The sequence below is a fragment of the Hippopotamus amphibius genome, chromosome 4, assembly GCF_030028045.1.
Source record: "Hippopotamus amphibius kiboko isolate mHipAmp2 chromosome 4, mHipAmp2.hap2, whole genome shotgun sequence".
Lineage (NCBI taxonomy): Eukaryota > Metazoa > Chordata > Mammalia > Artiodactyla > Hippopotamidae > Hippopotamus > Hippopotamus amphibius.
The window spans coordinates 153,927,170-155,034,956 of record NC_080189.1 but is presented as its reverse complement, the minus strand read 5'-3'; the positions used below and the strand labels follow the sequence as shown (position 1 = coordinate 155,034,956).

At 43.0% G+C, this 1,107,787-nt stretch overlaps 7 protein-coding genes, 2 long non-coding RNA genes and 1 pseudogene across 20 annotated transcripts; 6 read left to right on the top strand and 4 right to left on the bottom strand.

The window, feature by feature from the left end:
- The first annotated feature begins 60,423 nt into the window (after window positions 1-60,423).
- On the top strand, window positions 60,424-66,443 carry ZFP36L1 (ZFP36 ring finger protein like 1). 2 transcript variants are annotated; one of them, XM_057731333.1, is made up of 3 exons: window positions 60,424-61,178; window positions 63,614-64,579; window positions 66,087-66,443. In XM_057731333.1, the coding sequence occupies exons 1-2, from the start codon at window positions 61,122-61,124 to the stop codon at window positions 64,571-64,573; spliced, it is 1,017 nt and encodes a 338-aa protein (XP_057587316.1). In that variant the 5' UTR covers window positions 60,424-61,121; the 3' UTR covers window positions 64,574-64,579; window positions 66,087-66,443. The 2 variants fall into 2 exon arrangements, with proteins under 2 accessions (XP_057587316.1, XP_057587315.1); XM_057731332.1 differs by having other exon boundaries at window positions 60,428-61,178; window positions 63,614-66,443.
- Window positions 66,444-220,061: 153,618 nt separating this feature from the next.
- LOC130851883 (uncharacterized) lies at window positions 220,062-233,021 on the bottom strand. 3 transcript variants are annotated; one of them, XR_009053282.1, is made up of 3 exons: window positions 232,932-233,021; window positions 224,450-224,519; window positions 220,062-222,081 (listed from the first exon to the last, which is right to left on the bottom strand). It is a non-coding gene; the product is annotated as an uncharacterized LOC130851883 (long non-coding RNA). The 3 variants fall into 3 exon arrangements; XR_009053284.1 differs by lacking the exon at window positions 232,932-233,021 and having other exon boundaries at window positions 220,062-220,418; window positions 220,509-222,081; window positions 224,450-225,249; XR_009053283.1 differs by lacking the exon at window positions 232,932-233,021 and having other exon boundaries at window positions 220,062-220,722; window positions 221,957-222,081; window positions 224,450-225,249.
- Window positions 233,022-362,912: 129,891 nt separating this feature from the next.
- On the bottom strand, window positions 362,913-920,908 carry RAD51B (RAD51 paralog B). 6 transcript variants are annotated; one of them, XM_057731229.1, is made up of 12 exons: window positions 920,855-920,898; window positions 918,247-918,350; window positions 917,704-917,829; window positions 915,810-915,923; window positions 910,894-911,010; window positions 887,239-887,375; window positions 876,473-876,592; window positions 874,793-874,976; window positions 515,970-516,066; window positions 414,511-414,614; window positions 373,513-373,591; window positions 362,913-363,439 (listed from the first exon to the last, which is right to left on the bottom strand). In XM_057731229.1, the coding sequence occupies exons 3-12, from the start codon at window positions 917,785-917,787 to the stop codon at window positions 363,423-363,425; spliced, it is 1,053 nt and encodes a 350-aa protein (XP_057587212.1). In that variant the 5' UTR covers window positions 917,788-917,829; window positions 918,247-918,350; window positions 920,855-920,898; the 3' UTR covers window positions 362,913-363,422. The 6 variants fall into 6 exon arrangements, with proteins under 6 accessions (XP_057587212.1, XP_057587213.1, XP_057587211.1 ...); XM_057731230.1 differs by lacking the exon at window positions 918,247-918,350 and having other exon boundaries at window positions 920,855-920,908; XM_057731228.1 differs by lacking the exon at window positions 918,247-918,350 and having other exon boundaries at window positions 917,704-917,779; window positions 920,855-920,901.
- Window positions 420,198-426,402, top strand: LOC130851234 (uncharacterized). Of its 2 annotated transcripts, none has more exons than XR_009053146.1 (4): window positions 420,198-420,331; window positions 424,415-424,548; window positions 425,834-425,956; window positions 426,264-426,402. It is a non-coding gene; the product is annotated as an uncharacterized LOC130851234 (long non-coding RNA). The 2 variants fall into 2 exon arrangements; XR_009053147.1 differs by having other exon boundaries at window positions 424,168-424,548.
- Window positions 920,909-922,157: 1,249 nt separating the features above from the next.
- ZFYVE26 (zinc finger FYVE-type containing 26) lies at window positions 922,158-987,481 on the top strand. Its single transcript, XM_057731192.1, has 42 exons — window positions 922,158-922,229; window positions 922,724-923,000; window positions 924,591-924,669; window positions 929,043-929,132; window positions 930,468-930,990; window positions 931,374-931,504; window positions 932,094-932,258; window positions 932,407-932,495; window positions 933,461-933,624; window positions 936,522-936,725; window positions 937,748-938,365; window positions 938,816-938,902; window positions 942,149-942,217; window positions 942,809-942,960; window positions 945,855-946,056; window positions 947,038-947,301; window positions 949,142-949,261; window positions 949,354-949,518; window positions 950,063-950,281; window positions 951,378-951,480; window positions 952,291-953,036; window positions 954,270-954,466; window positions 957,300-957,404; window positions 958,810-958,932; window positions 959,286-959,462; window positions 960,817-961,063; window positions 961,807-961,905; window positions 963,965-964,128; window positions 965,174-965,310; window positions 967,246-967,277; window positions 968,071-968,207; window positions 969,512-969,732; window positions 972,663-972,810; window positions 973,036-973,245; window positions 973,748-973,966; window positions 978,003-978,200; window positions 978,854-979,053; window positions 980,251-980,392; window positions 980,688-980,747; window positions 981,918-982,100; window positions 982,844-982,888; window positions 985,234-987,481. The coding sequence occupies exons 2-42, from the start codon at window positions 922,807-922,809 to the stop codon at window positions 985,435-985,437; spliced, it is 7,632 nt and encodes a 2,543-aa protein (XP_057587175.1). The 5' UTR covers window positions 922,158-922,229; window positions 922,724-922,806; the 3' UTR covers window positions 985,438-987,481.
- A 17,901-nt stretch (window positions 987,482-1,005,382) lies between these two features.
- On the bottom strand, window positions 1,005,383-1,017,989 carry RDH12 (retinol dehydrogenase 12). Of its 3 annotated transcripts, none has more exons than XM_057733189.1 (7): window positions 1,017,753-1,017,989; window positions 1,016,242-1,016,360; window positions 1,015,589-1,015,744; window positions 1,014,811-1,014,915; window positions 1,013,781-1,013,990; window positions 1,011,927-1,012,116; window positions 1,005,383-1,006,447 (listed from the first exon to the last, which is right to left on the bottom strand). In XM_057733189.1, the coding sequence occupies exons 1-7, from the start codon at window positions 1,017,818-1,017,820 to the stop codon at window positions 1,006,345-1,006,347; spliced, it is 951 nt and encodes a 316-aa protein (XP_057589172.1). In that variant the 5' UTR covers window positions 1,017,821-1,017,989; the 3' UTR covers window positions 1,005,383-1,006,344. The 3 variants fall into 3 exon arrangements, with proteins under 3 accessions (XP_057589172.1, XP_057589173.1, XP_057589174.1); XM_057733190.1 differs by having other exon boundaries at window positions 1,013,871-1,013,990; window positions 1,017,753-1,017,966; XM_057733191.1 differs by lacking the exon at window positions 1,013,781-1,013,990 and having other exon boundaries at window positions 1,017,753-1,017,966.
- A 7,503-nt stretch (window positions 1,017,990-1,025,492) lies between these two features.
- On the top strand, window positions 1,025,493-1,025,847 carry LOC130851970 (N-alpha-acetyltransferase 38, NatC auxiliary subunit-like; annotated as a pseudogene).
- A 12,669-nt stretch (window positions 1,025,848-1,038,516) lies between these two features.
- Window positions 1,038,517-1,054,567, top strand: RDH11 (retinol dehydrogenase 11). Its single transcript, XM_057731190.1, has 7 exons — window positions 1,038,517-1,038,726; window positions 1,040,712-1,040,830; window positions 1,042,132-1,042,287; window positions 1,043,460-1,043,564; window positions 1,044,812-1,045,021; window positions 1,047,827-1,048,016; window positions 1,052,684-1,054,567. Exons 1-7 carry the CDS (start codon window positions 1,038,659-1,038,661, stop codon window positions 1,052,784-1,052,786), a joined length of 951 nt encoding a protein of 316 aa, XP_057587173.1. The 5' UTR covers window positions 1,038,517-1,038,658; the 3' UTR covers window positions 1,052,787-1,054,567.
- A 1,307-nt stretch (window positions 1,054,568-1,055,874) lies between these two features.
- VTI1B (vesicle transport through interaction with t-SNAREs 1B) lies at window positions 1,055,875-1,073,849 on the top strand. The gene is made up of 6 exons (XM_057731191.1): window positions 1,055,875-1,056,331; window positions 1,066,065-1,066,123; window positions 1,067,818-1,068,009; window positions 1,070,453-1,070,626; window positions 1,072,199-1,072,260; window positions 1,073,521-1,073,849. Exons 1-6 carry the CDS (start codon window positions 1,056,217-1,056,219, stop codon window positions 1,073,615-1,073,617), a joined length of 699 nt encoding a protein of 232 aa, XP_057587174.1. The 5' UTR covers window positions 1,055,875-1,056,216; the 3' UTR covers window positions 1,073,618-1,073,849.
- Window positions 1,073,850-1,073,929: 80 nt separating this feature from the next.
- Window positions 1,073,930-1,102,388, bottom strand: ARG2 (arginase 2). Its single transcript, XM_057731189.1, has 8 exons — window positions 1,102,196-1,102,388; window positions 1,101,189-1,101,261; window positions 1,082,139-1,082,316; window positions 1,079,321-1,079,480; window positions 1,078,354-1,078,448; window positions 1,077,697-1,077,801; window positions 1,076,578-1,076,714; window positions 1,073,930-1,074,290 (listed from the first exon to the last, which is right to left on the bottom strand). Exons 1-8 carry the CDS (start codon window positions 1,102,304-1,102,306, stop codon window positions 1,074,085-1,074,087), a joined length of 1,065 nt encoding a protein of 354 aa, XP_057587172.1. The 5' UTR covers window positions 1,102,307-1,102,388; the 3' UTR covers window positions 1,073,930-1,074,084.
- Window positions 1,102,389-1,107,787: the final 5,399 nt, after the last annotated feature.

The following is a 1,107,787-nucleotide window of genomic DNA, read 5'->3' as shown; positions in this document are numbered from 1 at the left end:
GAGGAAAACTGTGGAACAAGGCCAGAGCGTGCTCTCAGGCAGTCAAAGTCTTTTGAGAGAGGCCAATACGCAAGATATCTTGTTTTAGCTATTTACATGCAAGTCTGCCCAAGGGCATAGTGGTATAGGAGTTGAGGAAAGGCAAATTGTTCCAACCAGAAAGTTTCCTAAACTCGGGGTGTAAGTGCTTTAATAAGCTTCAAATTCCAGGGACTTCCCTGGTGGTCCGTTGGTTAAGACTCAGCGCTTTCGCTGCCCGGGATGCAGGTTCGATCCCTGGTCAGGGAACTAAGGTTCCCATGTGCCGTGCAGTGCAGCCAAAATATTAAAAAAAAAAAACAACTCAATTTCCTGAGGTATGATCAGTTTTTAAAAGAATGTGTAAGAGGCATTTGAATGAATGAAGTGTGTTTACGTAGTTATTCCACAGCTTTAAAAAGTTTGAGTTTCTCAGTGTTCAGGGGTGCTTGTATGTGTGCAAATGACTATAATTAAATTAATTTTCAATCTGTTAAAGAGATAGAATCCTAAAATTTTATTTCTTAAGCTTTTAAGTTCATTATGGACATCTTGTTTTATTGATAATGTAATTTTTCTGTGAAAATAAAAACACTCTTCCTTGTCCTAATCATTCATACATTTAACAGATTTAACCCCCCAAAACAACCCCATTTGCAAACTTCATTAAATTCCTTTAAATATTTTAAACATATTTACAAGTTTTAATAATTCTTTCCAGGACATCATACTCCCAACCTAGGCAGATTCAAATTCAAGCAGCAAAGTTTCACTCAGCACAAGGCGATTGAAATGTTATAAACGTAGTAAATCAGATTCTATGGAGCAGTTTAAAGCTGTTTACTAACAATTCTCTTACACCTCCAAAATGAAAATCACATGTCTCATTTCAGTCACACATTTCGGATGAAAAACCACAAAGCTAATATATGCCAGGATCTCTGATGTGTTCAATTACCTTCAGTTAACCCACTGGTTGTCATGCATACAAAACTGCTGAACACCACCAAAGTATTAGTACTAAGAGTTTGATTTACTTCATCTGTTTACTTATTTCTAAATAGGCCATTTCAAGTCTCTTTACTACTCATTGCTGGCTTTTGGGGTCAAAGGTTCAGGTGACACGTATAATATATATATCTAGGAAAGTACTATTAAGAGAAGTCTTCTTGTCTTTGAGCTCTATGATGGGTTGAATAATGGTCCCCAAAAGATGTCCATGTCCTAATCTCTGGAACCTGTGACTGTGTCATTTTACATGGCAAATGGGACTTTGCAGATGTAATTAAGTTGAAGTACTTAATGGGGAGGTTATTCTGATTTATCTGGGTGGGCTCTTATTAAGAGGGAGGCAGCAGCATCAGAGTCAGAGAAGATGTGACAATGGAGGTAGAGGTTGGAATGACATGAGGCCACAAGCCAGGTCATGCGCTGTCCTCTAGAAGCTGGAACAGGCACGGAGATGGATTCTCCCCTAGATCCTCCAAAGGGAATGCAGCCCTATGGACCCATTTTGAGTTTCTGAACTGTAAGATAATAAATTCATATTTTAAGTCACTACATTCATGGTAATTTGTTATAGCAGCAATAGGAAACTAATACTTGCTCCATTGTCCAGGCCTCCAGGAAACCTGGCTGCCTCCCTGACGCGAGTGACCTGTGTTACAGGCTTGAGGCTTTGGAGAACCACCCCAGCTTCAAGGGCCTGAATTTGCAATGTCAGCCCCTGGGAGGCTGTCACAGCGACTGGACCAGAACCCCTAACCCTAAAATCGCCAGTCTGCAGAGAAGGGAGATGGAAGCTTCCAAACTCTAAAACCCCGAAAGGGCCAGAATGACTAAGCCCAGCAGAAGGTGGGTGGGCTGGTTAGCTGTACTGGTTAGTGGCACTGGCTGAGGGGCTGAAGGCTATGGGCTTAACCCTTAATGGGGTAGATGACTTCACATGGACAAGTCTCCCCTGAGGTCACAGGCTGCTCCTTCACCCCCAGACCAGGCCAAACTTAAGGGGACAGAAGAGAGGTAACTGAGCAGGAGCACTGCCACCAGAACCATTGAAGGACCTCGTCTACATGCAGTGCCCTGGAGGGTGGCACTGGACAGATGCCCCTCACACCCGGCACTGGGCAAACCTGGACATCAGAGCTGGAAGCCTACGTCAAGGCAGAAAGGACCCGGGGTTTACAGGACATGGTAGGATAGGATCCTTCAGCTAAACTACAGCTCTGGAAGCCACTTTGTGACCATTGAGGCTTTCAAACCCCTGAGAGTGGTGGGGGAGCCCCTGTCTGAGCAAGCACAGCTAAGGTGCTGCAGTGGGACCCTTTGCTAGTGATTGGACCACCTCGCCAGCCAGCTTAGAGACAAAGGGGAAGTAGGCTTCGGGGCGTCTCCAGAACCCAGGGCCAAAGCCGCAGCCCAGCCACAGCCCCCAGACAGCCCTCAGGAAGCCAGGAGGCTGCCCTCTCTCCATCTCATCTTGGCCCCTCTCTGTGTGGCGGCTTCGCTCCTGTCTCTGGCCCAGCTTTCTCTGGTCATGACCCCTGTGGTGGGAGAGGCCAACTCCACATACCCCAGTATTTTCCTCTACACAAGAGGCTGGTCCCAATTCCAAGTTTGCAGGACCCACTTGGCCCAGCCTGGCCTGGTCTGACGTGGTGATGCCTATCAGTGGATGAGGCTGAGGCTGTCGGTCAGGGGCTGGGTGGGACAGATAACTCTAAAGGCGGCCTTATAAGAGCTACCTCCATTCATTGTCAATCTTCGCATCTCTGAGACTGGGATGCAGCTTACAACCAATCTCACTTTAGAATGAATGGTGTCCTACCATTGCTGTTGGCCAGGGGGCAGTCATGACCTAGAGCCATTGCCTGCCCTTTTGAAGTCGGAAAGTGAGTCCTGCTTTTGTCTCAAACTTCTGTTAATACCTTCTTGTAAGATCAGGCACCAGGATCAAAGCCTGCAGGATGGGTATGCAGAAAGACAACCTGGAGGTCATAGAATAGCCCTCTCTTAACAAAAGCTGCATTATTAATGCTGTGGGTTGAAAGAGCACGTGGAAAATGCACTTAAAGACTCTGACAAGGAATTCAGAGGAGTTGGACTCTGCCTTTGAGGAAGTTTTAGCAAATTTGTTTTGCTCATACTTTGTTTTTTACCTCTGCACAAGAGCGACAGGTGATAAAAATGTTTAAAGTCTAAAAGAGCGCTTTTGGAACTTCCATGGTGCAGTGGTTAAGAATCCGCCTTCCAATGCAGGGGACACGGGTTCGAGCCCTGGTCGGAGAACCAAGATCCCATATGCTACAGTGCAACTAAGCCCGCACACTGCAACTACTGAGTCCGTGTGCCACAACTAGAGAGGAGCCTGCGTGCCACCACGAAGAGCATGTGTGCCACAACTAAGACCCAAAGCAGCCAAAAGAAAAAAAAAACAAAAAGTATATTTTAAAAAAAGCTCTTTCAATAAGTTTATAATAATGCACATAAATATGTACATAATAAAAGTAAGAATAAGAAAGCATTGTATTACAGTTTAATTGGTTACACATTTTCTTTCTTGATGGTTTATAAAATAATGAAGCATCTTATAAATCTGATCATATTTTAGATTCAATGAAATATGGCCCACAGAACAGATTACCTGTCAGCCCCTCAACCTTCTGGATTCTATTTCTGGTGAGAGAACAAAAGAAAGATTCATCCTAAACCTACTCTACATGATTTGGCAAGCTAAGAGATCTGCAGGCAATGTAAAACATCCATTCTTATCACAGATTAACATATGCTTTCTAATCACCCCTCTCTAGCATCTCCCACTTCCAATTATCCTTTTTTTCTTAGACATCTCTTTGAATCCTACTTTTCCAACAGAAAGTGCAAAAGAGATTTTGCAGACTCTTAATACCTGGGAAGCTGGCTTCTGAAAGTAAGCTATTTGTGAACACTTGTAAAAGGATATGGTCATCCCTGGGCGCAGCCTGGTTCTGAAGAGCAGGTGCTACTTGGGTAACATTTCTTCCTTTGAAGCTGGTACTGGGCTCTTCGGAAAGAACAATACAAAAATGTCTCAGCCCTCGCTGAAATTCAGACAAGCAGAGTCTCCTCTATTCCTGGTGGGGACGATAGAGAGTCCCACTGCAGGGCTAAGTGGCTGTGGAAACAAAATCATGCCCAGAGTGTGCTGGCTTATGAATCTGATGACTTCTGGGAGGTTGCTTTAGGCTGTAAGGACCAATTGGTCCCATTTTGTTCAAGTCTTAATGACTTGGACTTATCAAACCCAGGTGTTATGAAGCCTATAAGGTAATTGAGAGAATTAGGATCTCAAAAGATCTCAACAGGCAATAATGATGGGAGTAATCTTAAAAGATTACATTTCATGGGAATGCATGTAAAACCCTGAAAGTGAGTCTACAAAAAACAAACAAACAAAAAAACAAGATGTGGGAGATGCCCTGGAAAAAAGACCAAGAAGATCCTCAACTTAATATAAGTGAACAGTGTGGAGAAGCAGCTTCGAAGAGCTAATTTGATCTTGGGCTGGACCGAAAGCTTGGAAACTCAGAAGCTGCTCACGCTCACATTACCTGCCAATTGCAGGAGAAGCATGGAAAGCTGGTCTTTAACAAGACAAAATGAAGCAATGCCGCAGCAGAGGAGAGTCCTAGACCCACGTCAGCTCAAGCCTGTGAGTGAGATGAACTGGATTCTTGTAACTTGTGACACATTTTCCTTTTCTAACTTGAGTTAGCTCAAGTAGGTTTCGGATTTTTGCAACCAGAAGTCCTAACCAATACAAAAGGATGTACACTTTACACGAAGGTGGGAGGGATGGGCAAGACACAACCAAGGACACTAGGTGGTCTGAGAAAACCCCAGGTTGAGGATCATTTGGGACTTACTCTGAGGATCAGAATTAGGTGCTCAGGCTCTACTCACTGCAAAATTCTTTTTAGTTCTAAATTTAAACCCTATGGTGTGGGACTTCCCTGGTGGTGCAGTGGTTAAGAATCTGCCTACCAATGCAGGAAACACAGGTTCAAGCCCTGGTCTGGAAATGATCCCACATGCCTCCGAGCAACTAAGCCCGTGCGCCACAACTACTCAGCCTGTGCTCTAGAGCCCTCGAACCACAGCTACTGAGCCCATGTGCCACAACTACTGAAGCCCGCACGCCTAGAGCCTGTACTCTGCAACAAGGAAGCCACCGCAATGAGAAGCCTGGGCAACGAACAGTAGCTGCACCTGTGAGAGATAGATCGAAATTCTCATTTTATAATTCAAGGCAATGGGAAAACAGGATTCTTTACACAAAACTTCTTTTCATAGGTTATATTTTAGGACACCTCTATTCACTAAGGGCTGCTTAGAGTAGGGTGAATGTAAATGAAATCCTAGGGTGAAGCAATTAACCCAGTGCCCCGTAAGCCCACAGTAAGGCTTCCCTTCTACCTTCCCCACGCGACTACCAAAAAGCTGCTTTTTTAAGAAAGCTGTTCTTAAAATTAGCTAGGCGGACGCTGCCCTCCAATGGCCAGGTGTGTCCTTACAGCGTTTCCCAGTTGGAGAGGAGCAGCGAGCAAAACCCTCATCCTCACATCCTCCTTGCTTTCCTTTACACTGCTCCCAACCGGTCCCAGCACTGTTCCTGGGATTTTGGGGACCATGGTCTGTGCCACAGAGGGACAGCAGAAGCAACATTTAGCGGGAGAAAAGCAGTGGCTGACACTTGCTGACGCTTACTTTGTGTGGCCCAAGTCTTAAGCAATTTCTCTGCATTTAATTGTCACACATACTATTATCATCCCCATGTTAAAAACCAGGAAACCAAGGCATAGAAACTGTAAGTTAGTGGCCAAGCTGAGATTTAAACCCAGGTCTCTCTAATCTCCAGAAGCAATGTTTCATTCAGTTTACTAGTGGTACTCAAACTTTGCTATACCCAGGAATTGTTTAGGGAGTTTGTCAAAGATGCAGAGTCCAGGGCTCTGTCCCCCAAGATTGTGATTGAGTGGGTCTAAGAGGAGCAAAGACAATTGGGAATCTGTCCCTAGGACATTATGGGTAGAATCCAGTAAGTAGTCCAAGCAGGGTCACAGGCCACACTTTGGGAAGCATCAGATTAAGATGTCATCATTAATAAGAGGGATACTTTAAGACAGAACTTTATAATAGTCATATATTCTGATTCAAGCTAATGTTTACATGCCACGCATTTTGGTAGGTGCACCAACACACAATCTCATTTCCCCTCCTTGGTGACTGTTGGAGGTCAATGCCACCAGTTTGCAGGTGAGGACGCCAGGGTGTGAACCTCCAGGAAAGAAGAAATCCCTCCTCTTCTTTTTTCTACTGGGTTGGCCAAAAAGTGCCTTTGGTTTTTAAATAAAAATAAAAGACACATTTTTCATTTTCACCAAGAACTTTATTGAACAACATATTCACCCTTTTGTTCTACTATCTTCTGCCACTTTTCAGGCAACTTCGTAATTCCATCTTCCCAAAATTTTTTATCTTTTTGAGCAAAGAACTGTTCCATGTGCCTTTTACAGTCTTCCAGGGAATTGAAATTTTTCCATTAAAAGAATTTTATAAAGACTGAAATAAATGGAAATCAGAAGATGCAATGTCTGGTGAATATGGTGGATGAATCGGAATCTCAGCCAAGCTGTAACAGTTTTTGCCTGGTCATCAAAGAAACATGCAGGGACTTCTGTGGTGGTGCAGTGGTTAAGAATCCGCCTGCCAATGCAAGGGTGACAGGTTCGAGCCCTGGGTCGAGAAGATGCCACATGCCACGGAGCAACTAAGCCCATGTGCCATAACTACTGAGCCTGTACCCTAGAGTCCTCGAGCCACAACTACTGAAGCCTGCTCACCTAGAGCCCATGCTCTGCAACGAGAGAAGCCACTGCAATGGGAAGCCCGCGCACTGCAATGAAGAGTAGCTCCTGTCGTGGTCCAAGCGCGGGTTGGAAAAGAATTTCCAGACACAAGACAGAGTGCAGGGCAGACGGAATTTATTAGAGAGAAGGTCGCTGTTAGAACAGTGGACTGACTTTCTGGTAGCCAGGGAAACCCGACCCTGAGCATGGGTTGCTTGCCTGTTTTTATAGCCAGGGAACCTGCAGTTATCTGCTGACTGGGCAGAGAATGTATACTTTTAGTGTGCTGAACGGGAGAAAAATGGGGCAAATATCTTTCCTTATGTGGGATGGGCAAGGGACATGGCATGCTGCTTGGGAAAGTTTGGGACATTGCAATTGTTGCATTGTACAGAGTGATAGGAGTCCTGTAGCTCTTTGTTCCGGCAATATTGGCCCTTTGAGTCTATCTTATTCTTTGTCCTTGGAGCACACCACAGCCCCCACTCGCCGCAACTAGAGAAAGCCCGCATGCAGCAACGAAGACCCAACACAGCCAAAAATTTAAAAATTAAAATAAATAAATAAATAACACGCGGTCTTGCATTATCCTGATGGAAGATTCTGTGTTTTCTGTTTAATTCTGGATGATTTTTGTTGAGTGCTGCTTTCAGTTGGTCTAATTGGGAGCAGTACTTGGAATTAATCATTTGGTTTTCTGGAAGGAGCTCATAATAGAGGACTCCCTTCCAATCCCACCATATACAACATCACCTTCTTTGGATGAAGACCAGCCTTTGGTGTGGTTGGTGGTGGTTCATTTTGCTTGCCCCTTGATCTCTTCCATTCCACATTATTATACCGTATCCACTTTTCATCTCCCATCACAATTTGTTTTAAAAACGGAACATTTTCCTTACATTTCAGTAGAGAATCGCATGAGGAAATATGGTCAAGGTTTTTTTCGCTTATATGGAACCCAAACATCAAAGCAGTTCACGTAACCAAGCTGGTGCAAATGACTTTCAATGCTTGATTTGGATATTTTGAGTATGTCGGCTATCTCCTGCATGGTGTAACATTGATTATTCTCAGTTAATGTCTTAATTTGATCGCTATCAACTTCAAATTGTCTACCCAACCATGGAGCATCATCCAGCAAGAAATCCCCAGCACAAAACTTTGCAAACCACTTTTGACATGTTCGATCTGTCACAGCACCTTCTCCATACACTGCACGTCTCTTTGTGCGTTTCACTTGTTTTTACCTTTCTTGAAATAATAAAGCATAATATGTGGAAAATGTTGCTTTTTTCCTTCCATCTTCAATATTAAAGTGGCTGCACAAAAATTCACCAATTTTGATGTTTTTTAAAATGCACGCTGATATGACAGCTGTCACATACAATCTAACAAAATTGTTTTGAATGAAGTTAAAGACAACTAAGTGCTACTAGAGCCATCTTACGGGAAAAAAATGAACAAACCTTTTGACCAACCCAATATTTTGAGCCTCCTGTCATTGGTCCTCCATCGTGGTGGGTAGCCCCTGATGCGACTCCAAAACATGCCATTTCGATATAAGGATTGTTTTGAACTGAAGGCAGTTGAGAAGAAGCAGATACAAGAAAATCTCTCTTCCCTTCTATTTGCTTAAAAGCAGGACATAAATTTGTAAATTTATGTATCATTTGTAAATTCTGCTCTCTACCAGGAAGTCCAGAAGCTAATTACTGGCGACAACTCTAGACCCTCACCAGCCCAGAGACAGCATCAGAGGAATTGACACACAAACCTTGCTAAAACTAGCCCTTAGCTACCACTGGCTTCCCTATGTATTTGACTTCCCACAATTTTCCACCCTAGAAACTCAAAGACCTTTTCCTGTCTTATCACTTCTCTAAAAATTTATTGTTCTTTTGTTAAGATGCTATACAAGCTCAAGTTCTAACCACTCTTTTGAGTTACTCAACTCTGAGAACTCCCATGTGCATCCTGCATGCACATGCTAATAAACTCCTGTTTGTTTTTCTCTTGTTAATCTGTCCTTTGTTAGTCCAATGTACAGGGCCCCAGCCAATGAACCTAAGATGGGTAGGGGAAAAAAAGATTTCTTCCCCTCCCCTGCACCCCAGTGGAAATCAAGCACCTTCTCATTGTTGGGGACCTTTGTGTTATCTGGCAGGAGGCATGGAGTAAGCACAGGATGGCATCCTTGTTGAACCTAAGTTCGTGTGCCCGTCACACAGTGAGGCCAAACAAACCGGAATGTCAGAGTTTGGAGCAGAGAAAGGTTTATTACAAGGACCAAGCAAGGAGAATGGGCGGCTTATGCTCAAAAGATCCAAACTCCCTGAGGGCTTTCAGGGAAGAGTTTGTGTTTGTTTTCAATAAATTTATTTATTTTTATTTATTTATTTATTTATTTTTATTTATTTATATTGGCTGCATTGAGTCTTCGTTGCTGCGCACGGGCTTTCTGTAGTTGTGGACAGTGGGGGCCACTCTCCACTGCAGTACGCTGGCTTCTAATTGTGGTGGCTTCTCTTGTTGCAGAGCACGGGCTCTAGGCTCATGGGCTCAGTAGTTTTGGCGCACAGGCTTAGTTGCTCTGAGGCATGTGGGATCTTCCCAGACCAGGGCTCGAACCTGTGTCCCCTGCGTTGGCAGGTGGATTCTTAACCACTGCGCCACTAGGGAAACCCAGAGAAGAGTTTTTAAAGGCAACATTTGGGTTGAGGGCTGAGTGTGACTTTCTTCTGATTGGTTGCTGGTGAGGTAACAGGGCAGTGTTTCAGGGATCTCAATCATCAGCCTTCTGGTTCAGGCCAGCCTGAGGTCTCAGCATGTAGTCACCATCCTCCTCCTGGGTAGAACAGCTCACAGATATGTATCAGATTGTAATGTACATCCCTTGAGGAGAACCTAGGACTCTTTTATCTCTGCACTATTGTTTCTTGACTTCTTTCCCTTGGTTTCTGTATTCCCTCACTTCCCTAATTAGTAACGGATTGAATCTGCTTTTGGAACTCAGGGAAGGTCTAGGAGACTAAAGACTTTTTCTACAAATGAGAAACAGGGGGCTTTTGTACCTGGGTGGGCTCCACCGGACCCTGTTCAATTTCAATCCCCCTTTTCTTGGCTACTCCTCAGTCCTGGGGGTACAGGGGTGGGAAAAGAAGAGGAAAAAAGTTGTGGATAGAGAGGTTAATCACAAACTCAGCAGAGGAACTCCTGTTCAGGGGACTGGGTTTCAGTATTGCTGAGCTGACTCGCCCCACCTGCCGTGAGCAGGCTTGAGTGAGGGTGTGGTGGGCCTGCGGAGCAGCTGCTGCAGGTATCACTAGGGTGGCATCAACCCTGAGATCTGGAGCAACTAGTCTCCGGGAAAGGCCGCGAAGGGGAAGATGAGATGCTGTAACAGGCCATTTGGGACCCCAGTCCGGGTCATGATGTAGGGCTGCATTTCAGAGGTGCCCACAAGTGCCATCAAATCAGGTAAGCCCAGGGCTTGCACGGGGCAGCGGGAAAACTCCAAGGCAGGCTGGGAGGAGGGAGGCCAGCTTTTCAATGTGGGCCCCGCTGCCGCCACGGCTGCCACACCCAGTTGAGGCCCTGGCCAGCCTAACAGCCAAGGAAGGGCACCCAAGGGAGGTGGGGAAGCCCTTTGGGGATGTGGCCAAAAGCCTGATGGTTTCCCAGGATCAAGGCCTTGAGAGTCTTGGGGTCTCTGCCTAGACCTTCAGTTACTTGGGCAGAAAACAGACCCCGTGAGTCCTCCAACCCTGCTCTGTGGAAAAGGGCTGTGTGGGAAGGGATTGGCTTGTGGTGGGGGCCTGTGGGGGCTGAGAGGGCAATGTGTTGCCCACCCCTCCTCTGCACCCTAGGGGCTCAGGCAGAAGCTGAGGACCTAGTGTTCCTGCTCCCAGCTCTGTCCTTCCACAGGCCTCCCCTCCTGCACACACAGCTCCTGCTTTACCTGATGTATGGCCTCTGGCAGTGGCCAAAATGTGTGTGTGATTTACATGGGACCTGAGTTTGGTTTGGTAACACTGGGAGCCAAGGATGAATTCTGGGGCCAGCTGGCTCTGGGAGACAAGGGGCTGGGGTTGGTGGCCAAACTAGCTACTCCTGCCCAGGCACTGGTATCTAAGTAGGAGTCTTGCCTGCAAGAGCATCCCCTCCCCCCTTTTGCTTTCATAAACCAGTAGGATTTCCTTCCCACCCGCACCCACCCCAGGACCACCAGGGCTCCCCCCCACCTCCACAGTGCTCCTTTCTTTAGTGTTTGCCCACCCCACAACTTCCTCTTTATCCTCTTTATACTATTTGTATTATCTGATTTTTTTTAACATGAAGCAAGTGCTATTTTTACAATTATATATAAAAAACTTTTCATTTGGGGAAAATTACAAATTGGACAATCCTCAGGAGAACAGGCTAACTCACCAGAAGCAATAATTTGGTAACAGGGAAGAGCTAAATCGGACTCCAGGTTCCATCTGTTTCTTTGACATTGACCTTTGCTTTTCTCTGCTTTTGTTATTATAATCATACTTGATGGCCTGCCTCAGGGAACCCTGCCCCCTGCCTGAATGTTAAACTAAAGTGCCTCTGTTTAGCTCACAGGCAGACAATCTGCCCTGCCTGCCTGTGTGAATGGCTGTAAGAAAGAAGGAATGAACACATCCCTGCACGAAGGCTGGTCATTCCTGGAGATGTTTTTTTTTTTTTAATTTTAAACTGGATGTTTATTTATTTATTTTTTTTTTGGGGGGGTACACCAGGTTCAATCAACTGTTTTTATACACATATTCCCATATTCCCTCCCTTCCTTGACGCCCCCCCCCTCGAGTCCCCCCCACCCTCCCTGCCCCAGTCCTCTAAGGCATCTTCCATCCTCGAGTTGGACTCCCTTTGTTACACAACAACTTCCCACTGACTATTTTACAGTTGGTAGTATATATATGTCTGTGCTACTCTCTCACTTCTTCTCAGTTTCCCCTTCACCCCCCGCCCCCTCCCATACCTCGAGTTCTCCAGTCCATTCTCTGTATCTGCTTCCTTGTTCTTGTCACTGAGTTCATCAGTACCATTTTTAGATTCCGTATATGTGAGTTAGCATACAATATTTGTCTTTCTCTTTCTGACTTACTTCACTATGTATGACAGATTGTAGTTCTATCCACCTCATTACATATAGCTCCATCTCATCCCTTTTTATAGCTGAGTAATATTCCATTGTATATATATGCCACATCTTCTGTATCCATTCATTTGTTGATGGGCATTTAGGTTGCTTCCATGTCCTGGCTATTGTAAAGAGTGCAAAACAGTTTGGAGGTTCCTTAAAAAACTACAAATAGAACTACCATATGATCCAGTAATCCCACTCCTGGGCATATACCCAAAGAAAACCATAATCCCAAAAGAAACTTGTACCATAATGTTTATTGCAGCACTCTTTACAATAGCCAGGACCTGGAGATGTTTTGCAAGACTGATGGCCCCTTCACTTTACTTCCTCACAGCCTCTCCCTCTCTGATTCTATAAAACAAACTGGCATCCAGACCCTGATAAGATGGTTTTTGGAGACACTAGTCTGTCATCTTCTCGGTCTGCCGGCTTTCCGAATAAAGTCGTGTTCCTTGCCTCAACACCTCGTCTCCGATTCATTGGCCTGTTGTGTGGCGAGCAGAGTGAGTTTGGACTCAGTAACAATTTCATTTAAAAGAAACATGTGCTCACAGATTTTTAAGAAAACATGCAGAACCCAGTTTGAGAAATTCTAACTTGAAAATTTTAAGTCTAATTCTTTTTTTTTTTTAAATTAAAAAAAATTGTTATTTATTTTAATTTAATTTAATTTAATTTTACTTATTTTGGCTATGTTGGGTCTTTGTTGCTCTGCATGGGCTTTCTCTAGTTGTGGTGAGCGGGGGCTACTCTTTGTTGTGGCATGCAGGCTTCTCATTGTGATGGCTTCTCTTGTTGCAGAGCATGCGCTCTAGGTGCACAGGCTTCAGTAGTTGTGCATGGGCTTAGTTCCATGTGGTATCTTCCTGGGGCAGGGCTCGAACCCATGTGCCCTGCATTGGCAGGCAGATTCTTTTTTTTCTTTTTAATTAAATTATTTAGTTATTTTTATTTGCTGTGTTGGGTCTTCGTTGCTGCACACGGGCTTTGGTTGTGGTGAGCGGGGGCTGCTCTTCATTGTGGTGCACGGGCTTCTCATTGCAGTGGCCTCTCTTGTTGTAGAGCACAGACTCTAGGAGTGTGGGTTTCAGTAGTTGTGGAACATGGGCTCAATAGTTGTGGCTCACGGGCTCTAGAGTGCAGGCTCAGTAGTTGTGGCGCATGGGCTTAGTTGCTCTGCAGCATGTGGAATCTTCCTGGAGCAGGGATCGAACCCATGTCTCCTGCATTGGCAGGCGGATTCTTACCCACTGCACCACCTAGGAAGTCCCTGGCAGGCGGATTCTTAACAACTGTGCCACCAGAGAAGCCCTAAAGTCTAATTCTGTTGCAGGAAGGTGGTCCCCTTCTAGGGCCCAAGAGTGGACTCTTGTCTAACACTCAGAAATGAATTGTCCAAGGAGACACAAGTGCTGACAAAACAAGAGACTTTATTGGGAAGGGGCGCCCAGGCCGAGAGCAGCAGGGTAAGGGAAACTAGGAGGACTGCTCTGTCACATGGCTCGCAGTCTCAGGTTTTATGGTGATGGGATTAGTTTTCAGGTTGTCTCTGGCCAATCGCTCTGACTCAGTTCTGGCCAATGACTCAGGGTCCTTCCTGGTGGCATGCACGTCACTCAGCCAAGATGGATTCCAGAGAGAAGGATTCTGAGAAGTTGATAGGACATACGGACTGGCATCTCCTCTTTCCTTTTGACCTTTCCCAAATTCTTCTGCTTGCTGGTGGCTTGTTAGTTCCTCATTCCTTACCAGGACCCCCAGTTGTAAGAGAACTCAGACAAGCGGCTACTATCTTGTCCGGCCAAGGTGGGTGGTTTTGGTCAGCAGTTCCCCTAACAATTCAATGTTGTGTCTTTCAGTTGTGAAATATCAATATAAAAACCTCACCTTTAAAACTTGTAAAAAAAAAATCTTGAGATTATTTATTAAAATGAACACAAAACAAAAATACTCGTAGGATTTTTGATTCCTGAACTTGGTTTTTTTTTTTTTTTTTTTTTTTTTTTTTTTTTTGGCACACGGGCTTAGTTGCTCCATGGCATGTGGGATCTTCCCAGAGCAGGGATCGAACCCATGTCCTCTGCATTGGCAGGCAGATTCTCAACCACTGTGCCACCTAGGAAGCCCGATTCCTGAACTTGGGAAGGACCCCAATTTGAGAAAGGCTAAAGTCAGATGTCAGGCTGATGCTGAGAGGTTTTTTTTTTTGTTTGGTTTGGTTTGGTTTATTTGGTAGTGTAATTAAACCTTGCTCACTAACAAATATAAGGTATTACACAATTGTAGGAGAAGAATGCTTGATGGCATGGAGGAAAGCCCAAAATTTAAGCCCAAATTGGATACAAAGGGAATTGTAGACTCATTAGGAGAGGAAAAATGTCTTTCATTCTATCCCTCTAAATTCTGGGCTCTGGGCTGGGGGCCCAGAGATTAACGAGAAAAAAGCACATGCATTTATCTAATATATATTTTACGTGACACTAAGAGCCTTTGTAAGAAAAATGAAGACCCAAAGAAATGGTTAATCCGAGCACTTTTATATTAGGTTTGATGGAGCATGGAAAGTCGTGGGGAAATACGAAAGGACAAAGGGCGTGAGGGAAGTGTAGTAAATGGAGGGAAACTTAGCAAGCCCTGTTCCTTCAGATTCCTCTCTCTGTCCTTTCACCTTCACAGGTGAGGATGCTTTCCTCCTCATAGGGCATAGGGAGGGCACATCTCACATGGGTTTTTTTGATGTGCTTCAGGAGAAAGTCAGAAACTCCTTCTGCACATACCATTTCTTACATCCTTCAGCTTGGCATGTTCAATATGTCAGGTGCCGTATTTGGGGGTAGCATGTCCTGAACCCTGTCACTTGAAAGCTCAGGCTCCGGACTCTAGCTGCCTATATTCAGCTCCCAGGCTCTGTTCATTCCCAACTGTGTGACCTTGGGCAACTTAATTCTCTTAACCTCAGTTTCATCATGAGGTTTGTTAAAAGCAAGATGACAGGCCCAAAGTAGTGTCACTTTTACAAAGCTGAAACTGTGAAACCCAGATTGGGACTTGAACCCATGGTCTTTTTTTTTTTTTTTTTAATCTTTATTGGAGTATAATGCTTTACAGCATTGTGTTAGTTTCTGCTGTACAACAAAGTGAATCAGCTATATGTATACATATATCCCCATATCCCCTCCCTCTTGAGCCTCCCTCCCAACCTCCCTATCCCACCCCTTTAGGTCTTCACAAAGCATCAAGCTGATCTCCCTGTGCTCTGTAGTAGCTTCCCACTAACCATCTATTTTACATTTGGTAGTGTATATATGTCGATGCTACTCTCTCACTACGTCACAGCTTCCCTTCCCCCTGGTGTCCTCAAGTCCGTTCTCTACATCTGCATTTCTATTCCTGCCCTACCACTAGGTTCATCAGTACCATTTGTCTAGATTCCATATATATGCGTTAGCATACGGTATTTGTTTTCTCTTTCTGATTTACTTCACTCTGTATGATAGACTCTAGGTCCATCCACCTCACTACAAATAGCTCAATTTCATTCCCTTTTATTTCTGAGTAATATTCCATTGTATATATGTGCCACATCTACTTTATCCATTCATCTGTTGATGGACATTTAGGTTGCTTCCATGTCCTGGCTATTGTAAATAGTGCTGCAATGAACATTGTGGTAAGTGTATCTTTTTGAATTATGGTTTTTCCTGGGTATATGCCAAGTAGTGGAATCTACTGTCTTTTAATTGAGATCACACATCTGGTCTCAGGACTTAATGAAGCTCAGGTTCTTGATGTCTCATTGCAGAAAGAATTCAGTGAGAGACAAGGTGATAGGTAAGATGTGCATTTATTTAGAGAAAAACACTCCACAGACAGAGTGTGGACCATCTCGGAAGGCAGGAGGCCCCAAAATATGGCATGCTTAGTTTTTATGGGTTGGGTAATATCAAAGGCTAATGAAAGGAAGGATTATTCCAAGCATTTGGGGAAAGGGCAGAGATTTCCAGGAATTGGGCCACTGCCCACTTTTTGACCTTTAATGGTCAGCCTCAGAACTGTCATGGCACTGGTGGGTGTGTCATTTAGCTTGCTGATGTGTTACAATGAGCATGTGATGAGGTTTAAGGTCCACTGGAGGGACTTCCCTGGTGGTGCGGTGGTTAAGAATCCACCTGCCAATTCAGGGAACATGGGTTCCATCCCTGGTCCAGGAAGATCCCACATGCCTCAGAACAATTAAGTCCATGTGCCACAATTACTGAACCTGTGCTTTAGAGCCCACGAGCCACAACTATTGAGCTCATGTGCCACAACTACTAGCCCACACACCTAGAGCCTGTGCTCTGCAACAAGAGAGGCCATCAAAATGACAAGCCTGTGCACTGCAACAAAGAGTAACCCCTGCTAGCTGCAACTAGAGAAAGCCTGAGTGTAGCAATGAAGACCCAGTGCAACCAAAAAATAAATAAATAATTTTTAAAAAAGGTCCCCTGGAAGTCAGATCTTCTGCCATTTTGGATCTAGTTAGTTCTAACCAGCTTTTGTCATGTCCTTTGGCTATGTCATTCTTTTAAAGATTGTGCCCTGCCCCCTTCCCTCCTGTTTCAAAACCCCATGTCACCAAACTGAGACTTAATTACAGTTTCAGTCTCTCCCAGAAATGGAATTTTAAACCAGTCGATCAGGAATCACTTGATCATCACTAGTGAGGTGATCTGCCTGGTAGACCCCAGCCATCCCCTAAAGGAAAGTGGTCTTGCAATAGCCAATCTGCTTTTTTGTCTGGCTTAACTTCCTTGTCCCTGCTCCCTTCTGCCTATAGAAGTCTCTCACTTTGTACAGCTCCTCAGAGCTCCTTCCTATCTGCTAGATGGGATGCTACCCATTTTGAATCATTTTTTGCTCAAACTCATAAAATTTGTGATATGCTTCAGTCTGTCTTTTAACAATAGCAAATACATTTTATCCCAATATTGAGCTTATACATCATTGAAAGACATACAGGAAACACGTCCCACATGTTCAGTGTTTATTTCTGAGAGGTGGTATTGTTGTCGAATCCAAGTTTGTGTGCCCAGCACACATAGTGAGGCCAAACAAACCAAAATATCAGAGTTTGGAGCAGAGAAATGTTTGTTTTAAGGACCAAGCAAGGAGAATGGGTGGCTTGTGCTCAGAAGACCCAAACTCCCTGAGGGTTTTCAAGGAAGAGGTTTTCTCTTTTGTTTTTTGTTTTTTAATTAATTAATTAATTAATTTATTGGCTGCATTGGGTCTTCATTACTGCACACGGGCTTTCCCTAGTTGCAGCGAGCAACTCTTCATTATGGTGCGTGGGCTTCTCATTGCAGTGGCTTCTCTTGTTGCAGAGCACAGGCTCTAGGCACAAGGGCTTCAGCAGTTGTGGCTCCAGGGCTCAATAGTTGCAGCTCGTGGGCTCTAGAGCACAGGTTCAGTAGTTTTGGCACATGAGTTTAGTTGCTCCATGGCATGTGGGATCTTCCCAGCCCAGGGATCAAACCCATGTAGCCCTGCACTGGCAGACAGATTCTTAACCACTGTGCCACTAGGGAAGTCCCCAAGGAAGAGTTTTTAAAGGCAACGTTTGGGGCGAGTGCTGCAGGTGTGTGATTTTCTTCTGATTGGTTGGTGGTAAGGTAACAGGGTGGTGTTCCAGGAATCTCAGTCATCAGCCTTCTGGTTCCAGCCAGTCTGGGTCTCAGCATGTAGTCAGCATCCTCCTCCTGGATGGGGGCCTTGGTTCCTGCAGAACAACTCATAGATATGTATCAGATTGTAATGTACATCCCTTGAGAACAACTAGGACTCTATTTTATCTTTGCACTATTGTTTCTTGACTGTTTTCCCTTAGTTTCTGCATTCCCTCACTTCCCTAATTAGTGACTGCTCTTTGGAAATCAGGGAAGGTCTAGAAGACCAAAGCCTTTTTCTACAAACTAGAAATGGGGGCAAAGAAAGGCTTTTGTACCTGGGAGGGCCCCATAGGGTCCAGCTTGGTTTCAGTATCATGCTGACTGTAACTATTCATACTTTTCCAACTTCTCCATTAGAAAAAGGCTCTTTTTAAGATAATAATTTTAAAAAAATTAATCGTCTTTTCCACAGAAAGAAATAGAAAATATTGTGAGCCACTTAAATAGGGGTCACCTGTACAGTTCCTTATGTGGAGCAGCTGGGTTCAGAGGTAAGGGCGAAGATTATAGAGTCAGGTCTGGACTCAAAATCTCAGCTCTGCAACTCTCTCAATTTCCCATTTCCTGATCTTTTCTCTAAAGTGAGTGTAACTATACCTCAGCCAGGCTCCTGGGGGAATGAATTGAGATAACCTACGTGGCCCTGTTTTCACTGTTCATTTGCAATTTGCTCCACTAGACCAGAGGCAGGGGCTCAGAGGCCCTGGTAGTTTCTGTGTGCTGGGCTGGAGGTGGTCCCATCTGCAGGGTGGAGGCTTACACCCCACTTTGCAGTCCCAGAGGCCTAATCCTAGGTGGAAACCAGAAATACTGGCCTCTAGCAGGGCCTTATAGACTGTGTGGTCTGCTGTCTATGGGTTCCTGGCTGGGAAGCCAGGGTTCCACCTGGAGAAGGCACTGGGGCCCCAGGCCACCTGGGACTGTCTCTTCTCCAGACCACCCCCTTGGGTCAACTAGACTCTGAAGGCTATGACATATATATATATATATATATATATATGTGTGACATATATGTGTGTGTATATACATGTATACTTACGTGTGTATTTGTAAACACATCCCCACACATGTGTGGAGAGAGAGATAAAGAGAGGGAAACCAAAAGTGAGGTTATAAAATGGCCCACATTTTAAGAATTTACATTTAGCAAATGAATGCATCACAAAATCACTGCAGGATTAATTAGCATTTTAATTCAATTACCATAGGCTTTATGGTCTCATAACTTTCAAATCTCATCAAAGTTTCTGTAAGCGTAGTAATGAGGACCAAGTGCAGCCTGGCCACATAGCCCAGGGTTCTCCTGGGTCCTGGCCCTGGCCCAGGTCACAGTCCTCCAGTGGAGGTGGACTAGACATTACGGCTACAGTGCTGAGAGAGTGTACATTTCTCAGTTTTTTCTTCCTCTAAAATAGAGTCAGCAGCTAACTGTCCCAGCAGCCTGACCTACTCCTCTGGGCTGACAGCTGAAGGTAGAAGCTGCTCCCAGTGTCCCTGTTGACCTATGTGCTTGGCCTCTGTCCCCAGTACTTGGTGATGGGGTTTTTTTATTGCAACCAATCTGGTCTCCTGCTTAGACTTTGTTAAGCAGTTGCGATAAGGCTCAAAGATCTGGGAAAATGACAAAGCACCTTATAAAATAGTTTTGTAATGGGAATGGGGTATTTCCTTTTAAATAGAGACTGGTTGCCTTGGGTTAAGTTGCATTTGCTTAAGTTGCATATTGTCATGACAAAGACTTGCTCAGTTGGAGCTGAGCTCCTGGGCCAGGTGGACTGTGACCTTGGGGACTGAGGGTCCAGTAGGTTCACACCATCCCGCCAGGGCTCAAATCCCAAGGGTACTAACCTTGGCCAAATCTTTCACCTCTCTGAGCCTCAGTTTCCTCATCTGTAAAATGGGGTTGATGAAAGAGGAGATAATGATACATGAAGCAATCATTTGGCATATTCCTAGTTTTCAAAGTTTCAGGCCTAATTCTCCCCAAAGAACTTTCCCTGCATGGTCTCCATAACGTGTCTGCAGTTTAATCCTTGAGCTGAGCCTATAGTGATTCTCAAACTTTTTTTCCTTTGTTTTCTTAATTGTGGTTAAATACACATAAGAAAATTTACCATTTCAACTATTTTGAAGTGTAAGTGTAAAGTGCTCTAGTGTTAAGTACACTTGCATTCATGGTGCAACCATCACCTTCTTCCATTTCCAGAACTTTTTCATCTTCCCCTGATTGGAACTTTATCCATTAAACAGTAACTCCTCGGTTCTCAAGCTTTTTGGTCTCAGGACCACTTTACACTCTTAAAGAACTGTGAATTCCCAAAAGCGTTTGTACAGGTTATATCTATCAATGTTGTTAAAAAACAAAATTTAACTGAGTAGATTTTAAAGATCTCCTTATTCATGAATTGGGCAACAGACCATGTATCCAGGAGCTGTATAAGGTGAAACACTTTGGGGACTTCCTAGGTGGTAAAGTGGTTAAGGATCTGCCTGGCAATGTAGGGGACACAGGTTCAATCCCTGCTTCAGGAAGATCCCACATGCCACAGAGCAACTAAGCCAGTGAGCCGCAACTATTGAACCCAAGTGCCACAAGCCCAAGTGCCTAAAGTGCGTGCTCCACAAAAAGAGAAGCCACACCACAATGAGGGGCTTGCGCACTACAATGAAGAGCAGCCCCCGCTCGCCGCGACTAGAGAAAGCCCGAGCGCAGCAACAAACACCCAAAGCAGCCAATAAATTAATTAGTTAATTAAAAAATAAGATGAAACACTTTTATAGGCAGAAGGGAGCAGGACAAAGAAATTATATAATACTAGTAAAAAGTGGATTGGTTGTGGCAAGGTCACTTTTCTTTAGGGGATGGTAGGAGTCTACCAGGCAGATCACCTCCCTGGTAGTGAGGAGGTAATTTCTGATTAACTGGTTTAAGGCTCCATTTCTGGGAAAGGCCAAAAGCGTAATGAAGTCTTAATTTAGTAACGTGGGGCTTATTGAACACACAGGCAAAACTAGAGCCAGAGGTGCGAGGGGTGTGGGTGGAGGGGGGGTTATGTCAGATCCTTGGGGAGTGGGTGGCTGCAGCGTAGAGGGGGAGAAAGGAGAGGGGTCCCTCAGACTCTTTGGGACTTGCAACCTCGCTTCACCCTGGTTTGACCTCCAATTCCACTGGCTCCCCCAAGGCTGGAACCCAGACAGACCTTCTCAGGGACCCCTTCTGTCATGGGCTGTTTTGAAAGTGGGAGCTCTGGCCAGTGGGAGCCCTAGCCTGGCCATCCTGTCAGTTCCAGTCTGATGAGACAACTTGCAGTTAATGTCTTTCCCAAAACTGCTACCTTGTGGAGCTCCTCCAGCTTCTTTCCCCAGAATCTGGGGTAGGCAGAGGAGCAGGGGGCAGATTTGGCCAGTAAAGCACTCAGTGAGCCTGGGAAGGCAACAGGAAACCCACAATTAAAGCCGGGGAGGATGGGAGGCAGAGACAGGCCAGGAAGGTCTGGCAGCTGCTCCAGAATCAGGTAAGCTGTGAGCCATGAAACAGGGCTTCCTGGAAGCTTCTGAGCTTGGAGCGGAATAGTAAGGATCCAAGTAGCGCTGTCAGGAGTAACCTATCCAGGAGAATCACCCAGGACCTACAGACCTGAGACAAAAATGATAACCTGGCTTTTACCTTGCTCCCCTCACTTCATCTAGAAGGAAGGAGGCTAGGACAACATGGTGGGAAGCATAGGGGCATTAGGGACCAACAAACCCGAGTTTGAATCCTGTTTCGGCTGCTTACTAGTTGTGTGACCTTGGGAAAGTTACTTAACTTCGCTGAGTTGCTTTCCTCATCTGCAATGAGTTGTATGATAATGAATGTTAATTGACCAACTGGTGCCTGCAACATATTCAGGGCCCAACAAATAATGTATTTCATTGACTCTAATATGCCATCAATTTTAAGAAGTATCTTTTGAGGGGAATCCTTTCATAATGTATGTGTACATGCTGTACACTTTAAATATCTTATAATTTTATTTGTCAATTATTCCTCAATGAAAAAATTTTGAGGCATCAAAAAAAGAAAAATTGAAAGAAAGAACGAAAGAACGAAAGAACGAAAGAAAGAAAGAAAAAGGAAGAAAGAAAGAAAGAAAGAAAGAAAGAAAGAAAGAAAGAAAGAAAGAGAAAGAAAAAGGAAGGAAGGAAGGAAGGAAGGAAGGAAGGAAGGAAGGAAGGAAGGAAGGAAGGAAGATAGGAAGGAACCTGCCAGATAAGTTGACCTGCCAGCAATTGTGAAATACACTCAGATTTCAGAGGTAATAAAATATGAAAAAAAAAAAAGTACATCTTAGCATTGATGAAGTATAGTAGTTCTTTTTTGCTTCTCATTTGTGGTTTTTATGCTTTTGGACTTTTCTGCCTCTGGAGTATTGTAGGGTGCCATAACCTCCTCCTGCCTGAGCACCCCCCTGGAAAGGTCATTTCTGACCCTCTCTTGTCTCTTGTAACATTTTTTATTTTAAAGTCTATTTTATCTGATATGAGTATTGCTACTCCAGCTTTCTTTTGATTTTCATTTGCATGGAATATCTTTTTCCATCCCCTCACTTTCTGTCTGTATGTGTCCCTAGGTCTGAAGTGGGTCTCTTGGAGACAGCATATATATGGGTCTTGTTTTTGTATCCATTCAGCCAGTCTGTGTCTTTTGGTTGGTGTATTTAGTCCATTTACATTCAAGGTGATTATCGATACGTATGTTCCTAATACCATTTTCTTAATTGTTTTGTTTTCATTTTTGTAGGTCCTTTTCTTCTCTCATGTTTCCCGCTTACAGAAGTTCCTTTAGCATTTGTTGTAGGGCTGGTTTGGTGGTGCTGAATTCTCTTAGCTGTTGCTTGTCTGTAAAGCTTTTGATTTCTCCATCGAATCTGAATGAGATCCTTGCTGGGTAGAGTATTCTTGGTTGTAGGTTCTTCCCTTTCATCACTTGAAATATATTGTGCCACTTTCTTCTGGCTTGCAGAGTTTCTGCTGAGAAATCAGCTGTTAACCTTATGGGAGTTCCCTTGTATGTTATTTGTCGTTTTTCCCTTGTTGCTCTTAATAACTTTTCTCTGTCTTTAATTTTTGTCATTTTGACTACTATATGTCTTGGCGTGTTTCTCCTTGGATTTATCCTGCCTGGGACTCTCTTCGCTTCCTGGACTCGGGTGGCAATTTCCTTTCCCATGTTAGGGAAGTTTTCAACTATAATCTCTTCCAGTATTTTCTTGGGTCCTTTCTCTATCTCTCTTCTCCTTCTGGGACCCCTATAATGCGAATGTTGGTGCATTTAACATTGTCCCAGAGGTCTCTTAGGCTGTCTTCAGTTCTTTTTTTTTTTTTTTTTTTTTTTTTGTGGGATCTTCCTGGAGCAGGGATCGAACCCGTGTCCCGTGCATTGGCAGGCAGATTCTTAACCACTGAACCACCAGGGAAGTCCCCTGTCTTCAGTTCTTTTCATCCATTTTTCTTTATTCTTTTCCACATCAGTGATTTTCACCATTCTGTCTTCCAGGTCACTTATTCACCCTTCTGCCTCAGTTAATCTGCTATTCGTTCCTTCTAGTGTATTTTTCATTTCAGTTATTTTGTTGCATATCTCTGTTTGTCTGCTCTTTAGTTCTTCTAGGTCTTTGGTAAACTTTTCTTGCAAATTTTTGATCTCTGCATCCAGTCTTTTTTCAAAGTCCTGGATCATCTTCACCATCATTATTCTGAATTCTTTTTCTGGAAAGGTGCCTATCTCCTCTTTATTTAGTCATTTTTCTTGGGTTTTATCTTGTCCCTTCATCTGATACAAAGTCTTCTGCCTTTTCATTTTCTCTATCTTTCTGTGTCTGTGGTTTTCAGTTCCACAAGATGAAATATTGCTGATACTGCTTGATACTGCTGTCTGCCCTCTTGTGGAGGAAGCTATCTAGGAGGCTTGTGTGTGCTTCCTGATGGGAGGGACTGATGGTGGGTAGGGCTGGGTGGGCGGAGCTCAGTAAGACTTTAATCTGCTTTGGTGGGCGGAGATCACTAAAACTTTAATCCACTTGTTAGCCAATGGGTGGGGCTGTGTTCCCACCTTGTTGATTGTTTGGCCTGAGGCTAGCCAGCACTGGAGCTTACAGGCTCTTTGCTGGGGCTAATGGTGGACTCCAGGAGGGCTCAAGCCAATGAGCCCTTCCCAGAACCCCTGCCACAAGTGTCCCTGTCCCCTTGGTGAACCACAGCTGCCCCCCACATCTGCAGGCAACCCTCCAACACCAGCAGGTAGGTCAGTTCAGTCTCCTCTGGGGTCACTGCTCCTTCCCCTTGGGTCCTGGTGAGCACACTATTTTTTGTGTGCCCTCCAAGAGTGGAGTCTCTGTTTCCCCCAGTCCTGTGGAGGTCCTGCAATCAAATCCTGCTGGCTTTCAAAGTCTGATTCTCTGGGGATTCGTCTTCCCGTTGCCAGACCCCCAGGTTAGGAAGCCTGATGTGGGGCTCAGAACCCTCACTTTAGTGGGTGGACTTCTGTGGTATAACTGTTCTCCAGTTTGTGAGTCACCCACCGAGCATTTATGGGATTTGATTTTAACGCGATTGCATCCCTCCTACCATCTCATTGCAGCTTCTCCTTTGTCTCTGGATGTGGGGTGTCTTTTTTGGTGAGTTCCAGTGTCTTTCTGTCGATGATTGTTCAGCAGTTAGTTGTAATTCCGGTGCTCTTGCAAAAGGGAGTGAGCGCACGTCCTCCTACTCCGCCATCTTGAACCGTCTCCCCCCATTTCTGACCCTCTACCCTCTCCATTCCCTGTTCACGTGTACTGCCCTTCCAGGGCTTGTGCCTGGGGGTCTGGGGCATGCATATGGTTTCTGGCTGCTTCGAATATCCATCTTGACATCCAGGAGGCTGGACAGCCCTCTTGAGGCCAGGGAAGCCGTTTTCTACCCCTTGGATCTGCTCTGCAGTTCCTGGGGGAGAGCCGAACACACAAGGTTCTCGGAAGATAGGTGGTGGAAGTGTAAAGAGCTGAGGGTGAGGACAAATGAGACTATCCCTGACCTTGCCATGAGGTTGGCAAGTGTTGGGATTAGATTCTCTCTACCCCAGCCCCAAGAAGGAAGAAGGGAAACCATTGGGCTCCCCATGTTCCCATGAGGAACCAGAGTTAGGGAATGATTTGACAGCATCATCTGTCTTGTAAGCACTCGAGTAGATCCCAGGTCAATCCTAGCGGCTTCTTTTCCCCTTTCCCCTTGTTGCAAAGGCTTCTGAGGGGCTCCCAGGTGCAAAGCACTGTGAGGAGGGCAGGGGTGGAGAGATGTCAGACTGGGAGGGATGGCACTGTGGGCCTGTTCACGTCAGGGATGGTGACTGACAGGGGACCAGGGCCAAGGCCTGAGCTGTCCAGTCCTGCAGCCGCTAACCTGCGCCTCCAGGGAGTGTTTGAAATGATGTGTTGAGTCCAAATTGAGCTGTGCTGTCCATGTAATATAGATGCTAGATTTCAAAGACTTAATATGAAAAAAAAAGAATGTAAAACATATCACTAAAGTTATTAAAATATGTTAGTAATTTTTATATTGAATACATGCTGGAATGATACTATTTTGGATATATGGGGTTTGATAAAATATGTTAAAATTAGTTTTGCCTGTTTCCTTTTCCTTGTTTAATGTTATAACTGGAAGATTTTAAAGCCACATATGTGGCTTGTGTTATATTTCGACTGAAGCATGCTGGCCTAAGAGACAACGATAACCACTCTCCCGGCCAACCCCAGGCTCTATGGGACTTCTCTGAACAGTGGAGCCACAGCCTGCCGACTGGGTTTTAATATCCCTGCGGGGTCAGGGGTCCAGCTCAGAGGACCCTGTGACAAGGGACCCAGGAAATCAGGGTCTACAGTGGCTGGTACTGTGTCCAGGCTCTGCTGCTGGCTCTGGGCCCTGCATGTTGGCCCCTGTGGACCTCCCCGCTTTTGGAGGCTGGCAAGCCCGTCTGATTTCTCCTGGCTCCTTCATGTAGGGATTTAGGACACAGTGAAAACAGGCCACAGGCTCCCTCGGCCCTGGCTGAGCTGCAGCCCTGACCACGTGTGCCCCCAGGCCTGATTGGGGCACGTGGGAGGCTGTGTTGCCTACCCAGACATAGGCCATGATTTGACTGTACTGTCAGTTCTGTTCCATCCAAGGTTTTTCAATCCATGACTTGACTTCCCTTTTGCCACACTCTTAAGGTAAGACTGACGGTTATAAATCAAAAATCTGTTTCCCCAAAGTTTTGCTGTTGTTGTTTCAAGTATTTTGGCTAAATGATTGGTGGTTTTGTTGTGGTCTGGGTTTTTTCTGCATGGAATTTATACCTGCATTTCAAAACCTATTGACCAATTAATGGACCTACTCAATTTGCTCTGAAACCCTAACTGTGGCCCCAGGTACACAGATACCTAGAAAAATGGTTTTCTTTGGAAAATGTACCATAACTTTTTTTTTTTTAAACTGAGGGGAGCGGGTTTTGGACTTAGACGGACCTGATTTTCGGGCCTGGCTTTGGTGCAAACTGAGAGACTGACCATGGTCTAGCGTCTGAATCTTAGCCTTAGTTTCCTACTGGGTCAAACAGAGACAATAACAAGGCCTCTTTTGTTGTGAGAATTGAGTGAGCTCACCTGTACCAAGCGCCTGGCTCTGTGCTCTGTGCTCTGTATACAGCAGTTACACAATTCATGCCGCCGCAGCCGCTCTTTCTCCAGAGAAGCAGCCATCTTTGTGGCCGGGGGTCGAGCCTCTCCCACCCCACTCACCGAAGGGTATGACCTTTGTGGAGGGGGCCTTGGCAACCTGTTCCTGGAGTGCTGAGATGAACGTGTCTTATGATAGTCTAGACATTCCGCCTCTAAGATTCAGTCCTAGGGAAGTTGTCAGGATGGGTGCAAGAGGGTCACTGCGGTACCTTTATAAAGCAAACTCTAGAACCAGTGGAAGCATCCAACAAGAGAGAGACTGGTTAGACAAATTAGAAAATCTCCATAGGATGTGACATCATACACTCGCTAAAAAGTGTGTTCTTGAAGAATGTTTTAAGGACATGGGAATATTTTCATGATAAGGGAATTGATGGAAAAAATGGGACACAAAATTATTTGTAGTATGTTTATGATATTGTAAAACAGAAAGTATGTATACATAAGAATAGGCTGAAAATACACCAGCGTGTTAGGAGTTGGTGTAATTGGGTAGGATTATAGGTAATTGTAGTTTTCTTCTTTTTCTATTTTTCTCTATTCAAAAATGTCTATAATAAACAAACATTATTCTGAAAATTCAGAATATTCAGAACCCCCCTGCCCCACTATGTGCATGCATGTGTGTGCACACGTGCTTAATCTGGGTCTTATCACATTGGGAAAAAAGAGTTTTCTTCAAATTCTGTTTATGAGAAAGTAAGTGCCTGGTGTATAAAACCTGTCTTTGGTGGAAAAAAGAAATCCCTCTTTTCAAGTTATTAAAATATTGAAATCATTTCTTATTTTATTTAAATTCTTAGGTCAGATGCTGTTGTGGTAACTATGGAACTATGAATGCAACTAGCAAATAATTTACTGAAAGAGCATGCACGCTCAGAGTAAAAATGCCTATATTGTACGAAGGGTATATAATAAAAATTTCCCCTGCCCAAGAAGCAACCAGTATATATTCTTCCAGAATTTTTCTCTGCATGTTGTCATGCAACCATCACCACAGTCCAGATATTTAGCCTGGGGCTTTGTCACTCAACATGACAACCTGAGAGATGGTCCTGTATCAGCAGGAATGGTCTCCCTCATTCTTTTCAATGGCTCTGTAGTTTTCCATCGCATGGATGTGCCATCATTACTGCTTAACCCGTGCCCTCCTGGTGGTTCCTAGTGTTAAAGAGGCCGCAGTGGAAGTCCCTGTGCATTCCTGTTTGTACCCGTGAATGTGAATGTCTATAGGGTTCATTACCAGTAGTAGGATGGATGCACTGATAGATATGTGCTTTTATCACCTGATAGATTGAAAATTGTTTCTTTCTTTCTTTCTTTCTTTTAAACTTTATTTATTTATTTATTTTTGGCTGCATTGGGTCTTCGTTGCTGCTGGAGGACTTTAGTTGAGGTGAGCAGGGGCTTCGTTGCGGTGCGCAGGCTTCCCAGTGTGGTGGCTTCTCTTGTTGCGGAACACCAACTCTAGGTGTGCGGGCTTCAGTAGTTGTGGCACGTGGGCTCAGTAGTTGTGGCGCCCGGGCTTCGTTGCTCCATGGCATGCAGGATCTTCCCGGACCAGGGCTCGAACCCGTGTCCCCTGCATTGCCAGGCAGATTCCTAACCACTGCGCCACCAGCGAAGTCCTGAAAATTATTTCTGATTTATGTTCCCACCTTAATGTTTGAGAGAGCCATTTGTTTAAAGATGAACTTTAGATAATCTAATAGGATAAAAGCTGCCTATTCTAATTTGGTACAAGAAGTGGCAGAGATCATCACCAATTATTTTATTTGTAGGTGTGTGTATAGATATACATAATCTTTTCACTGCCTAATGTATACAGTGTGTCTGGTACTTTAAAAGAAAACTGCTTTATTGAGGTCTGATGGATAAGCAAAAAGCTGTAGATATTTAATGTATACAGCCTGATGTGTTTGTGTCCGGTACCTTTTAAGTCTCTCCATCCTTGGAAATCACATAATTAATATATGTGGGGGGCCGGAACTTCCCTGGTGGCACAGTGGTTGAGAATCCACCTGCCAGTGTAGAGGACATGGGTTCAAGACCTAGTCAAGGAAGATCCCACATGCCGCGGAGCAACTAAGCCAGTGCGCCACAACTCCTGAGCCTGCGCTCTACAGCCACGACTGTTGAGTCCATGTGCCGCAACTACTGAAGCCCGCGCACCTAGAGCCCGTGCTCGGAAACAAGAGCGGCCACGGCACTGAGAAGCCGGTGCACCGCAATGAAAAGTAGCCCCTGCTCGCTGAAACTAGAGAAAGCCCACATGCACAACGAAGACCCAACACAGCCAAATATATATATATATATATATATATATGTGGGGGCCAATACATTAGACACCACTGTAGTGATGGGGCTTTTGAGATGAGAACGGTCGGGGAGGGCCGAGCCGCCTGTGGGTCCTGCCTCGGGCGCCGCCCAGGGCCGCCCCTCTTGGAGCAGCTGTGCCTGCCTCCCCACAGGACCTTGCTGGCATCCTGCTTTGGGCCAGCAGGTGGCGCTTGTGCTCCCCAGTGGCCACCCCGCTGTGAACTGGACTTAATATAGTAACCCGATGTTGCCCTGAACATATAATTTTCAAACCTCCTACCCCACCACAAGGAAAACCTCGGAGGGTTTTCTTCTGGGAAGAGCAATTAGCCTAACCTCTTAGGAGGAGAAATTGCATCGCCGGGCTTGTCTGGGAAAGTAAAATCTCCTCCCTAAGTGGTCTCGAGGGGAAGGAGAGAAACCTGCAAAGGCCATGCGGGAGGATGGAGGGGGCGCTGGGGAGGGCTGGGAACTGCGGGGCAGGGGTCAGGGCTCCGGGCGGGGAGGAATGCTTCCGGTCTAGGCTGGAGGGTGGCGGAGACACGGAGCAGTGCAAGATGACTGGGGGGCGTGGGGGGGTGGGGGTGGGGGGGTGGGGGCGGGACGGGGAGGTAGGGACCTCCCACCTGAGCTCTGCTCAGGCCAGGCGGGGAGATCCCCCCGGCATCCACCTACAGTGACTAAGTGCCACTGGGGACACAGCTGTGACTAGACAGGCCAGGGCCCTGCTCTCACAGAGCCTGGGGTTCCGGGCATACTGTTTGGGGTGAGGGCAGAGGAGCCTTCGGTGGAGTCTCCTCCCGGTATGTGGGGGAGGGGGGCCCAGGCTGGCTGCTTTAGACTCTGGACACCCTGGGCTGGGAGAGGAGACTGGAAGGATCTGGGAGCAGAGATGAGCATCCCAGAGGGGATGGCCTGGGAGGCCCACTCAGCAGGCGCAGAGAGCTGGCTGCCAGGGGTCAGTGGGGGAGCCAGGAGCCAGGAGCTCCGAGCTGGGGGGGACCCACGCCAGAGCCCAGTGGGAGGAAGAGTGGGGCATCAAGGTCCCCATTGCAGACGAGGCTGAGCCTTGCTTGGGCACTGTGTTCTGTCCTGTTTTGAATAAGAGGCCCTGATGTGGCAAAGGCTCTGATGAGGGGTGAGGGGCTGGGGAGCGGGGAGAAAGGGGGAATTACCCCGTGCCTACTCTCAAAGATAGTGTGATGTCAGTGTGCAGAGAGAAGTGTGGGAGTGTGTGCACACACTGACACAACAGCTGTTACCGTAAGGCTGTCAGTAATTGGAGCCAAAGGAAACATCCAGCTGACCAAGACTTTGTGACCTTGGGTAAATACCTAACGTCTCTATACCTCAGTTTCCTTGTCTGTAAAATGGGAACAATGTTAGTATCAACTTCATAGGGCTGTTAAAAGGATTAAACACAAAACAATGCTTGTGAAGCGTGTAGCACAGCCCCAGGACCTAGTACCACAAATGACTGTTGTTTATCTTCCTCCTCGTTATCAGCTCTCATCCGCTGGGAGAGGCGGGATGGGGAAGGGTAGGATATGGATGGGCACTGAGAGGACCAGCGGCAGGGAGGGCAAGGCAAGCTGGAGGGAGGAAGCGTGCAAGCAAAGGAGAAGAGGCGGGAAGTGTCAGATGACAAAAATAAAACAATTTAGTAATGAGCATCATGTCCTTCATTCAAGGCAGAACAATCTGTGGGTTGGAGGAGGGCTTCACAAGGGGTGGAGCCCCCTTCCTGAGGGATTTGGGGCAAGAGTTTCATAGAGCATTAGAAGCGGCAAGGAGGGAACAGGGCATGATTGGCTACGAGGTCAGGGGTTTCCTTAGAAGGCCAGTGGCTCCTCTTTCCTGGGGCTGGGTAAGCTAGCTCCTGCTGAGTTGGAGGATTGCCATGGGTGCCGGTTAGGTTTCCTTGACGGTGAGGTGTTTCGGTAAGTGGGGCCTGATTTAGGCTTAGGTTTGTGGCTTGGGCCAGGCCGCTGGGGAGACCTCCACGGTGTGGGTTCCGATATACGAATTATCTCCGTCAGAAGGTAACGTTCAAAGTCCTTGCTACTCAAAGTGTGGTCCGAGGACCAGCAGCAGCATCACCTGGAGCTTGTTAGAGGTGCAGACTCAGGCCCCAGCCCAGGCCTCTTCACTCAGAAGGAGCATCTTATCCAGTTGTCCTGGTGATTTGTTTGCCTGTTGGTGTTGGAGAAGCCCAGCTCGCAGCCACAGCTCATGGGAGTAACCGGTTTGGTGGGGCAAGTTGATAGAAGACTGGAGAGACGGGTTGGGACACACTCCCCGCTACATGTTTCCACATGCAAGTTGTGACTAGGACTCAGTATTAGTTTATAGTATTTTTTTTTCCTTTTGAGGTAAAACTTATATACCATGAAATGTTCATGATAACTGTCCCTTTGAATTTTCGACAAATGCATCTAATAATGCAACGAGACTCCAATCAAGATATAAAGCATTACCAGCAACTAGAAAGTTCCCCCATGCCTCTTCCCAATCAATCCCTGCCCCAGCCCCTAGAGGCAACTGCTGTTCTGTTTATTTTCCCTCCACAGATTATTTTGCCAGTTTTAGAACTCCGTATAAACAGAATCAGACAGTAGCTTATCTTGTGTAATACTTTTTTCCACTCAGTGTAATGATCTCGATACACCCATGTGTTGCGTGCATTAGGAAGTCGTCCCTGTTTACTGCTGAGTAGTATGCTGTCGTGGGGGGATGCCACGGTCTGTATATCCGCTAGCCTGTTGCTCTGGTTTTGGTTATTATGAATAAGGTTGCTAGGAACATTCTCGTACAGATGCTTTTGTGAATGTATGTCTTCACTTCTCTTGGGTAAATATCTAAGAAGTGGAATTGCTAGGTCACAGAGGAGGTATATGTTTGGTTTTATAAGAAACCACTAGATCTTTTTCCAGAGTGGTTGTACCATTTTATACATTTACCAACAGTGTTTGAGTGTTCCCGTTAACACTCTCATTAGCATTTGGTTTTGTCAGGCTTTTCAGTTTCCGCCGTTCTGGTGGGTGTATAGGTGTTATTTTATACTTCCTAATGATGACTAATGATGATGACTACCGATGCTGCTGATCTTCTTTTATGTGCTTCTTGCCCATTCATATGTCTTCTTTTGAGACGTGTTTGTTCAAATCTTTTGTCTATTTTTAAATGGGGTTGTCTTTTTACTACTGAGTTATATGAGTTCTTTCTATATCCTGGATACTGGTCCTTTGTCAGACATGTTTTGCACGTATTTTCTGTGAGTGGATTTTTACAGGAATCTTGGGTATTGGATTTGGTCCCAGGTGGGGCTTATGTGGGTGTGAGCTGGAAGTTATGTGGACCACTGACTTCGGGGTTGCATGGTGTAGGGGGCCACAGCCCCTCCCTCACAGGGTTGGTGTGAAGTGCAAATGAGATAACACAGGGGAAAGTCCTGTGTAAAGTACAAGATAAGCAAAGACTTAACACTGACCCTTTGACCATGCGAGGAGGAAAGTCCATTTCTCTTGCCTTCTCCCCAATAGTGTGGTCTCTCAGGAGCAGGAGACAGGAGAGAAAAAGCTGCCCCTTGGCTGGAAATAGTCTTTCTTGTTAACATCTGCGTGGGGACAGTGCCTAAAATACAGTACAAGCTTGGCATCACAGCTAACTTCAAATCTGGGTTCTGCCAGTTACGATCTGAGTGCTTTTGTGCAAGCCCCTACTTCATGAAAACCAGAAATAATAAACGTGTCATCATTATTATTACTTGCAGAACGTCCTGCTGAGAGGGTACACATGCTGTGCAGTCCTCACAATGACCTTTTGATGTAAGTCGTATCACTTTTTTTTTTTCTTAGGAAATTGTGGGTTCGTTATAAGATGCTCCTGGAACGTGTAGGAGGCTGCGTAGAGGCTGCGCTCCTAGGAGTCCCGTCTGGGAAAAAGACACGCTCGGCTCCACGCGTCTGCGCCACAAGAAGCCGCCAGGGGGTGCTCGCCGTCTCTTCAGGTGCTGTGCTGAGGCTGGGCCACTCCCTGCCCCCAGCTCTGCCTCCCACTGCTGCCCAGCTCCACGTCCAAACTGACCTCTGCGGCATTTTCCAATGCAGTGCAGTTTCCAGGAGGTCCGCATTTGGGGATAAGGGGCTACCAAGCCGCAGGGACCCTGCACGGAAAGGCCAGGGAGGGCCGTGCTGGTCTCTGTCCCCTTGGGGTAGGGGGCTTAGGCAGGGCTGTGGGCACAGGGGAGGGAGCCAAGAGGTGGAGCAGTTTTCTGTGCACCCCACCCCCACCCTTCACACCCCCATTACCTCCCTGGACTTCAAGTACCCCCCCCCCGCCCCCGCCTCGGGGGTACAGATGCCTGGGACTGTGCCTGATCAGGCAAGCCTCTGGGCTCCTGGCTTCCTCTGTCCCCAGGCTGAGCCGTACCTGCACTTGCTCTCCAGAGACACGTGGGGCCCCCCTGCCAGTCCCCCCCAGACAGTTGGCTGGGGGAGGGGGAGGGAGAGTTCCTCTGTGAGCCCTTTAGTTCCCGGAATTGCCCTTGACTTGGTCCAGTTACTTTCCCTTGGGGCCTCATGGAAGGTGTTGGGGGATGGGCTCATAGACCCCTAAGCACCCCGCCCTCCAGCTCGAAGATACTAAGACACATGGCCCCACATTAGAACAACTGCCTCGTCCTCACCTCCTTTCTGCCACATCATTTCCATTCCTGCGTCCATCCTGCCCCCTCCCCCACTGCAGACCCCAAGTGGGGCCTTACCCCAGAAGGAGGGGCCCTTGGCCCTCCCTGGCCACAGCAGCGGCCCCTTGATGAGTCGCTTCCATGCCAGCTTGCACCCAGCCCCTTAGGTAAACAGGCCTGGGCACTGACCCCAGGGGGCAGGGCTGCTGTCCTGGCCAGGCCTACCCACCCTCATGGGGCAGCAGCGAGCCCTGTTGGCCACCACCCCCACCTCCACCTAGCGCAGGGCCAGTGGCCCTTTTGTTCCTCTTTTCCTCCCAGCTGGGGTGGGCAGGTCGATACCTGGCCCAGGGTCCTCTTAAGCAATCAAGCTCTCAATGGCCTGTGGATGTCTGACCAGGCCAGCCCATTCCTTGGTCATGGAGTGTGTGTGTGCCTGGCGGGCAGGGGCCCTGGGGCCCCTTGTTCTGGAGACTTGCTCTCTGGAGAGGGAGACCCAGGGGCTATTCTCCATGGTCAGCCAGCACCCGATGGGCCACCCAGCTTCTCAGAAGCCACGTTCCTTCCCATCTCCCAGAGACCATTGATGGAGCAGCCATTACTTTTCCCTCCTGAGCCCTTTAGCCATCCTACCGTTTGTGGACTGGTCCACCCGCCCACCCATCCACTCGCTCAACTGCTCAGTGGCCATGGAAGTGGAAGCACTTCTCCCCTCGCTCTTCCCTCCCTCTGTCCACTTGTTCACTCCCTTGTCTGCTCACCCCCTCATCCAGCAAGTGTCTGAACAGCTCAGTTGCCAGTTCTGGTGCTGAGCACAGCCAGCAGGGAAGCTCTAAGTGATCGAGGGCAAAGCTTTTGGGGTCAGAGATACTGGATACGAATCCTGACTGCATTGTTTCTAGGCCACGTGGCAACGGGCACGTTTCTCAAATCTCTGAGCCTCAGTCTCCTCATCAGTAAAATGGGCACCCTGTGCACCTTCCTCCTCCCAGGGTGGGTGTAAAGATTGGCTTCAGGATTAATTAAGATGCTTTAACCAGAGCCCAGGGAATGGAGTTGCAGTCACTGGGCCTCTCAGTGGCCATGTCCTGGCTGTGGGGACACTACTTGGCCTGGTCCCCATGGTGGTCCCATCTGCCTCAGGCTACACCAGGGACAGGCAGGGGCTCATCCCTATCTCTTGGCCAGGCCGTGCTCCCTGGGCAGGTGGCTCCCACACCCAGCCCTGAAATGGAAGGCGATAATCACAGCCTTCCCACACACCCCTTCCTCTGCCTTCTGGCCTGCAGGGCACTCTGGGGTTGCATCAGGTCAGCCAAGACACCTGGAAGAACCAGCTTGCTCCCTCCCCTTTCGCTGCCTAGGTATCCATGACACCTGTGGAGGATGGGGACAGACCTAGAGCATCTGACCCCTCGAAGGGTCATTTTCCCTCCCACCTGAGGCTTATACCTGGCCAGGACCTGTCAGCACCCACCCCATTCCTTTCCTTTCCCAGGCCCAGTGGGGCTATTCCCTCCAGCTGCTCTGGGGGCTCCTTGGGGATGGAAGATGATTCCTGACTGCAGAAAGGTTGATTGAGCCAGAGGGTCAGCCGGGATGGGGGAGGGGAGAAGACAGGCGCATGGTTGGGGTGGGACTCTGGGTTAAAAAGGGATCACTTCCCTCTCCCCCAGACAGTCTGGCCAGGAGGCTGCATGGTATGTGGGGGAGCATTGGGTGCCAGCCTTGTCTGGGGGAAAATGTGTAGAATTGTGGGTGTGGACTTCGGAGTGGGTCAGACCAGAATGCAAATTCTCCACTTTACCAGTCACTGGTAAAAATCTTAGTGGTTTAAGAAACGCATGTGGAAACTTCCCTGGTGGCAGAGTGGACAAGACTCCACGCTCCCAATGCAGGGGGCCTGGGTTCCATCCCTGGTCAGGGAACTAGATCCCGCATGCTTGCCGCAACGAAGAGTTCACATGCCACAACTAAGGAGCCCACGTGCTGTAACTAAGGAGTCCACGAGCCCCAACTAAGGAGTTGGCCTTCTGCAACTAAGACCCGGCACAATGAAATAAATAAATAAATATTGGAAAAAGAAAAAAAGAAAGAAATGCATGTGACATGCTAGCATGCGCCTGGCACCTAGGAAGTGCTCTGTGGCTGGGGGTGCCACTGTGGGCAGTGGTGATGTACTGGCCGGGGGAGTCTCCAGGCCATTCAGCTCAGCCCAGCGCCCCCACGGCAGCCGCTAGGAGCAATGCGGTGGAGCCCTTCTGGGGGCTCTGGGTGTCCTTCCCTCCCCCCGCCCGTCCTCAGGGGACCTTTGGGGGGACATTTACATGCTGGGGAAATCCTTCTGCATCCTGGGTGGGGGTGGAGGTAGGGGAGGTAGGGGGGTACAGAGCCCTCAGGCCCATGCTTTCAGCCTGATTGACTGAATGTGTGTATGGGGTGGGGAGGGGTCATCGTCTAGAGATGCGCTCAGCTGTGGGAGGCTGGTGAGCAGCACGTACCCGCACTCTAGCTGCAGCTGCCCAAGCGGCTGGGCCCCTGGCTCTGGGACTATTTGGTTTTTTTTTTTTTTAACCTTTGTATCCCTGTTGCCAAGTAGGGTGATGGGTGCTGACGGACTGAATAAGATGAATGAATGAATGAAATGAATGGACGCTAGGCCGGCACGTGGTCAGGACAGGGTACACGGACAGTGAATACTACTTCCTGCTTGGGTATGGAGGAGCCCAGGTGGGCATCCCAGCAGCCTGTGCACAGCCTGCCCTGAGCCCTCCACCTGCCCGGGGGCGGGAGGCTGGCAGACCTGGCACACATGCAGCCTTCTTGACCGAGGTCAGGGATTCCCCATGTCTGGTTCCTTGGTCTCAGCGCCCACTTTCTGTTCGGGGATTGGTAACTTCCTTAGCGAGGGAGCACCTTAAAGGCGGGGATCACATAACACCTGGCATAGAATGAGCGCTTCATAGACCCTTGTACTTGCTGGGTGCGCCGGCAGCTCTGCCCAGGGCCATTAGCCTGCTGGGGACAACGTTCCTGACCTGACCGGCCCACCAGGCTGCCCTAGGGCGGAGGCGCCTCCCAGCCTCATGGTCCAGTTCAGAGGGAGGGTTTGGGGCCCTGGAGTGCCCTGGCCTGTGGTTGGCCAGGACCTGGAATGCCACTTGAGGAGGCGGGCTCTTCAGCCACGCTCTGTCCTGGCCTGGAGCAGGGTGACTGGGAGGCCACCTCGCCCACACCTGTGAACCTGTATTGAGAAGAGGCTGGGCCACACCTGGGGGAGCCAGCATCCGCCCGCAGAGGCCGTCCTCCCCCACCCCGGGGCGCAGGGCCAGGCTGGGGCCCTCTGGGGAGGAGGCCCACACAGCCACGTTTCCACGGTGTGGACTCAGGCTGGGATCCAATCCTGCTCTGTCACGGACCGGTGGTGACCTTTGGGTGTTGTTTGTTTGCCCTGAGTGTTTCCTCGTCTGTAAAATGGAGATGCTTACATACAATGGAACAGTATTCAGCCATAAAAAGAAACAGAAGTCTGATCTATGCTATAATGTGGGTGAACCTTGAATACAGGCTATGTGACAGAAGCCAGGCACAAAGGTCTGAATACACGGACATCTGAAATAGGCAAATCCGTAGAGATGGAACATAGATTGGTGGTTTCCAGGGGCTGGGGCGGGGCGGGGGTGGTGTGGAGGGGAAGCAACCGCTTAATGGACGTGCGTTTCCTTCTGGGCTGGTGAAAATGATGTGCAGCGACGTAGAGGTAAGGGTGCACATTGCGCATGTGCTAAGTGCCACTGAACTAGTCACTTTAAAATGGTTCGTTTTCTTTCTTTGTTTTAAGAACTTTATTATTTTTTGGCTGTGTTGGGTCTTCGTTGCTGTGTGCGGGCTTCTCATAGTGGTGGCTTCTCTTGTTGCTGAGCATGGGCTCTAGAGCGAAGGCTCCGTAGTTGTGGCACATGGGCTTAGTTGCTCTGCAGCATGTGGGATCTTCTCAGACCAGGGATAGAACCTGTGTCCCCGGCACTGGCAGGTGGATTCTTAACCACTGTGCCACCAGGGACGTCCCAATGTTCGTTTTCTGCTACGTGCATCTCACCTCAGTAAAAATTATGGGGTTGCTACTGACTTCGCCAGGCGATTGGGAGGATTGATCGAGATGTGGGGTGGATGTGAGGCTCTAGCAGAGGCCAGGAATGGAAGCTGCGTTACCCTGGCAGCCGTAACCTTTCCTCCCTCCACTCCAGACTGCGGTCTGGTGCACAGGCCAAGGTGGAGATGAGGGCAGGCGGCTTAGGCTGGCCCATCCTTTAGCCAGAGGTAAAGGGGACTTCTGTGGCTACTTCACCAGCTGTGGGTCAACGGTCCTGTGCTGCAGACCCAGGTTCCCGCCTTGGTCTGTTTCTTAATCTGCCCAGACCTGCCTCTACCTGCCTTGGAAAGTGCGTGTGACCACTGCGTCTGAGATGTCACCCCTGTCGTATCCCTGTTCCTCCATTGCTGTCTGCTTCACAGTGCAGACCACTGCCAGGCAGAGCATTAGGAATCTCTTGATTCTTGTGTTTATCGTCTATCTTCCACACAGAAGGCAAGTCCATGGCAGGGGAATGCTTGATCTGGTCTGTCCATGACGGTATCTCCAGCACCCAGTGCCTGGCACAGCTGGCACATAGGTGCTTAATACATGTCTGTTGAAGGAACAGATGCGTGATGTCTTACTGCACGCAGTGCTGCGAGGTCAGAGCTATCACCATCCCTACTTTGCAGACAAAGAAGCTGAGGCTCTGGGACATGGAATGGCCACTGCGGAGCGGGGATCTCCATGAGGCAGCCTGGCATCAGCGCCCTGCCTTGGACCCAGCCTCCCCTAGGCTGCCTCCTGGCCCTGGAGCTCCTGGTCTGAGATGCAGCCTGGGACCAGGAGCGTTCTGCCCCCTCAGCCACCCAGCTCCTCCCACTCCCAGGACCTGCGTGTCCCACACCCACTGCCCTGAAGCCTTTTTCTCAGGCTCACATTCACACCAGTGCAGCTGCCTTCCCTGAGAACCTCCGTCATAAAGAAGGCGAGGCCCTGATCTGGCCTGTCTCTCCACCCCCGGGCCTTCCTCACCCAAGGGAACCTTGGTTATAAGTATGGGGGTCACGCCTTGCATTTGTATTAGGCACCTTTCATCTGGGGAGTTCCTGGCTGCGGGGAGGCTAATTAGCTGCTCTCTGGGAAGAGTGAGTAAGAGCTGACGTCCCAGCCCAGGCACGAGCTAACTAGGCAAGGGGCTGGCCCTCCGGGGGAGAAGAGGGGCCGCCATCCTCATGGCCCGCTCCTCCCCCGCCACGTTTCCCTTTGCTGCAGGAGCTCTTCACAAGGGTCCCTTCTGTCTTAATAATAAAGGGCATCTTTTATTGAGGGCTTACTATGTGCTGAGGGCTTGCTGAGCCCCTCCTGTCTACTGAAGGTACCCACCTGTGCAAAGCACTGGGGGCGACTGTGAAATGATAACACCGAGGCTCCCATTATCGAACCTCTCTCCTTGCCAGTGCATCGTGCGTGACCTCGTGTAATTCTTGAGAAGCCCTAGCGTGGGGCCTCACGTGGAACAAGTGCCTGACAAGTGGTAGCTATCACTAGTCATCTTCAGAGCAACCTCATGTGGTCAGGTGCAGTGTTATCCTCATTTCTCAGATGAGGAAGCTGAGGCTCAGAGAGGGGCCTCTTGCTGGAGATTACACAGCAAGTCCCGACAGAGCGTGTTTGAACTGGATTGGTTTGACTCTGAAGCCGCAATAGGTTTCCAGATGCTCTTCTCTCCCTCCCCCCAACCTGGAGGTGATTAGCCTCAAGGCCTGACTTTGTATAGTTGTGGGGTCACTGAGCGGGAGCCTTTTTTTTCAGCCATCCCTCCAGCAGTGAGCTGGTGCGTCAGGCTTGGACCAAAATACCTTGGAGATCACCTCATCCCCACCCCCTTTTTTCAGATGAGAAAACTGGGGAGGGAAGTGACCGTGCAAGGTGACAGCCTTAATGGGAAGATGCCTCCTCACCGAAGCATGAGGAATAGAGGCGGGGGAGCAGCTGGTGGTCATCTCACCCCCTGCCATCAAACTGGCATTGATACCAAGTAACAAGCATCCTCACAACAGAGCTCCTGGCTTCCATTTACCATCTTGCTCCCTCCCCCTTCCTCCTCCTGGAGCTGCCTCAGGGGATATTTGGGCAGGATGCGGGTTCAGGCAGCTGGCTGGGAACTGAGACTGGGGTCAGGGATGGTGTCCTGCATCTTCCTGCCCTGCAGGACATTCCAGGAGCGGGCCTTGTCCCTTGTGGCACACCTCACATGTCACTGTAGTGACTCCAGAGCAGACACACAGAAGGTACTTAAAAATGCTCATTGGAGAAATGGCTGTATCCTGGACCTGTAGTAAGGAGGTGAAACGTCCAATGCGTGAGTGGGTAGATGGTACAGCACATCTTCTCACCATTGCTTACCTGGACCCATCCAACGTGGCTCTCCCTTAGGCCTTGGGAAGGAGCCTGGGAAAGTGTGGTTCAGGCAGCAACAAGTTCACGAATCACGGGCACTCGGCTGAGGCTCCTATAGGTGGGACACCATTCTTGGGCACTGAGGAGGGTGGATGAGGGCTCAGTATCCAGCTTCCTCTGAATGTTGCCCCGTCTGAAGAGGCAGGTCTTTGGGTACCAGATGTATAGACCTGAGGACTCTGACCCTCTGCTGACCCCTTCCCCCAATCCAGCTCTGTCCCTCCAGTATCTGCATCTCCATCCACCATCTACAGCTTCTCACCTGCTGTGCCTGCAGCCCCAGTCCCTCTCCCACCTGCCCAGGATCTCTTCCTTCCTCCTTCCGGCCTCAATTTAAGGGTTTCCTCAGAGAGGGAATATCAGCCTCCTCATTCCAAATCTGAAATCATTTTCCATGTGTATATATATATATATATATATATATATATGTTCTTTGAGCACCTTATTCTTTTCCTTTGTAGGAATTTGAAAACTTTTTCAAATGGAATCTTGTACCTATTTATGAGATTATCTATTTCAGCAAATCTCTCTTCTCTGTTAGACTGGGCCCCGTGAGGGTGGGAACTTGGTGGCAGTCACTTCAGGTTCTCAGTGCCCAAGGTGTGAATGACAGAATCCCCAGGACAGGATGAGCCACGGAGCCAGTGATTCTATAACTGTAGTCCCCGCAGCACCTGGGAACTTATTAGAGAGGAAACGCAAATTCTCTGACTTTGGGTTTGGGACCCAGCAACCTGGGTTTGAACCAACTGGGAACCAGGATTCAGGTACACACACGCGATTGAGAACCACCAGTGGAAGCAAATCCCCTGCTGTCGAATCGGTGTCCACTGTGGCAAAGGGCTGCTTGGGCCGCCTATAAAAGGCACCGGGGATGAGCGCGCCCACATCTTCAAATGCAGCAAGGGGAAGGAAGCCCTTCCCTAAGGAGGGACGGCGGGTGTGCAGACACCGGGCCATCACTGGGACCCCCACCCCGGCCCACCGTGCTGTTTGGTGAACTGGCCACTGGAGGGCAGTGCGACCACGTCCATCGTGCCCCTGCCCGGCTGCAGGCGTGAGCAGCCCTCCAAGGCCTGCCTGGGAGACAGCTGGGGCCGCTTCAGCCAGGAGACAAGAAAATAGAAAGGGATCGCGGCCCAGGCTGCGGCCTCGGCTCACGGGCCCCAGACGTTCTCAGAGGCCTGCGAGGCCCTACTGGCGCGCACCCCCAGCCCGGTATCTCCGAGGGGGCCTCCCTGCCTCGCTCCTCCAAGGCCCGGCCTGCTGCCTGGAAGGTGGGGAGTTGGGCTTGCCTGGGGCCTGGAAGGTTCGGAGGCCCCGGAGTGCAGGCCGCGGAGGAGATGCCGAGGGCAGAGCGCCAGGGAGGGCGGTGGGGCCTTGACCGCCTCCCCGGAAGCAAAGGGCAGCCTCCCGCGTGACCCCCTCCGTAGTGCAAAACAAGGCGGCCATCTCGGGGGCGCCCTGACCGCCTCGTGGCCGCGGCCCCCAGCCCTGCCCGGCCCCGGCAGACTTGAGGTTGGAAGCTGCCATGCCGCCATGGGCCCGCCAGGAATTTCCAAGAATTGAGGAAAACCCTGGACCCTGGCAGCAACCCTGGCGGGTGTTTGGAAACCCCATCCCTATAGCATTAGGAGCCCGAGCCTTTGTAAGTGAACTGGACTTGTCCCAATCCCCTCCTTTCTTCTTGCCCCATATTCCAAAACAGAAAGCCGGAGGCAGCAGACAGGCAGCAAACGTCCCTCCTGGTGGCCGTCAGGTGTCGGGGGCTAGCAGAGCGTCTGGATCCCAGACAAGTGTGTATCCAAGTGCCGTATCTAGTTGCTCACAGCATAAAGGGCAGCTTCTTCACAGGCAGGCCCGTCTCCAAGCCGAGCCAAGGACTGGCAGCCTGGAGCTGACTCCAAGTGGCCACCTCCTTTCAGCCCCTCTCCACCGTGAGCACGTTAGCTGCCATTCCGAATGCCATTGGGGGAGCCATAGGCCCTCCAGGCCCCACCACTTCTGTGGTCTTATATCTGCTCTGGCTCACACCTGGATAGTCTCTCTGTCCTTTGGGTACTTTTCAGCTTCTAGAATATACTTTCTTCTTGATATCATCAGCCCTCTGTGGTCCAGCTTAAATATCAGCTCCACCAGGAAGCCTACCTCCATCTCTCCCCCTTCATTTCCAGCAAGGCCTGTCTTTTCCCTCCCTGCCCACCTGTAATTCCTTTGGCCTCTGCTGTAGGATCTCCTGTTTTCCTCTCTGCATCCTCCCCCACTGAATTGTGGACACCACACCGGTAGGGACCCTGTGACGGTGGTCTTTGCGTCCCCCTAGGTGCCTCGCATGTGTAGGTCATTCAGGAAAGGGTTGCTGCAAGAGAATCATGAAATTATGGAATGTGTCCTGGTGTTGTAAACAGATTTCCCAAACATGTTGAACCTTGAGCAAAGGAACATGTAGTGGTGTTTTCTTAAGCCGTGTAATGGAATCCTCTTGTGTGTTTAATTGCTTTGTCATTTTTGGTGGAAATGTCAGGGTGCCATAGCTTGACCAAGAGGGCTAACCACTGAGCCCCAAGTGTTCTCACTGCTACCTCTATATGGCCTTGGGGTCGGAGCCTGTGACACGGGATGGCAGGCAGCAGGGCAGGCCCCAAGGACCAGCAAAGGAAGGTCTGTGAGTCTGGCTTGGCTTGAGGTCATGATTTCAGGCTGAGATCTCAGGATGAAGCAGAAAAGAAAGTGCCTTGAGAGTCTTGGAGAAGGTGGAAGCTAAAGGAAGAACGCTTTCTTTTTCCTTTTAAAAGAAAAAGCCAGAGTGCCCCAGGAAGGGCTCCAGAAGCCCCCTTTCAGGCCTCACCCACAGGTGATTTGCTGAATGCTCCTTAAAGGGAAAACAAAGAGGTGGTTCTGTTTATTTATTTAAGAGGAAAAATAAATGAGCTGTGACAAAACAATTTGAAACCAGGCCCCTCTGAGACCTGGGCTTTCACTTCCTTGATGGGAAGTAAAACAGAGAATCGAATCCCCCTCCAAATAAAAGTGAAGTTAATAATCAGACAGCTCCGAGCCCTGGCCACATCCTGTGTCAGCTCCCTCCCTCCCCTGGCTCTCTGTTTATAGCAGCAGAGCCGCCCTCTGGAGCCCAGAGTCGACTTAACTCTTTCCTCCCCATTCCTCTCCATCCCAGGGAAGGCCAACCCTGCTCTGAGGCCGGCAGGCTCCTCACATCCTCTGTGCAGGCCTGGCCTCTGCTAGGCCGGCTCTCCCCAGGTCGGCCCACGTGGGCCCGTACCCCACAGGGCAGCCAGCTTGCCTCTCAGCCTCTGGCTGATGAGTTTAACAAGCCCAGCTTAGATTGGAGGGAGGTCTTCGGTTTGTCCTGTGCAAAACCCACAGTGGGCACAGGAGGGCTGCACTGGGTATCTGCTTCCCTCTCCACTGCTCCAGGGAAACGCAAGCTAAACCCACTCCTACTCCAGACTCAGGGCCTGTGCTCCGGGCAACCTCCACAGCCTGGTGGTCTCCTTGAACTGCATTCTGACAGAAAGAAGCACAGACCTTTGGGTCTCCTGGCCTCTGCTGAGAGCAGTGGTATGCCCGTCTCTGAGCTGCTTTCTGTGAAAGCGTCATGCTTTCTGCAAATGCCTTCCCATGTTGTAGCCAGCCACTGTTGTAAGCAGTGACGCTAGAGGTTGTGGCTATCCTCTCATCATAGAGCAGGAAACTGAGGCACAGAGGGTGAAGTATCTTGCCCATTGTTACCGAGCTGGTGAAGAGCAGAGCTGGGATTTGAACCCAGGCATTGTAGCTCCAAAGGTCTCACAGCAGAGACTGCTGTCTTCTCTGGAGCCAGGGGGCTTTCTGAGAGCTTAGAATAATCCCTTGAATGCCTTTCAAAGATCCCGAAGCCCAAGGACCTTTAGAGAACTTTCGAACATGGTCTTGAGATCTCCTCCTTTCTGTTTCTTCCGTGGGATGAAGGCACAGAGAACATGTGGTGCGGTGCAGTGGACAGCAGAGGGAGAGAATGTGGAGCGAGTTAGGATGTGACAGATCTTTCACCCGCTTGGCAGGAGGTTCTAGAGCAAGAACCAAAAGACTTGGCATGGCCGTTCTGTCAGCCACCAGCCCACCTTCTGCTTTAATTGCCACCCTCGTGCCTGCCAGCCCTGTAGCCCGTGGGTCGCTCACCTGAGGTCACACACCCCTTTCTGGCGGAAGCTTGTCTTGCAGGAGGCCACGCACCAGCTGCCTGGGGGCACGTGGCGAAGACGTATGAACTGGCAGTGCGGGCCATCTGCCCCTCTGGGATTCCTTCCTGTGCGTGCCCTGGCTACTCAGCTTTGTCTTGCAAGTGTGTCTGTTGCCGGGTCACCTTTGGTGGGTCCCCCTGACCCCTGGAGGGTGTGTTGTGCTGCCCCCTGGTGTCTGGAGGCTGTCATGGCGGCTCAGCTGCCTTGAGCTCCAGAAGCTGCCCGCTGCTGAGCACAGGGCCTGCTGCCTGTCGGTGCATCCCAGAGCCCTTGCCCCCATCTTTGGGAATGGGCTGATCTGTGGAAGATCTGCTTTCTTAAGATGCATTTCTCCATTCAGAACCACACCCCAGAGTGGGCAGTGCCCTAGTCCTCGTTTCTTCATTGAGAGAGAAAACTCTGGGGGCTCCATCCCTGTTCTTCCCAGAGCAGGGGTGGCTCCCCTGGGGAGGGAAGGGGATAGCAGTGGCTTCCTTGTGATTCCCAAAGGGGCCGACACTCAGCAGGATGCCTGGCCCAAAGAGGTCTCAGAGAACGTGTGCCTTGACTCAGATTTAATTTAGATGTTTAAGTGAAGTATCTACGTATTAAACAGAGTGCCCAAGATGGGGTGGCTCCGCCATGGTCCTGAGAGGCTGAAGGTTGACATTTGCCAAAAAGCCCTCAAATCAGACCCAGCCTTTATCAGTGCTTACAGTGCTTGGGCACTTTGGGACCATGAATCTCATTTCCCACATTCTGGGAAATGGGGTACGTGTGAGTCTCCCCTTTTTATTAGTTGAAGAAACTGAGGTTAGAATACTTGCCCACTCTGCCATAGTGGCTGTCTGCTAGAAAAAAATAAGTTCATTGTGGTTTAAAATACATTGAAACCAATTAAATGATTTTCACTGAGTCCAAAAGCAGTGCAAATGGACAACTGTCCCTCTGGATGTTATTTTTTCAGCCTGGGAGGCCCTGAGGGGCAAGACGGCACTCTTGGTCCTCAGCATGTACGAGGAGGAGGGTTTGGGGCCTTTCCTGATCCCAGGGTGGTGGTCTCCCTTTCTGTTCTCCAGCCCTTCCCAGCTCCTGGAAGGTCTCCCTACAGCCTTATCTGTTGTCCAAGAGCATGTGTCCTTAGCAAGGAAATATTGTGTTTCAAGAACCAATAAGAGGAGAATCCCTGAGTTAACTTTTTTTTCAGCTTTTATGAACTTAAAACATTATGCAAAATTTCAAACATATACAGAAGGAGATAGAGTAGTGTGCTGAGCACCCAGGTACCCATCACCAAAATCACCAACTCCTGGCCAGGTTTGTCCATTTACATCACCATCTGCCTCCCCATGTCCCATATAATTATTAAGTCCAATGTATGAGGCCATATCACTTCATCTATCAGTATTTCAGTATGTAGCCCTACAACAAAAAGAATACATTACACTTATCCACATTGTTCTTATTTCACCTAGAAATTAATAAGACTGCCTAAATATTACCAAGATTCATTTGCTATTCACATTTCCAGAACATTCTTTGAACTTTTTGCTTTTCTACTTAAAGGAAAAAATCGGCCCTGAAATAAGAATTTCTCAGCATTTGGTATCCCTTACAATAGCTCCTAAAAGGACAGATTTCTGAATCTGGGCAGAAACAGCAGGTTATTCATTCTCCAAGGCCAGCAATCATTTCTTAAGCTCGCTCCCGCGACAGTGCTCCGCTTGGCCAGGGCCATGCACACAGTGGGCGCCAGGTCAGTGTGAGCTGAGTTTCATGTGAGGATGAACACCGGGAGGGTGGAGCTGCAGCGTGTTGAGCTAATGTGGGAGGACTGGAGAGCAGCCCCCTGTGTCCTCCCACCCAGGCTCTGAGTGGCTGTCCTTGGCTTTCCATGCAGTGCTCCACCCGCCAGCTGCCTGGGCCTCCTAGGGGACCCTCTTCTCTCTCTTGCTCGGGATGCTTGACTATTTTCCAGTGACTCCGTGGAACCCCACTTTGCGGGGCCTCCAGCCGTCTTGGTTTTGCCAATTTGCTGCTTAACATACAGCAACAGTTGATGGGGTGGTTCAGGGAGGCAGCTGCTCACCCACGCCGAGCACTTTGCTCATCTGTCCTCACGGCAGCCCCAGGAGATGGCATTGCTGTCACTGCCATTTCACAGCAGACAAGACTAGGGGAGGGCAGGTACGTGCCTTGCTGGCCTGGGACGTGGCAGTGCCTGGCTTTGAACGTGGTCGCTCTCAACTTCGGGCGCTCTCCATTGCAACACGTTGGTTCTCAAACTTTAAGACTCGTTTAGCAGAATGCTAGGCAGCTTGGCCTAGGACCAGGCACTTACCCTTTAGAGGACAAATCTCGACAAGTTAGAATCTGCAGTCACCCTGCACGTTTCCCTGAACAGAACAGATATAGCATGACTTATTATTATACACACCCTTATTGGGAGATTAGCTCAGTTGAATGGAGTACATTTTAGGTCATTCAGCCTCTGATTTCCTGGTTTGTCTTTTTCATGGTTAAATAATAGTTTGAGTCATAGATTACATGACGGTGACAGGTTTGAAGGTCAGGAGGGATGGGAAGAAACTGGGTTGAGTATCTCAGGCCACAACCTAGACATTATCCCTTCTGTACATTTTCTCACATCTCTCGGTTTTTGATAGTTAGAAAAATGTGACTTTCGGAACATAGAGAATCAGGATCAAGTACTTAAGAATTCTCAGAGGGAGAGGGCTAGTGTGAGCACAGTTTTCTTTACCCCAGTCAGTCAGAGTTCAGCCTGTGTGGGCTTGCCTTGGCTGAACTTTGGAGGAGCTGTTTTAGGTGGCCTGGTGAGGCTCAATCCCTGTCCGTGGGAAGCCTGCCTCGCCCACCACGGACAGCCTGAGCAGGAGAGCTGGGCACTACACTGTATAAATTCACTCACATTTTACTTCCTTTACTTCTTGATTTTGTCTTGATTTGCTTCAAGCTTTCTCCCAACTCTTGCTGCCCTAGAGAAACGGAGGAGTGGTGGAGGTGGGTTTGATTAATTAAGGGAAATGGAAAAGCCAAAGCAGACACAGAGGAGAAAGGCACTGGCGGATTGACAGAAGACAGAGAAGCAACAGGAGGCTGAATCAAGAAGCCAGGCAGACCAAAGGAGAGGAGCCAGTGTCTTCTGTAAGTGTTCATGATGGTTATGCACACTAGGCAAAGGTGAAGTTCCAGAAGTTGTTTGCCCACGATGGCAATGAGAGAGCTGTGGCTGTCATTAGGTCCCCTTGGGACTGTCTGGAGATGAATTTATTTATTTATTTAATTTAAAAAAAAGATTTATTTTATCATTTTATTTATTTATTTATTTTTAATTTTTGGCTGCATTGGGTCTTCATTGCTGTGCATGGGCTTCCTCTAGTGGCGAGCACGGGCTACTCTTGGTTGCAGTGCGTGGGTTTCTCATTGCAGTGGCTTCTCTTGTTGTGGAGCACGGGCTCTAGGTGCATGGGCTTCAGTAGTTTGGCGTGTGGGCTCAGTAGTTGTGGCTTGAGGACTCTCTATAGAGCGCAGGCTCAGTAGTTGTGGCACACGGGCTTAGCTGCTCCACGGCATGTGTGATCTTCCCGGCCCAGGGATCGAATCCATGTCCCCTGCATTGGCAGTCAGGTTCTTAACCACTGGGCCACCAGGGAAGCCCTGGAGATGAATTTACATCATCAACATTGTTTCCAAAGGTTGCACTTGTGAGGACTCCTCTAGTTTTGCCTAGAGTTGGGTATGCCAATCTTCCACGAACCCCTGCTGATCTAGGAGTGGTGTGTCTGTGGATTGGGTTAGCCCTGCTCCTCAAGGAGGTACCTGGAAGATGCAGAGCTGACAACCCAGCACCATCACACCTGACACTTCTGCTCAGATTTTCTGGTGAGCCCTCCAGAGGCAGTATGATGGAAGTCACCAGATTCTGCAGCAAACTAGACTGGTTTTCAGCCTTGCCCCAGGAAAAGCAACCCTCACTCTGCAAAAGACCAACAGTGGAGGTGAGTTGGGAGAATTGTAGGAAAAACAAGGACAGGAAGGAACGCTTGCTTTTCTAGGACTGTCCTTGCTCAGTGTTTGGAAGAGTCTGACATCCACAAAAAGCAGTAAGACTCAGAACATTCCTAACTGTGGTTGGTTGAGGGTCAAAGCAGTTGTTTTAAACTCATTGCTGCCTCTTTTTCTCTCCTGGGTCTCTCTTTTTTATTTTTTTCTGGTGGTGTTTGCTTTCACATTCTTCTCTTTTCAGACTACTCATATCTGCTCCCCTCTTCTTTTTCATTCTCAATTCCCCTTCCCACCCCACTCTGCCCTCAGCATAATTTTTCTTTTCTTTTGGCTTTCTTTGTTCGACATCTGGATTCCTGGATGGTTTATTTTGTCTGTTTCCTGAATTTCCCTCCTCTCCCATTTCTTATAGTTTTTTTTTGTTGTTGTTGTTGTTCTTGTTCCTTTTCCTTCAGCTTCAGTTCTTTCCCCTAAAGCTTTCCTTGGGCCACACAGGCTTTTATTCTTGTTCATCTGTTTAAGCAGTGCTGGCAAGAAGCAGGCCACAGCCGGCAGGCAGGGCCATGGCGGCAGAAGAGGACCTGGGCGTCTGAAGATTCTCCCTAGCCCTGGGGTCCTTGGAAGAGGGGCTTACTTCTGGAGAGGGGGCTGGGACAGTGTTGCTCTCCCCCTGTGCGGCTTGACGTCGTCTGCCAGGCCCAGGCTGAAGGTTGGGGGCAGATGGTGTTTCCTCCACGGTGTGTGGGCCTGGGCCCCATTGCTCAGGGAGGCTACGGAATCAGCCCTTCTCAGTGGACAGGTGGAGGACTCATCAGGTTCCACCCAGAAAGGCTGAGGCTCAGGGGAGGTGCCCCGTGGGGAATGTATCATTTGCAGAGCTCTGTGCTGGGGTGGGGGGGGGGACTTGCAGCATGGGGGCTGCCTCCTGGGGGAGCCTGGGTATCCTTTGATCCCCGGTCTCTGGCCGAAGCCAGCCTGGGCATCTGAAGCGGTCTGCTGGGGAACTGAGGCAGTTTTCCACTGGAGGGTCCTTCCTTCCCAACAGTGCCCACCCCTGGCCAGGGGGCGTTTTGAGGGCCCAGGAAGAATGCAAGAAGAGGCTGATAACTGCAAGGTGTCTTAAAGGCTTTAGGCCACTGGGAGCAACACAGACCCCATCTGTGGGAGGCCCTGAGGGTCAGGTCTGGGACCGATAGAAGCAGGTGGCACTTCTTGATGGGTGGGGTGGCAGAGAAATCCTAGAAGATGCAGCCGCACCCCTCCTTGTCTGGAGTGGGGGGGGGAGGAGCATCCTGGCCCTGCTCCCCAGCTGTCTGAGGCAGATCCACTGGAGTCCATCTGGCTGTCTTCGCCGGCCCAGGCTGGCTTCCCACCCGGGGCCAACCATGCCACTGGGTGCCGGCTGAGTCCCCAGCAGGCCCAGCTGAGGGGCAGGTGCATCAGTGCTCTGCCCGGGGCACACCTGCAGCTGAGCTGCACCCTGGGGTGGAGGGGCCCCAGAGTGCCAGGCGGACGCCCGTGGGGCTGCGCTGCCTTCTCCTAGGCCCTGGGGTGATGGCGGCCACGTGCTTCTCTGGAAGTGCTATCAAGTGCCCCCGCGCCTTTGCTACACTTTGCCCCGTTGCCAGGTCCCATCCATTCCTCCTCCTCCTTCATCAGTGCACGATGTTCGCTGCCACTTTAGAAGAGCCTGTTGATCATATCAAAGCTTGAGGGAAATCTTCGCTTATTTTATATTTTGTGTATCATGTGTTTATGTTTTCTAAGCCTCCAGTCCTAGAGCCCAACTCTTGGGTCTAGCATCCTTCAAGACCCCAGAACCATAAGCTCCAGGAGCCCCCACGCCCTTACTCCTGGGCCCCGTGGACTTGGTTTATCTCTGGTTCAAGGCGGAGCCTCCCTCCTTCCCAACACAGAGGGCCAGCTTAGACCGGAGGGACGATTAGGGGACGGAGGATGAATTTTCCTCTGAGTTTTCCCTTCAGCTCTGGGGGAGAGCTGGGGGCAAGGACCCGGCCTCTTTGATGTGGGAATTTAGGTGGGGATTAGGATCCGGCAGCCTCTTGCCCTTCCCACCTGAGCCCAAAGCACACGCTCCTTCAATCTGTGGTCTCAGTGCCGCCTCGTTCCTGCCACCTCCCTCTGCCTTCCCCCTTCCCACGCACCACGTTGTATAAATATTTACACCCCCGGGCTGGCAGGAATCTTTCTCCAGCTGCTTGCCTGGTCTCTGGGAGAGCTTGTTCTCTTACTGAACAGCTGCAGCAGATCTGGTTGCCTTTGGTCAGACAAGGGCAGGCCCTGGTTTGGGGGCCCATGGTCCCCCTCTGGGGTGGAGGGTGCAGTTGGCGGGAGAAACTCAACTCTAAGGAAGTCATAGGGCTGTAGCAAAGATCGGTGCTCTCCTCTGCCGGCTGCCTACGTGGGGACCCTCCAAGTCTGATCTCTGCTCTGGCTGGGGCGGTGGGTCCTGCTTCTCAAAAGAACAGCTCCTCAGGGTGGGGTCTGCCCCTCTCTGGGCTGGGTTTTGCTGGAGAGGGCTGGAGGATAATTTGAAAGCCAGCTGGCTGGTGCTAGAACAAAATAGGTACTTAGTGTACCTGCAAGCACTTTACAGTTTACATGTATGTGCTAGACCCTTGATCCTCCCTGAAGCTGATGGATCCCCGGGTTTAGAGCTGGAGAATCTTCATGTTGGGCTTCTCCCCAACTCCTGCCCCAGGCCATCCTCTTTCCCACCAACCTACCTGAGGGCTGGGGAGTGGAGAGGACAGATGCCTCTTTCCCCATCTTCCTTGGTGACCCAGGAAGTAGGAGTTTGCCAAAGAATCAAGCTGCCATGTGTTGGGTTCCCACAGGCCGGGCACTGTGCAAGGTACTTCCCCATATTCTCATGTAATTACTCAAGTCTTAAGCCCAGCAGATTTTTTAGCTTCCTTGTGTGTGTTTCCTCTTCCTGCCCTCAGACAGCTGCGTAGCAGTGAGCTCCTTGGGTTCCGTGGACCCTTCAGGGGCCGGCTGGCAGACACTAGTCTCACCGACCTGCAGTGGGTGCAGGTCACCTGTTGCCACCTCCCCTCCTGTGCCTCAGTTTCTCCCGTGTCTGTGGGAGGTAATTAACCTGTGCTCCATAGATAATTCTAAACGCAGTGCAAGAAGTTTTTAAAAAGCAACCAAGTGGTGTCATTTAACTCCTTATTCTACGTTGGGGGGGGGGGGGGGGCGGTGCTTGTGCCAGAAGAGACAGTTCAGTTATCAGGCACTAAGAAGCATGTGTGTTTGGTGCTTGGGGAGCCTGGGGAGAAGAAAGACAGGGATAAAAAGGCCTGAATTTCACCATGTAGTGGAGCCACTGCAGGTGTGGGTCTGTGAATGGATAGCAGGTGCTGATGAGGGCCAGGGACAGAGGCCCTAGTCTCTTCTGTACTCATGCTTGTGACAGAAAGCAAACAAGTAGATTCAGTCTGTCTCTCTCTCTGAGCTCAGACTCGTTCTGGGCCTGGGAGAAAAGCTGCTGTCGAAAGGTCAAAGGCCTGGCCCAGTGCTTGTTTCTCAGCGGGCAGAGCACCATCCCAAGGCGAGGCAGGGGAGGGGTGGGCTGAGTCTGGCCCGCCAGGGAATGTATAGAGAAGGTGGGGAACCACAGTTCAGAGCCACGCAGCTGGGAGATGTTCCTGCTGCTGCCTCCCCACCCCCGAAAGGTAAAACAAAACCCAAATAAAAGTCTGAGCCGGCAGATATTCATACTCCAGAGCCAGGCCTGGTGTGCAAGCAGCCGCCCTCCTCTTCCCCCTTCTGTTTCTATAAGCGGCTGAAATAAATTTAGCGAAACAACCCCACCCGTCTGAGGGCCTAAGATTTCAGAGCGGTGGGACTCTTTACCCTGAAAGCCCCTGTTTTTCAGAGCTGAGAGCTTTTTGTTTAAATTCCCTTTGAGAATGGAATGCCCTCGATCTAAAATAATTATTTTACTGCAGCCATCTATTCCTCATAGATAAATACTTTGACACAGAATGGCTTGCTAGAAAGCCGATCTACAGATGCTGTACAGCTTAAAATAGTCAACTCTATGGGGCCACTGACTAGTTGGATCCGTTGGGATATTTATTATAACATTATTCTTCGCGATGCCTGTGTGTGTTCAGCCAAGTCCCTCTGTTGTCTGTCACAGGACAGTGGTTATTGCTGGTTAAGTTACCAAAGTAGCGAATTACTTATGTAGGGCCTACTGTGTGCTGGGCACTGTGCCAGGTACTGGCGGTTGAGTTGAGAGCAGAAAGAGCCTGCTCATGGAGCAAACATGCTGGGGGAAGAGAGATGTTGAGAAGTACAATGACTACAAAACACTGGCAACTAATGCCATACTTAGGGCTTCCCTGGTGGTGCAGTGGTTGAGAATCCACCTGCCTATGCAGGGGACATGGGTTCGATCCCTGGGCCAGGAAGATCCCACATACTGTGGAGCAACTAAGCCCGTTTGCCACAACTACTGAGACTGTGCTCTAGAGCCTGCGAGCCACAACTATTGAGCCCATGTGCCACAACTACTGAAGCCCATGCGCCTAGAGCCCGTGCTCCACAAAAAGAGAAGCCATGGCAATGAGGAGCCCGTGCACCACAACAAAGAGTAGCCCCCACTCACCACAATTAAAGAAAGCCCGTGCACAGCAATAAAGACCCAACACAGTTAATAAAAGAAATAAATAAATTTATTTGAAAAAAAAGAATAAAGTTGGAGGAATTAAACCACCTGATTTTAAGACTTACTATAAAATTACAATAATCAAAACAGTGTGATACTGGCGAAGGAATGGACACACAGATCAACAAAACAGAATACAGAGACATACAAATATGGTCAACTAAATTTTGGATAGGTAGAAAAGCAATTCAATAGAAAAATGATATTCTTTTCAGTAAACAGTGTTGGGATAAGACTTCCATAGGCAAAAAAAAAATTAACTTCAATGTAGACCATGTTATATAAAAACTAACTCCAAATGGATCTGTGTAAAACATAGAACTATAAAACTGTCAGAAGAAAACAGAAAATCTTTAATGACCTAAGGTTAGGCAAAGAGTCCTTAGATGTGTCACCAAAAGCATGCTACATAAAAGATAACACTGGTAATTTAGACCTCATCAAAATTAGATACTTTGTTTAGAGAATGAGACGATAAGGTACAGACTGGAGAAAATATTTGCAAATCACTTACTTGACAAAAGCCTATATCCAGAATATATAAAGAACTCTCAAAACTCAACAGTAAGAAAACAAACAACCCAATTAAAAAATGGGCAAAAGACTTGAACAGACATTTCACCAAAGAGGACATACAGGTGGCAAATAAGCACACGAAATGTTGTTCGATATCATTACCTGTTAGAGAAATGCAAATTTAAACCACAATGAGATACCACTACACACCTGTTAGAGTGAATAAAATAAAAAATACTGACAATTGTTGAGGATTCAGAGCAACTGGAAACTCTCATGTATTGCTGTTGGCGATGCAAAATGGTATATCCACTCTCAAATAAGGTTTGGCAGGTTTTTTTTTTTAAAATAAACTTTAACATACACTTACCATATGACCCAGCAATCCCACTCCTACTTATTTACCCTAGAGAAATAAGAACTTACGTTCATACAAAAATCAATACACAAGTGTTAACTGCAGCTCTATTCACAATGGCCGCAAACAGGAAATAATCCAGTGACCTTTAACAGGTGAATAAACAAATGGTGGTATACCCATGCAGTGAAATACTATTCTTTAATTAAAAGGAATGAACTATTGATACATGCAACAACATGGATAAATCTCAAAGGCATTATGCTCTGTGAAATCACAAAGACTGTATGATTCCAGTTATGTGGCATTCTGGAAAAGACAAAAATGACAATATAGAGAACAGATCAGTGGTTGCCAGAGGAAGGGATGGGGGAGGGTCTGACCACTAAGGGAGAGCATGAAGGAGTTTTGGGGGGCGGGGTGTGATGGAACTGTTCTGTTTCCTGATTGAAGTGGTGGTTACATAAATCTATTCATATGTTAAAATTTATAGAACTGTACACCAAATAAAGGTCAATTTTACTGTGTTAAATTAAATAGTAAAGAAAAAAGTTACATGAATGAACAGATACTCACAAATGGACATAACTACTTTGAAGGAAATGAAAATTCCATGAAGATAGAAGGGAGAAGACAGATACCTTGCCTTGATGGGGGAAGGGGGCACCAAGAATCGCTGAAGAAGTGATGCTTGAGCTGGGTTCTAAAGAATGATTTAGAATTTACTTGGGCCAAAGGAAGGTCAATTCAGATAGAAGAAATGGCATGTGTCAAGGCCCTGGGGCGGGAGGAAGGATGGTTTATTTTCATCTGAAACTGACTAGAGCACAGGGAGTGCCTTGGAGGGGTGGGAGAGATGGTGGTGGGGAGGGGAAAGGGTATGAAAGTCAAGACTGGAGCAGTAAAAGAGTCTGATTATGCTAGACTAAGGGTTTGGTTTTTATTCTAAAAGGGATGGGTAGCGAAGAGTTTTAGGCAGTTGTAACACAAGATCAGATCAAGGTTTTGGAAAAAAAAATTACTTGGGCTGCCAAAAGGAGAGGGTTTGGGGGGCACACAGGAATTCTTGGAAAGAACATCTCAAACAGGATTTCTCAGTCTTGGTACTATTGCCATTTTGGGCCAGATAATTTTTTGTTGTGGTGAGGGGGGTGTGGGGGGTTGACCCCCCACATTGCAGGATGTTTAGCAGCATCCCCGGTCTCTACCTTCTAGATGCCAGCAGCACTGACCTTTTTTCCTCCAGTTGTGACAGCCAAAAATGTCTCTAGACATTGCCAAATGTTCACTGGGGGGCAAATCACCCCTGGTTGAGAAGCACTGCTCTAAAACAACCAAATCCAGTGTTTCTGGCTTCACAGGAGCGTCATCTAGGGAGCTTAGAACATACAAATGCTGGGCCTCACCCCAGGCCCACTGAAGCAGAATCTTTGGAGGTAGGGTGGGGCTTGGCACTCCGCATCTGCTTAATTTTAAAAGCTCCCCAGATAATTCTGCTCAGACTGATGTCTGAGCACCACTGGCCTAGTCCACTCTCTTCATCTATATCTCAGGATACTGAGGCCCAGACTACAGAAATGAACCACTGAACTGGAGGCAGAATAGCTCCAGAATCTGATTCCTAAGTCCTAGACCAGTGCTCATTCCATTGAACGATGCCGTGTTGCCTCTTAACAGCTGCACAGAACACGCCCTGGGGAAACTGGAAGCCCAGCCTCCTTGAGTTACCAGCTCTGGCCTTCTGAACATCCCAGTGTTAAGGCTGCCATCCCTCCTTCCTGCAGAGCCCAAGCCCTTCCTTCCTGCCACCCGTGGAACCTCTGCCAGTTCCTTCTTCCACTCCTGCTGCTAGATTCATGGTGACCAAAGTGTCTGAATGGGCTCAACAGCAAGGGTTCAGTGCAAACTGGAAAAATTTACTGACCACCTATGCAGGATCTACTCACGAACTCCAGGCAATAGAGAAGCCCCGGGCCTCAGGAGTTCACAGTCCAGTGGGGAGTAAACAGGTAATTTCCCTAAAATGCTGCAGGCTGCTGCAACTGTCACCACTAGGAGAGAGGCATTTTGCCTGCTGGGGAGCTGCCTGAAGCCCCAGTAAAAGGAAACCCCAGGGAGGGGTGTGCAGCAACCACCAGCAACTGCTAGCAGCTTGGAGTGGCTGGAGGGCAAATGGCTCTCTGAGGCAAGCACTGTCTGGAAAGGGCTTCACCTTCCTGACCATCCCAGAGGTGAAGTGACCTGCTGGATGTTGTGCAACTGGTAACCAGCTCTGCCAGCTGGTTTGATGGGCTTCCCATCAAAGTCTCGGCGGCTCAAAACTCTTGGGCTATCCTGTGTCTCTAGGCAGGCCCAGGCAAGGAAGGCGGGGTGGGGGTGGGGCAGTGCACCTGTGGGCTAGCCCGGGAACTTAAAGGAATAGAACATTTCTGTAGGGAAAGTGTTAAAAGAATTGAATTAAGAAGGAGGGTTTAGATATCCCACTGCCAGGCAATGAGACCCCCCCAGGGCTGTGGTAGCCCTGGGGTTGGATTCTCAGTCCTAGCAGGAGGTGGTGGGCTCCCTAAGCTGTACTCCAGAGGTTCCCGACACTGTGCAGAGCTGCATTTACCATAGACCTCAACTGCCCTCTCTTGAAGCCTCTGCCTGGTTTGGAGGATGCTGGCAGCTGAGCCATGCCCACTGAGCACTATGAGGGGCTTGAGAATACTGAAAGAAAAGTCTGGCTTTCACTGGATATCAACAGGGCCCGGTGAGCTAGCTTTCAGAAATATGTGTGACAACAATCAGGTATTTTTCAGTTGGGCAGCAGATCCGCATCACCTCATCCTGACTCACCTTGTTCTTCCTCAGGCTCTGAGCCAGTGCCCTGTTTCCCTTTCCGGGCCTCTGGGCCTGCCTTATCCACGGCTGGGTCTGGGGGTCAGAGAGTGATCCGGATCAAAGCTGTCAGTTGACCATGTCATTGGCCTCTACTGAAGAATCCTTTTGCAAAGTGCATACTCCCAGAATTTGTTTTATACTTTAATAAGGCCCCAAGAATGGTTTACATACAATGGCTGGGCATATACAAGAGTTCAGCTAGGCATGAGACTAGGCACTTTACTGGCCAATTTTAGACAGAATTATTATTCATATTTGAGAGATTTTGGTCAGTGTCTTGAAATGTCACACAGCTAGAAAATGGCAGGGCCAAGATTTGCATCCAAACGGCCTAACTTCAAAGTCCTGGACCACTGATCCTCAAACCTTGGTGACTGAGTCACTAGCAGGAAATTTACAGAGAATGCAGATTCCTGGCCCCACCCCAGAGCATCTGATTCATTGGGCCTGGATCCAGGCTGAGGACTCTGCATTCCACAAGTACTACATATGAATCTGAGCCAGGTAACTCTCCAGCAGCACCTGGCCCTTCCTCCCTCTCTCTAATCCAGGAACCCTGACGCTGTCCCACGGTCTCGAGTAGCAGAGGTTGGGGGGGAAGGGCGAGGTCCGATCCAAAGAATCTGGGTTTTCTTGCAAATGACCTGAAGCCCGGGAGGAAGCGCAACACCGCAGGGCTCTGCAATGGCAGGGCCAGGAGGGGGCTCTAGGAAGGGAGTGCCCTGCGAGGGCACGGGTGACAAGTCCTGGCCGTCAAGGGGCCAGCGGCCCAGCACCCCACACTCTCACCTGCCGCGAGGTGCGCCTAAACTGGCCGAGGAATACATCCGTCGCGCTTCCCTCATTTCGAGGACTTTCACTTTCCCCCTTTCACAAAACCTAACACCCCCCGCCAGCCCCAAATACCTGGCTAGCCTCTCCTCGCAAGGGGACCGGCTCCGCGCGAGCGGGGAGGGCCCGGAAGTCGGGCCTGGGACGGCGAACCTGGCTCATCGCCTCCCGGTCGGAAGAGGCAGCGCAGGTAAAGGGGCGGCCGCTCGGGGCCCGGCGCGGGCGAGGAACCCGAGGGCTGAGCGCAGGCGGCGGGGCAGGGCCGCGCGCGCCTCCCGTCGGGCTTGCGGCCCGGCTCGCGGCCCGCAGCCGTTGCCCCCCGGCGGGCACCTGCCGAGCACGTCCGGGCGGCGGCGGGCCGGCCCCGGCCCTCCTGGTCCCAGGGGCAGGCCGCCTCCGGCCCTCCTCGGCCCGGCGGGACGCTGCTCCCCGGTCCGCCGCGGCGCGGATGCCGGGTCAGCGAAGGGTTAAGGAGGCCGGCTCCCTCACCCTTGGAAAGTCCCCGAAATGACGTTGCAACCCGACAATTTAAAAAAGAGTTTAATTATAGAGACAGGCTCTGGGAGCTGGAACCAACCCGGCCGGTCGGTGGGGCCGGTAAACAACTCCGGAGCGAGCGGGCCAGGCTGGACGCCGCCCGCGGAGCCCGCGCCCCCGGGAGCGGGGGAGGGGAGCGCCCTCCGGGAGTTGGGAAGCGGAGGAAATTCGAGGAATCGGCGTTCTCCTGGGGTGGGGGGGGGGGGGGGGGAGCGGTGGGGAGGAAGACTTTTTAGCCAGCCCTGGACTCCCAGGCTGCGAAACGGTGCTTCTGGCCGGCCCCGCAGCCGCGGGGGGAAAGCGGCGCCGCCGGGAGAGGGGGACATTGGGTGCGGGTCCCCACGGGCCCTGCGCCCCGCCCGCTGCAGGCCCCTTCCCCCTCGCCTTCCACCCCCGCTGCTCCGCCCCTCCCCCGTGCCCCCAGCAGAGCGAACCCTCCAGAGTTAAAGGCCAACGATCCCCCTCCCCTTTTTTTTGCTGGGGGGAGTGGGGGAATCAAAAACCGAAATAGCTTCACATCAGGACGCAGACTAACCTTGTGGTTTCAACGCGCACACTGCTCTGTCCTGAAATCTGGAACTCATTACCTCATCACTAAGAAACTGCACGAAACCGCTCCCCCCACCCCTCCTTCTCGAAGCCAGGAAGAGAGCGAGCAAACCGCCCTTTAAGAAAGAAACCTACATTAGAATGATTTAAATTAAGGTGGATGGAAGTTATTTCCCCTCCTGGCGCTTGCCAGATTTCAAGAAAAGCTGAAAAATGGGAGCAGGGGGAGGGAAGCAACAGGCGGCTGGACAGCAGCAGAAGAAAAGCAAGGGCCAGCAGCCGGGTTAAAACTGGGGGCCATCAACTGAAGTCAGAGGGGACAAATAAAAGCAAACCGGACTGGGGGTCACACAGGTGTGTGGCTGCGGCAAAACTTGTGTTTCGCGAAGTTGAAAAACAACAGGTTCCTAAAACAGTTGTGATTTGGAAGGTTTCCGGGTTTGCTCGGAGGCTGACGAATAAATAAGAAATGCAGTAAAACTGTGTGTGTGCGGTGGTGGTGTCGACGGTGAGAGTGCGACTCCAGCGCTCCGCTCCGCCCGCCCTGACCTTTTCAAAGAAACGTGCTCATAATGGGGTGACCTAATTACATCGCAATGGAACCCGCTCTTAGCCACTCAGTGCACAAAGTTTCATAACAGACCCGGCGGCCTCGAGTGCTGGGGAAGAAACGTGCGAGGGGCCGAGGAGGCGGCCGGGCACGCGGGGAAATAGGAAAGAAACGCGGCCCCGCGGTTTCCACCTCGCTCTTCACTGCAGCACCCGGGCGGAGGCGGAGGCGGCGGTGGGGGACACGTTCGCAGCTTTTTATTGGGGTGGGTGGAGGGGCATCCGAACCCGACAGTAAATAAATATGTTCTTTCCAGTTTTCAAAAGAGTGATCATCAATTCAGGGACTTTCGGTTTCGAGGATCCCATAACCCCCTCCCCCCATCCCGCCAAAACAGCACTGTGTGACCAGCCATATGTTCCGTTCCCGTGGGGGCGGGGGGAGAAGCAGCCATAAGTTAAAAGTGTCGCCTCCCCCCAGCTCTTTACCAACATTCTTACCAGAGTAACTTTTCTTCATTGTTCTAGCGTCTGGGGGGGTGTGTGTGTGTGTGTGTTGGTGGGGGGAGTTTCGGCGCGGCCCATGGTTCAGAGAGCGCGGGGAAAGTTGTGCGTTGCTGGCTGGTTTTTTTTTGGGGGGGGGTGGGGGATAGGGTGGGGAGAAGGGGCTTTCATGAGAATTCAGGTTTTCTTTACAAAAATATTTAAAGATTGATGTGTGAAATAAATACCACTCCCAGGCCTGTTAAAACAAACAACTCGGCAACTATACTCCAATTAGAAAAACAAAACAAAACAGAACAGCCAAACCATCCGCTCGTACGGTGGTCTTTTTCGCGACATTCCCCCCCCCCCCCCGCCCCGCTCCCTCCGGCCCACACTCGGAGGGTGTCCGATGCAAAGCGAGGGCGAGTGTAGACGCGTGCGGCGCGCTAAACCGCTCGGTGCTCGCCCGCGCCAGGCCGGGTCCTCCTGGGGTGGGGGGGGACGTCTCCCTAATCCTCCTCCCCCAGCCCCCACCCCTGAAAAAAAACCCCCAGACTTGAACGCTTTGTGCGCCCCTTATTTCCAATTCCTCTCCTCGTGGGGTTGGCCGGGGAGGGTGGGTGCTTAGGGCGGACCAGAACTCGGGAAAAGAGTTAAGTTGTGCGGCAACTTGGAGAAGTTTCAAGGGAGATCAGCTCAAGATGGAAACCACAGCCCGGGCGCTAAGGACGGGCTTCTGCTCCCGCTTGCAAAAAGAGAAAGTCGAGCCCGCCTTCCTGCTCGACAAAAAACCAACAACACAACAACAAGAACCCCGAAGAGGGTGGAATGAGTGATGTCACAGAGCCGCGCTCGCAGGCTGACAAAAGGGGGGGCCCCCTCCCCCCATGCGCCGCGCGCGGCCCGGGAGAGGGGCGCCTGCAGCGCGGGGTAGCCAAGCGAGCGGACTCGAAACTTTTCCTCTTTAAGAAAAAAAAGTTGTGCGCGACTCGCAGTGGGTTTTTTTTCTTCTTCTTCTTCTTCTTCTTCTTCTTCGCCTTCTTTCCTCGTCTCCCCTCCCCCTTCTTCCTTTTGAAAGTTTCTTTTTTTTTTTTCCCCCGAGTTTGACCGCATGGCTGATTCAACTTCAGTGTCAATCAACTTTTTTTCCTCCTCTTCCTCATTTAAATAAGTTTAAAGCTCCTCCTCCGCCTCCGGCCCACCAAATCTGAAACTTATATAAATTGGGCTTCGCGCGCCGCAGCCCGGGAGAGTCAGAAAGGCGAGGGGCGCCGGGAGCAGGCGTGTGGGACTCCAGACCCGAGAGCCGGAGGCTGCGCCTTCCCCGCACCGGGACCTTCGCGATACACCGGAGCCTCAGCCCTGTCCCGTGCGAGCGCCCAGGATGACCACCACCCTCGTGTCTGCCACCATCTTCGACTTGAGCGAAGTTTTATGCAAGGTAAAGTGGGGCGGAGCGTTTACTTTTTAGTCTTTTTTTTTTTCTTTTGTTTTCAAAAAGAACCCCCAAAAGTTTAGGTCTGGGAAGGCTGGTGGGGGGAGAGGAGGAGAGGCGAGATGGTTGTTTTTTCCGCCCCATGTTTTCCCCCTAGTTTGAAGGAATTAGATTCCTCCCCACCCTTTGAGTTTCAACAGTTCCTGGCGCGGATTACATGGGAATCCGGAGACCAGAGTTTTGGGGGGCGAAGTTTGCGTGGGGCTGTCCGGGGGTCGCGGGGCATTGGCCTGGATTGGGGCAGTTTTTCGGTGGTCGTTTCGTCCATAATGTGCTGCTCTTGAGCCCAGTTTCGCTAGTCTGCTCGGATGCCCTGTGCGCGCTCTGGGTGTCGCCGCTGCCGCGAGGGGTTCGAGTCTCTCCAGCCACATTGCCGGACTGTGGGTTGGGAGCTGGGGGTCCCTCGGGGAAGTGAGTCTCGGGATGACGTTTTGCTGGGAGATTTCCCCCTCTGTTTTGGAGAGGCTGGGGATCTGCGAGAAAAAGGCCAAGAGTTGTTATTCAAAGGATGTTGCCAAACGAGTTTGCAATGGGACTTAAGTTCGCCCCAACTTAGCCAGCCTTCCCCCTGTGATAGCCGATCGTGCTGCAAACTTTGGGGTGAAAGTGGGACTCGGGTTCACCCGCTTACCTGTTTTCCGAGGGACCGCGACTCGTCGATATGGAGGGGATGGGGGGATACGACGACAAAATGCCGGTCTGAGCTCAAGGGTCTCAGCGAGGAAGGATTTAATGAGGGCCTCCTTAAGCCGTGTAGCTTGCCAACCGGTGTGGAAAAAAAGCAAGTTTTAAATCCTGAATATTCCAGGAGTGCGGTTTAAGCGTACATAACAAAAGCCTGCGGACGTTGAGTTTTTTTCACCCGCTCTCCCCAATTTGAAAGAGAGAAGCTGCTAGGCTACTTTTAATTGCTAAAGTGTTTTGCCTTCTTTTAAACACGTCGGGTCATGTTGCTGTCTTTTCCCAGCCTGCTTCTCCAGTCCGTGCAGCTGCCAGGGCCCCAGGGCTGCAGGGTTGGGGTGCAGGGACACCCTGGAGCTGAAGAGCAATATCAAAAAAGTTTGAACTTCAGCTTCCTTTCCCCCCTGCGCATTCCCGAACTTCAGTTGCCCTGGCGGCTGCCCGAACTCTCCGGCACTTCTTCCTTCTCTTCCAGGCTCTCCGGCTCTTTGATCTCTTTCTCTTTCTCTTGCTCCCTCCCCCCACAGGACTTTTTAAATGAACCTCATTGTTGGGAACAGGCTCTCAACTTGGTTCCTGTAATCCGCTCTGTGGGGTGGTTTGCTGTTAAAGATTCCCGATCACCCGCAGCTGATCCTAAGGGACCGACTTTAGAATTTGCACAATGACACCCACATGGGCTGGGAGCCAACTCCCAGGTCCCCTGCTCGCACGCTTTCCAAATCTTGGGTAAAGTTTGAGCAGGTGAATAGGGTCCCATTGGAACAGAGACCTGCCTGTCGTGCCTCTGCCCCCCTCCCCCAGATCCATTATTGACTGGGAGGAGGCTGGGGGGATTTGGTGTTTTCCTTTTCCTTCCCACCTGCAGCTTTGCGTTAAAGATTAAACACTGGGGCTCCTATCCAAGCCTGCTCTTGCAGCCAGGAGACTTAACTGCAAAGGCATCTTCCCAGTGGAGGGGGTGGGGCGGGCAGTGAATGGTGGGAGAGATCATTGTAGAAGGCACCCCTTCTGGGAGCATGGGGCAATGAGTTTTGTATTCGGGAGTCACATCCCTCTCCCTGGCCCCTCTACCCCCCAGATCAGCGGTTTCTCGTCCTGCCCCTCCCTCCCCTCCCCTCAGCAAGGTAAAGCGAAGGCAGGCTGGAAACCTGTTGCCAAAGGAATGGAACACTTCTGAAGGAGGAAGCTGAGACTCTTAGGCCAGGTTGCGGGGGATAAGGGATGGGGGGGGGGCGGTCAATTAAGCAGGGACTGATTAAAAGGAGACCTAGCTCACAGTTAGCCTTCTGAGGTTTACCTCCTGAGAGTTGGACGTGAGAGTTTGTGAGTTGTGTGAGATATTTTCAACTGAGGACTCTATTTGGGAGGTGAAGTTGCATTTCATGGTTGAAAAGTGGTAGCTTTGGGGATAGGATATGAGGGATCCGCACAGAGTAGGTGCATGTGTAAAACAGTTTCTCACACAGGCCAGGATTTTTGTGATTTCTTATGCCAGGGGCCAGAGTAAACCCTCACGGCTGGTCGAATGGGAGAGAAAGGGGAGGGGGCTGGCCAAGGCAGAGGTGGGGATGGTGGGTTCCTCTGAGACAGATCATTTCTGATTGTGGCGGGGGCTGCCCTTAGTGGATACCCTCCTTGGGCCTGGCGGATGGGCTTTGTCACTGACCGCCGACTCTCTTTCTCTCTCTCTCCTCCAGGGTAACAAGATGCTCAACTACAGTACTCCCAGTGCGGGGGGCTGCCTGCTAGACAGGAAGGCGGTGGGCACCCCTGCCGGTGGGGGCTTCCCCCGGAGGCACTCTGTCACCCTGCCCAGCTCCAAGTTCCACCAGAACCAGCTCCTCAGCAGCCTCAAGGGTGAGCCAGCTCCAGCTCTGAGCTCTCGGGATAGCCGCTTCCGAGACCGCTCCTTCTCAGAAGGGGGCGAGCGGCTGCTGCCCACCCAGAAGCAGCCAGGGAGTGGCCAGGTCAACTCCAGCCGCTACAAAACGGAGCTGTGCCGCCCCTTCGAGGAGAACGGCGCCTGTAAGTACGGTGACAAGTGCCAGTTCGCACATGGCATCCATGAGCTCCGAAGCCTGACCCGCCACCCCAAGTACAAGACGGAGCTGTGCCGTACCTTCCACACCATCGGCTTCTGCCCATACGGGCCCCGCTGCCACTTCATCCACAACGCCGAGGAGCGCCGCGCCCTGGCCGGGGCCCGGGACCTCTCTGCGGACCGTCCCCGCCTCCAGCATAGCTTTAGCTTTGCTGGGTTTCCCAGTGCCGCTGCCACTGCCGCTGCCACGGGGCTGCTGGACAGCCCCACATCCATCACCCCACCCCCCATCCTGAGCGCCGATGACCTCCTGGGCTCACCCACCCTGCCGGATGGCACCAATAACCCCTTTGCCTTCTCCAGCCAGGAGCTGGCGAGCCTCTTTGCCCCTAGCATGGGGCTGCCCGGGGGTGGCTCCCCGACCACCTTCCTCTTCCGGCCTATGTCTGAGTCCCCTCACATGTTTGACTCTCCCCCCAGCCCTCAGGATTCTCTCTCGGACCAGGAGGGCTACCTGAGCAGCTCCAGCAGCAGCCACAGTGGCTCAGACTCCCCCACTTTGGACAACTCAAGACGCCTGCCCATTTTCAGCAGACTTTCCATCTCAGATGACTAAACCAGGGTAGGGAGGGACCCCCCTGCCTACTCCACCCCCACCTCCCACCCTGCACCCACATCCCCTACCCTTACCTCCCTACCCCTCTGATTCCTGACAAACCCCTACATTAACCAAGGTTAAGCTCAACCCCTCTCCCCCAGAACCTTGGAATGCCCCCTCCCTCTCCCCTCTTTAAACCCCCCCCAACATAAGGACAAGTCAATTTGTCAATAGCTTCCTCTGGCTAGAAAGCCCCCTCTCGATTTTAATAGCCCACTTACCATACGTAACAGACAAGTCCCATATTTGTCAGTAGATGCCTTTTTTTCTGGCTTAAGCCTTAAGTGCCAAATCACAAAAGAAAAAGCAGTAACAGTTTACAGAAGCAACTTAGTGCCTTGTAATCTAACTTTGTCACTGTGACTACATTACCTCTTCAGCGCCAGAGGGCACCCGTGGGCCTCCCCAAGCCTCTTCCCAGGGGGAGGGGGAGGTGGAGGGGGGGGGGACTTAGAACCAGCAGCTCCCTCCACTGGCAACACGACTGCACCTTTCCTTATTTCAGTCTCCTACACACTTCCTCCTCCCCTCTCCCGGTAGCCCGTAGCCCCCGCACCCCCCTCGGAAGACTTGTTGCCAGACTTGGGTTTTGGGGAAACCTGTCTTGACATTCAAAACCTTTTTCTTCCCGACCTGAACCTCTGTTGACTAATCTTGCCTCGGTTCGTGTAGGTCTACAGGAAGGAAGACTGCAAAAGCGGATGAAGATTGTGACATAAGTGGGACTTTGTGATTTAATTTTTTTCTTTCTTTTTTTTTTTTTAAGTGGGGAGGAAGGGGAAGCTAGATGGACTATGAGAGACTTGATTTTGGTGCTAAAGTTCCCCAGTTCATATGTGACATCTTAAAAAAAAATAACAACAAAAAAATGAGAGAAAAGCTTAAAAACACATGTAAGGGGTGAGCAGTTAATGGTATTCATTCCACATACAATATCTGTGTAAAACGATTTCCTGTAGAAGTAGCTTTAATGGTTTTTGCTCTAGAATACCGTAGGTCTGTCCTTAGAGCACTCACGCCATGCTTCTTTCCCTGGGTTTTAAACTTCATATAACTTTCAGAAATTGGAGAGCAAAAATTTTGCTTGTCACTGCACATCAATATAAAAAAGCTTATTTAACTTATCAAAACGTATTTATTGCCAAACTATGCTTGTTTTTGTTAATTTTGTTCATATTTATCGGGATGACAAATCCATAGAATATATTCTTTTATGTTAAATTATGATCTTCATATTAATCTTAAAATTTTGTGACGTGTCTTTTTCCTTTTTTTTCCACAGTTTTAATATATTATTCTTCAACGACATTTTTTTGTAACTTTACACTTTTTTTGGTTATTTTATTTTAAAAAAATGAAAAATTAATTTAAAAAAATGCAAAAAACTGTTGGATTATTTATTTTAGAAATTTCCCCCCTTTGTGTTGGACTGCAAATTGAGTTTCTTTCTCTTTTGGCCTTTCACAACTAGGACTGAGAATGTATGTCAACGTTCTGTGACAGTACAGAAGGAAAACAACTTTTTATGTATAGCTTCTAAAAGGGAAAAAAAAAAAAAAGAAACCCTTTGACTTCCACGTGCCCATCTCAAGACATTCCGATTGCAGATTTGAGGTTCTGGATTCCAGGTTTTGGAGTTTTCCAATGTTAATGCAAACAGAACTGGCACACACACACATTAAGATGAATGTAATTATTATTCCTCTTGCTGGTCACTACCGTCGCTTTCTATTTCTCTTTCTTTGTGTGAATTTATTTAAAAGAAAAAAAAACTTTTTGTAACGACTATTTGCAGTTTAAAAATCAATAAACCCATTTTTTCAAGAAACACTGATGGTGAAGCTGGTTTTGCTTGGTTTGTGGTTTATACTCTGCCCGTAGGCGTGTCCTTTGTAGGTGATGTAGGTGCTGGGAGGAGAAGGTGGAGGGCATTGGTTGATTTCTTCTCATCCTCACAGCTAAACCAGTAGCTGGTCCCTTTTGTTGAGACTGGAAGTCTGCTGAGCTTTGAGGGGATGGGGTGGAGGTTTATTGCAAAGCAGCCTGTATTTATATTATCTGCCCAATTGTTGGTTGTTGACAAGGGGCCAGCCTTACCTACCCTTGCAGCCTTGAAGGTTCTTCTGGAGAGCTGAGGCATGGGGGCCTCCGGTCTTCTCTGCCTAGCCTATGGTCTTAATTCCTTTGGGTTTTCCTGTTTGGGGTGCTGAAATGGTGAAGAGGGGAATGTAGCATGTAGCACTCCCACAAACCTGGATTTGAGTGTGTTCATTTGGGTGCTTCCAGTCTTTTTTTTTTTTTTTTTTTTGGCCACACTGCCTGGCATGTGGGATCTTAATTCCCCAACCAGGGATTGAACCCATGCCCCCTCCATTGGAAGTGTGGAGTCTTAACCACTGGACCACCAGGGAAGTCCCTCCAGGCTTGTTTTTTTCCCACAGGAAATTGATCGGAAGCGCTAAAACCTATTTGGGGTGGGTATTGATGAACCATTGCGGGCTCAAAGAGGAGTTTCCAGGGTGGTGAGGGGCTCAGTCACAGGGCACTGGGGGCAGAAGTGGTTTCACTTGGACCCAACATATGCTTCTGTATTTGGAGGGCTGTTAAAAGGAAGGGGTATGAAAGCGGCCCACAAACAGGATGTCATCAGTTCTTGCCACCTTAGTCTGTTGCACCCCTGATGGCATGCAGGATAGGTAGTCTGTCATCTTGGGAAGGGTGAGGTCTCTTGGCTAGAGGAACCCCAGCCAATGTCAGATGACCACTTAGAGGGGATGTTTTGCCTGCCAGAGAGAGGTTGGATCCTTCTGAAACCCTGAGTCTGATTCTTGGGAGGATTTCTTTTTGAGGAGGCAGAGATGGATATTGTTATCTGAGGCTTCGCTGGCTTCGGTTCCTTGCACTTAGTAAGTTTTGGGGGGTAAGCTGAGTTTCCACTTGAACTCCGCTCGGCCCCTCCCAAGGCAGGCGGGTCTGTAGCAGACATCAGCTGAGCCAGGGCTGTCCTTGAGGCTGGGGGGGAGACCTACCTTAGGTACCCTGTTGACCCTTCCCTGGCCAGCAGGTGCCTGTTGCAGGGCAGGGCCGTGAGGTAGAAAAAAGGGACTATTACCTCTTTCAAGGCAGGGGCTAGTGGTGGAAGAAGGGGTAAAAGCAGCCCTTCCTGGGTCTGGAGTAAACCTGGGCTTCCTGTCCCTTGAGGAGGGAGTGAGTGTGTGCATCTGGGTGGTGGGGGCACGTGCGCTTCCTCTCTGACTAAAACAAAAAGTCAGGTGTAATTATGCACCTTGAACTTGTTTTCTGAAGGTGTAGTTGAGCATACGGCGATATCTTTCTAATCCCCCAGCTTGTGGAGACACGGAGTGGGTTCAGAGGGGGCTGGGCATACCCACTGACCAGCCCAGAATTTCCTCCATTGGACTCAGTCCCCTGAGTGATAACAGGGATGGAGGCATTGATTTCCAGAGGCCCTGGAGTGTAGGCACTGGCTGAAAAGGCGAGGGGAGGTTCCCTATGGCCTGGGGAAGCTTTCTGTGCCCAGCACTTGACCCTTCACCCCACTTAAGTGTCTCCAGGGGAAACACACAGGCTGGGACCTAGGCAACCCAGGCCCATGCATGGTCACCACAAGAACCTGATTTTCTACGATATAGATCTTAAAGGTAGAAGAGATACCAAGATCCAAAGCTACTTGGGAAATGAAATAGAATCTTTTCAGCCCATTCTTTTTACAGGATGTTAGGTGATGAAAGGCCTCAGCAGCAGCCCTAGTCCTGTGCTCTAGTCTGGCAGGGAGTCCAGGGAGGTTTGAGCCCAGAGCTGGCAGGGGACATCCATGAGCTCCTCTAGAGCTGGGAAGGATAGGAACCATGCAGAGAGAGCTGGAAGGGAGGCCTCCACAGAGGGAAGTGGGGCCAGAAAGGCCAGGCCTGCCTTTGTCAGGCAGCTTCCTGGGGCATGAGGCCTCCTTCCCCACCTCCTGCCCTGGACCTTGGGGCATCTCTGTTTTGAGGGCCTTTGCAAGGTCTGTCCTGGTTGGGCAGGGCCTCCATGGCTGCTGGCCCCACCACTCATGGTCTGGCTTTTGGTTAAATTTCTTCCTTTGGAGTAGCTCAAAGAAATGAGCTCTTTTGGCCACTGAGCAATGATTTACCTTTTTAGGCCTGGAAGCCTCATTTTCAAGGGGAAGGTTGGGAGCCTGCTGCATCTCAGTGTCACTCTGGTGAAAGGAGGACCTTTGGGAGAATGCAGAGGTAGGTATGAGATGGGTTTTGCAGCCAACTGGATGACAAAGTACTGGTTACTGGGCAGACAGGGTCATGGCAGGAGGAAGTTTCTATGGCATGGAGGTTGGAGCCCTTTGACTTGGGTTCGAATCCCAGCTCTGCTTATACCAGCTTGGGCAAGTGACTCAACCTTGGAGTTTCCATGTGTGCCTTGAGGGGTGACAGTGAGGATCAAGGGAACCATAGCAACGATGGCTCTTCCTCAGTGCCAGGTAGTCTGAGAATGGTGTGTGCGTGCTAACTCTTTAAATGCTCATAGTGACCTCTGAGAAATTCTGCACTACCACCACTTTACAGACGGAGAAGTTGCGGTGCAGAGACGCTCACTCATTCATCGCACAGAAGTGTCAGGATTTGAACCCACACAGGCCAGCTTTACTACCGTGTCACAGGCTGGCACTCTGAATGCATCTGGCATAGTCCTTAGCACAGAGTAACTGCAAATTGACCAGTGTAAGTTCCTGTCTCCCTTGGCTTTGTGGAGGTTTTGCAGGGACATGAGAAGCGGCTTGTTGGATTAGATGACTCTGCACACACCCCCTCCACCGACTGTCATGAGCTCATTTCCCACGAGGCCCTGGATTGGTGCGTTTGGAGGATGGTGCCCAGGAGGCGGGGCAGGCCACCCCCTTGGACTTTCCCCTTCTCCCCCTGCCATGGGGCGGCTTCTGTTAATGATTGACAGAGCAAAGGGTGCCCCAGGGCCGCCTCGAGAGTTGGCCTGTGCCCTTCTTCCCCCAGGGTCTCCCTCCCTGCACGTAGCCAACCATTTAATCACATCTTGCTGGACTGACCTGAATGCTACCTGAGTTCAGAGGACAGGGCAGGGGACACCAGCCAGGCTCCTCGCCATCCCCGGCTGCCTTGCACGTGGCCCTCCTCAGCCTGGCTTCTGGCAGCAAATAGGGATTCAGAGAGCTGAGAAGCAAGGTGAAATCTTGGCCCTTTCTTGAGGCCAGGTCAGCTCTGGGGGACTCTGTGGTGACCCACCTCTTGGTGACCTACCTTTGTGGTGACCCACCTCTTGTAAAGCTTGGCTTACAGAGAAACCTTCTGGCCCAAGCATACGCTGCTTCTTGCAGGATCCCTGAAGGGTCACATCTGAGTTACCACTGTGGGAAATCAGTCACTGAGGAGCCAGGACAGGGGCTGCCCACATGCCAGGCCAGGTTCCCTTCTTCTGCCCACAAGAGCCAGCTGCCGATCAGGGGCTGAGGATGCCTCCACCATGCTTAAGCTGTTTGCAGTTGTTTCGACATATTGGCAAAGACCGGGTCTCAAGGTACAGGGCTGTGAGTGACGACTGTACCTGCACTATCAGAGGGACAGTGAAAAATAAATATTGGAGATGGCCAAGCTGAGGCAACTTTCTCACCACCGGAAGCCAGTCAGGTAGCTGTCCCTGACTCCCAATGGAACCTGAGGGAGAAGGAGCTCATGACCTCACGGGATAGAGTTCATTTCTGCCCACCCCAGCACTGCAGGAGGAAGGGAGGCTCTGCTATCCAGGTAGGAAGTTGGTTTTGGAGTTAGGAACCTGGATTCAAGTTCCTGCTTGGAGTCAACTGTACTCAAGCCTCAAGGTAAAAACTTAGTAAGCAGCTCAGGGCCCCAGTTTTCTTGTTTGCAAAATGGGGTTATGATGATGATGGTGATGATGATGGTGGTGGTGATGAGGAAGAGGACAAACACCTAGTTCAATGGACAAACTGTAGCAGTCACACAGTGGAATACTATACAGCTGTATAAAAGGGGAAATGACAGCTACACACAACAACATGGGTGAATTGTAAAAACAGAAAGTTGAGTGAAAGAAGCCTGCCACAAAAGAGCACATTTTATATGAGTTCATGTATGTGAGTTTCATAAGCAGGCGAACCTGACCCACATGGCTAGAGATGTGGTTAGGAGGTAGAGTATATACACATGAAATTCACTGAGCTGCATGCTGAAGATTTATGCACTTTACTGCATGTAAGCTACACCGCAAGAACAGAAACAGAGCTGTTGTGAGTGTTGAAAAATACATATAAGGAAAAAAAAATTCAGTACCTGGCCCGTTACAGGCACTTAAAACATTATGGCTGGTTTTTGTAATAGCAACAACCTGAAGGCGGTGGTGATGCTCCCGTCCCATTTTTATAGAAGGAGAGAATGAGCCCAGAGCAGGTGAGTAACTTTCGCAGGTGAAGTGGGATTTGAATGCCAGCAGATCAGTTCTCAAGCCTACACAGCTGCCAATGACTTGATGCTGCCCCTTGGTGCATTGGTGTTGCTTCTTCTAAAAAGCTAAATATACGGTAATCCAGACTCAGGCAAGCTGGCTAATTACTAAGTGCGATCATCTGTGTTAGAAAAGAGACTCTCTTTGCAGATTCAAAAGAAATCTCTGGTAGCTGGTTGGTGCCTCCCACACTTTGTGTGAGGTTGAGGGAGGCCAAGCTGGGCTCCGAGGGGCTGGAGAGAGGAGAGCTGGGCTGAACAGACAGGCATCCAGGGACCACGGTCCTGGGAGTTGCCCACGTGGCCTGCCTGTCCCGGCCCATCTCTCCCTAAGGCTGGTGGGGGCTGAGGCCTCCGTGGACCTGGCCCAGCCTGTCTTCCCGGGCTCGCAGGCTCAAGGGTGCGTGGAAGCCTCACCTGGATGTTACCACCTCCACCCTCTGTTCCATCCCACTCTTTTGGGAAGTGGTTCCTGCAGCCAGGCTCTGGGAGAATGTTCCTGAATCCTGACAGAGGAAGAAGCCCAGCTTAACCAGTATATGTGGCCAGCCCAAGGCTCTGGGGATGGGTTCTTGTAGGGCCGACCTGCAAGTCCAGTGCGTGGGGCAGTGGCCTCGAGCTCCGGGAAGGGTCCATGGCTTGGGGTCAGGCAGCAGGGCTGAATTGAAGAAGATGCTCACTCCGGTGTACCAGAGAAGGCCTCCTTACATTTTACACCCCAGACACCTTATTTGCCTCCCTCTCATTCCAGCCCTGTCAGGCAGGAGCCTGGATTTGTGACTGCTCAGCTGCTCACTAGCTGTATGACCTCGGGTAAGTCACTTAACCTCTCTGAGACTTGTTTTCCTCCTGTAAGCAGGGGCACAGGATGCATCCTCACCCTGGCTACTTTCTAGGGCTATGGTAAGGATCAGATGAGGTGGAGGGGAAGGAGCTTCAGGAGTGAAAAGACCCAGAACAAAGGTGGTTTTGAGAGTATGGGAGCAGTATGTAGCCCCAGGTGACAGAGCCCTCCTCCAGAGATGTTTTAGTGTCATCATCTACAACGCTTTGCTGCCTTGGCCCACCCTCTGGATTTCCTGTCTCAGACTCAGCTGTGGTGTGTATGTTGTAGGCAATTCTTTAAAATTTACGTTAATAAAAGACACAATTCAGCATTCGTGGAGACTTACCAAGTGTGCTAGGCTCTGGGCCCAGCCTCTGTCACATGGTCTCATTTGACAGTACCTATGAGTAAGTACCATCATTAGACCCATTTTACAGATGGGGAAAGCCAGACTCAAGGAGAAGTCACCACTCACAACCACCTATTCACACATGACCAGGCTGGGACCCAGGTCTGTGTGACCCCAACACCCAAGCTCTCTGACCCCACACTTGACTTGGGAGGCAGATGTCAGATGGCATTGGGGTCACTCAGCAGATCTGGGTTCTGATATTCACTCTCCCTTGGGGACCCACAGTCATGGGGGAAAATTTTTCTCCCAGCCTGTCCTCCTTGGGATGTTTCCATCCTGTCTGGTCACCCCCACTGCAAGCCCAGGGGGTCGGGGTGGTGAGCAGAGGGTAGGCTTGTTTTCTGCCTCTCTTATCAAGGCGGAGTCTGGGGCACGCTATGGTGATGGCGACTGCTCTGGGCTCAGCCTCAAGTGCAGCAGCTGATTGAAAACCAGGTCCTTGCGATGGCTGTGCCGCTGCGTGGCTAGAGGTGGAGAGAATAATATTGTACTACTCAGAGGGGTTTTGTCCTGCCTGGTGAGCGATGGACAGACCCCAGGGAATGCTGGAGCCTCCCCAGGGCTAAGGTGATTACTCTCTAATCCGCTACCAGCCTTCTGTCTACCTGAAACTGAGGACCTTGGGGGCCTGCTCTGGAAGGTACTGGCTGGCTGCGGGAGTTGGTGTTTCTTTTTTGATGCTTGCTTTTCTGAGAGATGCTGCCCATGTTATTGAATTGCATTCCACTGTTCCCCTTCCACCCAAGGAAGTCATTTGTTCCTGCTAGTGCGGGGAGTCAGAGGGACACAGATGCTGTGTTCTCAGAGCTCCATTCAGCAGCAGAAGCCAGCAGGCGCAGAGGAAGGAGGCCCCGCCAATCAGCTCTGCCACTGCTCAAATCCTCCCTTGCTTTGCCTGAAGCTGGGGGAAGGAGGGCAGGGCCTGGGCGCTTCATTGACTGGCTCAAGAAGGCCTGTCTCCTCAGGCCTCTTTCTTCTCGTGTTACTAACCATTTCACTGCTCGGCTTACAGCCCCTCCCGGGGGGCATTGCGGGCAGCCAGGCGTTTGGTTCTGTCAGATTTTTGGACTCAGATAGAAGCTGGAATATTTTTGGCTTTGGTGTTGTCCCTGACCTTGGCTTCTCTCCCCACATCCTGCATCTTTTGGTTCGTTTTGGAGCAGGAGCAGGTCTTCCTGCACAGTGGAGGACCACTTCCCCACCCCTGCCCCTGCCAGAAAAAAAAGAAAGCAATGACTGTCCGTGGTTCCTTCAGTGTGTAGTCAGATATTCAGAAGATCTCTGGGCTGTGGGTCCACATGAAAAGCGAGTTAGGGAGCTGGACTTCCTCTTCTTAAACATGCATTAGAAATCACCAGAGGTCTGGAAGTCCCTCCCAACATGCAAGCAAAACTGGGAGTTATATGTTAGTGCAACTGCCTGACCGTGTCCAGCCTGGTTTGGGGGCTGGAGGGGGTAAGTCCTGCCCTGGCCACAACTTGCTGAGAGAGGCGAGTGGTTACTTCTTATTTTCGGGCTTCCATTTCCTTGTTTATGAAATAAGGGAGTTGGGCCAGTTGAGTTCTTCTATGATTCCATGAATATCTTAGAAAGCAAAACGCACAGAGCCAAATGTCCTTTGCCATCTTGAACAATGGGGCAGCGGGGGCAGCAGGGTTGAGGCTGTAAAACCCCAACTGGAGTTCTAGGCAGAAAGGAGTTGGTGTGTCTCTTTGGTGATGTCAGGTGACTCACATGGACAGGTCTAGGACTCTCGAAGTGGCTGTCTGAACCTCCTTTGAAGTGGTGGTTTGAAATCCTTTTATGAATTGGAGGTTGACTGAGAGCATGTAAGTCATCTCCTTGGTATGTTGTATTTTCCCACGCACGCCATCTTAAATTAAAACATTGGAGCAACTGTCTTATTTGAGGATTGTGTTTAGCATTTGAACATGCTGTTTAATATCCCTTAGCTGACTTGTTTCTGTGACGCTCGTGAGAATGAGTTACTGAAATCTGAAGTCCTAGGGAGGTAGATTTCAGTTCAGTCTAGGAAAGAACTTTTTAACAATGTGAGCTGGCTTTTGGAGATGGTGAACTTCCTGTTATTGGCAATGTTCAAACCAAAGTCCGGTACTTACCACTGACCCCCTGCCTGCCCTCTCTGTGTTCTCCTGCCCGCCCCCCTCCTTCAATCAGGGACATTGCAGAGTGATTCCCTGACACCCTGTCCAAAGCAGCCCCTCCTCCCCACTCTGTCATACCATACTGGTTGGGTATTTTAATACTTGGCACTTTCCATAAATGTCATGTTCATGTATTCTTTTATTTGTTGGCCATCACCCCACTAAACTTGGAGGTAAATCTGGCAAAGCAGGCACCTGGGCTCTTGTTCATCATTCTACCTCCATCTCCTGGCATTTAGCAGTCACTCAACAAATACTGAATGGATAAAAGTTTGCTACTGGTTTAAGCTTCATGGCTTCCAGTTCTATGAGCTCACTGTACTACAAGATTCGGTCCTCCTAGAGCCTGGCTGGGGAGGTTCGAAGGAGCCCTTGTGTTCCGGGTTACTGAGAGTGGAGCGAACACTGGGAATCGGATGAGTGTAGTCTCCCTCGCTGGCTGTGGGTCCCTTGAGTGAGTCACCCAAACTTTCTGGGTCTCGCTTGTTTCATCTGTAGGAAGGAGAGAGTTGGATTCGGTTATCTTCAAGACTCTCTCCAGCTGGCCTACCTCGTGATTCAAGTACTCTGTGTTTGTATTCACTCCTCTGTTCTCAGACTGTTTGTTCAACTCTCTTTTATTAGGGGTTCTAGGCCTATTAAGACAGAAAAAAAAATTAAGTAGCCTTGAGAAGGGAAGAGTGCATACAGGTGCAAATGGGTTGTTTTATTCTGCCTAACAAATTACAGGGACTACAGGGAGACCCCAAGGTAACAGACTATTTAATTAAATAATGACTAGGTTGAATATAAATAGTTCAACCCAGGCATAAATTAACAATTGAGATTCTTTTTCTGGTATACTTTAGGTACCTAACAGTGCACTCAGCTGCAACATACCTAATACTCTGATTTAAAATATACTTTATAAATGGAGTTGGTGTATACATTCTTTTCTCAGGCCTCTCTAGGAGATGGCTAGTAAGCCTGGATGATTTCATTTTACTGGTGAGAATATTAAAAATAAGCTACTCTCAAGGACAACATTAAAACACCCCCTGCTATAGGATTGCGTTCTATGGCTGGCATGGGCTGACATGGAAGGCACACAGATGGTGAATTTTTTTTTTTTCTTTTAGATAAATTAAGGACTTGCGCCTACATATTCCTCTTTCTTCATGTACCTGGAAAAGATTATTTCTGTATCCTGAAGTACTGTGTTATCCAAATGCCACCCACAATAGCAACAAATTCAGAATTACCTCTGTAATGAAGCAGTCAACATATAGGTAGGTATTGGGTGCTAATACAGTTTAAAGGTGCTATATGGTTCAAAAAAGATGTAAAATGTGATCCTAGTTCATAAAGTTTACATTTTAGTTAGGGAAACAAGACATACACTAATGAAACTATCAATTAACAAGACTGGATTTTGTACTCTGATAGCATTGTATACTGATACAATAAAAGATGAGCTTGAGATAATTAGAGGACAGTATCTTGTGAGACCCTGCTGATGGGGTGGTACATTTAGTGCCAATGAATCAGAGGAGGGAAATTGGTGAGGGCCAGCATCTGTCTGGAGAAAGGCTTGCTTGCAGCTCTACACTGGCCTGGCTCTGGGGGTACGGGAGGGCCCCTGCTACGGCTCTGAGCCACAAGTCTTAAGGAATTGAATGTGAATGGTGCCCGTTGGGGGCTGTGTAGGGTAGCAGCCCTGCATCACGAGGCTCAGACTGCAGAGACCTTGAGATGAGCAAAGGATGGAGAGGCCTTAAGGTCATTATTGCCTGTGGGTCTGAGTCAGCCCACAGACCCGTTAAATGTACTGAGCTCTACACAATTTCTAAATACTTTGAGCCAACACTTAAAATAACCAAGAGATTTTAAAGATAATAATCCAGGGCTTCCTAGGTGGTACAGTGGTTAAGAACCCGCCTGCCAATGCAGGGGACACAGGTTTGATCCCTGCTCCAGGAAGATCCCACATGCCGTGGAGCAACTAAGCCCGGGCACCACAACTATTGAGCCTGTGCTTTAGAGCCCGTGAGCCACAACTGTTGAGTCCGTGTGCCACAACTACTGAAACCCATGTGCCTAGAGCCCATGCTCCGCAACAAGAGAAGCCATGGCAATGAGGAGCCCGCGCACCACAATGGAGAGTAGACCCTATTTGCAGAAACTAGAGAAAGCCCGTGTGCAGCAACGAAGACCCAACACAGCCAATAAATAAATAAATAAGTAAATTTATTTTAAAAAAAGATAATCCAGTTATCTGGCATCTCTGGAAACACTGGGAGATCTGGTCACGTAAGACTCAAATTCCCCTTTGCCGTCAATTGTGGCATCGGTCGTGTGGATCTAAGCAGCATCAGTTTCTTTTAAACGCAGGCTCATGCCCTCCAGCCTGCTCCAGTCCCCACTGCTCCCTATAAGTCCCCAGGACTGCCTGAACCTTTTCCTCCGAATGGTAGAAAAATATTTCTCTGTACTCATAGTTCTATCAAGAATAAGAAAAATAAAAGCCCAATAGGGCTGTGTTTTTTATTCTTTGTTTTTTTTTTTTAAAGGCAATATGAAGAAGCTTATTCTTTGTAGAAGTGAAGAACATGCAAACAAAGGGCAGCTCTGTGGAAGGAATTGAGACCACCAGCCTCTCTCATGTGTGTTCCTGCTGGGCCCTGTGTCAGTGAAGTTTGTGGGAGTTCGTGGGAAACACATCAGGTTATATAATACAGAGGCCCTGCTGCAAGAAAATTAGTCCTAATAGCTGAGGTTTATTAAGGGTTCATATATGTGTCTAGCTTCCCAACATCCCTGCAAGATAGGTTCTGCTATTTATCTCTGCCTCACAGAGGAGGAAACAGACACAGAGAGGTTAACCAACATGTCCAAGGTCACACGGTTCCTTGAGGATGGAGATAGGATTTGAACAGAGGTCTGCCTGACTCCAGAATCCATTCCTACTTCTGCTTCCTCTATGCTGTAAGGCTCTAAGACAGATGCCCCTGGCCTGGGGGATAGATATATGTTGTGTGTGTGTGTGTGTGTGTGTACGTGCACATGCTATGTCCTAGCACCCAGAACAGTACTCAGCACCTAACAGGCACCTGGTAAATATCTTTGAATGTATGTGCTGGGCAGACGGGCCCTGAGCCCTGGGCTGTGTTTACTGAACTTGTTATTCTGAGTACAATGTCCTATTGGGGACTCAGATCTGATCAGAGGAACAGGTGGGAGCCTAGCCTGCTCCATCCCTTTTATTTCCAAGCCTCGGTCTCCTCTAAGTCGTACCTTCTCCACCACCTTCACCCTCCAGACCATGAGATGAGATGGTTGGCATCTTTTCTTCCCTGGAGAGTGAAGGAAAAAGCAGTAACTGTTGACAAAGCCAGATAGTGGAGGAAGTGGTCTTTCAAGCCACTGAAGCCTTGTGAGGGGCTGTGCTGCAGTGTTTGTGCTCAGGGGTCGCAGGGTGGGATAGTGGGCAGCGTCTATGCAGCGGACTCCCGGACTGGACTTGGGGGTAGCAGTGGAACGCAGAGGTGAGGGGCTGGGGACAGTACTGGTTCTGTGTGGATGCCCCATCTCAGGGCCCAGCAATCTAGTTGCTTAGAAGCAAACCCTGAGTTAAGGATTTGAAGGTAAGTAGTTTACTTGAGAGGCGATCCCAGGAAGGACCAATGGGAGAGTGGGAGAAGTGAGTCAGAGAAGGGATGGCAGCCGATAAAGGATTTGTTTTCCAGTTAAGTTATTCGTTTGATCCTCCTGGGATGATCTGGGAGCCAGTAAAGGACACACGCCTCTGACATAGCATACCCAAGGGGCAAGGGAGCCGGGTATTCAAACACCAACCCCTCAGCGATGGGTTAAGGGCCCCTTGGCACTCCTGGCCTGCTGTGAGGGTGGGCAGGCGGGCTCTGGTGGCCTGAGATACAGGTGCGGCAACAGGCATTTGGACAGGCATGCACTGAAATGGTGAGGGCGAGGGGATGTGGGGGGTGGGGGGGGTACCAACTGCACCCGCCATCTCCCTTCTATCCATATAGGCTGAGCATCATGTCTGGAACCCAGGGTGCTTTGCAGAGGTACTATGCCTGTCCTGCATCAATTAGCTTTTGCTACATAACAGACCTCCCCCAAATTTAGCTTCTTAAAGTAACAACCAGTTAATTTAGCTCTCAAATCGGTGGATGGGCAACTTGGGTTGGGCTTAGCTGGGTAGTTCTGGTCTCAGCCAGGCTCACTCATGCACTTGCAGCAAGCTTGCTGGTCTTAGACGGCCTCGTTGGGACAGGCCACCTGTTCCACATAGTCTCTCACCCTCCAGCAGGTTAGCTGGGGCTTGTTCTCATGGCAGAGAATGAGCCATGGCAGGCAAATGCTCTGGAGGCCTGGGCTTGGAACTGATGTTGGTACCATATCACTTCCTCCACAGTTTGTTGGCCAAAGCAAGTCATCAAGCCTGCCCAGATTCAAGGGGTAGGGAGATAGACTATACTCCTTGATGGGAAGAGCTGGAAAGTCATATTTAGGAGGATATGTACAGGAAGAAGAACACTTGCAGCCACTTTTACAAATAATCTACCACATGGCCCATGCCTTGAGGCACCTTGTGTTCTGGTGGACAATGAAAAGCAGCGTGTGCTCTGCTCTTTTAGACATAGTAGGAGTCAGAAGTTGCCTGGGTCAAGTGTGGGAACATCTCTGTCCTACAATATCTCCTCCACGGTTGCTTTCTGTTAAACAGTGTCCTTTCCTTTGGTCATCTGTAAGAAAGCAATTCTTTCTGAGGGATAGCCCATTGCATCTCTGCTTACCAAAGCAGTGATTCTGTGTGGGTTAGGAGAGCAGAAAAGAGCTGAGTGGCTCTGAAGAAAGGAGGTGTAGTGTACCCGTACTTTTCTTTTTGGCAAGTGTCTGAACCCTCTGCCCCATGTTTGGTGAATTCCTATCTCCTTAGTTCTGACGGTGGCAGCAGAGATGGCCACTTTAGAAGGTGAAAGGACCATGTCTTCCCTTTGTGGCCAGGACACGTGTGAACGACCTGGGCTTTGCTGATCGGATATGCCTGCCTCTGGACTCAGGATAGGAGTGAGCAACGTGAAGAAGTGGGATCAGTAGAGTCTCTCTGGAGGTGGTCTGAATTCGTGGTGGCTGTGGGGCTAGAGGCAGAGTCTTGTGTCCAGGGGTCGTGTGCTGTTGGCACAAGCCATAGTGCGTAGTATCCATGGCAGTGGCGTTCTTGCCAGACAAGTTCGGTGGCGTGTTTTGGGGGAATTGCTTCCGGCTGCAGAATCCCAAACTTGGTTCTCTAACTCTCCCAGAGATTATGCGACATATACACTATCCTCTTCATGAGTTTCTATTTGACTTGAATCAGCCAGACTTTGTTTCTGTTGCTTGCAGCTAAGAATCCTGGCTTGTAGGGTGGGGGTGGGGAGGAAAGCATATGGAAAGAGGCAAGAGCTTGGCCCAAAGAAGACGTTGGTTCTACTTCACTATTTTGTCTGATGCTGGCTCCACTGGGAATTGTAAAGAAAACTGGGTAAGTGTTTTTGAAAGCATGTGATATTTTATTTTTTAAATAGAATTTCAGAAGGTAAAGGGTTTGCCCCTTTAGGAAGCCGATTGGAGAACTGAGGGATAACCATCTGAGACAGAGGCTGATCAGGAGGCACAGGGATGTTGTGTGCTTCTGGTTTGGAGCCCTGGGGCAGACACCAGCTTCTGGGATGCCCCAGTAGAGGAGCAGCGGTGGCTGTAGGGGAGACGTGAAGCACAGTCATGGATGCCAGAGTAAAAGAACCAAGGATGAAATTCATTATTTTTCTCTGAAGAGCATCCAGGGTTGGACAGGGATGTGTTGTAACAGGGAAGTTGTCAAGGACACATAATTTATATTCAATGGTTTACTTTTTTAAAGTCCTGTACTTGCTTAGCTAATAAGCAATTTTTTTTCCTTAAGAGAAGATATTTTTATAGAAAAAAACATAGGTGAGTGAATCACATAGGATGTTACTGCTTCCCTTGGTTCAATCAACCATTAAAGAAAGTTTACTTTTGAGCTTAAGGAAATTTGGCAGCTACTTCAAATGCAGGCGGTGTCACCAAGAGGTATTAATTCACCTCCCTACATAAAACAGAGAAGAAATACACATACAGAACCTAGCCAAAGAGCTTTGACCCAGTGTAGAGTATGGCCCTGCTGTTTACCTTGGGTGGAGTGACAGTTCTTGTCAAGACGTGAGTGGGGGAGCATGTGCCCAGCTGTGGCGTGTTTCTTGCGCTGCTTGGGGTCATACCTCCACCTTTGGGTCACCTACCTCCCCACCATCACACATCTCATGTTCAAATGCCTCCTGCAGGTCCCTGGCCTTTTCTCCTTCTCCACCCTGCTCTTCCTAAGTGACCCACGCTGCCATGTAGAAACCCATTGCTCTCTTACAGCACCATCAGGCTCAGAAAAGAGTAAGTCTAGGTATTTTCCCCAAAGTCTGCAGAGCCATACTGGGCTGGGAGGAAAGAGACCCTAAAGCCGATCCGCCTTCAGGGCTAGGAGATCCTCCCAGACTCAGGGGCTAAACTTCTATGTGAAGAAAGGCTGGGAGGCTCTGGCCCCATCCTCATTTTCTGGCGGTGTGGTCTTTCTAAGAGGTGCAAACATCCATATTAAGACATCAAGTGTGCTGTGATCGGAAGCCCCTCCTGCCAACCCAGGAAGCCGAAACATTCTTGCAGTATCTCTACCTGGGACCAGCTGGATGTGAACTAGGCATGCAGAGCTCAGGCGTGTATAGGTCAGGACTGATCTGTGCGAGTGGCCCTCACAGCCGTGCTCACCATGCCTTTTGGAAGCCAAAGGGACTTTATTCTTGGCTTTTGGTGTCCTTGACTGAGGATCTTCAAGTGATCAACCAACTCATAGCCATTGACCGTTGGTGTAGAAACTCTTCACCTTGAAGGGCTCTCATTTCATTGGCTCCTCACCATGGTCCCCATTTTATAGATGGAGAAATTGAGGCTTCTAGAGATCAAATGATTAGCCCAAGGTTATGGAGGTAGTAAGGGATTTATTTTTTTATTTTAAAAAAATAATTTTATTTTTCATGACTATATCACATAAGGTTTTTTAAAATAAATGTATTTATTTATTGGCTGCATTGGGTCTTTGTTATTGCACACGGGCTTTCTCTAATTGTGGCAAGTGGGGGCTACTCTTCATTGTGGTGCACAGGCTTCTCATTGTACTGGTTTCTTTTGTTGTGGAGCACGGGCTCTAGGCTCACGGGCTTCGGTAGTTGCTGCACAGGGGCTCAACAGTTGTGGTTCAGCGGCTTAGTTGCTCTGCGGCATGTGAGATCTTCCTGGAGCAGGGATGGAACCCATGTCCCCTGCATTGGCAGGTGGGATTCTTAACCACTGTGCAACCTAGGAAGTCCACCACATAAAATTTTTAATTAAAATTAAAAAAAATAGTTTTGTGAGAGATAATTCACATACCACCATATGGTTCCCCCATTTAATGTGTACAATTCAATGGTTTTTAATATATTCACAGAGTTGTGCAACCATCACCAGACTCAGTTTTAGGACATATTCATCATTACCCCCAAAAGAAGTCCCACATCCCTTAGCCATCACCCATCATTCCCACCCCAAACCTCCCAGCCCTAAGCAATAGCCAATCTACTTTCCACAAAACCAAGTCTTTTAATTCTAAATCCAATACCTCACTGTTAGCCTGGAATTTGCTCAAATATTGCATTGAAGAGAAATGATTTAGAATTTTAAGAATTGAGTTCCTTCAAAATGTTACACACTTTAGAAATTTTCAAGGCATCAACACTGTGATGGTTAATTTTATGTGCAACTGGACTGGGCTAAAGGATGCCCAGATGGCCAGTAAAACATTTTTCTGGGTGTGTCTGTGAGGGTGTTTCCAGAAGAGATTAGCATTTGATTCAGTAGACTGAGTAAAGAGAACCCCCACCAACGCAAGTGGGCATCATCCAATCATCGAGGGCCTGACTAAAACAAAAAGGTGGACGAAGGACAAATTTGCTCTTTGCTTGAACTGGGATGTCCATCTTCTTCTGTCCTCAGATGTTGGTGCTCCTGGTTCTGAGGCCTTTGGACTCAGGTTGGAATTTATACCATGTGCCCCTCAGTTCTTAGGCTTTTGGACTTGGCCTTGGACTGGGATTGACACCATCAGCCCCTCTGGTTCTCAGGCCTTCAGGCTTGGACTGGAACTACACCTCCAGCTTCCTGGGCCTCATCCTTGCAGATGGTAGAGGGGGGGACGTAGCCTCCGTAATCACCTGAGCCAACCCCTCACGGTAAATCTCTTTCTATGTATCTCTTCTTCTATATAGCCTATTGGTTCTGTTTCTCTAATCCAGTTCCCCCTCCCTATTCCTCAACCAGAGGCACCTCACTGCCTTCAGCCCACACAGCGCTCCCCCTCTTCCAGCTCCTCAGCGCCCTCCCCCACCCCCGTCACCCCCAGGAGTGGTTGGTGCACCGTGGGGTGTCAGGGAGCTTGGGAAACCACAGGCCAACAGGCCCATCTTCCCCTAGCGTCAATTTTACTGGAAAAGTTTTTGGGGGAGAAAAATACAACATATATCTACCTACTGTGTAGTAGAGAGTACCTTTGAGGACTAGTGTTTTTATCTTTCAAATTAATGCGAAGAAATTCTTGCTTTCAGTGGCTGTTTCCGGAGACAGCCCTGGATCTCCTAGAGATGACTCAGGCTCCTCCGCCGGCTGTGGCAATTACGGTGGAGATTTAACCCCCATTATCTGAAAGGCTCATTGGGTATCTACCATATGCCCTCGGACAATGTACCGTGCTGTTGTTTTTCTCACAAACAGCATATTGTTAGATAATTTTCTCATCTCTAAGTCTTATCTGCCCTGATAGGTTACACCCTCCTTGAAGCTCTTGTGGTAATAACAGCAGCTACCTACTATGTGCCAGGAATAGGGATGGAACAAGGAGGCACTTAGCATACAAAATGTAAGGCACGCCCCAGTGCTGACCCTGAACCAGCAAGCCCGAGAGAGACAGCCTCGCTGAATTTTGCACCGTAGGTTCTCATCATGGGTTGAATTTTGCCTCACCCTGGATCTGCCCTGGTTAGATTCTTTTTTTTTTTTTTTTTTTTTTTTAATTTTTTGGCACACGGGCTTAGTTGCTCCGCAGCATGTGGGATCTTCGTGGAGCTGGGATCGAACCCGTGACCTCTGCATTGGCAGGCGGATTCTTAACCACTGCACCACCTAGGAAGCCCCTAGATTCTTTACATACATTTTCTCCTGCAATCTTCATGACAGCCTCATTTTACAGACGGGAAAAATCTGAAGCACACGGCGGTTAAGAAATGTGCCTGAGGCCCCACAGCTGGTTCCAGCACACCGATGGTTGTCATTGACCTTATCTCCTTCGGTTTTATGAGAGCCCCGCTCAGAGAAGTAATTGTTCATTGTAGAGTATTGGTGCATGAGAACTGAGTGCTAAATTTCCAGGAATTTTGAGAGTCGGTTGTTAAACACAGCCATTATTAAATAGTAAATTATACAAACTTATAATTAAATACATTTATATTAAAAGTGAATATAATAAATACCCCCCCATCACTTCCTAATTCTGATTCTACAGGATTGGGATGGAATCCCAGCTGTGTCACTTTGCCAAAGTTGCGTCACTTTGCTGCGCAGTGAGAGCTACAACGGAGTGCAGAGGCTGGTGAAGAGTAGAAGATTTGCAACCAAGGCCTCTTGATTCAAGTCCCAGCTTTACTCTTATCATCTGTGTCAGTTTTCCCATCTGTAAATTGGGAGCAACTGCCACTGGTGTCAGCTTTCTCACTGGCAAATTGGGAACAATTTACAGATGAGAACACTGACACCAAGGGTAGTATCTGTTTATCTCTCGCATGCTTTTGAGCGTTTGCTGAATACTCGCTATGTGCCAAGCATTGTTCTAAGCCCCTTGCTTATATTTTCGTATTAATGTTCCAGTAACCCAATGAGATAAGTATCGTTCTCCCATTTTCAGATGGGGAAATAGCCTCAGCACAATTGAATACCTTTCCCAAGGTCACACAGCTGGTAGGTAGCAATGCCAGGAGTCCATCTCAAGCGGTCCCTTGTACCTAGGGGATGCTCAATGACTGTTAACTGATCTGGACAGACGGGGCAGGATCCAGACCCTGCAGGCAAACCCAGCCATGCTCCCTGTCCAAGGGTAAGGCAGAGGGAGCTGCTGCTTTGGAGTGAAAACCCCTTCTCTGCAGGGCGGGAAGAGGCCGGCTCCTCCCTGTGCCAGCCGGAAGCCACCTCTTCCGGGCATTCTCCAGGGCGGATACATGGTAGGAAACAGCCATGAGGCCACAAGGAAGAAAAACACCCGCTTCCCATGCTCCCAGCATGGTGATGGAAAGCTGCAGGTTTGAGCTCCGAGACCTCTCCCTCGGTCCCAGGAGAAGCAGGCTTCCTACGGGGGTGATGCAGCCTCTGTATCCCATAGGCCTGGAAGGGTTTGACAAGAGAGGCTGTTGCTCTGAGGCTTGAGGTGGCAGTGGGCCTGCAAGAGAGAGCTTGGCTTTGGGCACCAGACAAGCCTGGGTTTGAATCTCACCTCTGCCTCTTATAAATTGGATGTCCCCAGTTACGTTCTCTGAGCCTGTTTTTCCATCTGTAAAATGGGAGAATACCCACCTCATGGACTCTTATGGAATTGTGGTTTAAAAATCAAAGAAAAAAAAATCAAAGAGAATGTGTATGAAGCATGTGAGACAGCAGTGGCAGAAGGAATGGAATAAACGTTAAGTGAATGAATGCCAGTAACAGACGTGTGCCAGGCACCGTGCCGGGCAGGGAGGATTCCAACAGGGGTGTTACCAGGACTTGAGCAGAAGCAGAGAGATGAACCAAGAGAGAAGGTGCTGGAGGACGCGTGTTGTGGTAGCTGTGTGGGGAAAGAGCAGGGAATGTGGGACAGGTCCTAACTTTCCCTGCACAGGCACTTGCTGAATGAGTAACAGCTGAGACTTGTACCTGCTGAGACATAGTAACTGCTACATGCCTGTGGGGATTATGGGGGACAGCTATGCATATAGAAACAACACAAGCCCTCTCAGATACAAGACTAATAGGCATGAAAAGGTAAGTGACAACAATAAAAGTCTTAGAGACCAAGGTACAAGGACTCATAGAGCGAGGAACGTGGCCCTTGTCCACTTGAGAGGAACGGGTGGCCGTGAGGACCCCTTGTTCAGACGTGCAGGTGAGGGGCCTCCGGGAAGGCCTGAGTTCTTCTTCGCCTCCACCAGGTGGAGGACAGAGGCGGGGCCTGGGCTAAGTTTGCCTTCTGCTGCCATAAAGATGCTCCGGGTGCCCCAGCTGTTTCCCTGGTCCCTGCTGCAGCTGGGCTGTGGCTCGGCCTCCACTGCTTGGGCCCGGAACTGCAACACCACCAGACCTGTCTTGGTGGGAACGCGAGGTCAAGCCGGGTATCCCCATTCTTGCCCTCCTGGCCAGCTGGGGACATGTAGGGGAGGGAGTATAGGAGCTCAGGGAACAAAGCAGGCACTTAAATCCTTCGTAGGGTGGTAAGTCTGGACAGGAGTTGGTCCTTTGTCACTTAGCTATCCCACCCTCTGCCAGCTCCTCCTATAAGACTCCTCCTCAGCTGAGTCAGGTTGAACACCCTGATTGGGGAAACAGTTGCAGGAAGAGTTTGGAGGTCGTGTGAGGCTGGCAGATCAGAAAATGAGGTTCCCCCAGGCTCCCCAGTCCTGGCCGCATAAGTCCCCAGCAGGAGGGGTCTTCTTGTTTACTCAGAGATGTAGAGCGCCTTCCTACAGCTCCTCTCCCCTTCCCTTTATGTGAAGTGAGTTTTTCCCACAGCACGTTGTCTGCTGTGATGGTGCTGGTGTTTGGGGACACAGTCTCTTGGCAGGTGTGCCCTTATGTTTTACCAAGAGGCACCTTTCTCCCCACCCAGTAACAATGAACCCATAATAAGTGATAAAAAAGAAAGCATGATGTTAACCCACTCAGTGATCTTCCGGGTCCACGTGTCATTAAAAAGGGATCTGTTTTTAAAATTAGAGGGTGTAGGAAGAGCAGATGAAATGCAAGTCTGCTTCACAGTGTGGGGTGAGAGGGTGCCTGGTGTGCCCCCTCCTCCCCCCACCTCTGTCCCCGCCACGTTCACACCTGTGTCTCCAGCAGCATCCGTTTGTGACCCTGCAGAGCCCGTCCTCTTACCGGGATGTGTTTTCATGTTACAGATCACATTGCTCTCAGAGAAACTGACTCTTTCTTGGAAGAAACAGGCTGAACCCCACTCTGCTCCTTATGTGGGGGATGGGAAAGTGGGTAGCAGAGACTGGTGATTACAAGTGTGAGCTCCGAAGTCGGAAAGCCTGGGGTTCGATCCTGACTTTGCCCCCTTGCTCCTTGCACAACTTTGGGGAAGGCACTTGACCTCTTTGAGCCTCAGTATGCTCATCTGTGAGATGTGAACAATAACAGTGCGTGACCTCATGGAGGGGCTGCGTGGATTACGTGAGGTCACGGGGTAGTCGGGGACCCCAGAGCAGGGGTTTGTTTGGGGGCTTCTGGGCCACTTCTTGCTGTGTGACTCTGGGAAAATCACTGAACCTCCTGAGGTTTGCTTATGTCTGCGGTGGGGGTTGCACACCAACACCCTTTAAAGAATTGCCATGAGTTAGGGACAGGTCAATGGGATCTCAGGCCAGGGGGATCTCAGCATGATGAAAAGCCCATGATACGTGCTTAATAAATGTCGGCCATCGTGGTGGCCATGGTGGGCTGTTGTGGAGGGGTTGGGGAAAGAATAGGGACATGACATCCTTTCCCACCTAAATCTTTCTGTTTCTTCAGGGAGCCGGGTCTTGGGGCCAGGAGCAGGCCCCCAGGCCAGGCAGGTGCTGCTCCTTTCATGGTCCAGCTCTCCCAGCAGCAGCATGTCTGTTCCTTTGCTGACATCAGAGGGGCCATCTGTCACTCTGGGTGGGTCCATGCTCTCCAGCCACGAGAGGACGCTCATTTCACAGCCTCGTCAGTTTGGAAGCATAAACTCCCTGGCTCTGGGACTGTGGGGGACTGTGGGGACACATCGTCCCATGACCTGGCCATGCCTTCCTTCCTAACCATCCTTACTACACGGGAAGAGTTGAGAATCTCTTGTCTCCTACAGATCCCCAAACACCTCCCACCCCCTTGGGTGGAATGGTGGTTAATTGTCTGTCAATCATGGAAATCAGATAACAGATGACTGGTGAGGGCTGCTCGCTTGGTTCTTTTCCTCAAGGCCCATCTGGGCTGGTTTCTTTGGCTCTCAGCAACATCCGAGCTCCTATACAGCCCATCTTCTCGTCCACTAAGGTGGTCGCACTGAGGCTGGTGACCAGCTGTTCTCCATCTCCTGGGGAAGCAGGAAATTTCGGCCACAGTAGACAGTCATGTCTGAGAGAGGCCAAAGGGAAAACAGCCCGCCAGATTGTTGGGCTGCAGTGAAACCTCCAGCTCTGGAGGGCTTTCACAAACAGGATAGAATTTCATCTCTCTGGAATGTGTTAGGGCAGCAAGGCCTACCCTCTCCTCTCCGCCCAGACGAAATTCATCTTCCATGAAGCACTGGGCCCTGCTTCTGAGCTCCATAGACCTCCAGAGAACTCCTTAACCTACATGGAACATAGGGCACCACTCATGGCCTTGACTGTCTTGAATGAATATCTGTCACCAGGTACGTGTTTATTTCTTTAACTCCCTTGAAGCGAGGCCCATGTCCCTTTGATATCCACACATCACTCACCATAGTGCTGCGAGCTTACAAGGCATCTACTGAGGGCTTATAGGACATAGGTGGCTGCCATTAATAGGAGAGCAGAGCTTCAGAGGATGGTCACAGGATTAGTAGGCTTTAGTGGCTTAGTTTGGGGTGTTGCCTAAGAAGGGCGGGCTCCACAGTGAGGGCAAGGCAATGGGGCTTCGAGCTGGAACAGCCAGAGAACATAGTAGCCAGGGGAGAAGGGGCTGGGGTGCAAAGAAGAGGCATTGGGACAAGCAAGACCATCCACTTAGAGCTTTGTTGAGAGCCAATCCTTGGAATCCCCCACACGGCCCTTCTCTTTGTGTCAGTGTGGGGTTCAGACCAGGTGGGCCTCTGCTGACCTCCAGCTGGATGGGCTGGGGTACAGGGGACACATGAATGAGATGTGGCTTCAGGAGAGGTGGGGACGTGGGTGGGTGGAACCAGAAAATGAGCCCCCTGGCCAGGAGGGGCATGGGGAGTTAGGGCACTCAAAATGCCATGGACCACAGGGCTTCCTGCAAGCCTGGGGGTGTGGCCAGACTCTGTGTCCTTAAGAAGGAATTGAGCCCTGGGGGTGACAGAACCCAGGCTGATCTCTGGGGCAAAAGAGAGAGGGAAGAAGAAGAAGAAGAAGAACAGCAATAAAAACAGCAACAGCCACAACCACCACGGCAATATTTTGCATTTGTATGGTGTTTCACAGCGTGCAAAGGGCTTTCACATCTATTAGCTCATGAACTGGGAGAGGAATTCAGTGGCCTCCACCCCATGTACTCCCAGAAGGGCCTTAACCCTGACCCTCCCATCCCTCTCCTCCCTGTTTCTGGGGCTGAGAACTTGTACAGGATGTGCTGCCGCGCGCAGCTTTCGTGCAGGGGGAGAGGAGGGGCTGTGGCTCTGGAAGCGTGCTCCTCCCAGCAGCCCCCTTTCCCCTCCCTTAATCCTGCTCCCCTCTCCTTCCTAGACATGTGTCGCCACACCTGGCTTACCTGGACTCCTCTCTTCCTGTGTCTCCCGGAAGGGAGGATCTCTAGACTAGGAGAGGGACCAGAGCTCTGGCACCTTGCTGACATCACAGTAACCCCTGTCTCTTTCCTCACCTGTCTCACCTACTGAGTCCGCCCACGGCTTTCCATCTTGTCCTGCCCGTGGCTCTCGGTCAGCCATGTGAGGCAAAGGTGGGTACTGTCTCCCACACTGACTCAGGTCTCAGCCTCCTTCCTGCCAAATGGCACAGATGGTAGCCCCAATCCTGGCCTGGATAAATGCACCAATATTTCCCCATAAGCACACCAATCTTTCCAACTGAGGATTCTAGTTTTGGAAACTCCAGCTAATACATGCAGGCTGCCCCAGACTGGCCAGGGAAGTAACAGGGTCAGAAGAAAATTGTGTAGAATCCCAGAAGACAAATGGTTTTGACATGGCAACTGGGGCATGCACTAAAGAACAAGAACTTTTGGCCCCAGGGGAAGATGGCTTCTCATGTAGAGATAGGACAGAGTGGGCCAACGTGGAACACTTTCAACCTAGAGGGTAGGTTGAGGAAAAGTTGGTGGGGCACAGATGTGCAGATAATACACAAATAAATTTGATGTGTATGACTTTGAACTAAAAAGACAGACACATGAGGATGTGGATATATATATAACATATATATCATATTGAAGTACAGTTGATTTACAATGTCTTAATTTCTGCTGTACAGCAAGGTGATTCAGTTATATATATGTATATATATACACATACACATATACATATATATATCCTTTTTCATATTCTTTTCCATTATGGTTTATCACAGGATATTGAACACAGTTCCCTGTGCTATACAGTAGCACCTTGCTGTTTATTTTATACGTAGTAATTTGTATCTGCTAATCCCAGACTCCTAATTTATCCTCCCCCCTTTTCCTTTTGGTAACCGTAAGTTTGTTTCCTATGTCTGTGAGATTGTTTCTGTTTTGCAAATAAGTTCATTTGTATCATTTTTTAGATTCCACATATAAGTGATATACAATATTTGTCTTTCTCCGACCTTACTTAGTACGATAATCTCTAGGTCCACCCATGTTGCTGCAAGTGGCATTATTTCATTCTTTTTTTATGGCTGAGTCATATTCCATTATATATATGTACCACATCTCCTTTATCCATTCCTCTGTTGCACATGGATATATTTTATAACCAGTGGACTCCCCTAGAATCTTAAGGCTGGGATCTGTAAGTGTGAGTGAGATGGTTCCACCTATTTAAAAAATACGACATTACAACACAGATCTACCAGACGTTGTCCTTCAGAGGCCATGAAAAGCAGGTATGAGGAGCTGTGAGTGTAGCAACGAAGTGTAATAAAAAGTCTTACGCGGAGGTCCGTGTTGCACAGGAGTTGTGAAGGGTCCATGGAGAATTTCACGTCATCTACTGGAATCAGCTGAGCATTTTCCCAAGGAGACTCAGTGGGGAAGTAGAAAAGAACATACAGTCAGCTCGATTGGGACACATCTGGTGTACGAAAACGAAGTCAGGGTGTCTGTGGTTATGCTGTGGTAACTACCACAAAATCCTGGTGACTCAATAACAAAGGGCATTTTTCATTTGTCCCACATGTCTGTTGTGTCTTGACTGTAGGTCTGCTGAGTGGTTTTTACTCCTGGGCTGATGGAGGGACAGTGGGACTCCTTAATCTGGGACACTGATGGTTTTGTAGCAGAGGGAAAAGAGACTGATGTGATGAACCACTCCCTGGTCCTTAAAATTTCTGTCTGGAAGTGACACCTGTCACATCTGCTCACATTTCATTGGCCAAAGCAAGTCACATGGCCAAACCTAAACTCCCCTGGGAGAGGAGGTGTGCTCCTCTTCCTCTTATGGGCAACAGTAAAGTCCACCTGCAAAGGTCCTTATAGCCTGGTCTGCTTTAGGCCATTTGGGGTCCAACCTCACCAATCCTCATGAGCTGTAGGACCTCAGAATCTGGTCGTGGACAACTGTCTTGGGATGGAGGTATAAACCAGGCACAGGAATATAAGTTCCACAAGGGGTGAATCTTGGTCTAATTTGTTCACTGCTGTATCCCAGGGGCCAAGAACAGGCCCTTCAACATGTATTTGTTGCTGAATGAATTATGAATGGGTTTAAGATGCAGTTTGACCCTTCCTGCCTCAGCCAAGGAGTGTCTGTGTCCCAAACTCTGATATCTTTGGATGTGGAGACGGATACACTCAGGGGACCTGTAGTTCTCTTATGGAACCAGAGGAACTGGGACTTTATCTCCTGCCTTGAGATGCTGTTTTCAGCCCCTGTTTTGGTTTAGCCCAGGAGTCAGAAAGCTTTTTCTGTAGAGGGCAGATAGTAAATGTTTTAGGCTTTGGAGGCCATATCATATAGTCTCTGTCACAACTAGTCAACTGTAGTAGTACAAAAGCAGTCAGAGATAATACATGAGTGGTCAATAAGCGTGGCTATGTTCCAATAAAACTTTATTTGCAAGGATAGGCTGTGGGCCAGAGTGGGCTGGTGGGTTGTAGGTTGCCCACCCCTAGTCTAGCCATAAGGCTGCCTTCTGAAGCTCTTGCTCTCCCCCTTGCTTCCCCTAGTGTCTTTTTCAGGGACCATTTTAGGGTCATACACTTATCTTTCTCATCTCCGTAAAATGAAACGCCGGAATATTGTAGTTTCGGGACCTTCTGACACCCGCTTCCAGTGTTTATTTTCTGCTTTGGTTTATTTTCCTCCAGAGAATGCCTCTCCCCTAACATCCCTGGCCTGGCTAGGTTTGGGGTCTCACTGTGCTGCTGTAAGTCTCAGGTGCTCTGCTCCATCAAGTCTTGCTTTGGGGCATGAGTCCATACTCTCTGTTTGACTTCTTCAAGGGGCCCCTGGGTTATGGGGGAAAAGAAGGGCATAGGGGAGGTGGGTGGGAGGAGCTCACCTCTCCACTCACAGCTCAGTTGGTCTGAGAAGTATAGAAATCTATTTTCTTAGGGATATGGCTCAGATATTTTCATGTCATGGAACCCGATGCCTCGGACTCACAGATTTTTTCAGGCTGCAGTGCCTCTGGTGTAATATGACAGTCTGGAGAGTATTAGCTGGCCACCCCCTCTTTCTGGGTCAGTACCAGACTTCTGTAATTAGAAGCCCAAAGAGGAGACAGGCAGACAGGCAGACTCACCCCAGCCAACAACCTTCCCCCGCAGCCTTCTAGCTGGTCATCACACAAGTTTAAAGCACGAAGAGACCTTGTACCTAATGAGCTCTTGTCCATCTGGTTCCAACTGGATATCTGAATGGCATGAAGACCAAAAAGCAACCCTCTTGCCCCAGGTGTCAAAGTCAGAACATAAGACCCCATGGACACTGCACACTCTTCAGCTAACTTCCAGATAGCTGCCCACCGCCCCTCCCCATCTCCTCCTACAAGACAAACACATCTGCGACCCCAGCCTGAGGGAGCCGGGAGGGAAGGAAGGAGGGAGGAGGGAGCCTCCCCAGTGCAGACAATCAAGAGACTTGGCCTTGACTTGGGTTGTTAAGATAGGACCGCCTCCCTTCTCCAGCTGGCGGGAGCAGTGACCCCAGGGAGCTCAAGCCACGGGGGAGGAGGTGCTGGCCAGGGAGAAAAGATAAAGGAGAAAAGAGGAGGAGTCTGGCCAGCTCCCACCTCCTGGCTGCTGTTCCAGCCAAGTGGCTGAGCTGAAGAAAGAGAGCTGATAACAGATAAGGGTGCTTGCTTTCCTGTGGCCTTGTTTACACAAGCTTGGGTTCTGGCCGCTGGTCCCTGAGGGCGGGGATGGAGGAGCTATGTGGGCGGAGGGCAGTGTGGGGTTCCTGGACCGAGGCTTGCTTTCAGCTGGCCAAGGCCTGAGCGGCTTATAGATCTCCCCCTTACCTCCCACCCCTAGCCTGGGCTTCCTGCAGAAAGCCAGCTGGGCAAGGACTTGAGCTGAAATACAAGGCTTTCACCTAGGAGTGGGCCTTTGCACCCCAAAGGCAGCGGGTATGGCAACTCTGCCTCTCCGCTGGCCTCCTGGGTCTCTGGGAAAGGATTTCCAGCCACAGTAGAGTCTTATGGTAGCATGCTTAAGCTAATCCAAGGATTCCCTGCCTTATTTTTTTCTGTACTGCATTCCTCAGCTTCCCTGAAAGAATGTCTGAACTGTACTATAGCTGGGGAGCTAAAAACAATGGAAGAGTCATTGCTCTGTGCTGGTGCTGTGCTAGGGAATAGGGATAGAGTAATGAACAAAACAGACACAGTCCATGCCCTCATGGAGATCAAAAGCAATGAAGCTCCTATATGAATCATGGGCCAATCACGGGCAGGATGTGCTACGGAAGAATATGGCAGGGACCCCACCTTTCTGATGGTTGGGGAAGACTTTCTGAAGGGTGAGCAGGATTATCTAGATCAGGGCCCCCAACCCCCAGGCCAGGGACTTGTACTGCTCTGCAGCCCTGTTAGGAAGCAGGCTGCACAGCAGGAGGGGAGCGGCAGATGAAGCTTTGTTCACTTGCCTACCTCTCCCCATCACTCGCGTTACCACCCGAACCATTCCCCTCCGCACCCCCCGCCTGTGGAAGAGTTGTCTTCCACGAAACTGGTCCCTGGTGCCAAAAAGGTTGGGGACCGCTGGTCTAGGTAATCGAGAGAGGTACAGAGGAAGAGCATCCCAGGCAGAGGACATAGTGCAAATGAAAGCACCAAGGAAGTGAAAGAGAGTTGGGTACTTGGGAGAAAAAGAGAGCAGTGGTGTTTTATGAGACCCAGAGGGCAAAGAAAGCAGCGGCGAGCAATGGGGCTGCAGCGGCAGGCAGGGGCCGGATCATGGCTGGGGGGTGGGGGCAGATAGAAATAAGAAGGGGGACCTGGAGGGAGGAAAAAAATGGGAGCAATGGTGGATTGGTTGGGATGGGAGGCAGGAGCACTCCAGGAGACTTTCCTCCGCAGGCAAGCGGAGACCGCAGTCAACTCTGAGACGGTCTTAGGTGGTAACTCCCGGAGCAGAAACCTCATTAGCCTCGCCAGGTTGCCTTCCAGTGTCAGTGCTCAGCAAACGCTTGTTGGTTTGGGGCTCCCTCCCGTGGGTGTTCCTCTTGACCGCCACCTCATCTGTGGCAGGCATCTGTCTGGTCCCTCAGCCCAGCCTTGGATGGTTTGAGATGACACCAGATTGGCGATGTTGCCCTGGGTGGTCAGCATCTCTGAGGTAGGATGGGTGGGATCCAGAATTGAGGGTTGAGCTGTACCTCATGCAGATAGGGCCTGATTCCCTTGAAGCTGTCTGCATCTGCCTGCCAACCCCATCTTGCCCTCGTAGGGTGACTGTTAGGAGGATCCAGTTGCTGATGGCCAACTCAACACTTCCATGTGTGTGAATTACCCCTGAGACCCTCCAGGAAGTCATCCATTTGCTCTCTACTCATCCCTTGCTTCCTTCCATTCCACTCTATGGTTACTGAGTGCTTACTGACTCTGGCACCAGCCCTCAGGAGATACCTTCATTGGCTCAAGTTCCATCCTTGGTCCAGGACGTCGCAGGGCTGATAATATTAAGTTTCATGGGTCAGGGTACAGGCTTCAATATCAGACTATTGGGGTTCAAATGTTCTAACTGTCTCAGCGGCCTGGAGGAAATCACTTTTCCACCTCAGTTTCCTCATCTGTAAAACAGGTAACAATACTGTAGTACCTATTGCATAGCCATTGGTGGGTTAAATGAGAGTGTTCTTGTATAAGGCTTTGTGCAATTAAGTGGTCAATGAATATTAATTCCTACTGTTTATATACCTCAGCTGTTTACTTTGGGAATAGGAAGTTGTTGGGAAGGAATCTTTCTAGTATTTTTTTTTTTTTTTTACTGAGAAGGTAACACAACAATATTAAAGATATCTACCCTGACAGCAGCTATTTTTACTTTTGATACTCGCTGCTAGTATTTATTGTGAAATCATAACAAAAAAAATCCAGAAGTCCGTGGAATTTTATGCTTTCTTTTCTTTTCATCTGCTCCTGTAACCCTGCTAAATATAGACTCAGGAAATGACCGTGGTGTATGCCATTCGCCCCCACACCCAAGCCGAGAGGTGAGAACGTTGGATTTACTTTCCTGTTCCATTCCTTCTGTCTTGTGTGACCGTGGATACATTTCTTAGCCTCTTGGAACCTGTTTCTCCTCAACTGTTAAACGGAGATAATAATACCCCCTGTGAGTTATGGGAAGTAGCCCTAATATGGGTACATAATGGAGGATTAGTAAGTGCTAGTTCCCTGTCCCTCCCTCTAATTTAGTGTGGGATTCGGAAAATGGGAGGTACCAGGGATGCTGCCACCAGCCTGGCCCAAGCCCCCACAGGAAGCCCCTGACCGACCTGAGAGGCTCTGCCTTAAGGACCAGGGGTCAGCCAGCCTCTGGTTCACGCTGTGATGTCTCTGCAGGGAAGAGAGGGGCCTCGCCAGCTTCCCCAGGTCACCTGGTCAGCTCACCCATTGGAGGGGAGCTGGGAGTGGGAGAAGGCAAGGGTGAGCCCTTGGGGGCTCCATCCTCTGTGGTCAGGGTGGGGAAAGGGACTGTGGGATGTGTGTGTGGGTGAGCGGGGATTGCAGAGTTCAGGAAGAGGTGATGGAACCAGCCAAGCACAAAGAGAAAGGAGCTTCAATAACTAAAGGGGGGCTCACTAAATCAGGATGGTGGGAGCAACATGGCTGAGTTACCTAAATCCCCCTCGCCTCTCCCCACAAAGGTCCCATCTCACATATCAGGAGAATATTATGTTAACCACGAATAGTTGCTTATGTTTGTAGAACACTACAAATCACAGCATTTGTTTTTATCTATTTTCTAATTTCATTCTCACACAGAGGCAGAAAGGGAGGTAATATCCCCATTTGACAGGTGAGAAAAATGAGGCTCAAAGGGGCGGAGAAATTTGACCAAGTTCACGCAGCTACTGAGTTGGGGGATAAAGCCAGGCCTTTTAGTGCCATGGTACTCACAACTGAAGGATGAGTAGGAGTTCTCCAGGAGCTAGTGATTTGGAGACTTGAATAATTTAGAACCTTCTCCATTAAACTTTTTAAAAAACGAAAGTACTATCTGGCCTTTATTCCTTTTCTGATTCATCGGCTTCTTTTCTGACTTGGAAACATGGGGGAATCCCCACGTGGAGAAGCTCTCCTGGGAACAGAGGTGTATACAGTACCCTGTAGCCAGAGAGATTTATGGCAGCCCAACTAAAGGATTTTCAGAGCTGCTTGTTAATAGGTGACTAATTGAGGTTACAGAATCACACTGTCTGGACATTGGCTGTCACCAGTAGGATTAAGTCCTCTCGTCCATTTAGTCTGTATCTAGGAGGTCACACTAACACACTGTGAGCATGGGGTCTTGGGAAGCCCCCTTTACCCCTCTGGGCCTCGGTTTCCTCATCTCTAAATGGATGAAACTTATTCTCCATCTACCCCCCACACTCCATCCCAACTACCTTAATTTGACTTTCTGTGTGCTGGTTGGTAGAGCAAACTTTTCTTGAATTCTTGGACACCAGTTTGGCTCTGCTATTACCAGATGGGGGCCCTGGATCTGTCACTAAGCCTCTGTGGGTCATGGTTTCCTCATATGTGAAATGCTGGCCGTGGCTCTGTGGGGTCTTTCCAGCTCTAATGCTCTCTGTAGAAGAGTGGTGGGCCAGGAAGACTGGTAGGAAACTGAGGCTTAGGGGTTTGCCTGGGTGGGTCTGAACGAGGAGACCCATAGGTGAGCAGGGGAGTCGTAGGAGCCAGCTGAGGGGCAGGAGTCAGGGAAGAAGGCCTGAAGGAGGAGAGTTAGGAGTTGAGGGATAGGAAGAGGTTACCAGAGCAACTGGCTCTCAGGCTTTGCCATGCAGGCTGGAGTCAGCTACGTGACCCCGCTCACTGAGACTGGCCCCCTTGCCTCACAGGCTCGCCTGGCCAGCTCTCTGCTGAACAGATCTGAGGCAGGTGAGGAGGAGAGAAAGCCCTGGGCTGGAGTCTGCTGTGGAGGCCAGCGTGCTGGGCTAGCACGGGGTTCAAGCTAAGCTCTCCGGGCAAACATTATCTTTGCTCTCTGGTGTTTGGATGCCAGCATGGAGGAAAGGCGGGGCCCATAGGCAGCTGGTGGTGTTCAGAGCAGCCCCTGCATGTTATCTTGGGGCAGGGCGGTTAGGCGGGAGGGGGAGGCCTGCCGATAATGGCCAAACTGTTCTCTCCAGCTGTCTGGGCTCTTTCCCATCAGGGCCACTGCTTTTCTTTAAATAAGTGCCCTGGAGCCAGCTGCCTTGAGAGACGTAGAAACCATCATTCTTTCTTGGATCAGGATGAGGAGTGGAGGGGCCTTGTGGTTGTGGTCTCTTGGCAGATAATGGGACCTGAATTTCAGTTCTTGCTACTCACTGCTGGCAAAACCCGATCTCCCTTCCATAACTCAGCATCTCCACTTTTTAAAGAAGGAAAAGGGTCCCTTGGGCCACCCCCTCCCTCTGGCTCATAAGGGTATCAAAAGGATACATGAGGTTGTGTTTGTTACAGAGCAGTGGGTCCTTAGAGAGGCCCTGGGAAAATAGGGAGGTTTGAGGTTCCAGAAGAGCTCGATGGTGTTATTACTCATTAAACCCCAGCCACCATGCTGATACCGGCGGGACATGGTTAGCCAGGCCCAGACAGAGCAGGAAGCCAAGCGCACTCCCTTTTTTCCCTTAGTGCAACCTCAGAAACCTGGGGCTCTCAGCCCTCGGAGTCAGCTGATACCCCTTCCCTGACGACCAGGGTAGAGGTGAGGGCGTTGTTTTTGCATCAGGGACTCTGGGTCTTCTTGGGAGATGACACATGGCTGCAACCAGCCCCAGAGGCCAGCACCAGTTGAAAAATGTCACTGTGGGGCCATTGGCCCCGAGAGTTCAGCAGCCTTTGTGATGGGAGGTTGGGAGGTGTGGGACCTTGTGAAAGGTGCCTCCTGTCAGCTGGGGACCAGTGTCTAAAACCTGGAGTTTGTAGGCAGATGCCATTTCTGCTGCACCCCAGTCACATGACCTGTCACACACAAAGCTCTCTGTGCCTCGGTTTCCATGTCTGTAAAAACCAGCACTACCATAACAATACATGCCTTGTAGGGTTGCTGCAAGAACTAAACATGGGGACTTCCTTGGTGGTCCAGTGCTTAAGACTTGGTTCTCCCAATGCAGGGGGCCCAGATTCAATCCCTGGTCAGGGAACTAGATCCCACATGCATGCTGCATCTAAGAGTTCGCTTGCTGCAACTAAAGATCCCACATGCTGCAACTAAAGATCACACATACCACAACTAAAGATCCTGCACCTGGCAACGAAGATCCCAGCGCAACCAAATAAATAAATAAATATTTTTAAAAAACCCATGAAGTTGGTAAAATAAGAGTTCAAAGAAGAGTTTTTAATAAAATGAATTAAAAAAAGAGAACTAAACATGATCTAGAATGTTAATGATTCCAGTGGAATGTGTGGCACATCAAAGTGCTCAATAAATGTCACAGAAGGGAGAGAAGATAGAGGGTGAGGTTAAGATAAGCAGATAGAGAACGTTTTCTAATCTTGGGATGCCATGAACTGAAAACAGCTTGGGGTGCAAGTCCAGCGATGACATGGCTGAAGCCACCAGTCCAGGGCTGTCTGGCTCAGGCAATAGTGTTCTTTGGATAAACTTATTCGGGATTAAGGGAACAGAGGTTGTGGAGTAGGAGAAGCTTGAAGAAAGGATCCACCCTTCTTCCTCCAGAGCCTGCAAACAGTTCAGGTCTTGAATGCCCAGAGCACAAAGGTCTCTGGAGGCAGGTGTGGGATAAGAGGGCGGGTTCTGTGGTCAGAGCCCAAGGCCAGGTACAGAGACTTCTATTCTACTACTTCTATTACATCACCTGGAACAAATTTCTTAACCAATCATCTCTGGGCAAAGGGTGAGCCTGTAGACAATAGGTCTTGTTGCTTCCAAGCCATGTGACCTTGAACATTCATTTGACCTTCCGGAGCCACCGTGGCTTATCTGTGATGGGGTCAGAATCAAGCCTCCTAGGAGTGGTTGGGAGGATGGCATGACATCGTCACGTGCATTGGTTCTGCCAGGTGAACGGATGGGGAGGTTTCGAGGAGCAGCCTACACGCGTGTCAAGGGGCAGGGCTACTCACTACCTGCTGTGAGCAGGAGGGAACTCTAGGCTCTTCTCCGTCCCAAACATAGCCTTCAGGGAGCTTAGGTGAAGGGTATGTGAGGCCACCAGCTCAGTGTGCAAGTCTGAACGGGGAGGAACGTTCTCAGTTAAACTCTTCAATAACTATTTGGTGCCACCTTAAGAGAAATAAGTTTGGAGCCTCAGTTCCTCAGTCAGTTGGGCAAGTCCTAGCCCCCCTTCCTAAGAGAAGGAACAAATGAGAATTAATTAGTAAACGTGGCTGTCAAACATGGTTGGTGTTATTATTAACTTAATGTGTTTGTTTAAAAGGGGAGGCAGGCTTGCTTCAGTGCAGGCATGTGAGCTGCCAGCCAACCAGGTTTGAAGGGAAATCCTGTAGATTGTTTGCACATGGGAGTTTACAGCACACATAATTAGTTGCAGCGGTGGAAGGCCTTGGAGGCAAGGGATGAGGGATTCTGACAATGGATTTTTCAGTCCTTCATATAAAATACAGAGGTGGTCCCTAAGGGGAGGAGTTGTACTAGGAGGAGGGCACCCCAGGGGTTTTGGTGCTGCAGTCTGAAGCCAGCAGGTAGGGTGACCAAGGGGGTGTGGGTGGGGGCAGTAGGGGAAGTGTGCTAAAAGACTGGTTTGTAATGAACAACCTGAGTTTTCTAAAATTTTTCTAAAATTTCTTTCTGTGTGCTGGGTTAGTACCCACAATAAGGTAGTGACCAAAAGCATAGACTCTGGAGCCAGTCTGCTTGAATTTAAATATTGGCTTCTCTACTTATTAGCTGTGTGACTTTGGTCAAGTTACTTAACCTCTCTGGGTCTGTTTCCTCATGTATAGAATGGTGGTGATGATATCTTACAGGCTTAATTGTGGGGTTTGAACAAGTTAGCATTTGTAAAGCTTTTAGACCAAAGCCTAGCACATGGTAAATGCTGTATAAAGGCTGGTTAAACAAATGAATGAGTTCTTATTGCCCTCATCCAGTGGGAGAGTAGGCTGCTTTAACTTGCCCACATATCCATGTCATTTCCTTGCCCCCACACCCACTCCCAGCCATTTCAACACACAGTCAAAAACCAGTGTGCTGGACTTCCCTGGTGGCGCAGTGGTTAAGAATCTGCCTGCCAATGCAGGGGACATGGGTTCGAGCCCTAGTCCTGGAAGATCCCACATGCGGTGGAGCAACTAAGCCCATGCGCCACAACTACTGAGCCTGTGCTCTAGAGCCTGCGAGCCACAACTACTGAGTCCATGTGCCGCAACTACTGAAGCCCGTGCGCCTAGAGCCCGTGCTCCACAACAAGAGAAGCCAGCACAATGAGAAGCCCATATCGCAATGAGGAGTAGCCCCTGGTCTTCACAACTGGAGAAAGCCCGTGCGCAGCAACGAAGACACAACACAGCCAAAAATAAAATAAATAAATAAATTAAAAACAAAACCCAAACCAAAAACCAGTATGCTTGCTGTGCATTGCCATTCCATTTCATGGCTCTCCCTGACCCCGTGGCTGCTTGCGCATTGCCTTACCCTGAGTGCATCCTGGCTCCGTGGACCAATTTTCCTCACCAGGATCCCCAAATCCTGCTGGCTGCTGTGTTCTTTGTTCTTTGAAATATGATTCCTCCCCAGTGGGGGAGGGTGAACCCAGTATCTGTCTTCAAGTTGACTCATCTCCTTGAGTCCAGGAGAGTCCTGTTCTTGGGGCATGTGGGACAGGGGTGCATGGAGTGCTGCTGTGTCCGTTTTGAGTTCTGGTTAGCATCTGTGATCCCAGGAGTGCCTGTGGTTATCTGCAGCCCTGGTTTTCCATGGGGTTAGGCCAGAGTCTTTTATGTATCAATAAAGGACATTTTATTGACCGTCTACTCATTCCTTGCCTACTTTATTGCGATCCAACTCCATATTTTCAGTAATAGAACCCTGTTGAAAAGAGAGCTGGAAAAGAAAAGCTAGCATAAACCAGGAACACAGATAGGTAATTGGCAACTGAATTCGCCCTGATACCTGAGCGGGCTATGTGCTTGACTGTGTGTACATGTGCTTTGTGTGTTATCAAGAGCCTTTAAAATGTTCATATCTTTCAAAATAGTATCACTTCTGGGAAATCATCCTAAGGCAATGCTGTAAAATTTGCAATATGTTTTATGCATGAAGATGTTCTTTACACAGTTGTTTATAAAAGGAAACATTGCAAACAGCAGAAGTGTGCAACATTTGCGGTAAATTGATATCAAACTATGGTTACACCAATTTCAGTGGTTTTCAAGTTATTGTAACTTTATGAGTTGTTCAAGAAGCTTATTAAGCCAAAGATTCCCACCCTCCACCCCTAGAGATTGACTGAATGGGTCTGGGATGAGATCCAGAAAGCTATATTTTTAACATCCTTCATATAATTCTGAGTGGATGTTCTACAATTCACATTTGAGAAAACTGATCAATTTGATGGGATATTTTGCAGTCATTTCAAACGATGTTTACAGAGAGATTATAATAACATGCAGGGATGCTTCATAAATAAAAAAAGTAGGTAAAACTGTATATATAGCTCTGTATTCAATTATGAAATACAACTATGTAAAACAAAGCAAAAATACACAAAAATGTAAACAAAACCAGTCTCAGGGTGGTAGGATTACAGTGATTTTCTTCTTTTTTCTACGTTTTCTATAGTTTCCAAAATTTTTTACAGTATTACTTTATCATAAAAACACACAAATCCCTACTTTTAAAACAGAAATTGTCTTCTTTGGAACAAATTAAATGGCTTTCTATTTCCTAGGATTCATGTGCTGAGGGGTTTCATTTTATCTGTAAACAGACTGAGGATCCTGAAGCAAAGCAATGCTGGCTTCATTTTCAGATGGGACCAGATCCTTCTTGGAAGTGTTCCCATCATCTGGCTTCACCTGTAGACATTTGCTAAGCTAGAGTTACCTAAGGCACATTTGTCCTCCTTACTTATTGTTGAGAATTTCCTCCTAAAGAATTCTTAGCCTGGAATAGTAGGACAGATTATTTTGTAGAGCTGGACCATCTTGATGCAGGTCTCTTGAGAATTTTTTAGATGATACTACAATTTGTAGAGGATGGCGAGGTCCTCTCTCAAGAAGTTAGAGATAAGGAATACAAAATTGTTTTCTGAGAGATGCATATATTAATTTGCTAGGGCTGCTGTAACAAAGCACCCCTGACCAGGTGGCTTAAACAACAGAAATTTGTTGTCTCGGTTCTGGAGGCTGGAAGTCAGAGATCAAGGGGTCGGCAGGGTTGGTTCCTTCCGAGGGCTGTGAGGGAAGGACCTGTCCCAGGCCGCTCTCCTCGACTTGTGGGTGGCCACCTTCTCCCTGTGTCTCTACATTGTCTTCCTTCTGTGTGTGTCCAAATTCCCTCTTCTTATGAGGACACCAGTCATATTGGATTAGGACCCACCCTAATGACCTCATGTTAACTTAATCACCTCTTTAAAGATGTTGCCTCCAATTTCAGTCACATTCTCAGGCACTGGGGGTCAGGATTTCAACATATGAATTTTGGGGGGATACAATTCAGCCCAAACCAATGCATTACTAAGCAGCGGATGGCAGAAGACAGAGCTGTGCAAAGACACCTAGCTTCAAGAGCCAGAATGGGTCTCTGACATGTCAGATTTCACAGTCAGATTTGATTGTGTCAGCATGAAACCGGAAAGTCAGAGGCAATGCGGGTTGTTTCCACTGAGCTCTGACCAGGAAGAGCCTACTCTGGTCCAGTGGCACCTCCTGTCTGGTCCTGGTGACAGGTATGTACCAGGGAGAGAGCACAGCAGCTTAACTTGCTTCTGACCAGATCCAGGGGTGGCTCTCTGACTTTCCAGTAACGTGACCAGGGGCTGGATCAGTTACTCACCCCCCACCCCCCCACCCCCACCTCCCCCGTAGAAATGGAAATAAAAATTCCTGTCCTGTCTGTCTCCCGGGCTGTTGGGAGATAAGGTAGGGAATGCACCGTGTAAATTGCAAAGCTCTTTCTATCCACAACAAGCAGGCAGAGCAGTGAGAGTTTCCTTTCCCTGGCAGGGGATGAGTGCGAATCTCTCTCTGAAAGCTTTGGGCTCAGCCATACTCAGAGGATTATGGAGCTTGGAACAGTGTTCACGGAGGTGAGGTGGGCTTGACTCTGGTCGTGGCATGTGTTGTTGACAAAACATCACCAGAGGCCTCCGTACATTCGTCTTCTTTTTTTTTTGACTCCCTACATTCTTAAAAAAATAAAACAACCTTAATATTAAAGTCACATATGTTCCTTATATTAAAAAATATAAATTTGACATAGAAAACAACAAAGTCCCATATTCTCTACCCCATCGCTGAGAGCCCCTCCCACAAGTGACATAATATCTTCCTAATGATTCCAATGCTTATGCAAATACATATGTACATACTTCTTTTTTTTAACCCAGTTTGGTTCATACTGTTTGAAAACTTGTGTTTCTAACTTAATGAGCAATTGCGAGTGTCTTTCCATGTCTTATCATGTAGATAGATCTTAACCTTATTTTTTTACACTGCTGTATAATATACCACAAACCAGATATACCATACATTATTTAACTATTCTTTCACTGATGGACATTTAGGTTATTTCCCATTTTAAAAAATTTATAAAAAGTGGCTGCAATGAATATCTTTGCTCATACATTGTCGAGCACTTGTGTGAATGTACCTTTGTAGGATAAAATTCTAGACATGAAATAACTGAGTCAGAGGTGTGTACACATTTAACATTTTGATAGGTTTTACAATTTGTGCCCCCAAAAAAGAAGTATCAATTTACACTCCCTCCAACAGTTTAGGAGAACTGCTATTTCTCCACATCCTCTCTAACAATGGGTATTAGGACATTTTTGGTATGCATTCCTTAGGATGTGAAGGCTGAGTATTACTTGGAGGCTGTATTCTTTCAATGTCTTCCCAGAGATACTTAAAATCATGATCACAGAGCCTGTTGTAGAGGAGCATCTGGGTCTAAGATCACAAGAAACTGTCAACAGATTTCCTCAAAGGAACCCTCTGAGCGCTGGGAGTTATTCAACAGGGACCAAGATTTTCTACCTGAAAATCTTGCACTGACCCATGCAGAGGCTACACATCTATCTTTTCTTTTCACGTGAAAGGGGAAAAAAGAGGTGAAAATGAGCTTGAGCATCCAACCACATCCACTGACCTTGAAACAGTTCTCTAGTTACCTCTCTATCTGGTTATCTCATGGGCCTCATCAGTGTTTCTGTTTCTCTGAATTGTGCTTATAAGGGATGCCCCTATGAAACGTTTAGAGTTGATAACTTCTCGGCAGTGGGGAAGGCTTTGGACAGAGCTGGCCTTGCCTAAGCTCATTCACCCCTGATCTTGTGAGGACCCAGCAGACACTGGCTGCTCCCCAACCCAAAAGGCAGATCAAGGGCCTCATTGGGTACTAGAAAGTCAGGGGTCCCAAAGCAATAAGGAAAAAAATGCAGCTTCAATAAAATTATCCAGAATATTGTGTTTGGAAAGAAATACATCTAGAAAGAAGCAATTTTAGCTTCACCATACATGTAAGTTTTGCTTTTTATGAATTTGTAGTGCCTTTATTTTGAATCACATTGCAGATGGTACCGTATGTTTAGGGCTTAGGACTTCTGCAGGTTTCAACTGGCTCCTGCAGTCTCTCCCTAAACCCCCAAGTCATGGCAGAATGATGAAGTGTGCTCTGAGGCTTGGGGATTTTCCAGTCCTTCATGGAGGGCCTGCCTGCTGGGACTCGAGGGATGGGGCTTCATTTCAGTGATGTGTTCAGAATACCTACATCACGGGGCAGTGGGGAGATTTCATCAGAAAATACGTGAAGGCATCTGAAGGGTTGGTGCTCAAGCAATATTCATTTCCTCCCCTCATTAGAAGCTTGTTCCACCTGAATCATGGGGTTAACAGAGCAGGACTTTAAAGACTTTAGAAAAAGTCCCTTATGGCTTTACATACAAAGTTCTAGAGGAACAAAAAGAGAGAGGTGTGAAATTGAGATTTTACTGCCTTCTCCTTGGGCTGTCATGTAGCCATGCCCAAAGCAGGGTCCTTACAAATATTTTTTTTTATTGAGTTGAGTTGAACTGAATCCGGTCATGCTTGTGTTCAACCTGCCCAAGGAAATGTGTAACATTTCCACTGAGACCTAGAGTGTGAGCTGAGGTTGGCCAGGTGAAGGGGTGGGAAGAGCATTTACTTGATAAACCTACCAGGCATATCTTAGTGCTTTGCAGACAGCAACTCACTTAATCCTTGTGACAACCCTATGAATGGGATACTATTATTCTCCTCAGTTTACAAGTGAGGACACCCAGGCATGGAGAGGTTATGTGACTTGTCCAAGGTCACCCAGCTAGGAAAGGTCAGAGCCAAGATGCAAACTCATCAGCATACGGATGCTTCTCAAAGCAGGGATGGGATGTGGTTGCTCTGGGAGTGGGTACAGCCCGAGAAATGGAGGAATGCTAGGATGGAGCCCAGAGTCAAGGATGACCTAGTCAGGTTGGCTGAAAACAGTAGTGAGGGAGGTAGAATCAGAGACAGGCATATTGGGAGACACAGAAAGAAATTTCTAGAAGGAGGGAACGGTCTACTGGCCCAGTGGTGCTGAGAGGTGGGGAAGATGAGGACAGAGAATTGACCAGTGGGTACTGCTGTAACCCTTGACAAGAGCAGCTTCGGGGGAGTGGTGGAAAGCAAGGACCAGTTGTAAACGGTTAAGAGAAGATGGGAGAAAAGAGGGTAGTGACTGAAAATCAATTTTTTTGAGGAATTTTATTCTAAAAGGTAGAAGAAAAATAGGGTGGTAGCTGAAGAGTGACCTAGTTCCAAGGGATTCCTTCTTTCTTTTACTTTCTTTCTTTCTTCTCTTTCTTTCTTTTTCTTCTTTCTTTCATAAATTTATTTATTTATTTATTTATTTACTCAATTGGCTATGTTGGGTCTTCGTTGCTGCACACGGGCTTTCTCTAGTTGCGGCGAGTGGGGGCTGCTCTTTGTTGTGGTGCGTGGGTTCCTCATTGTGGTGGCCTCTCTTGTTGTGGAGCAAGGGCTGTAGGTGCGTGGGCTTCAGTAGTTGTGGCATATGGGCTCAGTAGTTGTGGCTCACAGGCTCTAGAGCTCAGGCTCAATAGTTGTGGTGCACGGGCTTAGTTGCTCCGCGGTATGTGATATCTTCCTAGGGCAGGGATCGAACCCATGTTCCCTGCATTGGCAGGTGGATTCTTAACCACTGTGCCACCCAGGAAGTCCCCTTTCTTTTTTATTTACTTATTTATTTATTTAAAGATGGAAGGTAGTAAAACGTGTGTGCACAGATGGGATGCTTCAATAGAGAAGGCGAAACTGGGCAGCGAGAGCGCACCCAGTGCAGAGTGATACCCCTGGGTAACACAAGGTCATGGAGTCCAGGTGGAGGGCAGGGCTGGCCTTAGACAGGGCTGCTGTCCTGGGAAGACTCCCCTGAGGGTTCTTCAATGTCAAGTCCCTGAGCAGCATCTCAGAATAGTCTGATTTTCCCTTTGTATGCATTGTGATTTTAGCAGAGCCACTAAGAGTGGGAGGCAGTGTTCTCTGGACACTGCAAGGGCCGAAGGGCATCTCTGGACATTCTGTCCCCAGGTGTCACCAGCCTTTGCTGGTGGTGCAGGCTGAGAGGCAAGTCCTGATGCAGGATGGGGTGGGGGTTTCATCAGCAGGTGTGTTCCAGGAGCTGTGAGCTGAGTGAGTAGGAGAGGGTCAGCCCAACCCCTGGGCTGCAGAGCAGTACCAGTAAGTGGCCTGTTAGGAACTGGGGGTGCATAGCAGGAGGTGGGTGGTGGGCGAGCGAGCAGAGCTTCTTTGGCCGCTCCCCATCTCTCCCCATGGCTTGCATCACCGCCTGAATCATACCCCCCATCACTTGAATTACTGCCTGAACCACCCCTCCCCCCACCCCAAAAAATTGTCTTCCACAAAACCGGTCCCTGGTGCCAAAAATGTTGAGGACCACTGAACTAAGGAGAGTCTTCTCAAAGGCTTGTGTGGCCTTTGCTTTTCAGGGGCCCTGGAGAGCCCTGCTGTCATGTAATATAGCATCAACTCGCTGGACAAACAAGATGGCTGTGAAACTGATTTCCAGCCAATTTACTTAAACTTATTTTAGAGTTTCTAATGCATAAAATTGGCCAGTTGGTGCCCTGGAATGATGTACCGTTTTTCAAGGTTTGAATTTAAGAAATGCACAGCCCACAGTAGAACTTAAGAAATGTTCCACCCTAGAAGTTTAAAGTGTACTTTCTCAGCCTGGCTGTGTTTGACAGATAAATACAAAACAAAAAGAGGGGAGGAACTAAATTTGGAGAGCTTTGAATGTAAAATCAGGGGATTCCCCATTAGGGAAACATTCCTCTGGTTAAAAAAAGAATTGGGTAAATGAAGCAGAAACATCAGTGGTATAAGACACCCCGGCATACCACAGGCTTGGCTACTTCGTTAACTACCTTCTCATTTAAAAACAAAGTCTTAAAAAATAATATATAGGTATATCTTGTCCACCCCTCACCCAGGAGAATTTTTGTCAGTTTCTCTTTTCTTCTGTTTATTGTAGGTTGTATTGTAAGTCGTCTTCCTACAAAGTAATAAAATGTAAATGTGGGTTTTAGGTATGCTAATGTTTCAGGTTGGCTGAGCCTGAATTCCCAGCCAGTTACGGTCGAGGGGCCTAGAGGAAGTTGTGAGAACTGAGTGGGAGGTGGAGAGGAGAAGGGAAAACTGAATTTCCCCATTGTTCCCACATGAGAAAACTGGGATTTAGGAAACCATGTGATTCCACGTGAGCTGGAGACTTTGGGGGACGTCAGGAGGGGATCTATACATTAACCTCCACAGGCAAGTTGGCTCCAGAAGGCCTGAAAGCAGCAAGCAGCCCATTGGGAAAATCTTGCCAACCACAGCGTAGGAGAAAAGGAGGCACCAGCTCACCTCAAAGCAGGGATTCGGTTCTCCACCACTGGGAGGCTGAGCTTGAGTCCTACGGAAGACCCCTAGCAGAAAGGGGGCCAAGAGCGGGAGAAAGTGAAAGGCCAAGGTTCCCCATGGAATGTTGTAGAACAGGACTCAGGCTGTGGTCCCCCTTGGAATGGTGTAGAACACGAGCCCCGGGTACTTGGGGTGGGAATCTATAGTTGTCCCAGGGGATATTTGGGAGGGCTTCCATGAGCTCATTTTCTCTCAAACCCATCTTCCATTTTTATAATGGACATAGGTGGTGAGAGAGGGTTCATGTAGAGAAATTTGTTAAAACCAAATTGATTTGGTAAAATTGGAGTGGTCTGAAGCTTCAGGGTGGGATTCATATAGAAAGGCTTCACAAAAGATTGCGACTTGGATTTCGTATTTCTGGATGGAAAATCCAACTTTCACTACACTTTGAAGGCAGGCTGGGCCCCGGCAGGGACCCCAGGGCAGCTGGAGAGCCATTAGGATGGAGGAATAGAGGGATGGCAAGGGGTGTGTGAGGATGCTTGGGGTGGTGATTCCCTAGAGGACCAGCCAGTCATGAAGACCAGTGGGATGGGAGAGAGATTGGATATCCACGATTGGCAAGTGAGAGTTTAATAATGGCCGAGAGCATCCGCAATCTTCAGGGAAGGTGACATGATACAAAGTAGTCTTAAGGAAGGTAGAAAGGTGGGAATAAGGCGAGTCTGGTCTCAGCCTGCAGGTGTATGGAGAGGTTTTTGAACTGTGGTGGGAGAGACAATTGTGAAACAGGAATGGTGCTGAGAAGGAGTCATCAAATTGGTGGAGAAGCACAAAAGTTGATAAGAGGAGGTAGATGGGGAGATGGACCGGAGCAAACAGGGAAGAAGCCCAAGCTGTGCACTTGTACTGTTTGTGCCGTTGCCTCGCCTGCTAGGTGCTGCCACGCTGCCACCTTCCCGTGAGTTCCCAGAACCTAACACAGTGCCTGCACGTGGATGACACTCACTAAGTATTTGTGTGATGAGTGAATGGACGAAGAAATAATAACTAAAATGTATTGAAGCCACTGCGGAAAGTAATTTGGCGATTCCTTAAAAAATTAAACATAGAATTACCATAAGATCAGCAATTCTATTTCCTGGTATTTGTATATCCCAAAGCACTGAAACAGGGACTTGAACAGATATTTGTACACCTATGTTCACAGCAGCACTATTCACAATAGTCAAAAGGTGCCAGCCATCCGAATGTCCATCATCGGGTGGATGGATAAACAAAGTGTGGTGTAGACACACAATAGAATATTGTTCATCCGTAAACAGGAAGGAAATTCTGACACATGCTACAACATGGATGAACCTTGAGAATGTCACGCCGAGTGAAATAAACTGGACACAAAAAGATAAATATTGTATGATTCCATTTAAATGAAATATCTAGAATAATCAAATTCATTGAGACAGAGTAGATCAGAGGTCACCAGGGGCTGGGGTGGGGTGGGGTGTGAAGTTATTGTTTAATGGATAGAGAGTTTCAGCTGGGCAAGATGAAAAGTTCTGAAAATAGGCAGTGGTGATGGTTATACAACAGTGTGCATGTCCTTAATGCTACTGAACTGTACACTTAAAGTGGAGAAAATGGTAAACTGTATGCTATACATGGTGCCTGGTGTTCAATGGAGAAACGGTGGTCTCAACAGGGTGGTTGTGAGAATTAAGTGAATTAAAGCACATAGGGGCTGAGGAAAGGTTTTAGGATATTGAACATGCTCAATACATTTTAGGGGGCTACTGTGTTCATTTTACAGATGCGAACTTGAGCCTTAGAGATAAAGAGAAACACAGGTGGCCGATGAGATGCCTGAGCAGGCGGCAAACCCAGACCTGAGTGAACACAGAGGCCACATGGTTTCCTGACACCACGTGGTCTCTTCTAGCGCCAAGCAAGCCAACATTAGAGGGAGAATCATAGAGCTGGCAGAAGTCATGCAGGAGGCATTTATTAAGTACTGACTGTCTACTCAACTCTGTTCTTGTTATTAAGAAGACCAGAGAAGTAGAAAATGCTCTTCCTGCCCTCAAAGATTTGACTTAGGTACATGGGGATGCGCAGCAGATATCAATATAAGAGGATCTCAGATTGTACAGCACCCGCCCCCATGGGCTGTGGAATCCAAGGCCAGAGAATTAAGGTGGGGGTGAGACCGAAGGGGAGACTTCTGGAGCCAGGGCTTTCTGGGGAGGAGTCATTGAGCACACATTAAATTCTAGGTGGCAGAAAAATCCCAGCGTGCAAATATGAGCACTATTAACACCAAATCACAATCCCCACCGCAAAGCTGAAATCCAAATATCTCAACAATAGAAACAAGTTTTGTTGCTGTTGTTGTTAATTTGTTGCCAAAGCTTATCTGGCAGCAAAATCTGACCTGACCTGAAAAGTCTCTTTGCTGTCTTTCCTTAAGCCCCTCTGAGTGAATATCAACCTGTTTGCTGCAGAATCACGAACATGTCTGACTGTGGGGCCCTGCCCTGGCACCCGCCAAGGGAGGTATGTTAAGAGATGGTTATGCACCATATTACCTTCGAAAATAAGAAAAATTAGGTGCAACTAGTCAGACAAAGAAAGATAAATACTGTATGACTTTACTTATATATGAACTCTAAAAAGAAGGAAAGAAAGAAAGACCAAACTCATAGATACAGAGACCAGATGGTGGTTACCAGAGGTGGGGAGTGGAGGTGGGAGAAATGGGTGAACGTGGTCAAAAGACACAAACTTCCAGTGATAAGATAAACAAATGCTAGGATGTAATGTACAGCATGGTGACTATAGTTAACAGTATTGTATTGTATACTTGAAAGTTACTGAGTAAGTAGATTTTAAAAGCTCTCATCACAAGAGAAAAAATTGTCACTCTGTGAGAGCCATGTTAACTAAACTTACTGTGGTTGATCATTTCACAATATACACACATAGCAACTCATTAAGTTGTACACCTAAAACTAGTTCCTATTATTATCCCCATTTTTCAAGTGAGGAAACTGAGACCAGAGAAGGTAAGCAGCTTACCCACTGTTACAAACTTGTAAGTGATAGAGCCTGGTTCAAAGCTACGGTCTTCTTGTTTGGACAATAGCATTTTGGTGATGGCCTTGGTGGGAACAGTTTTAGAATCAAAGTGAAGATGGAAGTCAGACTATGGAGGTCCTCAGAGGAAGGAGCTGGAGGGGAAATGAGATCCCAGGACTGGGTTATCCATCTGGGTGTTGATAAGGACGGAAGGGCTTATGAGGGCCTGAAGTGACATCCAGATCAGGTAGGCCCAGGTGGGTAGCCAGGGTTGGGGGCTGCAGAGGGGCTGGACCGCTCAGGCGCCCTGTGGGTGAGGTGGTGATTTAGAAAACACAGGGCCCCAGGAGCCTGGATCTCTGAGCTTGGCCTTTAACTTGTTGCCTACTCTCAGACAGAAATGGCCACTCACAGGCCTGTAGCCATTCCCCTTTCTTTTGAAAGAGGAAGCAGCCCCAGAAGGTCCCTCTTGCTCACTCCCTATGGTGAGAAGAAGAGGAACCTGGCTCTGATTTGGAGTTTTTGAAGAAATCTTGCTTTGATGTGGTCCAATCTAACTTCTTCATTTGCTGGTCTGACAGGGACCGCAGTGGCTGTGGCTCCTCAGGGACCGGCCAAGGGGACTCTCTAAGCCAGGGACCCTGAGGGTGGAGTTTCCCAGCCATGGCTCCGTGACTCCTTGGGGTGCCTCCAGGTATCTCCAAGGCTATCAGAATCTTCTCAAGGTGAAATTTAAATATTTATTTACATAGTGAAATAAACTTTCTGCAAAAATAGACCTATGGGAAAAAATAAGCCTATACCAACCAGTGTCTTTTTGGAGAGGGGAGGGCAAAAGAGAGTTACAATCTTTTTTAAAGATACGGTTAGGTGGTGTGCGGGGGAAGACCTGGATTCTAGACTTGGCTCCATCATTTCTTCACTGTATGACTTTGGGCGTCTCTCTCTCTTTTTTTAAAGAGACTAGATTTTTCTTATTTATATATTTATTTATTTTTGGCTGGGTTGGGTCTTCTTTGCTGCGTGTGGGCTTTCTCTAGTTGTGGCGAGTGGGAGCTTCTCTTCCTTGCCGTGCATGGGCTTCTCATTGTGGTGGCTTCTCTTATTGCAGAGCACAGGCTCTAGGCACGCTGGCTTCAGTAGTTGTGGCACACAGGCTTAGCTGCTCCAAGGCATGTGGGATCTTCCTGGACCAGGGCTCGAACATGTGTCCCCTGCATTGGCAGGTGGATTCTTAAGCACTGCGCCACCAGGGAAGTCCTAGCCATGTCCCTTAAAGTCCTAACAAAATACAGCTGAAGATGGTCCTGCCAAGGTTGCTGGAGGATTAAGCGAGGTGGGGTCCATGAAGGTACTTTGTAAATTATAAAGCACTACACAAAAGTGAATAGATCAACGCTGCCTGATTATCACCGCTGAGCAGAAAATCCTACCATTGTACCTGAGATGATTCTGCTTTTCTGATGGAGGGGGTTCTGATAGGCATCATTCAGGTTTACTCAATATTCATACCTCCCTTCTCTAGGCCTCAATTTTCATATTAATCAGGCTAAGCCAGGCCATGTTGAAGTGACAAATAAACCCCAAGCATCAGTAGCTTAACATGATCAAGCTTTATTTCTTGCTCTGTGATGATGGAGAGAACCTCTTCCATCTTGTAGCCATGCTATGGAAGCATGTGCCCTGTAAGGTCATCATAGCAGGTGAAGAGAGAGATGGAGAAGTCACACCATCTCTTAACAGCTTGGGCCTGGAATTGACATGTCACTTATAGTCTATTGGCCAGAATGAATCACATGATTCCTAACTAGCTGCAAGGAAGACTGGGAAAGGCAGGGGGAGCACTGGATATTCTCTGAGTACAATGGACTCTGCCACAGTTTCCTCATCCCTCTAATGGGAGGGTTGGACTAGATCATCTCAGAACAGGCATCACACAGTTCTGGGCTTTTTTTTTTTTTTAACTTTTATTGAGATATAATTGACATAAAATAAACTGCATACATTTAAAGTACACAGTTTGATTTTTTTTCTCATTAGTAATATATGTATGGCAATCCCAATCTCTCAATTCATCCCACCCCTCCCCCCTTGCCACTTTCCCCACTTGGTGTCCATATGTTTGTTCTCTACGTCTCTGTCCCTATTTCTGCCTTGCAAACTGGTTGATCTGTACTATTTTTCTAGATTCTGCATATATGCGTTACTATACGATATTTGTTTTTCTCTTTCTGACTTACTACACTCTGTGTGACAGTCTCTAGGTCCATCCATGCCTCTACAAATGTCCCAATTTCGTTCCTTTTTACAGCTAAGTAATATTCCATTGTATATATGTACCACATCTTCTTTATCCATTCATCTGTTGATGGACGTGTATGTCGCTTCCATGACCTGGCTATTGTAAATAGTGCTGCAGTGAACACTGGGGAGCTGTGGGCTTCTCGGATTATGTCAGCCAGAGACCTGGAGGTTGATAACTTACAGCAGGTGCTAGTGCTCTGGGTTACTACACATAGCTTCCACAGGAAGAACTCTATACCATCCCCTAAAAATCAATTTCACTGTCCTCACTTTTTCCCAGATGCATCCCTGGGACTTCCCTGGTGGTGCAGCGGTTAAGAATCTGCCCGCCAATGCAGGGGACACAGGTTCGATCCCTGGTCAGAGAAGATCCCACATGCCAAGGAGAAGCTAAGCCCGTGCACCACAACTACAGAGCCTGTACTCTAGAGCCCACTTGCCACAGCAACTGAGCCCGCATGCTGCAACTACTGAAGCCTGCACACCTAAAGCCTGTGCTCTGCAACAAGAGAAGCCTCCACAATAAGAAGCCCATGCACGGCAAGGAAGAGTAGCTCTGGCTCGCTACAACTAGAGAAAGCCCTCTCATAGCAACCATGACCCAAAGCAGCCAAAAAACAAAAAACAAAAAAATCTCTTTGGCTTCCATTTAAAAAAACTAAAAAACTAAGAAAATAAAATTCTTTGACATTCATATTCCCTTCATGCAGGAGTGGTATCTATGTTCCTTCCCTTGAATCTGACAGTCCTGTCACTGTTTTGGTCAGTATAGTATGGAAAAAGTGGTACTCTGTGACTGCCGAGGCTTGGTCACAAAGGGCTCCATAGCTTCTGCCTTCTGGAATATTCACTTGGAGCCCAACTGCTGGACTGTGAGACACCGAAGCCACATGGAGAAGCCACATGTAGGTCTAAGTGGGGCAGTCCCAGCTGAGCTCACTTTTGAGTCATCCCAATACCAGTTCCAGACATGCGGAGAAGCCTCTAGGTAATTCCAGCCCCCACTGCTCAGGTGACCCACCCTTTCCCCCATCATCCACTTTCTCCAGCTGAAGCCCTAGACGTGATAAAGCAGAGGAGAGCCATCCCTGCTGTGCTCTGTCCAAATTCCTGACTCACAGATTCTGAGACCATGGTAAAGTGGCGGGTGTTTTACATCGCCAAGCTTGAGCTGGTTTGTTCCATAGCAGTCCATAACCGGAAAACCACCTCGTCCTTCTGCCGTTAGCGTGGAGATGGGTGGATCAATGTCAACCTCCAGGAAGGATGTCTCCAGCAGTAGGGTGCAGGACCCATGCCCATTCAACCTCTCTAATGACGAAGACTTACAGGGAGCCCCAACAGCAGCAGCAATAAAAACATTGGAAGTTCTGTTTGGAAACTGTGGATATCACACATTGAGATAGATAGGCAGGACGTTGGGGGATGGGGTCAGCATCCTGAAAGATCTCAACTGGCTAAGATGAACCTAAATCCTGCGCTGAGGTTTTCAAACTCACATGTAGAAGAACAGGGTGAAGTAGGAGTTACACAGGCAAAAGGAGGGGTTGACTATCCCAAGCAAGAGGGAACAGCAGGGTGAGACGGGAAATGCTGGGAGTGATGGAGGGAGGATCGTGGGATGGAACATGGAAGAAGGGGCAGTGACTCGAGAGGAGACTGGCCAGTGGGCAGGGCTGTGTCGGACCTGGTCTCAGGAGCCATGGCAGGAAGCTGTTACAAGGTGCTGCATCCTTGCCCTAGGGAGCTCAGGAGTCTAATGGATCTGGCTGTTTAGCATCTTGGCTTGGCAATCCTCCTTGCAGATCCTAAAACTGAACAGAACTAGTTAAGCCAAGACGGCTTCTAAACATACAACCCAGGGGCCCAAGGACAAAAATGGCTGGGTTTCCCAGGAATTTACTCTGTTTGGGTTCAGTCCTCCTGCAGCACTGGAGACACTGCTGGTCTGGGAGTCCTCTGGCTCCTTCCCTTGGTGACCAGTTACCCCGGCAGTGCTCATGGATTATGTGGTTGTGGGTCCCTACCTCACTTTGTTTAAGAAGTTCCTGAAAAGACTGGGGTGGGGAGGACCCCGGGTGGGGGTGAATTCCTGAGGCTGCCGTGTCGGAGCCTGGTGGGATACAGGCACTGTGGACACTTCTTTTCATGCAGGGTCTGGTCTGGGTGTGGGGTGTGGAAAGGGCGAGGACCCTGCCAGCACGTGGCCCCCAGGCGGCTCAGCAGAGGGCGTATCACAGGTGCCAGTGGAGCACAGCGTAGGCCCTGCCTGGCCTCTCACTCCCTCTCAGAGTTTATCAAGGGGCCGTGCTGTAGCCAGACTCAATCCTCCTTCAGGCCCACATGCCAGGGCTGCAGAAATAAATGTGAAAGCAGCCGGCTAAGCAGCAGCAGCTGTGTACGGAAAGAGAGGCCTCTCTAAACTATCTCCTGTGCCATGTGGGTTTGTTTTGCCAGGGTCAGGAGCTGAAGATGCTTTTGGAGACTCTGAGCAAGGAGCAGGAGGGCCTTTTCCATGCCCTGACGTTTGGGAGGCAGAGGCGCACACTGAGACTGCTAGCTTGACTGATGCCCTCCCTCACCTGTGGCTGCCACCTGCATCAGGCTCTTCAAAGCCAGCCTGTGCACGGGCGGCTCCCAGCCAGAGGTCCACCTGTTACTCTTGCTCAGGTGCTAGGCTCTGCAGGGCAAGTGGGAGAGAGACAATTGTGGCCGCTCTTGGAGCATCTGATTACACCAGACTGAGACTTTTAATAGCATCACTTTAATTAAAAAAAAAAAATTATTTTATTTATTTTTATTTTTATTGAAGTATAGTTGATTTACAATGTGTTAACTTCTGCTGTACAGCAAAGTGATTCAGTTATACACATACATACATTCTTTTAAAAAATTTATTGACGTATAGTTGATTTACAACATTTTGTTAACGTCTATGGTACATGCATTTTTTCATATTCTTTTCCATTATGGTTTGTCACAGGATATTGAATATAGTTCCCTGTGCTCTACAGTACGACCTTATTGTTTATGCATCCTGTATATACTAGTTTGCATCTGCTAATCTTGAGCTCCCAGTCTAGCCCTCCTCCCCCACCCCTCCCCTTGGCAACCACAGTCTATTCTCTATGACTGAGCACCACTTTAGCCCTCATAGTAATTCCCCGAAATAAGTATTATTTCCATTTTGTAGGTAAGGAAACTGAGAGTCTAAGAGGTTAAGGGGTGTACCCAAGCCATTCAGGGGCAGAGCCAGGACACACACCCACAGCTGCCTGACTGTAAACCAGTGCTCATAACCACCACACAGACCGCCTTTCAAAATGTTATTTCAGAGGAGTCACAGAAGAGCAGGTGGAGACCCCCAGGAACATGACACTGTTGGGGGTGGTCCTGAGCAGTACGGATCAGGGCCTAACCTCAGGGAGGCGTGGGATGTGGAGTGATGGCCTGGCAGAGGTGCCCACCCCGCCTTCCCTGCTCCCGCCCGTGCCCTGCTGAGGAGCACGTGGACACCATTTGACCAGCTCTCAGGCCTCACCGACTGTGACTTGGCAGAGAGGGGCCTCCGGATCCCCAGGTCGCTCAGCTTCCAGGCTGGTCAGGGCTGGAGGAGGCTGGGAACAGAAGATCTCGGATCCTGGGAGGTCTGTCACTAGGGGAGGACAGCTGGGTCAGCTGAGCTGAGAAGGGCTGGGGTGGCTGAGGGGACACGGGGGTGAGGGGCAGGCAGCCTGAAGCATGGGTCCTGGCAGCTGAGGGCTCCGTCCTGGCTCACGAAGGGCCAGGTGTTCTCTGGGAATTAAGGAGCGTCTCTTCCTCAAATGCTGAGGTCTGGCCGTGCTCTCTCTCTGCGACATTACTTTCTTCTCCGACGGATGGACTGTTTTAAGTTCCTCAGGGACCTTGTTGGATCTGGTGCCTGAGTAAGACATCTCTGGGCTGGACAGAAGGGTTTAAGGGGATCTGAGAATAACTCTGGGTTTGGGTGAGAGTTTTAGGGGTGGAGTTGGATGGGAGAGAAACATGGAAGCTGGCTGGGAAGAGACTTGGAAGTATTCTGGTTGGGAACAACTCAGGGTCCTCTTTCTCAATTCCCTGTGCAAAAAGGCATCAGGAAGCTTCCTCCCTGTTAATAGGGTAAGGATTCTTTGAATGAAAAAAGCCTGGGGAATAATACTATATATATGTGATATCAGGCTACCTTTGTGCAAAAGAAGAATGGAAAAGGCAAATATCTATAATCACACTTGCTTATAATTACACAAAGTAATTCTGGAAGGCTATGTAAGAGATGAATAAAGATGGGTATATGGACATAAGAACTGGACAGATGCGGGGGGAACAAGGTGGGAGTGAGACATTGTTTATCACTTCCTATGTTTTTATTTCTGACCATGGATTGTATTACCTATTTTAAAACGTCCTTTTTAACCTTTGACAAAAACAAAACAAAACAAACCCCTCTAACTGTTAGGTGCTCTCGGGGTCATTGCCTGTCACCTCCTGCCCTATCTCCCACTCCATTTTTGCTAACGTTATCACTGCTTCCTTTGCCTGATTTCTTTTTTCTTTTACTCTCAGTCCAATTCCAGGCCTCCTTGTTTAAAACAAAACAAACAAAACTTTCCAGACCTCAGCTCTCTGCTGTGACATTCTCCTTGAGCAGACATGCACAGCGATGGCAGCTGGTACCATTCCTCTCATGGGACTTAGGCTCTGAAACCTGATGGTCCAACTCTCCCGGCAAAGGTGAGGCCAGCCCTGCCCTCAGCAACCTGCTCCACTCTCCAGTCATCTTCAGCACACCCTTGAATATTCCACGTCCCTACTCCTGTGCGGGCCTCCCATTCTGTGGTCACAGCTGTGCAGGCGCACCTCAGCCATCTCGTCCATCAAATAACCAATCCTCACCAGCTTTCCGGTTCCTCAGATATCTCTTGGTCCCTTCTTCACCAGGCTAAATAATCTCGATTCCCATAACTAATTCTACAATGCAGTCATCATTACTTCTTTTGAAATCATGCCAAGCATCTCTCAATTTTAGAGCCTCCGTTTTATAGCAAGATGCTAAGCCCCAAGTACGTAGAGACCAATGAGGAGATTGCTGCAGGGTTTCTCTCTGCCTCTCTGCTTGGATCCCTAATTGAACAAGCATTCATACCTCTTACACGTCATTGTTTTTTTGCAGTTTACGGAGTATCACCATACTATTTATCTCAGTCCATCAGAACTTCTTAGTGTCTTGCTCTTTCCTTTGACTGAGGTTAGGCTTGGCCCACTGTGGTCTTTATGTAGATCATCTTTATTATACCTGTGGGTAGATCTTATAAGCAGGCCTTGGCACTGGTTTACTTGTGGGTTTCCTTTGAAAAGGTCAGTGTGAAACAGGAAATGTGACTAAGAAAATCTTTCTCCATGAAGCCTCGCTTCATTAACTGGAAAAAGGCACCCATCCCCTCTCCCCCAATACTTACTCATGACCCAAACAGACACATTTCAAAAGAACACATAGTTCCCCAAACACTGAAATGTGCATAGTAAGTCTCATGTGTGGAGTGAGTGGTGATTTGTCAGGTTCGCCCTGTCTGGAGTCCGTCCTCGCGCCAACTCGTGCTGCCTGTCATGGTTCTTCATAGAATCTGAGGCTGGCCTGGGACCTAGGAGGTCTGGGAGACCTCCTGCCTGACCAAGGAGGGGAGTGGGCCTTAGGAGCTGGGACAGTTGGCAACATACACATGGGTAAAAGGCCAAGCCAGAATGCGGATCCAGGTCTCCTGAAGCTCAAGCATCTGCCCAATTAAACCACATGCCTACCTGCTTAAGCTTCTGGAGGGACCCCTGCATCTTTCTTCTTACAGCACGTAAGCCAGGTGATGCTGCAGCATAGACACGTGGTTGCCGGGAGAGACCCTGGGCAAACAATCTAGGCTTCTGGACTGGGCTTCCTCTGGGAGGCACTTGGGATTGCCTGGTTCGCAATCTTGCTTTGGTTTCTTCATCTATAAAATAAAAAAATAATACCTCTTACGTTATAGGATTAACATGAGGTAAAACTAATGCACAGAAAACATTTAGAACAGTCTTGGTGTGTGATCACTCTGTAACTGTTAGCTATTATTATTCTGAAGGTTTGGTCAGCTTTCCTCCATTCTATTCAACCCAATGAGAATTTGGCATCAATCATGGGCTTTGCTGGGGCTGTGAAAATGGCCACATTGAAGCTTCACCTTAACCCTGGCCAATCTCCCAATGACCAGCAGTTTGTCTTAAGAAAAGCTGAAAGAAGGAATATAGATGGTCCAATGCACCGTCACCACTGGTGAGGGCTAGGCTATGTGGCACGGAGCCCACCTCTGAGATGGCCTGGTTCAGGGCTGCCAGCAGTGCCCAGTTCTCAAAGGCCTTGGGCTCAGTGTCGATTCTGGCTTGGCAGCTGATACCGGGATGAGGAGTACGGATTGAGATGCAGGAGCTTGGGGGTCCACGTACTTAAGCGGATGCAGAGAGGGAGCATGGGATGACATGAGTTCAAGCCACCGCCAGGCTCAAGGATGCTGAGCCCTGGCTTGGCTCACCCTTCCATCTGCTCTCTCAAGGCCTCCATCTGTATGCTGGGAAATTCCTTGGTGGGGGAGGTTAAACCCCAACCCTGAAAGGCACATGGACACTTCTTCAGAGCTTCAAGTTGCCTCACTCTGCCCGACAGCTTCCTGAAGATGTAGTCTTGCCACACTGGAGGAAGAATGGACCAAAAGCAGCATTGGACACTGTGTCAGCAGGATTTAAGAAGGGGAGCCAGAGCCGCAGCTGAATGCGTGAGAAGTTTACAGGGCTGAAGTTTTAATAGAACTTATTTCTACTGCATGCGTCCATGCGTTATGTACCAGTCTGCATTCTTCCAACGTGAGTGTGAACCTTTGGTTCTATCAGCCCACATCATCCTCTTCCCCAGCTGCCTATACACCAGGGTCAGGCATCTTCTTTCAGGGAGTAAAACAGGCATGCCCAACTACAGAGATGCTCTTTGCACACCATCTACTGCATCCCATCAACACTTAGGCCTGGCTTGTGTTTGTTTGCATTATTGTCTGCTGAGTGACAAGAGCATTTTCTTTCTGGATCATTCTTTTGTTTGTTTGTTTGGAATTACATTTTTTTAAAGCTTTTTATTGGAATATAATTGCTTTACACTCTTGTACCAGCTTTTGAGGTACACCAAAGTGAATCAGCTGTATTTATACATATATCCCCATATCCCCTCCCTCCCGCGACTCCCTCCCGCTCTCCCTGTCCTGGCCCTCTAAGGCATCACCCGTCATTGAGTTGATCTCCCTTTGTTATACAGCAACTTCCCACTAGCTATCTATTTTACAGTTGGTAGTGTATATATGTCTATGCTACTCTCTCACTTCGTCCCAGCTTCCCCTTTGCCCCCTGCCCACCAACCCTGTGTCCTCCAGTCCATTCTCTGCATCTGCATCCTTATTCTTGCTCTGTCACTGGGTTCGTCAACTTTCTGGATCATTCTTAATGGAGGGACCAATAGTCCTGACTTGAATGCACCTGGGTAGACATTTGCCACAACTGGTTGGTTGGCTGCAAGTGGAGAGGGTTGATGATTTCTTAGAAATTTTCTCTGATGTCAAGTATTTCTCAATAAAATTGGAAGAAAAATAGAACACATGTGGCACATAGCAGGCATTCAATAAATACAATGATACCTAAAGAAAAGAAAAGAAAAGAAAAAGAAATTTGCTGTTTCTAAATGGGATGAAAATAACCCTTAAATTCTTTTACAGATCCCTGTTTGGGATTTGCTTGATCGTAAAACAAAATGGCAGTGGGTCAAACTTTTCATTGACTTCTAGCTATTTGCGATGAAATTAAATTCCTGAGTAAAGCGGACTTTTGGTAAACTTAGAAGTGGGACTCCTAGGTGTTTCCATTTATGAACCTAGTAAACGCATTGTGTCTTGATTTTCTTATTTTTCACTTTGTCTGAGTTCCCTCACGTTCCTTCCAGAGTTCCTTATGCAGATCTGGGAAAGAGCCGCCGGGGGAGAAAAGCAGGAGTCGGCTTAGGGGTTTGAAACGGGAAAGAGCAGACATTTCCAGTTCCCAGCATCCCTATTTCCTGAATATCTTCTGAGTCCCAGAAAATGGCTCTCGGCTGCTTTGCTGTTTGAAGGGGCGCCTGCTTCTTCGCGAGCCCCCGGGGCTCAGTCGAAGGCCCGGAGCACCCCCGCTCCCAGGATCCTGGGTGTGGGTTGAGGGGCAGATGTGTGTGCAGGGGTGGGCGTCTCACACTGCCTGTCTCTCCCAATGAAGTCCCCAAAGGGAACAAAGCCTCATTTCTTTCCTCTCAGTTCCCAGGCATTGGCTGGTGAAAAACAATCCTTGGCAGCTCAGGGGTTAAAAACAAAACACAGCGAGGGGGAAAACAAGCCAGGCAGCTGCAGCGCCTGCTCAGAGCCCACTCCAGGCTCAACAGAGGCCCCAGCAACTCCTTGGAGACTTGAACCCTAGGCGATGGAATTTTCCCTTGCATGGAGCCTATTGTCCTCTGGAAAGGGCCAGGGCCAGAGGAGGGCCTGGGGAGCACTGATCTCCCTGAGCCACAGCCCAGGGAGCTCCTGAGAGCCCAAGGGCTCCACGCCACCCAGCTGGGCTTGGGTGAAAAGGCAACGGGGGTGCAGCCCACCCCTCCCCTCTTTGAGAAAATGGAGGGTCTGATGACGGCTTCCAAAGGCCTGGGCACCAGTTGTTACCCCACTGCTCAGCCGCAACCAGCTAGTCTCTGGGATGGAATAAAAGGCTTGGTTCCCTTGGCAACCGCAGGGGCTACGGTCTTTCACAGAGTACAAGATGGGCTTGGAGTGGGGGGTGGGCGGGCAATGAGGGGGAGGGGGGATGGGTGGCCTGTTTATCAGTGCTGTTTGTAGGATACTTTTGTAGGTTCTGGCCTGGGAAATACAGGATACCCTGTGTGTGGGGATGTTCTTAACTGTGTCCCAGTTCTGAGCCACCGTTGGCGGTCCATGGTGAGAATGGACCCATGTAGGCCTCGCATTAGCTTCACGGACGGCTCAAGAAAGTTCAGCTGAGCCTACCTTCATAGGTACCAAGGCCTGGCCCTGTTTTGTAACTGGAGACCCCTGGAAGTGTTGATAGAAGCTCGAACTCATAGAGAGCTATTTGTGAAGCAGAGATTAGAATAGCAGGCGCCTGTCTCCTGGGTCTGATCTCAATGGAGGAGACAAAGCTATTTTTAATATCAAGCAAGAGAGTTGCTGAAATACGGACGAAGTGCAGAACCTGGGCTGACTTTGTCTCAAACACTAGACTGTGAAAGGAGTTAAAAAATCTATACACCTACCAAACATGCGTTTTGCCTCAGTGAAAACAAGTGATAAGGGCCAGGAGACCTTGACCCAGGACTTTGGGATGAGCGGTCCCAGCACATTGTCACTAGTCCAGAGGTGCGTGGAGATGCTGGTGTAACCCTCCAGGCTGTTAGATCGTGAGGACTCGCAGCCTGGCATGGACAGAAAACACCTTTCATGATGCCCTCAAAACGGGGGCATCTATCACATGGAACAGAATCAACAGAGTGATATGGTGGCTTAAGAGAGACTTGAATAGTGTAAACAGCCCACTGTTCAGGACTCTGAAAATGATTTTGGAAAAAGGAAAAGCAAAACGCAAACCCACACCCCTGTCTGGTGTAGCCGGGCGGCTCTCAGAGACAATGAGAACTGGGTTCATGGCTGAAGGCTTGCTGGGTTCTTCTGCTTTTGCCTGAGGATCTGGGGGTGGGGAGGGGGCAGAGGAGAGGTCACTGTGTTTTCCCGAGAGAGTGGCTGGGGCCATCCCCAGTGAAGTACTTCCTCAGACACACCATGGTCAGTCCCTTTAAAGCTTAGCTCCGATGGGCGGGCCTCTTCTGAAAGACACAATCTGAGGAAACCCCGTGGGTGAGCCCTTAGATGAGGAAACACCTGGGTGGCAGGTTCTGGATCAGGAAATAATCCCGAGATACCACTGCAGTTGCTTTGTGTGCATGACCTATGGCCAATCAGACGGCCACCTGCTTTAATCATCATCATCAAAGTAACGATGATGATAATAAAAAGGTCAAGGCATCCCTTATCGCCTAATTAATTCACTTACAGACTGTCAGATTGGCAGAGAATAAGTCCAGGCAATAACAACCTATTTAGAAAATATACAGAGAAAGAACTCAAAGGAGAGAGACTGATGTGAGTTTACCTCTTGAGCACTCCTGTGTATATATAATCTCATTTTAGTTTTATGACAATTCAAGGAAGGGGCTGTATTATTCCCATTTGTAGATGAGAAAACCGAGCCCTGCGTAGGTTAACTCACTGAAGCACGATCTCACAGCTGAAGATGGAGAGAACTGGGCTTTTTGTTTGCTCATTTGTTTGTTTTTTAGCTCCTCCTGTTTTATTTTTTATTTTCAGTTCTATTTTTTCAGCTGGATTTTCCTTTATTATTTTGAAGTAGAGTTAAATTTTTCAAATAACGATTGTTTAAAAAGTAAAAGAAACTTCTCTACAATTTTACAGGTCGCTTTGCATTTGCAGTTGCTACACAATATTGGCCACGCTCCCCATGCCGTACAGTACGTCCTTGAGCCTATGTTACACCCAATAGTCGGTACCTCCCACTCCCCCGCCCCTGTGTTGCCCCTCCCCGCTTTCCACTGGTGACCACTAGTTTGTTCTCCGTATCTGTGTCTGCTTCTTTTTTGTTAGATTCACTAGTTTCTTGTATTTTTTAGATTCCACATGTAAGTGATGTCATACAGTATTTGTCTTTCTCTGTCTGACTTATTTCACTGAGTAAAATGCCCTCCAAATTCATCCATGTTGTTGCAGATGGCAACATTTCTTTGTTTTCTTAAGGCTGAGAAGTATTCCATTGTATATCTATACCATGTCTTCTTTATCCATTCATCTGTGGATGGACACTTACGTTGCTTCCATGTCTTGGCTATTGTAAATAGCGCTGCTATGAACATTAGGATGTATGTGTCTCTTCAAATTAATGTTTTTATTTTTATTTTTAATATATACCCAGGAGTGGAATTGCTGGGTCTTCGAAACCCAAGAAGTGGGTTTTGAATTCTATCTGATGATCTTAGATCTACTGCTATAGAAGAGCCACTTTCAGATATGAAATATCAGTTGAACCTCAAAACTACTTATTAAGGCAGGAGATTATTCTCATTTACAGCCTGAGAAGCTGAAGATCGTGGAGTGACTTGTCCCAATCACAAGACTGTCTATGGTAAAGCTATGACTGCTCCGGGGTTTTTCCCACAATGGTGTGAAGCCTGGTCTCACTTTCCATTCTCGTGCATCTAAGAATATTTGAATGTCTGCCGTCCACTCGTTCATTTATTCATTTATTAGCAAATATTCAACTAATATTTGCTAAGTACCTATCATGAACAAGGCATCAAGGGGAATAGAAAACAAATTAGATTTTTTAAAAGCCCCTGTGTAAAAGGATTTTTATAATCTCACTGTCTTGTGTCTGTAGTCATGGCTGTCAATGGAGATTTTCTGAAACTGACGTGCTAACTGATGTGTCTCATTCAATAAGCTGATACATTTACAATGGGAGAACTAAAACATTAAGGACTATAGAATCACAGACACTCCCAGGACACCTCACTCCTTAACACAGACGGGGTAATTCAGCAAGCTTTAGGCTGGACTCACAGTGACACCTGAACGGAGGCAGAGGGAAATGAGTTCCAGCCAAAGCTCCCTTGGGCGGTCCATGTTTGCACAGCCCCTCAGCCCAGCTAGCATTCCTGTGTCCCCTGGTCCCCATAGACTCTATTGTGAAGGGCCCTGCCCACGACAAACTTCCTCCCCATATCTGATTTCATGGTCCAGCTACTTCGTGGACAGGACCAAGCACTTTTCAGACACCTAAACTTATATCGGCCCAAGTCAGGGTGTGTGCTGGTCATATTCCCTACTCACCCAGCTGTACAGGATTACTTATTAAAGATGACTTTTCACATGGCACTGCCATGGGGAAAATCTTACCCTCTGAGTGACAGAAGCCAGCATAATATGTGTAGGGAGGCCAGAAGCATTTGAAGAGAAGCGGGGCATGGTCACTGCCCATGAAGGACATGCAGGGTCATGCTGGCCCGTGAACAAAATTTCCATCCCTGTCCATATGGCCCAACATTCATTCATGCATTCATTCATACGGGTCAAGGTGCAGGTATTTATTAGAGTTGAAGTTGGAGGGAAGCTAAGGAGTTTTTATCAGGAAAATGGAGATGATAAGGGAATGCTGGGGACAGGACTTTGAAGGGAATGAATTGATTCAAGTATTCATTCAACAAACACATATACTGAGCTCTTTCCCTGGGACCTGGTACTTGGGTTCTTGTTTATATGGTGCCTGGTGCTTAGTAGGTTCCTGTGGATTGAGGCTGGGACCAGGTTGCATGGGCTCTGGGGGTTGATCTCTGAGAGGTTAGAGAGTGGACAGGGAGGGTGAACAACACAGGTGCTCTAATGATGCAACCATCCCAATCTGCACTGCTCAAGTTTTGTTACCTAAGGCACCCAGGGGACTTTGACAGGGAGGCACAGCTACCCTTGGTGATAGGAAATATTCTAAATTTCAGAGGCTCCATTAGGAAAGATTTCACAGTCTGTATAGTAAACATTGGTGACTCCATTATTTATAAGTGAGACCCAAACCTTTTACAAAATCTTAACGTTTTGCTCTCACTGTACTTCATTTTATCACTCAGTCTCTGCCTCTTTTTCCTTCTGCCTAACTTCCCCTCTCCAAGTAGAATTGCTGGACTTAGCAAATTGAAATACAGGACCCTCAGTTAAATTTTACTTTCAGATAAACAGCAAATAATTTTTCAGTGTAAGCATGTCCCAAAGAATGTATGGGAGATACTTATGCTAAAAAAATGTGTTGGTTACCTGAAATTAAAATTTGACTGGGTGTCCTATATTTTATCTGGCAACTCTGGCCCGCAGCCTTCCACACGCAAGCCTCTTTGAATTTATTTTTATTTCTTGTCGGTACACAGTACCTCTCAGGGCAGAGTTTCAAGGTTTACTACCCTTTGTGTGAAGCAGTGTTACAAATTGTCTTCACCTCTCCTCACTAAGTGTCCCCTTCCCAGATAGTTCAGAAAATAGTATATCTCCACTGAATTTATTTTCTCTTTGATGCTATAGAGCTCCATGTTCACATTTGGCTTTTCAAACAGATAAGTGCCAGGCACATCAGATAATTTTTCCACAGATGATTTTTATATCCCTTCCACCTGTCTGGTCACTTCTCCTGAGGTTTTTTGTTAGAGACTTCTGAATGGATAACATCCAATGGTACCCAATCCAGATGTTACGACCCAAGGGGATTCCACATCCGTGGGAGGAGATTATCTGAGGTTTTCTCAGGTCCCTTCCTGATAATACCCACATTAGTCAAAAGCCAATGTTTATTAAGCACATGCGAGATTGATAAGGATGATAGGTAGCATAGGTCCATTTGATAGAATCCTTGAAGTCTATATATTTTGCCCTTTTTAATATTGTGTGTGTGCGTGTGTGTGTGTGTTTTATTCTGATAACAAGCAAGTAAAACAATTGAGCTATTGAGAGAATGGGGAAGGGAAGACAGGTAAGAAAGATCATATGTGGTTTTGAGGGTGCTTTCATGGTAAGAGAATAACAATGGAGATGGGGGCTGTGTTAGGAGGGTAGAATTATGATTTTTCTTCCTCTTTTCTGTTTTCTAAATGTTACATAACATAGTTCTCTAATTCAAAAACAAAACAAAAAATTTGAAAGAATGATTAAAGTTTCATTTTTTAAAAATGCAAGGTCTCACTATTAAAATGACTATAAAATGACTATAAAAAGAGAACATGGCATTATAAAATTATCAAAACAGGTAAATACTTTATACATGTCACATGCTATTTTCTGAGTAACTATTCCACGATTACATAGCTAGAAGGTAATGATGCTGGGACCAGGACTCTCATTTGCCTGGTTTAAGACCCTGGCCCTTCCAGCGGAAATGTACCAGTTGGATCTTGTAGGAATGTATCTGTTCACAATCTCACAAGCAAGAATCACACAGATTTCAGCACTTTGTTACTAAATTATTTCTCTACAGTTTGAGTCTAGCGTTGCTTCCGTACACAATGATTGATTTTCTTCTTTTTAAAAAAATATTTTATATAATTAATTATTAATTAATTAACTTGGCTGCACAGGGTCTTAGTTTTGGCATGTGGGATCTTCAGTTACAGCATGTGGGATCTTTAGTTGCGGCACGTGGGATCTAGTTCCCTGACCAGGGATTGAACCTGGGCCGCCTGCTTTGGGAGCATGGAGTCTTAACCACTGGACCACTAGGGAAGTCCCACAATGATTGATTTTCATAATATCGATTCTTTGGTGCAAAATTTCTAGAGCCCATGAATGAATCAGCAGTGAAAAGTTAATTATAATAATAGTTACTGTTTCCTGGGTGTCATGTGCCAAGTACTAGGATGAAATTTGAATTCATTTAACTAATTTAATCCCTGCAACCTAGGTTCTAGCCCCATTTTGTAGATGAGGAAATGGAAATTCAGAGATATTAAGATCACACAGCTGGTAAGTCTGGAGGCTGAGATTCAGAATTAAAAGCCTAGTTAGGTGCAACACATTTCATTGTATGCTAATCCTTTAAAAACTCAACAACCCCTGTTGAGGGCAGTGCTTTCATCCTGTGCTCCTTCTCTAAGCAGTGGGTAAACAGGTCCCACTGTTTATAAGACCAGTAAAAAAGAGAATAAGAAGGAAAGCTCAGACTGAACCACAGTCCATAGTGTTGACTTAACTTTTTAGATGCCTTCAATGAAATGGAGAGGCAGCTTTCTGAAGAAGCCACAAATTCCAGATCTCTCTTTTTTAAAATAATTAATTAATTAACCAACTAATTAATTAATCTGGCTGCCTTGGTTCTTTGCTGCTGCACGCAGGCTTTCTCCAGCTGTGACGATCAGGGGCTATGCTTCGATGTGGTGCATGAACTTCTCATTATGGTGGCTTCTCTAGTTGTAGAACACCGGCTCTTGAGCACGTGGGTTTCAGTAGTTGTGGCATGTGGGCTCAATAGTTGTGGCTCGCGGGCTCTAGAGCACAGGCTCAGTAGTTGCAGCCTACGGGCTTGGTTGCTCCGCAGCATGTGGGAATCCCTTTGGACCAGGGATTGAACCCTTGTCCTCTGCATTGGCAGGTGGATTCTTAACCACTGTGCCACCAGGGAAGTCCCCAGATCTTTCTTATGCATCCCGTTAAATGGCCTCTTCCCTTAGAGTTTGTTCTGCGAAGGTTGCAGAGGAAATCTGCTTTTTCATTTCTTCCCAGGCCTTGGGAGGATCATTTTCCATATTAAACAGAGCATCACACATTCCTGAGAATGCCTCTCCCACAGATTTGTTTTGACAACCAGGAGGGAAGATGGGAGGCCTGTAGAATGGGCTGCGTGATAACCTAAGAGGATCTAGGAGAGCCCTTTCCAAAACAGCTGTTGATTATTTCCAGCTCACTCTCAAGCTGGGCTTCTCAGAGAGCAGCATTCATCACCTGATCCTCTGACTGCCTTCACCTCCGTCAGAGGTGTGTTCAGAGGCTTCTCTCACCCTGACGGTGACCTGCTAACGTCCATGCCTCTGGTCAAAGGTTTGTTTATGTATTTCATTCAATAGGTTGAGCATTTATCAACCATTATTGGTATTTCATAACCACTCCTCTTGGTGTTGTAATTAGAGTTCTTTTGTATTCTCCAATTTTGACATATGATTTTTAAAAATAGGATACTTGGGTTTCAAAATCATGCAGTTTTCCCCTTGGTGTGTTTGCATGGGAATGTAAAAAGGAACTGGGTAGAGAGGGTTCTCCTAGCACTTTAACTCACAATGCCTTCTTTCCAGAAAGCCCCATTTAGTGTTATTTTGGCAATTGGTTTTATCATAAATTATAGATTTCCCTTCCTTTATGTCTCTGGGGCAGTCATTCCTTTCTATTTCACAGGGAAGGAAACATTATTGCCTGGAACCTTAGTGATTTTTCTTCCCCACCAGAATAGTACTTCTATCGTTATGTAGCAGGAATATCTACACAGATTTATTTGGTAAAGATTCTGTTCAAAGGTCTGGGTACTGATTAACAATGCTTGGCCTGCTGAACAATGGGCGTAACCTGGGCTTGATAAACCAAATAAGACCTTTGTCTTGTTTTGCTGGCTGCTCAAAGTTGCCTCTACCATAAAGTCATTCAGCCTCCAAGGAGAGGCCAAGATTCTTCCTGTAAAGACCTGGTATTTATTTCCTGGCCTTGATGGATAGTTGAATACAAGTTGGGGTGCGGATAGGAAAGGCCTTAAGGACGTGTGTGTGCTTGTGAGTGTGTGCGTGTGTGTCTATACACACTTGCGCACATGCTCACAAGCATACCACTTCCCCCTGGGACCCAGGTTGTGGGAATGAGATGGTGAAGCCGTTAGTTTACCTGCATATCAGGTAAGGCATGAACACAGACTGTTTTCACCCAACTTTTGGTCTGAAGTATCCACATCCTCTTCCTCTCGGGCACTGGTCAGGACCACTTTGCTCAGGTGGATAAAACAAAGGACTTCTGCTCCAGATGCAGCCATCTCCCAAAAGGGCTATGCTGTATCCTCATAGGTGCCTGGGAAAGAGTTAGAGTGAGCTTGAGTATGTGATCAGATTAGCGTGAACCCACCCCTCTCCTGGGAAACCACTTGGGTTTGTTCCAGATTGCGGTCAACAGTGTCACACTTATTTCCTAAAAATACTCCAACATGCTAAAAACTTTTTTGAAAATAAAATTCTCCTATACCATAGTATATACCTGCGATTTCTCAGAAGCGCTGCCTGTACCTTTGGGCAAATCCCTGAGAGTGGATTCCCTGCCCCAACCCCTGACATAGATCTGGTTTTCAAGACAAGGGAAAGAAGCATGAGGAAGACGCCACTCCAGTGAAAGGAGGTCTGTCCATGGCTGAGTGTTATACTGGGTTGTTTAAGGAACTGGGAATGCTTAGCCTGGGAAAAAAACTCTCAGAAGGGATCAGGCTTACAGCCTGAAAATACCCAAAGGGCTCTCGTGAAGCAGAGGAAATAGATTTATTCAAACTATGACTGAAGGGTGGAAGTTTCCGGGAGTGTTTTGTTTCAACGTAAGGACAAGTGTCTAAAGTCATCCAACAGTGAATAGAAAGCTTCCTCGGAGGTGCTGAGAAAGGGCCAGTCGCAGGGCCGTGCAAGCAGAGGACAGCAGGGAGGTCGTAATGTGAATTCCAGAAAGCAGGCGTGAGGTTCAACCGATGACCTCCACGGTTCCCTCCAGCTCCAAGATTATATGATTCTATATCTGTCATTTTCCATTTCCCTATTAAGAAGAAATGTTCCACATTCAAAATTGTTTTATTATTTGATGAAGCTTGTGGGATGATTTCTGCTCTGTTTACTATAACGTGGGGTTACTCCTTTGCCCCATGGCTTAACGAGACAAAAATACACCAGTGCCATTTGTTGGGCAGAGGAGATGGGGGTTTACTGCTGGAGGGGAAGGTCCTGTTCATATGGGACCTAGTGTGGAGGGGTTGGGAATGCCATGTCTTGCCTCACATGTCTGTGAGTCTCTGAAATTCTTCCACCCAAAGGACTGGGACATCTTACCGGAAGCCATCTGGAGTTGGACTGCTCCTTTCACCAGCTGCCTCGGCAATTCTCTCAGCATCCTCCCAATTACCCACAATTCCATATCCTTCCCAAAGCCTGGATGATATGAATAGCCCAAGGAATCTCCTGCAATTCTTGCCCAACTTGAAGACAGAGTAAACTCTCTTTGAAAAATAACCAACTCTCTTTCAAACGCTCCTTTCATTAAGCTATCATAAATAATTAAAAAGCCTGTGATTGAAAAAACCCCATTAGCCTAAACATCCATTCAATACCAGATTATAACTTCATCTGACTTTAACTTTTAAGTGGAAAGTTCTTTTGTTTAAACGTAGTTAAATCTTGGCCTTGAAAATTTACTGGTTGGTTTTTTTTCTTACTTTAAGAATACTCTTTTGGGGGCTTCCCTGGTGGTACAGTGGTTAAGAATATGCCTGCCAATGCAGGGGACACGGGTTCGATCCCTGGGCTGGGAAGATCCCACATGCTGTGGAGCAACTAAACTGTGCGCCACAACTAATGAGCCTGTGCTCTAGAGCCCGTGAGCCATAGCTATTGAGACCACCACTAATGAAGCCCGCACACCTAGAGCCCATGTTCTGCAACAAGAGAAGCCACTGCAATGAGAAGCCCGTGCACCACAACAAAAAGTAGCCCCCGATCACTGCAACTACAGAAAGCCTGTGTGCAGCAACAAAGACCCAACGCAGCAAATAAGTAAATAAATAAATTCATTAAAAAAAAAGAATACTCTTTTGGGACTTCCCTGGTGGCACAGTGGGTGAGAATCCACCTACCAATGCAGGGGACACAGGTTCTATCCCTGGTCTGGGAAGATCTCACATGCCACGGAGCAACTAAGCCCGGGCACCACAACTACTGAGCCTGCACATCTTAGGGCCTGCATGATGAAACAAGAGAAGCCACCACAATGAGAAGCCCGTGCACTGCAATGAAGTGTAGCGCCTGCTCGCCACAACTAGAGAAAGTCTGCTTGCAGCAACGAAGACCCAATGCAGCAAAAAAAAAAAAAAAAATTAAATTAAATTAAAAAAATACTCTTTCTCCATCTCTCTTGTGCTAAGAATATGTTGCAAGAGAGTTCTAGGAGTTGGAAGTAAAATGCTGATTATTCAAAAATGAATAAACTCATACCAACAGATTTTATATCAGTGTTCACTTATAATTAGCAGAGTGTGATCAAGGATATGGGATATAAAGACTTCACCCTTGATGGGGAACCCAGTTCTTTAGCTCTTCCAGCAATCACCAAGGAGAGATCAGTGTTAGCTATCAGATTCCTTTAGCTAAATTTCAGACTAAAGGCAAAGAACAAAAGGGCTCAACATGATTAGTGCAAATTAAAAACACCAGGAGATACCATTACACATTCATCAGAATGGCTAAAACTTAAAAAGCCTGACATACTCAAATACTGGTGAGGATGGGGAGCAACTTGGAACTCTCGTGCATTGCTGGTGGGAGTATAAGTTGGTACAACCACTTTAAAAAACTGTTTGGCAACATCTACTAAAGCTAAAACTACCCCGTGATCCAACAATCTCACTCCTAGGGATATATCCAAGAGAAATGAGTTCATATGTCTTCCAAAAGAGATGTACAAGACTGTTTTTGAAGTTTACTCATAATAACCCCAAACTGGAACCAAAACAAATGTCTACTGGTAGGAGAACGGATAAATAGATTGCAGCATATTCATACAATGGAATAGTACACAAAAATAAAAAAGAACAAACAGCTGAAACAACTGATACCACAATATTTTTTGAATGAAAGAAACCAGACCCCAAAGAGTACATTCTTTATGGTTCCATTTATATAAAGCTCAAGAACAGAGAAACTAACCTACGATGATGCAGAGCTGTGATTACTTTGGGTAGGGGTGTAGTGACTGGGAGATGGGACAAGGGAAACATTCTGTATCTCAGACTGGGTGGTGATTTTTTTTTAATTTTTTGGCTGTGCTGCACAGCATGTGGGATCTTAGCTCCCCGATCAGGGATCGAAACAGCATTCTGTGCAGTGGAAGCACTGGAAGCACAGAGTCTTAACCACTGGGCCGCCAGGGAAGTCCCTTGGGTGGTGATTTTATAGGTGTATACACTTGCAAAAATCCATCCAGCTGGGGCTTCCTAGGTGGCGCAGTAGTTAAGAATCCACCTGCCAATGCAGAGGTCACGGGTTCGATCCCAGCTCCAGGAAGATCCCACATGCCGTGGAGCAACTAAGCCCGTGTGCCAAAAAAAAAATCCATCCAGCTGTTCATTTGCAATTAGTGCACTTCAGAACCACAGTGGGATACCACTTCATTCATGACCATGAGGAAGGCTAACACAAAATAGACAATAACAAGCATCGAGGAGGATGGGGATGAACTGGAATCCTCATGCATGGTTGCTGGGATTGTAAAGAGTTTTTTTAGAAGACAGCTTGGCACTTCCTCACAGAGATAGACATGGAGTTACCACATGGCCAATGATTCCACTCATAGGTACGTATCCAAGAGGATTGAAAACATATGTCCACATAAAAATCTGTACATGAATGTTCATAGCAGCATTTTTCATGATGGCCAAAAAGCAGTAACCCAAATGTTCATCAGCTGACAAATGGATAAACAAAATGTATTCAGTCCACAGAGTGAATGTTTCAAGGGTGAGAAGGAGTAAAGTACTGATACATGCTGCGATATGTATGAACTTTGAAATCATGCTAAGTGAAAGAAGCTGGTCACCAAAGGCCACATATTGAATGATTCCATTTGTATATGAGATGTCCAGAATCACAGACAGAAAGTAGAGGAATGGTTGCCAGGGCTTAGGGGGAGGAGGCAATGGGGAGTGATGGCTGATGGGTACAATATTTTTGGGGTGAATGAAAATGTCCTTAAATGAAATAGTGGTGATGTTTGCACAATTCTGTGAATAGAGTAGAAACCACTGAATGGCATACTTTAAAAGGGTGAGTTTTATGGTATGTGAGTTATATCTCAATAAAACTGTTATTAGGAAGAGATTAGTGCACTCTACTCTGTGTATTTACACCTCAGAGAGAGAGGTGGGGGGGGGGAGAGAAAGAGTAGAGGTGAATTCTTCAACTAAAACCAAACCAAACCAAAACAGGGAAAGGGGTGTGGGTTAAGAAGAAAAAGAGGAGAACTGATTTGCTTGAATGTCTCAAAGCAGCAAGTACTCTACGTACAGCATTTCATTTAATTGTCAAAGAACTCCTGTTACACATGTATTCCTAAATTAAAGGTGAGGAAACTGTCTTCTTCAATAATTTGCTAAGGTTTCCAAAGCCAGGACTTAGGGTCCAATGTTGTTCCTCTTCCACTTTACTGCTCTCCCCCGGGTGCATTCCCACGAGGGGCTAGACTTGGCCTTGGAGCTGACTTCGTCTGGAACACTCATTTGGCAGGAGAGAACCCTGAGACCCAAACACGTGATGTAACTTACATAAGACCCCATGGCCAGCCTATGGCAGAGCTGGGTTAAACCCTGATGTCCCAGCATAGAATTCTTCTGTTAGCAGCTGATAAAGTAGGTAGCACTATACGGAGCTCATTATGAAATAGATATGTTTGGTCCGACCATCCCAGAGAGCAGTCTGGAAGGGCTCAGTGCCATGAGGGTGTGTCCACCTGGGTCACAGAAACCCCTTGCACAGGTCATTAGGACATCCGATTCAGCCTTGTTTGTGGCAGTTGTCCGTCACCAAGGGAATGGATAAGTGAACTGCAGTGGGCACATTCTATGGAATACTCACAGCTCTTAGAAGTAGGGAACTACATGTGTATATTATGCTAGGACAACTATCTTAGAGCTGGAAAAAAAAAAGGCAGATAGTCAAATGCTCTTTAGAACACGCCATTTGTAAATTGAAAATACAACTCGCCGCAAAGTACCATCACGTTTTATAAGGAAGTACGCACATCAAAGGCAACTATAAACACATTAGGGTACTGGCTATTGGCATTGAGGGGAATGCAGGGAGCATGGTGACACCGTGAATAGAACAGTATGATAACTCAATTCTTTACCACTAAGGCCTAGAAAAGAAATTAATAATAACAAAATAGAAGCATCAGATATTTTACAGAGACAGAAATGTGGAAATGTGTCCCCCTTTCTAACTGACAGGAGCCTGAGTTCACCTGGCAGTGTCTAAATCAAAATCTACCAACAATGCCTTTGGGAGTAAGGAGAGAGAATTCCACAGAGAGGGTGCTCTGTAGCTGGGGCTTGTTCTTCTGTAGATATCTTGATGCCTTTAGCCTTTCAAGGACAGCTCACAGAGAGCTCTTTACTGCATCCTACTCTGCCCTTGGCATTTCTGACACGGTCCTTCCTTGAGGCCTACAGACATGCTGTCTTCCTCAGAAAGCCTACTGGCCTGGAAATGGATTCCAAGTGAGGAAAACAAAGGCACAAAATGGGAACATTATTTGGCCAGGGCAGGTATTACGAGCTGAACTGTGTCCAAAATTTGTATGTTGAAGTCCTAACACCTCGCTACCTCCGAATGTGACTATATTTGGAGATAGGGCCTTCAAAGAAGTAATGTAGTTAAAATGAGGCCATTAGGGTAGACCCGGTCTGACTGGTGTCTATATAGGAAAAGGAAATTTGGACACACAGAGAGACATGGGGCAGGCTGGTGGGGGGAGTGGGGGGCTAGGGCTGAGAGACACGCACAGAGACCGGGTAAGGACCCAGCAAGACGTCGGCCACCTGCAAGCCAAGGGGAGGGGCCTCAGAAGAAACTTCCTGACACCTTGACCTTGGACTTCCAGCCTCCAGGATTATGAGAAAATACATTTCTGTTGTTCACGCCACCCGGATTATTGTCAGCTCTCAGTAATTCCTTTGCAAGTGCCACAGGCCTGAGTCAATATAGAAATATGTTGGAGTCTGTGGAATTTTGTTGTGGCAGCCCTAGCAAATGAAGGCAGTAGGAACAGGCAGAGCTGGGATGTCGCCTCGCACGTTTAAGAACACGTCTTGGCCCCGGACTCCCTGATTAGTGAAGTGATTCTGTAGGTCTTAGTGAGCAAAGCTGGGGTCAGATTCTCCTAGTCAAGACTCCCTTTGTCTCTGAGGGGCTGGGAGAGCTGACTCAGGTGGGTCTCTGGTGAGCGCAAGAGGAACCCTGTGAGCTCACCCAGTGCCGTCCGCCCACTCCAGGCAGCAGTGAGGGAGGCCTTGAGCAGTTGGCCATGGACAGGGCACCTGGCAGTTGTGGGGCCCCAGGTGAGGGAGTCACCACACCTTGAGGAGACACGCAGCTGGAAGCGCCTCTCAACGGCCAGTCGTTTCCTCACAAGTGCTGAGGCCTGAGTGAACACTTCCCCTCAGGAGCTTTTCTAAAGCCTGTTCATTCCAACAAGCCCACTGCAGGTGTTTAACAGCACAAGTCCCTTCTGATATCAGACCAGAGATTATTGCTCCTATATCAAGGGGCGAGTGAAGGTCCACAAAGCTCAGGAAGAGAGGGGCTGAGCCTGGGTCTCTTCGCAGGGCTGGGCAGCTATGCTTGTACCGTATCTACACGCAAAAGTCCCGGCAGGCAGTGGTGAGTGAAGACTGAGTGTTCTTGAGATCATTAGTATTGCCCGTGTTCCCGCTTGTCAGTTCTCACCAGTCTTCTGGGAACCAAGGAGTTTCACCAGTAAAAGAGAATTATGTTGTGCGTCTGTGTATTTGGTGGGGAGACCTTGTATCAGGGATTTAGGGTTGTATATATGTGATGGGTGAGTGGGGATAAAAATAGGCAAAAAGGAAGGGAGGAGGGACAGCCCAGTCTCCATCAGCTCCCCTGAAAGGTTTGAGAACCTCCTGAAACCTGGGTTCTTTCTCAACCAGCATGTGCTGCCTAAGAGGCCGCTTTGATAAGGCCTTCCTATTGCTCGCAGCCAACACCCTTCCCACGCTGTTACCCTGCTGGTCCCTGACGAACCAAGCCAAGTCCCGTAGGACTGAGGGCTGTCTGGGCCTGCCTGAGTCATGTGTACTTGTTTGCTTGGCTAGTCCAGTTAAAATACTCGTTGAAGAAGGTGTCTCAGCTTATTTTGGTTCAAGGGGATTGCCTGCTTCCCATGCCCTTTCAAGGCCCTGTGGCTGGAATCCAGCCAGACAGTCCTGGGGGTTTAAATGCTAAATCTGCCACTGACATAGTGTGAGAACTACTTCATGCTCAAGCCTCGGTTTGCCCAACCATAAAGTGGGAGAATAACTTTGATTCCATTGGGCTGTGGAGAGGGGCAAACAAAATAAAAATAGAAAATTCTCTTGGCATAGGGTGGACATTAAAAAATAATAGTTTCCTTCCTGTCACCCAGATCTCATCTGGGCAGTCTGTGCCTTTCAGTCATTCATTTATTCATTTATTGAGTGCCAGCTGCATGCTGAACTTAGGCAACATGGTGGCCCAGATGTCCCTGCCTTTATGAAACTTACAGTCTAGTAGGTAAAAAACAAAGTGAAATCAGGTGTTAGGGAAGTTTGGCGTCATGTTTTCTCAGCCTTGTTCTTTGATGTCTTGTCACTTGGCCGTGAGGCTAGACATGTACTTGATGCTCAAGGACGATTCTCTGAACCGACCTGAGAATAAGACGGTGGTGACTCACGGCAGGTTAGTTTCCGGCATCAGTAAATGAAGGGCTGGAGAAAGAGTTAAGGGAATCAGGCGGCTGTCCCAACAGTCATCATCCTCTACTGTTTGTGTAGGACTCTTCTCCCTTTGCAAGCTAAGTGCTTTATGTACATTACTCAGTGAATTCTCACAGCTTCCTCGTGGGGCAAGGAGGAGGCAGAGATTATTAGAGACGAGGAAACAAGCATGGCAAAAAGATAACTGCCTCGCCTGAAGTCCCAGCCAGAAGAAGCACTAGACCCAGAATCGGATTGCCCAACTTGGAGTCCATTGGCTCATACTCTGACCATCAGGGCAATGAGGTCAGGGCGCGGTGTGTGACTGTGGGAAGCAGGGCTGTAATAGCTTATTCTGATACTTCCCAAATACAAGTTCTAATTCTACACTCCATTCGATTCAGGTGGCTCTGAGCATTGCACCCAGGAAGATTCCAATGTTGGTCTCTCCCCTGACCTTTGATACTGTCCTTAGGATGTAAACGTGATGAGACTTTAGAGGTAATTCAACCCAATCCCCTTGTGTTACAAATGAGGAAACTGAGGCCCTCGAGAGATGAAATGACTCGCCCAAGGTCACACAGATAGTAAGTGGCCGAGCTAGGTCTAGAACTCAGCTCTCTAGCCCAGGACTCTTTCTCCTCCCCCAGGAAAGTCCCCAGTAATTGCCTTGCTTTCCAGTCCCAATCCTCTCAGTCTTTATCTGCAGCCACTTGGGACACCCCATGTTGGAATTCCAAGCTTCCGGTTCTCCCATCAGCACACCTTTCTGGGATTTTTCTAGGAGCACTGTTGGTCCCCAGGGCTGTCTGGAATACTAGTCACAGGATGGGTGCCTGGAATTTGCAGTGAATCCTGGAGATTCAAGAGTGGGAGCCACCGCTGCTCCCATACTTGCTCTTGTCTGCAATGTCAGCCCTCTGAATCACCTCTCTCGCTTGAGTGATGAAAGCATTTAGCACATGTGGGAATATTTTCCGATGACAGCGACTTCTTCTGCATCATAGATAACATCTGTTTTAGTAAACTATTTTACCTACCCCCCTTGCCCCTATCTTCCACCACATCATCACATGACCTCGGAGGCCTCCCCTGGTCAGTCAAGTGCCAGTGTCTCAGGCAAACCTCAGTCTATGGCCTCTGTCCTCTGACTATCCTGCCTCCCACCATGTGCCTTCTGGAGCCTCGTGGACCAGTCAGTCTCACTTTGTTCTCCCTACGTGATTCCCACACTTGAAGCCCTCTGGTGTGAATGTGAGTAGAGGGCCAGAGATGGAGATGATCTATTCTTTTAATGTTTATATTTTGATGTTGACTTTGTGTTTGTTAACTTTGTTTCTCTCTTGGGGTCCTGGGAACGGGGAGTCTTCAACTTGCAGCTCCCCCGGGCTCTTTCCTTGGTGGGATCACACAGACCTCACAGACACTGCAGCTGCTGGGGTGGCACTGCTTGGACTTTCTTTCTGTTTCTTCTGGAGTATAGCTGGCGCAATCCTCTTCATCCCTTAGGAGCTTGCTGTGAAGGTGGTACAGGTCTGGCTCACACAAAGGCAGGAAGGGAGACAGGAAAGATCCAGGTGCGGTGGGGGCGAGAAATTGCCAATTCTGCTGATGAAATGGGTCCCCCGTGGCCAGAACGTGACACTGTCTGATGACACAGCATCGATGGGAGGCCTCCCCATGGAGACGAGCCTGAGCTGCCTGCATAGTGGGAAGATGCTGGCGTTGGGGGCCTGGACACCAGAGGGAGAACGCTCTGAGCCCACCCTTCTCAGGTGTGAGAAACCTGCTTGGGGTGCCTGCTGAGGCTTCGTGCACTACCTGCCCCTCTTGGGAGTTACCTGCTTCTCTTCCCTGATTGAAGCTCCAAGCACTTTACATTTATCTCACTCATCTGCACACTCTGAGGAGTGGGGAGGAGACATGTACTATTAGTGCCGTTTTACAGATAAACTGGGGCACAGAGCAGGTGTGGCACATGGGTGGAGCTGAGGCTGAGAACACATGTCTGACCCTGGCTTGCAGGACATATTGTGCCCTGTCCTGTTCACATGGTCCCCTAAGCACAAACAACAAGAAAAAAATAGCTTCAGAGGAAAAATAGTGTTAGCCTTTTATCCGATGGTAAACCTAATATACAGGCTGTAAAAAATTTCAGATGGTCAACAAATTTGGGATATAGGTTCCTCTGAAGGAGAAGAAGGGGGAGAGGCCAATGGTGTCAGGATAGCCTGGGGGTTTCAGCTGTAATAGTAATGCTTTGTGGGGGGGGGTTGTTGGCGAGAACAGGGGTGTCCTGTTTTTCTTTATTTCCTTTCTGTATATCTTAAATATTGCACACAAAATTGAAATCATTCTAACAATACAAAAAGCATAACATTATTGTTCAAAATGAAGGCGTTTTACATATTATTTCCAAGACCTGCGGCATTAAGGATTGAGAGAATTGTTTAAGGAAACAAAAGGGGGTGGTATGTGGGGAATAGTTTGGCAGGGAAACAATCACGGAATTTATTATTATGTAGTCAAAAATTCAATCAGGCATTCTAGAAATATTTAATGAGGGCCTACTATGTGCCAAGAATTTTAGGGCTTTAGGTTTAAGCCCTAAAATGTATAACATGGTTCCTGTTCTCATGGAGTTTTGATTCTAATGAGAAACAGAAGTAAAAATAGGTCAGTAGTCAGCAAATATACAAATTAGGCTGAAAACAATAGGAAGGGGTTTAGAGATAACATTTCAGGGGGAGAAGGCCTCTTGGAGGTAGAGATCCCCGGTGGACCCGTCTCTTGGTCCCAAAGGGCTCCTCTGTCATCTCCCACTGCATGGATACGGGGAGCAGCCCGGCTCATTCAGGGGAAATGAGGAGAGGGTAGGGGCCGAGCTAGTGTGAGGAGCAACAGGGAGGCCTAGAAGCCCAAAACCAGACCAGTCTGGGTGCTGGTTCCACCCTGGGTGTGCCCAGGGCTCGTACATTATACTCTAATGAAGGGTTGGGCCAATGGTGGTGTGTTTCTTTCTTTTTTTTTTTAACGAGGTGCTGTTTTGCATAGGTAAATACTATGATTGTGATGTGGGAACCAAAAGGCGGATCATTATGCAAAAAGCACTGGCAGAGGTGAGATTATGAAACCAGTTCTGCTTCAGGCCTGCTGCCTGAGCGTGGGAACTAGGAGGTGTCTGATTGTCTGGGCCGCAATCTAGGCCAACTGGATGGAGGCCACCCTCTCTAACTCATCTCTTGACAGCTGGGCTGGGACAGCAAGCACTCCTCTCTACTTTTTACCTGAGATTCAGAATTCCAGGAAGGGGAAATGGAGGAGGGATGCAGGTGGCTTCCCCACGGTGGTCCCCACCTGAATGTATGGTCTGAGATGGGTGGGACCAAGGCTCCGCCTTTCACATCTATTCCTGGTTGCTGTAAAATGAGATCAGGGGCTTTAGGTGTCCCAGGTGAGGCTCATAGAGATGCTAGGCCTGGGAAGAGGCAGAACACAGAGAAAGAAAGGACGCTCTTGGTTCTGAGTTTACAACCTGACTTCTTAGCTGGGGTGGCTGGATCCCAGAAGAGGAGGTGGAGACCTGCCAAGAGATGCTGCTTGGACAGCCAGGGAGGACAACTCAAGCAGGCTGGTGAGAGATGGAGAAGACAGCTGGGGAAGAAGAACCCGGGCTCCAGTTTCCAGGCAGAGGATGTTCCCATGATGCCTCATGAAAGGAGGCTCTGTAGCTGCTAGAGTGGTCAGCCAGCTAATAGACATCCTGCACATAGTCTGTGCTTCAATGCCCCCATCTGCCTGCCTTCTGTCCTGCGGAGAGTGAACCCTGTTGACAGCTTCCAAGAGGTCAGATCAAAGAGATAAATAAAGCCAAGGTTAACACTGCCCAGGATGGAGACACAGCTGCCCGCATCCCAGGTGTTGGCTGCAGCAAAGGCCGTAGTGAGAGTGCCCCCTACAGAGCACATCAGGGAGAGGCAGCCTGGGGGACAGGAGTCTGAGGGGTCCAGGAGGCCAGGCAAAGGCCATCTATTCATTTACTCAGTCAACAACTCTTTGTTGATTACTTCCTAAGGTGCCAGTAAGACAGAGATCCTGTGTGCATGGAAGTGAAATCAGAATAACATTATGTTACACATCTGGAGAGCAACTAGATTGTTCCTCCTGGTTTTCCCTGGTTCCTCAGCACAGTGTTACAACATCAGCTCTAAATAGGAAGTGAGACTCAGCTAATGGTCTTCAGTACATACAGACCTTCACTTCCATCTTCTGCTGGCAGAATAGCTGGGGGCAGGGCAGAGTGGGAATTGTGGACATTGGCTCCACCCTTCCCAAAGTCTTGGGACTCAGTAGGATGCCTCTGGATGTTACTTAGATGATTTGGGTGGTGTGACAAGGAGTATCAGTGGTGCAATCCAATTATGCCAGGCTGTTAATGAGCTAAGTGCCATATCTTTATTATGTATCGAATACTAGGACTCATTAAGGACCTACAGTATCTCAGGACTTCCCAACACATGCTACACTAAGATCATGATGCTGTAAGAAACTCAGAACCCCTACTTGTCCAGCTTCCTCGATGACCTGACCTTAAATTGATCTGTAAAACTAACTGTGATCCTTATTCCCAGGGCTCCCCGAGAGTGACTTAATGGAGGATTGCAATATTCACGTTCCATGTCATCCAAGGAAAGGCCTTTGGACCTTATTTCTACTCTGTTCTCACTGCAGGGAATGACTGTAGTTTCCCACCCCACTGCTAGTATCAGTCCTGGAAATGAATTCTAAGGAAATTATTCAACGGAAACTGAAAACTGCACATTTGAAGATGTTCACTGCTGCTAAAAATTGCAAACAACCTAGCACAAAGGAGATATAAAAGATTAGAGGACTAGTTGAATAAATGATAGCAAATCTGTAGGTGGTATATTACACAACCACTAGAAATGATAGGGATAATGCCTTTGCAGAATGATGGGAAATATTTCTTTTTTTTCTTTAATAAATTTATTTATTTATTGGCTGCGTTGGGTCTACGTTGCTGCACAAGGGCTTTCTCTAGTTGCTGCGAGTGGGGGCTACTCTTCATTGTGGTGCATAGGCTCCTCATTGTAGTGGCTTCTCTTGTTGTGGAGCACGGGCCCTACACACATGGGCTTCAATAGTTGTGGCACATAGGCTCAGTAGTTGTGGGTCATGGGCTCTAGAGCACAGGCTCAATAGTTGTGGCTCATGGGCTTAGTTGCTCCGTGGCATGTGGAATCTTCCCAGGGCAGAGCTCGAACCCATGTCCCCTGCACTGGCAGGCGGATTCTTTACCACTGTGCCACCTAGGAAGTCTGGAAATATTTTTTATATGGTAGTAAAAGGAAAAAGAATAGAAGTAAGTATGTACATCCTGGTAAACTGTAAGGTATGATTTCATGTTGAAGGCTGTTTGTGGCATAGTTAATTGTGTTAGAATGGTGGGATATAAATGATTTTATTATTTTACAAATCTAATATTAATGTTAGATGTAATTTTAAAGCACTCTAAAAAAGAAAAAGAAATCACGTCTTAGAATTTCATAGTAACTCTTCAAGATTAGCCATTTCCACCTAGAGACTGTCATACAGAGTGAAGTGAGTCAGAAAGAGGAAAACAAATATCGTATAGTAACACATATATGCAGAATATAGAAAAATAGTACAAATCAACTGGTTTGCAAGGCGGAAATAGAGGCATAGATGTAGAGCGCAAACATATGGACACCAAGTGGGGAAAGGGGGGGGTTGGGGGGAATGAATTAGGAGATTGGGATTGCCATATATACATTACTAACAAGAAAAAAAAATCAAATTGTACACTTTAAATATATGCAGTTTATTGTATGTCAATTTTATCTCAGCAAAAGTTCTTAAAGAAAAAACAAAAACAACAACAAAAATCACCATCAACATTCTCTATATATCTCTTGTAAAAGTAGATTTAACAGTCCCCAAAGAGATAGAAATGTGCTGGAAATAAATAAGCATCTTATTAAAAAAAAAAAAAAAAAGATAGCCATTTCCTCATCACCCTAAAATTGATTCTTAAAATGAGATGTGGGGTCTACTGGCATCCTAGTGACCTTGGGGTCATAGTCAACATGCTGATTCCCAGGCCCTGCCCCCCCGGAACCAGAACCCCTGGGGCTGTAATCCAAGAATCAGCAGTGCAGCCAAACTGCAAAATGATTCTAATTCACATTCATGTTTGAGAACCACTGTTCTAGAGGTTCTCAGAATCAAATTGTAAATAAATGACAAGAGGGAGAAGTGGATTTTCTCTCATGAGAAGCAGGCTGATTCTCTGAAAGCCAAGATAGGAATCAATTAACCAATTCTTTGAATTTACCAAATTTGTCAATTTACCAAAGTTGTTTTAAACAATACTTTTATGAAATATATTCAATGAACGTGCTCTCCACGAACATCCGATTTGTCCTGCCTGAATACGTTAATAAATGTGTGTTAAGAATATATTCTATTCAATAAATTCTTTACGAATAGATTTCTTATAAATATATTCATAAGAAAATTGAAATATTTTCATTAAATAACATACTTAAAAGAAAAACATATTCATAAGAACACTAAATCATTCTAGGTCTCTGAGCTTTGGACAAACTGATTATTTCTTAAATTGCTGTTAAGAAAAACATATTGAGGATATTCAAGAAGTTTCTGTGAGATTAGTGATTTTGGTGCCTCCAAAGAGTTGTCACTCAACAAACTGATCCTTTGGGGATTCAAATTTATTGAATTGATGTAGAGTCCCCTCCAGAAGCCCAGGGTACCCCAGCCATGCTGAGGTTCAGGAGAGTTGGAGGTCTAGGAGGCTGAGGGCTGGGTGGCAGGCTGTGGAAGGATCTGGGTGTGGGGGGTGTCTCCCTGAGGCCCTGATGGTCCCCCGTAGAGTCCTAAGGAGGCCAGGGGTGGCTCTTCTCTCCACATCCGGTGGGGTCAGGAGCCTGGCAGCCATTCCATCACAGAAGATAGCATCTCTCACCAGGCTTTTAAAGAAGTAAGCCCCATTCTCTAGGGAGCTTCACAAAGGAGGGTAGCGGTTTGCAGTGTTATTGGAGAAGTGGGGCCAGACTGCACTCTTAGAGGAAGGAAGCCACAGCAGTTCTTGCTCCCCATCACCTAAGTCCTTTCTCCCCCGGGTGACCCCCCTCTGTGACTACACAGCTCTGTTGCTTGTGCCCATTCACACATGACCGCCGTTGTGGGCTTCACCCTGACAGCTTGGCAGCTGGTGAAAGGCGACTGCGTTGACTCTCACGGTCATGCACAGCCTCCGACAACCACTGACACGGTCAGCTCCCGTTTATTGAGTGTCTTCCACGTAAGAGTACTGACCCACCAATTTCCATGCACTATCTCATTTCATTCCCACTGCAACCCTCTAAAGGTAGGCAATACTATTATCCCCGATTCACAGATGCTAAACCGTTGCTGGAGGCTTCACAGTCCTTATGCAGTTGATCTGAGCTTTGAAACCGGGCAGGTTGGCTCCGGAGCTTCTGCCTCCTTTGGTTAGCAAGAAGCACTCCGTTTTATTACCTGGAGCCCTTCTGCTGCCAGTGCAGGTTTGAGGACGAAAGTTTAAAGGGAAAATGAGGAAGCAGAGGAAGAGGTGTTCTCATAGGTGGCCTGCTTTGCGCTTGTTACAGATGTTCAGATTGGACCAAAGGCATTTAAATGGACTCTGGGTCTTGGGGCCAAAAGCAAATGAAAGTCGACAATTCTCTACCAAATATTAAAGAAGTCAATCAACAATACAGGTCCTGCAGAACGCCTCTGAGTGTCAAACACCAAGGGAGATGGAAAGCACCAGACAAGGGCTTGTGCTTTCTTTGTTGGGTAAAAAAAAAAAATACAAGGCTGCCCAGTTAAATTAGAACTTCAGATAAATAGCAAATACACTTTTAGTATAAGTATGTTCCAATATACATGGGATACGCTTAGACTAAAATATTTTGTTGTTGTTTATTTAAAATTCAAATTTAACTGGGAGTCCTGTATTTTTATTTGCTAAATCCGGAAATCCAATTTCTTTGAGGAGACAGCTCACAACTCAGGTAGTGTGTTACCAAGGACACAGTGAGAAGTACAGTTAATGAGGCCTTTGGAGGAGGGAGAGTTCTGGATTTAAACCCAAGGAGGTAATGCAAGCTCCTGGGTAACAGACTCAATGGAAGGGGGCTTGTGATGGGAAGGTTTCATGGCAGAGCTGGTTCCTAAAGGTAGATAGGAAGGATCTAGAAGGGTAGAGAGGGAGGAAGGCTCTAGGCACACAGGGTGATGGTGAGCAGACAGTGAAATATCTAGATGAGACTTCGTGCTGGGAAGGACCAGAGGTGGAAGATCAGTCTGTGGAGGGTCTTGAGTACCTTGGTAGGGATTTTGAACCATGTGCTTTGGATAAGGATGGGTAACCAATTGAAGTATTATTTTAGGATGGTTAATCTGGTGATGGCATGTAAGATTGGTGGGAACGGTCAGTGGGGTGGGGAGATAAGCATGAGGTGGTAAGGGTTTGTGGGAAAGGAAGGATGACCAGAAGGACATTCCAAAGCGGTGGCCTTGTCTTTTAGGTAGGATAAAGCATCAAGAGGACAGCTGATGGTCTCCTATCGAATGGGGGATCTGGGCCTTGCTCGGTGTGGAGGAGGAGAAGGCAGCCTTGGTACAGTCTCAGAGGGAGGATTTTCATGTTAGAGGCACTGTCAGCAGTCTGTCATCATAGAAAGACAGATGGAGGCAGAGTGAATGTCACATCTTGTTCTGTTCTACCTGCTCTCTGCAACACATATACACACCTCTCCCTGTGTGCTCATTAGGTCTGTATGGACTTCCATAGAAAGGCAAATCCCACTTTAACCTCAAATAACTTGTATTAGGGATGCAATTTCAGCTTTTGGATTCCGTTGTTTTGCTTTCCTTGGAGCCAGTCTTTTAGACCAGTGGTCCTCAATCTTTTTGGCACCAGGGACTGTATTCGTGGAAGACGATTTTTCCACAGACCTGGGGTGGGGGGATGGTTTTGGGATGATTCAAGCGCATTACATTTATTGTGCACTTTATTTCTGTTATTTTACATCAGCTCCACCTTAGATCATCAGGCGTTAGATCCCAGGGGTTGGGGACCCCTGTTTTAGACCATCTATTCCACTGCCAAAGGTGCACCCACTTGGCATGTGACCCTCCCTTTCTGAGTGCTCCCACAGCTGACACAACCCCTATGTCTTGTAAGAGGTTTTGAGGTCCACTTCAGCCGCACATGAGATAGCCAGTCCTGAAGAGTCTGCCCAGCTGTTCTAGGTTTTCCCAGAAGAGCTAATTGGGCAAGAAAAGAGAGGCCCAGACATGTTGGAAATGGAAACTGTTCCAGCCCTTTCCTGGGACTGGGTGGGACGGGACAGACCTGTGGGGAGCAGGGCAGGGAGGGGTTGGGCCCTGAGTAGCCTGGCTTTCTCTGATCTTTTCCCTGACCTGCGGTGATCGAGGGCTGCTCCTATAGCAAGGGTGAATTTCCAGAATGGCCTGGGGGAAAGGGGAGGCTCCCAGTGCAAAATGATGAGGGAGTATATTAATCCCCCCATCAATGATTACGGGGAGCGATTATTAATCAGTGACAGCAAGGTTTTCAGACCTTGTCTCAAACACTCCATTTCCCGCCTCCTGCCCCGGTCTTGGATCAGGTGATGCTCCCTCATCCTCTTGCTGGGCAGGGCAAGGGGGGCCTCCGTGTCTTCCCCAGGAAACTGACCAAGGCCAGGGTGTACTTGGGGTAGGTTTCTTGTGGGAACAATGGCCATCTCACTCACCGGGACAGCTGGACTTTGGAATCAAGGTGATTTGAACTTCAGTGGTGAGATGGGGGCAGGACGGAGGCAAAGTCAAACTGCCCATTCTCTACATGGCCACCAGCCACTCTCCCGTGGGAGAGACGCACAGCCTCATCCCACCCTCCACCCCATGGCCCAAGGACTAAACTGTGCTGCCCACCAGGGTCTGACACCAGCCCCACAGAGCTGAGGCCTTTCCCTGTTCTTTGGGCAGCCCTGGCCTGTGCATGGACTGTGCACACTTTCCCTGAATGCCCTTCCTCCATTGGCTTCTCTGCCTGGCAAACTCCTCCTCCTCTGACAAAACTGGCTCCAAAGTCACCTCCTCTGTGAAGCCTGCTGGTTTCCTCCTCTATGCAGCCTGCTGGTTTCCTCCTCTATGCCTTCTTCTCAGGGCTCTCTACTGTCCCTTTGCTGGAACTTATAAAACCTGTTACACTGGAAGCGTTGTGCCCCCAGCCCCCTGTGAGGCTCCAAAGGTGGCCTGGGTCCTCTGAAAGTTTGGGGTCTAGGCTGGCTGGACTTTCAGGGTCCTTGGGAGGACGTGCCTAGCAGCCGGGGCTCTGAGCTCCCTCTCAGCTCTCAGTGACCCCCCCCCCACCCCAGGGGTGGGCTGCTCACCAAACAGAAAGTGCTCAGGTCAGTGCTCAAGCACACCACCTGCGGCCTTCCCTCAGCCTTGCGCCCGCCACCCCTGGCTCCTCTCCGAGGCACTGGCTTCCTCTGTTAGCCCCCAGACTCCTCCGCTGACCACTCCCTGGCCCAGCGCTCGCCTTTCTTGCTAAGTCAGCCCATCCGCTAATTGCCACCGGCTGGACCAGGCTGCCTTCCCGAGATGCAGCAGGCTGCCTGCTCTTGGAGGCTGACTTTGGGTGGCTCATTGGCAGGGTAATTGGCTTTGCTTCTTCCAGTGGCTGTTGGGGGAGACATCCCAGCCAGCCCTGGGATGGAGGTGAGGTGGGAAGGACAGCTCAGGACAGTGCAGGGAGGTGGCGGACGGACCTGTGGAGGACCAAGGGGCCCCTCTCTACTGCCCATAGCCTTTCTTTAGAGCGGAGGTTCTTACTGGAGGCAGGGAGGTGACTTCTGCCCCATCCCTAGCCCTGGGGCATTTGGCAATGTCTGGAGGTATTTTTGGTTGTCACAACTGGCAGGAGGATGATACTGGCATTTATTGTATAGAAGCTGGAGATGCTGGTAACATCTTACAATGCACAGAACAGCCCCTAAAACAAAAGATTATCCTGGCCAAAGTGTCAACAGTGCCAAAGTTGAGAAAGAAGAGAGAAGAGGCTAGGGCAGCTGGCGCGGGGAGCCTCGTGTTTGAGAGGGGGCCTCACGTGGGCTCCCACGTGTCCGGGGATGGCTTGTTGTCAGAGCACATCTGCAGGCTTCTCTGCACTGTGTGTCCTCACATGGAGCCACCGTTCTCCTTGTAGGACGGGTCCTGCTCCTCGCTGTCCACCCCCATCTATGCCTCCACAACTGGGGCTGGGGGTGCAATTTCTACAGCCAGTGGGTATTAATGTTGAGAAAACCTCTTACCTTCTTTTATTTTGTTCCATGTCAGCCCATAGTTTCAGATGGGCAAGGGAGCAAGGGATTTCTTACCGTTTTTCAATAAATTCTATATATAAAGGAATACTTCTTTCTTTTATTTCAATATAATAATAGTAGTCAATACCATGAATCAAGTGCTTATTTTGTACCTGGAACTTTCACATATGATGATATGATATCATTGTCACAATAGCCCTATGAGATGGGTAATATCATTACTCCTTGGGAAAAAAAAAACACGCAGCTGAGGTCCAGATGTGTTACTTAATTTCCCCAAGTTAGAGAGGTAGAAAAGGGTGGTGCTGAGATTGGGACCAAGACTTTGCCCTCAAATCTGTAATTAGGACACCCTCAAAGATTTCTCCTGCAGGAAGTCGGTGTCACGGAGGAACTTTTTAAGTGAAAAGGACCATAGGGGCTCTCATATCTGTCTGAACTGTGTGGGTGTGCACGGTAGGGGTGAGTGGGAGAGAATCTTTGGGCAGGTAACCACAGAGAAGGGGGCCCCTAGGAAAGAAGAGGCTACTAGAGGACACGGCTGACTCTTGTGCGGAGATGACTAATACCGCTGTGAGTCAGCCCGGGCCCAGGAAGGGTCCTCTTTTTCCTCCCAGGCCCATGTCACAACCCTGGGGAAGTCGGGTCATGCTATCTAGCCCTGGGGTTGATTACACTGACTGAAAGGAAGGACCAGGGTGCCATCCACCACCCAGACAGCAGCCATCAGGCCTCATCTGTCCAGGCATCCAGGCGTCCATCTGTCCATCCGGGGAGATCTGGCTGGGCTGCTGGCTGCTGTCTTGGAGCGTGGAGGCTGCAGGAGGCAGGCAGTAAACAGGAAATGGTTAAGTAAGAGCAGGTGGAGCATGCCGGGTGCTGGAGCAGGGCAGGAAATAGCTGAGAATAGCTGAGCGACTGAATGGACTCAAAAGAATGCCCTGTCCTCCTCCCCGAGGCTCTGGCCAAGACGCTGTCTACCCACTCCTCCCTGGCTGGTGCTTCAAGGCACCCAGTCTGGCAGTAGCCTGACCCCCACCTCCCTCTTCAGCTCTGCAGGGGCTGGGGAAGCAGTGCTGGGAGAAGAGGGGCCCGAGGAACCAGGAAGTCCAGCCAGGGCCAGTGGGACAAGGAGGAGGGAGTCGCTTCCCTCCCAAGGCTGCCAATGAGGCCCATGTCCAGTGGCCCAGGTGTGAGAGGCTGCAGTAGGTGGGCAGGCTCCCCAAGAACCAGGGGCTGTTTTCTTCTTTGAAAACAGGGCCCTTTGTACTCACGGAGACTCCCGTGAATGTTACATCCCACCCTGGGTAGAGCCCACAGCCAGGTGTGTGGTCTGAGATCAGGGAGGAAGGCTGGATGCTCCCTCTGGACCTGAGTGTCTCTCACCTTCAGGTAGTTTTCTGTGCTCTGCCCTGGAATAAAGTCAGCGGTGCTCTCTTGACCCCTTCCTTCAGGGGGACCTGACCTCATGGGCAGACAGCACTCTGCTTCATGGGGTCCCCTTGCAAGTGAGCTTCCTCCCGCACAGCAGACAGTCCAGTTGCTCTGGCCTTGAAGCTGACACATCGCTGTCCAAGGACACCAGGGCATCTGGGTCTGAACTCCCACCCAGGCCTCATCAGGTAGGGATTCCCACAGTACTGGGCACCTGAGTGGTACACAGGGACACTGAGGCAGGGGTAGTCTGTCCCCAGTGCTGGCTTGTTCCCCAGCATGTGGATGCCGGGAGCAGCAGTGCTGTAGCAGGGAGCTGATGACCTTGAAACCTGCCTGAGGGGGTGGTTACCGGTAAAGGAAGAAGCTGTGCTCACAGGTTTTCTTGACAGCAGTGGACACCAAGGGTGTCTCAATCCCCAGATAATGATGACAACCCAACTTTATTAGGTATTTGTTGTATTTATTATAGTAAGTATGTAGTTAAGTATGCATCTGTATTTATTTATACAAATATCGACTCAGTTAATCCCTACGGCAACCCAAAGAAGAGGCACTTTGATTGTTCCCATTTTACACATGTGGAAACTGAGGCACAGAGAAGGGAATTAACTTGCCCTAGTAGTAAGGCAGCAGTGGGTTCGGCTACTCTGAATTCAGACCTGGGCAGCTGGCTCCAGTCCACACTCCAGCCACTGTGCTGAATGGCTTATGTGGGAGCCTTTCAAGGAGGTCATACTGTCCCCCTGGACATTCCTAATGAGATCCTGATTCTTTAGGAGAAATTCCTTTTCTCTCAAGAGCCAGACTTTCTGATCATTCTTTCCCTATTATCTGAGGCTCCCGAGGCCTCTAACAAGAACACCATGGGAGAGGAGGAGAAAGTGGTGGACAGCTGATCACCTCTCCAGGCAGGGCTGTGAGCTTGGCATCTTTCCATTGTCACTGACACGGGGCCCTGAGGAAAGTGCCACTGATTCTGTACATTCAAGAGCTATGTGTTGGCACCAATGTTGTGCCAGGTGCTGGGCTGGGCACTGGGAGGAGCCCGCTAAAGTAGACACGTTATGTGCCCCGGGGAGTTGGCGGCAGAGGAAGAGACAGTCACTTACATGTCTAGAGATTGAATGTGGGTTAGAGGGAGGCTTGGGGGCGGGAGGATGGAAACAGTGAGTCGGGCACTCAGCCAGCCCTGGAAGTCAGGGAAGGTGTCCTTGTCCTGAATGTGAGCATGCCTTAGCTGAGCCCTGAAGGATAATCAAAGTTAACCAGGAGGAGAAAAAGGGTGGGGTGAGGGCGGAGGCAGGGCCTTCCAGGCAGAGGTTATAGTGCAGGTAAAGGCTTGGAGGTCTGACCTTGCTGGGTAAAAGCAGAGAACACAAGCACATCATTCCTACAGGCAGTGTGATAGGAGATGAGCCTGTGGCGATCACATCACAAGGGCCTGCAAGGCCACATCAGGGCCTTGGAGCTTTGTCCAGCCTCTGCCTCCTGACCCGAAAGGCCATAGGAAAGACGAGGGCCTTGCAGGAACATAGTGGACTATGGCGGACCCACACTCCCTGATTTTAAGAATCACTATCGAGTTAGTGTAATCAAGACAGTAGAATTGATAAAAGGATGGACATTTATAACAATGGAACACAATAGAGAGTGCAGAAATACACTCACACATACATAGTCAGTTAATTTTTGACAAAGTGCAAAGGGAATTCAGTGGAGAGTGGACATTCATATGCAAAAAGAAGGCAAAAAAGAACCTTGGCCTATAACTCAAAATAAATCATAGGCTTAAATGTAAACCATAAAGGTATAAAAGACAGAAACAGGAGCAAAAGTATAAAAGAAAAAACCCCTAGAACTATAAAAGAAGAAAACATGAGAGAAAATCTTTGTGATTTAGGTTATGCAATGATTTCTTATGTATGACACCAAAAGCACAATAAATCCATAAAAGAAAAATTTGACAAATTGAACTTCTCAAAATTAAAAATTCTTTTTTTCAAAAGACACTGTTAAGAAAACGAAAGGACAAGCCAGAGACTGGGAGAAGATGTTTGTAAAACCTGTATCTGACAGAGGACTTGTCCCTAGCATATGTAAAAAACTCTCAAAACTTGATAACAAGAAAACAAATCCAGTTTTTTAAATGAGCAAATACTTGAACACACACTTCACTATGGAAGAAATATGGACAGCAAATAAACACATGAAAAGATGTTTAGCATTATTAACCCTTAAATTAAAATCATAATGAGAACTACTGCATACCTTTTAGAATGGCTGAAATAAAAAACACTAAAAACAAATAACTGACAATACCAAGGACTGGGGAGGGTGTGGAGCAACTGGAACTCATCCTCTGCTGGCATGAGTGCAAAATGCTACATTTGGTACGTGGTACATTTCCTCGCTTTGGAAAACACTTGGTAGTTTAGTGGAACGTTAACCATACGCTTATGACCCGGCACTCCCACACTTGCGTATTTACCAAGAGAAATGAAAACTTATGTCCATGCAAAAACCTGTATGCAAATGTTTATAATAGTGTTATTCATAATGGCTCAAAACTGGGAACGACGCAAATATCCTCGGCTTGCTGAATGGCTAGACAAACTGTTACGCCCCGTGTCGTGGGTGCTCACGACTCGGTGATGGAAATGAACTGTTGGTGCATGCAATCACAGAGCCAAGTCTCAAGTGCACTGGGCGAAGTGAAAGAAGCCAGACCCTGGGGGCTACATACTGTATGATTCCATTTATACGACATTTTGGAAAAGGCAAAACCACAGGGATGAACAAACTGAAGAGTGGTTTTCACGGGCTGGGGCTGGGGCAGGGGTTGACTACAAAGAACACTGGAGAACTTTGGGGGGGTGATGAAACTGTTTTGTATCTTCATTGTGGTGGTGGGTACATGACTACATACATTTGTTGAAACTCATAGAACTATATGTATATGTTTAATTTTTATCTTATGTTGGAGTATAGTTGACTAACAATGTTGTGTTAGTTTCAGGTGTACAGCAAAGTGACTCAGCTATACACATACACGTATCTTTTTCATGATTCATGATTTCATGTACTCTTTTAGAGGATTGAGTTACATACACATATACATATTCTTTTTCAAGTTCTTTTCCCATTTAGGTTATTACAAAGTATTGAGCAGAATGCCCTGTGCTATACGGTAGGTGCTTGTTGGTTTTCTATTTTAAATACAGTGGTGTGTACAACACATTGATCTTAAACTCCCTATCTATCCCCCCCCAACACCCTTCCCCCTAGTAACCATAAGTTCAGATAGAACTATATTTTTAAATGGATGAATTTTATTGTATGTAAATTATATTGAAATAAACCTGATTTTAAAAAGACATGGTGCGGGGCTTCCTAGGTGGTGCAGTGGTTAAGAATCCACCTGCCAATGCAGGGGACAAGGGTTCGATCCCTGCTCCAGGAAGATCCCACGTGCCGCGGAGCAACGAAGCCCGTGTGCCACAAATATTGAGCCTACGCTTTAGAGCCCCGTGAGCCACAACTATTGAGCCCATGTGCTGCAACTACTGAAGCCCACGTGCCTAGAACCCGTGCTCCACAACAAGAGAAGCCACGGCAGTGAGGAGCCTGCGCACCACAACGAGGAGTAGTCCCCACTCACCGCAACTAAAGAAAGCCCGTGCACAGCAAAAAAAGACCCAACAGGGCCAATAAAATAAATAAATTAAAAAAAAAAAAAAAAGTACTGATATCTTACAAAAAAAAAAAAGACATGGTGCAACTAGGTTCTAGGATGAAGAGCTGGGGAGACCCACCTTGGGTCTGGTTCCTATTTCCTTTCTGCCTCCTCAGACCCTGTCCCGTCCCTGAGGGCCCCAACAAGCTCCAACAGAAATCTTGCTCCTGTGTTACCGAGGGCCAGAAAAGGAACAATTAAGGAGCCCCTGCTCTGGCATATTGAGGCCCTGCTTTCTATTAAAGGCAAACACCCCTGGGGGGGGGGTGACTAGGTTAAGTTGAACGAGGCTGTAGCAGCAGGGGGGGAATGGGAGGGCGGGAAGAGAGCAATGGGGGGGGGACCTTCAGTGTGGTTGGTGGCACTGAGCTGTACCCATGCTCTGTGGGCCTTAGGAGGGTCACAGAAGGCCCCCACCTCCCCCCATCATTGCCTTTGGCTTTGTATACAAAGTCCTCCCTCCTCACCTGGCAACCACAGCCCCCACCACCTGGGCTTCCTTCCTGCACCCCACTTCCTTTACTTCCTAATTATCCAATTGCAAGTACAAATTGCCCAAACAGGTTTGGGGGATTATTTCTTTATGTCAACGAAACACTAAAAGCTTTAGCATCCTCTCTCGGTATATTTCCACTCCTCTGGGTCCTTAGGCATTTGTGTCCTGTTGGAAGTTTCCCAGCCAGAGAGGAAAGGAGAAGGCCCTGAGTAGGCACCAAGGCTCCAGGCTTCAGTGATTTTGTGTTGCAAATTATGGGGTAAGAAGTTTGGTTAGGACGTCTGTTTATCCCCTATAGCTGATACTTGTATTTTTCTTTTTTTTTCTGCAGAATTTTCTTCAAATGTGCCATTTACCTTCCCAACACAGGGCCTTTGCAGCACGCTAAGCTTTCTCTCTGAGGCTCCTTACCTTCTGAAGTTGAATTTAACCACCATTTACTGTGTCTTACTGTGTGCCTGGTGCTGAGAATACAAAAATAGATAAGACAAGGCTCCTTATGTTACCAAAAACGTTGGCCTAAGGAGAATGGTGGTTACAGTGGTAATACTAGTAATAACAAGAGCAGCACAATGGGGGCTCCCCTGGTGGCGCAGTGGTTAAGAACCTGCCTGCCAGTGCAGGGGACACGGGTTCCAGCCCTGGGCCAGGAAGATCCCACATGCTGCGGAGCAACTAAGCCCATGCGCCACAGCTACTGAAGCCCGCATGCCTAGAGCCCGTGCTCTGCAACAAGAGAAGCCACAGTGATGAGAAACCCACGCACTGCAACTAGAGAAAGCCCATGCACAGCAACGAAGACCCAATGCAGCCAAAAATAAATAAATAAATCATAATAAAATAAATCTTAAAAAAAAGGCAGCACAACGGCAGGACCATTTAAGCAGCACTTATTACATGCTGGGCATTTATGAACACAAAGTCATTAAAAACTCAGCAGAACAAAAGTTCTACAAGGTTGTCATTATTCTTACTCCCATTTTATAAGCAAGGAAACTGTGGCTCAGGGAAGTGAAGTCATTTGCTGAGCTGGTATGTGGCAGAGTTGGAACTTGAGCCCAGGTCTCTGGGTCTCCAAAGCCACATTTATAGCCACAGCATTACCCTGCTATGCCCAGAGAAGTCCCCTCTGCCCCACGTGAAGGAAAGTCACTATCTGATTCCAACTCCAATTTGGTCGGTCCTCAATTGGATCTGCCACAGAAGGAGTGAAAAACAAAAGTAACATTGGTCTATCCCATAGAATGCAAGATGCAGGGGCAGCCAGAGGTGTCAGCCCAAGACTGCAGGCAAAGGATTGCTGGGCCGGGACGCTGAACACACTGGCCAGCCAGTCCCCACCATCGCCCCAGGACCCCTCCCATCCAGTGCATCCGCAGGGGACACTTTTCTGAGGTGTGAGATACAGGACTGACTGCTCAGGGGTGACCAGAGGCCTCAGGAAAATAGTCCCCGGATGAGCCTCCTTGACTCCAAGCTCTTGCACTTCCTTTTTTTGGATTGAGATATGGCGTGTACTTGATGTTGAGCTCACAGCAGACCAATAAGTCATACTCAAGCTCCCAAAGTCCTGGTTGAGCTCTGCTGTCTAGTAAAGCGAAGATGATCACTCATGAAAAATTCGGGTGTGATATTGTGTAATGTGATGGTTGATGGGCTGATGGGTGACTCACTCCTGAAGGCCTCAAATCAAACCAATGTTATTTCCTTTGGCTTCCATTGGCCCTCACCCAGACTCTCTTAAACACCTGCCTCAGTTGCTGAATCAGGGATGTGGGTTCTGGTTGGCGGTGGAGAGCTGTGACCTTACTGCAGGCCCGAGACCAGTTACAGAAAGAGGAGATGAGATGATGTTATGGGAGCAAAGCTTTCCTGAAGGGCTGGCGGATCTAAGTGGGAGGAGGAGCCCTGGTCCAGGTGACAGGGCGTAGCTTCTGAGCCCACGGAGAGAAGCGGGTGCAATGTTTTGGCCGAAGCCATGAAAGTTCAGAGGGAAAGACAGAAAATACAATTCTTGAACACAATTGGATTTTTCTTTTCTCTCCCTCTCTACTCCTCCTCTCACAAGTTGGATGGAGGAGAAGCAAAACTGGGAAGAGCCTCAGGATAAAGGCAGCCTTTGGAAAGATCAGGGCTTGCTGCCTGCATTGCAGCTGCTTGAAAAATGCCTTCAAGCGAGACCTGACCAGGTGAGCCTGGGGCAGCCTGTGTGGGGCTTCCCGTGGCCCGAGGGCATGTGGACACCCCTCAGAAAACCAGAGCAGAGGGTCCCTCCCCTTGGGGACGTGCCCTGAGGGCAGGGTGGAGTCTTCCCTCCCTCCCTGCCTCCCTTCTTTCCTTCTCACCCTCAGCACGTCCTGAGCTTTGGACAGAATAAGCAAATGCTCACGGAGGAGAAAAAGCCCAAAAGAGGGTGTGGAGGAAGACGCTGGGAGGGTGACTCTGGGCAGTTCCCAGGGGCTGGAAATGCCTGTGAAATCAAGTGGGGAGGCCAAGACTTAAGAGGGACATTTGACTGTCCTCTTAAGGAGGTCCAAGCGTGCAGGTCCAAGTATGAGGCGCCAGGCCACACACAGCACTCCCGTTTTGGTTCAGGATGGCTCCTGGCTTTAAGCCAACCCAAGATGCACAACAGTTATCCAAATTATCCAGATTATATGAACACACTGTCCGAAGACTGACCCCGCCTGAGATATCTAAAATTATTACTTGAATTGCACCATTTTGACCCCGGACATCTTTGAAGGAACATGTCTATTGTATGGAGTCTATTGTTTGCATGTGAAATGTGAGAATGGCAGGTTACTCAACGCCCCGATCTTGAGGAACATCATAAAGATAAGGGTTCAGAACCACGCCCTGAAGTTTGTTTTGTTCCCCGTCTCCTGTAACTTCAGAAGTCCCATGCCCAGAACAATGCGGTGTGCAGAGAGCCTGGACTTCTGGATGAACTGGGCTGCAGAAATGGGCTGCAGAAATGGGAGTTACGCTGCATATGGCTTGCTTGTCCTGGGCTGGGCAATGTACCACCTTTGCAACATGAAGCTAAAATGATGACTGTGTGGGCTCATCTGCTTTGTGGCACCAGCCCTGGAATCACAAAATGTGGTATTAGAAGGGGCTTAGAGACCCTCGTGCAATCACCTCCTGGGAGTTCCTTCTACAAAATTCCCAAGGCTGCTCTGTGGGGTCCTGTGGTACGAGCAGTGTTTTCATTCTCGCTGCCCCCACGTCCTCCCTGCCTTGTCTGCACACGTTGCCAGGCCCTGTGTCGTTTGCTGCAGACTTTCCCTGTCCCCCTCACCCCTTCCCAGGGAGAGAGACGTTTCCCTTTGCATGTTCTATGGATACTCCCCAGCTCAGGATGCAGCGATGAGCGCTTTCTGCAGCAAGGCTTCCAGGAGAAGAGCCCATCTCTCTTCCCCAGTAAAGCAGGGTAAACAAAGTCAGGGTCTGAGCCCGGGTGGCCCTACAAAGAAGCTAGCGGTGAGAGTTGAGGGGGTGGTGGGCTAGATACAGCATCCATAACTTCTTCAGTCTCCTCTGTGGGTTTCACATCCTCTGAAGCTCAGCCACATGGTCCAGATCCCTTGGCATGGCAATCACAACCTCGCCCCTGCCCTTCCAGGCTCATCTCCCCTCACCTCCCTCCTCCACATTCTCTGTGCTAGCTAGGCTGATCTGCCTGACACCGGCACCTTTGTTGGCCTGAGGCGCCTGCATGCCTTTGCCCCTGCTGTTCCCTCTGCCTGGAATATGCTTGTTTCTCTGATAAGCTCCCACTCATTTTTCAAACTCAAATCAGAACCCCACCCCCGCCCCCAATCTGGAGTCTTCCCTGGATCCCCACAGAGAGTTAGGTGAGCTCAGCTCGAGTCACCAGCCTTTTTATGAAAGAGAGGGTTGATCTACTCGCTCTGTAATGAATGGTTGGCCCTGCTGTCTAATTCCCCCGCTCCAGAGTGACCCGGTTAGGAGCTCCCGCTGCATCTGGGCCAGAGCAGGCAGTCCATAAAGGCCACATGAGTGAATGAATGAACGCGTGAGAAACAGAAACAGAGATGTATCCTTTAAGGGGAAACCTGCCTCTGGGAACCTGATTCAGGATGTCCTCTCCAGAGGTCGCTTTTGGGTGCTGTTTCTCCTCCTGTCCTCAGGGCTAAGTCAGGAGCTCCTCAAGATACGTGCCGCCGGTCCAGCCTCCTCCGAGGGTTTCTTCATTGCTGCTCACCTGTACCTTTTCTGTTCAGTCCTGTGCAGGATTTGCACATTTGGTTGAGAATTAAAGCCCGAGAAAGCCTGGGACTCGGATCTAGACTAAGATCTAGACTAAATCAGAGGGAGGACCTTACACCCTCCATTGAGATTGGAGAGAGTCTGCTGGGGGTGGGGGTGGAGGGGGGGCGGGGGGAGCACAGACGTTCATGAGGAAGAAAGGTTCCGGGGTTTGAGGATGATGTCTTTGGGTGGGCAGGAAATAATGACAGTTTATTGAGCTGAGGACGGGTGGGAGGGGGCTGGGGGAGAAAGTGAGTGACCGTGTGTGCAGGTGGATGTGGGAAGGAAGGGTGTGGGCCAGATTCCACTGAGAGGGTAGGAGGGAGCGGGAGTGCGGGTGACTCAGTGGCCTGGCTGGTGCAGCGGCTGAATGGTAAGTGCCTGCAAAGGTTCACAGCGAGAGCTGGAGAAAGGAAATGAATCAGGGAAGCACAGGGACCAGGCTCACACTGGAGGGGCGGAATCACTGGGGCAGTGGGCGCCTTCCACTTGGAATGGCTAACTCAGGCCCAGAGGCTATTCAGGCCCCAGGTTAGCACCCCCAGAAAAGGCGCAGGAAGCAGACCTCAGGACTTGGCCCAAGTCAGGGGCCATGCACTCCCCCTTTCTTTACCATACAAACTTCAGAGGACATGAGGGACCGGGGCCCAGACGAGTCCCTGCACGACCTGGCCCCAAGCTGCTGAAGAGCGGCAGCAGCCCGTTTCCTCACCTGCCCCCGTCCCCCAGCAGCTGACGTACTAATAGCCCACAGCACCCCAGGAGGGGGTGAACGGGGACCCATTTGTTTTTCCAGGGTTTGACCTCTGGGTAAAACTCTTCCCCCAAAATGTGCCGGTTTAAGTGAAAGCGATAAATCAGCCCCTTTGAAATGCAGAAGCAGCTCGGGGAAGCCCCCTTTGATATGCAGCTTGGAAACGGGGCACTTAAAACCTGGGTTAATTCTCCCGCTTTATTGGAGACAGAGAAAGGGAAGAGGAGGAAACCCAGGGCCAGTCATTAAGTCTGAGCACTTGAAAAGCCTGGGGCAGGGGCCGGGAGGCGCAAAAGGATCACGAAGGCACAGCGGCCCTGGGAAAAGCATCCCGCGCCCTGACGAACTCTAATCCTGGTTCCCACCCAGACAGATGAGACGCGGAGGGCGCTGGAGGAGGGGTGGGCAGGACCGGGAGAGGCTCTGGAGGATGGGGAGGCGGTTGCTATGGAGATGGAACAGGGGCTCGGGAAGGAGAAAGCCAAGGGCCAACTTGGCAATTTCCTGAAAGGAGCTGAGAATTCAAGTGAGTGTGTGTCCCATTCACTAGGCAGCTCCTGCTTTCAGGGGCCCCAGGGGGCTGCAGGGCCCCTCCCTGGGAGCCAGGGCTGCACAGCTTTCCTGTTCTCCCCCGGGCCCCAACTATGGGCCCTTCATTGAAAACATCTGCTACTCGTGGAACTGGTCTGCACAGGGCACTGAGCCGCAGAGGAATCATGCCCGAGGGCTTCTCCCATCCAGTTCCCAGAAGGGAGGCAGGGCTGGGTGTGGAGACACAAGAGGCCCCGAGGCCACTTGGTGCTAGTGGGGTGGCCCTGCACCCTGGATTTCAGGATGGTTCCCATTGTTAGCCCTACAAATGACAAGTCCAAGTCTTGTCAGGTGGAATATTCCAGCTTGGGACCTGGGACAAGCAGCCCAGTAACTGTACTCCGTTGAGAATTTCCTAGCGCTTCTGAACGTAGCCCTCACAGCTGATGGCCGCGTGGCCCGCCGGTGGGCTGTGGGTGGGGATGAGCTGGGTGACAATTTGGCTGCGGCCTGTCCACTCTGCTCTGCTGGGTCTGTTTTTTTGTTTTGTTTTGTTTTTGCAGGGGAGGCAGGTTGGGCAAAGATGGGAGCTGAGAAAGTAGAAACTTGAGCCTCCGGAGCTTGGTGCTCCCAACCAGACAGGCCAGGGCAGAGGACAGCGTACAAGCTCTTGCCCGCCGCCCCCCCCCCCCCGCCCCAGCGCCCCTGCTCTGACCTTGCTTGGGGTGCTGAATTCTGGGAAGGGCATTGGGTGCAGCTGGATGGGGCTTTTGCACCCGCACAGGTCCTGGGTCAGGGTTCACATAGGCAGACCCACAGACCCGTAGGGTAAGCTTAGCCAGTGACAGGGACCTTTCCTGGGCCCCAAACACATCTCCCTCGCCGTCCCTCCTCTTGGGAACCTGGACGCCAGTCTCTCTGGAGGAGCTTCAGCTCCACCTGGGCCTCCTGCTCAGACAGCAGCCCACCTTGGGCTGAGCAGGGCCTCAGGGGTCGGCCTAGGCCTCCCAAAGTCTCCTGCGTTAGGACCCCATGCTTACGATGGCACGGCTCAGTGGCCCGAGCCAAGGCGTCAGCTAAACAAATCGCAGAAATAATTCCCTTCAGCTTTTAACTCAGGGCAAGCGGAGAGCCCCTAGAAGGCAGAGACAAGGCAGTGATTCTCTCGTCTGCCACCGCCCACCCCCTGGGAGAGGTGAGAGAAGAAGGACAGACAATCCCCAGTGGGCCCAGCTCCTCACAGACCTGCTGCTACCACTAGTGCCTCACGGTCCTCCGGGCGGCCAGGAGGAGGGAGGGTGGCCAGGAGGAGGGAGGCTGCCCTGCGCCTGCTGTATCCCACCTCTCTAATCTCATCTAGCCTCCAGAGTCATGAAATTAAACAGAGAGCATCTCGCCAGAGCTAAAGCAGCAGGGGCTGGGTGACACCAACCCAGCTCCATGGCCTTCTAGAAGCCCAGGGTAGAGGCACCATTTTGTTCTCTCTTTCTTTCTCCCTGATTTCAGGGAAGGTGGGGCTTGGGAAAGAGGATGGGGAGTCGGGCTCACAAAACGCCTGCTTGGATACAGAGTCGAGGGGGGATGAAGAAATGGGGGCAGGCCAAATGGAGACACAGTCCACCAAAGGCCTCAGAAAGAAAAGATGGTGGTTGGCAAAGGGGGAGGTGCGTAGGTACGGGGTCCAGAGAGAGGAAGGCGGCAGAGAAAAGGCAGATCACACTGGCCCAGGAGCGTCAGAGGCAAACTCAAGGTGTCTGAGGTGTTGCTGGGAAAAGATCTGTGATGGTGGTGGAGGAAGGGGGTGTGTGTGTATGTGTGTGCACGCGCGCGGGTGCATGCAGCAGAACAGGAACCTGTACACACACACACACACACACACACAGAGCTATAAGGTAGGCCTGTGCCAGAAACTGCTACATTCCTCTTAACCCCAAAGCCAGCCCTCTTTCCAAAATGCTTTCTCATTATTTGCAGGCACATTTTTCCCCACCGCGCACGGCTCTTGTTTCTATATTCCTATATGCTTGCTGCAGTGAGACCCTTTCTTCCCTGCTCTGTAATGCAACTGTAAAAACACCTGCATTTTATTAATGCTGCCTGGAACAGGGGGGGCTGGGCCCCTCTGCTCGCCCCCCAGCGATCCTCCTCCCACTGCACTCAGTGAAGCAAAGGACGAGGGTTAACCCTGTGTGGCTGGGTCTCTGTCCTGGAGATGTGGGTACCCACGAGGGATGCAGAAAGTGCAGAGGACGCGGACTTCCCCTAGGCTCCCTAGATGGATGGGTAGGCGTTTGGGGAGCTCCCCTGACTCCGCACTTCCCTCGCCCTAAACTTTGGCCTGTTCCTCTTTTCCCTGCCCCTCAGTTTCTCTCTTCAGAATTCGAGGACACCATTCCATCTTGAAAGGAATGCTTGCAAAGCTCTAAGAGAATCTCCTCAGAAGGCTGGCCCTTTAAGCATCTATTCCATCCTTTAGGAGCCAGTGGGACTAAACTATTCCAGAAAAATAGTTGCTTTCCTCTTTAAAATATTTTAAATAAGGAAAGCATGCAGAATATAAAATTGTCCCATAATCCTATCACCTGAGAATTTTGTTAACATTTCTTTTAATGCAGTACATGTATACAGCTTTAAAAAAAAGCATGAGGAGGTAGCTCATGAAACAAGTTTCTCTCCCCTTAACCCACAGTTCTCCTCCCAAAAGTAATGGTTGCTAACTGTTTCTTATGCATTCTTCAGGGGAAGAATTTAGATATATGCTGACATCTTTTTTGAATTAAAAATAAGTCTAGAATGTTTGCCATACCAGCACATGGAGACTCCCTTCATTCTTTTTAATACTTGCATATTAATTCATCATATGGCTGTAGTATAGTTTATGTAACCAGCATCTTAGCAATGGGCACGGAAGCGGCTTCTGGCTTGGAGTCTTACCGACATTGCTGCAGTGAGGATCTTTGGACATATGCCTCGGGTATATGACTGTGAGTATATCTTCAGGGAAATTCTTACCAGGGCAGTGCAGGGTCAGAGGACATGTTCTTTTAACATTCTGTCTACTCTTTTTTTTTTTTTTTTTTTTCTAAAAAAAGGTTATTTATTTTCTTGCCCCTTTTCAGTTTTTCTACCAGGCAAACTCCTAGTCATCTGTCAGAATCCAGCTCAGATGTCAAGTCCTCTGTGAAACCTTCCCAAATGGATCCAGGAGCCCACTGGCTCCCTCTTCCATGCTTCCTTAGCTCTCTTACTTAAACCCGATTCTAGCTCCGTTCTTTAAAGTGTCTGCTCTCCATATGGGATTGTGATGTGAGCATGTGTTCTTATGACCATATTGAGCATATCTGCCAGGGCACAATGCTTTATAAAATTTTTCTTCATGCAGGCTTCCCTGGTGGTGCAGTGGTTAAAAATCCGCCTGCCAATGCAGGGGACACGGGTTCGATCCCTGGTCCAGGAAGATCCCCCATGCCACGAAGCAACTAGGCCGGTGCGCCACAACACTGACCCTGAGCTTGAGGGCCCACGAGCCACAACTATGGAGCCCACGTGCCACAACTACTGAAGTCTATGTGCCTAGATCCCATGCTCCGCCACCGCAATGAGAAGCCTGTGCACCGCAACGAAGGGTATCTCCCTCTCTCCGCAACTACAGAAAGCCTGCACCCAACAAAAAGACCCAATGCAGCCAATAAATAAAAATTAATTAATTAATTAAAAAAAAAGTTTTTCTTCATGCAATTCCACTTCTGGGTGTATAACCAGAAGAACTGAAAGCAGGGGAATTGAACAGATCCTTGTCCACCCATCTTCATAGTAACATTATTCACAACAGTCAAAAGGTGAAAACAACCCAAGCCTCCACCACAGGTGGGGAGATAAAATGTGACATATGCATACGATGGAATATTATTCATCCTTAAAAAGGAATGTAATTCTGACACATGCTACCACATGGATGAACCTTGAAGATATTATGCCAAGTGAAATAAGCCAGTCATAAAAAAAGGACAAATATTGTATGAGTCCACTAATATGAGGGACCTAGAGTAGTCAAATTCATAGAGACAGAAAGTAGAATGGAGCTGCAGAGGGAGAGATGGGGAGTCAGTGTTTACTGGGCACAGAGGTTCAGTTTGGGAAGATGAAAATTTTCTGTAGGGATGGTTGCACAACAATGTGAATGTACTCATTACCACTGACCTATAAATTTTAAAATGGTTAAAATGGTAAATTTAATGTTATGTATATGTTAACACAATAAAAGCTTTTTTTTTTATATATATGAAAATGTACCATCTCAAAGACTCAAAGTTCCTGGCAAGCTCTCTCCATGGGTCGATGTAACCATCCCCTCATCTCGAGGCAATGCTAACCCATCCAAGATTGGAGAGTACTTATCCTATTTTCAGATATTTCCAGGGAAGGGAGCCCATTACAGTATTAGGCAATCTTTTCCAGTGTCTCAAAACCCCAGACATTCTTGGTACAAGACCTTTCCTGCTGCACCTGAAGTTAATTTTTTCTTGGTCAGTAAGTGCTTTGTCAGGCACTGACTCTTCATATACTTGAAGGCTCTTGTTACATTATCTTCCAGCAGCAGGGCTGAGGGCACCGCGGAATCGGCTGGTGAGTGGCCTTGGAGGGCCTTGGGAGACGGCCCCGCAAGCTCGCCTCTCACCAGCATGAAGTACTAGCATTGCTGGGTTTGATTCCTGAGCAGAGCCTGGAACACAGGACCCCGAGGCCCTGCCAGGTGAAAGAGGTCCCCCACCTCCCCCTTCCAACTCTCACCTTACTTGGGATGTATGGTTTTGTTTTGGTTTTTTTTTGGGGGGGGGGGCGGGGTGGAGGCACTTAGAACTTTTCCCTTTTGGCTCTCCATCTGCATCCTCTATGGACGGCCTTTTGCTGACAGGATAGAGTTTCCCAAAGGACAGAGGCTGGGCTAGTGAGTCATTTCAGCAGCGCCCTCAGATTCTCCTCTGACCAGAGACTGCCTGGCAACTCAATCAGCTGCTTGAAAGGTGTACCTGCCAAACATGTTCCCCATAGCCTGGAAGATGCTGACTTGTCAGCTTAGAAACATCAAAGAGTTAATGAGAGAACTGGCTGAGAAAGACCTCATCACCTGGTGCCTGTCAACCGCAGGCTTGCAAGGCCTGACCCGGCTGAGATGTGTTGTTGGGCCCGGGAGGAAGTGGAGGCTTCTCTGCTGTGAGGACCCTGCCCCCAGCGCCCTTCCGGGGCACAGCGAGGGGAGAGGTGGAAGCGACATGGCGGCCCCAGGCTCAGTGACTCAGATGTTACTGTCACCACAAAGGGAAATCCGTGTGGGGGGAGGCACCTCCAGAGAACTCATTCACCTGTGATTCAGGGGATGAGAATATCCCCCCGTGCTCGTGGGCCAGACCTGTCAGCCCTGGAGCAGTCGTCAGTGGGCCTGTGTGGATGTTTCTGATTTTAAGTCTTGGTGTGTGTGAAGGACCGGGCCTTAAGAAGGGGCTGAGCCTCGAGGAAAACAACAGCCCTCATGTACTTCCTGCAACTAAAGCTGAGACAAGTAAGGCGTCCCCACGGGTCAGTCCAGCAACTGGGCTTTGATGTGAGCTAGATGACGGGCATCCACATCAACATAGTTTGTGCATCACGAAGCGGTCTTGGTCCTTTCTGGGTCCCAGTGAGCTGGACTGGCAAAAGAGGGAACTCCAAATGCGCCGCTAGAATTTTCACCATGATCAGTGGCTAAAGGGCGGTCCTCTTGGAGATGCATTTTGGAAATGCTAGTATTCGTATTTGGTTTTTGTTTTTCTAAAAATTGCAGTGCATTTATTTTTTGTTGTATTTGCTCTTATCCCATCCCTCAACTCCCAGACTCATCTGCCCAAGGAGCTGGTTTCAGGAAACTCAAGAAATCATGTGCTGCCGCAGGTACGGAAAAGGCTGCCAGGGTTTCACATGAAGAAAGGGACCAGATCTGTGTTCTCCACCATTGACTTCCCAGTGCCTTGCACATTGCAGGCATACAGAGGCTGTGAGCAATAGCTGATGAATCTCTAAGGGAGGAAAACATAGTCACAGAGAGTTCACTTGAGTGGCCTGAAATTCCACAGAAATCAGCAGTGAAGCCGGGGAGGAGAATCTGCTCTTCCACCTCACAGGCCAGTACTCTGCAGGAAGCTGCTGGCATCCTTTGGATGGCTTTAGGTGTCAACTGGCTCTCCCAGGGGAAGCAGCGGCCGGGACTGGGTGTTGAAGCTTGGGACTGGCTTTGAGACTATGCCTCAGACAGGATGGGCAGGGCTCAAAGGCTTGGAAGGGCTGATTTTGGTAAAAACAGGGCCTCCCTGCAGCAATTGGCATGGGGATTGACGTGGTCCTTGGAGCTGGCGTTCCCTTGGCCCCAAATCGCCAAGCAGCCAAATTAGGACCTAGGTCTCTGGAGGTGCTCCTGGAAAGGGTATTCTCCCAGCCCAGCCCTGTGGAGCTGAGGCAGGGCTGGGCTCTCTCCTCTAGGACAGGCTTCAGAGAGCACAGAGCAAAAGCAGTACATCTGTCTATTCCTCCCCTGTAGGCTTCTGTTCTCTTTCTTAAGGAGAAGGCTTCCTATATATATATATATATATATTTTTTTTTTTTTTTTTTTTTTTTTGTCAACTGGGTTCAGAAAGCCCCTTCCCCATGGACATTTCTGATGGATCAGAATGTGAGCAGGAGGAAAACTGACTTTCCAAGAGTGCTCTGTGCTTGGACTGACCATTCTTTGTATCCCGGCCCTGAGAACCAAGGGACCGAGGGCGTGGCACAGAGGCAGTGATCGAACCAGGCTTTAGAACACCCTGGTTTGCTGTGCTTCCGTTTCTCCACCAGAAGGCTTGCATCCAGGGGTTTTGAAAAGCCAATCTGGGAAAATTCCTGAGCCCGTAGGCAGCTCTGGTCCTTCCCCAGCTCCTGTTCTTCGGACTTCCCCAGAGTCAGATGTCCTGCCACACAAATTCTTGTTGTTCATTCTGTAGCCCAACCAGCCTAGGGCATGGTGGAGGCCCGAGACAAGGGTGGTTTCAAGGAGGCCATCAGAAATGCTTACAAAGCATGCTTGGCCACTGGCTGGGCCCATGCCATGGTCAGGAAACTGGTGTGGGCTGCCACAGGTTCCCTGTGGGACACTTAGCTCACCTACTCAGTCTATCAAAGGCCTGGTTCCAGCTCCCTGTTCTTTTCCTGTTCATTTCTCCTCTCCCCCTGGAGCTGTCCTCCTCCTCCTCTCTCCTTCCTTCTTCCCTCTTCCCTCTTCTGCACAGACTCTGAGACCTGAAGCATCTCATGGAGTCAGCTTTTTTCAAGCCGGCTCCATCACTGTGAAGGATCTGAAGGCTCTTTCTTTTAAAGATAAGTTGGGGAGAGGGTTAGAAGAGTGCTGAGAAGTTACGCCTGCTTCTTCTTTCTTTTCCTTTCCCCCTCTGGGGCCGAGAGACCAGAATTTTTTTTCTTTTTTTACAGTACATTTTGGCAGGCCCCATTTTTTTTCTGACAGAAAAAAAATAACAGGCATATTTTGGGCGATTACTCAACTGGGGTCCTTTGTGACAGGATATGCAGCTGCGTGACTAATGGAGCTGGCTTTCTCCTGGCTTCCTTCCCCTTTCAGAGCTCTTGTTTACTGCCCTATACAAAAAAAAAAAAAAAGCCATAAGTTACAGATTTTTATAAAAAAAAAATGCCTTGTGAGATACTCAAAGGCAATAAATCCTTTGGATAGTCCATTTCCAGGGCTGCAAACTCCCCGCCCTCTCCCACTTTTTCTTTTCAAATGTTCAAGCTCTTGACTCACGACATGTGAATCTTCTCCGCCCCCACTTCCCTGCTTTCTTCTGAACATATGTCCAGCAGATCGTCTGTGTGAGTGTGTGTGTATGTGAGTGTGTGTGTGTGATGGGGGAAGGGTGCAAGATGGAAACCATATTTTTACTGCTTAACTCAGCAATTGCTAAAGGAAAAAATAATGATTTCCAGGGGCCTCGGGACATTTTTTTCCCCAAGGCCTTTGTGTTTCCATAATCTATGACAATTTTGTGGTGTAAGCAAAAGTTATTAGGAAACATGGAACTAGCTTAACGGGGAAGGGTATGTTCTTCACAGGGAGGGACGGTCTCTTTACAGAGGAAATCCACATTTGGCTGGCGTTGGAACTCAGAATCCTCGGGCTTCTCGTAGAGCTTTTGGAAGAAACTCTCTAGCTTGTAGTGTTTGACAACTGGAACTGGCCTTTCAGTTTTTCTAGAGATCAGCCGGCTTTGTATGTCAACATGTGTCTGGCCTGTGGATGGGAAAAGCTGACTAGCTAGTTAGGTTTGATAGAGACAGCTTGGTGTAGATGAGGTGCAAGATTTGTGGCCGCCAAGTGATGGGCTGAGCCTCAATGTGATCTGGGGCAAGTCACTTAGTATAAGTCTCAGTTGCTCCTATGTTAAAATTGGCATAGTGTCCCCTCTCCTCTAGGCTGCTGGTAAGAAGAGTGAGATGGTAGAAGTCCGAGGCATGGGGAGAACTGGACAGAAGTACACAGCAATCACTCCAGAGAGCCGGCTCAAGATCTCAACAGAGGACAGAGTCTTGTTCTCTGGGACCTACGGTGCCAAGTGATGAACAGGAGAGAGGTTATTTACACAGCAGCCCAGGACACAGTATTGCAAGGGTGTTTTCCAGGATGGTATTGCCTTTGAGCTTACCCACTCCCTGGTCGTCTTCCATGCTGGTCTCAGAATCATAACTTTGATCACGTTCCTTTTCTACTCAGGAAACTATCTCATCAAACCCAAACAAAAGGCACCACTAACCCCATTTCTCCTGCTTTTTCTTCTGCTAACTAACTCATCTTTTGCATGGGCTCTGTCCTAGAGAAGTGAACATCGGACCCAGGTTCCTCTAGCTCCTGGCCCAACATTTTCCCTGGATGTCATTTGAAGGCCCACCTCCTTCTTTACCTTCTATTGTTTTTCCTGTTCCTCTCTGTTAGACCTTGCTCATTAGTCATCTCCTAGAAGATTTCATCTAAAACTTAGCTCCTCCTAGAGTCTCCACTGATTAAGAAAGCCTTGAGTGGATGCTTAAGGAAACCCTCCAGAAACCCTAGCAATGATGGTTTTCACTCCCCAGAGCTCAAGTCGAATGACCTCAGCTAAGGCGGTTGACTGGACTTCACCAGAAGGTAAACTGAGGCACCAGCCAGGACACTAACTGGCCAGGGATTTCATAGCAAGCCTTTGACACAGACAAGAATAGAAACCGCACATCCTGATTCCAGTTTGCCTGGAGTTTAAAGAGGCACCTTAGCTTGGATATCCCAGAATAGCTTCTCCCAGGCTGACCAGCTGTGAAGTGATGTGTTGCAAGGGTTATTTTTTGCCTTGGCTTAACTCTTAAAAAAACACCCCAGACTCCTAAAATCTGCCTAAGAAAATCCATTTCTCACAATGTCATCTGCTTGCCAAGTTTAAACCTAGTATATTACATCATGAACGCCTTCGGGCCTCATTCTCAGCTTACAGCGATGCTCAGGTATCTGAATTAAGTTCAGAAATCACAGTTTATTGAAGGAAACAGATCATTAAGTCACTCCACTGGACTGAAACCGTCGACATTGCTTATTTGGAGAAACCGAGCACTGAATAATGTTCTCTTGATTCCTGTGGACCTGGGCTGGCTAGAGCTTTTTAATGAAGGGTGTGGCCATCAGATGGCATGGGGCCCATAAAGGCTAATAAGAAGGAGGAAAAGGACAGTGGTGTGTTGGAGCCGGCTTGCATTAGCTGATTGTTACATTTTTAGGAACTTTGTGAGCTGCTTGTTCAACACAGCCATTGTGGCAAGTTAAATTATATAAACATAATTAAATAAATGATATTAAAAACAAAGGTAATCAACACTAAAAACAGATCACGTCCTAATTATTTTGCTACCCTTTGTTACTACCTATGCTGCTGAGTTATTTGCTATGACATCGATACAGTGGCAATATTGCATCGTGCTATGTCCCTAAGCTCCTCTTCCTGATTTCACATTCAGTAGCATCACATCGGGTAGTTGGGTATTAGCCATGGTGAGACTATTTGCACCACAGAAACTGGCACACGCTACAAATCGGGGCTTGGTTTATTGTTTTCTTGATTGTCTAGACTTAAGAAAGTGACAGAGAAAATGTTAATAAGGCAGATTAAACATAGAAGTGTGCTGTATCTGTAGCAATGACTTTGTGAATGACACGACTCGAGGTCATTTTCTTCCAGTATTCAGAAACAACCACCCAATTCAGCAAAGAAGTCACTTCTGACATTGACAAATGAATGAAGTTCTGGAATCCATCTTTGTTGTTTCACTTTTGACTTACTTATGATTGTAAATGCAATTATCAACCAACATTCATATCAGTTCTACATGTGGGAAGCCGATCGTTAAGCATTGACCGTATGTGTCTGGGTTGCTCCCTTGGGGTCCCCGAAGGAAGATCATTGTAGAATACCTACAATTCAGCAGTGAGGGGCATGTCTGAGGGACAGTGTGGAAGAGGCGATACTAACTGCTGGGTAGAGAACAACACAGATGGTACAGTTTAGCACCAGCAGCAGAGACTAGCGCATCAGAACAGGAATGTGGAAAATAAACTCGATAGGCTAAATTGAAGTGTACCACTGACTCTCAACAAGGTTGTAGTAGAAAAGCCATAATAACTTCTAAATTCATGGTGAGGATTAATATCATTTATTCACAGTGCCTTAAAATTCTAAAGCCCCTAGGATGCAGATACAGAGAATGGACTGGAGAACTCGAGGTATGGGAGGGGGCGGAGGGTGAAGGGGAAACTGAGAGGAAGCGAGAGAGTAGCACAGACATATATATACTACCAACTGTAAAATAGTCAGTGGGAAGTTGTTGTATAACAAAGGGAGTCCAACTCAAGGATGGAAGATGCCTTAGAGGACTGGGGCGGGGAGGGTGGGGGGGACTCGAGGCGGGGGGAGTCAAGGAAGGGAGGGAATACGGGGATATGTGTATAAAAACAGGTGATTGAACCTGGTGTACCCCCCCCAAAAAAAAAAATTCTAAAGCCCTTTCTTATTCATGAGCTCATGTGATCACTGGAACAGAACTGTGAGGTAGATAGATAAGTTAGCTATCAGCGTCATACCCATTTTACAGATGGGAAACCAAGGCTACAGGTGGTTAAGTTGTTAACCCAAGGTTTCTCTTTCTACATACTGTAAATGGCTAAGCTGGTACTTGATGGAGAAAGCGAATTAGCACAAACTTTGGGGTCAGGCAGAGCTGGATTAAAAACCCAAACTTGTCATTTATGTAACTTTGGTAAAGTTACTTTACCTTTTGAAGTCTTGCTGTTTGTTTTGAACTTACCAAACGGGGACAATAATGCCTAGTTCACAAGTTTGCAGCAAGGCTTGGTTTAAATGCGATAATAAGTGTAAAAGCCTGCCCCCTAAACTGGTTCCCAGCACCAGGCCGATTTAGGCTCAAAGATCCCTGTTCCGCATGGTGTTTTAAATGCTATGCGTGCTCAGGACAGTATGGTATATGTGAAGATGTATATGAAGATGGTATGGTACAGGAGCCAGGAGATTTCATTTGAGGTTCCTGAAATGTCATTTTCTAGCTTTGACTTTGAGCTTCAGTTTCCTCATCTGTGACACTGGGAGGAGCATGCCTGGCTCCTCCACTGGGTCACTGCCAAACCTGAGTGAGATAAAGCATTGGAGGATGTGGCCAGTCTCACAGGCCTGTCTGTTATGAACCCTGGGGCCTCTGACTCCGGGTGCTTGGGGGACCACTTACTGCAGCAAACGCTCCGGGCTGCTGTGCCCCTGCGAAAAGAGCCGGACTCCCCTGGTGGATGCTGACCTCCTGCTGGCCTGCCTGCAAGTGGAGACACGGTCCCTGGAGGCTGGGCCGAGGGGCTAGTCAGCCAATCAGTGCAGCTCAGGCGCCAAGCACATGGGAGGACGCCCACAAAGCACTCTGGGCTTTTTGCTCAAAAGCCACTGGAGCAAGACAAAGGTCACCTTCCCTGGCCTCATTCCTCAGCAGGGGGCTTGCCATGCCTGCCTCGCCCCAGCAGCGCCTGTGCAGGTGTGGACACGTATGCATCCCTGGATGCTGGCTCTACCCCTGACAGTGTGCATGGCAGGTGCAAACTTCACTCTCTTGTAGCTGCCTCTGCAACTGTCGGCCATGCAGCCCTAATCTCTCCAAGTCTCAATTTCCGGAGCTGCTGAATAGAAGACACAGACACCCTAAACCCCCTTCGTACTGGGAGATCTCCCGAAAGCTTATGGATAGTATTAAATTCTCTGGGACCTCTTTGGGGTAGCCTGCCTTCCCAAACTACATGCAGCTATATCCTCTGTTCTAGCTCAGGGACTTTGGTGTCCCCAGCTGTCATCTACTGTGAGGATCTAGAGCCAGCCTGCCAGGATGGGTGTTACCTTTCACTTACTAGCTCTGTGACCCTGGGTAAGTCACTTTAACCTGTCTGTGCCTATGTTTTGTTATCCCTAAGAAGAGGACTCACCATTAAACTTCCCTCATAGATTGTCACATATATGGTATGAGCCCATATCCTTGATGTATGAGTTAAGGTATGAGTTAACACAAATGTATGAATTCAAAATTTATATAAAAAGCGCTCCAACCAATGCCTTGCACATAGTAAGGCTATGTGATGAATCATCATCATCATTATTATTATCCGTTAGTATTCTGATCCCATTTCCCTGACTTTCTCACCATCGCCTCAGGGCCTGGCCCTATCTACCCTAGGTTGGCTACTGCCATGAACACCCCAAGACTCGTGGAAGCAGGGGTGGAAGAGAAGTTGCCTAAAGCAGGTTGGGATGGAGGATTGAGAAAGCAGTGGGGCTGGGCTCAGGAGGGTGGGGGAGAAGCCAAAGGTTGTGGAGACAGGATGAGGGGACAGTGCCTGGGCTAGCCTTTCAGAGGCAGGCAGCCTGATGCAGGAGCAGAGCCCCTGTGGAACGGGTCCCACATCTCGGCTCCCCCAGCACCTGCCTCACTCTGGCTCTTGGTAACGCGTGTACTGCAAAGGTATAGAACGAATTCAGTTCTCCAGATACTGAGCTCCTTGAGGGGAAGCCTCTCTTTGCCTTTCTTGTGTAAGGTGGGAGCTCAGTAAATGGCCGTTAACCCACGTGTGGGTTAGAAGTGACAGCAGGGAGTGCTCAGGTCTTATGCATTGACATGAGCCTCACAGCTCCCTTGGGTGTCTCAGGGATTCCGGATTCCCTCGTGGACCCAGCACGGTAGCAGAAGCGCTAAGAAAAGGCTTGCGGTTGGGACCCAGAGACCACAGTTTTCTCAGCCTTCCACTCTAAGTCAAGGGAGGAGGTGTGTGGTGAAGACACTAACTTTTGAATGCAGTTCCATTTAACGGCCATTTACTGAGCTCCCACCTTACACAAGAAAGGCAAAGAGAGGCTTCCCCTCAACGAGCTCAGTATCTGGAGAACTGAATTCGTTCTATACCTTTGCAGTACACGCGTTACCAAGAGCCAGAGTGAGGCAGGTGCTGGGGGAGCCGAGATGTGGGACCCGTTCCACAGGGGCTCTGCTCCTGCATCAGGCTGCCTGCCTCTGAAAGGCTAGCCCAGGCACTGTCCCCTCATCCTGTCTCCACAACCTTTGGCTTCTCCCCCACCCTCCTGAGCCCAGCCCCACTGCTTTCTCAATCCTCCATCCCAACCTGCTTTAGGCAACTTCTCTTCCACCCCTGCTTCCACGAGTCTTGGGGTGTTCATGGCAGTAGCCAACCTAGGGTAGATAGGGCCAGGCCCTGAGGCGATGGTGAGAAAGTCAGGGAAATGGGATCAGAATACTAACGGATAATAATAATGATGATGATGATTCATCACATAGCCTTACTATGTGCAAGGCATTGGTTGGAGCGCTTTTTATATAAATTTTGAATTCATACATTTGTGTTAACTCATACCTTAACTCATAAATCAAAGATATGGGCTCATACCATATATGTGACAATCTATGAGGGAAGTTTAATGGTGAGTCCTCCTCTTAGGGATAACAAAACATAGGCACAGACAGGTTAAAGTCACAGAGCTAGTAAGGGAAAGGTCACAGAGCTAGTAAGTGAAAGGTAACACCCATCCTGGCAGGCTGGCTCTAGATCCTCACAGTAGATGACAGCTGGGGACACCAAAGTCCCTGAGCTAGAACAGAGGATATAGCTGCATGTAGTTTGGGAAGGCAGGCTACCCCAAAGAGGTCCCAGAGAATTTAATACTATCCATAAGCTTTCGGGAGATCTCCCAGTACGAAGGGGGTTTAGGGTGTCTGTGTCTTCTATTCAGCAGCGTCTGTGCCTGGCAAACCCAAGAGACTTGAAATCTCCTTACACGATATCTCAGAGAAGCAAGGCCCAACCCGGGTGTTTTTAGATCCCCGCAAACTCTCTCTGGGTGATGAAATCACCCCAATCCTCTAGATACGATCTCAAGGAAAGGGGGTAGGAAAGGCCTGGCTTGTCTAACTGCAGCTCTCTTCCTTCCTCTCCCTCCTCTGCGTCTCCTTCTGACCCGGAAGAGTTTTCTGCTGTCCCCTTCCACCTGTGGGAACTTTCATCAGGCTGCTTTTCTGCCCTGACGCTTACAGCAAGTTCCGTTATCAGACTTCTTGGCTCTGCTCTTGTTATGCAAAAGGAAGACTTTAAAATTCAGGATTCCTCTCTCCACAAAGGCTCTAGCAGCTCAAGAGATTCAGCGTGGACCCTGGAGGCCGGGCAGTGACCCATCGTCACACGTGCTGTCCCCTCCACAAAAAGAAGCCATAGCATGAGATGACTCACACGGAAAGGAAAATACAATGGTTCAGATGTCCATCGGTGCTGCCCCAGCACACCTACGAAATAAAACAAACATCTTGATGCTACTTCTGTACACTTTGACGTGTCATTTCACACTCACGAATGTGTGTATACAGTAAACAGGTAGGGCACACAGCAAATGAAAGTGGTCTTTCCCGAATGAGGAGAATAGATGTAATTTTCACCTCTTTCTTCGGCTCAAGCATGTTTCTGATTTTCTGTAATTAATATGTTACCTTGGAGTAAAAATAAAAAGACAAAATTGAGGATTTCTTAACATTTTATGTGAAATTTTATATAAATATATAAGAATATATATGAGTAGGTGAATATTTTATATGTAAAGAATTCTATATCCCTCTTCATTTATATACTTATGTATTATGGAATGTATAATATAATATATATTATGAATAATATAATATATACTATGCATTAGTATATATTATACTATTCTTATATAGATGACTGTTCATGAAGAAATATTAAAAGGTAATACAACAACGTGTATATAAACAGATGATTGAACCTGGTGTACCCCCAAAAAAATAAAAAAATAAATAAAAATTAAAAAAAAAAAAAAGGTAATACAACAGAATAATAGTTTTCCAGTTATGTTTTTTCTGTATTTTCCAAATTTTTTGCATTGGGCATTTATTATTTTTGTAATTAGGAGAAAAAAAAGTGTGTGCATGTGTGTGTGTGTGTTTCACTTTGGTGAAAACAAAAATTTTCAAGTTATTTTTAAATCTTTATTTTTGTTTGTTTTCCTGGTACAGAGTATTTGCTTTTCTTTTTCTTTTTTCCCCCACTTATATAATACTTTTTGTTTGTTCTTTGTACGGTTTTTGTTTGTTCTTAGCAATTGTACATTTTTTTCCATTTAAAAAAGAAGAAAGCAGATCTCGTATGCTCCTTATCTCTCCATCAACAGCACCAGCAAATCCATTTTTACCCTTTGACTAATCTAAATTTAGAGCACAAGTATTAAAACTAGCTTTTTTCCCTTCCACTTTTATTGAGACTTAATCAACGCACAGCACTGTATAAGTTGAAGGTGTACAGCATAATGATTTGACTTACATACATCATGAAATGATTATGTTTAGTGAACATCTATCATCTCACATAGATATAAAAAAAAGAAATAGAAAAAAATTTTTTTGCTTGTGATGAGAACTCTGAGGATTTACTCTTAACAACTTTCATGTATAACATAGAGCAGTGCTATATATTTACCATGTTGCAGGGTATCAGCTTTTCTTGGCATGAAAACAGGTACAGTTTTTTTCCTGGTGGACTGCTCTTAAACGTTGGGCTTAGACTCTGAAGTCTAAGCAGAATTTGATGTTTCAATTTGGCCAGATCCGGTGGGTCCATTGAACAGGTCAACATGGGGGGTGAGCATCCCGCGTTGTTTACAAACAACAAAAAACCACACAGTAGAGGACGTTCTGGATTTAATTTCCATGCATGAGGAGCTCTGTTTTGTAGGCGCTGCCTGTCTGGGGGTGGGGGTGGGGGATGTATGGATGATGAATCCGGAACTCTGTTCACAGTCCAAGGCAGGAGAAAGGTGAAACACTCTCCGAAAGGGGATGGTGAAGCCGCATCCTGACTGTCCAGGCCCCTGGGGGGACAAGCATGATGATCTCATGGTTATTTTCCATCCCCTGTGATCTATGGGACTTCCCTAATGCTGTGTAGCTGTTTGTAATTTGTTCTTTGGCTAGTACTTTCTAGATTGCTCTGAGGGAAAACACTGATTTCTCCATTTGTATTCTGGGCCACATAAATAGTAGTCTTAGGTTCCCACCCTCTGTTTATAGATTTTCCTCAGGAAATTTTATCCAATATAAAAATGGGCTCAAGAGAATAAAAATTCTTAAATAGGTGGCTCTAGACTCTTCGGACCCTCTGGACTCAGATGGGTGCCTCTGCAAACAAGGACTTACTGTTCCTCCTCCCAGCCCCGTTGCCCTTGGAGTTCTCCGAGGGCAGATAGGCCTTCCTCTCCGCCTAGAATTTTGAAATTCTCCACTGGAAGTTTCAGTGTAATGGCAAATGTCATTTTGAGACTTCAGAATGTTTTCCACTCATCACCAATCATCCTTCCACAAAGCAGTTTTTAAATCCTTCCCTAGCACTAGTAAGGATTGAGAAACAATAGAGGTTTCATGCTCTTGTCCAAACTGCATGGAAAGTTCCAGGGGCTACAGAAGGGAAGGATAGGGAGGAGAATAAAAACAGAACGTCAGGGTCTCAGGATGTCCAGCTTAAAATATTAGCCTCTGGGACTCACTGCTTCAAACATGTCACTGAGTCTATAAATACCATTCTCATCACCTGGACTTGTGAAGCTAACATTCCTCAGCTCTCTCTTTTGCATTTATGGTCTCCTTGGGGTGCAGAACATTGTTCACCCAACCACCACCTTCCATGGGCCTCTGTGGGATTCTAGGACTATCAGAAGTCAGCCTAGAAAGGCAAACCCATTATACCACTGCCCGCAAGCAGGGCCACCTGGGTCCACACTCAGTTTCATTGGATGTTCTAGCATTTCTCCAGCTTATGCATCTTTCTGATCACTTAAATTCCTTTTTGGGGAACCAATCAAATCCATAAGTATTGTCTAAGGCTCCACAGTGTTCAGAGCACTGGGGAGGTGCCCTTGGGGCAAGAATTTTGGGATAAGATTGGTGACACAGAGACTTAGGGAGACAAAGACCAACACATCTGAAAGAGAGAACCTATGGCATGGTCATCCCTAAAGAAGTAAACTGTGTAGAGTGAACAAAAAGTCCTATGAGTGGAGAAGGAGTGGGGTGTAGGCTCCAACCTTCTCTGAGGTTTGGCCAAGGGTGGGGGTTTGGGGCGAGGGCAGGGTTGGAGCAGGGCCTTAGAAGATGGGCAAAATCTAGATAGATATTGTGAGCAAAGGGAATGGAAGGAGCAGGGACAGAGACCAGCAATGGGCAGGATGTAGCACAGGTTTGTATGTCTGGCCAAAGCGGGACTCAGGTGGGGGAAGGCATGTCAGAGCAGACTGCAGCCGTGGTGGGGTGGGGTTACATCATGGCGGGCTTTAAAAGCTTCTTTTTCACTGTAAGCTCCTCTGTGCGGTTTTCCAGATAAAGGCATGTTGCCAGCAATGAATGGCTTGCGCCCAAACCCGACACTCGCCCTGGGCTTCTTCCTCCTGCCTCCTCTCTTGCCAGCATAAGCCACTAGTAAGCCGCCAAGCTCTGACCAACCCAGGACAAGTGGTTTGCCTGGTTATCACAGGTGCGTCCTGGGGAGTCCAGGCTGGCTTTTCTTCATCAGGGAATTTCATTTTGCCAACAGAGCTGGACTGGGAAGAGGCTGGATCAAGGGTTTGGGCTGTGTCTCCCCAGACTACCATCTTGGGAGGGCCAGCGGCAGACGCCAGGAGCTGGCTGGCATCAGGGTGCAATCTGGTAGCCACAGAAGAGACCCTCATCCTTGGAGGGTCTGTGAGCCCACAGACAGCTGCTTGGCTTGGCTTGCCTTGGCTGGAAGCATTTCCGGCAGAGATGACCAGGAAATGGATAGCTGGATGAGAGCAGACAGTGAGAGGGGAAAAAAGGGTCTTCAGAGCTGAAGTGAGATATTTGTGAGCCACTATCTACAAAAGGGCAAGACCGGTTTTGGACAACGTTGCTGGCAAACGTGAATCAGGTTTCATTGTTGCCTGAATCTCCAGGGGAAGATGAGGGTGGAAGGGTCCTGCCAGTGCTGCTCTCCACGTGAATGGGAAGATGAAAAGGAGCAAATGGCCAGGAGGGCCAGGTGGATGCTGTAATGAAACAGAGGATGTGAGGGGTCAAGATGTGAGAGGGAAACTCATGGCTGGGGATGGCTGGGGACTGGGGGCTCCCAGGGATGGGACGTATGGTAGCAGCTCTTGGGTCGTTTTTATGTCTGTGCTCCTGGCCCACTGCCCTCTACATGGGTTCGTGAGATCAAGAAGCAAACGTAAGGGAAGAAGGGCTTTTCAGCAGAAACACCGCATAAACAAAGACTTGCTCCCACCAGCAGAGGTGCAGCAGGGGGGACACTTGCCACTCCTCCCTACCTCGTAACCATGACTTTCTCACTCAAAGACTGTCCATCTGTCCAGCCATTTCGCCAAGCCCCGGAGCCCCATGCTGATTTCCTTTGGAAGAGCCCCAGCTCCCGGGGCGACCTCAGCAGCAGCAGGGCCCACAGACGGCTCCAATTCCAAACTTCCCATCCCAGGCAAGGGTCGGCCTGGTCCGTAGAAGTTAAAATAACACACTGCCTGTTTGTGAGCAAGAGCCCTCAATAAAGTCATCGGGATGGTTCTCTCTGCAGCGTGTCTAATCTTCTCTGGCTGCCTTTCTGGGCCCACGGCTCCGGATCTATTTTGGTCTCTCTCTTCTTTGACTCATTCTGGGACCCCTGTGCCATAAATCTGAGCCCCCTCCAGTGCTTGGTCCCACCAGCAGGCCGGCAATTCAGAATTAGCTGCGGTCATGGCTGTCCAAACTGACAGGCAGGGAAACTGAGGCACAGCAGGCTACAGGGCCTCATCCCACCTCCCACAGCGACCCAGCAGCACAGCTGCCAGCAAGGCCCAGGGTTCTGGCTGGGACTTTAACACTGGATTTGTGGGGAAGGCTGGGGGCCATGTGAACAGTCTGAAAGCTCTTACTGGGCCACATTCGGCCACAAACCCCAGGGCTGTGTGGCAAATGGGATTGCGGGGTGTGTGTGTGTGTGTGTGTGTGTGTGTGTGTGTGTGTGTGTGTGTTGCAGACTTGATGGTGCTGTTTGAAATCCTCCCCATGCCTGGCATTTGACAAGTGCAGAGTAGAGAAGGACCAGAAAACCCAAAATAATGGGGATGAGAGAACAAAGAGCCTTCCAAAGGCATGGTTCAAGTTGTGGGTTGTGGGCAAAACGTCTTCCTGTTTCTCATGCAAAGCCCCTGCCCCCCCACCCCCCCACGCCCAAGGGGCTGGCTGGGCTGGTTTGGTCAGTCCAAGGCCACGGCTGAACTCATGATTCCAACCCCTCCTGTCCCCACCAGGCCTCCCTGGGTGCAGGGCCTACGTGCTCTGGAGAGGAGAGCTGTGGAGTGGGGGAGGTGGGCAGGCTGTTAGGGTTTCAGACACTTTCTAGGTGCCTCGGGGGACCTACATATTTCCTATGTAAAGTTCAGTCTGTTTGCAATTAGGCCTCTCTTCTTTGCTTATTTCCGGAGAGATTAAAAATAGCGAAATCAGCTTAATCTGGGACTCTCTGAGATCAACAAGGCCACTGTTTCCAACAGTATGAAAATACTAAGCAGCCCCACCCCTATGCATGGGTCATGTGGCGGGGCAGGCCTGGTAGGTTTTCTGTAACGTAGGAACTTTAAGCTGCACGGATTCTCAACAGATAAGACTGTTTTTGGACGCCAGCAAGGATATCTTCAACAAAAATGGAAAAAGTTCCACGTTTCTCTCTTTCTTTCCTTCTAACTGAGCTCAAAGTTGTGAAAAGGTTTTCAGGAGAGCCCACTGTGGTTCAATTACTTCATCCGTTTGAGCCTTTCCTTAGGGATTTGGGCACCAAGTGGATCCTGGGCATCTGTAGACACAAGGATGCTGCTCCTGACCTGCCACCATCAGTACAGCAGATGTCCAGGGTTGTTTCATCAGAGGTTGGGAGAGATGTTGGGGAACAGCCCCTATCTGTGAGATGGCTCACTGAGCTCAGCAGAGCTGTGGGGCAGAGGAACACTCCTTCTTATGCTCTGCATTAGTCAGCATGAGAAAGGCTGTGCTTCAGTAACAAATACACCCCCACATCTCAGTTGTTACACCATCTGAAACTTGTGACATCAAGATTGCTGTACTCAGGGAAGACAGAATAGGAGGGTTGCTGAGATGATTTTAAGGGCCTGGAAAGTGGCTGATATCACTTCTGTCCACATCTCCTTGGCCAGAATCCAGTCACATGGCTTTGACCTAACTGCAAGGGAGTCTGGGAAATGTAAGATTTGGGATGAGCAAGCATCATCGGAGGCTTTGACCTGGTATTATCAGCCATAGCACAGAAGCCTAAAGAACATCCTCAGAAAAACCTCTCTGGGGGCTGTAGGCAGAGCAGTACTGTGGGCTTACAAGACCTGTTGACTGCTCACCACCATTTCCTCCTGGCAAAGATGCCTGTAGGAATGTAGCTGCTTCAAGGAGACATCATGGAGTTGTAACATAGGGCTGGACACCGAGGTGGAACCTAGAGCAGGTAACTAGAGAAAATAAAAATAAGTGCCTGGCTTAGAGTGTAAGTAGATGTCTCTTAGAGCTTCAGAAGTCAGGGTGAGGCTCTTTGGTTGAAAACACAGGGATGTGTAGTAACTTGTGCTCACGGGGACCACAGTCAGTTTCTGTAGCAGACCCAGGCCAGGGGAAATGTCTTTTTCATATCTGCTTCACTTGAGGCTCTCCTACAGGCAGAACTCATGGGGCAAATGCTTTCTCACCCCAACACCCCAAGGCTGGGTTGCCTTCAACTAGGACCCAGTGGTCACATCCTCAGCCACTGGGGGACTGTGGGGCAGGGCTCAAGTGCTTTTCTGGGATGGTGTTAGGAAGGGAATTCTGCAAGCGGTGAAAAGTAAACCAAGGGAAATTTAATAAATAAGAGCTCATTTATATACTTTAACAGCAACAGAAGTAGTAAAGCATTCAGTCCAGACTGAATTGAGCGATCATTATGGATTTTCCTCTATGCTAGGAACTAATAGAACTTTGACAAGAGGACATTATTTGTAGTGTCCACCCTGGTATTGGCTTGAGAATCCAGAGTTGAACCCTCACTAATATGTGGATGAGCTGGTGGGAATATTGGCTCAAACTGGGTGTGATGGTTAATCTTATGTGTCAACTTGGCTAGGCTGTGGTGCCCGGTTGTCTGATCAAACACTAGTCTAGATGTTTCTGTGAAGGTATATTTTAGATGTGATTGATTAACACTTAATCAGGGACTTCCCTGGTGGTCCAGTGGGTAAGGCTCCGCACTCCCAACGCAGGGAGCCTGGGTTCAATCCTTGGTCAGGGAACTAGATCCCTCATGCATGCCGCAACTAAGAGTTCACGTGCCGCAACTAAGAGTTCACGTGCCACAACTAAGGAGTCCGCATCCTGCAACTAAGACCTGGTGCAGCCAAAATAAAAAAAAAAAACAAATATTTAAAAAAAAATTTACAATCAGTTGATTGTAAGTAAAGCAGATGATCTCCCATAATGTGGGTTGGCCTCATCCAATCAGTTGAAGGCCTTAAGAGCAAAAGCTGAGGTTTCCTGAGGAAGAAGGAATTCTGCCTCCAAATTGCAACATTGAAATTCTGCCTGGGTGTCCAACCTTTGGACTCAAGACTGTAACATCAGCTCTTACCTGAATCCAGGCTGCCTGCTGCCAGTGAAGAAAAATCTCTCTCGTCCTATATCTTTATTTCTATCTCTACCTCCTATTGGTTCTGTTTCTCTGAAGAACTCCAATTAATACAATGAGGGAGAAGGCAGATTAAATTAGAAGTCATTTCATGGATTGAGACATTTTTATTAATTCATAAGGAAAAGGAGTAAGTTATAGGGAGTTACAAGTTGTAATGGTATAAATGGGGGAGTTTTACTGAAGTAGTAGTATTTACTATTGCATTAAATACGTAAAGTGGGGTGTAACACAGACTAAACTCAATAGAAATGGTCTGACGTTTTTAGTAATTTCAATTTGAAAGAGATGGTGCTTGCTGGGGGAACTTCCTGTGTGGGGCTCTTTCTCTTCTTGTACAGGTACATCCTGCTGTGTTCTCCTCACATCAGAGTAAGTGATAAGGCTCTGTCTGTGCACCTGAGCCACAGATTGTGCTTGCAAATGACAGGCCTAGGGCTGGCCCTGCCTCCTGTCTTTTAGGTCCATGTAAACCATATATGTCCTTTTAAGCAACAACTGTCAACTAGGGCCAGGGACAGAAAATCTGTCTGAAACTGCTCTAGCAAAAGAGAAATCTAATGGTCCTTACAACTGAAAGATCCAGAATGAGGGCTAGCATCAGACTCAACTGGATTCAGGGACTAAAAGAATATGTTGTCAGGACTTGATTACTTTCCATCTCTCAGCTCTGCTCTCTGCTGTGTTGGCTTCAGATTCAGTCTTCACGTGACAGAAAAATAACAGCAGTCCCAGGCCCCTACACCTCTCAGATTTGAGATTCTAGAGAAAAGAGTGAGTCTCTTTCCCAGAAATCCTAGGAAAACCTCAAGGTACCTTATTGAATCTGATTGATCAGATGCCAGTTCCTAAAGTAATCACTATGTCCAGGAGAACAGACAGCACTGATTGGCTTACGCCTGGGTCACATACTTCATCTTGAGCTGCCCAGAAATCTCATGGACCGAGAACAGAGGACAGGGTGGGGTTCCCCAAGAGGAAAAGGGGGCATGGGTACCAGAAGAGAAGATGAATGCTGAATAGTTAGTAACAAATGAGAAAGCTTAAACACTCATAATCTATTTATTTATGGAAAAGCACCTCTGGGGGCAACGCCAGCGTGAAGTTGCTTTATCCTTTTTCTGATGGCCCCAGGATCTCTTTCCATCAGTGCTTGGTGCAATTGCCGCTGCCAGGGTGATGCAAGTTCTATTAGTAAAGTGTTCTTCCCTTAAGTCCCTTTCCCAACACCCAGCTCTATTTCCAGAACCTGATTATAGACACAGTTGGGGGGGAGGTGGGGGGATTATATTTCTGACAAAGCGATGTTTCCATTTCACACATATGACTAATAAGGAACTTGGCCAGGAATAGTTCTTTATACAGTTTTGAAAACCCTGGCCTAGACCATAAATCACTGAATGGAGCTCTAGCCACATCCTTTAACTTGAAACTCAGTTTCCATCTGCCCAGTATCCTGCCTGAAGAGTGGAGGAACAGAAGAGTTGACATCAAGTCTCCAATGGTGTCATCCTCCTGGAATAGCCCCCAGGCCTGTGAGGAGGTCACCTTCCCATGGCACTGCCCTCAGCAGCAATCTGGGGTCAGGCAGAAACTCTGAGCTTGGTCCCTCACTCCCTTCTCCTTATGCCTTGCCAATATAAGCTTTAAAAGTCATGGAAACATCTCTGGTTTTCTAACTCAAGGGATTCCAGCAACAGAGGTCAGAGAGTGGAAGGTCATGTAGGAGAATGTGGAAGGGCAGATATCTCTGGGCAGGAAGATGCTTGCCCTTGATGCATTTAAGTAAGTAGTAGGAGGAAGGGGCTGAAAAGACAGAGGGGCGTGGCAGAGCTTGGGGCTCTCAGGAGAGAGAAACCAGGAATGAGGTGCACTGGCGGGAAAAAGAAGTATGTCCAGGTTGAGTATCCAGGACACTTTGTCATGCATTTCCATTAAGGAAAGATATCCAGAAACCCACCAAGCTTCCAACACAGGAGCTGGGGGATAGTGTGGCATGAGATGGTCCACAAGATGAGTTGATACATTGACAGCATATGGGAAAGGCTCAGTAGTAAAGGTTGGGGTTGGAACAGCAAATAAACAGACAAACCCAATGTGATCAAATGCAAGCAAGACAGAGCAGGTGGAAGATTCGCTGGCAGCCAATGGATACCCTGGGGTGATGAAGGAGGGAATTGTTCTCTCTCTTCCAACGGGGAGAGCTGTATTCCTCCATCTTGGCAGAATTTCCAACTTTCACAGGGCCCAGATCTTTGGGGAAACTTGTTTCGCCCTATGCCAGCTAAAAATAGTTGGGTGACATGTGACTGGCCAGAGAACCTTTGACCGCTCTCGGGCTTAGCTTTTGGACAGAGTTAAGAGACTCTCTTCGGAGCCTTATTTTGGTAAGAACATCATTGGGGGGACGGATGGGGTGGGAGGAAACTGCAAGGGCAGGCGAAAGGGCACCACATTTCTGGAGCTTAAACATGAAGGAGTCGTGCTTTGTGGTTGGGAGACTTTAAGATCATGCCAAAAAGGGATAGGAAAGGGGTTCAGATGGAATGTAAAAAATAGTCTTCTGGAGTATTTTTTGTTAAAACATCTCTTGGAAATAAGTAATAGGATTGACAGCTTCTCTAGCTACTAAAATAACAACAACAAAAACGTTTATGTTTTCTTTCTCCTGTAGTGTGTGGGCAGATTACCTGAGGTCCAAATTCCCTGGTAGCCATAACTAGTAACACCTCACAGCAGATTGCTGGCTGATCCTAGTGCAAAAGCAACACCCCCAATGGCTGGATTTTCTCTTAAGAACAATCTAGGATAACTCTCATGTACAGAGTGAAGTATTATAATTCGATGCTAAACTCAGTGTTTTACAAATACAATCTCATTGAGTCCTTGCAATGAATTTGTGAGGAGGGATTACTGCTCCCATTTTACGGAAGAGAAAGCTGAGGGTCACGAAGTTTAATAGCCACAAGTTGAGAAAATGGTGGAGATAGCATTCAACCTCAGTCGGTTAGACCATAAATTCTGTGCACTTAGCCACTACATGGTTCTCACCACCACCTACACAGCCTCCCACATACCTGAACACTATTGTCCTAAGTCTTTCGGCAAAATGACTCAGAATAGGAGTGCATCCATCAGCATCCTAGCAGGAGAGAGATGGCACACTCCAAAGGGTTAATTGAGGAGAATTTAGAAATGGGAGGATTCACAGGTTGAGTAAGGTTAAAGGAAACTAACGAGCCATGATGAAGCCTTCCAGGGCTAGCAGGAGTGAGAGCCTGTGTGGGCAGAGGGAGAGAGGCATGAGAGAAAGTGCCTTAGGAGACAGCTGCCCAACAGGTGCAATGGCCTTGGTAGAGGGACACAGCCAAGTAGGGGCTGGTAGAGAGAAACCAGGGGAATACATACCCCTGAGGTTGCCCCACCCTCCTCTCTCGGTGCCTCTCATTGGCTGAACCCAACTGAAGCCAGAGGGCAAGGGCGCCCAGTGATGCCATCCTCAAAGTCAGCCTCCTGGGGCACAGAGTGGGGAGAGAGGTACGGAGAGGGAATCAGGAAGAGCAAATGGACAATGAGTTAATAAGCCCGGCTGTCTGAGGGTAGCTTCCTTTGGGGTTCAGGGATAATCTCTTTCATCCACAGGTAAAGCAATGTCTTTGAAAGACTTGAGAAAGAAAATGCTGGCCATTAGGAGTCAGCATGGAGTCACCAAGAAAGAGATGGTCTACCAGTTGCCCTTTTAGGGAGGGCATGGGATTCCTAAGTTGGGAGCTCATGGCATTGCAGTAGGCAGCAGAGCAGGCACCTCTTGAGGACAATGAGGCCAGGAAGACAGCAAAAAAAGAGCGGCTGGGGATGTGCTGAGTGACTGGCCCTAAAATGCTGATAAACAGATGAATGCCAGTCTGGACAGATACTCCCATCAGCATCCCAAAGCTCTCCCATAGCCCTTATTTTCAACAGTTCCATCAGAGACTAGGAAGAACCATCAGAGACCAGGCTTACCCACTTGTGACCAGGAGTAGCACATACTTTGGATTAAAGAACTAAAATCTCCCCAAATCCCAACAGTTTGGATGAATTCTGGCTAAATGTAACGTAATGAAAAGTGATAGGGTTAAAGGTACATCTGGAAGCTTGGGGGCAAAACAAATGGAACTATACATGTCTTGGATGGGGGGATGTGAAAGACTTGGGGGTTTGCATTGATGGTAAACGTGACGTGAGTCAACCTGCATGATTATCAAGAAAATTGGTGTGATTTTAGGTGACACTAACTGAAGAGCGTTGAGGACGGGCAGGCATTTCTCTTACTGGACCGTTTACTGGTCTGTCCCATCTAGAAGGCCACAGGGAGCATCACTTTTAAAGAAGCAGCACAAAGAAATGGTACTGCATTGAGGGAGAGGGCTGGGGATGGGGGAGGGTGCCTGAGAGCGTGTCGCATGAGGGACGTGTGAAAGAAAAGGAGCGGCAACTAAGAGAGGTGAACAAGAGAGAGGTCTTCGAGGTGCCTCATTTGTGTCGTGCAGAAAGCAAGCACTGTGCCCAGCAGCTGAAGCCTAAAGAAAGGCAGATTGGAGTTCAGCCTGCCGGCGACCTGAGATCGTGGGTCTCTCTCCCTCGAGGTGTTCCAGTCAAGGGTCGGTGCAGAGGACACTGAGGCACTGAGGGAAAAGGAGGCCCATATTGTTTCAAAGGATCTCTGGTGAATCCGAATGCCTGGCTGCATGAGTAATGCTTGCAAAACGTACTTCCTTCCTACTAATAGTCCATCAGCCATGATCACTGGTGACGGAGCACACCCAACAACATTGGGGGATGCGGCTTTCCCCAGTGGAGCGGAAAGAGCCTGGGCTTTGGGGTCAGGCAGATCTGGGTTTGAGTCTCCTATTGGCCACGTCTGGCTGGGAGACATCACACAGTTCACTCAGCTCTTGGGTGTGGGCCCCGTGCAGGTGAGCAGAGGACAGACGCTGTCCCTGTCCTCAGGGAGCCTGCTGCCCTGTCTCCTGCCCTGCAGCGTGTTGTGAGCCATAGAAGGGCGAATATGGGTGGAGCCTAGGGTCAACCCAAAGTTGGTTCCCTTTTCCTTTTCTTTCTTGTAAGGAGCTCAAAGCTGTGGACGTTGGCAGGAAACCACGGGTGCCTAGAAACCTCGTGGGCCTTTACGTGAAATCCGTCCCCTTCTTTCCTTCCCAGAGGTTGCTGAGCACCAGGCCTGCCTATCACTCCTTCCTAAACGGCAGCCCTTCCTGCACGGCCTGTGCCCGGCTCATCCCCTTCCCCATCCCCAATAACTTTTCCTTGAAGACGCTACCCACAATTTGGTGGCATTAGGGGTGGGTGGGTGGGTGGGGTGGGGAGGTTGGTGGCAGAAGTAGGGCAGTCACTTTTTCTTAGCAGGCAGGGCCTCCTGTTTCTCTACTCCTGGGTCCTGATTCTGTAGAATTCTCAATGTCCTGGGTGGGGCAAGAAGCCTTCCAGTTCAGAATTCACAAATGAGTGGGTGTTCTACCCATTTGTCGAGGTTCATCGCAGGCACCGCCTCCTCTGGGAAGCAGTGCCTGGTTTCTCCCCATCCCCTGAACATTCTGTACCACACAAGCAAGCACTGTCAAGGGTTGGTCAACTTTCTTGCCTCACTGTGCCTCCCCAACCCCAGAGTCAACCCTCGAGGGCTGAGACCAGGTCGTCTGATTTTCTGAATCCATCACAATGTTTAGTTCCATCTTGGGGAGACAGTAGGCACCCATAAAAACTTGCTGCTTGATTTTTTTCAAACTGCCTCTCACACATCTCTTTAAGTAGAGAGCAAGAGGAGTAAACAGAATGTTAGCGTTCATTCATTCATTCCCTCATTCAACCAAAATTTTGCAGATGTCTCAAACTCGTGATTCACAAACTGAAACTGCCCATAGGCATGTCTCATGTGGCCCACAGTGAGTTTTTGTTGTTGTTGTTATTTTGTTTTAAACGACTGCAAGTATTTAAAAAAAAAAAAACAACCAAAAAACCGGAGATTTTACTCTGAATCTCTGGGCTCTCTTAAATGTTCGGCTGACACTGAGTCATGGCTGCCCCAGGCCACGGCAGTCCACCCAGCTTCGCTCCTTTGGGCTCCTGCCAGCCCCTTCGGCATTTGAGTTCAGTGTAAGAGCTACTGACCTCAATAGGAATCCTATGGCCTTTTGAGTGTAGAACATCTGACTTGCTGGGTTTATTTCCTGATCCTCTGCACGATGTGCTCCTCCAACCCAGTGCAGCCCAAGCTTCTTTCTCCTCTTGGTGCAACCGAATCCTAATTCCCGTGGCGGCCCCGGCCCTGCCCCCCTGTCAGTCTTGCTGACCTTGCTGCTGGCAGTAGGCTGGGCATCCCTGCCCCCGGACCTCGCCCAGCACCGGCAGCACTAGATGGGCAGCTGTGCGCCCCGGCGGGGTCCGGCTCCAGGTTGAGCCCAGAGGCTCCAGCAGCTGCTTTGCATGTGTCAGGTCCCAGGTGGGGAGAGGCTGTGTGGGGAGACCACCCACTCCAAGGACCACTTCTCCAGAACCTCCTTTCAAAGACACCCTGGGAAGTGACCCTCCGCTTGGCCTGGTGCAGTGACCCGAGCTTGCCCACGCTCTGAGGGCAGTAGGGACCCTGCCGAGGGCCGGCTTCCTGCCCTCCACAGGCCCAGGTTTCAAAGCTGTCGATTCACTCTTCCTTCTCCTCTCGCCCGCCTCCCGCCCTCCTTTCCTCCCCGACATTCTTTGCCTCTTGTTTATATTGCAGAAAACATCTGCGAGAGTAAATGACTGAGATGAAAGATCTTGGCAAAGGGCTATTTTTCTTTTCTTGGCTTAAAGGGGGACGGAGGAAGACTTCAGCCTCACCCTCGCCTCCCCAGCGGGACTCCCTCCCCCACCACCCAGGGAGGAGAGAAATGGGATCTGAATGAAGACAGACCAGAAGGTGGCCCAGCCAGCCCCAAGTCCCCAGGCAGGGGAGGTTGTTTTTCCAGTGCAACAGGCTGGCCTGGAGGAAAAGGCCGTGGAAAGAAGCTCCGCATGCTTCTGCAGCCGGCTCTGCAGTGTTTTTCCTGCCGGCTCTCCGCTCTGCATGCATGCGCTCCGGGCAGCAAGGACACGTCCACCGGCAGCAGACTCTTTGTTCTGGGTTCCATGGTACCCTATGGAGGAGCGCCCACCCCACCAGCTTTCCTCCTTCATGCTTCTCTCTCCTGACGGCTTGTGAGGTTTCACAGGGAGTGTATGATTCTGGAGAAGTTAGGAACGTCTCTGATCCTCAGTTTCTCCATCTGTGAAATGAGGATGATGATACCTACTTCACACAGGATGGAACAATATAACAAAGCATGCTTCATACAAAACTGGGCACTTCATGAATACTGAGTAAATGGTGATGTGGGTGGTGGTAGTGGTGGTTGTGATGGTGATGACCCTGTGGGATGTGGGATGGCAGGGAAGGAGAAAGCTGATGCTGAGTCTCTAGGTGACTTTCAGGACCTCCATCTTCTCCTCTGTAGATGAAGTTGAGTTCTTTCCACCTCTTCTTTGTAGAGGGATATGGATCGTGAAGTAGGGCTGAGAAGATACTCTTGACACGTCTGAGATGAAGAGGCGATGGGGAAACCAAGCTTCACCATTCTTAGCACTGTAAAGGCCGTTTCTCTTTGTGTCTGTTGGCTCCCTGGCACTTGCCAGCTCTCCTGCTTGGCTGTCATCACTAGTGGAAGGAGGTCAGGGGCCCTGGTCATATAGATGAACCCCTGTGCCATGCTCCATGAGGACAGGCCTGTCATTGCTGGCTGGGGCCAAGCGTCCCGGGGCCTCCAGGATGCTGGCTCAGAGGCTCCCACAGGAAAAAGCAGAGGATGAGGCTTGGGGAGCCCTTTCTACCTCATCTCACCTGCCCACCTGGCCCACAACCTCCCTCCTTTTCCACATTGCCTGACACTCCTGCTCCTGGAGTCCTGCCGTGGCCGTGGGCTCCTTGGAAAGTCCAGGGGCAGATCTTAGGAAGACATGAGCATCTGGAACCCAGTGAGGCAATTGTCGTGTAGGGAATGTAATGAGCAGGTTCTTACCAGGATGCACATGGGCCAGGTAAGTTTTGACTCAAGTATAGGAAGAAGAAAAGCTGGCACAGGTACATGGCTGAGGAGGAAAGCAGCTGGCAGCAGAGGACAAGGGAGGGCAACTGCCCCCTAGCCCGATCACTGTTTAGCCCGGGTCCAGCAGGCTCGCCAGCTGAGTCTAGGCACACTTGTTCATGGAAGATCAGGCGGGTGGGCACGGAGCAGAAGGCCTAGGCTGGCAACCTGTCCCGAGGCGCTCAGACCTGCCCTGTCCAACCTGCTGTACCATGAGGAGAGGTGACCTTCTCCTGTGCACAAGCCTTGCTCCATGCAGTACAGATCCAGGAGGGAGAAGACTGGGTATGTCTCCTCCTCCCAAACTCAGATGCAGACGCCCCCAGACTGACCCCTGCCCGGAGAGGCAGCTACCGGGTCATCTCTGCTCCTGTGAGCTGGCCCCCTGGGGTCGGTGCCAGGCGACTCTGAAGCTTGACCCCCGCCAAGATCACTTAGTATCATTACTCAAATATATCTGATAATGGGGAAATTGAGTCAGAGAGGTCAAGCAACACACCTCCGTCCCACAGCAATAAGTTCCAGGCAGGATGTGAACCTGGTCTGTGTGGCTTCAGAGCCTCAGGGTCCCCTCTCTCCTAGGCCAGCACTGACCAATGGGAATGTCCCTAGCCCAGGGGCAGCCACAGGTGACTCGATGAATTCAATTAAACAAAAAACTCAGTTCCTCAGTCACACTAGCTACATTTCAGTGTTCAGTGGCCACGTGCGGTTAACGGCTGTCAGGCAGACAGGGCACACATGGAAGCATCCATCTTCACAGAAAGTTCTATTAGGCAGAGCCATGCCTGGGCTGTGCTGACTCGCTATCCTTCTTAGGCGTGCCGTCTAAACCATTTTATTCAGCTGCAAACTCAGCTATTCTCCAGACACCTATGCCCTACACCCTCTCCCTGCCCACCTCGTCTGTGCCCGAGGGAGGGGTGGTAATTATTCATCGGCTCTGGGAAGGGACGGGAGCCCTGCAGAGCAGAGGGGCCAGGGGCCAGGCGCTCAGCCCTGTCCTGGGGCCCCTCTGCACCTTCCTCACTGTGTCTGTGCAGAATCGGGGCCCAGCGGATCCCTCAGGGTGGCCGGGCCATGGGGCCTAACTCCCTCACCCACTGAAGCAGGCCCAGAGGTCGCCCTTTCAATCCCTCAGCCCTCTGAATAGGCCCTGTGAGTGAGCTTTGTGCAGGACCACAGAGAAAGGGGCTCTGTCTGGGAGCCCGGGAGCTGCTCTGAGCCCTGCACAGAGGCCAGCCCTGTGCAGCTCTGCTCAGAGAGGTCGGGGCCGGGGAGGGGTGGCGAGCTCCGGCGGCACACATCGCCCTCCCTGTTCTCACACTGGCTCGCGTGGGACGGACCGTCATCCTCAGTTACCCTGTCGGGAAAGGGGGAGCTGAAGAATATGAGGATGAGACAAAGCTGCACACTCTGCCAAGGGGTTGTGTGCACAGTCTTACCGGAGTCTCGCAGTTGCCCTGGGAGGCAGGTGGGACTCCGGATGATCCTCTCCTTTGGCGGATTGAGATGACTGATGGGCACGGAGAAACTGGCCCCGGGTCACCCAGCTAGGTGGTGGCAGAGAAGCAGGCTGCCTGAAGCCTGGTGAGCAGGTCACCAGGTCTCTCAAAGGAACAGAGGCTCTCAGGTCTGGACTCTCCCTGCTTGAGCCCCTTTGCTCTGTGCTGGATGTGTGGACCTATTCCTTTGGGTTCCCCATTAACCATGGCTCCCAGAAGGCAGGGGCATTGTTCTGTTCCTTGCTCAGAGCCAGTGTCTGGACCATGTCTGGCACTAAGAAGGACCTGAACAGATATTAGACAGATGGATGAATGGCTGGGGTTGAATGTGGATGAATGCAGGGACAGCAGTGTCACGTGGATCCTGTCTGCTGTCAGACAGTTAACTGCCTGGGAGAAAAAGAGTTGATGCCGGAGCAGGGAAAGTACCAACACTATTCAGCATCTTCCCTATTCCATCCTTAACAAGGCACCAGGAAGGAGAGAAGAGATGCTGCTCAGTTGCACAACCAGGCCTACTGGCATTGGTGCTCCTCCAGGACCCCAGATCTGAGGGCCAGTCTCTGGCTCCTCTCCTGCCCCTTGGCCTTGGTGGTAGGAAGCTAGAGGCTTGATCCTGGGACTGACTTCCGGTGTGGGCTAGAGCCTCACAGGCTTCTGGCAGGCAGGCCAGGGCTGGGCGGAGACTGTAACTGGAGCAGGAGCTGCGTGTCAGAGGGGCCGGGGTTGCACAAGAAGACCTCAGCCAGGATGAAATAAATCTGCCCATCTCCCCCTACTCGCCTGCCCTCTCCCCCGACCTGCACAGGTTTGCAATTCATCCACCGTCCTCAGATGCTGTTCCTGCTATCAGATGATGAAAATGGAGCTTCGTCTTGAAGAAAGAAAGAAGTAGCTCACTTCCCCCCTTCCGAGTCCATTCGAGCCCCCTCCCTCCCCCCTCACCATGTGTTCTTGAAACCTGGGGCTGTTCCAAGTCCTAAATGTGCTGGAAAGTATATCCCTGAGCAGCTGCGAACCTGCTCAGGCTGCAGTGGCCCGGGGTGAATCAGAAACCAGGAGACAGGCAGGCTAACAAAGCAGCCCCTTGTTCGTGCGTTGAGAGAGATCACCATCAGTGCCTGGGCTCCTGGGAGTGATGGGCAGTGAGCTCACACACACACACTCATATGCACACACATACCACATACTCACACCTACCACTTGCCTCCCGGTACCATCCACCTACCTTGCCCAGCAGAGTAGATGGGGGAGAAGTGCTCCACAGGGGGCCTGAACCCATCATGACGGGCCAGCTGGGCTAGCCTCTCTCTAAGCTGTTTCTTTCCCAGCCTCCTGCTCTTTCCTATCCCTCTAACTTAACTGGGAAGGCAGGCAGGGGAGTTAGAGGAGAGGGTTTGCACAAAGCCAAATGGAGTGGAATGGTCTCAGCTTCCCGTTGAGCTGGGGGACCACAAAGGCCTGTGGGATACACAGCCAAAGGAGCTTCTTGGAGCCAGAGAAGGTTTGGGGAAGAATGTTTGCAGGAACCAGACACCCTGAAAAAAAGAACTTGCAAGCAAGTCTCAAAGCAGGCTGGTCACAGAGTTGGCAGCCGCTCAAGGGTGCGGTAGAGTCAGGGGCCTTTCCATCAGGCCTGATTACAACCACTCATGATCCCGGCCAACTGCAGGCATTAAGTGCCAAGTACCTACAGGGTTCCGAACCACCCACAGAAAGTGCCCTATTCACACTCACTACATCCTGGTGAGGTGGGGTGGGGGTGGTTTTCCTTCCATCGCAAATGGACAAACTGAGGCTCAGAGTCACCTGACTGCCAGGCGCTGCTGGGGACAAAACAAGAAGCTCAGTCCCTTAACCCAATTCCTAAAGGTTGGGTTCTTTCCACCAGATGTCTCCCACAAACCTGGTCTAAAGGCAGGCGAGGAAGAAGGATTAATGTAAACACTCCCCAATATAAACCTATTTCCAAGGCCTCATCTTCCCTAGTGAGGCAGGCCCTGTGCAAATGCCAGAGTGTTTCCAGGACAGAAAAAGGCCTCCACTCTAAGACAGACACAGACGGATTCCATCCACTCCGAAGCACCAGGCACGGGGGTCACGGCCAACTCTATTCTCTGTCTTTGTTTCCCATCCACCGTGTGTGAGCTCTTCATGTTCTGTCTCAGAAAGAGCTCCCAGATCCTGCCTCTTCCTTCCTTTCCCAAGCACCACTGCTTTAATTCAAGCCCCCAACATCTCTTCCTGAGTTATCATCATGCCTTCTCCCCTTCACCATCCCAACATGCCAAAAATACATCTGTTCATGATGCTTCCCAGCTTAAAAATCTCCTTGTTTTCCCTCATCCCCAGGATCACGTGCAAGCATATTAGCCACACAAGGCCCTTTATAAACTGCAGCCACTCCCAGTTCATCCTCATTGCCTGTTCTTCCCCAGGCACCCACCATGCCAGGCATGTCGAACTGGTCTCTGATGCCCCTGTGCCTTTGCACATGCCATTCCCTCTTCTTAGAATATCCTCCTGCTAACATTGTCTCTGCCCAGAAAACAGGTATCCAGCCTATAGAACACAGCTCAAATGCCCTCTAACTCCATGCAGGGTCCGTGTTCATGCCTCTACTGTAAGGCTTCTTTGAACTGTAACCATCAATCACGTATTTGTCCTCCGGGGCTGATTTTGCCTTCAGGGGACATCTAGTCATGTCTGGAAGCATATTTGATTGCTATAACTTTGGGGAAGACTGTTACTGGCATCTAGAGGGTAGAGGCTGGAGATGCTGCTAAACATCTTGCAATGCACAGGATAACCGCACAACAAAGAATTATCCCGCCCCAAACGTTAATAGTGCCGAGGTTGAGTCACTCTGTACTAGAATGTGTGTCTCTTGAGATGAATTCTTATTCGTATCTTTTTATCTGCAGTGCTTGGCCTAAAGAGGTATCCAACAAATAAATGAACAGACTGACTAATAGTTTTATGTACTCTCCATCTGTAACATGTGGGTTCCTTTGAGACCGATAGTTAGAACTTAAGAAAGGTAACGAATAGTGAGCAAGTATATTGAAAAGATGGAATAAAATATGTACTTAAATCAAACTTTGCTTTCACTGCAGAAAAAGACCAATATTATACTATGGTACTGGATGTCAAGTTAGGCGTGAACACACATCTCCACTGTAGTACCTCTTTTTTAATTAGAGGCCTGTGATTGAGAAGTATCAGATGAATTATTTCAATACAGCAGGAGTTGGCCCTTATTAAGGCAGAGGACTCAAGACCCAGCTTCACATTCTACCGGCAGGATAGGCCAACTTGGAGATGGTACCACAGAATCTATGAAAATGATGAAAGCTCTGGATGCCTACGCCTGATGAAGAAAGGCAAAAGAATCGATATTGTTTAACCTCAAGGAAGTGATGGCTGAAGTGGGTCCTAGTGGCTATTCTTCAGTAACACAGGAGCTTCCTAGGTGGAGGAAGTGACCAGCCACTCTTTGGCACTCAGGACCGAAAAAGCAGAAGCCCATGGGGGTGGAGAGAGGGTTGGTGGTGAAATCGACCCTGGATAGAGTGAGTAAGTGAAGGGATGGCGAGGACTCTTGGGAGCTAATTGCTGAGGGTCCTAGAAGACTCTGTGTTTCCTGACTCTCCCTTTGATTATACCCCCAATCCACTGCTAGCCGTGTTGGAGATCTGGAGAGAGGGCTGGCCAGGTTTCAGGCCTTACTTCTAGAACTTTCCTTTGAAATGGAAAAGCAGAAAACACAAGAGAGGCCTGGGAGGCAGAGGGCAGGAGTACTGAGGGGGAATAAAGGCGAGAAAGAAGGAGAAAGGAAAGCAAGAGCAGAGAGGCAGCTGGAGAGACATCAGGAAAATGTCGAGGCCTCAGCATCTGGAAAACAGACCGGGGGCTATATTTAGACTGCCATGACTTGCAATAATTTGTTCGAGGGGGGAAAAAGGAAAATGTGAGGTTGGCGTCGTTTCGGGGAGGGAATGAGTTATAAGAAAAAACGGCTTGATAGGGGAGAGCAGTGCACGAAGCCTGGGCCCTTAGGAAAGGGCATCTGTACAGTGCAGGCCGTCAAGAGTGAGCGATGGTGTTTACTGAGCCTAATCTAGCTCATGCCCTTGTCCCCAGACAAGCTCTGTGCTCCGCACCAAGAACGCGGGTGCATTCCTGGGCGTGCCAGGTGGCCCGCTGGCCATGGCACTGAGATGTGTCAGTGAGGATGCAGGGGGCTTTCTGGAGAGTGAGAGCCGAGGCGGGGGCTCTGCACAGGGGCTCACAGCTCTGTGAGCAGCGCTCTGTAAATCCTAGAAATTTGTATACATTGCGGAGGCCTTTCTCCAGCTGGATTATAAATAGAGGATTAGTTCAAAGGCAGGCAGCCTTTTAAAGAGATGGTGCCAAACGAAGCCTGCAAACCAAATACAGTAAAACCTCCTTAAACCCCTGTTGCTTTAATCCAAATAGCATATAAGTCAACGCTACAGCATTTCCCTGGCTGACTAAGTGCCCTACTGTCCTTTAGCAAAAAGTCTAGAGGGTTCAAATGGAGCTATAATAAAACTTCAGTTATCCAGAAAGCAATGTATTATTCTGGATAGCGGAGATTTCCAGCTAGCTAAAGGTTTGCCCTTTGAAACATTACACCTTCTTATAAGTTTATTTATTTATTTATTTATCCCTTTATTAGCTGCATTGAGTCTGTTGCTGTGTGCGGGCTTTCTCTGGTTGCAATGGGCGGGGGCTACTCTTTGTTGTGGTGCACAGGCTTCTCACTGCGGTGGCTTCTCTTGTTGAGGAGCACGGGCTCTAGGCACACAGGCTTCAGTAGCTGTGGCACACAGGCTCAATAGTTGTGGTTCGCGGGCTCTAGAGCGTAGGCTCAGTAGTTGTGGCCCACGGGCTTAGTTGCTCCGTGGCATGTGGGAACTTCCCAGCCCAGGGCTCGAAGCCATGTTTTGTGCATTGGCAGGCAGATTCTTAACCACTGCGCCACCAGGGAAACCCTGAAACATTGCATTTAAAATGTAATCATTTTGGATGGAAATCTTTCTGAGAAAAGTCAAAAAAACCCCTCACGTGCTTCCCAGATTTTAAGATGGAATATACTGACTTTAACTTAATATTCTTGTTATGCTTAGAGTAATTTTTATAAACTTTTGTCACCGTGCTGTTCTTCCTGTGGGCCCCAAACCTTTGAGATATGTGTGGCTATTTGTCTCTATCCCAAGTCACTTCATATTGCTGTGCTTCTGGGGTTCTTGGGTCTACTTTTCATCAGTGTGCCACTTTACTTCATGACCTAACTTTTTTTAGCCTGTTCTTGGTTGAGAAACCAGATATGCAAACTCGTTAAAATTCTGTGTAAACAGAAAGTAAACAGAATATGAGTGAGGAATTTAGCCTTTTCTATTCCTATAGGATTCATCTAGTCTTTCTTAGAGGGTAATAGTTCATCTAGTTCTCTGGGGACAGTTGCTTTGAATTATATGCTACTTTAAATAAACCAATACGAGTCTATGCAGATAATTTTGGTTACGTAGACGTCACTTGGCTCGCTTCCAGGTTCTGGTCTGATTTTAGATAGTGAGGTGTCTGGGTAGTTGTGTTTTGGGTAGATGAAGCCTTACTCTCATTTGAACCCTTACGTTCTCAAGGCCTTTGCATTTGAGGTCAATGGATTTTTTGCCTGCCTATGTGTGAGGCTGATGGTGTGATCAAACCCAGAACAGGATAAAGACCATAAACATGACCCTGCCCACTTGTTCATGAATGTCTCATTTTCTATGTACTGGAAGATCATGGGGATTTACAGGCAGGATACTGAGCAGAAGACCACATGTAGCATAAACATATGGGAGGACAGTGACTCAGAAGAATCGGGTTATGCATTGGTTCTAGGTAGAAGCTGGATATTCAAAATGGATGCAAACAGGCTAGGCCAACCTTTGAGGGCCCAAAAGTCCTTGGGTTGTTTCTGGTATCTTCTGGTTAAACAGTGAAACTCTTTCTGTGGTTAATCAGATTTGGTGCTTTGTAAAGTCCTCAAATAGCTGATTTCCCATCAGCAAAATTCAGACAGAGAAATTAGGCTCCACCAGGGGAAGTGACTTTCTGTTCTCCCAGGCCAACAGGCCAAAGGGGACTCTCAGAGGCCCTGCAGGCCAGGCCACAGCCTCAAGGCAGAGCTCTGTCAGGCTGCCTCGAGGCAGGAGGAGTCTCGCATTATTTCAAAGAGTTTCCTGAGAAGTGTTATTACAACTTTCTCCTGTGTAAGAGCTCAAGGTCAGACTTATTTTATTCTCATATTAGTGTCAGATTAAGAGAGAGTTGGTCCCTTTGTTGAAGATGTGCCTTACAGCCGGTCTGCCCACATGCTGATCTGAGGAAATGTGCCCTAAACGGCCATGCTCCTGAGCACATGACCCCTCTCCCCTCCTCATATGACTGGACCGGGTTGGGCACCCACCAAGGATGACCAATGATTGGGATGGCCTGGCTCAAAAAGATGAGCTAGGGGAAATAAATCCTTTCAGGGGAATCTAGATTGGAAGTGGAAAGATTGGGCCAATTGGACACTGAGGTTGAAAATGTAGCTATGGAGTGGGGGCCATGATGTCCAGGTGGGAGTGGGAGTAAGAAGTGGAAAGTGGGAGTAAGTAGTGGAGACCAGAGGTTTGGAGGACATGCAGAACAGAAAGTCACTAAGGGAGAGTTGGCCAAGCTCCTCACACCTTTCTGTTCCCGTGAATCCCGTGTGACACTTGATTTTCTGGCTGTGGATTTCTGTGCTCTAGCTAGAGCAGGTCTCATCTTTGCAACAGAAAGTGCCTTGTCTAAGACTGCTGCAATCTCTTCAAGACACTTGCTCAAATGCCAGGAGCCCGAGGCTAGATCCATATTAATATGTCCTCTCTAACCTGAGGAATTCCATGTGTTTAACTTTTCCTCAGAGGACCCATTTTCCAGGGCTTTAATCCTCATGTCTTTCTCTGATCCCTCCTAAAGATTTCCACATTCTTCATGTTCCATTGCTTTGACTGGTGCCAGGGCTGCCCTGGGAATGGCCGGGACTGATTATAGTGCACTCTGCGTTCCTGGTCATCCACCCTGGGAGTGCCCTCTGCTTGATTTCCTAATAACAGAGCTGTCCAGCTGACTGACATGCAGACCTGCTTCTCCCCTAACCTAAAACCTCCCCCCCCAGGGTCATCACTGTTACAAAATGTCAGTGCGCGAAGGGGCTTGGCAGTTATCTAGCCTAACCCTGTCATTTTAGTAATGAGGAAACTGAGTCCCAAAGAGGCTACATAACTTGCACAAGGTCAGGCAGAGTTGAATAACTTGCTTTTCCTGTGTGTGTTTGTGTGTGTATGTGTGTGTGTGTGGGGGGGGGGGGCATGCGTGTGAGCTTTTGCCATTATTGAGTTTAAGCCCACTAGCTTAAAAAATTCTTTAAGCTTCATAGGGCATTTTGAGTTGTGCATATTCAAATTCAAATGCCTTATTTGTTATCCTTGGTGACTGATAGAAATGAGTGTGCAGATGGTCCACAGAACTCTGCATTTGCCCACGGAAGAATGAATCCCCAAATATCCCACTAATACTCATCTTTTATATGACTGGTCTCAGAAGTAGAGTATGTGCAAACTTATTTATTGGGGTAAGGGAAAAAGATTAGAATGTTTATTTTTTACATTTTAATTTGTGTTTTACAGTGGATATATTATAGTAAATATGCACATATATGCATATAAAGTACATGCTTATTTACTATAATATATCCACTGTAAAACACCACAAATATATATATATATCTGGGGGGGGTCCTCAAATTTTTTTATTAGTAGGTGTGAACAATCAAGGCTTTAACACATATTTCAAGTTCAGAGTTGTTGCTCACAAAAGCACCATATAATATAATGTGGTAGGGATTGTGTATATTCACCCTAATTCTGCCTCATGGAGTTCCATAAACCAGCAATACCTGTACTTCAAATGCAAAACTATAAAAATAAAAATGGCACAATATAACATTAATCAGATCTACAAAATACATTAAGCAAAATTAATCATTCCTGATCTTCTTTTTTTTTTTAAAAAAAAAAGGAAAAAAACTCTTAGAAAAATGAGACTATTGCTTTCTTAACATGCAAATGCTTCTTATCTTAAATCAAAAACCAAAGCTATTCTTTTTTTTAATTTATATTTATTATACTATATTAATTAATTTACTTAATTTTTTTGGCCACACTGTGCATCTTGTGGGATCTTCATTCCCTAACCAGGGGTTGAACCCAGGCCTTCCACAGTGAAAGTTCTGAGTCTTAACCACTGGACTGCTGGGGAATTTCCCAAGGCTATTCTTAATGGCATAACATTAGAGACATCATTAAAAGTGGAGATAAAATAAGGACAACATAAAACTATACAGTTTTATTATATAACAATCATTTGAAATTTCTTCCAATGCAATAAGACATGATACAGCAATAAGAGGTAAAACTCCCAGAAAGGAGATGAATAAAATTAAGCTTCAGTAAAATAGATTAATGTAAGACACATAAATAAAAACCATCAAGTGAAGCAAATTATGTCAGTTTCCTCCAATGATGTGAGAATAAATAGATAGAAGTTCCTGTCTATTTAGAATTTTCATGCTGGAAAGAATCTTAAATATGTACCTGACATACAATAGGTGCTCAATAAATATTTTTTGTATACATGAATGATTGAATGACAGGAATAATGTCACTTTTAAGAAAAATTGATTTTTCTTGATGTATAAGATTGAGGTACCACAAATCATTGAGAAGGGAAGGATTTTATTCAGCGAATAGAGCTGAAACAAATTAGAGATTTGAGAGAAAAATTAATTTAGAAACTCACTGCACATCATTTCCAAATAAACTCCAAATGGTTTAAAGAGTTAAATGTAAAAACGAACAAACAAACAAATGAAAAACAGGTAAAAAGAACCCACACAAGCTTCTAGAGGAAAATATGTGAATAGACATACCTAATCTCTAAATGAGAAGGGACTCTAGACTCAAAGCAACTGGAAGAATCATGAAAAAACTAGAGATTTGACTACATAAAATGTTTACTTTGAAGATTATAGAAGCATAATTAAAAGGCAAACAACAAACTGGGAAAAATATTTGCAACAAAATGTGAGAGACACAAGGTTGTTATCTTTTAAGAATTCATATAGTTTGACAAGAAAAACAAAAAGATAAATGAGCAAAGGCAGGAACACATAGTTTATATAAAAGGAAGTGCAAAAGACCAACCTTTGGAAAGGGAGGGCCAGCTTCATTGATAATCAAAGCTTTGTGAAAAATCATTTTCTTCCTATCAAAAAGCAACATTTTGCTTATCTTTAAATGAAATAACTCAAAGATGACAGTTTTGTGGGGAAACAGGCATTCTTACTCACTGTTGCGGGAGAAAAATCTGGCACCACCTTACTGAAAAGGCCTTTGCATTCAGAGCCTTAAAAACGATCATTAACTTTGATCCATTAATTCCACTCCTGATAATTCTACCTATGGTAAGGTGTAGACTTAGCAAATAAAAATATAGAATGCGCAGTTAAATGCAAATTTCAGGTGTACAACGAATACATTTTAAGAATAAGTTTGTCCCTGGCAATATTTTGGGCAACTTATACTAAAAAATTATTCATTGTTTATCTGAAATTCAGATTTAAGCTGGGCATCCTGTATTTTATCTGTCAATCCTTGTTTATGGAAATAGTCCAAAATGCTGCAAAGGTTCATGCACAAATCTTTGTTACAATTTTATTTATGATAGCAAAATTTCAAAAGAAAGTAATGCTAAATTTCCAATGGTAGGAGAATGGGAGAGGAGTCTGTGTCTGTGTCTGAAGTTTTTAATGACAATACTTACAATAGGAGGTAAAGCTTCACGCCCATTAGGATGGCTACTATCAAAAAAACAAAACAGAACAAAATAGAAAATGACATAGCAGGTGTTAGGGAGAATGTGGAGAAGAAGTGGGAAGCCTTGTACACCGTTGGTAGGAATGTAAAGCAGTACAGCCAATGTGGAAAACAGTATGGCAGTTTCTTAAAAAGTTAAAAATAGAACTAACATATGATGCGGCAATTCCACTTCTGGGTATATACCCCAAAGAATTGAAAGCAGGGTCTCAAAGAGATTATTTATACATCTATATTTATAGCAGCATTATTCATAATAGCTAAAATGTAGAAGAAACACAAGTGTCTACTGACAGATGAACGGATAAGCAAAATGTGGTATATACCTGTAATGGAATATTATTCGACCTTAAAAAAGAAAGACATTCTGACACATGCTGCCACATGAACGAAACTTGAGGACATCTTGCAAAGTGAAATAAGCCAGTCACTAAAAGACAAATACTGTATGATATCACTTCTAGAAGACGCTTAGTAGTCAAAATCATAGAGATAGAGAGTAGAATGGTGGTTGCCAGGGGCTGGTTGCAATGGACGGTGGGGAGTTAGTGTTTAGTGGGGACAGAGTTTCAGTTTTGCAAGATGAAGAGCTCTGGAGATGGAAGGTGGTGATGGTTACACAACAATGAGAATGTATGTAATACCACTGAACTGTGAACTTAAAATTGGCTCAGGTGGTAATTTTTCTGTGTATTTTACCACAATAAAATATTTTAAAACAAGTGAGGCCAACAGCTATGATCTCAGGTATTAATACACAGAACAATAAGCACATGAGAGCAATACAAAATGCAGCAGTGGCTCCCCCTGAGCGCGGACACTATTTTTACTCTCATCTCTACGTAGTTCTGTTTTCTCTAAAGTCCCCAGCATGAGCATAGAAAATCTTGGGGGGAGGGGTGTAGAGCTAATGAAGAAAATAAAACCAAAACAAACCAGGGTATGGTCCCAACCTGCACCGTTGACATTTGATGACATATCTAGAAGGGTCTGAACAAATGGCACTGCAAGGTGAGACGGGAAATGGATGGAGAGGTGATGCCTCTTCTAACACAGCCCTGTTCTCGGAGGCAGAGATACGTGAAGGAGGACAACTCTCAGGGTGGTTTGTGGGCTGCAAAAAGCAGCAGCAGAAACCTGGGCCCTGTTTCCACGTGGGGCCCCAGGAAGTAGTCCCGGCCTCACAGAAGATGTGCTGCAGACGGTCCTTAGATGGTCTCACAGGGAAGGATTCCAGGGGTTCCTAGGGGGCAGAGAAGAGGCAGAAAGAGGTAGTTCCTGTAGCCAGGTGACCAGGAACAGGCCCTACGGCAAGGGTCCTAGGGCACATCCTGGCACCAGAAGAAGGGCAGACCCCGTGGCCCTGCAGAATACTCCCTGTCCCCGAGACCTTAGGGGCAACCTTCCTGTCTGAGCATTCAGTAGGTGCTCATTGCATGAATTGCGATGAACAGGTAAAAGTTTGTTGCATGAATTAGGATGTCAGCGATGCCCAGGGCAGGCTCACCCTTTAAGAACGCTTCTGCACTAAGGGTCAGCCGGCCACCTCCTCCAGCAAGGTGGGGCTGGGCCTCCCTGTCTAGAAATACCTCCAATGCTGCATTTATTATGCTATATTTTAAGGATCTGTTTCTGTGGCCCTACCAGAGTATAAGCCTTTTTTTTTTTTTTAATAAATTTATTTATTTATTTATTTATGGCTATGTTGGATCTTTGTTGCTGTGCACAGGGCTTTCTCTAGTTGTGGCAAGCGGGAACTGCTCCTTGTTGCTGTGTGCGGGCTTCTCATTGTGGTCGCCTTTGTTGTGGAGCACAGGCTCTAGGTACGCGGGGTTCAGTAGTTGCGGCACACGGGCTCAATAGTTGTGGCTCGAGGGCTCTAGAGCACAGGCTCAGCAGTTGTGATGCACGGGCTTAGTTGCTCTGTGGCATGTGGGATCTTCCCGGCCCAGGGATCGAATCTGTGTCCCCTGCACTGGCAGGCGGACTCTTAACCACTGCGGCACCAGGAAAGTCCCGAGTATAAGCTTCTTGAGGGCATTTTGTCTGGATCCTTTAAATACCCAACACCTAATAAGGTTGCCTGGTCCCCCAGTATGTGCACAATACGTTTGCTGCATGAATTACCAAAAACTGGCACCAAGCAAAGCGCTTTACACGGCAGATTACTTCTAACCCTTCAACAGGCTTGAAAGGTAGGTAATAGGTGAGGAAACTGAGGCTTAGTGAGGTTGTTTGCTCAAGTGAAGGTGGCTATACCTGGATACAAAGCCAGATCTTCTGACTCCAAAGCCCATGTTCCTGCTGCGGCTCCACAGCGAGTTGCTAGTGAAGTGAGTGCCCTACCAGGCGTCATGCCCACCTAGTTCAGGGATGTGCTTGTGAAAAGTCCTAGGGAATCACTGCCAGCTGCCTCCCCCAGCCTTGAAACCAGGCTCGCCCCCAGGCCTTGCAGGAGTCAAATCCAAGGGCTCGTCCTCAATCCCCCTTCCTTGAAGTCTCTGTGGAACTGACCCATTCTCTCTCTTTCCCCTCAAACTGCCTCCCTTTGCTTCCTTCTCTGGCTTCTCCTCCTCTTAACTCCTAAATGTGGACACTCTGCCTGCTCCCCCCGGTTTTCGTTTCTGCTGCCGACCTGCCCTTTCAGATCTGAGTCCCTCTCCCTGTCCTTGCAGTCGAGATGACCTCCAGACTGTCATGTTCCGAGAAGCATGGCCAGCCAGGGACTACCCCTCGGGGCCCCTGCATGTGGCTGGGGACGTGTGGCTGAGGTCTGGCCAGTGGAATGCCTGGTCCATGTTAAAAAACCCTGTGCCAGGTGGATGTCAATTGCAGGGTGACTTCCAGTGCCACATGCTAAAGGGGACAGAGCCTTCCTCAGCCAGGATGCTTGAATTACTGTAGGAGCAGAGCCCTACCCCTCAGCCCCGGGACAAGTTAGCTTTGTGTGTGCAAGGAATAGACTCTTATGGTGTGTCTGAGATTTAGGAGTCCGTGGCAGCAGCTAGCAGGCCTCAGTGAACTCAGAGCCCTCACTGTGTCCCAGGGATCTCCCCAACCCAGAGGCGCCCTGCTCTGCTCCACCCTACATCTCATTGCCAAAGCGACCTTCTTTTGGTCTGAGGCATGTCACTGCCTTCCCCCGAGTTTTCAATGGCTCCCCTTTGTCTACAGACTCAAGGACAAGCCTCTGGGAGAGGCATGGAGACCCAAGCTCCAAGCTCCTCCCCGCCACTTACTCTCTCTCTCTCCCATTCTCTTGTCAAATCCACACTCTCAGAGCTGCCCAAATGTATCCTGTCCACTCTTGTCTCTGTTTCTTCTTGTTCTCTCTCCATCCTTGTCAAAATCCTCCCACTTAAAATCCTTCCTTCTTCCAGATGGGCTTCTCGGGTCCTCTAGTCACGTGGAAGGATGCTCACAGCCCTTCGCTTGCCTCTCGAGTGGGGCCCATCCTTGTTGCCGTGCTGCAATGCTGTGTGCCTGCTCAGCCCTGCCTCCCTCCCCGCCACTGGACTGTCGGCTCCCTGAGCACAAGCCTGAGTCTCCACGGTCCCCACCACGCCAGGTAGAGCCCAGGTACAAGGTGGGAGCTTGCTCCCCTCCCCCAACAGCCCTTCATCTTTCCTGCTGGAGGATGAGGCTGGGGATTGCAGAGTGTACACAAGCAGCTCATCCATCTTCCTCTTCCCAGCACACTCAGAAGGCTAACTGCGTGACCTTTTGCATCTGTGGATTCTTCTCTCTCCCCCCTCCCCCTTTTTTCTTTTTAAACACAGGGCCTTGGAGCTTGCTTGGAGGCCTGGCCAAGCTGGGAAGAAGTTGGCTGCTCAGTTATATTTAGGCTAGCAGAGACATCAATCTAAGGCTCTTTAAAAATAAAGTTCTGTTTCAGCTGGATCCTGCAGCATGTCCCCACCCACTCCGAACAAGCTCATTTGCCTCCTCTGGGTCCCCAGTCTAAATGACAGCCTCTTCACGTGGCCCACACATGTGTGACCGTGTGTTAGAATGTCAGCAAACAGTTGCCCTCCCTGGCCTGATTTAAATAAAGATCTCTCTCTTCTTCCAGGCTTTCCTTAACTGGGGCTTTCCTCTCCTTTCTGTCTTGGGGACTTTGTGAACTTCTTCAATGCCTCTTCACTCCCAAACTAGGCAGAAGCAACCTTGTGAATGAAGAAGATACTGCCTCTTCCAGAGTTTCTGGGTCCTGCTGTTTTCTTTCCCCACAAAGCTGCCTCAAGGGAAGAAGCAAACAGAAAACAAAGACCAAAGACTGAAGTGGAAAGCAGGGGTTTGCAGTTGTGCTAGAATGTATGATGGGAACCTTTGAACGAGCGGTCCTCCTGGGCAGCCTAGTGGGTCCTGGCATGCATGTAGGTGTGTGTGCAGGTGTGCACGTGTGTGTGCAGGTGTGCACGCGTGTCTGCAGGCATGTCGCGCACCGAGGGTGGATGAGACACAGCCCACAGGAACGCTGGGGCCGACCCTCCCTACTCCTTGACTCGGCTACCGCACCTCTGGTTCTTTTCCATCCCCACTGATGAAACACTTCTTTATGTCTTATTCACATCCTGTCTCGACTACCACAATTGTCTCCTTGCCGGGCCCACACGTCTCTCATCACCAATGGGATCCAAATGCTGCTGACAAAATAATCTTGCTGCCTTTGTGCTGCAGTCACATTCCCTACTTTCTCAAACTCTTCTCTGTCTCCCATTACTAGCGGAGTCACACACACAGACCACCATCCCTCTCTGCGTCTTCACACCCCTCCCTGCACCCACTCCACCCTTCTCTGCCTTTCCAAAGGACTCGCTGGCCTCCTCCTGCTATTCCTGAGACCACAGCTCTTCGGGGCTCGCACAACCTCCCAGCACTATTCATTCAGCCAGCAAACGTTTACTGAGAGTGACAGGCACTCTCCTAGGCACTGAAGTGTAGCAAGAACCAAACTGGGGACAGACAGTCAACAAAGAAAAATGCAACAGCGTGTTGAGAATTCTAAGGACTATGAAGAAACAGGAAGCAGAGAGAGGGGGCCAGAGAGCAACTCTGACACAGTGTGGTTGAGAAGCCCTCCCCAGGAGGCCTGGAACCTTCTCCCCACCTTTTCTCCATGCGAGGCTCATGACTGGCATCTTTAACCTCCTCCCACTTTTGCCAGAGGCCTCCCCTCCCATCCTTCTCTTTGTTTGCATCATGTTTATCTTGATCTTAAGAGCAGGGGAGGCATAGGGTATAACTCAGTTGCAGCAGGACACCTGCCGCATTATTAACTTGTTAGAGACTGGCCATAGGCAGAAGGAACCACCCTCACACACAGAAATCACTAAACACAGACCCGGTCCTCTTCTAGTTTCCGGTTCAGAACACAATTGGTTACTTAAATATGGTGTCTGAACGACTAGTAGCAGCTCTGCCTGAGTGTCCTGTCAATGTCTGAGTTGTGTCTCCTCCTTCCTGGAATCAGGGCGCATCTATTGGTGACCACAATCTGGCTCTCTACTCCAGCCAGGCCTCCCCGCGCTTCTGACAAAGTACAGTGGAGCCCACTTGCATGGATGTTGGATGCCAATCAGTACCATCTTCACTTTGAAACAGCCCAGAAGAAAAGTGCCCGTGATAGAAGCGTCAGTGAACAAGTTTATTAACAGCTGAGATGACTAACATTAAATAAGCAGCAATAAAAATCACTACCACTTGAAAAAAATTGTTGTGTATGTGTGTGTTTTCCTTCCTGGGAGAGGAAAGGCTGGTGGGGCCGGAAGATGGAGTCTGGGGCTTGGTTTTGACGGGGAACAAACTTGTGGATTGACCATCTTCTCCCAGAGCCTCTCGCTGGTAGCCAGCTCAAGGGTGACGGCCGTGATACCCATAACAGTGTGCCCTGGCCTTGGCTTTCTTAGTGTAGTCTATCTAGATCCTCCCAGTCCAACACAGTAGCCACTAGCCACAGGGCCTACAGAACACCTGGAATGTCGCTAGTCTGAGGCGACACATGCCGTAAACATAAATCACACACCAGATTTTGAAGACTAAATACAAAAAAGGGAGTGTGAAATACCTCACAAATCATTTTTATGTTGATTACATGTTGAAATGTTACTTGGGGGCTCAATAGACTGTATTATTATATTAATTATAGCAAATAACTCATATAAGTAATCATAAATGAAATGTAGTCAAAATTAATTTTACCTGTTCATTTTTACCTTTTTCACGTGGCTATTAGAAAATATTAAATGGCATATGGGTTTGCATTGGTGGCTTGCACTACATTTCTATTGAAAAGCCCTGGTCGAGTATCAGACCTCTGGTTTTTGAAGCATCATTTAAGGCAGCTATACTTTGTTCAATGGACATCTTATGTGGAACTTTACTATATAAAACAGGTAAAAGTGGCGCTGCCCAGGTTGGGGGAGAAGGGGAAGAGGAGGTTGGGGGCATATGGAGGGGGACTGGAAGGGTGGGGGCAGCCGTATCTATTACCAGAGCCTTGTCTGGTTCATTTATTATTGGATTGGATCGTCCATTCATTTGAAATTGTGGGGGAAATACCGGGAGAGGCCCCCATTCAATCATCCTAAGTGGAATCTGATCTTTATCTTGGGATAAACATTCCGAATGGAAGGTGAGTGCTGGGAGATAAGGAAGATAAGGAAACCATATGGCCCCGTCAGGAGGCTCCCAGGGCCTTATTCTTGAAAGGATTAATGAATCCAACGGGGGATCATCTCAGTTCTGTTTTGAGGAGACAGAAGCTCCAAAGCCCCCGATGGGGACGGGAGCTAACTGACCCCAGGCAAGGAGGACTAGCACTCAGAACCCTCTCTTGCCTTGCCTGGGTTCCCCACCCCACACTCGTCCACCGCCCTTCACAACAAAGCCCTTTGGGCTGCTGTAAACGGACCCCCAGTCTCTAAACCACCGCGCCTAGCACCCCAGGCCTGTGGAGTTCGGAGTTTGGGATCTGCATGCCCATGCCCTGTTGATTTGGCAAATTTCCAGAGATTTCACCTCTGTGCACACCACCCCATCCCCACCCTGGCTGTTGGTGGCCGCCAAGGTGGGTACATACATAGGAGAGAGGGGCTTTTCTGGCAGGGGTGGGGGTTTTGGAACTTGGGCCATGTGGCCAGGCTAAGAACCTTCAGTGATGGGGGAGGGCAGGTAATATGAGCCCTGAGAAAGGGCTCTGGGACTGAGGGGAGGGGGAGGCGGAGGCGATGGGCTTTTGAGCACGTTCTGTCCTCCCCTACGTCACAAGGCACCTCATCTCTCATTCCTCTGGCACTGCCGGCCTCGCACAGCTGTTCTCTGACCCCCAACGGAAGATTGTCAAAGGCATTCAGTTTAGGCACAAAAGCGGGTGCTTGAAGCAGAGAGGGTGGCTTCAGGATGGTGTGATAGTGGCCACAGACAAGAACAGGAATTATGCAAAGAATAACCTGTATTTACAGAGGGCCGTGCCAGTGTCTCCCTCGATCTTCACGTTAAAGCCACAATAGCTCTATGAGGGAGGTGTCATTTTACCAAGGAGGAAACTGAGGCTCAGAGAGGCTAACTCACTTGCCCAAGATTGCACAGCTCGTAAGAGATGGAGACAGGAGTCACACCCAAGAGGCTGACCCCTGGAGCCCAAGTTGTTGATGCAGATAGGACCCAGCATGCAATTGTTCTTGTCACGCTGCCGTGGTCATAGATAAGCAATTGGAAGAGACTTTCCCGTTCACATCACAGCCCGCCACGAGGTAACACGGGCAGTTGTGCCTGGCTGCCAGCCAAGTGAGCCTGGGCTGTGGCCTCACACCTTGCTCAGTGGAACAGCCCAAGTCCACTGTGGTCCAAAGAGCCCTGGCTGAGAAGAGGTCACCCTCTCAGCTCCAGCCCCAGCAGGGTCGCATCTTAGGGAGAGGAGGGAACACTCTTGGGCGGGGAGGAGGCCCACAGAGTTCCAGCTTCAGGCTGGCCCTGACTGACGGCCTCGGTTTGGGGCTTTTCTGTGCTCTGAGCACATCTCAACATTTGAAGAAAAACAAGAGAGTGAACAATAGACGCTTGTGGGCTAGAGGACAGGCCTGCCATCCCCCTGGGACCCAGCGCTGTTCATAAACTGCCCCAGCTGCGCCCTCACGGCTGGGATGTCACAGGAGCCTGGCTGAATCGCAGCCTTGTCCTCTCTGGGGGCCGGGGACTGGCTCCTTTCATATAGCTTTGGGGGGATGCACATGCTGGTGGGGGGAGCCAGGCGCTGGGGGGAGGCATGCTTTCCTGCCTGAATCGGGGAAATCACACAGAAAGGATGCATCCGAGCCTCGGCATTGTAGCTCTGCCAAGTCGCCCCCTGACTGATGTGTCCTGATCAGAGCTGTTTGCCCCACAGGAAAAGAATCAGCTTTCTATCAAGTGGACTCTGGGCTCTGCCCCAGAGAGCTCGCACTCCAGAGGACTTGAAGAGTAGGTGGCACTGACCGGCGCTGAGAGCAGCTTAGCCAGCCGGCCAGGGCAGCCCGCTGGGCAGCATGCTGGGTGGGGTGGGCAGTGGGCCAGTGGCGGGCTTCTCTGAACTGCCCACCTCAGGCTTTTCAGACAGCTGCGTCCCACCGTCACAGCCAAGGGCAGCAGGGTGGGATGTGTCAGGCCAAGAAAGAGTCAGTGGGTGAAGGGGTGCAAACCAGAGCTCAGATGCCCTTTTCGTTCATGGCCCATCCAGCGACGCCAACCGAGGCCCAGTCAGCTGAGTTACCTGATTGGGTGCTCCCGCATCTACCCCCAGGACCCCGGACAACTGCAAGGGGCTGACACGGAACGTCCCCGTCTGGATGGCATCCCTGGAAAAGGCTGGAGTGTCTCTAAAGAGGCTGTTCAGACATCACATCACAGTCCCAGACGGCCGAGAGGTTCTTGCACTCACTTGGCCGCCCTCCCTGGGAAATGCTTTGGATCAGACAGCATTTCTGGGTTGTTTTCGCCTGAGGAAAGGGGTAAGAATTCAGCAAGAATCCTATGGCTGGAGGAAAAGTCAGTGGAGTTATTTAATAAAAGTATTTGTAAAGAACCATGGGGTGGTGAGGGGAAGCGTCACCGGGCTGAGACTGGAGACACTAGTGTCGGGAAGAAGGCCCACAGATGGGGGGGACCCGGGGCAAAGCGAGAGGAATTTACAGGCAAATGGCTTGGCGTCTGGAGGAGAAAGAAACTTTTTCTTTTTAAGAGTCTAAGAAGCTCAAATGGCTGTGCTAGGTCGCCCCTGCAAGCACCCATCAACATTCTGGTGCCAAACAGGTCTTCCCGAGGGTCTACAGGTCCTTCAGTCCCTCAGTCACTTGGCAGACACTTCCTGAGGGCCACTGAGCCTGGGTGCTGAGGCTGTGAGGTTTCCTTGCCCTCAGAGCTCTCCCAGGCAAGCCAGTGATGGGTGACGCGGTGTGGAAAGAGCAAGGACAGGGAGAGGGCAGAAGCGTGAGCTGAGTCTTCAGGGAAGAGCCGGCAGTCGGTCAGGCAGCCGAAGAGGAAGGACAGCTGACCCAGGCAGAGGGCCTGAGCTGTGCAACTGCTGAGAGGGGAAGCATGCCCCCGCCCTCACCCCAGGGACAGCTGGGACAATGACTGTGTAAGGAGCCCATGCCCAAAGAAGAAGAGGCCAGCCCTGCATTCTTTGCTTTTGACTCTTACGATTTTCTGACAGCCGGGCACATGCGGGCTGTGAAAATCTCCTGGCACAAGGGCCTCTGTTGAGGTCCATCCCTTCTGGCACATTAATCCAAGGCTTTGTTCCTGACTTTGGTGCTGGGGTGACCCCTATCGTGACCGTGTCTATAGGTCACCCTCTCCTTTCTACCTAACACGTTCCTGAAAATCCACTGGTCTGAAATCCAAGAGGCAAGCAGCCAACGTGCACGTTCTAAGGGAAGGTTCTGTTCCCAGGAAGTTAAGCAATATTATCACTCTATTTTCTGGATTTCTAGTCTCAAGACATCTCCCTCATCCTGGCTCTGAAGATCTGTTATTAAATCAATGCAGCTTTAGAACTGAAGAAATATGGTAAACCCCGAATCAAACCCCACCTTTAGACAGAATCTTCGACCATGTATTGTTCAGATTTCACATGTACTCCCTAGTTTTATTCTTTTCCGTCACGACTGAACACACGGTTGACTGGCTCACATCCAGCAAGCGGCTGATTGAGGCTAAATATCCCCCATGTTCAGCATGCCTAATGACTTCCATCTTCGTCTCAATTATGTTAGGTTTATGAGACCTGCCCTTATCACTAGCATCAGCACCTCATTTTTCCATTTTCCATTCATTTTTACAAAATAATAAGGTCAAAATGCAATAAAATATTCAAATACTTGCACAGACACTGCTGAATGGTCAAAAGGTGACACTGCTGAAATTGAACTGTTGGCTGCCAGGCTGCGTTTCCATGTGGTGGCTTGACACGTTAGTTCATCTGCCAACCTGGGAAAGCCTGAAATCAGCGTTTGGCCCAAGAGGAAGGGGGTGGCGTGTGGGGAGCTGGGGGTGGGGGTGGTACAGGCTAATGTAGAATGCATAGAAAAAGAGGCTTGTACCAAAGTCAGAGGTACAAGCTCAGGGTCACCTAAAATGATCCCACCCTCTGAAGCTCAGCGGGGTATAGATCCTTCCACTTCCTGCCCAAATGGGCAGGCACTGCCACACAACGAGGCTGGTGATGGCTTTTCTCCAAGCAGTTTGTATGGTGTCACAAGCACGCTCCAGTAAACCTTCCAACATCTCTGAGGCTGCAGGTGTGTGAAGGGAGGGGGGCTGTAGGGACCGCCATCCTATTGTACAGCTGGAGAGAGCCTGTACACTCATCACAGAGAGGAGTCAAGTTCTAGGTAACACTCTTCCATACAACTCACAGCAGGCTGGTCTGCTGGCAGGGGGCCTGGGGGGGCTGCTATCACCTCCAGAGATAGGGGGCTTACCGGCCAACAGAGTGGTGAAAGGACACTCAGTGTTGCCTGAAGAAATTCCTCAGCAGACTGAAGAGTGCCTGGAAACCGACACCCAGGATTTCTCTGCCACTTAGCAACCCTGGCAGCAGAGCATGACTTTTGTCCCTAGCCTTGTAGCTAGTGTGGTCCTTGCAAACTCAGCAGTTCTAGGGGAGACTCTGAGAAGCGACTCCTAGTCGCTCCCTGAAGCTGCCTGAATATCAAGAATCTTTCCTCAAAGCTTCTTAGTCTTGAATCAGAATACTTTATTTGGAAAGGATTTTGTGTGGAAGCAGTAGGTGATAACCTGGTCTTTTAGTCCTCGACTAACTTGCATCTTAGAGGGGAAAAGAATCCAATCCGGGGCGTAGGAGCCTGGGCCTCCAGGCCTGCCTCTACCTTGTCTTTCTCAGTGGCTCTGGACAAGTTCTCTCATTTGCAAAATAAGAGGGTTGGTTTGTCTGAGCTCTCGGCTCTAACCCTCAGAGCACTGGTGAAATGAGACGTGTGAAATGTGAAAATTATAAAGCATGATTCTAAAAAATATATCTCAGGAAATATTTATGGTCTTCACAGCTGAGAAATGTGACCAAGGCAGTATGAGTCCCTCCCTCAGATTCTAAACAAACCATGAAGGAGGACTTGGGGGCTCCCGGTCAGGCCTAGAACAGCCACGTCAAATTACAACGCCCCTTGCTTCTGAATCAAATCCTCCCAGCCAGTTCGTCCTCCATCACCTGCCCTGGGTGGAAGGCTCACAATTTCCCTTGAAGACTCTGAGGGGTATGGGGACTTTGGTCCCGAAGTGGGATACAAAAACCTCCTTTTGATTAAACTTAAGACCAAGCACACTCTTCAGAACTGCTAAGGCCCACATTTTGTGTTTTGCTTTAAGTTTCCAAGACCTGGTCTGGAAGGCAGTGTTCTCCCTAGCTTTAAAGAAGAAAATGCGAAAGAGAGGTGGGTTTTGTGATTGTCATTTTGCAAACCTCCCCTCCTCCTTCGCAGCAGGTAAACAAACACCTGAGTTGGGAAGAAAAACTACCTGGGAGTCTGCAGGGAATGCCAGCAAGACGAGGGAGGGGCGGGGGTGGGGCCAGGCCAGCTCTCCAGCGAGCTGAAAGCCTACTTTTGTCTGAACCCCATCTCAACCCTCACTACCTACCCTTGGGAGGGAGAGGCCACACCAGGGAGGGTATGATTTCCCCGAGGGGGGCTACAGTATTCCTAAAACGGAGCGGGCACCTCGAGGGCCTGAAAGCTGTGGGTGCAGCAAGCCCAGGGCGATGCCCTTTCAGGAGCGCCTCTCGGGCCCCGAACTTGGAGGAAGAAGGGATCCTCCCCTCCTCCCCTCTGTTCGGGTTGGTTTGCGCTGGAATGCCACGCTTTTCAAAGTGTCTGAGTGATCGGCACTTTCTAAATCTGTACAGCGATGGAGAGATAAGAAACCCAGCGTCTGGCTACGCGCGTTCGCGGCCCCCCCCCGCGCCCCGGGCGCCTCAGGGCTCGGGCTGGGCCGGCCCCCTCCCTGCCGCTCGGCTGAAACCTCAGCACCTCCTCCCGGGCCTGCTTAGAAAACGATTCTGCTCGTTCCCAGGGTCCCCAGGTTCCCATCTTTACGGCTGGGACTGCGCAAAAAAAAAAAAAGACGACGAGAACCCCCCCCGCCCCCTTCCTCTGCACCCACCCCCACGGCTCGGCCCGGGTGACCCAAATGGCTGAGTCAACTTGGCGAAACAGGAGCGGCCCCCACAGGGCGGCCGCCCCCAGCCCCCTTCGCCCCTCTCTCGGCCCCACAATGCGCCCTTGTGCCGCGCCTGCAGCCAGGCCGGGGATTTGGCGCAGGGATGGGGTGGGGGGGGGGGGGGAAGAGCCGTCAGATATTTAAAACAGAGTCGAGGGAACAAAGCGGGCCTTTGTGCAGCAGGCAGCCGGGAGCCGGGAGCCGCGGGCGGGCGGCGGGGTGCCGTGCGGCGCATGCGCGCGGCGGGCCCGGCCGCGCTCGGGTGACCGAGTTTTCCACTCCGGTCCGCGGGGCTTTCGTGAACCCTTTCCCTGGGCCGCTCCCCGGGGCAGGCGCAGAGAGAAGCTGGCTTTCATTTCACATTTCACTGAAAAAAGACATCGTCGTTTTCCGTGTTTCTATAGGAAGCACAGATCATTAACATAAAATGACATCCCAATTGGGAACCCAGAGTTTAAATGACCGGGATTTAACGGGACGCCCGGGCCATGTAAAAATCGAGGCGTTTCTAAAAGACGCCTTCTTCGGGCGCGAGCGAAGCCTTTTCAGAGGCCCGGTTTCTTCTGTCTTGCGTATGCTGGGTGGCTGGCTGGCTCGTTTTCCTGTTTGCTGTCACTTGGGATTTGAAAGATATGTTGGTTATGGTCAAGGCCCTGGCTTTTGTTTGGGGTTGTGGACTGGACGATGTTTATTTTTTTTAAATAACTAAATAGAAGTGGAGTGTGCATGCTACAAAGATAAGATTGGGTCACGAACCGAGAAATATAATTCGTCCAATCTATGCACTGGAGTTTCTGAGCGAGCGAGAGAGACAGACAGACAGACAGACAGAAAAGAGAGACGAGAGAAAAAGAAAGATAGTAGTTATTAAACATTTTGTTGTTTGAGGGGAGGGTTATTGAAGAGGTCTCCCGAGTAGCATAGACTAGGAGTGACTTGGTGGAGGATGGGATGTGCAAAGTACCCCATCGGGCTTTATACTGGCAATGATCCCCCCCCCCCCCCCGCCCCCATGTAATGGAGGAGTGACAGGCAGAGGCTGGGGGAAGCTACCTGCAGGCTTAGAACTGTGAGGTATTATGCTTAAATTATCCAGATGGATGGGAAGGGCAGTCTCAGACCACCAGGTGATTCCAAAGCCTTCCAAACAGGTGAGGTTAGATGGACAACCCCCCCGGGCAAAGCAAGTCAAGGGGAATGGAAGGAGTCAATGGAATGTCTCATAACTCGTATGCTAGGACTCTGTGCCTTAGCCCACTCTGCTCTGCCTGTGGACACACATCTGAGGAATTAATGGCTCTTTCTCTTTCCTTCACAGTTCAGTTTCCAGGTGGTCATAAGAAAGCAAAGAGATTTCTATGTGAGGTCATCTTGGCAACAAGCGCCCTCATCATCCTTGACCTCCGGGTCTCCAGGGCAACCACTGCTGGGATGTCACTGGCATCAGATCGTGTCCCGTAAAGGCCACGCTGCAGCAAGGGCAGATAAACAGTTTTGTGGCAACAGTCACGTAGCAAACTCATTCTCAGATGAAGGCTGGTTAGTTAGGATGATGTAAGTGGTTTTTTTCCATTCTCTTCCACATTCTAGGCCTAGGACATAGTCTCAGCCTTGGGATGTGAGGTAAGAGAACAGTGCGGGGAGGGACTTGGCCAAGTACCTTCTTCTAGACACAGGGACAAAGTCTCTTTCCTCTTGGCTTCCTTAGCCCAGAGCTCATTTCTTCTCCCTCTCCCAGCTCAATAAAGGAATTTTATCTTTATCTAAAGGACATGTGGTAGGTAGTTTCCAAAATGGCAGCCCTCAGTGATTTCCCTCCTGGTGTTTGTGTGCTGGTTCTCACCTCTTGAATCTGGGCTGGCCATGGAGACTTGCCTGACTGACAGAATGTGGTGGGAGTGATATTCTGAAACTGTTAAGGCTCGGTCGTGGGAAGCCTTGCGATATCTGTCTGTGTCTCCTAGAACTTTCACTCCTGGGACACTCACTCTAGAAACCAGCCACCATCCTGTAAGAAGTCCAGGCCACACATAAAGGCTCTCGTCAAGAACCGTAGCTGAGCTCTCCACCAACATTACCTCTGCCAGCTTTGTGAATGAGTGACAGCCACTTGGCTCTCCAGCTCAGCAGAGGCTTCAGATGACTCTAGCAGGAGCCACCATTTGACTCTAATTCCAAGAGGTCCTGCGTGAGAACCAGCCAGCTGAGCCCAGTCGGCAGAGGTGTCAGAGATAGTAAGAAATTGTTTTAAGCTACTGAGTTTGAGGGTAGTCTGTTACGTAGCAATAGGTAATTGGATGGGAGTGAAATGCTGGATGGGAAGGGAAGGAGGAGGAGAGGAACTCATGATAACTCAATCATTTTGAGGGGCTCTAATCTCAGTCTTTTCTGTCTCCCTGTGTGCCTCCAATGCTACCCCTCCTTTCTGAGCTCTGCTTGGCACACAGCACACAAATCCTGTACTGCTGCTAATTGTTCCACGTGCATTTGTCTCCTTGATGCCATGGTGGACATCCTGAAGGTAGGCTCTTATTTGATTCCTACCCTCCCTAGCACTGGCAGATTTGTCAAGCTGTTCCAGTGGGTAAACTTGGAGAATAACAGCTGGAACAGCATCGCAAGGTGCTGAAGTGCCTTGGCTTCTGATTGCTGACATTTGATAGCTGATGTCTTACATCATGGCTGTCTGGGCCCACCCCGAAACCAGCCACACCGTGGGAGAGTCTGAACCCCACCAACGCTGTGGTCACGCAAGGGGAAGAGATCAAGGTCAAGGGTGCAGTTGAAAATCTCCTGCCTAAATTTGTCCCTCTGGAGGCTTTGGAGCCAGGGAGAGGACACACATGACAGCTCTGGAAACCAAAGGGAGGTTACAACTGTGTTGGATGGGAGAAAACCCCACAAGGGTGCGAGACCCCAGGACTCATTCATGGAGCTCCCACATGCTCAAGGTCTCCCATGCCCACCTATGGACTTGTGTGTTTAAGCCACACCAGCATCTGTGGCGGAGATGCAGGGCTGCTTGTGTAGAACTGCAGGGTTCCTGCTTAGGGGCCCTGCTGAGCCCAGTGCCTGCTTGGAGGTTGAGAGAGAAGGAGGAGTAAGGCAGGGCAAGGGCAGCTAGGAGGAGTTCCTTCATCCCTTCAGTAAACATTCTGCTGCAGGCCCGGCCCGGCTCCAGGCACTGGGGATGCCATAGGGAGAAAGGCAAGGTCCCTGTGCCCAGGTTAAACAGCTTTTGGGAGAGTTGTATCTCACATACACTTGTCACCTACATGGGCAGAGCTTGGCTGGCAAAGAGAGTCAGGGGAGCTATGGACTTCTCTCCTCATTATATCTCAGCTTTCCAACTTCATTAAAGACCTGGTGCTTGGAGGTGGTAATGTGTGTGGGCACTAAAGCCACATGATCTGAGTTTGCGTCCTGACTTTACCACTTATTGGCTGTGTGATCTTGGGCAAGTTGCTTAACCTCTCTGAGCCTTGAGTTCCTCATCAGTAAAAGTAAGAATAATAACAGTGCTTCATCTCAGGGTTGTCTGGGGATCCGATGAAACCCTGCTGGCAAAGTGAGCACTCTGCTCCGTGCCTGGCACCTGTATGTGCTCAGGAATTGTTCGCTCCTATTGTATGCACTTCCCACAAGACACAGGAAGGCTCTGGATGTGCAGTTGTCTGCAAGGTCCTGACTGAGGTAGCACGAGTGGCTTTTGCTTAGAAAAATCGAAAGGGATGATGGGGTTAAGAGAGAGAGTCTCACCTGGGAATGAAGTTGCCCAGGGTCCCGACTTTTCTGGTTGTTTGCTTCCTGAGAAGACCATGTAGGACCCATGTGACACTGGGCTGATTTTCCTGCCCAAGATGCTCACGTGTCCCCCCACCAAGAACCGCTCCTGCATACTGTGAGTTTCACACGGTCTTGGGAGCCTAGGCTCCTCTTCCTGAAACCTGGGATAGGTTTGTCCCCACTAATCCCCCCAGGGGTCATTCACAGGGAATTGCCTGGCCCAGGAGCCCTTGAGTACTTGGGGCTGTGAGGGCAGGGAACTGAGGTTTGGGGGTCTCCAGAGCCTTAGGAAGCATTTTAGTTCCATCCCTTGATCCCACTTCAAGCTCTGGCCTATGGACATGTCAGAAGCACTAGGAGAGCTGTGATTTCCAGGCCCCGCTCCTTCCTCATCCTTCCTCTCAGTGTCCCCAGCCCATAGCTCATTTTTGGTTTTGGTTCTGGTTTTTAAATTTTTTAAAAAGTTAAACATTTTTTAAAAATCTTGCTGTATTTATTTATTTATTGTTATTATTATTTGGCTGCGTTGGGTCTTCATTGCTGCACACAGGCTTTCTCTAGTTGTGGCAAGTGGGGGCTACTCTTCATTGCGGTGCGTGGGCTTCTCAGTGTGGTGGCTTCTCTTGTTGCGGAACACCGGCTGTAGGTGCCCAGGCTTCAGTAGTTGTGGCTCGCGGGCTCTGGAGCACAGGCTTAGTAGTTGTGGCACACGGGCTTCGTTGCTCCATGGCATGTGGGATCTTCCTGGGCCGGGGATCGAACCCGTCTCCCTTGCATTGGCAGGCGGACTCTTAACCATTGGGCCACCAGGGAAGTCCCCATAGCTCATTTTTTGACCTACAGGAAGACTGGGCAGATGGGCAGATACCAAAGGAGACCATGCAGAGAAGGCATTTCTGAGAGGGGGGCAGCTGCCCCTACCCAGGGGTATGAGTTACCTTTGCCAAACATGCCTGCAGTGTAAAGCAGCGAGCAAGAGGGACCACTGCCCTGTCTTCAGCATCCGTCAAGCATTTGCTGGAATCACAGTTCCTTTCCCAAGCGGCACATGATGTTAGGCCACTGTTCAGACGGCACTGTCAGCAAATGGTTCTCAGTAGGGAGTGCGTTCTCTGGTGAGAAGCCTGGCCCTCCATGGGGAAGGTCGTCTTCCTGAGAAAATGCCCACTTTACCTCATCTTTCAGGGGCCTACTTCCTGACCAACAGGCTCAAGGTACGTGAAGCTAGAGCCCAGTGTCTGGGAAAGATTCCAAAACCCTGGTGTTTCCAACACAGAAGGGTTATACTACTATAAATCTTTACTCTCCTTAAAGTAGTTTAACAGAAACAAGACATTTGATCCTCCTTTAGTACATCTCAGTAGTTCATTTTCACTGTCATCTGAACTCAGGACATATAGAAATAAAACATAAAGCCTTACTGGACCTACTGGTTTATCCATCATATTCTATTACCTTCTAAGAAGGCTGCCCTATTAGCATATCTAATCACCTGAGGAACACCTGGTTAGACTATTTAGGTGGTGGCAAGGGAAGGATTGGCTTATTTCCCTCCCCAGATGTAATTCTTTGGGCTCTCCACCCAGGGTCACTGCTCGCCCGCGTGGCACATATGTGCAGATTAGAAAAAGCCACCCATTCCCCTGTGTGGATGTAGCCATGACAGGGGGCACAGCTTGGCAAGCAGAGTGAGGGCTGGATTTCAGCCCCCACCCACCCTTTTGTGCAGTGAACAGCCTGCATGACCGTACGTGGTGGTCCTGCCTCCACCAGTGTCATTAGCTTCAGTTTCTTTTCTTGGAGAGATGTTTGCTGGAGAGGGAGGGGGAAGAGGATGCTTATTGCTGTATGTTAGAGACAGGTTCCTGGAGGCCCAAGAGCAACACCTTAATGTAGGCATGTGTTGAGATCTGGAAGGGTTTCAGGGCATTTCACAGTATGGACCACTTTTCCTGGGACAGAGAACCCAGTCTTTGAAGTTAAGACAGAGCTAGGGGATGGAACAGCTGGCCAGTCTGCCCATAATCCTGCTGGGAAACCTGACAGCAATCAGCCCTGGATTTGCTCATTTGGATGCTTTACGGGAATTTCCAAGAACCCTTCACCCTCTTCTGAGAAAGAGAGAGTAGGCCCGTGGAGCTTGTCTCCCCTTGCCTCCTCTTGAGCTTTGGTCTGTGGTTAGGACATCTGGATGCAGGGAGTTTTAACCCATCTCTGCTTTCAGATCTAAATCCAGTCACTTGTCAAGGGACTGGCCGTCCCTGCTTTGATGAGCCATTTCCGGAGTTCTCCATGGTGTGATCTGCAGGGGAGGGGGTGAGTCCGGAAGACTTCCTGTGGAATCTCAGGGGTATCATCTTCCCCAGCTGTGCCCTGGCATACTCACCTCTAAAGCAGAGTGGACAGCACGCAGCACATCCATAACATGAGTAGGCCTCATGAGGATTCACGACTTTAAGTTCACGTAGATTGTTCCATAAATGGATACATTCGTAGACCCAGCCCCAAATTCTGCAAGGAAGCAAGGGCTCTCAGGAAAGCTGGAGACGTTTGTTCATTTCCTCGTCCATTCATTCAACAAACATTTACTGAGTATCTACCGTGTGCCAGCTCTGTGCTAGGCTCAGGGTAAAGAGGCGAATGAGAAAAATACTCTCCTGCCTTCTGTTTAAATGCCATTTCCTCGGGAAGGCCTTTCCTAACCATCCCTTATGTACGCTCCTTTTTTGGTAAACAGCGTTGTACTTTGGTTGCTTGATGCATTTCCGTTCTCTCCACTAAACAGCTTCAGGAGGGGAGGCACCACGTCTACATTCATCAAATGCATCTGCACCAACCCTGGCTAAGTGTGGTCCCAAGTATTGTGCATTGATTGAATCCATTTGTCCTCCACTGAGTGGAGGGGAAGTCAGAGTGGCTCCCTCTCCTGTGTTTAGGAAATTCATCTCCTGTGAGGGGTCAAATCCCAAGCAGGGATTGCTCTGCTTCTGAGAGGGTTTGGACAGATGATGGCTAGGGTTCCTCCAGCTTAAAGCCAGCAATTCTAGGACAGATGGGGGTCTGGAAGCCTGCACAGCAAAGGGGTAATTGGAGCATGGGGTGCAGGCATGCTTGCAGAGCCATTCTAGTGCTCAGGCTGGTCCTGCTCCCTCTTTAGGAAACAAATAAAGCTATGAACTGAGTTCAGTTTGGAAAAGTAGCCCCCATCAGTGGGCCTGATGCTGATGTCGGCTACTCCAAGCCCATGTGACCCCCTACAGGCAGGAGGAGACAGGAGAGAGGGGGTGGTGCTGTGGCTGTGAACCTGCCCCCTGTACCTTAGAGCTCTGGTTACACTCATTGTCACTGTGCATAGAACCCAGGTCACCGCTGGAAGGAGATTATCTGGGCCCTGGTTTTGAACAGCACTCTTTTATTCTTGTCATCCCACTAAATCCCGACCCTCTGTTGCTCTGTTGTCAGTAGCAACAGGAGGAAAGGCAGTTTTCTCCATGTTGGGAGCTTATTTTTTTCTCCCGTAGATGGGCTATAACCAGCCTGGGGGCCCCCACACAGAGGCTGGATGCCCTTGGTGCCCCAGGGTAGCCTTAAAATCCAGACCCTGGTAGCCAGTGAGGAGGTCAGCTTAGTTCTGCCCCAGGCAAACTGGGGGTGGCTGTGGAAGGGGGGACCTGTGAGTGGGAGCATCAGCTCTTCTAGGATGGGGCTCAGTGGCCCCTCTTTAATTTTAATGGCTACACAATATTTATGGGGCTGCTTTGGGTAGACCTAAAGTGCAGGGAATGGAGAAAAAAACAGGAGAGAAAAAAGGAGAGAAAACAGAACAGGAACTTGAGAGAAGATGAGAAGGGCTAGGGAGGGAATGAGAAGACGAGAAAGGTGACATGGAGAAGTGTGGTGACACCGACAGCAGCCTCTTGGGGTGTGAAGTCAAAGTGGGGTGGCCCCACTGGCCTGGCTGAAAAAAACAGGGTTTCTCTCTGGCAAGGGGCTTCCCTTCCCATTGGGAAGGAGCTGCCATCATGGATGGCTGGGTGGATGGATGGACGGATGGATGGATGGAATAAAGACCAGTGGCAGGAACTGTCAGCTACAATGTTGGTGCTAGGGGTGGTTTGAGAAGGCCTTCTCCCCTCCCCCAATCTCTGCCCTGAACAAATAAGCAGTCTAAGTGAAAAAGAGTGTTTGCTATGCAAATAGCCTGAAGAAAACTCCCCTAGACTCTGTATCCCCCAGATTCCACATCTAGGTCCTCCTTTACAGAAATTCCAGAGCTGCCACGAGTCAACTGCAAGGCATTGTGTCTACTTTCCCCAAATCCTACCCCAGGCATGAATGAGGCCGTGGACAGACAGGTGAGGGCCTGAAACATGATTAGAAGAGGCGGGGAAAATAAGCTCCAGATTGGTTTGAGAAGAGGAAGAGTTAAAGAGCCTTAAGCCTTTCAGTCACTCCCACTCGGGGATCTGGAGTATTAATTACTCTAACAATAGCAAATCATTGAGTGGGTTGTCTCTTCTCTCCCTTCAGTAAATGTGTTTAGTATAGGCTTATTCCCAGGGAAGGCCCAGTGGGAATAGTTGATTAGGATCAGGGTCAAGGGTTAGGGGGTCAAAGGGTTACACCCTCCAAGCCTTGAACCAATAGTGTGGGCGGCTGGTACAGGGGTGAACGAGGCTGCTTTCATGGAAGGTCCTTATCCTTACAGAGGGACACTGTGAGTCAGATTACAACAGCTAGGTGGTGGGAGCCGGTCAGCAGGGGTGTCAAGCAGAGGGAGTATGGAAGGGGTGCCATTCTAAGGCCCTGCTGTGTTGAGGCCCTACGGACTCACTCGGGAATCCCAGGGCTCCTGGGTAGACGCAGCCCAACAACTTACCTGGGTGCATTCTCAGGTAAGTCTGGATTGCCGTTAATGTCCACAAATAACAGGAAAACTGGCCTTTTCTCTAAAAAAAAGATGCAATGCCATGTTTAAGGCTATGTAAGAGTAAGGATGAGGAGGTCTCATTACCAAAGAAGTGTAAACCTTACCTGAAATCTTGGAGGGAGACTTAGAGGGAAGAGAGAGAGAGAGGGACTGACCCAGGAGCAGTGGCCCCAGAGGCTTTGGCATTAAGTCCCAACATGGGCAGAGAAAAGGTGCATTGTATATGGTGCAAGGGTCAAGTGAAACTCTAGGAGAAATGTCAACCCTGGAGAGTGAATAGGCTTGTCATGTTAGATGCCTCAAAGGGGCCTTAAGTGTTCCTTTGATCAAAGGGAAGACACAAAAGGTACACTATGCAGAAATAACCTCCCCAGGAAGGCAAGTGGGTTTAGTGGGTTTTCACAGAAGGCCGGGAGTCCACTTCATCTTCCCTCTCCCAGGACAGGAAGCTGGTGGGATGCCTGCCCAAGAGGTCGTATGTTCACTTATAGGGTCTTCGCTGGGGCTGAAGTTCTTTCAGGATAGACTGCCACCAACTCTGGTTCCTCTTGTTCGTGGGTCCCTTTCACCAGACCTTTGGCATCCATTTCTTTCTTTTTTTTTTTTTTCTTCCAGATCTTTATTGGAGTATAACTGCTTTACACTGTTGTGCCAGTTTCTTCTGTACAACAAAGTGAATCAGCTGTATTTATACATATATCCCCATATCCCCTCCCTCTTGAGCCTCCCTCCCACCCTTCCTACCCCATCCCTCCAGGTCATCACAAAGCACCAAGCTGATCTGCCTGTGTTACGCAGCAGCTTCCCAGCAGCTACCTATTTTACATTTGGTAGTGTGTATATGTTAATCGGCATCCATTTCTAAATCTGCTTCAGCCTGTGGGGGCTGCAGCACCCAGCTCTGTCTAATTTGCTTTACCGACCTTTATTGCTTCATGGACTGACTACTTTTACAATACACTAACCTTTAAAATGTATGACTTTTCCCTCTTTATTATTTAAAATCCTGAACTTCTAACATTTTTCTTCACTCATGCTATTCATCTGTCTTTCTAGTTAAAAACTAAAAACAAGTCTTTTCCAGGAAGTATGTGTCAGGAGGGAAAAGAGGCTCCTGTTTTTTGAGCCCTGCTAGTCTGGGCTAAAAGCTGTATAGCTTGTATGAACTTGATCTTGACTATGATCCCCACTTGATGGTCCTCTCCCTGTAAGTGGTCTTCACCTGGCCTGCTGTCTTAGCCCTCACCAGGTTGTATCTGTTGCTAAAACCTGGAGGGAGGGACTTGGATGACCCTGTGAAGTGGAGCAGCTAAGTCAGGAATTGCAGCTTGGGAGTGGGGGGACAGCAAAAAAAGGTAAGGGATAGGGAGGGGGTACTATTTGCCCCAGGGCTGCTGCTGTGGTACAGCCCCCTGAATGAGGGCAAACTGAGGATGGGTGGAGTCGGTAAAGTGATCTGCCTGAGGTCATACAATTAGTGGACAGTAGATTGTTCACATTTAGGGGCAGCAACAACAACTCTGTAGTATCATTCAGGGTCCTGGTGGCGGAAAGACAAGGAATTCAATGAAGGGATTATGCAGCAAGGTATGGGCAGGGTTTAGGGAACTGACAAAGGATGGTGTGATACTTTAGGTTTAATAACTTTGAGGAGGCATTATCATCCCTAAGTGTGAAGGGTCAAGAAGAGAGAGTAATTACTATTGGGTTGGCCAAAAATTTCATTGGAATGGAAAAACCCGAACGAACTTTTTAGCCAGTCGAATAAAATCCAGAGAGAGCACCTATAAGGAGAGGGCTGCCTGACAGGACTTGTGACCTTTGGTGGAGACATGAAATTAATCCATGGTAATTGGCAGGGAAGGAACTAGAGGAAAAAATAATCTTCCTGTCTTCTTACTTCCTTCCTGTTCTTACCTCACTTTGCCTGAGCACAGCTAGAGACCAGAGGTCAAAGGAGCCCCACAGTTGCTATATGGACAGGTTAATCATCTGGGGTACAGGGTAGGGTGAAGGGTGGATCTGGAGGAGCCCATGGAAGCTATCCAGCCACCTAAGAAAACAGGTAAGATTTGCTCTTAGTAGCCTCCACATTTTTTTCTTCCTTCTTTATTGTCATACCTGTTCCTATATGGCTTTCAGCTGCTTGAGTTTTCCTGCTCCCTATCTATACCCTAGGACCCCCAGCCAAGTCATCAGTGTCTAGTTTTGGGGCCTGTCCTCTCTCACTATTATTTCTTTATCAAAACCAGTTCTTCTAGCCATGATAGAGCAAAAGGGTCTAGATTTACTCTTCCATCATCAACAACTAGAAAACTAGACAAAATAAACGTACAGATAGCTTCAGATTCTGAACAACAGGCAGTATAGGACTGTGATCCTTGAGATAAAGGAAATAAAGGAGGTGAGCCCTATGGTCAGAGACACATTTCTGGGTAATATAGTAGGGGAGGGAATCCCAAGCAGCATAGGGTAGCTTTGCTGAGTTGAAAGATGGAAAAGGAAGACCAAGGAGACTTCAGATGGAACTTATTGGGCAGAGTTCTAGAAAAGAGAGGACTATGTAGAAAAAGCTCCAGAAATCTGCATAAGGGTCCTCTTGAGCATTTGCTTAATACTAAGATGTACACACAGAATGAAGCTCCATAAGGCTGGGCAAAGAAGGACCAGTAGCTGAATAATTCACAGATTTCACATGGGGCTGAGAAATGTTCAAATATCAACCCACTTGATCACCTAGGGCATTTAGTAGAGACCCCATAAGGGCCCTGCCCAACCAGTGGACTAAACTATCTATCCCTAGAGAAAAGGAAACTTTAGACTCACTCTAACAAAGCTTAAAACAATCTTATAAGACTCAGTCTTATCCATAAATAACCTAATTGCCTGCCAGATAAAAGTTCAACACTATTTAAAGGAAGATAACAAAACATAGACAATCTACAATGTAACTTTTATAATAGCCAACTTCCAATAAAAAAAAAAAAACTAGACTCATCAGGTAACAGGAAAATGTGACTTATAAGGAAGAGAATAATCAGACACTAGAAACAGACTTGAAAATGACAGAGTTGAGAGAATGAACAGACAGGCACATTAAAACAGTTATAACTATGCAAAATGTATACAATGAGGAAAGAAGGGAAAATGTGTATGTGTGTATGTATGTGTGTGTATACGTATATCCAAATGGAACTTCTGCCAATGAAAAAATATGATATCTGAAATTAAAAGTCAGTGGATGGGATTTAAAGCAAACTGGACACTACAGAGGAAAAATAAGTGAAATTGAAAACATAGCACTAGAAACTATCCAAATGAAGTACAGAGAGGAAAAAGACAAAAAATAGAAAAAGATAGAAAAAAATGAAGAGAATCCCAGTAACCTATGGGGCAATATCAAATGGGCTAACATATGTGTAACTGGAAAGGAGAAAAGGGAAAAAACAAAATTTTGATAAAATGATGGCTAAAACATTTGCAAATTTAATAAAACTATAAACACTGTAGATCCAAGAATCACAATGGAGCCTAAGCAGGATGTAATAAAACCATATCAGAGCACATCATAATCAAATTGCTAAAAATTAACAACAAAGAGAAAATCTTAAAAGCAGCCTGAGATAAAGATATGTTTTATAGAGGAACATATATAAGAAATACTGCAGACTTCTGATCCAACCGTGCAATCCAAAAGACAATGGCACAGTATCTTTAATGTACTGAAAGAAAGACAAAATCAACCTAGAATTCTATATCCAGTGATAATACCCTTTTTAAAATGAAGGCAAAATAAAGACTTTTTTGGGACAAAGTCTTAGAGAATTCATCACCACCTGATCTGCAAGAAATGTTAAAGGAAATTCTTTAGGCAAAAGGAAAATACTTGGATCTACACAAAAGAATGAAGAATGCCAGAAATGGTAAACATGGGTAAATTTAAATATAAAAGACATATTTTTCATTTTAAAATCCTTTTAAAATATTAAATGAAAATAATAGCAAAGTACTGTAGAGTTCATAACATATGTAGAAGTAAAATTTATAAAACAATAGCATAAAGAGCATGAGAGTATAGCTAATAAGCCAATGTTGTAGATAAAATTAAACCATAAAAAAGAACTGTCAACCAAAAAGAAGGAAGGGGAAGATGAAAAAGAGAACAAAGTATAGATGGGACAAATAGAAAACAAATAGTAGAATGGCATGCCTAAACCAAACATGTTGTAAGTACATTATATGTACCTGTAACTAAATGCAAAGTGTCCAAATACCCCAATTAAAAGGCAGAGATCATCAAACTGGATTTAAGAAAAAAAGCATGTTAAATGAAACCCATTTTAAATTTAAAAACATAAATAGTTTCAAAGAAAAAGAATGAAAAAAGATAGACCATGCAACACATATAAGAAAGCTGAATAACTATATTAATAACAAAAAAAAAATAGATTTGAGCACAAGGAATATTACCTGTTTATCAAGAGGGAAAATTTCATGTTGATAAAACAGGAAGTTTTTAAAGAAGACATAACAGTCCTTAATGTGTGTGCACCCACTAAAAGAGCTTCATTAATATGTAAAACAGAAGTTGATTAAATTGAAGGAAGAAATAGAAAAATCCACAATTATAATTTGGTATTTCATTATTTCTCTCTCAGGAACTGATAGAATAGGCAGAAAAAATAGAAGACCTGAAAACACTATCAACCAACTTGACCTAACTGACATTTATAGAACACTCTACTCAACAAAAGCAAAATACATACTTCAAGTTCCCATGGGACATTCAGCAAGATAGACTACAACTGGGGCCATAAAAAAAAAGACTAAACAAATTCCTAAAATTTGAAATCTTCACAAAACAATTAAATTAGAAATAAAAAAAACAGAAAGATGTTTGGAAAATACTCAAATATTTGGAAGTTAAACATTCTATTTTAAATAACCCATGGGTCAAAGAAGACAATGCAAAAACAATTGAAAATTATTTTTCATTGGATGAAAATGAAGGCATAATGTAGCAAAGTTTATGTAATGCAACTAAAGCAGTTTCAATGGAATTTTTAAAAATTTTATTTAAAACATTTATTGAGGTATAATTTACATATTATAAAATCTCCCTATTTTAAGTGTAAAATTCAATGATTGTAGGTAGATTTACAGAATCATGCAACTGCCACCACAATCTGGATTATCTTCTTACAATCCCTCAAAAACTACTGTTATGTTGCAACTGCAATCAAGTTATAATTGCCAACTTTTTTTCTTACCTATGTAACCAGGTGAACATTTAAAAAATTGAGTTCTAATTCAGATAACATAAAATTCACCACTGTAAATGTCCAATTCAGTGATTATTTTACTGTATTTTACTATATTCATTATGTTGTATCAACACTATTTAATTCCAGAGCATTCTCATCACCCCAAAAAGAAACTTCATACCTATAAGCAGTCAGTCCCCAAATTCTCCTTCATTAACCCACATTCTATGTCTTTTGATTTGCCTGTTCTGGACATTTCATATAAATGAAATCTTACACTATGTGGCCTTTTGTGTCTGGCTTCTTTCACTTAGGATTCAGATGAAATTCTAATGTTTTAAAAGCTTATATTAGAAAAGAAGAAAGATCCATTTTGACATACTTACCAAGACAATTCAATAAGGATAGAATAGTCTTTTCAACAAATAGTGCTGAGACAAATGGACATGCATATGGAAAAGAATGAAGTTGGACTCATACTTCACACAATAAACAGAAATTAACTCAAAATGGATCAAAGACCTAAATGCAAGAGCTAAAAAATATAAATCTCTTTATATAGGTGTAAATATAGGTGTAAATCTTTGTGACCTTGGACTAGGCAATGGTTTCTTGGATGTGACACCAAAAACATAAGCAGCAAAAGAAAAAAGTAAATTGGACTTCATCAAAATTAAAAACATTTGTGCATCACAGAATACTAGCAAGTGAAAAGACAACTGGGATAGGAAAAAATATTTGCAAAGCACATGTATGATAAAGAACTCGTATCCAAAATATACAAAGAGCTCTTACAATGCAACAATAGAAAGACAAACATCCCACATTTAAAAAATAGGCAAAGGATTTGAATAGACATTTCTCCAAAGAAGATAAACAAATGGCCAATAAGTACATGAAAAGATACACAATATTTTTAGTCATTAGGAAAATGCAAATCAAAATTACAATGAGAAATCATTTCACATCTACTAGTATGGCCATAATAAAAGACAGACAATAACGTGTGCTATAAGAATGTGGAGAGATTGGAACCCTCATGTATTACTGGTGAGAATGTAAAATGGTACAACTGCTTTGGAAAACAATTTGACAGTTCCTTTAAAAGTTAAACATAGAGTTACCATATGACCCAGCAATTCCACTGCTAGATATGGTCCCAAGAGAACTGAAATACATCTCCACCCATGCTTGCACATGAATGTTCACAGCAGCACTATTCACATTAGCCAAAAATTAGAAACAGCTCAAATGTGCATCAGCTGGTGAATGGGTAAACAAAATGTGGTATATCCATACAACGGAACATCATTCAGCCTAAAAAGGAATGAAATTCTCATACATGCTACAACTTAGATGAACCTTAAAAACATGATGCTAAGTGAAAGAAGCCAGACACAAAAGGTCATATATTGTATAATTCCATTTATGTGAAATGTAAAGAATAGGAAAATCCATAGAGACAGACAGTAGATTAGCAGTTGCCAGGGGCTGGGAGGAGGGAGGAATGGGGAGTGACTGCTAATGGATATGGGATTTTTTTCTGAAGTTGATGAAAATATTCTGAATTTAATAGTAGTGATCATTATAAAACCTTGCGACTATACCAAAAACTGCTGAATTATACACTTTGAAATGGTGGATTTTATGGTATATGAATTAAAAAAAATAAGGCATCTGGTAGAAATAAATCAGTATTGATACTGATAAAGGCTTTATGTGCCACTCTTCTCAGGAATATCTGATTTAACTCAACCCCTCCTCTCAAGGCTACAGAATCTATTTTCTCAAAAAGTCTAGCTCCTAGGACCTTTGATTTTATTCTCAGCTGTGGTTGCTACTGGGCTGACTCCAAAGCCGGAAGAATCCTATAACAGGCAGTGCAGGTGAACTTGTATTTTAGGGTCTATGCAAACTTTCCTGCGGTATGAGTTCTTAAAAATCCATTGTTAATTTGCTCCCATAGCCAGGCTTGATTTAAAGGATAAAAGATGATGATGAGGTACTTTACTGCTTACAAGAAGCATTTTCATATTCACCACTCTTTTGATCTTAGGCATTTAAATTTAAATTAAGCATCACGAGTGGCCACACAGGGGCAGGGCCTGAACGCTAGCCCCCATTTCTCTCACCCCCCAAATCTAGTCTTTCCTAGGACAACTGAAATTCCGTTTTGAACAGGTCGTCCAAGCCCTCCAAGAATATTACGCAGGCTCTTCGGCATTTAAACAGCCGCTTCCACTGAGAATCCACCACTGCAGAATGACCTCCAAACTAGTCATGGGGAAGCCCAGAGATTAAATTGTTTGGTTCAGTACGCTCGCCTCTTTGACTACGCTGCTTGTACCTCCGCTTTCACTCCTGCAGGGCCGCACGCCCCACAACGTGTACGTACCCGGGATGCACACACACACGCACACACACACGCACCCCACCCCTCTTTTAGAGGTGGAAATTGAGACGGTGGCTGCCTTCTCTCAGCAGTGCTGTGTCCAGGGCTGAGTCCTCACTTACATTTCTTTTGTTCTTATTTCATTGTGGTAAAAAATACATATGATATAAAATGTACTGTTTTAACCAGTTTTAAGTAAACAATTCTGTGACATTAAGTATATTCACACTGTATATTAAGTATATCCACCATCCATCTCCAGAACTTTTCATCTTCCCAAACTGAAACACAATATCCATTAAACACAAACTCCCCATTCCTCCCCTACCAGCCCCTGACAACCACCATTCTACTGTCTATCTCTATGAATTTGACTCTTCTAGGTACCTTATATAAGTAGACTCATACAATATCTTCCTTTTACAACTTATATTTCTTGCTGGCATAGTGTCATCGGATTCAAGAGCTGGCCCACAGGACTGGGGGTTTGATGGGGTAACCAGCCCAGGAAAAGTGATAGGAGAGATCAGAGCACAAAAACAGCCTCAGTCAGAATCAGAGGGGCTCTCTCACCACGACAACAGCTGGAAATTCTTTCTGCTCTTCTGTAAGTCGGCTGTTAAAAACAGGAGCCTTTTCAAACCCAATCCCAAACACAGGAATTCTCCCCTCGTCGGTCTGTCTCCTGGGCCCCATCGAGACAGCTGGACTTCCCACGCAAGTGAAAGCATTCAACTGTCAGTGCCCTTTCCTGGGTCAGCCTGCTCCCCCTTACCTTGAAAGAGAACAGAAGCTTCTTTAGAGAAATGAATATTTTTCTGTTTCAAGTTATGTAGAATGCAATCTGGAGGACTTTCAAAATGTCCTTTGCTGTGACTAGTAGTGGTTGATGCAATCTGTGCCCCGGCAGGTTGGCGCAGCAATGGTATTTACTCAGCTGGGTCTTTGAAATTCACTGCAAAGATATGAGTCTCATGCATGAGGCTTTCACTGGCTTTTGTGAAGATGATGAACCAATTCCTTATTACTGAAAGAAACTTTCACTGGATTTGAGGTAAGACCACAGATAGACTGAAAGCAAAGACACGTGAAAATGAAGGTGAATCTCTCAGACACTGTGATGTCCGCGCCAGATCTGGTGGTGGAGGGCTGAGTGCGTTCTGGGTGGGGGTGCCCAGGCACAAAGCTATGTAAACCTTCACCACGTGAAAAAGCTTAGCTTTCCCCAAGTCCCCCTTTGAGAACTCCAGAGTGACTACCCAGTGGGGACAGCTATACAGATAGGTGGTACCTTACTTGACTTTTAGAAAACACACTAATTTGTTTATTTTGGGGTGGTGCATTTCCTCCTAGGAGCCATACGACTTAATAGACGATTATGTCAGAAGGGCAGGAGAAGCTCTTCCCACCTCTGAAGGAGACCTGGCCACAGGAAAGGAGATTGATGGTGGGTGTCAAGGGTTGAAGTCGTAGGAGGAAGATTTAGAGAAGAGGAAAGAGAGATTTTTTTCACTGGAGACATTGTAAGACAATGACGTCCTTTGCTGAAAAAGATGAGAAAGCAATTTCCCTGGAGGTTCAGGAAAAAGGATTATACTCACTGTTGGATATTCAGTGTAGACCTGTGGGTGTTGGAAAAATAGGCTGGGTGACCCCTGGCTGCTCCTTGGCTACACATCTGTGGTCTCTCTGTTCTGCTCCTAGTCTGCCCGGTTTAGAGGAGGAAAAGAAGAGTTGAAGACAGTTGGGTACTTCTGTAGAGGACATGTGTAATCAGACATCGGGCAACTGAGCTTGGGATTCCTTATATCCTGAGTACTAGGAAACCGGGAGACTAGGGCTGGGATTTGATTCTGCCACAAACTAGCATCTAAGGCCTGGGGCCCCTGGGGCCACAATTTTATCATCTGTGAAATGAGGGAATAGGACCCAATTCAAATGCAACAAACTCTCATTAAGTATGTGTAGGCTACAGGGTTGAATAAGAACTATCTTTGGCCTGTAGGACCACATAGCCAGGGAGATGACACACACACACACACACACACACACACACACACACACACACACACACACACACACGCATGCATTTGGATGCAGTTGTAATAGGAAACAAACACTACTGTAAGGGAGAATGGGGAAGGGGAGAGATCGAATCTACCTCTGGAATCTTATAGGCTTCTTGGAGGAGGTGGGCTGTGAGCTAGGCCATGAGTATGGTTGGATTAGATGCTGACAGGTGGATATGGGAGCAAAGGAGAGGAGGCATCTCCGGCAGAAAAACAAATGAACGAAAAGAAGAACCTTGAAAATCAACTATACTCCAATAATTTTTTTTTAAAAAAGCACTTAAAAAAAAACCCAGCAAACTGGGCAAGGGCAGGTGGCAAATTCTGGGAATAGAAAGTAGGCGGCTATGATCAGAGCACAGGTGCATATTGCACAGTAGGTCCTTGGTCACGATCTGCTAAGTGATGGTGGCAGCAGTGAGGACTGGGTTGGAAGGCAGGCAGGGTCTCTCCCCGGCTGGGGAACCATGAGCAATGTGGGGTCCACATGGGTTTCTGAAAGGGAGATGGACCACCGTGGTTGGCTCTGTGTTCAAGGGCAGGTGGACCACGAGAGGGGAGCCCAAAGGTCCAGGGTAGACTTGATAATGACTTGAGTTTAGATAGCCACATTGGGGTGGGGAGGAATATACAAAACAGTGCAAAAGAAGATTCTGCAGGCTTCAGGATGCTGATCAGAAGTGCAAGGCAAGGAAGAAGAAGGAGATGAGGACAATTTTGAGGGTTTTGAGCTTGGGCAATGGGGAGCGTGGAGACAGGCAACCTCCAGAAGAGAGACGGCTTTAGCAAGGAGATGACAGTTTAGTCTTGTGCAGAAAGACTTTGAGATGGCTGCAGGGAGTCTGCGTAGAGATGGCCGGCAGGCAGGCAGAAATGTGGAAATTTTGGTAGCTAGAGATCTAGGGCTCGTGGAAGCAGTGGTTGAAGATGTGGGCGTGGCTGAGATGGATAGCAGGTAAAGAGCACCTGGATGGAGAAGAAAACAGGAGCCTGGCAAGAAGTCCAGGAGCCTGAGGAAGAAATCCCAGCGGTGGGAGGAGGGCCAGGCCATGTGAGGACAAGGCCGTGAGGTGGCTCCTGGGCCACCGTGTGTGAGGAAGGCCTGTGAGATGGCCCCGGAGAAGCAGCCAGTTGCCAAGGCCTGAGGAGAGGAAGTAGAAGCCGAAGGTGTCAAGGACCCTATAAAGAAGTTTGTAATAAAGGGAATGAGAAAAAAAGATGGTGAACGGAGAGGCAGCGGGGCCGAGGGAAGTCATTTTAGGATAAGGAACATGTGGCCGTGTTCTCACACATGAATGGACAGTTGGATGGCAGGGAATCCTGTTAACGAAGAGACGGGAGCCCATGGCGCCATCCTGGACCAGGGAAGTGAGCTAGCTGTGCAGAGCAGGCGGGAGTGTCAGCTGCACTCGCACTGAGGGAGGGGTGGCGTGAAGGAGCTGTGAGGGGGGGGAGGGGAGACGGAGGGGGGGCCCATGGGAAGGCCCGGACCTTCTCAGTCAGGTAGGTCGTGAGAGATTCTGCAGACAGGAGGTAGAAGCAGGGTCTTGGGGGATCTGAGGAGAGTGAAAGCTTCGGCACAGCAGTCTGGCTGACTTGCTGGCCTGAGAGCAGGGCAGGACTCAGGTACGTTGCGTAGCCAGGGTGGCGGCCGTGCCCCCGCAGGGCCTGGAGGCTCCGCGTGAATGGGCTGGTGGGCCCGAGGGTGCAGAGGAGAGCTTGGTGGGAGGGTAGGCTCCTAAAGGGACATGGTGCGGGGTGTGGGGCACAAGAGACAGAGTTAGAGGGGTGAGCAGGAGAAAGGGCGATGTGAGGGGGGACGCTGGGGTTCAAGAGCCATCCGCAGAGAAGGTCTCAGAGGTGGGTGGTTAGGGGCAAAGAAGGGGACCAGGCAGGTACGTGGCTGAGATGGAGCAGAATGGAGGCCAGAGAGATGGGGGGCGGGGCACAGCACAGAGGACCGCGGGGCTGGCCTCCTGAAGAGTGATGAGTGATGTAAGAACCAAGGCCCAATGGTACCAGAAGGGGTGGAGCCCAGGGCTTGGCCAGTAAAATTGCTGGGGAAAGTCCTTCTCCTCATGTGCAACAGGCCCCACTAGGAGGCCAGGAAGGTTCCTAGAGGCAGGAGGGTCTGCTCTGTTCTCATTCACTCAACCCCTATTCCTGAGGCTCCTCGAGTGAGGTCTTGGGCTGGGATGCTGAGGCCTGAGTTTCCTGTGTTTGGACTGTGACGTGGAGGAGAGTCCATGAGAGGGGACTCCTTCAGCGGCTGACCCACGGCCCGGCCGCCTGCTCAAGGGCACTCAGCAGTCACCCAGCCACCTGCAGCCGCTCTCCTGGGCCAGGGAAGGTTAAACCCCATTCTGAGCTCAGGTCCTTAGGTGCTGAGCTTCCAGCAGGTCCGGCGTTCCCAGCCCCTGGGATCTGCAACACCCCCGACCCCACCACGCCCCAAACTGCAAGGGCTGTTGTGAAGCTGGTGAGCATCCTGTGTGCACTGCCAGCCAAGGAACTCTGCTAGGACAGGCCGCCGGCCCATCCTGCCTTGGGAGGACCCGCCGGCAGTGTGGCTGGACGCCCAGCTCGCAGGTTGTTCCGCTCAGTCTGATTCTCTTTCTCTCCCTGGTGAGCTCCAGCAGCGGTTACTCTTCCTCAGCGGTTCAGGGAACCGGTGATGTTTGGGGAGGAAAGAGGTGGGAAAGGAACTCCAGATGCTGGGCTGGTGCCCAGCCGGGCTCTGGGACCTCCCAGTTGGCCTCCCCGTGCCCGTGCCCACAGTCACCCCTCAGACCCTCAGCCCTTGTTGGACAGCCCTGCGCGATCCTTTCCAGGCACTTAGGACCACCAAGCTCATACCACTCCTGCCAGAAACCACCATGGGCTCTTTCCCTGCAAATCAGAACCAGCCTTTCTTTACTCCCTCCACTAGGGCCTGGGATTTCTTTGTCTTTCGGCCCAGCTCTTCCTCCCTATGGAGGTCTTTGCAGGAAGAAGGCGGGAGGTCTGGTGCTGGCCTTCCTTTGGCCTAGCCCTCCCTGGGTGACCTACGGCCAATCCTGTGTTCCAGCCCGGCTCTTTCTCCCCAGCGCCACAAGGGACAGCCTCCGGCCCTTCCTGGGGCGTCCTCCCTGTGTCCATCTGTCTGCTGTTCATGTGTTCCTCGTCCCTTCCCAGCGCCCCCCGGTCACGTGTCCAGGGGAGGGGAGGGAAGCTCGGAGGATTTGTGCAGAGGCCCTGGGCAGAAGAAGATAAATGGAATTTGCAATAAATCCAGAAGCAAAGTTGTAACTTGACTTGAAAACAAACAAAAGGGCCAGAACTGCACTTAAGCGCAGCAGAAGCTCATCTCTCAGTATAAACAGAAAAGGGCGGACGTGGGCTGCAGAGCCTCGCTCAGGCCTGGGACGGCGGGGAGGGGTCTGGAGCGGCGGGGCCGCCTACTTCCTCTGGAAGGGACCGGGTGTGGAGAGAGGTCTCTGCGGCCTCGTTAAGGGAGAGAGGAGACGCTGGCACTGCTCTTGTTTGCAGTCGTTTTCCCATGACTTATCATCTTGAGGAGACGGTGTCAGGATTGGGCAGGAAGGTCTTTTAGGGGAAATGCTTTCTTCGCCTGTTACTGGGGCTGGGGCTGGGCAGATAGAAGCCTGGACCAGCGGAGAGCAACGTGAAGCATGGGTGTGAGCTCCCAGGCCTCAGCCTGTCCTGGGACTGGAACGTCGGGGAGTTCGCCTGGACCTTTCAGCTGGCTCAAACGGCCGGGCGGCGCCACACTGGTCTTCCTTCCCTAAGACAGGGGCCTGCTCCGCGTGACCCCAGAGGGGGGTCTCTCTAGCTGGAACCCCCATGCTTCGCCTAGAAGTGTGAGGCTGTGATTACCACAATTACAGCGCCTTGCCTTTACATATAATTTTAAAGTGCTTCCACACACACCCTCTCATCTGAGGTGCAACAGAGAGCATCAGCATTTTATGGGTAGGAAAACTGACACCGAGAGGAAAAGAGATGTATCCAAGGTCACAGAGCAAGTCGGCAGGTGACCTAGGGGAGTGCAGTGGAAAAGGTGTGTCCTGAGGTATAGTTCCCATGCAGTTAATAACAAGCTGTGTGATCTTGGGTGAGTGACTTAATCTTTCTGCGTGCAGGCTTTCCTCTGTAAGATGCAATTCTTTCCGAAGGTTAAACAGATTGGTTGCTGTTCCCTCTAACGCTGTGGCCGGGCTTTTCAAAGTCAGGAAGCTCGAGGGAAACTAATAATGTGTCAAGGAGTATAAACATGGCCCATCTTTCTGGAGCCTCATTTCTACACTTGGATATTTCTAGAGGGGAAAAAAAACCAGTGTACAAAAAAAAAAAAAAAACTTGTGCAACAAGATGGCTATACTCTAGAAGAGGATGCAAAATTCAAACTTTACAACAGGAAACATTGAAGATATTTGGTCCCTGCTGTCCATTTTGCGTCAGTCCCCTCACCTCCTGCCCCCCACAAAACATGCACGTATTTGCCCTCTCCTGCTGCCAGGGAACTGGGTGGGAGCGTTTTCTAATGGGTATTCGGGGCCTCACCAAGCAGTGAGCTGCAGAAACCCATACCGCTGGTGCATGTGGGGAGGGGGACTGCATTCCCTTTGCTAAGGAGAGAGCTGTTCTCATCCCAGGCTTCACATTAGAATCACCTGATGAGCTTTTGAAACATACTTAGGCCAGGTCCCACCCCGACCCAGTGAGCCAGAATCCTGGGCACGTGGTCAGTGCTCCAGGAGTCTGAAGAGCTTCCTGGGTGATTCTAAAGCGCCGTGTGAGCTGGGTGTGCTGCCTTACAGTTCAGACTTGGGCGTTCAGGAGACCCAGAGGGCCCATGTCCAAGGAGGGGAAACAGGGACAGTCAGACAGCTCCCTGCCTCGACCTCTCAACTGCTGCTTAGACTCAGTGAGACTGCCTTGCAGAAGCCCACACCCCAACTAAAGGAAAGGGTAGTGAGGCTGTGGGCAGGTGGAGAACAAGACAGAACTTTGCTGGGGGGGGTAGGAAGGCTGTTCTGGGTCGGATGGTGTCCCCCTAAAATTCATGTCCTTTCTGAAATCTCAGCACATGAACTTATTCGGAAAGAGAGTCACTGCAGATGTAATTAGTTAAGATGAGGCCATCCTGGGGTAGGGTGAGCCCCTAACGCAACATGGCCGCTGTCTTTATAACAAGAGGAAAGAGACACACAGGGAAAATGCCGTGTGAAGATGGAGGCAGAGATGAGTGAAGATGCAGCTATGGACCAAGAAATGTCAAAGGTCGTGGGCGACCGTCAGCAGCTGGGAGAGGGGCCCAGAGTAGATCCTCCCTCAGAGCCTCCAGCCGGAGCCAACCTTGTCGGTGTCCTGCTTTCAGACTTCTAGCCTCCAGAACTGGGGGAAAATAAATGTCTGCTGTTTAAAGCCAAGCTTTACCGAGTTTGTGATACTGTTACAGCAGCCCCAGGAAACATGTCCAGAGGCCGATGGTAGTAAATCCTTGCTGTAGACGCTCCTCCTGAGACACGTGCAACAGGGACCGCGGCCCCTGCTCCAGCCACACTGGGGTCACCTGGGGAGCTGCAGAGTGTGGCTGGCTCTGTACCAAGAAGTCTGTGAGGCAGGAAGGGGACACACAGCAGTGGGCGCATTCCACTGACAAGCTGAGGGGACAGGGTAAGATGTGACCTGTCCAAAGTGCCACTCTGTGAAGGTAAGATGAGAACAAAAGAGTTCATCCAGTCATTCACTCACTCACTCAGCACTTATTAACAGAGCCCTACTGTGTGCTGGGCTCTGGGAACACAAAGGTACAGAGCCCAGAGCCAGCCCTGCCCCGCCCTCAGGGAGCTTGAACCTGAGTGAGGAGGTTGGGTCGATGGGCGTTACGATTTCCCCCAGCTCTGTTATTTGGTGACTAAAAGGGAGCAAAGAGGGCAGACTGTCTGGGGGCCATTGTACTGCCACTGGGGAATTTTGGGGGCCACTGCTGTCTCTTTGCCTGGACAGGGCCCAGGAAGGGCTGAAGGGGGCGTGCACCTCTGAGGATGTGGAGCTGGGCTCTGCTTTCCTCTGCAAGGTCAAAGGGGTCCAGGACAAACTGCAACTACTGGCGGGATGCTGCAGGTGGCGAGACGGGCCTTGGCGGTCACTACTAATTGTACAAAACTGAAAAATCTTGAAAACGTTTTCAACCCATTTGCACTTATCAGATATCACACCGGAAACCCCAGCAATTTGTGCAGGATCCTGTCCAGAACGAGGGGGGTCTCACACACGTGGCCTGGTGCGGGGGGAGTTTCTTGGAACAGCAGCCTCAGCGAGGCCCTGGCCTCCAGGTTCTGGGTCACCCACCTTCGCACCCGGCCAAGCCATTCCCCGCACCCCTGGCCCCAAGTCCAAGGCCACGCTCAGACGCTCCCACCACAAGGAGTCTGTGTTCCTCCAGCTCTCTGGTTTCCCTTTCCCATTTTTGGGAGTCCCTTGCAGCCAGGGATTCTGGCAGTCTAAGAAATACAAAGTTCAGGGCCTGAGGCTGTGGTTTTTTTTTTGAAGCTCCAGTTCATTTGGGCTAGAGGTGAACGCTTCCCTCTGGAGACCCCGGCAGGCAGGGTCTAAAGCAAAGTTCAAGGAACAGTCGCTTCCCCCATGGCTGGGTGGTGCTTCTCTGGCAAGACTCAGCCTGACAACATGCTGTTGGGCGACCGGGTGGCCTGGAGGAGTGGCCTGAAGTGAGACGTAGGTACCCGGGTTCCCTGTTCTGTCCTGACAACAGTTTCACAACAGCCATAATCATTAACTCCCTGAAGGCTTTTATTAAAAGTTCCATGTTACCTGACACTTGAACATAATTAAAACAGAACGACCGTTTGCAGTTCACTTTACCTTTTTATGACCTCGCAGATTTTTTACTAGGATGTCCCAGAACGCTTTCTTTTCAAAGGCTAAGTTGATATGCTGAGGGCCCCCAGAAAGCACTGGGAGCTGGACCCCAATCTCCTCATACTCATAAAGGAAAAGATGAAAGAAAAAAACAGGTCCTGTTTCTTACAGTTATAAAAGTAACACATGGTCATGGAGGACACGTTGGAAGACAGAAAAGAATAAAAAATCAAATAGAAGCCAGCCACAATCCCACCCCTAGAGACCACAGTCAATGTTCTGGGGTATATACACCCTTCCTGAGTATGAAAATCTCTCTTAACATCTGCACCTTAAAAATAAAAGTGGAAACAGACTGGTATGGCAATTCATAATTTCATAATGAGGGCCTAAAATCGCAGGTAAATTTGATAGAGGGATCAGTAAAAAGGAATCAGATTAATTAATCCACCAGTAATTGAGGGCCTGCTTTGTCTAAAGTACCGTGGGGATTGGAGACATCTGCAGCACAGGCCTGGCCTAGAGAGGGTGGAGGAGAAGATAAGTGACACGTAGAGTAGCTTTTGATATTTGGACCCTCAGCTCCTAGCAAAGCACACTGTTGGGCTCTCAAAATGGCTTGCTATATTGAGCTGAGAAGTGCCCATCACCAAGGCCATTCGTTATTCATTCACTCAGCAAATATTTACCTTGTGTCTGCTATGAGTCAGGGGTGAAGGTGTTTAGATTTTAGAGCAGGGGACCACTGTGATGAGAGTGACATTTAAGAGATTTATATGAGCACTGGCTTATCAGGTGGGTGGTATGATAGTTAACTGTGTGTGTCAACTTGGCTAGGCCATGGTACCCAGATATTTGGTGAAACAGCAGTCTACGTGTTTCTGTGAAAGTAATTTTTAGATGAGGTTAACATTTCAATCAGTAGACTTTGAATCGAGCAGATGTCCACCCATAATATGGGTGGGCCTCGTCCAATCAGTTGAAGGCCTTAAGAGAGAAGATTGAGGTTCCCCGAGGAAGAGGGAATTCTGCCTCCAGACTGCCTTCTGACTCACACTGCAACATCAACTCTTCCCTGGGTCTCCTGCTTGCCGGCCTGCCCTGCAAATTTCAGACTTGCCAACCCCCACAGGTGCATGACCCAATTCCATGTATAGAGAGAGAGAGAAAGAGAGAGAGATAGCTTATAGGTATAGATATATAGAACCACATAATAGGATATTACATATTCTATTTGTTCTGTTTTTCTGGAGAACCTGACTAACACAGACGGGAGTGGAGAAAATCAGGAGTTGGCGGACCAGTTCAGTCCGTCAGGATGCTGGGAAGGTACCAAAAATGGATATGTGTGTATACACACTCGTGCCTTCCCGTGTGTGTCATTTTGTGCATTCCCACACCGTGCCTATGTATGTGAACCTGGGTGTGTGTGCCTCTGTCCGGGTCCATATGTTTATGTCTGTGTGAGTATTTATGTCTGTTTCTATATCTGAGTATCTGTGTGTTTGTGTGTATCTACGTGAGTGTGTGTGTGTCTGTGTATTAAGTCTGAAGTTCTGTGTGGGCCTGTATGTGTACCTGTATCTCTTTAGTTTGTGTGCCTCTGTGTGTGGCTATCTATGCAAGTATATATGTGTCTGTGTCTGTTGGGGGGGATGTCTGTCATGGTATCCTAGAAAAGGACCTCTGTTGCTAGACTTTCAGTCATTTCAGACAGCTTTCTGGGAGCAAGAGTACACACTGGGTCTGGGAACCAGGCAGGAAGGCAGACAAGTAGGAAAGCAGGTCCTGTGGTGCATGGAGCAGAAAACAGGAAGAGGGGGCAGGAGACTTAGGTAGGTTTGGAAACAGGATAGCCAGAGGCCAAGGTGGTGCAGAGAGGTCTGAGGGGCAGTTCAGAGACATACACATCACACCTGCCTCGAGTCTGGAAGTTCCACTGGCCAGGGACAGGTTTTCACAAGGACCAAACAGGTTGGAACCATGAGGGCCTGCACTGAGGGGTGGCAATGGAGAGGGAGAACTGGAGGCTGGGCGCCATGGGAGTGGTGGAGAGAGATAGGGCAATCAGGGCAGGAGTCGGCTTGGGAACGATGATGGCTTCAGGGTAGACTTGTTGGGTCTGAGGATTCCGCAGAAGGAGATTTTCAAGGGTGAGGAGGGGATAGTCACCGGTATCATGCTCCAGAAAGGGCAAGGAGAATAAAGAACGAGAAAAAGCCATCGGGCTTGGCAATTTGGTGGTCTCGGTAACCTCAGCGGAGGGGCCAGAGGCTGGTGTCTAGGAAGCAGGCAGTGGGTAAGCAGGGTAGGTGGGTAACATGTATGACACATGGAGGTGAAAAACACCAGGATAATAACAGGAGTGGACAGCGGAGTTGAGTGATGGGAGCCTGGTGCATATTTGAATAAAGAATAAAATCCAGTCATCAAGATCGTCACCCCTGATCCCATTAAAGTACTTCCTCTGAGAGTTGGCAAACTGATATCCTTTAATCATGCCTTATATTTATAAAGGCCTTTCTCCAAAGAACTCCAAGTGCTCAATAAACATTAATTAATTCCCTCTCGCAGCCTCCTTTAGGGAAAAATGGGTGGTAGTCATTATGTTTACAGGCACAGACACTGTGGCCAAGATGAAAATAAGGCTGCCAACCGGGGTCACAAAGCTAGTCAAGGTGGGAGGTGTTGTATCTGGCTCCGCCCCTTCCACCTCTAGGCCATTCCTAAATCACCCGCATCTTGCCGGGCCCCCCAAGTTGCTGGTGAAACTTGGCTATGAGGCCAACTACAGAGTCCGATGCTTCAGGGGGTGACTGAAGGATAATCCCAGAGGGATCCTAAGGGCCAGCCGGCTGTGGGGCTCAGGAATGGATGTTTTGTTTGCTCAGTCCTGGACCACATGCGCATCTAGGCGGCTTCCTCTGCTGAGTCCTCAAGGATCCCAAGCAATTGCTGAATCTAGGCAACAACAAAATTGCCAAACTCAAGAAACCACGCAGTGGTTCCCCTTGTTTTTTGTAGGTCCCCTCACACAAGAAATTCTCTAGTGCCCTCCAGCAGGGAAATACCCCCAATCCTTATGCTTTGGGCTGGGCAAGATCCAGCCATTTGCTCAAAAGCAAAATGATCTCTAAATGCAAAGAATAATCAAGGACAGCCCACTGAGAGGGTGATCTGGTCACTTCTGGTGGTGAGCTAGGGTTTTATTGGGCCAAGAAAGGAGGAGAATCCCAAAGATCCCAGTGGTGGAGGTGGTCTGCAAAGCCCCCCATCTGCAGCCCCAGAGAGTACAGGTGCGGGGACCATTACCGTAAAGGCACGCTGCGCTTCCAGGATCGGGCCTGCCTGTGCCTGTGGAGCCCGGGGAGCTAGCGATACTTAGGCTCTTACCTGATGAGGACGGGCTCTCACGGGACCAGCCAAGTGGTTTGCATTCGCAGTGCAGTGCTTACGCCACTTGGATGGACCCGGGAAACTCAAGGGGCCACCGGGCCAGGGTTTAATTAAACCCTCAGTCTCCAGTGATTCCACTAGGGGCCCGATCCCTTTGAGGCTAGCCAACAGGAGGAGCATCCTAAAGAGCACTGGATCGGCTTCTTTTGAGCCTTCCCCTCAACCCCTTGTTCGTGGAGGCCTCGCTCGTTAGTGGGAATAATCCCCTCATAGTCACAGAGCAGCGAACAGAACACTGGAGGACCAGCCCTGCCCAGGCTCAGCTTGACTGAGGGGCCTACTACAGCATGTAGATGGTTTCTGCTACATGCCATGGAACCTGGATATCCATGAGGAAAGAGAAGATAGATTAGCATGATAACACTTTCGTTTTGAGGTTTCTGTTGAAGAATCCTTGGTGTTTGATCAGAAATTACCAAAAACGTGACTTGTTCAGGAAATGGGGTGATTAGGATTGACTCTTTGAATTGGGAGACAAGAAGGCCCAACTGGCCTGCAGGGCAGAGGCCTGGGACCCATAGTCAAGGCTTCATCTCTGGGGACCAGCAGGCCCCTGAGGAGGAAGAGGGTGATGTGAAGGGCTTCTGAATGGAGGAAGGACCTGGGACTTTCAGAGAATTTCTGTCTTCTTTTTCTTGTCCCCAGCCCTCTTTCATAGCCATGGAACAGAGAAATTCCAGCTTCTTACAATAAGGGTGGACCAGGCCAACAGCAGAACGGGCAGTCGTGGTACAGACCCACACCGTGGTCTGGGTGGCTGAGGGTTAGAATAACATTTCCACGGAGCTGATGGATAAAGGTCACGGGTGCAGGTTAAACATCAGGGAGGCTGATCAGATGGAAGGTTGTGGGAAGAGAACTGTAAAGTCTTGTCTTTCCCTGACTTTTTTTTTTTTTTTTTTTCATGTGAAGAGAGTAAAGAGTGAGTCCTTGAACCTTGGAGTCAGATGGCCTGACTCTGGAAGATGCCCTTTGGAAAGCTGGTCCCACTGCATTTGGGAGCCTACAAACCCATGGTTCTCCAGCAACACTGAGGCCAGTGGGCTTCCCCAGGGGGGCAGAGGCACATTCCTGCCTCATGGCATCTCCTTTCTGCTGCAGCTGAGGGCATTATGCAATGAAGTATGATGTATTAGAACAGCCGGCACCTCGTAAGTTCTAGGTATTAGTCGCTTTGCCATCATCATACTCAGCCTGGCGTTTTGGTTGGATGTGGAGATTTGCCCACACAGCCGCAGCTCCTGGCAGCCTCCCCGTGTTCACAGAGTGTGGGAATAGGGCACTGGCCTGCCTCCGAGTGTCTGTGCCCCAGAGGGTCACAACAGAGCGGCAGAGGAGCGGCCGGCTCAGATAGCACGCTGGAGATGAAAGCCGCCGTGTTTGCCTTTCCAAAGTGCCGCTGTGTTCCTCAAGGCCTGCAGCTTCCTCTGCCCTGCTGGGGTTTTTTTCCTCCCAGTTCCTCTCAGTGATATCTTAAGAGGCAAACTTCCAGCACTAACAGGAGGTCTTTTGTTCTCCTTTTCTCCAAGTGGACTTTAACCCAGTTACGACAGATGAGTCACTGTAAAAACAAACAAATAATAATACTCCATTTTCTTCAAGGCTCTTCCATGCCTGCTGACAGCAAAGGGGGAATCTGACACTGCACTGGGCCTGTGGGGCTTCTCCCTGCCCTGCCCTTCTGGAGGCACAGCCTGGGAGAACCTTCCAGAACACTCTGGAGCTCGGCACTGTGGAAGGGCTCCGTGGGGCTCTGGCTTGTTCAGAATTTCAGCTGATTTGGGGTGGCCCAGGGGCTCCGAGGAATTCAGGTCTCAGCACGATCCTGGCTGGGATTTACACTCTAAGATCTGCCACAAACCAAATTCTGGACTTGCTTTCCGTCACACTTTAGTTTCATTATATGTGATATTTTGTGTATATTAGACACTCAATGATTTTTATCAGGAAGGACTCTGCAATAGAATATCTTCTGCTCTACTGAAAGACTCCAGGGCATGCTCAGTATACAAGTGCAGCCTACACCCATTTAATACAAGTTCACCAGGCACTCGGGTAGGCACTGGGGTTACAGAGATGGTGCCCTCAGGGAGACAGATGTATAAATAAATGAATGTGGTGACTTCTGATACAGGTAAGAGGGCACATGTGCCAGCGGTGGAGTGGGGTAAGAAAGGGGATGATCATTTGATCTGGGAATGTTGGGAAAGTCTTCTTAGAGGAGATGGCATTTGAACCGAGTCTTGAGTCCTGAGTGCACGTTCATCAGATGCTCAGGGAAGAAGGGGACAGATGAGGCAGGCAGAGGGAGGGAGGGACATAACCAAAAGACTGAGACCCAAGGCAAGTTTGGACCCACCTTGCGCAAGCCCTTCCTAGTCTTTGTCCAGGCATATTCTGCTACATGCTTACGTAGAGCTGGACCCCCGTTTTCCTGAGAAGGAGCCGTCCCTGGATGAATATGCCGCTGGCTTCAGGACTCTGGTCTGAGATGGCTTCCGGCTCCATTAAACATGAAGGCTTGTTTTTGGTCACCAGCGCCCTGGGCGGACTCACTGCGAAAGAGTGGCTGTGGCTTCTGATGGGTGGAGGTTTATATGCTCTCCAGAAGGCTGTCACCCACTGTCACAGCTACTGTGTCCTGACTCCCTGGAACTCAGATGCAGAGTGAAATACACGCACGTTTACAATGAAAATATCAGTTCAGCTGCCTGGAAAGCTGCTTATTGTCAGCCCCAACGTACGAGTCTCCTTTATGGTGAAGAGCCCCAGAAGCCATGGGTACAGTCTTTGTGCCCTGGGGCTCGTTCTTCCTACCTTGCTTTAGGCTCTAACCGTAACCTATTGCAATTTCTCAGTTTCCCTGAATGACCTCCTCCTGGGCTGTGAGCTCCTAAAGGGGACGGTAGGCAGTGTACAATATGTGGTTCATGTGCATACAAGGTGTTCAACAGGTGTTTGTTAGACACAGGAATGAATGAACGAGGTTTGAGTCGCTCTGTTTCGCATGGTCTGGTAATGATATCAACTGAAAGCTTCACCTTCATCAGCTTGGATAATATGACAGTAGGGCCTCAGGACTCCCTATGGATAGCACCATTTTGTGCACAAGTAGATCTCTCTTCACCAGAAGCTACTTGCACTACAGAATTTAGATTTAAGATCCGATGGAGCCCACCATGGCACTCTAGGGCAAAGGGGGCAAAGCTGAAAAATAGCTCGAAAAAGCTTGCTAAAGCTTCCTTGCTTTAGCAAATCCTGGGAACTGAAACAGGGAGGATCCTCTGTTTAATCTGTTGGGTTTGTGCCGCCTAAAATACAGGACTGTAGATTTCTGGGCCAATCCTCTGAAAAGTGAACATCTCCCCATCTTGTGATCTGGCAAGAATAACATAGATTTCCTTCTGTCAGGGTCGATCTAGGTCTATCTCCTTTTATTTCTATATATATATATTTTAAAATTTACTTATTTATTTGGCTGTGTTGGGTCTTTGCTGTGGCATGCAGGCTCCCTAGTTGTGGCACATGGGCTTAGTTGCCCCAAGGCATGTGGGATCTTACTTTCCTGATCAGGGATCAAACCCTGCATTGGAAGTCAGATTCTTAACCACTGGACAACCAAGGAAGTCCCCTATTTATATATTTTTTGAGGAGTCTTATCAAGGGCCAGGGTGGTGGAAGCCTTATTCTACAGGGAAAGTGCTCCTCAGCTGGCCCTTCCTTCCACGGTCTCTATTCTGCCATCTTCAGGTGTCCCCAGGCAATCAAGAGCAGATGACATGAAATGATTTCAGTGGTGGGGCTGAGTGGGTACGGACACAGCCTGACCTAGCCTCAGCTTATTTCTCTGCTTTGGAAGAACTCAGGTCCCTGCCTCAGACTTCGTCTCTTGGGGTTGGATTATAGTTTTCAAGGAATGAATAAAAAATTCCAGGAACAAGCTCAGTCTCAATGACAGTAGCTGGTTAATTACTTCTGAGAAAATGGAAACCTCAGTCTCCTGATGTGTGCAGTGACAGGCACAAGAGGAATTTTCCAATACAATAGGGGAATGAACTTTCCAAGGACAGGCTGACTGAGAAAAGCCACCATCTGACTCTGCACCAGTTGGGTAACGTGGCATCCCTGGGGTGGCGGAGTCGGTGGCAGGAATAGTGGCCTGGGAGGGCAGCAGATCTTACCGTGAGATCTGCCACCGACAGGGATGGTGACTTCAGGATGGCAGGAACACTTGTAGTGCCATCTTGCTTAGGATGGAGGTGATGAGGAGGAGCAGCTAAAAGCTAGGGGGTCTCTAAAATCTGTGGCAGAAATAGTGTGCACTAAGGCCTGTCTCTGTTCGGCAGTGGACTTTCCCTCGGTCTCACCGATCCCTCCCATGAACTCATTTCTTACTCCCTGCATCCACTCTCTGGTGCTCCCTCCTCCACGCGAGACCCTGTCCTAGGAACTAGACACACCAATCCGGATTGTCTCTGTCCCTTAGTTTTGTTCTCTCCAATTCCCCGCATCACCCATCCATGGAAGAAGCAGGGCTTAGGCTCTCCCAGCTCCTTCCCATCTCACTGCAACAGCAGGTTTTCAAAACTCCAAGGGACAGGATGCTGTAAAAAGGCCCAGGGGAAGGAATGAATCACACTCACGTTTGAAAACCCACGGAGAAGCTGTCGAGGTTTATAATTGTCCTCTGTGAGCCCCCATACACATATTAAAGATCCCTTGGAGAAGCTCATTCGTGAATAGAAAAAAAATGATTTGGGTACAATTAATTTCCAGTGTCAGATGGAAATGAAATCTTTCCGAAGCTGTTACTGTCAGTGACTAGTTCACCTTTGTGCTGTTTTTCAGGACATCAGCTACTCTAGGTCTTCTGCTCCATCAGTATCTGTGGTGGGAAGGGCTGAGGAATTTGAATCTCCAAAATAAAATGGAGAATAGACATGGGATAAGAAACAGGAAACACATCTGTTGACCCCTCCGATAATCATTTTTTAAATATAATTTTTTCTTGATTTTGCAATAATATGTATTCATGGGAGAAAATTTGAAGAATAGAGACAAATCCAAGAAAAAATAAAATTCAAGCCAAATCTTAATACCCAGAGACAGCACGATTAACGTTTTTATATGTATTCTTCCAGTTAAAAAATGTAAACAATATTTTTTTCTTGCAAAACTGCTCCATTCTATGCATACTGCCTTATAATCTGCTTTTCCCTTTAATGATGGATGTTGTGAACATCTTCCTGTGAGATGAAGTCCTCTTCTAACCCATAATTCTAATGACTGCCTAGTCGTCCATCATACAGATGTGCATTCAACTAATACCCCGCAGTGAACATTTAGGTTGTGCCTATTTTTTTTTTTTTTTTTTTTTTTTTTTGCTATTGTAGACAACTTGTATGCATTGGGGAGGTTAACTCAGGCTGCTTCATTGTCCACTTAGTCCTTCCTCAAAAGCCATCAGTCATTTGTGGGCCAGACAAACTCCATCAGAGCTGACTTCCCAACCCTTGCTCAGAACACAAGGACAGACAACCTACTCAAGCTTGCGCAGCCCCGAAAGTTCCCTCAATCCCACAGAAACACCCACCAATGTAAAAAATGCTCAACTTATTTCTTCACAGATGCGTTCTTTCAGACATCCAAAAAATGAGGTCCCTTCATGGGTTCCCCTTTGACTGGGTCGTCTTTTCGACAGGAGAGGCAAGATTACTGTAATAGCTGTGGGAGCTTGTAATTAGTAAGAGTAAAGCAGTAAAGGCCACTGGGAGTATGCATTGTGGACTGAGCCATCCGTCATTTGGAATCATCTTCCACGTTTCATATTTTCAGTGTCGCTGTTCTGCTCCGTTAGAGTAGATCACCGTGAGGGGAATAGCACAAAGGCCCAGGCCTCCCTGCATGCCAGGAAGTTTACACTGTGCTTGGCCTGGCCAGAGGAGAGCACTGAGCAAACTCCCAGTTGCGAATCTGGGGCAAAATCTAGGTCACTGGTTCCCAGTTCAGCTCAACTTCAAGAAACTCAAGCTGCCATGTGGGGGTGTGCCTTAGACACCTCCAGTTTCCATATCGCTGGCACTCCAGCCCAGAGGAAGCCGGAGGGGCAATGTGCTCCGCGGTGGAGAGGCAAGTGCTGCAGGCTTGGGAAGCTGGGTCTGGGTGGGGCAATTCAGCGGTCACCTCCCACGCCATCGCCCCCTGTGCATCCCAGTGGCCCCACGCACCTCTTCAGTGGCCTTTGGATAACGAGGTCAGGAAGAAAGAATGTCTCATTTCAAGGCAAAGTCTCAGCCCCTCTGGCTATCCCCTGAGGCCCTGAGCCTTCCGGAAGAGGCCTGTAGGGGAAGACGTCATGGAGTGAGGAGTTTAAGGGGAACGCTGTGGGAACACATGATAACTGAAGTGTGCAAAGAAGTGCGAGAAGTAAATAGTAGGTGGGGAAGGATACTGATGTGCGTCTGTGCGCACGTGCACACGCACACACGCACACACACACCCACAGTTTAAAGGGGCTTCTAGGGGAAGAAACTGTCGTCTCCAATGCATAAGAAAAGTCCCGGAGCCAGCTCTCTAAAGAGAGTGGGGGTGGGGAGCTGGGGGAATCATAAGATTCGCCTTAGGCAACAAGCTTGTCCCACCTCCAAAAATGCCGTCCTTCCTTCTCAGCTGCTTTACTGTGTCACCAGGCGCCCCCGTCCAGGCTGACAGTCCCACAAACAAAGCACCCTAGTGAGCCTTTCCTTCCCCAAGATGCTGAGGGGTCTTCTGGGGGTTGGAAAGGATTCTTTCTGGCCGTTCCAACCCTGGCTGATGAACTCAGCTGTCTCCTCTTCTAGGAAAGCAGGCAGGGCTTCTAGGAAAGATTTACTGCAACAGAACATGGCTGTCTTCCACCACCTCCCCTAGTTACCCCCGTCTTTCTTCCAAGCCAGAGACGGAGGTTGGGGAAGTTTATAGAGAGGATGCTGGGAATACATCAATAGTCCAGTCCTGGGTGATTGAGAAACTGCAAAGGCAGTGGGAACCTCTCTTCACGGCCGTAATTGGACAACAGTGGTGACACTACAAATGCCACCCCAGGGAAATGCCCCACTTCCATCCAGCCCAGGTGCGAGGCACCTGCATCTTGGCCTCTGGTGATTAAGAAGGAAGAGCCCAAGGCCCATTCGCCAACTCAGGATGTGAATTCCCTCTCTGTCCCATCAGATTTCATCTCTCGCTCTCTTTGAAGCCTATAGGGACAGGCCCTAATTGGTTCCTTCTACAGTTTTTTTTCTCTCTGCCGCTGGGACAACTTGGCCCCTACCTGGAGTCTCTGCCTGCCTTAGCCTCAAGGATCCAAAGTGATCACAGGCTAATGAGAGCTTGAGAGCCAACCACGGGCCAGGGCCTGTTCTAAGGGCGTCTCATGTATTAACTCATTGAGTTCTCACAACAACTCTATGAGTTGGGTACTGTTATTATCCCCATTTTCTAGATGAGAATACTGAGGCCTAGAGAGGTTCATTAACTTGCTCAAGGTCACACAGCTGAAGAGTAGAAGAGTGAGGATTTTTTAAAATTAATTAATTAATTAATTAATTAATTGGCTGCATTGGGTCTTCCATGCTGCACATGGGCTTTCTCTAGGTGCCGTGAGCAGGGGCTACTTTTCATTGTGGTGTGTGGGCTCCTCATTACAGTGGCTTCTTTTGTTGCAGAATCCTGGCTCTAGGCACGTGGGCTTCCGTAGTTGCGGCACACAGGCTCAATAGTTGTGGCGCACGGGCTCTAGAGCGCAGGCTCAATAGTTGTGGTACATGGGCTTAGTTGCTCCGCAGCATGTGGTATCTACCTGGACCAGGGATCGAACCCGTGTTCCCTGCATTGGCAGGCAGATTCTTAACCACTGCACCACCTAGGAAGTCCCAAGAGTGAGAATCTGAACGTGGCTCTGGAGTCTTGCTTTTTAAGGCCAATTTAAGAATAAATTGGCTGTGGTTCTATCTTTCCTGCGGCTGGTTCAGATCTGATCTTGGGCCTCAGTCTGAGTACAGGATTCTGTCTTGCTTCTGTGCTTGGGTCCCTGCTTTGGAGACCTCCTGGTATGCTCACCTCTCTAGGATACCTTAGGATGCCCTATTTTTACCATCCCCCATTTCAAGTTCTGGAATCCCACCCGAGCCCATTCTGCTGGCCATGGCCACGGACTTTGCTGATACCCAGAGGGTAAGATCGATGTCTTATTCAATTCTGGTGCAGTGCCTAACACACAAGAGGTGTTCAATTTACATTTGCAGAAGGAAATCAATGTCAAAATGCTCTGTTCCTCAGTTTCCCCATCTGTACAGTGAGAGAATAGCAAATAGAGTTTTGTGGCAATGAATTAAGTGAGTCTATATAAAGCACTTAGAATAGTATCTGGCACGTGGCAAGTACACTGTAAATGTAGGCAATTATTATTATCAATGTAGATATTGTCACCACTATATACAGGTGGACGAGCATCCTAGAGAAGACTTTGGGCTCTGGGATTCTAATCCTGGTTCTGCCACTTCTCAGATCCGATCCATGACCATTGGCAATTGACCTAACTTTTCAACGCTTGTTTTCCCATTTGAAAAATTACATAATAATACTTGTACCCCACAGGTACTTCACAGAACTAAATGACATACATACATGCTAAGTGCCTGGCATAGAGAAAGATCTCCCTGAATGACAGCCAGAAAATTATTTGTATTACTACTGTGGTTATTGGAAAACTGGAATGCATATGTTTAAAGCATTTGGGGCCACTCAGTCCTCTTCTTGTGACAGAGTCCTCCTTTTGATATTCCAGAAAGACATGCTTGCTCCTCTCTCCCTTCCCTTGAACACCCCCCACACACACACCACTGCACCTCACATTTATGGTGCGATTAAGGCCTGGGGGTTTTGCTGTTCTGCTATCAGCCCATGAAAGCAAGACCTGCTGAGGCAGGGAAGGGGTTTAGTTCTTGAAGTCCTGGAAAGCATCCATTTCCTCACTCCTGGTACAGAGGGGACACGACATCACAGCCGTCTGGAAAGAAGGGCTTGGCCAGACCCCTCAGGGAAGGGGACCTTCAGAGAACAGGGAGGGTGGGCTTCCCTTTGACCATCTGAAAGTCACTTGCCGCGTGTGTCTGTGCCTGGCTCCGCACCATTCTAGTTTCCCAGGCTCCATTCCTCCAGTGGGATCCACGAGGGACAGGAGAAAAGGGAGGTGACAGAGGGGGCTGTGCTGGCCATCTGGCTGCGGATCAGTTCCACTTCCCCAGGGCTCAGGACTGCAAGTCCAGTGGCTGTCTGGGATCCTTACAGATCTCGCTGGGCAGAGCCAGAGCCTCACTTGGTAGCAGGAACCCAGAGCTCCATAGCAACGAGGGGAGAGATGCTGCTGCAGATACTTGTCATGGGGACCCTGGGGAGCAGCAGAAATGAAACAAGCATCCCCAATCTCCCCCACTCACCTCCTCGCCCCTCACATACACACCAAGGGGCAAATGCTCAGGGAAGGACAGCCAGACCCACAGGGCGATTGATGTTGAATTGATTTTAACCATCGGCAAGCTCTCTGGTTATGATATTACCATATGGTTGTTTCTGGAGGAGTGTCCACATCAGAGGGGAATTCTGGAGGGACTTATGAATGGAAACGCCAAGGAAATTTCTCCCCTCTTCCTCTTTATTGGTGAATATGTGACAAGTGAAGCCAATGGAAGGGGGCATCCTCAAAAGTTTGCTGGAAGCTCGTGGCGGCCGTTCAGTACATCCAAGTCAGGGGGTCGGTCGTCACTCGCCCCTGCTTCCCAGGCTTCCTCCAGCCTTCACTTCCCATGGCCCTTGTGTGTCACCCTGTTATTGGAGCCCAAGCTCATCCCACTGTGTCTGACTTCTTAGAGCAGCCTCCCTTAATCCATTGCGGACAGGGTGCCATGTCTAAGCCTCCAAAACATGAACGAACAAGAACCAGGGTTTTAACCTGTTTCAATAGGACGGAGAGAAGAGAAGGATGACGGGTGTGTTGTACATGGTAACATGACCACAATGGGGAGAGGAGGGGATGGTGGCTGCCTGGCCCTTTTTAGGTGGGACAATCACTGAGTGAGGACTTCATGAGGCTGAGCTCAGCCACCCGCCACTGTCCCTCTGGAAAGGCCCCTCGTGGTGAGGTCACTGAAGATGGGACATCCTGATGACTCCCCCTCCCCCGTGCCCAGCAAAAGATGGCTCACCAGAGTCTGCAGTCATTGACAGTTAGCTCAGCTCTAAACACACCCTGAGAGGTGAGTCTGTATCATCAGACACTCAGGTAGAAAGGCTGCAGGGACATGGAGGAGTTAAGGTTGGATGGACCTCTTAGACAATGGGCACCCCAGGTAAGGCAGCAGGTGGCGTCAACATTCAGCACTCTAGGTAGATCTGTCTATACCCTCAGTGGGAGTCCAGAGGAGGAATCTAGCTCACGCCTCGGTCTTGGGAGGCAATTAAGGGTTATGAGCCCCAGGGGCCTTTGACAGGGATCAGTCCTTCAGTGGAAGTTCTGAAGGCTTTCTTTGCTCTGGGAACCAGACTCTGAGACCGGTGACCCCAAGCCCTGCAGGGCAGGTGAATGGGAACACCCCACCACGGCAGCAAGCCGGGTGGAATTACAAGTGCTGATGTGAGGAGTGGCCAGATGGGTTTCGAGCTTGTCACCTACCCGTGGAAAACTGGCTCCATTTTTTAACTACTGTCACCTTGGGCCCCAGCTGAGCCTCGGCAGACGGGCTAGCCGGGCAGTTTGACGAGATACGGTGTCACTGTAGTCTCAGCCCTCCCTCCATCAGGCGGCGAAACCTTCCCAGACTCACAGGGCTGATAGACACGAGGCTCTTCGTGTCTCACTGGAGGGACAGGCCAGAGCCCAAGGCCAGCACGAGCTTTCAGACTCAGCATCTGGGAGGACACGCTAATCTGTTGCCCTGGGGTGACCCGTGTGGGGACAAGCAGGGGCTGAATGGGAGGTGTGCGTGGAGGCAGGGAGGGAGGCTTTGAACTGGAGCTCGGTCTGCAGCGAAAATAAATGGCAGTGCAACACGGGTGAATACACACCATGAGCGCAGATCCACCTGCACGTGGAGGGTGCGGGTGTGTACGTGTGTGTGTGTCTCTTGAAGAACTAAGGAAAAAGGGAAAAAAATGAAAAAAAAAAAATAGTCCTTTCTATCCCTGCAACCATTAGAAAGAAAATGAAGTCCAAATTGCGTTCAGGGCTGCTGGGACAGAGGAAGAGAAGCGAGAATGGAAAAAACAGGCCATAAAGATGCCAGGGCTGCTTAAGCAGAAACATCTGTTGAAGTCATAAGACTCGGGGCCTGAGCAGGCTTCTAACAAACCCAGGAAGAGGAGAGTCTGCTGGATCAGGACGAGCCTCGTCCGCCCCACGCAGGGCCCCTGGGACCAGCATACGTGTGGAGGAGATACCTTCTCAAGGGCTCAGCTCCGGCCTGGCTTCCAGCAGGAGAGGAAGCAGAGGGGAGGCAGGCAGAGCCGTCCCCAGCTTGGGAGGGGTCTGCGGCAGTCATGGGGGCAGGGATGTGACAGCAGTGTCGCGCGTGTATTTATTTCAAGCTTTAAACTCACTGGGGTCGCCTGGTGAGCCACAAGTCTCAACTTCTTTGGCGAAGAAAAGAAATACGAAGGTGGGGGCGGGGAGGGTCTGTGGCTGACCTGCACGGGAGCCGGGAGGCTGGGCTTGCTCTTTGCAAATGGAGGCCACTCTCTTACTTGTGGTTTTTGGCCGAGGCCAACTGTCCGAGGCCCACCTCTTCTAACAACCGCAAGAACGGCAGCTAACATGCAGTGACCATATCCTTCTCTGGACTGTGTTTCTTATCTGTATCACCTCATTTAATCCTCCAGCAATCCCATCGTCTCCTGAATGGGTAGAGACTTGTCTGGCATCTTCAGGGAATTTCTGATCTTAATATTATCATCCCAGGAGGAAACTGAGGCTTAGCAAGGTTAAATGACTCACCCAGGTCGTCAGTCGGCACATTCCAGGGAACACCCATGGGCTGTCCTTCTCTTTTCGCCCCAAAACCAACTTGAAAAGCAACTTCAGCCACGCACCGTTGGGGAAGCAGCTCTGTGAAATGAGCCCGGCACTCAGGGAGGCCTCGAGGTCCCAGCAGGCCCCATTATATTAGCCGGGGAGAGTGGAAGGAACGGTAGTTACAGAAACATCAACACAGGACACAGGGGAGTAGCTTAGTACCCTCTACCCGTCAACCACGACAGAATCCTATTGTCTCTTGAGGAAATGCAGAGGTGGTAAAAGAAATGAAATTCAGACACTATGTTACTTGCTTGAGGGAAATGGTCAAAGCACCATTTATAAGACTCCATTACCAAAGTCAGAGGCTGTGTCTCCTCTTCCGAGAAGCCCCGCCTCTCGGCCTGGCCTTGCCTGTCCACATCCTCCAGCTCCTTCACCCACAGCATCCATCCTACCACAAGGGCACTCACCATCCTAATTTCACTTATGGGGAAACTGGAGATGGAAGGCTATCACTTTTGGCTTCAGGGTTCATGATCAGAAGTCTGTAAATACCCCATCCCCCACCCCCAGAAAACACAAAAGTGAAATAATAGCAAGATGTCTGCTGAAGCCCCATCTTCTGGGTAGCTGGCTTGGGGAAGCCAAGGATATTACTGTTCTCTGAGCCAGCAATTCTGTGCTGCGAACATTTGCTAGGGTTGGAGCTTACTGGTGTTAGGCCCCTGGTCATGTCAACCCTTTAAGATAGACGACACCATTCCTGCTTTAAAGTGAGGAAACTGAAGCTCAGAGAGAGGGCTTCACTTACCTAAGATCACACAGTTACTGAGTGACAGAGCTGGAATTGGAATCCACGAGGTCAGAGATGGAAGCACCCCATGCTCCCTTCTGTGCGCCAGCGTGTCTCAGAGTTGAATGTACCTCCAATCACCTGGCTGTCTTGCTAAAATGTACTCCCTGATTCAGCAGGGGCCTGAGGTTCTGCCTGTGTAACCAGCCCTGGGTGATGGTGATGGCCCGGCTGCAGGCCCCTGGACCACACTGTGAGGCACGAGGATCTCCATGCCACTGCTTTCCTTAACCCACACTTCTCTCTGCCTCTTCAGTACAACTTTGCCACCTGAATGGACCGGAAAACCACCTGTGCAGCCCAGTCGGCTACGCTTCATGACTGTTAATCATCTCACTCCCCCCTGTTCCTTGGCTGACTGCTAGAAAACCCAGCATCAGCCTTGGGTGAGAAAGACTGACAGGGTCCGCTTGAGAGAGGCACAGAGTGGATTGTGGCGGAGAAAAAAGATTTTGATACGATTCTGTATCTCGGGGAATCTGTGTGATGAAATCTCCCCTGGTCGGTCTCTCCCATGAGCTGACAGGAATTTCCTGCTCAGACCAGCAGAGGAACTTGGGGTTTGCTCCTCCAGGGCTGATCTCGGTGGGAAAAAGAACAGAAGCAAGGAGGCAGGAGCAGCTTCTGTCTAAGCCACATGCCTCGGGTTCCTGGTTCTGCTCCATTTGTAGCTGGAGAGGGCTTTCTCTGGCTTTTCTAGTTGCAGCCTCCAGGGCTGGCTCTGAGTACAGATCTCTCAGGAGGGCTGGGGTGACCTGCATTCCACAGAAAGGAGGGGCTGGGAGAGGCTGGGGCTCAGGTCTGCCCAGGAGCACAAAGACAGCAGAGAAAGACAACCCAGAAAACCAGGTCCCTGCAGTCCATCTGCTGACAACTCTCCTTTCAACAGACGTTACCAAGGGCCTCCTACGCAGGGGTGCTGTGCTAATGCTGGCGTGTGGCAGAGACCAGAGTTCCCTGGCTGTGGCCCCACGGAGGCCACAGCTGGAGGGAGCTGATTTTTAAGTACATAAGTGGAGTTCCATGGAGTAAACGCTGAGAAGTGTCTGCGATGCTGGGGTTACAGGCTCTGGGTGCACATTCCTTCCCCGGCTGTGCCAATCACCCAGCCCGGCTCTCTCCTCTCCGAGGTGAAACCGTCACCTCTTCGGGTGGACTCACCCACTCTCACGCTGCCTTGCAAACCCCGTCTCCCTTTCTTCCCTGCCCAGCCTCCCCGACACCACCCTTTTAGAACCCACTGGACACCTTGGTGGAAACCAGAGACATACACGGGCTTGTGCTCCCACGGGCATCTGGAACTTATCAGCACAATGACTGGCGAGGTCGTTCCTTGGGAACTTTGCAAATGTTTGCCTTGGTCAAGAATAAACGTGTACGTGTGGAGGGGAAAGGTCGGGTCAGACAAGGAGGAGACAAGAATCAAGGCTGGGTGTGCAAAACAGAGGCGGAACTGGAACTGGGGTGCTGCTGCCACCTGGTTACCCCAAACTCGTTACCACCCAGCTTCTAACAGTCCCCAGGGCTGACTGCCGCCCTTGGAACAGGACGATTGTGGCTCTGTCTCTCCACACCAGCCTGAGAGGTGGACTGTAGTCTCCCCCATAATTATCTTCTCTTTTCCAGGCTTGGAGGTGCAGGCTGCGGGGAGGGGGTTTGGAGGAAGACTGATTGCAGCAGATTCACTATTAAAGGAAAGGCGTAATGCACTGAGGGTGCTTTGCAGGGAGTGAGGGGATCTGCAGCAGATGAGCCGTTGTCTTGGAGACGCTAATGAAGAGCAGGTCTCGGAGAGGTCCCAGAACCTCCCTTGGTTGAGTTATCTCCCCCTTCTGCCGCTCCCCTTGCCTCCCCACCATCGGCCTCAGATCAAACTCCCTGAATATATATACAATCTCTACCAGAAACAGAGAAAGTCAGCCACCCAGCCAGGCGTCTGCCCACGTCCTTCCGGAGCTGCTCGGGTGACACTCTCCGACGACATGCCCCATTATCCTATTTTCCTTCCTTGTAGTGAGCAGGGCAACTGGCGGTGGGGGGGGGGAAGAAAAATGTCTGCGCTGCCTGATTCCGGCTGGTTTTGAATGGAGGAGCTGACGTGGCATTTAGGGGCCTCATTTTGGGCAGGTCACCCTGTCCCTAGCACTCCCTGCTCTTCTGCCGCCAGTCCATCCTCCCCTTGATCCCACCCTCTGTGAAAGCTGCACCCCTCCACTTGGTTCCTCCTTGGCTGCATCCTCAGCCTCCTTCCCGCGGTGGCCCACCAGCCTCCTGCCCGGGAATGTCGGAGGGGAGGCTTACTAAGATGCTCCCTGGCCTTCCAAAATGAGAACGTAAGGGACTATGGGGATTGGCAGCAGGAGGAGCTGGCCCTTTGCCACAGTGGAGTAGGAATGGGGCTTATTCTTTTCGAATTAAAGGGGATGTAGCAGGAAATTAGAATTGGCCTGAGAAAATCTGGGTGACCTCTGGTAATCACTTTTTTGCTGGGTGGCTATTAAAATGGATGGCAAGGAACTTGGAAAACATGGGGTCTACTCAGGTGGGCTGCGGTTCTGGGCTCTGTCCTGCCAGTAAAGGGGAGGCACCATTTGCTCAGCTGGTGAGTGTATCATGTGATCAGCCCTCATGACAGCCCCATCCGGGGGTGACACAAAATTCCATGTAGAGGAGCAGCATGCGGGGAAGTCCTGCATTGGGCTAAGAGAGTTGAGTGTAATTTTAGTCTAATTTCAGCAACTTCGGCCTGGGTAAGTGATGAAACCTTTCTCTCTTGGTTTCCTTATCTTCAAAAAATGAGGGTTGGATGAGATGGTCCTTAAGATCTCTCCTAGTCCTATGATTTCTATGTAATAAGGAACAAATACTAATGCCACATGGTATAAAATACTACGTGAATATAATTCATGGGCCAAGATGGGGTCCAGGTGGTAAACAGTGCAGGTGATAAACCAGGAGAAGGATTAATGGAAGTATTGGGAACTTTTCATGGAGGTGAAATTTAGAGTATCCCTTGAAGAAGGAAAGGGATTTGGACAGGAGAAGGTTGGTGAGCTGGAGGTAGATGAGAAGATGCTGGGAGCAGGGGAGGAGTCCAGGGGAGGAAGGTGAGCTGGCTGGAGTTGAGGTAGATGTTGAGAAACACTAGTAGGTGAGGCTTGATGGAGACGGCTGGTCCAGGCCATGGGGGAGTGCAGGAGAGGAGAAAGGAGGCTTGCTCTGAATAGTGTGAAAGCTTTTGCTGCTCTCATCAGTGAACCTCCCTCCAACACCCCAGCGGTGGGAGGCAAGAGGACACCAGGGTACATCACTGGAGGTCAGGACCCTTGGCCATTGGCTCACACGGCCCCAAGGAGGCTCTGGGTTCTGGCTGAGGGATCCGACTCTTCAGAGAGATGTTCTTGTGTCACCTTCCTGCCAAGGAGGCCAGCCAAGTGGCACAGGCTGGCGAGGATTAGAGTCAGGCAGCGTGAGAGGAGGAAAACAAGCTCCCCACTGTGCAGGGAGCATGAGACGGTGACACCTGAACGACCCCGAGGCACGAGGTGTCGGGCAGATGCCCAGCCCGGGACAGGGAGGTGCCTGGGCACCCTGAGGATGCTTCTAGGAAACCTCCACGGCTCCTCCTCACTGGCTACCCTCCCTCCCAGTGGGCACTGGCCCCCTTCCAGGGACAAGAGTGGCCCCTGTTGTGGCCCACAAGTCAGGGGTCTGCTTGCTCTCCTTCGGCCGCAGTCCAGCAGCCATGCGCCAGGCGTCACAGGTTAAAGGAACACATCCACTCAAAGCCCACACCTGCCGCCCTGCCAGACCTTGCTTCAGGGACTTGGACCCTGGAGTTCCCTGCCCAGTTCCCTGAGCTTAATCTCAAGGCCAGTGTGGACCTCTAACCTAAGTCTGTCCTGCCAACAAGGGTGGCCCCCGGCGTGCATACGTGTGGGCCTCAGGGGTGACCACGGGGTGGGTTTTAGGGACATGTGTGGACCTGGAGCTTGGATGTGTGGGCTGAGTGTCCACATATGTGCACTCAGGGCCCTTCCTAGTGCCAGAGGGAGCCAGGGAATGAAGCCAGCCCAGGGCTGCCTCTGCTTAGGTTACCACATTACAGTGGGGAACTCCAAGGAACCCACAAATTCTAAATTCAAATTTGGCCTGAAGGATGTCATGGAAGCGTATCTGTTAAGGTAAGAGGACGTGTTATATTTAATAGTTTGTTAGCTTGATGTGGGAGCAGGCCTCTGTTGTACTCTTGCCTGGAACCCCAAATATTAGGGGGTGGGTCTACATTTCCTAACCCATTTTACAGCCTATCCTCCAACTTACTAGGCTGTTAAGGGTCATCTGGTCTCAGAAGAGCGCATCCTCTCCTGGAAGGCCTGCAGGTGCCCTAGGCAAGCCTGATGGGCAAACCCAGTGGACACCAGGCCTTGGTAAATCACCGCCCTCCCAGCAGTCAGTCTCAGGAAGCACAGGCTACAGAGAGCCGCACACTCTCCCAGGCGTGTCCCTCTGGCCTCAATCACCCACTCAGCTAGGGATCCTGTATGGCACTGCAGGGCCTACCCTATAGGGTGGCAGAATGGGCCCCTGGGTGATTTTGAGGGAACTTGGAGGATCTCTTTGGCTTGCCTGAATACCTGCTCCTCCCTGCCCCCCCCCCCCACTCCCCACCCCCACCAAGTACTCTGCCTCCATTAGTGAGACCTGAAATTTCTTTATAGGCACCAAAGCCTCTTAGTCCCTTCTGAATCTCCTATTCTGTGCCTTTGCTCAGTTTGTTATACTCTGAATGTCCTTCCCCCACGTCATCCTAAAAACAGACTACTTGATAAAGAAGGGCCTGAGAGTCAGGTCAAAAGCCATCCATCCCTTCTCCTCTAAAAACCAACACTGTCATTGCAATTACTATTAGAAAAGTAATTCATGCTCACAGAGAGGATTAGCTATCCTCCAGAAAGGTAGAAAGTGAAACGCAGAAGCTTCCTCACCTTTCTGAGGCCCAGGCACCCATCTGCAGAGATGACCATGGAAACACAGCAGTTGTGTCTCTTGCAGAACTTGTCTGTGGGCATCCAAAGCTAGACCCTCTTAGCATTCTCATCTGTTACTGGAGATCTCCAAGGGAAAGAGCCGAGAGATGAGAACACAGCCACATCTAGAAAGAACCTTGGGGAAATGGGCCTGGTTAGAAGGGACCGAGAGAGACAAAGGACCATAAGAAGAAAGCAGAGATGTCAACAGGGGAGAAGACACGTGGCAGGGTGAGCATCACGGATCCCATGAGAGAAGACAGCGGGAAGTGCGTGTCAGGGGCGGCAGAGGACTCGAGAGGGCGAGAACCAAGAACGAAATCAGAGGGGATGATTGAGGGGGCCCTTCAGGAGCAGCAGGGATGGAAAACAAACCCCGGATGTAGTAGTGTCTTCTTTGTGCTGGTCACTGTGCTTCCTGTGTATTAACTCATTTCATCCCAACAAGAGTCCCCATTTGCAGATGGAAACAGATGGGCAGAGTGCTAAGTATTCCAAGGTCACACAGCTAGGACGAGGCAGGGATGGGGATTTGAGCCTGGGAGACCAGCCTGTGCTGACCGCTGCCCTCCAGCCAGACCACGCCTGGTCTGCGAGCGGGACGTTAGGGTGTGGGGCAGAGCAGAGGGGCCTCTACCATGTCCAGAACTGTCCACAAGGTATCCACGTCCACCACCTTCCAGAACACTGAGGGGGCTGAGAAAGGTGAGGGGATGAATCAAAAGGGGGAAACGAGGGGGTCCCGGAGCTCAGGCCCTGTTTTGCCCTGGGATAGTGGGAGCCAGCAGAGGCCTCAGGGAGGGCAGGCAAGTGGCAGCTCTGCAGGAAACCAGTGCCTCCCTTTCAGAAGCCCCCTTCAGAGCTCCATGCTGGCCCTGCTGGGTCCTTTCCCTCCCTCCCGCTTCCACTCCCTGTCATCACTGCCTCCCAGGCCACCTCCTCCTACTGGGTAGATTCTCTTAACAGGGCCCTTCACAGATCCCTGTGCCCTTGACTGTAGGGGGCACAACGCCACGAGCAGTTTCTCTCTTGCATTTTCTTCTCCTTTCATTTTTTTCATGCATTCATTCATATATAAATTAAGATAACATTGTTTCATAACATTATATAAGTTTCATGTGTACAATCATGCGTTTTCTTTGCTGGCTGCTCTGATAGAGGGCCAGCCAGCCCCCTTGGAAGAGACGCCTGTGGGGAACAGCAATTGGGGTCAGGGGTTGCATCCCACGCAGCAGATCCAGCTCTCTCCAGGCTGACTGAGGCACGGCTGGTGTGTTTAGGAGCTGTGCAGATAGGGTTGCCAGATAAAATAGAGAATGCCAAATGCAACTGGGAGTTCAGAAAACAAGGAATGGTTGTTCACCCCAATATTTTATGGAACATACTTTTTTTTATATATAAATTTATTTATTTTATTGGCTGTGTTGGGTCTTTCTTGCTGTGTGAGGCCCTTTTTTTCTTTTTTCTTTTTAGTTGCGGTGAGCAGGGGCTACTTTTCATTGTGGTGCACAGGCTCCTCATTGCTGTGGCTTCTCTTGTTGCGGAGCACGGGCTCTAGGTGCATGGGCTTCAGTAGTTGCAGCGCGTGGGCTTCAGTAGTTGCCGCACATGGGCTCAATAGTTGTGGCTCACAGGCTCTAGAGCGCAGGCTCAGTAGTTGTGGCACACAGGCTTAGTTGCTCCGCGGCATGTGGGATCTTTCTGGAGAAGGGATCGAACCTGGTCCCCTGCATTGGCAGGCGGATTCTCAACCACTGCGCCACCTAGGAAGCCCTGGAACATACTTTTAAACTAAAAAGTCATTCACTGTTTGTCTGAAATTCAAATTGAAATGGTCGTTTTCTATTTTCGTTTGTGAAATCTGGCAATGCTACCCTGAAACACCAAGCCCCAGCCTGGCTCTGAGGACTGTCAAAGAGAAGCCCAGGCCAGTGCCGTGCCTTTGATGTAGTGGACCTGCTTATGTCCTTATGCTCCTGGAATAAAAGAAATCTCTGAGCTGCCTCGGTCCATTGTCTGAGAAGCTTAAGTGCCAAGTTAAAAGGTCCCTCCTCTGGCCCACTCAGGTGGTGGCCTATATCTCTATGGGTGGTAGCAGAGGGGGAGCCTGGCAGTTTGGAAGCAGCTGGACAAATATCTTGAAGCCAAAGACTAGGGGCTGCTTCCTTGCAGGTGAGACTCTGAAGTGACTTGCCTTCGGATCCTTGAATTTTTGAGGCAAGCGAGGCCAGATGTACAGAGGGAAAGTGGGGGTGGTCTTGCTGGAGGGAAACTAAGCATGCAACCCAGATCACTGAATATCCCAAAACGTCCCAAGAGCTAGGTCTTGGGTAGGGTGATACACAAGTCCACTAGCTATTCCTCAAGCACACTCTCCTCTCGTCCTTTCTCTTGTCACCCTTTGATCTGTCATGTATTGGAAGGTACATGTGTTGGGTACAACGTCTAAATCTAAACCACCTTCTCTGAACGCCCTTCTGGATTTGGGTCCTATAACCTACTGCTTCCATCTTGGTCTTGGAAGTTCATTATCAAGGACCTTTCCCTATAAATTGATATATTCTTCAAGGCGAGCAGTTACCAAAAGACATTCAAAACCGGGGGCTCAGATATGACGCTTTCTTTGTTTGTTTTTAACTAATTGTGTAGCAGGGCATGCGTGCAGGGGCTGGCAGTTTCTGGAGCCCCTATGAAGGCTGCCATGTGACACTCTCTATGGGGGGAGCACTACTTTATTCATTTTTGCTTTCTTCGCTTTCACTTCCATTAGCAACGAGTTGCAACAGCTGCAGCCACATTCTGCTGCGTGGGCAGCAATGTGTCTGACAACGTGCTGAAGACACACACACACACAGACACACACCACAGCATCAGGTCCATGTGCTTTTAAGGCGTTTGCCCGCTGGGCCAGTTTGAAATCTCACAGAGCAGGAGACACACCCAACATTCCCTCAGCTTTGAACTGACCCCTGGGGACAGGGGTCATTCATTGATTAAATATTTATGAAGCACCCACTACATGGAAGGTACTATTTGAAATGTTGGAGATAGAGGTGTGGAGAATATAGACAAAGTCCCTGCCCTTATTCGTGTGTGTGTGTGTGTGTGTGTGCATGTGTGTGTTGAGGGGGAGATGATTAATAAACAAACACCATCTATCTGGTGACAACAGTGCAATAGAGAAAAATAAAGCAGGGAAGGAGGGGGCAGAGAGCGTTTTGGGGAGGTGATGAGGTTGCTCTTTTCTATAGGGAGATGACAGAAGCATTTTCTGATAAGGAGATATTTTGGAAACCTGAAGTGAGGACCTAGCCACAGAGATCTAGGAGCTAAAGCATTCCAGGCAGAGGGATCAGCAAGGAGAAGGGTCGTGAGGTGGGATCAGGCCCATCGTGTTGGAGGAAGAGCAAGGGGGCCAGTGTGCCAGGGCTGAGAGCAGAGGCGAAAGGAGGCGGGGGAGGAGGTGGGCCCTATCAGGTAGGGCCTTGCAGGCCACTGTAAGCACACTGGCCTTTACTTTCAGTGAGGCTGAAAGCCCCCAGGACACCTTCAGCAGAGATGTGACAGGATCAGTTTATGCTTTAAAACAATCACTCTGGCTGCAGTGATAAGACTAGTTTGAAGGGAAGAATGGGAGCCTGGAAGCAGAGACCAGCACAAGGATTTTGCAATAATCTAGGCAAGAGACGATGGTTGCTTTGACCAGCAAAGGAGCAAACGAGGTGGTAAGAGATAGTTGGATTTGGGGTTTATTTTGAAAGAACTGCCAACAGGATTTGCTGATGGCTTAGATGTAGGGTGTGACATTCCCAGAGGAGACGAGGAGGACTCTAAAACTTTGGGCCTGAAAAATTGGAAGGATGGAGTTACCTTTTATAGATATGAGGAGACTTAAGGAGGAGCATGTCATGGGGGTGATGAGAGTTAGGACTTTGATTCTGGATATGTTAATCTGAACATGCTCAAGAGCTATATCCCAGTGGAGATGTCAAGTAGGCAGTCAGCTATGTAATTCTGGAATCTAGGGGAGAGGCCCAGGCCAGAGACTCAATTCAGGAGCTGTCAGAAGATGGATGTTATACAAAGCTATGAGACAGCATGAGATCATTTAGGGAGTGAATGAAGACAGAGGAGAGATGAGGTCTGAAGGTGAAGCCCTGAGGTCCCTCTCTGCAAGAAGAAGAGCCATGCTCAGAATTCGATGGCAAGTCAAGTCACCCACAGCAAAGGCTAGTTCCTTTTGGGGACAGATTTGCTAAATCAGGAACAGGCTTGGGAGTGATGATGGCTCTAAATGGATTGCACACCTGTTCTATTGCACCTGGAGGAAGTGTTCAGGGAGATGGGCAGGTCTTGGTGTCCCAATGATACTTAAGGTGTGCACAGTGGGAGACCCTGTGAGGGCATGAAAGCCAGGCTACCCAGGTAGGAGATCTGGGGTGGAGATGATTGTGTGCTGGTGACAGGCTCTGGGGCCTTGTGAACCAGAGGTGTAGGCCAAGCAATGTCTAATGAAGCAGATCCCAAGAAGCTGGCTGTGCTTGGATGGGTGGGTGCTGTGGGGAAGGGTCCAGCAGATGAAGTGGGAGAAGGCAGAGAGGAACCTTACGTGGGGGCTGGGAGCGGGCTCTGCAGTCAGGCTGACCCGGGCTCACCATGGGCAAGTTACTGAGCCGTGCGATCACCAAGGAGCCTGCAAGTGGCAATCCAACAATGGTGACTGTTAGGATAATCAATTATGAGCTTAGGATACTCTGTCTATAGCCAGGCCTACCCGGATAAAGATTGGAGGATAGATTTCAGAAAAAGCAACGGCAGGGCTTCCTTGGTAGCTTCAGTGGTTAAGAATCTGCCTGCCAATGCAGGGAACACAGGTTTGATCCCTGGTCCGGGAAGATCCCACATACTGCAGAGGAACTAGGCCCCTGCGCCACAACTACTGAGCCTGCATTCCAGAGCCTTCAAGCCACAACTACTGAGCCCATGTGCTGCAACTACTGAAGCCCGCATGCCTAGAGCCTGTGCTCCACAACAAGAGAAGCCACTGCAATGAGAAGCCCACGCACCGCAGTGGAGTGTCTCCTGTTCCCTGCTCTCCACAACTAGAGAAAGCCCATGCACAGCAACGAAAACCCAGTGCAGCCAATAAATAAATATAAATGAGTAAGTTAAAAAAAAAAGAAAAAGCAAGGACAATACACAGTCCCTCTAAGACACGAGTCCAGTTTCTAGAAATGGCTATACTGAAGGTAAAACAAGGAGGAGATTTATTTTTATGAAGTGGGGAGCAGCTCCCTTACTGAGAGAAATGCACCTTACTGGGAGAACCTGACTCTTGGCAGGGACACATTTTTGTCTCCAAGTGAGACAAGAAAAGGAGGAAGGCAAGAAGACAGTCCAAAGCACAGAGACAGAAAGGCAGGCACATGGGCCAGAGCTTGTCCCAGTGTCAGCAAAGAGGCCAACCTCAGCCACAGGGGATCAGGGAGGGGCCGCCTGACACTCTTTGTAGAGGCGCACCCGAGGACCAGCCTCATCTGTTCATTTTGAGATAAAACCCAGGCCTTGAGCGGTGAAGGAGTCACTGCAGGCTGGATGGCTGGTGGGCAGAAGGGTTAAGACTGGGCCCAGGTAGGCAGAAGCTGCAGAGTGAGATCTGGGCTGAGGCGTGAGGAAGGTGTGAGGAGTGACAGGCAGGAACCCTGGCTCCTGGCCTGGGATTTAGAACCTCACGGCAACGACCAGTCTAAGATTCGCATTTTTTATTCTTTTTAAGTAAAAATCAGAAGAACAATGAGTGAAATCACAAGAATAACAACTTTACATTTCACTGTGGAAGCGTCTAGACTGAAGGCGAGAAGATTCATCCTTGGTTATTCCTTTTTGTGGCCAGGCCTTCATTTTCAAAAGACTGAAATCATAGACAGGGCCATGAAAAGCTCTTGGGACAACGGGGGACCAGGGGCTTTGCTTTAGTTACCCTGTGGAGCAAGGCCAGTTCCTTGGGTTCCTGTGACCCTAGAACGTGCAGCCCTAGCACTCCCCCCTCTCTCCTGGCCCCGTGGGTCTCCTCTGGGGTTAGAGTCATCATGGAGATCAGTTTGGTTCTCTGGCTTTTATGTTAAAGGTCAAGGTCTGAAAACACTTGGAACCAAACTGGAAATTCTGCTTCCCTCTCCACAACTCCCTGTCAGCTTTTAATCCCCTTCTGTTTGTACACATCTTGGAGAGGGTATTGGTCTCTCCTATTCTGACATACGCTCTGGCCTCCTAACCTTGCTTTCCAGGGAATCTCAGCAAATCACAAACAGAATGGCCCTGTTTATTTCTCTTTTATCCAGCCTTGTTTCTAAATAGGAGAAAATTTAATATTTTCTCTTGCTCTTGAAACATCCCCATGCTGGGATCTGCTGTACTGAGGCAGTGGTGAGCTCAGAAAAGAGCACGGATTCTGAATCAAGAGGCGGAACACCCAGCTCAGGCCCATCTCTGACCCCTGGCTGACCTTACATCGTTCCCCTGCCCCAAATCAAAGTCCAAACCAGATCTTGCCTCCAGCATAGCCAAGCCAACAATAGAGGTCAGAGGAGAAATACTGATCTACTTGTTAAGAGGCAAGGATGGCTCCTACCCTAGAAGCTCTAAAGTACCAAGGCCTGGATCCTTCCCTGAGAATGTTTCCCTGCGTCTCTCAGGGCTAGTCGTGCCCACGGCTTTAGTGTCTCTATCCCTAAAGTAAGACTCATTCCTCATCACCGGGTGCCATGGGAAGGATGCCAAGAGACTTGCCTTAGAAAAGGATTTTAGGCTTCTACAGCCTCAGCCTTCCTGCAAAGGTCTCGACATCTCATTCCCCAAAGCGTGGAGATCCACGGAGGATGAAACTGGCTGCCTGTTGGGCAAATAGCCCGGGCACAGGGGCAGCTGTTGGTTTCTACAAGTGTCTAGAATGAGCAGAGCAATTGCTAAGCCTTCCTCTTTGGGATACTCCCTGCTCACCAAGAGTATGTGTGGGGAAGTGGGGAGGGAAAGGGACAGAATCTGTGTTCTGGAATCTACCAGGCTGAGGGTTGGGATGCAACGGGTCAATTTTAATGTACCAAGTGGGGCCCAAGACCCAAAGAAGCACCCACTGAGCTCATTTCACTCTGAATCACCTGGCCCCCAAGCTTTTGTAGATTCTCAGCCTGGAATCTGGTGACTTCCAGAGAGCCAGGAGGCGGGGCTCATTATATAAGCTTTGGAGTCAGACAGACCTAAGTTTAGATTCTGGTCCCACTATTTAGAAGCTACATGAACTAGGGTAAGTCATGCAATTGAGTCCTCAGACTCAAGTCCTTCATTTTCCAGTTGGAGATAAAAACCACATCCTCACAGGGCTGCTGATTCAGTAGTTTTGACTGAATACCCCTGGCTGAGCCGCCCCTAGTAAGGCATGGCATCGAAAGGGTTTGCCCAACGCCTGGTCCAAGCAGACGCCCAGTGAAAGGCAGCACTTGTTGTCTAAGCCCGCCCTCACAGCTTCCCATTAAAGAAATAGTCATTCTTGAGAAGCTTCTTGGAAGTGAAGATGTTCTTAAAGACTTATTAAGGCAATCAGAAAACCAAAGACACATTTTTCTTTTCCTGAATCTAGGGTGGATTTGGACGAGAAGACTTCACTCGCCCCTCCCCACGCCCAGCCTGTTTTACCCCTTGGCCAGTTTCCCCAATCCCCCCACACCCAGCAGCCTGAGACAAAAAAAACCCTGGCTAAATTGGCAGGCTTTCACCTCTCTCCAAGGAGCCCTGGAACGGACTAATGAGGTTACCACAGGTGCTGCCTTGCCACCAGCCATAAAAAAAATAAATAAAAAGAAACTACTCTCTGTCGGAGAACAGTGATAGGGCACACAGGCCCAGAACCTGTTCCGGTGGTGCTCTCAAACCACAGGGTCGTTTCACTAACACTTTCCTGCTTCCCAGCCGGGGATCTGCTGACCAGGCTCTCATTAGGGCGGGCCCGGCAAATTCAACACAGAGGGCCCTCTGCCCGGACTCACTCAGGCAGCCCTCTGGGTGCCACCTACACAGGCTGCTCAAGTACCAAGGTGGGAGGACAGGAGCTGTCTTTGGGAAGAGATCAACGATTTTTCAATTTTATAATTTTAAGTAATGTTCAGTAGGCGGGACAGGGTTTTGAGGTCTGAGAGCTAGACCCACGTGGCCAGAGGTGGTATTTGCGAAGACGTAGCTGCTTGTCATCCCTGGCTTATTGGAGTCAGGGTGAGGGCAGGGGGAAGAGCTTTGGATTCCTTTCAACAGGTGAGGGAGTACCCCTCCCCACACCCCCCAAAAAGCCTCCAGCTGTCAATGAGAAAGGAAAATGATCCTAGCCCCAAAATACATGCTGCATGTGCTTGTTTGTCAAGTTTCGTGAAGGGAATTGAGCCCCAGGATGAAGCTAAATCTTCACCTGTGAGCTGATTCCAGGTCCAAGGTCTTCCACCTGGTAGACCTGGAATCTAGATGGTGGCTGGAGCTCCACTGAACATCAGGGTCTTCAGGGGAGTCTGGGGGCTTCACCGTTCATTCCACGAGTACATGCCGGAGCTTTGCTCCCAGTGGGAGAGAGGGGTAATAAACAACAGATATATATCTCGTGTGTTATTTGGTGACAATTTTATGGAGAAAATAAGCCAGGTAAGGGGGATAGGGAGTCTTTGGATGGTGTGCCTGTAAAATAGGGTGGGTTTTTTTCTTTATGTAGACTGTTCCCTTGAGAAGGGAATGAGCCAAGATGTGGGGGTCTGGGAGAGCAACCAGGGAGAAGGACTAGCAAGTGCAAGGGCCCTGAGGCAGGCGGTGCCTGGCTTCCTTGAGAAACAGCAAGGAGTCCAGCGTGGCTGGAGAGGAAGAGAGAGGGATGGGGAGACGGCAGGAGGTGCAGGCAGAGAAGGAGTAGGGCTAGATCATGTGGGCCTGTAAGCCACTGGGAGTCTCTGGCTTTTCCTGAGAAAGATGGGAGCCCCTGGAAGGTTCTGAGAAGAGGGAGGATATGCTGTCATGTACATGGATTACCCTGGCTGTTGGGAGTGGATGGTAAGCAGAGTAAAGTGGAAAGAGGGTGACTGTATCAGTAATCCAGGTAAGGGATGACGGCGCTCCACGGCCTGGGTTTGAATCCCACCTCCATCTCATACGACCTCTATCACCTTGGGGAGGTGATTTAATCTCTCCTGTCTCCTCACCTGTGAAATGGACTAGTGTCCATCCTTCATAGTGCTTTTTCTAGGGTGGTCATGAGGGAATACACGCACTGTGCCCGGCACCTGGTAAGAGCTCCAGCCTCAGCCTTTCTTACACTGCTGCAGATGCTACTACCGGAACACAGCAGCTTGGAGATGGAAGTCAAGGTCTTCAGGGGCAAAGCGGTATCAAGATTGAAGCCACCGACTGGAAGGTCACATGGAAGCCAGGACTCACTCACTGGGAGGTCAGGACAAAAAGCAAGTCAAAGATGAGTGGAGAGCCCAGCTCCAGAGGCCACGTCACAGTCTGCAACTGGGCAGTGGAGTTAACTGGGTGGCTTACTGGGATCAGGAGCTCCAGGCAAGGAAACAGGGAGATAAGGAGTTGGGTTCCCCAGAGAACATAAAGAAGAGCCAACTGAGGAACAACACAGCTGCAAGGACAGCTCAAGAGTAAGTGACCGATGCTTTGATATCAAGGGTTTGGATGGACTTTCTAAAGAGCAAGCTTCAGTTGCAACAAGGTAGGAAGTGGGGCAGCTGCTGACACAGTCCAATTTGCAAGCTGTGAAGTCCTGGAGGCAGCTGAGCAGGGTTCATGCGGCAGGGCTGGAGCTGACGCGTGGGAGAGAGACTGGAAACCACTGCAGGATTGAGAGGCTCCAGGGGACCACTAGACACTTAGAGAAACCCACCAGCATATTTGGATTAGAGATACTATCTCAAAAGGTTGACCAGACATTTTAAAATGGGTTACAAACATCTCTGCTTCTAAGCCAGAGGACACGGAACAGAAACCAAGAACCTGAGGCCAATTTTTGGTGTGGGACATGACCTAGCTATGCGCCGGGGTCTGAGGCAGGTGTGTGGGCTAACACACTCCTCTAGAACGGTTTGCTGTCTTGTTCTTGGGGTTGTGCTTTATAGAGTCATTCTGATAGGCAATGAGATGAAATTGAGGTTCGCTTCCCATGTCTGCCTCCCCTCTGCTCCTTAGAGACTGCTCACTCTCGTTTTTCCCTTCTGCTAATAAATGTGATTATCCAGCTCTTGGGTGAGGGTGGAGGGTGGGGGTTGGGAGGACAGTCTCAAAAAACAGCCAACTCACAACCAACCAACTAATCAACCAACCGACCAACCAACCAACCAACCAGTAACTGACCAACAAACAGCCAGCCAAATAACCAATGGCAGAATAATGGCCCCTCGAGGATGTCCATGTCCTAATTCTTGGAGCCTATGAATAAGAATATGTTACCTTCCAAGGCAAAGGTGGCTTAAGGGTATTAATTGGCTGGCCTTCAAATAGGCACATTGTCCTGGGTTATCCAGGTGGGCCCAATGAAATCGTGAGGGTCCTTAAAAATGGAAGAGGGAGGCAGAAGAGGAGGTCAGAGTGATGAGAAGTGAGGAAGACTCAACCTTCCATTGCTGGCTCTGCAGGTGGAGGAAGGAGCCACGGGCCAAGGAACGCGGGCAGTCTCTAGAAGCAGGAAAAGGCAAGGAAATGGTTGCCCTTGGAGCCTCCAGGAGAAACACCGTCCAGAGAATACCCTGATCTTAGCCCAGGGAGACCCATGTCAGACATGTGAGCTCCAGCACTTGTCAGATAATGAATTTGTATCGCTGAAATCACTGTTTATGGCAATGCGTTACAGCAGAAATAGAAAACAAACACTGATGATCTAAACCCTCTATTCCACACGGTCAAGCCTAGTGCTGTAGCATGTGTGGCCCTCGGCCTGTTGCTCTAGACTTAGTTCACGAGGTCCACTTTCCTGTCCTCCAGTCAGTCAGGGAATCTTGCCACTCTCGAACCATCCCTGCCTTTCACCTCCGCCAATGTTCAAGATTCCTCCTGGAAGGGTCATTTTGTCTTACATTTGCACAGAGCTTTCAGCCTTACAAAGCACCTTACATGACAGTTGCGTGTATGCAAAAGTTACCCTCTCACTAGATATGAAGCCTTTTTGAGGGCAGGGTTCTGGACGTGTTTATCTTGGCAACCCTCATAGGAAGAAGTTTAGCTGTGGTAAAAGTGGGCAAAGGAGTGAAAGCAAGAGGGTCAGAAGGAGCTCAAAACACACTGCTGAGGGCACTGGCCCCACCTCCTGGCTTAGCCATAGCCCCCAGACTCAGACTCCCTGATGACAGGGCCATGCTTTTGCCCTTTTAAATAGAGAAAGGTGTCTAGTACACAGGTGTTGGAAACATTTCTCTCCGTACCCTCCCCTGGTTTCTTTTAGGTCCTACCATGAACTCTGCCAGATGCCTTCATTTCAAGGACCTCCAGTTGAAGGACCCCTTGGAGAGAATGTTAACTCTGGGCCCTCCCCTAATGTTGGGCTCCCCCCGTAGGTCCTGCCCTGGGCTCTGCACCAGGCAGGACAGCCCTGGGGTGAGTCCCTGTCTCCACAGGTGGGTACAGGATAAGGTGCCGCAGGGCAGAGGGACCTGGGATGGGGAGCCAGGGGCCACCAGGGCAGGCCTGCTCTTCCCTCTCGTGGGCACGGCCTGTCCTGTTACTCTGGGTCACGCTAGGTAAACAGGGGAAAGAAAACAATGTCTGTCAGCTACAAAATGAACCCATCAGGAAAGGAATGTTATTGCCAAGTGTTCTCAGAGGGCACAGCAAACAAAGAAGGTGAAAACCTGCCTTTCACATCAGGCCCCAGTTCTGGCCCCTGGGCCCTGGTGGTTCCTCGGTGAGCAGAGGCCTGGTGGCCCTTAAAGAGAGCCCCTTTCTACTCGCCCCTCTTCACTCTTCCAGGGTTACTTGGCCTGTTCTCTCAGCTCCTGGGTGACAGACTTGTGACTGCACAGCCAGCGGGGGGCAGAGGCTGCTGGGAGCCAGGCTGCTGTTTAGCTGGGCTCCGTGGCAAACCGGGAGCCCACGGCAGTGTGGGCTGCTGGCTGTGTCCTTTCAGCAGTGGCATTCCCATCTCCAAGGAGGCAGCCACGTCAATACAGGACTTCAACATCTTGCCCTCTGGGCGGGCAGAGGTGGCCCATAGCAACTGGGGCTGTGATCTGCATGTGACAGCACATTGCATCTATTCAGGACTGTCCTCCCCCTGCTTTCTTTGAAACGAGCTTGCCCTATATCCAAGTTCCCTGTGAGTCCCACACAATGAAAACAGCAGTTGACAGGTTCCCGGTAACTCGTGAAATCTGAGCGCATCCAAGGGCAGAAAGAGAGCGCTCATTACTGAAACACAAAACGAGCCCCTCTCAAGGCGTGGCTATTTGGCCCTTCAGTTTGCTGCCACTGACCCCGCTGCCCTTCTGAGCACAATAAGCAGAGCGAGGAGAGGGAGAGGGAGGTCTTTACTCCTTAAGTTCCCAGTGGATCACCCTCCTAACCCCTCTGGGGGCTTCTTCATCCAAACAATTCAGGTGACAGAGGTCAAGCCTCCAGTCGTTCCTCCGGGGAGATCTTAGCTCTCCCTGTAGGGATTTTCCCAGGTGAAACAAAGACAAGCGCTAGAAGCCTCAAACAGACTCCTGCTGATGACGAAACAGCGGAAACAGAGAAAGGGGAAAGTAGAGGTGCCCGGAATCACAACGCGGCGCCTCAGCCCTTCCATCCAGCCAGGCCCCAACACCCTTTTCGTACCCTGAGGCTGGGCCACGCCCTGTGGAAGCCCAGTCGTGTCCAGGATCCAACATGGCAGCCAATGCCTGACCACCCAGCACGGGGCTGGGGAAAGGAAGACATGAAAGGGGCAGACACTGCTCTATGTTTGCGCACACTGGTGTTTAGCGAATTAACCAGCCGTTAAATATCCCCCCCAAAATCAAAGGATGAGAAAGACGAAGAGAAGGCAGAGGAAGAAGAAAAGGAGGAGGAGAAAGAAGAAACTCATGAAGCAGGCCCAAACAGTGCAAGCTTCCGAAGAAAGCCTGTAGAGGACGGCGGCCCACTCCTGAGGCTGTCCAGGGAGGGCTCTGCAGGACTCAACTCCACTGCTTGGAAGGTACACCCTGTTGTGCACAAAGAAACACAGGACAACGTAAATGAAAAAAAAATACACCAGTCCTCAGAACAGCAAGAGATGGCTAAGCAGGACAGGGCTCTGTTCTTTCATTTCTGATTCCAGAAGCAGTTACTGAGGAGTACGCTGTCCTGTTGTGCCAATGACCTGGTATAAGTTTACCTGGGGAGCACAGGCGATCGTTTAACCATTGTGTTTCCAATTTTATCATCGGGAAATAAACTGTACCACTTGCAAGTCTCTGAATATGTCATCTGCTTTCATTTTTCCCTCTTTCTGCTGGAGTGCCCTCCACCCACTCCCCTACCTGACAAATTCCTGCCGGTTCTTCAAGTCACGTTTTTAGTGCTATATTCTTTATACATAGCCCTGTCTTAGCACTGTCCACCTTGTATTATGGTGATCTGTTTACGTACTTTTCTGTCACAAAACTATGATTCCTTTGAGGATAGGATCGCCCTGCATCAATCATTATTGATTTTGGTATTGTTGGTGGTTAGCTATTTAATAATTACCTGAAGAATTGAACTGAATCATGATTAGGATAATTATTTCTTTTTCAGGTCCTAGATTGGGTTTTATTCAATCACCAAGGACTTGTGAACAGGGCTATGGCACTACATAACTCTAGGGACCCCGTTCACACGGAATGTCGTGTGAATGGGGCCCCCAGAGCTATACAGCATGGTGGCCCTGCTTATGAAACTCCTACCATAGGCCAGGCACAATGAGGGAATCCAAGTATTAGGAGCTTACACTCTAGTTCCAGAGACAGGGCTAACATGCAAGGATGCAATAAGGGCATAGTCAAGGGTGGCCCTACCTGTGGGTGTAGCAGGAGTCCTGGGAAAGGAGGGATCTATGTGGACGACAGCCATTGGGAAGGGCTTTGTGAAGAAAGTAGAACTTGCATTATTCATGACAATGAAAATAGGATTATAAGAAGAAGGTATTCAGAGTACGGAGGATTTTTAGGACAGTAAAACTGTTCTGTGTCAAACTATAATGGTGGATACATGTCATTTTACATTTGTCAAAACCCATAAAATGTACAACAGCAAGAGTGAGCCAGTGTAAACTATGAACTTTGGGTGACAGTGATGTGTCAGTATAGGTTCATCGATTATAACAAATGTACCCACTCTGGTGAGGGATGCGGCTAGTGAAGGAGATTGTGCACATGTGGGGACAGGGGTAAACAGGAAATCTCTACTTTCTGCTCAATTTTGCTGTGAATCTAAACCTGTTATTAAAAAACAAAGTCCATTTAATTAAAAAATTTTTTTAAAAAAGGTATGAGCCCATTTTCAAGCATATTGGAAAAAGAGCCAGCAAACCACATAGGGAACACAATAAACAACGTGGCCTGACCACAGATGGTGGAGGGAGTACGCCTTGGAGAGTAATGAGAACTTAGGTTGGGTAGGCAAGGTGGGGCCAGATGATGAAGAATCTTGAAAGCCAAGCAGAGAAGTTGGGACTTGATTTTGGAGAACACAAGAGGGCCTTATAGGTTTTAGAGCTGAGAAGTGATGTAACAAAAATTATAGCTGTAGAAGCAGAGTTTGATGAGTATTAAGAGAGACTAGAACATTCTCCCAGTCATCAAGGCAGCAGAAGTTTCTCCCAGCTCGGTAGGTGTATGCTATGATCTCATGACTATCTGTGAATAGAGCTGTGGAAAAGCATGGTTGATCTGGGGGCAGTGGGTAAGATCCTACAATTCTCCCTGAGTACGAACTTTCTACAGACGGATCAAGATCACATTATGAGTCAAGCTGGCATAACATGTGAGACAAGGAGTACTCAAACTTGAAGGGCTGGCCTGGCTGTGCTGCTTTCTGGCTGTTTGAAATATGGCCTTGATGTTGTTTTCCTAATGTCTAACAAGGATGATAAATAAGACAGTTCTGTGGACAGTGGGCCACATTCACCTTCTTATGCATTCTCTGGATTTTTAGTATATAGTGTGAGAGAGGAAGATGTGGTTTACTTTATAAACTGCATCTTAGGAACCAGTCAGTCATTCAACAAACAGTTAGAGACTCTGAAGACAAAGCAGCAAAGAAAACAAACTCCTTGCCCTCCCAGAGCTAACATTCTAGTAAGAAGCTATGTAAAGTTAGCTTCTCATCAGCTGTGGAGAAGGGTGGGTCCTAGAACTGCTTAAGCTGGGGAAGCCAGGAGAGAAGGGTGACAAAAGCCAGGGAAATGTGAGGGGTTGGCACCATGAGGAGGGAGCAAGTTTACCTTGTTCTAGAAAAGCAGTCCTCAAATTTTCCACCCCAACCTGCCAAGGGATGCAAATAGATATACCTCCCTCAGCAAGAGCGGCTTTGTGGCCACAGTGGTACCAGGAAAGGATGGGAGAGGTAAAACACCCCTGGAGAGAAGAGGTCCACATAGTCTCCCAGCCGCATCAGGATAATGAGGTGGAGTGAGACACGCATGGGAGCAGTTGCTTCCTCTGAGCAGTCTCCAAAAATAGCAGCTTTTCAGCAAGATCTTACATAATAATTTTGACATGAAGATGTTAAGCCCATCATGAAAAGACATTAGGGGGAAAGCAAGAGTCAGTCTGTCTAATATGCAATCAAAATATTAATGATCAGGCATGAAATGTAGAGAAGCAGGGGCGGGGCAGGGGAGGGGTGGGTGGGGCAGGGGAGGGGTGGGCGGGGCAGGTCAGCCTTCTTTGGGTGCCTGCTCTGCCTGGTATGGAGACCTGGCTCTACTGCATCCAACTCTCAAGAATTAGTATAAAACTGGGTCAACGGATCCAAGTCACAGAGTGGCAGATTCTACCTCAATGTCAGAAAAAGCCTCCTGAGGATGAAAACTTTCAAACAATGGCTCAGACGCCAAAGTAGTGTACCTCCCATCCTAGGAGAATTCAAACCCCAGGCTGGTCACCTGCTAGAACAGGGATGCTGGACACTGTGGCCCATCAGAGCCCTCCCGCACTCCCAATCTCAGGTTCTGGTAAAGGAAGGCAGAGATCTGAAAGGTAGGAAGAGGCGTCTGAGAATCAGCCTCACCTAGAATCCAGAGAAAAACCTTCCAGCAACAATTGTAGGAGCCCAAAGTCTGGTTCTTAAAACGGAATGTCGACAGAATTCGTTCCCTGCCAGCTCTCCCTCCCCAAGGCCTTCGCAGTCATTCCTGCTGCTGGGTGGCATTTTCAAGATGCCCAAAATGGAGAGGTGAGACAGTCAAGGGAGAGACTAGCCCAGGATTAGAATACGGTGAGGTCTGCTCTCAAGGGGCTATGTAGAAACTCCAGAACAGAAGAGCCTGGCTCTGACTAGAGTCAGATGCCAGCTGCCCCTGGGCCCTCCTCAGCCTCCTTGGATGACTGAACAAACGGCTCTAAGTCACCTGGTGCTAGAGGAAGCCTGGTCTTCACAAGAAGGCCCGAGATTGGCCCTGATAAGGCAGCTCGTCCTGTCTGGCTCTGCATCCACACCCTCGCAGCTGGGCCTGCGGTGGATGCCTCCAAGTTCAAAGGCACTGCTTCACTTGGAGCCACATCAAGGACTGGAATGAGAACAGGGTCCTCTGACCTTCTCATAGTGAGGGATAGGACCACCTTTGTGGGGGGGGGGTGTGTGTGTGCTGGATTTTTCCTGTCACTATTGTGTTTTCACGCACTGGATGTAGAATATCTGAAAACAATCGTCGGAAATAGTCTTTCACCTACGGCCGGAGGCTGGAGACTGGCCCAGTGTGCGGAGAGGCTATGTCGCCCCAGTGGGAACCTGGTGACCCACGTTAAGGAAGCTCACTAGAGGGCACAGCGGGCTTTTCCCAGCCTCGGCACCGAATACTGGTGCTCTGAGACTTCCTCCACCAGGAATGGGCTCTGATGGGAAGCACCTTCTGCCCAGCAGTTATCTCAGCAGGAGAGGTCCAGTTGGAGGCCAAACCTTATCCTCAGTCCCATAATCTGCCTCCATCTCAAGGTTTACCACTTCAGCTCGAACGCAAGCTGCTAAGCAAGGCCGTTCCAGGCCAGAAGTCCAGCCCTCTCCTGGGCTCTTGGGAAGGTGCCTTGTGGCGGCGGCAAGCTGTGTGGGGAGACAGTAGGATTTCCACCCATCCTGAGGTTAAGGCTGCCGGGTGCCGGTGGTGGGGAGCTGACGAACTCTGTGGCCGTAAGTAAGAGGTGAGGAGGCTCCTCCACGCCCAGCTCAACCTCAGGCCTGCCGTGGCCTCCTCTCTGGGAAAGGGGAACGCGTCATCGCTCTCTCTCACAGCCCGGCCCCATGCTGGGATGCATCAACCAGCTCCAGGGGCCTCCCGTCAACAGAAAGTGCCACAGCAATGCTAACGGGGCCGTCCGGGCCTCTGCGGTGTGACCTCTCCCGAAAGGAGCCAGGCCACGCTGTGGGCCAACACCCGCAGGCCGGAAAGGAGACTGGGAACACCGAGGAGGGGAAAAATGAAAAGCGTGAAGATTTGTACTGAGGGATACTGGCTGGGCCAGCCCGTCTGCAGGCTGTCTCAGCCGTTCCCTGTTGGCTTATAGAATCCAGCGAGGAGAAATCAGGCTCCAGACCGATCGTGGCCCAACTTCCCCCAAAGGTGCAGATCACTCCTTTTCTGCCCGAAACACCAGGCAGAGCAAATGCTATTAATAACCCCAGCCGCTCCCTGGTCCACTCGGGGTGTGCACGGCTGGAGCCCGCTCCTTGGACACGGCCAGCTGTTCCCAACAGGTTTGGGAAAGTAATCTTTGGCACAGAATGAAAAGGGTGTGTGTGTGTTGGTGGGGGGGCACCCAAGAGTCCTCTATCAGGGCCAGTATTATTTTTAATTGCCGAGAATCAGCCTGTGGCTGTACCTCAAGGCTGCAGAGCACACGGGCTTGCCAGGGATCGGAAACCAACTTCAGAGGAGGTAAGGAAGCCGGTCCCAAGGACTGTTCATTACCGAGCTGTCGTGTCTTATGGAAAATCAGGTGACGCCTCAGAGTTTATACAATCCTCTCCCCACCACCTCTCCCTCTTTCATTCCCCTCTAGAAAGGGAGCAGTGAATTTGAGCAATCTGGGAATTTTGGTTTCTGCCCTGCCCCGAAGCATGACCGATGGCCCATTTTTCAAGCCAAATCTCACCCCTTGCAGGCAGCTGTCAGGAAACCACAGAAGGTGCTTGAAGGAGCACAAGAAATGGCTGGTTCTAATCTGGGGGGAAAAAAAATGAATTAACAAGGCAGCTACTTATGGAAGAATGTTTTCTTTTCTTCAGCCTCAGCCTGCATATTTTCACAACATGTGTACTCTGTTACCTTGTCACTTCCCTGTTTTCTTTGGGTAAATAACTGGGCTCTGCTCTTAGGGGAAAAAAAGAAAGAAAAAAAAAAAGCCAGGTTGGGAGGATCTCTGGGAAGGCCTGCCCGGCTGAGCCGGAGGGGAGACCGAGCCTGCTCAGGGGATCACACAGGCCCGTCACAGACCCAGCCCGCCCTTCTGGATGGGGCTTTTCACTGAACTCTGCAAGTCCTGGTGTGGGCGTCAGGGAGGGGAGGGAAGCCTGCTCCCTCAGCTGTGGGGCTGGCAGGCCCCGAGGCTAGGCGAAATAAAGGACTTTTCTCCTTCGCCAAGTCAAATGGGAAGCCCTCTCTCAACTCAACAGAGTCAACAAAGCACACTCTGGCTCTTCTCCCAGCCTCGCCGTCCCACCAGCCAGGGAGCCAGTGGGAAGAGAGGGTCAGCCCCACAGGGCCCCCTTGTGAACCCTGTGGGACCCAGGGCCTTCCATGGAGCACAGAGAAGAGCCTTCCTCGGCAGCAACACACAGCCAGTGTCTGGATGTGGAGGTAACGGTCTCCATCTAGAAGATGCTCAGGACTTCCCAGGTGGTGCAGTGGTTAAGAATCCTCCTGCCAATGCAGGGGACATGGGTTTGATCCCTGGTCTGGAAAGATCTCACATGCCGCAGAGCAACTAAGCCCATGCACCACAACTACTGAGCCTGTGTTCTAGAGCCCTCGAGCCACAATTACTGAGCCCATGTGCTACAGCTACTGAAGGCTGTGCACCTAGTGCCCGTGCTCTGCAACAAAGAGGAGCCCTCGCTCCCTGCAACTAGAGAAAACCCAGGTGCAGCAACAAAGACCCAAAGCAGCCAAAAATATAAATAAATAAATAAATAAATAAATAAATACATTTATAGAAGATGCTCGAAGAGTTCTGAGTCTCTCTTGCAGAGATGTTGCTTTGTTCTTTTTCACTTTTCTGGCCCTGGGGTACTCACCTTGGGATGTCTATGCCATACACCAGATGAGTATAAAACAGCATCGCTGTTTCAGGCAGGATACATTTTCGATGTGCTACTCATGGGGGTGCAGGTGGGGTGGCTGTTTGTGGCTACCTGGTTATCCTGACAAACTGAGATCTTCTGTTTATAAAACCATAGTCCCTCTTAGGTGCTTACAGCTGGTAAGTATTGGACAAAGAGCCAATACTAATAGCGCTCCCAATACTGCACCACTCTCAAAAGCAGTTTGTTTACCAGACGGTGCGACACCTGTACTGGCTCCACCCTGCAGGAGGAAACTGAGGCAAAGCATCCTCTGAGGCTGAGACCAGCGCCGCAGCCCCCACAGCCAACGTGGCAAACGCACAGAGGGATTAATTGGGTGCTGTCTGGGCTTCTGCATTTGTGCATTTCCTTTCTCCATCTGCTCGGGAACCTTTGATTTCAACCTTGAACTCCCTATCTCACCTTGTAGATCACACAGTCTTCGTCAGGCAGAGGTTTGGAATTCAAACCCAGAGTTTTCAGTTGCAAAGTTCTGGCCCCCATCTGTTGAGCATTTCTTCGGTATCACTGGGAGGGCTGTACACATCCCTCAAGGTGGGGTCATTTAGAGAGGAAGGAGGCTGTCGTTGTAAAGCGTTGCTTATTCCAAACTGGCACTTGCAGGGCGTTGAGGGCTTTCAGAGGGAGAGAAAGGGAAAGCCAAAGGCTTTCTGGGAACAGGGGGACAAAGACATTTGCGGACTATCTAAATCATTCATGTGGTCTGATTCTGCAAAAGGCAGCTTCAGAGATGTGCTGTGAGGCAGAGGAGCGACCAAGAGAACGAAGGCGACAGCCCGTGTTCATGGAGCCCTCACCGCTCCCGGGAAGTTTGTACATATTATCTCACTTAATCCTCTCGATAACCCTCGGAAGTGGGTATTATTGTCCTCCTTTTCCAGAGGAGGAAGTGAAGCCACAGAGAATGTACGTAGCCTGCTCAAGTTCACCCAGAGAGACAAGTGACAATCATCACCCAGGCGGGGTGAGTCCAAAGCCGGTGTTTTTCCTCTCCATGCTAGGCTGACTCTGCGGAGAAGCTGCAGGAGCTCCCTTCTCATAATACGGCATTTAGGAACAGTTCCTTCATCTGGCTTGGTGGCCTGTCCCACACCCGCACCCTCACTGGCAGCAGAAAGTTGCAAGTCTCTCCAGTCACTGTCCCAGCAGTGTTTCCACGCGGGGCCCTGCAGCACTGGTCCCTGAGCGGTCGCACTTGGAGCTACCCTCCCTCACCCGGCACCCCAGGCCTGAGCCCACGCCCACCCGGTTCATATCTGTGGGTCAGTCCATACCCTCACACTTCTGGTCTTTACTTCCTCCTCGTCACCTCCTCTAAGTGCCCTGGGTGGTGCTGTGCAGGGTAGAGGCCCCAAGTCAGCCAGCCTGACCAAGGATTAAGCCATTTCTCCAAGGGTGGTTGTTAGACAACCAGCACTGGCATCCTTGAGGGCGCTGCCAGAATGCAGATTCTCAGGCTCTGCCAGAAACCTCACTGAGATTCTCAACAGTGGGGCTGGAAATCGGCATTTTTAACAAGCTCCCCGAGGGATTCCGATGCTCCCTAAAGTTTGAGGCCCACAGTTTAGGCTTTTTATGAATTAGGATGTGTTGAACATGAGCCAGACGTGGCCACAAAGGAACCAGGCAGCATCACGCTGAGCTCTGCCTCTTGTCCTTCCGAGGCTGCGGAGCAGGTACCGTGCAAAGAGCCGGGATTTTCTGCGGGTCCAGGCACGGGTGTTTTTGAATGGGCAGGCTGGGGTGAGAGGAAGTGAGGAGCAGCAGAGGAGGGTGTCGGAGGAGACACGGCCAGTCCATTTGCAAGTCCTGGAGAGGCAAAGGCCATGGCAAGAAATTCCCCAGCCGAGGTTCCAAGCAGAATGGCTCCAGAACCCCATTTTAAAGGCAGTCCTGAATCTGGCCATTTCCTACTGGGTATCCCAGCAAGGAGGATGGGGAGCAAATCGGGCCCTAGGGCTTTCAGAAGGGAAGTCAGGCAGCCTGCGACGTGGAGAGAATGGGGTGGAGACCAGGTAGGCCACCCGGGGCAGAGGAGAGGGTGTGAGGGTGAGAGCCTTCCAGGGCTGCGCAAGGTCACTTTCAAAGGCTTGGGAGAGAGGCAGCCCCTGACAGATCCTGAGTCCCCAACTCATTAATGAAAGATAATCCTGGGCAGCCCACTGTGTCCAGATAATGAGATTAAGCTTTTGGTCAGTCAGTTTGGAGTTTGAGAAAATGCAAAAAAAAAAAAAAAATCCTTTATAAACTTAGAAACGTTTTTCCTCAGTTCACCAACTCCAAACAACTGAACACAAAGTACTTTAAACGTGGCATGTGGTAGGACCTCCGTGAAAATAATTTCTGAGCTCATTTGAAGGGAAAATAGTGCTATTTTTGTGACCACCTATAACAGCCCGGCATGCTCAGTAGAAGAACCTCAAGTGAAAACTGACTGTTAGTTGGAAGAGTGGGACAAGGAGGAGACAGAGAAGGAGGTGGCATGAACACAGGGAGCCTTTGGGTGCGTGGAGGCTGACCTCTACTTCCAGAACTGTGTGTGTCTGTGTGGACTTGGACTTGGATGAGCCACTTCACGACTCTGGGTCTGGGGAGCGTGCAGATGAATGGGGAGAGCGCAGCGCGGCCAGCGCAGGGGCTGCCCCGCGGCCCTGGGGCCACCCGGGAACAGACACAGCCTCTGTCCACTCTGCATGCCTGGGTCCTCCTCAGAGTCCAGCCTGGGCAAACACAGACCTTTCCCACCATCTCTTCGGTGGGAAAACCACAGGAAACGGACTAAGAGCAGCTCCGCAGTCTTCTTCCTTACGTTAATAGAATTAGGGCATTACTCAGAATTGCTCCTATGATTTATATTTATATAGTGTCATTAGTTTATTTATTTACATTGTGTCATACAGCACATATACAAATCACAAATACCTGGCCTTTGTATTTCTAGTGTCATACATAAGGTGTCATATATATTTATATAGTATCATATATATCATCATATCATATATATGACACTATACAAATACAAATTGAGGGTATTAATGTACATATGACAAATACCTATTACATAATATATATAGGTAAATACCTATGTATATAGATAGATATTTGTGTGTGTGTGTGTATACACACACACACACACAAACGCATGCATATATATGTATAGGTATTTGTGTGTGTGTATATATGTATATATATAAACACTATATATAAAACAAATCACATATATACACGTGTATGTACACACACACACACACACACACAGTCACTGGTTAACTTACCTAAGGCTTCCTAATGAAAATACAGACAAGAAATATTTGACTCTTATTGAGGGTTGAATTGTATCCCCCAAAAGATTTATTAAAGTCTTAACCTGTGAATATGACCTTACTAGTAAATAGGGTCTTTGCAGATCTAAGATGTTAGTTAAGATGAGCTCATACTAGAGCAGGGTGGGCCTTTATTCGCATATGACTTGTGTCCTTATAAGAAGAGTAGAGATGCAGAAACAGACATACACAGGTAGAAGACACAGACACACAGGGAAGACAGGTACATGGAGATGGAGACGGAGATGGGAGTGATGCATCTACAACCCAAGGAACCACAAGGATTGCCAGCAATGACCGAAAGCCTAGGAAGAAGCAGGGAAGGATCCTTCCAGAGAGCCTTCGGGGAGCATGGCCCTGCAGGCCCCTTGATTTCAGACTTCTGGCCTCCAGAACTGTGAGAGAATACAGTTCTGTTGTTTTAAGCCACCCAGTGAAGCGCCCGTGTGTGGGACTTTGCAAGGGCACCCCAAGGAAGCTAACAGGACTCCTGCTGCCGAGTGAGAGGGAAGTAAAGCCTTTTTTCATCAGGCTTTTGCATCTGCTGAGCCCCCGTTCTTGGCCCCTTTCCCTGGCACTCTCTCACTCTCAGGGAAGATAGGGAGGAGATACTTAACTGTTTCCAACTGAAACCAACATCTGACAGGTTATGAAGGCCTCACACCCCCACGACTCCGTGGTGATGGCTGATGGCTAAGGGCATCTGGTCACCCCCCTAAGCCTGAGCTTGGTCATGGGGAAACGGGGAGATGAGAGAGGACGACCCTTCCCAGCCTTTCTCTCCCTTCCCCACACCCTCCCGGCACCAGGACAGCTTTTTTGAGAGCTTTGAGCTCTCAAAGGGTGGTGGAAATTTATGGTTCGTGTGCCTCTAGATCAGAGTTCTGGCTGTTAGAGAGTTTTCTCTTTTCACTTTAATGGTACACAGGAATTCTCCCCACCCCCCTCAAAACAGCCACACATCTTTTTAAAATTTGCACCTTTTTTTTTTCAGACTGGTTTCCTATGGTGAAGGAGAGGCTAGGAAATGCCCAATAAATCATCTGTCTGTCCTCACTCAATTGAGAGGCAGGAAATGCCGAGAACAGGCCCCTTACCTTTCCACTTTGCATATAACAAGAGCTATCAGGACTCTTTGAAGGGCAGCTCCTCTGACAGCAATGTTAATTCTTCAAGGCCACTGGAGTTGTGTCTAGGGCACAGACCCAAAGGCGGCAGGCACACTTGGGATGCTGCCTCTGCTACCAGCCTCTTCCATGGGCAGACTCTCCCTGGGCTGGCCCTGGGAAGTGGATTCCATCGGCAGTGATCTAAGGGGCTCCAGGTGCGTGGCATGGTCGTAAGCCTGTGCAGCCCAAAAGGAATTTTAATCCCTGGTCCTTGTCTTCAAGTTTACAATCGAGATGGTGTGACAGCTAAGGCACAGGCATCAACACAATGACCCCACACCAGGGGGTGTATGGGAAACACCCAAGGAGAGGTTGGGTGTGTGTGTGAGGAATGGAAGATGCTTGCTGGCGTAAAGACGAGGTAGGGTTTGGGAACATGGGAAGAAGAAGCTGCCGGAGCTCCTGAGAACAGACTGGAATGTGGGGTGAGAGAGGCAGGAAGGCATGTGGCTCCTCAAGGGATGGTGAGAAAGCTGGGGTATGTGGAGAAGGCTGGGCGGGGACAGGTAACAAGGCTGGAGAGGTGAGCAGACGCCTTGGGGAAGGGGGCAGTCTCCAGAGCCCGGCTGAGGATGGTGAGCCGTGGAGGAGGGCAGACTGAAATTGTGCCCGGAGCCTGCGTAAACGGGCTGTCCTTCCCGAGAAGGTGGCCTCCCCTTGGACTCAAATTCAGCAAAAGGCCTGTCGGGCCTGACGTGGGCTCCACCACGGGCTTCCTGCGGCCCTGTGGGGGGTTCTGACGTGTGCTTCAGAGCCAACCTTCCAGCAAACCTCCTGGGACGTTTTCTCCTCCAGTTTCCCACGCTAGAATCACCCCTCGCTGCTCCCTGTCCTTCTTGCTGTTTCTGGCCGCCACCCCCTCAGACGCCCTGCCCCCAACCTGGGCACCCCCTCTGCCGCTCTCCCTCCTCCCCTGACCTTCCCTCCTCCCCTGGCCTCTGCTGTTTGGGACAGGTGGGCCTCTCCTTCGGGAATTAGAGGTGTCTTTGGCTGGGCCTGCTCTTCTCCCCACGACCAGCCCTCTGGCTCTCCCGGGACCACTGTCCTTCCTCGAGCCCTGGCTTTTAGGAACAAGCCAGGAGGCAGCAGGCCGCTCTGCGGGGAGGGAGGCTGTGGGCAGCAGGATGGTGTGGGCCACTGGCCCCTGGGGTCGCGTGAGCAAGGCCCTGGGAAGGAGGAGGCTGCAGAAGGAGGACAGGAAAGTCAGGTGGGTCTTTCCCGTTTCAGGTCTGTCCCCTTTACCTGTTGGGGGGCCATGAGCCTTTGTCTGTGCCCTCCAGCACAAATTCTCCAGGCCCCAGAAGGCTCCAGACACATGTGGACACTCGGTGCGTTATCTATTGAATAAGCGAAGTCGGGGTGAAGGGATGAGAGGGTAAAAGAGGAACGTGGCAGTGCGCCCACCGAAGAGAAGGGACCCTCCACAACCCCAAGGCAGGTGATAGGGTTCTGGACACTCTACCCCAAAACATGGCAACCTGACGTATGAAATATTTTAAGCTGAAGGAGTCTGAGAAAACTGCGGAGGCAAGACGTTCACTCTGACTGTCCCCCCCCGATTGTTCTCCCCAAAAACAGGCCATAAAACCCTCATCTGAGGAGGTGTCTTCCCTGTACCCAGAGGTATATCTTATCTCTGAAGACAAAGGGATGCTGAGAAGAATCCTAACAAAGAGGCCTCGCTGAGTTTCCCATTTACTCCACTGACCTCATGTTCCTTAAGCTATCACATTCCTCTACCACGGCCCACGCTTCCTCAGACCCAGTCTAAAAACATCAGATCTGTTTCTTTGGGTCTTCCTTTCTTTATGAAGGCCCTCATGTCATATAAAAGTGACATTAAATAAGTGTATACGCTTCTCTCTTGTTAATCTGTCTTTGGCAGTGTTTTAAAAAATAAATTTATTTATTTATTTATTTATTTATTTATTTATTGGCTACCCCAACATGGGTCTTCGTTGCTGCACACGGGCTTTCTCTAGTTGCAGCGAGCGGGGGCTACTCTTCGTTGTGGTGCGCGGGCTCCTCATTGCCATGGCTTCTCTTGTTGCAGAGCACGGGCTCTAGGCACATGGGCTTCAGTAGTTGTGGCACATGGGCTCACGAGCTCTAGAGCACAGGCTCGACAGTTGTGGCGCATGGGCTTAGTTGCTCCACCGCATGTGGGATCTTCCTGGATCAGGGCTCAAACCCATGTCTCCTGCATGAGCAGGTGGATTCTTAACCACTGCACCACCTAGGAAGTCCCATGTCTTTGGCATTTTAATTTTCAAACCCAGCCAGGGCCACTGGCAGGGTCCAGGAAAACTTTTTCCTCCCTTACACAGGGCGATGAGCAGATGTCCCAGGAACTCCAGCAGTCAGAGGAGAGGGGGCCTTACTCCATCTGGGTCCCCCATGTCTGTCTCCCGTTTCCCCCACACTGATTCACACCTGGCTGGAATCACAGACAGCACTGAAAAAACATCCTCTGAGACCGCACCTCTCACCCACCATTAGATGGACCAGGAGACCCTCACTGGTTTAGGGTGTGACTCACTCACTTCTCTTGAGCGCCCGTGTGGGTTTTTCCTCCTGCAATATCTGCTTCATGGACTGGATTAATGTGTTATCTCTTCCAGAAATATTTTAATTTTAAAAGATGACTGCGCTGAGCACATAGCATTTAACAGAGGAGATGGGAAGGCGAGAAAGAGACCCAACACATACTGATCCCCTACTATGAACTAGACACTGTGCTAGAGCTCTTAAGAAGTCTTGGGACGTCCCTGGTGGTCCAGTGGCTGGGACTCCATGCTCCCAATGCAGGGTGCCTGGGTTTGATCCCTGGTCGGGGAGCTGGATCCCACATGCCGCAACTAAGAGTTTGCATACTGCAACTAAAGATCCCGCATGCCACAAGTAAAAGATCCTGCATGGTGCAAGGAAGACCCTGCACATGGCAACGAAGAATCCCGCCTGCTGCAACTAAGACCTGGTGCAACCAAATAAATACATAAATATTAAAAAAGAAAAGAAATCTTTATTTCCTCTAATATCTCTACTGCTACTCATTCAACAACTCCTTTTTGGGCACCTACTCACTTTCCAGGCATGGTCTAGACGTGGAGAAACAGCAGGGAAGAAGCAGACAAAAATCCTGTCCTCATCACCTTTACATTCTAGTAGAGAAAACAAACAATAAACAAGAAGATGTATAGCGTGTGTAAGGTGACCAATGCTGTGGACAGAAATAAAGCTGGGGAGGAGACAGGAAGTGCCAGTGGTGGGGGTTGGCGGTGGGAGGGGTACAATTTAAAATAAGGTGGTCAGGGAAGGCACCACTGAGAAGATGATACCTAAGCAAGACTTGAAGAGGTCAGGGAATGAGCCTCAGTGACATCTGGGGGAGAAGATTCCAGGTGTAGGAACTACCTGCAGAGGGTACAGTCCTGTGGCAGGAACATGCATGCTCTGATCAAGGCACAGGGAGGAGGCCAGTCTGGTAGGTAGAACACTAAGTCCACTCTTTAAACATGGAAAGAACTAGCTTTTCCTGGTAGCTCACCTGGTTAATTCATCTTGCTGAGGAGGTCACAGTTATAGGCTTAGGATATATTTGTTTTCCAACAAAAGTCATCCCGCAAGAGCAGAAGAGATGATCACAAGAGAACAGATGATTTATCACAACTCTGTCCTTCATGCTGGTCTGGAGCCCAACTCCACTGCTGCTACCTGTCTGCTCACACAAATTGCACTCTCTGAGCCTCAGTTTTCTCTTCTATAAAATGGGCATACACTTAATAACATTCACCTCAAGAGACTGGGCTACTATATTGTATAAAGCAGGGGGTTCCCAACCCCCGGGCCTGTTAGGAACTGGGCTGCACAGTAGGAGTTGATTGGCGGGCGAGCAAAGCTTCATCTGCCACTCCCCAAGGCTCGCTGTACCGCCTGAACCATCCCCCGCCCCCCAGTCAGTGGAACAACTGTCTTCCACAAAACATCCCTGGTGCCAAAAAGGTTGGGGACTGGCGGTATAAAGTACTTTGTAAATGAGGTGTGCTGTAGAAACTGTTCACTGTTATTATTATACCGTAAAGCAACTCTGTTCAGCTCATGTTGGGTCTGTAAGGCCATTTTAACATGGAAATGTAATTTCTTAGGTCTGTTTGCCAAGTTGCAAAGACTACTTTTACTTATCATTTACTTATTTTTACTCATCAGAAGACTTTGTGAGGCTCTCTGGCTGATCTGTGAGGTCATTTTCCAAACCTGAGATAATCCTACGATCCCCACCTTTACCCCCACCCCACCTTAGCTTCTGCCTCCTAGCCTCATTGGAGGTGCGGGTCTGTGCCAATGGCCTCTGTTACTAAATCCCATGGTGTGACCTCAACTGGGATGACAATGCTGCCAAACACTTTTCATCCTTTGGTTAAGCCCTTGTTTTCTTCCTGCAGTGAGCGCTCCAAACCCAGGTCCCCAACCCCATGTCCACTCCCCTCATTTCCAGCAGATGGCCTGGCTTTGCCAAACTAAGAGGTGCAAGTTCAACACCATGGGCTCTTCCCTGCCTGAACATTCCTTTCCAGACCCCAATCTACCCTTTACCCATCTTTTCTAGATGCAGGGCCAACACCATCTCCCAGTGGAAGGGATAACGTCTTCCTGTGCTGGCAAGCACATCACATTTTCTATAAAAGCGATCAGAGTGAAGCAAAAGGATTTACAAATGAGAAAGTTGATTGCTGTGCTGTTTATAACAGAAAGAACTGGGAAGCAACTTCATGTCCAACAGCAGGGGATTGGTTAAGTTGATTATAGGTACAGCCATGAGATGGCAAGAAAAACTTTATAAGCAGTAAGATCCCAGTTTTTCAAAGAGCCAAAAAAAAAAATTTTTTTTTTTAGCAACAACAAACACAAATATGTGCATAGAAGAAAAAAAAGACTGGAAGGAAATACACAAAAATATAAACAGTAATTATCCTCAGGTGATGAGACTGTGAGTAATTTTTATTTACTCTTAGTACTTTACTATATTCTGAAATTTCTACTGTAAACTGCAGTATTTTTATAATTAGAACAAAAGGCAGAAATATTATTAACAATATTTCTCTGAAGAAAAGCTGCCTGTGATTCAATTCTGCTTGTTTCCCTTTAAATGCAGCCTTTCCTGGGTGGTGTCTGGTTGACAGCTGCACAGTAACTCTTGTTACATGTAAGGACTAGAAGCAAAGAAACCCATAACCAATTAACATTACAGTGGGAACCGAGGCATGCAGAATGGAAATGCCTCAACGGGAATGTTATTACTAATTTTTTTTTCCACTGTGGGACAGGTGTTTAGGGGAATGCGCTAAATTTGCTCCAGATAATTTATTTTTTAAAATACTTTATTTCATTTTTCTGCTGCTGTTTTCATGGGAACTTTTAACATGCGGAACCATTCGGTTATGGCTATTTCATTCTAAGTCTACTTAATCTATTTATCTGAGGCCCTACTATGTGCCCGCACTGGTGGTGCAAGGGGTTATCTGCCAGGGCTTCGCAACAGGGGATGGTTTGGAAGTGTCTCGGGGTTTTTTTTTTTGAGTGTCAAAATGATTGAAGGAAGGGCGCTACTGACTTACTGGGTGAGGACCAGGGCTGCTAAACAGTCTACACTATGTAGACAGTCCTGTGTTACCAAGAATTGACCTATTCCCAGTGCCAACACACTGGGGGAGAAGAATGGAACTGGACAGTTGATGCAGACCGTGTCTGGGAGGGATGGAGAGAAAGGAAGGGGGAGCTGCTCCTCGGCAGCAGCCTAGCATCGCCATGCTGAGGTTCAGGGTTACTGGATCGCCCAGGTTTTCCAGCAAAGCCAGAAATGTAGATGATGATGTAAAATTTCCTGATTTTTAAAAAACACTGTGTGGGCCAAACAAAACACATCTGTGGGCCAGATTTGGCCCTCAGGTTGCCAATTTGCAACCCTGTCTTAAGGAAAGACACAGTCTCTGTCTTCATAAGAGTATAACGGAGCCCTTATGAGTTCAAGTTCAGGTTCAAGAGTGGACAAACCTGGGTGCAAATTGCAGCTCTGTCATTCACTACCTACCTACGATTTCAGGCAAGTAAACATCCCCTGAACCTCACTTTCCTATTCCATAAAACAGAACCAGTGGGAACACTCATTAGCCTGTTATAAAGATTAATCCCGGCAGAAGTCCCCAACACCTTGCACACAGGGAATGCTTAATAGAGTGATCATTATTATTAAGGATGTCACAGTCCAAAATAAGTACCTACTGTGTACAGCACACTGTGCTAAGTGCTGAGGACTTATAAATAAGTGTGAGAGAAAGTCCTTGACCCTGAGGTGTTTTCATTCTGGAAAGAAAGAGGAACTCTGGATGTAAATACTGTGAGCCAGTCAGATGTAAGAATGTGACCCACATCAGAGAGTTACCAGAGAAGGGCATTTCTGGAGAAGGGGAGTGGGGGTTGGAGTCCATCCAGACAGAGATGAGGGGGAGGTGCAGCCCAAGCAAAGGAGAGATTATAAAGTCATAGTAATAATTGAGTGCATACCACAGGCTAGGCCTGCTCTGAGTTCTCCACGGGGTGGTAAATGTGCCCCTTTGGCCTCATATACTTGAGGCACAAGGCATGAGATGGGAGGGGTCCCTCGGAGCCAGGGCAGGGGGTGCAGACTTCCAGGCCAGAGCATGGTGGAGTATCTCACTTGTTGGCGGGAGAGTGGAAGGAAGGAAGTGACGAGTAGGAGCGGTCGTCAGGGGTTGGTGAGCACCGGATGAAGCAGAAGTGGAGGTGAGACGGCAGACTTACAGGGAGACCCCTTGTGGGGCCTGGGAATGGATGGAGACCCTGTGAAGGATGCCTTCTTCACCAGGACGCTGGACAGAGGAAGTTTGGGAGGTGGTGGGGTAGCTGTCAAAACTGACTGCTGGGGAATAATGGGAATTTTATAGAAGAAAAACAATTTTAAACTCTTGTCTGCTCCCACCTCCGTGCTCCCCTGGTTCTCCTTCCAAAACCCTCCACTAGCATGGGCATGTTTTCTACTGACCAGACCTTGTGGTTGCAAATGCCTTCTACTCAACTATTTTTGAAACTTTGAAAGGAACTGTTTCTTTCTCTAATATATTGTTATTTTTAAATCTCTGCAGAAAGCCTGTACTAAGCCCCTCTTTGTCCCCACCTCTCTAGAACACAGATCCCTGCTAGAGTTGATGGCTTGGGTGTAGCAAAGCTTTCAGAGTTTTGATCCATCAGGGCTGGCTGATATAAAATCCCATACTGCATACAAAGGAAGAGTGTGCTTAGCAAATTCTGTGAAACAATTTTTTCAGGGGGAAACTGTTAATCCACTAAAAGAACAAACTGTTTCCAAGCACTCCAACACCATTTATGGTCCAACAGGCAAAATGCTGTTTATACTCGAGGCCCATCTAGTTTTCAAAGTAGAGCAGGCCACACCTCTCCTAGGGAAGATTTTTGTTAGCTGTGATCCTGATTTATTCGACAGGAGGGAGAGTAATAAGACTATTTGGCTGGGGGTGTGTGATGCCTGAGTCTCTCTAGACCAAAACCTGAATTAGTCCAAACCATTGTCGTCTCACTGCACTGCATCTTTAGCATGAAAGATTCCATGAATAATCACTTAACCCCCTGGCCCCACAATCGTGGAACAACAGTCAGTGGGGACCAGGCACCTTAACAGTCTTCCGGGAAAGGACCCCTTGCTCTGAAGTGAGTAAAATCCTCTTGTGCCCATATTTCCAGGAGGCAAAGTAAACAAATACAAACATGTGGTATCTGGACACTGTGCAGGCCAGAAGGGAGCATCGGTCTGTCGCGTATACACAGGAAGGAGCAGGGCCCACTGAACAGACCTGAGAGGGTCTCTCTGTGTTGTACCCTCAGAAGACATCTGAGTCCTGCAAGTTCTATTCCTGAAGCAGGACAGCCTATGTCCCCCTTCAGAGACTCCCCTGCCCCCAATTCTTCTCTTAGGTCTCACCCCACCCCACGAAACAGATGCAGGACCGGTTGCAGCAGCAGAGTAACTAGACAGCAGTCAGAGCTGACCAACATTTTCCCAGTCTGCCTCCTTGTAGAGGACAAGTTTCCAGTCACCGGGGAAGACCAAACATCAGCTCAGCATCTATCAGGAGGGACTGCAGTAGGATTGCGGCTTCCTCAGTAACAAAGAAATACCTCTCAGACCCTTCTTTCCTTCTTCTAGAACCTTCTATAAAAATGCGTCCAGGGCACAGACGAAGCACCAGATATAGGCTAACGATCCCGTGGTTACCGGCCCCTGTGATTCAGTGCAGCTCACTTCTCCTCGGTCAAATGGGGAGTTAGGCTCAAAGAAATCTGAGTTGGCTCCTGGGCTGAGCATTCTGTGACTTGTAGACAGTGGCTCAAACACTGGGACTGTTCCAAGTCCGACTTAGACCCTTGGAGGTAGCACTGTCCTTCTGAGGAGGTGGGACAGACAGCTGGAAGCATATCTGGTGGCTTTTGAAGGACCCAACAGGGCCCTGGGTGCGAAGCGCTCTCAGCCTCCGCCCTGAAGTGCCAGCCTCGCAGCCACTCCCTGAGGAGTCCAGTCCTCTGAGGGGCTGTTCTGGGGTCCTGTAATCAAATGCAAATCATGCCTTTAAGCACCAAAGGGGTGGGAGGAGGAATGAGCTGACAACCCTGGGAGCCTTGCCTAAGGCTCTTGGGAGTGACAGCCCGCCACAGGGCGGGGTCCAGAGGGAGGGAGCAGAAAAGGGAGAGCGCTCAGGAGGGGTCGGAGGCCCCCAGCAGCCCCCACCTCATCTTCAGGGTGCCCCTGAACATGGCCCTGGGTGGGGGCTCATCCCGGGGCCGCTCACCCTCTGCCTTGTCATGGCAGGGTCAGGCCCCCCACCCCATGCGTCCCTGGCTGCACTTGGGCCCACGGCGCTCCATGCTAACCCGCAACTCTCCAGGCTGGGCTCGGAACCCAGACACATCCCCTCAGTCCCTCTCATTCCTTCCCAGGCTTGGAGAAGTCAGGGCTGCACGCAAGGAGAGGGGGGCCTGATGTGGCCACAGCTTGGAGAAGGAGGGCCCACAGAGAGTGGCAGGGCCAGCGAGGAAGCAGCTCCGACTGAGTAAACCAAACTCTCCTCCCTGCCCCCTCCCCACCCACAGGGCCCCACAACTCTTTCCAATCAGCCAGTCTACAATTACCATATTTACAGCATCTGCAGCCAAGCCGAGCACTAAACAAGATGAATAGCCGTGACGCAGGAGCTGAGTAGAAGTATGCGGCAGGGCTGGGCAGGGCTGGGCTGGGCTGGGCACCAGGGTGAGTGAGCCACGGGGGGACAGCGGTGAGGTCCCAGCCAGGGTGATGGACAGGATTCACCAGGCACTAAAGGGAGGTGGGAGAGGAGCGAGGAAGCCCCATTGTCAGTCTGCTAGAAAAAGAGACAGATGGAGCAACTAACAAAGAGAGAAACAGAGAGAGGGGACGATGTAGAGATGGAGATAAAGAGAGAGGCACAGATATAGATGGATAGATACACTGATAGATAGATAGATGGTTAATAGATAGAACATGAGGATATGATGCTAAGATTACAAAGCTTCTCCCTTCCTTCCTTCTGCTTCCCTCCCTAAGAAGAAACAGTTGAGGCCTGTAAGACACGATCCTTTAAATTGCGTGTGTGTGTGTGTGTGTGTGTGTGTGTGTGTGTGTGTGTGTGTGTGTTGGTGGAGGTCCTCCACTGGAGTCTTGCTTTGGATTCTTACAGTTGGACATCCATACCTGTGAGTCCCCTTTCCCCAGGCAGCCTTTTCCAGGGAAGCTCTGGTCAACCACACAGACTAAATGACTCCATTCATAAAAAAGTGCCCGGAAGTCTGGGCGATGGAGCTCTAGGAGAGACAGAGAGGGGCATGACAGGAGTGTGTTCTGAGTCAGGGTGTTCCAATACTCTGTCCCAGCCTGGTCTGTTCTGTTCCTGGGAAGGAAAATGGCCAGGTAAAGAGTGGAGACTCATGACCTGCACATGCTTTCTCAGAGAGCCTCAGAGCCAGGAGGACCACGGGAAGAGACAGGCTAAGGAATCTAGGCCCACAGACGCAGAGACCAGTACTGATTCTCCCACCCCAAGGCTCACAGAAGATGCCCCGCTGCCCTAGAACTCTGAGTGAGCAGGACTCCTGGACCCCTACGCTCCTCCCTGGAGCCAGAGCATCCCCACTTTGGTCCGCTTTGAGTCCTGGGCTTCTCTTTAAGTTTTCATTTCTTTTCCACAACATTTTCAGTGACTAAAATAAGTGTGGAAATCACTGGCCTGCACTGGCAGGCAGGAAGGAGAAGGCAGCACGTGGTGGCTGGAAGGCAGGCAGGCAGAACGAGCATCCACAGAAACAGGCTGGGATGCGGCAGAGGATGCTGAGAAAAGAAGGTCAGCGCTGAGGGGACGTCGAGATCGGCACTCATGTGTGAACCAGCTCCCAGAGGAAAACATCTCCCGGAGAGAACTGGAACCAGTTGCCATCTGTAGTCATCCTGCTGGACCCTGAGCCGGACCCCAAGGTAGGGCCATTTGTTAAGTAACCATCTAGTCCCCAGGAGCCACTCTTGGTAGGAGGTGATAAGAGGCAGGATGTGTTGGAGTCATAGCTGCCCAACCAAAAATGTTTCCAAGCAGAGGACATCCTTGAATAGGCACACCATGCAGTGCATGTCTAAATCTGGCCCTGCCCTCAGGGTCTGTCAGAATGAGAAAATACCGATAAACTATGTAGATGTGTTTCTATTCTCAGTGGCCCAGAATTGCTAAGAACCCGTCCCCTTCACCATCAACACAGGAAGAAATGGGCAGAATTAGTTACCCACGATGGCAGCTCCCACTGCCTTGGCTCTGTCCCAGGTGGACCCATATTTCTCAAGTGGCCAGGAGTCCCTCCTCCCTTCTCCTCCTATCTCTTAGATCTTGCCTTCTGTCTCCTCCACTGGCTCCTCTTTCCCAACCACCCTTAATTATGTTTCTTCCAGGTTTGGGCTTTGGCCTTCTTTTTGAACTCTGTTCTCTTAGAGTGCCCTTACTCTCTGCTGGCTTCATTTATCACTGAAAACCTGTGACCTCAGCCACCTCCTGAATTGCCCGCATATATTTCCAACTGCTGAACATCTCCAGTTGGACATTCTACAGTTGTCTCAAATCACACATGTGCAAAACTGATCTCATTATCTACGCTCTCCTGCTTCCCACGACAAGCCCCTTCGTGAGTCCCTCCCCTATCCTCTCTCTTAGGCAATGGTATCGCCAGCCACTCAGACATCCCAATGGAAACCATAGAGCCACCTCTGACCCCTCCCTCTTCCACATCAAGGTCTGTCAGTGTTAACGCTGATGAGTCCTTTAAATCTCTCTCCCTTCCATTTGTGCCACCGTTAGGCTCTTAGCATCTCTCTGCTACTATAATCCCTCCCATGGGATCTCCCAGCCTTGGATCTCCCTCCGCGTTACAAACAGGAGACAATTGTCTAAGCATAGATCAGATTCAGTAAATATTTGCTGAGGGCCCACTTTGCGCCCAGAACTGGGCGTACAACTGTATATACGACCAGTAGGGTCCCAGGTGGGGAGCCAGATGGGAAAAAGCACAAAACACACGAGTGCACAAAATCCTTTTAAGTTGCAATGAATGCAACTTAAACGGATAAATCAGGGACTGAGGTAGGAAGAAAGGGTGGGGTGGGTATCTGTGCCACCACCCACATAAAGATCTTCAAGCCTCCTCCGTACCTGCAGAACAAAGTTCAGCTCCAACCTGGCCCAATCTTTTTTCCAGCTCCTCCCTCCCCAAACCCTTCCACCCTATGCTCCATATCCCATTCATCTTTGACTCTCAAGCTCCTTGTTCCTGGCAGATAGCGAGCGGGTGATAAATGTCTGGGAAATCAGCGTGCGGATGGGTGAAGGATGCATAGGGTTCCCTTTACAGTCACGCCCTCTCCCCTTTCTCACGCCTGCTCTTTGGTGAAGCTTCTTTACAATGGCTCCTTCCCCTGAGTCTCCATGGTGTTTCTCACAGTTTCTGCTACAGGTGCTTGCAATATTTGACCACCTCTCCTGCTAGACAGCTAAGGCATTGAGGGTGGTCTTGTTCCATTTTGAAAAAGTGCCTGGCACACAGTGGGTGCCTCAAACATGCCAGTTGAACCGACTGTGAAGAGAATGAAGCAAAGGGAAGTGATTGTTGTCCTTTGTAGACTGTTTCCTGCTAAAACAACTCTAGTGGCCAAAATATCTGGATGGAAAGGAGCAGTGTGAAGACATCCATTGCCAAGTGGACGGCCAGAAGCACACACCTCCTCCTGCTCAAGGAAGAGCTTCAAAGAGCCTAACTTTGTCACTATGTCTTTGCCTTTGAAAATATTTGTGCACCACCAAAGCAGAGAACAATGAAGCAGACGTGCCCATGGAGACTGGTGCCCAGAGATTTGCCTGTATTTGTGTGAGCAGAAGCTCCCCTGGGTTGCGAGTTGGCTCTAGGGCTCAGTTCATCCCTTCACAGGATGTGTGAAGAACCAGCTTCATTTCCATCCTTGCAACTCAGGTACTTGCTTCTTTCCAAGGACCTTAAATGAAACCTAGCTTCTCTGCTGTTCCCACATCCCATTCTTGGAACTCCCTAATCGTTATTCCCTAAGACCAGAATAATTGAACACAGGGGTCTGTTGGTCTTTAGCAAATACATTCAGAGTCTCTGGCTCCTTTGGCAGCAGGGGGTGGGGGTGAGGAGACAGGAAACCAAGCATAAAAATTACAATAAAAAAATCTGATTAAAGGTAAGAATAAAAATAAGGTAGATTTTCTGAATTTTTTTAGGCTTGGTGCCTGCTCTCAGAAAGGTACTGGGCACGTGCCAATCTGCTTGGCTTTCTCAAATCACTGTTGATTCATTTGAATTTCACACATGGTCACCTCCTCCTCCTTTCTTTTTTCAGTCTCCCCAGAAAGCACCCCACCCCTGACCTGAGCATTTCATTAGTCCTACATCCTTAGGGACCATTTCAGATTTTTTCTTGACAGCCGTACTTTATTCACTCTGGTTCAGTGTCACCAACTCAACTGTCTTCAGCCAAGCCTCCAAAGGAAATATGATCCACTTGCTGCGTCAGATCACTTGGAAATAGATACGACTGGCTTGGAGTCACTCCATGCGGGGCTGTAAAATTGCGCTCTCTCCTTCTAAGTGGGTTGGGTCAAACCCAAACTGAGGCGAGAGGTTTCCAAGGAACACAGAGCAAGGGACTGAAGTAAGTGGTGGTGATTCAGTCAGTGGACCTCTTGCTTCTGAGTCAGTATTAACCATCCACTGGCAGCAAGGATGTGTAGGCGACCTTCATAGTCAAACAAAACAGTGAGGTCTTCAACACTGGGGTTCACGAAACATTTTACAAGAGTAGCAGGGATGCAGGCTTGTTGTGAATCTCTTCATTCAAGCCCAGTTCTGTCTAAATTTTTGTGTTTCCAAGATAAATGAATGTTCGTTAAATCAATTTTGAGATTTAGGTATCTTGTGCAAAGTTGGCAGGGGGTCTATATGTCCATTGGGCCGACTCCATAAAATACCATTGAAATTCTCACATATATTGTCTCAAGTCTCTTTGGAATTTCAAATGGGATTAATTTATTCGTTGAATTAGCTTTGCACGGTGTCATTTTGTTCTAATTACCTGAGAGGCTGTCTGGGATGTGAAAGAGCCTAGGTTGGGAATCAGAAGACCAGGGTCAAAGTCCAAGCTGTATCATTCACTGGTTAACTCCCTTAACATGCCTCAGTTACCTCATCTACAAAATGGGAATTGTGCTACATGCTTTGCAAACCATAAAGCAACATATAGATACAGATGAGGTTTTGGCCTCAGCAGTGCCTGTGTGATTGAAAATGAAGTGGTTCTCCGGGTTCTACTGAAGTTGTGAGTCAAAACAATGTGACAGGAACATGAACGTGGGTGCTCAGATGAGCAGGACACTGGCCTGTTAGAAAGTCCCTACTGAAGCCAAATCCTTTAATCTCTTTTATTAGGATTTTTATACATCTTTTATTTGGGGTAAGTCTTAGAAACAAGCCGTTCTATCTTGTGCCCAATGGAAGAACTTTCCTTCATTTTTCTGTCAATAATATGATAATCAATAATATGCCTTTACTGTTGGTGCAGCCACTATGGAGAACAGTATGGAGGTTACTTAAAAAATCAAAAATAGAGCTACCATGTGATCCCCTAGTCCCACCCCTGGGCATATATCCATAGAAAACCATAATTCAAAAATACATATGCACCCCAATGTTCATAGCAGCACTATTCACAATCGCCAGGACTTGGAAGCAGCCTAAATGTCCACTGACAGAAGAATGGATAAAGAAGATGTGGTACATATATACAATGGAATATCACTCAGCCATTAAAAAGAGTGAAATAATGCTGTTCTCAGCAACAATGGATGGACCTAGAGATTATCATACTAAGTGAAGTAAGTCAGACAGAGAAAGACAAATTATAGGAGATTGCTTATATGTGGAATCTAAAAAAATGATTCAAATGAACTCATTTACAAAACAGAAACAGATTCACAGACATAGAAAACAAACTTATGGTTACTGAAGGGGAAAGAGGGGGAGATAAATTAGGAGTTTGGGATTAAAATATACATACTACTATATATAAAATAGATAACCAACAAGGGCCTACTGTATAGCACAGGGAACTATACTCAGTATCTTATAATAACCTATAATGGAAGAGAATGTAAAAACAGAATATATCTATATCTATATTTATCTATCTATCATCTATCTATCTATCTATCATCTATCTATCTGAGTCACTTTGCTATACATCTGAAACTAACACAACATTGTAAATCAACTATATTTCGACAAAAATTAAAGATGAATAATATGCCTTTACACAACGGCTTCTAGGCACCAGAGTTCTAGCCTCTGGAGAAGAGGAATAAAAGTCCTTGACTTCAAGGAATTCTGTCTGTTGGGGAAGATGTGCTTTTAAACAGACAATCATGGAGGAAAAGCTAGAAAAGGGACAGTAGAAGCTCTCTAGGGAAGGGATTAGCAGCCTAGGGCCCTAGGGCCAAATTCACTCCACTGCCTGCTTTTGTAAAGAAAGTTTTGTTGGAACACAGCCACGCTCATTGATTTACCTCTGTATTGTCTATGGCTGCTTTTGGACTACAATGGCAGAATTGAGTAGTTGTGACAGAAACAGTATGGCCTACAAAACTTTTCTGGCCTTTTACAGGAAATTTTGCTGACCTCTGTTCTCAGAGAATCAGATCTTTCAAAGATGTAACTTGGATCCTCAAAGTTGAATAGGAATTAGCCAAGTAGAGAACAGGAGAAAGGCATTCTGGTTGGTTCGAACAGCAAGTACAGTACAAAGGAATGGAGTTATTAAAGGATATTTCATGTTTAAGAAGCAATGGGAAGTCTCAATGGTATATGACAGGGAACAATGGGAGATGCATTTGGAAAGATGGGCTGAAGCTGGACAGAGAAGGACCCTTTAAGTCAGTGCTAACATGCTGAAAATTCATCCTGTACATTTTTGGTCTCCAAATGGAACGTACAACCCATAGTTTACCTAAGATGATTTTTTAGGATTCAGGCATACATTATGAGCATTTAAACTTTATTTTTATCTAAGAAATAAGTAATTGGCTTTATACTATTTAATATACACACTGACAATGGGGTCCATATGCCATGGATGGTTCATGAGATGAAGCATCCTTTGGCAAGGTTAGGAAATGCACGATGCAGAGGGGTCAGTGGTGGTGACCTCAGTCCTTACTCTTCAGCTAGCTTTTAACAAAATATGAGCCACTACAGTTTACATGTTCTTGGGTCACTGGATTATGCACATCATCTACTTTAACCTAACAAAATGGACAAGGGGCCAAAAATATTCCTGCATGGAAACAACAGATCAAAGATAATACTAGTAATATAAGTATAGGTAAAAAAATAAGAATAGTAGCATGGATACTTTTCTTAGAACATGTTTGCTTCAGCCGTATTCTGGCTGAAAACGATAACCAGACTTTCAGATGCAACAAGAAATCAAGTCAAAACAATTAGAAAATTCCAAGAGAACTATCAGGCACTTGGATTTACATCCACCATCATTTATGATGGACTTTGCCAGACGTATTTGTTGTGTTTTGTGATACTAGCTAATGAAGAAACCATCACAATTAGCAGTATATTTTAAGCTATTGCTTACTTCCTCTTTATTTCAGCCTTTAAAAAATTTAACTTTGTGCATGTTTTGTAATGTACACAGTGTATTAGTAAAGTAATATGTGTATATAAGGTAAACATAAGAATGCACGTTTTGGGAGTACATATTCAAAAATTGTTTACTCCTAGAGGGTTCAATCCAAAAAGCTTGGAGTCTGTTTCTATAGAGAATAGAGGAATAGTCGAGGTCCCAATAAAGGAAGAGACGGGATTGGGTTTGTTTTGGAGAAAGATGGCATAGGCTGCCACGTGGGAGACAGACTGGAAAGGGAAAAGCATTGCAGAGCGGCCACTTCTGGCCATTTTTAAGTGCTTGGAGATCTTGAAACAAAGGTGTAGATATTAAGAGCTGTTATTACAAAGTCCATTCTGCCAGCTCTCTGTTCTTTCAGAAATGAACAGTGTTAAGCCCAAGCAAGGCCACAAAGGATTATGCTGACAATACAGCTGTGCAATGAACAAAGTTATTTTGGTGACATAAAAGCACAGAGCAGGTTTTGGGGATGAGAAAACATACCCTAAGAATACTGCATGCCATCCAGACTCAACTTTCCTGTCTGGCTTATATGGGTTTCCAAGGCAAAGACTCTTCAGTCACAAGGAACATAGCCACTGTTTCATCCAGAGAGTCCAGTCCTGCAGCTGACAGGCATGATTAATTGATTCTGACGGGCAGGTACATCTATCAAGACTCTGCATGTCGTAGGATGTGGCTTCTGGGAAGGACTATGGAATTTCTCCTTGGAGAGGGGCCAGGTGGGCCATTTACCTATTACAGCCAGTTCTCCTTAACCACCTATTCCTTGCCACAAAGAACCAAGTTGCCAGACTTAAAGAACTTAACCTATATCCTGTCGAGTCTTTAAGAAAAGAAGCGGCTAAATTGAATTGGGCAGGATAAGGAATTCCAGGGGGGCTACAGGTCAGCCAGTTCCTGAGCAGGAACCAGCACTTGTGTTGAGGTCTAGACCTAAAAACACTGAAACATCAAAGAGAGTTTCCTTCTCTGTGCTCCATGAAGGAGAGCATGCCCTCTTCCTTTCTGCCTTTCTCTGTAAAGCACTTGGAGGGGAAAATGCACATAAAAACAAAACAAAAGTAACAACAACCACTTTTTATGGCCAAAGATGGAGTTAGGAAGGAAAAAAGGCACACTTTGGTTTTCACAACTCTGCATCATCTGGCCCTACTCTGCAAAATCTTAAATCTCATGCCTCATGTGGATTCTTCATTCCAATAATGTCTGTTCCTTCTCTCAGACACAGCGTCCAATTCTACCCTTTGCTCTTGGTTGAAATTCTACTCAACTTGGAGCCCTCGCAAGCCTCCATCAGCTTCATGAAGCTTCCCTCGCTGCTCCCAAACCCACAATCTCCTCCGCCGCCTGGTTAGCCAGAGTTTCACATCCAATTAGGGCCTCCTTGTGTGCTTCTCTAATCGTTTTGGGTCTCCCCAGCTGACTTTCTTTGGGGGATGTATCATGTATTTCAATAGCACCTAGAACCACACTAAACCCAAGTTTACAAGTACTTATTGTCTGACCAACCAGCTAATAGCACATGTCATTTAGAGAAAAGAGTGATCAAGCTGGAGAATAAATAACCTTCTCATTTCTTTATAAAGAGCAAGATCTTGGGAGAGTGGCAGGTGAATTAAACTGAATAAGAGGGAGATGGATTAATAACTTTCATGGGGTCAGAGCTTATCTCAATTGTCCAGGATTTCTGGCTTATAAAGAGTTCTGATGACCCCTACACGGGTCCGAAGTGGACCCCTTGGACCTTGAGCCTCAAAATGAACATAAGAAACTCAGAATTTTTCTCAGCAGACAGTTTGAATTCTCTAGATCTTGTATTAAAAACAAACAAACAAAAAAGGGAACAAGATAGGATTCACCGATGACCTGCAAGCACTTGGATGGGGCTGAGAACAGACAGATCTGTCCAGTGGATTCTGTCTGTGTTACCTCAGTACAGCTGCTGGGGTCAGATGCCAGCACAGGCATGCTCTTACGAGGACACATCCTGCCAGGTTTGCAGGGCCTAAAGGAAATACCGACATAGAAGACAAGCCTAACACCCTTTCTTATTGCATCCATAAAAAAAGCAAACACAGGAGGCTTTAGCTAACAGCAACCTAGAAGATGTGGGGCCTGGTTGGAGGCCATAGTTAGCATCCTTTCACCCAGATGAGGGAAAAAAATTCCCTCTTTTCTCACCCCCTCCCCAAAATTAAAACAATGAAAATCAGTTCTCATTATCCCGATAATTAAGTCCCATTCAGCCAGCTGACAGCAGCCAAAGAATGATTTTTCTGTGCTGCACTGTGTGGCTGCCCTGCATGGCCCCATTCATGGCCACTGTGTGCATTTAATCACCCTTAGCGGGCTGAGCTAATGAAATGCTGGGGCCTTGCCCTGCCCTGACCCTGCTGCTATTTCTATCTGAGCTCAGCACGTCCTTTGCTTGACAGTTGCAACCGAACAAGCAGATTTTTCTCTCCCATCTATGGAGTGTAAAGAGCCTATTTTGGCAGCCTGTGGGGCTGAGGACCCCGCTGGAAACCCAGTGACTGCCCCTGGAGGTTAACTTGCAAAGCTGTTTTCCAGACTGAGAGGCGGGGTGGAGGAGGGGGTAGAGCTCTGGAGACCCAAAGGCCATGAGGGCTGTGGCCCCCATGCACAGGGGGAGCAAGGGCAGAGGGCTCTTCTGGGGCAGAAAGGGAAGATGAGCCTGGTAGAAGCAAGGGGCTGTGCAGTGGGGGGAGCTGCTTTATCCTGATGCAACCCTGAACAAAAGCTCTTTGTCAGTTATCAAACTTCTCCCTCCCTCACCGGGGTCAAAGTGAGAAAATCCATTTCGCTTGGTTTCCAGTTCGAAGAGCCTGGTGAAAGTGGGGGATCCCTGCCGAGAGACTGCTCTCTTGAAATTCCTAGCTGGTGTTTTAATGATTCCCCAAGATTCAGAAGTTAAGGAATAGGATACTAAAAGTATAGGATTTCTCCATATTGAAATTTAGGGGATTATAGTTAGCTAACGAAAAACAAAATCAATTTTCTTTGAGGGAATTTGGAGAGAAGTGGCCCAAATGCATACAATGTGTTAGTGTGGTAGCTTTATCTAGAAAGGACATGTCTAATAGAGGACTGAATCAGGGGTGACAAACCCAGATGCCCCTGGGGGCCAGAGAGGTCACCAAAATGAGTGAAGGGAGACAGGTGGGAACTATGGCCGATGAGAAACAGCCGCTCCATCCAGAGCAGGCAGTTGACATGCAGCCTCAGCCCCTTTCTGCCACACAGGTAGGCAGGCCCTGAATGACACGATTTTCTATGTTTTGTTAAAAACAGAAACCAGACGGCTCTATTCTTATATGAAATATCCCAATTGTTAATGTTGGAAACTAATTCAAGATGTTAAAAAACAAAAACAAAAAAAACAGCGTGCTAGCCAAGCAAAATACGTTAGCATACTGCAAGCCCACCCCTCACGTTCACAGGGCCTTGGCCAAAAGTATAAATGGAGGTCCACGTATCACATGTCTAAATATTGAAAAGGTATAAATCAAGCTCACTAACTGTCAAAATATGTTCTGTCTGCCTACAATAAAAAAGCATGCCTTCCTAATGACCTGGAAGCCAGACGTGAATTCAGAGTTCGGGGACACCTTGGTGTTCCTTACAGAAATGGGGCAGAAGGGGGAGAGCTGGCTCTCAGTCCCCAGCCCTTATCTTCCCATCCCTGGCTCTGCCCTGCATTGCCAGGGGCCTTGTATACTCAAATAGACATTCCACCCCACAAGTCCAAACTCTGGCTCTACCCCTACATCTCAAATGGCCACCCCTCGACTGTCCCTCTAGCTTAGTGGTGCCCACATCAAGGGTGCAGCCTGCCCTTGGGAGGACAGACCCAAATGGGCTTGGAGACCCAGACTGTGGTGTAGAAGGAGGAGCATGGGCTTGGGGTGGTCACATCTCTTTGGCCCATGGGGTTAGACAAGGGCCAGGGTAAGGCCCTTGAAAGCATGGGGTTCAAGGCAGGGGCCCCCCTTACCAAGATCTAAATGCAGTACTGGCATCAGTTTGAGATCCCTGACTTAAAAAATCAAATTCCCAGAAGTGAAGATATCTTGATTCTTGGCCTGGTTCTATGACTGACTAGATATATGACTGTGGGTAGATCACCATCTTTTGATGAATTGGTTTCTACTTGAATCAGATGGGGAGAAAATACCTCTTTTAACCAACTCACTTGAGAAATAAAATGAGATTATGCATGAAAATACTTTAAAAATAATAATTAAAGAAATAAAAAGGATAAGAAAATAACTGCCACAGACAGATTTTATCAAAGGGAACAGATACATGAAGATTTCACTCAAAATATGTCATTAAAAATCTATTTTATCCCAAGATATGGGCTAAGTCAATAAGAATTGAGGTAGGACTATACTTTTCATTGAGGGTCCTCCCTCTTTTCCAACAGTTTCTCAGGATAAGTCTCTTATCGCATTGATCTTAAAGACTATTGTGGAAGTAAACAAAAAAAAACCAAAAACCCTGTGGATTTCAGTGATACACGGCTCTTTTCCCAAAACATTGCAACCACTTTAATCAACATTAAAGCAGGATCTCTTTTTAGGGCATATGTGCTGTTACTGCGATAGTTATTCTAGAAATGTTGGGTCCTGATTTTTAATGAAAGAAAACCAATGGGAAAAGTGGCAAAGGGAAAAGGCTATTTAAAAGAGGAAGGAAATATTAAAAATTTCCATAAGGGTCTAAATCAATAACAAGTCAGGAATTTTATTTTTGAAGACTTAAGGAAAAATAACTTCAAACCACAGAGGGAGACAAAATTGGACAAACGGTAACTTGGTATACCAGGAAACATTGATGTGACAATAAATTCAAGAGTTCCTTCCAAAGAAATATTGTTTGATACTGATAATCATGCCAAGGCATACCTGACCTGATACTCAAAGATATCTTACTATTTAGACTAAGCCAGGACTGACTCTGAAAGCATAGACAGAGAGGAGATAAGGTTTTGTATCTTCTTCTTCTTCTTTAATTAATTAATTAATTTTTTTTGGGCTGCATTGGGTCTTCATAGCTGTGCATGGGCTTTCTCTAGTTGCGGCACGGTAGGGCTACTCTTCGTTGTGGTGCATGGGCTCCTCATTGCCGTGCCTTCTCTTGTTGCAGAGCACGGGCTCTAGGCACAAGTGCTTCAGTAGTTGTGGCATGTGGGCTCAGTAGCTGTGGCTCGTGGGCTCTAAAGCACCGGCTCAGTAGTTGTGGCGCACGGGCTTAGTTGCTCTGTAGCATGTGGGATCTTCCCAGACCAGGGCTCGAACCCTTGTCCCCTGCATTGGCAGGCAGATTCTTAACCACTGCGCCACCAGGGAAGTCCTGTATCTTCTCAAATATCCATGGAGGAGCTGGGAATTGTGTGAGTTGGTTGTGTTAGAATGCCTTGCACCCATTTTCCCTGCCTAATGACACCTTGTTTTCTTTTGGGGGGATAATCTCTTCCCCATAGGATACAGTCTGAGGATAGAACTGGTTATCAGGAGATTTGTGATCCAAGTTAGGCCAATCAGATGCTTCCTTACTGGAATATGAGTTTTGAGCAGAGGGACAAAGAAAATGAAAATGTTAGGAATGTCACCCTACCTGAGCAGAGTATCCTGACCAGACTTTTGTGACTCTTATGGTTCCAGAAATTGATTGCTTTTTGTCTATTTCTGGAACTGGGTGTCCAGTCTTCCCTCAAGCCTGTAGGCTCCCTACATCCTTCTTTTAAACTCTGTTTGGCTTATCTTAGCTAGAGGTGTTTCTGTTGCATGTAACCAAAGAATCTTAATGGACACAAGTTTTTGTGCCCATTTATTATTATACCCAATGCACCATGGGTATTTACCCAGTATTTATTGAGACTTTCCACATACCTTGACCTCAGGGAGTGTATATCTCACGGAAGGATATGATGTAGAAGATAAACACAAAAACAGTGGCACTATCCCAGGTTTCTTTTACCCAGTTACACCTATTCAGTTTCTTTCTTGGTTTTCCTGAAATGTTGGCATGTTTATTTAGTTTTTCACTTCACAGTATGAGCTGTTCATAAAATGGCCAGCAGACTCTCAGCGCTTCAAAGGGCACTCCCAGAATGAGTATGTAGCTGGAATCAGTATGACAGTGAGTCAGCCTGCTGAGCCTAAGGCCTGTTGAAAGATTAATGTGTCAATATCACATGCTTAGAAACTAGATTCCAAAGTGCCTGACTGCCTTTGAACGCAGTTAGTGGAATAGGCTGAGGGTTTGCCAGGAGGAAGGAAAAATAATGAAGGAGGGTAAGTGGGAGGTAGGTGAAGATATGGAGGAAGGAATTGAAAAGAACTAGGAACTGACAGCAGAAAAGTGCTTGGGTCACAGTGAGAGATGGACAAGATTATATGACATCAGGGGCAGCAAATCCCCAGACCAGCTTTTGAAATCAGTAGCAATATTTATTGCTTAACTTTTAATCTCATTGCTCATTCATGATTTATCATCATGTGAGCTCTTATCTTGACATTGTTCTGTATGTCCACCAATCACAGGGAGGTGGGGTAATTTAGAGGTTAAGAATACAGGGCCTCTCAGGTCGAACTACAGCTAGAGTGTGTCTGAACTTCAGCTTTATCACTTGCTAGCCCTGTGACCTTAGTTAGGCAAGTTATTTAACCTCTCTGTGCCTCCATGTCCTGATCTATAAGATGGGGTAATAACAATAAGACATAAGCACTCAGCATGCCCTGGTGCATTAGTACTTAACAAATATTAGCTACCATTATTCATTCAACAAATATTTATTGAGCATCTATGACATTCCCAGTGCTGTTTGGGTACTTTGGATACATCAGTGAACAAAACAAAGATCCCTACCCTCATGAATTTTCCATGCTTATGCTGGTGGGAGTGAGGGCAGAGACAATAGACAATGTTCGTGCTACTATTAACATCTGACCCAATTATTATTATCCAATCCAATACCCACCTATTCCACCAAACTTTCTGGAACTCTTTTAAATCCTTATCCTCTTCTTTAAACATTCTGTTCATCTTGGTGCCTTAACTGAAAACTGTTTGGCCCTGAGGATGCGGTTTTTCCCATTGCACTCAAAAGTGGGTTTTGCTTTTTCTCTCACTGTCCACATATCCCAGAGCCTGAAGATAGAGAAACTGGCTTCCTTGATTCCCACTGCTACTTCCGTACCCTTTCTCCTCCTCATCCTATACAAACCACAGCTATTCCTCAGACTCTGTAACTTCTCCCATTTTGTGGTTACCATCAGCAACCTCCCCATCACTCATTTATTGGACACTAGAGAACCCAACTCACCCTTCTCCCTTTCACCCCTATTTCTGTCAGCATTCTTCATGACTTTAATATCCTGAGTTCCTTGGCCTCCTCACTTCCAATGATCTGTTCTTCCACTTTCCTCAGCTATTTTGAAATGGCCATAGCCTAGACCTTGTAATCACAACCTTTCAAGTGTAGATTTCATTTGTCATGTGATCCAACCAGAAGTTTCATCTTTCCAGTTAATTCTCTCTAATATTTCTCCTCCCATCAATTGAGCTCACCTGCTCATTTATCATGTTTTGTTTTGTTTTGGCTCTGTTTTGTTCTATTTATCACCTTTTCTGATGTCCTTGTTTTTCTCTTTATCTATCATCAATTTTATGGTCCATTATTATAAACACTGCCTACAAATACTACAAATATCTACTCCTTTGCCCCACACTCCTCAAGCCAAACTTGCCTAGCATAACCCCAAGCTGATTAAGCGCAACTACTGGAGAAAATAATATACTGAGTTGACTGATCACACTTTAAATCCATGACTACTGCAGTTCTCAAATGAGTACTCAATGTTGCCCAGAAATCCTACATTGTTTCCCTAGTAAGTTCATTTCTAATTTTTCCAAGATCACTCTTTATAGCTCTTCTTCCTCTGAAATCTCCAATGATCACCTACTTTCAGCTGATGGTCTCAACTCTTGTCTCATTGGGAAATAGAAATAATTAGACAGAAACTCTCTCATCTCCCCATAATGACATCTGCAACAGTATGGTGTAGCATCTGTCTTCCCTCTCATTACAACAGAAGTGTCCCTCTTCCTATTAAAGGCAAACCCCTCTACTTGTGTTTTGGAGCCCATCTTTTCTTGATGTCTCAAGGACTTTGTTCCTGAGGTCATCCCCCTCTCTTATCTGCATAATCAGCTTCTTCCATTCTACTAAATCATTCTATCAGAATCAGCAACAAAGTGCCCAGGTATCTCTCATCTTTAAAAAATTTTCCTTCCAAAACAACATTCTACTCCAGTTACCATCCTATTCTCTGTCTCCCTTCTAATTAGTTTTACCTAGTGTGTATGAAATCCTGCTGACTCTTTAGACTTTATTTTTGGAAAAGTTTTAGGTTCACAGCAAAACTGATCAGAAGATACAGAGATATTCCCCTGCCTCCACACATGCATAGACTCTCACATTATCTACATCCCCCACCAGAGCAGTACGTTTGTTACAATTGATGAACCCACACTCAAAGTCCATGATTTGCACTAGGGTTTGCTTTGGTGCTGTATAAATGCATAATGGTTTGGATTTAGACAAATATATACGACATGTGTCCATCTAATAGTATCATATGGAATAGTTTCACTTTCCTAAAAATTCTCTATGCTCTGCCTATTCATCATTCTCTCCCCCTTGGCCTATGGAATTTCTATACTGATGTTATATTTAGCAAACTTGCTGAACTCTCTTATTATTTAAAATAATTTTCCTATGCTACGGATTTTCTGTATAAACAATCTTATTATCTTTAGAGGCAGATAGCTTTGTCTCTTTCCTTTCCAATTCTTATATCTTATTTCTCTTTCTTTTCCCATTGCAGTGGTACAACTTCCAGAATGATATTGAATAATACAGGTGACAGTAGGTATCATCATCTTTTCTTTCTGATTTTAATGAGAATACAGTTAAGGTTTTGCCATTGAGGGTGATGTTTATAATGGTATTTGTTATATATTCTTTATCAAGTTAAGGAAGTTCCCTCCTATTCTTAGTTTACTGTTTTTGTAATGAAGAAACTGTATTCTCTCAAATGACTTTCCTGCATCTGTAGAGGATCACAAACCTTTTTCTATTTTAATTTATTACAGTGGTGTATTACATTAGCAGCTTCTGATGTTGGGTCATCCTTGCAATTTTAGATACATTTCAAAGAAGATTTTAAACACACACAAACACACCATTGTCATCTCTGGTAATATTTTATTTAGGAATTTTTCATCTATGTTTGTAACAGACTAGTCTATAACTCTATAGTCTTGGACTTCATATCAAGTCTAAGACTTTACTATCTTCATAAGTTGGGTAATTTTCCCTCTTTTTCTACAGTAGTTTGTATAACACTGAGGTTAGCTGTTCCTTGACAGGTTGTTAAACATTTCTGTGAAACCATCTAGGCCCCATGTCATTTGAGTGGAAGATTTTGAATAGTGATTCAGTTCCTTCATGAGTTACTGATTGATTTGAATTTTCTAACAAATTATCACTGATTCAATTTTGAAAATTAATTTTTCTAAAAATTATTGATTTCATCCATTGGCATTAAGTTGTTTATGGAGCTGTTCATGAAGTTGTTCATCCTATTTATTATATTTTTTACATCCCAACTATATCTGTAGTTATGAGTCATGGTATCTTTTTAATTCTTAATATTATTTATTATGTTTTTTCTTAGTTTCTTGAGCAGTCTTACCAAGTTTTATCTGTTTTACTAATAATTTCAAATAATCAACTTCTGGATTTGTTTCCATTTTTTTGTTTCTTTGGTTTCTTTATTTCTTTTCCATTAATTTCTTAATTTTATTATTTGTTTCTTTGCTTTTTTTGGACTTAATGTTGTTTTCCTTGCTTCTAGATTTAAATACTTAACTCCCGTATATTCACTCTATCTTTTTGTTAATGAATTTTCATGATTATAAATGTCTCTTTTAAGTACTGCTATAGCTATGTATTCAAGCTTTGATATATAACTATATCAACTATATTGCTTTTTTAACATTATTTTTTAACATATGTGTTACTTAGGAGATTGGTTTCCAGACATATTTTTAACGATTTTTTATTGATTTTTTTTCTTATTTAATTGTTATCATTTCTTTAAAAATTTTGAGACCCCTTTTGTGGCCTGCAATGTCAATTTATGTAAATATTCAATGTTTTCTTAAAAAAGAATGTATATCCTTTACTGTTGAATTTTGAGAAAGGGTCAGTTTATGGTTGTATGTTTTAAGTTCTTAATAAGTGTCTTTGTAAAAATGAGTCTACATCTCCTAAGAATGTACACTTGTAATTATCTCAGTTTTTATTTTATATATTTCAAGGTTTTGAGGTTATATTTTTAGAGGCATACAGGTTCATGATTGCTATGTTTTCTTAATGGAGGGTTCCTTTTGTCACTATGGGTTTCCCTTTAACATATATTGCCCTGTATTCTATCTGTCTGCTACTGACACTCTGACACTATCTTTTGGTTAGTATTTCCTGGTATATCACTTGCCATCTCTTCATTGCTAAGTTTCTGGGTAGTTTGACCTAAGTGTGCCTTTTGAAAACAGCCTATAGCTTGATACTTTAAAAATTCATCTGATAATCTCTAATTTTTAGTAGGTACATTTAATCCATTTATTGCAGTTACTATTATATTTTACTTATTTCTTCCATTTAATTTATTCTATTTATCTTCCTTCTTTGTTTCTTCATTTTTTTTTCTTCTTTCTTACCTTCTCTTAAATTGATAAGGTAGTCTGTATTCCATATTTTCCTCTTTGTTGGTTTGGAAGCTATAGACTGACATTCTGTTCAGTTTCACCTTAAGTTTTACCACACACATTTAACTGCAAATGTTTCAAAGTGTAAAGATTTCAGTATCTTCTCCTCCTCCTGAACAGGCAGAAGTCTTAGCACATTTTAACTATCTAATGAACACTCCCTCTCCCATCATATTATCTTGATTAATATTTTGCTTTAAACTTTATTTTAAACTCCATATTTAGTTATTTTTATAACCAGCTGAAGTGCATTTTAATTAGTTTATTTCTGGGCCCACTATAGATTCTTGATTTAATACCCTACTCAGGATTCAGTTTTCTTTGTTTATAATACATCCTTTAATGGTACTTTTAGTGAAGATCCAAGGCTGATACACTTCATTCATTTTTTTTTTTTAATTTCTGAAAATTCCTTTATTTTAAACTATTTTAGAATGCTAGTTTAGCTAGGTATAAAACTCTAGATAAACATTTTTTTTCCTCAGATCTTTGAAAATATCATCCCACTGTCTTCTGGAATCTCTTGTTGCTTTTGAGGTGTCTGTTATCAATGCAATTGTCATTCCTTTACAAGTAACTCTCTTTCTTCTGTTAACTTTCAATATTGTCTTTCTTTAGTCTTGAGATTCTATAGTTTCATTATAAAATATATGGATGTGGATTTATTTTTATTCATTCTGTTCAGTATTCAAAGTGCATTTTTTCAGTTAATATCTTTTCAAATGTTGCTTCTTCACTATCCCCTCAAGTTTCTTCCAGAGCTTTTATTAGACATAAATTGGAGCTTCTCAATCTATTTTCCATGGCCTTAACTCTGACTCTGGGCTGCATTTTGTGTGATTTCTTAGATACTACTTTCCCATTCACTAATTGCCTCTTCATCAATGTCCTGTTTAGAGTTTATTCCATCTAAAGATCTTACCTTTGTTATTGGCTCTTTTTTATATTTATCAGTTCTTATTTCATTTATGCATGCTTTATTTCATGATTTTCTTGTACGAATGGAAGTTATTGCTCTGAATATTTAAACACACAAAGTCTTTGTCAGATTGTTCTATTAATTTCTTTTTTTTTTAAATTTATTATTTTTGGGGGGTACACCAAGTTCTATCATCTGTTTTTATACACATATTCCCGTATTCCCTCCCTCCTTCAACTCCTCCCCCACCCTCCCTCGAGTCCCCCCCCAACCTCCCCTTCCCAGTATTAATTTCTTTTGGACAAAATTCACCTAACAAATGTTAATTTTGTTGCCTGTTTTTCCCAGTCTCGTGTAACTTTACGTGGATGCCAATTTGAGTGGGGTGACCTTTTGCTTTCTTTCTCCTTATCTTTTCTACCCTAGAGGTTTTATAGAGGTCTCCAGTTCAGAACAAAGTGATGGCTTGAGATCCTGCCTAGCCACAGTATTAGTGATATCTCCCTGAGTAGAGGAAGCATCCTGGTTTCTGGCTGCTGAGTTGTGACTACTTCCTCCTTCATCCAAAGGCTTACAGTTTCATGGAAACAGTCCTAGGTAGTGTCATCAGCATCTTTTTTTTCAACCTCCTTTCACTAATGAGAAAGTTCTACTTCAGTGCTTAATTTTAAGCCGTGGGCCTAACTCCAGTCATCTAGCATGCTTGGAGCAATTTAGTCCCTCTTAGTCCACAGGAGCCTCTGCCCTGCTTCTGTATTTGAAATTCAGCCAAATGCAGCTTCAGCCTTGTTTACCATTTCAACATTAATTCACTTAGGAAAAGAAAATTAGCTTCATTTGCTGAAGCAGAATTATTTAGAGTTGGACAGACCAGGGTGTCAACCACAGACCCACCACTTACTAACTGGAAGATTGGGGAAAAGTTATTTAACTTGCTTGAGCCTCAGTTTCCTCATTCATCAATTAGAAATGATAATACCTTCCTCACAAGATTGACAGGATAGTTTGAAACAGTGTCTGGCACCCAGTAGATGCTCACAGTACAAATTGGTATGATTATCAAACAATCATTTTAAAGGGTAAATAGTTTCAAACAAATCCATATTTGTAGTCAGAATTTTTTTTTCCCACTAAATATGGGACCTGAACTCAGAGACTTTCTCCTTAGTACTCTTCATGCCTCCCTCCTGGTACTTACTGATCAAGATGCTTAATAATATGAATTTTAACAGGCTGATCATAGATTCTTACAACAGATATGGTAAAATTTCATTAATTTTGTTTGTACTTTATGATTTATATCCAGCTTTCAAAGTATTCTTGAGATAGTTTACAATAACAGACATGTGTACAATAAGTCAGATGAATAAGAAAGGGAGAAGTTTGAACCATAGAGGAGGAAGGGAACATAATTATAAAACCTGAGCTAATCATTACTGTAATTGAGCATTAAATTTGTTCAAGGCTTCTTGGCAGCTAAAGGCGAAAGAGAGGAAATGTGATGGGTGACATAGATCTCAATAGCTAAAGTTTTTCTTTTAAATAGTTTAGCAAGGTTATCATAGGCTAAAAACCATTTGGGGGTTGAGCTCTATTCAGGGTGCATGGTGCAGAAGAAGAAATTCTCTACCCGAGTCTATCCTCATGGCTTTAGCAATAGGTTGAACAACTCTTGATTTGGATGGCTTAGTACAAATGTGACTGGAGCCAGGAAGCTGGGCTGATGACTTTTTAAACAGTAACATTTTGAAAAATGTCAGATAATAAAAAAATACATATTTTTTATCAAAATTTGGAAAATACAATAGAGTATAAAGAAAATACAAAAGAGTATAAAGAAAATAAAAACATCTCTTCATAATCCCATTGCCTAGAAACAGTCATTATTAAAACTTTAATGAATTTCCTTCTGGATGTTTAATTATGTGTACATATATCAGCTGACTTCTTGTAGTTTTCTTCTAGTTAGTTGACTATAAATTAGGTGGTATTTGGCCCTAGTGTTTGGCCTGCTGGCCTGCTGAATGCCCGATGTGCTGCAGATACTGTATTGGTATTTATAGTTCTTCTAATACCAACAGGTACAAGGCATTTTTTTGTGTTTGCAGAGAGGTTATGTAACTTGTTTAAGTAACACCCAGTGAGAGGAGGAGCAAAAACACATGTTTGGGTGTGTCTGACTGCGACGTGGTGTTTTTCTCTTACTAGGTGCTGCTTCTCTGAGACGCAGGCATCTCCCTGGCTCCTGGTGCTCGTCTGGGACTCCTGGGAGCAGGGGTGTCTAGGTCGACATCAGCTCAGCCAGCTCCTGGGCTCCAGAAGGCCAGCACAGAAAGCAGAAGGAGCTCTTTCTTTCCCTCCTCTCTCTTCTTTTCTCCCCTTCCCCTACATGCTGGAGGTCACTAACTTGTCTAGTTTCCCAGGTTCGTTCAGGCAGCTGTTCTGATGGGTTTGGCGCTACCAAAATATTGTAATTCAAACATCTTTTATGGGGATCAAGGTAAGAGAAAGTCAGAAACCCTGGTTCTGTTTTCAGTCTCCATGATAGCAAAGAGCAGGGAGCATTCTCGCTCGTCATTTTTATTATTGTGCTTTACAATTGAAGCTTTCTGCAGACGTAACTTAACTTCTCTCTTGGGTGAGTCACAGACTGAAGCATCCTACAGCAGCCCCTAAGGAGCCACTAAGAGTCTGCTCCCTCTGCACAGACCCAGGCTGCATGGTCACCAGGGCAGGCTGGCTGCCACACCCGAGGGAGGCAGTTAATCGTGAGTGGCCTCCGGCCAATGCGAGCAGCGTCCTGCACTCCGGGGGTGCCTTCTGGCTGAAAACTGGCCAATCTTCTCCCCTGTCCGTCACCACTTTTGGGGACTGATGAGCTAGGTATTGAAGAACCAAGATGCCTCAGTGTCAGGGCTGCTGGTGAGCTGAGATCCTCAGAGTGAAGAGCTCTGAGCAACCTGGATGGATCAGGCTGGGTTGCCCGTGCGTGTGAGTCAGCAGCTGAGATGCCTTCTCTCCACTACATATGCATAACTCTAGGCACAGGGCTTTATCTTTCCCAGCAATTACTCATCTGACCCTGACACACCAGAGCCTGCTTCCTGAAGGAGATGTTTGTGGGAAGAAAAGTTTTAAAAGAGGATGTTACACACCTGAGCTTCTACACTCTGTGTGGTGGTAATCGTCTCAATTGCTGGAAGTACAATACATGGCAAACCATGAAGAAGCTGGTTTTCCCAATGTGCCGAATGACGTGCCCCTGAGGATTGGGACCCATTTAATAATAACAACAATCAGGACACCAACGGTAATAATAACAGCAAATAACACTCAAATAGCACTGAATATGTGACAGGCAGTCATCTAAGCACTTCACCTATATTAACTCATGAATTTTCCCCATTTTACAGATAAAAGATGAAGCACAACTGGCGTAATGTCACAGAGCTAGTAAGAGGCTGAGCCAGAATCCCAGGAATTCTAGCTTCTTAACTCAGCTCACAAGTTTGACTTGGATGCTCATGTGAGAGGAAGAGTGGGAGACTGGAGAAAATCACAAATTTTGCAGCATACCTTCTCACCTCCAAGGATGGCTCAGGCTGTTCTCCCACACTTAGCAGATCAAGGTTCTGTCAGGTTAATTTCATCTTCTAAATCTCAGAGAAGTTGTGGCTGGCTATTTGGAAGGGGAGAAAAGAAATCCCCCAAATCTCATCTGAAGTGTTTGGCATTTTGGATGCATGTGAAGAGCAGCTCACTGTAGCACCATAGCGTTTACGGACCGCACTGGGAAGAGGTCCTGGCAACACTAACCAGAAGTGGAACATCCCTAGTTGAGAAGAGGCCCCATCCAGGGAAAACTCTGATGGCTGGAGTGCACACATATAGATGGGAATTGGCCAGGGGGTGCTGAGAGTTTCCAGACAGTCATAGGGAAAATGCTCAGGTGGCCATCATGGTTTTCCACCCCCAGGTCATTGGCCGTGGAGGAGGTTGTTGTCTTTTATGTTGTAGCTCTCTACCGGGCCCTGGGTTAGTTTTCTGTGGGTGCTGTAACAAATTACCACAACTGTAGTGGCTTAAAGCAATACACATATATTATCTCATAGTTTGGGAGATCAAAAGTCTGACACAGGGCTCACTGGGCTAAAATCGAGGTGTTGGAAGGGCTGTGTTCCTTTGTAGAGCTTCTAGGGGAAAATTCATTTTCTCCCTTTTGCAGCTTCAAGAGGCTGCCCACATTCATTGGCGTGTAGCCCCCTTCCACCTTCAAAGCCAGCAATGACCCGTCAAAGTCTTTCTCATATCACATCACTCTGCCTCTGACTCTTCTGCTTCCCTCTTCCCCATTTAAGGACCCTGTGACTACACTGGGCCCATGTGTATAATCCAGGATGCTATTCCTAAATTCAACTGATTAGCAACCTTAATTTTATCTGCTTCCTTAATTCTCCCTTGCCATATAATACAACGCATTCACAGGTGCCAGGGATTGGGACATAGACATCTTTGTGAGGCCACGATTCTGCCTACCATAGGCCCCAAATGGAAAAGCTGAGAACCCTGATCATGGGCACTGACAGCCCAACTGAGAGCCTGCTAAGCAGCTGGCAGTCTCTGTTGCGCGCTGGAGAAGACGCACTGGGGGCTTGTTTCAGAGAAAAGGTTGGGAAATCACATAAATTATGCTTAAAGAGCTACAGATGCACCCATCTTCTTGAGAAGACTCAAAATCTAGCGCGTCAATGCTTCTGCTTCCCGTCAGAACTTAGAAAAAGAACCATCCCACAGGGTCAAATCCATGACACAGGCAGCCGCGAATCCTCTTGAACAACGACCACAAGAGACCTTGTAGGAGAATGTGAACATTCTCCACAGTTCACTCAGCCCTAAAATCTTGAAAGTGTATCCAGAACATTTCTTAATCATGTGTTTTGGATCTGTTAGGTGCACTTTATTCACAAGTGGCTTGAGCCTGGGCGTGTGTTTCGTGCATCTCCCTTCTAGGGTCGGGAGTATAGTACTTGCGATGTGCTTATATTTCTTGGTCTTGACACAGCTCCTTCAGGAGTGTAGGAGTGAGGCCTCTAATTCCAACACTCTCCTGGGTTACCTGCTCAGGGTTTACCCTAGCCATACACTTTCAGTCTGCCCAGGCTGAAAAGGGTGGATTTTTAAATTGTAAGCATCTTCTTCTTATTATTATTATTTAATTTTTCAGTGTTTCTAAGCCACTCCAGGATCATGGCAGTAGCTTTCTCTGTTGGTCCATTATGAGCAGTGCTAATTCCCTGTGTGATTTTGGGCAGGTTACTTGACCTCTCGTCTCAGTTTCCTCATCTGCAGCATGAGGGTAATAACAGCACCTTCCTCACAGGGCAGGAGTAAGCAGTAGATGAGGGACCACACAAAGCCCTTAGAACTGTGCATGGCACTTGGTAAAGATACATATTGGCTGTTATAATTATCAAAAGACCTAATAAGACATGAACTTCTTCTCTTACAGTCAGAGAACCAGCTATTTTGACGTCTCCAGAACACTGACATTCACCTAATCTTGAGTGCAGCAGACACATTCCTAAGCAAAGTTCCTCTATGTGTTGCTCTACAGGAATACTATTCTTATAAGGGCTGTTTCTTTTAGTCAAAGGGAGACATCAAGGCCCATATCAAGTGGGTGAATGACGGGCAGATGGAGAGCTGAGTAACTGTGTCAAGGCCGAGAGACAGCTGCTCTTCTCAGCTTGGGATGGGGCACCGATACAGCAGAGTGGGTTCTCTTGGGGCTCTCTGGTGCCCAGTTTACCCCCATCCAAACTCAAAAGGGGAACCTTCCAGGACAGTGTCATGTGGCCCTCGTGGTCAGCCCAACCCCCACTAATTCAAAAGGCCACCTGGACAAGCTTTCTCATGAACACATCTTGGCCAAGACCATTCTAATCTGGCTTCAAACCTACATGGCTCCACTTCCATCTCTGCACATTGTGGCTCAGTGTTGAACACCACAGACCGGTCCTTGGGTTCTGAAAAGAAGCGCGAGTCCTCAGGCTTCCCACCCCACCCCAGGACTGCTTGCCGACCTCTGACCTCTGACCTCATGCCTGGTAGTCTCATTGTGGTAGTTACCCTGCCTGCCTCCAGATGGCCAGGTTCCGCCACCAAGCCCCGAAGAGCTTCAGGACTAGGGCACTTAAACCCCAAGTGGCACAACAGCCACATAAATTCCTCAAATGTGCACCCCAAAACAAGAGTCCCCGGGGATGCAGTATCTCTCACCAAGTTTGAGCTGAGAGAAAAACATTTTAATGGCACATGAGGAAAGCTGTCAGAGAACTGTTTTGCTCAACATCAAATGCATTCCAGGCCTTATCTAATCAGGGAGTCTTCACAGCTGATGCAGAGGCCGTTCCTGCAAATTGTTCCCGAGCCAGGGAGAAGGGCCTTGATTTTAAATACAAAATCATGCCTTTTGGCACAGGCAAAGTCGGTTGGCAGCTGGAGGTTTGGAGTGACCCCTGACCCTCTCCCACAGTTCCTCCTGAGTCCTACTGCACAAAACTAAGCCATCCTCAAATCCCAGGCTCTAATTGGCTCTGGTTTGTTTTGCTTTTCTATTCTATCCAGAGCTTCAAAAGGCGCTTCCATAATTGTTTGAGGCATGAAAAAGGCAGGTTTCAGCTTTCCTAACTGGAATTGGAGGTAATTGCTGTCTTGCCCACACGAGCCGGTACATGCTTCACATCAGATGGCCCTGGGTGGTTTTATAAAGTGTAGCTTGGCCTCTGAGCCAGGAGAGGGAGGATTATGGAAGCTTCCAAAGGCTTTGTTCCAGAGAGAGAAGAATTCGCACCTCAGAAACGGTGAAGGGAGTTTCCATATTCTTCTGCAGTCACTGCAAGCTCTACCCAAGAGGTTTAACGTGAAAAGATTGTGCCCTCGACCTCATTCTAGAAAATTCAGAAGGCGTTTTTTGGTCCTCTCTCTTAAGAGACAGAAGCTGACACCTCATATAAGTCCCATTTAGTTTGTAATCAGAAATTATGGGCTTGGCCTGGGCTGTCCTCCTGTAAAACCTCAGGATGGGGCCAAACTGAGCCAGGCATATAGTAAGAGCCACCTCAGAGAACCAGATTGGGGTTCACTTTTGTACTCTTAGGACAGCAAACCCAAACACGGGGTCTCAGATTCACCCTGGAAGCAAGACCCTGTTCCACATCTCAGCCTGTTAGCCATGTGTCCATGGGTAGCGGACTCACACGGCAAAGCCTCCATGGCCTCCCCTATAGAATGAGAACAGTGATTGGCCCAACCGCAGAAGGTTGCTGTGACAACCTAAACACGGTCAGCCGTGCGAAGTGCTTGAGGTGGTACTTACACGCAGTGAGTGCTCAATTAATGTCAGCTGTTGTTAGCGGACAGCACTGTCAAGGGCACGGCCATGGTGCCAGAGGATACACTCTGCAAACGGCGGAGGTTTTCCAGACTCTAGCAATTCAGAAATGGAGGAAGAGAAGAAGCTGCTGCAGTAACAATGGAAGGAAGCTGGCAGGGGAGAAGGGATTCCCACGGACCCCGCCCCGGCCAAATGTCTTCCTTCCCAAGGGCATCGCTTTAAACATACTAGGCTTCCTGAAACTGCACAGGATTTAAGATTTAGTTCTGCCTTTTTTCAAAGATATGTCTCAGTGAGGACCAGCTGGTTAAACAGCACTCACACATCAGCACGAACTGGTTTCCTTGCTTCTTCCGAACACCTACACACTTAGCATCTCCAAGGGGCCAAGGAACTCGGGACTGAGGAAGAGAGAGAATATAACAGAGTCATGAAGCACTGCCCAGGACAAGGCTAGTTGTTCAGATTCTGGGCGTTCCAGTTTAATCCAATCACTGGCCCGCAGACAGCGTGCCTGGCTCATGGGAAAAGAGGAGGGGGAGTCACGTGTCCTGGGGGCCTGGACTTGCCTTCCTGATTTTTGCATTTGCAGGTTGACCACTCCTAAATGCAACTGACCACCCTTTGCAAATGGCTTCCAGGACTCCTGCCTCCTCCTCTGCCTGAGAGAGCTCCATACAGGCAGCCGGGGTGCAGGCCTCACGGCTCCCCTCTCCTTCTACACGTCATCCCTGAATGATCTCATCTGGGCCCTCTGATGAGGGCTCCAGTCTGCTTCTGTGTCGCTGACTCCCAAACCAACTTCTATCTTAATGTGGGTATTCAGTTGCCTGCTTGATAATGTGTAATCGTGTATTTATTTTTATACTATTTTTGTGTAGTATCTGTCTCCCAACAGACTGTAAACTTCATGAGCATGAGATGCGGTCTATCTGCCTCCTGTTCTTCCCTACACCCAGCCCAGTGCCTGACACATAGTAAGTCCTCACTAAATATTTGCTGAATGAGTGAGTGATTTCAAAGTGGAGGTGAGGCCTTGGGTCAGGAAGAGAGTTTTTAGGTACAAGAAGACCATAAAATCCGGCAAAAAATACTTGAGATCACATCTTGTTTTCCTGAACTAGGCCATTTGGCCACTTCCCCCTCCCACTTGAAGTTTCATATTTAATGAAAGCCCTGAACAGTTAGAAACATGGAGGCCCTGATCATGAACTTGATACACTGCTTTGAGCCTAAATGCCTGATATGGGGGTTGCTTAAATTATCCTCATCAACATGGTCAACTCGCAATTATCCATTCCAATGGATAATCTAATAGCCAATAATCTAATAGTTTGTAATTTAATAGTTCATAATCTTGAAAGTTTTACATGTGGCTTTGGATTATGTTTCTGAATTTGCATCAGATGGTTTAGAAATTCACAATAATTTGAGCACAGATGTCCAATGTCATTGTCCCAGTTGCCTATTAAGGGCTCCTCTGGGCTCCAACCACATGCAGAAGAAATATGTCATTGGGCTTCGGAGGAAAATGCATTGGGTTTTTTTTTTTTTGTTTGTTTTTTTTTGGTCCTCAGGATTGGGGTCCAAACTTCAGCCCTTCCACTTACCAGCTGTGTTTTCATGTGACCTGGCCTGGTCTTTGCTTTCTCATCAATACCTACCTCCAAGGAGTGTTAGGAAATGCAGTCGAATTCTCAGAAAATTAATTAAGCTGAACTATTCCCTCAGGTAGATGTAAAACAAGTCAAAAGCAGAGTTGGGCCCTCTACAAAGTTTCTGTTTCACATTTGAGGAAAGAAAGATTTCTCTTTTTTTCCTTTCTTCGTTAAAGGACCTTCTCTTCCAGGCCCAGTGGGCTAAAGTAAACAAGGTCCTTGCTTTATAAATCATATCTGGTTGTGAAAGCTCCTGCTAATGCCTGTACAAATCTGAAAGAAAAACGCTGTCCTAGGCAATTTAAGATGGAAAGTGACTGTGGGCCCCGCCTGGGCTCTTCTGCCTGGGTAGGGCATCCGCTGACCCTATCAACGGTATGAATGGTGTGACTTTCTTCATGCTAATGCATATGTCTGGGCATTTGCTCATGTTGTCTTGGGTCCAAGTCTCAAGGTTAGAATGTGGAGACATGCTGAGCTCTGAGGCAGAACCAATCATGTTGTCAGTGGGTGGATGGGACCCCAGAGTTCCCACCTCCTTTTTCTGTCATGAAGTTTATATCTCGAGGGAAAACAGCTGTCCATGCGCAGGCCAACTGGGACTGAAGCCAGCTGTTCCTTCCAAATGTCAAAAGCCAGATGTACACCCCCTCTTCTCTCCCACTCCCTAAGCCTGAAGCCTCAAACTTTATCGAATTTATTAATAACCTTGCTAAAAACGCATTTCCCCAGGCGCCCCCTTCCAGAGAATCTGATTCAGTTCAGGTTGGCCAGGAAATCTGCATTTTAAATAACAACACCTCCACCCCTACCTTCTTTCTTCCCTAGGAAATTCAGATATAAGTGCTCTGAGAATCATACTTTGAGCAACAGTCTCTACCGTGCAGGCTGGTGAATGTGCTGGCAAATGTGTAACAACTAGCTTTGGAGGGGAGAAAGTCTGGATTGTAGCCTGTTGATTTCTGTGCTGTAAATATCCCCATCATAGTCAGTTCAAGCTACCAACAGGACATCCTGATTTTGAAGATGGGAAAAGGTGTGGACAGTCAATCCTCACAAGCTCACAGGAACTGGCTCCAGCAGGCCGCTGGATGGAAGCCTCTGGATACCTCGGAATGGTGGTTCCTGGGCTCTGGCACAGAAAGGCCACTGTTCAGCCCATGGTGTCACATCCCTTCGTTTACTTTAGTTTTGTTTTTCCCTAAAGCCCTGGCTCTTTGAATGGTTTGTTTTAGGGACTGGTTCCCAGAGACCTCTAGGGGTTCCAAAGCAGACAGAGAGGAAAGGGAGAGGGAAAGAGCTCCAGGAAAGAAATCGCAATCAGTGTGGGACGCTGGCCTCAGCCACACTGACCACCTTGTTCAACCCAGCTTTCCGCGGGGAGGAGGTTTTCAAACACCTGCTTCTGCCTTCGTTTGATAAGCTTTCTGGTCGACTCACATAAACCTGATCCTGCTGACCTGGGGGATGATGAAAAGGCTGAGTGTTGGGGACCCGAGGGGATGAAAAGGGCTGGAGGAGGACCATGGGGTGGTCATATGACCTGGGGTCACCAGAGGCTTAAGGCTTCCCTTTTGTCCCCCCAGCTCTGGCCCCGTGTTGGAAGGTTTTGGTGATTTCCTGCCACCCCCGACTAGGCAAACAGATGTGGAAAGGTCTCCAGTTCCCAGGGCTCCGGACACAACTGCTTGTTGTTTCTCGCCTGCAGATGGGGCCTGCTATCGCAGACAGCAACCACACAATCACTCACCAAAGAGCTGAGCCCAGTCAGGTGTGGGTTCAAACCTGCTCAGCACATCTGCAGCAAAAAGCTGAAATGAAATACAATGAAATAACCCCATCTCCCCGTCTTGCTCTAAGTCCACTTTGCAGGAATGCCGAGGACTTCAGGAGAGGCAAGGCCATTAACTCTTCCAAGCTGATAAAAATCCTCATGGATGCTGCGACCTTTTGAACAAATGCAGCCTCTGGGGCTGCTGTTTCTCTCATCCTGACCGCGGTACTGACAGCATGGGTGAGCCCTCTGTGTGCGTCAAGCTTGGAGCTTGAAGGACCTCACTACTCTGAAAAGGATGCCATCTGCAATCCCCTGAGCTTTCACTGCTCATTGGTTGAAAGGGAGAGAAGAAAAGTGTTATAAAGGAAGGGGTGCAGGCGTTAGCTTCCTTGCTTACCTTAACGATACAACCCTGATCATCTGAGGAGTTTCTCAGAGCCTAGCTTCTTCCCACCATCCACCTTTCATAAGTGAGACAAACAGAAGCATAAAAATACCCTAACTTCCCTTATATAAAGATCCTGTCTCATATCTGGTCCGTCCACAAGAATAAGCCAGTATCCAATAAGTCAACGTTTCAAGCTTCTGCAACAGATGGTGGGCATCACAATCTGACACAAAGACCTGCTCCGCATGTGCATTAGGATGTAACACATTCACCTGCGAATGCTGTAAGTGATGGAACAGCATCCATTTCCCTAATGCAATGGATTTCAAAGTGACATCTATGAACCCCTGGGGTCCCTGAGACCCTAAGAAGGTATCTGCAAGCTCAAAGCCATTTTCATAATTCCAAGATGTTATTCGCCTGTTCACTGTTGACATTTGGGTAGAACTGTCATATTCTTCACTGCCACAAAGTCGCAGGACAAAAAAAAAAAAGAGGAAACCAATTTCACTTCAGCATGTCCAGCATGAAGCAGTAAAAACTGTTAATTTTATGAAATCTTGCCCAAAGTCCACACATCTTTTGACTATTGTGTGTGGCAAGTGGGAAAGTAAGCATATATCACTTCTGGTGCATCCTAAGAGACAATGATTGTTTGGAGAAAAAGCATTTGTGAGAGCGTCTGAGTTGAGAGCTGAACCAGCCACTTTCATGAAACACCATGTTTATGCGAAAGGACCAAATTACCATGGTTATTCAGACTTGGTTCTCTGACAGACATTTTCTCCAAAATGAACAATCTGAACTTGTCACAAGAAAGATAATTGACAGCGCTTGTTGTCAAAATAAAAGCTTTAGAATTTCTGAAAACTTGTATCTGTCACAGTGAGCTTAGCACCTTCTCAAATACTTAGAGACCTTTCTGATGAGATCAGTGGTGATATTAACAAATGTGGATTTTTAGTTTCCATCATGAAATAGATCAAATTCAGATCTGCATAACTTAGTGAAGTGATATTTTCCAAATGACCATGCCTGGTATTACAAAATCAGGCCTGAGCAAAAGATCCACTCAGTGCAACACAGACCAAACAGATCTTAATGTAACTGAGTACAAAGAGTTCATTGAGATAGTTTCAGATTCCACATTGCAACTAACTTTTAATAAATGACTATTTATCTAGTTCTGGTATAGTGTCAGAGAAGACTATCCACAGTTCTCTGAAAAGGCTATTAAAAATATTCCTCCCTTTTCTAGCTATGTAGCTATGTGAGGCTGGGTTTCCTTCATAAACTTCAATCAAAACAACATTATCAGAGCTGATTGAATGCAGAAGTAGATATGAGAATCCAGCTGTCTTCCATTAAGCCAGACATTAAAGAGATTTGCAAAAATGTAAAACACTGTCATTCCTCTCATTAAATTTTGTTCTGTTTTGTTTTGGAAAACAGTTATTTTTACAGTAAGATTGTGTTATTTTAAACTTTTAAGCAAATTAACAAAGTTATCAATTTTTATGAATTAAAAATATGAATTTATTTATATAAATATGTAAATATATATTAGATGGATTAACAAATAAATGTTAAATAGTTCTCTGTTTTAATTTTTAATATGGTAAATGATTTAAATACCTGCATAGTGGGACTTCCCTGGCGGTCTAGTGGTTAAGACCCCATGCTTCCAATACAGGGGGTGTGGGTTTGATACCTGGTCAGGGAACTAAGATCCTACATGCCTCACGACACGGCCAAATAAATAAGTAAATGAATAAATAAAAAAATTTTTTTAAATTAAACATCTGCATAGCAAAATACTCCAAAACCTAGTGGCTTAAAACAATAGTCACTAAACAGAAAAAGAAGATGTGATACATATATACGATGGAATACTACCCAGCCATAAAAAAAAGAACGAAATAATGCCATTTGCAGCAACATGGATGGACCTAGAGATTATCAAACTAAGTGAAGTAAGTCAGACAAAGATAAACATCAGGTGATATCACTTATATGTGGAATCTAAAAAAAAGATACAAATGAACTTATCTATGAAACAGAGACAGAGAACAGAGGAAGGTGGTTTCGAAGAGGAAGGAGCGATGGGGGAGGGAAGGATTGGGAGTTTGGGATTAGCAGATGCAAACTATTACATGTAGGATGGATAAACAACAAGGTGCTACTCTATAGCGCAGGGAACTATACTCAACATCCTGTGATAAACCATAATGGAAAAGAATATGGAAAAGAATGTGTATATGGGTATAACTGAATCACTTTGCTGTACAGCAGAAATGAAACACAACATTGTAAATCAACTATACTTCAATAAAATAAATTTTTAAAAAACATGCACAACCATCACTTGTTACCCCTCAGAGTCGCTGTGGATGAGAGATTCAGGAACTTGGCTGGGCTGTTCTGGCTCAGGGTCTCTCAAGACTGGGGAGCCTTAAGGCTTGACTAGGGCTGGAGCATCTGCTTTCAAGGTGGCTACTCACAAGCCTGGCCATTTGTGGCTGGCTCTTGAGAGGGCACTCATCTCCTCTTCACATAGGTCTCTCCCAGTATACTCAAAATATGGTGACTGGCTTTCTCCAGAGTGGACAACAGAAGAGACCACATAGAAACCTGTAGTCCCTTCTATGGCCTAGCCTCTGAAATCACACATTCTCACTTCTGCCATTTTTGTTGGCACATAGACCAGCCCTGATTCAACACACGAGGGCGTGAATGCTGGGAGATAAGGATCACTGAGGGCCATCCTGGAGGTGGACTACCCCAGGATTTATCAACAGATACAACCACAAAAAACAAAGGCTTTTGGGGGTCTTCAACAAGTTTTAAGAGTATAAAGGAGTCCTTAAGACCAAAACATGTGAGTTGATAGCCTCAAGGAATTGATTCACATCTTAAGAGGGTAAGGGGTCCTTATTGATTCTTCTTCTCCTTCTCTTCCTTCTCTTTCCCCTCCCTCTCCTTCTCCTTCTTCTTCTTCTTTGTCTCCTTACTCATAGTCATACCATCATTTAGGCAACTTCTTGCTCACCTACCCTCCACGAGCTTGGGGACAGTTCATTCTAGCTCTGTTTCTGCTGAACTTGAACTTATTGGGGGCGCCCTTATTAGTTTAACCCTGCCTGTAGCCTTGGCCTGTTGGATTTTTGCCTGGCAATGCTTGGGGCTCACACCAGCTCTAGTTCTTCTCAGATCAGCCTCCCTGAACAGCTCATGTCTCCAAGAAGGGGTCACTGGTGGGAGAAGAACAGCTCTGAGCCAAGTGCCTGGAAGCACTGGAGAGACAGCAGTGAACTACACAGGCCAGGGTCCCTGCCCTCGTGGAGATGACAATTCTAGAAGTGAGAAGAGATAAAAATAATAAATACAACCAACACCCAAATGATGTCTAGTCAGCCCTCTGCGGAAGCAAACCCTGAAAATATGTGGATTTTTGGTGTCCTGGAAGGGTGACTGTAGTGTGTTAGAAAGTGATGAGTTAAGAGGGAAAAGGCAGAGTCAGGACAAGGGGAGTGGGAGTGCAGGGGGGTATGGGGAGAGCTTGAGATGAGCTAGGTGATTGGGGGGAGCCTCGGTGAGAAGGTGACATTTTAGCGAAGATTTGAAGAGGTGAGGGAACAGCTGTAGCAAAGGCCCCAATGTGGACATGTATCCGGTGTGTTTGAAGGAAGCAAGGAGGCCAGGGTGACTGGAGATGAATGAGCGAGGAGGAGAAGGGAAGGCAGAGAAGGTCAGCATTAACAGGGGCGAGATCCTTCAATGCCCTGATGGCCACTAGAAGGACTTTGGCTTTTTACTGTGGATGAGATAGGACCCATTGTGACCCATGTGGGGGTTTGAGGCAGAGTAGATTGAGAGTATGCTGTAGGGGAAGTAGAAGTAGGGGGACCAGTTAGTGGGAAGTGGGAAAAGGGAGCCTGGTAGGAGGTTATCACAGTGGACTGGGGAAGAGATGGTGGTGGCTTGGACCAGGATGCTGGCAGAGGGGATGGTGAGAATTGGGTGGATTCTGGATAGGTTTTGCAAGTGGAGCCAACAGGATGCCCCAGCACCATGGAAGCGGGCTATGAGAGAAAGTTGGGGATCAATTATGACTCCATTTAGGTTTGGGGCCTTAAATAGCCTGAGCGTTGGAGTTGCTATCACTTGAGAAGAGAAAGTTGCAGGTGGAACAGCTTGCATGGAGGAAATTTAGGAAGTTCCACTGGATATATAAGTCCGTGCTGTTTTCTGAGTTTTCTGTAAAAGCCCAGCTGCATCTGCTCCCCTGGGTCCCTAAGAGCAGAGGTTCTGACTGCTTGAACAGACCCTTCTCTGCCTGCTTTACAGAAGACAGTGAAGAGAATCACTCACTGTGTGCAATTTAATTTAAAAGAGCGGGAGAATGTTGTTCTTGAGCCTCTCACTCTTTTTTTCTTTGTCTTTCTTATCGGAAATGAAAGAAAACAGCCAGGGGAGATAAGATCTCAGGTCTCGAAATCCTAGCAGGTAATTTGGGAGTTGAAAACAAATCTTCCCTGAAGTGCATTAAGCAGGTGAAGGGGATTCCAGCTTCAACTCTTAAACCGCACCTTCTCCTGGCCTGGCAAATAACTTCCTTCCAGCCCCAGGCAAATCCACTTCCACCCACCAAATGCCTGCAGTTAATAAATGTTAAACAACAACAAAGCCCCAGAGTAGAAAAAGGAAGACTGATTGGAGGCCAAGATACCAGAAGGGCTGCTTGAGAGCCTCTCTCTGTGGGCTGCATCCAGAGAAGTGACATCCAGGCAAGGAAGCAGGGGCCCAGGGCTGGGGGACCCAAGACGTGACTGCTTGCAGAGCACCAGAGCAGGGGAATTTCTGCCTTGAGTCAAAATGATTATATTTCTTGGGCAGACTTGCCCACTTGCTTCATTAGAACTTCACACCACTAACCGTGCGCAAACCCTTCAAAATGGCTAACATCTCCAGCTTCCATTACTGAGCCCCGATCTAAGTCATGCCTCCCACTAAGCACGGCAGGACTGCAGATTCCAAACTCAGGTCTTAGAAAAGTCATCTGAGGGTTGGTGAGGATGTTCTCAGAGGTCCAGGGAGAACTGAGAAAAATAAGGATTACATTATGCTGTGAGAAATTCATTCAGCATTACTTATTCCCATTTTAAAGATCAGAAAACGGAGGCTCAGAGAGGTTGAGTGGCTCCCCAGCTGGTAAGAAGCAGAGCCAGGACAGGGATCCATACCATAAATCATGGTGACTGTCATTTGCTGGGTACCTATAATAAGACAGAAGTACCCTGTGCTTTGTGCGTGATCATTTCTCATGGGTTACTTCCTTTTCAAAGAAGTGAAACTGTCCAATAGAACTTCCTATGACAGAAATGTTCTACGTCTGCACTGGCTAATACCATGATAGTCGCCAGCTCCATGTGGCTATTGAGCAATTGAAGTGTGCCAAGTGGGACTAAGGAACTGAATTTTAAATTTTATTTCATTTTAATTGATTTAAATTTAAATAGCCACACGTAGCTGGTGGCTACTGTATTGGACAGTGCAGTCATAGGAGGTTCAGTAGCATTTCCAAAAGCTGGTTAAGCGGTGAGGCAAGGGTTGTATCCCAGGGCTGATTGAACCCCAAGTCCATGCCTCTTCCTTCTCCCCTCTGCTCCCAGTAAAGGGGCATGCACTTTGCACAGTGAAGGGCTTGGGAATGAAACCGACCAGACAGTACACAGTCAGCCAGAAATAAAGCCAGATCCCCTACAGTCCAGGTCTGTATTTGAGCCCGCTTCCTCTGAAGACATCCAGAGGCCTCAGCAGGCAGCCGAACTCCCCAGCTCAGGGCTTGAGACCCGGGATCCGCGATTTCCCAGAGCCTACCAGTGGTGACCTGGTCAACTGTGGGTTCTATGACTCATGGGTCCCAACCCTGCTATTTAGACAGCAGCATTTCCTTTCTTGGGGCTTAAGACTAATTGGTAGAGAGGTAGTGAGCTCCCAGGCTCAGCCTCACCCTGTCGAAACATGTTGCCCTCAAAGGTTTCCACTTCGGGCACCGCCCATGAGGTGCAGCTACCACCTGTCATGGGTCTGAGTGCAAAGGTTTAACCATCATCGCTTTGTCAGCTTCTCCACAGCCCTGCGATATGCATCTCTGCCGCATTACTCCCCTGCTCCAAAGACATTCCATGATGCTCAGGATCCAAGCCAAGTCTTCCTTCCCTGAACTGGACTCTGCTTATTTCTCCAACCTTATGTCCCCTCATCGTCCCCATTGCTCACTCTGCTCCAGTCCTGACTTCCTTGCTGGTGCCCAACACATCAGACTGGTCCCTGTCCCAGGCTTTTGCATTTATTGTTCCTCCTGCCTGGAATGCTCTTCATTCAACCCTTGCTCAAACGTCACCTCTGCAGAGACATTTTCCTGACCCCTCTGTGTGTAAGTGTCCCCCTCTCCCCTATCTCTTTATTGTGCTTTACGTTTTTCAAGGCACTTATTAGTTGATATATGGGTACGTACATATTTGGTTGGTTGGTTTGCTGCAGTCTGTCACCCCCACCAAGAAGTAAATAGGGTTAGGAGGGACGTTGTCTTCTTTTTCACTCTGTATCTCCAGTGTCTAGAATAGAGTCCGGCGCAGAGTTGCTCACCGAACGTTTGCGGAATGAACCAATGAGCCAATGGATGACTGCGAGCGTGCCTGCTCACGGCGAGCGTGAGGGGGTGGGGAGGGGTGGGGAGGGGTGGGGAGCCTCAGGCTTGGCTTGCTCTACAGGGATCAGCGCGGCGCTGATTTGGATGCTACCCCGTGAGAAACAAAGAGATTTGTTGGTTTAATTTCTTTTGCCTTGGGAAAGTTAAAGATCACAGATAATCCAAGACTCAGTGCCAAGTTCTCTGATTTATAATCAAGGAATTATTCCCACAGAGGTAAACAAGAGCGAAGGACTGACGAGCGAGCTTTTGGAGAACGATGGGAAACAGACTGAGGGACCCCTACAATCTGTACTCCTCCAACTGGCCTGGGTTCCTAACAGCAGTCACTCAGACTTGGAGCCAGAGAATCCCCGATGATTGTCGCTCCCAGAATCCTTTGGGCCAGGCTGCCCAGGTGGTGACTGCAAGTGGAGGCAGTCTAGTTAAGTCACGTGAAAGTGACATCATTAGGCCGTCTAAAAGGCACACCCAGAACGGCCGGCAGGTGTTTCCCAAGGATGCCCAGGCTCACAAAGTTTTCCTAAAACCTGCATTAGATGGGGGGCGGGGTGGGGGTGGACTTTCCTTTCCTTCTTTAATGTACTCCACAGAAATGTACCTCTTTTATTCCATCTCAAAAAAATTTAAAGAACCAAAATTAGCAGCACCTAGAAGTGTCTGACACATAGGAGGTAATCAATAAATATTGAATGAATGAATGATCATGTCAAGGTGAAGGGGAACTGTGGCCTGGTGAGGAATTATGGTATAGTTGAGCAAACGCTCATAGTCAGAAACCATGAGCTGGACCCCCTACTCTAGCTTCAGGCCTCAGTTTCCCTATCTGTAAAACGAAGTCTTGGGCCAGCTGGACTCGAATTTCCCTCCCAACTCTGACACTCTCTAATTCTCTGAACACGCCTTCATAGCTTTAGTGTGGACTAAGTCTTATTTGTGTCCTACTGAAAGCCAGGCCTGCTGCTCTGGAGACCACCCATTGTTTTTAAGCACCAGAGGTTATTTAATAGCAATTCTCCCAGAATATTTTTCATGTCCTCCATGAAAGAACATTCTGGAAGGTAGCCATCATCAAAATAGGAAGTAAAGCCAGGCTGGGGTTCCATGTATCAGATAATGCAGGCTTAACCAAAGTTCCTGTTGCCCCATATGATGATTCTGGGAGCCTGACCAGGTTTCAGAGGTTTTGTACTCAGAGCAGTAAGAAATCATCTCTGTGGCTTGTGGGATTTGGTACCTATTTCCCTCCTTTCCACAGCTCAGGGCTGTGGGTGCCAAGTGAAGTCTCCGGTGATTCTCCTCTCCTTCTCTCAGAGCCTCAGTGCAGCCGTCCCAGCGCCCGAGAGAGCTCCCTCCCAGAGGCACCATCAGAACACACAGCACTGTCCTGAATCGGTCCCCTGTCCACTGCAGCGCTTTATTTTAAGCCGCATGTGAATTTGACCGTTTCCTTCCACTCTCAGAAGTGTCTCAAAGCACCAGCCCAAAAGAATTCAGCCTCCTTCACTACCTTTGCAGCTCTGTTCACAGCCTTGATGTACCATGAGGAAAAAGAACACTGGACTGAGAGTCTGAGAGCAGGAAACCAGCAGGAGGCATCTCTCTAGGCCTCAGTTTCCTCAGATGTGAGGCCAGGACAGGGTGCTGGCTGGGCACCCTGCTTCTTCCAGCCTCGTGATTCCCGCCCCCCCCCCCCCCCCCCCCCCCCCGCCTCGCCGCCACCTCGCCCAGAGGCAGAGCCGCTCTTTCCCATGAGGGAGTCACAGCTTGCATGTTATGCAACTTCTGCGAAGGCAGGGGCTCCTCTTTTTCTTTTCTGTTTTCTGTTCTTAGGTACTCTAGGAAGAGAGAAACATTTTTATGATCCCAGTAACCAAACAACATAATGAAAATCATGGTAACCATCATCCTAATAAAACCCACGGCAAAAGCCTCCACGTTCTCAAACAAGACCCCGGGAATTCAAAGCTCTCTGAAGCCGTAAGTGGCCAGGGCCTTGCTGAAGGCCTCGGGATGCTGGCTGATGGCTGATGAAAGGATTTTAACGCGCCACTGAAATTCTCTTTTCCAAAATAACCACTTTGAAACCTGTTAATTACAGACACACAACCAGCTCCGGTCCCCCAACAGGACCCGGGGCTGCACCAGGGAGAGCCTAGCTCCGAGGCTGCCCGCTTCCATGGCGCTACACATGCTTTGTGTTGGGTGAATAAGCTTCAGGAAGAGAATCCAAATTAATCAAAACCACATGGCCACTCCCCTCACCCCCAGCCTCCTACCCCACGTCCCTCCCCTGGAGACAGAGGCCAGTTCAGTCTAATTTGGTCCAGTGTTTTTGTTTCCTAAAATCTGTCTTGGGCTCTGGGCCATTAATAGGTTGCAGCTGATTTTAATCTACATGAATCAGAGACTTCGCTTCTTGGGCTTTAAGGAGATTACAAATTGTGTGTCCCACAAACGGGATGGAAGGGAAAGGCCCTGGGTGGGGAGGGGGAGGGGAGCAGATCCTGGAAGGCACACACGCTGCTCTCCATTAAGCGGGTGCCTTTGCATGAGCCTGTGATCTCTCAAAGCTGGGGGAGGGGAGTGAAGTGGAGGTGAGGGTTTTGCTGCTGTGACCCCACGGCAGGAACACAGAACCTGGGCCTGTGAAAAGAGTTAAAATCAAAGATCTGGATGGACAGAGTGGTCCCTACTCACATCTTCAACAAATTATAATTTTCCAGGTTTTTACTGGGCACCTATCATGAGCTAAAGGAGGGGTCAGCAAACTACGACCCACGAGCCAAATCGGGTTCACAGCCTAGATTGTGTAAATAAAGTTTTACTGGAAGAGAGCCATGCTCACTTGTTTACGTAATTTCTATACCTTCTTTAGTGATTGTGGCAGAGATGCTATAGCCTGCAAAGCCGAAAATATTTACCATGTGTCCCTCATAGTAAACGTTTGCTGACCCCTCAGCTGGAGAACTACTGGGCAGCCACTCCACTCACATGACAAGAGAGGACAGATTTAAGATCCCCTCAGTTCCCACATCATACCAAGCTCCAGGCTCCTTCCAAACATCACTCTTCAGGGAAGGGTCTTTATGCTCCTTTAATGGATGGCAACAGAGAACAAGGCCACGCTATCTTGCCACTCAGTTATGGGTCCAAATACTTGCCCTGATAACCCTACACTCCCATTTCACAGATGAAGACATTTCCCTCCCCCTCCCCCTTCTCCTCCTCTTCTGGAAGGTGGTTATGTTGGGCCTTGAACAGAATCACAGCTCGACAGAGTGCCACATTAGCGTGCACAGAATGTCAATGCTATGTAAAGAAAGACCCCCCAGCAAATAGGAGCTGAGAGTTCTTCTAAAGGGTAATGGTCTGTACCTCTTGTCTCCACCTCCACTGCTGTCCCCAGGTCCCTCTTCCTTGGCAAGCTTCTCCCTGAACTTTAGGTAGTTCCTCAGAGGAGTGTAGAATTCACTGAGGAGTCATGGGTCCCAATCTTTAGAGTCCTGCTATAGCTCAGAGGTCTTCCAGTTCACTAGAGATTGGGAATTGCCTGAGGATGATGGAGGGGATCCAAATGAGCAGGGATGAGGTAGAAAGCAAACTCCTATCACAACAAACAACTGAAGTCCCAAGCTGGACCAGGCAAAGCCTGGGAAATGCCTCCATTAGCATCTTTGGGTTCTACCATCATAGGGGTTCTGTGCTCAGAAATAGCCTTAAGCAGGGCTCAGACCTTGGACTGAAAGAGGATAAGGTATGGCTCCTCTGGCTTCTACTTCCCAGTGAGGCTCCTAGCACATTCCCTGGCTGGTAATCTTCACTTCCACCAGCACCAAGGGTTGTGAGTGTAAGCCTCAAAGCTCTGTTTCGCCTAGTCTTCGTCTCCTGATAGGGTTGGGCTCTCTGCTCTGTGAAACCCAATAGCCAGGAGATGTTCTGCTCCTGCTTCGGTGAGTCTAGACTACAGAAAGAACAGAGGCTCATGGCTGTCACATGGGCACATCAGGAACCCATGCAGGTGTTCAGGACACCTGATCTCACAAGGTCCTGAGCTGGGCTGATGAGCGATGTTGGCTCTGTTGTCTCTGAAAATGGCTTTGTGGCCCTTGAGTGAAATGGAACACACCACGGTTACTTAGCAGCCACTGAGAGTTTGTTATGAGCTGTGTGCCACATGGATGAACATGCTGGCAAGACAGACTCAGAGAAGGTCACATGCCAAGGAGTCTGTAGAGTGCAGTGTCTCCTCATGTGGAGGTGTTCAGAAATGCCTGCCCATATGCACACCACAGGGGGATGGTCCCAACTCCCCAACTTGGCTGCGATGCCAGCCGGAGGACCCTCTGTGATCTGGGCCCCACCCCACCTCCCCATGCGAAGAACAGAGTGCTTAAGTCAAGCACTACCCTCTGTGCCACCAAACAAAGGTGAGTCAGAATAAAGCAGAGTGAAAAAGCTCATAAACACTTTCTGGGGCTGGGCTTCCAAACTAAAACTCAGAGTGAAGCAAGCCCAGCTGAGCTTAAAAACACATAAACACACAAGAATGTCCAGCTGCTATTGGCTGAGCAGACTGGGTGCTAAGATGGCTTCGGAGCAATGAAGGAGGACGGAAGTAATTTTAAGATTAGAGTTCAATCTTCTCTGCCTTTCAAGCATGTAAGTGGGGAGGAGCTGTGGATTAAAATCAAAAATTGATTTCACTGCTCCTTCAAAAGGCACAGGGCAGGGACTTCCCTGGTGATGCTGTGGTTAAGAATCTGCCTGCCAATGCAGAGGACCCAGGTTCGAGCCCTGGTCCAGGAAGATCCCACATGCCATGGAGCAACTAAGTCCATGTGCCACAACTACTGAGCCCATGTGCCACAACTACTGAAGACTGCACACCTAGAGCCTATGCTCTGCAACAAGAGAAGCCACCACAATGAGGAGCCCATCCACCACAACGAAGAGCAGCCCCCACTCGCCACAACTAGAGAAAGCCTGCCAGCAGCAATAAAGATCCAACAGAGCCAATAAAAATAAATAAATAAACAAATTTTTTTAAAACAAGGCACAGGGCAGTGACTCCTCCTGCCCCACCACTCTCCTTCCCTGTCCTCTAGAAATACACTGTCCCTTGACTCACCTCTGACACCTGGAGCTTTTGCTCTAAATCATATTTGGTGTCCTGTATAAACAAGGGCTGGTAACTAGTACAGGAAATGAACTTCACAAGCATTGAATGTGTACCAACCTGTGGTATGGGGAGTTGCCAGATTTCTTCTGAGAATTTTCACAGACTCTCAAAACTTTCTCTCAGCGTCCCCTCGGCACCCTTGAATGCAGCATAGCTGCCACGCACGCTCACACACCCAAACACAAAATTTCCCCGCGGGTTCCCCCAGCACACCAGAACAGACATAGGTGCTCCCACACGGGTAACCTCCTGTTCTCAAAACTTTCCCTTGGCTCCCCCCATCTAGAAATTTGAGCAGCTAGACATGTGGGGGCTCCCGGTCATCCTCCCAGACACACATGAAACTTTCTGCCCACTCAGCATACGCCCAGCACAGAGGATCGCAGAGCCAGGTATGTTCACGTTCCCGTGTGTACACACACACATCGCAACGGACTCAGTCAGCGCCTTGACAGGCCTGGGTCCGCTTGCCATTGTTTCTCATTTGCCTCTAATGGGACATTCATGTAACAGAGAGCTTTGCCATCTGTTTTATAGCATTTGCCCTGAGCCTGAGTGCTGGGAAGGTGGCTTTTTTGAAGTACATGTGTCTGTAGAGCAAAAAGTAGGGACAAAGGCATCCCTTCTGATTTCCTGCCTGAGTTTCACATGCTAATAAGCAGAGTTCTGGATTGTTTAGAGAAGTTCTTTATTTGCTGCCCTGTCTGAAACCAGGCTGGGAGGATGGAGGCTCAGTGGAGGAATTTCCACAGGCCCCATTACAGGGCTGGGGGCGGGGGGGGGGGGGAGCAAAAACTGCAATGCTAGTTTATTACAAATATGGCATAGTGAACCCCTGGTTACTTTGAGTCACCTTTTAGCTTTTAGGTCTTGGTGTGCCTGTGCTAACCTATGCTGGCGGTTTTATCTTGCTTGGTCCTGACATGGCTGGAAACCTAGTGGTGGTCCTTTGCAGGTAGGGGAGGAAAAGATGACCCTGTCCAGGATCGGGCAGGACCCACTCATGTCTGACTAACTACCTAGTATCATCTCAGGGTCCTGCTTTGCCACCTTCCATAATCCTAGTCCCAGGCTGCCTGAGGGCAAATCGTGTCCTCTGAGGGTCTGGGTAGAAGTCACAAGCCAAATGAGCAAAGACTAATTTGGGTAGAAACTAAAGGAGATGAAAATGGGCCCCAAGTGACAATCACCCCCTGGGAACTTTGGTGCATGAGAAGAGCTAGATTTCCCCACCTCAGCCCCGACGGCGGTACATGTTGCACAATGTATACACAGGGGATGCTGTTTTTGCATTGACCTGGGACCCGCTAATTTACAAGTTCATTTTGTATTTCCAAGAGCCCGATGGACTTCAGGCATCTAAGAAACGAACCCAGCTTGCCTACGGTGTGGGTCTGGAGAGAGGGGATGCCTGCCGTTGTGTAAGTCACATACCACAGTTTACTCATGGTTTGCACAAGTGGGGCTGTGACAGATTTCCCACTGTGCTTCACTGAACAGCGGCAAGGGGATGGCTAGAAATGTGTGTACTTCGTCCTCAGCCATTGCTTGTAAACTCCACCCTACTCTCTTCCCCAGCTGAGTCCTTTCTTCAAATAAAATCTTACTGGAAAGCCCAGTGTGCAGAAGTGATAAAAGCAGAGTTGCTCTGGCTGCAAGCGAAGGGGATGAGTTGGTTGTGTGGGTGTGGCGGGGGGCGGGGGTCCTAATGGCTCTGGCTCCATCCTGATCCTTTCCCCAGCCATACTTCAGGGACTCTCTGAGGGGTTCCTCAGGTCCCAGTTTAAAAACCACGATCAACATGCCGGCTCCTTCTCGGAATAATTGTTGAACTCCAGTATCCAAGGAAACACACAACGACAAGGAACTGCTAGAAATTTGACAACCCTTCCAAATTAGCCTGAGTCAGGCTGCAGCCCATATTTGATGTAGTGTATAGAGTTGGGGACCCCTTGCTGCAATTTCATGGCCTCCCTAGGTCTGCAGCTCACAAATTGGGAATCACTGCACAGAAATTAGAGGAGGAGCAAGAAATAAGACTGGGGTCCCCGATGGAGTCACACTATGACAGGGCTCTGGGCTGCAGTGAAGGAATTTGTGCCTGTGCTATTTGGCAATGGAGAGCCATTACAAAGCCATGTGCAATTATTATTATTATTATTCTGTTATTAAAGCCAAGAAATGACATGATTGGACATGAACCAGCAAAAAAGAATGACTCTTTTGCAATTAACTCCCCTTTCCCCCCTCCAGCTGTCTGAGCCTCAAAACCTGCGTCCACCAGACTTTCCTGGATGCGTGTCAGCCCAGACCCTGTTTTTCCGCCTTTATCGTCAGAGGTTTTTATTGTGTGGTGTGGCGCTACCCAAAGTGAGTGGCTCAGCCCAGGCCTCTGCCCCACGGCTGTGAGCACCAGTGAGGCACAGAAATGAGCACAGCCTAAATTAAAGAACGTGCCTGTGTGCAGGCCAAAGCGAGGCCTAATTCCTCAGCTGTGCCCCCCTCATTCCTAGCCCATCTGCCTCCTGCCCCCCAGACCTCTCAAAGAAGATCCTGGGCTTTAATTGCTGAGTCAGGAAACAAAGCTAGAGGTAGCACTCCACACAGGTCTGGGAAGCGAGTCTGTGCTCCCGGTTCAGCTCTGTGCTCCACGTGCCTTAGGGAGAACAGCGAAGGCTTTCGGTACCCAAGCCTGTCCAAGCCTAACGTGAGGGCTACTGTCCACATGCGTCCACCACCTCCAGACGGGGCCGTGAGGATGAAGGCGTAAAGAGAGCCTGGGAGGGCTTTGTGCTTCCTGGAAGAAAGACGACCCTATGAGGTTTTATTGTCTACCTGCTCTTGATCCAGCTCCCTTCTGTTCTTCCTTCTGGGGGTCAGCATCAAGTGTATTAGGTATTAATTTCCAAAAAGGTCTTTTTGCACCTCAGAGCAGGATTTTATCTGGTGCCTTGGAGAATTTTTTTTCCATAACCTGGACCCTCTACGGATTTCTCTTGCTCAGGGTGAAAGAAGCCTGCGTGTGGTCAGCTAATCAGTTTGGTTCAATTTAACAAATGTTTACGGAGCATCTATGAACACATGCCTAGCTGTGAGAGGCAGGGCAGGACTGGAAACAGAGGAGAAGGGTATGAACTTTGGGGCCAGGCCACCTGAGGCTCCACAGTTCCACGTATGTCCTTAGGAGGGCCTCCGTCACCTCTCGGAATCTCTGCTTTGCGACTCGTAAAATGGAGGTAATCCCATCCATCTCATGGGCAAAGTAATAAAAAGGTATAGATCTCCTAGTGAGTGGTGGGTGGGCGATCAGGAATTCCCCAGGATCTGGCCTCTAGAGAAGTGGGGAGAGGAGATGGCGCTCTCCTCCATCCTCATTCTCCCCCCCATCCTCATTCTCCCCCCTGAGGCCCTCTGTCTAGTCTTTGTTCATCCATTTTAGAAAGAATGTCAGCTGGTTAAACCAGAGGTTCTGGAACTTTCCCTCCTCAGTTTCTCCCAGCACTCCTGGGCAACCTACTTCTCCATACACCCCCTCCTTCCCCCAAACCCCTCCAAGGCCTCCACACTACTATCACCCTCCACCCTCCCTCCAAACCCATCCCCAAGAAGGAGGAGAAAAACTTTCCCAGTCTTTTGAGAAAGAGAACACAGTGAAAGAGAAAGAGACTTTGCTCTCTTGCACGCCCTTCAGAAAAGACCAAACTGTGGGCTCCTTGAAGTGCTAGTCCTCCAAAGGCGAGCTCCAGGCTGGAAGGAGGAGATGCGAGGGTGGGCTGAGGCTGTGCCAGAGAGACCAGTCCAGGCAGGACTGACACAGGCACCCTCATCCCGGATCCAGCCTAGAAGATGCTCCCAGAACATTCCCTGGCAGATACCGTCCAGCCGTCCAGCCTGAGAGAAGCGTGGTAAAGGCATCCACATAGGGCCCTGTCCCTCCCTGAATGAGGCTTCTTGCTGTGTCTCAGTTGCCAGGGAAGGAGAGCGGATACAGGGAAATCCTCGAATAGGCACCGCAGAGGCCAATACCCTTTAAATTAAGCTTCCGATGCTTACAAGGGGCCAGGCTTCCCACAAATCCCCCTGGTGCACGGAACTTTGAGGTGGCGTGTTCCGTCTGTTTTGTTCTTTTAGAAGTGCGCCTGGGAAGCCAGCAGTTATTTGTTTCCGAAAGGTAGACACTCCTCAGGTGGGTGGTCTTTGCATTTTCTGTGTGCTTGGATTCCCTTCCTCTTCTTTCAGACCCCTGAGGGGTTTCCTTTCCCCTCTCCCAGCAGTGCTCAGGAGGTTAGGCTACACAGCGCATCTGTGCTGGGATTTCCCACAGGCCCCTGCAAAGGCAGCCCGGTTGTCTTCAGAAAGCCCTGGGCGGCCCCATGGGGGCAGTGGGGCTGCAGCTGTGGTCCCCTCCCTTCTGCAGCAGGCTTTGATCAGGCTTTGTGGGGGCTGCATGCAGCCTGACCTCCCATCGCCTGCATCTCTCAGGTGGAAAGTTCTGTTCAGCCTGTCTGTGGCTTCAAAGGCTCTCCCTGCTTCGGGCTGGGACGAGACGGATAATGGTTCTCCTTTTGTTGTCGTGTGATCTCCCAGCAGCCCCCATCTTTCCATTGACAGGCTTCTGCTCGTTTGCTTGGGCTGGTCTGGCCGAACTCACACCACCTTTCTGGTTGAGGAAGCACATTGACATCCTCTCCCATTGAGGCTCTTTTGATGACACAGACACGGCCTCCAGCCCAGACAAAGGTGACGGGGCCGCTGCAGCCAGGCACCTGGTGAATCAGACGCTGGGCATCGGGCAGGGCAGACGTCGGAGGGGCAAATGAGTCCCTGAGCCCGCGCGTCTGTGAGGAGGAGCCCTCGGCTCTGCCCTCCCTGCCTCCGCCGTCTGGGACGTGAAGGAAGGCGACGCTTTCTGCTCCAGCTCCCCCCAGGAATCCAGCCGTGGAGCGCAACGGCGCACACCGCCCCATCAACCTGGGCAAAGGCCACAAATCCTGCAGTTGACTATGTTTCCCAAGAACTTGAGCCCTAGGCATTAGGCCAGCCAAACTCGGGAAGTTCCTTTTCTGGCCTATGATTTCCAAGGGTTGTGGCCTTACAGCCTCAGTTCTCAGCCAGAGGGGTAAACAACAGCTAACAGAGCCACTCCAGGGCCCACGTCTGGCTCCCACCCCACACCGCCGCGGACCCTGTGCTCGGGCCTCCCTGCGCCCCGCCCGGGGTGAGGGGACCAGGGCTGGATGACCAGAGCAGCTGTCAGCAGGTTCCGGCAGGGGTGCTGCCTCCCAGAGCGCCATGCGCCCCGCCGTGCGGACGGGGTTAGGCTGCATGTTGCCCTTCGGCTTCCTCACATTTAACGCGAGGGTGGCCAAGGGCAACAGGGGCGGTCAGGAGAGCATCCTTCTTCCCCAGTCTGATAACGCAGGGCTCTTCCTTCCTTTTGATGGTACTCAAAACAACTCCCGCACTAGAACAATGAGCCCGGGAGGAGGCCAGGGGGCATTTATTATGCTGCTGCCCTGTGGCTCAGCCTTGCCTGACTTTATCTCGCACTGAGGTCTGCACGGGAGGAAATCTGGCAGGTCCTTGTGCTGTCTCCGTGTTCCGGCTCTCCCTCCAACACAGAGCGCTGGAAGGATGGGGAAGCGGCTGCCATGTTAGCCACGGCCCAGCCGAAGCTGCAGCCGGCGGGGGTGGGGGTGGGGGGGCTGCGACCTAGATCTAGAACTCTTGACGGGGACTCTGCGAAAGGCACAGGGGCTCCTGACACATAGAGCCCGCCCGAGTCCAGCCAGGCAAGAGGGGCCCCAGATGTGCCGGGCTGCTCAGGACAGGCCTTTGTAGAGCCCGTCTCTCAGTCAGTTTCCTCTCTTTTTGGTCCTGGCTGGGGAGGGAGCCATGCGGATGTGTCCTCTGTGTGTGGACTGTCCAGTTTCTCACTTGGCAGAGGCCACTTGGTTAGGGGTTTCATCTCTTCCTCCAATAAGGTGAGAGAGGAGAAATGTTCGGGGCCTTGGGCCAAGAGGACCAAGATTGGTCTCAGTTGTGACTACATTTCCCCTGAATGTGGATATTTTGCTATCCCTCTGCTGTTAGCGGGTTCTAACCAGGTTCTCTCAGCAACCTTAATCTCAGTCATCCATCACCCAACTGAAGTGCCAGTGCTGCTAATATTCAGAAAATAAACAAATCCCCTTTCATCATCTGGCTGCGTGCTGTGGGATCCTGTGGGACTCTGGACCCACTGTCTTTATGGGTCTTGAGCCTTATTGTCATGCTGTGGATTGAGCATAGGTAGACCTGGGCTCATTTGCTGAATGACCTTGAACAGGCTATAGGACCTCTCAGAACCTCAGTTTTCTCATCTGTTAGATGGGGATGTGACACTAACCTTGTGGATTATTTTGAGGATCAAACAATATAATGTATGTAAACATATCTAGTATATGTTAGACATTCTAGAAGGAGTGTGGTCATTACTACTGCCGCCATTTCAAACAGGTGGGAGTGTCTGATCTGACCTCCTCGAATCCGGAGTAGCCTCCTGGAGTGAGCCACAAGCCCCGCGCTCAGGCAGAAGGAGCAAGCATGTGAGGAACACAAGGGGAAACAGACGCACAGCACAAAGTTAACACAGTTCACCTTGGTGCCAGCAGCAAATCCAGGACTGAACTTGGTTTTCCTGACCTTTAGACTCTCCTGCTCTCCAGTCCCTACCTCTCCCTGTGCCTCTCCACTGTATCAGTCTTCCAGGGCTGCCGAACCAAATGACCACAAGCCTGGTGACTTAAACAACAGAAATTTATTCTTTCACAGCTCTGGAGACCGGAAGTCCAAAAGCAAGGCGTCAGCAGGGTCGCGCTCCCCTGAAGCCTCTAGGGGAGGATATGTCCTTGCCTCTGCCAGCTTCTGGGGGCTCCAGGTGTTCCTTGGCTTGTGGCTGCATCACTCCAGTCTCTGCCTCTGTGGTCACATGGCCTCTCTTCCTCATGTCTCTCTCTCTCTCTCATAAAGACACTTTTCATCGGACTTAGAGCCCACCAAGGTAATCTGGGATGATCGCATCTCAAGATCTTTAACTTAATTACATTTGCAAAGACCCTTTTCCCAAAGGTCACATTCATAGGTTCCAGGGATTAGGATGAGGACATATCTTTTTTTTGGAGGTGGGGGACACCATTTAGCCCACCACCTGCAAACTAACCCTGCGAAATGTCCTGTTGGATTATGATGAAAAAGTTAAGAGCTCTCACCTGTGGCTGGGGAGGAGGACTACTCGTCTCCAGGCTGACATCACTGGTTCTCCATCTGACCCCAAAAAGGGAATGTGGTCCATTTTTGAAAGATAATATGGCTGTTCATTCTTTATTTACTGGCAGGTAGTGAGGACAAGTTCCTCCTTCTCTGTGAAAAACCGAGCCCCCCTGCATCGAGTGGCAGGGCTCAGTTCAGAGCTGCGTCCTGAGCCGCCTGTCCTCAGCCAGGTACGCTGGGGTTTCCAGGTCCATTGGTCCTCTGAGGCTTGTGAGTGAGCTGTGAAGATCTACTTCCAAATGGTGTGGTGAGTCTCCTTCCTGCCAAGTCCCAGGAAGCGCTAATTCTCCCAGCGCTCAGGCCCTTCCCGAGGTCCCACACTCACAGAGAACCCCCAGGAGACCCCATTCCTCTCTTTTCTCAGAGGCCTCCTCTGGCCCTACTCCCCAACCCCCCTTCCCCATTTCCTCTTTCAGACCCTTGTTCATCCATGACAATCTGTGTCTAACAGAAAGGGCGTCATCCCGGGGGTTCCCCAGCCCTCTCAGGAAGGCCTTCCCCTGGATGGTTGAGACCTCAGCTGCCAGACTGTGAGAGAAGGAAGGCAGTAACACGAGAGTATTTTTTATTCTTCCAATCAAACAATACTGATATGTAGATTTAACACAGGCCTTGGTTCCTTCTAGGTGGTTTTGAGAGAGAAACCAGTTCTGTGCTTTTTCCCTCTGAAGAGTCTAATTCAGCAGGGCTCTGTTGAAGGCCTTGCCTTTCTTCTCAACAGCTACTATTAATAACTCTGCTCTTGCAGCTCTCTCTTTAAAGGTGTTCCTCCTATTTCTGGCTTGCAGATGTTGACGAGTTGCATGTGCAGCATTCAGCGTTCACAAAAGTGGGAGCTCTAAACACTGGATCGCCAGCTAACAGAGTCCCACATGTTTACTGGCGCCTGGCCGAGGGTGGAACATTCACTGTGACCCTACAGTCTTGAGAATAAAGTGGGAGTGAAGACAAACTGGAAAGAAGTGAAAAGAAGCCACGGTAGACAATGAAATTCTTCAGTGTGTTCCTTGTTTAGCTAAGGGTAGCGTGGCAAAGAGCCAGGTAAAGTCCATTACTTTCTGAACCATCCTTCAACTTGTCTACCGAGGGCTCCACTTTCTCCCCCTTCCCTGTCCACAGGTTTGTGCAGAATTTATATCTTCACATATAGGCTGTGAGTTCTGTGTACACAGAAAATGGCCCTTTAGACCTGGAAGGACCTCGTACCGCTTTAGAATGTGACTCCCAGAAGAATGAAATCTGACCTGTGCTTTTCCGTGGCTGGTGGGAGTGTAAAACGATGCAGCCACTGTGGAAAACAGTGTGGTAGTTCCTCAGAAAGTTAAACATAGAATTACTATATGATCCAGCAATTCTACTCCTAGGTATATACCCAAAAGGTTGAAAATGGTATTCACATAAATACATGTACACACAAATGCACAGCAGCCAAAAGGTAGAAACAGCCCAAATGTCCATCAGTGGATGAATGGATAAACAAAAGGTGATATATCCACATAATGGAATATTACACAGCCATAAAAAGGAATGTAGTATTGATACATGCTACAATGTGGATGAACCTCAAAAACATGCCAGTGACAGAAGCCAGACACAAAAGGTCACGTACTGTACAAACCTATTTATATAAAATACCTGGAATAGCTATATCCAGAGAGACAGAACACAGATGGTATCTTGTAGTTGCTGAGAGGAAGGGTGATTGGGGAGCACTGCCTGATGGGTATGGCGTTTCCTTTCAGGGTGATAAGAATGTTTTGGAACTAGATAGAGGTGGTGGTTGCACACTTGTGCACTGTGAATGTACTCACTGCCACTTGATTGTTCACTTTAAAATGGTTATATTATATAAATTTCACCTTGATAAACATTTAAAAAGTAGAAAAAAAAAAAAGATTAAAAGAAACCTCAAAGCTGACCTCTGTGTTCCCGGCACACACCGCAGCCCCTGGTCTCATTCTCACTTCACATTTCCTTCCTGGGCAGACCTGTGTGCCCACTTGCAGTGCCAGGGCACCCAATCAGCTTATGGTGCAGATTACTGTCAGGCTTGCACTTGATCCCACTTCTGAGACACAGCCTCTAAAATTCCATGACTAAACCTGAGTCTACACGGTAGCGACCAAACATTTTGGCAGAGAACAATGTGTGCAGATGAGAACACCTCAATAGCCAGCCTGTTGTTTCCCAATATTTGGGTTTTTGTGGCAGTAAAATGGATTTCTAAGCAAGATGAATGGGCTTGTGTATTTCTCTGTCTTTAAGAATGTCTACAGGCTGCAAAAAAGAAAAAGAACACGAGTGGCAAGACACCTAGGAAAACATGCTTCAGGCCTGCATAAAGCCTGCCCAGGGCTCTCTTTGAAACTGTTGTTTGTTGAAATTATGAAATAGAAAGTTCGTGCTCCTATTTTATTTGCTCCAGCTTTCAGAAATGAGAAGAGACCATTTAGTTTTGTGCTTCCAGGACAGAGGAGATTTGGGACTTGGAGGAGAAAAATGCCTACAAGGAGAACTTTGGGCATGGGGCCTTCTCCGTGTTAGCTGGGGCAGAAAGGTGTAAGTCTGAGGACTGAACTGTCGTTCATTCATTCATGCCCCCACTCACTCTCCCTCACTCCGCATAGGCCTGCCCTGAGCCAGCAGGGACTGGGTTAGGCCACTGACTGGAGCAGCCAGAGGAGACCTAGTCCCTGGCCTTGTGCCTTGCAGCTCAGTGAGAGAGTGGCATGGGCATGTTGGGAATGTCATGGGCACATTACAAGTGCTCAGAGACAGAGGGCCATGGGAGCACCAGGAGTCACTGCCTGGGGTGATAGGAAAGACCTCCCAGAGCTGGTGACATCTGAGCCCAGAGTCAAAGATCGAAACAGGGGAGCAGCATTTCAGGCAGGTAAGGCCAGCATCCGCATTGGCCCAAAGCCATGAAAGCTGGTGGCCTATCTGGGGAACATGGCATTTGGAAGGCTGGGGAGGGCTGCAGAGAGGAGGGAGGCTGTCCCGGCAGGTCACGGCCAGGCTAGGAAGAGCCATGCATTTGACCCAATTCTTTCTGCTGACTTTTTCCTTTTCATAAGAACAACAGCCAAATATTTATCATAAATCATTCCCTTTAATCCTCTCAATGGCCCCTTTATACAGATGAAGGCAGTGAGGCTCAAAAAGGTTAAGCGATTACCCCAAAGAGGGCTACACACACCACGGGGATGTATAAAGTATAAGGATACGCCCAGCATGGCTGAGTGGTTACTGCTGGAGGGGTGGGGAAGAGGATGGATTCGGGGAGGGCACTTGGAGGCTCTACCTGCATCCGTCATATTTCATCTCTTCAGCTGGATGTGGGTCAAGGCTGCTTCTTATGCCTTTTTGTATGTGTGAAATTTTCCTAATGACTTTTCAAGCCACTGGACTAGCACGTTGGGGTAGCATCTCTGTTGGAAAGCTTTCAGTGCATGGAGGCCGAGGAGCTCTTGGAAGCACAAGAGCTGCCCTTTAATGCTCCAACGCCTGCTGAGCTTCCCACTGTGCGGCATGTAAGTCGCTATGTTTTTATTCCCTTTGCCAAGGTCTCAGTGGCAACACTTGTACAGAAAAAAGAAGGACAGGGAGATTTGACCCTCCTGGCCCTCGGGCAGATGGTTACTGGAACTGAATGTTTCCTAACTAGGGATGCAGGAGGCGAGAGGAATGAGTCTAAGCTCCACTTTTTGTCCTCAGGGACAGTTTACATGCTGCTTGATGGTCTTCTCTGAGTTCTTTTTCAAGTGAATTTCCCTTCAGTTACACTGTTTGCTTTTCCTGCTGGAGCATCCTGCCCCCTCCAGCACAGACCCAAGGAGGAGACCCAGCCCCTGCCTTCCTGGTGTGCACAGCTTAAAACAAGAGCCCTCTGCCCATCGGACATCCTTACCATTTCCAGCTATTGAGTGTAATCAGGTGTGCTAGGATCTGATTTCAAAGTCCAAAGCAAAGAGACTCAGAGGAATCCTCTCTCCCTATTGCTCCAGTGGGAGACAAAGGGGACTGAACAAACAGGATGTGCTGAGCGCTGCACAGAGCACTGCCCCAGTAAGACAGGCAGGCGGGATGCAGGGCTGGAATAGATGGCCTGTGAGCTGGGGCACTGGCATGTGTGCTAAATCGTGCCCAGGAGAAACAAGAAGCAGGACCAGAGGAACAGACACACTGATTCATCTGACAGCCTCTCTGGATGGTTCCTGAGGTCCGGGGAGTTATCGAATCCCTGCCCTACTAGAAGATCCTGACTCTGGCCATTCCCCTTGCAGAGAATGTTATTTTAGAAGTTAGAGAGAACTCGCCATGCCTGGTGGGGCAGGAGAGGAGTGGAGCTCAGGGATCCACAGCAAGTCAGGACTGAGGAGGGGTGCAAGTGGGGAAGCCCCGCTGGGTGCTGCCCAATGTTTGGGTCCTGGTGAATCCATTTGTTTCTGTCCCTGTTTCTCTCTTTTATCCCAGACTCTGATTGCTGGGCTTGGTAACTTACATCTAGAAAACTCTCTCAATCATGAACTTGAAAAAGAGTCCAAAATCATTCCAAAAAACAGGATCCTCCTTAGGAGGATATGGGCCCAGGGAAAATTTCAGTACCTTCTCCTCTCCTTCCCATTGTCTACATTTTTATATGGGAGAAGTCAGAGATTAAAATAAATGTTCATAAAGACCACGGGCAGGAAGCAACTTACATTGGGAGAGAGGAGGTGCCCCTGGGGGTGGACTGACCCCTCACCAATGGCTGAAGCTAACATCTGCCTCTGGTGTACCATCTTTCAGAGACACCGCCACACCAAACAGGGGTGCCTGGAATATTGCCTACAGACACGTCTGGTTCTTACAGTTACCGAGGGATGCACCTGGCATTCTGTGGATGAGGCAGGAAGGACAAATGTCCTCCAGTACACAGGACAGTCCCGCACAGCTGAAGAACTACTCCAGCCTCTTACGAATACCTGGCATGGCTTTCAGCAATGGCTAAAAAAGAAAAACCCAGCTAAGAGTGGGTATGTGGAAAGCACAGTGAATATGCTAGTTACAAGGATTTCTGTTTATGTAAAGAGATGACATGATTGGAGCTTTTCCTTAGTGTGGTCAGAGTGGAAACTGAGTGTGGGGTCCTTGGGGGAATTCTAGCTGCATCACATGGACTAACTAGGGCTGTGTGTTTGAAGGGGGCAGGGGGAAACCAGCAGATACTACCCAGATTTTTCTTAAAGGGAGAGACATGAAATCCATCATTCTACTCATAAGCAAATGACCCTCAAAAAGAATTTGAATTCTAGGGAGATTCTAAGCACACACTTGCAATGTCTTCCAGAACTTGATTTATGATTCAAGATGAACTACTGCTAACTCTGGGGTTACCCAGCCAGGGAGGGTGGGAAAGGCAGGCCAATTAATCAAAAGGGGGCAGGAGAGCCCTCCAGGTGAGCCAACTGTACAAAGGGAGGACGTGAGTCCAGGTGGAGACGAGAAAGCCAAGAAAAAAAGAAACACCCCTCCCCTCATCTCCTGGTGTGGCCACGAGACAGATCTGCGTGAGGGGCGCCTGGAGGGACAGTCTAACCCAAATTCTCTCTCAGAACCAGTAGGACTGGAGCTTGTCTGAGGTGAACCTCAATCCTTGCTCTGGCGCTCACTGGCTGCATGACCTAAAGCAAGCTACCTAAACCTGAACCTCCGTCCCTCACTCAGAAGATGGGGTTGATAGTACCTGCCCCAGAGGGTTGTTAGGGAAATAAGTGAGCATTTATCGAGCATCTTATATGTGCCAGGCCTGGTATGAGGTACCATAGTGACAGTGGGGAGAGGGCTGACAGCTCTGTGAGATCACTTACGTAGTGAGCTGAGTGCACACTGCCCAGCACACAGCAGCTACTCAATACACGTCTTTAAAATTTGTTTTCCAGTCTAAAATCATCGGAGTTATGCTGTACGCAGCACGGAAAGGATAGACAGGTAAGCCTTGGCTGAGTGGTGAAGGTTAAGCTTAGACCTGAACAACAGCAAAGATTAGTCCTGGGATCCTTGTCCCCCCGGCCCCCTCAGTCCCTTTACAACCTCTACCAACCTGGCACCTGCTCATACCAACCACTGTGCCAGCCCTTTGGACTTGACATTGTATCTCCAACACTGGTTTTACACAGGAGGGAATGTCAGCAGTTTTCAAACCTCCTCATCAGAGCAAGAGTTATTCCATGCAGAGCCTGCAGGGGTGGTGGAGGAGATTTTGAGCTCACATTCCCTTCAAATGGAGCGGCCCTTCTTGGTCCGTTTTGTATCCTGGACCTCTAAGAAAGATCCAGCCTATTTATTGAGGGTCCTTAACGTGGCTGCTCAAGGTGCTTAGGACACATCAGTGAAAAATCAAAGATGCCTGCCCTCCAGGGCTTATACTGTCGTAAGGAAGACACACACAGCGAATAGTAAACATACTGAGTTATTTATTATGCAGCATGGTGGTGAGTGCTCTGGGAAAAGTCACAGTAGAGCAGGATGGGGGTGAGGAGAGTGGGCGGCAGTTTAAACTGGGTAGGTCTCATGGAGAAGATGACACTTTAGCAAAAACTTAGCAGTGAGGGAGTCATGCCAATATCTGGGGAAGGAGGTGTGGGCATCGGCTACGGGACTTTCTGGGGAAAAAGCGGCCCAACCAAGGGTTCAGAGGTGCAAAGGCCCTGAGAGGAAGGGCGCCTGGAGACGGGGGGAAGAGCATGGAGACCCGGGTGGCTCCAGCAGGTGAGCACGGCAGGGAGCCATGAGATGGGACAGAGGTGCTTCTGGGCACGTGGGGCTTTAAGGATGGGGAGGGACTCTGCTTTCAGCCTGAGTGAACAGGGAGCCCCTTCAGAGTTCTGAGCAGAGGAACAGCATGATCTGATCTGTCTTCAGACTGGAGAATGGGCCACTATAGTAACCCAGGTTCAGACCGCAGTGAAGGTTGGAAAACCATCTGTTCACCTACATGGTCACCCTCATGGATCCCCTGGGCTGAAGACTGGACAGATTATTTCTGTTCCCGTTTCACACACTGGGAAATTGTGACTCAGGGAGGTCTCGGGGTGTGCTGAGGTCACAGAGCTGAAAGGTGGCAGTCCGGAAATTGAAGTCCTGTAGCCTCCTCTGAGTGGGTCTTGGTGGGTTGCTGGGCACCAGGATCTGTCTGCCCCACGGTGTCCACACGAGTCTCTTGTGTCCTTGACGACTCTTTTGGTGCAGGGAAAAGAGCATCCGGGACTACAGCAGTCCCCCCTAATTTGCGGCGATGTGTTTCAAGAGCCCCAGTGCCTGAACAAACCATGGATAGTACTGAACTCTACATATAGCATGCTTTTTCTTTCCTTATTAAGTGGAGTTTCACCTTTTCACTTGAGGGAAGCACTTTTACAGCTTCTCTTTGGTACATCCGAATAGCCAGCATCACCATTCTTGTGCTTTGGGGTCATGATTAAGTAAAATAAGGGTCCCTTGAACACAAGCGCTGCGATACAGTCAGCCTGAGAACCCAGAAGGTTACTAAGAGACTAATGGGCGGGTAGCGTATACAGCATAGATACGCTGGACAAAGCGATGGTCCACGTCCAGGGCCGGATGGAGCCGGCCAGTGCAAGATGTCATCGTGCTACTCAGAACGGCATGCAATTTAAAACTTATGAACTGTTTATTTCTGGAATTTTCCATTTAATATTTTTGGGCCATGGTTGACCATGGGTAACTGAAACCATAGAATGTGAAACCACGGATAGGGGGGACTACTGTACTGTGCTTTTCAAAATTAGTATTTTACTTAATTAAATTAGACATGGAAACCCCCAGTTTTCCCTTAGGCTTTAAAGTTTACCTTACAAAACTTACTTTATTCTCGTTAGAAATCGTAGATGTTCAATAAAAGTCTGTAGGTGACATCCTCACATCTCAAAGATCCTCTCTTGCCTGACGCCTCAGTGATGCACCCAATATATTCCACCTAGTACATCCCACTTCCTACATCCTGCAGTAAATCACACCAGAAAGGAAGAGAGAGCCCTGCTGGCAGCCTGGGGTGAAGAAGCGACTGGGCCAGATGGGGCGGATGATGCGGGGTGGGGGGAGGGGTGGTGGCGGCGGGGTTTGCTGGGGGTCCAGGCCCAGGCGGCCGACTTCCTGCCAGGCCCCGTGCTGCTGAGCAGGGCATCACGGGCAGGAGATTCAAGAGGCACCTGAATGAAGGAAGAAAGGGAAATGTTTTCCCTTCCCCTATTCCCTATCTCCCTTCTTACCCTGACTCTGGAGAAATGTTTGCGAGGACAGAGTGGCAGGCTGGTTTTGTTTCTACCATGTTGATTAACAGAGGCTCAAGGGGCAGCTTGGCAGCAAAGGGCCCTCTAGTCCCCCTCCCTTTCCGTCTACAACCGCCTTCATAGTCCATCTCGGTTCTGCTACCTCCTCCCCTCTTCTCTCTGCCTCTCAGGACTCCAGTCCTCCAGTCCTCCTCTCCCCCTCCCTCCCCTCCCTCTGTTCTTTGGGGCCTCGGAGCCCCCAGCCCCTCCCCCGCCCACACTTCCCTCCAAACCCCACGCTCTTTGTTGCTGAATTCAAGGTTCTCAATACAATAAAGCTTTGATGATTTGCCTCAATTGAGGAGGAATGTCAGCTTAAATTAATGAAGGGTCTGAATAATAGAATTTTAAAGCAAAGTTTAGTTGCTTTCACGTTGTAAGGCATCCTTTCCAGGGTAGAAGCCTTTGCATTTACATGCAGTAAGAGCTAATGTTGAGAAAAGGGGCAATATGTCTTAGAGACCCTTTTAAATGCTTCAAGAGAAAAGAGCCCTTTATAATTGGCATATACTTTCTTTGACTCTGTTTCTGCTCCTAAAACCTTTCATTTTTAGTGACCAACGTTTCTTTTTATCACTGTGATTTTACTGGGCTTCTCACAGGTCCACAGTTTCACTTCCTGAATTCTTTATGACAGAGACATTTCCACATTGAGTCTCTTTAGACATTCTTAATTTTCAATTACACTAGCAACACATGAATACATTCAAAACCTTAAAAATAACAAAAAATAAAACCTTAAAATAACAATAAGTGAAAACCCTATAAATAAAAGAGTTTCTGTGTTTCAGCTTATAATGCCACTTTCCTTAAGTTGGTACTAGTGTATCATCTATAACAAACTATCTTGCACAAAGCCCCCTTCTTTGGGGCCCTAACTAAAAGGGAACCACCTACATCTGATTGAATCTTACTTTCTTGCAAAAAATATGGAGTCTCTGGGGGAGTTAAAGCTCCCAGTCTCTCCCATTCAGTACTATTATGCCCCAGTACCCACCCCCCGCCCCATTTCCTTACTACCTCTCTGCCACATTCCATTCCTACATCTCTGCCAAGAAAACTCACCAAGGTGAATGTTAACAGTTATTAAATCTAGATAAGGGTACTTGGGTGTTCGTGATACCGTTTCCTCTACTTTTCTGAATGTTTAAAAATTTCATAAGAAAATAAGAAAAACTCACCAAACTCTAAGAACAGCAATACAGCCAAGTGACCCTTGGAAGAAAAAAGGACCAGCGCTAGTCGCCACTGTCTTCCTCCATCTAGGGATTCCCATGCCTGCATTGGGCAAGGCTGAGCCTCATTTCTAGGTATAGCAACAAAGGCAACGCAAAGCGTATTTCTTAGCAATGTGCACTTTTATAAGCCCTTTCAGGCATATTCATTTCCTTTAGGGGATTAGGTAAGGCAAATGTTGTCCTCATTTTATAGATGAGGAAACTAAGAGGTTCTGTGATACTACCTAATAACACTGGCTCAGATATTACTTTCTTACTAGGCAGCAGGCATTCTTCTAGGCATTGACATTAGTGTAGCAACTAATTTCATCCTTATAACAACTCTGAGTTACATGTATAACTTGTCCAAGATTACAAAGCTAGTGAGTGGTGGGCTGGAACATGAACCTGGCAGTGTACTCATGACCCGAGTTCTTACACACCTACAGCCTCATGTGATGACATTTCAGGTGTCTCTCCAGTATTCCAAGAGTGGGAATCTGGCAGCCTCCAGGGTTCATTCAGGCTGGAAATGTGTTTATTTGGCCTACACAGTATTTTATAATTTTTGAATTCGTTTCCATAATTTAAAGATTTATTTAAAGAAACATTTCATCTGAAAATCCAGATTTCTGGCTTCCCTTGAAAACTCAGACGTTCTGGCAACATTGGGCTGGCATCCTGCAAAGTAACAACTGGCTGGAGCTGGGCATGTGCTGCCCCTCCTTCCACACTGTCATGGTCCTAACTACTCCCTGTTATCGCACCGGGCCTCTTTTTGCAACTCTGTTACCTGTTTAGCTTGAGCATTTGAGTTTGCAACCCCTCCCTGTAAAAAACTACATAAGGTAATGTCTGCCCTGCTGCTATCAACATTTATTTATCCATCTGTTTATTCATCCAACCATCCCTTCATGGATCTATCCATCTGTCTTTTTGCTCCGCCTCAGGTATGCTACTTAGCTTGGCATTCTCAAACTGACTGCACAGAGTCACACCTGCCATTTCTTGACCAATATCTACTTTTCTCTCACTCAGGATCAGAAGGGTAGCATCAGAGGATGGAAGATGACCTGTTGAGGGGAAAGAGCATTATCACAGCTGTTATGGACTGAATTGTATCCCCTCCCCAAATTCATCTGCTGAAGCCCTAATCCCCACTATGACTATATATGGAGACAGGGCCTTCAAAAGGAGGTAATTGAGGTAAAATGAGGTCATAAGAGCAGGACCCTAATCCAATAACACTGGTGTCCTTACTAGAAGAGGAAGAGACACTAGGAGTACACACAAAGGGAAGGCCATGTGAGGACACACCTGCAAACCAAGGAGAGAGGTCTCAGGAGAAACCAAAGCTGCCGGCATCTTAATCTTGGACTTCTAGCTTCCAGAACTGGGAGAAAATAAATTTCTGTTGTTTAAGCTCTTCTAGGATATTCTGTTATGGCAGCCTTAGCAGATGAATACAGCAGGGAATGGTTTTCCTGTGTCCCCTGCCCACCCTCTCCACCTCCCCAGCCCCTGGTCCCTTTCCTCCACACAGGCACTCACCTAACACCTAAGGGCATTTGGATTAGTTACAAAGAGACGTGGTCAGCAACCCCAGTTAAGAAGGTCTATTACTTCTCCAGGGGTGGGAACACCACCATCAGATGGGCGGGGAGGGTGGGAAAAGGGCTGAGAAGGTGCCACTGAAGAATTTTACCAGTGAGATGCACTCCAGACACTTTATTAAACCTCAAATGGGGAGATGCTGCCTGAAGTTCACAGCAAAAGGAGACTTTGGAGCTGAGATGTGGGCATGAAAAGTATTAGCAAAACTCAAAGTGGCTTAAGGAGCATTAAGAGTTACAGGTCCATCCAGCTAGGCGTTTGGATTTAGCAAGCTGTTTTCGTCTGGAGAGTCCGAGTTCAGCTTAAAAAGAGTGATGGTCAGAATAATTACTGCAGAATTGGCTCCATCTTAAGCCTGCCTATGGGTTTCCTCCAGGTGTTCTAGTTAGGGAGGCTTATGTTATTAACACAAAGATAGGTGGTTGCTGATTGACCCCAGGGGGACCTAGAGAACTGGGAGAAAGCCAAACTGGCTTCTGCTCCATCTTTACATCAACTTTCAAGCTCTTAGAGTGGTAATGACTGTGGAGGGGGGACGATGGTGTTGGAGAGAGAGGTTGGACAAACCCCAGATGGGTTCTCAGGTCCCAGGGGACAGCCAATGGCAATAGACTTCAACCCCAGATTCTAAATGGAATGAGCAGAGACCTGGAAGCGATCCAGAGGACGTGGCTCCAGAATCCCACAGCAGCAGGTTTGCAAATACCATCAGAACCGCCTTCTCTGCCATCTTAGGTTCCTCGGGAAACTTTGCAGTTTTAGTCAGTAGATAAAAGTGTCAGTCATGGGAAGGTTTGACCAATGATTTCATCAACACTGACACACTCGGAGCTCAGGAAGGAGCAGGAAAATACAGGATTGTTTAAGATTTCCCTTTAATGAATTTCTAGCCTCATGTCCACTAAAGGGGATATGGAAATGCTGAAATTTGAATGTAGATGGTTTGGGTTGGGTTTTTACCATCTGATGAGGTAAAAAGGCAATGGTTTTTGATGAATAAAAGGCAAAACTCAGTATCACAATTCAATTTCTCCCCTAGTCCTCTGGTTGATGTGTGAATTCAAAGTACTAATACAATTTCTCTGACAGTTGAAATGGGGCAACACCGCATTGCCCCATTTCATCATGAAGATTTGCAAAAACTGCCAATGAAGAGCTTTGTCATCTTGGGAGGACACAACTGGCAAAGACTTTATCTTCACTTGTGTTTTAAACCTTAGTTTGTAAGAAAATTGTTTGGCACTTATTATTCAAGGGTCTGGGACCAGGGCTCCCTGAGGCCTGAGGGCGAGGACCCAAGAAAGGCAAGGGTCTTAGATGGGGACTAGGAATCCACGCAGGGGTCAAAAGAAGGTCTTGGGGACTAGTGGAACCAGAATATCTTTCCTCTCTGCTTGTTCAGGGTTCTGATGGAAGTTTCTCTTGCTTCTGCTGACGTCTGGTTTTGGGGAGAGGGAAACTGCTACAAAGATTGGGAGAAAGAGGAAAGGGTCTTGGTCCTGGTGGGAACGAGATTTTCTTTAGCTAAGAAAGGGTTTTATTTCCACTCCTCCTTCCATATCACATCTTCCCCAATCTTCCTTCTATTCTCAAATACATGTTAAGACCTCTCCCTTCCCACTCACTAATCAGGCGCCTCTGTGACTTTAACAAGAAGCAGGATACTGGAGTCACGGGTGGGGGTTGTGCAATCATGGGGGACCAGGCTGTGAAAGGGGAGGTCAGGTCTACAGTGATGAGAAACGGAGGCAGAAGCAGGAGAGAGAATGCCTATCTGTGCAGCCATCTAGTTAAGAGTACTAAGAACTCATCACCCCTGTCTCACCCTCTCACAGCCTTTCTACTGGGAGCTGCTTTGCCCACATCTGCTGCTGCTTTAGGCAGCCATGCTTTTGGCTCCTCCTCCAGCCCACAGTGGACTGGTTGGCTAGTGACCAATGATGTTATCTGAGACAAAACAATAAGATGAGTCTACGTCAATCACATTTTCTCTTAGGAATTTTAACTAGGAAATACTAAGGAAAAAAGCCAATGGGCTTGAAGTTGAAAGGCTGAGGTGGAGAGAGAGGAGCTCTAGAGACCAGGATGAGCCCCGTACCAGCTGAAGTTTTGAATAAGCAGAACTATGGTATGCAGGGCATGTCTGCTGGGAGAGAGGGTTGCCTTGGAGAGGTGTGCAGGGAGAAGCAGAGACTCTAAGGTAATGAATCCCCAGGGTTGCCTTCACGCCACAAGGCTCTCCAATTCCAGACCACCTGTACCCTTAACAATACCTGCCCCCTTTTACCTGAGGTAACAGAGATTCTTCTCAAGGGAAAGAGCCCAACTATAACTAACAGTGTGCACAAGTTCTGTGTAGGTACGTTGAAATTGAATTATTATCTGAAGGCATTTGGTTTGGGGAAAATGTGTAGGCTGGTTCCCTTAGCAAACGTGACCTACCACCATGGCTTACTTGGACGCATCTTGTGTACTTGAGGTTAGGTGTTAGTCAGGAAATGGTGTGACCTAATTTATCCCTTTGTTCTTCTGATATCAAGGCAGGTCAAGACTACATTTCAGTCCTGAAGAAAGGAGACCTTGGCATCTACAAAGAACTGGTTTGGTCAAGAAAGGTAAATACTTTTTTTTTTTTTTTGGCACACGGGCTTAGTTGCTCCGTGGCACGTGGGATCTTCCTGGAGCAGGGATCGAACCTGTGTCCCCTGCATTGGCAGGCAGATTCTTAATCACTGCGCCACCTAGGAAGCCCAAGAAAGGTAAATACTTTTTAAGTTACTAAGATCCAGGTCTACAAATCTCTCTGAGAGATGCTTTAAAACCATGAGTTTTTACCTCGTTCAAAGGAGCAGAGAGGTGTGGCAGCCATATTGGTTCACCAGCGAGATCTTGTGAATCATTTCTCATCTCGGATTTCAGGGCTCAGGAGGGCTAGACTGGAAGGAAAGCTGAGAGCAGCTCTTGTCAATACGAGACCTCATCCATTATGTCCACAGCCTCTTGGAAATGTCCCCCAGCAAGGCTGCCATCAGCACTTGACTGAAAACACATGGAAGCAGCCCACTCAGAGCAGGAATTCATTATTGGAAGAATAATAAGGGAAAGTTTTTTTTTTTTTCTTCTCTCTCCCTCTGCTGCTGGGAAAGCTGCTTTCTGGAAAAGTCGCAGGGCTTAGAGGGAATCTGAATCATGTCTGGTAACAAGGGAGGGAATGGAGGCAGAAGGGCACATTTCCAAAAGTCTTTTCACACAAAGCATGATGGTCTTGGGCAACTCAGAGTGAGTCGTTCTATCTTAGATGTGTTATTAACATTGGGCCATGGCTCCCTTTAACCCATTATCCTTTCCCAGCATTGTTAGTATCTGATAGCTTCAAGGGAAAAGTATCCAGAGTTAATTGGTTTTCCCTGGCTACTCCTCTTTTTCAAAAAGGTCACCGGTGGACTCAAATGGGCTGCAAAACTATTTGGTCTTCAACTCCCAACATTACCCTGTAAGTCTTTGACAGATGCCCAGTAATCCAAGGGAAAGGCACAAGGGTGGATGTGAAAGAAGGAGACATTTGCCAGCTCACTGTGTCTACAGTTATGTGGCAGGTATTACAAGTGTTTACCAATCTCCAGTGCTCCTTCCCTTCTGAATACAGACGAGGTTCCCAACTCCTCCTTGGCCATATGTGAAGTGATGCATGTCGTTTCTTGGAGGAGGCACTTAATTGCCAATGCACAACCCCCTTCTCTCTCTTCCCCTCCTAACAACAAATGTGAAGTGCATGTTGATACTGAAATGAAGTACTGAATTATCACATGGAGGACAGCCTCCTGGGAGGGTCTCTCAGACATGCATAGGCCTGGTTTTAAGTCACTGAGATTTCACGGGCTTGCTTGTTTAAGCAGCAAAACCACGTCTGTCCTGACTTATGCCCACTACTTTTTGGGCATCTCTCCTCCCAGTTCTGTTTGGAGTTCTGGAGCACTTGTGCTGCATCTGAACCCTGCCCTCATTGAAGGCAATGCGCTTTCCTCTCACACTTCGGATATTCATCTGAGAAGTGTGATGGACCGTTTCCTTCCATTTGAGCAAAAGTGGCCTCTGCTGAATTCTGTATCAGAATAAAGTCCTTTCACAGTCATAGCACAAAAGTGATGATGACGATATTAAAACCAAAGCTTGGGGAAAATGACACTCTCAAGTGGTTCTAAGACCACAATTTTTAGGTCAGAATCTGATATTTTGCACTTTCTGTTGCCTTCATTCCCCTCTCCTCTGTTATCTAATCCTAATCGACCAACACCAGAATTTTCATTTGGCAACCCTGGTTTTACAGGACAAACTTTTACAATCTCATCTCTGAGCAATAAGTTTGCTCACAATACACAACTAAAAGACACTAGACATAGAGTTGGGCACTTCTGGGTTAATCCAGAAGTGTTCACACTGTGGGCTGATAGGGACCACACACTTCTGAATCTTCACCAGGACTGCAGCACACCAACAGAGCAGCTGGGATGCTAGTACAGTTAGGGAGACAAAAGTTGGACTTTGGCTTATATATTTATATGTACACATGAAGAAATTACTTCATCATATCCAAGTTCAATGAAAATAATTAACAATTCAAGATGCCTCACTAGCATTCCATGGGTGGTACCAGTCTGGCAGATTTTCAACTCAGGAATGCCATCTGTGTCTTCTTCCTTGTTAATATTCCCTGGGGCACCTTTCCTATGCATGTCTCATTTTTAATAATGGTAAAAAGAGAAGAAGGAGAAAGCAGTGATGGAGCCTCTACCATATTCTTTGTAGCCACTTCTCCCACTGGAAGATCAAACCACCAGTATTGCTTTGATGATTCTTTAATTTGGAAAATACTCACTGAGTTCCTATTATGTGTACACTATTGTGCTGAGTACTTTAGTGAGGATTGCTAAGAAAGCTTGTCATAGATACAAACAGAAACACTACAGGGGTGAGGGGGAGAGAGGAAGAAGCAAGACTGCTTGGGTTCAAATCCACATTCCATCACTTTCTAGCAAGACTGAACTTTTCTTGCCTTCTTCTTCATCTGTGAAGAGGGAAGGCTATGAAGTCCTACCTTGGGAGACTGTGAGGAGGATTAGGTAAGCAGATGCACGTACAGTGTGTGTGAGACACAAAGCAACACTGAGTATTGGCACAATGCAAAGACAGTGCTTAGGTCCTGTCCTGGCAGCATGGTCTGTGGTGAAAGGCCTGGTGGGCCTTGGAGGAGAGCATAGGGATTGATTTGTCTGTCAATCACTGGGGGTAGAGCACTGTCTTACTATTTCCTCGGGTCAAAAAAAAAATGGCCTCAAGTAGGAGGCCATTTAGTCATTGACATCTGGGAACCTCATACCTTTCTCAGACACACCTGCGTGCCCTGTTTAATGTGTGAACTGCTTAGCATTTATTTCTTTGTGGACAGTGAAAGTGCAGAGAGACTGAATTAATAGTTACAGAGAACAAAATCTCTTTCTTAACTTCCCAAATAGTTCCTGGCTGTTTGAAATTAGCCAATTCATATTCAAGAATTCACAGGAAATGTACATTGAATCAGCTGCAAAAACTCAGCTTGGTTTTCACAAATGTTCTATTGAAGACCACAAGCTCTCTAAAGGCATCTCACTCAGAGCGAGACAAATGACCACAGTCTGGAAACTCTGTATCCTCCACCTCTTCCAGGTCCATCAAAATCTTTCTCGCCTTCCAATGCCCAGCATGTTGTTTGCTCTCCAGGAATACCTTCCTTGATTCACTCCAGCTGAATAAAATGTTCCTCCTTTGGCCCTTGCGGCATGTGGCTTGGGCGTACATCTATAATGTCAACTTTATTTTATTCTGCTTTATATTATAGTTAGGAGTACATGAGTCTTTTCCATTCCTTGTAATACACATAGCCTATTTTTTTTGAGCTTTGCCTTAGCATTTGCTGTGTGTGCAACAGATACTGAGTTGTTAAAGGACTTTGTCATTGAACCATTCTTCACCGATCAGGTATTACTTTGTGCACAGCACTGTTGGTCACTGAGAGCATACATGAACTAGGACAAGACTTGATTCTAGCCTCCAAGCATTTAAAAACCTCTGAAGGGGGAGCAGATACAAAGTGATTCTACAGAGGTCAGCTTGAATGTCACCAACAACCTGGGTAAAAGAGGTCTCAATGCCAAAAGCTGGGAAGATTTGATGCCGGGCTTCGAAGGGGCTGAACGCCCTAGACTCAAAGCTTCCGCTGGAAACCTCATGGCAGTAGGAGGGGTAGGCTGGGTGTTCTGCTGGAAACGACTAAATTATCCTATGGGTCACCAATTGATTTATTTGCTAATTGACTGGCCCAGCCTTGGGCTTTAGATCTAAAGAAATCATTTCATCCTTTATTAAATACTGCATGAATCTCACTCTTTGTTTTGCAGGGCTCTACACAATACACCAGTGAGACTTGAATTTACACCACAATAGGTGTGCCACTAATGACCTTCCAAATGCCACTAATACCATACATGTCCCGCTTCTCAGTTGGATCCGAACCTGTCAGCGAATTCTGAGACCATCGACCTCCCTCTGACACAAGAGCAGACCCCCACGCCCATGCCCGCCCCCAGCACTCCCCCCCCATCCTTCCATGATTTCGTTTCTGAATCAGTTACTCTTTGGAGACCCCAATTCCTTTACACCTACTCTTTTGATTTGGTGGACAATACTTTATTCGGAAATGTTCCCTCCTGTAATTACAAATCCTGTTAGTCATCCTCCTCCTCTCCGCAGGCGGATTGTGGGCTTTAATTAATTAATGTGGTTAAACCGCTTTGAGGTGCCTGGTTGAAAGGTGCTATATAAGTGCAAATTATTATTATTATGGCTGTTGCCATCCCATGGCGGCAAAGCCTTCAGCCCCAAGCATCTAGAGACCCGCACAAAAGCCTCTTCGTCTTCACCTTCCCTGCTAGGTCTGAGATGGCTGGCTCAATGGTAAAGGGTTTGGGGCGGGGGAGGGCTGGGGGGCAAATCTGTTACCATCTCAACAGCAATCATCTAATTAATCCCCATTATGTTGGCTTCCGTTTCCTTCTTCCAAGCAGCCCGGTCCTGTTTCATTTCACAAATCACGCCCCCATCAGCTCTAGACAAAGGTCATAGTGTCCCTATGGCCTCTGTTGTTCTACGGGGAAAAAAAAAGAAAGAGAGAGAGAGGGAGAGAAAGAATGTTTGAAAAACCGTGGCTGTCATGAAGGGCACTAACTTCTCACTAGCAACCTAAATAAACTTCTCCTTCCAATGGCAGTCCTCTTACACACATACCTGTCTATTATCCAGGGAGCCAATGGCTTTGCAAACCGGAGAAACCCAGAAACTCAGTACAGGTGTGGGCTAAGGCCCCACAGGCCCGGCTTGATTACCGATAACCTTAACAAAAGGGGAACCTTTCTGGGCTGGGTGGGAAGAGGTCATCCGGAGAAGCGGGAGCCCCCCTTCGGCTTCCTCTACTACCCCCAGGTTTCCCCTGAGAAAGCCAGCTGCCATCTGTAGCCAGGAAGCCCTCACAAAGACCGGGGGCCATGATTTAGATGTATTGTGCTACACCTAGCACACCCCAGCCCTTAACAAATGCCCAGGGCTTCTACTACGATGGGAGCCATTGAAAGCAGCCCTGTGGGGGAGACTTGGCCTCTCGAGGGGACGCTGCTGACCAAAATGCTCCTTACAAGGTTGTGCCTCACACCCTTTGTTGGCGTGGACGTGGGTGAGCCTCAGGGGGCCATGTCTTCATCTGCCTCCATTTATCCTCCCTATTGAAGGGCTCCTTCAGGACATCGGTCGGTCTCTGTGGGAAACGATTCGGAGAGCAACAAAAGAACTTGGGCCCTTTGGGGGGCCTTCAGAATTCAGTAAACATCTGGACACGGAAGGCCAGGTTCTCAAGCAGTCTAGCTGGGGAGATGTCAAAGGAGAGAAAGAGCTGTGTGTGCAGTGCAAGCTCTTAGTTCTGTGGCGACATTTGCTGTTGAAAAACACAGATGCCCCAGTAGGCAGATAGGATTTTTCAACAGCTCCTCTGTTTGTTAGTTTCTGTGAGTGCGGTGCACTGTTAGGCAGGTCCCATGGTGTGTGTGAGGAAAGAGAAGTTTCACAGGGCCCGGGAGCAGCATGTGATGGGTGTCCTGACTCTGTATGGGCTGTGAATAACCCAAGGTTGCATAAGCCTGTCCTGGGAATTGTTGTTAAGCATTTCTGTTAACCTTGAGCTTTGTAAAGCACTTTCTAGTCAAGGTGATTTGTTGGCTTCTCATTATGAGCACATTTTTAATTGACAAAAAAATGAAGTACCAAGGCTAAGTGATTTACACTTCATCACGTGATAAAATTCAGGATCTGAACTCTTGACTCTCCATGTTCCCTTTATTGTTGAATCAATCCATTTAGAACACATTAGTCAGCATGATTCAACATTAGTCACATGGCACTAATCAGCATTCCCCAGCATGCCCAAATCTATCCTCAAACAGCAAAAGAAACCAGCTTCTGTCAAGAGACAATGGAATGCCGTTTTTCTTAGCATTCAGGAGCTGACATCCAGTTCAAGTCCCATGTCCTCTCAGGAACCTTCCTCAGTCATCCCAGATGGAACGAGTCTATTTCCTCTATCCTTTCAAATCCCATTGTTTGAACCTTGATAATAGGTGTGGCAGCTTGCTTTTGATTACACTTATTTTTTGAGCTAACTAGACTGTGAGCTACAAAAAAAAAAAAAATGGTGGTGGGGGGGACCATTTTTTTTCAGCCTATCTCCCTAGAGCACCATGGTTTACAAACATTAGATGTTCGAGAAATACCTGCTTAACTGAACTCACTGAAATGGAGCTTAAGTCACATTCCAGAAAGAACTCCAAATCCTTTTGGAAAAGGCTTTCAAAGAAAATCAACAACCTGAATTGACTTAACATCTTTTGGTATTATTGCCTGGGCATTTTCACAAATGAAAATTATTAACTCTGTGAAGATAGCCAAATGGCTTCCCGGTTCTAAAAGCAGAGTGTAGATCTAATCTAACTACAGTCCAGGCCTTGGAATAAAGTTTTTCTCTATAACCTTATTCCAATTGACATTTTGTTCCATAGTTTTTTGGTTTTTTGTTTTTTTTTTTAAGTGGAGAAAGGGAAAAACACTTTGGAAAAAAGACATGTTTAGTCTATTACATCGGAACCAAATTCATACCTTGCCTTGTACTATAAGCACTAGTAGCTCTTGTTCAAGTATCCTTCTTGCGTAGGGCACAATAGCAAAACATGTACTAAATTTCTGCTTGACAGAGATTTTGTTTTGGGAGGGGGACCAAGATTTCTGGGTGCTGATCTTTGGTGGCATTACTGACTGTGATACTCTACTCCCCTGCTCTAGACTCTACCAAAGAATGTCCTGACAGAATTTTAAATATACAGTATTTTTTCTTTCTTTTTTTATTTTTAAGAACAGAAAAGCGTTTTATTTGAGCCAACCTAAGGACTAGGCTGGAAGCCCGCTTCCCAGATGACTCTGAAAAACTGCAATATTTATGTTGCATTTCAACATTATGCAACAAGTCCAGCCCTAGGGTCTGTGCTATTGTACCCTGGGGCCCAATCTTTACAACTGGACGCCTCTGAAAGAAATGTGTCACTAAATATTCATTTCCTCTTCTCTCTCATGATAGTTGAACTCCCCACATTTAGCTGGGCACATGGCCACTGAGATTAACAACTACATTTTCCAGTATTTCTTTCTATATCTATAGATTGGCGGAAATAAAGTATGTAACTTCTGGTTAATATCCTTAAAGGAAGGGGGTTGCCCTTTCCTCCCACCAAATCTCCACCTCACACAACTCCCGCTACCCGGATGCAGGATATAATACTGAGCCATTCTGGACCATGACAACAAGGGCAACATCCTAGGTATGATGGAGCAACAAGCTAAGAGCCGGAGTCCCTGGACCAACACGTGGGGCTGAGCTGCCACACCAGCTTGGACTGCGTTCCTCCACAATGCTATGTGAGAAAGCAGCCAACTCCCACCCTGTACCCCACTGTTAATCTAGGTTGTGGTTCCACCCAGCCAAATTTATAACTCAACTATACTTAGGAAATGTCTTAAGGGATCACTATATCAATGCGACTGACCCATCTTAGCTTAGAATTTCAGGATTTGAGATTCGGGATGGGCCTAGACTATCCCAACAGAAGCTCATGAAGCCTGAGAGATAAGCTGTCACAGGGGCTACCATGATGGAAGACAAGGGGGCCCGAATTCATTTCTGATTCTATAAACATCTTAGGAGCCCAGGTGGAGTGCTTGGAAAGGGCTACAAAGCCAATTTTGAGGCAGCGAACATCACTTCACCTTTCTGGAACTCAGTTCCCTCCCCTGAAAATAAGGATGAGGAATGGAACGAAAAGGTCCCTTTCTGGGAGGTGTATATAGCTAACTTCAGGAGGAGGAGAATAATTTTTGTCAGTTAATCATGGAAGTGTATGCCTAAAGCACATGCACGGTGAAGAAGATCCCTCTAGAAGCTATGGAAAGCGTACACCCCAACAGCAGAGATAAAAGAGGCAGCCATAAAGAATACGTAAGAAGATTCCCCATGGAAACACGACAATGAACTTACAATTATGTACAGCTATAGGAATTGGTCCACTACCTCCAGAAGAAGTGCAAATTGGTAAATCTCTTTGGGGAACAATTTGAAAATATATAGTGAAATTAAAAACGTGCATCCCCTGACTAGCCATTCCACTTTTTGATATATACCTAGAGAAACCCTCGCACCTGCATACCAAGCAACATGTGCAACAGGATTCATTAAGTTAACAAATAATCAAAATTTCCGTCAACAGGGGAACAGATAACATGGTATATTCATACAAGGGATAAGGATATCTCAGTTTAAGTCAAAGAACATGATCTATGTGTATCAACATGGATATGTTGCAAATACATAATGTTAAATGAAAAAAGCAAGTAGTGGAATGCTGTGTACAATAAACCATTTATGCAAATTTAGGCTGCACTCAAAACAAATATGATGTTTGGGTTCACATATATGTAGAATGTTTTTCAGAATGGGGAAAGGGATATATACCAAATCCTGGAGAGCTTTTACTTCCGTGAAGGAGTGCAGGGGAGAGAAGCAATGGACTAGGGATAGGAACAGAGGAGTTTTGAATTTTGTAGGGTTTTATTACCTGTAATTAAAAAAAAAAATCTGAAACTAGGAGTTTGGGATTAACATATACACACTGCTATATATAAAACAGATAAACAACAAGGACCTACTGTATAGTATAGGGAACTATATTCAATAGCTTGTAATAACCTATAATGGAAAAGAATCTGAAAAAATATATATATGTATAACTGAATCACTTTGCTGTACACCTGAAACTAACACAACACTGTAAATCAACTATACTTCAATTTTTAAAAATCTGAGGGATTTCCCTGGTGGCACAGTGGTTAAGAATCCACCTGTCAATGCAGGGGACACAGGTTCAATTCCTGGGCCAGGAAGATACCATATGCAGCGGAGCAACTAAGCCCGTGTGCCACACCTACTCAGTCTTCACTCTAGAGCCCGCAAGCCACAACTACTGAGCCCATGTGCTACAACTACTGAAGCCCACAAACCTAAAGCCTGTGCTCCACCACAAGTGAAGCCACCGCAATGAGAAGCCCGTGCGCTGCAATGAAGAGTAGCCCCTGCTCGCCACAACTAGAGAAAGCCTGTGTGCAGCAACAAAGACCCAATGCAGCCTAAAATAAATTAAATAATAAAATACATCTTTAAAAAAACCTGAAAAAAAAATAAATAAAATAAAAATCTGAAAAAAATGACAAAATGTTATTATTATTTTCTTCACTGTTCAGTATTTAAAATAGTTTTTCACATTGAAACAAAATCTCTCTTTGAGGCTAACAGCAAGAGTAAAAGAAGGGACCGAAGAGAGGGCCAGTGTGGGAAGATGTCAGGGAGGGAGGGGATGTGAAGTGAATGTTGAAAGAGGAGGAGAGACTCTGCAGATGGGGGTCCTGCCTCCTCTGCCCTGGGAAACACCCCAGGGGCAGGCAGAAGCAGCTCCGGACAACGCGACAGACCTGCTCTGCCCTCTCCTCTGTGACCTGTGTGAGCGAGTTCACTCTGCTCCACTGAATCCCACGACTCTCTGCCAGGCTCCCACAAGCATGCCAGGCTGTGCCAGGTGTGTGGGTGATGTTTACCAAGCAGACACCTCCACACCTCGACGAAGACAGATTGAGAATCTTCTGGGTCACTTTGAGTCCACCGGGCAGAAACATTTAGATGGGTTACTGATTCTAACTGAAATCTGATGAACTCAGATCATGGTATTTGGGGGAAAAGAATTTTTCAATGAATCATCCATTTGGCTCCGTGACTAAGAAAATGGGGCGGAAGAATCTAACTCAACTTTGTGACAAAGGAACAAACAGAGGAGATTAATGTCTTTCCCAACATGCTTTGAAAGGGGATCAACCATTCTTGATTTTACAAGAAAGATGAGGCACATAGCTTTCCAGCTCTTTAAAAAAATCATTGTTTCTTTATTTTCTGGTTTCTTCTGAGTCCCTATACTAGGTTATAACCCCCAGTATACGGACTGGTTGGAAAAACAGAAGACTAGCTTTGTTTCTAGACGTCTCTGGACCTATCTCAGGGTGCTCTGGGCTCCCCTGAGCTTCCCCAGCCCCATCCCAAGCTTCATGCCGCTCATTCAAACCTCAACTAGTAAGAACAGCACCAGAATCCAGATTCAACCTGTCTTACCTGATCTTTATTTTTTTTAAAAAATGATATAAAAGCACATAATTCTGTCCTATTGAGAAACCAAGCCATTGCCTCTATCCTGTTTAGAACAACTTGGTTTTTGTTTTTCAAATGCTTCCTAGATTCCTAAGGAAAAGGAGAGTGTAGGGCAAGGGAAGAGTGAACAAGGAGGCGCCCCCCTGAGCCCGCCTCTGCCTTTTCCTTGGCCAACCCCTCCTAAAGCATCTGCTTCTTTCCCAAGCCGGCAGAGGCCTTTATGCCCAGATCCCCATGAAAGCCAGGATGGCTCTGGGAGACCCAGGCCCCTGGGTTTTCCCTTCACTTCCTGCAGCATCAGCAACAGCCCGGGTGCTTTCAATTACAGAATCTTTATTCCTGGGCTTAACACAGAGATCCAGGGACCCCAGCTGTGTTTTGGGTGGCACAACATTTGGGGCTTGCTGGGGAAGAAATGGACACGACCAGAACAGATGTGGGTCAAGTTCGAGTTCACTGTAAATGCTCCCTTCCCTTCTGCAGCCATGTGGTTCTGGGGACCCGCTCCATGCAAGCCGATTTCCAAAGCCAAGGCCCCCTTTTCCCTCTCCACTAGGTCCCGGCGCCCCTTAGCCTCACTCTAAGCTTTCCCGCTCAGTGAGCACTGGGATTTCATGGTGAACTCTGGGAACAAAAGGAAAAACGGCTTAATGGGATCTTTCCCGGCCCCCTTCCATCTTTCCCACTTCAGTTGCATAAAACAGCTGAACTCTCCCTCTGCTGGGACCTGGCCCCTGTCAGATTCTGAACCATCAGGAAGTTGGAGGCTGTGAGATCCCTCTCCTTTGGGGCCCAGATGTTTCCAGGGTCTGGGGCCCAAGTATTTCTAGAGTCTTGGGCCCATCCAGGAGAGACCAGGATCCCGGACCAATGCAAGACAGACAAAGAAGATGCAAACAGCATGGTATTACCATGGCAATAGCCTGAGTCAGGCGGCCTCCTGAAGATGCTGGGAGGGTGGGTTTTCTTTCTTTTTCTTTCTTTCTTTTTTTTCTTTGCAAAAGGAGAATAGTTCCGCTTTCTATTTTACTACAACAATAGCATGGACCGGCTCCTTCAAGTGTTTCAAAAAGCAGCCTGAGAAATCTCTAACCAAGCCCTTCAGTCTCTCCAGCCTGCCGTTTCATTGTCCCTCCCATCCCAGTGAACAAAGGGGCGGGAAGGCTGGAAGGCCCCCAGTTAACGGCTGTTCTCAGCATCCTAATCCTTGAGAACCAGGGAGGGGAATGGCCTGTGGAGCCGGTAAATCGAATGCTGGCCTCACCTTTTATTCCCTCCCTCTGCTTCTGCACTCAGGAGCTCTTCAGGTATTCTAAAACCTCCTGGTTAGCAGGCTGGTAGGAGTCTTGAGGCTTGCTAAGGGGATAAAAGGCACCCACCGATCATTCCCACATTCACTAATAGCCCTGCTCCCCTGCCCACCCCCGCCCCCCCCAAAAAAAAGAAAGGGAAGGGGAGCCTGTTCGCATTGTTCTTTCCTGTCACTCCAGGCTGGCCCCATTACAAAGACGGAATGTTGAGCCACAGTGGCTGGGCTGGCAGTTTCCTGTCTAAGTGGTACCAGAGGAGCTGCCTTCCCTCTTCCAGCCCTTCCCCTCTGTCTCTAAGCCCCTCAGACATGGATCGTATATCCCCTCCCAGAGCTGCAGACACCAACCTCCAGGCCACCGCAGGACGATCGTGCCAGAGCAACCCCTCACACAAGAAAAGCTCCTCGGCCTTGACTTCTGGTACCTTTCCAAGGTTATCACCCAGGGATTTAAGGTTTCTTTGCTTTAAACCTGGGGAATGGTGCAGGTGTTTTTTAGCTCCGTCATCTGGTAAGACTGGGGGCAAAAATAAGCTTTTACGTTCAGGTTCGTAGAGATCTCAAGGGCACAACGTTACGGAGCTAAGTGAATGATAAGCACACCATCTCCTTGGAGAATCAGATAAAGGTGAAGTGGGAAGGCCTTAAGGGATCACCCAGGCCCGTGATTACAATCCAAGTAAGAAAAGCATTTTGCACTGCAACCTCGGTACACACACAATCACACAAGAAATATTTCACGAAACAGTACAATACGGGTGATATCATCTGTTACTGTCTATTCTCTCTCTCTTTTTTTTAATGCTGGTTGTGATTCCTTAATTTTATTTCATGACCCACCAATGGGTTGCAAAACAGTTTGCAAAGCACTGAATCAAGGTCAACACTGTTTTTTTCAAGCTGACAAAACTAGGATGCTAGAGATTTTCTCAAGAACATACCTAAGCTGGAAAGGATCCGCATTTTTCTGAGGATCAGAGCTCCTTTTTGTTTTCCCAAAGCCTTGGAAGCACACAGCTCAGAGGGAGGGAATGCCCAGAGGTTTGCATTAAGTGGCATTGCTGATAGGGGCAGAAGGGTCTTGCCACCTCCAGAACACCTCAGAGAGGAAAGTGTAGCTTCAAAAGCAAATAGGTAAGGCTCTGAGATCTCCCAGACATTTCTATTTATGGGTTGGCATTCTTGCATCATCAGACACTTTCCTGAACGCTTCTCTTTCCTGGACACCCAGCTGCAGGTCAGCCTCCTACAGTAATCTACTTTCTCCCATTTTCCAACTATTTCTAATAGCCGTTCTTTGCAGTTTCTCAACCTCTACCAATTCATTGTAGTTCCAGTTTCTACTTCCCCTAAACAACTTCCTCCTTCCTGTCAACATCATGATCTGAGCAATGAGAATCAGAGAGGCAACTCTGAATCTTGCTCCCACAAATATGATCTAAAAGTTATCCAAATAAGACCAGGCTTTCAAATGTTATTTACTAAAATGCCCAGTGATCAAGATACAGGCACCATATCAAGGCTCTCCTACAAGCCATCTGGTCAGAACTGGTTCTTCTCCTCCTGAAATTATCTTGTAATCTTCCATAGAACTTCTTGAAATCTTCATCTAATTTTGCTATTTACTAGACTTCTAATCTTTTAAGAAAGGCTCTAAAAATGAAGAGCCAAAGGGCACACTGTGCACTGGGTAAACACAAGTCCAGCTTTCTGACTGCTTATTCCTTATACACCCTTAGAGAGCCTGTAACAAAGGGGCCTGCTGTTTGCTTTGCTTAATCTGGTCTTAAAATCTCTGCTTCTTTGTCAGAAAACAATATTTGCAATTGTAAAAAAAATATTTACCAAGGAACTTGGATAGCGTAAGTCAAAGGCTAAGAGCCAAAGGTCAGTAGTTCTTACTCCAAATTTCCCCGGACCCGAGTCCCTGCTGTGGAGCTCAGCTGCACCAAACAAACATGCTGCTTTCTGGGTCCATTAAGAAGTAGATGTTTTAGAAGGAAAGGAAAGGGAAGGCTGCAGCCTGCTCATCAGTCACAGGCCTGAACCGTCCAGCCTGCCCACAAAAGTCCTGCTAGATCTTTGCAATGCAATGTGTCTCCATGGGGATACTGTAGGGACTTGCCCTGTTTCACAAACTTGAGGAAAATACTCAGCTTACAAAATCCTAAAGGGCAGATATTCCTCCCATGAACAGCAATGACAACATGCTCCTCTGTGGTGCTGGCCAGATGCGCACCTATGCATCTCCGTGGGTGGGGCCTCCTGCCTGACAGTGGGGGACAGATGTGTATCCTGAGCACTTCTGTGGGGACCCTCCTTAATCTACAAAGCAGTTTGGGACATCTGACCCTGTGGGCTAAGTTCAATGGGGTTTGAATTTACCCCCCTTCTGTTCATTGTTCTCTGCAGACTTGCCATTGGACGCCTTTCCTAACCACCCAAGGACCCAGAATCTGGGAACGATGCCCCTCAATCCCCTTTCTTCCCTGTTTGTTGCATTGGTTATAGGTTGTGGCCTTGGGGGCCTCTACCATGAGCCAGAACTCAGGTCCATGTCACAAAGTGCAGGTCTGCAAGGCCTGGTCCCCAGTAGGGACTTGAACACAAGGGGGAGGAAGTGGAGTAACGAGAAGGAGGCTGAGGAAGTAGTGCTCACGGAGCCATGACAGAGTGACCCACAGGCTTCTGCACACTAAGTGAGAGGGCTCTGAGGCAGCACTGGGTCCTCCACGCTGGCGTCACAGACCTACCGCCTGGTCGCTCACCCCACGGGATCTGCAAAGGGGACTGGGGTGGCCGCAGTGCCTAGCCTGCTCGATTTGCCCCTCGTTCTTGGGTTGTCTCGCTCTGTTAGGAAATTCTGTACTTCTCCCTGACCTCTGTCAAATTCTTGCCACCACTGTCAATCTCTTTTATCTTATGTGGATAAATATCACTGGCCAATTCATATGGGCCTTTGATTCTGTCCCAAAGGAGCTTCTATCAGGAGCATAACAGTAATTTCCACCCGCAATGGGCATCACTGAGCATAATCAGCCCCAAAAATGACTTAATCCGAGGATCTTACCTTGAAGAACCAGGCCTTCCTTCTCGATAGTGTAGACGAATGCAGTGAAGGGCGCCAGAGGGGACTTGGCAATGAGAATCTGCACAGAAAGCATATTTGCTCAGGATTAGTCAAAGGAAATAGAGATGAGCCTCTATTCACTCCTCTTCACACTTTGAAACAAAGTGTTAACGTGTAGCTATAAACCTTGAGGTTTATTTATTTTGAAATTACTTTAGAAACAAATGAGTGTTATCCCTTCAGTCAACTGATCACCTTGGAAGGCTGTACATCCATTCCAACTATTCTACCAGTGAATGCCATATTCTGAACCAGCTCTAGACATAAGTTTCATTATTATATCACATGCTTAAATAGTTACCTTTCTGCCCAATGATAAAGTTAGCCTGATTCTCTAATTTTATTAATAAATTTAGCTATCTTACTAAAAAAGAATTCAAATCTACCCCTAAGAGATAAAGATTTAACATCACTGCAAATATTCAAAATAACTTCCTAAAGGCAGAGCCATGGTAGGTTGCTTTGTTGGCCCCAAGTCTTCACCAAGTCTGTATTCTCACCATTAGCCATGTGACTACATTCCCTCTTATAAGAGGTGTAGTCTTCCCCATGGCCCTTGACTGCGAGTTTGGCCACAGGACTTGCTTTGAATAATTGGTTGTGCCAGTTCTTAGCCTAGGCCTTAAGAAGCCTCACATAATTCCACTTGTTCTCTCATGCTTCTGCCACTGGCAGAGAAAAATATGTCCAAGATAATCTGTCATCTCATAAGGAGGATGAGAGACACCTGACGCAGAGCTGGCCAGTCAGGCCCAGTCTCAAGAGCCGACCCCCAGGAGACCCACATACACGTTGGTTAAATGCTTACGACTGTACGCACGTCTCTGTGATTTTGATGTTGTTGTCACGAAGCATTATTGCAGTGAGCGTTGACTGCTATACCAGCCAACACAAAATATCAAAAATATTTTGAACAATGGCATCCTCCTAAGAAGATACCTACTTTAAAGGGGATGGTCATTTGGTCGTTAAAAAAAGTGCTATCATTAACACCCTTTATCACACTTGCCATGACTCCCCAGAACCTCTAAGAACTGGCAGATTGTTATATTATAAAATGTCTCCTGAAGGAAGACGAATATCCGTTTTCTGTTTTACAAATTAACGTAATCAAAAAACAGTGACAGTTTGGCACAGAGCCACTTAGGTAATCAGGGAGGCAGGGGAGAAGGAAGAAATAATTTCAAATAACCAAAAGGCTTGCACGTACCATCTCACTCTACCTCAATTCAACAAACATTTACTGACTGTCATCTATGAGAAATGGTTGAATAGGATGGTAGAAAGGTCACAGGTTGTAATGAACCAGGCTCTTCCACTAAACAACTCAGTGTCTACGGCAAGGCCTGTGATGTCCCCCTAGTAGCCGCCCTTTTTCTTCCTTTCAGTTAACAGCTCCCCAGGTTTCAACATTTTTCTGCCTCTTTTGCAACCAGGTGTGCTATGTGGCTAAGCTTTGACTAACAGAATGTGAGAAAAAGTGACAGGGAGCACTTCTGGATTATAGGAAAATTGTAGGTTCTTCATTTTCCCTTTCCTTCTTCCCCAGGGCAGGAACCAGCCTCAACCACATCCTGGGGCATGATGAGGCAACGTGGGAGAAGGAAGCTGGGTGGCCTGATAAATCAGCGAAGCCTCCCACCTGGGGTTACCTGTCCAGCTCAGTACAGAGCCACTTATCTGGACCCCCATATTTCGGATGTCTTGGTTACTATGGTGTAGCCTGAATTCTACCCAATACTGTGGCTCTGGACAACCTCACCTTTTTGAGTCTCAGTTTCCTTACAGGTAAAATGGGGAAAACAGCACCCATCTAAATGCGTTTATTTTGAGGATTAAAGTATATAAAATGCCTATGTCAAACTAAGAACCTTAGTTTGAACATTTCCAACCAACTCACCACATATGTTTCCCAAGTACCCCTTAACTTTCACTCACCAAAACCCAAAATACTTTGCTTTTACTGGAGGATTCCACTCAAGTTGAATCTCCATTTTTATAACTGCTCTAAAGTTACCTAGATAAACTTGTTCATCCTTCTCAGAACTGATGAGCAGATGATATAGACGGGCAGTTACATCTTCATCAAAAACATCTCACCAGAAAATTAAGGTGGAACTTTTCTCACAGAGATAGTTTAGGGATGGCTCAACATGAGTTTACGGATGCCCCTTGGTAGGGGAATGGCATGGTGGAAGAGAGGACAGTGATTCTCAAGCTTTAATGTTGGTTTGAATTACCTGCAGGTCCTGTTTACATGCAGATTCTGATTCAGTAGGTCTTGAGTGGGACTTGAGAGTCTGCCTTTCTAGCAAGCTCCCAGGAGATGCTGATGCTGTGGTCCAGAGACCACATTTTGAATAGCTGGGTTCAGGAAACTAGCCTGATTGAAGAGTTGAAGATGGAGAAGTAAGAGATGGGAGTCCTGGAGTTAGTTAGGAAGCCACTGTAATAATTCAGGAATGAGATGGCAAGAGCCTAAACCACAGGTGTGTCAGGACAAATGGGAAAAAGGAGATGGGGAAGAGAAATATAAATCCTTTAGCTCAAAGAGGAATACAAATATCCCAAACCTCAGATCTTTATTGCCTGCATGAAAAAATTGGACATGAAACCAAAAGGGTATAAATAAACAGCATTCAATAAAGTATTGTACTATATTTTTGAACATTTATTTTATAGACCGCAGAATCTGAGACTCAGAAAAAAGGATGTGATATTCCAATGCAACCAATAAATGACATCTGAGCCTAAGCCTTTCAGCTGAGTGGCACTACCTCTGTCATCTAACAGCTTCCTCTCCCAGGGAGCACATGCCCACTCTGGGAACAAGCCCAGGGCCCCAACCAGAAGGACCTCACTATAGGGACCTCACACCTGGAAATACCTCCTTTCCAGGAAATCAAGGGGTTTGGACAGGTCATTGATTAATGCCCTGTCCCTCCCAAGCAGGGTTTAAAATGGGTTATCAAAAGGATGATTGCATGCAGTTAGAAAGAGGAAGTCATCAGTTACGTCAGATGAATCCCACTTCCTTTTTTTGGGAAAAAAACTTTCAGATTGATAGATCAGAGTGCTACCACCAACATGAACTATTTGATTTTCAGCAAAAAATTTAATAAATTCTCAGTAGCCTTCTGGATAAAGTGAAAACAAGTTGGGCTGGATGCTAATACCATTAAGTGGATTTGAAAATGACCAAAAGATCAACAGCAATCTGGTGAGGGGTAACAACCTCTAGTAGAATGTACTTGATTCTATCCTTAGTCCTATCATATTAAACATTCTTAATACCTGAATGAGGACATGGATGTATTCAATCACATCTATACAACACATTTGGAACCCAGCAGGGAATAGAACTGACAAAAATTGCTACCTTAATAGAGCTTAGACTCTAAAGGAGGCAAAAGATAATGTACAAGATGAATAAGTAGTGAAATATATGACATATTAGATGATTGCATGTCCTAAGGAGAAGAAAAAGCAGAGAAAGAGTATAGAAAGTGCATTGGATCAAAAGAGGGGGCCCATTTAAAATAGAGTTGTAAGAGAAGACCTCATTGAAAAGGTGACATTTGGACTTGTGGATCATGTGACTAAACCAATTGCTAGGATGCTGAATATGGTAACAGAAAAAAAATTTAGAAGAAGAGTTACTATATTCGCTTAAATAATCATTATATGGAAACAAATCTCAATTTGGTTACAATGTTGGGACAAATCCTACAAATCTTTTAGGGCACAGTTTTATTGAAATATATGTAAGACCTTGGCCTTAAGAATAGAGGACCAACTACTGGTTACAGAATAGGGAGGGAGATTTAACATTCAGAAAATAAATTAGGTGTTGGCTCACTACCGTTCAATACCAGCTGGCTGTGAGACGTGGTTTGCAAAAATCTAGTGTGATCTCAGATTATATGAGCGGAGACACAGTATCTAGAACAAGGGAAATATCTAGAACAAGGGAAGTATCTAGAAGAAGGTCCTGCTCTTCTCACTCAGCAAGCCATGCTGGATGCAATGTGTTTGGATTAGAGCCCAAATTCCTACAGGGAAACTGACAAACAAGAGAACTGAGGACAACCATCAAGGTGGTTAGATGCCCAAAGCAACCCATAACCACAAACACTTCAATGCAAACATGCTGGTAAGAGGCCTGGGGTGAAGGTGCGTATTGCTTTTAATATGAATTTTCTGACCTGGAGATTCTATAGTGTTACACAGTAGAGAGGGGAAGTGTAAGTTAGCTTTTTAGTCCAAGAGGTTTCAGAAAAAAAGTGACACTTGCCATATTGACTCCTCCCTTTTTCAGACTTGAATGAGTAACCCATGCCCTTGTGCCTTGCAAATAATAGATTACCTTCTTATAAAGCAAACAACCCTCCGTAGCAGATAACTGAGGCTGTTCTATTTTAGATGTTGTCAACCTATAAAGCTGGAGTGTTCTAATCATTGCCTGCCTTGTGCTATTGTCAGGTGTCCTTCCGTCTTCTTCAATACAGAAGTCTTATGGAGGGGCTGGTGGCTTAATAAAATTCCAGAGCCTTAGTGAAAATTTTGTATAACACTCAATGGTGTGTGCAGTGTGTGTAGTTGGCTTTGGAACCCTCTGAGGGTTCACAGAAATATGTAGTTGGGTAAGAATGAGTACAGACACGTGTGGCTCTGAAAATCCTGGAACTCCACAAGACGGGTTTGTGGTATTGTGAGCCATAATCCCACCTCCTGCAAACAGCCAGATTGTTTTTCTTGAATATTTCCTTTATATCAGACAGGCTGGACTGTAGCTACACCCTAATGGGTACACTTTCTCCTCTCTTCACCTATTCTTTCAAGGAAAGTGTTCATCGATATTTTTAAATCATTCAAGGAACATTTAAGGTATACCTACTATGTGCTAGGTGTTGGATCCCAAATCCCACTACTGTCTGGAACTAATTTCCATTATTTGTCCCATCCACCCATCTATGCATGTACTTGTTCAACCCATAAACCTTTACTGGGCAATTTCCCTTATGCTAGACACTGTTCTAGGTGCAGGGGACACAGCAGGGGGCAAGACAGATGAGGTCCTTGCTCTCATGGAGCTGACATTCTGGTGGCAGAACATAAACAGTACAGGGAAGCCTTTAGGCCTTTGGGCTTTTTTCACTTTGATCTTCATTCTTGGGCACTCATTCATTCATTCAGTCCATCCATCAGCAAACATTTATTGAGTACCTACTATGGGTCAAGAGGATTCAATTTGCACCATGTGAATTTGCATTTTTTAGAAGACTGCCATCTGAGACTCAGAGATGTAGAGAACAAACTAGTGGGGGGACCTCGGGGGGTGGGGGAAGGGGAGGTATAAACTACTGGGTGTAAGATAGGCTCAAAGAGGTATTGTACAGCAGGGAAATATAGCCAATATTTTGTAATAACTGTAAATGGAAAGTAAACTTTAAAAGTTGTACAAAAAATTTTAAAAAAGAAAACAAGATACACAATCATAGAGTAGACCATTAATTAAACTTCCACCATTAAGATGAAAAAAGAAAGACTGTCATCTGTTTCTACCTCAATTTATTTTCTAGATGTATGTTCTGAATTCTCAATGGGATTGCACAGATCAGAGATATTTCCTTTGATCCCATACCCTTCCATTCCACAGGGCCCAGTCCAGTGCTTTGCATGTGTGGGCTCCTAAAATGACCGATGGGCATTTTCTTCACTATTCCTCACTTTATCCCCAGGCTGTATGTGTGAAGGTTTCTCCCAGTATACAAGTGAAAACCCAGAGGCCTAGGTACTCTACACAAAACAAGGGAGAAGCTGGCTCAGAGCTCACTGGCCTCCCCTTCAGACCCTCTTCCCCTTCTTTTACATCCCTGCACTCAGGTACCTATTTTGCTCTGAGCAAATAAGTTGTCAGCTGATTCTCTTCAGCTCTAAAGCACAGTTAGTTTAAACCTTCCAGGGTTATCCCTTCTGGTGTTTGCATTTTATTTATTTATTTATTTATTTATATAAATTTATTTATTTATTTATTGACTGCGTTGAGTCTTCATTGCTGTGCATGGGCTTTCTCTAATTGCGGTGAGCGGGGGGTTACTCTGTTGTGTGGGCTTCTCATTGCGGTGGCTTCTCTTGTAGCGGAGCACGGGCTCTAGGCACGCGGGTGTCAGTAGTTGTGGCTTGCGGGTTCTAGAGCACAGGCTCAGTGGTTGTGGCGCGTGCTCCGCAGCATGTGGCATCTTCCCGGACCAGGGCTGGAAGCCGTGTCTCCTGCATTGGCCGGCAGGTTCTTAACCACTGTACCACCAAGGAAGCTCCACAGTCCATACTTTTAACTAGCATGATGGTAGACCCCAACCTGTCATGCACAGATCAATCCACTTCCATGAGATAAGACATCAAAGAGGCAGAATACATAACACCAAACAAGGGCATTTTTTCTGCAGCATGGATACTGGACAATTCAAGACAAAGAAGGGAACTAGATAAGGCATCCATGCAGGTTGACTCAGCTGTTCACAAGCTTCCACATCGACAATCTTCCTCTGTCCTTCGTGTCTGAATATCCAAATCCTACCTACCTGTTGAACCCCATAAAAATGCTACCACCTCTAGAAAGCTTATGCCAATTTCTCCAGCCTGGGATAATGTCTCTTGAATCAATCACACTCTATCTGTACCTCTCTAATAGTACTTACTGTCCTCTCCACCATTTTATAGTTAATGTTACTTGAATTTACTACCATGTATTTGAAGGCAGAGACCACCATCATCATTGCTGCTTCTCCTAGTCCCATCAACCTCCAGTATGGTGCTGTATGCATAACAGAAGCGCAACTATGAAATACAAAATTGGTGACCCTCAGAAGCTCTGACTCATACCCATTTCGAGGACTTAACTGGCACCCTATCCCCAAAGTTGGGGGACTTAGAAGATGCCATAGGAAAGAGCAGGCTGCCCAGTCAATCACTGCCAAGACTCTCAGCTTGGGCAGGACCAAAGTCAGTCTTTGGTTTCAGCTTGCTATAGCATCACATGTTTTTCCTGGCCTGATCCCACTTCCAAGAGGCTCAGAAAGTGGAAAAAGGAGCCATAGAACAGAAAGTGCTGGGCATAGGAACCTCAGGCCTCCTCCAGGATGGTGACACCTTCTAGGGACAGTGCCTGTGCCCATTTAAAGTATAGGTGTGACCCTCCTCTGGAGCAACCCAGCCTAGCCCTTCTCCTCCATGGGTGGCCGGGAAGGCCAGTGTGGAGAAGACAGCACAAAGATGTCAGGAACCTTGGGTACAGGCTATCCTGGAGGCTGCTTTTACAGAGTTCTGTTCCTGGCAGGGTATACGAGTTTCTGCAAAAGAGCCCTGACTTTAGGAAAAAGTGAGTTTTGCCTTTGTGGCCCAGGGAAGCAGACATGAATAGGCAGCCATGGGCTGAGGGTAAGCTGGCACTGATTCTTGCACTTTCTCTTCTCCAATTCCTGTGCCAAGCAGGCTTCCTTTAACACTGCTAATGAATCCTTCCTCTCTTTCATTTCCTTCCCCTTCCCACCCATCACCCCAAATCTCATATTGGTTGGGGGCAAAGGGCAGAGTAAAATGAGCTGGCAGAAGGAAAGTATAAGCAGAGTTTCTTCCTGTAGGGGCAGGTGGTAGGCCTGGCATTCTTTCTATCCCTTTCTTTCTATTTACAAAATGCAGGGCCCAAAGACAATGCAATGTGTTCAGCCAAGAAAACTGGGGTGAGACGCAGTTGAGCTGGACAGCTCAGAAATAGGACTTTGCATCCATCCAGAGTTTCCTAGCTTGCTAACTTTTTAACCCTCTCTCAGTCTCCCCCATGATCTGCAAGATTATGTGGCAGTTGATGCAGTCACCTGGCAGTCGATGACGTCACCAGCGATGTCCTTATTGAACACGTCTAATACTTTCTTCCGTGTGCAAGGGTCCTGCTGGGAAGCAAGGGAGCAAACCCACTGACTCTAAAATGTCCTTCAACAGGGACCCTATTATCTAATTTCAACTGGATGCCTGGGCTAATAAAACCCATTGCTAAGCTAACCAAACCTTTCCTCTAGCTGTGCCAAACGTCTGCGACAGAAATCCTTCATGCCAGGGATTTTCCTCCTTGTCCAAGACTTAAAAAAAGGTTGTTTTCTCAGCTGCTTTGAAGCCCAGGAAAAGAGCCAGGGAGGCAAACAAGCCAGCCAGTCTTGCATCAGATAATTCAACAAGCTTTTGATAACCTAAGGTCTTCTGTCCCTTCCCCAGGTTGAGTTGAACTCTCCAAGCCAAGGGACAGAAAGGCCGGAAATGCTCCAGACAGGAAGATCTCTGTGGCTGGATGGACGCCACAGGATCGGGTGGCGGGGGGTGGGGGGGCTTGAAGTGTACTCAGTGATCCTCAAAGGAATTCCCTAGTCATTGTGTTAAGAGAGCTGGAGGGAAAGATGGCAGAGGTCCAGGTCCCAGTCCATATCTGGATTGTGTCCTGATTAGAACCTGCTTCATCACTTGGAAAATCACTCTCCACGGAACACTGAAGCCTCAGTACCAACGGCTTTGCATTATGAAGGGAGAGTACAGAATGAGTTTGAAGGTGTCTAAACTGCCTTCTCAAAATAGAGGAGCAAGATCTGTAGAAATAATACAGTGCTGGAAAATGACAGGGTGGAAAAATGAACTGTATTTGAGCAGGAATGAACTTATTAATTTATCTACATGTGGCCTATTTCACAACTTTTCCTACAGAAACTGGGAGCAGAAATCTGGAGTTGATCTGAGTCCCTTATGAAATATAATTCTAGACCCTGGGAAGATTCTCCTAGAAAGTTTGGCCCTGAGGCTACAAGATCTTATTCCCCCCCAGAGTATCATTATGTTCTTTCATAACATCTCTCTGGGTGAGGTGATGGTTTAAAAATGTTTATATAATACATTAGGTCCCCAAAGTTTATAAACTAAAAGAGCTTGCTCCTTAAAGAAAACATTAATTTCTTCAGATCAATAGGCTATTAACTTAGTAAGTTATGGGATGGCAATAGTTCAGGGTCAGGGTGGTATTTTGAGTTTATTATTTTTCCCATCATTTTATTATGAAAAATTTCAAACATGCAGCAAAATTAAAAGAATTTTATAGTGAATACTCATAAACCTATCAAGTGGATTCTACCACTAACATTTTATTATACTTGTTTTTATCACTTATCTATCCATCCACCAACCTATCTTATTTTTTTGGTTGTCATTGCATTTTAAAGTAAATTGCAAACAGTGCAATTCTGCCTAGATACTTTACCATGCATATAATTAACTATAAGCTTAATATTTGTTCATATACTTTAAAAACTATGTTAGGTTTTTTTCCCAGTACACTTTATATGTAGTTTGAAAGGTTAGTGACTTTTCCCCTCAAATTATGCTAAAATCAGAGAGAATTTAGTGACTACACCTATATGGTAGCATGACAATTTATACAGTCAAAAAATATGGGTCATTAATTCTTTCTATATTGAATATCAACTTTACTGAGGTGAATTTATATACAATAAAATTCTTAATATGGGCATTTAAGTTATATATTTTCCTCCAAGCACTGCTTTAGCTGCATCTAATAAGTTTTGGTATGTTGAATTTTTGCTTTCATTTTCTCAAAGTATTTTCTAATTTCCCTTGTTATTTTTTGACTTGTTGCTTATTTAGGAGTGAGTGTGTGAGTATATGTTTAATTTGTACACATTTTAGAATTCCCCAAATTTCCCTTTTTTTATTACTCCCAGTGTGATTAGTTTGCATGCTTTTGTCCTTTTAAATTAACTGAGGCTTTTTTTGTGGCCTAATATATGGTCTATCCAGGAGAATGTTCCACATACACTTGAGAAGAATGTACATCTGCTATTGCTTGGTAGAGTGTCCTACAGATGCCTATTAGGTCTAGTTGCTTTATAGTATTGTTAAGATCTTCTATTTCCTTGTTGATCTTCTGCATAGTTGCTCTATCCGTTATTGAAAGTGGGTATTGAAGTCTCCAACTATTGTTGTTGAATTGTCTATTTCTCCCTTCAATTCTGTCAGTTTTTGCTTCATATATTTGGGGGCTCAGTTGTTAGGTGCATACATGTTTAACATCCTTACGTCTTCCCAATGGATTCACCCTTTTATCATTATAAAATGTCCTTTTTTGTTTCCAGTAATAATTTTTGTCTTAAAGTCTATTTTGTCTGATATTAGTATAGCCTCTCTAGCCCTTTTTGGGTTACTATTTGTAAAAGGGTTCCTAGACCCAATTCCAATGTGTGTGTTTGTGGAGACTTTCCCACATCAACAAGCAATTCTCGGACACCAGCAGGGTGTCCAAGAATTCAACTCTGCTTCTGACATTATCTACCCAGAGACAGAACTGTATTCCACAGGTAAAGAGCTCAGTCCCACAAGACTGCCCTCCACAACAGATGCCAGTCACAAGCCCAGGTTTATACCTGTGCTTCTGACTGACAATACAAACCAGAGGTTCCCATGACCCCCTCCTTGTGTTCAATTAATTTTCTAGGATGACTTACAAAACTCAGGAGAGTCCATTTACTCACTAGACTACCAATTTATTATAAAGGATATTAAAGGATACAAACCAACAACCAAATGAAGAGATATATAGGGTGAGGTCCCAAACAAAGAAACTTCTGTCCTAGTGGAGCTTGGGGCCCAGCATGGTGGCATGTGGAAGTGTTCCTGTTCCCTAACGTGGAAGCTCTCTGAACCCCTCTCTTTTGGGGCTTTTATGGAGGCTCAATTACATAGGCATAATTGATTAACTCATTGTCCCTTGCTGATTGATTCAACCTCTAGCCCCTCTGCCCTCCCCAGAAATTGGGGTGTGGGACTGAAAGTTCCAGCCCTCTTTTCATGGTTGGTTCTCCTGGCAACCAGCACCCATCCTTAGGTGTTCTACAAAAGTCATCTTCATTAACATAAACCCAGTTGTGGTGGAATGGGCTTGTTATAAATGCCAAGACAACCATTTTACTTTTATGGCTGTGAAGCATTTTCAGAAACTAAGGACAAGAGACTAAAAATTGTAACAAAAGATGCTCCCGTTGCTCTTATCACTCAGAAAATTCCAAGGGTTTTGGAACCTCTGAGTCAGGAGCTATGGATGAAGACTAAATATATATGAGAAATATGTTTGGTCATCTGAATGACCAAATATATATATATATATTTCTTATAAATCACATTGCAGTTTTCATGGTATATAATTTCCATTCTTTTACTTTCAACTAATTTGTGTCTTTGACTTTAAAGTCTATCTCTTGTATTCAACATATAGTTGGATCATGGGGGTGGGGTTTGGTTTTTTTTATTTTGTTTTTACCCAGTATGTCAATCTCTGCCTTTTTTCTTTTTTTTTTTAATTTATTTATTACTTTTTTTTGGGGGGGTACACCAAGTTCAATCATCTGTTTTTATACACATATCCCCGTATTCCCTCCCTCCCTTGACTCCCCCCTCCCACCATCCCTCGAGTCCCCCCATCCTCCCCCTCCCAGTCCTCTAAGGCATCTTCCAACCTCGAGTTGAACACCCTTTGTTATACAACAACTTCCCATTGGCTATCTATTTTACAGTTGGTAGTATATATATGTCTGTGCTACTTTCTCGCTTCGTCTCAGCTTCCCCTTCACCCCCCGCCCCCTCCCAAACCTTGAGTTCTCCAGTCCATTCTCTGCATCTGCGTCCTTATTCTTGTCACTGAGTTCATCAGTACAATTTTTAGATTCCATATATGTGAGTTAGTACACAATATTTGTCTTTCTCTTTCTGACTTACTTCACTCTGTATGACAGACTGATTGAAATGTTGAGTCCATTTACTTTTAATGTGATTACTGATAGGATATATGTCTGCCATTTTGCTATGTGTTTTTCTGTGTATCTTGTGTTTTATGTTCCTCTATTTTTCTATTATTGACTTCTCTGTGTTAGATATTTTTCTAGTTTACCATTTTAATTCTCTTGTTTCTTTTACTATTATTTTCTTATAGGTTGCCCTGGGGATTGCTATTAACATTTTAACTTAAAACAATCTAGTTCAGTCTGATACTACCTTAATTTAAATTGTTTACAAAAAAACCCCTTTGCTCCAATATATCTCCATTCCCTTCTCCTCCTTTGTACTACCATTGTTTTGCAAATTACACCTTTATACACTAGAAGTCCACCAACACAGTTTTATATTTATTGCTTTATGCAGTTGTCTTTCAAATCATATTAGAGAAAAAAAGAATTACAAAAAAAAAAATCCCACATTCATACTTTTATATTTCCTTATATATTTACCTTTACCAGTGCTCTTTACTTTTTCATATGGATTCAAGTTACCCTGAGTCTTTTCATTTCAGCTCGAAGGACTCCTTTTAGTATTTCTTGTAGGGTGGGTGTACTAGTGACAAATTCTCATATTTTGTATCTCTGAGAGTGTCTTAATTTCTCCTTCATTTTTGAAGGATAGTTTTGCTGGATATACAATTCTTGGTTGACAGTCTTCCTTTCAGCAATTTGAATATGTTATTCCATTGCCTTCTGGCCTCCACAGTTTCTGATCAGAAGTCAGCCTATAATTTTATTGAGGATGCCTTATACATGAAGTCACTTAGTGGTTAATGATTGAATCGGATTTGAATAAACAGATTTCCTTGAATAAATGTCTTGAATCAGTAAGTCTCCCAGGCTTTGCCAAGGGACTATGTGTATATGTTGGGGCATGCATTCAGGCAATTTAAAACTTCGTCTTAACATTCACTTCCTGCTTACACAGGGCCTCAAGGTCAGCCAGAAGTGACAGCTGAAGGTCTTCTTAGGTCTTTGTTGGGCATGAGCAAAGCTCTGGGCATGTGTGCAGCCTTCTAGATTCCCTGGTATATGTAGGACCTTTACAAAGCTCCTTGTGGACATCTCATCTCCCAATTTTTCCTTTAAAATTTTTAGGTCAGCCTCTTGTTAGCTCTACCTGGTAATAGAACCTTAGGCAGCCATGACAGTAAATAATTGCTACCGATTATTTTCAACAAACACCCTGTAAGTAGGGCTATTCACACAGACCAAGCTCTGAGTTAGGTCAAATAGTGACAGTTCTCTTGGGCAGCTCCAAACCTTTCCAAGCTACAATACAAAGCTATCGTAGTTGTGAGATGGTTGGCTTTCAAGGTTACTGCAGATCTGGGGAAAGGATAATGGAATTAGTGAAAGTTTAATGCCACAAATCTTGCTTTTCTTACTGAGATTCCCCTGGTTTTCTTGAATAAAAGTTTGCCAGATTTTCCAAGCCTTTAGTTAATTTCCAGAGTTCTGAAAAACTTGATTTTGACAGTTTTAGTTAATGTTCTTGTTGCTTTTGAGGAGCTGCAGTTTGTTTGAGTGCCTTATTTCGCCAATCTATATGTTGAGTCTCCCAAGACAAATTTTTAAACATTCTGATTCAATATCCATCAACCCTGCGATTCTTTTTCTGTTTTAAATATTTTCACAGTTCTAGAAAATTGATTATTTTGTTTTGTTTTTAATCAACTTAATGCTTACACATAATTCAAATAATATCACTTGGTATTATCACCCACCCTTTTAACTGAACTTATGCCAGCTACCATATTTTTGACTTTCAGGAGCTCTTTCTTGTCTTCTGACTATTTCTAATTCAACACATCCTATTCTTGTTTTTATATCATCTTTAACTCTCTGAGGATATTAACTATAGCTTAAGGGTTTTTTTCCCCTAAGTCTTGTATTGTCTTTAACTCCTCATGGTTCTTGTTGGTTTTGTTTTCTCTTTGATGTGGGAGGTATGTTCTAAAGTTGGGTGATCCTTGGTTGCTCAGTCATGTTTAAATTATATAATAGAAAATATATTTTATTCTAAAAATATAATTAGAAATACTGTATGTATGGACAACATTTGTAAATTGGTGGGATTCACTGGAGACTGATGAGTTTCAATACATGGAGATACCTTCTCAGAGGTGGACTGGTATTTACAGAAAAGTGTTGTCCTATCTCTTGTTCTGTTCCTACACTTTAGAAACAGGGCAGAGAAAGGGGCTTCAGATTCACCATTTGGCAAGTGTAATCCCTTGTTTTAGCCAATGCTTCCCCTTGACCTCTGCTTTGTCTGAAGTCCCAAGTCTGAAACTTCTCTAGTTTATTTTCTCCAAAGATAAGTTTTGGCCTTCAGCCTGGGTTGGAGATTGGTCACCTGCCTGTCCAGGGTGAGAAAGGCTGTCCAACTATTTCCTATATTTCATGTAAAATTTTCAACCAATCTCCTGTTTTCATCTTCTCTGCCTTCTTTGATATCTGATGTTTCCAAGTCTCAGGAAATCTTATAAGTGTTCTACCATTACACTACATTGAAAATACTTTGGTTTTCAGTTTCTTCTATTATATCTTGTCAATCTTCTATCACTCCCTATCTTCCAATATCTTGCTCATGTCTCAAAGAGATCGAATCTCTTTGCCCTTTGGGTTAATATTTTTTAATTATTATTAAACTGAAATAATTTCAGGTAGATCATGAGAAAGAGTAGAGATAAATATTAGTGGTCAAACCTCTACATGAAAGAAAAGGACCTCTTTGTGAGCTTTAGTTCTTCTGTCTCCAATCAGGTAGTGATTTGGTGGTATTATCATAATACCAGCTTTGAGGGTCAGTTGCACACACACACCCCGCCCCCCCCCCCCCAACACATGCACATACCATACATAAAAGTACTATACACCAAAAAGCTCCTGTCAATGGCATTCAATATAATTTTTAACTATCCTCAAGTCATTCTTCCAGAGGACTAAAAAAAAAGGTGGTTTTGGGCCAAGGATGATCATCTTCATTACAAAATGCAAGATGCTTTGAATTTAGTCAGTCATGGCTTCAAATCTTGCCTGTATGATTTTGGGCAACTCTAACCTCTCTATGCGTCACTTCCCTCATCTCTAAAGTGAGCACAATAACACCAGCTTCATAGGCTTATTGTGAAAATTCATGAGATGAGTGAAATTAATGAACAAGATGGCACATTATAAGGACCTAAGAAATATATATTTCTTTCCACTGTGGTGGGGGAGCAGGTGAAAAATGCAGGAGAGTTAGTGATTTTCTCTGTCTTGAAGGCTAGGGAGTTATTTGCCTTTCCTTGCTGCCCATGTGAGAGTGTTTGTGTGCGTAAGGCTAATGTAGTTTCATACACAGGCTACAGCACTGTACATTTAGGTCTCAAATGAGATTTCTACCCATTACTGAAATTGTTAGTGTTACCATTTGTTACTATTACCATGGGGTGCGGCTAAAGAAAGAAGAAATGGTTGAATTACCAGTAAGTTCATGGCCATCAAATACCACATTTATTTTTCATGTTTTTTTTTTTAAATCAAAAGCTAGTGTAAGTATTATTGATTTCAGCTTTCAAGTAAGTATGAACAAGTAATGTGGTGGTTGCATTGTCTGAATTTAGAAAATTGGAAATTTCAATCTGGCTCCAACTAAAGCAACTAAATACTGTTACAGGCAATTTCAAATGACAAAAACCTATTCCCTTTCTCTATCATAAATCAGGAGTATAAAAATGACCAGAAAAATATGATGCACAGGAACTCTGTCCAGATCCAAATACTAAATTTTCTGAACATCCAGTGAGACAGGCCTGACTTCCCAGCACTGTCCACAGACCCACAGGAAGCAGAACTGGACCTTCTTGTCCAGGCCCACTAGGAAATACAGTCAAGGCAACTCTGGCCTGCAAGGGTCACAGAAAGAAGGCTGTGGCTATGTGATTATTATGCTAAAAAAAGATGCCAGGAACTCAGAGGGTGTATCTTGAATTCTGAAGCACACATCCCTGTTACATCATGCTTGGGCCACAGGGAATTTTCTTTAGTTTCACAGGAATTGATTCAAGGAAGGCAACATGTTTCTATGTAAAGAGCCTGAACTCTGGGCTTGACATCTCCAAAAACAGCTGGTCAAGTGGAACTGGTTTGTGTAATGGACCACATCCCTGGCCCTGCTCTGATGGGTGGAGAAACTATTGCTAGTGGGAATCAGCACACTCTTTCTTCAGAGCATGGTCAAATTAATTCCCTCTGCTACCACAGCATTCTTACTATTTCCCCAAAGCCTTCCTCCAGCAAAAAAGAAGGGCAAAGGACAAGAAGGAAACATAAGACAGGATTTCAGATGACTTCAAGGGTGTAACAGAGAGACAACAGAGTACCTTTTCCATCCTTTCCTTTAGGGCTTTAATTCAATCTAGTTTGAACTAATCTTTGCAACAAGCTCATTAAGATGGAAGGAAGCTGGAACTTCATATAAGAACTCTTTCTGGTGTTGTTAGGGCACAACTGGGAGCTCTCAGTTTAGTCTTTTGTATTTTTAATATTACTCTATCTAAATCTTACGCTAGATATAGAGAGTGACTTACTTATTGCGTATTGTTGGAAAATTAAGGTATCTTTAACCCACAAAAACAGGCTCATAGACTGAAATAATTCAAGAAATGGGGATCTGCAGGAGAAGGACTTTAGAAAGAACTTGGGAAGAAGAGCTTGATAGAAACCAGATTGGATTTGGAAGGAGTCTAAAACTATCCTATCTCTTTGGGAACCCACTAGATTTCCACTTGGGGCCTACTTTACCGATGAAGAGACTGAGGTACAGACCATGCAAGTCTACTGATCAGTAGAGGGGTGTGTCTGGCGGCCCATGCCCACGCCCAAAATTTTATTTATAAAATCCTGAGAACAAGTGAGCCCACCAGGCAGCCACTCGTGGGATCCGATTTGAGGGGTTACCAAAGGTCCCCAGTCAAAATTTTCCCTTTCTCACTGACTTGGGAGGGTCTGAAATTCTCATTAGAATCATATATTCGGACAAAATCTGTGTCTTCAGGTGGTCTCCCTGTTTGACACGTACGTGTTCCATCAGACAGAGAAACCTCTCCAGAATAAGTCAGTAGATAATCCTGCCTAACATGCAGGACCCTGAAGCTGAGAATACAGACAAATATGGACCATCAGAGGGGCAGACAGCTGTCCAATATAGATGTTCTCTGGGCTGGGAAATGTGGACAGGGCCCTTTGTGGGGTGCAGCAAGGCCTGGCACTGAGCCCCTAAAGGAAGGAGGTGGGGATGTTAGTCTTCCTTGTTTGTCATCATGCTAAGAATCAGCTCTGCTCAGAATTTTTAGGTGCCTTTTAAAGTCTCATAATCCCACAAACACTTTTTATCTTTAATGTTGACTGGACTGCACTATGGAATTATTTGTGAGTTCCACCAAACAACTGGCTTTCTCTCTTTTTTCCCGTGCCCACACGATGAATATAGCTTTATGTTTCTCTGATTATATAAATAACACATGTTCACTATAAACAATTCAAGCAAAATAGCGTTGCAAGGAATAAAGCAAACCAGCCCCTTCCCAGCGATTCTGGTTGAGGCAACTCTTGATGTCAGGGACTACAGAGCAGCGTGTGGGGATCTAAGCTCCTTTCTCTCCCCTGGGGCCCTCTGGAGGTGGGATAGGAGGCAAGTCCAGAAGATCTGGCCTTAAAAAGTCCTAAGCTCTTTCTGGTCCCACGCCTTTCCAATGTCAGCTTCAATCTGTCACCCCCTCTGCTCCTGTCCCCCCACCAAGCAGGGAACTGCCTTCTGGAATGGCACACAGCAACCTTGCCTTGGCCCAATTAGGAGCCACAACAATGTGAAAAGCCTCTCCTTTGTTCCCCCAGGGTACCCATCTTAAATAACAACTCTCTATTTTTTTCCTCCTCTTCCCGAGGAGTTAATCATGTTTTAGAAGTAAACGAGAGCTCTGCCTCATTACTAAGGGACAAAAGCCTTTATCGCAAAGACAAGAGCCCACACATTGACGTTTTCTTAGCGCTCAGACAGAGTTCTTCTAAGAGTAATGAGGAAGAATGGTTAGAGGGAACTGGCCTAATGACTGCAGATTCCTGTATGCACAGGCAGGTGGATGTATCCCTAGGGGAGCCAGCCAGGACTCTATAAAAACTGAGAGGAAGAAAGGCAAGAAAAAAAGAGAATGGAAGCAAAAAACACAAACAAAAGCCAGGTTCAGCAATACAAGAGCAGAGAGTCCTTGGTCCTCTTCCGCACAGCTGCAGAATCTCCATCTCGCAGAAGCCATGTGACGGGGGAGTGTGATTTGGGGCACAGCTTGGGGGATGGGCCTAAAGGAATCCTATTGTTCTGAGCTCGGATTTATTTGGTGACCTGGAGCAGTTTTCTGAGCCATCTTCCCCTTTTAAAATCTGGATCAAGAGAGAGGACCAATTAAGGCGAGCCCTATTAAAAGACATTAAAAAAAAAAACTATATTTAAAGATCCATTTCAGCCCAGATCAGTAAAGAACAGCTTTTATGGAGTACTTGTATGACGTTTGCTATGCTCTTTGGGGTTTCTAGATGGAAGCGGTTAGACAAGGTTAACGATGAAGCAAAGCATGGCTACAAGTATAAACAGACTGCCAGCTACTTCTGAAGTGAAACTATTGATTGCTACTTTTCTAGCTTAGATGAAAGTTGTTTGTTTTATTTAAATAATTAAAACCAAAAATGCTTAAATTTTTTTGAGTTTAAGGAATGCAATATTTCATTCATGTTAATGTCATCATCCTCTTGACTGCATTTCTGTATATCCCTACCGTGGAATACTATGCTGCCACGAAAAAAGATTAGTACCTATATTTAAATGGAAAGATTATCTATGATGCATGGATGATATTGTGAGCATACACATATTTTAATATATAATAGAAAAAGCCTGGAAGATTATATACCTCTGGAAGATTTTCCCCCCTACTCTGTATTATTCTATATTTTTTGCTTTTTTTTTTTTTCCACAACAAGCATGCATTACTATTATGTTTTCCGTTTCAGAATAAACAAGCAAAAACATCCTCTCCCTCGTACTGGTAGGGAAAGTCAAGTTCAAGAGAGAGTGTTCTGCCACACTTAGTCAGCAGTCTAGTCAGGATATGTGATTTGTTGTTGCCAGAAATTTCCTGTTGAGCAGGCATAGACTCTAGCTGAATGCCACTGAAAGTAGATCATGCCAGGATGAAAACACAGGACCTAAAAAGGGCAGACACTTTGCAATTATATAAAACCATATTTAAAATAAGCGTAAGCAATGGTTGCTTAGAACTGAATGAATTATTTAATGTTATACTAATTCAAAAAATATTTACCAAGTACCTCCTATGTCCTAGGTACTGTGCTAGACATTAGGGAAAACAAAGATGAGTATGGTGAGGTCCCTGCCCATAAGAAGCTAAATGGCCAGCTTTGAAGTAACCCAGAAGGCCTTGGGAATGCAGAAGATGACACATGCAGAAAAACACTGGCTTCCCAGCTCCTTGCCTCGGGGTGAACAGCAGTCCAAGGCTTTCATGGCATAAACTCCTGTACTTCTAGCTTTCCCAGATTAATCAGATCAATCTAGAAAAGAGGGGTCCTTGTAGAGCATATGGATTGTATATCTTTTTAATCTTAAAGTGAGTGTTCTCTCTCCATCAGACAAGCAAGACCCCTTTGCACATAAACCCAAAATCCTCACCATTGAACTATCACGTTTTTAATTTCTTAAAAACCATTCTTGGCTCCCTAGTATCTACTTTTCAAACTCTTTGGCAGGTCCTTCTCAACCTGGGCCAACTCACTGCCCCAGTCTCACCTCTTACCTCCTCCCCTTCTGATCACTCCCAAATCTGACTCTGCTGATTAAAGATGTCAGGCATGCCTTACCTTGGGCTGTTCTCTCTCCCCTGAATGAATTTCATCAGAGCCCAGCTCAAAAGTCACCTCCTCCGTAAAGCTAACCTTCACCCCCTTTCTCCGCCTCAGGAGGATCACCATTCCTCCCTCCCCTCTACTTTAGGAAGCCTCGATTACAGAATGACTCTCAGGCTTTTACTCAGGCCATTCCAGTTGTTAAAATACTGAAATACTGCCATGCCATTTGGCAAATAGCTGCTGTTCCTAAGGCCCCAAGGGCTCCACTGTTTCACCAGCCCCAGGACCCGCCTACATGATCCCGTACTAAGGAGTTATTGCCTGGCACCGTGGAGGGGGTGCTCCAGAAGCCCCTCCCCCATGGTCTGGCATCCATCCTGCCTGGTCCCTTCCTATGCAGGACCAGTCGTACAATGTTTTCACTACCCTCCTGCCCACCACGCTACATTATGGTCAGTGGTTCCTAGGCTTGCCGGTCCAGCTAGATTTTGAACATTATGTTTTAGTCGTCTTTGCTTTTTCCAGAGCCTAGTCCAATACACAGTTGATGTTCAGTAAATGCCAGCTTGCTAAATGACCACATTTCCAAAATTATTACTAATTTCATCTCAGTTACTTATTTGATGCCACTTTTGAACTGGAAAGAATATTTTATAGCCCATCGTTAATGATTAAGTGAGACTAAACCAGAAAATGCTGTATTTTTGTCATGGAAGAAATGACATCAAGTATTTCTATAAAGCTGAATATGTGGCAAAGAGGCCATGGCTAACTGAAACCCCCAAATGATTTTTTAATCACTTTTAAGCCATTGTTTTTAACTTACTCTTTATCTGAACTATTTCAAAGAGCCTTATAAACCAGGAAAGCTGTTAAATGTGCGTTTCATGCTGTTTTTCTCTCTACAGTAGTGGAGGTGAATAAGGAAAAGGCCGAAGGGAAAAGGCCGAAAGGAAACCAGGGAGAGGAAGAGTAAATGTAAAAGGAGGAAGAGGAGATGCACAGGAATGGAACCATCTAGAAACGAGGAAGGAGGGCGTGAATAATCAGAACTGGTCTCTACCTAACGGGAGGATATAAACACCAGTTTAATAATAATGATTCTCATTATTAGAATTTTCTGGCCTCACATTGGTACATAACTATGAGCACCTATATTATTCAGTGCTCCTTCTGTTGCAAGTCACAGAAATGCAACTGAGACTAAACAAAAAAGGAAAACTATTGGCTCACATAACTGGAATGTTCAGGGTAAGTGACCTCAGGCACAGTTGGATCCAGGGCCTCAAAGATGACCTCAGAACTTCTCCTTCTTCCCCCATGGAATCTCTTGGTTTTGTTTCCCTCTGGGTTGACTTCATGGTCATTCTCAGTGGGTTCCCTCTGGACAGCGGCAAAGATGGCCACCAAGAACGCCAGGCTTCCATTCTACCAATTTAGCAACTCTTGATTGTTTCAGCAAAGTACTGGGTTGACTCTAAACTGACTGCTGCAAATGATCTCTACAGAAAGGGGGTGTGATCCCTCCATTGGTCAGACCTCTAGCCAGTGGGTACAACACAGGCTGAAAACTGAAGAGAGGTGATCCCTTATAAGCAAATCAGGGCTCAGTTTAGAGTTAGACTTGAGTTTGACTCCATTTTATACCGTTTACTAGTTGTTTTACACTGTTTCCCCAAGTGTAAAATCAGGGTAATAATGCCCACTTCACAGCGTTACTGTAAAAACCCACCACACAGTATATTGTAAAGATAATGTTTGTATAGCTCTTATCATGTGCCTGCTACAAAAATGGCAGCCGTTAATGTTATCATGAGCACTCCCTGCGGCAGCTACAGAAAGCATGAAGGCTACTCCACAAAGGCTCTTTCCTGTGGAAATGGGTAGGAAAGAAGGTGCATAGCACCTAGATGCAGACCACCGCATACAGCCTCACTTTTCAGCCCCTCTGGAGTCCATTGGCTTGATCCTGGCACTTGAACAGAATCCCTGCCTCCAATTTTTTAAACTCTTCTCAGCCCAACACCAAATTTGTTTTCTTTTTACTGTACAAGTCCAGTAGGATGGGTAATCCCACTTGTTCACCAAATCAAACCCTTTCTATATACCTGCTCAGGACTTTGGAAAAGTCCTAATTCTAGGTTCCTCGATATAAGAATGGTGTAACTTGAAAGTGGCCAATGCCTACTTACAATTTAAGGTGAGTCAGCAGTTAGAAATGCTAACTATACTAATTCCAGTAATTTTATTATCTCTGGCCCAGTGATAAAAACTGAGCAGACGGGGATTCAGGAAAGCCGGTCAATTTTAAGATATATCTGCAGAGCTATACCTTAACTTAGTGAACAGCAATTAAGAACAGCAACAGCTAGCAAGGACGTAACCTCTTTGTGCCTTAATTCCTTCATCTGTACGATGCGGATAATAGCACGTACCTTACAAAGACGTGATGACCAAATGGATAATTACATGTGTCATGGTAAGTGGTTAAGCACCTAATAAATGTTAGCTGTTGTTTTTAAGCACAACTACACTGGAAACCAGTGAATTGGTGATCTTACTGGTCCTTTGACAAGTAAGAGATTCTTCCCATTTTGAAAGAAAGAAAGTGTAAGAGATCTGGCCAAGCTTATGGGTTTAGAGTTGTGTGAAAGGGGGTAGAGATTTCAGCGGTCCCTCCCCTAACTTGTCCCTTTGTTATAAGCCTTGTGAGCCTGCTCTTTAGCCTTGAAAGCTGAGTGTGAATGTGGGAAGATATCCTGCAGTTCTAGTTTGCTGTTGGCTTTGGGCTCCGTAATGAGGGTCTCTGTCTACCTCCGAACCTCATAAACAGAGACTTGAGAGGAAAAATTTGCCAAAGTTCAACTGCATATCAAAGAAAGCCACAGAGCCAGAGAGCTCCCTATGGACCCACACAGCCGCTTTGTCTACTGCCAAGCCATGGCCCTAATGCATGGATACGCCTGTAAGCCAGAGCCAAAGCCACAAAGTTCCACCAGTTCATTTAGCTTTGGCATTTCAACGTACTGAGGGATCTGTTATTTGGGTTGTTGTCTCATTGTTAAGGGGTAAAAACAGAAACATCCTTGTCATCGGAAAATTGGTTTACTAAAATCTCCACCACTGCCCCAACCCCACCCCAAACCCTACCGTGAGAATAGTTCCACTGCCTTATGTGAGGAAACGGAGCAAAAGCCAGCTTTTCCCCACTGGTGAACCCTGATCTCTTTGTGGCCATCCTTTCTCACAGGCTGACTTGGATGGGCCAGTTTCTGCATCCCAGGGTCGGGGAAGTCTGGCAGCCAGTACCACCAATGCTGAATCTGGGCATGGGGTCTACTTCTATCTCAATCCCTGCCCCTTTAAAGCGAAGCAATCATGATGGCTTAGTTTCTATTTCAATAGCCCTTCAAATCTTCCCTAACATCTTTCCCCGCTAAAAGGGTAGAAGCAAGAACATTCATAACTCCTTCCACCACTGGGATTTGCTTGTTTCCTCAAATGGTGCCCCCAAATCCACTGACTACAGCTTTTTTCCCTGGATGCCATGATGCGGTGAGTTCTAAAAATGTCCCCAAGTGGAAAGCTACATCGAGGACTTACACAAGAGATTTCTGAAGTTACGAATAGTAGCTTGTCATCCTCGGAGAAGTCTATTTTATTTGAGTCAACAAATACACGTTGGGCTTCTGCTCTGCACTGTGTTGGGCCTTTAGGAGTGAGCCAGCCCTGCCTTCTAATTTAGCTGAACACCTAATGTGGCAGGGAAGCTCCACCTAAAATCACGTGCAGTGAGAACCCAGAGAGCCACTCTTCCATGGTGGTTGAGAAGAATGTAAAGAAATGGCATTATCCAGGCCATGCCATAAAGGACAAGCAGGATTTCTTCAAGTGAAGGCAGGTAAAACAGCATGAGCAAAAGAAGTAAGACTAGAAAGCTCTAGCACTACCACACACTGCAAAGTCTTACTGAAAGCATATAAATTACAAGTAAAGAAAATGTATCTAGTACTAGTAATACTTCTTATCTGTGACTTCTGTTGGAATGTTCAAAATTCATCTCCCATAGAAGAGCTTTTATTATTTGAAGTATACAGCTGGGGTTTGTTTTTTGTTTTGTTTTGTTTTGTTTTTTGGTGTTTTTTTTTTAAATTTATGTTTTCAGACAGGAAAATGCAGTCCTTGAAAAGAAGTAACATATGCAAAGCTGGGCAAAGTTCACTGTCCTGAACTCTGCAAGTGGCCAGGCTGGAGGCGGATCTCAGAATTCCCATTTTCTGCCATCACCAGCAGACCACCCTCCCATCGAATAAAATCAACCCCATGTCTTGGTTTTGAACATTTGGAAATGGAAAGAAACGTGACAGGTCAAATCTCAGATTCCCTTGGCTTTCTGATTACTTGCAAATCCACATAAGGCTCACATATCATTCTCTTCTCATTTTGTCAGCATCTGAATTTGTTTGCTTGCCGTGTGAGTGATGAAACCTTAAAAGCTATGTTGATGTGTACAGCATGTGGAAAACCACTCCTTGGTTCTCTCTGCCCTGGAAAAGCCAGAGGTACATGTACACATTCTTATACACTCAGACAGGCTGCTCCGTCCACTTGTGCACACACTCAACATCACTAGACGCTCACTTAAAAAACACAGTGTACCATGTGCTGACTTGATGGGAAGCCACAGGCTAAGTTCTCAGACACTGGCCAAGAAGAGATGGGATCCAACCCATCCCTAGACCACAGGAAAAATACTTTCAACCACAGAGCTGGCTGCAAAATATTCTTTTTGTAGGAAACAAAATGTTTCCAGCCCTGGGGTTTTTTTTTTTTAGGTCCTTTCACTGTTATTGAGTAGGAAAGGCAAATGCTTAAGCAAGAGGCCAAGTAAACATCTAAGGAAACCAAAACCAGGCTCCTTTGCTGGGAGAGTGGAATACAGGGTGAATGAGCAGTGCACTGGACAAGCCCCAGGCCTTTCAAAGCTGTGGGGGCAAAGCAACCCCAGCAATTATTCATGTGTTTATGACCAAAGTTTAATCTCACTCCACTGTGGCTCCACTTGTTAGCTAAGTAGACTTGGACAAGCTACGTCACTTTTCCAAGCCTCAGTTCCTTAAGTGTCAAGTGTGAATAACGATAGTGCTAATATCATAGGTTACTGCAAAGAAAAAGATGAAACATCTGTAAAAGTTGCACAATGCCCAGCACATAGTAGGAACTCAAAAAATAGGATTTGTTAAGGTTGGTTCAGGAACTCTCACAAGTCACTAAAGAAGTACTGTCATGGACTGTTAGAACCCAAGGATTCCTTAGAGATTAATACTCTAGCCCCAACATTTTATAAATAAGAAAACAGTCCCAGGGAGATGAAATGGTGCGACCAAAGTGACCAAATCATCCAGTCAGTGGTAGGCCCTGAGCTAAGACCCTGCAGACTGGATGTGAAGGGTAAAGAGAGTTAAAGTCATTCATGTCACCACGTGCGGTCAGTTGGCAGTGGATCTCAGACCCCAGTGCACCTAAGAATCACCTGGGCAATGTATAAAAATGTATATATCTAGACCACAGTGCTGCTGATTTAGTCTGGGACGGCCCAGGAATCTGAATTTTAACAAGCTCTGCTGGTGGATTCTAAGAGGTACTCCTCTGACCACTGGTCAAGTAACATTACAAGAGGAATTCAACAGCCAGATAAAGAGCTGAGCAGAGTGCTTGGGTTGTATCCCATGGTTTAGCACAAACAAACAGTGTGGCAAGCCCTACCATACATAATGAAGAATATCCCATTGTACAAAATAATAAACGAGGGATAGCATGGCATTGCTTCATCTTCTAGATCTGTTTTATAGAAGAAGAACCTATGACTCAGAGTCACTTGCCCAAGATCACGCGTCTAACTAGAGACAAAGCTAGAACTTAATTCTAAAATATCATTATCTTTTTACACAATGGAGAATCTTCTTTCTAGGTACCTAGAGGTGAAGACAGTGGGCTTATGTATGTGTGTTATAGGCTAGGATCCACGAATTAACTTTAATCGCTGAGAGAGTAAAAAAATCATCCTAGCTTTTTGATGCATTCAAATGGAAAAGTTCTCCCACATTATTTCCGGGGCTGTTATTCACTCCAGCAGCTCCTTAGGCTAACAGAAGAAACTTGGCTAGAAGGAAGAAGTAACAATACCATACTATGCTGGACATTTCAGAGACACCAGAAGCTCTATTCACATTAGTGCACACCACCTGCTTCCTCTTCATTAAAATCCTGCTCTTCTAATACAAAACATATACCTGACCCCAAGGCCTATAAAATTCTGTGCGTCATCAGATTAACCACACAAGTATCCTAGTTAATGGTCACTATGTTAAAGAATGTGGGAACTTCCTCAATACAGCTCAGATGAATCAATATGGGGTTGGATTCAGAGTCATTTGAAAGGATGGAGTTTCAGCTATTCCCTGTAGTGATGGAGACGTAAGAGCCTCTTAGCTATTTCGAGGGGCTAGCCCCCACAGACTAGAAATGATTACTCACTACTTCTTGGTCCAATATTAAAGGATCTGAGAAGGTACACAAGTATAGCTCTCTCACTTCTACTTTTCTTTGATGAATGCTTTAAGACAACGATAATCTCCCAACAGAGCCCCTTCTGAAAGCTGCTAAGGAATGTAGGCAACATAGCACTGTGAAAGCCATGGCCTGTTTGCACAAAATCGGGAATATATTCTGCAGATGGAGAATCTCAGAGTGCTCCGATTCATTACGTCAGCAACAGTGGCCTTAGAATAGACATTATGATTTAGATCAATCTTATAGCCATTATTATTGGCCTTAGAAGGGAATTATAGAATTCTTATAAAATCAGAGGTGGAATCTGAATTAGAATCCAGATACATAGCTAACCACTTAACCATCCTGTCCCTCCTGAGAGAATTCTGACCTTCGGAGCTGCTCCTCTGCTCTGGGACATCAGTTCATTCAGAGAACGCCAACTCCTCTTCCAGGACGTGACTCCATTAAAGGAAGGGAGCCTGACATGCTTTCAACAAGGGAGGGGCAGGGTCTGGACATATACATACAGGCCCCGAAATATTTCAACACACCTCTGTTAGAGGAGATTCTGTTGGCTTCAAACCCCCAACCCCCACGAGGCATTATTTCCAGCCACTAAAATGTTTCCTGAGCTTAGATGCATCTGGAAAGTTTTGGAAAATCCCACAGGAAGGAGATTGGGCCAAGAGAGCTCCTTTTCTCATGCCATTCAGGAAGCACTGCACAAAATGTTTGCCCTTCAAGACAGCCCAGTCCAGGAACCCAACCCTCGGGGCTGGAGAATCATGGTAGACAGAGGAGCCCTTTGGGGAACAGAACTAATGGAGAATGTTTAGGGTCTTTATTAACTATGTGCCAACCAGAGAGCTCATGTAGACCATGTCAGTCAAGGTCCATCAGAAAAATGGGACTCACCCCAGGTAGTTTTAAGAGAGATAATTTAACGTTGGGAACTAGTTACAAATGTGTTGGAAGAGCTGAAAGGAAAACAGGGGACCGTGAGGCAACCTAGAGACTAGCAATAGTGAGAAGCCACCACCATCCCTAGGGCTGGAGGAACAAAGGAAGAGCTGCGGTTACTTGGACCCAGAGGGTGGAGCTGCCCAACTGCAGCTTTTTGTGGAGCTGGGTCCAGAAAGGGATTACGGAGGAGGAACTGGTGTCATTGCCTGAGACACCACTGGAAGCAGAGAGAAGGAGGCAGAAATACATGGCTTCTCCTATATCCCTGCCTTTCATCCCCCCTCCAGGGCCCCAAACGAAGCAGAATCAATGGAAAGGGAGCCTGGGAAAGGCAGATCGCACTGTCAGTTCCCTGTGGTACCACGTAGAGCGGGGAAAGGCAGGGAGTGGATCTGAGAGCAAAGAAGCAACTGACTGGCAGGACCCACTAAGGCAGAGACTCCTGGTTCCCAGTTTACAGATGGACATTTTCAAAACACAAAACCTTGAAGCCTAAACTGGTAGTTCTTCAAATTAGTTATGATTCCACACCCCTGGACTTGAAGTTTGCCAGAATTCGCTGGAGAGAGAGATGCAGCTCTCCACAGGCATCCTCCTCCCTCAGCTCAGGAGCTTGACTGCAAATTGTTTCTCCTCACTTTCCCCAGCACGTGTTTCCAAACTTCATTTCGCATGCATTCTGATGACCACCATCTCTTTACAGAAGCCAGGGTTCTAAAAGAAGGAAACAGCAATGAGGGTGGGGAAAAAGGGAATGATGGGCTAGAAGCAATGGGGGGGGGGGGGAGGTCAGTTGGGGGAGAGAACATTTCGGCTTGAGATTCTGCACATTTATGAGAAATCCCTGGGACTTCCCTGGTGGCACAGTGGTTAAGAATCCACCTGCCAATGCAGAGGAAACGGGTTCGGTCCCTTTCCCAGGAAGATCCCACATGCTGTGAAGCAACTAAGCCTGTGTGCCACAACTACTGAGCCTGCGCTCTAGAGCCCACAAACACAACTACTGAGCCCATGCGCCTAGAGCCTGTGCTCTGCAACAAGAGAAGCCACCGCAATGAGAGGCCTGCGCGCTGCAACTAGAGAAAGCCCACCCACAGCAGTGAAGACCCAGCACATCCAAAAAAGAAAAAAAGAAGTTCCTTCTGATCTGCAAGCTAATTCCTGATGGCAGTCATTGAGGTCTGGTGGAAAAGCGGAAATCGCCACACTGTCACATAAGCGGGGAACAGTGTGTGTCCAGAGCAAGGCCAGCTCTTGTCTCCCCCTCCACCCCCAGGCCTGCTCATCATCCTGGACTAGCCCAGACCCTGAGCGATAACCTCATCTACTCACTCACTTACATCAGAAATGACCCCTCCTTCCAGCCTCCTTCCAGATCCAATCTCTGTGCTTAAATGCTGTTGATCCTGCCTCCTTACCATCTCATCTCTCTTCCTTCTTCTGCATCTCAATGATCAGTGTTTCCGTTCCGGCCCTCTTTTTTTTTGCATCTTATTTCAAATCGCTCCAAACCTGTATGGCAACCTCCTGCCCAAGAGAGCCTTGTAAAGTACAAATCTGATGTCACAGCCCCGCTGGAAGTCTCTCAGTGGGGCTTCTGAGAGCCTTCAGGATCAAGTCTGATTTGTCCTACCTTTCCTTGCTTTATCTTTATACACAGGCCCCATTCCGCCCCGCCCCCACCCATTGCACAGACACCCACATACCTCCCCAGCAGCACTAAAGAAGGACCATTTGCAGTTCCCCATCTCGGAGCCTTTGTTCATACAGCTTCCTCAGCCTCCTTCCCCATCCACCTGGCAAGTACTGATAGGCCTTTCAAGTCTTATCTTAAATGTTATACCCTCCTCTGAATCCTTCCCTGACCACGGCTTCCCTACTGAGGGTTCTGACCATCCCCAAACTGATGCCCACCCTGTCTTCCGTTGAAGTTCCCTTGCTCAATTCCTTCTTGTATGTATTCATGTCTGTCACCCTCTACTAGGTGCTTTCTCTCTGCTGCATGGTTCTTCAAGGCAGGAAATTGGGCTTTATTTGACCTCATATTCCCAGCACTTGGCACACATATCTACCCAGCAAAGATCTGAAGGTAGGAAAGGAAAAAGGAGGGAGAGAAGGTTGGAAGGAAAAGGGAGTGTCAAACACTTAATGGTCTAGTCTAGATAAAAATAGAAGAGTTATAAGAGGATCCATGTCTATGGTTAGAGCACACACAAAGGACTATTATTACAATTACAGGCTCTAAAAGATTTATTGTGAAAGATTTTAAGCTGTAATGTATACCGTTTCTTAACTTAGGAGAAATATTAGATTTTTAGCAGAGGAAAAAAGTGACCAAGACTTCACAGATGCTATGGCCATGGCTCAGCCAACTCGTCTCAGTGGGTTTTCTTTGAAACTATTTGGCCTTTGGACAACCACAACATGTAATGAGACCCCCCCTGTGCACAGGGGTCCTAGACACAAATGAAGCCTTTGGTAAAAATGTCTTCTGTTTAATAGGTTAGAGGCTGGCTCTTGAGAAGGACTAGCCTTTTCCAGGCAACGGGATCAAATGCTCACACACTTTTAGCAGAGGCAGTCAAAGGGATCTCGAAGCGAGGTCTAATGAGAAAACGGGGAGAGAGGGGTATAAAAAGGTTAGGCTAGTTCCAGAATCGAGCCACAAGAAGAAAATGGAGGTCAGTCACAAAGAAGAGCCTAACATTCCAATGTGTGGCCAGTAGAGGACCATGTGTCTGGAAAGAATACTCTCTAAATAGCTACCAGCAAGAGAGAATAGCATGGGAGAAGCATGGCTGCTGAAGGGGTAGAGGCCATGTTGGATCTGCTGAACTTGTACTTTAAGGAAGCACTTGTAAGAGAACACAGAACTGCCAGAGTGTTCCCACTTCACTAGACAGTGACTGAATCTTCCTCAGGCTGCTGGTTCCAGAGAAGACCTGGCAACTCAAGAAGGATTTAAAGGTAAACCACGGCGCTGACTACTCTGTGGGGAAGGTGACTTTGCGAGGAAAGAGTAAAGAGGCAGATATGGCTTATATGTTGTTCTGTATCTTCCGTGAGGGAAGGGATGTCTCCATCATTGTACCTCCTGGCCTGCAGGTTCTCACTGGAGGAGACCATGAACAGGTGGGCACAGACCTGTCCCCATTGTGGGCAAAACTCCACAGAGACTGTCTCTTTCTGCTCTGACAGTGCATGACAGAACACTGAAGCCAAATCAGAATGTGGAAAAGACACTGGCTGGAAAGGCCAGAACTTGGAAGTTGGGAGAGGAAGGGCCAGGATGTCCCCTGACTGGATGGCGAGATTCAGAGGACCATGTCCCATGGAGCTCATTCTTCCTCCAGGGTGTTCTGTTGCCACCCAGAGCCACACTGTCATCAGAAATAATGAATGACTATTTAACAGAGATAGACAAAGCTCTCTTAAGACAATGACTCATTTCACTCTTCAAAGGGAGCATTCTACCTAGTACAACCAGTGAAGGTGGCCACACCACAGTGGTTGAATGGAGAAATGTTCTGCAATTAATTCTAAGCAGCGTGCATGAATAATCTTACACTAACATGGGGCTCAGTATAGGATAATGGTTAAGAACAGAGGGATACAGGGAAGAGAGTGTATATATCTGGGGGTGGTGCCCTTAGAAGCTATGTGATTCAGAGCAGTTTTGAAAAGCTCTGTAAACCTCAACATGCTCATCTTTAAAGTGCACCTAAAGGGAGGGAGGCTCAAGAGGGAGGGGATATGGGGATATATCTGTGAATACAATTGATTCACTTTGTTGTACAGTGGAAACCGCACAACACTATAAAACAATTATACTCCAATAAAGATCTGAGGGGAAAGAAATAATAGATAGTCTTCTTGGGGTGCTGAAAATGTTCTCAAGTTATACTATGATAGTTTCAAACCTGTGAATCTATGAAAAAGCACTGAACTGTACACTTTCAGTGGATGAATGTGTCTTGGTATGTGAAATATATCTCAATAAAGCTACTAAAAAATAAAATAAAAAATAAAGTGTGCCTAGTAACACCTCTCTCATAGGGTAGTTGTGAGGCTTGAACAAGAAAATGCCCACAAAGCATTGAGGACAGTAACCAGCACAAAGAAAACTCTCAATAAATGGTGGAGCAGACAGAGCAAAGCACCCAGAAAGCCAGGGCTGCGGAGGCTTTGGGTGATTTGCGCTCAGTCCCTCCCAGATACACCAGATGCCTCAGTTCTAACTCTTAGAGGTTTTTATTGACGTGCCTCTTTCTGGAAGCTTGACACTGAGAATTCTGTTACTTAGACTCATGGATCACAGTCCCTGCTCAATCTCTCACTGCCAATTCTGAGTCGAGGATTCAGAAAGTAGGCAGTGGGTAGGGCCACTGTAGCTTGGCTCTCCAGAGGTGTTCTCAAAATCATGGTCCCTTTGGTAACAATAAAACAAGGGTCCAAGACTCAAGCACACATGTTCTTTGTCCTAGATGCCAGGACGCTTAAGCTCTGCCAAGCCAAGAAGGGAAATTTTCAGAAAGAGACCCTCTGTGGAAAAATCTCTGCTTCAGGCATTTGAACTCTAAGGCAGTTGCCAGGAGCCACTGACTGATTTAAAAATCCAGGGAAGGTGACTGGAAGGGTGGGTGTAGAGAGAGGAACCACAGGGTAGGAGGAGGGCTGAGGGAAGGAAGGAGTGAGTATGTCAACTGAAAATCCCAAATTATTTAGATCAGCAGAAATCAGGCAAGCTCAACGAGTTATGTTGCAGTTGACAACCGATTACGCATTAGATAACATTTAGCATATCATAAAACGTTATGGTAACACAATCGGACTTACATATATTCAAACCCAATGCTAGAGACATACTTGATTCGTTTTCCCTCACACTTTCATCATGGAAATCCTTTGCCTGCTTCCCATGCCCCTACACCTAATTTCACAAGCCATTAAGATGTCAGAAGGGCCTGAAGCCCCACCTTGTGCGCTGCTCCAATTAGGCTGAAATTCAAACCAGCATCGAACCATGCTGCGATCCTCACAGCCACGGATGACCCCTGGGAGAGAAGCAGAGGCCACAGGCCCAGGCCGTGCCCCACCCCAGGCAGGCATACTCCCCCCCTCCATAGCAACCAGACGGCGAATTCTCCAAGTTGGACCTGCTTGGGCCACATATGTGACAAGCTGTGTTTTTCAAATCATTTACACAGACTGGGCAAGGAGTATTCTGAATCAGTCACAGGCCAGGAGTCAAGAGCCAAATAATGGCAAGAGCAACAGAAAAAAGCAAGAAGCAGCCCATCATCTCCTTCCTAATGTCCCTGCCCCAGAGTGAGAAGTGCTGTTCTAGTATGTAATTCAGTAAGCTTTGGAGGTAAGCTAAAGGACATTGAAGGTCCAGTCATCCTCAGGGAGAAATCAGAGAGAAAGAAAATAAGGACTATTCATTGTAAGCCAAAAGAATCACCACTAAGTCAAGCCTTCGTTTTCCAGCATCTCACTTTATTCCTAAATTAAAAATAAATTCCTGCATCTCAGACAACATGGTATAGCCAAAAACAAACAAAAAAACACTTAAGCTCTGGAGTTAACACAAACTTGGTTTCAAATCTCAATTCTACTACTGGATACACATTATTTATCCTCTTAGCTTGGATAAGATCTATGCTAAAGGGTTGTTGTGGGGGTTAAAGGAAAAATGCATATGGAATTATCAAATATGATACCCACAAAGGCAGGTGCTCAGTAAAGGCTAATAACCCCCTTTCATTCCTGGAAATAAAAGAGGCTTTAAATTAGTGTTGCCTGGAGCACTAGAACGGAGAAAGGATGTTCTTCAATACCAAATAGTGGGACTCCAAGATGGTAGGAAGTGGGTCCCCTCACGGGCTACCTCCTGCCTCCTTTCCTCTCTCTGTGCCACTCTGACTTTTCAAACTAAAGATGCAAAGACTAAAAAATATAACTATAAAGCTTCTCCCATGCTGAGAAGACCAGACACACAAAAGACCAGAGAACTCCAGTTCTCCCAAACCATCACACACCTTTAGCCTATGAAGACAGGCATAGGAAACCCAAGATTATAAGGGTGACCTTCCAAGAGCACAAATCACCGTTTGCAGGAGAGGGGCAGAGAAGTCAGCCCTGTTTGCACGATGGTGTCTGTAAGTCATGCAACTGGGAAGTCCACGTTCATGGTGAAGTTCAACTTGGAAAAAGTCACTTATTCACATGTCTGGGCTCAAGAATTTAAAATGCCGACTTTTATCTGGTAATTCATTGCAATGTGGGGTGGGATGGTGCCTTTCAAAAATATTTTTCTGTAGAGTTCTGTAGAACCTTTTTATGAACCACTGAAAGTCGGAAGGAATATAAATATCACATTGTCTGCAAACCTAGGAATTTGACTGGGTTGGGGACTTTTTTGCCCAGAGTTTTCCTGCTAAAAGTCAGCAAAGTGAAAATAGCAACAGATTAGAAGTTAGGAGAATTTAATTCCAGTTCCATTTCTACTGTGTACTAGTTGTGTGACCCTGAATAAGTCACCCCTAATTGCTCACCTTCCAATGAAGGGACAAGAATAGAGAGTGGGTCTGAGGACCACCCCTGTGAAAATCACTGGAAGTGCTTGCCCTCCCTGAGTGGTCACTGGGGGTGGGGCCTGGGAATCTTCATGGTTAGCAGACACCTGGGATTCTTTCGTTCACTGTAGTGGACAATCACTGGATAAGATGATTCCTAGAGGGCATCTCAGGTGGGACACTGCCGTATTCTAAATGCTTTCGTTCTAGTGAAAGTGCTGGTTCATGTGTAAATCAGTTTATAGTTTATGTAGATAGTGAATCCTTCTCTCCCCTTTGCTTTTCTAACCAAAGATGTTGCCGCATTTTCTTCTCACTCACAGCTAACCAACCAAGGCTAAAATACAACATCCTGTCCAACCTTCATTTTCAAATGGGCCAAATAAATGTCAGCATCCTTGATTTCCAGGTCACTGCCTTGTCCAAGAGATCTTGTAGCTGTTTCCTATTTTGTTTCCCTAGCCTGACAATGAGTTCTTCAGTTTGGTTCCAAAGCCCTGCGTCTCTCCTACTTCCTCCAACAGCTGAGATTTCTCTAGAAATCTCTCATTCACCTATTTGCCCTGATTTACTTAGCAAGTTAGAACTGGGAGGGTAACTGAATAAGGAGATTTGGTACCAGACAGTGTGTAAAAATAAAACTAGTCGGAGCTGGAGGAGAATGACGGAGGTGACAAAATACTGGTGAAATGAACGGCTTGTCACAGGGGAAGTCACCTAGACACTCAGTGACTGGACCGCTCACCCAGCCCCTGACAGTCAGAGACCTTGATCCTCAAAGAGAGAAATGAGGACATGTGCTAAGTCTTCTATAAAAACAAATGTATTCAACTTACAGCAGTATTCTTTATTCACAAACACATCCTTTCTACTTTTTGGTGTTAAATTACCTTATCCTTTTTAAAATGGTGGTAACAATTAGTTTTGCAACTCTGCGTAGAAAACATAGACATTTAAAACTCTACGGTGGTTCCCCAACTTTTGCTTTAGCTTCATTTTTATTTGAACTTTTATGGACCTCATGTGGCTCAAAATCTCCTAGAACATGGGCTCTCTCTCTCAGCAGAGGTATGCGGTCTATCACAGCCAAAGCATGTGAAAGGGGCACCCCCATCAGAAGCATGGGGACTGCAGTGCCAGTGCATTTTTAACTGTCAGTTTCCAATGGGACCTCTTCAAGGGAAAGTTTTCTCTGCTTGAGGCCATTCAGAAGCAGTGATTTTTGGAGCACACTGACTTTTTTCAAAGGGAGTTGGAGTTTTTTTGTAAGTGGTGGGAAAGGTATTGATATTCTTATTTTGAACGTGGAGATAGAAACAGGAAGTGTGCCCTTAGGTGCCTGAGTTACCCTTTCTCAGTCACAGCCTGTCTTTCTGCTCTGTGAGTCTTAGTTCACTGTATTCATTTGCTGTTACTGCAAACGTTCAGGTGGGATTTCCTCAGATTTTAATACACTTACTTGGTGACGTAAGAAAAGAACCCTTTTAAAAGTCCCCATTTTGGCTTCCCCTTTTATACATTCTCCCAGTCTCTCAATACCTGTTAGAGCACTTCTGATGGAAGAGTGGGGGGCAGTGGGTTAGATTTCACACTTGAGGGACTCCGAAAAGGGAGGGAACGTTTATACTCTGGCTGGATCAAGTCACCAAGAAAAAAACAAAGTCTCTTTGCCTAAGAAAAGCAGATGAGCTGGGGCAGAAAACAAGCGAACACATGCGATAAATGCCCTGGAATCACTTTACAAAGGTAGAGGCGTACATAAAAATCTACGGCTTACATCAGGTAAAACACCATCTCCCATGTCTGTCTTTGTTTCGGTGAATATGGATATATGTTTGACATTCTTGCCCCAAATCTGCCCTTTAGCTTATCTAAGAGAAATGATTTATCATCTTTTCCTTAGTTATTCAGTCCTTCATTAAGCCTTTCCAACCACAGAGAGGAGAACTTAAGACCTGTGGAAGGCAGCAGCAAAGATTTCTTATCCTTCCCCTCGGCCAAAGTCCCCAGGCTGCCTGTTCTCTGAGAGCAGCTGCAGAACCCCTCCCTCGCTCTGCCTGGGTCTGTGTTTAGGCCTCTGGGTTGCTTACACAAAGGAATTCCAACTAGGATTTCAAGGGAAGCCTGGCTCCCACTCTCCCACAGCTCCCAGCAGGCTGGTTCTGCAAGAAGATATTCCTGTATTCAGTATTCTTGTGGTATTTCTATGGAAGTATCTGCTTGAATTACAAGGTCTGATGCTGACCTTTTAAAATGACAATTACTAATACTTTAAAGGAACTCTGGCACTGCAAAACTCAAATCCTGGGGGGAAGAGTGATTCTAAATAAGCAGTACGCACCTTCTTCCTCAAGACTATGTTCACGTATGGATGCAAGAAATTTGTTTCTTTCTTTTTCTTTTTCAGAATGCACGCATTGAAAGTGTTAAGTGTCAAGCATTTGCCTTGCCTCTGAGGGCACGCAGCTAGGATTGAGTCACAGCCTTCAAGGGGCTCATGATTCAGGTTTCGCAAATGCAAGACTAGAGACAGATGCTAGATTCAACGGTGGGCAAGACTGAGGGAAGAGGGGCAGATCAGGGCTGCAGTATTACAAAGTCTTCACAGTGACGGTGCTTGAGGGTTTTAAGTCACAAAATGGATACTGAGTGAAGAATTACACCACCAGAAAGGAAACACTAAATACTTCCAAGATGCAAAACCACCTCGGACTTAGAGAAAAGCCTAAGAATTCAAGTAAGAGTCAAGAGGTGGAGTAACAGCGCTGGTCTTGTCAACAATTGACTGGGTACTTTGGGCTCCTCCCTCCAGTGTTCTGTAACTCCAGGGTGCCTTCTAAGTAGAAGATGAAAATATTATTATAAAGACCATTTAAATAAACCTCCTATACGAAAAAGTCACCTCTCTCCAATTTGTTGAAATAAGAGAGTCATAATATTTATTTCATCGAGGGGGTGTGAAGCTTAGTTGGGATTCATTTACTTCATTACTCCTTCCAGGGCACTTAAAAATTTATATAATCCCATATGTGGTTTGTACGAGCAGACTTCATGAGGATCTGATGAGAAATAGTATGACTATTTCATCAAGTTTTTTCATCATTCTTTCAAGTATAACCACCCTCATTCTCACTTTTCCAGTCCCTCGTTACAAGGTACCTGGCCACTGTGAGAGCTGCCCAAAGGGAGTCCTCAGCCCATTCATTCTGTGTGCTACCGCCTCACTCATCACCATAGAACCTTCCTTTTGCTGCAGTGCCCGCCACCTCCTCTACACCCACGGGATGCACGATGCTGGTACAGAATGTACTCTTCACGTGTTGATCGATTTCCCCAAGTAGCCTGTGAACAACTACAGGACGTCAACTTACACTTTGAATCTCTAGCATCTTACACAGTAACTGGCAGAGGAGAGGTGATTCAATAAAGGGGTGTCGAAGGACTGTGTGCACAAACCCTCTGCTCCTGCTGGAAGGCAAATCCCAGCCTGTGTCTTCTGAGCACGTGATGTGCCCTCCTGCTTCTCTTCTTTGGATGTTCATCCTCACCGCCACATCTTCCCTTTCCTTTCTCACTCACCTAATGTGATCTATTTAAGGCAGAGGTTTTCAGCCTTGGCCGCACAGTAGAATCGCTGGGGGGAGCTTTATAAATAAAATAAACACTGACGCCTGACCCCACCAGCAGAGATTTTGATTTATTTGGTTGGGGTGCGGCCCTGCTGTTGGTATTCTGTAAATGCTCCTGTGGTGAGTGGGAAGTGCAGCCAGACTTGAGAGACTATGATTTAAAGTGATACTCAGGTCCCACCTTCTCCTGAAAAGATGAATGTGCCTCTGATGAGTTTACCTTCCTCTGGCTTCAATGCAGCTACTGTTTTAACCACTTATTAGATCACAAATCAAACACTGCCTGTGACAGTATCTCAGTATGAGTTTGTTCTTTAACTCACACACTGCATTTTGGTTCATCTCCCATACTAGACGGGAAGAACCCTGAAGGCAGGAACTGTGTCTTCTACTTCTTTGCATCCCCACGCCATGCATGTGGTGGGCCAAAACATACTTTTGATCATTTAAAACAAACAAACAAACAAACAAACCCCAAACACCTAGTAGAGGCCATTTTAATTCTACTCTAAGGATATGTCTTTGGTAAGAATAAAAATGCTGCAAAAAGGGTGGGGCTGGACTGAAGCAGAGGAGGGAAAGAGTAAATAAAAGTCAAATGGAAAAAAAGCTAAATTAGTCCAAAAGAAAATGTTTCCCAGCTTCTGAAGAGGGTTTTTTTGCAACCCTGAAGCAGAATAAACAAGAGAATTAACTTGGCTTGTGCCCTGATAAGGAGATTTCTTTCTTGGTTATATAATTTTACAAAGTTTCCAGGGTGTAAAGAAAATAATCACCCGGGGAGGACTCCTTGCCTTGGACTATACAATTCAGCTCTCGGGTTCATCGGCTCGCAGATCTGTTCAGCCTGACCTGACCCCCTTTCAGCCCTGTGGTCTCAGACTAAGCCTCACATTCAAGAGCCCTGTTGTAGAGCTCAATGTCACAGAAAGGGGATAAAACATAATCCTTATTCCATAACCTTGATCCTTTGGTGTAGTGGCCTCTGCCTGCGCATTGGGAAAAAAAAAAAAAAAAAAAAAAAGCTATCCTGGTATCTTCCCCAAGTGGCTGGTGTTCCATGGGTCTGCCCACCCTAGAATGATCCAGGCAAACTCTCCTACAAAATTGTGTGAAAAGGAAATATTATCTGGTGCAATTACCTTAAAGGGTAGCTTTAAAGTCTTGTTTTGTGCACATATCCCAGAAAAGGTTTATATTCGTATGGCTTCTCTACTTTATCATGAAGTAAGACCACAGGAAGGACTCAGTGAATCACTAGGTACACCCTCTGCTAAGCAGAGATAAGGTCATCAGATAGAGATGTGTTTCTATGTCAACTTTTATCCTAGTTGTTAAGCCACAAATTTAACAACTGGTCCCAAAAGGCACGCACATTTCTACAGATTAATTAAATGTACATTCTTTTGCCTGCATTGACCATGTTAACACTGGTCATATTTTACTTTAATTTCTAATTATTGTTCGACACATGATTCAAAGACATTTAACTTCACTCTTGATTGATTAGTAGTGATAGTAACAACTTGTCCTTTGTAGATGAAGGTAACACGTGACCCATCTAATAGGATATGAGTTGATACACTGTCACTGATCTATCCATGCTTTGCTCCCTGTTCTTCTCGTGACTAGTGGCCTGCATTTGACCTTATGAGCCAAGAACCAAGAGCCTTCAAAATCCTCCAGTTACCAAAGATACACACAATGATAGCATGTGTCCTACCAGCTACTTCCCGTTGACACTGACAAAATGGAAATGACTGGTTAATTTACTAAAACAAAAGGAAAAGAAAAATGTGGCTCTAACTTCATTTACTAATAAATGCTAACTAGAATTAGTAAAACTAGGATCTGGGAACCTGGAATCCATGGTCATATAGAATAAACTGAATCATAAAAGCAGTGTGTACCATCTAAAATCGAAAACAGAGGTAAAGTGTAAGTTTTCAAGGTGTGAGGTGAAGGACCCATGAAAATGAATGAAATCACAAGGAATTTTGCTTCCTCAAATTAGAGTTTAGGTAGTAGTGCTTGACAATCCTTAATGAAACCCCTGATAGCTGCAGACAGGGTTTATTTAACATGATTTATAACTTAAGGTACAAACCAAAGGCCATTAGGTTCTATAGGAACATTTTTGAATGTGTTCCACTGAACAAGAAGTAATTGGATTTAGAACCCAGGATACTTAAATCATCAGGGAAAAGGTATCACTGAGGTAATGAGCACGTCAGGGCCTGAAAACTCAAGAATGTTCCCCTAAGTGAAAACAAGCAGCTCTATCTTCTCAGAACATGGCTGACTCAATCATCCAGCAGGAATGTTATTTACACAGTCCCAAGCAAACTGAGAAGAATCTTCTGGTCTGTAACCAAGGGCACTCAGAAAGTTATGTCTGCAACAGGCAAAGGCTCATGTTTTTGATGATTCCTGACTTCTTGAAAAAGAGCCAGTTTACCTAATGCAGGTAAAGGTCAACAACTCCCTTCCTACCACTTTCCCCTGAAAGGACCACCAGCATGATATTTCATGCCTCTTTACTTAATAACTTGGATTTGTTACATATTTAGCAAGATGGGCAAGTCTGGATTCTGAATTCTGCTCCATTTGACAAATCAGAATAGTCACCTTGTCTTCTTCTTCCTCCCACTTGCAGGAGAGGTCGTGACGGAACCTGGTCCACACAGCAGGATAAAGTTGAGGTCAGACATCAGGAAAAGTAAACTTTCTAATTATGAAACATTTTACCAAAGAGGTCAGACTGTGGTGTCCCTTTCTTTGGAGTGGGAGGGGAGATGTAGAAAGTAACCTTTCTGGATGGAAGCCGGTACTTCTCACTTGAGTCCAGGATAGACAACATAAACAGAGAGCTCTCAGAGTCATCAGTCTCTTGGATAATCTCTGGCATCATTCAGTACTTTAATCTACTGGTTTATGACTTAATGCAAAAGTACCCAGGATCTGGGGAAAAGTTTATACACGTAACAGAGTCTGTGTGGCCTAGTTATTTCAAAACATACTAACTTCAAGAAAAAGCACCATCATTATTGAATCTGTACACAAATTATCCAACCCTCTACAAATACCAGCTGAGAGAAATGATCATTCATTCACCCTGTAGAGGTAGAGAGTTCGAGATGCCGAGGGGTGTAGACCTCGGTCATTTACAAGCTATTGGCAAATATGAGGGGGCAAGCTGATTCTCTATTTTTATATTTTCTCCTTGTGTGTACCTTATCTCCCCACTTTATTAGAACGGCTACCGAGGCAGGCAGGGAGGCTGGTTTCTTTACCCACCTTCTGACAGTGTTGGCCCAGGACAGACGGCATGACCAATGCTTTCAGAAGAGGAACACTCAGACTGCTAGTACATCTTGCTCCCTGATCTTGACAGTCAGAGAACATTGTCAAAGCACTCACCTGTCTTCTCCCTGAGCCAAGGTACTGGAGAATCAGCCGGGTGTTCACACTGTGACTCCAGGTGTTTCCTAGCGCAGCTGTCACACAGCTGGGTCCAGAAGTACCTGAAACGAAACAGGGCAAAACCATGATGACGGACACCCTATCTTGTCGTGGTTTTTCACAGAAAGTCACTGCTTATTGCTCAGAGAGTAGTTGGGGGCCCAGGTCATTACCACAAAAGTTGATGAAGGAGAGAAGGAAGAGAGGGGTTAAGGAATATGACACTAAAAAGAAAAACCAGCATGGGTTTCCTTCAGCCTCAGTGAAAGTAACCACCACTGGGCTCAGAGATAACAAGAGTTACATATCAATAAGAGGTTGCATTGCAAGGCAGCTTGGAGCCATTGCTAATAGTAAATCAGGCCACTCAACATCCATGGCAGGAAAGCATAACCCTCCCACACAGAATAAGAGCCGGCTATGAAATTTAGTTTAATAGAGTTGTAAGGCTTCTTCAGCTTGATGAGAGTCTTAATTCAATTTTCCTTATAGAAATGGTGGCATATGTATATAAAATTCCTTTGCCTTTCCAACCGCTGAACACACATGCACCCAGAAGAGGAATCTGGAAGATCTCACCATTTCATATCTAATCTGTATTAGACATTCTTATCCCAAGAGAAACATTCTTTCACCTTCTAAGACTTTCCTATAAGGGGGAGGATCTGAAGTAAACTTTATCTGAGTTTCTCATCTACACCAAGTTGTACTTCAGCTACTCTCTGACATCTCCAGGGCTTCACTGATCTCTCTTGACATCACCAGGAGGAACCCATTTCTGCACTCCTCCTCCTCTTCTGTGTTAGACGCAGGCTCGCAAGTCCTACCACTTAGAAACCAGCTCCCACTATCATATGTAGCACATCCTGAGGTCTCCTCCAGACTCCTGTGCTCACTTTGGCCCTGGGCCACGAGATGAGTCTTAGCCTAAGGAGGCGTAGTGGGACTTGCAGTTTGCCTTGTATCCTCAAGATGCCATCTCTTTCCAATGAGGAGACCAAGTACCAAAAGGCTGAAGTCCACTGAATCAGCTAAAGCAAAATGAGATCTTGAGTTTCTCATTTGTTGCCTGCTCAGAGCATCATCTGATTTTCACCCCTCTGTGTGGAACAGGAATTGGTCCTCTTTTCTGGCTCAGCATCTTTCGGGATGGTCTCCCTACTTTGTATGGTCTTAAGCTCCTGGGCTCAAATACAGCAACAGATGAATGGGGTTCAGTGGTTCTAGGCTGGAGGTGATTCTGTGGGTAACGCCTAGGTGGGAATGCTATGGTGTCTAGAGGGTAGAGGCCAGGGCTGCTGCTAAACATTCTGTGATGCACAGGCCAGTCCCCACAACAAAGAACTATCCAGCCCCAGACACAGTAGTGCCAATGGTGAGACCCTGTGGGATAGAAAAAAACAACCATATATTTTCTCTGGTTCAAGCAGGTACAGGAATGAATTGGATGGCATCAACATCCAGGGCCTCCACAAGCCTGGCAATTTCAGTGTGAGGGAGAATTCAGCGAAGGAAAGAATAAAATTTAGGGCAACCTTGGTTCATCATGCACACAACTCAAAACACACACATGCATTAGTTTGAAAACAAATAATCTAGACTGTGCTGATCTGATCACACCGCTCCCCTAACACTCTTCCACAGTCCTCGTGCCTGGGAATACAATACTAACTTCTGAACTAGGTGTTCTGAATGCTTTGTCGTCTGCATCTGCTTCTCTCTCTGGCCCCATTTCTCTCAATGGATGGCCCCGTAACCTCCTGACTTCTCTGTCCCCTCCTCCATGATTTCTTGTCAGCAGTTGATAAAGCTTTCCTCTCTTCCAGCATCCAATATACTGGCCTCTTTTGCTTCTCCTTGCACCAGCCATGTTAAGTATTCCTTTTCCTTCTCTGCTTTTCTTCTCCCTCTCTCCTTAGTTGTGGGTGGACCTCAGGGAGTTGGCCATGACCAGTTTTCTCCCCAACACCCACCTGCCTTCAGTGGCTGGGAAGGTGATGTACATTAATGAAGAGGCCAGGTGTCTGCATCTTAACACATAGAAAGTTTTCACTACCACAAAGAAATGTACTCTCTTCCATTTTTCTTGAAATACATGACCCTCTCAGTCTGTCTTTCATTTCCCTCTTTTTGATAGAGGCACATTAACAGAGAAGTATTTTCTGCTTTAAGAAAACCAACACTGCAAGGGCACTAGCCACTGGTATTCCTTTTTCTTACAATTTTACAAAACGGCTTGGTTGAGATAATTCACACATCATACAATCTACCCATTTAAAGTGTACCGTTCAATGATTTTTACTACATTCAGAGTTGATCAACCATCACTACAATCAACTTTGGAACATTTCATCACCCTGCAAAAAAACTCCATATCCCTTAGTCATAAGCCTCCAGCCCCTCTTTCCTGCCCTGCAGCCCTAGGCAATCATTAATCCACTTTTCGTCTAATATTAAGTGTTAGGAGATCACGGAGAGTCGTGGAGACTGTGGTGAATTAGACAATTCACCTGTGATCTCAAGGGGACAGCCCCTGTCCAGCTCCAGCTGTTGCCGTCACATGGCAATATGAGGTCACGGTTAGCCACAGCTTTGGATCTTTGAATTTTTAAAATCAATACTTTAAGTACAATCTTCTGATTGGAAAATGTTGGTTTATTTAAAAAATTGTTAAAACACATAAATAAACATGCTGATGAGCCACATATGACTCATTCTCCCCAAGCTTGCAGTGTCTGCTCCATACGGCATGTCCTCACTGTTGACAAGGATGACACCTCCAGGTGGATGATTTCTAAGCCTTTGTCTCAACTTCCCACCTCAGCACTTGTTCCCCATTTTCAACCACAAGATCTGCCGGCCTGACATAATGAATTTGGGCACCATAAATTCAGTATCTTCAAATCGAGCTCATCTCTTCCTGTATAAACTGACAACTCCTTTTTTGGCTTTCCAGTTCATCTGGTTTGAAACCTCAGTTCCATTTAAAAATTTCTCCCTCGCCCTTGCTTCTCAATTCCAATAAACAGTGAGGTCAGACTGATTTCACTGTCAAGTCTCACCTACATCCATTCATCCCACCCCAACCTAGATCAGACCCACATTAGCTTTCACCTGGGGATGGCCGCTGTCGCTTTCTCCCTGCTCTGCATGCTCCATCAGTTTCTCCCTACGAGAGCATCCTCTATTCTACTGCCCGATAAATCTCCCCAAGCACACATCTAAGCGTGCTGCCCTGCCACTTAGGACCGGCCTGCTCCAAAGCTTTTGGTGGCTCCCAAGTGCCTTTAAAGAGTTCTACATGCCTAAGATTTGCACTCTTGCAGCTGCGCCTGACCTGCCTCTCCACACTTCTTCCCTCCATCCCACTTCATAAAGACTCTGCTCCAATTTAATCACTCCTTCCCCATGTCCCCTCCACACCTGAATGCCTCTATGCCCATGCATCGTCTTCAACACCACTGCTTATACACCGCCTCCCTGATCATCACAGAAATACTGACTTCCTCCTCCAAATGCCCGTAATACTTTATTTTACTCTCTCACATTACTGCCATTTTCTATCCTGTGGTATACTACTTGTGTGCTTTTCTGACCACCCTTAATGTATATTTTAAGAGGGCCAAATCCAATCTGATTTATGCTAGTATGCCTGAATCACGAGGTCTGAGACCCAGAGGATGCTTCATAAATAGTGGTTAAATAGTCAATAAGTTATGCCTACTAAACTTTGAACCATGTTATATATTTGTTTTAGCAGATTCACATTCTTAATTCTATCTTGCTTAAGCCAAAATTAATAGATTTACATTTTTCAAACAAACTCTAGAAACTTGTTGCTTCAATGCCTGCTAAGTGAGCCTGAGTTTGAAAGTCTGCCAAGGAAGAGCTACATGTGAATAATCAGGAGTTGCTCGTTAGTTAAGCACTCAAAAAATGTGGTGGTGATACAACTGTCAGTGCTTCCCAGGTCCAGAAGATGTTTACAGGGGTCAGAGCCACAACTGGCCGGTAGCGGCTATTTAAAGAATTCCGTGTCCCTAAAGCAATGAAAACAGTATTAAAAAAAAGTACCCACATGCTTGGCTGCTTGTCAGACAGGTACGCTCGGGTCCTAACCAAGGGCCATGAGCGAAAATAACCAGAGAAAAGTTTCCAGTGGAAACCTTGAGTGGGTAAGCTTGAGGAGATACATCTTCAGCAGTGCTCACAAACATTACGCCACCATAAAAGCAGTAACAGCTGGGCCTTAAAAAGTTAAACGATAAGGAAAAACAATATTCTTAAAGTACTATAAACTCGGCACTAGGTAAACCCTTCAAATAAGGAGGGCTTACATCTTGTTTGTGCTTCATATCTTAGGTACATCTTTTTTGATCCTCAAAACCACCCTTTGAGGTAGGTAATATCATTATTCCTATTGCCAGACCAAGGCTCTAAGAGATTAAGTAATTCTCCCAGGGTCACATGGTTGGTTAATGACAGAGCTAGGATTCGAAACCAGGCTGTCTTTTTTTTTTTTTTTGGAAGTACAGTTTATTTACAAGGTTGTGTTAGTTTCAGGTGTATAGCAAAGTGATTCAGTTTCATATATATATATACATATATATATATATTCTTTTTCAGATTCTTTTCCCTTCTATAGGTTATTACAAAATATTGAGTAGAGTTCCCTGTGTTATACAGGTCCTTGTTGGTTATCTGTTTTATATATAGCAGCCATATATATGACTGGGCGTTAACCACTACTCCAATCAGCCTTTTCCAGGCTCATTATATCAAATAGCTGGCTACTCTGCCAGCCCGGGGCAGCGTGGGGAGGGGTGGGCAGCTGCGAAGGGCTCGAAGAGCCCAGAGGCCCATCTCTGGGAAGACACTGATGGAAGCATGCTGTGAGCATCTTATCAACTCATCTGAACTCTGTGTGTCACTCAGGCTTTACACTCAGCTTCCTTTGTTCTGATGTACAGCGATAACCCAGGGCAAGGGGTTTCCAGAAAGACTACGCATGCCCTGGCTTGGCAAGTTATTTAACCTCGCTCAACTGGCCCAGCAACTGGATTCATGCAAATCAGGTGGCCTGAAACTGACCCCCTCTGGTTGGAGGCTTAAAAAATCTGGTCAGGATTGAAAACTATTTTCACTTAATAGGGGTTTGAATATGGAAAAACAGTTGAAGGGTGGTTATAGGTGGTGGGATGGCTTGAGAAAGGGAAGTGGGGAAGCCCGTCAGTTACTATAAATTTCTAACTTTGTTTTCAACCAGAAAACTCAGAGTTGCCTAATGTCTTTTGACTTTTAAGCATTCCTTCGCGAGGGCTAGCATAAATGATCATTAATGCTATTTATGGGAAATTTAAGGTAGAAGGAATCTGCTTACTGGCTTTTCAGAAAAGGTGATTTTCTGCCCAATGACCTAATTGGTCAGGAAATAGATAAGTTAATCTTTTCTATGTTCATTTTAAGCAGAAGGTATAAAAATTGGGGCATTCTCTCCCTCTCTCCTTTTTGATGACTGTGATTTTTAGATCTGCCAAGGCAGTATGACTTCATTGTACTGGAATTTGGTTGATTCCAATACAAATAAAAAAATCAAATAAGTGAACTGGGTTTTGAAAATGTTTTCATTACTGGGGATTTTTCATTGCCACAGGATTGAGCTTGTAGAAGTATCTGCGTAAGCTACAGAGAAAAAATCTAATTTATTTACACTGAAGTCAGGTCTCTCTAAAAAGACTGGAGGAATATTCACACTCTACTCTCTCAGAGACACTTTGAGGTAAGTCAAAGCATGTTCTCTTCCTGTAATTTCTTACCATCTGTAAAATGTGAATAATAATTCTTGCTTCCTGGCAACCAAAGGTTCTTGGTGACCCTTAGATGAAGATACTTGATATGTATAAATGAGAGGAACAATGATGCTCAAACACTGAAGATGAAATTCTAGGGAGAAAAAAAGTTTATCATCACCTTCTACATTTTTTTATTCTCATAATAAGGAGGCTAGTAAAGTTCAGGAATGAAGTGGTTAAAACAACAGGGTTTGGATTCTGGAAGATCTTTCATGACTACTATCTTTGGATCCAATTCCTTACTCCTTTGGAGTGGGAGTTGGTTATGAAGGCAAATTTCTTACAAGGCAAGAAGCTCTGTACACAGGGTGTAGTCCTTGTGCAATCAGACTGGAGGAGGATAATCAGGTTGCTATGTAACCTTGACTTCCAAAAAGCTAATGGGCTTCTAGTACCAACTGGTGTCAGTATTCAGAAGGGGGCCCTTGGGGAGCTTTCAATGAGGAAGCTCCCTCTCTGAAAACATTTCAATTTATGACTCCTGTGCTAAGCATTTCTGAGAGGTCAAATTGAATCTCTAGTACATAACATAAAATTGTGCCCTGTAGCAAAAGGGTCAACTTTAAAAGACTAGACATTTCCATGTTAAAAAAAAAAAGAAATGTAAACAAAGCAATGACTCCCAGAATAGGAACAGAGGGGAAGGAGAAGTTCATGGTCTAAGAGGGCTGGATATTCTGGACATTCGGTCCCTCCTGCCCCTTCAGATGAAAGACAACTTATTGAGACTAGAAAGAGGAAATTTTTAAAAACGAAAAAGAGTTAAAATATTTACAAATGTTTTGAGTACTGAAATAAGTTCGGGGAAGGGAGTGGTGTGTTACCATTGGAGTTGACATTCTCTCTCTGATCTCTCATCGTCACATCCTGAAGCATGTTCTATATAATGCGTGATAGCATATGACTGGCTGCTGGCTGGAAGACAGGACCCTGGAGTTCTATTTCTGACTTAGCTGTGAGGTTTTTTTTTTTCTTTTTAAGCTCTTTATTGGAATATAATTGCTTTACACTTTTGTACCAGCTTTTGAGGTACACCAAAGTGAATCAGCTGTATGTATACATATATCCCCATATTCCCTCCCTCCCAGCTGTGAGTTTTTAATGAGGCCAGGTGGGAGAAGAGAGTGATGTGACAAAGACCATCAGAGCAGGCCTTGGTAATGACCAGTGACTTCACTTCTCTGAGCCTCAGTTTCCTCTCCACGACAAAATGATCTCAAAAGTTCCCGCCTGTCCTAAGAACTTTGAATCTATGGTACTTTAATGGTAAGAAATTGGTTCCTCATTCTGGACCTCACTTTTTCCAGGAAGTTTGAGAATGCTCTACTCCACATGCTGTCTTTGAACGTCTGTGCCCTACCCAGCACCCATTTAAGCCCGAAGAGAGTACAGACATGGGTCCTTTTCCTAAGAACAGATTTCTCTCCAGACTAGGGATTTTCTTAGCCTGTCCTACCTACTAAAACCTTTCGATGGGTAAACATGTGTTGGCCAGTGGCCAAGTCCCAGCAAACACAACTTCATAAGAACAAAGCTTAAAGATGGGAGTCTGAATGAGAGAGCAGGGATTAGAAAGGGATTATCATTCATTAAATTCAGTTTCTCCTGTTTATAACCAGGCCCATAGAAGTTGCTGAGCTTCAGCATATGTTTTTTTGTTGTTGTTGGGTCATTCATTTGAACTGGGGAAGTGACTGAGAATCTTGTTTAGCCCTAATAGAAAGATGAAGTAGGGAAATATTTAGATCTGCTTTTCCCCAAGTTTCCCAGGGTAGCCTAAGTTACTTCTGCTAGTGGATCATCAGCTCTTTTTCAATTTGATGCAGAAAGCCAGAATTTCAGCAACCCACATTGAACTCATATTGACTATAACAAGGGAGGAAGACTGCTGAGGATAGGGTATTTGAGAATAAGGATTCAAGATGACCTACAAGCTCCGTGAGGCCACAGGACAAAGGTATCATATACAAGTGATTGAGACAGGCTCACACATCTATCCTCTGGCAAAATTAATTTCCTTGGGGGCTTGTGCTTCACTAACTGAACCTGGGAACCAGCTGTATTTAGCATGTACACTACTTCCTCAGGTCTTTAAAATTGACAATGGTCTGTAGGTCAAGTTCCAACGGAAGTGATATTTCTGACCCAGCTCTATAAATAGAGCACTGGAAAAAACCCATCAGTTGCAAATGGCCCAGGGACCACACGCTATCTATTAAGTAAGTAACCACAGTGTCTGTGCTGCCATTTTAGATGAGAAAAAAAAAAACCTCGTTATTTATAATCTTCTGAGCCCTGAGATTCTCAAAATACTTTAAAGCTATTAGTCTTCTTTCAGATTTACAAATAAAGGACCTGAGGCATAAAACCACACAATAACTGCCTCAAGAGCACCTGCCCACTGAGGAAGGCCTTCGGCCGTTGTAAAGAATAAGACTGCTTCACTTTGGGAAAGCAGAAGACTGCATTCCCGGTGTCTCTTGGCTAGAGGTGAAAGAGGTGAATGCAGTTCAGTCTTTCCTTGCACAGCACACGCAGGGTGGTCCAAGTTTCAGTAAAACACTGAGGAAGGTAAGAAATGTAAGGAAGATAAGAAAAGGTGGGGTGATTAGAACCTTTGGATTTCAAGAGTTAGTGATGGAGTAACCCCCCAGAGTAGAAGGTAGAAATAGAGTTAAGCTAACCACTAGGATAGAGACTGCTTATGCGTCAGCACAAACTGCTCAAACAATTTCACTGGTTTTTTGTGTGGGGAGAAACTACTATAAGTTTCCCTTAGTCTCAGAGTGCTCATGTAAGTTATCATCCAACCAGGACGCTTTTGAAAATGAAACGGGGACATTTTAATAAGCGTATTGGCGGGACTTCCCTGGTGGCGCAGTGGTTAAGAATCTGCCTGCCAATGCAGGGGACAAGGGTTCAAGCCCTGCTCCGGGAAGATCCCACATGCCGCGGAGCAACGAAGCCCGTGCGCCACAACTACTGAGCCCATGCACTGCAACTACTGAAGTCTGTTGCCTAGAGCCCTTGCTCCGCAACAGGAGAAGCCACTGCACTGAGAAGCCTGCGCACTGCAAAGAAGAGCAGCCCCCGCTTGCCACAACTAGAGAAAGCCCACATGCAGCAACAAAGACCCAACACAGCCAAAAGTAAATAAATAAAAAAATTAAAAAAAAATAAGCATATTGGCATAACAGAGATAAATTGGGCTGTTCTGGGCAAACCAAGATGTATGGTCACCCTACAGAGTTATCTTGTAGGAAGTGTCCAGAAATCGGGATGAGGACGGTCACCTTACAAAAAACTGGTCATTCTAGAACCGTCTCATTTACCAACCAAAAGTTCTACAGAGGATACTGCATAGGACTTCTTTGCTATGTTTGTAGTGGCAGTCATGAGCGTCCTCAAAGACAGCTAGGAAAACAGGCTTGAGAAGAACAGAACTAGGGTGTCTGAACAAAAGAAGCAATCCCCCCCACCCAGCTCAGTTTCCAACCTCACCCAGGAGGCCATGTCCCTGAACACTTTCTCTGATAACACAGCTTTCCTCCTGGTACCCTCCATCTAAGGAAGAAAAAAAAAATCCTGAATGGTGGCCTGTAGCTAGGTCTCCTGACCTTTTGGAAAGAACTCTTTAATTAAAAATAAATTCACTCACTAGAGAAAACACATACTATCCTCAAGTAAATGCTGGCAAAATAAAACAAAGGAAACAAAACCCCACACATTTAAGGAAAGCTGAGACATTTTCTTTTCCATTTAGGCTTCATTCAGTGTAAGCCAGGAAGATGCTTATATGAAATGGGTTTTCTTCTACAACAACGTGTCCTGTCTGCTTGCTGGAAATCAGTGAATTCCTCAAATCGTGCCAATCAGCCATCGTGGTATGAGCTTTGCTTTTCTACTCTCACTGCAGAATCTGAGGATGCCACAGCTGGATTCTAGTAAGTCTTGTGTGCTATATCTGGTCATCACCTCATTTTCTGACCATTTGATTTTTTTTTTTTCAGGTGACTTTTTTTTTCCTGTCTGAAGCAGAAGGAATATAGCCAACTTATCCTGATTTCAAATTGTTTATAGTCCTGGCTGCTGGGAAAAAATCACCGTCAGATGTGTGCATTGCCTTTGGAAAAAGCTAAGAAGGGTAAAAAGTGGCATATCTTTTTTTTTTTTTTTTTTAAACACTGGCATTTGTATATTCTTTAAACTGTTTTTATTTGTTATTTACTTATTTTGTTTGTTTTTAAATTGGCATATCTTTTATTGGTCACGCTTCCTGGGGTGATTTAAACTATAGCAAAGTAACATTTGGTAGCTTTACATAGCCAAGGAATTAGTCTGGACAATGAATAAGCCAGGTGACAGCCCATTTGACTAAAGACCAAAGGAACACACTAATAGTCACAGGGTTTGCCTTTGGGAAGTCAGCTTACAAAGCAAACCCAGGACCAGGAGACAGGGGCCTTTCCTAAGGCCTCGGCTGATGCAGAATTGGGCCCAGGTAAGTCTGCTTCTGCTTCAGGCTGACACTGGATCGCTGGCTCTTTGCAAGAAATAAGGACAGAAAGGGAAAAGAAATACTGTGGTTTATCAAGAAATAAGTTCTTGAAAAATATTTCTGTGAAAACAGCAGTGGTTTAAAAAAAACTGTTAGTGCAGAAGGACATTTCAACTAAATACAATGTCTAATCCTGGACTGGATCTTGGATCAGGAAAAAAATATTGCCATGAAGGACATTATTAGGACACCTGGCAAAGTTTAAATATGGCAGGTATATTAGCTAATGGTATTATATCAACGCTAATTTTCTGGGTGAGATCATTGTGTTGTGGTTATGTCAGAGAAGTTCTTGTTCTTAGGAGATACGTGCTAAAATATTTGGGGATGAGGGTCATGATGTCTAAAACTTACTCTCAAATGGTTCAGCAAAGATAACAATAATAAATTAATATCATAAAAAATAAATTGACAACAATAATATGAGAGAGACCAAACAAATGTGGCAAAATGTTAACAGTCTAGGGGAAGGGTATGTAGGAGTTAACTGTACTTTCCTTGGAATTTTCTGTAGGTTTGAACTCTTTCTCTACCAGAAAAAAAAATTAGTGTGAAAATATAGGTTGGCCAACCCTAAGAGATGACTTGGGTCAGTGATATAAAGTCAGGACACAGGACTGGATCTCTGGAGAAATAACTAGGGCATTGTTTCATATGTGTGTTTATTCATCCAGAATCACCTAAACCGGGTAAAGCAGTTTTACAAATGCAGAGTCCTTGTCCCCATACCAAACCTAATGAATCAGGATCTCTGAGGGACGATGCCCAGAAGTCTGCATTTTCAAAATGCTCTCTCAGATCATCTGTATATACATTAAAGTTTGGGAAAAAATCACATATTAGGCATTTGTTGTTTTGCTTGTAACTGTAGGCTTCACAGACCCATGGACAGTCCATGTAATAGATGTCATGGATACACCTGCAGGAGAAAACCTCCACCTAGTATCTTGTGATATAGATCTGTATCCTTTTCATCATGGAAGACATCATTCTGGTGAATGCCCTTTGGCCTATTTCCCAAGCAGGATAGAGGAGAGATGTAAATGCTCTTTAGAAATGCCTTAATTCCTCTGGTTAGAGTGGTTGTCAGAGGAGTCACCCAAAACCCTAATTCAGAAAGTAGAGGAGGGGCAGCTGACAGCCTGGGGCATAAAACAGGACAGGGCTAGTGATGGGGCCCAGGTCCCCATGCAAGCAGAGACCCTCAGTAAGGTCCTCCTTCAGGCTCCTTGACCAGCATTTCTTCTAGACACCAAGCATAGCTCAGCTTTCACAGTTCAAGCTTCCCTTTGTTTCTTCAGTGAGAACAGGAACAGAAAGTAAAGAGAATGAAGTGGGACAGGAGACAGACGCCCCGAGGTACTCTGAAAACTCCAGAGACTGTAAGAGCATCCGATGAATCCAAGTTAAAGTGCATTAATAAATACTGCTTCCCTCAAACCCGCGACACTGTGTAATCGTCATTCCCATTTCATAGACACAGAGTTGACTTAACTATTGAAACCCACCTAGTCAGAGGCAGAGCCGTGGCCCGAGCCCAGGCATTCTATGACTTTCTGCTGTCCCAGCTGCCTCCCTTTTGGCATCCAGAGCTCATCATCGTGCGGAATGCTTTTAATTATCACCTTGCCCCAGAGTGAGAAGATTTATTGTTATGCTTTCCTCCGGCCCCATCTTAAGCACCCCTTTGGGAAGTAGAGTGATCATGATAGGAATCAGGATATTTTCATGTGTGGGAGGGAATGGAATGCTGGCGTCACATCTGTCTGTTGCCCCTGAAGGCTCGGGGGGTGGGGGGTGGGGGGTGGGTAGGGAATAGACTGTTGAGTAGCTGGTGAGGCCATCCCAGCATCCTCAGCACCCTGAGTTTTAGACAAGAACCCAAAGGTTCTCTGGGTTTATTTCTCACACTGGTGAATTCAGCTTGGCTGCCGAGTTCCTGCAGTTCAGCCTGTGTTTCCCTGACATCTGGAGCTGGGCTTCCTGAGTCAAGCCTAGGACAGAAGCAGCTGCACTTCTCCTTTTTTGGGGGGTGTGTGCACACACGCACAGGCACACACGTGTGTGTGCACGAGGGCTATCCCCGTGGCTGTCATGCCAATATAAGGCTCAAAATAAACTGGGGCCACAGAGGAAGGGAAAACCCCATTTGTGACAGGAATTCATAGAGGCCCTCAGATCACAAGCTGCAAGGTCCGAACAGTATGCAGGTTGCCAGAGTGTGGGGGATCTCAGGCAATGGACGTGACCTTGCTTTAACTTCCTCAAGTGTTCCTTCAAGAGAGTGTCCCCAACCCTGGTGGCCCAGTTTTTCAGGCAGCAGCCTCGTGGCGGGAGAGGGAACTGATGAACCAAATGTGCTGATGCTAACAGGGTTATTTTAATCGGGGGAACTGGTTTTGGTGGCAGCGGGCAGTCAGCGCACATCTTCAGAACACGAGTTCTTAAGCAAAGCAATTTCCTTCTTCCTTGAAAGTCACTGTTTATCTATGGGACAGAAGTATGAGTTTTCTGAAAATGACCAGATTCAGCAGAGTGAGCAAGACTACTGACTTGGTGTCATCTGTCCCCCATCTCAGATGTCAGCTGATAGAAGACAGTCCAGTAAAGAAGTACGAGATAACATGTGGGGGATAATTAGTAATTTCTGGGCAGTGGGCTCAATACCTTACCTACATTATCTCTATCAGGGAGATGCCATTATCACACCAGTTTTCTAGGGAAGAAAGCTGAGCTACGGAGAGAGTAAGTGATTACCCAAGGTTACTCAGAAAGTGGCAGAGCAAGGGTTTGAACTCAGCGGTCTGAGCAGTCATTCAGCCATTTAGAAAGTACCACAAGAATAACCATTCATTCCCCTCTCTGGGAGGGAGAACTCATAAAGCCCTCCACCCCGTTTTCCAGATAGTCCACTCATTTTCTCTTCCTCATTAAACTATAACATGCAATGTCTTATTCAGCGTCATCTGTGCCTGTCTAGAAAAGCATATTTGTTTAATGTTCTCTTCCTATTGTTGGAAAACTCTTAGTCATATGATAGGCTTCTAGAAATTGATACCAAAGAAAAAGAAATCTCCAGATTCTGTAGCTTTTCTACTGACAATATGTAAAATAACCTTAGTTGCCAAACTCATGACTGGCTTTCCTTCTGTGACTACAATCTCCACATCTGGGGCACTTTCTTTGCCAGAAGAACATAATTATATGTCTTTTTTATATCTTAGGATGTTTCTATATTGTATGACACTTCTAAGTGGAACTGCTACGTTAACCGCCGTTACAATCCCACTGATAATTGCATTAGTTCTTCTATCAACGTTAAGTCCACAATGAGAAATGAAGCAGCAGAAGGTAAATGTGAGAGAGTCAGAGCAGCCCCTCAGGAAGCCAGTTAGCCCATTTCCTCATCTGTAATACAGCTGTGGGATGTGAAACGAGGTAGCAACCACAGTTATCGTTTACATGTGCCTACTATGTGCCAGACATGATTCCAGGTGCTTTACATGATAAAAATCTCTTAGTCATCTCAACAATATGAAGTTGGATACTTCTCCTGCCCTCATCCTACAGATGATGCGACTGTGCCCATATCTGTACAGCTAGCAAGTGGTGGAGACAGGATTCAAACACGGACAGTGGCCCTAGCCTTGCCCCTGATCCTGACAGGCAGCCCGGCCTAGGAGTCCTTGTTCTAGCTGACTTCCCATGTCAGCAGCCTGAGTCTGACCCCAGCAGTGGATTATTCTAACATCCATAGCTAAGGATGGCCCATAAAGTTTTCACGACATTACCATAGACTCATCTTGTTTATGAAACAGCATCATGGTACAAATAGAAGAGTCATGTATTAAGTATGTTGTTAAGCAAAAGATTTTACCATCATTGTAAGATTTTGTCGTCATTGTTCTTAAGGAAAGTGACACGCCTAAGGTCACACACTTAGTCACAGGTCAATACTGGTACAAACACCCCTTCACGTGTCCTGGAACCTCAGGACCTACTGCTTCTCTTAGACAACATCACGGCCTCCGGCGTGATCAAGCATCTCTGTAAGCGGACACAGCTCTGTGCAGGACTGTAGGGATCACTTTACCTGCTTCACAGCAGCCCTACCTCTAAATTAAAAACAGCACAACAGCAACAACAAAATTATAATAAAATCAATGGCAGAAAGACCTCTGGGGTATAAAAATTTCCTTAAGCTGATCATCAAGTTCCTTCTTGAAAGAGGCAAGGGCCTGCCAGCAGGAACCTAAAACTCATTATTATTCTGTATTTTCTTTCTGCATGACTGAAAAGTTTTTCTATCCTCCCCACTCCCATCCCTATCAAAAGAATACCACCCCCACGCCCACCCAAGACAATCACAAAGTTTAAAAGTAGCGAACTCTGACTTCAAAAAATATTTTTAAATAAAAACTCCAAAACCCACAGTGGTTGTAAAACAGCTTTGTGTGGAAGAAGGGCAAGTTTTCTCTTAAGAGAGGCTCATTTCATAGGGTTGGGCAAAGAGAGAGATGGGCGGGGGTGGGGTGGGTGGAAAGGGTGGGAACACAGAAGAAGGGGAGGCGGGAGAGGAGGAGATAAAGGAGGAAGAATCGTTGGCTTCAAAAAGCAACATTGTCCAGAGAGGTGAAAGGGAACAGATGGCCGTGGAGAATGTGGCCCTCAAAGCCCCGAAGAAAGGGCGATGCTGACAGATCTCGCTGTTTCCCATTGATGCCTGAACGTCTCGTGTGGGGAGCCGAGGCCCGTGTGGGGGACGGACCTCTGTTCCCAGCGGCTCGCTGGGGCACTGGCGCTGAGGATCCCTGAGAAAAAGCACAGGCAGGGGGGCAGGGAGGGGAGCAGCTGTGGCCACAGAGGGAAGGACAGTGGGGGCGTGCGGGTTTCCACAGCCTTCTCTTCTGGCCCGGCCGGGAAAGGTCAGCCCAGCGCTAGTCTTTGCCCTGGCAGAGGTGAAGGAAAGGACAGTGGCTGGGGCCCAACGTCTCAGCACCCTCCCCCCCAAAACACACGAGGGCAGGCATGTCTGGGACCAAAGAGATACCCTGGGAGAGGGAAATGAGGAAAACAGTCCTCATTTAGGAATTCTTTTAGAGAATTGAAACATTCAAACGACAATAAACAAGAAAATTGGGTCTATGAAAGAGGTGGAGACTCCTGCCAAGTAAATCCCATATTATTTCATGGAGTCTCAGGGCAGAGAAGTGATTTGCTGAGGAAACCCAAAAGGAGTTGGTGGCAGACTCAGGAAGGAGTCCAGAGGTCTGAGTCTGCCTCCAAAGAGGTGCCAAATTCAAAGCGGGGTTTTTGCTGGACACAGTGGGATTACTGGAGGGGCAGAGCGGTCTCTGGTGCCCAGGGTGTGTTCATCTATGTTCATGTGTGTTCATGTGTGTATGTGTGGGATGGGCACCTGGATTGCGTGTGGGCTCATTGCTGGAGGATGTTACTGGAGACTCACAAGTCACCATGGAGTAAGGCTTGTACAGTCACCTCCGGCCTCCTGGGAGGGGAAAGCCCAATAGTTAGCCCCTGCAGACAGAGGCCTGGAGAATCGGTCAAGAGGGGTAAGGGTTTGCAGAAGCAGTGATTGCAAAGAAGCCCATACACTTTAGAGGACAAAGACACATCGGTGTCATTTCCTAACTATAACTTTGATCATGAAAATTACTGTTTCAAATGACCTCTTGAGTGCTCCCTACATCCTCGAGAGGATGGTGATAAAATTCAGCCCTGCTCCTGCCCAAGGAGGAGGGAGCCACACTTCTTGTCTCACTGTCCAGTCAGCTCCCAGAGAGCTGCACAAGCTCAAAACATTTCTCTGGTTTGGATTTGCCTCTCTCTTCTTCCCTGACCCAGAATATAAGAAAGAACTGAACTCAGGCCTGAGGATCTTGAGACAGTGGGGCACGAGTTTGGAGAAACAGACCAGAATCATCATCTGGAAACATTCCTGCAGGTCTCAGGCTCCCATAAACATCTCTCATCTAACTCTCAGTGGGAGTAAGAGAAGTTAAAAGGTGGCTATAAATACATTTAGTGACTTGGCACGTTCATATTTACCTGGGCTAGGTCGCCGTTTCCCCAGAAAAGAGGATGCAGCAATGGCCGTCAAACCTCACGTTCTGTGCTGTGTGTACACCCGAGTTACTGAGAAAATTCTCATGGAACAGTATAGTAAAAAAAAAAAAAAAAAAAGATCAACCAAGATGAAGACCTTGCCTTTTTATTTCCCTGCTTCATCCAAATTGCTCCCCAGGCACTTTTAGATTTAGAACCTCCACTAATCAACCTTATAAACAGCAACCCAGCCACTGTATAGAAATTACTTTGTATAGCTCCTAAGCGAAATTACCCCCGGGGATAGAAGATGCCCAAGGCTTAAACAATTACAACAGAACACAGCCTCAGTATGAGAATAGAAGACACGTACACTTTGACATCCCAATTGAAACTCCAGGCTGAATCCGACATAGAAGAATGTAATTACCTTTCCTAGTTTGATGGTACACTAAAGAAATTGGAGAAGTGGAATACCTATTAGGTCCCCACTAATCCTCCTCCTAAATTCAAAGCAGGGTTAGTCCCTGGAATTCATTTCTGGGTATTCTTACTCTCCACTATTGTTAAACAGCTCAATTGATAAGTGCTTGCAGCTAATAATGCTTTCTACTGAGCTCACCCCTCCTCTTTCCCAGCCGCTCAAAGCACTTTACAAATATCACCTCATTATTCTTTATAACACTCAAGTGAGCCTGATAGGTGGAAAGGTTCATTATCTTCTTACCAATGGGGGAAACAGACAAAGGAAGAAGTGACTCCTTTGAGCCAACAAAGCAGAGGCAGAACTGGAACTAAAACTCCGCCGGCCTCCTGACTCTAAATGCGCACCTGTCCTATGTCAGCCTGGAAAGCCGTTCCGCTGACAGGGCAGGCTTTTCTAGCTGTGGACTGTGTTGTAATCAACAGGTCCACAGAATTGGGGCACTGGCGGGAGGGGAAAGGATGGGAGTCGAGCTGGAGAAGCCCCACGTGAGTCTCAGGGTCCTCCTCAGGAAAAGAAGGGGTTTTCATTAGAGGATCTTTAAGGTCCCTTCCAGCTCTTTAGATAACGAGTGAAGTGAGAGTTTCAAAAGAAGAATTCTATTTTCACCAGCCCCTTGGGACAATCTGAGCTTCATGTTGCTCGTAAGTCAGAAACAGAATCCGTGCCTCTTTACAGAGTCTCTGTGTCATCCAGTGTCCACCCAGATGACGGTGGGGATCACATCCGTCTGTGCGAGGAAGGAAGTGCGAGAGGCAGTCCTGGGACATCAAGGCCACGGACTAAAGAGATGGAGGGAGGCAGGGAACAGAAAGAAGACTGGAAGGGTCATAAAAAGAAGAATTGGCAAACATTTTGAGCTCTGCCCGGGCCTTACCTAGAGACTTATGACAAGTCCTTCGACGTTTAAGACGACTCCAAAGAAACAGCATTTGCTTTGGTTTTTCTAAATACAGGTTTCACTTGCCAACCCTAAAAGCCATGTGAACAATGCCCCCAATGTACCCTGTGGTGGTGGTTTTCCATTTAAACAGAATTTCATTTTAATGAAATAACACTGGTGTGCTTTCCAGTTAATTAAAACAGGATTTTACAGGTGGCTTCATGGTTGATAATTTGTGTTGCTTGAGCCAAATATGCCTAAGCCTTTAGAAACCACCCCCTCACTTCCCCCAAGTATTTTATCTCTCTGATCTTTTACACTTTCCTTTCCGGAATGATGCTTTGATAGTCTGTCACAAAGAGAATTGGAGAGAGGATATTTAGTAAAATCAACATTTGTTTGCAGGAGAAGCAGCCCCCGCAACCAGAATAATGACCTTGGGAAGAGTCTTGGGTGATGGGCTGATTACAATGACTGGATATAAAGGACTGACTGTGTAGCTGCCAGAAAGAAACACATTTTTGTAATATCTCAGTTGTTTCTATTGGCCTGGCTTTCCTTGCATTCACCATGGGAATTGAATCAACAAGTCTGCTTGCTTTTATTTCACTGATTACAGTGCATTCTTTTTTTTCCCTCCACATAAAGAGAAGAAAGAGTAAAGAACAAATGAAAGTCAGAGGCCTGATGATATAGAAAAAAAAAGAAAGAAAAGATGGGTATAATTTTATTTATCTTTAAATCCAGCTGCAAAAGCGACTAGTTGCAAGCTTTATTCCATCAGCTCTCTCTGAGGACCTCAGCCTGACCTTGTGGAACCTTCTTTCTGGGAAGTTAAAGAATTTCCAGGATTAGCTCAAGTCCTGAGGCTGCCAACTGTGACAATCTACAAAGCCCTCTTAGGTAATGATTCAGACCCCACTTCTGCTCAAGGCCAAGATGGTCCCTGATGAGTTGGAAATATTCTAACTTCCTAGACCTAGACCACAAGGCAAATTGACCCGGAAGAATTTCAGAAGGGTCATTTCAGCAACTCTGCATACTAAAGACTCAACAACTGATATATCTGTGACAACAGAAATGTAATTGAACTTGAAAAGCAAGAAATAAGAGGTCATCAGAAACAAGTTTAAAAAAGAATACTGGAAGGAAGGAGGGAGGGAGGGAGGGAAGGAAGGAGGGAGGGAGGGGGGAAGGAAGAGGGGGAGGAAGGAAAAGGGAGGGAGAGAGGGAGGGAGGAGAGAGAGAGAAAGAAAGCTTTATGAATTTAATAATAATTGATTTCCACCACCTGATTCTGAAGAAGGTATTTTCTGAACATTTCCTGAACTGAACTTTTGAATTCTCTAGCAGAAGGTCAAGTTTCCAATACTGATCAGATAAAATGCCAAATTTCTCTCACCATTATAATCCCCAGGCAAGGAAAGGAGAAGAATGAATCAACAGTCTCAGTTTATCATGAATGGCCCAGAGAAGAGTAAGTCTTTAGATCCCATCAAGGGTTGCACTAGTTTCATGTAGCCCAGAGGTCACCCTAATCACCCTGACACTGACTTTCCCTGTGTCTCCTAAACAGTATAGACATCTGGGTAGTTAACAGAACAGCAAAGAAAGCTTCCAACTCAATTCTGTGATTAACTCATTCTGTGACTTCCTTAGGCCTCAGTTTCTCCATTTGAGAAACAGTAGCCCTGCTACTATTGTATCTCTGCATAGATTGGTTCTAGCATTTTCCCCAGCCACAGTATATTTTCTACCTTTTGAGTTTTATCCAGTGCTGGTCCCTAGGGATCCCTTACAGTGTCTGAGGAGTCTCAGGTCATGAATTCAAGCTTTACTGGCCAACAGGAATATTCACTTCTATTCACTCCTACAGAAGAAAGTTAAAGTCAGAATACTAGTGTTTCAGGTGACCTCACTCAGGAAAACCCACTGGCATATGCCAACAGATACAATCCAAAATGGGAAAGGATGAAGACCCAGATGGGGAGATTTATTGTGTAAACCAAACCTACAATAGGGTTAGCTCTCAGTGTGAACATCTAGCTTTTAAAATAAATGACTAGAACTTCAAGGCTCAGATGTTTCCACTACCCAAGATTTGCAGTCTAGTTTATGACTGAGCTCAGCAACTACCTCCATGACAATGGGTTTCCACGATGTTAGTTGAGGAAATTTTAAGAATAGTCAACAGCTCCAAGGAATTTTTCATTCAAGGACATTCAAAATGTTATGTAAGTATTAGTTCTTATAATCCCAAACAGATGTGGCAATGAGGTTCTCCATTTGAGAAATAAGGAACATTTTATAGATTTGTCTCAGGTAAGAGAGTAAGCTAGGACTTGAACAGAGACTCCAATAAGCCACTCACAGAATTATCTGGATTTCAAATGGGTTATATGTTATCAGAAAACCTGGATTTTAAGAGAGAAATTTAGACGATTCATTGAGAAACAAGAGGTCCAACTCTATCTTGAGTATCAAATTTCCCTGTTGACTCATTCTCCATCTGCTTACTACCTTTATTCAGAAGTCTTCCGGAAGCCTGACCAGGATGGATCGAATCCAGATCTATCAAAATGACTAACACAGATAACAATGCGTGGTCCTGATTTTCTTAAAAAGCAAGTTTCCACTTTTCTATATTACCTTTCAGGTCAATTCAAAATGCAGCCTCCCTAAGATAGACCAACATTTTGGATACTTTGGTAGAGCTGATATATCAAACCAAAAAAGCAAATCACAAAGTAGTATGTGCACTACAGTCTAATTTTTGAAAAAAATTTACATAAGTATGTGTGTAGAAACATGGATAGAATTATAAACACTGATATTTTACATTATCTTACTGGAAGGGCATTGTAAGTTTTAGTTTCTTTTTTTGGTTATCTATATTTTCTATTGGTCCACAAAGCAACATGGATACATTTTATAAATAAAATGTTGAGCCAAAGAAAGCAGTACCAATGAAACCCTACTATATGATTCTGTTTATATGAAGTTTAAATGCAGCCAAAACTAATCTACGTTTGTAGAAATCTGGATAGTGGTTATCTTTGGTAGGAGGGGTCAGGGTAGTGACAGAAATGGGGAGCTTTCCTGAGGGTACACTAATGTTCTGTTTTTTAATTTGGTGCTGGTTACACGTTGTGTTTGCTAGAAAAGTTGATGGACTTGTACACTTATGATGTATACACTTTTTTGTTGGTGTTATGCTGCATTTTTAAAGTTACTTAAGTGAAAACCAAACCAAACCAAAGCAAACCTGCATCCCGAGGCTTCCTCACACATACTGCCAAGGAGTCTAGAGAAACGACTATCACTTTGGGTGGTGAGAGATACGTCTAACTGAGCTTTCAGTTGTACAGCAGTCTCCTTTGGGTGGTGGCGATCACAGGAGGAGACTACATCACCTCCACAGCTCCATCTCTGAGAAAGGGGCTCTGGAATCGGGCTCCGTGAAAACAGGAAGGGAAACACAAGTTCATGTCATGGAAGGGTCCTGATTTGTGCGTAGCCGTGTCCTTCACCTCTCCCCTGACAACACTGTGTTGATGGTGACTCTGGAAATCCCGGTTTTCATTTGACTCAGCCTCACTATAAGGCTTGATGAATCAGCCTGGACCAGATGCAGCCACACTGGGAGGTGCACTTCCCTCACTGAGCTTGCATTCGTAAAAACAAGTGTTAAGTGGCTACATTTGCTAGAAGAGAGGCTCTGTGGAGGCTGGGACCTCGTATCCCCAGTGCCTAATACAAGTCCTGGCACAGAAGAGAAGCTCAATAAATATTTTTGAAGTGAGTGAGAGTATGAGTCTGCTTTGAAAAGGAAGAAACTGTTACAGCTCAAGTACAAGTTACCATGAATGGTAAACGGAAAGGGAAAAGATGTAGTAGGACGATATATATGTAGTGATTTCTGTCTCTGCTTGTCCCTTCAGTGTTCCTCAGGTAAACCAAGTCAGAATGCAGAGATTTGTGCTGCTGTAGATTTTTGGTAAGACCAATTATCAAAGCACTGGCCAATAAAAATATAGTGTAGGCCACAAATGAAATTTAAATTTTTCTAATGGCCACATGAAAAGAAAAAGAAAAAGAAAACAGTGAAATAAATGTGAATAATATATTTCATTTAGTACGACATATCCAAAACATTATCATGTCGACATGTGATCAATATGAAAATTAAGATATTTTACATTATTTTCCCTGATGCTAAGTCTTTGAAATCCAGTGTGTATTTCACACTTACAGTACATTTCAAGTGCTTAATAGCCACATGTATCTAGTGACTATTGTATCAACAGTACAGGTCTAGGGGGATATCCATTTGGTGGAAGTTCTTTAAGAAAAGATAGGGGTGTGTGTTTGTGTGTGTGTATGTAAGAGCGCCTGAGAGAGAGAGAGAGAGAGAGACTGAGACTGACTTGCTAACACTGGTTCCATCTGTTCCTGAAGTCAGCTATGTTCCAGTCCTTAGCATCTACAGATATGCCAGTATCCTTTTAAGAATTTCCACTTTCTGCTTACACTACTTCGAGTATGGTTTCTGTCACATGCAATAAAAAGAGTCCTAACTCCTAGAGATAAATACAGAGAAAACATGCCTGTGGGTGCATCCTGCTTTAGAAGCACAAAGTCTGTCAAAGAGTTGACACTAAATCAGCATTGTTGAATTTATAAATCAAGAAATAAAGGCATTAACAAAAATTCTATTCCAAAAGTTTTTTCTGTTATTTGCTGTAGGTTGCACCATGAATTTGTACATCACTTTTGAGAACAAATGAACCAAAGTCTCATTCTACCTTGAAGTACTCCAGGTGCATTTTAACTGTAAATTCTGAATCAAACAGGAGTTTAATAAGGTGCAGGCACTACAAGTTACCTGGATACTATCCATCTGAGACTGCTGCAATGTAAAAGAAATGAAAAGAACAGCCTTTCTATCGGCCAGCATCCCTCCTGCTTCATCTCAGGGTTTGTCTTCCTGCCAACACACATTTATTTCTGTGTGTCTTCAGTTAAACATGGAACTGGAGCTTGCGGGGAACGGGTCAATACTTTTAACTTCACTGAGGAAAAAGCAGCTGCCATCCTTGATTACAATCGCCTAAATTGCTTTGCGATTTAAATGCCGTAAGTAAATTTGGTGTCTCAGTATTGTTTTTCATTCTTCTATAGGTCCAGACCTGAACGGGAGAGAATGATATCAGCATACAGTTTCATTTCGATTCCAATTTTCCCATGTCACAAACCACTCTTTGGGCATCCTAAGAGAATATGTGGTCCCTGTTCTGGGGAAATCACTGCAGGCAATTGGTGCCAGCAAGGTGGAAAGGCAGGCCTAAATAAGAGGCTAAAAGAATCACCTTCCCACTGCTTGATGGGAAACCCTCCTGGGATGAGAGAGAATTCCATAAAGAGGAGTGCTAGATTGGCTTTCAAAACCTGCTAAAGGCACACAATCCAGGGAGACTGGAGGAGATGGTAAAGGCTGAAGGGGTACTAGGCAGTATCAGGGCAGAGAGTCAGAAAGGACCAAAAAGAACAAGCTCTCTCCTGCTGTTAAAATTCCTGGATGAGCCCCACAGGGGCTGAATGTGGGAGGAATCCTGCAGTATTAGCTGTAACGCCATCCCAAGAGGTGTGAGCTATTTAGCATCAAGGAGAGGAATGGGGAATGGTATGTTATTGCTACATTCATATGAGTCATAGGCTTGTAAATGCTTTCTATCCTGCATAGATCATTCATCATTGGAGCTGGGAACTTAATCCAATTGTCTATGGAGCTGTTCCTGATTTGCCCTGGTTGAAAGGGTTAAGCAGGTCAAAGAATACTTAACCTCTAATATTCAAATTTTCTATTCATGATGAGTAGTGGGAGAGACACTTAGCAGATGGAGCCCCCGGCAGGAAAGCAGGGCTCCTGGTTTCTGCCAAGAGCTTCTGTGTGGCCTTACGTAAGTCCCTGCTTTAATCTCAAAGTTTTTATTTGCCAAAATAGGGGCAACTAAAACTTCCAAAGTATACTGCCCTAAATGTTGACAAGAGCACACTGGAAGAAGCTGCAAATTCTGGAAAGAATGCTGAGAAAATAGAGCAGATTAAGGGACCACATTAAGTGACCACAGTAAGTGGCTAAAAGCACAGACTCTGGAGCCAAGCTCTGGGTTTCAATTCTGGCTCTGCCACTTATTAGCCGTTTGCCTTTGGACAAACTATTAATCTCTCAGTGTCTCAGTTTCCTCATCTGTAAATCAGAGATAGTAATAGTACCTACCTCATAGGTACCATTAAAAGAGTTCATATATGTTAAATGCCTGGCGATATTGGCAAATTGTACTGCTAACAAGTAAAACATACTTTCATTTTTAGAGCTGGGAAAGACTTCACAAAATATTTTGTCCTCAGAAAACACCCTTTCACAGAGAGAAAACCGAGGGCCAGAGTGGTCAAAATAAATGAATAGAAATGATTTGCATATCCCAACCAGCTTGTCAGAGACAGTGACATTCCCAAACATTCTCAGAAATTGCCACAAGTGTCATCATTGGATGTTCTTAATGCTAGACTAGGACCAGAAGTAAGACAAGTCTTCCTGGGTACTGTCCTGGGGGACCAATTAGACCTTACTTGTTCTCAGCTTCCTGATGGGCTCTTGTGCCATCAGCATCTTCAGAAAGGATGAAAGAGCATTTGGCCAATGGTATGTAGTGCCCTTAAACTTCCAAGGTGGTCAGCCTGAAATTGCAGTTGCCTTGAGGGGATGCTAGGAAGGAAGAGGATGCTAGTGGATGAAAGGCCAAAATCTATGACCCTGGCTCGAAGAGTCTTTTGGAAGAAGGAGTTAAGTCCAGAGGCTTCCATTCCTGTTGTGGGGCTTCACCGCGATGTGACGCAGGAGTGAAGGGTGCAGGCCTAGCAAACTGCCCACGGCAGGACGTGGTGGCCTAGTTGACGGGAGAGTCAGGCTGAGCAGTCCCACTGCTCCCTGGAGATACGGATCAAGCTCATAGTCAGGGGAAGTTGGGATTAACACAATGCGGTGTCCGAGCTAATGAGTTAGCAAAACAGAAACAGATGGCAATTGCAGTAACTTAACTCTCCCATCTCTGTTTGCAATGTGCTCCCACTAGCTTCTTCTTCATCCTCATGCTATCTGACTCTGCCTGGCCCTCTCGGTCCATCTCGGAAGATCATAGTCACAGAGAAACCACCCTGCACGAAAAAGAAAGCTGTAACACTGCTTTCTAAATATAACTATCACCCACAAGTGGGGTATAATGGTGAGGAGGAGGTCTTTCAGACAGCTTTGGAGAGATACTGACCTTTGGTTCTAGAGGAAAAGCAAAGTTAATTGTATTGAATTCTTGTTATCTTATACTTGACATATAATTCCTTGTAACAGCTGTTAAAAAGGCACACAGTTGCATATGAGAATGCTAACGGGGGTATAATAACTTGGGGATGAAAACAAGAAAAGGGAACTTTATTCTGAACTCAAAATAAGTTTCCTTTAGTCAGAACTATAGACTGTGGAACACTTTTCTTCATAGGCATTTATCACATGTGATAAATCAAGTTCAAGCACACCTAGACCAGACCTTGCCACTTTGGAAGGCAAAGAACTGCTTGACAAGTTATTTACCACTCTATCTCTTTTAGGTTTTTTTTTTTTCCTGCTTCTTTCTCAATGGTCATTGTTTCCAGGTGGTATTACTATGTTAGCTGCCCAGAGACTCACCTGGCACTGAGGCCAGCCAAGACTGAGCCATATTGGAAAATCCTACCTCATATTTTCGAAAATTGGTTCATTTTTATAATAATCTCTTTAATAACAAAATTCCAATACATAAACAACAGAAGATCTTTAGAAAGAAAAAGAAGTTTAAAAAAAATCCCTGACTTATGGTTTTCGTAAATGCCCCCCTCCCCCATTCTACCTATTTATTTCATTCAATAAGGTAACAAGAAACTCTTAAAAAATTAAGTTAAACTTTATCGATGCAAATGGGTTTTGCTTTTGCAAAGTGAAAAGGCTGACTCATGAGAAGAAACTTAAGTGGTCACTGAATTATTCAATACACCATGCACCTAAATAGGGATATTGAGAAAGAAGCCTGTAAGCAGACGTCTCACTCCTGCCCATATCCCCAAACTTGCCCACCCAGTGACGCTCTGGGGGCTACCTGCTCACCTCTATCTTTTCAGAACAGGACCTTGGGACTGACACAGTAAAAGTGATCAGCTGTAAAGATCTGCAGCTTGTCAGCCAGCAGGCTCAACTTTAGACCAAAGGAAATACTTATATTCTACCCTTGATCATATGCCTGATAATGAGGGACAGCAAAAAACGCGGGTGGAGACCTTGAACACTGGGTACGGAAAGTTAACACTCCGAGGGAACCAAATACAACCTTTTCGGAAGTGGAACTTCATTGTGGAACACACTTTCCAACCCTGAGGGTCAGCTGTCTTTCATGGGAAGTAACTAGACACAACCTCCTTGTAAAAGGAGGAGGATATCCTGAAGAAGTGAAACTGTTATGTGATGGGCATCTAGTTGAGTTACGTTTCCTGCATGTATACTACAGGGTTCTCAGCCTCAGCGCTGCTGGCATTCTGGGCTGGATAAGTCTTGGTTGTAGGGGCCGTCTTGTATATTATAGGATATTTAGCAGCACCGTCCTCCAGTTGTTATAAACAAAATGACTCCAGGCATTGCCAAACCTCCCCTGGGGTGGCAACATTATCCCGGGTTGAGAATAACTGGTACACTAGTATACATGGTAGAGCTAAAAATTCTGAAAAAACTTGAATGGGAGACATTATAAACGTACGGCTGATGCTTTGAAAAGTTAGATAATTAGTCTATGATACGTATTTTTATCTTGCTTAATAATAATCCAACTCTTAAGCTTCCAAAGAGAATAAAATACTGAAGGAGAACCAGCATCAAATGACAGGAGGCACTGACTGATTGCTTCCAATGGGGAGACATTTAAGAGCAGATTAAGAATTAACTGCTTTTTTTCCCCAGTGGGTTTCTTATCTAGAAAGAAGAGTCAGAGGAAACTAAAGGAATATAAGGAATATAAACAAGACCATCTGGTATCAGAAAGCACAGTGGTCTGAGTCTAAAGACTGTGCTGGTGATTGAAAAGAGGTTTGTTTTTTCCACTTGCCCCTAAGAGTCCTTCCAAGCTTTAACCATGTCACCTTCATATCCCAGGAAGCTATCAAAATACCATCAGTAAGATATGTCTTTAAAGTGGTTTTTAGAGTAAGCAGGATACATTTATGCTGGTCCAATCAGTGGGATGGCTGGTCCAAGTTAAAGCCAGATAAGGGAATACAACCTCAAAATCTTAATTTCATTCACATGGGTGAGCAAATCAACTATACTGAGTAGCATTTAAAGAGTATTAAGTTCTGAGTCCCTGTGGGACTAGACTTACCAGAGTGCCTGACAAAGGGTCATCTGCAATAGCTATTCTTTCAGTGAATGAATGAAGAAATGCTTTTAGAATGTAATTATAGGGAAACTCTATGGCATTCAAACAGAAATTCACCGTGATCGATTTAAGGGAATTAGAAATTAAAACAGTATTGTTTTAAGTGAAGCTCACATTAGCAAAATTCTCCTAAGGAATAGGTAAAAATATATTTCCCGGGGATGACTAGCTAGTAAACTGGAAAGACTAGAATTCTGGCAGGCCAGATTCTAGCTAGCTAACTATCTGTGTGATCCTGGAAGTCATTTACTATCAATGGGACTTGGTTTCCTCATCCAAAATAAGAAATTACTTCCAGCAGCTAAATTTGACAATTGATGGGATGAAGAAAAGAGAACATATAGAAAAATTAGAAAAAGTGAAGGATTTAAAATAAACATAAAAATGACTTCATTGCTTAGGTTCTGCTCTTTTAATTTAGAAGCCTATCAATAGATGCTGGCTAAACTCACTCTGTTGAGTACATCTAACTGAAAATGATTGACGTGCCCACCTCATTTATTTTTACAAGACTAGAGTCACTACTCTTTCAGACTGAAGGTTGCCTCATGTGGGTTTCCATAAACATGGCCTCAATGGAGGGAGAATTAGAACACAGTTTGCCTCCTGCGACCCAAGTATTCTAACCTAACACCGAGGACCCTGTGACTGCAACAAAAGATGTGGGATTGTGTTTTCACTGAAATGACACTGGAGGGGGGGTGCCAGCCCAGCGCTGATGAGTTATGGCACAGACATAGCCCAGAGACTTGGCTTTTCTCGGTTTCTTTTTTAACTGATGACTCTCTCTGTGACTGTAAAAGCCAGTGATCCCTACTCCATCCCCCATTCCATCTCTCTGTGGGGAATTATAATGTGATTAAATACTCAATTACACACACACACTGACATCCTGAGGAAACTGATGAAAACTACCTGGCAGAAAGCATAGGTGTATATTAACTCTAACCATCTGGGGCCTGCTGGGGCACTGACCACAATCCTTGGCTTTTACTCCCCAAGTGAGATGTCATCCGAGACCATGTGTGTGGTCAGTTAATCATGTGTGTTTCAGTTTGGCTGGGTGACTATGTTCTGCAATTTCACTCTGGTCCCCTCACGTCCTTAGCTTCTCAATATGACCAACAACCCCCGTCCAAGAGGAATAACTGGGAGGGAAAGTAGCCTCCTCATTGGCCAGCCGGAGCCAGACAACTCCACACAGTTCCCAGAAGCTACTGAGAAGCACACGTTAGCACAAGAACATCTCCAGAACCCTGGGGCTCTGAGAAAGAGGCAATTTAAGAAAATGACAGCGAAATAAAAGCCTGGAATTTCAGGAAGTGGTTCCAGGAACAATGAGTATATAAAAATGAAGCGGAATCACTTTTTCCAGGCAATCCACTTTCATGGACAATGCAATCCCATGACAATAGCTAGCATTTATGAGTATGTGAGTGCACACTCTATGTTTATAGATACCACAGCAGCCGCCAACAGCGGAAGAGGGTGAGTAGACCCCTTTGTGACCAGGAGCCTCCCTCTTCAGCCTGCTATACCTTCACCACACCCGTGGGAGCCTAGCTTGCCAGCCCAGCGAGAGCTGCCTTGATTGAAACGTGATGTCCCTGGTCACTAATGGTTCTCTTGGGAAGTAAAGGGAAAGTAGCCAAACCACACAGAGCAGACAAAACATCCCTCCCCTTTCCATTCAGATCTACCCTGACCACAGAAACTGTCTTCCCACCAACTTTTCTGCTCTCCATCCTCACCTTCTAACTTGGTTACATTTATCTGCCTTTCCACATACTCTTCATACATCCCCATCACTTCTTGCCTCTCCATGTGGTGGGAGTTGATTATTTCAGTCAACTTCAGGCAAAGTGACACCATTTCCCATATCCACTCTGAGGCCTAGGACACCGATCACAGGCAGGAAGGTAGATGAAGCCAGAAAGGGGATTTCCTCTGCTGGCCTACCGGCGCATCTCTCTCTCAGTAGTTCCCTGTTTGTTTCCCTTTAGAGCACTTGTCAGTCTTTGAGCAAATCCGATTGACTTGGAACTTGAAATGTTGGCAAAAATCTGTGCAGCAAAAATTATCTTCAATGTATGAATTTTTATCAGAAGGATGATTTTTTTTTTAGATTTGTTCATCTAGTCACTCATCACCCAACAGATATTTATTGAGTAATTTCTAAGCACCAGGAACTGAGCTGGGTGAGACCTGGGTGAGACCTGCTAGGTCTTTGAGTAAGTAGTGTCATGTGACTTACGTCAGGCTGAACAAGCCTGGCAATATTAGTCTATCCTTGAATGAGAAGCTCCACTTAGGATTTCCTGGAACAGCACAATATGGCAAATAACATCTACCCAATATACATCTGTTGTTATTATTGCATGAAGAAGCATCCCTGGGAAGAACGAGTAAACTGAGTCAAACATATGAGGCCTCTCTGGGCCTGAGTGTCTTCTATAAAATGGGGCTGCCACTACTTGTTCATTTACAAAACAAGACTGCGCTGAGAATCAAAAGAGATCACGTACATGAAAGAAGACATTTTGTATGCTGTGAAAGTGGAAGGCATATATAAACTATGGCTGTGATTGCTCAGTCTTGAGGTCGCAGATGAGAGTGGCTCATCTCTTCACTTCAACATACTCAGAAGCCTTTACAGAGGAAGGTGGTCTCACCCAGGGCAGTTACCAATAAATTAACTCATCTGAGTCTTAAAGGGAAAGAGAAACAGCTATCAGGAGAAACGTGCTCTTTATGAGTTAATATATAGGGACTGAAAACAGGGAATATTTCAGTTATGAAAATCAAAGAAGCCCATATGCTAAAAGACTCAAACATATTGGGGTGGTCCAAAAGTAATTCGGTCAAGTAGGATGAGGATAAGAAAGTTAAAGCTAATACTTTGTCCCACCTCCATATCCAGTTTATGAGTATATGGAAATAGTCCAGTGTTTCTCAAAGTAGAGGGATATATGGCCTCCTTTTAAAGAGAAAAAATATTTGAGACACAAAACACACTGAAAAACCTCTAGGAGAACTTAGTCTGAGTTTCAGAATCATCAACAAGATTTACTTTTTTAAAATGTCTTTTCATTGCAAAGCACTGTCTTTATAATAATAAAAAAAATCCTTAAAATAGACATAAAAAAATTAAAAACCCTACAGAACCCACAGACCCCAAGTTTCCACAGCCCCCAATTTGAGAAATCTTGATTTTTGTCTCACCCCTTCTTTTTATGGATGAAGGAACTCGAGCCTGTGAAGATACAGTGACTCCCCTAAGCCACACAGATGGCTATTAGCAATAGCAAGCCAGAAGCCCAGGTCACCTGATTTCTAGAGCAAAGGCTTTTCCTTCTTTAGACAAGGCCTCCTCTGTTTGTAGCAGAGCTCACTATCTGCTCCAGACAGATACGGGTATTGTCTTAGCCCAGAGACAGGGAAGCAGATGGAGGCAAGAAGGTTTGAAGGGGAGGTGATGTGGGTGTGGCTGGTGCAGAATGTCATTGCAGCTGGGCCAGCAATTTGTAAGAGAGGTATTTCCAAGCAGAGATTCTTTTGCTCACCATTGAAACAAAGAAACTTTGGGTAGAAAACACAAACAGTTCTAAGAGCGGTAGCATTTCTGCCTAACAAGTTTGGGCAGAAAAGTAGGAAGAATATGGTCTCAAGCTAAAAACCAGAAAGGAACTGCAGAAGGTATGAGGCTATAATTCAGGGTGGCCAATTTAATCAGCTCACATTCATTAAACACCCACATACACATGGTGCTTTACAACAAACCCCTTTCCTCACTCCGAAGCATCCACGGGCCTGTTTTAAATGGGCCACCCTGTACATGTCGGGAATCCAGCCAAGCTGTTAAGGCAACTGCTTCCCTTCCTAAGTAAAATAGGGTAGATTTTTAGACGACCACAAGTAAAGGTTAAGGCTTCTAGGTTTACATCCCATCTGAAAGCTGGGAAAGACTTGGGGAATCTGTTTTCCAAGAATCTGTTTTCAAAACTCAATAATACATTAAATCTTTCCATTTCAGACCAGCAACATCCTAGACTAGCTGCATTCCCAGACTTTCCCCTGCAATTTCCCTGGATGCATTTCTCCTCCTTATTGGAACTGCACTCAAGAGCTTTATGAATATTCCCACATAATGACTGAAGCATTATGGCCCTAGAGTTATGTATAATTAGCCAATCAATGATTCTGGTCACTTCCGGCCTTTGCATAATGAACTCATTGTAACTACAGAAAGCATGTTCTTACCTCTGCCTGTTTAAACTGCCAAGAATATTTTTAGCCTTACTAATTTATCAAGTAACTTTTGATTGCAATCTGATGAGAGGACTGACTGGGCCCCCTGCCTTGACCCCCTGCTGGAGCTGGGCCTAACAAGTTTCTGGTGTCAGGTGGTCTCTGAATATCCAGGGAGCAACGCTGCACAGGTCATCCCATTTGGGTCCCTGCCCAGCTGTGCTGGCAGGTGCTGTGACTTTTCCAAGATATCTCTGATCGTTCCAAAGATTGTGACCCACACGAGAGGGCACCAGATTATCAGGAAAGACTAAAAAAATTGCCCTGTGCAGTTTACTGCTAAAAAAAAAAAAAAAAAAAAAATTGCCCTGACATCAGACCATTCTCCAATAACCCTCATTCTCACATGATGATATCCACTACAAGACCCCAGGAAGCTCAGGACAAGACTCAAGGCATTCTAATTACAGCTTATAATGCAAAGCACACAGTAGGTGCTCAACTGACCACTGCTAGCCGATCGGTTGCTTTTAGTTTTTAATTTGGTTTTGTTTCAGCGGGTGGTTGAGGAAAGTGAGATGGGTTCAAGAGGTAGTAAATACAAAAGGAGAAACAGGATGGCTTGTTTTCAGTGGCTCTGCCTGTCTCCAGAGATATAAGCAGGGAAAAACAGGTAGTTTTCAAGGCAGTTAGGTGAATAATCATAAGAGCTGTAAAGTATTAAGGCTACTTCAATAACACTTTCACTTTTTACAAAATCCTTAGGTGGTCCTGAAGACTCTGCCTTGGGTATGCAAGGAATAAATTGCAGGTGGCTTATCTGGCATGTCCGGGTAGTTTAGGGGTGAGTCCGCAGCCCTTGAATACCTAGAGTCTTCTAGCTTAAGAATTAGAACCTTATCAACATTTTGAAAGCCTCTTGTGCAATCCTCTCCAATAGCACCATCTTTTCTCCCACCCAGAGTTAACCTTTATTCTAAGCTTGGTGATTTTCAGTCAAGCTATGGTCAACACTTCAAAAATCCTATCAAATTTACACAGGAGGGCTTCCCTGGGGGCTCAGTAGTTAAGAATCCACCTGTCAATGCAGGGTATGGGTTCAATCCCTGGTCTGAGAAGATCCCACATGCCATAGAGCAACTAAGCCCATACGCCACAACTACTGAGCTTGTACTCTAGAGCCTGAGAGCCACAACTACTGAGCCTGTGTGCCACAACTACTGAAGCCCACACCCCTAGAGCCTGTGCTCCGCAACAAGAGAAGGCACTGCACTGAGAAGCCCGCACCGCAACGAAGACTAGCTCCCACTCGCTGCAACTAGAGAAAGCCCGCACGCAGCAACAAAGACCCAACACAGTCAAATAAATAAATAAATGAATCCATAAAGAAATAAAAGTAAAAAAAAATTTACACAGGATAAGGGTCCCCAAGCCAATATAAGGGACAGGTTTATTTTTCACTGGAATTAAATCAGATAATTTATTAATCCCCTCAGCAAATGCTTCTTGAATGTCCACTATGTGTCAAGTAAAGACTTAGGCATGGGGAAAAGAGCTGTGCACAAGACAAGTGTGGGCCCTGTGCTCATGGAGCCTACAGCCTAGACAAACAAATAGCTGCACAAGTAATTAGTTAGTTATAATTGTGAAAAAGAGCTCTGTGGGTGAGGTCAAGGGCACTGTTTGAAGTATAACTTGAGTGGTCACAGGGTCTGGGAAGGCGGCGCTAAGAAAGCACCGTGAAGATCTGAGCCAGAAGAGGATGCAGTATAATGACACTAGGTATCCACAAGAAAACGGAATCATTATTTAACGCTTATGGTTTGTTTACTAGACTCAAACCTCCAAAATGTGGGCTCTGTAAAGAGAAATAGAATAAATAGAGGAAGAGTTTAGGAACCACTGCTCCGGAGTGACCTACTAGCCACAGAAGCTGGGACAGGGGAAAGAGAGTGTTAGGAAAATTCAAATTTACCACCACACACAGGAAGATGAAAGAAGATCCTTGCACCCCGGCTCCTGAAGTGCCGTTTCCCGAGATCAAGCGGCAGGCAGGTCTAAATAGGGTAGTGCTAAGTTTCAGTTGTTGAAGCAGTTCCATTTCTACTAACCTTTACACACCATGACTGTGTCAGTTTTTCCGAGCAGGAGATGTGGATGGAAAGCCAGGCCACATCTTAACAGTGCCCTGGTGAGCTAATGGGTGTGATTATTTCATTGTCTCGGATTCACGCCAGCCCAGGCTCATCAGATACAGGCACAATCCAGGAGAAACAACATGACCTCACTTTCGACACGGGACTGCGCGCTTAGATGCCAATAGGAATTTAGCGATCCCTCAGCGCAGGTAAAACTGAGCTCTTTACAGTTCCAGCTAATGAGAAGCATACCAAAGTTACCTAAAACAGTAAAGCTAATATTGACATTAACATACTAGATACTGTGAGAGTAGGGGAAGCCAGGAAAAACTTCTGAGACCATCTGTGCTAAATGTGTCACATCCATAATAAGGGGTATATTTAAGATAAATTGCCATCTCTTTCAATGATTAAGTACCAGATTTATGAAAAGCTATAAACCCACCAGGACCACAGGGTCATCAAGTGGTTGGGGCTGTAGAGGCGAGAATCGCAAGATTTTAGTTGTGTCACAAATTGTCCACTGACTTGCAAAATCTTTGCCAGGGTGACTTCTGTGCCTCAGTTTTCCTGACAATAGAAAAGCAATTTCATCAATGAGCTTGCACAACTGTGAGAAGAATAAGGGCTCTGCAATCAGAAACATACCTGCATTCAGTGATTCATTTTCAGAAACTTCTCATTATATCATGTCAACATTCACTGGAATACCCCAGGAAGCATAAGACAAGGCTTGACACGTTCTAACTGAAGCTTACAGCAGGTTTAATCATCAGTCAATAAACTTTTCTTGAGCATCTACTATGTGCCAGAGTCAGACCCTGTACTAGACACTAGGGATATAACAGGGACTAAAAGCAGACTCGCTCCCTGCTCCAAGAGAGTTTAGCGTTTGCTGGAGCAAAGTGCCAGGATTGACTCAACTCCTTTGTGAACTGTGGCACTCGGTAACTTAGTTAATTTGTTGTTTCATTTCCTCATCTGAAATGAAGATAATATAACCCATCTGACATGTGAACAGGCCTAAAATTACATCTGATACATAGAAGGTGTCCAGTAAATGTTGGTTCTTTCCTTCCTGTCTCCAAATCACAAAGGCAATAATGTTTAGAGTTTCAATTAAAGATGTTTCACAAATGCAAATAACCAAGCCATTATTATCATTGGCCATTTAATAAGCAATTTGGAAACAGAGACAGCAGAGTTAAATTACTGACTCTTCCACTTATTGGATATGTGGTCTTGAGCAGACTATTTAAACCTCTCTGGGGCTCCCTGTCCTTATCTATAAAATGGCAATGATAGAACAGTTTTGAGGATTAAATAAGATGATAAATGCAGCATACCTAGGTTAATCAATAAGCTGTGGCAAAGAACTGGGTGATTAGCAGGTAATGAAGACAAACACACACACACACACACACACACACACACACACACACACACACACACAGCCTGTTTCAAAGGAACTGGTTTGATTTAATTACTATAGTACAATTTGTATGTACTTTTCTTCATTTACTTCATTTATTCATGGAGCAACAAAAATATAGATTAAAAGAATATATCATTAACCATAAGAATGTAGTATATCACAGCAGGATTCCTGGGAGAAGCAATGAAAAGTGCCATAAAAAGGTAATATCACCAACTTAAAGCAGGAAGAAAGTTCTGTTTGGCTCTCATGTTGCCATTCTTTCAGGAGCTCCAGAACTTCTTCATCATCCATAAGCCCAGCCTTTTTACTTTCTAGTTATCATAACACGAAGCAAAGATCTTAGGATAAAAGAATTTTAACTAACCCCAGCATACTGACAGCATTTGAGCAGAATTCAATTATTCGTCAGGGAATATGCTAGATATACACCATCTGGGAAGTCCGCTAGTCATTATTCTCTTTCCCTAAGCATCTACTGTTGGGTCTGTAGTACATGCAGATATGAGTCAAGAGCTCTTTCACAAATATGAAAGAGGCATAATGTCAATGTGAAATCGATACACTTATTTGGTAAGTGTCCCTAAGCAACCCAGTAAGGGACAGAATGAATTCCATCAGCCTTGCCCCTGGGAGAGCTGGGAAACATAGCTTGAGCCCCACAACTTCAGCCAAGTGAGGCAACTAGGAAGGAGGCAAAGGCTCTGATAGCCTCCCAGCTCCACACACCCTATTGGGGGGATATAAACCGGGGAAGGAGGGTCCTCAGAGGGAGTTGACTTGACCACCCACATTTTATCCCTTCTTTATAAATCCCACTTCCCCTAGCTCACAGAGCTGGCAGGCACTTAGGGAGTCATATCCTTTTTTCTGAGCTCTCTCTGTTGAGTAAATTACCAAGTCTAGACCCGGTATTCATTTTCTCATGAAATCATTAAGGAATAAGGCAGCGGTGGCAAAGTATAAAGATTATCTGACTATTTCATGTCTTCTCCAGTCTCCTACATTTCCTTCCCTCTCTCCACTTTCTGTTGACCATCTCATGCCTTATTTCACAAAGAAAAGCAAAGCCATAAGAAGAGAACTACCTCATTCTCATCTTCACCAAATTTACTTCACCAAGTGCTTGCTTATACTCATATAGTCATCCTTCTTCTCTGTTCCAGAGAAGATAAATAGTAAGTAGAAGATAAATAGAAGATTATTTATCTGCGGCCAACCCATCCACGTGGACCTGTATCCCACCCTTTCTTATATCCTCCAGGTCTTTGCACTTATAGTGGTGATCCTTTTTTCTCTCCAGCATTACCACATTTTCCCTTTCTACTAATCATGTACATCAATACAAAAATACAAAATAGAAACACCTTTGACTTCTTCAGCTACCACTCCATTTCTTTGTTTCTATTTGTAGCAAAACACTTTTAAAAAGTTGTCCATGCTGTTTTTACTTCCTTATCTCTGATCCTCTCTTTAACCTACTCCAGTCAGGCTTAAGTCCCCAACACTCCACTGACACCACTCTTATCAAGCTCACCATTGACTGCATCCTGCCAAATCCAAGGGTCAATTCTCAGTCATCGTCTTACTTGATCTCTCAGCAGCACTGGGTCTAGCCCCTTCCTTCTTGAAATACTTGCTTCACTTGGGTCCAGGAAAATCATACTCTCCTCCATTCTCCCCACTTTACCATCTGTTCCCTCCCAGTCTTGTTTATGGATTTCTTCTCATCTTCACTTCCATTGTTGCTGTACCTCTGAGATCAGTCCTTAGGCCTCTTCCCATCTCCAGTTCAGCCCATTCCCCTGAGGTCCAGACTCATATATTCAGTTGCCCATGCGATATCTCTACTTGCATATTTAATAGACATTTCAAACAACTTTTCCAGGACAGAAATCCCTACCCTACTCCCCTCCATTACCGGTCTGCTACTTCCCCCAGCATTCCTAGATTTTTTTGCCCTAAATAACATCACAGAACGCCAGAGGAAAAAAATAACAGCATTCTGAGTTATCTAGGCCTCTAAATCTAGATGCAATTCTTGCTTTTTTTTTTTTTATAATTCACACTTTACCTCCAATCTATTTGCAGGTCTTGTAATCAGTTTCTTCAAAATTTATCCTGAATCTAACCACCCCTTCACCACCACCACCCAGTCCAAGCCATATAATTTTTCACCTGAATTAGTATCATGTTTCCTGACTGGTCCCCCACCTTGTACTCTGGCCCTCTTATAGTCTATATTCCATAGACCAGGCTGAATGATCTTTCTAAAATGTAACTTTACATCATGCTTATAATAAAACCCAAACTCCTTACCTTGCTTTACATATCCTAGCCCATGCTTACGTCTCTATCCAACTTATCAGCTTCACCAGGTTGCTGCGAATATAGAACTAGACATCCAAAGGAACTTTAAAATTATTGGGTGCCATAAGTAGAAGATGTTATTGATGCTATGGTTATTATTGGGTCGGTTGACCTCTGGTAAAGAGTTTTAAATATGTCTTCTAAACATAAACTGTAAGTCCTGCCAATGGCTGTATATTATTACAAACAGATTGTGTAACAGGCGGATCCTTTCGTTCTTGTTAATAGGTTCAGTCATTACCCTCCTGCTATATATTTAACTTTGTCTTTTTCCCTTTCTGGATGTGGGTTGTCCCTGGCAGGAAACAGCAGCTGTGTCACTAACCCTGGACATATTCCAAGGCCATTTCCATATCCTGTGGGAGAACCATCCCCTCGAAGTTTGTTTTTGCAGCACAAAGTAGAAGAAAGATCGTTTTTAAAAATATACGTTGTACGTTGTATACAGTACTTTTGGTCCTAAGTGACTTCTGTGTGACCCAGAGGGATGGTTAGGCTGCAGTCTCCAATTGTGCAACTTGTACTGAGCTAATCATTATGATTATTCCATCCGTTACTTAAATTCAATAGGCTCTGGAATGAAATCTAGCAGCCAGAAATAATGTATAATGATTTTGGAGGGAAAATGAAGGATGTGGCACCCACTTAAAGAATGGGAGGAGTTTATGGAATAGGAAAATCATTGACTGAGTTGCACTAAAATTCTAAAGCCAAGTAGCTAGCACTTTTTTCCCTGAGAAGGGCAGAACCCCAATTTCACGTTTTACCCAAGAAGCAACAATGGTATGACTAGGTAAGAATCTTAGCGGACATACGAATGCTTTGTGGATCACCAATACTACTTCCTGAATGTTTTAATTTTCTTAGGGAGGTTTTCCATAACTCAACTCAATGGACTCAATCTATGCAAAAGCTGATGTGCTAAAGTGCAGCATGCCAAATCTGATACAACGCCAAGAAAATCCTGATGGTGGTTTCCTAAATGGGTTTCTAAACTTTACAAATAGCCAAACCCATTGGCACTAGGCTATTTGCCTTAAGTGACTTTTATTTTTAGATGAAAAGTCAACAAACACATGAACAACCTGGGGATTCAAGCAATGAGCCCAGTGAGTGATATCAAGATGGAACCATGTCTCATCTCCCAAGAGGGATGAATCACTGGCCTCTGCAGGATAAGCCAGTGCTGGCTGCAGGGAGGAGAGCTGGGTACTGGCTAAACTGTACAGCCAAGGGACTCAGGAGGCTGTTGTTTTTTGTGGTTGCCATCTCACTGTGCACAGAGGGGAAAAAAAATACAATAACCTAAAAAAGGAAAGAAAACAACAAACAGATTCTAGCAGCTACTCTGAGGATGAAAATCCCAACTTGATTTTCAGATGTTTGTCATCTATCTCATCTAGCCTTCTACAGGCTTTCCCTTTCAATTCTTGACTGCAAGTCTTTCTTGTAAATTCACTGCTCTTTTTCATTTCTTTATGCAGAAGCAGAGTGTTCCCTACTTTGAGAGGGAGAAACGACGTTCTTAAATTAGGACTTTAGAGGATTTATCTCATTCACCACTTTAGGGGTGATGTAAAGATGTTAACGTAGCAGCCTTGATAACATACATGCAGCCCACTACCATGCCCCACTATAGAGCCTGTGGGAGCTGCTACTCAGCAGTTACAATACAGCCATCCAATCAGCCACTATTGATCCTTTGGAATCGAATGGAAGATGGAACCTATTTGCCACCTCTGGCTAGAAGCACCTAGGTACTGTAAGGCAAAAAGAAGAATGAAACAAATCTACTTTATAAGAAGAAAAACACGGTCTGTGACAAAACCAAAACAAATATGAGAGAATTCAAGTATTTTGTTTTTACTCCAGTAGGTAGACATAAGTCTGAAGATTTAGCTATGAGGGGCAGGAGTATTGATAAGAGGAGGACATGGGCTTTGCCAAATGCTGGCTGTGGGATTCTGAGGGTTTATTTACCTTCTCCAAAGCTGTTTACTCATTTGTGACTACACAGATAAAACACTTGCCTCATAGGTTTCTATTCGAATTATAGGAGAAAAATGAAAATGAATACTTGGGTCATGATTAAAGTTAGTTCCTTTTCTGATTAGCTTTCTGGTATTTTAGTTCTTAGAAGCAATTCTATCCAGCTTTGGTAGTATTTTTTCAGTTAAAAAAAAACAAAAACCTTTAAATTGAATTAGCGATAAATAAATAGCATGATTCTGCGAACTCTTCTGGCATCCAGGCAGATCTATAGCCATTAAGAAAAGAATCAATTCTAGAATGTTCCCCCATGAACATCTTCTATGTGGATGCCAGAGGTCTCAGAATGTCCATACCCTTAAAGATACATTTCAAAACAATGTATTTTTTCAGAAGTTTTCACTTCTTTCCCCCTTTCTACCTCAGTTGTGGCTCCAAGAGTTTGCCTCCATCACTAATAATCGGACTTCCTCAGGACCCAACAGAACCCCTCTTAATCCCTCTCCTCCAAGAGAAGAATGACAATTTTGGCCTACATCTCTAATCTGGGCCAGATCACTCATCAACTTGACCTTGGTGCATAACCTTTTTCAGTGCTGAACCCTCTGCCTAGAATACTCTTTTCCATTTTTCTGCCTCCTGGACTCGCCCCTTGTCACCTTCAGCCCTCTCTGGACTTCCCCATTCCTGAGAAGGAATAGCTGCCTGTTCATGTGTTCCTTCCGTTCTTATGAATCTGTATTTCAAATATCTATTCATGGGTCTTGCTCTACTTTATGCTTTTTTATATTCTCAAGCCTGGGGCATATAGTAGGCATTAAATACATATTGAGTGAGCAAATTAATGAATAAATTAACAAATTAATTTTTTTTAAAGTTTTCAGCTTCTCAAGTGGCTCCTTACAGCTCACACAAAAGCATATAGGTCTGTGGTAAGTCTTGGAATTCACTGACTCAACTGAAAAAAACAGGAAGACAGTGAGCCTCCCATTCTATGGATACATCTACCTTGGTCTAGATAATAAAATGATGACCAAGGAAGTGAATATCAAACACAATTTAAAATAATATTATTATCATCCCTTAGTTCCAATAATACATCTCATGAACAGTTTTCTTAAGTGGCTATTTTGTAGAGGTTTTCAGGTTGCCTGCCCATGAGGCTGGACCATACACAATAACAAGGATTCCACAGTCTTCTGTAGTCCCTGTCTGCATTTTATAAAGAACACTTCAACATACTCTGGAAGTTCTGGAAAATATCCGTTTTTATGTCCTAAAGCTTCTGAGAGTGAAATGTTACAGTTGGAAGCCGCCTGAAGCTCATTTATACACTGAAGTTATTAATTCTCTTCTTATATGCTTGATATAAGCCCTAGGGCACTTGGGAGGGTGATCCAATTACCCAGTTCAGAGAATTGCCCTTTTCTTTCAAGCAAGTTCAGAGCTCTGAAATTTTGTTCCACCAATGACTTTTTGTTTCAGTCAAACAAGGTCACAGAAGAGGCCAATATCAGCCAAGGCCAACAGGGGTTTCATTTACATGCCCACTAATGCGAGCAACATAAGAACCTCTTGAGAGCATTAAACTAGGGTGTGGGACAACAAGCCTGTTATTTATTTACCAGCTCCCGAAGCCATCACGGCCAGTTTCTAGCTACTCAACTTTTTGGGTTACCATTTTGGACTTAATCAAACTCATCTTCTGTGCATCTGGAAGATGCAGTGGGATTTGCCAGGAGGCAAGGAACCTCTGGGGAGATGCTGAGATGAGCCTGGAGGGAAAGCTGCATGAGTCCAGGCAGACCAGGAACAATCTACATGTCCTTAGAGTCAAACATTTCCAAAGGTAGCTTGTTAAGGACACAGGGTCAGGGGAGTTCTTTTGCCATTCATCATCTGCTACAGCTTCTATGTTAGTGACTTTTATTTATTTAATTTTTGCTGTTTCCTTTATGATGAATATTTAAGTATGAGTTGGTCGAGTTTTAGCTAAGACTGGACCACTTCCATCATAGCCAGAGGAAAGATGGTCTGGCTAATGTCCTCTTACTGTAAGAGAAAGACATTGGCTCTCTTTTTGGAACTGACTGTGGTGTGTTTGTTATCTGAAGCTAATGAACAGCTGAGAATAAGCATTTAACAGATGGTCCAGCGAAATAAGGCAATATGTCAATCCATTTATCAGAACTTCCAGGACTCCCACTTTAGAATTTGTGAACAATTAAAATGACACTAGGGTTGTTAAGAGTTAATCTTAGGAATGTTTACTAACCTTAAGGATAACTAGTTACCAAAAAAAAAAATATGTTTCTTCAATTTACCAAAAAGTGATAGCAGTCTTTGAGTTGTTCTGTGTTTGCAATAGAGCAATCAACAGAAACATCTGGAAAACTCTCCTTCCTGCTTGAGTATTCCACAAATGTATTAAAATTATCACTGGAAAAAAGTCAGGAAATGAAAAGGTAAGGGAAAAAATATTATATTCTTCTAGTGGCCCAGTCATAAAGCTAATAGTTTTTGAGTCTGATATGGCGAAGAGGTGATAAAATTTTGTAAACAGTTGGAAATACGACATACAAAGTAAAGGAAGAAAAGACAGTTTTAAATAGAATTCAAACAGCCATACAGTTTCTGATAATACATTCAGCTCAGATGAGAGGTCTTGATTGCCCGTTTTTTTTGTTTGTTTGTTTGTTTTTTTCAGAACAAGGAGAAACAGCTTGTAGATCACACCAATTAGTTAATGATCTGGAAACAAAAGGATGTGGATTATCATCGCAAGCTTTGAAATTAATTCATCATGCGGTTTTGGGAAAGACTTTAATCTGCCTGACCTCAGTTTCTCCATATGAAATATAGATTATATGATGCAACATAACTCACCAAATAAAAAGCCTTTATAAATAATAATGCAAGCACACACAAGCTTGAAGGGTAAACGACCCTCAGCAGTCTGAAGACTTCAAACACTGGAGAGCGTAAGACAAATAGGACAGAGCCTTGTTTTCCAGTGGTGCTATCAGGGTGTGGGGAGAAGTAACCTCACCTCTTTCCTCATTAAACAGCTAAATCAGGCACAGAACCTGACTTCTCTTTATCCCAGATTTCACATATAGGCCCTTTTCTTTCCACCTATTCCCCTGAAGCTCTGGCCTTAAAGCTGATGATCTGCTCTGAGGAGGCCCACAAAGCACTGTTTCCTCCCACCTCACTTTCGCTCTGCTGTGAATTCCAGCCTTAGCCATCCAGTCCCAAGCACTCTCTGAGGGCCTGGGATAGGATAAGGAATGTGTGGAGCATTAAATCTCTGGGCTCTCACCTCAGAGCAGCCTCGCCACAGTTGAGGCAGTCAGATGCCAGCATGAAGCCCTGGGCATCTCTGCCCCAACACCTGCCAATTCCTGCCTAAAACTATCCAAAGAATGATGGGGTCTAGGGAGTGTGAGTGGGAAAAGGGTAACTGGCAGAAGGGAAAACACAATCCTGGTCTCAAAACAGCAATAAAAATAAAACTAAACCCCTACACAATCACACACACACACGCGCACACACACACGCACAGGATTCTTTATGTCTTCAATTGAAGTGGCCTGAGTCCTTCACACTGGAACTAGAAGCAAGAGGATTTTCTGAAAAAACAAACCGCACACACAACAGATCTTACTGCTTTCTTGAAGGGGCTTATTTAAGGCAAAACAAGGCCTCCCATCATTCCTGTGAGAGATCATTGTCCCCCTGGTTGCCACAGCGCCCTGTGAGGCTGTGGGAAACAAATGACCTCAGAGGCACTGCAGTGTGTGTCACCGCGAAAGAAAAGAGAGGCGAGGGGGCTGGGGGAGGCAGGGGGGCTGCCAGCAAGCGGAGCCCTCCAGGCCCAGCAGGAACAGGGCTCGTGGGCCCCAGGAGTCTCCATCCATCCAGTAACGGGATTAGGCTCCCGCTCCCTCGAAGCAAAGCGTCTTTCTGGATGTCCCGCTGCTCGCCCTGGTCAAGCTGGCCTCTAATTGGCCCTCCTCACAAAGTGCCCGGTGATTGTTAGTGTCTCACTCTTGTTTAATGGGTGTCTTGAGTCAAGAGGGGGCTCTTCTGGGGCCGGTGGGGAGCGAGTGGTAGCGGAAGGCAGGGAGGGGCGAAGGGAGCAAGGGATGCGCGGGGTGGCTGGCAGCCGGGATCACACCAACAGGCAAGTGCAATCCTGCGTGGCAAGAGGATGGCACGCGAGGAGAAAGCATTAAGATGAGCCTGACAGGGAGGCAGAGCCGAAATAAATACCCAACAGACGTTTACTCTGCCACACGCTGCCGGTGTCCGAAAAGGAAGCCCACTGCGCTGTCTTCCCTGCTCAGAGCGTGTGCACCAAAAACGGCGGGCAGCCTGGCCAGAAGCGGGCTCGCCACAGCACGGCGTTCTCTCGCAGATGCTAACACATCATCGATTTTACCTTTTCTTTGGGGATCTCTGTGATTTCCACCTTATACATGGGCACACAGAAGCACATGATGAAGGGCAGGCTTTGAGTCTTACTAAGTTGGTGCCTGCACCCTCAACACACACACACACACACACACACGTGCGCGCCCCTAGCACCACCAGCCTGTTTCCAGCTCTGCCTGGTGGAAACACTGTGGTAGAGCATCTTAAACATTCGGAGATGACACCAGCCCTGGCCCTCTGCCCCTGGCCTGCCGCTTGAACCACAGAGCGATGGTAACCACAGCGTGATGAGCCGGATGAGGCAGGAGGACTGACATGGGCACGGTGGGGAGAGCCCAGCACACTGCAGCCAGGGAGCCTCCGGGTCCCACCCTGCACCCTTGAACGTGTTCTGTCTCTACACTGAGGAAAATTCAGAAAACACAGATAAGCAGAAAGAACGAAACAAATATATAACACATACATATATACACACATAAACGTGTAGCTTAGGCATGAAATTCCTTTTATGTAAGTGTGATTTCCTAGGCAATATGTAGCGTCTAGGTGTATACACTGCTTTTTACTGTTTAATCATCTAGGTTAATTCTACTCTCTGCACAGGACCAGTTTCTGAAAAAGAGCTGCAAAACTTGTCCTTCTCCATAGAATTTGTTTTGGCCTCTAGCAACAGGAAGACATGGTGTTTTGCAGTCTCAAGAGTAACAAGAGTGAATATGAAAAACAACATTTTACCAAAAAACCTTCCCTCACAAAACAGACTCGACTGTGGTAATGCCAGGTTTTGCACCACACTGGCAACTGGGAAATACTGGTTTGCAGAGGCTGGGTTTGGTGCACGAGGTTCTGCCCATTTTCAGTTGTTTACCAGGAACAAGGACGACTCCCGGGACTGTGCAAGAACACCAGCGGCACTGCCTCTCACAAACACACTCACTCCCCTGAAAATACACATTCGAGAAAGGAACGAGAAGGAATTAAACAGATCGCGTTTCTATGATGTTTCTTTCAGGCCTGGTGCTTACTTTTTTTTTCAAAGCAGTGATGATTATGAAAGAGTGTAGACTCTAGAACCAGAAGCTTGAACCCAAGCTCCCCAACTCAGTCTCTCTGTTGTTGCCATCTCCTCACCTGTATAAAGATCTGCTGCTAGTACCTACTTCATCAGCTTGAGAATTAAATGAGTTAATATACGAAAAAGCCTTTAAAAAGTGCTTGACACATAGTAGTAAATATTAGTTGCTATAATAATTATTAATATTAATTAATGTGTTTTCCTTGTCTCATTCCCTTTTAGGAATTTTAGTACCCCAAAGAATAATAAAAATAATGACAAGAGCTAACCTTTACATTTTTTGAGAACTCACCATGTGCCAGGCACCAGTGGTCTTATATACACGTAATCCTTATAACAATTCCATGAGGGAAGTTTGCAGGCATCTTCTTAAGGCTTCTGATAGGGGCACTGTATTAGTTTGAACCATACAATATGACCAGTCTTCAACTGTTTTTGAGCTTCGTTCATTTAGCCTAATTTTTAAGAGGACGATGAAGACGTCACGGGAACAAAGAGCAGCTCAAGGAAAGATACACGAGACGAGGACCAGGAGGCTACCCCTTTGCTCCAGCCCCCACCCCCCAGAGCTAGACTGTGAAGAGAGGGCATGATTCTTAGGGGCAAAACAGGAGACAAGATGATATTAGGTATAGAAGAAGACAGACTAAAGGTCAAGGGAACCAAGTGTAAGGGACCACGTGTAAAAGCTGTGGCTCTTGAAATTCCTGGAAAGATGTCTCCAGGCTCAGAAAACAATCTCAGGGCCGCGTGTTCAATAAAGAGATATTTATTGAGCATCTATTAAGAGACCCAGAAATAGAGTGGAAATGAGTTAAGACCTGGATTCCAACTTGGGTTCAGTCATTTGTTAGCTAAGCGACCCTGGCTGGGTTTCTGAACTTCTAAGCCTCAATCTCCTCATCTAGGAAACAAAGATGATGCCACCTATGATGCAGGGTTATTGGGAGGATTAGAGACAATGCATGTGCGACGTGCCTCCCGCAAGGCACAGGCCTAGTAAAGAGCAAGTATTGCTGTTACCACTACTGCTGCTGCTACTAACACACTGCTGCCCCCAGCACCGCAGGCACTGCGCTGGACACGTAAGGGTAGGTCCTGCTTTCAAGGCCATCAGCCAGGGGAAGAAAGGTTCCACGCATGTAGGGCAGCCGTGGATGGCCAGGAGGACTTCAGCAGCCAAGGGTGGGGAGAAAGCTTCCAGGAGAGGGAGTGCACCTGCAAAGGTGGAGAAGCCCAAACGGCAGCTCAGTCTAGGAGTGTGTCTTGGGGGAGAAGGGGTGAGGGGGAATAAGGGCAGGCCTAGAAGGGAGGTTGGGCCACAGGATGGAAAATGAGTAAGTGTATTTTCTCTTCCGCCTTCACTGGGAGTTCGCAAACGAGCAAGCCTAGACAAATTTTAGGAGCATCTTTTAAGTGCCAAAGAATTTTTCTCTTGGATTGTTTGAGGGTTTGTTGTTTGAGACCCAGCGCCTAGCCCAGCTGACCAGGGTTCCCCTGTTGCCTACAAACATGGAGAAAGGTCAAAAGCAAACAAGCAAAAAGTCCCCAGGCCAAAGGCAAACCACAGGATTATTTTTTTTTCTTCCTCCTTCTTCGAGCCTCTGAAAGGACTGGTCTCCAAGGTCTTTACTTCAAATAAAAAGAACAGACAGTTCCAGCTTCTAAATACTGGCAGAAAAGAACAACTACTCTTTTTAGAGAGAGAAAAAACACACCACCCACCACACACAACTTTCGGCAACATTTTTGCCAGCAGCATTCCAAATGATTTCTTTGAGTTAGCCAAGAGGAGCCCTCAAAAGGTGAAGAAAACCTTCCAGATATGCATGGCTTCCGAGGGAGGAAATTGCCACTGGGAACTGCTGGGTCCTGCTTCGGGCAGCTGACTGGCTTGGCTACCCGGCCCCCACGTGTTTTCAGGCAACAGCTGTTTGTGTTTACTACTCACCACCTTGAAGCAAGATGAGAAGGGCCTTGGTTTTCCTTCTCCCCCAGGGATGGCCATTTTCCTTTTCCCCAACCAGCCCCCCTTCCCCGCCCTGCCCTCTCTCCAAACAACAAAAACACCCTGCCTGCCCGTGAGCTAAAGGAATCCAATCACCCAGAAAAGGAGACTTTATGAGCTTTCTGGGGGCTCTGGGCGGATGGAAGGGATTAAAGCGAGGTGTGCTTTATGTCTTTTGTCGTTTACTCTCCCACTGCCCCATGGAGTAGCCAATTCCCCACCCTCGGACAGGGCTGCCTGTTCCTCGTAGTGGGTTCTGTTTTTCTTTCCTCCCTCTGTGGTTTTTTGTGAGTTAGAGGGAGGATGCAGTCATACTTCATTTCAGATGCATCATAAAATTTGGAGAGGCAGGCCTACGGCATCGGCGAGCAGGTGGGGTACGCTCGGCTGTTGCAGCCGCTTCTCTGCAGGGTGGTATGAATTTCTGTCACTACTTGCAACCCGCAGCAGAGGGGCACAGCCCTGGCCCACCTTCTCTAGGACTGGCATCTCCAACTAGCACTGTGCCTTTCTTCTTTTGTTAAGGATACTTAAACTCTGTAGCATAGTTCACCATAAAATAGAATACTCTGAACATATCTTTCTAATGGTTTTTAAACATTTCTTTACTACAGGCTTTCCTATCATGCCGTGTAACTGAAGAATAATTTATAGCCCACATCCTGCATTCCATGGACCAATCAGACCATAACCTTCCCAGAGGTTCCAGACTGGACTAAACAAGTCAGTCACAATAGGAAAAATGCAAGCAGGCAATAAACACACAAAGATGTTCAATCTCTCTAGTCGTCGAAGCAAACCAAATACAATCAACACTGAGATATCATTTTCACATGAGATTCACAAAGACTGAAAAGAAAAATACAACCTCCCAGTGTAGGCATGCAAATTGATACCTTCCTCACAGGTAGTCTGGCAATTCACATAAAAAATAGAAACATGCCTATGACCCATCAACATCACTTCAGGACTGTATTAGGCAAGCTTGGAAATCTGTATGTAAAAGGATGTTCAATACAATGCTTTTTTACGACAGTAAAAAAAAAAAAAACAGGAAAAACCTGAATGACCAACAATCGGGAAATGCATAAATGGGTGAAGGCACAGCTATTTTATGGAATACTATACGTAGCCACTTTAATTAAGAGTGTCGTTCTTTATGAGCGATCAATTGACTTGGAGGATATTGGAGCTAAACTACCACTCAATAAGATTTGTATTAGCATCTTCTTTATGCAATCCAAAGAGTTAAACCACAAAAAAAAAAAAAAGTTATGTCTCCAAAGAGAGGCAAAATAAAAAACGGGATGTAAAAACATATTTGCACTGGTTTCACCAAAGCAGGAGCATCATCTCTACTATTCCTGAGCAAGGTCACCCCTCCAATGACGAGACAGAGTCCCCTTCGCTGTACACCATGGTCCCCTCCATAGTCAGAGAGCTCACTCCCTTCACTGGAATTTTTCCTAAATGCTGGAAGGTACTGAGATACTACTCTAACACTGGGATTATCTTCTCCTTTTACAGAAAAGGAAACTGAGTCACACTGAGACCATGTGGCTTACACAGAGGCATTTCAGACTTCAGAGCTTGATAGGAGGTTCCAGATTCAAAATTTAGTCCTGAATCCACTACTGAGTCTTCCTTTTTTTTCCTCAAATCATGAATGATTCCAGAGGCTAGCGTGCAGCCTCCCAAGGACTAACCTGATTTGTCTTCCCTACCAGAGAGCATGTTTTCAGGCTTTTACGTTTCTGAGTGTCCAGGAGTAACAAACTTCATTCTTCTATTTTAAGACATTATTGGAAGACGCAAAATAAGCAGATCACCTATGTAGCACCAAAAATAGTAGTGACCATGGCTTTTTTTCTAAGGTAATTACTTTACAAGTAATCTCTTTGCTGAAAAAAACATTACCACTATAGTCAACAATTCTAAACATTTTTTTGTTTCATGGAAGTGGTGATGAGAAAGGATCACATGTTTGTGTGTTTGTTTGTTTAACTCATGGGTGGTTCTTATATTGAGTGCACGTGATTTAAGCACATCCCTTAGAGACCCACAGGCTTGGCTTATCCAACATGGTTATTCCAGTTGGGTGGCCTGAGCTGCCCAGAAACCTCATAATAGAAGCACAGCTATGTGGACACAGGGAAGGTCTTCCTGAACCATCTCCCCAAAATGGCAACTTTTCTAAAAAGTTTTAAGTGAAATGTTGACAATTCTGTGCGTCCCTCCCCCTGCTACAACAACCAGAAAACAATGGTCCAGGTCGGTCCCCCTCCATACCCCACTGCATGTTCTGTTGTAACCTGGTTCCACCTCTGCCTCCAGATTTTCATCCTCTCTGCTGTTGACCCCCACAGCTGCTTGGAAACCCACTTTTCTCACCCATGGTCTTCGCTCTCATTTTGCTCAAGTGCCAGTCTGCGCCTCCCGTGGGCAGACCTGGTTGTGACCCTGGGAGGGAAGAAGGGACAAGAGAAAAGGGAGGCACACCTCTGCAGCAGCACCCTAACCCAGCTCCAGTACGTCACACGCATCCCCCTCTCCACTACCCCATCGCCTACACCAACACACTCAGAGGCCCAGTCCAGCTGCTGGGACAAAATACCAAGAAAGCTATTCTGCGGGCTCACTAAAATGCAGATAAAGGTGATTTCAGTCCTTTGTGAATCCACCATTACCACGGAGACATCACTTTCTCTTTCTCTTTGGGGTCAAGTAGGGTGGCCATAATTTTTCTTCAAAACTTTCTGAAAGGATGGGAGGTGCGACTGGCAATTATGCCAAGACATCAGGTGTAAATCATCACTGATCTCAGAAACGGCGATAGGTGTCTAAGAAAAACAACACAAACTAAGGAGAGGCTAGGGAAGAGGCCCAGAGGGGGCTGTTTTGCTCTTAACCTGCTTTCTGACATGGCTAGTCATAAAAACCCTCAGAAAATTCCAAAGAGCTGTGTGCTTGCTTCAGGAACTAGAAAGAGGAGGAGAAGTTTTATGACAACACTCTGCAGGCTAAACATGGGGGAAACCCCTGCTATCCCGCCTTTCCCATTATAGCCCTCCCCCGACCCCACCAGATTCCTATCTGCTAGCCGTTAAAAGCAAGGGACACAGGCAGGTCAATCCTGGGGGTCCTCACAAAAGATGACAAAGGGATGAATGGATTCAGGTGCAGACCTAGAAGAGCCTCAGGGAGCTTGCGCTGCAGGAGTCCCAGAATCCCCTGGAGCTCCTTCTCTGAAGCCAAACCCCTCCTGATGACAGCAAGGTCGACATCCCTGTCTCTCAGTGCCTGGAGAGTGGGCTGGGAGGAGAGTAGGGAAGAGTCCCTAGATGCGTACCCAAGGCAGCAGTGAGGGAACTCTGTCCTGGTACCCTAAGGTCCTCGTGAACATAATGTCTCATAGAAAGGACCCTGGTCAGTTAGGGTCACTAATGCCATCAGCCCAGGAACCTAGGTGCTTCTTCGGGAAACAGTGTTTGACAATCCAAACAACCAACTTCTAAGTTGGAAGGGTTAGGAGAGGCATCTCCTTGTGGGAAAGGGGGTGCCTGGTCACTTCCCAGCTCCCCGTATGAGGACAAGAGATAGCCATGGGACCAAAAACTCACCTTGGCATCCTCACAAGTGCCAATGGCAGTTACAGAAATACAACATCACACACAGTTGTGTAGGCCCTCTTTTTTACTCTGTGCTTTCTCCTCTCCTAATCTCATTCATTAATTCATTCTACCATTCATTCATTCAATTACATTTATTTATCCACACTCATGGTTCCATTACCATCTACAAGGAGGTGACCCTCAAATGTGTCTCTCCAGCCCAGACCTTTCCACTGAGCTCCAGACTCCTATATCTTCCTGGTGTGTCTTCTCAGTGTCTTGCAGGCATCTCAAACTCAACGTCTCCAAGGCCAAGCTCATCATCAGCCCTCGAAATCATTCCCTTCTCTTCATCTCACCACCGTCACTCCAGTGTAAACAACCAGCATACCCTCCCTGGAAAACTGCATCTGCCTCCCAGCAAAACTCCCCACCCCCTCTCTACACCTCTAATTCAGTCTCTACACTGCAGCCAGAGTGATCCTTCCAAAAACAGATCTCACCACGTCATCCCGCTCGTTGCTCAAAGCAAATCAATAGCTTCCCTTTGCTCTTAGAACAAAGACAAGAACCCTGCTCTGCTCCCTGACTTTCCGGAGGCCGCATCTAACACCACACATAGCCTCACTCTCACAGTCTCTTGCAGGTGCTGTGTACACGCCAACTTCATGCAATGCCCTCCTCCAATCAATGCCTGCTCTTTCTTCAAGATACCCTGAAAAGTATGTTGAATTCTCTCGTAATGCTCTCAGCCAATGCAGCCCTCTCCCTGGAGGTAAGGATCACAGCTGTAATCTGTCGTTTACTTTGGGCTTCCCTGATTCATGGCTGTCTCCTCCTCTAGACTATAAGCTTTGTGCAGACAGGGGCAATGTCTGTTTGGTTTACCATAGGCATTCATTAAATAATTATTGAATAAAGGAAAGAGAGAAGGCAAGAAGCCCAGGAGGGCTTACTCCCACACTCCTTGCACACATTCTGAACTTTTCCACTTTTGGAATTTTGTTAGTGCTACTCCCTCAGTCTAGCACATTCTCCCTCCTGCTGGTTAAAACCTGAGTTTTCACTCAAAGCCCCACTTAAATGTTACAGTCTGGTATCTGCCCTTCATTTCTGGCATTCTTTGACTCTGGTCCTGATGAGGGTGGTTCATATACAGAGTCACCTAGGAGCGGGGCCATGTCTTCCTTGTCTCTGTATCCCCTCACCACCCTGTCACTGACCTCTGGGCTTAGGACAGAGCCTCCCACAAGCTTACTGAAAAGAACTGAATTCAGTGGAGACACTGTGAATAAGGTTGGAGCCCTGAAGGAAGGATTCCTCTTCTAGAGTCAGAGACATGGTGTTGTGTGGTCACACTGCTGCCCAGTGCCATCCTAGTTAAGGTTTTATTGACGCTGTACTGGCAGTTCTGCTACACTTCCTTTAAAAAGAAGTCAAACAGATGCCATTCCTACCTACTAATATCCCACTGTCTAACATGGAGAACGATGATAAGCCAAAAGCTTAAGTGGAAGCATGACAGTAAGTGGGTTCTCTGGGCTTGGCGCACGGAGGTGGGGGGCATGAGATCCCTGGGGCAACCATCACCTCCCCTTCACTAAATCGGGGAAACCATCTATTGTCACTCAACTCTCTTTACTTAACACAAGCCTAAAGAAAACTTGTTTTACGTTATCCATCTGTCTCATGGTTGTCATGATATAATTTTCAAATGAAATTTCTAAGTACAGACCACACGCGATATTTCAGTGGACCTAACACTGATTTACGCTAAGACTGGGGGGAGGGAGATACTGTGAAGAAAGATGCTTAGCCAGCAGTTTTCTGACTGCCAGCCTCGCCCGCGCGGCCGTGGCGGCGTGCAGATGTAGTTCAGTGTCTCAATTACTTCTGGGTCTGGCCCATTCGAGACATATCATCTATACTATACCAAGTAGGCATGAAAGTCAAAACCGTGATCCCTCAGACAACCATGGTGATAGAATATAAATTAAAAGGCCCTTGCTTGCTCAGCCTTCATCTGAAAACATCAGAATGCAATTTGTTGGACAGATTCTATAATCTGCAGATGAAGGCAGTTATAGGGCTCAAGTTTATCCAGCGTTAACAAGCCCTAATAGTCTAGTTCAGCTCAGACATAACAAACGGAAATGGCTTTAAATTATCCTTCCCTAGAGACATGATTTCATAAGAGAACAAACTCTATATGCGCACAGAGAGATTTCCAATGTAAACATGTGGTGGAAGCTAAAAGCTGCAGCCGGGTTTCAAGCCTGGATATGCCAATGGCAGGGTATTTGATTTCAAAGACACCGATTTCCTCCCAGTGCAATAGCATGCATGCGTTTTTTTGCTGACTACACTTTGAACTGCAGAATACACACAAGCTTGCATATATGTGTAATTTTATAGTTTTCTTTCTAGCTGGGATATTAATAGATTTTACTTAGCCCTTTCCATGCATAAGTATGACTGGGATACCGATGCTGAAGGGATAGAGTCCCTCACGGAAAACACAAGGCTCACTCATCACCTGGGCTGTCTGAAATGCAGACTAGCCTCCGAGGCTTTGGGAAATGCCAGGTGAGCAACTTGGCTCTTCCATGTTCAAGTGGGACATCAACCTAGCTCCTTCTGAATATGAAAAAGTGAGGAAAGGAGAATTTCCTGGCACTCTACAGAGGATAGAACATCCTAGCTTGCTCCTCTTGGGCTAGTCAGGACTAAAAAGCCTAAGACCCAGATTTTGTAATGATAACCATCCAATGTCCATTTGGCCTATGGGCCAAATGAGGTCTGCCTCCTGTTTTTGTATGGTCCGTGAGCTAAGAATAATATTTACGTTTTTAAATGGTTGGCAAAAAAGACAAAGGAAAAACAATGCTTTGTGACATGGAAATTATATGAAATTCAAATGTCAGTGTTGATGAATAAAGTTTTATTGGAACACAGCCATGCTCCCTTGTTCATGTATTATCTATGGCTGCTTCCACACTGCAATGGCAGAGCTGAGTAGCTACAACAAAGGCCACATAATCTGCAATGGAAAGCCTAAAACTTTTACTATCTGGCCCTTTACAGAAAAGGTTTGTCGATCCCAGATCTAAACCATAAAACGAAGGCAATATTAATCTTCAATTACTTTTTTTTTTTTGCCGGGGGTGGGGTTGTTTTTAAACAAACCTGTGCATTACGCCTAGGAACTCACAAGTGAGCTAAATATTCTTTGAGCAAGAATCCACGTATTCAAAGTTGAAAGCCTCTGTACAGTTTTCCCCCAAGAAACCACAAGTAAGAAATCTTAATTTTTAATAAAAAAATTCTTGAATATGAAAATACTGTATGTCTCTGGTCCAATGGGCACCAGTTTATGACCTCTGATTTAGAACATGACCATACCTTGGCCTCTTCACTTTTCAGCCGTTATAAACCAAAAGAAGATAGTCTGTGCTTTGCAAACACTTTTATATAATTAAAAAATAAAAGTAGTCTACATTTCTCATCAGAACCTATCACAGAAGGTATGTTTGTTTTAGTGACATTAATGACTTCGGACTGTAAACTCTTTGAGGAATGTTTCTTTTATTTAACTTTTGTCTGTGCTCTCCCACAGCACAAGCCATGCCATGGTCACTTAGTAAATCCTTGCTGACTTTACCAACAGTCTTAGCTTCTCGACTTCTCTCTTGTCCTGGTAGTTTTTAGAGCCCGAGTGAAATTTTGAGCCAATTCATTTATTCCATCTCTTTGCTGGGGAGAGGCATATTTAAACTACTCCAGAAAGATGAGGCTCTCAAAAGCTTTAAAGTCCTCTCTCAACCCACACAGATATTTTCTGCTTCGATTTCCATGCAATCTTTCTGTGGGTGGGTGTTTGTAAGATAAAGACCAAGAGCGGCCAACAGCCCTTTGAACCCTGCAAGGAACAAAGGCTGCTAACATCAGTAGCTGAAATTACTGTAGGCAGAGCCTGCTGCCTTTCACAGAAGGCTGCTTCTTAATGCCAAATCTTTACAATACAGCCCCCCCCCAACCATTTTGGGGGAGCAGCTAATTCTATATTCTCAAAGTTACAGGAAGTAAAGGAATGCTGCTAATAAAAATTCCTGAACTGCTCTTCTTTCATGCATATAAACATGCATTTAGTCAACAAACATTTATGGGACATTGCTAAAGTGTCAGACAACAAAAGGATCATGTTTTGGACTTAGTGGCCAGGATCTTTTCAGTCTACTGGAGGCAGACTGTTGCAGACAATTTATGAGGAGGAAAAAAAAAGGGTTAAGGACTACAAAACACAGGAGACACATGGAAGAGAGTGCTTGATTTTTCCTGAGGGTGAGTTGTCAAAACGACTTCAGAGAGGAAGTGGCACTTGGGTTGAGTCTTGAAAGCTGAGCTGGTCTGGGGGCAGAAGGAAGCTGGAAGGGTAAATTATAGGCAGAAGAGCAGCAAAAGCAACCCCCAAATGTGAATAAGCCTAGCCCATAAGAGGTACTCTGAATACTTTACAATGGCTCTAGTGTATGTGTTTTGGAGGAGGAGGGGTGATGGAGAAATGAGGCCAAGAGAGAAACCATTCAGAGACATGGCTGGAGAACGCAGCAGCTGCCAGATCCTTGAGGTCCCTGTATGTATGCAAAAGAGTTTGGACTAAATCCTAGAGGCAGTAAAGAGACGCTGAGGGATTTCAAATACAAGGGTAATACAATCACACTGCTGCGTTAATAGGAACACTTTGGCCACAGTTGGAAAAGGGAATGAAGGACTATAACGGGGAATGTTGGATGGGTCCAGGAGAGAGAAAACTCAAGGCGTGAACTTAGACATGGGAGGTAGGGCTGGATATGAAAGGTATTAAGGAGGAAATCTTTATGATAGAGTGGATATTCAGGGAGGGGGCAGCAGAGAGGAAAAGGAATCTAAGTTGATTCTAGGTTTTGGGTTTGGTGATGGGATAGCTGGTAGAGCTTTTCCCCATAAGGAGGAATAAAGGAGGAGAAATAGGATCTTTTTTGCTTAAAAACAAGAACAACGAAAGGAATCAGTGCCTTCCTGATTATAATCTAGGCTAGGGAACCATATAAATGAAGTTGTGCTTCAGGGAGTCTCGGAAAATTCTTTTGCTGTCCTTGTGGCTTTTCAATGTCATGGATTACATTTAGCATGCCAAAGATGAAGCCACCTTACATTTGTTTTGGAAAAAGATGGGACATAAATAATTAATGTATAAAATACCAAGGTATTTATTTTTAAATCCATCTCTGCATATATCTAAAGACAAACCTAGATCTTTCTGAACTCTTTTGTGAGATTTGAGGGGACCATTAAATTAGAAACTCTTTCCACACCTGAATTCTGAACCCATCCAAAGAAACAGAGGAGGTGAAAGACATGGCTTGGGTGCATAGCAACGGTGGGCATCCCCCAAAGTGGATTAGGCAGTGGGTCGCATGCCTCTGTGGCTGGTGGAGGACCATACCCGAATGTGAGAAGTTCCTTCCTTATTCCACACTTACCAATCAGCTGAGCCATTCCACTTTCCCCGGCAAGGAGTGACAAGGAAAAAGGGAGAGGCCAAGAGTGGCTCAGGGAAAAGCCTCCCTCATGGAGAATAAGAACTTTCCCCCAATGCCCTAGTCTAACAAACTTATTTATTGTTATTATTATTTTCCTAATTTAAGCAGTACACGTGGTAGAATCCAATTCCATTTAAAAAGCATCAGGTGGCATCTGTGTCCCAGGCACTGAACTAGGCACTGGAGATAAATAGATAAAAGACAAAGTTCTTTCTTCAAATGTTCACACCCTATTTCAGGAAGATAGATCTGTAGAAGAAAGATAGCCGAGTAACAGAGCAGAGGGCTAAGCAAAATATTTACAAGCAAAGAGGAAGTAATAATTAGTTGTAACCTTGGAGCACTGGAGAGAATATTAAAAAGCACCTCAAATTTTTTTCTTTCACTACTTTTAGTATTTCAAGCTGTCATTTATTTTTCATTAGTGAAGGCTTTGTTTTGCCAAGGATGTGAAAGTGCCTGACGGGCAACTGTGTAATGCAGGAGTGGACATCTGTTCTTTCTGCCTACTCAACACCCCTTCTCCCATTTCTGGTAACAGAAGCCTTCCTTTCCTTTAGAGGACTGCCCAGCCCCACCTTTAGGGCCCTTGCCTTCCTACCTAGGGGGTAGGCAAGTGATCTAGTGGACCAATTGGATTCTTTTAGGAGGTACTGACTTAGAGAAGGAAAAAGGACCTCATGCCTTTTGAGATCCTAAGTGATAAGGACCAGGGAAGCTGCCTTGTCATCCTGTGGCAAAACCTGCTGAGAATAAAACCATCAGGAGAAAGGCAGAGCAGAGAGGTGGAAATATCAGTAGAAACAATGACGACACTGTTGGAAACCCAGTTAGATCCACCCCTTAGATTTCCCAATTAATTTACCCAGTAGATTCCATTGGATCTGCTACTTACAACCAAGAGACCCAGATAACACAGTATTTATCATAAGCTTACAAATTACTTGGACACATTACTTACAGATTGTTTTCATTGTGCCTTTGACCGAAGATGTTAAAAGTTCAGACTTCCGCAAAGCTTTATGAAGACCTTTACTGCTTTAATGCTGTAAGATATGTTCCAGGAATTGCCAGTTATTCTATAAATGACATAGTGTCATCTAATGATGAAGCTACTCTGATACAGTAACATTTATCAACTATCACTTTCAGGTTTTAGTTTTCCTATTATATCATACTTATAACTCAACCTTCACTAATACAAGTTTCTATGATTTATTTGATCCATTGTGAATTTTTTTTTGCATTACAATTTACTGCAATACAGTCACTTTGGTTCTTGTTGCCCTTTAAAGAGGCTAAATTCATTTTCAATTCTAATTTAGTCATTAACATTGAGCTCTATCTTAACATTCTATCTGCTTAGTTCATCTTAATGATATCCACAAGATTTTCACCATGATATGTGGAAATTGTTGCTTCGCACCTTCCCTGAAGGTGAAAGCATCAGTGAAATTAGAATTTTTAATCATAGGAACGGCTGACCCTCTCCTTACTCAGCAGTAAAATAGAGACAGTGAACTCTATTTCCTTGTTCTTACCCTCTAAAAATGAAATGAGAGCATGTGGAGATCTCTGAATACCAAAGGCAGGTGTGTTATCCACTGCTTTTGTATTTTGCTTCCCCTACCAAATTTGTTCTCATAGAGAGCCAAGTCTCATGGGCATCTTTGGCCATCCCATATACGTAAGGTGGTGGTAAGATGATTAAAAGAGGAAAGAATAAAATCTTACCTACTTTTCCTTGGTAACTCATTTCAATGTTTCAATACTACCTGGAAGTTATTTCTAATAAATATTTCTAAGTAAATACTATTGGTACAATACTACTGAATGCTAATCCTTTGCCAGGCACTATGTTTTATTCCTCCTAAAAGTGTTTCCTCTTTTTTTTAACCTTTGTGTAGGCAAAGAAAAAGTAGAAGTCTTTTCTGTAGAAGATTATTATAAGGTCACATCTCAGCACTGTCTGTGATAAACTACTTCCTACCTTTAAGCATTCTTTATTTTGATGATTAAAATTATATATATTATAGACAATGATTGTGCCATTCAACTGCTATCTTACTTTACTACTTTTCAACTTTTACTGCTTGGGAGAAGCAGACATCCCAAGGCTCTAATTTTCTCAACATTTAAATGGATGCATATTTATAAGACGGAGAACTAGGACAAGAGGACAACACATTGAATGTTTGCCTTAGTGGCATCTGCAAAGTTAAATCACCCTGATATGTGGAAATTGTTGCATCTCAACTTCCTTAAATGTGAAAATATTGGCAATAAAGCTGAAATCAAAAATAAAGTTATTTGGTATGGTGGAGAATAAGAACATGGCAAGTAGATAAATATTTTGAGATATCTGAACAGCCTTCAGTCTGAACTCACACAGGGGTGCACCCTTGGCAGCTGTGTTTGAACCATGTCATCTGACTGGTAAGGGCAGACACACCACCTGTGCTAGGCCAGTCAGATCTTTTCATCGGAATTTAGATTGAGAGATGCCAGTCAGCCTAGACTGGCCAGCTGAACTGAGGGCATGTAAACTTGGGTACTGAGGAGGCTACCATGTTGGGACATGTGCTTACTTAGCAGTGAAAAGAGGCCTTCTGAGAAAGAGAAAAAGGAGGAAGCGGATATACAGAGATAAGCAGAGTGCTGAGTCCACACGGTTCTGAAGGGAGCTGGGCAGACAGAGGGATGCACCTGGGGAGCGGGGACTAGCTTACCTGGGTCCTTGTCAGTGCTCCATTTCCAGGCTCGGGTCTCTTAAGAAGCCCAGAGAGATTTCATGCCCTTGGGTTCTGCAAGCCTCTCCCGCTTTCTTGTGGTAAATTTCTTTCTTTTTCGTTTGAGCGGGTTTCAACTATTCATAAACAAAAGACAGTGGTTCGCAGTTCTGTTGGGCATCAGAATGCCCTGAAGAGGTTTTTGAAAACCCAAACACCCTCGCTCTGTCCCCAACAGGTCTGATTCAGCAGGTCTGGAATAGAACCCAGGCACATGAAATTTTTAAAAACTCAACCTAAGAACTATGGTTCATGGAATGGCAACCAGTATATAGCAGAAAGCTGGGCATCAAAAGAAAATGGACATTCCATACAAAGATAACAATGGCAAAAAGGGAAGGAATAACCATAGGATGCAAGAGTACACACCACTTCCACAAAGCTGCATGCTGTAAATGACTCATCTTAGTATGTACTTCCACACTGAACAAACTGCGGTCAACTTCAGTCATCTGTCATGAAAGGGGTTTAAGGTTCCAAGGATTCAAAGTATTTCAGGTTTGCTTCATTTAACAATAAACGATCCCCTGCAGCTTTAAATCTAAATTATTTTGGAATCTGGAAGCATCAAATCTTAAAAAAAAAACAAAAACACATTATTTAGCTAGACAATTATAGGTTGTGATGGGCTAGGCAAGGCACAAATGAAAATAAGATGTGGGTGTGTGCAAGAGAGGCAGTTCAGTGGGAATTTGGTACAGAAATTCTCCCCTGCACAGGAAGAAACTGGGTCCAAAAGTTGATTGTATTCATCTGACAGCAAGATTAACACCCAGATTATGGAATAAATCAGGAAGTATAACTACAAATGAGATCACCCTCTTACAACTTTGACAAAGGAATTTATCTCAGGTTTAGAGAGCAGATCTTTTCTGAGATAGATGAGAAAGATTACTGTAATATTGAAATTTTTTTCAACAACTATAAAAAATGTTGATCATATTCTACACCATAAAAATGCATCTTTTAAGAACTACATTCTTTGGTTAAGAGGTACTGGTAACAAATAAAGATATGATTAGCTCTCCTGCAAACCCCGGGAATGAATTCTCCACCAGGGAACACACTGGTATCTGAAAGCAACGTCAGGATTCATATACAACAACAGGAGTTTCAATAAACTGATAAGAGAAAGAGAATCTGATTTAGGAGTTAGGACCTCCTCCATATAATAGATACAAATTTGGCAGTGACATCATCTTACATTAAAGTTCAAGGGACTTCTGTCAAAATGACTGTAGGAATTGGGGCGGAGGGGTTATTTCCTTCTCAAAAAACCTCAAGAACCTGCTGGTAACTGACTGTTCAATGCCCATGATAACTTGGACATTGGGCAGTAAGACCCCTGAAGGAATGAGTCTCCACTATGGTCACTTCGTTGCTTAGTAGGCCCTACCTATAGCCCCATGTGTGCCAAAAGGGAGGATTAAGTGTTGAGTGAAAAGCAATGAAAAGAAAATATTGGGTTGGCCAAAAAGCTCATTCAGGTTTTTCCGCAAGATGTTGTGGAAAAACCTGAATGAACTTCTTGACCCACCCAATATAATCACTACCACTTCTTTATGACATTGTTCTGGACAAATAAATTATCTTATCTTTTTGAACTCTGCTTTCTTAACTCCAAAGTGAGATTTATCCAAGTCAAATACAAAGGAAGATACTAATGACAGCTTTGAGAGTTAGGTGTGTGGTTTAAGGCAAAAGATGGCAGAACCATAATTAAACATCCAGTTTCCTCAACAGCTTGTTCTACAAATGATGTAATAATAATAATAGCTAACGTTTGTTGAGCACATATGTCAGACACCATTCTCACAGATTACATTATTACCTCTTTTAAGCCTCATTACGGCCCCTGAAATAGGTTCTATTAATATGCTCACGTTTACAGTGGCACAGAAGGGTTAAATAATAGCCAAGGTGAAATATCTGGAAGTGACAGAGCCAGGCTATACCCAGGCAACTGGAACTTCTGATAAAGCCCTTCACTTCTACGCTTTACTGCTTCATATGCTGTAGTGACCACACAGAGTTTCCACTTTTCTCCTTCCAGTCTCTTCAAGTATTGCTGGCCTAATGGCCATTTCCATAACACCATCCCTGAGGTGGGTACCTGCTTGTCCACAGTGAAGGCTCTGAAGAAAGGACCTCTAGAGCTTCCATTAATTCCCATATGTCAAACTTTTGTTACTGGAAAATCAGTGGTCCCTACTCTACCTTTAATTAGCTGGTGATCTTGAACAAGACTCTCAAGGCCTCCATTTCCTCATTTAAATAAAAGAATTATATTAGATGATCCCTGAGGCTATTTTCCAGCTCCACAAAATGTTATGATAAAAAGAAAAATACACTAAGCCTCTTCTACAACTGCCCATGTTGGGGGCTCTTGTTAGCACCAGCTTCACAGAGCTTATAAGCAGCTCTAAGCAGGATAATTCGTTGTGGCGAAACCTGTTGGTATTATAAAGGAAGTCGATGTGCTTCAGGACAGGAAAGACACAAATCAGAAAACTACTGAAGGACTAAAATCTGCTGATTGTACTAGTCAAATGCATGGATGGCTCTCTTCTTTTTTTTAACTTTGAAAAAATTTTTAAATACGGAAAATTACAGAGAAAAATATAACACTTTCTATATTTTCTTCAGTTTTTTTTTTCCTTTGTTGTCTTCTACATTTAAAAATATATCACATTGGGGACTTCCACGGTGGTCCACTGGGTAGGACTCCATGCTCCCAAAGCAGAGGGCCCAGGTTTGATCCCTGGTTGGGGAACTAGATGCTGCACGCCTGCCACAACTAAGAGCCCGTGAACCACAACTAAAAAAGATCCCTTGTGCCGCAATTAAGACCCAGTACAGCCAAAATAAAAATAAATAAATAAATAATATCATGCTGAAGTACCACAATCACTTTCCCTTCTCCAGGTGACAACAATTGTCAAGAACTCGGTATTCATCCTTCTAGTCTTTTTAAAACAAATATAGTTTTTTGGGGGTTTCATAATCTTATCAGTGAAGCCTCGAGTATCTCTAAGGCACAAATTTACAATTGTATTCATTGGGTTGCAGTGTTTGTGCCTTTTTATATCTAACTTGATGCTGCCAGTTTGCTCTTCAAAGTGACTATATTTACTCTCTCATTAGCAGTGGGAGTTCTTGTGTCCACATGTGCTCACCAACATTTAGGGGTTTTCTGTTTTATTCTTGATTTTGGGTTTTTGGTTCTGGTGGGGTTTTTTTGTTTGTTGCCAAACTGATGGGTAAGAGTGGTATCTCATTTTTGTATTAATTTTTATGTCCTTAATGACTTATAAAGTTGAACATTCAGTTTCCTTCTAAAAACTGCCAGTTTATAGTCTTTGCTCACTTTTCTATTGGGTTGTCATTTTCTTATTTATTTAGAGAATATGAACATGCCTAACTTCTTAAGGCTAGAGGGTGATAGATTACAGACTAGTTTGGCAGCCACTGGTTGGCCCGGATTGGGTAAAGGGGCCGCCCAATCCAGGGGAAGGCTTCATAGCAGAGCCTGTATCCAACAGCACAGAGAGTGAGGTCACGCTACTCAGGAACTAGCCAACTAGTTACTCATCTGGGTAGGTTGTAGACAGGGCTCTTGGGTTCTTTTTCATTTGCTTGGCCATTGGTCTGATCGTTCTGCTACACCTCTGTTTCCCAGGCAGTAAAAAGGAGAAATCTATACCAGCCTTTTCATGGTTTCTCATGGACTGAAGAAGAAAAAGGCCTGGACTCGCTTAAGCTTTCTGAAGACAGCTTTCACCTAGAGGAGATAATCTGAAAATGTTTCTTCTCAGCTTACAAAATGTTTAAGAAAAGAGCAGATGACACTAAACTGAAATGGAATTTTTAAAAAAGGCATTTAGCTTTGTTTCTCTGCACCTTCTGAGAAACAGGAGGAAATATTTTTGTTTTCTTTGCCCTGGGGTTAACTAGAGACAGCCTAGTGTTAGGAATACAACAGATGTAAAGTCTTCTCGCCTGTGAGGTGAGTGCCTATGTGGCCTAAGCTCCTTCCCCAAGAGGACGCAGATCTTTGAACACGTGCGCACCAGGCTGCTCCACGGCCCTGCCCCCAACTTCCCCAGTGGAGACGAGCGATGCTCCCTACAGAGGTTTAGAAAGAAAACAATGGTATGAAAGGGAGCTTAGTCTCTTTGGATTTTCCTCAAATAGTGATCTTGTGTCAAGCCTTGACTGTTAAAATGAATTGTATTTTGATTAATGACCTTCATTCTGTTAAAAAAATAAATGACCAAAGTGTGTGTTTATATATGCAGAGATGTATATTCTACGTGTGAGAGGGTGTGTGTGTGTGTGTGTCCTTTGTGTTTGTGTGTATATACCCAGAGTGAAAGAGCCAGCTGTTTCAGCCATTTGTATTTGGGGGGTGGGTGGGTAATACAGTAAGTTCTGTTGAAAGGAGATGGTGGGAGAGAATCTGATACCCTGAATCTTTCAAGAAGACGGAGGTCAGAGGGCAAGTGTGGAAATAAACTTAGAAACTAGCTTCTTGTTTCTAAATCAGTTTTTAAAAAATTCAACCTATAATGTGAACTCCTTTTGGAAGCTAGGTTTTGTTGCTGTTGTTGTTAGGAGGTGTTTGGTTTTGTTTCTGTTGATTCTTCCTACAAAATTCAATTGGGAAATGAGTATAGGTGGGTGATTATGAGGTCCTGTTCCATCAAAATCACCAGCTTCAGCAAACTCTTCCCCCAATCCTTTCAACAACAGGTTTGCAGACTTGCTATTCTTCTCTCTCCCCATTTATTCCCTGCAACATGAAAACCACAGATCTAGAAATTATCATTTGAATTTATTTAGAATTACTGATTGTGAAGTCAGCCAACCCCTGTTTGTTAAGAGATTCACTTAAAGATTGGAAAGCCTCCTGGATAAATGACTTGTAAGTGACCACGTGGGCTCCACGAAGGGGAAAATAAAACTGCCCGTGTGTAATATGCAGAAACTGTAACCTCTAAGCAATGTGGGCCAAGGAAACTACAGAACTCAACAATGGAGCTAATTAGTAGATATGTGGATGCATGAAAAGTATAGTCAGAGAAGCTTCAACTTGTACAAAGCACCCCAAATCGCCACACAGTAGAACTTAATGTAATGGCCCAAAAAGTACAGAAGAAAGTGGAGTGACATAGGGCCTTTACTTTTTTTTTTAATCTTAACTTTTAAAATAAGTCTAGATCCATCAAAGCAGTAATAATGCCAAAGCTACTGTTCTTTAGAATAGCTTTTCCATACATAAAACTAGAATTGTTTCCTTAAGTAAAACCCATTTTCCTGAGTCTTGGTTTGAAGTCTCTGAATCTCAAATGAGACTAGTAAAGTTACAGTAGGAAATAAGCCAGAGACCTACCAGAGCCAACATTAAATGCTCCTGACTCAATATGGAACCCATACTTAACTCTACCCTTCTAAAAATATTGGCACCAATGTTAAGCTATCCCATGATCTGTCTCATTTCTATAGTTATTGCAGAAACAAATTGTCATTTGCTTTCTAACACAGAAAACGAAGGAGCAGAAAACAGAAATCCTAGGTTTTACCATTACTTGACTAGTAGGTCATTTTTTCCTGTTGCGCTATTTGTCCATACATAATATTTGCTTCTTCAAAGGCATGTTATGAGTGTTAGAAGTAACTCCTGGGCAGAACTACATTTAAACTAAACCAGCCAATGTTTTTTCATGTTACCTTTTAATATAGGCACCAAGCAGTTTCACAACTCATTTGATAAGCAAATTCTTGATCTAGTAATCACAGAATCTTAGTGAAGAGGAATATTAAAGTTCATCTAGTCCAACTTTTTACCCAGTATAGGAATCCTAAATGCTTGGAAAATTCTTCTTTTATACAAATGAAATGTCTAAGGCAATTTTCTCTTCATATACTCAGTGGAGGAGGAAAATATAGGCCACCTTTTTCTTTATAAGAACTCTTTCTAGACTTAAATACCATTTATTTTCTCCCTTCAATCGTCTTTTCTTTAGGTTAAATAGCCCACTTTCATCGTTCTTCGGAGATCTGAATTTCCATGCTTTTAATCAGTTCAATTGCTTTCCACATCCTCTCAAAATGCAGAAGCCCTAGCTGGGCATGTAACTGAACGACAGCTTTGCCTCTAAGTGTCTCATTAATGCTGAGTATGGTGACTCAGTTTTCATGCCATGCGCCTGTTAATATAGCCCAGCATCATGTTAGGTTTTAAAGCGTGCTTAAAAAAAAAAAAAAAAAAAAAATATATATATATATATATATATATATATATATATATATATACACATACACACACACCTATATGTATGTATATATATATGTAACTGATTCTTTACTTTGACCTCTGTTATTAAAAAAATATTTTTAACATTAACTTGTTTTAAAAGTGAAAACTCCTCAAATCACTTAGAATGTGTTTTTCTTAAGGTAAAACCCAGCCCTCACAGGATTTTAACATATTCAATCCCAGATGGCACACGTAGCTGGTAATATACCTCATTACCAGTCCCAAGTCCACTCCTGGAATCCCCGAACTTCATATGTGTATCGTCATGTTCTCTGGAAAAGTTACGACACTCTGTGTGAGTTCTCTGGGCCCTGTAGCTCAAGCTGACTATAATCTCTTTTTAGTAGCTTGTGGCCTCCCTGGGGCTGGGGTCCCAGAAAGTGCTGAATTCTCAGATGTGTGGATGTTTTACTCAGGAGTCTGGGTTGTAAATGACAGAGTGCCAACTCAAATTGTCATCATGGGCAAAACAGGAGGTAGGGCCTATGAATGAATGGGTCATGTTACCAGAGGAGCTGACCCGAGTGCTTAAACGAGGGTGGGAAGCTGTCTTTATCCACGTTCCAGATCTGTGTTCCAGGGTGTTGGCATTCTTAAGCAGGCTCCCCACTAAGTGGTGGCTATAGGCTTACATAATACCAGTTGAGGGACCCTAGCAGACAGAGGGGACTCCTCTTTTCTGGTAGTTCCAGCCAAACTCTTGTGGTGGATTCTCACGTCCTCAGCTTGGGTCACATATTTATTCCTAAACCAATCACGGAAATTCTGCTTGGTCTGACCCAAGTTCAGAGCCAACCTCTAGAGCTGGAGGGTGGCATCAGCTTCACGCAAACCACATAGATGGAGATTAGGATAGGGTAGTTCCCCGAAGGAAAACTGAGGTTCTGCTTCCAAAAGAAGGGAGAAAGGAAGCGTGGCAGGGGTGAACACGATGCTCCTCTATTCCTAGCCCTTCAGTGTCTCCTCATGGCTTTCCAGGAGGCCACAAATGACATGGTCTTGTGACACACAGAATGGAATTGATAAAGACTTAAAGAATGAGTCCACTGGCTGGCAGTCTGGCCCCTCGTGACCACTGGCCCAAGACCTCAAACACTTAAGGACAACAGTAGGATTGCTTAGCAATGCACCAGAGAAAATGCTTGCTGGGTTGGAATGGTTGGGGGTGGTGGTGAAGGGAAAAGGGTTGAGAAGATACAGTCCTTTCTGTGTAATTTCAGGGAGGGCAACCCCAGAATTAGAGAAATCGCTCCCATGCATCTAAGAAGCAGCATATACTTAAAGCCTATAATGAGAATTCCTCGAGCATTTCTTTGATCCCCGGTTCAGTGAAGTTCTGATCAAAATTTTGCAGTGACTTTAGGCCAGCTCAGTAAAATAGTCAGAATGGCCACAGAAACAAGGGTGGATGAAAATGTATGAGGTATACAGGACGGAAGAAACAGGGGCTCCACAGGGAAGTGAGTGCCTATGGGGCTCTTGGCAGAGGCAGGAAAACTGCTGTAGGAAATTACCTACCTTCTGAAAGTAATGTAAGGGGTTTCTTGCTGAATTTCACAGTAAAATGAATGCCTATCAGTGAGAATCAGAAGATAATACACTTCTAATACTGCGCTAAAATGTGCCGCAATCATATTTACTGTGGCACAGTGATCAACTTTTAAATTCCAGTTTATTTTGCCTTTTATAGTCACAGATATGCCTTCACAATTTAGACTTAATATTTGTGACTATTTTATACTGTTTTAATAATACCTTCTTCAAAGATTAATAGTGGTTAGAACTTGAAATAATTACGGTCTGTTTACCTTTGGTACCTTGTTGAGTCTTAAGCTAATTATAAAAACATTTGTAAGTAATAAAAATAACCGTTGGGTAACATGGGCATTGGTATTGAAAGCAAAAGAAAACCAGGGAATTTAGTTGGATTCCCAAAGGAGTCTTTGGCTGAGAAAGGTTTGGGAAGCACCATGCTAGATGTCTCCAAATGTAATATACTGTCGGCCAAAGCATAGAAGGAGAAAGCAGTAGAGAGGAAAAGAGAGAGGAAATGGAACAACTCTTTTTGTAAAAAGGAAAATCTCTGAAAAATAGCATTTTTATTCTCTGTGTGCTCTGGAGAAAAACAGGCTTATATACAACTTCCCCTTAAAAAAAAAAAGGCTAAAAGAGTAAGACCCTGAGAAAAATAACTGAGATCATCAAACTGATGGTGTAATAACTATGGCATAAATATTTTATAACCTATTAAAAATCCAGCTAGCCGAAACAGATAAAAATTGAAATATACACCCTTACCTCTAAAATCAAACATGTAAACCTGTTTGCTGGGTATCTTCCTGTGTATCCCTCCAGATCTACTCTCCATCCTTCTCCACCCTGCTCTCTGCTTTGGCACCTGACCTGTGTGGACCACATCAACAGGACCCTTTCCTGGGTTTGGCCACTGGGGAGCACCAGCAGGAGACTGGAGGGGGCAGAGTGGCCTTGGGCTGTGGGTTGCCTGCACCTCCTGAAGGTCTCAGATACCCCCCGGGCAGCCTTCTCTGTCTCCTGTCTCCAGAATCCAGCCCGTCCCTTCGTCCTCTCAGGTCTGGGGGTACTAATGGAGCCCCACTGTTATTAGCCCTGGCAGACTTGCACAAGCTCCTGTCCACTCCTCTAAAAGTACTCCTTTTATAATTCAAGTCTCCTGAATGATTCTAATGAAAGTCATCTCTTGATGTGATCCTGGCTGAAACAACACGTAATGTATTCGGTTGAAGAAAAAGTAACTCCGTTGTAGAAAAAGTTCTAATGGCAACCTGTGCCTCGTTTTATTTCTAGTCCTAACATTTATTAGTATTTTTATGAGAGTTGAATGCAGGCCAAGACAAGGCATAAGGAGGTTTATGACCAAAAAAGCCTTCAGTCCTCTACCCCGTGATCTGGACACAGATACAGAGTGTGGAGCGAGGACTGCTCAGCTTTCAGCATGTTGACCCCACCCTACTGCCTCCTCCTCACTGTCCTCAAAATCCCTACCTCGTCCTTCAACCTGTCACCCTTTCTTTCTATTGGGCAGTGGTGGGGCAAACAGCACTGCCTGTAATAGTGTCCAGGACACTACTAAGCACACAGTAAGTTCACCTGGGGAGACAAGTCTCACTTACGAATGAGTCATAAAATTATTCAATTAGTGTTTGATAAAAGATGAAAAGAAATTGCTAGAACCACAAGAACCTCAATAGCAGGAACCATGTCCCAGTCATGTGTCTGGTCCCCAGACCTAGCACAGTACCTGACATTCAGTGGGGGCCCATTGAAACACTTATCAAGATGAGCTAGAGTGTGCCATTCTCAGGGACAGTAGGACGGCAAGTGCCGTGGGAAGCCACACTTGTGTGTCCTGAGTGTACATTTCCACCATGTGCACAAGTTCCCTCTCACTGTCCTTATCAGAACATCATCAATATCTCCCACAGTGGTATTAAACCTATTTGGGGTCGTGGACTTCCCCGCTTGAGAATCTGATGAAAGCCATATACCTGCTCCAACACCAACAGATAAATAAAGGTCAAAGACTAAAGGTAGGAAAAAAAATACTCTTAGTCAAATCGTCCATATGATCTTGAAGCAGACACGTTCTCTGTGTAGAAAAAGGGCAGGGCACAGGGCACCACATGAGGGACCTAAGACAGTGCATTCTGGTCCAGACTTCATAAGAACAGAACCTAGAGGAACTGACTGTCTTTATTCAAACCCCAGCATCTGATAATGAATAGCTATGGTACTGGTGAATGCCTACGGTGGTGACAGCTCTCCGCATGGGCCTGGCACTGTGCTAAGTGTTGTACTTAACTCTTAATTTAAATTAGCCCTTACTACATCTTCATCACATAGGTGCTATACTATTGTCCTCATTGTAAAGATGAAGAAGTTAAGACCCAGGGATGTTTGGCAGACTGCTCAAAGTTATCAAAGTAGTTAGTGAGGAGGCCAAGATTAGAATCCAAGCAGTCCCATTCAAATGCCTATACTCTTAACCAGTCTGCTACTGCTCCCTCACTGACAAGCTAATATCTGCTCCAAACTACCTTGTCTCACTAATGGAACTTTATTAGCACCCATTTGTTGAGCATCTACTGGAGTGAGAGGCATTGTGTTAGTTGCTATGGGAGGCGCAAAGATGCACATAACAGAGTTTTCTCTGGAGGCATAAATGTCAGGAAAGGGGATGGGAAATGCCCCATTGACATTAATAAGGGCATTTAGCATAGGCGAGGAATAACTGGAGCAGAGCATGAGGGCCAGGGAGGTAAAGCACTGAGTGGATGGGCCAAAAGTAGCCTGAGAGGTGATATAAACTTCCAGGGAAAAGGAAACATGGACAGGAATTCACAGAGTCTGAAAAACTTATGGGTAGGAATGAAAATGTAAAGCAATTGGTAAAAAAAAGACAGTCGCACTCTAGAAAGAGAAAGTCTGTTCAACATTAATCTATAACATGAAGCACAGATTACATCTTAAATATATTACTTGCATGATATAAAAGGCAAACGTTATAAAGAGGTTTTTAATCTCATTGGAAGATACCACTTGAACGCAGGAAAGTTCAGGATGGAGCATGTACACACTGAGCCCAGTGTCAGCTTGGGAATGTATGAGATCGGCATCCAAAATGGACCAGTCCTGGTTCTGGGTCTCGCTGTGAGCTAGGCTCTGTGCCAAGTGCTGGAGATGAAGAGATGAAGAGGACAGGGGACCTACCCTCAAGGGGCAGACTAGTTGTTGGCAAAAACAAACTGCTTTGTGATTTCCTAGAGAAACTCTGTGATGCCCATGACAACAGGGGGATCAAAGAGTCTACAAGGTGAGGCCTGGAAGGTTCATAAGTCATCCCTGCGCAGACATGCAGATTGGGAGCAGATGGTTTGTTGAGGCTACCTGGGCTCAGATGGTCCATTTGAACACTATCTGAGTGGACTTTAGAATGTAAAACAAGAGATTATTTGAGAACCATCAAAACAGCACTATAAATAAACTATATACAGTTTACTATGTTGGGCACTAATCAAATGAATTACAATATGTGCAACTGCAGGTGTGGTTTTATGTATGGTCCTGATAGAGGTCAGTAAACTCTTCCAGCCACTGGTGACTGGAGGTGTCTGTACTAGCTCCTTTCTCAGCTGCTTCCTGTGCTACTGCTGGCTGGCTTTGTAGCTTCGGAGGACTCACAATGGCCTACCCCGGGCAGCAGGGTCTCTGAACTCCTTCTGTAAGTTCTCTCAGTATCTGAATGCCGTGGTTGGAAGTCATGCTTGAACTCTCAGAAGAACGTCTCCCCTCCTGCTGCAGCTCTCCGGTGCAGAGCATTTGTGCATCACCTCCTCTGATGGTTTCTCCAGTGCTTTCTTGTTTGCACTGTCTCTTCCCTGGCAGACCTCCCAGTTCTCTAAGGAACATCACCCTCAGCTGCCAGGGCCTCGGACTCAATGCCCAGTGAGGTCACAAGCTGTGGCTCAGCCCAGTATCTGACACATAATAAGAACTCAGGAAAGGTTTGCTGAAGAACGAAGACACAAATGAAGGCAGGCTCACACCCCGGGTGTCTAAGGGACCCTGCCCTCGGCTGCACGGGCAGAAACACTCAGCTGCCACAGACAGACCCATCGTCCAACCCCAGCCTCACCCTGGACCCTCCACCCCGGACCCTCCACCCCTCCCGTCTGCTCCCACTCCCAGATCCCTTGGTCTCCTTGGGTGTTCCTGTCTTTGAGTCAGGAAGCCTATTTGTCTTGTCCTTGGGTTCTCCTTGGAGGTAAAACAGCTTCTGGGCTGAGGGCTGCTGGGAAGACTGCCCCCTCCAAACAGTAGGTGTTTTCCTCTCTGGAGTCTTGCTTTCCTTTTTGAAATTCTCACAGTTGCTGTATCTACTAGTCAAGGTTATTAAAACCACACATCTACAAACATCAAATGCTACCCACAAATGGGGAAAAAATACATAGCACTTTTTAATTCTTCCAACTGTCTTTGCCAACTGTCTTTCTAACATGTGAGAGCTACATGGCCATATGAGTTTGTGTAAATATGTTTATAAAAGGGTGGACATACATACCACTGTGCTGGAGTGGCAGAATTTACTTTTAGAAAACAGTTTGTCTCGTATAATTTTATTTATCCATCCACCATAAATCACACAGGCTACGAGTAATAGCACCCCACTGGTTTATTTTTTTAGAGACGGCCACTAATGGATATGCCAACTTCTCCGTCTCGCTCCAACCTAGACACCTTTTAGCAGTGGTGCTGTGATTTTTCCGACTCTGTGTTTAGTCCTTTTCCCACTAGGCCTGCAAAGCTGGAATGTTTTCGGAGACAGCCCATTGCATTATAAAAAAGTACATTTTAACTGTCCCTTTTTACCCAAACTTTTTCAAAGTGCTAATTAAAAGCATTCCTGGTAATTGAGCAAAGCAACTGCCTTTAGCCTTCTGCTTGCAGGCACTTCTCCACCCCACATTTCGTCCATCCCACATTCAAATCCCAGCACACTTCCCCCAACATCCCAACCTCACAGTGGCTTTGTCTGCCCTGGCCCACACTGGAGGCTCCCATCATCTTAACACAAACCAGGCAGGCACTGGCCATCCAACAGAACATATCCACGAGGCCTGGAGACAAGGTTTGTCTAGGTGCCACTTGGCTCTAGGCCAAGCATTTCCTAGTCTACAAAAACTCAAATCAGCCAATCAAAACATTTTTAGAGTGCCATTTATGTACAAGGCATGAAGAATGATACACAACCATCAGAAATGTGGTCGTCACCCTCTCAAAAGAAGCTCGTGATCTAGAAGAGAAGAAAGGCTTTGCACTTAAATAGATACCCAAAACTACTGGGCCACACATGCTGACAGCCAGCATGAGGTAAAGGCAGCAAGGGCAGCTGGATACATGTGGAAGGGATGGGGAAGGGAAGTGGAATGGTAAATAATCAGTCAATCAGTCTGGCCAAAATACAGGTGAGAAGAGGTACATTAAGACCAGATTGTCAAAGTCCTTGACTGAAATTATGGAGTGTGTTAGGTTGCAGTCTTTGGATTTATTTTAGATCTCTAAGGTGTCATAAAGAAGCTGAATATAGTTATTCAGGTATGAATCAGAAGAAGGACATTCTTGTTACTTTTCATCTTGTTATATTTCCTTATTTAATATAGTGCTTACTACATGCTAAGCCCTATTCTAAGGGGTTTAAAGATATTAATTCACTGAATACTCACAGCAATGTTATGAAGTCAGAGAAAAATTATTTTGTCCTTTTTAGAGTCGGGGAAACAAAACTACAGAATTTGGGAGATTTGCTCAAGGTCTATACCTGTGCCATCTCTTCTGCTCCCAAGGAAGAGCAGATGATAGACCAAATGCTTCTGTTTGCTGAGCCCCGCAAAGAGGCAAATGAAACACCATGGGCAGAGACTAATCAATAACATCTTCCTAGAACTTCTTTTGAAATATTCTAAGACTATCACTTACTGAAGTGTTCCTGAAAGCCCCCATGCACCACCATTCCATCACCCCAGCAGGGAAACAAAATGTTTGCAAGTTTACCAAGTGTAGAAATTGATTAAGTTACACCTGGAATGGGGAGAGGGGTTACAGAAGAACAGAGCAAGGTCAGGAGGGAGAATAAAGGAGGAGAGAGTGCCTGGGGCTGCCCTTAGTCTCCACGGAGAATAGAACAAGTTTCTTTTTCTCAGATGTAGAGGGCTAAGGAAGAAGACTGTAACATTACTCCCCTCACCTCTGCTGTTTTTCCTAGTGTCCCATTTTTGTTTTAAATTCCCTTTGAGAGTTAGATGGACTTGGTTTTTAAAACTACGACGAGTTTCAGGTTAAAGGAAACAGGAACACCTAGAAATGTAGCGCAATGGGGAAAGGAGACAGATGATGAGAGTGCAGAGGAAAAGAAAAGTGGACGCACGTTACACTACTCCAGGGGAAAAGAAAGCTGGGAGACAGGTTGAGAGTCAGAGGAAGAAGGCTGGGGTAGCTTTTCACCAGAAAGAGTCAGTGTTTGAGTGTGACCCCGTGAAAGAAATTCTTCCAGACTCTTGAGTCCACAACCCACAGTTTGAGAAATGCCATTGGGTAGACCACACCCATAAAGATATTTTACACTTAACAACCAGGCCAGATGATGGGAACAGAATGGCCAACTTCAAGGATTTTCCCAGCTGGAATAAGTAAGTTTTTACTTGATGAGCTCAAAATGCTGACAAATCATTTCGTCTAAGGAGTGAACCAGAAGAAGCATGTGCTGGTTGGAAAAGAAAATGGTGTCTGGTGGTATATTTTTGCTACTTCTTTACCAAGAGAAGAGCTGGGAGGAGGGAGTGTGTGGGGAATGAAGGCCTCTGCCTTTGGCAGGAGAGCTGGCTGAGCCCTACAGCGACTCTGCAGAGTTTAGACAAATGGCCATTTTGGAACAATCACCTGATTCCTGGGTACGCTCACCTTGGAGCTGTTAGCTACTTACAGTCTCATGCTAGAAAGTCTCTGCAGCCTTTTTAAAGATATCAAAATGATGACACATTTAAAAATGTTGGGCTTTTTTCCCCCATTAGTTTAATCATTCTCATGTAAAATAGGAACCATCCAAAGTTAACCTCTTCCAGTGCCCAACTTGCTATGTCTATTCCACTTCTGCATGACACATATGGACAAAGATAATTTAGGGCCCATTCCAGCTAGTAAGGAACAAGGAGAGAAAGGGATGATACTCCAATATCAAGTCAAACTGAGGACTGGGGAGGGAAGAATGGGGATCTAAGGGTACCATGTGTGGTAGCTCAGTGGTTAAACAATGGGGTTTTAGAGTTAGACTGACCTGAACGCTAATCCCAGCTCTGCCTTGCAGTGGCTCTGTGACCTGCAGCAAATTACTTCACCTCTTTGGGCCTTCGTTCCCTCATTTATAAAATGGAGATAACAGTGCCCACCTCATAGGGCTGTTAGGAGGCAACATGAACTCATATAGGTAGATGTGGGTAACGCAGGTAAAGCAGTGGCACCTATTAGGAGCTCAGTAAATAACAGCTATTATTATTCTCAGATGTCTAGTCAGACCCCACTTCACTAGGCCTGGTAGGAATTTTGTAGAAGCAAAAATTCAAGAGGGCCCAGAGCTACCCTAAGGAGGTCAAGCGCTTTGGATTTAAAAGGGAGCTCCAGGCTTCCCTGGTGGCACAGTGGTTAAGAATCCGTCTGCCAATGCAGGAGACATGGGTTCGATCCCTGATCCGGGAAGATCCCACATGCTGCAGAGCAACTAAGCCTGTGCGCCTAGAGCCTATGCCCCGCAACGAGAGAAGCCACCGTCATGAGAAGCCCATGCACTGCAACGAAGAGTAGCCCCCGCTTGTCACAACTAGACAAAGCCCACGCACAGCACCGAAGACCCAATGCAGCCAAAAACAAAATAAATAAATAAATAATAAAATAAATCTTTTAAAAATAAAAGGGAGCTCCAGTTCTGATTTGATCATCTGAGTTAAAGCTGAACACAGAAGCCATCCAGGTGGCCTACCAAGTATGACTTTGACCTACAGTAGTCCAGGAGGGCGACTCCCAACAGAAATGGATCTTCAGAGCAACACAGAGATAAAGAAATGAGGAAGGACTCATTTCACCTTTGTATGACTGATCTGATTCTATTTTCAGTTTTATCTCATATATTTTTCTGTTTGTGTTCAAAACTGAGAACGACTTTTGGTTATCATGAAAGCTCCCAATCTCCTTGGGTGGCAATTTTATTGTGGAAGTATCAACATAAGGTTGCCAGATCTAGCAAATTAAAATATGGGATGCCCAGTTAAATTCAAATTTCTGATAAACAACAAATTTTTTTTGGTGTAAGTATGTCCCAGTACAATATTTGGAATGTACTTACACTAAAAAATTATTTGTTGTTTGGCTAAAATGTGAATTTAGACATCTGTAGTATACCTGGAAACCCTAAACAGTGGCCAAGAAATCGCCCTTTCTAACCTGCAGACCAGCAAAGAGAAGTTACCTCCCATCCGTAATTGGTACTGCACTGGAAAATACAAAAAACAAAAAAACCCAAAACCCCAAAACCCCAAATCCCTACAGTTTCTAGGGTTGTTATGTCTCAGCAAATACAGTACTAAATTTACAGACTTTTTAAAAAAAAAATTATTTCCCCACCCAGGGATTTTTTTTTTAAGCATCTCAATCTAGAGGGGGAAAAAAAAATGGGAGGGGACTTCCCCTGTGATGGCATGTGAATAATTATTATAATTATTGATCGACTGATGTTTAAGACATGACGCTTGTAAGAGTACTGAACTCTTGCTTTTTTAGCTTTTTCTAGCAAGGCCAATAGGATGAGTTACGTCCTTCCAAAAATCTCTCTTTATTCTTCATGAAAAAAAAATACACATACAGAAATTATATTTCCCCAAATGAAGTGGCATTTTCTTTGGCAGGTTCAATGCCACAAAATACTGTGAAATTAATCTTTGGGGCCTAAAGGGCACTGCCCAACAGTGCTGGCCATTGTCTCTAGCTACAGCTGCAGCTTGGCAATTCACACTGACCCCAGAGAGAGGTCAGCCATGTCGTGAACAAGGCCACACAGTAGGTGGACCATCCATGCAAACAAACAAATACAAAACTCCCTCTTCCTTGGTTATATCAAAGCCAACTGAGTTCTTTCCTTCCTGACTGAAAGGCAACAGGATTCCATACTTTGCAAAATATTCCCCAAACAACCCAGGTTCAAGGTTCCTAGCAACTTAAATTCAAAAAGAGATTTACCATGTGGAGCCCTGGGAATTTTAAGTAAATGGTACTGTTCTTCATGTTTTTTCTTCTTCAACCTCTAATCTACTTCCCAAGTCTATTCAGGTACAGCAATGACTCCTTCAAAGGCTAGGACCCAATGTTTCCAGTTTTTTTTTTTTTTAATCTTCTTGAAAGTATTGCATGAAACTTCTGGGCCAGGGTGCAGCAGGACAAATGCATGGAACTCAGCTCACCAACCTGGCATCCAAATGTACTGGTCAACGGATGGACCTGGAGACTGTTATACAGAGTGAAGTGAGTCAGAAAGAGAAAAACAAATACTGTATATTAACGCATATATGCAGAATATAAAAAAATGGTACAGATCAACTGGTTTGTAAGGCAGAAATAGAGACACGGATGGACAGAACAAACATATGGACACGAAGCTGGGAAAGCGGCGGGGTTGGGGTGGGATGAATTGGGAGGTTGGGATTGCCATATATACATTACTAATAAGAAAAAATATATCAAATTGTACACTTTAAATATATGCAGTTTATTGTATGTCAATTGTATCTCAATAAAAGTTCTTTAAAAAAATGTACTGGTCAAAGAAGTGTTTTTTAAATCATGGGAACCACTAGTGAAGTCATTGGTGCTTTGATGGTGGCCCAGTAGGTGGTGGCCATGTGATGAATCATGAAAGAAGAAACTGAAGAAGAAAACTAATCATCATATCGCCTTGGCATAGAGTCTACACAAGGGACAGAGTGAAATGAACCGCTTCTCTAGGAAGCCTTCCTTGATACAGTCGAGGGAAGTCAGAGCTTCTGATTTATTTACTTTCCCTGTGTTTGACATAGATATACAGAAATAGTTCATACTATAGGACAGAAGTATCAATCCATCTCAGATTGCTCACTGTTCTTAGAATACATCCCAAGCTCTCCTGCCCCCTGAGACTTTGATCACATCTTTCTTCTAGAATGCCTCCCAACTCTCACCATGCCTGCTGAAATCCTACCTATGGGTCAAAATTCAGGTGCTGAGCTTTTTGAGCTTTTTAAGTAAGGCTACTTTTTCTAGAAAGTTTTCCCTGAAACGGTCTCTCTTGGGCCTCTAAATTCCTAGCGTGTTTTGTTCTTTCCACTTATATACAGTCATTAACATCTGATTAGAAGTAGTGATGGACTTGTTTGCCCCACCACTTATAACTCCCCCTGAAAACACGGATCAGATCTCATAGAGCCTTGCCCAAATGTTGCAGAGGGCAGATACTCAATCTATGTCAGCAGGATTGATGTAGTTATTAACTACGTCTTTGATTTCTTAGTAATATCTTCTCTAGGAAATCTTTGCTGATGACCTTTCTGATAGTGCACAGCAGTTAACTCTACCACGGAACTTATGACATCACATTGAAATTACCTGTTTACATATAAGCCACTGGACTACCAGCTCTTAAGGTAGAAACCTTGCTTCACTCACCTATGTGTCTACAGTGCCTAACACAATACCTGAAGATTGGAGGGCAAGTAAATAAATACTTGATGAGATGTTCAAAGTGGACTGTAAGCTCTTTGAGGGGAGGGTACACACATTCTCATCCTCTGCACATTCTCTTTATAATCAAGAAACATTAATTGAAGTTGACATGCGAGGTAGGTTCTGTGGCAAACAGCTGCTCAGTTCTTTCAAGTAGGTCATACCATTTGGTGAGCAAAGATATGGAAAATCTTCTTAAGTATAAACACTAATCTCAAAGCTTCATGTACTTGGAGAAACTTGAGATTTAGTTGTTGTCTCAAATGACTTCCTGGGTGACCCTCTTCTTTAACCCAAGAGAGCCTCAAAAATGTATTTCTGCACTTCAGTATGACCTGCATTCTAATTATGATCATTATTTGGCATTTTCAAAATAAGTCCACCTAAGTTTTCTAAAACTGGATTGCGATGATGGTAATATAACTCTCTAAATTTACTAAAAATCATTGAAATGTATACTTACAGTGGGTGAATTTATGGTACGTAAATTATGCCTTAAAAAATCTGTAAAAAAATTAACTTAGACTACTTCACAAGGAAAACATCTTCGTTTTCATTTTGACTTCCAGGTCTACCATAGTACCAGATAGCGTGGCTGTTCCTTGTTAGCCAGGAGGGGCATCCACACTAGCAGGGGAGCTCAGGCAGGTCACGAAATGTCAACAGCTCTGCAGAGGTCACCACAAAGGCGCTGTTGTTCTATCTCACAGGCGAGAAGGAAAGGAGAGTCGCCATGGAATATCTGCTCTCTCTTGCATCCCTAATTAGAAACATGTGGAAGAGGGCCCACCCACGGGTCAACTCAGCAAGAAAGGCCCCGTCTCTTCTGCCTAATGTCGCATGTTGGCTCAAGTCAGACCTCTCCCTGGGCCTGCCATGGGAATGGTTTCAAATTATAGAAGTATCTCCAAAGGCCACCATCAAAGCACCAATGGATTTTCACTAGTGGCTCCCCGTGATTTGAAAAAACACTTCCTTGACCAGCACATAATTAGTGCCAGGTTGGTAAACTGGAACCATTTCCATTGATTTGTCCAGTTCCACTGGCCATAAGCCTGTTGCACCCTGGCCCAGATTATACATTGCTCAGACCCCCGTGGGTAGGTGAAACGCAGCTCTTAACAAAATTTAAAAGTTCTGGGCAGCATCTTGGCAACAGGGATCACACAAATGTCTGCATTCTTTCTTGTCAGTCATCTAAGCTGAACTTAATACTTTGGTTCTTTCCATTTTACAGATGGAGACTATGGGACCAGTATCCAAACCATCTCAATGAGATATCAAGAAAATGAATGAGAGATTACATAAACTCTATTTGTTAATTCCCTAAAGAAAATGCCAGATTAGTCTAAGATGTTATTTATTGTAATGCTCCCCAAAGAGAAATGCCGCTGTTCTCATTCAGAAAATGAACATTCATTTTCCTTCAAACTCGTAGAGACAGTGACTTGTTTTAGTAGAAGAAAATCCATACTTACTCAGCATGAGTAAAACTAAAGTTTTACTTTGGGTCTGAAGAGCTGCAAATGCTGGCAGACCTAATTATTTAAACACACTAAAATGGGCTTTTTTTTTTTTTTTTTTAAACATAGAGAGCAATGCACTCAAAGACTGTTATGCTGGCCCAACATGGGGTCTTCTGCAAAGATCAGATCATCCAGGAGGCCCGCTTTGATCTAACCAAAGACTGGTATTTAATCTCCTATGTGGAAGAAAGCTATAGTTCTTAGATTAATTACCCAGCCACAGATCTGCTGCCAAGCTGCTCCAAGTCTCTCCTCCGAATGCGAAATAAAATGGCATTTACTTCAAACCATGTGGTAGAGCCAGCTTGTGCCAGAGAAGACGCATTCCTTCTCCACTCATTTACAGATACATAAAAGGTCAGTGCATCATTCACATGCGTTGAGAGCGACAGTCTGTACTGAATTATTTCTCCTACATTTGCCAGACAGAGGACTACAGACTGACAGTGGGTGATTCTTGGAAAGAAACTGTGAAAAATTGAGGGAGTTAATTTTACATGTGAAGAGTTATCTTTCTTGGTTGAGATGTAACACCTAAAATGAGACAAAGACTGGGAATCCTTCTGGTGGAGCCCACACAATGTGCCATTAGTTGGCGTTCTACAGAAAACCAACTGGGTTCTGGCAACTGGGTGACAGTATCAGTAGGTGGGGAGAGGAAGTCATAGTTAGAACCCATGATTCCAGTTACACTGGTCACATGCTCTACAGGAAAGTCACCGCTGTTGCCTGTCATAGGGACCAGAGGATCAAAACTTGGACTCACTGGATGATTGTGAATGAATTTCTGACCCTCCCTGTGTCTCTGCTGCCTCGTCTATTAAAACACAAATAAACATACCCACCCGCTTCAGTGTGAAATGAGGTTGCATCACCTTTTTGGCTCCATAATCAAGATGCGTCTTGTTAGTATCACGCTGCTCTGTGGAATCCAATGTGGAAGCTCTGAGTGCCAGTAACCAAATAAGCAGCAGCCAAGTTTGAAATCAGATCCTCTGAAAAGAGGCAAACATTTTAGGTCTGCCTTTCAAGAAGCTGCAGCCATACCCAACTACTGGGATCTAAACGGAAGTGACTTAACACTGTTTGGCTGCACGTCTTTGGCCGGCCAAAGCTTCGCTGACCATCTCCGAGAGAGGTGTGCACAGGGTGAGGGATCTGAAGGAGTGCACGGGGGTCAGAGGGCTGGGGGGGCAGCGATGGAGAGGACACAGTGGAGTAGGAGTAAACTGGGCGGTGGAACTGTCCTTTGATCAAATGCTTATTTTTCTCTAGGCAGAATGGTTATAGGGAACTTGCTGTCAGCGCTCTTGGACTAATCTCTCCAGACACTTCTCTGAAGAGTGGAGGACTCTGACCAAACCCTCCCCAAATCGGCAGTTAAGGAGGTGGAAGGAGGAATTTTAAAAGCTGGTGATGTACACAGAATTCTTAGTCGGAAGCTAGATTCACTCTGCCAGCACACAGCACTTGCTGGATCCTAATCTTTGGCTGCCAGGCCTGGAGAGGCTACAGCAATCAGAGACCACAGGGGTCTTCATGCTCCTGGCTTCTTCCTCCTTGATTTCAAAATAACCAAGGGAAAAAGGAGAAGACTGGTCACTAGGAATCTCAGTACCAAACAATCCGAGCTATTGTCACACCATTCTGTATGCTTTCTATCAGCAAAACCATTTACATCACTCCAGACCTATCCCCGGCTCCCACAGTCTCGTTGACTGTCACTCAACCTAGGATGGTTCTAGGGAAATTGCAGGCCAAAAATGAAGGGTGCCTTTGTTTTCATCTCTGTGATAGGATGGCATGTGGTCCTGAGTGCCAAGGTACTAAGATAAGAGGGGTGCTCAAAATGCCCAGATGGCTGGAGAATGAAAACCCAGAGAACAGAGCCAAGTTTGCACAGCAGACAAGGGCCACTGTGGCCAGGGCTGGAAGTGGAGTCCATGGAGGCCACAGGCAGCAGCGGAACTAAAGGGAAGCCATCCCCCGACTCAGCTGGTGGGAGTTGGGCAGCTTCCCAGCTGGAAGGGGCTATCAAACACATCCCTGTAAGCTACCCATGAAAGACAGAGATGCCTTAAAAACAACAAACAAAAGGAGCTGCTAATCAAGAGGAACTTTAGACTTAAGAACAGGATTCAGTCATCCTTCCAGTGAGATGCATGTCTGGGCCAAGGCCCAAGAGCATGACATTCAGCTGCTGTCCTCCTCTTTGGGGCCCAACTTTGGAGGCACTGAAAGGAGAAGAGATTCACAAAGAAGGCAGATGGGAAGGCCCCCACACACATGCAGTGCAGTTTCCACACAGAGTATTAGAATTCACCAGGTATAAGCAGTCACAGTTCTAACTGGCTGCTTGGAACTGAAATAGTGTTTGGAATAAGAAATCAGCAAAGACCACAAAACTCATATCATTCCCTTTCCTCTAAACTTTGAAAGTTATAACCCTTTGGTGGTTGCTGCACAGTGCTGGAAATCTTGGAACCACCCCAGGTTCTGACTCCTCAAGACCCCCCAAGCAAGGGCTTTTTCTATGGTTGGTAAAGCAAAGGTGTTTTGTATAGACAGCCCAAACGGCTTTAATTCTTCTATTCCAAGCTTACTACTTACAACAAGGCTATTTTGTTAACAATGGCTGCCCTCTCCATTTCCTTCCTAACATTTTCAGTATTATCCCAATGCTTTTAGCAACATTTTCTCTTCCACGGATTCTTCAAATAGAAAGGCTATGACATCATCAGGTGACTCAAATAAAACTAGAGAATGGAAAAGAGAAACAGTAAACGCTTGATAATGATGCTGGCAAAATTCATAAACTGTGGAAAGGAACTGCTAACAAGACATTCTAGTTTAATTGGGCTTTGAGAACTATTTTTCTTGAGTTGGGCTTTTTTTATCCCTCAAAGTCCAGCTGCCTTGGTTCAGGGAAAAGAGGGGTGTGCCTGTTCCTCAGCCACCAGACAATAGGTTTAAGACTGAAGGACCTGCATAATCTGTGGAGACTTGCACCCTTCCTACCAACCTTGCCTTGACAGCTGGATGGGGCAGAGATGGAGCAAGAGAGTCTTCTCCCACTGGACCTTCGTCTGCAACATGCTTTAAACTGGAGACAGCAGGGAAGCAGAACGATGGATTGGTTCCATCTTCTGCTTTAAACTCGCAGGGATTCAAAGCAACTGAGAGGCTGCAGAGAACTGTATTTTGCTCCTCCCACTTATTTAGGTAGCATCCATGCAGACGGAGTGAATCAATCTTTATAATCAGAAACAGCTGCTCTGTTTATAACTCGCCCTTGGGTACAACACCTTTCACCACCACATTTTGTTTTAAACATCACATTTCTCCTCCATGATGCTGCTATTCTATAGGAACATGGGCTTTTGTGGAAAGCGCTTAGTAACCCCCAACAATGGACAAAATAATATTTGATTTCTACTACAGGAGTTGAAAGAATAGAACTGAGTTTCAGCGGGTTGATTTGCTGCATTATAAAATGTTTGAGGCCAATATTCAGTTACCTTCTTTTCTCAACCTGCCCTCCCTCCAGATGACACCAACATCCATGTGTAGAGTCTTCTAAACAACACTGGTGCTATTTTAAGTACGGTAACGAGGAGGGACAAGATGATCTTGGGCTGAGACAGCATAAGATTGCAATAGGAACAGGATACCGTTTGAAAAGAGAATGCAAACTCTTCAGAAGAGCAAGAATTCAGGATGTCCTAGGTCCCCGCTGGTGGCATTGTCATTTATCACTGGCTGCAGGACGTAGTGACCAGATTTCCTGGAAGTAAAAAAAGGCTTTTTTCCTGAATTTTCTCTTGACGTAAACCATTATCTATTTGCAAGAGATGAGGAAACAAAAAAGGCATACACATATATTAGAACCTCCAACCTTTAAAAATAGTCATTGCCTGCTTCCCAAATGGCCTACTTATTAAGTCTCATCTTTTTTATTTTCCAATTATTCCCTCTTCAGAAAAAGCTGCCTATGGGTAGACCGTTAAAATTGATTTTGTTGGACTTCTTTCTTGAACCGGCCTCCTTGCTGTTCCTCCAGCATGCCAGGCATGGTGCTGCCCCAGGGCCTTTGCACATGCTGTGCCCGCTGCCCGGGTCGCTCTTCCCCCAGGTGTCCCCATGGCTCCCTCTTTCACCTCCAGGTCTCTGCTCTGATCTCACCTTCTCTGTGAGGCCTCCCCTGACTACCCTAGTAAATTGCAACCCTGCCACATAGGGTTCATTTAACTTTTAACACACTCCTACAGTTGAACATTAAAACAAAACAATAGGAAGTAGTGAGCATATTATGATTACAGTCCTTCTCTCAGTCACTATTGCAAGTAAAACGCCAGCAGTGTTACTCACTGGCCCCATTAAGGGCTGTGACACTGAACACCACCCTGAGGATGACGTCCATCACCCTCATACCCTTCTCTGTTGTGATGGTGCCCTCTTTCCTATTTGGATCAAAGTTCACTTTTGTTCTTGTTTTACTGGATTACCTGTTGGGCTGCAATTAACAAAGTTGCCATGGCACCAACACTACTCTGAATTCCTCCACCCACAGAAACTTTCTGAAGACTGAGGTCCCTCTGCACAAAGATGAGGGTTGGAAAGTGGGAGATGAGGAGGTAAGATGCAAGGGAAGAAAGGCCACTCTCGAAAAGAGGTTCATCTCCAATATACTGTCTCATGAGAGACAGGGATCCCTGCTGGGAAGACAACGTGGCTGAAAACATCTCCACTGGGGAGGCTGCGCCTTGACTGCAGTGTCTTGGGAAAGCCTCTGAGAGAGGAAGTGAAATGGCTTGCAATGGGGTTAAGGGAGAAAAAGCCAGAGAATAGGGTGGAACCTGGTTCAAATAATCAAGGCTGCTCACCACCCTGTAGAGTTTATTTTTGTTTTTAGATAAATTAGCTTTCCTTAGAGAGAAAGATGATCTGCTTTTTCAAAAGACTGCCCTCTTCCCTCTCACATTCAGCCCTACTGGTCCTACCTCAAGCACTACAACAGTTGTGACAACAGTGTGGCGTTCTCCCGCAGTAATGTTGTGATCATATCTGTCGTGTAGTTTTCAGGCTTTGTGGCTTCACAAAACGCTCAAGCACAGAGGACGAAAAAGTAGAACATTTAAAAATTCATCAGGTGATAAGAGGAAGTCAGGTTTGGGTGCCTGAGGGGGAAAAAGCTCACAAAGTTTTGATGTGATCCTTTCCATCCTAGAGGGAACAGGGCATCTGATCTTACTTCTACCCAATGGTAGAAGCCAGAGGAAGAAGATTTTACGCAGCAGAGCGTGGGCATCCTCATGAGACTTTACTGATTCAAAACTAATTCCCTTTTTGGTCTTGAATTATGGAAAACAGGACTATAAACGTGAGAGTGTCCATGCCTGACAATGGCTCCAAACGAACATAAAATACAGCAAAATCAAATAACACCTTGCAAAACATCTTACACATTCATCAAATTCTGTTTCCCCATGATAACCAGTCCAGCTGATTGACATACATCATCCTGGTAAGTCTAAAAATATTCCTTATATAATGCCATCACATTCTATTGAAATTCTCTAAGCATCACAGCTAGAATAACCATTTCCCATGATTATCCATTTCTTTCGGTTGGAGGAACTAACTCTGTTAGTGCCCAATCCAATACCAGAGGCTCTGTGTCCAGTCCCTCGCCACATCTCCAGCAGATATCCTGACCCTACCATTAGTTGGAATGTTTTATAGCAAACAATACTGCATTGAAAGATGCTTCTTTAGCAGGATTTAATAAAAGTGATTACCATCTTTATTAATATTGTTGTTAGGAAAATACTGTGGAATGTTCCAAGAGCAGACTGAGAACTCCATGCCCCTAACATGGAGTGGCCTAGAGCAGCGAATCTCCAGGCACCTTTATCCACCCTCTGATTTTCATCTCCAAACATAATAAAAGTTAAATCTAGCAGGAACTATTTGGCTTCATGACCTTGGAAGATACACTGTTGCTTAATGTCCAGCTGTATTCATCTTCTGCCCTTTGCCTCTTTCTACTTCTCTGTGATTCTCCTTTCTCCCTACTCAAAAATAAATGTTCTTTACCCTCGGGCCTGCCATCTTCTGCTCCAGAGCCCTGAGTTGTGATGCTGGTGATCTCTCTGTGGCTCATTTCACTGCCAGTACCAGTGCCAATGACTTGGCTTCTACTTTAATAACTGGAAAGTGGGCAGCAGACACCACATTTGATGAGGCTGCTGTGTCTCCGAAGCTTCCCCATTAGGCAGATGAAATAGAGCTGCCTTTCTTGGTGGAGAACATGAGCTATCTTATGCCCTCTTAGTTAATGAAGGGTCTTGCTGTAAGAATAGCTTTCCCAGTCCATTAGCAAGACAATTCACTAAATAACCTGTTAACGTTTCTAAGAACTAAATTCGGAACACCAATCTTCAAGGGGCACAGGAACATCATAAAACAGAATGACACTGCGTCAAAGATATGCTCATAGGCTTCACAGTGAAATAAGTGGTGTCAGGATAGAACTGCAAAGATTTTTCCCCTGTTTTATAAGCGCCTTCCCTCTTAATATTGTCTATGAGCTGAGATCAATGACAGCTTTTCCAATAGAAAGTGCATTTGGTTTCAATTCACTTTCATAACAACAGAGACTAACCCTTAGCAAGATGGAGAACATTAAGCTCCATTGTTCAGGCTGAGGATGGCTTACTTGGGTGGCAGGAAGCAGAACAGTCTTTTCTCTAGAGAAGAAAATGCCTGTGGGTAGCAAGCCTCATTCCCAAGCAGCAGCCTTTTCTTTTCTTTTTTTCTTTTTCTTTATGACAGCGAAAGAAAATCAAAGAATCATCTCCAATCACAGAACTGGAAGGGACCTCAAAAAATCATCATCTGACTTAGCTACCCTTGGAAGGTTTTGTTTCTTAAATAATTATATAAACCCCGAGGCATTGTGATTTAATAAGGTCTAAGGGCACAGCAAACTATTTTATACATTATTTCAGTAAGCCCCTTGTGGAGCCTTTTATTATCTTAAATAATGAGAAAAATGAATGAGATTCTTTAGGACTTGGCAGCTTTTAAGATTTTAGATGTTGCTGAGTGGAAAAGGTAGGGATAGGATCCAAGTCGTGTTCTTTTAGCAAAAGAAAATACCTGTGTCCCCTGGTTCATGTGTCAAATAACCAGAAACTCACTCTCCATGATTGCAGTTATTCAGAAACGCCCTGCCAGTTATATTCTCTTTTCTCTCACTGACGAAAAGAACGGCACATTGGATGGGCTAATCCAATGGAAGAATTCTGATGCACAAGATGTCCTAATGAAGGGTCCTTCAGGAAAAACAAACACCAAAAACAAACAAACAAACAAACAAACAAAAAACCCCACCCAAATGGCAAATTATGTAACTCTACCCTTGTATTATTTAGAAAATGGCAGGGGGAAAAGTACCATCCACTGTCTGTTCCTCGAGCAACTCCAATCAAGGGCTCTAGCCATTTAAAAACATGTTTCCTGGCTTCAGACTGGCCATAAATAAATTTAATAAGCATGAAAAAAAAATCACTGCATCATTTACAGTTCTCTCTCAACTCCAGCTGACAAAAATCCAGTCCAGATGTTTGTTTTGCAAGAACAACAGCAAGAGGGTGAACTTCAATCTCGACCATGGGAGTCCCAGAAGAAGAGGACGTGTTTGAAGAGAAAAGGACGGCAAGGTGGGCGGGGAGGATGTGGACAAACCTGGCTTGATACTGATTCCACAAAACACGGTAATGAATTTATTTTGTGTGTAAGAAATCCAGTTTATTAGACTTTCCCGTCTCATCACCCCATTCAAAGCCACAGGGGCTTGCCTGCTGAAGCCTGAAATGGATGTTTCATAACCTCTGCTTTTAAATTAAACAAATGACCTCAGATTTTGGAGTTGTTGACTCAGGGGAAAGTATGCCATTAAAAGTGTGCCAGAAACAGATTTAATTGGTACAAGTCCCAAAAAGTGTTCGAAAGAGCACAGGCTTCCCGCATATAGATTTCAGGGAAATTACTTAAAGGCTGCACAGCTTTGTCAGAATTGGAGATGTGAAACAAGGCAGCTGAAAGACTCCGTATCAAAAGGGTAAATTCAATTCGGGAGATATTAATCTGATTACCTAAGCCAGGCCGTGAATCGGATATGCTCCATTGTGCACTCGTGTTCAACCTGGACGGCTGGAGGAGCCAATGGTTTCCTTTTTCCTGACATATAATTAAGTTTTAAGAGACGATCGAGTTACAGATACAACGTTTTAAGAAATATTTCATTCAGGAGTGGCATTTACAGTGCTCGCCTGCTGCAAGAGACATTGTTCACTTTACTTCCTTGAGCCACGCTGGAGAGTGTGGGGATCAGGGCCTAGGGGCTTGGTGTTTGCGTTTCAGGCTACAATAAACGGTCTCTGTGCACCTGCCTGGAGGAAAAACCAGTCCAGCCGCCTCCTAAGACAAAAGGGCCCTGTATTAAGTGCTGAAAACCCAGACGTGAACTGACCCTGGCAAATTCCAGCTAGGAAAAAAAAAAATATCACTATTTTCATCCAGTCCAAGAGAAGCTGTCATGTAGGTTTCTGGATTTCCTTTCTCATCACCACTGAGTCTGAACAATGGTGACCTGTCAACAGAAGTCGCCTCCTTTCTCATGAGTCACCTTGCTTTTCTAGATTTCTTTCCTGATGGCGAAATCCGTAGCCTGCCACACCATAACCTGTCCTCCAGTAATCAACACACACTCTCCTGCTCTTTCTCTACCAGGCTCTTCCCACTGGAATCTTATTTGGGTCATTAAAGACATGCAAGTACATCCTCCCAACGAGATAGTATTACTGACTTAGGTGTTTTTAAAGATTTCCCACATACACGCATTCCACAATCTCCAGGTACACTAAATGGCGAGAATAGTTATCAGTAGGGCAGGCAAAAGACCAAGATTAGAGTTCCTCCATGCCCATCGTGATTCCTGATGCCAGCTGGTCAAAGGCCATACTGGGTCATACAAACCAATTTTCCATGACTTCTCCTGGGAGAGCTGTTCGGCTTGGGTTTGTCCTAATTCGTGTCTGGAATCAATCATGCTAGTCTCAGCTGCTCTGTGCATTCTCATGAAGCAAAGAGATTTCTCACAAAACCTGAAACGCAATCAGATGAGGCACGGGCAGCTCTACCCCAGGTCACAGATGAGTAAACTAAGAAGGGCAAGGTGATCACCTCAAGTTGAGAGTGTAGGCTGGTTACAAAACCAGAAAATGATCCATGAGTTGTAATCTTCTACTTCTCTAAGCCAACCTTGAGTACAGGGCAAGATGAATTAAGTCATGGTTTTGATAATTATTTAAAATTGCCATAGATAGCAAGGCTTTGGCTGCAAACCATTTCTGAGTATATTTGGTGATGGAGAGCTCAACTTTAAAGGGTTAACAGCTTTCTCAAAGTTGCTTCAATGGCTTCCCCAAGAGGCGGGAAAACCAGATGATCAGCACAGGAAAGCCAGGTTCCCTAATAGGACCATTCCAGCAGGATGTGCTTAATTGTTTGTGTCTGGAGAGAGCATAGGAACCAAGTGCAGTTTATCTGATTTGGTGCTCATTAAACAGCTGGCCCAGAAAAACAGCCACCCACCACAAGTGCTAAGCTACACGAAGCTACCCTGGCCAGCCCTGCAGTTCTCAGTAAGTGTGGGGCTGATTTACAGCCTGCCTCTTTGCAAGTGGGTCTAACCCCGTGATGGACGTTGGCCGTTGGCTGATATCCAGGGCCCTACACACACTGTGATTCAGGACAGATTGATCAGGGAGTCCATCTTCTTTATGCCCAGACATCTTAAAATGGTGGCCCAAGCCACCACAAGGTCACGATGACCTCGCCTTTCCTTGAGTGCCTCTGACATAAAAAATCAGTCTCCCTCAACCTGGCAATTCACTAGGTGCTGGGCTGTAGTGTGACTTTAGCTGTTTCATGTGTATGGGCCTCATATTCTGGCCTTGCCTTATTTTCTTATCTTTTCCTGTCCTAGCCACTGTAGTATAACACACACAGCCAGTTGAGATGTAAAGTTTAGCTCATTATAGTATGTAGGAATTCTAGGCTTCCAACCAGATAGGGCTGCCAAAGATTAGAATTAGCCTTTATGTTCTAAAGGGCAGAGGCCAAGCCTGATACTGTTCTTGTTACCCTGAACCCCCAGCAGACATTTCATATTATCTGTGCTCCATACTGAATGAACGATCGAAAGACAGACCAATGCTCAAGTGAGAAGTTAGGAGACTTGCTCAACACAACACAGAGGGCTTGTGTCAGGCTTGGCCCTTGAACAAAGGTCTCCTAACTCCAAATGTAGCGCTTTATCTACTGTTAAAACACACCGCTTCTTTAATGTGCATTTGTAAGGAGATTTCAGGGGGCATACAACGTCTCACCACCCCTTCCATGCCAGCCGTAATGGACCTCCCACAGGTCTCCATGGCACCCTGCCTCTCGTCCATTACACGGGCTTTTCCCTTGGCCTGGAGCATCTTCCCCTCCTCATCCTCCTCTTGGGAACTGCACCTGATCCTTCAAGGCCCAGCTCCAGTGTCTCCTGGCTGAAAAGCCTTCTGAGACTGCTCCCACCCCCCAACCAGGGCTCCTATGTGCTTCCCCAGCAAAACCCTGAGCCTAGCGCCATCACCGCACACTCTGTGTGCACGAACATCACGATTCCCCAACCGCCGGGCTGTGAGCTTTCCGAAGAGCAGCGCCGTAGCTTCTGCCTCTGTCTCCCTAGCTATCTGCCTAGCACAGGGCCCAGCGGAGAGCCCTGATAAACCCCCTTACTGTAAATTAGACTAACCTACTTCACTCGCCACTCTTGTGTGAATGTGGGCGATTTCTCTTCCCAAAGCAGAGCTGCTGGGCGCCTGCTCTTTCCTCTCTGGCTCTTTCCCTGTGCTGCCCACTGTTATTCACCAGTGCAGTCCGTGCAGGCACGTCGTTAAGGCTGACGGCGCTTGGTAGGAATTTTAGAGCATATGAGATATGCTGGTGAGAAAGATCACAATGGCGACTCCATGCTTCTTTTGGGTGAGTATGGGTCTAACGTTGTAAATCATTCTTTGACTGTCTCTCTTGTGGCTACAGGTGCCTCATTCATTTATCAAATATTTAAGGAGTGACTACTATTAAGAGGCACGACTCCTGGCTCTAGAGGCCCAGCAGTGAACAAAAGAGACAAAGATGCCTCTCCTCAGGGAGCTTACATGCTAATGACCCAACACAGGATTTTCTTGTTGATTTACCTTAGTTAGGGGCTATCATGGCAACGTGTGAGCTCTTCTCCGTGGTTCCGGCTGGGTCCCGGGAGGAGCACGGAGGTTCAGTCTGGCTGGGCTCTGGCTCCAACCTCGGGCTCTGGCAGCTACTTGTTCACTGATGTTGGTTTCCTGAGCTCTACCTTTAAAGTTTCAACGATCTATTCTATCTCTGGTCCAGAGCTCTCTTGGGGGAATGGTCTCTTTGTCACTCAACGTAGAAACAATTTATTTTGGTGCTTTTCCCGCCTCATTTATCTATACATTTTATTGATTTATTTACTTATTTCTGTTGCAGTATAGTTGATTTACAATGTTGTGTTTGTTAGTTTCAGGTATACAGCAAAGAGATTCAGTTGTATATACACATACATCTATCTTTTTCAGATTCTTTTCCCTTATAGGTTATTACAAAATACTGAGTATAGTTCCCTGTGCTATACCTATGATACAGTAGGTCCTTGTTGGTTATATATTTTATGTATAGTAGTGTTAATCCCAAATTCCTAATTTATTCCTCCCTCCGAATACATTATATTTAAAAACAAAACAAAGTTTGTCTCCTTAAGGCCTGGCCCAGTGGGGTGTCATCCATCCTTTATAGCTGGAAGTAATACTCCTGGGAAACTGAGATTCTCTAAGCTGTTTTTATGGGCCTATTAGATAGAAGCATAGTTGAGAAAACTAAAAAGGCCTTAATATCTTCTATTAAAACATAAGAAGCCCTCTCCTACACACACACACACACACACACATACACACACACACTTGCGTTTCACCCATAAAACTCAGACCCTCTCCTAAAGGTAGGGAGTAATGTTGCTCCAGCATATAGTAAATTACAGAGAGGATGTAACTGACAGATATAGAGTTCTCTGCTGCACACACTTCAGTTACCAGCTGCCATCTTGGCTTCTCTGCCTTATCTTGTCTTAAGCAGAGGTAAATGACCACAGGCTGACCACAGGACATAGTCTGTGCTAACGCGCCTGCCATATGTCCCTGAAGAGGAGGCGACTTCTACACAGGTAAGCTGAGGCCTCATATCTCATCAGATAATAACTGTTTAGAGTAGGTAGTGAATTCTGAATAAACAGAAGAGACCTCTCTCCACCCTGAAGAGAAACTCTAGAGCAGACTGTGGGCATAAAGAAAATTAGATCAAATAGGAGCCAGATCTGGAACTAGAAATAAAATGTTTTCAAATGTTTAAACAAACAAACAAACAAACAAAACCCCAATATGCTGGCTTGAAAGCATGGACTAGCAATAGGGAAGTAATACCAAAAATTTGATCTAGAAGAAGATGATTCTGAGAATGGATGTGACTGAAGGGACTGACAAAGGTACACAGACCTTTGTGTTTACTAGCAAACTAATTAAAAATATCTGCTCAGTTGGACCCAGTTGTTTAACTAGATGTTACAGTGAGGCACTCACTCCATAGGTACTCCCTTCTAAAGGAATCTTATAAGGGAAAAATGCCCCTTATCCATGGACCCTACTGAAAGGACAGGTGTACTGGCCAGGTTCTTTACCACACGACTTCTTGGCCTTGGCTGATTAGACCAAAAGATAACTCAGCCACAGAATTAGCAGGTGTGAAAAGGTAAATTGGGCTGATCAACTCATAAGGTCAAGGATCAGTGCCACAGAAAGCTGAGGCAGATATGAGAAAAATGAAGAGAATGACCTAAGTTTCAACCCTTCCAATTTCCACGTAATCTGGCTGTACTTTACTTCCCATTTGCACAAAGCCATGAGAATGCCAACTTATCCTTACAAAAGAACTCAGTGGATGAAAATCTAAGTTCTGGAGCCAGACTCTCTGGGTTGAAATCCCCGCTCTGCCAGTAACTGTGTTGCTTTCTAGGACTCAGTTCCTTCATCTAGAAAATGGGATAATGATTACCATCTGCCTACGAGGGTTGTGAGTATTAAATGTGATAGTGGATGTACAATGCCAGGCACACGATATATAGTCCTTAAGTGTTAGCTACAGTTATTAGCAGGCCTGACTTTTTTTTTTTTAAAGCAAACTTGAGTGGCTTTCTGTTTCTTGCTACCAAAAGAGCCCTGAAATGGTCTAGTAAATACTCTCTCCCAGACGTGAGACAAAGCCTCCAGAAAACACCACTGGTGACCCAATGGAGGCAGGTGGCTGCCATGAGTCTGACCATACCCTTTCTGCCCATCTCCTCTCTTAGGGTATGGTCTCCTTGAGAGTTTGGATGGAGACACATTCATCTTGGTATTCCTGTGCCTAACACAGATAAGAGGCTCAATGAATAAAGAGTGGTTCTCCAAGTGTGGTCCCTAGAACAGAAGCATTAACAACTCCTGAGAATTTGTTAGAACTGCAAATTCTCTGGCCCCTCCCAAGACTGACTGAAACTCTGGGAGTGGGAGCCCAGCAGTGTGTATATTAATAATCCCTCCAGGTGATTCTGATGCATGCTAAAGTTTCAGAGCCATTGGAATGAAAGTTCTGTTGGGGAAACACTACCACTCCATATCCCTGCCTGAAGAGTAGCCCTACTCTCTCTGGTGAAGTCATCCACCTTTGAGCATGTGGCTTCTCAAGAGATACACATGGAACTATCATGGAGAAAGGAGAAACATTCCCAGCCAGTCAAGTAAGTCTCATCAATCATGGTGATCAAGCAGATGACATGTTGCCAATGGGTCATCCTCCCATTCTTCTCACAGAGGCTTCAGGAAAAATCATCAGCTCCCTAACATGGCATGCCAGATGTCCATGATCCACACTGCTGCCTTCTCAAGTCTCATCCCTTGCATTTCCCTATGTGCCCCTGCATTCCCAGCCATAAGCAATGATTGACCGTTCTTCAAATGACCATGCGCTTGCCACCATATCTTTGGTGATGATCTATCCTCTATCTAGAACGTTATTCTTCCATCTCTGTGTCCTTAGTACTAAGTATCGTTCCTGGTGCATAATGGGTGTCCCATTTCCCTAAATATTGGATGAGTTCATTGTCTCCTTACCTCCAATCTCCCCTTCCCTAAGCCATCTTACGCATCTCATCTAGAGAGTCTACAGAGTACATATTATGATCATTTCATCACAAAACCTTCATTCGGTCTGGCATTCAAAGTCTGGCCCCAATCTACTTCCAACTTATTGCACGTGACCACCTATATTTACCCTAAAACCCCAGGCAAATGGGACTCCTTTGCCTCCTTCCCAACATATGCTACATTTCCCTACAACACAGATCCTGTTATTTACTGAGTACCCTCTAGGAACTAGGGGATACAGGGGTGATCAAGACAAGGTCTCTGAACTTGAGAAGATTAAATGAAAGCAAAGGAGGCAGACCATAAACTTGTCAAAAAATAAACTTATAAGGTCAGGTGGTGATAAGGGCAGTGAAGGAAGTTGAGCAGGTTGGGCTGGGGGGAGCAGTTTCATCTTAGATAGAGAGGTGATGGAAGATCTCTCTGAGAAGATGACACTTGATTGAGACTGAAGATAGTGAGGCAACAGGCCAAGGGAAGTTCTGGACAAGTGATCCAGTCAGTGAGAAGAGCAAGTGCAACAGACCAGAGGCAGAAAGCCCAGAGTCCAAGGAACAAGGGAGTGGGCTGTACAGCTCGAACAGGTTTGGAGAGGGGGAGAATGATAGGAGATAAAGGCAGACAAGACCTATTTTGAACTTAATGCCTTAGTTCTCAGTATTTCCTGATCTTTTCTCTGCCTGTTGAAATCCTATCCATCCCTCAAGGCCTATCTCTTTCATCTTCCTCCCTGGACCCTTCAGATCTTCCTTTGCTGAAAGAGATGTTCCCTTCTTCCTATATCCTGGAGACTTTGGTTCATGCCATACTTATCTAAAGCACTGCACACATTCTTCCCAATAGTGTTCTTCTTTTTTTTTTTTTTTTTTTTTTTTAGTGTTCTTCTTTAATATGATTCTCAAACTGCACTGGAAATACCTTGAGGGCAGGGACCATATCTTGCTCATTTCTGGATTTCCTGTAACATTAACATAGTGCATATAGTAGAAGCTCCACAAGTCATGAAATTATCGGGTTGGAAGGAACTTAAAGGTCTCCTCATCTAGCCAAAAAGTTTTTTTTTTGGAGGGACCATAGCTCTAAAACTATGCTAATATATGCAGGGATGCAGCTAATGCACAGGAAAAGTCAGTCTGACTGAATGAAATACAGTTTAATCCAACCGGTATTTACTGAGTGGCTTATCAGAAAAAGAAAGAAAAGCAAAGCTCTCAGAGAGATCCGAACCTAGTTCAGAGCTCACCTGGACTGTCCTTGGGCCAGACCACCTTGCCAGACCTTGTTACAATCCTGCCCAAATCCTAGTAAACATCACCAATGCATTCTGAAAGTCTTTCATGCCACATAACAACACAAACGAAGTTATCTGCTGGCACCCTCCTAGAAACCAGCCATTCTGTTCTTCCTTATGATTGCTGACCTGGACGTCTCTCTTCTTTGGTACAGAACTCTCTTCGATGACGGTAAACAAGGATCTCTTCTCAGAGAATCCTTCCAGTTTGAAGCCCTCCAGGATTGTACCCCCTCTTGGCATCCCATTCTCTGGGCTTTTGGCCTCGCCATCTCTGCAGTTGAAGCAAGTGGCAAAACTAGCTTTGGTGTTCTCGTCCCTTCTGCCTTCACGACACTGAGCTATGAACAGGAACCTGCGTAGATCTGGGAAATGAGCCCGTAAATCCTAACTAGTGAGAAGGTCTGAGGGTGAGGAGAAAAGACTTTCAAAACATCTAACCCTGCTCTCCCACAAACCACCTCAAAGACTGCTTCCCGAAGAAAACTTCCTGCTCTCATCTTATTTGATCTTAACGTACCTCCTGTTTCAAATGTGTTTCTCTGGCAAACTCTCCTGACCAAGAAGTGCTTCCCGGTGGTTGACTTCACTGTTCCTTTCTCCTTTTGATCCCCTGGCCGTGGTTCTATTGCCCCCGGCCTCCCTGCCGAAAATCCTCAAGAAGTTCCTCTCCCTTGTGAGATCCACAGCTTTTCAGTCGTTTGTAAGCTGTGCCCACTCCCTCCTCAACTCTAGAGGCCCCCACCTCACATAACATTTAGGTTTTATTTAGCTAAATGCTATAGCATTTGGGTGGTGTTTCAATCTTCTAAGCTTTTTCTATAAATGAGGCCTTTCATTGCATCTGAACTGTTGCTGGAAGGGGTATATACCCAGCTAAGGGCCACGGATTCTTGAATACTGGGGTGGGGGGTTGGGGGGGAATGGGTAGGTGTGTGTCCCTTTGTGAACAGAAGCATGTGAAGCTCTGTGTGTTGATATGTACCTGTGGCTTTGGAATCAAAAACTGAAAGGTCACTAGGACACAAATATTTTTACCCCAAACTCCCTCCTAAGAGGCGGCAGTGTGCACACCTAGGGTCTCAGGGGAGGGGCTGTGACTTCTGTTCCCAGCATCACCACCTCTCTCTCACTATGTGGCCTCTGGGCAGCTCCCTGCTCACCTTCATGCTTCACTTGCTTGAGGTGGATTAAATGATTCATCACATTAAGACATTTTTAAATGCTGTGGAGATGCTGATGTTCCCAATGGTGACCATCCTTGTTAATTTTAACCTTGCAGCCACATGGTGACACCTCATGTTTGCAAAGCACTAATTATAGCCAGCCTGCACCATGCCCCCAAGAGCTGCATTTTTAAAGCTGCTCCACCCATACTCATTTGCACAGGGTCCTACCCAAATCAATGAACATTTAGTTTGGGGTTGGGCTGTGCAGGGCCTTGGAGCCAAAGTGTGGACAGAGTCCTGCTAACTTGACCAATCCACCCCCAAGTTTGTGGTTAATGGATTACAAATTTGGGTTATGCTGGAGAATAAATTACAACTATAATAATAAAGCTGAAAGTACACACAATTTAAGCAGAAACACCAGTGTTTTTTATCGGAAATGAAAGAAACCATTGATCACAGCAACTGTCTGAGATTAGCAGGGAGCCACATTTTCAAACATCCTGCAGTAAATCCAGAGCAGATCCAGCTGGAAAGCAAGAGTGGAAATAAAACTTGAAAATTCATACCACGCTTTGATGTCTGCCTCTTTCACAACCACGAGTCCCTCATTTGTCCCAACCATTCTGAGCTGTTCTTGCTTGTTGAATTTATTTTAAAAGAGACACAAAACACGCACTTGCATATAATCTATCAAATGGACTCCAGCTTTCTGCAGGGATGGTTTGTTAGGGAATATGAATCCCAAAATACTTTCTCTTGCACATGAAATCAGCCATCAATTCCATTGGAATAGAAAGGCTTCCGATACTAAAACTAGAAACCATTCTTGGTTCTAGTAAACACTACTTTTTCTCCCATGTTCTTTCCTTGACCCATCCAGGCACTTTTAATTTCTAGTTTTTAAGGCTATTATCTACCAAAAACTATTACTACAGATAAAAAGATATTAACATGCCACCCTCGACTCCTAAAATGGGTGTGTCACCACACTGAAGTGACTGCTATCCCAGTAAATTATCAGAGGAAGGAAAGAAAGCCAATGGTCTAGGTTGAACAGAATGGTCTAGGTTGAACAGAGCTTCAATGGTGCACAGGGCTGACGGTCACTGTACATCAGTCTCACTACCATCTGTGCCTGGATGGACAGGGGCTCAGCCAGTCCTGCTGCTCAAATCCCAGGTGACTTCAGAATAGGAAGTGGTGTTTTAGGCCAGCTGGACCGTTAGATCCTTTCTCTACTGATCAATAGAGGCAACAGGATGTTCTCTATGACTGAGATCCAATCATCCTTAGCATCTTCGATGACTACCAGGAAGAAATGTCAAGGGCATCTAAGAAATACGTCCTTGGCCACAGAACACTCATAATAACCTAGTGAGTAACCAGACACTGAACTTCATAATAACCTACATGCCTGAGTTTCTGTCAACAGAACAAAACAACGAAGAAGAAAATACTTTGACTCGCAGTGCCTGGTCAAGAACAATGCAGATCATAAAGTCAGAAACCCTGATTTCTGCCCTGGGGTTCACAACAGAACTCTGGTCAGTTTGCATAAGTCTTGACCGGTCCATTCTCCCACCTGAAGGAAATAATGTTTGTGAAACACAGGCTGACAATCGATAAGCACACTTGCACGTATGAGACGTTACTGTAACTAAACAGGAAAACTTCAATTTGCCCTCTCATGCCTCCTCCGAGCACAAAGCTTAGGGGCAGGAGTAACGTGGGGAGAGTCCTTTGGGGCCCACGTCTCCCTTCTCTGGCTCTCCCACCTGGGAGCTGGATAATTCGCCAGGGGAATGAATCCTCGAAGGCAATCAGACCGTGAACCCTAGTAGTGAACATGGGTCTACATAATCCAAGCAACGACCCAGGCACAAATTCAATAAGGAAAAAAAAAAAGCCCCAGCAACACAAAAACAAAGAACTCTCAACTTTACAAACACTGGGAGGGCAACAGCTGGTCAGCCTGAGATTAAAGGAGCGTGAGAGAACACCTCCCCATCTCCTGCCTTCTCCTCCCCCACAGAGGTCCCCGCAGCCAGCCAGAGCTCGCTTTTACAGCCCTGTGCAGATGACCTTGTTCCAGCTAAGATAGGAGCTCTTTTGATCTCAGCAGGGAGATGCTCTGGGCCTGCAGCTGGCAGATATTAATAGTACAGGATCCGCTGGTGTGGAAGAGATCTCTCCGTTGGGCCAGGTCACTCGTGTTCCTTGTTCTGCGTCAAAGCAGAAGGGACTTCATTTCCCCACATCAGCCCCTGCTGGGTACTTCTCTCCTTCGGGTCAGCTCAGATCATTTTCTCACTGGCTGCTCTCGACCGCTTGTTCTCACCCCACAACTGTTTTCAAGGGAGCACTGTTTAAGCTGTGCCCTCTGCTCTGCAGCTGAAATCTATTACAGGACAGAGTGAATTTTGGGCTCAGCCCATCACAGTGTGTTTCTCACTCTCACCGGCTTGCACACACTTTTTGTGTGCACGTTTGTGTGAGAGAGAAGCAGAGAGAGCAAGAGACGGGAAGACAAACCCAGAATTGTTTTTAGAGGAAGGGACAGCAGTATGAGCAGGGTGGGGGCTGTTGGAGGTATGCCGATGTATCAGTGCTAAGATTTCCAAGGATCCTTTCCCTTACGTTTAATCAGGATGACAAGGTCACTCTTCCCACCCCGTAAATCAGAATTTTAAAACCCCGTCAATGAGTGAACGCTCCTGACCTTCAGATTCACATCACAATCTTATAAAGTTAGGGCCAGAAAAGACTGCAGCCATCTTACATTCATCCAATCTGTCATTCAAGAGAAAAAAGAGCTGAGGCCCAAAGTGATTAAAAGAGCTGCCCAAGATCACAGAGCTAATAACACAAGGGCAAAGCCAGTACAACAAATGCTTACAATGGGAACAGAGCAATTTATACATTTTAATCACAGTAACATTAACAACCACTGCAATACATTTGAATAGGTATAAATGTTCTAAGAAATTTATTTTTTTAATTTACTGGTAAGGAACTTCATTACAGGCTTCAGAAAAAAAAATTCTACAGACTCTTTATCTGCTTAGCTTTGCAAGAAAAAGATCTAGAAAAATCAATTCCTTCCATTCCCCCTTGGGTTTCATAACAAGAAAAAGTTGTCTACGGATGAGCTGGTAACTCTCCCTTGGCCATCAACAAGACTTTACCATTTTCTCAAAGTGGTTACCCTGGAGCCACAAAGCAATTTCCTCTATAACTGTTTTGCTCCTCTTCTTTGCTTGAGATAAACCAGGAAGCCAGGACAAAGAAAAGTACTCTTACTTATTGGTTTTCAAATAAGAAAGCAAGATATTCTCTTCTGGTCTCCTCCTTGGAACTGAATAAATGTGTGTGTGTGTGTGTATAATAATTATAGTAATAATTTGTAATCACATTCATAGGTGCTTTATGTGATTCTCATGGTTAACTGCTGTTACAAAGCACTTACTATGGTATTGGTTCAGCATTTATTTACTGCCTACTATGTGCCCAGAACTTTGCTGGTCACTCAGGTACAACATGGATACAAAAACAATACAAGAGAGACTGTGTCCTTAATCTGGTGGGGAAACCATGAAAAGTTACATCATTTTTTTTAGATCTTTTCTGTCTATTGCCAAGCTGGTAGAAATGCCACAGAGAAGGAAGAGAGAGTGAGACCAAGACAGGCTGGAACAGGCAAGGAGGTTTTGTGGAAGAGGTGGTCTTTAAATAAACCTCGAAGGAGTGGGAGGTTTCAGGAAGAAAAGAAGAGGTAGAAGTGAAAAGGGGAAGTGCTGTTCTAGGAGGGTGAGCTGTCTCTGCAGAGGCCCAAAGCAGTAGTCAGGAAAGCAGGCAGAAGGTTGGCACACTTGCTGGAGGAAGGAAAGAACAGATTACAAAGAGTTAAGAAACATCAATTTAATCTAGCCTATTTTTTGGGAAACTGATCCACACAAAAGAAAAGAAAAAACCTGATTTTCAGCATTTGCTGATTTCCATGGTGTAAATACTTCCACCCTGGTTGACTGAAAACCAACAAGCCACAAATTCCTGAATATTTTAAAATCAACTTGTTGATTTTTGCCTATTCTCAGGAAATGGACTAAAACAATTTCAAGATTCCTGAGTAGGAGGGTGACACGGTAAAAGGAAGCCAGAAATAGGGACGTTTAATTTGGTAGTGGCAGGATGTACATGGTAGAGGATGGAGTTGGGAAGGCCATTTTGGAATTTATCAAAATTATCCAGTTGTGAGTTTTTAAGAAGTCAGCTGATCACAATACGACTTACAAAAAAGAGGGGGCAGATATATTTGGAAAGGAGAACCATGTAGACTTAATGATGAAAGGAGTTCATGGAGGGAACCATAACAGACGATTCAGCTTTTCAGCCCAGGTGATGAGGAATGACAATGTGGCATTGAGTGTGGAAAGAGGGTACACAGAGCATTCTACATTACAGTCTTTGTAAATAAGTAATTCGTTTTCACCCCACTGAGAAGCAGGGATGTGGTCCTTGCAATTTTTTAGACCATAAACCAAGGCCAATCCATGGAAAACCACCTGGGCAGCCAGGAGCCTTGCCTAGAGGTCCCATATATTCCATTGTGAATAATTCTCAGAGAATGGTAAGTGCAGAGGGGCCTGGAACAGCTGTACTCATCCACCCAGGCCCACAGCATTCTGCCCTGAAAGAAACCAGACTACAACTAGCAGAACTCAGAAATGTCAAGTAAGAACTTTCAATAAAACTAGAAACCACCCACTGGCTCAGTGGTGTAATTCCCCTAGCTATGTAAACCAGAGCCAGTCTGACCTTTGCTACCATGGGAAGGTGGAGAAAATTTTGCAGAGTTACCAACATGGAGAGTTTTTCTTAATCTTTCTGTAAAGCTGATTGGGAAAGCCACATCCTCAGTACCTGATATTGGTGTACACTTTTAGCCAGTCCAAAAGTACCCAGCACAAACAACAGGTTAAATTGCTGTGGGACCATGGGTAAAGCCAACATTAGAGCATCAGTCTCAAAAACAAACTCATTTAGCAGTTCACCAGTCCTCATACTAAGGACCCAAAAATTCCTACAGAGGAGTGACAAGCCTTAGGTGGAGACGATGGATGCCCGTGAAGATGATTCACTCAGGTGAAAAAGGAAGCTCACTTACAGAGACAGAGCAACAGACTCTCCAAACGTAAGGGATCTGATGCCAGGAAACGTGGCCAAGCCTACGTTGCCAGGGTCCGGCTGGGTTCACTGGCCAGGGCCTATGAGCTGTGCGTCTCAGTTCTCCACAGGAGGCAGAGCGGCGGTGGCGTGGCTCTATGTCAGCGTCAAGTTTCCGCCCCTCTAGGACAGATCCCTTACCTTCAGACAGGGACAAATCATCAGCTGGAGACACCAGGTCTGCCTGAGAAGCTAGGGCTCCGCTCAGATGGGTTGTAATTTGATTCGTCAAGATAACCTGTGAACAGACAAGGAGAAGGTGGGGGGAAGGGAGAAGAGAGAAGCCCAAATTCATTATGAGCGCTATCAAAAGGCAAACGGTGGTTTAGGGGAAGACTGGTAAGTACACAGGGAGGAAAACCCCAGCTCTGACTTTCATCAGCTTTATCTTTAGGCCAGAAAATCTGGCCAAGTCTCTAGGTCATTCAAGTCACAGAAAACTGAGGAAACAGACTGACTTTTTTCAGACCTTAAACCGCTAATCAATTCTTTCTAAATGCTGAGTAATTTGGGACAGAGAAGTGTCACCATATTACCTGAATGATAGAAGATCAACCAGAGAATTAAGATGCATACGCACACGCTTTATCATTTTTAAGATTATATGCACAACACACAATATGACTAGTGCTGAAGAAAAGCAATAATTTAACATCTGGATACCTGGGGCTTATTCCCTCATTAACTCAAAAGTCAGAATTTTATTTCCAAATCTGTGAAATTAGAATAAAACTCGTCTCTAAAGGAATAGCACTCTTCTTCTTTTAAATAAGTTGAATTCTGACAAAAGAGTTCCGAAGTCTCGCTATGTATTTAAAACACAAATCAATAGAATCCAGCCAAAATAAAGTTCATAACATTTAAAATTCCTAGGAAGGACTCTAAAGTTACCTGATCCACATGATATATTTCCAGACAGTATTTTTACACGTGGTTCCATCAAGAAATTATTCTTTTCCTTAAAAATCCTCATTATAACATTTACTCTATTGCTTAGAAACCTAAAGGAAGAGCAAAACACAGATTCTCTCCTGGAAAACTGCAGCATGACTAACGCCACAATCATTTCCCAAGATTTGGGTGTTCCCATCATGGGCATCTTGGTGAACCATCTTGGTTCCTCAGAGGAAATGTAACTTCTGAAAACCTAGGCATTTGATACCTCGAATATGCATCTAGCCCAAATCGTCATGGTCTGTCCCAAGGGTCAGCTGTGCCACCCTGACTGCAGCAGAAATGGAAACTGTCTCCATCTTTTATGCTCCAGCTTCTCAGCCACACCTCTGTCGCTGTCTCTCGAATGGACCACCAACACATTATAAATCCTATGCCAATGGCAGCTTAATTGGGGGCTGAAGGGGAGCACGATGGCAGGGTCAGGTAAAGAAATGAAGTCCTCTGTTAGCAAAGACAGCCTGTCCAAGGTTTTTGTGCATCAACTAGGCTCGTGTGAATCCCCAGCTACTCTGTGGTGATGACCAGATACTGCTGTATTCCACCAAGTATTTGCTAATCTTATCCCTCCTATTCCTTCGTACTGCTCCCTGTCACATGGACTGGTAAGAATCACGTATGATAAGTCTTTCAATTAAAATGGCTGGAAATGGCCAAGAATAGCCTGATCTTTTAAGAAACAAATATTCATATTCAGGCGCAAGAATCAGGAATTATGTTCATTTTCCTCTTTATTATATAGAGTACGGGCTTCGGAGTTCAATAAAACTGGGTGCAAATTATGACTCTGATGCTGTGAACCTTGGGAAAGTTACTTAAATCTTCAACTTTCATCTATTCGTAGGTAAAATTACACCTATCTTATAGAACTGTTATGAGAATTGAATGAGCTAATCCTGTAAGGTATTTAATATAGTGTCTGGCATATGGTAAATATCCAATAAATGTAAGCCACTGTTGTTGCTATTATTTCCTTCAGAAGGATGTTATAAAGGTTAATAAATTATTAATAAAATATATACCACATACTTCAGATAATTGGATCTAATAACAGAACATGAAATCACAATTTTCTACATCAGAATATACTTCAGTACCTGATCATTTCTACCAATCTTAGTCCTTCCTAAGCTTTATTTAGTTGCAAAGAATTTATGTAAAAATCTCAGTAAGAAAAAGACAGTAATTATTTAAAGTAAGGCCAGTAAGAAACCGGCATTGTTCTGAGAATACTATGAGATTTTTCTGCCAATGAAGAAAATAATATATGTCTGTCATGGTTTAAAAGAAAATGTGAAGCTTCAAGAGATCTAGATATGTAAGCTCTATTTTTTTTAGGGAATTCTTCTAAAAGACAGTTTGGTGAAAATGACTAGAACACTAGTGATACAGTAACAGTAATGAGAAAAAAACATTACTGAATACCAACCACACAGGGGAAAAAAAGAGGTGAAGGCTTGGGACTTCCCTGGTGGTGCAGTGGTTAAGAATCCACCTGCCAATGCAGGGGACACATGGGTTCGATCCCTGGTCCGGGAAGATGCCACATGCCACTGAGCAACTAAACCTGTGCGCCACAACTACTGAGCCTGCAGTCTAGAGCCCTTGTGCAGCAACTACTGAAGCCCACACACCTAGAGCTCCTGTTGCACAACAAGAGCAGCCACTGCAATGAGAAGCCCGCACACCGCAACAAAGATCCAATGCAGCCAAAAAATAAAAATAAAAAAGAGGTGAAGACTCTGTCTTCTCTAGAAACTTGCAAATTAAAAAATAAGACATTTACTAACATATTCAGAGCACTTTTTCTCAGTGTATTATTATTTCCCTGGTCCTATAATGGAAACTTGCACTGAGATGATGGTTTTATTGTACATAGCTAATAAAATGATACCCTGTTGAGCTTAAAACCAAATTACAGATGTGCCTCCAAAGATACCCACCCAGTACCACTTCTAACTGAAGAGCAGATGGAGAAGAAAACATTTTCACTCTCCAATGGCAAAAGAACAAGCTCCTAAGTGGTCCTGCTAATAATCCACTCCCTCTTTATTATGAGTCTGAAAACCAAATCGCCGAAGGGATATCCAGCAACCAAACTCAGGGGGTTGCTCTTGCTGAATTGCTGTGATTTTCTAAATCTGTGATGAGCAAGATAACAGAATGGAAAAATTTCCAAACAGCATCGATTACAAATAATCACGACTTGGGCAGAAGCCTATAGATGTGTTGTCCTCTGAGGCAATCTGGAAACGTGAAAACTATACTCCTAAAATAACTTATCAAATATTATTACACGTGATAAACAGATCTTAACAAGATCTGCTTTCCAAAAATGAGTTCTGACACTTCAGTGGGGCTTTCCTGCTGCTTTGCTCCATTGGAAAGATGAAGGCTCCTGACACTTGGTACTAAATTTGTACAAGAGCAGCGTGCACAATGATTGGGTTGAGGGCTTTAGAGGCAAGAAAACCTGAGTTCAGATCCTGGGTTCCACCACTTACTAATTATGTGATGCTGGGCAAGTTTCATAACCTCTCTGGGTATAATTCTTAACTCACAGGGTTTTGAGGATTAAACTGGATAACGCATATAAAGTCCTGAGCATAGTGCCTGGCCAATGGGAAACGCTTAAATGTTAACCCCATTATTGTCTTTGCTGATTTTATACCTTGTTTGTTTAGAAAGAAAACCCATGCCTGATTCCCTTTTGTACAACATATAGTACACTGATGACAAAAACCACATATTTGCTGGTTATGTGCTCAAAAAGCTATGAAAATGTAATTGAAATGCATGCTATTTTTGCCATTTCTTGAAAAGCATGACTTACTAAAAACATATTACAACCCCCCCCCCCCCCCCACCATACACACACACTACTACCATCAATTTGAAATCCAAGGCTAGAGTGAGACTTAGACTAAGGGGAAATTTTGCTTTGTTTTTGTTTAGTTGGTGTTTTTTTTTTTTTTTTTTTTTTTGGATGGTCACGATTACATCTTTACATCTGAAGCAGGAGGAAATGGAATTCGGCTTAAAGTTTACTCTTCAGGCCAAAGAAGACCATCTATCTCCTGGGAGGAACAGGTGGCCCTATACACTGTATAAAGTAACTATTAACTCCACTCAACTTTATATATGGGGAGACCACTTACTCCCAAGGGCCTCCCTGCAATGCTGGCTGGTTGTAGGATGCTTCAGGTACACATGAAGAGGAACTGCCTCCTCATATCATGTCACATACACCTTGAGTCTCATTTTTAGTGCTCCTCTCCCCAGGCAACTTGGGGGGTTAGTTCCTAAGTTTGCCCCTAGATTCTAAGTTTCTCTTGCATCATTCAACCGCTCTAAATGCATCCTACTCGACCCTTCTGTGTACCGCAGTTCAACACCTAAGCTCAATTCAAGGGAACAGTGAAGCTCTCTAAAGAAGAAACTTCAGAGTACAGATTCATAAATAACCTAATAGGCCCTGCCTTCATAGGGAGCAGGGAGGAGGTGAAAAAACAGGAACCAGTTAAATACCAAAAGAACTAGTAAGGCAGATGTTTGGGAATGAATGTCATTTTGGTCAGAAGGCAGAAGGTCCTGGGGATGAAAACTCAGAAAACAGACAAACCAACAAAAACATATGACTCCTTCCCACTAAGGATCAAAAAGGTAGCTTACGAAAGCAAATACTTAGAGATAAGCAAGTAGGAGCAGAATAAATTGGTTAGAAGAAGCAGCAGTCCTCAGGGTCAGGGGACTGGTGAGCTGGAGTCCACTGACCAACTGAGCCTGACTCTCCACTAATCTCTGTGTCCAGTGTGGACTACCTGCCTTCAGGTGGCACATCTTTCTTCAGCTACGCTATGACCAGACTAATTTAGGCTCTACCCACACCTCCTACTCCTGCTCCAAAATAAATCCTACCGTAAAGGGCCTCTGTATGTGTCTAGTGTGATCTACCCTACATTGAAGTATTAAAGACGTATATCTGTTGGTAGCTCCTTAGTAGCCACTTAGTATATTCCAGCCCAGTGGAAAACGGAAGAGAAAAGAGAAAGTGGGACAGCCCTGGAGAAATCAGAGTGGGGAACTGTCCAGCCTAAAGGTCCAGCCTTTGATAAAGAGGCTCCTTTCATCTGACTCTTGGGAGCTGACAAAGAGGGAGTTTGTGGTCAACCAGGAACAGAATAAGTTGGAATGGGCTATCTGGCCCTGTTTGGTCAGCAGAAGAGAGATTCATGGTCAACAAAACAAGAACTCAATATCTGTAAGTCGGATTCTTTTAAGGACGGAAGAATATGGCACGTGCCCTCATTCAGCTCTCCGTGGGGGCAGGTGAGAAGTAAATTTTGTAACCCCCGCCTTCCAGAGAGCAAACTAGAGTCATCTGCCTGAGATTACCAGTTCAGATAAGAAAGGGGGTCTGCAGGCCTCCCTGCCCACTCTTCCTCCTAAGACAGCACCGGGCAGAGGAGAGGAGAGGAAAGAGAGGAACTCTCAGCCGACAGCCAAGGGCAGGTCCAGGCCTGGATGCCCTGGTCTCCAGAATTCAATCTAATAAAAGTCATGAAACCCAGAGGAGGCTTGAAAGTGAAAGCTCTTCATGTTCTGGGTGGAACAGAGTTTTTAGGAGCTGGCTGGGCTAGAGCAATCAGGAGGCACCCTCAGTCATCTTGCGCGCATTTTTATGCCCAGAAGGACACCTGCTTCCTCCTCCTGACCATTCCCTGCCAGAAACCTGCTACCGTCTAACACAGAGAATCAGAGGCGTTTCAAGACCACTTTAACTGGGCTTGAAGGGCTAGGTGCAGTGATTGTCCTGATACTCACAGCTCCCCAGGAAACAGGCAGCCCATTGGATATACTGGCCACCCAGAGAAAGGGCTTCAGCTGAGTGAGAAAGAGAGACTTCAGGGCTGACTGTGCTCCCAAACTGCCTGCCTGTTGCCAGATCCAGGACTCTCTGCTAAAATGACAGGGCTGTAAACTGTAACGGAATAGGATTTTTAAAAAGAATATGGATATATACACATATATGTATAACCGAATCACTTTGCTGTACACCTGAAACTAACACAATGTTGTAAATCCACTGTACTTCAATTAAAAAAAATAAAGTGACTGTAACCACATTTTTCTCCAAATATGAAAAAAAATATGACAGGGCTCTGCTTTTCATAGGTTTTGAAGGCGCAGTTCTTATTACTGGGTTGGCTAAAAAGTTTGTTCAGATTTTTGCATAAAATCTCACTTTTATATCAATATTATTTTCATATTAAAAATGATCTATCTGCTTAAGGTACACTTTTTTAAAATATGACTTTTGGTATCTAAAATGATCCTATTTGCCTGGTACGACTCTGATGGAGCCTTTCTGTCTAAACACAGGCCTTGAATAAGTCAGAAATTCTGAGTTTTAACCCTGGCTCAGTTAAGGGTTACTGAATGCGTGGCTCTAAAGGAGACAGAGGCCGGAATTTTCCTGTGAGAAATTGTTAGGGTTCATTGAGTCCTTTCATCACCAAGGCTTGAGAGAAAGGCCCTGGAGTGGTTTTCACCATCCTCTCCTCTTGCTTCCCAACCATGACGGTGTCTGCCCCAACCCGCCTGCTGAATAGGAGCTGGGAGTCAGAGGGAAATGGGGAGTGGGGAGAGGAAAACAGGCGAGGGCAAGAGGCAGAGGAGGACAGCCAAGAAGAGCGAGAGGGGTGCCCTGGGTGCAGTGTGGGGACAAAGGCAGGTCTAGACAGCCATACTTGCAGACTCACACTTCTCCCCTGACTATTCCCCACCACCCTCCCTTCCAGCTTTGAAAGGAGATATCTAACATTTGAGGAAAAGTACCAAATATTTTAGCTTTTGAATATCACAAATCTGGTTTTACTATTCACTGGCTTAGTTTTGCCAAGCTCTGGAAAATTATAAATCATTCCGTTATGAAAAAAAACTCGTTTTTCTTTCATTTTAGCCCAGAGAGGTATCAACTGTCAGCTCTAGAATAAAGGACTGCTAGGGTTTTAGTATTCCAGCCTGCTATTTCCATCTCAAAGGTCTACGTGACAACCGTCTTCTGGGAAAATCTGAAAGGCTATGGGGGCTTTTCCTTTTGAAATATTTGTGGTAAAAGGACCAAACTTCAATTTGGCTTGAAGGAAAGATTATTGTGGGAGTTAAGAAGGTTGCCTTTTATTTCTGGTTCTGTTCCTAACCTGCTGTGCAATTTTGGGAAAGGCTCCTAACCTCTCTGTACCTAAAAGTGAGCCCATAAAAGACATGAAGAAAATGAGTGTATTATGGCTGTAAAGGTAGCAGCCCCACATGAAAAATGTTTCGAACCACATTAGTATTTGTGCTGTATTTAAAATTCCACCATTATCATTGATTCTCATCATGTTCAACCTCAGGAAATACATCCTACAGAGAACCAATTGGCAGTGCCTGAGGAAGAGAGGAAGGGAAAAAAGAATAAGGGAGATAACTTTAAATAATTTTGTGTTTATGGTGAGAATACTTTCAATCTTGATAAAATCCACACTTCTAAGAACAGACCTGAAGGAAAAAAATCTCTGTTGCAGATTTCACTGTGAAATTCACCAGTAAAGCTAGTAGGAGAGTCCTTAAAGAAGATATTGGCTCAATATGAGGCAACATAGCTGGGAGGAGAGAAAAGAACCTCTTCGGCTTTGCACAAATACACACTCATTCAATCACAAAGGCATGGATGATAATACTGCTTCCATCTCATTGCCGCCACTGCCTCGACCACTGAGTTCTGAGAAAATGCACTGAGGTAGAACTGTGTCTGCCGTTTTGGCCAGAAGAAACACACAAGCACACAGCGCGGCACCACAGGCCGGCTTTCTCCTTGGCCTACTTCTCCTGGGGTGCACATGCAAGAGGATGTAGTGGAAACCCTGGGCCGGCAGCTACTGCGCTGTCGACGTAGGCGTGAAGTGCTCGGGTTCCACTGTCAGCTCACTGTTCCACTGGCCCCAGCGGGGCTGAGGTTAACACGTGCTGGTTCCGGGTCTCAGATGGAGCGACAGCTGTAACGAGGCCACAGAGATCAGGCTGGTGTGCTGTTTCCACCTTCAGCCCAACCTCGGTGGCATCCTGTCAGTGATCTGGGGCCCACGGCAGGAAACAACCCGCACCATTGGTGGACGGCGGCGGCGCGTTCCCAGTGGCTTCAAATGGTGCATACGTCAACCGTGTGCAATTCTGCAGTTAGCACGGGAGCAAAAAAGTCTCTGGTCAGCCAGGGCTTGGAAAAGAACAAGGCCAACTGTCAGATGACTCTGAGGCTCATGGATGTGGAAGAAACCTTCCTACACGGTACATTTCCTGTGGCTGAGTGGCTTTTGCGTGGAGTTTGGTTTTCTTTGCCCACACCCTTACTGCCCACTGAGCCCCACAGAAAGGCAGGGGAGTGAATTTCCAACAACCCCCTGAGTTTCTGCTGACCTTTTTAGGTGTTTTTGTTACTTGGCGGTGCTTTCTATTCACGTGTGCGCCTGGGCTCTGGGGATTCCCCTCCCTTTGATTTGCAAAGAGGATTAGAAAGACAGCTTTGTGATCTGTCCATCACAGAGGGCTGCTACTAACTGATTTCCCCTCCTTAGACTCATTGGAGACTGAGAAAACACTTCTGTTGAGTCACTTGCTCCCCGGGGGTCTGAAAAGATGGTTCTTGGGGGAGTCCAGCCTGATAAACACCGACCTGCCTACTCTGCAGCCCCCCCCACACACTTACAGTGGCTGATAGCAGGGAGGAGCTGAAGCCCAGAGGGGCCTCTGAGAAACCTCCAAAGGGGGTCTGACTCCGTGTTTCTCCATTTCATGGAGGAAATGGCAGCCTAACCAAGGGCTCTCCAAACTCAGTAACTGGATATGCGCGTCCGACTCTTTTCTCCAGAGTGAATCTGTGGCATAAAATGGGAGCAAAGGTCACTCACTATCTGTTCAAAAGGAGGTCAAAAGGTCTTGCCTAGGAACAAATTTCCAAGGCAGCAGCCTCATCAGATATGCTCTTGGGCAAAAACTATTTATTTGACGTCCTCAAGGAAGGGCTATTATGTAAGGTGTTATTTAAAAACAAAAGGTGGGGGGAAGTTGAGAGCTGAAGCAATGTTGTCTGTGTCTATACTTAAATACATGATACCAATAAAGGCAAACAATAATCGACTTCCATTAAACAGAGTCAACATAGGAGAGAAACAAAAAGAACAGGCCCAGAACAAATACATTAAAATGGCTAAATATTTACATGGTGAGTTGGAGCGGACTTCCTTCGATGGCAGTGCCCTTGGAGTGGAGATCTTCCATCATGGCCACTAACAAGCCAACTACTGATCACATGCTACAGGCCCATAAGACAGATATCCTGGCCAAGGGCAGATCACACACAATGCCAGATGACAAATACGTCTGCAGTCTCCAACACCCACTCTGGTGGCTTGGGATTGGCCAGCTGGAGCACTGGTGGAAATGTGAGGTCGTATCAGACCTCTGAGCTGCTACAGAGGATGGCGAGGCATGTGTGCTGCTAAACTTGCCCAATATGACGTGAGCGCCAGCCTGAGATCCTGCCTTCCTCACTTTCAGTTGCTCACCTATCAGCGTGTCCACCTCTCATCTGATGTCATCCACAAGAATGATCATGCCATTTTCCACACGTATGATACTTTATATTTTTCAGAGTCTGTTCACAGAATGGTCTTAGCTGACCCTCACTACCTCGTGAGGGAAGCTGAAAAATAGCTGTTGTGTGTGAGAAGGGTGGGCTCTGCAGTCAGACCTCCTGGGTTTCCATTTCAGTTCCACCACCTACTGACTGGACGGGTCCAGGTAGGATACGTAATCTCTCTTTGCCTTTCTTCAACTCTGTAGTTGGATAACAATCATACCTATTATGGGGATAAATGAAATGGCATATAAAGCACTTAAGACAGTGCCCGATACAGGTGCCTAACAAATATTAGCTTTTTATTCTATCCACTTCAGTGTCCCCAGGGAAAAAAATTGTGACCTCTGTATCCTATATTTCTCACGGTTCACTCACTCGGGCTAAGTGGCCCAGTCTGAAACAGCCTCCCTTACGTACTCCTTTACTCTCCTTGAAGTGTCCACCTTTCCAGGGCCAGTTCAAATCTTACCTCTCCCATGAAATCTTTCCTAACTATGCTAGCTGCCACTGATCTCTCCGTTCTGATCACTCCCACTCTAGAATCAGTACCAAGTAACTCAGTATGAGAATTTCTCTCTAGTTATGTCATCTATGTTATTCTTATCTTTCTGCTTACAGGGTAAACGTTATGAGGTTTTATGTGTTTCTAAAGGGCGGCGGGGGAGGGGGGGGCCCAGCATCTATTGAGAACTTCCTATGCATCTGACCCTGTACCAAGTACTTTACATACATTAGCTCATTTCATCCTCACACCTCAGTAGAGTAAACATTATTTTAGTTCTGAAGATGAGGAAACTGAGGTTTAGGGAAGTTGAGCAATTTTCTGAGACCAAACAGCTAGCATGTGGAAGAGCCGGATTCAAACCAGATCTGTCTGGCCCTCTAGCCTACGCTGGTTCTACCACATAAAAGGCTCTCAACACGAAAACTCACAGCCTTGTGGATCTTTGTTGATTAATTTCTTCAGAGCAAGGCATTTGCTGACATCAGACTGACCAAGTTCCATGCTGTTTAATGCTAAATCACATGTAGAGGAAAACTGTACAAAATGTTTAAGAATAAGACAAACTTTCGGGTAGCAAGAAGAAACCAGTCGACTGTTAGAATGCTGTCTGGTAGAGCTGGAAACATTGAGTCTTCAGGCCAGGGAGGAACCATGCTCTAGCAGGTATGGCAAGAGAAAGGACACAGACTCTTGGAGTCTATTTCTATCTTGGCAACTAACCACTGTGCTAATATTTTCACTTCTGCTAAAATGTGATGACAAGAGTTTCGGAAGAAAGGTTGCCACATAAGAGCAGAATAAGAACAGGCAGTTAGCTGGTTAAAAGTGGGAGAACCCACAAACGACACTGGGATCTGGAACAGGAGTTCACAGCTGGGACAAATTCCATATGGGCATTTGTCTTTCCAGCTTCACTTCAGCTCTTAGAGAGCAGCACTGGGTATGGAGCAGTCTTTAAATCTAAATGATAATAGTATCTATGGTTTTGTTTATCTTTTCCTCTCTTCATTTTTTTTTTTTTAAATTGAAGTATAGTTGATTGACTACGCTGTGTTAGTTTCTGACGTACAGCAAAGTGACTCAGTTATATATATATTCTTTTTTGGATTCTTTTCCATTATAGTTTATGTTTTTAAATACCCTACAAGGGCTATCTTTAGTTTACTGAGGATCCATAGGAGTCATTCAAGAAGTTTGTTATTTTCCTACTTGAAATGATATTTGCATCTATTTTCAGACTGGTTACTCCATACAATGGTGGTGCTAAGCAGGAAGCAATTAATTGTTTCTCAATATGTTTGGCAATGAATTCATGAAGTGTATTAGTGCCTCTGCATCCTGGAGGCCCCAGTTTTATGGTGAAGACACAGCTGGGATGGAGGTAGTAGGGGCAGAGGTTTGTTCGGAGTCTTTGAAGTCATCCAGCCAAGAGACTAGGCCTCAAAGGAATGGTGACCTTGACAGGTTTGTGGCTATTCTTGCAACCCTTTAAAGTGTATCATGATCCTTTTGAAAAGAAGGACAGGGGACCTGTGGGTGGTGGCTATCATTTCCACATATCTAGAGTCCCACTGAATTCAGCATCCTGGACTGTGGGCAAGTCTCGTGGAAGACTTCCTGCTCCCATCAAGGCCTGGAAGGGATCACTGCTGAGAACAGCTGCCCAGGAATGGGAGGACAAGCAAGCTTTCTTCTGTCTGGTTATTTACAACACAGTGTTCCTTCTCATGGACTCCTCCTGCCCTCCCCAGGACCACACTGAAATGACTAAACCTGCCTGTCGCTCCAGTGAATCCAGTCAAATAAATAAGTCAATCCTCTTTAAGTTTGTGGTCTCAATTCCTTGTTGGTTTATTGCAAAATTAAAGGGCACACAGAGCAGAACCGTCAATCAGTAACCAGCAGAGGAATAAGCTCTTTGTGGAATGTACTGAGAAGCAGCAAAGAGGACGGAAAAAAAAATGAAAAGAAACCTCATGAAATGGTCATTTGTTAGGAGAACAGAGGGGGAAAAAAATCCACATTTCACATGCAGCATCATTTAGGAAAAGTCTTATTAAAGGTTTCCTATCTCGCCAGGAGAGCAAGCACAGGAACGCAAACAAAAATCCCTCAAAATGATCTGCCATGTATTAGTGCTGGTTTCTTGTGGGTTTTGCTGTATTCCATAGACACAGCCAGAGATCACGCGGCCAAGAGGCTGGAACAGGGACTCCGCAGGCTCAGGCAGAGAGGAAGGAGAGAAGATGTTACTACTGTTTATTATAAAACAAACAAGCAAATACAAACTGTCTCCTTCAGCCCTTCTCCCCAATCTGACCCTCCCTTAGCACCCTATTAGTTCAAGTAAAAGCACCTAGTATCATGCCTTATTTGGAATTTTTAATAAATGCTATTTGATGAAGGTAAAAACTAAAGAGCAATATATAGTGAGGGGCTGAGTCCCCACTGGGTGCCACATACCTCACTCAACGCCCTATTTACATAACCTTCTCAGTCCTCATTGCAATCCTATGAGGTAGGTGACATTGTTCTTCCGCTTTAAGGATAAATGTATTTAATAACATGCCTAGCTTACAGCAAGCAGCTACACCCATGTGACTCTAAAATCACTCTTTCAACCAAATACGTCAAGTTCAAGCATGATACTAAGAAAACTATTATGGCATTCTAAGTCCTGCTGGAAGAAATGAAATCAGTATTGGAGATAGCAAAATGGTAACTCAGCAGTCCTATGTCTACCTTGCACATTTTCTACTCCAGATAAGTCCATTCTCTAGACAACTCATATCAATATTCCTGCCCATTTCACAGGAGAGGAAAGCGAGGTGCCGAGAGGTGTAGGGAATTGCTTACCCTAATGAAAAGAAGAGCCATTAGACCACAACAGGGCTTTGCTTCTCACGTGTGGCAAGATGTAGCTTTTGAAATAACTTGTTAATAGGGGAGAATTCTTTATAAAATCTCATCTGAATCTCCTTACCATCGAGTGATAAGGTAGGTATTACATCTCCTTCCACATCAGAGAGGAAAAGTGAGTAGCCTATAGTTTACAGCATGTAAATGAACTCACACCCAGGTTTAGTGACTGCAGATCCCATGCTCTTTATAGTCCTTGATCCTAATAGGGAGTGCACTCACAAGGAGAGGCAGGCTGGTGGTAAGGGAATGACAATCATGAGAACGCTGGGTCTCACTGTCTTTCTGAAACAAGTTTGAGCTGCATGTGAAGTTGTGATGCCCAGTTCAATGGGATCTTGGCTTCACTTCTTTTCTCTACAGAGGTTACTATCTATATAGTTGTTAGAGCCTCTATGGTCTCTCCGAGGGTAGTCCTCCAACTAAGGAGAGGCTCGTTATAAGTGCTGGTTATGGTTTATCAGAAGTGGTCCCATTCATTAATGCAGCCAAGGAGTTCCCACAAGAGGACAGTGGAAGCAAGAGAAAGCCATATCTGGGACTAGGTAGGTTCAAGGCAAAACTGCAAGAAGGTTAAAGAATAAAGTGTATTACTAAGTCTTCCCCCGCCCCCGGGCCTCACCATCTTCTCTGTGTCCTAGGGACCCCATGGACTTTGTACACTCATCCTTCACAGCACAGCTAGTGTGGAACTCCTCCCAGACCTCCTTTCCCTGGTCTGCACTACCTCGCAGGGCTTTGAAAGCCCAAGACCTACCAATTGCTCTAAAGCAATGACTCTGAAGTGGTACAGGTGGGTCTTGAATCTCCAAGCTCCATGTTAATTCCTCTACGCATTGTTTCTTTCCCTCTTCTGAAATAAAAAATCTGGCTCTATATCTGACTGACAGATTTCCCTACAGATCTCTGAAACAGTTGAAATATAAGCTGGATATCCGACAAAATAAGATTACTCAAGTGATTACTGAAATTTAAAATGTTAAAAAAATAGTTATTAAATACTAACTATGGTCAAAACAAAAAGATAAGACTGACATTTTCCTGTTAAAAACGAGAAGTTAACATGAGTAGGCGAACAAACCAGAATGAAAGGGAGCAAATAAATAATCCTTGTCATGAGACGGATGAAAAGAGAAAGCTACAGGAGTCTAGGAGATGGGGAGAGACCACTTCTCACTGGGGGACTCAGGGAAAGTGTCATTTGATCCGCGCCTTGAAAGACAGGCATCATTTCAAGATGGGCACCTTGAAAGACGGGCACATTGAAAGCTATGTGAAAGGTTATTCCAGTCGACAGAAGAGGTCCCAATATTGTAAGAATTTGGATCTGCAGAATATTTCAGAGGAGGGCCTTAAACTCTAGAATCCAGGAGTCATTCAAAAGGTAACCAAACTGCATTTTTCTACAATAACAGACCAGACATTCATACCAGGAATTCATCTGTCTTTAAAAGGAGATCTTCAAAAAATTAGAAACAGGCCCTTCAGCCAAGAGACACTGGAAAAAACTTCCCCTCGTCATGCAGCTCACATCCTGACCTTTCAGGAAGGAGATGCAAGCTGTCTCCACAGTATCATCCTGCCACTGAAGTTGGTTCCTACAGGACAGGTTCTTGCAGTAAAGAAATAATACAGTTTGTCAGTCGAGAGAGTCAAGGGCGTGTGTGTGTGTGTGTGTGTGTGTGTGTGTGTGTGTGTTTCAAACTGTATTTAAAAGTTAAATTCCGCTAAAACACATCAAAGGGTATCAGGCCCCATTACAGAGGAAAGGAAAAGCCCTAATTCATATGCAATAGGGCTTAGGAAAAATCTTTATGAAAGACTTCTTAGCAAACTAGCAGAGTAAAAACTAAAACATAATAACAACCAAAAAGTCCTCAAATGACTATGTGTCATCAGAGTCCATCCTGCTAGTTCCTCCAATTCCCTCACAGGCAGAAGAGACCCCATCAGATTTCAGAGTTTCCCTACCCTGGAGAAAAAGGACATTATGCACAAGCAGAGTCCTCTGATTTGTTCCACTTCAAAAAAAAAAAAAAAAAAAAAAACCTATCTTTTTCCTGCCAGTTACATTTCAATATGACTGACAAAGTTTTCCACTTTTCTGTTTATGTTTTCGAAGCCAACAGCAAAGCTCAACTAAGGTTCAAATAAAAACATTAACTAATACAACATACAAGCATACTGCTTTCAAGTAAATTTAGTCAGTTATCTGGTAGTATATGTGGGTCACAGAGAAGTCCCCCTGACCCCAACCTAGACTTGGAAATAAGGAAAATAAGATGACTGTTTGTGGTTACACTATGTAATCAGCACTTATTGGCCCAAAGCAGAATCACACAACAAAAGGACAGGGTATGTGCTCCATAAAATAATGGCTCTAGGCAATGATCATTGACAGATGACCATCAGGTGAACCATTCTTTCAAAAGTTGATAGGGAATTTGGCAAGGGAATTTGACAATGGGATGCCAAATTCAGGCTACCATTATCTGAATCTACTGATCTATTTAATCACCATTAAAGGTGGTACAACCAGACATTATTGCCTTATGATGATAAAATAGGAAGTATACAGTACCGCCTACAGAATATTTTTGCCTAAAAAAAATCTAAATCCTATCTTATAACCACTAGTTTATGGGATATGGAAGAACAAGTGAAACAGCACCATGATGAAGCCATCAGCCAATCACTAAAACATGCAGCATTCCACATCCAATTTCTCCAAAGAATCAAAGTCACAAAAAACAGGGGGTGGTGGAGTGCTGTAGATTAAAAGAAAGGGAATATAACGACCAAATACAACTCGTGGACCTTATTTAGATCTTTATTCAAACTAACCAATTATAAAAGGACATCTTTGAGACAATCGGGGAAATGTGAATATGGACTGGATATTAGAGGATATTAATGAATTGTTCATTTTGCAAGGTGTGGTGAAGGCATGGCAGGTAAGGTTTCAGATGCCCTTATCAATTTAAAGAGGGAGGGTGGGTGAAGAAATATGTTCCAGAGACAAAATTAAAAATACATACAAGAGAGAAAGGGAGGAAGGAAACAATAATGGTACATTTTGGTAGCTCGTCATGAATACATACATGGGCACAATAATGTAAATGTTAAATATGATTTTAACTAAATATTAAGATATAACCATACTGGAAAGAGGGGAAGAGTGAATAAGTGCTCAGTGGTCATTTCCACAGACATCATCTTCAATAGGAAAATCAAAATTAGTAATTCAAGTATATCATTTAGAAATATGGGTAACTAGCAGAATCAACAAGGAAGGAAGGAAACATAATCATGGCACAATGATTTGAAAGTGGCTGCTTCCAGCCAAAGCAATCTTGAGGGGAAAAAAAAAAAAAAAAACAGAGCTGGAGGAATCAGACTCCTTGACTTCAGACTATACTACAAAGCTATAGTAATCAAGACAATATGGTACTAGCACAAAAACAGGAAGATAGATCAATGGAACAGGATAGAAAGCCCAGAGATAAACCCATGCATCTGTGGTCAACTAATCCATGACAAAGGAGGCAAGGATATACAATGGAGAAAAGACAGTCTCTTCAATAAGTGGTGCTGGGAAAACTGGACAGCTACATGTAAAAGAATGAAATTAGAACATTCCTTAACACCATACACAAAAATAAACTCAAAATGGATTAAAGACCTAAATGTAAGACTGGACACTATAAAACTCTTAGAGGAAAACATAGGAAGAACATTCTTTGACATAAATCACAGAAAAATCTTTTTTGACCTGCCTCCTAGAGTAATGGAAATAAAAACAAAAATAAACAAGTGGGACCTAATGAAGCTTAAAAGCTTTTGCACAGCAAAGGAAACTATAAACAAGATGAAAAGACAGCCCTCAGAATGGGAGAAAATATTTGTAAACGAATCAACGGACAAAGGATTAATCTCCAAAATTTATAAACAGCTCATGCAACTCAATATCAAAAAAACAAACAACCCAATCAAAAAATGGGCAGAAGACCTAAATAGACATTTCTCCAAAGAAGACATACAGACGGCCAAGAGGCACATGAAAAGCTGTTCAACATCACTAATTATTAGAGAAATGCATATCAAAACTACAATGAGGTATCACCTTACACCAGTCAGAATGGCCATCATCAAAAAGTTTACAGACAATAAATGCAGGAGATGGTGTGGAGAAAAGGAAACCCTCCTACACTGTTGGTGGGAACGTAAATTGGTGCAGCCGCTATGGAAAACAGTACGTATGTTCCTTAAAAAACTAAAAATAGAACTACCATATGATCCAGCAATCCCACTCCAAGGCATATATATGGAGAAAACTCTAATTCAAAAATATACATGCACCTCAATGTTCATAGCAGCACTATTTACAATAGCCAAGACATGGAAGCAACATAAATGTCCATAGACAGAGGAATGGATTAAGAAGATGTGGTACATATATACAACAGAATACTACTCAGCCATAAAAAGAATGAAATAATGCCATTTGCAGCAACATGGATGGACCTAGAGATTATCACATTAAGTGAAGTAAGTCAAGACATATGATATCACTTATATGTGGAATCTAAAAAAAAATGATACAAATGAACTTATTTACAAAATAGAAATCAACTCACAGACATAGAAAACATACTTATGGTTACCAAAGGGGATTGTGGGAGGTGGAGGAGAGAGAAATTACGAGTTTGAGATTAGCAGATACAAACTACTATATATAAAATAGGTAAACAAGGACAGGGAACTAAAATAACCTATAATGGAAAAGAATCTGATAAAGAATATATATATATGTACACATATATGTCTTGTGTGTGTGTGTGTACAAATGAATCACTTTGCTGTACACCTGAAACTAACACAACATTGTAAACAAACTATACTTAAATTAAAAAAAAAAAGATAGAGAACCAAATGGTGGCAGTACTGATTTCAAACCCAACTAGGGCCCCCAGTGTATGTGTCTCCTGTGAGCACACAGATCACCTGACAGGGAGAGCTGGACTGTGGGGACGGATGCAGCAGGCTAACAGCTCCTGATACCATAATCATCTGAATCACTCAACCCCTTTATGACCAACTACGCACTCACCAAGTAACCTTCCAATAATTCAATTTCTCATTTAACTTGCCTTGAAGAGGAAACATGCTAGCTAGACAGGCCTGCCTCTCCAATGCACAGAACTGCTTTCTTTTTCATCATAAGATGAATGATTTGACATTCTGCTTTTATAAACTCAGTCCCTGTGAGCTCTGGGACCGAGAACAGGGCCAGGTCCTCCTGGCGTGGGTGATAAGCTCTGGGTCAAATCTTGGGCCAAGGCCGGATCACCAGGTAAAGCCGACCTTGCCAGACTGCCAGACTCTGGTGAGCAGCCTCCTCCCCAGGGGCTGCCCCAGCTCCAGGGTTCTCACCACATTACCTTGAGCATTTTCGTAACAACCCAGTTAACCCCTATTATTTCCCTACGTTACACTAAACAATGGAGAGGCAATTGTGCATAACCACTTCCAGGAAGACGTAGTGGACACGTATGGCTCTTTTTAAGCAAAAATATTCTTTACCATGTACTTTCAGGGTCCCACAGGGCACTATGGGCAGAAGCTGAAGTCCCAGAGCTTTCCAAATAACGTTCATAAACTTAAAATAGTAGAATATTTCAACTTTCTTTTATAAAGAAACATAATAATAGACATTACTGAGTACTTTTAAAGTACCCTTACATGTAATAGCTCATCCAATCCTCACAAAACCCTGTGGTGTGAAAACATTCTATTTTTATTTCCATGTATTTATTAATTTACAACAGTGGAGAATAAGACAGAGTGAGGTTGAATAATTTGGCTGGGGTCACATGGCAAGACGAAGCGTGAATTCCCATCTGGGTCGTACAGTTGGAGGGTCTGGTTGAAGTGAAGTGTCTTGCTGAGACTCACAGCGCAAATGAGGAGCTGAGCTGGGAAGAGGCATCTCTCATAGAAGCAAGTGGAAGCCAATGGAACCCTGTAGACGGTACGATGTCCCAAAGCCAAAGCTACTGGAGCCAATTCCACTCGCTGTGAATGAGCTGACTCAACACCCAAGTTACATAAAGTCCCCTCAATAATCACTGGGTGGAGCAGAGTCCCTGTGGCAACTCAATCCAAAAACTGAAAAATAACCCCTGAAATCAAAACCGAATTGATTACAGGACAAAGAAGGGAGTATGGCACATAAAAACTGTTCGCTGTTCCATTTTTAAGTTGAAACAAGTACATCACAAAGGTAACAGGCATTTGCTTTACTCCCCCTGGAGAAGGGGAATGCAAAGAAAACAGCAACATCGATTTAGGGGAGTCCCAAGGTTCTAACAATAGTGCTGTTTTCTCAAACCTAACCTTTATTGAGCGGTTACTTTGTGCAGGCATGAGGCTAACTTTACAAATATTATTGTCAGCATCCTCCAAACAGCTCAGGTTAACTACTATCCCATGAGGTAGGCCAGAGTATTATATCCATTTGACATGTGAAGAAAGCGAACTTAGAGAGGTTACAAAAATTGCACAAAGTACTGGGAGAGCCAGAACTTAAGGTAAAGCCCAGACTCCAGATCTACTGGAACGCAAAGCCTTGCCTCTTAACCATCATGTCATGTTGCCTCTTTATCTCTTCTGATCTTTACAACACACCTCCAAGGGTAGTGTTATAATCCTTACTTTCCTTTAATCAGATAAGAAAACTGAGGCTCAGAGAGGGTAAACCATTTTCTGAAGACACAGAGCTGGAAAGTGGCAAACCTGGGTTTCAAATACTGGACCATTTGACTCCAAAGCCCAAGCTTTTCATCACGACCCTACATCATCCCTCCTTTCACTAGGATGTCAGCTCATTCATTCAAGGACTATGTATGAAGGGCTTAACAAAACACCAGGCACTGTTCTAGGCTCTTAGGATACACTGTGAATAAAACTGCTAGAAATCCTCGCCCTTGGGAAGTCTATATTTTTGCAGTGGGAGGCAGACAATGAACACAGTAAGTGGTAAAGAATATATAGCATGTCCCAAAGTGATCATTTCTAGGGCAAACAAACCAGAGTAAAGGGGATTTAGTACAAGGTGTGGGAACAGGTTGTGATTTTAAACAAAGTGGGCAAGAGAGACTTCGTGGGAAAGGATAGATATGGACTCGAAGGCCCTGAGGGCAGCAGGCACATGGACATCAGTCAGTTCTCTATCTCCTCACCAGAAATCTTTAAAGAGAAACCCTCTAGCCCTTTACCATCTTATCTCATGTAAAAATACCAAGAAGCAGAAAAGTTAAAAAACGAAGGGCCTTTGCTTTGCCCCCTAACTTGCCAAAAATGCGTACTGCAAGGTGACAAGCAAATACGCACACAGCTCCTCCACTATTACAGATGGAAATGGTAAGTTTGGGTGACTGTGCATGGGCAGGGGCAGAGACGAGGCCTAAATATTTCACCTATCAAGAATTAGCTCCCAAAGTAAGCCGGCTTCCCCATGCAATCTGGGTGATGTCTTCATCAAGCTCTCAGCCTACAGATGTTAGCATTATACAACTATTCCCATAAAACTGCTCTGATAGCAGCCAAAGACTAGCTGAACCCCTGTGACCTAAATGTGATATCTCCAGCAAAACCAACAAGACAAGCTACGTTATACTTTCCACGAGTACACAAGGCCTAGGCCATACTGCTGTAAGAGCTTATTACAGGGCTAGGGTCACCCGGCAGTTCAGCCTATGTCTGTGGGAAGTTACAGAGATAATCTCTTAATCCAAATAAAAAAAGAACTCCTCTATTAGGAAAATTCTAAGAAGCTATACTTCTATTACAGAATTTCTAATAAGAAAGAGCTAAAGCTAGGCACTCGATTTTGGTACTTGGCCTCCTCTATGAATTGTCCCTGGATGAACTGTCTTCCACTTCCAGTTCACAAGCACTTTTCTTTGGCCATATCTAAGGATACAGCAGTATATATGCTATAATATCTCCTGTATTGGGCTACATCACAGGGCATCTCACAAAGTAAGGAAAATGAGGCAGTAGTTTGGTTTATGGAAGTTAAGGTTGAAAAGTTATTACCAGACTTAATGCTAGTAAAGTCTTACAGAGTATTTGAAATTTATTTCTAGTTTTGATTCCCTCATTGACCACTGGAAAAAAAGAGTTGTTCTAGAACAGCTGTTCCAACTGGCAGCTATGCATGACCAGAAGCTTCAGATCAAGTGAGCAACTAAGCCCAAGGCCCTGATCCAGGACCTGTGCTCCAGCATGAGATCACACTAGTTTCACGATGCAGCCTCTGCAAAAGAAATGAGAGAGAGAGAGAAGGAAAAGCCAAAAGAGAGGTAACTAACTCTGGATTCCATCCCTCATTGAGTCATGTGTTATATGCTCACGGGGCCCCACTGGGTTACAGGCATTGTTCTAAGAGTAATAACAGAGAGCAAGACTAATAAAGCCTCTGTCTGCCCTGTGGAGGGAGGGCCCAGCAATACACAAGGAAACCAGGAGATGGGCCAGACAATTTCAGATATGTTGAGTGACATGCAGGAAAAAAATACTGTGTGGGGGGCTACTGATAGGATGCTCAGGGAAGGCCTGTCTGAGAGAGGGCACTTGGGCTGAGATCTGAGTGGAGACTCTGGGGCGAAACAGAGTTTGGGGCAGAGTCCCAGGCAGGAGAGATGAGTGCTAAGGTCCTGAGGCAGAAACAAACTTGGGGTGCTCTGAGAACCCAAAGAAGATGTGTGTGGCTGGAGGTTAGTGAGTGAGGAGAAAGGTCCGAGTGGTGGGCAAGGCTGACTTGGGTAGCATCTTGGAGGCCAGCACAAACGCTTCAGGTTTGGATTTAAGGGTGGTGGGAGGCCACTGGTGGGTTTAAAGCAGGGGATTGACATGATCTGGTTTATGTTTTAAAGTGTACTGTTTCTGAGGAATTAAAACTCCAACACTGAATCCCCCTTGCGAAGGTACAGATTTTGTGTTCTGTGAAACCCACTTAAAATATTCATGAGGGTTCAATCTCTCTTATTTGAAAAAAAGGGAGGGAGAGAGGGGAAAAGGAAGGAAAGAAGGAAGGGGGGGGAGAAAAGAAGAAAGGAAGGGGAAAGGAAGGAAAAATATCCTCTAAGGCTCCTCTTCTTCAGGCTGCTAAGAGTTGAGAGAGGTGTAGGGATTGAAACACAAGGTCTCAAAAACACACCCAGTAGGAGAAAGACCTATTAAGAGTCCAGACTGGAGCCGGGGAGTGCTCTCACAGCCCAATCTTCTCGGGGGGCCAGAGGGTGCGACCTGAGAGAAGAAGGTGTCTGATCACACTGTTCCAGCAGAATCTTAACAGTAGCGACAGCCATGAAGCCGAATATTTCTAGCTGGAAACACTTTCAAAGAATTTCAGTTCATCCAAGGCAGGGTGTGGTCCCACTCAGCAAGTCCTTATTACATCTCTACCAAATGCAGGGCAGGAACAGAAAAAGATGAAAAAGTGAATATTGTGTAAATTACAGATGCAGTGCCTTTGAGGATTTGAAAATCTCATAGAGAAGACAGGAGAGAAAAGAGAAAAGATCCACAGTGGTACAGAGCTACCCTCCCATATATGTAGCTATTTAAAGGCAGAGCTCAAACCCAGGTCTTTGGATTCCTGTTCCCTTACTGTCTCAGATGAATGAACTCACAAGGCCCATGGTTTATAATTCTAATTGTAATGAGATGTGATCAGACATTCTGGAGGAATCTGTAACTCCTCCCACCATTGCCCCCAAGAAGACAAAGGTCATCCATAAACAGCCACTTGGTTGAATCCACTTCAGCAAATGCAATCTCTTCCAACCCACCATCAGTTTCGCTTCCCCATGGGGAAGCTACAAAATGTACACGGGAGGAAGTGAGAGTGACCAGCTGGTGATCATTTGTCTTTTTTGAAAATGCACAATCTACACGTGATATATGTGCATACACAGAAGCAAATGACAGCATGGTGTGTGTGGCTGTGTGTGCACATGCACAGATACGCATTCTAATAGCTCATCTAAGAAAAATAAGCAAGACCTGAGTATGTCTACAGAGTGTCTAAAGTGATCTCTCCCAGACAGGCAAGATAAAATTGGCCTGCTTTCTCTGGCCAGCAGGGAATGCAATTCTCTTGCTGCTGCCCACGGAGAAATGTCAGAACTCAGTCAAAGGCCTTATTTTATATGTGAGTCTCTACCTGCCACTCAAACAATTTCCAATAAAAATGGCATTTAGGTCACTTGTTTAAAACAACAAGAATTTGTAACAGTAGTTGACAGTCTATGCTGAAGCCTCTGGCATATGACTTGACATCTGAAGAGTTCAGTTTTGTCTGTGTGAAATGGGAACTGTTAAACAGACACACATCAGAGTCAGGCCAGTGGGAATGTGTGCATGAAATAAATTAATTCATTATGAGACAGCACTGTGAACACAGCAAAAACATGAATACTTTTATATTATTTTCATACCCAATGGGATATATATGATTAATCTGATATTAACTCAGATATATCAGCTGAGTTATAATCCTCTATTGTCAACTAGAAAGACATGAGACTGAATTCCAGGCCCATGAGCCAACGATTTCAAAGACAATTTCCTCTGCAACCGTGAGCAGGAATCATCTTCTTGGGTCTGTACAGGCACCACAGCAGCTCTGCTGTGGAAATGCCTCCATAAAATGGCTCACATCTAGAACGGCCATCCTTTTGATTAACATTAATATTTGCTAAATAATCTATCAAATAATTGTCATCTATCATCTGTGGATTTTTATAGCAACCTTCTGAGGTACACAGAAAAGTTATTATCCTTATTAATATGATAAAACTGAGGCTCAGAGAAATTGCTGGAATTGTACTTTCTAAAGGAGGTAGGATTCTAATCCTAGATTTTGACAACGTCCAACTATCATCATTTCTGCAAAACATCTTCATCACCCAGCAAAGTATAAATTAAAATGAAACTTTAGCAAAACTATAGCATCAGAAGGCAAGTCAATTTGCCTGAGGCCAGGGGAGGGGACTGATTGCAAGGGAACATGAGGGAACTTTTGGGGGGTGATGGAAATGTGGTTATTAGGTGTACATATTTGCCAAAACTCATTAAGCTATACACTTTATTGTACATAAATTTAAAAAAAAATTTAATCTGATGTTAATATAATCTCCCAATTTTACTTTCCATAAAGAAGAGAAATTATCTCTCTTTATTATTCTCTTCCTACTGCCTTTGTCCAGAAGACTAAGTATCTCCTTTGAATCTCTTAGTGGTAAACATCTTCCGTCATCATTTTCTGATGTTAATGCAATGACATTCTAGGTTTGCATAGGGGAATTTTTTTGTTTTTCACATAATACCTTTTGTGTTTGCCTTACCTTGGTTGCCTAAATTGAGGTATGTTTTTAATATCTGTGGTTGTCACTGTGTTTCAATGATTAGGGCCACTCTGGGGACCTGAATCAGCTTGATGGTTCACATTTGGAGTTCAAAACCAAAATGGCAAACATTTCCAAAGAGAAAAAAGTAATGTCTTTCCTGGGAGACAACATATTTCCCCTTTCCAAACTGCCTTTTACTCAGCTGAAGAGCATACAGGGTCATTGGAGGCAACACAGAGGCAGACTCACAAGCCTGCTCTTCAGGGTACGGGCACGTAGTGAGAATTCAAGGCTTTGGTCTCCTGCTTTGCAGCTGATTCGGAATTCTGATTCTGTTTTCCTAGAAGATGGGTCCTCTCTCTCTGCAGCTCTGCACAATATACTAAACTACATAAATAAATGGTTTGCTGATGGTTTTGATAAAATAATAACATTTGCATATTTTCACAGCATTTTACAAAGTGCTTTCATATTTATTAGCACACTTGAGGCAATAACCTTGTGAAGTCAGTGCTATCATTAATCCTATTTCATAAGAGATATGAAAGTCACCGGGAATACATGCAATTTGTCAAAAGACACTCAGCTCTTAAGTGGTGGAGTTAGAATTTTGTTTCATAGCCTGTCCTCTGCTCGTTTATACCACATTGCCTCCGATAATTTCATTTAGATCAAAAAGCCACCCTCCTTCCAGGGAGGAAGTATCTAACGCCTATTTCCGAGAGTGTAAACATTGATCACTTTGCTAGAGGAGGACTTCCTCATGAGCAGGGAAAGAGATGAAGAATAAACATGATGGGATCATCCATCCACCATCTATAAACTCAGTGCATACGCTTTATCCCATTTGGTGGCACTACATCTCATTTACTGTGCATTTCCAATGTCACTATATTTATAATTCATGTTTTGCTCAACGCAATCACATTCACCCCTCAAAACACTAGCCATCCACTCCCTCCTCTATGAGTACTTCCCTGATCTTCCAGAGGGAATTATTTTCTTTCTCTACTTGATTCATACCAATAGAATAGCACTTACTATCTTATTCTGCATAGTTAATTATTTTCATTCCAGTCGGTCCCACTGGTCTGGGAGCACCTTAAAAACAAGGACCATGTCTCAATCACCTTTGTGCCACTGGCACAACACCTGATACACAGCAGATCCTAAGGAAATGACTGCTGAAAACTCACTATGGAACCTAACAATTACTTGTGATATTCTTAGCCATAAGATTCTTAGCGATGGATCTCAGCTGGCCAAATGCTACTAAGGCCAAATCACTGTCCCAAAGACACAATAACTCTGCCATTATAATCCTACCTCCAAATCCAGTTTAAGAATTCCATTTTAACCACTGATAAAAGTTATCACAGGTATCTAGTTCATAAGGGTCTCTTCACTCCAGACATCAGGGTAACAGGAAGCCCTATCAGTTAAGTGAACTGGATACAGGATAGGAAGCTGAAATCCAAGACTATCCCACTCATTCCAAGACATCTGGTCATTTGGCCAGTGTTCCACCCAATCCACCTGACCTAGATTATCCCATTTATTTCATATCAAATCCTCTGGTGAGTATATGCCATCGTAAAGATACAGTTCAGAGAAAGAAAGGTCTTCAGACTCTGTATTCCATGTTTTTCCGAGTACTCAGCCTCTAAGCACATACCTTCAATTTGAGATAAGTAAAATCCAGACAAGGCAGATGAGAACTGGTAAAGGAGGTTAAAACACAAAGTGGACTGCTCTTTCTCACTTCCTGCCATTCAGTTTCCTTAGATCCTGAAAGCTTCTGACATCTTATTTGGTACTCTGCAATCCCCCCAAACTAGACTCAACTAACCTCTTCTCTGCCTGAACTAATTCCTGGCTTCAGCCTCCTGTCCCTGACAACTGTCTTAAAGCTCCATAAAAGTTCCAATAACCAACTTGTATCCACTTTCCCTTTCCTCTCTTTCCTAGTCTTTGAAAAGGCAAATACCCTACGAGATGCCTCCTGCACCTTTGGCATCCCCCACAAATTGGTAAGGTCCCTGGTATTCCATAGTATCAATTACTGGCTCATATAAAACCTTCACACAAACCCTTGACCATCCAAAATACTACCTATTCAGAAACTTCCTCTTCTTTTCTACTCTGGCAAATTCTCTCTCTAAGACTATAAACCTCTGATACATATCAGAAGTCTGGTTCCATCCCTGGATATGTCATCCCTAGTCTTGGAACTCCTAGAGGGCCAGGAACCTTTTCAGCTTTCAGATTTCCTTTAGGGTAGTCCCAAAGGTGCTAGGCATGTTGACCATTATGACAAGCCTACCACAGATTACCGGGAGAATATAGCTAGTCAAAATAGTACTACTAATTTAGGAGCTGTAGTCCTGGATAAACACAATCCTCACCCTTACTCTAAGCAACATGCCCTAGTCCCTAGAGCTCTATGCATTGTTTTCAGTGGATTTGGATGAAGTGGCAAGGAAGTTCACGGATTAGAGGGTGTGCCTGCACAGCCATCTCAAAGGTTTGGCAAAGCAGGACAAAGGCCTACCCCTGTGTTTTGGAGGCCTTGGCTGTTCCCCAGAAGAGAAGTGTAAGTCAGCGAGCAGACAAGCACCCAAAGGGTGAAATTTACATAGAAAATAAATTTGCTGCTGACGTCTCTTTGGACAATGCTTTTTGGCATCCCTTTTACGTACTACACATTGTTCATGATTTTTGCTTTCTGGTTTCTGATGATCAAGGCTGCCATTAGTGTTCATTTGAACCAGATGTTTTCCACAAGAAAATGTCAGAGAGGGGGAAGGGCTAGACCCATTACGAAAGAAGGCAGGCCTTACAACTTTCCTCCTCCAGGAGACTGCAGATTTGACTCAGGTTTCCGAATTGAAAGCCTGACATGTACTTTTTTGCTTACAGTAAAATGTAGTTTTGTGTCTTCAAATAAGAACTGGTTGTCAGGAAAAAAAAAAGTGAAATATATTAACCTTTATTGTATATGTAACCAATATTAACGCAATAAATCTAAAATGTAAAACTAGAATTAATTAGTCATAATGAATATTATTATAAGATTGAAGTTCAAAAACTTTATTTAAACTTTGCTTGGAAATACGTTGCTAACGTCGCTGGGACAGTCCACCCTGTGAGTCCTCATTCTGTTCCATCCCTTCTGAGGGACTATTTACTTCTTTGCCCTCTTCTGAGTGCTTAGGTCTTCCCTGGCTTCTATGAAACAAGAAATTCCACTTTTTTGGGTGTAAGCAAGTCAGATTTGGGTTTTTATCACTTGCAACAAAGAATCTTGACTAACGTGTTATATAATGGGACTTCCCTGGCGGTCTAGTGATTAAGACTCTGTGCTTCAAATTCAGGGGGCATGGGTCTGATCCCTGGCTGGGACTAATATCCCACGTGCATGCGTCTCGGCCAAAAAAGAAAAAAAAAATGTATTATGCATTAGAATTTTTTGTGTTTAAGCTCTCTTGGTAGAGCAGTTTGTTTTACAGGCAATCCGCAAAAAACTGTGGGAAAATGCTTGCAGACATTCCGTTACCTTCAACCCTCACAACTGAGACTCAGAGACTTGCTCAAAAATGAAGGGTGAGTCCCGGGATTCCAAACCAGGCTGATAAGACTCAGAATTCCATTAAACTCCTCAAGGAGTTGGGGTGGGGGTGGGGGGGATCATGAAAATCCCATGGGGGTTGGGAAAGGAGTGGGGAGAGGTGCTGGGGGTGGGGTGGGGGAGCAGGGCAGCCTGGGACAGGGGCTGCAAGGGTCACAGAAGTTTGACCTTCACTCCGCTCCACCCCCAGTATTTCAGCACCCCCTCCCCCCCGCCCTGCCCCATCTAACACTGCCCCAGCCATGGAACAATGAAAGGCAGAATTTGGTCCTAAAACCTCAGACCCTAAATCCTCCTACTTCCCTGTCTCTTCTTTCCAACACTGCTGCTTTTTCCTCCCACTCTGTCTGTAAGGGCACAAATACACACGTGCATACAGACACGCACACACAGACACACACATGCAGCAACCCTCACATGGAACAATGCACTGTATTATCATAAGGTGAAGGGCTTCTAGGGGAAAGGGGTGATGCCAGGCAGCAAGGGTTACTCCACACAGCTAGGATGGCTCTGAGCCCCGCACTCACTGGAAGGAACAGTCTCACCCAGGAACCACCCATCAGCCCCCTTCCCTGCCTGATCTTGGAATCCCTGGCCCACCATCTCTGGCCTCAGATTCCCTTGCTCCACTCTCCTTTCTGTCTGAATCTCCTACGTTCCTTCTGCCTCATCTCTTTTCTACTTACAAAGCCCAATATCAATCCTATACCTGTTACTGGTTTGGCAATGAGGGGTGAATATGAGTTCCAGTTATGCCTACTCCTTTGCTTTGGGATAAGGAGGATTTTTAAATATCCAACGCAGAGGGTCATAAGTTACACAGGGATTGCCCCCCAGGGATTGCCCTCTAAAGTTGGCATCTAAGGTAAAATTTACATAGTCAAAATTACCCTGGAAAATCCCTTAAACCTCCCAGTAAAAAATATAGGCTTTTGCAGTTACGACACTGCACAGTAATATGAGTATACAGTAATATGCATAGCATATAATTAAAATTACAAGTGCAAAAATCAGTTCTGCAGTATTTTTAATTATGTACAAGAAAGAGAGTGCAAAGTTGAATAAATTAACTGGGACGCTGATGCTACCTCTGTATCTTTCACCCCAACTCCCACAGGCTTTTCGCACACTTCTAAATAGGCTTAAGGGCTCCATTTACATGAAAAGACAGACAGCTCCGGGAACCTTTGAGGCCTTCTCTTAAGATACACAATCACCACAAAAGAAAAAGGGAGAGCATTCTTTCACACAGATCTCTTTTCCTGTTTTTGCCTTGTGGCAGGAACAAAAGAAGATTTCTCAAAGAGAAAGCCAGTAAGAACTGCAGGCAATAACTTCTACACCAGGTTGTGAAAGATGCCCAGTTTCAGAATGCTTCCTGGGGCTGCATCATCCAACAGCATGCAGTCTTGAGGGAATGCAAGGGTCTTCGTGACCAACTGGCCTGAGGTCTCTGAAGGATGTACCAGCCTTAAGAGAAAATCAGTTCTAAGAAACCAGGCAGAATGAATTGCAAAGGTCATTCGAGCTGAAATGTGGGGTATAACAAATGTTACCTGAAACAAAGGATGAATGGAAGATGAATAATTTTTGCAAAAGTGCTTATGGTTCTTTTAAAGAAATTCTCCAAGCATATCTTTATAGTGTCAGTAACTGTTTATGTTAGCTGTTGAATGCTCATGAAAATGTGAGAAAATAAGCCTATCCTATATCATTATCCCCACTATCCTCCTCTCCTCCCCACTTCCTCCCCCTCTCCACATTCATACACACAATGGCTCAGTCACTCAAGCTTGCTCGTACCCCAGGACCTTTGCACCAGCTATTTCCATCTGTCCTGAATATGTACTCCTCAGTTCGCCCCATGACTGGATCCTTCTCATCATTTAGGTCTCAGCTCAAGTTGTCTCTCAGAGGGGGCTTCTCTAACCACACAATTTACAGCAGCCAGTCTCTCCACACACACCCACCATCTCCCCATTATCACCTTCCCTGGTTTTATTTACCTTGCCACATTGATCACTGTCTGAAAATATCCCACATATTTGTTATTTTGCTTATTGTCTGAATCCCTCCATTGGAATGTAAGCTCCTTGAAGACAGAAACTCTGTCTTGTTCACCGCTCTCTCCTCACTACCTAGTTCATGCCTGACTCAGTGTAGGTACCCAAAAAATATCTGATGAGAGAATAAATGAATCTCAGGCAAAACAGCCATAAAGCTATGGCCATATAGCCTTAGCCCTCCTGCTTGGACCACAGCATCATGGTCAGGGCACCGTACCTAACTGGTACCTGCTACCTTAAGTACTAGGAAGAGGCCAAGAGGGAAAAAGGGCTTTAAGAGATGAACTTGCAAGCTTAAAGTTATAGATGGCCAAGAATTATCATTAGATTGATTGATTTGAGGCTTCTCTGTATACCATTTTCCCTTTCTGCCTGCTGAAAAGAGGGGAAAAGTATCAGAGATGCAGAACCATCACCCACCAGGAATAGCAGGTATATCCCTGTCTGAGATCTCCAACAGAACAAAGTCCCTATTACCATGAACTAAATAAAACCCAGGCTCCTTCTACCTGGCCCAGCCAGACTCAGGAATAAGACAGGATTCCAATTTACGGTTTTGTGGGGGAAGCAAACATGGTTATGGCATAAGCATTAGACTCATGATGCTTTCTTCTTTGACCAAAAGAATACACCCACTTCCTTTCACAGTCCCTGCTGAAATTCAAGTCCACAGAACTTTACCGAGCACACTGTAGCCCCAACACTGCACAAAGGACACTGCCACAGAGGACACTGACATGAGAAAGAGTCAGCAAGCTCAGCACCAACAACTTTACTGTGGGAGACATAAGATAAACACAGAAACACACAAGGCTGACTGGGAGTACCAGAAGAGGGTGTTCGCTTTGAGAATCACTTATTGCTGTAATAAACAATCCACTCAGGAGACGCTATGCAGAAAGCTGAGGGAACCAGTAATAATAAATGTATGTCTCCTATAATCCGAGCTTGAAAGACATCGAACAGCTAACTAGAGAATCAAGGATACAACAGTGGAATAGTAACAGATCACAATGCATGGGGGCACAAACAAATATTTGCCTCAGTATCTTCTAACGTGTCAGGCATCATTCTAGTTATCCCAGCTATGTCTACACGGGTATTTAATTCTTATAACAACCATGTAGGGTAGAAATTCAATTTTATCCTTGCTTTTACATGTGAAAAATCGGAGCTCAGAGAGATGTGATTAAAAAAACAGGAAGAGGACATGTCAAGATTGGAACCTAAATCTTGAGACTCAGCAGCCAGCACCCTTTTTACGTCCCCACGATCATTTCCTTGATCAAGATCTCACAGAACCCATGTTTGTGAGACAGAAAATCACACATCAAATGAATTTTCCAAATCCACTGTTTTTGGTGAAAACGCCATAAACCTTCAAATTAAAAACAAACAAAAGATGTAATTCAGGAAAGCTATAGATCCCAGAAGGCAATTTCTTCTCCAGATGGCATAGAAATAATGACACCAGTTTTGAGCCATATCATTTATTTTTCAGGAATATTTGGTACAAATATCCATTGGAAAATATCTAATTGGAAATAAAAATGACTAAAATAACTATAATCACTGGTTGCTTACCAAAATTTTCTAGGATGACTAAGAGAATTTACTTTATAAAATGTGTTGCCAGCTTCTTTGAAAAGACCTGAGCTAATGTAAAAAATATTTATTAGTGGTGCTCTGTATAGATATTGACCACAGACCTGTGCTTATCCGTGGTGTGCTATGCATTTTGCTTTGGAATCATATGAAACTATGGCCATTTATAACCACACAGTCAGATTACAACTGGCATTGCATGCTTGACCTTGCCAATTCTTCTTCAATCCCTAAAAAAAGGCAAACCCCTTATGTTAGATCACATGGGGTGACCCTAACAAAGGCCTTTAAAGCACTTTATCTGTGCTCTGAGAGTTTTTTTAGTCATACTCCTTTTCTCTGCAGTTTGTTCAGTTTTTTCAAAATAGCAAGAGAACAGATAGGCCAAATGGGATAAAGGCTGAGTGGAAGCGACCCACATGCTCATACACTGCATCTCCATGACTTCCTGAAACCCTGATGCTTCCTCTAGTGTGATTCCCAACATTTAAAAATTCATTCACTTACCATCAAAATACCTACAAACAATAAATGCTGGAGAGGGTGTGGAGAAAAGGGAACCCTCTTGCACTGTTGGTGGGAGTGTAAATTGATACAGCCACTGTGGAGAACAGTATGGAGGTTCCTTAAAAAACTAACAATAGAGCTACCATATGACCCAGCAATCCCAATACTAGGCATATACCCTGCGAAAACCATAATTCAAAAAGTCACATGTACCCCAATGTTCATTGCAGCACTATTTACAATAGCCAGGACATGGAAACAACCTAAATGTCCATCGACAGATAAATGGATAAAGAAGATGTGGTACATATATATAACAGAATATTACTCAGCCATAAAAAGGAATGAAATTGGGTCATTTGTAGAGATGTGGATGGACCTAGAGTCTGTCATACAGAGTGAAGTAAGTCAGCAAGAGAAAAATATTGTATATTAATGCGTATATGTGGAATCTAGAAAAATGGTACAGATGGACCTATTTGTGGGCTAGGAAGAGAGACCCAGACATAGAGAACAGACATGTGGACACAGCAGGGGAAGGGGAGGGTGGGATGAATTGGGAGATTAGGTTTAACATAAATACACTACCACGTGTAAAATAAATGGCTAGTGGGAACCTGCTGTATGTAGCACAGGGAACTCAGCTCGGTGTTCTGTGATGGCCTAGATGGGTGGGATGTGGGGGGAGGGAGGTCCCAGAGGGAGGGGATATATGTATACATATAGCTGATTCACTTCATTGTACAGCAGAAATTAACACAATACTGTAAAGCAATTATACTCCAATAAAATTTTTTTTAAAATTCATTCACATGTATCTAAAAGCAACATTTTGATTACCTTGAGAAAATCAAGAATTTTAGTAAGGCTGTATCATATAATTTCTAGGAGTGGTAGATGTGAAAGAGAGATGAAGGGAAAATATCATATTTTGAATAATTTCACTGATGACAGCTCAAGAGGATGTTCATTTCTATCCTTTTTTTTGAAAAGAGACTCTTTTGTAATCCAATTCACTTCATTCAACAAATACTTACAGAGCACCTTCTATGTGACAGGCTCTGTTTTAGGAGTTGAGATTATAGCAATGGCTAAAACCAAAGTCCCTGCCTTGTGGAGTTTACATCATTGTACAGTAGATTGTGTTGTTGCATAGGCTGAAGAAACGACAAGTAGGCAGGTGCAGCTGCAGTCAAGAGGGTAATCCAATCAGAATGATGGGAGACCACATAAAGCCTTGGTGGCCATGGTGAGGATTTTGGATTATATTCTGAGACAGATGAAAAGCCACTGGAGGGTTTTGAGCAGCAGAGTGATAGGACATAATTTATGTTTAGAAAGACCATCCTGGCTGCTGCATGGGGAACAGATTTAAGGGGGCCAAAGTAGAAAGCAGGAACCTAGGCTATCACAAGTTGCTTAGATCACTAATGATGGTGACTTGAGTTAGCATCGTAGAGGTGGAGAGGGTGAGAAGAGGATAGGTTCAGGGCTTATTCTGAAAGCAGAGTTGACAAACTTGCCGATGGATTCAATGTGAGTGAGGAAAATGCAATCAAGAATGACTCCGAGGTTCCTGGCCTGGGTGACTGGGTAAATGATGTGTCATTAACTGAGATCATAAAGATTATCAAAGAAGCAGCTTTGGGGAGAAATCAAGAGCTCTGTCTTAAATATATTAAGTTTAAATGCCTATTAGACATACAAGTGGCAATGTCAAGAGGCATTTGGGTATATGAGTACAGAACCAAGGCATTCAGAGTTGGAACCATCATCAATGACATAGGTGATACTTAAAGCCATGGGACAGATACAAGCAAAGATAGAAAAGTAAAGAAGTTGCTCACAGATTGGAAGAATTAACATTGTTAAAATGTCTATTCTATACTACTTACAGCAATCTACAAATTCAACAAAATCCCTATCAAAACGCCCAAGGGCATTTTTCACAGAAACAAAACAAATAATCCTAAAATTTGCATGGAACCACAAAGACTTTGAATAGCCAAAGCAATCCTGAGAAAGAAGAACAAAGCTGGAGGCATCGCATGCCCTGATTTCAAACTACATTACAAAGCTATAGTAATCAAAACAGTATTGTATTGGCATAAAAAGCCACATTGAACAGAATAGAGAGACCAGAAATAAACCCATGCATATATGGTTAATTAATTTATGAGCAAAGGAACCAAAAATATACTATGAGGTAAGGGCAGTCTCTCTAATAAATGGTGTTGTGAAAACGGGACAGCCACATGAAAAAGAATGAAACTGGACCCCTATCTTTCACCATATACAAAAAAAAATTAACTAAAAATGGTTTAAAGACTTGAATGTTAATACTTGAAACCACAAAATATATGCATAAGCTCCCTGACACCAGTCTTGATAATGATTTTTGGATTTGATACCAAATGTAAAGGCAACAAAAGTAAAAATAAACAAGTGGAACCACAGTGAACTAAAAAGCTTCCACAGAGCAAAGGAAACTGTCAACAAAATGAAAAAGCAGCCTACTGTATGAGACAAAATATCTGCAAATCATATATCTGATAAGGGGTTAATATCTAAAATATATAAAGAACTCATACAACTCAAAAGCCAAACAAACAAAGAAACAAATAGACAATCTGACTTAAAAATGAGCAGAGGATCTGAATAGACATTTTTCCAAAGAAGACATACTGACGGCCAGCAAGTACATGAATAGGTACTCAACACCATTAATCATCAGGGAAATGAAAATCAAAACCACAATGAGGTATCACCTCACACCTGTTAGAAGGGCCATCATCAAAAAGACAAGAGATAACAAGTATTCGTGAGGATGTAGAGAAAAGGGAACTCTTGTGCACTGTTGGTGGGAATGCAAATTGGTACAGCCACTGTGGAAACAGTATGGCGGTTCCTCAAGAAATTAAAATAGAACTAGCATATGATCCAGCAATTCCACTTCTAGGTATTTATCTAAAGAAAATGAAAACACTAACTTGAAAAGATATATGACCCCCATGTTCACTGCAGCATTATTTACAATAGCCAATATATGCAAACAGGTTAACCTAAGTATCCATTGATGAATTGATAAAGAAAAGGCGGCCACATAATGTATATACAATGGAGTATTACTCGGCCATAAAAAATGAAACTGTCATTTGTAACAACATGGGTGCACCTCAAGGGCATTATGCTAAATGAAATAGGTCAGAGAAAGACAAATACTGTGTGACCTCACTTATATGTGGAATCTAAAACAATAACAATGAAACAAGAACAAAAGGACCTCCCTTCACCAGCTCATCAGAGACTGGAATGGTGGTTGCTGGAGGCAAGTGGTGGTGGAGTGAAATAGGCAAAGGGGTTCAAAAGGTACAAACTTCCAGTTATAAAATAAATAAGCCATGGGGATGTAATGTACAGCATGGGGACTACTGTTAAGGGGACTAGCTAACAATACTGTATTGTATATTTGAAAGCTGCTAAGAGAGTAGATCTTAAAAGTTCTTATCACAAGAAAAAAAAATTGTAACTACGTATGGTGACGAATGTTAACTAGACTTACTGTGGTGATCATTTTGAAATATATACAAATATTAAATCATTACATCATAGACCTGAAACTAATATAATGTTATATGTCAGTTATACATCAATTTTTTAAAAAGTTCTCATCACGAGAAAAAAATTATGTATGGTAATGAATGTTAACTAAACTTATTGTTGTAATCATTTTGTAAGGTATATGTATATCAAATCATTATACAGTATACCCAAAACTAACACAATGTTGTATATCAATGATACCTCAATTTAAAATAAAGAGGTTAAAAATATGCTGTTTTCAAATTAGTTGTTCTGGAAAAATCACAGGTTTGGTGTGCTTTTTTTTTTTTTTTTTTTAATATTTAAGATGGAAAGGACATTATAGACCATTTAGACAATGCCTTCATTTTTACAGATGTGGAAACTAAGGCCTAAAATCATTACACATACAGACAAATTCTTTTCACTTGTTAGAAATGTTAGTTTCTTCCTAAATGTTGGATTTGGGGAGATTACCAAGACCCAATTAGCCCTCCAAACTAATTATAACTTAAAAAGTTAAAAGTATGCTCAATACAATTAAAGACAGGTTCCAAAATGTCATCTTATGGTATATTGACACAATGGAGGGCTATGCAGTTGGAAAAAAAGGAGGAAAATATCCATAAACTGATATGGAATGACTGAAGGATATATAAACTAAGAAAAAGTACAGAATAGTATCTATAGGATGCTACGTTTTTGTGTAAGAAAGAAGAGGAAACAAGATATATAAAAGTATCTGTTCAAATAAGAAATATATATATACATATCTGCAAAAAGAAACAAAAAAGAAGGACTTCCCTGGTGGTGCAGTGGTTAAGAATTTGCCTGCTGATGCAGGGGACATGGGATCCATCCCTGGTCTGGGAAGATCCCACATGCCGTGGAGCAGCTAAGCTGGTGCGCCACAACTACTGAGCCTGCTCTCTAGAGCCCAAGAACCACAACCACTAAGCCTGAGAAGCCCGCGCACTGCAACGAAGAGTAGCCCCCGCTTGCCACAACTAAAGAAAGCCCATGTGCAGCAATAAAGACCCAACGCAGCCAAAAATAAATAAATTTAAAAATAAAATAAAATGGTTAATTAAAAAAAGAAACAAAAAAGAAAAGTGAAGAATTAGGGCCCAAGACCTGGCTTAAAAGAGAAGGAGGAGCCAGCAAAGGCGACAGAGAAGAGCAGCAACTGGGGAGGAGGAGGAGAAGAAGGAGAAGAAAAAGATGGAGGGGAAAGGGGAGGGCAGGGGGAGGAGGAGGAGGAGGAGGAGAAGCAGCAGCAGCAGCAGCCTGATGTCCCAGAGACCAAGTCAAGTAAAGAAAACAAATCAAGGATCAACTGCGTCAAATGCTACTGAGAATGTGTAAAAGGTGAAAACTGAGAACTGGCTTTTGGAATCAACAAAGCAAAGGTTGTTAGTAACCTTGGCAAGACTGGTTTCAGCGGGAGAGTGGGAACAAGAGCCTCATCAGAGCGAGCTGAGAAGAGAATGGATGATGACGTGAAGACAGTGAGTGAGGAGAAGATGTGAAATGGTTATTTCAGAGATGGGATATTGGAACTGCTGGGCAGGACTGAAGGCATTCAAGTAAAGATTATGATATAAATTTAGACAGTACGAGTTTTTCTTCAGTGAAAGCACACAGTGGACAAAGAGTTAGCTTTACTTAGTATAAAGGTCTTCCTAAGGGTATGAGTATGATGAAAGGCAAGAAAGGAAAAGAAGTTGAGGGTATATACAAAGTTGTGAGTATCACAACAGACAGTGGACTCAGTTTGGGGATTTTCATGTGGTCAAAGTGTTTTTGGAGCTGGGATAATAGAATAAATGAGCTATAAATACAGGAGGTGGTGGTCAGAGAAAAGGATACTTGAAATCACAACTTCGGAAGAGGGGGTGGTGTAACCGGTAATATCATGTGTCAGGTAAGCCCAGCAGAATGGGTTGTTGAAGTAGGATGCAAGAAAAGATCCTTGCGGGGAGGGAGTCACCCTGGCAAGGTAGCATGTTGGACAGATTGTCTACATGGGTAATGAGGTCATCAAGAATGATTATAGAGGAATGGAGTCAGGAGCCTAGCAGAGACCAGGAAGTTGATCAACGACTATAGTTTAGAAATTGATATTTCATAGGTCTGATTTCCTCCAGTTTAGGTTCTGTATTTCGCGCCCCCCTCCCCCCCAATTAGATCCTAACTCTTGCTTCTGAGTGAAACTCAGAGTCTACATATGGAGCTAGGTATCAGTAATTAAACACAAATCCATAGTGCCTGAATAAATAACAATAATCTGCTTCATGTCCCTGCTCTAGAGGCTTTGATTTTGGGCTACCACCTTTCAACAGTCCTCTCTGCAGTGTTGGTACCAGGTACATCCCCTCCCCCCTCCCTCCCATTCTCTGATATAGACAAATGAAATTCTCTGTAAATTCTTCTGCAAATGTAGCCTCTAAAGGGCATCCCTCCTCTCCTTCCCCCAACCATGCTGCTGCTCCCAGGGCCTTCTGTGTAAAATTCTAGAGCCTCCACTGCCTAGGTGGTCATTTTTTAGATCAGGTTCACCCATTCCCAGTCAAAGTTGACTACAGCAGAATTAAACAACTGAGTCAAGGCCAAGAAGTAAGGGGAGAATTTGACAGTGGGTGGTGAGTCGGGAAGAAGCTTCTCGGACTGCGGCGGAGATGCATCAGTAAAGGAAGCTCCACGAGCTCCTCCGCTGAAGTCTACCTTCCAGTACCAGCCTCCATGAAGCTCCACACTGTTATGGCTCCTGTTCTTGAATTTCCAGGGGATTCTTCTTCCTTTGCAGTAAATCTTCTTTTCCTTTGGGCTAGCCTGAGTGGATCTTTATTCCTCACAACCATAAAAGTCTAATTCCAACAGTACCAGTATGAGAAGGAGGGAGAATAATACTCTCCAGTAAACTATCTCATGGGGATGGTCATGAACTGCCCTAAAAAAGCAGGCAACTTGTGGGACAGCCTTGAGTGAGAATATGGTGAGAAAGGTGCCTTCATCGGTGTCACACTCACACATACACGCACACGCACAATCTGACATCACGGTCTACACTGTGAACTCTATCCTTGAGATGACGTAGTTTTCTAAAATAAGTTATATTTTGAAGGAACCACAGAAATCATTACATACACTTACACACATATGCTGTTTTATTAGTCAGTGAACCCAGGGCTTTTAAGTTTTATTAAGACAAGACACAAAGCCCATGGAACTTCCCAGGGTCACAGTAATTTTATTACTGACTGAAGAGATATGTTTCTGGGATAAGAGAAAAACAAAGAATCAAAACCAACAACTGGTTTCAAATGTTACTACCCACGTCATCGCACACAATTGATGTTTCTGAATCTCAGATACCCCACCATTAAAAGGGGAGCAGTAATAACTTTCTCTTGGGGTTTTACAGATATTTAAATGAAACAAACTATACTAAACATTTAGCACCATGTCTGGCACATAGAAAGTAATCAAAAAATATCAGTTTCCATCCTTTAGTCTGAATGTTCCTACTTTCTTCATAATTAATAATAAATCTACCCATTAATCAAAAGCATGAACCATATATTGTTTTTATTTTTAAAGTTTTTATTTTTTACTTTTATTTCTTTCAGACATTATATATCTCCAGATTCTAAGTAAGGACTCTTGCTGCATATTAAGTACTCAACGCATAAACCGGGAGATTATTTTACTACTTTTTGATTTTCTGCTTTTACAGATAAGAGAGAAGACATGTTTTTTAAAAAAATACACATAAACCCCAAATAATGCATATATTCCTAAAGAAGCAGATTAAATCTTTTTTGCTCACAAAGTTAAACTGTATATTTCATTTGTTGTTAATTCCTGATTACTAAATAAATCTTTGGAGAGATAATACACGCTCTGCTTTACTAAATATTTTTTACTTTTTTAGAAGAAGTTTTTCTTTTTTCTTTTTATCTTTTGACCCCTATGACTCATTTCTCCCACCCACTGACCCCCACCCTCTGGCAACCACAATCTGTTATCTGTATCTATGAGCTTGTTGTTCCTTTTTTTTTAATTCCACATATAAGAAACCATACAGTATTTGTCCTTCTGACTTATTTCACTTAGCATAATGCTCTCGAGGTCCACCCATGTTGTCACAAATGGCAAGATTCCATTCTATTTTATGGCTGAATAATATTGTATATAATAATAATGTATATATATAATATATACCACAATTTCTTTATCCATTCATCTATTGATAGACATTCAGGTTGTTTCCGTATCTTGGCTATTGTAAATAGTGCTGCAGTGAACATGGGGGTGTGTATATCTTTTCATGGTAGTGTTTTTGTTTTCTTCACATAAATACCCAGAAGTGGAATTGCTGGATCATATGATAACTCTATTTTTAATCTTTTGAGGAACCGCCATACTGTTTTCCATAGTGGCTGTACCAACTTACTCTTTTAAAAGTACAGGCTGCAAAAAAAAACAAAACAAAACAAAAAAAAAAAAAAAAAAAGTACAGGCTGGGACTTCCCTGGTGGCGCAGTGGTTAAGAATCCACCTGCCAATGCAGGGGACATGGGTTCCATCCCTGGTCCAGGAAGATCCCACATGCCGAGGAACAACTAAGCCCGTGTGCCACAACTACTGAGCCTGTGTGCCTAGAGCCTGTGCTCTGCAACAAGAGAAGCCACTGCAATGAGAAGCCCGCACACCACAACGAAGAGTAGCCCCCACTCACCACAGCTAGAGAAAGCCTGTGCGCAGCAATGAAGACCCAATGCAGCCAATAAATTAATTAATTTTTTAAAAAAGCACAGGGTATGGTAGAAATAAAAGACAGAAACCACTTTTATGGAGCTTACAATTGAGTTAGGATGGCAAAAGTTTTCACAGAAAACAACACTTAAAACTCTAATATGTTCATATAATAAACCTTAGGATTTTATAATACTGTTACAATGAAAATCTTTCAATTAAAAAGATTACCAATCCAACCACCTTAACAAATGAACTGTTTTCATTTATCCATGTTTTATCGTGATCCATACATACACATGTTTATAATTTTATATTCTGCTTTTATTGCTTACCATTATACAAAAATTCTTACCAATGCAGAGTCTTCAAAATCATCACTTTTAAATTGTTATCAATTAATATAAGTACTGTTAGACACTGAGGGTTTTTCCCTTTATAAATAATGTAATTAATTTGATTAGTGCATTGGTCATTTTGTAAATTTTTTTTCAATTTCAGATTTTCTTACTTTTCCCCAGAACCTTTATTCCCAGCAATAAAATGTTAAAATAAGAACTTTATTCTTAGAAATACTGATTACTTACAATCTCTTTAATATTCCTTATATGAATAAAGCCAGATTTAAGTTGATGACTTTAGTATTTCTCTGACCCAGTTTGATTGCTTCCTGTGCCCAAAGTTTAACTTCTTGTACCACTGCCAGAAGTTTAGCAGCAAGAGAGATTGGTGATGGATTAAGACAGTAGGAAAGGCTTCTGAAGGAGGTGAGACTTGACCCAGGCCTTGGAAACATAGTAGTATAGTACACTAACCTCAGAGAAGAGGGACTCTACAGATAAGGAAAGCAGCTTGAGAGAAAATACCAAAGTATAACGATGAAGCAGCGTGACGCACAGAGCTATTTCCCTGAGGGCAGCAGAGGTACCTCTGGGGAATAGCTGCAACAAGCCTGAAAAAGAGCAGATGGATCTGAAAGCCAGACATAAAAACTGAGACTTCCCACACTGAAATTAATTCAGGGTCCTCATCATCAAATCAGATGAAAGACTTAAATGGACTTTTCATTAAACCTTTTCTGGGGGTGACTTTAGATAACCAAATCTAACCAGCAGGATGAAAAGAAACTTCGTACTCCTTTCCACAGAGAATGCTTAGCAGACATCAGACAGTGAGGGACATGACAGAAATGGCCAACGAAATGGCAACCAACACTGGCCAGGAAGGGTAACAAGGATGCTATAACTCCAGTTATATGAACTATAATTCCAGTGACCGGTCCTCAAATTCAATGCCCAAATAGGGTAAATCTGTATCCATTTGTCAAATTCAGTGTGTCACATGACCAAATCTAGTCAGAGGTAAGGTGTAGCACATATTTCTTTGGTTGACCACAGTATAATGTCCTGGCTCCAGATGAACTTTCTTTGCACAGTATTTATTATTCTAATAAACCAAATGGAATGTTTAGAGATGACTGGAGCAATCTGATTGGCAAACTTACAGGGCATTAATTCTTCCAAGGTGACTGGTGCATAAAAAGTGAAACTATAGCACTCATGTAAACAATCCATCTGCCTCATTTCCCTCCCCCAGGCATCTCTAATTTTCAGCTTATGTTAGCTGTAAGACAAGCTAATGTTTTTAGTGTAGAAAAATGGCATTATCCCAGACAGAACTTACTTTAAGAAAAAGAGGAAAAATTCTATAGCCATACAGATTGTATCAGTAGGTACCCATGACCAATATCTAAGATGAATCACAATTACATTTCAGCAGATAGGTAAGACCATGGCATGAGCATCTCAGAAAACTAAATACTAATTTATTCCAGGCATCAAAAGTTCCACTTTAAAAGTGGAAAACTGTGTGATAACTTTTGCCGAGTAAATAGGTACACTTTTGAACTGATCCCAAAGAAATGACTGCAAATCAATAATGCAGTCTAATTGTCTCATGCTTTCAAAACAGGTCCCTCCCTGTGAGCACTATGAAAATTAAGAGTGAATGATTGTCTTATGAGGCAAACAATTCATCAAAGGAGATAAGTCAGGTATGAAAGCAGGACTTGGACTTAAGGGGCCAGAACCAAGAGACACAGGCTCTCTCCTGGGGTCAAACAAACCAGGTAGGTGCCCTTTAAGGTCAGTTCTTAATTATGTCCAGGTAATTACCTCACTCTTATTTTGGGCAAGTCTTGCTTTTAACTTCTTGCTGATGTTATTAACTCCTTTTCTCCACTGTCTCTGAATTCATCTTAGACCCAAAAGAGGAAGCACCTTCTGAAAATAGCTGACACACAAACTTAAGATATTAATATTTTAGAGAGGAGAGAGAGGAAAAGGAAGAAAAAGAAAGGGTGGAGGAGCCAAATGAAGGAGGAAGAGAAAGAGAAAGAGATGAAAAAGAGAGAAAATAGGGAAGAAATGAGAGGTACCAAGTGAAAAGGGGGGAGGGGGAAGGGAGAAGGAGAGGAAAGAGAATAGTTCTATTCAGGATGACAAAGAGAATATTTCCAGAAGCGAAAGAATCCAGACAACAGGGAGGGATATGCTGGAAGATCTTCCAGCTTCTCCCAAACCACGTCTTTATCACTCAGCACCTAAGGAGTATTTATAAAGCCCAATGGTACACCCTGCATTCAAACAGACAAGGGCTCTTCAAAATGTTTATGCTCTGATCACTTCGGTGGTTTGATGAAACATATGGACCCCTTCTCAGAAAAATGTTTCCAAGTACATAAAATAAAACACAGAGGATCGCAAAGGAAACCAATCTTATAGAAATCCAGTTTTCAAAATAATTTTTGAATAAATAAAATAATAAAGGTACTTCTTAATCCATTAAATAGCAAAGTCTAGTGGTGGGTCTAATGTAATCACTATAATGTCAAAGTAGTGATAAGTGTAAAGAATACTTCAAGATATCTGGAAAAACTGAAATGTAATATTAAGTATTTGTAGTTTAAAAGCACAGGTTCCGCTAATACTACTGTGGTTTGTTGTCTACATTCAAAATTGAAGGAAACATTCGATTTCATTAAAAGGTTAATAAAAATGGAGATGTAATTTGTTTTTCTTATCCAAGTTCACAGATATTCTGAATTTCAGGGAGAAGAGAGGTTCACTGACCCTAGGAGAAGAATCTCTTAGCTTATGTAAAGAATAAAAACAACTGGAAGAGTCAGAGTCTTTTATCTTATGAAACTTTTAATCTAGCAGCAACGTAAGAGTCCACAAAATTAGGCAGACCAAAGTTGCTAAGGAAACCAACAACCCTGAAGACATATAACTGAAGAAACAGCATGAAGTGGCACGAATTATAAAGGCTTCTTAGAAAAGGCAAGTCCTTTCCAAACTCTTAAAGAAGTGCTAACACACTGGGGACATGGATTAATTGAATAAATTAAATGAGCCCCAACTCACACTACATATCAAGGTAAGATCCAGACAAACTAGAATTAAAACGATTCAAAACATTAGGAGAAAATATGGGTGTTTTTCTTTTTTGTTTTTAGTGATTGTTGAGACAGATCAGGACTTAGCAGAGTATTTGAGGCTAAATTAATATACCCTTTGAAACATATGGTGATACAATGAAGTCGGGAGGAGTGTGGGCTTCCAGGCCTGGGTTTGTGCCACTTGCATCTGTATGACTTTCTGGGCCTTAATTTCCTCATAGGTAGGTAATGTTATCTCAGTGAAACAGAGATAACATTACCTACCTCACTGGTTTGTTATAAAGAGTAAATATATGTAAATTTATACATATGAAACTGTTGACATGGTAGCTAAATGCTGAAATATGTGTCTATTATTATCATTACAGCTTCCTTTAAGATCCTTTTAAGCCTGAAAGAAACTATCAAGGAAAATACTGACATATTTGATCACAAAAATGTACGACTTTTATACATCAATTGTTCCATAAACAAAATTAAAAGGTAAATGAAAAACTAAGGAAAATAACTGAAATAAATATGGAGACAAAAGATTAACGACCTTACTACAAAAAGAGTCCTTACAAATCAATATAAAGTCACACATTAACATCCCAATAGAAAAATGGATAAAAGACCTAAACAGACAACTCAAAAAAGACAAAATACAACATGTAGAGAATTTGTTCAAAAGAGGATTTAATGATAAGAGAAAATACTGAAAGTAAACTGTTAAGTAGAAAAAAATAGGACCAAAACTACACATAGCATCCTATCAATTTTATAAATATTCACACAAATACGTTGAAAAGAGCATGAAAGAAATAAACCAGAATGTGAAAGGCATCTCTGGATAGAGGATCATGAGTAAGTAATTTTTATTTTCTTCTTTACATTTTTCTGCCTTTGCAAATGAAGAATTTGACCACGTTTACAATGAGAAACATTCTTTTTAATAGAAAAAGAACATAACACTGCAGCATTGGTTGGAATAGTGAAAAATTAGGAGCTATCTAAATGTCCATCAATAACAAATGGGTTAAAAACATACATAATATGTATGCATATATTCAAATGAAACAAGAAATATAAAAGTATCTGTTCAAATAAGAAATATATGTATACATGTCTGCAAAAAGAAACAAAAAAGAGGGACTTCCCTGGTGGCACACTGGTTAAGAATCTGCCTGCCAAAGCAGGGGACACGGGTTCGATCTCTGGTCTGGGAGGATTCCCACATGCTGCAGAGCAACTAAGCCCGTGCACCACAACTTCTGATCCCGTGCTCTAGAACCCTTGAGCCACAACTATTGAGCCCATGTGCCACAACTACTGAAGCCCGTGTGCCTAGAGGCCATGATCTGCAGCAAGAGAAGCCACCACAATGAGAAGCCTGCGGACCACAACAAAGAGTAGACCCCGCTCGCCGCAAGAGAAAGCCTGTGTGCAGCAACAAAGACCCAATGCAGCCAATAAATAAATAAATTTATTTATTTATTAAGAAAATACTGTGTATATTGCTCCATTATTTCCCAAAAGGGTGTGTGTGTGTGTGTGTGTGTGTGTGTGTGTGTGTGTGTGTGTGTGTGATGAAAGGAGTGGTGAAGGAGAAGCAGGAGAATAGATTAAGGTATAAAGGAGGTACTGAATTTCCAGAGGCTATAAGATAGGACCATATATAAATGTAAATTCAAAAATACACAGCCAAGCTAGATTCACATCATTTTATATGGCTCCTATTTCTCCATCATATAATTTCTCAAACCCTACATTTGAGTGCCTACACAGACAACTTCCCAGGAAAACCAGGACCTAATCATGATCTGGAGCTCAAAATGTCCACAGCTAAAATACAATAAACAGCCTTTTATTTGTTTGTTTTTTACATTGTATTTTGCTGTTTTCAAGGTTTAGCTGCTTGGCTATAGGTATACTGAATTCCTTCAGGCTGTAGGATTAAAAGAAGAATTTGAGCTCTTTCCTTTTGTAGAAGCTGCAAAAGACCACTTAGAAACAAGAGGCTCAAAAAGGAAAGCTATTGGCTATGAAAGATGCTCCTTTTAAATTCTCAATAAAAACCAGTTTCTTTCTAAACCTTCCAGGTTATGAGGGCTTACAGTTTCATCTTTATGTGCGTGAATCTGAGATAACATGGCTGAGTGGTTACTGCATTGGGTCACAACAGACACTAGTGGTTTTCCTATAACATTAGAAAATGGAGAATTTGTACATAAATGTATTAGCATCTCATCTTTAAACAACACTATTCTTTCTCACTGTCAGAACAGTATTTCACACTTTTATAAGGGCCAAGCTGCAAAAGTACAGAACTCAAGTCTGAAAACACTTCCGTAGGGCAATGAGCAAAGTTATCGGGCCCGGCAGACATGGAGGTAACAGATGTGACACTTACAGGACATTTCAGAGAACAGAGCCCATCATAGGAGAGTCTCTTAAAATTATTTCCTTTATTTTGTTTTCCTAAACATTAAAGTCAAATGACAACTCCTCCACATTCCTCCAAAAGCTTCAACAGGTTTTAAGCTATTTACTAGCATTTAAAGAGAAAAGGCCGGGGGCCTCTCCCCTTCTGCCGCTACACTCCCCTTTAAAAAAACAACACATGCCTGGCTCTTTCACCTTGTGCTTTTAAGAAGGAATTTTAATGGGCTAGAGCTTCTTGAGGTGCACAAACTTAGGAGGGAGGAGCACAATAGTAAATTATACCTTGCAGAGATTCTGAGCCCACTGGCCACTGCCAGGGATGTTAAGTCCATAAACAAAATGTCTTTAAGAAAGAAAAAAGATGTCCTCCTTGAAAGGTGCAATGGAGACAAGATGAATCACTTCTTTTTTACGGGTCTGTCATACAAGAACCAAGGACTTGTCAATGACTCCAAACAGCAGGGTCGTGACAACTAGTCAAAGACAAACTTGTTTTGTCCAGCATCTCTCTTTTTTCTGGAAGCATTTTCCTCCCAATTAATATAAGTTATGAGGCTGCACTGGAAAGCTCAAAAGACACACTTAAGAACATTAGTTGGCTTTTTCGTGCAGAAAACCAAGGCAAGCTGATATCTCAGGCTTGTGTCCATGAGGATGGAGGTGCCAGAACCTCTGGTCGCCCATTGCTACAGACTTGCCACTGCACTGACTGCGGCTGGGTCCCCAGCTCACATCTCTCATCTTGTTCTGCCAGTATTCTCTCCCCTCCTGTGAATGCCCCCTGCTCCTCAGCTCTACTCCCCTATTTTCTTACTGTTAGATCTCAGCCCCTCAGGTCTCTGGTTTTGAGATGTCATTTAAATGTAGGTCTAAGTGAATGCTGGTCATCCTAAGGTTAGGAGCAACCTTGGGCAACACCCAAAAGGCCTGTTGCCAGAGGATTTGGGAGAAGATCTGGCCTTTTTTGGGTAAGGTTTTTCTCCCTATGGACAAAAATAATAACCATGACCACTGTTGTTTTTTTTTCATTTTGGAAATACAAATCCAGAGAACTCTGTAAGATTTGAAAACATCTAATTCAAGGAATGGACTAAATTTCGGTTATTTCTGTTAAAAGTAAACTCTATAGCTCTATACCTTGGGCATTATAATGAGAAGATTAAGTTTCTTGACTCAGAAGCAAATATGGAAACAGGCCATGACTCATTTTTATCATTGTTCTATTCCAGAAACTTAAAAGCAAGGCCTGCTTATCAGTGAGGATCCCACAGAAACGCGCAGATACACATTTGCTGTAGACCTAAGAGCAGAAGATATCAACTAATTGGAGGGTGTAAGAATAAAGACAGAACAAATGGTGGGAGGAGAGGGGGTAGTGAGGAGTGACAAAAAACAGCAAAACTATCATAAATAAATAATTCGGAATGGATGCTCAGTACAAAAGTGGGAGCAAAGCCAGGCTATGGTTCTGAGACTGCATCTAGGGTTATTTTGAGCAACACATTTATTCACTAAAGCACCAAAGCAGCTATTAGAGGAAACAATAAAGAGGTCCCTTCCCCTTGGAAATTTGAGTCCTGCTTTGGAATTTTTATGACATTTCATTCTTAACAAACAAGAAGGTCTCACAACCCTCTTCTAGTTTCAAAGCATCCCTATAGTGGTGGCCTGTGATTGATATTCTTGGTCTGATTTATATATTTTGTTTCAGGTATTCTCAAAAGTCACATAGTTTATTCTTTATGAAAGAATGGCAGCTCTGGCAGGCAAACAAATAAACAAAACCCCCATATCCCTAAGCTCTAGGCTTACCCTGATTACTGTGACTCACCTGGGTCACTTCAACAAGGAACCTTCATGTCACCAGTGCCTTCTCTGAAAAATTAGGATATTATCAGCACCCTCAGCTATAAACTAAAAAAAATACCCTGAGATTCCCAGCTGGAAAGTAGAGTAGGGTGTGGTGAAACTACATGGGTAAACTACAGTCCCGTTGGTCTTTGTTTCATGCAACAAGTGGGTTCCTAAAAAGTCAAGGTTTAAATACTTCTTTTCCTTCATTTTTGTAAATGGAGTCATTTACAACTCACATCAGGAACATGCTATTTACTGACATCCGATTGTGGTTCCAGTTGTAAAGAATGCTCTTGTAATTAAAATAAAACCTTTCTGTTTGATCAATTGTATACATTCAGACTTGGTTTTATTGGCGTTTGTTAAGGTAGAGTATTCTTAGAGCATTATGACTAGACTTAGATATATATTGTTTTGTTTTAATGTTATTCTTTCCTTTTCCAGCAAAAACCCAAAGAGGTATTTCTGTACCCCAAGTTCATCCTCTTTACAACATGAAAGGACAAAACCTGTGCTACAGCTTCGTTTAGCTTAGTGTGTCCTGTGGCACGTGAGGCGTCCAGCGTAACAGACCCTTTGGGAGCGCCAAGACACGGGCAAACCACTAGGGAAAAACTGGAGGCAACATCCCATAGACCGCACAGGCAGTATTTCTAAACCAGCTAAAGACCTGAACCTCCCTCAGGCTGCTCTTTCAAAACAAAACCCCTTCTGTGTACCTGACTTAGTGAGGGCAGCATTTTCAAGCTGGCCCAGCTTCGCCACTGCTGTCCCTCAGCCACAGCAGCTGACACCACTCAGGACAAGCGCTCAGGTGCCTTTTCCCCAGATCCTCTGTGACCCACAGGCACAGGGGCCAGAGTGCCAGCAACACGGGTGCGTCTATCCAGATCCGCCGCTTCAAAGCAGCTGCCCGCAGGCCTTGTCTACATGGACGCAACGGGGCAGAAAAAATTAAAGTGCTGGGGAGCTGGGAAAAAAGGAAAGAGGGAAACCTTAAAGACAGTATCTTGGAAGCATATGTTTTAGAATCACTGCAGCCAGCTCCCTGTCAAGAAAATATTGGCCAGGTTGGTTGGTCCAATCTCATGCAGCCACAGATGGTTTATGCCTCACGATTTGGGTCCCTGCTCTGAGAGGAGCAAGAAACAAAGGATACCGTGCTTTGTGGTGTAGTTATTCTGCCACCTAGTGTTACACATGAAAACAAACAAATAACATCTTTAAAAACAGATGCTGGGTTAAAAGAGTAAAAAGAGAATCAAGAACATTGCTAAACTGCACTTTTTTCCTTCTTAAAAAGAACACTCTTCATTTATGCTGGCATCCTGGGAGGGATGGCCAACAATCACAAGAGTCCTTTTCTCGTCTGAATGGAAAGCCAGAGAGCATCAGGTCTGAAGTTCAGGATGGGAAGGAGAAATGAGTACAACCTCAAAAGCCCATTTTAATGATTTTTTAAAAGGCCTAGTCCCTCCATGTAAGGTAAATACCACGAAGAGAATAATACAAACCAGGAAGTGAAACCACCTGGACCTGGGCAGCGAAAGTGTAGCCACTGCAGTTTCTGTCCTGGAGAAGAGAAAACAGGGATTGCTTCATAAGACACTACCACCTTTGTAACTAATGCAGCAGGAGGTAATGAAATGAGCTGTGGGCTCAGAGTGAAAACCTGGGTTTGAGTCCCAACTCAGCACCTACCTGTGCTGGGTGAGTCACTCTGTATCGCCGAGTTTTGGTTTTGTTTTCCGGAAAACAGCTGTACTTATGTCTATTCTTTCTGAGGATCAGTTTGATAATGTGTGTGAAGGCATTTTGTCAACTATCAAGCACCATGGAGACCATTTCTCCACTCTGTTCTACCCTTCCTTGGTTTACGGCATCACCTATATGTATGGAGCTCTGCGTGTGAAGGGCTTGTGTAACCAACCTGTGTTCCTTTTCAAATAAGTGCTTCTATGGTCAAAAGAAGTATTAAATAAGAAGATGTTCAAATAGTTTATGCAGTATAGGAAAATATCCCTCCACTACACTAGTGAAGAATTAGCAATATAGTTTAAAATCAGGTTACTCCAAACGTACCTCCTTAGAATTACGTTCCCTTGAGAATGATAAGGCTATCTTGATCAGCTGTTTCTACTAAAATCGATATATCTGTCCATGATCTTAAAGTTACAGAGAATCTGAACTGAAATTTCCTTCTTGTGGGCAGAGCTTTCATTGTGATAATTAACCAGGCATCAGGAAACTTGAGTTTTTTCATTTCTGTTCCCGTACTAACTTAACTGTGTAACTTCAGGTAAGTTGCTTAAGGTTCTTAATTTCAGTTTCTGAATGTGCAAAAAGTAAGGGGCAAACTAAACCACCCCTCCCAGTTCAATGATGAAAAGCTGTTCTGCTGCTTTTGACAGTGCAATTCCAAGAAAATTCAAAGCTCATGGTAGACCGGCTACAAAGTAATCTTCAGAAAAGTCCTAAAAGCTGTGTAAGTTTTCAGTCACAGGATACAAAGGACAGACTTAGGAGAGACAGCCGCTGTGGACTGGGTGTGTTCCTGCACTGTATCAGGATCTCTTAAAGCTGCTCAGAAACCACCGTGGGCTAAAACAAACAGGCTGCAAGAAAATGCTTACCCAGCCACCTACCTGGGTTTTCAAAGTTCCAAAGAAAGACTTTGCTTCCATTTAGCTCTGAAAACACCCTTTGCTCTTTTTAGTAATGTTTTTAACAACGCCAAGAAAAGAGTTCTACTTATCCAGATTTCCTTTCTCCCTACCAATGTCAACATTAGCAGGGAGGACGGCAAAAACAGCCTGGAGTTTTCATGATGTGAATGTCAGACCAAAGTCACACGGCAGAGGGGTCAGGCTTGGAACGTGATTGCCAACAGAGGATACGACTCATGCCTAGAAAAATCCAGCCGCTGATTCCTGTTTCAGAAATCTCAACCACACTGGGTTTACAGGCTCTTCTTCCTATATGTAAGCGCCTTATTTTAAATGTTCCAGATTCCCTCTCCCTGAGGAGGATGTCGGTGCCTAGTCTTATAAAAATGCTCAACTTTTGCTCATTTTCCCCACTCTCCCCAGCTGCTATGTCTAGGTACATCGTGGCACATTTGGGCTAGGAAGATTTAGTCCTTTCCCTTCCCCCATCTACTGGAACTTCTACCCCCTGTATTAAAAAGGATTTTTTCAGACTTTTCCAATAACCTGCTGGAAGCCATGGAGACACATCTAATCAGGGTTCTCATCAATCTCTCTCTGCTGGCCAGAGCCAGGAGGCTAAACGGAAAAGTGCTGGATTCTTTTTTTCTCCCTCAAGACATGCTTCTGTCCAGAGAGTTAGGACCCACTGTGTGTTTCCGGGAGCTAACATTTTCCTGGGGAAAGTTCAGGGATTTCACATTTGCCCCAAACCAAATACACATGAAATTTTAAGTCTAAATTCCACAGAGCCTTTTAAAAGGAGGAGCCTAGCCTCTCCTTGGCTTATAACAACCCTGAAGGCTTGTTGCAGCTCATTCATTTTGGCAGTTTTCCAGAACAGCTGACAAACTGAAAATAAGCACACCGCTGTCCCCCCATACCCCCCCTCCACACACACACCCGCTCCCTGATGACCACCACTCCTCACACACACACCCGGGGGAGTGATACACTCTCAAAATAACATAGAAGTAAACACCGTCTCTGCCCCATTGCTCAGAGGTTACTATCAATCTTGAACGTTTCCAGTTTGAGAGTTCAAATGTAAATTATCATTGGTCTAAATCAGACTGTGGGATGAAAGCCTTATTTAACATGTGAGAGCAGGAATTCACCTTTTGGGGAGATGTGTCTAAGGTCAAAAATCTCCTTGGAGAGATGCCTCCATCCACTTCCAAACTGCCTCTGTGTCTCTGTTCTTCTTGATAAGCAGCAGGAAGATACATGGGGTAACATCTGTTGCACAATTTGAATCAAGTGTTTGAGGCACACCCCTCTGTGCTTGGGAACCCCTGTCAGAAAGCTGATTTGGAAGAAGGAAGTAAGAAGCATCACACACTAGTAAATCACACGAATGCTATAAGATCTGAACAATGGGCTCCAAGTAGGAACCTAGGTCCCCCATGTGAGGCCCCCTGTCATGTATTATTAAATACATCAGGTATCTGATCAACCACAGCTGGACACTGACTTGACTCAATGTAGCAGCAGCTCCAGTTCCCCAAGTGTGCAAGGAGAAACAGGCAAGTAGTTTGTAAAGACTTTCAGTAAGAACTACTTTCTTAGAAGCATTAAATTTCTAGCCACCCCAGTTTGCTGGACCCCACCCTGACTGGGGCTCCTCTAGATCACAATACAAGTGGATTAAGACCTCTACAACCAGGACAGGGCCTGACTTGCCTAGAGAGGATGGAGGAGAAAGTGAAGACAGAGGTCATGGTTCTCCCCAGGTGTTTTCACCTTGGTGTCAATTGACACATCTCAGCTCTTTTGTGTTAGGACATTCATCTACCCAAATATTAGAAGATTATTTTCTTTATGAAGTATGCTGATTAATTGCCAAGGCAACACCTGTGCATTCCCTTTTTTGCTATGGGAAGCATTCTAGGAAATCCATGTACAAGACTGCTTGGAGATCACCCACCCAGTGGCTTGGAATGCAGTGTGAGCAAAGGCATTTCCAGAGAGCTCACAGGGCACAATGGACATGCATGAGTGGATTTGCTGGATGGATTAGACAAACCAACCGCAACCTTTCCATCTTTTGTTTCCATCCCTTCCAGTAGATTGGCCTTGTTACCAATACTGATGCCAAGACTAGCAATTGCTTGCAACAAAGAACTGTTGTTAACCCCTACCGCCTGCTCCATTCACCCTAATTATTCTCTAACAATACAATGGCTTCAAGAAGACTCCAACTGTCCTGCAGACACTATAGGCCAGAGGAATCACTGAACACAGCAGCCTATCAGTAAAAGACAATACTGAAGCAGCTTCTGTCTGGGTATTTGCCCCATCTTCTCTGAGACAATGTGAGAGAGAAAGAGCCCAGGGAATAAAAAGGAAGTTCTGCCCTGCAGATCTTTTGTTTGTCTGCCAGTGCTGTATCTGTTCCAAGTTCTTGGGTGTATCCTTTACCACTCCCAAATACAGGAAAAAGCCTCCATTTCCTAGGAAATGCAGCTTCTGTGTTTTTGATGAATTCTTATTGTAGCCAAATCAGACATCAATGAGGATTCTGGTTCAGATTTTTTTCTTCTTCTAAGGTCAAGTGCATCTCATGTACAGAGAGATGTGGGCCACTGAGCTAATTCATAACAACACTGTAACAACATAAATAGTTCTCTCCATAACATTTTAGATGGCAGCCTAGAGCCCACCAACAGACCAGCATTTTGCTTGGTTTCGTTTTCTGTTTTTTCAAACAGATAACATGGGTTGACAGAGTAACTGAAAAGCAAAATAAGAGATTGGAAGTACGCCATCGTGAAAGGAAACCTGTTTAAGAAACTGAAATTGATATAATAATCCTGGAGGTTTCCAAACAAGGAGAAAATAAAGTCAGCAGAAAATTATACGAGAGGAAGCCTCTGTTGATTACAAATCAACATATAATTAGATTGGGATGCACCCATGGTGATGAAATGCCAGCGGAAATAAAAGGTCAGTTGTTTCCAGTACTCAATGCTGTCAGTCCTGTGTTTAAGGAGAACAGACCCACACAGTAAGCCAGAATCACAAAGATATCCCAGAATAAAGGGGATTCATTATAGTCTATTTGAGTCATCAAGTAGTGTGTGTCCATATGTAAATGGAACATGGGACCTGGAATGTGTATCGTGTGTCAATTACTGTAGAGCAATTGAAGCAATGAAAACCAAGGCTCCAAACCATGCCCAGTGCAGAGCTATAAATAAGTGCACAAAGGGAAACTAAATTCCCCAGGGAAGAAAAAGGCCAGATCAAAAAAAAGTCAGCAAGCTCTAGACCTCAGAAAATACAAAATAACACCAGCTATGACAATTTAATAGTGATGTTGCTCAATACTACTTACATGCTAGATGGCCTAGCCAAAAAGATTAACTATTAAAAATGTGAAATTATATGCAGAAAGTTGCTGTCTGCCTAAAGGTTTGCATAATATAAGGATATTATAATTGGAAAAAATTTCAACAATGCTTTACAGAAAAAAAAACATAAAAAGGAACTTCAGTTTACCAGGTTAAAAAATATGATCACCTTGAAGATATGTCACTAACTAAAAAAAACAGACATGATAATTCTAGACAAGCTTTTGGTGCATTTCCAGAAATTAAAATGCCAAATATATGTCCAAAGAAAGAGAGAGACGGTCATGGAATATCATACATGAATCAAAGCAATGAGCGATTTGAAGGCAACAAGTATTGATTTGCTTTAAAATGTCTGGTATAAAGAGTGCCAGCTTTTAGAGGTAAATTGATTCTGAAGACCACATCTTGAATTAATAACAGTGATACTCATGCATAAGCTACACCCTATTTATGGTACTATCATTAGTTGGTAGATACCAAAACTCACTGTCCAAAGGCCTCTTTACGGAAGGACTCGCAGTCCAGCTATGGGGAGGATGGTCGGCAAACAGCATCCAACACCAGCTCCTTCAGGGTTAACCTCAGCTTTAGAGGCCTCCTTGCCTGAGGTCATGACCTTCTAGAAGTAGATCCTATCCCTTAAGTAAGAGACACAGGTCGGGGAGGGAGGGAGAATAAAGGCTACAGCAAGTTCCAGAGTAAACCTGATTTTTAATTGTAATGCTAGTTCATTAGTCTGGCAGGGGGATTTTTTATTTTATCTTTTATTCACTCTAAAACTTGCCATGGGGTTGGCTGAAGCTCTGCTAGATCCACATCACAACTCAATTCCTCTGTCTGCCCAATCCTGCCCCTGCCACTTCCTTTCACAAGGGTTGATTCTCTACGACATCTTGTACCCCAAAGTCCGCTTCAGTGTCTGCTTCTGCAGAACCCAACCTGAAACAGTTAGCTGCGCGAAAATTCATCCATTCATTCAACATACAATACGTATTTATTAAGCTTCTATTATTTGCCAAAGCCTGTTCTAGATACTGGGGATTCAGTGGTGAATAAATCCCTACTCTTGCTGGGCTTCAATTCTAGCAGGGGAAAACAACAAATACATAGAGAAGTACATGTGATCAATTCAGACAGTGATAAATACCTCAAAGAAAATAAAACAGGGTAACTGGGGTAGAGAGTGCACAGAGGGGGTGGGACAGAGAAGTATTACTTTAGCTGGGGAAGTTTTTCTAGAAGATGACTTTCTAGCCAAGATTTGGACACACCAGCTACGTGAAGGTCAGCAGTGAGAGCGTTCCAGGCATGTGTCTGGACTGTTGTAGGTGCAAGGGTCCTGTGGCAGGAACAAGTCTGGCATGATGAAGGGACTGCAGGAAGGCTAGTGTGGCTCAAGTGCAGTATTATAAGATGAAGTCAGAGAAGAAGATGTGGATCAGCTCACATATCTTCACTACCAGACACTTACTAGCTCAAAAGATGGAACTCTATCTTATTTACCTGGTTAAGAGCACAGGTTTGGAGGCAGACAACCTGGGTTCAAATCCTGGCTCTACCCCTGACTGGCTGGGTGACCCTGAGCAAGTTACTAACCTCTCTGACTCATAGCTTTCATGACAATACACTGACAGTATCTTCCTCATAAGGCTATCATGAGCGTTAAGTGAGATAATATGAAAAGTCCTTACTTAGCCTGATACCTCGCACCTACGAAGGGCTTGTAAACTGTAGCTGTAATTATTATTTGTAACCCCAGCAATTATCATGGCTTCTAACATTTAGCAGATACTCAGAAAGTGTGTGCTGATGACATAAGGCCACATCCTGATTGCATATATACTCTGCCTTCCTCTGTTTAAACAGTAGAGGAAACTGTCAAATTCAAACTGAGGAGATAAAAAAAGTGACAACGGGGGCTTTATTTTTTGCTCAATAAATATTTATTAAGGACTGACACATAAGAAGAACTGGACTTCCTACCTTCATGGGGCTTACATGGAGCTTACAACCTAGAAGAAGAAAAAAAGCTGCGCTGATTTCTTCATCCTCCAGGCCGTCTGTGACAGGTACCACCCAAGCACAGACTATGCAGGCCTCAGAGTTTGGAGGCCACCCCCAATCGCTCCCTAGTGAGGGTGGCTATGGAGGGTACCTTGAAGGGTGATGGGGTCTCTGATGAGCAACGATGGGAAAAGGAACTCATCCTGGGCAAACAGGAGGGCCTAAGCCAAGTGTAACCTGAAGAAAGCAAATGCATCTTTAGGGAATGACGTCTAGTCCAGGCTGGCTGGAGAACAGGAATTTATGCTGGGGAGTAGTGAGAGACGGATCTGGAAAGGGCAGTGTGGACTAGCCTTGAAGGCCCTCAAATGCCGAGGCACAGCGGGAGGGAACCAGAGAGCTTCAGAGGTCAGGTATGGTCAGGCTGAGACAAACTGCGCTGTCATCTGTGTACGTGGTCAACCCAAGCAGGGGGAGCCTGAGGACAGGCAGACACTACCAGGTCATTTAACCCTGAGAATAACCCAGTGAGTGTTGTCAGGTAGGGGAAACTGAGGCAGTGTGTGCCCAAGGTCGCACAGCTCAGGAGTTTTCGGGGTGAGGTACAAATTCAGTCCGTCTGATTCCCAGAATTTGTGAAGAGAGAGACAGAACTGGGCAGGAGAATCATGTAATGGTCTTTTGAATGGTCGGAAAAAAAACATGGGCTGGGCTGCCTGGGGTGGGGTAGGGGGAAGGCAGGCAGAGGCTAAAGCTTTTAAAATAAAATCTGAGGACCAAAAGAATTTAAATTAAATGGAACTTACATTTATTAGACTGAGCCAAAATGATGAACCCAAATATTTCATTATGATATTCTGATTGACAATTTTAAAAGAGCATAAAAATGTTTTTCTCACAACAAAGGAAGGGAGAAAAGAGATATTTAAAAGAGAGAGAAAGAAGGTTGTTTAGTGCTGAGTTCGACCCTGAATGGAAGCTTACAAGAGGGAAGAACATGCAATTTGGGTTTGTTAATGTACCAGAGCCGCATTTTAAAAGGAAAGACACGATGTCATAGAATAGGTCCTGATGAGTACTGGGGATAAAGCCATGATAGCATACAAACGGCTACTGGCCAACAGAACAAATGATAAACATCCTAAGATGGCAAGCTCACCTGAATTGCTTGTCTCAGCAGACAGGTCACATATGAATTGGGTTTTCCTTGAGTTTCATGAGATAATTATATACAAAGTGACCAGCACAGTGCCTGAGGCCAAGCAAATGCTAGTTCCTCTCCTTTTCCTTCTCAGCTTCCCACCCTGGCCAACAAAAAGGTAAGAAGCTCTCTTTCTCTGATAGTTTAAGCTGGAGAAATATAAAATCGTTCTCTAAATCTTCAGCAAGAAAAACATCAAGGCAAGTTTGCATGGGGAAAGTCCTGGAGTTCCGGCATTACCTATGAGTGAGATGGGATGGGTATGAGAACAGAGCCTGTTTCCTTGAGAAGTAAACGAAGCAGGGATGTGAACAAATACCAGGCTATACGGAAACAAGAGGCCGTTTGTACTATGGACAGTATATCTTATTCTACTAGTGACTCACCAGGAAGAGCAAGTTCCTGTGCTTTCGTTAGAGAAATAATCATCCTTCATCACCATATTCCCTCCTAGCAATTGATGGGTAAAGCACCTCTCATGAAAGGCTAGGTAAGTGAAAAGTATTGATTATACCTATGCCTGTAGTAAGAGTACACGGAACACTCACATGTGCTTTAAGTCACAGTGGCTGGAGGAGAAAGGCTTACCCTGCCAGGGCTTACCATCTTCTTTTCTCTCCATTCTCCCTGACGGGACAATCACCAGAAGTTCCTGTTTATTGTCCATCCTTCCCTAAAGTGCTTGTGTGTGGAAGTGTGGAGTTGAGGCTGTTAAAGGCTTCCAGATCCTGGGGTGAAAGGTGCTGCTTTAAGTCATCCGTCTCATTACAGAAGTAACAGGCCTGGGCTGTGGTTCTAAATATACACAAGGAGGTCTGTTCTGAGATGAAGGAAGCGAAAGATCCGAGGCAGTCTTTATTATTGCAGATATAACACCCCGGGTAATAAGGGTGCCCTATAAAAACCACTGTTGCTGATAAAGAGGGGCTGGGGCTCCTGGACAATTTCAGTGTCACACTTAGTGAAAAGGTCTCTTTGCTCCAGATGCCTATGTGGATGTCCTTGTGGTCAGACAGTGGCCTTCCAAGGTAGATTAAGTAAAAATACCGAATAGCTGTGGATGGCAACAACGTGGCCAATGGAGCTTTTTCACATCCAAACCAAGAGCTTTCACTTTGTTACTCAGATATTGCATTACAATTAGGCTGGCCACATTGTCTCAACTTAAAAACCTTGTCAGTAAAGTATATTTAAGGCAACAATGGAACAGAATATTTGACATGAGATTGTTGGAACATCTGATTATTATATCAGATTCTGCTGGACAAAGGCCTCCTGTGGTTCTTTTGGCTGCTGGTGATACAAAGGAGGCTCCAGAGTCTCAGAACTGGATCAGGACCACTGGGCTGGGCTGATGGGATGGGTGGGCGGAAGTGAGAAAGTGAAGGAAGAGAGAGGGCAGCAAACAAAAGAAGAGAGGGGTGAGTTGATGAAAACATATCAGAGTCAGGCACGAGAGCAGAGTCCTGGGACTGGGGAAAAAAAAAGAAAAGACAGAGAGAGAGAGAGAAAGGACTCTGAAGTACAGCTTCTTGGGGAAAAGGAGAACCTGAGTCTAGAGCTGGACCACTGCTTCTTCCCTTAGAAGGTCAGTGTCTAAGTCTGTTAGGGCTGCTGTAATCAAGTCCATTAACCAGGTGGCTTATAACAGAAATTTATTTCTCATGGTTCTAGAGGCTGGGAAGTCCAAGATCAGGGTGGTAGTATGGTCGGGCTCTGGTGAGGACCCTCTTCTGGTATGCAGACTGCAGTCTTCTCACTGCATCCTCATGGGGTGGAAGGAACAAGGGAGCTCTCTGAGGTCTCTTTAATGCAGACACTAATCCCATTCACCAGGGCACCACAGAGCATAACCAGGGGAAACACTGCAACACATTATATGGTCTGACCATGAGAACTGAGACCAAGCTGAGAGTTCCAGTGATGGGGAAGGGTTAGCGTGATCTATCAGCAACACTTTCTTATAAAAATTAATAAATTCTATTTTGTAAAAGAAAAAATGTTTTCTTAAAATCAAAAGCATAATGAAATACCACTTCACAACAACTCAGATGGTTACAGGATGGACAATAAAAAGTGCTGGTGAGGATGTGGAGAAACTGGAGCCCTTATATATTGATGGTGGGGGATACATTGATAAAATGGTGCAGGCACTTTGGGAAACAATGTGACAGTTCCTCAAGAAGTTAAAACATAGAGTTAAGATCCAACATTTCTACTCCTAAGTATATTCCCAGGAGAAAAGAAAACATATGTCCTTGCAAAAACTTGCATATACAAATGTTCATTAGCACCACGATTTATAATAGCTAAAAAGCAGAACCAAACTAAAGTCACAGAGACAGAAAGTAGATTAGTGATTGCCTAGGGGTGGGGGAAGGAATGGGAGTGACTGCTAATGGATACAGAACCTCTTTTAGAGATGAAAAAGTTCTAAAACTCGATAGTGGTAATAGTTGCACAATTATAAATCAAAAAATACTGAATTGTACACTTTAAATGAGTGAACTTTATGCTAAGTGAAATATCTCAATAAAATGTCTTTGAAACATAACGCTAATTTGTAAGTTTTCTAAGTAATTTTGCTGGCAGAGTCTACAAAGAAAAACCTACGGAGGTGAGGCGTGAAACATAGGGGTGAGGTGTCAAGTGTACCAAAAAAAGGGAGTGGTGGGGACCTTGGCAAATGGGAGAGACACGCCCACTCTAAAGTGGGCAGCAGCTATGCAGGTCTAATCAATCGTCAATCTGCAAGATTGTAGCTCAATGTTGCCAGATCTTCCAAGTTTCAAGAGACGTCAGAAACCTGGATTTTTATATGATGATATCTCTAAATTTGTTAATACTGACATGGAATTCATATTTTCTTAAAGACATCATTGAGAGAGTTAAGTAACATATGTCTGTGGGCCACAGGATTCCATGATGTCCAGTTTGCGGCCTTCGATCAACACATGTACCTTCCTTTGCTGTTAGCAAAGCTGACTGCATTCAGGGAGCTCAGAAGCCTTTATGTATTAAGTAACCTCCACAACTTGGGACAATTCAACGAGTTGACAAATATTTACCACAGACCTCTTGGGTGTAAGGCATTGGAAGTTAGAGGCAGTGTGAAACAAGAATATATACGTCCTGGTCAGTCAACTATCAATACGAACAGAAAGTGTGGCATTTGTGAGGCAGGTGGCTTCAGAAGCCTGCACGAGACAGTTATACACACGGCACTAAAGCCAGGCTCCTGAGTTCTGTCTGGTACACTGCTGCACCCAGTCATGGGATTCTTAAAACCGAATTTGTTTATTTTTTCATTGCTTCAGTGAACAGGTGGAAACAGACTCAGAGTTTCTCAATGTGCTTATGAGCTTCCATTCAAGATGCAGCTCATTCTTCCTGAGTCAGAAGGGAATAGACATTTGAATCCAGGTGTTCTGTAGGCTGCAGGAGATTTAAAGCCCTGAATTGGCTCAAAAAGCAGAAACATTTTTTCCAATAATTTTCTTCTGAAGAAATTTCCCAGGACAGGGAGTTTTGAGGCAGATACATCCCTGCTCACATAATTGAAAGAGCAGGTGACTAAAAGGGGGAGGGGTCAGCTGATGTGAGGAAGGGTCATACAGGTTTCCTTGAAAACGGGCAAGTCCTGGAGAATCAATTTGTGTGCTTTCTCAGAGACTTAAGGAACAGATTGTTACAATTAGTTCAGGGGCTGCATACTAATGACACTCCTTTTGTGTGGATGTCTGCAAATCTCTATAGGGCCAGCAGTCATTTGGAATCCAGGTCAGCCAGGGAAAGCTGAGCGGGAACATGTGTTTCTGTGTCTCCAAGAGCGACGCCCCAACTCCTTCCCGAAGCAGCACATGCAGAGAATGGCCTATACGGGGTCAGTGTCCTGCCAGCCTTTGACGGAGGCTTCCCACCTCATTAAAAATTTTATTAGTCATGCGTAGGAAAATAGCAGAATCCAAAGTGCGTTCTGCCACAGAAACAGCCAACATGGTTAAAACACCCAGCTAGTGATTCCTAAACTCTCTCTACATAGAATGAATAGATTCCTGATCCAAAATCTAAACAGAATACACGCTCTACTGTCCTTAGCCCCTTTGCTCTTCAGCCTCATTGATCTAATCAGCTTCAAGTACTTCACCTCTCACTAGCACCTTAATTTCAACTCAGCGTGGCACAAAGGAATCTCATCACTCCCCAAGGCTTTTCCTGCTAATTTCTCATTGAAAGTACCATGATCCACCCAGAGACCTGAGTCCCTAATCTGGGGCATCATCCAAACATCAGCCTCTGTATTCAACCCATCATCACAGTCTGCACATCTGACTCCCGAGATGCCTCTCAAATCCATCCCCTCACCTTTGCCCCTACTACTACCACTTCTAGTCCGTGCAACAGCTTTCTAACCGGTCTCTCTTTGTTATCCTTTTCTCCCACCCCACACTATCATCAGGATTCTCTTACTGAAACATAATCAAAGCTACTCTTTCTTAAAAACTTCCATAAGCCCCTCTAGTGCTTACAGAAGAACCTTAGGATGCTATACAAGATCCATCGGAATCTCATCCCAACGTAACCTACTTAGTATAATTTTTTACCACAATCCCATGTTAAAATGTCTTCTACCCTAAACATGCTACCTCTTTCACGCATGCTGCTCCCTCTATTGATGAGGGATAGATTTGAGAGGCATCTCGGGAGTCAGATGCACAGACTGAAATGACGGGTTGGATACTGCGGTTGATGTTTGGATGATGTCCCTCCCACCTTTGTCAGTCTGAAAAATTTCTATATATTCTTGAAGTTCCAACTCTGTTTCCTTTCCAGAAATATTTGCTGCTGCTTCTGTGCTTTCCCAAGTATTTTGCTCATAGCAATCACAAAGCACTAACATAACGTTGAACTGCAGATCTGAGGCGATGTTTTATTCACAACTGTATCTCCAATGACCAGTACACTCAGGTGCTTAATAAATGGCCATGAACTGAATGACTAAACCAGGAGATGAAAGCATTCCAAAAGCAAGAGAAGTGGACTTTCCAGTATAACTAAGTACAATCATGAATTTAAAAATGAACATTTCTTCTAAAATAAACTTCATGGTGAGTAATATTAGCCAGACAAAATAATGTAATCAATATACGTGGCCTTGGCTTAGACAACCAGAACTGACCTTTCAGTCCTATGACTATGGTCTCTTAGGGAAAACAATTAGTACAGTGCCCAACAAATAATAAGCTCTATCTGTGTGTTTGCTGGTGTTATGTTCTGACCCATAGTCCATCTAAATAAATATAAAAATAAACTGTCATAATGGAATTCTACTGTCTAAGTAAGTGGCCTACAATACTTGACCTTACATTAAGAAACTAAAATCCCCACACATACCCAAGTTTCCTAATGCAAATGAAAATACCCCACTTCAAACACATGAATAAGCCAATGGCCTCTGGCCATAGCCCACATACTAGCATCTGAGGACAGATACTTAAATGTTTTTTGGCACTATCCTCTAGGTTTTTCCATAAACCAACATCATGCCAACTGATCTACACAGCCCCTCCAGTACCTACAGCTATTTTCTAAAGGCTTGAATGAGTCAGGAGAAGAAAATGATTAATCAACTTGGAGAGATCTGAAAGCTGGAAGAGAGCCATCCTGTGAGTAAAACCTCAGAGCTGTGGGGCTGCAGCCATTGGAAAGTTAGGGGATTTCCATGGTTGAAAACATTTGGCCGCCTTGCTATGGTCCTCTGACCTTGCAATAAAGACAGAACAGACTTAGCTGGGTGATTTACCTCTGACAATATCCTATGTCTGCTGCCTTTGGCTGTTCACTCTAACTTGACAAAACCAAAGTTATTCCTCCTGAGCCTTATGACTTTGGAATTGGCTCGGAAAATTCCCTCTGCTTTTTCCTCCCAATGGATATCATTCTCAGTCCTTGGCTTCACTTTTATGTATAGTGAGGCTTAAACAAGAAATGTGTGTAAAGCATCTAGCTCAATACTCAGCAAACATTAGGTGGGTCTACTCTTTTTTAGGCCACATTGGTCTCCCAACACTGAGGGTAAATAGGACCACAGTGCTTTTCTTTTTTGAAAACCTGGCAATATCATTTAAAAATCACTTTCTCCGCTTAAGATTTTTACCACTTGCCACTGCTCCTCATTTCATCATTTAAATTCTTCTAATCCCTTTATAGGGGACTTGATTTCTGAAGTTACATTTTTTTTGAAGATGCTACTGAATATTATCTGGCTTTTATTTCCCTAAAGTACTAGAGACACTGCATCTGAGAAGTATAATTGCATGTTCCCTGTTTGTTGTTTAGAATGTAAGGTTTTACTGATGCAAGAAGAGCTTCTCGAATTTCTTACCTCTTTGTCTCCACCAGTATGTCTCTACTTCCATTTTCTTGGCCTTTCACTTTATGTACGCTGCTCTCTTTCTTCTTTCTTTCATTTAAACATAGGACTCACTTGGACTTTATTAGTACGTATTGCCTGCCATCTCTTTCCCGGCCCTGCTTTCTGCTCTGTCACTGCATTCACAACACACTCTTTGTGTCTCCTATCAAAACTGTGTCAGCAGCATCTGCGAATGCCTGATTGTTTACCAGTCTTATCCCTGTCTCTCTCTTCAACATCATCTGTTTTCCTTACATAACTTCTCAGAACCGCATCCATTAACTTCAGAAAGAAATTTAGCGAAGCTTTCTGCTTAATTCTCTTCCCTGCCAGAAAAAAAAAATCCAAGTACCTCTCCATTCAACAAATTAACTGCTTGAGCATCATCAAACCTCTCATGTATACATACGAACACATACATGCAAACTTTCACTGACAGGGTTCTCATCCATTGATTCACGGCTCACAAGGCACTTGTTGAGGAATGCTAGCTGCTGCTCTTCACTGTGTGGGCATGGAGAGAGGGCCCTGGGGATTTTGCCTTTTGGCCCACAGATCAGTAAACACATTGGGGACTAACAGTGAAGAGATAAGAAGCTTGGGAGTAGGCACCAGAACACTGATTTTGGAGGAGGAGAACAGAAGGGAATGTGAGGGAAAGGAACAGAAGGTATGAACTGTAAGACCAAATAAGGAAAAGAAAGGGAGCAATGAAATAGGGTTAGAGAAAGGAAGATTTAGAGAGAAAACACATTAGAGGAAGGAAAGCGGAGTGGCTAACAAAAATAAAGAAATCAGGAACAGAGGCAACAAGAGAAGAAAAAGGTAGCATGCAGCTGGCCATCCACTTGAAAAAGAAAGCACGAAGGAAAATATTTAGGAATAAGTAAATACAGATGAGAAAACATTCCACATCAACGTGCCATCCTCATTTTAAAATCCCCCTTGTTATTATAATCTACTCTCTACAATATAGCTTCTGGTTAGAAATCCCTCAGCCTATAGAAACAGAAATATCTGTCTTGCTGATTCTTTTGAAGTGAGTTACTCTCATCAATGCCCTCAAAGACTCAAATCCTGTCAATCGACACAACTCGAAAATGAGAAAATAACCAGCTGGGATGTTCTTCTGACAGTTTACTTCTAATAACTGGCCTTAATTTTGGCCTTCCATATGTGATGATGATGATGGTGGTGATTTTTATTCTTTTTACAAAGAATTTTAAAAATTCATTTTGCCCCAGGCAACTACAATGACCAAAGATGCCTCTTGCTAATTACTGATTCAAATCCTAAAAGTATATTGGAGACAAAAGGGCATGAAAATTACAGGCAAACACTCCTAAGCTAGGTACGTATCTGTTTGGCAACTACTAAGAAACAGAAATACCTGCATAGCTGCCCATTTCTTTGGCTGTGAGGCTGAATCTATTCCTACTCTGTACAGATTTGTAGTAGACATCTGTTGTCTCTGAACCTCCCTTTCTTTGGGTAGAAACACCATTGTTTGGGAAACTATCCTGACCTTCACTGTAGGTGGTGTCGGTGGGACTGTCATTCCAGGTAGCTAAAGGGTGGGCTTATAACCCAAGCCAGCCAATCAGACTCTCTCCTGGGAATCTGAATAATTTGCTGAACAATAAAGATCAGAAAATATCCAGAATGGTTTCATCCCCGAAGTGGTATTGTGATGAGTCTGTTAGTTCCTGTTTCCTTTATTTCTAGAGCTGTCCTGCTGTACTTTTCCTTCAGTTCTATGACCTACTCCACATTCATTCAAAAATTGGTTTGTTAGCTTTTGTTGCTCACAATCAAAAACTCTCAACTAATATAATCCACATTACATTGAATCAAAAAGTCATCTGTGTAGGACTGTCCTACAGTTTGATGCCTTTTGTGACCTCTCAGCTGGCTACAGGCCTGTTCTCTGTGCCTCCTCAGTCCTGGAAACCCAGCTGAAAGAGTTTAACTTGTTCTGAAGAGCAGGGGCAGAATGCAGTGACATGCTAGAAATGAGTTTACTTCAGCCTAGTCAAGAGCTGAAATGTGAATATGAGATGAAGCTATAGCCTACCTTATGATGGCACCAGAAACTGGTCACAGCCATTCTGTCAAACCCTAAGCCATTCCTTTTGAGATGAGGCAATCGAGAGAGCTGGGGGGCGGGGGGATGTTGTTACGCAGACACAGATCTACAACACAGCTCTGATCCTGGCCCCAAATTGAAGGCTTGTCTAACCAAAAAGGCATGGCAAGCTCCACACTGGAGTTGGGATACTTGCCCTGTTGGTTACAGCTTTCAGGGCCAGCCTCTTTGTCTGGAGACAGGGTGACTGACCAGCTGAAAAGGGAGCAATGCCTAACATATGCCAAGGACCTTGCAAGAATGTAAATGAGTTTAGGACTAGAGACTGGGACCCAGTTACTTCCAATACCCTGGAGACTGCTCTGCTCTGAAACTAACTGTGAGCAGATGAACCCAGATTTTATTGCAGCTGTCTACTCCACAGGGTCTTTTCTTTCTGAGCCTATAATACATAAGACCTTGAAAATGGTCAATACATAGGACCTTGGTGCCAGAGTGGAGATGAGGAAGCCAGAGGCATCTTACATAATGTCTTGCTCTTACCTACACTGAGAAATGTCCAGGAGTCTCAAACATTATTTCATCATCTTGGTTCTTATCACATACTGTTCTAAAATGCAGTGCGTTGTCATCTTATCCATAAAGGCCCCTCCAGGGAAGAGTTTTATAAGAAACCCGAAATGCCAAGAGTTCCATAGGTGGGCCAAGAATACAATTAGGCAAATAGTGACTAGATTCTCCCACTCCTAGCCATTAAAACATGTTAACTTGACCAGCATGACAACTATAAATTAATATAAAAGATTTAAATATATTCAATTGAATGTAAGAGAAAATAATTACTTCTCAGAAGTCTATAGGCATTTACTTACAAAAGAACTTTCCACTAATAAACTTTCAAAAATATAAAGCCACGTCTCAGTCAACTTAGCGCATCAGCAAAAGATGTTTATTAGCTGTTGCGTGAATAGAATCTTTTGGGGCCTCGGAACAAATAGACTTTTGGAACTTATCTGTTTGTAAGTTAAGAATTTCTGTAGTATTTTTAGAGAATATTAGGTTTTCTTTCCAAATCTGCTGGTTTCTGGGATTCCACATGAGTTGCTGAAAAAAAAAATCATACTTTATTCCCACGTTCACAGTCTACAGAAAGCTACAAAAGCTGAGACTTGGAAGGAACCTTAGCAATCATTTAAACTAAATTTCATCATTTTGCAAAGGTCAAACTGCATGTGCAGGCCAGTCAAGAAGTAGTTACTTGACATAAGTCACACAGCTGGTCAGTGGCCGGGCTAATCCGAGAGCACAGATTATCTGACTTAAGTCCAGAGCTTGTTTCACTGTATCAAGTGCTTTAAAACAAAGCTACTAGATTCTCATTCATTCATTCATTCATTCATTCTGTTCAACACCAATTTATGAAGCACATCTGATATGCCAGGAGCTGTTATATGTAGGCACAAAATGATAAACAAAATTAAGTTCCTTTTAGAAAAAAATCCAAAAAAGTCACTTTCTAAAAAGTGCCTCTTGGTGTTTCAGTACATTTTCACACTGTGATAAAGGCAAGAGAATTGAGACAAAAGATGAAGTAAGGCTTTATAATCCTAATAACAATAATGATTCAACATCAGTTCATCAGTGTGTGAATTATTTTGCCAGCAATAGGGACCATTTTCACTAAGCTAATAAGTAAGGCCCAGAAACCATTACGATCTCTACCCCTGGCCCAGAGGGGAGACTCCAGTCTTGCCTAGGATGGCAACAAGGGAGCTATGGTGAAAAATATCATGGGCTTTGGGCTTTGGAGCTTGAGAGGCCTAGGTTTCAAAATTCTGGCTCTGCCGATTAATAGTGTGTGACCTCTGATAAGTCACCTTCCCTTAGTCTCAATTTTTTCATCTCTAAAATGGGGATAAAACCACCTACTCTAGATGGTTACCATAAAAATCACTGTATGCAAATCATTTAGCTCCGTGGTGGCACAGAGGAGGTCCTTAACACATAATGTCTATGCTTATTATCACTAATAATAATAATTAATGGCATAATAATATATTCTGTAGAACAACTCGATAGGAATGAAACTAAATACATGAATGGCCAGCAGACATGCTTCGAAACCTTCACATAGACATGCCCACCATACTTAAAGGAAAGTTTTCTCCCATTAAACATTAGAGCAGGGATTGAACTTAGGTTGGTCAGACTATAGAACCTGAACACATGACCACTCTGTACACTGTCTCCAAACAGAAATACACTCTAGTAGACTAACCCTCAGGAAGAAAGTCCAATTTCACTGAGGAGACCTGGGAGGGGTTTGGTCTCCTGAGAACTAGGTTGAAGGGACCATTGCTGAAGAGGTAGTGTTGCTGCCTTGGAAACTGGAATTGTTAAAACGTATTGATGCTAACACTTACTGCTGTCTTGGTAAGAATCATACCTTCACTTGTACTGTTTCATTTAATCCTTACAACAATCCTTTGAGGTAGAGGGATCAGGTAGCAGTATCCCTTTTTCACAGAAGGCTTAAGCAACTTACCGAAGGTCACCAGTTGGTGAGGGGCAGAGTAGGGATTGAAACCCAGGGAACCTTCAAATTGAAGGACTGGCTCCAAGGGCAGGGAAGATACACTCCTGGGGTCCCACAACCTGGTCCTGGGAGTTGAGAAACTTCCGCCTATGTCTCAGCTATGCCAAGGTCCATATCGGAGCATCTGAGAGTAGAGAAGAAAAAGGGGAAGGGACTGTCTGAAAAAAGGTAGGGGAGTCCTACCGCCTTCTTAGTCAAAGCCAGAAGCCTTGGAGGATGTGTACCTCTACCTCCTGATACTCTGCCTCTGACCAACTTGGGACAAGGAGGCATTATTGTACCGTGAAAGGTATCTACATGCCTGGAAAAATTCCAAAGCTGCCTGCAACACTTTTTCTTTGAATTAAAAATCCTTGAAGACTCCATCAAAGTTCCATTCTGTATGGCCAGCACCTAGTACAGTGGCTACCATGTTAATAGGGCACAATAAACACTTCTGTGAGGAAAAAGGGAAGTAAAGGGTAAGGAAAACTAGAAAGGATTCTCAAACATTTTATCAGAGGCCTAGCTCAGTTAAAGAACACTGGCCTGGGAGTCAGGAGAGCTGGGTCCTACCCAACTCTAAAACCAGATGTATACGACTGATGCATTACTTACTCTCTCTGGCCCTCCGGTTGCTCATCTATAAAAAGGGTTGGAGAAGATGATCTATGAAGGAGATAATATGTAAAGAAGTCTTCTTGTTCAATGGCTGGCCCAGAGGAGACTTTTCACTTATGTTTCCTGACATGATGCTTTCCATCTTTTAAACTCCATTCTCTCATTTAACTTGGTTCCCTTATCTTACATATGAGGAGACTAAAGCATGGAGAAGTTAAGGGGCAACTACAAGATTACCTATCCGATTAACTTCAGTACACCCAAGACAACAAGCAAGTTCCCTCAGCCTGGTACCCTTTCTTCTACTCACACGGCTTCCTGACTTGACTGGTATACTTGCTGCTCTCCTGCTATCCATGAAGCTGTTGAAAATAATGCCACATGACTGACGGGATTCAAGGAAGACATCAAATCCATGCCATTGTCTTTGAGCAAGACTCATTCTAAAAGGCCTAAAGCGAACAGAATATATTTTAACCCTCAGAGATGGAAATTCTAGTACATTTCTCAGTAGTCGACTCCAATTTTGCTTGTTAGTAGATACTTCCTTATGTCTATCCCCAATCCATACTGAAGTTTAAGCCTCTCGTGTTATCCTCAGGTGAGATGCAAAACACAGGTCATTATGTTCTGCTAAGCGTGTTTATGGACACGAAGATTGCTATTAAATTGCCCTTTATCCTCCTTTCTTTCCAAGTTCACTAATCCCGGTTTCTTTGAATTCCCTCATACTTCTCCTTTCCCCATCCTTTAATCACCTTTGTGGCTGAACCCTCAGCCACATCGAGACTCAATCCCTCCCCGTTAATGACAAACCACAGAACGGGGGACAATTTCCTACTACGGTTCTACAGGTTGACTAGCAAGCTGACTGTGTCATAGTTCCTACAGGAAGGTTCCCTAAATTAGCGTTCCAAGGTCATGCTTTGGTTTCTAAAACTATAGCACCCTAATTTAGGCTGAAAGTAGACTATTTGCAGCTTCTTTATAGCAAACTTACATCTCCCAACTCAACATATTCCTATCTACTCTCCTCCAAGGCAATGAAGGAGAACTACTTTAAGAAGAATCCAGGTAAAACATAAGAAAGTAAATTAGGAACCCTAAAATGTAACAGGAATCCTAAAACGTGTATCAAATGTAAATATACAAGATTGAGTCAAAAATTATCCGCACTCTGGCTGTAGAATTTAGTTTTAATATAACGAGAGTGCAGATAAATTTTGACTCACCCTTGGTTTTGTGCATCAGTGTTTCTACATTAGTACAGATAATTCAGTGGCAGCTAAGAGCTGTGAGCTGCTGAAGCACAATTTACTTACCATGTATTGTTCCTACAGTGTTTTCTGTTTCATTGCACGATTTTTTTAAATTCACAATATTTTAGAAAAAAAATTTTTTTATAAATTGCACAATGGCATGTCTAAATGTTTTTTCTTTAACAAACATACTTATCTCCTATGTTTTCTATATGTGCCCACTGAGGCTCAAAAAGAAAATAATTTTTAAGATGTCTTTTGTTGTTTACATGAAGAATTAAGATGATGGTAGAATAAAATTAGTAATCTCCTGAGCCATACATTAATATCAATTTAGTGAATATTTATCAGATATCTATACACTAGGTACTTAGTGAGTGGGATAGAATATGAACAAAGCATATATAAATCTGGAAGGTTTTCCAGAGGAGATGACATTTAGGTTGAACAATGAGGAATGAGCAGGATTTTGACGCCACACCAAGCAAAGGAAGGCAGAGCAGCATCACTGATACAACTCATGATATATTGGCCAACGAAGTCATTGGGAAAGAACAGAATTGGATTCTGGAGAGATGCTATTTTTACAATAATTTTTCCAACGAAAAGTCATCCAAGCACCATTCACACAGTCACGCCACTTCAGTGCGATCTCAGTTAGTTAGTAAACAACTAATTGACACAGCAGGCTTCGTGCAGGATGGAGACTGCGTAAAAGGAGGTGGTTTAAAAGGCCAGGCAATCCAGGGATACAAAGTCATTTGCTTTTTATGGTTTAAATAATTTTGCCTGCTACGGTTTCACAATCTTTCTTCATTCCACACTGAGATTGTCTGGTCCCACTTAGCAAACATGGGACTTTGTCTGTGCGTGTGTGTTTCTCAGCAAGAAGAACAACAAAAAAATGCAGCTGGGGTTGATTTGTAATTTTTCACTGTGGCTTTGAATCATGGATGATATCAGCACAGCTCCAGAAACTGGGTTTGTCAGTTAAGCCTCCATTCCTGCCGGCTAAGCAGCAGAGCATGAAACATAAACCATAAAGAAACAATGGCAGGGCTCGGGGGTTATTTATTGTTGTTTCCCAAATACATCTCCATGACAGAATGGAAAATGGTCAACTGGGAATCCAAAGTATACTCTCATCGAGGCCAAGATAATTTCTTAGGGTAGGCTTTCCTGTTCTTTTTTCTTTAATTTTCAAAAACTTGTTAACAAAGGAGAAGGAAAATGGTTGAGAAATGTCTGAGAATGGTTTGGCAGGATGGAGTGTGTGGTTTAACTGGTCAGAAAGAAGGAATTTGGGGTTTATCATGGCAGAATTCTCAATCCATATCCCCTTTACTATTACACATGCCTGTAGGTTTGCGCTAATCTCATCAATAAGTTGAGGGAGTTAGAACACTGGGCGGGAGTTGGTGAACTTGGAGGACGTGTGTGGATACTACATGTATGTGATCGCAGGCACACGTGTTTGTGTGTGCCTTTCAATAAGAATGAAAAGCTATAGAAAAAAATGCCAATTCATTAGACATTTATTAAAAACATGTATATCCTGGATCAGACCTTGGGCTAGGAGGGCTAATAGTAACGAAAAAAGGACCCAGTCTTGGAGGGGATCTTGAACCAGAAGGAGACAGAGGAGAGTAAGCGTATTCAATTAGACTGGGGGGAAGAGTTCCTATGCCCCCAAGTTGTGACTTAGGTAACTACGTGGACCATGATTTTCCACTAACAAAAACAGGAAAAACGTTGAGAGATGGTCATTTTGTAAAGACAGATTAACAGTCCAGACCTGGGCATTCTGAGCTGCATTCTACTATACAACATCTAGTAGATTTCCAGCAAATACCTGGATACATGAGCCTGGAACTTAGGAGAGAAGCCTGGGCTAGAGAAAGAGATCTGATACTGGTTGGGGCGTGGGTAGATTCTGTAAGCATAAATGAGAGATGGCCCAGGGAGAACACACAGTGAGAAGAGAACCAAGGATGGTATCTAGAATTCTGTAATAGACAGCGATTCAGTAAAACCCTTTGGGTGGCTACCCTGTGTCGTCATTTTATGAGGCTGATACTTCCAGCCGCAGAGGCAAAAATGGGAGTTCTGGCCCTCAAGGAGATTGCTTTTACAAGTATTTGAGTAAGACAAATTTCTTTGTTGAAGTACCTCCTCTACACTCACCCCCCAAATTTACTAAAGTGACATAGAAAACATTATTTTATACTTTCTATGCCTTCCCAGTACATTTTCCTAAGTTTTTCATTTTGTTCTTAAATTTAGGATGATCATTTTCAGTTTTCTCTCTGCCGTTAGAATACTCACCTCCTTGATGTCAGAGGCCACGATACCATGTGTTTCTCTTTTAAATTCTCAAGACTCTACATGAGAATAATAACTATCACTCACGGAGCACATCCAGGCATTATTTGGAAGGGCTTCACAGATGTTATTCCATTTAAACATCACAACAACCATACAAGGTTGGTATTACTACTCCAGTTCATAGATGCAACAATTAGGATACAACTGCTGGCAAACAGCATAGCCAAGACACAAAGCCAAATGTGTCTCATGTTCACAGGAGTAAATCCATGCTCTTTTAAAAGTCCTCATGCTGCCTCTATATGTCCACTCCTCATGAAGGGATCAAATGATCACCATAAGTCACAGGAGGGAGGTTTTGTAATAGCTGAGGATCTGCCATCAACACCTCATCCACCCTACCTATTCCCAGGACGAGCGAGTCAGCATCCTTTCTCCAAGTCAGCATGCTTCTCAAGCACTCCTCTCTAAGACGATTTAGTCACGTCCAAACTTTTGACATGAAAATCCGACAAATGAGAAGGGGTTGTTGTATCCATCATATAATGAACACGTCTATTAAAAAAAAACAAGTAACGTTTGATGCAGGTTCTGCAGGTTGGCCTTGGGTCTTTCTTCAGTTTGTAAATAATACTGTGTTGGGCAGGAAAATTAGAGATTCAAAAGAATCTTACAAAATTGGAGAATAAAGAATTGAAAAGCTAAACAAGATTCAAAACCTCAAATCTGACCTAGTATCCTGAAGGAGGAGCAGAATAGATTATTTGACATTAATATAACTCTGAGTTTAACAACCAAGAGAGAACAAGCAAAATATGGTATATCTATGCAGTGGAATATTATTCAGCCATAAAAGGAATGAGGTCCTAACTCAGGCTACAGTATGGATGAACCTTGACAACATTATGCTAAAAGAAAGAAGCCAGTCACAAAAGGCAACATACACTTTTATATGAAATGTCTAGAATTTGCAAATTCATAGACAGAAAATAGGCTGGTGATCGTCAGCAGCTGCGGGGAGGGGGAATGGAGTGTGACTACTAATGGGCACTGACTGGGAGGGATAAAAATGTTCTAGAATTAGATATTAGCGATGGTTGTTCAATCCAGTGAACATACTAAAAAGCCACTGAGTTGTATTATTTAAACGGGTGAATTTTATGATATGTGAATTAGAGTGCAATTAAAAATTTCAAATTAAAAAATCAAGCAAGCAGGCTTCCCTGGTGGTCCAGTGGTTAAGAATCCATGCTTCCACTGCAGGGGGTAGGGGGTTTGGGGAACGAAGATCCTGCATGCTGCATGGTATGGCTCAAAAAAAAAAAAAAAAAAATCAAGCAGGCAATGAGACTCATAGGAATCACAAAATAATGTCTTTTTATTAAAGGACTGGCCAGACCCTATGGACTATAGCATCAAGTTCTGGGATCCAGATGGTTTATAGGACAGCCACAAAGCTGATTAGGCTTGGAAAATAAGACATATGGAATACTAAAGATACGGGAATGATTCTATCTAAAAATCCAAAGTCAAAGGGGGTGATTTAATAACAGTTTCTTCACATATATAAGGATTCTTATGCAGAGAATAGTAACCCACTGCTTTGCATCTCATCTGAAGATAGAGCAGAAGAAAGAGGGCTCAAAAGATAATAAAGGGTCTCAGGACAGACACAAGAAAGAGTCTCTTTAGAGTGAGAGCTTAACAAAGGGCAAGGTTACTAAAAGAGGCTGTGAGCTCTCCACTACCTCCAAAGATCTCTAAAATAAGGGCAGAGGCTTCAGGACTTCGAGAATGTTTTCAAAGCCACATTTGTGAATCTGTCATCATGCTACTCCAGAGGACACCCTTTCTATTTTAAGGTACCTGAGTGGGAAAAATGGAAAGACATGTTATGGACTAGATGAAGTCCAAACGGGTTTATGTTAAAGCAAATATCTTTAGGATAATTCCAATTTGCTACTGTTTTCCTTTATAAGTCATCCTTATGGGAGAAAAAAAAAAAAAATCAAATTCTCCTGCTCCCAATGAACTCAGAAGCTTTGATACACAAGATTCAGGTGTTCTGTCAACACCACTCCCATACTGGGAGCTTTAGCCACTTAGAAGTTCCCATTCTCTTTATTAATCTTTCCAGAATTTTGTAATTTTTCCCTAATTCTGCAAGTATATCTGCTGTCAGTCTTACCTCCACCTAACCAGTCTGTCAGACTGCTGGAATTTTCCCGTTGCCCTGTTGCCGGACTTTGTGCTTCACTGAAACCCCTTCTGCTCCCCTCCATGACAACTGTATAATCTATCAGGTCTAGTAGTGCCAGCTTGGAGTACCGATATTCCAAGTTGTGTCTTGATAATATATATACCCCATCATCTAATACATCATATTTTCATATTAAAAATTCCACAAAACCAAGCTTTCGGATTATGTTAGTTATCTACTTTTTCAACACAGAACTATGAATTTTGTGATATAATTAGGGCAACTTTTCACAGATCTTAACTGTCTGTTTTTTTATGTCTAAAGAGAAACCAATATACTGATGTCATTATTATACATCTGAAATTTCTGTCTCTTGATTAAAAAGATTTCTCCACATCAACAGCACTCATGCTCAGGTAATAGCAAAATTAAGTCATCACTTACAAACTGGCATACTTTCCAAAAAGCACATATTTCCCTAGTGTCCACCCTCAGAGTACCACAAATATTACCGGCAGTCACATAAACTATTACTAGATGTACTGCCAACGATACTCAAACAAAAAGTAGACATCTCACCTTACTGAAGCCAGAATCAAAGTTAGACCAAAAATGAATCAGGAAATATTACGATCTTTTCCCTAACTCCTAGCACTAACTTGGAAGTGAGGTGGGGTAGGGGGATAACGTCCAATAATCTTTATAAGTCAGAACAGAACAGGTCTTAAAATTGTTTTTGGCTCTGTTGCCTCTGGGTCGGCTCCTGAGACAGAAGTCAAGCTGTGACTTACAGGGTTATATTAATTTTCCTTATGCTGCTTAATTTTAGTAGCATAGTTTCCACAGACTCTAATTTCTTGTTTTCAGTGTTGTATGACATGTCTCGTAAATAGTGTGAAGTTGGTTTAACTGAACAGCATTAGAGTTATATCCCCACTAGGTCTATAATCTAAAGACCTGCCACTTACAGATAAGGAGCAGTTCTGACCTCTGGGAACTACTGAGAATTATGGAGAAATCCAACAAGGCCCTCTTACTTTTTTGAAACTAACCTTCAACAAGAAGGCTTTGCTAATTTCTACAAAGTTGTCCTTTCAAAATTAGGTAGACAAACACTTTATGCTCCAGACCCTGAGTCTTCCATGACTTCCTCTGTTTTAGAAAAACATTCTTCTACATACGTGCCCGACCCTCTGCACCACATTCTGCAGGTCCCATTCCTCCACAGACACTATGAAAATGAGGTGTATGTCAAATTTAATGTAGCCCAGAGCCACACAGTCCCACCAGGTAAAAAAAAAATAACTTGTGAATATCACTCTAGGGCAGGGATTGTATATTTCCAGTGTTCAGAACAGATCTGGACAGTACTTCAGACAGTGTGTCCGCCTGTTAAGACAGTAGTTCTTGTGCTCTTCATGGGTTACAGTGCCAACCCCCAGTCAGTCTGATGGAAAGTGACTGTCTTTCCCCTGTCTTGTATAGCACTATCACAGAACACTGACTGACTGACTGACTAAAATAGCAATTAAGTTCTTGATCAAGGAATCTTTTACAAAGGATCCTTTTCTGTAAAAGAGCCACTCTCTCCATATTAATCAACCACAAATGATATGCCTTTACTGTGCCGCATTAAGCTCTCTGCAATCTCCATATTACTGATAACCTGAGATTCAAAGCTGGAGGTTTTTAGGAAGCAAAGTTCTTAGGAATGATCTGAAAGCAGCAATGAGGAAAAGGATGATACCTACCCTATATCAGGGCTCATGGTAGGAGACTGTGGAAAATAACTGCCACCACTTAAGAGGGCAGCGTGCTTACACACATGAGAGGCAAAGTTCTCCAACAGTTAGAAGGTGAAAGGAATGTTCCAAGAACAGGCTAAGGATATTTTGCTGATGCCAGATTCTGAATTGTAGGCACACAGGACTTGGCGGGGGGCAGGGGAGAGGGGCGATGAAGAAGGGATGGAAGAGAGGAATTAGAGTTTGGGAGGTAAAGGGTTTCCTACAAGTTAGGCTTCTTGTGACATCTAAACAGTGATCAAAACCCAATGAGATCAGATCTGCATTACTGGAGGCAGAGGTTGATCACTAGGCTGAGAGTGCGGTCAGAGAGGGATGATTACCTGGGTTCCCCTTGACCCCTGATAACAGAGTGTCCAGTGAGGTTGGATCTTATCCAAGTACATATACCCCTCTTGATTCCTGATGATGTAGGAGGTGATATACAAATCCATACGACGGAGGAATACGATATACATTTAAAATGGGGGGGGGGGGGACTTCCCTGGTGGTCCAGTGGTTAAGATTCCATGCTCCCAATGCAGGGGGCCCGGGTTCGATCCCTGGTCAGGGAACTAGATCACACACGCCGCAGCTAAAGATCCTGCATGTGCAACGAAGATCCCATGTACCACAACTAAGACCCGGCCCAGCCAAACCAATCAATCAATCAATCAATCGTTATAAATAAATAAATAATTTTCTATGTAATTTTAAATTCAATTTGAAGGCAACAAATAAAAAGGTGAGGAAACAGCTAGGATAATGGAAGTTCGATGGCATTCTTTAAGAAGACTTTGACAGCCTCATTTGGGAAACATTTTGGGAAGTCTTAAGGATAGTTCATGGCTTTGGGGAAATTGATAGAGGTATGTTTGATATGATGCCCTCTTAAATTTTTCTAAGATACCACAGTACAATTCACCTCAGGAAAGTTATAAAATCTCCTTGAGATTCAGTTCCCTTATCTATCAAATGGTTAGAAGTGGGGGAAAAAAACTAATAACACCTATCTCCTAGGGCTGTCATGAGGATTGAATGATGAAAAAAATGCAAAAAATAAATAAATAAATGATGCAAGCACAGCACCTACCACAGAGTACATGCCCAATAAACATTTAATTACCTTTTTCATTCATTCTCTACAACAAACCCACGAATCAAGTGTTATCTCCACTTTAAAATGCAGAAATAGATTTGTAGTGAGATTAGCGCACTTAAGGTAGCTCCTTCAGGAAGAAGCTGAGCTGGGATTTTTAACTCTGTTTAAACCGATGCCAAAGGTCGGTCTGAGTTCTTTCTGCTAAACCTATTGTCTCTCCTATTTGTTTTTCTACTATAGTTAACATCAGGACTTGTTTTCCCCAAATTGGTTGAAAAACATACTGCCTCTATAAATGCCAAACGTAGTAAAACAGGTGTACCTGGTGCAGGACCACATGTGAATAGCTATCAGACAAGAGCACCACCTGCACTAAATGATGGTGATGGTGAAGAGTAGTAGACTATGAAGAAAACATGAGGCACTCAAAAATCCCATAAAAGCCTGAGATTCTCTTTGGTTCTGAGTGAGTTCCTCTGTTACAAAGGCAAAACCTGGCTCAGCTTTCATTTGTTTCCTCTTTACGTGTTGAAAAGAACCAATGTTAATGAAAACCAGTGAAGCAGCTGCAGTATATACACAGTAGAAAATGTGCTGAGTAGTCTAATGACATGGAACCTGGCCTGGCCAAGGCCACTGGGCAGCCAGATGGCCTTGGTCAGATTCATAACCTCTCCTGTGGTAATAATCTATCAATTAAGAGCCTGGAGTTCAGAACCAAAAGCTCTAGGTTTGATTCTGGTTCTTCTGTTTACTATTGTGTGATCTTGAGCAAGCCACTCTCTGAGTCACAGTTTCCCCATCTCAAAATGGAGATAATAATACCTAACTTGGAGAACTATTACTGCAGGAATTAAATATACTGTTGTCGGTAGTTAGCACAGAGTTGGTTTTCAGAAAATACCTAATTGTTACCACCACCAATCTCTTAGTTTCACACTCTCTGTTTCTAAAATGGGGCGATAATACCTGTCTTGTCTCCTCTGTTTGACCTTCCAGACAGCATTATTTGTGATGATTATTATGTGTGAAATAGCATTTGGGAAAATGTAAAAGACCATATAAGAATATGGAGTTATTATGAGGATAACTCAAGAGACAACTGAATATACTATCTCTGACATTTGAGGTGACAGGGATGATTAACCTTGAAATTTTTTGAAAATGATAACTAAGTCCTAAAGGTCCTAAAGACCAGCTGAGAAAAACAAAATGTTCTTCGGATTCTCAGAACTCCAAGGTCTTCTTTCCAAATTATATTTGGAACCCCTAAGGGTTCATTTAATTCACTGTATAAATGCAAAACAATAACAGCAAAGTTGAAATCAAGGGAAAGACAGTTTCACAGATCGCCCACAAAACTGGGAAAGTGTTACTACAGCACAATGCAATAAAGAGGCTTACAGACTGGGTCCTGGGGAAAGGATACAAGTTATATTTGTTGCCTGTGGATATCAGAAGCCAGAGCTGGCTTCTTCTATTCTGCGAAGTGTCATGTGCATAGATTTCTAGGCTGTCATTCCCTTTAACTCAAAACACTGGTGAGCAAATAGTTGGAACAAAGCCATGTCCGCAACATGACCAGCCACAACACTCAGAGCATCGGCCATCTCTCGTTGCTCAAACTCAGCCCTTAAACCACCGACGTGTTTAACTCAAAGTTGTTGTTCAGAGACTCTTAGGGAGGGGGCCTTAGAAGTCATTTAGCCCCCACACCTCCCACTGCCGCAGCGTCGTCTTCACACAATTCCATGAAGAGACTGGACAGTTCAGGGACAAGGGTGCCCCACGGGCTTGGTTGCCCTGGAGTCACAGTTGACCAGCACTGGGGCTAACACTGCCCCCTTGTAGTGAGGCTTCCCTGAGGGGCTTCCTGTTAGAGTAACATTCTGGCCTTTTCTGCAGTCCCATCCAAGGATTCTGAGAAGGATTTGGGGGCAGACGTGACATAGGCTCCCTTCTCCTTCATGCAGAGTATGGAAGACATTCTTCTTTTTTTTTTTTTTTTTAAAGCAAGTACATGCCAATATTGACTCTCACTGAGTTACCCATCAACAAACATCCCTAAAACTTCTCCCCACTGCTTGCTATCAAACCAAGCTCCCGCCTTCCTTTTAGGACTTATAATATTTTGCTAACCTAAGCATGGAACTTTATATTGACCTCTGTAAAATTTAGACTCACTGACTCTGATAGCTTATTACAGTGCTTAAGAGCATGGGCTTTGGTTCAGACAACTGGTCCCTGTTTCAGCCGTGCCTCTTTGGCTGGGGGACTTGAGTAAATGACCTCTCTGTGTTTCTATATCTTCCTATCAAGCGGACTATTAATAGTATAGATCACAGAGGGTCACTGTGAGGATTAAATAAGGGAATCCACGTAACACATTTAGCATTCTTCCTGGCACACAATAAATGCTCAATAAATGTATCTGTGGTTGCCATTAGCAAACCCATCCCATTGACCTACACTGATCTTTTTAAATCCGGTCTCTCTTCCTGGATGTGTTAGCCTTCTCTTTCAACTTTCAGGCAACCCTATATTACATAAACACATCTTTTCTGCTTTCAACAAAGTTTTATGTGAAAAAAATTGGACAGAAGAGTATCAGCAAACATTCCTTACCGTGATGATCTCCTTCCAGATGGACATCAATCCATCATCAATCAGCTCAAAACCACTTGGTTACATTTGTTCAACCAGCTATGAGTCTACTTAACCCAACTAAACAACAAGAATATAATAAAAATCTCTGCCAAACTCCTCCCAGAAATAAAAGTCTACTCTATGACAGTCCCACAACCAATCAGATGAACTGTGAAAGAAGGAAATAGGAATGCTTTGCTTTAATGAGCTCATATTGGCTTTTAATAATCATCACGAGGTGTCATCTGCCTTGGTGGCAGTGATGAGAGCAGCTACATGTAAGGCTCTGAGCCAAGCATTTTACGGAGATTATCTAATTCATCCTCAAAACAACCCTTTGAGGTTGGGGTTATGATTACCTCTCTCCCTTTTTTCAGAGACGGAAACAGGCTTAGTCCATACATTCTATAAATGGCTGATCAAGCATTCAAACCCCAATCACATTCTAGAGACCAAGTGCCTATCCAAGTGCACATTCTCTCTCTTTTGTACTACATGGCACCCTAACACTGTACGAACAACATAGCTAGGGTCCAGTTCCAGCCTTGCAGGCCCAGAAACTTGACACTGTTAGCATCCCAGAGTTGATGAGGCTTAAATCTTACACCCCACCCTAACCAAGTTCATAGTAAACGGGTGCAGCACACCAGAATTTACTGATTTACGATAGTGATGTATCTATCACAGAGACTAGATACTCATTATGTTCTGACCAGAGCATTTTCCCCTCAGACAGTCCTACCCATAGAGGCAAATTGTAATCATGAGGTATCAGAAAGAGGAGTTTGTTATAGGACTTGAATGCTGAATTGAATTTCTTACAGAGGAGGACTCTTGCCAGGGGACCTAAAACTTTGAAGCCTCCTATTCCTATAGACCGGGGGCACAGGGCACAACCAGTGTTCACTTTGGGTGCTTCTGATGCCGACTAGCTTCCTTTCTGACACATCTGTGTTTTGCTTATGTTTACGACAATCTTGGCCTAGAGACCATCACTCTCTTTAGGTGACTTTCCACAACTCTGCTCTGATTCACTTTCTGATGGATACATATACATATAAATTTACTTTCCAACCAAGTCCTTGACTAACCCCCATGTCTAGTCTACACTCTATAATATAGTTAGCTCCAGCCCAAAGCCTTTGACTCAGTTAAGAAAACTAGGCGCTCTCCTATCTTTTTTATGTTCTTTTTTAGTACAGAAATAGGATTTGAGATGTTCTTTTTCCTATCTTCTTCAAACAGTGGTTTCATTAAGGAAAGGGTATAGGGAAAGGGCAATGTGATCCAGAGAAGAGAAAGAAAAAAGGATTATTAACTTATTCTTTATATAGCTCTGTGTTATTTTGTTATAAGTTTCTTTCATAGTTAAAAATCCCAATAGCTAAAAACAATAAAAGTTACCTAGTCCAATAATATAAATCTTCTCTACCATATACCTTCACTGGTTGTCTAGTTTACTCTCAAACACCTCCAGTAATGGAAACTCACAGACTCTTGAGGCAATTCATTCCATCTTTGGACAGCTCTGTTAGAATAATCTTCGTATTAAGTTCAAAATCTGTCTCTGTGTAGCTTCTGCATATGGCCTTGGTTCTATCTCTTGGGCCTCAAAGGACACATCTCATCCTCCTCCCCTTAAACACTTAGAGGCCTCACGCCAGCATAGATAACAACCAAAGCATAACCCTACTTGCTTGGCTTTTCTTCTGCACTAAATATTTTCTAGGGTTTATGAGAAGGATGCCGAAAGATGACAGAAAGATATATGTTATGCATCTTTTCTAGACTATGATTCCTAAGATTGAGCCAGAACACCTTGGGTCCTCAAGAGTCTGTCATGGAAGGGTTTACTGCCTTGTTACAACACTCTCACTTATAGAAGAAAGCAGGTAGCCAGACACTAATAAAGGCTCCAAACCACAATACACGGAAAGGGTCCTGTGCACAGGCAGTCAGGCCCTTGAATTAAAAATGGAAGTAGCCCTATATGCAAACACATCAGAGTCACTAGGCATTGGGTGAGGAGGGCAGGAGGAAGGGTCACAGAGAATGTTCTGGGCTAGGCCACTTGTTAATTTCAGACATTCCTACCTAGGAAGTGCACCACAAGCAATGCTCTCATTCTGACCACAGTGCATTAGGCAGATAAACAGACTTCTCAGAGAGAAGATCGAGGAAGACAATGCAAATTTTTAAGTGTGGGAACATCACTGACACTGAACTGAAGCTTGAGAACATGAAAGTGAAAGTGACTGGAAATGAAGTGAAAGAATCTGCTGGTAAAGAATGGAATGTGAAAATGAAACAACATTTGAAATAGAACACACTTCTCGTTGCCTTTCATTTTACTCTGTGACTCAAAGTGGGAATCTCTGTAACACATACAGAATCGTGTCTGGTAAAGCGACCCACCTACTCTATTCTGACAAGCTTGTCACAAATATCTGGGGAATAACTCATCCCACATCACTGTGTTCATGGTCACAAGCACATTTCTTTGCTTCTGCAGAGTTCTGTGGAGATGACAAAACACTCTCCCATCTTCCCACTGAACCCTCACACAGACTCTGTGTGGTGGAGATGTGTCTGTTTGTCACAGGTAAGGAAACTGCTTTATGTTCAGGGGTTTTTTCTGTGATACTGCAGGAGCTGGGACTGCTACCACAGTCCACCCAGCCTCTACCAAAGGCAATGAAGACACACACAAGGATCCCTCCACGACCCTTCATTAGCCCAAGGCCTCGTCAACCAAACAAGCAAGCCCGGTTTCTGCAATGACTCGTGTCTACGTACACCAGGCTGAGTTACCATCCCTAACATCTTTAAAGTAAAACACATGGACAAGAATGTATTTAAGATGGTCCTATCTATTTGGTCCTGGTGTATCTGATACTGCAACACAAATACTGGTCACTTTTATTTGCTTCAGGCATGCATCTAAAAACTGTGGTTCTGTTGTTACCTGGTCTCAACTTTTCTAACTAGGGACCTATTCTAAAGATATTCCTAGAGTGTGTTTCACTCAGATTAATATAGCCTGATGAAATTTCAGTGCCAAATAAGGAAAAAGATCATGTGCTACATTCCCTGGAGGTATATTACAGCCTGGCAAGCAGCTTCCTGCAAGACCCATTTAAAAAGATTAGCAGGAGGAAGAAAACCAAGGTTACAATAAAAGAGTCATTACTAAAAGTTCTCAGTATAATTCCTTTCTTTGAAGCCTAAATACAGCATCTTCTAACATGATGGTAGTTAAGGCATGAGTATCCAAAGGGCAAGTAGATCACTGTGGGTACTGAATATTTTTCAATCATTTTTCTCAAAAGTAGATTTAAAGGGGACTTTCACATTTTTCAGACCTAAATATTCTCCCTTCTCCTGACTTCAGTTCTTTCAAACGTTGAAGAAGAATGAAATGAATAAGCCAACAAAGAGAACTTTTAAATTCTCTCAGAAAAACTTCATCTTTTTTAAGGCAACCTTAGTGGGAGGGGCGACTTCCCCTTAGGGAGTATAGTGGAGCTGTGAAACTACTGGGCCCTGGAAACCAGGAAGGTCACCCGTCAAAGGCCACTCCGAGGCAGTGAGCAGTGGCCGCTGCACACCCGGTCAGCACCCTGAACCCAGGAGGGATGATAAGCAGTCTCAATGCCTTTGTTCACCTCACAGCGCCTAGCACAGAGCCTGGCTCACACAGCATTCTGTAAGCGTTTGTTGACTAAAATCAGACAAAATGGAAATGGGCTCCCATGTGTCCCAAAGTGTTGGACTTTAGCATACTAAAGTAGAATCGTTTGCTGTTGGAAGAAAGGAATACTATTTTGAATCTAATGTCTTTGAGTCTTGTAATGTGAAGGATGAGAAAATCCTCCTGGTCCATCAGAGTCCCCAGACGGGATCATGTCACGAAAGAGGAAAGGGCTTCCATGAAGCACTACAACCTAGAGAGTATCTTCAACCACTCACCAAAACAGAACTTCACCCCAAGAGAAGCCCAACAAAGACCTGCACAGATTCCATTCAACTCAGAAAAAACTGTACTTGCAGATGGCCCACAGGGTTTGCTCATGGGTGCTGGCTACCAAAGCGCTGCTGAGCCCAGTACCACTCTATTACAGGACAGCTGGTCACCACATAGATTCGACACACAACATCTAGAGTATAACGTGTAACCCCAAAGGGGTTTTGCTGCTGCATAGAGATGCTGTGACGTATGGTACAGCTGCAGGCCTGGGAGGAGGGGGGGCAAATGGCCTGAGTTCAAGCTCTACTATCTTCCAGTTGTGGGGCCATGGACACATGATTTCACCTCTCTGAGCCTTGGTGTTTTCATCTGGAAAGTGAGAGGCTTAATGCAGTTGACCTCAGAGATTCTTTCTGGCTTCTAGCACTTCTAACACTCCATGGCTCTGTGAGGAAAAACAACTAAAATTAAACCCTTTATTGCTTACATGCCACGTAAGAAAACAGGTTGACGCATCAACAGGTCACAGAGACACAGATCCCATTAGCAAAAGCTCAGCCCTTTCTGTGGCTGAAAGGAATGAGAAGAATATTTTGGCTTTCAAAGTGGGCAAAGATTTGGTTTGGATTTCTCTCTAAAAAGACAGCATGTCTCAGCAGTAGAAATGGTGCCAGTAGCCACAGGCTGGGTCACTGCCTTTGGTGAGGGAGGCCCAGCGTGCAGAACACAGATTTCTTAATTACCGTTACTATAACCTTTACCACACCTTGTTTTTCTTGGGGGCTCTCCTGGTCAGGTAATCTGAGTTAGAGTCAACCCAGTTTCTAAAATTTGAGACTTCTCCCACTGTAGGTAAGATTACATGCTATTTTAAGAAACCTCTTGGGAGATGAGGAAATATGTTGTTTTTCTTTTAAATATTATACTGTATATCGATTCCAAATGCTAACTGAGCTTTCAAAGAAAAACATGAGTTCCCTAAAAATAGCCTGTCTACAATGCCTCTTAGATTTGGTCACTTTATACACAGAACATACTTGCTTAGCATGTAATTAGAAACAAAATAATATTTGGTGAGCATATATAAAAGGTTAAGAAAAACTAAATGTAGATGTCCCCCAAACACTAATCAAATATTAATTAGCCTGAGCTACATGGCTACTTTAAAGTTGTACTCTCAAAAAATCTCAAATGAGCTCTAGTTTTAAAAATCTTTGGTAATCAAATATCAAATCCAAAGGTCTAGGCTCAGTCTTCAATTTTCTCTGACCACTTGGAAGTACCTGACTACTGAAAATCTTTCTAGTCTTGACCATTATGACTCTACTTAGTACTGGCTTATCCTCCATCTTTTCTGACTTCATTTTCTATATCTCCTTCCCTGAGCTATTCTTATTTGGCTTCTTCTCCTACTATAACTTCTTCATGTATCTCAAATTTCAGTGGCCAGTCTATGCCACTTTCGGTACCCTTCTCTCACTCACCGTCTCACCTTTGGATTTGGGAAACTCTACTTACGCCTTACTCTGTGTGGGCGACACCCTAACCTTAATCACTAAGCTTGAGGCTTTCATGTAACTTTCAATTTTCTGTCTCCCACACTGCATGCTGGACTTCTTTGCTATTGTGCCTTGTCATTATTTCAAACCAGAGCCATAGAAAACTGAATCAAGCAAGAAAGAACCCTGTGGGAATGGACTAAAATTGGAAGTATCAGAATGAATGCACAATTTCTGAAATATGCATATGTGTATATATACGTATGTGTGTGTGTATATGTATGTATTCCTTAGCTCCGTCCACTGAAGGGCCAAGAAGCAAAGATACCCCAATAGCAATGAGCACACCTATTCCCAGAATTTGGTCTCTAATACCATTTCCACTAAAAAAAGAACTGGGGATTTTTAGAGAAATGAGCAATTTGAGAACTAGGAAGGGATAGGTACAGGATGAGCCTAAGATAACTTATTATGCCAAAAAGTAAGGAAGTATTTTAAAAAGAAAGGAAAAAAAGGAAAAAATTGTGGGGATACGGCACAAGAACACATTGGCTAAATCTGGGACAATTTGAGCACCAAAGTGATTCAGTACAGTGTTAATGACTTAAAAAAAAAAAAAAAAAAAACCACCCAGGAATCCATAAATCCAAACTGGTAAGGGATGGATACAGGAAGAGATGGATGGATAAATAGGTGAGGAAAAGAAAGAGCTCTCTTGCTTACCGGAAAATGTCTGATGATGACTGGTATATGTGGAGGGAAAGTTAGAGTTGGAAAATCGTGATTTTGCAACTATCCTAAAAAGCTTGGATTTATGCAACAATCATTAATGGACTGGAAATCTGGGTGAACCATGAGAATAAGATATTTGCTTCCCAAGCAAGCTTAAAATATTGCTTTTTTCCTCAAGACTCTTCTCTCCCCTACCTCTCAGAGCCATTTCACCATATACTGCCTATTCACCCTTCATAATGTTTCACACCCATCCCTTCTTTTGAATTCCTACAACTACCTTCTTGTTTCAAACATCTACCATTTTACAACCAAGTATTGCTGCAATCTGCAGATTCATCACTCCAACCCTAGGCGCTCTACCCTCAAACATCTTACATTTATTTATCAGATTTGTCTGCCAACAATATTATTTTCATTCTGCCACTCATTGACTCAGATTTTCACAATGGACTCTATATTGCCTCATATAAATGAATAAATCAACCAAAAATAAGTGCCTAACTTCTTAGCCTAGCTTAAAAAAAATTAACAGCATTTTGTTGGTAGAAGAAAGTTGAAAACAGCAAAGAGCCCAAAGAAGAAATTCAAAGTAACTCACAGTCTCAGAACTTACTCATAACTACTGCTAACATTTTGTTGTGTATTCTCTCTGATTTTTTTCCACATGATAAATATAAACACTTTACAAAATTGGGATCATAGTGTATATTTTATAATCTACATTTTCCACTCCTCCCTATACCATGAGTATTTCCCCATTTGAATATTCTTATACAACATAATTTTAATATCTATAGAGCATTCCATTCTCTACTTAAAATCTTATTTAATCAGTTCTCTGAGACTTTTTTCATTCTTATAAATAGCACACATAAAAATATTTATACAAACATATTTGTACTCATTTCTTAATGATCTCCTTAGGATGAATGACTGTTTTTTGTTTTTTAAACTTAAATAGAATCATATCTTCCACTGCTTAATGAATACAAAACATGCTATGAGCTTTTTGGGTCCTATGCTTTTACTCCCTTTCTCTTGTTGCCTTCATGACTCCTCTATGCCAATCGAAACCTGAAGCAGGCAACATATCTTAAATGTCCACATATCAGAAGTCCTCAAAAAATGGTCTTGGAATGACCAACATCCTATTTATTCTCCCAGGCCTCGCTCAAGTCTCCTGCCTTCCATAGGGCCTTCCCTATATATACTACAGGCCACAGTCATCACTCCTTCCTGCTAACCACTGACACAAAAAAGATGGGACATATTTTTCTTTCATTAGCAAGCAGATAACAAGTACCTGCAACTCCACTTGGCAGGTAGGAGAAACATGACATGAAAAGGTAATTTACTTGCCAAAGGTCTGGTTCTGAGTCTCTGAGTCTGACTCTGTGCCCTAAGATGAGCCCTGAGTAGAGCATTCCCTGGGAAATTTTCTGTGATACCAAATGTGTCCCTGTCAGGCCCTAAATGTCTGATGAAAGACCAGGCTGACTGGGTTAGCTTAAAGTGAAAACCAAATGGCTTTTAAATTAATTACATGCATGAGTACTTCAGGTTAATGAATTCTCTTTCCAAAACTATCACTAAGATTCAAGAATTGTCCTTTCATTGCTTTCAGGTAGATCTGTTTTACTAGAACTGCACTAAAAGGTCTGAGAGGGGGCTTTATAGAAACTGCTTTAATAAATAGATGCAAATGATTTATATTTATGAGATCAATACATTATATATTAATAGGAACTTTTGAAGTGTATGAAAGTGCTTGAGAAAAGATTTTTCTGCTAAATGGTTTCAATAGGAAACTTCCTAATATGATTACATTTTGTATGATTTCATTTTAAAAACAGATTCATGAGTAAATAGAATAGCAATGAAGATCCAACATTTAAGCAAGACAGTCAGGACTACTTTGGAGTAAAATTTTAATCTTACCATAGCTTCTGGAAATCCTTTATACATTTACAGAGAAAATCAATGTTTTATTCTACGGAGTTCCTTCAAGTAAAATTTTAAGCATAAATTAACTAAGTCATGGGCAAAACCATCATCAGAGCTGCCTTTGAAGCTGATAAAAGAAAGGGCCTCTGAGGATTAAGTTAGAAAACACACTTGCAAAATTTGGTTCCTCAGCATTTTTTTTTGTCAATTTAAGAATTTTCTGTAGTAAAGTTTTAAGCACTTTACAATTTTTAAACAAAAAGTTAATGGGTAACACTTGAAATAAAAACAATGACATAGCACTGTCCATTGCCCTCTCCAAGATGGACAAGTTCCATCAGCGAGAAGTTAGAGGGAAGCAGTTAATATTGCTGTAGTAATCCCCAAATCAAAGCCTCCATTCCAACGGCCTGTGTTCTCAGGCTCCCTCATGCTGGACACTAAGATTGGTTTCATGGACAAGGAAGGTGCCACAAAAGAAATGATTAAAAACAACTAGAAGACGATTATTCCTTTGTGACTCCTGCCTGAGAGCCTGAAATCTGAGCAGAATTCATCTCAGTTTTTCTAATGAATTCCTCTGCTGCTGTTATGCAGTTAATTCTCCACGTTTTCTACTACCCTGATTATTAAAAAAAAAAAAAAAGGAAAAAGGAAAAGGAGCCAGCCAATATAAACATCAAAGGGTACTCCCACTTCTGTGGTCTTCAGATATTTTCCAGAGCTGGACTGTGGGGACAAAAGAGATGGCGGGGGAGGGGGTTGCTTTGTGTTTCCTCTGGGAGAGGAAATGAGCCAAACCTGCCCCACGATGGCACGGAGCAAGTAGGTGGCATGTTGCATGTCACCAGGCAGCAAAGGTTTTCTCAGCAAGGCTGAGAGATGTTCTCTCAGCTTAACCAAGACAGACCCCAGCCACTCCTGGATGGCAGTGTGTGGAGGATGAGAGCTGGGCCGTCCCTAAAGAGAGTCTAAGTTGCAGACATCCTGCACTGGGCCTCCGACCAGATCACTGAAGGGGGCAGGGGGATGAAATGGAGGAGGTACAAGGAAGGCAAATTGAGAAACTTAAAACCAGCATAAGTTTTCATTTCCTGAACCTAAAGCAAATAACTGTTTGTGGTATTCACTGGAGCTGGAGTTTTTTTTGTTTCTTTTTTTTCTTTTGCCAAGCCTGTAGACTCCACAAGCAACTGAAGGGAATGGTGATCTGAAGTTAATAAGATGAGACTGAATGGGAATAAATGTAAAAACCTATTACACGGATACGAGAAAGAAAACTATTACATGCCTAAGGTCAGGATGGGAGAGTAACCAGGCTGAACGAGAGTTCACATGAAAAAGATCTAGGGGCTTTTAGTTGACTTGGAATATTATGTGAGCCAACAACGTGACCTGGCTGCTGAAAAATCTAATGCAATCTAAGGCCAGATTAGCAGAAGTATAGTGCTCAGAGTAAGAAAAAAAAATAGTCCCTCTGCACTGGTCCAGACACAGCTGGAGTGTTGCCTCCATTCTGGGTGCTGTGTTTGAAAGCATACATGGAAACACCTAAAACATATCAAGAGTGACACAAGAAGAGAAAGGGTATGGAAATCATGTCACATGAGGAATAATTGGAGAAACCAAAATTGTTTCAACTGGGAAAAAAGCACATCGTGGGTAGGTGAGCTATCTGCAAATAACTGGAGAGTTGTTTTGTGGAAGAAAGAGCCAACCTATCTCGATGACACCAGAGGGCAGACAAATGGGCAGAAAAATAACTCAATGTAGTAAAACATTTTCTAATCATTCAAACTGTTCCAAAATGGAATAGGCTGTTTTGTGTAAGAGTTACCTCTCCACCACTGAAAGAGTTCAAGGTCTGATGAGCACCTGTCAGAGATGTTATAATTGAGAGTTTCAGCATTCAGTGGGAGCCTGGTCTCAATGCCTTGCTAGTCTTTCAGACTTTAAGATTCTGAGCCTAGGGACTTCCTTGGTGGTCCAGTGAGTAAGAGTCCACGCTCCCAATGCAGGGGGCCTGAGTTCAATCCCTGGTCGGGAACTAGATCCTGCATGCATGCTGCAACTAAGAGCCCGCATGCTGCAACTAAGTGTCCACATGCCGCAACTAAGAAACCACGTGCTGCAACTAAGACCTGATGCAGCCTAAAAAAAACAAACAAATAAAGATTCTGAGCCTAAGAACTACTTAAGGAGACATAAATAACATTAGAAAGAAAAGGCACCTATCATTTGCTTAAATCCGTTTATATATCAGTGAGAAATTTCACAATTATTCCACAATACCACTATAGTTTCTTAAGTTTGTATTACGAGTAAATATGGAAAACCTTACTCTAGTGAGAGTCTTAAACTAAAGAAACCATTTGTAGGAATTCCAGCATTCTAATATTCTAATTTTTTTTAACCTATTTTGCCTTCTAGATAGCTTGTCTTCAGACACACCACATGCCAAAAAAGCCAAATCCTTCAGAGCAGGGTCTATGACTTTTTCACCTTTGCACTCCTAGGACCAAGCACAGAGCTTGACACAAAGTAGGTGCTCAAAAATACATGCTAACCCTTCCAAGACTGTACAAGGTGCTGAGGATGGAGCAATAAACAAAGCAGGCCTGGTCTTAGCTGTCACAGAATCTACAATCTAGGAGGAGCCATCAATATTAAACAAAAAAGTCATACAAAGGAACACATAAAACTATAACAAATACAACGAATAAAAAGTAAAGAAGAAGATGAGGGATTATAAGAGGAAATCTAATTTTCTTAAGGGTGTGATCTTTACACATAGTCCTGGAGGAGAATGGGAGAAGTGCACCAGGTAAAGACTAGGGGAACGAACACTACTCCAAGGAGAGGAGAGAACATATGTAAAGGTGCTAAGAGATGGGAAAGATAAGGAGAAGCAGAGGTAGGATCATGCATGACCTCGTGGACCACACTGTTATTTTCAAGTTTCATCCTAAACTCAACGAAAGCCAATGAAAGATTTTAAGCAGGGAAATGGTATAAAATCTGCAGAAAGGATGAGAAAAGGATTGGAACAGTATATTTCAACCCATTAGTGGGTCATGAAGTGAATTTAGTTGATTATGCCCAGCATGAAAAAAAAAGGGAAAAAAAGAATTAAAAAAATATATCAAATTGTTATACAAAGTACAGGTAAATATTATTTTATGACTTTTGTTTCAGAGTTACTTATAGAAACACAGCACACAGATATATGTGTACTGGGGGCATCACGAATGTATTTTTTATTGTGAGTCACAGTCAGAAAAGGTTGAAAGACTCTAATGAAGAGGGAATTAAGAGCAAAAACTGGGAGACTGATTCGGAGCAGTCAAGAGGGTAAGTTGAGAAGTGGACAGATTTATCCTGGAGACAGACATCAAAAGGACTTGGGGATCATTTGTATTTCAAAGGCAAATGAAAGGTAGATGTCAACAATGACTCAGGTTTCTAGTACTTATTAACTTGAAAAAAATGAACAAATGAGTGAGCGAACAAATGAGTAAATGAAAATGACACAGTAAACCTAGCTAAAATTCAGAGTTTTCCTCAAACTTAACTATAGAAAAAAGCCTATCCAAACTACTCAAAACAGCAACAATTCCCCTGCCCTCCCTCAGTTTCTTCAGTCTTCTCACGAGCTTTTTAGTGACACGGCCCATTTCTTCTTCAGCTTTATATTCCTGCCAAATAGTACATGCTCAGCAGTTATGCACTGAATGAGTTAATGAATGGAGCAAAATAAAAATGAAAAAAGTCAGTCTTATGGGAAAACGATCATGTCCTATGTTTCTTAAAGTCAAGGAAGAACAAATCAACTTGATAGATCTTTCTAAGTTGCCACTTACTAATAAAAAGTCACATTTTACAAAACTAAAAGAAAAATCTCTTTAATTATAACCATACTATAAAAGCACTCTTACCCCTTTTAACTCAGAGTACTAATCAGACTTCGAGAGTCCTCTTCCACCACGCTATCATACCTCCTTCTCACTCTGTTCGTCAACGTGCAACAGACTCAAGGTTCACAGCCTCAACAGCACCTCCACTACTCCCACATACTTGGTAGAGGGCAGGTGTAATCCTCAGTTTAAAAGAAAGTCAATGAGTCATGGAGACTATCCAAGAAATCTAAAGCCACCTGGCAGCAGAACCACAGCAATCCACTCCTTGCCTTCTGGTTTGTAGTTCGCCACGTGGCACTTTGCTGACACCCTACCTAACACCATACTTTGTTGATCTTGGTACATGTGAACTGCGTATTAAATGTCCTCTCCCTCAGGGGCAGACATGGTGTCTTCTACTACTCCTCTCCTGTTCATGATGCTTAGCAGTCCTGAACATGGTAGACAGACACTTAACATTTCTTGACTGGACTACCAGTAAGATTAAAATGGAGATCTCCTGACTTAGAGGTTGTTACATGAGACTCCGCTCCCTCATCAAGCTGTGCTGGTCTAGCAAGCAAGTTTTATCTCCCAGTCTTCCATTACAAAACAGCAATTGCCTCTTTCCAAAATGAAAAACATTTTCCATTGTAAATTACACTTGCAGCGGCGATGTTGAAATGTCCCTCAAGTAAAGATTTTTATCTGTGCTGAAAAGGGAGAAAGTGTAGCTCATAAGCTTAATTCTTTAAACAAATCCAATAACTTTGTTCCTTTGGTCCCAGACAGCCCTCTTGGCTTGTTTGTTTGCTTTAATGTCCCACGCTGTTTCCCCCAAGTTCCTGTAGTAATTTGTCCAGTGTGTGTGATCACATTAAGACAGGCTATTGTTGGTGCAATGAATACAATCCCTATTACCTCTTACAGCTAACATGCCATCCCACACAAAAAGAGCATTGAAAAGGTAGGTGTAAGCAGAGAGGAACCACAGGGTTAAGAAGCTTGAAGGAGGCCTAAACAAGCATGTTTAGTCAGAAAAGCTCATTCCCCAGCATTCTTGCCTCAACCTGACTTGGCAAAAAAAAGAATGGAGGCAGATATCACCTCTTGTTCTGTCCAACTATCCATCTTGATTTTTAGGTATCTTAGAAAAATGCATATCTGTGATGTCACACTGTCACTGAAAACTTGTATTCCTTTTAAGAACAATACTATTATAAAGAGAATTTTGAATTTGATTGAGAGGTTTACTCTCTCTTAGCCCTTCCTCAGAGCAGTTTTGAGAAATTGACATATCACTGTTTCCATATGTTGATGAGAAAACAAGAGATGCACACAACTTTGTGCCAAGCCAATCATTTGGATGCTGCTTGAAGACAGAGTCCTGGTCCTCAATAAGTCTGCCTTCCTAGAGGAGGAAAATGTGTACAAAATCGATTAAAACGGAAGGTAGAGTGAAATAAGTGCTTCAGTAACAGGTCAAATAAAATGGTGCAATGAGTAGGATTTAAGTGCAAGTGGAAAGCAAGGGGCAGAATCTAATGATGGAAGGAGTATCTGAGCCGTCTTGAAGGATGTCAATTATTGCAGAAGAGAAGAACATCAGTCTGGAGTAATGAGAAAGAATGGGACTTGGACCTGGGACCCTTTGCTGCAGTACTTGCACCTGGCAAATGCCTCCTCAAGCAACAAAATACAAAGAAACTATAAGGGACTAAAAATAACTGCATACGTGCACAGTTGAGGCAAATTATGGACAAAAAGACCAAAAACCCAACTACCACTTCTGAAGAGCCAGGAGCAAAAGCAGGATGTCAGGAGCAAAAACAAAAGCCCCTTCACACAATACCACCAAAGAGGTAAGCAAACCACCTAAGCCACCCCTCTGGCCTGACCCCTGGACCTGCCCCTACCCTCACCCCATATAAGGAACCAGCTTACCCCACTTCAAGGAGCGAGTGAGCAAGGGAACCTGTTCTTGCTCCCTCCTGCTGCAGCAAGAGCCCCAATAAAGCTTTGGCTGAATTTCCTGTCTGGCCTTTTATCAATTTCTATTGATTAAGGAGGCCAAGAGCCCTGGTCCCTAACAGTAACAGCATAACCCAAGCCACACAGGTGTATAAGTGTGTGCTGTACTCAGGGAACCACATGAAACCAGTGAGGCTGGAGCAGAGCTCTCACAGGGGATCATCAACTGAAGAGTAAAAGCTCACATGAATGAAATCCACAGAAAAACCATCAGTAAAAAATAAATATGATTTTAAAGTTTGGAAACATTTTGAGTGCCTCGAAGAAGAAGCAGCTACACCAGCTTCAGTATGACAAATCCAATTTAGGATGAAGCTGACAAATCAACAAATCTGAAAACATAACCTATTACTCAATTCTTAGATTTAAAAAATCCATTCATATAAATGATCGATTCCAAAATTCATTCATAAAACGATCCTATCCAAATTCCTGGATATGACCTCCTCTTTCAACAAGGGTAACTCACAAGATGAATTCTCATAAAATAGGATATAAAAATTTAAAAGAGAGAGACATATTTAAGGTCTCAACCATTCGGTTGGCAGGCAGTTAAAAAGAGCTGCCTGGAGAGATCTGGTCTGTTTACATTACATCAGCAGAAATATATGGTTAAAAACAGATAACCTGAACCCTAGATAGCAAAATCTGCTTTCAGAGAACCAGTATATACCTTTTGGTGGCTGACATTTAAGACTAATCAAGTTTGGGGCCAACTGAACAGTCTGGCGAGCACTGGCTTAGTGTTCTAGTGGTCATTAGCTGAAACACAAAGTTTATAATACGATAATTGAAATTCAGAAGAGCAAAATCTGTTTTCCAAGAGGCCAATATACAATATTCAATAACTTCTGCAAGTTAACACAAAGTCCTCTTCTTTTCACAATGCAAGAGGAAGGAGCAACCGAAGGGAAGACCTTATGAAAGGTTCCTTTCAAACAGTGGCCCTTGCTGTGTCCTCGTGATTCAGGGCTCATAAATAAGAGGACACAACAGCTGCAACTTATGATTAACCACAGTATAGTATTTCAAACAGTGAATAACATTATAGTTATCGTAACCAACAAAACTCCTTATATTGGTTCAACACACGACCTTGGTTTTTGTCTGGCCTGTAGGTGACTTGAATCGAAGAGAGATGTCTGGGTTGAAATTTAACTCAGTGTCTGAAAAGCTATGTCACATGGCTGGAAAGTCAGTAACGTTGCAATTCCAGGAACCCCTGCTCCTCTCAATGTGATTGGATGGTGTAAAGGTGAATCTGAGAAGAGCAGTGAAAAATAAAGGTAATTGGTCAGTCTAGGACAGACCTTGAATAATGTCCAAACATTTGCGAACAGTCTGAGTAAACCACTCAGGTTATTCTTAAACAACCAAGGTAACTTTACTGCCGGCCATGGGCAAGTGCCCTTTAGATTAACGTGGTAAACAATTCCTGAGTGATTAATGACATAAACTCTTTCTCCGCCCTTTACTGAGGGCAGAAACTCTTAAGGAGAGCCGGAAAAAGCTTTACCTCTTGATTTATAGGTTAAGACCAAAGCAATCTGAGTTTTCTCTGAGTATGAGAATCTATGCTTGAGTAAGACCAGGGCTTTTAAAAAAGAGACTACATAAGACAAGGAAGAAAGGATCTTCCATTAGCTTGTTCCCTAGAAAGTATACTCTGAGAAGCTGCTGGTGTCCCCTCAGTCTTAGATAGGTCAAGACCTGATTCTAAGAACTATTTCCCCCCTGCCCATAACAGATAAAAACTAAAGGAGAGCCTGACTTTTCTCATTTCAACTGGTAAGTGGTCATATCACTTAGTTCTTAGTTTCTTATCATAGGACCTCAAACTACCATTTATTGGGTTGTCCTATTAAGTGGCCTGATCACACAATAATTGCAAACTCTGTTACACAGAACCTCAAGTTTCCATAAAGCAGATCTATGGCCTCTATAAAACCACAATCAAGGCACATATGATTAATTTTTGTCTGTTTATCATCAGTTCATACCTTAACACAATTTAAGATTTAAGCAATTCGTATTTCTGTTCCCAACTCTGCCAACAAACCATTCAATCCCTCTAAAAATGAACAATAACATTTGTCTAACACAGATACATTCTTTTCATATATTTTAAAAAGGCTGCAGTAATAGAGCATTAACTAAAAGTATCTGGACAATTAATACTAAGAACTAAGGAGATACATATTTCCCAGGATAGAAGAGTTTGCATGAATCTTCCAATCATTATTACTAATAAAATATATGATACAAACTTATTTACAAAATGGAAACAGACTCACAGACATAAAAAAAAAAACAACTTATGGTTACCAAAGGGGAAAGGTGGAGGGAGGGATAAATTAGGAATTTGAGAGTAACATATATACACTACTACATAAAAAATAAACAACAAGGACCTACTGTATAGCACGGGAAGCTCTACTCAGTATTCTGTAACAACCTACATGGGAAAAGAATCTGAAAAAGAATATATATATATGTATGTATAAATGAGTCACTTTGCTGTATACCTAAAACTAACACAACATTGAAAATCAACTATACTTCAATAAAAAAAATAAATTAAAAGAAAGAAATATGATATTAACCAAAGAACTTAACATTATTGCCTTTTTTTTTTTTTTTTTTTTTTAAGTTGTGGCACACGGGCTTAGTTGCTCCATGGCATGTGGAATCTTCCCAGGGCAGGGCTCGAACCCGTGTCCCCTGCATTGGCAGGCAGATTCTTTACCACTGCGCCACCTAGGAAGTCCCAAAGAACTTAAAATTCATGAGTCATCATTTAAATTAATGGGGTAAACTGCTAGCTTCTAGAAAGATTATGGATTAGGATTTTGAACAGTACTGAGCACAGAATAGATACTAAATGGACACTCACTAAATTGAGCCAATTAGCCACAGGGAGTAAAAATTAATTTTTTAAGAATAAAGAGTTGAGATAAAATTTTAACCTGAACTTGTCATCTTTGTGTCCCCAGAGGATAGAGTGCCTTGTACATAAAATAGGCATCAATAATGACAGTGTCAATGAATGAGCTAATTGATTGCTTAATTAATTAATGGAAGAAGGGCAGCCGTATAATAAAACTAAGGTTGAGAAGGGAGAAAGTCATCTCAGTCCATAAGGACAGGAGAAAAAACATGCCCCATTTGGTGCTATTATGTACCTATTTCTATACATACTTTTCAAAGAAGAGTTTATAATCTGAACCAGTGCAAAGTATTATTTCAGACTGGATTTTTATAGCACAGAAAAGGTACCTCAGCCAGCCTCATTTTAAATAGGGAAGTGTGTTTATTTCCTTAGAGAGCCTAATGTAAATTAAAGGAATTGATTTCAGGATCATTTTTCAAGGAAGACAACTAAACCCTTTTGTTAAATCAAATTACTCTGAGCAAGTTTTCTGATATTTAGTTTTAAAAAACGTATATAAAGACCATCTCCTTTAATATGTCAGCAGCTCTTAGTGGGAGAATTAACTTTGAAATTAAACATCCATTTCCATTACTTAAGCAATCTAAACCTAGATTTAGGAATTTAAGGGAGAGGTCAGTTGCTTTTCACTACAAGGAATAAAAATAAATAAATAAATATATTTTTTAAAAAGGCAGTTTGATCCTAACCATATCTCTCTGCTAATTCCTCAAGCCTTAAGATTTATAGTTTCTAGCAAAACTTTCTCAAATGTGTAGATAAATGGATGAAATTTGTCTTTGTTTATGGGTCTGTAATTGCCATTGAGGAAACCAACGCTATTTCAGGTTATATCTCTTAACTTTTGAGGCTAGTGGCAAGGAAGTAAACAAATATACTTGGTTTCACAGTCTTTAAAAAAAAAACATGCTTCCCATAAAGAAATCAACACTAGGTGGACAGAGGAAATTATAGTCGTCACTAATTCACTCAAGCACTTACTGAGTATCTCTGTAGATAAAGAATGAATAAATATGGTTCCTAAATTCTGAAGGCTCCACAGTCCAGGTATGAATTCAGACAGATAAACTGTACTCTAGCATCAGAACCACCATTATAGAAATGGAGAAGAGAGAGGAGTTCCTTACTCTGCCTAAGGAGTCTAGCAAAGCCTCACCAAAAAAAATGATGAGCATACAAGCTTCACCAAGCAAAGAAGCTTGGTGAAATAAAGCAAAATGCCTCCCAGCAGAGCGTAAAGTCAATGCAAAGACACAAAGGTGAGAGACAGCAAGAAATGCAGTGTGTGAAGCATACGTACATGGAAAGGGATGCTGGGCATTGAGACTGGAGAGATGGGCCAAGAAAATCTGACACATCAAGCTAATGAATTTGGATTCTATTCTATAAAGGAGAAGTCCAGAGATGTTTTTAAATAGGAGACTGGCTGGAGCAGATGTATTTCTTGGTGGATAACTCATTCCATCTTTCCAGGGCAGATCAACATCACCCTTAAATTCAATTAGTTTTCACAAGCCCTGTGATGAAAAGAATGCCAGGATGGGGGTAAAAATTACTTTTCTTAAGTCATTAATTCATGACTCACACTATCAACACAACAATCACAAGTAATAGGTTCGCCAATATGAATGTAGGGCCATAGCCAAACTGAAAAAGCTCTCGCTTTAAAAAAGTGGTTTTTGTTGTTGTTGTTGTTTTTAAAATTTCCCTCCAGCTCTCTTGTTTTTCACTTTGTAACATATTTACCATCCAAATCAGGGTCTAAGGGGCTCTGAAAGAATATGACAAAAATAAGGAAACTGGTATCAAAAATCCTCCTATGAAATACATCCAAGATGTAATGATGTAACATGAGAAAAAAAAATGTGCAAAATAGTAATGTAACATAGAAACGCATTTTTGTTCAGAAAATGCATAGTAAATACATTCATATATGTACTGAAGAAATGTGAAGGACTATACACAAACCTGCTATCAGCAGTTAAGTCTAAGATAATGGGGGACTTCTTCTTTTTCTCCATAATACACTTCTTAAAGGTCTGAATTTTATGAGTATGTTTGACTTTTACAAACAGAAAAACCACTGAAGGATCAATCTGATTTAAATAAAATCTTTCAACAATGGTCTATAATCACAAATGTTGTGGGAAGCCAGATAAGTGAACTAAAGCACTTCCATGTGACAGTTACCACTAACAAAGAGGTTCTCGCCACATTTCTATGTGCTCAACATAACATACCAAAGGCAGGGTTTCCAGATTAGCAGGCAATCCTCATCCGTGTCCTCGCTTTACTCAAGAACATGGTACAATTCCCTGCTAAGATCATTCTTTTCCCTGTGGACTTTAAAATGATGCTTTTAATACTGATTAATTTATTGTCAGTCTGTAGGAGCAGCAAATAATTTTTAGTTTTTGTCTCTATGAGAAACAAATATTCATGTTGGGCTTGCAGAATTTCCTCCTCTTGGAGGAACAATAAACTGAAATGGTGAATTGAAGAGATTCAAGGTGTCTGCATGCGTTCCATTTCCCCTGCACAGAAACTCTGAATCTTTAAGGCTATGCTAGCAATAAACTGCCAGAAATACTGTATTATATACTCTTCATTTTCCAAAGTGCGCTCTTACACCTTGTTTCACGTGATTCTCAAAACTCTGTGAGGTACCTGGAGCTGGAAATTATCTCCATCTTTTTTGTTCTTCATGATTTTTACATTTGAAGAGATATTGACTTTGGAAGGCGAAGTAAATAGAAAAGGAATGCATTCCCAGTGCATGAAATTTGGAGGGAAAAAAAAAACAGTAAGAAAACAGAACCAAACCAAATAAGGAATCATTCATAGTCTTATCACCAGACATAACATTGTTACTCCTTGGTTGTACAGGTTTCCAATACTTCTTCTCTGTATTCAATTAAGTCCACTTTAAAATGAGGAAATTTTCACATGGCTAATGAGAGTCGAAACTAGGGCTAAAACCCATGAACACTTTTCATCACACCAGGAAGCTCCTTCCTTCCTAACCCACCTTTCCCTCTTTCAAAATGCCTAAGCATCATAAAGAAGAAAGCTTCGGAAACACAGATTCTGATATGTTCATATTTTGTTTCCATGTACTAAGTAAACTTACCAATGGTCTTTGGAAATAAACTCCTCTAGTATAAAAACAATTGTTGAACTCAATGATCTCTAAAATTCTCTTTAACTCTGAAACAATTCTAATTTTCTCTGAATGAAAAATGGCCAGAAGGCAGGGTCAAGAATCTGAGTCAAAAGGATATATGATGAGGGCAATTTAAGTAAGTCAAAATCCCTTAAATAAGGTGTTAACCAAACTAAAATCAAAATCACAAACCGATGTCATAGGCTGGAACAAGAGTCAATCAAGGAAATAAATACAAGTCCAGAAGGATGAGGCTGAACCAACAATACATCTGTCAGAGATTGCTGGTTGATCACAGAGCCTGCTTCCTCTCCTTCCTGGACAATCGCTGCCTCACGTCTTCTAGCTGTCCTTATGTTCAGGTTCAGTATGGCCATGTAAGTCCAAGCCAATGGAATACAGATGGGACTGATTTGAGACACTTCCAGGCTTGGGCCCTAAAAACCTCCCATCTGCAATTCTTCATGCTCTTTCTTCTTCCAAAGTGACCTTGGAAGTCATTTGTTAGAAATGGTTGAACTACAAAGTGGAAGGAATTTCTGCTTGGAGAAGAGCCTCCCACCAATTAAGAATATATAATTAAATTTGATGGGAGCAAGAAATAAATTTGTATTCATTAAGTCATTGAGATTTAGGGGTTTATATGTGACAACAACTAGTGTTAAGGGACAAATCAGTCAGGCCCTGTGGGCAAGGCCAGACCCTGACATAGTCATGGATCAGCCTGTCTGCCTCAATCTAGGGCCATTAACTGCTACCCAGGCTTTGATAGGCAAATACCAACAGCATGCTGACTTACTTCCTGTCAGTGGCGGCTGGAGCCCTCATGATGGGATTAGTGTCCTTACAAGAAGAGATCCAAGAGAGCTTTCTTCTCTTCCTGCTGGCCTTGTGAGGACAGAGCGAGAATGGTGACTAAGACCGAGGGAAAGTAACACTAATATTTATAGAAAGTCTACTATATCCTAAAAGCTTTCACATATAATTCTTGGTTAATCCTCACAACTCTGTGTGGTACTTATTATTATTCTCATTTGTACAAAGGAAGATGCTAAGGATCATAACAAGTAATCAACCAAAAGTTACACATCCCAGAAGTGGTGGGGCCCACATTAAGCCCTAATCTGTCTCATTTCAAAGCTCATGTTCTTTTCACTATGTCCTTGCTACCCTGATAAGTGCATGCATCTCAAGGGATTTGCAAAAGTTTCCCTGACCCTAATACACTTCTTGAATGGCCCGAAAGGTGACAGCCCCGTGTCTCATCAATCTAGGTACAGAGAGTCAATGCTCTTTAAATCTCCAAGAAACAAAGGGGTAAAGCCCTCAACACTTTCCCTGGGAGGTGGCCTCTGAGAACATGCTTGGGGAAGATACTTAGAACTCATCTCTGCAGTGGATGTTTCTTCCAGCTTCTGGCAGGTAGCGAGAAGATTAACATCTCTGGCTCAGTTTTACCACGTCAACATTCATGTGGGCGCGTGCACACACGTTCGCCACCTGCACTTCAAGCCACTTGACCTTCAAGCCGGATCACCCACCATCAGAAACTGGCATACACCAAGAGCACTTATGAAAAAGAACCCAAATTAAATGGGGTATTAAAATATTTACAGAACTTACATATTCCCTCTTCAAGGAAACCCTGCTGCCCTCAAATCTACAAACACATTTGTTATAATATGTGAAAGTATTACATTTGGAGATAAAGTTAAAACCAACATGCTGATCTGAACTAGTGGGCAACAGACTGAAATGCTTCCAACAGTCAAAATTGGAGAAAGGAAATCACAGACTTACCCAGTACCCTTCATCTGCTAATTTAGCTTTGGAAAAATCTCTCCTGAAGGAGAACTTCTAAACGAAAGCCGCAAGATGGCCTGAATAATGGCAGCGGTTTGTAAGGGGGGCCGACATCCCATGAGAGCACAGGGACCACACAATAGACACGCAGCTTCTCAAGTCCCTTTTCACTTCAACCACTATATCATCACGGCAAAATACCTCAGACTGCTCTAGGGCTTGGGATTCTTAATCTATAATGCACATATAATTATATTCTTTAGGAAGGTATTGGATCTAAATGACAAAAATAAACATACTATTTAAAGTCAATTGTACTTATTAGCCATATAAGATTGGAGAGCTGGATGCCTGACTTTTACTCAGTTTTTCCAGTGACTCACTGTGTAATTCTGAGGACACAGTCCTTTGATCTTTAGTTCCTTAGCCCATAACCAGAGTTTTAAATTGTGTCCTACCCCCGCCAATCCTTTTGGAGGCACCCTTTCCAGCTTCTTGTGCCCTCAGATGAAAGGATCTATAGACGTGGAAAATTGTTGTTTGGTGATTTCCTATATCCCCCCTTTCTAGTATTTCAGCCGTTCTCCTTTTACATCTGAGGGACACTGCAGAGAAATCACTGCTGTGCACAATTGAAGCCACAGGCTTAAAATTTCACTGTTGGAGGGCAGGCTGAGAAGGAACAAGTCCGGCTTTAACACCACAAATATCTCCAATTACCAAATGTGGGCAGACAAAATACAAAAAAACAAGGAGAGATAGAAAGGCCCTTGGTATTCTTCAAAGCTTCCCTTGTGGGATGAAAGTTCTTCTTTGAGGCTTCCAAGACAGAAAGCCTAGGCAGCCTGCACACCTGGAGTGCATTAGTGGGCCCTAGACTTGAGGTGAAACAGGCTGAATTTCATCTAGATGCTTCCCACAATCCATTCTCATAAAAGCTCACAGTAATTTACCAGCTTAGGAACACGGCATGGTATTCATGGAGCGCTGAACCCCGGGATTACCTTCCAGAGTCGCTGGATAAATCCCACTGCTCATCTATGTAAACACACTTTCATCTTGATTACCTTTAGCTCAAGGAGAGTTTCATTTTGTTTGCTGTGGCACAGGGTCAAGACTAAAACCCACCCTCAAATCATTCTCATGCCTCTCCCAGAAGCCTTTCAAAAAGCATCCAAATGCTGATGTAACTAATGAGTGCATTTTCACATTAGGCTGTGTGCTCACTGAAGTACAAAACGCCCCATGCCTGTACTGTTTGCCTGCCTTTCCTCACCAGCCTCGTGGAGGTGATGCTGGCTTGTCTTGCCAGCTCCCCATCTTAGTGCTCCAAACATACATGGACAGGAAGTCTCACTGCAGCCACTACAAAGGATCCAACCTCACCATGGTGGCCGTATGGCTGCTCTTGCCCAGAAAAACCCTTTTGTCTGTGGTTCCACATTTCCCCATCCCTTTTCCTTACCTCTTGAAGTATGTAACTCAGCATAAGGGCTCACCCAGCCACTATGATTATTATTCTCTGCATCTGCTCCCTAAGGTAACTCTCCCCACTCCCATCTACTTAGAGAAGAAATAGAGCATAAGGCCAGGGCTCTGGAGCTAGACATTCTAGTTTTGCATTCCGGCTCTGCAATTCTTGACCTGTATGCCCTTGGAAAAGTTACTTAGCCTCTCTTCGCTTCAGTTTTCTCACTAGTAAAATGAGAATAATGACAGCCGCTACCTCATAGAGTTGTACAGATCAAAATACGATACAAACAGCTCATACACACTCAATAACAAAAAAACCAAACAAACAACCTAATCGAAAAATGGGAAGTCCTAAATAGACATTTCCAAAGAAGACACACGGATGGCCAATAGGCACATGAAAAGATGCTCAACATCACTAATTATTAGAGAAATGAAAATCAAAACTACAATGAGGTACACTGGTCAGAATGGCCATCATTAAAAAGTCTACAAATAATAAATGTTGGAGAGGCTGTGGAGAAAAGGGAACCCTCTTACACTGTTGGTGGGAATGTAAATTGATGCAGCCACTATGGAAAAACAGTTTGGAGAGTTACCATATGATATAGCAATCCCACTCCTGGGTACATATCAAGACAAAACTCTAATTTGAAAAGATACATGTACTCCTATGTTCATAGCAGCATATATACACACACACAATAGAGTATTATTCAGCCATAAAAAAGAACGAAACAATGCCATTTGCAGCAACATGGATGGACCTAGAGATTATAGTACTAAGCGAAGTCAGTCAGACAGAGAAAGATAAATACCACATGCTATCACTCATATGTGGAATCTAAAATATGACACAAATGAACATATCTATGAAACAGAAATAGACTCACAGACATAGAGAGTAGACTTGTGGTTGCCAAGAGGGAGGAAGGACAGGGGAGGGAGGGATTGGGAGTTTGTGATTAGCAGATGCAAACTCTTATATATAGGTGGATAAACAACAAGGTCCTACTGTAGGGCACAGGGAACTATATTCAATATCCTGTGATAAACCATAATGGAAAAGAGTATGAAAAAGAATATATGTGTGTGTGTGTGTGTATAACTGAGTCATGGTGCTGTACAGCAGAAATTAACACACTGTAAATCAACTATACTTCAATAAAATATTTTTTTAAAAAAAGATCAAATATAAGATCTTAGAACAGTGCCTGAAATGTTGTAAAGCGTGATGTTGATCATGATGATACCTCCACCACCAATGCTGAGTACCTTCCTTAAAAACAGCAGTCCTCTAACTGGTCCTCTCCCACAGTACAGCCTCCCTATCAGTGGGCAGGATGAGCTGCCACTCCCACAGCACAGCGAGCAAGGGCAAATGGGGGCACTTGTAAGCACGCTCTCGGATAAACAAGTTTGGGCAAAATATTACTCAAGGGCAGAATAAAGATGAATGAGGTGGAGCTCTAAAAACACTCTGCACTCCATCAAACTAAAGGCTCTAAAAACATAGGTGATGGCTCAGAATCTACCCAACGTTGGGATATTTTAAGGTGACAGGTGCTGAATGAAACTCCTTTCCTTGACGGTTAGGAAGATGATCTGAGTCAGGCAATGCTCTGGCCTATACCTGTTCCTCAGGACTGAGCAACTGTGGGTGCCCAAGGCCCAGCTCTAGTCACAGAATGCCAGGGAGGAGTACACACATAGACACCTTCTACCATTTGCACAGGAACCAACTGTCTTGAAGTAAGACCTGAACTGGCTGAAGTCCTAGTTTTTTGTGGCTCCTTGTAAGCCCCTGTATCTTCAGCGTCATGTTGGCATAAGACTCCTATGGTGTGAAGGGTGTGTCGTCTGTTTACCCATGTCGTAGACCAGCACTCTAACACATGAGCCCTTTGGCAGTGTTACTTCCAACACATACAATAATACTGTAGCATAATATTTTTCAAGGTGTCCACCTCTCTAAATTATGTTATCAATAGAGATGTCCTTTGGAAAAAATATTCCAGGCATAAATAATGTAGCATAATGTTTTTTAAGTTGTACACGTCTCTACATCATGTTATTACCAGAGATGTCCATTGAAAAAAATGTCCCGGGTACCATGGTGTAAATAGTATCAATTTCTGTGTGTACCATGGCACAGAAAGGTTGTGAAGCATTGCTCTAGGCTAATATCAGAAAGAATCCTACCATTCAATAAGCTCCAAACATTTATTGAGAATCTAGTAAGTACAAGTCATGTGATACTAGGCCTTTACTTTTCTGCACTTCGATTTCCTACCTGTAGGTCAGAGAAAAAATAAATACAACTACCTCTTTGGATTGACCTGAGGGTAAAATTAGCTGTAAGTGCTTTGAACTTTTTAGGTAAAGAAAAAAAAATGAATTTAAATATTTATTTTTAATTTGCTGAATGAAATGTGTCTTATCCCCAGATTCTTGCCAAGAAAGAAAAAGGTAACAGAGCCTCATCCTAAAAACAAAGCCTGTAATCCAGAGATTATATATGAAGCGTATCTACCACATTCTAGTGGAACAAGGAAATCACATACCAATAAACAGTAATTTAATGGTAAAAGGAATGCTAAATGCTAACACATACTGGAAGCAGCTCCTTCATCTTCAAAGGAAAAATATTCATGAAGGAAGAAGGGGTTTTAGTGTACTTTGCAGGAGGGTGGCACTGATCTCACCTGCTTTTATGTCAAGATGCCAATATAGAAACACACTCCCACAGTACTTTGACAACCGAACATTGGCATTCTCTGTGATTCAGACCAGAGTAACATTTTTATCTATGCATCTCATTCAAAGTGTTTCCTACTTCAGCTTCTTCAACAAAACCAAATACTTTGCTTGAGTTCTGACCTCAAAGAATCCTCTCTTGAGTCTGCCTAAAAATGTGGGGCAAGATTACTTTTTTACAACCCAAACAACATCAATTGCCAGCCACACAAAACAGGGGCAATGAAATGGATGTGTTAGTGTGGGGAGAGCTTTCACGGTGCATTACTAAGAACTCCCTTCTCTCTTGGCTCTACATTCTGCCCATTTCCAAGATGCTAGATATGGGCCAGGACTGGGAGCAAGTCACAACCCTCCAAATGCAGCCCAAAAGTTCCCTGGTTGACTTATAAAAATAAGAGAAAATCAAAAAGCCTGACCTTCAAACTTTTAACAAAGAAGGATTTGGGAAGGAATGTGATTAAATAAGCTGTTTACTTGGATAATCGAAATCTTAATCCAATCTCCAATGCCAATTCCTCACGTGGTTATGGTCAAGCACTGACCCCATGTCTTTCTTTTTTTTTTATATAAATTTATTTATTTATTTATTGGTTGTGTTGGGTCTTCGTTGCTGCGCACGGGCTTTCTCTAGTTGGGGCGAGCAGCGGCTTCTCTTGTTGCGGAGCACAGGCTCTAGGTGCATGGGCTTCAGTAGTTGTGGCACATGGGCTTAATTGTGGCTCGTGGGCTCCAGAGCGCAGGCTCAGTAGTTGTGGCACATGGGCTTAGTCGCTCCGAGGCATGTGGGATCTTCCCGGACCAGGGCCTGAACCCATGTCCCCTGCACTGGCAGGCAGATTCTTAACCACTGCACAAGCCGGGAAGTCCCTAACCCCATTTCTTCATTCATGAGATGGAGAGGCAGGGAGATGACAGAAAAAAGAAAGTATGTATAGCACACTGCAACATGGCAAGTGGTATATAACTAAACTAACACTAAAGCATGTAAAATAATAACACTCTCTCCTACAGATTCAGAAAGCATATTTCAACTAATTGGGTCACCAGGAAAGAATTTTATTTAGAATTCTGATAAATGAGTCCAAGGTTAAATACTAAAAAAAACTACTTATCAATTAATTAATGCTAGGTCTTTAATTTGCAAAGAGATATGGGTTTCTGGTTTATACCTGCTGTTGTCAAAACAGTCTCAGGGCAGGGAAGGAGGGTGAGAAAGGAAGGAGAAGACCCTGATTGCTTCAAAGTGAAGAAGGCAGCAGGGTCACCAGCTCAATGTTAGAAAAGGGCATTATAAATGAAAGCAGTGCCGAGATGCCCTGGTATTCTACATGCTTGGATGAGCTGCCTCTTTCAGGTAAGGCCAAGGTCATGGGGACTGAACTGTTAAAGATAACTGAGTAGGAAAATGTTCTCCAGCAGGGTAACTTTCTTTAAAGTATACTCAGCACCTGGATATCTGGTCAGCTCAACAGTGATTCAATGAACAGGACAAGGTGAAAGCTTAGTCAAAGGTCAGAAGATTTGAACCTCTCGGCTGGAGAGTTCAATTCTTTTAACTTTTGGAAGGCTTTCTTAAAGCAATCTCATTTATGTACGTTGCCAGGAGTTTCAGCTCATTTTTTTTTAAAGCTTCACTACTTTTTATTTCCATTTCTTCCCTCTCTTTCTCTCTCTCCTTTTTGCTTCCCTCCTTTCCCTTCCCTCCTCCTCCTTTCTCTCTTTCCTTTTCTGTCTCAAATCACTTTAGAATTGCTTGGAGAAACTTCAATGATAATGCCAAAATTAAAACAGTTTTATATATTTTCTCCTTATGAATGGACTTCATCTCTATCCTAGTGAGAGAAAAGATAAACACTTGTAATTGACTGCATGTTTTTTTTAATTTTTAAAAATGTTATTTATTTATTTATTTATTTATTTATTTTTGGCTTTGTTGGGTCTTCGTGGCTGCACGTGGGCTTTCTCTAGTTGCAGCGGGCAGGGGCCACTCTTCGTTGGGGTGCGTGGGCTTCTCATTGCGGTGACTCTCTTGCTGCGGAGCATGGGATCTAGGCACATGGGCTTCAGTGGTTGTGGCTCGGAGGCTATAGAGCGTAGGCTCAGTAGTTGTGGCACACGGGCTTAGGTGCTCTGCGGCATGTGGGATCTTCCCAGATCAGGGCTCGAACCCGTGTCCCCTGAATTGGCAGGAGGATTCTTAACCACTGCACCACCAGGGAAGCCCCCACAAGTCAAATCTTTATCAGATGCATAAAAAAATCGAACTCTTCTCTGTGATGCAACCTCATCACCCGAGGTTTCCTAATTCCAAGACCAGGCCTTTCTTTCCATCCACTTACCCTTAATTCTCTTGGGCAGTCACATCTTCCATCACCTCAACTGATGTGGGCAGGAGACAGAAATGTTACACTCATCTTCTTTCTCCATGCCATGATAATGCGGCATTTGTGATTTCACTGCTGAGGGTTTTCCCCCTTTTCAGCAGGGCTTATCCCCTCTCCTATCCTGGAGTGGTCTGAACTAGCTAATGTGTTGTTCTTCATTCTAAAGCAATATTTCATTCCAAAACCACGTGCCTATGGTTCCCAACCCCCAAGATAGCATAGCCCAGCAGGAAGCAGTGAAAATGCTCATGTGCTCTCTCGCTCTCTTCAGGACACCAATGAGGCCAGCCTGGCACGCAGAAGCTACTCAGTCCCAAAGGGTGGAATGCCAAGAGGTGTCTGCAGTGGCTCTTGCTTGGCTAAGGCATGCTCCTGGTTGTAATTCCCACTGGACCTGGCATGATTTTTCACCTTCTTACCCTCATCCCCCACCCCATCCCTTCAGCAGGGGCACTGTGCTGAGTTGCTCTCTTGTTAAAACCCAAGAAGAAGGGCACCAAGATTACAGAGTTGTACTTGACACTCCCGGTGTGGCCCGTTGAGCCACGGATAAATACCAGAGGGGAGAGTCAGGAACATTCCATGCAAAGGACACTAGATAGTAAATGAATATTAGCCACTATGCATCATTAATAATAAAAGACTACTATTCATTTGAGTTCTTGCTATTTGCCAAACCCAGTGCTAAGTATTTCATATATTTCATCTTATTTGATTTCCTCGACCACCCTGTAAGATAGCATTGTTTCTCCATTTTACAGATTTGGAAACAGAGACTTGGAAATTTTCAAGCAACAGGCTCAGGTTTATCTATTTTCAAAGTTTGTCTTTTTTTTTTTTTTTTTTTGCGTGTAGTGGTTTTTATTCCTGCTGAGAATTACACAAGTATATCCCACTTTCTCTAATATACAACAGCCTAGAAGGGACATATTGTCCAACAACTCAAAGAAGAAATAACAACATTGATATTGAACCACAAAATCCCCTGGTATAAACAACAAAAATAAGCCTTTCATTTTCTCTTTCAAAAATCCTTAACCATTGTTTCAGTAAAGCATTTCTGAGTCACAAACTTGAATAAAAAGACATTCTCCTGTATTAGTCAAGGTTCTCCAGAGAAATAGAACCAACAGGGTATATGTATAGAGAAAGAGAGACTTCTTTTAAGGAACTGGCTCATGCAATTGTGGGGGCTGCAAGGCCAAAATCTGTAGAACAGGCTGGTGGGCTGGAGTCTGAGGGAAGAGTTTAGGTTGCAATCTTGAGTCAGAAGGCCATCTGGAGGCCTCCTTCCTCATGGGACCTGTCTTCTGAAGGTCTTTAGTTGGTTGAATGAGTCCCATCCAGCTCAGTTATGGAGAGTGATCTTCTGTACTCAAAGTCTACTCATTTAAATGTTAATCATATCTAAAAAATACCTTTAGAGCAGCATCCAGATTGGTGTTCGACCAAACAACTGAGTACCACAGCCTAGCCCAGCTGACACATAAAATTAACCATCACATCTCCCATACCCCAAATCTCAGAAAATAGCAGCACCATGCACCATTCTCATGCCCAATTGAGAAGCATGGAATCATCTAGATTCTTTCTCTTCCCTCACCCCACAAACCCAAGTCCTGAAAACACCAACTCCCAAATATTTCTAGACTTAGTTTCTTCCTCTTCATCCTCATGCCTATTGCCCAAACCATTGTCTCTCTCTTTTTTTTTTAACAGACAATAAACAGCATATATTTAGAGTGTACAATTTGGTATCCCAATCTCCCAATTCATTCCCCCCCAACCCTCCCCGCTTTCCCCACCTGGTGTCCATGTGTTTGTTCTCTACATCTGTGTCTCTATTTCTGCCTTGCATTTCCTCTTTCATAGTTGTTAGCATTTGCCTTGTGTATTGAGGTGCCCCTATATTGGGTGCATATATATTTATAATTGTTATCTCCTCTTCCTGGATGGATCCCTTGATCTTTATGTAATGTCCTTTCTTGTCTCTTGTAACATTTTTTTATTTTAAAGTCTATTTTCTCTGATGTGACTATTGCTACTCCAGCTTTCTTTTAATTTTCGTTTGCATGGAATATCTTTTTCCATCCCCTCACTTTCAGTCTGTATGTGTGCCTAGGTCTGAAGTGGGTCTCTTGTAGACAGCACATATATGGGTCTTGTTTTTGTATCCATTCAGCCAGTCTGTGTCTTTTGGTTGCGGCATTTAGTCCATTTACATTCAAGGTAATTACTGATATGTACGTTCCTATTACCATTTTCTTAATTGTTTTGTTTTTGGTTTTGTAGGTCCTTTTCTTCTCTTATATTTCCTGCTTAGAAAAGATAAACACTTGTAATTGATCACATGTTTTTAAGAAAAAGTCCGTTAAAGAAACCTAGTTAAACTTGAAAAATGGATTTTGGTAGATGGGAATCAGTAAGGCATATGTGATCAGATTATTCTGGTACTGGCTAGCAACAAGGATCATTCTAAAAAACAAGATCATTCTCTAAAAACAAGAACCTAGGTGCCTTTATGTGCCCACACGCGCATAAACAGAGGCAGCTGCTGGTGGGCTGAGTGTCTTTCTGGCATCCAGGAAAAGATGGTACTTTTAAAAATTTCCAGCAGAAACATCACTGAGTATGTCTGTGTACAGCATTATGTGCTGTTTGCCCTTGAAAGTAGTTGTGGCAATGTACACTTAGTGGCACTGTAGAAGCTGGAAGGAAAACGTTTCACAGAAACAAGGCTGAATCCTCAATATTATCTTTCTTGGCTGGTTCTGGTAGTCATACCTTGGGAAGAAAGCTCCTTTGCTCATTTCATGATGTGCCTCAACTGTGGATGGCAAGCTTGATGACAATATTGTGAACAAGGTGATTTAGAACAGATGTCTAGTGAAAAACAGAACTCAAGTCTTGGCACAGCAAAGTTGATTAATGTGCTCTGGGCCCATGAAATACCATACTCTTGCTGCTAACTGAAGCAATCCAGCAGCCTTCTCTGGTAGTTGCCTGGGTGATATTGCTCTGTTATCCTACCCTATTTTGGCACTGTTATAACTGTTTCAAGGTTGGTTACCATTTGATTCCCAAAATCTGGATATTCATGGTCCAAAGTTTACCTTTTTGTATTTAAAATAGATGTGTTCAGAAGTCTTCAATATGAAACATTAACAGCTGTAAATCCATGTCACGTTCATCCTCTCTGGAGACCAAAGGTCTTTACTGATGCTATTTTGTTTTAGTTTTTAATGCTTATTCGCCCCCTGAGCGACAGACATTACTATCCTCGCTATTCCTGTGGACAAAGCATCCAAGGAGAATTGAGTTGCCTGAGGTAAAGGCAGCGGTGAAGCTGAGAAGTGAAATCTGAATTTCCTGATTCACTATTTCAGCACTAGATTGTATTACCTTATTTTTAGAAATGACAAAGTATTTGAGAGCTAAGAGTGCAGGCCCTGGAATTAGTTGGACCTGTGTTTGAATTCCTGTCCCACTATTTACTGTTGTAGATCTTTGGATAAGTGACTCAACTCTCATGTCTCACTTTCCACCCTTCACGCAAAGCCCCAGAAAAGTAGATAAGTGTGAGTTGATGTGTTTCCTGAGATGCATATACCTAAGAGACAAAATCTGCCTCCTCCTTATCTCCTAGAGTTAAGGATTAGATAGATTGGCAAGTCGGACACACACTTGGAACTCTGCTAATAAAACACAGCACCCAAATGGAGTCCCAGCTCAGCAGGAGGAGCCAGCCGCTTAGGGCATACGCCTGGCGATTTCCTGATGACTGCAGTAAGCAGGCTACTGTTATCAGTTACCGTGATAGAAGCACAGGAAGGAAAAACAGGCAACACCTCAATGACAGATCTTGCAAATAACTATTCTAAAAAGTGAATGTGTAGTCGAGAAACCATGAAGCCATTGTCTTTGAACTGTAAGATTTTCAGATGAGGAAGCAGAGACACAAGGAGGTTCACCCAACAGAATTCACACAAGAAGTAGGAGAAAGATCTGAACCCAGGTCAGACTGACCCATATCTTTTCCACCAATATTACGAATTTCCGAGATGATGATCCAGTGTGTAAATGTTAACTGAGAACTTATCTCAGCCACCTGGAATTTAAACAAACATCATAAATTCCAGAACTTGAATTTGACTTGAAAACCATAAAAGAACTCTGGTCCTACTGGTGAGGCACTGGCACATTTAGTATCACGGCCCAGTACTGATTTACAAAGAAAAGCATCACAGGGTGAGTCAGTAATAGCTCATCCGACACAACCCAAAATAGGTTTCTTAGTTATTTTCCATGTAAAGACTACCTGCTGTCTCATAAGATGTGATGAGCTCATCCCAAACACAGGTGGGAGGGCCATGAACAAGTGCTCCTACCAAGTCTTTATAAGCTATGCCTACAATGAAGAAAGTGGAAACAACCAGTCTAATGCATTTAATACTTAAATTCCCCTGCATGACTCATGAAACTCCCATACTGTGCCTCTTTGATATGCTTTATTTCTATTATAAATAAAAAAAACAAACTACATTTAAGTTCAGCAAAAGCACCTTGAACTCTCCCTCACCACTGACAGCAAAAGGATGAAAAAGGAGTTTGAGGTTGTAAGCTTCCACTGAGGAGGAAAAAAAGGAAAAAGAAAAAAAAAAAAAAACATGGGGGAAGAAAGAAACAAAATGACAAAATATAGTAAATTAGTATACACAAAGATCATGTATCTTTAACTAAATCAATCTGTTGCTTTATTTCATTTTTAGTTTAATCTTTCAGGAAAATCCTGATCACTGGGATTCAAAATATGGCTAGAGAAAGGGAGAGAACATTCTGTTCCCAAATATTATTAATATTTACAGTAACTGAATACCAGTATTTGTAAGGAGCATTAAACTAAAAACTGAGACGTGGATTATAATACTGCCGAGCTCACCATCTATAGCATTAAGTTTTCTTCTATAATACGGGATTAATCAACATGAGGTTTCATTAACTCATTCTATTCATTGCAAGTTCAAATAGATGGGTCAGAACAGATGTATAGGTCTCAATAAGAAGGTGACATTTAAGTAAAGACTGGAAGGGGGTGAGGGAGTTAGGTATGTGTATATCAGGGAGAAGGGCATTTTAGTCACTAACCTTGATCCAGTCCAATGCCCCTAATCTTGGCCCCACTGGATGGAGTCTCACCACATGCTCTTGGCTTTACTCCAGCATTGTTCCATATTTCCAGCGTAGCTTGTCTTAGGCTCATATGCTTTATTTTTATATAGCTTCCACTAAAGAGCTCATAACACTAAATCTAAGTTGCTCTGATCTTAGCCTGGGCTCACTGAAGCCCACCAGGATTATATCCTTGACTTAGTCAAACTGATGTTTTTTCTCTTTCTCGTTGTTCTTTATTTCTTCAGTATCCTGGACTCTAAAATCTACCAGAAAGTAGAACTCACCAGCACCTCTACCAGAGTCTAAATGTGCAGAGGAATAATTTGTATGTACAGAGTAAGAACAGATAGCAAAATATATAAGGGTCATCAGGAAGATATGGGGAGGGACAGGAATTAATAGGAGCTGCTAATCACCTATGTAGTCAATGCTAAACTGGAAACATCATGATGAAATAATCTAAGACTTGGACTAGTCAGTGCCATAATTATAAAGACGCCCTGCAGAGTAAGTTTCTAATGGTTGAGGTTTCAGTGGCTAGAACTTTCCCCTTCGTGGACCAATATGTGGCCACAGATGTCAATATAATAACCTATGTAGGAGTATTTTGCATATTTTACCGCTCTTAAGATTTCACTCTTTCAATGCTATGCAGTCTTCCTTGAGTAAATATTTATCTATGCAGTCTAGTGGTTACGGCCCAAGGAAAGAAGCCAGGAAACATGGATATTACCCCGTATTCTGCTACTGCTCTTCAATATGACAATGTGAAAGTCATTTCTCCTATTAAGTTCCCTCTACTAAGGAACTGAGACAGCCTATGCCCCTGGACCAAGTTCTAGCAAGCTTTACACAAAATTACTCACATTTCATGTGATTCTTATCCCACAAAAGGTGCCCAAACCCCAGAATCTAAATCAATGAGTAATCACTTTTTCTTGTCGTCTCTGGGATCCTGATTAGGTTTTCCTGTTCACAGAAGGAAAATCTACAGCCCAAAGGTTACCCCCCAGGTCTCACTGCACATACTGACTGCTGTCTTGGAGAATAAAGTTTTGGTTCTGAGGTCGAGTTTCTCCCACAGACAGTACGAAAGAATAGCAATCAGCTCTCTGCAAAGAATGCAGAGAATATCTTTAAGTCTGACCTGGGCTTTAGTGGCAACAGATCAAACACAAAAACTTATTAACTACAGATGATTCAAGCCAGCCCTACTTGGCTTTATAAATAAGAAACAAAAATATGCCTCAATGAATTAGATACTGAACTAAGTATATAAGAGTGTACACCCAATTTGAATTCTGCCACTGACTTGGGGAACTTTTTTTGGCAAGTCAAAACTTCCTTGACTTCAACTTCCTCATCTGTAAACTTTTTTTTTTAAATGATATTTTACTATAACGGGGTTTTCACAAGCAATAAACTTAAAAATGCCTTTGAAAAATGCAAATACCTAGAGCTGTATAATCAGTCACATCATCTTCAGAATGAAACAAAGGCCCTACTCCTGATCCAGATGGCCCTACACTCAATAATAAGAGACCTTGGAGATTTGGCTCAGAAATGAGTAAACAGACTACAATACAGGAAGGGCAAGCTACTGGAGGGGGGAGGCCAATGCAGGTTAATCATTCACAGGATTAAGTGTCTTATTTCTCTTTCATAACATAGGCTTGACTGGCTGGAAACATACCCAGCCAAGCACAAAAAGCCATCAGTGGTTAAAAGGAAATAATTGAATGAGAAAGGAACCATGGTTCAGGTCACATCATTATAATTCTCTTAAATTCTTCCTTTAAGGGTCTTTCTTCACTTGAATTTAGAGAGAGATCAGTTCAACCTGGATACATAGAGATTCAATTATTTTTCTTATCTACACAAACTCATATACTGTGTGAATGAGCTCCATAAGTTTACAGATTCTAGTGGAAGAGTTTGGCAACAGTTCTCAATCCTGATCTCAGCTTCTTGCTATGTGACTTAGACAAGTCTCTTAATCTAGCTAAGCTTCTTATTCCCCCAAGTTAGAAAACAGAAATTATGAGTTGAGCCCTGGCTAACAAAGGCACAAGACTATTAGCCCCTTGGCTCTACTTTCCTTATAATATGTTTGTACTTTGCAATGTGATCAGAGGTCAAGTCAGTGAGGACAGGACAAATATACACGTAATAGGTTAAGAATGTAATGACAGAAGAACATACAGGACCTACATCCTCCTCTCAAGAACTGAACAAGCATATCCTTACCCCTTCTGAATGAGAACTGGACAATTTAAGGGAGAATGGAAGGTACAGATTGAAATTCGAGACCAAACAGAAGGCAATGAAAGAAGTATATTAAAGTTGGCTCGTGGGTATACAAATTTACATGGGGTTATGATACACAGACACTCAAGTTTTAAATATTTTCGTCAGCCTAAAATATGAATGTGAGATATGATGAATAAGATGAAAGGTAATCACTGCCTAAAACAATGCATTTAATTTTTTCTTTAGAAAATAATAAAACAAAAATTTCTACTGAATAAAACTTTAATCCTTTTCTCCAGAGAAGACTCTACTCTAGAAATGTCTTATTTCCCTTTCATACTGTCAGGCTCCACAGTTACAAGTAACAGAAAAAGATGAGGCTCAAATAAGGTAGAACCTCTTAGGAAAGAGAGAACCTGTTATATAAAGACATGAACTCAGTCAGGCTGAGAACCTGTCTACCTCTTCACACAGAAAAGCAAGAGACTCCTGCTACTTGCTGGGGTGTGGAAGAGGAGCCAATTTGTATGTTGACCTACAACTCTCCCTGGGCAGGTGGGGTTTGCTCTTTCAACGACTCCTGATAAAAATTCACATTGTTCTACCCACAGGCTAAAACCAAGACACAAAGCTTTTACTTTGGGAAACCTTGGTCTAAAACTCAATGAAGGCTTTATTCTCTACACTTTTTTTTCCCCTGTTACTTAAACCCTTTATACTCAGAAATGAGAACAAAAGTTTGCATAGTCTTTCCAAAATGCAACTTTCTATTTACAATTGTGAAAAATAGACACAACTTAAATGTACAACATCTAGAAGAATAGTTATGGAAATTATGTTACAATGAGAGAATTTATTATGTGCCATTAGAAGTCTGTTTACAAAAAAATTTTTAATAGGATGAGAAAATGTTCATCGCAAAATGGTAAGTGAAAATACTATATAAAACTATGTAAAATGAGCTAAACTATGTAAAAATTTAAATATGTAAAATAAGATGAAGGAAATATAACAAAATGTTACTAACAGTAGACATTTAAGGGTGGGGTTTTAGGTAATTTTTTATAACAGCTTTATTGAGATATAATTCACATACCATACAATTCACCCATTGAAAAAATTTCAATGGCTTTTAAAATATTCACTGAGTTATGTAACCATTACCACAATCAATTTCAGAACATTTTTATCACTTCAAAAAGAAACTCTGTACACTTTAGCTATTATCCACAAGCCCACGCACTCCCATCCCTAAGCAACCACTAATCTAATTTCTGTCTCTATAGATTTCACTGTTCTGGACATTTCACACAAATGGAATCATATAATGTGTGGTCATTGGTAAATGGCTTCTTTCACTTAGCATAATGTTTTCAAGGTTCATCCACGTTGTAACATGTATCAGTACTTCACTTCTTTTTATCATCAAATAATATTCCATTGTATGGACATGCTGCATTTTGTTTATTCATTCATCCATTGATGGATATTTACGGTATTTCCACTTTAGGGTATTACAAATACTGATGCTATGAACATTTGTGTACAATTTATTTTCAGTTATCTTAAGCATATACCTAGGAGCAAATGGAGCCATTTTTAAAACATTTTTGTACTCCAAAATTTTACAGGTGTTTATAATTCTTTTATTATTAAAGAAAAATAGCAACAAAAAAGATACCCTCTTGATTTCAATTCTCCTGTGTGTGAGGACTTCCCCTGCCCATCTCTCATTCTCCCCAAAACCCAAGCCAGAGGTTTTGTAGTTAATTATCTAAAATGTTTTGAATGAATGCTTGCTCTCAATTGGACCCTGTACTAGGCAAATTAGAGGGTGTGAAAGAAATAGGAAATTAGGTCTTTGCTTTCAAGAAAGGAATGCTGCTAAACTCTAGAGAGAAGGCATGGGAGGGAAAACCATTAACATTAAGCTAGGAAACAGAGGAATATGGCATATTCAAGTGGGGTGAGTTCCATCCTGCACTGGAGAGTGAATCATTCCACTGCTCAACAGAAATCGAAAGAGTTCTCTCATCTACCTATGTTTCAACCAAGTCTGAAAACTGAACTTCATAATCATCGCAACCCTCTGTAAGAAAGGCATTTTCCTAATGAAGAACCTAAGGCAGGGAGATGGTTAAAAGGTTCTTTCCACCACAGCTAAGTATTACCTGCTTTTTCTTATGTGCACACACACATACATACAAACAAGATTTGCTTCTGCTCAGGAAAGGCTGTGTTGGCAGGGCAGCGTAAGCAAGTGGAGAAACAGCATTGCTGTACGGTAACCTAGGAGTCCACCTAGGACCACCAGTTCAAAATGCGCCCATCAGTACAAAATGCATCCTGCCCTCGTGTGTATGTGTGTGTGTATCACTAACCACTTCTCAGACCACGTGGGCCACAAGAGAGTTCAAGTTGTGAGGACCCAGCAACATTCATAGAAAGCGTTGTTTGTGCTACAAGATGTCACATTGAGGGAGGGGATTAACTTCTTAAATATTTTAAGTATACTTAAAAGTTCTGGAAAATAATATACTAAACAATCATATACTCAAGATAGAAAACATTGAGGTATATTTTAAGGAATGGATAAATAGAAAAATTAAATTATGCAAAGTTAGTGACCAATAATAGAATAAGAAGGTTATAACCATCAACAAGAGGTCTAAGAGTAGGGTAAAACACTTTGAGTGCAGAAAGCTGGAATCAGGCACTAAACAATAAAATGAAACCAGGCCATTTGAAGATAATAAAACCTGACCCAAATATGACTCTGGCCTGGGCACTCCCTTGCCCTCCTTCACTGCAGCCTCCTCTGAAACCATGCTTCTCCCAGGGTACCAGATGAAAATGAAGAAAAGAAAACAGCCTCAGATGCAAAAGAACAGAGACTAAAATTCATGGAGTATCCTACGTGCGCTGGAGTCTTCAGGGGACGGGGGCTATATAAACCGCTGTGATAGTGAGTAGGAAAACAAAACAGCCAGAATAATCCCTCCTGAAAACTGAAATTGGAGAGTGCCAGGAATCCAACGCTTTGGTGGAGGTCTGCCCATGTCCTAGGACTGGAATGAAAGCAGGTTTTAAAGGGCAAGTCTGAAATGTATTCGCTGAACATGACCTGCCTTGCTAAGCCTGGTTCTTGTCATGGCTATTATGCCCTCAATTTCATGAACATCATGTTCACTTGGAAAGAAAAAAAACTTGTTTTAGTAGTAATTGCACATCAATACGAGAGTCCTATTATTTCTATTAAGTTAATTAACCTATTTTTGAAAAGTATACAAAATAGGTCACTTAAGTGGGTGTGACCTTACCCAGTGAACTATGCTTTTAAACTGTCTCCAACTATTAAGATTTATAGTCGCCTTTATCAACATCTTAGCTGGAAAAGGCTGGCTGAGCAAGAGGCATGCAGCACCAGGCGAAAACAGAGTTTGTCCCTATCAATCAGCCTATTTTAACTTAATGATATTTAGATGATATGATTAGATTTTCAAATTGAATGCTGTTTAATCTAAATTCCAGAGTGCTTGTGTAATCATGCCATATTTTTAAGGCTCGGGCAAACAGTCTGAAGGAGCGAATCTGTAGCTGAGCTCTATAAATATAATGTTCTTCCGAGATTGCTAAGGAAGGAAACTGCTTTACCATGGTATACATGTGTGGGCAAAAACTACTTCTAAACTTTCACCATCATCATCAAAAGTATTAAAGACCTTTGCGGAACTGAGCACCATGCTAGGCAATACGTAAGAGTTTTGTCCTATATTTTGGTCCTGGTTAGAAGTCCACTTCTATTCAACATTACATTTAATTCCATTGACAAAATGATAATGTTCTTTTGTGCCTCCTCCCATCCGAACGTCTCTGGTTCCGTGATTACATGGCCTACCCCGAGAAGTGATACTTGTGCTGTAACTAATGACATCCACTGCGAAGATGATGAAAGACATTTCTAAACGCTCACATTCTAACAAAACGGTCCCATTGTTGGAGAAATGCAGATCACACAAAAAATCAAGTCTCCCAAGCATGATAACCTTCTTAGAATCTGTGAGCTCCAACATTATACATATGAAATATGAAGACTTCCCATGCTGAGACCTCAACTGAAAAATTGTGAATTGTGTCAAAGTCAAAGTTACAGAGCAGCAGTCTAGTTTAACTCATTTTTAAACCTCCACAAGTGATCCACCAGGTACTCAGAAACTGTCTTAATAAATTAATGAATGAGTGTGCAGAAGCTGTCTCTTTAACACCTCCAGAAGAAAGTCCAGGCTTCTTAGTCTTCGAAGCCTCAGTCTCTGATCCTACATTCATTTCTCCTCAAATACAGATTCTCATGTGTGCTTCACTCTAAGTGAAGTGAATTATTGGCTAGTTCCCACTCACTCTCTTTTTTCCTCTGAATTCATGTCTTTTTTTGCATTATTCCTTTGCAGAAAGGTTTTCTGATCTCTTTGTGTTCAAATCCTACCCATACTTTATGAGTTTAGCTGTGACATCCTGCACATACTTCAGAGGTTTATTCCCTGTGAAATGGATGTAAAGGGGTTCTGGATTCAAAGGTAGAGAGTGGGGCTGGAGGAGGTAACTGAACTGAAATGGAAGATTTAAGTAAGAGTCTACATCCTGGAAGAGAAAACATCCCCACCTCCACCCTCTTTCCCTCCCTCATCTCCCTAATCTCTGGCAACCAGCTGTTTAACCTTCAAAAAGAAAATGAGAAGAGTCCTCCCTGGACAAAAAGATGAGCTGTAGAGAAAAGACACACAGATGCAGACATTTGGAGGTCCACCCACAAAACAGTGAGGTCTGTGCCAAAAACCTTCTATTGAAGACACCAATCAAAACTGCCCATATACCTAAAGCACCTATGTGTGTGTGTGGCGCGCACAGACACGTGCACATGTGCCCACGCACATGCATGCACCTCTTACTCTTCAACATGAATGGACTGCCAAAGAACATCAGACTTTTGAAAGAAAGCCTCCAACATGAAAGACAAAGAGTAAATCATAATCCCACCAGTGCCACCTGTGTCATAAAAATAGTGTGTGTTTTCCAACGAAACAACTATATTAAAGATGTTTAAAGAACACTTCTGGGGATATTAAAGACATGATTTTCAACATCTGGCATATACTTTGACAAGATCTGAATAATTATCAATATAATGATGATAGAAACTTACATGTACCTTTTATTAAAGTTAAAGTGCAGTTTACCAAAGAAGTGGTGAATTAAGAAATATAAATTTGGTATATTTATGTTAAGATAGTGTCCATCTTAGGCCCACATCTAACCAAACTCCCTGTGTTTGACCAGGTCTCCAAATTATTCTCCACCTTCTCTCTCCATACTACTTCTCCTTCCCAATTTAGAAATCAAAACTTTTACTTCCTCAGAATTCTGGTGAGCTGGCATGGAGAAAGTGATCTGTTTGATTAATATATCCTAAAGTATTTAATGGCTAATAGATTTGTGTCTCCTAAGGCAAGGGGCTAAGGAAAAGAGAATGCTAGGGTCAGGGAACCTGGGCTCAGCCCTAGCACATCCATGACAATGGAATGACCTTAGGCAGATGAGTAAATTGCTTTGAAGTTATATTTCTTGACCTCTAAAATATATATGATAAAAATCTATCTAGAAAGGTTGTTTTCAAAACTCAATAAGACAATGCTTATGAAAGGACTTCACAACTATGTATAAAGTTCTAAAGAGGGCAGGGAGTGTAGGTGGAATATCAGAAGACTGATAAATGAGTCTTTAAGGTGAAATTTCTGACTCTGAAGTCTCTGGGTAGGTATAAGGGTTATGGGAGCATTTTTGTTGGCCCTTCAATCACGTAAGAGCAAGTCTACCCATCAAATCTTAATCTGGGTACCGTTAAGGGCCATTTCCATGCAACACTGAAAAGGCAGTGGAACTTGAGCAAAGAGGTAGAGTCACAGGACTTTACTTCAGACAGCCATGCATACATTCAGCCATCCATCCATCCATCAATCAACCAGGTCCTACCTCTGTGCCAACCTCTCAGCTGGACATGGAAATACAAAATTGCACAAGATATAATCCTTCCAGTAATCAAGTAGGAAGAAAAGGAAATATACAAAACAAGTGCCACAGGTTTCATAGAAACTATGTAAGAAGTATGCACAGGGTATGAAGAGGCAAGAGTAATCCATTCCATCTGAGTCACAAGAGATTTGTGCTGAAATTGGGTTTTAAAAAATCAGTAGGTATTCATCAATCAAAGAAGTGGATGGAGAGAGTGTAGCCTGCTCAGCAACATGCATGTTTAGGAGCCCACAGACTTTTCAATGTGGCTGAAGCACAGGCCAATGAGAGGATTCAAATCCAGAAACAAGGTAAAGATCATTCAGACTTCGATAATCAATATAAGGAGTTTAAATCTTACCTTGCAGGGACACGAGAAGCCACTACCAGATTTTTTTAAGTGAGAAAGTAATACTTTATGACTTGCACTTTGGGAAGGTGAACCTGGAAATGGTATGAGAATAGACTGCGGCTGGGTGAGTCTGGTGGCAAGAAGACAAGTGCAGTCATCCTGCGACAGAGGAGCGAGAGTCTAATCAAGGTAATAACAGGGGATGGAAAGCAGGGGCATAAAATATGAAGATAGCCCAACACACAGACTTTGAGGAGACGGGGTGAGAGTTTTCTGGCTTGAAAGATGAGCTATTTCATTCACAGACAAAATCAGGAATAGCATATTAACGTACGTTTTGTACATGTTGAGCTAGAAATTACTATCAGGCCATCCAGGAAGAGAAGGTGTCTACTTACTTGAGCTGATGGTTCTAGAACTCAGGAAAAAGATCTAGAGTAAAAATATATGTTTGCGAATCATTAACAGTTTGGGACTAACTGGAATTATGAATTCAGCAACGCTTTTCTAACACTTTCTTCGCTAATACTTTAGCCTATACTACCAGATAAATATTCTCAGTTCATTTCACATTGAAAACACTTTTAAGATTTAGCAACTTGATTTACAGTTAAAAACATATTACTTAATTGAAGAGTTGATTCAGGTAACAAAATAACTTCTTCTGAAAGTCATGCATGCCATGGATTTTACGTACTCTGGGTCGAATTAAAAGAGAAAAAAATGTTGAATATGGCAAATGATTGTTAAATGCAAGACTAGAAAATATAACACACAAAAAGCTTACTCCCAAGGCATACCCTTCTCAACTGTATAAGTAATACGATTTTCTATCCATTGGTTGTAGCACCTTTTATCCTCCAGACTATAAGAACTTTATACTTTCTCTCATTAGTTTTAACAACATGCTGGTCAAGTAGGCAAATGGCCTAGGACTTTTATCTTCTTAGTAGAGAAGATAAAAGCTGCAGAAACTACAACATAAAGAGTAGAAATAATGTTCCTGTGGTCCCCTGGTAGGTCAATAAAGTGAAGCTGAAAACAGAATACAAATATCCAAACTCCTGGCTTTCACGCTATCCTCTACTTTATCATCATCAATCACCTTTGGGATGTTACCACTGGGTACCTGGCACTCTATTCACAGCACTGTGCCAGGCCACTCTTTTATAGAATAAGATATTAATGCAGAGATTATTAGAGGAATGCGGATGCAGGTGTGAGTAGGGGATTTTCTCTAAGGCCTTTCAGCCCATTTCTTTTACATACCATGTTTACCAAATTAAGTGGACTATTCTACAGCATGCAAAACTAAAAAGAATGTTATAAAGTACTTACAACCTCAAGTATAAAGCCAATGCAAAAGATAATATATCTTGGTAAAGAGAGTTGGTTTTGACCACTACTAAAAAAAAGAGAGTTTAATGAGGGAGACAAGATGATACCGAGAGCTGGCGTGACACTGGAGCCCTACACCACCAGGTTACAATACAAATCCAGTACAGGCCTGGTGTGACGGGAAGTTACTTTGATACAATAGTGCTTTGTTGGCTAGTGTGAAATAACTGGTCTGTTTCATGCCAGTTCTCACAAGACAAGCATCTACATCACAAAATAAATAGCACTTCTGACCCTAATAGGACTCTGTCCAAGAGAAAAATTCTGGATGAATAAGATGTGAATTTCTGCCTACCTACCCCTCTTTCCACCATAAAAGTTGCCCCCCTTCCCACTGTTTCATCCAAGTCAGTAACCTCTAGAGGTCTATTATCTCTAGCCGGCAAAGCTTGCGTGCCCCTGTGCAGCCTTGCTTTCTTCCTAAGATGAACCACGGAGAGTTCCAGGTTTATGCACAACATCAACTGGTGCAAGGTTCCCAGTGCGTTACTAATGCGACAAAAGAATAAATTTCACTTTAAACTTTTTTTCAAATCTTCCTACAGAAGGACATCTGAAAGTACTTAAGAAACACACACTATATCCCTAGTGGTTGAAAGAAAGAAAAAAAAAAACCCAACCCCCCCCCCCCAAAAAAAAACCTGTCTTGCTCTATAAAGGTTATTGAAAATGCCATGCGATTAATGCTATTTATATGGCATTGAGCTAAACTCGAAAGGTAACACTTAACCACTCTCTGTTTACCAAGTTAATCCACCAGATTTGTTTACTTTGTCTGATTTACTAAGACAAATACGTTGAGTGTCTGAATTGTTTTATCTGGCCCTGGGAAAGGAAAACTAAAGGAGTGTTGTGCTTTTATTAATAGATAAGTGCAAACAGGCCCTATCCTATCAAATGAACAGCTAGGACCTTTGGCCACTGTTTACTGAAAATAAAATTAGCCTTGGCTGGCAGGTACTTATCAGATCTGAGAATAATTAACTACCCACATCTGGTACATGTTACTGAAAATGCTAGTGGGAGCCATTAACTTTGGTAAGGGTTATTTTTCTTGAACAGCTAACATCCCCCTAACATACCATCGGAATGCACCCTTTTCTTCCCAAACACACTCATGGCAGCACCAAAAGCAGTTCCACAAGCTGCTTCCCCACTTCAACTCAGCAGAAAAACAGTTCTAGAAATCCAAAAGAAATGACTGAGACCTGGCTGGTTCCCACCACGCTCCACAATGCTCACCAAGGGGATCACCTGCCCCAGCAAAACTGGAGCTTTGCAAACAAACAAGGGTCATTTTTAAGTTAATCAATAATAACACTTTGTACTTTTGAGTTTTCTGTTTTGTTTTGCTCAAAGGACTTCAAGGAACATCACCAAAGTAGAATAAAATGAGTATAGCTTTCACAATTCAAAAGGAGAGCCTAGGAACCAACATCCCTTATAGCTAGTCAGTTGAAAAGGCAGTAATCAAATTCAGGTACATTATCCCTAGTTCATTTCTTCTCTGTACTAACAATTTTTTTTTTTACCAGGTAAGAGTTTTCACAATTTTATTAAAGGAAAGGAAATGCTCTAAGGCATTCGTACAAATAAGCAATGCAAAATAAATCATTTTATATTTATGTCACAGGAACTAGAGGCAGGAAACTCCAGGGCTCTGTAATTAGCTTGCTGTGAAATTCTAAACAAGTCAGATGACTTGTTTAGTCAAGTGATCTCTCTCCTCTCTGCTCTGTAAAACTGGGAATACCAACCTATACCACAAGGCTATGGGGAGGAGTAAACTTCTGACAGCACCAGGAAAAGGCATGTAAATGGAGAGATAAGAAATTCCCGATCTCCAAGAGCATTTTTTCTCAAGGAAAATAGCAGGACTATGCTAATAAATTATAACATTTTACTCAGCACCATTTATCAAGGTATTTTCCTAAAATGTTTTGTAAACATATAATTATTACCCCTCTACTGTGCCAAGGGAACTTGCATTCTAATGACTAAGACCTTGGGTAGTTTGAAGATCAGTAGTTGCCTTATTTCCAAGGAAATTGCAAACTAGATAGATGGCCTGTCTATACACACATACCTTACCAAAATATGCTAGTTGGGTAGACATAAGACACCTTAGCAGGTGAGGACACGAACTAAGAGATGGGGAAGTCTAGGGATACGGAGCCAGGAAATAAGGCTTGGGACACAGAAGGAGGGACGATTAACACACATGGAGGAAATATAACAAATGGGAGGGAAGTGAGGCCAATAGAAAACAGAAGAAACAAACAAAGCAAGTGGTAGGATTGGGTAGTATGGTCAGATAGAGAATGAAGCCAAGCCCATGGGGATGACAGACATAAGCTGAAGGGACCTCGGGTGATTAAGAGAGATGAGAGGAGGGGCTTCCATGTGAGATGTCAAAGCAAGCAGGAATTACTTGGTTGAAATCAGAGAAAATATTGTTGATCTGGTTTAGGTCCAACGAAGCTGAAAAGAATCAGAGAGAGAAATGGATTTGTAATTCTGTGCACACACAGAATTGGGAGGCATCTGGAACGTGATACTGAAACATTATTTGGGTAAAACTGGCAAAATCAGACAATGTTAAGTCCAAAATCCTCCAATTTCAATAATAAATTTGATTTACTGGATTGTGAAAGATTTCTCATGTCAATGCCTTCTGTAGTATCCCTCCAATCATTAATTATTCTGCTGGAATTACTATGTGTGGTGTGACTAGAGAAGCACAGCTTTCCCAGGATTATTCAGATTTGCACAATCCAGAAACTACTTGCAGTCTTAAGGAGCTGGACTGTGTGAACTGTTTTCCTGTCATTAAACAAGCAGGTTGATTTCTCTGAAGTGTCAAACCCTATAACAACAGCTATAATAAATTAAATGCACTCTTATGCCTTCACTAATCTTTCACAAAGCACACGCTTATAGGAAAAAAAATGCTGTACATTTTCTAGTACATTAAACCTCCTATTAGCATCAGAATTGTAAAAAATGCTTTGGCTGAGAGGTTTAAAAATGATTATTTCCCATGGTATAGAATCTTCTATTTGAAATGTTTAAAAGGCTTCTAAGATTAACTTATTTATTTGTTTCAAAAGCATTCAGTATTCATCGAAGCAACCTAAGTGTCCCTCCATAGATGAATGGAAAAATGATGTGGTGTACACACACACACACACACACACACACACACACAGAGCAGACTATTAGCCATAAAAAAGAATGAAATCTTGCCATTCGCAATAACATGGATGGATCTAGAGGATACCTACTAAATGAAATAAATCAGATGCCTTATATGTGGAAATACAACCTCACATATGTGGAATCTAAAAAACAAAACAAACATACAAACAAAAAAAGCAAAAACAGACCCATAGATACAGAAAAGAAACAGGTGGTTGCCAGAGAAGAGGGGCAGGGGAGATGGTGAAATACATGAAGGAATTCAAGAGATACCAACTTCCAATTATAAAATAAATAAGTCACAGGGATGTAATATACAACATAGGGAATATCATCAATAAGACTGTAAAAACTTTGCATGGAGACAGATGGTTACTAGACTTATCATGATGATAATGTCATAATGTATTTAAATGTTAAATCACTATGCTGTATACCTGAAATTACCATAATATTGTATATCAACTATATTAAAATTAAAAAAAAAAAGAAAACTCTAATGAATATACCAAAAACCCCATCAAATCCTCTTAGAATTAATCAGTGAGTTCAGCAAGGTCACAGGATATAAGATAAATAATCAAAAATCATTTCTATCTACTAGCATGAACACAGGGACACTGAGATTAAATTAAAAATAGACTTGCTATATGATCCAGCAATGCCACTTCTGGGTATATATCTGAAGGAAATGAAATAGTATCTGGGCAAGATATCTGCACTCCCACGTTCATGGCAGCATTATTCACAATAGCCAAGATATAGAAACAACCTAAATGTTGAGAATAAATAAAGAAAATTTGATACAGAAACACACGCACACACACATCTAGCCATAAGAATGGAAGAAAATCCTGCCATTTTTGACAACGTAAATGAATGTGGAAGACATTATGCTAAGTGAAATAAGCCAGAAAGAGAAAGATGAATACTGTATGATCTCACCAATATGTGAATTTAAAAAAAACAAAAGTCAAACTCAGAGAAGCAGAGAATAGAATTGTGGTTGCCAGGGGCTGGAGTGGATAGAAACAGTGCGGAGATGTTGGTCAAAGGGTATAAACTTTCAGTTACAAGATGTATTAAGTTCTGGGAATCTAACGTACAGCATGGCGACTACAGTTAATAATACTGTACTGTATACTTAAAATTTGCTGAGAATAGATTTTAAGCCTTCTCACCACACACACAAAAAAGGCAACTATGTGAGGTGATGGATGTGTTAATTAACTTAACTGTGGTAATCATTTCACAGTGTATACATATATCAAATCATCATGTTGTATGCTTTAAATACCTACAATTTTATTTGTCAATTATACCTCAATAAAACTAAGAAAAATACTATTTATAACCACTAAAATAAATGAAATACTTAGGTGTAAATCAAACAAAACATGTATAGTACTTGTATGCTGAAAACTACCCAAAACTGATGAAAGAAATCAAGTAAGATTAAATAAATGGAGATATACACTTTAAACAAATTTCAATAAAAGCATTCAATATTTAATTTAAAATATCCCTAGACTTATATTTTAAGGAAATTGTTTATAGCTTTGGAATAAAAAAAAAATTATGCCTGAGAAGTTAGCGAAAGCCTGTATAAAACAATTTTTTAAAAAAGGAATGTATTAATATGTGCTATTTCAATTTATCCATTAAACAAGAGAATTCAGTATTCTAAAATTGGTTGTTATGAAAATAAATCAAAGTTTCCCTGAATTGAAAGGTTACTTAATTGTACCTAGATGTTGGAATTCTTTCAAGCTTGCTCTGTATTATATCTTTCTTTCAAACTTTTTATTAATAGTAATAGCCTAGAAATGGAACCTTATTATAAAGCAGGGTTTCTAAACCTTAGCACTATTGGCATTTTAGGCTGGGTCATTCTTCGTGTGAGGGGTTTCCTGGGCACTTTAGGATGTTCAGCAGCATCCTTGGGTTCTACCCAGGAGTACCTCTTCAACCTCCCTGCACAGTTCTGACAACCAAAAAATGTCCCCAGACGTTGCCAAATCTCCTCCGGAGGCAAAATCGCCCCAGCTGAAAACAACTGTTATAAATAAACAGCAACCATCACAGTTTCATTTAAGAGAAGGAGCATAGTATTCTGGGGATATAACAAGGTGTGAAGTAAAGAGGATGGGCTTTAGAGTTAGACAGACTGGAATCAAAATTAAGACTCTATCACTCATTAGCTGTGTAGTCTTATGAAAATCAACTTAATTAAACCTCAACTTCCTCATTAACGAAACGCGTATAACAACATCCTAGCGGATGTTTGTCTTCACCCTCCAGCATCACTTTTGGGAGCAGGGGTTAAGAAGTCCTCTCTACCTTTAGGGGTAATAGCTTTTCCACCCTCAGTCTATCTCCTGCTCCAAGGTTGAGCATGGAAAGCTGGCTTAGCCAGCGAAATAACTGCATGCCCTGAGTATTATTTAATAGTTTAAGGACAGGCATGTGACCCATGCTGGGCCAATTATACTCAATTCTGAGACTCTTTGCTGGAGAAAGAGGAAAGATTCATTCCCTCTCTCCAGAAGTCGTTAAGCTAGTAGGACCTTAAGGCTGGAGCTTCTGTACAGAAAAAACTAGCTCAGTGGAAAACAGATTCAAGAGATGTAGAGGGACCATGCCCTGATGAAACGATCTGTAATACCTGAAGTCAGACCTACCCCTTACGTTCTTCAGTTATGTTAGCTAAGGAATTCCCTTTTATTTTAACTTAAGTCAGTGGTAAGTTGAATTTTATCACTTGGAACCTAAAGAGTCCTAACCTGTAAGTTACCTATCTCAAAGAGTTGTTGAAAAAGACCAAGTAAAATAATGAACAAAATAAGCCTATAAAGAGCTTCCTTCCTCTGGCTCTCGATTTATAGAAATCAAAACAAACACAATTACATAAGACCTCAAAACACAACGCAGTCAAGGATCAGACAACAGAACTCATGACTTGGCTTAGAGCTCTTTTCAGTGAACTGGTAGACATTCTAAAAGAGCTTAAATTCATGGAGCCAAAAATTACTATGCTTTAAGTTACCTACTATGATCTCAATGAATAGCACATGCAAATTCTGGTGTGTTTTCTTTGTTGCCATCATTTTTAGGTGGCTAACAGTAAGGGTTTGCTTTGAGTATAAAGGTTCCATACCTTGATTTTTTTTTTTTTAACTGCCAGGAGACTGAAAGAAGGATTAAATAGTGGATTAAATCACAATAGCAAGGCAGGGACTAGGGTGAATCAAGTGAGACACCTACCTCAGATGCAAAACTCAGTATTCAAGGTAGAAGCAAGGTAAATAATATTTTAATGCACAATTTTAAAAATCAAATTTAATGCCAAAAACCCATGATGAAGAAAATATCAGAATTTTAAATAAAGGCAGGGTTAATATCACTGATTCTTCCTTTTGCCCCAGCCTCCAAAATGGCTCAGATGGCATTCCAGAACAGTAAAATTTCTAAGCTATAAGAAGCAGAGGCATATCTGGTACTCATAAACAACATCAAGGACCTAAATGCACTTGAGAGGCAACCTAGCTAAGAACTCTGAATTGAAAGCTAAGAAACTCGAGTTCAAGTTCCAGCTCTGCCAGTACTAGGTTATGTAACGGAGCAAATTACTTGGCCGTTCTGATCTTCAGTTTTTTCACACATAAACTGAAAGGGCTATACCAAGTGATTATCAAGATCTTTCTTAACTCTAAAGCTCTATGATTACATTCTAAATTTAATTTCCTTTGATGTCTAAAAACAAATGAATACTGAGTATGTTGCATTTTCAGTCCAGCCTTCCTGTTATCTAGGAGCTTATGAAATGACAAGTTTTAACCATGCAAGTCTACCAGTGAAAACAACTCAGGCTGAGGGTGATTTTTATTTGTTTGTTTGTTTAATATGAGCACTCTCACATGTTTTAAATGCCATTTGATTATAAGACCCTACAGTGGGGAGCTCCGCAGCTTTCCATTGCAGGTATAGGGTAGCAAGGTCGATCTGTGCCTTTAAAAGCTGAAGTAATTCACATGGCCGGCCACTGACAGGTCTACTGAAGCATAATAAGTGACTGCTTATAATTCCCAACAATTTCCAGAAATAGGAAAATGAACATTTTAAATCAACAACAACAAAGAGAAGGTGACAAGTATCTGGAACAGAAGTAAGGGGAAAAAAAGTAAAAAAAGTAAAAAAAAAAAACAACCTATTAATTCTTTAAAAATAGTATATTACATTAAAAGTGATAAAAGTAGCAAGTGACTCAGAAATCACTGGAAATAGAATATAAACACCAAATATGAAAACCTAAAATGCCTGTGCTCTGGTCCATGCATGTTTTTTTTTTCCAATTTTTTACTGAACCCTAAGAAATAAAGAATTCTCCATGCCTAAGAGATAAAGGGACTGAGTAGCTTTTGAAAAGAACTTTGTAAATAAAAACAGGGGCTATTCTTTTTTTAAATTCAACATTATTTTTGTAACTTTTTATTATGCAAAATTTCAAACACAGACAAGGTATACAAGACAGTATAATGATCTCCGATATATCCATTAACAGCTTCAATACTGTCACTAATTTCCCCCAGTTCTCATAAAGGGATATTCCTTTTAAGCCTCAAAATAAATAAACCTTTTGGAGCTTTAGCGTCATTGTTTGTAAAATGCAGGCCATTATACTCACCTCCTGGCCTACTAGAAATGAAGTTATGAAAAACAACCAAACCTTTTGAGCCTCTTCTAACACTCACTGTGGTATTTGAATGTAAGAAATAAGATAGAAAATGGAATCAACTGTTGTTTAAACAAGTCTTTCTTTTAAGCAGCTCAAGGTGCTTTGGAAAAATTGATCTTTCATTCTCCCAGCACCTCTGTGTGGCAAATGAAAGTATTATTATTCACCTTCAGCAGATATAGGAACTAAAGAAAAAGGAAATGATTCAAGTCAGATCAAAGGAAGAATCCACAGTAGGGGAAAAAATGAATCTAAATTTTCTGACTCCTCATGTTCTATCATTACAATATGCCATTCTGTCATTACTGCGACACATGTAGATGAAAATAATTGTTTTATCTAAATGAAATGGACTTACACTCTATTAAGGAGTTTGTGCACTTAAGAGAGCAGCCGCTACATAATATGCAGGCATTCAAATATACTGAGTGACTTTAAGGCTTATCTTGTAGAGTCATACAAGAGTACAATCCTTAATTAGGAGGCTCCACCTACTTAAAGAAGACAGTAAGAAGTAACGGAAGGAAACTAAATATACTGTGGTTCACTGGAATTGAACAATGATAGCTGCCATTTCACAGGTTTGAAATCTAACATGTTACTTGGTAGATGCCAACATCACTTCAGTGTTACAGTAGAGAATTATACCATTTGGGCTCAGGCCATAGTGCCACAGGCATGGATGATGCAACTTCCAACTCAGTTACAGAGTATTTTTATAGCACTTACCAAGTCATTATAACTTCATATATTTAAGACATTTTCCTTCCGATTCATACAATGGCTCCTGTTCATTGCATTTAGTCAAGGAAGGTTGGGATGGGATGTGGGGAAGGAAAAAAAAGTCTGTGGGAAGGGTGTGATGAGAGTAGTCTGCCATGAGCTAGGTGTTCCTTAAATGCTGCCTATTATTCACCTCATGGAATACATCAGGGTAGAGGCTCTTTCCCTTTCCGTGGTCTCAAGAATAGCCAGCTGTGGCCTGGACAATGTCTTCTAGGACCATTACAGCAGAGATCACAACTACTTAAACATTCAAATGAGTTTAAAAGTTTACGTAAGAAGGGGATTCATCTCTAATTACTCCTCTCCAACTTGGAAAATAATATTAGAGGCCACGACCTACCTAAACCTCACTCCCTAAGGCTTTCTGACAAGCCGACTATAAACCAGCCAGCCAACAAATAGGTTTAAATTGTATTTTTAACACAGTAGTTTGTGATAGCTGTTATTACTGTTTTTATTTAGGATGTAGGGCTCATGTGGAAGGCTGCTTCTAAAATAAGGCAGAAAACAGAACGAGGATATAATAGAAAGGATAGTGAACTGGCAATTAAGCAACCTATGTTTCCATCTTATATTTGCACTAACTAGCTCTGTTGGGCAAGGCTGAAATGCTTAAGGACAGCAGTTTTCTCAGCTGTCAAATGAAATGCATGGTCCAAGTGATTTCTAAGATTGGTTTTCGTTCTAAAATTCTCAGACTACCTAATTCCATACCTTTTATTCTATTACTTCTATGTTGTGTTCCATTTTTCATAACACCACACCTTTCCTATAACATGTTTTAAAATGTTAATCATCCCTTTATTAACTTATAGAAAACCAGTTTAAATCTGAAGCAGAGAGAAAGAAGCACTCCTATTAAATAAACTCAATAACTCTCTTTTATAGGTATAGGTTAAAAAAGCAATCATAATAAGATTCTCTAGTTCTCCATATCCTACCTCATCAGGCCATTTTCTGAGATTCAGAAATGGCAGTTTATAAAAGGATAACACAGAGGTCTGGCCCAGCACCTGGCACATAATAGATGTCAGAGAAATATGTGTCTACCTAAGACCTCCTCCTCTATCCCCATTTTCCCAAAATCACCACCTCCACTACCAAAACTAAGTCTTTTATAAACTGCAACACCCTCTTTGAATCAGAGATGCTATGGAACCAGACTGAGGACTCAATTTTGAATAAGAGTTTATACCTTTATGTAAGAGTTCCAAATCTTACCAGAAAAAAAAAAAAAAAAATATATATATATATATATATAAACAAACTTTCTGTTTTCAAATTATCAAGAATAGCCTTGGGTACATTATTAATAAAAGGAAATTTGTAAATAAATGGAAACCATCATAATTTATTATATTTCAAACATATTTTATATTTTCCCAAACACTTCATGAGAAAATGTTGCTCAGTATTCAATGATTCTATTACAGGGAAATTAAATATGAATAAATATAGAATTTACAGTTTAAAAAAAAAAATCCTAAGCCTTCTGGGAATACTAAGTGCACAACTTGCCAAACTAAGATCCAAGCAGAGCAAGATACGTGGTTGTGAGTTTCATAACTGCCAAGAGAAATAGTTTTTCTAAAATGCTTTCTTGACTGAAAACATTAATCCACCTAAAAAGCTGACAACTAGACAAAAGGGAGACCAGCAATAAAAAGCTAGCAATAACAATGTTATAGAAAAATATTCTGGAATTTTAGAACTTGAAATACAAAAGCCTTTCTCTGTGGAAATGAACTCCTTCCTTTCTCCAAGGGCTCTGTCAACATCACCAACCTCAAACACTTGGCTCATACAAAAAATGTGATGACGCAGGAAATGATCTGGAAACAAACAAACAAATAAAAAAAGCATTCTCTCTCCCTGGAACCAGAGCTACCCCAATAGAGCAGGCAAGTAGCCAGCATGTCAGGGCTTCATTTTACAGTCTGTTTAATTGTCCCATTCCAATTCAACAGCCCAAGCCCCTCTTCTAGGAAGTACAAGATAGGAAGAAAAAAAAAAAAAAAGATCTTACAAGATATTACCTAGTTCTTACTTCACTAGCCCCTACTGAAGAAACCCTAAGTGCTAATTAGCCACATAAACTGAGCAGATGAACTCCAAGTCTTTCTGGTACTAGTCTTAGAAGGGTCACTCTGCTCTGAGGGCCTAGTCAATCTAAAATTCACACTTGCAAATCGCACGCGAGATTCACAATTGCATTCTAATTACTGCTGTTCATCCATGAGCCTTCCTACTTTTCAAACTGTCTATAAAAGGAGAAAGCAGTTATAGCAACTACCACATCACATTCTAGTTGGATTTTTGCAAACATTTATTGACTTGGCTGACATTACAGGGGTTATAAGAACAGTCGGGAGATAACCTACATTCCTCTAGCATTTTGGTATTTTTTTCTGCTTCTTTTCTAGCCAAAAGTCAATTGGCTTCCCAGTGAAGCACAAATAAAGGGAATAAACAAAACCAAAAACATCACATCTATTTACTGATATAAAGAAATTAAAATAATACTGTACTATGATACCAACTCAATTCACTTGGCATCATTTCCTTTTTATATAATATGTTCTATGAAACTTATAATTGTAGTGGCTTGTGTATGTCTATCCCCACCCCCCCAAATTCAATAATCTACCCACTGATGTGATCAACCATTTGTACAAGGAATTTTGTTATGTAAATGTCTGTGATGGATGTAAGTGGACAAAAAAACAGATTCTGAGATTCTCTTTCCAAATTCTCAATTTATGAGGAAACATCATGAGTATTTCAGTTAGAGACTCCTTGTCTTGCTATTGGTCATTTCTACAACCACCATCAAAAACTTAAAAGATGCTTTTTCTCTTCTGACCAGATGGAGTAACAGGGATCAAATTTACCCTACCACCTAAAACAAACAAAAAAAATTTTTAAGACAAAACATATGAAACAATTTTTTCCCCAAGACATTGGACATAAGGCAATGAAAGACAGTGATCTTTTAGAGATGGAAAAAATGAAGAGTGCTCTATGACTGCCCCAGCTTACAGCCCTGAAATAATTTCTAGGCTGTGATGCAGGGAAAGGGAACCAAGATGGAGTGTGGCAGACCCCTCAAGTAGAGGAGATGGAGCCTAGGACCTGGGAAGAACAAGGCAGCTAGAGTTCACAAAAGAGATCTGTGGAGAGTCCCCCTCAAATGCTCAGCAGAGTACTTATTAGTACATGCATGTGAGGAAACTGCTTGAGGCTAGAGAAAGAAAGATTTGATAGGAGTAAAGAGAAGAGTGCCTGGCACTCACACAAGACCAGGAGTGATGCCTATTCTCATCAACCAGACTGGCGACTTCATAAATCATGGAGCACTGAGTAAAGTATACGAAGGATCTTGCCTTAATAGTGGAGAATAATGATCTTTAAACTAAATGGTCTCAATCCTGCCAGAAAAAAAAAAAATCTTAAAAGCAAGATCCAAAAGGATCACACTGTTCAACTAATAATTCATTTGCATCCCCAAACAAAGCTTAATATTTATAGGAGTACAAAAATATACAGTACCCAAGAAGGTAAAATTCACAATGTAATCAAATATAATCAGATATACACAAAAGCAGCAAAGTGAGACCGATAATAATGAGAAAAATCAATCACTGAAATGGACACAGAAATGACAGATACTAGGCTGAGTAGACAAGGACATTAAAAGAGTTATTACAACTATATTCCATATGTTTGAAAAGTCAGAGATAGCAAAAAGGCCCCAAATCAAACTTTTAAAGATAGACACTACAATATATGAGATGACAAATATACTGCATGGAATTAATGGTAGATTACACATCAGAGAACTTGAAGACACAACAGTAGAAACTCATAAATATAGAAATAGACAAAAACAATTCATGAACTTGAAGCTATAGCAATAGAAACTATCTAAAATGAAACAGAAAAAAATCAACAAAATGAAAAGAGCATCAGTGAGCTAGAGGACAACTTCAGATGATTTACTATATGTGTAATAGGAGTCTCCAAGGAGGAGGATAGAAGAAAAAGAGAAGAAAAAACTTTTGAGAAAGTAACGGTCAGGATTTTCCCAAATTTGATGAAAACTACAACCCCTCATATGAAAAAGCTTAAAAAATCCCAAGCATAAAAAAACATGAGAAAATTACATGAAGATACATCATAATTAAGTTGCTCAAAACAAGTGAAATGAAAAAAACTTAAAAGGAACAAGAAAAAAAGGCACGTCATATATAGAGAAACAAAGATAAGTGCAGTTTCTAGTTGGAAACAATGAAAGTGAAAATACAGTAGTGCAACTTCAAAAAACTGAAAGAAAAATCTGTCAACCAAGAATTCTATTCCCAGCAAAACTATCTTTCAAAAACAAAAGTAAAATAAGGAGCCCTTTAGACATACAAAAGCTGAAAAAATTCACCACCAGCTGACCTACACCATAAGAAATAATAAAGTACGTCTTTTCCTTCTACCTAAAGCAGAAGGAAAATAACATACAGATGGAAATCTGGATCTATACAAAGGAATAAAAAACAATGGAAATGGTACCTACTAAGTAAATATACAAGATATTTTATTATTTAAATATATTTTAATGATAATTGGCTGCTTAAAGAAAACTTCATTGTGTGATTCATAACATATAACATGTATAAGTAAAATGTATGACAACTACTATAAGGCTACTGTAACATTCTTAGACTATATGTGAAGTGGTATAATGGCAGTTAAAGATGTATACTATAAATTCTAAAGCAACCACAAAAACAACTAAATAAATAGTTATAGCTAGCAAGACAATAAAGAATGCAAAATGGAATAAAAAAATACTTAATCCAAAGGAAGACAGGATACAATGCTAATGTACAAAATTCAAGTGCTTCCTTACATACCAGCAATGAACAATTTGAATTTGAAATTAGAAACACAGAACCATTTATCCTGGCACCAAAAGAGAGAGAGAGAGAAATACTTAGGTATAAACCTAACAAATTATATACAAATCTATATAAGGAAACTATAAAACTCTGATGAAAGAACTCAAAGAAGATCTAAATAAAAGGAGAGATATTCCATGGATAGGAAAACCCAATATGCTGATTCTTCCCAGCTAGATCTATAGATACAATGTAATCCCAATCAAAACCCCAATAAGTTATTTAGTGTATATGGACAAACTGATTCTAAAGCTTATATGGAAAGGCAAAAGACTCATAGTAGCCCACACAATACTGAAGAAAAACAAAGATGGAGGACTGAAACTACCCGACTTCAAGACTTCCTATAAAGCTACAGAAATCCAGGCAGTGTGCTATCAGTGAAAGAATAGATAACTAAATCAATGGAAAAGAGCAGAGAGTTCATAAATAGACTCACATATAGTTAACTGAATTTTGACAAAGAAGCAAAAGGCAATTCAATGTAGAAGGATCATCTTTTCAACAAATGGCGCTGGAACCACTGGACATCCACATTACAAACAGCAAAAAATAATTTAGACACTTACCTTACACCCATCACAAAAATTAACTCAAAATGGATGACAGAACTAAATATAAAACACAAAACTATAAACTCTAGAAGATAACATAGGGGAAAAGCTAGGTGACTTTGGGCTCAGCAATGAGTTTCTGGATATAACAGCAAAAGCACTCTCCATGAAAGAAAACACTGTCAAGCTGGACTTCATTAAAATTAAAAACTTCTTAGTAAAAGACACTGTTAAGAGAATGAAAAGACAAGACACAGACTGAGAGAAAATCTTTGCAAAATACTTACCTGAGAAAGGACTTGTATCCAAAATATACAAGGGACTCAAGGGACTCTAAAAACTCTTAAACAATCTGATTTAAAAATGGGTAAAAGATCTGAAAAGACATCTCACCAAATAAGACAGAGAGATGACAAATAAGTATTTAAAAAGATGCTCAACCTCATATGTCATTAGGGAATTGCAAATTAAAACAATAATGAGATACCACTATACATCTATTAGAACGGCTAAGATTCAAAGCACTGACATTATCAAATGTCGGCAAATATGTGGAACAACAGGAACTCTATTTCATTGCTGGTAGAAATGCAAAAGGGTACAGCCGCTTTGGAAGACAGTCTGTCAGTTTCTTACTAAGCTAAACACACACCATGCTACGGTTTAGCCATTCTACTCTCAGGTATTCATCCATGAAAAAAGAAAGCATACCTCTATTCAAAAATGACTTGTAGTCAAATGTTCATAGTAGCTTTATTTATAACATCCATAAACTGGAAAGAACCCAAAATGTTCACCAATGGGTGGCTGGCTAAGTAAATTGTGTTATATGCATACAATGGAATACTATTTAACAATAAAAACGAATAAAATATATGCAACACCATGGATGAACCTCAAAATAATTAAGCTGAGTGAAAAAAGCTAGACCAAAAAGAGTTTACCCTGTACGATTCTATCTATATAAAACTCTGGAAAATGCAAACTAATCTACAGTGACAAAAACAGATGAGAGGATTGCTTGAGGAGGGTAAGGTGGGGAAGGATAGGAGAGATGGATTAAAACAGCTACATAGAAACTTTGGGGGATGATAGGCATGTTCGTTACTTTGATTGTGGTGATGACTTCATGGGTGTATACATGTTAAAACTTATTAAGTTGTATTAAATATGTGCTGTTTATTGGATGTCAATTATAACTCAATAAAGCTGTTAAAAATTTTTGAAGCTCCCATTTTTAGTCTCGTTTGACTCTTTAGTCACAGTAATTCCTTCCTGTTATGTTGTCTTTCTCCACAATAGTCAGTTGTTTAAAATATAAAGTACTTCCTCATTCACCACTACATAAAAAATATCTAATGAAAAGCTGATGTATGTAAGTCAGTGGACTGCGCACTTGAAGGGGACACAATTGGACGATACAGGGATAGCTGTTAGGTGACAAGGGACAGGCAATACCGATGACGATGAAGAAGTGTAGTTAATTTTGCCAGAGTATGAAAAGCCCCAGATAATGGTTAAATAGGAAGGTAAATTTTAGCTCATGAAGAGCTCTTCCAGAAAGTCTTAAAAAATGGTAAGGTTAATGTCAGAATTTCATGAATATACAAGATAGTCAAACGTTAAGTTCTTAAAGTTAAATTCTTTTGTACTCTTCTCATTTATTAAACTGCACTATATTAAATCTCAGGGAAAGGACATGATATTAGGAGTGAGTTCTAAACAGTGGATTATAGGACACATTTACTCATAGTATGTCTTCAGTGAGAAAATTATGAAAATGTCATCCCAGAATCATGTAATTGAACTATTTCTCCTGGGTTTACAGACTTCAGTTGACTGTTCTAAAATTTATCAACTTTGGCACTCCCCCCTCAAGGGCCAGGAATCTCTGGCTGTTATGCCTCAAGTGGAATGAGTCTCCTGGAGAAATTCTTTTGCTACCACAACTATTTCAGTGCGGTTCTAAGTGGTGAGTCCCAATGCTTGCCAAATTCCTTTGGTTTGATCCCATCTGGATGAAGCCAAAATATAGCAAAATAGCACCTTTTACTTCCTGGTCATATTCGATTATCCAATATTCCTCCTAACTCTCCCCTATTTTTATCTTTAAGAAACTGCTGGCCTAAGGCTCTTAACCTAATATATAACAGTGGGTAGGAACAGGCACAATGACTATCCATTCCACTCTCCACCACTGCTGTACTCTTTCACTTTCACCTTACTGAAAAAGCAATCAAGAAAAATATCCACTCCACTCTCCACCACTGCTGCACTCTTTCACTTTCACCTTACTGAAAAAGTGACCAAGAAAAGAAAAGTCTATGTATATGGACCAAATTACATAAACTTGAAAGTGCCTTAGCAATTAAGGGTTCCATATTGAGGAAAGCATTTAGTGCCTCTTTCTAGTTGCACTTAACTTCTGTCTAAAGTCTAAGCCAAAGCTCTTTCTCCCAAACCTCTCTTTATTAGAGAAGCAAAATTCTTCCTGTCTGGTTTCTCAAGGTCCTTCCATCCACTTCAAGCTTAAGTGCATTCCCAGTGAGTCAACATCTATGCAATCTGAGAGGCCCTCGACTGAAATTCCCCTGAATCACTCCTTCTGAAGCTTCCAAACTTTCTTTTGTTGCTTCCTGCCTTTGCTAATTCAATCTTAGCTTTGTTTCCTCATTCTTCCTCCCCATGCTATTGGGTTCAACAACATAGTTCTACCTCCTTTTAACAGAACAATCTTGGGCCCTTTTATGATGAACACAAGATAATTTCAACCTACACTCCAAACAGGTACATATAATTTCACATCGAAGCTGCTCATCACACAATAAGTTTCAGAATAACACTAAATATCTCAAGCTTCTCAAAAATATGAATTTAACATTCTCTGTCGATTATATTCCAGATTTATATCCTAGTGTTCAGCTAAATGAAAACCAGGGGCCAAACCCAAGGATACTCCAGATGTCTTCCTAGGGTGAGTTCAACTTGTACTAAAATTTTTGGACAAAATACACTGCAGCTAAGTACAGATGAAAGCTATAAAGAAAAGGGAAATGCATGAATCACTGTCATGGTATAAATAACTTTCAGGAATTCATTTCCAGACAACTCACTCCATTCATATTTTAATGCTAAATTTAGGAGAATACTATTGAATAAGGCTCAGAATAGCCAATTATAAAATACCTATTTTAAATTATTATTTACATATATGAGATAATATTTCCCTATGATCAGTAGCTTTTTTATGATCATAATAATTTGTTGAACACAATATGTATAACAGGTACATTATACAGATCATATACTGCAACAGTCATAATAAACCTAAAATATTATTGTTATTAGTCCCACATTACAGAAGAAGAAACAGAGTCCCTAAAAGCTTTAGTTACTTGCCCAACTTACCCTGTCAGTAGGTGGCAGAACAAGATATTCAAACCCAAGTCTCTCTGGCTCCAAAACTTCTGCCCTTTCCAGTAGGATGCACTTCCTGTCTGTTGAAGTAGTTATTACTAGTCTAGTGCTTTGGAAAATTCCTGACACACGGAGTCTGGAGTAGTATAGTGGAAAAACACTTGTGAGCCTAAGCTCTCGCAGGTATGTGACCTTGCCCTAATCCTGTTACTTTTGTAGGCTTTTTCTCATCTATAAAATGAAGCTTGGGTAGTTAACATCTAAGCACCCTTCTAGTACTAATGCTTTATCAAACTATGATTCTATGAATTATAGACAACGCAAAAAATGTGGACTGGGGGAAAGGATGAGTGACAGAAGGGTTAACTGGGCATCAGAAATAATATAGCCAAGTAAGTCCAGGACTGAGAAAAAACAGGCAGAATTGAAAAAAAAAATGGCTTTGTACATTAGATTCCCAACACGAATAAAAAGATGTTATATAGTACCTATAAAGTTAAACAGCTTCCTATCACCAAAGAATTTCATCAAATAGATGCCGCCTATTTGAATTTAACATCAATTAACATTTAAATTCCTTGAAACAAAACAAAAATTCATACAGGCAGGAGAACTCATCAGACAAACCCAAATACAGACACACTTTGAGTTTTGTTTTTTTCCACCAGGTTCTGAAAACCACGTGAACTTGCCAGGTAGAAGGCAAGATAGTTGATGGAGTTTCCAGAAGGAGTGACACAGAACAACCCATTGTACCTAAAAAAGCTCTCATTAGCAAAAGATAATGACTGTGTGCGAGGTTTCTTTTGCTTTCAATATTCAGGCCAGCAAGGTCATTCTGTGCACACTGGAATGATTTAAAACCTTCATAAACATGGCTTCTCCTTATATTCAGCCAAGATTCTTCAAGCAGACTTCCTGACTGTTGCTCAGTTTTCTAAAATGATGAGAACCAAGTATCTCTTTGCTCATAAGCTGCCATCACTAAGAGCCAATACAAGATGTATGCAGGCAAGCTCTGTGGGAAACGTTACAAGCCAGAGGTGAAAGGACACCAAAGCCAACAGCTGGGGCTGGATGGACAGCAAATGGCCAAGAGCTCTCTGGGCCTTGGGAGACCCAATGGCTTGGGATATACTGTCAGAGATAAGAAGGGGTCAAATTTCTAGGCTTGTAAGCTCTGGTTATCCATCTTAAGCTCTCCCAATAGATAAATATGTTTTATGTGGCAAAAAGGGAAAAAAAAGAGGATGAGCAGCCTGGCAAAGGAACCCAAGACAAACCAAATCTTCCACAGGACATTCGCAGACAAAAAGGCTAAGGAATGTGGAGGGGGGGGGACTCCCCAAAGAGGGAGGGAGAGGGAAAAAATTAAAGCCATCAGTTCTGACATTTGCCAAGGAAGGAGAGTGAGAACACTGTTCAAACTGCCTATAAACCAGGTAAAAGTGACTGTTGGTTCTGACAGAGTCCACACACCCTAACAACGTCCCACCGCCCAAGCCACCACCCCTGGGCCTCCACTGAAGATTGCAGCTGCTTTCCAAAGCCCCAGAAAGCACCAGGCAGAATATAATGACAGCTGGAAGGAAGGGGATTAGGTGAGGACTTGGCATAAATAGGAGTGTAGCCAAAATGAAAATGTGAAGGGAGAGAGACAATTTTCCTGTGTGGTTTGTGTGTGTGGTATGGGGGTAGCTCAAAATAAGAGTGAGCCAAAGTTCTGGCCTTGATTGCCTGGAGGCTTTGGCAGTCTCGGCCTTTCTCATGGCTACCGGGCCAGGAAATGAAGCTTTCAGCTGCCTGCTTCAATCTTCTCCTCACCGTCACCGTTTACATGTACAGCCCCTGGCTCGTCTGCATTTTCTTCTTCTTTTGGGGATTAGCGCATGTGAGTGGACAAAATCCACTTTGGTTATTCAAGACTGTGTCATTTCCTCCCACATCTTATTTGTCAAATAAGAACTTCAAGAACGTGAAATCCTGACAGAGTACAAAACAAACTATAAAATCAGATGATCTACAAGGGGCCTTTGAGACCATCTAAACCTGCCTGATTTTACAGATGCGGAAACTTAAAGAGTACCAAAGGGAAGTAAGGTGATCTGCTGAAATCACACTAATATTTAGAGAGCAGCAAAGGCAGGACAAATATCCAGCTCTCCCATTCTCATCCAGCCAGTGCCCCGTCCACAAAAATCGGTGTTCCTTTAGGACTCCATCTCAGAGAAAATACTAATATGCCCTCACCAAACCCTTTTTAAATGAGGACTTGATAAGAAATGGAATGTATTCTCTTGTTTCCTGATCAAAAATTCACATGTAAGTTTGGTAAATAATTGTCCAAAATGTTACGTCTTAAAAGAAAGAGACTTGGAGACATATAACTAACAGCACTCATAGAAAAGACTCAACCTAAAACCAAGAAGAATGCTTTTATTTCCTTTGTTTCAGGAGATGGATCCAAAAAAATAAACAAATGGGACCTGATTAAACTTAAAAGCTTTTGCACAGCAAGGAGAAAATATTTGCAAATGATACGACTGATAAGGGATTAATATTCAACATATATAAACAGCTCATACAACTCAACATCAAAAAAAAAAAAAAAAAAAACCCATACAACCCAATTTAAAAAATGGGCAGAAGACCTGAATAGACATTTTTCCAAGGAGCAAATGCAGATGGTCAACAGGCACGTGAAAAGATGGTCAACGATGCAAATTATCAGGGAAATGCAAATCAAAATCACAGTGAGTTATCCCTCACAACTGTCAGAATGGCCAGCACCAAAAAGAACACAAATAACAAATGCTGGTGAGAATGTGGAGCAAAGGGAACCGTCGTGCACTGTTGGTGGGAATGTGAATTGGTGCAGCCACTGTGGAAAACAGTGTGGAAGTTTCTCAAAACACTAGAAACAGAACTACCATATGACCCAACAATTCCACTCCTAGGTATATATCTGGAAAAAAAAAAAAAAACACTAATTTAAAAAGATTCATGCACCTCAATGTTCACAGTAGCATTATTTATAATTGCCAAGAAATGGCCTAAGTGTCCATCAACAGATGAGGGGATAAAGAAGATGTGGGGGTGTGGCTGGTGTGTGTGTGTGTGTGCGTGTGTGTACGCAATGGAATTTTTCCCTTCTTGCCAAAAGAAATAATTTCTGATATTGAGAAAAATCACACTCTCAGAAAAAGGTAACCAACCTTTAAAGGCTTAAAAGATTCTGACTCTGAAAAGGAGTTTGTGAGTATGGGGGGACAGGTGGAAATATAGCTCCTTGGCATCCACGGGGGATTGGTTCCAAGACAGCCCGTGCAGACACCAAAATCCTCAGGTGCTCAAGTCCTTACATAAAATGGCCCAGAACAGTCGGCCCTCTGCATCCACAGATTCCACATCCATGGATACGCAGGGCCTGCTCAGACCACATTCTAAGAACCACTGGTCTATGGCAATAAAAGTCATATTCAAAACTGGGTAAATGAAGATTATGAGTTCAAGCTTACTCTACTTGAGGTTTTAACTTAGGGAAATCTTGCAGTAACAGACTTCCTTATCTAGGCCACTAATTCTAGGAGTGGACTTGTTTTCTTGGAACTGAGACAACCTAGGTTGCATGAAAGGGTCTCTACTCTCTCTGGCACTGTGAAGAATGCCTCCTCAAAGGGTTTGGGCTGGGTGGGTCTTAGCACAGTGATGGAAGTGACCATATTCCTGCTTTGCTTGGGACAGTCCAGGTTTATTCCCATTGTGCCAGAGTAACTATTAGTAGAGCCCCTTAACTCTCCAAAGTATCCAGTTTGGACAATAAGTTACATAGCCACCTTGACAATGCCTTGTGCAAGCAGTGCTAGCATTCTGCTTCTTCCCACAATGGGAACAGGTCTAAAAGAAGCCATGCTGGGTTTGTTTCCATAGTAATATTCCTCTAACTTCTTACAGAAAAAAAGCCAATCATGGGAGAAAATTCCTCCTGATCTCTTGGTTTCTATGCCTTCTTTTCCTTTCTTAAACTGTTGACAGCAACCATTCTTGACAGCTCTATACGACAAGCACATGCTGCTTGTTCTCTGGCTACGCACCTAGTTCAGAGTTTGAACTACAGGGTGTCACTTTGCCCAACTGTTTCAAACTGGTTGGAATATAACCTATTGATCAAGGGCTACAAATTAACCAGACTGGGTTAACCACTAGCCTAATAAAGCACTAGGCAAAACCTAGCACAGAGATTCACCCCATCACCAGAAATGGAGGCAACTCAGTAAGACAAGAGACTTCTTTGAAAAAGTATTAAATCTCCCAGGCCTAATCCTGTGAACATGGCAGGGGGTATGAAGAGGAATGGAAAAGAAGTGCCATAAATTCTGAATAGTGAACCTTGCAACTGACATGAATTTGGCTTCGCATACCCGAGAGAAACCTCAGCAGTTATCCAGTGCTTTTAGAGAGTAGGGTAAAATTATAAGAACGTTTTTATGAGTTGTGGCTGGCAAGACCTAGCCTGTTAAAACTCTTTAAAAACCAATGCCTTGGTGGAGGTAACATTTACTGTTTACTGTAGCTCTGGTTGTTAGGGGTTACTGCTAAGGTCCCAGTTTTCCATGACATCAGTAGCATTCCAAGGGAATTGTGTGTCAGTGACTTTCAGTAATGACTCCCTTTTCCAAATGTTCAAAGCTTCTGCCAAGCTGCCCTACACCTGCACGCCAGCTGAGTTAGAGGAAAAGGAAAAGCTAGATGGATTAAGTGGGATTTTTGTCTGGGTTCCTTAATGAGACTAAAGGCTTTCTTCCTTCAGTGTTTGCTTTGCTGTAATAACTGGATGCCAGTCCCTTTAGGAGTGACATGACTCATCCTTACCTTTTCACAAACCAATCAGACTATCTCTCACAACTTCTCGCTATCATATTCTAGACTAGCCTTTCGAGACTTTTCTTTGGCCGGAAAAGCTTAGGGCTTAGTAAGAAGATTGGCACGGCACGCCAACGCTCTGGGAGGGATTCTGAGGGAGGCATCTGCTGCTCCCCAAATTAGCAGGAAACAGAAGCAGTGAAGAGACATTACTGCGTAGCTGCTAAAAGGATCACCTGGCTTTCCACATTTCAAACCAGATGTGTCCTCTCAAGGCAGCAGCAGACCTCATTCCAGAGTCTGTCCTCACCAAAACGAGGATCTGGTTAACCTCATCCAAGGATGCCTACTGCCCACTCAAGAGGCTTGTGACTGGTACCGCGGCCAATACTAACTGCGTACTCATATAAGACAGACCTTTTTCTCAAAAGGCTTGAAGCATTTTTTTGACATTTAACTCATCAGTGCTCATAGCAACCCTCTGAGAGTTGGCAAAATATGGCTCAGGTATGAGAAATGGAGGGATGGGGTTGAGGAGAATTAAGTTCTCTGCCAAGAGTAAGGCAGGAGGGAGATCTCCCAGAGCCTCGGCCCCACACCTCTACCCCTATGGTAACTTTCCCATTTCCAGGCTTACTCCTGTCTGCCCAGGCTAACCTGTTCTTTTGTCTCAAAGGGGTTGTGAAAAACAAAATTTGTTGTTAACGAGGCAAAGCTTGACGCTAGCAAAGGAAAACAAGAACAATTTCATGTAAAGACACAGAGAAATGTCCTCTTAAGGGTTTTGATAAGAAAGATTTATGCATTCAATACCTACTTCTATGAATGACACAAAGTAGAAGATTCAATCTTTCTCTAGCTCAGTTTCTTCACCTATAAAAGCTAAATATATATACATACATATATACACACACATATATACCATTAAGAATATGAGAGATGTTTAGAAATTTTAATAATTAATGTTTTAAACTGCATAGAGATCTTTAAGGTGGGGGGGATCTCTGAAATGCTAAAAAGTGCCCTCTTTTACAGTATATTACACAGTTCTAGAGGAAATTCCTTTAATTACCGGTATATTTTTTCTTAGGAAATAGAAATCAATTCATATGCTTTCAAGTGATTGTTAAATAAAAGCCTCAACAAAAAGAATACAAAACCTAGGAATAAACGGGCCTAAGGAGGCAAAAGACCTGTATGCAGAAAACTATAAGACCCTGATGAAAGAAATCAAAGACAATACAAACAGATGGAAGGACATACCATGTTCTTGGATTGGAAGAATCAACATTGTGAAAATGACTATACTACCCAAAGCAATTTACAGATTCAGTGCAACCCCTATCAAATTACCAATGGCATTTTTCACAGAACTAGAAAAAGAAGTTTTACGATTTGTATGGAAACGCAAAAGACCCTGAATAGCCAAAGCGATATTGAGGAGGAAAGACAGAGTTGGTGGAATCAGGCTTCCTGACTTCAAACTATACTACAAGGCCACAGTGATCAAGATAGTATGGTACTGGCACAAAAACAGAAATATAGATCAATGGAACAGAATAGAGAGCCCAGAGATAAACCCACACACATATGGGCACCTTATCTATGACAAAGGAGGCAAGGATACACAATGGAAAAAAAGACAGCCTCTTCAATAAGGGGTGCTGGGAAAATTGGACAGCAACATGTAAAAGAATGAAATTAGAACACTTTCTAACACCGTACACAAAAATAAACTCAAAATGGATTAAAGACCTAAATGTAAGGCCAGACACTATAAAACTATTCGAGAAAAACCTAGGCAGAACACTCTATGACATAAATCAAAGCAATATCCTTTTTGACCCACCTCCTAGAATTATGGAAATAAAATCAAGAATAAACAAATGGGACCTTTTGAAAATTAAAAGGTTTTGCACAGCGAAAGAAATCATAAATAAGACAAGACAACCCTCAGAATGGGAGAAAATACTTGCTAATGAAGCAACAGACAAAGGATTACTCTCCAAAATATACAAGCAGCTCATGCAGCTTAATACCAAAAAAGCAAATAACCCAATCCACAAATGGGCAGAAGACCTAAAAAGACATTTCTCCAAAGAAGACATCCAGATGGCCAACAAACACATGAAAAGATGTTCAACATCACTAATCATTAGAGAAATACAAGTCAAAGCCACAATGAGGTATCACCTCACACCGACCAGAATGGCCATCATCAAAAAATCTAGAAACAATAAATGTTGGAGAGGGTGTGGAGAAAAGGGAACTCTCCTGCACTGTTGGTGGGAATGTAAGCTGGTACAGCCATTACGGAAAACAGTTTGGAGGTTCCTTAGAAAACTAAAAATAGAACTACCGTATGATACAGTAATCCCACTCCTGGGCATATACCCAGAGAAAACTATATTCCAAAAAGAAACATGTACCATAATGTTCACTGCAGCACCATTTACAATAGCCAGGACATGGAAGCAACCTAAATGCCCATGAACAGATGAATGGATAAAGAAGATGTGGCACATATATACAATGGAATATTACTCAGCCATAAAAAGGAATGAAATGGAGCTATACGTAATGAGGTGGATAGACCTAGAGTCTGTCATACAGAGCAAAGTAAGCCAGAAAGAGAAAAACAAATACCGTATGCTAACTCATATATATGGAATCTTAAAAAGTGGTACTGATGAACCCAGTGACAGGGCAAGAATAAGGATGCAGATGCAGAGAATGGACTGGAGGACACAGGGTTGGGGGAGGCGGGGGGGGGGGGCGAAGGGGAAGCTGGGACGAAGTGAGAGAGTAACGTAGACATATATACACTGCCAAATGTAAAAGAGATAGCTAGTGGGAAGTTGCTGTATAACAAAGGGAGATCAACTTGATGATGGGCGATGCCTTAAGAGGGCCAGGACAGGGAGGGCGGGAGGGAGTTGCGGGAGGGAGGAGATATGGGGATATATGTATAAATACAGCTGATTCACTTTGGTGTACCTCAAAAACTGGCACAACAGTGTAAAGCAATTATATTCCAATAAATAGCTTAAAAAATAAAATAAAAATAAAAAACACAAAAAATAAAAATATAGAGGGGGAAAAAGACTGACATTATTTACAAACTCCTAAAAAAATTTAAAAAATAAATAAAAGTCTCTACAATTTAAAAAAATAAAAATCATCTTCATCTTTGCAGAAACAAGGCTTTTTTTTTTTTTTTTAAGCAGTAGGGGTGGCATCCTCTGTGGTTTAGGGCAGCCACAGGTAACATAATACTAAAATGGCTGTCTCATAATTTCTCTTAGACTTCATCAAAAAGGATTCAAACATGAAAAAATACTAAAGGAATCATTCTCATTCAACCGTAGATTGCCTGTGAAGATTGGAAAACAAGTTTTGGGTTCAATTCCTGAATTAAACTATAAAAGTCTGTCCAGTGTAATCTCACATTGAGTCCTGAGCCTGTTTCCTTGAATAATTTTTAAAGAGGGAACTTACAATTATTGCTTGTTAGCAAGAGACTGAGCTATTACCAGTTAGAAAATAAGTCTTTCAATAAACTTTCTGGTACATAGAATGAACAGTTATTCCTGAGACTAAATTCCACAAGTCATTTTCATAAATAAGTAAATATATAAATTAGGAAGAGGGGGTGCTGGCACGGAGTATATCTAAAATGCTTAAATTCTAGGAAAAAAAGAATTGAAATTTTTTTTTTTCTTTTCTTCCTGAAGATAAAAGATTTAATGAGCGACTAATGCCCCTCAGTAAAGTTCCTTTGGTAATTGCCCTATTCTAAGCCACACTAATTTTGCTAGGAGCCTTTACTGTGTGAAGCTACACACAAAAGCCATGTAACAAAATGGCAAAATATGCTTCCGATTTTATGTTACCAACCTATACTTATCCAGAAATTCTAACTGCCAAGTGTCTTTTATCTAACACAGACTGCATCTTTCGCCACCCGCCCTCTCCCACATGAAGTAAGAACGTCATTAAGAGTGGAAAACTGTGGGAATAAAATCCTGAGCCCTGGAAAAATATACTAAATGGGAATCTGCCTCCAGCTCTGCAGATTTTCAAACCTGTCCTGGCCTCTCGGGTCTGGAAGCTAGACTTTTGTGCCCAGAATATGGCTGGATGAGGAAGGCAGTCTCAAATCACACCCTGAGGGCTAGGAACAGAACACAAACTCCATACAGACCTCTAAAGAGGTTCAAGGGCTTGTGCGACAGAGAAGCCTCTTTCATTGGCCCATGGTGATGTCATGTCCATGTCTCCAGGGCCCAGGAAATGCACCATGACTAATGGAACGCCTCATTTGTGAATATACATTCCATCTCTGAGAAGCAGCAACAGGCAGAGTTTCAAGGCAACTAAGACCCAGTTAGAGAATGCCAGTCCGTCGCGCACAGAGGGCCTTTAGTTGTCCTGAAATAGACTGCTCTTGTTCACTGCCTCAGAAAACCCTCCAGCTGCCTGTATCCCTGTGGCCTGTGCAAGATAGTACCCCTAAAACTGGGTGGTTTTGTCTTTTAAGTTACTATCTTTAAGGAAATAGAAAGGATCACTGTAATAGGGCACACGTCCTTCCAGATTTCTATCAGCAAAACTTCTCCGCAAAGGACAAGATGGTACGTGGTCTCTGTTGAAAGACTCATCTCTGCCCTTGCAGTGCAAAAACAACCATAGACAATACATAAATGAATAAGTGTGCCTGGGCTGCAATAACGCCTGATTTACAGAAACAGGCAGCAGGTTGCTTTGGCCTACTACCTGTGGTTTGCCTACCTCTGTGGAGTGGACCACTCCTTCCTCTGCCACATACTCGGGCCAAAGTACTCTCAAATAAGGGTGCAGTTATAGGAAAGGATGTGAAGGAGTTTCCACAACATACCTGTGATAGTTACCCTTTCTAGAACCTAAAGACAGTTTACAGAGAGGCGACTTAGCCCATGGTTTCAGAACATAGGCTCTGAAGTCAAATGACTAGGTTACAAAATCCAACCTTGCTACTTCTGCATTTAAAGTGTTGGACAAGGTACTTTATTCCTCTGAGCCTTGGTTTCTTCATCTGCAAAATTAGGTCCCAAACTGTTCTTACTCAGTAGGGTTAATATGAAACTTCAATGAGATAATAACTGAATAAAGCTTAGCCTAGTGCCTAGTATATTGGAGTGCTCAATAATTATGTGCCACTATTGCTAGATTTTTTTCTAAGTGACCATAATTTCTACCCTTGACTGCAGTAGGCCAAAGGGAAGAGGCAGATTACCACAAATGCTAGTACACGGTGAACTTCTTTCCAGTCCATTAATATCTATTAATGCTATCACCATCTTTAGTAGCTGCATAGAATTTCACAGGGAATGCACCATAATTGGACCAAATGCCAATTGTTCAACATCTGTTAACTGTCTTTTTGCCATTATAAACAACAGCATGATAAACATCCTTAAATATGCACCTGTGAATACTTGTCATAATTTTATTCCTTGGGGCAAAAAGTTTTGCACATTTTAAAGAACTTCAAATTATTCTGCAAATTGACTCTCCAGAAAGGTTATACTAATTCCTATTTCCAACAGCACTGAAAGAGAGGATCTGTTTCCTAAGATTCTTGACAATACAACTACTTTGTTTCGGCATTGGGAAAAAAAAAAAAAAGACCCAGAGAGGTTGATGACTTGCTCAGTTTTAATGAAAAATGTTTCATGTTTCCTTTGGCCTACAACTTTATAAAACATTTCATAATTATTTTGATAATAGCCAATCTTTCCAGAACCCATATAGTTAATTATTGTTATGAATAATGCCATTTTATGGTTGAGAGAGCTGGAGCCCAAAAGCTGACGTAAGGAAGCCAAAGGTCTCTAGATAAGGCAAAGGACACAGAAGGACATGATCAAAATAGAAATAAACTTTGTCCTATCCTCAGGCCATGCCAGGCTCACCATAACATCTCAGGCAAAATCTAATTTTCAACCAGGAAACTGTTCTTGGGACCTAATTTAATTTTCCTTTCTTTTGGCAAATAGCTAATCCAGAGACTTTTTTTCCCCTCTTCTGTTAAACTAAATAAGCCTATAAAACCTAATAGCTTTTTCTCAGAAGAAAAACTTAAAATCTCTGAGCTTTTGACAAGACAGTCACAGATCTAGGCATTTGTTAAGGCTATTTTATTCACTCTACTGGCTTTTTTTTTCTTAACACATCACAATTTGAAATATACTAGTTATTTGTTCGCAAGAACTAAGTTCCATTAAAACAGGAACTTGTTTACTAGTCTTAGTCTTGTTTACTATCTTTTCAGTACCTAGAATAGTACATGGAGCATAGCAAGTAACTGATAAAGATTCACCAGATGTATAAATCCTCCCAGATGCCATCTATATATTTCCCTTCTGTACAACCTCCAAGGCAGGCAGGCTTTGGCATTATATATTAATAAGAGTTGTCATTCCCTATTTACAAGACAGCAAAAACAAAACAAAACAAAACAAAAACCCAGCTTCCTAATGAAGAAGAGGAGCCTGTCTCTCATCTGCAGAGTTCGTAGCCAATCATATTCCAATCCAATCCCCACTATTAGTGGGACCATGCCACGTGCTGGCATACCATGATCTCCCGCCTTACCCTTTCACCTAGGAGATGCTGCTACTGTTAGACCCTGCAAGTGTGTGTACTGGTTTTATTTATTTGGTTTGTTTCCAAAAGAGCCTCCTTGGTGGGTCACTAATTAGACAGAAGTTCTAGAAACAAACGCACCACCTGCTGACTGTTTTATTTAAAGATGTAAGGAACATGCCAGTTGACTACCCAACATCTATACTGTCCCAAATGACTGATCTAGCCCTGTGTAGCCCAATATGGCATCCACTAGCCATATACGGTTAAATTTAAATTAATTTTTAAAATTCAGTTCCTCATCTGCACTAGCCACGTTTTAACTGCTTAATAACTGCCATGTGTGGTTAGTGGCTACTGTATTAGACATTACAAATACAGAATGTTTCCATCACTACAGAAAGTTCTGTTGGACAGCACAGAGTCTGGTCAAACATGGTAATGCCATTCTCCTTGCCTGAAACTGATTTTAAAATGGGCATGTAACAGCATTCTGGTCAATAAAACATATGGCGAATTCTGTCAAGTGGCTTTTGGGGAAGGTTTCTTTATTCCTAAAAAAGTTGCACATGAGAGGGTCTCTGCTATCTTTGGGTAATGTTGGTTTAGAATGTGATTGAAATGCTACAGCCACCTTGTGAACATGAGGGGAGCCAGTCAAAGAGCAAAGCCATCGCACAAAATGGCAGAGTAGAGCACCAGATGGAATGAGTTCTTATCAATGAGTTGCTGAATTGTTACCAAGTCTGTATTCTCATCATATGAGGTAAAAAGATGGTAAATTTCCTTTTGTTAAACCATTTGGAATTGAAGTTATGTAACTTATAGCCAAACACAACCTAATAATAGTTTTATTTATATTTTTGTATTTCTTTCTAATAAAAAAGTTCTAATTACTCAACATACTGCCAAAAAGCTACAAGGATTCTCCACATTGACATAGGTCACACAGTTCAGTTACAACAATGCTAAAGAATATCGTCTCTCACAGATGTGAGCATCCTAGTTTCCTCCTCCCACTGTTCTTAATTCTATTTATTCTATCACTTTGTTATCCTATCACATAACAAAGAATGTAACTCAGAATTAAAACCTCAACTCAGAATGCTTCTTAACCAATTTTGATTTTTTAACTAACACATTGTAGATGCTATTTTAGAATTTTCTCTCTGTTTGGGCAAGTTACATTTAAGCCAGACTACAAATAGGTCAGCCAATTTACAGATAGGAAAAGTGTCTCATTTATACCATAAAAATCAACATGGAGTCACAGCTATTATAAATGATACAAGATCAAGATTTTTAAAAACATGGCCTATGCAAAAGACATTTGATTAACTGGTTCTTTCAAATGGCTGGGCTTCATTTTATAGAATAAGGTGAATGGGAGCCTTTGAGATCTCATATTTAGAATCCTCAATCGCTCTTAAGATAACTTAAGGCTCTGCCAAAAATTTTCTCAATTGGCAAGAAAGTAACTAAATATGAGAATTATCCTCCTCATAACATATTTTCATGTGTATGCTTGTAAGTATTACTTGTTTGGCTTGGTTTTCATTTTAATGGAATGCAGCCACTCCCAAACCGTTAAAATCATTCACTGAAATTTGAGCACACTGTATTCTGGATGAGTGGGAAAGATTCTGTAACAAAAAATGGGAAATAAGGATGTTTAATTTAATCAATGACACACTGACAAGCAACACAAGTCTATGATAATAATAAATAAGAACAAAAATGTAAACTCCATAAGGACAGCACCTATGTCTATCCTGTTCTCCACTATAACCTTGAACCTAGCATAGTCCTGATGTACTGGTAGGTGCTGCTGTATTTTTAGACTAAACAAATGGACTGCCCAAAGGAAAAGCCAAAGGACAAACATGTATAAGCAAAGCAATATGGAATGTGGCTGTACTTCCTGATGCGTTTGGAATTGTATGGAGAAGAAAGCACTAAAAATGTGAGGTGTCTTTATTTGCAAAGTCAGTGGTACAAGTAGAATCACGTATCCTCTTTCCAGTCTGTAATATCTTGCTGAAATTCAAAATGAAACTACCTTAAAGAAAAAAGCTCCTTAAAAGAACTGAATTTTCTTTTTCTTCATTAGTTAAAATAGCATTAAAGAGAAAAAACAGGTCTTAGAGTCAAACACACTGGCATTCCACTACATTTGAATACCGTATGCTAAATGGTTTTATTTGTTTTAAATTCAACAATGTCTCAGTGGGAAAAGGAGAAGGTGGAGTAGGTAATTTGGTGATTTAAAATTCTTTAGATCAATCACAAATATGCAAAATCTATTCCTTCCTTACTTAAAATAGAATCATCGTCATCAGAATTTAAAACTTTTGCTCTGCAAAAGACCATGTTAAGAGGATGAAAAAAACAATTTACAGTTTGGTAGAAAATATCTGTAAACCACATATCCAACAAAGGACTTGTATCCAGACTATGAAGAGAATTCTCAAAATTCAGCACTAAAAGAACAAACAATTCAGTTAGAAAATAAGCAAAAAATTATGCACAGACATTCCAGAAAAGAAGATACACAAATGGCAAGTAAGCACATGCAAAGATGTTCAATATCATTAGCTACTAGAAAAATAGAAATTAAAACTACAATGAAATTAACTATACACCTATCAAAATGGATAAAATAAAAATTTGTGCTAACACCAACAGCTGAAGAGGACACAAAGAAACTAGAAGACACATACTTTGCTGGGGTGGGAATGTAAAATGGAATAGACACTCTGGAAATAGTCTGTACCTTTTAAAACTCAAAACAGATTTATGAACCCAGATATGCACTCTTAGCCACATATCTTAGAGAAATGAAAACAATTTCATTTGGAAACTTGTACATGAATGTTCATAGCAGTTTTTATACATAACAGCCTCCAAATGGAAACTATCCAAACATCCTTAAAAGAGTGAATAATTAAACAAACCATGGTACATCCGTACCACAGAATAATACTGAGCAATAAAAAAAGGAATGAATTATATACCCATGCAACAACGTGGATGAACCTTATGAAAATTATGCTGAGTGAAAAAAGTCACATATGAAAGGACACATACAGCATGATTCCACTTATATAATATTTGTGAAATAACATAATTATAGATGTGGAGGACAGGTTAGTGGTTGCCAAAGGTTAGGGACTGGAGGATGGTACAGGTGTGGCTATGGAGATCCTTGTGGTAACGGTACAGTTAGATATTTTGATGGTGGTTAAACTGCAGAATTACGTACATACACACACAGACAAATGAGTGAAAGCTAAGTTCAGTGGATTGTACCAATGCAAGTTTCCTGGTTTTGATAGTATACTAGAGTCATGCAAGATGTTAACATTACGGGAGGCAGGCTGAAGGGCACATGAGACTTCCCTGGACATTTCTGTGCACTTTCCTGTGAATCTATAATTATTTCAAAATAAAAACTTAAAAAAAACACCTTAAATAATTCAGATTTAAGAGTGCTCTATCCCTTTGAAGATAATTTATGTGATTTTAAGTCCCTAAGTTTCGTTTTTAAGTACACATGACTCCTCCAGTGGACATTCATTTTTTAAATAATACAGTATTTTCCTCTGTTCTCTAATTTAAAAAAAAAAAACTGGATATTCCCTGGTTTCCAACCAGAATAACTATTGAGCTGAAATACACAGAAGATTTCAGATATAACCCAAAACTAATATGTGCCTGCCTTATTTAGAAAGCAGGTGGAATCTCTGCATTTCCAAGTTGGAAAGAAACTAGGGTTCTAAGCTCTTAGAACTTAGGGTTCTAAGCATTCCGGTTCAAATTTCCACAAACCAAAGAATCCTTTCTGTACTATCTGTGACTGATCCAACCTTTGTTTGAACACATACAGTGACAGAGCAATGGATACTTATTGTTTTAACTGCCCACCACATTCCCTTCTGAAAAAAGCATCCCTTTTTCTTCTGTGGTGAACTGCTTTTCTCAATTTGGTTCTACCAAGAGCCAAATTTCTCCCACACTTTGGTTCAGCCCAGAGAAGGGACCTGAATCAAACTGAGTACCCTGTCGCTTAGCCTTAGTTGATTTGCCCAGAGTTGGACATCTGGCCCAAGCTGGACCAGAGCCTTTTCCCAAAATTTTTCTCAAATGTGATTGAGAAAGAGAGTTTCTCTGCAGTGTTGTGAGGTGTGAAAGGCAGGCACTCTTAGCAATCATACTTCACACGATGTACATAAGAGAGAGTCTGCAGAGAAAAAAAAAATGAAGCCAAAACTCAGAAGCAGTGATGGGAGAAACAGAAGTAGAGCCAGCTGCTAGTTCCCTGGTTCTAGTTGTTTCTGAGACCCAGTGGGATGTCTGCCCTTCCCACAGTTTGGCTGCTCAATCCTTCCCATGTTCACATGAGATAGTCCTAGTATTTTTCTAATGATTTTCTCTTTTTACCAAGCTAGTGCAAGTCAAATTTCCACTGCATGCAACCAAAAGAATCCTAATAAAAATGAGAGGTCCATAACCTCACAATGCAGCCTGTTAATAGCTCTAATTGTTAGAATGTTTTTCCTCAAGTTGAAATACAGTAAGACCCCCCTGACATTCTAACCATTGCCTACATCTGTACCAAGTCTCACCTCTTTTCCAAATATTCAAAGATCATGACCACATAACCTGCTGTGGACATTTGTAACCTTTTGACTGTACAGCATACATTTCCCTATTATTTCAATAATAGCACCCCAATTCTTTGTGGGAAATTACCTCTCCCCTAATGAATGTAGCCTGGCAGGACTGTCAAGGTACCCTGCCTTCCTTCAGCCACAGAGTGAGCACATGGCCCAAATTAGACTCCCTAGTTTTGAATCTTGACAAAAATGCTGAAGGTTGCTGAGGCGTGATCCCTCTGGCAGTGAAGCCCTACACAATATGACCACCAGGTTACTGAGACCTCTGCTGTGGTCCCCATTTTTTCTAAGCCTGATTCTTCCACCTTCTCTTTGAGTCTGTAAACTTCTTGATACTCTTCCAATGAGGTATGTTATTGTTTAAGTTAGCTAGCTGTATAAATCAAAGTATCCTAACTGAAACATACCCCTAAAGTTCTCTTTTTTTAGACTATGTAACTCCAGTTTGTTAAACTGCACGATTTCATGTGACTTGACCTCCAATTTCTAACTTGAATGATTCCCTCCTAAGTAAACTCATTTATCAAAATATTTCCGAACAGTTCAACAAAAAGGTGGCCTGTTCTTAGAAGAGATAGGGATGATATGTCCGTCTTCGGTCTGGACATACGCTTATGTAAATGCCACTTATGTAAAAGTACATGTTACAGGTGTATGAGACTAATGGCAGATTTTGAATTTATAGGGAATTAAAATTTTAGGTCTTTCCATACTAATTCCTATAGAATTAAATATCTCCTGCCCTAAATTATATAGTTGACTTTTAAAAAGCTGAGTAACATTTCAGCTTGCTGGATTTACGTAGGTCATTCATTTAGTCCACAAAGGTTTACTATCACCAATGTTCTAACATGGTTGTCACTGACTTTAGGAAAGAACTCAGAGATCAAGTTTTATTTTCTGGAAATGTAAGTCTATCCTGAGCTAACAAAAGAATGAACTAAGAATAGTCCTATTATCAATCTTTACTAAAGGAATTTAAGAATTCTACATCTGGATATTTGAGTTATATTAAAAAATCAGCTAATGTAAATGTGTATTAAAGGACTTCTGGGCCATTGATATCCCTTTTCCTAAGGAATGAAGAAACAAAATTAGGAAAACAGAAATAAAACACACAAATGCACAATCAGGCATATAGACCAGACATTAAAAACCAGTAGACTGGGACTTCCCTAGTGGTCCACTGGTCCACTGGTTAAAACCCTTCCAATGCAAGGGGTGTGGGTTCGATCCCTGGTGGGGAAGCTAAAATCCCAGGTGCCTCCCCGGCCAAAAAACCATAACATGAAACAGAAGCAATATTGTAACAAATTCAATGAAGACTTAAAAAAAAAAAAACCCACTAGATTGCAAAGCTTTATTTGTTAATTCTCAACCATTTGTAACTGCCATGCACCCCTCCTCCCTAATGTTGGCAGGAATTTCCAAGATAAGTTAAGTGACGCTGCCGCTGTTTCACCTTTTATCATTTTCTTCTAAGTATCCCACCTCAGTTCAGAAGCTTGAGATTGCTCAGCAATCTCAAGGCTTCAGTACAAGAATCAATTCCCGCACAAAGGTATGTTGGGGGGACTGCTAAAGAAAAACCAGTGGACATTTTGTCTGAATTTCTGAGAACTTCCCATTTTAATTTTAATCATGGCTTTAGTCTAGGATATGCTACATAATAAAAAGTTTGAAAAACAAGTACGGTTGTCAAGTGACAGAGAGGGATGATGCCTGGGAAAGTAGGCTGGCTGCCCAGGCTGCTCCCCAACACTGGTTTCCACTTTGGTGAGTTTATTTTCATCCAGGATCTGAATCTCTGCTGATCAGTCTCAAAACCCAATCTATTAAACACAATAAGAATGGGACCTTATACTAAGAGGCGATTCACATTAAATAAGTCCACAGGAGCTGACAGATGTAATCAGGATATTGATTTATTAATCTCCTGAGAGAAATCAATTACATAGACCAGGAACATCTGAGTCCACCAGTCTAGCACACTTTCTTCCTTGAAGGCACCCTCTATGGACCTGAGAATGACCACCAGGAGCTGAGAGCAGTCCCCAACTCTGGCTAGAGCTGACAGCAAAAAAAAACAGGACTTCAGTACCTTCACTTCAAGGGAATGATTTCTGCCAATAACAGGAATGCGCCTGGAAAAGGATCCTGAGCTCCAGATGAAAATGTTGTCCGCCAATACCTTGATTTTGGCCTGAATAGAGCACTCAGCCATGCTGTCCCCTATTTCTGACCTACAGGACTGTGAGCTAACAGACAAGTGTTGCGTTTACAGTTTAGTAGTTTGTTACACAAATGTAGAAAAACTAATACACCTATAGTCCTGTGATTCTCAAAATGTAGTTCCCCAACCAGCATCACTATCATCTAGGCATTTGCTGGAAACGCAAATTCCTGGGCAATAGGAACATAGGGGATAGGGCCAAGCAATCTGTATTTTAACGAGCCCTCCAGTTAATTCTGAAGTGCACTACATCTTGGGAACCACTGAAGTACATGATGCTTAAGGCACAGGTAAACTTTACCTTGCAATCAGCCTTGTCTATGCTTCAATAGCTGGTCAACATATGTTCTGACCGATACACACTTTCTCTCAGATGTTAACACATGCTATTTAGTCTTGCAGTTATCTTTTTTTGCTTTGGTGTCACATTCTTTTAAGATTGTTGTGTAGATATCCACTGGGATCCAGCACTTCTTGATTTCTAGTTTAACCTCTAAGGAAAAACCTCACTTCCCTCATTAACTCACAGGCATCTTACTGTCGTTCCCCTAAGGTATCTACATTGTACCTACTGTCTAGCTCTCCAGCTCTCTAGTGAAAGAATAATGTAGGGTATTTAAATCTTTACATCCTGGCTGTGTGTTTTATATTTTAGCCACTCAAAACTCTCAATTCATACAACTCTGAGAGTCAGTTTCAGCAATAAAGTCCTGGAAGTGAGCATCTTGCTTCACGAGATAAAGAAAACCTATAAAGCACAGTAGAAAGAGTCTTGGGCAAGCTGTCAAAAGACTCAGGTTCCAGCTTAGGCTCGGTATGCTCTTAAGAAGTCAGTTAACAACCCAGAGCCTTTATTTCCTCATCTGTAAAATGAAGAGCTCAAGGTCTCCTGCAGCTAAATCACTATGTGGCTGTCTCATCCACAGATCATTCCTCCAGAAGCAAGACCAGTGCCCTTGATGATAAAAGAAAGATATAAAGTAGTAAATGATTTTGTAAGTGGCTTAGTTTACATAACATCTCACAAGGAGTAGAAAAGACTAGATACCTTTCCATCTCTAGGAAGCTATCTTTGGAAGTAAAGAAATTAATTTCAATGATACATTAACTTTTAAAATTATAGGGTTATCAAAATTATGTTGAGGGTCTAAATTAAAATCATTTAATGCCACTTTAAAAGTAACATGATAACTTATTAAGAGTTGTATATTTAATACCAATTCATTTCATGTCAGAATTGGCAGAGCAGGATCTATAAGGATCTATAAGCCCTTGATTAACAAAAACTTCACTTCTGTCAGATTTGATCTGGAAGTTACAGAAAACTTGACTGCTGAGAAATTTCACTCTTGTGATCTAATTGATTGCTCCCCACATTATCTCTTCTGTACCAAGTCTGTTTCTCTGGGTGAGAATATAAGACAGAAATAGGGAAACAAATAGAATTAAGCTTCTAAAGGAATGAAGCTTAATTTTCTAAAAAATGAATCTGGGAACAACACCACCAGACCCATATTCTAGCTTGTAAATGCCACCATCTTTGCAGGGTTTCAACATTTATCTTAAAAGCCATTTGGCCCAGTGATTCTTCCCAAGCAGTCAAAATAACTTTCACTTGAACATTAAGGTACAGAATTTGTATAGGTTTTTCTAACTGGGTCGTATTCATCTTTACATTCAATTCAGTAGATATTTACTGATCATCAACCGTACTTTCCAGGCTCTATGCTAGGAACCTAGGGATAAGAGGCACAGCCACTGCAACCAGGGGGTGCACATTCTGGGAAGAGACAGACTAATGAACAGGTAATTCTATCAATAGATACAACGAAAACTCAAAAATTCAAGTCTAAATCTGGTTACAGATCAGACAAAAAGACAGAAATCAATTCTATTTAACCTTCTAAGAGATGACAGATTATCATCTCTGGGTAAGTAAGAATTAAAAGCAACATATCTTTCTTGTCTTGATGATCTGAACGTAAAGCAGAATACTTCTTGAGTACAAACGGTTCTCCAGGGACAAAAAGCACTAAACCGTGTGTATGTATTGTAATGTGAAATTTTATTTATGCCTTATTATTATTATGCAGTACAGCTAGCTTTGGAAAATGGGCCCCTATCTTTCCCATTTCATATAACTCAAGGCCACTGTTCACTAAGTCCAACATTCATTCAGTGGAAACTGAGTACTCTCTGTGTCCCAACACTATGCTAGGCCCTGGGGAAATATAAATGGAGGGCATAGTCGTGTCCCCATGGAGTCACTGGAACAGTGTTTATGGAGCAGAGATGAGGGAGTGAACAGACCTTCTCAGAGGAAGCGATCAGGTGGGTTGGGGCAGGTGCCTGATCTACGTCTACAATCAACAGTCTGGATGTAACAGTTGGAGGAATACAAAAATGAGTAAGACAAAATCCCTACCCTAATTTCAGTGGTGGATGGGGAGAGAAATGAAAACAAAAACGAAAACAAAAACTAATTAGAGACAGATTGAGATATGAGATAAGCACTTTTTTGTAAGTGGAAAGTGCTCTGGAAAAGCAGAGCGGGGATGACTGCTTTCTTTTGCAGTGAAGAAGGCTACATAAGGAGGTGATATTTGTGGCGGTTCATTGGCTTATACTCTAGAAGGTTCTGTTTATACTGGGAGACATAAATGGCTTCAATTCTGAAGAGGTGCTTTTAGATTTTCCCTTCCTTACTTTAACATCTTTACAGAGAAACTGCAATAAGCAAATATATTTTCTGCAGAAAGAATCCACCCAAACACCTTGACATTCTCATTCCACATATTTCACACATGGTATCTTCTATGTCTGGGAAAGTAGGCTGGGAAATGGTTCAAATACCCAAGAGGCTCAAAACACATACGTTGGAAAGCGAACCTAATTTCCAAAAAAGGTCAAATTGCAGAAGAACCAATTTTGATTGGAAAACAAGCTGTTCACTTCTGGGTATAGACAAATGCTGCAGTTTCGGTATAAAGGAAGTAAAAAAGCTCCTCTGCTGTCAAGAAAATCCTTGCACAGCCTCTGCTCCAGTCCAGCAGCGATCTCACACTGATCAGAGGTACCACAATGTAAAACCCATTTGGGGGGTGGGAAGGTAGATACAGTTTTATAAAGTTGTTCAAAGGAGTAGAACACTTCTGACTGATGCTTCTAATCTTTGCTGAGAGTGATTTAAGACTAGAAAACTTGAAAACAGAATAATCCATAAAGAAGAAAATTCTGCATCTCAAATCTGAGATGTTTTTTGGCATATACAAGAACTAAATGGCTCCTCCACAAAACTAATATGCACAACACAACCAAGGCAGTGAAAGTGATCAGAAAATTAGGCCATACAAACGAAGAGTATGACTATTTAAAAACTGACAAAAAGAATGATGATCCTTTTTTGTTACTACAGGAAAAAAACATCATTAGTCCAAAGAAACTGCATGGCTATAAGACACAGATGTATATAATTCAATCTCCATTTCATTACAATTATTGCAGCCAAGTAATTTATGTCAGATCTAGCACCAGAGAAGCCATGAGAAAACACCTGGTTGAATCAGAGCTCCTTTCAACATAAAATACTGATGGTCGTTATAAAGATCAGGTATGGAGATGTCTTGCTTTTTGACTTCACAGATATCATTTCAGTAACTCCTTTACAAACTCTGTTTTTATATGATCCCTATGGGAACTTGGTACCTTATTATGTTTAATATACTTCTAAGTAACACCATGAGGGGACTTCCCTGGTGGTGCAGTGATTAAGAAGCCACCTGCCAATGCAGAGGAGACAGGTTCGATCCCTGGTCCAGGAAGATTCCACATGCCATGGAGCAACTAAGCCCATGAGCCACAACTACTGAAGTCCAAGTGCCTAGAGCCTGTGCTCCACAACAAGAGAAGTCATGGCAATGAGAAGCCTGCGCACTGCAACGAAGAGTAGCCCCCATTCACCACAACTAGAGAGAAAGCCCGCATGCAGCAATGAAGATCCAACACAGCCAAAAATAAATAATAAATAAATATTTAAAAAATAATTTAAAAAATAAATAACACCATGAGAATGGGCTTTGATGCAACTCCAGTTCTCGGAACAGAGCCTACCATCAAACTTCATAGCATATTACATGATAGTTAAGATCAACTGTCTGATCACCCAAAACAGGAGTTACCTTTAAAAAATACATCTCTGAAATATCTAAATTACAATATCTCCAGAAATGAGGTACTTTGTCTTTCCCCACTCATATCCCATCCTCTTGGCAATTGAATTGACCAAAGTCAAATTGCACCGACTATCCCTACAGACCTGGATGTGCTAACCAAAGTGCTCTGCCACTGCTCACATGTAAGCTCAGCGTGCAGACACTGGAATTTGTGTTCACGATGCCCCAGGTGTAAGAGTTATCGGAGTAAGTTCACATTTGAGGAGCACAGGGCACTGAGAATTACACAGCCAGCTACTTATAAACGACTACGCGTGCTTTTTCCATTGCATCTTTTCTTCCAGCGCTCATGGAAACAAGCACTGTCACAGCCCCTTGATGAGCCAGCAGATCCCAGTCATCTGGCAACCATGACTGGTCTCTCTGGCAACTGAGAAGAACATCAGCTAAAGAAAACGAGAGGATAAAAAAAAGTGAACACAGAAAATTCATTTTTCACGCCCTTAAATTCTGCAGTTCCACTTGCCTGACTTTAAATTAATTGTTTTGAATTCAGTATAAATGGATTCTAGAGCCCTATCCAATTTTCAGACCACTTTGTTATGTGCCTAGTAATAGGGCTCAGTAATGTTACTGCCAGCATGAGTGCACCATAATGTTTGTGACTCACTGATATAATATTTTAAATAAGGATATACTTCTCATCCAATATAACATTATGTGGGGAAACTTAGCTTCCGTCACCCGGTTTCTCATGAGAGCTTGAGAAAGTTATACCATCTTTCAACTGTATCTTTATGTCATGATGAGAATGCGAATAAGAAAATCTGTCTTCTTTTTATTAACAACTTATGAGACCTAGTCATTATTCAAAATGAACCAAAACGATTTGCAAATTCAGTGACGTCAAGGAGGTAGTTCACTGTTATACTTTAGGAAAAAACTCTTATATGGCCTTAAAGAACAGAGATGTCATAATGAAATAACTAAGTGCAAAATCATACCACCTTGCATATAAAAGTCCTTTTTGTCTAGCTAGAAGCTTGAAACTACCCAAAGTCTCATTAATCTGCAACCGTCTGAATAAGAAAGGTACAACATAATTGCTCCTCCATTAGGAATACACAGGCTTGAGGTCAAAGTGTATGAAACTGCCTACTCAGGGTTACCCACCAGCTCCAAGGTAGGAATGGAAAAATAAGGCTGAACCTGCACTGTTGGATGGGTTTATGAGTTTCCATTCCCTCCTTCCATTTAAGGGCATTTCCAAAACGATGGCTCCAACCTTCATATGTGAATATCACACAACTGCTACCACTATAACATTAAATTTCTTTTTAGAAAATGGAGAAAGAGTTCTACCCCCAAACATCTATTTGCCAGATGATTTAAATAGCACATCATAGGTCCCTGATCTATGGACCACTAATCACAAGAGCCTAGGTAGCTAATGCACCATGTTGGAATATTAGCTCCTATAGAAATATAGTCAAATCAGAGCAGGGCCAACAAGGTTTTTATTCCTCTAAGAGAAACAAAGGAAATTCCATGCAGTTTCCTGTGCATGTAGGTCTTTTCAAGAACAGTCTGAAATGCAACCATGAATTGATATCATCTCACTTTTAAAAAGACTAGTAAGTTCACAACATTTAAGTGGTTAATTTCATTTTTTGGAACGGGCAAAGCCTGAACGTGACATAAAATATAAAGGGACTTTGCAGTGAAAAGAGTCTCTCTTTTCCCTGTTTCCCAAGCATCAATTTCGTCCCTAAAAACAAGCTTATAAAGATAAGCTATGCACGTGTGTGTAATTTATACAAATGGCAGCACATCAGATTTACTGTTTTCACTTTGCTTTATTTACTTAACAATAATTCTTGGATTTTGTTCCGTTACCACTGTAGAGCTTCCTCATTCTTTAAAAAGTTGCATAGCATATTCCATGGTATTCCACAATACATTTAATCAGTTCCTTAAATAATGAACATTTGAGTTGTTCCCAGACCTCTGGTATTACAAATGATGATGCAATAACTACACTTATGTCCATCATTTTGTTCAAATTAAAGTACAAATGTAGGAAACTACCTAAGAGTGGAATTATTTAGTCAAAGGATACATGCATTTAAGTTTTTTTTAAATAGATTGTCCATTACAGAAGTTGTTTCAATTTATAACTCCACCAGAGGTATGAGACTAACTGCTTTCTCAAACCCTTGACAATCCAGTTTTAATCAGTTTCTTTATCCTCAACAGTCTGATAATGTTATTTCACTTAATCTTTATTATGAGTGAAGTTGGACATCTTTTTTTAAAAGTCATTTGTGTCTATTACTCTGTCCTTGTCCTTTATCCATTTGTCTACCAGATTGTTGGTTATTGTATTCTCACTTATTTGTAGATGCTCTTTATTCAATAAAGAAAATAGTATATTGGTCTGTGATATGTATAAGATATTTTCTTCAGATTTTCATTTGTTATTTGACTTTGCATATGATGGATTCTTTTTAATACAAAATTTTGGGGGGTTTTTTGTTGTTTTTGCTTTTTTTGGCTGCATTGGGTCTTCACTGTTGCACGTGGGCTTTCTCTAGTTGTGGCGAGTGGGGGCTACTCTTCATTGCAGTGCGTGGGCTTCTCATTGTGGTGACTTCCCTTGTTGCGGAGCACGGCCTGTAGGCACGCAGGCTTCATTGGTTGCAGCACCCAGACTCAGTAGTTGTGACGCACAGGCTTAGTTGCTCCACAGCATGTGGGATCATCCCGGACCAGGGATCGAACCCGTGTCCCCTGAATTGGCAGGCGGATTCTTAACCACTGTGCCACCAGAGAAGTCCTTAAAATTTTGTTTTTAAGTATTCAAATATATCATTTCTTCCATGGCTTCTGGATTTTGTATTATACATGGAAAAGGTTTTTCTCATTTTATATTTTACATTTAAATTGTATTCCACCAGGGCTTTATTTTGGAATAAGGCTTAAGATAAAAATCCAACCTTACGTCTTTTCAGAACGTTAGCATTTATTGACAGCTCCATCTAGTCCTTTATGATACTCAATGCCAACTTGGTCATCTGTGACATTTCCACATATGTATATTTATCCCACATTTATTTTTTCAATTTCCCAGCCTTTTCCATTTATCTGTATCAGCACCATTGTCTTTAAATTATAGTTCAGTATTTTTATTAAAAAGATGGACTAATTCCACCTCAATACTCTTCTTTCTCAGCATTTGTCATTATGCATTCTTATTTTTATAAGCTTCTCAGTTGAGTCACTTGGGTTTCCCAGATATACAATTACATCAGCTAGAAAGTACGGTTAACACTCCTCCTTTCCAATTTTTTTTGCTTTTTTACCTCTGTTTTCTTTTTTTATAATTTTTAAATATTTGAGGGGTTTGGTTTTGTTTTCGCAGGATTTTTTTTTTTTTCTTTATTTTTTTCGGCTGCATTGGGTCTTAGCTGAAGCACACAGGATCTTTGCTGAGGCATGTGGGATCTTTTCATTGCAGCACGCAGACTCTTCATTGTGGTGCGTGGGCTTCTCTCTCGTTGTGGTATGCGGTTTTCTCTCTCTAGTTGCAGCATGCAGGCTCCAGAGCATGTGGGCCAGGTAGTTTGGCACGTGGGCTCAGTTACCTGCGGTATGTGGGATCTTAGTTCCTCGACCAGGGATGGAATCTGCGTCCCCTGCAGAAGGTGGATTCTTTACCACTGGGCCATCACAGAAGTCCCTCTAATTGTTTTCTTCTAAGAATACTTTGGCCAGTATCTCTATAACAATATTAAGTAATAGTAAGAATAGAGGTATTCATTGTCTTAATAACTTTATGGAAATGCTTATGGTGTCTCCTTATTAAGCAAGATGTTGGCCTCCCAAATGAGATACATACATACATATATGAAAAAAGTATCTCTACGTGAAAGACGATATAGTATAGTAGCTAAAAGTACAAACTCTGCAACAAAATTCTTCTAAATATAAATTATGTGGTCCTGAGTAAGTAAGTTACTTAACTTCTTTGTGCCTTTGAAGATAATATTATTGTTTCATAGGGTTTTGGAAGAATTATTTGTTGGAACTCATAAAGTGCTCAGAAAAGTACCTAGAATGTTGTAAGCATTCATATTACAGATGCTTTGAGGACTACCAATCCAGGGACATTACCAAACCAGAAACTTCTCCTATCAAATTTTAATCTGTAGGTTTCCAGGCCATATAAATGGTTTAAATTTCTAGCCCTAAGCCCACATTAGCCAGGTTTTGGTTAGAAATTCTCACAAAGGCAGAGATCTTTGTTGCTCAGTGTCTAAAATGGTGCCTGGCACAGAACAGGCATTCAAATATTTGTTGAATGAAGAATGAATGATGACTGGAGATACCCTCGTCGCCCCCATCCCCATCCACAGTGCCTTTTCTTTTCTCTTGATCCATCCAGAGCCATGTCTGAGAAGCACAGGGCTCCTACTTTAGGATGAGTTTTTTTCTAGTTTACCCATTGACAGTATCACCCTTAGGGAGCCTGAGGTATAAGAACCATTTAACCTCTTATCCTGTTTGAGCCCTTTGTTTTCTATCCCCCCAACCCTGAGTGAGTCATGTGTCCATTAAAACTGAGGCTCTAGTTCACTAAGGATTGGTAGCTGCTCTCAGGAGAAAATCCTTACAAGTTTTTTCCTTTAGAAAAATTTTATTTTTTTCAGTCATTTCTGGCCCACAGTTATTTCTTTTACTTTATCTTCAGCTGAACTATGCTTTAAGAAGCTAGATTTTATATTTTAAGCAGAATTTTTAGGTGTAAAGTATTCATCTTCTATTATATTGCTAGAAGCAGAATTATCTATAACGACTTATTTAAAGTGGTATAATATAAAAATTAATGTGGAAAAATGGGTTATAAGAAAGTTAGTGTCTCTGAGTTCATGACATTATCTCTTTACCCCATGGAAATTATAGCTTTCTTTTCTGTGTTCCAAACTAGAACACACTTTTTATCTCATAGATGAATAACACCAGCTATAACTTACTGAGTACTACTGTGCACCAGGTATTTTACATATATTATCTCAAATCATTACACTAACTTAGCAACAATGCCTATTAGCCTTATTTTAAAAGTAAAGAAGCATTTATGAAAGTCAGAGCATTTATGAAACTTTTCCAATGATTCAGGGTAGTCAGAAGCTGTAGTAGACACATATGATGGCACCTGCCTACCCACATGCTGCTAAGAGATGTTATTTCACCCTGTTGAGGGATAATAGCCAAGGTTTATACCATATGACTCCACCCCCATGTCCCAGCCAAGTTACCAACTCGTGTTAGTAATGAAAGTTACTAACTTGACCTGGGATCCACAATCCATAGGTTGGTCAGTGCCTTCTGATCAATCTAAAAACAGATTAGGGCTTCCTAGGTGGCACAGTGGTTGAGAATCTGCCTGCCAATGCAGGGGACACGGGTTCAATCCCTGCTCCAGGAAGATCCCACATGCCGCGGAGCAACTAAGCCCGTGCGCCACAACTATTGAGCCTGTGCTTTAGAGCCAGTGAGCCACAACTATTGAGCCCATGTGCTGCAACTACTGAAGACCACACACTGCCCATGTGCCTAAAGCCCGTGCTCTGCAACAAGAGAAGCCACGGCAATGAGGAGCCCGTGCACCACAACGAAGAGTAGCCCCCATTCACCACAACTAAAAAGAAAGCCCATGCACAGCAAAAAGGACCCAACACAGCCAATTAAATAAATAAATAAATTTATTTTAAAAAATAAATAAAAATAAAAATAAAAACGGATTAGGCCCAATCAGATCCTCCTTCTGTATGAACTTTGCCAGTAATGGGTTATCCCCAACACTCAAACTTTCCCTTTAAAGGTAAGTGTTAGGAAAAACAAAGTCAAGAAGTTCTAAATGGTCACAGTCTCAAGAACAAGTGAGAAAGGGATGTATTTTTCAGCCCTCTGCCCCATTTATCTTTGTAAATACAGTGTTTCTCATTTAAATAAGAATTACAGCCTAACTGTAAGTGTTATAGGTAAGAAACTATACAATAACTTCTCCTATAAGATTATTCTACTTCTTTGTTAAATCACAAATATTTATGAGACCAGAGGGAACAGGGAAAATTTGTTTAAAATTTCCCTGCTTGGAATTGCTTAACTTGAAAACACTTGTACGATATTGACACAGCCCCTTATTGTACTAGAAGAAGCTAAAGTCAGTTGTATCACTGTAAGAAATGTATTTATTTCCTTGTATCATTACTAATTAATTCATTCATTTATTCAATAAATATATATTTGTTGAGCACCTACTGTGCTCTCAGAATTGTACTGGGTATAAGACATACATTGGTGAACAAAACAAACTTGGAAATAATATATCTAATAGAAAGACTAGAGAATGAGGAACTAACACAAAAAATTAATAGTACAAATAAATTTTAGTCACTATGGGTACAAAATTCTACATAAAATATTAGCAAAAAGAATTCCAGCAGTACCTTGCAAGGATAATCACCATGACCAAATGGAGTTCATACTAGGAATGTAAGGATAGTTCAATAGTAAGAAATCTATAATATAATTTACCATATTAGGATATCAGTAGGAAAATTATATAATAATGTCTTTACATGATGAAAGGCATTTTAAAAAATTCGCCATTCTTAATTAAATAAGATTTTGTATTTTTACTGACTGCTTACTACATTCTAAGCACATTTCTAAGCACTTTATGAGTTCCAACTCATCTAATCCTTCCCAAAACCATATGAGGCAATAATATTATGGTCAGATCACACAAGGACTAAAAGGTCTTGCTAAAGTTTTGGATGATATCTTAAAAACAATGGGAAATCACTGAAAGGGTTAAACTTCGAAGTATGATGTAGTCAGAGTTGCATTTTGAAAAGATCACTCTGTATAATACGAAGGTACCAGAGCAGATATAGGGCAACCAATTAGGAAGCTATTAGAGTAGGTCCAGTGATTAACAGAAACATTAGAGTGCCAAGTTAAGAAACCGGGAAATTATTAAGAAATTAAGCTTGGGGAGAGCTACGAGGAGCTACTGAATAGAGAGATGACACACATAAGAGGTATTTCAGGTGAATTGGAAGGGGGAAGGGAATTATAATTAGAGGGACCAGTTAGAAAACTATTGTGATAGGTAAGGCATGAGGTAGTGAGAATCTGAACTAAGGTGACAGCAGAAGTAATAGAAAAGAAGGCAGAGATACAAGAGGCTCTGAGCATCATGAAAAAAATCCAGAGATGGATGTACACCTGGCACCATGGTAACAGACAGGTCTCCTGCCTTCATGCACTGTGAGCTCCTTTGTGTCCGAGCATATCTTACTTTTCTTTTTATTTCATCAATCAGCACAAATTTTGCACGTGGTAGGTCACAACAAATCAAATGTTGACAAGACAGTGGCATAGACATATTTTTGGAATTACATTCAGAGTCTATGGCTCCTCTTTTCAGGGTGGGGAGTACTTTCTTTTAAATGTTCTCACTGGGAACTGTCACAGATTACAAGAGACTAAGGAGACGTGACAACTAAATGCAGTGTGGGATCCTGGATTGTATCTTGAAGCAGAAAATATTAGTGGGGAAAACTGGAGAAGTTTCAATACTGTCTGTAGATTAGCAAATAGTATTTTATCAATGTCAATTTCCTGATTTTGATAACTGTACTAAAGTTAGATGTTAACATTAGGGGAAGCTGGGTGAAGAATAATGAGAACTCTGTACTGTTTTGTAACTTCATAAGTCTAAGTTTTTTTTTAAGTTAAAAAATTAATAAATAGCCTCATTAATAGCAAATCTTTGTTTTTTTAAAGTATAGAACTGGTTTTGAAAACAAAAAAGAAAAGAAAAATTAGTGCAGAACAAAGGCTGGTGAAAAGGTCAGTAATCTATCTGGGTAATAAATTTCTTGGTAGGGGAGGGGTTGATTAAAAAAACATGGTGTGACTTTAAGTAAATATGAGCCTGTTTTCTTTTACAGTTCATAAATGGCTTCTAAAGGCAATTCAAAAGGACGAGGTCTAAAAATATTTTTTGCAATGACAGCATTGTTGAATTAGTGTAAAGAGTGGCTACACTGAAGAATAGCATTCATTTAAACACTGTACCTTATGGTATATTTATTCTACAAAGTCTCTCTTCGTTACCTTATGGTCACACCTCAGGGTGTTGAAGCAGTTTCTGTGCACATATTAAGTGAAAGAAAATTGAATGCAATAATTTATCATGTCTCCTGCTTTCTAACACAAGAGTCTGAGTGGTTTTCTAATCTCTGTTTGGAAGTTCTCGTTTTAGCTTTTTGAGGTTATGAGAAAATTTATTACTCTTTAGTAGAAATTTGCTATCCTTTGGGGGGAAAGAAAAGTAGAAAGAGAGACAGAATGAGAGAGAGGGTGGGGTACAGGCCGTATGTGGTCAGCAAGGTCAGCTCTCCTGGGTCATCCCTCAGTTGGTCTCACTGCATATTCTATCAGGGTCAACACTGAGCATCCCCTGGACATAGTCACCAATGTGTTCGTCAGGACATGTGCAACATTTTATGCAGAATTTACCAGGCTGGCCAGAAAGTTTGTTCAGAAAAACCCCAATATAACTAGGGATCTTATCCATGAGTTAATAAGCTCAGATTTTCATTCATTAGAATTTGTGTTGGAAGGCCTTTGAGCCACATAACCAAAAAAATAAAATTATATACAAACTTATACAAATATATAAACAATTACCCAAATAGGCACTATGCCCAAGTCTACAACAAAACAGAAGCATTTTATTTCTTTATTTCCCTAATGGAGGATATAGGCCCGAGCCTTAGAATCAATGTCCTAATTTCTCTTCCTTTTTGCCACTTAATTTGTCTATATTTTGCCTGTCTTGCTTATAAAACAGATGTAATAACATTGTTACCTTCCAGGGGACTTATGTAAATTAATGAATATGGCTGTAAAACATTCTGGAAACACGAAGTGTTACATAAATAGTTACTAATTCCTTGAATGTGCTCATTATATTGCCTGCTTTGAACCTTAATATTTGCTTATAACTCTACCTTTCAGATTTCCCAAAGGAAGAAATTCCAGCTTTACTTGCCTGTGGCTTTATAGACATCTCTTTATATAAGCGAAGACCAATTCCTTAGGATGCAGAACCAGGAACAAACACAATTAATGAAAAACCAAGCAGTACTCACAGATGCTCTAAGCCTGTGAGTGTACAAAACACACCTCAGTAATAGCTAAGCACATTCATTCAACGTTTCCAGCTGGGGACTGTAAGAGAAATATAATGATTTAGGGAGTTATATAGTAAAAATTATAAGTTCACAACATAATCTTATGACTCTCACATTCTGTGCTTAAACGGAAGAGCGTATTCTCTCACTATTCAAAGGTCAGAATCCTAAGAAGGCTAAAAGAAAATTTTATATCTGGACAAGTTTTGAATCATTTAGCCTCTGCTGCTCTAGTTTTACATATTTTCTCAACGAATCCTTTCAAATTACTGATACTCATGCTCTACTTAGCCAGTCTGAAACTATTACTTGAAAACACAGTACCATACGAAAAATTACTAAGATGATTAAATGAGATGGTACACGAAATATTCTGTACAGTATCTGTTCTGTAGTATGCACTCAATAAATAATACTTACAAAAATGATTTGTAATTAATAATAATTAATTCTGACAAATCAATTGATGTCCAATGAAAATGATTTTATGGACAACTTAGGGAAATACCAATATTTCTACTTGTACATTAAACCCATGAAAATGAAACACAAGTTAATAAATATTTAGCCCATATTTTGATAAGAGACAACACAGTGAGAGTAACAAGATTAAGAAAACAAATACTCTTGATGTAACAATTTTAACATGTTGATATACTATGAAATAGAACACAGAAACCATCATATATAACTGCACAAGTTTAATGACAAAAGCCTATGTATATCCCTCGTAAGCTTTAACCAAAAGAGTGACTATCATACTAAATTGGTAGATAAGAAAAGTACTGTCATTCAACTGTGTGACACAGATTGCACAGCTGAAGGATTATTATGGCAAGTCAGTATGCAATCTACATAAAGGATCAGCATAAAACAAATGGTCTTCCAATATTGTATCCTGGAACAATTTCGATTACGTAACAGAGAAATAGTCCAACTCCACTTTAATAAATTAAGATATGAAACAAAAAAATATGATTTGGTAAAAAGCACGTCATTCAGTGAGGCTGAAGGGTTTGCCATGACGCAGATCTGGATGGCTGTGACTAACAAAGATCACAAGTATTTAGGACAAAAGAGTAAAACAAGCATGGGTGCTGCAATTCCTAGGGCGTCAGTGAACTCACAGAGAAGAAAAACTATATATATACTGAATGTGGAAAAACTCTCACCAAAAGATTAAGAGTTCTTTCATACCAGAAAACTCGTACTGGAGAGAAACTCTATGTACTGAATGTTGGCAGGTCTACAGACAGAAGTCAGAGTTGATTTATTCATCAGAAGATTTGTACTGCAGATAAACCTCAGGGATGTACTAACTGTGGGAAATCTGCTGGGAAATTGCATCTTCAATTGCATCATTTAACTCATACAGGTGAAAAACCTATATATAAACTGATTGTGGGAAGGCCTTCACTAAAAGGTCAAACGTGCAGAAACCTCAAAATGCTCATCCTTAAAATAAAGCCTGTCACTACAATGACTGTGCTAAGGGCTCCATCCAGTTCCCCTGATGCCCAGATATCAGTTCTAATATGCATCAGAGCAGCCATACATGAGAAAAAAAAACACATTTTTTGGGAAAGTGGTCAAGCCTTCTCACAGTAATCAGAGCTAATAATATAATTGAGACTCCAGGCTGCAAAGAGCCTTACGTTACATGTGAGAAAGCCTTGAACAAAAAGTTGCTTGCACGGTCCGAGTGAGAACTCATTCCCTAGAGAACCTCTCATGATGCTTGGCTGAAGGAACCTTTCCGAAGCGGCACCTGTCTCACTATCACACCTTTCTGTTGACAGTATTAGGAAGAGCCTTCTTCTAGAATGCACTAAAATTTGCATTTCTTCAAGCATTATTGAAGTTATTAGCAAATTGCAGTTCCTCATCCATGAAGCTGTTGTTCAAAACTATTTTTCTTATGAAGTTTCTTTAACTGATTTGTACAATTCTGAATATATCATGGATACTAGTCACTCATTTGTTATGCACGGCAAAAATTTTATTCCAGCTTTCATTTTAGTATCATTTACAATGGGGACAACATTGATTAATCTAAGTTACAAATAATGGTTTGCCTCCAAGAAAGCTAAAAGTAGCTAATACAAATTCTAATAAGAATTAATAAAATCAGTAAACTAGCTAAATACACATTTTAAACATAAATATGCTATTCTACTCGATAGAATCTATAAATATTTTCAGGCAAAAATTAGACATCATAGATTACAATCGTATGAGAGTTTAGAGAACTTTAAGACAGTCAAACTTAAAAGCATGTCTTTGTAATTCAGGTGAAATACTGCCTGATCAAATAAGGTAAGCAGTCTTTATGTCATGGGTTTATTAAATTTGTAAGGAAGAAAATGATGATGATTTGCCCATTAAACTTCCACTATATTCTTAATACCTTTTTATTGAAGTCTCACTTCTGAGTGTTAATTGCACTGGCTTCAAAAGCATCTGGCAGGGTTTGGATGACTGAAGAAGCCATCTCCTGGAGCTGGGAAGCCTGGGGAGCTGCCACCACTTTTCTCTCTGAATACAGCTCAACAGAACCAGCTGGGGCACAGCTGCATCCCAGCTGTCAGCTTTGATTTCTTACAGCTACACCAAAAACAATCACTGCAGCTTGACCACATGATAATTCGATCTATATTACTACAGCTAAGACTCAGGACATTAAAAATTAAAATGTGCCAAGAATTCGGAAAGACTATCTGCATAAAGAATTATGTTTGTGGCTGTGTCACGGACTCCTATGCACATTTTGTCATCTCATCTGAGGTCAGGTAGACAAAAGGGCTGATCACATTTTGTGGAGGTAAATAACTCTCACAGTGGCCAGATGAAGGAGAGAAATATATTACTAAAACTATTATTGCCATAAATGCCATTAACAGCAAGTAATTATCATATCAACACTCAGGAAAACACTTTTCTCACAGCTCACCAGACCAGAAGCTCTCAAGAGCAGGGGACAATTTTTCTGACATCAGTCCTAGCACAGTATCTAGCACATAGCAGATGCTCAATAAATGTTTTCTAAATGAATGAGAAGGGAAACTGGTGCAGAATATATAAGGTAACATATAGTTAAATCTCCCCTAACTAGGTATCAATGAGACAAGTCTGATGATTTAATTCTTTACAGAGAAAGTAAGAGGTATAATATTCCTCGTTTCCATAGACTATTCCTTCGAGCATTCACAGAATGAGTGCTCAAAATCTTCCTGATCAAAGACAGGAATATTTTTGGTACCTACTCCGGAGCTTAACCAGGAGAAAAGGGAAGAAAGCATTCAGAGGAGTTAACAGAAGCAGTTCCAGAACTAAGAAGCAAATATTCTCACCAACAAAATCATGGGTAAGCTCACGGCTTACTTTCAGTAATGACATCTGCTTCAGGAAATGTCTTTGGAAAGATGGGGAACTTTGCTGGTGCCTCTGAACTGTTGCCTGCCCTACTTACTCTGTGGAAGTAATACTGAGTGTAGGAGTTGTAATGTGATCACTGGGAGGCCATTTACTCACTCACATAGGTTATATGTAAATTACATCAGAGAAGTAGAGAAAGTATTTATTTTGCTAGCATTTTTCTCCTGGTCAGAGAAAATGCTGAGTCTAAAGTAGTGACTACTGCCAGTCAGAATGGCTATCATCAAAAAGAACACAAATAACAAATATTGGCGAGGATGTGGAAAAAAGGGAACCCTTGTCCACTGTTGGTGGGAATGTAAACTGGTGCAGCCACTATGGAAAACAGTGTGTGGGTTTCTCAAAAAACTAAAGAAACATACATCCCAATGTTCATAGCAGCATTATTTACAATTGCCAAGATATGGAAGCAACCCTAAGTGTCTATCAACAGATGAATAGATTAAGAAGATGTGGTGTGTATATATACATATACATGTACACACACACACAATAAAATACTACTCAGCCATAAACAAAGAACAAAATTTTGCCATGTGCCACAACATGGATGGACTTGGAGGGTATTATGCTAAGTGAAATAAGTCAGAAAGAGAAAGACAAATACTGTATGATATTATTTGTATGTGGAATCTAAATAATGCAACAAACTAGTGAATACAACAAAAAAGAAACAGACTCACAATTTAGAGAACTAGTTAGTGATTACCGGGGGGGAGAGGGAAGAAGGGAGAGGCAAATAGGGGTAGGGGATTAAGAGGCACCAACAATTATGTACAAAATAAGCTACATGGGTATATTGTACAACAGAGAATATAGCCAATATTTTATAATAACTATAAAATGGAGCATACCCTTTAAAAATTGTGAATCACTATATCGTACACCTGTAACTTATATAATATTGTACATCAACTATATTTCAATTAAGTAAACAAGTAGCATTTTAATCTTTTCTTCTTGTTTCTAAATGTGGCTTTATAAATGGGGAACTATGGGATCCCCAGAATGTTCCTGTGATTCAGTTTGAAAGTATGTCCATGCACTTAGCTGGTGAGACCAGAAACGGTACCATTTCCTAGTCTTCTGGAGACCTGGGTTCAGATACTCCAAGAGCGATAATATGATCTACACTGTGACAAGGTAGGTAGATGGTGGGGGGGGGGGGGGGAGCTGTAGATGTGCACGCTGTGAATCAAGGGATTCCTTAACCTCCGCCAAGGGGGAAACCACGGACCATGTTCTGAATCATAAAAAATAAAGTAGGTGCTGAGGGGATAGAAAGCATGATCTCAAAAGAAGGCAGTTGAGATAGGACCTCAATGAATTACAGAAGACCAGTGCTAAACGGAGTTGAAAACATAAAAATTCAACATTAGGAGAGGCTCCAGAGACTAAAGCTGCACACGTGCGACATTACTTAGGATCCCTAAGGTCGAATGCTAAGTGAATTTCCTGAATGAGCTTATGCTATGGATAGGTTATGCTTCAACAGTAAAACCCCAAAGGTTTTTGAAAAATTCTGTTACAGACAGTTCCACGTGTAGCACTGTATGTGCCGCTGGAGGGTCCAGCAGAGATCCTACTATGAGGTACCACCTAGCAGGAGGGCTGGAAGACAGCAGAGTGAAGCTTTTCAGCAGTAGCAGGGCTTTAGGGTAAGACACATGAACACATACCCAACCGATGAGCGATGAGGTCTTGGTGGGGCAGGGAGGAGCACCACACAGGTAACATAACTTGAATGCTTTGAAAGTACAAAGTAAAATCACAAATCAAAGGCTTAATAACATCACAGTTCTTATCACCACAGGTGACCATCTGCTTTGAGTCAGTTATCAGATGCAATTGCTCCTTTCTTGTTGGCAGCCGTTTGAGGAGACCCTGGCGGCACCTCTGGCAACCTGCCCAAGGTGGTCCTTCCCCTTTTGCATTTTGGCAGGAACAGAGAGGTACTGGGTAAAGGAAGTGGTTTGGTGAACATTACTGGATTTGCAGTTAAACCAAAACCAAAATACTTAGAAGGCATTGTAGTGGGTTGTGCTGTATTTACTTCTCAGAAAAGAAAGAACTGCCGCATACTTGATATGTGAAAAGCAGCCTTGAAAGCGGACACCTACTCACCAAGAGCAAATAATAATTTAAGATGAATGAAATGAAAAGACATGCAACAGCACAACCACATGAGAGCTTTTGTGTATGTAAATTTGCTTGCTTTTTAAACCACTGATATCCTGTTGCTGAAAACTTATTCCTAGCCTCTATTCTTCCCTAATAGAACCCAATCAGTTTCTGACAGCTCTTTCCCAAACAGCTGTCTTTCATTGAATTTCATTTAGTGTGCAAACCGTTTCAAGTTGCACGCACAAGCATACTGTGAAGAATTCATTTTCTCTAGTTTCCTGGCGACGATAAAAGAATTTAATAAAAAAAAAAAAAAAAAAAAGTTGAACTTTGGCCTGAAATGTTGCTGTCCTGCCGAAATGGTGAATTATACAAGTGGAAGTGATCCAAAGGTTATTTAGTCCACCCCCTACCACGCGAAGGAGCCTAAACAGATCCTTTCATGTAATTATCTTACTTGTCCTTTTAAAATCTTGTAAGAATAATTCTACATTCTCACTAAATAAATGTGGTCCAGACCTTGATAATTTGAAGAATGGACTTCCCTAGGGATAAGTGCGGGGTAGGGGTAGGGGGGCGGGATTTAAGACTCACAAACTGGAACAAGCCAGAATATAGAATTAAAAAACAAGTATGATCGCAGAATGCATACAACGGAGAAGATCAGGAAAGACTTTTGTAAAGGAAGCTTCGTTCTTGAAGGAAAGGGACACAATATTGTATAATAGTTGAAAGCATGAATTTGAGTTTAATAGCCATGGATTCAAATTCTACCAATGCTATTCTAAGACAATTCTCTTATCTTCAAAATGGGTATTAACAATAACATTTATTGAGGTCTTGCTATATTTCAGACACTATGCTAAGTGTGTTACATTCATTAAGTAACACAGAAACACATATTACAGAGCCATATGGATTAAATGAAACAATGGACTTAGAGTGCTTAGCACAAATCTTGTGTTCAATAAATGGTAATAATTATCATTCCTACTTTTGCTCTGACCATCAACAAGACTTTGGCATCCAAAGCCCTAAAAAAAGAAATTAAAGTAAGTAATGCCGCTTTGCTTCCTCCCTAATTCCCTTCCATCCAATGCAGGAAACAACCTTGAGGCAGACGAAGAGAGGAAATTCAGTTTTGTCCATTTACCAAAGTAACAATGGTAAGAAGAGGGGATTATGGGATAGTGCAAACACCTTCTAATTTCTTTCAGCATAGTTAAGAAACTCCTCATCCTCCACGTCTTTCCAGCCCCTTCGTGTTCATGGAACCATTCTCTGAGTTTCTAACCCACCAGGATCTAGGCCTGCTGCCCCTTAAGCTCAGCTGCCCCATCTTAAACTTCCACCTTTCACAGGAGACACACTAAACTTACTTTTCCAATTTCTCACTAGCTCCTGAAAGTGATGGTTCTTGGGAATGGCAGATGGCTATTTATGAACTTCAGTAGAATTTGAACTTTAGAGACTCCAAACTATTAATAATACTTGCGTCAGCATCTCTCCTGGTAATAAAAGCAGACATCTATGTTCAATTCAAGCACAACTTGAACTCAAGGGAGATATAACTCAAGGGTGACTATGAAGCCACTTGTCCAAAATTTTTCTTTCCCTACTTTGAAGAGATATATGTAGTGTAAAGTAGAGAAGAATGGCTTGCTACAGATTGGGGGTGAATATATTAAAAACCTACCTGCTATGATAATAGGGAAAAATAAGTGAGAAAACTGAAACTTGCTTAAGGAAATAAATTTAAAAAAATTTTAAAGCACAATTTCCCTGATTGTGAAAACCTATAAACTTTGGAATGAGTTATCTCTTTTAAGAAGTTTTTAAAAATTAAGATTGTCAATTTTTTAGAGTTCTTTTAGCTAAAGTATTCCAATAGGAAGAAGAGAGTGGATGATATCTCAAGATACCATTTAACTCCAAGATGGTATAATAATTAAAATGCATTTCTAGCATTTAATCTGAAACCATAGATTTTTATTTAGAAACTCAGGTGCACAAATAGCAGGAACCCACTCCTGCCATCTTTAAAAGTTGAACAGTCTATTCTAGTTTAAGTAAAATGCATCACTATTAATCAAGTTTCAAAACTGCTTTGAAAAACAGAAAATAATTTTTTTTTTTAAATATGCCAGCTGCCCACAGTACCACTGAAAGCAACAACTATAAGGTTAGTCAGGGATTAAGAGAGCTAAATTTGGAGGTTGCTATCACTGGAATTGGGCAGAAAGACTAAAAAGCAAAGATAGAAAGTTGCTGGTTTGGTAGGACCAATGTACTAAAGAGCTGATTAAAATTAACATTTCAAAGGCGGCTGGCAACTGAAGCTGCTTTGCAGAATTCTTTCCATGTATGCCAATGACTTGGCAGGCTGGCAAATGGCTACAGAGATACTCAGCATTCAACTTGACAAGAGGCTAAAACATAATCTATTTTAAAAGGGAAGACCAGAAATGAAATTGGTGATGCCAGTGCCTTGTGTTATCAAGTACTGCCGCCCACTCTTTCCCGTCCAGCTTATATTACCATCACCAGCATGTATGCCTGGGCCAGACACCACATTCAGAACCATGGCTCCTTGCTGTCTACACTCCAGGCCCCAAATAACTGGTTTCTTTATCCAATCGCCCTGTATAAGAGGAAATATTATCCAGCAACTACAGCAGAGGATCCCCAGGCAGACTCTGGGGAAATGCATTGGGAATATGAATGGAAAAGAACCATCCCCCAGCAAAGATTTTTATCTTCTCTTTCTACCAAGCTCCTTACTTCTCTCGGAAAACTTTGCTTCCTGTTATAGAATGCTCTGGATAGGACACTCACACTTCTCACCAGCACCATGCCAGAACATTCAAGAAATAAAACCTACTTCAGTTCCATGTTTACAAAAGAAAGAGACACGTACAAATTCATACCATAAGCTGGGCTCACAGCCACATTATAAAAGTCATACTCCACCTGCCTGCATTTTATCAAACCATGAATCATTTCTACACTGACCCTTCAAGACTCTTGTGCTCTGGCCAGGGAGCATGTCAAGTGTGTGGCCATCAAGTGCCATGAATAACAGAGAATGCAGGAAAAGCAGTTTCTAAATCAAATCCGTACTTCTGAAAATAAACACGTTTCCAAGCGATGTAATTACAACGATATGCCACTCTTGGTTTGAAAATTAGTGTAACATTGAGGTTTTTAAAAAGGGATCAAGAAGGAAGGATAAACAAAAACGGCATCATATTGTTCTGTAGCAGTTTCTGCCTATTCATGATAAGGCTAGCTGGTATAAAGTAAGGCAATAGGCAGGCGGAGATTAAAGGTCCTCATGGGTAATAAATGTCTAGATGACACTGTACTCAAATTGAAATAAGCTACACACAAACAGATAATCCAAATGGAATCCAGACTCCCAAAACCCAAGTAATTGGGTTTTTTTTTCTTTTTTAATACATGTAACAGTTTTATTGAGAAATAAATTAAATACCATAAAATTTACTCTTTTACAATTCAGTGTTTTTTAGTATACTCACAAAACTGTGCCACCATCACCAACCTAAGGCCAAAACATTTTCATCATTCCCCCAGAAAACTCATATGAGTAGCTGCTCCCCATTTTCCCTTCCATCCAGGTCCTGGCAACCACTAATCTATTTTCTGAACTCTTAATTCCAATCCACTCCTCTATTTCTAAAATCCTATGCCAGCACCACGTTATCTGAATTCCTGTAGCTTTGCAGTTAAGTTCTGAAGTTGGAAAGTTGAGTCCTCCAACTTTGTTTTTCTTTTTAAGATTATTTTGGCTACTCTGAGTCAAAATGAATTTTAGGATCAACTGAGGTTTTGATAGAGATTGTATTGAATTTGTAGAACAATTTGTGGAACATTTCCATCTTAACAATATTTAGTCTTCTAATCCATAAACATGAAATATCTTTCCATTGTTTAGGCTTCTTTAATTTCTTTCAGCAACGTTTTGCAATTTTCGGTGTAAATATCTTATAATTTTTTTGGTTAAATTTATTTCTAAGTATTGTATCCTTTCTGATGCTTGAAGTATTAGGTTTGAGTGTCTCTTCTAGTTTTTTTGAAGCACCAAGGTTAAAAAGGAATAATTACGTCTATAATCGAGCAAGTTCGTACCAATGCTGGATGTTTATAAACATCTTTAATGAAGACGGAAATAGTACTGATGATCATGAGGCAGTAGCATGGAGCAGAATGCAGACTGGAACGAAATATGACAGGTTCAAACTAAAACTTGGTCACTTACAGGTTATAGAATGCTGGAAAATTTGTTTTCCTTCTGCAGCCTTGGCTTTCTCACTTATAAAATTAAGACAATATCTACCTTGTACAATTTTATGTAGATTAGAAACAATATACGATACATTAGTTTTTTAAGGGCTTTTTTGGTCTTAGTCACTACTATATCATTAGCCCCCAGACTAATGCCTGGAGCATAAAAAGTACTCAAATATATGCTCAATGAATTAACAAAATATCTAAAGTAGTATCTAGCAAAAATAAGGGCTCGATAAATAGCAGCAATAGGCATTATCATCAGCACTACCCTGTGGTTATCAACAGTAGCAAAAATAACTTAACGTGCCAGTGAAGTACTAAGTAAACCAAATCACAGTGGTACCAAAACCTGAATGAAGTGGAAATACAAATAAACTCAGAGGCAATGCAAAGCTGATGAGAACAAAAGTAAACTCTTAACAACTCCAGTGTGGCAGTTCATCCCTTAAATTAGTTGTTGCTTACAGTTGGTTCTCCACATTAGCAGGTTTGGTATCGGAAGTTCTGTATCCTTGGATTTAACTAATAGGGCATCGAAAATATTTGAGAAAAATCCAGAAAGTTCCAAAAAGCAAAACTTGAATTTGCCAAGAACTGGCGTCTATTCATACAGCGTTTACGTTGTATTTGCAACTATATAATAGCATTTACATTGTATTAGGTATTATAAACAAGCGAGAGATAATTTAAAGTATATGGGAGGATGTGCATAGGTTATACGCAACTGTTCTGGCATTATATATAAGGGAATTGACCATCCTCAGATTTTGATATCCATGGGGGGGTCCTGGAACCAATCCACCTCAGATACGAAGGGACCACTGTACTTGCTATTGTTGAATCTGGGTAAGGCTAGGAAACATTGATCCAGACAGGGGGAAATGTTCAAGGTTTGTTAGAATAACTGAAAGTAAAAAACCTACCATGTTTATATTATACTGATTATAATAATATAAATATATTAACAGTGCTAACAAGGTACTCCAATTTTCCAAAAAATAGAATGGAATGTTCCTTTAGGTTCTCATTTTCTATAAAGTTCATTTTTTCAAAAAGAAAAAAAGTAGAAAAGATAAAAAGAAAAGGAACCACACAAATATGCCAGCCTAGAAACATCTAGTTTCTGGGTTCTTACGGTTTCTCAAAACTTCATAGAAGCATCTGTAAAACTAGGAAAAGAGGACAAAAGCCAAAGTTCAAACCAAAATTCAAGTCCAGTTGCCATATGCAACCTCTCAAAATGCCTTCTAATGTTTCAACAGACTTTTCCACTTCCTGTAGTTCTATCTTCTAAGAGGATTATTAGAGAGAGCTACTGTTTTGCATTTAAGACATGGCAACATGACTGTGAGACACTCTAAACCTGGTACTTATCATTACTAACTAACTGGTTTGAAAACCAATTTTTTTTCCCATCTTTATTTCATTCCCATAGCTGCAAATCAAAGGAAGATAATTCTAGAAACTGTTACAGATAGGATACAGAATAAGATTGTCAGAGGACCAAATAAAATAGAAGCTTTATAATCCTGTCATTAATACTAATAAATCTTGCTTCTATGCTTTTAAAAGGCTGCTTGTTTCATCAAACAAAAGTAGCCTCTCTCACTGATAGGATTTAAAAGACCTTTAATAAAAGCAAAAAATTTACTTATAGTTTCAAATAATACTTTAAGGTTAAATAAAATATTTGGAATCTGAAATTAAATTACAGATATTGTTATTCTGGTATACAGTCTCTAATAATTTGAGTCTTCCTTTTGTCCTGTGAAAAATAATAAGGCCAATTTAAAAAATTTAATCCATGCATGGACTTAGTAAAAAAAAAAAATTAGCAAACAAAAATATAAAATAAATGTAAATTTCTTCCTCTCTTACCCACAGACCCGTAGCCCTGCTCCCCAGAAGGAACCACTGTTAATTATTTCTTATTAACAGCCTGAAATTTTCCATTCATTGGCCACGTATAAGCAATCACACATACACGAAAGAAATTTCAAGTCTACTATTCACAAACATAAACCATCTTCTTTACTGCAAAATAAAATTATGTGCCTATCTATTTTTATTATTATCAGTGCAGGACTATAACACAGTAATTAGAGAACCTAGGAGCCTGAAGCAACTTTGAAGAGCATCTACCTGAAGAGCATTTATCCTTGTTTTAGAGTTCAGGAAACAAACTCAGTTAATTAGGTAACTTGTCCAAAGTTAGTTAACTACCAGAGCTATTCCTAACTCTCAGCATTTGGAAGCTCTGGTGTCTTGTTCCTTGCAATTTTAAAGATACTGCTCTTTCCTACTAGACCTTAGAACATCTTTCTTAAATGGGGGAAAAGAATTCCTGAAGTTTAAACGTGAAGAAGGCACAAACTTAAGTCTTTCCCACGGTTTCAACCTTTCACTCCATCAGGGGGATTTCATTTGGTTTCATCCAAAACAACAGTTCTGCCTCCTGGGCAGACTCAACAGCCCTATTCATATCTGCAGTCTTAACTAAACAAGTAAAAATAAAGTGTAAACCTTACGATTTAACTAACTCCTGCACAAGTGCAGTAAAATGATGGATTTGATTTTCTCAGCTGAACACCTAAGAATTTAGAGAGCTAACGGGCCCCTACCCCCACCCTGAGTAATAAACAAATAACAATATTTCATCAAGATGCTCAAAAGGCAAAGTTCTTGGTTTCATCATAAGTGAATGAAATCTATCACGGATTCCTTGTAATCCACTTACAAGAATCATGTGGGCCAATATTCACCCAATTGGTATGTGAGCAGAGACATGATGTCAACAGTCTAGAGATAACCCTGTTCTAAAGCCACTGTGTTTATACAGCAAGACTCCAGAGTGTTGAAAAGTACTTTACTGAATGACTGCTAGTAGAATATGCAATGGAGTGGGGAGATTAGATAACTGAGTTTTAAGACACAGAATTTGGTTTTGGTCACACCATGTGACCCTAGGCTTATCTTCTAAGTGCTTTGTTTCTCAGTTTACCTGCATTTTCAATCTGTCACAAAAGTATTTATGGGGGGGGGGGCGGGGGGGGGCGGGGCGGTTTCCAACACTTTTGCAAACAAAGGCCTTGCTCAAAGAACCAAAAAATACACTGTGCTTCTTGAGTTCCTTTAATTAAAACAACAACAAAATAGAAGCAGCTCTTTGCCTATTTTTGCAAGTGTCTATAGAAGCCAGAATCTCCATTGTCTATTATCTATTATATAATTTTTTATGATTCTTTGGACCTTTCAAAATCACACAGAAACTGCCCCTTAAGCCTGACTGGCACTAAATACTAAAACTTCTGTAGATTGTTAGCACTAAAAATGCCAAATAAAAATCTCCCGGATATACTCTCTCACTCTGTGTATGTTGTTACCTTGAGTTTCTGGGATTTGTCCCAACATAAACAGTACCATTGTCACGCTGAAGGAGGTTAGCTCAGCCCTCCTGAAAACTGTGGCTGGGTGAGTCCTGTTCCCTAATACAAAGACAGAAGGAGGATGGGCCAGGCGGGCGCAGCTAACACCGACAACTAGTAGTACTGACAACGAATACTGACGAACGCCAGCTATCGCTTCTGACAGGGAACACAATAGACTGAACCTGCAAAATTCCCTACATTTTTACAGGACTAATTAACTCTATTTTTCATCCACAAGGCACTTTTCTTTTGAGGAACTGTTTGATGCCTTTTTAAATTAATTTTTTTGAATTTTGTTTGTTCTGTCTGAGGTGGTCTCTCAGAAGTAGTCAATAATATATTTTCGTCTCCTTTATTCTAGTCAGGGGCAGGAACCTCTTCAGCCTATCCTCTAAGAAAAATCTCGAAAAGCTTTTCCTTCCTCAATTTGTACTAGCATTTTAAATCAACTTTGCACACGAGGAAAAGAGAATGAGAAAGTGCTACAGGTTGTGTAGACATAGAATGTTATAACAATATTCACAGCAACCCAAATTTTATTCTCGGGAGTCATAGTTTAGAATCTCAGTTATTGGCACTTAATGATGTAATTAATACCTTGGGTTTTGTTCTTCACTTGCTGGTTGCCTAACTTTGTGCTACCTCATTTTATTTTTTAATTACCACATTTGCCACAGCAGGAAGAAAAACAACAAATTGAAACACAACAAATTGAAACTCAACATGGTCATGTGTTTCCTAGTTGCTCTCAGAAAAGCTTTGATGGAAAAAAAGAGATGTGAACGTGAGGTTTTGAATTATACAAAAATTCATTTAATTACTTCATTAATTATTCTTTATAAATCAATAAACTGCTATAGTTCTCTCCACTGTATGTAATATTGAACACTAAGTAGCTCAAAAGACATGCAATGACATAGGGAAAAAAATAAAAGGGGAGGTGGGGGTCAGGATCTGGGTGGAGTCCCTGTGTATCTACTAGCCAGCTGATCATCCCTAAGCAAACCACTTGACTTCTCTGGGCTTCCATTTCTTCTTTACAAAATGGCAGGGGTGGGCCAAATGATCTCTAAAGCTCTATAAGTCTATGAAAATAATGAATTATTTGTAGCCAATTAAATATCCATAGCCCCTCTGAGGTAGGTCAAACTTAAGTAGAAATTATTCATTAAGATTAAAAAATAATAATAAGTAAGGCACAATGGAGGGATGAGGGACCAGGGTCCAAACCCAGTAAACAGAGGAGCTGAGTACCACCTGGCCTTGACGTAATTTACTGAACTTGGAACACGGGCCATAATGAAATCCATGAACTTTTCCTGAAAACAATTACAGACTTTCAAAAATAAACCCCTGCGTAACAGGCCAGGGTTTTTACACATTCCACAGGCAAATGAGCATCCAAGACAATTTACAAAATAGCTTTGAAAGCCATTTTTTAAGGCAATTTGTATTTGATCATTTTGCCTCTACAGTTGAGGTGGTTAGAAATACACTTCTATCCCCTTCCTTCCCTATCAAACTCACACATGTTTACAAGGGCCGGCTCTAATCCCAGCATGAACGAGGTCATGAGACAAGAGTGTGATCAGGAAGAAAGTCAGTAAGAAGGTTCCCCACCCTTTGAAATTTTAGCTCCTGTCCAGGCACTCCCTCTCACCCCACACTCCTCTCACAAAACATGGTATTTATTTATCTTTGATTCTTCTCAAGGGTGCCCGGAGAAGCCTGTCGAGTGAGCTGCCACCTTCCAGATTTAATCGGTTTTCCTCAGTTGTTGGGCAGCTCTCAATGCAGAAACCATAAACTCTTCCGCTCAACTGCGCATTCTCAATACAAGAGCTGGCACAGCCTCACACAAATTTCATCTGAGCGGAACAATAACAATATTAAGTTCCCTCCTATCACAATGGCCCTAGTGTTATTGCGTTGGGTTGTCACTCCACCTGTCAGCTGCCACCAGGGGACAACAAATTTGCAAATTTACACAGTTTTCTTAGGAATGTTCTTTCTTTTTTTCTCTTTGGACTCTACATTTCTGCCTCTCCTATTCTTCAAGGGCACAGGGGCTTACTTACAGAGAGATATTTTTACAACTGGAAGGGTGCCCTGCTTACAAATTGGAAACTGCCACAGAGCAGACTTAACTTATGTAGTAAGCAGGTAACAAAGTAAGGAATAGTATCCAAAATTGTGATTTCTTAGATACAGAGAACAAACTTTGGGTTACCAGTGAGGAGAGGGAAGTGAGGAGGGGCAGATAGGGGTAAGGGATTAAGAGACAAACTACTATGTATAAAGTAATTAAGTAACAGGGACATATTGTAGAGACAGGGAAACATACTCGTTATTTTGTAATAACTCTAAATGGAGTACAATCTATACAAATATTGAATCACTATGCTGTATATGTGAAACTAACAAAATACTGTAAATCACCTATACTTCAATTTTTTTTTAACTGTGATTTCTTGTCTTAGTGAGGCAAAGAGATCTAAAAATGTTTTATCCAGGGTTGTAGACTAGATTGGGGGTCTGGAAAAAAGGAAATGGTAGTATCTATATCTAGTTACAGTAGGGGAATTTTATGTACATCCACAATTCATGTCAACTCAAAGACAAAAACCTAAGACCCTTTCACACATCCCTGAACACCATGATTAAATATGGTTAGGTTGAGGATCTGTCCCCTGAATCAGCATCCTACTATGTTAGAAGCCCCCAAATAATAAAAAACTAGGGGTTCTCCTCCCGGAGAAAAGAGTAGGAAGTGACAAGCAGTTACGGAGAACAATGGGACTTTCCCATGGTGTGACTTCTCAATTTCAGAAAATCAAACAATTAAGGAAAGGTATGATATGTAATACTGAAAAAGAATAGACTGCACAGTTAAACAATAAACAGTGCTGATGTTTAACAGTGTTGTTCATTGCTGTTCCCAGGGCCCCTAGAATAGTGCCTGGTACATAACACGTGCTCAGAAATGTTATTCTCTCTGCCTAGAACCACCCCTCCCCCATACCACCACCAGAGCCACATGGCTCCTTTCTCTTCATTCATGTCTCTGCTCAAAGGTTTCCTCTTTACACAGGGCTTGCTTGACCATATGCTCTAGAATTTCCATATCCCTCTTCATTTTCCTTATAATACTTAACACTACCCAACACTGTACATCTATTTGCTAATTTTTTAATTGACTGTGTAGCAACTGTTCACTGCAGTATCCCCAGCCTCTTAAACAATGTCCAACACGTAGTAAGCACTCAATAAATAGTTATTAAATAAATGGTTAGATTGGATTATAACCTACAGACTTATTCTATTCCATATTCAGTTAGTCACTCAATTACTGGTTATACACCAAATGTTGGACACCATCTAGGAGTAAAGAACCCATGTTAAGAAAAGGCCCCTAGATAAGGAAGTCATGATAACAGTTTAATGCGGGACATGCCATGTGCTGGGCATAAAGGAATATGAGGGCAATGAGAAAAAGCATCTAACTCAGACTGGCAGAGTCAGTCAAGACCTCCAGGGAAGCTATAGTTTCTGCAGAATGAACAGCACGTGGGAGGAGACAGAACATGCAGTCACATGATGAAACTACAAGGTCAGGAGAGAGAAATGTAGGAGGTAAGACCCTCCAGGGCCTTGATACTAAACCAAAGCTAATCCTGGAAGCTGGAGGGAGTTGCTGAAGGTTTTAAGCAGAAGAGTGACAGGATCTGATTTGCGTTTTAGGAATATCGCTCTGATGACATTAGGAGAGACCAGGATAGCGGCAAGAAGATAGGATCTTGCAGTAGTCCATCCAGACAGAAGTAATGAAATGAAGACAGTTCATTCCATCCATCCATTTCTTCAACCAAGAATGTGGAGTGACTTCTTAGGAAAGGCTACGTGCAAGGCATTGGAATCGGGAAAAAGCAATGGGTCTGGAAAAGGGCCAGCTTAAAAGCTGTGAAGTAGGTAAACAGAAAGAAGTGAGTGACTGATCAAAGGAGTCTAATATGACTGCCACGTATATGATTTGGGTGACGAGGTACAGAGTAATACCAGTCACCAAATTAGGAAACGGAATGGGGAATGGGGAATGCGGAGGGGTAAATGGTGGAGGTAACTTTATTGGGGAGGGGAATTACCTGTGAAGTTCCAGGCAATCTGAAGCAGCAGTTGAACATCCAATTAGAGATGTCCATTAGGCAACAGACGGGGAATTCACTGCCCTCATGAGAAATGAAAAAAATCATCCCATTCTACTTAAACCCTGAAAACCGTCTATAATCTCACTCCTCTGAGATTCCAAATTTCCCTACTCTTATCCTTAGATGAAAACAATCAAATTAGTTAAGTTTACGTTTTCATAAAAACTTATACTTTTACTAAAAACATGGGCTTAGAGAAATACAAATTACAAGATTAATTTTTCTAAAAAAAAAAATAACTCTTTATGTTGACACTCAACAATGAAAAGCACCACTGAAATTCTAACTAGTCTGTTAATCAAGGGAGAAATCCATAATAAACAATGGAAAATTAGAAGGAGATGACAAAACGGAGGAAACAAATGAGAAAGATGAACACGTACACATGACAATTTCAGTAGGAATGTGACTGAAATGTCAAGTCAGGAAAACTTACACATGATATTATATATTTATATTCAGCACCAGGGCTTCCTAGGTGGCGCAGTGGTTAAGAATCCGCCTGACAATGCAGAGGTCACGGGTTCAATCCCAGCTCCAGGAAGATCCCACATGCCACGGAGCAACTAAGCCCGTGTGCCAAAAAAAAAAAGTATATTCAGCACCAGTGAAATGATTTGTGACAATTTATGAAAATACACTCAATACAAACAAATAAATAAGAAACATGAGATCAAAGAGGAATATGGGAAAATAATGCTAGGAGTAAGATTAGCACACAAATGCATGTTGTTTATTCTTCCACAGCTATTAGAAATGATCTGCAAATTCAGCTCTAACCTACTTAAAGAAGAAAATATAATCAAATATAAGATTCATAATAGCCGCAAGAGTTTTTTCTGTTTATTTTTTTTTAAAGAATCAGGGTTTCCTGACCCTGAGGTCTGAGAGGAATTTCATCTCCAGGTCCTCATAAAGATGATGGGGTGTGGTGTACTGAGACCTCCTCAAAAACTCCATCACTGACAGACTAGTCAATTTCATCCAGCTGTTTGATACAACAGCCATCATTGAAGGCCCGTGATTTAACACCAGTCTTCTACAAGCAGATTTTTGAGCAACTGGACAGCAGCGAGTTCAAAGTTCTAATCTCTAAAAGGAGCCTGAATACAGATTTTCTGAGATGCAACTTAAAAGGTGCCCCCCTCTTTTAGCAACAGTGGGAGCAGAGGGTAAACTTAATGTCTTCTTTTCAAATTAAGGAGCCTAATGAAGACAGCACACTCTACCCAAACATGGATTTTGAAGACAGTCCATGAAAAACATAATGCAGTCAGGTAGAAAAAAGACGAGCTTTGGAGTTGTGCTTGGCTTCAAATCCTGGTTCTGTTATTTATGTCTGTATGACCTTAGAAAAATCACTTCTACTTTCTGAGTCCGTTTCCTTTATCTATAGTATGCAGGTTGTAATGAGAAATAAATGAGATCAAAACTATAAAGTGCTAGTATAGTGCTAAGTATGTGGACATAAAATAAATGAGAGGGAATGGGGCAGAGTACCAACAGAACTAACATAGAAAAAAAAAAGTATAGGTGATGTTGAGGGGAGGGAAATATGGAATCTACATCTGGCAAAGGAAGACATCTTCATACTGTAACATAATTGAGTATAGTGCCAAGAGAGCATCACCTCTATCAGTGGGAATGTAGCATATTCCTCAAGACTGCCGGTGGGCTAGAAATAAGTTGAGAACACAGTTCTGAAACAAGAGCTTTGTTACTTCCTTCAGCTGCAAATAAGTAGTCAGTGTTCAGTGTTTGTTAAGAATAGAAAGAACCTACACATCAAATGATAAAAGCCAATAAAGTAATTCATTCATCTAATTTCCAAGTAACCACCCACATATCACTTCTGCATGTCATCAAACTTAAGATGCAGTCAAAAGAACACTTATGATAAATGATGTACTTATAAACCTACACTTGCCAGGAAAAAGAAATTTTTAATTTAACAAGCAACACAAAAAATAACCAGAGCCTGTTCTCAATGGTAACTACCCATTTTGTCTTACAGCAGGTGTACACATGCACTTGAAAAGAAACATCTGCTTTCTTTCTTACACATATCTTCACCTGAGGAAAAATAAGAAAAACTTCTGTTTCTCCCACACAAGCTTTAAAAGCAAAAGACACAAACAAACAAAAACAAAAAAACAATAAAACTCACAACCAGATGTAATTATTTCAGAGCATTTTTCTTCCTTACAGGCATCTTACTTACAAATCACAACACCTAAAATATTTTCTTTTTATTTTCCTTCAATTAACCTTTTTTGGCTGGTCACCTAACCTACTTTCTGGTTACCACTCTAAATTATATTCACTCTGTCCCCAGATCACTGGGTTAATAACACTTCTTAGTCCAGAAGATACCAGTACTACCTATGCAAGGCCCCTCTCCTGGTTTATTTTAATTTATTGGTTTTTTCCCCTTTATCTCTAATCCCTATTCTCTGCTACTCTCACATACGCAAACACTTAATTGTTTGGTGTCTGTCTTTGGATATGGATTGTTTATTTGAAAAGTATAAAGTATTGTCTTCTGTATACATGTCTAAATTTTTTCATAAGTGGTAACGTTCCATGCATCCATAGCCTTCTTTTGTTTTTCACTGAATCCTCTCTTCTCACTGCATCCATGATGCAAGATGGCCCTTTAGTTCATACCAAACTGTTGCATCATGTTCCAAAGTATGAATGCGCTACCTAAAACAATGCTGCTGTATCTAAAAGTAACCTGTATATGAATTAAAGCTTAAAAATAATGTGGCTTACAGAAAAAAAGTGTCAGAGAGTAACCCCGTGGCCTTGGACCCTAAAAGCATAAAATTAAAATATATGTAATTTTTTGATATATTTGGCAAACTCAAAATTAAGGTCTATATCAACATGAAACCTTAAATCAAATCATGATAGTAAAAAGCCAAATAACTAACTAGTATATAAAGAAATGTTCAACTTCATTAGTAATCAGAGAAATGTAAATTAAAATGAAATATCACTTTACACCCATCAGTTTGGAAAAATGAGAAAGTCTAAACACAGCAAATCTTGGCAAGGATGTAGGGAAGCAGGAGCGTTCATCTACAGTTGGTGGGATACAGACTGGTACAGCCTTTCCAGGAGGCAATCTGGCAGTACTTAACGATGTGCAGAATGTGTATTCTTGATGACCCTGCAATCCTACCCCTGAGTACATACCCTGGAGAGTTCAAAGATGTTCCTACACTGCTGTCTGCGGTAGCAGAAAGGAAGAGACAATCCACTTCTTTTTTATACAATATAAAATTGTGTAGACCCAGACTATGAAAATATTTCTCTCTTATCTCTATAAATTTTTAAAACAAAGAATCTATCAAAAACTTTCTGTAGAAAATTAGAGCACGTCTGCAAACCTGAAGTACAAAACAAAAATAGCATCTCACATTTGTAAATGTATATTATTTCCCTATAGATTCAAAAGGGATTTTTCTTAAATTACTGAATATTCTCTATAAATGAAGGTCCTAAATATTTCATACAGTCTAAGAGATTTAAAGAATTTAGAACAATTTATTAGAACTGCAAATCTTACTCTGTTATTACAGTGATGATGTGATAACAATCAAAGGATAAGAAAGTTGAGTTCTACTCAAGGCTCTAATGGTCATTTAATAGCAAAAGGTCCCTTATTTTTATTTTCCCACACTGCCTTAAAATAAGTACAGTAATCAGTTCCCAAGAATTATAGTATATAAACACAGGAAGTTGAATAAGGCACAATGCTCTGAGTACTCCAAGTGCTTTAAAGAAAGCTTTGATGAACACTGTTTATATTAGTGTCACATTTTATTACAAAGTTCACGAACACATGTGGCTCTGGTATCAGGGAGAGTTCTCCAGGTGACTGGGTTTTAAATAAGATAAGAATTGGGTCACTCCGGAAAGTTAGGAAAAACAATTTGAATTATAAATATCCAACTCAGTTGTCTCTAGCGCCTCTAAGTTTGCACACCCTTTCCCAATCTTCCTATATAAATCTGAAATGGTATCACTTGGGGCATAAAAGTCCACAAATGTCTGCTGCCTACAGTTCTCATGAGAAACTACAGTCCTGAACTGCGCTTTAAATACAAAAGGTCTTCACCCAAAGCCTGCATTTTCACACACACATAAACATTTACCTGACACAGAGGCTACCAAGAGAACCACATTAAGAAGAAGGGGGGTTGGGGGGGGGGGGAGCTGGAGGTAGGAGGGGCTCTTAGCAAGGATGGCAATTTGAGAGGCCCAGGCAGATTGGGATGTATGGCTTTGTTCCATCCAAAGGTCGTCTGAAGCACAGTATTTTATTTTCATAGTAGGGTTTTGAGTTCTGAGATCTCTGATACACCCCAGGGAATGAGCAAAACCTAGTCTCAGCATTGTGCCAGCCAACCCCCACCCACCCCACCCCACCACACCAGGTCGCTAATGAAGGTGGGGGGCTGTAAGTGCACCCAAATAAAACACAGCGAAAGGCGAAAAAGAACTCCGAGCTGGGCCCATTCCTTTTATTCCAGGGGAGCAAGCTTTTCTGCGCTGAGGGACTAATGAGTCCTGAACGGGAGTGGGAACAAACCACACAAGGGCGCTGCCGGGAGGGACAACACGGGTCGGCCTTTGTGTGCTGTGGCCGGTTCAGTGTTCAGAGCATTTCCCAGCAAGGACCAAAAGCAACCTGCACAAAGCGAATGGAGCAGCTAAGATACTTGAACTGTCTCCTGCAATACTCCAGAGAATTGGGTGCTTCCGTCTAGAGTGACGGTGGCAGTGGGGAGGAGGATAGGGGTGAGGGGGCCAGGGAAATCAAACAAAGATGGCTTTATCTGAAAAGTTCATAAAAACTTTTTCTTTCCAGAGTTATTATTTTGAACTTTATCTTTTCTAAAAGACATGAACTCCAATCCCTCAGCAGACTTTTAAAGGGAGAAAAGAAATAAAGCTTAAGAAGGAATTTTATTTTTCCATCCTCACCACTTAATTAGAAGGGCCTTTACAGTGTTCAAGGTTTTAATTGCCTTCTCCCCCTTGCAACCCCCTTCTTCAGTTATGCCCACAGAGCAGCTGAGCCAAAGCCAAACAGTATCTAAGCTTCTCTGAAGGAGGCAAAAACACCAGCGCGACCCGAGACACCATTTCTCTCCCTTCCTTCCTCCATCTCTCGCCTCCCTCCCATCCCCTCCTCTACTCCCCTCCGCTCCTATCTCTCCCTTTCTCTCTCTTTCTTTTTTCTCTCTTGCACAAAAACATCTCACAGCATTTCTGGTGCACAAGAAGCTTTCCTGACATGATTGATAGCAGCAATTGCTGCAACATGAGCAAGTTCCCAATAATCTGAAGAAAAGTAAGAAGAGGAAAAAGGGGAAAGGGAGTTACTAAACAGAGGAAAAGAAGGGTTGAAGAAGCTAAATCTATTTTAAAAAAATAACATCTGAGATACATTAATAGAAAATAATCGGAATCCAATAAAAATTTGATTTACTTCCATAAACATTTATTTATTTATTGGCTGCACTGGGTCTTCGTTGCTGTGCACAGGCTTTTTCCAGTTGCCGCAAGTGAGGGACTACTCTTCATTGTGGTGCATGGGCTTCTCATTGTGGTGGCTTCTCTTGTTGCAGAGCACGGGCTCTAGGCACAAGCAGGCTTCAGTGGTTGTGGCATGTGGGCTCAACAGTTGTGGCTCATGGGCTCTAGAGCACAGACTCAGTAGTTCTGGCACATGGGCTTAGTTGCTCCAGGGCATGTGGGATCTTCCTGGAGCAGGGCTCAAACCCATGTCCCCTGCATTGGCAGGCAGATTCTTAAGCACTGTGCCACCAGGGAAGTCCAAGATTCTTGATTTTTGATTTGTAATTCTAACAATAAATTCAGAGTGTGCTCACTAAGGGTCCTATAATAGTAAATAATAAATTATTTTAAATAATTAAAAATACTATCAGCTCCTATTTAAGATCAACAAAGTGCTGATATATATGCATGATCTCTAATTAACTATGATGCAAGTTAGACATCACCAGGTATTATTATCATGAGGATACTATAAAGTAAATGACTTGCTTAAGGCCACATAAGCAGTCAATGACGGAGCCAGGATTTGAATCCATCTTTTTTTCCTGGCTCCAAAGCCTACTCTTTCTATTAAACTACAAGAGAAAATGAACTATAATAAACCCCTTAACTCTTAAACAGTATCATTTTTTAAGCTTAGTACTATAACAACCAAGAGTTTCCTATAATCAACAATCTATCATGTAGATTAGTAATAAAGAATCATAATATGAATGACATATCTGCTACTTAAAGTAGACTGGCTGTAGGTGATCTCCAGGTTGTACTTCAACACCTGGGTAAGTCTTAAGAGGCATTTGGAACACCCTGCTATTCTGCTTATTTAGACAATTAGTGGACACCAAGCCCTAACCTAACTCATAGGTTCAGAGTCCAATTCTAGAACATGCCTGCTACCCAAAATAAAAAGTCATTCAATGAACCTCTGGGGATCAGTGTATCCTAGGGAACTTAGAAATGATATGGACTTTGCCAGGAGTCTCTTAATGCCTCTGTCACTCTGAGCCTTCAGGAAGTCCCAGAAGAATAATTCCCTAAAAAGGCCCCACAGACTAGAAGCTAATCCCAGCAGAATATGAACCCTCTCAATCACTAACATCCCTCCAGTTTGAAGGGTTACCCTAGCTAAGATTAGTCCCTCTCCCTGTACTCTGGACCCACCCCACTCAAGTTGATCCCACCCCCATTTTCTCCTCTCCTGCATCAACTTCTACATCTCCAATGTCTCCTTCCTATCAGCATTTAAACCTGCTCAAGCCCACATTCCCTTTCCCAACCCATACCAACCTTCATATACTATTTTCAGTCTCCTCTTTATAGCCAATATACATCAAAGCATGACCCAAACATGCTGATTCCATCCACTTACTCCCACTTACTCTTTAACCAAATTTACTGAACTCTTGCAACCACCAGTCTACCAAAAAGGTTCTCAGAAAGTCACCCATTGTTATCAGTTGTAAAATCCAGTGGTCTTCTCAGTCTACATCTCACTTGACCCCTTAGCTGAATTCAAAACCGTTAAACACTTCCTTCTTTTGGAAATGTTCTCTTCCCTTCCATAAACCACACACTCCTGATTTTCCTCATCCTTCTCCAGCCCCTCCTCTTCAGTTCCTTGAGCAAACATACCTCCTAGAATGTTGCTTCTCCCTATAGGCCCTCTCCTTGGGGAATGTCATCTGTTTCCCTGATTTCAATGACACCAGCTACACCCTGAAGAACACAAAATCTATAAACCTAGCCTAAACTTGCCTCCACGCCTAGAAATGTAAACACCATCTAAAGAATGGGGGATACAGTAAGGAACAAAACCGTTCTCAAGCTCATTGTCTAGCTCACCCTCTTGGATGTCTCAAAGGCACCTTCAACTGAAAGTGTCACAAGTTGAAATCAACATCTGCTCCCACTTTCCAAAAAAGCCCATTCTTCCCACTCTATTCCTCTTCTTAGTGAATGCCAACATTCTTCACTCTCTTAACTATCCCAGAAACCTGGGAATTATTCTTGACTCCTTCCTTTCTCCAATTAATCACCAAATCCTAATGTTTTTGCCTCCTACATATCTCCGTATAAAATCTCTTCACATCATCCCAACTCACTACCCAAATTCAGGAAGCCACCATTTTCCACCTATATTTCACCCAACAGCGTCTTAACTGGTCTACCTGCAGACTTACTACCCACTGATTCATTACATATAGCCACAAGAACCACACAGCAGTACATGTCACCAACACTGAGAGTGGCATATAGCAGGGGCTCAATATAGTTTTGTTGAGTGAATGAATCAATCAACCAATTCAGAATTTAAGAGCTGGCTTTAATGTTTCTTGAAAATTGCCCCAAAATTGAGTGGTGATCTTAGGAAAAATATATATATTACCCCCAAATTTGTGCCTTTGTGTTGCTTTGCTGCTCCAGATCACAAATATTGGGGAAGTGCATCAGACAGTTGAATACTGTGCGGGATTCACTTTTAAACCTGCTGTGGGGCTTCCCCGGTAGCACAGTGGTTAAGAATCTGCCAACCAATGCAGGGGACGTAGGTTCGAGCTCTGGTCCGGGAAGATCCCACATGCTGCGTAGCAACTAAGCCTGTGCGCCATAACTATTGAGCCCGCAAACCTACAGCCTGTGCTCTGCAACAAGAGAAACCACCGCAATGGGAAGCCCATGCACCGCAACGAAGAGTAGCCACTGCTTTCCGCAACTGCAGAAAGCCTGTGCACAGCAACAAAGACCTAATGCAGCCAATAAATAAAAACCAATTTAAAAAACAAACAAAAAAAACACAAAAAAACCTGCTGTGTAGAATCAACATGTATGTCTACAGTAGTGGTGTTCAGTTGGGGCAATTTTGTCCCTCAGGGCAAGGGGCCGGAGGCTTTCCTATTGGCATCTAGTGGGTTAAAGCCAGAGATGCTGCTAAATATTCTACAATGTATGGAATAGGCCCCCACAACAAGGAATTACCCAGTCCAAAATGTCAATGTCAAAAACAAGCCACTACCAGAGTAACACTCTTTCCAAATGCCACAAGATTAGAATGTCACAAGATAATACACACATTTATTCCTCCCTAAAATGAGATATGACACGTTTTACTCTCTAGAGTAAAAGTTAATGGACTTCTCCAATCAAAAAAAAAATGGAGATAAAATTCAAATAATGGCTTAGTATTTCAGCTCTGAGAATAAAAAATATTTATAACAAGTTCTAATAAAATTTATTCATTTCTTTATTGAAAGCTCCTTTCTTTCTCTACTCACAACAAAAACACAGTAACAAAATACCCCAATGTGTAAATGCACACACACAATGTTTTATCATTGATTTTCATCATGGCTTTCGGAAACAAAGACTGTTTCTCTTTGACATCCCCTCTCTACCTCCTCCACTCTATTTAACCAATCATAACATAGTTGGGAGGCATGTTTTATTATCTCTTGTACTTGATGATGTGCTTCCTACTCCTAAGATAAAAATAAATAAGCAGAATTCTTTATATTTCTCTCAGAAAACAAAGACAAAAACAGAAAACCTAAATCAAGATGCTTTACTTGCATGAATGGAAACTGTTTTTTCCTTTTTACAATCAAGAAATAAGAAATCTTTTCCATTTCTATCTTAATCAAATAACCATCAAACCAATGCCAATATATAACAATTCTAATGGCTTTATTTCTATTGTCTTTCCCAGATACCACATTTTTAAGATATCGTGTTTTCTGCACAAAATCAGAGTAAGCTAAGAGACAAGCAGTTATGATTCACTGAGTGAAAATTTTAAGGGAAAAGTGGTTCAATCTGGTTATTAAAAATTAAAATCTCCATTACTGGCTGTGACAATATGTATTTTTTGTGCTTCATATGATACCATCAAGATTTAGAATAACTTACCATAGGTCAACAAACCTGCTCACTGATTTGTTGCCTAATTACTATATCTGATTACTACCTTAAGAGTTTTGATCATCAAATGTCCCAGCTGTGGTCCTAATAGATGTAGACTGAAAAAATGCATGGAAACCTTAAAATCAAACAGTAAAACTGTTCTGATTTTCTATGCTCATCTCACCCTAAGAGCTTAGATGGTTCTCATTTTCTTAACCTACCTTATCAATGATACACTTTTCATTAATGCTATTTGAGTCTCACCAAATAAGGGCTGTTCCCTATAACTGAAACACAGAATATGTCACGGTAATTGAAATCACAGATTAGTAATTGGAACTTTCTACTTTGCCAATAGAAGCTGTGACCCAGCTTGTATAGCCAAAGGATTCCAATAAAGGTTTTATCATAGGTGAGTACCCTGGGAAAAGAGATAGTTTAGCAGTGTTTATATTTACCTGGATGTCTATATACAAACATCAGATATGTCAGAATAAATAGCTCTCAGTTCTTGGTACTAATATCTAGGCCCTGACAAAAGCAGGAAATGAATTTGAAAGTGAAAAATAAGCAGAAAGCAATATTAATCATTGTTAGTGAAAATAAAAGATTGGTAACAACCTAAATATCCACTAGTAGGAGCCTAGGTTAAATAAGACTACACTCCACCCATACAATAGATACCATGAGACCATAAGAACAAGAAAGCTTTTTACAGACCAACATGAAATGTTCACTGTTAAGTGAAAATAAGCAATATGTGGAATTATGTGAAAAGAAAAGGTCTTTTGTTACATATAAATATGTAATATATATATACATATAAACATTCATACACACACGTATATCTTCTATAAGTATAAAATATTTATGGAAAGAAACAAAGGAAACTAGGAACAGAAGCTATACTTCAGAAAGACTAATATGGTGGTTTGGGGAAAAGAATGAGCAAAAGATATCTATATATTGCTGTGTACCGCTGGAATTTTGAACCAGGTGAATGTATTTCCTATTCCAAAATAAATAAAACTGAAATTAAAAAAAAAAATCTTATTTGCCATTGTAAATCAACTATACTCCAATAAAAAGTAACTTAAAAAGTAAATAAAATAAATTAGATAACCAACAAGGACCTACTGTAAAAAAATATTTTTTTAAAAATCTTATTTGCCAAAACAATGCATAATTGTCCATCAGGGGGAAAAATTACTTATCACTCTCTAAATGAGTAAATTCTGTTAATATGTAGGACAGTGTGTACCTCAACATTCCATTAATACAGCACTGGTAAGAGCTCCTAACAAAACAGTAATTAACTTAAAAAAAAAAAAAAACACCCCTATGACAGCTTTTTCCTCAATAACCTTCTCAAGTCAATACAGTACTTGCAACGAAAAAGAGGCAGCATTAAGTTTTAATTAGTGATTATTGATAAAGCTTATTTTCCTCATTTATGAAAAAAGAATGAGATGTTTTTGCCTAATTTATTTGTCTATCATTAGGAAATACATATAAATACAGAAACAAGTTTTAACACAGGTGGTTTTTAAGTTTAAGTGCCAAAAAACAGGATTCTGCCCTAGCTCCTCTCTTTCTAAAAAATACCTATATCATCATGTGACTGTGACCTAGACACATGTCCTGGGGCCAAAGTTAAAAGAAAGCTGAGATGCTCTGTGGAGCTGGGACCACAGCCATAACCACACATTCTAGGAGCAGGCTCAAGAAGCATTTGAATCTTTGGCCCCCTTATAACAGAAGGCAAAAAAAGAAAAATTCAGTATCAGTTATGCTAACCCAAAACATGTGATCTCTGGAAGACACTCTTTTGTACCTAAATAGTAATGAATAATGACATCCTTAAGGCATCTTCTTATAGGACAAAATTTTTTAAAATCTTTAAGAGCCACAGTAAAGTGAAAGAGACATAATTGTTAACTCCTGACTTCAAAATATATCAGGACAAGATCATTTTTTCCAGATCATGTTAGACCCCAAAATTTTGGGTCTTCAACTAAGTATCTGCTACCACTGGACCTCATAAATCCTATCAGGGCCAGGATTTTTGCACAGCCTTATAAATGGTAGTCATTACTCTGGCTCTAACCATTAGTGAAATTCTATCAATTAATAGTTTATATCTAAGTGTTAAGGCCTTCTTTTTCAAAAATTATAATTACGTTGAAATTTAACTGTTAATAGTTTATCTGTAATTGATAGTGACACCAGATATCTACTACTAAACTATTTTTCTTTTTCTCAATCAGTATCAAGCAGCCCAGGCATATAAGTATTGAAGACTGTGGTAAAACATCTGTTCTTCAGATGAGAAAACAGACTTTTCTGTTAATGCTCTTGAAGAGACCATCAAACTCAATTCTCAGCCATGCCATTATTTCATAAATGATCATCTAGGTTAAAAGAAAAGAAGGTATCTGAGTAGACCAGACAGGCTTTCAGAAAAGGCTGAAAGGCACCTAGGAACTGATCAGCACTTCAAATTGGAGACATCCCCTCTTATTATACCCTTCAATGGTCTGGGGCCTGGGCTTTGATAGATACTCCAAAACAAATGCAGCTATTCAAACATTTGCCCATGTCTGAAAAGTATCTTGAGTACTCAAGTGCATTATGAAATGTGATTAACATGCTTTGATTTTGAAAAACCCCAGAGAAAGAAAAGAATGTAAATAAAAGAATGGAAAATATATATACAACTGGACATTATGGAATAGAAGTACAGACAGAAAATATACAAATAAGATTAAGTTGATACATCTGGGGAAGGAACACTAGCCCCTTCCTTAAATTCTCTATGAAGTAAATGGGAAGCAACTGTTTTTATTCTCATTTTTCAAACAGGAAAATCACGCATGAAGCAGAAAAGTAACCAGGTGGGGGGAAAAAAGCTACAGATTTATAGAAGTAACGATTAAGAACACTAAGGCTAAGTCGCCTGATGCCATGTTCTTATCCTTCCTTATGAAAGAAGGACCCCATTTGTTTTTCATACCTGTCCTTCAGGAAACTTGCAAACTATTGTACCTAATAACCACAAGGTAATATACAAGGACCACTTTCATGCATACAGAATGTAACTTTAGCCAGGTGTAAAAGAAGGGGGAGAAAGGGGGAAAAAAAAAAAACATGGTCCTTGATTTCTAGGAGAGGTGTGTGTATGTGTGTGTGTAAGAGAGAGAGAGAGAGGGAGAGAGAGAGGGAGAGAGAGAGGGGCGGGGGAGATGGAGAGAGTGGGAAAGTGAGAAACACACCTGAAATATTTTTGGAAACAGAAAGGGATGAATAAAATTCATTTTAAAATAGGTGGCATAGCTAAAGTCTAATGTCATGGACAATGAGAAAAAAATACACACATCAAAAAAAACTTTTGTCTTTGCCTTTCATATTGTTAATGCACTTTGACTATATATTCATATAGCACTGGGTGTAGCAGTGACAAAATAAAAATCAACTAAAAGATTTAGATTTCATTGAGATAGGCAGGTTCATTTGAATTTTTTAAATATTTATTTACATTGCTAGTAATATTCTATGCTACAACTAATAATGAAAATACTACTATGGTACCCTCTGCTTTCTTGAACATACCAGAGTTTAGGCAGAAGTAAACGCTAAACATTGCTATCAAGTAGAGCCTAAGGTCTCTGTAGGATTGATGTACATTTTTTAAACAGTCACAAATATTATAAAAATCAATGGAGGACTTCCTAGGTGGCGCAGTGGGTAAGAATCCGCCTGCCAATGCAGGGGACATGGGTTCGACCCCTGCCCCAGGAGGATACCACATGCTGTGGAGCAACTAAGCCCGTGCGCCATGGCTGTTGAGCCTGCGCTCTAGAGTCCGTGAGCCACAACTATTGAGCCCATGTGCCGCAACTACAGAGGCCCGCGCACCTGGAGCCCATGCTCTGCAACAAGAGAGGCCACCGCAGTGAGAAGCCCGCGCACCACAGTGAAGAGTAGCCCCCGCTCGCCGCAACTAGAGAAAGCCCGTGTGCAGCAACAAAGACCCAACACAGCCAATAAAATAAACAAATAAATTAATTTAAAAAAAATCAATGGAACCGTTAAGTTTCTAAGCATATTTTGACTACAATTTAGGCATAATTTGCCAAGACCACATGAAACTTATATTATTATTCGCCCAAAAAACAAGTTTTAACTGCAGAAGCTTTAATTGAAAACGCTCTTAAGTGTTCCTTTCCTGAAATCATACTGACAGAGTGGAGAGTTAACAATATATGAACAATGGGAAACAACTTTTTAAAATGTACACTAGGCTTTAAAAAATAAAATGATTATTTAGAAAATATAATCTCTGACAAACATCCATGGCAAAGTTGGTTAGGTTCTAAGACCACACAGATTCCCAGAAGAAGGTACAGTATGTTAACTCCTTTGTACCATGAAAATTTGGATAGCCATTTAAAACAGATCCAGTATTTTAGATAGACCAAGATATAGTTAAATATAGGGTCTTCATAAAAGCAATCGCCTATTCAAGTGGAAATCAAATACCTCTTACATCATAGCTAAAGTTCCTCTTTTAGGAAACAACCAAACAACTTGCTGAGTCTGCTACTAATTATCTTTGTAAGGTTTTAATGTGACATTCCACCTAGAAAACCTACATCATCTTTATTTAGGAAGAAAAAAAAGGCTAAGGCTTAGAATCTAACACATATGTCGCATTATTTTTACTTTATCTTCTTCTGTTGATAAACTATTTCACAGGTAGAAAGAATAAGAGCTGAATGTAAACCAGAAATATCTTTCACACATTGCAAACCTAAATGCAGCTTAAACACAGGCAGGAAATAATACAATATTCTTAGTTATTCAATTGAAATAAATACATACCCTTAAAATAATGAATATAAGGATTGTAATTAATACACATAATCCTTCATATAACATCTGCACATAGCGTGTATGTTATGTTATACACATGACATATCGAGGTACTGGGTAGCTCACAGACACAAAACATTTGTAAGCTTTCTCCCCATGTACACAGAAGAATAAGCACACATTTTAACATAATATGCTCCTAGCAATATAAGATATACAACTCATTTTTGTTTGATGTGAAGAAACTGGGTGTTTTGTCTGTGTTTTTGGAGTCTAAGCTTATGATGGTCTTCTAGGATTGGCCTATACAAATATTACATGTGTGGATATCTAGAAAAAGCAAATGTTTTAATATTCAACTTGAAACCATTTTTCAGTTTCTATGGAGCCTTTCAACATAATCAGTAGGTTAATCCTTCCAAATTGAAACCTAAGCAAGATGACCTATTAAATAACAGTCTACTGGACAGAATGATTATATATACTGATGGCAGGGACCATATCTTGTATTGCTACATTCTGTCCCTCATCTAGCATGGTGCCTTGCATATAATATTTATGTAGTAAATGCTTGTCCGAAATAGACTTAAACAGTCCAAATCCTAGCCCTATTTCTACCATTGACATTTGGGGAAACGTAATAAAAATCTTTTGGAGTGTCTAGCCCACGACTTACTCCATCTTTCCTCTTAGAGCTATTAACTACCATCCAGAGGAGAAAGCCTCGGACTACCACCATTTTAACCTTCTATTATATGACCCTTACTCCTCGGCTATAGCTGATTGGATCAAGGATAGACTCAGAACACAAACCAAGGCAATCAGAATGTCTTATTTGAGAATATGAAATCAGAGGCACATAAACTGGTATTTGGAAGCTAAACATATCAATGGCAGAGTATTAAAACAAAGGTTCAGCTGAGTTTCTTAGAGCTATCTTAGTTCTTTTTTCCTGAAGCCTAGCTATACAACTATTTCTTGAATTTTGAGAGGTTTCTTATGCTCCTAAAGGAAATTTTCACTTTCATGTAATAAGTAACAGAAATGAACCAGAGTTTGTTTAAGCAAGAACCTGGGGCAAGCAACTTCTCTTCACAGCTGCTGCAACAGATGAAAAATATCAGATGTGTTCTTTAAGTAAGAAAGGTCCTTAGATGTGTTAGTTCAAGCTTTCTCCCAATCAGGAAGGACTGCGACAAGCCCCTGGGAAGCAGCTCATGCTAACTAACAGAACAGAAGGCAGGTCCCTTTTTCAGAAGGAGCTAAAAATCTGCATTCCTATAATTCTGATCCATTGGTACTAGTCTGCCTCTTACAGAAATTGGGTTTATTCTGCTTTCCATGTGCCAGCTTTTTAGCTTTTTGAAAAGAGATGCCCTGTCACTCCCCTATATTCACTCTCCTTCAGGTTAAACTTCTCCAGTCCACTCATGTTTTAAAATTGAAGTATAGCTGACATATAATATTATATCATTCATTCTTACCTGTAGTTGGTAAGACATTTGATAAAATACTTATCAGGATAAGATACTTGATTTCTGTCTATGGCTGCTGAGATGTGACTACTAAAAAAACTCTACTTTCGGTTCCCCCATCTGTGAAGAAAAGGCATGGAAAAAGTGCCTCTATGCCCAGAGAACATTTCTTATACAGAGAAGTAATACCATCCCAGTTAGAGATAAGGAAAATGACACACAGAAGCCCAATTTCAAACAACCAATATTTCCCTCAATATTTCCTTCCATATCACCAAGTGCATCCAGTGGTAGCAAAACTGTGAAAATCAGCTCCTCCAGAACTCTGAAAACCAGTCAAAAGGCTTGCAGTAATCAAGGAGTTACCATATGACCCAGCTATTTCCCGCCTAGGTAAAAACGCAAGGGAACTGAAAACACGTCCATACAAAACTGGAATACAAATGTTCACAGCAGCAATATTCATAACAGCCAGAAAGTGGAAACAGCCCAAATGTCTATCAAGTAATGAATGGATAAATAAAATGTGGTATATCTACACAGAGTAATATTATTTGGCAATGAAAAGAAATAAAGCACTGATACACGTGGATGACCATTATGTTAAGTGAAAGAGATTAGCCACAAAAGGTCACATATTGTATGATTCCATTTATATGAAATGTCCACAATAAGCAACTGCATACAGACAGAAAACAGATTAATGGTTGCCAGGGTCTCAAAAGTGGGAGAAATGGGTGGGAGCAGGGGGTAGGGAATGACCACTAAGGGGTACAGGGTTTCTTTTGGGGGTGAAGAAAATATTCTACAATTAGATATAGATAATGGTTGTGCGACTCTGTAAACCAACGTTGTAAATACTAAGTGTTATAAAAAGTTGTTATTTTAAAAAGAGTTTTCACTTATCTAGAAACTGCTCCTGTGTTTTCTCATCTTTGTTTCCTTGATCATGTCTTCCCTCCGCCTGGAATGCTTTCCCTTTCATTTCTAACTATTGAAATCAGACCCATTCTCTAAGAGCCCATCTAAATGCCACCCTTTCCACAGAGTCTCTTCTGACCCTTCCAGACTGATATTTTTCCCTTTCCTTTAAGCTTCAGGAATACTTACTCATCCTTTCATGTCACTTTAAATGTGTTAACTTTATCAATTCTTTGTGAACATCTCTAGTATTCCCTACCAGATATTACGATCCCTGAGGGCAGGGATCCTACCTCTTCCGACACTCCCTGAGTGGACGGCACTTAGGCCTGCACCTAGCAGGTATTCTCACAATGTCTGGGGAATGAGTGTACTCTGCCATGTGAGTAAGCTAAATACACTGAATCACCTGTGTGCAACAGCCTAATAATTTTTCCATTTTTTTTTTCTGTCTTGTTTCTACTTAGGAACATGCAATACACTGCTTGAAGAATTAATCACCTGAAAATTTTAATGTCATGGTTCACATCAAATGTGATCTCAAAATTCTCTATTATCAGGCTTGTTTTAAATGCTTTTCCCTTAATTAAAACTCTATACCCTCCTACACTATTGATGGGAATGTAGACTTGTGCAGCCACTATGGAACGCAGTATGGAGGTTCCTTTAAAAACTAAACATAGAGTTACCATATGATCCAGCAATCCCACTCCTGGGCATATACCAGAAAAACACTAAAACTCTCATTTGAAAAGATACATGCACCCCAGTGTTCATAGCAGCACTATTTACAAAAGCCAAGACATGGAAACAACCCAAGTGCCCATCAACAGATGACTGGCTTATAAAGATGTGGTATACATAAACAATGAACTATTACTCAGCCATAAAAAAGAATGAAATATTGACATTTTCAGCAACATGAATGGACCTAGAGAATACTATACTTAATGAAGTCAATGAAAGACAAATATTTTATGCTTCAGTTATACATGGCATCTTAAAAATAATGCAAATGAATCTACATACAAAACAGAAACAGACTCACAGACATAGAAAATAAATTTCCAAAGGGGAAAAGGGGGTAATAAATTAGGAGTATGAGGTTAACAGACACAAACTACAATACATAAAATAGATAAGCAACAAGGATTTACTGTATAGCACTGGAACTATATTCAATATCTTATAATAACCTAAGATGAAAAATAATCTGGAAAAAAAAATGTGTGTATGTATATATATAACTGAATCACTTTGGTGTACATCTGATACTAACACAATATTAAATCAACTATACTTCCCCCCCCCAAAAAAAAAAACCTAAGATAAGATCGATTTGGGATGGCTCTACAGCCGACAACCAGTGTCCATCTAAAAAAAGGAGAGGGAAATCTGAGACACAGAAAGCCAGGGAGAAAGCCAGGTGAGGACAGCAATCAGCTGAGGCTGGAGGAGTGAAGCTACAAGCCAAGGAATGCCGAGGACTACCAGCTGCCACCAGACGCTAGGAGTGAACCGTGGAACTGATTTTCTCTCAGAGCTTCCAGGAGGAATCAACCGTGCCAACGCACTGATTTTGAAATTCTGGCTCCAGAACTGTGAGAAAATAAATTTCTGTTGTTTTAGACCAAAGCAAAGCAAAACAAACAAAAATGAAAACACTATATATTTCTTTCTAGAAAAGTAGAAAAGCAGGAAAAGTGAAAAGAATTTTTAAAGTATTTATCCTATTATCCATCCAGCAGAAAGACTAACATTTTTCTGTATTCCCTTCCATACTTTACGTCAGGCATTATCAACATGCTTTGAGATCTCAACTTCATGTACAATTTTGTAAAATGTCCCCTAAATTATGTTTCCTCAGACTATTACAAATTCTTTGCAAACATGATATCCTCTCCTATAACTGAACCATCATCCTCCTTAATTCTCATAACATTAGGGTACTTTCAAAATTTCACTATTATGAATATGACAATAAATGCTTTTCTATATTTCTGATTATGCTTTTGGAATATACCGCGAGTCAACAGATTGATCTCACCAGGTCAAAAGAAGAAACACTTCAGAAAATAACATTCATTAAAATTGCACAGGATCTCTAAAAAAAATGCTTAATATAGAAAATATAAAATGAAAGTCACTCATAAGCCATTTGTAATACATCTTCAAGTCTTCTCTCTCAAATATATGAAATCATGTTGTATGTAGTTTATTTTCCTGTCTTAATTATCACTATAACATAGCGCATAAAACATTATTAAAATTTTTACAAAGATTTTAACGACTTCATAATACTGTATAATATTGTATAAATACACAATAACATATTTAATCACCATCAAATATTTGGATTGTTTTCTATTTTTAATTTTAAATAATAAGGCAGTAAATATACATAAATATTTATATACATATATGATTATTTCTTTAAGGTCAATTTTCTATTACTCCTGATGTTAAAAAAAATGTTTATGGACAATTTCAAAACACCTGATATTATGACAGCAAGCTACAGCCCTGGGAAGCTGTACCATTTTATACCCCCAATCAGAGGTCTATTAGTATGCGCACATCATACATAGCATTAGGCATTATCTTTAAACAAAACTAAATAACTAAATTTTAAGTATGCCTTCTAAATATATGACTTCATTATTTTTGTATTTAAATTTTTGTATTAAAAATGTTAATATTTTAACAAAAATCTATTAATCTTTTATTTCTTCCACTGTTCTTAGGCTTAGGAAATTCTTCTCTCTTGAGGTTTACATCAACACTTACTAATGTTTTCTTCCAGATTTTTTTTTTTTAGTGCTATACCTGTTACTTAGGAAATATTCAAGTGAGATACAATACCTATTTCAAAAATATATATATATATTTGCTCAAAACTGACAAAATCGGAGCCCACCCTGGAATGAAGCTTGAAGGAATCTCAGATGCTCTGATATAGCAATATCAAGACAAAACACAGTGTCACTTTACTTGCTAATAACACTACAGACAAAAGGAAATTTCATTCAAGAAGGAAAACATAAACTCTGAAGAGAAAAATAAAGGAAAGGAGAAAAGAAAGAAGACAAAAAGAAAGCTTTTGTAATGTTAAAAGTTTCAAGACAATTGAAATGACCTTTGTTTTCAATAAACTTTCAATACAGACTTTTAATTTTATAAAATAGATATTGGAAGAAACTACCTTTTGAAGAGAATTTGAGGCCTGGAATGTAAGGATTATAATATCCTGATTGTTAAGAGGATATCATATCAGATAGTGGCATCTACTGGCAAATGATAATATTGTAACCCAATTCTAGTAGACATTATAAATATCCAGGAAGTGTGCCTGTGTGATATTTCATCTTACATTTTTACAAAGACATAAACAATCTTATACTTTAAAATATTCAACAAGATTTCTATATCTAGCATTGCTTATCGATCCCTGGCTACTGTTATCACAAGGCTGCTCTCCATCTCACATGGTAAGATCCCTTGAGGTAGTGAAGCCTAGACTTTTGTTTGTTGGGAGGCTTTTGATTACAGATTCAATCTCCTTACTAGTAATTGATCTGTTTAGATTTTCTATTTCTTTATGATTCATGGTAGGTTGTGTTTCTAGGAATTTATCCATTTCTTCTAGGTTGTCCAATTTGTTATTTTAACCTTTTTTCTGAATCATTTGTAGAAGAAAATTTTTGCCTTTGATGATAAATGATTTCTCTTGTAATGTAGGTAGTAAAGGATATAAATACTGTTATCTACACATCAGCAAGTACATAATAATTCTTAAATACTTTAATCATATATACATACATAAGTAAATCAATAATCATGCATCCTCCAAGGGATTTATTAAGGAGAAAACACTTCCAAAATCTTTTTACAAGGCCAGCATTACCCTGATACCAAAACCAGACTAGGACACTAACAAGAAAATTACAGTCCAATATCCCTAATGAACCATATGCAAAAATCTCCAACAAAATATTAACAAACTGAAATCAACAATACATTAAAAGAATGACACACCATGACCAAGTGGAATTTATTTCAGGGATGCAAGAATGGTTGGTTCAACACCCACAAATCAATCTATGTGATAGACCACATTAAAAAAATAAAGGATAAAAATCAGAGGATCATGTCAATAGATGCAGAAAAAGCTTTTCACAAAATTTAACATCCATTCTTGGCAAATACTCTCCAGAAAGTGGGTACAGAGGGGAGGTACCTCAACATAATAAAGGCTATATATAACAAGCCCACAGCTAACATCATACCCAATGGTGAAAAGCTGAAAGCTTTTCCTCTAAGATCAGGAACAAGACAAGGATGCCCACTCTTGCCACTTTTATTCAACATAGTATTGGAAGTCCTAGTCAGAGCAATTAGGCAAGAAAAAGAAATAAAAGGCATCCAAACTGGAAAGGAAGAAATAAAGTTGTCTCTGTTTTCAGATGACATGATATTATACATAGAAAACCCTAAAGATGTCACCAAAAAACTGTTAGAACTAAATCAACAAACTCAGTAAAGTTGCAGGATAGAAAATCAACATATTCAAGATGGAAAGGACATTAGTGATCATCTAGACCAATGCCTTCATATTTATGATGTAGAAACAAAGGTCCCAAATTATTACATATTTAGATAAGTTCTTTTCACTTATTAGGAATGTTAGTTTATTCCTAAACTTGAGTTTGGGGAAATTATTACAATATACTACTACCACCATGACCTAACTAGCTCTCCAAACTGATTAAAACTTAAACAGGAAAAAGTTCCCTCAATGCAGTTAAAAGTTGGTTCAAAAATGTCACCTTATGGTATACCGACACAATGGAGTACTATGCAGTTGAAAAAAAGAATGAGGAAAATCTCTGTGAACTGATATGGAATGATTTAAGGATATATTAAGAAAAAAATACAGACGAGTATCTATGGTATGCTACATTTTTGTGTAAGAAAGAAGAGGAGACAAGAAATATAGAAGTATCTGTTCAAATAAAAAATATATACATATTTGCCTAAAGAAAACCAGAAGAATGAACACGAAATGAAAAAAGATTAGATACTTTCAGGCAGCTGGGTAGAAAAGATGTGGAATGGAAATGACATAGAAGGAATGGGAGGTGATGCTTCTCTGAGTATACTTTTTCGTACAGCTCTGAATTTCGCGGTTAAAAAAAAAAAGGAAAGGAGATCAAGCTTATACATAGGTTAAATTAAATGTGGCTACCTATAAAACTAGTGGGTGATAAGACACAGAAAAAAAGAAGCAGCAGAAGAAGGCACAGTTATGTGTCCATATGACAGGAAGACAGGAAAGTGAGACAGATAAAAGGAAGACACCAAGAGATAAAAAGAGCAAAGGAATCTAGAAATGACTAGAGGTGATGAAGCAGGAGTTAGGAGTAAGGACAGAAAAGACTGAATGGGGGCAGTGATTATAGTTAGTGGTAATGAGGCCAACAGGGTTCTGTCCTCTCACTCGATGGCAAGTTAGTTAATTCCTCTTAAAGGTAAATTTTCCCATCAGTAAAAAGAAACAAAATATTTAAATTCCATCTCAGGTATACTGCACAGTGCTCAGCACACAGTATATGTTGGATATATGAAATGTTAATTATTACTATTATGGCTAATTAATTAATAGCAGAAGCTTAAGAAATATACCTTCATGGTCTTATCCAAGTTGGACCTAAGAAGAAAATTTAAGACATTTCTGATATAGAATTCCCCAGATGTCACAGTGCACTTATCACTTGTTTCCTCGAGATATTATACTTAATGTCCTAAATGCACAGAGACTGAAGCAGAGTGAAATGCAGGAAAACCAGATCTTTCTGTCATGTTCAAAAAACTTTAGGAGTCTGTAGTTTGGTTGTAATTTGCCTACCAGTTTGGGTACCATTTACATCTCAAAATGCCTTAAACCTCAAGTAAGTTTTCTTCTTAGTTTTGAAAACTAGTAAGTTGATCCCTTTGTAGTTCCCCTAAAAACAGTTGTAAAAAAAGAAAAATATACTTGTCAAATATAAATGTTAAATGTGAAAAAATGTTCAGTCTCTTTAGTAAACAAAGACTCCACTGGGAATTAGATCAGCAAAGTCTACTGCTAACAGCACAGTAATGGGCGCCCTTGTGGCAAAGGCCTTAAAAATGTAAAAATTCATCTAGCAATTTTACTTCTACGTTTTTATTTCACAGAAACAACCAGGGTTGTGCATAAGAATTCACACAATGCTCCCCACAACATACTTATAATAGCAAAATAATACTCAAAACAAAGAAATAACCTAAACTTAAAATAAACGATGATGGGGACTTCCCCGGTTGTTCAGTGGTTAAGACTCCGCACTTCTGCTGCAGGGGGTATGGGTTCGATCACTGGTCAGGGAACTAAGATCCCCCATGCTGCACGGTGCAGCAAAAAAAAAAGTATAGTAATTGCTATGTTGACACACTATGCAGCCATTAATTCATTCTTCTTATAGAAGAATTTAGCAGCACAGAAAAAATGTTCAATATAATTTATACTTAAAAATTTTTAAGCAGTTTATCTTTTTCACAAAATTATTGGTTCTTTTCAAACATCACTATTTCCATATAAACCTTAACATTATTTTCTCCATTTTTTAAGAAAACCTGGATTTCAGAAACCTGGTAACTTTTTCCCTTTCCGTTTATCCTTAAGAATTTTTGAGATTTTTGACATTGCTATGAATAGAAAACATTATTTTTTAGCTATTTAATGGTACAGAGAAAAGCTATTGAGATAACATGTGTATTTAATATCGTCATCTAATCAGATTTTTCCCTTATTAATTCAAATTCCTTGTTAATATTTCTTCAAGAGTTAGACATAAAGCAATTCTTTTGGAAGGATTCTCTTAATGTATAGTTAACGGGAAAAGGCAAAATCCCAATAACTGTACATAATATGATCCCACTTTGGCAAAACACATTCTCCTCCACATATGCAACACTATATTCCTATATATATATATATATACACACATTATTATACATATTGTATTTGTATATGATTTTTTTTTTTTAGCCGCACCACTCGGCATGCAGGATCTTAGTTTCCTGGCCAGGGATCAAAGCCATGCCCCCTGCAATGGAAGCATGGAGTCTTAACCACTGGACCTCCAGGGAAGTCCCTGTATTTGTATATGATTAAATGAGCTTGGACATATAGCTTGTTAATATGGATGCCCAAAGAGATAGTAAGAAGAAGAGGAAAAGATTAACTTCCTTCTCCAAAAAAATATACAGTTTTGAAAAGATATTCATGAAAAGCAGCATGGCACTTGTGTCAATGTGTGTATAAATAGAAATGCCTGAACAGACAGTCACCAAAATGTTCATGATAGACTTCTTATGGTGATGGGATTTCAGGTTCTTTTTCTGTAGGTTTCAAAAAATGTTTTATGAAAATAATTATACAATATTATGTAAGAAAAAACAAGCTCTTTTCACTATAGAGTAAAATATGATACATCCTAGAATATGCTGGTATATTGATGAGGCTTTAAAATGAAAAAGAAGACATTTAATGGAAGGGAGAGGAGATAATAGTCCAACGATTTGAATGATCAAGGAGGGTGATAGGCACAAAGCTGAAGAAGAAAAAAAGAAAAAAGAATAAGCTTTTAAAGGGTACCTGCCTTACCAGGATGGTGAAGAAAAGGAAACAACATTCATTCAATTTTTATTATAATTTCATTGATGAAGACATTTATATTCTAGTTGGGGAAAAACAACTTCCATAATAACATGATTTCATCTATATGATACTACCTATAGGGGAAGTACAGAGAAAGGAAACACTTAGGAAAACTGAATTAGGAAACACTTAATAGAAGAAATAGAACTTCAGAATAAGATTTGGGTAAATTTTAAAAAGAAGTAAGGATTTTCTAGACTTGTGGAAAAAATACAAAGGGATATAGGCTAAAATGCACATCTGCGGACCACAAAGGAAGTTTCATGTGGGAATGCGAAATAAAAGTGCCCAGTAGAGGGTGATTAGATTAGAGAGGGCTTTGGAGGACAAGTTGAGAAATTTAGGCTGATGCTTGAGGCATTCTTGAGCAGAGGAATGACAGGAGAGAAATGTTTTAGAAAGATAAATCTGGAGATGGTGTGTAAGAGGGTGAGTAGTAAGGGAAGAAGCAAAAGGGCTGATTAGGAGGCTGTTGGAGTAATGAAGGCCTGGATGACTCTCTTGGCTATGGTGATAGATACACAGGGGCAAACCCAAGAGATACTTGAAGGACTGTTTGGAAACTCTTGCTATAAAATCTCAAAGTCTTAATAGCAATTCCAAGGAGATCTTGGGCTCTAGGAGCTACAGATCACTTGGACCTGGGTAATCTGGAGTTGTCCGTAATCTAAAAAGTGAAGAAAAGGGCAAGGAGTGCCTCTGAGAAGGAAAGATGGATAGGCCTTGGGTGTTGGCAGAGGAATAGGGGCACTTAATCAGATAGGCATTCTGGAACAAGCATCAGTGCAACCTCTAGGAACTTTGATGTGTCCTGGCACCTCAGAGGGAAGTGGGGCATGGCCCAGGGTCTGAGTAGCAGCTCTAACAGCTAACAAAACGTCCAAGCTACTGATTCCTTAACTCAGTTCTATCATGTAAGTTCCATGACGGCTGATCTTAACTTCCTATTAAATACATAAAGAATGCTTACTCACTATGTGGCTATCTAAACATTATTAAACTGAGTTACTCCCTTGTAAACTTCATCTAGGCTTTAGAGGAGTGAACACGCAACAAATATGTCCATATCACTTTCAAAGCAGCCTCTCTTCTGATAAGACTTTTTCACAATTTAGAACTTGTTCACACACTGAACACAGCAGATAAGACTTCAGTTAAAAACATTTTATCCTTTAAAAAGGAAAATTTCCTTTTCCTTCCCTCCAAAATAAAACCTTAAGAAGAAAGAGAGGAGAGACAGAGAAAGAGAAAGAAAAAGGAAAAGAGAGAAAATGAAAAGAACATAAGCAAACAACGTCTAGCTTTCTTTCCTCTTGTCTGCATTCTCTCCATACAGTGAAGCCCTCTTAAAGAAACAGACTCATTCATAGACATTCCCTGAAACACAACCTCAAGGCATAATAATACCTATAACACATAGTGTTGATGAAAGGAGATAATATCTGTAAAATGCTTAATACAGTGCCTGGGAGTAATTACTCAGAATGAGAACAAAAAACAGTGGCCAACAAAACCAACAGCAGGCTAAGACAGTGTTTATTCAACATGTGCAAAGGATGTGAATAGACATTTTCCATAGAAGATATTCAAATGGCCAACAAGTATATGAAAAGATGCTCGACATCACTAATCATCAGGGAAATGCAAATCAAAACCACAATGAGGTATCACCTCACACCAATCAGAATGGCCATCATCACAAAATCTGGAAACAACAAATGTTGGAGAGGGTGTGGAGAAAAGGGAACTCTCCTGCACTGTTGGTGGGATTTTAAGTTGGTATAGCCACTATGGAAAACAGTTTGGAGGTTCCTTAAAAAACTACAAATAGAACTACCATATGATCCAGTAATCCCACTCCTGGGCATATACCCAAAGAAAACCATAATCCCAAAAGAAACACGTACCATAATGTTTATTGCAGCACTATTTACAATAGCCAGGACATGGAAGCAACCTAAATGCCCATCAACAGATGAATGGATAAAGAAGATGTGGCATATATATACAATGGAATATTACTCAGCTATAAAAAGGGATGAGATGGAGCTATATGTAATGAGGTGGATAGACCTAGAGTCTGTCATACAGAGTGAAGTAAGTCAGAAAGAGAAAGACAAATATTGTATGCTAACTCATATATACGGAATCTAAAAATGATATTGATGAACTCAGTGACAAGAATAAGGACGCAGATACAGAGAATGGACTGGAGAACTCGAGGTTTGGGAGGGGGCGGGGGGTGAAGGGGAAGCTGAGACGAAGCGAGAGAGTAGCACAGACATATATATACTACCAACTGTAAAGTAGATAGCCAGTGGGAAGTTGTTGTATAACAAAGGGAGTTCAACTCGAGGATGAAAGATGCCTTAGAGGACTGGGACGGGGAGGGTGGGGGGGAGTCAAGGGAGGGTGGGGGGGAGTCAAGGGAGGGAGGGAATGCGGGGATATGTGTATAAAAACAGATGATTGACCTTGGTGTAGCCCCCAAAAAACAATAAATAAATAAATAAAATTAAACAAAACAAAACAAGACAGATGATTGAACTTGGTGTACCCCCCCAAAAAAAAAATTAAAAAAAAAAAAAAAAAAAGTCAAGGGACTTCCCTGGTGGTCCAGTGGTAAAGAATCCACCCTGCAAGGCAAGGAACACAGATTCGATCCCTGGTCGGGGAACTAAGATCCCACATGCCTTGGGACAACTCAGCCTGCATGCCAAAACTACTGAGCCCACGTGCCTCAACTAGAGAGTCCATGCACCCAGGAGCCCGCATGCCACAACTAGAGCGAAGCCCATATGCTGCATCGAAGAGCCCACACGCTGCAATGTAGACCCAACACAGCCAAATAAATAAATAAAATAAATATTAAAAAAATTTTAAAAAATGACAAGAGATAAGTGCTAAAGAGGATGGAAGAAGAGAACTTTTTAAAAAATTTTATTGAAGTATAGTTGATTTACAATGTTGTGTTTAACGTCTGCTGTACAATAAAGTGACTCGGTCATACATATGTATTCTTTTCCATTATGGTTTATCACAGGATAATGAATATAGTTCCTTGTGCTATACAGTAGGACCTTGTTGTTTATCCATCCTATATATACTAGTTTGCATCTACTAATCCCAAACTCCCAATCCTTCCCTCCACTACCCCCTACTTGGCAACCACAAGTCTGTTCTCTGTAACTGTGAGTCTGTTTTTGTTTCATAGATATCTTCATTTGTATCATACTTTAGATTCCACACGTAAGTGACATCATATGGTATTTGTCTTTCTCTTTCTGACTTACTTCACTTACTATGATAATCCCTAGGTCCTTCCATGTTGCTGCAAATGGCATTATTTCATTCTTTTTAATGGCTGGGTAACATTCCAGTGTGTGTGTGTGTGTGTGTGTGTGTGTGTGTGTGTGTACACACCACATCTTCTTTATCCATTCATCTGTTCACAGACATTTAGGTTGTCCTAATTTCCACATCTTGGCTATTGTAAACAGTGCTGCTACGAACATGGGGGTGCATGTATCTTTTCCAATTATAGTTTTGTCTGGATATGTGCCCAGGAGTGGGATTGCTGGATCATATGGCAACTCTAGTTTACTTTTCTGAGGAACCTCCATACTGTTTTCCACAGTGGCTGCACCAATTTACCTTCCCACCAATAGTGTAGGAGGGTTCCAGAAAAGTAAACTTTACTACACCATTGGTGAGAATGTAAATTAGTGCAGCGACTATGGAAAACAGTATGGAGGTTCCTGAAAAATTAAAATAGAACTGCCATATGATTCAGAAATTATACTTCTGGGTATATATCTAAAGGTAGTGAAATCACTATCTCAGAGACATAGCTGCACCACAATGTTCCCTGCAGCATTATTTACAATAGCCAAGATATGGAAATAATCTAAGTGTCCATCAACAAATGAACAGATAAAGAAAATGTGATACACACCAAACATACACACACATGATGGAATATTATTCAGCCATTAAAAACAAAAAAGGAAATCCTGCCATTTACAGCAACATGGAGACATGGACAGACCTTAAGGACATTATACCAGGTGAAATAAGTCAGAGAAAGAAATTCTGTATGATATCACTTACATGTGGAATCTAAAAAAAAACAAACTCACAGAAACAGAGCAGACTGGTGGCTGCCAGGGTCTCGGCGGGTGGAGGGGGTGCATATGGTTAAAGGGTACCAACTTCCAGTTTTAAGATCAACAAGTTCTGAGGATGTAATGTACAGCCTGGTGACCGCAGTTAACAATTCTATATTGTATATTTGAAAGTTGCTAGGACAATAGATCTTAAAAGTTCTCACCACAAAAAACAAGAAACAAAATAACTAAGTGAGGTTATAGATATATTAACTAACCTTATTGTGGTTATCCTTTCACAACACTATATACATACATTAAACCATTACACTGTACACTTTAAAGTTACACAATGTTATATTAAGTCAATTATATTCCAATAAAGATGGAAAAAATAAATTGCATTAATAAAGTCATGCAACCATGAAAAAAGTTGTCATTATATCCAGGTAGTTGGTGTTACATGGTTAGTCTCCTTTATTTTTCTCATTCTTTTCAAATTTCTCACAACAGGCACATATTTCTTTTATAATCATAATGTGAAGATATCTAGTATTAACAGGATTTTGCATAGAAGAAGTGGGAGAGGGTTTTACTTCCTCTGGCAAGTAGAGACTGATAGAATTTTGTCTTGTGCCTCTGCTGAATACCTTGGCTCCCTTAACAAGACCAAACCTCTTCTCATAAACTTTATTTTCCTTCTGCTTGTTCTCTCTGTTTCTTTGAAAGCTGTCTACCTGCTATTTTTTCAGATATACATGTATATCTGAATCATTTTGCTGTACACTTGAAACTAACACAACATTGTAAACCAACTATACTTTAACTTAAAAAAACTAAAATAATTATACGTACAAAAATAAATTAAAATTGGCTCTAAAGAAGTTTACTTCGAAAAAGAAATCTTATTTATGCAGATGCATGACATGTTATAGTAAAAGCCTCCTGTAGTGACTACATGATGTGAAATGGATTCTTAATATGGTAGAAACACAGGAAATGTTAGAATTTTAAAATCCCTGGAATCCTGTTATCCTATATCTTATAAACACTATACTAAAATGGAAGATCTTTCATCTAATGAGCTTAAACTGGACCACAGCATAATTCTGCCTGGTTTGTAAAGAAGTATTAATAATTAATCTCATTTTATACTGAAAACCACAAAGTTTATAGATGGCTTTAAACATTTTTTAGAAGCAATATTCCAAATGGCTACGAGATGAACAACCTATTCCACAGTATCTTTTTTTCTACAATGAAATACTGTATTATGCAATTTCCAGAGGAGGAAGCCAGGGTTTCTGGTAGTGCTGCTACTAAATCTAAGAAAAAAGTTAGAAGAATTGAGAAAATAATTAAAATATTTAAAAATTTAAAATCTAATAATTTTAAACCCTGAACAAATCAATAAAGCTTTTCTTTTTAAGCAGTTAGATCACCATTCATGAGAGCTTGAATATCTCACTCTCTATTACAGGTTGAATGTATTCCCCCAAAATTCATATGTTGAAGCCCTACTCCCCCCCCATATGATGGTATTTGGAGGTGGAGTCTTTGGGAGGTAATTAGGTTAGATTAAGTCACCAAGTGGGACCTTCATGATGGGATTAGTGCCCTTATAAGAAGAGGGCCACAAGAGGTCTTACTCTCTCCCCACACACAAGCACTGAGGAAAGGCCAGATGAGTACAGAACAGAAAGGCAGCTGTCTATAAGCTAGGAAGAGAGCCCTCACTAAGAAATGAATCTGCAGGTACCTTGACCTTGAACTTGCCAGCCTCCAGAAATACAAGTAAATATCTGTTGTTTAAGTCACCCAGTCTATGGTATTCTGTTACAGCAGCCTAAGCTAAATAAGATGCTCTCTTTTCTCCTATCCCATGTTATACCCTGGCTTGTCCTCCAGTCATTAATGAATACCTACTGTAGAACAGTATTAAATATAAAAGTAAGGTATTTTCACATAATTGTTTCACATACTCATGAGAATGCTTGGCTTCTTGTTTTAATTGCAAATGCAAATTGCAGAACATTTTATGCTTCACTCTAAAAAAATTATAACTTGTAAAAACTAAATTACTTCTTACTTATATGATCCTTATTGGTTTTTGTTTCCTATGGTTAATGGATTTTTGGCAGAAAATATTGTTTACCACTCCCGGATAACATATTAAGATACAGAATTAATTTATCTTCCCTCATACTCAAAAATTAACAGAATTAAAATCGGTAACAATTCTGTATTCAGCCTCTACTACGTAAAAGGCACTGTGGGATATAAGAAGTATAAAGCAAGAGCTGCCCTTAAAACATTTACTTATATTCTCTATGGTCCAAATATAAGATATGCGCTCGACAATGCAACAAATCATTTCAATTTTCTAAAAAGTAATAGCATCGGATGGGTCCTACCCTCTCAACTTCACACAAATCCTGTCTGCTGGAACAGACTGAAACTGGGCAGAAAGAAAAATACCACAATGTCCCCACTGGTCATTAACAAGCACCCACTAATTAGATTATAAGCAGTAAGACAGGGAAGGAAGGAAGAACAAGAAAAGAAGGTAGAGAAAGAGAAGAGAAAAAAAGAAACAGGTTGTTTTCAGCACATTGTTTTGAGGTCATCAGGACCAAAGTTTAAGAAGAAAAACATGAATTTTTACTTACACTGTAAGGAACACTTAAAATTACTTAAAGTTGGCCCAAATAAAAAATTTTAGACATCAGTGTGGTTCTCTACAGACCACCTAATAATCTCACCAGTTAAACCAGTACCAGGATAAAGTCAAGGATCCAAAACAGATCTTCTTGCTTCTTTGGCATTTTAAGCAGTTTGAAGAACATGTGGATTAAGGGAGAGAAGAAACCCACTGACACTAGCTCAACCACACGTCCATAGACTTCTGCATCTCACTATCCGAAGCAAATAAACGAGTCTATATCATTCTGTCCTCTCCTAACACCAGTTAGCAGAATTCATAACTACAATTTCCCAGCATTTCCTACCAGTTAGTTTTTTGTTTTTGGTTTTTTTGTTTGTTTGTTTGCTGGGGGTTTTTTTGACTGTGTTGGGTCTTCATTACTGCACACAGGCTTTCTCTAATTTTGTTGTGGTGTGTGGGCCTCTCATTGCAGTGGCTTCTCTTGTTACGGAGCATGGGCTCTAGACACGTGGGCTCAGTAGTTGCGGCGCACGGGCTTAGCTGCTCTGTGGCATGTAGGGTCTTCCCAGACCAAGGATTGAACCCTTGTCCCCTGTATTGCCAGGCGGATTCTTAATAACGTGCCACCAGGGAAGTCCCCCCACCACTTAGTTTTAAAATAATTTGAACATGAAGACAGCCACATCAATTTGTTTAAAATGCTTTTTCTTTCTCCTGTTAGATGATTATTTGCATTGTTTTCTCAAGGAGACAATGAGTAGTCATTCAAGTTGCTGGCACTGCTGTTTCCGGGCCAATTATAAAAGATAGGAAACTGGCAACAGACAAGAAGCAGCTTGTTTTTAATCATCACGCTTTGCTGCAACCCAATGGGCAGTAAGAAGTTCAGTGCTGTATTTAGCCATGTCCTTTCTCTGTTTCTTAAAAAGTTTATGGCTTAGTCCTCATTTGTAAAGTCTCAGCATGCTTCCTTCTTTTACAAGCTTTTCTACAAACTGTAATGGAAAAGCTAGCTCACAGCACCTTATATAACTTTAGTCCTTCTCAGGGGTTTTGTCATTCCTGGTAATTTGGCTTTAGAACCCAAAATCTACCCTATGCTTAGTTTCCTTGGGTTGTTGTTTTAATTCCAGCTTATTTCTCCAGAATAGGGTTGCTCTCTCTACTTATTTGTTGAAAACCTTTTTTTTTTAAACATTAATTTTCAAATTAAGAGTTGACGCAAGGTTGTTGATCAGCTCTACAACTTTTCTAAAGATTTGCAGATCAAGCCAGGGAAGTAGAATCTGGTTTGCTTTTGTGGAAAAAGTGATAAACAAATTTGGAAACTACTACTTAAAGATTCCAAGTTCCAAATCTTATTGAAAATATTTGGAGCTTGAATTCCATTTCTATCCTCATCTAAGAAAAAGTTGGGGCTAAAACTCTGTAAAGATCCTAAAATTTATCAGCCATCAAGTATCTTTCCCAAAACAGCACTCTGATCAGTATAATGCAAATGAATCACCAATAAAGCAATTAAATTCCACCCAAGATATTCCTGTACTAAAATTCAAAGGAAAATGCTTGGCAAAATGCATCCTAGGATGTGCCAAACCCCCAACATTTGAAAAGAAATAACAACTCTTGGATGCTTTGCCAAGCCCCCAAAAGCCTGTGGCCACCCCTCTTTGAGAATGTCTGCATGTTTCTGAGCATCTACTTAGGCTTCATATTCTAAGCTCTTAACTGTCAAAGGTCAAGAACCACCAACCAGAGAATTAATAAAGCTGAAGCTCTAGGTAAATAAACTTCAAACTCCCAAGCTCTGTCAGATAGATTCACACACAGTTCACCTGTTGAGAGAAGATTTTTTTTTTTTCCCATTCAAGGAGCATTTTAGCCTCAGGATTACCTTTCATTCAGCAAGGATCACCTACATTCTAACTCTTGTGGTTATTAGAGCAAATCATAGGGTGTTGAGAACTTGGCTTCCTCCATCTTAATAAAACAGTTCAAGTCCTAGAGGCAGTTAATCCCTGGAAGGCTTTGTGATCCCATCCCCTGACAAGTTTGATAAATATGGAAACTGTAAAATGTTCTGACTTGTTAAAAATTTTTCAGCCTGCTTAACGTGCTTTCTGGCCTTCACACGCACAAAGTGCTGACCTGGCATGCCTGGGAGCCTCTATCACCTTCTCTACTGTGTACACACTGACAACCCCTGCAGCATAAATAAGTCACGCTTCACAAAGAAATGTTTACACTCGAAGAGGGACTCTCCTTTTCTCAAGGAAACAAGAAAATGACAAAGGGGAAGGAAGAAGGGTGTGTACCCAAAAATGTGGCAGAAAGGAGGGAAAAAAAAAGAAGAAAAAAAAAAAACCCAAGTCTAAATGACTACAAAGCTGAAGACCATTAAAAAAATTGGGTTGGGATAGGTGTGTCTACAGTTGGCTGATATACAAATCTTTCAGTCTGAAATTACTATGGTAAGAAACAACTATCCCTCTTTGTTTCTCGCTTTTACAATATGTAATGAATAGTATAGTTTTCTTTCAGTACCTCTTATAATTCAAATGAGTCAACTCCCTTTTAAGAGTATTACAAGTGAAGAAAATGAAATACTATTATGACCCGTATCTGGCCACCAGTGAACAAGAAGGGAATGTCTGATCTCATGAAAAGATCCATCTTCTACTCATCTCAAATAACTAGTCATCTTGGAGACTGAATAAACAACTACATAAATACCAAGACAGAAGGCCTGTAACTGTACAAACTGGGTGCGGTGTGTAGAAACCCTGCAGACTCCTCCAGGTATAGGATTCACAGGGAAATTCTATGAGAAAACACGCACACACACACAAAGACAATGAGCTGAGGAAATACTGATGACGCACTGGAACATTTCAAAATTTACAGCCATTTATGTTCATCAGTCACAGCCATTCCTGATATTTCCAGAACCAACCATCAAATTCCCAACACTTTGACCACTTCCACGAGATTGTCTTAATAGGGTCTCCTGAGGCTGCTGCTTGTATTAAAACTTCCAATTGTAAGAGCAACAGCAAGAGTGAGCTGCATGGCAGAAGGGAAACAGAGGCCTCCTGAGTGCAGAGGCACGCAGAGCTTAGTGAAAAGAAAAGCAAGCAGTAAAGTAGCTGAGTGTCAGAGAGCAGCAGGCAAAAGGAAAGAAGCCAAGAGTCAGGATGGTATACATACTATTACAACCATCCAAGACTAATGGAAAATTAGTTGTAGCTGTGCAGATAGTTCTCAGGGCCTAGGAAGGTCTGGGATAGGCAGGGAAAAAACAACCAGGCCATTTCAAAGGGCAAGAACTTGATCTGTGGATGCTAGGGAAGGAAACCAGGAGAGAAAAGAGAAACCATGAGAGAAAAGAGTGAAAATGTGGACCTCTCAGCCTAGCCTCGATACCTCAATTAAGGAAAGAGGGCAAGCGAACAAAACACGACTTTAGGAGAGAAAAATAACCAAAATGATTGCGGATACTATTTCCTACCTTCCCATTGATAACCAAGTTTCTCAAAACGGGTTGTACCTGAGAGCAGCAGGGCATGAAGGAAATAATACTGCAGAGAGAAAAGGAGACCAGCCAAACCAACGGCCGAGGCAACCATCTCCCCTTGCGGGAGGCAGACCTCACTGGAGTCTGGATCAAGGCTTCTCACACCTTATTGTCCATGAGAATCACCTGCGAATGTTGTGAAACTTCAGATTCTGATTAAGTAGGTCTGGAGTGGGGCAGAGCTTCTGCATTTCCACCAAGCTCCCAGGTGATGCTGACACTGCTGGTTTACAAATCAAACTGTGAGTAGCAAGGGTTAGCACGGAGGTTGCTCAGGTAAATTTCAGTTCAACTCATGACTCTGGAAAAGTCAGTTAACACCTCTAATTTCTCAGTTTCCTCACTTATTAAATAGAGATAGCAATGCTTACCTCATAAAGTTGACATGAGGAATAAACAAAACTATTTGGCCTTATGCCTAGTTATTACCACCATGAGCACATTTCCCAAAGTGTGGTACACGTACCATTGATGGTACGAGGACAAACTTTTAAAAATTGTCACTGTCAGGCAATATTTTAATAGGTTTTAGAAAAAAATAACTTAAACTCAAGTTAATTACCTTAAACTCAACATTTCATGGGTATTGTCCCCTAGGATAAAGCTATGTTAAAAGGAAAAAGTCAATTTTAAAAATTACCAAGTAAATAAAGATGTAAGAGGTACATCGATATGACAAAAATGATGAGGGTGATACTCAACTGACTAAAGCTGAATATCAATTAAAATACGGTTACTAAGTTTCTGAAGACAGGGGCTTGACCAGATTATCCCATCAGAAGAAGCAGGTGTGAAATAGAGTTCTAAATGTATTTGAAAACCTTCTGGTCACTCAAGGCTTAGAAACTGAACTTCAACCATATGATATTCTTACCCATGTTTACTTGTGTGAATTGCATATACTATCATGGATCATCAGACTATCTGTAAGGCTTAGGAAAACAAATTCTATTGCATAAAGCCATTTTCCCCTTTGATATGAAAATTACCGATCTAAACTACCTCCCAACAGTGAGTTAAATAATAGAATTATGCCTCCAAGGAATGGAAAGCTCTGATTTCATAAATTCAGTATTAAGATGTTTCTCTTTTCCCACAAACTTTTTGTAACACCATTCTAAGGCAATCTGTGGTCAAAGGGATGGACGTGGATGACTGCACGAATGAATCTGCCATAGCCTTTAACAGTAACCTTTAGAGCAAAGAGAAGTCTACAGTCATATGAGTGGAAAAGAGGCAGCATGTCTGTGAGTAGTATGGTTTTCAGGAGAGAACTATAAAAGGCTTCCTGATGTATTTAGCATCTGATGTCTGGTATACTTGGAGCGATATATCATTCTTACAATTCTGCTTAGTTGGTTGATGGTTTTGTTCAAGTTAATGAGAAAAAGGAACATGAACACAGACATATGTCAGAACTTCACTCATTCATTTCTCCATGATGTGAACCATTTCTTTGCTGAATCAGGTAATAGTTTCAAACACTGGAAAAATATTTTCTCAAGTTTTTTGTGCTATTCAAAATATAGCGGCTACAGACATGACACTTTTAAGTTTAATCTACATTAACACTTTATCACTTTCTTAAGTCTAGATAATTAACAAAACAATAAATCAAGTCCTGATTTGCTGTGTTTGCCAATTTCCATGGGGTTAATACTTCTTTTGTGGCTGATTTCAAGTTACGTTCAATGTGACGCCCATGAACACAGAGTTGGAAAAGGTGATCAGTAGTATATACCATTAGTCAGTATTTCCAACAGATAAAATGGACACAAATAACTTCAAGAGCATCAATAACAGTAAAATGTAGTAAAAATAATTATGAAGTGATGAGTTTTGAGTGTGGGAAGACATTCGGGAACCTTTTTGATGTGGGCCGAGCGATGGGATTCTTGAGCAGTGGAGGAGCTGAGGGTGCAGGGCGTGGAGACTAATATCACCCTGTTTGGTCCTGAGGGATGGCTGGTTAGCCAAAGACGGGTAAGATTCCTCAGAGGAGGAACAACCTAAGACAGGCACAGCCGCAGAGGGGCCAACAGGGGTGGTGCATAGAACCTTCCTTATATCACCGTGTTTGGCCCTGGAGGATGACTGGTTAGCCAGAGACGGGTAAGATTCCTCAAGGGAGGAACAACCTAAGACAGGCACAGTCGCAGAGGGGCCAACACGGGTGGGGCACAGACCCCTAATATCTGAGAGAGGTCTCCTGCCCCCAGGGCTGTTTTGCTCTCCACCCCCAGCTCAAATCCACACCTGCTCAACTCGGACCCAGGAAGTAAACAAAGATAATTGCCTCAATCATGTGAGGCCTTTGACTGTTTATGAGTGTAACCTGAGAATGTTAGCCCACGAACTCAATAAAAGCAGCCTGGGATGAGTCAGCGGGGCTCTTGATCCGAGAGGTCTTGAGCCCCCCGGTCCCACTTTTCTCTTCAGTCTGTGTCTGTGTCTTCTTCAAGCTTGCGGCACCCGTCACTCGCCTCGAGTCGCCGAGCTGGTCTCGGCATTTGAGTACTTTTGTTTTTAGTATAATTTTTTAAAATTTATTTTGGCTGCACCTGGTCTTAGTTGCAGCATGCGGGCTCTAGTTCCCCAGCCAGGGATCGAGCCCAGGCCCCTGAATTGGGAGTGAGGAGTCTTACCAACTGGATCACCAGGGAAGTCCCCTCTAATTTATTTTAATTGTAAGTTTATATAGTTTAATTTTTAATGATCACCAGCTCAGAAAATTTCTGAAAATTTAATAACTGGTTCTCAGGAGCTGGTAGGTGCTGGCTCCAGCACATCACTGGCCTCAAACCACATCCCACACATTGTTGCTTATCTCACCAGATTTATAAACCACTTTTCAGTTTTGTAAATTAAAAATCTCTTGCAGAAGGCTTCCCTGGTGGTGCAGTGGTTAAGAATCTGCCTGCCAATGCAGGGGACACGGGTTCCATCACTGGTCTGGGAAGATCCCACATGCCGTGGAGCAACTAAGTCCGTGTGCCACAACTACTGAGCTGCACTCTAGAGCCCGAGAGCCACACCTACTGAGCCTACATGCTGCAACCACTGAAGCCTGTACGCCTAGAGCCTGTGCTTGGCAACAAGAGAAGCCACCACAAAGAAGCCTGTACACGGAAATGAAGAGTAATCCCTGCTCTCTGCAACTACAGAAAGCCCGCGCACAGCAACGAAGACTCAACACAGCCAATAAAAATAAATAAATAAATAAATAAATAAATAAATAAAATTTATTAAAAAAAAATCTCTTGCAGAAAGACGATAAATTTTGTATTAGAGACAACAAACAAAAATAAAATTGCAAAAAATAAAAATCGCGATGTTGAAATTTGTATCTTTTATGTAGTCAAGTTTGTAGTTAATAAAAAACATATGAAATACTTATATACCCAAAGCCTTTAGGAAATCAACTAATAAAAGCACTTTGTATCTTGGGGGAAAGAAATGTAGGCAGAAGATATCTGGGTAAAAAAGTACATCAAGCTAAGAATAAAGATATTTGCATCAGTTTTCACATATAAAACTGGTCAGAAAGTTGATTTCCTAAGGGAACCCAAAGTAAAAGAAACAGGTGCTTATATGTGAATCATAATGATTCCTTCTATAGACAAAAAAGCAATCACAGTATAAATGCTTTAGATGCCATTGTCACATGCCAATACTAACTTTTCAATTTGTAAAGATAAAAGGGAAAATTACAAGGAAATCCAAAGCCATTTCACTAATCCCTACAGCCAAAGTAAACCGGTGGGACAATGAGAGAACTTATTCCATGAAATGGTCATTTATGATGTTAACTAGCACTTTTAAACACGTTCAAAGATAGCTCTGCATTGCCTGCTAAACTTCTGAAAAACTAAAGGCAGTTAAATAGCTCTCAATCCTTTAGAAAAGTTCAATTAACCAGTTTCACATTAAAAGGGTAAATTTTCACATTCAAAGGGTGAAAATTCACTACCTTCCCTTTCATGGAAAGTATGCTTGTGTAAATTACTTTCCAAAACTGAGCATAATATCCTATGGAATTGTTTATTTCCAAAAAGTAAGTCTTCAAAGCTGAGGGAAATGTACAACACACATACTGTTTATCTCTACAAGATGGAGCACATGGAAAAACTTATAACTGTCAAATGTTATTACACTGCAAAACAAATACGTGGACGTACACAACAGGGATAAATATAGTGAGACTCGTTCACAAACTGGAGATGCTGGAGGCACATGGAAAAGTTTATAAAAATTGCAATGTTTAAGAGATCAGGGGGACAGTGGTGCTAACCTGGCTTTACAAAAAGACTGTGTGCAATAGATTCCACGGTTCCTTCTGAATTATAACACAGGTTTAGGCATGCAGGTTAATTTGAGAAGCAGCCCTTAAAGAAAAGGAAAGAAGAAAAACAATTCCTGTCTTGTGTTAAAAACTCCAAATAAGCATTATGGATACTAAAAAGAAAAGGGTGGGGTGAGTAAAACAATTAAGACCATAAATTTAATAACCCTTGAGTGCTAAATAATCAAATGAAAACATACCTGAAAAATTATTTTAACAAAGTATTTATTACAAGCATACAATTTCATTTTGAAAAACTTTAATGTATGGTAATATAAATTGTTGAATTAGGGTAACTTTAAAATGTAATCCATTTTTGCAATGACTTTCAGGGAAAAAAGGCACTAAACCTACATTTTAAAATGTAAAAACTTACAGTTCTCTCCCCAAATCCTCTCTTTCAATGTGGTCTAGTATTGGAATATATATTATTTCAAAGGTCTTATTTTCACACATAAAGCTTTAATTAAAAAAAATAATAATTTCCCTAAAACTTCTCAATATCAGCAGTGCCCTAAAGAAAAATTCTTTCTGAGTATAAAGACAGAAAAGTAATTCCCAGAGAAATAAAAGCACTCTCTGTTCAAAGCTCACATGAACTAAAGGCAGAGGCTAAACCAAGGCTTGGATGTACTTTCTATTTTCTTTAGTCCCTTAGTCATTACTTTAACAGGCAAAGAATAACTAAACAGCAAAACTCGTTGACGGAAGCACATACTTTCCACACACCCTAAGTGTCAAAGGCCTGTTTAAAGAAAGGCCAAACAATCTACTGCATCTTAGACACAAGGGCCAGAATTAGGAGATGTTTCTGACTAAGGAGTCTATTTCTGCCTCTACCACAGCCTCATTTTATAACCTTAGGGAAGAGATTTATCTGTTCCTCACTTGCCTTTAAAAATAAAGATGGAGCCACATAAACTCTACTTAGTTCCCCAGAATATTGTGAGACTACAATAAATAATGTCCATAAAAGCTTTGATCTCTTTGAGAAAAAAATGAATTCTGACATAGGCAGGAGAGGTTTTAGAGGTTCCTGAGAGACTAGTACTAAGTCAAGGTGGAACACAAGGAACAGATAAACCACAGGTCACTAGAAAATGCCTGTTAACCCTTCTTATTTATTTTCCAGGTAAAAATGGTCTTTGAAACTAAGCCCATAAACTGCCATCTAGATCATATCCAATTTCCACTTCTATTACATCCACTTTTGCCATCACTACAAATTATATCCTCTGAACAGATAAGAGACAGCTAGAGTAACTAAACTTATGATTGGAAAACCAGAGGAAAAATCAGGGTGCTTGATTTCTAGGCCTGGCTCCTCCTGACGTCAGAAAAATGAAGAATTAGAAAGTGAGGGGAAAAAAACAGATTCCGTGCTCTTTTTAGTCCCATCTGCCCCTCTCATGAGAAGTCATCAATATGGCTGCCAAGATTTCTTGACAGAAAGATGATTTTTTAAGATGAAACAACTGTACTTAATTGAACCTTACTTTCTGGATATATGCCAGTATTTGCATTTAAATTATTAAGATACTGGGGCACAATGGTTTCAATTGCATCTTCTCTATAAACGTTCTCGTGTGTCTAATGCATATAATTTATAAAAAATACATTTAACTATTGGGCATATAATGATGGCAACAGTTTACTTCTTTTTTTCCTTAGAAGTTCCATTCAGAATAGCCACACATTTCAAATGCCAGATACCTACTAACTTACTATACGACAAGAGAGCAGCATTTGGAGATTTATAATGTGAAATGAAATCATACAGAGTAAAAAAGGAGACAATAACTGAGTGCATAAACAATCTTAGCCAAAATTCTACATCTTAACATAATCTGTTTGTTCCATTGACCTAATTCTTTGGGTTTAAAATCTACCACATAACCAATCTTCAATCATTATAATCTTCTAGGAAAGAGCAGTAGATCACTTTTAACTTCTTTTAGCAGTAACTAATTCCAATATTTTCTTTGTATTCCAAGAATACCTAAATGTGGTGTTAAGTTTTGTTATAAATCTTAGTTTACGTCATTAATAAATTGGTATCACGGTCAGTAACAACAGGGCAATAATAGTAATAGACCTTTGAAGACCGCACCTACTTTTTTATGCTCTGAAACAGGAGGCACAGCTCTATTGGGTGAATCTGATCATAAACATAAAATGTCATATTTTTTCTCACTCTCAGTTTCAAACTCATTTAATCTCTCTGAGCATCAGATAATGCAGTTTGCTTAAGAGTAAATAGCAAGTAAATCGCAGCAGGGATTTGAGCCCAAGTCTTGCTTCAAATGTCTGTGTTCTTTCCATCATTCCCTGGGGCCTCTTACAGGGACAGTATTTTCTATACTACCAGAGGAAGGCATGGTCCTCTCAGCAACCAGAATATCAGCAGCAGCTCCTGCTGCCCCAACCCTTCCTACCACAATCAAGCAGAAGGAAATGGTGAGAGGGGAAAACTCCTGATTGCTGTTCCCTATCTAACTCTGGATATTTTTTTCCCATAGAGTTAACTTTATAAATGCAGCTAGAATCCACCTTCCGGAGCATTGGAGCAGTAATGAGGTAAGCTTTCTTTGCATATTAGTACTCAACAAGAGAAGATTAACATTACATTTTCTTATTTTCATGTCCCACCCGAGAATATAATTCAGAATGTGTTGATTTATGAGAAAGTAGTTCTTCACTTTTTAAAGACTTGAATTAATTTTCCTTGAATTAGCTGATGTTTACGCAGAGTATCTGAGCATGTACATAAAACAAAAACAGCTCATTGTCTGAGCACTTTAAAACTGACATCCTGCCAACCTTCCTAAGACAAACATCTTAAGTTATTTTTTAAAGATAAGGAAAAAAGGAAAAAAAGACTCCAGAAATAAAAGACAAAATGATGAAATCCATGAATGTAAACTCTTGACAGTTTAACTTATATAAAGTAAAAGAAGCGAGTAAATTAAATTATCAGAGTCTAAAAGAACCAGAGATCATATTGCAACCAAGAAGCAGACCTATCCCCAAAGTGGATTTAGAATATATTTAACATTGGAGGCGCAAAGTTAATTCCTTCGCCATTTCCTCTTCTTGCTTCTGCTTGAAATCCAAGGCACATGGGGTGAATTTGCTTCATTTGCAACATTAGGAATCCCAGGCTCTTCAGAGGAGCCCTCCAGGCCCTGTGGGTACAGAAAACTGCCAGAGCAGAATTTGAAAAAAATGGAACAGCTTACTCTTTCTCCCTAAACGACTTTTTCGTAACTAACTACAGTAACCTTCCTCTGAGGGATTTTAAAACAACAGATTTACCTTTTTTGCTAGAAGTGGTACCTAGATCTGCCTGAAACTGTGCACAAGGGACATCCATTAAATTATGTCTAGTTAATGATAATTTTGTATCAAATGGGGTTATACAAATAAATTATCTTCCTAACATTCTTGTTATAGACTTAAGAAGGCAAATAATCCTGACTGGATCTAAAAACAAAAGTCTAATCTGTTCTGGGAAAAGAGGTCTGACAAATCCTATCTTCCAATGATATGAAAGGCCAAGTAATTACAAGATTAGGAATAGTTCTCTGTAAAATTTTTCTAATTATGTTTTTGATCCAAGATGCACTAAAAAATGAACAAAAGCTGCCCCAAACTACATTATCAAACAAACAGTCAAACAGTTGGTGGTCATATTCGTCAGGCAAAGAAATAGTGATCTGTTTGTATCTCAGATTTCAAAAAAAAAAAAAAAAAATGGACTTCTTCCTTAGGAACTATAAAAACACAATCAGTATCAACTACCTTCTATAATGAACCTTTCATAAATAACCTTGAAGAAAATGCATCTTAGCTAGCAGGCTCTATTCACCCATGTCTTTCTAGAGCATTCACTTTTTTTTCTCTGTCGGGGATGATTCAGCTCCATAGCCTACTTAGACCTAAGGTTAACTGGGAAGGAGGGGATCATTAATCCATCAGCAGGTTCCCCTCGGCAGTCTCCATGTGTGCAAACAGCCTGTGGAGGGACTATGAAGAGTCAAAAAGTCCAAGCCACAGCTCTCTGTCCTCCCAGTTGCTCTCTATTTAGCTTGTTGGAGAATAGGACAGTTCAGTGGGCTTCACTATCTTTTCAAATGCACCATTAGAAGACTGCATGATTTAGACTCAACGTCTAGTTGAAAAACTTCACAAAACTGTCCATGGAAATGTCATCCAAATACAACTGGAAGACTGAATGAAAGTTGGCAGACGTGCTGATGTGAAGTGGCATTTTACACTCAACAGCATCCACATGGGGGGAAAAGAAATTGGTGTCTGTAGCACACAATAAAAACAAACATTAAAAGATTTTAAAATAAGGGAATGTGTGAAGATAGAAAAATAAAAACGTGTTGAAAAGCAGTCTTATTATTTTCCACAGTTACTCACGTTTAAAGAGATATTCAAAGCTAAACACAGGAATACCATATGTAGCTCTAAACCCTAACAAATGTTGTGACATAGGATGGTTTTCCTCCTCACTGAATTAATTATATGACAACATTTAATAAAATTTTGCTGAGCGTCTACTATAAGCCAGGCACTCTACTAGGAAATGCACTGATTAGCAAACAGCACATGGCTCCTGCCTTCAGGGATCTTGAGAGGAGACAAGGAACTCTCACATGCAACAAACATTATCATGAGATGATGATATGGAACAGACCACAGGGGCACCAAGCCTGCGGGAAGGCCCATCTAAGGAAGTAAAATTTAGGTTGAGAACAGCAGGCTTAAGCAGGAAAAAGGAATGATGAAAAGGCAGCCGAATGGTATGTGAAAGAGCTAAGCAAAGTGGAAAGAAATTAAACTCAATAGGGCTAGGGCATGGACAAGGGAACCAGTGTGCAAGATTAAGCTGAAGAGATAAGTAGGATCTGATCAGAAGGGCTCTGCCCTAAGGACTATAAGAAGTCGCTGGAATGTTTAAAAAAGGGAATAATATTATCAGCTTTGCATTTTTTAGAAGATCATTCTATTTACAGTGTGGAGTATGGAACAGTGTGGTACTGCAGTGAATGACAGAAAGCTATTATCACAATCTTGTGAGAGATGGTAGCTCTTTGCACTGGAATGGCGGCATCTAAAGAAAAAGAGATAGAGGAAAATTGAAGAAATATTTAAGAGGTAAAATTGTCAGAATTCTGCTTGGTGATGGCATGTAATGAAGAAAGAAGAAGAAGGGGACAAGGCTACCTCCCAGGTTTCTAACTTGAACGCCTGAGAGACGAAGTCACTGGAGGCAGAACAGGGTTGGAGAGGGATGGGTGGGAAAGTAATGAGATTAGAATTAGGATTGGGAATAAAATTTGAAATGTTTGGGGAGCCAGACAGGAGTGGGTTCCAAAATGAGTAGGAGGTAAAAAGTGGAGAAGAGGTGTGATTAGCAAGAGAAAAACAGAGTGCTAAATATGTATTTGAAAAAGAAGAATTTTTGAAGATGGGCTTAATAAATTTAGGAGCCAGTAGAAAGGGAGATAATAATACAAAGACCTTTCTTTTGAGTGCTTGCTTTGTTAAAACCACAAAGCTTAGCACTTTAAAAATATTAAATATTTCAATCTTCACAACAACCCTGTGACATAGATATTATTATCCCCAACTAACACACAAGGAAACTGAGACTGAGAGATATTATATAATTTTCCCAGAATTTCATAGCAACAGACCTCATGTTTGAATCCAAGTCTATTTGATGACAAAGCCCTTGCTCGCAACCACCAGGCTACATACAGGATTTGGGAGAGACGCAGGATTAGAGAAAAATTAAGATCCCTCTAAGGTGGAAAAGGATGGGCCCCAGACTTCAGGAAATGAGGGAAACCTTTTTTCATAACAGAAGGGACAAAGGGAAAAAAACAAAAAACCATGTGGAAAGGTTTACTCCTAATGGCAGATGAGGAACAAGTTCTCCATTTGAAGATTTCTATCTTTTCCTATAGACTTGGAAGTAGTCATCTGCTGAGCATCAGGACAGAATTAATAAGATGTTTGAGAAAAGTAGAAAATAATTGAAATTGTCATTCATCCATTGAACAAAATGCACTAGGTACTATTCTAGGCACAGGGGTCATAGCAGTAAAAAAAAAAAAAAAAAAAAAAAAAAACAGATAAAGTTACCAGTTCATATGATCCTTAAATTTAAGCAGGGGAACAGAAACAAGCAAACAAGAAAATTTCACATCGTGATATGCTAATGGAGGAAATTAAGCAGCGTAATGGGGCTGAGAGAGCTTAGGGAGAACTGCTTTACGTGAGGTGCTCAGGGGCACACAAGCTGAGACTGGCAGGGGAAGCCCCAGGTGAAGTATATTGTCATGAAGAATGGAGGAGAGAGTTATTGAGGGACTGACACAGATTGCTGGGTGATGCTGAGAGGACAGATGCTGAGAGGACAGATGACATGTTTATGGAGACATTAATCCGCCTCACTCTATATTTTTCTCCAACTGAACTCACAAGCTCAGGAGCAACTGCAGAAAAAGCTCAGAGTCACCCACAGTTGGGAATATACCAAGCAGACATGACGGATAATGGGGCACAGGAGTTCAGTAAGCTGACAAGAGATAAGTTAGAGTTATGGGCCAAGGAATCTAAGGCGAAGAGAAAGGAGTGAAGAATGCGTCCCATTTAATTGCAAGTCCTTGTAAGGCTGAAGATCTGGTGTGTAAGCTGGAAAGATAAGGAAATTATGGCCAGACAGGAAAACATCTGAATTTCACAAGAGAGAAAGAAAATGGTATCAAAGATTTGGTTTTTAAAAAGATGAAGAGAAAAGGGAATTGCAAGAAGAGTAATGGGAGAAATGGAGGTACAAATATAAGATGATGGAGAGTAAAGTAGAGGGACTGTGGGACAATGATAGCACAGAAAAGAAATAGCAGCTGGTTTAGCTGAGTAGCAAAAGCATCCTCAAAGAAGCAGAGTATTTTAGAGCAGGTGAAGAAATGGTGGTCTAAAAGAGGTAGGGGAGCTTAAGAAGACAATGACCCTGTTAAAGTGTGGGAAAATGACAAGCATCCTCTCAGAAGAGCTGTAGAAAAAACAGCATCTCAGGGGAGAGCCAGACCTCAAGTCAGGAGGAACCTTCCTAAGAGTGGCTTACCAATGCTGAAATTTCAGACATGCCTGCCATCACTGGCATCTGATTCTTGCGTGAAGGAACCAATTCTCAAGATGCAATAGTCTCCGTCTATGCTTCTCTTTTGCCCTGATTCCCCTAATGTGACATTAACGTAGTAGGGCAGAAATCCAAGAAAACCACTAGTCTGGAATAAACATCCTTTTAGACAAATAAAAAAAATTATACTTGGGAAAAAAAGAAAGCAAAGCTGCCATGTTGACATCAGAACAGCAAAGTGGTTTATTTAGAGAGTCATTTGAACAAGGCAGACACAGTTTAAGGACCCAGGGGGGTTTTCAGTTTCCACCATCTGGTTATTTCCCCAAGTCCTCTGCCATGCATCACAAAGCTCTCTGTGAATCCACTTAAAAAGGAAAGGGCTAACACTCCTTTTTATTTGCTTTAACACTGCCCTCAATAAAAGGTGGTACATCCAAAGGATAAAATAAATATTCAGCCACAAAATTCACAGCGCAAAAATATATTTACGTAAGTGGAATGGTGTTCTCTTTTCATTGTTGAGTATAAAAAGTAGGTTATAAAATAAGATATTGAGTATGAACTCATTTTTGCAAACAATAATTTTTTTTATTCCAGTAAAATATGCATAGCATAAAACTTACCATTTTAACCACTTTCAAGTGGTTCACTGACATTAAATACACTCACGCTGTTGTGCAACCATCATTATCTATCTCCCAAACTTTTTCATCTTACCAAACTTAAATTCTGTACCCATCACATGAAAACAATGAATTTTTATCGATGAACACAGAAAAACTCTGAATGGAAATACTCTAAAAATGTTAACGGTGGATAGTGCGATTATAGGTGGTTTTCTTTTCTACGTTTTACTCCTCTATATTTTCTGATTTTTTTCTAAAAGGAACTGCATCTCTACTGTACTTTTTAAAAGTAACTTTTAATGATTCTTTAAAAGACATTAAAATTCAAACATTAAAAAAGAAAGGAAAAACAGGATTAGAGACCATGCTCTTTACCTTCTTTAGATCTGGACTAGTAACTAAAGTATATTCCATGAGTGATCTCAAGCAACTCAAATTTTCTCTGTATTTTTTAGAAATACCTATTTTTATAATTTAGAAATACATATTTTTTAAAAGTCAATGCATTATCAGTTGCCTAATAAATATTACAATCCTTGAAAATAAAAATGATTACTGCAGTAGAGAAAGCTAATTATCCCTCACTGCCCATTTTCCCCCTTCTTCCTAGTAATAAGAACCCCAGTTCTTAGCTGGGTACATTGGTGTCCAATCAAAAGACAGTATTTCCTGGCTGTTGCTCCTGGAGTCATGGCCATGTGACTACATTTTAGCCAAAGAGCAAGCACTATGTGCAACGTCTCAGACGTGCCCTTGAAGGCAAGGGGCACACCCTTCATGTTCGCTCCTTCTTGCAAGCTGTAACACTCACTGGATGACTGAAGCTCTAGTGGCCATCTTGGACCATGAGGAGACAACAAGCTAGGGATGAGGGAGTAATAACATAGACATCTCTCTTTTTGTTATATGCATCCTAATCTTAACTGATGTAATTACCTTCTAGATCACTTTCCTTCCAACATGTCTTATATCCAGTCCCATTCCTTTGTCATAAAAAGAATACCAGTAGAAACTGATAAACAATACAGGTGACCAAGTACAAAGATGACCAATTCTCAATCTTCTTACCACTTGAATTCTCTATAGAGTCTGCCACTGTCAATCATGCCAACTTTCTGAAGTTTTTTTCTCCACTGAATCAATGCTTTGTAGATTTTGCTCCCATCTTTTTTTTCCCCACTCCTTTTGTTTCCTTGCCAACGTCTCTAAACTGTTTCGACTATGCTTAAATTTTTAATGTGTTAAATGGCTATTTCATTAATCCAAACTTCCCTGAAGAAGTCTGCTATGGATTTAATCATGTCCCTCCAAAATGAATGTGCTGAAGCCCTAACTGCCCCCCCACCCCCCAATGTGATGGTATGTGGAGGATGGGGCCTTTGAGAGGTAATCATAGATGAGGTCATGAAGGTGTGGCGCTCACAATGGAATCAGTGCCCATATAAGAGACACCAAAGAGCTTGCTTCTCCCCTCCCTCTCTCTTTCTACCCCCAGCCCTAACCATGTGAGGCCACATACAAGCCAGGAAAAGGAACTGAACTGGCCGGCACCTTGATCTTCAACTTTTGAGCCTCTAGAACTGTGAAAAAATTAATTTCTCACGTTTAAGCACCTGATCTATGGAGTTTTGTTGTTATAGCAGCCCAAGCAGACTAACATACAGTCATTGACTCAATTGTTACTGAATACCTAATAACTAATCATTTATTGAATACCTACTATATGCCAGAAACATTACATACTTTACCTCTAACCCTCTCAGTAACCCCACAGGCTAGAGATTATTATATTCACTTTGGTGAAAAGAGGCCTGAGGCCCAAAGAGTAATTACCCAAGGTCATATAGCTGGTAAGCGAAAAGTCAGACTTACTTACTCGAAAGTTCATTACTTATCATACCCCATGGCCCATACATCTCTGCATCAAGAAGTTTTTGGTATTTTAGACAGACACTCCAGACAAATAAAAAGCTGAGTAATTCAAAAGGTTAATAACAGCACATGACAAAAACACAGAAATAATAAGAAATACTAGGAGTTCCTAGGAGGGAGAATTCAAGAGATCATGAAATGCTTCAATTTATCCCCCATAAAAATATCGAGAATTGCACTAAATCAAATCCTTGTTGAAACCCATCCAAACCAAGTAAATAAAGTGGTAAGAGACATTACAACCTTGGAACAAAGGTAAAATCTCAATAGAATGTGCTTTGACGTTTAAATTAGTACCTTCAAAAAGTCACCAAAATAGCATTTTCCTTCTACAAGGTATGCCACAGGTGATTTGTTTCATCACATCTTAATCTTTAGGAGAAAGAAATTACATAGAAGCTTACCTTTTCTAAACTCTCTACTATAGTTCACCAGTTACTGACTAAAAAGGGACAGGGAAAATAGAACTGTTTTTCTGGAAGTGTGTGAAATTAGATTATCTGCTTACTTTTAAAGATAATTTGAAAAGGTCTGAGAAACTCTTTCACAAAAGAAGAGCTATAAATGGTCAAATAAATTTTTAACAATGCAGAGATTAGACAGGCACATGGGACACACAGAACCCAACATCATTTTGGAACAATATATCTTCAATTTTCTTAAACTGATAGGTAGCTACTTCACTACTAAGCAGCTTTTTAAATTGGTAATTCTGAAGTTAACATTTTTAATGTAGGATACTTTTACCATAATTCAAAATCATCTATAGAAATCTCTGATAGCCTGTACATGAAATCTAGGGGGAAAAACAAATCCAGTATTGATCTATAAAAACCTAATTCAATTTGTATATTTTATTGGTTGTTAGAAAAAAATATTTAGTTTCTAAAACAGAAAAGATCTATCTTGATAATGCTTTTAATTCAACAAAAGTTTAGAGGTATTATTTAGAATTTGGTTTTGGGACAAAAATGATATTACGTTTTCATTATAAATATAAAATATGCTCATTACTAAAAATTTGTAAAACGAAGAAAAGGATAAAGAACACAGCCATGTCCTCACCACTAACACTTCCTTCTAATTAACATATTTTTATATTTTTAAAAAATTTTTGGGGGGGGAGTCAAGGAAGGGAGGGAATACAGGGATATGTGTATAAAAACAGATGATTGAACTTGGTGTACCCCCCCCAAAAAATAATAAATAAATAAATAAAATTTAAAAAAAATTTTTGATGCTATATAAATTAGATATTCAGTATTCTTTTCTTTCTCACTTAAACATGTGGCATTTTCCTATGCTGATATTAAAACAACGTAAGAAGTCACTTTTAGTTCTAGGAAACATTCCAATAAATTTACTTAACAACAATTCACTTTAAACAATCAGGTTGCTTTTTGTTATGCTAATAATGCCAAGATGAACCTCTTTGTGCTTTTTCCAATTCACAGATAATTTTCTTAGCATAAATTCCAGCGGTGAAATTACTAGCCAAAGTCACACAATCAGTAAATAGCAGGATCTGTGGTAGAGTCAGCTTGTATAGAGTCAGCTTTCAGGAATCTTCTAAGCCAGTTGTTAAGTACAGACATCACTAAAAATTAAATTTTGTAAATGTATAATTAAATAAATTTTAAATAAAAAATACTCAGAATTCATTTGTTAATTGTGTTAGTACACTTTACTACTATCTTGGCTCAGATATATTATTTACCTATATGGTGGGGACACTACTATATAATGGTATTCTGCTACACATCTCTTCTCATTAATATTAAGTGATGTCATGTTGTAGCATGAATTTGGCTGTAGTGGAGTGTTCATACCACGAAAATTGGAAAATGGTACAAATGAGGTTTTTTATCCTCTTAGAGAATCCAGAGAATTAGCCTGATTATTCAGACAGTGAGCTATACATTTATCTTGTTTATTTCACCCTCAAACTGTTTATTTTTTTAGCTTTCTACACCTTCTAAAAGCCCTCAAAAAGACAGAAGCAGAGACTGATATCTAAGCATTTTAATCAGTTTTACTACTTGAGTCACTTGGTAAATGTTTATAAAGTATTGTTGAAGACTACTGTGTTGAGTGGCTGTTAGTGATATGGAAATGTTGAAGTCTTCAAGTAAAGAAGAAATGAACAAATAATGATTTAACAAGATAAAAAATGATACCACGAGATAAAAATGATACCGGGATGTAAAGAAAGGAGAGATTATGTCCTGAAGAATTTTCTTTTCTGAAGAATTTTTAAAGGTCCACAAAACAGAACACTTGCAGATGAATAAGCAGTGTCACAGAAAAGGAAAATGATTAAGGTTATCAGAAACTCCATCCTCTTCCTTTTCACAGCACTTTTATATATCTGCTTTATATCACTCCCCTCATCCTATGGTAGGTATAATGACTATTATATAGCTGCTCTGCCCCGCTATAATACTCATACCTTCAGAGCAGAGCTTTATTTTTGTATCCCCATCATAGTAGATGTTCAATAAATGTTTCTTTAACGAGTGAGTAAAAGAATGGATCAATGAATACGAGCTGACATTTACGAGTTTACAGTGTGCCAAACACTATCCGAAGCGCTTTACATATATTAAATCATTTAATTTTCATTACAACACTATGAAGTAGGTGCTGTCTTGACCAATGAGAGAACTCAGCCATCACACAGACAATGGAACTGAATCACAAAGATCACACAGATGACAGAAGAGCTAGAATATAAACCAGTCAGTCTAACTCTAAAGCCCCTGTATTTTGCCACTACATCATACCACATCTCAGATAAATGAGTGAGCAGCAGGACAGCTCCTTTTTGCATTCATTCTTACTATTTCCAAGTCTAAATAAATAAATAAAGCATGCTTCTACATTATATATTCCACTCAATGTAATCAGTTCATTCACATTCAGAGTAGTACTGGTCTCTCTCTTAGATCTCTAAATTTAGAAAAATAAAATAAGTGAGTCTTAGATTTGGCAAGTTTTGATACGCAAATTTCTACATGTACTCCTCATCAAATATCTGCTTTAAAAGAACACCCCAAATTTTCCAATTAGAAAGAAAATTATTTAAATATTCCCCCCAAAATGTTAGACACTTCATTTGAGTTTTGATAACCTAACAAGCCTACACTTTTTTTATCTGCATACTTTATACTTGATGTGTGTGTGTGTGTGTGTGTGTGTGTGTGTGTAAAGAGACTAGGAGACACAATGTTAATTGTATCACAAATGAACCAGGGTGAAAGGCACTTTGGCCCACCTTTAAAACATCACTACTGAATTCTGAGGGACAAAAAGACTGAAAAGCTATAAACAACTTGGTCAGAGACTGTTAAATCTCCAAGACAAAAATCAATCAACAGATGTAAAAACAAACAAACAAGCAAACAAACCAAGGGCTTGAAATATGTCCAACAAACATTCAGAGTGTTAATGGAGAAAAAGAAAAGAAAAAGGGGGAGGAGGAAACTTTGTCTCTGATAAAACACCTTCATGACAATGGAGACTGAAAGATCACTGAACTTACCAACAAAAGGTTGTGATTTCAACAGCAATGAAGGAAAAGATAGCAATTAGGTAAGATTATCACACCTAGCCCAAGATATTATATTGATTTTCATAAAAGGACACAGAATCAATCTATCGGTCAAGTTGGTAAGTTAGTCCAAGATTGTTGTCAAATAGAATATTATTCATACTTATGGATTCATCTGAAACCTGCTTCATGAAGAAATCCCAACTTATTTACCATAACCCAGCTCTAATAATACATAAGGATGGAATCTTGGAGGCTTGACCACTGCACTGATTTAAGAAATTACTTATTAGAAACTATGCCTCTCTTAAATCCATTCTAATACAAGAAACAGAAGAACACATTTGAAATATTTTTAAATCTTTAAATAAATAAAACTATGCAAGTTTAAAAAAAACCATAGGAACTGCTTTATTATCCACCAAGGTCAGAGAAAGTTGTATTCCAGTTAATCCAATATGCTGATGACTCACTTTCTTCATCTGTAAACTAAGACTATTGTGAATTATATGAATTAATATTTGTAAAGTACTTAGAATAGTGTCTGGCATATTGATTAAATCCTACATAATTGTTAAATAAATAAAATGATATAATTATAGTAAATTGTATTTCCAAAAATGTCCTCAGCCTTTTTTCTGGTCCCACAGGCTCTTCTAGAACCTTGTCACTCCCTATCAAAAGGTGGAGTCTTTTTTTTGAACCCTTGAACTTGGTGGACTTGTGACTATTCTGGCCGTAAAAGCAGGAAAGAAACGATGTTCTGTGATTCCCAAGGCTATGTCATAGAAAGGATACAGCTTCTGCCTGGCTCTCTCTCTTTGAAATCCATGCTCTAGGGAACCCAGATTAGCACACTTAAAGAAGCCCAAACTAATCCATTTGAAGAGATCACAAGGAGAGACCCACATGGAGAGGAACTGGAGCCTTCCTAGCCAATAGCCAGCAACAGCTGCCAGAACGAATGAGTCTTCAGATGATTCCAGTTCCCAGCCTGTGAGTTTTCTAGCTTCAGACATTATGTAACAAAGAGAGAAGCCATCCTGTTGTGCCCTGTCCAAACTCCGGATCCACAGAATCTGTGAGCGTAATAACCTATTTTTCCAAGCTACTAAATTTTGGAGTAATCTGTTACACAGCTGTAGGACCAGGAACAATAAAACTGCTACACTTAAGGTGTGCATTTCAACTAAAATCAAAAAGATTTTAAAGTGGCTTACAAAATTAAACATAAAGCAAGTAGGGCACAGATAAAAACAGAATAGAGACTAATAAAACAAAGCATAAATGATTATCAGGTATTCAACACATTTTAATAACAGCAATAGGTAACAGTTATCTTCCACGTGCAAGGCACTGCAAGGAGCCATGATTCAATGCTCCTAACAGCCCTGTAAGGATACTGGTATTATGTCTATTTTATATATCATGTGCAAACCAGAAATAAAATACCCTAAAACTAGAAATATGAAAAATGTATTTTCCATATTTTCATCTTGCTTTGTTGATTAAGGCGGCACTTTCTGGACCCTTATAATGGGTCATCACCATGACTATTGCTAATCTATATTAGTTAGTAGCGCTTGGCAAACTTTTTCTTAAAGGGCCAGATAATGAACATTTTAGTTTCTGAAGGCTATATACAGTCTTCGCTGCGGATTCTTCTCTGTTTGTTATAGCCCTTTAAAAACGTAAAACCGTTCTTAGATTGTGCTCACCACAAAAACATTCTGTGGGCTGGTCCTGGGGCCATGGTTTGCCCGACAGACCACTACAGGTAAATGTTGAACACTGGAAGTTTAAATTAATAAATCCACTTTTATTATAATACTTCTAATAGTGTCTACAGTTATACTAAATTAAGAAAACATCGTTTCTGGCTCCAGCCTATTATTATCCACTAAAACCACAAGCTTCCCTGAACGACTGGTACGTGAAAATGAAGGCCCAAACACCCATAATTTCCATTATAATAAATGTCTATTCATAATTGACATTCACCTACACTGAAAAGGCCTGGAAGACTGTGTGAAAGAAATGATCTTCTAGGTTCTAACTGCTTTTCCAGGCATCTACATGGATATCTCTGTTTGTTTACTGAGATTCGCGACAGCCCAGTGTGACTGATAAAACACTGAACACTCCTAACCTCTAGTGTCAATCCTTTGCAAGAAAATGTTTATTATTCTTGGCAGGAAATGATGGAAACTGGTGAGAAATAGCCAGGCTACCTTCATATGTAAGTGAATTGGAATTTTTAGGGAACAGTCTCCCTGGTAAATTTGTCTATGCAGAGCTTAATCAACCAAATTTACAGCTGTTAACAGGTTGTGCCTCTGTATTCCCGAACACATAAATAAACTTCTTAATCAGAACGAAAACAGGTTCAGAGTCCAGTTGTTTACACTGGAATTGGTACAGCCAGGACCTAACTGCAGTTAAAGTGACTGTCAAGGGGAATCATAATCTTAGTAGAAAAGTTGTTTTCCAGTATCCTCAAAGCTACAAAGATGCTGCTCGACAAACACTTCTGTGATCACTTAAAACCAAAGTTATGTGAGCTCATCTAAAATGCCCAATCTAATACCAAGTCAAACACTAGTTTTCAAGTCGAAGTTCCAAATTAGGAAGAAGCTAATTACTTAAATTCAAATTGGAAGGGGAAAGATTTTTAAGAGCCTGTAAATCAGAAGGCCCTTAGAAACTGGAACGAGTATTGCAGTGAGGAAATGAAATCATATGTATAAAAATTTTTATTCATTTTGCTTAGGAATGCAAAAGTAAATAAAGTTTAAGTAAATGAAAAGCAGGCAGTATAGGTTCATAGACAGCCCCTTTTACAGACTAAGAATAGATGTGAGTTGAACACTAGTAGCTAAGATGTTGGTCATGATAATAGAAACGATTTATCTTGCTGAGTTAATTAGTTAAAATGGTCATCAAGAAAAGTAACCAATCCAATCACCAAAAAGGTACACCAATTTACAACCTCCATTTTTGAAAATCCCTGGAAAATTGGAAGTGTTATTTCATGGCATCTGATGTTTTTACTCTTGTGTTTGAAACAATTTCTTTCATCCAAACGATCATCCATAAGACAAAGAAATACAAATTTCTTTGTATTGTGTACAAACAAAATAGAGCATCTAGTCATACAGAAAAAACTAGCACCCATAAAAACAGCACTTTGAGCCTATATTGTATAATAATTGCATAACTGACAAATTCTATTTATTATAAGTTGAGCTTAAACAATGCTATATCCTGTTTGAAACCTAAATTTTATGATAGATACTAAAATGGTATACCTGCCCAATTCTACTTTTCCTCAAATTATTCCAGTATGACTTCAAACTAAGTGTCCACAGTGGAAGCTGATGAGAAGAAATAGATTAGATATATATTTTTTCCAAGTTCTGGGAAGGGATCCAATAACTTTTAAAATAATGACATTTAAATACAAATATCTATAAGCATCTGATTTCTTCTGACAAAGGAAATATTTTTATTTTGAAAAAACAGAGCCCATTACTCTAAAACTTTATATATTTGTTAGAAACGCAGGGAGAAATTTGGTCTGAATAAATAAAATGAGTAAATGATTCAGGATTCCAAACAATACTTAGCTTCCCCAATGAAGCTGTATGTCTGATGACCCAAGGTTTCAATGATCTTTTTCTCTGAACTTCTACGCATCCGTGAAATAAACACATGGCCAAGCAACTGATTTCTATTGTTGTCATTTCTCATGTTGCTTTAGTCTTTAAAATCTTTTAAATCTCAAAGCCATCTAAACACATCAATAAGCAATTCTTTAAGAACTTACTCACTTCCTTTAAAACTTTCCCTAGTGCTATGGAATGCTAGGTTCCAATTAGATACAAAAAGGTCTGAATATCAAGTTAAGGATTAGCACTCAATTCACAGATTATGGCAAGCCACTGAAAAAAAGTGAAATGGTAATAGCAATATTTGAAGAAGAGTAATCTAGATGTCTTGTGCAGGTTAGATTAGAGAGTTGAAAGACTGAAGGAAAAACAAAATAAAATTAAGAACCTATTCAACTGTCCACAAAATAGGTGGCTAGTGCCTGAACTAAAGTGGTGGGAGGGAAAGTACAAATGGGCATAGAAACAGAAAAATAGATAAAGGGAGTCCGAAAACTGTCACAAACTGGTAATTTATTAAGTCTGAGAATAAGATAGAAAGCATGGTCAGGGATGTTTAGTTTCAGTCCAGCAAACATTTACGGAGACCCTACTTTGTATAAGGCACTCAAAATGTGTGAAAATGAAGTTTAATCATAATCAATACTATAATATAGGTATAAGCAACATATTATCATCGTCCAGAGGATGACACAATCAGTCCTGAGTAGAACTGGGAAGACCAAAGTTTTAAGCCTGACTGTTAGAATAATGATACTTATACCAAATGTTGTTTATTTTTTCTTCAAAATGTATTTGAATCCACCTTCCTTAAATCTCTTTCTACAAAGTCCAAGCACACGTTATCTTTTCCCTGTAATAGTTCATTAGACTCCTAGCATCAAACCTGCTCTCTCATCCAGCTGCTCCTCAGTACAGCAAATCAAGTTAAATTACTAAGTTTTAGCAGACTGCTTTCATCATGCTACTCTCTTACTACTCTAAAGGAGAGGACTTTGGTGACTTTCAATGATTTTGAGGATCAAGCAGTTGTTGCCAAAACAGTCACTTCTTTAAAGCCTCATCATCCTACCTTTCATCTGAGCTCTTCTCATTTTGGTCATAAGAGTTTTACATTCCTTTTTATCCATGTTAAAGCGATGTATCCTCATTGTAAGGTGGTTTAAGGAGCACTTGATTTATAAGTCAGAAAATGTGAGACTGCATAGTGGCTCTATCACATCCAGGTTATATGATATTGGACAAGTCCATCTGCACTCTTATTTCTGTATCTGAAGAAACAGAGCCAACCTCACAGGGATATTTTGAGGATTTATGTGAAGTTTTTATAAAGTGAGAAGAGACAGGACATAAACTTCTGTGAATATGAAGATGATTATAGATCCATATTAAGTAAAGTCAATTCTTTACCTAATGAGTAATCAGTCTAAATGGTTCAGAGCCTAGATCAGGGATTGGCTATTTCAAGTTTCTGACTCCATTTGTTTTGGCATGCAGGTTAAATGGGGCAAGGTAGAGAGGCACATTAGATGATTTTTAATCTATATCCCTGGAGTGATGTCCCAATACTCCTGAAGCTTTTGGTTTTGTATCTCTATTCAAGTCAAATAAACTGAAGTTTTCATCTATAAAGAAAAACAAGAGCCTAACTAACTTTTTTAAGCTTGATTAGAGTAGAATTTCCAATAACTGCTCCCCACTCTGTTTTTAAAAACATTTGTAGTTTGGGAAACTTTAGGCTCTTTTAAATTCACTTTTCTCTTCTTCTGTGTAAATGTTCTGCTCAAGCCCTCTATCCAGTCACATGTTAACTGTCTATAACAATACGGTGCAATTGCACTTTATGCAGTGGATACGTTCCATGTCTGCACCATCCAACACAGTAGCTGTGGCTACTGTGGCTACTGAGCACCTGTAATGCAGCTAGTGCATCTGAAGAACTAATCTTTAATTTTTTTTGAGAGCAACACAGCAGAATGAAAAGAGTTGTGTTTGAGGGAAAAAGTAAAGCTTGAATCCCAGAACTAGCCCTTACTAGCCAGCACTTACTATATACACCCTGAACAAATCTTGAGCCTTAATTTTCTTATCTATAAAATAGTTAAAAAAAAATTTACTTTTGCAAATTTATTGTGAGAATTAGAAATTCTGAGCAACATTAGATTCTGGCTAGCATTTATTAAAGGCTAAATACATCTACTTGTATCAGTCATTATGGAAGGGCAACACATGAGTTTTTTCATTTCAATGTCATAACCCTATAAAGTAAGTAATATTCCTTTACCTACTCATTCATATATTCATCTCTTTTATTCACTTATTCATTCAACAAACATTTGAGAGCTTAATGTGCCTGGTGAGAAACTGAGGATCAAGGAGTGAACAAAAAAAGTCCTACCACTCAGAGATCTTACATTCTAGTGGAAAATATAGGCAATAAGCAAGAAAACAGATAGATATATAACATCAGTAATGTTAAGTGTTATGGAGAAAAATAAGGCAAGATAAAATAGAGAATAATGGAAGATGCTATTTTATAGAAGAGCTTGTCTAGCAAGGCCCCTCCACCAAGGTGATACTTGGGTAGGGGACTAACTAAAGCATGAGGATGAGCTATGTGCAAACATGAAGAAAGAATGTTCCCAGGAGAAGGAACAGCAATTTACTGAGAGCTATTATGCAGTAGATCCTATGCTAAATGCTGGAAATACATGAGTGAACCAAATAAAGTGATTGTACTCCAGATTTTACATTGTTATAAATAAATGAACAAAACCATAATGTCTTAGAAGTGAAAAGTTCAACGAAGAAAAGGGAAAAATATAAGGAAATAGAAAACGGTGGAAGGAAGTATTGTTATTTCTACTTTAGAGATTAGGATACTGAGAGGTTAAATACTATACTATACATTCTCTCCCCCGATACTATAAAGTCTCCACTGGGAACTACAGAACGGCAAAAATCACAGTCCATTCTTTGTTATACCCCTAATACCAGTACAATGATACACAGGAGATGCAAAACAAGGTTAAATTAACTCAGATTTCCACTCTAGATATAATATGAAAACTCCATTATAATTAAAGAGACAATGACTCTAAAATCAAGGAGACAGCTCTCCTTATTTAGGGATATCCTTTTAACATATTCACAACAATAAATAAAATATAACTCTTTTTCTAAATATTTATTTACTTATTTATTTATTTGGCTTCATCAGGTCTTAGTTGAGGCATGCAGGATCTGTCGCTGCAGCGCGCAGGCTCTTTGCTGCGGCATGCAGCCTTCTCTCTAGTCGTGGCACACAAGCTCCAGAGCGCACAGCCTCAGCAGTTGCGGCGCGCAGGCTTAGCTGCCCCGCAGCATGTGGGATCTCCAACCAGGTAATTTCCCAACCAGGGACCGAACCCATATCCCCTGCATTGGAAGGAGGATTCTTAAACACTGGACCACCAAGGAAGTCCAATAAAATATAACATTTAAAGGTAAACGTGACAGGTTTTGGAAGGAAGTTGGAGTGAGAGAGAACTACTCACATGGGCCTAGAGCTTATTATTGCAACACAGAACTACTTGCATGGGATTGGCAAAGGGTGGGATGGGAGACTGTAATAAATGGGGAAGGAATAACAAAGTTATCATCACATAACAAGGATGTTAACCGAACTGGTAAGAAGTTAGCAATACCTATCGGGCTTATTGGCACTATTTGCCCAAGTATTTTCTTCATTGTAAACCCTTAAGATTTAGAACACTTTAAGTTTCAAAGCTGTTTCCTATCACTTAGCAAAAAGTTCACAACTGTCAGCACTTCAACTCATAAATGGAAGGAAGAAAATCCCAGGGCCATATGGGACAAATTCTCACGTGACCATAATAATCTGTTTAATCTGTGTGAAAACATCTTATTCATAATTATTGTACTTTTTTCCTAATTAAAAAGCAACATATATCTATTCTCGAAAATCTGGAAAGTTCAGAACTGCCTAAAGGAGAAAATAGTCACCTAAAGATAACTGCTATCAAAGAGATATTTATTTCCAATATAAAGAGGGGTACTTACTTCCAATATAAAGAGGTGTTTATTTTTATATATGTATATGTATGTACATGTTTAATCGTTGTTGTGGGGTGATGGATGCTTTTTATGGAACTCATACTTTTTACATAGCTTTGTATATTGCTACTTTTCATTTAACATTAACATTACTTAAAGAGAATTTGCCCACATTTTAAAGTATTAATTTTAATAATTGTAAAATATTCTACTGTATGTAATTAACCATCTCTCTATTGTTGATTCCAAATTTACACCATTAAAGTTGATGTTAGGATGAACATCACTGTACGTAAACTATATTAAAGATAATGATTATTTTCTTAGAATAAATTCCAAGCAGTAAAACTACTGCTTTAAATTATACAGATATATTATATCAAATTTTATAACTGTTGTCAAATGTCTTCCACAAGGTAATGCCAACTTACATTTCTGCTAGAGTTGTCTGAGACTTTCCACTCCATACTTGCCCATAAAAGGTATATTTTTTGAAAATATGCAAGGCAAAAAATAACGTCACTCTTCTAATTTGCATTTATTTCATCAATGAAGCTAAATATTTCTTTTCTATTAGCCAGTTGTATTTCTTCTGTGAATTCTTTTTAAAAAATACATTACTTGTCCATTACCTATTAGGGGTTAACATTTTTTTCTCTCATTGATTTCTTTTTTTTTTAATTTGGTTGCACTGGTTCTTAGTTGCGGCAGGTGGGCTCCTTAGTTGTGGCATATGAACTCTTAGTTGCAGTATGCATGTGGGGTCTAGTTCCTCAACCAGGGATTGAACCCAGGCCCCATGCACTGGGAGCATGAAGTCTTAACCACTGGGCCACCAGGGAAGTCCCTCTCACTGATTTTTAAGAACACTTTATGAATAGAGATATTGGCCTTTATCAACATACATGTTACAAATGTTTCTGCCTCTTTGTTGTCGGTCTTTAAAGTTTTTCTAACGTAGAGAGGTTTAAATTTTTCATGTAGTCTTATTTATTGGCACTTTGCTATTAATTTGCTCCACTTAATTTACGCTGGGAAAGTCCTTAATACCTTAGTTTTTACTAAGGTATTAAGTTTTTACTAAGGTATTAAGTTTTTCCTAAGTAGTAATACCTAAGTTTTTACTACTTACACCTAGAAAATCTACTGATGAAATTCCAGCAATATGAGGGAATAATCTAACCTAGAACTCTCAAACCACTCACAGAGATATACAGTTACTCTCTCTTCTCTCAAAATCTATAGAAGTATTGGATAAGATACAAAAAGGTTTTTGTTTTAAAAACCTAGATGAGTTTCAAATGAATACAAGGAAATCCCCAAATGCAAGAGGCAAAAAAAGAAAATCAGAGGACAACAACACAGATGTCCCTGTCCCTCAGTATTGGTGGGAGACTGGTTCCAAGAGAAGCCCCCGCCCCGACCCCAATACCAAAAACCCATGACGGGAATTTTGATCCGGGGGTGAATCCACAGATGCAAGGGTTAGAAACCCACGGATAGAAAGGGTTGACTGTATTAAACTTCCATGATTAAATTTATTCCTAAGTATTTTATTCTTTTTCTTTCTATTATAAATAGAATTACTTTCTTAATTTCATTTTCACATTTCATGACTAGTACATAGAAACACAACTGATTTGGGTATATTGATCTTGTATCCCGCAATCTTGGAGAACTCATTTGTTATCTCAAATAGGTTTTATTTTTCATTTAGGGGGATTCTTTATGGGGGGTTATATATATAAATCATGTTATCTGCAAATAGAGATAGTTCTAATTCTTCCTTTCCAATCTGGTTGCCTTTTCTTTTTCTTGCCTAATTGCCCTGGCTAGAACCTCCAGCACCGTGTCGAACAGAAGTAGCAAGAGCCATTACCGAAAGAATTTAAATATCTTAAAAAAAAAAAAAAAAAGGAAAGATGCTCGTGGACTTAAATACTTAATATTGTTAAGATACCAATACTCCTCTAAGATTCAATACAATCTTTATCAGAATTCCAGTTGCTTTTTTTAAAAACAGAAATGGACAAGCTAATCCTGAAAATAATACAAAAATGCAAATGACACAGAATAGCCAAAATAATCTTGAAAGAAAACAAAGGTAGGGACTTCTCTGGTGGTGCAGTGGTTAAGAATCCGTCTGCCAATGCAGGGGACATGAGTGCAATCCCTGGTCCGGGAAGATCCCACATGCCGAGAAGCAACTAAGCCCGTACACCATAACTACTGAGCCTGCACGCTAGAGAGTGTGAACCACAACTACTGAGCCTGTATGCCACAACTACTGAAGCCCGCGTGCCTAGAGCCTGTGCTCCACAACAATGAGAAGCCACCACAATGAAGAGTAGCCCCCGCTCGCTGCAACTAGGAAAGCCCACGTGCAGCACCGAAGACCCAATGCAGCCAAATAAATAAAATTAAAAAAAAAAAAAAGAACAAAGGTAGAGGACTCACTTCCCAATTTCAAAATATACTAAAAAGTTACAGTAATCAAGACAGTATGATGCTAATATAAGGACAGGCATATATATCAAAGGAAAAGACTTAAGAATCTAGAAATAAACCTGTAGATCTATGGTCAAGAAGAGTGCCAAGACCATTCAATAAGGAAAAAATAGTCTTTTCAACAAATATTCTGAGATTGGATATCCACATGCAAAAGAATGAAGCTGAACCCTTACCTGACACCATATACAAGAACTGTCTCAAAATGGATCGAAGACCTAAGTGTAAAAACTACAACTATAAACACAGAGTAAATCTTTGCAACTCAGATTTGGCAATGGATTCTTAAATATGATACAAAAAACAGAAACAAAAGAAAAAATAAATAAATTAGAATTCATTAAAATTTTTCAAATTTTGCCTCAAAAGACACTATCTAAAAAGTGAAAAGACAATCCACAGAATGGGAGAAAATAATTGCAAATCATATACCAGATAGACATCTATTATCCAAAATACAGATCTTACAACGCAACAATAAAAAGACAAACTACCCAATTAAAAACTAGGCAAAGAAAATGAATAGACCTTTCTCCAAAGAAGATACACAAAATGGCCATTAGCAATGAAAAGATGTTCAATATCATTAGTCATTAGGAAAATGCAAATCAAACCCATGAGAGATCACTTCAAATTCATTAGAAGAGCGGCTATAATTTCTTTTTAAACAAAAGGAAAATAACAAGTGTTTGCAAAGATGTGTAGAAACTGGAACCACATTCCTGGTGGGAATGTTAAATGGTGCAGCTGATAACAGTTTGATAGTTCCTCAAATAGTTAAACACAGAGCTACTAAATAACCCAGAAATTTCACTCCCAGGTATAGACTTAAGAGAACTGAAATCATATGTCTACAGAAAAACCTGCACACAAATATTCATAGGGGCATTATTCACAGTAGCCAATAAGTAGAAACAAGCGAAATGTCCGTCAGTTAAAATATGGTACATCCATACAATGAAATATTATTTGGCCATAAAATGAATGAAGTACTAATACATGCTACAATATGGGTGAATCTTTGAAACACTATACTAAGTAAAAGAAGTCAGACACAAGAGATCACATTTTGTATGATTCCATTTACATGAAATGTCCAGAGTATCAAATACAGAGATAGAATAGTAGATTAGTGGTTGCCAGAGGCTTGGGGAAGACAGAAGACTGCTAATGGGTACAGGGTTTCTTCTTGGAATGATGAAAATGTCCTGGAATTAGGTAGTGGTAATGCTTGCAGAATATACTGTGAATATATTAAAAAAAAACAATGAATTAAACCCTTTAAAATGGTGAGCTGTATTGTAGTCTATTATTATGAATTATATCTCAATTGTTAACAGATACTAAAATTAAAAACAGAACAATAAACATAGAAGTTAATACTGTACCAGCCCAAGAGTTTATGAGATAGAAATTTCACTCTATGAATTTATCATCATTGCAGCTGTGCTTGTTACAGTAAAAGACTGAAAATAATTCACATGAATATTACTCAGCCATAAAAAAGAATTAAATAATGCCATTTGCAGCAACATGGATGGACCTAGAGATTAATAACACTAAATGAAGTAAGCCAGACACAGAAAGACAAATACCATATGATACTGCTCATATGTGGAATCTAAAAAAATGATACAAATGAACTTATTTACAAAACAGGAATAGACTCACAGACATAGAAAACAAACTTATGGTTACCAAAGTGGAGGGGGGGAGGGATAAATTAGAAGTTTGGGATTAAAATGTACACCCTACTATATATAAAATAGATCATCAACAAGGACCAACTGTATAGCACAGGGAACCATACTCAGTATCTTGTGATAACCTATAGTGGAAGAGAATGTAAAAAAAGAAGATATATCTATTTATATGTATATGTATATGTATAACTAAATCACTTTGCTGTACACCTGAAACTAACACAACATTGTAAGTCAACTATATTTCAATAAAAATTTTTTAAAAGAACATGTAAATCTATTCCTCAAAAGACATATTCACTAAAGTACTCAAAAAATCCATTTGTAGTAGAATGGATAAATAAATGTAGTATGTTCTATTGAGTGAATAATCACACAATAAATACTGAATAAAATGAATAAACTATAATTACATAAAACAATATGATGAGTCTCACAAATATATTATGAAGTAAAAGAAGCCATACACAAAGGAATTCATCCTGTATAATTCCATTTACATACAATTCAAAACCAAACAAACAAAAAAAATCCGAATCTATGGTTTAGAAATTGGGGTAGTGGTTACCCCTGGGGAGAAGCAGTGGCTGAAAGGGCACACAATGAGGACTTCTGGAGTGCTGGTAAATTTTTTTTTTTTTTTTTTTTTTGGCTGCGTTGGGTCTTTGTTGCTGCATGAGGACTTTCTCTAGTTTTGGCGAGTGGGGGCTACTCTTCATTGCAGTACACGGGCTTCTCAGTGAGGTGTCTTCTCTTGCTGCCGAGAGCAGGCTCTAGGCACGAGGACTTTAGTAGTTGCAGCATGGAGGCTCAGCAGTTGTGGCTCGTGGGCTCTATAGCGTAGGCTCAGTAATTGTGGCACATGGGTTTAGTTGCTCCATGGCATGTGGGATCTTCCCGGACCAGGGCTCAAACCCATGTCCCCTGTATTGGCAGACGGATTCTTAACCACTGCGCCACCAGGGAAGTCCAAGTGCTGGTAATTTTTAATTTCTTAATCTGGATTCTGGTTACATGGGTTTGTTCAGTTTGTGAAAATTCATTGAGCTATACATTTATGATTTGTGTACTTTTCCATATGTATGTTATACTCCAATTTTTTAAAAATGTAAGACAAAACAAAAAAACTCCCACCTAAAAACTCCACACTAGGTACAGAGGGTATAAAATAAGTTGACTATATCTTCAGGGAAGAAATAAATCCTATGTTATATATATTTTTACAGATAATAGAAAATGAGGAAAAGCTACCAAGCTTATTCTATGATCTAAAAGGTAGGTATAATACTAGAAAGAAAAATCCCAGGGTAGTCCTTGGCAAAATATTAACAAAAGAAACCTAGCAATATATTATTTTTATATTACCAAATAGAGTTTGGGGATGTAAGAATGGTTTAACACTAGAAAATTCATTAACATTTTTTACTACATTAAGAGAATACAGGAAAAAATCCATATGATTTATCTCAGTAGACACAGAGGAAAAAACATTTATAAAATTCCACACTGATTCACTACTTTAGAAAATGTCCACCAATTCAGCAACAAAAAGAAACTTCCTGACATGAAAAATGATACATTAGAAGAAGTCTCTTTAAATCTGGAACAAAACAAGGTCCCACTATCACCATTTCCATTCAAGAATAAAAATATGAGATTTGAAAATGAAAGAACCGCCATTGCATAGGATATGATTCTCTCCCTGGAAAATCCAAGAAAATCTACAAATCATTTTAATAAGCAAGTTAAGCAAGTTTGCTGGACTCAAAATCTATATATAAAATCAATTTTCTGATGCAATTACCAACTTGACTGTCGTAACTCTCATTTTTAAAAACTTCTTAAAAACTTTTATTAAAGTAAGTCTAATAAAAGATGTACAAGCTCTTTGGGGATAAAACTCTATAATATTATTGAAGAAGGCCTAAATAAATAGAGAAAAAAACCATTTTCATGAGTGAGAAAATTAACTGTTATAAATATGTAAATTCTCCTCACTTAAGTTAGGAACTCAATATAATCCTAGTACAAACACAAGAGGATTTTTCGTGAAAACATATCACAGAGAAGGAGAGGGACAGGCTTCCAAATGATTGGTATCAGGGACGGAGGGAAAGGATTTTTCAAAAATGGAAATCAAGATTTCAAGGGTGATATCCGATATTTGTTTTTCCCATTTCTGATCTTCCTATTTTCAGGCATAGCAGATCTTCTCCATGAGCCCTTTCTTGGGGGGGCGGGGTGGGGGCGGCTCTGCAGAGCATGCGGGATCTTAGTTCCTTGACCAGGGATCGAACCTGTGTCCTCTGCAGTGGAAAAGAGGAGTCTTAACCACGGGACCACCAGGGAAGTCCTAAGCCTTATTTTTTTCTAAAACATTCTAGAGCTTCAAAAACCAAATAAAACAATGTTAGAATAAATATCTAAAGGTCAGATAAAAGTTACCCACTGGAGAAATGAAGCAAACTCAATCCAGGAAGCCATCTGATTCTTAATAGACAGTATAAAAAATAATAATATAAAACAAGCAAAAACCTCATTAGGACAAATCTTAACCTCAGTGAAATAAAGTTTAAAGTCCTCTTTAAACTTAAGTTTATGTTTATAATCCCCCACCAATAGAAATGCAGAACGAATATTATTTATATAGTTTACTAAGCCCTTTAGTATTCTTACTAAATGTGAACACAGAAAGACATACCAAAGTCTGAGAAAGATCTTTTTAGTACTTTCAGGTTATCAATCACTTAGAAAACCTAGAGAATCAATGTTTGCAGGATGAGAAAGAAAAAAAAAATGGAAGTAACCCAAGGAAACCAATAGAGAAAAACAACTTAGCAAACTTGGAAACTTCGGGACATAGTCTGGAGTTTAATATTAATGAAATGATCAGCTTAGAATATCAACTTAAAGTAGTTTTGAATAGTGGTTAGGAAAATATCAGCCCACAGGAATTTTCCACAGGCCTGCCCAGATTTATTAGTCAAGGCAGTAAATAGGAATGGTCTAAGGAAGTATACTTTTACTATGGGTTAGGTTTTCTGTTTGTCCTTTTTTCTTCAATTTTACTTTCCTACTACTAGGAATTTTTTTTCTTTCTCTCTCTCTCTTTTTTTTAAGATCCAAACTGCTTTTCTTAAGGCTCTGGACTACCCTTTCATAAGTATATTTGCAAGCTTCCCCACCTTTTACCCCTTTGAGCCCTTGCTCATTTGGTTCCATAAAAGTAGAACGTTCTTGGAATACATCTAACATATATCAAAATCCTACTTGACCTTCATGGCACAATTTAAACGTCATTTCCTCCCTCAAGAATTCTACAGTAATAATTTCTGTTCCTTCATCCTACATTTATTCTAAGAAGACAGAAACTACCACTTCATGAGCCTCTACTACGTGCTAAGTGCTCTATAAAAGAATTTCATTTTAATCTTCTCAACAGTCCTGCAAAGTACTGTTCTCTCCATTCTGCAGAATGGGAAACTAAGGCTATGAGAGGTTACACAGCACAATAATAAATCATGGATCTGAGATTCAAATGAAGCCTATCTGATTTCAAAGTCCATGGTCTTTATATAATTTTATGCTGCCTCTATGATAGCCTTTACCATAGACTGAATTATGATGAGTTGTTTATACGTCAGTCCACCCTCATAGGTCATGAGATCTTTGAAGGCAAAGGTGTGTATTATGTAGTACATACACCACTCTAGTAGTGCTAGAAATAATATGAACAAATTAATACAATGTTCATTTTCCTCATATAATTAGCTGTCGTATGACCTCATGACCATAAAAAATAATACCTGGCTTCAAGCCATAGCAGTAACTGGAACCAGAGCTGTCCTCCTATTATAAGCAATGAGAAACCAGGATAAAATATACAAAAGAATTATTGTTACACCTTGGACAAAAGTCAGTATAGGACTGTGATCCCTAAGCGAAGGGAAATGACCAAGGTAAGCCCCTAAATTACAAAGGATGTCTGTCTAGAAGCATTTTCTGGAATGCAGCACAGTGAGTGGTAACCCAAACAGAGTACAGACATTTTGTTGAGTTGGGGTGAACAGAGTTTAGAATGTAAAGAGGAGAAAGGGGATGGAATCTGCAGGACAGAGTACTAAAGAGGAAGCAGCTATCCAGAGAAGAGCTCTAGAAATCTGTATAGGGGTCTTCTTGAGACTATGGGTGAAAACTAAGCTGCACATGCATACTGTAAATGCCACAAAGACAAAGTTCAATGAATGGTAATCTGAATAACATCCAAAATTCGTACAAGGCTGTGAAATATTTTGACCAGCTGAAGTAGAGACCTTGATGAATATCTAGAGCATTGCATAGAGATTCCAGAAGGGTCCCAGGTAGCTCTAGAGTAGTACTTCTTAAAAGTTAGAATGCATCAGAAAAACTAGGAGGGTTTGTTAAAACACAGACTGCTAAGCATCACCCTCACAGTTTTCTGATTTAGTGATTCTGGAGCAAAGTTCTAGAATTCACATTTCTAACAATTTCCCACACGATACTGACACTGTTGGTTCAGGTATCATATTTTGAGAACCACTGCCCTAGAGGAAAGACAACTCTAGACACACTCCAACTCAGTTCAAAAGAACTGATCCATAATTAACTCAAACAACTTGCTATAACTAAGCCTAACACACTCTTGATAGAAAGACAATAAAATTCTGCATTTAACAAAATAAGTCACAATATCCAGCATCCAATAAAAACTATCAGACATGCAAGGAAGCAGGAGAATGAGACCCATGAACAAAAGAAAAATTAGTAAGTAAAACAGCTATGTAAATGACAAGGATACAGAAATAGCAGATAAAGACTGTAAAAGAACTAAATTTATTTATTTCGTGGATATAAAAGAAAACACAAAAATAATGAGAGGAATGAAAGGTACACAAGCAAAAACAAAATTAAGGAGAAAAAACCAAAAAACCAGAGTTCCTAGAAATGAAAAACAGTATCTGAAATGAAAAATTCAGTGGGTAGAATTAATCACAGATTAGACACAGGAAATGATCACTGACCTTGAAGCACAACAATAGAAATTATCCAAATTAAGGCACAGAAAAAAGAAGGATAAAATTAACAAAGTCTCACTATCTGTGGAACAATATCAACTGGTTTAACACATATGTAATTACAGTACCATGGATGGAGTGAGGAGGGGCAGAACAATATTTGAAAAATTAACAGCCAAAAGTTGCCATATTTAATGAGGAAAAAAAAGATAAAAGCAGCTCAACAAATGACGAGCAAGATAAAACATAAAGAAAACCACACAAAGGTTCATCATTGTCAAAATGCTAAAAGTTATAAACAGAAAAAAAAATTTAAGCAGTAGGAAAAAAAACATTATATAAAGTAATATAATGAAAACAAAGGTAAGAATTCCACTGAAATCTCATCAGAAACAATGCAAGCCAGAATATAATAGAATCACAAGGTTAACGCTAAAAGGAAAACACACACACACACACAAACACACACAAAATACTGTCAATGTAGAATCCATATCTAGTAAAAATACCCATTAAAAAAAATGGTAGGGCTTCCTAGGAGGCGCAGTGGTTAAGAATCCACCTGCCAATGCAGAGGACACAGGTTCAATCCCTGGTCCAGGAAGATCCCACATGCCGCAGAGCAACTAAGCCCGTGTGCCACAACTACTGAGCCTGTGCTTTAGAGCCCGTGAGCCACAACTATTGAGCCCGGGTGCCACAACTACTGAAGCCCACGTGCCTAGAGCCCATGCTCCACAACAAGAGAAGCCACAGCAATTAGGAGCTCGTGCACCACAATGAAGAGTAGCCCCCACTCGCTGCAACTAGAGAAAGCCCGTGTGCAGCAATGAAGACCCAACACAGCCAAAAAATAAACAAACAAATAAATAAATAAATAAAAATAAAGGTAAAATAAAGATTTTTTTCAGAAAAACAAAGGCTGAGAGAATTTACTGCAAGCACATCTGCAATATAAGAAATATTAAAGAATATTCTTCAGGATGACGTTAAATGATGCCAGATGACAGCCTGGATCTACATAAAGGAACAAAGAATACCAGAAAAGGTAAATATGTAGCATTTATTATTAATATTTAGTTTTAATTCTTAATATTTACTAATAAATATTGAATACTTATAAATTATTATAGTAAATATCTTATAAAGTAAACTAATAAATTTATGAAATTTAATTTAAATTTTAGTATTTAATGTTAAAGTAAACAAAAAAGACTTTTTTCTTCATTTATTTAATTCCTTCAAAGATTCTTTAAAGCAAAAAGGTTACCTTTAAACAAGCATTTGTTTGGTACCACTATTTATCACACATTATGCTAGAATCTAGGGATATAGATACTAATTAGAAATAATATTTGCCCTCAAGAAGCTTATGAGGGGGACTTCCTTGACGGTCCAGTGATTAAGACTTCACCTTCCAGTGCAGAAGGGTGTGGGTTCAATCCCTGGTCAGGGAGCTAAGATCCCACATGCCTCAACCAAAAATCCAAAACATAAAACAGAAACAATATTGTAACAAATTCAATAAAGACTTTAAAAATGGTCCATATCAAAAAAAAAATCTTAAAAAAAAAGGAGCTTATGAAGAAAGACAGATAAACAAATAAGTTTATATATATCCAGTAACCTAAAGATTTTCTAGAAAAGTATATATTTGCTATAGTGGGGGCAAGGAAAGAAGTGCAATTCTGCCTTGAGGTTAAGTTCTACAGAAAAGCCTTCACCCAAAGGTGATGTCAGAGTTAAGATTTGAAAGATATACAGATTTTCGATAAGTGAATTTGGGAATGAAGGTAGGAAAACACAATGTATTCCGGAAAGAGAAGAGGCATGAGATAGTTTGAGTCAGTGAATAATTCAGTAAGGCTGGAGCGGAAGACAGACAGGGAACAAAGGTGAGACTAGCGAAATAGAAATGATAGATCATAAAATTCCGTATCATGAAAAGGAGGATGGATTTCAGAGACAACTGGGGGTACCTGATAAATTTTTAATTGCAGAATAACATTTTCTTTGTGTTTTTGTGTCTTTGTATTTTTGTTTGTTTGTTTGTCTGTTTTAAAGTGCACTTTGATAAGAGATCGTAGGAAAAGGATAGGGTATATGGAAAGGGCCAGGGACAGGGTTGGAGATATGGATACTGAATGACGTACACACATAGAGGATACTGTATAACTTAGGAAATGACTACGGAAACCTAAACTACAGGGATGATGAATCACTCTCTCCTCCTTGATATACTTCCTTCACTTGTCTTCCAGGACACCACACTTTTGACTTCCCCGTCATCTCACTGGTTGCTTCTTCTCAGTCTCCTTGGTCGATTCCCTTTCTTCTCCCACCTCACCCAAACCTCAACTTCTTAGTATTGAATAGCACTGTGCTCAGTTCTTGTCCCTTTTCCCTATCTATTCATTCTTTTAGGGCTTTCATATAGTCTTTGGTTTTAAATACTATATATTTGCATCTGACTCTCAAATTTATTTCCACTGAATTCTGAACTCACATATCTGACTATCTACTCAATACCTCCACTTAGATTTCAAATAGACATCTATAAGATAACAAGTTCAACAGTTCAAGGCCAGTTGTTCCCTTCTAAACCTCTCTCACCCATAGCATTTCCATCTCAGTTGATGGGAAATACAGTCACTCAGAAGAAAAAAAAAAAACAAAAACAAAAACCAAAAAAATTACAGATTTATCTTAACTCTCTTTCTGTTATGCCCCATATCTAATCTGTTAGAAACTCCTGTTTCCTCTATCTTCTGAACATCCAGAATCCAACCTCATCTCACCACCCCCACTTACCACGAACCACTCCGTCCAAGCTACCTTCATTTCTTAATTAAAATATTCCAACAACCTCCAAACTGGTCTCTCTGTTTCAACCCTTGCTCACACAATCCATTCTCAGCCCAGCAATCAAACTGACGCTTTTAAAATATAAATCAGGTGCCTCTCCTCTACTCAATGCATCCCTCCATCCAATGCCCCACAAAGGCCCTACACAAACTGACTGCTGTTAGATCTATAATCTCATTTCCTGTGGCTCTTCCCCTTGCTCTTGTTACTCCAGATGTACTCCGGATGTACTGGCTTCCTTGGCGTTCCCTGAACTTACCAATCACGCTTTCATCTTACAGCTTTTGCACTAGCTTATTCTCATGGCTCATTCCCTTACCTTTTTCAAGTTTTTGCTCAAATTTCATCTTCTCAGTGAGGTCTATACAGATGACCATTTTTTAAATTTACAATTCTTTTCACACCCCCAGAGTCCCAAGCCCCCATCCTATCCTACTTTTTCTTTTTTCATGGCATTAACATCTTCTAAAATACTATACAATTCACTCAACTCTTAGATCTAGTCTGTACTGTCTGTCTTCACCACAAGCTTCATGAAGGCAAGGATCTTTTTCTTGTTATTATTCACTGATACATCTCAATCAACTAGAATAGAATCTAGCACATACTACTGCTAACAAAGTATTCCTTAAATGAATAAATTGTATCAGTGATATAGAGACGGCAGATAAAAGGTGAAGAATATATAAATAGCAGGATTTGGCCATCAGTAGTATTTGGAGAGTAAATGACAAAAAGAAGTGTGAGTTGATATTCACGTCTAACATGGGACAGAGGAAGCAAGAACAAATTTGTGAGGAAAAGATGCTAAATTCCGTTTTGGACATGTGGAATAAAGGACTTAGTTATATCCTCTAGTAAGTTTGTCTCACAGTCCAAATTCTGAAGGTCAAAGCCAGAAATCCTTAATCTGGTGATCGGTCTGTTTTGGTGGAGGCCATTTTTTTCTTTTTGTGTTTTCATTTCTTTGCAACTTTTTTTTTTTAATGTAAAGGGAACACTTTTATTTACCTAATCTTTTGAAATAACTTTGAAAGTTCTCTTTTTAATTGTGGTAATGTACATATTACAAAAAATTTGCCATCTTAACCACGTGTAAGTATACAGTTCAGCAGTGTTAGGTACATTCACACTGTTATACAACCAATCTCTAGAACTTTCTCATCTTGGAAAACTGAAACTCTGTACCCATTAAACAACTTCCCACTACCACCTCCCCCACCCCTTGGCAACCATCACTCTACTTTCTGTCTGTGTGAGTTTGACTCCTCTAGATACCTCATGTAAGTGGAACCATGTACTATCTGTCTTTACTACTGTCTTATTACACTCAGAGTTATGTCTATATTGTAACGTGTAAGAATTTCCTTCCTTTTTAAGGCTGAAAAATGTTCCATTGCATGTATACAGCACATTTTGTTTACCTGTTTGTCCACTGATGGACATTTGGACTTGATTCCATCTTCCAGCTATTGTAAACGATGCTGCTATGAACATAACTGTATAAATATTCCATTTCTCTGCAATCTTGAGATGATTACGGGAAATGTTAGAGAAGACTGTAAGTTGGGGACGGGAAGACTGATTGGTGGGAACTAATGTTTCACCAAAGAATCCTGGAAAACTTCATACAAAGACAACATGGCAGTAGCAATAGTCTTAGCCATGTATAGATGACTTGAAGATCAACTAGTGGGGACCCCTCTCTGACTTAAACACTGCTTGGCTATATAGTCACATAGAGGAGCACTTGCTTCTCATTTTATATTTCTAATTATAAAACTAGATACTATTAATCTACCCTACCTGGGCGTGATAATGATTTATAAGCTAACATTGATAGGTGTACTTTTAAGATGAAAGACAGAGGAACCATCTTATGTTAAAATAAATTAAGGATAAAACTTGGCAGCATAACCAGTGAATATGTTCAACTATTAACTTATCCTGCAGGCAATGCCTTTGTTGGTTTCATATTTTAAAAGCTTTCTTTTCTCAAGATCATTCTTGTCTACCTAGCAACAATGCATATTGAATTAAAACTAGCTAAAAACATTTAGCCAAGAGAGAAAGAAAGATTTTTGTCTTAAAAAACAGTATTTAGTATTTTAAGCCCCTTATATGGTATTTTACTTTTACTTTCAAAGAGCAACATGGATATTAACAGTCCAAAGAAGAAAATATACAAAATACTGACACTAAATGAAGAGAACCCTGAAAAACCAAGTTCTACCTGAGAATCCAGTTTCAAAGCAATGTTAATACTGAGGATGTACACAAAATTGTGGATTGTGTATGAACACGTATAATCCAGAGTTAACCTCAGGATTTTCCAGAGTTTCTTTTATACTTTTTTTTTCCTCTCTGTACCACACAGCTTGTAGGATATGGGATGTGGGATCTTAGTTCCCCGACCAGGGATTGAACCCGGGCCCTCGGCAGTGACAGCAAGGAGGCCTAACCACTGGACTGCCAAGGAATTCCCTATACTTTTCTTAATATCATCAAAAAATAAAAAATAAGGAGTGATACTTGTTTATTACTTTAATGAAAGTATTTCCTGGCAAGTTATAAGAAACAGAGCCTATTAACAGATTTCTGATGAGAGAAACTATAGTATATATCAGCTTCCCATCACCTAGCAAAGTGCCCAGCACTTACCAGGTAGTCGAAAAAATACTTATAAATGAATGAATGAGTAAAAGAACAAATGAGAGAACAAACCAATGAACTTGGTTATTCTGGTGTGTCTGTGTGTATTCATTTCATAGTACTCTCTCCTAATAGCTGCCATATGATCATCTTGGTTTTGCTAATAAAAATGTATCAAATATATAAATAATGTTTTATGGAAACATTACTTTCCCTTCTAAACACTTAGGTTAATTTCAGAAAGATATTTTAGGAGTGAACAGAGAAGAAAAGAAAAAGCTCCTTGCAAAAGCAACAGGCATGTCTTGATAATAACCTATACAGATGATTCCTGCTTTGCAATTTATGGTCAGACATTCTCGGCTTCTTAGCCAAATGACAGGAGGCAAGACTGATTGTAAACAAACAGGGAACACACCACCAAAGAAAAGTCAGGCTGCATCTTAGAAATCAACTAGTTTTATTCCCTGTCAGATGAATACATTTCTTCTATTACCACAGGCCCAGAAAATAATTCGGCAGCACCCTGGAAAACTAACTACTTTTAATTTCCAATGCAGCCCATTCTACTCCTTTGGACACCTCTAAGGAGCAGAAAACTCCTCTTTATATGGAGCCAAAATCAATCTTCACATAACACACAACCGTTGCTTATCGTTTTACGTTGTGGAGCCTTAGAGGCTCATTCTAACGTCTCTTCTCTAGGGTTGCCCATCAAAGATGAGGAGATGGTTATTATGACCCCTTACACACTAACATCCCTTCTTTCTTTAGCTTGCTTATATGAAACATCTCTTTATTATTGTACCCACTTTCTCCTGGGTGTGCTTGAATCTCATCACTCCTAAAGTGTAATGATTTTTAAACAAGAATAATCTGATGCACCTAGAATAAAGCAGGACTATCACCAACCCTATTTTAGACATCCCATTATGTGTTTTTTGTAAAGGGACATAATAAAGTTGTTTACATTGAGTTTTCTGTTAACTTAAGGATGTCAAGTCTTTGTTTTCTACCCCTACATCTAAGCCAATTCTCCCCCATTCTGTAATACAGAGTATTATATATTACACTATAAATTTGTTCTCAGTAAATTTTACTTTCCTGGTCAAGCCCATCATCCCTGTATGTTTAGACCTTTTTTGATTCCTGTCTCTATCGTCTAGTAATTTTAGCCATTCTTCTCCAATTGCATATTATCTACAAATTTGATGTGCCAGCTATATCTTCTTTTAACTCTCTGTTTATATATTATATAACATGAAGCTGAAGACAAGATTCCTGTAGTATCCCAGAGTCTTCCTTTCCTGTTAACACTCTTTCAGATAATTGTTCAACCAGTTACATATCAACATAACTGTATTATCATATCACTCCCACCCATCTTGCCTACAATGATATCATGACGGACCACACCAAAAAGCTGCATAAAATTCAGACACTTGTATTACGTGATTAATAGTCTAATAACCTGTTAAAGGAGAATGAATTTAGGTTAATTTACCATAACATTTTTTTTTTTTATAAACTCAGGCTGGCTCCTTAGAGATCAACATTTTTCCTTCTGAGTACTGATCTGCTAAATCATCTAACCTGGAATTTTACTGAGGACTCATGTCAGATTCACCACCTGTACAGAACAAGAAAGAGAGAGAACCCACAGACACTGTTGCCTTAGGCTCAGTAATCTGTCCTCTTTCTTTCCCCCCCTCATCCTTCTGCCTGAAGCTCCATCTCAAGGGATCCTGACCAAGCTGCAGACAGCGGAAGGGGGGAAAAAAGGCACCAACAATGGGTTTTCCAGATTTAAGTGCCCACCCAGCTCCAGTTCCCAAATGCCCCTCCCACACTCTTTTTACCAGTAAAGAGGAGCATCGTTACCTCTTGTTTTGACTTACCTGTACTCCTTTTCTTCTCCATTAGTATATGGTATAGAGTAAATTAAATTACCTGGAAATGGTTTCTATTAAGACTTCACCCTTCTACCCTCTCTAAAAAGAAACAAATTCTAAAATCTTAACATAGCAATAGTTTGTGAGCAAAGAAGAGAGTAGCATGAGATGCAGCTGTACAATTATACCTTTCTGGTTTTGCTTTTCACTCTGTCACCTACTTAGTACAAATTATATGTATTTATAGGCTTTAGATTAAAAAAAAAAAACTCAAAGTACTTACAAATAAAACATACTATGATCCCTTTAGTAAAAAAAAAAACAAAAACAACTCTAGTCAAAGTACCAATGCTTAGTTCCTAAGCAGTAAATAATCATACCCAATTGCTGTGTGTGACAGATCAGAATTTAAAATAATAAATCTTATAGTCAATTAAAAAATGAAGAAAAAATACAATTCATTTGCCCTACAAAGATAACTCTAGCATTTGTTAAGAAGTTTCATACCTTCAACCATTAATCCAGTATTTTAAATCTTTCATGTTTATGTTTGGAAAATATTTCTGAAATTGCAATTCACTTAAATATTTATTGAGTGAATTTATATTTATAAAAATATAAAAAGCAAATAAATATAAAAAATTATATTTATATTTATAAAATTCTACTATGGACCTATCCCCATGCATGTTTCTAGAGGGTCCTAACCATCATTAGGGAAAAGTTTCTTAAAACAGAAGACATCTTTTAAGCAAGTAAAAGATTGTCATATGACAAAGGTAAGCAAAATTCAGGATAAAAACACATAGAATATTATGCTCCCTAATTATATTACCCAAATAACCCCTGGACTTGAAGGATTTTGTTTATTCTTTTTTGCTTTTGTTTTTTTGCCTGACTGTACCATTAGGAACATTGGCAAAATTGATGAAATGGTGTTAAGAATCAAATCACTGTAACTGGCTACCAATTGAAAAGAAAGAATTATCTTGTAATTTCCTCTGGAGAATTAAAATCCAGCTCAAACTTTTAAGGACATTTCATAAGCAGGGCATATGACTGCCTACATTGGGAAAAATCCAGGGCTTGGCATGTAAATGCAAGCAAGCAAAGCAGGCAGTTTCAAAGAAAGACCTCATACCCTCAAGGCTAAGGTGATGGCATAACAGGAAATTTCAAGTGGAAGTTCTCTTAACAATTGTGGCCTTATAATGGGGTTGCCCACCAATCCGTTGCCCTGACCCAGCAAAATGAAAAAGTCATTGTAGGTTTTTTTTAGAAGTATCTCATTTCCATATCAAATGCAAGGTCAAAAACCATTAACTCATGCAATATTTTACAAAAATCCTTCTTCTAGAAATGCGTTGGGAATTTCTATTTTATTCTGCACTATGTCTATCACAGACATCACAGAATAGCAGAATTACAGAACTTCAGAGTTGAAACCTGGGATTTGTTATCAGGGTGTTTTAGAGCACAAGTCGCCCATTCTCCTTGCTTGGCCCTTCTCTGCTCTAGACTGTGACATTTTGGTTTGTTTGGCCTCTCTGTGCATCAGACACACAAACTTGTATTCAGTAACAATTTCCCAGACTAAGGCTTTCATCTTTCAAAGGCCCAGAGAACCTAAGTGATTTGCCTAAAATCAAGCAGCCAGTTAGTGGATAGATTAGGAACTAATAACCACACGTAATTCTGTTACCTTCATAAAATAAGACACTGGGTTCAACAGAGCACACCAACAATCCTTATCTTACAGGAAAGATACCTTGCCTGGTGGCCAAATATTTTACTTTTTAAGTGTCTGCTAATTCAGACATCTAATAGTTTTCACTTAAACAAAACTAAAACATATCTCTGCAAACCCGTAACTACTGAAAAATGGGTGCTGAAGTTATTACATAGTGCAAACTACATTTTACAAACCACATTATAATAGTCTAAGTGTACAGTAATCAACTATCATCACACATAATTAAAGATAAACTCATCGTGTCACAACAGAAGATCAAAGCACATTTAATCCTGCAGGGGCCATCATTTTCAATGGCCTGTTCCTTGATCATGCCTTTAATTCATACAATTCAGTGAATAACAGGACCTCTCTTCCTGCTGTGGCAGAAATAAGCCCCCCAAAAAACTCTATTTTTTAAAAAATTGACAAATATGTGAAATATTCCCAAATCATGTCTATGAAAAGATTAGTGCATCACCACCAGTTTTCTATTAAATCTGAAGCTGGAAAAAATAGATAAGATGTTTTTCATTCTCTAAATCAGATTCTGGTCTAAGCACACATTTTTCAGTTACAGGAAGGATTTTTGGCTTCACACTGTGGCAAGAAAGTATAGCATCTGAATTACCTGGTATTTCCGGTTTGTCGGTTGTTGTTGGGTTTTCTTTCTTTATTTGTTTGCTTTGTATTGTTGTGCTTTTAATACCTTCCAAGGCAATGAAACACTGCCTGCTACCTGAGCAATTCAATAAGAAGGAACCAAGGACAGTATCACTTGGCATTACACAAAAAACTCCCACTTCAGTCATTTCACTCCTCTAAACTTTGGCTGAACCACACTGACTGTTACTTCTCCAAGGAAGAGATTGCCAAGTTATCCACAGGCACACACAGACAAACCACAATATGGAGAATGTCAGCCGTTACTCCTAAGAATATCTTCACTAAAGTATGTGCTGAGTAACGAGGAGTTATTTGGTAAGTTCAGATAAACGTAAAGTTAGAATAGGCCTTCACAGATAAATAATCAACTGAGATAATAACTGCCCCAGATGATAGTTATGAAAGTCAATACTCAGAAAACCAGTATATTAAATGTTACTCATCAAAACAAAAGAAAACCGTGTTCTAAGACTTTCTGAAAGCCTACTGATTTAAAAATCCTAAATAATCCTAAATAATAAATTCACGCTTACTAATGGACCTCTACAAATAATTGATGGGTTTTAGGGAAATCAGAGGCTCTAAAAGGCTACAATGCATCTTTTCAGATGCTGATTTTAAAATGGAAAACTTTTAACTTGTGCCTGCCTTGACATTTTAGATGAGTCACTTTCTTATAACTTTGCTTAGTTGATAATGAAAGGATAATTAAGAATAATAAACACCTTTTCTTGACGATCTTAGATATTTCCAATCTTGAGAAACATATTGTTACACCTAAGGGCTTTCATTCTAATTCCACTGCCCACTGAAATACCAGCACAGATGCAAATGCTATTTTGGAACTCTGTCTATGGAAGAGGTCAAACATTATTGCAAAGAGTTTCCTCAGAGGGATGATGAAAAGAAATATGTCAATTAGTACAGGATTCACAGTGTTCTGAGCATGCCCCATATTATATTACACTTTGTAGTAGCCAATTTCCTTCAAGACTCAGTAAAATAAAACATAATGCCTCTATTGTTACCATGGCATTCTTTGACATCCTTAACTACTGAGAGTTAATTAATCTATGTCCTTCTCTGTAAGTTTTAAAGCATCCTCTTAACCCACAGAATATGAAAGAAATTTTGCTTTGTGAATATTTGTAATATTTTCTATAGGCAAAGTATTATATGTGATTGAACGTGTGAAGAACAAATATGAACAAGGCTGAACCATCACTGTCTCCGAGGAATTTACAATCTAGTTTAGAAAAAAAGACTCACACATGAGCACACAGCATGTGTGTACACACACAGAGAGAATTAAACTACAAAAAAGAAAAACCCAAGGTATAGTGGAAACAATTAGACAAACCCAAAAGAAAACATTATACAAAACTGAGGGCCTATACTCTTCAAAACTGTCAGTGTCATGAAAGACAAAGAAAAGTTAAAAGACTGTTCTAGTAAAGAAAATCTAAGAGACGGGACCAAAAAAAATCCTATCCTCCAATCCTCGGACTGAAGGGAAAACAGCTCATAAAGTCATACTGGGGCAATATGCAAAATTCGAATAAGGACCATATATTAGATAATAATCCAGTACTGAATTTGATTAATATACTGTAGTTAAATAAGAGAGTGTCTTTGTTCTTAATAGAAACATGCTAAGGCATTTAGGTTGAATGGTCACAACCTCTGCCATTTACTACCAAATGGTTCTGAACAAAAGTATAATGATATGGATGTATATATGTATTTAAGAGAGAAAGAGGAAATGTGGAACAATGTTAACAGTGGATAAAACTACGGGAATGACATATGGGAGTTCATTATACCATAACTTTTCTGTATGCTTGAAATTTTTTATTTTTTATTTTTTTGGTGGGTACACCAAGTTCAATCATCTGTTTTTATACCCATATCCCCGTATTCCCTCCCTCCCTCGACACCCCCCCACCCTCCCCGTCCCAGTCCTCTAAAGCATCATTCATCCTCGAGTGGAACTCCCTTTGTTATACAGCAACTTCCCACTGGCTATTTTACAGTTGGCAGTATATATATGTCTATGCTACTCTCTCACTTCGTCTCAGCTTCCCCTTCAACCCCCGCCCCCTCCCAAACCTCGAGTTCTCCAGTCCATTCTCTGCATCTGCGTCCTTGTTCTTGTCTTGTCACTGAGTTCATCAGTACCATTTTTAGATTCCGTATATATGAGTTAGCATAAAATATTTGTCTTTCTCTTTCTGACTTACTTCACTCTGCATGACAGACTCTAGGTCTATCCACCTCATTACATATAGCTCCATCTCATTCCTTTTTATAGCTGAGTAATATTCCATTGTATATATATGCCACATCTTCTTTATCCATTCACTTGTTGATGGGCATTTAGGTTGCTTCCATGTCCTGGCTATTGTAAATAGTGCTGCGATAAACATTATGGTACGTGTTTCTTTTGGGATTATGGTTTTCTTTGAGTATATGCCCAGGAGTGGGATTACTGGATCATATGGTAGTTCTATTTGTAGTTTTTTAAGGAACCTCCAAATTGTTTTCCATAATGGCTGTACCAACTTACATTCCCACCAACAGTGCAGGAGAGTTCCCTTTTCTCCACACCCTCTCCAACATTTGTTGTTTCCAGATTTTGTGATGATTGCCATTCTGATCCGTGTGAGGCGATATCTCATTTGAAATTTTTTTTTAAATAACATTTTTTAACTCAACGAACATTTAAGCTACAAAAGGCTTTAGAAAGTATCTAACCCAATCCTAGACCTAACTGTACAAAGGAAGAAACAGACCCAGCAATTCGAGATACATGATAACTAACATAGAGCAGTGGTCCCCTAACTTTTTGGTGTGTGCTCCATCAGTAACACATTTTAGGCATGTATCCGCACCCCACACTACATGTATTTTGATTATTTTATGTCTTCTGTTTGGATAATAATTTATCATGTATATTATGAAACATATACACACAGAAAAATAAATATTAAACAGGATAAGATTAAAAATATTTGTAAAGTTCTGGTATTTTCTTCTGGTACCACAGTGGAACATCCTGGGCTGTTCCCCTCCCACTGCCCCTACCTGGTGACAAATGGCACAGACAACTCTAAGCACAAAAGAGGCATATATAACATGTATGAATAGAATGTCAAGAAACGTTTGACTTATGTGGCATCTGAAGCACTGTAGGCTTAGAGGGGTAAATACTAAAGAGGAGAGAAAAGCAGAGGGTCCAGCTGAACAAAGACAGACAAAAGGCAAAGGAGAAGAAAAATCATAGCAACTATGGAAATTCATACAGAGGTGCAATGACACAAAGGGATAAAAGTTAGTTTGACGATGGATTGTGAAAGGTCTTGAATATAAAATCAAGGAGGAACAAAACACATAGGTAATAAGAAACTTGGGTTTAAAGTAAGAAGGTGTCCTGAAACCAGCAATGTTTGTAATAATTAATACCTGGTAATGTTTTGCAGAATTAATTCAGGAAGATACATAAGTCATTAGTAAATTACTCATCAGGACTTAGCTATAACTTTTGAGAACTAAACTAAATCTTTAATAAAAACCCAGCTCCACCTAATTTTTTTACTTGCTTAAATTATATAACTACAGACCTAAGTTGTTTTCCATCGATCAAAATGATTTTCCATCAAGATATACCTAACAATCGTCAGCCCAGGCTACTTATTTTGCCATTGTTATTTCAGTCAAATTGTCAGCACCAAAATATTAAAAAATCAAATAATTGATATGACATGCTTATTACTATAAATGAGAACTTAAAAGAAAAAAGAAAAAACCTAGACTAGTAGCTCCATAGGTTCATCTTAGACAAATCATTACAGAGCTTTAAAACCAAGTCTAAGAATCTCAAACATCATTATACAAAGAAAATAAAAATCATGCATCCCTAGTGTCTGCTCCTTGGTAATTTGGTGATAGTTTGCAGTGAGAAAACAATAACAAACCTGTATATATTTTGTGCATTGTTAAATGTTAGTGCTGAGCAGTCCAAATGGTGTCACTGCACCTTAGCAAAAACATTATTTTCTTTCACTCAGACTAATGTTGATATAAGTTGGCCTACATAAAATTCCTTTTTTTTTTTAAATAAAGAGACCAATGAGATCTGATCTCACTTTCATAAGGGAAAAATGCAGCACAATATATGAAATAAAAAGAGAATCCTAACACTCTGCTTGATTTAGACTCCTACTATTTTAATCACTATATTTCTTGGCTCTCATTCCTCACTTGTGATAAAATGCAATAAATTCCCACCCCAAATTATTTTGTAAATTAGTTGCTTAAGCAATACCATGTAATAGTTCTACATGGTTTCTCAGGGATCCACTCCCTATCTTAGTAATAAGTTGGTTTAAGAGAACACACTGAGAAGAAAAATCAAAATATAAGGCTTTATCAAGAAAGTGAAAGAAGAAAAATACTGATATTTAGGTAAAGATTGAGATGGTCCACCAGAATTTAAAAAATAAAGCTTGCTGTTCCTTTTTTATTGTTATCATTGTAGTTATACAGATCCTCTATGCAGAATGAAAGATGAGTGCTGGATGGTCAGAGTATAATTCCCTTTATAAAATGGTCTTCTTTGATAACATTTTAGCAACTCTATAAAACCAAACATGATAGGTGACATGTGGGTCTCTTCAATAATGTACATGTTGTTATATTTATTTTTATAAGTATATATATTTTATTTCTATATATTAATTATAATATGCTAATGTATGTTAAATGATGTTGCTTTTGCTGCTAAATTGCACCTTTAACACCTCTTTACAATATTTTTTAATTGAGAAATAATTTTATTGACCTACAAAATAGCTGTGCATATTCAAAGAGTACAATTTGATAACTTTGAATCATGTATACACCCTGCAAAACCATTACCACAATTAAGATAGTGAAAATTATATCAATAACCCTCAAAAGTTTCCTTGTGCCTCTCTGTAATCCTTCCTTCTCATCCCTAGGTAACCAGTGATTTGTTGTCGATATAGAATAGTTTTCATTTTCTAGAATTATAAACAAGTGAAATAATACAGTGTATACTTTGCGGGGGGGGGGGGTCTGCCTTCTTTCACTCAGCATAATTATTTTGACAGCTATGCATGTTGTTGCAATATGCCAGTAATTAATTTCTTTTTATTGCTGAGTAGTATTCTCTTCTATAGATATACTACCATCTTTTTATCCATTCACTTGTTGATGGACATGTGGGTGATTTCAAGTTTTGGGATATTACAAATAAGGCTGCTATGATATTTATGTACAAGTCATCTTTGTATAGAAATATACATTTAATTCTCTTGGGCAAAAAGCTAAGTAGAATGGCTGGATCAAATGGTAGGTGTATATTTAACCTTTAAGAAACTGCTAGAGAATAGAGTGACAGTTACCAGGGGCTGAGGGATGGGGGAAATGGGGAGATACTAGTCAAAGGTACAAACTTCCAGTTAAAAGGTTAACGTGATCTAATGTACTGCTTGGCGGTTATATCTAAGTATGCTATATTGTATACTTGAAAGTTGCTAAGAGAGTAGATATGAAATGATCTCACCACAAAAAAAGAACTGGTAATTATGTGACAGGATAGAAATGTTAGCTAATGCTATGGCGGTAATCATTCTGCAGTATATAAATGTATCAAATCAACATATACATCTTACATTTACACAGTGTTAAGTATCAGTTATATCTCAATAAAGCTGGAAAAAAAGAAACTGCTAAACTGTTTTTCAAAGTGATTGTATAATTTCATGTTCCCACCACCAGGGCATGAGGGTTCCAGTTCCTCCACATCCTCAACAACACTTGGTATGGTCTATCTTTAAAATTTTAGCCATACTAATAGGTATGGTATCTCACTGTTGTTTTAGTTTGCATTTCCCTAATAATTGATGGTGTTTAGCTTCTTTTCATGTTCTTATTTGTCATCCATATATCTTCCTTGGTAAAACATCTGTTCAAATCTTTTGTCTCATTTTTTTGTCGCCTTGTTTGTTTTCTTATTATTGAGTTTTGAGAGTTCTTTATATATGCTGAGTATAAGTCCTTTACCATACATAGATCCTGCAAATATTATCTCCTAGTCTGTGACTTGTCTTTTCATTCTCTTTTGAAGAGCAGAATTTTTTTATTTTGAGGAACTCCAATTTATCAATTTGTTCTTTTATGGATCGTGCATTTGGAATTGTATATAAGAAACTTTTACCTAACCCAGGATAAAGATTTTTCTCTCTATGCTTTCCTTTAGGAGTTTTACAGTTTTAGGTTTTACATGGAAGTCTATGATCCCTTTTGAGTTAATATTTTATATGGTATGATATGAATCATCTTTTAATACAGATATCCTACTATTTTAGCACCATCTTTTTAAAAGATTGGCCTTTCTCCAGTTAATTACATTTTTGTCAAAACTCAACTGTTCAATTATGTGTGGATCAGTTCCATTGATTTATTTCTCTATTTATTTCTCTATCTATTTATTTCTCTATCTATGCCAATACCACATTGTCTTATTTGTTCTAGGTTTATAAGTCTTGAAGTCAAGTAGTGTTAGTCCTCAAATTTTATCTCCTATTTCAAAGTTGTTTCTTAAAATATTTTTTTGGTGCAAGATGCTGCAGTGATAACAATGAAATAATAGAATTTCTATTTATAACCACATGAACCCCAGACCAATTTCTTTTTTTAAAAGATAAAACCATCCGTTCTAAAAACCAAGCAATAAATCTTTCAAGAAGACAAAGTACAATCTCCTACAGACTTCAGTAGGATTTATTTTATAGTCTCTAGTATATATTCAGCATTGTTCAGGTACAGTCATTCAGCTCTTCTATTTGATAATTTATGCAATTTAAGCAAATAGCCACAATTTTTAACGGATAACCTGCAGTAACAGAATATGTATATTTTACATCCATTATTTGCTCAGAAGTGTATTAGAATCCAGTCAAAAGAAATAGCAGACAATATTTCTATCACACTGATCTCCACTTGAAAAGGAAAGAACACACATACAACAACAACAACAAGAAAAGCTTCAATAAATCAACTGTATATAAGAGAGCAGGAGCTTGGTTGAAAAGTACTGTGGAAAAAAACAGGGCCAGATGGGATTGTTAGGGAGGCTCCGTAAAGGAAATTATAAGTCAGGTCTTGAGAGAAATATTGGTGAGATTCGTACAAATGAGATCAGTTGATAGGAAAAGGCAGAGAGTTATTTAAGAAAGATTATCCTAGGGCACCAGTTAGGATAGGTTAAAAGGGAGAAAGACGAACGTTAGGGAGCTCAGTGAGAAGACTATTGCTATCATCCAGGCATGTGGTGCTCGGGACCCAGACCACAGTGGTGGCTATTGAAATAAATGCCTTGAGATAAACAAAGAATCTGAAACTTAAAGTATTTAGTTATTCTAAATGTACAAATCTGTTAGAAATCAAGGTCTAATACTATATTTTAACTGCTTTAAAATATCTTAGAACCATATACAAGTCACAAATGCATTTTTAACAATTTACTTTTGTAGGGCAAAAATAACTCTCCACATTCATCTTGGACAGTAGTGAGGCCTCAGAGCTGCAAAGCTGTTTACAGCGAACTCCGAGGAGCTGCCACTGCCAAATCTGCCCACATTGTAGCTTCATGTTTATAAAACAGCAAGTCAGTAAAGTACATTTTTCTTTTTTTCTCCTCCAGCAAAATGACTAGACTAGCTTTTAGCATATGGAAGCATTTTCATATTGCAAGTTCCGGGGCAGGAGGAGTAGATAATTTGCAAATGCCATCAAAAGAAATGTGTACTTTCAAATGAGGCTGATTAGGCAAGGTTTCATGTGGCAAAAGTTGTATTCAATAAGCTTTCTCCTTTCAGCAAGAAGGGAATGTGCAAATTTGTATAAAATGTAGCAGAGTGATCAAGGAAGACAGACTAAGCAAAAAACATGAAAATTAAGGACATCAGATTTTCAGAAAAGCACTTTTATTTGAGTGTTGAGAACTGAAATTCAAACAAATTTAATTTTTATTTTAAATTCCTTTTAGAACTATTAAAGTGGTGGCAACAGGAACAGGCAGAGTAGGGCAGCGATTGGAAAGGTAGCAGTGAGTCCTTTGAGGACTCCACTCATTTCTTCCTGACACTTTTCATGTGTGTCTCTGCCCCTCCCTCCCTCTCTCTCTCCTCCCACTTCTTTATCTTTTACCTTTAAGCATAGCTGGAGTTAGTGCATTAGGGAGGGAAGCGGTATATGTGAAGAAGTATGGGATGAGAAAATAAGAAAGCTAAATGACATAATAGTCAGAGCTAACATCACTGTATTGGCATTTATGAGGATGCCCTGAGAGGTGCAGGGAAACTAGAGGAAGGAATGCAGAGGCAGGATGCATGAATCAAGGTGATCTGGGCAGTAACCAGGTAAACTCACAGATATTCATCTTCTCCAGGAAACACAGCCAAAAGTCATTAGCTATACAGATAAAAGGCCAGAATCAAGAGCTTTAAACTTTTCAAATTTCTTAATTTCTCGAATTCAAATATTGCAGTGCTAAAGACAGGAATTTTGGCTGAAACACCTACATGAACAAGTAGCAAGGGAAAAAGAGCTTTTGTATAAACATCAGTAATTTAGCCACAGGGAAAACCAAAATGGTGCAAATAATAACCTAAATCACATACTTGATATTATAAATAATCCTAAAATGCAAACCTAAAAAGAATTTGAGATGGCTGTAATGAAAATTTTAATGTTCTTCTTATATTCTAACCGTGACCAAATACCTACCTATGGCTTTGAGGGGGAAGCAACAAAGAGGAAGAGAAATGTGGGGAAATCAAAAAATAAGAGCATGCAAGGGAATATTGACAGAAACTAACAAAGTGAAAAGAATTCTATCTTAGCAAAAGCACAGAACTAAACTGAAAGCTACCAAAAGAACTGGAGTTTTACTTCCCCCTGGCTCTCAAGCCTCATTCTCCAGGGCTGGTGCAAAATTACACCGAGTATTAGGGAACGCAATTAGCCCTGACGATATTTTCAGGCCACATGTATTCTTATGTTTTGATTAATATTATTATCTAACTTTAACTTTTCTAGGTGAATGAGAAGATGCTGACATAAAATTTCAATTATTACCCTTTCTTTGTGAATCAAATCCATGAAACTTTCAAGAGAGAGAAGATAAAAGTAAATTCCTTGTTCTAGTTATCTATGCCAAAGGGCTTGGCCAGGCACATAGCTGAAGCAGGCTAGGGATCAGAGACCCTGAACTGCTTGCTACTTAATACCTGTTCTGCTCCAGGCAACTGTGAAACTTCTGCTTTGATAGTTCAAGGCTAAAAGCCAGTTTTGATTGCTGGCCAGAGGGAACATTTTTTAAATTAATCATTTCATACAGCAATACTTCTTCAGGAAAATGATGAAATGTAGTTCAAAACTGTCCTGAAGTCCCAGCTCATCCTCATTTATGGCTCTGGGAGTTAAAATTCATTCAGTGGTATTGCAAAGAGGACTTTTTACAGATGAGTTAAGTTTTCTAAATCTCAGTCAATCAACCAACATGTACTTATAGACTCAGTATACTAGAGATACAAGAGGCGAAAGAATTTTGCTCTCAGATAACTGGAATTCTGGTTGGGAAGGGAAATTAACTCAAACTAAAGAACTACACTGTTTGGTATTGAGCATTAATTAATATAAATTCAAAGATTAAAAACTAGAGTGGGCCAGAAAAGTCCAAAGTGACTTTATGGAAAAGGTGGAAAGAACATAGATTTGAAAGAGAATCAATAAAATTTGGCAGGAAATCAGTAATAAAGGCAATAAAAAAGTAAAATTGAACATAGAATTAGGAATGGCGTTAGGGGTTGATATAAGGTATAGATAACCAGTTTCACTAAAGTAGGTGTTTGTTAAGAAATAAGAAACATGGTTTAATAGAGTGAGGCTTGTATAAGGAATGCTTTGAATGCCAAGAAGACCAATACAAACTTAAAGTTAGTCCAATGAGAGTCACAACTGGTTACTGATCAGAGAAGCAGCAGCATGAATCTCTTTAGAAAGGCTGCTTTAATAGCAACATGGGGATAGGAAGCCAGCAAAGACGCAGGTAGAGCCATTTGGGTGTGAAGTGATGAGGACTTCAACTAGAATCATAGCATCCACTTATGAAGCACTCAACAGTATTTGTTGGATGTCTGAATGTTCATCATGTGTATGTGAATAACACAGATATGGTATTACTGGCTCACAGAAACAGTCAGAAAATGAACGTTCATTACTTTAAGCTATTAAATTTTAAGGTAATTTGTTTTAACAATAGATAACTAATCTAGAAGTGAAGCCAGCAAAAGGGACACCAAGTAAGGTTAGAAAGGCAGAATGGAAATCAGAAAATAGACAGCCATTGAAAACCAAGGGGTGGGGGTAGTTTCAAGTAGTAGATAGGTAGATAGGGTCAGAAGTAAAAGAATATAGAATGATGAAATGTCAAAAAAATGTTACTGAACTTGGTATAGTTCACAACTAATTAAAATGCGATAATATATAAGAAAATGCTTAGAATGAAAGGCGATCAAATTGTTACTGTCTTCCTTATGAAGAGAATGACAGGGAAGTAGTGCAGGCAGCTGAGAGACACCACAAACAATTTATACTCCTAAATCCATGGGTCAACTAGTAATTGATTAAATGCTTAGTGAAAGGTATGCCTCATATATAACTGTATTTTTTGAAATACACTTCCATTTTGATCTAACATCCTAACTTTAGTCCTATACTTTCCCTTAACAAAACATGAAGCTTTTAATGTATTCACACCTCTATCACGTTACCTACCATTTGGTGCTATAAAATATTATTCTTTTTTTTTTTTTTTTTTTTTTGGCCGTGCCGAGAGGCTTGTGCGATCTCAGTTCCCCAACCAGGGATTGAACCCACACCCTCAGTAGGAAAAGCCTGGAGTCCAAACCACTGGACTGCCAGGGAATTCCCTATAAATTATTATTTACATGTTTGCCATCCCTTCTATATGTAAATTCCTCCAAAGCAGGGATTTGCAGCTTATTGATCTGTGAAGTCTCAGTACCCAGAACAATATCTAATCCATAGCAGATGTTCAGTTGTGAATTGAAAATTGATGTAGTAGAAAGAACATTTTCCAAACATATTCATATATCATGAATTTCAAGGAATTAAGCTCTTTCTTCTGTTTTTGTCTCTGTTGGACAGCATCTCTTCACTATAATCCCCTACTTAGCACTGTCCCATTCACCAACCTTAGAAGACTAGCTGAGGTCTTTCTATCACATATGTTCTCTTCTGCCTCCATATATTCTGCAGATTTCACCTCTAATATTAAAAAGACATTTAAGTGTCCTCTTACCATCCAAGTTAGTAATACTCAATGACCTAAACTGAGTACTTTGTTCAGATGAAGCCTCAGAAAATAAAATAATAATCATTAAAGACAGAAAGATGAGTAAAAGGACAAGTTAGTATCAACTGTTACACACTGTTCATGTAAGCAGTTCCTGTGTCAGTTTTTGCATAAGTCCCTTGAGTTTCAATTTCTATAAATTCTGAAGAATTTACAAATTCTTCATTTCTGTAAATTCAATTGCATTTCAGACTCAATCCTAACTCAACTCTAACTGAAACCTCCATCTCAATGATACTGAACAATCCTAAATCCATATTCCTTCCTGTCCTTTCTTCCCAGATCATTTCAAATGTTGATTTAGAATGTCAAAACATTTATTTAGGCATATCAAAATCTAAAATTCCATATTCCCTTGCCTTCAGATTGACAACAGCCTGAATGGAGTCATTAAGACACTATTTTTAGGAGAAACTTAAGTAGAAGCTAAGAATTAAGAAAACAAGGTGAACGTATTAAAAAAATTAACATTTAAAATAAACATTAGGTGCTTACTATTTAAGTCAATTTAAAGAACAAACCAACTAAATTTCTAATTTTTTAAATGGTCCTGGTAACACAATTAACCTATAACTTTGCCTCTTAAAATAGAAATAGGCTCCTACCAATCTTAAGGAGTCTTAATCAGGACAAATTCTTACACTGAAATTGTTTGTGGGCAATCACGCAGAACAGCTGCCACCCAGGGTGACTAAAATAACACAAATTAGAAGTAATTGAGTTAAAGGACCACACCAGGTTTGTAATTCAATTTGTCCTATGTGGTTTGGGTTTGGGTTGTTTTTTTCCCCTCCAGCAAACCACAGTCTGAAAACTTCATCAAGTGGGAAGTACAAAGGAATAGGAATATATAATGCAAATATTTAGCATGAACAATTTACATAAAATCTACTTTAACAGTTTAGACAAAGTTTTTTTGTTTGTTTGTCTTTTGTTTTTTTTAAAGTCTGAATGCAGTAAGCACTTACTTCAGCTTTTTTGAGGGTCCTATTCACTAAAATTTCTTACTGCCCATTTCTCACTCCATCATAATTTATCCTAGCTATAAAGTGAGTTTTGTGTTGATCTAGTTTCTTAACTTTGCACACTATTTACCTAGAACTACAAAGTAAATCCCAGGTTAGGTTTAAGGCCACTTACAGAGTTCAGTCAAAACCCTTAGGGTCATTAATGAGAGCCAAGGGAGAGTCAAGGTTAGAGCCAGAATTTTTATCGCAGTGGACATTTCAGCAGTCTCAGATATGGCTGATTATACACTGCTGATAGATGTGGCTAATTACATTGTCATCACTATGTCGATAATTTTGATTTCTGTGGGTCTAGCCAGCATAGACCTGTCCCTAGAAGAATGTCTGATAAAATGTCTTGAAACTAATCCCAAACCTCCCATTCAAGGCAATTTGACCACTGAGGGATTTTTAAGGAAAAGAGTTAGGCTTAGAAATCTCGTGTTGCCTCTCACCATGCCCTTTCCATTAGAAGTCATGGATCTGAAGTAAAATTTGAGGTGACGAATTTTCCAAATGAGTAGGTTGCACAATCAGCTCTCAATTCATGCCATGATAATAGTTTCACATAAAACCAAAGGGTCTGACGTAATTAACAGGTTTCATTTCAGAAAATCCTATTTAACAAGATTTCTCTGATAATTATGGTTTAAGCAGAACACAGCAATAGAAGTGTGTATCAACTTGATAACCAATCAGAAAACAAACTTCCCTTTTTTTTTGAGATTGATTACCTATGAAGTATTTGGACTCTTGCATGTATTAAAAAGCCATTTTGCCCTGAGAAGAGAACATATGAAAATTTTACTGGGACAAACTCACTTTTTACTCTGGCAGATACAGACATGAAAGGCACCTGGCCCAGTAACTCCTCCTTGCATAACACCCCAGAACACACCACAAGCCTAACCCCTCTAACACTTAGGTTCTTCCCAGCTTTCCTAAGACTCTAAAACCACATCCAAGAAGCTTAAGCTTCTCAGGCTCTTCAGACAATAAAGTTATCAATCATGTCAAATGAAGAGGGAAAACAGTGTTTTTAAATCGTATTTTATTTTAACAATATTGGTATCAGGAACACACACTTCTTCTAAATTAAGAGTTTAGCTATTCAGTCTTCTGCCTGCTATCTGATACCACCTAAGGCATATTATAAATCTTCCCAAAGACAAGGCAGAGAAGTACTACCGGCTAATTATAGGGATCTCATGTATAAACCAGATGCTGGATATAAAATGGTTAAGACTATTGCCAGCTAGAACATGCAAAAGGCACTTGAACTATCTTGGGAGCCTAATCTTTATTTTTATGCCCCTCCCCTGCCCCCCCCTCCAAAAAAAAGTGGTTCCAGTCTTAAACATAGAAGAGTACACTAACGTGCAATGCTATCTTCTATCTTAAATTCACTCACAGTAAAAGTCATTTCCACAAATTTAAAAGGTTTGCCTCCACTGGATTAAATAAATCTCAAATTATATAGCCATTATCATTTTAGAGATGGAGAAATGTTAAGATTATATTGTAGGGGGTGGAGGAGGGATAAATTAGAAGTCTGGGATTAGCAGATACAAACTACTGTATACAAAATAAACAACAGGTCCTACTGTAGAGCACAGGGAACTATATTCAACATCCTGTAATAAACCATAATGGAAAAGAACATGAAAAGGAATACATATATGTGTATGACAATCACTTTGCTATACACCAGAAACTAACATAACATTGTAAATCAATTATACTTCAATAAAAAATTAAAATTAAAAAAATTAGAAACTAAAAAAAAAGATTATATTGAAGTTAGAGAACAAATATCCAACTCTTTCCACCAAGGCAGGATGACCACAGTTATACAACATATAGCACACAATAGTCACACAGATCAAAAAATGTCCAAGGGATAGTCTGGAATACGTCAAGTACTATGCATTCTTCAAGACTCACCACAAATCCTATCTATTACAGTTCATTTTTCTCTTTCCATTTTCCAAGTTTTCTATAATGCTATTAAACTCCTTTTATTTTAATAGTAATTTATTTTTAAGTACAATACTACAATTCAGCTTAAGTTTGCAGGCAAAGAAAGGAAAAACAACAGAAATACAAAGCATGTCAGTGGTACCCTAATCACCCTTCTCGGTTACTTGACTGATTTGAATTATTAAGTTCAAGAGGAATCAAAAACAGTAACCTTTTTTTTTTCTACCTGCAATCCCATATTCCAAGACCAACACTACTACGTCTACAAACAGAAAGAAACATGTTCTACTGGCATAAGTATAGCAAACAAATTTGGAACTAACTAGACATCAGCCATCTTTTTCAATTCATATGAAACTGCTGAATAAGGAAACAGACCCTTACATTATTAGTTCAAAATGTCTTGCCTCAGCTGAGACAGGTCTGAAACATTCCAGAGTAGTTTACCTACTGAGTTATAAACATGACCATTCCATTTCAGCATAGGTTACACGTAGAACAAGTTTCATATGTGTTTATAAATACTTTGATTGTGAAATATATACTTTAAAAATTATAATAATTTTTCACATCATAACAGAAGGGTCTCCAGATGCAGAAACGACACAGCAAAACACTGCTGGACTTCATGAAATCAAGTGTCAGTTTTGTTCACCAGTGGGACATTAAGCTTTGAAAGAATTCTCATACCCCCTGGGATGACATCAATTTGGAAAGAAGTACAGTGAGACAAGAATGCATTTCTTTAAAATCTTTCCTCAAATAAATATCTTTGGTCTACAACTGTTTTTTTCTTTAAAAAAGAAGTTTACTGGTGTTTGCATCAACCAAAAGAACAAGACGTATTTTTCAAGGAGGTTAAGAGTTTTTTTTACAGGTTTTTATAACAAAAGCAACCAATCACAAGAAAGTGAAAAGTGGAATTTAGAAAGAGAACCTAACACAACAACTCCACTGAAAGGATTAGAATTCAAGTGGCAAATTTTACATGTGACTTTCTATTCTAATTACAAGGTTATGTAAATGACAGAACTCATGGAGAATATTTCGACAAATATAAAAATACAAATAAAACAAACAAAACTTAAAGGTGGGTCACTAACTTTTGTAAAGGGCAATAAAATGACTCAGAACATTAGAGCTGGAAAGAACGGTATACATCAAGATCAGCTCCTACAGTGTTACAGACGTTTACCTTCATATTAGTTTTCAGCATTGTTCTAACATAGAAAACTTTTCCTTGGTCTAGGAGAAATGATAAAAACTTTAGGTGACCTATTTTGGGTACTTCTCTCACTTTTAAGAACTTTCTCAAATAATGCAATAACCATCGCAGTGCTGCCATTAATTTACGTAGAATCTTTACTGAGGAGCACAAACAACTGGCAGTGGTTATCTTTATTATTTCACAAAACATCCCTGGGTAAGTCAAGAGTCAGAAATAATCTATTAAATGTTACACATGGGAAATTTTAAGAGCAAGGAGTGACCTGCAATCATAAAGTGAGTCAGTGATGGGTTGGGACTGATTCCCCCATTCCTGACTCCTAACCCTTTGTTCCTGGTCTATGGTGGTACCTTCAAATCTTTAAACACTCAAAAGCATATAATAAGTGCAAATATCTGACGAATACTTTCTCAGAATCTCCCATTCACTTTGACTTGACTTAGTCCTACATTTCTTAGCTTTCTATAGGAAAAAAAAAAAATCAGATACTAATAGTCCAATCTAATGAAGCCTTTAGAGCTTGACAGTAATAATAAGGGACAGTTATGAAGTCCTTTGTGTGGTTTACTTTGAAGATTAAATGATCATTATAAATATTCTTCAAGGAAGTGACAAATAAACAGCACAAGTTTCATCTATTTCAACATTATTAGATTACTTATATTTACAGTTAACTACAACCTAAATCAAAGAAAAGTTTAATTTATCAGAATATATTCTCTGAATAAAACTACTACTCAAAAGAATGCTAGAGCTCTAGAAGGCCTAAAAAAAATCATCAAACCCCCTCAATTTACAGATTTCAAATTTGCTTCTTGGATTAATTTGGGAATTTAAATCAAGTGCTAAACAGAAGCAACTGAGGAGGGAGGACTTGAGCACATGGAAAAGGGAAAACCAGATGTACACATACCACAGAGTCCTGCTTACATTTAATTTCCAGCAGCAGTTGGGGAAGTGGGATAAGGGAAGGGAGGGGAGAGGGTGTTAATGTCAGTGATACCCTTTGAACTGGGTCCAACAGTGTTTCTAAGACACCCTAATTTTTAGGTAAAACATGCCTTCCCCCAGCCAGCAATTGCAAGCTTCTTCCTTATTTAATTGGCATCAGAATCTATACTAGCTTGCTATAATGTTTTTCTCTTTTACCTTCTAATTGTCCATATGAGATTACAAGAGAAGAGGAAAATTCAAGCTAGTCCTAAATATGATACTATCCGGCAGAAACTGAAAAAATGTGGTAAATCATCACCTGTATGTGCTAATATGAAAAGATCTCCAAAATAAATGTAGAATCTAGAAAGGAAGTTTGCTCAATGAGAGGCAATACGGATGATATTTTTGTGGGGAAAGCACACATGAACACCCACACACGAAGCACTTTATGTCTTTCATAACCTATTTATCTACTCATACCTCTATCTCTAAGTCAACACATATAAAAAGGGTTGCTTTGAAGGACAGATACCAAACTGAAAACAGTCATCATTCTCTGGTGTTGGTGGGGAGGTGACCAGGATGGGGGATCGCGGCAGTGAAGGAAGGGTATTCTGTGTGTATGCAGCAAGGAACAGCACGATCAAAAGTACAAGGAGATGGCGAGCTCGGGAAACTATGAGGAAGCTGGTGGGACAAGAGTAAATGTATGTGTGTGTTTGGAAACAGAGGTGGGGGAGGGGGAAATGTGGCAGAAAATGAGGCGAGAATAAGTAGATTGGGGGCAGACTATGAAACCCTCGCATGACAAGCTAAGGAGTTTACACTTTATTATCCCTTGAAAGCAGTGGGGGCCCATCAAAGGTTTTTAAGCCAGAGAATGATACAATTAGATCTGTCTTTAAAGAAAGATTTGAGAGCAGTGTGAAGGATGGACTGGAAAATGGAAAGCCTGAACTAGATAAGCAGCACTCCTAAGAACTGAAATGAAAGATGAAAAGGGCCTAAACGAGGGCAATGGCTATGAGAATGGAGAGGAGGAAAGAAACGTGTTCAAAAGCAATTTTGGAGATAGAAGAGACAGGACTTGGAAAGATTGGTCGGGGAGCCTAAGAGAACGTAAGGACTCAAGATGGATGTGAGGTTTCCAGCTGAGAGGATGGGGAGCCATTAAAGAAGAGAGAGGATACAGGAAGGGAGAGGGTGTTTAGAGAGTGTGTGGAAAAATGAGATCGGGATTTGTTGAATTACATGATAGGCTATCAACTCTTCGCAAGCTCCAAAAGGATAGGATCTTGTCCGCTAAATTGTCTCTGCGCTGCACCTAGTACAACACCATGTGCGTTTCATTCGAGTTTGTCAGGGTGGTGCTAAGGCTAACCTATCCCAGGATAATTGAGACTTGACAATATTTAAGATAGCTCTTCAAAGTGGCTGTGTGGAAAGGAAATATGAGACAAGGTGGTTTGTTTTACTTTCCTGTCAAACTTCTCCTTTAGTCGTTTCCAAAATAAATTTCCAATAATAATAGGGCTTTTAACAAGAAGGTCTATTACTAAGAGCAGCCTGCGGCAGACCATAATACGGCTCAGACTTTACATTCTACACATTCCAATAATCAAGTCACCTCACCTTTAATTCTCTTGCTTGTTCAGGAACCTGTAGTACCACTTAAGATTCTAAAACCTGCCACACCCAACAGTCAAACATGATCAGAGCCATTTAAACAATTTGAAAAAAACAAACAAAAAAACCACTGCTTTTTTCTTTGGAGAAACTTAAGGGGGGGGTATAGAAAAAAAACCACCATTTGTTCTGGTTAATGTTGTGCAACGTTTTCTGCGGGTTGCCTCGTAGGCATGTTGAAATCATAACTAAATAAATCAACTCCGGCAACACAAAGAAACAATATTCCCTTCCCCCTTGGATGCCTGAAGGAAAAATGGCATCTTCTCCATGATGTGCACACACTTTGGAACTGCTTTGTTTTTAATCCTCTGCCAAGTCAAGTTTTAGTTTTATTTTAATCTCAGTAACCACAGTAAATTCCAAATCTTTGACAAGTAAATGCTTTCTTCCTCACCAAAATCCCACTCACTTTCCTTTCTAACTTCTGGAATTCAATAAATGCCTGCACTGCTGATCTTTTTTCATAAGGAAGAAAATAAATACATTATAAATTAAGTACTTCCTGACATTTACAAGTTAGTTTACATGTGAAATAAGTTAAGATAAAATTGTATCTTTCCTGCCCATCACTTAAAAATATATATATTCACATGTACCGTAGAGGAAAGAACAGCATAAAAAGTGAGAAGATCTGGGCTGAAGTCTCATACACTTCAGTGGGCTATGCAATGTTAGCTAAGCAACTTAAATTTGGTTTCTTTATATCTAAAAGTTAGGGAAATAGAGGAGATGGTTTTTAAAGGCCTTTCCCTTTCATCTTAAAATTCTGATTCTTAAGATCAAGGCTATTACTTGATTTTTCTTTTTCTAACACAGGAAAAGCAGTCACTCAAAAAAAAACAAAAAACCCTAAGAAAAAAACTAATTTTTGTGGTAAAATGGAATAAACCTCAGAAATTACCTAAACCATACAGCTTTGAAACTATATTCCAAGAGTTATAAATTGTTTTATTTATTGGAAAGTCTCTACTGTTTAAAGAAAAGGACTGCAAACTACTAATCTAATCCAACTCTGTAATTACAGAGGAAAAAACTGAGATCAAGACTGGAAGAAGAAAGAAGATATATAACACATCCATAGAAATGCTGTGAGCTGTTAAACATCATGGCAAGAGGAAAAGGGTCATGATACATTTTTTTTTAAGCGACGATATTAAATCCTGTATTTGAAAAACTGTATATAAGTATAAATCCATTTTTCAAGGTAATAAATTCATTGTATCATTTTCACTAAAACACTCTCACTATCAATATTCAAGTAATACAAAATATACAATGCAAAATGCAACAAATGATCCAAAATCTCACCATTGAGAAATATTCAGTATTAAGATTTAGTGAATATCACTTCAGAAAACTACTCACATACACGAATGGATAGATGGATGAACAAAAATAGATGTATTATTTCTAGGATAAGAGTATACTCACTTTTAAAAATAAAAATATATCAATTTAAATTTTACTTGAAAGCAACAGAAGCCAAAGCAAAATTGAAGAAATTTTAAACCTTAGATAATTGCTTCTTCACTCAAAAAACACTAATTGTAAAAAATCCATGTTTAAGAAAAATGATAAAAAACCATAGAGGAGATTAATATTACTTTAAAACTATATTAAATTTTAGACTATACTGACTGAATCGCTGCTATGAAAGATAAGGAGATGAATACTGATAGTTTCCATTTCCCTTTCACTTACCCCCCAATTTTTGTTTTACTTTGTCACGATGTATAATGTTCACATTCTGTTCTGTTACCACAGTTTCTAAATCTGAGACATATATAAATGTATTTAATATTCAAAACCAGTTTTTATTTTGATTCATCTCTTGGTTGGCTAAATTTTAACAAGTAGGTCTTCCAGAAAAGATCTCACAGATTCTGTATTCTCAGGGTTGTTTCACATTTGAGGATTATATGCCTGTTGCCTTTATTCTTCAACAACTTGGCCAGACACAATGTTCTTAGTCATAATTTCTTGTATCTGAACTTCGTTGACACAGCTTCTCTTGTATTGCACTTTGTTGTGAAGAAGTCTGAGACCTGTCTAATTTTCTTCCTTGCAGATAACTTTTGCTTTTGTGTGAATGACCAAAGAAGTCTTTCTTCAGGAAAAATTAGGATATGAGCTGATATTGATTCTTCTTACCAATTTCAGTATTCAATGTGTACTTTTGATCTGCAGATTCAGTTGTTCATTTCAGTGAAATTTTGCTTTATCAATTCTCTAAACATTTTTTTAGTTCCATTTGTTGGGTCCTCTTCCTCACAGACACCATTCATCTTTTCCTTGACTCACCTTTGTGTCATATATTTCACTGTTAACCAATCTGCTTTCATCTTTTACCCCTGTTTTTACTGTAACTGTTTCAAGCTTTTGTTCCAAACCATTAAATTTTCAGCCATCTCTATACTATTCCTTACTGGTTCTCCATCACTTATTAGTTTTTAATGGTACTGTTCTAGTCCTTAATCTGTTTCCATAGCTCTCCAATCTCACTTTTTATAAATATGAGTGCATTTTTAAAGTGTATTTATTATTTATTATTTTTATTATGTGTATTGTGTTTGATTTATGTACGTGTACACATGTAATACAAAGCCCAAAAGGCTACAGACAAAATTTTAACAGCTCTTTGTTGTAGTCAGTGATTTTTTGTCCTTTTTGCCTACCTAAATTTCCTAGATTTTTTCACAGTGAACATATCTGTTACTTGTACACTGATACTGATTGACACATATACACCTATAGCTTATAAAGCCATAACTTAGATAGCTATAAGTCTTAAGACAACTAAAGTATCCAGCTAAGGACCAACCACCTTTATGTCAATGATTCAAAATGTATACCTTTCCAAGAATAACGTTATTCCTCAAGCTATGAGTAGTGGTCGTCTTTGAAAAACAGGAAAGTAAGCTATGTCAGTATTCTGATCACCAGCACATGATCTGTCTCAGAAAGAGACATAGAGCATGTGTGAGGGAAAACTTCTCCTTTTTTCCTGACTGATCTTGTTCTGTTTCAGAGGTTAAGCAAGTATAGACCTCAGATAATTTCTCCATCAAAACTGTGTCTAGATAAGGAGATTCATTTCAGAGTCTGGTAAATTGTTGGTTAATATTTCCAGGCTCCATCCAATGTTCCTGAAAATATATTTCTCTTAAATATATTTCCTCTTAGATATATTGTGGGTATATCGATATACCTATCCTCTGATGCTTTCAAATTCCTAAAATCTGGGGTCAGAGTTCTGGAACAAAAGCCTAACTACAGGCTCTTCTGAAATGTTGAGCTGAAGAAAGCAAGAACCTTCAATGATAACTAAGAAAACAAATGTGATTTATGCAAATGAATCATAAAGACAAATTTTTTTAGGAAGAGATGAAATGATATCATGAAAAGATCAAGTGAAATGGAATCAAACCATTCCTGAATTTGAGTCTCAGCTCCTACAGAGCTGTGACTTTGAATAAACCACTTAACTTCTCTGAACCTGATTCTTCATCTGCTCAATAGGTGAATAGTATATTTAAATACTTCATATAGAATGTTAATTTTATATTTGTATATTTCAAAAAAGTTTATACAGTGATTTTACAAAGAAAGTCTTATTCTTGGTAGGAACAGCCAAAATATAATTGATAAAGTTTTAGACGTCAAAAAATATATATATATACAAGAAAGAAGATATAGCATGATAAATTTTGACTTTTATAAATGAATCATTAATCATCTAATAACACAGATACATAACCATATTTATTCCTGAGCTATCTTTATTTTTTTTCAACACTAACATAAATTTCAAAAGTAAGTATTGCTCAAAGTCACCCAAGGGAATCAAACAAAAACCTTCTGAAAGTATAAAAATCATAACCTACATTTCAGGATTAAAAAACTTGATTCCTCTGATAACAAGATTTGTTATTTTACATATATAAACTCAATAAAATATAGAAAAATAAAAGTGAAGAATCTAGAACTCAGAAGAAATGTCACTTATAATAGGTTAATACAGAAAAAAGTTATGTAAAAAACTGACTACCATAAAAGATGTAGCAAGTAACCCCTAAAGGTTCCCTCAAACACAATAGAAAAATTCAAGGTAAATCTAGAGAAAGGGCAGAAAAGGCAAGGTAAGGTGGAAAAGAAAGTTTTTAAGGAAATGTTTAAAGGTCCCTTAAGAGTCTAAGAAGTTTCTTTTTAGTGTCTGGAATATTCTAACAAAACTAACCTTAATAGTTGTGTCCACATAATGCCTTTGGATGCCTGATTTTATAATTCAGTGATGCAAGTTTAAAAAAAGATGGACAATTTGAAGGAGGAGACACTAATAAAATTTATTTTTACTAAAATAAGAACTGGAGGATCTTCAAAAAGTACTGAGACCTTATTCACTTGGCTGCAGCTCCATTTCATCAAACTTACATTCAACTCTCCAACACTATTCCAGAAGCCTGTCCCAAATAAGAATAGGGATGAAAATAAATAGGAATTTTTTTTTCACTTAGCTTTTATCTGAATTTTCTGTTTACTGTATTCAGCCTTGATTTCATACCAAGTTTATTTGACAAGCACTTGGTAAAACTAGACCAAAATTTTCCTTCATGAAAACCAACGTGGGTGGCTTCTCTGTACTTTTCATCTTTTTACAAGAGGGTACCTCTCTGTGGTGGCGTAAGACCTCATCTAGCTGTGTGAGACATTCAGCTGCCCCGCCTGACTAGGCATTTAACAGTTCATTTCATCTCTGTGTTCTACTAGATTAATTGTTATCAGAAGATTTGGCCAATCTGAAGACAGGAAAGAAAAGAAATACATAAAATCGTCATTATTGAATAAAAATAAAGCTTCATGTACAAAGGTCTATGCTAAGCATAATGCAAAATAGACATAATCCCTGCCTTCCAGAAGCCTCCATGCTAGAGCAGATGATGTCGACACAGACATATAAACAGACTTTCACAGTGTAGAACAGAGACATAATGGCTGCCAGTAGGGCAGAAATAAATCAACAACAGCTAAATATTTACAAAAAGTGAGAGATTTATGATGTGTAATGTATTTTGTATAATACATAGAATAATCTCTGGAATTGGTGAGAGTTGAGTAAAGATCCAATTCTTTTGTGTCCTGATCCTGCTCCATCTCTGACTCCTTGTGTAACCTTAGGATTTGATCTTACAGTGACTATTTACTGCCCTATAAAAATAAAATAATAGCATTTAAATTTCTTCCAGGCTGCATACACTGTAAGTGCACAGACTCATGAAATAGTAGAATAGAAAATTCTATTACAAATACTAATGAAGTGAATCAGGACAGAAATTCAATTTTTAGATATCTTATTGAAAATATTCTCACATAAATACATTTCATGATACCAAGTTACCCAGTTGGGGACATGAGCTTTTTTTTTTTTTTTTTAACATGAGCTTTTGAAATGGTTTATCTAAACTTTTGATTAGAGACGGAATCTATAAATGTGTTATAAATGGTACTGTTTTTCCCCATCAAATATTACCTGCCCTATTTCTCTGAAACTTGTTCTGGACATCTTTCTTTCTTTGTTCCTTCTTTCCTGCAATTTCTTTTTACCTCCTCTTCTCCTCCTCTAACTGTAGGCTCTACAATATAAGATAGATATAAGAAGCTCCCCAAACAGTGGGAGGGACCAGGGGCCTTTTTCTCTTTTGAGAAAAGGAAGAAGCCTGTTTTTAAAAATAGTTTAAATGTACGAGTCAAAAAATTATCTGCACTCTGGCTGTAGAATTTATTTTCATCAACTTTTAAAAGAGATAAAATATCATTTTTCAACATAATCTCCTTGCTTTTCAATACACTCTGTCCACCTGTCAACAAGCTTTCATATTTCCTCACTAAAAAATGTTTCAGGGGCTTCCTAGGTGGCGCAGTGGTTAAGAATTCACCTGCCAATGCAGAGGACACTGGTTCGATCCCTGCTCCAGGAAGATCCCATGTGCCACAGAGCAACTAAGCCCGTGAGCCACAACTATTGAGCCCATGTGCTGCAACTACTGAAGCCACGCGCTTAGAGCCCATGCTCTGCAACAAGAGATGCTACCGCAATGAGAAGCCCATGCACCACAATAAAAAGTAGCCCCCACTCACCACAACTAGAGAAAGCCCATGTGCAGCAACAAAGACCCAACACAGCCAATATATAAATAAATAATTTTTTTAAAAAAAAGTGTTTTAGGCTAAGCTGCAAGCCACAAATGCACTGCTGTCTTCACTTCTTCATCAGAAGTGAATCCTCATCCTCGCAGGGCTGCTTTCAGGGGACCAAACAGCTGAAAGTCTGATGGAGCAAGATCAGGACTATAAGGAGGATGCTTTAACACCTCAAAACGAAATTTCTGCAGTGTCGACAGTGTAGGCAGAAGTGTGCGGACGTGTATTGTCATGCAAGATCACAAAACCCTTGGATAGCAGTCCTCTGCATTTCATCCGAAGTTTGGGCTTCAGCTCTTCAATAAGCATCTCTACCCATTCATACACAAAACACTTGTGTATGAATTATGGACAAAACACTTTCTCCATACTGCGCACAAATCTCTGATAAATAACAGCACCAGGTACACCCTCAGACCACAAAAACGAATCACTGCACACTGCTCTTCTTTTGTGCAAATCACAAGTGGGGCATCCATTTTTACTCACACCACAGTTACAAATGAACTGACTTAACACATTCACATCTGCACAGCAGTGACTGGGGAGACAGTAGCCTTGAACGGAAAGCACTGATAAGACTGCAGCCAGAAATTTTAATATAACCGGAGTGCGGATAATTTTTGACTCACCTTCATATCATAAAAAGACTCTGAATTAAGAGATCTTAGAGATTATGTGGGCCCCAGTCACAGTGAACATCTTTCAGTCCCTCCAGTGTGCCATGTACTTTTAGATCCAGGTGTTTTACACTGCTAGGATCATCATTTCACTTCCTCTCTCCAAGCTAATACCTATTGACCTTTCCCCAGAGGTAAACCTTGAGTTTGGCTTCTGTGCTTTTCCTTATACACACTCACAGCTTCTTTGATTTCTCCTCCCATGGCAGCATTTATCACATCCTATTTTATCCACCACAAGACTGAAAAGTCCATGTGGGCAAGAATTAGGACTTTTCTTTATCACCTAGCTCTAGCACAACACCTGGCACATGGCAGGCATTTAATGAAGGTTTATTGAAGAGATGAATGACTGACTAAGCCAATCACCGTACCAAAACAATTGAAATATGTTCTAGACCTCTAGAGCAGCACTGCCCAACAGAGGTTTCTGCAACAGTGGAAATGTTCAGTACCTGTGCTTTCCAGTACAATAGCCACTAATCGTACATGGTTGCTAAGCACTTGGAATGTAACTAGTGTGACCGAATTTTTAATTTTATTTAATTTTCATTCATTTTAATAGCCACACGTGGCTAGTAGTTAATATACTGGACAGTGTAGCTCCAGAATCACAATGGGAATATAAAATACTATGCACAATTTGGTTTGCTTATATTGTTTATTTAACACATTAAATGTTAAAGCACAGTTTGCTCAAATAATTAAAATTTCTAAGGTGAAATTTCTTTTAACAGAGTGCATGTGTTTTGAGGGCAGGAATTTTATTGTGTTCATCATCCTCTTCTACAGAGTAGGTATTTAAAAATACTGTTTAGTTGAAATGAATGGAGAAACCAACTGCTAAAACTTTGATGTTCTTTTATTTTCTTTACAGTTTAAGAATAGCAAGTAATTCTAAAAATCAGACAACCACAATTGAAGTAAAACAAGACAAAGAAAGATGTTATGTTATCTGGACTGAGTGTCCTCCACAAGCAGCTACCTAAAGTCTTTACTTTCAGAAAAAGAACTAAGGAAAGAAGTTTCCTTAATATCTCCCATATCTCCACCTTTGTTCCATCTTTGCTCGTGCTATTTTCTTTGCCAAAAGCCCCTCACCCCAATCCCATCTTCATCTGTCCAAATTCTATGTGTACTGCATTGTCTAGTTCATGTGCCCCTCCTCCACGAAGCATTCACCTTGACAAAAAAGGATGGGAGTCCTCTTAGATGGTTCAGTTCTGCTTTGTTCTATAGATGTTTCTCAAGTTCATTAAACACAATGAATGTTGGCCATATGGAATTTATTTTTTTAATTAATTAATTAATTTCTTTATTTATTGGCTGCGTTGGGTCTTTGTTGCTGCGTGAGTGCTTCCTCTAGATGTGGCGAGCAGGAGTTACTCTTCGTTGTGGTGTGCGGGGCTTCTCATTGCAGTGGCTTCTCTTGTTGTGGAGCATGGGCTCTAGGCGTGTGGGCTTCAGTAGTTCTGGCACTCAGGCTCAGCAGCTGTGGCTCAAGGGCTTTAGAGCACAGGCTCAGTTGTGGCACATGGGCTTAGTTGCTCTGTGGCATGTGGGATCTTCCCCAACCAGGGCTCAAACCCATGTCCCCTGCATTGGCAGGTGGATTCTTAACCACTGCACCACCAGGGAAGTCTTGGCCACAGAGAATTTAATGTCTCACTTTTCCAAACTATCACCAATATCTATATGTAATATTTCACTTTTTATCATGACAAATTCAGAAAATTTAAAGTCTTCTTGGATTGAGTCAAACATCTTTCATACATCTTTCCTGATTTGGTGTATTTCCAAACCTAGAGAAATATCTTTCATATGCAACAGAGGAAATCAGAAACAAGAGGAGTCACTGTGTCATGCAAAACCATGCCACTGAGTGACAGAAAAGACATGCTTGGTGAAATCCCAAGCTATGTTCCTAGAACAAGTCCCTGAAGAAATTCTGTTTTCTTGTAACACCTGAAAGAACCATCAGGTCCTAAGTGTCTGCTGTTTTTTTGTGATCCACCCCTAAGCAGTAACAGTACCATCACCATCTATATTTCTGGATCCAAAATATGTGCATCAGCACAAACTAGCTGACAACAAAATTCTTCACATTTCTGAGTATAGACGTTCATGGAAATTTCTTCTGTCCTTTTAAGTGAAACAACAACAACAACAAAAACAAAAATCCCACAAAATCTTACTAAAGAAACGTAAGAAATAAGATTTTCTACCCTCAACTGTGTCCTTACTGAAACTCAACAACTTATCTCCTCTTAACTATTTCTCACTGAAACTACTCCACATCTTTTCTGCTTTCTCCTTTCTCCTCATTCCTGGCAAATGGACTTTCCTTCTTTAATGAGAAGTCTGAAGTCACATGGTATATGTTCCCTCAGCATCTGTCCTCTCCACCAGGGAGCTCCCCTACCTTCATCCATCTTTCATCTTTTCTCCTGTGATTTCTAAATACTCCCTTCCAATGCCAATACCTCAGTCCATACTCTTGATCTCCTTCTTTCCAGACTCCTCCAAGGTCTGTCAGTCAGTAATGAACCCTCTACTCCCCAGTACCTTCTCTCTCTCCTTTTCCAAAGGCTCCCTTACCTCAGCCTAAAAATATATTCATTTTCCCATTTTAAAAAACAAACAAAAAGAAAAAAAAAAGCCTTCCTTTCATCCTAGTGCTCCTTTCTCTCTACTCTCATTAATGTCCTGAAAGAGGAGTTTACAATAGTTAACTCCATTCTTCATAATGTAGTTATTCTTTAACTTCCTGGATTTTTTCAGCCATGTCACTGTACTAAAACCATCTTCTCAAAGGCCATCTGTGACCTCAAAACCACTAACCCTAGTGGTCTTGTCTTAATCCTAATCTATTTCCTCCTCTGTGGAGCACATGATACTACTGACTAAACTCTCACTAAAATTCTTTCACCTCTTGGTTTCCAAGTCACACACTAATCTAGAGAACAAACAAGAGAGCCAGCCTCTACACCTACACCTTCCCTCACTCCTAAGATACAGGAAAAGAAGCAACAGACTCACACTGAGTCTGTCCCAAGTGAGGAATTAAGCATATAGAATCTCACCTATCAGGTGAGCTCGGGAGTGGTATATAATCTTGCCACTCAGAATGTAAGCCTCTGATTCCTCATACCCTTCTGTTGATTACCAGTCATAACAGCTCCTCCTGTGATGTTTAAATAAAAAGAACAACGGAATTCAGTTGAGTTAGAGGCCTACTGTAACCCATTTCGCAGAAATTCTGGGGGTTCTTCTTCGGCATAAAGGCCATTCACTGCACAGTGAGAAGTCTTTGGGCGAGTGCGGTAGGGACCACAGAGACAGTCAAACTGCAGTGACTGCAGTAAAACAAGGTCACACAGCCTAAGAGGGATCCTTCAATAGCACAGTGTCCTGCTCTCTTCCTCCCCTTTCTAACCACTCTTGCTAATTTCTTTTCAAACCCACAAAGGTAAGCATTTCTTAAGGCTTCATCTTTAATATTCTCTTCTCTTTTCTTCTCTTCCTGTTTCTCGCTCTTCCTTACCATTCTTATGTGGCTCTACCCATTCATTTCAAGCATTTAACTAATCTTTTTTTTTCCCCTCACCACTGTCTTAACGAATCTTCTTAATTCTCCAAAACAACTCCTCCGTCTAATCTTCCTCTTTCTGTTAATGACAACACCACTGCCCTAGTTACCCTGATGCAAATCGTCCTTGAATTCTCGGTTTTCCTTTACTTCCCACACACAATCGCAGCTCAGTTCTGCTGAATCTACCTAGCAAATGTTTCTCCTTTCTTTTCCTTTTCCACTGCCACACCTTATTTACGTCAGGCCCTGATTACTTTTCACGTGGGCCTCTGCAATGGCCTCTTAACTTCAATTCTTAGTTCTAGTGTCTCCCTACTCTACTGTATCCTTCCAGTTAATTATCTTAAAGCACAGCCATTAGCTCCTGTCCTGTCACTGCTAAAAAGTTTTCATGGACTCCTCATTGCCTAGAGAATAAAGTCCAAAATTCTTCAGTTCACTTTTAAAAACTCCCGTACCCTGGCTCCAAGCTTTAGTTCCCATTTTATCTCCCACCACTCTCTTCCGTAAAACCTATACTTCACCCTCCCTCAGCTACTCCCTGTTCCTAAATCATCTCACATCTTCACCTCTGCTCCATTTTTGCTCATGTTTCTTTCTTTGCCAAAGGCCTAACTCCTACCCCAATCCCATCTTAAATTGTCCAAATTCTATCCATACAACAACATCTGATTCACATGTCCTCCTTCATGAAGCATTCATCTTGACAAAAGAATGGAATCTGTCTTGTCTACAGAGTCCTCTAGATGGTTCGCTCTGCTTTGTTCTGTAGATGTTTGTATATGTATAATCTCTCCCTCACTAGACGGTAAATTCTCTGAAACAAAAAAAATTCCATAATCCTCTTGTTCTTTCTGAAATACTCAGCATTGTAGCCTATAGTAGATGGGTCTAGAATATGCGTTAAATTAAGGAAGTCTCACAAAACAGCTGATGTAATTGCAGACACTCAGTTTCAGATGCCAAAGAACATCTGATTCAGAAATAGTTTTGTGTTGAAAAGACAATTTTTGCTTTTAGAATCCTCAGAGAACTCTGAAGTTGCACTCTGCCAAAAATCTCATTACATGCATTGTTCCTGACAGTATCAGATATCTCAATATTTTCAACTATTTCTATTTCTTGAAAAGTCCCTTTCCTTCTTCTACCTCCTGCTCCTTCTCACCAGTTTTTCAGAGAACACCTTTACTTCACCACATGAAGTTTAATGTAAGGTTGTGATGTCACTTTTTCTTCTTCCTTGAAAACAGCAGCTATGCCAACCGTCCTTCCTCAAAAAATGTTTGGACAGAGCCAAACTTTAAGATGTCATTTAGGAACAAGTTTAGACCATATCTTATCGCAGTGATATGTTACTATTTTTTACAAGTATTCTGGCTCTGTTCATATACAGTCAGACCAGACTGTATAGGACAAGGTATAATATTACTTCTCCCCATGTATCTGACCATCCGTTAATATCACTGAAATTCTTCATTCATTCTTTCATGCATAGACTTTATATGCTAAAAATCTGAACCTGGTATGTATTTTGTTTCCACAATGATACTTTCAAATGATACTTTCAAGAGTTTGGACAACTTTTTTTAAACTACCAGTTATCATTTTTCTCTGTAGAATGAAGCCGGGAGATCTTTCTACCTTTAGTTTGGGCAATATTTGGTTACCTGTCCAGAGGACTGTTGAATCTTTTGTGATGATACTGGTATTACAGTAACAACAAAAATTAAAGTAGCAACAAAAATTAAAGCCATTCTGGAATTAAAATACTGGAAAGAGTGACTAATATTCATTCTGGCCTTCATTTATCCCAATGAAGAACTTTTTTTTAATACCTGTATATTAGTTTTACCATTCTAATAGCATTTAGAAATACCTATTGCTTTTAACAACATTTGTAAATCACATGGGGTTATTTGCGCAAAAGAACATGAGGTGCACAAATGTTTCCATATGCTAAAAAACGGTTCCATCATTTTAATAAGACAAGGGAAAAATGTGGTTTATTTTGCAAGTAAACACTAAGCTATAGAAGGTGCGTGCCCTTATGAGAATGAGGTATCTTCAGGGTTAACTATAAACAACTTTGCAGCCACATGAGACCACCTCACAAAACAACAGAGTGGTATAAAGTCAATTATGATTTACATTAGTTAAAAAAGAAAACATGTTATTATGGCTAAAATATAATTTAATATTCTAAATTCAGATAAGTTTGAACTCTCACCTTTTGATATAGAGGCCCACTCTTTTGTGACTCCTGTGGTCATATGATCAAGAGGAAACAGCTTTCAACTTTCTAATTTCAAAACTTTTGACTATTCTTATTCCTCTCTGTCTAAACTTTTTAAACCAAGAGGACAATAAGCTTTAGGGAGGAAATAAATGGGTGCTACATTAAAGGCTAAAGTTAGTTAATAAATAATTTTTCAATTTCTATTCTTCTAAAAATGTTCATTGAAATTTCATTTAACAATAGCACACTACTATAGAAGAAAGAAAAAAAACAAAAGCCCTCTGATAACACGCTGATATTCTTATTATAAACCTCATCCAACTCCACACCAAATGAGTAATAGCATATTTCAATGGATATCAAACCACAGGCTACCAACTACATATACTGCAGGCAAATTTGCTACCAGAACAGAAATATTATAACACTGCATGTTAAGTATCATTTATCTACAGACCCCCATTCCTGTTACAAGAGATATGTACTATTTCTACTCTGTCCCAGAAGGCATCCAGAATTCGTTGTCTATTTGTCAAAAATAGGGAGACAACATTTCTATGACCAAAGAAGTAAAATGTCCCCTAACCTGAACTGAACCTTGCATGATTCTAGAAGCAACCAAGTCTCACAAGGGTCCGTTTTTCAAAAGGGTCATATCTACAATGTTCTTGTAAACTATAACAAATTACTCTGAGCCTATGTACAGCTGGGCTCTGGTATGCAGTAGGAATAGTAACCTATATGTTCAATTTAGTACTGAATCTAAATACACCTCCAAAAGACAGAGCTTTTCCTTAACAGAACTATTTACCTAATTTTGTCACAGTGGCCATACTCATTTATGATCGGTAGTCATTTCTGAACAATATCATGTTTCCTGTAGTTGTAAATGTTTGACAGGCTACGTAAAGTTCTCTAAAATAGTAGAGTGTTTCTTAAATATTTTATTGAAGACATTGCTCTTCAGGCAGTAGGTTTTTCCTTTTTTATACATACACCAGTACACTAGGTAACTTAAGTGTTAAACATCAGTGATTTGTCTATACATACACAAATGAAGATAAAGCTTTTTGTTTTTTAAGACCACATATTTGCTTTTCTACAAAAATTCTTAAGCCTGAATGTTCTTAACTTGAAGTAAGTCGTTTCCCAAGTAATTTGCCTCAAACAAAACACCCTTGTTCCAAAAAAGATCTCTATTTTAATTAATAATTCTAAAAGTCACAACGATACTAATATGACTCTTTCATAAAGAATTCTGAATATGGAAACAGCAAGTATTTTTGGAAACTAAAGGAAAAACAAAGAAGAAAACATGGATAAAGACAAATAATTAGTGGGACACCAACCACGGCCCAGACAATGAGAGTTAAGGATACAGGCAAATAAAACACAGTCCTTGCCCTCGTGAAGCTTATAACTGATTTAATGACATTATTTTTCTCACATCAAAAGAGCTATCCATATTGCCATCAATCCATGAATGAAAGATAAATATGCCCTATAGGAAACTCCCTCGTAACTCCTGCAATAATCTGTTCCCCTAAACAAGATGCTAATTAACGTAACCCTCTCATTTATTTATGTCTTTGGATGATTTTACGCTATACACTCAGTCATGGGGATATATAATACATGTGTCACTACTACTAATGATGGTGATGACAAAGACAGCAAGAGCTAATACTCATCAAGCATTTATTAAATCCCAGACACTACACTAAACACTACATTTATCATTTAGTCTAATCTTCACCATAACCTATTTGATAGGCACTATTATTATGTGTGACTGTGCTAGAATTAAAAGATTATTGTTTGATAAAAAACTATTAGATCAAAATAAAAGACTTAAATATATCAAATTAGGAAATCTAATTTTACTCCTTGATTCATTTATCTAGAACCACAAGTAACAGCTTAATCAGAAATATATAACTGACAGGACAAGAATAAGGATGCAGATGGAGAGAATGGACTGGAGGACATGGGGTTGGGCGGGCGGGGTGCGAAGGAGAAGCTGGGACGAAGTGAGAGAGGAGCATAGACATATATATATACTACCGACTGTAAAATAGATAACTAGTGGGAAGTTGCTGTATAACAAAGGGAGATCAGCTCGATGATGGGTGATGCCTTAGAGGGCCAGGACAGGGAGGGTGGGGGGAAGTCACGTGAGGGAGGGGACATGGGGATATGTGTATAAATACAGCTGATTCACTTTGGTGTACCTCATAAGCTGGTACAAGAGTGTAAAGCAATTATATTCCAATAAAGAGCTAATAAAAAAAAGGAACCAATCAAAAAGAAAAAAAAAGAAATATATAACTGTAAGTTACAACTACCTGCTCTTCAGCAAGTATACACAAAGGTTAGAACAAGAGAGGTGATAGCGAAGAGAGAAGAAATATACATATCTCCTACCCCCTTAAACCTGTGTCAAAAAACAAATCCATTTGTATTAACAAACAACTTATATCAGAGACTTTTATCTGATCTAAAGGAAACTGTGATAAAATTTAAGATTTAGGAATTAATTTCTTCACTTATTTATTCCACTGAGAAGATCTAACAACTTTTTTCCCATTCCTACTCCCTTTCTATTTCATTTTCTAAAAACAACCATTCATGGACTTCCTAAGTGGTGCAGTGGGTAAGACTCCGCCTGCCAATGCAGGGGACACAGGTTCGAGCCCTGCCCCAGGAAGATATCACATGCCGAGGAGCAACTAAGCCTGTGTGCCACAACTATTGAGCCTGCGCTCTAGAGCCCATGAGCCACAACTATTGAGCCCATGTGCCGCAACTACTGAAGCCCACACGCCTAGAGCCCGTGCTCTGCAACAAGAGAGACCACCACAATGAGAAGCCCGCGCACCACAAGGAAGAGTAGCCCCCATTCGCCACAACTAGAGAAAGCCCGTGTGCAGCAACGAAGACCCAACACAGCCAATAAGATAAACAAGTAAATAAATAAATTTAGAAAAAAAATTAAACAAAAATAAAAATAACCATTCATTAGACCAAAAGATTACATTGGAACGAAGCATTTTCAAATTCCCCAAAAGGTATCCCTCAATTGAAATCAAGAGACCCTACTGAGAGTTGAGAGTTCCAAAGCCCCACTGTTAAACCTTCAAATCCCAAATTCACCCAGAATCTCCAAACTGCAATCCCTAAAAGGAATAAAACAGCCCCTCCTTCTCCAAGATGCTGTTTGGGAAGATACCTCTCTTTTCATGACCCTGAACTGGAGTGAATCTAGCAGACTGCTTTGGGTAAAGCCCCAATTATAATAAACCTTAACTTTTTAAGGGTCACAGAACTCAAGTATCACGTTCCTAAGTACTTACACATAAAATTTTACATAATTTCAGGAGTTCTAAAGACTTACTAAAGCCCAGTTATGGGCCTTGATTTAAAATTCTTGGTCTATGTTTCCTCAACAATTACATACTTTTTTCTAGCATAGGAGCTTGGGATCACATGTGAAAATAACAGGGTGTAACTTATGAAAAAAAATCAATTAAAAGAAAATTGTCAAATGTCCCAAGGTGGAAGGGGTACTTGGCAATTTGGAGTATCACTAGTCTGGTTGTACACCAAAAGGGTTCACAAAATGGCACAAGTGAAACCATCTAGAAGTTACCATGGTCTTACTGTACACATACTACATTATTCTCTCAGACTCCCACTAACATTTTCTTGCTTTATATATTTTAATACCATTTAACCAATGGAAAAATTTGATATTCTAGAAGACTCATATTTTCCTTACTCTTCCTGATCCTTATCTGGAACACAGTTTAGCTTATGTTGTTTTTTATTGTTGATTTTATGATTTAACTTTCAAGAGTTGGAGAGAGAAGAGAGGTCTTGCTCTTCCCTTGGCTAGAATGAGTATACCTAAATAAGTATTTTAATATAGCAATACATTCAAGCTAGGTATGAGTCTTTCTGTTTGGTAAAAGGGCTCCTGATTTACCTAAAAATCACAGTGACCCTGAAATACATCTTTGCATCTCCATGAGCTATTCCCAATCTTCTAGACTTCAAAGAGATGCTATCAAATATCTAACAATCTGCAAGGTCCATAAGGGCAAGGCCCCAATCAGTTTTGGTCACTCTACTACGTCTAGTACTTAGCAAGCCTGACACACAGTGGTTGCTCAAAAGATACACCTATAGTGCACTGATGAAACTCTTGAAGCAGCTACTAACCCCCCGTTTTGTGCCGAGCTCAGCAAGTTACTAAACATCTCTGAGACAGTTTATCTAAAAAAAAAAGAGAATAACAATCCTCATAGAGTTACTGCTAAGATTAAGTAAATCAAGTACATAAAACACAGTATGGTAGTAACAAAAGTACTATAATTATCCTTTAATGAAGATCTATACTTTGAGGCCTATTAGAATGAATATAGCTGAATTTTTAAATATGACTATGTTATAAATGAATGTGATTCGAAATAATTCTATGACTATATTTTTACAAAATAACTAAATAATAAATGGCACAAAAAAAAACTAGAAGAAATACTAAATAGACAGAGGGACAATCTCATAAATAAGGCAATGTTTTGAAAGAAAATAACGTCCTTATATGTTTGTGGCATAAAACACAACTAATATTTTCCAAGTGACAAACCTGGCACAGACATAGCAACTGGGAGATTTATTTTTGCTAAAATTATTATCCAGCTTTGTCAAAAAAAAAAGTCCTGATTTCTTAGAGGCACGTACCCTAAGATGAAATTGTCGTGGTGGTGAAAATCTTTAAAAAGCCCATTAAAATATGCTTTAGTTTTCTTTTTCCTTCTAATGCCAGTTTCTTTAAAAACTAAGTCTAAAGCGCCATCTACTGTGTCTGTTAGGATCACATCACTTTTGTTCATTCTATCAGTGCGCTGCAGAAATGCAAAAGATAGTAAATGTAGAATCTGTTACTTTAAATTTCTATTCCAATGAAACTAAAGAGGGTGTGCTTTCTCCCCCATTATATATTTTTATACAATATACTTAGTGTAAATACCTACCCACCTACACACACACTCTCTCTCTCATACCTGCGCAATCATTTTTTCTGCTTTCTTTTCACTTTCTTCTTAAGTAGGCCTGAACTCATTATAAGACCAAAATGCTTACTTCCACATATTGGAGGGACAAGTAATAATAGTAGCAAAGTTTGTTTGTTTTTTTTAATTTTTTAAAATTTATTTATTTATTATTTATTTTATTGGCCGTGTTGGGTCTCCTTTTTGTTGTGCGCGGGCTTTCTTTAGTTGCGGTGAGTGGGGGCTACTCTTCGTTGTGGTGCGCAGGCTCCTCATTGCCGTGGCTTCTCTTGCTGTGGAGCACAAGCTCTAGGCACGTGGGCTTCAGTAGTTGCAGCACATGGGCTCAGTAGTTGTGGCTCACGGGCTCTAAAGCACACAGGCTTAGTTGCTCCGTGGCATGTGGGATCTTCGTGGAGCAGGGATCGAACCCATGTCCCCTGCACTGGCAGGCAGATTCTCAACCATTGCGCCACCTAGGAAAGCCCAGTAGCAAAGTCTGACTGAGGGCTTACTGTGTGCCAAATAGTGTTTTAAGTGCTTTTCACGCCAGATCTTGTAATCTTCACAATAATCCTTTGAGACAGCTGTCACTAGTTTTATCTCCTTAATTTTACAGATAAGGAAATTAAGGAACAGAGGAGTTATTAAAACTTTGCCCAAGGTAACACAGCTAGTAAGTGACCAAACTATGATTTGAATCCAGACATTCTGGGTCCAGAACCCATCTCTTAACCATGATATCAAGCTTTCCATTACTATCAGTAGGTTCAAATAATGATTAATCAGACTTCTGTCACCAGAACTCCATAGGACAAACTCTATATCATGTTTTATTTCAATACATTCTAACATCATTCTATCTTTCGACTTTTTTTGTATACATCTCTTTTTTAGGAGGTGTTATTTTTATGCAAAGAAGAACTTGTTAAAACACCTGGGCCCTACTCCAGTGATTCTGATTCAATATGTCTGAGCTGAAATTTGAAAGCTTTGTCAAATTTTACACAGCCAGTCTGAGGCCCAGCATTTAGAACTATGGAGCTTTAAAACATATTTTATTCTTGGGCTATCCATCTGCTCTTAGATTAGAAGTTATCCTGACTTTTAAGAGTTTAAACACAGAGACTTATGAAGGCAAAACTCTGTCATAAATTTAACTATGTGGGCGGATTTTGTGTTTTACTGACTTTCAAGATAGGAAAGCATAAGACTGACAAACAGAAATTCTTAATTTTGTTTTAATAATCTTAGAAGAGTAAGGAAGAAATGAAGTAAGCCTCTCTAGCTGCTTTCTGTCCACAAACTCTTTTCTGACCTTCCAGATAACTTATTCTCTGTACCAGTGATTTTCAAAGTTATTCCACGGATTCTCATCAAGGGGGAAAAGAGAAGACAAAAATTCAGCACCATTACCATCCTGCCCTTATTTAATCGAAATACAGTTTCCATAGATGAAGTTTCAAAACCACTGACTTACTCCACTGACACCGGTACAGCTGACTACTGTTTGTTCCACGTGGATATACCACTATGCCAGGAAAAAAAAATCTTGAGGTAAGGGGTTGTGACTCCTTATTCTTCTGAAGTAGATGGATGGATGGGTGGATGGATGGATGGATGGGTGGGTGGCTATAGATGGCCAGGCCACAGCTCCTGTGACAGTGACTATCTTATTTATTAACCCACAGGGTCTTTTTAATTATACAGATGGAGGTTTTAATGAGAAAATATCAATGCATTAAATGAATCTCCAGTTACTATACAACCTCCTAACTTTCCCCTAAGAGTACACTTGGGGCCATACAGCTCTAACAATTTTAAAAAGAGAAGGTCACCTATAAGCATAGTGTGTCTATAATATAGTGAAACAACTGTTTTAACAAAATCCTGTCACTTACATAACTAAAAGAGTGACGTTTGTGAAATAAATCGACCAAGAACTTATTCTAAAGGAAAGCCTACCATTTGCAACAACATGGATGAACCTGGAGGACATTATGCTAAGTGAAATAAGCCAGATAGAGAAAGATAAATACTGTATGATCTCACTCATATGTGGAATATAAAAAAGCCAAACTCACAGAAACAGAGAGTAGAATAGTGGTTAGTCAGGGTGTCAGGGCTAGGTGGGGAAAATGGGGAGGTGCTCGTCAAAGGGTACAAGCTTCAGTTACAAGATGAACGAGTTCTGGGGATCTAGTGTACAGCACGATGACTATGGTTAATGATACGGTACTGTATACTTGAAATTTGCTAGGAAAGTAAATCTTAAGTGTTCTCAACACATACAAAAATATAGTAACTATGTGAGACGATGGGTGTATTAATTAACTTGACTGTGGTAATTATTTCACAATGTATACATATATCAAATCATCACACTGTACACCTTAAATATATACAATTTTATTTGCCAATTATACCTCAATATAGCTGGGGGCGGGGGAGGGAAACAAGCAGGTCATCTAAAGATGAAATAAAAACTTACTGTAATACTACTATTACATAAATATTTTTGCAATTTCTCATTGGTAATTTTCTCCAGAAAATTTTGAAGCAATAAAAGAAAATTAGTTTCATACTTTATATTTTAAATTTGTCTAGTTTGATCACCTTATTCATCACACTTGGTTCTAAATGACCACTGGCTATACCAAAAATCAAAAATAACCTAAAAAATGAAGACCTGCCACCACAGAAAATAGTCAAAAGGATGCACTAGGAGCTATTCCCAAAACAGAAGCATGCATAAAATGCATATACAGTCTTTCCATGACTATTGTGAGGGAAACAGCACTTATTTGGATATACTACTGCTGGCATTAGCAAAGAAAGAAACTCAGATACCACATCTTTACAGCACTACACTTTATAATTACAACTATTACCATAGCAGTTCTCATTTCCATATATCAAAATGTACTCTGTCCTAAACCTTCCTTTCATGAGAGGAATCAAAGCCAAGTCTTTTATAGGAACCTGACAGTCTTCCTCTTGGAGGGCTTGGCAGGCTTTGTAACTCCAACGCATTGACATTACTCTTGCTACTTCACATAAACCTTCACTTCAAATTTGGTGTGTCCACTACCACATTGCCCAATTCTTCCACTCTTCCAAATACTATGAAGAAGCTTCCCAGAAATCCCTGTTTGGATCAGCAAAAACAATTTGGTGTCATCAGCAGATTTCACCATTTCCTTTTGGAGTCATTAAAATATTAAACAAGCATGATCTTGGTATCAACCCTTGGAGCTCTCACTACTAACCTCTCTCCAGCTGAAGTCAAGCCATTCTCGGCTATGTTGTGATTCCCATCAAAGGACCGGGATGTGTTTATGTGCTAAAAGCTTAAACTCTGATGGATATTTTTTAAACTGAAAGTTGCAAAACGCATTACGAAAGTAAAGGGGAAAAAGTTCCCAAAGGAAAGGCCAAAGAAACCAGCAAAGGGAAACAGCTCCTACTTGAGTAGTCTTATCCAAGCACTCAAACCATCTCATATTCAACTCATTCTAAAACCTCAACCAAAGTTTGACCTTTGCCCTCCAATTATTTACTTTTTTTATAATTATATGATAAACCTTACTAAGCACATTTGAAAATTCTATAAGAATTATGACTAGCAGGCCCAACTACTTCATTAGCTTTTTCCCCTCTTTATTACATTTGAAGGGGAAAAAAAGGAAACAGTCCTTACTCAGAAAGTGAAAAAGCAAACAGCCTGCTCCTCAATCAGGTCTGTACTCTGACCAAGAGAAATCACTCTTTCTTTTATTCAAGTGCAAATCTGTTTGAAGCTTTCGTTCTGCTTTCCCAGCCTGCTCTGCAGCTGCATAAAAGATGAGACATGGGAATGAAAGAAAACTAGATTGGAGCCAAAAAGCAATACTGTCCATATGCAAACTCACTCAAAGAGCAGCAAGGCTTCTGTACATCCCTTCTCACTTTTTCCATTCTAGCAGAACCCTAGCCAAAAGGAGGAGGTACTGGACTCTACCTGTCCAATCCTGTTGAAAATAATAACTTCTCACATGTATTCAGGGGAAAGACAAGGTTACTAGATGCACCCCCCCACCCCCACCCCGACACAGCCCCTGAGGTGTTCTCAGGATCAAGCTTTAGCTCTAAACTAGATGGGATGAGGCAGGATCAAGGGAATGACTGGAAAGACCCTCACAGGTTATCATCATCTTAAGATGCCTGTGGAGCAAGAGAGTGGCAGAGGCACACAGCAGTAAGCAGAATTTACTTCGCCTGTCTTACCCCATGCAAAATCAAGGTAAACTCTTCCCCTCCCCAACAGCTAAATCTGCTGTAGACTTTCAGAAAGTCTGGCAGTGCAATAGCCTACATGCAAGCGTGTCAGATAATCATAATCCCAGCAATCTACTCAGGCCAACAGGGAAGCACGCAACTGAAAAAGTTCACCATCAAAATCAAACTCTGCTGGGATCAGAAGGGTATTCTCAAGGGTTTTACTCAGATGTCACTATAACCTCACATTATTTTTAATACTGTTCTTTGGATTTTGCCTCACACAGAATTCCCAAGTCACAAGAGGATCATGAACAATGTCCAGATGTATAAAATGCAAAAATATTTCCCTCCTACTTGTGGATTCCAAGATAAACACCACAAGAAGCACGTGTGACTAAACTCAGAGCCCATTCCAAATTAAACACTGCATCATGTGCACAGTGTAGGGCTTAAAAAACAAAACTGCACAAATATTCTACACGGTTCATAAGCCAGACTTGGGCAAGCACATGACCACATTGTAAGAAGGAAACGTGAATTGGAGAGTAGGGGTAAAGGGTGAGAAAAGTCTCAGTCATGACCTTTCCCAGAAAATTGGTGCTATTTTCAGCGAACACTTGTATAATACGGGACATAGATGAAAGAAGAAATAGTATTTTTCTTTTTTTTTTCTACTGATGGCTCTCAATTCTAAAACCACCCAGTAAATAGGAAAACCCTACAAGTATTTCAAAATCCCTAGCTAAGCCATGCTCAAACATCATTAAACACACACACACACATACAGAGGTAATGAATACTTAAATGTCTGGCTGGCCAGTCCAGACAGAATCCTTTTGACCTATAAACTGGGTTCTACAGAGTACATGGAACCTTAGGGAGCACAGAAATAGAGCATTCAGGTCATGTGAAAAAACTTCTACATTATGTTTATTATATTTCAAAAAATTAAAGTAAAAAAAATTAAGTAAAGTTTTAAAAAAAATGGATGGATGAATAGATACTAGACAGACAGAGTTTGGCTGAGTCCAGCTTTTCTCACACAATTTATCCTAAGTAAATGCTTCTAATAAATTAAGATTGGGAAATGTTTACTGAAATATATTGATTTTTTTAAATTATATAACATTTGATAGATACAAAAGAATATGTATCTTTTCTAATTAAGATTTAACTAATTAAGTCTCTGGATTCCTTGGCACACACACACCAGGCAGCCTCACGGCATGTTCTGGAATGCTCAGACAGCTCTGCGCTGAGGCTGACCCCCACCCCAGTACCGGCCAGGGCAGGGCTTCTCAAACGCGGCCTCGTGTGAGAATCACTGCGGGCCCCTCCCCAGAGATGCTGACTCAGAGGGTCTGGGGCAGGCGGGCGAGTGCCTAGATGATGGCAAGGGGCATGCCTACACCCTGACTAGCCGTGAACCATCTCAGTGGCACCTTTGCCCTCTGCTTCTGATCTGCTTTGTCCAGGCAGGAGAGAGAAGAAAACCCCACTTCCTCCTGAGCGCTCTCCGCAAGGTGACCCTCCCTCTACTCCCCCCTCCCATGCGGGGTGCACATCCCTTAGCAATGTGACTGCAGCCGCTCCCATCCAGAGGAAGTCCTTCTCCATCCCTTAATGCTGTCCTTGGCCATGTGACCTGCTCTGGCCAATGGGATATAAGCAGAGGCTTGAAAAGCATATGTGCTTTGGGGCCTAGTCTGCCACTGAACGAGGAGACCACACAGAGCAGAGATGCAAAACCCAGCTGAAGCCCCCATCCAACCAGTCTGCCAACCACCAGACACATGAGACCACCCTATACCATCGTCCTGGCCAAGCCAGCCCAGAAGACCACCACCGAGCTGACCCACAGCATTGGAGAAACTACTCAAATCGATGAGCCATCAAGCACTCGCTATGTGCCAAGGTCCCGTCCCAAGAGCTTTGCGTGTATTACTTAATAATCCTCACCACAGTCCTGTAATATAACTACATCTTACCGAAGAGGAAACAGAGGCAAAGAGGGGTTACATATTCCGCTCAGGACACACAGCAAATAAGCAGCAGAGTTGGGATTTAAACCCAGAGACCACACTTTGTTTTTCTTTAAGAACTTTTATTGAGATACAATTGACATACAATAAACTGCATACATTTAAAGTGTACAATTTGATTTTTTTCCTTATTAGTAATGTATACATGGCAATCCCAATCTCCCAATTCATCCCCCCCCCCCAACTCCCCCTCCCACCTTCGCTTTCCCTGCTTGGTGTCCATAAGAGGCCACACTTTTAACCATTGTGTCCTGGTGTCCCTCAAAGACTCCCACCTCCAACCAGCCTCCTCCCCAAGAGGGGCAGCTGTGCTCCCCTCTGCTCTCCCTATTTTTAACCTAGAAATGACTACTCCAGTTGTCTTCCACTATCTGCCCACCCTCCCCCCCCACCCCCAACCTGAGCAGCCTGAGAGCCAGGCAGAGCAGAACTCAAATAACACTTGAGACCACAGGGGACACAATCTCAGAGCTGGAGAGGCTTTGGGAATCACCTTATCTACCTCCCCTCCTTATAGATTGGAAATCGAGGCCCAGAAAGGGGGAGATTCTGCCCATGATCACCCAGTAAATTCCTGGCAGAGTCAGGACTAGCCCCAGGTCTCCCAATCCTGAGACCAGGATTTCCCCTACCTAAGAATACTGTGTAGGTTATGAAGCATACTTATAAAATACATACCTATAAATACATACCTATGAAGCATACTTATAAAATACATACCGTACACCATCACCCAGTTTACAAATCAGAATATTCCCAATCCTAATCAAGTTACACATGGGCTCCTCCTGAATCCCATCTATCTGCCTCCCTCCCAATGATCATCAATATTCTGAACTGTGCATTTATTTATTTATTTATTTATTTATTTTTTTTTTTTTTTTGGGCACACGGACTTAGTTGCTCCGCGGCATGTGGGATCTTCCTGGAGCTGGGATCGAACCCGTGACCTCTGCATTGGCAGGCGGATTCTTAACCACTGCGCCACCTAGGAAGCCCCTGTGCATTTATTTTATTCTTGGCTTTTATACAAATAATTTTTACCACAGCTAATGGCGTTTTCAAATGTATTTGCTAATCCCCCTGTGTGTATATGTCCACACTGGGGAGAAAAAAAGAGTAAAGTCTTTACCTCAATGTACTTTAAAAAAAAAAAAAAAAAAAAAGTATCTACCTGTTTGCCTTTCTTCCCCCAATGTAAGTATCTCAAGATCAGGAATTACGTCTCTAACTTCCCAGTACCCAACAAAGTGATAGGCACAGAATAAGTGTTAAATAATTATTTTTGAACTAACTTTTCAAATTAGAGCCCAAATTCCTTAAATGTTTTACAGTCAGAGCTGATCAACAGCAATAAATGTTGCTGCTTTAATCATTGCCTTTCTTCTATGACAGATATCCTATCCCTGGGAACCCATGACCAAGTTTATCAACTATCTCCCTAGACTCCAAATCAATGTAATAGTCACTACATCACCTCATTACACACAGGTAACATCTGAGGTGGTACTGAAATTGTCAAATGAGACTTTTCCTCTACAGTCACAGAGTGCTGACTCCTTGGCTGGGAGAGCACACTATCTGGCACGAAAGTTTAATATAATAGTATTTGAGCTACACTTAACCAGAGATGCCAATGAGACATGGAAGTGTCAACTGTTTTCTACATGAAGAAAGCAACATCCTCAAAGCACACCATACACAAATTGATGGAGAAGTCCCCACTATTTGACAGCAGAGTTTCACAACCACGTTAAACATTGCGTACTGAACACAAGTGTCTTGAGAGCTGTGTTCTTAAGGATAAACCTACACCTTCAATTATGTCACCATTATGCAATATGCTTGATTACAAATCTGTCCATCAGCCTGGAAGAGCAAAAGTGACAGTTAATGCCATTCTGGATTCAAAATTGTATTGTGCGACCTCTCCCAAAAGTATCAGCGTTAGAAAACTTCTCTGACTCATCTCTTCATTCTGAACAAAGCACAGGTTAAAAAGATCCAAAATATCTCTCTGAGTGTAGAAAGGAGTCAGGAGAGAATGTGCCAGAAGAACTTAAGCCAGTCATAAGACATCAATCTAAAAGATTTTTCTAAAGAGACAATTGTACTGTTATTCCAAAAGATTTAACAGTTACACTTTAGGAAGCAAAGTTTGGGGAACTGTTCATACAAACAAGTGCTACCTATAGTCTGGACTTAGTGCTTATGCTGCAAAAAAATGAAAATTAAAAAAAATTAAAAAGCACTGCAGCACATGCCAAGCTACTTTACAAGATCCAAATCTTTTCACATAATACAGCTGAGAAGTTCTGGTCAAGAATCCGTAATGGTTTTGATAGGCCATTCCAGGAAAAATATTCGGGACACTGAACATCAATCTCAGAAGGCTCTTAGTATTCTATTTCAAACACTCAATGCAAAGAAGGAAAAAATTATCACATCTGTGCCTATCATTTGTCACATATGACCATTTCTTAATTTATCTCAGTCAACTTGAAAAATATCTTCACTGTTACCACTGCACTTTCATATCAAGATGAAGGTATGGTAATGGGGACAAGAATGTTCTCAAATGGACCACTGGGAGAGATTGATCAAAAAAGATGGGCAAGTGATCACAAACACCTCAGTGTGTCACTCCATGCTCATCAGAGCAGTCCACCTGCCCAATTACTAGCAGAAAAACATGACAGAGACACTCCATTTTCTCCACCTACCTCGCTTCCACCACCTAAATTAGGGGTTTTGTTGCCAAAGGGCAACTCCCACTCTATCTAAAGTCAAAGAAAGCCAACAGCTTGTAGTACTATGATGTTGATCAACTGTGAGGACATTTCTCTGATAGTGATTTGACTAAAGTAGAACTACTACTGCCATCCCTGCTGGAACCAGTTGTCCCTTTATTGATTTTTGTTCTGTTTTTCGCTATCTCTCTAAAAGCATACATCGTCTGAACCACAAAAGAGGGAAAAGACTATCTTCTCACTATCTCAAGCCCTAGCATTTCTCTACTAGTTTGTAACCAGGATAAGACAAAGACAGTAGGAAGAGGGTACCTTATATGCTAGAAGACATTATGTTTCACTCTTAGTAGTTTAGCTCTTTCTTCGCTTCCTATAATTGTGTTTCATATTGATTTAGGGAACAGCCTTGAGTATCAATGAAAACCAACTGGCAACACCCTGTTCATCCCCTTCATGGCAACCTATCTGAAACAACAAGTACACACACTGCAATAAATCTAAACCACCTTATTTCATCACCTTGTATATATAACATTAATATGTATATAAACATGCTTCAAAGAAGCAAGAGAGTGAAGAGATATAATGGGAGAAAATATTTGAAAATCAAGTATCTGATATGGGATTTATATCCAGAATATACAATGAGCTTTTATAATTCCATAACAAGAAGACAAACAATCCAATTTAAAACATGCAAAGGATTTCAACAGACATTTCTACAAAGAAGATATACATGGTTAATGAGCACATGAAAAGATTCTCAGTATCTTTAGCCATTATGGAAATGTAAATCAAAACCACAGTGAGATACCACTTCACACCCACTACTAGGATGGTTGTAATTAAAAAAAAAAAAAAAGACAACAGTTGGCAAGGACATGGAGAAATTGGAACCCTCACTCACTGCTGATGGGACTGCAAAATGGTGCAGCCCCTTTGAAAAATAGTTTGGCAGCTCCTCAAAATGTTAAACACACAGTTACCATATGACCTGGCAATTCTACTCCTAGGTATATAACCATATAATCATAACTGCATTATTCATAATATCCAAAAAGTGGAAACAAACCAAATGTCCATCAACTGATGAATGGATAAACAAAATGAGGTCTGTTCATACCATGGCATGTTATTTGGCAATGAAAAGGAATGAAGTGCCGATAACATGCTACAACATGGATAAACTCTGAAAATATTATAAGTGAAAGAAGCCAATCACAAAGACCATATATTATATGACTCCACTTTTACGAAATTTCCAGCATAAGCAAATCCACAGAGTACATAATTGCCATGGGCTGGGGAAGGTGGAAATGGAGAGTGACTATTACTATGCAGGGGGTCTCTTTTGGGGATGATGAAAATGTTTTGAGTTAGCGGTGACAACTGCACAAATCTGTGAATATGCTAAAGAAAAAAAAAACACTGAATGACCTACTTTAAAAGAGTGAATTGTATGATATGTGAATTATATCTCAATAAAGCTGTTTAAAAAGCATTTGTATTATTTGAAGGCTTTTTGTAAAGTGTTCTTTATAAAATAGCAAGCATTTTGAGGTCTATAATTATACATCTATTTTGTGATATATATTCTTGAATATTAAAGCTCTGGCATTCAATAAATAGATGTTCATCTACTGACAGTGATTTCTGGGGTAGTAGAATTCACCCGCAGTGAAATCTGTCTTCCTGTCTTTTATTCCTCTACTGAACCCTGATTTAGTTCCAATGCACATCTATGTAAGATGAAGTCCTCAGCAGGCCCTAGAGCCTGAATTAGTTAATAATAGGTGCCATCAGTCCTTATTATATTAGAAATTAAAAGTTAGAAAACTACAGCTGGGTTATTTATCCAAGGAGAAGCAACAGAATCCAACATTAAAATTTAAGAGGATGAGTCAAAAATTATCCACATTCCGGTTACATTAAAACTTCTATAAATTCTATAGCCAGAGTGCGGATAATTTTTGACTCACCCTCATAAGTTATATTTATAGAACTGGCATTACAAATCCAGCTCTGTCTTAATGACTGGTGTATCATTTAGTTATCTTTGAAAGTGTACTATATCTTATACTGCAAAGTAATTGTCTATGCCCTCTCTCATGTATGTGAAAAATGTTAAAGGAAGGTCTTTCTGGTATATCCAAAAATTAACTCTTTCAGAAAGGAGTCCTATTAGGAAGCTATCTTTTTACCAAGTACATTATAATTAATAAGATTTATTCATCCTTTCAAACAAAATTTATTGAGCACTCACACCTGCCAAACACTGGGATTACATAAATGAATTAAATTTGACAAAGACTCTACCATAGAAGAATTCACTGTTATGGAGAAACACAGAATGCCTTGTAAAGAGCAATGGCGACAGTGTGCTATAGTTGATGAGGGAGTATGGTGCCGTCAGGAAAGTGTTCAAAATGAGAAGCCTGAATTCTACAAAGAGCCAGGAAGGCTGTAGACTCTAATCAGGAGATGGCTTGCTGAGGTCCCTGTCTGAACCTATTATTCATTCAACGACTTTAGAGCCCCGCCCCCTGCCTCAACCTGTTAATAAGAGTCAAATAATGGACTGCACGCTCTGGATTCCTGACTGTCTAGCCCTCAAGGAGCTAGTTTTCAAATATTTTAATAAGAATATTTTTTTTTTTGAAATTCTAGAAAAGGTTTTCTCTGGTGGGGAATGAAATAGAGGATATGAAACAAAACTAAAATTTAAAAGTATTCTTTTTCATATTATTTAACATACTCTACAAAGAAAAGGTCAAGATTTTAAGGTCAGATATCTTGAAATATCTCAGAGCGTAGCGAGAACATCTTGTTTACCACGGCATCCTCAGCTGACTCTCATTAAATACATATGAAATAAATGAGGAAACAAAGAAATATTGATAAATCAGCAACAAATGGCCCAGGAGCCACTTTTCCGAGGTAATTACTGATGGTATTTGACAACCTCCTTCACCATATACCTGTTTACTTTCTTCTTTTCTCTCTTCTTGCCCTCCTACCTCTTTTCTCCCTTATTATCGTTATCTCTTCCTTTCTTCCTTACTCTCTTATTTTCAACCTGTGTCTTAGGACTCAAACCAGCTGTTCTAATTGGCCATCTGCTAGATTGACCTTAGTGGTAGCAAGGGAGTACTTGTATTTTCTAATTATAAAGCACCACCTAGTGGTCTAAGCTCCCTTTATCCAGAAAGTAGCACATAATAAAACTAAAAAACTGACAGTTAACTGACAGTTAACTAAGAAATATCAATGAATTCCAGTTCTTCTGTTGTGCTGGTTTGGTCTTCTGGCAGCATCAGATACACTGAACCCATGTCTTTACACCTACAATTAAGCTGTCAGAAGTTACTGATGTTGATACTATGTGATACTATGATAGCATGTTTGTATAAACATTCATACTCATGAACATACTTACTTTGTTTCTTACCCTAAAGCAGACAAATTGTTACTTCAATTCTGGCAGAATCAGCAAAGGTAAAATTCCTTTGAGATCTTTAAATTACACTGTAAACACTATAAAATCAAATCTGATTATATATTTTCCGTAAAAATGTTTCCTAAACTTACCTGATCATAATCTAACAAGCTATTAAGTGGCATTTGTCCTACTGCCCCTGAATCAGTGACAAGGGCCCACAGTTAAGAGCAAGAGGCAGTAAATGCCCAAATCAGCGAAAGCACCGAAAATTATGTCCAGGCAAAACCTGCTGGTGCATTGAACGAACTCTCCCAAGACAGAACTAAGACAAGGCAAGGGACAGCCTGGAAGTCTGGCTTCGTCGGGGTGGCATCATCAACTAAGCGGGCACCTCAAGAGAAATGGTCATACAGATTGGGAGGTGAAGACATCTGCAAGGAGCTACTGGCAGTTTGATCCCAAGTAGGCTGCTTGCTGAGCTGCAGAACATGTAAGCACTTGAACTTAGAGAGATATTTAGCTGACTGTCTGGAAATTCCTGAAAGAAGAGGACTAGCTTGAGTAGTCCATGCCCAAAGCTCAACCCCCAAAAAAGGACTGTGGAGTATATACAGCTTGCCTGGTAGGAAAACGACTGGGGCCCTTGTGGGGCACATAAGAGAGCCGTATCGGTTCCAATGCCCCCAAGTTCAGAAGCATGAAGTAAAAGAAGGATGGGGAAAGGGGATGCCCAGGAGTACACCCACCCTATGAAGAACAGACCATTAACATGGACCAGAAGGGGAAGCCATGGTTACCTTTCTCTGTGGGGGTCCTCGCTGACAGAATGAATGAAGTTGGACATCTATAATCATCTACACTAAAATCACAACCCTGGTGAAGACCACCAGTATCTGGCAGACCTAGAAGATTTAGAACATTGCCCTCCACTAATCACTCTGAAAACCTCTAATTCCCTTATTCACTTCTTCTGTTGCCAACAAAGAGGACCTGGACCTTGAAAACACAGTATCTCTGAGTTAAGACCACAAGGAGCCTGAGTCACAGCTCTAGCCTACACTGGGAGAATATACTTCCCAAAGTTTTATGCTGGCCTATATATTTTAATAACAGCAAAATATACATGCATATATACATACATACTCCTACACACACACACACAAAGTTGTAGTATGTGCTCTTGCTTGAAGTCACACAGACTAGAAAATTTGGGAAACAATACTTGCTTATATCCCAATAAACTGGACTTGCTCAATAAATTGGTTACAGTAAGAACTACCAGGGCACTTGCTAAAAACAGAGATTCCCAGCCCTCCTCTGAGGATTCTGATTTTCCAGGTCTGGGGTGAACTTTAGGGGTTTTTTTTGTGTTTCGTTTTGCTTTAACTTTCTGTATGATTCTTATGATTACACAAATTTGAGAAACACTATCCTAGGAGGAAGTGATTAAATTTCTGAGCATGGCACGCCTGCTCTATGAGATGGCGCTCGTGTGCTTCCCGAGCCCTTCCTCTTACTCTATGCCACAAACAAACAAAAATGTTTGCCATTTCCACAAATAGTACTACATCTCCATGTCTGTCTTCTTAATCCATACGTTTCTTGGGATGACCTTCTCTCTTTATTCATTTGGTAAATATCATTTACAGCCCTTTTAACCCTCTATTTTATTACATTTACTTGTTTATAAGTTAGACTTCTTTCTTTGGGACCAAGAATTATCATTGGGCAGGAATATCATTCCATATTTATATGTGAGAAATCCTGGTGTGACACAAAACTGCTACATTTTATATTACAGCCAAAGTGTTAAAAAAAAAAAAAAGTGCAAAATCTAGGCCAAATAGAGTTATAAGTAATTAGGCAGCATTCTTTGCACAGTAAAATTTGAATTTGCTTGTAATCAATCTCCAACTACAAAATATAGTGAAGAATTCCACAATCAGAGGGAGATGTGATTAAGGAAGAAGAGTCAAAGGGCTACAACACTGCTGCCTTTCAAGATGGAGGAAGAAGGCCAGAAGCCAAAGGAGTGCGAGTGGCCTCAGGAACTGGAAAAGGATGATCTACTTTATACTACAGAAGAGGAAAGGCCAGTCGCTAAACCTGTGTAAGGATCAGCTATAAAACGAGAACAATACCAAACTCAAAACGGCTGAGATTATATCTTGAGCATGTCGGCCTTTTGACTAGAGCTACACCAGCGGTCCTTCTGGCTCTCAGGCCTTCAGACTTGGGCTGGAATGAAACCACTGGCCCTCCTAGGTCTCCAGCTTGACAGCTCACCCTTAGATCTTGGGACTTGTCAGTCTTCATAATAGCATCAGTCTTTCTTCTAATAAATCTCTTTATACTGACACACATACAACCTATTGGTTCATCCTATTGGTTCTGCTTCTCTGGACTACCCTAATACACAGTTGTAAAAAATTTTTAAGCTGAGGTTATTTTAGTGTTTGTTATTGGTGGTGGTGGTGTTGTAAAAGCAATGCAATTTTACTGAAAGTAAGTGGAAAATTGAGATAAGCAAAAAAGAACAAGGGAGAGAAGGAAGGAAATAAAATCTACCATCCTACCAATTTTGGTTAATTCCTATTAGAACCTTGGTGTATATCCTTTTAGATCTTTGTATCTGAACATGTTTGTATATTGAGTATTGTGAAAATGGAATTATATAGTTTTGTTTTTTCACTTAATGTTATATTTTCAACCTGTTCCCATGTCAATCTCCATCTTCAACATATTTTATGGCCAGATAGTATTCAATAACTTATCCAATTCTATGTTGATATTTAGATTGTTGCCAATATTTTAAAAGCATAAACATTTCTGTAGCTGTTCTTTGCATATATCTATTACCGTTTCCTTAAGACAAAATTCCTGAAGTAAAATTTCTGGAACATAAGAAACACACATTTAAATTTTTGCTCCATTTTTGGAGGAAGGGGTATGAATTATCTTCCAGAAAGAGCATCCCAATTTATACTTCTGCCAAGTAGGTATTAGTGTCTCACATACTTTCTAAATGTGGGACATCTGTAGAAAACACAGAGAAGTAGGATATAAATGACAGAATAAAAATTCACAAAAATCTCAGCAGTTTTCATCTTAAATGGAATGACAGAAATAAGTAAAAGGTCTTTTATGTAAGTTTGTAAAAATACTTTTTGTGTATATCTGTTGTGAGAAACCGTGCTGTTCTGATTTCTACTGCTGCATAACAAACCACCCCAAAACCTAGAGGTTTAGGAAAATGACATGACTGATTTTGTTGTCAGATCTGCAATATGGGCAGGGCTTGGTGGAGTCAGCTCATTTCTGCTCCACTCTGGATCCACTTGTGTTGATGATGACTGTTGGTGGGACTTCAGCTGGAGCTGTCTGTCAGAACACCTACCTGTGACCTTTCTATGTGGTTGCCTGGTTTCCTCCCAGCATGGTGGCTGGATTCTAAGGGCAAGTCTCCCAAGAGGGCCAGGTGGAAGCACTATCCTTCTTATCGATCTTAGAAATCGCGTGGTATTACCACTGCCACCATCACAGGCCTGTCTAGCGTCAAGGAAAGAACACAAATGTCTTGCTTCTTAACGGAGGAGTGTCAACATCCCATAAGAGGAGCAGATGGAACAGGATGTATTGGTGGAGCCGTCTCTGGAGAATAGAGTTTACCACGTGTGTCCTGTGAATGTGTTTTAGCCCCAAGAACAGTATGAGTCCACCATATATCCTGCATGCCAAACATAATCTTAAGTTGTTCTATACTACATGTGCACATAGGAAGCATATATTTTCCCTAAAATTATCCCTCAGAAAAGGGGGAGTTTCCTTATATTTGTGTCATATAATGGGCTACTTTATTTTGAACAACTGAGTACTGTTTGTGTAAGATGTGTTAACCTGAAACAAAGTCAGTACTTGCTTGTTTGGAGATGCTTACAGAGGTTAGCTGACAAGAACAGAGAAAAAGAAGTAAAATTTTATGAAGTTTTAGTCATTATCCTGGGGATGTGGCTTCAGAGATAAGTATTCTAGGTCACTGAAATTAAGTATTTTAAAGATGACTTTAAAAAGTCTAAACAGAAAGTCGTAGATATATGCATAGAATAAATGGGGGAAATTCCCCTCTAACGTCACACAAATGGGCAACTGTGGCTTGGGATAAAATTTCCAGTGTCAGCATTACATATTTATCTTAAATAATTTGGACAAAATAGAACATGGTATCTTCCAGAAACTATATAAAATCATCTAAACAGATTAAATAATGATGAAGTTAGTGATGTTAAAAGTGAATATAAAAGTTTGAATAAAATTATTTCATGAACTATGAGTAAGGAAAAAGCAAGGTTTCTAAATTAATAGATTATGTAATAGGTAACTGAAATAGAGATGGTACAAAGTTAATATTAATAAACATCTGCCTATCTCCAGCTTTGCCTTTTTCTCACAGCACGCTGAGGCTTCAGGACATCTGTGATGCCCAGATTCTGTTACCTTACAGACTGATGAGTAGGATCGTTGTTGAAGGTGGCTTTCCTAGGGAAGCGGTCAAGCATAAATGGCAGAAGTGATGGTGATCACACAGTACCTCAGTGATTTAAAAAGCCATAGAAGAAGCTTGACTATGCCTGGTAGCCTTCCTGGACCTGCTGTCTAAATGATATATATATTTTTAAATGCAGGAAAGTACACTTTGTAAGGACCAGTTTTTTCATTCTCCATGGAACCCTGTTCAATTCCATAAAAGGAAGGGGGAACAAATTATCTCACATTACAATGTTTCCTATCAAAAGTCTGCCTTTTATATCCATTTCTTCTCCAGTATAGATCCCAATTTGAGTATTACCTGTTTAGAAAAACTTTCAGGTGCTCAAGGGCAGTAAGAAATTTTGAAATTATTGACAAAGAGGAGTTTCTCAGTTTGCACTGAGTGGTCCTTTGTACACACAAGAAATTCCTTTGTGGTCCTCCCCACACTGTGTCGATGCTTGGGCCCTGTTGGTCTGTTAAGAGGGTGGAGGTTGAGGGGAGGGCAGGATTCACGCACACACGCCCGGTCTTGGTTGCCTTAAGAGTCTCACGAGTGAGGTCAGTGTTAGGCTTGCAGTGGGGATTTTAAAATGACCCTAGTTCATTGGCTACCTTCTCGTATGTTCCATAGGCCTTCTTAAACTAGCACTAACCTCCCTTCCCTGCCCCACTGCCTCCCAGATACACTATGGAGCTAACTAGTTTTGTTACCATATTATAATGGGAATAGTTATACAGTAGCGTCTTCGGTCTTAAGATCTTAGTAATTTTCATTCCAAAAACGCCTGGTGTGATGCTTTACACTCCATAAAGTATGGTTTAAAGGCACAAGGTCATGGTCCCTGTTGTAGCACTTGAATGTGCATTGAAATATTTTTCTATGATTTTTTAAAATAAAGTTACAATAGAAAAATAAGCTGTTGTAACATGTAAGGTCATGACAGTTTATGTATTTATATTTGAAATCAGATTTCTATGAAGTTGTATTTGTGTACAGGATTCTCAGTAGGTTTATATATTGTGACTTTTTTATTCAAGATTGAGATGTGGATTTTGCTTAATAGTAAAAGCTGAAATGAGACCATTTCCTTTGTCTAAAATGCTGCACTGTGCACGTTTGGAAATGTACATTAATTTCCTGTATATAATATCTTGAGTTTGTTTATACCTCCAAGTTTTTACACGGAAGATAAATTAGCTTTAATTATATTCAAACTTTTTTTTTTAAAGGGACTAAGCTGTTGGACTATATCTATATAAATGTGCTTTTTATTTTCTGGATGTACAATGAAGGTTTATACTTGTATTTCACTGCATCATATTTGATTGCAGAAATTGAAGCACGATTTACAATAAAAATAAAAAATTAAAAAAATAAACATCTGCCTGTCTCCAGCTCTAAAAAGAAAAAAGAAAAAAAAAGAATTCCACACACAAAAGAAGTTCATTATTATATCGGGAAAACATTACCTTATTGGCATAAGTCAATGGAGTATAAGTCATCTTGGGAGGATAAAATAAATTATTATACAGAAAATTCAGTTGCTTTCTATACCTAAATTGGCGACAAAGTTTTTTCCCTTGCACTATTCTACACTCATTCTAAAAACAAGACATTCTTGGTCTTCCCTGGTGGTCCACACTTCCAGTGCAGGGGGGTCAGGTTCCATCCCTGACTGGGGAACTAATAAGATCCCACATGCTGCGCAGTAGAGCCAAAAATAATAATAATAATTTAAAAATAAAAGTAAAAAACTAAAAATAAGACATTCTTATAAACAGTGTCACACACAAAAATAAAAACAGATAAATACTTATAAATATATATACATATATTTTAATTCTTTCAACTAATAATAAACAATAGTTTCCCCCTGCCCATCCCCCGAAAAAGAACAAAGAAAAGAACCTTTCTTTTTCTAGAGTGTGGAACAATTTTTCAGCTAACCCAACAATCAGCCCCAAGTTGTTGGTTTGACGGTTCAATTACAGATGTTGAAGGAGCTAAATACTAGATTTCTAAACCTACATTCCAACTATGGGTGGTCTAGGAGCAGAGTACTAAGCTTTCCAAACCTTCACAGAGTACGGTAATTACCCACTTACTTGTTTGTGCGCCATACTACAGTGTAAGCTCCCTTAAGCTGGTAACTGTTTATTCTCTGTAAGAGCTATGAAACTCCTTCAGAATAGTCAAACACATCATATCTTCTTCAATCTTCTTCTCAGAGACATCTGCCCTGGATCTTACATCCTCTTGCCCCAATTGTACTTGCTGGTCATCTCTAGACCTGCTCCTCAGCTGTCATCCTGGACTTTATTTCATCATCATTCTAGGAATTCCCTTTATGTCTCTCCAGTGTTATATCCCATTTTCCTGAGTTTCATGTCTTCTTTGTTGTTTCATGTCTCTTTCATGTCTTACCTCTCTTTTTGATCCTTCAATAGCTTCCTCAGGAAGGATGTACAGGAGATACATTTTTTCAGACCTTACATGTTGGAAAATATTGTTATTTTATCCTCATATCTGATTGACTATTTGGCTGGAAATAGAAATCCATGTTTGTAATCATTTTCTCTCAGAACCTTAAAGGCATTGCTCCATTGTCTACTTGCTTCTTGTGTTACTTCTGAAAAGTCTGACATTCTGATAATTTTTCTTTCTTTATGACTTGTTTTTTCTCTCTGGTGCTCTCAAATATCTTGGTAATATGTCTTTCCCCCGCCCCCAGCCCACGCCCCCCCACCATCCCAATTCGTGGTGCTGAGCACTTTCCATTTAGAAACTCTTTTTCTTCAGTTCTGGAAATTTTTCTTATCTTGTTTCACAGATAATTTCCTCCTTTCATTTTCTTTGGTCTGTGTCTCTGAAAGTCCCATTAGAAAGGAGTTAGACGTCTTAGAGGGATTCTCTATGATTTTTAATATTTCTCTAAGATTTTTGCATCTCTGACTTTTTTCTTCAAGATTTCCTCAGTCTTCAATCTATTGTTTTTAGAAGTTCTGCTATTATATTTTATGAGCTCCTTGCCCCGAATATCCCTTCTGCAACTTCTTATTCTAGTTTCATGTAGCAATATATTCTCTGATTTCACACAGATAATTATGTCAGGTACTGTGCTAAGCAATTTACATTCACCATATTGAATCATCACAAGCAACTTATGGCTATACGCCCTTATCCCTATGAGGACGCGTAACAGACATCTCAAACCCAATATATGTACAGAACTGAACTCATCTTCCCCCTAAAACATGCTCTACCCATAGTCTTCCCCTTGTCAGTTAAGAACAATCCTATCCATCCAGTTCTTCAGGCCAAAAGCCTAGGCTGCTCTTTTTGTTTCATACAACATATCTAAGCCATCAGAAAATCCTGCAGGCTGAACCTCCAAAATGTATACAGAATTTAACCATTCTTCACCACCTTCTGTTCTACTACTAAGTCACCATCATCTCTCATCTAGGTTACTATGAAAGCTTCCTAATAATTTTCTCTGCCTTTTTCCTTTCCCTACAGTCTGTTCTCACAACAGCAACCGGAATGAGTGTTTTAAAACCTCATTTAAAACTTTGCTCAAACATCACCTTCTCAAAGATGCCAACCCTGACTACGTTGCTACACCTGCTCTCCTCCCTAATCCATTTCTTTATGACCCTGCTCTGCTTTTTCTTTTCTTACAGCAATTACTATTTTTAACACACAATTTCTCTTTCTTGCTTCTCCCCCTACTAGAATATAAGCTGCAGAAAGGAAGAGACCTTCATTGTTTTGTTTACTGATGCATCCCCAACACATAGAAGAGTAATTAATAATAAATGTGTTACCTGAATGAATGATTGAATAACTTTTATATATAAGAGAAGTAAGGCCTACAAAGATTAACTTGCCTAAGGATACACATCGAAAACATGAAAAACCTGGTTAGAATTCATGTTGGCCTAGTGCCAAAGTTCAGATGTTTCAGTTAGACGGCCCCCTGTCCATGTCTGTGATTAAAATGAGGTGCATCCCCCACAGACTTTCAAGCTCTGCAAGTTTTTTTCTTGTATTTCCCACAAAGGAAAAAATACAACCCTTTGTATAAATTCTGAGGGAGAATGTTTATGCAAATGTGTGAGGCTGTAGAAGTGATGGCATTTAACTCAATAAAAGCCAGCAGATTAAACAAGACTGGAAATTTCTTTCAGCCCTTCAACTACCTAGATGGGAACAAGGTTGCCAGAGAAACATCTAAGTAGGAATCTCTGACCCCCTGGTACCATATGTACTGCTTCCTCCCACTTTTACTTAGCAAGGCATGCCTTTGATGTACATACTATATGACTTTATCCAGGATTTTCCAATCTTTCTTCCAAAGATTTACTTTAAACTCATGCTATTATGGTTTTTTTTGGGTTTTTTTTTTTTTTTTTTTTTTTTTGGCTATTATGTATTTTAACTGGACTATTGAAAAGTTTTTGGCTGCTTCCTCTATTCCTATTCAAACATCTAAATTGCATATTCTACTTAAATGAGAGCTGGGGAGGAAAAAAAAGCCTCAGGCTCCAAGAGGAAATGTTACTTTTTTTGTATTGGCCTGCTAAGAAAGGGAAGGATAGAGATTTATACCTGTTGTAACTTTAGTCGATACTAACAAAGAGAATCAATACTGTGGTACAAGTATGTCATTTGATAAACGTTCTCTGTGTTAACGTAAGAATGACACATTTCACCCCCTCAAGTCAAGAGGAAAGCTGGGAAGAGGCCTTTTATTTCTCTCTGGCAGTAGGTCTGGGAGGCAGGACTGAAAGCTACAGGAAAACAGAACCGTTATGCTTATTTTCACATTCACTACTTACTTCATGTCATTTCCCCCCCAGCAAGGATGACAGAATCCAATAAAGCTAGAGGTATCAGTTCTGGAAAAAAAACAGTAAGCGATTGCCAAAGTAAGGGAGAAAATAAGCAGTAAGGAGTCTATTTGCAAAGAATTCATTCAGGCACTTTCCTTTCTCCAAAGTACCACAATTTTTTCATTCACTATTAAACTCAAGTCCATCCAATAAACTTTACTCAGTTATTGCAGCAAACAAGTTGCTGCTTTTTGCCTGACTGGCATCTAATTCTCCCTTCTTCTGGTAAACATGCCCCCATCTCTTCCGGAAAACTACCCCTCCAGACTCTCTGACCCCGTGTTTTGGGAGGAGCTTGCATTCCCATCAGTAGGAGTGAGTGTGCCATCTGGGTCCAGCAGGAGCAACAACCCCCCCACCACCGTGGGCATATGATGGGGCTAGTCCGGTCAGGATGAAGCCCAAGGACTTGTACAGGAGCTACAAAGAAGTGGAGACATAAATCTAAAGCTGTTTTGCCAAAAGTAGACCCTGAGAATGAGGGTAACATTGAAGAAAGTAGTACAGAAAAATCAAGAGAAAGAAGACTGAGTCCTGATGAAATCATTTGAGCCCTCTGGATTAAATCTCACTTGAAGCTAGACGATGTGTGTGTGTGTGTGTGTGTGTGTGTGTGTGTATGTGTGTGTGTGTACGTACAGTGTAAATATGCCCATATACATATTCTAATATAAGGTATTTACCAATAATTCTAATATAAGCCACTCAACAATTGCTATAAGGAGCACTGAAAATCATACTTGATTTCTGGAAAAACTGAAAGTCCAGAAATGAGGCAAAGATCAATTTTCAGAGTTACAGTCATATAACTATTTTATTCACTCAAGCTGCCAGCCAAGTCCAGGAATACAGTAGAGGCAGAGTGAATACAATATTTCTAGAATTATTTCTACTATCTTATTGTACATTCAGTCTTAGATTAATTAACCAAGTGAATAGTGAAATGTGTTATCATTAAAAAGAGCATCCTCTTTCCCACTGAGCAGTTTTATTGATCATTCCAAAGCCTTTTCCTTTCTCACTTGCTTCCTACTTCTGTCCATTTCAATCTATTTCCTCTCTCTACTTAGACCTTCCCAGCACTAAGTTAAAAATTCTAGCAGTCTTACTACATCAAAATTAAAGCATCATTCATTAACTTGATAAAATAATACATACCCTAGTCCCAAAGCCAGCATCTCACTTAATAAAGAGACCCTAGGCATATACCCACTACGATCAAATGCAAGGCAAGGATACCCACTCTCTCCACTACTATTCAACATTCGACTGAAAATATTAGCCAGTGAAACAGGCTATACTTATGAGAGGGAACTAGCCCTACTAAACACTAGAACATAAAACAAAACCTCTATAATTAAAACATGCAGTAACAGCACACGAATAGACAAAACACGAAATAGAGTCCAAAATCAGACCCAAAAACATAAAGAAACTTAGTAATGATAAAGGTGGTATCTCAAATCACTAGAACAAAGATGGGTTTTATAAATAGATAGATAGATAGATAGATAGATAGATAGATAGATAGATAGATAGATAGATAGATAGATAGTGGTGGAACAACTGTTTAGCCATTTGGAAAAAAGATAAAACTAGATCCATACAGCAAAACATTCACACAAATCCCAAAGGATCAGAGATCGAAATGTAAAAAATGAAACGAGTCAATTCTTGGTATTCATAACAATTATATTCTACAAAGTCTCTGAAAACACTGAATTCACAAATACTGAATCATTGCTGCTAGGCAAAACACAGGGGCAGGTTCCTATAAGCCTCTGGTCATACATAATAGTTTCAACAACTGATCAACACACAACTTGTTTTGAGTGTGTTTTTGTTCAAAGACACTTTATTTAATACATGTTGTTGATTCATTAACACTGAACACACTGCCACAGCACTATAGGTCATGCCTAAATGAAGCTTATCTATTACACATATTTTCTCCCTAAGGTACATCACAGTCTTCTTGTACTTAAGAACTGAAGTGTTGAGGACACCACTATGCTTTGGGAGCATCGTAAACTGTAAAATCACCAACAAAAAGCACAAAAATATGAAAAGGACACTGTTCACAATACAAGAGCTGAAAGAAGGTAGAGCATCACCTTGATCGACCACACTGGGTGACTCAAATTTTTTGCCACTCTGCATATATCTGCAAATGACTGCAAGAGCACCAAGAGTATTAATTTGGGGTTACAAATAAATTTTAGCAAAGAGGCCATTTTACAAATACAGAATCCACAAACAATGAAGATCACCTGTATGTGCATACTTCAAGAAACACAAGTGGCTTCCTCTCCAACCTCAGTATAGGGAAAGGCTTTCTAACTATGACTCAAATTCTAGATATACTTAAAAGAAAATGCATTTATATATGACTACATAAGAATAAAAAACTTATGCATGGCAAAAGAAATGTACAAAAGTCAAAAGAAAACAAACAGAAAGTACTTGTAAAATATATCACAAAGGGCTAATAATCACTAATAAATGTTTCTAAGCCATACAAACCTTTTATTTTTTTCCTTTAAGAACTTTTATTGACATACAATTGATATACAATAAACTGCATATTCACTAATAAATTTTTAAACCCTTAAGAATTAAGGGAAAGAAGTCCAAAAACCTCAAAGAAACGTGCAAAAAAATCAATAATTTACACAAAAAGATTCAAAAATGACCTTTAAACCTAAGAAAAGATGTTCACCTCTCATAATAAGAAAAATTCACTGAGATGCCATTTCTTAGCTAACAGATAAGCAAAATTAACAAGTATAACATACGATGCTGGTACTCTTAAATACACTGCTGGTCGAAATGCAAATTGGTACAACTCTTATGGAAAATTTGGCAATTACTAACAAAACTACATATGAATTTACCTTTTGACTGAATAATTTCACTTCTAGGAATTTACCATGAAGATATACTCCCAACAATACTAACATCCATATGCACAAAGTTATTCACTGCAACATTGTTTAAAATTGTCAAATACTAGAAAATAACCTAAACATATATAGAAAAGTGGTTGAGTAAACTAACTATGGCACATCCACACAATGGACTTCAATGTCACTGTAAAAAAGGAGAAAGATGTCTGTGAACTGATACAGAGTTATTTGCAGGTTATACTACTAAGTAGAAAAAGCAAAGTACAAAAGAATAACTATATATTGTACATGTCCATTTATATAAAATATTCAGAATAGGCAAATTCATAGAGAGAGAGAACAAGTTAGTAGTTGCCAAGGCCTGGGGAGGACAGGAGAGTAGGAAATGACTGCTACTGGATATGGTGTTTCTTTTGGAGGTAATAAAATGTTCTAGACTTAGTGGTGATGGTTGCAAAGGAGTAAAAGTTATCATATGTGAATTACATCTCAACAAAAAATTTTAAAGAGTATCTACAACATTCTGCCTTATGTAGAAGAAATAAGGGGAATAACATCTGCGTGCATATGCTTTTATGCAAAAAGAAACACAGGAGGGATAAACCAGAAACTTACGATTTTTTTAATCTACTGGAGGTAGGTGGAACAGGATGGAATGATGAGCAGGTGAAAATGGGATAGAAGGAATGGGGGTGTGACTTTTCTTTTTGTACACTTCTAACGTCTATAGACTTCTAACTCCTGTACACATCTAGCTTTCAGAACTCTGTTAAACAGAAATGCAGAGGGGGCTCCCTGGCAGGCCAGTGGTTAGGACTCGGTGCTTTCACTGCTGTGGGCCCGCGTTCCATCCCTGCTCAGGGAATTAAGATCCCGCAAGCCTCACGGTACAACCAAAAAGCTTTTTAAAATTTTTTAAAAACAAATGCAGAAATGAAATTAACGGGGGGAGGACCCCTAACATGGTACACTAACAGAACGATTTTTCAAATGTATAGCACAGTCACACTAGGGTGGGGATGGAGGGTGGGGGTAAAGAATGAACCAAAGTAACTCTTAGACACAACATTAGGCGAAAGTTTTTTTTAACTACAAACAAATTGTAAATTCTAAATACTAGGGAGTTTACCCCAGGGGTTTAGGTTAGCATTTCTGAAACACTTTCTGTGTATTCTGTGACTGCGCAAATATACTTTGAAAAATGGGAGTCCTGTTTCTCACCATTGGAGAAGGGATTTACAAATGGGGAAAGGGAGAATAAAATGAACCCGGTAATGTTGGAGTAGAATTGGCAGTATCAGTATGAATTCAGGATTTCATACAGAGAGAAGTAGGTAAAGATATCAGAAACAGATGCACATGCATGCGTGTATGTACACACACACACACCACACACATACCACACGCACCACACACACCACACACACATACCACACACACACCACACACACACCACACACACACACACACCACACACACACCACACACACACCACACACACACACCACACACACACCACACACACACCACACACACATACCACACACACCACACACACCACACACACACCACACACACACCACACACACACCACACACACATACCACACACACCACACACACACACACCACACACACACCACACACACACCACACACACACACCACACACACACCACACACACACCACACACCCACACCACACACACACCACACGCACACCACACACACACCACACACACACACACCACACACACACCACACAGCACACACACCACACACACATACCACACACCACACACACCCCCCACACACATCACACACACATACCACACACACCACACACACACACACCACACACACATACCACACAACACACACACCACACACACACTACACACACACTACACACACCACACACACCACACACACACCACACACACACTACACACACCACACACACCACACACACATACCACACACTACACACACACCACACACACCACACACACACCACACACACCACACACACACCACACACACACCACACACACCACACACACACCACACACACACACCACACACAACACACACACACACCACACACACAACACACACACCACACACACCACACACATACCACACACACACATACACACACATTTTTTCCCAAAGTTATATCTGCTAAAAGGACCTAGAATCAAGGAGCACACCAATTACCTAGATTTTCATTTCGAAATACTATTTTCTATTAAAAGGAGCAGGAATTGATTCTAAGGCTGGGAAAGTACAATATGAGCATTAGAACATCATTTTATGTTAGAAGGAAAGTACTCAAAGAATGATGAGGATTTGCCAAAAGGATATAGAAGCCAGCTAGATGGGTTTCCCACTGGTCAAATCTGGGACAATTTCAGAAATGGAATAAATAATAGTAATGGTTAAAAGACCACTGAATTTTTAAAAATCCATGAGTTCATGCTTACGAAAGTAAATAAATAAATGGGAGAAAAGAAAACCTCTTCCTTACAGTAGAAAACCCATTAATAAATGTAGATGAAATGACAGTATTAGAAAGCCACCATTTGACAACCATCACACTAATAACTGATTCAGGCAAGAAATATCAATGGATGCTAAAATAGTGAAAGCTTGAGGAGTAACCAAATATTCACGGCCTTAAAGTTATCTCCTCTTAAGACACTTTACCTCCAAAGGGGAACACAGTAATCTTATAGCAGAAAACTTGGCAGATACTTCCTAAACAAAGTGATTAAAGTTAACACCAACAATGACCAGACAAATCAATATCATGCACCTTCTGTCATGATACATTGAAAAGAATACACATCACATCTGTGGTATTCTCGTCCAAAGGAATATTTCTTACATCTAGTCCTGGGAAAACTCAGACTGAAAGACATTCGACTATTTAGGTACATATTTAGCAAAGAGACAGGCATACTTAGGTAAAGAGGCATCAGGCACATTTAGGTAAAGGAACAAAACACACATAATCAATCATACTTAACCTTTCATTCAAAACTCATCTATCGATGAATACTGCTTAAATCCATAATTTCTTTCCGGGGGGTCACAAAATGATGATCTTCTATTTCTATCATTTTTTTCCGTATTTATTAGCTAGAATTCTTCTGTAAGGGGCTGCTTGATTTCCCTGAAGTACAGCCAATACAGAAGATAGGGTAAATGCTGAATTCTTTCCTTGCAATTTCCAATTTTCAGACTAAGGAATTAGTGCCCCAGTTTCTTCAGTGTTTCCCAGTGAGATGCTGGTATTTCTCCTTTTATCATGATATATATTATTTTATATACTAAATGTGTTTCAGTCAATTGTATAGAGTTTTTGGTTTGGTTTTGTTTTTGACCCTCAAATTTTCTCATCTTTGGCTGATAGGAGCCACTCATACATTTGAAGTTCAGTTTTAGACACAAAGAATTTGAAGATCCTATGAGACATCCAAAAAGACAGACCTCCTGGCAACTGGACTGTTCTGAAGCAGGAGACAAAAAGAAAACACTATAAAAGTATAATTCTTATTCCTAAGGCATCCTAACCACTTTACAGAGGTGCTTGAGAGGATTTTTTAGTAGAAATTAAGATTTTAAAATTAATATATTTGCTCATTTGCTTTCTCTGTCTGGGGTTTTTTTTTTCTTTTCTTTTCTTTTCTTTTCTTCTATTTACAATATGATGATGCGTATGCCCCAGTCTATTAGACAAGGTTCCTACTCTCAACAAGCTTAGTAGGAAAGACAACCATAACTTTTCATCTTACACGCCAGGTGACAGATACAAGTCAGGACAAACATATCACAGAACAAAATTAGTGCTACAGAAATAGAAATAAGGGATTATATCCAGCTTGAGTCATCTTAAAAGAATGATTTGAGTCAGAACCAAAAGTTGATTTTGATAAATAACAGGAAGGAAAGTATGCCATGGAATTGGAGGAAAGGCGTGGGGTGTGTGGTTGGAAGAGCTAGTGCAGGGAAGGGCATATTTGGAGTTATGAAGAGGAAGGAAAATGCAAGGTGATTTCAGGGCAAGGTGAAGAGAGTAAGTTATTTATAAGAATAGCACTACCTAAAAGAACTTTCCACGAAGTGGACATGTTCTATATCTGTGCTGTCCAATACAGTAGTCACCAGTCACATGCAGCCACTGAGACTAAAGAACTGAATTTTTAGTTTTGCTTAAGTTTATTTAATTTAAAATGAATAGCCACCTGTGGCTATTAGAATAAAAACTCAGAACAGGTTTTTTTTTTCTGTTGAATAAACGAATGAACAAATGAATGCAGGATTAAACGCACACTCAAATGAATATTCCAAAGAGTATAGCAGCTTAGGAAAACGTGGGACACAAAGTTGGAAAAGTACGTTAAAGCCAGATTATAGATGGCTTTGAATGCAAACTTAAAGGCTGAACTTTATTTGAAAGGTAATTTAAAAAATCACTGACATTTTCTTAATAAGAGAAGCATAATAATTATTTTAGGAAAAGTAACCTGGCAGTAGTGAGCAGGCAGTAACTGACAGGACAAAGTCTGAAAGAAAAGAGAGGTGGGCAGCCTAGGTTAGAGATTCTCAAACTTTTTGATTTCAAGATCCTGTATTAGTTTTCTAGGCTATCATAACAAAGTACCACAAATGGGGTGGCTTAACACAACAGAGATGTATTCTCTCACAATTCTGGAAGCTAGAAGTCTGCAATCAAGATGTTGGCAGGGCCACACTCCCTTTGAAGGTTCTAAAGAATCCTTGCCTCTTTCTAGCTTTGGTGCCTCCTGGCAATCCTAGGTGTTCCCTGGCTTGTAGCTGCGTCACTCCAATCTCCGCCTCTGTCTTCACATGGCATTCTTCCTTATAGATCTCCTCTGTGTCTCTAGATTCCAATCTCCTTCTTCCTTCTCTTATGAAGACACCAGTAAGTGGATTTAGGGCCCACACATCCACCACATGCTCATTTTAACTTGAACACATCTGCTGAGATCCTGTCTCCAAATAAAGGACCAGGGATTGCAACTTGAACATATCTTTTTAGGGAACACTCAACCCACTACAGACCCCGTTATACTCTTAAAAATTAATGTGATTCCCAAGGAGCTTTTTTATATGTTGATATTTACCATATTAGATATTGATATCTATGATATTAGAAATTCAAATTAAGTGCTTAAGTACTTATGTACTCATTTATTTTAAGACAATAATAAACTCACTGCATTTTAACTTAACACATTTTTTATGAACAATAAATGTATTTTCCAAAAAAATTTTGTGAAAAGGATGGCACTATTTTATATGTCTGTAAATCACAATCAAAGATGGCTAGATACCCACATCTACTTCTGCAGTCTGTTATAATGTATAGTTTGGTTGACTATCTAAAGATAATCTGGCCTCAGATATGTAGTTGGAAAAAGAAGTTTCAATAGCTTTTACAGATATTCTTAGATATAATATTCTATAGATATTCTTCCTTGATAGTACACCAAAACTCGACAAGTCATTTTTTAAAGGCAAATCAAAACCACAATGCGGTATCACCTCACATCTGTCAGAATGGCTACCATCAAAAAGAACACAAATAACAAATGTTGGTGAGGATGTGGAGAAAAGGATAGTTGCTACTTGAACTACTATCAATGACCTCTGGGGCCTCTGTTACATGAAAATCCACTGTTCTACCTTGCATTTTGAATGACTTTATAATACCATGCATTGGTCATGTGGAATATACTGGTTATCTTTCCAATGTCAACACATTTCAAACACCACCAATCTCATCAGAAAAGTCTTCAAGTATTGGGAAGTTTTTTCCACATTTTCATTTTTGCTTGAAAGCTTAAATTTTACCACTAGCAATAATAAAACTCTGTTTGTTCAGTTTGGGGAAAAACTTCTGCCAGATATCAAAGTCTTGAATAAACACAGTTTGTCTACCAGTTTTGTTTTGTTTTGTTTTTTTAAAGGTATTCCATGAAAAAGATAGTTTAGCTCTCAATTCAAACAACTGCACAAGTGGTGCTCCTTGAGACAATCATTATACTTCAGAACGCACAAGTGCATGGCCAAATAGAGTAATAATAAGACATGTACTCAAGGGGCAAGATCTAATGAAATCAATGATTTTCACGATTCATTAAGGACATTCTTAATCAAAACTAGATTTTTTTCACAAGTGTGTAACAGTGAAGAATGCAATGATTACCAATATAGTTTGGTAGCACTATCTTAATTTGAGTTAAGCACTACGAAGCTACCCTTCATTGTTTTTTCACCATCAGTGCAAAGTCAGGACAATGAAAAAAGCAAATAACATCTTCAAACAACTATGAAAAATATTGGGTTGGCCAAAAAGTTCATTTGTTTTTCCATTGGATGCTACAGAAAAACCCGAACGAACTTCTTGGCCAACTTAATAGTTATGACTTTGCACACTCCTGAAAGATTCCTAGGGACACCTCCCCTACCCCAGGAAGCCCAGATCGAATTTTGAGGCCCACTGCCCTAGCTAAGTGGTTCTCAACTTTGATGTGCGTCAGAAACACCTGTGACCTCAAATTAATGAATCAAATCTATTTGTAGGTTGACAAAGCACCATTAGATGAATCTTATTAGGTGCACCTAAGGTTGATAACTATTGGCCTAGATGGTACAGTGATAGATAAAACTAGGATTATAGAAGTGAGAATGAACAGTAGGAGACAGCAGAAACTATTAAGAGCTAAAAGACTTCACAGATTCATGAAATATAAGAATACGAAGAAAATCAACATATCAAAGCTTTTGAGTCTTGATTACCGAAAAAAAAAATAGTGATACTATTAAGAGAATGAGAGAAGCCAGGAGAAGCCTATCAAGGAACTAACTAGAGAAATACGAAGGAAGATGAGTTATTTTTTTCTGGATCTTCCGGATTAGAATTAACCCCCTCTTCCTCTACACTCTCGCTAAATGTTATTTGTATCTCTATCTTTAAATTTTACTTCATTTTAAAATTTTACTGTATCTCTCATTGTATTACAGTATATTGTTTACAGTCAGTCTCCCGCTCAACAGAGATTAAACACCTTGAGGGCCTGAGTGACCTTGGGAGCACCAGTCCTGGGCTCTAACTGTATAATCCTGGGAGTATTACTTACTCTCTCTAGCCTCAATTTTATCCTGTCTAAAATGGGGATAAAATGATATACTTTTTAGAGTAAGTGTTAGGATTAGAGATAAATTTTTATAGTAACTGACATAATGCCTAACACACAGTGAAAACTCAGCAAATAACAATAATAAAATCAATTGGCATAGTGGCATTTCCATTAAAAGTACTCCTTTTAGAGCTAAGACCTTTCTGAGTGAATACAGACCTTTGGTAATTCTCACTGTAAAGCATACCAGATACCATTCATCCTCAATTAATTACAGAAATGATCATCTAATTTCTGAACTGAATTATCCAATTTATCCTGCCACAAGCTCATTAAGGCCTCTAGAAAAATGGACAAAGAAGTATAATTTTATAATCTGTTTTGCTTTTTTAGAATTCTACAACTAACTCTGCATAAAAAGTGGAAGAAAGAAAAAAAATTCTCAAATAAAATTCCTAGATTGCTAGCAGATTTAATTTACTCATGCTATCTTTAACCCTCATATATACCGATAATTTACAATTTACAGCAGGGGGACAAAATTATTTTCTCTATTCATGTAACTGAAACACACATCTGGTCTAAAAAGCAGCCGTTTGCAAGAGGCACTCCCCAGAGGTTAATGGGTTAATGGTTCTGGAACAGAAATGCATTACAAAACTCTAACTGGTTGAAATAGGAATGGGACTGAAGAGAAAATGAGAAGGGGTAATCCTAGGGGAGGTAAAATGCAACTCTCAAAGCTGGCTTTCAGCCAGCACAGCTAAACTTACATCTTCTGACTTGCCAAAAATAACATTAGGGTCTTTTTGACCACAACTAGTAAGGACTACAGTTTTAGGTTTCATCTAAAAATAACTATAAAAAACAACCCCAAAAACCCATACATCAGTCACAGTGTGATGAGAATTTTTTAAACTCTGTATCATGATCCAATAAATGCTGTTTCTATTACTATCAGAAATGGTGCCTCCTACCACCCCAACACCATTATTTCTATATAGCATGCTTGGAGGTGGCTGGAACTCCTTAGAGAAAAAACTCTAGAATGTCAAAGTAGGATGCTTTCATTTGTAAATAAACAAAAACTCAATTCAAAGTGGCTTAAAATAACACTTCTCCAGCTTCTGTGTGCACATGAATCATCTGGAGAGCCTATAAGAATGGAGGTTCTGATTCAGTAGCACTAGGGTAGGGCCTGAAATTCTTCATTTCCAACAAGCTCACAAGTGCTGCTAATGTTACCAGCCCATGGACCACAGTTTCCATACCAGGGACTCAAACCATAAAGAAATATATAGTTAACATATCTGGAAACCCAGGACGTCCCTGGTGGCGCAGTGGTTAATAATCCACCGGCCAATGCAGAGGACACGGGTTCGACCCTTGGTCCAGGAAGATCCCACATGCCACGGAGCAACTAAGCCCATGAGCCACAACTGCTGACCCCACGTGACACAACTACCGAAGCCCATATGCCTAGAGCCCATGCTCCACAACAAGAGAAGCCACCGCAATGAGAAGCCCACGCACCGCAAAGAAGAGGAGTTTCCGCTTGCCACAACTAGAGAAATCCCATGCACAGCAATGAAGACCAAATGCAACCAAAAAACAAAAAACAACAAACACCCACATATCTGGAAACCCAGAGATAAGGCTGTCCAATAATGTCATCAAGGGCCCATAGCTTTTCTATCTCTCTGAGATACCATCCAAAATGTCAGCTTCATCCTAAAGTTGAATCCACCTTCTTGGGTACAGAATGGCTGATAATAGTAATCACGGCTACATGCTTCCTTGGTCATGTTCCACAGAAGATACAGAGTGTTTTCCCGTGGATCTCTCATAAGAGCAAAGAAGAACAACTCCAAAGCTTAAAAAACTTTCCTTGCATCCAATTGCAAAGATTAGCTCATGTGCTCATCCCTGAACCACCAAGTGGCAAAGTAACCCTTGGACCAACCAGGCCCACCCCGGAACTGAGGGTGGAATCAGCTTTCCTGATGCTTACTTGTTACATGCAAGTAGAGGAATCTTGAAAAAAATCATGGGTCCATTAAGAAGGAAGAAAGAGGAACAGAAGTTTAGAAGGCTATAAACAACATCCAATATAAATAAATATTTTCCTCCCTCTCTCACCCCAGCAATGCTATCATTTGGTTCTGAATCCACTACAACTTTTCCAGCTGCGAGAAATCTCATTATATTGGGACATCTTCAAAATCTTTACTGCATTTTGTAAGATGGCTTTCAAAAGCTCTTTCATCTACTAGAATTCATATTAGAGTATAACTATAAAAATAATTTCAAAATACTTATCAACCTAAAGTGACAAAGAAGTTTATTACTTCAGAATATATAAAATTCTAGCACAACAAGAATAATAATGGCAACAGGATGTATAGTAGCCTAGCAGTAAAGTAGGAAATAAATTCATAATGTGGGATATATAAATGAAAAAATGAATGGATAAAGAAATGTGAGCTTTGATCTCAAATCTATCAATCTTTCCATGGAAGCAAGACTTCCTTCTAGGGTGAATTATATGGTATGTAAATTATAACTCAATAAGGCTATTTAAAAAAACAAGAGCTTCCCTTTAATAATACAGAGCAATAATACAGAGCCACAACTTGTGGAGAAAACTGTCTAAAAAAGACTTAACCACATATGTCACAAAATGCTAAATATCTACTGTTTAGTTTAAACAAAAATCAGGGTCACAAAAACTGCGTCAGAGGTCTCTGAAAGCAATACCAAAACTGTGGGCTGTGTGATCTGACCCTCAATGTTGCTCTGCCTCACAGAACTAGACTCAGGAAATGTAATATTCTCTGGAAGAAACACTCTTTGCTAGTAAACAGAAAGCAAAGACTGGAGTCAACTATATGGGCTCAAAGCTTGCATAACAGTTGCTCCTAAGAAAAACCTGGCAAACATCTCAGTCATAATATACTAACATGAGTTTTTTTTTTTTAAACTACTAATGCTAAAGGAATGTGATCATTTTACAGGCTGGGCTCACTATTTTATAAAGGATTCTATCTTGTATTCAGCACTAACATTATAAAGGAAGAACTATTAATTCAAAATCAGACCTATGATGTGCATTATAAATTATTATACAAGGCTATCTTCAGATGTGTGTCAGCGCTACTTAACTTGAATTCTATTTGGTATCTAATTCAAGTCACTACATAAATCAGGCACTACACGAATCTAGTGAAATATAAAAATTTTAAGGGTATTATTATTCACAATAGCCAAGATATAGAAACAACCTAAGTGTTAACGGATGAATGAATGTTATTCAGTCACAAGAAAGATGAAAATTCTGCCATCTGTGATAACATGGATTAACCTGGAGGACATTACGGTAAGTGAAATAAGACAGATACAGAAAGACAAATACTGTATGACCTCACTTATGTGTGGAATCTTTAAAAAAAAAACTCAGAGAAACAGAGACTAGAATGGTGGTTAACAGGCTGGAGTGGGGGAAATGAACAAATATTGGTCAAAGAGTACAAGCCTTTGACGATTAAGTTCTGGGCAACTAACTACCTACAAAATGAAAAAGAAACGTCTCTCTGGCCTCCAAGGACCTCCTTAATCTAGTTATTACTTCCCCTTTAACCTAATTGCCCACCCTCAGTAAAAACTCCTGCTCCAACTAAGCTGATTAACTTACAGAAGTTTTTTTTTTTAATTTACACTTTTTTTGTTTTTATGTATTTGCTCATTCCATTTGTAATACCAGAATCACTTCCCTAACCCTAACTAGCCAGATCTTACCTATCTAGCCTAAGTTCCATCTCTTCCTTTAAGTCAGCCCTAACAAGGCCTCTAGGTGATTTCTATGCACACTCGATACTGACAATTATAAGATCTCGGGATTATGACTGGCTATTAAAAAACTCAAAACTTCTCTACAGAAATTTAAGTTAATAGGTATTTATTTGCCTCATATAAGAAAAAAAGTCTGAAAGCAGATAGTCCAGGGCTGATATCCAACGATGTCAACATCCTTAGTATACTGGCTTATCACATCATGATCACAAGATGGTTGCTGCTCCTTCAAGGCAGGAAGAAGGGACAAGCAACAAAGGAGCATGCCATAAGTTTCACTTCCCCTTTATCTGGAAAGTAAAAGCTGCCTTAGTAGCTTCCCTTCCCCTACTAATAAGCCTCCGCTTAAATGTTATAGTGAACTGTATTTTCCAACAATGGCCACACTAACATATTTACTCCATCCCAAGTGTTCTTTTTACCATGTGATAGATACTTTTCCAACTGAGAGGTCATATTTTCTCCCTTTGAATCTGAAAGCGGGACTTGTGATTATTTTGACCAATGGAGTACAGCAAAAGTGATGCTATGTGACTTCTGAGGCACCATCATAAAAACAATACAACTTCCATCTGGGGCTCTCTCTCTCGGGAAACTCTCAGAACCCAGAAACCACATTGAGACCACGTGTAAATAAATGTTCCAAGCTGGGCCCTCAGCAGACACAAGCATTAACTGCCAAACAGGATGAAGGAGCCTTTTTTTCTTCTTCTTTTTTAAGCTCTTTATTGGAATATAACTGCTTTATACTCTTGTGCCAGTTTCTGCTGTACAACAAAGTGAATCAGCTGTATTCATACACATATCTCCATACCCCCTGCCTCCCGTGACTCCTTCCCACCCTCCCTATCTCACCCCTCTAAATCATCACCAATCATCGAGTTGATCTCCCTGTGTTATGCAGCAGCTTCCCACTGGCTATCTATTTTACATTTTGTGGTGTATATATGTCAATGCTACTCTCTCATATCGTCCCAGCTTCCACTTCGCCACCCCTCCCCGCCCCCCCCCCCACCCCAGCCCTGTGTCCTCAAGTCCGTTCTCTACATCTGCATCTTTATTCTTGCCCTGCCACTGGGTTCATCACTACCATTTTTTTAGATTCCACATATATGCATTAGCATACAGTATTTGTTTTCCTCTTTCTGGCTTATTTCACTCTGTATGACAGACTCTAGGTCCACCCACCTCACTACAAATAAGGAGCTTTTTCATACAATTCCAGCCCCCAGTTTTTGAGTCTTTTAGCTGCAGCCTCAGACATCATGGAGCAGAGACAAGTGGTCCCCACTGGCTTTATCTGAATTCCTGACCCAGAGGAGAAATAATAAATGATATTTGTTGTTTTAAGTCACTACATTTTGGAATAATTTATTAAGCAGCAATAGAGAACTAAAACAGATATGATTGGCCAGAACTGGGTCACATGACCACCTTCAGCTGCAAAGAACCTGGGAAATCAGGGAATATGATTGCCAGGAACTTAGCTAAGGTGGGCACATGCCACCAAAACATAACCAGGGTCTATTAACAATGGGAAGATGGAAATGAGTACTGGATAGGCAACTAACAGTACCTGCCACAACCACTTGGTTAATACTCACTATCTACTACTTTATATCACGTTGATCTTTTCTCAAATATGTCTTACATTAACTAGTAGAATATAAGTCTTGAAGGCACAGACTTACAAAATGCCTTAAACAGTAGTTACCTTAAAACTATTAGCTATTTAACTTCTGAAGGGAAATATTTAGGTATACTTTGGAAAGAACTTCTAGGTCCTAGAAACTGTGAGGTTCTGAAACAAACACACAGAAAAGGCTTTATAATTTTTTTCTGGAGTTTTTTTTTTGTTTTTTTTTTCCAGAATAATCTCTGAGAAAATGATGGTGTAACTGAATCATCAAATAAGCTCTGACAAAGTCCTGCAGTATACAGACAAATATCAACTGACCCCAGAGTTAGACTGAGTCATCACAATGATGTCTGGAAATCCTGTACAAAGCTGACCAATAAAGGCACTAGCCCAGCTCTTTATGGAGATAAACACTGATGCAGGCTAATTAACAATTGTAAGGTACTTTGTAAACATAAAGTGCTAAATATTTATTTTTGAATAATCACACCAATTTAGCAATAAATGATAAACTTACTCTCAGTGGAATAGGAACCTTACTGTAGTTCCTAGAAATGACACTAGCCCCCAAGAACTCCTGACCACTCATGATTTTCACTGTCTCTATCTCTATTTCTTTAAATAATAAGAATAGTAATATAGAAATCGGACGTTATTGCAATTTAATTTAAAAATAAATCTTAACACTAGTAAGAAAACATCTCAAAACTTTTATTTTAGCTAATCAGAAATGTTGTCTGATTTAAAAAAACCCTGATTCATCATTCAAATAACTAAAGCTGAAAACAGCCACTTCAGTTATGAACTGATCATATGAAAATATCAACTAATACAAAGTACTTCAGATTTTACAAAATCCTGTCATAGAGAGATAGATCTTTCTATAAAATTATTATGTATGAAAGTGCTTTGTTAACTAAAAATCTCTATAAAAGGGACTTCCTAGGTGATGCAGTGGTTAAGAATCCACCTGCCAATACAGGGGACATAGGTTCGATCCCTGCTCCAGGAAGATCCCACATGCTGTGGAGCAACTAAGCCCGTGCACCGCAACTATTGAGCTTGCACTCTAGAACCCGTGAGGCACAACTATTGAGCCGTGTGCTGCAACCACTGAAGCCCACGCGCCTAGGGCCCGTGCTCTACAACAGGAGAAACCACCATGATGAGAAGCAGAGGCACCACAGTGAAGAGTAGCCCCTGCCCTGTGTGCAGCAACAAAGACCCAACGCCGCAGCCAGTAAATAAATACATATATACATACATACATAAAAATAAATTTAAAAAAATAATTAATTGGAGATTCCCTTTTAAAAAAAATCTCTATAAGTTAGTAATTTAGCAATATGTATTTACTATTATTTATCTACTAGTTATAGTTAGTATTAGTAATAATATTACTATTATTAATAATAATAAAATTAAGGTGTATGAAGCAGAAACTTTTACGCCCTTTCTACAGATAAGGATACTGAGGCTGAGGAAGGAGAACTGACTGGTCCATAATCACACAGCTAGTTGAAATACCTTTGGTACTTAAACTCTCTTCTGACTTGAAATTCTGGGGTACTTACCTTTTTTTTTTTTTAAGGAAGAGGCCTTGAGTTTTTGTTTTGTTTTGTTTTATAAATTTATTTATTTATTTTTTTTATTTATTTATTTATTTTATTGGCTGTGTTGGGTCTTTTTTGTTGTGTGCGGGCTTCCTTTTTAGTTGTGGTGAGTGGGGGCTACTCTTCGTTGTGGTGCGCAGGTTCCTCATTGCTGTGGCTTCTCTTGTTGTGGAGCACGGGCTCTAGGTGCATGGGATTCAGTAGTTGCAGCACATGGGCTCAACAGCTGTGGCTCACGGGCTCTAAAGCGCAGGCTCAATAGTTGTGGCGCACGGGCTTAGTTGCTCCGCAGCATGTGGGATCTTCCTGGAGCAGGGATCGAACCCGTGTCCCCTGCATTGGCAGGCGGATTCTCAACCACCGTGCCACCTAGGAAGCCCTCTGGGGTACTTTCTAGTGCATCATGCTGTTTCTATAAAATGTTTACTCTTCAAAGCATGATTGCTAAAGATGGGAAGAGAAAAGCGAAAGGAGAGGTCTTCTGTTGAACAGAGACCTGTCATTTCTAAAGCTGTAGAGCAGACCCATCTCACGTCATTGGACAACCCAGTAAACTAAGCTAAAGATCACAAAGAAAAACAAAAGAGATTCATTACAGTATAGTCTAAGAAACGAAACCAACTGCAGTAACTTTAAACTAGGAGCATTAAAAAAAAAACTTTTCACTTTATAACATTTTCAGTATTTCTTTAAAATACTGCCCGTTGCTTATCATAACTACAAGCATCGCTTTGTTCCATTTCAAGTCAAAACTGTCCCTCCCTCAAATATATACACTAAAGATCCTTTGAGTCATGATGCTTATAAAAACTACCTTAAGTTGTAAATTCCTAGGCACTTTTAATTAAATTCATGAATACCAACTTTACTGGACACATCTGGAAATGCCGTGAAACTGAAATGTCTCCTGTCCGGTCACAGCACATATTAAGTTTTCATTAAACCTCAAAGCAAAATCTTAGGAGGCTGTCTGTACTTCAGATGTTCCCTAAGTGTGGTCCAAAGCACAAGTGTTTAGGAATTATTTTCCTACGATAGCATAATTATCACAGGATTTAAGCTACAATTGGCCAATTCCCGCTGGAAAACAAAGAAACCCAACAAGTCTATAGCACATTTCACTAGCAGATAAAAGGCGTTAATTATACTCAACATACATGTATGATTTATACGCAGTGGAAAAGCAATCAAAGCTGCAAGTATTCAAATATTTCTCTTACTTGAAAAACTGATATGACTAACACAGAAGCACCTCTACCACTACACTTCCAAACAACAATCAAAGCATTAAGCAAAGTGTGAGACTTCCCATTGAAAAAGGCTTGGAAGCAATACTTCTGAATATTGAACAGCTTTCAGTATTACAATAAGAAGTAAGGGAGCAAAATAATTTTGACGACTGCATTAGAAAGCAACGTTCCACTGTGAACAAAAACACGTGTTGGAATCAGACAGATCTGAGTTCAAATACTACCCCTTCCATTTACTAGCTCTGTGATTCCGGGAAAGTTATTTAGCCCATACAAACCTCAATTTCTTCAACTATAAAACAGGAATAATATAACCTACCTCATAAAGTTAGTTGAAGTATTAAATGAAAAAAGTCTGAAATGTACTCACTACAATACCTGCAACAAAAGTAAGTAGTTGACAAGGTGAAGCTATTTATAATTAACAGCCTTTCAAGTCTTTCAAGATGATTTAAATAAATTAGACCAATTTCAACAACTACTTACTTTTGCCAGTAAAATAATTACAAACTCTGAGATATTAAATAAGGTCCTTGATCTTAAAAGGGACTTCAAAACCCAAACATTTACAATCAAAACTTAATTTTAAAAGAAGTTTAGGTTTACAAACCATTAATGGTAAGAACAAGAACCCTTGCTCTCTTTTCTACCCACATACATTTATTTTTCTCTCCTATAACAATCAAAATAGTCTTAGAGATAAAACAGCTATCATTTGATTTAATGTTTTACTTTTAATAAGACATTTCCCACCATAGGCTGAATCAACATTAAGAGAATCAAAGCAAACAGGAAAATGTAAAATTGAAATTTTTCAATATCAAGGATAAACAAAAGGCAAAAAATGAGGAAGGAAAAACTTTTCAAATAAGAAATACCTAACTTTTAACATCCCTTATTTTAAATTATTTTAGTTGTATTGGAAGACAGATAAAACTTTTAAACTACAGCTGTTATGTGTTTACATAGACTCAAATGTTTGGAAAATTTTCTTAAATCTTATAAAGTTAATTGAATGCCTACTTTAATTCTTATACTCAATAAAGGAAAACATTCTAACTTTACTGATTAAAGTTGTTTTCTGTTTTAAGACTAAAATTGTGCCCAGGACTTCAAACTCTACTAAAATTATAAATTAACTGAGAAATAAAGTTACTGACAAAATAAACTGATGAAAAACAGAAATGATAAAACTAGAAGCTTCCAAAAAGAAGGCAAGATTTAGAATGTCAAAGAATTAAGCTCCTCAAAGAATTAAGCTCAAAAAACAAAAATAAAAATACAAAGTTTTTAAAAGTGCAAAATTAAAACACTAAGAACCTATCAACATGTATGTACTTGGAAGTCAAGGGTACTTAACTCAACTAACACATTCAAGAAAGACAAAGGACATACGACAATACGAACCAAAGAAATAAATTTTGTCTTTGAAAACCAAAAGAGAGTATCCTTTGACCAGCCTCTCATATAGCCACTAACGGTAAAGTCCTACGTTGATGATTACAGCTCTTTGTATAAAATCTTGATCAATGATATCTCACAGAAGTTTATGCATCATATTAAATTAAAGGCACAGAGCTTTCAAATTATCAGCAAATCAACTTTAAAGGAGAAGGAAAGGGATGGCAGAGAGACATCGAAGTTTTATTTCCAAGTATCTTTTCACTTTTTATAAAGAATGTTAGAATGTTTTCCCGTTAGGTATTGTAAGAACTCAAGTAGGCACTTAATTGAATATGCATCTCATAAACTGCATGATTAGAAAAAGTGATAGTCATTCTACAAATATATATTGGACACAACCTATGACACTATTCAATATAGATACTATTCTATATAGGCAGCTCTGAAGGATACATAAAAGCTCTGTTTTCAGGGAGCTTCCTAATATAACCAAGGAGCAGAGGCATGAACATACAAAAAATTTAAATAACACTGCGAAGCAATAAATGATTAAAGTTCCAATTAAGAAATTAAGACCATATGCACTACAAAAGAAGACAGAGGACTTCCTAGGTGGCGCAGTGGTAAAGAATCTGCCTGCCAATGCAGGGGACACGGGTTCGAGCCCTGCCCTGGGAAGATTCCACATGCCACGGAGCAACTAAGCCTGTGCGCCTAAAAAAAAAAAAGAAACAAAAAAAACAAAAAAAAAAAAACCAAGAGAAGACAGAATTGATTGAGGCTAAAACCTGTGTGTAGAATCAATTGGTACCTAAAAATCAAGCGGTACAAAAATCTCAGAGAAGAGAGAAAACTTGAGAGCTCAGACATGAAAGAAGAGTAAAGTTTAGAAAGGGACAGGTGAAAGAGAAGGAGATCCACAGCTAGAATAAACATAGGGTGATAGGGATCAACCAGCAGCTGGCACCAAAGAGAAAAAGGTAGGAGGCTGGAACCATGTGGAAGCAAACTTTGAATATTATATCAGGAACTTAGACTGAATCACTCAACAAATACATATTGGAACAACTATTCTTTGCCATGTACTGTCCTAGATGCAAAAGATACGAGTGTGAACAAAACAGATAAGTTCTCTGCCCTCATAGTGATGACAGTCTAGTAGATTTATTCCATAAAAAAAGTACCACGCAATGCTTCTAAAAGGATGTGATCGGAGATATACTCTGGGAAAATTATGTAGCAATGGTAGGTACCTAGACAGAAAAGAGACAGGCAGACCAATTAAGACATTGCAATAATTATCTAAGAGAGAGGCAGCAAGTGATAGTACTCAGTTATGCAAATCTTGAGCAGTCGTAGATAAAACACCTCATTTCTCTGCATCCCTGTGATCACTTGAGAACTGAAGTTTGCCATTAGCCCAACCTTACGATTCTACAAACACATCTAGGCACTGTGTGATATATACAGAGTAACACTAACATCTAAGAGCTGCAACTTGCTTCATCTCAAACTTTTTCTTAGCAACTCTGCATTGGAATTACACTTATACTTTATCAGCTTAACCACTATCCGTCTCCAAAACAACACGCTCTTTCTGAATAGGAAGAGACAGTAAGGGTCAAGATTAGACATGATAGAATATAGCTAGAGCCTATGAAGATCTATATTACCTCCCTTTATTTCTCTCTGTGTAATCTGTAGTTCCATGTAAAGGACAGAGAACGGGGTACCAAGGTATTTACATATCTGTTAGAAAGCAGAAAAAGAATAGCAGAGAAGGTACTTATTTAATTCTCCGTTATAGCGCAAGAAGCTACCTGCCTCCTACAGTTAACTCATTTACAGAAGCCTGAAGGGCAGAGACTATGTTATCACTATGATCTCATAGCGCCGAGCACAGAGTTTTGTTCACATTGCTGAGGGTGGAATTAAGAAAAGAAGAGTGTCTGAGATCCAAAGAATAAGTGAGTAAACCAGGTATAGGAGGATCAGGCAGTAACAGCATCCATCAACTAAACAGCTAGAAGGGGATAAAGCAGTGAATCTAAGACATGATTTTTCCTTGTGAGGTGCTTGCAGCCTTCTGGAAAAAGAAAAAATTGGCAGGAGAGAGAGAAAATATACCAAGCATCTGGCACGAGGTAACTACTAAAATTAATAATTAATGGCTACCTCTTACTGAATGTGTCAAACGTTGTACAAAGAACATCACAGACATTATCTCATTTAATGCTCACACCCCCATGAGTCAGATATTATTATCCCCATTTTTCATATGGAAAACTAAGAGTTGGAACTAGGATAAATAACTTACTCAAGGTCATAAAACTAGCAAACAGTAAAGCTATGATTCAAACCAACACCTAACTCCAAAGCCAGTACTCTTAACCATCCAGAACCAGGGTAGTTAGCACTGAAGATGATGGGAATTAATCCGATGATGGTATTTAATATAAATTGAAAATGGAGCCAGATAGATTTGCTGAAACATGAAGAGCAGCGTTTAAATTGAAGACGTATTAGGTAATACCTACAGGATCCGATGACTAAATAGATGAGATCCAGTGCATCAAAAGTAAGTCCTCTTCCAGCCCCTGCTTTCCCTCTCTGACACAACCAATGGCGTTTCTTTATGAGCTTCCAAGAGCAATTTATGCATATAATAGCACCCCAAGCCACTCTCCTTTTTTTAAATTTTTATTTTGAAATAATTTTAGATTCACCAAACAGCTGCAAAAAAAGAGTACAGAGAGTTCCTATACTCTCTTTACCCAGCTTCTCCTAATGTTAACATCTTATATAACCATAGCACAATGATCAAAAACAATAAATTAAGGTTGATGCAATACTAATAACTAAATTTTGCCAGTTCTGAGCAATTAAAGTAAGCTGCCATAAATATTCTTGCACCTATTTATTGATGTCCTTGTGTGTCAAGGGTCCCTAAGACCACTTTCTGGCTCAGTGATTCACTGAAAGAACTCACAAGACTCAGAAAAGCCATTACACTCAGTTATGGTTTAGTACAGCAAAAGGATACAGATTGAAATAAGCAAAAAGAAAAGAAGCATGAGCAAAGCCCCAGAGAAACCAGATACAAGCTTCCAGGTGTCATCTCACATTGGAGTTACATGGACATGTTTAATTCTCCCAGCAATGATGTGTGACAACACGTATGAAGTGAAATCAACCAGGAAAGCCTGAGCAAGCTCTGGTGTCCAGAGTTTTTACTGGGAGGGTCAGTCACACACCACGCAGACTGAATGTCTGACCTTAGCTATTGAGATTCCAGTCCCCAGAACAAAATAAATGTTCACCATAAATCACATTGTTTGCATAAACTATCTGATTCAACTGGTATTGTGTGGTCCAAGGCATCAAGCATACAAAAACACTCTTATTAAGCAGAATATTCCAAAGGCTCAGAGTGCATTTCCCAGGAGCTGGCAGTCCTAAAGATGAGACTTTCTTGAGAATGTGCTGGGTTTGAGCAACCCACCCCAGCTGAGTTAACCCTTTCCTACACAACCTGTCAGTGCATTTTTGGGTTATCTCATTCATTTCACCAGCAGCACAGTAGTCACTGTATGGATGCTCCAGCACTGATCTAGCCAATCACCTACTCATTAACCTTAAGCTGTTTCTAGCTTTTTGCTCTAGTCAACAATTAAAACAAAGTTTTATAAATTACAAAGTGCTACAAAAAGGAAAGATTTTTTTTTTCTAGAATTATTATCACTGACTGATGAAATAAAGGTTTAATCCAGACTGTGAGCTTCAGTCACCTGAATGAATATAGGGTAGCTTTAAGGATATTCTGACTTTAAATGTAAGTTAGCAAACACAAGGCACTTATAAAAAAGAAAAAAAAAATGTAAAGGACTTCTTTTGGGGGCACACAATGGGGTCTGTGGGGTCTTAGTTCCCTGACCAGGGATTGAATCTGCGCCAGTGAAAGCACCAAGTCCTAACCACTGGACCACCAGGGAATTCTCTGTAAAAGACTTTTCTTACCTCACAGAATTCCTATAGTGTTTGCTTTCAGTAATTAATATGAAAGTCATCAAAGTAAACCAAAAATTATATCATTTCTGGAAAATCATACAATAACATTACATAAGAGCAAAATATAACTCTAGAGTTTTGATGGCTTACATATATCTAGAGTTTAGAATTTCTACTTCACAATTAGGGAAACTTCATTAGACTTTCACAGAAATGCAAGTCCTGAATTTTTATGTTTATGATAAGCATAAATGTCAAAATTGGGTCTATACATACCTTTTTCCTCTATCTCACAAGTCATAAATGTTGTATTCCAATTTTGTAATTAACAAAACGTTAACTATTTTAAATGCATTGGCCTGTTTCCTATTTTTTTTTTAATTTTCAATATTTATTAGTATCTAAGTAAGATAAGGTATAATCCTATAAGATGTGGCTTGTTTTCTCATCTTCTTAAGTGTCTTCAAAGAATAGAAATGTTAATTTTTTATGGTTCATGGGTTTTTTTACGTCATTTAAGAAATCTTTGCCTGGCCCAACGCCACAAATATTTTCTCCCATGTGTTTTTCTGGAAGTTTTATAGTTTTAGCTTTTATGTTACAGTGCATGAACCATTTTGAGTTGGGTTTCTACAAGGATAAGTCAAAAATTATCCGCACTCTGGGTGTAGAATTTACCACACTGCAGATAATTTTTGACTCACCTTTGTATAACAGTACAAGGAATTAGTCAACGTTTGTTTGTTTGTTTTTTACTGATGGATATCCAGCGGTTCTAGCACCACTTGCTGACAAACTATTCCTTTTCCAATGAATTACTTTAGCGTCTTTGTTCAAAATTAACTGACTGTAAATCTATGCATTTATTTCTGCACTCTCTATTCTGTTCCATTGATCTGGTGTCAATGCTATTACCAATACAACACTGTCTTAATTATTGTGGCTTTATAATAGGTCTTAAAATCAGGGAGTGTGGGTCTTCTAACTATACTTTCCTTTTTATAAATTTTCTGACTGTTCTCAATCTTTTGCTTTTCTACATAAATTTCACAGTCAGATTGTTGATTTCTACCCAAAAGCCTACTGGGATTCTGACTGGGATTGTGTATTGAATACACAGAGCAATCTGGAGAGAATTAACATCTTGACACTTCTGAGTCTTCAGTCCATGAGCATGGTATGTTTTCATTTATTTAGGTCTACTTTGATTTCTCTCATCAATGCTTTATAGTTTCCACTATAAAAATTTTACATATATTTTGTTACACTTATCACCAAGATTTCATTGTTATGGTACTCTTATTAATGGTACAGGTTTTCAATTTCAATTTCAATTTCCAATTGTTCACCACTAGCATATAGAAAAACAATTAATTTCTATATATTGATTCTTGTATCCTGTAATCTTGCTAAAATCATTTGTTAAATCTAGTAGTTTTTTTGGGTAAAATCTTTGGGATTTTCTACCAAACATATCATATCGTCTATGAATAAAGATAGTCTTATTTCTTCTTTGCTAATCTGAACAAAGATATACCTAAATTCTTTTCCTTGCCACATCACACTGGCTAGATTCTATAATACACTGTTGATTAGATATGGCAAGAATGGGCCATCTTTGCCTTATTCCCAAACTCAGGAAGAAAAAATTCAGTATTTCACCATTAAATATGAGGTTAGCTATAGGTTTTTAGTAGATGCCCTTTATCGGGTTGAGAAAGTTCCCTTCTACTCCTGGTCTGCTCAGAGTTTTCATCATGGACAGCTAATGAATTTTGTAAATTGTTTTTCCTTCCTACATCTACTGAGATGACCTTTTTTTTTTTTAATGTATTGCTGTAGTAAATTGTATATTTTAATGTTGCATTCAAAATCAACATAGTATTCCTGAAATAAGCTCTACTTGGTCGTGATGTAGTTATCCTTTTTATTTACTGCTGAATTTAGTTTGTTAATATTGTTTTAAGGATTTGTGTATTTATGTTCATGAGGAACATCAGTCTGTAGTTTTCTTATAAATTTTCTGGAAGATATTTTTAGAATTGATATTATTTCTCCATTAAATGTTCGATAGATTTTACCAATAAAGCCTTTGGACCTAGAATTTTCTTTGTGAGATATTTAACTACAAATTCAACTTCTTTAACTGATACAGGACTATCCAGGTTATCTGTTTCTTCCTTAGTAAGCTTTGGTAGTTTGTGTCTTTCAAAAATTTGTCCATTTCATCTAAATTATCAAACCTACTGAAATAAAGATGCTCATAACATTCTCTTATTATTCACTTAATATCTATAGGACCTTCAGTGATATCCCTTCTTTCATTCTTGATATTGCTAATTTGTTTCTCTCTCTTTTTTCTACTGGTCAGTCTGGGGAGAGTTTTATCAACTTTATTAATCTTTTCAAAGAACCAGCTTTTTATTTTATTGACTTTTTTCTCTATTGTTTCCTATTTTTAATTTCATGGATTTATGCTTTTATCTTATTATTTCCTTCCTTCTGCTTATTTTGAATTTAATCTATTCTCTTTATATTTTTTACAAGCTTAGATCACTGATTTGAAACCTTTCTTCTTTTCTAGTATAAGCATTTAATTAAATAAATTTCCCTCTAAGCACTGATTTAGCTGCAATCCATAAATTTTGATATGCTGTATTTTCATTTTTATTTACTCTCAAATAATTTCTAAGTTCTCTTGTGATTTATTCTGTGACTCATGGGTTATTTAGAAATGTTTTTGTTTAGTTTCCAAATATGTTTCCAAATATGTGTGGATTTTCCAGACCTGCTTCTGTTATCAATTTCTAGTTTAATTCTCCTGTGGTCAAAAAACATACATAGTACTATTTCAATCTTTTAAATATGTTGAGATTTATTTTATAGCCCCAAATATAGTCTATTTTGGTGAATACTGCATGTGTACCTGAAAGGAATATGTATTCTGCAGGCATTTGAGTGAAATGTTTTGTAAATACAAATTAGATCAAGTTGACTGATTATGTTATTCAAGTCTTCTGACTTCCTATTAATTCTATCAATTACTGAGAAAGGAAGTTGAAATCTCCACGCACGCAGGCACACTTGCAAACACACATACAATCATCTTCCATAGCCATGGGTTCCGTATCTGTGGATGCAACCAACCATGGATCAAAAATTCTCACCTGGAGAATTTTTTTTTCTAATCTACGATACATTTTATTTTTTAATAATTTGTATTGGAGTATAGTTGCTTTACAATGTTGTGTTTACTTGGAGAATTTCTGATGCAAAACCCTGGACGCAAAACCCACAGATAAAGAGGACCACCACTTTATGTAAGGGACTTGAACATCTGCCGATTTTGGTATCTGCGGGGGTCCTGGAAGCAAGCTCCTGCAGATACTGAGGGACAACTATACATATTATACACAGATAGACAATGTGACGATTGAAATCAAATACAAATTATATTTTAAGCTTTTATCGCACATTTTAAAGCATTGAAAGTTCACTGTAAAGAAGTATTTAAATTTAATTAAGTACTCAACCCACATGCAGGTTGGTTTACTCTTTGCTCTCATTTGAATGAAAAGATATTTAGAGTGTATCAAAATGCCAGGTGTCCTGACCCTACCCACCATCTCAGATCCACAGCCAAAGAACAGGCTGGAATGCTTGGCTTTCTGCCCAATCTTCAGAGGCCATCAGACATTAACTGATCAGTTTTACTAAACTGAGATAAAACTCTTCTAACTCCTGCACTGTGATACTATCTAGATCGCTAAAGCCTTTTTCGAGTTTAAGAATCTTAAGAATTCTTTTTCTTCCTATAAGACACCAGTGTAAACTGATTATAGCTCCTATATGATAAGATTCTGCCATCTGAAGTTATATTTTATTACTACTATAAACAGTAAACAATATTAAAGATAGAATCAAAATAGAGATAAAAGTAAATAAAATTTAAGTTCAGTATAAATATACATAAGATTAAATCAAGTCTAAGAAGAAAAGCAGTATCTAAATTCATACACTTAAAAATATTTACTGGGACTTCCCTGGTGGTGCGGTGGTTAAGAACCTGCCTGCCAATGCAGGGGACACAGGTTTGATCCCTGGTCTGGGAAGATCCCATATGCTGTGGAGCAACTAAGTCCATGCGCCTCAACTACTGAGCATGCCTATAGAGCCCACAAGCCACAGCTACTGAGCCCACGTGCTGCAACTACTGAAGCCCTTGAGCCTAGAGCCTGTGCTCTACAACAAGAGAAGCCACTGCAATGAGAAGCTGGAGCACCACAATGAAGAGTAGCCCCCGCCACCACAACTAGAGAAAGACCACGCACAGCAACAAAGATACAATGCAGCCAAAAATAAATAAATAAATAATAAATAAATCTTAAAAAGAAAAACATTTACTGAGTGCCTACTATGTGTTAGGCACTATTCCTGGTACTGACAATAAAGCCACGAACAAAGCAGACAGATTCCCTGTAACCATACTATGGGGTGGTAGGGACAACACAAGCAATAAACATGAATATGTAATGCTAGAGGGTGAAAATTCTGATGAAGGGACATAAAGCATAATAAGAGAGATGGAGAGGCAGGGAATGTGGTTAATGCTTATATGGTCAGGGAAGTCCTCACTAATAAGATAACAGGAGACAATAAATCATATGGATATACAGGAGGAATATTCCAGGCTAAGTAACAGCAAACACTTCTTGGAGCAGGAATGTTTGCGGGCATGTTTGAGTTAAGTACAGGAAGCATAAGGTTTGCTAATTTGAAAGGAAAAACAACATACTTTTTAAGGCACTTAGTTCCATATGAAGCCACCTATTCAAAGTATAGTAAAAAAAAAGCTTAAAAGTTTATGATTTTCCATTTACATGAGGTAATTAGGCTAGGAAAATTCTGAGATTTCCTAAAGAAAGTATTTTTCAAAAGCCTTCTAAAACCAATACTGATTTGTCAGAAAACCAATACCATACTGTGTTATATGCTATAGTCTACATTTACCTGTAAACAGGAAAACAAAGGCAAAGACAGAAGGATATGGGAATACTAAGTCCCTATTCTTTCAGAGCTCTACTAAAAACAAAGAAAAGCAGAGTTCCTTTCTCATTCAGGAAAATAATCACCTCAGAAAAAAACTGAAACAGATCAGTCTACAATTACAATTTAAAAACAAATACAACTTTTAAACGGTGAATTTTCATATGTTACATGAGATTGTCAGGCAACAGTATGAATTAATAAAACAAACATAGATACTTAACTTTTCCACTCAATCAAGTAACTCTATAAAATATTTTTAAATTCCCTTATTCTCCTTGACCAGGGAAAATATGGATTTGAATTTGTCCTTTTAAGCAAATAAAATAAAACTTAAAAGATAAGCATCATCCCAAATAAGCTTTACAGCAGTTGATTCACTGGGAATTATACCACATAATCCAAAATAGGAATTTAAAAGCCATTAAAATATGTAGAACTTTTGAATGCTACATTTTCTCCCTTGACTTCTTGCTTAGGTTTATAAATCTCAAAGGCTATGTGGTAGCTTCCACTAACAGTACATATTCTCTATGTTACAAAGATCCAAGGTTTTAATCTCCCAAACAAATCTAAAAATTGTAAAATCATTGCTTAATTTTATCTCAGTTTAAGGTGTTTTCCTATCTTCTGTTGAGATGATGCATGGCTAAAACTGAAAAGCCTAACAATACTAAATGTTGGTGAGACTTCAGAGCAAGTTGCACTGTCCCACACACTGCTAATGGGAATATAACTTAGTACTTATGTATGTTTTATAGTTTACCCACTACAAACCCTTGCAATACACCTCATCTTCAGATTTCCTGATCAAAATGCCCACTACTGAAAGTCATGCCAAGAGTAATTTTTCAAGTTTTCCTTACTTACGCTTTCATTACTATCACTCCGAATACACCCTAAAAATCAACCTCTGGCTACTGAAGCAAACCAAACCCTACAGTGTAGAAAACAGCACTGAACACAATAACAATATCTAAACCTTCAACACTCATAAAATTGACTACAGCCATTAAAAAAAAAAGCTATATAGAAACAGACAATTTCATGGAGTTTTATACTTATTACTTATCTCAGTGTGAGAAAAGTAATATAAAAACATGCGCAAAGAGTAAACAATGAGACAGAAGAAAAGGACTGACCATAGGAACTTTGGAAAACAATATTTAAATCTTCTCTAGACTCAAATTGTGAAAAGGATAAAATAATCTCAACAGATGAACAAATTTTAGAGGATGGTGGTATTTGCTACAGCAATTAGGCTGCGCTACCATTAAAAAGTCATCTGTTTTACATTTCCTTCTAATTATATTATTTGATATTATAAGTTAGTGAACTTAAAATAAAAGAAAAAAAAAAAGAAAGAAGAAAAAAAGAGAAAAAGAAAACTTACTGGGATTGAAAATTCCTCAGCCAAATACTTCAAAGAGGCTGCTTCTCTTGCCAAGAACTTGTTCCTTTCTCTCATGTTGCCCTGAAGTTGTGTATCAAACTCCTTTCTTACCACAGAAGCAACAGAGTCAATAACTACAAGTTTAACTCCTTTTGAAATTATTTCTTCTTCCAAGGATTCAATCCTGTAAAAGCAGAATTTATAAAATAGTGGATAAATTTAAGGTATAATTAAAAGAAGTAGGGCATTGCAAAGTTAACCAACTTTAAGACAACAAATTACTCTTCCCTAAGTTACAGTAACTATTGCAAATATTCAATAAACATAACTTATTTTCAGCTCTCCGATACATATTGCACTCTTTTGGTAAAATGTTTTCATTTAGCTTCATTCCTTGGTTTTCTTAAGATACTGCTAAAGCTCCAGTTTTAGAGCAAAACTACTTGCCGTAGCCAGTCTCCAAAATGGCCCCCATTTACTTCCACCTTCTGGTATTCACATCCTTGTGGAGTCCCCTCCCACACTGTACCAGGGTTGGTCTGTGGACCAACAGCATATGACAAAATGATGGTATATCATTTCTTACAGTAGGTTATAAAAGACTACAACTTCCATCTTGGACTCTTTCTCACTTGCCCACTCTCTCTCAGAGCACTCGCTCTGAGGGAGGCAAGATACCACTGTGGACCAAAAAAGGTCGCCTGCCACATCAGTAAACAAAGGATGTTGAGGCCATCGAGCCATCAGCCACTGCAGCTACCCCAACTATGTACCATGAGGGAATTCAGGATAGAGAAAGGCAGGATACTGGCCCTAGATAGTCATGGTGCATATCAAAGGAATGATTTCACTGAGCCCAGACCCTTGCATCTTCCCATACACAGAAAAATGCTAAATTCATTAACTCAAGATGTCTGGTTTTGCTTTAATTAACAGTAATCTTTTGATGTTCTGACTATGTGGTTTTTGTTGCAAAAACTCCTATACCCTAGCTCCTCCCTTATCTCTTTGGAGCAGTCCATCAGAGCTCTCTGAGAGGCTGCCGCCTGGGCTTAAGTCCTCAGTATGTCTGCTGAATAAAGCATAATTCTCAACTTTTAGGTTGTGCACTTTTTTTTTTTTTCAGTCAACAACATATAAGAAGCCCTATGGAGAGACCCACATGGTGAGAAATAGAGACCTCTGGCTAGCATCCAGAAAGAAAGGGAGGCCTTCCCACAACTACATGAATGATCCTGGAATTCTCCAAGATTATCCAACTTCAAGTGATCCTCGAGATGACTACAGCCCTCGCCAACAGCTTCACTGCAAGCTCCTGAGCAACCCCCAGCTAGAAACACGCAGCTAAGACATTCCCAGATACCTAACCCTCAAAAACTACTGGGATGATAGATGTTTACTGTTTTAAGCTGCTGGACTTTGGGATAACTTGTAAATGGAACAATAGATAATTAATATACCACTTAGTTAAATCTAAAACATATTATTCATTTACATTTTTTTTTCATTTTCAAAGAAATACTTCAACCAATATGCTGTGGTAAATAAAGAACACTGAAATAATTATTTCTCATAATGCTAATATATAGGGACTTTTTTTCACTCTGAAACTGAAAACATGAAAAATAAAGACTAAATCGTCAAAGTATTACTAAACTACCAAAATCTAAAACAGCATACCTTTGTAGAACTTCATCACAGCTGAGTTCCCGATAGAGATGAACTTTACTGCTTGTCAAAAGTAATTTTTCTTCACTGTCAAAATATCTGGGAAAACGAGATTCTGCTATCTCAACCAGTCTGTGAAGGAAAAAAACAGCACAAGCAACAGCGGTCAATATTTTTGCCACATGTAGCAACATGGATGGACTTGGAAGGAATTACGCTAAGTGAAATAAGCCAGACAGAGAAAGACGAAGACTGTGTGATATCACTTATACATGGAATCTAAAACATACAACACACTAATGAGAACAAGAAAAAAGAAGCAGACTCACAGATATGAAGAACAAATTAGTGGTTACCAGTGGGGAGGGGGGAGGGACAAGACAGCAGTAGAGGGGAGAGGTACTAACTGTTGGGTGTAAGATAGGCTCAAGGATGTATTGTACGACACTAGGAATTAGCTAATATTTTACAATAACTGTAAATGGAAAGTAACCTTTAAAATTGTAATAAATTATTTAAATAAATAAATAAAAATAGTCAATATTTAAGGCCACATTGCTTTAATGAATTTTACTTAGGAAACTCATAAGCCATAAGTAACACTAGGAAAAAGCCTTATCAATAGAGCAGGTATAAGCAAACTGGCTTCATATACAATTTTGGAATGTAAGCCCTCCTTTATAATCACTGAAAAAGATTACCAGTCAGAGCACGAGCCCAGCAAGGGCTTTTAGATCTCATCTAATGTTGAGAAAGCAATGTCTCTAAGTTTAACATAAAAATATGTTTTTTCATAAATGACCATTTGACTAGCACCTATAAGATTTGTTTAGTAAATAAGAAAAATGCTTTCATTTTCACAAATGAAATATATTTAAACATAGAATATTATCCTTCTAATAATCAAATATCAGTAAATCTCCATGTCTCAGACCAGAAAAATATGCTTTCTCAATCAAAACTTAATACATACAAAATAAGTACTATCCAATAGTTCCTTGGTAAACAGGAAACTATTTTCTAAACAAATGGATGCTGTGCAGTATTTCCTTAGTAAACAAAAAATTATTTTCTAAACACTGAATTTCGACCTCAAAGCTAGATCTAATGCATGGTGTAGGCTGAGCATTAGAGAGTGACAAGGTGAAACAGATGCAACTATCATCTTGTATTAATAATACAAGGCATGGAGTGGTACTAAAATTTTCAAATATTTTTGGTTAAAAATGGAAATGTTTGAGTGTAACTGTCTGATATTTTATCAGCTCAATACTTAACCATCCTTGGTTAAGGATGCCTGGGAGAAAGGACTGCAAATACTAAAGCCATCCTATATTATATGCTCCATTTAATAAACGAAAGTATAAAAGAATAGTGTTTTCATTTCTAGATAGTTAATGAGTTCCGAGAAGAGGCTGAGAATGTTAGAGAGATAAAATAAATTCCTCACATATGCTACACTCAGAAATGAAACATAAAATCAAAACTAGGAAAAGAAACAAATAAAACTAATTAATAACATTTCTTAAAAAGTACCCTTTGAACAATTTGAAAAGAAAAGGCATCATTAGGTTGAACAGGAAGAGGAAAAATCACTTTAGGAGTAAGGAATAGTACCAAAAGTTGTGTAAAAAGTGAGAACAAAATGTATCAAATGGCCATTCAGGAGAAGTAGTTGAGAGAGGGAGGTACAGGGACTGGGGAAAAAAGGAGGAAATGAGGTAAGTGATGAAAGCAGGAAGAAATGAGTTGACATTGGCAAAAGGCAGAATGGGCAAATTTTGAGAGTTTGGGGATGATGTGTAAATTTCTTGATTAGGGCAACTATTTGCTGAGTTCAGTGCTAGTCGGAGAAGTCAGCTAAAAAGCTCTGACACTTGGAACCCACCAATTTTTAATAGGATAGGGATGGCAACACCTGCCAGAAACATGGAATTTTTTCAAAATTTGGATACCCAGTTGATTAGGAACCAGATTGAGAGTACCTAACTCACTGGCAACAACAACTGAACAGCTGACAGACAATAATTTTATGCCTCTAACACTAGGCTGGATTTCAACCAGTGGCTTGAGTGGCGAAAGGCTCTGGAATGTATTTCTGCCCTCTCATTCCATTAAGGCCCCTCAGAAGCAAGGTGGTCAATGCGTGGATATGAACTAACCTTATCCACAGTGACCATGCTAAATACTGTAGCAAATGGATATTTACAAACCAATACACTGTCATTTTCTAAAAGTTTCTCCAAATGTTTTTTAGTTTAGAAAAAGTATCTACAAATATAGAGATCAAAAGCCAAATACAAATGTAGTATCCTATATGCCTCATGTTAATCGTAGCAATTTCTAATGACAATCTTCATCACAAAGATCTTTTTTGGTTACAGCAAGCAAAAGAAAAGATCCTGTCTTTTCCTCCCAGACAATAATTACATAAAATTTGAAACCAATGCCATCTAGTGGACATCTTTTATATAAAAAGCATTCTTTTCAAAAGATTCATTCATTCAGCAAATATCTGAGGACCTACTATACGACTGGCACCATTCTAGCTGCTAAGGCTATAGCAGTGAACAACAACAGTAACAAAAATCCTTCCCTCACGGAACTTACATTCTACTAAGACAAAAAAGAAAAAAAAAATATATGTATATATAGTACATCAGATAATAAGTGCTTTAAAGAAAAGTGAAACAGGTTAAGGGAACACATGGTGACAGACTAAAGTAAGCGCTATTTCACGGAGGGTAGTCTGGGAAAGCCTCTTTAATAAGATGACATTTGAGCAAAGGTTTAAGGGAGATGAGAAAATGAACCATGTGGCTATCCAGTGAAACAGCACACAGGAAGAGAGAATTAGAGCAAGTGCTAAAGTCCAGATGTGGGAAGATGGCTGGTGTGCTGGAGGGATAAAAAGGAGGCTAATGTAGTAGCTGGAACACAGGAACCAAGAGGAGGAATAAAAGGAAATAAGCTCAGAAGGCTAGCCGGGGCCAAGATCACATAAGATTTTTATGATTGTAGGGTTTTGGTTTTGTTGTTGTTGTTGTTGTTTTGTTTTTGTCTTTAGATTTTATTTAGTAAAATGGGAAACCTAGGATCGGGACTGACATGATCCAACTTCTTTTTTTTTTTTTTTAAAGAATCACTGTAGCTAACAAACGGAGAAGAGGCTGGGGGGGCAGGGTGACAGCAAAATCAGCTAATGCCGTCATCCAGAGAGAGACGATGACTTGACCCAGACAACATCTCAGGTGACTGGAAGTAACTGCACTCAGGATACAGTTCCAAAGAAGACGGAAGGGATTTCTTGACAAATGGGATGAGCAGCTGGAGAAATGGAATTGCCATTCACTAAGATAGAGAAGACTGGATTCAGATCAAGGTTTTTGTTATTAGTTCCCCTGTTACTTCACAGCTCCTGTATAAAAGGAAAGTTAAAAGCTCTACATTAGTGACCACGTGCCAACTTGAAACCAAACACGTGTTTAATGTAAAAAAAGAAAAAAAAAATTCCAAAATTCTACTTGAAATCTAGCTTCATAAATGTGCTGAAATGTAAGTTTATGGTTTCTCAAAGCTTCTTGTACACATGTAATACTTTACCATTCATTAATTCAATATGTACTTGCTCAATACTGTGGTATTATTAAGTATAACAACATGAATCTATTAGTTCCTTACAGATTCCAGAATATGCCAACGTTTTGTTTTAGTAATAATAAGTACTTATCACTAACTTTTATTTTCTATCATAGAAACTCCTCAGGAACTCCCTTGCTTAATTCACCTACATGCACAAACGACAGGACAACTGGAACTGAACTAAGAAAAACCTACTCAGACTCACGAAACAATCTCAAAAAATGGTAAAAGGGAATTTATCTCCCCTATTGTTTGCCCCTTGGGTTAAAGATCCTAGATTTGTACCAACTACCAAGTAGCTAAATGGTCCTAAGACCACGCTGGTATTGCCTTCAGAATTAGCCAAAGTCATGCTGGCCACTACCACTACATGCCTCTCCCTGATACACTGGTTCAGAAAGAGTGATACTCTACGTAGACTGGTAGGAATTAAAAGGCACTCGCTGTAGGGTACTTGGCACTCTCAGAAGTGACACGCATACCAAGTACAGAACTTCCTTCAGATCTAAGCTTGGCCACTGCTTCCACATGGTACCAACACAACATATACCTCTCCTTTGTATGCTTAGTTATAATAGTTATAATTTTACATTTTTTGTGATTACTTGATTTTCTTCCTCCGCTTTTCGACGACATCTTTCTCCCTAGTTTTCAAAGCTCTTCTGATTTCACGACAACTCAGGAATGTCTACTTCTGCCTCTTACAATTCCAATTCTGTATCCCACTTCCTCAAGTCTCCACCTTCCAGAACCCTGGGTCCCATCTCCTGCTTCCCCAGATCCCTCAGTCTTCCTCACACACATATCCACTTGCAGTTCTAAGACTGCTTTATTTTCCTTTAACTATTTTACCTCTCCCAAAGTTTTATTTTGAAATTTTCTATTACCACTTACCATCCATATTACCTTCCTTTTTTATTCTTAACCTCCAGTTCCATCTTTTTCTAATTATCCCCAATACAGACAACATAGTATTTATTCAATTCATATATACTGGAATTTTCATGGCTGCCAAAATTTCCATAGACAGGTCACTAATCTATTTATCCATATTCTCAAGGTATATTCAACATATAGCATCTAAGACTATATCAGACCCTAAGCATAAGTCCAATAGGTAAAACAAATAAAAACAGACTTTTCCTGAATCTAACAGAAGAAGGGGATCCAGAACTCTGCCTCTTTAGCATTCCCCTCTCTCCAAGGCAGTCCCTGAGCGCCTGAGGGTTTAGGACCAGACTATACTATTAACTAAGTATTAAGCAGTACAGAAATACAATTGCAGACTGTGATGAACAAGTATGATTAACGTACTTCTCAAAAACATGTAAAAATGAGCCAGCTAGCGTACTGCTTTAAAAAAAATATGTAACTAATCATTCCAAAGTGCTTTTAAGTACATCACCCATAAGGTTTTCTTTTTTTTTTTTACAATTTTAAACTTATTTTTATTTTTATTATTTTTAATATTTATTTTTTTTATTTATTTGGTTGCGCCAGGTCTTAGTTGCAGCAAGCAGGCTCCCTAGTTGCGGCTCAAGGGTTCCTTAGTTGCAGCTTGCTGGCTCTTTAGTTGTGGCAAGTGGGGTCCTTATTGTGGCATGCAAACGCTTAGCTGCAGCATGCATGTGGGATCTAGTTCCCAATCAGGGATCGAACCCAGGCCCTGTGCATTGGGAGCACAGAGTCCTAATCACTGCATCACCAGGGAAGTCCCTTTAGTTATTTTTATTTACTCTCCCTCTGTTTTCTTCCTCCTTCTTGACAAAAAGATATGTAGCAGTTTTTGACAGAAACTATCTTCCACTTTTTATCATTTACCCTACATTCTCTGTATGTGAATCCTTTAATCTTCCGTCGTATTAATCCTGCAATTCACTTTCTCGTTGGTGCTTCTAGGATAGCTTGTTTGTAAGCACAAAATGGAGACAATGCTCCACACAGAGCCACACAGACAGCTGACACACATGCCTTTGGGGTCTTCTGTTTTTCTGCTTCATCTCTTCTCTAAGGCCAGAAACTATTCCAGTTGTGGCAGACACTATTAACTACCTACCAATATCCATTCCCACTTCGTCCTTGCTATGGGAACCCCAACCTTGCTCAGGCAGTAATGTTAACCAGCCCCAGCACACCTGTTACAAATATCTTTTCCCCTCACTTTTCCATCCTCCCTTGCACGTATGGGTGACAAAGTGGGAAATCTACAGAAGGATTCCAGAGCATGAAAAGGAAATCCGCAGAGGGGAGGAGGCAAAGAATACTTTCCTGATAAAAGATATAACCGGCTCTTTCTCTTCTCATGAACTTGACCACAGAATAGATATAATGCCTAAAACATACCAGCCCTAGGTCTCTGTCATCACTGAGAGGCAGAACCAGTGCCAGCAACCACCTACACTGGTCTTCCTGTCACAGGGAAAAAAATAAACCTCTTGTTTAAGCCACTATTCTTTGTGTATCCAGTTGCTTGCAGGAGAAAGCTTTCCTAACTGATTGACCGACCTTCCCTAGTAACTCCAAATAGGGATCAATCTTGTAACAGCACAAATGAAATGTGACCAAGCAGTACAGAGCCAGCTCCATGCCCTGACCTACCATGACAAACTCCAGAAGGCACTATAAGAACACCAAGTCTGGCATCTATACAGAAGAGCACAGGGACCTTTGATTACACCTGACCCTAGCACCAGATGACTACACTTTTCAAGCCTTGTGGAGAATATACTAGAAAAGTAAAAACAATATAAATTTCAACCCTTGTCTTCAAATGACCTTCATAAGAGTTCCCTGTGAATTATGCAACACAATACAAACAAAAGGGACAAAAATTTTACCACTCCATTTTCCAGCCTGCTTCTGATGCAAGAACTAAGTAATATGCACAAAGGCAGGAAAGATAATAAAGGAAAATAATTAATACAGAGAATGAAAAAGTAGCCAATTAGACTAAATGCAAAGACAAACAAAAATCTCCACAAATTAATATGGAAAATGTAGACTAGTCATCTGCTATTATATTTCACCTAATTCCCTGATAGGTTTTTAACCTACCCTGAACTATAATACTGACAACAATGAAATAATGCAACAGTTTAAGAAGACATCGTAAACTCAGTTTTGAACGTGGCACAAAAAAAGCAAGAATCCAATTACAGTGAACTAAACTGCTATTATCAGAATAACCTTAATCCTTCAATTCTCCAAGCAAATTCCCCAGGACCTTTTGAGCTATTTATACATTACTATTGATTACCTAATAGCTATTTTTTAAAATAATTTTTTATTTATTTATTTTTGGCTGCATTGGGTCTTCATTGCTGTGTGTAGGCTTTCTCTAGTTGTGACAAGCAGAGGCTACTCTTTGTTGCAGCCTGCAGACTTAGTGCGGTGGCTTCTCTTGTTGCAGAGCATGGGCTCTAAGCTTGCAGGCTCTAGGCTCTAGTTGCAGCAAATGGGCTCAGTAGTTGTGGCTCATGGACTTAGTTGCTCCGCAGCACGTGGGATCTTCCTGGACCAGGGATCAAACCCACGTCACCTGCATTGGCAGGCAGATTCTTTACCACTGCACCACCAGGGAAGTCCCCTAATGGCTATTTAATATCTTCTTGGCTTATGAGTTGAAAGCTAGTCATTGGCATTTTAAAGAGTACCTTTCAATTGGACAACATGAGTGAACCAATGTCTTTACCAGCTTTAGCATCAAATATATTTGTGTTCAAATTTCCAGTGTCTGTATCAGATTTAATATCAAATATGTTTCAATGTTCAGATTTCTAGTGGTCTCACATGTTTATGCTTCTGTTCCTTTTTTTTTTTTTACCATTTATTTGTTAAAGATCCAAATAAGTTCATCACATTACAGTTGATCCCTGTCTTTTTTCCCAGCTTTACTGAGATATAATTGACATATAACGTAGTATCAGTTTAAGGTGTACGATGTGATGAGAGCAACACATCTTTTAAGTCTCTTTTAATCCAAAGGTTTATCCTCCCACTCTTTTATTTTATTTTAATTTAATTTTATTTATTTTTTTTGGGGGGGTAGCTGCATTGGGTCTTTGTTGCTGCACATGGACTCTCTCTAGATGTAATGAGCGGGGGCTATTCTTCATTGCAGTGCACGGGTTTCTCATTGTGGTGGCTTCTCTTGTTGCAGAGCAGGAGCTCTAGGCACACGGGCTTCAATAGTTGCGGCTCGTGGGCTCCAGAGTGCAGGCTCAGCAGTTGTGGTGCATGAGCCTGGCTGCTCCACGGCATGTGGGATCTTCCCAGCCCAGGGACTGAACCCGTGTCCCCTACATTGGTAAGCGGATTCTTAACCACTGCACTACCAGGGAAGCCCCCATTCTTTTTTTTTAAACCTACAAATTGTTTTTTGTTGTGTCATTTTCCAGTTTGGATTTTCTGATTGCATCCCTCTGGTGTAGTTTCACATGTTCCTCTCTTCTCTGTATATGTTGTAAACTGGTTGTTGGATCTGAAAGCTCAATCACTTTATGGTTTGATTATTCTTCCATCAGGAAGTACCACAATGACTGGTTGACTTTTTGTGATTCTAGCACACTTTTCTGTTTACGAACTGTTTTCATTCACAAGATTTCTGACACCAAATGTGTGGGTTTTCTATACTAAGCAATTTTCCAATTCCCTATGGACACCAACTGGGTGTCCTACAAGTCAATTCAATTCTAACACTAACTACTAGGAGTTAACTCAGACACCACAAGTTAAAGGCTCAGACTCACAAGACTGCCCCCACTTCAGACATCAATCGCAAGTCCTAGGCTTCTGGTACTTCAGATCAACCAGCTATAAATCGGGAATACCACCCCCCCAGCACCTCAATGCGTTCACCAACCCAGAAGCTCTCCAAACCCTATCAGTTAGAGGGTTTTGTGGAGATTCCATTACATGAGCATGATTGATTAAATGGAAATGCTGATTGATCCATTTCTAGTCCCTCTTCCCTCCTCAGAGGCTGGGGAGGTGGGGCTGAAATTTCAAGCTAATCGCATGATCAGTTCCTCTGGCAAACAGCCTCCTTCAGATGCAATCTAGGGGCCCACCAAGAGTCATCTCATTAGCATGAACTCAGGTATGGTTGGAAAGGGGTTAATTGTGAATAACGAATGATGCTCCTCTCAGCACTATCACTCAGGAAATTCCAAAGGTTTTAGAAGTTCCTTTACCAGGAACCAGGATGACAACAAAATATACACTCATTACATCACAATATTCAGTGCCTAGATCCATAAGATTATTAGGGTTTATAATTTGGTGACATTCTATCATTCCTTCTTCATTTACTATTGGAATACTTCTGTAAAAAAGACATGCTTGTTACTTAGTAATACAGTTCATATAGAAAAGGGAGGAAAAGTGCTTGATTTCCTCTTTTTTTTTCTTAACTCATTTTCAAAATAATAAGTTGCTTCTCCAGAATTCTCCAATGGTGATCAATTTGTTGCTTTTCATTCCTTAATATTATAGACTCATAAATTTAAACATATTTCATGTGCTTTAATCCACTTCTATTATTGTTCTATTGGTGCTGAACTTATTTTCTCTTTGGCCAGTGGGAGCTCTTCAGGTTGACTCCAGGAGTCCTTCTGACACTCCCTTAAATAGTCTTTGATCGCTTTCTTGCCATCTGATGTTTCCGACTCAACTTAAAAACCTGATACAATGATTTCTTTTCAGATCGAATAAATCTTTCACCTTTTACTAAAACTAACAAACAAAAAAATACCCTTTCTTCTCCATAGCTAGAATTGGACATTCCCGTATGGAACCCTCATTCCTTTTAGTAGGAAATGGTATCTGGATTGCATGATCTGAGAGTAATACCTGTCAATTCCTTCATTTATCAAACATTTTCTGAGCAGTCAGTGTCAGTCATAGGATTTAGCTTTGATGATACAAAGACATAACACGAACTCAAAGAGCTGACAGGGACTTCCCTGGTGGTGCAGTGGTTAAGAATCTGCCTACCGATGCAGGGGACACAGCTTTGAGCCCTGATCCAGGAGGACCCCACATAGCTCAGTGCAACTAAGTCCATGTGCCACAACTACTGAGCCTGCGCTCTAGAGCCCGTGTGCCCTAGAGCCCATGTGCCCTAGAGCCCGTGCTCCACAACAAAGAGAAGCCACCGCAATGAGAAGCCCGAGCGTCACAACGAAGAGTAGACCTGCTCACCACAACTAGAGAAAGCCTGTGCGCAGCAACAAAAGACCCAACACAGCCAATAAATAAATAAATAAATAAGCTGACAAACCAGTGGCATATATTTAGAAAGAATAGATAATCAAAAGAGGCAGAAAAAAGCAAATAAGCGCTAGGCAAAATAATCCATTTGGAATTCATCTGGTCAGGTAACACACTTTGATCTTTGTAGTACTCTTAGAGAGAAATAAGGAAGATTCCCTGTGACATAATTAGAGAAAGACTCAAAGAACTATACCTTGGCTAAGAAAACAGAATTGAATCAATCTCCAGATGTATAAAGCACTGCTGCTTATGAATGTCAATTAGAGCAGGGGAAGAGGAGACCAGACTTATCTTCAAGTATACAGAGTTACACAAATTACTAAATGCCTTTCTCACAGAATGTTAAAATAAAGGTCCTTGCCAAATTAAGGAAATCTTTTCTAAGCATGCATACACTTACTACCAGTGTATTCCTTGCATTTACTACCACACTATTTCAAAGATTAAAGTAAAATATTTCTCAATCAAAAAATGTTTTGAAAATTGCAATTCGTCCATTCACTAATATTCTACCTCCAACTAGAAAACACTTACAAAGCAGCTTACCTTTTGTCTTTCTTATTAATTTTCCCTCTTCTCCATTTTCTACTTACATTCATCTCTCTGTTTTTTAAACTGTTTCTTCCTGACTTTCTGCACAACACAGTTTATCCAGGAACCCCACTCAAACCAATAAGAAACGGATAGAAAAGGCAAAAAGAAACTGCTCACTGTGTCAATTTTAAAAGGAAAATTCCTTTGAAACAGTATCTAACACTGTATTCTCAAAAATGAAAAGGAAACATTAACTTGTTTATAAATGTTACATGCTGTATATGTTACAAAAATAAAGCATCAAAATGAAAAATAATAAAATCTCCCACCTTTCAGCACTAAATGCTGACTCTGTGTCAATGTACACAACAGCTCCTTCTAATCCTCCCATGTTAGTAGGTAATGTGGCCAAAATGCTCATCATTATACAAAACTGAGTTTTTCCACAACCTGGTGGACCTGTAACCTAAAAAAAAAAAAAAGTTATTTGCATAAATATTACAATCTAATCAAAGCAAAATTCTTTTAAGAACTTGCCATATATACAGTCCAACTAACCTGGGTTCCCAGAGAGAACATTCTAATACACCCTCTGTATGTAATAAATTAACTTCTCCCCTGTGCATCTGAATTGGTACTAGTTGTGCACCATCCTTGGGAGAAATGAGAAAATAGTCACCCAAATCATCCTCTGTGTTCTGTAATTCAGATGAAAAACCTTTGGCTGAGATGTGCTTGAGGATTCGTTTATACATTCAAAACTTGGAGTTCTATATCTTTTTCTCATTAAGACATTTATAGAAAGATCTTGAAAACATTTAAAAGGCTTTAATAATTGGTTTAGCATTTGTTATAAATTGGCCTTTCAAAGGAATTTTGTACTAGTCCCATTAAAAGGTATTTGGGGACTTTCCTGATGAGGCAGTAGTAAAGAATCTGCCTGCCAAAGCAGGGGACACGGGTACAAGCCCTGGTTTGGGAAGATCCCACATGCTGTGCCACAACTACTGAAGCCCTCGAACTTAGAGTCCGTGCTCTGCTATAAGAGGAGCCACCACAACGAGAAGCCTGTGCATCACAATGACAAGTAGCCCTCGCTCACAGCAACTAGAGAAAGCCTGCGCACAGCAACGAAGACCCAACGCAGCCAAAAATAAATTTTTTTTAAAAAAGGTATTTTGATTTTTATTGAGAGTAAAGTATTTAGGATTAAAAGGTATTAATGTATACAATTTAGTTTCAAATGATTCAGAAAAAAAGTGTGTGTGTGTATTGAAGAGAGACAAAACAAATAAAACAAAATTCAATAATTACTAAATCTAGGTATTCATACTTTGAAGTGCATATTTTAAAATTTTAGTTGGTGGAAAGCTATTTTGAGATTACAAAATTAGAAAACAAGCAGGTATAGATGGAAAAGAATAGGACATTAATCACAGGCATACTTGAGTCCAAGGGGAAGTAGTTAAAAATTAATTTGAAAATATGAAAAATATCCCCTTTAAACATGCTATTTGTCATGCTGGCTGTGGCATCCAAATTTTAAGAACCAAAACACTACCCCTTTTGTGAGAATAACACTGACAAACAATTTTTCACAACAGGAAGAAGTGGAAAGAAGAGGAGGAAAGGAGGAGAGAAGAAAATCTCAGGTAGAGGTGAACAAAAGTCCGAGCTAAGACTGAGACACAACAGATTGAAGAAACTGTCTCAGATACACCATGAAGTAGGAAGAAATAAGAAGGGATGACCCAAGAGTCTAAATCATTTAGGCCAATGGTTCTCAAATATGATTGAACATTAGAATCATCTGGCAAGCCCATTAACCAGCATTTCTGGTTAACAATAAGTCTGGGATGGGGCCTGAAAATTTACATTTCTAGGAAGTTGACACTGATGCTGCTCTACATTTGAGAACCACTGTTTTAGAATTTAGACTAAAGGTAAACCTCATTTTTCAAAGCTTAACATTAAAAAAAACAAAGGCTCACAAGTTAGAAACCATGTGCTGATTTATAATCTCTAAAACTATGATTTAGACTTTTAGAATAAATAATTGCTGCTAGCAATAACAGTGTGCCAGATCATGCGTAACCAGTGAAAACTCCAAAGTTCTTTGATTACATACTCTGATGACCAAACCAAGGGAAAAAAAAATTTTAGTATGATCCTCCAATATATACATATGTATTATATACATACTACTTTACTAATATGTTCTATACAGTATAAAACACATAAAATAGGGATTATAAAATAAAAATTATAAGCATTTAAAATAGTTTCATATCTTTTTTAATTTAAAATACAGTACAAATTAAGTTCCATATCATATATATTTTTTTCATATCTTATATATTAGTTGTACAGATCTTTTCACCCTCATAAAAACTTAGCATTTTTAATGAAGCAAAGACAATAATGAAAATAAATGAAACTATGTATGCTGTTTTTTAAATATTGATTTAAATATTTTGTAATTCAGTAACTGAAATGTCAGTTCCTAGGTTTTGCTTATTTCAGTACTTACTTGTAATGGCTCTAAGAGTTGAGAAAGAGATGACTGCAAAACTGCAAGGACTGAAACTAAAGAAATACATCATTTGTTGTACTTACTAAGTCATTACTTTTTTTCAATACCCTTTTCAACTATCAAAAGTTTTTGTTGAACTTTGGCTAATAAATTTCCATCTTCTGAATGGATAAAGAAGATATGGCACATATATACAATGGAATATTACTCAGCCATAAAAAGGAATGAAATTGAACTATATGTAATGAGGTGGATAGACCTAGAGACTGTCATACAGAGCAAAGTAAGCCAGAAAGACAAAAACAAATATCATATGCTAACTCATGTATATAGAATCTAAAAAAAAATGGTACCGATGAACCCAGTGACAGGGCAAGAATAAAGATGCAGATGAGAGAGAGAGAGAGGGAAGGGACATGGGGGTTGAGAGGGGGGTAAAGGGGAAGCTGGGACGAAGTGAGAGAGTAGCATTGACATTGATACATAACATAGGGAGATAAACTCGATGATGGGTGATGACTTAGTGGGCCAGGATAGGGAGGGTGGGAGGAAGTCGTGGGATGGAGGGGATATGGGCATATATGTATAAATATAGTTGATTCACTTTGGTGTACCTCAAAAACTGGCACAAGAGTATAAAGCAATTATATTCCAATAAAGAATTCTAAAAAAAGAAAAACGAAAATTTCCATCTTCCCTCACGTCAATTAATTATTCTTGCAAACTAATCAAAATGCATTGCACTTTAACATTTTTAACAATTGGTTTCAAAGTTTTTTTAAAGTGTGCAGGTAGTAAAATTATCACAAGATATACATCTTAAAAAACAATAAAGGACTTCCCTGGTGGCACAGTGGTTAAGAATCTGCCTGCCAATGCAGGGGACAGAGGTTCGATCCCTGGGGTGGGAAGATCCCAAATGCCTCGGAACAACTAAGCCTGTTTGCCACAACCACTGAGACTGCGCTCTGAGGCCCATGAGCCACAACTACTGAGCCCAGGTGCCACAACTACTGAAGCCCATGTGCCTAGAGCCCATGCTCTGCAACAAGAGAAGCTACTGCAAAAAGAAGCCTATGCACTGCAACAAAGAGTAGCCCCCACTCACCACAACTAGAGAAAGCCGGTGCAGTAACGAAGACCCAAGGCAGACAATAAGTAAATAAATAAATAAATTTATAAAAAATAAAAATAAAAAAATACATATATCTTTGATGACAAAAATCACATGATAAAAGAAATACGTCCAAGCAGTGATTTGAAAAACACTCTGTATTTTGATCTCTATTTTTCAAAAAGCAGTTACTTTCTCACTGATTGTAAAAATATCACCTTTACTTTGAAGGGATGGAATAAGAGTGTTCCACTGGTTGGTTGGTTGCTTGATTTTCAATCTGATAGGTGGCATATTGCATAGCCACTTGTTATACAAAAAGTGTCAGCAAATTTGACATATCTTGTCCTTTCATTTTAAAAAAGTTTCACCCAGCCCCGCCCAAAAAAAAAGTTTCACCCATCTTTAAATTCAACAGTCTTTTACAGTCTTTGCTGTGAGATAACCAAAGAAGCTCTTATGATTCAAATGACTTTCATGGTCACTCCTCATCTCATTACAGACTATACTACAAGGAGTTAGTACTTTACCAGTCAGTTCTTTTTTTTTTTTTTTGGTTTGTCCTTTTTATTTCTTAGCATGATGTTTTAATTCGTTTATATCAGGTTCTATGTTAGGTTTGAGGGTTTGAGAGACAGAAAGTCATAAAAGCTACCAGTCAGTTTTTATAAAAATTGTACCATCCTGAAGCACTCCTCACACATCTTCAGCAAATGTGTATTCATATGCAATCTAGGGAGAAGAATCAAGATGGCGGAGTAGGAGGACGTGCGCTCACTCCCTCTTGCAAGAGCACCCGAATTACAACTAATTGCTGAACAACCATCGACAGAAAGACACTGGAACTCACCAAAAAAAACCACCCCACATCCAGAGACAAAGGAGAAGCCACAATGAGATGGTATGAGGGGCACAATCGTGTTACAATCAAATCCTATAAATGCTGGGTGGGTGACTCACAAGCTGGAGAACAGTTATACCGCAAAAGTCCACCCGCTAAAGTGAGGGTTCTGAGCCCCACATCAGGCTTCCTAACCTGGGAGTCCAGAAACGGGAGGAGGAATCCCCAGAGAATCAGACTCTGAAAGCCAGAGGGATTTGATTGCAGGACCTCCACAGGACTGGGGGAAACGGAGACTCCACTCTTGGAGGGCACACAAAAAAGTGTGCTCACCAGGACCCAGGGGAAAGGAGCAGTGACCGCATAGCAGACTGGACCAGACCTACCTACTGGTGTTGGAGGGTTACCTGCAGAGGTGGGGGGCCGCTGTGGCTCACTGAGGAGACAGGGGCACTGGCAGCAGGGGTTCTGAGAAGTGCTCATTGGCGTGAGCCCTTCCAGAATCCACCATTAGCTCCACCAAAGAGCCTGTAAGCTCCAGGGCTGGGTCGCCTCAGGCCAAAGGACGACCAGGGTGGGAACACAGCCCCACCCACTGGCAGACAAGCAGATTAAAGTGTCACTGAGCTCCACCCACCAAATCGGATTAAAGTTTTACTGAGTTCCACCCACTCAGCCCAACCAACCATCAGTCCCTCCCATCAGGAAGCACCCACGAGCCTCCTAGACAGCTTCCTCCACAAGAGGGCAGACAGCAGAATCAAGCAGTATCAGCACTATTTCATCTTGTGGAACTGAAAATCACAGCCACAGAAAGACAGAGAAAATGAAAAGGCAAGAGACTTTGTACCAGATGAAGGGACAAGATAAAACACCAGAAAAACAACTAAATGAAGAGGAGATAGGCACTCTTCCGGAAAAAGAATTCAGAATAATGATGGTGAAGATGATCCAGGACTTTGAAAAAAGATTGGATGCAAAGATCGAAAAGTTGCAAGATAAGTTTACCAAAGACCTAGAAGAATTAAAGAACAGAGATATGCAACACAATAACTGAAATGAAAAATACACTGGAAGCAACCATATGCAATCTAAACCCCATTCAAGTCAGAACATTAACATTACTGACAGGAAATTCCCTCAAAAACATTGCTTTATATTCAATAAGTCATTTATTTTTGAGAATATATCTTCCTTGATACTTTACTTTTGTGGCCCCAAAATAATTTTGTTCATGTATTTCTTTACTGAAACAGAATCTAGCTAATACGATAATCTGGGCCCTGTTAGAAACGTCTGTACTTTTATTACATAGCATCCTTCCACAATAACTTGTTTTAATTCCTGATGCTTCAAATCATCAAATGATTTTCATCTGAAAGTATTTATTCACAAAAGAATCCATTTAAGTTGTTGCCATGTTGTTTCCTATGTCTTATTTCATACACTTTACTATAATAGGACAGGAAGAACAAGGGTATCCCTAATGTTATAAACAATGTATATTGCATTTGGTCTTTTGCTGTTAAGAAAACCCAAAAGAGGCTTTTAAATATCTATCATTAATTTTAGTGAAATTTTTCTAGATACTGAATTTGTATCACATGACTATAAACGTCACTGAAAAACCTGTGGAGGTGTGTCCTTCTGTGATGTGTGTCCTCCTGTGATGTGTGCTTCTTAACAGTGATGGTTTCCTACTATCATTTGCCAGTATTTCAAGGAACAAAATAACAGAGAAAGTTTCATTCTTAACAATAATGTATATGATACCATGTATCAAATTGTTTTCTTTACAATTTCAATTTTTTTGGATGTCTTCACAGATGAGATTAGGCTGCCATTGATTTTTACTTCACTAATTGTAGGAGAGTCATCAGCTCTGACTTTTATATACCTGTGGTTCACTTCTGCTCACATTATTAGTATCGCCTTCAATTTATAGTTTCTTTGCAGGAATCTTTTTATGCCATTTGTCTGTTTTGTGAGATCTGATTTAGTTAAATCAATTAATGCACCTAATTAGGTACATGTAGAACTCTATTTCATCCCAATATTTTGAAAATAAAGATACAAGCAAGGTGCCTCTGTCAACTTTATGCATCCTTTCCTGGTGGATTATATCTGACACATGACAGTCTAATATACAGACGAAGTGAGGATGCGGTGTCAATCCATGTATTAAATACCAATTAAGGTTTACTTCATGTTTTAGATTGAAATACAATAAAAGTTCTAATATTTTCTTTCCGCAACCTAATGGACCATCTTACCACTCTCCTTTTGAGACTGGTAGTTTTGAAGAGCCCAAAACACTTTTCATAGACATTTTATCATCATCAAAGACAACATGGATCAAATTAATCATCAGATATCATAGCAAAGGAAACTTCTATCAATAGTAGTTGAAAGTGGATCCTGAAAATGAGAAATGATGACTCTTCAGAGTGCTAGCTAACAGAGGAACAAAGGACTTCCTTCTATACATAGTATCTACATGCCCAGTTTTAGATGTGTTCTAAGAGTTAACCAGCTTAAACCCATGAAATGCTTTGTGATTTTCAATGGAAACGTGAAACAACTTAAAAACATTTCTAAGATGTTACATATGAAAATATTCAGCAAGGTATCAAAGTATGAAATACCATGAAAATGTAAGGTGTTATTATTCTATCTTCAAAGACAACGTGTAAAAAAATCTGAAGTTAAACAGTGCGACCGGCATTTTACCTGCGTCATTCTTTTTATGTATGGATTCAGTATAATCTTGAGGAAAGTAGAACATCACGTGAGTAACATAAGATTTCTGGGTTCATTTGCTTTTCGTAGGCTTGCTTTACTTTGCATTTGAATTTGGATATTAATATTTTCTTTAAACTATAATAACTAATTTCTAATTCCTTAGCAATCTCAGGTCCTTTTCATATATTTTTCCTCTCTTTCTAGCCTCAAAAAAATGTGCTATTTGCAATTTTTATGGGCTGGCTGGAGTTAAAGTTCATTATTTTTTCAAGTTTATTTAGTGGGTTAAAACATTTCAACATTAATAATTTTTAGCTTCAGATAGTTTAGCTCTGACTTCCAGCAGCCAAACCACAAAATTTCAAATTGTGTTCACTTCCCAGGTCCAACTCCAATGGTGGTTAGAAAGAGAGAACATGCCAAACCAGAATAGTCTAAGTGATTTGCTTCTTGGAAACTCAGAGTGAATACAGCATTTACACACAGAAGACACCAGTAAAATACAATTAGCTTCATAGAGTTAGAGCCTGAGTTTCAATAATCCTGCTTGAGAAATGTAAAAGCACAGAGAGAAAACAACCAGAAAACAACCAGTAGTGAAGATCCCTAGAGTATCAACAAGGAAGCAAATATTAGCAACTGCTTTAAAGGGGAAAGAGAATTATTACCAAGAAAGTCTAATTATATTAAAGTGGAAATGAAGCCTGGTCATTTTAGTCTTAAAAAAGATTAACTGGTAGGGATGAATGTGAAACCGAACCTACTAGGACCTAAAATCTTACCTAGTAACTCTTCCCCACATACAAGATGGGGGCACGAGGATGGGGCAATCCACCAAGCCAATACTTTGCAGAGAAAATTTAAGGACTGCCTGTTTCTGATCTGAGAAAAGAGCACATGCAAACTTCATATCATCTTTTTAATGACCCCCTTCCCCCCAGCATCTAACTACCTGTCTCCATGTGCTCTACAATTATGTAGAAATATGATTAGGTCTTCAGACCTACAGAATTCTTTTTAAGAATCACTCTCTGAATCCTAAAACAAACAAACAAAAAGCAAACAATCTCAGAAAGGTCCGGTAGCTCTTTGCCTTGTGCAAGAAATCTTGTTCTTAAATTACTTTATATCAACAAGTGGAAGATTTTCTACCCTAAATTCTTTCCACCACTCCCTCTTACTCCCTAGTGACAACTGCTGTTTTTTACGTAAATGGGAAGGGAAGGAAAAAAAGAAGGGAGCGGAACAGGAAAAAAAAAAAGCAAGAGGACATGCAAATGACAAGTTCCCCAAGCTTCATAGTTTTAAAAAACAAAACAGTGTGTCAAGAGATATAATCATTTATTATTTAACAATCATATAATGTGTACCATATAAAAGGCTTTGCAGAATCTTTAAGGAGAAAGATGTTTATTTCTAAATCAGGAAATGAGTGAAGAATTAGGAACAATGATTCAATTAACCACATATGTTAAACTCCTGTACTAAGACAAAGGCCTGGTTATCTTGCCTTTCAAAACACTGGGCAGGATAAACAAATCCTGTCAGCAGATCACATTCAAGGAACGCTGATTAGCAATCTCTCCCTAGTTGTCCTACTGCTGTTGCTGCATGTGGAGCAGACCAGAGCCTGACTGCAGCCTGAAGGAGATGAGACCCACCCCGGTCGACCTGCAGACCCATGAGCAAGACTGACTGATAAAACATTTATGTCTTATACTTCACTGTTGCTGCATTTCTGTACATGCCAAGGCCCTCATGGACACTTGAATTTACAAGCCCTGACTTACTAGCTCCTGTGATCTTTAGACCATAGCACAACCTGCCAATGAAAAAGGAGCAGAACTGAAATATTTAACTGTTCTAAGGAAAAATCAGGAAGCCAAAATAGGACTCTGGCATCCTGCCTCTACCTTTCTGGGACAGTAGGATGGTCACTTCCAAAGTACAACTGCCCCACTCAAGGACGACACCTGGTCTCCTTAAATCATGAACAAAGCATAGAAATGACTCAGGAAACACAAATAATGTAGCCATGTGCTACACTGTTTCTCATTATTTAGGGCAAGGATCTGGGTATAATCATTACTCTTAAATGTTGTAAAGATTTGGCAGTGTTGCACAGGTTTACCCTTCCAGAGGTACTCTCCAAACAAGACATGCAGATATTATATCTCTTTCACTGACATGAGTTTGGACCAGTTCTCTAGTCCTGTAATCTCTGGATTACAATATGAAAATACCTTTGTTAATGATCCCTTTAAATACAACCTTTAATTTTACCTAATCACGACAGCATCTTTATCATGCATTCTCAGCAGGATGATAGTGACCCCAAGGGCAAAACTTCGTTTTCAATGGGGAGGAGGGATTTTACTCTTTTTCCATATAAAGCACAGATCTACATATAACACATAAACAGATATACAGTATACCTATGGTATTAAAATCTCGTGGAGGGGGAGTTTATTAAGGGGAAAAATGTCTAAAAAACTCCTTAGGGGTGATAATGAAAAAAAGATTGAGAAACACTGATCTGATCTATATGTCCTCATATGAAAAGGCTACCAATACATGGTCTGATCACTACATAAGGCAAACATTTAAAGTTTAAACTTCAAACATATCTTTACTACCAATACTGTTATAATAGATGAAGAATTATCTGCTTATATATTCCATAAGTAAGGAATATGATGTTCTCTGGGAATGAGACAAAGCCCTGTAGCTCACTTCCACTGGTGATTCAGCAGAACTGCTTTCTCTTTGATTTCTCCTCTGCTGTTTCTGCCTTTGGCATGAGTAGCACTTCTCTAATTCCACTTTTAATCTTGGTGCTGTAACTGAACATACACAGATTCAGCGCAGTTTACATAAATCAAAACTGATGATAAATAAATTAGGGTGTTTTGAAGTCAGAGTCAGGAAAGAGCAGCTATAAAAGTGACAGCAGGGGTGGAGTCAAGATGGCAGCGTGGGAAGATGCGGAGATCACGTCTCCCCACAAATAGACAGGTTGCCGGAGGCCGGAGGGGGACCTCAGGCCCAAACAGACTGCAGGAACCCCGGAGCAAACGGGTAGGACCTGGGGGAAGTCAGGGGGCAAGGAAGGAGAAGCAGGACGGGACCGGTGCCCCTGGGGGATGGCTGGGTGAGGGGAGAGGTTCCTGCCTAGAGGGACGGTTGGCAGCTGGGGAGATTCAAAAACGCAGCTGGGTTTCTCCCGCCCAGGAGGCCTGCTGAGCTCCCTGGCTTGGGAGCCTGCTGGGCTCCCCAGCAGGTTCCTCCATCCTCCAAGGCTCCTCTGGGCTGCCTGGGTGCTGGGGGTGTGGGAAGGAGGGAGGAGAGGAGAAGAGGAAGAGAGGCAGACAGTGGTGGGGGGACCTTGCAGGACCGGAGGATCGGGGGGATGCTGTGGGAAATCTCCCTACCCACTTGGCACTGGGAGGCCTGTTGAACCCCCAGGCCTCGCCTTCGGTCCTTCAGGGGCCCCTCTAGGTCTCACTGGTCCTAGGGGTGTAGAAGGAAAGCAGGAGAGAAGAGGACAGGTGGGCGGGGGGTGGCCTTCTGGGACTGGAGGATCAAGGGAGGCAGAGAAAGTATTTCCCCTGCCCACTAGCTCTGGGAAGCTTGCTAGGCTCACGGACCTGGTCTTTCACACTCCAGGGTCCCCTCCAGCTGCTTGGGACCTAGGAGAGTGGGGGGCAGGGGAGAGGAAGAGAGGCAGACAGGGACCCTACGAGACTGGGAGATCTGGGGAAGTGCCGCAGGCATTACCCTAGCCCAGTTGGCCCTGGGAAGCCTGTTGGGCATCAGAGTCTAGTCTCCTCTGCCTTCTAGTGCCCCCTGCAGCTGTGAGGGTCCTAGGGGAATAAGAGAGAGGGGGTGAGAAAGAAGAGAACCCAAGGGGGAGGGGCCCTCTGAGACTGGAGGACTAGGGGAGGTGCCTAGCATTTCTCCCACCAACTCGGGCCCAGGGAGCTCGCTGGGTACCTCGAACTGGTCCTTTGCCCCCAGGACCAGAGGCATTCCTGGGCCCCTCTGCCTCATTGGGCCTAAGCCCCATTCCCCGCCACCCCCAGGGCCTTTTCTAAGCATATGCCCTGCCCATTGCCTAACCTCCCCCACCCTTATCTAAGCCCCATGCCCACAGCCAAGGCCCTTTCTGGCTTTTATTTTTCTTTTCTCTTTCTTTTTTTTTTCCTCCCACCTCCTCACTTAGACTATTGCAGTTGTTTTACCTTCAGTTGTTGCTCCATCTTTTTTTTTATTTTATTTTTCTAACACATCTGTTAGTTTCCTATTATTGTATTTTTTATCTTGCTATTGTTCTGCTGTTCTCCTTTTTTTTTTTCCTTGCGTTTTCCTGTTCCACATGGCTTGTGGGATCTTGATTCACAAGCCCAGGGTCAGGCCTGAGCTCCTCAGGTGGGAGCTCTGAGTTCAAAAGATTGGACTAACAGGGAAACCCAGTTCCCAGGGAATATTCATCAGAGTGAGGTCTCCCAGAGGTTCTCACCTCAACACCAAGATCCAGATATACTCAACAGCCTACAAACTCCAGTGCTTCAAACCTCAGGCCAAACACCCAGTGGGACAGGAACACAATCCTGCCCATCCAAAGTGGGGGGTAAAATGAGACAACAAAAAAATATGTCACAGATGAAGGAACAAGGTAAAAATACACAAGACCAAATAAATGAAGAGGAAACAGGGAAACTGCCTGAAAAAGAATTCAGAGTAATGATAGGAAAGATGATCCAAAATGTCGATAACAAAATACAGAAAATACAAGAAACAGTTAATAAGGACCCAGAAGAACTAGAGCAAACAAACAGTAATAGATAACAAAATAACCAAAATTAAAAATACTCTAGATGCTATAAACAGCAGAAGTCAGAAGAATGAATAAGTGAGTTGGAAGATAGAATGGGGGAAATAACTGCCACAGAGCAGGAAAAAGAAAAAAGAATAAAAAGAATGGAAGACAGTCTCACAGACCTTGGTGACAACATTAAGTGCACCAACATTCAAATCATAGGCATCCCAGAAGAAGAAGAAAAAAAGAAAGGGTCTGAGAAAATATTTGAAGAGGTTATAGTGGGAAACTTCCCCAACATGGGAAAGGAAATAATTAACCAAGTCCAAGAAGCACAGAGAGTCCCATACAGAATAAACCCAAGGAGCAATACACCAAGGCACATATTAATCAAACTAACGAAAATTAAACACAAAGAAAAAATATTAAAAGCAGCAAGAGAAAAGCAACAAATAACATATAAGGGAGAACCCATAAGGATAACAGCTGATCTTTCTATAGAAACTCTGCAGGCCAGAAGGGAGTGGCAGGATATACTGAAAGTCCTGAAAGAGAGAAACCTACAACCAAGAATACTCTACCCAGCAAGAATCTCATTCAGATTTGAGGGAGAAATCAAAAGCTTTCCAGACAAGCACAAGTTAAGAGAATTCAGTACCACCAAACAAGCCTTACGACAAGTGCTAAAGGAACTTTTCTAAGTAGGAAACACAAGAGAAGGAAAACATCTACAAAAACAAACCCAAAACAATTAAGAAAATGGTAATAGGAACATACATGTCAATAATGGCCTTACATGTAAATGGATTAAATGCTCCAAGCAAAAGACACAGACTGGTTGAATGGGTACAAAAACAAGACCCTTACATATGCTGTCTACAAGAAACCCACTTCAGACCAAGTGACACATAGAGACTGAAAGTAAGGGGATGGAAAAAGATATTGCATGCAAATAGAAGTCAAAAGAAAGCTGGAGTAGCAATACTCATATCAGACAAATTAGACTTTAAAGTAAAGACTATTACAAGAGACAAGGAAGGACACTGCATAATGATCAAGGGATCCATCCAAGAAGAAGATATAACAATTGTAAATATCTATGCATCCAACATAGGAGCACCTCAATACATAAGGTAAATGCTAACAGCCATAAAAGGGGACATCGACAGTAACACAATAATAGCAGGGGACTTGAACACCCCACTTACACCAACGGACAGATCATCCAAACAGAAAATAAATAAGGGCATACAAGCTTTAAATGACACATTAGACCATCCCAATTTAATTGATATTTATAGGACATTCCATCCAAAAACGACAGAATACACTGTCTTCTCGAGTGCACATGGAACATTTTCCAGGATAGATCATATCTTGGGTCACAAATCAAGCCTCGGTAAATTCAAAACAATTGAAATTGTATCAAGCATTTTCTCTGATCACAACGCCATGAGACTAGATATCAATTACCGGAAAAAAACTGTAAAAAAATACAAACACATGGAGACTAAACAACACTCTACTTAACAACCAAGAAAATCACTGAAGAAATCAAAGAGGAAATCAAAAAATATCTAGAAACAAATGACAATGAAAACACAACAACCCAAAATCTATGGGATGCAGCAAAAGCAGTTCTAAGAGGGAAGTTTATAGCAGTAAAGTCCTACCTCAAGAAACAAGAAAAATATCTAATAAACAACCTAAACTTACACCTAAAACAATTAGAGAAAGAAGAACAAAGAAACCCCAAAGTGAGCACAAGGAAAGAAATCATAAAGATCAGAACAGAAATAAATGAAAAAGAAAGGAAGGAAACAATAGCAAAGGTCAATAAAACTAAAAGCTGGTTCTTCGAGAAGATAAACAACATTGATAAACCATTAGGCAGACTCATCAGGAAAAAAGGGAGAAGACGCAAATCAACAGAATTAGAAGTGAAAAAGGAGAAGTAACAACTGACATCACAGAAATACAAAAGATCATGAGATACTACTACAAGCAACTCTATGCCAATAAATTGGATAACCTGGAAGAAATGGATACATTCTTAGAAAAATACAATCTTCCAAGACTGAACCAGGAAGAAATAGCAACTATGAACAGACCAATCACAAGTACGGAAATCGAGACTGTGATTAAAAATCTCCCAACACACAAAAGCCCAGGGCTAGATGTCTTCACAGGCAAATTCTATCAAACATTTCGAGAAGAGCTAACACCTATCCTTCTCAAACTCTTCCAAAATACAGCAGAAGGAGGAACACTCCCAAACTCATTCTACGAGGCCACCATCACCCTGAGACCAAAACCAGGCAAAGATGTCACACAAAAAGAAAATTACAGGCCAATATCACTGATGAATATAGATGCAAAAATCCTCAACAAAATACTAGCTAACAGAATCCAACAGCACATTAAAAAGATCATACACCATGATCAAGTGGGGTTTATCCCTGGGATGCAAGGATTCTTCAATATATGCAAATCAATCAACGTGATACATCATATCAACAAATTGAAGGATAAAAACCATATGATAATCTCAATTGATGCAGAAAAAGCTTTTGACAAAATTCAACATCCGTTGATGATAAAAACTCTCCAGAAAATGGGCATAGAAGGAAATTACCTCAACATAATAAAAGCCATATATGAGAAACCAAAAGCCAACATCCTTCTAAATGGTGAAAAACTGGAAGAATTCCCTCTAAGAACAGGAACAAGACAAGGGTGTCCACTCTCACCACTATTATTCAACATAGTTTTGGAAGTGTTAGCCACAGCAATCAGAGAATAAAATGAAATAAAAGGAATCCAAATTGGAAAAGAAGAAGTAAAATTGTCACTCTTTTCAGATGACATGATATTATATATAGAAAACCCTAAAGATTCTACCAGAAAACTGCTAACACTAATCGATGAATTTAGTAAAGTAGCAGGATACAAAATTAATGCACAGAAATCTCCTGCATTCCTATACACTAACAACAAATGAGCAGAAAGAGAAATTAAGGAAACTCTCCCATTTACCATTGCAACCAAAAGAATAAAATACCTAGGAATAAACCTGCCTAAGGAGGCAAAAGACCTGTATGCAGAAAACTATAAGACACTGATGAAAGAAATCAAAGACAATACAAACAGATGGAGGGACATACCATGTTCCTGGATTGGAAGAATCAACATTGTGAAAATGACTACCTTACCCAAAGCAATTTACAGATTCAATGCAATCCCTATCAAATTACCAACAGCATTTTTCACAGAACTAGAACAAGAAATCTTACAATTTGTATGGAAACACAAAAGACCCCAAATAGCCAAAGCAATCTTGAGAAGGAAAGATGGAGTTGGTGGAATTAGGCTTCCTGACCTCAAACTATACTACAAGGCCACAGTGATCAAGACAGTATGGTACTGGCACAAAAATAGAAAGGTAGATCAATGGAACAGAATAGAGAACCCAGAGGTAAACCCACACATATATGGGCACCTTATCTTTGACAAAGCAGGCAAGAATATACAATGGAAAAAAGACAGCCTCTTCAATAAGTGGTGCTGGGAAAATTGGACAGCTACATGTAAAAGAATGAAATTAGAACACTGCTAACACCATACACAAAAATAAACTCCAAATGGATTAAAGACCTACATGTAAGGCCAGACACTGTAAAATTCCTAGAGGAAAACATAGGTAAAACACTCTAGGACATGCATCAAAGCAAGATCCTTTTTGACCCACCTCCTAGAATTATGGAAATAAAATCAAGAATAAACAAATGGGACCTAATGAAACGTAAAAGCTTTTGCACAGCCAAAGAAACCATAAACAAGACAAGAAGACAACCCTCAGAATGGGAAAAAATACTTGCCAATGAAGCAATGGACAAAGGATTAATCTCCAAAATATACAAGCAGCTCATGCAGCTTAATACCAAAAAAGCAAATAACCCAATCCACAAATGGGCAGAGGACCTAAATAGACATTTCTCCAAAGAAGACATGCAGATGGCTAACACACACATGAAAAGATGCTCAACATCACTAATCATTAGAGAAATGCAAGTCAAAGCCACAATGAGGTATCACCTCACACCAGTCAGAATAGCCATCATCAAAAAATCTAGAAACAATAAATGTTGGAGAGGGTGTGGAGAAAAGGGAACTCTCCTGCACTGTTGGTGGGAATGTAAGTTGATACAACCACTATGGAAAACAGTTTGGAGGTTCCTTAAAAAACTAAAAATGGAACTACCATATGATCCAGTAATCCCACTACTGGGCATATACCCAGAGAAAACCATAATCCGAAAAGAAACATGTACCATAATGTTCATTGCAGCACTATTTACAATAGCCAGGACATGGAAGCAACCTAAATGCCCATCAACAGATGGATGGATAAAGAAGATGTGGCACATATATACAATGGAATATTACTCATCCATAAAAAGGAATGAAATTGAACTATATGTAATGAGGTGGATAGACCTAGAGACTGTCATACAGAGTGAAGTAAGCCAGAAAGAGAAAAACAAATACCGTACGCTAACTCATATATATGGAATCTGAAGAAATGGTACTGATGAACCCAGTGACAGGGCAGGAGTGGAGATGCAGGTGTAGAGAATGGACTTGAGGACACGGGGCTGGGGTGGGGGGTGGGGGGGCGAAGGGGAAGCTGGGACGAAGTGAGAGAGTAGCATAGACATAGATATACTACCAAATGTAAAATAGCTATTGGGAAGTTGCTGTATAACAAAGGGAGATCAACTCGATGATGGGTGATGCTTTAGAGGGCTAGGACAGGGAGGGTGGGAGGGAGTCATGGGAGGGAGACGATATGGGGCTATACGTATAAATACAGCTGATTCACTTTGGTGTACCTCAAAAACTGGTACAAGAGTGTAAAGCAATTATATTCCAATACAGAGCCTAAAAAAAAAAAGTGACAGCAGAATGTTTCCAGATTTATTCTTATTCCCTCAAGTCATCTCCAGGCCTAGTCTAAGTTTATTCAACTAGATGCCTTACCTCTTCCCTCCACCAGATCTAACTTCTACCTGATATCCAGGACTCTAGGTTTGAGCTTTTCACCAGAAACAAAGACTGCACAAAGCAGTTGGTTAGATGCCTCCACTGAGATCTGTATGAGTTCTCTATTGCTAAGTAACAAATGACCACAAACCTAGCAGCTCTGAAACAACACCAGTTCATTATCTCACAATTCGAAGTAGGTCAGTGAGCCACTCTGGAGGCATCTCCTCCAGCTGTGGTCAAGTTTACAGACAATGGTAGCCTCAGCCAAAATCTGTAATGACTGTAATCTCATGAGAGATAAGAATCAAAAACAACCAGCTAAGCTCCTCCTGAATTCCTGACTCACAGAAACTGTGTGAGATAATAAGCAATTATTGATGTTTCTAGCCACAAAGTTTTGGAATGATCTGTTAAACAGCAATATATAACCACAATTATATACATATGTAGATACAGGTATATAGAATCAGATACATAACTTCAAAATCTATAAGAAAAAAACTCCTAAAATAAAAGAATCACTGATATTAATTAATAAAAAAGTCTATTAAGTAGAAAAATCATATTCCTTAAATGTACTATTTTGATAATTTGAAAAAACAAATGGCATGAACAAAAGAAATGAAAATAAAGACTGTACCATGGAAGAGCAATAACATTAAAAGTTCCCAAAGTCTGGTTTATTCCAAGATCAAAGAGGAGAGTGTAGGAGAGGCAGCAGGAAACAAAACATTATAGCACACAAGTACTAAAGAATTGCTAAAACATACATCAATGAAAACAAATTCATTCATTCAATTAATATTTACTATGTACCCTCTACATGTGCTAATACTGTGGATGTAATAAGAAGAAGAAAAAGACAATCCCTGCCCACTTGGAATTTACTCTCCAATGACAAAGACATACATTAACTAATCACACAAACAGTAAAACTGTAACAGTAACAAGTGTTACATAGAAGAACCATAGCACATGGTTCAGTTCTCCAGGGATAGACAACAATTCTGAATCTGTTAACTTAAACATAATAAAGTAGACTCAGAGTATACAAAATAATAGAACTACAAGTAAATGTGTTAACAATATAATGGACTATTATAACAACCGTTTCTGAATTAGTATCGGGTCAGGCTGAGAAAAAAAATCAGCAAATATAAAGAAGAATTGAACAACCCAAATTACAAGCTTAACTTAATGGCCGTAGGCAGAACTCGCAATCATTAGAGAATAATCCTTCTCCTCACGCAAACACGGGACACTTACAAAAGTTGATCACATAGAATCCTTAAAACAAGCTTCAGAAAATGCCTGAGAAGCAATATCACACAAAATTCCCTGACCAAAATGCAATTAGGTTAACAATCTAATTAAAATGTGAAAGGTAAATTTTTAATTAAATAATTTAGATATTCAAAAATTCCAAAAATTCGTGAGTTAAAGAAGTAAGCGTAGTGGAAAATTTTAAATACTATTAGAACTAAATAAAAATGAAAATACTTCATTGCAAAAAAAGAACGCAGCAAGAAAAAACCATAGCCTTACAAGCTCAGAGTAAAAAGAATAAAAACTGAAAATTAATGAATTAAATGTATAATTTAAGAAGTTGGGGGGAGGGGGAGAAGAATCCCAGAAAAAATACAATTAGATAGAGGGAGACGAAAAGAAAATAAGAGAAATCACTGAAGTTGAGGACGACAAAGAACCAAAACAAAAAGCACAATTCTTTGAAAAGACTATAAAATACTCAAACCTTTGACCAGATCTTTCTAAAAGGAAGGGAAAGAGAAGAGAAGGTAAGTAATATTAGGAATGAAAAGTGGGGTGGGAGTGGGGAAGGGGGGTGGAGGATCATATATAAAACCAGATTTAAAGACAAAGAGAATACAGTGAAAAACTTTATGACAATAAATTTTAAAACTTAAAGAAAATGGGCAAATTCCTAAAAACATCATTCACCAAAACTACTCAGAAAGAAATAAAAAACCTAAATAGTCTTTTAATTATTAAAGGAATTTATTTCATTGTTTTAGTTTTCCCACAAGGAAAATACCAAGATGAGACCATTTTTCAGGCAAGTTCTACCAAATTTTCAAGCAACAATCCTCATCTTATACCAACTATTACAGATATAAAAAAGAGGAGATATTCTATAATTCATTCTACCAATTAACTCAAAATAGATCACACAAAAATTAATTCAAAACAGATCACAGACTAAACGTAGAACCTAAATATAAAAATCTAGAAGAAAACATAACAAAAATCTCTGTGTCCTCGGCTGGACAAAAAATTCATAGAGGTGACAGCAAAGTACAATCTATAAAAGAAAAAACTGATAGATTAGACTACAAAATTAAAAACTTCACAAGTTACCATTAAGAAAATGAGGAGAGAAGCCACAGATTGGAAGAAAATATATATCTGATAAAGCCTGGTATCCAGAATATACAAAGAACTCACAACTCAATAACAAGAAAACAAACAACCAATTAACCAACTAAAAATAGGCAAAAGATATGAACAGATATTTCATTAAAAAAAATACAAATGGTTAATAAGTACATGAACAGGTGTTCAATATCATTAGTCATTAGGAAAACAAATTAAAACCACAATGAATACCACTAACACTCACTAGAATAGCTAAAATCAAAAAGATAAACAACACTAAGGGTTGGTAAGGATGTGGAAAAACAAACCATCATGCATTGCTGGTGAGAATGTAAAATAGCATAGCCACTTTGGAGAGCACTCTGGCAGTTTCGGAAAAAGCTAAGCATACTCCTAGCATATGATCCAGCCATTCCACTCCTAAGAATCTACTCAAGAGAAATAAAAACCTATGTCCACACAAAGACAAGTCTGTGAATTTTCATAACAGCATTATTCCTGATAGACAAAAACTGTAAAACAAGCCAAGCACCCAACAACTGACAGTTGAATAAACAACATGTGTCACAACCATACCACGGAATACTATTAATACTACTCAACAATTAAAAGGAACAAACTGCTAATACATGTTACAACATGAATGAACCTCAAAAACATCATGCTATGTGGAAAAAAACAAACACAAAAGGTGACAGATTACATGATTCTATTTATATGAAATGTTTAAGAAAGGCAAATTTATAGAGACAAAAAGTAGATCAGTGGACGCCTAGGGCTGAGGATTGGAGCAAGGATTAACTATAATTGGGCACGAGGGAATGTTTTAGGATGATGGGACATGTTCCAAAACTGGACTGCGGTGATGATTTACTATGTATTCCCTAACTGAATTACACAGTTGCAATGGTTGAATTTTATAGTATTTAAATTGGACCTTAATAAAATTATTTTTTTAAATAGCCAACTGATTTATAAAAAGATATTCAAGCTCATTAGTAATCAGGAAAATGAAAACTAAGATCACAAAAATGGGCAGAAATTAAGAAGTCAGATAATACCAAGGCAAGAAGATACGGAGCAAGACGTATTCATGCACATTGCTTGTAGGAATGGAAACAGGCACAGCCACTCTGGAAAACAATTTGTCCTGATTCTGCAAAGTTACCGATGCGCATACTCTATAACCAGCAAATCAAAAACTCCAAGGCAGATACCCTGTACAGGGGCCGGGTAGTAAATAGTTTAGGCTTTGCAAATCATGAGGTCTCCCTCACAACTAACTCAACTCTGCCTTGTATCTCAAAAACAGCCACAGACAAAACGCAAACAAATGAACACAGTTGTGTTACAATAAAACTTTATTTATAAAAAACAGGCAGCTGGCCGGATTTGACCACTGGGCAGTAGTTTGCCAATCCCTCCTCTAGAGAAATACTTCCACATGTGATCCAGGAGACATGTACAACAGTTTTCACAGGAGTTGTTTATATTAGCAGCAAACTGGAAACAACCCAAATGTTCACTCACAGGAGAAGGGGTAAATACACTGTGGTCATATTTTCAAAATGGAGTATGACACAGAAGTGAAGGTGAATTATACTCCTGCTACCTGCAACAGCATAAATTTTCATAAAATAATATTAAGTGGAAAAAGCAATTCATAGAAGAGATGATTTAATCACTAATATATAATGTAATAGAGCTCAAAAATAAGCAAAACTAAATAAAATGCTACATTTCCTATGTATATGGGTGATAAAGGAAAACTATAGGTATTGGTAACCACTGGGGGAAAAAAAGATATAGGAATAGTACAATCACTATGCTGTACACCTGACACTAATATATACTGTAAATCAACTATACTTCAATTTAAAAAAAAAGTATAGGAATGGTAGAAATTCCAGATGGAAGTTACCTCCCAAAAGAAGGCCAAAGACAGGATCAGGGAGGAGCCCACAGTCAGTTTCAATGACTTTGGTATTGTTCTGGGTCTTATATTGGGGTCACGGGCTCATAAATGTTCATAACTTACACATGCAGGATGTATTTAATCTTGTGTACATAAGATATATATTAAACTTTTGTTTTTAATAGAAGGTAGACAAACACTCCCTGTACTCAACCGAAAAATCCCAAAAAGATCGCAGAGGCTACCTACAGGTGAAACAGAAAGTAGAGAACCAGCCACTAACAAGCAATCAGGGTATTTGATTCCATGTCAGCAAATCAGATGACAAAAAAACATCTAATGGCTTGTATCTATCTCTTGGATTGAGAAAGAATTGATAAAAGCTACATGAAAAAGTATTGAAAATTACTGCAAAACTTAAAAAATAAAAAAGTATTTGTTGGTTAATCTTAAATTTATAACTGCGGATTACAATTGTTGTAAACCCTCTTTTTTTTTTTAATTTAAATAAACAATTTGGAGGTTCCTTAAAAAACTACAAATAGAACTACCATATGATCCAGTAATCCCACTCCTGGGCATATACCCAGAGAAAACCATAATCCGAAAAGAAACATGTACCATAATGTTCATTGCAGCACTATTTACAATAGCCAGGACATGGAAGCAACCTAAATGCCCATCAACAAATGAATGGATAAAGAAGATGTGGCATATATACACAATGGAATATTACTCAGCTATAAAAAGGGATGAGATGGAGCTATATGTAATGAGGTGGATAGAACTACAATCTGTCATACAGAGTGAAGTAAGTCAGAAAGAGAAGGACAAATATTGTATGCTAACTCACATATACGGAATCTAAAAATGGTACTGATGAACTCAGTGACAAGAAGAAGGACGCAGATACAGAGAATGGACTGGAGAACTCGAGGTATGGGAGGGGGCGGGGGGTGAAGGGGAAGCTGAGACTAAGCGAGAGAGTAGCACAGACATATATATACTACCAACTGTAAAATAGATAGTCAGTGGGAAGTTGTTGTATAACAAAGGGAGTCCAACTCGAGGATGGAAGATGCCTTAGAGGACTGGGGCGGGGAGGATGGGGGGGACTCGAGGGGGGGGAGTCAAGGAAGGGGGGGAATATGGGGATATGTGTATAAAAACAGATGATTGAACTTGGTGTACCCCCCAAAAAAATAATAAATAATAATAAAAAAAAAAATTTAAATAAACCTATTTCAAAAAAGGTCCAACTAGGTACAAAGATTCCATAAGATAGGATTCTGGCACCATCTGGTGGCTGTGCACTGCAACAGCACATTCTAATTTCTTTTTTTTTTGGGGGGGTACACCAAGTTCAATCATCTGTTTCTATACACATATTAATTCACTCATTCGTTCATTTACCTACTATCCAATAGGCATCTACTAGGCATAGCACACACACCCACACACCCACACCCACCCACCCACACACACACACACACACACAGTTTAAAATCTTTCTTGGAAAACAGGAAATAAAATAATGTATACTATCTAAAACAGTTTCCCTATTTTCAAAGGAAAATATCTACAGTTAAATTTATGCCTATCAGAATGTAAGCATCTGTTCTTGTTAGAAGTTTGTTTCAAGCATCTATGCCTCTAGAACTCTCAGGCAAGAGGTCCCCCAGGAGTGTACTGGTAAACATAGTCTACGGAGTCACCACATCAGGACCAGTAAGCACTCCAATGCAGTTTTCAAGGAAAAGAACTGTTGTGCTTTTAAAATATCCTCAAATTCTTGACACTTCTTTCAAAAGGCAGAGTCTAATTTGCCTTTCCTTGAACGTGGGCTGGACCTAATGGCCCACTTCTAAAGAAGAAAAAGTTGCAGAAGTGATGGTGTATAGCTTCCATCCATTTCCATCTTGCCTGGAGAACCACGCTCTTGAGATGCAAGCACCCTACAGAGAGCCCTCTGGGGAGGAATCATGACCTCCTGCCATCAACCAGCACCAACCTGCCCCCTGGCATCCTTCACCAATATCGCAGAGCTAAGCCATTCCCAAAGAAACAGAAATCAATGTTTCTTGTCGTTTAAGCCTCCGAGTTTGGGGGTAATTTGTTATGCAACAATATATAACTAATACAACAACCTATTACTTCCTAGAACTAAATTTTATCTTTAACAGGAAGTAAAAAATATCTTATTTCAGTTTAATACTACAATTTGCCCGCATGTTAACAAAATTTCAAATTTTCCTTCCTAATACACTAAGTAGGGATCCTTTTTCTAATTCCCCCAAATTGTTTCATATCATTTCATAATATTCATCACTTTCTAATTCAAAGAAACAGCAACCCAAGCACATTTCAGTCAGTCAGCAAGGATTTTTTGGAACATCTTCCTTTTGACGCCATGTACTAGTACTACACTAGAGACTGAGTGGAGAACCACGCTCTTCAGGTACTTACAATCTAATTTTGATGAATATTCATGAAACAATTTATGTTCTTTAATTAACCTTTTTCCCCTGGCTCTGAAGGTTCTAGGTCAATGGAAGAAGGTTTGGAAAGTTTCTTCTTTACCTCTGTGAGGGATCCACAAGCTACACCACCATGCAGGGCTTCATCCAAAGCAGAGAGGGTTGTAGGTAAAAATGCTGATGATGGAGCAGCAGACCTCTGTGTCTTTATCTCATAAGCCTGGACAAAGAAAAGATTGTTTGCTCAACTTTCATATTTATTCAAAAACATAAGTCAACTCCAAACTCAAAGTTTAGCAGCTGGAACCCCAATCCACATTTTTTTCTCTATTATTTATGTATTCAATAACTATTTACTCTGTGCTGGGGACTGTGCTAGTTTTGGGGGCTGTGATATGAAAGAAAGAGCCCCTGCCCCCATAGCACTTATAGCCAACTAGGAAGTACAAAATCAGGACTAGAAACGAGGCAACTGTAATACAATTAAACAAGAGATACTGTGATAGGGCAAGTGGAGACCTGGAGACAGTACACCTGATCTGGATTTTGTGATACAGGAAGGCTTCAGGGAAGATCTAGATGTCTGAGCTGAAACCTGAAATAGCTGGTAGACAGGCAAAGAAAATGTACATGTTCCTGCCAAAGAGACAAGAATGTACGAAAAAAGGTCAGGAAGCAAGAAAGAGAGGAAATGGAAACTAACAAAAAGAACAGAAAGAGTTCATTTAGGATGGCTGAAAGGTGGAGTGTGGTCGTGGCGTGGCAAGTGATGAGGCTGGAGAAATAAGCAGGCGCCGCATCAGGTGGAGCCTGTGGGAGCGCGGCATGGAGGCTGAGAGCAACAGGAAGCGACACAACCAAGCTACGTCTCAAACCGAGGTTGCTTTGTGAAGAACAGCTTGAAGGTGGGTGAGGTAGACCAAGAAATGGCCCCCCCAAAGGACAGCCACATCAAGTCCTTGGAACCTGTGAATGTTACCTTATTTGGAAAAAGAGTCTTCGCGGGCATAGTCAACATGATTCCGTACCTACCAGCAATGTGTGAGAACACTTGCCTCTCTGCAATCTTCAATATTAAAAGTTACTACTATTTTATTAAGTTGCCCAAATAAACTGAGATCAAGCCACAGAACTATCATCATTCATTCATTCAACAAATGTGAATTAATTGCCTACTGCATGCCATACATTATAAGCTCTGGGAATAGAGTGGTAAACCAAACAGACAGTTTCTACCCACTTAAAGTTTACAATTTAATAAATCTAGGTCTCAAATCCAAGGCTCTTCTGCCTCTATGAGGACGTAGGAAGACCAGTATATTAACATTTATGAGCCATAAATGTGCCCTCTTGTCTAATCTCATCTATTGAATCCTTAGATCAGTTAAACCATGGATTGCCACAGATTTTTTTAAAGGCTACATTCAGGCACATAAAAAACTAGAAAAGCTACAGTAAAAGGCATGTGCCTTGCTGGGACTTCCCTGGTAGCACAGTGGTTAAGAATCCGCCTGCCAATGCAGGGGACGCGTGTTCGACCCCTGGGCCGGGAAGATCCCACATGCCGCAGAGCAACTAAGCCCGTGCGCCACGACTACTGAGCCTGCGCTCTAGAGCCTGCAAGCCACAACTACTGAGCCTGCATGCCACAACTACTGAAGCCCACACACCTAGAGACCATGCTCCGCAACAAGAGAAGCCACCGCAATGAGCAGCCTGCACACGGCAACAAAGAGTAGCCCCCACTCCCCACTCCCCACTCCCTGCAACTAGAGAAAGCCTGCACGCAGCAACGAAGACCCAATGAAGCCAATAAGTAAATAAATAAATAAAATGGTTAATTAAAAAAAAAAGGCATGTGCCTTGCATCTGATTTACAAATATCTAAATATTGCCTACAATCTTATCAGGCGACATAGGTGGGCATGGCAACACTTTACAGACACGTAAAGGCAGTGCAATCTGTTAACATTAAAGTACTTTCTTTGCAACTATAAATGCAATTACTAGAATAATAGATAGTAATAAAATGAACTAACAGAACTAGACTTCAGAAATAATAGCGCGTACATAGTGAGACAGAGAGGAGCGCTGTGATACGACGCCCCACCAGTTTTTTTCTACTTTGGTGGCTGCTTCTCAGACTCATGGCTGTCTAATCTGATCTAGAAATGTTGGCTGGAATCAGGACTTGGTCTTGGGCACCCTTACCTTCTTACTGTATATATGTTCTAGCCAATCTCCCATCCATTTTCATGGCTTTGACTACCATATTCATGCCAATGACTCCCCAATGCACACTTCAAGTACAGAACTCTCCTTCAAGCTCTAGGTCCACAAATTTAACTGCCTACTTCACATCTCCACTCAGTGTTTCACAAGCACCTAAAACTCAACAGGTACTAACAAATTCATGATCTGCTTCCCTCAAACTGATCCTCTTTCAATATTCCTTATCTCGGGAAACTACCACCCAATCTCACAAAGCAAAATCAAGGAATCATCTCTGACACCTTCCTGTACCTCCTCACCACCCACAGCCAAACCAATACCAAATCCTATTCATTCTACCTCATAAGTATCTCTCATGATAACTGACATTACACCATCGACATCAATACCACACTACTAGTCCGCATCACAATCTGTCTGGAATACAGTCAGCTATACCTAACTAGTCTTCACAATTGTTCCTTTTCAATTGTTCCTTTTCAATTCCTTGTCCATGTTCAAAGACTGAGTTTTTAAAAACACATATTGGCTTATACCTTTTGGTGACTTGTCACTGCTTCAGAATAAAGCCCAAAATCCTTAACGTGGTCTGCGGGCCACAGTGAGCTGACCCTGGTTAGCTTCTCTGACATCATCTCTTGCCGCTCTCTTCCTTGCTGCTATGTTCATTCACACTGGCCTGACTTTCTTACCACACAAGCACCATTCTCCTGCTCTTCGCAGGGCCGGCACATTTCCCAGTCCCACTGCCTGCAAACTCTTCCCTGCAGAGATGATTCCTTCCCAACTCCTTTGTCTAGCTCTCTCCTATTCATCATTCAGGTTTTAGCTGAAGTGTCGCTTCCTTGAGGGAGCCCTTCCTGACTTCTACACTAAGTAAGGTCCCTGTTATTCAGTTTCTAAGCTCTTTCTACTTTTCTTTGATAGGACTCATCATTACTACAATTAATTAATCATTTAATAATTATGTGTTTACTGTCTGACTGTTCCCACTAGACTGCAAGCTACATGAGGGCAGGAACTTTAGCAATCATCTTCACTATAATATCCCCAGTACCTGACAGATCCATGGCTGGCACTCAATAAATACTGGTTGAAGGAAGAAATGACTGAATAAATAAATTAACAAAAAAATCTTTGTGAGGGGATGAACTGAGGCTAAGCCAATATTTAAGGCAGGACTCAAACCTGAAGATGTTATGAGAGCAAATGTACAACAAAGGGGAAAGGTGGCTCCTTGAATTGGCATCTGTAATGGTAGTGACATTGCAGTTGAAAATGGTGATGGAAGTGGAGACCAAAGGTGAATTTCCTGCCCACAATCTCCTGCTTAATTATCTAACTAGGAATATGCCATAGATATTGACCAAATAGAATGACAAATGTCAAATGAAAAGTTCTTGGGCTTCCCTGGTGGCGCAGTGGTTAAGAATCTGCCTGCCAATGCAAGGGACACGGGTTCGAGCCCTGGTCCAGGAACATCCCACATGCCACAGAGCAACTAAGCCTGTGGGCCACAACTATGGAAGCCCACGTGCCTAGAGCCTGTGCTCCACAAGAGAAACCACCGCAAAGAGAAGCCCGCGCACCGCAACGAAGAGTAGCCCCTGCACGTCACAACTAGAGAAAAGCCCACACGCAGCAACAGAGACCCAAAGCAGCCAAAAATAAAAAATAAAGAAAATAAATTTATAAAAATAAAAATTAAAAAAAAAAATTAAAAGCTTCTCTTGGAGCCTTACAACCTTCAAAATAGTGACAAGCTAATTTGAACCTCATCACAGAATCATCACATACTATTTTAACTCTCTAACTTCTCACATAAAACAAAGTGAGCTGTTCAAAGCTACCAGATCAATGACAAAGCTAAGACTACTGCCCATCTCTAACTCCAATTCTCAATCTCCTTCTGACTATTCTGCCTTTAAGTTATTTTCCTTAGATCACAAGCTAAATCTGAACAAAAGAAAATACTCAATCTGTTCATTGTTTCCAAAGTTTCAAATGACAAAAATATTCCTTCCTTCCTCCTTCAAAGAGCTGGACCCTACTTCATTGCTTTGTGGTTACCAAATTTCAATATAAGATAGTAAGGTAAGTAATTTACAACCCACATAAATAAATACATTTGCAAAACACTGGACAGACTTTTAGGCAACTCTTATTCTGGGAAAACAAGATATTTTCTACCATGCACTAAACCTACATTTTGAAAAACTATAGTCATGAGACAGAAAGTATGAAATAATAGCACAACTTGATGAGGGCTTATTACAAAAGACTTTAACTCTTCTCAGGAGTGAGGATAAGTTTGCAAGTATTATTCACTCAATCAATAAGTGAGTATAAGTCCAATATGTGTACTTTATGATGTACAGTAAGTAATGATGACAAAAGTTAGCATTACAGAGATGGGGCATTCTAAAATCAACAGTATATTAAAAAAAAACACACTATATTATACTTTAACCAGGAGGTTCACAAATCCTACCCAAATAAACAAAAGAGAAACAAGACCTTTCGAAATATCACTACCAGCCACAGAGAAAAAAAATTACTATTACCCCCTCATTCCCATAATTAGGAACTGAGCTTATAAACTACATAAATTTCTTACATATATTGTCATCAGAGGACTAACTCTATGTTGTGAGGGTTGGTATTTTTCAGGTGCTCATCTCTATTTTTGCTTTTGCTTCATCCCCCAAAAGATTTTAAATGAGATACAAGAATCCCTTCAAAATAAAAATCAAATCATAATTCTAAAATATATATATATATATACACCGTTTGCATCTGTGGGGCACAGGCCCTGCTGACCACACACAAAAGTTCATGGACACCTTGATAACTAAGGCCAGTCATCTTCATAAGCTCCAGTGGGGAAAGAGATAGAAAGTCCTAAAAAACATAAAGAAAATATTTTAAATATATATGTGCAACAAAGAGACTGGAATCAAAAGGAAACTTTCAATTGACAATGTCAATGTGTAAATAAAAGCAGAATTTATTGTAGATCAAAGATTTATATGTTTCTTATAGTATTTCCCCCCCAAATATACCTTAACTAAAAGATACGACGACATAATCTTATCCTCTAATTATCCAACCTGGCCTATACCAGAGGACACACCAAGTAACAACACAAAGCAGCAGGATCCAACTCCGGTGTATACTGGCACTGCCCTTGTGCCTGAAAGAGTTTGGGCATAAACACATGACCAGAAAGTATCAGGTTGAAATGAGTTACTCTCTAAGCTACGAGATCACTCAGAGGAAGTATTTAGCAATTGAAAGAGAATAAAACTGACTCTGAACCCAGTGACAGGGCAAGAATAGACGCAGATGTAGAGAACAGACTTAAGGACTCGGCGGGGGCGGGAGGGGGGTGTGAAGGGGAAGGGGAGGCCTGGATGCAGCGAGAGAGTTGCATTGACATATATACACTACCAAATGTAAAATAGATAGCTAGTGGGAAGTTGCTGCATAACACAGAGAGATCAACTCGATGATGGGTGATGACTTAGAGGGGTGGGATGCGGGGTGAGGAGTCGCGGGAGGGAGGGCATATGGGGCTATATGTATAAATACAGCTGATTCACTTTGTTGTACAGCAAAAACTGGCACAACAGTGCAGTCTAAAGCAATTATATTCCAATAAAGAGCTTAAAAAAACTGACTATGGAATGAAATGTTAAATTTCACACTTTTAAGAGTGTTTCAAAGTATGAACATGAGGATTATGAAATGCATATCAGAGGAAAAGATACCACTAACACACAAAGCAATTTTTTAAAAATTGCAGCATGCTCTGAAAGTCTGTCTATTAAGGATTAAATCCTAACAGAAAACCTTAAATCTTATTTAGCCTCCTAAGAGGGATTTGCTTTACTCTTGTGCTTCAATATACAACATCTGCTCTATATATCTCTCCACGCCACAGATAGAAAAATAATTCTAACTATTAATTTTTCTTGTTGTCAAGAGAAATTACCCATTTTGAAGACTGTCTCCTCATTTGAGTCATATTTCTCACATAACTGCAAAATTTCTTTTATGAGGACAAAATCTCTCTAGAACCTCAAATAAACAGCACAGGTGTACTTCACCTTCTGCTATGAGTATTCTCCCCACCCAACCCCACCCAAAATGCAAAAATCTTAGACTTGGATAAATGAAATCACATTTGGAAATACAAGCTAAGTGAGTTGTTATTTAAAATTAGCAAGCACCATATTTATCTTTTTTTTAATAAATCTAAATGTTCATATTTCAGGTGTAATTAAGAGTTATTTAGGTACTTCCCTGGTGGCGCAGTGGTTAAGAATCTGCCTGCCAATGCAGGGGACACGGGTTCGATCCCTGGTCTGGGAAGATCCCACATGCCTCAGAGCAACTAAGCCCATGTGCCACAACTACTGAGCCTGTGTGCTGCAACTACTGAACCCTGCATGCCTAGAGCCCATGCTCCTCAACAAGAGAAGCCACCACATTGAGAAGCCCGAGCACCGCAACGAAGAGCAGCCTCCGCTCACCGCAACTAGAGAAAGCTCACCTGCAGCAATGAAGGTGAGCCAAAAAACAAATTAATAATTAAATTTTTTAAAGAAAGTTATTTAGATACACTTAAGATTAATTAGTACTCAAAGTTTCTCATTGAGAAAAATTAAATACATTTTACCTGACAGGTAAGAATCTGATGTCTGTTCAGACGGTCACAGAGCTCCTGTGATAAACCCACTCGTCTTAGTTTCTTGCTACCCATGCCGTCAGATGCAGCAAGAAAAAGAAGAACCTTGAAAAAACACTGGAAAATAGCATAAGCAATAGTAGACAGGCTATCCAAAATACTCTACAAAATAAAAAAATTCTTCAAGCCTCTCCATATACAAAATGAAATGTACACTGTTTAAAATACTACTGATAAAATAAAGGCTATAGAATCTTTCTAAATATCTTAAACATGGGAGACAACTTTCGTCAAACATGCACACACAGAAACAAGACAACATGAGAATGTGCATTTCACACAATTATTTAAAACTTATTACACACATATAATAACACTGTTTCACATTTATATAGCATCTTAAGATTTTCAATGCATTTAGAAACTTTATTTGGATGTGTAATTAATACATATATTTCCAAACAGCACTCGCAGAAAGTCTTTACTTTCATTGCACTGTAACAATAACAAATTTATGGACCACCTACCACATACCAGACAGTGTTCCAAAGCTTTACATCATTATCACATTTAAGCTTCTCAGCTGTCCTGTGAGGGAGGTTGATCACTGATTCTATTTTTATATATGTGAAACAAGCCTGGAAAGGTCAGCCATTCCACCATTCCCAGAAAAAGTAAGTGGTAAATCCAGAGTCTGAACCCAGGAAGTCTGACTCTGAAGCCTATCCTCTTAACCAGTAAACTCTAAATATGATTACAAGTCTGTAATCATATTTAACCTCTCCTTTTTCTATGAGTCATACTAAACCTTCTGAATCAAATGAGATTTTATTATTTCAGGTGTTATTTACAAACTGAAATTGTTTTTTTTTTATTATACTAACTGCTCACATCCCCACATGCAATTAAATTTCACTCTTGTTGAACCCTGCAAAGGCTAAATGAGGCTCATGATATATTTGCCTTCAGAGAGTTAGAATAGACTCACTGTGAGTCCCTTAATAACACATGCAAACGATAAGCTGTGTATCTCACTAAGATGGCAAAATATCCTCTGGATAGAGTAGAAATGGGAACTCTTCATTGTTCCAGGGGATAAAACAATATACAAGGGTGAGTCAAAAATTATCAGCCAGTGTGCAGATAATTTTTGACTCACCATCGTAATTATCAGAGTCACATTTTGCAACAACAATATATACTGAAAAGGTAGATGTTTATTTCCAATACCATGTCCCAAATTTCTATTTAACATCTATATTCTCTGATCAGATTAACACTCTCTTCCTCTCTCCCATGCTCTCTCTCCTTCTCTCTCTCTCTCTCTCTCACACACATTCCTCTCAAACACAAAATACATCCCTCTCATTTCACTCAAAGGGAATTTGGCAGTATTGGTTTCTGTCTCTCAAACAGAAAGTTTACCAAGTGACACCTGCTGTAACATTGCCTAGGGTCCTCACAGATCAGGTAGCTCTGGACAATGAAATCATTTAGACTGATAAACTCAATCAACAAGGAGAAGTGTAAAACCCAAACTACCTGGACTTTAATAATGACTCTGCTATCTCTGTCTTATTAGGGCCACTCCCATCACTTGCCTAGACTATTGCCTACTGCCTCTGGTCACTCCCTGCCCCAAGCAAAAAACAAAACAAAACAAAACCACTCATCTGTTCCTTCCACAGAGGCTTCTTAAGCACACACTCTGCTGAGCTCTGCGGCACAAGAATCATCTAAGTATATTTCTTCCCCTTTGGGAACTCACAAAAAAGACGAAAAGAGATACATACACAAACAATTAGTCATGAGCAAGTACTGTCATTGGAATTCAAGTGTGCTGTGGAAGCAGAGAGGAGTAAACACCAAACTGACCTGCAAGTCACAATCCTTTCAGAGGTAGCCTCCTAAAAATTTGCTCCAATCCTGTCACTCTCCGCCTTTAAAAGTGTCCATGGGACCACAGGATAAATTCCACACTTTTTATGATGGCCTAAAGCCTCTTCATAAACTGGTCCCTCACTTCCCTCTCATTCATGTATCAGATTGCAAGACCCATACTCTGGCCTTTCTGGCAAAATCACTTGCCTCCCAGTATCTTAGTTTCCTCATCTGAAAAACAAGCCTCATTCAAAAACCTACTTCACAGGAATGTAGTGAAGGTTAAAGGATGTGGAAGGTGCCTGGCTTCTGTAGTGCTCAAAGCTAATAATTATGATCAATTCATTCAGCAAAACAGCATTTGCTGCTCAGGTGACCTGCCTTCCGGCAGTAACACTGGTAGGTTGCAAGTGCCATCTGCCTCCCTGACTTTTCTCCACAAAGACTTCCCGCTACTTAGTCTCTTCCTCTGCTATGTTCTCACCACACTGTGCACGCATTTATTCGATAATCTTATTAACATTGTTATGACTGGCACGTTTCTTTCTTCCACCAGAAATCGTAAATTCCTGCTCTGCATGTGCGCGCGTGCATGTAACTGAGAGTGCGTGGGAAGATGTTCAATCTTGGAATTTGAATCCTCTCCTCATCAAGAAAAAACACTGTTAGATGGTCAATGAAAACTGTGAATTAAAAATAATAGCGAACATTTCTTGGGCCCTTATTACGTGTTACTGTTCTAGAAGCTCCGGATGTGCTACCCCATTTTACAGATTAACACTGAGGCACTGAGTTGAAAAACTTGAGCGAAATCTAATAACTAGCACACGGTGGAGTCCGCATTCGAACCCAGGGATCTGACTCCGTATTCCATGCTATTAAATACCTCTTCAACACCACCAGAAGAGGAGCAGACACTAAATTTCCCTTAATGACGGGCTCCCCTGCCTAGACCTCAAACTGCCCACAAGTGGTAAAATGGGTGGACATTAAGAGGCGAAAACATCACCTTAGAATCCCCTAACGACAGCTCTTCCCAACAAGGTGCAGCTTCCAAGCCATCCCCCACAAAAGAAGGCCAGACGCCTCAGATCTCCGGCGGGCTTATGTTAAGATCCCTATGGACCTAAGGGGGTGTGCCCTGAACCCAAGAGTGACTCTCCGCTCCCCCGATATCAACACCACGGGCCCAGAGAGGGAGCAGAAATAAGGAGCACACCCCACTTCCCCAAACCACCCCCAACATGAAACTTCCCAGTACCGGGTCTGCAGCATCCAACTTTCAAAGTTTCCCCTACCCCTCACACAGTTCCCCGCGGAAAGTGACGCAAAGAAACAAGAGAAGCGCTGGTTGGGTCGTCACCCTGGCGAAACATCCAATAAAAGATAAGCACAGGCCCAGGCGGACCCCACTGCTTGCTGGGAATTGTAGTTCACACTCTGAAACAAGCCTGTGAGTCCCAGTCAATTTCTCAGCATAGTGATTATCAAAATCCGGTGGAGGAACATCGGCAAGACTATGAAGCCAGGAAAAAACTTGTTTGTAATTTCCTCTCTTCTTTCTCTCGTCACTTAAAAACTGCTTAATGGACCAGAGAGACATGTTAGTTTTCTGGGAATAGTTGAGAATCCCCCAATCATCGAAGAGGCTTTGGAAGAGAGCTTTTAGTTTGTTTTGGTTTGCTTTTTTCACCACCCTTTGATGGTGCAATAGGTTTGGAAAATGCTATATGAAATTGCTCAAACTGAAAACATGTAATGGGGAAACGTGGGAGTCTATACTTGAAGAACACGAAGAAAACCAAACAGAAGGTGCAGTATAAAAGCAGCCGTCATGAGGAAACTACAGTAAACAGTTACTTTAAGACTCGGTTTCAGATTATTATAGTCGAGAAAGGCTTTTGCTCATTCTTTGCTCTCATCTCCCCTGTGTATACCTCTATCTTATAATTTAGCCTACTGCATCCTAATTACTGACCGGCACTCCTCACTAGACTGTGATCTCCTTGAGGACAAGGACCACATCTTATTCAGCCGCTAAATTAGAGCCTAGCACACAATTCAATTAACGGTTGTCGGGTAAATGAGCAAATAAATGAATGGAGTTAAGCAGAAGAAACTGGGAATTCAGAACGTAGGGTTCTGGTACTATAAGGGAGCCCAAGTGGATGGAATAATAATGGAGGAGGATCTAAGCCTCCTTGCTCTGGGTATCCCCCAGGCGTGGCAAAGCACTGTCACTGGTTGGCGCTCAGTAAACGCTAACTTCAAACTAGGGAGAAAAGATAACAAAGAAAAAAAAATCAAGGCACACAGCTATTCCTCCCACTTGCTCCACCGAAGGCAACACGGAAGGAGTCAAGCGGAGGCTCTGTCAAAACTGCGAGGGATGGTCCTAAACCACGTAGCTGGTATCTGTTTCCCAGCTTCCTACCTTCCTCTAGCCCAGAGGTGGAGTCACGTGACCCAAACAAATATGGCGCCTTATTTGCATCTTTCCTCTACTGACCAATTAGAGTAGCCGCTGTCCGTCGTCACCCCCACCCCTGCCTCAACATCCTGAAAGGGATTTGTCACCTGACTCCGCTCAAACATGGCTGCGCTGGGGGCTTTACTGCTTTGGCCGCCGGGAGCAGGTGAGTGTAAGGCGCCGCAGAGAAGGCGGGGGCGCTCTCCACGACCCGGGTAGGGAGCATCCCTGCGCCCCAATCCCCACCGCCCTCCAGTTCTGACACAGATTCCTCTCCTGATCTTCAATTTTCTGCCTTAAAAGAGGGCTCAAACTAGGGAGGTTCCTACTGAATTTCTCATCCTTAAGGAGACGACCACCTGGGGATTTGGAGCCGAATTGGGCATAAAGTTCTGGAGGAAATGCGGAAGTGGAGTTTGGTGTCTGCCTCGCGGGCTAATATGACGATTGATATTAATTAAATGTTGGGGGCGCCTAGAGAGATGGGATCCATCCCTTGGGGAAAGGTGGAACTTCTCAAAAAGAGAGAGTAACATGTCAAATCAAATTTGCAATGATAATTAGAAAAGTAAGCCCCGCCTTTCCTAGTGCGGCTAGTAGTTGCTAGTTTGTCTAAATATAATTCCTTTTTTTTCTCACCTGGGTGTGTATTGTTTCTAGGAGGTACTTCACGAATGAGAAAATTGACAATGTGTTTTGCGTAATTCATCTCTTTCTGTCTCCCTGCACTCTGTGCTGGGAAAATGAATCATCCATTTGGAAAAGAGGAAACTGCTTCTCAGAAGCAGCTTTTTGGATTTTTCTGTGAGTGCCTTCGGAGAGGAGAATGGGAACTGGCACAGGCGTGTGTACCTCAGCTACACGAGGCGCAAGGGGATATTCCAAAGAAGGTGGAAGATATACTTCAGGCGCTGGTCATGTGTCCCAATCAACTGAGGTAAGGGATCTCTCTCTTCCTGCCAGGCAGTCACAGGGCGGGAGACACAAGTTTCAATACTTGAGCTCTCGTCCGTGGTGCCTCACTCAACCGTATCTGAGGAATTCACAGAGGCAGAGTTTATATCACATGTTCTCTTTAATATGTGCCTATTTATTAGTTAATCAGTTTGGCTTTGAATTGTCATCTGGAACTGATTAAAGCCTGGCCGGCAAATCGTGCTTGAAACCACCTTTTCTTGTTTATTATCATTAAAGTAGGTGGTGCAACTGTGTTGAAAAGCATTTTCTTTCCCTCGAAAAGAGCAAACCCTGCTCCCTTCTTGCTTGTGAAGTTGGAGATATTGTGGTAGCTTTAGCAGAACCAGAAGTGAATTCACTTAAAGGTTTTTATTTGGAAATAATTATAGACTCACAAGAAGCGCAAAAATAATACAAAGAGTACCCTTTCCCCAACTTCCCCCAACTGTGACATCTTATTTAATTATAGTAAATATCAAAACCAAGAAATTCACACTCATACTGTTAACTAGACTACAGCCCTTATTCAGTCTTTACCATTTTTTTAATCTGCTTTTTTTTTTTTTGCGGCACCCGTGTGTGTGTGTGTGTGTGTGTGTGTGTGTGTGTGTGTGTGTGTGCGCGCGCGCGCGTGCGTGCGTGCACACACAGCATGCAGAATCCCAGTTCCCCAGCCAGGGACCCAGCCCACTCTCCCTGCATGGGAAGTGCAGAGTCCCTACCACTGGACTGCCAGGGAAGTCCCAATCTGCATTCATTTTTATGTGTGTAGTTCTGTGTATCTTTATTCATTCTTAGATTCACGTAACTACCACTATAGTCAAGATACAGAACTATTTCATCACCACAAAAGAATTCCCTTGCTCCCTGGGAATACCTCTTTGTACATTGATCCCTTTTTGTCCCCTGGCAGCCAGTATTCTCTATCTGAATTTTGAATGAGGTTCTTCTTGGTAGTGCTATTAACAATGAGTGGTATAGGAGTTAAACGTTCAGTTTCTCCCTCACTTTCCCTTTGGCAGTTATTTATAAGAAAATACTGTATTAGCACATATAGAATGGTGATTTACATGATTCTTTTCTTCCTTTGTTTTGTCCCTTAAATTTGGATTCTAGCCAATTACTGTATAATTAAATTACTAACTTCAAAGAAAGGCTTATGAATTCCTATAATCCTGTTTTTAGAATAGAGTTGAAAATAAATTTTTATGAAGTTCCTTTTTTCTTTGCTTGATTCAGTTTCTATTTTCAAGATTTTAAGTTTTCTATTTCAGATAGCTTTGCTTTTATGGTTTTCTGTGTAATATTATTTTGTTTAAAAATAAAGACTAGATAAGGAGGTGGAGGTAGAATTGAGACTTTTTTTTTTTTTTAATGAAAGCTGCTAGTTCTGTTCTGGTTCTAGTTTATTGATCTGTCGTATAGATTCAAAGATTTCTCATTAAGGCAATATCTTGCCTGTTTAGGTTTAAAACAGACTGAGCAGTGAAATCTAAATCTTGCATCACAAAGGAGAAAAGGTCAGTAGAAACTCTTTGTTCAGAAATTTTTTTCTTGTTACATTTTTCAGATGTGGACAGGATATCAACCCTCAAAAATTAGCCTGGGTCTGGCTTCTAGTACTGGAAAAATGGTTGGCCCTGGAAAAGGTAAGTAGGTTTACATTTCAAATTTTCTCTTGAGGCCAGGACTGAGAACTTGGAAGGACTTATGAAATTTCCCTTGTATCCATTCCTTCCTTTAATTCGAGGTTTGTCATATTCCTTTCTCATTATTGACAGTAAGAATGGCTTAAATATTTATTGCTGTCTCCTTCTCTAAATTCATTTATTAATTCACTAACTTACATTGGCATTAATTCAATAACCCCTCATTTGAAGTGTTACCATTGTGTTAAATACCACTGTGTCTTGTGCCCAAATAGAACTCTGCAGAACTCAGTGAAAGTGACAAGATAGTATAAAAGAAACTGGCATCCAGACCATGATAAGATGGTTTTTCGGAGACACTAGTCTGTCATCGTCTCTGTCTGCTGGCTTTCCAAATAAAGTCGTATTCTTTGCCTCAAGAAAAAAAAAATGTGACAAGATAGTGAGTAAAGTCTAATCCTCATAATACTCAAGTAATGGAGAATGGACTGAGCTGGAGTTTGGCTGTTCATCCAAAAATCTTATTTTAACTAGTCCAGTGCAGTGAAATCTTATAGATTTAAATGTCATTAGTTAATAATTTAACAACTCACATGGATTGAAACTAAGTTACTGAATAGGAAAACAAAGTGAGCAAATTAATAGTGAAAGAAAACTTGTAAGGAAGGGTTTTTTTAATATGAAAAATTACCATTCAGAGCTCTTTTAGAAATATGTGTTAATTATCGGAAGTTGATATCCATTAAAGAAATTCTTAGGCAATTTTGTATGAAACCTAAGACTTTAAGATTTAAGTGCGGAACCTCTGACTCAGAAAAGAAATGACTGGCCCAGGTTCACACCATAAAGTTAGTTGGCAGAACTGGAGCAGGGACCAACATCTTCTGCCTTCAGGTCCTCAGTCTTCTGCTTTTTCCACCTCAACAGTATTTTTAGCCTACATAGACTTGAAAGAAACCATAAGTTCTATTTTGTGAATGTCTACAATTTAGCCTAATTTTCTTCTTTGCTTCTCTGAGTCATCAAAATGAATTTTGTCTTGGATTCTGTTTTTGCCTGACATTGATCCTTCTTCACATAGCTGTCAAAAAGTACCAGAGGTTATTAATCTAAATTCATTTATTATCCAGGCTTTTGGTAGTGGTCTAGAAAAGAGAAATGACAAAAAGATCAACAGGAGAGGAAAGGAAGAGAAGCAAAATTGAAAAATAACCCCAGGGTGATTAAGAGTTGGCTGTGGAGGGAATACGGGGATATGTGTATAAAAACAGATGATTGAACCTGGTGTACCCCCCCAAAAAAAAAAATAAAAATAAAAATAAATTAAAAAAAAAAGAGTTGGCTGTAGTTTCAGATCTAAAAGAGACATTTTCAGCTAAAATATCCTGTAGTATCTTCAAAGAGAAAAGGAAAAAAATGTCTTACTGTTACTGACTAAGGATCTTTTCCATACAAACACAGAATTTGTCAAACCAGATGAACTTTCAACTCAGCAGAGGGCATTTGCTTACTTCATGGCTGATTGGTGCTTGTTAAATTTCTGGACAGTTGCTCAACCAGATCAGGAGGTGGATTTCACTTCCCTGGCTCCTTTTCACAGACTAAATTGTTTTTCCCAGCATTGAAGATCTTTTCGTCCTTAAAGCTCCAGTTCCTCATTTATTTAAACAGTTGTGGGAATGTTTTAAACTTTATATAAGGACCTCAGCGAATTTTAAAACTTCATACAAGGACCAAGACATCAGATGCATTCGTGGAGTAGCTCTACAAAGCCAGTCATTATCCTGGCCTGGCCTTCATCTTCTAGAGACTTGCTGGCTGCTCCTTCTCCAGTCTCCCACCTGCTGCCAAAAGCTCCTTTTTAATTGTTCGTTGAAACAGTGATTCCATTTTCCCTTTCCTTCATCCATTTTTGCCTTCTGCCTTTTTATCATGTGAACAGCATGCTGCTTCTAATAGAGGAAAAATGGAAACAACTCCCAGGTCCACAGTCCAGGACTGATTTTCTATTTGTAAAATACCATGGCAATATTAAAATTCAGTGGTGAATGAATTTTCAGTGACGTGGAAGGATATTCACATTCTGCTATGTGAAGAAAGAAAAAATTGTTTAGAAAAGAGTATGTTTGTTGTGCATGCATGTATGCACGTGTGGAAGATGGTCTGAATACCCTTAGAACACAGTTGTGATTGTAGATCTTCTCCAGTGGAAAGATTTGGAGGGAGTGTGTATGTGTTTTCATTTGCCTGTTTGCATTCTCTGATTTTTCGACGTTGAACATGCCTTGCTTTTATAGAAAGAAAATCTGTGCTTAGAAACTTCAGGCAAATTCTTGCCTATTTTAGGAATATTAGTTGTTTATGACTCTGCATATGCATAGAGTAATTTCACCAGTAAAAAAAGATACAAGTTAGTCAGTCTTTAGGACTTTAATGAATGTCCTAATATCTTAACCAGTTCTTTTATTAAGGGCCTGCTGTCTGGCCTTATCTGTTCCTTCCTGTTAGTCCTCGATAGAATCACTAATTTTCAGCTTGCCAGAATTAATTTTCTCCACCACCTTCCAATCATTAGCATTATACAAGCATTCAGATGGCGTAGAGGCATTAGGGAAGGACATGCTAAAAAGGATTTTGAACCAAGAACATACTAGATCATATTAGCCTCTGACGTGATGAATGGCACATGAATAAAGTAAGCACGATCTTATGTTCTAACCTTCACTTACATACACACAATCCTGCAGGTGCTTCTTCCCTTGACTTGGGAGACTTTACAATAAAACCCATCTTCTGGGAGCTTTAACCAGCTGCATGATTTACAGGTGTCTCTAGTTTAAAAGAGTGTTCGTCAGGATGAGTCCCAGACTTTCATCTCATTTGTATTTGTGTCTGGAGAGAGGGGGACTATTGTTTTAGTTTTAAGGAGCAGGTGAAGGGAAGTCATTGTGAAACAAGCAGGTACAGGAAGAGTCAGAAGGTTTCTCTTCCTTTATACATTTCTGATGAAATGTCTCATTAACAAACATTGGGGTCACTTTTTCTTTTCCACGCTTGAAATGATTGGAAATTACTTCCTAACCATTTCTTTACCGAAGATTTTTTTTAAAAAACATCCTGATGCCACAATTTTGTTTGATTTAGTGATTAAGTGAGATCTTAAAAAACACATGAAAATGTGGCACATAGCACCTGGCACATAATAAGTGTTTGATAAACATTAGATCTCTCCGCCTTTGCTTTTGTTTTCTGACTAAAAATGAATACCAAAAACAGGTTTGGGGGACTTCCCTTGTGGCACAGTGGTTGAGAATCCGCCTGCCAATGCAGGGGACACTGGTTCGAGCCCTGGTCCAGAAAGATCCCACATGCCACGAAACAACTAAGCCCATGCACCACAAATACTGAGCCTGCGCTCTAGAGCTCGAGAGCCACAACTATTGAGCCCACGTACTGCAACTACTGAAGCCCACAAGCCTAGAGCCCATGTCCGCAACAAGAGATGCCACCACACTGAGACGCCTGCACACTGCAATGAAGAGTAGCCCCCACTCATCGCAACCAGAGAAAGCCTGCACGCATGCAACAATGAAGACTCATCACAGCCAATAAATAAATAAACAAATAAATAAAAACAGGTTGGGGCCAAAAGAGGATCATGTGGGCCATTCCATTCTGGCTTACGCATAACTGGATGTTTTAGACACTGCAAGGGAGATTCTTGGAGAGGGACTTAGAGGAAAAAATGAGCAAGCCTTGGCGTTTGAGGCTAATCAGTGTGGGATTTAAGTGTCAGCATTTAAGAGGAATATGTGTTCAGTTTAGCTGTTTCCACTTATAAAGAAAAGTGTCTGGGACTTCCTAGGTGGCACAGTGGGTAAGAATCCGCCTGCCATTGCAGGGGACACAGGTTCGATCCCTGCCCCAGGAAGATCCCACATGCCGCGGAGCAACTAAGCCCGTGCGCCACAACTGTTGAGCCTGCACTCGAGAGCCCGGGAGCCACAACTATTGAGCCCATGTGCCACAACTACTGAAGGCCATGCGCCTAGAGCCCATGCTCCGCAACAAGAGAGGTCACTGCAACGAGAAGCCCGCGCACCACAACAAAGAGTAGCCCCCACTCACCACAACTAGAGAAAGCCCGTGTGCAGCAATGAAGACTCAACACAGCCAATAAAATAAATAAATAAATTTATAAAAAAAAAAAGAAAGAAAGGTGTCTGAAAACATACCCAGGAATGTAATGGTCAAAAGTACTTTATCTTAGAGAAAACAGCAGAAATAAGATGGACTGGAGAGAAGTATTTCCTTATAATTGTCAGCTAAAGCATATACTTAATCTCTTTGCTTCCTTCTTATGATTCTTCTAGAAGTTACTTCCAACCGGTTGCCGGAGAAAACTTGAGTTCCTTTTATTGTCAGAAGACCTCCCAGGTGACATCCCAGAGGACATCCTCAAGGTGAGAGAGGGCCCTGGATCTGTCTGCCCAGGGTTGCAGTCACTCAACAAGCTCTGCTTGCAGGGATCCAGCAGAAACAGGTCCCCAAGATGCTGGCAGGTCTCTGTTCTCAGGCAAGACCAGGCTAGTTGGAGGCCCCTCGAGGGGAATTTAGAGATAGGGGAAATTATCTGATTGTAGAATTCTTTAGAGGTGGATTGGCCAGAAGTACTATGTATAGCTGGGGGTTAAAAATATTTTTTCATTTCTTGTAAAAGGAATGCATAACTTGGATTTAAACTAGGTGTTAGAATTTTTCACCAGAGTGTGGTAGGGAATATAAAGGGAGAGAGAAACCCGTATGTATGTGTTGAATACCTTTTCTGTAACAGGCGCACTGACTGTGTTATAGTTAAGCCTCACAACCACCTTCTGGTTTAACTAGATCTATACTTAAGTGCCTGAGGGATGCTCTGAGGCTCAATACTTATTTTCTTCATGACCCGGCCACCAGCTAAGTGAAGACATATTTACAGTAGGATTTAAGGTAGGGACTTTCACTTGTATTAAGTCAAGGATTTATGGTCCTGTGACCACCTCGGAGGCAGTTACTGAAGAAGTATCCCTGAGCATCACCCACAGGAATAGTGCTGAAGTGTGGGAAATAACCTACCAAACAGATTATAGGCTACAGAGATCTTGCCTTTTAAAAGCTTAGAGTCTAGTTGGAGAGGAAGGAAATACACACATGGCATAATTATGTACTAAACCATATGGTGCTAATTTTAAGAACATTGAAAGCCCAGTAAAGAGGGAGCCTTGTGTGAGTTGGAGGTCCTGGGGAAGGTTTTATGGAAGGATAAGGAATGGGCTGTATCTGAAATCTTGGTTGGAATTTAGATTAAGGGTTAATAACATGTCTGTAGCGTTCTTTCAAAAATTGAATTTAAATGCCTTGAGATGGGCATAGTGCCTTCTACCCATTTGTTACCTGGTCTGTGAGTTTGCAGTCCCTGATTTAGAGTGACAATGCACATTTCAGAGGCAGTGGGGGTGGGGGTGACTAGCTTGAGCATGGAGGCCTTGGGCAGATCTCTCTTTGTCTCAACCCCCTGGTTTGAGGACACCTTCAAAAGGAGGATAATAGTAGTGTCTTTTTCCTAAGGTGGTTGTAAGTATTAACTTAATTTTTCTGTGTAAAGAACCTGGCACATAGTAACTACCACAGAAGCGTTTGCCACTGCTACTCTTGTGTATACACACATATATACACTGAAAAGAGGAAAATTTCAAGGCATGGAAGTGATAACAACGTGGACACGCTCACCACCCACCCCCTCTTCATCCTCTGTTTAGGAGCTGTACTCGGTCTTAGCACAAGACGCAGTGGACCCTATGCTTGATGGAAATCAGAGGCAGAAGAGCTGGCACCCTTGGCTCAGCTCAGAGGCTGTCTCTGTGCTTTGGGATCTCTTGAGGGAGGCCCCCCAGCCCACACAGGCCCTGCTGGAGCTCCTGCTTGGGGAGGATGATGGCGCGGGCCTCCAAGGTGGGCCTCTGCAGAAGGCGCTGGTGGACCTCATTCGAAAGGCACTGCAAGCTTTGCGGGACCCTGCCACGCGGCCCCCAGGGGCAGTTGATGCCGTCTACAGAGCCCTGCAGACTCTGCGCTGCCCTGCAGAGCCGCTCGGGGCTGAGCTGCGTCTCCTGTGTGAGGAACTGCTAGAGGCCAGCAGGTTGGAGGGGAGTCCCCTGCGAGAGGAGCGGCTCCTCGGCTGCCTGCTGCACAAGGCCAGGCGGGGTCTGGTGTCCCTGTATGGCCACACTTATGCGGAGAAGGCCCCAGAGAAACCACTGACGGCCACACCCTCGGGAACAGGTGTGTTCCCTGCCCTGCTTCTCCTCCTCATATGTTGGTTCCCCTCTGCCCAACCCCTCTGACTCCCTCTAGCCTACTGCCTTCCATGTTGCTCAGAAAACCTAATGGGAGAAGTTAAGCAAAACTGGGCAAGATATTCTTTTGTAAAAGCACAGATTTCGTCGCTTAAAAAGGAGAGATGGGGGAAAAAAATGAAGTAATAGCAGGAAAAAGTTTTTCAGAAACTCCTGAGAGAAGTAACAAGTCTTTAAGATAGATGTATGGAAAACCTGGTTTAACTTTTTAAAGGAGTGAACTCTCGCATCAGTTGGTTTTTCAAATGGACTTTAGCTTGGAAAAGAAGAGTCCAGTTCCCCAGTAACCACGTCTGGTTTGATTTTCAGTCTCATCGGATCATCTAGATCCTGAGCGGGCGATGCTAGCCTTGTTCTCTAATCCGGACCCCGCCCAGGCTTGGAAATTGACCTATTTCTTTTGCCTAAGCAACAGCAAGCACTTCCTCGAGCAGATCCTGGTAAGTCAAACTCAGTGATTCTCCATCACTCAAGTAACCCAAGGACTCTCTCCAGACCTCTTCATTCCTCCTTTCTCTCCCACTCATTTATCCAACACAAAGCAGTTTAATTAGTGGTGAGTCAACTAGTTTGTGTCCATCCCACAGTTCCAGAAGGCTCTGAGAACCAGTATCATTCATAATTAGAACCACCAGCATCTTACATCAGTTCTTAGGCAGCCGCTGAAATGTTGGACACATGTAAGCTTTCTGGAGGGTGTGAGGAAGAAAAGACAGGGGCAGCAGTGTGTTGCCTAGCTGACAGGGGAATCTAATCACTCTGACCTTCTCCTTCCAGATTGCAGCTGAGCTTCAGTTTAATCCAACAGCTATTCATTAACCTCATCCTGTGTGCTGTGTACTTCGCTAGGATCTGGGACTACAACAGTCCCTGCCTTCAAGGAGCTTACAGTCTATTTTCATAAACACATTTTATTCAACTGGCCACTTCTGTCATTGACAGAAACCTCCCTTCTGTACTGAAAAGCTTCTTACCCTGATGAGCAGCAAGTCCCCAGAGCTGCCTCTAGCAGCCGCCTTTGTCTTCCAGGTGACAGCACTCACACTGTTGAAGGAGGAGGACTTCCCAAGTCTTGGCTGCCTGCTAGATCGAGAATTCAGGCCTCTCAGCCGACTGCTCGTGCTCCTGGGCTGGACACACTGCCGGAGCCTAGCATCAGCCAAGAGCCTGCTCCAGACGCTGCACAGGACCCAGGTAACTCTCACTCTGCCGCCCGAGCTGCCTCAGAAGTGAGTGTGGTGGGGCTTCAGGCTGAGGCAGAATGCAGGGTCCTGAAGTCGGTCACGGTCTCTGACCCCACGCGCCTGAGTCAGCACCTCTTTCTTCTCCCATGTCAACGCAGGACCAAGGCTGTGATAAGCTCCTCAGGGATGCCTGTGATGGGCTGTGGGCTCACCTGGAGGTTCTGGAGTGGTGTGTGCAGCAGAGCAGGTACGGCCCTGCACAGCCAGCCCCTTTCCCACCATTGGGCACAGTTGACCCTGTGCTCTGCACGTGTGACCATTTCAAGACATCTTCCCCCTAAATGTTTTGAGTTAACAGTGTTGACCAGCAACAAAGAATTGTTCCATCTATTAAACCAGGAAAGAAGCATAAGTAGTGGTTATCTTCGCCATGGCCATGAGGTCATAACTAGAGGATAATTTAAGGATGACAGTGACAGAACAAAACCTCACGTTTCCTGAGCGCTTACTATACACCAGGCATTGCTTTAAGCCCTTTACGTGATGATTGCACTTAAGCTTGACAGTAACCCTTGTGAGCTAGACACCAATATTATCCTCATTTTAAAGGTGGGGCACCTGAAAGCCCAGTGGTGTTAAGTGACATGCCCAAAGTCCCACAGCAAGTGAGGGTGGGCCACCTTCTTAGCCACATGTTATCCTGGATCACATTTTTATTCAACAGCTGCCTCTTGAAATATGTGCAGAGGCCCTGTGTTTCCCTGAATACTTGGCTTTGGGTCTTCCCAAGATCTGGGTTCCTATTTTGTTCTTCACCCACCTCACTAGCACTCCTGAGGTTGGGTAGGCTGATGGCGAAAGTAGCAAGGGGCCCTGACTCAAAGAAAAGCAGAGAAGTTTGTGTTGGCTCTCAGCTAGGAAAATTACAGAAATTAGGAAGCTTAATCTGTGGGCCCTTTCTAGACCCTGCTGAGCACAAAGGCCCTTCCTAGGTCCTTACTAGACAAGTAAAGCTGGATCGATGGATGTCCTTCCCTGAGGGTAAAGAAACGCTATCCTCTCCCACAGACCAACTGAAATTTAGTGTTTGAGGAAGTGAAACCTGTGGTGTTACAGGCCAGAGAGAAAGAATAAGAGGGAATGGAGACTGGTCTTTGTCAAAGCAGTTATATAAACTGTCTCCCCTTCCATCCTCCCAACTTTCTCTTTCAGCAACCCCATACCAAAGAGAGATCTCTTGTGTCATTTACATGGTGGAGACAGCCACTCAGTGCTCTACTCTCTCCATCACCTTACACACCTTCCAGCCCTCAGGGAGGAAGATGTCCTCAAGCTCCTACAGAAGGTGCCAGCCAAGGACCCCCAGCAAGAGCATGGTGAGTTGGTGATGGAGTGACCTGGGCAAGGTTCCCTCTTAGGACAATCTTGCATATTTCTTTCAGTGCAAGATTTATTTAGATGTGATTGCTGGGATCTATCAAGATGGGTGGTCCAGGAGGTACTCTCTAAGTTTGTGCTGTTTGCCCCAATTAGATTATGAGATGTAGGGACATCCCCCCTTTCTTGGTGAGGCCTAGGGAATCCTATGAGAACAATCCCATAGGAACCTTTGTCCTCATAGACCGAACTCAGAAATCACCAGCATATGCTCATTCCACTGAAACAATTAGGAACTGCCCTCTGAATTCACAGCATTGTCATTGGCAGTATTTACACAAGTTTTCGGTGAATCCACACTTCATAAGCTTTCTCATATCACATTTTGTTCCTTCCTTCCCTCCCATATCTTCTTCATGGTCCATTGAACAGGTAAAGAGTCTTTCTTTTAGAAGATTCTTTATTTAGAGTTGTTTTTTTTTTTTTGAGTTTTTCTTTTAGAAGAAAGACTTGCCTGAAACAGTAGCAAACCCTTGTTTTAACTTTAGATTTTTGCTTTAATTCAAATCCCCGTTAACAAGCTCTTTCTTCTTGCTCTCAAAAAATCATATGATAGTGTGGTCACAACCTACTACACAGGCCAGGGACCTCACCTTTGAGAGAAACAAACATTCTCATACGGTGATAGATGTTTCTCAGCCTGGATGTTGCTTTGATTTGCCTGTTTATTTATTTACTGGCTGTGTTGGGTCTTCGTTGCTGCACACGGGCTTTCTCTAGTTGCGGCAAGCGGGGACTCCTCTTTTGTTGTGGTGCGCGGGCTCCTTGTTGCCGTGGCTTCTCTTGTTGTGGAGCACAGGCTCTAGACATGTGGGCTTCAGTAGTTGCGGCACACGGGCTCAATAGCTGTGGTTCACAGGGTCTAAAGCGCAGGCTCAGTAGTTGTGGCACATGGGCTTAGTTGCTCCGCAGCATGTGGAATCTTCCTGGAGCAGAGATAGAACCCGTGTCTCCTGCATTGGCAGGCAGATTCTTAACCACTGCACCACGTAGGAAGCCCCTGATTTGCCTTTTTAAAGGACCTACCACTAATTGTAAAACTAGTGTTATTACATTCTATATTCTTTTTTGAAAAGGTAGACAACTTGTTTAGCAGATTTTCTAAAAGCACTAGAACTCAGTTTTCTACATACTAGTGCAAAAGACTTCTGAAGAAGTATTAGGTTGGCCAAAAAAGTTCATTCCATAACATCTTACGGAAAAACCCGAATGAGATTTTTGGCCACCCCAAAATTTGACCTCTATTCCTGGTGACCCACCAGGACACACATAGAACTTGAACTTGGAAAAGGCAAAAGAGGAATGATAATAGGGCTGGGACTAGGGTGAAGCAAGAGGGGCATCTGGAGCAAAAATGTAAGGAGCCACTCCCTCTCAGGGTGCTTGCAAGTCCTAGCTCTGGGCAGTAATGCCACGAAGCGGTCAAGGCCATGGAACAGTATTGACCTTGTTCTGCTTATTACCCTGACCTTGGCAGGCCTAGCTTCTAAGAAGTAATCCCTAGGAAACCTATACATAAAGGCGCTTGTTGCAACATAGTAGCAAAGCATCCTTAACTACTCCAGTGTCCTGCCCTTGAGGAGTAAGGCTAAGCAAGGGATTCACTGGATAGAACCATACGCAGCCAGCAGAGACTTAGCTTGTAAAGAAACATAATCAAATTCTTATGCTCTAAGGGATTTTTAAGAAGTAGGAAAATTAAATAGTATATAAAAATGTCATTACACTCAACTTAAACACATACACACGTGCACAAAACTGTGAAAGGGGTTAAGCCAGAAGGTAGCAGTGGTTGTATTTAGCTAGTAAGCTTATTGGTGATATTTTTTTCTTCTTTTTGCTTTATCACATTTAATGTTTTTTCATTGAACAGGTTATACTTTTGCTATGAAAGAATTAGGGGTAGATTAAGATGTTCAGACATCCTGTAAAGATGGTACTCTTCCTTCTTCCTAAGTTCAAAACAAATTTTTAATGAAAAATTATAAACTATTAAAGTGTAAGGAGTCTCAACAGAGTTTATATTTCTTCTCAAGATGTCTGCTTCATCGCTTTCCTAAAAATGTCAGGTATTTTTTTTTAATGCTGTGTTATCTTTGCTCTCCTGTTTCTCTTCCTCTTGGGTAATGTGGCATTCTAAAGGTGGACTAAGTTCTAAGTTTTAATGTTTTTTTTTTAATTAATTATTTATTTTATTGGCTGTGTTGGGTCTTTTTTGCTGTGCGCGGGCTTTCTTTTAGTTGCGGTGAGTGGGGGGCTACTCTTCGTTGTGGTGCGCGGGCTCCTCATTGCCGTGGCTTCTCGTGTTGCGGAGCACGGGCTCTAGGCACATGGGCTTCCGTAGTTGCAGCACATGGGCTCAATAGTTGTGGCTCATGGGCTCTAAAGCACAGGCTTAATCGTTGTGGCTCACGGGCTTAGTTGCTCCGAGGCATGTGGGATCTTCCTGGAGCAGGGATCGAACTCGTGTCCCCTGCATTGGCAGGCAGATTCTTAACCACTGCGCCATCTAGGAAGCCCAAGTTCTAATTTTTTAAAAAAGGAAAAACAAGTATTTTAAGAAATATAAGAGAAACACTTGTTAAATAGCCATGAGCCCTAGGTTGAACAGACATGCAGAGGGATGGTTGGTGGGGAAAAGGAAACGGAGGGACTGAAAGTTGTTGTTGAGTAGAACGAGGGCCTGGAAGGGACACAGATCACACTGCCAGAGAGGAGGGAGGGTGGGAACACTTAGGGGACTAGCAGTGCGACATCTCTTTGCTTCAGCCATATATGCAGCCCCTGCCTGAAAGAAGCAACTCTGAAGTTCTGCCTGTTTCTCTCTGTAATGCAGATTCAGCTGACGCCACAGTCCCTGCGCACCTGAGCCGGTGTCAGAACCTGACACTCTACCAGAGCTTCTGTGCCATGAAGTATGCCATCTATGCCCTCTGTGTGAACTCACACCAGCAGTCCCAGTGCCGGGAGTGCAAAGACGGTCCCTCTGAGGACCTGGCGTCGGCTGTGGAGCCAGTGAACGATCCTCTCTCCTCCCCAGGTACACACCACCCCCCACCCCTTCCCCGGCAGAAGCTGGGAACAACCTGTCCCAGGAGGTTCTTTGCGTGGGAACCCTTTTCCACCAGGATTGGGAGGCAGCGTTGGTTTTATTATGCCCATGAATAATTACATCCATTTATCAGCCTCCGTGATCAAAGGGACGTGGAGAAAGTAAGTTATTGCGTAAATTCTGAGTCTGATCACCTAGTGCAGTGTTTCCGAATGCTCTTTTTTTTCACTCCAAACCACGGTAGGTAGCATTTCACATCACTCCAGTTTGCACCTGGGTATATAATTTGTGCTTTTATGTGTATGTGTATATGTGATGTGTAAACTGAAGTATAAGTTTTAAGAAACATTACTTACCCTTCCAAACAGAGCACACTCTTGATTATTTTTCTGTTTTATTCCATTTTTCATACGCAGCCATCTAAGTGTCATGGGTCACAGCCTACAGTTTGAAAGAGCATCTGTCCTGCTCGCTCCAATTTTTCTTAATAACTTGTAACTCCTTAGCTTGCCTTCTGTAACTAGTGGCCAAGTATCTCTCTCTCGCAGCTTGGGAGTAGACCTTCATCTCTGAGCATGGTCATTTTTGACCAGTGAGTATTTCTTAAGAGCTCTGGCTAGCCTGTGATCCCCTGTAGTGTAACAATGAGTGAAAATAGGAATTGAGGAATAAGGAGTCTCCAGGCTGCCTTCATTCTAGGACCTGAAATATGAAGTGCTTCTCAGAGAAGAGGGATAATGTAATTTTAAGAAGCAGAAACAAAATTATGAGTATTCAGTGAGCTGTACCTTTAGTTAAGGGAGCAAAATCTTTCTGCAGACCATGAAAAGACATGGCTCAATAGTTTCTTATTCTTCTGACTGTCACTGCAGTCCCCTGAGTCATTATAAGGAAAGAAATGAGTTAAAGTTGGGAGAATGTTTGAGTCTGGCGAGTACTGTTTCTAATGTTTGCATTTTCTCTCTTTCCTTCTCTTTCCCTGGCCTCTTCACTTATACATGCTTCTTCAGGTGCTTCAGATCTCTTCTCAACATACCTGGCCAGGTGTCAACAGTATCTGTGCAGTGTTCCTGACTCTCTGTGCCTGGAACTTCTAGAAAACATCTTCTCGTTGCTCCTCATCACCTCTGCGGACCTTCACCCAGAGCCTCACTTGCCCGAAGACTACGCTGAGGATGATGACATTGAGGGGAAGGACTCGTTGGGTTTGAGGTCCCCGTCAGAGAGCCCTCAGCACGTAGCACAGCCTGAGAGGAAGTCAGAACAGGGTTCCCTGGGGGTCCCCAGGAGGCTGGCTTACACAGTTCCAAGCTGTCTGAAGGCAGAGCCTAAAGACAGTTCCCCAGAGCCTCGTGGGCACAGCTTTTTGGACCTACAGCACTTTACCAGTGGTATCAGTGGGTTCCTGGCTGATGAATTTGCAATAGGGGCCTTCCTCAGGCTGCTCCAGGAGCAGCTGGATATGCTGAGCAGCCATAGCCCCCCCGAGAAGCCAAAGCTGCTCGAAGGCCAGAGCAGCTCAGGCAGCAGCCACAGAGACGGACTGCAGAGCCGCCTGCACCAGTTCTCCAAGGTTCTCTCTGAGGCCCAGTGGAGGTACAAGGTGGTGACCAGCAACCAGGGCTCAGGTGAGAGGAGAGAGCAGAGAGGGAGGAGGGAGAAAAATCTCGGGAATGTGGGAGAGCGCTAAAAGTGCATGGACTCAGGGCATCGTGCCATCGCCACCCGTGTCAGGGCTCTGAGGTGCTGTTCCGTGTCTCACAGTCCAGTCCAGGTCTTCTGCTACCTTTACCCCAGGGGGTGGGTCATACAAAATTGATCACCCTCGAAAGGGGGGAGGGGCAATATAGGAGTAGTGGAGTAAGAGGTATTAGGTATAAAATAAGCCACAAGGCTGTATTGTACGACACAGGGAATATAGCCATTATTTTATAACTATAAATGAAGTATAACCTTTAAAAATTGTGAATCACTATATTGTACACCTGTAACTTATATAATATTGTACAGCCATGATGCTTCGGTTTAAAAGAAAATTGATCACCCTCCCATATGACCCATTGGCTTTGCTGTTTCAGAGGAGCAACCCTCCCGAAGATACCGGCCCACCGCCACACAGCACCCCAGTCTCCGCCGGGGTCGTCGGACAAGAAGGAGCCGGGCAGGTAATCTGAAGAGCTCTCCCCATGCCTCCTTCCAACATGCCAGGCAAATGGTATAGTGCCACTTGTTTGATAGTCTTCAAGATAAAGCAATAAAGTAGTTTTTTTTTAAATTTTTTTTAAAGTTATATGTTTATTTTTTGGCTGTGTTAGGTCTTCGTTATTATGCGTGGGCTTTCTCTAGTTGCAGCGAGCAGGGGATGCTCTTCCCTGCAGTACGCGGGCTTCTCAGTGAGGTGGCTTCTCTTGTTGCAGAGCACAGGTCTAAGGATATGGAGCTCAGTAGTTGTGGCTCACAGGCTCTAGAGTGCAGGCTCAGTAGTTGTGGCGCACAGGCTTGGTTGCTCTGCAGCATGTGGGATCGTCCCAGACGAGGAATCAAACCCATGTGCCCTGTGTTGGCAGGCGGATTCTTAACCACTGTGCTACCAGGGAAGTCCCAATAAAGCAATTCTTAAAGATAAGGTACCTTAACTCTAATGATAAGGATATTATCTTAAATATAAAGTATCTAAGAGTAATTCTTTAAGATAAGGTACAAACAAAAGTGATCTAAGATTATCCTAATCCCACTCCCCCAAGGTAACCCTTGCTAATAGTTTTGTTCTAGAAATTCTCTTTGCAATACAAGCATATATGTCATTTTCGATATACAGATATGTCATACTATATATAGAGAACTGCAGCTTTCTTTTCTCACTTATATCCTCTTACCTATATAAATGTATCACACTCTGTATTAAGAACTCACTGTTCTTCACTTATTTTAAAGGCTGCTTAGAAGTCCATTGTCATGTGTACCCTTTTGTGGGCTTTTAAATTGTTTCCAGTTTTTTGCTATTATAAACAAAGCTACAGTAAACAACTTTGTACATATATCTGTGCATACTTGTGTGAGTGTATCTATAGGCTAAGTCCCTAGCAGTATAATAGTCAAAGTATATGTGGGTATAAAATATGGATACAACAAATTGCCCTGAAAAGAGGTGGACCGGTTTACATTCCCATCGCTTGTATATAAGTGCCTATTTGCATATACATTCATCAAAAATGAATAGTACCAGGTTTTTTTCAATCTTTGCCAGTATGATTAATATTAGTAATGGTGTGTGATTTTTGGGGGTTTTTTGTTTGTTTTTGTTTGTTTTTGCTTTTTTGTTTGGGGCTGAGTCAGGTATTATTGCGGCATGCAGGATCTTCCACTGCGGCACACAGTCTCTTCATTGCAGCATGCAGGCTTCTCAAGTTGCAGCGCGGGGGCTCCAGAGCACGAGAGCTCAACAATTTTTGGCACACAGGCTCTCTAGTTGTGGTGCATGGGCTCTAGAGCACACAGGCTCAGTAGTTGTGGTGTGCATGGGCTTAGTTGCCCCTCGGCATGTGGGATCTTAGTCCCCCAGCCAGGGATAGAACCTGCATCCCCTGCATTGGGAGGCAGATTCTTAACCACTGGACCACCAGGGAAGTCCTCAGGTGTGTAATTGTTTTAATACTAATTCTGGGTTTGAGATTGAATGTCTTTTCATATATTTACTGGCCATTTATATCTTTCAGTCTAAGGTCCATATTTTCCATCGGGTTTGTGTTTCTTGTTGAATTGTAAGAAGCTCTTTATACCGTAAGGAAAATACTCTGTCATTACGTACTACAGATTTTGTTCCATTTTGTCTTTTGACTTTGATTATGAGTTTTTCGAAAGGAGTTTAACGCAGGAGCATTATACAGAAGTACTAAATTTTTAGATAAGCAAACTTTCATTGTGATTTTTGGTGGTTTTTAAATAATTAACGGAATTCATAAAGAGTTTCCTGTGTGCTAAAAAAATGCTAGGTATCTTGAGGGAAGTGAATGAGGCATAAACCAGGACTTTGCCGTCAAAGAATTTATAATTTACCTGCATAGACAGTATACATGAAAAACTTAAACTGCCTGGAGGCACGGCCTGAAAACAGAAGAGACCTCTTAGAAGGGGAGGTCAGCATAGCCCACAAAGGCAGAGAAACAGGTTTTATGAAAGAGTTGACTCTTGAACAAAGCTCAGAAGAGTGAGCAGGCTTTAGCTAAGTGGCAACAAGAGAAGTGAGCATGCTGGCTGGGGTGGAGGATACCATGAGAGATACGTGGAAAACTTAAAGGCTGAGCCCCTAAAGTTGCTCAGTTAATTGGTTTAAGTCAAAAGGCACAGTTTGCATCCCCCTGACCCAGCCAGGCCAGAATGCACAGTCCATCTTCTCTTTCCTACAGCTGTCTGTTCTTTCCCCACAGTGAGCCCAGGAGGCTCCCTTCCCTGGGCTGATGTTGCCCTCAAATCACGCATCAATCACACCAAGGAATAACAAGCCTCCCTTTGAAAACTCTAGCACTTCGGGAAAGCAGCTGTTGAGAAGAAGACGCTTTTTCTCCAGGGCTTTCAATATCGTGGTCTTTGGTCAGCCTGGCCTTATACTTTGGTCCCCTACTTTTTCAAGTATCAATATGAGGACAACTTTTTCTGTGTCAGAAAATTTTGTGACCCTCTTTGGCACCCTACTGCTTCCTGGTCGCAATAGTTGTGCTTTTATTTTTTTCAGCCTATTGATGGTACTTAGTGAGCAGATGGGGGTTGCTGACCCCTAGAAGTAGCTTGAAAGCTCCTGGGGCTCTGAGACCCAGAGATTGGAAACCACTGGTATAAGCTACTACCCAGATGAGGACTAGGGCCACATTAAGCTTGCCCTGGGGCCGTCACTGTGCCCGGGGAGGAGTCCAGCCAGGGCCCTCGCTCTCACCTCTCTGGTCGGCTCCTGCAGCTTCTGCTGCAGCTCCTTCACCCAAACGTGAGCTGCTCTACTCGCCCCGGCACCTGAGCCCACTCCTCTCCCAGGGCCAGCACACCTCCCTGGAGCTTGGCGCTAGGTGCATCTTCGTGCTGGAGGGGAGCCGGGGAAGCCTAGAGCCCTCCGGGATGAGGCTAAGAAAGTGGATCCGCACCTCTCAGGGTGCGCAGAAGGAGCAGCTGGACTGAGATAGGAGGAAATGCCCCTCCCTGCCAGGGCAGCAAGACAGCTTGGCTAAAAGGAATAAAGACTCACCACTGAGAAAAAAGGAAAATAGGTTGGTCTGTAGGAACTTGCATCTGACTGTAGAAGGAGCCACTGGCCACCCATTATCTTTTCATGCTACCCAGATCTCGGCTTTCAAGCGCGCATCTATAAGCCAACTCTAAGGCATTGATGGTTGATTTTCTCTCTTTCTTCCTGATACCTCTAGATGGCCGGGACAGAGGTTCTAACGCATCCCTCGAAAGTGCGAGTAGCGAGCTGAGCACAAGTACATCAGGTATGGGGGTCCCAACCAGTTGCCAACTTCTAGCAGCTTTGCCCTGATGTGGAGTTGCCATAGACCACAGTGTGAAAACCTGGACTAAGCAGTTCATGCTTGTGTTCAGTGGGGAAAGGGCTATTTCACTACCAGCTGAGTCACCCATCAGTAGAGAGAAATAGAGGTGAATACCCAAGGAAGGTAGTTGGTACATAAGTCTTGTATTCAAAGATGATAGCATATTAACAGATATACACTAACTTGTATAAAAAAGGCAGACAACAAGGATTTACTGTATAGCACAGGGAATATATTCAATATCTTATAATAACCAAAAATGAAAAAGAATAAAAAAAAAAGAATCGCTTTGCACTATACTTGAAACTAACACCATATTGTAAATCAACTATGCTTTAATTTAAAAAAAAAAAAAGAAAGGAAAAAGATGATGGCATAGGTATGCCCTTCGTTTGAGGAAAAATCTAGATCCGTTTACAGACCTTTTAGAGAAGAACCTTGAGAAGATAGGAGTTTGGCGGCAGGTGACAGAATAGTTTTTCCTCAATTTCTATCCCTTCCTTGGCCCCCCACGTTCTTGTGTCCCAACAGAGGGAAGTCTGAGCACTGCGTCGGGGAAGAATGAGCTGGATGGCCGGTTGCAGCCCCAACCTCAAAGTTCACTCATCCCCATGATGTTCTCCCCACCTGAGTCACTGCTGGCATCCTGCATCCTCCGGGGGAACTTTGCAGAAGCCCATCAGGTGAGGCAGGTACTTGTGCAGGAGGTAGATGCCTAGGCTCTACCTTGCCACAGTAAAGAACGCTGAGGCAGCCTCTGGCTGTCTGGGACCCACAGGACCTCAGGTAAAGCTAGACGCTGTGCAGGCAGAGCCGCTCAGGTGCACCTGAAGGGCCCCGTCCAGCAGGAGAAGCAGGAGAGGGTTTCTGCGTGTGGAGCCCCATCTTGAGCATTGTGGATTTCAAGATCCAGCCGGGAGGAGATTTAAGCTGTTGAATCGTTTGTTTTCGTAACATAAACAGTCTTTTAACAGATAAAGGAAAACATTCAGCCACAATCAAAACGTTGAAATATTTTTGTTTCTTTCCCTGTAATCCTCCTCTGAACACATATGTGGTTTTATATAGTTAGAAATCACTTTGCAGACAATTTTTAATAATAAATAAGATGCCAGTTCAATATACAGAAAGTGTAGGGGGCTTGCGAACTCAAATGCTCATGTTGTGTAGGGAAAAGTACGGGAAGTATAAACCAGAAAGACTCTTACACCCTCTGAACTTTGATAGCCTCGCTTGAAAATTGAAGTTAAGGACTTCCTAGGTGGCGCAATGGTAAAGAATCCGCCTGCCAATGCAGGGGACATGGGTTCGAGCCCTGCCCTGGGAAGATTCCACATGCTGCGGAGCAACTAAGCCCATGCACCACAGCTATTGAGCCTGTGCTCTAGAGGGCGTGAGCCACAACTACTGAGCCCATGTGCCGCAACTATTGAAGCCCACACGCCTAGGGCCCATGCTCCGCAACAAGAGAAGCCACGGCAATGAGGAGCCTGTGCACCACAATGAAGAGTAGCCCCCACTCTCAGCAACTAGAGAAAGCCTGTGTGCAGCAACGAAGACCCAACGCAGCCAATAAATAAATAAAATAAATTTTTTAAAAAATTTAAAAAAAATTGAAGTTAAATATAATACCTGCTTGTGCTGTCCCCTGGAATGTTAAGAGGATTACGTGCAAGCTGTGGAAATACAAGAATCCTCTGCTATTGTTTAAACTTAATAGCATAAAAGCCCACTGTTCTAATTTTCAAAATTCTCTTGGTATATTTATGACTTTTGTGCTCGTCCCTTTATACAGGTTAGAATTTTTCTTCCATGTGAGTTTACTTGTTGAGGAATAAATCGTGGAAACATCTAGGTGATGGGATAATTTTTGCTTAAAAACTTCCAACACATTTTAGATCCTGTTCTTTAATGATGATGATAATTCTATCCTTCTGGGGAGAATAGGACCCTCACCAGCCTTTCCGACGCCCAGACCAAGAGGAAGTCAGTTGTGAGCCTCCTGATGCTTTACTGCTAAATGTCCTCACTTCCTCTTCCTTTCCCGGGGCTTTGATCTTTTCTTTTTTTCTTTTTTAATGAAAAAATATTTTTTAAACCTGGCTCAGAGTAAGTTGTCCATATTATAAGAAAATATCAAAAAGTATTAACTGGAAAATAAAATTACTTTTAACCTTATTGTCCAGAACCACCAATACTAACCAAGATCATTTTGAATCTAAAACTTTAGTGCCTTTTTTACATTATAAGCATTTGCCTTGTAACTGATTTTAGTGACCTTATGATTGATCTAGTAACTGCATTGGACCATTCCCCTGTTAGCTCAACATTTTAGCTATTTTCAGCATGGTAATAGTTATAATAAATAGTGGCAAGATTATCACCTTTGTACATTAATACTTTTGAATTATTTCCTTAAAGTTTCACATAAAAATGACTGAGTCAAAGAATGTAAACATTTTTAAAGCTCTATCGATTGCCAAATTGCTCTGTTTTTTTTTTTTTTTTTATTAATTTTATTTTTTTGCTGCGTTGGGTCTTCGTTGCTGCGCAGGCTTTCTCTAGTTGCGGCAAGGGGGGCTACTCTTCACTGCGGTGCTCGGGCTTCTCATTGCAGTGGCTTCTCTTGTTGCAGAGCACAGGCTCTAGGCATGCATGGGGCTCAGTAGTTGTGGCTCTCGGGCTCTGGAGCCCAGGCCCAGTAATTGTGGCACATGGGCTTAGTTTGCTCTGCGGCATATGGGATCGTCCCAGCCCAGGGATGGAACCTGTGTCCCCTGCATTGGCAGGTGGATTCTTCACCACTGCGCCACCTGGGAAATTGCTTTTCAAAAAAGCTTGTTCATTCTATCACTGCCTCCTGAAGGTTTGTTTTTTTTTAAGGTTTATTTTATTATTTATTATTTTATTTTATTTTTGGCTGCATTGGGTCTTCACTGCTGCACATGGACTTTCTCTAGTTGCTGCGAGCAGAGGCTACTGTTCATTGGGGTGCACAGGCTTCTCATTGTGGTGGCTTCTCTTGTTGTGGAGCACAGGCTCTAGGCACAAGGGCTTCAGTAGTTCTGGCGCATGGGCTCAGTAGTTGTGGCTCACGGGCTCGAGAGTGCAGGCTCAGTAGTTGTGGCACACCGGCATGTGGGATCTTCCCAGCCCAGGGATCAAACCTGTGTCCCCTGCACTGGCAGGAGGATTCTTAACCACTGTGCCACCAGGGAAGCCCTAAAGGTTTATTTTTACACTGCATCATTATGATAGATGCAAAGTAGTATTAATGTTAAATTCTCTGTATTACTGGGAAGGGAAAACATTTTTCACCTCTATATTAGTCCTATGTATTTTCTCTTTGGAATTGTCATCTTTTGCCTATTTTCTGTGGGGCTCTGGTGGATCCCTTGCTTACTCTTTCGGGTTATTTCTACATTTGATCTGTTCTTTGCACCTCCAGTGCTCTTCTAGCCCCACAAAGCAGATGTCTCAGGGCCATAGTCTAATGACTGGCAAGATCTCAGATCTGTAGACACTCCGCATCCCAGCGGGCCCGCTGCAAGCCACACTCCTTCCTCTCCTGTGACAGGTGGTGTTCACATTCAGCCTGAAGTCCTCGCCCAGCGCCGGGGAGCTGATGTTCATGGAGCGCTACCAGGAAGTGATTCAGGAACTGGCCCGGGTAGAGCACAAAATTGAAAACCAGAATTCTGACGGGGGTAGTGGCACCATCCGAAGAACAGGCAGTGGCCGCTCGACTCTGCAGGCCATTGGCAGCGCTGCAGCTGCAGGTTCGGCTTCCCCGTTGCCAGGTGGTGAGGGAGCTTTGGGAGGGGAGGGGATGGGGAACTAACCACCCAAATCAGAGACTCATCGTGAAGGTGAGCAGAAACCAAGAGCAGGACACTTACCTTGAAGAATAGCAATCCTGACACCTTCAGAGTCATTTTCTAGCTGTGCCCGACTTCACCAACCACAGTGGTCACTTACCTGCCACTTGAGCTCCTCCATTAAGCTTGTCCTATGTGACTTAAACTGAAGGCTGTGAATGTAATTTCTACCATGTGTTTTGATGGCCATTAATCTTGGGATTTGGGGAATTGATTAGTTTGTTTTCTTCCCATGTAATTATTCAGGGATATAGCATATTATTTACTTTTCTAGAAAGTGAAGAAGTTTTGTCTAACACCCATGGCCTGGGATTCACAGGTGTCAATTCCCAGCCTTGGCTGCACTGCAGAAAGAGCTCCTCCTTTCATTATTTCTTGAAAGTGGAATCTTGTCCCATGTTTTTACATCTCGTGCTGGTCTAGGCTCTATATATCAAGTTACCATCACTTGTTGCTCCTTCTATAAGCTCCCAGATATTTTCTTTACAAATTCAAAAGAATATATGCATGCCCTTTTTATTTTTAATATAAATGAGCTTTCACAACAAGTACTATTTTCTACCTTGCTTTTTTAGTGATATATTTTAGAGATCTTTTCCAGTGAGCACACACAGATCTACCTCATCCTTTCCCAACCTACTTTTAGATCCCATTTGGAAGAAGCCCTCACTCCTCTCCACCTTTTTGAGTTTCTCTTGGTCTTTCTTTCCATGCCATTGTTTGGATGCCATAAGAGTGGGCTGTAGTGATGGTCCTGATATGTGTAGACGATATACTGTGCAGAAGGACCTCAGACATTTTTTAAATAACTACTTTTCAAAATAAAAGTGGTATTGAGAATCATTTTAACGTCTTGCTTTTTCCTCACTGCTGGGTGTCCAGGGATGGTATTTTACTCCATCTCTGATGTGACTGACAAGCTGCTCAGCACTTCTGGAGATCCCATCCCCACACTCCAGGAGGATTTTTGGATAAGCAATAGCCCAGTGGAACCCACCGCTCCCCTGAGAGAGGTTCTGGAAGACCTCAGCCCCCCTGCCATGGCTGCATTTGACCTAGCTTGCTCTCAGTGCCAGCTCTGGAAAACCGGCAAGCAGCTCTTGGAAACGGCTGAACGGCGCCTGAACAGCAGCCTTGAGAGTCGGGGTGAGAGTGCTTCTTTTGCTTAATCAAATTCTCAGATGAGGAGATGGGGTTCTGAGATGCTTGATTATTGTGCAAGAAGAAAGAGGAAGGAGGGACAGTGAAAAAGGATTATTAGTTCATTTCCTCATGTCCAGTCTGGTGACTTAAAGATAGTCTGTTGAAAGTCTCGCCTTCTTAACAGAAATAGCAACTACAGTCATTTGGGGAAATTCTATTCTGGTTTATAGATAAGTTCAAGGAAGAAATGTATATTCAAAAATGGTATAAATGGAATTTGTGCCCTTAAACTGCATACCTCATCCAAAGTGAATTCCCATTAATCTAAAACCTGAGTCTCAAGCTTGTAAACCAGGTATAAGGGAAAATTTAGTGGCTCACAGCTGGAGGGAGGATTGCACCTTGAGGTTAATAATATCCCAGAATGTGTATATGGAATTCTTGGAGGAATGAAGGTAGAGGGATGCAAAGAAAGAATTAGGCAAAGTTCCACTCCCCAACCATCCTTGATACACACACCCAACATTGGAAAAACTGATGAGGGAGAGAGAAAGGGCCATGTTCTCTGAGTGATATGGAGGGAGGAATGGTGAGTAGGTATGATATGAATAGCCTCCCCCAGGTTCAGTGATTCGCTGAGTCCTCACAGGACTCAGCATATAGTCATACTCATGGCTACGAATTATTTCATCACAAGAACACAAAGCAAAAATAGCAAAGGGAAAAGGCTCATGGGATAGAATCTGGAGGAACCTGGACACAAGCTTCCAAGAATCCTCTCCCACTGGAGTCACACGGGACGTGCTTAACTCCTCCAGCAATGAGTTATGACAGCAAACAAGTGTGAAGTGTTGTCTAGCGGAAGCTCATTGGTGACCCAGTGGCCAAGGTTTTTCTTGGGGGCTGGTGGTGACAAAGGGACCCTCTGCCCAGCATGTACCAAAATCCCAGACTCTCAGGAGGAAGGCAGGTGTTCAGCATAAGCCACATTGTACAAACAGTTTAGGCACAATCAGTCGCTCTCATCATTTAGGGACAGCTTTATATCAGTGTAGAAAATCATTTACCAGTCAAGTTCAGAGACACCAGCTGGGGACCAGTCTTGCAAGCAGCCCTTTCTAAGGATAGCAGTCTCAAGCCCACTGTGTTAACTCTTTTCTGCACACCCTTCCAAATCACCTCTGAGCTGTTGACTAAAAAGTCCTTTAATGTTGACATAGTTGTTCTAAGAAAGTGTACTGTGGCATACACAAAGCAGTTTTTATCAAACAATTTCCCTCTCCCTCATCTAGTACTTATATTCTAAAGTGAATGGAGATATTATCCAAGCTGTTAATAATATTCAAGCTGATTGGTTTCATGCCAATCAATTAGGAATTAATTTAGTACCTACTGCATTTCCAGATTATCTCAAGTATATGGGAGTACAGGAGAGGTATAAGGAGTAATCTCTGTCCATAAAGTTATTTTAGTCTAGTCAGGGTGTCTAAAAACAATTAGAGAAGATCCCAGTTTAAGCTCTTGGCTGAAGGAAGTACCAAGGCAAATCCAGAAGAAGTGCCTGATTGGCTTGAGACAGCAATTCCCTAGGACTGCTTCCCTAGGACAACAGTTCTCTAGGGTCTGCTGCTGTGGACAGCTGAGGCATCTTGCCAGAGGTAGCCCTGAAACAGCAGGCATGGAATCAACCATGTATGCTCGTTGTCTCCCAAAACGGCACAGCATTTATTTCCTCCTTAATATTGGAGGAGATAAAACTTTAGAAGTAAATACAGGACTGAGCGTCAGTCTCTGAAAGTACCTTATTTTTTTCTGCATTCCCTCTTAATTTATCTACTTCCAGGTCGCCGGCTAGACCACGTATTTCTCAATGCTGATGGCATTCGAGGTTTTCCGGGTGTTCTTCAGCAGATCAGTAAGGTTCTCAATTACCCTCTTATGTCAGCTGGACAAATTAAATCAGGTGAGTTGCTTTACTACCTTTTTTTAGTCTCCTGGACTCAGAATATTAGGTCAGCATCAGACCTTACTTTCTTTCTCGTTTGCTCTCTGTAGAGAGTGTGGAGGAAAAGGGAGGAGGCCCCCCGCGGTGCAGCATTGCTGAGCTGCTTCAGATGTGCTGGCCCAGCCTCACTGAGGACTGTGTCTCCAGCCACACCACCCTCTCCCAGCAGCTGGAGCAGATCCTTCAGTCGCTGAGAGAAGCACTCGAGCTGCCAGGTACAGGCCCGCCTGTGCGGGCTCACGTGAGGTTGAGCTGGGGAGAGGACACAGCAGAGTGTGAAGGAGCACTTTGGAGCAGAGGACTCAGGACTCAGAAGTGGGCCCTACCAGCCTTCCAGTTAGCCAGGCCCTGTTTCGTAACTAATTCCACCTATTTCCCCACCTTCTAAGTGAAGGGATGCTTAGCACTCCATTAGCTGGCACATTTTTCTCATTCCTGATGTACTCTGTAGACATTGATCAACCCTTCCTCAAAAGAGTGCTGTGCACTTCATAGAGCTGTTCCATCCCAGAGACACTGGGGTGAAGACAGAACTCTGCACCCTGATTTTTCCAGGCTCAAAGCTCTTTCTGGCTGAGAATCACTTGTACAGGCAACCAGCTTAGGATATCATAACTGCCTTGCAAGTGTGGCCCCCATGCTACAGGATGCCCCATGCAGTTTACAGAGGCCCAGTTCCCATATTTTGTTGGAAAATGACCCAAAGCCAGATGCACAGACTCAAGACTACATGCCTTTTCCTTTCCTAACTCCTCCCAGAGCCCAGGAGTACGCCACTCACTTCCCTGGTGGAGCAGGTGGCCCAGAAAACTCTGGAGACAGAGGCCCACCCTGTGTATATCCAGACTCAGCTCCTCCAGAAGAACCTGGGCAAACAGATGCCAGCAGATGGCAGGCAGACTGACTACATGGGCACCTTCTTCAGGTACTGCAGCACTCTGGCTGCTGTTCTGCTTCGGAGTTTGAGCTCTGAGCCTGGTAAGTAGCAAGAAAGAGAAAGTAGAGTCAGGACTGGCCCGCAAGTGTTTAGGACAAGGGAGAGGAAGGCACACAATGAAGAGGTTCTGGGTAAAGTAGTAGTCAAGGACACCAGATTTATGAGGTCCTCTCTTATTCACCTCCGTGGTTTTTTTTTAAATATAACTTTAACTCCGTGGCATGTGGGATCCTCCCGGACCAGGGCTTGAACCCGTGTGCCCTGTATTGGCAGGCAGATTCTTAACCCCTGCGCCACCAGGGAAGCCCCACCTCCGTGTTTTATTCCCCTTTGTGTCCCTGATGACTCGTACAGTAGTACAGCACATGAGAGTATTCAATACATTTTGACAGCATTAATGACTCAAAAGGACCTCTCCCAGATCTTCAATCTATTGTGGATATGAGGACCCAGCAGAGGAATTAAGTCTTTGATTAGAGTGCCAAATTCTTACTCGAGTCCACAGAGCGAGTTTACCTGCATTTCAGTCATATTGAAGGGAACAGGATGAGCTGTTTGTGGGTAGACTGCTCATTGAAGTTTCTGTGGTTGGAAGTCTTTAGAGCAGTGTAAGGCGTAGATAAACCTGTGGTCAGCATCATGTCAAGAATACTTTTACCTAGAAAAATATCAACAGAAGAGCTTTCCATGTAGTTTTATTTATTTGTTTTATTGGCTGTGTTGGGTCTTTTTTGCTGTGTGCGGGCTTTCTTTTAGTTGCGGTGAGTGGGGGCTACTCTTCATTGTGGTGCGCGGGCTCCTCATTGCCATGGCTTCTCTTGTTGCGGAGCATGGGCTCTAGGCACATGGGCTTCAGTAGTTGCAGCACATGAGCTCAATAGTTGTGGCTCACGGGCTCTAAAGCGCAGGCTCAGTAGTTGTGGTGCACGGGCTTAGGTGCTCTGCAGCATGTGGGATCTTCCTGGAGCAGGGCTCGAACCCGTGTCCCCTGCATTGGCAGGTGGATTCTTAACCACTGCGCCACCTAGGAAGCCCTCCATGTAGTTTTGACACTACTTTTTTATTGATTCTGGAAAACAGGGCTCTGAATGTTGCAGTCAGTGGTGCAAACAAAGATCACTTTCTTTACTTTTGCAGATCACGTGGAGGTCAAGGTAGGAAACCCCTTTGTTCTCCTGCAACAGAGCTCTTCCCAACTGGTGTCACACCTTCTGCTTGAGCGACAAGTTCCCCCAGACAGGTAGGAGCCACCCTGTAGAAGTCAGGCATGGGCTTTCCTGATTGTTTCTTCAAGGAAACCAAGGGCTCAGTGGGGCTGTGTTTGAGTTCAGTAGCGGAAGTGGGGATTTCTTCCAGACTTGTCCCTTAATTTGCATTTACTCTTATACAAGCTACATTAAAATTGTGTGCCTCGTTTCTTTCTCTCTCTCAACCTCTAATGTTTATATTGCAAGTATAAAATTAAGGGGTGACTCTTCACTTATGAGATGCAAAAATCCAAAGCTTTGATAACACATTAGTTGGCTAGGCTGTAGGAAAACAAGCATTCTCACAGATTGCCAACAGGATATAAATTGGTACAGCCCATGTGGGAAGGCAGTTTGCCCATATCCACTAAAATGACAGTCCACATTTTTGACCTAGCAATCCACATTGTGGAATTTGTCCTGAAGCCTTATTATACATAGGAAAAATGCTGTATGGACCGAGTCATTTTATTACAGCTTTGTATGTCATAGCCATTGTCCCCTAATAAGAGACTAGTTAAATTCAGATTCTTCCACATAATGAAATGCTATGTAGCTGTGAAAAAAGAATGAGAGACCTCTCTGTAGAGGGACGGATCTCCCAGATACGTTATTAAATAAAAAAGCAAGGCACAGAGCATTGGGTCTAATAGGCTACCTTTCAAGTTAAAAAGAGAGGGGGTGGGGGAACAATTAAAGAGTCTGCATCTACCTTTGCTTGCTTAAACATAAAGAAGTTCTGAGGTTGGGTGGTGGTGCCCAGGTACTCAGGCCTCACAGGCCCTCTGCTTCTCTCCCTCCAGGCTGGCAGCCCTTCTGGCCCAAGAGGGTCTCCGCCTGAGTGTGCCACAGGTCATTGTCAACTGCTGCTGTGAGCCCCTTGCCCTTTGCTCTTCCCGACAGAGCCAGCAGACGCCATCCCTTCTGACCCACCTGGGTATCCTGGCCCTGCTGCACGCCTCCCACTGCCTGGAGGACCTCCCGCTTTCTGCGCTGAGCTCCCCAAAGCCAGCTGAGAATCCCACATTGGAGAGAAAGCCCCCCTCCTCGCCGAGGGATGCCTCACCCCCAGCCCTCACCTCCTCTGCCTTGGCCTTCCTTAAGTCCCGCTCGAAGCTGCTGGCTACCGTGGCCTGTCTGGGGGCTTCCCAGGGGTCAAAGGTCACCAAGCCCAGCTTGTCATGGAAGGAGCTCCGTGGCCGCAGGGAGGTGCCTCTGACTGCAGAACAGGTAGCCCGGGAGTGTGAGCGCCTCCTGGAACAGTTCCCTATGCTTGAGGCCTCCCTCCTGGCTGCCTGGGAGCCCCTACGAGGGTCCTCCGAGCAGGGGCAGAGCCTGGCAGCGAGCCTCTGCGGCCGGGCCAGTCTCTCTACTATCCTCCTGGGCCTGCATTCTCCCATGGCCCTGGATGTGCTCACCGAGGCCTTCAAGGACGCCCTGGTAGCCAGAGATTGGCGCCGGGCCCTTCAGCTCACTGAAGTGTATGGGCGAGATGTGGACGACTTGAACAGCGTACAAGATGCGGTCCTGAGCTGTGCTGCGGCGTGTGGTGAGCGCAAAGCCATGCCTCCCTCCTTCACCAGTGGTGGCAGTACTGAGCATTCACTGAGTGGGTCATCGCAGCAGGTCCTCACAGTAATTCTAGAGAAAGGGGCCACCATCATCTCATGATGCTGAGAGGCGAGCGAGGCTCAGAGGGTAGGAAACTGCCCAGGATAGTCAGTGGTGGAGCAGAGCTGAGAGCCCAAGTCCATCGAACTTTAGTACAGGCACTCATAACCCATATTCTCAACCCTGCATATCAGAATTGTTGGGAAATTCTGTAAACTACAAATATCGGAGCCCCATTTCCAGAAGCCCACGATTGTGTCAGGCAAGTGTTTGCTTTAAAATAGGGATCAGGAAAGTGTTTCTGTAAAGGGCTTTGTGGGCTCTACAGGCTCGGTTGCAACTAATGTGGCTCTGCCGCTATAGCGTGAAAACAGCCACAGACACCACAGAAACGAGTGAGCGTGGCTGTAGTCTAATAAAACAGACTCCCGGCCTGTTGGAGGAGCTCCGCAGGAGACTTTGATGTGTACCCAGAGTTGGGAGCAGTGACCTGCAGCCCTCCACTAGGGGGCGCAGGAGCCGGGTGGGCTGTGGGGAATGGCTTCTGGGCAGGGGCTGGGCTGCCCTGCGGGAAGAAGATCGCTTCTTGAGAAGGTGGAGAAGTCCAGTGACTGGCTTCCAGTCGTAATAAGGCTTGGAGCCTGTGTTTCAGCTCTATGAAGTGGGTGTAGCAGAGAGAGAGCTACTAAGTATAATAAGGACAGGTGAGGAAGGGAAACTAGTTTACCTGAAATAACTTTGAAGTCGTTATGTTTGGCACAGAATGGAAATTGCAGGGGACACTAAAAGTTCTGCTGAGAAGTTGAGTCTGAAACCATGCTGTATGTACAGCGTGCGGAAACCTAAAGAGCCTCATCTGTTCTTCCGTCTTTTCCTCCTCTACTCTTTCTCCCTTTCCTCCTTCCTTTTTCTTCCTCTGCTTTCTCTTTTTCTCCCTCTATGTCTTCAGAAAGTCCCTGACTGTGATTACGTTTGCACAGAGAGAAACAGGGTACAGCATTTCTCCTTGTCACAGGAGTGTTCCGAGTATAAAAACTCACTCAGGTCAGATGGATCTTCAGGATCTTCTAAGCTCCTGTTTTGTGAAATTGAACAAAGCCCTTCTCTTAGGAAGTAACCTGGACCCTTGAGCTCCATTGCCAGGCTTGCTGAGCATCTTTTTGTCCCATAGACAAAGAAGGTTGGCAGTACCTGTTTGCTGTGAAGGATGCATCTCTGAGAAGTTGGCTAACACTGCAGTTTGTGGATCGGTGGCCCCTGGAGTCGTGCCTGGAGATCCTGGCCTACTGCATTTCAGACACAGCTGTCCAAGATGGGCTGGAGTGTCAGCTACAGAGAAAGCTAGCGGAGCTGCAGGTGTATCAGAAGGTATGGGCTCTGGCATCAAGAGAAAGGAAATAGGCTTCTCACCTTATTACCAGCTCCAGCCTATTCTCACATGATGGTGGATTTCAAGAAACAGGAAATCTGGGCCTGGCTTTTGCTCTGTATCTGGCTTCCATTCTTAGGTGAAGAGCAAGGGAGCCTTCTATCTGGTTCCTATTTTATTTACTTCTATAATTTTAAATATATACACGTCAGATGAGGATTAAAAATCATAACAGAATTAACACTGGAATGATGCTTTACTGTCCGCAAAGCCTTTTTCACGTGTATAGGCACACCTTTTTTCTTTTTTTAATTATTATTTATTTATTTATTTTTGTCAGGTCTTTGTTGCTGTGGGCGGGCTTTCTCTAGTTGCGGCGAAAGGGGGCTGCTCTTTGTTGGGGTGCACGGGCTTTCTATTGTGGTGGCTTCTCTTGCTGTGGAGCACAGGCTCTAGGCACAGGGGCTTCCGTAGTTGCGGCACACAGGCTCTAGGACATGCAGGCTTCAGTAGTTGTGGCACACGGGCTTAGTTGCTCTACGGCATGTGGGATCTTCCCAGACCAGGGATCGAACCCATGTCCCCTGCATTGGCAGGCAGATTCTTAACCACTTCGCCACCAGGGAAGTCCTGGCATACCTTTTTTTTACTGCATTTTGCTGTATTGCACTTTGCAGATACTACATTTTTTATTTATTTTTATTTTTGGCTGCATCGGGTCTTAGTTGTGGCACTCAGGATCTTCATTGTGCCCCATGGGCTCTTCACTGTGGTGCATGGGCTTCTCTCTAGTTGTGGTGGGTGGGTTTTCTCTTCTCTAGTTGTGGCGTGTGGGCTCCAGGGTGCATGAGCTCTGTAGTTTGTGGCACGTGGGCTCTCCAGTTGAGATGCATGGGCTCAGTAGTTATGGCGCGTGGGCTTAGTTGCCCCGCACAAGTGGTTGGGCTTAGCTCCCCAACGAGGGATCGAGCCTGCGTCCCCTGCATTGCATGACAGATTCTTTACCACTGGGCCACCAGGGAAGTCCCTATATACTGTGTTTGTTAGAAATTGAAGGTTTTTGGCAGCCCTGCATTTAGGAAGTCTCTTGGTACCATTTTTCCAACAGTACTTATTCACTTCATGTCTTTGTGTCACATTTTGATAATTCTCACAGTATTTCAACCTCTTTCATTATTATTATATTTGTTATGGCGATCTGTGATCAGTGAACTCTGATGTCGTTGCAAAAAGGCTGGACGAAGGCTCAGATGATGATTAGCGTTTTTTAGCAATAAAGTATTTAATTAAGGCATGTACATTTTTTGTAGACAATGCTGTTGCACCACTTATAGACTACAGTATAATGTAAACATAGCTTTATTTGCACTGGGAAACCAAAAAATTCATGTGACTCATTTTATTATAATATTCTCTTTATTGTGGTTGTCTGGAACTGAACCTGATACCAAAAATCTTGGCTCTCTGTGCACCAATGTTGAAAAGAAATACGGAGACAGGGTTTTACAGGAACAAGAAAAACGGCTTTAATCTTTGCCTGGCAGAGGGAGTAACATAGCAGGCTAGCACCTCAAGAACTGTGCCCCCCTTCCCTGGGGAATAGAGAAAGGTTATATAGCCTGGGCTCATGATCTGGGGTAGGTGACAAGGCTGAAAGTAATGAAGGTCTTGCATTCCTTTTCTCCTGCAAATTCATGGCCAGAGGTGGCATCAGGCGGCTCAGCAACCGGGTCTGGTGTCCCTGAAGTTATCGGCCCACAACCTTCTTTCTGAAATGAAGAATGCTACAAGGGAGTGTGGAGTGTAGGGGGAGAAGAAATGCCAGGTACAGAGGGTATTTCATATGGAGTCAGAGATTAATCAGCTTTGTGAAGGACAGGTCTAGCTACAGGTGTTATTAGCAATAACAGCTAAAGAATAACCAAGATTGTTTAACTCTTTCAGGCCTGTTTATGTTGTTTCCCTACCCTGTTCACTGTTTCCTTATTTTCCTTGTTTCTCAGAAAAGTCTCACTTCTACTTTTGCTGCAACAAACCCACAGTATCCCCAAGGTATCCCTGTCTATTTGAGCTTTGCGTATGCTTTATGTATACTGAGTCTTTTTGTTGTTGTTGTCGTTCAAGAGTTTTTATAGACTTCAATCTCTATTATATCTTCTTTAAAGATTGTTTTAAACTTCAGCTAAATTGCAAGAGCCATTTTGAAAGAGATGCATGAATGTGACAGTTTCACAGTGAAAGATTCTTGTGATATATGTGTCATATTGAAGATCAAGAGGCTCAGGGAGACAGATTTCTGTGGTACAGCTACATAACAAGTACATACATATGCTAATTTTTCCATGTGTACTTGGAACTGAACAGAGTCCAGAGCCCAACCAGGGAAAGTGAAAATGGCAGGTGAAAAAGATTTTCCTTCCACTCTTCCTCAGCAGTTTTCATGCAGAGCTAAAATGCTACATGAAAGGTGATCCCACAGAGCATTCAGGACAGAAGAATAACCTGGGTAGAGTTTTGAGATGGAGGGGCAGGGGACAAGTGACCCCAGAAGACCAAAGAAGGTGCAAAGCACAGAAGCCTCTGAGAATTGTCCTCTAAGTGAAAGGCCCCAGTCCGGGCCTCCCCACTCAGCTTTTGCTCCCTGATTGTTCACTCACCTCTCCAAACACTCTTTACCCCATTTGTTCTAATCCCTCCTCTCTCCTGGCAAGTTCTGACAGCCTGACTTTGGGATGGAGACCTGGGGATGGCCCATCTCTGGAAGCTCCAGTGACTTGTTCCCAATCAGAGAAACTGCAGTGTGGTGTGACAGCTTTTCATGTCTTTCCTTAGATCCTAGGTTTGCAGGCTACCCCCGTGTGGTGTGACTGGCAGACCCTGAGGAACTGTTGTGTTGAGGACCCATCAACTGTCATGAACATGATTCTAGAAGCAAAGGTACCATTGTCCTGGGTATATTCCCCTTCCTCCTCTTTCTAGAGTTGCTACTCCTTAGCTGGTTAGGTAGACCCCTTTCCATTGTACCAAGGTTCACATTTTCTTCCATAACTACTTTTCTACAGCTACTGACTACCCAGCAGCAGAACTGCTGGATCATGAGGCATGAGCATCCTCTCCTTTTCTAAGATGTTACCACCTTGCTCTTCAGATCCGTTGCCCTGTCCCGGTTGTTCTCCCACTCATGGTTCTGTTGTCCCATCTTCTTAGCAACTTTGGCATTCTCCAGCTTTTCACTTTTCACCAATGAGATAGTATGCCACTTATGTTTCCATGATTACTAATGACCTTAATTATCTTTTCATGTGTGTATTGGACATTTGAGTGGTAGGTAGACTTTTTTTACCCTTTAAGGAGCTGATACACCACAGTTTAAAATGTAGATGTATTTATTCAGATGTTCATTCATCCAGGAAACCTTCATTGACTGTCTGTTATTTACCACTGTGCTAGATGGTATTGAAACAAAGATAATTAAGCTTAGTCCTTGCCGTTGTGCAACTCACATTTTGGGGGGGCAGGGTGATGTGAGACACACCCGTAGGTGATTTCGATATACCAAGTGACTGAAGTAAGCCCAGACTATGGTGGGAGCACAGGCAGGGTGCCTAATGTAGCACGAGAAACAAGGAAGCATCTTGAAGAAGGTGGCCCCCGGCAGAGGTGTGGGGAGGGGCTTCCAGATGCCATCCTATTAGAATACATGGACAAAGCTCTGGGAATTCCACTCTGAAACTTTAATCCAGTGTTCACAAATGGGGGGTGGGGGGTGATGGTAACAAGGGGTGATGTCAGTGGACTCCAACCCCAGCATGTTTGCTTGGCCCATGTAGTATTAGTATTGGTCTGCAGAATTTTTCGTTTTTCATATTGATTTCATTGCCAACATTGTAAAATAGGGAATTTTTTTGATTAAAGAAAATTTTTTGGCATTTTTAAAATTCTGGCACCACTGGGCCTGCCCATTCATATGACAGCAGTCAGAGCTGAGTAGGCACTGTTTCCTTTGGACAGTCTTCTCTGTCTTCCCCACTTCCTCAGTATTTTCCCAGGGCTGACGCCAAGGGTCAGTAGCTGTATGTCATCTGTTTCTTTTTTATAGTAGAGCTAAAAGAAAAAGGACATCTTTAACAGTCAGCCTACTTGGATCATTTTCATAACTCACCTTGCCACTCTAGTCTGTTATGATGCCACTGTAATCCCCCAATGAAGTTCCCATCAGCACTTCCCAAACTTTCCTGGGGCTTTAGCTGACTCAAGACTGCTGAGAAAAATCAGGCAAGAGTTGCATGAGCGACAACACCAGGAATTTAAAGAGACTGAAAGCTTGTATGTTTCCTTCCAGGAGTATGAGCTGTGTAAGGAGTGGGGCTGCCTATACCCCATTCCAAGAGAACATTTAATCGGCCTACATCAAAAGCATCTTCTCCACCTTCTAGAAAGAGGAGATCATGAAAAGGCTCTGCAAGTAAGCCTCCAGCTCTTCTCGGTTTTCCTTTGGGGAGGGCCTAGAAGGTTAGTCAAATCAGATGACTCTGTTCCTGCTGGATCCCATGTAGAGCACTCGCAGTCTCAGGTCTGCCCCTCCACGTCCTGCAGGCTCTGGTTTTAGTCATCTTGCCTGAGGTGCCCAGCCCTGCATTAGGTGCTAGAAGGGCAGCTGGATCCAAGATTCTGCTGATCTCTGGTCCTGTCAGAGCCATCATTTGTGAAGCTACGGGGGTGCAGAGAAGGGGTTAATCCAAAGTGAATAAACCGGAAAGTTCTGTTCTCAAACAAAACAAGGCCTCACCATTCTCCTCTACCTTCCTCCTGCAACAGCTCCTGCAAAGAATTCCTGACTCCACCATGTGCCTTGAGGTCACAGAGCAATCCCTCGACCAGCACCCTAGCTTGGCCACTTCTCACTTCTTGGCCAACTACCTCACCACCCACTTCTATGGAGAACTGACCACCGACCGACACCGTGAAATCCAGGCACTATACATGGGATCCAAGGTCAGGAGGAGAAGGGGGTTGTTGGGGAAAGCATGCCTGAGAGAGGGACTGCTGGCCCAGCTCCCACTTCAGAACTTGCCCTTCAAGGCATCTGCCATCTTTGACCTGTGCCATGTAAAATCTTGACCCTAACAGCCCACCATATCCTATAGAACTTATTGTTCTCTTACTGCTCTGCCTCTAATGTGAATTATATAGTCCTCTTAAGTTCTCTTTATGCTTTCGCTGGCATCTGCTATATCAAGCCTTCTCAAGCCATGAATTAGAATCACCTGAACTTTCTAAAAATAGCAGTAGTTAACCTCCACCCTAGAGTAATTAGAACTGAACCTCTTGGGACAGGACCTGCCTATCTTCCAAAAGGATTCTGATGCAAGGATTTAAAACTACTGCTTTAAATCCTTAAAATTACTCTGTGCTAAAGGAAAAGGGTTCATTGTCTAGGCAATGAGATTGTAAGTCCTTACCTTTGATGTGTAACCTTGGAGACACTAATAGAGGAAATTGTAAGCTAGAAAAAGTAATCCGATGAAGGAGAGTTTGGGGAGAGATAAGGCCTTCTAACTCTCTAATACTGATTCTGATTGGCAGTCATCTATACTGCCCGCCGAGGGTAGAACTCACCCCACGAATAGAACGCGTGCTGGGAGAGTCATGAATATGATGACCACTAGCCCACTTGCTAAGAGTTCAACTATGTAAAATGATCCTGTAGAGGATACATCTTTTTTTTTTTTTGGATGTACTGCACCTAAATGGAATCTTTGAAAATTGGCAATGAGCAGAGCCAGTGAATGTATTTCAAGTCCAGCGATGACAACCTCTAGGAGGAATTTAGAGTCATCATACACTGGTAGGACACCAGAGGTGCCAGGTTTAGTCCAGCTTATAGTGCTTATTCTAGTAAAGCCTCAAATAGACCGAATGGTGGCTTTAAGGATCAGGCAGAGGTCAACCATGCCTGCTTGGTCTCGGCCAGGGGTCAGGAGACCACCACCTGTGGGCCAAATCCAGTCCTCTGCCTGCTTTTATAAATCAGGTTTTATTGGAATACAAGCAGGTACATTCATTTACCGCTTAAGTGGTTGCCACAAAGACCTGATGGCCTGTAAAGCCTAAAATATTTACTATCTGAACTTTTATGGGAAGTTTGCCAGCCCCTTGTCTTGATCGCCACCTGGAGGATTTAGACAGGCGTCCAGCCTTGCTTCCTGAAAGACTCCTAGCCAGTTTCAGTAGCTGGCCAAGTGGCCTTTGGTCCCGGATACCCTTCCCCTTTCCCAGTAGGAATTTTGGCTTTCTTCTGACATTCACGTCCTGTTTTCCTCACACTGTGACTCTACCCCACACCTAGGTTCTGCTGACCCTGCCCGAGCAGCACCGGGCCAGCTACTCGCACTTGTCCTCTAACCCCCTGCTCATGCTGGAGCAGCTGCTCATGAACATGAAAGTGGATTGGGCCACCGTGGCCGTGCAGACTCTGCACCAGCTGCTGGCTGGCCAGGAGATTGGCTTCACCATGGATGAGATAGACTCGCTGCTTTCCAGATACGCGGGAAAAGCCCTGGACTTCCCATACCCTCTGCGGGAGAAACGCTCAGGTAACTGCCAGCATCCTCAATGGGGATTCTACATGGAGAAGGAAATATGATGCTACATCCTTAGAGTTCATTTCTCCTCTTTTATGGTTTTGAGTTGATCAAGAGTGAAAGGATATACTTCAGGAGAGATAGCTCTTTTATATAGGGAAGATCTCAGTCTTAGAGGAAGTGGCAGGCTAACTAGAATGAAAGGATGGTAGATGACCACCACATGCATAATCATATAAAGGTTCGGGAAATAATACATGCTGGGGGTGGTGTCTGTCTGGCCACCCAGATGCAGTGGGCTCTTAAGTGCCATCATTTTGTATTGAGGGTATGTGCTGTTCCCAGCATCACATCAGATGTCACTAGTGTGTGAACTGATTCAGCCTCTTCTAGAATGAAGAAAGTGAAATAAATGGGGGCTGATGTTCCCAGCCAGCTTTTCTTTTCTTACTCCCTACCCTCCAGGACCATCATTTAAATGTCTTCTACTTCCCTCTGCACATCTTTAGGTTTATTTTGTAAAATTCTAGTGTCTACTTCATTTATCTCACATGTGCCTAACATAGTTTGTTTGTTGAGGCATTTAAGAAGCCTGCTTGCTGTTGTTCTAGAAGTACCTCTACCATTCTTTGCATACCTGATAGAGTCATGGATTGACAGTCAGAGAAACCAACAGGGCTTTGAAGTAAATGACTAGCACAGCAAGTAAGGATGTTTATGGTGCAACAATCTGCCAACGTTTTCCCTCCCTACAGATTCTATGATTCACCTCCAGGAAATAGTCAGTCCGGTTTCAGACCTCGAGACCTTGTCTAGGTCACCATCAGCCGAGTTCTCTTCTGTTGCTGCTTCTGGTAAGAACAGCTAAAAGTTACCCATTTTTCAGTTCAATCTGATTTTCTGATTCTTTTGCTTCTTTTTTCATTTCCAATCACAACATTCTTATTGTTTTTCTTGATTTCGTTCCAGCTTTGTATATCCCAGAAAATTCAACGTACAATTGATTCTTGTTATTTGCAGTAGTATATCTCTGAAGGCTCGACAAACACTGAATTAGCAAATACTGAACCATTGCTGCTGAGGAAAATATGCATATGTGTGTATCGTGTGTGTGTGAGTGTGTGTACATATGTGGACATGCATACACATACACACATTTCACATATGTTATCATCTCAAACTGAAAACAATTCATTCCAGTAGATTCTATTTTATTTATGTAACAAAAGAGAGAAAGAGGTTCAGAGTGTCCAAGTGACCGCATTAATGAGTGCCTAATGAGTCTTTGGGATTCAAACCCTGTCCACCTAGCCCCAGAGCAGAGCTTCTTACACTGCCTTGCTGCACTGTCCCCTACCATCTGCATCCTCTGGTCATCTCTGTATGCGAGCTGAAATAAGAAAGCAAAACATTATCTTGTTCAGCCCCAGACAGGAAGCTGCGTACCAGGCAACTCAAATTATTCACCACTCTGTGTGTGTCCACAAAAGCAATGCAAATATTGATTTTAAGGTTACAAGTAAATTTTAGCAAGCAGGCAGCTTCACAAATACGGAATCTGCTAATAAGGGGGATTGACTTATTTAGTCCTCGCGTTCATTCTGACCCTGTCCTGCAGGTAGTTATTTATGTCTGTCACCCACACAGGGTGCAAGGTCCTTGAAGGCCTCTGCCATGTCTTGGTCACCCCTTTTCACCAGCCCTCTTCTCCTGCAGTGTCCTGGCTTTTGTCCAATGGCCTACACGCAGAAAGAAGCTCAGCAAGTGTTTTTTTTGCCAACAGTTGGGAGAGCAGGCTTCTGGAGAAAGGTCGATAGCCCCTCTTCTGGGTGCTGCTGAGAGTCACTGTGTTTTCCAGTTCTCTTTTTCTGTGAGCTGCCAACATCATTCTGCTAGGTGACAAGAAATCTCCTTAGATACCGTAAAGCAAAGACTGTGGCCTTTCATGGCCATACTTTGAGAATTAGCCATGCTTTACGATAATCGGCAGACCTGACAGAAGGGCTCAGACGTACAGGGATGTGAGCAGCTTTACAAATCTGCGTGAGGCCGCCTGAGCAGCTTTGGTTTACTTAATTTCTTTAACTTTCTGTTATAGAAAATTTCCAGTACACAGAAGTGGAAGGAATAGTGTAATGAAGTGTCACATACCTGTTAACCTAGCTGCAATATTTATCATCTCAGTTTGACCATTCTTGTGTCATCTGTACCCCTGTCTCTCTACTGGATTAGTTGGGGGAAAAAATCCTAGATATCATACTATCTTGTTTATAAATAAAATAGTGTATATCTCTAAAAGGTAAGGACCTTCATAAAACAAAAACATAGCATTCGTCGCATACCTAAAACCAGATTAATGATTCTTTATTATTGTCGACTATCTAGTCAATATTCAGATCTCCCCAGTTGTCTCATGCAGATTTTTTTGGAATTGGTCTTTCTAGAATCAAGAGGTAAATAATGTCCACACGTGGCATTTGGCTAAACTCTCTCTTAAATCTCTTTTAATCACTAAGTTCCCTTACCTTCTTTTTTCCCCTACCTCTTTTTCATTTGTAGAGGAAACTGGGTCATGTGTCCTTTGGAGTTTCCCACACATTGGATTTTGCTGTCACCCTGTGGCAGTCTGGGTCTCCGTCCCCTGTGTTTGCAATACACTGGTAGATAGATCTAGAAGCCTGATTTGATTCAGGCTTAACATTTGTTGGTTCATTTATTTGATAGGTGGTCGTGTGCCTTCCATCAGGAGACGCACAATGCTCTTTTTGCCATCAGCCGTCGGTGATCATTAACTGGATCTGTGATATCAGTGGGGGTTGTAAAGTGGTACAATTCTAATTCTCTCATCCCTTCTTCGTTTATTAGCTAGACTACTGATCACCTTTTATTCTGACTTGTGGTTCTGACTCCCAGGTGTCTCCACTGTACACTCCCCCAGTGTGAGGGAGAGGAGCTTCCCACAGAGTCAGCCGCCACTGGAGTTTGTGCCCCCAGAAACGCCCCCTGCGAGGCACCAGTGGGTACCTGATGAGAGTGAGAGCACATGCATGGTCTGCTGCAGGGAGCGCTTCACCATGGTAAGCAGCGTCCGTCTCCGGCTTTACCTGCAGGAGAAATTGAAGGAAAGCTCTGCTTCCCGAGCCTGAGTTGATAGTCACCTTCTGTCCCCAAGAGGATATGGGTATGTTGAGAAGAACTGACTACCAGATCTAAGGCTCTGGGTTTATCTTTGACCTCACCGGAGTATATTTTTCTGAATTCACACAGATGGTAGACACCCTCAAGTAGCCTTAAATTCTAAAATCTCTGCCCTTCTCATGACATAAATAAAAAGAGGCAGAGTGGTACTGCATGAGAGGAGTCACTAGACATTAGGGCATTTCGTTGCTAGCTCCTGTGTCTTTTGCAGAAAGACAGGTGACCTGGTAATGGTTTTATGTGCTGGAGCCAGATGGCCTCAGTTCTAATCCCAGCACTGCCTCTTCCTAGCCATGTGACTGTGAACTTCCTCAGTCTCAGATGCTCCCCTGCAAACTAGGGATGGTGTATTATTTGGCTCATGGAGCTATAAGCAGTAATTACAGTAACAAATGTTACCACACTGAACACAGTACCTGACTGGCATATATAGCTCAGCGCTGACAAAAACGACCATGGTATAACTTCTCTGTGTCTGTTTCCTCCTCGTCTATAACAGAGGTGTAATATATCTATGATGAACTAGGGCAGTATTTGTAAAAAGCATCTTGAAAAAAGGACACTTTTCTCGTCATCAGTACCATGTAGAAATGATCTTCATTGGCTGAGAAGGTTCACTTCTTCCCCATTGCTTTTTGCTGTGTCTTCACATGTTTCCTCCACAGACAGGTAGCACTTGTCAGGACCTATTGCAAAACTGTTCATGACTTGGGCATCTTTGCCCATCAGATGAGAGATATCTTTAAATGTCAGCTTCTTTCTCAATAGAGGCCCAAGCACATGGTATTCTTAATAAGTCATGGGTGGCTAATTCCAAGGATAAGTGGCTAATTCCAAGGGTAAATGGATTGATGGGTGCTCACAGGTCCTGCAGTCTCACTTCTCTTCCTCCCCCCTCCTTCTCTTCCTGATGACATTCCTCAGTTTAACAGGCGTCATCACTGTCGCCGCTGTGGCCGGCTAGTGTGCAGTTCCTGCTCCACTAAGAAAATGGTGGTGGAAGGCTGCAGAGAGAACCCTACTCGTGTGTGTGACCAGTGCTATGGCTACTTCAACACAGAGTGAGTGTCCTGCAGCGGGGCTGCTGCTGCTGTTGACCACTGCACCCTCCCCCGGGTCCTGACACTCCTAGGAGTCTCCATATGGAGAGCATCTCAAATCTGAGCAATGACAAAAGGTTTTCATTTCACAGTCACGCTGAAATGCCATTAACTCTACAGTGTAATGTTTGACCTTGGTCAGAGAGGCTTGTAAGAGAGGAAGCAGGAGTGAGTAGAAGCAGAGATCAGAGCTCTTACATGATGTTCTCTCTGAGATCAGGACAACTGGTTCTTCGGCCTGGCCCCTAACTAAGGCCATTGATCTCAGTCTGCCAGCAGCCTCACCTCTTTTCCAGCCACTCTTGCTTCAGTTGGTCTCATCTAGGCTCAAAAAGAGACGTTCACCTACTGAATGTTGGGGTAGGTAAACATCAGCTCTCATCTAACTTGTCTTTCTGGCTTGTTATCCACAACTGGAAGAGCCCCCACACTTTCCTATGCAGAGTTCACCTGGGGACAAACCTCAAAAACTGCTCAGCCTCCGGCAAGACCAGCGTTGCTCAATTTTTCCCACTACTTCTAGCAGCAGAGGAGGGTGAAACTAAGACTTCTAGAGCATCTGGGAATATGAGCCAGAGCAGCTATCCACAAGCAAAATTACTTTGTCTTCTTCATGTTTTACTATCAGACTTAAAGAGAGTTTACATTCTGCCCAATAGCTCAATAGCATTTTTGTGTTTCTTTTAATATGAACATTTTTTAAATCATTATTTACCACGGTGATTACTGACCTGATAGGAAGGAAGATGTACCATGCTTATACCACGGTTTCTGTGACCCTGGCATACCACTGCCTCCCTGTGGGTGGGGGACAGGGAAATTACCCATTTATCATACTGCTGAGATTTGAAATGAGCAGTTAGTATCAGTGAGGATTCTTTCATTCAGCAATCACTCAGCGATTCACTTTGCCCTCGAGGAGCCCCCATTTTAGTGGGGAGATAGTCAAAACACAGACCACAGAGCCTTGGGTAAGTGCAGCATGGAGACACACCCAGCTTAGCCCAGTGATCAGGACAGTTTTCTAGAGGCATGGCACTTGGTCTGAGCCTTAGAGGATGAGAAGTTAGTAGGAAAATAAACCAAAACAGAGCATGCCTAGAGGTGGGAGTAACAGCTGCAAAAGTAGGGACAGGAGAAAATGTGGGTCCTTTGAGGAAGTGTAAATAGGTAGGTAATGGGCTAAAGTTCTGGACTCAGAGGCTGGCAGCTGAGCTGGGAGGACCTAGGGAATGGAACAAAGGCTTGGAGCTTACTCTTTGGCAGCATGGGCTGGGGTTGACCAGAAGGCTCCTCATGCAGGTGCTAGACTTGGGCTCTGGTGTGTGCCATTGGGATTTAGTTGTCGTTAGCACCAACTGAATTTGATCAGAGCCCGTGGCAGTGTGGGGAGGACTTTTATCGGTTGAGCAGAGGTCATGAGTGCTAGGAGACAGTCTCAAAAAGCAACCAGGCCATAAGGAGCTTTTTCTGCTCAACTGCAAATGTGGAATATATGTACCCTGAGGAGCTATCAAAGAATTTTAAGCAGAAGCATAACATGCCCAGATTTGCGTTTTTGGAAGCTTGCTGTAGCTACAAACTAGAGAATAGATTGGCAGAATCAAGGAGACCAATTGGGAAGCTATTGCAGAGGCTCTAGCATTAAATGATGGGGGCCCTCTCTGAGGCAGGGATGAAGAGAGAGATGGGGACACCTAAAGAGGTATTTAGAAGACGGAATGGGCAAGAATGGTAAGTGGTTGGCTGTGACAGGTGAGGGAGAGAAAAGAATTTTGGATGATTCCCTGATAATCTGACTCTGGTAACAGTAAATGTGAATGCTATACACTAAGCCCAGAACAAAGAGGAGGAGGAGGGATTCAGGTATTTCACTTTTTCTTTCTCTGTTTCCAGTGTGACAGAGGAGAATCCAGGGCAACCAGAAGGTAAGGCTGAATCACATTCCCTGTGACTTTCTTTTTTTTTCTTTTTTTTGGCTGCACCACCCAGCTTGTGGGATCTTAGTTCCCTGACCAGAGATTGAACCCACGCCCTCAGCCGTGAAAGCTCAGAGTCCTAACCACTGGACCGCCAGGGAAGTCCCTCCCTGTGACATTTTGTTTTTCTCAAGTTGGCTCTTCCTTCAGCATATTTGCTGCAACTGACACCCTCAATGGCAACTCAGTCCAGCAGGTTGACCAGAGAAAATTCTTGGCATTTCTGTCAGGCTCTTTCCCTTAAGGTTTGTCATCATATTAACCTGTCATACTGGTCCATTAGCTTCCAGCATCGAGAAGGCCAACAACCAAAGAATCTGGTCCTTAAATATGGTAGCTTATTTCTTTTTTTTCCCCCTAGGTTCCCATTCACCACCATCCTGCTTCCCAGTGCTCCCTTCTTCCCCTCGCTAATCACTATGATTCGTTTGGGCAGGTTAGTTTTTAGAGTAGCCGATGACTCAGCCCTCCATTTGGGAAGCATGTACCTTTCAGGGTTTCTCACGTGAAGCAACACTGGTTGTGTGACAGACAGTTGTAACACTCATTCCAGTTTGTGCCTGGGGAAGAAAGTTTGAGGTACCTAGGGTGGTCTCCTAAAGGAAGTCAGAGGGACCAAGAGGAGAGAAAGGGCCATAAGATATCAGGCAGGGATGTGCCTGCAGCTCGGGCGCCTACCTGGGCTGGGCTAGACTGCACTGCCGGCCAGCGAATGACACGTGCACGGCATTTGTCTTCTCAGCACCAGACATCTCCAAGAGCAAAAGCCCTCCATTCTCAGCTGTGGTGAGGATCCCCAAAGCAGCTGAGGTGGAATGGATTTTGGATCTGAATGAGGAGGAAAATGAGCTGGTTCGGAGTGAATTTTACTATGAGCAGGTAATGCAATTTGATGGTCCTTTGAATTTCCTTATGATGTGTAAGCAGTGTGGCAGGAAATGCACAGTTGGGCAAACACAGCCTGGCCTTCAGTTGCTCACAGTGTAATAACATGGGAGCTAAGACAGGTAAACCAGTTAAAGCAGAAAATGAGGAACAGCTTGAGAAATACACAAGAGGAAATCCAGAAAGGCTTCATGGAAGAGGTAGCATTTAAGATGAGCTTTGGAAGTGTGGTAGGAGTTTGACAAGCAGAGGTTTGGGTGTCATGAGTGGAGTGAGAATAGGGGAAAGACAAAGAGTTCCAAACTCTAACATCCAAGCAGAGGTGCAGTGTCAGAAATGACTGGGGGGGGGAACTTCCCTGGTGACGCAATAGTTAAGAATCCGCCTGCCAATGCAGGGGACACGAGTTGAAGCCTTGGTCTGGGAAGATCCCACATGCTACGGAGCAACTAAGCCCATGTGCCACAACTACTGAGCCTGCGCTCTAGATCCCACGAGCCACAACTGCTGAGCCCACGTGCCACAAGTACTGAAGCCCACGCACCTAGAGCCCATGCCCCACAACAAGAGAAGCCACCGCAATGAGAAGCCCATGCACCACAATGAAGAGTAGCCCCCGCTCACCACAACTTGAGAAAGCCTGTGTGCAGCAACAAAGACCCAACACAGCCAATAAATTAATTAGTTAATTTACTTTTTAAAAATGACTGGAGAATTAGAAGTGGTTTAATTTGGAGGAAACATCGGGTGTTAATAGGGAGGTAGTAAAGGTTGGGTTGAAATGGGCTATATATGTGTAAAGCCTTGCACTCTGCAGTAAGATACACGTACTTGGTAGGCATCAGGGGCCATGGAAGGTTTCAGAGTGTGCGTTAGGAATATTAATTTAGCAGCACTGTGTCCAGTGGCTTGAAGCAGAGACTTCTCCAGGTAGCCAGACAAGCAAGGTGACTGTCATCCAAACCAGCATTAAGGAGCACTTGCACTAGTGGGACAGTAGACTATAAAAAAAGAAGGGCATCTACGGACAGTCCCAAGAAGTCGGTAACGTGGACACAGCTGCCTTCTTCCCAGTAAGGTGTCAAAACCCAGCAGCCAGAGCTTTGGCAGCGCTACTTAGAACTTCTGAAATGTGTTTAGTTCCACTTCTGCTTTGCTGTGGGATTTTTGGCTCCTTCCTCCAGGGATTTTCAAGCTTTGTGAAACAGGAATAGTAATTCCTACCACCCAGCTACATTTGAAGACTGTTTTGGTCCCTGAACTCACGGTGTGCTTCTCTCCTCTTCCACCTGGGCCAGGCTCCCAGCGCCTCCTTGTGCATCGCCATCCTGAATCTACACCAGGACAGCGTTGCCTGCGGCCACCAGCTGATTGAGCACTGCTGCAGGCTGTCCCAGGGGCTCACCAACCCGGAAGTGGATGCGGGGCTGCTCACAGACATCATGAAGCAGCTGCTCTTCAGCGCCAAGATGATGTTCGTCAAGGCGGGCCAGAGCCAGGACCTGGCTCTTTGTGACAGGTAAGTGGAAATGAGTCTCTGTTCTTTCATGTGGTGGTTGTGTCTGTCCAGCTTCTTTTTCTGACCCCACTATGGGTTTTCACCTCCCCATCCTCTGACATGACGTGATGAACTGTCTTGCATCTCCATTTGGCACTGATGAAATGCTGGTACCAGATCACAAGCATCTTCCTCAGCCCCACCTTTACCGCCTGTGTTCTCCTCTGCCCCTGAGTGGGTCCTCAAGGCAGGTTCTCTAACTATGCCCAGTCGGAAAGAAAGACTTCGGTTGATTTGTAATTAAAATCAATGTAGGGGAGCACTTTTAGTCTCTGTGAAACTTTCTGGCTTTTAAAGAAAATGTGTCCTCAGCCTTGACTGAAACTCTACCCTGATCTTGACCAAATTCAGACTCTGGCCTCAGGGAGTTCTGGATAACATATCTATAAAGCTCACTGTGGACTGGTCTATGCCTGTGTCCCAGGGAGGAATGTGAGTCATAAAGTAGAATTTCTATGGAGAAGGGAGGACTGGGCCCCAGGTGCCTGCACAACCTGCCCTACCTCCATTCATTACCCTGACAATGAAAACTCCCAGTTCCCGCCTTCTCCACCCCGGTGTGTGACTCTTTTCTTTGACGTGTCAGGCATTTGCCCAGAGTACTGGCCTGTAAACACGCCAGATAACAGACAGTGTGGTGACTCTCAGCTTCTCCGCTTGCCAGCTCTGTAACCTTAGATGAGTCTGTTAACCACTCTGGGCCTCAGTTTCCTTCTCTAGAAAATGGGGTTGATGGTAATATTTATTTCATGTGGCTGTAAAGTGAGAGTACTGTATGTATATAAAGGGCTAAGAACTGAGCCTGTGTACTCCAACAATGTTGGTTTTATTATTCTTATTAACAAAAACCAGAAGGTTGAGAAAGGCAGAAGGAGGTGGGACAGAAAGAGGAAGGAAATATAAAGGAGTTAATTTCACTCTTGTATCAAGAGGCAAAAGATTCTACATCATTCTTCAAGTTGACAAGTCAAAAAAGAACTGTAGGGACTTCCTAGGTGGTGCAGTGGATAAGAATCCGCCTGCCAATGCAGGGGAAACGGGTTCGATCCCTGCGCCAGGAAGATCCCACATGCCGCGGAGCAACTAAGCCCGTGCACCACAACTATTGAGCCTACGCTCTAGAGCCCATGAGTCACAACTGTTGAGCCCATGTGCCACAGCTACTGAAGCCCATGTGCCTAGAGCCCGTGCCCCACAACAGGAGAAGCCACCGCAATGAGAAGCCTGCTCACCGCCACAAAGAGTAGTCCCCGCTCACCTCAACTAGAGAAAGCCCACACGCAGCAGCAAGACCCAATGCAGCCAATAAATAAATAAGTAAATTTTTTTTTAAAAAAGAGCTGTATATTATGTTAAATACAATTTTTTAAATAACCATGAAAAGAACCCAAACTCTACCAATTTATCAGAGATGAGGAGAAGAGAAGGAAAGAATGGAAACCATTGCATATAGCAAGGGGTAGAATTTAGGCAAAAATAAAGATATATCTAAATATTTCTCAAATATCAGAAATGTAAATGAGATAAAATCTTATTAAGAGAAAAAGATATTCAGACGGGGGGAGAACAAATTTACCAGCAAGTCCTGTACATCCTTCAGAATCTAATAGAGATGGAGGAAATGTCCACCTGGGGCTAAGGGAGCAGGAGTTAAGGAATTCTTTGCTTCAGTAGGATTCTCACCCACCCCCAGGTGCCATGGGCTTCTCTGACCCTTCACAGCAGTGGTTTCAAATCGCACATGCCTTCTCCCCAGCCGTGCAATCGGTACACTCCATCTAGGGAATCCTGCACTTGTACCCAGTTGCTGATAGTAGCTTCATCTCTCATGTGTGAGGCAAGGCCTTTACATTTACTTTACAAACTCCTGGTGTGCAGAGTATTCTTCCACTGTTTTTAACTCATACCTTCTTCCTGTAGACGAATAAATAAATCGATGTTTAAAAACAAAACTCACACCGCCTATTATACATGTCCAATACGTTATGATACTGAACTTGCTTTTACATATGGTACTCTCCCCTGCCCTCTCCCCACTAGGTTGAGAATCACTGATGTACTGAATCCCTTTCCAGGGAAATCAGTGGACAAGTCAGGATCCATAGGGGGTTTTGATAGAATTATGACACAAGATTCAAGAACCTTGAGTGTAGGCCTGTCTCAGGCAGAACTAAACAGAATGACCCCAGACAGGTCGCTGGGCTCTGTCGTTATAAGGTTTTTGCAGTCACCAGGTGCCAGGAGTAAGATCAAAGGCAGCAGTCCTAGTAACAAGAGTCCATCCTTAACCCAGAGAGAGGATGTCAAGTCCAGGGCACAAGAATCCGAGTGAAGGGCCAGGAGGCCCCTGTCCAGCAGCACCTTCAGAGGGTGGTAGTGATGTGACCTCTGTACTGACCGGGAGTGCCCTCCATACGTGCTCTCCCAAGCAAGCAGGGTTCCAGAGAACCAAAAAGAAACGGGTAGCTTGTGAGCTCCCAATGTTCAATGTAAAGGCCTCGCCTCAAAATAGGAGACATGAGTGTCCTGGAGTGTCCCTACTCCATGTGTCGACAGCTAACATTTGATGAGTGCCTGCAAAGCTCCAGACACCATCCTAAGCTCTTTTCCTTCGGTTATTTCATTTTACCCTTAAAGCTCCCTGTTATTCTATCCATTTTACAGATGAGTAAATTGAGGCAGAGAAAGGTTAACTAACTTGCCCAAAGTCATAGAGCTGCTGAGCAATAGAGTTGAGATTCAGAGAGTCACTCCAGAGCCTTTTCTCCCACGTACCTCACAATTCTCATTCTCACATTTCACATTGGAAATGAAACAGAAAACCTGTAAGCACCACCTGTTCTTGGGAAGGCCCTGTGGAGCCTCATTGCCTTGCCCTTTTCCTCCCGTAGCTACATCAGCAAGGTGGATGTGCTGAATATTTTAGTCGCTGCTGCCTATCGCCATGTGCCACCTCTGGATCAGATCTTGCAGCCGGCCGCAGTAAGCAGGCTAAGGAACCAGCTTTTGGAAGCCGAGTACTACCAACTGGGCGTCGAGGTGAGGCACAGACAAAGCTGACGTCTGCCCCAGTGAGTTACCTCCTCTAGTTGTCCTTGGCCCCAAGGAGTGTCTAGGGCATGACAAGTTTGTCAGTGTGGGAGTGAGGGCAGGTGGGGTGCTGGGGGAGGAAGACAATTGACCACAAGGGGATAGAATTGGTCTTTGGGACCCTCAGGCCTGGCTGTGGGTGCGTCTCCCTAAAAGGAGCAGTTTTTCCTCCAGGTCTCCACAAAGACGGGCCTTGATGCCACAGGGGCATGGCACGCTTGGGGCATGGCCTGCCTCAAAGCTGGGAACCTCAGTGCCGCACGGGAGAAGTTCAGTCACTGTCTGAAGCCCCCTCTCGACCTCAATCAGCTGAGTCACGGCTCAAGACTGGTACAGGATGTGGTCGAGTACCTGGAGTCCACAGCGAGGCCACTTCTATCCGTGGTAGGAGCGCAGCAGGCAGAGGGTGGGCCCCGGGGCGGGGGCGGCCCCCGGGAGCAGTAACGGCCTGGGAGAAGGATCAGCTTCCACTCAGCTGACAGTGGCAGCCCTGGCTCAGAGCTGTCACGTTTGGATTTCATGCTTTCATAAAGAGTCAAATTTCAAAGAAAGGAAGGAAGACAGGAAGAAAGAAAGAGAAAAAGAAAAAGAAAGAAAACTACAGAAAACTATTTTTAAAACAATGAAAATCACATACAACCCCATACCCAGACTTAAACAGTACTTGGGTTTTGGTGAATTTTCTTTGTTATGTTTTTGAGTTAAATTGGTGTTACACAGTTTATGATATGTAGAATTTTATATCCTGCCTGTTTTCTACTCTTAAAACCATGTAAGAGTGAGCATTTTTCCACATTGTTAAGTATCCTTTGAAAGCAATATTTCCAGAGGCTGCTGAGTACACCCTGAGCGCATTGTTCCCCCGCACTCTGTCCTCTCTTGGCAGCAAGATGATGGTTACTTGGCCACTTTGAAAGAGCTGGAAGCTACCCTTCGGACCCAGAGCCTGTCCCTGGAGGTGATTCCTGAAGGGAAGATCGTGAACAACACCTACTACCAAGAATGCCTCTTCTACCTGCATAACTACAGCACCAACCTGGCCACCATCAGCTTCTACATGAGGCACAGCTGCCTGCGGGAAGCCCTGCTGCACCTCCTCCACAAGGTGGGACCCACAGACACGGCTCTCACGTGACATGGCCTGCTTTTCCCACCTGGCTTGGCCCACCCAGCTTTCAGTGGGGGCGATAACCCCCCATAACCTTACCCCGTGGTTGAGCTATGAGATCATCTCTGGCAGAGTCAGGTCCAGGTGGCAAATTCTAGGGAATTCCCTGGCAGGCCAGTGGTTAGGACTCCGCGCTTTTACTGCGAAGGGCCTGGTTTCAGTCCCTGGTTGGGGAACTAGGAGCCTGCAAGCCCCACAGCACAACCAAAAGAGAAAAAACACACACACAAACACACGGCAAATTCTATCTACACAAATCACGCTTTGATGAGTGTGTGAAAGTCTTAACCTGGATCCCAGATTGCCCTTGTGACTGCCAATGACAAATTTCCTCCTTTCTCCCAGAACACATAGCAGAACCAAATAATAGCTGAGAGCATGGTCTGTGGAATAAGATGCTTGGTGTAAGTGGTGTGACCTTGGGCACATCGCCTAACCTCTGTCTGCACACACCTCCCACCTACCCTGGACTGTGTCCTCCTGCCGACCCAGCTGCTCGTCCACTCAGAGCTGTTACCACAAAGGCCAGGAAGCACCCATGACACAGATCCTGAATCTGGGCCCCAAGTATCTCCCAGAAGGAGAGAGTGCTCCCCCTTTTTACCTCCGACATCCTCTGCCTTCCTCACGCAGGAGGCAAAGGCACCCCTCAAGTGTATTATTTCTTTCGCGCCAGTGTTAAACCAAGTCAGGACTCTGTTTCACCATGACCCTCTGGCCTTCTCTTTTTTATCTGAATGTCCCATGAAATTTTTCTGAGGAACTGACTGATTTGTACCAACTTTCATATAAAATTAAAGGAGCTCGAGGAATACTTTAATTCCAGTCTGCTGCCCTCATACAAAATGACAGCCTTTGAAAGTTTACAAGTAGACACATCTTCTAGGATTTCTCCAAGTGAGTCAACAGTACAGAGTTGTGGCAACCATACCCGTAAGAACAGTGAAAAGGAAGTGTTTTCACTTCTGCCTTAGCTACTGTGTCTTAACCGGGTGTCAAGAATATTATAAAAGTTATATTATTTGGCATTTAATTGCTGATCTTTTTCCTGTTCCTCAGTTTCTTCCAAATGCGTTTTCAGATAAAGCTGCTTCACCTCACCCAGTTCTGTTTCTTCTAACTGATGACCAGTCCAGAGAGTTAAGCTGCTTACTTACTTATCTTGGTATAAGCTGACAACAGCATTGCCCCTGCTTTACATTGGTCAGAGCTAGGAAAGAAGCCTTCTTTTTATCTCCTGTAATCACAACTACCCTTGAACCAAAGTATCTTACCTTCTCAAACAGATGCGGAACAGCAGAAAAAACCATTGTAAAAACCATGCCTGAATGCCTAGAGCATGGAAGATGCGGTGCCCTCATCCCTTGCCCTTTCACCCCTTACTCACCACACTGCCCCAGTGAGCTTTCTGAAACATAGTACATGTATTTATGTTATTCATAATTCATGTTATTCCTCTCTCTAAAAGGCCTTTGGTGGATTTCCATGGCCACAAGATGAAGTTCAAATTCGTTAGCATGAATGCAGGACCCAGGAGGATCAAGTCCCCTTATTTCTCCAGTTTATTTTCACCACAAATCCTATCTGTGCTCTATATTCAGGACTTGCCAGATTACTTAAATTTTCCTGATTGTACCATGCACTTCCTCACCTCCATGAGTCTGCATTGCTGTCCCTCCTACCTAGAACGCCCTGCCCCTCCTTGTTTTCTTGGAAAACTTCTTTTTATCCTCCCAGGCCCTCTCTATTGAGCATTCTTCCTATAAACTGCCACTGTGCCTAGAGCATAGCTCTGTTATTGCATTTATCCCACTGGGTTGCAGCTATTTGGTTACAATTGTGTCTTCCTGTCTGGACCAAGAAGGCCCATGTTCACCTTGCCTGGTGTCTTCAGGCCTAGTGCCAGTGAAGAATGAATGAGTGGGTAGATGAATGGATGAAATGGAAATTCTTAAGGGGTTGCTCTTCTGAGGAATTCCACTTTTCCAATGGAGCTGATCCCCTACTTCTTAAAGTATGTCCTACAACTTTTAGGTTAGGTCTGAGTTTTTAGGAAAAGCCAAAATTGGGAAAGGAGCCCTCACCCACTGTGGATGTTCTAAAGCCCAGATCCTCTCCACTTCTAAACAGCTTGTGCCTCGTGCTGCAAGGCCGGCATGGTTGCACTACCATGAGTTTATAGCCATCCTTCACTCCCCATTACTTACTCATAATCTCAAGTCTAAATGGTCCAGTGATTTTCTTTTCTATGACTGTGGAACGGGTTTATGACTCAGGGTCTCTGGACCACAGATGAACTTCAGAAGTGAGGGGATTAGTATGTGTGTTTACTTTCCTGAGGAGCTGGTCTATGGTGTTCATCATACCATTTATTCATTCATCCAAGAAATAGTTATTAAATAGCCAAGGACTATTCTCGGCACTAGAGATACAACAGTGGGAAAAAAAAAAAAGCAGGCAAAAATAGCTGCTCTCACAAAACGTACATTATAGTAGGGAGAAAGAGAATAAACAAGGTAAATAAAATATGTAGTGCCGGTCGCGAGTACTAAGAATAAAGCCGGCGGGAGGGAAGGGGCGGGTTGTGCAGTTTTAGACAGGATGCCCAGGACAGATGACATCTGAGTGAAGGCCTAAAGTAGATGAGGAATGAACTGTGCGGATTGTGGAGGAAGCACAGTCCAGGAGGAGGGAGTAGCAAGGGCAAAGGCCAGGGTGGCTTTAGCAGAGTGGGCTGGGGAAAGGTTGGTAGCAGATAAGGTCCGAAAGCTAACAGGGCCCAGATCACACAGGGCCTTGTAGACATTATAAGAACGTGGGCTTTGTGCCGAGTGAGAAGGAAAACCATTGGAAGATTTTGAGCAGAGAAGTAACATGATCTGACTTATGTGTTAATGGAATCACTCAGGTTGATTGGTTGGCATTAGACAAAAAGAAGCAGGAGTGGAAGATGGTAGACCAGAGACAAGGCCATTGCAATCATCCAGGCAAGTGGTGGTGATGACTTGGGCCAAGGTGGCACATGGTGGTGGTGAGAAGTCATCGGCTACATATAGATTCTGTATGTATTTTGAGGTGGAGCCAATAGAATTTGCAAATGACTTTTACGTTGCAGTGTAAGAGAAAGATGGCTAAGGTTTTTGGCCTGAACAAATAGAACAAAATTGCCATCTGAGGAAGGAAAGACTGCAGAAAGAGCAGATTGGGAATAAACAATCAGGAATGCAGTTTTATATCAATATGTACTGTTCTCTAGATACCCAAGAGGACTTTTTGCATTGGCAATTGGATGTCAGATTTACAGTTCTGGAGTTCAGAAAGAATAAATGGGCTGGAAATAGAGATTAAGACATAATCAGCAAACAAGTAGATTCAAGTAGATTCGAAGCCCTGAAACTTATGAAATCAAAAAAGTGAGTAAAGAAAAGAGAACAGGTTCCTGCTAAGCCCTGGGGAGATTAGGAAGAATCAGCAAAGATTGAGAAGGAGTAGCCAGGGAAGTAGGAAGAGAACCGGGAGGGGGTGGTGTCCTGGGGGCCAAGTAAAGAAAAGTTTTCAAGGAGGAAGCCATCAGCTGTATCAAAAGCTGTTGACAGCAGGTGGAAAACAAGGACTAAGAATTTTAGATTCAACAACGTAGAGGTCACTGGTGACCAAAGGGGCCGTTGCAATGGAGTTGTAGGTGCACAGCTAGATGAGAGTGGATTCAGGAGGTATTCACAGGAGGGGAATGAAGAGTCAGGGAGCTGAGATAACTCTGTCAAGTAGCTTTTCTGTACAGAGAAGGAGAGAAGGGGAGCAGTCACTGGAGTGTAATTCTCAAAGGGACCTATCTGTGACACAGAAAAAAGTTAAGATGCTCTGCTATGGGAGGATGCTGAAGGGCTGTGAGCAGAAGGAAACTCAGAATGGGTCCCAGACAGTGCCAGAAGCAGGCTCATGACCTCTGACTTTTTGCTTTGCCTTGCTCCAGGAGAGTCCCCCAGAAGTCTTCATAGAAGGCATTTTCCAGCCAAGCTATAAAAGTGGCAAGCTACACGTTTTAGAAAACTTGCTAGAATCCATTGATTCAACCTTGGAAAGCTGGGGAAAGTACTTGATCGCTGCCTGCCAGCATCTGCAGAAGAAGAACTACTACCACATTCTGTACGAGCTACAGCAGTTTATGAAGGTAACAGCAGCCCCATCCCTCCGTCTGCCTCTGTCCCTGTTGCCCTGCCACGTGGGAAGGCTGTGCAGGATGAGGGAACAGACTGTCTTCGGTCCCTGGCCTTGCTCCTTGACTAAGGCTGCAGCAAATCCATGTTGCTCTCTAGCATTCTTACATAGTACCAGGATTTCTATTCTCATCCTAAAGAGGCAGGCTTTAATCTTGTCAGTAATAGCATTCTTCAGAATTCAGGGACTGTAAAGGTGAAAAAGAGGAATATGGTATTTCAAGATAAACATGGGGCATGAACGCAGAATTCATAAGGAATGCTAAAGAAGTAGGTGCTTTTAGAGAAGATGAGTGAAAGGAGAGGGATCATGTCTCTTCCAGTCTGTCTGAGGGTGGCCAACGCTAAACCTCAGAGAGACTGAATGATTCAGTTCAGAGTAAGAGTGAAGGCAAGTGCAATGCAGAATCAGAAGTCTCCTTTTGAAAGATGTATTTTGTGGTGGAATAATGTCCTACCAAGAGCCCAGCCAGTCAGTTCACTTTCAGATCTCTGAGGGAAAGGGTGCTGGCAGCCAGGCTTCATGGGTGGAAATGAGATCAGAATTCTCCTCACACCCCCACCCTCCAAATCTCCTTTGACCTGAGCATTCATTTCCCTCTTCCAGGACCACATCCGGGCCGCCATGACCTGTATTCGGTTCTTCAGTCACAAAGCAAAGACGTATACGGAGCTGGGAGAGAAGCTCTCTTGGCTGCTTAAGGCCAAGGACCACCTGAAGATCTACCTCCAAGAAACCTCCCGCCGTTCTGGAAGGAAGAAAACCACCTTCTTCCGAAAGAAGATGACGGCAGCTGATGTGTCAAGGTAGCTCAGGGTTTAGGGCACAGTTGGGACAGGGCAGAAAGGCTGGAACCGAGGGTCTGTTGGTGATGAAGCCGCCCTTGCGCATTTCTGAACTCTTAGGAAACAAACATATACACGCACGTGCGCACACACACACACACACCTAACAGGGATCATTCCTGGATGACAGTGTCTGGTACGAGGCTGGAAAGCCTCCAGAGGAACTTGTAGGAGAAGAGGAGAGTGGGGGAGGGGCAGGGATTAGGATCACCCCTTACAAGAGGCAAAAAGAGGTGGTCCTGGGTGATGTGGCCCCTGCCTGCGTCTCGACCTTTTTTTTTTTTTAACATCTTCATTGGAATATAATTTCTTTACAATGTTGTGTTAGTTTCTGCAGTACAACAAAGGGAATCAACTATATGTATACATATATTCCCATATCCCCTCCCTCTTGAGCCTTCCTTCCACCCTCCAGGTCATCACCAAGCATTGAGTTGATCTCCGTGTGTTATGCGGCTGTTTCCCACTAGCTATCTCTTTTACCTTTGGTAGTGTGTACCTGTCAGTGCTACTCTCTAACTACATTCCAGCCTCCCCTGCCCCCCAGTGTCCTCAAGTCCATTCTCTACATCTGTGTCTTTATTCCTGCCCTGCCACTGGGTTCATCAGACCATTCTTCTAGATTCCCTGTGTATGTGTTAGCATACGGTATTTGTTTTTCTCTTTCTGACTTACTTCACTCTGTCTGACAGACTCTAGGTCCATCCACCTCACGCTACCCTCTCCTTCCTTATGGCGTGTCAGGCACACTGGCCTCCTGGGGGTTCCTCAGCTCTCCAAGCCCTTCCCTCCTCTCAGCCTTTTTGCTGAGAACACAACATCTGAAGTAAATGCTCCACTACTACCGTTTTCCTTCACAGTCCCGATCGCTAGATAGCTGATGTGTTTGTTCATTATCCGTCTCTCCTGTAGCCTCTGAACTCTGGAGATCAGGGTTCATGTCTCTCTCGACCTCTGTTGTGAGCAGCACACCGTGCTCCGTAAATACTCATCACCCTTTTTGTCTTGTAACTGCTCAGAGGGTGTTTTGGATCTCTTCTCCCTCCACATCCTTTCTTTTGCCTTTTCTGTTGCCATCCCATTATGACTTCTCAGTCTCTTGGCCCTGGTTACTCCCGAGCCCCTCCAGAGGCTAGACTGTGCATCTCCTGTCACCAGGCACATGAACACGCTTCAGCTGCAGATGGAAGTGACCAGGTTCTTACATCGCTGTGAAAGTGCTGGGACCTCTCAAATCACTCCCCTGCCTCTGCCAACCCTGTTTGGAAACAACCACATGAAAATGGACGTTGCCTGCAAGGTATGCACGATGTTTCAGACCCCCGGCAGGCTCTTGTCTTTCAGAATGCTGATCACACTCGCAGGCGTCTAGTTATCCCGTAGTTTTTTCTATGGCTGCCTCCCCGATGGAATGTGAGCCCCAGAAGGCTGGAGATCAAGTCTGCTTTGGTTGCTCTTGTATCCCTAGTGCCTGCACTTAGTAGCGTCTCCACAAATATGTGTTGAATAAATGAGTGGATGAGGGCCTCGTTCTTGATTGAGAAGCTGCTCCAGTAATTATTGCTCCTTGAAGCACGTTTCCATCTCCGTTTCAGGTCATGCTAGGAGGGAAAAATGTAGAAGATGGTTTTGGAATTGCATTCCGTGTTCTGCAGGTATGACTTGGATTACTCAGGATTATACCAAGGGCAGTCAGCACATGACCACAGTTCTGTTAGAGTTTATTCTTCAGAAAATTTTTATCCCAAGCAAAGCAGATTTACACATACGTCAAGATTGAAATCAACGAGGTGACTGTTACAGGACTGGGTCAAATTCAAGACTGTAGCCACTTTGACAAAAGCCAAGCAACCAATGATGAGTTCATCAAAAGCCACCAGATAAATACCTGAAACCAGGTCTAGGACAGTCCCACACAGCTGTCCTCCTTGCAGGGGAGCATGGCTGGAGGGGGTGACAGGACTGGGGCAGGGGGGTGCCTGTTCAGTGGGAGAGGCCACTGGCAGCAAGAGCTGCCTCTCCATCCTTCATCTGCCCACAAGCTGGCTCAAGGCATACATTTCCTGTTGCTTGTGATAAGAGGACACAGGTACAGCGGTGGCACTGGAGCAATGGATGGAGCAGGGCGCCAAAACCATGAGAAGCCAGACCAGCCCCCACCACAGTGATCACAGGCACCCTGAGGCCTGTCACTGTCCAGGCAGGGAGGGTCTTAATGCATTGTGCAGCTCAAGAATCAAAGACAACAAACGATCCAATGTGACAGATTTCTTTCTTCCCACTCGTTTTCTGTGTTGGACAAAGCTCTCCATACACAAATACCCCCATGGGCAGGCAGAGCAGCAGCTCTTCTCAGACCCCAAGGTAACAAAGTATTTACCCAGTAGTTTCTAGCAAATCAGTCTTTTGGTGAATTGGTCTGTTTCCTAATACCAACACATCTCTTAACAGAGCACCAAGTGTCCAGGGCAGCCAGTATCAGCCCCCGACATCCATTTTCCAAGAGAAAGGTGACTCATTAGGGAGAGAATGAACTGGTCTTGGGCATTCGATTAGAGTATTTTCAGAAAGTGACACGACAGCAGTGAGATGTACTAGTTTAGATCTCAAAGTTACAGTGTTTGTGGTTGCTTCCTAAATGTCTGCCGAACTCCCAGCAGGAACTTTTTGCTGATTGTTTGCTTGTTTGTGTATGTTCTCTATTGGGACCACAGTCACTAGGGCTTGTCCACCCCAAGCCCGGTGGGAGCTCTGTAAATGTCGCCTTCCTTCCCGCTGTTGGTGTCCCTGTCTCCCTGTGCCCGTCACCCCATGTTCTGTTCTAGGACTTCCAGCTGGACGCTGCCACAACCTACTGCAAAGCTGCCCGGCAGCTGGTGGAGAGGGAGAAGTACAGTGAGATCCGACAGCTGCTCAAATGTGTCAGTGAGTCAGGCATGGCGGCCAAAAGTGATGGGGACACCATCCTCCTCAACTGCTTGGAAGCGTTCAAGAGAATTCCACCCCAGGTGCGCTCGCCCCTCCGTCTGTTTCAGTGCCTTCACCTCCCCCTCTTTATTTTTCTCTTCCCCATAATGTACTTGGAACTCTGCAAGATCCCTCTGTCTTTCTGACCCTTCTATAATGATGGCCTCGCTCTAATCAACCCTTCCCTGGAAAGGAAATTCAAGGTGATAACCACTGTATCCAGAAGCTGTCCCTCAGCATCTGGTTGTCTGATGATGTTGGCACCTGGAAGTGTCTGCAGACTGATGGAGTTGAATTTCTCCCTGTGATTGTAGAGGAGGTCCGCATGGGCCTGCAGGTCGCATGTCGCCTGCAAAACTGTCCCCCAGTGGCTTTTTTGTGGGGTGAACAAAGCCATATCCATTCGTCAAAGCCAAGGACAGGCCTCTTGTTTGCTGTTGCTTCTCAGATTCCCAAGCTAAGTGTTATCATTAGATTTCCTGTGTTGCTCTGATAGCAGGAGTTGAGTTTGTTTTATTTTATTTTACTTCACTTCACGGCCGCACCGTGAGGCTTTCGGGATCTTAGTTCCCCGACCAGAGGTTGACCGCAGGCCCTCGGTAGTGGAAGCACAGAGTCCTAACCCCTGGACCACCAGGGAATTCCCAAGAGTTGAGTTTGTAAAGAAGGGTCAGGCAGGCAACCCCACCCAGAGTGAGAGCAGCTGGGCTGAGGGTGGGTTGGGCCCCGCTGCCGTGCTGGGGACTGCACCCTCTGACGACTGCTGTGTCTGTGTTCTGCACAGGAGCTGGAAGGCCTGATCCAGGCAATACACAAGGATGACAACAAGGTGAGCAGAATTGTCTCCATACCCAGTCATGCTCAGAACAGCACCTTGGACTTGCCTTTTCACCTTCATCCTTTGCTTGCTGCAACACTTCCATTCAACCTGTGTCTCTGCCTCTTTGTTATCAGAGGTGGAGCTGAAGCCCAGATAGGGGTGTAGAAGGGAGGGAGTAGGTGAAGAACACGAGAACCCTGACCTCATGAGCCTTTGCCCTTCCATATCTTTATCCCCAAGACACACGTGTCCTGGGCTGCTCTCGACTCCATTTTCTCTGGGGGCTTTCTCTCAGAACCCTAGGAAATCCACACTTGCATCTTCAGATTGACTTACCGAATGAGTCTCGGAGTGCTGAGGCGTCTCTTTATCCTGGAGGAACAAGGGTACCCTCTACAGCAAGGAGAAACCCGCCCAAGCCTCTAACCGACAACATCTGTGGGTGCCTCAGTCTCCAGAACAGGTCTTTCCCCTGAGGCCCGCGAGCTCTTCCTGTTGAGCAGGAAATCGGGGAACCTTTGTGAGGGGTGCCAGCCGGGATAAAAGTACTCCCCGCTGCTCCTGTTTGTGGCTCACCGCAGGCTCGACCCACCTGCCATCTGGAGGAAGGCCCCCGGGCCAGGTGAGGCATGAGAAAACCACACCAGCCCACCCTGGCCACTAGCGGCGGAGTGATCTGGCAGCTCAGTCCCTTGCGAAGAAAACCAGTGTTAGGCAAACAGCTTCTTACACAACCACATTGCTGCTCCCAGGGCAGCATTGCTAATCCCTGGACTGACTTCACAGGGCATCCTTCATTTGACGGTTTAGGGAGAACCTGTTCTTAACATTTCTTCATTTAATTCTGCAACCTCCTGATGAGATCCTGTGAAAAGGATGGAATTCTGACATCCTGAAATGTGGAAAATTACTTTCCTAGAATCAAAATGGGAACCCGGCAGCCAGGTCAGACACCCGGCTTTCTTGATTCTTAGACCGGTTCTTTTCCAAGCCTTCAGTGAGCTTCCCGCTCAGTGGGACAGAGGCTTGGTCCCTGGGAAAGACAAGTACTGAAATCTACACCATCGCTATCACTTTTTCAGGCTTTTTCTGTCAGCAGCTGTTCTCACACACTTAAGTGATCTCAGGCCACAAGATCTTGCCAAAAAACAGCTTCGTTCAGTTTCTATTCCAGACTTTCTGGAAAAATGCCCTCCTCCTCTAGGTAGGCATTTTGCCTGCCAACTCGTGATATCTTGTTTAATGTACACTGGTGCCAAGTGGAGCTGAAGGCCTGGGTGAGGACGAATGTCCTAGGGCAGCAGGTAGAGAACCAAACCGCAGGACTTGGTCTCTTCAGTGAGCTCAGAACACGCTAGACATCTTCTAGCTGTAGGCGATTATCTATAATTGAGCTTAGGAAAGGAAGACTTTAGTGACCAAGGTTTTAAAAAAAGATGGAGCATTGAAACATGAGAGCAGAGTCCCCTCCAACCACCAGTAGGACTGTCACGGCAGAAAGGCAGCTGCTAGCGGGGGCTAAGAGACAACTCGCCAGGGCCTTGCTGTTCGCCGGCCAGGAACCCTGGCTCACCAGGAGGGTGCGGGTGAGGTCGGGGCCAGGGAAGGAAGGGGCTCTCGTCTCCCCCAGCTGGGCATTCGTGAGATGGAGGGTGTCCAGAATGCAGGAAACTGAGCTGCCTCTGATCCAAACAGCAAGCCAAGTCAACCTGGGATCACACCTTAGTTAGACTTTTCCTAATGGTGTGTCTGCATCTTCTTCCCCAAATTTCCTGTTAAAAGATTTTTAATTCAGCAGGTCAAAAACAGAAAAATAGAGAAAGGGGCTCTGTGTGCCCGTTGTCGGGGCAGGCGTGATGGCTCATGCACTCACTTCATGCGTATTCACTGAACACCCACACGCCAGGCCCCGTGCTAGGCACCAGGGATGGTCAGAAAAGGCAGGTACTCTTCCTGCCCTCCTGGTCAAGGAGGCAAACATCCATCAAATAACCACCCAAATAACTACAAAACCACAGTTTATTGGCAGTGAAGCCAGGAGGAAGCTGGAGAGCTCGGGAGAGTGAGGAGGACCTTGGAGGGAGTGGACAGAGGCCAGACTCTGCCTGCCTGCCTGCCTTCTTTTTGAAATTCTTAGCTTATTTGTGGTAACTCTTTACACTGTAAAATAATACAGTGTAATAGCTTAGTGTCCAGAATATTGAAAGAGTAACTGTAATGTAATAAAAGGCAAGAACCCAATTATTGATTGGCAGGTGAGAAGCAGTATCTCCTCTGCTTGAGCTCTCTGTGTGCCTATTGGTGACTTGTCAGTGATGGTTTCCTTCCCACTGTCTCTTACACCCAACTGCCAGGTTCAGGCCTACCTGACGTGTTGCAAGCTGCGTTCTGCCTACTTGATCGCCGTGAAGCAAGAACACTCACGGGCTGCGGCCCTCGTCCAGCAGGTGCAGCAGGCCGCCAAGAGCAGCGGGGATGCAGTAGTGCAAGACATCTGCTCCCAATGGCTTCTGACAAGCCGCAGCCGGGGTGCCCATGGCTCGGGCTCCAGGAAGTGACCCTGGGCTGCGGGAGCTGACAGCTGTGGGGCGGGAGCGATGGGCATGCTTCCAGCTCTTTCTTCCTGTGGGACAGGCCTTCCCTGGCTATACCCCAGGGCGGAAAGAGCTGGAATTGGACCCGACTTGCCATCTTGGGCAAAGACAGGACCTTTCACACAAGTGCCATGTTTCTGTAAGACTGTGGAGTCTGTGTGCGTTTGTCTGGAGATGGCCAGTCCTTTCTACCTCAGAGTGAGTGTGAGTGTGTGTGTGTGTGCGCACGCTTCTTGCGCTTATGTTTACGCCCAAGCATTTCTGAACAAACGAAACTCTTCCCCCACTGCAGAGAGGCACTTTACTTTAGACTCCCGCCTGTCTGAAAACCTTCCCTGCGTGTTTGGTTCTTAACCCGGGTTCATCCTGTTTGTACGCAGTGCCCTCTGTGTGGAGATGTTCCAGTAGCTCCTCGTGACTACAAGGGTTTTACTGAGAATTATAGAGCAGCTCAAAAGCATCACCTGTTTTTCCTCCTTCCCTTCCCCAAATTCAGAGATGGCTTTGGGGCAGGTGCTTCCTGTGGTATAAAACCGTTCAAAGCGTCTCTCCTCTCACAAGCACAAGACTTAGCATGAGTCTTTGGAAGGTGGTCTGAGCAGAAGGGTCCTCAGGTGCTGGCATCTGAAAGCTGTGGCTGCCTGTACATGTGATGGGGTCTGGAGGCCTTCACACGGGCAGGAGGGGCGCCATCGTGTTTATCCACTGGGAGAGAAAGGGGAACCTCTTCAAACAGGATTGCAGGATGGTTGCTTACAAGCGCAGAACTGGCTGTTGTCAAGATCCCTGCTGCAAAGAGGCACTTTAGACTTCTGCCTGTCTGAAAAAGTGGCTTCCTCTTTGAGAGTCTGGGGAGAGAAACAGTAGCCAAGATCCTGGGACTGAACAGCTCGGCTTTGCCTGTTTGAGTTACAGTCCTGTTTGTGCCCCTTAAAGTGATTAGGAAGAGGAAATCACTTCCTCTTCCCTCCTGCTTCTCTTCAGTCTCTTCAGGACAGAATGATGGACATGCAGAGGCCCAGGGTCGTTGAGAAGGCAGTGCACTTCTTTGTCTTAACAGAGGGAGTCAGGGGTTTGTTTTGAAGTTGGACCTGCAGACAAGAGTTAAACAAGGGGGGTGATGCAGACAAGAGTTAAACAAGAGTTAAACTGGAGTTAAACAACATCCGTTGGTGCACAGCTAGGTGAAGTGCTCCTTTATTTAATAAACATTGGCCTGTCTTCCCACCGGAGATGTGACAAGGTTTTGGAAAAGGTTTGCCATAGTCTGTGACTTGGATTTGCAGATGAGGGGTGTGAGGAAAGCTCTGCAGCTGCGAGCCTCCCACCAGCCGGAGCTCAGCCTGTTGCTCTCACGTTTGCTGCTGAGAGAAACAGAACTAGACCCAAGTCAGTATCTCTGGTGCTTAGAAACCCTGTGGATTTCTCTCCAAACCAGGTTTTTTAATAGTAAATAAACAACTATCTGTCAGATTCAAAGTTTTGGTCCTCTTGGAGAGTGAAACAAGTGGCTTTTCCTTCTTTGAGTCATAGAATGCATCCATCTCCCAGGAAACGTTATTCCCTGGCATCTGCTTGCCCTTCTGAGTCTGCCCTTTTTGCACTGAACATAAGCACTTTATATAAATGGGTTGCAAATCTTACAGCCCTTGATTGGGGATGTTAAGACTAGATTTTCCTAACTTTTTCCTCTAGCTAGTTGAACTATAAAAAGGCAACCATTGACTAGACTGACGTACGATGAGGCTAAAGTCCTTTGGGCATCAGGCTGTGGTCTCCAGCAGACAACAAAAAAACAAACTAATGGACACGTCGAAGGGTTGAATGTTTTACTACAAGTGAGTCACAATAAAGTGTCTGTCCTACAAGTTCTTGGCCTCTTGGCTCCTTTGTGCTGCCTTGCTCTTATCCTTCGCTTCCCTCATGCCTTGTGTTCAGTGTGGAGAGAAAAGGTGGGTGGAAAAGAGATGGCCTTCAGCTCTCGAACTTCTCTAAATGATTCTTGTTGTAACTCCCATCAGGACTCTTTGGTGAGGATTTATCTCGTTTCCTTAAAAAAAAAAAAAAATTCCTAATAGGTTAAAAACTATTCGTATACTCTCTACCACCAGGGAACTGTCTTTGCTTCCTTTGGAGAGGTGGATGGAAATAGGTTATACATTTATCAGGTCTAGAAGGCAAAGGAAAAGTCCTTCCCATCCCTGTCCCCTCAGCCTGGTCCCCTCCCAGAGGCCACCACTGTGACCAGTTTCTAGTGTATAGTTCTAGAGCTATTTTATGCAAAGGCAAGCAGTAATGACTAAAGTATTCCGTGGTGAAGTATGCCGTAGTTATTTAACCAGTCTCTGCTGACAGACATTTTACGTTGTTGCCATCTTTGCCACAACAGATTATGCTGCAGTGAATGATCTTGTCTAGAACACCCTGGGTCAGAGGATATGTACATTCCGTAGTGTCAGTTGCCTTCCAAAGAGGTCACAGCCATTAGCTCTCCCATCAGCTGTTTAGAACAGACAGTGCCTGCTTTCCCACACTCTTGCCTCAACAGTTATCAAGCTTTGTAGATCTTTGCCAGTCTGAGAATGAAAAATGGAACTCTGGGGACTTTCCTGGTGGCGCACTGGTTGAGAATCTGCCTGCCAGTGCGGGGGTCACAGGTTCGAGCCCTGGTCCAGGAAGATCCCACATGCCGTGGAGCAGCTAAGCTCGTGCACAGCTACTACTGAGCCTGTGCTTTAGAGCCCTCAAGCCACACCAACTGAGCCCGAGAGCCACAACTACTGAAGCCCATGCACCACAACTACTGAAGCCCACGTACAGCAATGAAAACCCAATGCAGCCAAAAATTAAAAATTAAAATAAAATTAAAAAATGGAACTCGGAAGTTATTTTTCAAGCTGGTTTTTTTTTTTTTTTTAAGTTCTACATATCTTTTTAATATCAACCAAACTGTGACTCTTTGAAACCAGGTGTAGGGTCTTTGGGGAAAGTAGAATTCAAATTGGGCTTAGATTGTTTCTCGCCACCCTCTTAGAGCGTGTGTGTGTGGTATGATACCTGAGCCATGGACAGTAGCATTGCTCCCGTTATCGCCTTTCCCCAGAAACATGATCTTATCCAGCGTTTCACTGAAAACAATAAACAAAACTTCAAAAACAAACACAACAAACAAAAAGTAATGATGGAAGTAGACCTGAAAGCCACTTGTTAGGAAACTGGCACAAAGATGCATCACAACAAAGGAAATGGGACCACCCAACCGAAGTCTAGGATGGAGGACACTGACTATGCTTAGAAACCTGAGACACTCCAAATTTACCGGATATCTTTGGCTGGAGCTTAAGCAAAGTAGATCAAATGCTATCAGACTTTTCAAACTCACGCAACCAAATATCAGTAGTCACTGTAACTCTGAGGGAAATGGCTTGCTCTTGGTCATCGTCCTCTCCTCCGCAGTACTGATGTGGACTGACCCATGCTTGAAACCCCTGATCCTACAACAAACTTATTCAGCATCCGGTTGCGGAATGGCTTCTTTGGTGGCGTGTGTTCCTGCTCCTCACTTCTTCATGCTCTTATTTCTGCTTGGAGCCCTTCTTGCACCACCTCTGCCACCCCCACCCTCCAGTCTGCTGTTGTCAAAACCCTTGCTTCAAGCCCCTTTCAGGTTCCTTTTCTACAAATTATTTCCTGCTCTGGCTATACTTCCTCTTCATCCCATTGAAGGGCTAAAATTCTTCAAGGTCTTATCCGTTCTCTCATGACACTTATGCTCTCCCGTATAATCCCACAGCTTCAGCAATCACCTTGATTGGCTGAGTTCTAAATCAAATTTCTCCCCCTTAACTTTTTTTCACATCGGATCCACCTTTTAATTGCTTTCTGGAACTCACCCAGATGGCTGACCTGCCTGCCCCTGAAAATATTAGCATGTCCAAAATGGGACACATCCTATTCCACCCACACGCCTAACCTTCCTGCATCAATGAATATTAGTATCAATGAGTTAATGTTATTATTGCTGTTGTGCGTGCTGCGTGGGTTAGAAACCTCGGGGGTTCTCTGTATTGACTTTTTTTTTTAAGATTTATTATTTATTTATTTATTTACTTGTTTTTGGCTGCGTTGGGTCTTCGCTGCTGCACAGGCTTTCTCTAGTTGTGGCAAGCTGGGGCTACTCTACTCTTCATTGTGATGCATGGGCTTCTCAGTGTGGTGGCATCTCTTGTTGCAGAGCATGGGCTCTAGGCGCTTGAGCTTCAGTAGTTGTGGCACATGGGCTCATAGTTGTGGGCTCTAGAGCACAGGCTCAGTAGTTACGGCACACGGGCTTAGTTGCTCTACAGCATGTGGGATCTTCCCAGACCAGGGCTCGAACCCATGTCCCCTTCATTGGCAGGTGAATTCTTAACCACTGTGCCACCAGGGAAGTCCCTGTATTGACTTTCTTTTCCCTTCTCCATCAACAAACATTCAAGTACCTACAATGCATCAAGCATGTAGCCAGTTGAAAGCCCAGTCCTCTCACCCTACTTTCCCAGTTGGAAGTACCTGGCCTTCTGCTGCATCGCCTTACTTCAGGTCCTTGTCACTTCCTCCCCTGACTATTGCAGAAGCCTCTTTTCTTCACCTCAAACACCTATTCAAAAGTTGGTCCTCCTACCAACTCCTTATTAACCAACAATACTTCTAGAAGAAAAAACAACTTCTCTATAATCTTCAAGCAAGGGAAGTCTTTCTAAGCAGATACAACCCCCAGAATCCTTGAAATGTTTAATTATCGTTATTGTGGTTAAAATGTCCATAACAAAAACTTTATCATTTTAACCATTAAGTGTACAGTTCAGTGGCATTAAATACATTCACACTGTTGTGCAACCATCACCATTATCCCTCTCCAGAACTTTTTCCTCTTCCCAAACTGAAACTCTGTACCCATTGAGCACTAACTTTCTATCCCTCCCTCCACTGCCCCCATCCCATGGTAACCACCATTCTACTTTCCATCTCAATGAATTTGACCTTTGTTTGTCATCTATGTTGCAAACATGTTTTTCTAGGTTTTTGATGATCCTTTTATTTTAGTTTCAGTGTATTTTAAAGACCCATAAGCAATACATTTGCCTACATAAAAATTGTCTTTTCATTATGCTAAGTGATATAAGCCAGATACAAAAGGACAAATAATAAATAATATATGATTCCACTTACATGAGATACCTACATAATTCTATCAGTGCTTAGGGCCCTTTTCGAGTGGCACTTGTGCTGAGAACCTTTTTGTTTCCTGGTTCCCCACTTCCTTCTCTGGCCCTCCCCGGTGGATGTGGGCTCTTACTCCTTTAACCCTTCTGTGTCTCTTAAAGTTCCCCTATTCTGAGTTCCTGACAGTCATTTTTTACTTGTCATTTTGTTACCTCATAGACCATAAGCTCCTCGTAGGCAAGCATCATCTCTTGCTCAGCTTTTAGTTCACCTACAAATTACTTGTGCATTATTTACCAGTAAATAAAGATTTTTTAATGAAACTATATAGAACATAGCATGCCCTGAACCAGAAATAGTTGAGAAAGTGAAACATTTTAAAGTTATCTGTTCAAGAGTCTTCTTCCAGACTGTAGGCTAGTCAAATGACTATAAGGTCAAATGACCAATTTATATCCCCAGGACTGAGCCTGGCACATGATGGGCTGTCAATAAACTTTAGCTAAATTTTTTAATTGGATTGAACCAATGGGGATAGTTTACTTGAGGAAACTACCAGTATAGAAGTCATTTCCTTAGAGAGAAAAAAAATTCTTTGCTTCTAGGGAAAATGGGCAAGATTGAACATATTTAAGGAAAAACTGAGAAGATACTTTTCATTGCTGTCTTGATATATTTTTTAAATAAATTTACTTATTTATTTATTTATTGGCTGCATTGGATCTTCATTGCTGCACACAGGGTTTCTCTAGTTGTGGAAGCAGGTGTGGAGCACAGGCTTTAGGCACGTAGGCTTCAGTAGTTGCAGCACAGTGGTTCAATAGTTGTGGCTCACAGGCTTAGTTGCTCCATGGCATATGGGATCTTCCTGAAGCATGGATCAAACCCGTGTTCCCTGCATTGGCAGGCAGATTCCTAACCACTGCGCCACCTAGGAAGTCCCCTGTGCTGATATTTTAAGAAACCTTTTTTTTTATAAATTTACTTTTATTTATTTTTATTTATTGGCTGCTTTGGGTCTTGTTGCTGCGTGTGGGCTTTCTCCAGTTGCAGCGAGTGGGGGCTACTCTTCATTGTGGTGTGTGGGCTTCTCATTGCAGTGGCTTCTCTTGTTGCGGAGCACGGGCTTTAAGCGTGCGGGCTTCAGTAATTGTGGCACGTGGGCTCAATTGTTGTGGCTCGAGGGCTCCAGAGTGCAAGCTTAGTAGTTGTGGCACAAGGGCTTAGTTGCTCCGCGGCATATGGGATCTTCCCGGACCAGGGCTTGAACCCGTGTCCCCTGCATTGGCAGGCGGATTCTTAACCGCTGTGCCACCATGGAAGTCCCTATTTTAAGAAACTTTGAGCTGAGGGAAAAAAAGTCTGATATAGTAGTTACTTCAATTTAATGGAAATAGGAACTCAAAGAATAGACATTTGACTCCCACTATCTTTTTAAAGTAAATTGTTGAACTGTTCCTAAGTCACCTGCATCAGACAGCACCTACAAAGAACCATGTATTTTTTAGAGCTAGAAGTGATTATAGGAGACATTGACTACCTCCCCTATTTTATTTTTTGTTCACTTATTTATTCAGCAAATATTAAGGTTGTATTGTGAGCTGTATTCTGGAGTTTACAGAGTCATAAGCAGATGCCCAGTCACTTGTTATCATCTTATATAGTAAATATTGAGTGGATGTCCAGGCGTAAATGAGAGCTCACGGGAGGAGCACTGAATACAGACTGGAGGGAAGTCCGTGAAGGCTTCCCAGCAGACATGATGCTCAGGATACAAGTAATGCGAGAAGGAGCTTCCTGGCAGAAGGAACAATTTGGGGGTCCAGAGACAACAGAGCATCTGAGAGAAATCAAGGAAATCACATCAGGCTGGAGCCTGGTCAGCGTGCCATGACCAGGTTAGGTGGGGTCTTGTAAACTTGTTAAGGAGTTTGGGATTTAACCCACTGGATAACAGAAAGACACCAGAATGTTCTAAGCAAGAGAGTGACATGATGTGACTTAAACTTTAAGGTCACTTTGACTGCAGAATGGAGCACAGGTTAGTCAGGGAAAAGTGGAAGCAGAGATGTTACCAAATTTGGGTAGTAGCTGAGGCTTCCTGTAGCCCTCAGAATAAGTCCAAATTCTCACCAGGGCTCACAAGTCCCCTCCTATTGAATCCCTACCTACCTCTTCCATTCCTACCTCACCTTCCATCCCCACACCCTTCTTTCAGCTTCTCAGATGTGACATGTTCTTTGCCCCCTCTGAGCCTGCTGCCTGGACCACTTTTTACCTTCCCTTCACCTAGTGAACAAGTCTTGCTAAGCGCATGCCACTTGGTTTAGGACATCTTCTCAAATCTCTTCCCCCAACCCCAGACTAGCATGGGCACTTCTGCCGTGTGTCCTTGTAGTGAGAAAAGAAACAAGATCTCTCTTGCTCACTTCCTGTCGCCCACACTTGCAACAATCCTGAACATAGTGCATTTTTTTAAAATAAATAAATGATCTAATGGTGGTGTGAGGATATCTACAATTTAAGGGGCAGGTAAATGAAGAAGAACCTGGAAAGAAGTCCCAGAGGGAGGAGGAGAACCAGAAGAATGCAGGTCACAGAAGCCAAGGGAGCAAGTGTTGATCTCTAGTTTTCATATGGCTCTACTTCCTCTTGTAAGCCACCCCCAAAGAGCCAAGGAGGGCAACCACCAGAAACATAAACTTCAGCTTTGATGAAAGAAGGAGACAAATGTTAAGAGAAACTCACAATATGAAGATTAAACAATGGATAGAGTGACACCCCTTCTACTGTGGAAAGTGGAAAGGAAGAAAACATGAGTGGATTATAGGTAAGTTTGCTGGTTTGGTAGCAGAAAGTTGAGGGAATTAAGATGGATGGCTTCCATGTTCTCCATGAAATCAAAGGAGAAATCACCTGTTAATAGTTCAAGGGAGCGGCTAGGTGGAGTGGTTTGAGAATATGGAGAGGACGTGAACTTCTCCATACTGTAACCTAAGAGGCATTTTTATTGTGAAGCTTTTGAAGTTTACTTGGGCCCCTGTGAGTTAAGGGAGTTGTTGGGAGTTGTATTCTAGGTGGGGAGGGGAAGCCAGGTTGCTTTCAGAAGGGATTTTTATGCAAGCACTACTGTCAAATTGCCTAAAGAAATCTCAGAAGATCTTAAATTTCCACAGCTTTAGTTACTTACATTTTGGGGGTAGGGAGTTCTCCTCTTTCTAAATCAGTGTCCACTTTTGTACCTAATTTTGTATTCTTCTATTAAAGATGATCCCATGAATTGTATAATCTTCCCTGGATCCATGCTTGACTGTAGAAGAACAGGTGATCAGGAAGCACTGAAAGCCCAGCTGACATTGAGGACCAGTGACTGTTAGTGGCTCCAGTCTGCCAGGTTGAGTGACTTTCTCCAGCGGCACTCTTGCTGTGTGGAAATCAGAGAGTTGGATGCGTCTAGCCTTTGCTAGATGGGGTGGTAATGGGAGAGGTAATTGGCAAGAGAGAAAGCTGGAGGAATAGAAGGTTGTGGTTGGAGTAGGTCATTGGAAGTTAAGATACCTGAGAAGCAGCAAGTTCATGTGATGACAAAGTGCCCAGGTGTGGCCTTGTCGTGGGAATAGGAGATGAAGAGGGGTGGAAGGAAATGTCAGTGCTGAGGATATCAGGGAGCTGAGTCTGAGTAGACATGCAGGACACTTTCAAATACTGGTGCTTTCAGCAACCCATATATACCCACAGTCATCACACTCTTCGCTTGGTCTTCCTCCAGTACCATGTTGTTACTTGCATTGAGATATTTGCTGTCTAATCATACTCTCTCAGATACTTTATGAGGCAAAATTCTATTGTATTCAGTAAACACTCAATCTTTATTTCATGCCAGAGTGACAGTAAACCTCCATGGTAGACATGGGCTCTGGCACTTCATGTCTTTTCTGGGAATTCCCAGGGCTGGAGGTCCAATACCCATGTCAGGACTATACTATAGAAGGGCTCCTTTTTTCATTCATGCACTTTTAAAAGCCCTACATTTCACAAGCATGCACAAGAAAATAGTAAATTTATTTAGGAATATGTGGACATCTCTTTTACTTAGGCTCTGGTGCTCAGTTCTGACATGATACACCCTGATACCCTAGACGTTGGCTCCCATGACTAACAGTGTTTAAGCCCCAGGGCGACACATCTTGATCCCGATGCTCTGAAGGTGTGTCGGTTGTGCTGCTGCTTCTGAGTGCAGGGAGAATTTCAAGAGAGGAAGCCACTGGGGAAAAGACAAATTAACTTGTCCAATTCTTTCTCAGCATGATCGTGATGGATATTTGCACTAAAATGGGTATCATTTTCAGTAGTGCTGCGTGTCTATTTTCTTGTCTTTTCACATTCAGACATGTGTGCATCTGCAGCACTCGTATAATGGAGGCTAAATAATAATCAGTTTACATTACTTTTATTTTTTTAATGTATGTATTTATTTATTAGGCTGCATTGGCTCTTGGTTGCTGAGCTCGGGCTTTCTCTAGTTGTGGTGAGCAGGGACTACGCTTCGTTGCAATGTGCGGGCTTCTCATTGCAGTGGCTTCTCTTGTTGTGGAGCACGGGCTCTAGGCGCTCGGGCTTCAGTAGCTGCAGTGCATGGGCTCAGTAGTTGTGCCTCTTGGGCTCCAAAGCGCAGGCTCAGTAGTTGTGGCACACAGGCTTAATTGCTCCACGGCATGTGGTATCTTCCTGGCCCAGGGATTAAACCCGTGTCCCCTGCATTGGCAGGAGAATTCTTAACCACTGAGCCACCAGGGGAGTCCTCAATTTACAATAGTTTTAAATTGATAGGCAGGTAGATGTAGAGGAAACATGCATGAAGTATGACATCCATTGTTTACACTGGCAGCTAAATGGACATTGAACAGTAGAATCGTGAATAGTTTTATTTTTATAAAAATTCATAGAAATAATTAAAATTTTAAAACCCAGAAAATTAGCTTTATTTAAATAATTTTGATTTAAGATGTTGATATTCATAGCTATAATGTATTTTGCCTTTTAATTTTGATAGTTTAAATATTTTAGAAGAAAAATAAACTGACATTTTAAAATAATTTTTTATTTCTTTAATTTACATTTTTGTGAAAATATATTTAAATTGCATATACTTTGAATACAAGTACATTTTGTATTTTTTTAATCCTTTAGTTAAATAACTACTTGCCATTGGAACACAAAGTATTGGATGATTATAACACCATCATTAATGATTTGATTGAGCTGAAAGCCATGTGGAGCAGAGCCACCTTCCCACTCCCATCCCTGCATTGGACTATGAGGTGAACAAAAAATAAACTTTTTTGCATTAAGCCACTGAAATTTAGCAATGTTTCTTACATTGTTTCTTACATCATGTTTTGTGATGTTCTCAGCTGATTGTTTTGGCTAAGAGATACCATATGCCCGTATAGAAGAAATAGATTGTACGTATAGATTAAAACTTGGATGAATACCTGTGAAAGTATAGCAGAGCTATGAAGACTGTGTACCAGGATGTTAGATCAGTTATCACTGTGGATACTGAAATTAATGAAAGATGACAGATCTTTGAGGTGGAGAAAAATATAGTGAAACAGAGAAGGAAATCGAAGGTGATGAAAGTAAGTCAGGAAGACATCTGCCTTAGATCAGCAGTGATGATGGAAAAAAGTAGGTTAAAAAATGGTGGAATATCAGCGATTTTATATGCCTCAACATAATACTATTGTGTCAGTTAGGACATAGACTTCAAAAATAAGGACAATTTATTGTGTTATGTAACAAGGATTAAGGGAAGGCCCTCCAGCCTTGGCTAATTCAGTGACTCATTATCGTCAGCAGCCCAGGGTCTTTCTGTCTTTCCCTCTACCATCTTCAGCAGGTGAGCTTGGTCTGTGGGCCAGCTCAGCTCCACTCATGACTCAAGATAGTTATGGTAGATTCAGATGTCACATTCAGCCTTGACAACGTCCAACAGAAGACGACAGAAAGTTGCTTCCTGTGTCTCACTTCTTCAACAGTAAGGAAGCCCTCTCCCAGAAGCTTCCACATCCCATGATTGAGGCACGTGCTGTTTCCATAACCAATCACCGGCAAGGGAAATAGCCTCCCGTGGTTGCCTTGGATCAGCAGTTCACAGCCCCAGCTGCACACCAGAATCACCCAGGACTTTCCAAAACTTTGCCCAAGAATAGAATAATTAATCATGAATCTCTGAGGTAAGACCTAGGCACTGGCATTTCATATATTTTAAAATACAGCTAGGGTTGAGAACCCTGCAATAGATTAATCAGGTCACAGTGATAGCCAACAGCATCTGCTGAAACTACTGATTTTTAATTTCCAAGTAAAATATGAAAATGTTCTTTTTTTAAATTCAAATATTATTTCTGGGGCTTCCTGGGTGGCACAGTAGTTAAGACTCTGCCTGCCAATGCAGGGGACACGGGTTTGATCCCTGCCCCAGGAAGACACCGCATACCACAGAGCAACTAAGCCTGTCCGCCACAACTATTGAGCCTGCTCTCTAGAGCCCATGGTCCACAACAAGAGAGGCCACCACAATGAGGAGCCTGCGCGCCACCATGAAGAGTAGCCCCTGCTCGCTGCAACTAGAGAAAGCCCGTGTGCAGCAATGAAGACCCAACACAGCCAATAAAATAAATAAATTTATTAAAAAATATGTTATTTCCCATGAATTCTTCTCAAGGGCAACCTCTCTTGTGTATGGTTTGAGACCTTATTCTGTGCTTTTACATACTTACATATGTGCCCATAGAAAATATGTGGTATCATGTTATGTGTGTAATTTTTAAATATAATTCTTATCACCTGCACATATTCATCATTCTGCATCTCATCAATTTATATAAATATAAATATATGAGTGTGTGTATAATTATTTTTTTGGAGTAATTACCTCAAATGCAAGTGTACTACTTCATTGTATGATTATACCAAAGATTATTTAGTTTTCCCCAACTGATGGACTTTTAGTTTGTTTCCAATTTTTTTCTAGTACAAACAATGCCTCCTAACACACATGTAGTAATGTTATTGCAGATATCAAGAAGTAGATCTCTGGGTAGAATTGGCTTTGTCATTTCTTCCACTCATACCAGCAGCTCTCTCATTTTTGACAAATCTGATCATTAAAAAATTACATCATGGCATCTTGTTTTGATTTGTAGTTCCCTGATCATCACTAAGATGTATGGACCATTTTTATTTCTTCTGCAAATTTCCTGTTTATGTCTTTTGCAAAGCAATCTGTTGGGTTCTATGTCTTATTGAAAAGTAAAAGTTCTTTATAATATGAGTACTACTCTTTTCTCTGGTCTGTATACCAGTGCAGCAGATGCTGTGGGGTGCCAGCCAGATTCTTCATTTCAGGAACGAAGCACCTATTCCCCCAGATGCTGGGAGCATAGGTAGCTGACAGCTCACAGCTGAGTCTCTCTCTAGGCCTGGCCTTCACTGAAAAGAGCCATCTCACCCAGGTCCCATCCAGTGACTCGTCAGTGTGGGGATTAAGGGTCAGCCTCCTTTCCTCTGTTTTTTTGGGGGGGAGCTGCTTTGGGTCTTCGTTGCTGTGTGGGCTTTCTCTAGTTGTGGCAAGCGGGGGCTTCTCTTGTTGCAGAGCATAGTCTCTAGGCGCATGGACTTCAGTAGTTGCAGCATGCAGGCTCAATAGTTGTGCCACTAAGGCCCTAGAGTGTACGGGCTTCAGTAGTTGTGGCACATAGGTTCAGTAGTTGTGATGCATGGGCTTAGTTGCTCCACAGCATGTGGGATCTTCCCGGACCAGGGATTGAACCTGTGTCCCCTGCATTGGCAGGTGATTCCCAACCACTGTGCCACCAAGGAAGTCCCCTTTTTTTGCTTTTTAATCCATCTAGTACCTGTTTTTATTTATTTTTATTTATTTATTTTTTTAATGTTGGCTGCACTGGGTCTTCATTGCAGCATGTGGGCTTCTCTAGTTGCAGTGCATGGGCTCCAGAGGGTGCAGGCTCAATAGTTGTGGCACACAGCTTCTCTAGTTGTGGCACGCAGGCTTAGTTGCCCCACGGCACGTGGGATCTCAGTTCCCCGACCAAGGATCAAACCCACGTCCTCTGCATTGGAAGACAGATTCTTAACCACTGGACCACCAGGGAAGTCCCAGTACCTGTTTTTAGAATGGTGTGAGATAGGAACTCTAACCCTATGTTTTCACTTGGATAGCTGTTTGTTCAACATCATTTATTGAACAGTCCACGTTTTTCTCACTGATTTGAAACACAACACCTACAGCTGTCACGTTCTCACGTGACTCTTCCCTGCTTTACCACAGCCAAATGCTTCCTAGTGAGCGTCGGACCCAAGCCAAACCTGAGATTCTTTAAATACTAAAAATAGAAAATAACTGTAGTGCCTCTTCAATGGTAAAAACCACAAGGTGTAAAGCTCGAGAGTTTTCAATAGCAAGTGTCTTGCCACTTACTCTGAAATGAAGTGCACATCCAGAGAAAGGCACACATGTAGGAGTGCGGTGATTCTTGATGCTTGAGTTCTAGTTATTTCTTTTTTTTTAATTTTTAATTAAATTTTATTGGAGTATAGTTTCTTTACAGTGTTGGGTTAGTTTCTACTGTAAAGCAAAGTGAATCAGCTATATGTTTACATATATCCCCTGTTTTTTTGGATTTGCTTCCCATTTAGGTCACCACAGAGCATTGAGTAGAGGTCCCTGAGCTATACGTAGGTTCTCATTAGTTACCTATTTATACATAGTATCAATAGTATATATATATATATATATATATATGTATATATATATATATATATATATGTCAATTCCAGTCTCCCAGAGTTCTAGTTATTTCTGAGATCTATCCCTGCCCTTTTTCACTTTTCAGTTTCAATGCTTCCTTGAATTTATGAGCAAAATAGTCCATGTTTTTTTTGGGGGGGGCGGCTAAGATTGCTCAAAGTAGGTGTCTATCTTGTAAAAGAGGCCAAAAACACAAGGTAGGTCCTCCAGGGCTTAGAGGCAGGGTGACACATAGCACAAATTTGAGTTGCACAAGGGCCAAGTGCCAGCCAAGGTAATCTGTGGCAGCTAGCTGTCCCTTAGGTAATCTGTGCTCTGGAACTGTTTGCTTCTCGACCTTCATATGTCTCTTTGATTTCCTTTCCCTTTAATTTCCCACACAAGTTTTATTTTTAAGAAGTTTAAGCCAGTCTCAGTCGAGCCAAAGGGAAGGATTTTCTTCACCTGGGCTAGGCTAGCTGAGAGTCTCAGGGCATAACAGAAACCAGGAAAAGTGCAGGCGGTGACCTGGGACAGCTAGGGAAGCACCTAGGAGAAGAGAAATCCGTGGTGACTGTCATTCCTGAGCCCTCATCCACGATTTTATCTCCTGTATCCTAAGGAGACCTCTACCAGGCATGAAGTCATACCCACAGCACAGGCAGCCTGGAAGGAAAATGCTTCTGTGGTCATGGGGAGATCTGAGCAGCAGGGATGGAAAGGTAGAAGGGTGACTCAGCCACCAGATTTCCAGCCCTGTTTGTGCTGAGCCAAGGTCTTTCCCTTGTATGGTGGTGAACTTGGGGGGCAAGTCTCTTCTGGAAACATAACAAGAGGCCAAGTCTGGTACTGGTTCCTTGCCCAAGCTGAGCAGATGAGACAACATTTTTGGTGCTGGGCAGGGAGCTACACAGAGGCAAGATGAAGCCTGAGCACGAGAGGATTCCAAAGGAGGAGTTAGTGCTGAGGGAGACTGAGTCTCAAGGAAGAACCTGAAGGCCATGAGCAGTGATGGAGTCTGGAGTCTGAATAAGGGAAACAACTATTGCTTGATAGTCTGAAAATACCAACAACATATGAAATCAATACCCACATCTCTCTCTCTCTCTCTTTTTTTTTTTTTTTTTTGCATTCTTTGCTTCTCAGCTCTCCCATAGTTGGCATGACCACTGTTAGGTATTAACACATCTGACAATTTGATAGGACAGAAAACTTCCAATTTAAATTATTTTCCCTGGCCAAATAATATTTCACAGACCTTTTTTTTAGTTAATTTATTTATTTATTGGTTGCGTTGGGTCTTCATTGGTATGTGCAGGCTTTCTCTAGTTTCGGAGAATGGGGGCTACTCTTCCTTGCGGTGCGCAGGCTTCTCATTGCGGTGACTTCTTTTGTTGTGGAGCATGGGCTCTAGGTGTGCAAGCTTCAGTAGTTGCGATGCATGGGTTCAGTAGTTGCGATGCGTGGGCTCAGTAGTTGCGATGCGTGGGCTCAGTAGTTGCGATGCGTGGGCTCAGTAGTTGTGGCTCTAGGGCTCTACAGCGCAGCCTCAGTAGTTGTGGTGCATGGACTTAGTTGCTCCACGGCATGTGGGATCTTCTCAGATCAGGGCTCGAAGCTATGTCCCCCGCATTGGCAGGCAGACTCCCAACCACTGCACCACCAGGGGAGCCCCCAGACTTCTTTCAATGAGAAGCAGTGTAACGTGGTCAGGAGTAACCACCCCCAGCCGGTACCACCTTGAGGGGGCTGAGCTGTGTCACTTGCCGAGGATGGCAGGAAAGGAAGCATGCTTCAAGTAGAATCATTCTTCAGGAAGTAAGGGAATCTACAGTATGGAAGTTATGACTAGGAAAGTAGAATTGGGGCAATTTCTGTGTTTTTCGATCCGGGTTAGGTGGTAATGCGGGGAATGCCCTCTCCCCCCAACCCCCGCCCTAAAACTCAAGGGGTAGGATTTCTCCACCAAACACCAAGACTTTAAGGTCAGCCATCAGCTCACAAAGTTCCTAAGGCCATTAGGCTGTGGGGGAGTAAAGTCCTTCCCTCTTGGGTGTCAGATTCCCACTCAGATGGCTTTCATCTGCCTCCCCAAGTCAGATGGGCCGCTTCTAGCATTTACAGACCCTGAGGATTCTATATGCAAGCTTCTGTCTCCTAGGCCCTGCTCCCTTGCTATTCCCCAGCCCCTGTACTCCAGACTGAGGCGATTAGCACCCTGCCCCCAGCAACTGGCCCCAAGCTCTCCGAGTCTCTTAGAGAACATACGAAGAGGTTTTTCAAATTTCAGATTTCAGGTGTTTGACACAAGTCAAGAATCAGATGACCTTCATTAAGCCAATCATACCAGCAATTAGTCTGGCAAACATGCAAAAAGTATAAAATGTAATAGCCCAAAGGATTCCAAACACACACACTGTAAGGATTGCATATATTTTAAAGAACAATCTTTTGAATGTGTTAACATTCTGTGCTCTGAAAAAGGTGTTCTATAGAGAGAAGATTCCAATTTGATAAAAAGGACTGTATTTGGTTTTATGTTTTAATGTTATTTATTAAACTAAAGTTGATTTAAAATGTTGTGTTAGGTTCAGGACTACAGCTTCAGATTCTTTTGCAGTATAGTTATTATAAAATATTGAATATAGTTCCCTGTGCTATACAGTAAATTCTTATTGTTTATCTATTTTGTATATAGTGGTCTGTATATGTTAATTCTATACTCCTAATTTGTCCCTCCCCCTCCCCTTTCCCCTTTGGCAACCGTAGGTTTGTTTTATTTTTATTTATTTATTTTTTTAATTAATTAATTAATTTATTTATTTTTGGGGGGGTACACCAGGTTCAATCATCTGTTTTCATACACATATCCCCGTATTCCCTCCCTCCCTCGAGTCCCCCCCACCCTCCCCGTCGCACTCCTCTAAGGCATCTTCCATCCTCGAGTTGGTCTCCCTTTGTTATACAACAACTTCCCACTGGCTATTTTACATTTGGTAGTATCTATATGTCTGTGATACTCTCTCACTTCGTCTCAGCTTCCCCTTCACCCCCCGCCCCCCCAAACCTCGAGTTCTCCAGTCCATTCTCTGCATCTGCGTCCTTGTTCTTGTCTTGTCACTGAGTTCATCAGTACCATTTTTAGATTCCATATATGTGAGTTAGCATACAATATTTGTCTTTCTCTTTCTGACTTACTTCACTCTGCATGACAGACTCTAGGTCTATCCACCTCATGACATATAGCTCCATCTCATCCCTTTTTATAGCTGAGTAATATTCCATTGTGTATATATGCCACATCTTCTTTATCCATTCATTTGTTGATGGGCATTTAGGTTGCTTCCATGTCCTGGCTATTGTAAATAGTGCTGCAATAAACATTATGGTACGTGTTTCTTTTGGGATTATGGTTTTCTTTGGGTATATGCCCAGGAGTGGGATTACTGGATCATATGGTAGTTCTATTTGTAGTTTTTTAAGGAACCTCCAAACTGTTTTCCATAGTGGCTGTACCAACTTACATTCCCACCAACAGTGCAGGAGAGTTCCCTTTTCTCCACACCCTCTCCAACATTTGTTGTTTCCAGATTTTGTGATGATGGCCATTCTGATTGGTGTGAGGTGATACCTCATTGTGGCTTTGACTTGCATTTCTCTGATGATTAGTGATGTCGAGCATCTTTTCATGTGTTTGTTGGCCATCTGCATGTCTTCTTTGGAGAAATGTCTATTTAGGTCTTCCGCTCATTTGTGGATTGGGTTATTTGCTTTTTTGGTATGAAGCTGCATGAGCTGCTTGTATATTTTGAAGGTTAATCCTTTGTCCGTTGTTTCATAGGCAACTATTTTTTCCCATTCTGAGGGTTGCCTTCTTGTCTTGTTTATGGTTTCTTTGGCTGTGCAAAAGCTTTTAGGTTTCATGAGGTCCCATTTGTTTATTCTTGATTTTATTTCCATGATTCTAGGAGGTGGGTCCAAATGTAGGTTTGTTTTAAATGACTATATTTGAATGTGTGGAAGTGAAGGAACCCTAGGCCACCAAGATCAACACCAGCATGTGGCCTGTGCAGCAGCTGGAGCCAAAGCCTTGAGCCCATGGAGGGCTTTGTTTCTTCTACCTACAACCAGCCCCCTCTGACATGCACAAAGGCCCCACCCCAAGCCCACCCCTCCCACCTCAGTGTTTACGCTGCTTATTGCTCACAGGAGCACACAGGTGTGGCTCCTCACCCTCCCACCCGTGGCTGGCTCAGAGAGCAGCCCTGCCCGCTTGCCTCTCACCTTCCACGCTCCTGGTTTCTGATATATGAGTGTTCCTCCAACCCAGAGGAGACACCCAGGATCATCAGCGCCCTACGGGCTCTTCACCAGCCCTGTCTCCCACCCTTGCATGGACTTTTCCTGTTGTTGTGTTGTCTCTCTTTTTCCCCTTCATGCTTCACCAGGCTTTTTCCACTGGAGCCAAGAGCCTACGCGGCACAGATTGTAGGTCCCAGTAGTGAACACACCTTGGTTGCTTTCCCAGCGTTCTCCTCCCTGCCTCTTGCCCATTCGTGTTCCTGGATTTTTCCTTGAGGGAATTTGTTGCTTCCTGCGCTTGTTAAAAGAGTGCGGGTTCTGGCGTCTGACTACCTGGGTCGCCTCTACTGCTTCTCAGCTGTGTGAACTTTGGCACGCTGCTTAACTTCTCTGTGCCTCATCAGTAAAGTGTGGAGATAACAACAGTACCTACCCCAGAGGGTTCTTGTGAGGATAGCTGATCCTAATTAATATAAGGGCTTTCCTGAACAACTATTCTTCCCCACGGGGAGGGGGTGGGGTGGGATGGGGAGTGATTAGCTTAAGCCAATTAGGAGAGCTCATCCCTAGCCACAGAGATGGGTTCTGGAAGGAGCCCTGTATTCCTGCAGGCTAGTGCGGCACAAGGAGACTTGCCGGAGCTTCTGCAAAGAGAAGCTTCCTCTTTATTCAGAAGGGCAATTTCTCTTTCCCTGATTTGAACAAACTAACAATAAAAAGAGACAACCAGGAACACTGGAACTCCAAGTACTAAATGATATTCAGGAGTTGTTAATGTTTTAGGAATGATAACGGTATTGTGGTTTTGTAAACAATGAAGATTATGGAGAGACACACATTAGAGTCTTTAGGGGTGAATGTGTGATGTCTGGAACGTGCTTTAACGTATCTACCCGACCCCCCAAAAGATGTCAAGAGGGAAAGAGATGAAACAAGATGGACGAAATGTTAACAGTGTTGAAGCTGGAGGTGAGTTAGGTACATGGGGATTCATGATATTATTTGTTTTACTTTCATCTATTTGAAAATTTCCACAGCAAAGTGGGTTTTTGTTTGTTTTTTAAGTCTATTTGCTATGGAAGGAAAGGGCATTTTTGTCACCATATGCCCTTTCAATGCTTTCAAACCAGAAGCAATAACATAACTTCTTGGGTCAGTGGCTCAAAGATTTGGCATGTCTCTCTGCCTCTTCTCACTTAAGGTAAGAAGCAGGTCACTCAGGACCACAGCTGAGGACAGCAGGGGAGCCAAAAGAGAAAAGAGCTATGATTTTAGGGAGAGGGATTATCAGAGCTCGGTTTTTCTGCATCTATGTATCAAATTAAATGAAGTCTTCTCCTACCTCTGGCCTTAATCTATAGTGAAGCTCAGCATCTGTATAACTTAAGTCACTCCTGTCACTTCTCAGATAATCAAATGTGAGACCTGGAAGAAACTGAAGAAAATACCCAGCTGAACCATCTTATTCTGTACCCAGAGGAGATACTAAAAGAAGGTTATGGGTGGGTGGGTAGGGTGAGTTACTACTCATTAAACTTGGTTTCATTTCTCCCTTGCTACCCTGAGAGAATAAATAAGGCAATAAGATGAATGCTCAGTCTTTATTTTCTCTAAAAATTGAGGTAAAGGGAACTCTTTGGAAAAAGAAACCATCTTTTTGATGAAAGGTCCAAACTTTTACAATGTTATACATCAATTACATCTCAGTAAAACTGAAAAGGTTTGTTTTTAATTTTTAAAAAAATACTGGAAAAAGAAAACAGAAAGGTCCGGCTTCACACCATGGCTACAGGATGCTCAGAGGAAGGAACTAAAGTTGGCCAAGGTGGGTTTGTTTTTTGGGAGGTTTTTTGTTTTAATTTTTTAATTGTATTTATTTATTTTTGGCTGCATTGGGTCTTCGTTGCTGTGCACAGGCTTTCTCTAGTTGTGGGGAGTGGTGGCTGCTCTTCGTTGTGGTGCGTGGGTTTCTCATTGCAGTGGCTTCTAGTGCTGCAGAGCACGGGCTCTAGGTGCTTGGGCTTCAGTAGTTGCAGCACGAAGGCTCAGTAGTTCTGTCAACCAAGGCTGAGCCAAGATTTTCCTGAGTTGGTCCAGACTCCAGATTAATGTTTCAAAGAGGAAAGAGAGGTCAAGAGTTTTTGAGTCTATAGTCCCTGGGAAGATGTAACGCTGATGCTCCTCTCACCTCAGCTGGGCACGTTAACTGGCGTTTTTGGTCTTGGTGAGGAAATTGACCCAATTTCCCAGGTTCTTCTGCCATCCCTGTGCCCAGCCTGGCATCTGCCCAGTCCTCCTGGCCCAAGAGGGTGGCTGACTCTGCAAGTCTTGGGGAAGAATGCTCTGTAGGTGTGACCATCTCGTGCCATGAGCCGGCCTCATGAAAGAATGGGTGTGCGAAGATCTCTGGAAGGGTCAGGGGTATCGGAGCAGGGCAGGATTCGCAACAGCAGCCAGCTGGGACAATCCTGCAGGGTGGGCCTTCTCTTTGGTCCCCTTTCCTTATGGTGTAGACGGGGCCTGATACAGCTGTGCCTCTTCCACCAGCTCTACTCCCATTGGATTCCCAGAAGCTCACAGCTGACATTCCACAAGCGCTCAGCTGTTTTGTTATTCCGGGCCCTTGGAGACACCCAGGTCTTCCTGCAGTCACTGGAGGGCAGAGAAAGAGGGTGAACATCCAGGAGTGAAAATGCACAGTCTGGAAAAGTTTATGTCCTCTTCCTCAGAATGTATTTCTAAATGTGTAAAATATATTAGTTAAAAAGTAACTGTATTGAAATGCAGTTTTAAAATATTTTATTTTATTTTTGTATTGATTTCTTAAATTTTAATTTTATTGGGATGTAGCTGATTTACAATGTTGTGTTAGCTTCAGGTGTACAGCAAAGTGATTCAGTTATACATATACATATATTCATTCTTTTTTAGATTCTTTTGTCGCATAGGTTATCACAGAGTATTGAGTAGAGTTCCCATGCTATACAGTGGGTCCTTGTTGGTTATCTGTCTTATATACAGTATAAAACATTTTAAAAACAAATCTGTGGTACAGTAATGTGTTATATTAGAAGAGTTAGCACGGGGTCTAATCACCACCAGATTTCAAAGTACTGGCGAGCAGAACTGACATTCTGAGGTATCAGCAACGACTGCAATGCGACATAAAATTATTTATCATTTTCTTAGGGACAAAGTCACAGGTATCACTACTACTCCTGCGGTTCATTGTCTATATTCATAATCGAAGGAAATGCCAAATTTCAGACAGAGGTTAGTGAAACTAAAGATGAAATTATCTTCCCATCCAAGTTCACAGACCCCCTTGAATTCTATCCACAGACCCACTTGTGCCCCATGAATCCGTAAGCACCCCTGTTTTGTTTTGGGGTGAGCAGATGAGGGGGCTGGGGCAGAGCACGGAGTTCATGGTGTTTTTCTTTAAATAGGGGTTTTTCTCTAAGTATAAAAGTCCCGTAGAGCACTTGGAAAATGCAGTACTGATAAAGAAGAAAAACCTATTAGTTAATTGCTTTCCTTACACTCTTTTTTTGCTTTGTTTGTGTATATATAGAAATAAAGATATATAGAGACCCACCATCAGTCCCTCCCATCAGGAAGCACCCACGAGCCTCCTAGATAGCTTCCTCCACAAAAGGGCAGACAGCAGTATCAAGCAGTATCAGCAGTATTTCATCTTGTGGAACTGAAAACCACAGCCACAGAAAGATAGAGAAAATGAAAAAGAAGAGGACTTCATACCAGATGAAGGGACAGGATAAAACCCCAGAAAAACAACTACATGAAGAGGAGATAGGCACCCTTCCAGAAAAAGAATTCAGAATAATGATGGTGAAGATGATCCAGGATTTTGAAAAACGACTGGATGCAAAGATCAAAAAGTTTACCAAAGACCTAGGAGAATTAAAGAGCAAACAAACAGAGATATACAACACAATAACTGAAATGAAAAATACACTAGAAGGAACCAATAGCAGATTAACTGAGGCAGAAGGGTGAATAAGTGACCTGGAAGACAGAATGGTGATAATCACTGATGTGGAAAAGAATAAAGAAAAAAGAATGAAAAGAACCGAAGACAGCCTAAGAGACCTCTAGGACAATGTTAAATGCACCAACATTCACATTATAGGGGTCCCAGAAGGAGAAGAGAGAGAGAAAGGACCCAAGAAAATACTGGAAGAGATTATAGTTGAAAACTTTCCTAACATGGGAAAGGAAATAGCTACCCAAGTGCAGGAAGCACAGAGAGTCCCAGGCAGGATAAACCCAAGGAGAAACACGCCAAGACATATCGTAGTCAAATTGACAAAAATTAAAGACAGAGAAAAGTTATTAAAAGCAACAAGGGAAAAACGATAAATAATATACAAGGGAACTCCCATCAGGTTAACAGCTGATTTCTCAGCAGAAACTCTGCAAGCCAGAAGGGAGTGGCATGATATATTTAAAGTGATCAAAGGTTATATTCCAATAAAGAGCCTAAAAAAAAATTATGGCATATACACTACTAATAAAAAAAATTACACTGTACACTTTAAATATATGTAGTTTATTATGTCAATTATATATCAATAAAAGTTCTTAAAAAAATAAAAATAAAAATAAAGTGATGAAAGGGAAGAACCTACAACCAAGAATACTCTACCCAGCAAGGATCTCATTCAGATTCCATGGAGAAATCAAAAGCTTTACAGACAAGCAACAGCTAAGAGAATTCAGCACCACCAAGCCAGCCCTACAACAAATGCTAAAGGAACGTCTCTAAGCAGGAAACATAAGAGAAGAAAAGGACCTACAGAAACAAAAACAAAACAATTAAGAAAATGGTAATAGGAACATACATCTAGATAACGACCTTGAATGTAAATGCACTAAATGCCCCAACCAAAAGACACAGACTGGCTGAATGGATACAAAAACAAGACCCATATATATGCTGTCTCCAAGAGACCCACTTCAGACCTAGGGACACATACAGACTGAAAGTGAGGGGATGGAAAAAGATAGTCCATGCAGATGGAAATCAAAAGAAAGCTGGAGTAGTGATACTCATATCAGATAAAAGACTTTAAAATAAAAAATGTTACAAGAGACAAGAAAGGACACTACATAAAGATCAAGGGATCCATCCAAGAAGAGGAGATAACAATTATAAATATATATGCACCCAATATAGGAGCACCTCAATACATAAGGCAAATGCTAACAACTATGAAAGAGGAAATCGACTAACACAATAATAGTGGGGGACTTTAACACCCCACTTACACCAATGGACAGATCATCCACACAAAAAATCAATAAGGAAACACAAGCTTTAAATGACACAATAAATCAGCTTGATTTAATAGATATCTATAGGACATTACATCCAAAAACAACAGATTACACATTCTTCTCAAGTGCACATGGAACATTCTCCAGGATAGATGACATTTTGGGTCATAAATCAAGCGTTGGTAAATTCAAGAAAATTGAAATCATATCAAGCATCTTTTCTGACCACAACACTATGAGATTAGAAATCAATTACTGGAAAAAAAACTGTAAAAAACACAAACACATGGAGGCTAAACAATATGCTACTAAATAACCAAGAGATCACTGAAGAAATCAAAGAGGGAATCAAAAAATACCTAGAGACAAATGACAATGAAAACACAATGATCCAAAACCTATGAGATGCAGCAAAGGCAGTTCTAAGAGCGAAGTTTATAGCAATACAATCCAACCTCAAGAAACAAGAAAAATCCCAAATAAACAATCTAACCTTACACCTAAAGAAACTAGAGAAAGAAGAGCAAACAAAACCCAAAGTTAGTAGACAAACTGGGACCTTTGTAGAGACGTGGATGGATCTGGAGACTGTCATACAGAGTGAAATGAGTCAGAAAAAGAAAAACAAATATTGTATATTAACACATACATGTGGACTATAGAAAAATGATACAAATCAACTGGTTTGCAAGGCAGAAATAGAGACACAGATGTAGAGAACAAACATATGGACACCAAGTGGGGAAAGCAGGGAGGGTTGGGGGGGAATGAATTGGGAGATTGGGATACCAAATTGTACACTCTATAAATATATGCAGTTTATTGTAAAAAATAAAAAAATAAAAAGTTAAAACAATAAAAAATAAAAAAATAAATATATGCTGTTTATTGTGTTAACTGTATCACAATAAAAGTTCTTAAAAAAGATATATAGATATAGATATAAAGTCTTTCTTTTATACAAAACTGGGATCATACTGTACCTAGTTTGGGGAAGATATCATTCTCTTGTTAAAAATGTACAATTTTAATTGTACAAGTAATAAATTAATATGATTTTTAAAATTTATTTTTAAATAATGAAGAAGTACCTGCAGTAAAAGGTTAAAATACTCCTTCACACTCTCCCTGATTCTTCCTCATACTTTCTGGAAGTAACTACTACTTATGTTTTGCTGTGTATCCTTTCAGACTGTTGTCTATGCATTTACAGTGAATAAATATAGTCTGTGTTTCAGTTTTTTCTCATAATATATTACTAACATTTCCCCATTAATTATTATTCAAAAATACTTTTATTTAGCGACTATATAATATTTTATCACGTTTAAGGCAGTGATATTAAATACCCAGACCCCAGGGTGGCATTGTCTAGTAGAAATATGATGCGAACCACAAATGTAAACCACATGTATAATTTTAAGTTTCCTAATAGAAATTTTAAAGTATTTATTAAAAAACTGAGGACTTCCCTGGTGGCGCAGTGGTTGAGAATCTGTCTGCTGACGCAGGGGACACGTGTTCGAGCCCTGGTCTGCGAAGATCCCACATGCCGCAGAGCAACTAAGCCCATGCACTACAACTACTAGAGCCCGCATGCCTAGAGCCCATGCTCTGCAACAAGAGAAGCCACCGCAATAAGAAGCCATTGCACTGCAACGAAGTATAGCCCCCACTCGCCACAACTAGAGAAAGCCTGCGCACAGCAATGAAGACCCAACACAGCCAAAAATATATAAATAAATATATAAATTTTTTAAAAAAAGAAATAGGTGAAATTAATTTTAGTATTAAATTTTATTTAACCCAACGTAGCCAAATTATTTCAGCATGTAGTCAATATAAAAATTATTAATGAGGTATTTTACATTTCTTTTTTTCATACTATGTCTTCACAATCTGGTGTATATTTTACGCATACAGCATGTCCCAGTTTGGACTGGCCATATCTTAAGTGCTCAATAGCCATATACAGCCAGTGGCAACCATGCTGCACAGCACAGCTCTAGAGCTAGACTGCCTGGGTTTAAATCCCAGGCCTACCACTTACAAAGTATACGACCCTGAGCAAGTTAATTATTCCGTGCCTCAGTTTCTTCATCTGTAAAATGGGGATAATAATATGCTCTACCTTTCAGACTTGTGATGATTATGTGACTTAATACCTGTACAACACTTAGAAGAGTGCCCAACATGTAAGAGCTCAAGCAACATTAGCTATGATCATTTATCCATTCCCCTATTGTTGGACACTGAGGTTATTTCCAATGTTTCACTTAATAAGTGGTGTACCAATGAGCCATCTTGAACCAAGTGGGACAGAAAAGCACACTGGGCTGGATCAAGTCATGGAATGGGAAGAGATGTAATCCTGGGCTTCCCTTTATTCCCAAACTCTGATTGCCCCTTGAGTTTGTGATAGACCTCAATACCGAAATGTCTATTTTTATGTTGCAACAGATAGGGCCAGCCTTGGTAGCTTTAGGAGACAGAGTTCACACTGGGGGGAAGGTGACTTTGCCCCGGAGCTTTGTTCCATGTGCTATTTAAAAATTCATGAAGAAAGTCAGCCAAAAGCTTCAAGGAAGAGAAAAAGGCTCATCTGGAAATGTGGCATACATGTTTCAAGCAGAGCCATAAAAGCAGCTCTTGCCATGTTTCAAATGCAAGTTTCCTTAGAAAAGTAACAGCATTTGGTTTACTGGCCCCACGTGAACCTGCATTCCCCCATCAGGCACAAACTCAGCCACTGGGAGGGGCAAAGCCCAGGGAGGCCTGTGCCTCACCACGCACACAGGCGATGGGGAGAACGCATGCGGCCTCCACGCACCTGAAGTACTTGCCACTCATAGGCTCCAGGCCCTCAGCCAGGGCACAGTGCAGGCTGGTCTGGGCCCCCTCCCTCGCTGTCTTGAGGAAGGGGGAGAAGAGCCGCCAGAGCAGGCACAGCAGGAATGAGTGCCGGACCAGTTCGGAGCGGACGATGCCTGGGTGCACGGCGTAGGTGGTGACCCCCGTGCCTAGGGCAAAGAGGGCACAGTTAGATCAGAGACACTCTCCGAGCCAGGGAAACAGCTCATCTCCTGCAGCAACATGCACAAGCGAGAAGGGACCCGGGAAACGGATCCCCAGTGTTCAGAAGACGCCAGTTTTAGCTGGGTAGAATCTCAGGAGTAATTAGTTGATCTTATCCAGAAAGATTGATAACCTTCTCAGCCTTCTGTGCTCCAAAAGGAATGCTTGGTTGAAAGTCCTTTTATTTCAGAGTCATCTTAATCTTTGGCTTAAATGGAATGTCTGTTGGAGGGTCTTGGGGGCAGCAACCCTGTTAGAAGGTAGGAAGCTAGGACCTTGTTGAGAACTGCATTTGCTGGGCAAGCACATTTTATGAGGTATAGATTGAGGGGTGTGGATGGAAATGATGAGGGTTAACATGCCCCCAAGACACCCCTGCTGCCTCCACTATTTTCAGTACTTATTACATAGAAGGGCTATGCTACATGTTTTACATTATCTCATTTGACTCTCAAAGAGGTTCATGAGGTAGATGAGGTTAAGAAACCCATTTACAGCTGAGGAAACAGTTTTCATCACAGTTAAGTCAATTGCCCAAGGTCACACCTAGCAGGTTGCAGGGCCAAGGTCTGAACACCAGTGTAGAGTAAAGAGCATAGACTTCCGAGCTACATTGCCCAGATTTGAATCCTGGTTCACCTAGGAATTAATATATCTTGCTGGCACAAGGTTCTTAAGATATCTGTGCCTATCTCTTCCTTTGCAGGGAGGGGGAAAAGAACAGCACCTACCTCAAAGGAATACTGTATTCCATGAGTTAAGACACGGATAGTAAATGGCACCCACAAACTCTCAATTATTATTGTCATTATTATTTATTTTAATGATTACCCTATTCTTCTACTTTCTGCATTCTGATAGTAAATACTATTTTCCTCAAACTCTGGCTTATTCACTATAGCAAATGGTCCTCCAGTTCACAGATGTCAAAGTCAGCAGCTCAACAAAAACTCCAGGGGAGCACAGAATCATAGGATCAAGAGTGGCCTCACCTCATTTTACAGTTCAGGGGATGAAGTCAAGGGAGGTTAAAGGGACACGTTTGTACACACACGTGGCTACTATGTGCTGGAGCAAGAACTCAGACCCACGCATCTGAAATCCGGCCCCAGCTTCCTGACTCCAGGCAGTGAGTGGCAGCTCTGTAGCTCAGCTCACCATGTAAACCTCAGCAAATGGCACAGGGAAGGAAGCACCCTGATTTAAAGCAGAGATCCCACGTTCCAGTCCTCACGCCTTCACTTGCCATGTAATCTTGGGCCAGCCACTACTTTGGAACTCAGTTTGGACACATAAAATGGTAAAAACAATACCTACTCCGCCCATTGCAAGAGGGTGTTCTGAAGAATCCGATGAAATAATAAATATGAAATAAGATGTGACAAAGCACATAAGGTTTATAGGTTCCTGAGCCCTGTTCAATTTTAAGCTTCCCAGGAGCAACGACTCTGTTTTTACTCTGTTTATAACCTCATTCCCCTTAGTGCACAGAGCTGCCACTGAAGTGTACATGTTTGACATTCTGACTTCAGAAGTTTCTGTGAACTTCTAACCTGGACTGAAGCTTCTGTTTTTGCTGCCTTAACCCTGGCCCTTTCTCTAGACTTACCTTGGAGCCTCTTGGCCAGCTCGTGAGTAAAGAGCACATTGGCCAGCTTGCTGTGGCAATAAGCAAAACACCGGTTGTAGTACTTCTCACCCTGGAGGTCATGGAAGCGAATCTTGCCAGCATGGTGGACCACTGATGACAGGTTCACCACCCGCGCAGGAGCAGACTCCTTCAGCTGCCCCAGGAGCAAGCGGGTGAGAAGGAAGTGACCTGTGAGGACAGCCAGCAGGGGGGAATGAAGAGAGGAGCTGCAGCCTGGGCTCGGGCTGTGGGAGTTGATGTATGACTTTAGCACTAGCTCACTATCTTCCAGGTGCGAACATTTTGATACCATGAGTAACTTAGTGCTAATGGTCACTCAGTCTGAGTTAGTGGAGCCCTCGAGGCAAGGGCCAGAGCTGGACTATAGGTAAGGCAATATAGATGTAATCTGTTGTTATTTGTACCTCCGCCCTTGGCCCAGTCGGAGCAACAGGTGGCTTCAGACACCCCCTCCCTGGTTATGATCACACAGCTGTGGGTGTGGACAGAAGGAAGGATGGGATAGGCAGGGGAAATAACAGTTGCCTAGGATCAGAGTTCATGTTCCATGATCCCTCACTAGAGCCACTGCCTTGAACTCTGAACTCCAGCCTCTCTCATATCTCACATCCTCAAGGTCTGCCTCCTCCATGGACCCACCCTTGGCTTACTAGGTCCTCAGTTATAGATAGCACCCCCTCCAGCCAAACAGACTTCTGCACTCCCCTCATCTGACCTGGCTTGGCAAGTCACAGTCCTATTCAAGGGTGATCTTCTTCTTCCTGGTATCTCCAAAGATTGGGGGTTTCTTAATGGTATGAGTAAGAGGAGCTCACTTTTTTGTACTGGTGAGGAGAGAGGTAGTGAAAGAAAAACCAGTATCTCCAGTCTAATAGAATCTTGGTCTCTATGAGGACCAGTGGAGGTTCTCAGCACTGGTATAGGATCATCTCCCTACAGAGACCGTGATGGTATATGCCTCGCTTTTCACTCACTGGAAGATACTCACCCAGGTGGTTGACTCCCAGGTGGGTTTCAAAGCCATCAGCTGTCTTGGAATATGGACACATCATAACTCCTGCATTGTTGATCAGAATATGAAGCTGTTTTTCCTCTAAAGAGCACAACCAAGGAGACCATGTGGTTAGCAAGGAGTCAGCTAGCTGCCTGTCCCAGTCCTGAGTGTTTGTTCCTTGCCTTTGGACCTATCTCAGTGATATTCAGTAACAACTCTCACTGGGTTTCTAATTTTAGTTGCTGTTACCTTCCTGAACACCATTCATTCATTCATTCATTCATCCGTACATACAGCAAATATGTACTTAGTACTGACTCTGAGCTGGGCTGGGCACTGGGCATACAGTGGTAAAATGAACCAGATGCGGTTCCTGTCCCTCATGGATTTCACAGTCCTTAATAGAAGATGGTCATTTTCCAAGATACAGAAGAATATTAGCAGCAGCACAACTTCCTCTAGTGCCTATGGCCACAGAAGGTTGACTCTCAGGATGAAAGAAGAGAGTGGCATCATGGACACACCTTGATGCCAAGGTGCAAGCCCAAACAGGGAGCTAACACCTCCAACATTCCCACAGCTGAGGCAAGATCCTGTTCAGCCTGTCCACCCGTCATCCCTGTGCCAATTCCCTGCCCTGCTGGTTCATGCAGCAGAACCTGTCCAGTGGGATCCATGATGGTTCTGATGTGAGGGTTAGAGATGGTCCAGCGTGGAGCAGCCACTCCCACACCCAGCTTCCTGCCTTTCTAGCCACCCACTAGGGCCTCACCTGCCAGGAAGCCCTCAGCAAAGGCTCGGATGGATTTGGTATCAGATAGGTCCAGTTTCCGTACCAGCACCTGGGAGTTCTTCGTATCAGCTCGAATTTCACTGGCAGCAGACTCCCCCTTCAGTACATCTCGACAGGCAATGTATACTCGGGCTCCTGGGGCCAAAAAAACAGAGGGCAATGTGTTCAGATCCTGGGCTGAAGAAGAGTCTAGTTAAGTGAGTCTGGGATTGGTGGACAGAGCATCTCAGCCCCGCATCCCCCACCCCCAACACACACACCATCTCTAAAGCAATGAATGGCTATATTGCCACTTCCAGATTCTCCTTGTGTAACCCCAGGCTGGGAACCCTGGTTTTTATACCCCAATATTGAATGTGGCTTAGGACCTCCTTTTAGAATAACTGACCTGACCAATATTATACCCAGATATCATTGTTTTCCTTACTGTATATAACAGAAAAGAAGCAGGAAGGAAGGAAGGTTTAAGGCCACAGAGGAAGCTGGTGTCACAGCTGGATATGAATCCCAGGTTCCTTGAGTTCCTGGTCAGAGCCTCCACACCCAGGAGGAAAGATAAGGGAAAGTGAGCAAGACTCCTAGTGAGAAAGGCAGGAGGTACAGCCCTGTGGACACAGGAGGGGAGGACTTGCCTCTGCGTGCAAGCTCTCTAGCCGTCTCCTTGCCGATGCCCGTGTTGGCGCCGGTGATTACCACCACCTTCCCGGGAAGCTGCACGTTGGTTCTACAAACCCCACCAGCAAAGAACTTCCTACAGGCAAGGGAAACAAAACATTTATGCACCACCCTTCCCAATCCCAGACTGAGATACATAAAATCCACCCGGCCTCAAAGAGGGATTTCTTTCTGTCGTCAGGAGACCTAAAGAAGCTAATCTTCAGGGGACCGCGTCTTCCCAGTGGGCAAGGCAGTCTCCTGCCTGTCAGCTCAGGTCCGGAGGTCACATGCCTGGAGGCTATAAAGGATCAAGTGAGCAAACAGAATAAGTTCTCTTGAGCCAGGGCCAACAGGTTCCTTGTTAAATAACACAGATATCTCGCTCTTATCTCTAGAGGTTCAGCTTCCTCCTCTCATCTGCCCTAAAAACGTGAGGGGGATGGGCATTAGTGGAATCAGTGGTCCTGAGCCCTCAGCTTTCAATAAGCAGCAACGGTGAGTAACTGATGAACAGCACCTCCAGTCTCCCATATAGAAATACGGCTCTTGGGCTGCCTCTCCAGTTTTAGAGAGCCAGAGGATTCTGCCATTCCACTGGCGATTTCATTCTTGCCATCAGTGCACAGGGAGAAAACCTCCCTTGTTCAGACCTCTGTGCAGAGAGCATCCTTTTACATAGAGTTGATTTGACATGTTCCCAAAAATAGGACAGAGGGAAGTAAAACTAACATTACCCGAGCATCATCCAACTGCCAAGCACTAGGCCAGGCACTTTCCAAGGGAATTTAATTCTCTCAACCACCCTGTTAGTATCCCCACATTACAATGGAGAAAGCTGAGATTCAAAGAAGTTCAAGTCACTCACTAATAGTAGCAAAACTGGAACCCAAATCCAGGTTTCTATGCCAGGACCCAGAGCAACACTCATCATCAGCAATGTAAAAATTCTCTGCTCAGAACACACATTTCTTGGACATCTCCAGAAATCCCACGGCAAGAGCCGACCCAAAACGTTGAGGGTAGTCTCAAAGGGAAGAGAATTTGTTTCCTTCCCCAGATGCCTGGTACTTAACAATGAGTCCCTCAGCAATGCCCACCCATGGTAACACAGCGGGGCCACCTTGACTAGGGACAGTGAAGAAAGGGAGATCTTCAGAGGAACCCAAGGTAATACAGTGAAAGAGCAAGGACTCTCCCATAAGATGTCTGTCAAGCTACTTAACAGAGTCATCCACTCAGCCTTCCACTTGCATCAGAATTCAAACCCACCCCTCCTCTCCCAGCCCCAGGTGCTTCCTTCTCATTTTCCACCATGGTATTCATAACTACCTCCTTCCTTCCTGCTTTTTCTGCCTTGACTTTCTCTCCCTTGGCCTCCATCCCTTTCTCTTCCTTCAGCAGCTGAAAACTCATCTACTTACAAGCTCTGTGGCTCCCAGTCGAGGGCTTTATAAACTATTGAGTGAGTTACTGAATTAAGACAAACCTGATGGATGGAGCTGTCACATACAGGAAAGAAAGGAAGGAGGTGAGCAGTCCCAAGAAAATCAGCATCTTTTCAACTTCTTTAGTTGCTGCTGCTTTAGCAAGAGCAACTCTCGCTTGGGCTCCTCCTGGTCTGGCTCCAACTCTTGGCTGCTTCTTGCTGCTTCTCTCTCCTCCAGCTCCTCTCGCTCCTGGGTGCTCAGCAACAGCCTGGCTCTAAGCGTAGCCCAGAATCCTATTTAAATCCGAGAGCTGTCAGAGCACAGCCTGCTGGGAGATGTAGTCCTGGGAGAGGAGGATGCCGAAAAGAGCAGAGCCTCACACTTACTGGCAGAGAGAATGAGGGGAGATGGAGAACTGGCCCCTAACTTTCCCACCCTCTTTCTCTTATCTAGGAAATGTGTTCTCTCAACCACCCCCACCTCCACTCCTGCAAAATAGAATATTTTTAACTTTAGCAACAGACCCCATGATACTTGAAATACAGTGTGATTAAAATAGAAAAACAAGGAAGAAACCCCCAGAAGAATGGTGAGAGAATTCAGGAGAGTGGTTTCCCTTGGTGGGGAAGGGGTAGAGACTGGGATGGTGCATGCTGGGATCTCCTAGGGGGCGGGTAGTGTTCTGTTCTTTGAGGTGGGTGCTGTCACACAGGTGTACTCACTTTGTGAAAATTCACTGTCATGCACTTGATTTCTGCACTTATCTGTGTTTTATGTTCTGTTTTAATGAAGTTAACCCACACACATACATGTCAAAGAAAAGGTATAGTATTTCAGTGCATGGGCTCTGAGAGTAGACTTCTTGGTTCAAATCTCAGCTGAACTATGTACCAGATGGGTGGCCATGGACAAGTTACTAAACCTCTCTCTGTTAACTCAGTTTCCTTACTTGCATGATATGGGCATGATAGAATACACACCTACCTTTTTAAGTATTTAATTAAATAGGTACAGAATTTGAGACAGAAACTAGCACACAGTAGACACTGTTGAAGACTTGGCTGTTGGGACTTCCCTGGCGTTCCAGTGGTTAAGGCTCTGAGCCTCCACTGCAGGGGGCACAGGTTCCCTGGTCGGGGAACTAATATCCCACATGCCACAGGGCAAAAAAAAAAAAAAAAAAAAAAAAAAAGAGTTGGCTGTTACGATTAGCTTTACTGATTCCTGTCCGACTTGCTTTACTCAAGGGTTTAGTGTAGATAAGGGAGAGGTAATAAATGTGGGTAATGTTTCAGTTGAATGCTATTAAAGATGAGGGGAAACACAAGAAGCAAACCTAGCAGAAACTCCCAGAGCCTTCTGGAGGTGTGTGAGGGGATGGGAGCAGAATATGTAGGGTTCAGAGTCTTTGCTCACTTAGCATTCCTCTCCTGAACAGGACTCCAAGAGTTATGTGCCAGATCTGATCCTTCCAGCGAAGTTAGAGGAGGCTCCAAGAAGACATGAGTGATAAAAGAAGACTCCTGTGGCAGGCAGGTGCTCACTCCCTCATTCATTGATTCAACCATCCATTTAACATACACATACCGAGCATTTCTTGGTGCCATTCCTGCCCCTTGCGAATCCCAAGCACCTAATGAACAGAACAATTAGTCAGATCATTCCCAAGGGGAATCCCTCTTCACTCCCAGGTTACCTCTCCCAGCTCTTCATGCTTCTCTTGCTCTGGCTCCAGTTCACTGCAGCAGTCAGCTGCAAATTCCCCAGAAGCCCCTGAGGGGAACTTTCGGCTGGTGCTCCCCAATGCCTGCCTCCTAGAGGTGGATGTCTGCTGGCCAACATGATCCTGCTGATTGGACAGAGTCCTTTTTTCCAATACCTGGTGACACTGAGTCTGCAACACCTTATAGATTCTATGTGAAAACAAGATCTGTTGGTGTTTTATTTGAGTCCTCCCTACCCCATGTAATCAGAGCTGGGGTCAACCAGTGAAACAGACACAATGCCATAGCATGTGAGGGAAAGTACATCAAATGACCTGAAATCTGAGTACCTTTGTACTAAAGGCTTGTAGGCTTCCCATCACTAATGAATCAAATTCAAGATTCCCTGCACCTGTGAAGATGATACTCAATTTATCCTGAGTTTGTCTGGGAGGCAGAGAGCCCTAATGAACAGCATGTAGTACTCTGGAGTAGCATAGAAAATATTTTAGAAGGAAGATAAGGCATCTAGAATTATGGAAACACACAAATAGTTTGCTGAAAACACGTGTTATAAAATATTATAATCCAAAGACCACCATCAGGTGATTGATTAATCCTACCAAATGTTAAACTACATTACAAAACTATAATACTTTAAATAGTGTGGTACAGACAGGTGAATAGTGAGACAAATGAATAGAACAGAATGGAAAGCCAAGAAATAGACCCAAATACATATGGAAATATACATATGATAACAACACCATTTCAAATCAGTGGGGGGTAGTGGAGGAGATGGAGTATTTAATAAAGTATTATAATACATCGGTAATCAGTTGGGAAAAAATAAACTTGATCCTTACCTTACTCTTTACACCAAAAATTTCAAATAGATCAAAGATATAAATAAGAAAAATGAAACCATTAAAGTATTAAGGGACTTCCCTGGTGGTGCAGTGGTTAAGAATCCGCCTGCCAATGCAGGGGCCACGGGTTCCATCCCTGATCCAGGAGGATCCCACATGCCGTGGAGCAATTAAGCCTGCCTGCCACAACTACTGAGCCTGCACTTTAGAGCCAGAGAGCCACAACTACTAAGCACACGTGCTGCAGCTACTGAGCCCACGTGCTGCAACTATTGAAGCCCATATGCTTAGAGCCCATACTCCACAACAAGAGAAGCCACCAAAATGAGAAGCCTGTGCACCACAATGAAGAATAGCCCCCGCTCGCCAAAACTAGAGAAAAGCCTGCATGCAGCAACAAAGACCCAACACAGCCAATTAATTAATTGATTAATTAATTAAATTTTTAAAAATAAATAAAAAGTAAAAAGTAAAAAAAGTATTAAAAAAACTGTTGAACAATTTTTAAAATGAATTTAGAGTGATAAAATCTAATAATAACAAGATAGGAAACATCTATTGCAGACAAGAGTTTTATTTAGTATATAAAGAACCCTTAAAAATGACTAAGAAAAAGAATAAACAACCCAATTGAAATAACAGTTTACAGAAAAGAAAATAAAAGTGGTTCTTTAACTTCACTCATAATAAGAGAGAGGCAAATTAAAATTACACTGAGAGGACTTCCCTGGTGGTGCAGTGGTTAAGAATCCACCTGACAATGAGGGGGGCATGGGTTTGATCCCTTGTCTGGGAAGATCCCACATGCTGCAGACCAACCAAGCCCATGTGCCACAACTACTGAGCCTGAGTGCCACAGCTATTGAAGCCCGCACATGCCTAGAGCTCGTGCTCCACAACAAGAGAAGCCACCGAGCTGAGAAGCCCCTGCACGACAATGAAGACCCAACACAGCCAATACAAATAAATAAATAAATTTATTTTAAAAAATTACACTGGGAGCCACTTTTCAGATTGGCAAAGATCAAAAAGGTTGTAACAGTGTCCACTGGTGAGCGTGTGAATAAATAATGATGAACTGCTATTGGGAGAGTTGATCTTTACAGTCTCCAGAGAGAATTGTGGCAATATCCAATTAATCAAAGCACGTACCTGTTGACCTAGCCCTTCCACTTCCTTGTTTTTGTAAGGTTGTCGTTGCAGCACTGTGTGTAATAGCAAAAGTTTGGAAACCTTCTAAAGGTCCATCACTAGTACAGACATACCATGGATACCATACAGCTGTAACAAAGAATACTTTTTTTCAACATATAGACATGGAACAATCTTTGAGAATACTAGATGAAAAGGCAAAGTGCAGAACAGTGTTTATAATATGCTACCATTTCTTTAAAAACTGGAGGGACTATATGGACATATTTATTTGCTATGCCTAGACTACCCCAGCAAAGATAACAAGGAGTGGATAACAATGCTTGCTTCTAGGAGGACAGGGGGACAGGAATAGGAGAAAGCTTTTCACTGAACGTACCCTTTTGTACCTTGTGAACTTATAACCTATGGCTTATTAAAAATTAAAGTTTTGAGTAAAAAGATGCAGATCGCTTTGAAACAACTTACTTGTTTATTTTTGTTAACCATTGCAATATCACAAAATAAAGCTATTTCTCAAACCAATATTGAGACATTCTTAAACGTGTTGTTGTATAAGCAAAACCATCATCTTGACCTACTTCATCATTGGAATCGACACAAAAAGGATTATGGACCAATCTGATATCTACTTTTTAGGGACTTCATTCTCATATGTGATAGAAAGAGATGAAAACATCAGGGGAACCAGTGCAGGAACACACCTAAAATACAGCTATGAGGAAGAATTCATCACTTGTGACAACTTTTCCTGACACTGATAAATCACAGGTCAGAAGCTAATGCCATCCTTGAAGCGTATGCTATGGAGAGATCACGTGATACAAAGCTGGAAAGCTGCTCTATGATTTGAATTTTGCTCTGGATTCAAATGGGGTCATACTGCACTGGCCACCTGGTTAACCCTGCCCTAGTTACTCTTGAAAGCAGCCTCTTACAAATTAGAGCAGGAGGAAGAATATAAAACTCCCCTTCTCTCCCTCCCTTCACCTAGTCTTTTTTTTTTAATAAATTAATTAATTAATTTATTTTATTGACTATGTTGGGTCTTTCTTTAGTTGCAGTGAGTGGGGGCTACTCTTCGTTGTGGTGTGCGGGCTCCTCATTGCCGTGGCTTCTCTTGTTGCGGAGCATGGGTTCCAGGCACGTGGGCTTCAGTAGTTGCAGCACATGGGCTCAATAGTTGTGGCTTGCAGGCTCTAAAGTGCAGGCTCAATAGTTGTGGCACACAGGCTTAGTTGCTCCAAGGCATGTGGGATCTTCCTGGAGCAGGGATCGAATCTGTGTCCCGTGCATTGGCAGGTGGACTCTTAACCACGGCGCCACATAGGAAGCCCCTCACGTAGTCTTAAAATCACAGATTCTGGAAGCTAGGCAGGGAAGTAGAAGGTCCTAAATCTGACCTTCATACCACAAACTGCCTGCCATGCCCTGAAAGAGTTTATGCAGTACCACATAGATATTTCTATTTCTACCCATGAGGAACTTGCTGCCTCTTCCCGTGCCTCTACCCACGACTTTACCAAAATGGAAGCACATTTTTTTGTATTTGTTTTACCCAATAATAATGAATGTTCCTTTTCTCCAATTTTTTTTTTTTTAGTATATGTGCTGCTGAAGTGAGCACTGATTGTTCCTTTTTCTCAATTTTAAAAGGTGAAATAAACTCACTATCCTTCTCAAAAAAAAAAATTCACTGCTAGTATGTAACATCTATTGATTTTCTCCCATGGGTCAGTGACCCTCACCTACAATGGGTACTATTGACATGTGGCGCCAGGAAGTTCTTGTAAGGGGTTGTCCCATACTTTGGAGGGCACTTAACAGCGTCCCTGGCCTCTATACATACATGTCAGTAGCATGACTCCCCCTGTGACAACCAAAACGTCTCCAGACGTTGCCAACTGTCCACTGCAGGGCAAAACTATCCCATCTGAGAACCACTGCCCTCCAAGAGGTAGGGCCTTCAGGATAACAGAATGATACAACTTTAGTATGTGTACTATTGAAAAGATTTAGAGCACAGTAATGTTTTGCTTTGTATCCTGTGCCTTTGACTCAGCTGGAGTCTAACCAAGCAAATCTGCTTACTGCCCAGGGTCAGTTATTAGTACCTTTCCAGAGCCTAAGGATGCTGGCTATCTCCTAACCCTTTTGCCTTCCCAGCTTAATTCTGTCTACCTCTGATCACTCCACTAGTCTACCATGGCTGGGATCTGTGCACCCCTCATAAGGGACACATGCGGTGTGTTCCTCATTCTGGGCGTGATGAGAATGTTCTACATCTTGAGGGGTTTGGGTTACATGGATCTACGCATGTGTTGAAACTCAGGGAATACAAACTTAAGGTTTGTACATTGCACTATATGTAAATTTTACATCAAAAGAAAAAACTAGACAAATATTGAACTCTAGTTAATAACACACATTGGAATTTTTTAAAGGGGAAGTATGTTGATGTCTGCAATTTACTCTGAAGTGCATTAATAAAATGATAGATGATGGATAGAGGGAAGACATTTTATTATACTTGTTTTATTTTCATGATAAAACAAGTGCAGTAAAATGTTAATGTAGAATCTAGGTGATGGTTATATGGATGTCTCCTGTAAAACTCTTAAAATTTTTATCAATGTTCACATTTTTTACATTTAGATGTTGGAAACACACACACATACCTTTCATCACGGAGAATCAAGAGACAACATTTCAGAATGAAAAGCTGGAATACACTACCATATTTACTCTTTTTTTTTTATTGAAGTATAGTTTATAATATTGTGTCATACTCTTTTTTTAAACTTTCTAACAGTATGGAAGCTTTCTTCAGCTGAATAAGTTTCTGATTATCTTTGAGTTCTAACTTAAAGATCACCTCTACCCTGAAGCTTTCACCTGCCCCTAATCATCATCTCCTTCCCTTGTTCCCATACACTGTATTTACCGCTCCCTTAAGGCAGCCATAATAATTTGGCTTGTAGCTTAGTTATGCAAGTTCTTGTCTCTGCAACTCCAAGACAAAAACAGGGCCTGCATTTTTGTGTTTTCTCAGCACCTAGAACCAAGGTTTGCATGAATCACACATGCAATAAATAGTGGTGACTATGGCTGAATTTATAGTAATCTCTCTCTGGATAGGAAATTTTAGAAAATTCTAGTTTAGGGCTTGCCTGGTGGTCTGGTGGTTAAGAATCTGCCTGCCAATGCAGGGGACATGGGTTCAAGCCCTGGTCCGGGAAGATCCCACCTGCTGCGGAGCAACTAAGCCCGTGAGCCACAACTACTGAGCCTGTGCTCTGCAACAAGAGAAGCCACCGCAATAAGAAGCCTGCATGCTTCAATGAAGAGTAGCCCCCACTCTCCACAACTACAGAAAGCCCATGTGCAGCACTGAAGACCCAATGCAGCCAATAAATAAAAATAAGTAAATAAATAAATAAAACTTTTTTAAAAATTTAAAAAGAAAATTCTAGTTTAATTCCCTGTAGCTTTGTGAGTACTGCAAAGATTTTGGTTCTACTAGAAGTGCATTGTGAGTCATTCCTATAGAGAATAATTTTAAAAAGAGTACACTGGGCACTGGAGACTGAAATGGGATGGGATGTAGAAAAGAAGCTAAGGAGGGTTTGCAATTAAATCTTGGGGAAATTTTTTAAGTAAAAGAGGACCCAAAAGCCCAGGCCTTAGACACTGTGATGAGGTCCCCAGGGAGGAAGGGACACAGCTGTCCAGAGCCTCTGCCAACTCGAGTACCCACAGCCATAGCGTGAGTCATGGCCATCCAACACCAGGACAAGGACAGATACAGAAAACAGATGCCTCCTAGAAGACTTGAAAATGCTTGCCTATGTTCTGTTTGGAGGTAAACCAAAGAGTATAGAGAATGATATACAGAATACTCACAGTTACTCACCATCCAGCTTACAAAATAAAACATCAGAAGTGGACTGAGATGTTGTAGGGCCTGACCTCTACTCAACTTACGGGACTTTTAAAGAAAGAGAATATAGTACGAGACCACCTTACCCAAAATGCTCTTAGGAAGTCGAAGGTCCTGGAGGAAGCCTGGGGACAAATGGCGGGAGCTGGGCCAACCTTGATGCTACGAGAGCTACTCCAGTGCCGGAAACTCAGAAGGGGACCACAAGGGCTCGCCACCTGCGCACGCTAGGCAGCGGCTGGAAGCTCTGCTCAACAAGACTACGCACATGCGCATGACAGATGGACGGACGCTGGTCAGTTTCTTCGTCTGTACGGACCATGACAGCAATGTTATCATGGGCTCGGCACCGGAGCTTCTCAAGCCGTCGGATTCCTTCTCTGCGGGGGTACCTTATCTGCTGGGCCTGGCTATGGTACCTGGACACGACATCATTTCTCTTGAGGTGCAAAGAGGGAGTCTGGTGAGGCTTCCCAATCTCCAAGCATGATTGCTCATGTATTTCAGGCTTCATGAAACCTGTCACCACACACACACACAAAAAAGAAAGGATATAATACTATTAATAAGTGTTAAGTGCAAAAGTGAAAACAAGAAGTCAATTACAAGAAAATAATTCAATAAGATATTACAAATTTTAAAAATCTAACAATTGCCATATATGAACTTGGAAGATATCATACTAAGTGAAATGTCAGACAGAGAAAGACAAATACTGTATGATATCACTTATATGTGGAATCTAAAAATACAATGAACTAGTGAATATAACAAAAGAGAAGTAGACTCAAAAATACAGAGAACATACTGGCGGTTACCAGTGGGAAGAGGAAAGGCAGAGGGGCAGTATAGGGGTAGGTGATTAAGAGGTACAAACTGTTAGGTATAAAGTAAACTATAAGGATCTATTGTACCACACAGTGAATATAGCCAGTATTTTATAATAACTATAAATGGATATAACCTTTAAAAATTGTGAATCACTATATTGTACACCTGTAGCTTATATAATATTGTACATCAACCATACTTGAATAAAATTAAAAATAAAATAAAAAACATCTAATTGCCTCAAATATCACAAAATCCAGGAAATTATATTTTATTAACTAACTGCCTGACATACTTAATGATATTTTTTCTTATTTTTTTGGCTGCATAATTTTGATAGCCTCTTGCTGTGACAATGATTTTGTAAATATCATTTTTCATAGAATTAAAAGATAATCCAGCCTTACCTCTATCATGGATGATCAAATTTGTTTTCAAAAACATTTTATTTTTAAGGATTACAGAAAAGTTGCAAAAATAGTACAGAAAGATCCCATGTACCCTTCACACGGCTTCCCCTAATATTAACATCTTAAATAATCTTAGTACAATGATTAAAACTAGGAAATTAACGTTTGTATAATAATATTAAGTGAACTGAAGGCCTTATTCTATTTTCACCAGTTTTCCTACTAATGTTCTATTTCTTGAACAGGATCTAATTCAGGACCCTACATTGCATTTAGTTGTTATGTACAATGGCACGTTTGAAGAGTACTGGCCAGTTATTTTATAGAATGCCTCTAAACTGGGATTTCGTGATGTTTTCTCATGCTTAAATTGAGGTTTTATTCAAATTTGTTTTGAATTATTGATAGTTGCATAAATTATGCAGTTTCATACACAGTCACATACACTTGTGGTTTGTAGTATTGCTGCCCTAGAGACAGAAATTCTGATCAATTATTTTTCATGTATTCACATCAAAAACCAAGAAAAAAAATGTTTGTAATTCTATATGTTGCATCATTGAATAATTTCCATTTTGACTAGGCATTGATGAGAACCAAACATTCCACATTCCACTTACCTTTCACACTTCTGATGATTAGAAGAATTTTCCACTGATCAGCTTTTAGCTCCATATATTTCATATCTTATAACTGGTGTCCTATCCATATACTTACAGTGCTGGGCACCATTGGACCCCATTCACAATATGATACAGCATCTGGCTCCCCTACACCCACCCCGAACAATCAACATGGAGATTTCTTTTCAGAGCAGTGAAAAGCAAAACATAAGTTTTAAGGTCTCAGCAACTGACTCTGCCACATTTATTTTAACAATCCTTGATTACTGTGTTACATTTTAACAATAAGATATAATCGAATGTTAGTGAAATCATCCCATCTTTTGATTTTACATAACGTTGTCTTAGATCCCTTTCCTATACCTGTTGGGAATATCAACTATCTCCCTAAGATTTCTGTGAATTCACACATTGTGTGATTTTCCAAGAAGATTTGGGAAAATGGAGGGGGTTTACAATTTAGCAACATAAATGACTTAATACTAAACTTTAAACAGCCCTGTTCTTAAAGTCCTTTGGTTACCCTGACACTGAAAAATTTTCACTGGTCATTTTTATCTATAAACTCTAGTTCCTGACATTCTTCTTAACTACTAACACTAGTATTCTTCTTTTCTTCCTCCGCCTCCCCGACCCCCTTTTCTTCTTCTCCTCCTTCTCCTCCCCTTCTTCCTCTACCCTCTCTCCTTCCTCCTCTTTCTCCCCTTCCTCCTTCTTGTTTTCTTGAGGCACAACTGATGAATAAAATTGTAAGATTTTTAAAATTTTATTTCATTGAAGTATAGTTGATTTACAATGTTGTGTTAGTTTCAGGTATACAGCACAGAATATTCAGTTGTACACACACACACACACACACACACACACACACACGTGTGTGTATATATTCATTTTCAGATTCTTTTCCCTTATTGGTTATTATAAGTTATTGAGTATAGTTCCCTGTGATATACAGTAGATCCTTGTAGGTTATCTATTTTATATATAGTAGTGTGAAAATTGTAAGATATTTAAAGAATGCAATGTGATGATTTGTTAGCTCTCTTCTTTAGGGAGTCTTATCTTTGTTCCTTTTTGACTATTCACCCAAACCCCCAAATTCCTTTATCTTCTCATGTGAGGAACTGTCTCCTTTGGGCACCTGTTCCCTTCCTAAAGGTGTTATAAATGGTCTCTTCCCAAACCAAGAGAGTCATCACCTCTAAGAGAAAGTATGTTTTCCAGTTTTTAAATGTCTTTTTATCCTACTTCCTACCTAGAGTAAATAGTGATAAAACAAAATTTGTACCACTTTGTAACCATGATGCATAGCAAAGGCAGGAGAGCATGAGTGTTAAATCCACAGGTTGTGGGGCCAGACTTCCTGGGTTCAAAATCCTGGCTTTACTCAACAATAAAAAGATAAATAACCCAATTGAAAATGGGCGAAGGATCAGAGTGGACATTTCTCCAAGGATATGCACCTAAAAATAAAATGGCCAATAAGTACATGGAAAGGTTCGGCATCATCAGAGAAATGCAAATCAAAACCACAAAGAGATACTACTTCATACCCACTTGGATGACTAAAATCATATACAGATGACAGCAAGTATTGGCAAGGATGTAGAGAAACTGGCAGCATACACTGCTGATAGGAATGTAGACTAGCTTCTTTGGAAAACAGTCTGGTAGTTCCTCAAACAATTAAACATAGGGTTAACATATGATCTAGCAATTTCATTCCTAGGTATATCTACAGAATAGATGAAAACATATATCTACACAGAGACTTGTATACAAATGTTTGCAGTCGCATTATTCATAATGGACAAAAAGTGGAAATAACCCGAATTGTACATCAGCTGATGAATGGAGGAAAACAATATGCTATTCAGCCATAAAAAGGAATAAAGCATTAATAGGTACTACAATATGGATGAATTTCTAAAACATTATGCCAAGTGAAGAAGCCAGACACAAAAGGCCACGTATTGTATGATTCCATTTTTATGAAATCTCTGAAGGAGATCCATAGAGGGAGAAAGTAGATTAGTGATTGGCAGTAGCTGGGGAGAGGGAGGAGTAGGGAGTGATTGGCAAAGGGTATAAAGTTTCTTTTGGCGGTGATGAAAATATTATGAAATTAGACAGTGGTGATGATTGTACAGCCTTGTGAATATAATAAAAACCACTGAATTGTATACTTTAAAAAGATGGATTTTGTGGTATGTTAATTACAGCTCAATAAAAATTAATTGCTATCAAAAATTTTTAAACAATGCCTTCACACATGTTTTGAATAACGATTTCAGTAATTTTACAGAAATACCAAGAGAATAATTTCGCTTGCAAAATATCCTTCTGGATTCCTAGCCAGAGCATTGTGATTGCTGGGGGGGGGGGGGTGTCTGGGGAGGGTTGGATTGGGAACTGGGGACCAGCAGATACAACTATATACATAGGATGGAGAAACAAAGTCGTATTGTACAGCATAGGGAACTATATTCAATATGCTGAATTAAACCTTAGTGGAAAAAGAGAAAAATTAAAGATGGCATACATTCTCTTGGTCTCTTGTGTGGAGAGGGAAGTCTATGTGCCCCTCCTCCCCTTGAATCTTGGTGGGCTCTATGTGACTGCTGTGTGACTTCCCTGACCAATAGACTACACAGAAGTGATGTTGTACCAGTTTCCAAGCCCAGACGTTAAGAGAGTTTCTCTCTCTTAAATATCATTCCTCAAGTGCTGTCATTACAGAAGAAGCTATGGAAGAACTTCCATTATGTTCATTATGGAAGAACAAACCTGCTAGAAAGACCATGGAGAGGCCCTGAGACTATATGCTGAGGGAAAGTGGTCCAACTGAGTTCAGCTTCTAGCAATCCCTTTTGAGATTCAAGACGTGAGGGGAAGCCTTCTTGGATCCTCCAGACCAACCCAGCCATCATCTCGATTACCCCAGGGATTACCTCCAGGGAGTAATCCCAGTCAACTCCACATGCAGGGGAAGAATCACCTAGCTGAAACCCTGCCTGAATTCCTGATCCACAGATCATGAGCATTATAAAACAAATGCTATGGAATCTCTATGTGTGAGTGGATTGGTACACAGCTATAGATAACTGAAACAACAATTTAAGAGAACTGTCCTGGAGAACTCTTGCTAAGGCTGTATTTGCAAAATAATTTCCTTAAGCAATAAAAGGAATAGATAGCCTTACTGATGAAATCTTACTATCTATGGATTTTTCTTTTATTTATTTTTTATTTTTGGCTGCGTTGAGTCTTTGTTGCTGCGGGTGGGCTTTCCCTAGTTGTGCTGAGCGGGGGCTATTATTCAATGTGGTGCACAGGTTTCTCACTGCTGTGGCTTCTCTTGTTGCAGAGCATGGACTCTAGGTGTGCGGGCTTCAGTAGTTGCAGCACGTGGGCTCAGTAGTTGTGGCATGCGGGCCCTAGAGTTCTTGGGCTTCAGTAGTTGTGGCACATGGGCTCAGTAGTTGTGGCTCATGCGCTCTACAGTGCAGGCTCAGTAGTTGTGGCACACAGGCTTAGTTGCTTCACGCCATGTGGGATCTTCCTGGACTAGGGATCGAACTAGTGTCCCCTGCATTGGTAGTCAGATTCTTAACCACTGTGCCACCAGAAAAGTCCCCGGATTTTTCTTTTAATGAAAGCTTGGAAGAGAAAAAGAAAATATGCCCTAGACCATTTCTGTCCTGAACCCAGGATATTCTGACGGGGTCATCTCCAACATTGATTGAACATGATAATGGAGCAAGTTACTGAATATGCATGTTAATTAGACAACTTTGCCGCTAACCATTGATTTGTCCTGGCACCAACCTACCCAGGAGCATGGATTTCTCTAAGAGTACTTATAAGTTTGAGTGTAGGCCTAAAGAAGGGTGGTGTCATTCACTAGATTCAAGACACACACAGGAAGAAGCCAGGACATGCAAAGGGAGAGGTATGGCAGGTAGCTGGAAATATAGGTCTGGAGCTCAGAGAAGTCTGGGCAGGAGAAGTTGTTTTATTGAGCATTACAATTTGTTTGGGAGTGGGGGTGGGACAGCAGCTGGGCATAAATCCAATGATCTCATTCCGCCTAAAACCTTTCACTAGCTTGATTTCAGGATACAGTTCTAACTCTAGCTCAGCACACAGGCCCTTCATGATCTGAATGTTACCCGTGTCTCTGACCTGACCTACCACCCCTCACCCATACCCACCCTTTGATCTATACTCATTCATGTTCTTAGAACACTGTGAGCTCCATCACACCATGTGCCTTCAAACCCAGGCCTGGTATGCTTTGATCACCCCTCCACCCCATCTACTGGCTAACTTGGTTCAACTGCCCCTCCTCCTGGCCTCTGGACTGTCCCTTTCCTTCATCAGCTGGGAGTTTTGTTTGCCTCCCCTAGGGGTGCTCCGCTCCAGCACCCTCAAATGTCCTGTGCTATTTGTACAACAGCCCTTATTACAGTGTGTCCACACTGGCAGTTTTCTTGGTTGTTGAAACAACAAACATACCACACTGCACACAGGGTTGCTGAGTGAACATTCCCAGGTATAAACCCATTGGTCTTCTCCCTGACCCAAGCCCACAATCCTCTCCCCACCACACTTCTCGCTAGAATTCCATTTTCATGAATAATACACACCCTCACATCTTCAGCCTTTGTATCTCTAATGTTCCCCCGGTTCCTGGCCTCAACTGAAAACTGGGTGTGTCCTGTGGACACCTCTTCGCCTGCAGGTTCTGAAGTGGAGGCTGTTTTTTCTCCCACAGTGAGGATCACTGTCCTCGCCACAGCCCACTCCCGCTTCCAGACCCTCCTCCATCCTGACATGAAGCACCTGCTCTTTTGAGGCTCAAGTCATGGGGCGCTTCCTCTCTGACCCTGTCCTGGATTTACTTCCCTCCCATCTGTCTCCTTTCACAGATGACTTTGGTACCTGGTTCTCAGCCTTCTCATCCTAACACAGCCATCGTCCAGGTGACTTCATTATCTTCATAGATGAGCCAGCAATTCCCTGGGCCCTTGGGCCCTGGATCTCCCCAGAAATCTCTCCTCTCCCTCATTCCTGCCCCTCAGTCTGTCAGCACCTGGAACCATCCACCTCTAAAGTCCTACATTCGGACGCCCCCCAACGTCACCTCCTATTGATCTAGCTCTCTTGTACCACGAATCCCAACGTAGCAGTTATTTAACCCCCGGAGGCCCTCCAGCCCACTATAATCCCCAGCTGTTATCACTTCCTTTTTTATCCAACTGAGATTTCATACTCATCACTTCAGTCATTCTCTTGCCAATATCCTCAGCCCTCTGACCCCCTTGTCTTTCTGCGCTAAGAGCCTGAAAACCCCAACTCTGGATGAACCCATGCATTGGTCCTCTTTGTGCAGCGGGCTGATGAGAGCTGCTAGAGAAGAATCACATCACCGTGCATATTGATGCCATTATAAGTGCATAGCCACCAACGTCACCCAGGGCTTCCAAAGACACTGTCAATCTTTTTTTTATTTCCCTAATTGCCACCAACCTAATCTCCACAAAGATTATTTCACACCTTCACTATCCCTCTCAAACTTCTTGCCTCAATTTCAGCATGTATCCTGACCTCTTCACACACACACACACACACACACACACAGGGACCATCAGAAGGAATATTCTTCAATCTTTTGCTGCCAAGTTTAAGAGTCCATTTGGATCCACGCTCATCATATTTCCCTTTCCTCCTAAAATGAATTTCTCTCTAGCCCATCATCTCCTGCTTTCTCAGGGACGTTACTCTATCATTTATCTCCTATCTCCCCTTTATCTTTAACTTTTTCCTCTGTGCTCTTTAAAAATGCTCCTATCAGGGAATTCCCTGGTGGTCCAGTGGTTAGGACTCCATACTCTCACTGCTGAGGGCCTGGGTTGATTGCTGGTTGGGGAATTAATCCCACAAGCTGTGTAGTGTGGGCAAAAAAAATTTTTTTTAATTAAAAATAAATAAATAAATAAATAAAAATAAAAATGCTCCTACCAATCCACCTCCTCTCCCTGATACTAAACTCTTTTCTCCTTCCCAGTTTGAAAAATTTGGCTACACTTTCTAACTTTCCACTCACCCCACAGCCTCCTCCAGTCAGGCTCCCACCCCACCACTTCTCTGAAGTTGTTCTCCCCAAAAGTCACTGATGACTGATATAATGTTGAATCTAGTAGACGCTCTCAGTTCTTATGTTGCATGACTTCTCAGTAGCATGGCACACTTGATCAGTACCTACTTCTATTTTTCACAGCTTTATTGACATATGTTATATGCACACGTTAACAGTATACGATTTGATGCATTTTGACATTAGGATACACTCATCACACAGTCTATCACCACCCATCAAGACAATGAACACGTCCATCACCCCCAAAAGTTTCCTTGTTCCCCTTGGTAAAACCCTCCAGTCCCTCTCCACTTCCCCCATCCCCAGGAAGCCACTGGTCTGCTTTCTTTCTTTCTATTTTTTTTCAACTAATTAATTAATTTATTGGCTGCACTGGGTCTTTGTTGCTGTGTGAGGGCTTTCTCTAGTTGCGGCGAGCAGGGCTACTCTTTGTTGCGGTGCGCAGGCTTCTCACTGCAGTGGCTTCTCTTGTTGTGGAGAACGGGCTCTAGGCTCACAGGCTTCAGTAATTGTGGCACACGGGCTTAGTTGCTCCGCGGTATGTGGCATCTTCCCAGACTAGGGATTGAACACATGTCCCCTGCATTGATAGGTGGATTCTCAACCACTGCACCACCAGGGAAGTCCCCACTGGTCTGCTTTCTATCACCACAATATAAAATCTACAGTTTGCATTTTCTAGAATTTTATTTAAATGGAATCATTTTGGTCTGGCTTCTTTTACTCAACACAGTTACTTAGAGTTCCCTTCAGGCTGTTGAGTGCATTGAAGGTCTATTCCTTCTTACTGCTGAGCAGTGTTCATTGTGTGGATGTATTACTACTTGTTTATCCATTTGCCTGTTGATGGACATTTGGGTTCTTTCCTATTTTTTTATTATAACGCAGAAAGCTTCTATGATCATTCACGTACAAGTCTTTGTGTGAATAAACTTCCATTTCTCTTGGGAAACTACCTAAGAGTCCTATGAGAGATGTATGTTTAACTTCCATTTAACTTTTTGAGAAATTACCAAACTGTTTTCCAAGGTCGTTGTACCATTTTACGTTCTCAAAAGCGGTGTATGGGAGTTCCAGTTGCTCCACATTTTCATTAATACTTGGTATGGTCTGTCTTTTTTATTTTAGTCGTTATAAAAGGTATTAGTGGCATTTTACTGTGGTTTTAATTTGTATTTCCCAAAGGACTAATGATATTGAGCATTTAAAAAATGTACTCATTTGCCATCTATATATCTTCTTTGTTGAAGTATCTGTTCAAATCAGTTGACCATTTTAAAAATTGGGTTGTTTTCTTAATCTTGAGTTTGGTGAGTTTTAAAAAACATATATTATGACTACAAATCCTTTAACAGATATGTGATTTGCAAGTATTTCCTCCCAGTCTTTGTTTTTCAAAGAAGAGAAGTTATTAATTTTGATGAAACCTAACTTCTCAATTTGTTCTTCTATGGATCATGCTTTTGGTGTTGTATCCACCTCTTTAAACGCCTTTATAATGCATTCTATTACACCACATCCTCTGGGTTCCCTCTGGTGCCAGTTAGTAATTTATTGCCTCTCAGCTCCAATTCACCCTTTTTGCCTGATCTATGAGAGTGGAAATAGACCCTTCTATTTTCTATACGTATTCTCTTCTTTGGCATCCGGCATGATGTTAAGCTTTGTCAATAGATGGCACTGGAGAGACACTGTGGAAGGAAAGGGCTTTGCCTTCTGGTTCTGGTGTGCTAGCTCTGCAGGCTTTTCTGCAGCGTGCTTGGCTCCTGCAGTGCCAGGGCCCACGCAGCTTCTTTGGTGCCCGGCTCCATCAGCATTCAGTGGCTGGCAGCCTCCCCCAGCAACCTTCCCCTCGGGTGGTTTTGTAGCAGAGTGGCTCCAGTGAGACACTTTCCCTCGCACAGTGATTGCCAGCAAATTCCAGTGGTGCAGCAGACAGTGACTTCTCTGCCATCCAGTGTGTTTTACTCTCCAGCAAGGTCTGGGCTTCAGTCTGGGAGTGGAAGGGGTCTTTTCTTTGGGAGCTCAGACCCAGGGAGGGGCTACTATATATTATATTGTGTTATATTATTTATAGTATATCTGCTATTAAAATTTAAATTATATCTATTATATTTTTATTTTATCTGTTCTTTTAATCTTCTTTAGAGTTCTCTTTTTCTTTTTTCTTTTTTGGCCACTTTGCACAACTTGTGGGATCTTAATTCCCTGACCAGGGATTGAACCCCGGCCCTCGGCTGTGAAAACATGGAGTCCTAACCACTGGACAGCCAGGGAATTCCCTAGAGTTCTTTTTACTTCTTACTAGCCCGCAGGTTGGGAAACTGTGACCCCCCCAGTCCAAATTCAGGCCACTGCCTATTTGTGTAAATAAAGTTTCATTGGAACCCATCCATGCTTGTTCATTTACATATTGTCTATGGCTGTTTTCACACTACAACAGCAGAGTTGATTAGCTACAACAGAGATGGCCCCCAAAGGCTAAAATATTTCTTTTTCTTTACGAGAAAAGTTTAATCACCCCTGTACAAGCCATTTCCTCATTATTCTAATCCCCCATTATGGTTAATAATTCTTCATATTAAACTTTCCCTGTTCAGGGGGGTTCAGGTGGGATGAATTGGGAGATTGGGATTGCCGTATATACATTACTAATAAGAAAAAAAAAATCGAATTATACACTTTAAATATATGCAGTTTATTGTATGTCAATTATATCTCAATAAAAGTTCTTAAAAAAACAAACAACTTTCCCTGTTCAAATTTACTGTGTGGGCTCTCTAACCTGCTCAGACCCAGTCTAATACATCTCCAACTTCTCTGTCCCCTTTTCACAGTCCATTTTCAGGCTTACCTTCTTCTACCTATGGCATAAGGTGAGTGCTCCTCGAGGCCCTCCTCTCCACTTTCTCTAACTTTTTCTCCAGGTGACTCATCTGCTTACCCATCTTCAGTCATCAAGCTTGTGGAATTAACTAAAGAAACTTCAGCTAAAACTGGAGTGGGACAGGCCTATATGGGGAGCTCTCATGCCCAGCCATGCATCATCAATTACTCCAAACAGAAAGAAATGTTTGCTTACATCTCCCATAGGAAAGTGTTGCCTACTTCACTATCCAGCAGGAAGAAGGAAACTCTCTGCTGCAGACAGTCTAGCCAATGAGACTTTAGCAGCCCAACCAATGAGAGGCCTCCATACTTTAGATTCCCAGCTTCCTCCAATGGACTCTTTGGTTATCACAGCCCCTCCCAACGCCCCGCCCCCCCAGCATAGTTTGCATATCTTGAATTGCAGTTCCTCTGACTCTTTCGCAGTAGAATAAACTTGCTTTTGCTGATGAGTAACTCCCTATTACATTATTAAAATTGACAGGTTTGACCAATGGTTTTTAATCTGGGTTCTATGAATGAAGCTGCATGCAAATGGTCTGTGGAGGCACAAATGGGCATATGTGTAAGAAGTTCGCCAACCTCATCTTTTGCCAACATGGCTCAGTATTTAAGGGCACAGACCATGGATACAACTTGTTTAAGTTTGAATCCCAGCTCTGCCACTTTGGCCTGGGCTAATGTATTTAACCTTGCTGTTGTTTCAGTTTCCTTGTCTGCAAAATGGGGAAAATTAGAGTACTTACCTCATAAGGGTTGTTATGAAAGTTGAGGTAGTTAATAGATATAAAGCACTTGGGCAGGGCCTGGCACATAATAAGCACTTACATATAAGCATTGGCCGTTATTGCCATTTATGGGGCTGACTCTAGCCCCTGTGCCCCAACTAGACCAGTGTTTTCCATTGTTCTAGTGGCCCCTGTTTTAACTCTGCAACCTCAAGTGCACTCACTCAAGTCCTCTGCTTACAGCACTCTTGCCTATATGTTGCTTGCTCACTAACTCCTCACCTTCCTCAGGACTCAGCTCAAATGTTATTTCTTCAAAGAAGCCTTCCTGATTTCCAGATCAGGAGGGGTCTCCTGCTATGACCTCCCAAAGCTTTCTCTATTTCCGCTTGTAACCCTCATCATCGTGTATTCCCGGTGATCACTTGTTGCAGAGGTAATTTCTCCCTAGCTCCTTGCTGGACCTCAGTACAGTGCCTAGCACATTGTAGGAATACCATAAACATTTGTCAGATAAAATGAGTGAATGAATAAGGAACAAAACATGGGAAAGGCTTTTAATACAGATGTAAAACCTTATTCAAATATAAGGTAACCCAATAATGAGTGTGTGACAAAATCTGATGATTATTAGGTAATATAATGTTAAATCACTAGTAATTTGTATTGTGTGAAGGAAACCCTCTCCTCTCCAATTGCTGTAAAATACAGTGGTTCAAATTGACCTTGGAACATGTGTCTTTCAATCAAATGGAAATGAATTATCCAGAAGAACCAGAATACATTACTGTGTGCAGTCAGGAACCACAGACAGGTAATGACTTAAAACATTCCCCACCTTCACCCCCAGGAAACTAGACATAGTCCTCAGATGGCAGAACTGAAAGGAGTGACCGACCAGGGAAGCTGCTTGTTCCCAGAGAATTTCCATGGCCTTAATTCAAGACGGGATTGAATACTTTCACGAGTAGGCAAAACCAACTGTGCTAATCTGAGAAATCCATTGCTACCCTGGGCATGAATATAACTAACCTAAGTCATCAAGAAAACTATATTCTATCATCAATTAACACTCAAACACCAGAAAAATTATATTATACTTTATATTTCATTATATATCATTGTAATTCCAAAAAGACACAATAAAGTGATTCTCCTGGCAATGCCTTCAGGGACCAATTGCTTCTGCTCCTTTGGGTGAAGGAACTTCTCAGGAGGAAGGATTCCCCCCTCGCCCCTCCCGCCCAACTGTCAGACTCCAACCGCCCCTCTCCTTTGTAATCAGCCTTAGAACATTTCCCAGACGCCAATATTCGACCTCCAGGAGAAACATGCGGTAACTGCCTAACCATAATTGGGGAAAACTGAACCAGGGTCTGGACTTGGGCACCGGGACAGACGGGACTGGGAGAGCTGGTTAGGGCCCTAGATCCTAGCTGGCTGGGGATTCGTTGCGTATCTGGTGCAAGAGTCAGCTTCTCTCAGCGTCTGGGAAGAGCGCGCTCACATGCCAAGCTTTGGACTACATTTCCCAGGCCGCTTTGCTCCCCGGGCTGTCGCACTTTACTAGGGCGTGTCTTGGAACAGAGGCCACAGTCGGCGCGCACCGCTGGGGCATCTCACTCCGCTCTGGTGGCCGCACCTGCCTGCCAGCAAGATGATTGAGGTCCTACTCCTGCTCCTCCTTTTCCCCTTTCTCCTGTACATCGCTGCACCCCAAATCAGGTCTGTGCAAACGTAGTGCCTTCTCTTGAGACGTCTTCGGGGGGAACATTCATCCTCATCGAAGCTCTGTTCTTCAAAAGAAGGAAAGGAAGACTCCCTGCGGGGCTGGAAGTAGGGGGGTTCGGTTGGTCGGAGGAGGGAGAGACCAGGAGACCCCAGGAGATCCCAGGAGACCCCAGGCCGTGGGAAGGGGCTGCAGTCCGGGGCACCCTGCTTTGTTTCCTCAATGTGAATCGTGACATCTGCAGCTCCATTGCTTGCTCTCTTGTTGTGTTAGATTCGCTCTTTCTCAGGGCACATGTTGTAAAGGAGAGAAATGAAAGGATTTCATCACTGTATCCTGCCTTCTAACCTACTTTCGGCAGCAGGCGTATGGGAGCGGGGTTTAGTTCCGAGTCTTGCTCTGGGGTTTGGGGGTGGGGAGGAGAGGCTGAGGGTCGCGGTCTCTTGACCAGGTGACACATCAGCCAATGGCTGGCTGAGTGCCCCAGAGGATCAGCAGCGAGTTGCACATCAGGTAGCCCGCTGATTGGTTCTGAGTAAGTCACCAGTAGTGACGGTGGACCAGTGACTGAAGAGACACACTCCTTCCCTCGGTGGGGATTGGGTGGGGGGCAGGGGACGCGGTCCCTGTCTGAATGGAACTGGTAGCCGCGCTAGATCACCCTCTGCCGTTTCTTACCACGTTCACCCCTTCTTCCCTCCCTGCCCACCTCCCTCGAGCCCTTCCTCCAGTTGTATTTTTCCTCCTCTTTGAACACGCAGTGCTCCCACCTCTAGGCACACATGGGTGTGGGTACTTGCATGAAAACGCTGCTTTTTATCTCTTTCCTCCATAACATCCTCTTCTGCGCATAGAATCTCAGTGAAAGGTTGAACCGAAACTAAAAATAGTACTCATACCTCAAAGAGATTTTTCTAAGGAAGGTTACCCTCCAAGGGTCATGTTCCAAACCACCTAGATAGGTCATGGGAGCTTCACTAGAGCTGGACTTTTCATCTCTTTCCTTCCTGCGGATTAAGGAAAAGGAAGAGCTAGGTAGAGGTCCTGATATGTTGTGGCTCCTGGAGCTAAGGCTGAAAGGATGTGGGAACTGAGCAGGGAGGCTTGTTGGGAGTGGACACCTTGAGTGAGTTTGCTTCTTTATTGGCCTGTTTGTTCTAAGCGGGAATTTTAGTGGCTAGAAGTGTGTGCTTTGCAATTCTAAGTTCAATGGAAAAGGTTGAAATGCTCTTTAAAAATGCATCTCCCAGTCAATAGATTTAAATTGAGTCCCCTAGATTTGTAGAGAAAAGAACAGTCTGAAGCCTGTCTGTATACCTGTTTGCATATTCATTCCTTTGGAGAAGCAGGATAGTGTAGTACTTAGGAAGAAGGACTCAAATTAATTAAGCCAGGACTTGAATCTCAGCTCCCCTTTGTACTTATTTACATTATTCTCTATCTTATTTTTAATTGTGTGTGTGTGTGTGTGTGTGTGTGTGTGTGTGTGTGGTTTTTTTCTGTTCATTTTGTCCTGGGTTGACAAGCTTTCAGAATTTTAACTTTTTGTGTTGAGTAAGCTATTTTATCAAGGCCATAAAGTGCCAGTTATGGACAGATTAACATCAGTGGACCAGTTCTTTCTTTCTTTAAGTCTGAGTCTTGTGATTTCCTAAGCCTAAGGAAGAGCTCTAACTGCAGGCCGGGAACCTAACTAAACAAATATTCATCCAGTTCTTGTACTGCAGGGGGCAGCACTGAGGTTTGCCTTTTGAACAGAATCACTTCTGTTCTCAAGAGCAGAAAAATTTGAGCAAAACAATCTTAAGAACAGAAAACTTTTGTTTTCTTTCCTCCAACCTTCCTTCAATCTATAACAGGACAGCAGTGGAAAGAACCAAAACAGCCCTCAGCCTTGGGACCTGTAGATATGGGGGTGTTGCAGGAACCTCTGACTGAGGCAAAGAGAACGAATAACTGATGAGCTCTGCTCTGCCTGCAGGAAAATGCTGTCGAGTGGGGTGTGTACGTCAACTGTCCAGCTTCCTGGGAAGGTTGCTGTGGTCACTGGAGCCAACACAGGCATTGGAAAGGAGACAGCCAAAGAGCTGGCTCAAAGAGGTAAGTTCATCAGCTTCTAATTCCCTCCTGCTACTATTTTTTTTTCATTGAAGTATAGTTGGTTTACAGTGTTGTGTTAATTTCTGCCATACAGCAAAGTGATTCAGTTATACATATATATATATATATATATATATTTTTTTTTTTTTAAATATTCTTTTCCATTATGGTTTATCTCAGGATGTTGAATATAGTCCCCTGTGCTATACAGTAGAACCCTGTTGTTTACCCATTCTATATGTAATAGTTTGCATCTGCCAACCTCTAACTCCCATTCCATCCCTCCCCCTCTCTCCCTTCCTCATGGCAACCACAAGTCTGTTCTCTATGTCTGTGACTCTGTTTCTGTTTTATAGATAGGTTCATTTGTGTCATATTTTAGATTCCACATATGTGATATCATATGATATTTGTCTCTTTCTTTATGACTTACTTCACTTAGTATGATAATCTCTAGTTGCATCCATGTTGCTGCAAATGGCATTATTTCATTCTTTTTTATGGCTGAGTAGTGTTCCATTGTATATATATACCACATCTTCTTTATCCATTCATCGGTGAACATTTAGGTGTTTCCATGTCTTGGCTATTGTGAATAGTGCTGCTTTGAACACAGGGGGACATGTATCTTTTTCAATTATAGTTTTATTGAGGTATATGCCCAGGAGTAGGATTGCTGGATCATTTGGTAATTCTATTTTTAGTTTTTTGAGGAAACTCCATACTGTTTTCCATAGTGGCTGCACCAACTTACATCCCCACCAACAGTGTAGGAGGGTTCCCTTTTCCCCACACCTTCTCCAGCATTTATTGTTTGCAGACTTTTTGATGATGGCCATTCTGACCAGCATGGGGTGACACCTCACTGTAGTTTTGATTTGCATTTCTCTAATAATTAGCAATGTTGAAAATCTTTTCATGTGTTTATTGGCCATCTATATATCTTCTTTGGAGAAATGTCTATTTAGGTCTTCTGCTTGCTACTGCTATTTTATCCTTTACAATGATGACCATTCTCAATATTTCCTCCCAACCTTGGAATTCAAGAACATTCCAAGTGCCCTGCTGATTTGCTGGTCTGATACTAGTACAATGTTCTACATATAACAGGCACTTAATGAATATGATTGATCTATTTTTCTTTCCTGATTTGTTCATCAGGTACCTCTGTGTGAAGTAGGGGTAATTCCTTTAAAAAAAAAAAAAGCAGCAGAAAATAACATTTAACATTAGTATTAGGTCTTTGATGCTCACTCAACAGCAGAGCTGACAGTTTGTATCTTTTATATGTTGGTTGACAGGAGCCCGTGTGTATTTGGCTTGCCGGGATGTGCAAAAGGGGCAGTTGGTGGCCAGCGAGATCCAGATCATGACAGGGAACCAAGAGGTGTTGGTGCGGAAACTGGACCTGGCTGATACGAAATCTATTCGAGCCTTTGCTAAGGGTTTCTTAGCAGGTAAGTGTAGGACTGGAGACTATGCTGTGGGCCTTGCAATCAACATGGCAGACTTAGCTAAAAGGAAAAGGTTCCTCTCCTCTCCGACACATAGAGATGCTAGACAAAATACGACCAAAAACTTCTGATTCATGGCTGAACTCATTAGTAACGAAAGGAAATCCTCAAGAGGCAGAAATAAAAAGTGAATTCAAAAAGTCATAGCAGTGCATAAGAACTAAAGCCAAAGATTTCATAAATGTACCAGAACTCAGCATGGGCTTTAAGGCCTGGAGACCAAATACCTGTACAGGGATAGGAGATGAGGCCTCAGGATGTTGAGGGCTGGGTTGCTGTATCTGAGGCTCCACATAATGTCGGGATTCACAAAAAGCCGTCTGCCCATGGTATAGGGACTTTAAAAAAAACAACAAACTCAGGCCACCAGCTCAGGCACACAACAAGGAGCTTATCATCTCCTTAGGACATGGATGGATAAACGGTCATCTCCAAGAAATTAGAACGTCAAGCTGGCATCATTTATGGGCGTGGGGTGGGGGGGAAGATTCATTTACACCACCAACTGGTACAAGAAACTTGAGCTGAGAAATTAACGTAAAACCCTGTAGAATCACATCAAAAGCAAGTCCAAGAGCACTCTGTAGGGTTATTCCCTCATAACCCAGGGATCTAGGCCTCCCAAGGAAGGTAACTTCCACTGACAAATACTTTTAGTCAGAAATTACAAATCATATGAGAAAATAAGTCATAAAAGAGCGCTGGCAGATGAAACAAAGAGGTGAAACCAGTGTTTCTTTGGAGGCCTGAATCTGAGTGGCAGGGAGGCATACAGAGCATCCTTTTCGCTCTTGTTGTGGAATTTCCCATTCAGCTCGGGAAGTCTTTCTGTTGGGAGAGATAGAACACTTCCCAAAAGCAGTGAGTAACTCCTGAATTGGAAAGATTGGAAAGGCCATTTGGTAGTGTCAGGTGGAATTTTGCCCTGTAGTAAGAGTATGTAGGATTCAACTAAAGTCTAAAATGGAAAAACAATACAAAATAATCATGAAGGGAAAATAGAGGAAGGATTGAAGCCATGAATCCTCATTTTCAGAGCATGGGTGTGGGGCAGATTTCAAAGATGTAACAGCCATGGCTGGCCACTTCCACACTGCATCCCCTCTTCCTTGCAGAGGAAAAGCATCTCCACATTTTGATCAACAATGCAGGAGTGATGATGTGTCCCTACTCTAAGACAGTGGATGGCTTTGAGATGCACATAGGAGTCAACCACTTAGGTAAGAAATTGTGTCTAATCACAAAGCTAGAGGGAAACTAAAGTTCTCCTTGGAAAACTTAGGGTCATCTGCAGCCTTCTTTGTGGTGTGATTGGACCTCTGGGCCATAATAGACCACAAGTGTATAGTAAATCGTGTGGTCTTGCTTGAAATGTCAGGCTCGCTCAAGGTTCCCCCCATTTTTTAATCTGTGCTTCAGATTCTATTTACCTTAGGATATTTTTGAACAACCTAATTGGATTGAGGGCTGTGTTGCTTTTCTGTAGTGAGCCTTGTGGCCACCATCAAGTAGAGGCCACCTACTTTATTTGTTTGTTTGTTTGTTTATGTTTATTGGCTGCATTGGGTCTTCGTTGCTGCTCGCGGGCTTTAGTTGCAGCAAGTGGTGGCTACTCTTTGTCGTGGTGCACAGGCTTCTTATTGTGGTGGCTTCTCTTGTTGTAGAGCACAGGCTCTAGGCATGTGGGCTTCAGTAGTTGTGGCACTCAGGCTCAGTAGTTGTGGTGCATGGGCTTAGTTGCTCCACGGCATGTGGGATCTTCCCAGACCAGGGATGGAACCCATGTCCCCTGCATTGGCAAGTGGATTCTTAACCACTGCACCACCAGGGAAGTCCAAGGCCACCTACTCTTTTTTTTTTTTAAATAAATGTATTTATTTATTTTTAAAATAAATTTATTTAATTATTTATTGGCTGTGTTGGGTCTTCCTTGCTGCACATGGGCTTTCTTTAGTTGCTGCGAGAGGGGGCTACTCTTCATTATTGGTGTGCGGGCTTTGCACTGTGGTGGCTTCTCTTGTTGCAGAGCACAGGCTCTCAGCGCACAGGCTCTCAGCGCACAGGCTCAGTAGTTGTGGTGCATGGGCTTAGTTGCTCCATGGCATGTGGGATCTTCCTGGAGCAGGGATTGAACCCATGTCCTCTGCATTGGCAGATGAATTCTTAAGCACTGCACCACCAGGGAAGCCCCAAGGCCACCTACTCTTAAACAGTGATGTTAATCAAAGTTGGAATAGACATGACTTTATATTTATATTCACATAACACATAGAAGGATGTCTCATGTCTTTGGCTGTTCCTATTTCCCCAAATCCTCACTGAACTTGTTCTGTAGTTAATAATGAATTAATGAGGCAAAAAGCTTTATTCTTGAATTCTCTGCCTCCCATAACGGAGCCCCGCTCACCACTGCTCCCTTCACCCCCACATTGGCCCTGAACTCTGTTAATTCTGCTTTTTCTCATAGGTCACTTCCTCCTGACCCATCTGTTGCTAGAGAAGTTGAAGGAATCAGCCCCATCAAGGGTAATAAATGTATCTTCCTTAGCACATCTAATGGGAAGGATCAACTTCCATAACCTGCAGGGTGAGAAGTTCTACCACGCAGGTCTGGCCTACTGTCACAGCAAGTTAGCCAACATTCTCTTCACCCAGGAACTGGCCCGGAGGCTGAAAGGTAGGCTCAGGAGAAAAGAGTGTGGAGACATGAGTCAATGGGAAGTAGCTAAAAGCCACAGGAGTAGGAACTGTTTTCTGGAGCCCATCCTCTGGGCAGGACCTGCTTCCATGGCTCTTACCTGGGTATACTTTTAGTACACAGCCCACAACTGAATGTTGGAGGTGTCTGCGAGGTGATGGGGAAATTCTGAAGGACTGGCTTTGGCACTTACTAGCTGCAAGACCTGCAACAAGTTGCTTACCTTTTCAAGACTTATTTCCTCATATGTACAATGGGGCACTTGATTCAAGGGTTATTGTCATGATTAATTTAGGCCTCATGAGGAGGTCAAGGATTTTGAGTCACAGGTAGAAGGAAGGAACCAGAACTGGCACTGGCTACAACCATTAGGATAAAACAGGTGTTGGGACTATGGAGGGGGTCTCCCTAGCAGCAAAGGGTCAAATAAGAGAGAAATGTATGCTTGAGGAGGGGAGTCTCCAGTCACAAACAGAGGTCCTTAGCACGGTCTACTCTGGATTTCCAATAAGGAGAAAGGAAATCCAAGGTGGACAATTAGAGGTGCTTAGGATTGAGGCGGGCAGAATTCAGGCAGAAGGAATCAGACACAGGAGCCCCGTCGTTGGAACAGGATTGTCAAACCACACGGATAGCTGTGAGATGGGGAGGAAAGTCTATGACGTGATATCCTTTATCAGTTTGGGATGGATCAGGGTAACTGGAGGGTGAAAACTACCCAAAGGTTGGTCAGGGAGCTATCAGGTGGCCTAGAGGTGGAGAGATGGGCCCAGCTGAAAGCAGAGGATACACGAGTGAGGAGACCTGATAGGTGTGAGGACTGGGTGGGAAATAGCTGTGATGCAATGAAAGAAACCTGAGCATGACGGATGAGTCATTCATTCAGCTAGTCAACAGCCAGGTATTCGGTACCCATGCTATGCTACAGACTGGATTAGGGGCTTGAGGGTGGAGTGGTTCACATCCAGCGGGAGAGAGAAATAATTAGCAAGTATGTATGCAGCTGGTCCGTGTAAAATCAGTCTAGTAATGCATGAATAATTCTCACTGTGAAAGGTTCAAATAATATGGAAGTGTATAGAGTTATTCTCCTCTCTCCCTCGTCTCCTTTTTTCCCCTCAAGAAACCACTGTCAACAACTTGATGCGCACCTTTCCAATTATTTTCTTGTGCATTTACATATGTATATATCATACATAAGGAACTGAAATTCCAACACAGTATCTTAGAGATCTTTCCATGTGGTCATAGAGATTTACCTCATTCCTTTTGTTGGCTGCATTGTGTTTCATAGAATAGATGTGCCTTAGTTTATTTATTTCCTAAATAACATCTAGAGAGTTTCCTTTTTTGTTGTTTTTATTTAATTATAATTGTGATAAATGCTACAATGGGGAATTACAAGGACCTATAATGGATTGGCGGAGGGTGGTGGGGAGAACCTTATTCAAAATAATCCTTATTCTGAAGGATTAGGAAAAGCTTTTCTGAGGGAGTGAGTTGCCAGCTGAGCCCTTGCAGGATGATTAGAAATTAAATGGGTTACAGTATGGGTGGGGAGAGGCAGCTGAGGAACATTCCGGGTAGAAGGGAGAGAATGCATGAAGGTCTGGTCTCCATTTGAGAAACCGAGAAAAGGCAATCATAGTTAGAATGTGGAAAGCAAGAGGAACAGAGGTGTGAGCTGAGACTGGTAAAGTTTGGTGGAGGTGAAATCCAGAGAGGCCACAGTAAGGATTGTAGTGTTTATTCTAAGAGCAATGGAAAACCCTGAAAATGGAAGCCTTTTTAAAAATGGGGGCAACCTGCTCGCCGCAAATAGAGAAAGCCCATGTGCAGCAACGAACACCCAACACAGCCAATAAATAAATAAATAAATTATTTTTTAAAAATGAGGGCAAGAGTGGATGCAGCAGGTGATTTTTGTGATTGAGGTAAGAAATGAGGGTAGCTTGGACTAGGGCGGTGGAGACGGAGGGTAACAGACACTCCTGAGAGATATTTAGGATGTGAAAACCACAGAGCTTATTGACTGCAGATGCATGGTGAGGTGGGGAATTCTTAAGGACTTAGTAGCACTTATGCACCAGACAGTATTTCTAAGCTCTTTTACACATGAACTCATTTAATCCTCAGAACAACTCTGTGAGGTGTAGGTATTATAATTGTCCCTATTTTACAGATGAGGAAATGAAGTCACAGCATCAGGAACTTGCCCAGGTCACACAGCTAATAAGTGGTAAAGCTGGGACTTGAAACTGGGCAGTCTGACTACAAAGTCCATACCCTTAGCCACCACATTATACTGCCTTTTATAGTCAGCCAAGAGTTGAAAGGAGCAGTTTGGACCATAGATAAAAATGAGTGCTAAAGTTATGGAGAGGGAATTTAGTGAGCCATGAGAACTCTTAACATTTAAAATTTGGATAGAAGAGGATGAACTGATCCAGGAAACTGGAGGAAGCATCCAGAAAGGTTAGAAAAACTAGAAAAGAGGTCATGGAAGCCAGTGAAAAGGCAGCTTTCGAAAGGGGGCCATCAACAATGTCAAGTGCTACTGAGAGGTCCTGGCTCCGCTGCTTGCTAACAGTTAACAACCTCTCTGAGCCTTAATCGTAACCTGTGAAGTGGAGGTGTAAACTGCTGTGAGCCGTGCTGTGACAGCATCATGGGAAGGGAGTCCACATGGGGCAAATGTCGATTCACGTCTTCTGCTCTCTTTGGCCATTTGGCAACAAACATCAAGTCCTGTCTCCCCCTCTCTGTATGGCACCCCCGCGTCAGGCTCTGGCGTCACAGCATACTCTGTGCACCCTGGCACAGTCCACTCTGAACTGCTTCGGCACTCATCCCTCATGAGATGGATTTGGTGGATTTTCTCCTTCTTCATCAAGACCCCTCAGCAAGGAGCCCAGACCAGCCTATACTGTGCCTTAACGGAAGGTCTTGAGGTTCTAAGTGGAAACCATTTCAGGTATGAATGTATCTGTTTTTGAAGATGGAATTTTATTGCCCACAGGAAGTAATTTGGATGTGTCTGGTATACCATACCCTTTTTATTTTTTATTTATTTTTACTTTTTTTGGGGGGAAGGGTGTTGATTGATTGAGTTAAATTTTTATTTTATATTGGACTATACTTGATTTATAATGTGTTAGTTTCAGGTGTATGGCAAAGTGATTCAGTTATACATACATTCATCCTTTTTCAGATTCTTTTCTCATATAGATTATCACAGAATATTGAGTAGAGTTCCCTGTGCTATACAGTAGGTCCTTGTTGGTTATCTATCTTATATATAGTAGTGTGTGTGTTAATCCCAGGCTCCTGGTTTATCCCTCCCCACCACATTTCCCCTTTGGTAACCATAAATTTGTTTCCAATACCTGTAAGTCTGTTTCTGTTTTGTAAATACGTTCATTTGTGTCATTTTTTTTTTAAAGATTAGATTCCGCATATGAGTGATATCATATGAGATTTGTCCAGCTCTGTCTGACTTGCTTCACTTAGTATGATAATCTCTAGGTCCATCTGTGTTGCTGCAAATGGCATTATTTTGTTCTTTTTTATGGCTGAGTAATATTCCATTGTATGTATGTATACCTTGCCCTTCTAAAAAAGTACATTGTCCAGTATGGCTTTTGTCTCTTGACTCTAGGGATGAGGGTAGTGAATGATGCTGCTAATGATGTTGATGTTTTAATAGGGGAATTTGACCCTGTCATGTTTGTTTCGGTGGCAAAGGTTTGATTTTATTCGTGCCGTCTTTTATATGGATGATTGTGCTTTCTGGTTGTTTCTCACCTTCCTACATTTTGTTATGTCAGTCTCGTTTTCTTTGTTCCCTTTTGGACTCCTAGTTCTACTTTTTAACATTGAAGAGAATTTGAATCTGTATTTCTTTGTTGCCTTCAGGACTAAAATAGTATCAACAGACTCCCTTCTTGAATAAGTGAAGACTTTTTAAACTTTCTATTGTAGGGAATTTTAAATGTACCCAGGGGTAGACAGAATAGCGTGTTGAATCCCCATACACCCATAATCAGCCTCAACAACCCTTAGCCCATGGCCAGTCCTGCCCCATCCCCATCCACTACTCCTTCCCATATTTTTCTCATTCCATGTTATTTTGAAGCAAATTCCAGATATCACATAAGATCAAAATTTTAATGTTTTCACCTCCACCTTCAAGATTTTGTGGAAAAACCCGAAATTTTAGAGAAAGGGCTGTAAATAAATTTAGATTGGAATGAAAGATAGACAGATTATGAAAGGCTAATAACGCCAGGCTTAGAGAGGAACCACAGAAGTGAGAGCCACAATCTGGTCTGTGTTTTAGGAAAACAGCCTTAGTAAATTTGTTTGATGAATGAATAAAGTACCCCAAGTGAGAGGGAATGAGCTTCTGATGTAGGGTGATGACAGTCGGAATGAGGAGAATGGTTTAAGTGAGAGGCCCTGAGGAGGCAGAATTTTTGCCACTTGATGACCAACAAGTGATGGGGTAGAGGAGGATTTGGTGACCTGAGTTCAAGCCTGAGTTATTAGGAGATTAATTGTGACATTAACTGAGACAGAAGATGTAGATAAATAATGTGTATAACTTAGGGTTCTTCGATTCCAAAGCAGTGGAAATGGACTCTGGCTAATGTAAGCAAGAAGACAATTTATTGAAATATGGGGATACTCCTAGGTTTGAAGGGAAGACTGAAGAGTCAGGCTTAGAACAGCCAGAATGGCCAGTCAGCTGGCCAGGACCCTGTTGCTGGAGTGAGTGAATGCCAGCTGTCTTCAGTCTGTTGTGTTGCTCACTGTCCACTCTCCAGGGAGGAAGCATCGGGTCTCCTTCCTGCCTGGATCACTGCCTCCATCCTCTCACCCCAGCTCGCTTGGCTACAGGAGGACAGGGAGGCATTTGATTAATGAGCTCTTCAAACTATATCCGAGAGGAAGAGGTAATTCCACAGAAAGAAATCAGGTTGCTATTGCTAAAAGAATGTGGAATGGGTGTTCAACCAAAGAGTAACAATTGCCCACTACGTGATAAACCCAGCTCTGTACATGTTGAGTGTGTTATCTGTAAGATATGTGGGTAGAACTGTGTGGCAGATAGTTGGAAACGTGGATCTGAATTGCAACAAGATAGATTACTTAGTTTTGTACAGTGAAATGATTTTCCAAGAGTGACTGGATTCTTCCCTGGAGATTTAGAAAAAAGAAATAACCCTTTGTCTTGGTTTTGACTGAGTCGTTTAAAGAAAGTCAGCCTCAAATCCATAATTAGTGAATTGACTTTTGAAGAGCCTTTCCAGTATGATGGATTCTTTTTTTAAATTATTTTATTTTATTTTATTTTATTTTATTTTATTTTATTTTATTTTATTTTATTTTGGCTGTATTGGGCTTTGTTGCTGTGTACAGGCTTTCTCTAGTTCTGGCAAGCGGGGGCTACTCTTTGTTGTGGTGCACGGGCTTCTGATTGTGGTGGCTTCTCTTGTTGCGGAGCACAGGCTCTAGGCACGCGGGCTTCAGTAGCTGTGGTTTGAGGGCTCTAGAGCTGAGGCTCAGTAGTTGTGACGCACGGGCAAGGTGCTGGCAGGGCTAATCTTTGGTGAGGCCTCTTTTCCTGTCTTGAGGTGGTTGCTTTCTTGCTGTGTCCCCACATGGCCTTTCTTCTGTGTGCATATATTCTTAGTGTCTTCTCTTCTTAATAAGGACACTAGTCCTATTGGATTAGGGGCTCACCCTTATGACCTCATTTAACCTTAAATACCTCCTTAAAGGTCTTGTCTCCAAATATAGTCACATGGGGGTTAGAGCTTCAACCCTTGGACTTGGGGGGACATGAATCAGTCTATAATAGTAGTCTTATCAAAAATCAGTTGGCCGTAAATGTGAGGGTTTACTTCTGCACTTTTAATTCTATTCCATTCATTTACATGTGTATCCTTATGCCAGTATAATACTATATTGATTACTGTAGCTTTATAGTAAGTTTTGAAATTGGTCAATCTTTTACCTATACTGATTAACACACACCAAAATCCCACTGGAAATATCAGCACCATGACTGTGCTGATGCCATAACCATACTTCAGTAGCTCTTATTTATGTAGTATTTGAGTTTTGTATTTGAATCATTTTTAGAGGATGTCTTAGCTTACAGGGCACTTCCGTGTCCTTTGTGTCCTTGTTGTTTACCATAAACTTACAGAGAATTTAAGGCTTAGTGCAGTGGAAGCTATACAGGCCTACAGAGGCCAGGTCATTTCCAGAGAGTCATCCAGAGCTTCTTGGTCATCAGTGATAGTCTTTTCACTCAAAGATAGCAGATTTTGCTGATGGTGTTGGTGAGTTCCCTTAAACAGAAGTACTACACTTATAACATTTTTTAAATGCAAAGATACTTAAGTATTTTTTTTTAAAATATAAGTATTTTTTTTTCAAACTTTCATGTATTTAAGAACCATCTGGAGAACTGATTGAGAACAGATTGCTGGGCCTCAACCCTGGAGATTGATTTAGCAGGTCTGGGGTGGGGCCTGACAATTGGTATTTCTAGCAAACTCCCAGAGGATGCTCCTCCTGCTGGTCCACAGCCCACAGTTTGAGTAACGCTGTTTTAATGGACATAGTGTTAGGAGTTTGCTTCATGTGGTTGTTTCAGACTTGTCAACTCTCCTTTTTACCTTCAGCATTTGCTTAGATGGTCCAGGAAGCAGTTTTCTTGAAACAGTATAGTTTTAAAAATTGTTTCTCAAATGACTTCAAAGATCGTGATCCCTTTACTCAAATCATTAAAAAAGAAAATAACCCTTCATTGAATCCCTGCTGTGTATTAGATGCAGAGAATACAAAAATGAGTAAAAGAATTATCCTTGAGAAACTTTTCTAGGTGGTGAAGAGTTGGGACACCCCTCCTGCATTTAATGGGGACTTAAAATAATTGTAATTACAACAATGAAGAGAAGGTATATGAAACACCTGGGACCCTGTTGTTTTCTTTTCTCCTATCATTTTTCTCTTCTTTTGTTGGTTATGAAGCTGACTTTACTTGTTCTTTGAGTTTAAGAACAGTTATAACTAGGTAGGCCAGAAAGAAGAAGCATTTTTTTTAACCACTTCAAGCATCTATGACCAATGTAAGTAGCAGTATCTCAGCTACATGACACCATACAAGGTCCTATAGAGAGGACCTTAGAGACATATTTGAACAAGATGGACATGCACAGGAGTTAGGCAGGCACTGATATTACAGTTAAATATGTATATATACGAGGGTGAATCAAAAATTATTCACACTCCAGTTATATTAAAACTTCTGTAAATTCTACAGCCAGAGTACAGATAATTTTTGACTCACCCTGGTATATACAAAGGGGAATATAAAGACTAAATGATACACATTATATATCAAACAAAGCATTCTGATCCGAGGTGGTCTAGTGAGCTCTAAAATGGTAATTACATTTTCTCTGGGGTAAACATTGGAGAATGAAGAGACAGGACAAACACTGGTCCTGTGAAGTGCCTAGAGCACAGGTCATTCCTGGGTTGTTTTTCTGTCATGTTCCTTATCCCAGGCAGAGAGCAGACTCTGTTCCCAACCCTGTGATTTAAGCCTCTCTCTTTCCTTTCCAGTGACTGCCATGTGGCATGGGTCTCTGCGCAGGCTCGTAATGAGACGGTAGCAAGGCGGCTGTGGGATGTCAGCTGTGACCTGCTGGGCATCCCTGTGGATTGACAGGTGATGGCAGTTGGACCCAAGAGAAGCCTGCTGTAGGCTACTCAGTACTCCTTGCCAGAATGATCCTCCTTCAGGATAGCCAAAACCTTGAGCACAAAGAAAGAAAACCTTCCAGCCCTGCTTGCTTGATGTCTGATAAAAGCCCAGTGTACACTGCCAGATTCATCTAAATGCCTTGCATTTGTCCAGATTTATTTTGCTCCTATTTCTGCCAGAGTTACTAGAGATAATATAGGATAAGTAGACCCTCATATGACCTCCAAACTCATATTTTCCTTCTGAGCCTACTACCTAGGAGAACCTAAGCTATGGCAGGGGTTGATTTATGGCACTTTGGATTAGTTTCTATCCTCTTTGTCCACAATGAAGTTCTTCCCAACCAGACAGCCTTCAAGGGGTCCATGCTTTAGCCTCAGCTAAACTCCAGGAGTCACAGTGGCTTGGCTCAAGAGCAGGGTTTGTCTCTCACAAGAAAACCATCATGGCACCAACATCTGGATACTTTCAGGAAACTCCTCATTGAATCTGGATTGTGGCATGGCTTTATCTCTGACAACCTAAAGCCACTGCTGCTAAAACACTTTCACATACCTAGACCACAGAAGAGCTTCCTTTTCTAAGAAGTTGGTGGAGTTTACAGGATCGTAGAAATTTGGGGAAAGGCAAAAATAAAAATCATATTTCAACTGTCATTCATTTTCCTGCTATTTCTCAAATCAGTAGGATCGTAGTGAAAGAAGCAGTTTGAGAAGATAGACCACCTGACTTCAGTTACTGACCCTAGATCCAAGGAGGCCTCCTTTTTATGGCTTAGTTTCTCTTAGAAAACCAGAAGGGAAAGGCTATTTAGTGAGTATATCTTTATGTGAGTTCTTGTGTATTTATGCCGTTGGCAGTATTCAAAATAGCCACAAAGGAACAGTATTACACTGGACCCTAGTGCAGGTAAATGATCAGAGACGAAGCAGACCTGTGTCATTCAGTCTTTGATACAAATGGGAAATGAACTCTGTATATGCAGATAACTACCCACCAAGAAGCACATGGGTAGCAGGGAAGAAGTCCAAAAAAGAGAAGAACCCTGGAAGATAATGCATGCAAAGGCAATGAAGGGACTAAAAAAGGGTTTAAAAAAACAAAAAAGACACACAACAGCTAAAGAGGGTAATATCCAGCAATAGAAGAATTGAGGGTGACCACCTGAGTTCAAGCAAGACTGGAAAGGCACTGTATTAACAAGCACCAATCAACCTATGTGGCAAAAAAAATACAAAAACAAACAGAAGCAACAAAAAAAACCCCAATTCTTTATTCAGCAAAATTATCTTAAGGACTGATATTGATAATTACAGTCAATTTAAAAATCTTTCAGGGCATTTTCTTACATTATCTTGACAAGATTAAAATGTCTACTGTATTTGCTAGAAATCTACAATTTATTTGGAGAATGTTTATCAAAAGTAATGCTGCCAAAGAAAGTCTGAGGAATTGGTACTGTTCCATCACTGGTTTGAGGTACATTCTTCTAACAGAGTTTGTGATTTTCTTGGACTAACAATTACATGTTCACTTTGGTGGAGAAAAGAGTTTTAGGACCACAGTTTTCTCATATTTGTAAATAACCTTTTGTTGAACTTGTTTTGACCATTAAACTATATATTTAGACATGGTCATTTTATGGAAAAATTGTAAAATTTTTGAAAATAGTGCAGAACTGAATTAATATTTTACTTAATTTATATTGAACTGTCAATGACAAATAAAAAATTTTGATTATTTATCATGTTTTTATTTACCAGAATAAAAACTGCGAGAATTAAATTTAATTTGAGTCAACAGAAGAAAACAATTAAATGAGTGTTTAATTAGAGTCAAAAGAAGAAAACACTTTTCATTATTATAGTTATGCATTTCTCATTCATGAGTATAATTTGTGCCAGAGTCAGCCATAGTACAGTTTCTATTCAAATGCCATTAACTTGGGTTGTGTAATAATTTGATTGTTCATTTCATGCACCCATTTTCTGCTAATCTTTTATGACGCTGTTCAAAGATCACTTTTCCAGCCCAGGCTATTTGTTATCTCTCCTTTTTGCACCTGTCCCTTCTATAACACAATGCTATGGGACTTATCACAGTACAACCACCTCAGACTTTTCTCTCTCTCTATGCTTAATGAATATTAGGACCTCAACAAAAGTCTGTTGAATCGATGGTCAATGAACTCAGTCTAAGAAGGGTCCAGGAGATATAAATCACCAAATCATTTCCCTCTAAACAGTCATATATCTTTTAATATATGGGCAGTCTTAAGTATTGAGCTGCCAAGCAAACATTTCAGAACGGGCTCCATAGGCAAACCATGTAATCAGTGAAAACAGGAATTTTCCTCCACTAAACCATGAAAACCCACGGAGTGCAGGAAAAAATTTTGTAATTGTTAAAACATTACACTTAGTGGGAAAGAGACCTAAAGAAGCCAAGTCCGCCTTGCTCACTACAAATAATTAATACATATATAAATCATACACACACACACAAATAATACATAAATCACCCAAAGGTAGAGAGTGAATCTTATTCACCAACACTCGCCCATATCCCGGCACAAAGGCTACGCTTGAAGGCAGAAGCAGCTGCTGAGTGAACGACTACACGGCGAGCCCAGCGGCTAAAGGCTCAGCTCACATTTCGGGGGTTAACACTACCCGGCTACCTTCCTGAAAGAATGTGACTCTGGACTCCCCAGTAAAAGTGCTTTAAGCTGGAGCGCAGGCAGGAACCTGGCCCAGCTATCTTCCAAGAACCGAAAGCTAACAGCCGTAATGTGAACTGAAGAAGACAGTGCGATGGCTGAGAAGATGACCAGGCGCCTGCTGATCCCAAAGCACTGCGCGTCAGCGTCACGCCGGTGGCCCCGTCTACGGCAGGACCAGCGCCCCCAGCACTGCGCGACTTCCGAGTCGGAGCGTCTTCCGGGCCGAACTACAGCCCCCGGCATGCACTGCAGCGTCCGCCCCTCGCCGGAAGGCGGGGCCCGGGAGAGAGGCGGCCGCGCCGCCGGGCCCGTGGGTTCCCACAGTCCCTTCGGCTGCGGCGCTCTTCCCAAGCCCGGACGGGGTATTTCCGGGCTTCCAAGGCTGCCGCTCCCGCCCTAGCACCGCCGCCCCCTCAGAAACAGCGGGGGCAGCGCAGCCCGCCCGATCTTCCGTCAGGCTTTGGCGCCCGGCGCGCCCTCAGTGACGGCATGCAGGGGGTGGGCGTTCCGGCTCGGGAGGACCCCGCCGCGGCCCCGGAAGCGCCTCGTTCTGGACGGCGGTGGCGGCAGTCGCCGTGATGCCTGCCGGGCTGGGCGGCTGACGGCGGAGTAGGAACGGGCCGCGTGCCCAGAATCTCGGCGGCCGCTGCTCGAGAGCCGGCCTGCGCCATGGCCACCTCCGCCGCCTCCTCAGAGCATTTCGAGAAACTGCATGAGATCTTCCGCGGCCTCCATGAAGACCTACGACGGGTGCCGGAGCGGCTCCTGGGGATGGCAGGGACAGGTGAGGCGGGGGCGGACTGAGCCAAGGGGAACCCGGCTCCGCCAGCTCTGGGAGGAAGAGCTCCCAGCCTCTTCCCAGACCCTTCCTCCCTTCTCTCCGCGTCTCATCCTCAGACACGCCCCCTAGGGTTGGCTGGGTCCCGGCGCCCTGGATCTCCCTGCTGCCACTTAGGGTGCTCAGGGATGCACCGCGGAGTGTCATCTACCTCTTGATCCTCCTATAGTCTTCAGATTTTTCTCGTTTCATTTTCGCTGTGGCAAGAGGAACATAGGAGACCTTAAGTCTGCGATCCTGTGTTTCAGTAGAATTGGTTTTTTTGTAGCTCTCTGTATTTTGTTTTATGCATTTACGACTGTTATTTTCAAAAGAGGTCCACAGTTTTCACCAGGCTGGCAAAGGATCTGTAGCACAAAAAGGGTTAAGAACCCAAGGGAATCATAACTTTTGGGGTTGGCAGATAACCAGTCTTGAGGGGGATTGGTCTTTAAAATCAGGATTGTGGTCTTTAGGCGTGGTCCTCTTATGAACTCTCTGCTTAGACTGTTTCTTGCCCCTTGATTTCAAAACTCAGAGTGCTGCAAACTTTGCTTGGAGGAGCTAAGAGTTTTCCAGTCGAGTGTGTATAGGAAGGTCTGCCATAGTTCTTTGCCTTAAGACAAATAGTTCTTGATGGCAAGGCAGATAAGACTTTTGTTGCTTTTACTTAAGTGTCAGAGCTCGAGTGTTTGCTCTGAGTTACCCAAGGTCATATGAATTGAATGACTCTGGCGAGAATGAAATTCACCTGTGTTTAACATTTATTGAAAGAGGCTGCTGTGTGCCAGGCACTGTCCTAGATGCTGGTAATATTGCAAATTACAGTGAAGAGACTTAGAAATCTCTGTCCTAATGGGTCGATGATAATACATAAATATTAAGAGGTGCTGTTAAGGGCAATACAGGAAAATAAAGCAGGGCAAAAGAATGGGGGGGCGCTCTAATTTTAAATTGCGTGTCTGTGAAAGGCCTCTGTGAGGAGGTGGCATTGAGCAGAGACTTGACATAAGGGAGTAAACCATTCTAAAATCTGAGAGAAGTGAGTGTCAGGAGGACAGAATAGTTCTGCAAAGGTCTTTCAGCAGAAATGAGCTTGGTATGTTCTAGGAAGAACAAGAAGGCCATTGTGTTTGGGGTGGAATGAGCAGAGGAGATGCTGGTAGTAGATGAGGCTTTAAAGAGGTAGGCAGGGCCAGATTGCATGCGGCCTTGTAGACCACGGTGAAAGATTTGCGCCTTTTTCTAAATGTAATGGCTTGCAGAACAGGAGGGTGATAGGATCTGATTTACATAGTTGAAAAGTAGACCATTTTTTCAGCCTGGTGTTAACTTTTGCAATGTCTGTTTCTGTAAGGCTAAATAATGCAGAAGGACATTCAGTTTTGAAAAATAAAAAACTGAGTTAAATTTATCTTTTGTCATCTACCTAAACTTCTAATTCCTGCAAAGAGGACAGTCCAAAAGGTGTGAGTTTCTATCCAAATACAAAATACTCTAACACAAGTTGCTGGTAACGCTTAGTTGTTCAATGAATAAGTAAATACAGTATACACATATCCCCAAATTATAAGAATTTCAACAACTTTAGTCTCCTTATTCACTGCTTTGTTCAAACTACTCAATAAATATTTGTTGAATAAATTGAATTTAATTAAGCAAACACACTGGGCCTCATCTCTGAATTCTTTTTTTTTCTCTCCTGCAACTACTTCATAGGCTTTTCAGAGTTGTTTTCCACCATGGATTTTTAAGCACTGAATAATGTACATAACACATTCCTTGCATTTAGCTTATGCTCTGTATTTAAATTTAGTTTTTTTCAATAAACATTTATTGAGATTTATGTATCAGTCCGTGTCCTGGGCGCTGAGGAGTTCCAAGAGTTCTTACCTTAAATGGGAGCAAATTTACAACAAAGTGTGTGATGAGTCCTGAGATAGTTTTGAGACCATGACCAAAACAGCTAACATGGGTGTGGGGAAGCAAGAGGGAAGCTTTGCAGAAAGCAGAACTTCTGAGTGTAAAGGGTTGAATGGGAGTTTGCCTGAGAGGGGAAGTGGGAAGAGGCAACAAAGGAAGAAAAAATCAAATATTCACAAGTATGATTGGAGCTTAAGATATGTGTGGGAGAGTAATAGTAGATGAGGAAAGTAAGACACAGCCAGACCGTTAAGGGACCTAAGTGTCGCATTAAGACATCTAAACTTGATATAGAGAATCAGTAAAGGATTTTATAGCTGACTGATATGGTCAGATTTTATTTTAGAAGGAGAATGCTGGTGGCTGAGTGGAGGATGAAAGAGAGACACAAGAATCTGTATACTGGGGACCATGATAGGAGCCTCTGTGACAAGTCATCTAGGTAACATGGAAATCAAGAAAGTCCCAAATCCAAGAGGTGATTCTGAGACAGAAATTAACCAGACTGATTGGACATGGGTAGTGAGGGAGAAAGATTCAAGGGTGTCTGCATTTTCTCACTCAGTTAATTGAATGAATGATGAATTTATTGAATAAATAAGAAATGTAAGAGTAGAAACAGGTTTGTTTGGATTGTGGGTGAGAACATCAAGGGTGACTTATAGAACAGAGAACATAATGTATGTCCATTCTAATCTGACAAATACTTCTCCTACCATTAAAAATAACATTTGTGAAGAAGATAACATGAATTGAAAGGCAGTGTAGTGTAATATTTAACAGCAAGGATTCTAGAGCCAGACTGCCTGAGTTCATATCCTAGATCCACCTCTTAATACCTTTGTGACCTTGAACAACTTACTTTAACCTAATTAGTTTCCCCTGCAAAATGGGAATCAATCATTGTATTTACTTTATAGGGATTTTGTGAGGATTAAGTGAGCTAATATATGTAAAACCCTTAGAATACTGCCTACCAGTAATAAGAGCGATTAGCCATTGTTACTATTATATGGCAAATTGGATATTTTATTTGAGTAAACCATCAGAATACCAGCTCTGTATACAACTACCCTTACCTTGCATTACTTTCCCTTTTTTTCTAGAGCACTTATCTTCTAACATACTAGACATTTTACATATTTATGATATTTATAGTATATTATTTGTCTTCCTTTCACTAGAACAATGGTTTTCAAAGTAAGATCCCTGAACCAACAGCATCAGCATCATTGAGAAGCTTGTTAGAAATGCACATTCTTGGTTCTTGATGGTTGAATCTTTTGCAAATATTTTCTCCCATTCTGTAGGTTTTCTTTTCATTTTGTTTATGGTTTCCTTTGCTGTGCAAAAGCTTGTAAGTTTGATTAGGTCCCATTTATTTATTTTTGTTTTTATTTCTATTGCCTTGGGAGACTGACCTAAGAAAACATTGGTACAATTTATGTCAGAACGTTTTGCCTGTGATCTCTCAGAAGCTTTAAGTTTGGTGTAGCTCCACTTGTTTATTTTTGCTTTTGTCGCTTTTACTTTTGGTGCCAAATCCAAAATTCAAGTCTTTAATCCCTTTTGAGTTAATTTTTATGTATAGTGTAAAGACAGTGGCCCAGTTTCATTCTTTTGCATGTGACTGTCAGATTTTTCCCAACACCATTTATTGAAGAGACTGTCCTTTTCTATGAGAGAACAGGAAACAAATATTTCTCTCTCTCTCTGTCTCTGTCTCTGTCTCTCTCTCTCCTGGCACAGAGCTTCTAAACCCCTTGTAATTTCTGGGAGCATCTTTTATTCAATGAGGCTGCTCTGGGTGGGCTCCTGGGTGGCTCCTGGATGAGAGCTGGTCACCAGAAAGACCAACCCATGATTAGAAGCTTGGATTTTCATCCCTGCTCCCCACTTCTCTGGAGAGGGGAAAGGGGCTAGAAATGGAATGAATGATTGACCATGTCTATGTGAGGAAGCCTCCATAAAATTTCAATAGTATGGGTCTCAGAGAGCTTCCAGGTGGTTGAACATATCCACACTGGGAGGGTGATGCACCTCAGCTCCTTGGGGATGGAAGGTCCCACGGACAGAACAGGAGGGGAAAGAGACCCTCTGAGACTTCACCCTATGTATCTCTTCATCTGGTTCTTCATCTCTGTCCTTTATCATATCCTTTAATAAACTGGTAAACCTAAGTAAGTGTTTCTCTGAATTTTGTGAGCCTCTCTACCATATTAACTGAATCTGAGGAGGGGGTCATGGGAACCTCTGGTTTGTAGCCAAATTAGACAGAAGTTGTGGGTAACCTGGGGACCTATGCTTGCAACTGGCATCTGAGGTGGTGGTGGGACTGAGCCCTTAACCTCTGGAATCTGATACTGTCTCTGGGTAGATAGTGTCAGAATTGAGTTGAATTGGAGGACACCCAGCTGGTGTCTCAGAGAATTGGTTGCTGTGGGGGAAAAAAACCCACACATTAGGTGACCAAAAGAGACATGCTGTGTGTGAGTGGTAAAAGAGACACACGGGAAACAAACAAACAGGAGGAAGGACTAGGTTTTTCTCCTGTACAGGAGAGAAAGATAGGAGGGAGAAAGACTAGGTTTTTCCTAATACATTTTTCCATCGTATATTCTGGGCCCCTTTATTTTAAGTGAATTGACCACATATGTGTAGATTTACTTCTGAGCTGTCTTTTCCATTCCATTGAGCTTTGAGTCTGTTTTTATGCCAGTACCATACTGTTTTCATTACTATAGCTTTGTAATATACAGTTGACCCTTGAACAACATGGGGGTGAGGGGCGCCAGTCCTCTGAGCAGCTGAAAATCTGCATATAACTTGTTGGCCCTCCTATCCAAAGTTCCTCAGTATCTGCAGGTTATGTGGTACTGTAGTATTTACTATTGAAAAAAATCTGTGTATAAGTGGATCCGCCCATTTCAAGCCCTTGTTGTTCAAGGGTCAACTGTAGTTTGAAATCAGAAAGCATGATGCCTCCAGCTTTGTTCTTCTTTTTCAAGATTGCTTTGGCTAATTGGGGTCTGTTGTGGTTCCATACAAATTTTTGGATTATTCTATTTCTGTGGAAACTACCATTCATTTTGCTAATAGTTTGTTGAAGATTTTTGCATCTGTGTTCATGAGGGATATTGGCCTATAATTTTCCTTTCTTGTGGTGTTCTTCTCTGGTTTTGGTATCAGCATAGTGCAACCTTATAAAAGGCTTTGGAAGTGTTCCCTCCCCTTCTGTCATAAGCGCTATATTTTATCTGTTTTATTAATTATGTATCCTAAGCACCTAGAACAGTACCTAGTACATACTAGGTGCTCTGTCAATATTTGTTGAATGATTGTATAAATACTGTGAATTGTTGGGAAGAAAATAGTAATAATATATGATTAGGTGTTGAAACTGAGTGATTTTATTTATATTCTACCATGTTTTCCACATTTTCATCACTTTTAAAATTATCTATATACATATATACACACACACCTATTTTAAAGAAGGCTAGGATCACAGACACAATGTGTCCTACTTTAGGAAGTTTGTATGGCAGTGACAAGCTATTAGCATATGCGATAATTATTAATCCATTTAATATTACATTAAGTGCCTACAACCATAATTTGTAGTCTTAGCTTTGCAGCATCTGATGAGGTCTCTCCAGATACCTCAGACTGCTGTAAATTCTTATCCAATTCGTACAGTAAGTACCTATAGTCATGATTTCTAGTTTTAGTTTTGTAGCACCTGAAGGCACATGTCTTAATGAATATTGTAAAATTATTGAAAGTTTTTCATTTTAATTCACTTAAATTTCAATATCTATACATGAGACTCCATTATTTTGGAAGCCAGAAAAAATAATAGCTATGGAGGACCACATGTAGCAGGTTGGTAAGCACAATTACTAAGTGCAGAATTTTAATTTTTCCAACACTTTTCATATTCTTTGGTGAATTTTGTTTTTGCTTAGTTCTTCCTACCTAGGGATTTACTTTAAAAAAACAGTGGTAGTTACTATTTATTGAACTCTTAATATGCCTGGCATTTGCTACGTGTTTGTTATGTGTACTATGTCTTTTAACTCTTTCAGACAACTGTACCAGGTCATTACTGTTATATTTCTTATTTATAGTTGAGAAAACAGGCTTAGAGGGATCTGATGCTTTTACTTCCTATATGGTGTGAGATCAGGTAACCATGTGGTCTACAAAGAGGATGTAGGTCCTAAAAATGCCACAGTGGGGCACCAAAAGCATTAATCACAAATTTTACAGATCCTGGTGAAACTGAAGTTATTTCCACAGTTCTAATGGACCAAGGTTATGTCACTTTTGGGCTGGGAATTCAAACCACATATAAGAAAGAGAGGCTACCACCTTGGTCGAACATGAGGTAGGCTTCCTCTAGCACTTTCAGAGCTGGGTGTTTGTATTTTATTCCATGTCCGGGACATTGTTCTGCCATCCACCCAGTTTACCAAACATTCAGCTTCAGAGTGAATCATTCACATGTGAATGGTTTAGGAAGGTGTGTGGGGTTGGGGATAGTGTTATTTGGAGTAGCTCACTCTTGTTTCTGGTGTCCGTTCTACCCAGTATCAGCCCTGTTGTTATGTAGTTGATTATAGTGTTATTTCTAACTCCCTAAAAAATTAAGAGGTTAAGAGGTTTGAACATATTACACCTGTATACCCTGGGAGTACGAAATGCCCCTCAATGCTGTAGTGTACAGAATCACTGGGTTGGGAGTCAGGAGACTTGCATTCTGGAAGTAGTGTTGCTACGCATCTTCTCCTTCTGTGGCCTTGGGGAGGACAGTTTCTCCAGGCTCTAATTTCCTCAACTGTAAAATGAGAAGTTTAGACTAGATCAGCTCTAACATTCAATGGTTTCACAATTCTGAGTCTAAAGCACAAAGGAGCAGCTATTGATACCTCTCAGTGGGGTAGGGGTTCAGTCTCTTGAACCTTTAAAAGTGTATAAGCTGTAGAGCACTCCTAGGAGAAGGTATGTCTTATGAAATCAGATAGAGAGTAGAGTATTCAAAAAAGACTGAGAATAACAGAATCATGCAGGGAAGTTAGTGAGAGGATCAAGATTTGTGGGCTCTCTCTTTCGTCCCTGCTCTTATTTATGTAGCTACTTGTTTTGAATCATTCTAGAATTTGCCTCTTAGGAATGCGGATTTTCATATCCTTCAACAAAGAATAAATATATGACTAACAGAGATGTAGAAAAATGTAGGATAGGAATGCCCCTATAGAATACTGTCATCTTGGATCAGAAGTGAGGGTGCTTGAGTTTGGAGATGTGCCTGTTCAGAGGAGTGATGACACTCAACACTTTTGCGATGCTTATTACAAAATAATATGATAGTTCTCCATGGAAGTAGCCATTCTTGTTTGCAGGTAGTATTTCACTGCTGATGGCTGAAAACAGCCCACTCAGGGATAATAACAGCTGCTTTGGTGCTTTTTTTCAATTACAGCATGGTTGGTCAAGATGTAGGCCATTTGCCGTGGCTGAACTTTCTCCTTTTTTTTTTTTTTTTTTTTAAACAACAAACCCTGGGTTCTGGGAGCAGTATATACTGAGAAATAGTTCAGCTGGAGTACCTATGGAGGGAATGTCATATGACAATGAATGCAGCTTAGTAAAGGGTACATTGTTATTTGCTCTTGCAGACAATAGCAATGTTGAAGTGCTATTTAGACAGTTTAGAGTTCTAGAAGCTATGTATTGATATAAAAGAAAAACTAAATTTCTCTAGAAGGTGCTTGACCTCAAGTGGAGAATATAGAAAATACACAACCAAAATGATTTATGATCGGTTAAAATGTAGTGGACAGCTGACATGCTAGACGCTGTTGTGATCAACAAAATGTAAATCCATGTAAAGCATTACAGTGGTGTTACATCTTCCATGGGATTTGGTTTGAAAGTCAAGGTGTGATGAAAATGAGGGTAAACAAAATTATCCAAGAAAATTTTAGGACAGCATGTTGAGTACCCACTGTGCCATCCCTTCATAAGTCCAACTCAGCTGTTTTCTTGACATTGGAAAAGATTGCTCTTTCTTCAGTTGATGGAAGTGCTGGCTTATTTAGAAATCACATTGAGTGAAAAATATCAATACATAGCTTTAAAAGACTGTGACCTTATACATGCTACAATATAGATGAACCCTGAAGACATTATGCTAAGTGAAGAAGGACAAATAGTGTATGATTCCTCTTACACAAGGTGCCTAGAGTAGTCAAATTCATAGACACAGAAAGTAGCATGGTGGTTACCAGAGTCTGGGGAGGGTAAGTGGGGAGTTAGGGTTTAAGGGGTATGGAGTTTCAGTTTGGGACAATGGAAAGTTTCTAGAGATGGATAATGGTGATGGTTGCACAACACTGTGAATGTACTTAATGCCTCTTAACTGCATACCTAAAAATGGTCAAAATGGTAAATTTTATATTCTGTTTTACCACAATAAAAAAAAAATACTGTATCCCTAGATTGTGAATGTAATTCCAGAAGATGAATTCAAAAAATATTGTAAGCAATGATAACTTTGTGGTAATAAGTAGATTATGTGTAGATTTCCAGGGAGAAATCTCCTCTCCTCTCCCCTCCCCTCCCCTCCCCTCCTCTTTTTGCTTGTTAGATATGCTTATTAGGTATGATCTACCTCCTCATTTTATAGCCAAGGAAGGAGGTTAGGTCCCAAAGAGATGAAAAGAATTATCCAAGCTTGCATGTTGAGTCAGGCCCAAAGCTAGGACCAGAACCTAAGCCCCTTTACTCACCAGCACTTTCCGCCTGTACAGATGTTTACCAGGTGCCAGTACTCCTTTTCATCATTTTTGCTGTGTCCAAGCACCATTTTTACTATAATTAATCATTTTCTTTGTATCAGTATTCATGTGAAATGAATTTATTTAATACATAAAGTTACTTTAAAGGGAAATTTTATATCACTACCTTAAATGGAAAATCTATAGAACCTATGTAAATGATCAGAAAAAATACAGTGAAGGCAAAACAGTGCTGTTTTAGTTAGATGTTATTGCTTTGAAGCTAAAGCCTGTTCTATTTTTGTTAAAGGGGGAGGTTAGTAAATTTTAGGTATTAAAAGACATACTGGCACTAAAGTGACATGATGCAAAGGGTTGAACAAGGAATGACTTTTTCCTTGAGTCAGTGGTATTTTACATCATTTCCCATAACGCTGCCAGTGGATATGGCTAAGAAACTTGTGCTGTATACCACGCAGTCTCTGCAGCGAGCAGAGTAGGTGGGTTTTGAATTTGTTTTGCAGAAAAGCAGTGGATAAGGGTTAATATAGAGATGTGATTTACAGTGGGAGTGAAAGTGGGGACAGAGATTCCAGAGAACTAGTATTGTTAAACATTCTTATTGATGAAAGTGTGCCTGGTCCCTCTATTAGGATGGGTGAAAAAAGACTGACAATGATTAACTTAGACCTGTAGTCTTTCTTAGTAGGGATGCTGTTGGCCTTTGGGGCCAGATCATTGTTATGCTGGTTTGTCCCTAGCATAGATATTCTTGTTCCCTGGGTACTTAAATGCCAATGACAATACTGTCCCTCTCCCCTCCCCCCAGTTATTGTGATAACTAGTTCCCCTATGTTTCTAAATGCCTTTTAGGGGTGATTAAGTACTGTGATAGTACCCCCAGGAAAGGAATGGGGAGTTTATTCTAAGCATCGGGTATGGCGTCTAGGAATGTTTGGAAGCAGGACTGAGAACTTAAAACTTGTCTTTTCCAGAAGAGAAGAAGAAGTTGATCAGAGATTTCGATGAAAAGCAGCAGGAAGCAAATGAAACGGTGAGAACAAGGAACAAGTCCTTATTTCTTCTTCCTGTTTGTTGGTCTTTTCCATAAGCAATGCTTATGACCTGATCACAGATGAACTGTTCCTGTCCATTGATCTTGGTTTTGATTATTTCTTACTAAATGAGGCCAGTTGATGGCGATGGGTATTGAGGAGGTTTGATAATCACAAGTGGGTAAAGCTTGAAGACTCTCCTGAAATGAGTCTTTGATAATACATTGCTAATGTAATAAGGACATTCTCATACTTTTACGTGAGTGGTCTTTTAAAATCTCATTTTAAAAGTTGGCCATTAAGATCAGTTATTCTTCTTTGTTAAAGTTACTGTCATAGAAAATGGAGGTCAGAAGTGGTTCTAGCCACATTCCCTTCTGTTTTAAAAGATAGCACAGTCGCTGAATTTGGCACTTTAGGCAAGGCATGTGTGGACAGGATGAGTACCCAGTCAGGACCTAAAGCTTGTTAGAAGTTGGTCCAGGTTGCTGAGCAGTTTAAGAACTGCTTCTCTCCTAATCTGGGGCTTTTCTTTAAAAAAAAAAAAAAAGAAAGAAAAAGTTTTGCTTTCACCTTTTAGAAGTAAGGGCCTTCTGTCTCCATATCATTGTGCTCTAGCTTCAGCAAAGGGGCTGGAGCTAAAATTCAGGTCCCTGGTAGTACTCTGAAGAAATAGTTGCCCCTAGTGTTTTCTACCCCAAAATAGACTGAAAAATTCTTTTAAAGCCAGAGAACTTTCTTATTGCTTGTTGAAGAACAACTTCCCTATCCCAGTGAAGTTCTGAGAAGTGAAGCTTATCTGCATTCTTTTCTTTATTCTGCACCTGTTTTAAGAAGGATCATTCCACCAGACTGTGAAAACTATCTCCTTCATAATGGCAGTACCAGAAACTTTCCTAATACCTCTCTACAGCTGAGCATATCCACGATAACCTGTTACAGAGCCAGTCTTCTTTTTCAGTTAACATCTTGGTAGCATTTCGAAAATCTTTTAATTAATACCAATTTATTTGTTTGGTGCTTAGATTCTTTCCTTGAACTTAAAAAAATTAATCAGTCCTACTCTGGCCATCCCAGGCAGATGAAAATAACTTCTGGCCTGTTGTAATGGAAATGATTTGGACCTCGGTTATTCTGACATGGAGACAAACAGTTGGTCTTCAGGAGGAGGAGGAGGAGAAAGGGAAGAACCTTGATGCCATACCCTCATCATTTTTATTACAGTAGATCTCAGAATGCTTCACGATAGCACTTGAACCATAAGAGCTTAAGAACTTGGTATACTGAAAAGAGCATTTGAAGATTTTGAATCCTGACTTCTCTTATGTAGTCTTGAGCAGGTTTCTTCAAGTCATATATAAAGTAGAATTAGTATTTCCTACCTTATTGAACTGTTGCGAAGATTAAATGAGAGAATGCATGTAAAAATGTTTAGTAAGCTGTAAGGTACTTGTTAGTTTTCTCACTCATTCATCACATACTTTTTGAAGGCCTGTTCTGTGCCTGCTAGGCACTGTGCCAGGCACTCAGAGTAATGAAATGAACGTGTCACATGTGGTCCCTGCCCCCTGGACCACACGGTTGAGTATTTATTTAGGGTTGTCTGTGGTTTGATTAGTCCAAACCAGACATATTACCCATATGTGACAGAACAGAAGCAGACCATCTAACTCACTACTTACTGCCTTCCTAGCTGGCCGAGATGGAAGAGGAACTACGTTATGCACCCCTATCTTTTCGTAACCCTATGATGTCTAAGCTTCGAACCTACCGGAAGGACCTTGCCAAACTCCATCGGGAAGTGAGAAGCACACCTTTGACAGCCACTCCTGGAGGCCGAGGAGACATGAAATATGGTACATACACTGTAGAGAATGAACATATGGTAAGTCTTTTCCCTTACAGGTCTGTGGTACAATGATTAACCATATGGTGGAGTACAGTTCATGTTATCAGTGCATACTTGACTCTGTTTTTTTCCACATTTTCCTCTTTCCTGCATCCAATTCCCCTTCTCCCCTTGGGTGCCCACCTCTACTGATTTTAATGTAGATCATTCCAAATAATTTGCTTGTTTAGATTTCTTTGTATCCTTTATGTATAAAACAGTGCTTGATATGTAGTGGTGATGTAGAAGTGTTACCTATTCATATTACATCTGGACTCTGTAGTCTGACTCATTGATCCAGTTTCTTTCTCACATATGCCCCTCAAGATTGGTTAGGTTTTGTTGTTGTTTTTTTAATGAATTTAATTTTTCATTTATTTTTATTGGCTGCATTGGGTGTTCGTTGCTGCATGCGGGCTCTCTCTAGTTGTGGTGAGCGTGGGCTACTCTTGGTTGTGGTGCGCAGGCTTCTCTTGTTGCCGAGCATGGGCTCTAGGCGTGTGGGGCTACAGTAGTTGTGGCACATGGGCTCCGTAGTTGTGGCGCACGGGCTTAGTTGCTCTGCAGCATGTGGGATCTTCCTGGCCCAGGGCTCGAACCCATGTCCCCTGCATTGGCAGGCGGATTCTTAACCACTGCGCCACCAGGGAAGTCCCAATATCGGTTAGGTTTTTAATTTATCAGAGTATTGTTACAGAATTAACCCGTGCTTTCCCTTACATTTATATCAAGATGGCCAAACAGCCTAGATACAGTAGAGGAAGCAGGATGCTTCTCAAAAAGGGGCTAACACCTTACTTTGTTGTAATAGAAAGTGAGCCAGACTGCCCCTCTAGCCTCTAGTATTCTCATTTATAAAATTAGACTGACTAAATCGAAAGTCTGTATTCTCAAACTGTCTGGAGAAGCTTAACAGTCTTGTTCTGAATAAAACTTCACAAAGATTAAATTTCATGTGTTACCTTTGGGATTATATTCCACAGCACAAAGTAGAAATGGCCTGGCCAGTAATGTGGGAGAAGTGAAAGGGGGCCCACAAGTGCAAACTGCACAGATGTAGAAAGGCTAATGGCACAGTTTTAAACAAATCCTACTTCATGATGCATCCTGTATATAGTTTAGGGGATATTCCAGTGATGCTGGCCTGACATTCCTGATGTCAAAACTATAGTATTTGAGAATGTTAAATTTTCAGAATTCACTTGTGAAAGGAGAGTGGGAAAAGGCAGGCAAGTGGAGCTTGTTAAAGTGAGATGAAAGGTGTATAGTGACTTTGGTCACTTATTTTGCTTCAAAATTATTAGTTTCAGAAATTATAAAAACAATTTAGATATACAAACTACCTTTAGTAGAATTATTGCTCCCAATCTGGGGTTGATTTGTGTAATCTTACTGTCTCTTCCTGCTTTTTCTTAAGCCTAATCAGTTGAAAATCCCCGTTTTTTATTTTTAACAGTCTTTTTCCTGCTGCTTTTAAGCCAGTGGAACTGGGGTTTATTTCAGCCTCTTTCAGTGGTTTCCTCTTCCACTTGTTCATATGCCATATATGAAGTGAAGAGCTTCTTATTCTCATCTGGGAACGCATCTTTTGGCTTCTTGATGGTGCATCGAGTGCTGATGGTCACGTGTTCAGTAACAGGCTTTGTGAGCCAGCCCTTTTTTGAATGTGTGCTTTGAATAGCTGAGAATTTAGAGCTGTATCCATTTTTGTTGGTGATTTCTGGCCCAACAAAGGCTACTTCTGTCCTTATGTCTTCTGTGCTTAGGATTATAGGTAGACTAAAACTTTGGTGGAGGTTTAGAAATAGGGTGCTTGGGAAATTAGGGCAGCTTTCTTGGCCCCAGATACTGCCTTCCTTGAGAGCAGATCACCAGTGTAACAACTTCCATTTTTGTTTTCTATGTTTGGTCTGAGGTGAAATTCTTTTGGGGCTTATCTAGAGTGTAGCCGCTTTTTTTTTTTTCAGAATGTGGTAGTGTCTCACACTTCTAGATGATTTCTGTATGTGCTGAAAACGAATAGCTAATTCATGGTCCCTCAATCCTCAATACCCATCAGTGAATTAAATGAACTATTTCTAGAGTTTAGTTTGCACTATCAAAATTATAGGCTGTATGTATTTTCAGGTAGCTCCTGCATCCCAGATCAGGGCCATTGCCTCTCAGAAGTTGCTAGTCCAGAAAGCACATGAACCAGTGCAAATTCATCAGGAGCACAGGAGAAATGTGTTTAATCCTTTTTTTGCCCCACCGAAGTTTAATAAGAAGTGAATTGGGAGGTATTGTGATCCTACATTGAATCCCAGGTTCTCTTTTAGTCTGATTCATTAGCATCTTTGGTTGTCTTAAAAGGAATGAAAGTTATTGCACATGATATCCCTTCTTATAAATTCATTCATAATGGAAAAAGTCTAACATTTCCCTTCCAACCTGCTGTCAGAATCGGCTACAGTCTCAAAGGGCATTGCTTCTGCAAGGCACTGACAGCCTGAACCGGGCGACCCAGAGTATTGAGCGTTCTCATCGGATTGCTGCAGAGACTGACCAGATTGGCTCAGAAATCATAGACGAGCTGGGGGAGCAACGTGACCAGTTGGAACGTACCAAGAGTAGAGTAAGTCTGGGTGGACGGGGCAAGGGGCAAGAGTGGGGAAAGTAGGTGGGCCCATTACACCTCGATGCCTTGCTACTGCCAGAAGCTACCGCAGTTCTAAATTCAGGGTATGACCTTTTAGGTTCTTACTCTTTTCTTTGATTGTAGTTTCCTTGGCTGAAAGATAACCTTTGGAAGTAATTTTGCTCCTAAGATTTAGAAGTCATGGGTGGGGCAGGGGAGGACAGGGACTGTAGAAATCCAATTTCTGCATTTATTTAGGATTGTCAAATAAGATTGAAGCCACTCCATCCTTTTACTAGGTCCTGTATTATAAATCAGATTTTTATTTCTCATATGTCTAGTAGAACATGTGCTTTTCTTAGGAAAGCTAGGATCTTTTTAAGTAGATGACACTTTCATATCATTTAGAGCCAAGGCTATTTTCCACGTCATAAAATAGTACTACCGACAACTCACAGAGGTTCAGTCCTGGACTCTAACTCTTTACCGTTACCTAAGGTAAGGGACATCATTGCGAGAAGAAAACAAATACTTAAGCCAGATGATGACTATACTGCGGCATCTCATCTACTATCACTCTAAGAGGCTCTGAAAAACAATTCATTCCTTCTTTTCTGTACCATCTGCAAAGGAATTTTAATAGTACAATTTGCCAGTGGAATGCTGTATTCTTAAGAGCATGAGGCAGATCCAAACTTAAAAACAGATACTGTGGTCAAGACTTAGATGTAGGAGAAAATCGTCTCAAATCCCTACACTGAGCTGTTATTTTCCCATCTTAGTTGCTGTAATTCTCCATTCTTAAAATTAAATCAAAATGATGCCCTTCCCTCCTTAGTGAAAATTCACAGTAAAGTACTGAATTCAAGGTAAGCTATAGAGAAGGCAACTTCTTTACAGATTGTATGTTTTTTCTACTTTTGAACTTACCAGGCAGATTAGTTGAATTTAAAAGCTGAGGGATGAACTGAGAGAGCAACTTACCAAGGCCACTGGGGAATGGGAACAGATGGCACGTGGCATCTGTTGAAATATCCTCCAGCTATATAGATTAGTAAAACAGGCAACCAAAAAGGAATAAAAAAGGCTTAAAAAAAAAAGATTTAATTCCTTTCATAATTCAATGTAAGTGTCTCTTAACGGGATAAAGAAAAAAGGAAGAAGAACCAAATCCCAAAAGTGGTAATCCACCAGCCTACAAAAACAAACCTTAAATCAAGAGGCTCTTCTGGAGTTTGGCTGATGAAATTCAGATCTTAAGTTGCTCAGAGTTACTGGCAAGGTACACTTGAAGACTTTGAGTAGCAAGGTGAAGGATTAGCTCAGTCCCAGAAGTCTCTCCACAGCAACCTTGGGATATAATAATTCCTAGCCCTACTTGACAAGTACTAAAGTATCTTGTCCTTTCCAGTTTCTTCTACTTTAAGAGGCCATCATTTAGGTTGATTGGATTTCTGGGAGTTTTTCAACATATACCCCTTAATACCCACTGTCAGTTTAGGACTGTTCAATTTTACAGTGTGTACTTTTGAAAGAAGGGGGCAAATAATTGCTATTTTCTCTTCTCAGCTGGTAAACACAAATGAAAACTTGAGCAAAAGTCGGAAGGTTCTCCGTTCAATGTCCAGAAAGTAAGTTTTAAAAATAGTCACAAAATTAGTTTACCTTAATTCTAATGTCTTTCAACCAAGAATGTCAAAGCTTTAAACAGTGACTTGCAAAGGTGCTAATAAAGCAGAAGAAATAAAGAATATTGTATAGTTAAATATCCCAGGACAAAATCCTTTGTTAAAAATATATATACTGCTCTGATTTGGAGCAGTAGAAAATTTGTCTACTGGAAGGACTTTTACTCCCAGTTTACATTCCTTAGAGCTTCATATTCCTGGAAATAAACTTGTAAAAACTTGATTGGAAGACTGTTCATTGCTATTGCTTAGTAGTTGCTTTTGGCTTAGCTTGCCCTTCATGGGAATCAACCCCCTTTTTGGGAGTTCTTTCTTGTTAGCAAGAAGTTGACTTCTAAAAAACAAACTCTTGAGGTAAGTGCTGACAGCAACAAAACAAGGGGCAGAAGGGAAGTTTTACCATTGAGGCTGAATTTGGGGTAAGTGGATGTAGGTAGTATGCGTGAAACTGTTGATTACAATCCAGTCATGGAACTAGCAGGAGAGAGAGATTTCCCTAAACGGTGGTAAATTCCTTGTGGAATGGGGGAAAACATTCAGTTTAGGGTGATTGACTGGATTTTTTGTGTTAAGAGTATTGGAGCTTCAAAAAGTTTACTGCCTTTATAGAGATACCCATAGAGGAAGAAAGTAAGAAGGGCAAGAAGTTCACAAGAGGTTGAAAGGCACTACCCAGCTTCTAATTATTTATCCTAAAGCAGAACCCCCTTGCTACACCCGAGCTGGATTTCAACACTGGAGGGTCTGCCACCAACCCTAATGTGTGCTAACAGCTGTAGTATTTAATCAGTGCAGCTCTAGATGGTTAGATAGTGAGCCTATATTTCTGCTATTGTGAAATATGATTCAACATGATTTCAAAAATGATATACTTTTTCATATTTAATATTTTTCTAACTAGCCCCTCATAGAAAAACTTTTTAAAGTGAAGTACTAACTACTATTTGAAGACATTTTAGAAAAAACATTTTTATGCTTTGGTATCTGTCGTCCCAGTTTTCAATATTTCTGTGAGGTAGACAGTATTACCAGCTAAAGAACCTTATAAATAATTACTAATAAGTAGCTACATGATCAAACAGAAATTCAGTCTGCCTCACAGTATCCGGCCTTGGCCCCAGGTCAAACCCCTAAGTATTAAGAATGGAAAGAAATAAGGTTATCTAGACTTCTGACTACATCCCACTTTGCTTTTCTTTGTAGAGTGACAACCAACAAGCTGCTACTTTCCATCGTCATCTTACTGGAGCTAGCCATCCTGGGAGGCCTGGTGTATTACAAATTCTTACGCAAAAGTTGAACCTCCTACAGGGAAGGATTTGTGGACCAGAACTGTGACTCTGAATGAATGATGTTAGAGACGTGGAAAAATTTTATTGCTGCTGTGAGCTACCGGTTCAAGAAGGCACTGTGTAGCCAGACTGTGGGAGGAGGGGGGAAGACAGAAAACCACTGAAATGTGAAGGAGCAGCAATAAGTCCAGTATGATATACCAAGGTAATAAATGCTGTTTATGACCTCTTTAAAGTTTACATAGTGCTCCAACAACATATTAATATCCTGTGAGCTTCAGAAACCCAAATACATTTACAGTAGTATAATTGGTCACCAAAATGAAGGGGAAGGAAACTTTACAATTGTGAGAATGCACAGATATTCTCATTAAGGCAGTGTTGACTCAGACGATCATTCAGTATCTGTCACCGCAAATGCCTCACGACTCTAGAAAGCCCGTTGTGCCAAACATGTCTCAGCACACAGTATTTCCTAAATTCTTACACGTTCTTCACTTTCCGATTCATCTGGTGAACTGGGAGTAGGAAGTTGGTCATAGACGATGTGCCCTCCCTCCCTTGTCTGCCCAAAACTTGAAGCAATCACATCCACTGCTAGGCTGGCTGTAGCCTTGGCCTCTTCCTCTGATGCGGCCAACTGAGGATTGACTTCAACAAGATCCAGTGCTGAGAGCAACCCTGAAAGAACAAAGTATGACAAAAAAAGCTTCCGAGCTACTGCTTTCAGTGAGGATTGTCCCACCTGGGCAGAACTAAACCAAGGTAAAAAAGAAGTCATTTTCTGCTATAAAACTATCCACTGTCAGGAAGCCCCTTATACCTCATCCTCTTGGGCATACTGGTATACCAGAGTAGGATGAAAGAAACCTTTAAGGTAATAAAATCAGTTATCCCTGTTTCATGAATGTAACAGGCATAGCTGACAGGCTTTCTGGTTAGGATAAGAGTTGGGTCAGGGTAGGGGGTAGGTGGTGTGGCTGTAGGAGTTTCCAGCCTAGTTGGGAAAATGTATCATTTCCAGGATTTCTAGGAACCTCCCAGATGCCTGCCTGTAGTTGTGTGAAGAGGAGATCTCTCACATGTCACTAGCCAGAGCTCTGTTCCCACTTTTGAACTCTGGCTCTGTGTATCTCTTAGGGCACCATGTGCCCTATAGTTATTACTGAATATCTTACTCTCACCTCTGCAAGTCTGAGCTCTGAGGGCAGGTTCCATGTCTGACAGTTTTTAGGTCTCCCATCAGACTGACCCAGTATCTTGCACTTGGTCATGGGAAGATTTGGTCATACTTTAATTTGAACTCCAGTTACCTTTCTGTGAGGGTTTAGGAACTTGTGCCAAAGGGTTTGAGACTGGAAGATTAGATCAGAAAAGAACCTATCCAGACCTGCCTTCTGGCCCTCCCCCCCAACACATATATATGCCCTACTTCTGGGGTATTTTTAGTTGGTTATTCTGGATGAAGTTAATCTACCTCCTTCAAGAGTCATCTGAAGAAACCAGCATTGGAAAATACAAGTATCTGAATATTTAGGGTGGCCATAAAGCCTGGACACATGGGTGAATACACCTAATGGTTAATGGATATTACATTATAGTATATGTTATGTTCAATGCTATTACATCCACTCAGTGTGCCATCCCTCATTAGCAAGGCAGAGTTCAGTGCACTGTGCAAAGCTACAATGAGCAGGCACGTTACTGTCGCATTTCCACCAATCCCTGTGCATGCATCTGTGTCTGATGGTCTCTGTGTCTGATTTCCACTTACTAAACGTGGACCTTTTGCATACCCCAGAAGTAAATCAAGAGTGTTCAAGCTATTAAAAATATATATTGCCCACATTTCTAGACTATTGCCACCTTGTAAATTAAGTAAACTGCTTTATATATCTAGTTGACAGTGTCAGGACAGACAGCCTTTGGGAACAGAATAACACTGCAACAGGGGAGGGAGGGAGGGACAAAGTATGACCATTTGCCCATCTGAGTGCTAGAAGTTACCAGCCTCTGCTCTACGTTGTGTCACTTGGAACCAGAATGGAGAACTGAACTTCCAGGTTCACTGGCCAAGGACAATTGACAACATCTACAATTGTGCATCTGAGAATAAGACTGCTTTTGCCCCTGTCAGATGTGACAGACAAGCATGCTTCCCCTTTCTGCAGTGCCTAAGGCCCAGGTAGGCTCTTTCTCAATTTCCACATCTATCCCAACTAGTCAAGGGTTTCCTATACTTCTCAGTCTGGGGTCTCTATGCTATTTCGACCCCAATTTCATGAGATGGTATTGAAGTACCATGTGGTAGTTGTTTAAGTTTTGCAGTGAGGGGTAATTTCAAGTAGCCTTAAAACCAAAAGCTTTCTGACAGAAATGGACACTTTGCAAATGCGTATGAGTCTGGGGACAGTAACCTCCTGTCGCTACTCTTGATGACCTAGCACTCGGTTCACTCATCTTCCTGTCAGCCGTTCATCTTTCAGTCTCCCCATATCACAGGTCCTATCAAACAGACTCCAGTGTAAGACTTCCGTGAAAGGACCCAAACATTGTCCAGCTTTGAAATATCTTTAAGGAAGCTTTAACTTGACATTCTTAACTCCCAGTAAACCAGTCTCTTAGTGTCAGGGTTAAAATTACAGCTATTTTCATCTTAATCTGCCTTTACATAATTCAGATGCAAATAATTATATCAGTGTGGCAGTTTATGCTTACATTTATTACATTTTTAAGTAGACAAACAATTTTTTACTCCATGTTACCTTAGCATATTTTGTTATAAGCCAGGTCCAAACATGCCTCTGAATGATCTGTCCCTTGTTAGTCTGACCACCTGACTTTTAGCTAGAGAAGTTTAAGCAAAAAACAATGTCTGCAGTGATACGTAATAGTAGAACAGATCCCCTGGCCGGCAAGAGGCTTCAGCATGTTTACTTATGTAGTTAACAGGTTGATCACTGCTTACCTGTATTGTGTATTTCCTCAGTAATATACATGCCTTCTCGATAGGTCAGTCCCCCTACAACAGGGGTTCCTGTGGCTGGAGCCAGCGTAGGGTCAAATGCATCAATATCAAAACTCAGATGGATTGGCCTTTGTCTTCTTAAAAGGAGGAGAATAAGAGAACAGTCATTTGGGTTGCACTTGGACATTCATCCTTCCTACAGTTACAACTCCGTGATTTTGCTGCTGTTAATCCAAGTACTTTGTTAACACAGCAGATTTCCAGATTACTTATTCTGGCAGTTATTGAGTATATTAGATGCCTACACACCACTTCATAATTTTGCCCTTTGTTCTGTGTGCCTCAGACAAACTCCAATTTGAATTTCCGATTTACCCTGGGCATTAGAGCCTCTTACATTAAGAACTGTCAATAGAGGGAGTTCCTTACTTCTGTAGAACATGGGTTCTGACAGATTCTAGTTTAAGTCGGATTGATCTAGGTTACAGTTGCAGTTGCTGTTATTCTCTCGGAGTGTAACAGCAGCCCTAAACTTAGCTCTGATTTTATGTCTGTGATCTTACCATCTCCCATTTCTAACTTGTTTAGCCCAGGTGTCCAGTGGCTGAAGCTAACATACAGCAACCACCTACATAGTAAATTATTTATACTTCTTAACAGCTTAAGAAATGGCATACTACCAAGGTGGCAATTAATCACCCAGAAATGAAGACTTTGCACTGGGAAAATGTTGTTAACTAACATTTGATTAGCATTCATTTGCCATCTTTCTACACTACCAAGATTTGCTTAATATAAAACTTTCAGATGAAGCAATAGTGAGGCTGGGAAGAAGAACAGTTGAAACTGCCTCTCCTCTCACAAGATAAGCATTAAAAATGGAGCTAAAGAGAAATTCATGAGAGCTATTTTTCCTCCCAACCCCGGAAGAACAACATGACGGATGTTTCATATTCTCCGTTTCTGAATTATCTGAATTTTTTTTATATATACATGTTTTGCTTTTATTTTAAAAGAAAGGTCATTATCCTCAAGAGATAGGCCAAAGCATACTGCCCACTGAGAGTCTGCCCTGTTCCTTTTGGGACCTAGAAGTAGATATTCATCGTAGTTACTCACTTGCCAATCAGCAGATCGAATGTCTGTTCCATGACCTTCTGGATACCAAGTCGATCTATGTCTCTCATGGAAAAATACTGGATATCATAGTTCTTTAAAATAAAACTGGTGAGATATAAAGGAAGCCTTAGTTTAAAGAGCATTTTTATTCAAGTGTTGGGGGGGAGTGCAGGGATTGGGTTGTCTTTATAGTGACCTACAACAGGTTAAGGCAAGAAACAACCTATCCAGGGCTTCCTAGGTGGCGCAGTGGTTAAGAATCTGCCTGCCAATGCAGGGGACACGGGTTCGATCCCTGCTCCAGGAAGATCCCACATGCTGCAGAGCAGCTGGGCCCTTGCGCCACAACTATTGAGCCTGTGCTTTAGAGCCCGTGAGCCACAACTATTGAACCCATGTGCTGCAACTGCTGAAGCCCACGCGCCTACAGCCTGTGCTCTGCAACAAGAAAAGCCACGGCAATGAGGAGCCCGTGCAGCACAACAAAGAGCAGCCCCCACTTACCGCAACTAAAAGAAAGCCCGTGCACAGCAAAAAAGACCCAACACAGCCAATAAAGTAAATAAACAAATTAAAAAAAAAAAAAGAAACAACCTATCAAATGGAACATTAGTGGCCAGGACAGGCCCAGAGCTCAACCCTAATATATCAACTTACTGTTCAGGAGGGTCCACATCTCTTAGTCCAATATATACGATACTTGGGGAAGAGATACAAGGTTTGATCCAGGAAAATCCTGGGAGCTGTGGTACCTATGAGGAGAGAAATGAACAGGATTCACCAAGGATTCTTGGTCTCACCACGATAGTCACCGTATGCTTCCCAGTGTATGCAGTGTGCTTTCTCCTGTTACCCACAATATATGCGTAAAGCAACAAACACACTTGTTCTGGAGAAGAACTGAGGGAAGTGGAAGCGATTCAGAAGGGCAGCTGAAGAACACAGCATAGTTTACTGAAGAATAAAATACCTTCTCTTAGAGTGGCCTTGGTTTCTCACTAACTTACCCAAGTAGCAGGAATACTGCTGATTAGGCCTTTTCTACCTCTTTGCACAATACTGAATTGTTTACAGATTGGTTCTTGAGATGGCAACTGCATTGTTTCAAGTCCCCAACAGCCAAAACATGAACTCTGCCTAGTGAATAACCGTTGTACTGTCCTGGTTTAACTTGGTCCTTCTCTGAGGGGAGGGATACCCAGATTCTAGTCTATGCCTAGCATGGTCTCCCGTGTCTTCCGAACAGCCTGGGAAAACATTGCCTAGAAATAATGATGGTTTTCCTTGTCTTCTAGACCAGTGGGTCTGAGGGTGAGGCCTAGGAACTTCTTACCAAGAAGTCTTCAGGCTGTAAGTGTATCAAATCACTACAGTCACTGTCCACTACCACATTCCCATATTACGAGATTATGAGCCCTGCTAACAGCAGGGACCATGTCCTAGTCATCTTTAGGCCCCCAGCATCTAGACTGTCTGGTCCAAAATAATGTTTGATGAACAAATGAAGGAGTGGTAAGCATTACTACCACCACCATCAACCCATCCTTCACAGAAATCTTACTGAACTAGTCTCAAAGCCCCAGGACAACCCTTGCAAGCTGTTCAACCATTTCAGCCCACTAACCTTGTCCTGTAGTTCTCTGAGGAGAAATGAAACTGGCTGTCCATGGAGATTTCCAGATGAAGTGGTGAGGGGTGTATTGATGTCAGCATGAGCATCAACCCAGATCACACAAAGGTCTGGGCAGTGCCGGGCATGGCCACTAATGGTACCAATTGCCAGGCTGCAAAGAACAAATACAGTAATCTTAAAGGCCCTCTGCTTGGCAAACATCACTAATAACAAATATCTTCAGCCAACACAGCTCACACTTTGTCCTCAGAGCAAAGTCAGGGCCCTAGATTGACCCTAGATTTGGATGAGATAGTCCCTGGGACTGCTGTTCCCAAAGATGAACCTTGAGAGAGAGAGACAGGGAGAAATGGAAGGCTCTAAAGCAGTGGTCTCCAACCTTTTTGGCACCAGGGACCGGTTTTGTGGAAGCCAGTTGGGGTGGGGGGAATGGTTCTGGCGGTAATGCGAGCGACGGGGAGCAGCAGATGAAGCTTTGCTCGCTCGCCTGCCGTTCACCTCCTGTGTGGCCCAGTTCCTAACAGGCCACGGACCTCTGCTCTAAAGATTCAAAGCTGACAACTGGTTATCCTTGTAGTGTGACAGGTGTCATTGCTGCCCCATATCCCTTTAACTGGATCCATTAGCCTTGCCCAGAAAAGGACTCAAAATATTTGTTCAACAAATGAAATCCTGTTAAATGATGTGGTCTGTATGTAACAGCTCACTACTACTACTTAATACCTCTTGAGAGACCAGGGAGATCTAATGACTTTCAAAGAATCAGTTATATTAACCTTCTATGGATAAAAATTAGTATTATAGCTTTTTAGAAAGATTATGTGATACTTCCTAAAGCAAGAAGTCAAAGTTTTTAAAGACATTAAAGTTAACAGGGCAACCCAATTAAAGACCTCATTAGATCATTGAATAAAATATAAGTTTATTTGCATGTTATCTTATATACATTAGCACGGTACTTAAATATCACTATATGGTTCTGGTTTTTGCTTTCCTTGACCTTGGTCTCTGCTTACATTAGCCAACTGTCCTGTCTGAACTGTAGGAATGTAGTTGATGAAACTGTGCTTGGAAAGCTGCCCAAACTTCCCAGGAACCAAAGAATTTGACATAGATGGAAAATGCAATTTAAGCATCTCTTAGGAACTAACTACAGTCATCCTTCTTGGTCAGTACAGCCTGAGAGAGCATTTTAAGCTCTATGTCCCACATAGGACCTTTTCGAGAGAGAGCAGGTTCTGGTGCTAAAAGCACTGGATACAGTTAGAATATTGGGGGTCTTTCTAGGAAGAAAGGACAAGTCATCTAACTTCTCTAGACTGCAGTTTCCCTTTCTATAACACGCGGATAATAATCTTAGCCTGTTTAAGTCAGAGTTGGTTTGATGATTAAAGCAGTAGTGTATGTTGTACTACTAAAAGGAGCTGAGTGACCTAAAAATGCCTCTTCCTTTAAAATATTCAACATCTGTTCAGGTTATACACACATCCCTTCCTTTTTTTGTTGTTTGTTTTTTTTGTTTTTGCCCTGCCTTTCTAGAATCTTCCAGACAGCCTCAGTTTTAGCACTGAAAAGGAAATAGGGAGCAATGATAGGGCTGCAACCTAGACACAAACAAGAAAAACCAAGGATTATGATAATTAGAGTAATAAGCAGTCCCAAATAGTAAGCTGACCAGAAGAGAGACAATAAATGAACTTTGAGAGAGCACTGAGCTATAGGAGGCAAGAGGCCCACCCTCGGGTTATTTAATCAATTTCAGTAGAGAACCTGGGACTGACTTTGTTATTCTACTTAAAATTCTATTCCTAATGAGTAATCTACCTGCCTTTCCAGTTCTGTTAAGTGATCTGAAAAGCTCTCTGAGTACCTCAGGGAAAGCTGCTAGATTGCATCTGAAAAGAAAATTTAATTGCCCATAAAGGTCACAATGGGACTTGAATCCCAGCTCTGCTACTTCCTGGCTGTAGACCTTGGGTAGGTTATCTAACCTCTGTCCCTCAGTGTACCCAGCAGTGAATCAGACAAAATTGTATCTCCTCATGGCGTTATTTTAAGGATTAACTGAGAATATGTATGAAGTGCTTGATATTCCTAGTACTTCAATGCCATTTTCCTTTCTACCAAAAAAATCATTACATAGCTAAAATCACACTCCCCTGTGAAATCTGACTACTCTAGCCCAGACCAATCTCTTCCTTCTGAGGTGTAGAATTCAATATTTTTTTTCATTCCATGTGTATTTATTTCATTTAATCCTAATAGATCACAAGTTTCCCATAATCCTTTGCACTGCTTGAGAACTCATCAGAACAGTGCTCAATAAGGTCATGCCGATTCACTGAGAGGAAGGATCTATTGTTTTAGCCACCTAGGGTCCATACAGTGGAGGTAGAGAATGTATTCACATGCCAAATGGGGCATTTCTAACAAACCTATTAGCAGATATGCTTAAAAAAAAAAAAAAAGCCCAAATTCAGCCTATCACTGGATCCCCCCAATTCTCCTTAATAGCCAAAGTGAAAGTCATGAGACAGTTTAAGAAAGTTTTCCAAGAAATAAGCATGAAATTAAGCAAACTTTGCTTAGTTTAACTCTGAACTAATACTATGTGATATGTCCTACAAAGGAAGGTGTACATGCCTCCAGCAGTTCATGACCTTAGACACGAAAATACCATGCCCATTATAGCCTAAAAATTCAAAAGGGTATTCTACTCTAAATGAGGAAACTCAGACAAAGAAGCGAATTGATTAGCCCAAAGCACCATGTAATGCAGCCCCTCCGCCACCCCTGGCTCCCAGCTTACCTGTGGTCTCCTCCCACTGTGACACAGCTGTAGCCACCTGACACGGCTCTACTAACCACCTCCGCTAGTTCCTGGTTGGCAAGGCCCACTGAGCGAGGATTCACTATCAAGTTGTTATAGAGATCATCTTTAGGAACTGGAGTAAAACTCAAATCTCCGAAGTCTTTAAGGTGGCAGCCTAGAAACAAATGAGGGATGACAAATTATGTTATTCCAACTCTTACGGGCCTGGACCACAAATAATAACTGTGACAAAGTACACATCGTACTTATTGTCATGGTAACTCAAAACATCACGTGACAGTGGCAGGATTCTCTCAGTCCTCCCAGCAATCCTGTGGAGTAGATCCAGTTAGGAACACCATTTTGTAGATAAAGAAGCTGGGTTTTAGAAGGTAAAGCCCAGAAATGTTCACTAACTTAACAATCACAAAACTGATAGCAATTAGACCTCAGATAGCCCCGAGTTAATAGTGAAAGTAAAAGACTGAGAGGAACTGTGAGGATTTAAAGAAAAGTATAATTTAGGACAAAGAAACATACATAGGAATTTTCGTATTATAAACTTTAAAAAAAAAATAAAAGGCCAATCTGAGGACCTAAATATCTCTTACTTTTAGGATGCTTTAATAATTATTACTCACAAGATCCCAAACACTATTCTAACTGCTCAACAGAAATTCTCAAGACTCACAACAATCCTATTAGGCAACTACAGTATGCCATTTTATATGTGAGGGAACTGAAGCCAGGTCCCAAGGTCATACAGTTGCTAGGTGCCAGAATCAGGATCCAAATTTAGGCCGTCTGCCCCAAAGTGTGTATTCCTGACTGTGCAGTCTGTATCTCAGACTCCCTTCTTGATTTAAGAACTAAAGAGTCCTCTCCAAGGAGCCAACAAGATGGCAGAAGTGAAGCAGAAGCATCAGCGGACCTTCTGCAAGTTCACCACTTCAGTGAGCACCTAGACCAGCCACTGGACACCCTGACAGAGTGACACAGCTACACACAGCCTCTCGGCTTTGGCAGAAGTACCTGGGCAGGGCCAGCCTGGGGGCACAGCCCACAGAGAAACCATAGGTGCTGAAGATCATTCTGCCCAGATGGTGGATGTCTACAACTGCAACACCTTCACCCAAGTGGAAACCAAGCCCAAGATTATCAGCCGCTGCCTGGGTGAGTTCTCCATCACCTACAGGCCCATAAAGCACAGAGCCACCCATTTCTCCTGCTTCATCTGACTTGAATAGCCTGTTCGGCCAGTAAAGGCACAGACTTCTTTTCAAAACAAGCAAAATGAACTAGTGGTATATTCTGACAGTAAGCTGTACTATTTTCCCACCTGGGTTCACATATTCCAGCAAATTACCACATCAGTCACTACACATTAATCTTTAAGTGCCAGTCTTTCCATCTTAACCACTTATATCAATAAATTGGCTGGATTTAGGGTGAGGACTAAATAATCCAACACTATCAGGGGATCTTAGCGAACTGAACATTAGCACAGATTTTATTTTTTTTTAATAAATTTATATATTTATTTATTGACTGCATTGGGTCTTCGTTGCTGCACGTGGGCTTTCTCTAGTTGCGGAGAGTAGGGACTACTCTCTTTCTAGTTGTGGACAGCAGGGGCTACCCTTCATTGCAGTGAGCAGGCTTCTCATTGCTGTGGATTCTCTTGTTGCGGAGTACGGGCTCTAGGCGTGCAGGCTTCAGTAGTTGTGGCACGTGGGCTCAACAGTTGTGGCTCACAGGCTTAGAGCACAGGCTCAGTTGCTCCGTGGCATGTGGGATCTTCCTGGACCAGGGCTCAAACCTGTGTCCTCTGCATTGGCAGGCAGATTCTTAACCACTGTGCCACCAGGGAAGCCCTAGATGGTATTCTTTAAGGGCCTGTTTCTCAAACTGGAATCCAGGTGTGTTGAGGGGAGAGGCAAGTGGTCACAGGACAGACATCTTAATGTTTGCAGAGATTTGTGTTAACAATTTAGATTAAGACCAGCATGGACCAATCTTGAATGCAAATTGTACAGTTTGAGCTTTACCTCTTGAACCCAAACTCAAACCAAAGCCAAATGTCTGAGAGAATGTAGAAATTGAAGAAGCAATGGCCTGGAATATAAAGGCCAACAATGGCCGGGAACATGAACCCAACCAAGGGATCACCACCAAGAGGGATACTGGAAGCAAAACAGACAGCCTTATCCCATTCTCAGTGGAAGGTAAGATGCATACGAAGCTAGACTTCTGTGTGTATATTTTTAAAAATGCAATGACCAAAAGAATCATATGAAAGGTCCAGAACCAGAGAAGATCTGGATGACTAAATAAGAAGGAAAGGTGCTAAAGACATTGGGAACCAAGAGAAAAAAAAAAAATAACCAAATAAAACATCTATAAAAATCTTCTTTAAATCTTTAAAAAAAGAAAAAAGCCATGAGTAACATCATTATGTACTTTACTAAATCTCAAAATATGGAAGGACACAGATTTAAGAGAAATGAAGCTTTAACTTTCAAGTCAATATCAGGTCTTGCCATTGTTGCAACACAGTCTTGGGCTGGAGAGATCTGAATGGCAGTGCCTATACTTGGATGTTTTAGCTTCCATATCCATGTTTATCTCAGTATCTCCTTAAACCGCATCAAGCATTTAGGCTTTTTCTAGGTGTAAGACACCACAGCTTGACTGGCGTTTTATATTAGGTGTAAAATTAGAAAAGTTTTATAATCTAATTAAATAATAATGTTAATATTAATTTTTGAAGACTAACTCATTTAATCCTCCCATGACCAATAAGAAATACATGAGAATTAAAGTGATCAACCTGGTGGTTAAGTGACAGAACTTGGGGAACACTCAAGTCCAGTCATGGAATCTAGGATGTAGACTTAGATAAGTGTGACAGAAAACAGTACTAACTGGGCTCACTATTATTTACTTATCAGAATAAAGCTGCAAAAAGCCTGAAAAGGAACCTTAAGAGATTCTGGCAATCTTACAGCAACACTCTACATGGAAGGGAAAATGCATTTCATAAAAGGATTTTGGTCATTAAATGTGTAACTCTGTGGAGTCAATCACCAGATTAATTCACAGCCTGGATGGTGGGTTCCAATTCCTTGCTCACCAACAGCCTTCTACTTATTCACTTAGTTTCCCAGTTGCCCTCATACCAGCAAGAGGGCTTCCTGACAGTGGATGCCAGGACTGTTGCTCACTGAAACTATGCACAGGCATTTGGGCTTATACATCATGGTTAGCACAAGTCTCTGGGTCTGAAAGCCTGATAAACTCTGCACACTTCAAGACTTCTGTTCCTGGATCCACAAAGCTGAGGGCCAGACCCCCTGAAGGGATTAATACCTTGAGAGGCCCTGCCTGAGTGGCCCACCCTATAGGACTCCCAATTCTGCTCTTTGATTTCCGCAATAAATTCCAGGTAAGAACTGGGGACAAAAAGTGCTACAGGAATGAAAGGAGGTTATAGGGAACATGAATTACCACCCATGGGCCAGTTTTTGAGGAGTAGAGAGGCTGATGCGTGGCTACTTTAAGAGCGGGATGAACTGAGTAGTGATAAAGCAATTACTTTATCAGAGTGCTATGGCAAGTTCTAGTTCAAAAGATGAGAAATGGTCCCACTAATTTTAAAGAATCTTGGAATAATAGTGAAAAGAGCAAATGTTATAACATGTAGTATCTGTCATGATGGAGAGAGCTGTCCCTTTCTCAAACTTTTTGTGCTTCAGGCCAACTCATCTGCAGTCTAAATCAGATGAGACATATTTCATCACTGCTCCTTCCTCTTTTAGAAGGCACTGTAGGATGAAATAAACCTGAAACTTCCAAGGAAGCTCTCATATCAAACAGATTTACAACCAGCTGGAAAGGGCTCTCATTTTTCATTTGCAGGGGGAAAAAGTCAAGCTCTCTATATACTGGCACCGCCTCATTGCTTCTCTCCCCAGTGCTCGTAATAAAAATACACTGACTGCTTCTCTGATCTTTTAAGCCCGGATGTCACCTTTGGCCTTGATAAACCTCTCAGGTTCCATCAGAGTGGAACAAGAACACAAGTACATCCACAGAATGATGCAACCGGAAGAAATCAGAACAGCCCTATCTGACCTTAGCAATGTCTGTGGACAGCACTTCTATTTCAGGGCCCTCATCACCAGTGAATCCCTGAAAGAAGCCAGTGACAGGAAAGAAGGAAAAGGAACAAAACTGTCTTTCTCCACACATCACAGTGCTAGCTAGAAGCTTGACGACAGCTGCTGATCCTTACTTCCTCCACTGCTATCATTATCCACGTACTTCGGAGGAAGAAGTTCAGCAAAGTTAAATAGCTCTAACTGTTTCGAGCAAGCCTGAATCCTCCTTTGGTTAGAGACTCACAGAAGAATGTTATGAGTGAGCATAAGGGTACCCCATTCTCTCTGCTGCTCTGACTTCCACTTACAGGTGGCTCCAGCGGCTCCCGTGGCTCCCAGCAAGTCAAGAGAGGTGAGTTGTGAAGGGGGCTGACACACGGGTGAGTCTACCAAGCCACAGGCAGTCCACGGGCAGAATATTAGATTTGGAGAAAAGCTTAGAGTCTATTAGTGTACGGTTTTCCAAACTTTCCTCGAATAGGATGAATGTTTATGATTTGTCAGGAATAACAAGTCAGTGAAATATGCAGAGAAACAAAGACTGAGTTCTCATTTGGTGCTGAGAGAACACTGGTGGTTCTTGACGTTATAGACTCAAATACTGTACGTGGCAGATTTCATCCCACAGAAAGCAAATTCCCAGTATTTTAAAGGACTGCATCTGCCAATTCTTAGAACCTCAAAGTTGTACCTGGAAGACCAGCTTATTGAAAAGTTGCAATGTTACTCTATGTCTACATTAGGAAAGGAATGCCAGTTAATTCAGGTCGTTTGAAGTAAGCAGAATTTCTCTTATCCCTAAAATGTGATTTGGGTAATAACCTTTGTAGAGACTGTAAACTCACTGGCTACCACCAATAAAATGCAGGGGTCTGAATTTTATTCGTGCATGTAACTCCCAGAGGCTGTTCAACCTCAAGAACCATGTGTCCTGGGGTATCTAAGAATCAGTTCTTTGCTTCCTTAGACCCAGATTCCAAAATAAGTTTGGTGCTTTAGGGAAAGAAATCACATCATGCAAGTACACCTATTTGTTGTAGTTCACTTCTTCCAAGTCCCCCAGCCCTCTCAACATCCCCTTCCTCCCCGCTCTGTTCTCCTGTCAACAGGAGGTATTCTCAGAGGCAAAGACCATGGATGAGGAAGACCAAGGAGCGTGGCACTGGGGGCTCGAGGATGGAAGGTGACCTCAGGCATCCAAGCCAGTCACTTTAGACACGTCCATCTAACGGAGTTAACCTCAAGACCAGCTGATACAGACGTGATGTCAATAGATGCCTTTGCATGAATGTGACCCTTGAGTAAAAAATCCCAATACAAAACAAGCTCGAAAGTTTGGCTCTAGACATGTAACTGAGATGACGTGCAACACCATTTATATGTTTCCTGCTAATTGGTTCTCCAGCTATATCTGAACTTCTTGACGAAGGAGAACAGTGTATCACCTGCTGAGGATAGGCTTAGTAATGTATGCCCCTCTGAACCCAACTCATGTCAACCCACCAAGCACCTCTAGACCGTGGTGAGCCAGGGGCAGACTGTCAGCTGACGGCACCCTGGCAGCCTGGTTCCAGCACAGGCAGGGGCAGAGATAAGAGAAGCGTTCCTCTGGCTTCATAAGTCACTGCAACATAACCGCTTTCCCTCGTTCAGAATAAGACTGTTAAGCTTCTCTGAGAAAAAGATCTGTTGTTAACATGCTGACAAAACTTCAAGCTACTCCAATATCTAACCACCAGAAGAGATAGTGATAATCCCTGGGGCTAAAATTGCTCTTCAGAATGTGTGATCTTTTTTCTTTTTTAAATTCTTGATGCTCCACCTTGTTCCAGAAAAGATTTAAAGGGCTAGTGACTACAGCTCTGCCAGTTAACCAGTCCAGATGTGCAGCTCCCAGCCCCAGACCTGGGCTAGCATCCTGGTGAGTTTCCCAAGAAACCTCAACAAACCAGACAGACCGCATTCCCCACTACTCCGGGCTGAAAGCAGAGCACACAGAAGATGCAGTGGCCACAGTGGGTCCACCGGCCACAACAGATGCCAAGGAAAGAAACCTTGTCCTTTGTCCCCTCACTTCCCAGGGGAGTCAAGATCTCCAACCAAGTTCAGTCTCTCAGTGTGTCCCACCTCACAAAGTCATTGCGAAGATTAAAATGAGATAACAGAGGAAACGCCTACACATGCTAAGGGTTACATCATTAGTTCAACTGGATGAGGCATCTTTGTCGTTTTTCTCCACACCCTCCCCTTTTCCTTGCAATACATGGTGTAATCTAAGACTTCCCCAAACTTGTTTGTAATATGACTATGCCATTTTGATAAAAACAAGAGATTGTGGTAAGAAGTAGCAAACTCAGGCCTGCTGATTTCTATTAAAATGGTTCTTCAGGAGTCCAGCTCTCACACACAGTTCAAATTTTCTACCTTCCCTATTAAAGAATATAAAGGCATGGCCAATTTCACTTGGAACACCAAATCTTGAAAGCTCTAACCACAATGCCACACCCTGCTGTGACTCAATTCTCGGGTCACACAGGAAGGTATTTTCTGCTTCTTTTCCTATTCTGTGGTTCTGGCTTCTTGGGGTAGAGGAGGGAGCCAGAAAGACACTATCTTTCTTCTCTTCAAATCCTAGCATTATCACACCTATTATAGGAATACACCCTCACTACCAAGAGAGCTTGGTCATTAAGAGAGACGGACAAGTGAAAGACAAATATTGTATGCTAACTCACATATACGGAATCTAAACATGGTACTGATGAACTCAGTGACAAGAACAAGGACGCAGATACAGAGAATGGACTGGAGAACTCGAGGTTTGGGAGGGGGCAGGGGGTGAAGGGGAAGCTGAGACGAAGCAAGAGAGTAGCACAGACATATATATACTACCAGCTGTAAAATAGATAGTCAGTGGGAAGTTGTATAATAAAGGGAGTCCAACTAGAGGATGGAAGATGCCTTAGAGGACTGGGGCGGGGAGGGTGGGGGGGACTCGAGGTGGGGGGATTCAAGGAAAGGAGGGAATACGGGGATATGTGTATAAAAACAGATGATTGAACTTGGTGTACCCTCAAAAAAATAAAATAAATAAAATAAAATAAAAAAAGAGAGAGACAGACAAGTAAGTTTATTCAAGGATTAAATTATTTAAACCAATCACAGTAATTCCCAAGGTTCTCAGCCTCTGAATGGTGCTATTTTGGATATTCAAGGAACAATGCCACTTCTGTCTAAATCAGCTAGAGGTCAACCGTACTTAAAACGGTCATCATCAGCTACTCAGGTCCTGTATCAAAAACAAGCATGTTTTGAAAAAAGAAGGCAGAAACTAGCTATCGCCACTTACCAACCTTGAGTTGACTAAATTCATCAACTGGTAGCTCAACAGCTTGTAAGAGTTAAACAATTTGAGATATATGACAGTTTTTCACTGAATCATACATTTTTAAAATCTGGGAGACCAGGGGGCTTCTGAGGAGCAAACCATTTTGAGAGAAAGGAAATAGTGTCTGGGGAAATCCCACTGGTCACGATGTGAATGAAGTTCCATGAGAAAGCTAGGATGCTTTGCCCCATTTCTTCCTTCAACAGAAGCTGACTGTGTGCTGACTGTATGCTGACTGTGCGCCTGTCTGCAGCCTTCAGGGAGCTCATAGCCTGGTCAGAAGACAGAGGGGGAAAGCACAGGCTGGTGCAAACTGTGATGATACAGCTGTGCACAGGATGTGATGGGAACAGAGGAAAGTGCTGACTCAGACCCAGGATGAGCCAAAAGGGCTTTTCAGAAGAGTCAGTATCTGAATCTTGAAGGTTTAGGCAGGAGTAAAAAGAGAAAGGGGAAAGGTTCTCAAGCAGAAGCAGCACATCATGCCTTCCACTCTACAGAACTACACCCAGGGTCCATCCGGGAGGACTGCAGAGAGATGGGGCAGGAGGAGGGGGCAGGGCCCAGATCCCAAATGCAGTAGGGAACTACTAAGGTTCAAGTCAGGAGGTGACAAATCAAATCTGCACTATTGATCTAGTGAATTGGTGGCCTCTGGAAAATGGCCTGGCCTGCAGAAAAGCAGCTCCCGGAGGGGCTGTAAAGACAAGGCAGTGCGAGAGACCTGACAAGATTCCAGCAGTGCTTAGAGGGGGTGTGGAGGAGGGAGAAAGGGTTTGCCCTCCAGCTTTCTGGCTCTGCTACCACCAGAGATGAGAAACCACAGGGGAAGGGAGTGGAGGTGCTGGTAGGTTCAGTTTTGGATACTCTGACAATGGGGTGTTAGAGACTATCCTGTTGATAATACGTGGAAACAAGTTAAAGGCTCAACCCTAGGCAGTATTCAATGGCTGGTGACATCACTTCTGATGGAAGTGCATACCACCACCTATGAAGCAGAACTGCCAGAAAAAAAAAAAAAAAAAAACAACAACCCTGAATCTGACCAAGGATCTAGATCCAATAACCAGTTGACAGGAAATACAGAGGACAAAATGTGTCATAGGATGCCACAGGGATGCGATCTGCAAAATCCAAGCTGAGAGATTTTACAGACAAATGACCTAGTTTCTCTACAGATCAACTGCAGGGAAGGAAGAAAACAGGAGGGACCTATAAAGGACTTACGAGATAAAAATACAGACCTTATTTGGACCCAAACTCAAACTGTAAAAAAATAAACACAAAAAGTGTAAATCAGCCAGGCAACGTGAACATTAACTGGTAGTAAGAGCAGATACAAGTTGAAAATAGATAACTATCCCTGTTGAAAATTAAGGTACAGCCTTCTCCCTTCCCTTGTGTTTTCACGATTTCTTTCTGTCCTTGTCACGTGTACATAATCTTTATAATGACTAAGTAGGCCTCACAACCCAGGAACATTTCCTCAAGGACCTGGGAACCATTTTTTGAAATGCAAACATCTAGGGCCCCGACCTCCAGTTCTATGGGCATGGGTGGTGGGCCCCTTGCTTCAATTTGCCAAAAAACTACCTCCTGTGTTAACATAAAAGAAGTTTGTTTCCCCTCCAGATAAAGCCAATAAGCTAACAGGTGGTCACTCCAATTTCCATGATAAAGTTGGGGTGAGCTACATGTGACAAAAGGTCAACTATCAAAGTCCTCTGACTGGGGCTTCCCTGGTGGCACAGTGGTTAAGAATCCGCCTGCCAATGCAGGGGACATGGGTTTGAGCCCCGGTCTGGGACAATCCCACATGCCGCAGAGCAACTAAGCCCATGCACCACAACTACTGAGACTGTGCTCTAGAGCCCACAAACCACAACTATTGAGCCCACGCATTGCAACTACTGAAGCCCACACATCTAGAGCCCATGCTCCACAATAAGAGAAGCCACCGCAATAAGAAGCCCGCACACCACAATGAAGAGTAGCCCCCGCTCTCCACGACTACAGAAAGCCCGCACACAGCAACAAAGACCCAATGCAGCCAATAAATTAAAAAAAAATTTTTAATAAAATAAACAAAAAAAAAGTCCTCTGACTGAAGGACTAGTTATTAATCTTGAAAACGTGGATTGTGTTGTACCTGCTTGGCTATAGAAAAGAGTAAGATTTCTTTTTTTTTTTAATTAATTAATTAATTTATTGGCTGTGTTGGGTTTTTGTTGTCACACGCAGGCTTTCTCTAGTTGCAGCCAGCAGGAGCTACTCTTCGTTGCAGTGCGCAGGCTTCTCAGTGCAGTGGCTTCTCTTGTTGCAGAGCACAGGCTCCAGGCGCGTGGGCTTCAGTAGTTGCAGCATGCAGGCTCAGTGGCTGTGGCTCAAGGGCTCTAGAGCACAGGCTCAGTAGTTGTGGTGCATGGGCTTAGTTGCTCCGCAGTATGTGGGATCTTTCCAGACCAGAGATCAAACCCGTGTCCCCTGCATTGGCAGACGGATTCTTAACCACTGTGCCACCAGGGAAGTCCCTGTGCTAGGTCTTAGTTGTGGCTTGCTGGCTCCTTAGTTGCAGCACGTGGGCTCCTTAGTTGTGGCATGCGAACTCTTAGTTTCAGCATGCATGTGAGATCTAGTTCCCTGACCAGGGATCAAACCCAGGCCCCCTGTATTGGGAGCGTAGTCTTATCGTATCCACTGTACCACCAGGGAAGTCCCAAGGGTAAGATTTCTTTATCTTTGCAATCTTTCAGCAGACTGCCCAATTTAATGCTTACCCAATAACAAACTGTTTTCCTTCTCTATCACCTTTGTGGATAGGTCCTCAGTTGGGAGATTTTTTAAAAATTACTGTATTTTCCCAATACTGGGTATTTGATATTAACTTACGTTAGGTGTGATAATCGTATTGTAGTTAAGTTTTAAAGCATTCCTGTATTTTGTAGATGTATAATGAAATATTTGCAGATGAAACAAAATGATGTCAGTGATTTGCTTCAAAAGCTATGGAGGTGGGGTGAGAAACATCGCCAGGTATGGATAATTGATGCTAGGTGATAGCTATCAAACTAATTATGTTACCATCTCTACTTTTCTTATGTTTGAACACTCCCATAATAAAAAGTTACGAAGATACATGGAAGCCAGCTTGGGGGTATACAGGTTTGGAGCTGGGAGGGAGGGGACTAACTTGGAGATAAAGCTCTGGAGGCATCTGCATACAGGTAACAGGAAGGCCATAGAAATGGACAAATTGCCAAAAGAGACAGCATAAAGGAAGAGGATCAAGGACAGAACCCTGAGGAATACCAACTATGTAAGGGGTAGGCAGCAGAGGCTCTAGCAAAGGAACTTGAAGAGTTAAAATCAGAAGACAGTGGTGTCAATTTCAATAAGGATGAAATGTTTAATTCTGTCAAATGTGAATGTTGCAGAGTCCACTGTATTAAAAAGTAGGAGGTCACAGACCTCAGCAAAACCAGTTTCATTGCAATGATGGCCCAAAGACCCCAGACTACAGCAAGTGGAAATATGAAAAGGCAGTGGGGAAGTCAGAATGGTAGCTCTGAAGAGAAACAAAACAACTGGACAAGAGCTAGAAGGCTACACACAGCCCAGGCGGATGAGAGGTGGGCAAGATTTGCACTTAATTATTGAAGGGACAGGTTAGTAGAGAGAAGCTGAGAAACAAGGGGAGAGAAGGGCTAAGTGCTGCACCAAGGACACTCAGGAGGCAGAAGGGGTGGGATCCAGAGCACGGGGAGATGGTGTGGCTGAGAGCCACTTGTCCAATACCTGCTCTTCCCTTCCTCCACAGAGAATTTTAGCTGGGGCACGACCCCTCAGAGTAGACTAAATTCACCACCCTCCCTTCCAACTAGCTGTGGCCCTGTGATCCACCGGGGCCAAGAGGATAAGCAGAGGTACCCTGCAGCAACGACTTGGGAGCTTCCTTAAGGGAAAGAACACGTTCTCCCTTTGCCCACTTCTTGGTTCGGGCTCCCGTCCTGTTGCCAGAAATGAGGCCACAGCTATGTGGCACCATCAGGTAAAGGCCTTGCTGGTAGAGCAGCAAGATAAGTATCTAGGTCTGAACTTCAAGGAACTGAGCCTCCAAACCAGTTCTGGACTTCTCTCTAGACTACTTCCTGGAGAGTGAACTATTTTTTCTTAAACCACTTATTTGGGGCTCTTATCATGTGCAATTGTACCTACCTAATAGAGGGAAGACTGGCTATCTCATCCTCTGAGGAGCGTATAATAGCATCTTTGTCAGTACAAGTAACTGGGGGATGATGGGGAGAAGAGCTAGAAGTTAAGGAGTTCACACCCGAGTTGCAAAAACATGAGGATTATGGGTACAGATGTGAAATAGCTGTCATGAGAAACAGGATTTTTAGAAGTTGGAGACCATATCTTTATGACGGTGCCACTCAGTTTCTTCAGCCACGGTAAGCGCCGAGAAGGCAGGGGACTGCACCAATCAAGGGGCTAGGGTGTATATGGTAAGAAATGAGGTTCTCAACTACTACTGCTGATTGTATGACCTTCAGGCCATACTTCACTTTTTTCCATTCTCAGCTTCTATTTATAAAACAATGTGCTAAATAACAAGTTGAAAATATTTTTCAAGCATACAGCATTATTATGTCCCTAAAAAGTTACAACCTCAAGTGACCTTCTTTGTTCTTAGAATATGCTAACTTATTTCTAAATCTTTCCTTTTTAAATTGTGGTAAAACAGACATAAAAATAACCATCTTAACCATTTAAGTGGTATTAAGTACATCCACATTGTTGCATAACCATCACCACCATCCATCTCCAGAACTCTTTCCTGCAAAACTGAAATTATGTACCCATTAAACCATCTCTCTCCATCCCCTCTTCCCCTAGTCCCTCAACCACCATTCTACTTTGTCCCTATGAATTTGACTACTCTAGGTACCTCATAAGTGGAATCATACAGTATGTCTTTTTGCAACTGGCTTCTATCACTTAACATAATGTTCTCGAGGTTCACCATGTTCTAGCATATGTCAATTTCCTGTTTAAGGCTAATATTCTATTGTATGTTTGTACCACATTTTGTTTATCCATCAGTGGACACTTGGGTGGCTTCCACCCTTTGGCTGTTGTGAATAATGCTGCTATGAATACAAGTGTACAAATATCTCTTTGAAACACTGCTTTTCGATTCTTTTGGATATATGCGTGGAGTAGAATTTGTAGATCAACTATGAACTACTTTTAACTTTGAGAAAACTCCATACTGTTTTCCACAGTACCTGTATGATTTTATGTTTCCACCAACAGTGCACAAGGGTTCCAATATCTCCGCATCCTCACCAACGCTTGTTATTCTGGGAGTTTCTTGATGCAAGCCATCCTAATGGGTGTCATAATTTGTTTTTAAGATTAAAAGTCAATAATAGTGAGAGCCTAGCACAGTGCCTAGAACATAATAAATGTCAGATATCAAAAAATATTTGAAATATAGATGTAAGTTAAATTCTTTGCTGCCTTTTTCTAAGCAGGAAAGATATGGTTACATTGAAATTTGCCAAATCCCAACAAGGTCTATAATAGATTTGCCTATATCAAGGTTCAGAGATATATGCTTTTGCCAAGGTATTAGCAAATTACTAATTCCAGAAAAGCCTTATCACACTCCAAAAAGAAACCAGTACCCATTAGCAGTCACTGCCTATATTCCCTCTCCCCCCAGCCCCTGGGAACCACTAATCACTTTTTTTTTTTAAACACATACGAAGCAACCATCTGATTTTTATTTAACTTCCTACATCACTTGATTACTGGGAAATTTTTTATTGAAGTATAGTTGATTTACAATGTTGTGCTAATCTCTGTTGTACAGCAAAGTGTCTCAGCTGTACACATATATACATTCTTTTTTTCCTATTCTTTTCCATTATGGTTTATCCCAGGAACTAATCACTTTCTATATGGATCTGCCTATTCTGGACATTTCATATAAATGGATTCATATAATACATGGTCTTTTTTGTCTGTCTTCTCTCACTCAGTATATAATGCTTTCAAAGTTCATTTACTTTGTAGCATGAATTAGTAATTCATTTCTTTTTATGGCTCAATAATATTCCATTTTATGGATATATCACATTTTTCTTAAATCTCCCATAAGAACTCAGATTTCTGGCTTTTCTTGAAAAACTAGAGATAAGAGTGCAGAAAGGCCCTCCCCTTCCCACAGGACAGTCACTGGCAAGACTTTGGGAATAGATTTTTGTTCCCTGAACATTCCAGGCATCTTTCTATCTCAGGATCTTTGCACTTTACTGACTGCACTTACACTCTTCCTGAAGTGCTCTTCTCCCAGATATGCACACGGTTCCTCTCCTTACCTCCCAAAGGTCTCCTCACATGACCCCTTCTCAGTGAGGCCTCCTACCTACACCTGCAGTGCTTACCCTATTCCCTGATCCCTTGCTTTCATTTGTTCTATAGCAAGGGTCCCCAACCCCCGGCATCTAATGCCTGATGATCTGAGGTGGAGCTGATATAATGATAATAAAGTGCACAATAAATGTAATGAGCTTGAATCATCCTGAAACCATCCCCTTGAACCCCTGGTTCGTGGAAAAATTGTCTTCCACGAAACCAGTCCCTGGTGCCCAAAAGGTTGTGGACCGCTGCTCTATAGCACTCATTACATCTGACATACTGCACGTTTTACTTATATCTGCTGCCAACCACCCCTCATTAGACTGAGAGTTGCATGATAACAGGAATTTGTTTTGCGCACTATTGTATTCCTAGTACCTAAAACTTAGTAGTGCTCAAATTTTTTGAATATGCAAATGAACTCGTTATAGTTTTTAGCGACTAAATGCTACTCCTAAGAAAAATAAACCTGAAAATGTTTAAACAGCTTTGACGCATACTTTATACTAATTAACATTTTAAGTGCAATGAGTTTTGACAAATATATGTAGGCCTATAACCACCACCATGTTTAAGATACAGAACATTGAAAGTGAAATTAAGTCACAGTAACACATTAAGGTATGTCTGTTTACTGTAGTCAGGCATACCTAGAACTTGATGGTGTTTTTTAATTAAAGCTTTAGGCTGCTATTTCAGAAGTTGCATTAAGGAACATGACAGTTCAAAAATCAGAACACCAAGAGAACAAGGGGTTGCTAAAATCCAAAGGGACTAAAATATACTCCTAGATTAACTAAAGACCAAAGAAAGTATAACCTAATGAATTATAGTAACGTACAAGAAGATTATGTCAAGTTCTGGGGGGAAAATAGCAAACAAAAGAATAAGAATTTAGTATCAAGGGCCTGGGGAGAAAGGGTTTTGTGTATTCCAGTCCACATGATAATTTGTTTCTCACTGGAATGTGTAAACTGATTTGCCAGTCAGGATCTTTACGCTGCAAGCAATAGAAACTTATTCTGGCTATTTTCGTTTTAATTTGGGTAACTCCCAGAATCATCTTAAGAGGACCAAAATCTGGATTAAAGGCCACATCGCCAGGAACAATGGTCCCAAAAGTCACACTGCAGGTTCGTCCAGTGAAGATATCATTGCTGCTGTCACCTCCACTACTATGGAAACGAGGCACTGCAGCTTGCGTGGCTGACGCCACTGACACTGGACAGAAGCTACTGTTAGAACTGCAGCCACAACCGCCCATCACAGGATGACGTTTTTACTGCCCTTTCTTCAAGAATGTCAAGACAAGGTTTAGGAGGGGTGTTTCTGTTGGTGGAGCCTAGGTCAAGTGCCCACAACTCCAGTTACAACACAGATGGGTTGCAATGTGGATGGAGAAAAGTCTCAAGAGGTAGAGGAAGGTCAAGTTATAGAAGACCTATCTTACTGCTTGTTAAGAATGGAACACATACCACTACTGGTTGAAGGTCAAATACCAAAATATAAAACTATTAAAATGAAAATGTATTAGAAAAATGCACCTAGCACAAGTCTGAGATTTCATTGTTTACTCTAGGGGCAGCCTACATTTTAAAAGTATAAGGCTTTAAAGCCAATTTAAAGAAAAACACCACAATAAATAATATGGCAAGTCAGCAAAGATGGTATATGAATGACAAGACTGAGAAGCATGGATGCATGCAAAAAGCCTAAGCAAAGGAGAAAAACAGTCTTAAAAAGATCAGTCTGGTGGCAGTAAAGAATGAACTGAAGTAGGCAAAATGGGACAAGAGTCACTATTGGAAAGGTAGATCCATATATGAGAAGATCAGAACTAGAGCAGGGCCATTATGGAAAAGGACTCTAATCATTTAGAAGGGGGAAAAAAAGTCAACAAGACTTTGTGATCAGAAGTAAGGAACAAAAGGGGAGACAAAAGAATTGTGATGGTCTTGGAATTTTGGATGCTCAAAACTTGAATAACTAGATGAGTGAGTGTGAAACAGACAATGGGAAGACAGCAGGACAAGCAAATTTGAGGGAGAAGATAATGAATTTTGTTTCGATCCTGTTGGATCTAAGACATCTGTGACAGTGAGATGAGGCTACTTAGAACAAAACTGGAGGAACACTGTGGACATGAGCATTTGAGGGTTGGGAAGAAGAGGAGGATCCCACAAAGGAGTCCAGGAAGGACCAGGCAATGGAGAGGAGGCTCAGGAGACAGCAGTGTCTTGGCTAACAGAATATTTCAGGAATAAAGTGGTCAGCTGTACAGTAGAGAGGTCCAGCAAAATAGAGGCTGACAAATCAGTGAACTTGCTCAGGGTAGTTTCAGTGTGATGGTAGGATGGGAGCCAGGCTGTAGCATCACTATCATACAACTAAATTTGTGATGGCTACTGTTCTCTACCAAACACTGAAAGCACATACAGGCCCCTGTGCTCACATACCAATCTGTTCCAAACGAATGGCTCTCATACCTCTATGTTTAAACGATCTCAGGCTCTCTATCGGTTCTTGCTGAAGCAGACCGGATTTGGGGGCCTCAATCATAGATTCTTGCTCTGCTCTCTGATGGAGCACCAAATGCGGCAGAAGAATAAATGTCCCTAGGCTCGTTGAGGGGAACCAGAAGAGCTCCCAAATGGTTTCCTGAACCCCAGGACCCTTGGCTGGTCCTGGGAGCACAGTTCCAGGGGCTGTTGCCGCACTTCAGTACCACAGCTGGGTCAAATTACCATAATTACAATGACAGACACGTCAAACTGTTAGTCTCAGTTTATAACTATCTTATCCACAGAACACTCACCCTACTTCTAAAGAAAAAAGGGCAAATTACCATGGCTATAAGAGCTAACCAGAATCAGGGGCAGAGGCACTGCATCTAAGCCTTGCCAGAGCAATTACTTCTTCATTTCTCTCAGGCTCTCTTTATATACTAAAATAAGTGGTTACCTGGTTACCATTGAGTATCTTTACTAAGCCCAGGGAAAGGAAAAGACAAACCCAGACAAAGTCAAATATATTCATTCAAGAGAACAGGAAGTTTAAGTGATACCATGGCAACATCAGCAGCCTGTGACATCAGAGCAGAAGGCAAGGAACAAAGGGATTTGTGAGTTACCTTTCCATTGATCTTTTCTCCCTTGAAATTTGACCCATGCTGCTTATTTGGTACCAATAGAGCAACTGAAACTTCTCTTGGTATTTTAACATATTCCTGGCAATTAACCAAAACTACATGCTGGAAATCTGCTGAGTGCCACGATCTTATTAATATGCAATGAGATTCTATTTCAGACTGCTGGTGATACCGGGCTATCCATTAGCTACAGGGTAAGGATATAAATTGTAGAACTAAAAATATTTGAAAAAAATTAAGGCAGAGACCAAATAAACTGAAGCTTCATCATCAGTCTAGGCTGGAGATTTACACAGGAAGTATTTGAGGGAGTGGAATTTTAGGGAGAATGCCTTCCCCAGGTTGGAGTGGAAAAATACCAGGAGCTGCGGCAGGAAAGGAGGTCTACAGAGCATGAGTAAGAGGAGCTGCTACAAATGTTCCCCTCCCCCTCATTCTGCAGCCTCAGCTGGATATTATTAATGTCCCCTGTGTAAGAGGCTACAATTGAACCTTGTCAGGAGTCTCTTAAAACAGAACAATGAGCTGGCAATTTGAGCAAAGCCTGGCTCAGTTTAGCCGATGGGCTGCAGGTTTACCCGCTATTAAAAAATAGTGATTAGCAGAAATTGCTTTCTCTCAGTGTAAAATTATGCGTTTAACAAGACAGAATGTACAGCTGATTTAAAGGGACAGTATCTTCATTTATAACCGAGATGACAACCTCCTTCCATGAGGTAGCTTGTGACATATTAAGAGAAAGTCTTCTCTCTCATCTTTGGTGGTAAACTTGGAGAATTATTAAAGTGATTAATTATAGTTCCTTCTTCAGTTCCTTCTTTATTATTTAACAGAAAAGGTTTGAATATTCAAACCATGACACCACATCCATATGTAACCAGAGGTGTATGAAGGACACCTCAACTCAAGGTGATTTCAGTGACTTCATTATTCCTCTGTTTTAGAGAGAGATGACCCATCCTGGAATGGACTCAATGATCATCAGGGGAGGTTTCAAAGCAAGCGTGGGGAGAGGATTTGTAGTTCACCTAGATTCTGTATTACTATCTCCAGGGCCTATACTTCCTTACTGCCACGCCTTTTGCACTTCATAGCTCCAAAAGAGATATGTGAATGGTCCTAATAGAGGAAATGGCCTTAAACAGCAGCTAGCAACATTTGGGTTAGAAATAAGAACCTTCCTACCATAGGGTATTGGAATTTGGTGCCCTGTTTCTAAAAAGGTTTTCCACTACTATATAAATGGCATTTATCTTTGGGTTGGATTTACTTCTGGTTCTGTGCGTTTAGAATACTATCCTGATTACAAGACTGTAACATTACTTTTTTTTTTTTTGTAACATCACTTTTGATTACCTGGGGTATTTGTGAAAATGCACATGTCTGGGTCCCACTTCAGAGCCCATAAACCAGACTTGTCCACAAAGAAGCCTGGAAATCTCTATTCTTCACAAGTAAACCAAGTGATTTTCATAATCAGGGAAGTTTCAGGAACACCAATCTAAGGCTCTGCTTACAGTAATAGAAAGTTCTTAAGCCTAAAGAGGAAACTAATGACTTGAAGAGAGGAAACTGGTGAAACGGATGAATCATAAGCACCTCTGACTGAGTTAGGAAAGCTAGAAATTTGGGGAAAGGTTGACTGTGCAGTGGGAGCGGTATTCTCAGCACCACTTTGCAGTCACTAGCAGCTTACTCCAGGCCTTGCCTCACACCACCTCCTTGCCTTCCACACATGCTCTTTATTGCAAGAATACTTTGCCTGAAGACTCCTCCATAGATCTTAAGCTGCAGGTGGAATCCAAGGGAGGATGGGAAACGCTTTCCAGTACAGAGCTGACACTGTGCAGTTCCAGGATATAAGAGAATAAGATTCTGAACTGGCCTGTTAACAGCCCTCAGACTTCTAAAATCCAGCCACTCACCCAAATCCGAGAGCCTTCTCATCAAGCCAGCTTCTCTTATAGCAGCCGGACCATATTCCACTCCTTTCCTTTTCTGTAAGAATAATTACACAGTTAGATGTGAGGGAAGATGACTGAAAATAAGACCAGTTTAGTTCATAAAAATACAGAAGTCTGCAATGCTATACCTAGTTCCCAAGAGATCCCTCTGAAAACCTGTGAGAGCATCAGCCCTTCCTTTTACTATTTTCACCTGAAGTCTGGTCATTTCCAGCACTTGCAGGGAAGGAGGAGAAACAACAATCACTGGATTCAAATCAACCTTCCGAGCCCCTGGTTGTGGGAAGGGCAGGCGGAGGCAAGACAGGGGAAGGGGCTGAGCCAAGACAGAATCTGCCTGTTGGGTGTGTGTGTCCCTGGCCAGGGCCGAGCCCCGGCTTCTGCATCAGTAAGCTCTCCACGACTGCAGGTTTCCTTCATTGAAGAGAGAACAAAACAGCCCCTTCCGTCTTCCCGACGCTAGAGAGGCAATCACCAATTTCCTTTCCAGTTAATGCTCTTTCTGAGAATGGATGGACTCTGGAGCCTTAAATCCTCGGTCGCTCATCTTTAACCTCTTCTCCCTCAATTTTCCACCAAGGATTCTGGTCGGTTTCTCCTGCTCCAGCCCCTCCTTGAAATCCTCTCCCTCCTTTCCTCTCCGCCGTCACCCCAGGCGGAACCCACCACTTTCTCGCTTCTCGGCGAGGAGGCCGAAGAAACCCACCAGCCCGCCGCCCCCTGCCCGGTGGCAAGTAGGGTGCCCTCCATCCCGTCACTCCTTTCCCATTTTCTACCGGGGAAAATCCCAGGTGCTCTCCCGGTGCCTCATCGCGGGAATCTACCGCCTCATCCCCTCTTCGTTTCGCCCCATCCTCTCCTCGCCTCCCCGTTCTTCCCACCAGTCACGATGTCTCAGGCCGGGGGTGGGGGGGGTGGGGGGGGCGGGGCGGGGATCCTGCCCCAAGGTGCCAGGTCCCAGCTCTTACCTGTCCCCGAGAGAATGGGGCTCCAATGACAGCCACGGAGTGGACGGACTTCTTTGGGACGGAGCGCACTTGCGTCCGGAGGAGACGCGAGAGGCTGCTCCTCAGAGACATGATGGGCAGCGCAGGACGTAGCCGAGCGAGACGCTGCTCCGTGCGGCTCGCCGCTGGGAGTGAGCGCCGCCGCCTGCAGAGCTTACCTATCCGCGCGCCGGCCGCACCGCCCCGTGACGTCACCGCCGCCTGGCCCCGCCCAGGCCCCGCCGCCTCGCCCCCAACCAGCCCCCGGCATACCTTCCCGCAGGCCCCGCCCACTGCTGCTTAGCGCCGCGCACACCCTCACTGACGTCACTCGTCTCTGGCAGGACTCTCGGGCCAAGGACGAGTCCTGCCGCTGACGTCACAGGGCCAAGATCGCGGCCTAGCCAATAAGAGTGCGGTCACAGACAGATGTATCGCTTGGCGGGAAGCGGCTGGCTCCCGCAAAATTCGCCGACTCAGCGGAACGCGCGAACAGACACGTAGGCTCGCGGATTGTGGCTGTCTTCACACAAATGCACGCCTGGCAGATGCCAGTTCTACGGATGGGCTGATTGGGCTGGGCTGGGCTGGGCTTAGCCCACCAGTACGTGAATGCCCTGCCGAGACTAAGCTCCGTGTTAGGTATTTTTGGTATTTTAGGTATTTTGGATGGAAAGGTTAAGATTTACGAATTACCGTCTAGGCGTTTTCAATTCTTTATCTGAATAGCGGGAGCACTGGTTACTGAAAACCAAACATAACGACATATCTGGACTACTTCCAAATTTTAGGGAGGCCAAAGAGCTGAAAACAACTCCTTAAAGTTTTAATAATAATAATATTTTAGTATTAATAACCAACTAAAGTTCTAAGAACTTTTAGCCCTCTAACAATTCCATAAAGTAGGAACTATTTTAAAGACGCGGAAACAGGATCAGAGAAGATAATTTACTTTTCCAAAGTCAGGTAGCTTTTAAATTGTAGAGCTTTGTGACTTTAGATTCCAAGTTCTTAACCGTGACTAGTGTCTTGCAGGAATGGCTTGCAGGAGTCTGGACGTCACTCCTACCAAAAATAAATTTTCCGTAAATACCTGAAATTTTTTTCACCTGATGCCAACTTACATACTCCTCTCCAAAATATCAGAAGTCTCCAAAGTCTCCATGGCAACATCATAATTCCAAGGGGCTTTAGTATTATAAGGCAGGTTTTTGTTTGTTGTTATTGTTCTTTTGCGGGCTTTTTGGCCGCGCCAAGCAGCCCTCGGCAGTGACAGTGGGGAGTCCTAACCACTGGACCACCAGGGAATTCCCTAAGGCAGTTTATTTTATTATTATGTTTAAATTTTTATTTGTTTATTTTTGGCAGCGTTGTGTACATTGCTGCATGCGGGCTTTCTCTAGTTGGGACGGGGGGAACTACTCTTCGTTTCTCTGCGGGGGCTTCTCTTGTTGCGGAGCACAGGCACTACACGCAGAGGCTTCAGTAATTGCAGCACGCCAGCTCAGTAGTTGTGGTGCACAGGGCTTAGTTGCTCCGTTGCATGTAGGATCTTCCCAGACCAGTTCTAGAACCTGTGTCCCCTGCATTGGCAGGTGGATACTTAACCACTGCACCACCAGGGAAGTCCCTAGAGCAGTTTATTTTAAAAGGATAAATTTTATACCTGTCTCCCTCTGCTGGTTTAGCAAGGAAATGTCTGTGAAGACTGAGCAAAATAAGCAGAGTATTACTGTAAGGCAGTGTTTCTGAAAGTGTGGTCTCAGATCGGCAGGGTCAATATTTGCATACTTGGTAGAAATGCAGATTACTGGGCCCTACCCCTAAATTTATTGGCTCAGTAACTCTGGGGTAGGGCACCAGCAGCTTAGGTTTTAACAAGCTGGTGGGGGGTGTGAGTCACAGTCATTGATACTGTCACACTTGGGCGGATCCTTGATATTATCTTGGTACATTTTTCTTGTCCGTGGACACATACAATTTTTTTTTTCCTTACTATGTTTTCTGAAGTTGATACTGGCACAGATTACCTCAGGCTCTCCTGTACTGCAAAAACCTCTTGTCTCTTGAGCAACTACTGTGGGTCACCAGATTAACCTTTCTAAAGTATTACATTAATCCTGCATATCACTTTCACTGGTTTCCCACCACCTATAGTTTACTCAGACGTAAATTAATAGTTCCATATTACTATGCACCTGGGAGTGAACAGTAGATTGTTATAATACTATTATACTTTAAAATTAAAATTATTATTACTTTTATATGTCTGCAATATTTTATAATTCATTTCTTGAAAACCCAAAGTTCAAATAACTGGTCCGTTTTTATTTTCAAAATAGGCATTTATTTAAAAAATGTTATTAAAGATAATATTCTAAAATTACATAAAAGAATGAGTTAAGTTTTAGAAATTTACTTTAAAACTTGTCCTCTGTAATAGCATAACTCTAGGACCCTTCCTCAGGTCCAAATCAGCTGCTTCTGTTTTTCTTCTTCAAGAAGAGGACCTAGAGAGGACTTATAAGAGGACCTAGAGAATCTGCTTCTTTAATTCAGTGGCTGCCGACATACACCCTATACCTTGATAGGTTGCTGGGAGTGTGTGTTGGCAGTGCAGGGTGGTGAGTAGGTAAGGCCTGATTATGGTGTTGGGCGATTTCCCTGCTGTAAATACTCCCCGACGGCTACCATTTCAAGCTACCATTGTGATGTCACTGAACATGGAGCTGGTGCTCATTATATAATGTTTCCAACATATATATACAATCCACATAAATAACATCAAGAGCATAAAAAGTAGTAAGATATAGTAAAATAATTAGGCATAAAGTTTTGAGTGTATGTTATCTTTGTTTTTAGCATAATTTACTTGTGAGTTTATATCATTTGACTTTTAATGATGGCAGTGTTTAATATTAGGCTTGCAAAACTCCTGCAAATTTAATAATAGGGTCTTGCAGTTGGCTAAAAGCAGCTTCCAACACACCACTGTTTATTGCAAATCCAAGGGAACTCAGAAAGGACTAAACTGCGAATTCGCAAAGGCAGGAACCATGATTCTGTTCATCAATTGATCTTTTCCTGAGTACAGTGGTTGGCACATAGCCAGGAACTTGATAAATAATAAACAAACCTCCAGATTCTTATGAAGCCCTTACTCATGGCCCTTGGTCTATGGCTCCAATATGATAAGTGGAAATTCCCAAAGATTTCTTTTGGGACTTCTGTTTTTACACACTAAAGGGCTGAGCTCATTGACCACACCTTTTGACTCTAAAGTTTAGAGCCTCTTCATTTAAAATATTCATTCATTCATTTATTGTCAATATTTAATATGCAAAACATTGTTCTATGTGCTGTTGATAAACATAAAGGCAGATAATATCTCATCACTCCCAGTACATACATTCTAGTAGGGAAAGCAGTCAAGTAGATACATAATTTCAGATGACAGTAAATGCTCTGGAGAAAATAATGCAGGGTAATGGGACAGGATGTGCTGTTTTAGAGTGGGGTGTCAAGAAAGGCCTCTCCAAACTGACATTTGAACCAAAGACCTGAATGATGGAAGGAGTTGCCATAACAAGTTCTAGGAAAAGAAACTTCCAGGCTTACAGGAACAGCAAGATCAAAAGTCCCAAGTTGAAACCTGCTTGTGGGTCAGAGGAAGAACAAAAATGCCTATGTAGCCCAAATGTGCAGAGCAGAGGGAGCACGGTGATTTGGGTCAGATTGGTAGGTGGAGGTCAGGTCTCAGGGGCAGCATTGAAGAGCATACACTTCAGAAGAAGAATTTTTTACACTAAGGCAGAGGGTTAATGGTTCTGAATCTGCATTAGGGAGTTGGGAAAATGTGGTCCCTTCTTTCTTGCTTTTCCATCCTGGAGCTGGGAGAATTAACATAATAACCCTAGGATACAGTGAAGGTAAGGAAGCAAAGGATAAGTTCTATGGAGGGTAAAACATGAGAGTCTGTTTACCATGCAGTGGGGATTCTTGGGTTCAGTAGAAAGGCTGGAGTGAGGGGACTAGAAGAGGGGGCGTAAGAGTAAAAGGTATCATTGCCTGCCCAGCCAGCAGCCCTGTGTGGAGGCAGGTGCCTGAGCCCTTCACATACTCATCACCCCCCCTACACCCACCCCCACAACACAGAGGGGGTTTTATTTGGGGCCCTGATCAGCGATAGAGAAGCGAAAGTAGACCAATGGCTGCCATCAAGGGTCAAAGAAATTTAGGTGTGAAATCTCGGAGGCTGCAGAGGACACCAGAACACTTTGTCCTTTGTTCAGCTTCCAAATGGAAAACAAGCTTCGAGCCCTTTGCACCTTACTGTTCTTTCTATTTGGGACCTACTTCCTTCTCCCTCCTTCCCTCCCTCCCTTCCCTTACTTAATTTCTTCTTATTTTCCAGGTTTCCATTTTGAAGTCATTTCTTCGGGGAAGCCTTTCCAGACCCTCCAAAACTGAGTTAGACATAATAGAATACTATTGCTAACATTACTGAATAATTACTATATACTAGATACCTGCTCAACACTTTACAAGTGTTATTTAAATTCTCTTCACAAGGCAGTGAGGTAGGCACTGGTATTGTCTCCATTTAAGATATGGTAACCAAGACCTGGCAAGGCTCAGTCATTTGCTCAAGGTCACAGAGTAAGTGGGCGAAAGCAGAATCGAAAACCAAGTCAGGACTTCCTAGGTGGCGCAGTGGGCAAGAATCCACCTGCCAATGCAGGGGACACAGGTTCGAGCCCTGCTCTGGGAAGATTCCACATGCCTCAGAGCAACGAAGCCTGTGCGCCACAACTGTTGAGCCTGTGCTCTAGAGCCTGTGAGCCACAACTATTGAGCCCGTGTGCCTCAACTATTGAAGCCCATGTGCCTAGAGCCCATGGTCTGCAACAAGAGAAGCCACGGCAATGAGAAGCCCGCGCACCACAATGAAGAGTAGTCCCCACTTGCAGCAACTAGAGAAAGCCCGTGTACAGCAACGAAAACCCAATGCAGCCAATAAATAAATAAAATAAATGAATAAACAAACAAAAAAGAAAACCAAGTCAGATCAAGGGCATTAATTACCCCTCCCAGGGTTCACTTAATCCTCTGATTTATAATTGCCTATTTAGAGGATTATCTCTTTCTGCTGGAGAGCAGTTTCTTTGAGAGATTGAATGGTGTCTTACTAACATTTAACACAGTGCCTGGTACATGAGGAGTGTTCAATAAATTTGTATTGAACAAATAGATATTAAATGACATATGTAAGTGTCTTTTTAAATTGAAGTGTAGTTAATTTACAATGTTGTGTTAGCTTCTGATGTACAGCAAAGTGATTCAGTTATATATTCTTTTTCGTATTCTTTTCCAGTATAGGTTATTACAAGATATCGAACACAGTTCCCTGTGCTATCCAGTAGGACCTTTTGTTTATTGTAAATGGCTTTTAAAAGAAGTCATGTCTCTTTATGCTATGAAAGTTCTGAGGATGGAATGACTGCTCTTATATGGGGCAGGGAAGATTTCATGGAATTGGCCTTCAAGCTGAGCCTTAATGATTTTCCAGGAGAA

Excerpts from the sequence above, each read along its gene's own strand:
- ZFP36L1 (XM_057731333.1), top strand. The coding sequence starts at position 61,122 with ATGACCACCACCCTCGTGTCTGCCACCATCTTCGACTTGAGCGAAGTT. Across the intron at positions 61,179-63,613 it reads TGAGCGAAGTTTTATGCAAG|GGTAACAAGATGCTCAACTA; the intron begins GTAAAGTGGGGC and ends TCTCTCCTCCAG.
- RAD51B (XM_057731228.1), bottom strand. Across the intron at positions 876,593-887,238 it reads TCAGCATTTAGTGCTGAAAG|ACTGGTTGAGATAGCAGAAT; the intron begins GTGGGAGATTTT and ends TTTCCTTCACAG. Across the intron at positions 373,592-414,510 it reads TTGGCTCAGGGAGAAGACAG|ATTCTCATTGCCAAGTCCCC; the intron begins GTGAGTGCTTTG and ends CTTTCTGTGCAG.
- ZFYVE26 (XM_057731192.1), top strand. The coding sequence starts at position 922,807 with ATGAATCATCCATTTGGAAAAGAGGAAACTGCTTCTCAGAAGCAGCTT. Across the intron at positions 968,208-969,511 it reads GTGAATTTTACTATGAGCAG|GCTCCCAGCGCCTCCTTGTG; the intron begins GTAATGCAATTT and ends CACCTGGGCCAG. Across the intron at positions 982,101-982,843 it reads TCAAGAGAATTCCACCCCAG|GAGCTGGAAGGCCTGATCCA; the intron begins GTGCGCTCGCCC and ends TGTTCTGCACAG.
- RDH12 (XM_057733189.1), bottom strand. The coding sequence starts at position 1,017,820 with ATGCTGATTTTCTTGGGACTGCTCACCTCCTTCCTTTCTTTCCTGTAT. Across the intron at positions 1,013,991-1,014,810 it reads CCTGGGAGTCAACCACCTGG|GTCACTTCCTTCTCACCCGC; the intron begins GTGAGTATCTTC and ends CTGTCCTCACAG. Across the intron at positions 1,012,117-1,013,780 it reads GCTGGCCAAGAGGCTCCAAG|GCACGGGGGTCACCACCTAC; the intron begins GTAAGTCTAGAG and ends TCTTTGCCCTAG.
- RDH11 (XM_057731190.1), top strand. The coding sequence starts at position 1,038,659 with ATGATTGAGGTCCTACTCCTGCTCCTCCTTTTCCCCTTTCTCCTGTAC. Across the intron at positions 1,038,727-1,040,711 it reads ATCGCTGCACCCCAAATCAG|GAAAATGCTGTCGAGTGGGG; the intron begins GTCTGTGCAAAC and ends CTCTGCCTGCAG. Across the intron at positions 1,043,565-1,044,811 it reads CATAGGAGTCAACCACTTAG|GTCACTTCCTCCTGACCCAT; the intron begins GTAAGAAATTGT and ends TTTTTCTCATAG.
- VTI1B (XM_057731191.1), top strand. The coding sequence starts at position 1,056,217 with ATGGCCACCTCCGCCGCCTCCTCAGAGCATTTCGAGAAACTGCATGAG. Across the intron at positions 1,066,124-1,067,817 it reads AGCAGGAAGCAAATGAAACG|CTGGCCGAGATGGAAGAGGA; the intron begins GTGAGAACAAGG and ends CTGCCTTCCTAG. Across the intron at positions 1,072,261-1,073,520 it reads CTCCGTTCAATGTCCAGAAA|AGTGACAACCAACAAGCTGC; the intron begins GTAAGTTTTAAA and ends TTTTCTTTGTAG.
- ARG2 (XM_057731189.1), bottom strand. The coding sequence starts at position 1,102,306 with ATGTCTCTGAGGAGCAGCCTCTCGCGTCTCCTCCGGACGCAAGTGCGC. Across the intron at positions 1,079,481-1,082,138 it reads ACAGTGGGAGGAGACCACAG|CCTGGCAATTGGTACCATTA; the intron begins GTAAGCTGGGAG and ends TGTTCTTTGCAG. Across the intron at positions 1,078,449-1,079,320 it reads TCAGAGAACTACAGGACAAG|GTACCACAGCTCCCAGGATT; the intron begins GTTAGTGGGCTG and ends CTCTCCTCATAG.